The sequence below is a fragment of the Sus scrofa genome, chromosome 11 (assembly GCF_000003025.6).
Source record: "Sus scrofa isolate TJ Tabasco breed Duroc chromosome 11, Sscrofa11.1, whole genome shotgun sequence".
Lineage (NCBI taxonomy): Eukaryota > Metazoa > Chordata > Mammalia > Artiodactyla > Suidae > Sus > Sus scrofa.
Genome location: NC_010453.5, coordinates 3,162,576 through 4,217,873, shown reverse-complemented (window position 1 = coordinate 4,217,873; position 1,055,298 = coordinate 3,162,576). Strand labels below are relative to the sequence as shown.

Below are 1,055,298 nucleotides of genomic sequence, written 5' to 3'. Positions count from 1 at the left end.
CGGGAAGCTCCCCCTGCCCTGCGCCACGGAGGCAAATCCAGCTTGTGGGAAAGACTGAGGACCCTCGGTTCCATTGGATGGGTTGCTCATCACTTTTGTGCCTCCACTTTCTCATCTCTAAAATGGGGATAATAGGAGTCCTGATCCAATAGGGTTGGCATGAGGATTAAACAAATGAATACATGCACATCCCTGGTTAACGGTCACTCCTCATGGTCCCCCAGAGCTTAAGCTCACTGAGGCGAAGGTGCGGTCTGCAGGGAAGCGCAGTGTCCCAGGGCCGCGCTCAGGACTGGCATGTGGTGAGCGCTCATGACAATGTCTTGGCATGAATGAACAACCCAATGGAAAAATGGGCAAAAGACCTGAATAGACATTTCTCCAAAGAAGATATACACATGGCCTCAAGCACATGAAAAAATGCTCAGCATCACCGATTATTAGAGACATGCAAATCAAAACTACTATGAGGTACCACCTCACGAATAAGTCCACAAATAACAAATGCTGGAGGGGGTGTGGAGAAAAGGGAACCTTCTGCACTGCTGGTGGGAATGTAAACTGGTACAACCATTGTGGAGAACAGTATGGAGGTACCTTAGAAAACTATCCACAGAACTACCACATGACCCAGCAATCCCACTCTAGGGCATATATTCAGACAAAACTTTCCTTGAAAAAGACACATGCACCTGCACGTTCATTGCAGCACTATTCACAATAGCCAGGACATGGAAACAACCCAAATGCCCATCGACAGATGATTGAATTAAGAAGATGTGGTATATATACACAATGGAATACTACTCAGCCATAAAAAAGAACAAAATAATGCCATTTGCAGCGCCATGGATGGAACTAGAGACTCTCATCCTGAGTGAAGTAAGTCAGAAAGAGAAAGACAAATAATATGAAATCATTTACATCTGGAATCTAATATATGGCACAAATGAAACCTTTCCACAGAAAAGGAAATCATGGACATGGAAAACAGACTTGTGGTTGCCAAGGGGGAGGGGGAGGGAAGGGGAGGGAGTGGGAGGGACTGGGAAGTTGGGGTTAATAGATGCAAGCTACTGCCTTTGGAATGGATAAGCAATGAGATCCTACTGTATAGCACTGGGAGCTATATCTAGTCACTTACGATGGAGCAGGATAATGTGAGAAAAAGGCATGTATAGATGTATGTGTGACTGGGTCACCTTGCTGTACAGCAGAAAATTGACAGAATACTGTAAACCAGCTGTAATGGAAAAACACAAAGATCATATAAAAACATAAATAAATATTTCTTGATTCAACATTCAAAAAAAAAAAAGAGAGAGACTATTTGTGGCATGGATGAATGACCAATTCTAGCACAGCATGGATCTGTGCAGTAGCATAGTAGGAAGGGGTATATATATTGAAATAATCATGAGGACTTCACAGGTAATGACTGAATTTATGCAATTACAAAGGAAGAATTCTATCTGTGATTAGCAAATCCACACTGATGGAGGGGAGTTAGATCCTATCATCTAACTGGTACCGGGGCTGGTACTGGACATGAAACAGTGCACAGCACAGAGCATCAGAATTAGGGCAACAGATAGGAACAGTGACTCTTCCTCGGTCACTCCTAGATAAAGATATCAATTCCCTAGTGCAGAGGGATTAGATGTTAAGAACAAAACAAGGTTCCAGTTTCCCAAAGATTTGAGGACCACGAGCCAGCCGCAGCATCTATTCCCCAGCTCCGCACACCCAGGGCAAAGCTCAGCTGCCCCGCCCCGTGATTCTGACTCCTCACTGCCTGACCCCCCCCAGCTCCTACTTTCAGATTGTCTTAGCCTGTGGTTCTGGATGGGAGAGTCTGCACGCTTTGGCCAGCGTGGCGAACAGCAGGAGTCCTAGAAACCACACTTTTGTTACCACCACCTGACAAGCAGCCGCTGTCACACTGGGTCAACTCCTGGAGGACTCAGGCTGAGTCGCTCAACTACCAAATCCTCGCCACGCGGATGTCTTTCAAGCCAGGTAATTACCTCCCAGGTCCAGGAGAACGAACTGCCTTCGTGGGCTAGGGGAACATGTTTTCCTTTGGGCAGTTACCTTCCTATTTGCCATTCTAAAATACAGTTCCATTATATAAACTATAAAGTATAGTTCCATCATAACTACTGAAGTGAAATTTTAGAAAAGGAACAAAAGACATCCCTCGCGATTCTGCCACCATTCTGCCATCACTGTTACTGTTTCAGCAAATTCGATGGCAGGTTTTTTTCTCTGTCTTTATAGAGGGCACGCATATTATCAGGTTTGCATCCTGCTATTTTCCTGTGAATATAGCATCTTCTAGTCATTCGTAATCGCTGAATAATATTCCTCACAGGGGATTTACAGGGTTTACCCGTAATGATTTATCCTATCATTAAGTATTTAAAGTGTTTACTGTTCTTTCATGCTAATAAGCAGGGCTGTCATGAGCACGGCAGTGAATGCAGATTTTTCGGGATTTAGGATCATCACTTGGGCAGACGTAGTTGCCACACTGGACTCCGGAGGAGACTGACCTTTTCACCCAGGACCAAACGGGCTAAGCTGTTTTGCGAGAACCTCAAGTTACCCATTTCCAGGGAGGCCCTAAAATCATTGGTATTATTTAAACATTTTTCTAGGAAGGCAAATGTTTTCAGGGAGGCTCATGAGGGGCAGAATTCCACGAAACTGGGAGCCACGCTTTTGGGCTCCTGATCGGAGCAGGTAGCCGTCCACACTCCTGACTAATACATGGAAGGAGGGTGAATGTGGCCTTTTCTCTCTTAGCTGCCACCCACCATGTACGTTTCCCGCCAAGGTGCCGAGGAAGAGGGACTGATAGATCCTCGGGGTCCGCCCTCTGTGTAGCTCCCCGCACCCCCCACTTTATCACCAAGAGCGCGTTTTAATGAGCGTCGGAGTAACGGACAAAGGACTGGATTGCCGATTGCCGTAGGGGCTGGAGACTGTCCCTCCAGACACGGGAAGGCCTGGGGATCGCATCACCTTTCCCTGCCCAGACATGCCTCCCAGATCCAACCGGAAGTCCCCCTACCCCCTGCCTCCCTCCCCCAAGCTCCGGGCTGCAGGAAAGCTCATTTCCCCAGCCCCAAGCCCAGGGACAGTTTTAATTCCTTGGATGCTCCTTGACTAGCCGGCCACTGGAAATAAACCAGCTGTCACACCGTTTGTGCCTCTGAGAATGGAAACCCACGGGCCCTGTTCTTCCTGGCCCTTCATCCGGGAATGTGTGACATCCCCCACCCGCCCCCAGACCCTCTCAGCCCCCTTGACTCTGCTCCCTCGCAGGTACTGACTTCGGCAAGGGGCACTGGCTGAAGTCCTGTGAGCCCGGGTCACAGTGTCTGAAAGAGGCGTGCGGGAAGGGCTGCACAGGGAACCTGCAGGCGGCAGAGAGCCGCAGACTGTCACCGCTCGGGCTGCGAGGCTGGAAGCCTTCCCACCCTTTGCTTTTCTGTCTTTGATTTAGGAGAAAAGAAAGGCAGGCAGGAAGCGGGGAGGCGGCAGAGCCACAGCCCCAGAATTGTCCCCTACTGAGCACCTGTGTGACCGAGGGACCTCCTGCACCTGTGTCCCCGCAAACTTCTTATGCTGAATCCTAACTCCCAGGGGCCTTGAGGGGGTGATGAGGTCGTGAGAGGGAGCCCCCAAGAGTGGGATCAGTGTCCTTATAAACGAGGCCCCAGAGAGGCGGGGACACAGGGAGGAGGTGACCATCTGTGACCAGGGACGCAGAATGTCACCAGACACTGCGTGGACTTCTCCGCCTCCAGAACTGGGAAAACAAATGTCTGTGGTTTCATGGTGCTTTTGTTACCGCAGCTCAAACAGACTCAGATGGACACTTAAAACCCGAGCGCAATGCCTAAGCCCCCACGCGTGCAGGGCTGTGTCCTCAGGGCAGCGGTGGGAGGTGGCCGAGAGCGGAGGGTGTAACAGGCTGAGCTGGTCCCCTCTCTGCCTCTCGCACCTCCGTAACCCTGGGGATGTCACTCAGGCCGTCAGGCTGACGGGTGCTCATCCGATGAGCCAGGGCTGGATCCTGTGGCCTCCGAGTCGCTTTGGAGCTGCAACAGCCTGTGATTCTGTGAAACCAGTTGTTAACGCACAATGGACTTAGTTCCAGGGACCACGCACAACCCAGCAGCTTGGGTGGTTCTCCACGGAAAGCAAAACAAGCATCCCTGCTGCGTCTTCCTGCGCCTGACAGCAAGACCCACTTTCCATCCCACTGTAACAACAGAGCAGTCACTTCCGCTCCTCTCCGTGGACCACTGCGTCCTTCCGTCAGGGCCGGTGCTGCGCCTCCTGGGAGGTGGGCTTCCCCAGGGAATGCCATCAACAGAAAACACGGTTTCTTTCTGCTCCTGTTTACAGCTTGAGGCGCTTTCTCTCCCCAGGGCTCCGTGCTTTGGAGATGCTGGTTGCATCCGACAGACATTCCATTAAATCCCCACAGAGAGGAAGAACAAGGTACCCGCCGTACGCCTTGCGGCGAGGCCGTGCTGGGCGACCAGATGGCTCGCTCGTCTCCGAGGCCCTGAGGTCCGGCACCGGCAGGGGTGCCGCCAGCCCCCGCCCGCCCAGCTGGGCTCAGGTCTAGAAATGGCAACTGCCTTCCAGCATGTCCCCATGTCACTCCAGGTTCATGTTTGGGTCTTCTGGAAAAATACCATTCTGCTGTGAACACTGGGGTGGATGAATGTAAGTGACTTTGATTCCAAAGTGGCTCCTTTGGGGCCATCCGCCCGCCCGCACTCAGTCCTTGCCCCGCGAATATTCAGGCTGAAGACGGCTGAGTTCAATGAATTCTGCTGCCTGTTAAGTTGCTCGCAAATTGCTGGGCCATCAAGGGAGGGCTGGAGTTTAAAGCATCTTTTATTGGCTGCCAGCCACAGTTTCACATACTATTGGAATTCGATATTAGGAATGACTTCTTGGAGACAGGAAGTGTCTGAAATCGCTCTGTCTAGAAAATGCAGGTCGATGGATTTCTTAATAAATATGTAGAGCAAGGACTTCTATGAATCCACGCTGACTCACGCCGAATGGGAATGAACTTGAATGCGTTGTTGGGTTTTCAAAGCCAAGTCAGAACAACTTAAAAACCAAATGTGTTCTCCTGGCGTGGGGGGGTTGCGAGGGCTTGGCAGAGCCTGCTCCTGCTGGGAAATGAGTTGGTGAATCTTTCGAACGCATTCACTTTCTCCTGGGAGCTGCTTGCTTCATACTGGTTATGCCAGGGACAGAACTCGAGCTACATAGGACTTGAACTTGATTTAAAAAAAAAAAAAAAAAAATCCCTATTTTATTCCATCGTCTTTCTTTTCTTTTCCTTCCTTCCTTTCTTCCTTATTCCTTCCCCGCCTCTTCTTACTGCTGCACCTGTAGGATATGGAAGTTCCCAGGCTAGAGGTCGAATCAGGGTTGCAGCCGCTGACCTACACCACAGCCACAGCAATGCGGGATCCGAGCTGCAGCTGTGGCCTACATTGCAACTTGCGGAAGTTCTGGATCCTTAACCCACTGGGTGAGGCCGGGGATTGAGCCTGCATCCTCATGGACACTACATCAGGTTCTTAACCTGCTGAGCCACAACAGGAACTCCTTGAACTTGATTTAAGATGACTAGAGGTGAGGGTGTGGCCATGTGTTGATCCCTGGCCATCATGGACACGTACACATGTCACCATAGGTTAGAATCAGTACAGACAGGAGGGTACTGACGGACTGCGGCTATTATTAGCCTGGGGAGGCCGTGGGAGCTCCCCAAAGGAAATGCCCTGATATCTAAGGGGATCCCTGAAGGGTGCAGACTCTCCCTGGCACCCGAAGGCAGGTGTGTCTGCATTCCAGGCAGGAGGAGCATGTGGGAAGATGTGAGAGAGCACGGAAGGCGTGAGCAAGGGAGCTGGGGTTTGGGGGGGGTGGAGGGTGGGAGTGAGGAGAGGTGAGGGAGGAGGTGGCTGATACCAGCTGGGCAGCGTCAGAGGTCTTAAAAGTGCAATGAATGAACCTGGACTTTATTCCAAGCAGGGTCTCTCGACTTCGGCAACACAGATGTGGGGCTGGATGAATGGCTCTCATGCCGCAGGGCAGTGGCTGGTTCCTGCTCAGTGAGGGATGTTCCGCCGGGTCTCTGGCTGGTGCCCACAAGATGCTAGTGGCATCTCCCGAGTCGTGGCAATCAAATGTCTCCAGACATTGCCACATGTCCCCGCTGGCTGGGTTGGGATGGCAAATTTCCCCCTGCTGAGAACCCTTGCTTGGGGCAATGGGGAGCCATGGGAGAGTTCTGAGCAGCACCAAGGCTCTGCGGGCAGGGAAGTCCACAGGCCGGGTGGCTTGGCCGTTCCCTCTGACGCTGCTCCCCGACCCCCTCCCCTCCTCAGGGGGAGCTTCTTGTGAGCCTCAAAAGTTGTAGAAGAAAAAGGAGGTGGCGGGCCCGGCCTTTCCGCAGAAACCTGAAAGGACGTTCCTCTCCTGATGCATCCGTGCGCTTAGCTTTACATGGGAGCCCTGAGCGGCCTCCCTCCCGGCCTCGGGTGCCAGGAAGCTTGGAGTCGGCTTTCTGCTGGGCTCCATCAGCCTCTCTTTGGCCGGTGTGAGTGGGGGCTGCTGCCTGGGGCAGCGGTGAGCGGTCACAGCAGGTGGAGGGCGGGACCTCGGGGACACGTCTCCGCCTGGCCTCCAGGGGGCAGCAGAACCTCCACTCCAGCTTTTTGCGGGGGGCGGGGGGGGGGGTGTTGCACCAGATTTTAGGATTGCTCCAGAAAAACAGGAAAAACAGGAAATCCAGATTTCTGGGTAAAATCTCCCCGGGTTTTAACTCTTGGCAATAAATTAAAATGTGTGTAAAGCATGTGCCAGGCTCAATCAAATAGTCTCGGAGATATTTTCTGCTCAAGGGCCTGTGGTTAGCTTTCAATCTGTGGTTTTCGTTTTGATTTTTAAAAAATGTTTCCTTTTTTTCTGTTTTCTTTTGGCTTTAATTACCTTTATTTCATTTTTTCTTTTTGGAAGTAGAGGATTGGGTTAGTGCCCCCCCCAGTCCATTTGCATTTCTCCTGGGTCCTGGGGACAATGGCAGGCTCTCTCCTGGTGACACTGGCAGGGATCGGGGGAAGGAAGCGAGTTGACTGACTCTCCCCAGGCCTCCCCCTCTGCTGCCCCTCCTGCAGAAGCCGGCTCAGGCTGGGCAGCTGTGCCCAGGGAACCCTCTCCGGATCCTGGAGTCTGCTCCCCGCTGCGTGTCCTTCGAGGGCAGGTGGGCTGAGGAGCCTTGACACTGTCCCCATGACCTTGTGGGTCTCCCTCAACCCCGCCCAGAGGGATCCCTGTCAACAATCCCATCACTGACCCCCCTCGATCATCCAAACCGAGGGTCCTGCTGGGGCCCAGGATGGACAGAGTATAAGTCAAGGATCAGAAGTGTTTTTTTTTTTTGTCTTTTTGCTATGTCTTTGGGCTGCTCCCACGGCATATGGAGGTTCCCAGGCTAGGGGTCCAAGCCGCATCTGCAACCTACACCGCAGCTCACGGCAAGGGCAGGGACCAAACCTGCAACCTCATGGTTCCTAGTCGGATTCGTTAACCACTGCGCCACAACGGAACTCCCTAGAAGTGTTTTCTACCTTATCACCTGCCCCCCTGACCCCCCGCACTCTCACTCTGCACACACACACCGCTCACAATTGATAAACCAGAGTTCAAAAATAGAGCTGAGGAGTTCCCACCTGTGGCTCAGAGGTTAACAAAGCCGACTAGCATCCATGAGAACGCAGGTTCGATCCCTGGCCTCACTCGGTGGGTTAAGGCTCCGGCGTTGCCGTGAGCTGTGGTGTAGGTCACAGAGACGGCCCGGATCTGGTGTTGCTGTGGCTGTGGTGTAGGCCGGCAGCTGTAGCTCTGATTCAACCCCTGGCCTGGGAAACTTCATAGGCCGCAGGGGTGGCCCTAAAAAGAGAAAAAAGAAAAAAGAAAAAAAAAAAAGGAGCAGAAATTATCCCCAACTAAGACATTCAGAGAAACAACAACAACAAAAAGAAATTAGGACAAAATGTAAGGAGGAATTTGACAAAGACAAAAAAAATGTTTTTAGGGAAATACGAGTGAGACAGATCAAAACGAAAACGTGGCTCCCAAAGGGTGTTGGCTTGAAACTGAACTGATTGATAAGTCAGGGCAAAAGGAAGCTTTTAAAGTTAAAAGTTAAGACAAAAATATAGAAAAGAAAAATTATACACAGTGGCAGGAAGGAAATTAAGGCCGTTTAAAATGGATAAAGTTATAAACTAAAGACCAGAAACCTTAGAGACTTAGAGCGATAGAGAAAACAAGCAAGAGTTTACCTGCAAAGTGATAAAATATGGTCAAACAGAATGAAAAACGTCAGGCTGTTCAGGTGAAGGTGACTGAATGTAAGAAGCAGCCAGGCGGTTTCCGGGGTGAGACCCTGGAGCTCCCTCTGGCCTCGGGTTGGGGTCCAGGACCCGCCCTTGGGCCGCCCGGCCACTCTGTCCCCCTACGGTGCCCGCCAGGGCCCAGGACGTGCCGTCCCAAAGGGCTGCTGCCACCCATCAGCCCGAGTCTGCCTCGAGGCTCAGCGCCCCGGGGGGGAGACGGTTCCCCAAAGGCCCCCGGATGCTCGACCCTCACGGACTCCACACACTCCGTCCAGGGCGCGCCCGGGAAGGCCCTCCCGGCCGAAGGAAAACCCGGGGCCAGAAGGCGACGCACGAGGGGACCGCGAGGGTTCACAGCCCCTGCTTCTCGCAGGGCGCCGCCCAGCCCGGCCACCAGGTGGGCCTGGGCACTGTGTCCACTGCACAGATGGGAACCCCGAGGCCTGGGACCGCTGGAGCCTCTGCAGCACTCGTGCTCTGGGCTGACTTGGGAGCTCTCCCCACTGACTCTCAGCTATTCCCCCCCGGGACTGACACATCAGTTCTCTCCTTCCTCGCGTCAATCCCAGCAGGTGCTCAGCCCCACTCCTGATATACACGTGTCACATGGAGGAGCATCAAAAGATGAAACCTTTGGGGAGTTCCCGTCGTGGCTCGGCCGTTAAGGAACCTGACTGGCATCCATGAGGATGCAGGTTCGATCCCTGACCTCTCTCAGTGGGTTAAGGATCCGGTGTTGCCATGAACTGTGGCATAGGTCTCAGATGTGGCTCAGATCCCATGTTGCTGGGACTGTGGTGTAGGTCAGCAGTTGTAGCTCCGAATCCACTCCTAGCCTGGGAACCTCCATGTGCTGCAGGTGCAGCTCCCAAAACACAAAAGACCAAAAAAAAAAAAAAAAAAAAGATGAAACCTTTGGCATCTGATTTGAAATGCTACCTCCATTCTGTCCACGAAGTGATAAGAAAGCCCCCAGGGGATCCCTGAGAGCCTCATGGGTGAGGGCTTCCATAGCATCCCCAGGACACAGGCTGTCACCATAAATGTGCCAAATGGTTCTGACGGTAATAATGACCCTTTCTAGGAGCGGAGGCAACACAGGATCCACAGAGACGGACTCCCTAATTCACCAACGATTCTCAAAAGCTAAGTACACAGAGAAAGTGCTTAGTCACCCCCCTGGACAATATTTATCAGGCATCAGCTGGTGGGCAGGTATGGATGCTTCCAGAACACCACTGCTGGCCTTGAAGAGCCTGTCAGCGGAGTAGGCGTGTGCTGCAAAGTGGTGTAACTAACTGTCCCTGGGTGTAGAGACGCGGAAAGCAGTGACTTCAGAGGCAGATCTGGACTCATCTGCGACCCTGGGCCCCTCACTTACAAACCAGAACTCCTAATAACGCCTCTCTGGGGGCTCTAAGGGCTCACGGAGCTCATTTCTGCAAAGCATCACAAGGTCACGTGAGGAAGGGTGACCATGCTCACGTGTAGGTTTGCTGTGACGAGTGGACAGTGGACTGGATGCCACAGGCTGGACCGAGGGAGCTGCCCCGAGAGCGTCTGGATGGGACCGTGGCTCTGGCTGATGGCGATGCTCGCGGCTCCACTCTCCGTCTCAGCGCCCTCCTCCAGGGGCAGGTGGGCCCCAAGGTATTGGGTGATGTCTGGAGAGGGGGTGTTACTGTCACCACTGGGGGGAAGGGGGCACGGGGGAGGGGGTGTGCTGGTGGGATGTGGGCACGCGGGGGGCGGGGTGTGCTGCTGGGTGGATCCAGGGATGCTGCGCAACCTCCTGCACGGCACAGGGCGGCCCCCAGGGCTAAGCATTATCCAGTGTCAGGAGCTGAGGCTGAGAAGCCCTGCGGGTGCGGCAGCGCTCTGTGCCCTTGCTCTGGCCCGTGAACTTACCAGTCGGGTTTTGCTGAGCAAGCCCCCCCCCCAAGAGAGTCTTAGTGGGGAGGTTTGGGGTGAGACCTCCACCCCAGGATACGCACCCAGATACAAAAGCAGGTGCTCCCCTGGGGACATTAAACTTGGCAACTATGAAGCAAGTCACGGGGGCTTTGTGTCCTGAAGTTTTCCAAACTGTTTCAAGCACCTGGCGGCAAGGAGTCCTAAAACAGACCTCGAGGGTCAGAATCACACTCCTTTTACAAGTGAGGAAGTGTAAAGACAGAAAGTTTGACTTGCCCGTGGTCCTGACAGCCACCAAGTGGCAAAATTAGGACTTGAATCCAGCACCCAGCTCACTACCTTGCATAATAGCAGTAGGAGCTTGCTGGCCAAATAAATAACTGAATAAACCAAAAAAGAAATAAATTCAGTACTGACTTCAAAATTCATTGTCTTTCTGGAGTTCCCATCATGGCTCAGCAGAAACTAATCTGACTAATATCCATGGGGATGCAGGTTCGACCCCTGGCTTTGCTCAGTGGGTTAAGGATCCAGTGTTGCCGTGAGCTGTGGTGTAGGTCACAGACGCGGCTCGGATCCCACGTTGCTGTGGCTGTGGTGTAGACTGGCAGCTGCAGCTCTGATTCTACCCCAGCCCAGGAACCTCCATGTGCCTCGGGTGTGGCCCTAAAAAGACCAAAAAAAAAAAAAAAATTCCATTGTCTTTCCACTCTTGAATGATTACTGTTGGATTATCCTATAAAATTTCAGAAGATGAAATCATGAAATGAAATCGTATAACAAAAGGTGATATGGCAAAGAGTTGCCTTTTTGAACTGATCTGTAAATTGATAAGCCATCCTCATCCCAGGAACAGAAAACTACCTCAGTGTGTGATCCTGAACTGTCAAAGAGAGGCAAGAAGGGCCTTTTGAGACTTGAACTGGGTTTTTTTTTTCATTTGTCTGCTTGTTTGTTTGTTTTTTAGGGCCGCACCGGCAGCATATGGAGGTTACCAGGCTAGGGGTTGAATCGGAGCTCTAGCCGCTGGCCTACACCACAGCCACAGCAGCTTGGGATCCCAGCTGTACCTGCAACCTACACCACAGCTCAGGGCAACACCGGATCCTTAACCCACTGAGCGAGGCCAGGGATCGAACCTGCGTCCTCATGGATACTAGTCAGGTTTGTTAATGGCTGAGCCACGACAGGAACTCCTAAGACTTGAACTGTTAATAAATGATGTCCATAAACAGTGCAAATCTTGTCTGTTTCTGACCAATTTTTTAATTTAAAAAAGAAACGAGGCAATAAAGGGTTAAAAATCAGGGGTGATGGTTTTAAAAGGAGCACTTTTAAAGTTTGCCCTCTAGTGGACGAAGGTAGAAGTGCGTCTAATGATAAGAAACCGCGATGCCTGACTGACTGACTGACCCCTTAAGGCAGCCCTTTGCCTCCCGGGCTCGCCTGAGCTCAGGGGAGCGGCTGCCAGGGGCTGCGCAGTGTCCCCTCACCGTCATATGCCGAAGCCCCACCCCAGCGCCTGGGAAAGTGACTGTACTTGGAGAGAGAGCCTTTAAAGAGGGGATTCAGTTAAAATGAGGCTGGCAGGGGGCCCGAATCCAATCTGCCTGCTGTTCTCACAGCAAGAGGAAGTTAGGAGCCACAAAGAGATGCCAGGGCGTGGAGGCAGAAGAGGGAGCAGGCGAGGACCCGGGAGAAGGCAGGGAGGGAGGCCTCAGGAGGAACCGCCCCGCCTGCACCTCAATCCTGGAGCAACAGGAACCTGTAAACCGCAGGTGAGAATAGAAACGGACACAGCCACCTTGGAAGAAGCTGTATGACCCTCACGCTGATCGTACATATTTGCTAAAGCCTAGCGGTTCTGCTCCGAGGGGTGCATCTAACAGAAGTGTGGGCATAGTTCCCCGAAAGGCACACACGAGGTTGTCTGGAGAAGTACAATGTGTAACTGTCCCAAACCCGAAGCCCTAGTGCCCATCCGTGCCCATCCCATGGACACATGGATGGTGGGACACTCCCACGGGGGAATTTACTCTGCGAGGGTGAAGTGTGGTCCCTGGCCAGCAGCGTCTGCACCACGGGGCAACTTGTTAGAAAAGCAAACTCTGAGGTCCCACCCCAGACCGACTGAATCCCAGACTCTGGGACAGGGCACTGGGGCTAAGGGATCTCTTTAAAGAGAGTCCCCACCGTGCCTGGCCTCCAGGAGAGCCGCAGCTGCTGTCTGACTCACCGCTTCTGTCTCACTCCAGGCCTCTCTAAACTCTAGCAGTGACTGGACTCACCTTCGTTTTTTACTTTGCTTTTTTTTTTTTCAGGGCCACACCCACGGCATATAGAGGTTCCCAGGCTAGGGGTCTAATCAGAGCTGTAGCCGCCGGCCTACACCACAGCCACAGCAAGGTGGGATCTGAGCCGCATCTTCAACCTACACCACAGCTCACGACAATGCTGGATCCTTAACCAGAGTGAGGCAAGGGATCGAATCCGCAACCTCATGGTTCCTTGTCGGAATCGTTTACGATGGGAACTCCGGTTTTTTAATACAAAGGGGAAATGTCCCCACTGGCTGTGCTTCCTGAGCTTGGCTGGGGATTGTGGCAAAGCAGGAGGGAGGCTGGACCCCAGGAAAATCGGAAGTGTTCTCTTTAATGCACACTATTGCTGTTCATAGCAACGCTACTCACAACAGCCAAGACAGGGAAACAACCTAAATGTCCATCGACAGACAGATGAATGAGGAAGAAGATGTGGTACGTATATACAACGGAATACTACTCAGCCATAAAAAAGAACAAAACAACGCCATCTGAGCAACGTGGATGGACCTAGAGATTCTCACACGAGGTCAGACAGAAACAGGGAAATATCATATGATCTCACTTGTAGGTGGAATCCAAAAAAATGATACAAATGAATTTATCTACAGGACAGAAACAGACTTACAGACATAGAAAACAAACTTATTGTTACCACAGGGGAAGGGGGAGTGGGAGGGAAAAATCAGCAGTTTGGGATTAATACACAAACACTGTTATGTATAAAACACATAATCAACAAGGACCTACTTAAGCACAGGGAGCTAGACTCAGTATCTTGTAATAAACCTATAATGGACCAGAAGCTGGAAAAGCACATACACACAAAACCGCCTCACTTTGCTGTACACCTAAAACACTGTAAATTAGCTATACTTCAATTTAAAATATAAAAAGAAATTATTTTCTTTTTAGAGCCACACCTGCAGCATATGGAAGTTCCCAGCCTAGGGGTCCAATCAGAGCTAGAGCTGCCAGCCTACACCACAGCCATGCAGGATCTGAGACCTACACCACAGCTCACAGCAACACCAGATCCTTAACCCAATGAGCCAGGCCAGGGATCGAACCTGCATCCTCACAAACACTATGTCGGGTTCTTAACCTGCTGAGCCACAATGGGACCTTCCCTAAAAATAAATTTTTAAAAAACTGTTTAACAAGCAGTCTGTTTAGATTATCAAGAGAGTTAGAACAAGTCATTCTGGATGAATCTGGTCAGGGTTGGGGAGCTGTTGACCAGAAGCAGTCCCCGGACTCCTGAGACCCTGGGCCAGCCTGTGGACAGGCTGGGAATGGGAGTCTGGGGGTAGCTCCCCTGGATGGGGCGCCCTCTCTGGGTTCTAACCTACGCTGGGGAGACCCCGATTCTGACCCCAGGCTCCAACCCGGGAACGTAATGAGCCAGCCAGGCCTGGCGCAGGGACATCCGAAGTGGGGAGCCGCCAACGAATGACTGTGTCTCTCTCCGGATTACTTCACTGTCTAAACTCCCTGGGAATTTTATTGAAGACGTAAGTATTTCAACAAATGTGCTGGCCTCTCTCCTAGAAGCACAGAGCGCGTGTGTGCAGTTCGGCCGCCAGGTGCCTCTGCGAGGAACCGCGTTCGGTCACCTGCCTCCGTCTAGAAGCTGCGCTCCCGCCGCCCCGGCTCTGGCTGCTGCCTGTTGTGCTCTTCCCCAGTCTGTTCCCTTCGTGTCATCACCTGACCAAGCCAGACCCTGTCTCTCCCTTACTGTGTCCTCTTGTCACACTGCTGGGTGATGTCACGCCATTCAAAATGCAGCTGTGACAAGACCCAACATGACCAGGCTCTCCCATCCCCCTGCCACCCCCCAACCCTCAGCAACCCCAGGCCATCCCCCCCGGACACCTGGAACCATTCAGCCAGCGCCCTGAACGTGCACAGCACCCCCGGTGCCCCAGGCACGCTCCGTGGAAAGCTCTTCCCCACTGCTGTGCCCGGGCCACTCCTCCCTGTCCTGTGTCTGGGGGGAGGGGGGATCGTGTCCCACCAGAAGGCACCTGGACCTCTGCACATGTCCCCACCCCTGCATCCCCCGTTGGAACAAGGGCTGCTATTCCTGGCATCCTCAGGCACATGAGGCCAGGGCTGGGGATGTTTCATCCAGGGCCACATAAGGGGCCCTCGGTGGTTACGTGTGTAATAAGTGAAGGAAATGACAGTGGACGGCCTGCTATCAAGGACTCAAAAAGCCATCTGGGGCCACCCAGACTGGGACAAAGAGCCCTGGTCACTCCCATGCATGGCCCATAAAACACCCCTGTTCCGAGTCAAGGCCGGTCTCTTCTTTTTTTTTTTTTTTTTTGTCTTTTTGTCTCTTGTTGTTGTTGTTGTTGCTATCTCTTGGGCCGCTTCCTCGGCATATGGAGGTTCCCAGGCTAGGGGTTGAATCGGAGCTGTAGCCACCGGCCTACGCCAGAGCCACAGCAACGTGGGATCCGAGCCGCGTCTGCAACCTACACCACAGCTCACGGCAACGCCGGATCCTTAACCCACTGAGCAAGGGCAGGGACCGAACCCGCAACCTCATGGTTCCTAGTCGGATTCGTTAACCACTGCGCCACGATGGGAACTCCAAGGCCGGTCTCTTCTGACACAGAGGAGAGACTAGCAGGGTCTCTGGGCGGGGGTGGATCCAACCCTAATAGGACATCTTTCTGGCCCCCCTGTGTTCACAGAAGCACCACTCGCAATAGCCAGGACATGGAAGCAACCTAAATGCCCAGCGACAGCGTAATGGATTAAGGAGATGAAATACATATACACAGTGGAATACTACTCAGCCATAAAAAAGAACAAAATACTGCCACTTTGCAGCAACATGGGTAGGACTAGACATTCTCATACGAAGTGAAGGAAGTCAGAAAAAGAAGGACAAATACCAGATGCTATCACTTATCTGTAGACTCTAAAACATGGCACAGATGAACCTTTCTACAGAAAAGAAGCTCATGGACTTGGACAGTGGACTTGTGGTTGCCAAGGGAGAGAGGGAGGGAGTGGGATGGACGGGGTGTTTGGGGTTATAGATGCAAACTATTCTGCTTAGAATGGACAAGCAATGAGGTCCTGCTGTCCAGCACAGGGAACTCTATCCAACCACTTGAGATGCAGCACGATGGAGAGTAATGTGAGAATAAGAATGGACAGACACGTGTGCCCCGGTCAGTTTGCTGTGCAGCAGAAATTGACGGACACTGTAAATCAACCATAATGATGAAAAAACGGAAAAAAAAAAAAAAAAGAGTAGGTGCCAACCCTCTACTGCAGGCAGTCAGCCCTCTTGAAAAAGCAGGTGGGCTGTACTCCGGGCCTGGGGCTCCCCCTCCTCCTGGCACCTGCACAGCCTGCCCTCCCCCTTCCCCTCTCCCCGAGACGGCGCCTGCCCGCCACCCCCAGGGAAGCCGCCCTAGACGGGCTGTTTTTGGTCTCCAGGCCCGACGCCTCACGCTCCAGCATCCAGTTCTCTCCACCTAGTCTCCTCCACAGCAGGCCCTGCCCCGTAACATACCTTTTTTTTTTGCTTTTTTTCAGGGCTGCACCTGCGGCATGTGGAGGTTCCCAGGCTAGGGGTCTCATTGGAGTTACAGCTGCCGGCCTGCACCACAGCCACAGCCACATCAGATCTGAGCCACATCTGAGACCTACACCATAGCTCACAGCAACACTGGATCCTGAACCTACTCAGCGAGACCAGGGATGGAACCCACAACCTCATGGTTCCTAGTTGGATTCGTCTCCAGGGCACCACGACGGGAACGCTCCCACATACTAGTTACTACTTATTTGTCCCATTTATTGCCTGTCTCCTGGTAGCACGTAGGCCCCGTGAGAGCAGATCTATGGCTGTTTCTCCCCATTTTTTTCGGGGCTGCACCCCCAGTCACCCTGGTGCCCAAGGCCCAGCAGGTGCTCCATAAATCTTTGTCAAGGGCATGTGTGGGGTCACAGCCCATGGGTGAGAAAGGACATACGGGACAGACAGACTATGGCTGAGGTTCAGGAAGCACAAGCCTGGGAGCTTTGTCGCAGTGCTTGGCAGGTGGCCTGGGGCAGAGGGGAGCGTGGAGGGGACAGAAATCCTCCTCCCCAGGCCCCCCCTTGTCTTGTCTCGCAGGGAAAATGATCTGAAAACCAGAAGGGAGAAAAGGCTTGTGCGCCGGTGTACATCAGCTCTGAGATGCTCGTGAGAGGAGACGCACCACTTTCTTCCTTTATTCCCAGCACATCTAGCCTCCTCCTACCCGCTTCCAGGATGAGGAGGAGACCCAGTGTCCACAACGACATGGAGGCCGCTTCCCCGCAGGGCTGTGCAAGAGCCCTGGGGATCCCTGTCTGTGTCTCCTGGCTCTGCCCTGGGCCGTACAGAGAGGGCCTGGGCCCCAGGCAATATTGTCGCCTGCTCTCCCAGACCTGGCCGCAGAGACCCATGTGCAGTTCTGGGGAACAGGGGAGGGTGGTCCAGGAAAGAGGGGAAAAGGCACTTGGCCCTGATGGCTTTGCGCGGAGTCAGACAGGCAGGTCCATGCGAGCACCTCCCGTGGAGCCGGGGGGAGATGGTGAGAGATCTTTGAGAAAACTCGGGGATGGGGAGAAGCAAAAGGACTAGGGATACTGGGGGACAAGGAGAAGGCGGACACCCCAGCTACAGACACGGCGTCACCTTGAGCACTAACTGTGTCTCAGTTAGATGAACAAACCGATGGCGTGTTCCCATCTTGCTAGTGTTATTATTACCACTGTTCTTCTATTATTTGGCTGCACCCACAGCATAAGGAAGTTTCCAGACCAGGCCTGCTGGCGTGTTTATGCTGCTGTTTCGCGTCCCTCAAGGAGAATTAATGAATGACTCTGCGGAGATCGCTTGCGTCCCGTCAGCTTCATATTTGGTTACGTTCCTGGCTAGATTGAAACGCTGCGGGATACGAGCGTCTTCCTTCTGGCAAGATGATTTAAAACGCATCTTCTTGAAACGTATCTCTGCAGACGAGCTGGGGAAACATCGGCCAGACCAGTCATCCACACCCCAGACACCGCACCCCTCCTGTGCTGAGCGAGACGCCGAAATCACGAAAATGGATAACATGCGATCCTCGCCTTAGAGAAACGCACCCTGGTGAGTACGACAGCCGTGCAAAGAAGCGATTACTCTGGGGAGTTCCCACTGTGGCTCAGCGGGTTCAGAACCTTACAGGGTATCTGTGAGGACATGGGTTCGATCCCTGGCCTCGCTCAGTGGGTTGATGATCCGGCGTTGCCGTGAGCTGTGGTGTCGGTTGCAGATGCGGGTCAGATCCCACGTTGCTGTGGCTGGTGGTGTAGGCTGGCAGCTGTAGCTCCGATTCGACCCTAGCCAAGGAGCTCCATATGCTGTGGGTGCGGCCCTAAAAAGACAGAAGAAAAGAAGTGACTAGGATGCACTGGGATAAATGCTGTCCCTGGGTCATTTACGAAGCGCTGGGTGTGACGGTCCAAGAGGGTGACTTTGTCGCTGGCGGAGGAGCGCCAGTTACTCCACATCGAGGGTCTCTATGTGGCTTTCCCCCCAAAGAGTCGTCTCAATTCGATGTTGTCCACACTCTTTTGCAGCCCTCACAGGAAGACGTGGAAGCTGCTGTGATCAGTCTGCCAGCGACATCAGCTGTGGGGGACAGCAAGTCTGCCGGCTGTGGGCCAGGACTCAGAGAAACCTCCTAAAGCTAAAAAAGCTGTGTCGGAGCTAAAAGATGAATCTGAAAAAGGAAAAATGCAAAGTCTCCACTTGTTTTCAGATCGACTTTCTTTTTTTTTTGTCTTTTTTTTTTCCTTTTCTTTTAAGGCCGCACCTGCGGCCTATGGAGGTTCCCAGGCTAGGGGTCGAACCGGTGCTGTAGCCACCAGCCTACACCACAGCCACAGCCACACCAGCTCCGAGCCACATCTGAGACCGACACCACAGCTCAAGGCAACGCCAGATCCTTAACCCACTGAGTGAGGCCAGGGATCGAACCTGTGTCCTCATGGATACCAGTCAGACTTGTTTCCGCTCAGCAACGATGGGAACTCCCAGATCTGATTTTAAGAGAAGTTCTGCAAAAAGGTTCTAGAGGGTTTGGCCTCTGCAGGGTCAGTGTAAACCAGTCTTATGTGAGGACTGCTCAGCGCCGCTTGGGGGCCGAGAGCGGTAATGTCCAAACAAAGGAGCTTCCACTCTGCTCCATACGGATCAGGCGGCTTCTGGAATAGTCTGCTTTACTAACAGAAGATTCTCACCTGGGGTGGCAAAGAGCCTGTGAAACCTGACAGGCAGCAGGGGACCTGAGGACCTGGGACCCACCCCGTGCTGGCAGCAAGACGTCCCGAAGGAGACCCAACCCTCTTCACAGACCCTGCCCCTTCCTCAGAGTCAAGGGGCCTGGGCTGATGGCCAGCCCATCCCAGGAGGTAATGGGCTCTAGAAATCGTTCTTACAGCGAAAGGCTCTTCTGGCACCTTCTTCCCCTGCAAGGAAGAATGGCTGGCTTCTTTCTGCTCAGGTCTCCCAGGGATTTTGAGCTTGTTCCCTGGACCCGTTTCCTTAACTTCCGCTGGTTGCCTGATGCTGGCAGCCTGCTCCCTCTTCCACCCCCATCTCCGAAGATCAGGCTCGGCTCCTCCCCCGCCAGTCAGGTGACGGAGCCTCTGGATAAGCTGGTCTTGTGTGGGCATGCTTTGCCCTGGCACACACCGATCTCAATGGCTGCTGGCCCTGGATGTGCCAAGCCCTCGTCTGATCTGAATATCAACCTCCCTTCTGCTTCATGCCCACTAACACAAGCACGTGCTGCTGTGCACACACTCAGGCACACACACACACACACCTATTCACAACCCACCGACTCCCCTGCCCGCAGCTGCTCTCCCAATCCCTCCGATTCCACAGGCTCTCACTTATTGTGCCAAAGGGAGGAAGCCAGGGCAGATGAGGGAGAGTTCTCCGCTGCAGATGGCAGCGCGGGAGAGAAACAACGCTGTTAAGACTCTTGAGCTCAGGAACACGGCGGAAGGGACCTCTGTGATTCTACGTGGGGCGTTAGACCAGGCCAGGGCCTCAAATCTGCCTAGGGCAGCTGGTCCGAACGCAGATTCCAGGGCCACTGCGGACCCGTCATGGGAGCATCCAGCGTGGGAGGTGGGGATCTGTATTCTCAGCAAGTTCGCCGTACTATGTGAGGCAGCTGGGCCGAGGCTGGCCTCAGCTTTAACTGGTCTTGGCTCCGAAGTGATTTGTGCTTTTCCATAACGATGCCTCTGCGCGGTCAAGACCCTGTTCAAAATGTCAGAGCTTAAACAGCCAAGTTGCAGAGCTGCTCTCGCCCCTTGACGCTGCCGGCAAAGTCAACGCGGCTGTTCTTCAAGTTCAAGGATGCTGCAGCTCGGGGCTACCTCCTGCTGGGGCTCGCCAGGAAGGTCCACTTCAGAAGGGCCAGGCCTGGCCAAAGGCCGCTCGGCTGGACTTTAGGGGAACAGTCCCTGGGGCACCGGCATGGCCTTGCCGTGGGAGCACGCCCCCGCCAGGGCCTGCCTCTGCCAGCGCTGGCGACAGCCCTCAGCATCTGCTTCCCTCTCGAACTGATGAGCCTGTGGCTGACTCCACTGAGTCGGGGCCAGGGGCCAGGAGCCAGCGCAGGACAACTGCTCTGGCTAATCGTGCAGGAAATCAGACCCCGTCTCCACTGGGAGAACCACCCATCCTCCTCTCCCACGGCCTGGCCTGGCTTTGCCCTCTTTCTTAAGGAAAAAGAAAGTTTGAACTCTCATCATTTAGCACTTGAAATTGGCTAATTATAGACATATGGATAATTATATATCTGAAGATATAATTATATATATGAATATATATAATGTGAATATACACTTCTATCTGTATAGCTACCTGTCTACCTATCATGTAATAGCTGACATTTATCTGGCCAATTCCTAGCTTTTCCATAAGAAGCATGCACTTTTTTGCAATATACCTACCACTTGACACAAATTTTTTCCTCATGTCCCAAAAGACGTTAGTAATGGCACTATCCTCCGTCCTAGGAGAAGAGTTTCACTTCTTAGTGTTTCATTGCATAGACGACACAACTGAGATTCAGATAAATACCCACAAATAAACGAGAACACATTTCATTAACCCTGGATTAAAAAGGGCCACCTTTCCCTGAAGGAACCCAGAGCAAATGGCAGCAATAGCTGCAGCCACCTACATGCTGGGGACAGAAAGAGGGCAAGCCGCGCCAGACCATCCGAGGGCTTAGATGTCCCCGGAGCTCTCCATGGGAATGAGCGAGCATTCAAACGGCAGAAATCCCACGACAGCTGCTCAGGGCCATGGATGCCCATGAAATCCACCACCATAAATCCAGGGCCTTGGAAGGCTTTGTGCATGAATTTGGAGGCAAAACAAGGATTTTCTAACATCAAAGCACCACACCGAGGGAGTCAGAGACCTTTTGGTGCTCCTGAAAAAGCAAAAGCACGTGCACCTGCCACGCTCAGGACAGTGGACACGTGCGCGCCGCCCCCGCCCCGCCTGAGCGCAGGTGTCTGGTGCGGCCCCTCCGCGGTCTCATAGAGCACTGCCCAGGGCCAGAGTCTGCGGGAGAGCAGCCCCCCGCCCCCGGCTCTCAGGGCTCCCTCAGCCAGCTCTGACAACACACGGATGCTGGGGGCCTTCCCAGCCCCACAGGAGCCACGGATCACCCGTGCTCTTGGGGAATCACACTTCTGTGGGGCACCAGCCTTACCAGCCTGGTGTGTGAGTCACTGGCATCAGACGGTAAGAAGGCAGCCTTGGGAGCGTGGCTCATCGCCACTTCCTGCCGCAATCAAGCGCAGTGTTGGGGGTGGGGGCTATGTGTGGATGGGATCAGCCACGCGGGCTGCTGGTGCCAGGGGCGGACCCTCAGAAGAGTCCCCTTGCCCTAAAATACCCTCTCTCCACGGGAGAGCAAGTGGCCTGGTTCCTGCCATTATGTTCCTTTGTCCATTAAATTACTCAAGTGGAAGGAGCAAGGAGTTAATGCAGGAATCCCGGGAACAGCTGTCTAGTCCCAGTTTACGGGTTACCTAGCAGAGAGCAAGGACAGGTGAGCTTTGGTGGGAGGGACTCGGGACCATGGGTGTGGCTGGCGGGGGCGGGGTTGGGGGAAAACCTCGCACCTGCGCCTGCGCAGACGGCAGAAAGAGTGCTCCCAGCAACTAGGGGGGGTGGCGGGGGGAGAGGGATAAAATAGGTGGCAGTAGGCTGGGGTCTTGAGCATAAATAATTTTCATACAAAGGCGATGTCACAGGGGACTCAGCATGCAATTTCTGCCTGTTAGAAGGGGTGGAGGAAACGCACTAGAATTGGTTTGAAAGAACAGCACAAAATCATCCTGAAAAACAACGTGTTTTCGTCCCCAGAAATCATGTGATTGTTATGCTCAGGATCTGGACAAAAGAGTCCTGCACATTCCATCTCTGCCTGCTTCAAAGCTTGCCAATCAAAGGGAGACGCATAAACAGGCCCCGGAGCACAGGAAAAACATCTCAGCGTGGATGGGTGGCGAGGCCTACAGCATGTGTGACTCTGGAAGGCACAGCGGCAGTGCGCGGCACAGCTGGGAGAGAGCAACGCCCAGGGCAGCCAGTCCGCAGCGGAAAGGGTGCTGGCCGGGTGCCAAGCCCTGCCCCGGGAGCCTTGAGGGTGTAAAGATGAAACGTTACCGTCCTCACTCTCGAGGAGGCACCATCCAGAGGAGAGGGAGTGGAAACAGCACAGACCTGTAAAGGCTGGCAGCAGAAGCCAATTTCCTGGTGCCATTCTGAGCATCTGTTTCCTCTCCTGCGACAAGGGCTGAGAGCACAGGCCTCCCAGGGCCAGGTAAATATTAAAGGAGCTAATAAAAAGGCCCAACGCAATGACTGATCTAGTGAGTGTTAGTCTTCCTCCTTCCACAGACTGCTTTAATTCGAGGCACAAAATGACGGGTCATGAGCGGGAAAGAAAAGTGGGCTGAGAATTCAGAGAACGGGGGTGCAGTTATTTACAGCTAGGGAAGCTCAGAAACGAGTTCATGGACGAGGTAGCCTCTAAACGTGGCTTTGAGGGTGGATCGATTTAGAAACGCAGAAATAGGGGACAAGGAGTTTCAGGCAAAGGCACCAAGGTGGGCAAGGTCCAGGAGGAGGCGGACGCGGGCATGGAATTAACGTCAGGAGATAACCAGGGGTCCTGCCATCGACGGCCTGGATGCTAGGCTAAACCTCGGTTATATCCACGGTATGTGAGCAGGAAGGTGAGACTGGCGGAGCTTTGCTTCGTAATTCGGAGTCTAAGAGCTGGGCTTCTTATCAGCTGGAGCGGAATTCTGATCAACTCTAGAGGCTAGAAGGTATATGCCTATACGTAAGGGTGATCTAAACTGTGCAGGGGAAATGGAATAGAAGCAGCTGGGAGAGTCAGTGAGCAGGGCGAGTGGGTGCAGAGCACAGAGGAACCCTGCGATGCTGGCATCTTAGAGACCCGGAGGGCCAAGATCCCTTTAACAGAAACAGGAGCAACGCAGACAGCAGAGAAGGTGAGGATGTCAGGCAGGTGGGCTGTACTCTGGACTATTCTGAAAGCACCTGCTTAGAAGTCCCGAGGTGAAAGATCTGCTGGTGAGTCACCAAGGTCAAGGTCGATTGAGCTAATGAAGGGAAGAGATGGCTGAGGATGAGGTCAGTGTGGGGGTGGGGGAGGAAGAGGTGGGAGCAGAGGAAGACAACAGTGGGCGAGGGGACCTCTGGTTACCAGCGACCAATGGTGCCGAGAAAACATTAAAGAAAACAACCCATTGTGGCTCTGAGGTATGAACCTGACTGGTATCCATGAGGACATGGGTTTGATCCCTGGCCTCACTCAATAGGTTAAGGATCCGGCATTGCCGTGAGCTGTGGTATAGGTTGTAGACGAAGCTTAGATGTGGCGTTGCTGTGGTTGTGGCACAGGCTGGAAGCTATAGCTCCATTTCGACTCCTAGCTTGGGAATTTCCATATGCCCCCAAAAGAAAACGGGGAACAAGAGGATAGGTTTGCATATCACAGCTCATCGATGGTAATTCTTTCAAACTCCATTTTTGCTGTGATGTAAAAATGTTTTGCTTTTGGATTTTGCATGGATAGCTTTCACAATCATAACAACAAATTACTAATAAGCTTGACCAAGTGAAACTGCTCCGATTGAAAAGAACTTGGGGGAGCACAAAGTCAGGAAGCATAAGGGAAGGCTGGAGATGGCTCTTCGCGAAGTTTCACCAGCAAGAGAAGGGAAGACGGCTCAGGTAAGGGAAGAGCCAGGTGCAGTGATGCCCTGGAGCTCCCCTATTTTGGGGACGGCTGATTATTAACTTCTCAGGAATCCTGTGAGCTTTGGTTAAACTGGCTTGAAATACTCCCACGCTGGGAGGGTTTACACCACAGAAATTGGCAGATGCCACAAATGGGCTGCCGCTCCCTGATCCCAGCAGTGGTTAAACACGTGACCGCTGTTCAGCGGGGAAGGCGAGCTTGTTTCTAGGCTGGGCAGTGACTACGATGGAGGCAGAGATGGGTGAGTGGGTTTAGGTGGAGGGGCGGGAGGCGGGCCGAGGGTGGGACGCAGGTGTCGCTGTGACAGGTGGGGAGGTGGAGGTTCCGGAGGAGGCGGGAGCGTGAGGATGGAATCTCGGAAGCAGCATCGTGCAGCCTCGGGTGAAGGAGGGGAAAAACCCCAACCTGCCCCGACTCAGCCAGTGGGCTGAGAAGCATCAACTCCATTTCGGAGCCAAGAAGAAATTAGGTCAAACTGCAAGGAGCTTAGGCTTGAGGGCGAAATACCTTTACCTGAAGCTGGAAAGCCACGCCTTCACTGTGGTGTGTATATCTTTGCGTTGTTGTGTCTGTGGCCTTTCAAGTGTCATCACTGCCAATGTTGAGGCTTGTGGGGGACCCCTGCGTCTGAAGGACCCCTCAGCCACCCAGCGGGACAGCAGCTCAGTCACCAGAACCAGAACGTGGCAGGAAGGCACACGATGGTGCCGGTGAAAGTGACCTTACCTAACGCGTCCTCACCGTGGGAAGACGAGCCGTCCAGCCAGACCATCACCCGAATGTCCGGCTAAGATCAGAAACCTGATTCAGTGGAGGCTGTGCCCCTAAAACCCAGACTGGAAGTTTCTTTCCTCAGATAGGATTTCGAGATTTGCTCTTTGCTGATTCTCTATGGCATTTTCCTTGACCTTTCGGCGTTTGTATTTAATTTTAAAGGGAGTGAGGATTAACGTACGTTTCCTCCTAAATGTATTTAACCTTCACAGTGGTTTTTATTGAAGCGGCCGGTGTAGGATCTCACACACACACACACAGTGCAAGGAAGGTGGAGGGGGGGAGAGAAGGACAGAGACACAGAGCAGAGCAGGCTTGACAGCTCCGGGACCGGGATCCAGATATGATTTAAGAGCTTTCCGAAAAAAATGTTACATCCCTCGGGGCCCCTCATGGGCTGCTGAAAACAAAGGAATTTCACAACATTTGGGGGCCGCCTGGGGGAGCAGGTCACCAGCTGCTTCCTCACGTAGCACAGCTGTCCCCCTGGCCCCCCTGCATTCAAGTCAGAGATGTCAGACCGACTCCGAGACCATTATGTCTGGAAAGAGCCCCCGCAGGGCAGCTGAGGACACTGGGGTCTGTCCCCTGCATAGCGGTGTCTCTGACTCGCTGGCCTGGCCCTCTGCTGCCGAGACCTCCCTATGACACATCATCCGGCCCATAAAGAAAAACCCGCTTTTCTTTCCTCTGAGGATAAACAGTGTCACCAACGGATGGGGGTGGAGGACATGCTTCACTTCTCAAAGGAACACGGAGCCAGGAGCTTGGGTGCAAAGGTCAGGGACAGGTCATCTCTCTCTCTCTTCTGGCTGCACCTGTGGCATGTGGAAGTTGCTGGGCCAGGGGATCGGGGATCAAACTCAAGCCACAGCAGCGACATGAGCTGCTACAGTGCCAACGCCAGATCTTTTTTTTTTTTTGCTTTTTAGGGCTGCATCCATGGCACATGGAGGTTCCCAGGCTAAGGGTTGAATTGGAGCCACAGCTGCCAGCCTACACCACAGCCACAGCAATGCAGGATCTGAGCCGCATCTGCGACCTACACCACAGCTCATGGCAACACCAGATCCTTAACCCACGGAGCAAGGCCAGGGATTGAACCCGCAACCTCATGGTTCCTAGTCGGATTTGTTTCTGCTGAGCCACGATGGGAACTCCAACGACAGATCCTTAACCCACTGAGCCACCAGGGAACTCCCCAGGTCATCTCTTTGACTGAAGGTTTAAATTAAGGGGACATTCCCTGTTAGCTCAATGTGAATTAACTTGGAAACATGACGTGCCAGGCAAAGAAGCTAGAATGATGTTACAAAGATGGGAACAAGAGTCATAACAGAATCAAAAAAAAAAAAGCAAGGTGGCGAATGAGAATTTCTCAGTAAGTCCATGGCATTGTCCCCAGGGAGGAGGTAGGGAAGTGACATGACTTCTCATAGATCCCCTTGGCATTCTCATTGTGAACTAATAACCTGGCATCCTAGTTTATAAAGGATCCGTTTACCAGGATTTGGATAGATGAGGTTGCAAGAAAATTGCTGGATCAATTTTTTAAAAAAGCAATCAAAGTTATGGTTAATACAGACAAAGACTTTCCAATGTGCCAGACACTATGCAAAGAGCTGTGTCCTCTGGTCTCATTTAACCCCGGAGCAGAGCTACCGCTTATGCCAGCATCGCCACCCTGTCCCCACCCCGTCATCACCTCCACGCGTAGGTAATGAGATCGAGGCTTCACGAGGTCGAGGAACTTGTCTATGGACAGCTGCTCCTCCGAGGCACAGCTGGGACTGGAGTCTGGGCTTATTTGATTCAAAATCCAAGCATTTAATCACTTCCTGAGACCCTGAGCCTCAAAGAGCTGGGTGTACAGATGCGGCGTAGACAGGGACCGTCCCGGGCCCCCACTCAGCAAATGACACTCCGGGTAACCCTGAACAGTCACTGCTTTTTTCTAAGCCTCAGTTTCTTTATCTGTAAAGCGAGGACTAACTAGTAAACTACGGTGTTGACCTGGCAGCTACCGGAAGGATTCAGCGAAATGCCACGCAAAGAGCACCTGCCGCGTGTGACTCAGGACACGCGCTGTCCCACGGGGTCAGAATCCACGACTCGGGATCTCACTCACGTGTCCTTTCATCCTCTCACTTGTTCAGTCATCACCATGTTCCTGGGAACCTCCCACTGTTCCGGGAGCCATGGATACAGCATGAAAAGCGTTTACGATCTAGTTAAGGGACAGGCCAGCAATGAGGTTCTGGACCCAATTCCAGTGCGTGGACAGGAGCTTCCCCCAGCACCTCCAAGCAATTTTCTGGACACCAGCGGGGTGCCCTTGGATTTAACTTCATTCTATGCCTTCTGCCCGCAGATAACATCAGATTCCACGGGGAGAGGCTCGGTCCCGCAAGACTGCCCCCCACTTCCGACACCAATCACAAATCTGGGCTGTTACCTGTGTCTTTGACCAACTGGATATAAACCAGAGGTTGCCACAACCCTCTCCTCGGTTTGATGAGTTTGCAAGACTGGCTGACCCAGCTCAGGAAGCCTGCTTACTCGGTGCATGACCGGTAATCACAGAGGATGTTAAAGGGTATGAATCAACAGCCAGTGAAGGGGAGTTCCCATCGTGGCCCAGTGGTTAGCGAACCCGACTAGGAACCATGAGGTTGAAGGTTCGATCCCTGGCCTTCCTCACTGGGCTAAGGATCTGGTGCTGCTGTGAGCTGTGATGTAGGTCACAGATGCAGCTTGGATCTGGCATTGCTGTGGCTGTGGTGTAGCCAGCAGCTACAGCTCTGATTAGACCCCTACCCTGGGAACTTCCATATGCCATGGGTGTGGCCCGAAAAAGAAAAAGAAAAAAAAAAAAAGGGATACATGAGGGCTAGGTCCCCAACAAAGTGTGACAAAGAAGGGTTTGGTTCCCCAATCTAGAAACTTTTCACACCCCATCTTTCTGGGTCTATGTGGTGTCTTCATTACCTGAGCAAGACTGATTAAGCCACAGTGGAAGCCTTGGCCATTGACTGGCTCCATCCAACCATCTGTTTTCTCACCTGTCACACGCAGGCAGGGTGATGCTGAGGCAGGAAAATCATAACCCTTAGAGACAGCCAGCCAGCCTGACCCTCCGTGCCCTGTCACTTCACAGCTTCCCTTGCTTCCCAACACCTTGCCACAGCCACTGCAACCTTCTTTTCTCAAATCCACTGCGAGATGAGTCTTTAGCCATGAACCCCTTCACCTTCCACCCTCAAACCTTCAACCTTATCTGTTCCCGTACTTGCCTTCTGCGTCCTCCCTGTGTTCCCGAGGAAGAGGTGTTCTCTTCCTGTTTCTACCCTTGAGGTCTCCTCCTTGACTAAGACCTCTCTTGATTGGATCACTCTTCTAGATTTTCAACTTTTCCTCCACTGGCTTTTTCTCCACAGCCTGGGAAGTTTGAATATCTTATAAAGCAAATACGTTGCGCCTACACCTCTCCCTGTTGACTTTCTACCATTTGCTTCCATTTCACTCACTGCTTGGCCTTCAGGCTCTGCCGTCATAACGTCACAGAGATCGCTTTGGCCTAAAACACCTCGGACCTCCCGTTTGGCAGTTCCAACGGACCCTTTCTTGTCTTCATTATGTTTGCCCTATAATTGGCATTGCCCAGTATTTGAGCATCTTTCTCTAAAAGCTCCTGTTCCTCTGCTGCTCCGCATCGTGCTCTTTGGGGTTCAAATGTGCCATTATGTCTCCGACCGTTATTTCTCAGATCCCACGAAGGCCTCCCATTCTCCGCTCATCCCTTTCATAACGTGCCCCTCATTCGCTCCGTGGCTTCAGCCGCCGTGACCTTGAACCACACGTCGTCTCCATCTCTCTTTTGAATTTTATTCTTGGGTGTTCGATTTCCTTTTAGATACTCCGCTAGAAAAATCCACGTATAACTCACCATGCCCCCAAATGAATTCATCTCTGGGTCCCAGCGCATGCTTCCTTGTGTTCACAATCTTGATAAATGACACCACCAGCCACCCCGTCACCCAAGCCGGAATCCAGGGAGTCCTCTTTGACTTGGCAGCTTCTTTAGCGCAGCACCCCCGCCCCCAACACGTTCTGTCCAGTTCCATCCCCTTAATGCCTCGCGTTACTCTTCCCTCTGCGTCATTCTGCCCCACAGGACAAAGCATGTGGTCTGACTTATCTGCGTGACGGCAGTGGTCCTTTTCTATGTACACTTTTCAAAGGTTACTTTCCATTTACAGTTATTACCAAAGACTGTAATTACCCAATATCTGCATTACAAAATAGCCCCCATGGTTTCCGACGCATCCTTGAACTTGTCTTCCACCCAGTAATCTGTACCTCCCACCCCTCCCCGACGCCCCCACTGGCACCGGCTAGTCTGTCCTCTGCATCTGTGAGTCTGCTTCTTGTTCGGTTTTACTAGTCTTTTCATCTGTTTCTCAGCCTCCAACCTTGCTGTGCCTCCCAAGCCGACTTCCTCTGTGCTTCCAGAGCAGTATTTATAAAACACAACACTGAATAGGTCTAGTACAGCTTAAAGCTATCCAACGAGTTCTCTCTGTTTACAGGATAAAACCTAAGTGCCTCAGTACCTTCCAAGCTGTCCTGCCACCCGCGTTTAAGCCCCCGGACAAGCTCTTCCTGGAGCTTTAGGTTGCAACGTGCGCTTCCTGGCAGATGTGTAGCTCTTCCCAGCTTGTGAGGTTTGTTCTTCTGCCTCTGCTGCCTAGGACCGCGGTTCTCGCCTTTGTTGCTTGGAAATGGCGAGCCAGCTGTCTTCCAAGTCTTGGCTCAAATACACTCTAGCCTGCTCTCCCTCCCCTGGCTAGAAAAAAGTCTCCATCCTGTGTACACACATCCTATCTGAACTGTTTTTTCTCTTTTTATGGCCACCCACATGCATATGGAAGTTCCAGGCTGGAGATCAAATCGGAGCTGCAGCTGCCCACCTACGCCACAGCCACATGGAACCCACACCGCGTCTGTGACCTATGCCACAGCTTGCAGCAATGCCAGATCCCTAACCCACTAAGCCACAATGGGAACTCCATGTACCACGTTCAACGCTTTGTTGCACTTATTTAATTTTTATTAAAGCACACTTGATTTTTAAATTTTTTTTATTTAGTTATTTATTTTTGTCTTTTTAGGGCCACACCCATGGCATGTGGAGGTTCCCAGGCTAGGGGTTCAGGATTGAACCAGAGTCCTCATGGATACTAGTCGGGTCTGTTAACCGCTGAGCCTCAGTGGGAACTCCAAAGCACAACTGATTTTATAACGTGCCCATTTCTGCTGTACAGCAGAGTGACTCAATTTACACACACACACACACACACACACGCGCACATTCTTTTATTTTCCATCTTGGTCTGTCCCAGGAGATTGGACGTAGTTACCTGTGCTGTACGGTAGGACATCACTCTTCTCCATTCTGAATGTAATAGTTTGCATCTACTAACCCCAAACTCCTAGGCAATCTCACTCCTCCCTCCGCCTCTGCCCTCCAGCAAACACAAGTCTGTTCTCTGTCTGTGAGTCTGTCTCTGTTCTGCAGGTAGGATCATTTGTGCCCCATTTCAGATTCCACATATAAGTGATATCATATGGTATTTGTCTTTCTCTTTCTGACTGACTTAGTATGATAATCTCCAGGTCCACCCATGTTGCTGGGAATGGCATTATTTCATTCTTCTTTACGGCTGAGTAGTATTCCACTGTGTATATGTACCACATCTTCCTCATCCATTCCCCTGTCAATGGACACAGAGGTTGTTTCCATTCTTGGCTATTGTGAATAGTGCTGCTATGAACACTGGGGTACAAGTATCTTTTCGAATTATTTTGTCCAGATTCAAGCCCAGGAGTTGGGATTGCTGGATCATATGGTAGTTCTAGATTTTTTTTTTAATTGCAGGCACTTGAGGCAGTGGCCACATGTGGTTCATCTTGAGAGTCCCAGCACAGCATCAGCAGACGTCAACTTTATTGGTCAGCTTCCTTGGAATATAATTTTCACGCAGTGAAGCTCAGCATTTTTAAGGAAGCAAGTCAGCGAGTACTGACAAACACACAGTTGGGTACCATCAGCACAATCAGGAGCATGTGTCCATCTCTCCAAAAGTGCCCTCGGGCCCCTCTGTATTCAACCCCCTCCTCCCACCCGCTGCCCCTGGCAACCTCCAGCCTATCACTATAGCTTTGCCTCTTGTAGAAGTTCATCTAAGTGAACTCAAATAGCACACAGGCTTTGTAGCCAGCTTCTTTCACTTAGTATAATACTTGAGTGATTCATCACTCGTGAGTCTCTAATTCAGCCCTTTTTCTTCCTGAGTAGTATTCCACTGTATGGATGTACCACAATTTGTTGATCCATTCAGTTTGATGAACATTTGAGGTAGTTCCAGGTTGGGGGTGTTATGAACAAAACTGATAAGAACATTTATGCAGGAGTTCCCTGGTGGCTCGGCGGGTTAAAGACCTGGTGTGGTCACTGCTGTGGTGCTGGTTTGATCCCTGGCTCAGGAATTTTCACATGCCATGGATGCAGCCAAAAAACCAAACCAAAACAAAAAACATATGAGTGCAATTTGCTGTGGACATTTGGCCAGAGTGGATGTCCTGGATCCCATGGAAATGTATGTTTAACTTTGTAAGAAATGGTCAAGCTGTTTCTGAAGTGACCAGAATGTTTTTCATTCTGATCACTGATGCACAGGCATTCCAGCGACCCCAGATCCTTGCTGCAGACTCTGAAATCTTAGTTCCCCTAGTGGGTACCTCATTGGCAGATAAAGTTAGCATCTTTTCATGTGTTCAAGTACCACACGTGTATCTTCACTGATAAGCATATTTTAAGTCTTTTGCCCATTTTATTAAAACGTTGGGTTGTTTTCATTTAGTCGTAAGCACTCTTCACCATTGTGGATGTAAGTCCTTCATCAGATACATGTTTTGGGAATAGTGTCTCCCAGCCTGTGGCTTGCTTTTTAATTTTTAAGCACTGTCTTTGGAAGAGCAGAAGTTTAAACTTTGATGAAATCTAACTTACTAATTTTTGCTTCTTGTGTCTTATGTAATAGATCATTGCCTAGCCTAAGGTCACTTAGATTTTTCTCCTGTTTTCTTCTAGTAGTTTAATAATTTTGGCTCTTTCATCTTTTATTTACTTTTTTTTTTTTTTTTTTTTTTTTTGGCTTTTTAAGGCTGCACTCTTGGTATACAAAAGTTCCCAGGCTAGGGGTCCAATCGGAGCTGTAGCCACTGGCCTACACCACAGCCACAGCAACGCCAGATCCTAGCCGTGCCTGTGACCTACACCACAGCTCACAGCAACGCCAGATCCTTAACCTACCGAGTGAGGCCAGGGATCAAACCTGCCTCCTCATGGATACTAGCCAGATTGGTTTCCGCTGAGCCACGAGGGGAACTCTGCATCTGTGTTCTGTGAAAGATACAAGGGGTGTGTGTGTGTGTGTGTGTGTGTGTGTTGCTGTCTGTTGGGTATGTGTGTGTGTGTGCGTGTGTGTTGCTGTCTGTCTGTTCCAGCATCATTTGTTGAACGTTATGTCTTCTCTGTACAACTGCCTTGGCAATTCTATTCAAAAGTCCAGCGGCCACGCATATGTGGATCTATTTGGCATGAACCCCTCTCTCTCGCTGAGCTCCTTCCCGTCTTCATGCTGACACGACCTCATCTTGATCACAGTTGTTTGTAACCAGGGATGTGAACCCCCCACGCTTGTGCTTCTTTTGCAGAACTGTGTTGACTATTCCAGGGCCTCTGCCTCTTCATGCACATTACAGAATCAGCTTAGTGATGTCTAGTTTTTAAAACAAAGCTTGCTGGGATTCTGATTGCTATTGGTACTGCACTGAGTACGTCGGTCAGTCAGTTTGGGAAGAATGGACAACCTCAGCTGAACAGGTGAACCGCTACATCCAAGATGCTTAGACCCACTGGAGTTTATAGCACTTTCCAGTCTCCAAAGCCAGGTCACAAACCTTGCCTGTTTGATCTGCTGAATAACCAGAGGGCAATGCTGGCCTCACGTTGCAAATGCGAAATGGCACCTCGGGGGACCTGACTCGGGTCCACTGATGAGAATGTGGTGGCGCCAGCTGGCCCAGCTTTTCCACTTCCCATCTCCCATCGCACTGGCCTGACCCCGCAGTGACATGGTGGATCAGAATCGCTGGCAGGGAAGCCTAGGCCGAAGAAACCTGGCAGCAGAGCAAATTCAAACATCCGCTCCCTTGGACTTGGGTGAAGAGGGGCTGGAGACCCCGTCACCCCGGCGTTCAGACCAGCCCTGGGGAGCTGGCTCGCACTGTCCTGTGCATCTCAGACCCGTGGGGAGCTGTAAACATGCAGAGGCCTAAGCCTGACTCCCAAGGTCTGGATTCAGTGGTCAGGGGTAGAGCCCAAGTCCTGATATTTCATAAAAGCTCCTGTTGGAAGGGCGCTTCCAGAACAAACAGGAGGCAACGTGGCAGAGCCCGCATCTGTGCGCGCAGGCGTGACTCTGCGGCAGAAGAGAGACCCCGCATCCGTGTGCGTCTCTGCGACACAGCCATCCAACCAGAATTACAGAGTGGATGCTATCTCATAAGGGGGACAAAGGGATCAAAGCGCAAAAGAAAAACTAAGGGAGGGAGGGTACATAGGACAGCGCCCCGCTGCGCTCGGGGCTCGGCTCTGGATGTGAACCCCCGGAGCGGTGCCGGCACGAATAAACGCTGCTTCCTGGCAAAAAAGCCTCGGTGCCCGTCTCTCTGCACGAGAATCCTACACACCCCCTCGTGATCCTAATATACAGCCGGGTTTGAAACCAGCAATTCAGGGAAGTCAGAGGAAGGACTTCTGAGAGCTGCAAAGAGCGGAAGGCCGCTGGGTCAGCGGCCACCAGCACAGCTGGCCCTCTGACCAGAAGCGGAGGAAGACTGGAGGGCTGGATGGACGGGCTCGCTAAAATCCTTGGCCGAATCAGGAAGAGATACTACAAGCATGACAACCCCCTCTGGGGACTGAGCCTGTTCACCCTCGGTGAGTAATAAGAAAGTCAGGACTCACGGAATCAGATAAATCCGTAACGGGACAGAGTTCAAGATTATTTCATCCAATTTTCTTACTTCTCAGATAGGAAAACCGAAGTCACCCGGGCTAAGGGCTGTGTCAGCACTGTTCCCCCGCCCGCCTGGCTCTGCCCAATGCTCTGTGCAGCCCGAGCCATCTGCCCCCTTTTGGGGGGGCAAGGGCGCATGCCCCAGGCATGTAGAAGCTCCTGGGCCAGGGACCAAAACCCAAGCCACTGCAGTGACAACACTGGATCCTCAACACGCCAAGCCACACGTGGAATCCCACCCCATTTTTTTTTGTGGGGACCTGGGGCGCAGGGCTGATTTCTGGGCCATTCAGGCCAGGGCTCTCAAGCCCTGGTGAATCCGAATCACCCAGGAATTTAAAATGAGATCCCTGAGTGTGGCCTCGAATCCAGATCTGTGGGGTGGAGACTAGGAATCTGATTCGCACCATACCCGAACTCTCTCTCGCTCTCTCTGGCCTGCTTTTGTTGTGTCGTCTTTTTTTAAATTTTTTTATTTTTGTCTTTTTGCCTTTTCTAGGGCCACTCCCGAGGTATATGGAGGTTCCCAGGCTAGGGGTCTAATTGGAGCTGTAGCCACCGGCCTACGCCAGAGCCACAGCAATGAGGGATCCGAGCAGTGTCTGCAACCTACACCACAGCTCACGGCAATGCCGGATCGTTAACCCACTGAGCGAGGCCCGGGATAAAACTCACAACCTCATGGTTCCTAGTCGGATTCGTTAACCACTGCACCACGACGGGAACTGCCCCATTTTATCTTTTTACAGACGTACCTGCGGCACATGGAAGTTCCTGGGCCAGGGATCAGATCAGAGCCAAAGGTGCGACCTACGCCACAGGTATGGCAACACTGGGTCCTTAACCCACTGTGCCCAGCCAGGGATCGAACTTGCATCCCAGCACTCCCAAGACGCAGCCAATCCCATTATGCCACAGCAGGAACTCCAATGCCAAATCCTTAACCCGCTGAGCGAAGCCAGGGATTGAACCCACATCCTCACAGAGATAACACCAGGCCCTTAACCCCCTGGGCCACATCGAGAACGCCCCTCCTGCCCTGTTCTGTGTTGTTTAGTGTTTGTGAGCCCCAGGGTCTGGAGGGTCTACCTCTGGAGTCCTTGGCAATCCCTGGGTTTGGAGATCATCTGCGCATTTTACGTATGGAAGTGTCTGTCGCGTGTGGTTGGGAGTGAACAATACTAGATCTACAGCTTTAGCAACCAAGACTTTCCTCATGTCCAGGAGCTCAAATACAGACCGAACACAGCAATCATTTGAAGGCCACGGAAAAGCTGATGCTGGTGTTCTCCGGGGGCCGAGAGGTTAAAGTTAAGACCCCCGCGTTCACAAGTGGAATAACTTAAAATTCTAAGAGTTCTTATTTGAGGAAAGGAATTAGGACAACCTTTCTGTGACTAAGAGGCCAATTTTGCATACTTCAACGTTAGTCGCTTTGCAACACAAACCTCCTTCTCGCACCCGCCCAACACACACACACACTTATTTTTATTTTTAATTTTTTTTGGCTTTTTTAGGGCTGTGCCTGTGGCATATGGAGGTTCCCAGGCTAGGGGTTGAATCCGAGCTACAGCTGCCGACCTACACCACGGCTCAGGGCAACGCCAGATCCTTAACCCACTGAGTGAGGCCAGGGAAAGAACCCGCAACCTCATGGTTCCTAGTCGGATCCATTTCCCCTGTGCCACGATGGGAACTCCCCCCACCACACACACGCTTATTCTCATTCATCCCTGGACCCCAACGCCATGTCCAGCTGCCTCCATGAGTGAGCGGAGTTTTGAGACCAGTCCCAGGACACTCTCACGTCACAGCCAGTGCCTGGACCGTCCTCCTGAGAGCCCAGCTGACCGCGGGGACCAGGGCTCCTCAGCCCACAGAGGGGTTTGGGCAGGTCAGGACGCCACAGGCCAGGGTCATCCCTCTTGGTCGAGACCCCACCAGGCACCTGTCCTCCCGGGACACCTGGTCCCACCATCCTGTCTGCTGGCTGTCCTTGTCACTTCAGCAAACCTAAGCCACAGCACTAGAGAAATCAGTGCTCTGCATGCACTGGAGCCCCAGCAACCCCCCCCCGCCCCCCAGTATGGGCTGCTGGGCAGACCTCCCATCACCCAGGTCACCCCCTCCTGGTCCTGGACACCACGGGCACTCCCCCTGCACAGGACATTTAGAGCTACCCCGACTGTCCCTGGTAGGAAGTGGATGGAATCCCTTCTGGCCTTCTCACCCGATTTCCCAGGCCGAGCCGAGCAGACGCCTCCGCACACGCGCTGGCACGATACCAAACGCTGGCAGCATTCAAAGCCATCTCCTCCCAGCCCCAGCTCACCTGGCTGTATGACAGCCCTTTAGTCGGTGGCTTCCTCCTGTCCTGGGGGCTGGTAAACAAATCAAGTGCTTCCTGGTGGGCTGAGAACGTGGGTCCGTTTAAGGCTAAGAGCGTCATTTAGCCATAACCAAGGATGCAGGAGAGACTGGACCCTGGACAAAGACTAAACCAGTCACCGCCGTCTCCACGCAGGGGCTCTTCCCACAAGGCCGGGCTTGTGCGGCTCGCAAAGCAAGAAAGCAGCTTGGACGTGAGTGTGAGGGGGCTTTGGGACCAGAGAGCAGGCTTGCAACGATGCACCACCAAGAAACCAGTGTCGCCTCTTTCCCCGAGCCAGCCGGCCGTAAACTCTCAGGGGCGTGAAATAAACATAAACAGGAAAAATCACATTCAGGAGAACAAAAGCATGGGAATGCATTTTTAATCATCCAGTGACGCAGTCTGATTTCCCAGCGGCGTGAGATAAATGGCCGTTCACACTTCATTAACATGTTCCTGCAGGAAAGAAGTCCATCCGTAAGTAATTAGCCAGCGGAAGTGGTAGCAGCGGGCGAAGGACCCCAGACCCAGCTTGCCCAGAGCATCAGTAAGAGTACTTTCCACTGCAAACGCCCAAAAAGCAGCTCAAAATGGCTTCAGGAGGACGGCGATTTATTTGCTGCGGAGCTTGAAAGTCCAGAGGGGGCTGCTTCCAGGCTTCCTGTGGTCTCTGCTCTGCCACCACCAGAGACAGCTTCACCTCAAGACTGCTGCTGCCCCCTCCACGCCCTGCCCGTCCCCTGACCTCACAGAACACCGGGAACACTGCTTCACTGTGGAGGGGAACACGTGCGCCCCCCGGGCCGCTGAGCCCCCTCTGAACCCTGGCTCTGCCCGAGCTGTGCATCCAGGGCAAAATGGGAACCTCTTAGGCATCAGCTTTCTCACCTGGAAAGTGGGAAGAATAAGAGTAACAGGGTCTGTGTCCTAAGGTTGTTGTGAGCCGTGAACACGATGGCGAGATAGCAGACCACGTGCTTGTTCGCGGAGCAAGCGTGTAAACCTAAGCACTCAGTCTGGATGAAACATCTTCCAGGCTCGCACGGCGTCAGGCAGGATGCTGGCTGACGGAGCCGGGGGCGCGTGAGAGCAGACGAGGAGGTGGTGCGTGGTGGGCAGGCCCCTACCCTGATATCCCCACCGGCAAGATCGGGGACCTGTCGGACCGGCACCTGGTGAACAACCTGGAGAGGTGAGCAGGGAAACGGGGAGGAAGGGACCCTGGCCCCAGTGTTGCTTTAGGCCTAAAGGCTCTTGGATGTTCAGCATGGATGTGAGTTCTGTTTTATTTGATTTTCTGGCCGCGCCCACGGCGTGCAGAAATTCCCAGGCCAAGGGTCAAACCTGAACCACAGCAGTGACAACACTGAGTCCTGAACTCCTAGGCCACCAGGGAACTCCTCACATCTAATTTCCAATCCAGCCAGGGCCAGGCAGACCTCGGAGACATCGCAGGCCGGTTCCAGATCACGGCAGTATAGTGACTGTCACAGCAGAGCAAGTCACCTGAATTTCGGGGTTCCCCAGTGCATGAGTTATGTTTACACCATACCGTAGTCTATTAACTGTGCACTAAAACAGCACCACGTCTATAAAAGATGGACACGTTTTAATTAAAAAACCCTTTATTGCTAAAGAATGCTTGCTGTCACCTGAGCCTTCAATGAGTCGCAGCAGTGACATCAAAGATCCCAGGTCACAGGTCACTATAACCAACCTGACAGCGACGAAAACATGTGAAATGGTGCGAGGATCGCCAAAATGGGACACAGAGACACCAAGTGAGAAGATGCTGTGGGAAAAGACAGCGCGGACAGACTTGATCAATGCAGGGTGGCTGCAAACCTTCCACTTGCAAAAGGCGCCGCGTCCGTGAAACGCGACAAAGAGAAGCGCCATTAAACGAGGTCTGCCTGTGCGCTGGCGTCACGGCAGCAGGACAGACTCAAGAGGAAAGCAAGACGGAATTCTGCTGACTCAAAGGAGCAGAAGACGCTTTTTCATTTTACTTTTTTGCTTTTTAGAACCACACCCGAGGCGTATGGAGGCTCCCAGGCTGGGGGTTGAATCAGAGCGGTAGCTGTTGGCCTGCACCACGGCCACAGCCACGTGGGATCCTTAACCCCCTGAGGGAGGCCAGGGATCGAACCTGCATCCTCATGGGTACTAGTTCGTGGATACTAAACCAAATCCACCACAGCCTGTTCAAGCCCATAGAACCTGTGTGGTGCAGAGCTGAGCCAGGTGACAGGAGCAGGGAAAGCACGTCCCTGGTTAGTTATTTTGGGCGATGCCACGGCAAGTACTTGACTCTGCTTGGAAATGTTCAATGCTTTTAACAGCTATCAAGAAACTGAAATTTTTACTCTTTAAGCAACTTCCCCCCGGAAGAGAAAAAGCAATCAAAATCTACTTGTAATAACCATGGGAGTTTCCTGGTGACTCAGCGGTGAGGGATCTGCTGTTGTCACTGCTGTGGCAGGGGTTCGATTCCTGGCCTGGGAACGTCTGCATCCACCATGGGCGCGGCCAAGAAAAAAAAGAGGAAAAACAAACCATAAAAGTGAAGGCAGCTGACCTCGTAGGATGTTTAGTTGCATCTACTGCTCCTCTCTCCCTACAGTCTGAGCCCAAGTTCTGCTCACTGTGGGGAAAAGTCAACCAGAAACTAGCTTTAGGAGGTTCCCTCGTGGCTCAGAGGAAATGAATCTGACTAGCATCCATGAGGACGAAAGTTCGATCCCTGGTCTTGCTCAGTGGGTTAAGGATCTGGGGTTGCCGTGAGCTGTGGTGTAGGTCACAGACACGGCTCAGATCTGGTGTGGCTGTGGCTGTGGTGTAGGCCGGCAGCTGTAGCTCTGATTCAACTCCTAGCCTGGGAACTTCCATGTGCCACGGATGCAGTTCTGGAAAGACAAAAAAAAAAAAAAAAAGAGAGAGAGAGAGAGAGAGAGAGAGAAATTAGCTTTAATCATCACCTCCCCAGAGGAACATGTGAACTGACCATCAGGGGCCTCCTCGCCGCCAGCCCCAGGCAGGTCACCACGTCCAGGGGCTGGTGCCTTGGGGTCGTGCATCAGGCCGGGTTCCTGCTCCTGTGAGGCTCGCGGAGGGTGGGTGGGTCGAGCGAAGGGGGGGATGCTGTGGGCTATGGGGAGCCCCGACCCAGACCTTCTGGAGACGCCAGCCCAGCCCGAAGTTCACCGAGCAGCCCTGGAGCCTGCCTCCTCCGCAGGCTCCCCGCTTTCTGCAGGAAAACCTGAGCCCCAGAGGACGACTGATCCGCCCGACGCCGCCCTGAGACGGCCGTGGCTCAGGCCTCAGTTCCACGTTTCTTTCTCCAGAACAGGCCGCCTCCTCGGGCACAGAGCTGCAGGCTCGTTTCAGGCTGACTCGGAACATCATCATTCAGCACAAAAAACTGTGAAAGAAATCTCCTGACCAAGGAAAGCCCGCTGGGAATCTTCTCGAGCGGGCATGGGCGTCACGGGGGGGCGGGGACCCTGGAAACGCCTGTCCCGGGCGCCCTGGCCCTGAAAGATGGAAAAAAAGCCTGCCAAGGAAATGCCGTGTGTTCACATCTTCAAAATCCCTTCTCTAAGAATGTTCGGCTTGGGAGCTCCTGTCGTGGCTCAGCCATTAATGAACGTGACTAGTATCCATGAGGACACGGGTTCAATCCCTGGCCTCACCCTGTGGGTTACAGATCCGGCGTGGCTGTGGCTGTAGTGGACACCGGCAGCTACAGCTCCGATTGGACCCCTAGCCTGGGAACCTCCTTGAGCCTCGGAGGTGGCCCTCAAAAGACAAAAAAAAAAAAAAAAAGAAAAGAAAAGAAAGCATGTTCGGCTTAGCACACTGGAAATCTTCCTTGACATAAAACGACAAACGGGTGTGGGAGAGGGTGGCGGGGACTGGCCACGTTCTGGTTCATGTCAGCTGTCTGGCTGGTAGAGACCGGACTGCGGCGGCAAGAAAAGCAGGGACGTTCTACAGAGATAGGAATGTGCGGGGAGAAAGGCCTTTTAAGCCTCAGGGCGTGAAGACGGTCCTGGACCGAGCACTCGGCCCCTGCACCGCATCCGCCCCCAAGGCCGGGAGCGCCCCAACTTTCCTCGGAACCCACGGGGTCATCTGCCAACAAGAGCAGCAGCTGCTTTTCTACATAAACGGGAGGAAGAGGAGAAGAAAGCAAACAAGCAAGAGAAAATCATGGCATGAGAGGCACTGAATCCGGTCACCGCGTGGGAAGGATAATTTCTAGCACATCTCTGGGCAAGGGCTTCCACCCTCCTGGTTCATCTAAGATTAGCATGCTGCCTAGGGACGTTTTATTGTGTTACTTCCAAGTCTTATCACTTTACCTCCAATCTGTACCCTTGGGGACAGACCAAAAATGATTTTCTGAATCCTCGGAAACGATTCGAGCTGGCTACGATTTGATACTGACGCAGGATGCTCAGGAGCCGCAGATGAACCGAGCGCTTTCTCAGAGGTTCGAAAGTGGCATTTGAAGTGGCAAACGGAATTTTCCCCCCTAACTGAATAAAGTGACAGAACAAGTTAAGTTACGGAAGATCTGATGCCCCGCCAGGATTCCTGAGCACTGGGGTAAATTGAATTACTCCTTCTAAATAATGCAGCCGGGGAAGATGAAAGCCTGACTGTAACCACGCCCGAGAATAAATGAGGAAAACACAGTCCGTTTTATGAAGAAATTCAGTTAAGACGTCCGTTTTTTTTTTTAACAGTCAATTTGATGAAAGGGATTCTTTAATCCTAGATTTCTTCCTCGATCTTACCATTTGCTGTTCCAGCTGCCTGGCAAGCACATGTGGCTTGGGCAATACCTGAACTCTGTGGGGTCAGGATGGTGGTGAGTAAGATGACATGTGCTTTTAAAAAATACTGAAGTGTCCAAAGACTCAGGAAAAACACAGCTGAAAATAGGGAAAGAAAAATGAACACATCAGGCCAAACCTGTGTTAAGAAGAATCACATTTTAGGCGTTCGCACTGTGGAGCAGTGGGTTAAGAACCTGACTGCAGAGGCTCAGGTCACTGTGGAGGTGCGGGCTCAATCCCCGACCTGGCGCGGTGGGTTAAGGATCTGGCTTTGCAGCAGCTGTGGCTCAGACCTGATCCCTGGCCCAGGAACTTCCATATGCCGCAGGGGTGGACAAAGGAAAAAAAATTAAAAAATAAAAGAATACAGAGAAGACCGTGACTCAAAAAGACACAGGTACTCCAGTGTTCACTGCAGCACTCTATACAATAGCCAAGACATGGAAACAACCTAAATGTCCATCGGCAGAGGAGGGGATCAAGAAGATGTGGTACATATACACAATGGAATATTACTCAGCCATTAAAAGGAAAGAAATAATGGCATTTGCAGCAACATGGATGGACCTAGAATTGACCATGCTAAGTGAAATCAGTCAGACAGTGAGACACCAACATTAAGTGCTATCAGTACATGTGGAATCTAAAAAAGGGACACAATAACCTTTGCAGAACAGATACTGACTCACAGACTTTGAAAAACTTACAGTTTCCAAAGGAGACAGGTTGGGGGGTAGGGGGATGCACTCGGAGTTTGGAATGGAAATGCCATAAATTGGGTTGTGATGATCGCTGTACAACTATAAATGCAATAAAATTCATTGAGTTATTAAAAAAAGAATATCATATTTTAATCAGTAATGTGGGTTCTGGCGGCACATTAAGAGAATTGGTGAACCCAGTCTTTTAATATTTGATTTTCTGAATTAATTTCTACCTCCCACCAAGGAAAAATACCCAGAAATACATTTGAGAGCGCTTCTGGTATGACATACTTGGGAAGAAAATGATGGAGGAAGTTCCTGTTAATGCCTAAGAAGAGAGCGAGATTCTCTCTATTATCACTCAAAATAGCAGGAATCACCTGATCAGCCACATCTTAGAAAGATAGTTGAAGCAGGCCCCGGTCTAAAGTAGGGTTGTCAGATTTAGCAAAGAAACCTCTGTATTTTTATTTTAACTGGGAATCTGTATGCGTGGTTAAATGCGAATTTCAGATACACATTTTTCTTTTAGTGTAACTATGCTCCAAACAGTATTTGGGGCATTTTTATATGAAAATTGATTTATTACTTATCAGAAATTCAAATTGAAGTGGACACTCTATTTTATCTTGCAAGCAGGGTCTAAAATGACCCTAAAAATGCTAGCTTGGGATGATTATGGAGGTCATTTGATGGAATGGATTTTTAAAAACAAAGAAACTGAACAGGATTAGTCTTGAGTAATTATTCTTGGGGGTGTGGCACACACACACACACACAAGCACCACTGCTGGACATACTGCAAACAAGCCTTATGGAAGTCACTTACAAAAGCCACAAAATAAGCGTTTTACATGAGGTGACCGCTGAATGCAAACAAACAAAAGAAGGACAAGCACAGAAAAACAAGCCATTTATTTACATTTTCCTGACTGTAAATAAATGCTTGTAGCCCGGGTGGAATTCCCAGTGTGAGCAGCGCATGTAAGACATCAGGAGGGCTGTGGCTCATACAACGCTGATGACATAAAAATGAAGGTTTAGGAGTTCCCTTGTGTGCAGTGGGTTAAGGATCCAGTGTTGTCACTGCAGCGGCTCAGGTCGCTGTTGTGACATGGGTTCGATCCCTGGCCCAGGACTGTCCACATGCTGTGGCTACAGCCAAAGGAAAAAAAAAAAAAAAAGAAGAAAAATGATGTTTTAGATGAAAAGAAATTATGGCACAGCAAAATTACTAAAGTCAAAGATGTGTATAAGGGACTGAATGAAATTATTTCATGTGAGCTAGAGTGGGAAAGGCAATATTCTAAAACAACGTATGAGTTTACCTGATGTGCGGTTTTACATATTTGTAACAAACTGACCACTCCGAGCGGAGATTTAGCACTGCATCTCTTGCAGGCTGTCTGCATCAACGTCTAAATATCTATCCATCTACCGATCGTCTGACTACCCAGCTAAGTCTTTCCTTTGTCAGGCTGCTCATTGGGAAACGACTGCATGACACCACATGCCAGGCTGCCTCGTGTTTGGTCACATACGACACAGAATACACACATTTTAGGAAAACGTACTGACTGTCTTATCAAGATCAAGCTCACTCATCTCACGGCGCCGCCGATACATCTTGTGAATCTGCCTGAAGTTTTGCTCACCTAACAAGCTGCCTCCGGGGGTGACTCTGGAGTAATGGGACCAGCTTCCCCCTTCCCCCTTAAACCAATAAAAAGGGGACGAGATACGTTTAAAAATTGGTTTTCAGACATTAGACAATGGACAGCATGGGGCTGTTTGCCTGAGAAATGAAAGTGAGTTGTACTGTCACCTGAGCTTGTGGCTTGAAAGCAGTTCCAGGACAAGAAAGAGGAAGCCAAATAAAATCCAGGGGATGCGGTGCTTTGAGCAGGTGACAGGTGCACAGGGCGTGCTCTTGAGATGGGCAGCATACCCGGCTCCCGCCACCCGGTCTGCGCACTGATATGTCAAGCGTGAGAGGATCTACCTAAATCCAGAGCCACTTCCTGGAGCTCATGCAGGGCTGAGAACAGTCTGGGTTGCTACCCTTCGGAGTGGGAGCTGGGGCTTCTGGCAGAATCCTAAGAAGGGGCCTAATTAGCGCCAGACTTAAAGGCAGGTCTGGACTTGATACATAATCTTAAAAACAAGTATAGAAGGGACCCAGGTAATTTAACAGTGTGCCAAAACAAAAGCCAACACCATAGAGACAGAGCCAGATCTAGCAACCAACGAAGGAAAATTCAACACATACAGCATCTGATGAAAAAACTGGAGTTTCTGTTGTGGTTCAGCAGGTTAAGAACCCAACATAGTGTCCATAAGGATGCGGGTTCAATGCCTGGCCTTGCTCAGAGGGTTAAGGATCAGGCACTGCCATGAGCTGCAGTGTAGGTCACAGAGGCGGGTCAGATCCAGCGTTGCTGCAGCTGTGGCATAGGCTGGCAGCTGCAGCTCCAAGTCAGTTCTTAGCCCAGGAACTTCCCTATGCAGCAGGTGTGGCCCAAAAAAGAAAAAAAGAAATTAAAAAGGAAAATCTGAGCTTTTCCTTAACCAAGCTGTAATAAATGATGTTAGGGAAAAATTAAATAAACTATTACTCAGCCCATCGAATCCTTAGCCACTTTGGCTTTTCTTTTTCTTCCCTTTCAAGAAAATGCTCTGGGAAAAGCTATGTTCCTCACAAAGAGAAAAGCAAAATAAAATAATCTTCTATGGGAACCAAAAAAAAAAAAAAAAGAAATTAAGAAATAAAGATTTTTGAAAAAAATTTTAAATTATCAGTTTGAGAAATGAAGAAAACGATTCCACTTAGAATGCATAAAAAAATCCCTCCAAAACAAACACAAAAACTCCACAACAACGACCTAGGAATAAATTTAACCAAGGAAGTGAAAGACCTGTACAGTGAAAACTAAATGACTTTGACAAAAGTGAAGGCGACACAAATAAATGGAGATACCCCATGCTCACGGTTTGGACGAATTAATATTGTCAAAATGTCCATACTACCTAACATACATATACAATACCAAAGGCATTTTTCAGAGAAATAGAAAAAAATAATCCTAAAATTTGTATGGCAGCACAAAAGATCCCAAACTGCCAAACAATCTTGAGAAAGAACAAAGCTAAAGGCATTACACATCCTGATTTCAAAATATCTGACAGGCATTCCTCTCATGGCTCAGGGGTTAATAAACCTGACTGGTATCCACGAGGACGTGGGTTTGATCTCTGGCCTTGCTCAGTGGGTTAAGGATCTGGTGTTGCCATGAGCTGTGGTATAGGTTGCAGATGTGGCTTGGATCCCTATTTGCTGTGGTTTTGGCGTAGGCTAGTATAGCTCAGATTGGACCCCTAGCCTGAGAACCTCCAGGTGCTGCTGGTGCGGCCCTAAAAAGACAAAAAGTCAAAATATATTACAAACCTAGGGTAATCACAGCGACATGGGACTGGCACATAAACAGCCATAATCAATGGAACAGTAGAGACAGCTCAGAAATAAACCCAGGCTTAAACCGTCAACTAAGTTACCACATGGGAGTCAAGAATATAGGATGTGAAAAGGATAGAAGCACCACTTATGCTTCAGTAAGAGGGGTTAGGAAAACTGGACAGCCACGTACGAAAGAATGAAACTGGACCCCTATCTTACACCATGCTCAAAAATCACCTCAAAATGGAATAAAGAGTAAATTTAAGACATGAAATTATAAAACTCCTAGAGGAAGAAAAGCAGAGAGGGAAAATGACCTCCTTGACATTGGTCTTGGCAATGATTTTTGGACGTGACACCAACCAAAAGCAAAGGCAACAAAAGCAAAATCACAGCAGAATGACAACACACTAAAAAGCTTCTTCATGGCAAAGAAAACCATCAATGAAATGAAAAAGCCACCTACAGAACAGGAGAAAATATTTGCAAATCTTAACTCTGGTAAGGGTTTTATATCCAAGGTATTTATTTTATTTTATTTTATTTTTTGTCTTTCTGCCTTTTCTAGGGCCACTCCCACGGCATATGGAGGTTCCCAGGCTGGGGGTCTAATCGGAGCCATAGCCACCATCCTAGGTCAGAGCCACAGCAATACGGGATCCAAGCCGCATCTTCAACCTACACCGCAGCTCACAGCAACACTGGATCCTTAACCCATTGAGCGAGGCCAGGGATCGAACCCGCAACCTCATGGTTCCTAGTCGGATTCGTTAACCACTGAGTCACGACGGGAACTCCCCAAGATATTTAAATACATAAAAGTCAATTTCAAAAAAACCCCCAAGCAATCCAACTTTAAAATGGGCAGAAGAACTGAGACATTTTTCTAAAGAAAACATACAAATGACCAACAGGTATATGAAATGGTGCTCAACACCACCACTCATCAGGAAATGCAAATCAGAGCCACAGTGAGATATTACCTCACACCTGTTAGAATGACTCTCCTCAAAAGACCATAAATCATGAGTGTTGGCAAGGATGTGGAGCAAAGGGAACCCTCATGCACTCTTGGCAGGAATGTAACTGGTACAGCCACTGTGGAAAACAGGTTCCTCAAAAAATGAAGATTATCCAGAAATCCCACTTCTGGGTTTAAGGGAAATGAAATCAGTATCTCAAAGAGGTATTTGTACCCTAACATTTATGTTTCCTGAGGTGGGCTTGTATTGCTATAAACTTTCCTCTTAGAACGGCTTTTGCTGCATCCCATAGGTTTTGGAGTGTTGTATCTTCATTGCCATTTGCTTCTAGGTATTTTTAAATTTCCTCTTTGATTTCTTCAGTGATCCACTGGTTGTTGAGTAGCATGTTGTTTCGTCTTCACGTGTTTACCCTAACGTTTATGGCAGCACTGTTCACAATAGCTAAGGTATGGAGAGAACCTAAGTGTCCATCAGTGGATGAATGGATAAAGAAGGTATGTATGGAAAATATAGAGTCATGCTGCTTTTATCCTGGTTCAGGGATCTGCCTTTACCAGAAAGCTGTGTATCTTCATGTGGCTTCAAGTTACTGTTTAGTGTGCTTTCACTTCTACCAGAACGGCCCCCTTTAGCATTTCTTGTAGGACTGGTAGTGAACTCTCTCAGCTTTAGATTATCTAGGAATATCTTCACATCTCCCTTGTTTTCAAAGGACAGCTTTGTTGGATATAATAGTCTCAGGTTTTTTTTTCTTTCAGCATCTAAAACATATCAATCCACTGCCTTCTGGCTTCTAAAGTTCCTGATTGATAATCCTAATAAGGTTCCCTTGTATGTTTTGAGTCACTTCTCTCTTACTGCTTTTCAAGAGACTCTTTGACTTTGGCTTTTGGAGAGTTTGATTATGTCTTGGTGTGGGTCTCTCTGAGTTCATCCTACCTGGAATTTGCTGAGGTTCTTAGATGTGATATTCATGTCTTTAATCAAATTTGGGAAGCTTTCAGCAATTATTTCTTCAAATAACCTCTGCATCTTTCTCTCCTCTCCTTCTGGGATTCCTTCTGGTCTGCTTGAGACTGTCCCACAGATCCTTGAGGCTCTGTTCACTTGTCTCCATTCTTTTTCCGAAAGGAAATGTTCTTTGGACTTGTTCATTTCAATTGCCCTAACTTCAAGTTCACCAGTTCTTTGTTCTGCCTGCTCAGTTTCTGAACCCTTGTAGTTGTTGTACTTTTTAATACAAGCTGCTTTGGTTGGTGGGGTTCATACGGCTCCAGAATCTCCTTTTGGTTATTATTTTTTAATAATTTCTTTTTACTGATACTCTCGCTTTATGCACACATTACTTTCCTGCCTTTGACTTCCTGTAGCTCTTGGAGCACCCTTAGGACAGTTGTGAAGTCTGTCTAATAAGTCTAATGTCTCAGCTTCTTCACTTACACTTTGTCAATTTATTCCATTCCTTTAATGAGCCATTGTCCTGTTTCTTTGCATGCCTTGTGATTTTGTTGTTAAAATTGGACATTTGAATGTTATAATATGAAAACTCAGGAAATCAGATCCTTTCCCATCCCCAGAATTTGTGTTTTTGTTATTAATTGTGGTGGGGTGGCTCTGTGTCAAGGGTCAGCTGGAGGTAAAAGTTTAAGGTCTTCGGAGGTTTTCCTGAGCCTGTCTTTCCCTGGGCATGTACGGCGACTTTCTAAATTCTCCCATAAATGCAGATGTTTTTGAATGTCTAAACCCTGCCTCTGCCAAGCCACAAAACAAACAAACAAACAAAGAGCAGGTCTACCTTTAGTGCCTTTAAATCTTCTGGAAGTTGCTTTGGTTGGTGGGGTTGATACAGTGGCCTGCAGACTCCTTGCCTACCTCTCAGTGATCCAAGCAGCAATCCATAATGAAAACTCAGAACTCCAATATTTGAAAGAGAAGGTCCTTATTACCCATCATAGCTCTAGCAAAGTGTGACAGAAATGTGGGTTGCTGTGCCCCCAACTTCCGGCCACACGGATGGAGGGTGGGCTGCTACCAACACGCTCACTGGTCAAATAAGTTGTAGTTTACCAGCGAAGCTGTCCCCTGGAAGCTGAGGGAATTCAAATAAACTCCAGAGTTTCAAAATATCCACTTGAGAAGGTTTCTGCCAGTACAATTGCTGTTGGGGTGCAGAGAGAGATTCCTGGCAGCTGCCAATTCCACTGTCCTCCCTTCCAACATTCCCTCGCAGATTCCATCACAGCAAAGAGTTAACGCAGCCTCGAGCAAGGCTACTGTCCTTCCCACCAGAACACCATGTTTATTGATCTTTTTTATCAATGGGGATTAGGAATAATGTGTTTGCCAAATCAAAAGCCACCTAAGAAGTGCCAGGGGCTGTCGATCTGCTCCAGTGAAGTTGACACATCTGGCCTGGCAGCTACACTTGGGGCAATGATTTGGTTCAGTTTATGCCAAGTTTGCATCTGTCTACCACTCACTGTGACCGTCATGGCATGTCTTCATAATTGGCAGACCTGAGCTTTTCATCTTAGTTTTTCAAGTCTTCCAAGGCAATTAATAAAGCCAGCTGATCCCACAGTCTTTCAAATACCATTGCTCCCATTCTGTTCAAGGGCCCCAGCTTCTTCATAACCCAATGGTGCACCTGTAGCTCATCCCAAACTACCACGGGGAAGTCTTAGCGATGCTGATGCTACTGCACCACCCACTTTACCAGCAATGGGTTCCTCACTGCTGACACCTTTTTTTAAATTTTAATTTTACCAGAGTAGAGCTGATTTACAATGTTGTGTTACTTTCAGGGGTACAGCAAAGTTTCAGTTATACATAAACACATCCATTCCTTTTCAGATTCTTTTCCCATACAGGTTATTACAGAACATTGACTATAGTTCCTGTGTTATAAAGTAAGTCCTTGCTGATTACCTTTTTTTTTTTTTGCTTTGGCCACACTCATGGTATATGGAAGTTCCCAGGCTAGGGGTCCAATCGGAGCTACAGCTGCCAGCCTACACCACAGCCACAACCACAGCCACACAGGATCCGAGCTACATCCAAGACCTACACCACAGCTCATAGCAATGCCAGATCCTTAACCCACTGATCCAGGCCAGGGATCAAACCCGCAACCTCATGGATACCATTTGGGTTTTTAACCAGCTGAGCCACAATAGGAACTCCCTCCCTCTACGGATTCTTTTAATCCACTGGCCCAGGGTAACCTTACGACATCAGTTCCCCTCATACCCTGAGTTCAGAGGGCATTCTTCGAGCACTGAGGCATGAAGGCAGCTCACTGGCAGGGTGGGACAATACTGACCTGGGCTCCAGGGCAACGTACCTGCCCAAACGTGGCTGCAGCCCATGTGGGAGAGGCACTGCGGCGGTGGCAGAAGGAAGAAGGGGGCCAAAGGGACTTTGAGGGTGCAGGAGGAATGCAGGATAACTTGGCATGTGAAGGCTTTTGACTGGATCAGAGAAAATCATACTTTGTGCCAACGCAGAAACTCAACTGGAAAAGCAATTACCAATTACCGTTAAACCAGCATCCATTTTTAAATCCATTACATCATTGAAGACGCTTTCTTTTCTTTGTGTTTGTGTGTGTCTTTTCGTCCTTTTTAGGGCCACACCCATGGCAATATGGAGGTTCCCAGGCTAGGGGTCAGATAGGAGCTACAGCTGCCGGCCACAGCCATAGCCACAGCATTGCCAGATCCGAGCCACGTCTGCGACCTCCACCACAGCTCACAGCAATGCCAGATCCTTAACCCACTGAGCAAGGCCAGGAATCGAACCCTCATCCTCATGGTTCCTAGTCCGATCCGCTTCCGCTGCGCCGGGACAGGAACTCCTGAAGACATTTTCAACAGACATTATCAGTGACTAGTAAAAAGACACATTCATTTTGGACCTTGTAATTTAAAAGGCAAAGCATGTCAAGAAATAAGCCTCACTGACAGATCACAGGCTTATTAATTTCATCTCTGGCTCCTGCTGCCCAGGCCATGTTTTGTGCTCTGGACAGAGGGGCCACTTCACCATGCACGACCGTCCCAGGCTTCTTCCTCTGAGGCCTGGAAGCCGCGGGGAGTGACTCTGCCCCAGCCACACAGCTGAGTGAGTTCAAGCAGGACACCGCCTCTCCAAATGTTGTTTTTCTCATTTGGGAAACGGGGAAAATACTACTGAACCCAAAAAGCTCTCGGGAGGAAGGATCCTGTACATGCAAAATGCTTCGCGTAGAGCCTGGCACACAGTAGGCATCTGGGGTTACTTTGGGTCCAGCTGAGGTGATGGTTATGGGCCTCTGAGAAGTGATGTAGGGTTTGCCTTACACGGGGCCCGGCAGCACTTCTGTGACGGTGACAACGCCTCCACCGTGACTACAGTTCTTAGTATTGACAGGGGCTTGGAAAAGCTGAATGACATGAGCAAGGCCTTCTATCAAGTAAGTGGCAGGGACAAGACCTGGGGCTTCTGATCCCAAACCCCCTGTCCTTCTGACGCTCCACACCAATCCTCACCCCCAGAAAGCCCTTCCCACCAAGCTACTGTCTCCTCGAGAGAGCAGGTGCGGGTCCCAGCCCCTCTTTAGCCCGCGGTCTACCGATGGCTTCTGCTGTTCTGCTTCCCTACATGTGTATCCAGACTCCGCCACTAAATGAAGTTTCTTGAGTATCTGAGGACGGGAACTGTGGTCTGTTCTGGTTCTGTTTGGCTGCAAGTCCTAACGGACCGTCAAACACGTACCAAATGCTCAGGAAACATCCAGTGAATTCAACTCGACTGCCCCCTCAAGAACATTCAGGCTGTGAGAAAATTCCCCACGGTCCCTGAGTGAGAGGAAGACTGTTCAGAACTTGTCAGAAAAGGACACGCCCCTACCTTGGCATTTGTAGCAACACGGATGGACCTAGAAATTCTCATAGGAGTGAAGTCAGGCAGTGAGACACAAACATACGCTCTCACTTATATGTGGAATCTTAAAAAAAGGGATACAAGGAATGTATTTGCAGAACAGAAACTGACTCAGACTTTGAAAAACTTACAGTTACCAAAGGAGACAGGTTGGGGGGGGGGGTTGTCCAGGGAAGACTGGGAGTTTGGGATAAAAATGTTCTAAAATTAGGCTTTGATAATGGTTGTACAACTATAAATATAAAAAACTCATCAAATTAAATTATAAAAATATGTTTTGAATAAAAAGGATGTGACTATCAAAAAACATGAAAGAGAATGGATGCTTGTATATGCATAACTGAATCACTTTGTTGTACAGCAGAAATTATCACAACATTGCAAATCAACTATACTTCAATAAAACTTAAAAAAGTTTGCAAATTAAAAAAAATGCTTAATGAAGATTAATGAATTCGGAGGAAACTTTAAGTATTTCAGGTTTGGGATTATTAATGCTCTAACCCTCCACATATGCTCATTTAAACACACCAAGCTGATTCACCAGAGGCTAGGAGACCTTATGTCTTAAGAAAAAAATTGCATTTCCAGGTGGAGAGAACACTAGCAACACATTTGCAACATATATTTATATCTAGGCATGTGCTAAAAGTCTCTGAATACTAGATTTTATATTATTTGATTTTATTGTATGGCCACACCCGCAGCATATGGAAGCTCCCAGGCTAGGGGTTGAATTGGAGCTGCAGCTGCCGGCCTACACCACAGCCACAGCCACACCGGATCTGAGCTGCATCCATGACCTACGCCCCATCTTGTAGCAACAACAGGTCCTGAACCCAGTGAGCAAGGCTAGGGATTGCACTTGTATCCTCACAAAGGCAACATCAGGTCCTTAATCTGTTGAGCCACCAACGGGAACTCCTAAGCACTGAATTTTAAACAGATCAAGCTTAAGGCATAATTTACACTCAAATGACCAATGTAAAGCATACGGTTTGATGGATTTTGAAAAACATGTGTATATATATAAAAATACACACACGTCTATATACATATACATACATGTATATATACACACATTTACATATACACACACAGATGCACATGCACCCATTTATACATGTCTTTCAACACCCATCAAACTGAATGCTTTACATTGGTAGTCTGTGTGTAAATTACGCCTTAACCTTGATTTAAAAATCTTTTATACACACACACACACACACACACACACACACACACACACACACACACAGGCACACATGTAACCACGATCAAGATTCCTGAACCTTCAATGTTACTGCTCAGTAATATATTTCACCGTATGGATGTCCCACAGCTACTCTACCTATCTATTACCAGATGTCCAGCTGCGGCTGTGATATAAAGGCACTCTGAACACGCATGCACAGGCCACGGTGTGGACATGCTCTCAGTCCTGTTGGGTAGACACCTAGGGTGTGACTGCAGGGTCAGCTGCTAAGTACGTGTTTCACTCTATAAGGAACCACGAGATTGTCTTCCCAAGTGGCTGCTCCGTCTGTACTCCTACCAGCGAGGGCTGAGAGTTCCAGGTGCTCCCTATTCTTGCCAACGCTAGATGTTGCCGGTCTTGTTTCTCCTATTTGTTTTTTATTAAAGCAGAATTTCAAACCATTAAGAGGGAATTCCCGTCATGGCTCAATGGTAACAAAACCGACTAGCATCCATGAAGATGTCAGTTCAATCCCGGGCCTCACGCAGTGGGTTAAGGATCTGGCATTGCTGTGAGCTGTGGTGTAGGCTGAAGATGCAGCTCGGTTCCTGCATTGCTGTGGCTGTGGTGGAGGCCGGCAGCTGTAGCTGCGATTCAACCCCTAGCCTGGGAACCTCCATATGCCGTGGGTGTGGCCCTAAAAAGACAAAAAAATCAAAAATCAAATCAAACCAAACCATGAAGAGTCACCTGCACAGCTGGGTGGGTTCTGGCATTGATTTGTGCAGCAAAAATCAAGACAGAGAACCATCTCGTCCCCGACAGAACCCCGCCTGTGTCCTTTCCCAGCCAGTCTCACTCCTGACCCCGGCAGCCCTGCTCATCTCTGACCCCACGGTTTTATCTTTTCCAGACTGTCACATGGGCGGAGTCACACAGTCTGCGGTCTTGGAGCGTGACGTCTTCCAGGAGGCACAAGGAGAATCCTCCATGCTGCTGTGTGTACCAGTGGTTCGCTCCCTGTCACCGTAAGGGAGTGTCGCGGTGTCTGTTCACCATCTGATGGAAAAGTAGATGGATTCCATTTCCAGCAACTACAAATAAAGCCACTATGAACATCTGTGTACAGGATTTTTGTGTGAACACAAGTCTTTGTTTCACTTGGGATGGCTAAGTTATATGACAAGGGTATGCGTAACTATATGAGAAGCTGTCCACTTTTTTTTCTTTTTTCTTTTGCTCTTTAGGGCCGAAACGGTGGCACATGGAGGTTCCCAGGCTACAGGCCGAATCGGAGCTAAAGCCGCCAGCCTACACCTCAGCCACAGCGATGCCAGATCCGGGCCTCATCTGTGATCTACACCACAGCTCATGGCAACGTCAGATCCTTAACCCGCTGAGCGAGGCCAGGGATCAAACCTGGGTCCTCATGGATGCTCGTCAGATTCGTTTTCCCTGAGCCATGATGGGGAACTCCTGTCCACCTGTTCTACAACGCATGCTGCGTGCGGGAAGCGCAGAGGACAAAGGATGAAGCCACCACTCAAGCTTATGGTGAACAGGACCAGAGTGCCTGGCCTCAGGGAGGCTGACCATAAACATACACACCCAAGACGTCACACACGGACGAAAATGGCAGGGAGCCTTCACTGCTGCGAGGGCAGAGGACCCGTGTCGCGTGGAAGGCAGGCTATAGGATGGCATTAGCGGAAGCAGGGAGGCCAATCAGGCAGCTGGATGGTCTGGAAACGGGTGGTGGCAGGACAGAAGCTTAAACGTCTGGATACGCTGAGTTTGAGGCTCTCTGACATCCAAACAGAAAGCCATTCATTCATTCAACACTTATGAGCTGCACCAGGATGAGCGATACAGACCATATGTGGCTGGGGGGCATCTTCTAGCTGTTGGGACTATTGGAATTAATTAATTAGGACGGCCCAGAGCTACCACTTGGGCGACAATGGTACTGCCAGTAAGAGGGCATCAGATCAGCACACCGCACAAGGTTACAAGTCAACTCTACTCCAGTGTTTAAAAACCCTGCCCTGTGGAGTTTATCTTCACGAAAAGAAAACCAACAGGCAAGTGTATGTCCGTGACGGTAAGGGCTGCGCAGGATAACGAGGCAGGGCAAAGGGACAGAGGATGCTGGCGGGTGTGGGAGCAGAGCGCACGGGGAGGGGCTCTCTACCGAGGGGAGAGGTGAGCAGACGGGGAAGGGGCGAGCGAGGAAGCCGGGAAGCTGGCTGGGGGGAGACGGAGGCGGATGGCAAAGACGGCGCATGCAGGGCAGGCCCGAGAGGGGCCCAACAGCACTGCAGCTGGCAGGCTTGGATGCTGGGCACGCAGGGACTCGCTGGGCACGGTGAGGCTCTGGCTTTTACAGAGGGAGGCGAGCGGAGGCGGGCAGGGAGGCGGGCGAGCTGGGGAGCCACGTAAGGAACAGCTGAGAGTGGCAGGGACGGCGTGGGTGTGCAAGACGATGGCGCTGCGGCCCCGAGTGGCCCCGGGCACGGCGTGAGTCTGGATGCATATTCAGTCCAGAGATGCCGTGAGTGACGAGCGACGTGCAGAGAGGTCAGGGGACCGGCGGCCTCTCAGCCACCTGGGGGCGCTCATGAGGTGGGGGCAGCGAAGAGGGGCGGCCGAGGTGGGAGAGGGAGAGACAGAGAATGGGCCGATGTGTGCCAGACGGGTCAGCAGGAACGCCGAGCCAGGCCACAGGCTAGAGAGGGACGGCAGTGGCGTGTGTGTCCCTTGTCACAGATCTGGCTAAATACATGAAGCTCAGGGAGAAACCAGGCTGCACTTGTGACTGTGACTGTGGCCAACGTGGGTGGCTCTGGGAGACGGGCAGGCTGCTCAGAGGATGGGGGACGAAGGAGTCTCCAGCGCCCAGAGCGGACGCGTCCTCACGGGCTCTGCGTTTGGAAATTCACGCAGGGGGCAGACACGCCCGAGCGGCCCTCTCTCCCGGTTGCTCAGCCTTTCCACCGGCTTGGGGGGGCAGGTTTCCTCCCCACCTCTGCAGCTGAGCCCACGGAGGGCTGCGTTAAAAATGAAGATGCCGGAGCTCCCATCCTGGCTCAGCGGTAACAAACCCGACCTGTAGCCACGAGGCCGTGGGTTCGATCCCTGGCCCCACTCGGTGGGTTAAGGATCTGGCGTTGCCGTGGCTGGGGTGCAGGCCGGCAGTTGCAGCTCCGGTTCAACCCCTCACCTGGGAACCTCCATGTGCTGCGGGTGTGGCCCGAATCAACCTCTGGGACTCGACCCCGAGGAAACAGAAACGTCCGGATGCCGGCCACGCTCGCCAAGCTGGCAGGTGCTGCGTTCAGTCAGGGCGAAAAGCAGGGGACGCGCGTGGACAGGAAACAGGGTGCGACTGATGGAGAATCGCAAACCAACCGGGGAGCGAAGACAACACGGAGGCCCGAGTTCACCCTCAATTGTCCTCACTACGAGGTCCAGGCTGCTCAGCAACGGAACGCCCTGGTTCTTAAAATAGTTCAGAATGTTTTTACACAGATGAGTTGAATTTTTAAGAAAATTATGTTTGCTTTTAAGTGTTCCGTATTGTGTGCCTAAGGAGGGAGGAAAAAATAATTACTTGGAATAAAGCAGCCACCACGGGCTGAGCGTAACACAGAATTAGGCATGATTCTAGAAACAGAGGGCTCCACGCTTTCAATGAGAAAGCCGTCTGCACCACCTCTCGTGTGACAGGACTACATGTGACAGAGAGAAGAACCTGTACCGAAATCACACGCGTCCCTCTACTTCATTCCCGGGGCAGGAGACATAGGTGTCGTCACGGACAACAACGACCGTCGCGTCTACTCAGAGGCCGCTTGTTAAGGCACATTTGAAAATAAAACAAAACACCTTGGTGTGTGTAAAAACACAGCTGACTCCGTATTTTGACTTATGAAAAATAAATTTATTACATAACACCTTGTTTTTAACAATGTTCAATTTTTTTTTAAATTCAGAATACTTGTGTCATTCATGTAAAATAGTTTGATACAGTACATTGTATGTTATAGGTTTTTTTTTTTTTTCCTCAAAAATTCTAAGGCTCTCCTACTCCTTCTCCTTGGCTGAAGTAAGGGCACCCTAAACACCGTGCGAACAAGTTTTAAAAAAGAAAATGAACTGAACAAAATTTTAGTAGTACTACACCAACCAGCTTTAAAATCAGGACAAAATATCTCAATTGGATGCCGCACCTTTTTAAGGAAGTTATCACTCATGCTTTTGTCTTCTTAAAGCATGCTCACAAATCTGCAACACCAACAGGAAAAATAAAACACTGTCTATGACAATCATCTTAGTTTGTTTGCTGAACCAAACAGGTTTATATCAATGACAACATATTTCATTACGATCAAATAGCAGCTTTAATACCAGTCAAGTCATAGATTGAAAACAAAAACAAACTTAGAAGTTGGAAATCAATCTTTGGGAGTTTTGAAACCTTCTGGAGAAACTATGTGGCTTTTATACTTTCAAAAAATCCAAGCGATGGTCTTGGTCAGAAACACTGATTAATGTAGAAAATGCGTCGGCCCACTGCTAAGACACTGAAATGAAAACTGTACCGAAAGAGTCTCCTTTTGGGTCTTGGTTGCTACTCTGTCGGGTTAACACAGGCTGTCTGTTTCAAGTACCAGTTAAACTTTTGCGTGTGGGGGGTGTGTGTACTGTTGGTCAGATCATGTTGCTACGCTGGAAGAACTCACCACACTCAACGACAAAGGCTTGCCCCAGCACACTTCACAGCTTCGACTGCTACAGACTGTCACTGAAAAAATGCATTGGTCAGTGCGAACCACGTCAAGTAAACCAGGGAAGTAGCAAACCCACAACACAAACTGTGCTCGGACTTTCTTCTCGAGTCTAACGCCAAACAGGAACCACCTGGAAGCCACTACCCCAATCTGTGAAAAGCGGCGGGACTTGGCTGCTGGACATCTGACGCCGTGGCTGCACAGTACATTCTCAGGGCCCATCCCGGGCTCCGCGGGGGCGGCGGCAGGCCCGCGGCGGCGCAGCGACAGTGCATGGACAGTGTCCGGCGCAGCTCAGTACCGGTGTGTCTGATGGGAGTACTGGGGAGGCTGCTGGGAGGTAGTTGAGTACCCCATGCTGCTCTGCGGCTGCGATGTGCTTGGTCCGGGGTTGGGGTAGGCAGCATGGGGATTGGAACGCTGCAAAGGAGGCCGAGGGAGAGATGTGACTCGGGTGTTCCCACGCCGCAGGCGCGCTGAGCCAGCGAGGCGGGCGTGGGCTGGAAAGGCCCTTCACTTTGAGGCAGCTGGGGCTTAGAAGAGTCCTGTGCTACTATCGGCTTTAGCGCTAAAATGACAACCCCGCCCCCCGAATCTGGGCAGGTGGGAAGTGCTGTTGCTAAAACCACACGAGGCTGCGTCTTCCTGCTGTGCTGCCAGTCCTGTCTCTCCGAGTCCACTAGTTCTGTCTGTCCTTTTCTCACTCCTGCCTCTTTCTCGCACTATTAGTTCCTAAGACAATCACTACAGAAGAGTAACCATAATTTAATACTTTCCTCGTTCAAAGCATAGTTAATAAATCACAGAATCCAAAATTCTGCCAACCCTAGCTCAAGTAGCATTTCAGGAAGAGTGGACACATGAAACTGTAGTCACAAATACTATTTTTTGTTTGTTTGTTTTTGTCTTTTGTCTTTTTAGGGCCGCACCTGCGGCATATGGAGGTTCCCAGGCTAGGGGTCAAATCGGAGCTGCAGCTGCCAGCCTGCACCACAGCCACAGCAACACAGGATCCGAGCCACATCTGCGACCTACACCACAGCTCACAGCAACGCCAAATCCTTAACCCACTGAGAGAGGCCAGCGATCAAATCCACAACCTCCTGGCTCCTAGTCAGATTCGTTTCTGCTGCGCCACAACGGGAACTCCAGAAATACTATTTTTGAAATCACCCACAAGACCACCACGACAGTAACATCCACCAGGAACACAGCACCACCTCCCGGCAGGTGGCAGCGGCAGTGGGAACGGTGCGGGGGGCACTGCCTGTTCAGGAGGCAGCCCCCCCCCATGCAGACACAGCCATGGGCGTCTGCTCCCAGGCTGGGGGGGGGGGGGGCTGGACCTCCCACTGACCAGCCCCCAGACTAGGAGCAGCCTCTGGCCGCACATTCAGTTGAACAGCCTCCTCTGCTCTCTTAGCAGGTAACTAACTGGAAGGGGTCAGGTTGTCAGCATGCCTCCCACGCCGAGGCCCAGGGGCCTGGGAACAGGGGTAGGAGCTGCAGGGCGGTGCTTCCACGTTCAACAGGTCTGTGTGCAAAGGAGGCGACAACGTCACTCGAGAGGAGCCTCGAGCCTCTGGTGGGCCTGGGTCTGTCCTGCATCGCCCCGGCTCGCGGGGCGAACCCGGGGAGGATCGCGGCCGCTGACACCCACCTCGGGCTGCCATCACGTCGGAAGGAAACCACGTCTGTGTCAGGCTCGGCAGGACAGCGCACACGTGAAGTGCTCTGACCACAGGCTCCAGCACCGGAGTGCTGGCCGCGGGCCTGAGCTCCCGCGATGACGACGATGACGAAAGGGGCTGTGATCATCCAGCAAACGCCTGCCAGGCCGGCTCGCGCCCTCTCCTCTAACCCGACCACAGCCTCACCTACCACCTACCACCAACCGCATCCTACCAACGCGGGAGCCGAGGGCCCCAGCCTCCCACTCAAGGCTGCCCACAGGCCTAACCGCGTCCCTAGCTGCCGTGGTTTCAGACGACAGACGGCACTTCCTGGGCACCTCCTGGACGCTGGGCGCTGAGGCCCACCCGCCCCCACGTGGCTTCCCGCGGCTCGTGCTCCGGAGGAGACGCCAAAGCCAGGCCCTGTCTAGGACCTGACCGAGGCCACCGGGTTAACAGGGGCGCCGTTCGGTCCGACCGTTCCACGCCTGGCTAAGCCTCCTCGACAGAACCGCCTGGCGCTTTGCAGGCCAGCAACCCCCCAGGCCAACGTCTCCCGAGCAGCAGAGGCTGGCGCTGTGCTCCTGCCGCCGCGGCCCCGGGGCCACCACCCCCATGCAGGGCTGCGGGCGGCCGTACCTGATAGTCTGAGGTCATGATGAGTCCGCCTGAGGTAGTGGTAGGAGGAACAACCCGCACTTTCTTCAACGGGGGGCCCTGCGTGTGGCTGCTGTCCTGGTTCCCGGGGTGGCCAGTCCCATTAGTGTGGTTATTGCCCTGCTGCTGCTGCTGGTTCTTCTCAATTTGGTGAAACGGAAAGAGAGAGAGCAACTCAGAGGGGAGCAAACCGCGGCCGCGGCCGCAGAAGGCAGGCGGCACCCCAGCAGAAACGCACGAAGCCGCCCCGCACCCTGACACTTACTTTGTCTCCTTTGTCCTCGGGCTCTTCCTCCGTTAAAAACTCTCTTTTAGGGTACGGGATCTGACAACCGGCAAAAACGCTGACCCAGGAAAGAGAAGAGACAACAACGATTTCCGGCGCGCTGATCAGCGTCTCAAACGCGCTTTCACCGTTCAGACAGCCTCCGCCTCCCTGCCGGTGCAGCCGCGAGGCAGTGCGTGTCTTCTCCCAACCAGTGACTGAACAAAAGCACCGGCACCCCCAGGCACCATCCAAAGGGCCTCGGCTCTCCTTTATGTCGGCACTGCTCCTTCAGCACCACAACCAAGGCAGAGATCGCAGCTGGAATGTCATGACTCAACAAAACTGCATTCTACCCTCCAGACTGCATCCAAAATGCACGAAATGGGAGATCCCACCGTGGCTCGGTGGTTAACCACCCCGACTAGGATCCATGAGGACACGGGTTCAATCCCCGGCCTCGCTCAGTGGGTTAAGGATCTGGCGTTGCTGTGAGCTGTGGTGTAGGTTGCAGATGTGGCTCGGATCCCATGTTGCTGTGGCTGTGGTGCAGGCTGGCAGCTACAGCTCCGACTGGACCCCTAGCCTGGGAACTTCCGTATGCTGCAGGTGCGGCCCTAGAAAAGGCAAAAAGACGGAAAAAAAAAAAAAAAAAAAGAAGGAATGTATGGGGACCACACACTTCTTTGGGGTGGGGCTTGCAACTGGGACACAGAACTAAGTGCAAGCAGTGCGCCGGCTCAGAGCCCCAGGGAGTGCCAGTGCGTGGGAGCAGCCCGCCCTCGACTACCGCCGCCACCGGCCGCGGGCAGCAAGCAGGGCAGCAGCGTCTCTCCGCTGTAAAAGCCTGACGGCTCTCAGTCACCAGCTCGTTTTCTGCTTGTCATAAGGATTTCTTTGAGTCCCCGAACAAGAGCAGCAGCAACCTGGCATTGACAGCTAAAAAAAAGCACGCACCAAGAGCTAGCTCCCTGGCGGCACAGTGGGCTGAGGATGCAGTGCCCGCGCTGCTGTGGCATGGGTTTGAGCCTGGGCCCAGGAATTTTCATATGCCACAGAAGTGGCTTTAAAAAAGAAAAAAAAAAAAAGCACGCACCAAAAAATTCTATTGTGCTGGTGAGTTAATAAACTGATCACTTACTCTGATGTAGGAAGTGGGTCTTCTAAGAAATAGGGATCCTGCATAGCCTGTTCTGAGGTAATTCGCTTTATTGGGTCCATGGTAAGCAATTTCTGAAGCTGAAACCATAAATCATAAAAACATCACTGCATTACTTCTCAAAGTTTTACCTTTTGGCACATTTGTGGGAGGTACACGGTTTTTGATCAATAACACCACAGTTCAGAGGGTTTCATTCCCCCCAGTTAAAAACTAAAAACCTTTCAATTTCATGTAGTCATTCACACGAGTCATTTTAATAATCATCAGCTCACCCGGTTCTCCTATAAGAAGTAACTAAACATACGTCTTCTTACTCTCAACCAAGACCTTTTTCCTACACCATCTGAACTGCCACGTCCAATTTAGAACAGGACCAAAATGCCTGTGTTTTCTACTAAGGGGAAAACATTATACCCCAAAGAATAAACTAGCTACATGTGGCTATTTAGAGTTAAAACCAAATTAATTAAAACCAAGTTAAATTTAAAAAGTCAATTTTTCAGAGTTCCCATGTGGCGCAGTGGAAACAAACCCAACTAGTAGCCATAAGGACACAGGTTCAATCCCTGGCCTTGCTCAGTGGGTGAAGGATCCGGCGTTGCCGTGAGCTGTGGTGTAGGTCGCAGACGCAGCTCGGATCCCGAGATGATGTGGCTGTGGTGGAGGCCGGCGGCTACAGCTCTTATTCAACCCCTAGCCTGGGAACTTCCATAAGCCGCAGTTGTGGCCCTAGAAAAAAATTTTTTTCTTAATTAAAAAAAAAAAAAAAAAGTCAATTTCTCAGTCATATCAGGTGTATTTCCAGAGCTCAGCGGCTACCCTCCCAACAGCACGGCTCTCAGACAGCCATCTCTGGCACTGCCGCCCGGGGCTATGTAAACACGGCACCCGGTACAGAACCTGTGCAGCAAGGCCAGGTGCTATCGGCGGGGACTCTGCAGAGACGCTGCTTGGCCTCAAATCCTGACCTGACATTTATGAGTCGGGTGACTGTGAACAAATTACTTAAGCCCTCTGTAACCCCATTTGCCAAATGGAGCTTAGAAACAGTACCTTTTATCATGTTTCTTTTCAGAATGACGAAAAGCAATTACAGTGGTGCCAGGCGTGGGGAACGCGCTCTCTAGGTGTTGGTATTATTACTGTTGTTGTAATGAGATACCGAAAGGTGAAACTAATGTCAAAATTCAGCACTTTTTCGTTGAAATATGAGGGACTGAGGATTCTAGGAACGAGAGCCTTTAACGTGTGACTTAAGAGGCCCTCTAACAGGTGCGCCCTCAGCCCACCACCTCTGGCCTAACACGCAGCACTTTCAGACTTGAAGCACATCGGAGGCGTCCCCGGAGCACTTCCTAGTGACTCCGGAGCTGCTGAGCAGCACATCTGGGCAGGAGCCAAGCACCTGCACTTGCAGCGTTGCCCAGGTGACTGCGGTGCTGCTGGGCTAGGACCACGCTATGGAAACCAAGAAACTAGGAGACATGTGAGACCATGAGAGATGACACAATTAGAAAACAGAAGGAGGTGGAATATTTTAAAATGCAGATGAAATGCTGGGATGGTGAGACTTTAATTTAAATGAGCTGATATTTCCGTGGAAGCACAATTTTATTTTGAGATTGAAAGGAAAAACACAGATTTGCTATTTAATGTACTCAAGAGGTTTAAAGCAATTGTATTAGAGCTTTCAGACGAGACCACCCAAGACCTGTCACCCTGGTAAAAACAAGCAAATATGCAATAAAGGAAGCCTTGCTCTAGAATTTCAGTGGTAGCGGTCAAAGTCGCCTCAGACTAAACTGAGCAGCAGTGAACTGGGTGGCGGTGTAAAAAAATTCCCCTAAATTGTGACTTCTGGTCCGCCACTACTACAATATTTTGTTAGAATAAATACGGCCGTAACTTTGAAGGATCGAACTTCTGATTTGGGTACTATGTGAAGTACATTTTAAGAAACCATGATTTAGATAATACATTGCATGGTAATATGAGCAGTTAAGCATTTTTTAATATTGCTGATTAGATATGAAATATATGATACACGACATGATAAAAAATTACTGTAGGAAATGCAGAAGCAGAAGAGCAGGAGGAGAAGAAAAAGCAGAAGTTGAAGCAGAAACAGAAGAAATATTTGCCAAGTGGCCTGGTATTATAATAAAGGAAAGTTTAATCCTTTTAAAGTTAGAAAAAAAAATCCTATTTAATGAACTCATTTAAAAATACTGGGAATAAAGGATTAAAGAAACTTAAGCCAAGCAAAATACAACCTGCTTCACCAAATTCCTCCTTTACACTATTTTTTAAAGACCTAAAACTAAAAAATGTTTTCAGTTGTTATGATGTAAAAATGAAAAATTTATTGTAAACAAATTTAATTACCTTGATAGCAATTACCTTGATAGCACATGGGTTCATTTAGATTCTAGGTCAAATCATTTTTCCATTATAGACTATTTATAAACCGCATTTCTCACACTCTTCCAGGAAAAGTGAGTAATCCATACTGTCCCCGCAAGCCAAGTTTATGAGAGGTACACCTTGGGAGTCAAAATTTTGTAAACCAGGAGTTCCCTTTGTGGCTGGGCGGTTAATGAACCCAACTAGTATCCATGAGGACACAGGTTTGATCCCTAGCCTCGATCACTGGGTTAAGGATTCGGCATTGCCGTGAGCTGTGGTATAGGCTGCAGATGCGGCTTGGATCCTGCGTTGCTGTGGTGTAGGCCGACAGCTGCAGCTCCAACTTGACCCCTAGCCTGGGAACCTCCATGTGCCATGGGTGCAGCCCTAAAATGCCAAAAAAAAATTTTTTTTTGTAAACCATCTTTCAAAGAGTTGAAGTATAAAATAATCTGTAAATGTTATTTCTGAATCGTGGGACTGTTTTCATCTTGCTGCTTCTTTGAAATTTTTAAATAACTGATGAAAACCAATAAATGGAAATCAGAAAATGACTTGACAGGCTTGGTACAATGATGATCTTTAGAAAATCTAATGCAACCAAACATTCTACCTGTCAAACCACGTTACGGGCTTTTTGTATTTTGCTACTTTTACTAGTATGCACCAGAAAGATCTCCGCATTTGCTATTTAACCGCTCTAAGAGTGGTGAGAAACCATACACATTTACTCGAAAAAGCCTCCGGTTGGGCATAAGAGAGGGGAAAAATGCATTTGATTAGTACCGTTCCGTAAAGCTTACCAAGTGGAATGCTTTACTATCTGGTTTAACTTTATGTTTTTCCATATACTTGATAAGGCTGCAGTTGGTATACCTGAAAGAGAAATACTATGAACTACCTCTACTAGATTTAACGTTAATGTTACAGCAGCTAAGGTTTTTCCAAATAGAATTGTTTTAATCATCACCGAGGCAGTAAACTGAAAATGGTATGAAGCCAATTTTATTCAGTGTTCACCCAGTCACTTTTGAATGGATACCCCTGATTAAATGCAAGATAATCTCATGAATAACAATACACTGTTTAGCTTGTTCACACGAACGCTACGTCAACGGCCACCTTATAAATAACAGATGGGTCAAGAGTTTAACTCAGCCTTACCAGCAAGTTTAAAAGAATACATTTTTAAACATTTTGCCATAGGTCTATAAACTACCTCTCCAATCCCCTGATCTTCCACTGAGAATAAATGAAATATTCCTTCTTCTCCATAACAACTTGCTTAAATTTACAACACGACCTAGGCGTGTAGGCAGGTGGCCGTCAGCAAGGTTTGTTTATTTCAGCCTCTAAGTGCTTTAGCTACTTCCCACCCATGCATGGCTTCCAGAAAGGAAGACATATGGAAAGAAATGAACTGACTTTTTTCATACCCAATTCAGCTGCTCACACCAGAGAGTCACCTTCTTTATATCACCACTTAAACATTTTCAGAAATGAAGACTCTCATAATGTAAAAATATTTATCAGAGTAAATAAAATAAACTACTTAATAATTTTATGTGGAGTATTCTATTAGCATTCAATCTTACACCGAGTATTCTAGAAAAGCAAAATTCAACAAAGTTTCTTTCCAACTTACGTATTTCTTCTGAAGTCTTTCATTAATGTTGAATGTTCAGGCATCTTTTTTATATCTTCCCAATCTTTATCTGTGAAATACATTGATAAAATTTTATATTGTCTAGGTTCCTATTCTCAAGCGGTTCAGCCTTCTCATTACATGTCTTACACATGAAAGCACAGTCCTCAAACGCACGGTCAGCCAGAGCAAACATCTTCAAGCTGTAAAGGCAGCTCCCCACGCCCTGCATTCGATGAGATCCCTCTCTTTCGAACTTGTTTTCTTAATGCCTACTTTGTACGTCTTCCTCTAAGGAACCTTCATTTCCGTAACAAGAAGGGAACAAGGTGCAAACAAGTATTTCTATTATTAAGTGCTTCTATTTCTATGTGCAAAGTCACTTTTTTTTTCACACACCAAAATTCTTGTTACCTCAGCACCCAATCTCTTCAACAATAAACGTGCCACCTTCCCCTTGGCGGCTGTAAGCGCACCTCTTTTTACACGGCCCTCCTTCCTGCCACCTTTTAGATACACCGCTTGGAATGGCATCAACGGAAGCAGTAACAGCTGTCTGCAGTGGAGCCCAGTCGGCTCTAACTGGAATAGTAATAAGTCAGCTGGTGGTGCGCTGGCTGGGTCAACGTTACTATAACCAGACAGCGGTACATCAGGGGGGAAATGTCTCCGTCAGGCTTTGCTGGCGTCAGAGTTACTCCAACACCACCTGCTACTTCAGAAGCTTGTTGTCACCATCAGTGGGTGTCACGGAGAGTCCACAGGTACCCGCACTCTGGCAGGTAGCTTAAGAGCACCTCCGCTTTTCAAGGACCTTCACAGGCTTGCTTTTCTTCCAACCTACTTGTAAAAATATGTGCTACCTAACCTCCACAGACATCACATATTGTAAACTAAATATATACGCTCAACTCCTAAATGCAATTTTCTCCTTAACTACTTCCTTGTTGCAATTTCTCTATTTTTGTCAATTTCTCAAGCTAGACATCTTGAGATAATCTTTTAATCTTCCCCTAATCACAAGCTTCCTGCAAAAAAATTACACATTTCTCCTTTCTTCTCCTCCAAATCACTTCTCCACCTGCTACAGATAACCAGCTGGCTCCCTGCCTTCCGTTCTCTCTTCTAAATTGATTTTTACACACCGCTGCCACACTCCTCCTTCTCAAATGGAACAGAACCACGTCACCAGCTCTCAGGAGCTCATCATAGGTCCTCCTTCGTCAGCACCTCAAGTCTAAAGGCTGCCGCCCGCTCTCAGGCTCCCCTTAAGCCGAGCCGCACGCTGGCGACCACCTCAGAACCACCTCTCACAGAGGCTGCCACCCCAAGCCCCGCTCCGCCCAGGGGCCTCCGGAAGGCTGAGGGCTTGTGGACGTGGGAAGGAAGGCCATTCTTCTCCCTCTACTCAAGCTACTCCTATTCCTTCAACATCCTACTTGTTTAGAGCAGAACAATGACAACTCCAAGAGGGCGAGAGTCGTGTCTGTGCCACCGGCCATCTATTTAACACAGTGCCCGACACACACATGCTTAATGGCCACATGAAGTCCCATCTCCACAAAGCAGTCCTCGCAGAAACGGGGGCCGGTTTTGGAGAAAGACAGTGATTCGGTATTGACTGATAATGAACCCCTTACAAGGGAGTGTGGAATTACAACTCCCAGATTTTTCTCCATTCATTTTGAGTTACTAAGAAAACCTTCTAATACGAAATAACGTCTCATAAGTACTTGACTATCAAAAACAGAGGTGTTTTTCAACACATGTTCATTATTCGGGACCTCTGGGCGGCTTCTGGTGCGTGAGGGTCTGTGGTTCTGGGGGACAAGGGCTGGGACCCAGCTGGAGAGCCGCGCTGTGGCGAGACCCCGAGGCCGTCCTCGCTGCGGTCGCCGTGAGGCGCTCCTCCCATCGCACTGTGCGGACTTAAACCACTGTCCTTACTGATGGGGGTTAGAGAGCACCCAGCAGGCTGTCCCGTACCCGGATTCCGCACAGCGCCTGAGCGTTCAAAATGTGCACGCGCAGACCTAGTAACGGCCGCATCACACGTGCTGCCAGCCAAAAACACATACCACTGAATTTCCTTCATAGTTGTCGATGCTGGGAACCAAAGGCACTTGTTAAATACAGAGACTGCAAATACTGTACCAGGTCAAACATTAAACAAAAATCAAACAAAAATACACTCCTTAAATTCAAGAAACCCTTAAATATTTTTATGCTAAGACGTGAACTCTACAAATTTTGCTATTTCTGTGGATCTATGATTAATGCAAATCATAAAGAATCAAGAAAGAGGAGCTTTTGTTAGCTAGCAATAGACACCTTTCCAACGAAGATATCCAAGTTCAAATAACAGTGACTTAAAAACAAAAACAAAAACATAATGTGTACCTGCAGGAAATCCCATTACATTGAATATTCTGTCCAGCTGGTCATGGTGATAAGGGTTACTAGTTTTGATGTCCTCTTGTCGACAGTGAAATATTGGTTCTGACGTTAGTAGTTCTGCAAATATACACCCTATAGCCCAAATATCTTTAAAACAAAAAGAAAATAAAAAAAAGGAAAAGAAAAGAAAAAAAAAGGAAAGGGAAAAAGAAAAAGGAGGAAAATAAAGTGGTTCTTTCCAAAAGAAAATGCATTTTTATCTTGGCAGGGAGTGTTTTTTCGTTCTTTTCCCCCCCAATAAGTCACATTAATTCCTAGGCGATTATAAATATCAAGGAATATTTTTTGTAAATATATATTCCCACCCCACCCACCCCAGTTTTTCACTCCCTGTTATACCTCCAACCCACCCAGTGGCTTCACTCCCAGTTTAAATCAAAGTTATTACCTAAAATCTTTGGTGAGTTTATGTGCCTCCAACATTACCTTATCTGTAAAATACGTACAAAGCTACACATGGAGCATGGGAACCATAAATAAATAAAACTCAACAAAAAAAAAATAAACAAACAGAAAACCCAAAGAGCTTTTGAAATTGGGCATACTTGCCAAAAACAATCACCACCATTGTTTGAGGGAAAAAATATTTTTTATCTTTATCTAGTTTAGGTACTTATTAATTTATAAAGCCTAATAATTATCCTTCCATGTGAGCAGCAGTCAGCAAGGGCTATTCCAACCAGAAAAGGACAAGAAGGCCTGGCCTCAAATATCCTATGAAACAGGGTTTCTGCTGGAACAGCTTTTTGTTCAGTGTTTATGCTTTACGCCTCAGACTTTTTGCATGTTAGGTGTTTAATAAAAGCAAGGAAATATGGGGCACCTTTAAATAAGCACAGACGCTATAAATTCTTTTTTTCTTTTCTTTTCCTTTTTTTTTTGGGTCTTTTTATGTTCGCACCTGCAGCACATGGAGGTTGCCAGGCTGAGGGCTGAATCAGAGCTGCAGCTGCCGGCCTACACCACAGCTAACGGCCTCGCTGGATCTTTAACCCACTGAGCCAAGGCCAGGGATCAAACCCGAGTCCTCATGGATACTAGTCGGGTTCATTAGCCACTGAGGCACGACGGGAACTCCCTCTAAATTCATTTCTAATAAATGCCAGGCAAATGGATTCCTTCATAAACAACACATTCTCTTCATTCACTTTAAGTTACTGGCTGACTTTCATTCATATTAAATTCTTACTCAACAGAACTATTAGTAGACGAAAGACATAGATGCTAATTTAGAAGCTGAAGCTGAAAGTCCTCTGTCTCCACTCTGAAATCCCTCAACGGACAAGAATAACTTTTCCACACTCAGGACAAGGCTGTGCACACAGCAGACGCTCAGTAAGTGGTTTAACTGATCTAACCAATACCCGTGGGAAAGAGAAGTAACTCCAGAAGGACAAATCAAAATCACTCTTAGTAACGCCGATTATTCAGGTGTGTCAATAATGGTCACTTAAACAGAGTTTAAAACTGAATTTAATAATAACTGAGAATTCCTAAAACTGGATCTAGGTATTGATTTAATTTAATGTAAAATCATCACATTTCAAAGTAACAAGTTTAACCTCTACTGGCTTTAAGGCTACAAGCAAGGGATTTTAACAAAGACACCATGCTAGCTCTTCATTTTTCTCCCCTTGGTTCTTCAGAGAACCAAGTCTAGCCAACATCACCCACGCCTCACCAAGAAACAGAGGCCGAGCTATGTTCTTTCTAGCATCCGAGAGTAAATGGGGAAATTAATTATTCTGTGATTATTCTTTTCACACGGGTACTCCATCGAAAGCTGACCCGGATCATCTTAACCCAAGAGAGGACAGGCGGCTCCGCGGGGGCACAGACTGGGCTGTGGGTCAGTCTGCAGCTCTAAGGCAATGCTCCCAGCACCCAAGAAGCACTGCAGTGACTCATCCCGGTTGTGGAAAACGCTAACAAAGAAGACAAGTACGCCAAGGAAGATGAGGGGACCAGCGCTTCAGCTGCCCTTAAGCCTCACTGCGGGGGGCGGGGGCGGGGGTCAGGAAAGAAGGAAAGACTCCTTCACTGAACCGTGTTTAACCCCACCTGAACAACCTCTTTCGTCGGCGCTTTTCCATTACCTTTTGCCTTTTCTCACCCCACCATCCCTCCCTTCCTCGGACTGCTCCAGACATTAATCAAGAGTGTGAGCTGGCTGATCAGGCTCGTATTTCAGACCTAAACCTCGGTCAACAAGCCTCTCTTCCGACCCTGCCAAGCTTTTCAGATTGTGCTGAGTTCATGGAAAGTCCCTTCCTGCTCACCTACCTGTGAGGTGAACTCCTTCTAGAAAGACTCGGCAAATAAAAACACATAAATCCCATCTACTTCTCAGAACCGGGGATGCCAGTGTGTAGCAAGTGAGCTCAGCAGGCAAGGTGGACCGTCAGGGGCGGCCACACAGACCCACACGGGCAAGATGTGCTGATAACGGCCAAGCAGCAAGTGTGCTTCTACCCTAACGACAGAGCCAGTCCTCACTCCCCGTTTCATCAACACCTCCCATTTAACAGAACCTCATCGGTGGGCAGCCACTCAGGGACAAACACCTGAGCTGAAAAGCCCCACTGTGACTCGACTTGTAAGAGTGCCCCAGGGCCTGCTAAGCCTGACACCTCCTTGCAGCCTTCGCCGCAAGGTCAATCCAAGCGCCCCACACTCTGAACTGAATCCCACTGTCTCCGGGGACACGGGACACGGCTGACTAACCCATCAGTTGCCCTCCGGGCCTAACGATTCAGCAGGCAGTTCTGAACAAGGGAGTGTGCACAACCTCAGCGCTGAAACCTGCCTGTGATGAGGGTGGGGGATGCGGGCCGGGCGTGGTCCATCTCCCCTCCGCTCTTCCGCTGCCCCTTAGCTTCGGTTTGACATGAGCCGCCACCCCCGCTGGCAGCCGGGCCCTCTCACGGACGCCACTGACGTGGACACACGAGCACACTCGGCAACCAGACGCAAACGCAGCCACAGAGGTCCTGCCCTCTGCACCCACTACAGCTGTCTGATGGGGCAGTCAGGACGTGAGGACAGGGGCTGCGCCGTGGTGGCGTGCGCGGAGGGTGTGGCAGAGACGGGAACCACGGAAGAAGGTTGATTTTTACTCCTTTATTCTACTTTTTAACACTTCTCTTCAAAATGGTTTATGTATGATTTCTGACTCTCTCGCAAACAAACAAGCAGTCTGTAAGGTACCCATATTATCATTTTTTGAGCCAGTGGGTTTTTTATTTTTTTGTCTTTTCTAGGGCCGCACCCACAGCATATGGAGGTTCCCAGGCTAGGGGTGGAATCGGAGCTGTAGCGCGCCGGCCTACGCCCCAGCTCATGGCAATGCCAGATCCTTAACGCACTGAGCAAGGCCAGGGATCCAACCCACAGCCTCATGGTTCCCAGTCGGATTCGCTAACCCCTGCGCCACGATGGGACCTCCTGAGCTAATGTTTTGAAAGAAAGCATCCTCCAGGGATGCTTTGGGCTGAGCCAGGCACCTGCGGGTGGGGCCTGCGGAGACTCTGGCTCCAGCCGTCTGCCCCCAGGTCCTCCTGCAGCAGCAGTGGTTTCTGTCTAAGGCCACAGAACGTTTCGAGTTGAGGGGGATCTTACAGATGATTCAGGCGAAGCTCGCGCCTTCATAAAACCAGGCTATAAGGGACTCAAGGCCTAACCACCACCAGCACCACCCTGGTGGCAGAGCCAAGGCCACATGTCAGCGTGCGCATCTCGGTTATAGCTCCACTGGTCAAAGAGGACAGTGGTACCTTGCGCACATGTTCACACTGGTTTCTCGACTGGACGGAAATCCCTTGAGGGCCAAGGACATAATCTGCACTTACTTTGGCGTCTCTTAAGCTTTAAACAATGTATCCAGCAGTTACCCAACAGATTCTAATGTTGATGAAAAGCAGAAAGGGGGAAAATACGAAGGCCTTCTCTTTCCCAAATTAGAGCGCCATGTGAACAAGGGATCTACCCAACAGCGGGGAGTCCAGCTTTGTGACAAACAGCCCTGGCCTACAAGTGCTGGACTGCAGAATAACAGGTGGTATGAATCTTGATGCGCACGATCAAATACAGGTTTCTCGTGAAGAAAGGAAAAGATAATGAGTAATGAGCCAGAGCCAAAAAGCCTGTGGGATAGTATGCTTTTTCCTCAATTTAAATCAGTTCAGTCTCCAATTTTCTGTTAAGAGAAGCTAAGATTAGGTAACTACTCCCTCATTTGTATAGTCTATTAATATGTCTTTCCAAAAGTAACAGTGCTTTTTTAAATATTCATTTTCTAGGTGTAAAAAATACCTACATATCATATGAGTTTACGTGCTTAAGCATTTAGCATACACTTGCAAAAAAGACAACCAAGTGTGTGCTTACGTAATAACACACATTCGAAAACAGGACTAGGTTCAATCATTTTTACTTTTCCTTCTAACTGACTGCAAACAGCTTGTACTCTGGAATACTTTTGGGTCTGTAAAGCGATCTAGAGCCCCACAACCGCAAAGTCCTAGATCCAGTACCTGAACCTACCCTTGCTCTTGCACACAGCAGAATGTGTTCTCCCAGCAGGTATGAAGATGAGTGAGCATGAAAGAGCTTGTGAAAAAGACACTTGGATTCCAGACTAACGTGGGGAACGAGCCCAGGTATTTCTTCTTTCCACTTTCTGAGGCGACACGGAGCTGGCAGCCAAGTAATGCAGGTACAAACGCACAGGAGTCAGAGGGCAGGAGAGCCACGGGGACAAGCTTCGTTCACTGACCCAGCAAGGGGCCGTCGGCACTATGTCCACACCAGCACTGGCTTCCAGGGGTCAACAGCTGGCAATGCCCACCCCTTCAGGGGATTTCAGGTGCCGCCTAAGGACGCTGTCAAGACAGTGTGAGCTGGAAGTGTGGTGGGGAAGGCAGAGTGGCGGCTCTAGACTGTGTGACCAGCAAGTTCTAAGAGGGTACTCTAAGATCAGGGTGAGAAGAGACTGGTCTCGTGCAGACCGCATCTGGCAGAGCTACATGCAAGGCCAGCTGAGAGAAGGCCCCAGTCCAGGGCACTACGGCCGAGAGGGAAGCAGCCTTGTCCTGTGCAAATCTGGGCACATTTTGTACCTGGAAATTCCAGCTACAGAGTCTGTATTTTGCCCTGTTGATCCCCCATCGACCCCCTCATCTACTGCCCCGGCCCTGCCAGCCTTAAAGAGCGTGGGCCTGAGGTGGAAGGATTCTCCCGTTAGAGAAGTTCAAGGTCCTCAAGGCAGAAACGTGCGCCCCGGCACGGGGGCCCCCAGCTTGAGGCCGTTCTCTGCTGGATGACCCTCAATAAAGCCCGCCAGTCATGCACACAAAGTGCCCAAGCAGCTTCCTGTAACCTCACTTTTCTTTTTTCTTTTTTTTTTTTTTTTTTTTTTTTTTGCTTTTTTTAGGGCTGCACCTGCGACATATGGAAATTCCTAGGCTAGGGGTTCAATCAGAGCTGCAGTTGCCAGCCTCCACCACAGTCCCAGCAACGCCAGATCTGAGCTGCATCTGCGACCTACACCACAGCTCGTGGCAATGCAGATCCTTAACCTGCTGAGCGAGGCTGGGGATGGAGCCCACAGCCTCTTGGATACCAGTGGGAGTTCGATAACCGCTGAGCCATGAAGGGATCTCCCTGTAACCTCATTCTTAAAAGTCAGAGACCTCAAGGGTCGACAAACACTTGAAGGACACTCGCCACGTTATGGGACGAGACCAAGACATATAAATAAAAAGTGACTACGAACAAAACACAGGAGATGATCCCAGGAATACAGCAAATTACAATTTAAAAGGAACCTTGACAACTGTCCTCACAGGTGTTCAGGAAGCTTTTCTTTCCGTAAAATGAGATGCTATGAAGACTAATAATAAGAAGATAACGAGAAGGGATTCATAGAAATAAAAGAGACGAAAGCAGAAAAACATGAGAAGAAAGGCGGTATAAAGGACCAATCCAGGAAATCTAACATCTGCCTAGACTCAGCTTAGGAAAGAGAGGAACAGAAAACAGAGGGGCAGAAATGAAGACCTGGAGCAGAGCATTCTCCAGGCACGGGACGTGACCTTCACACTCAATGTGCCCACCAAGTGCCCAGCACGTTGCTGGGCAAAGCAAGGAGAAAGGAAGAGGCCCAGGGAACGCAGAGAGAGAAGAATGCTTGGCACCAGACTGTCCACCAGCAACGCTCGTGCTCGGAGACCGCGGAAGGGCATCGCGAAGTCCTGAGGCAAACGGTTCTGTCTCTAGAACTTCAAGCCCTGCCCAACCATAAAGCGTGAAGACGGCATTTTTCCTGAAATACAACAAGCAGAAAAGCTACCTCTGAGATAAATTCCTTAGCCAAGGGATGAAATGAAAGAAACGGATCGAACCCTGAGAAAAGGCAAAGGCCAGGATGAAACCCAATCCAGAGCACAGCAGAGGAGAGAAGACTTGCGGGTGGAGTTAGCTAATGCAACAGACGCGGGGTGACCACCCCCCCGGAGAACAGCGAACATAAGCAACGAAGACCCTCATAAAAGGGAAAAAGGCAAGACACAGGAAGGAAAAACGACTTGGTGATAAAATTCTGCCAGTAACATGAAGCGGCATAAAGATGTCAGAAATGGGAACGCGGTGAGCAAAGGACGGAGGCGGTGCGCATCAAACCCACCGCAACACACACGCTCAGGGCAACTAAGGGCGGGGATGACGTGCGCCCACAGGACGGAAGTATGTGTCTTGATGGTGACTTTACTCATATTCTTGACAAACCGAGAGGCTGGTGGAGGAGGAAGCAGAAGAGCACTAACGTCCTCATTCTGCGCAAAAGGGGAAAATCAATACTATCAAAAACTGCAAAGTGAATTAAGACGGTCTCAGCTCCTACTTATCTGCATAATCTTTTGTCCTTAATTTTAAGGGGATCTTTTAGCAGCTAAAAGATTTCTTCTAGCATATTTCTTTTTATGAAGAAATAGTTGTCTAAAGTTCAATGATTAAGAAATTTTGTGTTTATTTCTCTTTTCAAGTAAAATTAAACTTAAAATACGTTTTACTTAAAATTCATAGTATGATCCCATACACTCAAAAACTTTTTCAGCATCTATTTACCTATCAGAAAGAGATGTCTGGAAAGGTACACCCCTAATGCTAATGATGGTATTTTTTAGATAGTGGAATTTTAGGGTAGTTTTTGCTCTTCCTTTTAGAATTTTTTTATATTAATTGATTTAAAAATATACAGAAATACGTATACTCTACCACCACAAAGCCACTTTTCAAAGGCCATGGAATTTTAACGAGCTCTACTCACCAATAGCTTTGGTATAATGTCTTGCTCCAAGAAGTAATTCTGGGGCTCGGTACCAGAATGTCACGACTACCGGATCCAAATCTGCTAAAGGCTTCAAAGGTGAATTAAATAATCGGGCAAAGCCCATATCAGCTGGAAAAAAACAGTGACAATGTTAAGTAAAAAGATTTTTACATATTTTTACTACATTTTTTACTCTAACTTTACTACTTTACTACTTTAGTAAGATAACAAAAAGTGTCAATTCTGGGGGGAGAAAACCAGCAAAACCTCTCTCACCCCTGTCAGAAGGCCCACGCTAATAAGACAAGTAAGTGTGAGATCTCCACCTGCTGCAAACTGCCGTCACTCACTCTCCCTCTGGGTCACAGACACGCCGGCTACCAGGGTCACGGGTGACCCTACGCCTCCCTCCAGGCAGATGTCATTCCAACTGTCTCACCAGCATCGGGACAGGGTGGTCAAACTGCATTTCGATTCTTTTTATTGGTCACATGCACCAAGACACTAGATCAGTTAGAGGAAGGCTGCCCACTCTGTGCATCGAGAAGCATGTTCACTGGTATAACCAGAAACTGACTACAGAGTCTGATAATATCGCTGTCTCCTCCCCACTAATTTGGGGTGAACTTTACTAACTTATTTTTAAAGAATCATGGTTTTTTGTTTTTCTTTTTTAAGCTAGAAAAGCCTTTAAAGATCATATAATTCAATCGCCTCCTTTTTCAAAGGAGGAAACTGACTTTAGAAGAAATGAACTCATCTGACAAATGTCACGAACTCCTGTCTCGGGGCTGGAGCTGTGCTGAGATACGCTCACGGCGTCGAGCACAGCTGAACACGCGCTGCAGTTAGTCGCGCCTGGCTGTGTAACCTACGAAACCGTAAGCTTCTCATGGGCAAGAACTGTGTATTTTGCATCTCGCTATCCCTTTTAGCATCAAGCGCAGTGTCATCCCAAACAGCTTTTGCCAAAAATGCGTGTTGAATGAACAATCCCTATGCCACCTATACCACCTATTCAAGGATTTCAAGATTCATTCACATTTCTTTAGTTTTGTTTTCCAAATACATGTTTTTAAAGAAGTAGGCCCTCACCTAATCTACTTAAGTATAGCGGTTCAAAAAAACCAACACAGAAATTCAGGACAGAATTAAACCCATGAGTTAGGTTACTAAGTACTGGTTTACAGAAGAGGTAGTATTTCTTCTTCTATGTGGTGAGTGCCCTAAATCACTGTGTCCCCCACCTGCCAACATCATACGTGTCATGCAGACGTCTAATCCCAAAGGAGGTTATTTGCAATAGATCAGCCTTCCCCAAATCTTACAGTGAAGACACATCTGCATCCCGTTCAGCTCGGTCTTTTTTATTTTGGATGCTTTGAACTTATATTTGACTTTGATGCCACCAAGCCGGATTGGACAAAACCCTTGACAAGCACAGGGAAGGCCTTAACAGGCATCTGCTGATCCTATGGTGAGTCCGGATGGGGCCTGGTTCTCAAAGGAAGTCAATGAGCAGGAGCATTCTGAGGTGTGTCAAATGTTCACACTACCAAAAAATGTGCAAAATTTATATCAAGAGTATTTCAAGAGTCTAATTAGAAGTAGAAAGTGCGTTCTGGGGAATTTATACGGGAGGAAAAGGAAGAAGCATCAGGCACACCTCGGTTTTTCTCTGTTGGTAAAATGGTACAAATCGGCTGATAATTCTAGGTCGTGTTAAATCTTGCCATCAGAAATTCCTATTTACTTTGTGACACACACTCCCATAAGCCTCTGCCTTTTAACTTAGTGCAACTTAGTTACTGCATTTCTTCTACTCACACACAAACAAACTAAGTAAATGTGACAAACACAACTTGGAAATGACAATGAAAAAACAACCAGGTAGGATAAATAAATCTAGCTCTGTCCTCTATATCCTCATAGGCTATCAGACCAGAAATGGGTAAAATTCGGCTTTGATATATAAGAAAACATGACGAGGTAGAGAATGCTCAGTAACTGTCTTTCCCTTGAGGCAAAGGCTTGTTAGAACCCACCCAGCCTCAGTGGCATTCTCAGGTGGTAATTCCTAAGCTCAAGGGGGTTGACAGAGGCATATGTTCTGCTCTAGTCTGGCTCAGGTGGTCAGAACTGACGGCATACTTCCTGGTACTGCTGTGTGCCCTTGTGACCAAAGGTGAGGCTGGCTGCTAACAAGGACAGAAGCCACTCACCTCTACAGGCTATTTTTAATGGAGGCAAAAATTTCTAAGAAATTTGCATGGCTCATTTTATAATTAGAACACTTCAGTCTCTAAAGATTGTCTGACACCTTTCAAGAGTGTGAAACGTTTTTCACTTTTAACGTATAATCTTTAGAAATGGCTTCGATCATATGGAACTCCATGAATATATGCATATTATTACAGCAAAAATGAGAAGTGATCAAGCTGCCTGCAGAAGTTTTAAAGAGAGCTACACTGTGACTTATCAAAGATATAACATACCAATTTTTACTCTTCCTCGCTCAGGACCTTCACCCATAACTAAAATATTAGCAGGTTTCTGTGGAAACAAAATAGTGTTTTTTTTCAGTAGACAGTAGAGGTTTCTTTTAAATAGACAATATGTCAATACAACATAAATCCACCTTTAAAAAACCATATTTACTCAAAAATTAAAATCAAACACAGGACGTCACCAAAGAAGCTTTATGTGTATATATGCAAAGCAATAAGCAAACGTGACGAGGCCCCGATCGGGGCTGCTTCTCTCCGCGTGGAGCTAAGGCCCTTGTCGGTGCGGCCCCCAGTCTGCTCTCACCACTGCGGAACATCGGCAGAAAGCCTCAGGGGTTTCCCTCTAACTCTTCCAATTACATCAAATGTCCTGCAATTTTACGGGAAAACAAACCTTCAAAAGTATTTTTAACTCTAGGTAGCAATGTAATGATGGGGAAACGGCAGAGTATGCACCTGTGTTTCAAATAAATTATTAAAAAAGCGATTTATAAAGTCTTTTCTAAATGAGTTAGCGAAGTAATAGACAGGACTTTTCCATGGCCTCAACAGTGCTGAGGTGTTCATTTTTAAATAAAAAAGGAAACCAACATTTAAAGGGAGATTTTACACAAGCACTTATTTCGAAGAGTTTTAACATCCCTAAAAATATTGAGATTAACTAAAACCTAAAGTTAAAATCATCTTGAATGGACTAACGGCGGTGCCAACTGTATACTAACCTGTGCAGGAGGAGGGACGGGAGGGGAGGCAAAGCCCGAAGCTCACGCGGGCGGCCGGCCGGGCCCCTGATCTGACCGCAGGTCCACCAACCTGCTCGGTGCCACCGGATCACGACGCCGTTCAGACACGGACCAAAGCCGTCTCAGAATCAAAGACTTTCCCGAAGGCCGCTGACAGCGGAAACCAGTTCACAGGCTTTCCTGACCACAGGCAGTGACAGCCCCTGTGCTATGACTGACAAAACGTAACTCACAGTGTATTATCCTACCAAATTCCAAGGACCAAACTGTGTTCTTATCCTCAGTGAAAAGAACCGACCCCGCGGAGCCTCAGGGTGAAATGCCCTCGGCTGGGGGACCTGCTCGCCCGGCGGGGGTGTCTGTGCTCCGGCGATCTCGGCACGGTCCTCGGGGCGGGACGGCCTACCGGCCTACCGCTGTCGTGCGTCACTGCAGGGGGAGCTCCACAAAGGAGCCGATCGCCTCCCTCCCCTGCTTCAAATCCTCCACAGTCACAGGGGAGAAAATTAGGGGCAAAGGGTGGAAGAGAAAGCCACACCCGGACTGCGATTACAGCTAGATTTAAAAACAAACTGCCAGGAGTGAGGACAGAGGTGGTTAGAGTGACAGAGGCAGGACAAACCTTTTCAAAAGTTCCTTTGAAGTGTCTGCTGTGCGTTACTGTCACGAACACACTTCACCTTCCTTGGCCCCCGGGCGGCCCTTGAGGAAGACCAGAGCCTCTGGAACGGGGCCCGGGCTCCTGCGAGCTCGCCCCGCTGGCCTCTGCCGCCCACCACCACCCTCCCCGCACTCGGGGTGTCTGTCGCAGGGTTCTGTGACGAAGCCTTTCGCAACGACATCCGTGCAGCCCATTAATTAATTCTGCCACCACAACTTTCCCCTGTGTTGCCCGGCAAAATCTGATGCCCCCCTTAATGCTGGGAGTGATACACGGGTAGTCTGACCATCAACAATTCAAACTCTGAAGTCACAGGCGGAGGTGACGAAGCTTTCACTTCCCAGGCCTCTTCCACCCCTTCCCAAACTCCACCGCTTCTCCAAAGCTACAAGCTCATTAACTCGTCTGCTGTGATGGATTTTTCTAGTATTAAAGTGCTCCTGAAGGATTACGTCCAAGTCTGCCAAAAGCACAAGGACACACGGGCATCTTCTGTCCGCCTCCCATCTTAGAGGGATTGGACATGCGCTCTCTCTCTCTCGTGCTTTCTTACTCATTCAGCAGCTGGGCCCAGATCTGAGAGGCCTGGGGTGGGTGGTACTGGTCAGCCTGCTACTAGGCAAAGGGGGAAAAACTCTCTCTCCTGGACCAGCCAAGTCCCAAGCCTGGGTTTGAGCACTGGTGGGGAACAGTTCGTCTGTAAAGGTCAGGCCTGGTACTGAGGTTTGGAGCCAAAGCTCCAGCTGAAAATGAAAAATTACTTTGTGGGTGTTCTCATCATGGTTCAGCAGTAACAAACCCGACCAGGATCCATGAGGTAGCAGGTACGATCCCTGGCCTCGCTCAGTGGGTTAAGGATCCCACACTGCTGTGGCTGTGGCGGTGGCCAGCATTTGCAGCTCTGATACTCCCAGCCTGAGAACTTCCACATTCCATGCGTGCAGCCATAAAAAGCAAAAAAAAAAAAAAAAGATCTGGCTAGGCATTTGCTGCCTATCACATGATCTGAGGTAGGTCTTGGGGCTGAAAGTCACTACCCACAGTTAACCAAGGGAATTTAAGTCCACGTGGGGCATGCTGCACAGTCGTAAACAAAAGAGCATGGGTTTAAGCGCTGTTTCTAGAACACCATTTGGAAACGATGGCCCCCTCCTCATGCTCCATGGTGGCACTCCACGTGCCCAGGGCACGATACTCTGATCTAGGAGACACAGCCACACACATTTCTTCCGTAAATGCGACCTAAAGAAACGCTCAAGAGAAAGCGGCAGAAGCCCACACGGATCATGACTACTCGGGCCACTACTTATTTTGAGGCTTAATCCATAGTAAGGGAGAGGCTTCACAAGACGTGATGGGTAATTTCTGCTCCAGTATTTAATGCCACGTTGAAAAGCTAATTTCTTTCTTCTCTGTCCATCGGTTGGTGAATTTAGCAGTTTTAGCTTACAGAGTCAAAACATGCCAACTAGTTGGTGATGATGCAGGAAATAACTAGTAACAACCATCACTTTGGTCAAGAGCCTGTGATTCTTTTTTTTTTGGCTTTTTGCCATTTCTTGGGCCGCTCCCACGGCATATGGAGGTTCCCAGGCTAGAGGTCGAATCAGAGCTGCAGCCCCTGGCCTACGCCAGAGCCACAGCAACACAGGATCCGAGCCGTGTCTGCGACCTACACCACAGCTCACGGCAACGCCGGATCGTCAACCCACTGAGCAAGGGGGCAGGGATCGAACCCGCAGCATCATGGTTCCTAGTCGGATTCGTTAACCACTGCGTCACCACGGGAACTTCTAGTCTGTGACTCTTAACATGCCATCAAACATCCTCACCTTAAGCAACATACAGACCTCTGCTGCGGACATTCTGACGAGGCCTATACTCCACTAAAGCATTCGCGGCTGCGGCTGCAGAGAGCAGAGGTCCAGCGTGATTTAAAAGTGTCATGCCACCACGGAAACAAACACCTTCAAGAGCGGTTATCCTATGCACGGAAACGGTCACAGAACACGTGTGCTGCCTGCTGAACAATGAAACAAACCGCTGAGATGTTTGTTTGAAGTACACTTATTTGATCATGGGAAACTACGAGATCCTTCTCTTAATTCACTTCTTCCAGAAAAAAACTATAATTAAGAGAACATGCCCTTGTTTCACAGCCTCCCGGCTTTTCTTCCTGCTCTATGTTGCTGTGCTCCCCCACACACCTGCTGCCATTTCCTAAAGCGAGACGTCTGCGTTTCAGACACAGCCATTCCTGCAGAGGCTTCCTGTCCCCCAGACCGTCACGCTGGCAAACAGCGCACGGGTGATTCCGGGTGATTCCGACGTGCAGCCGGGATAGCAAACGGGTTTCATCCAAGAGGCCAACTCTGGAAGAAAAGATGCAGGGAGCCACATCTTGAGAAAGACGGGAACTGGGCTGGTCAGGAAACGGCCGCTATCAGTCGGAGGTCTCTCACGGAGGCACAGAAGTGCAAAATGGTGGCAGCTATGTCACGTTCACTGCAAGAACTTTCTATTCTAGCGGTGAAGCCAAAGGCTTCATGTGTTCACTTGTGTTATCGAGGCACAGTGGAGACTCTGAGGCAACAAGAAAAGCTGGTTCTTTGAAATAACGCCATTTGCAGCAACATGGGCGGGCCCAGAGACGATGGCACGAAGTGAGGTAAGTCTGCCAAAGACCAACACTGTATCACTCACATGTGGAGTCTAAATACGACACAACTGAACTCATCTACGCAACAGAAACGGCCTCACAGACACGGAGCACAGACTTGTGGCTACCAAAGGGGGAAGACGGAGAAGAAGGACACATGAGGAGCCTGACATGCATCCGCCACTACACACAACACAGAGGACCAAAAAGGGCCCACTGTGGAGCACAGGGAACTCGACTCAAAATTCTGCAATACCACTCCGAGAAACTCTTCTGAAAAGGAATGGATACATGTCTGCGTATAAATGAATCCCTTTGCTGGACACCTGAGACTAACACAACACTGTAAACCAAGTATTATCTAACATAAGACAAAAACCAAACTGAAAACAAAGAAAAGAAAAGCTGATTCTTAACAGAATCTGCCTATGAAAAAAAGACAGTAAATCCTAAGAAACCACGGTGAGTGCAGTTCCCAAGATCCATTGGGAACTCACACGCTGTACACAACACAGCCTGGCGGCACACGTCCTAGACACGCAATGACTTCGTTTCTGTTTGGTTGTTAACCATTTCGTGCTGCAGTACACACTGATCTGTATCTCAAACGGCACGTTTGCCATCTGATGATGTCTAATAGTTAAGAAAACAGAATTCTGCTTTAATTTCTAGTTTTCTTTTATTGTGTTCTGACGGAGTAATGTAAAATCTGCATCTCTGTGAATACTTCTCATGTGCATCTTTATCTTCTACTACACACTGAACTTTTTAAGACATACATTTTTTAGTGATTTTTTTTTTTTTTTTTTAAATAATGGCCACACTCACAGCATATGGAAGTTCCGGGGCGAGGGACTGAATCCAAGCCCCTGCGGCAACTCAGGCCACAGCCGCAGTAACGCAGGATCATTTAATGCAGGGCACCGGGATCCTTTAACCCACTGCACCTGGCAGGGGATCAAACCCTTGCCACCAGAGTGACCTGAGCCGCTGCAGTCAGGCTGTCAAAGCACTGCCCCATGGGGGGAACTCCAGGGAATGTTTACTTCAAAAAATATACCCCTTGATATAGCCCTAAAAGCCAAGCAATTGTATTTATCACATTGATTCATTCTACCATTTTCACTCATTCTTTTTTTTTTTCCTCTTTAAGGCCACACCTACGGCGTATGGAAGTTCTCAGGCCAGGGGTCAAATCAGAGCTGCAGCTGCCCGCCTACGCCACAGTCACAGCCACACCAGATTCTTAACCCACTGAGGGAGGCCCGGGATCGAACCTGCGTCCTCATAGATGCTAGTCAGGTTTGTCACTACCAGTCCACAACATGAACGCCTTCACTCGTTCTTTAGTTTAAAAACTTTGTCAAAATCTAATTTAAAGAATGTCCGGGTACATTAATTAGGTATTTCTGTCTTCCTGTGCAACCACCAAAGTGAAGAAACCAAAAGTTCTCCACTAAATATTCACTATTTCAATCATTTTGCTGATATAAAATGTGTTTTGATCTTTTGAAATAAAATATACTTTATCTGATACTATAATTTTTTTCAATATTTGAATAGATAAAGACGTCAGACCAATAGTTCTCAACTTTTTTCTTCCCCTGACACTTGAGTAAGGCAACAGACTTCTACAGACAAGGATGTAAAATTAAATGGTTAAATGTGCTTGGGTTATGGGATGGAAATCCTGTGACACTGGATTGCTACGATCATTATATAACTACAGATGTGATAAGTTCATTTGAGTAATAAATAATTAAGTGGTTAAGAACAAGGCTAAAATAAATTAGGGATGCCATCAGCCATGAGCCCTGCGACCTTCACCTCCATCTCCTCATCTATAAAACGCAGACAAAATCACGAGAAGATGGAGCTCCCTTTGTGGCACAGTGGTTAATGAATCCGACTAGGAACCATGAGGTTGCGGGTTCGGTCCCTGCCCTTGCTCAGTGGGTTGAGGTTCCGGCGTTGCCGTGAGCTGTGGTGTAGGTTGCAGACGCGGCTCGGATCCCGCGTTGCTGTGGCTCTGGTGTAGGCCAGTGGCTACAGCTCCGATTCAACCCCTAGCCTGGGAACCTCCATATGCCGCAGGAGCGGCCCTAGAAAAGGCAAAAAGACAAAAAAAAAAAAATCACGAGAAGTTAGTGCTGCAAAGCTAAGTGTTACTAACGTACATAAAAGACAGTATGATGCTTGGTAGACTAAAAGCCCTAGGCATAACTACAGCTAACACTACAATCTGTCAGTAGGAACTCACCACGGAAATGACTCTCGAGCAACAAGCTCCTGGAGGGCAGGGGACCCATGCACGACAGGTAACCCCCAAGATGACTTTTCCACAACACTCTATGAGATGCCCCTAATTGCTTTTGATCATCTTTCTAACTTTCAGTCACGTATGTCTTTTATTAATTAAAAAATTATTATTAGCAACAGACGTTTTAAAATTAGAGTAATAAAAACACACATTCTTACAGCAAAGTGTAAAGGAAGTAAAATTCACCTAAAACCTCACTGCACAGGACTAGGTCATTACAAGCATTTTGGTGGACGTTAATTCCATATTTCTCTAAATCTTTATTATTTACATTTATGCAAATAATAAAGGCTCTTTTGATTCCTGTACTTGCTAACTCAACAGTAAACAAATAAGAAATGCATAGAACTATTGCGTTTATCCTATTTTATTTAGCCTCCTCTATTACAGCTTCTCAGGTTATTCCTAGACTAGAAGAGTTCCAGGACATTGTCAAATAAGAGTGGTAGTAACAGAAAGGTTAGAATGATGACAGCTATTGAGTTGGTATATTTACTTTTCATGCTTAGAGGTTTCCCTCTTATTGTTATAAAGAATTTCAATCAGAAATGAATATTAAATTCTGTCAAACATTGAATAAATCTTGTAGAAGTCTTACAGTTACAACTATTGAGATAACCATAGCATTATTCTCTTGGCTTAAATAATATGAATTTTGTTAATAGGTTTCCAAATACTGTTATTATTATTATTTTTTTTGCTTTTGTTTTTAGGACCACACTTGCAGCATATGAAAGTTCACAGGCTAGGGGTCACATCATGGCTGCAACTGCTGGCCTATGCCACAGCCACAAGGGATCCGAACTGCATCTGTGACCTAGACAGACCACAGGTCACAGCAATGCCAGTTCCTTAACCCACAAGGCAAGGCCAGGGATCGAACTTACATCCTCATGGATACTACTCTGGTTCCTTTCTGCTGAGCCACAACAGGAACTCCCAGATACTCACATTCACAACAGGAACTCCCAGATACTCACATTCTTGAAATGAGCTTCATTTGCTCAGAGCTCAGTGTTCTTCTAACACTCCTCTGGATCCTACCTGCTGATATTTTATTTAAGATGTGTATATATATAAATATAAATATTTATACAGGACATCGATCTATTATCTTTATTAGGTTTGTGTCAATGTTATGCTTTCTTCCTACAAAGTTATTAAGGAAACTTTCTTTTGCACTACTCTAGAACACTTGATATACTGTAGGATTATGTGTTGCTTCATGGCTGAGGCAACTGTGAAACCATTTGCCTTTACTACCTTTTATAAAGGTAGCCAGTGACAAATGTTTTTAAGTTTTCCATTGTCACTAGTCTGTTTATTCTTTCTATCTCTTCCAGGGTCAATTATGGTAATTTGTATTTATTTTTAAGTGTTTATTGTAACCAGGGTTTTGCAGAATACCAGATATTTTAACAACTATTAAACTTAAACGGTGGTCAAAAATCATCCATCTTCAGTTCGATGCACCAGCATCAATTTTGTAGATGACTTTTCCTACCCTTTCAAGAATAAATAATTCCAGCATTATACAAGCTATTCCAGAAGCGAAAATCATTTTCTACAGCTAATATAATCATGATAACAACACAAAGTATGCAAACAGAAGATTACAGACCAGCTCCACTCAAGAAAAGAGACAGCATAAAATATTAGCAAGGGGAATCCAAAAATGACTGGGGGGAAAAAAAATCAAGACCAAGTAGGATTGATCCTATTGATGCAAGGATGGCTCAACACGAAAAACCAAATAAAACCTTGTAAATGTAAGATAGCACATTAACAGATTAAAGGAAACAGCTATACACCCATCTCAAAAGATGCGGAAGATGCATTTAAAAAACTCAATTCTTGACTTAGAAACAACTTAATCGGATATAGAAAAGGAATATCTCTAACCTGATAAGAGGTATCCAACAAAATCCTGTAAGAAACATCACACCTAACGATGAGATTTCACAGTCCCTATAAAAGACAGTCACCTCAATTATTTGCCACTGCACAATAGGTCCTAGCTATTTACCAAATGACAAGGAAAAGATAAGGTACTTTTATAGATCCCCCCCCTTTATTTTTGCTTTTCAGGGCCACACCCGCAGCAGCATATGGAGGTTCCCAGGCTGGGGGTCTAATCAGAGCTACAGCTGCTGGCCTACACCACAGCCATGGCAATGCAGGATCCTTAACCCACTGAGAGGCCAGGGATCGAACCCGCAACCTCTTAGTTCCTAGTCGGATTCGTTTCGGCTGTGCCACAATGGGAACTCCCTAGATTCCTTTTTTTACTTTCCTTTTTAAATTTTAATATTTCTGTCATTGGGTTATGACAGTCCGACTGGCAGCATGTCTTCTTTCTCACACCTAAGACGACTCCTCAAAGCTTTCCAATCTTTGCAGTAAAAAGACATATGTGACATGTTTTGGACAGATTTGAGCATGGCGGTCTCACAGGGTAGTAACACAATGGGCTTTGCTTTCTAGAGGGACCACTCTGGTTGTGATGGCGATACTGGACCCCAGAGACATGACTCTAAGTGGGGCAGAGCGCTTGGGCGTTTTTTCAGGAATCCAAGTATACCCTGGATTAGAAGAGAAGTGATAGAAATGATAAGAAGTTGGATTTCCCTTCATGGCTCAGTGGTTAACGAACCCGACTAGGAACCATGAGGTTTCGGGTTCAATCCCTGGCCTCGCTCAGTAGGTTAAGGACAAGGTGTTGCCATGAGCTGTGGTGTAGGTCGCAGATGTAGCTCAGATCCTGAGTGGCTGTGACTGTGGCTGTGGTGTAGGTCGGCAGCTGTATCTCTGATTGGACCCCCAGCCTGGGAACCTCCACATGCTGTAGGTGCACACCTAAAAAAAAGAAAAAAAAAAAGCCATGAGGCAGTAAGCGGAGGGCAAAAAAACAACTGTGTGAAACAGGAGGTCAGGTTATCAGGGCCAATGAACAGAAATTGACGAAAATGAACGAGCAGACCTGAAAGTTCACCTGGACAATCTAAATCCATGTCCCGGTGGCGAGGGATTCTGGAATCTCCTGGTTCGTTGGCTCCTGTTTATCGGACTGATCCAGGGACACTGAGTTAGGAGGCTGTAGCATCTCTGCTGAACCTGTCCTTCCTTCGTGGTTTACTCTTCCCCCGGGAAGCAAGCTCAACAGTTCCCTATGCCTTGAGAAAAGCCACTGGTCAGATGCCTGGAACCAATGGCCAACTGTGGAGGGCCTCACTGTGGTTCACTCTGAGATAGGTTTTGAAGAGAGTGCTGATAAGACTCCATGTATTCAGTCGATAAATATTTACTGTCTATCTAATAGGTGCTACTCTGGGTACTAGTGACGTAGCGGCAAATGAAAGGGAGAAAGTTCCCGCCCGGAGGTACTCCAGGTCTGAGGGCGACCTGATGATGGACTGGAGCTAAGCTGCACTTGGCGAACACTTATTTCGCCAGACACTCCGAATACTTCGGCGCATCTCGACCACAAGGACAACACTATGGGTCGAGCCCCATTTCACAGATGAGGAAGGTGACACTTAATTCTTCCAAAGGTCCCGTAACTAATCCGTAGAGCCAGGATGTAAACAAACCTCAGGCCCGCTGCAGCAGGCCTCAGTCCTTCCTCTGGCTCACGCCGCCGGAAACAGAACCACCTTTCAGGAAAGAAGACCTCAGATCCTCCCTGCTCCCACCATCAACAACCTTCTCCTTTTTCCTTTTGCTACTTTTCATTTCTCCCCACTTTTCACCTACTTCTTATCTTTTGATTCTCTTCTCATTCTTAACCACGAAGGCCCAGACAACTTTCGATTTTACCAGCTGGTATTAATCAGAGGGAAAAAACCCAAAATCAGTCAAAAGAAGAGAGGGGGCCAAAGGGAGAGTGTCACAAATCCCCAATTTCGGACTCATCTTCCAAGGCTTACAGCTGTGTAGCAACAAGTCTGCCTTAAGGGGACAGAGTGACAGCCAGTGCTGGAAATGCAGGGCAGTTACAGGATGGCCACCTGCTGCAGGTGTGACAAGAACCACCACCACGCAAGGAATGGGAATGGCCACTTCTAAGGTGTCTTCCAACTTCCCTCTTCATTTAAAACGGCACGTGGCATTTATTTAAACTTTTTTTTTTTTCCTGTCCTTTGTCTTTTTAGGACTGCACCCACGGCATGTGGAGGTTCCCAGGCTAGGGGTCCAATCGGAGCTGTTGCCTCTGGCCTACGCCACGGCCACAGCAATGCCAGATCAGAGCCGCCTCTTCAACCTACACCACAGCTCACGCCAAGGCCAGATCCTTAGCCCGCTGAGTGAGGCGAGGGATCGAAGCCAAAACCTCATGGTTTCTAGTCAGATTCGTTTCCACTGCGCCAAGACGGGAACTCCTATTTAAACAGATTTGTGAACTTAGTTAAAAAAATAAAAAAAAACTATCTTCCACCTTTTATTATTGTTAAATAGTATTATCTCAAACTGTACTAACCTAAACTACAAGCCTATCTGTGATTTGAAAAGACTAGAAATCCAGAGAGCTGAAACTAATCTTAGAAAAGCAGACAGCTATTTTGGCACAAAGGGTTAGAAATCCTCAGATTATATACCTACGAAGAGTATTGTATCTCTGGATGACAAAAATCTGAGGGTAAATTATACATATATAATTTTAAATGGACATAGGTAATTACAACAAAGTGACATCTTAGGAAAGAGAAGCAAAATCCACCTGTACTGAAGGTAAGAAATATTAATAAATTATTTTTTCAATAATTAATTCACCAACCACTGCTGATTTAATATGTAATTGTACCTAAGGAAACTTTCTTAGTTTTACTAAATCTTAAAAAAAAAAAAAATCCTGTGTTCATTAGGCCAACTTTTACAAAAATTTCCACCAAATGCTGCACTCTCGGGTTGAACTGGCTTTGAGGAGCAGCCAGCTGCTTGTGCTGTTCCCATGTCTGCCCTCTTCTTTGAACACTTCTCACTGCCTGCATCCAGTACAGATACTGTCGTCAAGCTCAACAGTGAATGGAAGCTGTGTGTGGCCATGGGTACCAGGGACTTACACCAGGTTTAGGCAAGAACATTAGCTGAGGTGAGAGAAAACCTTACCCAACACAATGTCTTTAAAGACTAAACTACTTTGGCAAACCTTCAGAAACATGGAAAGTTATACAATATTCTAAGCCTAACGTTATTATTAGAAAGATGGAAATATTAATTTTTGTATGCTTTTACAGAGTGTAATTCAGACAATTCAGAAACATTTTTTGGAAAAACCATTTCCTGGTATTCTCACTTAGAGACACTTTATTTCACCTTTTCTAATGTAAAAGTCTGAAGGCCAGAAGACAAACACATGAGGCTCACCAGATGCAACCAGAGAGCTGGTGAATTCTTATGCCCATAACCATGATGCAAAAGTCTAAACAAAGCCTTCCCCAAACAGTCCTATTTTTAGAAACACCTGCTCTGGATGATAGTAAATTTGTTTATAAAAATGGGAGCATTTAAAATGACATAAAGGGGAGTTCCCATAGTGGCTCAGTGGTTAAAAATTCGGCTAGGAACCATGACGTTGCGGATTCGATCCCTAGCCTTGCTCAGGGGGTTAAGGATCCGGCGTTGCAAGAGCTGTGGTGCAGGCTGCAGACGCGTTGCTGTGGCTCTGGCGTAGGCCGGTGGCTACAGCTCCAATTCGACCCCTAGCCTGGGAACCTCCATTTGCCAAGGGAGCAGCCTTAGAAAAGGCAAAAAGACCAAAAAAAAAAAAAAAAAAAAAAAAAAAAGACATAAGGTGTAGCACATCATTTACACTGAAAACAGAGAAAGGACACGTGTGACTTAACACTGACAACCTTCTGCTTCCAGTCGGTTTTCAGGGTCACTCAAAACTATTATCTTATATTCTATTTAAAAAAAAAAAAAAAAGCTTGATGAAATTACCCAGAATATCTGTTCTGGATTGAGGAAAATCTGACTATAAAAACTCGAGCACTGTACTGATAAAGTATCTGAAAAGATTCCTTCAGAATCTAAGGAGAAGCAGACTACAAGCAAGATGCACACCCAATGAGAATATTTTTATAACTGACGTGAACTCTGCCCATATTAGCATGTAGATTTGCAGTTACACTATTCAGTAAAATTCAGTTAGCCTCATTTTCATTATTTACAAACAATTAAGTGCAATTCATTGCATAAGTTCAACATCAATATCAAAATTACACAATTGTAACACATACCAAGAAACCAAATGGACTGTGGACAAAAAATATTTCCAAGAAGGAAAACTGACCTTTGGTCATTTAAGTAAACACATTATAGAATAAACACAATGTTCATTTGGTTAACTTACATTAACTCAAACCTTGTTCAGATTTGCCTTAATCCATTCTTATCAACAGAACCTATGTTTCATCTTCAAGCTTAAATTTTATGGATGTAATTTCATACGTTTTAATAATTATACAATTAGGCAAATAAAAAATTAGAATAAACCCTTGGACGTTTCCTTATTTTCATTTATTCCCAATAAATGAAGCAAATCTCAAGTAATAAGCAGTGATTAAACCTGACAATCACAAGGTATTTTTCTTCAGAAAAAGCTCTGTTTTAAAGAAACAGGCTTAACACTCATGTGAAGGAAGCCAAAACACAAAGAAGAGGCAACAGTAGTTATAACAGAAGCCGACAAGGCAGGCTCCTTTCTTCTCAGCTCTCAATGCCTTGGTTGCTTTGCCTCTGTCAGCATTTGGGCAACGTCAGGTTCCCTTCTGCTCTCCCGTCCCCCACCTTCCCGCCAAAGGATGTACTGGCTTCTCTTTTTAGGCAGAAAAAGAAGTGTACGCATGGCTTTTTTTTTTTTTTTTTTTTCTTAAACAGCCATCATCTTCTACCCACATAAGATAAAATACGCCAAATCACATCGATTATGCGTGAACTTTAATAAAAGACGAGAGAGACATTTCCCTCAGTTTCCTGGTCCGGAGGAAACACTTCTATGTGATTACAGCAATAACATATGTTAACTGCAAACCATTCTAGTATTTGGAGAGGGATTAAATGAGGAAGGTGCAACTTCCTGAAATTCTCCCACCGAAATATAAACTCCACCTAGAAAAATACATTCCCTACAGGGCTACTGCTATTCAAAGTGATTGCACCACCAAGGCCAAGAAATTTGCAGAAAACATTAAAGTACTCAGAACGTGGGACAGAGTATTTTCTCAAGATCTGACTCCTTGATGTTCTCTTTTCCCAACCCTATCAAGTACCTCTGGGAAACGGCCCACTGTATCGGCTTTCACACCTTTTTGAACACAACCTACAGGAAGAAAATCGTTTAATAGTTCATGACAATATGAATACACACAGCGGAAACAGAAGTTTCTCGAAAGCAATAATTTCCTTTAAGACATGATGTACTCTAATATTTTCTCTATTCTACTCTACTCCGTTAGGAAAATAAGAAGGCTGGCTGTGTTGTGTGATTTCCCAACTCACTTACGGCTTACAGCCTGAAATTTGAAGACCACTGACCTAGAGGAAAAATCCCAAAGCTGGGGACCCAGCTTTGAAAACACTTCTCCAAGTGACCAGAATTCGGACACGTAACCCCTCTGCTTCTCAGTCGTTCTACTTACTTGCATGGCCCTCAACGGTCAACAAGAAAACTCGTGTAAGAATCGGGTCCAAAAGACCCCGAAAATTCATCTTGTTACAATCAATACCTAATAAGGCACCTTCATAAAGTAGGCTCGGTGAAATTCAGTTTGAGTCAACGGCTCACTCTGAGATTTTAATCTTACTGAACAGTTGCTAAGAAACCAACTCATCCTTCACCAAACACAGCTGAAACCCCACCAAGTGATTCCAAGTTACCCAGTATAATTAAAACACACTTCGTGGCAGCAGCACCACCAGATTTTTTTTTTTTTTAAAGTCAGATTAAAGCTTTCTGAAACAGCTCCAGAGTCTTTTAAACACGTTTAAGCAACGGCCCACTGGACTGTTTCACATCTTGCACAGCAGCGTGTCCCCACTGGGATACTCCCCAAGGAAATCTCTACAGATTTATTTTCTAGAAAATATTACAGTAGCAAAGAAACAAAAACAACCCCCCTACCAAAAAAACAAAATTGCTTTGTAGCCAAATGCTCTGCCACTGAGCCCCCCCTCAACTATTGTAAATTGGTTTAGGGCAGAAGTGACCTATATAGCTACAATACTCCGAAACACTTCCAATCTCATATATAGCCTTGTAATTCAGCCTAAATGAAAAACAAAACAAAACAAACAAACCCACTCTGATGAGAAGTGGCAGCACGAGGGCGGCAGCAGCCCGTGCCCCAAGCTCCCGGCCTCCCCCACCAGCCAAGTCAGAGGCAGCCCGAGTCCGTCTGTCCCTCCCCCGCCCCACGGCCTCAGCAGCAGCCGTGGACCCATCAGGCCGCGGACTCGACCTCCATCTGGGCTGCCTTCCCAGGAAACCTTCATCTCCACCCCGCCAGCTGAGGCTGGTGTCCTGGGTGGCAGAGACCAGTCAAGCTTTTTCGTGAAGGGGCTACGCCTGGGGGCCAGAAATGTTTTGTGATGCGGGACTCACGGCCGCAGGGCGGGAACTGACCGTGGATCTTCGTACCAGGAGCGCCGGGCAGGGCCCTGCCGTCAACACCACTGTCACCGTGACCGCCAGGACGCTCGCTCGTCCTGCTGACAGGCAAAGGAGGCGTCCACGGCAGCGGGATCAACAGGAACTGCTAGGAAGCGGCTTCCCACGCACGGCGCTCCTGGCACAGACCTGGTCTGTCCCTCCCCTAAACTCCCCACTGCTTTTGCACCCCTCCCCTCCTCCGCCCCCCCACATCCACCCTTTTTATTTTGGGGGCCATTACCCCACACCAAAACCACATGGGTTGGGGGCCAGGGCTGGACGGACAGACACCTCTCCCAACCCATACCCCTTCCTGCCTGTGGTGGGAAAACTTTTTTGGTTTTTGTTTTTTTCTGAATAAAAAAGATTCTAACAAAAAAAATAACTACAATGAAAAGTTATAGTAAGTTTCACTTAATACTATCTTCCATTTAGTGCAACAGGATGAAAATACAACCCATGTGCCTGGTTAGTTCCAAGTTAACTACCATGATGATAAAACTATTAAGGTAATAATTCAAATGAAATGTTGGATATTAGATTTTTTAATGACCATATGAGAACCTGATATATACTTAACAAAAATGAATGGCAAATCTACTTTCTATTAGGTTCCTTAGGAAACATATCAAAAGCCCAAGTCTTTAATGCTTACTTAAATACATCTGATTTAAGCGTAAATCATTTCTACGGTATGTCTGATTTGGCTGCATGAATATTTTCAACAAAAAGCACAAAATTCAGCCAACACTGAGTTCACTAGAAAATTTAAAATGAACTATTCACTAGAAATTAAAATACTTACCTTATGATTAGTAATGAACTGGTCAGTTAAACCTAGTTTTCAAGTGAAATCTAAGCGCTACAAGCTCGGACAGCTGGGATGTTTAGGAAAAGAGAGGTATGCCGCTCACAGCTACAATTAAAGAACAATTCAGACAGCAGGGACGTGAAGAAGCTCTTGAAATACAGTGAGGAATGTAAAGGAACTACGGTGGAAACATTCTACCCTTAAGATTAAAGGGAAAAAACGGGGGTGGGGGGGAATGACAGAACATCAGAACAGGCAAAGAGCCAGGAGAACAGGTCTCAGCGGGCAGAAGGGAAACCCTGAGCAGAGGAAGCAGCGTGTGGGGAAGAGGGCGGGCCAGGATCCCTCGCCAAACACGGTCCCCGAGCCGACTGCCAAGAGCCGAGCTCCTTAGGCGGAAAGAGGGAGGCTGCTGAAAGGACTCAACGCGTACCATGAACCGAGGACTTTCTCGGCACTGCTCCACTAAGTCACAGCAGACGTAAGAGGGAGTGAAGAGAAGAAATGCAGCACAGCACCCTGCGTCTGCAGACAGGAAACCTCGGGCAGTAGCAGAGAGAACCGATGGAGAATAACCTTGGCGGCCACTCTGTTTCTGCTACAAAGGGGCTGGTTCATTCATTCCACAAATATAAGCAATACTGTAACAAGGATTCAAACATATAACAAGAAGTCACAGTCCCACCCCCAGGAACTTAGCATCAAAGAGAGGACTTACAATTACCAAAACTACTCAGTGCCCCATGGGTGGTTCAAAGTAACTGCTACAGGGTTCAGACGTAAACAGTCTCACTTCTAGCTAGTGTGTTGGGGGGGTGGGGGGTGGCTTTACTGATGAGGAAGCAGGAGTTTTAAAGGATGAATAGAATTTCAAAAGCTGGAGATGAGGGGAGGAGGGGATTCAAGCAGGCAGGGCAACCTCAGGGTTGGCTGGAAAATAAGTATAAAGAATGAGATAAAGGAGTCTGGAGCCAGGCTGGAGTGGTGTTTTTTAGTCTTCAATTGACAGTGTTTTTCAAATTTTTAACCTGTCACAGAATTTTTCCTAGGAAAAGCAAATCAACTGAGTTTGAGATTTCACAACTGCACAAGAAAACTATTCCTAAATGTATAAGGTTTTATAGAAAATAATCAGCTCTGAAAGTTCCCACTGTGGCTCACTGGGTTAAGGATCCGGCATTGCCATGAGCTGCAGTATAGGTTGCATACACGGCTCAGATCCTAAGTTGTTGTGACTGTGGCGTAGGCTGGCAGCTGCAGCTCTGATTCAATCCCTAGCCTGGCAACTTCCATGTGCCCAGGTGAGGCCCTAAGAAGACCAAAAAAAAAAAAAAAAGTTAGTTCTACTCAAAGAGGCCAGATAGAGTGAACTGGCTGGATGTGTTGGAACAGGTCACAACAGAGGCCCGGGTGGTAGGAGCGTCTGTGCTTTAACTCAGTGCGGGAGGGTGTTCTCTCGGAGCAAGGGGTCCAGCCACCACTGCCAAGTCACACCTTGGCTTCTACACAAAAAGTGTCAATACGATTTTGGTGTTTCAAGTTTTTTACTAGACTGGGCTTGGAAAAAAATCACCAAACTCAATCCAATCAGGCTAACAGACTTCAAACCTTTCCTTATTTTGAGTCACTTAAACAGCACATTTCAATTTGAAGCTTTCATAATATTTCACACTTGGTTCCTCTTTAAGGTGTCCAGCAAAAACTCTTAATGTTCCTTAATCCAACACTATTATTTTATAGACGCAGACAATGGGGGCAGTGAAATATCTTTTCCCACAGTACTTCAACTTGTGCCTTGGTTAACCCATCTTTAGAGGGATGGTTATTTTATGTGTCAGCTTGGCTGAGCCACAGTGCCTAGATATTTGGTGAAACATCATTCTGGGGAGTTCGCGTCATGGCTCAGCGGTCAGCAAACCCGACCAGCATCCATGAGGACTCGGGTTCGATCCCTGGCCTCGCTCAGTGGGTTAGGAATCCAGCATTGCCATGAGCTGTGGCGTAGGTCGCAGATGTGGCTCGGATCTGGCACGGCTGTGGCTGTGGCTGTGGTGTAGGTGGGTGGCTGCAGCTCTGACTGGACCCCTAGCCTGGGAACCTCCATATGCTGTGAGTGTGGCCCTAAAAAGAAAAAACAAACAAACAAACAAACAAATATTATTCTGGATGTTTCTGCCAAGGTGTTTTGGATGAGATCAACATTTAAGCTGGTGGACACTGAGTCAAGCGGATTACCCTCTGTCGTGTGGCCTCATCCACCAGCTAAAGGTCTTCATAAAACCAAGACCAGCCTCCCTAGCAGACTGACCTTGGACTCAACAGCAACTCTTCCCTCGGGTCTGCCAAACTTGCCCACCTATCCTGCAGATTCTGGACTTACCACGCCTCCACAGATGCCTGGGGGAACAGCTTAAAAGGAATCTCACTCTTTCTGTATAAATGCATCTGCTTCTCTGGAGAAACCGATTCAGACAGACAGTAAGGTCAAAACCAGGACTGCAGACTGGTAGTGAGACGATTTTCATTTCCAAGGAGAAGAGAATAAAAGAAGAAAGAGAAAGTGTGCAGGCAAAGGAAAGAGTAAAGCTGACTTACACACACTTTCGTTTTTACTTATGTCTTCTTGCAGCAAACCAACTCACACATACGTATTTTAATGCTCTAAACTAAAAAGTTCAGTCTGGATTCATAAATGATCCCACAAAGTAAATACTGCATGTTTTTCCTTTTCAGTCCATTTTCCTTAAAACATCCACACATGTGCGCTTTTCACACTTTCAGCCCAACGAGAGTTCCAGAATTATTAAATCCATTTTCCACCAAGGATGACAGACCCCCACTACTGATCTGCTACTACACAATGATTAATAGTGACAAAACTAATCTTTATTTATCAACTAAGATTAATCATTAAAGTTCAACTCTACATACCAAAGAACTTCATAACTATCAAGTCTCATCAGTATTTCTAGGAACAATAAAGCCAATTTTATCAAGCAAAAGCTTCAGTAACATTCTGCACTATTATCAAATGGTATTTTTAGACCATTTGTGCAAATGTCTACCTCAATACCAAGCTTCTTGTGGCAAATCAGCAACTTAACAAATTGTTCATTCTTTATTTTTTTATTTAAAAGAATTTTTTTAAAGGCCACACCAGCGGCATATGGAGGTTCCCAGGCTAGGGGTTGAATCGGAGCTGCAGCTGCTGGCCTACACCACAGCTCATGGCAATGCCAGATCCTTAACCCACTGAGCGAGGCCAGGGATCAAACCTGCATCCTCATAGACGCTAGTCGGGTTCGTTAACCGCTGAGCCACAATGGGAATTCCACAAATTGTCCACTCTTAACATTAGAAATCTATGTAGATCAATTAAGTTCAGTATTGCCTCATTTTATCTAAACCTGACTGAAAAGGAACAAAGACCATAATTAGCAATTATATTGTTCTCACAGGGTAAATGTTTCATCTGCAAATAATAACGAATATTTGAGAAGGGGTTTTAAAAAGCCATATTAGCCTTTGGGGGGGGGGGGGCTATGCTGTGGCATGTGGAAATTCCCTGGCCAGGGATCGAACCTGCACCACAGTAGTGACCCAAGCTGCTACAGTGACAACACCAGATCCTTAACCTACTGTGCCACAGAGAACTCCAAGGTTATGTAGCTTCTAAAGAATGTTCTTCAGAGTAAATACCTTATCACTACATATATGAATATCTTACACAGCAATACTTGAAAAACCACCTATTATTATCAAACTCCAAAATTTAATTTTCAGTTGGCAAGAAGGTGGGCATATTTTTTTAAAAAACTATGATAATGAATCTTTCCTTCAGGAACGGAGGAGTAAAGGAATTCTCATTGTGGCTCAGTGGGTTAAGAACCTGGCCAGTGTTCATGAGAATGCGGGTTCAATCTGTGGCCTCACTCAGTGGGCTAAGGATCCCTCATTGCTACACGCCGCAGGGTAGGTCACAGATGTGTCTCGGATCGTGCGTTGCTGTGGCCTGCAGCTCTGATTCAATCTCTAACCTGGGAGCTTCCATACGCCACAAATCCAGCCCTGGCGGGGGGTGGGGGAAGGCAAAAGCAAAAGAACTGAAGAATAATTAAAGAGGAAGGCACCTGAACCAGACTAGGAGAGGCTCTCATTCCAAGAGATCCAGACTAGGGGCAGAGGCTCTCACTCCAAGAGGTGATGGTCCAGTGTGCCTCCGTGCGCCTGCGATGCCCAGAGGGGCCAGCTGCCGGGACGGTACTCAGAAGTCACGCAGAGACAGTACAGGAGAGGCCGCACTCCAAACAGAGTCGGAGGAGGCAGCAGCCGACCAGCAGGGGATCCCTGTTTGGAAAACAGTCTGCACAGACAGACTGTTAGACACAAAGCAGTGGCCTCTGAAGAGGGTACGAGGGTGCAGTGGTTTGCCTCACTGAACAGGAAGATTTTGTCGGTGCTACTGTTCAGGACTGCAGCATGTGGTGACAATAAAAAGTGACTAGTTTTAGTCTGCTTCACCGTTATTTTAAAGTCAGCTCCAGAGAGCGTGACCCTTTGTGGCCTGCATCTAGGTGCACGGGTCGCACTGCACCCACCTCCTGGTGCCCCACCAACAGAGACTTCTGAAAGGACCTGTCTACATGTCCCCAAGCCAAAGACAACTTGTTCAGGCTGCATCACTAGGAAGAGCTCTCCAAGAAGTCAGACTTCAAAACTATTTTCACTACTGTAGTTAATACTAATGTGAGTAGTTCAGGTATATTATAATTACCATAAAAATAAAATACTAGGTTAAACATCAGCTTTTATTCATCTAATGAACATATATGTTTTAGTGGTGAAAAAATATTTACATTAAAAACAAAACAGGGATCCTGCTGTGCAGCACTGGGAACTCTGTCTAGTCACTTTTGATGGAACACTTAATGTGAGAAAAAAGAATGTATACATGTATATGTGACTGGGTCATCATGCTGTACAGTAGGAAAAATATATAAATGATAAAAAAATAAAATAAAATACTCAGTGTTTCACAAAGAAAAAAAATACAGCATTAGCTTCACATAATTAACTCTATGAGGGAAAAATGCCCTTTAGCCAGATTTTATTCCTTTACTTTTATTTTTTATTTTTTTTTAGAGCAGATAAAGGTTTATCGTAGGGCCACAAAATGAGATGGATGGCTCATGCCCCCCAAATATCCCAAATTCAGATTTTATTCCTTTAGAGTCTACCTCTAAAACCTGACATTTATTTTCAGCTTCATACAGAGCCAAAGGATTTGTCTTGTTTGTGTTCTATAAATTCACTGTTAATAAATAAAATAATTCTACTAAAAATAAAGTTTGCATAAGGAAAAAAGTTCTTTCAAACCAAATTTCTGACGTGGTATTGATCCTATAGTCCAAATGCTTTTCTAGGTTTGAAAACTGGAGATTAAAAACAACAGCAGCAACAACAAAAACCTACCACTAAGCGCATTTCAAGGAGATTTACTAAAGACAGATGGAAGAACTACACACTATGGCACTAAAACACCTGACTGAAGGCCAGAGACCGACTGCACTCAACACGAGCAGCCTGGAAAGGACCCCTGCGTCCGGGCAGAACTGCCCACCTCGGGGTCACGTGACTAGCGACCACACCATCGCTCCCAGCGCTGGGCTCACGATCGACCGAAACCTTACCAGAGGCACCGGGTTTACAAAGAAAAGAACAACAGAAGCACAACGATGTTATGCAGTAAGAAAGAGGAATTTGAGAGTGAAAGGATTTAAGCTTATGAAGATTTCATTACAATTTAATCAATAATTTAATGCTATATGGAGTTTTTTAAAAGGGCATAAACTATTCTGCCGTGTACAATAAAAATAAGAAGGTCAATTTCTGAAGTTTCTAAATTCTTCAAAATTGAATGCACCTTAACATGGCAAAGCTTCTCAATAAGGTACCCAATCATGATTAGTAAAGGCTGGTGGCCGAGAGACGGCTACTAACACAGCGGGGGTTTAAATTAAAAATAAGCAGATTAACATCTCTTCTTCCAATACACAGCTTCGTATGCAGTAGGCGCCACGATTCTGTTTTCAAATTACTCACAAATTACTCAAGTTTGCCTGGCATCTAATAATCAATATACATCAAAACGATGCTTCATTTACAGGTTTAAAATACAAACCAACCCCAAAGCTGGCGAAACCTGCCCTCTTTCACCTCCTCAGCGGGCACCAGCTAGCGTGTGTCAGAGGCGCAGGCTGCATTCTCCAGAAGCGCAAGGCTGAGCTGCGTCTCGAGACGCCAACGCTCCTCCTTGCTCTCCAAGGCGTGCGGCTTCGAGCACGGATGTCCAGAGGCAACGAGAAAACCAGCCAGCTCTACGTGCATCTTTCTAGCGTAAGCCTCACTACGTTCAACTTACCAAGTCCCTGTGCAACACCCAGTTAGCGTGCAGGTAGTGAATGCCATCCAGGATCTGATACAGCAGTGACTTCACCATTCCCCGAGGTAACTGAACCGGCTTCTTGTTTGCTTTAGAAGCTCTGTGAAACTTGATTATATGCTGAAAGAAAGAAAAACAGCACCAGAAGCATAAAAAAGAAAAGAGGGGAGGACAGTTTGATATGGCATATTTTCCCAAGAGAAAAAGAAACACTCAAGGACTTCCAAAGATGTTGAAAATATAATTTCACATTCAGCTGGATAGCAAAAACAACTTTAAAATTTCCAAATAACCAGAGCTAAAATTTCATTTCCTGAGCACATGAGAGGGTCTCAGAAAACAAATGATTACAACAGAGAAAGAGGAAGCAGTGGGATTTGGGGGAGGGGGTAACCACGCCGGGGCCTGTGGAGGTGCTCGGGCCAGGGATCTGACCCAAGCTGCTGCAGCGACGCCGAGATCCTTCATCTGCTGCACCGCACAGGAATTCCCATTTAATTTTTAAAGTATCATTTAAAAGTACTTTCAGAGTGACGTGACCCCTGTTTATCTGGTGAAACTTTGCAAGAACAGAGCATTTTTTATTCTGCAGAGATTAAAGAAAGAAAAAAAAAAAAAAGAGCAAATTTTAAGAGAGAGTTCTGGCTGGTTGATGTAGCATAGACGTGGTACCTATTTATGATACATGAGTTATAAAGAAAGCAAATGAGAAAGTACTTCAATTAAGTACATGCAAGCACAAGAAATAACATGTAAATAAATGACCAGCTCACACTGGAAATACGAAAGATTCAGATGCGGGGGGAGGGGGGGGGACAGCCTTATAGCACCCATCAAAGCTTTCTAGATATGTAAATGGAAATCCGATAAATACAATTCCACTTTATACATAGAAAAACCATTTTATCAATAAATGTCCCTCAACAGAAACAAGATCCAATGTTTCACACTCTCTCGACAGGTGTCTTCATTTTAATTAAAGCACTCTTAAAGGGCAAGGAAATCCAGAAGTCAGCTGCAGGGAGCTGGGCCAGGTGCCCCACTGTGCACAGGCCTGGCATCTAATATGCACCAGAGCAGACTCCTGACCGGTATTTGGGAGCGACTATTAGGCATATTCTGAAACTTAGTAAACAGCTAAAACAGTAGTGAGATATTTGACATTGTGGGTTCACCATTTCATTCTTGTTCTCTTTATAAAGGTAGAAAATGGTACAGACTAACCGATGATGAACGAGTGACAGAATTTTACTTTGCACAGAAAAAACATGGAGCAGAAACCACCTGATGGGCAGGTAAGGGAGATGGAGCACGATTAATCTGTACTTTCTGAGCAGCATTACATGATTTTAATTTTCTTCAGAGTATGTACGAGCAGGCAAACAAAACAGAGCTACAATAACTCTTAGCGATCTAGAGTGTTTCGGCACCTGTCCTAAGAAATGACAGTGCCGATCAGGCCTGTTCACCTTAAGAAGAACCAGTGGCTCCCAGAGCTTTGAAAACAAAAAAGATGGAAATACATGAACAAAACAATTAAAGCCTGACAAAGAAAGAATAAAAGGAACAAATACGTAAGGAAGGTAAAATAATCAATTGATGCCATATACATTTCTCTTCATTACTATTTTCATTAGGGCATTACAAATTGCTTTTTTTTACCAATTAAGTACAGAAACAGTGGGGGCAATTCCTTACCTTTTATTTTTATTCCAGGGCGTTAAAACAAATGGGATATGGATACCATAAAATGTCACCAACACCTAAGCGATTTTAACAGAATCTTTCTTTGACTCTTTTTACCGCAACTATTTTTGTTACCCTCTGACCCAGCTAAATTCATTTCAATATTCCAATTAAAATAAGAAAATAAAATGGAAAAAGGGTAGGTTTTAGTAAACTGAATTACTACTGGGTTTTTCTTTATTTATTTTTTGTCTTTTGCCTTTTCTAGGGCCGCTCCCGCAGCATGTGGAGGTTCCCAGGCTAGGGATCCAATCGGAGCTGTGGCCACCGGCCTACACCACAGCCACAGCAACGCCAGATCTGAGCTTTGTCTGCGACCTGCACCACAGCTCACGGCGTTGCCGGATCCCCAACCCACTGAGCGAGGCCAGGGATCAAACCCGAAACCTCATGGTTCCTAGTCGGATTTGTTAACCACTGCGCCGCGACGGGAACTCCACTACTGCGTTTTTATTAAAATGAGCATTGAAAGTATTTATCTGGTTTAAGTGAGTGTCGGTAAGATGATGATGAAGTCAGTGGTGACCATCTCTGAGCGTGTTACAGGCAGCGTAGTAGCTCGTGAAAGCAGTTACGATACCTGCATGTAAAATTAAATATTCCACACCTGCTGGCGAGAAGCCACACTGAATACCATACCATCTCCTTTGCTCCACTACCTTTGACTACAAATCATGTTTATAAACCGGCCTGGAAATACTTCCATAATTTGGATTATATAATTTTGTTAAATTTGAGTATGATGAGTGCTCAATTCAATATTGGCCACCCTGATTGAATGAATTTTTATTAATAGAAACCTAATCTGATTTGATCAGATTTCTTTTAAAAGAAGAGAAGCCAACCGGAAAAAAAAAAAAAAAAAAAAAAAAAAGGAAGACATTTACAACCATCACGGACCTTGGACAACAGTTTCATAAAACAGAAGATTTCATGTGTATTTTTTTCTGTTTGAGAACAATTCCTTCCAGATAACTTAGAAAAATAAAAATAACTTGAATCAAATCACATTTAGTTTAGAAAATAGGGCTCTACAAACAGGATGAAAATATTCTTTATAAATCTGAAAGCAAATGAAACTAAAATAAGTTTCAATTTCTGAAATCTGTTAAAGTTAAAATCATGTAAATGGAGCTACTTCTGGAAATAAGCAAAAAAGTTTTTATTATTTTACTATTTGCAGAAGGTGAACTTACTTTTAAATAGTTTTATTGGAATTCGTGCTGGTTTTATTTCAAAATTTTGAATTTGTATTTACACACTACAGCTCAATGAAAATAAAAATCATTCTGAAGACTGTGAAACTGAACCAAGATACTTACAATCCCTTGCATATCAGTTTAAGTTTTCCCTTTTTTTTAGCTCAATAATTACTCAGTCATGCTTTTTGGTAAATACAGACCGGTATGCAAAACACAGTGAAATATTCAAAGACCTAATTACTTATTAAATATCAGAAAAAATACATAAAGAAAAAAACATTTCACAGTAGCAAAGTAATTGTTAATGAATAAACTTGTTTACTTGTTTTGTTTCTTCTACTGAAATCTTTGCTAACACATTAATACAAAAACGATCACGATATAAGTTTTGTGAGTATGTTTCAAAATTATTTCAGCTATCCTACTATAGATTTCCATTATATATACCACAAAGTCTTATCCCCAAGTTAGCACTTTAGGTTTTTTTTTAATGTAACTTATATTTAATAAAGGAGTAAATTTTATAATTTTTAAGACCTGTATAAATCCCATTTTAAAAACAATCTGCTGAATAAATGCAAAATACAGCTAGGAAACCATTCTTAGAGAGCTGTTTACACTCTTCAGGGTCTACTGTTTTCTGCAGTGTGTTACACAGACCAAGCTGCTAAGATCAGAGGTAACGATACAGAGCCATGCTCTGGCCTTGGTCACTCATCAACCGCGTTCTATGGGGTTACCTTTATTCTAACAGTGGGCCTCGCAGAGTAAGATGAGCTCCTAAGACTGTTTTCAGTCCCTCTCAATCCCTGACCGAAACCACACGTCCACGGCCACCAGCAAGTCACCTTACCCAGAGGTCATGTTCCGCGTAGTCAAACAGAAGCCACACTTTCCTATCTGCGTGAGACAGAAACACCTTTTGAAGAGAGATGACATTTGGATGCTTAAGCTCTCGAAGTAGCTGCAAAACAAAGGCGATGCATTAAAAATCTTTGTCATAAAGATAACACTTTAAAACCCCCACCCCATTTGCAATTCTAAGGCAATACTAAAACCTAATGTGAATCAATACTAAAAGTACCCCCACAACTCTGAGATACTAAAGAGGTGCTTTGGTAACAAATGAGGAAAAAAAAAATCTGTGGGAAAAGATATAACTTAGTAAATCTGTCTGTACAGTCGTTATTGCTTGGTTGGTTTCTTTGTTTTAGTTTTTTATATAATGTAAAAATATGACATAAAAACGACCATTTTAACCATTTTTCAGTGTACAACTCGGGAGCACGGGTACACACACAGTGCTGGGCAACGAGCCCCACCAGCCACTGCAGAACCGCCTCAGTGTTCTCCGCAGACACTCGGTGCCCACTAAACACCAACGCTTCCCTCTCCTCTGCCCTCAGCCCCTGGTCACCTCTAGTCCACTTTCCGTCTCTCCGAATGTGCCTACTCTAGGTACCTGGCATAAGAGAACCATACAGCCTTTGTCCTTTTATGTCTGGCTTGTTTCACTTGGCTCATCGTCTTTAAGGTATCTCCGCGTTGTAGCCTGGGTCAGAATTTGACGCCCTTTTACCAATGAGCACATTCCACACTATGGATCCACCCCGACTGGTGTGTCCCCTTTTCAGCTCATGGACACTGGCTGCTTCCACGTTGTGACCGCTGGAATAATGCTGCTCTGAACACGGCTGTACAGACAGGTACCTCAGTCTCTGCTTTCAATTCTCCGAGTAAATACCCTGGGGTGGAACGGCTGGGTCGCAGGATAACTCTACGTGTAACTTCCTGAGCAACCACCAAACTGGTTTTCATAGCAGCTGTACCAGTTTACATTCCTATCAGCGCTGCATACAAGTTCCAATTTCTCCACACCCTCACCAACAGTTCCTTTTAAAAATGTTTATAACAGCTACATCCTAACAGGCACGCTGTGTTATCCTGTTGTGGTTCTGAGCTTCAACTCCCTAATGATGCACGACGTGTGCTTCTCTGGTCATCTGTGTATCTTCTTTGGAGAAATGTCTATCCGAGTCTTTTGCCTGTTTTTGAACTGGGGTCTTTTTTGGTCGCTTTTGAGTTGAAATTCTTTATATGGCCTAGATATTAATCCCTCAGCAGATACATGATTTACAAACATTTCCTCCCATTCTACTAGTCGTCTTATGTTTTGACATCACAAAAAAACCCTGAGCTTAAAACAAACATGCAGCTTAAAATTCTTTCAAAAACCTAACTACGGTCACCCCTCCATATCGGAGGGGACTGACTCCAGGACCACCCCCCAGCCCTCCATCCCAGGCAGGTACCAAAATCCCGACGCTCGAGTCCCTTCTATAAAATGGCATCATGTTTGCAAACAGCCTATGCACGTCCTCCTGCACTGCGACCCTCTTCAGATGGCTTACAAAATCTAACACAACATAAATGCTACGTACATAGTTGCTGGAGCGTAGTAAATTCAAATTTTGTTCTTAGAACTCTCCAGAAATCCCCTCCCCCAACTATTTCCTAACCGTGGTTGGCTGAATCCATCAATACAAAGGGCCAACTGTAACTACAACATTAGAAAATACAATATCCATCACCATCAAGTATCAGTGAGAATGAAGATCTGTAACTGGGAGAGAGACAGTACCTATTTTTTTCAGGTATTTAAATTATAAAGTAAAGTCGATTAAAACTCTATAAACGTTTCATAAAATAATAAAGAGCTCATACAGACAGAAACGCCTAAGTAGCATACATTTCCATGGGCATACAGTAAGCTTTGTCATCTTCAAGAAGGACAGTCTTCTGTTTAAAATCTTTTATCTCCTTATTTCCTTCTTTAATAACACAAGTGGCCCTAATAATCCCTCCAGTGAAAAGCGTTCCCACCCCATCAAGCAGCAACAAAGAGAAACAACAGCAGCAATGATGAGAGAAGTCTTCTTCTCATGAAGCCTGTCTTTATCAGAATTGACACACATGGTGCCCTGCAAATGTGCTGCCAATACCTGACAGCCATGTGAGAAAGCCAAGGTCTCAGAACTTAGGACTTCAGTACCTGTTCCGAGAACACCGTCACCAAAACAAGACCAATATAAATGAGCTGTTATCAATATATCACGGGCTCTGAAACAAATTCAGCAAAGGAAAGACTATGAATGGACTACTTATTAAGTCACTTACAGTTAAAAATTATTCTCTGGAAAGAGGAGTTCCTGTCGTGGCTCTGTGGTTAGAGAACCCAGCCGGCATCCGTAAGGACGCGGGTTCGATCCCTGGCCTTGCTCAGTGGGTTAAGGATCCGGTGTTGCCGTGAGCTGTGGTGTAGGTCGCAGACATGGCTTGAATCCTGCGTTGCTGTGGCTCTGGTGTAGCTCGGCAACTACAGCTCCGATTAGACCCCTAGCCTGGGAACCGCCATATGCCGCGGGTGTGGCCTTAAAAAGACAAAAGACAAAAAAAAAAAAAAACTATTCTCTGGAAAGTGATGATTATTTTATTCAGGAGCAAGATGACATTTGATATATAGTTCTGCTTTTAGAATATAATTTCAAACTGACGAGACTCAAGCGATCATATACAACTCCTCAGAAACTTGAGGCCACTATCTAAAAGGGAGCATTTCCTGAGGAATAAACAAAGGCCCTGCCCTGCCAAAGCCTGGCCTTCGGGGTCGCCCAGGACCACGGGCGGCTCAAGAGCCAGCCCTGGTCAGTGTTACCTCACAACTGGAACACACGGCCCAGCTGGACGGCTATTTCGAACCCTTTCTGGAAGCCAGCAGGGTAGAAATGATAGCAAGCAAACTCCAAAGCTTTGGCAAAAGCTCTAATCATTAGAGACCTACACAGAAGGCTATTCTTAGACACTGCCTCCCTCTCACCTCCACGATGAGGGCGAGCGGCCGCACTAGAGGGAAAACCACAGCACCCATCTTCACAGGCTCTTGCTGGGTGCCAAGCGTGGGGCAAGAACCTGACACGTACTCTCGCGCTGCATCGAGACGGCCCCAGGAACCATTTATGCTGCTCCTCCCTTATAAAAGGCAACAGTGCTGGAAGGGGATGAAACTATTTGCTCAAGGTCACATTCCTCGGCAGCGGTTGGAACCAGGACTTAAATGCTTTTTAAATTAATTAACTTCTGAACTACAAAGCCAGTACTTTCTGGTCTAATACCAACACCTCCCAAGACCTCGTAACCAGGAGGAACAGCTCTCCTTACCATCCAGGGACACAGGTATGTTAAAACATACCTGGCGTGAGCTGGACAGTGGCAGGCACTGGGTCTGGCTCATCATTCCCTGCTGGCGTCCAGCACACACGGGCTGATACCTGGCAGGTACTTATTAAATATCTGCTGAACATACGAACAACTAAATCCACGAATAAACAAAATACACCAACTAAAAGGCATCACACAACACACCCTCAGGCTTCGGAACTTGGCCGAAGATTGCTGCTTTCATCAAAAAAAATTAACCCACTTCTATTTTTTAAAAAATCCATCCGATTAGTCAGATAAGTCTTTGAGGGCCATGAGTTTCCTATGGCAGCAGTAAGAGTAAGTGTTACGTGTCCTCCCAAATTCTAATGTTAAAGCCCTAACCACCCCCCGCCCCCCGCACCTCAGAATGTGACTGTTGGGAGTTAAGGCCTTTAAAGAGGCAATTAAGATACAATGAGGTCAGCAGGACGGGCCCTCATCCAAAGGTGACCTTACAATAAAAGGAGAGTAGGACACACCGACAGACGACCACATGAAAAGGCCACAAGACGGTGGCCACTTGCAGCAAGGACAGAGGCCTGACGGGAAACCAGCGGGGCGGGTGCCCAGACCCTGGGCAAGAGCCTCCACCACTAGGGAAGGAAGTGTCTGCCGTTCAAGCCACCCAGTGTGAAATACTTTGCTGTGGCGGCCTTGGCAAACTAAGACAGTAAACAGCTACTACCACTGGGCAAGTACCACTCTCTACGTCAGGAGATGGGTCCCTGCGGGCCTGGAGGCGGAGCTGCGAGCCTCAGCGGGGAAGCGCTCTAGGCAAACGAAGTACTTCCAAAGGGCCAGGGAGCTGTGCTACCTCGAGCAAGGCTGACAGCCACCAGCTGCCTGCGACAGGCCAGGCACCACGGTGGACGCTGCCTTAGGTCCCAGGGCAGAAAATGTGCCGAGGTCCCCCAGCAGGAGGCGAGCAAGCACAGGTGAGCAGGCGGTTCTCTCACTGAGGCTGCAGCAGTGACAGGGGACACTTCCTGAGTGGCTAGTATGCAGAGTTCACTGTGTCCCTAGGTGACCTCAGCTCCCCACCCACAAAAACCTTTACAAAGAGGACACCAACGCAGAGGCTAGAACCTGCTCTGGGCCCCCCGCACGTCGGGGGGAGAGCCAGGATGCGCGCTCAGGCCACGCGGCTCGGGCCCGGCGCTCCGTGAGCCCGGGAGGCCGGTGCCCAGACAGGCGAGGGCGCTGGCCGTTCCCGCCCCTGCCGGACCTCGTCCCCCACGCAGAGCCCATGGAGATGCCCAACTCTGAGCACTGTAGAAGGTGTTTGTGCCCTTTCGAAGATTTTATGTTTAAAATGTTTAACAGAAAAGTTTAAATAAATTTATACAGTGGTTTTCATCACAGAAACCACCTAAGTGTTCCTAATTACACTGGGAACAATCTGAATTTCCTGAGTACTAAGACCCCCACGAAAAATACAAATGTTTTAAAACCTCGTTCACCACGACCTTCATCATTCCAACCGTGCCACACAAAGGCATACCTAATCTGAACTAAATTTACAAATAAATAAAAAATAAACATTTAAAACTATCTTGCCAATAAATATCACTTACAGTGGTGAGAAAACAGCTAAGAAAATCTCTAATATTCTCAAAACAACACTGGTTTCCAATATTAAAATTTTACAGTATAGCAAAAAAAAAATTATAAATTTATACCCTCGGTATGAGGAATAGTTGAGTTGAAATTACCATAAAAGCGGATGTCCTATTGTGGCTCAGTGGGTTAAGAACCCAGTTAGTATCCATGAGGACGCAGGTTCGATCCCTGGCTCATTCAGTGGGTTTAGGATCCAGCACTGCTGCAACCTGCAGGGTGGGTCACAGACTGGGCTCGGATCCCGTGTGGCTGTGGCTGTGGTGCAGGGCGGCAGCTGCAGCTCTTATTCAACCCCTAGCCTGGGAACTTCCGTATGCTGTGGGTGTGGCCCTTAAAAGATTAAAAAGAAAAGAAAAGAAAAAAGAAAGAAAGTACCATAAAGGCATCAGGAAAATTATTCCAAAGTTGTTTCATTTTTTTTTTAATCTGTGGAAACTTTTCTTCAATTGAATTCTTGCAAATTGATTAAAAAAACAAAAACAAAAACAAAACCGAAGTGCCTAGGTTAAAGCAGATGTGTTTAAAAGTCGCCCAGTGACCAGGCCTGGAGTCCCGACAGCCCGCAGAGGCCGTGTGCCAACTGCTGGGCTCTGAGGCCTGGGCCACACAACAGGCCCCTGAGAACACAGGGAGGACGGGGAGAGAGCCTCTCGGCGTCCTTTCCCGAGCCCTCCCTGCACAGCTATTTCCTGGGCAAAGCCGGGGAGAGCCAGCCCAGCCTGGAGAAACGCGGTCCACGCAGGCAGGGCTGGGGACACCGGCCTGACATAAGCGAGCAAACGAGAGAGACTCCCGACAGCCACGACCTGCACCAAGCGCCATGAGAGGCACGGCCCCGGGATTTTTTTTTTTTCTTTTTTTCCTTTTTTTTTGTGTTTTTTGCCATTTCTTGGGCCGCTCCTGCAGCATATGGAGGTTCCCAGGCTAGGGTCGAATCGGAGCTGTAGCTGCCAGCCTACGCCAGAGCCACAGCAACGCAGGATCCGAGCCGCGTCTGCAACCTACACCACAGCTCACGGCAACGCCGGATCCTTAACCCACTGAGCAAGGGCAGGGACCGAACCCGCCACCTCCTGGTTCCTAGTCGGGTTCGTTAACCACTGCACCACAACGGGAACTCCCCTCTTTTTGATTTACTATTACAGAAAAATTTTCAAAAGCAGAGAAAATAAAGTAAAGTGACCCCCACGTGTCCGTTCACACGCTACCCACTCAGAGCCTCTCTCAGCTCTCCTACCTTCCCGCTCGCTCCTCACACCCGCCCTGGATGGATGTGAGGTAAATCCCAGCCATCATATGACTTTACCTACCGATATTCCAGTGTGGACCTCTAAAATGACCCTTCCTTTCTCTTGACCACAGGGGAAAAAATTAGTAACTGACGACAACAAATTACCTGGAAAGTCTCACATATTTAAAAATTAAGCAATACATTTCTAAATAATCCATGAATAAAATAAAAAACTCACAGAGAAAACTAAAAGGACTTTGTACTAAATGATGATAAAAATACAGTGTGACAAAATGTGTGGAACAGAAGTGAAATACAGCTTAGAGGAAGTTTATAGTTTTCACTGCTTAGACGAGAAAACAAAAGTTTAAAAAAAATCAATGACCTGATGGTCCGTTTTATTTTATTTTCTGTCTTCTTAGGGCCGCACAGGCGGCACATGGAGGCTCGCGGGCCCAGGGGCCCATCGGAGCTGCAGCACAGGGGCAGCAACGCGGGACCGAGGCGCCTCCGCCACCTGCGCCGCAGCTCACAGCTCCGCCGAGCCCCGCGCCGCCGAGCCAGGCCAGGAGCAGACCTGCGTCCTCATGGGTCCCGGGCAGATTCGCTTCGGCTGAGCCACAACAGCCGCTCCACTAACGGTCTACTTTAAGAAGATAAAACAGAAACGCAGGCCAAAGTAAGCAGAAGGAACGAAATAATAAAGAGCAAAAATCAATGATGGAGCCCACCAACGACCACATCTCAACGAAACAGCACATCACGCAGAAGCCCCGCTGCGCCGAGCCGAGGGCACTGTGAACACCTCGGCGCCAGTAGGTCCGACAACCGAAACAAAATGAACACATCACATTAAAAAAAACTTCTCGGACACAAGACGCAATATCGAATGGGGAGCGCCGTGTATCTTTTAAGGAAATAATAATGATGGGTGAAGTCTGCTGAACATTTAAAGTGGAACAACCACCAACACACGGAAACCGTCAGAAGGCAGAGGCTGAGGAGAGGCAGGCTGACCTGCCACGAGGGCAGTACCAGCTCTCAAACCATGAGAACGACAAAGAGAGAACATTCTTCCAAAGACCTAAACCTCCTCAATGACACATGAGCAAATCAAATCTAGTGATATATAATCAAGCAAGGATTTTTTAAAAACTGCAAAACTGGATAAATGCTAGAAAATTAATCAACGTAGTCTACCAATGAAACAGAATAAGAAAAGAACTATGCAGTCATTTCAGCACATACAGAAAAAAGCATTTGATAAATGTCATTACCAATTACCAAAAAAAAAAAAAAAGGCTCAGCAATAAGCCTGACTGATGGCATCTACCAAAAAACAAAAACAAAAAACAAAAAAACTTACAGCTAGCATTTACAGGATGGGGAACACTGAAAACATTTTCCCCCAAGATCTGGAACAAGTCAAAGATGTCAGCTCTCACCACTATTCAACACTGCCAAGGCAACGGTAAAGAAAAAAAATTAAACGCATAAAGAAAGAAGTGAAACTATTCCCAATGACAGATGACATAATTATTTATACAGAAACTCTCAAGTTATCACCAAACCTACCAGCAAATTTAGAATCATGATTTATATCATATACATTTTAAAAAATCCATTCTATTTTTAAGTACGGAAGCAAACAAGTAAAAAATAAAATTTTAAAAAGAATCCCATTTATTAGAAAACTCCTTAGGAATGAATTTAACAAAAAAGTGTAGAAAACCTCCACACTAAAAAACCATAAAGCACTGTTGAGAGAAATTAAAGAAACCTTTAAAAAATGGAAAGTGTATCTAAGATTCATGGTTTGGAAGATTCATTATTAAGATGTTAGTTCTTCCTAAATTAATGCAAACTATAATTCCAGCAGGCATCTTTTAGAATTAAAAATCACTACCTGATTCAAAAATGTGTGTGCTACAGCAAAGAACCTAAAATAGCCCAAATAATCATGAAACAAAAGAATAAAGCTGGTGGCATTACACCACTTCACTTCAAGTCTTGCTATAAAGCAGGGTGATCTGGTAGTGGCTATGGACAGACAAACAGGTCAACAGACAGAAGAGAGCCCAGAAACAGTCCCACACTTTCAGTCACTTCATCTTGTACAAAGGGGCCAAAAGAATAAAAATAAAAAGATGCTATGGCAATGGTACGAGAGGAGAGGCTTCAACACTGCATCAGGCTACAAACAGCAATGAAATGAGTACACCACAGATTTAAAGGTAAAGCTAAAATTGTTAAGGTTTTAGAAGAAAACAGAGGGAAATACCCTCACAATTCGCCAGACACAGAAAACGAGAGCCATAAACGGAGAGAGTTTAGTAAGTTAGACTTTATCAAAACTAAAACCTTCTGCGCACCTTAGGACGAAGAACCATCGTCAGTACATCACAAATAGGTTTTCATACTCCCTCCTGAGCTTAACTGCATTTACAATTATCAGTCTATATAAAAAGCTAAGGAAGAATGGCTGTTCCTGAAATGGAATTTTGTTTATATTTATAACTTTTTTTTGAAGAAGAAAAATGAGACAGAGAAGAGTACATGAACACAGCTCAGCGAGTTTTCACACGTGAAACCCCTGCGCTCAGACCCAGAGCAAAACCAAGAAAGAGAGCATCACCAGCATCCTAAAAACTCCCAGTCGCCCCTGCTCCTCAAAGGTGGTCGCGACCACAATGCCCAACACCGCCAACCACTTCGTCTACACCAGCTGGAACAGAGAGAAGGACACACGGCCCAACTGACAGTTCATCTGCAGAGAGCTTGCCTCAGGAGTGAAAAGTAGGAAACACGATTTCCACTTCGGCACTCTCTCCATCTCGAATGCTCTCCATCTCGCTCCTGCTTTTCCCGCAAAAAGGGAGTTCTTACACGGCCTCCCAATCCGAAACCTTTCCTAGTTCTCTCGATGTCCACCCTTCTCCCACCCTCCGCATGCTGCACCACGGAGGCCGGCAGCTCTTCTTATTACTCGGGGAGTTTTAAGTCCCTTCCTCGTCAGTGTGGAAATGCTTGATTGAGCCCAGGGACCCTGACGTGCTCGGTGTTTCTGTACTTTTACTGGGTCTAGTCGCTGTCAACATGTCACACAATAAACGACTGACAGTTGAAAACCCAGTAGCACAGAATCTGGGAAATGATTAAAATCATTTAAATTAATACCTCCAGGTCCTAACATCCTATATCTGTGTCGTCAGAGGGCTGAAAGCAATAAAAGTAAAGATGATTATCAGATACATGCTAGAATCCTCTGATGAAAGACAAAGACAAGTCTGGAACCACAGTTTTACCTTAGGAAAAACTGAAGCAAAAATCTCACAGAATACTCACATTTAATCTATGAATAATTATTTAGTAATGCCTTAACATGAAGAATATCTTCCTTCAGAACCAAAATGAGATTCTAATTATCATAGGACAGCGGTATGCTTCCAAAAGAAAAGGCATGTATTTTACATATTCAAATGAACAGACAAAATGAATATCAAATAACAACCTCATTTTAAATTCATAAGTAATGACATTAATCTCATTAAAACAGAAATATTAATTTTATATGAACTAATACACCACTTTTATTGTACTCAATGAAACAATAAGAATAAATGGACCCTTAACTATTTAGTTACATTTCTTGGAAAAATACATATTTATATAAACAACTGAGATTTCTTTAATCCCAAATAAATGAATTTACATAGAAAACTTTCTAGAACTACAGGCTATCCTTACTTCTCTTTAAACAACGAATATCTATTTCCCCTATTTCTCAACTTTCTATTAATGTGTATATGTGACAAACACAGTTCAGAGACCTACGCAGTTGCCATCGCATAAGTCAGTGGATAAGAACGATGATAAAAAGAGCTTCACTTACTGCTATTTCTCTACATGCCGACATAGAGATCCCGGTTCCTTCTATTTGTTTTAAAGCATAGTCTTTATCATCTTTCCTGCAAAAACAAAGTTATTTTAATATACAGGTAAATCTAAATGCATGTGCATTTTTAATAAATTAAGACATAAATAAAAAATATAAATCACATATACTTCAACAAGTTTCACATATAATCACATTATTTCATATGGGGAAAACATTGCAGATACCATAGTCCTGTCCCATTATTTGATAAGGAGAAGTTAGATTCAAAGAAATAGAGAGACTGTCCAAGACTCTGTGGTTATTTGCAGAAGATAAGATTCAGAAATGAAGCTCCTAGAGCTCCCATCGGATTCAGTGGAAATGAATCTGACTAGTATCCATGAGGACGCAGGTTTGCTCCCTGGCCTCGTTCAGTGGGTTCAGGCCCCGCGTTGCGACGAGCAGTGGTGGAGGTCGCAGATGTGGCTCAGACCCCGAGTTGCTGTGGCTGTGGCGCAGGCCGGCAGCTGCAGCTCCGATTTGACCCCTAGCCTGGGAACCTCCATGTGCCGCTGTACAGCCCTAAAAAGACAGGAAAGGAAAGAAAGAAAGAAACGAAGCTCCTCATCTCCAGCAGCTAGTTTCCTCTGCTCTACTGTGCACACAGCTCCTCTCTACGTGTGCGAGTGTACACAACACATATAAAATAAAACGTGCTTTCTTCAAACCCATTCGGGTATCAGGGGCCAGAAAAACTAAGAGGTGAGTGTATCGCCAAAGAACAAAACGGTTACAATTTAAAACACGTTACAGTCCTCATACCCCCAACACCTTCAAAGAGACTGACTGCCCATGTGGTTACTGAGCAGTTACTGTGTCCCCAGAATGGAGCTAAGTCCTGGGGACGCAACGGAGTCCCTTCTTTACACAGAGTTCTGTGTGTACCGGCCCCGAGAGAGGAACAGCTCCTCCAGCACGAGGCGATGCGACACGGGGCCCATCAGGGCAAGGAGAAAGCGCGGGGCCACGCAAAGCCTTCCCAGAGGAAGTGGCATCACTAGACGCCCTGCACTCAGGCCCCCACGCTCTGGGATGTCCCTGAGGACCCAGAGGCGCTCCGGTTTGCTGGATCAGTACTAACCCTCCGAGGATTTAACACGGGAACTCAAATACACAGCCTACGAAGCACATCCAGCAGCCACCGGAGCACAAGCAACATAAAAAACCCTGTACGCGCATAAGACCCACGGTGAAAAAAGGCAGATGGTGGAGGGTTATTGTGAAAATAGTGGTGACCTTGCAGCCCCTCTGAAAGGATTCTGGGGACACCCAGGGCTTCCCAGATCACACTTTGAGGACTGCTGAGGTAGAGGAGGGGTGTGTGTGCGCGTGTTAAGAGGGGAACGCAGTGGGGAGGCACGTGGGGTGAAGGCAAAGCATTTGCAGCACAGACACAGGAAACAACTGGGGAGGAGAGGAGGCTGCGGATATAATCAGGAACCAGATCATAAAAGTCTCTCTGCCCCGAGGACGAGAGGAAGCGCTTCCTGAAGGGTTTTAAATAGGAGACCATCACTTCCACTTTGTTGGGGAGGAACAGCTCTGGCTGCCTTGTGAAAGCTGGTGGGGGTGGTGGTGGCAGATAAGGACAGAGGCAGAGGCCGGTTAGGTCAACAGCGTTCAACGTCCCCAGGTGGGAGATGGGCGACGGCGGTGGCGGCTGCAGGGCGGAGAGACTGGAGCCAGGCAGGGCAGAGCCAGCAGCACCTGCCACACTCCTGGGGCGGGGGAGGGCAGGAGGGAGAGGTAATGCTTCCCGCCCTGGGCAACAGCCTAGCACAGACACCCTTGGCTGACATGAGACGCACGGCAGGTGGCAAGGATCTGAGGGAGCAGGAAGCGGACAGGTCTGCTGTGTGCAGGTCGAGTCTGCGGTGCCCGTGAGACCCTAAACGGGACAGCAGGCACGCAAGCCAGGAGTGGCCGAGGGGAGGCCCGAGGAAGAGTGCCAAGAAAGATGGCAGAAGAGCAAAGAGCACCCAAAGCTGCAGAGCGTCGAGCGAGCTGGGCATGAAGCAGCGTCCACTGACGGTGGTGACGACGGGCACCAGGGGACGCCAGACCCAGCAAAAATAGCTGCAGGGATGTAGTGGCGGCGTCCACACTGCAGAAGGCTGGGGAATGGATGGGGTGAAAGTCAACTGAGACGATGCAGGTAGCCGCTGGAGGAATACACAAGGGTAACAGTTTTTTGTCTGTTTGTTTTTTAAGATGGAAGAGACTTGAGTATATTCAGTACCGAGAAGAAGGACCCAGAGCAAGAGCTGAGAGGGAAGATGAGCAGAGCGAAGACAGAGATGCTGGGAAGAGAGAGATTCAGAGGCAGGAGGAGGACCGCACATCTGCCACTGAAACAGGAGGAAGACGGAGAGAGAAGGACAGAGACAGGTGCAAAGAAGCTGGTTTAGAGGCAAAAGCCAGGAGAGAGCTCACTGGGACGGCTTTCATATTTTTCTGATGCTGGAAAGGAGGTCAAACACCCCAAGTCTAAGGGAAGAGTGATGAGCTGGAGCTCTAAATAATGTGAACGTGGGACTGAACAAATGGGCAACTCTTCGTAAAAACAAACTATGTTTATTCAATACTCTATTATTTTCATTAATAAAGCTTACATAACTTTATCTTTGTTTTTATAACATATTTACCAAATCCTTAGTTGCTAAAACAAGTACCAACTACATTATTTTTCTGGGGAAAAAAAAATGTGTTCTATGACAATCAGATTTGCAGGTGCTTTCTAGTAAAGCACCACCGGCACACATCATATTAAAAACACATTAAGAATATCTGCATTTAATGTTCACCAAGTCTGAATGATTTCTGAAAGACTTAAAAGAGACATTAAAGAGAGTGACACAAAAATAAAATGAAATTGGGATCAAAATAAATCTATTAGATATTAGACACTTCCACGTGCTCAGTACTGATTTAGCCGTGTGGCCAACCCAGGAGTAGAAGAGGTTCTGCTACATCCTCTATTGAGAATAACTGCCCACACTTGAGCCCCCTAAGCAGAGGGAGTGGTGGGAAAGGAAGTAAATCAAAGACTTACCCATTCGCCTCCTTAACAACCACCCTGGAGTTTCTCTTTTTTGAAAATGGCCATGTGGGGAGGGACACTGTGGCTCAGCAGTAATGAACCCGACTAGGAACCATGAGGACGTGGCTCAATCCCTGGCCTCGCCCAGTGGGTTCGGGATCCCGCGTTGCTGTGGCTGTGGTGTAGGCCGGCGGCTGCAGCTCCAATTTGATTCCCTCATGGGCCTGGGAATTTCCATATGGCGCCCATGAGGCCCTGAAAAGCAAGAAAAAAATTTAAATTAAAAATGGCCATCTGCAAATTTCTTCAAAATGAACTAAAAATTTCTAATCTCCTTCATCCCAAGTACGCACATGTTCTTTATTTTATACAAGTAAATTATCAGGAGGAAAGGTAAAATGGGAGAATACAAAACTTTTTAAGATGTAGGATTACCAAAAGACAACTGCCTCTTGAAAATCACCTGCCATAAACAATGTCCATCATGATGTAAGAGTGCCGTGTGGTTTACAGAGCACAGCTACTTATCCAGCCATCCACAGTCACTTTTAGTAAAGAGGCACGCTGGAGAGGAAAAAGACGCGTTCCCTAGCCTCGGCCACGACCCGGTCGAAGGAGTCGGTTGTGCGGATAACAACTGCACCCCAGCAATCCGTACAACTGTGCTATAAACAGAGGCAGCGACCGGCTACACCTTCAGGGGCTGAGGAAGATCAAGAACGCTTCAGAAAGCGCCTGTGTAGGAAAGGCTTACAACTTCAACGAGTTTGTCAGCAAAGGAAGGAGGAGGTGGGGAAAGAAATCGGTAGTTACAGGAGACATCCCAGCAGTGGGAACGGCACGTACAAAACCACAGAAGCCCAGACAGGGTCAGGTCGGCAGGCTCGGAGCTCAGCGGAGAGGGGCAGCGGCTGTTTAGCAAGGTGGAAGCGCGCCAACAGCCCTGCGGTCGGCTCACCTCGGAGACGGGCAGAGGCAGGATGCGAGGGGGTCTGCTATGCCAGCTGTCCCCCGAGTATGACCAAAAAGCAGCACATCTGAAAACAAACACATAAGGCTGAGGAAGTGCAAGAAGACCAAAAAGAAGAGGGAGCAGCCATGGGGAACACGTGCCTTTAACAGATGGGAGGGTGAGGCAAAAATAGGGACTGGCTGTCAAAGAGTAGCATTTCGGGAAAACAGAGGACTCCTCAAACCCCAGTAAGACGGAAGTAAAGAAAAAAATCTAGGCGTTCTCTTGTGGCTCAGAGGGTTAAGGACTGGGCACTGTCACTGCAGTGGCTCGGGTAGCTGCTGCTGGCAGGCTCAATCCCTGGCCCGGGATGCAGCCCCCGAAAAGGAAAACTAATAACAAAATAAGCCCATAAAAATGAAAAGTGAGAAAGAAGATAGCATAAAAATTTGGAAACGAGAATGTAAGTGGACAAACAGCAGCTGGTCATGAGGATCCGAGAAAACCAGATCACAAGCTGATCGTGCAGAAAGCCGCCAACCACTGACACTGGCAGGGCAGACGCTCCGACACACCGACTGGAGAGGACAAGCTCCCCGGGACACAGACCTGGCTGGATGGGAGAAAAACGGAAAAGACAGCCTAGAAAATGGGGTGATAGTTTTATCATGAAAGAAAAATAGGAATATTAAGAGCCAGTCCTAATGAAATCCAGCAGACAAATCATTAGAAGAGTTTCAGGGGGAAAAAACGAACAGAAAAGAAGGATGAAACGTACAAAGGAATTCAAGGAAACTTCCCCAAGTGAAGGACAGGATTTATAAGACTGGAAAGGTTCAACGAGTTTTCATCACAAATGGATGAAAACAGGAGTTCCCGTCGTGGCTCAGCGGTTAACAAATCTGACTAGGAACCATGAGGTTGCGGGTCCGATCCCTGGCCTTGCTCACTGGGTTAAGGATCTGGCGTTGCCGTGAGCTGTGGTGTAGTTCGCAGACGCAGCTCGGATCCCGCGTTGCTGTGGCTGTGGAGTAGGCCGGCGGCTACAGCTCCAATTCAACCCCTAGCCTGGGAACCTCCATATGCCACAGAAGTGGCCCAAGAAAATGGCAAAAAAGACAAAAAGACAAAAAAAAAAAAAAAAAAAAAAAAAAAGGATGAAAACAGACCCCCATCAAGACAGAACCTTTAGGGAGTTTCTGTCATGGCTCAGCGGTTAAGGAACCTGACTTGGATCCATGAGGATACGGGTTCAATTCCTGGCCTCGTTCAGTGGGTTAAGGATCCCGTGTTGCCGTGAGCTGTGTGGTGTGCACTGCAGACGCAGCTCAGATCCGGCGTGGCTGTGGCTGTGGTGTAGGCTGGCAGCTAAAGCTCTGATTCAACCCCTAGCCTGGAAACTTCCATATGCTGCCGGTGCGGCCCTAAAATAATAATAATAATAATAATAAACTTTAGACAAAAAAGTGGAGGCGAGCAGTAGATTTTACAAGCTTCCAGAGAAGATGGTAACAGGCCACCTAAGACGGATCAGTAAACCCAGCCACGAGAAGGAAGGCCTGCCATTTGTGAGAACACGGCTCCTGGATGGCTCTTGCGGGCTTTATGCTGGGTGAGGTAAATCAGAGAAGGACACATACTGCCTACCACTTAAAGGAGCAGTCTCTCCTGAGAACAGGGAGTAGAACAGTGGTTACTGGGGCCGGGGGGCTGCGGAGATGCTGTTTAAAGGTAAAACTTGCAACCAGTCGATAAAAAAATCCTGGAAATCTACTACACAGCAAGTGGTTATATACAGGGATACCGTACTATAAACTCCAAAGTTGCTAAGAGACTCTAATTATGTGCACCACAAAAAAGAAATGATAATTATGTGACGTGACAGAGGCTTTAGCTAACGCTACAGTGGCAACCACACTGCAGTATGTAAATCTATCAAATCAACAAGTTGTACACCTTCAACTCGGACAATCTACATGTCGCTTCTATCTCAATAAAAGCAAATTTAAACAAAGAGCTACAAGGCCTAGGCTAGCTCTGCATAAAATGGTGAGGTCCTGAGGACACTGCAATAGATGCGGTCGGCGGTTTAAGCCCTGGGTAGGAGTCGGTTCTGGGGATCATGCTGTAAGCTGCAAGGACGGGGAAGGCCCGATGGACCAGTCGGCCAGACCAAGGAGCCTGAACCAAAATGGAAATCAGGACACTCTTTCCTTCCTGGAAAAATCCACGCTTTAGGGGAAAAAACAAAAAGCAAAAAAATCCAGCTGAACTAATCACTATGCTTAGGTAGCAGAAACTGTGAGCTACATAAAGGCTGATGTGTTATACCTAAGGTTTAATTATCTTTAATATACGATGATCTGGAAACCAATCGCAAGCGCTGTCACCATATGCTGAGGGAGGGTACAAAGGCCTGGGAGATGCTCGACTCCAGAATGGACTCTCAGCGACTGTGCAAGATAACCAACCAGGGCGGCCCAAGCTCTGCGGACAGGAACGGACGCAGCCAACCTGCAGCAGTGTGAGGTTTGGAATTTTTAATACTCTTAATATTTCCAACAAGCAAAAGGATGCTCTTAAATATATATTACTGGGCCTTAGCCACATTTTAAATCCTTTTTAATAAAATTTATTTATTTAAAAAGATTACACGGCAGCACTATTCACAACAGCCAAGACATGGAAACAACTGACAGATGAATGGATTAAGAAGATGCGGTACATATATGTGATGGTATACTACTAGGCCATGAAAAAGAAACAAAATAATGCCATTTGCAGCAACAGGGATGGAACTATAGACTCTCATGCTAAGTGAAGTAAGTCAGAACGAGAAAGACAAATACCATATGATGTCACTTATATCCGCAATCTAATATACGGCACAAGTGAACCTATCTACAGAAAAAAAATAAACTCATGGACTTGGAGAACAGGCTTGTGGTTGCCAAGGAGGAGGGGGAGGGAGTGGGATGGACAGAGAGTTAGGGTTTGTAGATGGAAACTATTGCATAGGGAATGGATAAGCAATGAGATCCTGCTGTATAGCACAGGGAACTATATCTAGTCACCTGTGATGGAACATGATGGAGGATAAAGTGAGAAAAATTATATATACATATATTTATATATATATGACTGAGTCACTTTGCTATACAGCAGAAACTGACAGAACATTGTAAATCAACTATAATAAAATTTTTTAATTAAATCCAAAAAGATTAAAGACCCTGATAATCACAACGTTCTCATGGCCTGGAACTATTTTTCACCTGCTGACAATATGACTTAGGTTCATGTATTATATCATTTAATACTCTGCTTGATTTTGCCTTTTGTGCATTTAAGTCCCCAAATCAAAATTACAACTGACACGATGTCTTCTGCACCTAAAATATCTCCGGATTTCCTATTGTGAGAACTGTCCTTTCCACACTGATGTACCGACAAATCAAAAGAGACGCTCAGTCTTTATAAATTAGTTAAGTGAAAATAAAATATATTAATGTTTAAACATGTTCAGTGATTATGGATTTTAAGTTGAGACGAGGCAGACTTGTGTTCCTGCACAAAAACCAGCAAACTGTTTCATGATGTATTTTGTTTCTAGGTTCCAGAATCCTTGTCCACCAGGGACAAGCACTGTGCAGGTAGGTTTCCAAGTCCGCACTGCTCAGAGTATGGTCTAAGTCCCTGGGTAACCACTGACTGAATCTGTACGGATTAATTGTGTGTTATATGTCAAGAGAGGAGCCGTTCCCCTCCATTCTAATAATTCTGGTTCACATGGTAATTTTCCAGAGTTGTTCAATCTTACCACTGATGTAAACAACTGTCATCCCTCGCCAGATACTCAGGGCTCTACATGCTCTCAGATTAGACAGGCGTTTGGCTATTTCTGAAGCATCATTAGGGAAAGGCTGCACTTGAAACATCGTGGAAATGACCTTGCCGTGTTCCGCAGTAAAACTCCTTGGATCCACGGCTCTCGATGACAGTGACATTACACTTCCTCAAATTATTGGAAGACTGTCCAGCCAGAGACCTCAAATGGAGGACTGCTAAGAATCGTTCAGAAGATGATCTTAGAATGAAAAGGCGTCTACCCAAGAGCTTTGGATTAAGCAGCATGAAAGAGACAGCCCCCCCACCCTGCCCCCGGGACCTAAATGGCCAGAACCAAAGACTGTCGGCTTTAATCTGCAAGCTCCTGTCCACCCCCTCCCCTCACTCCCCACCCCCTGAAACTCTTTCCTTTCCTCGACACAGGTTTAAATTTATGAATTGTTAACAGACACCAGTTATCTCTCATAATACTGCCCATGATATTGTTCTCGCATCACAAGTCATGCCTGACTGAGTCTCGTACCTGGCTCTACTTTGCTCAGGAGTTCACCAAAATATGCAAACAAGCCAGCAGTTGAGACTGTAGCCCAATCTCACTTCTGGGTGCAACCTAGCCCTCTCCAGCTCTTGGGCAATTACACTTGGCTGCTACGCCACTCCTCAAAACGATCAACTAAGAACAGTGAACAAGACAGAGAGGCCCTATGATGTCAAACCCAGGGAAGGCTTTGATCTACACCAAAAGCACACTTGGACTTTTAGCTCTTCGTGCAGAAGCAGATTACAAACTGTTAAAAACCCCTCCCCACGCGTCAGTGTTCTGGAGCTCAAATGCAGTCTCCAGCGAGCACAGCCATTTCTGCCTCGGATGCTACAGTAACTCACCTTACAACGACACAAAGGTGTAAAGAACCGAGATGAGGTTCTCTGAAGAGCCTCCTGGTCACTGGAATTCCAGCACAGTAAAGATCTGGATTTCACAGAACAATGTCCTCGCTGGCTGCATCTGGCCAAGTGGGTCTGAGAACATGAAAATAAACCCCACTGGTAATCAGACTGTCATAGTCCTAACAGATGAGTGGTGAGGCCAGGAGAAAGGCAAACAGGAAATGTTTTGCCCAAGGCAACACAAGAGCAAATGACTAAAATGCCCTTTAAAGAATGATTTATTGAAAAAAGTTTTTTCAGTATAATTTATTTACAATGTTGTGCCAATTTCTGCTGTACAGCAAAGTGACCCAGTCATTGTGTGTGTGTGTGTGTGTGTGTGTTCCTTTTCCTGTCTTATCTTCCATCATGGTCTATCCCAGGAGACTGGAGAGAGTCCCCTGTGCCGTACAGCAGGACCTCAGTGCTCATCCATCCTAAATGGAATAGTTTGCACCTACTAATCCTGAACTCCCAGTTCATCCCGCTCCCTCCCCTCTCCCCTTGGCAACCACAAGCCTTTTTTTTTGAGTGATTACTGCTCTCTTACCGATGAGGCCCCGGCTCGGCTTCACTCCTCCTACTCTTGCACAGAATGCTGCGATATCCAGTTAGCAAACTGGCCTCATCTCACGACAGCATCCAACCCAGACGGGTCTACTTCCCGATCTTCGCCTTAGAATCATTCAGCCGAAGCCCAACCTGGGGCCCCACTGGCACTTCCCCGGACACCTGCTGCTGTAGAGGCCAATAAACTTTCCAACAGGTGCATCACAGTGGCCTTTATCATCCCTGATGCCCAAATATCTCCCACAAAGCTGTAACGCATGAACGCAAACTGAAACACTTCCTTTTATTTCTATCAGGTCTGCTCTGGGAGAACACATTCTAGCTAGCCATGTTATATTTTGCTTAAAATCTCTTGTCATATTAACATGTTCTGTTCTTTGGATCATTCTGACAAATGAAACCCACAAGTTTTTTGTCAATAATAGAAGTTTACTTAAAAGGTTATTAAAACTACTAATTCTAGATTTGAGGGGCAATCGGAGGGAGTTCCTGTGCTTGGCGCAGTTAAGAGTCCCCGAGGTGCACCACTGAACAAGACAGACCCAGCAGGAGTCACTTTCAAGTTTCCTGGCAGCTCCACATGCCAAGCTCTAAGAAGTTACAAAGCTTCTTGTGAACCTAGCCATGAAGCTCTCTCCTCTGCACTGTCTTATGGGATTCAAGCTAAATGTGCTCATACTTCAAACATGTCTTTACTCTGTCTGAACGAATAGCTATGCAGAACTTTTAACCTTGGAGACTGGAAAGAAACTCCTGGTCCTTCTGTCTGTCCAGTTACAAGATTACAGTAATATGATCAGATATCACTAAAGTGTCAGGATTTTCCATCAAAGTAAACTACCAACCATTCTTTTTTTTTCTAATTTTTAAATTACAGTTATTTACAATGTTGTGCCAATTTCTGCTCCAACCAACCTTTCTTAAGTCATTTTCTCAGTGTCATCTTTCTGAACACAGCTCTACAAGGAGTAAAGTTGTAATCACGACATATTAACTTCAGGAATTACTATGTTGACCCCGGTCATTTATAGAAGTTTACTTAAAAGGTTATTAAAACTACTAATTCTAGATTTGAGGGGCAATCGGGGGGAGTTCTGGCATTTGCGCCAGGAGAAACTGGCAGCATTGAAGTTCCTGTCCTGGCGGAGTGGAAACGAATCCGACTAGGAACCATTTGCAGGTTTGATCCCTGGCCTCGCTCAGTGGGTTAAGGATCCAGCATGGCCATGAGCTGTGGTGTAGGTCGCAGATGCAGCTCGGATCCTACATTGCTGTGGCTGTGGTGCAGGCCGGCAGCTGTAGCTCCAGTGTGACCCCTAGCCTGGGAATCTCCATATGCCGCAGGTGCGGCCCTTAAAAAAAAAAAAAAAAAGAAATTGGCAACACTAAAACCAGAAACTAATGGGTAATACTTTTCTCCCTAATGACTGGTTTTTCCTGCTTCACAAATACGCCTAATTTATTTCTAATTGGCCCCAAACATTTTCTCCTTAAAAGGAGCATTGCATCGGGCATGTGAATACACCTGAACATTCCTCAAACCTGTTATATTCCAAGTACTACTGCGAATAAGTACTCAAGACCGATAAGCTAGTAAGGCACCCTTTAAATGTTTCCCGCTAATCTACCTTTTAAAGTCATAAGAATGGGAGCCTATTACAACAAAGAAAAGAATGGGACAGAGACTAGAGGATAAAAAATACATAGGGTTTTGCACAGACTGACCATGACAGTATGCCATGTACTGAGCAGTATCCTCAAATCAATTCTAGGTACAAAAAACAAATTTAAAAAAATCAGTTAACTCTTGTCCTATTCAAACACAAAAATAAAATTTCCTAAAATTACGGGAGAAAAAATATGTGAGAGAAGAGTTAAATTTGGCAAATGCCAAAGATATGTAAAATTTACCAAAATGTCAACAGAATTACATACATCTTTGACACTGTTAGACACAATGAAATTACCAAGAACTGATGAGACCAGACCTAAAGATCACATACCACTAACACACACTAGTAGGAGCAAGACTGGAGCGAGAATGATAATTAGGGAGCTATAGCCAATCATACAGAAGTCAAATGGCAAAGGACCAAAATTATACATGTTGCTATTTTCAATAGATAAATAAACAAGAATGGAGGAGTTCCCATTTTGGCGCAGTGGTTAACGAATCCGACTAGGAAGGGAGGTTGCAAGTTCAAACCCTGGCCTTGCTCAGTGGGTTAAGGATCCAGCATTGCCGTGAGCTGTGGTGTAGGTCACAAACGCGGCTCGGATCCCACATTGCTGTGGCTCTGGTGTAGGCCGGTGGCTACAGCTCCAATTAGACCCCTAGCCTGTGGAACCTCCATATGCTGCGGGAGCAGCCCTAGAAAAGGCAAAAAGACAAAAAAATAAATAAATATATAAATAGCAATGGAAATAAAGAGTGATAAACTTGGAAGTTCCCTTGTGACCTAGTGGGTTTAGGATCTAGCACTGCCACGGCTGTGGCACAGGTGGCAACTTTGGTGCTGGTTCGATCCCCAGCCTGGGAACTTCTACGTGCCATGGAGCCTGGCCAAAAAAAGGTGATAAACTCATGCTGGTCGCCTGAGCATAGTCCCAGATACAGGTGTTGTGTTTCACAGGATTTCAAAACTGGCAAGAAACCTGGCTCTTTTTCATTTTCCTTCCACCACCGCCCCACCCCAATCACAGGTAAGGGAAATTAGGTAGGGGCTCACTGCAATTAGGTAAGAATGTAACATCTCACCAGAAATGCGATGGCTATACACAGTGAGAAAAGCTGCAGTACATCCCAGAGTACATCCCCGAGAAACGCTGCAGTGTATCCCAAAGAGTATACCCCCGAGAATCGCTGCAGTATATCCCAGAGTATATCCCCGAGAATCACTGCAGTATATCCCAGAGTATATCCCCGAGAAACACTGCAGTATACCCCAAAGAGTATACCCCCGAGAAACGCTGCAGTACATCCCAGAGTACATCCCCAAGAAACGCTGCAGTGTATCCCAAAGAGTATACCCCCGAGAAACGCTGCAGTATATCCCAGAGTACATCCCCGAGAAACGCTGCAGTATATCCCAAAGAGTATACCCCCGAGAAACGCTGCAGTACATCCCAAAGAGTATACCCCCAAGAATCGCTGCAGTATACCCCAAAGAGTATACCCCCGAGAAACGCTGCAGTACATCCCAAAGAGTATACCCCCGAGAATCGCTGCAGTATATCCCAGAGTATATCCCCGAGAAACGCTGCAGTATACCCCAAAGAGTATACCCCCGAGAAACGCTGCAGTACATCCCAAAGAGTATACCCCCGAGAAACGCTGCAGTACATCCCAAAGAGTATACCCCCGAGAAACGCTGCAGTACATCCCAAAGAGTATATCCCCGAGAAACGCTGCAGTACATCCCAGAGTATATCCCCGAGAAACACTGCAGCACATCCTCAAGAAAAGCTGCAGTATATTCCAGAGGGCAGCCAGAAAGTCTCTCCTCACAAGGCAGGGTGGGGCCAGACTAGAGAACCTTAGGTCTTGTAGGAACATCAACATTAATCTTTTATATTTAGCACTTTTGTACCATTCTGGAAAAAAAAACAAAACACCAACCACTCTACTAGATTTATAAGCCTCATGTTCTCCTAATTCTGGGAGCAAAGTCACCAACTTCCCCAAATGCCAGAAAGTCCATTTGTCCACAAATGGATATTGGACAAACGTGGCTCCCTGACAGGCAGGCAGGACAGGGATTCCCAGGAGATGTATCAGCACTTGCACAGCCAAGTGCTACACTAAGCGCTGAAGATAAACGCTCGTTCAAGTCCATGCCCCACAGGCTCTAGGATTATTTACATAAAATATGTATCTTCCATGAGTGCAGTTATGCACAGAGGATGGATACATGCTTTCTCTGTATAAATATTTGTGTACACATAAACATATTTAAAATACATGTGGAAACATGCACATACATGTGTACGTGAACACATAAAGGCAGAAATACAGAAAGATATACACACACATATACAACCAAATATACGTCTGTGTGTGTGTATGTGCAGGAAGAGAGAGTGTGGCTGTTACTGACTGGCCGCAGTACTGTCTTAACTTAAACAACCATGAGAACCATCATACAGGTGTTTCACCAAAAAAAGTGTATCATGGAGTTCCCGTCGTGGCGCAGTGGCTAACGAATCCGACTAGGAACCATGAGGTTGCGGGTTCGGTCCCTGCCCTTGCTCAGTGGGTTAACGATCCGGCGTTGCCGTGAGCTGTGGTGTAGGTTGCAGACGCGGCTCGGATCCCGCGTTGCTGTGGCTCTGGCGTAGGCCGGTGGCTGCAGCTCCGATTCAACCCCTAGCCTGGGAACCTCCATGTGCCGCGGGATCGGCCCAAGAAATAGCAACAACAACAACAACAACAGCAACAACAACAAAAAAAGACAAAAAAAAAAAAAAGTGTATCATGATTACAGAGTTTACACAGCTTAGGACGGATCATCCTTTATATGCAAATGCTATTTAGTCATGACTCACAACACGTGGTCACCATCCTATTTTACTTAAGGGGACAGAGAATCCAAAGTTACAAGGCCAGAGGGCAGCAAACCCTGACCCCAAACATAGGCAGTCAATTCCGGAAAACATCTTCCCACACGGCTCTATGAGATGTGCTCTGGAAGTGTGGCTGCCGACTTGAAAATACTCTCACAAGGTGCTTCCACTTAAAATACTCTCGGCGCAGACCCCGCTAGCTCAGTCAGTAGAGCATGAGACTTAAAATACTCTCAGGTAGGAGTTCGCTTATGGCACCGTGGGGTAGGGATCCCGTGTTGTCCCTACAACGGCCTGAGCGGCTGCTGTGGTGCGAGTTCGATCCGTGGCCTGGGAACTTCCACAGGCTATAGGTACGGCACCCTCAAAAAAATGTTTTCAATAAAATACTCTCAGGCAGTTTCGCCACAGCAAAAGTGGGTCAGGTGTGAAGGAACACATCTCCTCTAGCTACACAAGCTACAAACAGATTATTTTCGCTTTTCTTTAACCCCCCCGCCCCCGCCCCCCACACACAGATTCAATCTCTGCTCCTGTCAGTACCCCTGACAGCTGATGTGGCAATGAGCAGACATCGTGCATCAGCAACTTTGCATGTAAAGCTGCTGTTACCACACACATTTCTACGAACAACAGCAGCAACTGCAAAGCACCCAGTACTGTAAAAGACCACCTAACTTTCAACTTTTCAATTTGCTGCATTCACAGATCTACAATTGTTCAACTACATAAAACTAAAATACAGCAAAGAGACAAACAAATTTACATTGTCTATAAAAACTATGATTTAACAAACTACACATTTTGAGTGGTTTGAAGCTAAGAGAAAAGGCACAACAAGACTGTAACAAAGGGGGAAGCAGCCGTAATGATCGGAACTAGGCTAATCCCAAAATGTAAAAGGCTGTGGGAAAAATTAATTTCCAACCAGCTCGCAAATATAACAAACCTTTAACATCTCCTACATGTTAGATAAGCTTTGCGAGTAGGGCCACGTTGGTCTTTTAGTAAGCTGAATATTTCTAAATGACAACTGTCATACAAAACAATAGGTCACATGATTTTGTGACATCACCTGTGTTACGTACCATGTCAGTTGATACAACTGTGATTAAACATCGGTGAGATTGTTTTTGAGTTGACATCTGGAGAAAAGATCAATTGTGAGAAGACGGCTGCCTGATGAGAGTGAAAAGTGAGTATGTTTTTGTGACTACGGAACAGGAACAGCATGGGCTACTGCCATGACAAATACTCCCATCTTACTCAGGACTGCACTGGCAAGATTACAACGGTGGCTCCATGGACAACGCCTGCCTGCACCTCCAGCACTGTCAAGTATCTCCAGACGAACACACGCACACATCCCTTACAAACCTGATGTCTGAGAATTCCCGTGTGAACGGCAGCTCCATTAACTATAAATGCATTGTGAATCCCGAGCAGTGCTCTAGCTACGAAACAAACCTAGCAAGAACTGCCACGGAGCTACAATAGCCCAGTAATCCAGTTCTTCAAAACGCACTAGCCTCGGCTTCCATTAGCTTATATTTAAAGTCCGATTTCTTTCTGGAGACTGAATTAAAAGCAGAGTATTTAAACTGATGATATTTACAGACACTGGGAATACTCTTTGGCTTGTATTTCCTCACTATTTCTCAGAATAGATCTGTTAAAAGCTATATATAGGAAGTCTTAGAAAAATAAATTACTCCTTAAGACTTGCGTCCAAAGTAAAATGTGATAGAGGGATTTTAAAAAACTAAACTGCACAATATCTGGTGAATAAGAGGTTAAAATGATGGACACTGATACTGGTTTGGTGCTATGTGGAGTCTTCTATGGTTCCATACAAATTTTAGGATTTTTTTCTATTTCTGTGAAAAATGGATTGGGATTTTGATAGCGACTGCATCAAATCCACAGAGGGCTTTGGGTAGCATGCATCTTTTAGCCACATTAATTCTTCCACCCACAAACGGGGGAGAGCTTTTCACTGATTTGTGTCTTCTTTAACCTCTTTCATCAATGTCTCATAGTTTTCGTTACATATATGTTCAGCTTCTTAATTACATTTATTCATACATATTTCATTGTTTTTGAGGCTATCTTAAAAGAGACTGCTTTGTTAATTTCTTTTTCAGTTACTATGTTGCCAGGGTCCAGAAATGCAACTGATTTCTACCAGCTGATTTGGTATCCTTCACCTTCACTGAATTCCCTGATTAGTTCCAACAGCTTCTGGAGGAGGCTTTAGATAGTCTCTATATAAGATCGTATTGCTTGCAAACAAAAACAGTTTTACTTCTTTCTTTCTGAATTGGGTGTCTTTCATTTCTTCTCGCCTAACTGCTCCGCTGGGAACACAGGCGCTACGCTGAAGAGGGCGAGGAGAGTGGCCACCCTGATCTTGGAGAAAAGCTTGTAGCCTGCTCAACACATCAGGGCCCAGGGAGGTAAGTAACCTGCTCAGGGCCACACAGTTAGCAAGCCAGGCAGACCTGGAATCTGATTCTTAGCGTCTTGTGACCCCGGCTCTGGAAGTGTCCAGTTAAGCAACGCAGAGAACGGTAACATGAGCAAGTGGAGTTAATGGAGTGGTGAAGGCAGAAGCCAGGCTGGAGTGGACTGGACAGGAAGTGAGCAACTAAAGGTAATATGAACAAGCAATTCTCTTAAGAAACGTGCCCATAAGGAAAGGGGAAAGACAGTAAAAACTGGAAGGGATGCAACGTCCAGAAAGTTCTGTCACTGAACGTGTTACTGCAGGCAGGGGTAACATCCTCAAATACCTGCAGAGATCAGGTGGTAATGTACAAGGAGGAACGACCAGCGCCCCCACCTATCGACAATGCACCAGGTACTCTTCCAACTGTTTCGTAAACATTAACACGCATGAGGCCAGGAAGGGCCAATGACCCCCATTTTACAGAGGAGGAAGGTCTAGCAGTTGGCCAAAGTCAAAACTGCTAGCTGAGATTCAAACCTCGGTGATGCTGCTCCTGGGACAAGGTCCAAGATATCATGAAGGCTTTGGGGTACCCTCTACAGAGTGTAACTAAGGCTCCAACCATAGCCAATCACTATCCAACAGACTGCTCGGAAATAGACATGTCCACGTCTGCTCTGTCCAACAAGGCAGCCAGCAACCTCGCCTGAGTACTGAGCACTCGAAATACAGTCGGCCAGGCTGAGAAACAACCTTACATTTTATTTCCCTTTAATTAATTTAAACAGCCACATGTAGCTAGTGGCTAATTTAGTGGAGACCACCATTCTGGAAAACTGTTACTGAACATACTAATTTAAAGATAAGCCAGGAAGGGCCCATTGCAGCTCCTCGGTAACAAGCCCGACTGGTGCTGAGGATGCAGGTTCACCCTGCAGTGGGTTAAGGATCTGGCGTTGCCGTAAGCTGTGGTGTAGGTTGCAGACGCAGCTCAGATCTTGTGTTGCTGTGGTGCAGGCTTGAAACTGTAGCTCTGATTCTACCCCTAGCCTGGGAACTTCCATATGCTGCAAGTGCAGCCCTAAAAGTGAATGAAATCAAATAAAATAAAGCCAGAAACGAAGATTCTGATGCGAAATGTTCTAATTTTAAAATGTTGGTTCCCTCTAAAAAAAAAAAAAACTGCTTATCAAACGATTCAAATGTCCATCAAGAGAACAGATACACAATTTTCACAAGAAATTTATAGCGATAAAATGTATAAGGTGCAGCTGTGTATGTATCGACATGTCCATTTCAAAAACAACATTGAAAACGAAGTTATAGCGTAAGTACCAGTCGCTACCATTTCTGTGAGGTTTAAACACATGCATGGCGTTAACGGAACATATGTGGTGTAGAAGGAGAAAGGCATCCACAGGATTTTCTTTTTTCCTTTTTTTTTTGCTTTTTTTGCGTCACACCTGTGGCATATGGAGGTTCCCAGGCTAAGGGCTAATTCAGAGCCTTAGCCACAGGCCTACACCACAGCCACAGCAATGCAGGATCTGAGCTGCGTCTTTGACCTATACCACAACTTATAGCAACACCAGATCCTTAACCCAATGAGCAAGGCCAGGGGGCGAACCCACAGCCTCATGGTTCCTAGTTGGATTTGCATCTGCTGAGCCACGACAGAAACTCCCTTAAGAATTTTTTTTTTTTTTTTTTTTTTTTTTTTTTTTGTCTTTTGTTGTTGTTGTTGCTATTTCTTGGGCCGCTCCCGCGGCACATGGAGGTTCCCAGGCTAGGGTTGAATCAGAGCTGTAGCCACCGGCCTACGCCAGAGCCACAGCAACGCGGGATCTGAGCCGCGTCTGCGACCAACACCATAGCTCACGGCAACGCCGGATCGTTAACCCACTGAGCAAGGGCAGGGACCGAACCCGCAACCTCATGGTTCCTAGTCGGATTCGTTAACCACTGCGCCACGACGGGAACTCCCTGGCATTAAAATTCTTAAGTAACCAGGCTGTTGGCATTAAAATTCTTAAGTAACCAGGCTGTTGGCATTAAAATTCTTAAGGGAGGGAGTTCCCGTCGTGGTGCAGTGGTTAACGAATCCGACTAGGAACCATGAGGTTGCGGGTTCGATCCCTGCCCTTGCTCAGTGGGTTAACGATCCGGCGTTGCCGTGAGCTATGGTGTAGGTCGCAGACGCGGCTCGGATCCCGCGTTGCTGTGGCTCTGGCGTAGGCCGGTGGCTACAGCTCTGATTCAACCCCTAGTCTGGGAACCTCCATATGCCGCGGGAGCGGCCCAAGAAATAGCAAAAAGACAAAAAAATTAAAAAAAATAAAAAAAAAGAATTTTAATGCCAACAGCCTGGTTACTTCTAAGGTGGGAGATGTACATTTGATCAGGGAGGGTGTATCAGTTTATTGCTTCTCTAACAAGTTACCACAAACTTGGCCTAAGACATCACAAACTTGGAGTTCCCGTCATGGTACAGCAGAAATGAATCCGACTAGGAACCACGAGGTTGTGGGTTCAACCCCTGACTTCGCTCAGTGGGTTAAGGATCTGGCGTTGCCGGGAGCAGGGGTGTAGGCCGCAGATGCGGCTCGGATGTGGTGTTGCTGTGGCTCTGATGTAGGCCGATAATAACAGCTCTGATTAGACCCCTAGCCTGGGAACCTCCATATGCCGCGGGTGCGGCCCTGTAAAGACAAAAGACAAAAGACAAAAAAAAACCCCACAAACTTATTATCTCACAGATCCGTAAGCTGCGAGTCCAACATGGGTCTCAGTGAGCTAAGGTGAAGGTGCCAGCCTCTTTTCTGGAGGCCTTGGGGGAGAATCAGTTTCCCTGTCTTTTCCAGCCCACAGAGGCAACCACCACATCCCTTTACTCTGGGCCTCTTCCTCCGTCTTCAAAGCCGAAAACGCCATCACATCACTGCGACCTGGCTCCTGTGATCACACCCCTGTGACCCTTCTCTCTCTTCTACTTTTAAGGACCCCTGTGATTACACTGGGCCCACTCAGACAATCTAGAATAATCTTTCTATTTTTAAGGTCAGCTGACAAGAAACCTCAATTTCATCTGCAAATCTAACTCCCCTCTGCCACATAACATTGAAAGGTTCTGGGGTGAGGACAGGGACGTCTTTTGGGGGGGGCAATATTATCCTCCCATAAAGGGTACACAAGGGAGCTTTGACTTTCTAATGCTTTATTCCTCAGGCAGAAGAATGAAGGTGCTCGTCGTGTCATCACGTCTCCTTTCATGCCTCAAATATGTTTAAAAGCTTTTGATCCAAGGTTTTCTTCCAACACAAGTTTTTCAACTTTCATGGAGCCTTCAAACTTTCACGAGCCCATTCCGGAGCGGTCGGGGTGAAGGAAAGCAGTGCGGAAGAATCAAGGCCTTGGCCCTACCTCAACCCAAACCGATCCTCTTCTTACTGCCTTTGACTTTTCCACAAAACATTTTATTTGAAAAGAAAAAAAAAAGTATTCCAATTATACAAACAAACAAAAAGAGACTCTCACTGGCCTGAGACTGTAAGAAAAAACAGTATTAAAACAAAAGCAATGTATATGGTATAAGAAGTAGACGATTAACAAGCCAATTCAGGGTTTAACGACAGTCCAAGAGAGAAGCGTAGTTCTACAAAGGGGCTACTGAGGGCAGGATGCTGCCTCCGACCGTCCTTCAAGGCTAAGAGAGAAAACTTACAGTCCAGGGCCCACTAAAGCCAACAGAGGAAGAGGAACGGCGACCAGGAGGACCCACGCCCTTTTAACGGGGCCCCTAAAGAGCAGTCTCTGGTGTGAACAAAAAGCACACTGCCTGTCAGGAGGGCTGCAGCCCAGCTTCAAGCAGCAGAGCCTGAAAATGGATTCACGTCGTCCCAGACTGCTGGCTCCTTTCGGTACCAGAGAGAAGTCCCCGTTGTCAGAAGATACGACCTCCCAGGCATAAAATGATTCCTACAGAAAAGTTTCAAACGCAACGTCTGAAACATAATTAAAAATAACGAGGTGCATGAGGAGGCAAAACAACGAGCAGAAGCCGTGATCAGTGGAAAGAGGCACAAAGGCTCCAGACGGCCGCTGCCGCCCTCTGCGTACAGCGCTCAAGACGAAGACAGACGGAGAATTCTGACGGCCTCAAAAGCCCAAGAACAGGACACGGATTTCTGAGAGGGAAAAGACAAACCCAAAACAAAAATAACTGCATCTAATCATACAGTGGATGGGTTTAAAGGCGTAAGTCCAGCAGAAGGCATTATTAATGAACTGGAAAAGATACCACAAGAAAACATTCACAATAAACAACAGAAGGACAAAACGATGAAAACCATGAAGGGGAAAATAAGAGACATAAATACATAGTACAGATGAGAAGGGCTACCACACATATGCCTGGATCCCATCAAGAAAAGAGAAAGAAATGAAAAAGACAGAGGGCACAACCAATATTTAAAAAGACAACGGCTGAGAATTTTCTAAAGCTAATGACAACAAATTACAGATTCAAGAAGCATTATGAGGGGTTCCCGCTGTGGCACATCAGGACCCCTGGCGTCTCTGGGGCACTGGAACACAGGCTCAACCTCCAGCTCAGCACAGTGGGTTGAGGATCTGGCACAGCTGCAGCATAGGTCACAACTGAGGCTCAGATCTGATCCCTGACCCAGGAACTCCTCGGGTCCTAGCATGCCCCCACCCCCAAAAAGGCACTATAAATCTCGGCAGCATGTTAAGTAAACACGTGGGCTTCAGGTAGACAGAAAGTGAACCAAGAAGGAAGTCTACAAATGCAGGCACACTACTTGCAAATAACAGTTAATTAGACTAACGGCTGATTTCTCAACAGAATCAACACAAAACAAAAGAGTAGTAAGAACATGTTAAAATACTGCAAGAAAAGAACTGCTAATCTAGAATCTACACCAGAGAAACAGTGGCACTTTCATACTAAAAGAGAGAGTTTGTTACCAGTTCTACACCAAACAGAATATTAAAGTGTTCTTCACGTTGAAAGAACAGGATCCAAAAAGGAAGCAGCATAGGCAGGAAGGGGTAAGAAATGGACAGGATGGTTAAATCTGCAGGAATATTAAATGCACACAACAGTGGTCACATCTGACACAGTATCAACACACAGAATTAAAAGATACGACGACGCTGCCGTATTAAGTCAGGGATGGGGGAGTAAAGGGAGCTGAAGCACTCCGATACTCTTGCACTGTCTGCCAATTAACATTACACACTGTGAAGTCAAAAGCACATGTGTTAATACCTAGAATAACAATTAAAGGAACAGCAAGAAGGTAGAACTTCCAAGTTAGTAAGTGAGTCTCTTGATAGAGAAATCTGTCTAAATACTAAAGGGCCACCTTGCAAAATCCCTGCTAAACTAGAGCTGTATCCATCTTAAACCTACTGCTGATACAGAAGCCCTCTTGCATCTGACAAAGGGCTTCAGTGGTGGCGAGTCTAATAACCCTCAGACGTCCCTAGTACTTCCCTCCATTCACTGGCCGGCCTTTAACCGAAACATTCTTTACCTTCTGGGTGACAACACCCCAGGGAATTTAGTAGGAGGGTGTGCAGGCAAAAGGAACTACCAGATGAAGTGTTCCCACGGCTTGTGTTTTGAAATCCTCCAGGTCTTCCTAGTCAATAGTCAGGTCACTAACTGAAATCTATTTAAATCAAGCCCAAACTGAACACTGTAGGAGTCTGACTTTTTGTGGACCAAAAAAAAAAAAAAAAAAAATTCTGATATTGGCAGCCTTACTGGGGTTGAACCCATCAAGGCTTGGTTTCCTCTACCAAACACCTACCCCAATTTAAACAACACTCTCCAAAAGCACAAGGTAAAAGAAGGACTAAAACCAACAACTGAAAACCTTACAAAGGATTCATCACACCTCACACCAATCCCTGCAATATTCCCATCTTCAGCATTTAAAACAAAAACACAGGGGAAAGGAATTACAAACCTACTCAGGATCTCAGGGCCACACAGAGGATAATTCATCTCTCCTCCCGCCTCATTTCCTACAGAATCAAACCAAAATATTGTTCTATCTTCATTGCTTCCTAAAGCTATATATTTCACACTTGAAGATCCACGTCTATAGTGTTCTTTTAGATCAAAACAGTCAACACTTGTTTGCCTCGGGACAATCACCCAACAGTTCAAAGAGGCACCCTCCGATTTTTCAACAGGCCCTCAACCAGTACCTCAAGGACCATAAATATGCCTGGGTTTCTAGTCTAGTCTAATATCTGGGCGGCCTTTTGTTGTATTCAAAATATGGGATAAAATCTAAGATTGATTATATTTCTCTATTTTAGCTCAGGAAGGAGATAAGACTTCCAAAGAGAAGGTATGATGTTATCCTACCAGAAGTACACTACCAGAGTTCCACTGGGGCTCAGTGGATTAAGAACTCAACTAGTATCCCTGAGGATGCAGGTTCGATCCCTGGTCTCACTCAGTGAGCTAAAGATCCGGTGTTACCATGAGCTGCGGTGTAGGCAGTGGATGCAACTCAGATCTGGCATTGCTGTGGCTGTGGTGTAGGCCTACAGCTGCAGCTCCGACTTGACCCCTAGCCTGGGAACTTCCATATGCCGCAGGTACGGCCCTAAAAACAAACCAAAAAAAGGCACCCTGCCTCTCACATGATTTATCCCAAAGAGGTAAATCCCTTACTCTTGACAGATTACAAATTGTTCAAAACTCTTCAAGGTGGGTTTAAAAGACAAAGACTCCTAGATCTCACTGACTACTGCAGGCAACAGGTTCCCATTTTTCTACACCTGTATGATTATTAAAGGATTTAATCAAGTCCTCAGTGACCAAAGCTCTTCCTTGAGAATGTAAATGGATCTTCTGCAATTTAAAATGAGCACTTCAGCAATTTCCCTCTCTGAGATTACCTAATCGTCATAAACTTTTCTACCTGTTCATCCACAAGAGAGCTGAACGAGCCTTGGGTGAACTGATTACCTTCATGGGAACCCTACAAGATCGAGAGCTTCCTGAGGGTTCTCTTGAGCCACTGCCAAAGACCATCCAGCCTGACTAAGAATGGCCACAGTCATCCAAGTCTTCTGTCCACTTGGCTTAAGGCGCTTCTTTCAATTCCAAGGTCCTCACACTATACTTTATTACTCACCCAAAAGCCAGAACATGTCTCAGCGAGGGCTCAGCTCAGGTGAAATTCTACTACTTTATTCCCCCCACATTTCTGTTCGTTGCTGTAATACTTCAAGGGTCAGCAAACTATGGTCCATGGGCCGAATTCAGCCCCAAACCTGTTTTTACACTGCCCATGAGCGAAGAATAATTTTTATATTGTTAAAGGATTGTTTAAAAATAAATATATACAGAATACACAGTGGAGATTGTTAGGTGGCCCACAAAGCCTAAAACATTTACTATCTGGCCAACAGGCTCTTTAAAATGCTTAATAAATGAATAATAAGTGAAAGAAAATGAGTATTTCTGGGAAGTGCGAATGAGCACAACTTCATAAATCAGATTATAGGGTTTTTTTTAATTTATTTTATTTTATTATTTTTTTTTTGCCTTTTCTAGGGCTGCTCCTGCGGCACACAGAGGTCCCCGGGCTAGGGGTCCAGTCAGAGCTGTAGACGCCGGCCTACGTCAGAGCCAAAGCAACGCGGGACCCGAGCTGCACCCGAGACCCACACCACAGCCCACAGCAACGCCGGATCCTCAACCCACTGAGAGAGGCCCAGGATCGAACCCAAAACCTCATGGTTCCAGTTTGTTAACCACTGCGCCATGACGGGAACTCCCAGATTATAGTTTTTAAAACTGCTTTAGTGAATACTCTTTAATACATAATTAAGCTGAAGTCATTCCTAGAAGAAAGCTTATGGTAAGAGCTTATATCTTCCTGGGTCTAGTTTCTCTAACTTTGCTACACATAAGAAATCATGTTTAATAAAATATGTGGACCACAACTGGTAGATATTAAAATCAAACCATGTAATGCATTAAAAGACTAGGAGAAATTAAAGTCCTAAATGGAAGGAGTGGAAGGTTCAGTATCTATTAAAATGTTAATTCTCTCCCAAGATGATCTATAAATTCAAAACAATCACAAAATCTAGTAGGGTTTGCAGTGTCTTGTGTGTGTGCACATGCATGCCTGGTAGAAGCTGATAAACTAATTCTAAAACATAGAAGGAAATAAAAAAGAACTAGAATGGCCAAGATCATCTTAAAGAACAAACTGGAAGGCTTACACTACCTGAATTAAGCCTAGATGATAAAGACTTATTATAAAGTTAGAGTGGGAGTTCCCATTGTGGCGCAGTGGAAACCAATCTGACTAGTATCCATGAGGATGCAGGTTTCACCCCTGGCCTCACTCAGTGAGTGGGTTAAGGATCCAGCCTTGCCAGGAACCATGCTATAGGTCACAGACGCAGCTCGGGTCCCACGTCGTTGAGGCTGTGGCATAGGCCAGCAGCTGTAGCTCCGAGGTGACCCCTAGGCTGGGCACTTCCATATGCCGCAGGTACGGCCCTAAAAAAAGGGAAAAAAAAGTTCTAGTGGTAAGACAGTGTGTAAAATAAAATCTTGACCCTATCTAACACAACGTACAAAAATCAATCCCAAGTGGACCATACACCTAAATGCTGAAAAAGTAACCTTGAGGTAGGAAATAATCACTTAAACAGGACACAAAAACTGCTGCTCACAAAAGAAAAAAACATTAAACCGTGCTAAAAATAACTTGTGTATCAAAAGGAATTGTGATGTAAGTCACAGAACGATAGAGAATGTCTGCGATACATAAACATTCAAAAAGGTCGGGATTCCTACAAGGTGGTAAGAAAAAGGTCCACAAACAAGTGGAAAACCAGTAAAAGATTTGAATGGTAGTTCGCAAAGGATGATATTCAAGAGGCATTAAGCATATGAAAAGGTGCTCGCAGGCACTAGTTATCAGTCTAAAAAAAAAAAAAAAAAAAATCACACTGAGGTACCACTACACGCCAGCAGGGGCTTAGTGTCTTAACTCAGACAGATAAACCCAGTGCCCTCGGAACTCCCTTTGAAACACGCAGTCTTGCAGAACCACGGGACCTGTACAGATGCAGGGCCTCCACCTTGCTATTCCATCTCTGTTACCAACTCAGTCTTCTGAGACGCTCAGAATTCAATGAGAGCAGCGGGCTCCAAGGAGAACCAAGTGAGATGTTCACAAAGCCACACAGGCGCTCGAGGTTTCGAAGGCATATCTCAAAGTCTAAAGTCCTAAATCATCGTTTATAAAAGCATCCCTAAATAACCTCGTTGAAAAAATGCACCTTTATTTACCACATAGAGGATGACAATGCAGTCATTAAAAGCCATGCTTTTGTGCAAAGTGAGAAAGGGAACATTACTAAATGGAGTCAGAAGCCAGAAGGGGAGCTTTCACCCGGTACCACCCGACGTCAAACAGAGGAACTGTCAGTCACAGACCCCAAAAGAATACTCATCAGCAGGGAAAGAGTTAAGTACAGGCCCCAGCAGCACAGATGCAGACTGCGTCTCCTGCATCAAATCAACCACCGCAGCCCCGAGGAGAAACAGTCATTACTCTGAACGCTAACCGTCCTCCGACGGACTTGGTTCAAAACGACCCCTTTTCATTCAAAACTGCCTCCTTTTTCTCTATAACGTGCTTCTTCTGTGCTGGGTTTTCCCACGGTTTCCTTGTCCCACAGTGCACATCTCTACTGTTCCCAAGTAAACCCATTTTGCTGGTAAAATGACTGTTTCATTTTTAAGGTCAACACTTTCAAAAAGTTTACTTTTGAAAAATTCTAAACCTATGAAAAACTGAAGGAATAGTATGATAAACACCTACAGACTGAAGTTAAACACTGGGGCGAGAATGCATCACAGGTGCTTTTTCTTCTCACTGCCTCACCTCAGAAGAGACATGATGTCTCTTCTGGTTCCTCCACTATCTGTGACGCTGAGATTGACAATTCTGTTAAGTTGGTGGCTGTCAGATCTCTCTGTATGTGAAGGTACATTTTCTCCTTGCAATTAGTTAATAATTGGTGAGGTGATACCTGGAGACAAAAGGAATATTCTATTTCCCAACAAACTTACCAAATGACTTTAACATCCATAGATCATGCTTGCCTGAATAAAGTATTACACTTAGAGTTACAAAATGCTTTCTTTTTTCCTTTTTTTTTTTTTTGCTTTTTAGGGCAGCACTTGCAGCATAAGGAGATTCCCAGGCTAGGGATCCAGTTGGAGCTACAGCTGCCGGCCTACCCCACAGCCACAGCAACACCAGATCTGAGCCGCGTCTGCAACCTACACCACAGCTCACGGCAACGCCAGATCCTTAACCCACTGAGCAAGGTCAGGGATCGAACCTGCGTCCTCACGGATGCTAGTCAGATTTGTTAACCGCTGAGCCACTAAGCGAACTCCCAAAATGCTCCTTCTGGCTCTAGCACTCCTTCCACATTTTTCGGCTGGTGTTCTGTAAAGAACTCCCTCTTCCTCCCATTTTTCCCTCTCACTTGGGACTCATGGATTCTTCATGTAACACATTACGATCTGCTATTCTTTTTGATGCTCCACTTGTCCCAAACGTGTCCATCGAAAACCCCTTCAAGTTGGCGCCCACTCCTTTTGAAATGACTTGACATCTCTGAGGCCAGTCAGAACTGAGAAGATGCCTAAGTAAAGCCGACAAACCACGTGAGCTCATTTAACAAGACGCCCCGCACGGACGCTTCCTGCTCCTCCAAGTCCCGCCTCAGCCCGTCATCATCGGCACCACCGTCAGCCGCTCGGGCCAGAAACCCTGGATGGGACCCTTCCCAACGCTGCCTTCCTCTGACGAGCGGAGGAGGCAGCGCAGGGTCCGAGCCAGCGCTGCCCGAGGGCCTGCCGCCTCACGCTCTTCTGTGTGCTATGGATGTACTGTTCCTTCGCTCCACGACCATTTCACTATTTTTCCGAAGTCTTGACGCACTGTTTAAAAAACGTAAAGCAAGTCTGTGGCTCGCTAACTTTTAAAGGTAAACCAAGATTTCAGCCTAACTTAGTGCACCTTTTCTAGATTTAGCCCGCTGGGCCCAATGTTCTCCACTTGATAAAGGTTCCCAGTGATTTTATTACACAACCTCAGAGCTGGCAGAACCATACAGGTCATCCAGCCCAGTGCTTGCGCTTCCTCTACAACAACGCCATCGTTTTATTATTCAGGGAATCCAGAAGCCACGTGCAAGAGGAGAGAAGGCTCTGCCTTCCCTGGGTGGGTGGACCTCTCCGTCACAAGGCGCTCCCCAAGCCACGGCGCCCGAGCGTGTCTCTGCGTTTTCAGTCACAGGCCTACGTGCGAGTCACAAGGCGCTGCTTCTCTTCCACGTACTTGAAACAACACCCGGACGGGAAAGGAGGCTCACGCGTGTCATTCATCAATACACCTACGCCCTTCTGCAAAGTCAGTACGTTTTCAGCAGCAAAGTAAAGGACTGTGGAGCCTCTATCCGACTGCCATAGGTCAAGACTGAGAAAGAAAGAAACAGCAGCTCCTAAGCCTGAGATTTGGAAATAAGCCCACATCCAGCCTACCAGGACAGGCAGTTTTCTCGATGGTTGGTCCCCTGTGTCTGCAGGTTTCACATCTGCAGAGTCAAACAACTATGGGTAGGAAACTCAGGAAAAAAATTCCAGAAAGTTCCAAAAACCAAAACTGGCATTTGCTGCACACTGGCAACTACTGACACGGCACTTACATTGTAGTCAGTACTACTAAATAATCTACAGGTGATCTCAAGTATTTGCGAGAGTTGCAAGGGTTATGCGCAAATACTATACCAGTTTTATTGTTGCTGTTGCAGCCACCCTTGTGGCATACGAAAGCTCCTGGACCAGGGGTCAAACTGGAGCTGCAGCTGTGGTCTACACCACAGCCACAGCCACACCGAAGCCGAGCCTCACCTACAACCTACACCACAGCTTGCTGGATCCTGAACCCACTGAGCAAGGCCAGGGATCCCACCCTCGTCCTCAGGGAGACAACGCCAGGTCCTCAGCCCTCTGAGCCACAGCAGGAACTCCAACACGACACCAACCGACCTAAGAGGTGAGGGTCCTTGACTCCTGATGTCCAGGAGGGCCCTAGAAGCGACGCCCCCACACCAAGTGCCAACTACATTTCGAATCCATCCCTCGGATTTCCAACTGAAAGACCCACATCTGTTTAGGCTATACACTATAGTAACCTTCTTCCAGTCGTGTTATTTGCCTTTCTCCAAACCATTCTAGTGATTAATCTTCCAACCACACAGCGACGCTCGTCAAGAGTGAAAAGGGACTGTGATTTTGTACAATCAACGGTAGAATTACGTTTTCTACTCTGTTTTCAGCACGAGGTCTAAGTGATACAGTGAATACAGCAGTCCCCCCTTCCCAGTGGTTTTACCTTCTGTGGTTTCAGTTACTCTCGATCAACCACAGCGAAGACATTCAATGGAAAATTCCAGAAATAAACACCTTCCAAGCTTTAAGCTGAATGCCATTCTGAGTAGCATGATGACATCTCGGGTCCCGCCAAGGATGAGAACCATTCCTCTGGCCAGTGTAACCGCGCCGTGTGTGGCAGCACAGGAAGAAGTCCAGTAAACGCAGGGTTACGGTACTGTTCATGGCCCAGGCAGGAGTGCCCGCACAAATGCCCTGTGGATAAGGCGGACTAATGTTTCATCTGCTCAGTCCCACCCCGCACGTGTTTTTCTAGAGAAACCCTCCCCTGCAAAATTCTGGAACCCACTCAAATGCCTGTAACAAGAACAACTGTATTTGCAACCAGATCCTATCAATGAGCACAGCTCATGGAGCCAAGCATGAACACCTGCGCTGAGCTAGAGCGATGACCGTGCCTTCATCCATGAAATGGGTCATCCAGTCACTTGCCACTAATATCCACAGTACTGACTAGTTCCCCTGTACTGGCAGGTACAGGCAAGTCTCTTACGGCACGAGTTTTTATAACACAATGTGGTCATAATATCACCAACTAATTTGGGGGAAAATCACCACACAAAGGCATTATTACTATGATGCGGACTGGAATGAGCACAGAATAAACAGGAAAAATAGTAGCTGTATGCGAAGAACAGGCACGCACAGATGCACTGTTTGAGTGTCTGGGTGTTCTTCCCGAATGGAGCTGTTTTGTTTACCCACTCTTTTATTCTTTTGTTTACCACTGGCAGCGGTAACAGTACTACAAGCAAGACTGCGTGGTCAAGGACAAAGGTAACAGGGGATTGAAAACCCTTCCACATGAGCAGACTAAATGGTGAAGAAAGAAAGATTCAGTTTATTTCTGTCGTTTTTAGTCGACATAAGTATTCCTTTTAGATTACAACCATAAAAATACTTACATCACAGCAAGTCCTACAGAAACTCTCCAGGACCCTAACCTCAGCGAAACAGCTGCTTTCACAAGGGATTTCTCAGAAACACAACCATGACATTGCAGGCAAAAGCAAACAGACTAAGAAAATCATCTACTAATAAACATCACAAATTCTCCCTGAAAAACAGCAATTAGCATAATTGCGCAGTGGAGAAATTGAGAAGCACAAATGACTGAACAAGTGAGATTAATTCTACAGACGCATTAAAACACAGGTAACTTGCATGCCCTTAGGAGAGACTGAAAACTTCCTTTACATCCTTGTCACCTTATGTTATACACAAGAACTCTGTGGGGTGGATTTCTCTTACAGACAAGAAGTCTGAAGTGCTCAGAGAGATGAAATGAATTGTCCAAGCTCACGCAGCTAGTATATGACATGTGGATCTCATGTCTAATAATGCCATGAGAACAAAAATTAATAAAAGCCTTTACTTAACACAGAGACACTAGAAACACTCCCATTTAAAGTCAAAAGTAAGGCACAAATATCCCCAACACTACCGTTATTAAAAGGTTACTGAAAAGATACAGGCAATGAAATAACATCAGATTTTCTAAAGCTGAAGTATCAGAAAGGAATTAATAATACGACTATTAGTATTTGCAGATGTCAGGAATATATACCTAGAAAAACAAAACACTGAGCTAAAAGTGTTCAGAACTAAATATAAATACATGAGAAAATAACTATTTTAAAAATAGAAGATGAAAAGAGTCAAAAATACAATAAAAGATTTTAACTAGACAAGCAGAGCAGAAAGGTAGGTTAGTGGGGAAGTAGTGAACTGTCTTTGGGGCATATTTTTAAAATTTCATAGCAAATAGCTAAGGAATTATTTTTTAGTATGTCAGCATACAAGAGAACACAGGGTAATGATGAAGGTGGCATTTCAAATCAATTGTGTAAGAATTATTCCATAGTATTAACAAGGCTAGAAAATTACAGTTAGAATCCTAATAATGGCGTTCCCGTCATGGCACAATGGGAAGAAATCTGACCGGGAACCCTGAGGTTGCAGGTTTGATCCCTGGCCTCGCTCAGTGGGTTGAGGATGCGGAGTTGCTGTGGGCTGTGGTGTAGGTAGGATCTGGTGTGGCTGTGGCTGTGGCTGTGGCTGGCAGCTGCAGCTCTGATCTGACCCCTAGCCTGGGAACTTCCATATGCCATGGGTGTGGCCCTAAAAAGAAAAAATTGGAAATACAACATGAATAAAAGGATTTAATATCCCAGTAAACAAAGCATTTCACAAAAAAATTTAAAGATTATTATAGATTCAAAAAGATACATGTACCCCTATGTTCATTGCAGCACTATTCACAATGGCCCAAGACACAGAAGCAACCTAATGTTCATTGGTAGATGAATGGATTAAGAAGATGTGGTACATACATACAATGGAATATTACTCAACAATAAAAAAGAATGAAACAATGCCATTTGCAGCAACACAGATGCAACTAGAGATTACCATACCAAGTGAAGTAAGTCAGAAAGAGAAAGACAAATACCATATGATATCACAAAAGTGGAATCTAAGATACGGCACAAATGAACCTATCTACAGAAACAGACCCACGCAGTTAGAGAACGGACTTGTGGTTGCCAAGGGGGAGGGGCAGGGAGTGAGAGGGACAGGGAGTTTGAGGCTGGTAGACAGAAACCATTACATTTAGAATGAATAAGCAGTGAGGTCTTACTGTACAGCACAGGGAACTATATCCAATCTCTGGTGATAAAAAATGATGAAAGATAATATGAGAAAAAGGATGTGCATAAATATATATATGTATGAAGGACTGGGTCACTTTGCTGTATAGCAGAAATTGGCACAGCATTGTTAATCAACTATATTTTCATTTAAAATAAGACTATTATAGGAAAATGGGTAAAATATGACTGGGTAATACACAAAAAAGTAATTAATGAAAAAAGAAGAAACTATAAATATTTGTTGGCTTTTTTTTTTTTTAGGACCACACCCACAGCATATGGAAGTTCCCAGACTAGGGGTTGAATCAGAGCTACAGCTGCCAGCCTACACCACAGTTCGTGGCCAGACTAGATCCTTAACACACTAAGTGAGGCCAGGGATCGAACCTGTGTCCTCATGGAAACCAGTCAGATTCATTTCCCCTGAGCCATGATGGGAACTCCTAAATTTAAATATTAATGAAACAAATATAAATAAAACTGTGATTCCATAGGTTTCCTATCAAATTCACAAAGATTACAAGAAAATGACTTTGGAGGAGTTCCCGTCGTGGCTCAGTGGTTAACGAATCCGACTAGGAACCATAAGGTTGCGATCCCTGGCCTTGCTCAGTGGGTTAAGGATCTGGCATTGCTGTGAGCTGTGGTGTAGGTGGCAGACGCGGCTCGGATCCCGTGTTGCTGTGGCTGTGGGGTAGGCTGGTGGCTACAGCTCCAATTAGACCCCTAGCCTGGGAACCTCCATATGCTGCAGGAGCAGCCTTAGAAAAGGCAAAAAGACAAAAATAATAATAATAATAAAAATAAAAAAAGAAAATTATTTTAAAGATTAAATAATAAAAAAACTGATGAAGGAAGTGGCAAACCTACTCCCGTTCATTATGAATGATATTACAAATTAGTTCAAACTTTCTAGGAGAAAAGTTGGCCTTATGTGTCAAAAACCTGAAAAACTGATCTGGCCAATTCATTTTGAGAAATCATTCCTAAGGATAAAATCATGGGTATCTGTAAAAATGTATCAATAAAATTTTAATTGCAGGAGTTCCCGTCGTGGCGCAGTGGTTAACGAATCCGACTAGGAACCATGAGGTCGCGGGTTCGGTCCCTGCCCTTGCTCAGTGGGTTAACGGTCCGGCGTTGCCGTGAGCTGTGGTGTAGGTTGCAGACACGGCTCGGATCCTGCGTTGCTGTGCCTCTGTTGTAGGCCGGTGGCTACAGCTCCGATTCAACCCCTAGCCTGGGAACCTCCATATGCCGTGGGAGCGGCCCAAGAAATAGCAACAACAACAACAACAAAAGACAAAAAAACAAATGACAAAAAAAAAAAAAAAAAAAAAAAAAAAAAATTTTAATTGCAAAGAAAAACCAGAATGAAAAAGCAAAATGTAAATATAGAATGTACAAAAAAAAGGAGAGACCCCCCACACAACATATTAAAACTTAATAGAAATATGGTTCATAACATGGAATATACACAATCTATTGTTGAGGAATTGAAGGAGGTTTCAACTCAAAACAATAAGCACAATATAATGTGATTTTAAAACATGTGCAGAAAAAAGTCTAAGTGGCCAAAATAAGGTGAATTTTATTTTCTTCTTAGAATTTACTTCCATTTTCTGCAATTGATACTTATTACTCCTGTAATTTAAAAAACATTAAATTTCTTTGTTAATAGACAGGTGACAACCAGGGAAGGGTGAAGGAAAACAACAGGCAGATGAACTCTAAGCCTCTCAAGACACAGCTATTCAGTACAGGAGCCAGTACGTACACACACACAAACACCCCCCACCCCCCGCCACATGACACATTTGAAGAAAATTTTCACCCACAATGATTAAAATAAAAGTCTGGTGAATAAAAAGTGAACCAGTAACCCAGAAAACTCAGTAACCTAGAACTATACATATACATACATTTCTAAGACAGCCCAAGAGTTCTCCTGTGGCATAGCAGGTTAAGGATCTGGTGTTGGCAATGCAGTGGCTTGGGTTGCTGCTGTGGTAGGGGTTCAATCCCTGGCTCAGAAACTTCCACATGCTACGCCAAAAAGAAAAAGGAAAAAAAAGCCCAATCTACCAACAAAGTTTAAGATGTTATCAGATGCAATCAGAGCTTGAATTTTATGAACCAGTGAAGAGTCGAAGTAATTCTGAGAAAAGAACAAAACTAGAGGATTCATCCTTCCTGATTTCAAAACTTACTACAAAGCTATAGTAATCAAAACAGTCTGGCAATGACACAAAGACAAACACAGACCAACAGAATAGAGTTCAGAAATAGGAGTTCCCGTCGTGGCGCAGTGGTTAACGAATCCGACTAGGAACCATGAGGTTGCGGGTTCGGTCCCTGCCCTTGCTCAGTGGGTTGACGATCCGGCGTTGCCGTGAGCTGTGGTGTAGGTTGCAGACGCGGCTCGGATCCCTCGTTGCTGTGGCTCTGGCGTAGGCCGGTGGCTACAGCTCCAATTCGACCCCTAGCCTGGGAACCTCCATATGCCACGGGAGCGGCCCAAGAAATAGCAACAACAACAAAAGACAAAAACGACAAAAAAAAAAGAAATAAACCGTCACATATATGATCAAATGACTTTTGACAAGGGTGCTAAGGCCACTCAATGGAGGAAAAGACACCTTTTCAACAAAGGCTTGAAAAGTGGCTATCTACATGCAGAAGGGTGAAGCTAACACCATATATAAATACTAGGTCAAAATGGATCCATGACCTAAATCTAAGACCTAAAACCATAAGTTCACAGAGGAAAACCTAGAGCAAAGGCTTTATGATGTTGATTTAGCAATGATTTCCTACATACGACACCAAAGGCAAAGAAAAACAAAAGAATAAAGTAGACAAATGGACTTCATGAAAAATTTTCAAGTTTGTATATCAAAAGAAAACATCCACAGAGAAAAGGCAACCTACAGAATGGGAGAAATTTTTCACTAATCATGTATTTTATAAGGAATTAATATCCAGAATATACAGAGACCTCTTAAAGCTCAATAAGAAAACAACCAGATTAAAAAATGAGTAAAGGGCCTGAATAGTTTTCCAAAGAAGATACACAAGTGACCAAAACTTCTTTTCTTTTTCTTTTTTCTTTTTTTTTTTTTTTTTTTTTTTTTTGTCTTTTTGCCATTTCTTGGGCCACTCTCGTGGTTCCTAGTCGGATTCGTTAACCACCGTGCCACAACGGGAACTCCCTTTTTCTTTTTTATAGCAGCCATCCTGATGGCTGTGAAGAGGTGGCTCAGTTTTGATTTTCATTTCCCTGATGGTTAGTGATGCTGAGCGTGTTTTCATGTACTTATTGGCCGTTTGCCAATCATTTTTTTGATAAAGGTCTAGTATCGAAAGTATAGAAAGAACTCCTACAGCTCAATAATAAAAAGATAAATAACTCAATTTTAAACAAGCAAAGGACTTGAGTGTTTTTCCAAGAAGATAATCAAATGATCAAAAAGTACATGAAAACTACTTAACGATACTATGTGATACAAGAAGTACTATTCATGGAGTTCCCGTCATGGCCCAGTGGTTAAAGAATCCAACTAGGAACCATGAAGTTGCGGGTTCAATCAGTGGGTTAAGGATCCGGCGTTGCCGTGAGCTGGGGTGTAGGTCGCAGACGCGGCTTGGATCCCGCATTGCGGTGGCTCTGGCGTAGGCCGGCGGCTACAGCTCCGATTCGCCCCCTAGCCTGGGAACCTCCATATACCACGGGAAGCGGCCCAAGAAATGGCAAAAAGATCAAAAAAAATAAAAAAAAATAAAAAAAGAAGACATACTATTCATCATTAGGGAAATGCAAATCAAAACCGCAATGAGATACCACTTGATATCCATAAGGATTGGCTATATTTGTCTAAAGTGGGGAGGGGAATAAATGCTGGGAAAGCTGTGGAGAAACTGGAACCCTTGTGCATTGCTAGTGGGTATGTAAAATGGTGCAGCCACAGAGGCAAGAGTTTGGGGGTTACTCTAAAGTTCGGCAAAGTTACCACATCATCTAGCAATTCCACTCCGAGTTATACACACAAGGAACTGAAAGCAGGGACTCAGATACCTGTACACCTATGATCAGAGCAGCATTATTCAGAGTAACCAAAAAGTGGAAACGACCCAAAATAGCCAACAACTCATGCATGACTGAACAGAAATGTGATACATGCTACATCACGAGTGAGCCTTGAAAACATCATATTAAGTGAAAGAAGCCATTCACAAAAGACCGCATATTGTATGATTTCATTTAAATGAAATGTCCAGAATAGGCAAAGCCAGAGGCAGAAAGCAGATGAGTGGTTTCCTAAGGCCAGAGGGTTGGAGGGAAAGAGGAATCACTGCTAATGGTACGCGGTTCCCTGAGCGGGGAGGGGGACATTCTAAAATTAGATTGTGGTGGGACTTCCCCTCCTGGCGGAGTGGAAACCAATCCGACTAGGAACCATGAGGTGGCAGGCTCGATCCCTGGCCTCGCTCAGTGGGTTAAGGATCTGGCGTTGCCGTGAGCTGTGGTGCACGTCGCAGACGAAGCTCAGATCTGGAGTCGCTGTGTCTGTGGTGTAGGCCGGCAGCTGCTGCTCCAATTAGACCCTAGCCTGAGAACTTCCATATGCCGCAGGTGCAGCCCTAAAAAAAAAAAAAAAAAAGACAAAAAGACCAATAAATAAATAAATAAAATTAGATTGTGGTGACAGCAACACAACTCCTCGGTGAATATACTGAGAAACAGTGGCACTCTAAAAAGGTAAACTGTATGGCATGCAAATTATATACAAAGCTATTAGAAATTTTATGAACTATAACTGTGTAAGTTCTTAGAAGGTATTACTAATATTTTCTCCACAAAGACAACTGGTATTTAATTTCCCTACTCAGTACACTGCAACTAAATCAAAACTTTTTAACACTTAAAAATAAGTAACCAGTGGCAAACATTACCTTACATTCCAAAATGTTTCAGGGATAATCACAGCACAGAGTTTCAACAGGGAAAAATATAATTTACTGCATTCTGATTTGAAAGCCAGCAAGCATACTGAAACGTGGTGAGTCCAGTTCTACCATGTGCAACATAAATAGCAATTGCTACATAATCCAAGTTTAGAAAAAAAAAAAAAAGGTCAAAAAGTGGTATACCTGGTGACTATTTTTTGCTTGAATTCAAAACTTCAAGTACTTAAAGAACCTCAGGTTGAATCACCTTTTAGAACTGAATGATCCCATCTCAAGGAAAGAAAAAAAAAAAAAAATCCAGCGGAGGAAGAGAGACAACAGGAGCAGCCCAGGCTCCCCCGCAGATTTCCTTAGCTTTTCACTCATGCACATCCAAGCCTCGCAGAGGTCACAGGCCTGAAGGGGCTGTGCAGAGGGCAGCTGATCTTGGCTCAAACAGGACAAGAGTAACCTTCAGCCACAGAGCATGTGATTTACTTCAACTCTTAGGCAGAGCTGGACTCATTTGTACTAAAATAGATTTTCAGATAAAAACATAAAATGTTTATGTACTTTTGCAGCTTCTTACCTATCTATAAGCAGTAAGCACTTTGCAAACTCTGTTGAGCAGAAATTATGTCTATGAAGAATTACCTTTAGGAGTACTTAAAATTTTTTTTAAAACATCTCTTCAAAATTAACAAAATACCTCCAAACTGCTTTACAGATAATCAGCTGTCTGCTTAGCTACCATAAATAATTACCTCTGCTGTTTATGCAGAGTCAAGCAATTCCACTGGCAGCAGAGGGGTTCCAGCTTTCTAGTCTATGGAGGTAAGCAAGCCCAGACAGAGGTGAATGCGAGAGAAAGGTGACAAGGAACGAGACCAAAGCCAAAGTCAGTACCAACAGAGAAAACAAGCCAAAAAGGGGGAGGGGGTGATGGGGTGAAAGGATGACAAAGCCGAGCCCCAAGAAATGGAGAGTGGTATCACCTGAGCAAGAGAGAAAGAGAACCATCCGTGCGGACTAAGTGGTTGCGGAAGAGCAGGTCAATGTCCTTTGTATCCCATTCCTTCCCGCCACGGACGCTCTGCTGGGGGTGGCGGGGGCAGGGTGGTGAGAGTATAACTGGTGCCACCTCTGCGGAGAACAGAGGACTGGGCTCCCAAGAGCCCGAAGCCCAGGCCTGTTAAAAAGACATCCCTGAGAAACTGACCTGCACTTCGGGGTCTGGCAGGGATGGGCTGGGGTCATGACCAGTGACTTGTGCTTGGCCGTGATGATCAAGTCTCTGGAACAGTTGGGCAGCCAGGAGGGCTACAAGCCCTGCGGCCATAAGGGAGCTTCTCTTGCTTCAACAAGACCTGGCTCCTTGCCAGTGGTATCAGGCACAGCCAATGTCCCTGAGGGAACCTGGGGGACCTGGGCAGCTCTCGCTCCATCTGAGAGAACGGTGCTTGCAAAGACGGATATAAAGGACCCTAAGTACAGTACTATTTAAGGCAATAAAAAAAGGAAAACAATCTCAAAGTCCTCTAACTGGCTCTATCACACTACGCTCATAAAACAGAACGATGAGCTGATGACATGAACTGCGTTATGCGTGCTGTCCAAAACATGAACTGAGAAAAGCAAGGAACAGGATATACATATACGCTAGCACAGTTTGTGCTTAAAGATGATGACATACAGACCTAATTCTTTTTTTTTTTTTTTTTATGCTTTTTAGGGCTGCACTTGCAGCATATGGAGGTTCCTAGGCTAGAGGTCAAATCAGAGCCGCAGCTGCCAGCCTACACCACAGCCACAGCAACACCAGATCCGAGCTGTGTCTGGACCTACATCACGGCTCACAGCAAGGCCGGATCCTTAACCCACTGAGCGAGGCCAGGGATTGAACCCGTGTCCTCATGGATGCTAGTCGGGTTCGTTAACCGCTGAGCCACAACAGGAACTCCGAGACCTTTCTAATTCTTACACGAAACTCAGCAGCCATGAGCAAAATGACTGCTAAGTGTGACTTCATAAAAATGAAACAGCTGCCCATGAGAAATAATACCATAAACAAAGTCCAAAGATGCTGATGTCCACCAGGCACACGCCAGAAGCAATTCCTGGGCAGCTCTGAAAGACGTGGTGACTGGCTGAAGGAGACAGAGGGAGGAGACTTAAGTGCTCACTGCCTGCGTATACTCACCTCTGTTCTACATGCATGCATTATCTGCTCAAGATGAATGAAGCTTTAAAGTAAATGCTGAAGCCTACCCATACATACACACGCCTCTATATGCAAACACACAGGGGGCTAAGAAGCACTAGCTCTAAGGAGGGAAACAGATTTTCCTGTGTATCTTTACGTATTATCTGAATTTTTATCCTGTTCATTAGTTTCACAGTCCAATCTTACTTTATAATAGAAGCGCAGCTGCTGAAAGTGCACAATCTTTGACTCTAAAATTCCACTGCAAGAACCTGACACTAGGTTGGAGAACTGCAGATGTATTTTCCAGCAGGAGATGCTTTCCTAACCTTAATGGGCTAAAATCTAGGGACTACTAAATTTTGTCTATCACTAGAGAACTGGTTACCTGAATACATACCTACATGTGCATATACAACGTGATACCTACCTATAACAATTAAAGGTGATGATTTCGAGCTATATTTACCAACATGGTGCATAATATTCTTGAATGAAAAAAGTATAAGATCATAGATTCATTAATGTATACTCATACTCACAGAATTATCAAGAAAGATAAGGAAAATCACCTGGTCTCTTAGTGGCAGAGTTGGGGCTTTTCATTTCTGTACACACTTCTGGACTATGAATTTTTTAATAATGAATGTGTACTTTTCATGATCAGGAAAAAGTTATTTTCTTTTTAAAAAATAATAACCCTCCTGAATAGCATGGAATTAAAAAAAGAGACATCTACGGGTTTAGCTTCAGTGATGCAGCCGGGAACCACTCCCCGGTCCTCTGTGGGTGCTACGGTATCGCCACCACTCCTTCTGGAAACTTTCCCTCCCTGGTTATGATTCCTGGCTTGTCTCCAAGTTGCTGTTACAGCCAATCAGCTGCGTGCTGTACACTCCCCGCTGCACAAACGGGTGGCCCGGCTCCTCCTCCTCCTCAGGACTCAACATCCTGGCCCCCTGGACAGACAGCTTTCTCACTCTGCGCACTCTCTCCAGGAAAGCTAGGGATCGCCGTGATTTCGGTACTTGCTAACTCCCACGTCTGTCTCTATCCAGACCTTTCCCGCGAACACCAGACTGAGGGATCTGTCTAACGGACACTTCTTCCTCCATGTTGAACAGGTGCCTAAAACTCAGTGTATCGAAACTCACTTCCTCGTCTTTCCCCTCACGCTTGCTCCCCTTGTTGTTCTGACTCTTTGTGAACATCCTGCTGCCAGAAACAAAGGCATCAGCCTTGGTTCTTCCCACTTCTTCCTCTCTCACGCCCAATAAATCACCAATTTCCGGGGACTCTTCCTCCTCAGCCCCACTGTCACTTGCCTAATTCAAGCCACCAGCAACTCTCACCTGGACTCCTGTTTAGTTTTCCTAAGCCAATTCCCCAAAGCCATCCTGTGTTGCCAAGCAATCTTCTTAAACGATAAAAGTGAACTTGCTACTACCTGTTTAAAATCCTCGAAATGGGTTCCATCCATTACTCCTACGTTCTGTCACTGGAATCCTTAATTCTCCCTGATACTAGAGTTTTTCCTCACATCTCTGTAAATGCTACTCCCTGGAGGCTCCAAAGGGCACCCGGGAGAGCTTCAGCCTGCCCCCTACAACAAACAAGTTCCCCAAACCACCTCAAATAAACAATTTCAGCTACAATTTGCCTAATGCACGTCATCCAACCCCTGCCACACCCCCTCTGGACCAGACTGTGTAGAGGTTCTGGAGCCAGATGCTACCCTCTGGCCCCCACCCCCTTTCACTCTCACTCACAGCCCATTCAAGTGTGTGACTTCTAATTATCTTTCGAGTCACAACTGAAACATCATCCTGCGCCCCCAAGAGCAGACCAGGAACCCCCATGGCAACCTATAATCGTCTCTGCCACAGCCCTCTTGTACTGTATTATAATTACCTGTGTACCTGCCTGAGCCCCTCCAAGTCTTTGTTCCCTGAGGACTTAAACCATGGCCTGCTCACTGCTCAGTCACCTACACCCGGCACAGAACCCGGAGCATTACAGACATTCCGTGAATAGCTAGCAAATAAATTATAAATACACGAATTTGCCAAATAAACTACAGCTAAAGGGCAACGATACTGGGATATCAAATATTTAAATGACTTACTTCTACATTTAAAAGAACCTGCCGGTGAAGTGAGCATTAGAAAACAAATAACAAGTATGCCTTACTTTGGGCTTAACATTTCCTTGGAAACTGGATAAACGGAGTGCTTTGCAAACTGAGTCCCACGGTGAGTAGGCTAGGAGAGCTCTCTATATAAGAGGCTTCTTTCATAAAGTGAAAAACCTCCTAACAAATTTATCTATTCCACACGAGCTTAGGTTTTCACAGGATTTATTGCCTTTCCTTAAAAAGAGAAGCCTCATAGAATTAATTTTTCAATATCTTCCTCCTCTTTTTCCCCAAATATGACTTGTTTCATACAAACCGTAATACCACTGTCCGACGAGTTTGGGGGTTTTTTAAATCCCTTAGTTCTCTAGACCACCTATGAGATTCAGGGGTACAGACACCTACAGCCGACCTGACATCATGATAGGAAGAATTCTTCTCCTTAAGATGACGATGTTAGAATTCACAGGTCGTAATGAAGTTAGAGATTTTATTTTATTTTTTGGTCTTTTTCCTTTTCTTGGGCCGCTCCCGCGGCATATGCAGGTTCCCAGGCTAGGGGTCGAATTGGAGATGTAGCCACTGGCCTACACCAGAGCCACAGCCACGCGGGATCCAAGCCACGTCTGCAACCCACACCACAGCTCATGGCAACGCCAGATCCTTAACCCACTGAGTGAGGCCAAGGATCGAACCCACAACTTCATGGTTCCTAGTCGGAATCATCAACCACTGCGCCATGACAGGAACTCCTGAAGTTAGAGATTTGAAAGAGCTTGTCTAGAGAGATAAGTAACTGAGTTACCCTGAGTCATTAACCTAAATATTTTTTTATTCACATAACAAAAGCAAGCGTCAAATATGAAGCAACCACAGTTTAAACAAAATTAAATGCCAACTCTGGTTCAGAGACTATATCTTCCTTAAGTTTAAAATACAGGTCTGATCCACATTTAAACAGATTCATTTATAAGACATACTTTAGAAAATACCTTATTCTTTGCCGTGGCTCAATATTTTAAATACCTGAGCCTTGCGTCTGCCTTTGGCTTCTGGTTTTGTTCAATTCTGTTCTTGGTATCCAATTAGTCAGCCCATGAAACAGTGCTTCTCTAGGTATGTTTGCGAGGCGCTGCTTTTCTATTTTTTTGCAACTTGCTCGAGTTTTCAAGTTTAGCAAGCTTAAAAGGAAGAACTTTCAAACATGAATTTTAGGTACACCGAAAACAAAAAAATATGAGATACCCGACAACATCTGGCTATGCGCCAAGGAAGTGAGGGCACACGATCCCCGCCCCCGAGGAATTCTGTCGCGTCTAACCCATCAATTCTCACCGGAAAGCCCCAGAGGACCTGTAAACACGAACCCCACATACAGCGCGCGAGGTGGTTACATAATACATCTATGAAGAACTATGTTCTGCGGGGTGATGAGTGAAGAGAAAATTGCTGGAGCTGCACACTGGGGCCCAGCAGCCAGCACTTCTCAAGCTACATGCTAGACCTGATTCCAGCTGGGAACACACGTCCCAGCACACGCCCCGAGAGCACGGTCGGGACGGTGGTCGACTGCACGGGGGACGGGTGTTCTTCTGGGTTTCAGCATCTCATGAGACCGGCGTGCGGACGCCGTCCTGCGATGAGGCGGGTGTTAGGTAACAGAGGGTCCTGGTCTTGGGGACAAAGGCAAAGCTTGGTTCTAAACCAAGGTCAAGGCGAAGCCACTCCACAGTGATTCTCGGCTGCTCTGAAACAGGCTGGCAGTTGCTCAAAGCTAAACACAGCGTTACCACAGGAGCGGGTGTGTGCCTGAGAGACGGAGAACACACACACATCCGCACAGCAAGTCCCGGGTTCACAGCGGTCCCTCCCGACAGCCCCCAGAGCGCAAACAACCCAGACGTCCACCAGCTGATAACAGGGGACTCTTCCACCTTCGGAGGCTATGAAATACCGACACATGCTCAACACCCACCCTGAAAGCATCAGGCTAGTTAAGTAGAAGACACAAAAGGCCACGTACTGGCTCAGTCCACTGACACGAAACGTCCAGAAGAGGCAAATCCGCAGAGAAAGGACATTGGTGGCTGCCCGGAGGTGGGAAGAGCACTTCAGAGGGACTGCTCACTGAAGTGCTTTCTCCTGGTGTGACAAAAATCTTCTGGAATTAGACTGTGGTGACGGTTGCAGAGTGCTCTGAATATACTAATACCGGGAGACGACACACTTGAAAAGGGTGGACTTTTCTTTCTCTTTCTTGGCCACCCCACAGCACATGGAGCTCCTGGGCCAGGCATCAGATCTGAGCTGCAGGCGTGACCCACGCCACAGCTGGGGAAACACCAGGGCTTTACCCCCGTGCCGAGCCGGGAACGAATCTGCGTCCCAGCGCTGCAGAGATGCCACTGGTCGCGTTCCATCCCAGCAGGAACTCCTTGGAGGGTGACTTTCATGGTATGGGATATCTCTCCATCTTAAAAAGGGGGTTCTCGGTGGGTTTTGGTGACAATACATCTGAAGGACACGGCATAACTCCACCAGTAAAAGCAGCTTACTACGACGCCAGGGACTGGTTTTGAGACTCTGACAATCACCGTACTAAAGAATCCCAGGAAAAATCGCTTCTCGGCCTTTTGGCTAAGATCAAGTGAAGAATCCCAGGAAAAACCATAATAACATGCCTTTGCGTATTAAGGTCAAAAGAACAGGTGAAAGTGAGTTTTTAGTGACAACTTCAAAAACTGCCTTGAGGTGACAAGACATACCCAAAGACAAAAAAAAACAATCACCGTAGTTTCTAAGTAACAAAGAGACAGCTAAGGCCTCCTGAAGCCGCTAGGAGGGAAAGGATTTATAAGCTGTTCCGAAGGAAGAGAGGACGGACAGTAGGGTTTTCATTCTCCCACAGCAGCTGGGGACAGAAAAAGAGTAAAAAGAGGATAAACAAGAAGGTCCTACCGTGCAGCACAGGGACCTATATTCAATACCCACTGATAAGCCCCAACGGAAAAGAACATGAAGTAGATACATCACTACGTCACTGTGCTCGACAGCAGAGACGAAGGCAACGCTGTAAATCAACTATACTTCAATAAAAGTTTTTTAAAAAAGAAGAGACGACAAGGATTCAATGCAACAATATAAGGCACTAGAAGAAAGACCAGCCACAGGAAAGAAAATATATTTATCAACAGTGATTTGGCATATATATTCCAACTTATATATGGAACACATTTCAAATGTTTGTAAATCATAACACTGAACGCAACTGCCAAGAGACATAATTTTTGAAAAAGCAGGTAAGATTGCAAATGACCTATCATAATTTCTAATCACTCACTACTTGTACTTTCCCAGCTGAAATCTCGAACGCCAGCAGCCACCTCCCTCCCATCTCTTCACACATCAGAGCGTCCCAACAGGAGGAATTCCCGCTCCGATCTGCTGCCACCATGCATCTCAGCAGCTCTGAAAATTCTGGCTCCCTGCTCCTCAAGGAGGTGAGGCCAGTGGAGAAGCATCTGCTCTCCAGAGCCATAATCAAAGTGCAGCGCTGCCGTGGCAGGTGCACACCAGAGCTGTGCCTAAAGCAGAGGCTGCCGGCAGCCTCCTTCTCCAAGGCTTTTGTTTTGTTTGTTGTTGGCCACACCCCCAGCCCACGGAAGCTCCCAGGTCCGGGACCACACCCAAGCAAGAGCAATGACAAGGCCGAATCCTTTAACCACTAGGCCGCCAGGGAACTCCCACCAATGTTCTTACGACAGGAAACTGCCACAGAGGCATTTAGGGTCTCTGCTAAACCTGTCCTCACTGCTGAAGAGCAGAGACCCCACCACAGCCAGTGGGTGTATGGGAGGAAATAATTCAACACGCCAAACATGCTGGGGTCTGGAAGAGCACAAATAAGAAGCACCCCTCTGTCCCATTCCTCTTGAAACTCACTTTCGGATGAGGTCTTCCCTGTCCTCCAAGAGTCAAAGAAGTGCTGCCATCTATGAGAGGCCTTTCCTGAGAACCCGAAGCAACTGGGCGCTTCCAGCCTGTGTCCCAAAGGCACTGGGTGTTAACTGTCGCGGTGCCTGAGAGACTGATAAGAGTTATTGGCACGACTGCTCCCCAGTCGGTATCTTCTCCAACAACGGAGCACCTGACTCATCTCTGCATTCTCAATACCTTGGACAGTGCTTGGCAGAGAGAAGGGGCCAGGGAACATTCGAATGAGGGGATGGATTTCTTCCAGTGTTGGAGGGAACAGAAAAATAAGCAAATGCACAAATCCAAAATGAAGTCATCTGCCAGTCTTGCTCCTTAGAAAATGGGGCCTAAGCAGGAAACCTCAAAGTCATCGAACCAGTGACTCTGAATACACTGAACAGCCAAGGCAGATGAATTCACATGCACAGTAAATATTCTGCTTGCCCCTCTGCATCACATTTTTTTTTTTTTTTAATGTTAGAAGGCGCCCCTGACTGGGCACACAAAATCCCCAGTGATGGGGATTATTACATCTTCTATTTGGCATTTCTGACATCTGAAGAAGTGTTTACCTCAAACTGAATCTAGACACAGGGTTCCGCAATATTTAGAAGGAAAACTACGAGAACCCTTCAGGGGAATAAAGGGTTCCAACCAAGTTCTGACCACAGCTAAGGAATGAAAGCCCCAAAGCACACTGAATCACAAGAGTCCCCTGTGCTAGCAGCCACACCGACCGCACGCCTTGAGAATAAATAGGAGGGAATGCTACAGCGTCTAAGACAGGGTGGGCAAGGGTGCTGCCAAGCCTCTGGAAGTTGCCTGAGTGTTTCTGGCAGTGATTGGAACCCACCTAAGGAAGGCGGGAGCAAGTCTTTGTTTTAGTGGTTGTTTGCCTCATCTTGCAAATCTTACATTTTATATTCCTAATTTTTACTTCCTCAAATTATAATACTAGGAGAGGCCCTAAAATTTATCAACTCCAACCCACAATCTCAGAAATAAAGACACCAAGGTCTACAAGGGCCAGGACTTGTCCAAGGGCATACTGATGATCAGAGGCAGAGTCTGAACTCAGTCGGGCCTCTAGCCTGCCCAGCTTAGAGCTCCTGCCACAACATGAAGCGTTCTCCTCTGGTAACACGTCTTGTTAGAGTCTGGTCCCACACACACACACACACACACACACACGTTATGTATACAGACACACCCACATGTTTACATACTTTTACAGCTCTAGGAAAAGCGAGGGCTGTTCAGAAACATACTAAAAAGGTATCTGTTAACCGAAAAGGCTGGCCCTGTGATGAGGCACTCGTGTTGTCTGCGTGCCCCACTAAAACACCAAATCCCTGTGTCGACACTTATACTGATTTTAATATGAAGCGTGAGGGTGATAGGGCAATGGGCAACCTGCTTGTAATCCCCCGATTCCAGCTCTGACATTTAATGAGTCACGTAACCTTGGACACATCTGCTTAAGCTTTTTAAACCTCGGCTTCCTCAACTGGAAAACTGGAAAAACACAACTGACTGGTAGGTACACGTGAGGATCCCAGAGACGACTGGAAGGGGCTCTGGCCGGGACCCAATCCTCACTCAGTGTCCGAGCTGTTATTACCATTACCGCTGCCTACTCACCTCGGGCTGTCTACAAAAGCGCCCCAAGAGAAGTTTTCTGGATATTTCTCCCTCTTTCTCTCTCACACACACATAATCCTGATTACTCAGCATCTGCTCTTTGGAACAGAGAGTACAGCAGACGAAGAACCCTCATCAAGAAAACTTTCTGCTTTTCTTTTGCAGAGATCACATTCTTACCCCAAATTAATTTTTAAATTCTACAACGCACAGTGCCGATAAGAAGAATTTGGAATTTACAGACACAACTCATTTTCTTTTTCTCACACGTTTTCATGCCTTCAACCAGGATGAGTCTGGTTGCCCAAATTCAGCAAAGAAGAAGTGCAACTGGCTCAGAAGGAAAACAAGTCCCCTTGCTGACCACTCAGTACCTTTCACTGTTCAGACACAAAGGACACTCTCTACCTCACTGTTGGCGACAGGGAGAGCAAATTATTCCCAAGATTTATTGTGCATTTCTGTTTTAACTCTATTACAATCTGAAATGAACACAGTCATAAAAGGCCCCTCATCCACGTACAGAACTATGCCTCAAATAATGTCCCTCCCCCACATTCCTTAAAACGCCAGGTTTATCAAAAGCAGAGGACAGCAGTAGGGTATTTCGAATTCTTAATATCAAAGGAATGACCTTTCGAGCTGTTTTATTTCTTCCTAAAACCGCAGTTTAAGAAGCCAACTGCTCTGGTCTAAATTCCTTTACTAATTACTCATGCCTGTGATGCTCGCTGGACAAGTGAAGGAATACGTTTACATACATTCATTTTAACAGCCAAACACCTCTAAACAAAATTTACTTCATTTTACTGTAAATCTCAGTCTTTTTGAAGGTGTTACTGTCTGGGTTCCTAGAGCTCTCTGAAATTTCAGTTGCAGAACATATGATTTCATTTGAAAGTAAATCAATACTTGAAACAAATTATTTAATCATCTTTTTATGAAAGATTAAACAGCCACAAATTTTATTTTACCAGGACTAAAATGCATTAAATTACATTTCACTGACATAAGATCAAAAGAACCTCATAAATACAATGCTGCGTTTTACCAGAGTGAGGTTATAAGAAGCCAAACCAAAAAATATTCCCTCTGGAACACAAACACCATTTTAAGTAATTTTAAAACTCTCTTGACATTTGATCCATTAAAAAAAAAAAGAAGTTCTTCCTATAAACAAAATCATTAAAGGCTGCTGGAAAACAAGCCCAAAGAATTATAAACAAAAAGTTAATTTTTCCAAAATGCAATGCTATTTTTTGCCTATCATGAATGACTAAGAAATGTTCATATACTATACATCCAGCTGTTTTAAAATTGTATAATTCTAAAATTATTCTCGGCCTACATTAAAACTTGACCATGAGATATAAAATGTGGTCAAAAGTACCTCTTGCCAGTAAACAGTATTATAGTTTTTTAATATAAAATCAAAGTCAATATAATTTACATGTCTTATTAGCTTAAACTGGTCATTTATGAAAACAGAACTAGCTTTTCTCAGATCAAAAAAATTTAAAGTCACCAGAATTTCATAATACAGATGACAGATGGGTCAAATATACTACAATGTCTAAGCTCACGGGATCACGGATTTTATACGTCCCAAATTACATAATATTGGGGGGGACAGGGAGATGCCTTAAGACTTCTGAAAAATCTTATATGAGAAGTTAATAAGGATAATTTTTAAAACAGGTATGCTACTAGAGAGTAATATTTCAATGAGGAATATAATTAAACTACACAGTCAACACTATCTCCAGACACTGATTTCTCAAATGTCACCAGACTATCCTTCTGCTAAAAAGTACTTTTAAATACACGAGGCACCCCAAGTATCAAGTTTTCCAATCCCTACCTTTGGCAGATACCGGTACTGCTTTCCTGCTGCACTGAAGCCCTGAACTGCACAATCCAAATAAATGAGAACTACTGTCTTCTTCCTGTTAGAGTCCATTCTAAGTTATTTTAGAAAGATATCTCAGGAAATCTAAGGAAAAAGTTGAATAAATATATACTTCCTTTTCCCATATTCAGGATACCAAGTATTTATAAATATGGCCTCCCTCTCATCTCAGGTAACTTCAGCTTTAGGAATGGTGTCATTTTTTTAGCGCTAATGTAGTTCTGAACATACCTTCCTATCTAATTTGGGGGGAAAGCAATTATTTTAAACGTTGAACAGCAGCTAATCAAAACACCAGTGAAGCGCAAATAAAATCACTTTGTTTATAATAAAATCTAAAGATCATGTAATAAGCTTGGACATTATCTTTCCAGCAATTTTCTATAATGTCCAAGGCAATAAAGACAACATTCGTTTTTACAAGAGGAAAACAAGGAGTTTAAAAAATATATTTTCTCAACTAAGAAATGCCTTCTCTTTTGTCAATATTACAAGACATCCATCGACTGACAAAGGAAAAATGAACATTTCACTTGCCTGTTTAGGAAACTAAATTGGGAGCATTACCAGTCATAGACTTAAGTTATTTCTAGGGAAGAATATTTAAAGCAAAGAGAAAGTTCACTGCCAACTGCTCAATTGGGTGGGGGGGAACGGCCTGAACGAGATACCCCTCATCACTCGCCTTTTTCCCCACCACCCACCCGGCACCAAACCCCCATTGTTCTACGTAAAACTCACAGCTCACGGTATCTAAATCGCAACTGCCACATTTCTGGGGCAGGTGATCAGGAGAAGGAACTCTGGAGAACCACACCGACTTGCTGCTTTGCCTTCTCTTCCCCCACCCCAATAAAATCCAAATGAGATCGTAAATCAGTCACAAGCTGGTGGGGGAGAGGATCCCAGCTTCCCATCCAGACGGCTGGATGTCACTCCAGAGGCGGATGAGCAAAGCCCCGGAAGGTTACCATGATAGACCGAGCCCCCTAAAGATCACTTAAACTGACACATCCGAGGAAAATGTAAGGAAACCCCGGGCCGAAAGCCCTGCAAAGTACACGGCCCGGGGAGTAGACGCTGCTCTTCCCGAGCAGCCGCGCCAGGAGAGCCCAGGGCAGCAGCGCGCAGGGTCCCCCGCGGTCCACTTCCTCCCGAGCCCGGCCGGCAGGAGGCTGACCACCTGCCCCGGCGCCGCCGCCGGCGCGACGCGGACACTCACCCATCCTTCCTCTTGGCTTTGTAGACGTGCCCGTAAGTGCCTCGGCCAACTTTGCAGCCCTCGTATTCAAACAGGTCCTCGACCCGCTCCCGCTCGCTGCTCAGCTTCACTTTAAAGTCATAGTCCATTGTCACAGCCTGCGAGGCCGGGGAGCGGGGCCGGGGCGCCGGGGGGCAGGGGTGGGGACCGGCGAAGCTCCGGCAGCCGCGGCCCCCGGGAACCCGCCCGCGCTACGCCCGGCGGCCGCAGCGCCGGCCCGACCGCGGCGGCAGGAGCAGGAGGCGGCCCCGCGAGGGCGCCGGGGACATCCAGGGGGGCGGCGGGCAGGGGCCGGCCGGGGGGGGACGGCGAGGTCCCCGGCGCAGAGAGCGAGCGACGAGGCTGGGGGTGGGGAGCGCTGTCGCTGCCCTTGTCCCCGCGGGCTCCCGGGGCGCCGGCCCCTGGCTCCGGCCGCGCGCTCTGCCCCCGCGGCGGGGAGCGGCGGGGCGGCGCGGCGGGCTCCCCTCTGGCGCTTGCGCTCGCGCCTCGCCGCGCTCACACACGCTCGCACTCACTCACTAGCCCGCTCGCTCTCCCATACACTCAAACAGAAAGGCAGCGCCGCACAACAGCCGGTACCTCCTCAGCGAGCGGAGGGAGGGGACTCGCGGAACACGGCCGCGCTGTCGCAAAACGTCGCGAAGCCTCGGGCGGCTCGGCGCCCCGCGCAGCGCGCCCCGCGCCGGCCGGCCCGCAGCCCCAGCCGGAGACCGCTCCCCGGGGGCCGCGCGGCCCAGGCGCGGTAACCGCTGCCCGGAGCTGCTGCCCCACGCACAACGTGGGCCGTCCCGGCGGTGGCCGGAGCGCCAGACTACAGGGCCCAGAATGCACCGGCCGCCGCCGTGGCCGCCGCTCCTGCGGCTCCACCCCCCCCCCCCACAGTGGCGATGTCGGAGCGTTGCATGATGGGATTAGTAGTCCAAGGGAGGGGAGTCGTTGCAGCCACTTGGGGAGAAAAAAATTTTTTTACAGCGACGGAAAAATCAGACTCTGAGCCAGAGTCTGATTTGGGGGGTGGGGAATTAACCAAGGAAATTCCAGTGTGAGGAAGGCTAGTCTGTATTAGAATCACGCTGTATCCCACTTCCGAACTCTAGAGTTTAAAGGGCATGATCATTATCGAAAAAACTCTTGGGTATTGGTCCACAGCTCACCGGCTGTCACTTAAATGTGTGCTCGTCGTTCCCAGTCTCCTACGGGCTGCACAATGAGCGACGTGCTGACACACATTGCAGACAGCAGTAAAAGTGAGTCAAGAAGGAGTGGCCACGCCGCTCCCAAAGAGTGTCGCTCTGGTGACAGATGACCGTCCAAATGCGTCCCATCCTTTCAGAGGTGACATTATTTTGAGGACAGCCTTCTGCACCACTGCCTACAAGAACAGCGGTTTTTAGCCAGATTACAGCAGTGGGTCTAAATCCATGGAAACCGTTTGTCAATAAGTTTAAGGTAGGAAAGTTGTGGCTGAAGGAGTCCTGAAGGCTTGATAATCATCTCTCATTTTCTCTCTCTGATTTAGACGTCTGTTTTTTCGTTTTATATTTTTATCCATTTTACTGTTCCCAGTTGCTACGGTTTCCACCAGAGCTCTCCACCCCCCAAAGGACATATCATCTCTCCCGCTTTTAACCCCCATAACACATTTTTATGCCTTTCCCACGGTGGTCATCAAATTCTCTTTTGCCTTCTATTTCCTCTCTCTTGCTAGAGTATAAACTCCTATAGGAAGTCATATTTGTGTCTTCCATAACACTTGGTATCATGCCTTGATTGTGGTTCATAGCAAACATTTGTTGAATTAATGGGTAGGAATGTTGACATTAAAAATCTCTACGTACAGGAGTTCCCGACGTGGCGCTTTGGTTAACAAATCTGACCAGGAACCATGAGGTTGCAGGTTCGATCCCTGCCCTTGCTTAGTGGGTTAAGGATCCAAAGTTGCCGTGAGTTGCGGTGTAGGTCGCAGACTCTGCTCGGGTCCGAGTTGCTGTGGCTATAGTGGAGGCCGGTGGCTACAGCTCCGATTGGACGCCTAGCCTGGGAGGCTGCATATGCTTCGGGAGCGGCCCTGGAAAAGGCAAAAAGACACACACAAAAAAATCTATGTACAAATGTTGACCATGATACAATGTTATGAAAATCCTCAGAAGGACTCCTCTTTTATACAGATTTACTTGGAGAAAATGGTGACTTCACCACTGGTTTAAACAAACTTAAGTATCGAACATTACTTAATGTTAATGAAATTGTTTTTACCTAGTATATCATTATTTAGTGTTTGAGTACACTGACTGATTAGGTGGGCCTAGGATTGAATCTTTTTTTTTTTTTTTTTTTTTTTTTTTGTCTTCTTAGAGCCATACCCCCAGCATACGGAGGTTCCCAGGCTAGGGGTCAAATCAGAGCTGCAGTTGCCAGCCTACACCACAGCCAACTTGGGATCTGAGCCACATTTGCCACCTACACCACAACTTATGGCAACACTAGATCCTTAACCCACTGAGGGAAGCCAGGGATTGAACCCACATCCCCATGGCTACTAGTCAGGTTCATAATCTCCTGAGCCACAACAGGAGCTCCTGCTTGTTATTTGATTGTTTGCCAATTTTTTTTTTTTTTTTTTGTCTTTTTGCTATTTCTTGGGCCGCTCCCGCGGCATATGGAGGTTCCCAGGATAGGGATCAAATCGGAGCTGTAGCCACCGGCCTACGCCAGAGCCACAGCAACGTGGGATCCGAGCCTTGTCTGCAACCTACACCACAGCTCACGGCAACGCCGGATCGTTAACCCACTGAGCAAGGGCAGGGACCGAACCCACAACCTCATGGTTCCTAGTCGGATTCATTAAACACTGCGCTACGACAGGAACTCCTGTTTGTCAAATTTTATGGCCGAATTCATGGTGTATGGAAGTTCCTGGGCCACAGGATTGAATCCCAGCCACAGCTGCACCCCAAGCCGTAGCAACACTGGATCCTTTAACCCGCTGAGCGAGGGATGGAACCTGCCTCCTCAGGGATACTAGTCGGGTTCTTAACCCACTGAGCTTCAACAGGAACTCTAGAAACTCCATATTTTGTATTTGTTGAGGCATGTGTCCTTTCGTCCAAGTATTTACTCATAGATCTTGGAAAACCAAACCACCGCCCCTAGAGGAAAGGTTGTAAAGAAGCCAAGAAGCCTGGGACTGAGCCTACCCCCCCTACCCCCACCCCCTGCGTAGGATATTCCTCAACCTTGACGGTCCCAGACTTCAAATGTACTTTTGACTACTGCTTTGACTCCATCCACCCTGTGGATGAAGGTAAGACTTCCCATTTAAAAAAAAAAAAAAAAAAAAAAGTTTTTTTTAAAATAAACATTGTATAGTTTTAAGAAACACAACATAATGTTTTGATATACCTAGTGAAGGGATTTCTATAGTCCTGCTAACTAAGTGTTCTTACTGTAATGCTGGAGCAGGAAAGGAAGCCAGCCTCGGACTGGGGAAGAGAAGGACTTGCTTATCTCTCTGAAGCTATGGTGTGAGTTAGGGATCTGGACTCCAGGTTGGGGACCTCTGGTGGTGTGAGGTAGGCTGGCCCCTTAAAGAAACATCAGGAAGGGGAGCGAAGGAAGAGAGAGCCAGCGGGGACCCTTAGAGGGAGCTTCGCTAATGTGTCAGGAGTGCTAATATCTAATATCCAGCTTTAGGTTTTTCTTTAAGGTGTGTTTATTCCCCTCTGTTAGCCCCAGGAATTCAGCTGGGTCTTACCTGTGGAGCTTCGGTCCAGGCTTGGAGGAGAGAAAAGGGCAGCAGCCAGACACTCAACTGTGGAAAATAAGAAGTAGCCTGCGGAGCCAAAGCAGTGAGCTGGGAAGCCCCTGTGGTGCATGCTTGATTCCAAAAACTTAAGGAAGGGGACCTGGTTTTAGAAAGGGTTTCCTCTAGATCAAAGCATCAGGTTCAGACTCAGCTGTTATTTGCATGAACTGAACGTATCAGGGACGTAAGAGCTGCCGTTTCCGTTTGATTTTCAACCCCGCTCATCCCGATGTCGCAGGTCCCTTTGCTCCACAATGACTTTGTTCCACTGACACATTCCAAACAATGAGCAAAGGACGCTCATGCTTCTTTTCTTAAAGTGTGGCTCTGTACCTTCTAAATTTACCATCTCCAGTCTAAACATGCCTCGCAAACCCCAGCCCCACATTTCAGCTGCCTCCTGTGCAGCCTAAGGGGATACTATGCTGTCATCTCAAACAGAATTTCTGAAACCAAACATACCATGCTGTGGCCTGAACCTCCCAATTCCTGCAAAGAACGCTGCCAGTAGACAGACGTGCTCTTGTTTTCCTGCCAGCCCTAGGCGTTCAGGCCTTCATTAGCTGCCCATTGTCGTCCATCCTCATGCAAATATGCCTTTGTCTGTCCCATTCTCAAAGGCTGGATGCTTCCTCATACCATCACTGACCTTTGCGGTCCTACCCATGCTTCAAGGTACAGTTCAAATGCCTGACTTAATCACGCAGCTTCTCCTGCTTCTTGCAACTGAATATGACCTTTCTCTACCATGAACTCCAACCCCCTCCCTGGAACCATAGCGCTTTATTTGTAACTCAAGGTAGAAATATCACAGCTACATTGTTTTCTAGTCATTTACTTTATACACTTGAAAAAAATCTTTTCTTTGCTAATAAACACCTTAATAAGTCTCTGACTTATCTCTGTCTGTCTCCCTACAGCGCCCAGGACATAGTTTGCACAATTATGTACAATTAAAATGTTCCTTCCTTCCTTTCTTTTCTTTTCTTTTTTTTTTGTTTTTTTTGTTTTTTTTTTTTTTTGTTGTTTGTTTTTTAGGGCCGCACCCACAGCATATGGAGGTTCCCAGGCTAGGGGTCTCATCCGAGCTGTAGCTGCCGGCCTGCACCACAGCTCACAGCAAAGCTGGATCCTTAACCCACTGAGCAAGGCCAGGGTTTGATCCTGCAACCTCATGGTTCCCAGTTGGATTTGTTTCCACTGCTCTACAACGGGAACTCCTAGCATGTGTTTCACTGGAATCATTTCTATAAAGATTGAAATGACCTTGATATTAATAAAAGGGGGGCGGTCCTTTTGTAACATTTGGCATTTTTGCCTCAGTCCAGCCTCTGAACCTATATTTTTTGCAGTGTGCAAAAGGATTTAGTGCTTTGTGATATATAGCATAAAAGTCCACACCACAGCAGTGGCAATGCTGGATCCTTAACCTACTGAGCCACCAGGGAACTCCTACTGGGTCTTATCAGAGTTGATCACTTGCTGTCTCTACAACTTTTAATTCAGTTTCTCATTCAAATTGAAAGTGTGCTTTGAAGGGAAAGTCGCAGTCTTCCCATTCTGCAGATGGAATGTCCATTGCCTTCATCACATAAGCATTGAGCACATGTGAAGCATCTGCCGGAGTTCCCACTGTGGCTCAGCAGGTTAACAACCCAACTAGGATCCATGAGGATACGGGTTCCATCCCTGGCCTCACTCAATGGGTTAAGGATGCAGCGCGTTGCCACAAGCTGTGACATGGGTCACAGATTCAGCTTGGATCTGGTGTTGCTGTGGCTGTGGAGTAGGCTGGCAACTGCGACTCTGATTCAATCCCCAGCCCAAGGAACTTCTATATGTCACAGGTGTGGCCCTAAAAAGAAAAAAGCATCTACATTTGAATATAGTGTGAGACACAAGAAGTAGCAAGCTAGGGAGTTCCCTCTGTGGCGCAGTGGTTAACAATCCAACTAGGAACCATGAGGTTGCGGGTTCGATCCCTGGCCTCGCTCAGTGGGTTAAGGACCCGGCGTTGCCATGAGCTGTGGTGTAGGTCACAGACGCGGCTCGGATCCCGTGTTGCTGTGGCTCTGGCGTAGGCTGGCAGCTACAGCTCCAACTAGACCCCTGGCCTGGGAACCTCCATGTGCCGCAGGAGCAGCCCTAGAAAAGGCAAAAAGACAAAAAAAGAAAAAGAAGTAGCAAGTTAGATCAACAAGTTCTCTAGTCTTTTACAATTTTTCAAAGAAAATACTGATGCAAAATTTTCTTAACTGTATAAGCATCCAAAGTTTAATTAATTTATTAATTTATTTTTCTTTTTTGGCCACACCTGAGGCATATGGAAGTTCCCAGGCCAGGAATCAGATCCAAGCTGCAGCTGTAACCTATGCCAGATTCTTAAACTATTGTGCCATGTTGGGGACTCCCCAGAAGCTAATTAAGACCCTAGAAACATCCAGAACTGAAAAACCCTTTCAAAAATAACTTTCTCCCATTCATCATGTAAGTGTCATTTGTTCTTATAGAGTCATTTCCTCCATCTAACTGGACACATGACCATGAACAGTTGCTGCATTTTATCTAAGATGCCCGGCATGAGAGAAGATTAACTGGGTTTCTCAATTCCAGTTCTAAAAATCCTAAGAAGGGCTCTGGACCAGCTGAGTCAGGATAATGTGATTAAAAGTGGGTCTGGGGAGTTCCCGTCGTGGCTCAGTGGTTAACGAATCCCACTAGGAACCATGAGGTTGCAGGTTCGGTCCCTGCCCTTGCTCAGTGGGTTAAGGATCCGGCGTTGCTGTGAGCTGTGGTGTAGGTTGCAGACTCGGCTCGGATCCCGCATTGCTGTGGCTCTGGTGTAGGCCAGCGGCTACAGCTCTGATTCGACCCCTAGCCTGGGAACCTCCATATGCCGTGGGAGTGGCTCAAGAAAAGGCAAAAAGACAAAAAATAAAATAAATTAATAAAAAAAAAAAGTGGGTCTGGGAGGAGATTACCCGGACTGGATGGATAGGGAGTCCCGTGGTAGCTTAGTAGTTAATGAATCTGACTAGCATCCATGAGGATGAAGCTCCAATCCCTGGCCTTGCTCAGTGGGTTAAGGATCCAGTGGGACCATGAGCTGTGGTGTAGGTCCCAGATGCGGCTCGGATCCCGCGTTGCTGTGGCTGTGGCGTAGGCCGGCGGCTACAGCTCCGATTAGACCCCGAGCCTGGGAACCTCCATATGCAGAGGGTGCAGCCCTAAAACAATCAAAAAAAGAAAATGGGATGCATGGCCAAGGACTGTGTGAAGTGATGCTGCCTGAGCGATGATGCAGCAGAGTGGTCCAGGTGGATGGAGCAGAGGGACAGCAAGGGCAGAGGCCTTGAGCTGGGAGCCAAGGGGCAGAAAGAAGCCTTGTGTGATAGCAGAGTCATGAGTGAGGGGAGGTTGTGTGAGCCAGGGACAAAGAGGTAGGCAGGGACACGTTTATACAGAGCCTTTTAGCCCACGAAGAGGCTTGGGTCTTGGGGTGATTGGAAGGTTGTCAGGAGGGGAGTGACCAGATATCCTTTTGAAAAGAACGTCTTAGCTGCTACGTTATGAATGGATTATAGGATAGAGAGAGAGGCGGGGGGGGGGGGGGGAATTGCTGATCAGTTGGACTGAGAGTAAAAAGAGGAAGGAGACATTTCTGCTGTGCTCCACTGGGTTAAGAATCCTACTGTAGCCGCTCAGGTCACTGCCGGGATGCAGGTTTGATTCCCCCACCCAGGGCAATCTGTTAAAGGATCTGGCGTTGCTGAAGCTCCAGCTTGGAATTAATACCTGGCTTGGGAATTTCCATGCAAGGTGAATGCAGCCGTAAAAAATAAAAAATAAATTTTAAAAATGTTCTAAAGACAAAAAAAAAAAAAAGGAGTTCCCATCGTGGTGCAGTGATTAACGACTCCGACTAGGAACCTTGAGGTTGCGGGTTCGGTCCCTGGCCTTGCTCAGTGGGTTAAGGATCCGGCGTTGCCATGAGCTGTGGTGTAGGTCGCCGACGTGGCTCGGATCCCACGTTGCTGTGGCTGTGGCATAGGCTGCAGCTCCGATTAGACCCCTATCCTGGGAACCTCCATATGCCACGGGAGCGGCCCTAGAAAAGGCAAAAAGACCAAAAAAAAAAAAAAAAAAAAAAAGTTTTAAAAAGGAAAGAATAGGAATTCTCTGATGGCCTATAGGCAATGATTCGGCATTGTCACTGCTGTGACGCTTGGGTTCAATTCGTGACCTGGGAACTTCCACGTGCTGAGGGCGCAGCCAAAAAATAAAATAAAACATAGAAATCTACATTTAAAAAAAAGGAAGGAAGGAATCAAGATGACTCCCAAAGGAGTTCCCGTCGTGGCTCAGTGGTTAACGAATCCAACTAGGAACCATGAGGTTGCAGGTTCGATCCCTGGCCTCACTCAGGGTTAAGGATCTGGCGTTGCTGTGGCTGTGGTGTAGGCCGGCAGCTGCAGCTCTGATTCGACCCCTAGCCTGGGAACTTCCATATGCCGTGGGTGCGGCCCTAGGGGGAAAAAAAAAAAAAAGCTGACTCGCAAAGACATTGCCACCGAGCGGCTGTCAGGACTGATTGTCATCTTGATTCCTTCCTTTTTCCCTTAATTCCTTTCTTCCCCGTTACTGAGAGGGGAAGACCTTCAAAGAAGCAAGTTTCGGAGAAAGAGCAAGAGCTCCATTTTGGACCCGTGCCCCGGGACATGTCTCAGGAATCCAAGTGAACGAGTCTCCTGGGCCAGTGCCTCTGGGAATCTAAAGCTGGAGAGAGCGCTCAGGGCTGGAGATAAAAGGTGGACACCTCAGCTCGCAGACTGATGAGATCATGCAGTCACCTTGTTACAGTGAGAACCGAGCAGCATTCCAGGGCTGAGGAGGGGAGGAGCCAGAAAGGGAGGCGGAGAGCAGGGTGGGCTGAGGAGTCCTGGGCGGCGACGTCACAAAAGCCAAGGGAATAATAGGTTTGCGAAAGGAGGGTCGATGGCGTGGGATGCTCCCGAGAAGTTGAGCAAGATAAGACCGGTTGTGTTTCACGTACCCGGTGTTTCCCAACCTCTGTTACAACCAACATGCCCCCCGAGGAACATCCTTAGACTCTTTTTTCCTTTTTCTTTTTTTTTTTAATTTTGTTGCCTTTCTAGGGCCGCACCCATGACATAGGAGGTTCCCAGGCTAGGGGTCGAATTGGAGCTGTAGCCACCGGCCTACGCCACAGCCACAGCAACTCAGGATCCTGAACCCACTGATCGAGGCCAGGGGTCGAACCTGCAACCTCGTGGTTCCTCGTCGGATTCGTTAACCACTGCCCCCGATGGGAACTCCTAGACTCTTTTTTTTTTCCTAATTTCCCACCCCTATGAAGTGTTAATAACCACAGGTGCACAGTCGATCTGTCTGTGCCCCAGGGCCCTTTGGAGGCCACAAGACATTGTAATATCTAAGAATTTTTTAGGCCTCTTAAGAGCCAAAGTCTTGGGGTGGGCGGGTGCGCTCACTGAGAATGCATGCTCTATCCTCATACAGGTCATTTTTGATGGTACTTTTGGTGGTGAGGTGGGGGCTCAAAACCAGCCTGCACTGAATTGAAGTGTAAATGTCAACTAAGGAACTGGAACAGTGAGTGTAGCTACATTTTATAGCAAAACTGTTGGGAGAACTGACCCCACAGCCATGTGGTCCAGCTTCTAGAAGTACCTGCACCTGCAACCGGGCACCTGGCTTTACTTCCTTGTGCCTGTTTCCTCATCTGTAACACTGGAATTACGGTAGCAACTACCTCATACGTTTGTTGTGATGGCTAAGGGGGTTAATAACATACGTCAAGACACGTATTTAGATTTGTGCCTAACGTACGGTGAAGTTTCTGTAGCTGTTGGCTGTTACCAGTCTCATTCAGGATGTCAGCTGTGAAGGGGAGATGAAACCTAGGGCCTTACAGCATCCGGGCTCTCCCTGGAAATACACGGGGCTGAATGAAGCCTTATTAGAAGAGACCAGAGATATTTCCTTGATTTGACGGAAGCAGTTACAAGGGACATATGAGGACAATGAAGAGTTCTCTACCCTAAACTAGCAAGAGAGGCTGAAGCAGAGCAGAGGAAGGAGGCTTGCGCTCTGTGGTTAACAGGTGGGAAGGAAAACAGGCCAAGAATCCGGTCTGACTGTCCTACAGTCAACCCCAAAACTCGGTGGTGTGAAACAACGATTTATTATTTCTCACCCTTCTTTACGCCGGGTGGGCTCAGCTGGCTGGTTCTTTCTGCTGGTCTCATCTGGGCTGCAGGCAGAGGCTAGACTGGGGCTGGAAGGTCTCAGATAGTTTAAAATGACCTCATTTACGTGTCTGGAGCCCTGGTGCTGGCCCTTCACAGTCCTCTCCATATGGGCTTCTCCACTCAGCAGTCAACCCTATGCTTCCTCCCATCGCATGGGGGAGCTCTCAAAGGGCCAAGGTAAAAATGTGAGCTCTCTGGAGGCCCGGGCTCTGGAACTGACTCAGCCTCACTCCCAGCACCTTCTGTTGGCGAAATCAAGACTCAGGATGAGCCCAACTTTGAAGTCTCGGCAAGTCAACGCTGCCTCTCACTGGTGGGAAATGCAAAATATCACGGCCATGCTCTGGGGTCTATCCAGGTCTGGATGTCTGTGTACCCGCAGACTGGGTCAAAGTCGCAGCAGCTCCTTTTCAGATGGCTTTGGTTTTCTCTCGAAAAGCTCACCTGCTGTGAAGGAGGAGACAGGCGTGGAAGAAGAGAAAACCGTGACTTCATATCTCAAAAGACTGCAGGTTGAAAACCTGGGCGTTCCTGTTGGGGCTCCGCAGGTTAAGAACCTGACTAGTATCCATGAGGATGCGGGTTCAATCCTTGGCCTCACTCAATGAGTTAAGGATCTCATGTTGCTATGATCTGTGGTGTAGGTCAAAGATGTGGCTCAGATCTGGCTGTGGCGTAGACCAGCCGCTGCAGCTCTGATTTAACCCCTAGCCTGGGAATGTCAATATGCTGCAGGTGCGGCCCTAAGAACAAAGAAAGAAAGAAAACAACCTTTGGGCAGAATCAGAGAGATACCTACTGGCGGGTCATCGCAGGACTGCTAGCCAATGTCAAGGGCCCGTTTGCAGGTGCAGCCTGCGTTCCATCAGTATCCATCTGCCCTGTCGTGAGATTTTCACCACCAGCACTCAGCAGCCCAGGCAGAGACCAGCCAAAGACAGATGTTGGAGTCATCCAGGGTTAGGGCCTGCCCGCTGGGTGTGATCAAAAGAAGATGAGGGGCAGGAGGTGAGGCTTGTTGGCAGCAGGGTAATTACAGTGACAGACCATGACATTTAAGCTGGGTAAGCAGGAAAATGAAGACAGGATTTCCTCTCTTAAAATACTAGGTTGAAGTTTTTAACTTTTTCGCAAAACAACTTAAAAAATAAATACCTACCCTCGTTCCTTGCTTCGTTAACATCTGTGTATGGGGTCAAGACCTGTCCGTCAAATACCTGCTAAGTGAAACAGCGGAAAAGCTAATATGACAACACCATTTCTCCTTTTCTCAGCTAATGGATTCCCGATACAGCGATGAGAAGAGCCCCAGCTGAAAGTCTCCCCCGTTGGTTGGTGATGAATTCCGCTCCCATGTTCTGCAAGTGTTACAGAAAATTCACCCCTTTAAATGACATTCGGTCCTATGATCTTGTCCTGATTTCCTCTGTAATCTTACCTTTTTGCTCGAAGAAGCATATTACTTTAATTTTCTGTTCAAAATATACTTGACCACACAGCAGCAGTACAGCAAACAAGTAAGTCACCTACAGGAGCCCAGTTTGGTTTCGTGATCAGTTTTCCAAGGTTTAATTTTGAACTCTGCCTTCTCATTCCAGTAGGTTTCACCTTCCCGCAAGCTGGGCCTTGTGATTAAGACCGAGTCACCAGAAAAGCCGAGTCTTTTCTGGCTGCTTCCTGTTCTACCATGGATCGCCTGTGAGCCACAGAGCTCTCTTTCCATGGAACATAAACACGGTCAGGTCACCTCTGCAACCACCTGACACTTGATACCTGAGGCTATTCGTTTCCATGCAACTCCATGCCCACAACCTTGGAAGTTTTTTCTCCCTTAGTAGCCCTTCCCCCCACCAGCCAAGGTCAATTTCCATCAGATATTGTCCTCCTGGCTCTGCAACCTACATCCTGTTTAAACTTTAAAATGCTGTTTTATTTACATCATTACTCTGCTCAGAAATCTTCAAGGACCCTACGTGACCTTTCATTGCCTACAAGCATGAAGTTCAGACTCCTTCAGCTAAGTCCAAGCTCTGTGTTTACTTTAGCCTGACTTGTGAGACTACTTTAAGGCAGCTGGCAACAGAAACGTTAGAACTCGGTTTCCACAAAGCTAAGTTCCCTACAATCTGAGCTCTCCAGTATCCCTAGTAACGCTCCAACCAGCTTCTCCTCACTTCTTCCCCCCTCACCCAGTAAAACTGGGGTTCTCACCTGGGTGTCCATTGGAAATATCTGGTGAATTACCCTAGCCCACTTGATATCATTGATCTGGGCCGCAGCTGGGCACTGGGAGTTTTCGCTCCCTGGCGATCCTAATGAGCGGTCAAGGTTGAGAACGGCTGTGTTAGGACAAGTTTATTGACTCTCCCGAAAACAGCCAACATGCCACTCCTTCCCCAGCCACACCCCCCTTCTCTCTTTTACTAATTGAAACCCTGCCCCTCTTGGAGAGCCGACGCAGGTGCTGCTGGGGTCTCTCCTTATCCCCCAGGGTCAAACACTCCCATAGTTATACCTCATTTACACTTAAATGGACAGAACACTGTAAACCAACTCTAATGGAAAAAATAAAAATCATTAAAAAAAACCCAACACTTGGAGTCCCCGTCGTGGCGCAGTGGTTAATGCATCCGACTAGGAACCATGAGGTTGCGGGTTCGACCCCTGGCCTCGCTCAGTGGGTTAAGGATCTGGCGCTGCCGTGAGCTGTGGTGTGGGTCACAGATCTGGCTCAGATCCTGTGGGGCTGTGGCTACAGCTCTGATTAGACCCCTAGCCTGGGAACCTCCATATGCCGCGGGAGCGGCCCTAGAAAAGACAAAAAAAAAAAAAAAAAAAAAAAAAAAACACCAAAAAACCAACACTTATTAGACACTAAGCATACGCTTCGTTTTGTGCGCTTATCCTGTCTCTTCAATGGGATTCAAAGGCATGGAAGGACAGGGCCCGTGGCTTATAGCTCTTTTTCTCCCCAGAACCTAACCCAGTGCCTCTCCTGCAAGGTTGGGGAGTGTTAAAACGCCCAGTGCCCAGCTGTAGCCCAGATCCCTTGTACCAGAACAGCTAGGGTAGTTCACTGGCTGTGCCCAATGGACAGGCTGTGTTTTACGGGAGAGGGATGGTGAGATGATGGTGACGTAGCAGGTGGCGCGTCAGCGCTCTGCTCTGACCGCGTCGCTTCACCTTCCTCTCTCTCCTTGGGCAGGTACCACCTTTAGGCTCCGGGAAGCCCTCTTCACATACCAAACTGAAATACCTGGGAATTAAGCGACCCCCACCTTAACTTAATGACTGGGCACAAGCACGAGCGCTCCGGCTCTCGTGGCCTCTGATTTGGGACCTCACTGGGGTGACCTGTGCCGTCTCCTCGTCGCCCTGAATTTAGGTCTGAGTTGGTCTTGTAGCCTGACTTAGGCTCCTTTCTTCCCAGCTCTGCTCCCCCATTCTTTTCCTGGGAAAACTGCCTCAATCATTTTCACAGGAGTCCTTGCCTGAAGTTCTGCTTTTGGGGGTGCTGGCAGTGGTGGTGGCAAACCAACCTAAGACAGGTGATGAGAATATGATAACAGTGATAGCAGCTAATATGGATTGCATATTTTCTTTTTTTATTGAGTATTTTTGACATGCAAAGCATTAACTCATTTCATCCTCAGAATTGGGTAGGGACCATTGGCGAGCCTTATTTTACAGATTAGGAAATTGAGGCGTGCAGAAATTAAAGGAATTCACCCAAGATCACACTGATAACCAAAGATGGAACTAAAAAAAAAGGATAACCAGTAGGGGGTCAAATAAAATTTAAAAATAATTTCAATCAATGACCCCTTAAGCTTAAGGGGCTAGTTAGGAATGCAATCACCATGTATATACTTTTGTTGTTGTTGTTTTAACTAAATGGCTTCTGAGTTCTGATAAGCAATTTACAAACTTTCACACGCAATCAGTTTGTAGAGCAGAAAGTTCATTTCTGGAGTTCCCTGGTGGCCTGTGTAATAGTCCTTTATTCAGACGACTGTTTACTGAGTTCCGATTGTAAGCTGGGCCCCTGGGGCTGCTTTTAATGTGTAAAGGGCCAAAGTCAGTATCTTTGGAGGCTGAAAGCCAGGGCAGGTCAGGGTTTTCCGGATGTTACCTGAAGCTGCTACTCACCTGTGGGTCTGGATTCTGGAGCTATTTGTTATTATCAAAATGGAAAGTTAGCTGAGGTCAATCTTATTTAAAATGTGATTTAAGGCCGGAATCCAGCTTGGGCCGCGCCACTCTGCGTCCCCACCCACGTCCTACTCCGCATCCCACCCCACATCCCTTGCGCTGAGCCCATTCAGGTGTTACAGCGAGAAGACCTTGCCGAAATGACCACAACAGGGGAATTTTGAGTCACTGGACCTTGCAGAATTTTCTAAAAAGCAGCCATGGTGGTGCAAGCTGTCGGGGCAGGAATCTGGGCCTTTGGGGGGGAAAAGTCACCCAGCCTGGAACTGCACGTTGTCACTGGAGGGTGCACAGGTTTCATCTTCCAGCAGGTCGGAGAGTTGACTGCAACAGCTGGGAGAGGTGGACTTTTTTCCTCCTTCCGCTGGCAAACCATTCTGGGTACCTCAGCGTTGACAGGCAGCAGGTAAAGGACAGGAAGCAAGCCAGGGAGCAGCTGAAGATGGGTGAGAGGAACCAGATACCCACGGAGGACAAGAGCAAAGCAGAAGAGGTGGTGTCATTGGTGAAGAAGAATGTTCTAGTGACTGGCGGGTTTTTCAGAGGCTTTCCGCTTGGCATGACTTCATTTCCATTCTTCCTGGGTGTTCCATCCAGCAGCCTCTCCACTCCGTGACAAGATGCTGAGGCTGTCCTCTCCTTCCCGCCACGGCATATCTGAAGGGCTTCTGCAGGCATCTGTTGCTCCAAGGTGAGCTGGCCCTACTGCGAGCTCTTGGAAGGCACACTCCCACTGAGCAGCTCAGCAAGAACACCCCTTTCTCCATAAGGGACTCCCCAGAGTTAGGGGCTCGCCATGGGGGATGGGTGGGTGGATCCTCAAAGGTTGCGCCAAACTTGATTTGGAAAAGAAATAACAGGCATTTAAGACCCCCTATTATGTGCTGCATGGAAAGGAACTGAATACATCTGCCTTTAGGCATGGGGAATAAAAGTGAGTTAATATTGTTAAATTCCGTTTATGTCACACAGAGGGGAGAAATTGCCCTTATCTCTGTACCTTCCTTCACCAGTCATCATTTATTCAGTATTATCACAAGCCTTCCACAGATTCTGAGGGGGACCCTGGGAAGCGAGAGGAGCGAGAGCAGAAGCCTGTCTCTTGTGACATCATAGTCTAGTCCAGCAGTTCTCAGTCCTAACTGCACTTTAGAATAAACTGGGAGGTTTTTTTAAAATTTATTTTTGTTTTTTGGAGGTTCCCAGGCTAGGGGTCCAATTGGAGCTACAGCTGCCAGCCTACACCAGAGCCACAGCAATGCAGAATCTGAGCCGTGTCTGCGACCTATGCCACAGCCCATGGTAACACCAGATCCTCAACCCACTGAGCGAGGCCAGGGATCGAACCCTCAACCCCATGGTTGCTAGTCGAATTCATTTCCACTGTGCCACCATGGGAACTCCCCCCCCCCTTTTTTTTTAAATCATGGAGTTCCCATTGTGGTTCACTGGGTTACAGAGCTTCCATTGTCTCTATGGGGATGTGGGTTGGATCCCTGGCCTCGCTCAGTGGGTTAAAGATCCAGTGCTGCTGTGGCTGCGGTGTAGGCAGGCAGCTGCAGCTTGGATCCTACCCCCGGCCCAGGAACGACCATGTGCCGCAGGTGCGGCTGTAAAAAGAAAAAAATCATGGCTCCCCAGGCCTCATCCTAGACTGATTAAATCTGAATGTTTTGGCAATTAGGCCCATGCATCAAGAATTTTAATAGCCCCTTTGAGTGTCTAATATGTAGCCAGAATTGAGAACCACTGGACTAATGGACATTAAGGGGTTTAGGGTGGGGCTTCAAATATATCTCATCACTTGGGAGTTAAGATATCCATGTGTATCGTATAGAGGACACATGAACCATTTGTATTTTGGAAAATGCTTCTCTTCCCTGAAACAAGTGGCCAGACAATCGCCATATTGTGTGCTAAATGAAGGACACGGATTACTATGGGTTCCTGTAGGGCTCACAGAAGGAAAACCTAAGCAGAGCCGAGGAGGTCAGTGCATCTTCTAACGAGATGTCCGCTCTGGTGCCTTCTGAGCGCTGGCCCAGCCGGGGAGATGGGGCAGGTTTTCCCAAGAAGAACCAGGCTGCTGGATGTCCCCGGGTCCTGGCCCAGCTCCCGCCTCTTCCCTGTCCTATGTCCCCTCTCCACAGGCAGGTTTTTCTGGCAGACTCCCCCATCCATACATCACTGACTCCGGCTCTGTTTCTAAGGAACCTGACCCAAGAGAGCTGGTACCCAGGGAATCCTGGGAAGCAGGTTGGCCTCCTGGAGCTGAAGCATCACTGAAGGACCCGCCATGGAGCCCTGGGTGGAGCGCTGGCGGTCACGGGGCGGTGGTGGTGCAGCGGGGAGCTGGTGTGTGTTGCAGGTGGAAGGGAGTGAAGGCGCTGGCTGGTTTCAAGTCTGGCGCTGGGTGGATATGGAGGAAGCAGTTACTCTGAGCACAGTGGCAGGGACTCGCCCTAGAAAGGGTGGTGGATGAGGGAGATAATAGTGTCGGTTATGGCGCTGGGACCAGCTGCAGCAGCCGGGACTGCCATCCTGTAACATTTCCCAGAAACCGTGACTCGAGAATTCTGGATGGAGTACCTTAATGCAAAAGGCGAGCCATCTAAGCATTACACAGGGTGGACTGTAGTGCCCAGCCCACGCCCACTTTTAAGCTGATGCATCCGTGCCCCAGCTGCTGCCAGCTTCGGATAACAATTCCAGATGCCACCTTATTTGGAGCATTGTCCTCCTGCCCCACAGACCTCATCCAAGGCCGTCGGGGAACAAAAAGCTGGCCGTCTGGGATACCACATGCTGGGGAGTGGTGTGGGGTTAGCTGAAGCTCAGTCTTAGCTGCTTGTCTTCCTGGCCAGTCCTGCCTCCTCACTCCCCCAATGCAGGCACTTGGATAAGAATCCTGTCTCAGGCTCTGTTTCTGGAGAACCTGACCCAAGACAGCCTCTGGCGGCTCTGGATAGGTGCGATTGATGAGAATAGCTTTGGATACTTTGGACCTTCTTGCTCAACTTCCATCCTTTTTCTTTTGGCCACGTCCACAGCATGTGGAAATTCCCAGCCCCAGGAATCAAACCCAAGTCACAGCAGCGACCTGAGCCACAGTAGTGACAACACTGGATCCTTAACAGCTAGGCCACCAGGGAACTCCTAGGGGACTTTCTTGCAACCACAGTTCTGGATGCAAATTAGGTTCTGCCAGTGAGACACATTCACCAAGATGTGGAAAACTGAACTGAAGCAGAAGCTGTACTTCTACCGGCCTTTGGCTGTTTCTCTGATAGGAAGCAAAGCTTTGGAGAGTGAGGATTTTCTGCAGAAGTGATTCTGCACAGTTACCAGCTTCCATGGTGTTCAGAGAGAACCGATGGCTCTGGGGGCAGAGGTGTCTGCTCTTGGCTTCCAGCTCACTGTCTTTCGGCAGCTGATGCTGTACATTGCAGAACTCAGGACGCCAGTGGCAAACTCAGAGGTGGTAGCTCTCCTCTGAGGTCAGTCCTGAACGAATGTGGGAGTTGGTCTGAGGCTCAGCCCACAGGCCCCTTCTCTGCCCACTGCAAAGATTTTGTAGGTGCCCAATTCCTTGGAATAAATAGCTTTCTGCTTTAAAAATGTAGAGTGAATTTTTGCACCCTGCTTTGAATCCTGGCTGGTTCAAAGGAAGATAGTCAAGCTGCCAGAACCCCAGTAAAAGCACCTAATTAAAGACGGAGAACGATGTAAAGGCCCAGGAGAACCACGCGCCCATTTGCTGATAAAGTAACGGGGCCCTTGGGAACTAGCAAGGTCTCTGCTCCTTTTCTAATTACTGTTTACGTGCTCGTAGCCTCCATCTGAGAGGTCTTATGAGCCTTTTGGTCTGTAAGACCTTTCAGTTCTTTTACTCAAAGTTAACCAACAAAGTCTCCATGACATAATTCCAAAGTCCCAGAAAATCTAGGCCATGTACCTTGTTTTCAGTAGCTGTGGGGGAGGGGGCTGGGTCACATGGCCTAGAATGGCTCTTTTTTTATTTTTATTTTTTTAATTAATTAATTTATTTATTTTGTCTTTTTGCTATTTCTTTGGGCCGCTCCCGCGGCATATGGAGGTTCCCAGGCCAGGGGTCCAATCGGAGCTATAGCCACCGGCCTACGCCAGAGCCACAGCAACGAGGGATCCGAGCCGCGTCTGCAACCTACACCACAGCTCATGGCAATGCCGGATCATTAACCCACTGAGCAAGGGCAGGGACCGAACCCGCAACCTCATGGTTCCTAGTCGGATTCGTTAACCACTGCGCCACGACGGGAACTCCTAGAATGGCTCTTTTTAAGCAGTGGGCAGGTTCTCGGAAAGAAATGCTGCATCGCTGTAGGACACGGGTTTAGGAGACCGAGTCCTCTGTTTCCCTGGGTTCATGCTTCTCTCTGGAGGAATTTCTGATAGGGTAAATCTCGAAGCTATTGGTGTAGGGGGTACCTTGGTTTGCTAGGGTATGATATTTTACCATAACAAAATATCACGGACTGAGTGGCTTAAACAACAGAAATATATTTCTTTCCATTCCTCAGGCTGGACATCCAAGATCAAGCTGTCGGCAGGTTTCGTGTCTTCCAAGGCTTCTCTCCTTGGCGTGCAGATGGCTGCCTCCTCCCTGTGCCCGTACACAGCGTTTCTTGTGTGTCCACACATCCCTGATGTCTCTTCGTGGGTCTGAATTTCCTCTTCACATAAGGCCACTGGTCAAGTTGGATTGGGACTCATCCTTTTTTTTTTTTTTTTTTTTCTTTTTGCCACTTCTTGGGCCGCTCCCGCGGCATATGGAGGTTCCCAGGCTAGGGGTCCAATCACAGCTGTAGCCGTCAGCCTACGCCAGAGCCACAGCAACACAGGATCCGAGCCGTGTCTGCAAACTACACCACAGCTCACAGCAACGCCGGATCGTTAACCCACTGAGCAAGGGCAGGGACCAAACCTGCAACCTCATGGTTCCTAGTCGGATTCGTTAACCACTGCGCCACGACGGGAACTCCCAGGACTCAGCCTAATGGCCTAATTTAACCTGAAGGAAAGGCCCTGTCTCCAAATGAAGTCACATTCTGAGATACGGGGGCGGGGGGGGGGTGTTAGGGTTCTGAAGTATGAATAAGAGCACGCAATTCAACCCATAACAGGGGGTGTTCTTGAAGGTGGTTTTTATATGCAGAAAGAGACTATAGAGACGGTTCCCTTCAGGGAGTTCCCCTTGTGGCTCAGAGGATTAAGGATCTGACATAGGATCCATGAGGATGGAGGTTCAATCCCTGGCCTCACTCAGTGGGTTAAGGACCCATGTAGGTTGCAGGTGCAGCTCAGAGTTAGTGTGTCTGTGGCTGTGGCTGTGGTATAGGCTGGCAGCTGAAGTTCTGATTCAACTCCAAGCCTGGGACTTCCATATGCTGCAGGTGTGGCCCTAAAAAGAAAAAACGAAACAAAACAAAAACAAAGAAATTTCCCTTTATGGATGGGGTACTGACACATGCGACAACGTAGACGACTCTTTAAAACAGGATGCTGAGTGGAAGAAGCCAAGCGTCAAAAGCTACCCATTGCGCGATTCCATTTACAGGAAACGTCCAGAACCAGCAAGTGCTCAGAGACAGGAAGTGTACTCGTGACTACCAGGGGCTGGGGAGGTGAGGTGAGAAGGAATGGGCTGACTGCTAATGGGGGTGAGGTTTCTTTTGAGGGTGATAAAAATGTTCCAAAATTAGATTGTGGCGATGACTACACAACTCTGTGAATATACCACAAAGCACTGAATTGTACACTTTATTCTTATTTATTCTTTATTTTTTGTCTTTTCTAGGTCCACACCTGTGGCATATGGCGGTTCCCAGGCTAGGGGTCAGATCAGAGCTACAGCTGCCGGCCTACACCACAGCCACAGCAACGCAGGATCCGAGCCACGTCTGTGACCTACACCACAGCTCACAGCAACACCAGATCCGTAACCCACTGAGCAAGGCCAGGGACCGAACCCGCAACCTTATGGTTCCAAGTCAGATTCATTAACTACTGAGCCACTATGGGAACTCCTGAATTGCACACTTTAGATGGGTGAATTTTATGGTTATGTGAATTAGAGTTCAGTAAAGCTTTTCAAAAGATCTTTTAAGGGGAGACTAATAAAACTTTAAAAAAAAATCTTTGCTTTTAAACAGTTAATATTTAATTTATCAAATTCCAGTTGAATGTCCTCGTTAAACCTTAAGCTTTTAAATCTAGTTCAGTTCTTACTATTCTAATGGTAAGTAAAGTGAACTTTAAGCATCATTTGGAATTAGCCTTTGATGAACTTTAGATGTCATTCACATACTTAATCATCTTCAAACATTTTAAACTATTTATACATGTAATATTTTATTTCATTCATAAGTACTTCAAGTGTTGGCTGTAATGCCTTCCTGAATCCCTAAATAATAGTCTTAAAATTTATAAAATTTAATATGATGAGCCTAAATCCTTATCTGTTCATACACTGCCCATCAACCTTGTGAGATTGCAACTTAGAAGTCTAAATCAACTACTCAATTTGAATTTTAAATTTTAATTAAGGCTGTCATGCTAAGAAGCCCTCATCACTTAAACATTATGGGTACATAAAACACCAGATATACAGGTGTTATGGTTTTTATTATTGTATACTTTATTTTCTTAATTGCCAAAAGTCCAAAAGTTAAAAGATGCATACATACTAAAAAGGCCAGGTACCATCCCAGTAAACGAGATTAATTAGACCAGAGATTTTGGTCTAATTAATCCAAATTAGATTAATCTGGACATCTGGAATGATCCATCTTTCTGTCCCAAATATCATGTCTAGAACCTTTCTATAATCACTTTGTCTTGGACTACAAAAACTGAAGCACGGTGTTGGATTCAAGTTATATATATATTACCTGCCTACCTACTCACAGAAATCTGCAGCTTCCCACCAGGTAAATAACTTGCTTGGGCTTTGTATTTTTTGACTTTTAGGATATACCCGTCTTTTTGGTTTAACATGTAAAAGTGGTTGCACTTGACGTATGATACTCGTTAAAATTCACACAGGGATTTTAAAGGATTTCTGCTTGCATTTTGGATATTTCATATGTGATTGTCTCTGACTGGTACTCACAATTCCTGAAGTCACTGTCCAAACATGCATTAATTCTGTTTGCAAAAATTTGCATTTTTTCCTCTCATTCATGCAGTGGGCTGAGGGGCAGCATTTGTGCCAGAACTGTAGAAAGGAATACAACCATTTGTTTGAACTCAAGGAGTTTAGACTTTTAGATGGGAGCGACCTATAAATGAACAGAAAAGCGTTCTAGGTACTTAATCAGTGACTTTTTCCACTGAAAAGGAGGACAAGGGGCCTTGTTTGTTTTACTGGCTGCTGTTGTCTAATTCCTAGTGGCACTCAGTATTTCTTAAGTGAATGACTAAATGCTAAGATCGTTATACAGAGGGAGCTAAGGGAGCCCCCATAATAGGGGCCTCTGCCTAGTTTTATGTGTGGCTGGAGCGTGGGATGTCCCTTCAGAGATATCACCAAAAAATTCCTGGAAGATGGCCTATGCAGTGAGTCCCGGGAAATAAAGGAAATGAGGTAAAAGTGGCCTTGGGGGTTGCTTGGGAGTTCCCACGTGACGTTGAGGAACTTCTGGGAACAGGTTTGGGATGCCAAGAATAGACCCGTGCGCAGAGGGAAGGGCCTTGGAGACATTTCCACTTTAGTTTCTATAACAGTATGCTGACCTGTTAACAACGTGTCCTCTATTCCTGCTCCACTGGTCACTCCGGGATGCATCTGTTTGTCACCCCGCTGCTCAGCATGATGGCGGGGATGGAGCAGCTCCTCCGGGTTAAGGCGGGGATGAATAAACGAACGAACGAATGCAGAACTGCCGTGGGAGCACCGTGCCAAGACGGCGGCTTCTGGACGGCAGGGAAGTTCGGGCACCCATACAAGCTGTGCAGAGACTTAGAGGCTTAACTCGTGGTAAGGCGAGTTTGGTCAGCGTCACCTCTCAGAAATAAAACCAGAGACACGACGTGGGGACGGGGGGGGGGGGGGTCAAAGTGCATCCCCAGCGGGAAGGTGAAGAAACACTTAAGAACTGATGCGGGTTTGTAATTCCCAGGTCTGATGCGCAATAGGGGAAGGCTCCAGGCTGGGGAACTACGCGGTGCCGGGCGTAGCAGGGACAGGAGCACACCGTCGGGTTGCACTTGAGCCGGCTCAGAAACGAGCGACAGCAAAGCGCAGAGGAGGGGCTGCGGCCCGGGACTCCGCGTTCGGCGCGGGAGAGGCGGCCCGGTGACCTCCAGCGCTGCCGCGGGCCCGGGCCCGGAACGCGGGTCGCCGCCTCCTGGATCCCGCCGGACGCATTTCCAAACGCACCGGCGAGCGCCCGGCGGCGGCGGAGCGTCTCCCGTCACCCAGAGGGGGCGGCCCGGCCGTAGGGAGAGAAGGGTGGGGCCAGCCGTGCCTCCTCCAGAGCCTCCGCTCGGGCTGGACAGACCCGCTGCAGCACAGGCTTCTCTTCAGCAGACCATCAGTGGACCTGGCAGCCTCCGGAGGCGCGGATGCGAGTCCCGCCCGCCGCCCGGACACAGCCTCCGGGGCCGCACGCTTCTCTCCGAGCAGCGGGAGGACGGCCAGGTTCCCGGCGAGGTGAGCTCCGGGAACGCTCTCCGCCCACCGGCACTTCCGGGAGTTGCGGGCCCGCCCCGGCCCCGCCTCTCCTCCGATTGGCTACCTGCGCTCTAGATGGGCTGCCCTGGCTGGCGATTGGCTCCGGGGCCCCGTCGGTCACCTGCCTCCCGGTGGGAATCTAGGGCGCTAGGGGAAGCGTTAGTCGAGGCCGGGTTGGGAAGCGGTTGGTTGGGCCCGGGAGCCCCGTTTGTTTATTGAGGTGCGGCTCGTCCCTCCGCGCGGGCTTCCGTCGCAACGGCCAGGAAGGGAACCAGTATCGGGACGGAGGGCGGGGGTGGCGAGAAAGTGAAGGTTTAGAAGTCAGCTGGAGGTACCTAAGCCTGGCGACGACCGTGGGAGCGGGGTGGGAAGGCAGGCCTTTGGAGGGGAGTTGTAATCCCGGGAGCCGTGGCGGGGGGAGGAGGGGCCTCGTTTCTGTTGTGGGAGAAACTGGGCCTTGCGGGAGATTTTCGTGACCTAATTGTTCCGGGATCTGACTTTCCAGATGAGAATCCACGGGAGATTTCGCTTTGACTTTGCAGCAGCAGAGTTGGGAGACGACTAGCCATTCCTAGCCTTCAAAGAGGCAACTTACTGAATCATTTAACTCTCTTTTATTGCTTCAGATGGGCAGCTGCCAAAAAAAGCACAAACAACGGAAGGATGGATACCATTGCATATGTTAAAAGCATATTAAAAGGAAAATAAGGTATTCACTTTGATTTAATTGTGGTTTATTGTACAGGAAGCTTACCTTTTCAGGGGAAGTTCTTCGAGTTTTGAATTAAGGTAGCTTGACTTTATGAGCGCTTTCAAAATTTTAAGTTAATACAAAAATCATGTTACTACTGTACCAAGCAAATCCACCTGGCTGGTGGTGATTTAGTCCTGATGATTCTGAAAATGGAAAGAAATCTTGAGTTTTTAACTGTGTTAATTTGCGTTTGCTTGGATGGTGCTCCTAGATCTTTCCTTAAAAGAGAATGACATAGTCATCACTGTTAAAAAAAAAAAAAAAAAAAATCCTTGAAGTTGTAGAAGGTGCATGAGACTGGATAGTTGCTAACTTGTATCATAGTTTAAACCTGTAGGCTAATTTTATTTTGTGTTTAAAGTAATTTGCTTATTAACACACTGAGTCATACTTACAGCAGTTGCTTCACTGGCCACCTAGTCACTTGATCCTCCAGCCTTTATTAAGTCATGTGCTATATTACATATTCCCTTTAGTGACATACCAGACATTGTCAAGGCAGTGGTTTATTTCAGCCCAGAGCACCCCAATTAGCTGGAGAATTCTGGCCTAGAATTGGGGATGAGATCCTGGTACCTGTATTTTAAAAAATTTCCTCAAGTGAGTTGGATGTGCACTCCCAGGTGAAAACCATAGCTGCTATGACTTTAGTAAATGGTGTCTTTAAGAAATTCTAAGATATCTATGAAACATTTTTCTCCCTTGGTTTCCTTATGGTTTAAGAGTAAGCTTCTCCGAGTTTCTGTTGTGGCGCAGCAGAAATGAATCTTACTAGTATCCATGAGGACTCGGGTTCGATCCCTGGCCTTGCTCAGTGGATCAGGGATCTGGCGTTGCTGTGGCTGTGGTGTAGGCTGGCGGCTGCAGCTCCGATTGACCCCTAGCCTGGGAACCTCTATCCGCTGTGGGTGCAGCCCTTAAATAAAAAAAAAAAGGGTTCTCAGGAATGACATTTCCATATAATTCAAAAGCAGTGTAGCGGTGTTTGCCTAGGCAGGATGGAAGGGAAGTTTCACTGGTACTCAGAAACCTCTGGGACAAGGTTTCATCTGGGGAGACCCAACAGCTCTGATTCTGATGTGCTTTCAGGGCTCCCAGAGCTGTGCATGGAGATTGTTTCTTGTTAGGTTTAAGAGAGTGCAACCCCAAAACCATTCAGCAGATATAATTGGCTAAATTATTTTTACCTTAACAAAGTGCAGGGGCGGTGCTATTACTTGTATGAACTTTATTTTGGAAAGAATACCCCTGCTGGAAATACACGTGATACCCTTCCAACACCCAGTAGCCGTTTGCTTATTAGGTAAAGAATGTGCATAGTTTAAGCTTAAAATTTGTAGGCGAACATGAAGTATCCAGAGGTTGAAACATCCGTGAGGGCTTGTAGAGGAGAGCCAGGAGGTCAAAGAGTGAGATAATCACTTTGGTTTTCAGGTATGGGAAACGTGTGCCGAAACCAAACCTAGGCTGCCTTAGCTGATGACTGGGGAAGAGAAGTTGGTCCATTTGCGTTGTGTCTCCCAGGAGCTGTTTTTCATTTTTCATTTTTTTTTTTTTTTTTAGGGCCGCACTTGCGGCACATGGAAGTTCCCAGGCTAGGGGTCCAATCTGAGCTACAGCCGCCGGCCTACGCCACAGCCAGAGCAACACTGGATGTGAGCTGGGTCTGTGACCTACACCACAGCTCACCGCAACACCGGATCCTCAACCCACTGAGTGAGGCCAGGGATCCAGCCTGCATCCTCATGGTCCCCAGTCAGATTCATTTCGCCGCACCATGACGGGAACTCCGGTTTTTCATTTTATATGTAAGTTCTTCACTGCGAGATTTGCCATACGAAGTACTGGAGTAGTGGGTAAAAGTTTTGAATGAAAATTTTAAAAGGACACGTTAAAACAGGAAGCCATGTGTAGTCCATGGCTAACACCTTGACTTGTGTATGTCTTGTCTGAACACAAAGCCAGGGGTCTCAGCATGAATCAGGCTAGGTCTAGATCAGACGGTGGTGAGGAAGAAAGCTCATCTCGAGACCAGAATCATCAGGAAAATGAGAGAAGGTGGCAGCAGGAGCGTCTCCGTCGAGAAGAAGCCTACTATCAGTTCATGAATGACCTCAGTGACGAAGACTATCGGCTGATGAGAGACCATGACCTCTTAGGCACCCCCGGTAAGAGATGGGGAAAAGAGGAAATGCCTTTTTTTTTTTTTTTGTCTTTTTGTCTTTTTCCAGGGCCACACCTGCGGCATATGGAGGTTCCCAGGCTAAGGGTCTAATCGGAGCAGTCGCCGCCGGCCTACACCACAGCCGCAGCCACACCAGATCCAAGCCACGTCTGTGACCTACACCCCAGTTCACAGCAACACCGGATCCTTAGCCCATTGAGCAAGGCCAGGGATCGAACCTGTGTCCTCATGGATGCTATTCAGGTTCATTACTGCTGAGCCACAAAGGAACCCCTAAGGAGGTTTTTTTTACCCCATCTGCTTCTCCCCAAATAAAGTGTACAGTTTTTGTGACTTTAAGAGCTTTTTAACCTAACAACACAGAAAATCACTGGCTTATTTCTGTATTTTATAAGTCGGTAAGAATATTGGACATAAAGCACAGTTATACAAGAGTCAACTAACCAACAGTTTAATGTACATAGTAGTGTCAGATATTTACAGATGTGGTCATGTTTCTCTTAAGTAATATTTGTACAAATATTATTTACTTAAAACCTAATTCTAACTCATTTGAGGTATTATTTATTTGGTTGAATTAATAACTCCCAAAAGTCCAATGTGCTCCATAAATTTTTTACACAGTAATTTCACAGAGGAACTAATTGAAACATATATCTGTGTATTGTACATTGATTATCCATATAAGTAAAATTCAAGTGAAGATTTGACGTCTTCTCTAGAAATACTCCCTTCTTAATTTCTTTTTAATGCTGACAAAAATTCACAGAAGTATAGATTACTAAGTGTATTAACTGGGAGCACTTTATTATTCAAATTAAATCTTATTTTAATTTTAATAAAACATTAATAAATGAAACAATGAAAATGATGCATATTTGCATCACACTTTTTTTTTTCTCTTTTGTCCTTTTTAGGCTGCACCTGCAGCATATGGCGGTTCCCAGGCTAGGGGTCCAATTGGAGCCTTAGCCACCAGCCTGCCACAGCCACAGCAATGCCAGATCCGAGCCGAGTCTGTGATCTACAGCACAACTCACGGCAATGCCAGATTCTTAACTCAGTGAGTGAGGCCAGGGATTGAACCTGCAACCTCATGGTTCCTAGTTGCATTCGTTTCCACTGCACCACGACGGGAACTGCAGCATCAAACATTTTTAACTGTCTTCAATTTACAGAACATGAAAACAATGTGATTTTTTTTCCTACAGATTGCTAAGATTAGGCTTACCCTTTGCGAGTTTTCATAGAACTTAGTAATTTACAAATTTTACTTTCAGTGAGCAATTTTCCCTTATTTTAGGAGAAATAACATCAGAAGAATTACAGCAGCGGTTAGATGGCCTCAAGGAACGTCTAGCATCTCAGCCTGACTTGAGAAATGGGACAAACAGCAGAGGTACTGTGCATTCCTTGCTGTAAGGAACCGTTTTGAACCGGTTTGATTGGAGCAGCTGAAGAAGCGAACTTAGAGGATCTTGTCCAGTGTTTGTTTTTAACGTGTTCCAGATGTAATGTGATATTCAGATAGTATGTACATAGCCAATGCAAAGCAGTCCAGTTAGGCAGCCCAGGACAGGGGTTGCACGTAAAGATAGCATAACTCAGGGATCTCCTGCATATGAAACGGTGTACAGCTAATCACCAGCAGAGTTCTTTTTCATCTTAGAGCCTACAGAATGCTTTTTTTTTTTTGGCTTTTTAGGGTCGCACGGCATATGGAAGTTCCCAGGCTAGAGGTGGAATCAGAGCTCCAGCTGCTGGCCTACACCACAGCCACAGCAACTCGGGATCTGAGCCTCATCTGCGACCCATACCACAGCCCATGGCAATGCCGAATATTTAATCCACTGAGCGAGGCCAGGGATCAAACCTGTGTCCTCCTGGATGCTAGTCAGATTCGTTTCCACTGAGCCACGATGGGAACTCCCCACACTGCTTTTTTAAAAGTTAAGGTAACTAAACTTTGCCTTGTTTTGTTTTTGTGTTTGTTGTGTCATTTACCAAACAAATGCTAAGTCGAAATATAAGAAGTTCTTATAAAAGACAAATTGCTTTGTTAAAAAAAGCTCAGAGTAAACAGAAGTATACAGGGTTAAAAGGAAAGCCAACTTTGATGTCTCTCTTAGCGGTTCCACTTCCTTTCCCAGAGGGATTTGTTAGCCGTTTCACGTGTTGCATCAGGATCGTTGTGTTAGGGTGAAGACTGTTAAAAAACCCCCATATTGCATTGGCTCAAGGCAGAAGTTTCTTTTTCGTGTTGGCAGTTCGGGGACGATTCACTTGACTCCATAAGTCCTTCTGGCCGCCCCCCACCCCCTCCAAGCCAGCAGAGCGCTGGGACAGCCGCACTGTCCAGTGCAGTAGCTACTGGCCCCATGGGACTATTTAAATTTAATAAAATCTAAATTCATGTCCTCAGCCAAATTATCCACATCCGGTCATTTAATAGTCACACGTGGTGAGGGCATTGGTATCGAACAGCCCAGATACAGAACCGCAGTTCCAAGCAGGTTTTTGAGACCCTGCCGCTCCAGGGTGGTGGTCGCCTGATCAAGCTAAGTCGCAACCACATCTGGGTTCCAGCCAGCAGTTCTGGGTTCCGGAGGGAGGTCCTGAAAGTGAGATCTGTCACCTTGACTCCCATTCCATTGTTGGGAACTTAGCGACACGGCCACGCCCAGCTGCCAGCCTGTTCACAGGACCTTTTTGACACTTTCCCTGGAAGAGGGTGGGACAGGTTTTGTTGGATAGCCAGCGGCCTCTTTCTCACACGCAGCATCACTGCGTTCTAGTAATTAAGGAAGTGGCATTTAGAGTGACTTATTGTTTACCTGCCCTTTCCTCATATCCCGTACAAATTAAAATGGAACGTGAATGGTAGCCCTTTTTCTGCTTTATATTGAGATATGTAAATTGTACTCTGTTGGTATAGCTGATCCTGTGAATGTGTTTTAATGGAAACGCTGCTCATCACAGGTGAAATAGCTCATCCTCTAGACTGTGGCTAAAGCCGCTGTTTATTTTACAGATACCAGCAGCCGGTTAACAGGTTTAACTTTAACATTTAAAAGCATTTTTTAAAATGAGAGATTGCACTAATGAAATAAAATCAAAGCAATCTCATTTAACAACGGTTTATGAGTAGAGCAGACTTTAAGGGTAAAGTCTGTATAGTTAATGTGCATTAGAACACTTTTCAGTGAGTTTTGCACTTTATATAATCCACTGGTTAAAAACGGAAAATGGGAGTTCCCGTCGTGGCGCAGTGGTTAACGAATCTGACTAGGAACCATGAGGTTGCGGGTTCGGTCCCTGGCCTTGCTCAGTGGGTTAATGATTGCCGTGAGCTGTGGTGTAGGTGCGGCTCTGGCGTAGGGTGGCAGCTACAGCTCTGATTAGACCCCTAGCCTGGGAACCTCCATATGCCACGGGAGCGGCTCTAGAAAAGGCAAAAAGACAAAAAAGAAATAAAAAAAAAACCCTGAAAACTTAAGCTTCCCACAGTAGCACTGTCACAGTTAGAGAAATTTATTAGGGGGACATTTATTTCTAAACTGATTCATTCAAAAATATTGAGAGTCTAATTTGTACCAAATACTGTTGTAGAGGTTGGGATAAATAAAACAAGACAAAACTCTTTGTTTTCATTGAGCTCGCATTTTAAATGAACCGCAAATGTATTTATTCATCACATTATATGTAACGGCCAGCTTGTACTGAGTACTTCCTGTGTGCCAGATAATGGGCCGATCATTTTATACACAGTGTCGTATTTTATCCTCATGATGAGCCTTTGGGCATCTTTACTGTCACTTCCCATTTACAGATAAGGATACAGCCATTGGGTTTTTTGTTTTTTGTTTTTTGTTTTTTTTAGGGCCGCACCTGCGGCATATGGAGGTTCCCAGGCTAGGGGTCGAATTGGAGCTATAGCTGCCGGCCTACACCACAGCCACAGTGGTGCTGGATCTTTAATCCACTGAGCAAAGCCAGGGATCGAACTCACATCCTCATGGATACTAGCTGGGTTCGTTAACCACTGAGCCACGATGGGAACTCCTGCCATCAGCTATCGAGATCTTAAGTAACATGCGTAAAGTCTCCCATCTTCATAAAAGACATACTGTAGTTCTGATGCTGAGTCATAAAGCCAGGGTTCCTTGAGTTGTCCATTTTTGACAGTTGCTGAGAAACGGGATAGAATTCTTAAGGTTACCAAAATACCTAGTTATAACAGTGATTGCTTTATCCTTACCAAAAGGGTCCGACAGATTCAGGGTCTCTGTTTTGTCATTGTATTTTATTGATATTACCATATGAACAAAGCAATTTAAATGCATACAGTTTTGATATTGGATGTGTTTCTCATGTGCCTTAATATTTTGCCAGTGACAGGCATATGGAGAGCAAGTGTCAAGATTTCTTCACGCCTTTGCACAAATACTGTTTAAAATTTTATAATTTTGGAGTTCCCGTCGTGGCGCAGTGGTTAACGAATCCGACTAGGAACCATGAGGTTGCGGGTTCGATCCCTGCCCTTGCTCAGTGGGTTAATGATCCGGCATTGCCGTGAGCTGTGGTGTAGGTCACAGACACGGCTCGGATCCCATGTTGCTGTGGCTCTGGCGTAGGCCAGTGGCTACAGCTCCGATTCCACCCCTAGCCTGGGAACCTCCATATGCCGCGGGAGCGGCCCAAGAAATAGCAACAACAACAAAAGACAAAAAAAAAAAAATTTTATAATTTTAATGCACATATAATGTGTATTATAGTATGCTCATAGTATATACCTTTCTTTTAGAAGGATCAATCCGTGGCCCTGTGCAGTGGGTTAAAGGATCCTGCGTTGCTGTAGGTGCAGCATAGGTCACGGCTGCAGTTCACCTTCAGTCCCCGACCAGGGAACTTCCATACGCCACAGGGGCGGCCCGAAAAATAAAACGAAAATTTAAAAAAATACAGAAAGTTCAATTTTTGGCCGTTTTTCATTCGTTGAGGTGCACAGGTGTTCTGGACTCCCATTTAATAAAAACTCTTTATCTTACAAGCTTTCAGTAACATTCTAAGCGCAGATGACCGGGATGGACCCTCAGTTGGTTTGGTTGCTTTGCAGACTCGGGAGTCCCTCGCGAAGGTTCGAACGAAGATCCCCTGCTGGAATGGCTGAACACCTTTCGTCGCTCGGGCAACGCGACTCGAAGCGGCCAGAGCGGGAACCAGAGCTGGCGAGCCGTGAGTCGAACAAACCCCCACAGCGGAGATTTTCGGTTCAGTCTGGAGATCCACATAAACCACGAGAACAGAGGCCTGGAGATGGACGGCGAGGACGCGCCGGGCCTGCCCCTGTCGGCTGTCGGCCGAGAGCCCAGGCCAGACCGGGACGGGCAGCGGCGAGCCAGCAGTCCCGTGGCCCGGCGGACGAGAAGCCACGCTGCGGGCGCGGGCGCTGGCGCGGGCGGTGGCGCCACCCCTCCGAGGACTAGGCGTGGCTCGAGGGGCCGGAATCCCGTAGAAGGACCTCTGGCGGCCTCGGGAAGACTCCGAACCGGGGCTGGGGGCCCGAGTCGGGGCGCGCCTCGTGCGGGTTTCGCGGGGCCGCCCGCGGCGGGGGCGCCCAGGCCGAGGGAGGGGCAGCGCTTCGGAGCCGCCCACGTGTGGGAGCTCGGGGCCGGAAGCAATGTCACGGTGCGGAACACAAACCAGAGACTGGAGCCCATAAGGCTGCGCTCCGCCGGCACCAGTCGCAGCCGCTCCCCGATCCGCAGGCAGAGCGGCCCGGTCCGTCCCACTCCCCAGAGCGAGCGTAGACCCTTGGAGCAAAGCGTTGGGCGGTCGGTGAGGAGGCGAGGTGTAACTCGGGTCTTCTTGCAGCAAGACAGAGACCGCAGGGGCACCGCGTACACCTGGTTCTCCAACTCCAGACTCATGTCCAGAATCACCCTGGAGGAGGAAGAGCCCAGCCGGTCCCCCCCGGCCGCCGCCCGGCGCCCTCCGACCATCACCCTGGACCTGCAAGTGAGACGGCTCCGCCCCGGAGAGGCCAGAGACCGGGACAGCATCGCCCACAGGACTCGGTCCAGGGTGGGGCTGGCGGAGAACGCGGTCACTCTGGAGAGCGGCGGCGGGGGCTTCCGCCGCACCATCTCGCGCCTGGAGCGCTCGGGGATGCGCACCTACGTGAGCACCATCACCGTGCCCCTGCGCAGGCTGGCCGGCACCCAGCGCCTCGAACCGTCCTCGGCGGTGCTGCGGTCCATTTTGAGGCAGATCATGACCGGGCTTGGCGAGCTGAGTTCTCTGATGGAGGCCGAGGCGGAGGCCGAGGGGCCGGGAGACGCTCAGCACCTGCCCCCGACACCCTCCGGCGCCAGGCGCCCGGGCGCGGGGAGGGCGGGCAGCCAGCGCCGGGCCGCCGCTTCCTCTCCCGGCAGGCGGGCCCGCAGCCGCGAGGGCAGGGCCGCCAGGCCGGGGCCACATTCCAGTACCTTGGTTGAAACAGGGATGCTCCCCATCCTTCGCCTGGCTCACTTCTTCCTGCTGAACGAAGCGGACGGGGCCGAGCGCATCCGCGGCTTAACCAAAGAGCAGATCGACAATCTGTCCACCCGGCACTATGAGCACAGCGGGCGCGACAGCGACCTCGCCAGAATCTGCAGCGTTTGCATCAGTGACTACGTAACTGGAAACAAGCTCAGGCAGCTTCCTTGCATGCACGAATTTCACATCCACTGTATTGACCGGTGGCTCTCAGAGAATTGCACGTGTCCCATCTGCCGGCAGCCTGTCCTAGGGTCCAGCACAGCAGACGATGGCTGACGTGGTGGGGCTGCTCCAATACCGCATCTTAGGAGAGCTGAGTGGTCAGGCATTCTGCTGTTGAATTATTTGTGATGAGCTAACCAGGATGAAAAAATAACAGATTATTCTAGTTTGAACTATTTTTTTGTGTGCTTTTTTTAACTTGTTAAAAAGAGAAAATTTATAAAAGATTTAAAATGCACATGTTATAGTATCCTGAAAGTACAGAATAGTTAATATGGCTAGAACCAAATAACCTTTAACATGTTTTTATTTTGGTAATTTTGTCATGCTGAGCACTTTTGTATATGCACAAAGGCAGTAGGTTAAAAATCGATATTCTTTCTGTGAAGAGTAAAGGAGACTTTGCTTAGACTTTCACGTTCCATAGGCTTCAGGCCATGTCCAGACCTTGGGGCCTAAGTGAGCCTTTCTTTAACTTTTTATTCTAAGGGCAGGATCTTTTCATGGAAGAGTATTAGGCTGAATGTTTGCTAAATGCATTTAAGTTACTTGAAACGTTAAATTTAATATGCAGCATATCATATGTGTCTATAGATATAGGTATATAATTTTAAGGTTAAAATATTCAGTCTAAAAATTACCAGTTTGGTTCTTATTGAAACTTTTGGGCTATTACTGCATATGGCACCGTGTTTAATATTTACAGGATCATCTCTGGGAGGAAGTGAATTAATAGATATTTAAAGATAATTTATGAAGCGTCTCTGACAATCTGACTTCTTAGACAGCAAGCAATATATAACACTGAACAAGTTATTTCTTTTCTCAGAAATGGAACATGGACGTTTTAGGATGTAGAGATTATTTAACTTGAGTTCTGCTTTTCTGTGACTTTTTTGAAAGTGCAATTTTTTGGATTATGTTCAGTAAGATATACAGTATGCATGGTTTCTCAGATTTAGTTTAAAATATAAAACAAGTGTCTATAAAGATTCAAAAGCATAGATAATATGTTTAAGTTCACTTGGAGACCAAAAACTCCAAATAAAAGAAACAAACAAAGAAACACCTTAAGAGAATGTAGAATTTATATGAACACAAAGTATGTGTTGAAGATTTGTCTCCATCAATAAATGCTGAAACGCGTGAACGGTCCTTCTCTGTTGGTCCCCTGCGGTTTATGTGCCAAAGGAAGCAGTTCTTTCACACCTTCTCGGTACCAGGCGGGGCGACAGGTGTCGAGGTTTGCTAGAGGACAAACAAGAGTCCCTCTCTTCACAGGAAAGGCACACTTGCTCTTTGAAATTGAAACTCAGTTGATAAAATTGTTTTGAAGAAATGGCACAGCGTCCTGTGGTCACACTGCTTTTGGACAAAATCACAAGAACAAATACCTCGCGGCCGATTCTGTGAGATTTGGGTATATCTCAGGATTCAGTTTTCTTCCTGCTGAGTGACTATGTGTAGTTCACGCCGTAGGAGGCGCACACAGGAGTTGCTGGGCAGTGCCTGCCGTTAGCACCCGGAGTGAGAGGTTTTAGTATGGGAGGTGACTTTGCAGTCAATGGTTTCTGTTGGTCATTTATGAGACATAGGACTGGGAGGTTTTTTTTTTTTTTTTTAATTGTTTTTGACCTTTTTAGGGTGGCATCCGTGGCAAATGCATGTTCCCAGGCTAGGGGCCCAATCGGAGCTGTGGCCACTGGCCTACACCACAGCCACAGCAACGCCGGATCCTTCACCCACGAAGCGAGGCCAGGGATCAAACCTGGGTCCTCATGGATGCTAATCAGTTTCGTTTCCGCTGCGCCACGACAGGAACTCCGGACTGGGAGGTGTGATTTGAAGACTTTAAATACCAGACTGAGGAATGTTTATTTTACAGATCTTAAGTGTCTCTTGATAAATTTTAGTGGCACCTGGTAAGAGCATTTTTCCTGTTGCAAGATTGGGGTGGCACAGGGTTCAGAATGCAGTGGAGGGAGCCGCAAAGCAAAAGCTAATGAAGGAGCTATTGTGACTCATTGTCAGTTATCATCTGACCCAGGGCGATGGCAGCGGAACTGCAAAGGAAGAAAAGGGTCTAAAAATGTTGGAAAACAAAACCATTGTTTGGTTTCTGGTTGAGAGGGTCGTGTTGACAGATGGAGAGCCTCCTGAGGGGAGGAGCGGGGAAGGGGACCAGTTACCAGCTCTGCCACTTTAGACATCTGTCTGAGATGTTGCCGTATTCACCTGTCGCACTCACTTTAGTGTCACCATTTGTCCCCAATATGACAAGAGACTAAATCCAGCAGCAGTTACTGCTTCTCTGGAATCTTCCTCAGGAAGTTCTACCTCCCCTGGCGTGATGAGTTAGGAAAGTCAAGGGGAGAACAGAAAAAAGGGGAAATGAAACCAGCAGGGGTAGAGATGCAACCAAAGCACCTTGACCCTCAGTCGTTTGTAAGGCATGGGAGGACCAGCACGTGGAGAGAGCCCGCACAGGATGGGGAATGGAATGAGAGTGGGTGCTGCCTGGACAGTTCCCTGAAAGCAGCAGGAACGTTTAAGGAATTTTCTAAATAGGTATCCTGGCTGGGCACAAAGAAATGTTTTTTCAATGTTTTCATTCATCTCCCCATAAACAAGACTGGTGACAAAGACAAAGGCTCATGATCTATTTCCAGCTTCTACTTGGCAATGATTGTCCTTTTGTGCTTCCACTACAGAAAGGAACAAATCGTTTAAAATTCTTCATTTGAATCTCATGTTCCATATCCCGTCCTTGGAGCTTGTTCTGTAGAGTGTGGTTCTTTCTTGCAAACTTCTGTTTCTAAACTGTCAGCTTCCCAGCTGCTTTCCAATGTAGTACATCGTTTTACCTGCTTTTCCTTGTATCCCTGAATTCTGTAATTTCTTGTTTGCTTTTGCCTCACCCATGGCATATGGAGGTTTCCCAGGCTAGGGGACGAATCAGAGCTACAGCTGCCAGCCTATGCCGCAGCCACAGCAATGCAGAATCCGAGCTGCGTCTGCGACCTACAGCACAGCTCATGGCAACGCCGGACCCTTAACCCACTGAGCGAGGCCAGGGATCGAACCCACAACCTCAAGGTGCCTAGTCAGATTCGTTTCCGCTGCGCCACGACGCAACTCCGAGTTCTGTAATTTCAACTAGCTCTGGTCCTAGTATGACCTGTATTTGATTATCTTTCATTCACTTTTAGGTGATTTTTCCTTTCGTATTGAACATCAATTCATAATCGAAACCTCCCATGACCTTGAAGTGTCATTGCCACCCGACGTGGTAGGCCGCGGAGGTTAGAGAGTCGGTCACGGGGCCACAGGCCTCCTGGAGAAGCAGGAATGCCGAGGGAAGTTTTCCGTCCTCAAGGCAGTTCTGTAACTAACGCTCTTCTATCCCGTCTTGGTTTCCACATGCAAGTCCAGCTCTGCTGTCTCAAGAACAAAGAGAGGAGTTTCCTTCGTGGCTCAGTGGTTAACGAATCCGACTAGGAACCATGAGGTTGCGGGTTCGGTCCCTGGCCTTGCTCAGCGGGTTCAGGATCCGGCGTTGCTGTGAGCTGTGGTGTCGGTCGCAGACGTGGCTCGGATCCCGCGTGGCTGTGGCTCTGGTGTAGGCCAGTGGCTACATCTCCGATTCGACCCCTGGCCTGGGAACCTCCATATGCCGTGGGAGCGGCCCTAGAAATGGCAGAAAGACAAAAAAAAAGAAAGAAAGAATGAAGAGAGAAGGGCTGCTCCTGACAGATTTAAAACAATTCATCAGGACGCGTCCAGGAAAGGGATAACGAGGCATCAAAGATGCTGCATCAAGGCTCAGAAGCAGGCTGAGGCTGAGGCGCTTTCCTGGCCGTGACCGTCCCACAAGCCCTTACCGTGAGCTGCTCATCGTCCCGCGTCTCTCCCTTAGAATGATCTCTGGCCTGAAGTGGGAGAAGTTGTGATGATGCAAGTTCACTCCCGGGCCTGGGAACTGCTGCAGGCGTGGCCAGAAGATGAAAGGAAGGGCTGCCAAGGGACGGAGAGCCTGGACGCCTGCCTCCTTGCTCACGGCCGGCCGACCAGCCCGCATCCTTGGGAATCCTCACCAGTTCTCTCTCGTGTCGTGGAGGGCTGTCCTCACGTCTCCCGTTGACGGTCCCTCGTCCCTCAGGTGGCCTGGCCCTCCTCCCGTTGCCGGGCTCTCTGCAAGTGCATTTGGGCGGGCCCCATGTCTCTGTCCTCACTGTTCTTACAGTAACAAGATCTTTCTGTTTTGGCGTCTGTCCACCTCTTGCGACCTCCTCTTCTCCCATTTCAGGTCCCTCGTGGGGACTGACCTTGCCCTTCGACTTCCAAGTTCACGCCCCTGCAGTCCTCTCATCTGATTAATTCTTGTTTATCCTTGAACCCTCACCCCAGTGTCACACCTGCAAGTCCGCCTCTTGTTTCGTCCCCCGGACCTGTGTTCCTCTTAGGGGCCCATGAAAGTGTTTTACTCTCTTAAAATAAGCAAAAAAAAAAAAAAAAAAAAAAGTATATATATATTTAAATATGATGCAACCTTTATCATATTTAGCTTAATCCCAACACAGGAGTAGAATATAATTTGGATAATTGCTTTGGAGGAAGGGGTCCGTCAAGGGAGCAGTGCTGAGAGCCTGAAGTCGCATGTGGACCCTGTCACTTCGCACTTGGGGGCTTCAGTTAGACTGTGTCTTCTCCTTGAAGTTCTGCTCAGCCCCTGACATGATGCCTGCTACACAATGGCTCATTCAATGTGTATTTAATAAGCGGTGCATCAAGGTTTCGGTGTGTAGGTAAGACACTGGCTTACAAATAGCTGATACATTAAAAGCTCATTTGTAGGATTTTTATTTTTTGAAATAATATCATACATTAATGGTCTGAGGTAAGAGGGAGAAGACTCCCAGGCCAGCCGGCAAAAATTTACTTTACCCAGAATGTTCCGGAAATACGACAAGTATAGTCAAAAGCCGAAAAACCCATTGCTCCTGAAAGTTAATAAACAAAACAGAGCAAGAGTGAAACTGAAGAAATACTTAACAAAATGTATATTGGGAGTTCCCATTGTGGCTCAGTGGTAATGAACCCGACTAGGAACCACGAGGTTGCAGGTTCGATCCCTGGCCTTGCTCAGTAGGTTAAGGATCCTGCGTTGCCATGAGCTGTGGTGTAGGTTGCTGATGCAGCTTGGATCTGGTGTTGCTGTGGCTGTGGCGTAGGTTGGAGATGTGGCTCGGATCTGGCATTGCTGTGGCTGTGGCGTAGGCTGGCAGGTGCAGCTCCGATTCGACCCATAGCCTGGGAACTGCCATATGCCCGCAGGTGCGGCCCTAAAAAGACAAAAAAAACCCTCAAAAGTATCTTGAATGTCAGCACTTGAGACAGGAAGGCTTCCTTCTGCTGTTCTCACACTGCTCTCCCCTCACCGGCTGGGGCCAGCGCTGTGTTCTCTGAACCACTGCGACTAAACCAGGTCCGCGTCTAGCTCTGCCACCGTGCTTGGAGAATGGTGCCTTCGTTGTGTGTGTCCTGCCCTCTTTGTCCCTCCCTGCTGCCCTCAACCTCTCCACTGATGCCCCCCCCCCAACCACGGAGGGGGAGAGGCACCCCCAGACTAACAGGGGCGGACCCTGGTGCCCATAGTGCCTGCAAGAGAAGCACTCAGCTGTGAGGGAGAGGAGCCTGGGAGCCTGGTGGTGCCCCTATGTCAGCAGAGGGTAACCCCCTTACAGTGTAGTTCTGAATGCGCCTCAGCATGAACTGTATTCGGATGTTTTTGGCAAAGAAAAAGGATTCAGGTTTCACCTTAGAGGGTGTGTATTCTGCATGACTGTTTGATGGGAAAGCTGTTTGTGTCTTGGGAGCCGATGTTACTAACACCTTCATGCGACAACACCACGAAGCTCTTCGTGTGCCCGGGTGAGAAAGGAGTGAACTTGTCTTGATCGAGCCCATGGTACAATTACCTTGTCCCCCCACGCAACGTGCTAAGTCCAGAACGCAGGAGAAACAAATAACCTTGACCCCTTGACACACGGAGAGGTTTAATCTCGGCGATTTTATAGTGTTGACTCCCAACACCCACAGTCTTGTTGGTGACCTGGAGAGCTTCAGTAGTTTCCCAGGTCACATGGGTGGTTAGAAGCAAGGCCACATCGCCTTGTAAGGTCTGAAAATGCCTTACTTTGTTCATTCAAAGACTTGGTCACAGTTCTGCCCCCCTGTGTTCATCATCAAAAGATGGCTAACTGGGAGTTCCCGCGGTGGCTCAGGGGTAACGACCCCAACTAATAGCCATGAAGATGCAGGTGGGATCCCTGGGCTCGCTCTGTGGGTTGAGGACCTGACGTTGCCGTGAGCTGTGGTGCAGGTTGCACACGTGGCTCTGCTTTGACCCCTCACCCAGGAAATGCCATATGCCGCAAGTGCGGCCCTAGAAAGCAAAAACAAACAAAGAAGTTTGTCTAACCTTTGGTCTTACAAGGCTAATGATTCCGCTCAGTAAAGGGAAAAACCTCTTCTAACCTTTTCAGGATGAATGTTCTGAGCCCTGGGCTGGCTCTTTAGGACTTTGGGGAGATTTGAGCTCATTGGTCAGGTTGCTGCAGGGATTCAGTTCAGTTCCCAAGGTGTTCCTCCAATCTGCAGCCTTCTGTTACGAATGAGTCTCTATTCACTTTTGCAATGATAGGTGTGTGTGTGTGTGTGTGTGTGTGTGTGTGTGTGTGTGTGTGTGTGTGTGTTTTGCTGTACCTTTGGCATGCAGAAGTTCTCAGACCAGGGATGGAACCCAACCCATAGTGGTGACATTGCCTGCTGAGCACCAGAAAACTTAATAAACTAATAAAATTAATAAACTAGGAACCTTTCACCTCTGTTACAGTTAAGCCCAAAATACAGGCCCATAGAATTTCAGACCCAGGAGACGAACAGTCTTCCAAGGGCATTCTCTGTGGGCCCCCGAGAACCTGCACTTCAGGTTTCTCTGTTAATTGCCAAGCTTGCTTATTTTTTTAGGGCTGCCCCCAAGGCACATAGAAGTTCTCAGGCTAAGAGTGGCATCAGAGCTGCAGCTACTGGCCTACACCACAGCCACAGCCACAGCCACACCATATCCCAGCCTCATCTGTGATCTACACTGCAGCTCACAGCAATGCCGGATCCTTAAGCCACTGAGCAAGGCTAGGGATTGAACCTGCATCTTCATGGATAATGGTCGGGTTCTTAACCCACTGAGCCACAATGGGAGCTCCTGTCAAGCCTACTTTTAAAGACAAAAGCCATTATTTTTCTCTTTCATGACACACTCGATAGTATGTCTGTTGGGGTCCCTGAGAAACAGACACCAAGACAGGATTACACATACAAGACTTTACTGGGAAACACCTGTCGGGGGTAAGGGGGGGGGCGGGAGAAGGTGAGCATTCCCAGGCTCTGATGCAGGTGTGACACCTGAGAAAGGAGGGGAGGAAGGAGGCTGCGGAGGCGGAGCTGCAGCCTGCCGGGCAGTTCTGAGCACCTCAGTGATGGTGGAGCCCCCACCGGGTGGGAATAGCCTGGGGTCAGTACCGGCTCAGGCCCGTCACCAGCAGGGGCAGCTGGGAAGCAAGGCCTGGGCCCGCGTGTCTTAGTGGGCCCCAAGGTGTGACAACGGGGGGCTGCCTGTCGGGCAATTGTGCCCCCACCGCAGTTTCTCTTGAGCGGCCCTGCGTGACCACCACGACTCTGTAGCATCTTTCATTCCAGAGACAGTCACAGTTTGATCCTGGTTCACTGTGAATCCGAGGATGCGCTCCAAACCCAGCTGTAACCACTTTCTATGCCTTGCTCCCAGCAGCCCTCAGGCAGGTTAACCGGGTAAGCGCCGAGATGGACTATTTTAACAACGGTACAGGCGGCTTCTTATCTCGTCTCCGGATGGGGCTCCAATTAGCGTTCCCTTTCTCAGCTCACATCCCCTTCCTCCTTTCACTCTCCGCCCAGAAGCCTCTGAAGGTCTGCCAAGCCCCTCTGCCAAGGCCCAGAAGTGCAGCCTGTGTGCTCCTCCAATAGCATATGCCCTCTGAGGGGCGATCCACAGCGGCGACGGGGAACACAGACCGGGGTGACAGGTGTCGGCTCAGGTCCCACATTTGCCACATGACGGCTTGGGGGCCTTGTGCAGGTACTTTATCTTTCTGGCCACCCTCTTGCTCGTTTGTGAAATACGGGTAGCCATGACCTCTACCTCGTGGGGTCAAAGGAGAGGATGCACGTCCGCCCGAAACGTCCCCAGCACAAGGCGATGCACCACCATTGGCCTGACATATTGCTAACGTTGTTTGCAGTCCTGAGCTTAATTAATAAAAGGACTTCTGTTGCTGACTCCTATCCAGTGTGGCTCACATCCCTTTGGCTCAGCCTTGGGGTATATTTGTCCATTGTGTGTTCTCAGTATCTGCCGGTGTGATCCTGATGTCTCTCTTTTTCCTTCCTGAATGCACACGACTATTTTTATTCTTGCGCATTGACCCTCTGTCTCCTCCAGCTTTTCTGCAAAGTCTCTGCTTCTGGGAATCAGTTAAAGGTTTCCATTTTGGCGTTTTGGTTTTGTAGGGATGCTGTGAGGCAAGAGATAAGAAGCTGCTTTGTACCATTGTTGAAATAGTCCCTCTCTGAGCTTTAGCAGACGCCTCTTCTGGATTCCTAGCAGTTCCGAGGAAGCTGGCGTAGCCGCAAAACTCTTTGATCCTTGTTTCATGAAAAGCCACATACTGAAAGGTGACGGGAGTTCTGCGATCTGATTCGGATCCTCATTTGATCCCCTCCCACCGGAAGGGAGAGAGAGGGTGCCGGCCCCCCTCTGGCAGGTTAATCATAATAATCAGCACATCATGTGAATATTCTGTGGCATTCACTTGCCCAAGGAGATTTCATGCCCACTGTCTCACTTTTTATATTCAAACCAACTTGAGAGTAGGTTGGGTAAGAATTATATATGCTTCTTTTGGAAGAAACTGAAGTAGAGAGAAGTGAATCACTTGCCCAAATCAACCAAAAGGCCAGGGGCAGGGGCCAGAAACAGGCCTTGGATTTCTTGGGATTTCTGGCTCTTTGTTTCATGCTAAATGAACCAAGAATCAGAACGATGTTGACGACGCTGAGGCTGAACCCACGAACCCACCAGCCAAGACATCCCCTAGGGAAGAGAGGTGGTGACCAATGACACATCCGGTAAACTTGACAGCGGTAAAGCCCTTCTTTTTTGCAGCCCTCCCTGCCCCCATCGCATGTGTGATCTCCAGCTCGTCTCCAAGTTTTCCTGCTGATTTCTACAGGTGAGGCATCTCACCTGTGCTTGCAAACAAGCTCTCAGGCTCCACCCACTGTCTGCAGCTGCAATATCCATAGGGATCTCTTGTCCTGGTGGTCAAATCTTAGATCCGTCAACTCTGGAACTGCACCCAAACGCCTTCCCCTAAGGGCCGACTTGGAGGGTTGACTCCTTTTCTACCGTATTTGTGGACATTAAATGGGTAGGGCCTGGTTTGCTCAAACTGTCTCCATCCTGTTACATCTTCAAACAGCCAAACCTATGTACAAACAAGGAAAGGAACCAAGTCACGGTCACCTGCCCAGAAAGATTAGATTTTGCTCCATGGGAATGGGAGCCACTGATCGCTGCTGCTAGTCTTGCCAAGTTCCCCGAGTTGGTCCAGGTAGTCCAAGAATGGGGTGACTAGCCTTCTCCAGAACCTTACAGAGACTGAAAAGGGATAAATATGGATGTCACACCAGTGTTGACTCAGAGGTACCAGCATCGTACAGCTTTCTGTTCTCATTTTAGACCCTGCCCACTTATAGTACAATTTTAAGTTTCAACTCAGCATGCCCCCTTAGGGACCAAATACAATTTCAAACCAAGCATCACTGAGCGTGAAATACCAGCACAGGATACAAGTCTGGTTCCAACAGAAACGATGCCAGAAACACTTGCAGCAATCACTAAGGAGGCCATCGGAAAGAGGGCTGATGCTGACCTGCAGCCAAACAAGTCACAATTATTCTGAGTCTTAAAGGCAAACACGCCTCAAGGAAAAAAAAATACACAACCTTAAATGATCAGTTTGCAACAAAGCTTTCCAATAGGAAAGCCGAACGGAAGGAGCGACCTCAAATATAAACTACAAAATGCATCAATTTCCAAACAATGGAGCGGTGGTATTATCAGATAATTCAGTCCACCAGTGAACGTTCTACCTTACAGTGTTGGCAGCAGAGCCTCTAGAAAACCCAGCTGGAGAAACAGTTTTCATTTTGGTCAGGAAATTTGAGTGGAAATCAGTTACCTTTGTTTATAGGATTTCAGTTCATCTGCATTTTGGAAGGACCGGGATAGACTGTAAGTGAGAATTGCATCGTCCTATTCCGAGTGCCCAGAACGCATGTGGTGAGGCTGCAGTTAGACCCGGAGGAAAAGGGTAGAATTTAAGTGCGCCAGAGCAAATGCCCTGCTGTTCCTCACCTGCCGGGCGCATCATGCAGATTTCACTTTGCCACCCGGTGGAGCTCTGCAGGCGACCCATGTAAACTCAGTCCCAGAGTGTTTTAGCAGTGCGCTGAAGGGTGTTAAGCTCCAGGTTTGTAGCCTGTAGAGGTGGTTCTTTCTTGCTGTACAGGCTCTTGGCAGATAGAGTGGGGAGCTGCCAAAGTGGGCTACCCCACGGCCCCTGAACTCCTGGTACTCCCAGTGCCTTTGGAGGGATTTCTATTTAAAACCAGAGTGACCCAGAATATGCCCTCCCCACAGCCAGCTGCCCAACCTCCGTCTTATCTGCCCCAGTTCTCCTCTTAGCCGGCTGCCACGGTGTCAGCAGAAATGTACAGACTGTTTTCCTCTCCAGTCTTTATTTATCTAAATCCACTCATCTTGGAAGGCTCAACTGTTTCGGGGATGCCATCTTTGCTTACTCCAATCGAAACTGTTCTCTCTGGCTTAAATTTTATATCCCTCGGGGCTGCACTAGGGAGGAGAGGAGTGGATGTGAGAAGGTTTTTGTGCTCTTCCGTTATAATGCAAAACAGAAACAACCCTCACATATAAAATTTCTGTACAAACATCTTATAATTGTTATTTAGATGATTTTTTAAGAATATCAAAATTAGTAGTTCCCGTTGTGGCTCAGTGGTTAACCAACCTGACTAGCATCCATGAAGATGCGTGTTTGATCCCTGACCTCGCTCAGTGGGTTAAGGATCCGGGGTTGCCGAGGGCTGTGGTGTAGGTTGCAGACGTGGCTTGGATCCCACATTGCTGTGGCTGTAACTGTGGCATAGGCTGGTGGCTACAGCTCTGATTTGACCCTTAGCCTGGGAACCTCCATATGTCGTAGGTTCAGCCCTAAAAAGACACACAAAGAATATAAAAATATTTTGGTAGCCTTGATTTGATGGTACTCAAGGCATTGACAATGCTGTCTGCTGGATTATCCACCTGTTTCCTTCACTAGACCATTAGGAACTTTGGCTGATTAATGACTGCATCTCAGAAGCCCAGAACAGCATCCACGTGAAACAGGTTCTCAGTGCGTCCCACCGAATGAATAAAAGGGCCATCTTCTAGCTGTCTTCAGTTATTTAAGAACTTCATGTGGTGGATGTGCAAGTGGGAATACCGGGGTGGGTTTCCCACTGTGCTTCTTCTTCCCCCTTTTTTTTTAAAAATCTTTTTGGCCACACTGGTGGCATGTGCAAGTTCCCGGGCCAGAGGTGGAACCTGAACCACAGCAGCAACCCGGGCCGAAGCAGTGACAACCCCAGGTCCTTAACCTGCTGCGCCGCAAAGGAACTCCATCTCCTGTGCTTCTTAAGACAAAGACCTAACTACTGGGACTGAACACCTAAGTTTTCTGACGTTTAGAGTTGGTCATTACCCCTAGTTAGCGTTAATTAGTGTTGAACATGACCCCTGGCAGCCTCATAAAGCAGTGACCTCTCCTCATCCGTGGACGCACTCAGAATTAGGGCAGCGTCTGTCAGGGGACTCCTTACGGAAAGGAGCAAGCAGAAGGATGCCCCCCACCCCACCCATATCCATGTCCTAATCCCTAGAAGCTGTGCGTGCTACAAGGCAAAAGGGACTTGGAGACGTGCTTAAGGTAAAGACCTTCAAACAGGGAGATAATCCTGGATCACTGGTGGGGAAGGTGAGGACGCTCCATCTAATCACATGTGTCCCTAAAATCAGAGACCCCTTCCCTGCTGAGGTCAGAGTCAGAGGACGATGGGAAGAACGGTCAGAGAGATGCAGCACTGCTGGCTTTGAAGGAGAAAGGCGACACACATCACGCAATACAGTTAGCCTCTGAAAGGTAGGAAAGGCAAGAAAAGATGCGCCCAGAAAAAGCCTCCAGAAATGAACCAGCCCTGCTCTGATTTTTTTCGACTTGTGTTCAGTTTTTGACTTCTGTTGGAATTCTAATGAACAGAGCTCCAAGATACTAACTTCCTGCGTTCTAATCCTTCAAGTCTGTTAGAAAACTAAAGACAAGGACCTTTATTTTCCAGATCTGAGATACCATAATGCTAAACTGCAGGAGGAGGGATTGGATTAGAACCAGGAAATAATTCCAAAAGGGAGGGTTATTAAACATGGAGGTGGCTTATTAAGTAGATTGTGAAATCCTCCTCTCCACGGAGCCTAAAGATGGGAAGGGAGGACTGCGACCTGTCTAGAACTCCGTCTAGTTCCATCATCCCAGTTCCGGGGATGAGCTAAATGAATTCCTACTCTCTGGAGTCTATGAGAGGGGAGAGGTGAAGAGGCAGGGTTTCTGTAAGATGGGGGCAAATTGCCTTTAAAAGGAAACAATTTCTCTTTTGAAAGCTTTGGGGTATTAGGTGAAAATGTCCAAATTGAAGCAATTTGAAGCCTCCATTTCCTATTTGGCATGAGAGGTGAAATTTCTCATGAATGTACAGACACATAAACAATGTAGCCATTGATATTAAGCCCAGTGAGCCTGTCATTTGATTTTGATGGAACAAGATTGCATATTTCCATCCAAGGGTCTGTTACAATAGGAACCCTTTTGAATATAACTTAAATTTAAGAAAACTCCCTCTTACGTCAGGGGAGTGCAGTCCTCTGAGTCTACAAGTCAATTCTCACAGAGCCAACATCCTCTTCGGGAATCTGTTCCGACTTGCCCAACTAAGACCGCCATGAAGGGGGAGAAAAATCTCTACAGATTTCACTTAAAAGTTCCCCTGGTCTGTGTCCTCCGCAGGCGTGGTGTCAAGTCAGCAGGCATGTCTTAAGCAGAGGCTGGAAGGTCCTGCTCTTTTGAGGGGCTACATTTGTTTTGGAAAGTAAAAGGTACATTCAGTGGGGTTGCTGGTAATTCCAGGAGTAGGTGCTCAGCCATATGTGACATAAAGGCTCTCTCCGTAAGTGATCAGTAGCATTTGGACTATAGATTCCAAGAGTCAGCCTCCCCTTCTGTGTGGCACAAGTTCTTGTTTACATCTGTTTAAAGGGAGGATGAGGGGTGTCGGGGGTGGGGGGGTGGCTAACGCTGTAATTGTCTCCCTTGCACCACCAGCATCTCTCCTCTGTCCTCACCCACCAACCATTTAACTGGTGTAGAATCTGGTTTCCCCATCAGCAATGATGAGGTCACTTCACCTTGGAGCTGTTGCATCACCGCCATGGGATGGTGGCCTGCAAACGACCAGTTACACTCTACAGTATGTTGACCCATCAACCCCATTTCTTCCAGAGGAAACAAGTCTTGTTTTAGGTCACCTGCTGACTTCTAGCTCTATTTTTGATGCCTGGTCCAGTGTGCTTATACTTCAGGGCACTGTGGTCCAAGCTGGCTTCAAACAGGGCTAAAGCGAAACATTTCAGGGAGGGATCTAGCATCTTGCTTGACAGCACTGATTCTGGAATCTAAGAGGTCTGGGTTTGAATCTTGAGGGCCACTTGTGGCAGTGCCACCTTGGGTAAGAAACTTAACCATAAATGTACCCGCAAAGGCACTGCTTCCAGATTCTGGCCTGATCCCTGGGAAAGGGACCCCAAGAAGAACGGGGATAACTTTTCAAACTAGTCCATCAGATGGGGCCAGGGAAGGGTGGGTTGCCATGTGGCTCAGAGAAGTTAGAAGTTAACTGAGATCCAGAAAATTAAAAGGCACGATATTTCTTGCAGCCCAGACACCCTGAGAACTACAGTTCAATCCTCAAGGCGATCAGCTTCGCCCCACCACCAAATGTCCAACGCTTCTTGAGCGGGCTGAGTTTTCCAGCTCTTTCCCCTTCGTACGCATCTCCCACCAGGTTCTCATTCCGAAGGCTGGACCCTCACGTCGCAGCCAGGCCAGAAGCGGCCGCGGCAGCGGGACTTGCGGTCACCACGCCCACGGCTCGCGGCCACGATCCTCGGACAAGATGAGGCCCTCGGGAAAGCTGTGCACGAGGGTCGCGAGCCCGGGGGCGAGCGGGGGGTCCCCACCCGCGCGCTCCCAAGTCCTCCCGGCGCCTGCGCTCTAGCAACCGAGGACGCGCAATCGGCGCACCTGGCGCACCGCCCACGTCCGGGAGCGCGGCGCCGCTACAGGTGCGACGGCCAAGCGGCGACGGCGGCCCAGGAGGCCCAACCTCAAGCCCGGCCCCGTCCGTGTCCGCACCTCGGGCGCGCGCATGCGCGAGTCTCTGCGGGGACGCGCGCGCCCTGATAGGCGGGTCTAGGCGGCGGCGCGCAGAGCCGGGTCTCCCGCCGCGCCCCGCAGCGCCGCCCTGCTCGCCAGCTGGGGCTTGGACGGCTCAAAGCTGCGCGCCTCCGGTCTCTTCGGACCCAGCGAGCCGCATCTGTCAGATTTCCAGAAATGTCTTGATTGCTTGTTTTTTTTCCGCACTCTGTTTTGAAATCTTTTTTTTTTTTTTTTTGTTTTTTTGCCTTTTAGGGCCACACCCTCAGCATATGGAGGTTCCCAGGCTCGGGGTCGAATCGGAGCTGTTGCTGCCAGCCACAGCTACAGCCACAGTAACGCCAGATCCAAGCCGAGTCTGCGATGTACACCACAGGTCCGAGCAACGCCGGATCCTTAACTCACTGAGCAAGGTCAGGGATCGAACCCACCACGTCAAGGTTCCTAGTCTGATTCGTTAACCATTGAGCCATGGCGGGAACTGCTCCTTTGAAATTTTGATCTGCAATGTGTGATGTCCTGGCTCTAGGACACGCTTTAGGCAACCTAGGGCATGAAAAATAGAGATGGAAGTGTCCATAAATGAACCTGAATTTTTACTCCTGATCAGAACCTGTGACTGGGAGTTCTCCTTGGGGCTCAGTGGTGATGAACCCCACTAGTATCCATGAGGATAGGGTTCAATCCCTGTCCTGGCTAAGTTGGTTAAGGCGTTGCTGGGGCTATGGTGTAGACCGGCAGCTGCAGCTCCTGTTCGACCCCTAGCGTGGGAATTGCCTTATGCCACACATACTGATGAAAAAAGAAAGAAAGAAAAAACGAAAGCAAAAAACCCCCGGTGGCTGGCTCCCCCACTGCATTTTCGGGTACATCGTCTCCCGCCGCTGCCTGACCTAACCTGTCCCCAGGGCCCCGGCCACCCAGCCTCCCTCCCTCCCCTCCTCATTCCCTCCGGGTAGGCTCCTGGCTCATGCACAGGGTAAGGTTCTTCAGGGAGACAGCTCCCAGGTCATTTGAGACTTTTGCGTAGATTCCCATGGCAGAAAGTTTCCTCCTCTTACTTACTCTCTGCCTTCTCAACCTTTAGATTTCAGATCGAATGGCACTTCCTCCGAAGAACTTTCACTCATCTCAGCACTTTGTTTTCCTTGGCACTTAACCTAATGTATAATTTTAAAAACTGCATGTTGTGTTTCTTTGTTCGATGTCTAGGTTTCATAGACTGTAAATTTCATGAAAGCAGGACCATATCTCCTTTGCCTACTACTGTATTTTCAGAACCTAGCAGGGGCTGGGACATAGTGGATATTCCCTATGTAGGAGAGAAATTTCCATATATGATGACAGATCTTTGGTTCTGGGAAGGTGCAAGATTTGCAGGTTGTTCTAGAGGAGACCATCTTAGTTGCAGCCTCTAAACTTTCTCCATGGCACGTTACTTTTTCTTGTGCTCCAATATATATTTATTTATAAATTATAAAAGTGTAGTGCATGCGCACATATATTTATATATTATTATAAAGCACACACCACCAGAGTTCCCGTCGTGGCTCAGTGGTTAATGAATCCAACTAGGAACCATGAGGTTGCGGGTTTGATCCCTGGCCTTGCTCAGTGGGTTAAGGATCTGGCGTTGCTGTGAGCTGTGGTGTAGGTCGCAGATGTGGCTCGGATCCTGCATTGCTGTGGCTGTGGCATAGGCCGGTGGCTACAGCTCTGATTAGACCCCTAGCCTGGGACTCTCCATATGCCATGGGAGTGGCCCTAGAAAAAGCAAAAAGACAAAACAAAACAAACAAAAAAATAAAGCACATACCACCAATTAGAAGCTTTTAAAAGCTAAGATAAAAATAATAGCTATAAATAAAAGTTCTAAATTTTTTTTCCTGCACTGTGTTTTGGAGCCCATTATGCAGGAAATTTGTGAGAAAAATGGCTGCCCGCTCCTGGTAGAGGGCAGCTGAAGACACTTGCTTTGGATGGCCTGGACCTGTCAGGCTTTTTCACAGGTTTAACATTTTGTGACCTTGTATTTTCAAGGAAAATATACAGCAAGGCATTTTTTTCTAAGCCAGCACATCTTTTTAATTTATTATACTTGATTTACCATGTTCCATCAATTTCTACTGTACAACAAAGTGACCCAGTCACACATATATATACATTCTTTTTTTCACATTATCCTCCATCATGCTCCATCGCAGTGGTCAGATAGAGTTCCCTGGGCTATACAGCAGGCTCTCATTGCTTTTCCACTCCAAATGCAATGGTTTGCATCTACTATCCCCAAACTCCCAGTCCCATCCACTCCCCTCCCCACCTTGGCCATCACAAGTCTGTTCTCAATGTCCATGAATTTGTTTCTTTAAGCCAGCACATCTTTAAAAGGCAAAGGTACTGGTACTATGCAGTCATAATGGACCAGGAAACATTGGAACATCCTTACGTATGAATGTCTCAAAACTAAGCATCCATCTTTGTTAAACTATGATCAGTACTCAATAAACAGAAAAATAATCTGTTCTCATGTTTCAAGTTTACAAAAATGTCCCCTTCGAAGACAACCAAATTATAGTACCATAGATTATTATTATTACTATTATTTTTTGGCTGTGCCAGCAGCATGCAGAATTTCCTGAGCCAGGGATCAAACCTGAGCCATTACAGTGAAAATGCTGAGTCTTTAACCATTAGGCCACCAGGGAACTCTCTATATTATGATGGTAGTTTTCATGGTGGGGTATTCCCTACTGATATTTATATTTTTTATATTTATACTATAAATTTACAACATATTTATATTTTACATTATACTTATATATTTATATATAACAGCTTATATATTTTGGGGCTTAAGGACTTCTAGAGTAAAAGCATAACAGATTTCTATAAAAAGGCATGTCTTTTTGACTTAAATAGTTCAGTGTTTGAACACATTTTCAAATGCCTTTATTAGAGGGAAGTGGGGGAGATTAATCATACTATAGTCTTACAAATATATTATAGATCTATGTATGAATTTCCAGCAAAATAAGCTGCACCTTTTCTAAGAAACAGGAGTGAAACATGTAAGATAAAGTCAAACGTGAATTTTTTTTTTTTTTCTGTCTTTTTGCTTTTTCTAGGGCCGCTCCCGCGGCATATGGAGGTTCCCAGGCTAGGGGTCCAATTGGAGCTGTAGCCCCTGGCCTACGCCAGCGGCACAGCCACGCGGGATCCGAGCCGCGTCTGCGACCTACACCCTCCAGGGGTGGTGGCCTGGCCTAGATGAAGGGCCTGTCCCGCAGTAGGTGCTGAGCGGCAGTGCCGTGACCTGGTCGTGGGGTGCCCTTGTCTGGGTACCTGGATCCCGGCGTCCAGGCGGCACCCCCGAGCGCCGGCAGAGGGCGCTGCCTTCGAGGACCAAACTCCCCGGCCCCGCCCCCCCCCCCCCCCCGGCGCCGGCTGCGCAGGCGCAGAGTCGGGCTGACCCGCGCGGCTGGCGGAGCTGGTGCGTCGCTGCCCTCCGTCGGCGTCGCCCCCTGAGGCGCTGCCCGGGCGCGAGGCACCCGGCGGGGCTGGGGGCGTGTGCGGCCGCAGCGGCCGCGCACCCGCGGGGGAGCGTGCGGGGCGCGCGGGGGCAGCCGCCCCGCCCAGGCGCTGAGCCGCAGGCGAGCTCGGGGGCGCGCCTCGGGCCTCGGCCTCCTCGTCTGTGCTCCTGCCCCGAGGGCCCGTCCCGGAGCCACGTGGCAGCGGCTCGCGGCGAAGGCGGGGACGTGGAAAAGGCGCGGCCACGGCGAGCGGCCGGCAGCCGCGACCCGTGCCGCCTCCGGTCGGAGAGGCGCCGAGCGTGCGCCGCCCGGTCCCCGGGGATGAGGCTGCGGGCGGCCTGGCTTCCTGCGGAGACGGCGCTTCTTCTCGGCCCTCGCTGTCGGCTCTGGGCCTGATGGATCTAGTCCAAGTATTTATTGAATGAATAGTCAAGAATTACAAAAAAAAAAAAAAATCGGAGTGCCTGACATCCGAAAGTGCCACGCGCCTGTTGTAATACCTTAACCTCGCAGAGCCCTTTCTTTAAAGCTTGTAAGAATGACTCTGTCCCCCAAGGTCACGGGCCAGTGAGCCCGGTGCTGGCTGAGTTCAAAGCGAAGCACGTGGCCTCCAGACTCCGCGCTTGAAGGCGCTACAACAGCGGCGACCAAGGAGCGCGATTTTAGATGTTTTTCCAGGCTCTTTTTCTTTTCTTTTTTGGCCCTTCTGTTAAATTAGGAAGTAAATAAGATGGAGTCTATGATCCGTCAGTCCTATGTGGATCTTAAAACTGCAGGGGCTCATGAGATTCCTGTGCATGTTTCTCAGCCAGATCTATGGCACAATCCAGTTGTAGGAATTTCTTTTCCTTTCTTTTCTTTTCTTTTCTTTTTTTTTTTTGGCTCTTTAGGGCCGCACTCTCTGCATATGGAAATTCCCAGGCGAGGGGTCAAATCCCAGCTGCAGCTGCCCGCCTGCACCACAGCCACAGCAATGGGAGATTCAAGCTGTGTCTTCTACCTAAACCTCAGCTCATGGCAATGGCCAGATCCTTAACCGGAGTGAGGCTGGGGATCAAACCCGAGTCGGTGGATGCTAGTTGGGTTCGTTGCCCGCTGAGCCAAGGTGTGAACTGCATTTCTTAGGTGTGAAATGATATCCACAGTCAAAACATACGTGAGCAACACAAGGCAGCTGCAGAACTCACAAGACCCAAGCTTTGTGATCCACTGGGTCACCCGTCGTTGGAGGAAATTGTCGCTACAGCTGTCGGTGGATCTGAGGAACCCAGATAGCAGCTCCCCGAGGAAGCTGGGGGGGGGGCAGCTCATCCAGGTGCTCCTCTCACCCAGAGGTCAGTCATTTATGAGACTTGCTCTGTTCTTTGAAGCTGCCCATTTCAAAAGCATTGCTTCTGCTTTCCTCTAATGTATTTCTTTGGGTAATTTCTGTGCTAGAGGAAATGAGGGGTAATTACTGGGGTGCATGTGAGAAGACTCCTCAGGGAAATAGTAAATGGTTGGACAGCAGACAACGCACCAGGCAGGTGGCATTTTCACATGAAGAACCGTGGGAGCAAATATTAGACTCTTTTTAGGGCTCTTGGTTGGGTTTTCAGGCATTTCTGGTTACATCGTGGTAAAGAATGCCCAGTTGTGCTTTACAGGGACCTGTTTTTACACATGAGAACCAAGACCTTTTGAGGGAGTACAGAGTTATGCTTTAGGAAGTGTGGGTCCACTCTGATAGCCTGAAAAGTGCAGCCCCCCCCGAGATATCCGCACCCTAATGCCTGGAACCTCGAATGCTACCTTACTTGGAAAAAGTCTTTGCAGATGTGGTTAAGGATCTTGAGATGGGGAGGTTATCCTGGATCAGCTGGGTGTGCCTTAAATACAGTCACAAGTGTCCTTAAATAAGAGAGAGGCAGAGGTGACTCGATACAGGGGAGAACGAGAGGGAGCAAGAGGAGGAGGCCGTGTGAAGACGGAGGCACAGGCTGGAGGGGCAGAGCCACACGCCAAGGAAAGCTGGCTGCCATCGGAAGCTGGAAGAGGCAAGGGACAGTCTTCCTTAGAGCCTCCCGAGGGAGCCCTGGCCTGGCGACCCCTTGATTTTGGTCCGTCGAAATGGATTTTTGGATTTCGACCTTCAGAACTGTGAGAGAATACATTTCTTGTTTTAAGCCACTGAGGTTGTGATAATTTGCTACTGCAGCCACAGGAAACGCATCGTTAATTCAGGAAACTAACAGATCTCTGAATCTATGCAACAAGGAATTCAGTGATACCAGTTTTTGTCCCTTTGATGCTCTTTCCTTTCTTGGAACTCTTGACTTTGTGGTGTAGAAACTGACTTGGTGACGCTGAGTCCTGTGGCTCCAGCCCAACCATCCAGGTGTTTCTCTTTGGTTTGAGTTGCCAGGGGTAGAAATATAAGTCAGATAATGTCCGTGTCAAAGCCATGAGGTCACCATCAGCCTATCAGTGGCCATACTGGCCTCAGAGTATTTGTGTTAAAGAGAAATGCTCGCCTCGGCTCGCCACACACCGGGAAAGCTGGGTAACTTCACAGTCTGTGTGCAGATGTAAGGAGACCAAGCCAGAGGAAAAGAAACTCTTGACTATGTATGGTTAACGGTGTGGGTGTGTTTATGTTGTCCTGGGTTTGTAAATCATAACCTCTACACATACCCACGAAGTCAGGATTTGTTCAGGAGGCCACGGCTCCAATTCTGTCTCCTCTGGGCAATTTACTTAACCCTTCTGGAAAGTGGAAATGGCCTGAGATGATAATAATAATAGTAATAGTAATAGTGTTATTTAGTAAAGACATTTATCAGAAACTGTAGTTGCTCTACATATATATTCTTATTTAATTCTTTTTGTTCTGTTTTGTTTCTAGAGGGCTGCACCCATGGCATACGGAGTCGAATTGGAGCTGTAGCTGCCACCCTTTGCCACAGCCACAGCAGTGTGGGATCTGAGCGGCATCTGGGACCTACACCACAGTTCATGGCAACACTGGATCCTTAATCCACTGAGCAAGGCCAGGGATCGAACTTGCAGCCTCATGGTTCCCAGTCGGATTCGTTTCCCCTGCGCCATGACGGGAACTCCTTATTTAATTCTTATAACAACCCATAGCAGTAAGTGTTATCCACATTATATAGATGAAACCAAGGTTCAGAAAAATTAAGAAAACTTATCCAAAGCTGCAAAAGAAGTGGCTGAACTGGGTTTTGGACACACGATGCCTTATTTCCAAGTACATACTCTTATTTCATTTCATTTCACTTCCACACCCATGGCATGTGGAAGTTCCTGGGCCAGAGCTCGAATCTGAGCCACAGCTGTGGCAATGCCAGATCCTTTAACCCACTGCGCCAGGCTGGGGATCCAACCCACACCTCCACAGCGACCCAAGCAGCTGCAGTTGGATTCTTAACCCCGTGCGCCACAGCAGGGACTGTGAGATGGAGAGAGTGGAAAATTGTACCTGTTGGGCATTAGACGTTAGAGAGTTTTTACTGATACCATCATGGCTTTGGTTTCAGAGCACCCAGCACCGATAGGGACTCTCCATTGTGTTCTCCCTCGGCTCACTGTTGGATGTCCTACTCCGAGTGGCCCCGGCAAATGAACGCGGAGGATTCCTGAGGACTCGGGCTCGAGAGCGCTCTCGTTTGGAAAACCAGCCCAAGTCCCGCGCTCTCTGAAGATTTCTCTTCTTCCTACTGATTGTGGTGAGTGTTCATGCCCTGACATTTTCTTTATTCACCCAACAGCTTTGGATACCAGAGTTTCAGTGACTGATGATTATTCTAGATATTTTATAATCTCTCTCTCTCTCTCTTTTTTTTTTGTCTTCTCTAGGGCCACACCTGTGGCACATGGAGGTTCCTAGGGTAGGGGTCCAATCGGAGCTGTAGCCGCTGGCCTACACCACAGCCACAGCAATGCGGGATCTGAGCCTCATCTGCGAGCTACACAACAGCTCATGGCAACCCCAGATCCTTAACCCACTGAGCGAGGCCAGGGACCGAACCCACAACCTCATGGTTCCTAGTCGGATTCGTTAATTACTGAGCCATGACGGGAACGCCTATAATTTCTCATTTAATTCAAGTTACTTAGGAGTGCATTCTATTATTATTATTTTTTATGGCTGCACCTAAAACACATGGAAGTTCCCGGGCCAGGGATTGAATCTGAGCTGCAGCTGTGACCTGTGCCACAGCTGTGGCCACACCAGATTCTTTAACCCACTGCACTGGGCTGGGGGTTGAGCCCATGCCTCCGCAGTGACCTGAGCTGCTGCAGCTGGATTTTTAACCCACAGCAGGAACTCCAAGTTTCTAAGGAGTGCATTTTAAAGTTTCCAAGTATTGGAATTTGTTTTAAGCTACAAATCTTATCAGAGCTCCTGATGTGGATTTTTTTCAGAGTATTGCAGATCCAACTACTAAACCACCGATGTCACCTGCTAACAGTCCAGGGGCCACACCCTAACCTCTGTAACAGCTGCCCCCAAACAGCCAGGACTTGATTCAGAACCAACACCTTCCCTAATTTTTGTCTCTGCTACCACCTTAGGGCCAAAGAAAACCAAGTGTACCCCTAACCGATCACACAGTGAACCCAAAAAAACACCTCTGACTCGAAGCCAGCCAGAACCCAGATTGGGACTGGAACCCACGGTTGTTTTTTTTTTTTTTTCTTTTTGGTCTTTTGTCTTTTTTTTGTTGTTGTTGTTGCTATTTCTTGGGCCGCTCCCGCGGCATATGGAGGTTCCCAGGCTAGGGGTCAAATCGGAGCTGCAGCCCCCGGCCTACGCCAGAGCCACAGCAACACGGGATCCGAGCCATGTCTGCAACCTACACCACAGCTCACGGCAACGCCGGATCGTTAACCCACTGAGCAAGGGCAGGGACTGAACCCGCAACCTCATGGTTCCTAGTCGGATTCGTTAACCACTGCGCCACGACGGGAACTCCCCATGGTTTTTTAATTAGCACCACTCCCCTGGTGCCCGGACTCACTGAAGTTCAGGTTCTTTGTGTCTCAGCACAGGAGGAATTCATCGAGAGGCAGAGCAATAGACAAGAAATAGGTTTACTCAGAGAGGATGCTTGTGAGAGATGCAAGCAGGCAGGCAAGGGAGCTCTGTCCTGAGGGTCAGGTGGCTACGTTTTTATAATCCAAGGAGAGTGGGGACGGGGAAAGACTGCTTTCTTTCTCGTTCTTCAGGCCAACGCCAGGCTTTCATCCCTAGCCCCTTCACATCCGGCGAGAGGATATTTGACCCTGTGAGGTCACCCGAGGTGCTTGTGCACATCGGCAGCAGGGTGGTGACAGGTGTGCGACAATATGTTGGAACCTCTCAGCTTTCCCTGTAATGAGAGACTTCCGACTTTGGAACGTCGTCTTTCTCTTACTTTCCCGTCTTTGGTCCTAAGGACCATTATCTTCCTGAACTTGAATGCGGGCTTCGTTTTTTTTCTTTCTCTCGCTTAGTGACCTGAGCCGTGTCTCGTGCGTTTCTCTATGGTTTTATCGTTAAGCATGCTGCTTCGTTCCATGCATGTTCTGATGGCTTTCGTGAGTGGTTATTAACCTACTGTGGTCTCCCGAAGTTCCCTAGGTTTCCCGCTCTGTCTGTGGTCTCCTCCTGGGACTCCTACAACGACCCGTGTAACTCTCCTCCTCCATCCCTATCAGTGGGAAGCCCGGATTCTAGGGAGCCCAATGCCAACAGCCTTCCGTCAGGGCGCGCCTGGAGCCTTACCTTTTTTCTCCTATCAAGCTTTCCCACTCCTCTGCCTACCTTTCATTATCTGCCAAAACTCAAGGGATGGTGTTGCCAAAACTCAGCCTCCCCCATCGGTGCTGAATAGAAACACAGAGTTTTGGGTAAAGGAGAAAAAGATAGCTTTTATTGCTTTGCCAGGCAGGGCAGGCCACAACGAGCTGAGGCCTTATAGGCTGTGCCCTCCTTTGGGAGAGCACAGGAGGTGGTCTTAGAGTTTGGGGGCGGAAGATAGAGCCGCAGATGAGGATCAGGGTAGATGCACGCTTGCGGTCCTCACAGCGGGTGTTTCGTGGCCCCGGGACTGGGTCTGGTGCTCCGCCTCCTTTCTGGAGTGAAGAATGCTTCATCAGGTAGTTAACGTCTTTCATTTGTTGGGGGTTCTGGTTCAGCGGAAGAACTCAAAGATATTGTTACGTATTTTTCTTGAGGAGGGACCAGGACCCGCCCCGAGGCTGCACTCTTGTCTCTTGGCGGCTCCTCCCTGGTCTCTGCATCCCCTCCCTTCCCTGATGAGCAACTCTTTGAAGCTGCCCTTTGGAACTCAGGGAAGGTCACGGAGCTGGGATGGAAAAGAAGGCAAGACTGGCGAAGTCCGGACGGCCCGCTGGTGAGTGGTGTGGAGCTGCTCACTGAGGGGCTCCGAAGTGGCCTGGAAGATTTCCTGCCGCCCGAGAGTGGAGGATCCACCGAAGCTGCGTGTGTCACTCTGTGACAGCGTCTGAAACAGAGCGCCCATGTTATAGGTGCTCAGTAAATACGAACTGATCGGATGAGAACTCACAGGTCCCCTTGTCATCTGCTCTGGTCTCTCTCTCTCTATTCCTTCCTTAGGAAATAGGGTAGTTCTGGAGCCTCCCAAACAGAGCAGAGGAGATGACATAATATATAACATAAATATATACAAAATGTCGTATATATAATACAAAGAACAATCTTATGTAAGATGATGTGACAGTTATGTTTTGTAAATTTTTCCATATGTATTTAAGCTTTTTGTATCCTATAAAATTCCAGATTCACACATATTTAATTTAAACATTAGAATTCATTTCCTTGTTCTTCTTTGCCCAGAAAGGAATTTTAAATTATTTTGCTCTATACCAGAACAAGCTAATTTAGAAAAACACAGTGGAGGGATTTCCTGTTGTGGCTCAGCGGGTTAAGAACCTGACACAGTGTCCCTGAGGACACAGGTTCGACCCCTGGCCTTGCTCAGTGGGCTAAGGATCCAGCATTGTCACAAGCTGTGGCATAGGTCACAGATGCAGCTTGGATTCAACCCCTAGCTTGGGAACTTCTATATGCCACAGATGTGGCCCTAAAAAGAAAAAGAAAAACCAAACACGGATATTAGTTCAACTCAGAAATTTTTTTTCAGCTTTGTCTTGAAGTGTCATTTCATACTATATAGTTTTTTTTTTACTTTTTTTAATTTTTAAGGCCTCACCCGTGGCATATGGAAGTTCCCTGGCCAGTGATTGAATCCAAGCTGTAGCTGTGGCAATGCTGGGTCCTTTAAAACACTGCACTGGGCCAGGAATTGAACCCATGCCTCTGCTGCAGTTGGATTCTGAACCCGCTGTGCCACAGTGGGAACTCCACTGTATAGTATTTTTAAAATTCTACTTTAAATCCCAAGAGAATGGTCTGTTTAAGGTCGGCTAACTCATCAATCCTGTGGGGCACTTACTATACTATGTCCAACGAATAGCTGTCCCGTTTACAGAAATGTGTAAGTAATCTCAGCATGTCTTTTTTTGCCTTTTCTAGGGCCGCTCCCATGGCATATGGAGGTTCCCAGGCTAGGGGTCGAATCGGAGCTGTAGCCGCCGGCCTACATCAGAGGGTTAAGAACCTGACACAGTGTCCCTGAGCCACAGCTCACAGCAATGCCAGATCCTTAACCCACTGAGCAAGGCCAGGAACTGAACCCACAACCTCATGGTTCCTAGTCCGATTCGTTAACCACTGTGCCATAACGGAAACTCCAATCTCAGCAAGTCTTAACAGGCTTTCTGCTCATGTGAATTAATTGTTATATTTTTTAAGGATCTCAGATGCTGAGAATTGAGTCAGTGATGGATCAGACCCTATTAATGACACACCATCATTTGTCCAGATTGCGCTTAAGTTCTTTTTCATTTTCCCTCAATAGTTTTTCTTCATCTCCTGCCTGCAATTCTGTTCTCCTCATTCCCTACTGCAAAGTTTGTAATTCCAAGCTGTCTTCTAGATTTGGAATATATTGTCTTGAAAAACTGTGTAATAATGTTTATTTATTTGTCTTTTGTCTATTTAGGGCTGCACCTGTGGCATATGGAGGTTCCCAGGCTAGGGGTTGAATGGGAGCTGTAGCCTCCAGCCTGCACCACAGCCACAGCAACACCAGATCTGAGCCGCATCTGTGACCTACACCACAGGTCACAGCAACGCTGGATCCTTAACCCACTGAGCGAGGCCAGGGATCAAACCTGCATCCTCATGGTTCCTAGTCAGGTTCGTTAACCACTGAGCCACAACAGCAACTCCATTATGTTTATTTTATATAAGTGCTAAAATTTCATATCAGTGTTATGTGGTATAAATCTCATTGAGCTTCTAGTTTTCATAAAATTTTTTTTCAAGACCTGTTGTGTCCCTTTGTGGAACGGCCTCTGAATCACGTGGGTGATTCTGCTGGGGTCACTGCCATAGCTTGTCTCTTCTCCTCGCCTTGGATGCTTAGATTGTTCCCAGCTGCTCCTCCTTTCACACACCTGTTCGCAGCTTCTTAGGAACCTGCCCTGTGGGTTCTTGGGTAACTGTGTCCTAGAGTAGAATGGCTGGGATCTGTGTATATTCCTATTTAGTTGCATAGGAGACGTTGGCTTGCTCTCAGGAAAGGTGGCAGTTTTCTCTAATATTTTATTTTAAATAAAATTTTGTTTTTCATATTTAGACTTTTAGCCAATCTGGAATATATTTTTGTGAGTAGTGTAAGGTAAGATGAACAATATTTTTTCATATCACTGACCAGTTATTCCAGCATAATGTGCAGAACGGTCTATTTATTCCCTAAAGACTTGTAAATGCTACTCACCAGGGCTGTGTATGAGCGTATGCTCATTTTTTCTTGGTTTCTTCTGTCCCTAGTCATTGTTATACATTGTAATACTTTTACAGTATCTATTGTATGTTTTATATTATGGTAAAAGATCCATATAAAATGTACCGTTTTAACTTTTTTTTTTGAAGTGGTCACGCTTGTGGCATATGGAAGTTCCCAAGCCATGGTCTGAATCTAAGCTGCAGCTGTGGCAGCACCAGCTCATTTAACCCACTGCACAGGGCCAGGGATGGAACCTGTGCCTCTGCAGTGACTCGAGCCACTGCAGTTGGATTCTTAACTCACTGCGCCACAGTGGGAACTCCTCAACCATTTTTAAAGTACGCAATGTAGTGGCATTAAGTATGCTCACAAAGTGTTGCATCTGTCACCACTACGCACTTCAAGAAAGTTTTTTGTCATCGCAAAGAGAAACTCTGTACCCATGAAACAATAACTTTCTTTTTTCACCTTCCCCATCCGCAGGTTGTTTCTGTTTTTTGGTCTCATTGAATTTGACGGTCTCAATGAAATATTGTGGAAATGTTAAAAAGAGTGACCCTATCACATAAGTGGAATCATATCGTATTTGTCCTTTTGTGTCTGGTTTATTGCATGTAGCATACTGTTTTTAAGTTTCATCCACGTAGCATGTATCAGAATTTCATTTCCTTTTTAAAGCTGAGTAATATCCCATTGTGTGTGGCTATAGTGGATGCTGCCACTGTGAACCACTGATGCCCAAGTTTCTGATTGAGTCCCTGCTCCTTTTTTTTTTGTCTTTTTGGCATTTCTTGGGCCGCTCCTGCGGCATATGGAGGTTCCCAGGCTAGGGGTCGAATCGGAGCTGTAGCCACCAGCCTATGCCAGGGCCACAGCAACACAGGATCCAAGCCGCGTCTGCAACTTATACCACAGCTCACGGCAATGCTGGATCGTTAACCCACTGAGCAAGGGCAGGGATCGAACCCGCAACCTCGTGGTTCCTAGTCGGATTCGTTAACCACTGCGCCACGACGGGAACTCTGAGTCCCTGCTCTTGATTCTTTTGGATATGTATCTGGAAGTGGAATTTTGGATCACACGGTAATTACTGTGTACAACTTGTTGAGGCGCTGCCGTGCTGTTTCGCCCAGAGGTTGTACCGTTTTTTCATTCCTGTCCGCAATACACTACCAATTTCCGGTTTCTCTACCTCCTTACCCACACTTGTGGTTTTCCTTTTCTTAGGAGAACAATCGCCACCCTCGTGAGTGTGACGTGTCATTTCATTGTGGTTCTCCTGTGACTGATGATGCTGAGGGTCTCGTCATGTGCTCACTGGCCATTTGTATGTGTTCTTTGGAGAAGTGTCTGTCCCAGTCCTTCCCTTGTTTTGAATGGCGTTGTTGTTGTTGAGTTTAGGGATTCTTTATGTGCTCTGGAAACTCATCTCTTACCAGCCATTTGACGTGCAGATATTTTCTCCCTTCTGCATGTTGTCTTGTCACTCTCTTGACAGTGTACTTGATACACGAAATTCATTTTTTTATTGTTTTTATTTGTTTCTTTTTTTTTGCACCTGCGGCGTATAGAGATTCCCAGGCTTGGGGCCGAACTGGAGCCATGGTGCCGGGCTACCCCACAGCTCACAGCAACACCGGATCCTGAACCCACTGAATGAGGCCAGGGGTGGAACCCGCATCCTCGTGGATACTAGTCGGGTTTGTTATCGCTGAGCCACAACGGGAAGTCCGTGTTTTTCATGATACCATTTCCTTTGGGTTCTTTCTTGGAGTTTACACGTTACCCATCTGTTCCTGCATCTTGTCCACTTTCCCTGTTAGAGTTCTTAGTGTCTAATCATAGTTCTTAGTGTCTAATCATAATCGTAATTCTAAAATCTCCACCATACCTGAGAGTGGCCCTGTTGCTTGCTTTGTCTCTTTATGCCCGGTAATTTTTTGTTGAAAGTCAGGTATGTGCCTGGTAAGAGGAAACAGTGCTTCAGTGTGAGCTTTCATGTTTCTCTGCCTAGAAGTTAAGCTGTGCTTATTGTTTGCTGTAGCTGTAGGTGTCAGAGGCTAAAGTTGCCCCCTGGTGTCCTTACTTTTCTCTCCTCTGTTGTTTTTTCGGTTTTCCTAGCGACTCCTCCTCCTCCTCCTCCTTCTCCTCCTTCTCTTCCTTCTCTTCTTCCACACCCACAGCACATGGAAGTTCCCGGGCCCGGGATGGAAGCTGCTAGGCTCCCAGGGGATTCTGACTCCTTCTTAAACAGGGTCTTAGCCGTGTAGTCCTTTCGGCTGTAAATCTCTGCTGTTATACAGGAACCCATTGACGTGGTGGTACGGTACGTGCGATGGAGGGCTTCTCTAAAACGGTGATTAGGTTTCAGTCTCTTATGTGCCTGTGCTCCTGGTCTTGCCATTCGTTAGTACTTTTCTGTTTTTTCCCCGTCCCTTTAGATAAGAAGGCTAGAGTGGGCTGGAGTTAAGTGTTTCCCTTCATCCAGGTTGGTTTGGCATCGATAAAAGACTTTCCTTGAGTGCAGGCCTGTATTAAGGAGGACGAGATGTAGCTGGGCATATTTCTTTTTCTTTTTCTTCTTTTTCTGTCTTTTTAGGGCTGCACCTGTAGCATTTGGAGGTTCCCAGGCGAGGGGTCAAGTTGGCGTTGTAGCTGCTGACCTGCGCCACAGCTCACGGCAACTTGGGATCCAAGCTGTGTCTGCGACTTACACGACACCTCACAGCAGTGCCGGATCCTTAACCCACTGAGTGAGGCCAGGGATTGAACCTGCATCCTTATGGATGCTAGTCAGGTCCGTTAACGGCAGAGCCACGATGGGAACTCCACTGGGCATATTTCTTAATAATGGCTTTCCCCTCCCTTGCTGGAAGCGTGAGGGGCCTTTTCTCTGATCTTTACCCTGAGAATCTGGTGGTGCTATGCAAGGTTAAACTCAGCAGAGTGTGGGGCTCCCTCAGAGGCTCCCTCCCCAGGAGTTTTTACCTCCCACGGTTGTTCATGGCTCAGCTCATCCATTCGAATCATTCAGCTACCATTTAAGTGCTTCTACCAGTGCCGACTCCAGAGATAAACTGTGAATCTCTGAGTTCACACATCTCTCTAGTTTGCAGGGTGGTAATTTGCCCTGTGACTTCAGTTCTCTGATGGATCTGAGAAGAGTTGCTGATTTGCAGTCTGTTCGGCTTTTTACCCTTTGTAAGAATGAATGTCTTGACCTCTAAAGATTTTACGTGGAACCAGAACAATTTTTAATAGATTCTTTGAGGGTGTTTTCCATAGGCCGTCATGTGGTATTTGTATACCGTTCTATTTCTTCTTTTTTCCTTTCTCCTTTCTTCTTGTTTCTTTTTCTCGCCTTATTGCCCTGTCCAAAACTTCCAGCACAGTATTTCTAGATGTGGCATAGTTGCCAGTCTTACAGAGAACGCATTCGGTCTCTCACAGTGAAGTAGACACTTGCTGCAGGTGTCTCGTAAGTAGCCTTTGCCAGGATGAAGAAGTTCCCTCTTTTCTTGTTTTGCTGAGGGTTTTAATCATTCGTGTTAAATTCTGTCAAAGGCTTCTTCTGTATCTATCGAGATTATCTCAGAGCTTTTCCTCTTTAATCTTCTGATGTTATGTTATTTTGAAATAATTCAACCTGACTTCTGACCGTAACCCTAACCCTACACGGTCATTTTTTACTTTCCGAAGGCTGCTGTAGAAAAGCCCCACAAAATGGGTGATTTAGAACAACAGAAATTTATTGTCTCCCGTTTCTTGAGGATAGAAATCTGAAATCAAGGTGTCAGTAGGGCCAAGCTCCACGTGACGCCTGTAGGAAAGGATCCTTCTTTGCTCTTCCAGCTGCTGGTGGCTCCAGACATTCCTTGGCTTGTGCCAGCGAAGTCCCACCTCTCTCTCCATCTTCACACGACTTTCTCCCCATCTCTTCACATCGTCTGCCCTCTATGTGTGTGTCTGCCTCTGAGTCCACATGCCCCTTTGTTGTTGTTTTGTTCTGCTGTTGGCCGTGCGGCGGCAGGTGAAAGTTCCCAGGCCAGGAGGTTAACCCAAAAGTACCACAGCAGTGACAACACCAGATCCTTAACCGCGGAGGCGCCAGGGAACTCTCAAATTTCCCCTTTTATAAGGGCAGTAGTCATACTGGGTCAGGACCCACCCTAATGACGTCATCCTAATTTGGTTAAATCTGCAAAGAACTTACTTAGGTCTGAGTGTTTGTGCCCACGTGCCGCCATTCACGTGTTGAAATCCTCACCCCCAAAGGTGATGGTGTCAGTAGGTGGGGCCTTTGGGAGGTGCTTCAGCGTGAAGGCGGAGCCCTCATCCTGGGATTGTTGCCTCATAAAAGAGGGTCCCGAGAGATCCAAGGGCTCTCTTCTAGGTGAGGACACAGAAGGCGGCAGGCGTGCACCACGCAGGTGTTCCGCACAAAGACGGGACCATGCTGATGCCGTGGTCTTGAACTTCTCAGCTTCTAAACTGTAAGGAACAGATTCCTGTGGTTTACCTGCTGTCCTATCTATGATTTTTTTAAGTAGCAGCCCAAACTAAACTGAGACAGTTTATTTCCAGAGATGCACACACTAAGATCCGGGGTTAGGGTGTTAATATAGCTTCTTTGGTGGGAACACAGTTCAACCTATAAAAGTCACAGTGTACCGTCCTTTCATATATTGGTAGATTTTAAAACCTTTGATGATGATTTTTATACCCAGATTTATAGAAGGTTTTGTACCATTTTTTCCTTGTAATGATTTTGGTTTTGATATCATTATCATGTGGCTCCATAAAGTATTTTGGAAAGTGTTCCTTTTTCTTTTATTTTTCTTCGGCTGATTTTAAGATTTTTCTTTGACTTCTGTTTTCTGTCTTCGCTCTAAGGCCAAGTGTGATTTTCCTTCATTTATCTTACTAAGATTTACAGGTTTTCTTGCCCTTGTGGAAGATCCGTAGCCATTTTTTCTCCGCAAGGTTGCCTCTGCTCCGTTTCCCCTTCTCTCTCCCTCTGGGACCCCAGCGAAAGCGCGTTAGGTCTTTGCGCTTCGTTTACTTGGTCTTCTCAGCTCTTTCATGTACAGTGCGTCTTGTTCTTCCCCATGCTGTATTTTGGGTAATTTCTCTGATCTGTATTTCATCTTATTATTTTCCCTTTCAGCAGCATCCTGTCCGTGGCCAGAACTGTCCACTGAATCTCTAAGTTTGACCATGACCGCCCCCCCCCCCATGTCTAGAGGTTTTATTTGGTTCCTTTCTTTGATTCCTTGTTGGGTCACTTTTCGTAGTTTCTCCCCATACAGGCATGTTAAAGCCTGTGGGTTTGTTTTTTTTCATACATAGTATAAGTATGATTATTTTCTTTCTAAGGAAATCTGTATCTTCTGCTTCAGGCATCTGAAATCTCTAGTGGGTAGTCATGCAGTCTTTTCTTTGTAAAAGCTCTGTTTCGCAGTGCTCTGCTTCCTCTTTGGCTGTGTATGTCACTTCTTTCCCTCGATCAATAATTTGTGGGGATTCTCTGAGGGCTAGGATGAGGGTGTTTTTCTTTGGAGTGGAGGCCTATTTGTTTCTGCCTGTCGCTTGTATCATTACCAATTTGGAACCATTTTGAGCTAACAAAGCTTGAGGTTTCATGGTCAACTCTGGTGGTGTTAATTGGGGTTCTTCTGCTACAGAGCCATCCCATCAGATGTTCTAGACGTCTAGGAAGGGTTCTTTCTCTCTCCTCCTTTCCCTCCTCTCTCCCTTCCTCCTTCCTTCCATCCTCCCTCCCTTTCTTCCCTCCCTTTTTCCTTTCCTCCCCGCCTCCCATTTTTCTTTCCTTTCCATTCCTCCCTGCCTCAACCCCTCTTCCTTCTTTTCCTTCTTCCTTCCATCCTTCCTTCCTCTCTCTCGCTCTATCCCTCTCCTCCTCTCTCGTCCTTTCACCCTTTCCTCTGTCTCTGTCCTTCCTCGGGGCAGTGCCAGGGCAGGTGGGAGAGCACCTGTGGGGGAGGTTGCGTGAGGATGGAGCAGGTTTCTTTCCAGCTCCCCGTGACACTGAGATACATCTGTGTGACCATGTTTTTGCAGATTCCCCACTTTGGGCAGAACCAGAGCCTTGACTTAAACACCCCGGTTCTTTTTCTTTCTTGAAATTTATTTTATCTAATTTTTTTACAACCACACCCACAGCATATCAAAGTTCCTGCGGTTGGGGTGGAATCAGAGGTGCAGCTGCTGGCCTACACCACAGCCATGGCAGCATCAGATCTGAGCTGCATCTGCGACCTATGCCACAGCTTGCGGCAACACTGGATCTTTGACACACTGAGTGAGACCAGGGATTGAACCCGCATCCTCAGAGAGACAGTGTTGGGTTCTTAACCCTCTGAATCACAGCAGGAGCTCCCTCCACCCCCGTTTCTCTACAGCTAACTTTAGTAGGAATTGGCATATTTCTTCAGGGGAAAAGCATTTTTTGAATTTTTCATGTTTTTCTCTTGATTTTTTTGTTTTTGATTAAATTCCAGTCTCATAATAGCCCTTACCTTGAGTATTCAATGCATTTAAAAAGCTGTTTTTTTTTTTAAATTTCAGCATTTTGAAATGTTTCAACAGAGAGTTTGGTCACAATAAGACAGGCTACCATTATCTAAACCCTTACTTTTGTGTCTAAATAAATCACTGCTTCCTACTAATCTTGGTTATGGGAGCTTTTCATTCATTTCTTGGTAGGGTACTCTGCCTCTAGTTTGAATGTTTCAGTGGTCAAGTTTGTGGCTTTAGTGTTCCCTCTCCCCTCAACCTGTGTAAGCGATTCAACTGGTTTGTGATTAAGAGTAATGATTTTTGGAGTTCCCATCGTGGCTCAGTGGTTAACGAATCCGACTAGGAACCATGAGGTTGCAGGTTCGGTCCCTGCCCTTGCTCAGTGGGTTAAGGATCTGGCGTTGCCGTGAGCTGTGATGTAGGGTCGCGGCCCTAGAAAATGCAAAAAGATTAAAAAAAAAAAAAAAGAATAATGATTTTTCCATTATTTTTGAAGTCCAACAAACTTTATTAGGAAGTGTCTTGGCACTGATTTTTCTATTTATTTTTTATTTTTTAGTCTTTTTTTTTTTTTTTTTTTTTTTTGTCTTTTCAGGGCTGCAGCTGCGGCATATGGAGGTTCCCAGGCTAGGGGTCGAACTGGAGCTATAGTCTCCAGCCTCCAGCCTACGCCACAGCATTGCCAGATCTGAGACGCGTCTGCGACCTACACCACAGCTCACGGCAACGCCGGATCCTCAACCCACTGAACAAGGCCAGGCATTGAACCTGCAACTTCATGGTTCCTAGTCGGATTTTTTTCTGCTGCGCCACACAGGGAACTCCTGTTTTTTTTTAAATTTTTTGGCTGCACCCATGGCGTGCAGAAATTCCTGGGCCAGGGATCAAACCCACACCACGGCTGTAACCAGAGCCTTGGCAGTGACAAAGCCAGATCCCTAACCAGCTGAGCCACCAGGAAGCTCTTCAGCGTTGATTGTTTTGTATCAGATTTTCCTTAGTCATATTGTGCTCCTTAAAGAAAGGTCTTTAATAGAAAATGTGTTCTAACGGCTTTGAATATTTTTATCGGTTTCTTTTTCTTTCTTTTTTTTTTTTGGTTTCTTCCTCGAGGATGACAGTTTGCATACATTGAGTATCCTTTGTCTTCAATCTATAATTTTTCTCCAGGTCTTTATCTTCTGTGCTGTTTTTCATTTCATCTTGCTTAGGAAGTTCCGTTGTGGCACAGCGGAAATGCATCCGACTAGGATGCAGGTTCCATCCCTGGCCTCACTCAGTGGGTTGCAGATCCAGCATTGCCGTGAGCTGTGGTGTAGGTTACGGATCTGGCGTTGCTGTGGCTAGGGCCGTAGCTCTGATTGGACCCCTAGCCTGGGAACCTCCATATGCCGTGCGTACGACCGTAAAAAGCAAAAAAATCCCCCCAAACCCAAAACAACATTTTATCTTGCGTGGTTTTCTGCGTATGTGAACCACACTCTCCTGTTACTATTGCTTTTGTTGCTTCACTGTGGCTTTTCATTTCCTGAAGCTATTCTCTTTCATTTCTTCCATTAGCTCTTTCCAATGACTTTAGAAAATTCCTTTGACTTTTTTTTTTTTTCCTTCTTTTTTGGCTGCCCCCACAGCATGTGGAAGTTCCTGAACCAGGGACTGAATCTGAGCCGGAGCTGCAACCTCCACCACGGGCTCCTTGATCCACTGCGCCTTTGCATGGATCCTCTGCTGGCTCGTTTTTTACTGTTTTTTTTTTTTTTTTTTTTTTTTTTTTTGTCTTTTTAGGGCCGCACCAAGGCACATGGAGGTTCTCAGGTTAGGGGTGGACTCAGAGCTGCAGCTGCCGGCCTACAGCACAGCCACAGCAACGCCAGATCCTTAACCCACTGAGCGAGACCACGGGTCAGACCCGCCTCCTCCTGGTTACTAGTCAGATTTGTTTCTGCTGAGCCACAATGGGAACGCCTCATTTTTTCCTGTTGCTCAGTTTGCTGGGCTGCTGTTCCGCCGCCTGCTGAGGAGCGTGGCACCGTGTGTGCGCTGGGACCTCCGCTGGGACTTGGGCCTTTCTGCTGGGAGCAGCGGCGGGGCAGCGGGCTTCAGGCCGGAGCCCTGGAGCCGCGGCGATGAGCCGCAGCTTTATGTCTCATCAGCAGCCGCCGAGGTCACGGGCTCTCACCTTGTGTTTGTCTTTTGTTTCCTCCCCTCTCACATGGGTGGGTGGTTAGCGGATGCAGCGGAGAAACAGCCGGTCTAAACGACAGTGATGGGGAAGAATTCCTGTCCCCAAGGATCTGAAGGCCTGCGTTCACCCTGAAATGGAGGGATTTTGACACGTCTCGGAAATCTGGGGCCCTGGACTCTGGGCAAAGCTACGTCCTTAGTGCCAGTGGTCTACACTGACCTTCCTCTCCCCGAGCTGACTTGGATTTCTCACCCCAACCAAATAAAACTCTCTTTGGCCCTTTTGTCGAAAACCTTATGTGTGTTGGGGGTTAGGAGGTGTCAAAGTGAACCTGGCAAAGTGAAGCAGGCAGGGAAGGTTGTATTCACGGTTCCGGCAGGAGGGAGGGACTGGAGGGGTTTTCAGGAGCTGGGATGGGGGTGGGAGGGTCGCGGGCCGCCTGTGCGCGGGCACTGGCTTCACCGCAAGGACAAGTCGTTTCTCTGCTCTCATGACAGAAGGGAGTTCACAGCCTGGGGCAGGGCGCCCGCTGAAGTTAGGGCTCTCTGCTCCTGGATGGTGACGGTCGGGGAAAGAGTCCCTGGTCCCAGAGCTGGCAGGGGGGCTTTTGCGGAGACCTCGGTACGCTCTAAGGGGAGTAGGGTGAGAATTTACAAGGACACGCTTTCTAAAGTAAATGCTCCGCTTAGAGAGAAGGAAGGGGCGGCCAAGGGCCTACGGGCAGGCCGGCAGCTGTTTGGGGTTTAGTCAAACTGAAGGTCCCTGGGTCGGGGTCCCTTCTCTGGTCCTGGGGCCACGGCTCTTCAGCCGGGACACTCTGGGGATGGCGTGGGGGCCAGCCCATCCTTCCTGTTGCTTCTTCTGTCTCTCCACCCGCCTCTTTCTGGGCCCTGCTGGGTCCTGACTCATGTGCCGCAGGCCCTTCCCTGGGCTGTGCGGGGGCTGGGATGCGGGCGTGTGAGCGGTGGCGGAATCCCAGCTCCTCTTGGTGCAGGGAGCAGGGGTCTTGGGAGAGGCTGTGTGTGATGCTCCCCTACACAGACACACACGCGCACACACGCGCACACACCCACACCCACAGACACACCCCCTCGCACAGAAGCTGCCGCCCTCCGTGGAGCCTGCCCTCGTTTGCCCTTCTGTAACGTTTTGGTGCCCTCTCGCCACAGGACCTGTGTGCGTCTCTGTGAGCCGTCAGAACTGGAGGAAACATGGGCTGGCGACGGCCTCTGCAAAGGACAGATGTGACTAAAGCCCGCACCATTTACCTCAACGAACCCCACAGGAACAGCTTCTGCAAAAACTCCATCAGGTGAGGCGGGGGTGCGCTGGCCGGGAGGGCGGAAGCAGAAACCGCACCTGTGTGAGGGACGCTCCAGGTGGTGAGGGGTCCCCGGCGCCTTGAGGCAAGGAAAGAGGATGCCTCTGAGGCCCCAGATGAAGGCGGAGTGGGAATCCAGAGGCCGAGGACATCTGCCCAGTTCTGGTGACCAGGGCATGGGTTGTAATGCTCTGCGGGAAGGGCAGACTCAAGACAAAGGCCCACACCTGGTGGACAAGAGGATCGGAGACCCAGCACCGCAAACCTGGGTCTCTGGAAGGCTGCTTTCTGTCAGCGAAGGGAGAATAAAACATGTGCTTTTTGAAAGGCACAGAATGAGGAAATGTAACCTCCCTTCATTTCGGCTCTGGGTTTAATATTTATAGAACTTTTTTTTCCTTTTTAGGAAATATGGAAATTCCCAGGCTAGGAGTCAGAGTGGAGCTACAGCTGCCGGCCTACACCACAGCCACGGCAATGAGGGATCCGAGCCATATCTGCGACCTACACCACAGCTCACAGCAACACCAGATCCTTAACCCACTGAGCGAGGCCAGGCATCGAACCCGCAACCTCATGGATCCTAGTCAGATGCGTTTCTACTGAGGCACGATGGGAACTCTGAAACTCTGTATTCTTGAGTAGTCACCTCCCATCTCTGCACTAGCCTGAGGCAGTATTTTTGTCTTAACTTTATTTTATGATTATTATTATTTTTGTCCTTTTGCCTTTTTCTAGGGGTGCACCCATGGCATATGGAGGTTCCCGGGCTAGGGGTCTAATCGGAGCTGTAGCCTCTAACATACACCACAGCCACAGCAACGAGGGATCTGAGCCGCATCTGCAACACACACCACAGCTCACGGCAACGCTGGATCCTTAACCCACTGAGCAAGGCCAGGGATGGAACCTGCAACCTCATGGTTCCTGGTTGGATTGTTAACCACTGAGCCACAACGGTAACGCCTTAACTTTAAATCTTTACCTGGGTGGACTCTTTTGGTGTGAGAAATGAGGTGGGCAGCCAGCTTAATTTATTTTCCCATTGACTGATCAGTCATTTCATTTCCAACTAGTTTGTAGTGCTTCTTTTGTTTTATAAATTCCTTTCTGTTTCTTTGTGGATTTGGAGAGTTTATTATTGGCTTACTGATTTGTCTTTCTTTCACTAAAACTTCACTCCTTATAGCTCTGATTTCTACTTTATTTAAGCACCTAAAAAGCAAGAGAATCTTCTGTTTTCTAAGTAGATGTTTCTTTTTGTTTCTACTTCCATTTTCTGTTTTTATTGCATTTTGGTCAGAGAAATATGGTGTGAGTTATTTCTATTTGAAAATTCGTGTTAAAATTTTGGTTCATTGTAAGCATTCCAACTTGAAAGAATATGTATCCTCTATAAAGAGCACAGAGTTTCATAAAACACATTAATATAAGTACACCTCTATCAGTTTACCTATTTCTTGACAGATAAGCATTTTAACTATACTACCAAATCTTCAATATCTTTTACTGGGGGCCGAGACTGAGAGAATTACGCTAGTATTTCTACTAGCATGTGTCTGTCGGTTCTTTCCTGTGTTTCCTATAGTTTTTAACCCTGTGTGGTCTGTTAAGATATTAATCAGTAGCTGATAGTTTGCGACACTTGTATCTTCGTTGTGCCTTTGGCATTTTGTTTACTCTCACTGTGTGTGTTTTCTAAAAAATAGTTTTCATATTCTTCTCGTCGACTTTTGGAGCACCATGAGCAGAATGATGTCAGCACGGTCAGGGAGCTTGCTAGACTTGTGGCCTATTTAATACACTCTGTGGGCTTCCTCCCCCAGCGGAAGGGTGGCACCTGGTACTGGGCAGCAGCTTTCACACGTAACCCATGGAAACAGAGGATGCCTGAGCCCCGACTCCTGGGGACAAGTGTCTGCCTCGTCCCCTGCTGACTAGGTGCCTCTCACCCTTTCCTACTGGAGTGAAGAGCCTCAGTGGGCTGGGATCCCTTCACACCCACTGCCTGTCCAGTGGCAGTGCCAGGCCCTGGCCTGCCACTCGGACGGATGGCGGCAGGATCAGGACTGGGCCTTCTCCGGATGAGCCTCGTCCGTTCCCCGGTCTTGTGCCGAGCGGTGCTGACGCTGGGAGTTCATCCTGAATGTGTCCTTGACGTCTCCTCTGCCTCCGGCTCCTCTCAGATCCCCGGAAATGCAGGTGGTTTTGGTTTTGGTCTTTCCAGTTTCTAAACCAGAAACTTGTCAGATGATGTAGATTAACTGGAAGAAAAGAAACACACCTGCGACGGTGTTCTTTGTCCCTGACAGGTCCTAGGCATTTGGGTGGATATTGGGTTTGAGATATTGTTTAGTGACAGAACGTTTTTGAAGGGTGGCCTATAAGATGGACGTTGCTAAGAATTTTTTTTTTAATTTTTATTAGGGCTGCACCTGCGGGATAGGGGGGTTCCCAGGCTAGGGCTCCAATCGGAGCTACAACTGCCGGCCTGCACCACAGCCCCAGCAACCCAGGATCTGAGCTGAGTGTTTGGCCTGCACCACAGCTCACGGCAGTGCTGGATTCTTAACCCACTGAGTGAGGCCAGGGGTTGAACTCGCATCCTCATGGATACTAATTGGATTTGTTTCTGCTGTGCCACGATGGGAGCTCCCGAGAAGCTTTGCTATAAGCATTACAGGCAGTTAGAAAATGGAGGCTGAATCTTGCTTATCTCCTTCTAACATATATCTATAGCTGTAGGTAACGGATTTGTCATGTTTATTGATTATTGTTTGTCTTGCTCCATTGGATTGTAAGCCTCATAAGGGCAGGAATCTTTCTGTTTTTCCTGATGTATCTCAAACACCTAGAATAGTTCCTCAGCACATAGCAGCTGCTCAATAAATGTTTGCTGAGTGAATAAACGATCTCAATGATTAATGAAATGAAAGATGTACTCCTCTCCTTCTCATTTCCATATGCTTAGGTAACACGCTGCTTTCTGCTTTCTGATCCTTGGTTCTCTATGCCTGTATTCATATTGATAGTACTTCCGGAAGTGGGGAAAATTCTTTTTTTATCCTAGGTATGTTTTCGGTGACAACAAATGCTGTGAAAAAGACAAAATATCTTTAGAAAAGGGTCATCATTTTAAAACACTGCTTTATCCACTTCTGGGTTATACCTAATGTCTGCGTCCTGCGTCAGTGTTTTCTGAGTTCACAGCGTTAGCTGAGATGCGCTTTTCTTTTCACCCACAGCACAGCCAAGTACAGCCTGTGGTCCTTTCTCCCGCGGTATCTGTACCTGCAGTTCAGCAAAGCGGCCAACGCTTTCTTCCTCTTCATCACGATACTGCAGGTAACGTTCCTGGACAGGGTGGTGGGCTGAGATTTTTAGGAAGCAAAAAATAAGGTATAAAAAGCTTACTTAGCTGAAGTAAGAGTTTGATATAGGGAATAAATTTAAACGCCGTGAGAAGAGATCTCTTCATCCAATGTTTAAGTTATTCAGTGAGACACCGAAAGTCCACTTCTGGGCTGAAAGATGGGTTGTTGCACAGTAGATGAATTAACTGGTCTTCAGTTCAACCTGGTTTAGATCATTCATGAGATATTATTGGAATGACTCCTGTCATTTGTGCCACCTCCATGGTAGGATGGCTCTGCTGTATTTTGAAAGGAATAATTAAGAAACAAACAACCAACCCTGAAGGTTAGTTTAAAATAGCATCTTTCAGAGTCCCCGTTGTAGCTCAGCAGTAATGAACCCAACTAGGATCCATGAGGATTTGGGTTCGATCCCTGGCCTCGCTCAGTGGGTTAAGGATCTGGAGCTGCCGTGAGCTGTGGCTCAGATCCAGCATTGCTGTGGCTGTGGTGTAGGTTGGCAGCTGTAGCTCTGATTCGACCTCTGGCCTAGGAACTTTCGCATGCCACAGGCGTGGCCCTTAAACAAAAACAAACGAAAAAACATCTTTCTTTTTGTTTTCAAATAGTAGTAAGGACACTTAACATGAGGTCTACTCCCCTAACAGATTTTTAAGTATCCAGTAAAGATGGTTAACTGTAGGCCCTTTTTTGTACAGCAGATCTCCCGAACTTACTCACCTTCCATAACTGAGGCCTCATATTCACTGAATAGCAGCTCCCCACTCCCCCAGCCCCCCAACTTCATTCCCCTCTTTCATTCTCTGAGTTTGACTCTTTTAGAGATGTCTCATCAGTAGAATGATACAGTGTTGTTCTTCTGGGACTGGCTTATTTCCCTTGGCGCCGTGTCCTCAAGGATCATCCTTCTTGTCGCATGTGAAACAATTTCCCGTTTTTAAGGCCGAATTATGTTTATGTGTCATGCAAAGAAATAAGCAAGCAAATATGATAAGGCAAGATGGAGAGTACACACAGGCCCAGGTCTGGAAATGGGGGCCTAAGAACTTGTCCTGAACTCGGATCTGGCAAACGGAAAGGTCAGATCCAGGCCCTCACCCACCCTTACATCAGAAAACTACCACGCCTCAGTTTCAATCACTTCTGGTTTTTTTTTTTTGCTTTTTAGGGCCACATGCACGGCATATGAAGGTTCCCAGGCTAGGGGTCCAATCGTAGCTGTTGCCCCCAGCTGTTGCCCCCACCCCCAGAGCCACAGCAACACCAGGTCCAAGCTGTGACCTACACCAGAGCTCATGGCAATGCCAGATCCTTAACCCACTGAGCGAAGCCAGGGATCAAACCCGCAACCTTGTGGTTCCTAGTTGAATTCATTTCTGCTGTGCCACATCAGGAACTCCTCAGTTGTTTTATTTCTCGAGTTTTAGACAGTGGGAGGTAGCCCTAGAGTGCCAGTCACAGGTAATTTGTGTCTAGGCAACATTCTTTTGGGCCTCTAGTTTTTCCTCTCATCCTCAATTAAGAGAGCTGGCCTTTTGGATTTAACTATTTTAAAAACATGCTATTTGAAACATTTACATTTTGAGCTGTTCCTACCAAAACATAAAAAAATTTCTTTTCTAAAGGTGACACATGGAGTTCCCGTTGTGGCTCAGTGGTTTAACGAATCCGACTAGGAACCATGAGGTTTCGGGTTCGATCCCCGGCCTCGCTCAGTGGGTTAAGGATCCGGTGTTGCCGTGAGCTGTGGTGTAGGTCACAGGCGCGGTTCGGATCCCATGTTGCGGTGGCTCTGGTGTAGGCCAGCAGCTATAGCTCCGATTCGACTCCTAGCCTGGGAACCTCCATATGCCGTGGGTGCAGCCCTAGAAAAAGGCAAAAAGACAAAAATAATAATAATAATAATAATAATAAAGGTGACACAGTGACCGAAGTCAATTATTAAGCAACTGAACTGGGTACTTTTACACATTATGTAATATTTAGGGTCACACTTGAGGGATTTTTAAAAGATTGAAGTATAGTTGATTTACAGTGTGATAATTTCAGGTACACAGCAAAACGATTCTTTATACATACATGTTCTTTTTCAGATTCTTTTCCATGATAGGTTATGATAAGATTTTGAATATAATTACCTGTGCTACGCAGTAGCTAGTTGTTTATACAGGGATGGTTATGCTGCATCTCCTTCCCCTTTATATTGTGTCTGTGTTGTCATGTCCTGACCAGTAGCCTACATTGCTACTGGTAGTGTAACTTGCTGCTACTAATGTAACTTGCATTGTATGCAAAATATACCAAGGACTTACAAAATTAATAGTGTAACTCTATTTTGCAGCAAATTCCAGATGTGTCTCCAACGGGAAAATATACAACTCTGTTGCCTTTGCTGATTATTCTTGTAATTTCAGGCATCAAAGAGATTGTAGAAGATTACGTAAGTTTACTGCTACTAAATGCTCCCAACCCCACTGCCTTAGGAGTTCCCTCGTGGCCTAGTGGTTGAGGATCCAGCATTGTCACTGCTGTTGCACATGTTCGATCCCTGGCCCAGGAACTTCCGCATGACACGGGTGTAGTCAAAAAATAAAACCAGAAAAACACTGCCTTGAATATAAGAGGCGTATTTTTTTTTTGTTTTTGGTCTTTTGTCTTTTTAGGGCCCCACCCATGGCATATGGAGGTTCCCAGGCTAGGGGTCTAATCAGAGCTGTACCGCCGGCCTACACCACAGCCACAGCAACGCGGGATCCAAGCTTCGGCTGCAACCTACACCACAGCTCATGGCAGGGCCAGATCCTTAACTCACTGATTGAGGCCAGGGATCGAACCCACAACATCATGGTTCTTAGTCAGATTCGTTAACCACTGAGCCACGATGGCAACTCCGAGAGGTGCATTTCTTACTCTTTTTTTTCAGGCTCTTGGTTGGAACTGTATGATTCTTTAAGTCTGTAGTTGATGTGAAGAGTGACAGTTGTGAGGTTTCAAATTTTAAATTACATATATATTTGAGAGACCAGTAAGACCTAATAGCTGTCATAAGACCCATGATAGTGTCTTCGGGGATGTAATCCAGCCTGAGGAGAAAATCCTGAATGGCAGAAACACATGTGCACACAAATTGTGCTGTAACCTTGTCAGCGGGGTCACACGGGCTGCTGATCTCAGGGGAGAGCTCGTTGTCAGTGTTTGCTTTTGCTCCGACCCCCCCTGCCGCAGCGGGGGTCGCACTCCTGCAGTCCCTCCCTCCTCGCTCACCATCCGGAGGCTGGTTTCCAGAATCACCGGCCGGGGTCCTTGGCATGCTGCTGCCCAACTCCTACCGTCTTGCCATGTCGCCAGGAAGGTCTCTCTTTGGTTCCTGGCCTTTTGATTGGCTTATAATGTGAAAGAGTTTTTCAAACTCAAAAGCCCTCCGTTAAGTGGGGCCATGTTCAGAATTGCTAACTGTTTAATGAAACACAGTCATTACGCATCATATAAAATGCTAATGTTTCAAGCAGCACTTTACTATGTAGTAAGCCCTGAATTGCATGTGTCTATATGCAGGTGAGGGTGTGTGTCTGTGTGTATTTATTTATTTATTTTCTTTTTTGGCCTGTCCGAGGCATATGGATCAGATCCGAGCATCAGTTCCATCTAAGCCACAGCTACGGCAACGCCAGATCTGTAGCCCACTGTGCGTGTAGGGTCAGGGACCAAGCCTGCATCCCACTGCTCCCAAGATGCTGCTGATCCCGATTTGCCACAGCGGGAACCCCTGTGTATTCATTTAAACTGAAGCGCAGGCAAGTCAGCGACCTGACCGGCTGCACTAGTAAGGGGCAGAGGTGGGATATCAACCAAGGCAGGCAGGCCCTGGGGGCCCCACACCTGAGCCCACTGCTCTACTGCCTCTCTTAGGTCACATCTCCATTTCTGGAGGCGTGTAAGGGAGAAGCAAAATTGAGATCAGTTATAGCCAACAAAAGACTGTATGGTTAGGTTTGCTGTCTCTGTTCTTTCTTAAACTGCTGTGACTTGTACTGTGATTTGAATGATTCATTTGGAACTTTTGACATCATGGTTTTTTTTTTTTCTATAACAGAAACGACATATGGCAGACAGATTAGTTAACTCGAAGAACACAATAGGTAAGATATTAGATTGAGTTTTTTTATGACTCCTTCACTCTGAGAATATATCCAGATTCAGCAAGTAGATGCGTGCAGTATGTTTTGTAACACTTTTTAATTTAAAGATGTGTAAAACCAAATAACAAAAACTAGAATGACGCTCAGAGTCAGTAATGATGCTGACTAGAATACAGAAAGAGAAGAAAGACGGGGGAATGGGTATCCAGCATACGAACAGCTCTCACGTCCATAAAGAAGACTGGGTGTTGCATACCTCTCTCCGTCCTCGTTCTGATATGTGCTATCTCTGTATTGATTAGAAATATCTTATGATGCTTTCCAGGCCATCAGCCAGTATTTTAGCGTATAGCAGCAAACTGTGTTCTCTTTGGGACTGGAAGTGACTTAATACAGCCTATCTATCTGTCTGTCTATATTCTATCCCATATCATACTATGTTGCATTTTATTACATATTGCTCTATTTTGTATTTTGGTCTTTTTTTTTTTTTTTTTTTTTTTGCTATTTCTTGGGCTGCTCCCGCGGCATATGGAGGTTCCCAGGCTAGAGGTCGGAATCGGAGCTGTAGCCACCGGCCTATGCCAGAGCCGCAGCAGCGAGGGATCCGAGCTGCGTCTGCAACCTACACCACAGCTCATGGCAATGCCAGATCGTTAACCCACTGAGCAAGGGCAGGGACCGAACCCGCAACCTCATGGTTCCTAGTTGGATTCGTTAACCACTGTGCCACGACGGGAACTCCCCATATTGCTCTATTTTGGAAGGCAGCTATGCTCACCGCTGTCCCATCAAGGCCAGTGTATTGCTGTCTTTTGGGGTTAGTGCGTATGAACAGAATTACATACTCTGTGAGTTTATACAAAAGTTAAATTAACAAAACAATAATTTATAAATAAATGCCTGCAGTTTTGGGGAAGAGGTATCTTTTATTATTTTGGACTTTACCCAGTGCAATAATTACAATGAATACATAACTGTTTCTTTTTCAGTGTTAAGACAGAATGTGTGGCAGGTGATTTTATGGAAAGAGGTAAGAGTGTATTTAACTTAGTCATAAGCACCCACGGTATTTAAAGCTGCAGATTTTTGATCTGGGAAGCGGATCTTTAGGAAGCATCATATTGTCCCATTTTGTAGATGAGGAAGCAAAGGATCAAAGAGAATGAGTCTCTTGCTCAAGGTGACACAGCTAGCAGGTGTCATTGTGTGGTTCACACACAGTTGCTCTGGGCACAAGATGACCCGTGGAGAACATCCCGGGCAGTGTTGTCATAATGTTTGCCCTTCGGGGATGAAGTAAAGCTGTCCAGGGGCTAGCGTCTGACTGTGTGCTCCTCAATAGCTACTTGGTGACCAGTGTCAAATTCCTTTGAGAGCTGACTCTCAGAATGTGTCCATTTCTAAGTATCATCGCTATTTCCTGCCCTGAGAGAGAGAAGCCAGCTGAGTCGAGAGGGACCGCTTTTCGCTCCTCTCTTTGGGACCAAGGGCAAGAAGAATGGCAGGGGGGCCCTCTGTGCCCGATGGCGCGCCTCTGGGAAGGGGGAGCTGCGAGTACAGCCAGCGGGGTGGCGTGAGGCCGCGGTGGGCTTCTGACTGAGCAGAGGCGACGGCGGGATTGAGGTCTAATCTACCCCATGGCTTCGGCGGCAAGATCCAGGCCGGCAGCCTGAGCCGGGGGCTCGAACTCTGTCCCTCTGCGTCCTTTCTGCGCACGTGCCCAAGGGGAGCGCTCTGGACATCCGTGCTCAGCAGAGGAAAGGACGCTCATGGAGGCTCTGTGGTCAAAAAGAAAAAGAGACGGTTGGTGGGAGATGTGAGGGTTGCCACTGCCCTTCAGAGAGATGGCTTCCTGCTCTCAGGCCCGCGGGTGTATATTCACTTCCTACATCAGTATTGCTTCTGCGGAAATTCCAGTTTTAATTTCACGGTTCTCATTTGTATTATTCTAGCCATTTTTAGATCTTGCTGTAAGTTGCTTGCTTATATGTTATAAATGCTTTATTGTCTGTTGTGTTTGTGGACTTTGTGCAAGTTGTGAAGGTTGTCCTGTCAGTCTTTTTTTTTTCCTCCCCTAGGGGTTGTGCTTGCTGTTTATAAAGACACATTGTAGCGTCTAAAGTTCACTCCTAACTTTGATCTGAAGTGTTAATTAATCTGAGGCTCAGTTCATATGGGAATCATCTGTCATCATAAATCATACAGTGAATCAATGGCAATCACAGTCTCCTCGTCCTCCAGTTAGAACTTATTTTTTAAATGCAGGCCCAGAACTTGGTCGAGGAAAGCATTTAGACCCCTGGCTTTTCCAGCTGCCCAGGGAAGGGCTGTCCCTTTAAGAGCTATGCCTTTAGCACTTAGCACAGCGTCAATTCTCAGTTTGTTAAAGGGTTGGTATCCAAGGAGAAATTGTCAAGAGCTTAAGATGCTTTCACCATGAATGATTCCTAGAATTTATGTCTCTTGCTTTTTCTCATTTAAAAATTAGATTTCATTCATATATTTAGTCAACAAGTATTTCATACAGTAGAAGCACTGGTATGAGCACTGGGGCTTCATCTAGGAGTGAGACAGGCATTTTCTCAGCAGAGGAAGGCAGACGCTAGGCAAGCAATGATAGTGTAATAGTGTACGAACAGCACAGCATTGCAAATGTGGTGCCACGAGTGGGTCTCCACCTTGGCATTGTTTACACTTTGGGCTGGGTGACTCCCGAGGGCGGGGCTGTCCTGCGCATTGCGGAAAGTTTAGCAGCATCTCTGGCTTGGACTCATTCAGTGATGATAGAGTCATCCCCTAAAACCCCCACCACTGTGACAACCAAAAATACCTCCAGACATTGCCAAGTGTCCCCTGGCGGATGTGGAAGGCAGAATAGCCCTTAGTTAGGAACAGCAGTTCTAGAGAAATGAAGACATCGGGAAATAGAGGTGTTACGGAGTTTTCCGGTGGCTCAGCAGGTTAAGGATCCAGCATGGTTGTCGCTGCTGTGGCCCAGCAACTTGCGCGTGCTGCGAACCTGTGAACGCAGCCGCAAAAAAGAAAAAGAAGAGAAAAAAGAGGAAATGACGTTGTTCTAACGTAGCTGAAACTTATCAGGACGGCCCCGGGATTTTCCCGCTGTCCTTTTTCTTGAGGTTATTTGACACATTGTGCCTTTGTTTGTCCTTTTTAAAATGCATGATCCCGTGTGTTCTCTCCTGACTCGAAAGGTGAATGTGGGTGACATTGTGAAGGCCACAGACGGGCAGTTCCTCCCTGCAGACGTGGTCCTCATCTCTTCCAGGTTAGTTACTCGGGTGAGCGCTGCAGGCACTTTCGCTTGGGGTCAGAATCTGTAAGAAAACCACAGGCGTCTCCCTCTCTCACCCCTTTCACCCTGCCGTTCTCTAGATGGTAGACCGGTGACTGCGAATGTTTTCTACAAAAGGACGCAGAGTAAATATTTTCAGCTTTGGGGGTGATGCTGTCTCTGTTGTAGCTTTCAGCTCTGCCTTTGTAACATCAGAAGCAGCCATAGGCAATATATAAAAAATTGGTATGGCTCTGTTCCAATAAAACTTTATTTATAAAAATAGACAGGGGCCAGATTTGGCCTTTAGGTCATAGTTTGACAACTGCTGTTCTGTACTTGTGTTCGCTTTTCTTTAATTCACCTGTACATTCTCCTGTCCTAATTTTTAGATTAATTCCTTTTTTTTTCCCCAAGGGCCGCATTCGCAGCATGTGGAAATTCCCAGGCTAGGGGTCGAATTGGAGCTGCAGCTGCCAGCCTACACCACAGCCACAGCAACATGGGATCTGAGCCATGTCTGCAACCTACACCACAGCTCATGGCAACACTGGATCCTCAACCCACTGAGCAAGGCCAGGGATCAAACCTGAATCCTCATCGATCCTGGTAGGGTTCATTCACTGCAGAACCATGAAGGGAACTCCAAAATTTTTAAAAGTGAGAGCTATTGGTCTAATGGAAAAAAATCTGAAGTATATGAACAAGCCTTTTTATTTGAAACAGCTTTTCTTGTTGTGTTCTTAGATCTTTCATCTCTCAGGAAAAATATCCCCCTTATTTCGTCTTTTTTCACACAGTAGTTGTAAAAACAGGATGATGATATGGTGATGAGGATGCAGATGTGTTGTGAAAGTAGAAACACTAATACAAGGTTGTAAGCAAGTCTGGACTTGGATAGAGTAATGGTAAAGTGATTGTTATAGGAATACATTAAAACGTAGAGCATTTATAATTTAGAAGAGAAGTTTTATAGGCCATTTTAAATTTATTTATTTATTTATTTATTTTTTGTCTTTTTGCCATTTCTTGGGCTGCTCTCATGGCATATGGAGGTTCCCAGGCTAGGGGTCTAATCAGAGTTGTAGCCACCGGCCTACGCCAGAGGCACAGCAACGCGGGATCTGAGCCACGTCTGCAGCCTACACCGCAGCTCACGGCAACGCTGGATCATTAACCCACTGAGCAAGGGCAGGGACTGAACCCGCAACCTCATGGTTCCTAGTCGGATTCGTTAACCGCTGCGCCACGACGGGAACTCCGAAATAGCTAATTCACATTATGTTTCAAGTTTTAAATGGTGTGAAAAGAGGAGTTCACATTGTGGCTCAGCAGGTTAAGAGTCTGACATAGTGTTTGTGAGAATGCGGCTTTGATCCCTGGCCTTGCTCTGTGGGTTAAGGATCTGGTGATGGGTATTGATGTGAGCTGGGGTGTAAGTTGCAGACACAGCCCGGATCCCGCACTGCTCTGGCTGTGGTGCAGGCTCATAGCTGCAGCTCTGATTCGACCTCTAGCCTGGGAACTTCCATATGCTGCGGGTGTGGCCCTAGAAAGAAAGAAGGAAAGAAAGAAAAGGTATGAAAAGACAGACAGTGACTCCCCCCCCCACTGACCATCAGACAGTCAATACTATTATATTCTTGTGTATAATTTTGGAGGTATTTTATGTTTACGTATATACACGCATATATAGTCTCCTCTTGTATTCTTCAAGCTTGGAATTTTTATTTGTAAGAGAATCTAGAATATCTTTTTTTTTCTAGTGTCTTTTTTGGTATTTTTTAGGGCCACACCCATGGCATATGGAGGTTCCCAGGCTAGGAGTTGAATCAAGCTGCAGCCGCCGGCCTACACCACAGCCACAGCAGTGCAGGATCCAAGCTGCATCTGTGGCCTGCACCACAGCTCATGGCAACACTGGATCTTTAACGCACTGAGCAAGACCAGGGATTGAACTTGCATCCTCATGGATGCTATTTAGATTCATTTACGCTGAGCCACGATGGGAACTCCAGTTCTTTGAGTTTTTGCTTCATTTATTTTGACCTGTGTTGTTCAGTGTGTGTATATATTTATCATTGCTCTATCTTCTTGACAGATTGACCCTTTTATCACTATAAAATATCTATCTAGTAATGATTTTATCTTAAAGTCTATTTTGTATGATGTTTGTATAGCCACAATGACACTTTTAACTGTTTGCATGGTATATCTTTTCCCATCCTCTTACTTTCAACCTGTTTGCGTCTTTGAATCTTTTTAAAAAATTTTTTTATTTTATTTATTTTTTTGCTTTTCAGGGCTATACATGTGGCATATGCAGGTTCCCAGGCTAGGGGCTGAATTGGAGCTGCAGCGGCCGGCCTACATCACAGCTTACAGCAACACTGGATCCTTAACCCACTGAGCGAAGCCAGAGATCAAACCTGCGTCCTCATGGATGCTGGTCAGATTCGTTTCCACTGATCCAAGACGAGAACCTGTGTTTTTGAGTCTCAGGTGTCATCTCTTATAGAAAGCATATAGTTGTATAATGTTTTTATTTTGTTTTTAAATCCATTTTTTCCACTCTCTGCCTTCTAATGGGGGATATAATCAGCTTATGGCGTTACTGAAAAGGTAGGATTTTCATGTGCCATTTGCTATTTGTTTTCTTATATACTGTGTCTTTTTCTTCTTCACTTCCTTTCCACTGGCTTCTTTTGTGCTAAATAGATAGATATTCTGGTATATACAATACATTCTGGTATGTTTTTAATTCTCTGTTGTTTCTTTTACTGTATATATGATTTATATCCTGTTGCCTTGGGGATTACCATCAGCACCTTGATTTGTAACAATCTACTTTAGATTAATACCAATGTCGTTTCCAAAGTTGTATACAAATTTGCTTCCCCCACCCCCTCCTTTTGCTGTTACCACACATTACGTCTTCATACGCAGTGTAACCATCAACATGGATGTATAATTATTGCTTAACCAGTTGGCTTTTAAATCAGGAGAAAGAAGGAGACACACACACACACACACACTGTCTTTTATATTTACCTATATAGTACCTTTGCTGGAGCTCTGCTTTTTTTTTCTTGTGGATTCAGGTACTGCCTTAGGATCTTTCATTTTAGCCTGAAGAACTCCCTTTAGTACTTATTATAAAGTAAGGCTGCTATTAACAGTCTTTCTCAGTTTTTAGTTATCTGGGAATGTCTTAACGCCTTAACTTTTGAAGGGTAGATTTGATGGATATAGAATTTTTGGTTGATAATTTTTTTCTTTCAGTTCCTTGATATGTTATCCCAGTGTCTTCCAAGGTTTCTGCTTAGAAACGATGTGTTAATATTATTTAGCATCTCTAATGTGAGAAGGAATTTTTCTCTTTCTGCTTTTAAGAGTCTTTCTTTGGCTTTAACTTTCAACAGTGTGGTTATATGTCTAGGTGTGGGTCTCTGAGTACATACTAATTAGAGACTTATTTTGTTGAGCTTCTCGGATGTGTAGGTAGATTGATATTTTTCATTCAGTGTGAGGAATTTTGGGCCATTATTACTTTAAATGTTCTTTTTGCTCCTTCCTTTCTTGACTCACCTTGTGGGACTCCTGTTCTATACATGTTGGTTGCTTGATTGTGTTCCAGACAATCTGTGCACTTTTTCCATTGTTTTAAATTTCTCTTCCTTAGACCGGATTGTCTCAATTGACTTATCTTCAGGGTGAATGAGTGTTTTTTCTCCCTGCTCACAATCTGATGTTGTGCCCTTCTAGTGAATTTTCCATGTCGTTTCCTGTACTTTTCAACACAAGACTTTCTATTTATTTTTTTAAATAATTTGGATATTTTTATTGATGTTCCCTATATCATGGGACATTTCTCACATGATGTTTCTTTCAACATGGTTTCCTTTCACCGTGTGAACATATTTAGCATATTGATTTAAATTTTGTGCATTAAGTCCAATGCCTTGATTGCCTCAGGGAGTTTCTAGATTGCCTTTTGCTTTATGTATGGGCCATACTTACTTGCTTCTTTTCATGTCTCATGATGTTTTTGTTGAAAACTGAACTTTTTTGGGTAATAAAATTTGGCACCTCTGGCAATTAGATTCTCTCTCTTCCCCGGGATCTATTTTTGTTACTGCTCATTACCAATTTTTTAAGCTTTTTGTTTAGTCTGTTGTTTACCTCAACTGTTATACATTACCCCGGCCAGCTATGACATTTAAATACTGCCCTGTGAATATTTTCAACCAAATTCCCCTTCCCCACTTCCCCAAGGGAGAGGCTTTCAGCCTCGGGTGAGCTCTGAGTCAGGCCAAATAAAACAGGCCTTTCAAGTGGGCTCTTTGAGAGAACCATCGGACAGGTCAGCTTGTGCTTCTCTGGCAATGAGGATTGGAAAGAGCTCCAGCTCTGTGCTGTTCTCTCTTGGGACTTGGAATGTAGACTTATTCCTCTGAGCTGCCTCTGAGCTAAAAGGAGGATGTGGGGCTAGGGCAACTTAAAATATCACCAAACTCACTATTTTTTAAAAAAAGTCAAAATTCAGCCACTTGTCTTGAATAAAGTATCCCTGGGCTGTTTTTAGCCTTTGGTTAATTTTCGGAGTTTTGAAAAAGTTAACTGTGATAATTTTTGCCCATTTTCTCATTGTTTGTTACAGAGGAGAGGCTTTTGGAAGTCCTTACTCTGTTATATCTCTGGATCCCCAGTGAAGCTGTCTTTCTATTTTGGGGTATAAGGTCTTGGTTACCAAATGAATACAGATTATTTTACTTTTAGCCTGATATTTCAGCACATGATAGAGTCAAATGACGTGGCCGAGTTTAAGACTAAGTACATGTTAACTGTCAATTTTTGTTGTTCTTCATGGCATTTTCTTTCAAATAGTTAAGTATCATAAATGAGCTGCGTTTGACAAGGAATAAAATTTGGCAAGACAACTGTTTGCTGATTCCGTGCCTTGACTCCCTAGCTCTTGAGGTTATTAGATGGAAATACAGAGGCCCCAGTTGTTATGTTTGTCGCAGGAGCTCTGCTCTGTGTAGAAATGTCCTGGAGGATACACCCTCATTCTCAAGGCGTAAAGCCTGGGTCCTTAGGGACTGCAGTGGACCCACTGCAGAGAATAACAGACTTGCACAACATTATAAATCAACTATAATTTACTTAAAAATTAAATTTTTAAGAATTGTATATTTGACCTCTGGTCAGTTGTGAACTACATAAAATCTCCATTCATCCTCAGCCCTTTTTTTCTGGTGGGGGTGGGGAGGTTGAAGAGTAATCACACAAGTCTGTAAGGGCGGGAACTTTTTCGCTGAGCTTTCCTGCAAGATGAACTTTGGGCTCGTAGGATCAGGCTGTTAATATCCTCTGGCAAAGTAGTTGTCATAAACCTTTCAGTTTTGAAGCACTGGTACTGATGTAGATCACACTCCGTCGTTACCATTCTTGGGAAATTAATCTGTTGGAAAGATGTTGATTCAATATTACTTGCTTTATTTTCCTTAGCCAACCTCAGGCCACATGTTACGTTGCAACATCTAATCTGGATGGAGAGACAAATCTAAAAATACGGCAGGTAAAGACGTCTTTTTAATTCCTAAAGTTGTTCTTGATCCACAATGTCAGCTTTTGTTAGGTACCAGTTGTTTTTTCATGATGAAAATTCTCTCACCTCTGTTGAATGGATGTAATTTATCCTTACCAGATATTTAGTTTTATTTTTTAAATGTTATTTATTTTGGTTTATCCTCATCAGATAAACCAAAATAAATAAAATTTTTGTTATGGAATGGGAACGATGGGAACTCCCTCATCAGATGTTTGGTCTTTTGTCTTTTTTAGGGCTGCACCTGCGGCATGTGGAGGTTCCCAGGCTAGGGGTCAAATCAGAGCTGCAGCTGCTGGCCTACACCACAGCCACAGCAACACAGGATCTGAGCTGTGTCTGTGACCTACACCACAGCTTATGGCGACGCCTGATCTTTAACCCACTGAGAGAGGATAGGGATTGAACCCACATCCTCATGAATGCCAGTCAGGTTCGCTAACCACTGAGCCATGATGGGAACTCCCTCATCAGATATTTAAAAGGTACTTTTATTATCGCAACATTGTAAATCAACTATATTTCAGTGAAACTTTAAAAATGAAAAAAAATGTACTTTTAAAATAATAAGCAGGAACTAAATGAATGTGTCACTCACTATTGCAAGAAAAATTATGTCCCATAAAATTCAGGTCATAAAGGATAATACATCTTTATGTATTTAGTTTTGAGAATATTTTTATTAATGATTTTGTGATAAAACTATTGTCATGGCTAAATATTATAACTAGGTTGAAAGGATGTCTAAATGAACTCTGGGTGATCTTGTATACAATTGCTTTTCTTTTTTTGTCTTTTTTTTAGGGCTGCACCCATGGCATATGGCAGTTCCCAGGATAGGGGTCATATAGGAGCTGTAGGCACTGGCCTATACCACAGCCACAGGAAAATAGGATCTGAGTCATGTCTGTGACCTACACTACAGCTCTCGGCAACACTGGATCCTTAATTCACTGAGCAAGGCCAGGGATCGAAGCTGCATCCTCATGGATCCTAGTTGGGTTCATTAACTGCTGAGCCATGATGGGAACTCCCAGGAAGAAATAGCTTTTCCATTAATTTTTTATTAATGAAAGAAAGGCATTGATTTTGCTCCATTAGTTTGCCTAAGTAAGGAAACCCCTGATTTTACTTTTGATTATTTGCATGTCTGTTGCTATCTCTTTTGAAAACTTTAATTTGATTGAAAATGGAAAATAAATTTAGAATTTCTTAAGTATATGATCTCTCTGTAAAAATAATATAGTCGCAGCAGCACTGTTTACAATAGCCAAGGTGTGGAAGCAACCTAAATGTTCATTGACAGATGAATGGATAAAGAAGAAATTATATATATATATATACAATGACTACTATTCAGCCATTACAAAAAATGAAATGACACCATTTACAGCAGTGTTTACATACCTAGTGTTTATCATATTAAGTGAAATAAGTCAGAAAGAAAAAACAATACCATATGATATCGCTTATACTTGGAATCTAAAATATGACACAAATGAATTTATCTATGGTACAGAAACAAACTCACAGACATAGAAAACAGACTTATGGTTGCCATGGGGAAGGGGTGTGGGGAGGGTTGGATTGGGAGTTGGGATTAGCAGATGCAGACTGTTATATATGGAATGGATAAACAACAAAGTCCTACTGTATAGCACAGGGATCTGTATTCAATATACTCTAATTAACCATAATAGAAAGGAACATGAAAGAGAATATATATGTATATATGCTGATCACTTTGCTGTACAGCAAAAATTAACACATTGTAAATCAACTATACCTCAAACAATTAAGTTAGAAAATACAGAAAATTAGACAATTAGATAGTTTAATTTACTGTCATCATTTTCCAAATCCCACCTTCATCCCCCATGCTAATAGTAATAGTTTGGTACCTACCGGATTTTTAAAAATGTAATTACAGACTTCTTGGATTGGAAGAATCAATATTGTCGAAATGACTGTACTACTCAAGGCATTTTACAGATTCAGTGCATCCCTATCAAATTATTAATGGCATTTTTCACAGAATTGGAACAAAATATTTTAAAGTTTGTTTGGAAGCACAAAAGACCCAGAATAGCCAAAGCCATCTCTAGAAAGAAAAATGGCTCATTGTACAACTATAAATGTAATAAATTCATTGAGTATTACATATGAAAATATATAAAAATATATTTAAATTTAATATATTTATATATAAAAAAGTATTATAAAAAAAGAAAAAATAAATTAAAAAAAAAAGCAGCTGGCGGAATCAGGCTACCTGACTTAGACTATACTACAAAGCTACAGTCATCAAAACAGTATGGTACTGGCACAAACCCAGCAATATAGATCAGATTAAATTTATTGGAGATGGGATTAAGATGGCGGAATAGAAGGACTAGAGCTCAATTTCTCCCCTAAAAACAGCAAAATTTGCAACCAAATGCTGAGCAGTCTTCAACCAAATGGACCATAAACTTTCAGAAATATAGATCAGTGGAATAGGATAGAAAGCCCAGAATTAAACCCACACACCTACAGTCAACTAATCTATGACAGAGGAGGCAAGAATATATGATAGAGAATAACAGTCCCTTCCATAAGTGGTGCTGGAAAAATGGACAGCTACTTGTAAAACAATGAAATTAGAACACTCCCTAATACCATACACAAAAAGAAACTCCAAATGGATTAAAGACCTAAATATAAGACTGGATACTATAAAACTCTTAGAGGAAGACATAGGCCACATTCTCTGACATAAGCCACAACAGTATCTCGTCAGATTCACCTCCTAGAGTAATGACAATAAAAACAAAAATAAACAAATGGGATCTAAATAAACTTAGAGGTTTTTGCACAACTAAGGAAACCCTAAACAAAATGAAGACAAACCTCATAATGGGATAACATAGACACATGCACCCGCATGTTCATTGCAGCACTGTTTACAATAGCCAGGACATGGAAACAACCCAGGACATGGAAACAACCCAGATGTCCATCAACAGATGATTGGATTCGGAAGAGGTGGTATATATACACAATGAAATACTACTCAGCCATAAAAAAGAATGACATAATGCCATTTGCAGCAACATGGATGGAACTAGAGAATCTCATACTGAGTGAAATGAGCCAGAAAGACAAAGACAAATACCATATGATATCACTTATAACTGGAATCTAATATCCAGCACAAATGAACATCTCCTCAGAAAAGAAAATCATGGACTTGGAGAAAAGACTTGTGGCTGCCTGATGGGAGGGGGAGGGAATAGGAGGGATCGGAAGCTTGGGCTTATCAGACACAACTTAGAATAGATTTACAAGGAGATTCTGCTGAGTAGCATTGAGAACTTTGTCTAGATACTCATGTTGCAACAGAACAAAGGGTGGGGGGAAAAATGTAATTGTAATGTATACATGTAAGGATAACTTGATCCCCTTGCTGTACAGTGGGAAAATAAAAAATAAAAAAAATGGGCAGAAGATCTAAACAGACAGTTCTCCATGGAAGACATACAGATGACCAGTAGGCACATGAAAAGATGTTCAGTATGACTAGTTATTAGAGAAATGCAAATCAAAACTACTATGAGGTACTACCTCACACCAGTCAGAATGGCCATCATCACACAGTCTTCAAATAGTAAATGCTGGAGAGGGTGTGAAGAGGGAACCCTCTTACACTGTTGGTGGGAATGTAAATTGGTACAACCACTATGGAATACAGCACTATGTACAATAGCTAAGTCACGGAAGCAACCTAAATGTCCGTCGACAGAGGAGTGGATAAATATGTACATATACATCATGGAATATTACTTAGCCATAAAAAGGTATGAAGTAATGGCATTTGCAGAAACATGGATGGACCTAGAAATTACCATGCTAAATGAAGTCAGACAGTGAGACACAAACATCATATGCTATCACTTATATGTGGAATATGAAAAAAAAGAAATGCCCAAGAGTGTAATTGCTAGGTCATATGATAGTTGCATGATAGTTACACAAAACTGCCAAAATGTCTTCCAAGTGGCTGTACAGTTTTATATTTTCATCCGTAAAAAACAACTTAAGAAAATTATGTTAAAATTATTTTCTGCTTGTTTTAAGGATGAAAACACAAACTAAAAACTGAGAAGAAATATTTGATTCCTAATTCTCTTGAAGATGATCTGCCTTTTCTCTCTGAAAGATTGAAGTTATCTTATAGGAAGGAGGCATTTTCTACATAATTCTCAAAGTGTGAGCCCTGGACCAGTGGCATCACCATCCTCTTGGTGTTGTTAGAAATGCAAATTCTGGAGTTCACGTCGTGGCGCAGTGGTTAACGAATCCGACTAGGAACCATGAGGTTGCAGGTTCGATCCCTGCCCTTGCTCAGTGGGTTAACGATCTGGCATTGCCATGAGCTGTGGTGTAGGTTGCAGACGTGGCTCGGATCCCGCGTTGCTGTGGCTCTGGCGTAGGCCGGTGGCTACAGCTCCGATTCAACCCCTAGCCTGGGAACCTCCATATGCCGCGGGAACGGCCCAAGAAATAGCAACAACAACAACAACAACAACAAAAGACAAAAGACAAAAAAAAAAAAAGAAATGCAAATTCTTGTGCCCTAGCCTAGACCCACTGAATAAAAAAACTCTGGGGGCACAGCCCTGCAATCTATATTTTAATAAGACCTCCAGGTGAATTTGATGCCCATAAAAGCTTGGAATCATCATTTTAGGTCTTTGCTACTTAAAGCGGGATCTGTAGTTCAGCGTCACCAGCTACAGACATGAGTGTGTCAAATATTACATGTATTTGATTATGGAGATTATACTTTTACAAATGGTGTTTCATATAAAGGTGAGGGAAACATAACTTTCTTACCTCTTTTGACCTTACTAAAATTATTTGCAAAATGTTAGTAAGGCAAAGTCTAAGAAAGTTTAAAGTTTGATGTACATTGTTCTGTTGAGTACAATACATTTTCAGACACTGACTTTTTTTTTTTTTTTTTTGCTGCGCCTGTGGCAAGTTCCCAGGCTGGGGGTCGAATCGAGGCTGCAGCTACTGGCCTATGCCACAGCCACAGCACCGCATGAGCTGAGCTGCACCTGTGACCTATGCTGCAGCTTGCTATGCCACAGCTTGTGGCAGTGCCAGATTCTTCTTAGAATGGCTTTTGCTGCATCCCATAGGTTTTGGAGTGTTGTATCTTCATTGTCATTTGCTGCCAGGTATTTTTTAATTTCTTCTTTGATTTCTTCAGTGATCCATTCGTTGTTTAGTAGCATGTTGTTGAGTCTCCACGTGTTTGTGTCTTTTGCAGTTTTTTTCTTGTTGTTGATTTCCAGTCGTATGGCATTGTGGTCGGAAAAGATGCTTGATATGATTTCAGTTTTCTTAACGTTACCGAGGTTGGATTTGTAGCCCAGGATATGATCAATCTTAGAGGATGTTCCATGTGCACTTGAGAAGAATGTGTATTCTGTTGCTTTTGGATGGAATGTCCTATAAATATCTAGTAAGTCCACCTGGTTTAATGCATCATTCAGGGCCTGTGTTTCCTTTTTGATTTTCTGTCTGGTTGATCTGTCCATTGCTGTCAGTGGGGTGTTAAAGTCCCCGACTATGATTGTGTTATTGTCAATTTGTCCTTTTAAGGTTGTTAGCAGTTGCCTTATATATTGTGGTGAAGCTGTGTTGGGTGCGTAGATACTTAAAATTGTTATGTCATCTTCTTGGATTGATCCTTTGATCATTATGTAATGTCCTTCTTTGTCCCTGAAAATATTCTTCATTTTAAAGTCTATTTTGTCTGATATGAGTATTGCTACTCGAGCTTTCTTTTGATCCCCATTTGCATGAAGTATTTTCTTCCATCCTCTCCCTTTCAATTTGTGTGTGTCCCTAGAAGTGAAGTGGGTCTCTTGAAGACAGCACATATATGGGTCTTGTTTTTGTATCCATTCAGCCAGTCTGTGTCTTTGGGTTGGGGCATTTAGTCCATTCACATTTAAGGTAATTATTGATATGTATGTTCTTATTGCCATTTTATTAATTACCTTGGATTTGTTTTTGCTGCTCTTTTTCCTTTCCTTCTTCTCCTGTTCTTTTCTGCCTAGAGAAGTTCCTTTAGTATTTGTTGTAAGGCTGGTTTAGTGTTGCTGAATTCTCTCAGCTTTTGCTTATCTGAGAAGGTTTTGATTTCTCCTTCAAATCTGAAGGAGAGCCTTGCTGGGTAGAGTCATCTTGGTTGGAGGTTTTTTCCTTTCATCACATTGAGTATATCATGCCACTCCCTTCTGGCCTGCAGAGTTTCTGTTGAAAAATCTGCCGATAACCTTATCAGGGTTCCCTTGTATGTTATTTGTTTCTTTTCCCTAGGTGCTTTCAAGATTTTCTCTTTGTCTTTAGTTTTGGTCAGTTTGATTCGTATGTGTCTCGGGGTGTTCCTCCTTGGGTTTATTTTGTGTGGTACTCGTTGTGCTTCCTGGATTTGAGTGAGTGGTTCCTTCCCCATGTTAGGGAAGTTTTTGGCTATTATCTCTTGGAATATTTTTTCTGTCTCCTTCTCTCTCTCTCTCCTCCTTCTGGAACCCCTATAATATGGATGTTGGTGCGTTTAACATTGTCCCAGAGTTCTCTGAGACTCTCTTTATTTCTTTTCAATCTTTTTTCTCTTTTCTGTTCTGCATCCGTAATTTCCACTAATCTGTCCTCCACCTTGCTTATTCGTTCTTCTGCCTCCTGTATTCTGCTGTTAGCTGCTTCTAGTGAATTTTTTATTTCAGTTATTGTATTTTGCATCTCCTCTTGTTTAAGTTTTATATCTTGTATCTCTTTGGTCAGTGTTTCCTGTAAGTTATCCATCTTTGCCTCCAGTTTATTTCCAATGTCTTGCATCTTCTTCAGCATCAACAGTCTAAAGTCTTTTTCCTGGAGGCTAAGAATCTCCTCATGGCTTAGCTGTTTTTCTGGGGTTTTTCCTTTCTCTCTCATCTGAGTTATAGTCCTCTGTCTTTTCATTTTTATAGGTTTTTGGTGTGGTGACCTTTTTACAGATAATAGAGTTGTAGCCTATCTTACTTCTGATGCTTCCCCCCTGTGGCTGAGGTCGGTATGGGGGGCTTGCTGTAGGCTTCCTGATGGTGGAGCTGATTCTAATCCCTCTGGTGGTGGGGCTTAGTCTCTGGATGGGATTAGAGGCAACTGTGTGCCTGAGGGGTCTTTAGGTGGCCTGTTTATTGAGGGGCCAGGGCTGTGATCCCACCTGGGTTGTTGTTTGCCCTGGGGCTTCTCAGGCTGACTGACAGGTGGGGCCAGATTTTCCCAAAATGGCCCCCTCCAGAGAAAGGCACTGCTTCTGAATATTCCTGAGAGCTTTGCCTTCAGTGTCCTTCCCTCACAACAAGCCACGTTCACCCCTGTTTTCCCAGGATGTCCTCCAAGAACTGCTATCAGGTTTGACCCAGATTCCCGTGGAGACTTTGCTTTGTCCTGGGACCCAGTGAAAGTCTGCATGAGCCTTTTAAGAATGGGGTCTCCGTTTCCCCCAGTCCTGTGGAGCTCCTGCACACAAGCCCCACTGGCCTTCAATGCCAGATGCTCTGGGGCTCTTTCTCCCTGTGTCAGATCCCCGCACGTGAGGGTTTGATGTGGGGCTCAGAACTCTCACTCCTGTAGGTGAGTCTCTGTGAACCAGTTAGTTTCCAGTCTGTGGAGCTTCCCACCCACATGGGGAGGTATGGGGTTGTTTATATCGTGAAATCACCCCTCCTACGTCTTGATGTGTCCTCCTCTTTTTCTTCTGGAGTAGGGTATCTTTTTAAGGTTTTCAGTCCATTTGGGTGGAGAGTGCTCAGCCTTTAGCTGTGAATTCTGTTGTTTTTAGGAGAGAAGTTGAGCTCCAGTCCTTCCATTCCGCCATCTTAATCCCATCCCTCGCAGTGCCAGATTCTTAACCCACAGAGCAAGGCCAGGGATCAAACCTGCATCCTCAACGGGCACTATGTTGGGCTCTTAACCACTGAGCCACAGTGGGAACTTCAGATACTGACTTTCATAATCTTCTTTTATTGACTATTAGAGACATTGAACTTTGTCATTAGAATTCTGTTTTCATTTTTCCCTTTGATTTTATTTTGCAGGCATTGTTAGAAACAGCTGAGATTCAAACAGAAAAGCAGTTGTCAAGCCTGTCTGGAAAAATAGAATGTGAAGGACCTAATTGTCATTTCAACAACTTCATTGGAACCTTGTATCTAAATGGTAAAAGGTATCGTCTTTTCCTTCTCAAACAATTTTCTCCCCCTTAATCTTCCCTGACAATAACTTTTATAGTCACCCTCGGTATAAGAGATATTTTTCTTTTCTTATTTTTTGTCTTTTGCCATTTCTTGGGCCGCTCCCGAGGCATATGGAGGTTCCCAGGCTAGGGGTCTAATCGGAGCCGTAGCCACCGGCCTACGCCAGAGCCACAGCAACGTGGGATCTGAGCCCCATCTGCAACCTACACCACAGCTCATGGCAATGCCGGACCCTTAACCCACTGAGCAAGGCCAGGGATCGAACCCACAACCTCATGGTTCCTAGTCAGATTTGTTAACCACTGAGCCATGATGGGAACTCTGAGATGTTTTTCTCTTTAAAATTTTTAATCACCATATCTTTGGAATGGTGAGAAGTGAGACAAAGCAATTTTTTTATGCTTTTTTTTAGAAATAGGTACTTTCTCTGAAGACACACTTGTTTTTCTTGCTGTTTGCCCCAAAAGTTGAACTTGACAAAGGAAAGATATATGTAGGTGAACACTTAGGTTTGTCTCTATTGTGAAAAGAAAAACTTTTTGGTAGCTTAAATGTGCTCTTTTTCACTTTTAGCCCTGTTTCGATTGGGCCTGACCAGGTCTTGCTAAGAGGTACACAGCTCAAAAACACTGACTGGATCTTTGGCATAGTTGTTTATACTGGATTTGAAACCAAATTCATGCAGGTAAATAGTCTGTGATAACAAGTAGTATTGCTTCTAGATTATTCCTTCTGCTTTTATGTAGTGAGGGAGTTTAATATGTATTTCTTGAATTGAGGAAGCTCACATGCACTCATTAACCTGAACTTTGATAAGGGGCCCACATTGCATTTTAATCTGTGTATGGCTCCCATTTATGGTAAGATTTTTTTTTTGACAAAATGGCATAAAAATTCTTCATAAGTTATTCCTCTCCGGTATCATTCCTCTCAATTGTTGTCTTTTGAGAACCCCTCAGGACATTTTGTTTCGGAGTAGGAATTTCTGGAATGGTTATTATGAATAACAAGGAACTTGACAACTAGTCTGCCTCTTTTTCCATTTGCTGAAACACAGCATTTGGCTTTGACTGTTCCTTCCACAAATATGTCTTTTGCCCCCATTCAGTGCCAGACGCTGCTCACACCTTGGGGTACAGTAGGAAGACAGGGCCTGTCTCCTATCCTTGAGTTACTTAGAGTCTGTGAACGAAGGCAGTCAAGGTAGCTAATACCAAGAGGTCTGTGCGGAGGGTGAGTCTAGGGTGCCCTGTGTACCATGGGCGCCCATCCAGCCTGATGCTGAGCTCTCGCGGGGGAAGGAACAGGTGAACTGAGACTTGAAGGGTGATTGGAGGTTGAACAGAACAGATGTCAAGGGTGTGAGTGGGGGTGGGATGAGACAGACGGGGAGGCAGGTAAGAAAGCTCCAGGCCCAGAATCTGGCATGTGTCCAAAGGCTGCTCGGTGAGCACAGCCCCGTGTGACCGGAGTGCGCCTGCAGAGGAAGAAGCGTGGGGTGGTGCCAGGCTGGTCGGAGGAATGCTGGGGCCTGCGTGGAGGAGGAAGTGGGTGCGTTTTCTGGTAAAGCTTTGACCACTTTCCTCTGCATTCTCGGTCTCTCCACCCTCTCCCCTCTCCGCTCTGTCCCCTGGGATATTGCGCCCTGCAAGCCTTCCTCAAACTCTGTTTTCTCAGGAACCCAGGCAAAGACAGTGGTGTAAACACAAGGCTGTCCACAGACAGACCTGCATATTCGTGCGGGGAACCAAGGTTGTCGTAGAACGCGTGCGATCCTGGCTTTGCAGTTCAGTTGTACAAATGCTCAGCTCTTGAGCACGATCTGTCCTTGTCTTCCGTTGTCTTTGAAGGATAACGCTTATTACCCAGTTAGATGCATGGCAGCGTCTCAGCTGAGGTCTCAATGCCTGCTGTGACTTGAAACCCGTGGCATTATTCCTCTGGTGTGATGGGTCAGTGCTGCAGCTTGTGATGACGTGCCACCTGCTCTGTCACCTCATTTTGTGGATCTGCGTCATTGCAGGGGTTTTGTACATGCTGCCTGTCGTTGCAGAAGAACAAAAATCTCAGAGGGATTTTTTATGCCTTTAGGAAAGAAACAACTAGTACATGTAAATATTTCCTCACCCAAAGATTTTAAAGCCAGCATACTTAGCTGAACACTGTTCTGTATCTTAAAGTGTTTGAAGCCATTACTTATACAAGTTAGCCAACGAGAAGAAATAGCACAATGACTTCATCCTCTCTTCATTTGTATATACACACACGCTCTGCTAGTGTGCTTAATGCAATCAGGCCTAGGATTTTTACCTTACCTCTTTTTGTGCTTTGTAAGAAAGTTGAATAATTAGGATTACTAACTCGTGTTTTCATTCCTTGTAAACTCGTGAGCATGAATGTTTCCACATTTTAATAAAACATAGAAATGGTGAATTTAACATGGTAGAGTGTGATTGAAAAGCTAGGAGTGTTTTTTTGCCTCTCTTCCCCATGTGGCATGTTCCATCTCCCTGACCCATTCATTTTGTAATTGCAAGTTTGTCCCTCTTAATATCCCTCTCCTGTTCATTCGTCCCCCTGCCACCATCCCCCCTGGCAGCCACCTGTTTGTCCTCTGTATCTATGAGTCTGTTTCTTGGTGATGTTTGTTCATTTGTTTTGTTTTTAGATTCTGTATAGAAGTGAAATCATATGATATTTGTCTCTGAGACTTTTCACTTAGCGTAATACCCTCTAGGTCCATCCATGTTGCTGCAGATGGCAAGATTTCATTCTTCTTCATGGCTGAGTAATATTTCATTGTGGGTTGAAATCTCTCTCTCTCTCTGTCATGACTTTTTTATCCATTCACCTATAGGTGGGCACTTAGGTTGTTTCCAGATCTTGCCTCTTATAAATAATGCTGCAGTGAACTCAGGGGTAAAGCTATCTTTTTGAATTAGTGATTTTGTATTCTTCAGATAAGTACCCAGAAATAGAATTGCTAGATTGTGTGGTAGTTCTATTTTTAGTTTTTTTGAGGACTCCTGATACCGTTTTTGGCTGCACCAGTTTACATTCCCACAATCAGTGCAAACAGTGCAAAAGGATTCCTTCTTTTCCACGTCTTTGTCAGCTCCTGTCATTTCTTGCCTTGATAATAGCCATTCTGACAGGTGTGAGGTGATATTTCATTGTAGTTTGAGTCACATTTTTCTGACAGTTAGTGATGTTGAGCATCTTTCCCCATGCTTTTGACCATCTCTGTATCTTCTTTGAAACAGGGTCTACTCAGGTCCTCTGGCATTTTTCAGTTGGATTGTTTGCCTTTTCTGTGGAGTTGTAGGAGGTCTTCATAAATTTTGGATATTAACCCCTTATTGGATATATTGTTTGCAAACATCTTCTCCCATTCAGTAGACGGCCTTCTCATTTTGTTGGTAGTTTCCTTCAATGGGCAGAGAAGCTTTTTAATTAGTATGGGAACAGATGGTAACCAGTTGTCATGGTGATCATTTCACGATGTACACAAATATTGAAATCACTACAGTGCACACTTGAAACTAATATTGTGTCGTAAGACAATTATACTTCCGAAGAAAAGAATGTATATTTGCCAGTGTCCCAGTAGACCTTTGCAGACAATTATGCAGACATGTGTGGACAAATCCGGAGTGTTAACAGAAAGTTACCATTTAAAGCTCTCACTGTATCCCTAACCCAGAGCTTTGGTTTCTCTAAGATATACGTGTGTTAAAGCAAGTGTTGTACTGAGAAAAAATCTTGAATACGTTCCCAACAGACTCAGGTAAAAGGTATCTTTCCATCAAGAAAAGGTATATAATTGCCTGTGGTGTACTGTAAATCTTTATTGCTCATTTTATGTATGGTAATATGTATTTATTAATCCCATACTTCTAATTTATCCTTTCCCCCTTTCCCCTTTGGTAACCATGTTTGTTTTCTATATCTGTGAGTCTGTTTCTTTTTTCTTTTTCCTTTTGTCTTTTTATGGCCGTGCTCATGGCATATAGAAGTTCCCAGGCTATGGGTTGAATCAGAGCTGTAGCTGCCGGTCTATACCACAGCCACAGCAATACCAGATCTGAGCTGCATCTGTGACCTACACCACAGCTCATGGCAACGCCAGATCCTTAACCCACTGAACGAGGCCAGGGATCAAACTGGAGTCCTGGCGTTCCTGTTGTGGCTCAGGGGTTAATGAAGCTGACTGGTATCCATGAGGATTCGGGTTCGATCCTGTGTTGCTATTGCTGTGGTGTAGGCCGGCAGTTACAGCTCAGATTCGACCCCTAGGCTGGGATCCTCTGTAAGCCGTGGGTGTGGCCCTAAAAAGACAAAAAGACAAAAAAACAACAGCAAAAAACCCCCTGAGTCTGCATGGATACTAACCAGGTTCACTACTGCTGAGCCACAGTGGGAGCTCCTGAGTCTGTTTCTGTTTTATAAATAAGTTCTTTTGTATTTTTATTTTATTTTATTTTGTCTTTTTGAGCAAGGCCAGGGATCGAACCCACCTTCTCATGGATGCTAGTCAGGTTCATTAACTGCTGAGCCACGACGGGAACTCATTTTTATTATTTTTTTAGATTCCACATATAAATGATAGGATGTACTGTTTGTCTGACTTAGGGTGAGAATCTCTAGGTCCATCCGTGTTGTTGCAAATGGCATTATTTTATTCTTTTTAATGGGTGAGTGATATTCCATTGTGTGTAAGTACCACATCTTCTTTATCCACTCCTCTGTTGATAGACATTTCGGTTGCTTCCGTGTTTTGACTATTGGAAATAGTGCTGCTATGAACATCGGGGTGATGTATCTTTTTGAATTAGAGTTTTTCTCTTTTCCAGATATATGCCCAAGCGTCGATTGCTGAATCATACGGTAGTTCTGTTTTTAGATTTTTAAGGAACCTCCATACTGTTCTCCATAATGACTGCACCAGTTTACATTCCCACCAACAGTGTAGGAGGGTTCCCTTTTCTCCACATCCTTTCCAGCATTTGTTATTTGGACATTTTTTCTTTTCTTTTTTTTGGCCTGCGCCTGCAGCGTGTAGAAATTTCTGGACCAGGAAATGAACCTGTGCCATAGTAGTGATCTAAGTCATTGCAGTGACAATGCTAGATCCTTCACCTGCTCTGCCGCAAGAGAACTCCTGTTATTTGTAGACTTTTAAAATGATGGCTATTCTGACTGGTGTGAGGTGGTACTTCTTTATAGGTTTATTTGCATTTCTCTAATAATTAGCAATAATGAGCATCTTTTCATTTGCCTACTGGACATCTCTATGTCTTTGGAGAAATGTTTATTTAGGTCTTCGGCCCATTGATTTGATTTGGTTGTGTTTTTTTTTTTATATTGAGCCGATTCATATATATTATATTTTTGTATATATATATATGAATGTTTGTATATTTTGGAAATTAATCCCTTGTGGCATCATTTACAAATATTTTCTCTCCTTCTGTAGGTTGTCTTTTCATTTTGTTGATGGTTTTGTGTGCTGTGCAAAAGTTTATTAGTTTGATTAGGTCCAATTTTTTTTTTTGCTCTTATTTCTTTTGTCTTGGGAACTGTCCATGATTTTTAAACTGGAAAATAAATTAGGTCCTTTTTTTTTTTTTCCTATTCGGGAGATCATCTAGACTATCAGATTTACCAGTTTGTTTTGTTAGGGACCCTGGGACTTTGAGCTGATAGACAGGCTATGTGAATAGAGCTATGAGCATCATTTTCTTTTTCTTTTTTTTTCCTTTTTCTCTTTTTTCTTTTTTCTTTTTTTTTTGTCTTTTTGCCTTTTCTGGGGCTGCTCCTGTGGCATATGGAGGTTCCCAGGCTAGGGGTCTAATCAGAGCTGTAGCTGCCGGCCCACGTAGAGCCACAGCAATGCGGGATCCCAGCCGAGTCTGCAACCCACACCACAGCTCACAGCAACGCCGGATCCTTAACCCACCGAGCAAGGCCAGGGATCAAACCTGCAACCTGATGGTTCCTAGTCGGATTCGTTAACCACTGCACCACGACAGGAACTCCGGGCATCATTTTCTATGAACTAGAGAATGATGCTCCGGGAAGCGAGGTGGAAAACTGTGCTCATTTAGCCACGGGCACACCTACAGTCTGTTAGGTATTTGGCAAGGGACTCATTCTACTTTCTACCTCTTGAGGTATTTGACCGCCTCTCCCCATCAAGATGCTTTCCACTTTCATTCACTTGTTTCGTGTTTTGTTTTGTTTTGTCCTTTTTGCTGTGTGGTTGTGTGCTCTTGTGCAGAATGCAGTGCAGTCACCTCTCAAGAGATCCAGGGTTGAGAAGGTCACCAACGTGCAGATCCTGGTGCTGTTCCTGATGCTCTTGGTCATGGCCTTGGTGAGCTGTGTGGGAGCTGCCTTCTGGAACGGCACGTACGGAGAAAACACCTGGTACATTGGCAAGAAGGGTAAGCGCCAGAGCGTGGCAAGAAGCTGCCGTTTTTGGAAATTGTGCTGCTCTTAAAAGTGACTCTTAAGATGTCCCATGTTTCTACCGAAAAAGGAAGACCCCTGTTCTAACTGGTGTGTGTTTGTGTGAGTGTGTGTGTATTTGAAGTAACTGAGGATTGGTGAGTTTTAGAACCAGAGCCTTTCCTTCTTAAGATGTTTTTAGAAGATTGTTCTGCCAGTGTCACATCATCCTGGCATTCCGGAATCAGGCAGAGAGAGGAGTCGGGGCAGAGGCGTGAGTCTGGGGTCAGATGGGTGAGGACCACGTCTGTGCATCTTCCCCTCAGCTGCCAGCAGCCGCGGGCAGAGTTTTCCCTTCTCTGAGCTTTGCTTCCCTCCGTTGACAGTCAGGATGATGCTGACCGACTTGGGTCAGAACCGCGTTCCACGTACAGTGAAGGGTTCCAAGGAAGTAAGGACAAGGAACACTGAGGGTGATGCGGCAGCTCCAGTGTCCTTCTGGGAGTTCCCTGGCATCCTCGTGGTTAAGGATCTGCCGTTGTCACTGCTGTGGCTTGGGTCACTGCTTTGGCACGGGTTTGATCCCTGGCCTGGGAACTTCTGTGTGCCGTGGGTGTGGCCAAAACTTAAAAAAAAATGTCCTTCTGTTAGTGTGAGGTTTAAAGGTAAACTGACACGTGGCCTTAAAAGTTTAGCATTCTTTTGTTTGTTTATGTCTTTCCATGTTTTCAGAGTAAACCATCAAGCATCTTTCTGTCTTTTCTCATCCATCACCTGGGGATTCTATATTGCTGTAGCTTCCTTTGAGAGGATCTGTTTAAGAGCATTTTAGGAATAAAGAAACTAAAGTATACTTTGTAAATTGGATCAAAAACCAAGGATTCATTCTTGTGCAGTCTGGGTTTCTAGATGTTACTTGTCCAGTTTTGATTTCAGGCTTCTAGATTTTAGATGAGTTTTTAAAAGTAATCTCTATCTATTTATTTATTTAGTCTTTCTAGGGCCACATATGGAGGTTCCCAGGCTAGGAGTTGAATTGGAGCTGTAGTCTCCAGCCTATATCATCGTCATAGCAACGCCAGATCTGAGAGGTATCTGAGTGAGGCCAAGGGATTGAACCTGCGTCCTCATGAATACTAATCAGGTTTGTTTCCACTGAGCCACGAGGGAACTCCCAAAAGTAATCTTAGTTTAAATTGGCTCATTTAATTTCTCTAGCCCAGGACTTCCTGCTGTGGCACAGCGGGTTAAGAATCCAGCTGCAGCAGTTCAGGTCGCGGTTGTGGCTTGGGGTCAGTCCCTGGTCCAGAAACTGCCATATACAGGTTCCATTCTGGCCCTGGCAGTGTGGGTTAAAAGATCTGCTGTTGCCACAGCTGTAGCTTAGGTCTCACCTGTGACTCTGATTTGATCCCTGGCCTAAGAACTTCGTATGTCTCTGGCTGGCCAAAAAGAAAAAAAAAAAGGTCGTCCTTACCTCCTAGTTTCCTTCTCTATCCCTCAGTTCTAATCCCATGACCTTCATCATCCAATTAGTGTCAAAGCCTTGCTGATTCTGTGTTTCCAATATTTTCTCTATAGATATTTTCCCCTTCATCCTGAGCTACCACCATAGTCTCCTAACTAGCCAAGCCCTTCGTCATGTTCTATTCATGTTTATCCTTCATATAGTTTCCAGAAGGATGCATGTAAAAAGTAGTCATGGACACGTAGCATATTTGCAGGGATGTCCTAATGCCTGCACTGGGCTGGCAAACTACTGTCTGATGGCCCACTGCTTGTTTTTGTAAATAAAGTTTTACTAGAACACAGTCACACCATGTTTACTCCTTTATTTATAATCTGTTGCTTTTTCATGCTCCAACAACAGAGTTAAGTAGTTGCAGCAAGACTATGGGCTGCAGAACCTAAAATACCTACCCTCCAGCTGTTTGACGAAGTGTTTTCTTGAACCCTGGCCTACAGGGTCCAGATAAATCTCCTGCTGTGTGGCATGTCAGGACTACTGGAACCTGACCCTGTCTCCATCACTTGATACCTCACCGTTTCCTCCTTAGCATTTAGTCTCTGTTCACAGAGGACCGCTTTTGTCTTTTCCATGATGCTTTCCTCCACTAGCCGCTTCATCTCCAGGCCTCTGGTCTAGTGCTCCCGCCTCACATGTGTGTTTGGATACCTTGCAGACCAGGATGATACTTATCTTCTCTGGTAGCATTTCCTGTGTCTTATCTGCCCCCCTCATTTTTCCAGTTAGGAGCCTTCTTTGGCTTTTATAATGATACTCTTTTTTAAATAAAGTTTTATTTCAGTGCAATTGATTTACAACATTGTGATAATTTATGCTGTACAAGAAAGTGATTCATTTATACATATACACATATCCATTCTTTTCTGGAAACGATTCTTTCCCCATGTGGATTATCACAGAATACTGGGTAGCATTGCCTCTGTGATGCGGCAGTTCCCTGTCAGCCAAGCATTCCATATACCTCCGTGTGCGTGTGCCAATCCCAAACCCCTGATCCGTCCCAACCCCCACATATTCCCTTTGGTAACCATAAGTTTTTTTTTTCCAAAGTCTGTTATGAATCTGTTTATGTTCTGCAAATAGATTCATTTGTATCCTTTTTTAAGATTCCACATATAAGTGATATATGATGTTTATCTTTCTCTGTCTTCACTTAATATGGTAATTTCCAGGTCTGTTTGCATTGCTACAAATGGCAATATTCCATTCCTTTTTATGACAGAATAATATTCCGTTGTATATATGTACCACATCTTCTTTATCCATTCCTCTGTTGGATGTTTAGGTTGCTTCCATGTCTTGGCTATTGTATATAGTGTGTTGCAATGAACATTGGGGTGTACGTACTTTTTCAAATTATGGTTTTCTCTGGTTAGGTGCTCAGGAGTGGAGTTTCTGGATCATATGGCAGTTTTTTTTTGTTTGTTTGTTTGTTTTTTTAGTTTTTTGAGGAACCTACATAATGTTTTCCATAGTGGTTGTACCAATTTACATTCCCACCAACAGTGTAGGGGCATTCCCTTTTCTCTGCACCCTCTCCGGCACTTACTGTTTGTACTTTTTGATGATGGCCATTCTGACTGGTTTAAGGTGGTACCTCATAGTAGTTTTGATTTGCATTTCTCTAATAATTAGTGATGTTGAGCATCTTTTTTTTTAGGGCCCCACCTGTGGCATATGGAAATTCCTAAGCTGTGGGTCCATGCACAGCTGCAGCTTGTAGCCTTGTAGCAATGCTGGATCCAAGCTGCATCTTTGACCTATGCCTGCTTGCAGCAGTGCCAGATCCTATACCTACTGAGTGAGGCTAGGGATCGAACCTGCATCCTTATGGATACTAGTTGGGTTCTTAACCCACTGAGCCACAGTAGGAACTCCCTGATGTTGAGCATCTTTTCATGTGTTTTTTTGCCATCTGTATGTCTTCTTTGGAGAAATGTCTATTTATATATTTTGTGCATTTTGGGGGGTTAGGTTTTTTTTTTTTAATATATTGAGCTGTGTGACTTTGTATATTTTGGAGATTAATCCCTTGTCAGTTGCTTCATTTACAAATATTGTCTTCCATTCTGTGGGTTGTCTTTTCATTTAGTTTAGTGTTTCCTTAGCTGTGCAAAAACTTTTAAGTTTAATTAGGTCCCAGTTGTTTTTATTTTAATTTTTCTAGGAGGTGGATCCAAAAGGCTATTGCTGTGGTTTATGTCAGAGGGTGTTCTGCCTAGTTTTTCTTCTAAGATTTTATAATATGTGGTCTTATATTTAGGTCTTTAATCCATTTTGAGTTTATTTTTGTATATGGTATTAGAGAGTGTTGTAATTTCATTCTTTTACATGTAGCTGTCCAGTTTTCCTAGCACCACGTATTGAAGACACTGTCTTTTCTCCATTTTTGTTCTTGCCTCCTTCATTGTAGATTAGTTGACCATAGTGCATGAGTTTTATTTCTGGGCTTTCTATCCTGTTCTGCTGATCTATATTTCTGTTTTTGTACCAGTACCAAACTGTTTTAATGACTGTAGCTTTGTAGGACAGTCTGAAGTCAGGGAGCTTGATTCCTCCACCGCCATTTTTCTTTCTCAGGATTGTGTTGACTATTCAGAGTCTTTTGTGTTTCTATACAAACTTTAAAATAGTTTGTTCTAGTTTTACGAAAAAAGCCATAGGTAATTTCATACAGATTGTGTTAAATTTGTATATTATCTTGGGTAATACAGTCACTTTGACAATATTTATTCTTCCAATCAAAGAGCATGTTGTATCTTTCCATCTGTTTGTGTCATCTTTGATTTCTTTTGTCAGCATCTCATAGTTTTCAGAGTATAATTCTTTTGTCTCTTTAGGTAGGTTTATTCCTAGGTGTTTTATTCTTTTTATTGTGATGGGATTGTTTCCTTAATTTATCTTTCTGTTCCTTCATCAGTGTATAGAAATTCAAGAGATTTCTGTGTATTAATTTTGTATCCTGCAACTTTACTGAATTCATTCATGAGCTCTAGTAATTTTCTGATAGCTTCTTTAGGATTTTCTATGTATATTGTCATGTCATCTACAAACAGGACAGTTTTATTTCTTTTCCAATTTGGATTACTTTTATTTCTTTTTCTTCTCTGGTTGCCATGGCTTGGACTTCCAAAAGTATGTGGAATAAAAGTAGCAAGAGTGGACATCCTTGTTTTGTTCCCTATCTCAGCGAAGATTCTTTCAGTTTTTCATTGAAAATGAGGCTTTGTCATTTATGGCTTTTATTATGTTGGGGTATGTTCCCTTTATGCACGTTTTTCTGGAGGGATTTTTAATCATAAATGGGTGTTGGATTTTGTCAGTAGCTTTGTGTGCAGCTATGAAATGATCATTTTTTTTTCTTTTTAGGGATACACCTGTGGCATATGGAAATTCCCAGGCTAGGGATCGAATTGAAGTCACAGCTGCCAGCCTATGCAGCCATAGCAATGCCAGATGCAAGCCATATCTGCGATGTATGCTGCAGCTTGCAGCAACACTGGAACCTTAACCCACAGAGTAAGGCCAGGGATTGAACCTGCATCTTCATGGATACTAGTTGGGTGCTTAATCACTGAGCCACAAGAGAAGCTGATCATATGATTTTTCTTCTTCAATTTGTTAATGTGGTGTATCACACTGATTGATTTGCAGATATTGAAAAATCCTTACATCCCTGGGATAAGTCCTACTTGATCATGATGTACAATCCTTTTAATGTATTGTTGGATTCAGTTTGCTAGTGTTTTGTTGAGGGTTTTTTCATCTATATTCATGAGTGATATTGGCCTATAATTTTCTTACTTCGTGGTATCTCTGTCTGGTTTTGGTATCAGGGTAATGGTGGCCTCATAGGATGAGTTTGGGAATGTTCCTCCCTCTGCAGTTTTTTTGAGAATAGTTTCAGAAGTATAGGTGTTAATTCCTCTCTAACTGTTTGATAAAGTTTGCCTGTGGAACAGTCCATTCCAGTTTCAATTTTAGTACTTGTGGTTGGTCTGTTCATATTTTCTATTTCTTCCTGGTCCAGTCTTGGAAGATTGTACCTTTCTAAGAACATGTCCACTTTTTCTAGGTTGTCCACTTATTGACGTATGGTTGCTTGTAGTAGTCTCTTGTAATCTTTTGTGTTTCTATGATGTCTGTTGTAACTCTCCTCTTTCATTCTAATTTTATTGATTTGAGCCCTGTCTCTTTTTTCCTTTCCTTTTCTTTTTTTTTTTTTTTTTTTTTTGTCTTTTTGTCTTTTGAGGGCTGCGCTTGTGGCATATGGAGGTTCCTAGGCTAGGAGTCTAATCAGAGCCATAGCCGCCAGCCTAAACCAGAGCCACAGCAATGCAGGATCCGAGCCACGTCTGTGACCTACACCACAGCCCACGACAACACCAGATCCTTAACCCACTGAGCAAGGCCAGGGATCAAACCCACAACCTCATGGTTTCTAGTTGGAGTCATTTATGCTGTGCCATGACGGGAACTCTTCTGTTTTTCTTATTGAGTCTGACTAATGGCTTATCAGTCTTGTCAATTTTTTGAGAAGTACCATTTTTTAGTTTCATTGATCTTTTCTATTCTTCTCTTTGTCTCTGTTTCATTTATTCCTTCTCCAGTCTTTATTTTTTTTTTCGTAGTTGCTTAAGGTGTAAGATTATCTTGTTTATTTGAGAGTTTTCTTATTTCCTGAAGTAAGCTTGTACTGCTATAAACTTCCCTCTTAGAACTGTTTTTGCTACATTCCATAGGTTTTGGATCTTTGTGTTTTTGTTTTCATTTGTCTCTAGGTATTTTTTGATTTCCTATTTAATTTCTTCAGTGATCCATTGATTGTTTAGCAATGTGTTGTTTACTCTCCATGTTTTTTTTTTTTTTAACAGTTTTTTTTTTCTTGCAGTTGATTTCTAGTCTTACAGCGTTGTGGTTGGAAAAGATGCTTGATATAATTTCAGTTTTCTTAAACTTACTGATGCTTGATTTGTGGCCTATAGTATGATCTATCCTGGAGAATGTTCCATTTGTGCTTGGGAAGAATGTGTATCCTGCTGTTTTTGGATGGAATGTTCTATAAATGTCAGTTAAGTCTTTCTGGTCTAATGAATCATTTAAGGCCCTTGTTTCCTCATTGATTTTCTGTTTGGATGATCTGTCCATTGCTGTAAGTAGGACGTTAAAATCCTCCGTTAATATTGTGTTATTGATTTCTCCTTTTTTGGCTGATAGCTGTTGCCTTATATATTGAAGTGCTCCTATGTTGGGTGCATATGTATTGTTACAATTGTTACATCTTCTTCTTGGGTTGATCCTTTGATCATTATATAATGTCCTCCTTTGTCTCCTATAATCATCTTTATTTTAAAGTCTATTTTGTCCCATATGAGTATTGCTACCTCAGATTTTTTTTTTTTGTCTTTTTTTTGCTATTTCTTTGGGCTGCTCCCGCGGCATATGGAGGTTCCCAGGCTAGGGGTCTAATCGGAGCTGTAGCCACCAGCCTCCTCCAGAGCCACAGCACTGCAGGATCCAAGCCACATCTGCAACCTACACCACAGCTCACGGCAACACCGGATCGTTAACCCACTGAGCAAGGGCAGGGACTGAACCCGCAAACTCATGGTTCCTAGTCGGATTTGTTAACCACTGCGCCACGACGGGAACTCCCAGATTTTTTTTTTTTATTTTGGTGCATATGTGTCCCAAGAACTAAAGTGGGTCTCTTGAAGACAGCATGTGTATGGGTCTTGTTTTGTATCCATTCACCCAGTCTGTGTCATTTGGTTGGAGCAATTACTCCATTTACTTTTAAGGTAATTATTGATAAGTATGTTCTTATTGCAATTTAAAAAATATTTTACTTTATTTTATTTTTTGTCTTTTTAGGGCTGCACTCTCAGCATATGGAGGTTCCTAGGCTAGGGGTCCAATTGAAGCTGTAGCTGCTGGCCTATACCACAGCCACAGCAACGTGGGATCTGAGCTGTGTCTGCAACACGCACCACAGCTTATGGCAATGCCAGATCCTTAACCCACTGAGCAAGGCTAGGGATCAAACCCGTATCTTCATGGATGCTAGTTGGATTCGTTAACCACTGTGCCATGACAGGAATTCCCGTATTGCCATTTTGTTAATTGTTTTGGATTTGTTTTTGTTGGTCTTTTTTTTCTTCTTTTTCTCTTTTGTTTTCTTCTCTTTTGGTTTGATGACTAGTATTTTGTTTGAATTGCTTTTTCTTATTTGTTTACCTATTGTAGATTTTTGGGTGTGGTTACCATGAGGTTTTGATATATGTGTGGGTACACACACACACACACACACACACATGCACACGTGTGCACACGTCACACAAGATTGTTTTAAGTTGTTGGTCTCTTAATTGTAAGTGCGTTTCCAACATCTTGCATTTGTATTCTCCTCTTCTCATGATGACTGGTTTTGATATCATGTCCGTGTGTGGGTGAATTCCTGTCTTTGCTGTGTTTGTTTTTACTGGTGAGCCATCTCATTTCTAATTTTCTTGTTTCTTGCTGTGGGCTTTTCTCTTCCACCCAGAGAAGCTCTTTTCAGTTACAACCCTCCTCCCATAACTCAACTGTATTAATTTAACATGTAAGCCTGAGATGCAGGTATATAAAGCAGTGTAAATAGATCCCATGAGCATTTTCTAGATATTTTAAAGTAAATTTGCATGAAATTAGGTTGGATTCATATTGGAGAATTATTCCCTCAAACATACTACTTCTTTGAAAATGAATACATCACTACATTTTAAGCATCATATTCATTTTTCTGAGGTTCCCTTTTCTTCTTTCCCTGAGTTTAAAGAGTCATTACAATAAGTATCTCTTTGACTTGAAACGTACTCTCACTTCCAGATAAAAAGTCCTCCTCATCCCCTCCTCCTCATCTCCTGCATTTAACAAAATCCTTCTTCAATACTCTGCTCAGCAGTCTCTCTGCGACCCCTTCCTGCACCCCCACCCTGTGTTGTTGCCGCTACGCTCGTGTTCAGCACCATCATGGAGCTCATCGTGCTGTGGTTTCTGACTTGTCCTCCTTTCTCAAGCTGCATCCAGTCCTACATCCCCGAGGACAGGGTCCATCTCTTAGTAGATCTTGTATCTTGATGCTTCCCATACCACCTATTACGTGGGTGGTCGGTGCTTAACTAATAGTTTGAAAACCATTTTATGTCTATGTCCATATAATTATACTGTTAACAATAATTTCCATGGAGAAGACCCCCACAATCTTGAAATGTAACAATGCAAACAACAGTGAATAAAGGTAACATGGTTCCTCTGATTTTATTTCACAGATCACACTTCCCCCAGCTTTTGGTTTGACATTTTGATGTTCATTATCTTGTACCACAATCTCATCCCCATTAGTCTTCTGGTCACTCTGGAAATTGTGAAATCCATTCAGGCCATGTTTATAAACTGGGTGAGTATTAACATCAGGAAGTTTAAAAAAAATCTCTCTTGAGCTCTGGCTTTGGTTTCAAGAATCTGTTTAGGTTCTTACGATGGATCAATGCAGCTGATGGGCCAGCTGCACCTTTGCAAGGCATGCCAAGCCTTGGTGTGAAGCAGTGCCTGGGCCTCTCTGCTTCCTGCTTGAGGACAATGTAGTTTTTTCCATATTTTTTCCCTAGCCAAAAAGAAAGATTTAGGAGTTGGTGGCCTCATAGCAAGTGTAGGGAAATAGTCAACCATTAAAACTTAAAATGCTTATGAAGGAGGAGAGCCCAGTAGACTTACAGTAGGTTTACAGATCTTGGCAAGAATGACAAACAAAGCCCTTCCTGTATCCCTTCAAATTAAGGAAAGGTTTTCTTAGGTGACAACCATGTGTTGACTGAATTTAGTACATTGTAAGTTGTGCCTGCATGAATTTTCCATTTTGAATGTGGGGTTACAACTTTTAATTATATTGTGAAATATTTTCCTTGAAATAAAATTCTTGCTAGCTGTCACATGAACATGATACCCACAAGATGTCAGTGAACTACCATCATTTTCACGGGAATATTATTTTAGCAACCACACAATTAGACAAAGAGCTTTCAGATGCATTCCCATTGAGTTTTTGCAGTGGCTCTATGAATAGTGCTGTGAGATTACTGCTCCCGTTTGATACATGCAGTTCCAGAGACACACTCAAGGCTGAGGCACAGTCTTTCGGAGGCAGAGCTGTGGTTTTCAAATCCCACCACCTTGATCTTTCTTTCTACTTGGCATTGCTTCTCCTGAAGTGACTCTGCCAACATATGTGAAAAACTAGCACATATGGGTCCCAACCCAAGTATTTTAGACTCTCCATTGTGAATTCTTTCTAAATACCAGGCACCTTGGGAGATCAGTGGGCAGTATAGCCTTTCTGGAAACCTTTTGAGCTAAGTTCTGACTGTGTAGCTTGGCTGTCTTGTTCCCTGCAGGATGAAGATATGCATTATGAGAGAAACGATGTCTATGCCATGGCCAGAACATCCAGTCTTAATGAGGAGCTCGGGCAGGTGAGAGCCCCTTAAGGGCTGGGCAGTGTGATAGGAACTTCACAGAAGGTGAATCTAGGGAGGGTGTGTACAGAGTTAAAGTTCCAAATTCAGCCATGGTCTGTAGGTAATATCACATCCACATGGAAGTTCAGAAATATAATTTGTTCAAAATATTGATAATATTGCATCATGTGTTGCAAGTGACAGACGTAATATAGGTTATTGTGTGCTTACGAAGGAGTGAAAGAGCTAGAGGGACAGGCAGGAGAAGTTGCTGGGAGCTCCCAGGGTTTCATTTGGCTTTCAGGGAGCCAGAGAGACCCTGGAACCTGGGGGGTGGCCATATTCCTGCTTCCCTAAACAAGTGACCCAGAGGGAAGCATCCAAAAGCTGTTACAAAATTTCACATCTGGCAAGGCCATGTATCTGCTCACAGCTGCCAGAAGGGAAGTGATCGAGCTTCTATTTCTTTTCTAAAAACTCTTCTCAGTGGTGGAATCTAACGTGCTGACAAGAGATTGGGAGAAATGTAGCCTTGGGCCTCTCATCCCTGCCATACAAGAGAAGGAGGTGGGAGTAGTGTCGGATTACCAAGACACAGATGTTGGTTTCCCTTTAAGTGACAGTGGCGTCTTTACGAGTGTAAATTCAGTTTTAAAAGATCCCACAATTATTTGTCAATTATTCTGCAGTAAAGCTGGGAAAAAATGACAACAACTCTCACAGTTGTATAGGACCTAAAGGAGTAAGACTTACAATTGTTATTTTTTCCTATCTACTTTTTGTTGTCTGTCTCTGTCTCTTTCTTTCTGCCTCTGTCTCGCTCTCTCTCTGTTTACTAGATTATAATTTTCCCTCTTTCAGTTAGTTGGAGGTCACATATAAATTATGGTCAAAAGCAGAATTTTGGAATTAAACTTCTTGAGTGTGAATCCTGCTTTCACCATTTATCAGCAGCGGCACCGATACCGCAAGAGAAGAACATTACAGACTGATATCCCTGATAAACTTGGTTGCAGAAATCCTCTGCAAAGTATTAGCAAACCCGTCGGTGACACATTAAAAGGATCGTTCCTCACGATGACTTATTCTGTGAATGCAAGGCTGGTCCAACAGCACAAATCAGCTCATGTGATATTCCACATTAATAAAATGAAGGGTAAAAATCATGTAGTCATCTCAGTAGGTGCAGAAAAAGCCTTTGACCAAACTCAGCATCTGTGTCTGATAAAAATTTCAGCAAGTGAGTATGGAGGGAACACACCTCCGCATAGTAATGAAGGCTGTATATGACAAGCTCACAGTTAAACTTACACTCAGGGAACAACTGAAAGTTTTCCCTGTAAGATCACAGATATAATAAGGATGCCCACACTTGCTACCTTTATTCAACTTAGTACTGGAAGTCCTCGCCGTAGCAGTTAGGCAAGAAAAGTAAGTAAAAGGCATCCAAATCAGAAAGGAAGAATTAAAGCTGTCTCTTTTAGCAGAAGACATAACATGCATAGAAAACCCTAAGCCTATAAGCACTAATCAACGAATCCATCAAAGGTGCATGCTACCAAAGCAGTATACAAAAGTCAGTTGTGTTCCTAAAAATAAAAACAGGTAAATGTGCATGAAGGCTTATGCCTTTTATTAGCATTTTGGGTGACTTTATTTAACAGTAGTTAGCATCCATCTCTTCTTTCCAGACGTTGCGAAGTTAAAACTGTTTAACTACACACTGCTTCGCAGCGTCCCTTGGACAGAAAGGATCGCCTGCAGGCTGAGCGTTGCTCTTGTTGTCGTGATTCAGATGGCTTCGAATTTGGTTTTCGCTCTCATCTGGGGTAAACATAGGCATCCATATATCAACATCTCCTTACCCAGTTACTGTTTTCTCGATTCTTTTAATGAGGTTTCTTGTGGCTGGAAAATGAACCTGGACTTCTGAATTTCTTAGGTTTGATGCCTTGAGGTTTACTTTGCGTATTTCTATAGAATTTCGCCTCTCGTGTAAAACAGAGAGAATATGGCCTCTGAAGGAAGTATAAGTATTAAAGATAGGATTCTAATAGACTGGACTTCTTGTTTTCTAAAAAGTCACATCCTTTGAGGATTTAAAGGGAAAGAATGCTGTCTTATCTTTGCTCTCTCTTAATCCATTTTATTTGATTTTGTTGTTTTTAAAACTTTTTATTGTTTTTTTCCTTCTGTACAGCATGGTGACCCAGGTACACATTTATGTTGCTTATCATGTTAATTGTTCCTTTTTTCTTTTTAAAAATCTTGCCATGTATTTTATTTTTTAATTCCTCAATGAATTTTATTACATTTATAGTTGTGCACAATCGTCACAACCAAATTTTATAGCATTTCCATCCCAAACCCTCAGTGAATCCACTCCCCCCCCCCAACTTTTCTCATTTGGAAACCGTAAGTTTTTCAAAGTCTGTGAGTCAGTATCTGCTCTGCAGAGAGGTTCGTTGTCTCCTTTTTTAAAGATTCCGCATGTAAGTGGTAGCATTTGATGTTGGTCTCTCATTGACTGACTTCACTTTGCATGATCATTTCTGGGTCCTTCCATGTTGCTGCAAATGCGGTTATTTCTTTCCTTTTAATGGCTCAGTAATATTCCATTGTGTATCTTTTTAGTTAAATTTAAAATGTATTTCTTCTTTGTGTAGGTGAAATACTTATTCTCTGATAAGACAGGAACCCTCACTTGTAATATTATGACATTTAAGAAGTGTACCATTGCGGGTATAATTTATGGGTAAGTGTTTTTATTGCCATACTCTGTTAGAAAGTCTCGTTTTTTTCTTAAAAAAATTAATGAGCCTTTACTTACTCCAGAACTTACCTTAACTTCTAATCCTATAGCTATATCTGAATGAGACTGCAACTTCCTACACCTTAAATGAAAACATGCAGTTTTTTAAAAACTGTTTTCACATCTGCTTTTACACATGATGAGAATTCCTAAAGAGTTTTGTTTTTATGGCCTTTTAACCATCATATTTCCTCCCTCATTTCCCTTAGAAACCAGTCAGACAGAAATGACGTTGATGAGGAAAACTCGAGGTAAGGAGGTAACATCCTTTTCTCCTTTGCCTGTGTTCCTTTTCCCTTGCAATGGACTTTTTTTTTTTTTTTTTTTTAAATCAGTCTGATGTACACTTAGCACAGCCTCCTTGTCCTGACCTTAGTGGCAAGTTCCCAGGAGGTTCCCCTGCGTAGATCTTTCCCATGTGGTATTCAAAGAACCTGAAATCTAGACCTCAGCTGACTGCCTTGGTGGCAGGTTACTCCACCTCAAACTGTAAAACCATAGAGTCTCCAACACAAGGTGAGGTGTCTTCAGATGCCATTTTGCAGCCCGAGGCCCGGGAGAATGGATAGTTTTGCAGACCTCTAAGAATTTTCTAGTTGTAAGTGTGACTTGGTGAAAACAGAACATGGGCATAGAGTCAACATAGATCTGTTTGATGACTGACGGGTGCCACCAGGAACTTTCAGTTAAAATGAATCTTATTTTTTCTTCTTCAGTGATCGTCCTTGTCCCATCACAGAGTCCTCTGAATTCAGTGACCCAAAATTACTGGAGAACTTTGAAGAGGACCATGTAAGTTTGCTGTGTTCACTCTAAGTCAGCAGGGAAATGCTATAGACCTTGAAAATTTACATATGGTTTCCTAAAAGGTGTGGTCTTCTGAGCACAGGAAGAGAGAGGGAGTCTTTTGTTTTGTTTTGTTTTGTTTTTTTGTCTTTTGTCTTTTTAGGGCCATACCGTGGCACATGGAGGTTCCCAGGCTAGGGGTCCAATTGGAGCCACAGCTGCCGACCTACACCACAGCCACAGCAATGCCAGCTCCAAGCTGCGTCTGTGACCTACAACACAGCCCATGGCAACGCCAGATCCATAACCCACTGAGCGAGGCCAGGGATCGGACCTGCAACCTCATGGTTCCTAGTGGGATGTGTTTCTGCTGCGCCAAGACAGGAACTTCAGAGTCTTGAAATTTATCTTTGGTGTCCACATAGTAAGCAAGAGGTTTTACATCGTATTCTGAGCCGAGCCGTGAACATGCGTGTGAATGACTTCAGACACACACGAACGCTCTGCTGTGTAGCCAGCTGTGTAATCCTGTCTCGATCCGCTTTGAAACTTTTTGATTTGATCACATGCTACCAGTATTCTCACTTACCTATTTTAAGGTACTGATCTGATTTGAAATCTTATCTTCTTAAAAATAAAAGTGATCTTTAAAAACACAGATCGATACATGTTCCTCCTTTGCTCGAGACCCTTCTGAGAACTGGCACCACACTGAAGATAAAATCTTGACCTCAGTGTTGTGGTGCTGTCTCTGCCCAGCCTCACTCTCTGTGATTGGTCCCCACGGTCAAGATGCTGGAGTTACACTTTTTTTTTTTTGCCTTTTTTTTTCCCATTTCTTGGGCCGCTCCCATGGCATATGGAGGTTCCCAGGCTAGGGGTTGAGTCAGAGCTGTAGCTGCCACCCTATGCCAAAGCCACAGTAACACGGGATCCAAGTCGTGTCTGCAACCTACACCACAGCTCACGGCAACACCGGATCTTGACCCACTGAGCAAGGCCAGGGATCGAACCCGCAACCTCGTGGTTCCTAGTCGGCTTCATTAACTACTGAGCCACGATGGGAATGCCTGGAGTCACTCTTGTCTTGAAGCTCCACAAAGTATCGGTGTCCTGACTTTGGGGCCTGGGAAAATGCTACATCCTTTGCCTCCTGTGTGCCACTGACACATGAGAACCCACACCCATGACTGACCTTTCCACTTGGGGCTTAATTTAAACATTTGAATATGTTTCTTTTTCCCTGACCACCTACCTAAACTAGGCCCCCATCTTCTCTCTCACAGCCCTCTTTGTTTCCTGCAGCTTTGAGAGAACCTGAATCCCCAAGGAGAACAGAAGCTCCAAGAGAGCAGGGCCACCCTGCTCCCTGAGGTCTCCCCAGCCCCCTGCCTTGTCCCCAACTCAGTGCCCACTCCCCAGACACACTTTGAACACATGGAGTGGTTTTTAGCTAGTGCCTGACTCTCTTTGGACCTGAAGTGAAACAGCTGGTACTGATTTCTGGTTGTATATGACTCACATATGTGGCAGGACATGGGAAGGGACTCACTAGTGCTGTCTCTCTTTTGCAGCCCACGAAAGAATATATAAAGGAATTTCTCTTCCTGTTAAGCGTGTGCCACACTGTTGTTCCTGAGAGAGATGGAAATAATATAAGCTACCAGGCCTCCTCTCCAGGTAGGTGCTGTGAGCTGGAGAGCAGCTGGCAGGGATGGGCCCGCAGAAGAGGTGATGCCCTCACTGGTCCCCTGATGGATCCTCTCTGGTGTCTCCCTGAAATTCTCACCAGTCAGGGGCACTCATGGGACAGAGCAGCCCGGAGCCACTCTGCAGCTCTAGGGCTCCACCGTCCGCACACCTGAAATGTGCCCAAGAAGGCTGGCAGGCGTGGCTCTCGGGCCGGGAGCAGGTGGCCGTTATCATCAGTAACAAGGCAGGGGAAGCGGAAGGCCTGCAGCACTTGAAGGAGGTGCTCCCAGTGGTGCAGAGAGCAGGGCGGACCACAGGGTTCAGCACAAAAACGTGCCACTGCCAGGAGGGTGAACTTTTCTTCATCCCACTGAAAGAGGCCCTATTTAACCAAATTTCCTCTCCTGTGAACACTGTCTCTTACCTAGAGGCACACATAAGTGCATTTGCATCAAAAAAGCCATGTTTTAAAGAGTGACATGATATTTTAGTGCTGGGCAACAGAAATCTCAATTCAGTCAAATTCGGTGTTAACACATGTGCTCAGTCTCCGTTGATCCGGACGTTCTGTTGACAGATGAAGCAGCTTTAGTGAAAGGGGCGAAGAAACTTGGCTTTGTTTTCACTGCACGAACGCCGTACTCTGTCACCATCGAAGCTGTGAGTAGCACCCTGTGTGCTTTCCAAGGGTTGGTGTGTACCTGCTCGTTTTTTGGTATATGTTTCTTTTTAAAAGTTTTCTAAACTGTGGTTGATTTACAGTGTTATGTCAGTTTCTGCTGTATACAGCAGAGTGACCCAGTTTCCATATATATATACATTCTTGTTCTCATATTATCTTCCATCATATTCCGTCACACATGATTGGATATAGTTCCCTGTGCTGTACAGCAGGACCTCATTGCTTATTCACTCCAAAGGCAAGAGTTTGCATCTACTAACCCCCAAATCCCAGTCCATCCCACCCCCTCCCTCTCCCCCTTGGCAACCATCAGTATTTTCTCCATGTCCATGAGTTTGTTTCTCTTCTGTAGACGGGTTCGTTTTGTACCATATTTTATTTTTTTAAATTATTTATTTAGTTATTTATTTTTATTTTTTTACTTTTTTTATTACTCAAATGAATTGATCACATCTGTAGTTGTATAATGATCATAACAATCTGATTTCGCAGGATTTCCATCCCACAGCCCAAGCACATCCCCCCACCCCTCAAACTGTCTCCTCCAGGGACCATAAGTTTTTCAATGTCTGTGAGTCAACATCTGTTCTGCAAAGAAGTTCCGTCTGTCCTTTTTTCGGATTCCACATGTCAGTGAAAGCATTGGATGTTGGTGTCTCACTGTATGGCTGACCTCACTTAGCATGATAGTTTCTAGGTCCATCCATGTTCATTTTAATGGCTGAGTAATATTCCATTGTGTATATGTACCACATCTTCTAGATCCACCCCTCTGTCGATGGACATTTAGGTTGTTTCCATGTCTCGGCTATTGGAAATAGTGCTGTGATGAACATCGGAGTACATGTGTCTTTGCGAGTCGTGGTTTTCTCTGGGTAGATGCCCAGGAGTGGGATTGCTGGATCAAATGATAGTTCTATGTTTAGTTTTCTGAGGAATCTCCATACTGCTTTCCACAGGGGTTGCACCAATTTACAATCCCACCAACAGTGTACTAGTGTTCCTTTTTCTCCACACCCTCTCCAGCACTTATTATTTGTAGACTTTTGGATGATGGCCATTCTGGCTGGTGTAAGGTGGTACCTCAGAGTGGTTTTGATTTGCATCTCTCTAATAATGAGTGATGAACATCTTTTCATGTGTTTCTTGGCCATCTGTATGTCTGTTTAGATCTTCTGCCCATTTTTTGATGGAGTTGTTTGTTTTTTTGGTATGGAGCTGCAGAAGGTGTTTATAAATTTTGGAGATTAATCCCTTGTCAGTTGATTCACTTGCAAAGATTTTCTCCCATTCTGTGGGTTGTTTTTTTGTGTTGTTTAGGGTTTCCTTTGCTGTGCAGAAACTTTGAAGTTTGATTAGGTCCCATTTGTTTATTTTTGTTTTTGTTGTCAATACTCTGATAGGTGGATCTGAGAAGATGTTGCTGTCATTTATGTCATAGAGTGTTTGGCCTATGTTTTCCCCTAGGAGTTTGATAGTGTCTGGTCTTGTATCTAGGTCTTTAATCCATTTGGGGTTGATTTTTGTGTATGGTGTTAGGGGGTGTTCTAATTTCATTCTTTTCCATGTGGCTGTCCAGTTTTCCCAGCACCACTTACTGAACAAGCTGTCCTTTCTCCATTGTATAGTCTTGCCTCCTTTGTCATAGATTAGTTGGCTGTAGGTGTGTGGGTTTAATTCTGGGCTTTCTATCCTGTTCCACTGATCTATTTTTCTGGCTTTGTGCCAGTACCATGTGGTTTTGATGAATGTTGCTTTGTAGTATAGTCTGAAGTCCGGGAGCCTGATTCCTCCAGCTCCACTTTTCTTTTTCAGGATGTCTTTGGCTATTCTGGGTCTTTGATGCTTCCAAACAAACTTTAAAATATTTTGTTCAAGTTCTGTGAAAAATGTCCTTGGTAATTTGATAGGGATCGCATTGAATCTGTAGATTGCCTTAGGTAGTAAAGTCAATTTGATAACATTAACTCTTCCAATCCAGGAGCATGGTATATCTTTCCATCTCTTTGCATCATCTTTGATTTCTTTCATCAGTGGCTTATAGTTTTCAGAGTACAGGTGTTTTGTCTCTTTAGGTAGGTTTACTCCTAGGTATTTTATTTTTTTTGGATTCGATGGTAAATGGGATTGCTTCCCTAATTTCCTTTTCTGCTCTTTCATTGTTAGTGTATAGAAATGCCGTTGATTTCTGTGTATTGATTTTGTATTCTGCAACTTTGCCAAATTCGTGGATGAGCTCTAACAGTTTTCTGGTAGAGTCTTTAAGATTCTCTAGGTATAGTATCATGTCACCTGCAAATAGCGATAGTTTTACTTCTTCCTTTCCAATTTGGATTCCTTTTATTTCTTTTACTTCTCTGATTGCTGTGGCTAGGACTTCCAGAACTATGTTGAAGAGTAGTGGCGAGAGCGGACATCCTTGTCTTGTTCCTGATCTCAGTAGGAATTCTTTCAGCTTTTCACCATTGAGAATGATGTTCGCTGTGGGTTTGTTGAATGTGGCCTTTATCATGTTGAGGTAGGTTCCCTCTATGCCCACTTTCTGAAGGGTTTTTATCAGAAATGGGTGTTGGATTTTGTCAAAGGCTTTTTCCGCGTCTATTGAGAGGATCATATGGTTTTTATTCTTCAGTTTGTTAATGTGGTGTATCACACTGCTGGATTTGTGGATATTGAAGAACCCTTGCATCTCTGGGATAAATCCCACTTGATCATGATGTACTATCCTTTTAATGTATTGTTGGATGTGGTTTGCTAGTATTTTGTTGAGGATTTTTGCATCGATGTTCATCAGTGAAATTGGCCTGTAGTTTTCTTTTTTTGTGGAGTCTTTGTCTGGTTTTGGTACCAGGGTGACGGTGGCCTCATAGAATGCATTTGGGAGTATCCCTTCCTCTGCAATTTTTTGAAATAGTTTCAGAAGGAGAGGTGTTAGCTCTTCTCTAAATGTTTTATAGAATTCGCCTGTGAAGCCATCTGGTCCTGGACTTTTGTTTGTTGGAAGTTTTTTAATCACAGTTTCAATTTCAGTTCTTGTGATTGGTTCATTCATCTTTTCTATTTCATCTTGGTTTAGTCTTGGAAGATTGTACTTTTCTAAGAATTTGTCCATTTCTTCTAGGTTTTCCGTTTTATTGGTGTACAGTTGCATATAGTAGTCTCTTAGGATCCTTTGTATTTCTGTGGTGTCTGTTGTTACTTCCCCTTTTTCATTTCTAATTTTATTGATTAGAGTCCTCTGTCTTTTTTGCTTGGTAAGTCTGGCTAGGGGTTTATCAATTTTGTTGATCTTTTCAAAGAACCAGCTTTTCGTTTCATTGATCTTTTCTATGGTTTTCTTTGTTTCTATTTCATTGAGTTCTGCTCTGATCTTTATGATTTCTTTCCTTCTACTAACTTTAGGTCTTGTCTTTTCTTCTCTCTTGAGCTGCTTTAGATGTAAAGTTAGCTTGTTTATTTGGGCTTTTTCTTGTTTCCTGAGGTGGGCTTGTATTGCTATAAACTTTTCTCTTAGAATGGCTTTTGCTGCATCCCACAGGTTTTGGAGTGTCATATCTTCATTTTCATTTGCTGCCAGGTATTTTTTAATTTCTTCTTTGATTTCTTCAGTGATCCATTGGTTGTTTAGTAGCATGTTGTTGAGTCTCCATGTGTTTGTGTTTTTTGCAGTTTTTTCTTTTTGTTGATTTCCAGTCGTATAGCGTTGTGGTCAGAAAAGATGCTTGATATGATTTCAGTTTTCTTAAAGTTACCGAGGTTGGATTTGTAGCCCAGGATATGGTCAATCTTAGAGAATGTTCCATGTGCACTTGAGAAGAATGTGTATTCTGTTGCTTTTGGATGGAATGTCCTATAAATATCTGTTAGGTCCATCTGGTTTAAAGCATCATTCAGGGCCTGTGTTTCCTTACTGATTTTCTGTCTGGATAATCTGTCCATTGCTGTCAGTGGGTTGTTGAAGTCCCCGACTATGATTGTGTTATTGTCGATTTGTCCTTTTAAGGTTGTTAGCAATTGCCTTATATATTGTGGTGAAGCTGTGTTGGGTACGTAGATATCTTCTTGGATTGCTCCTTCGATCATTATGTAATGTCCTTCTTTGTCCCTGAAAATGTTCTTCATTTTAAAGTCTATTTTGTCTGATATGAGTATTGCTACTCGAGCTTTCTTTTGATCCCCGTTTGCAGGAAGTATTTTCTTCCATACTCTCCCTTTCAATTTGTATGTGTCCCTAGAAGTGAAGTGGGTCTCTTGAAGACAGCATATATATGGGACTTGTTTTTGTATCCATTCAGCCAGTCTGTGTCTTTTGGTTGGGGCGTTTAGTCCATTCACATTTAAGGTAATTATTGATATGTATGTTCTTATTGCCATTTTATTAATTACTTTGGATTTGTTTTTGCTGCTCTTTTTCCTTTCCTTCTTCTCTTGTTCTTTTCTGCCTAGAGAAGTTCCTTTAGTATTTGTTGTAAGGCTGGTTTGGTGTTGCTGAATTCTCTCAGCTTTTGCTTATCTGAGAAGGTTTTGATTTCTCCTTCAAATCTGAAGGAGAGCCTTGCTGGGTAGAGTAATCTTGGTTGGAAGTTTTTTCCTTTCATCACATTGAGTATATCATGCCACTCCCTTCTGGCCTGCAGAGTTTCTGCTGAAAAATCAGCTGATAACCTTATCGGGGTTCCCTTGTATGTTATTTGTTTCTTTTCCCTAGCTGCTTTCAAGATTTTCTCTTTGTCTTTAGTTTTGGTCAGTTTGATTAATATGTGTCTCGGGGTGTTCCTCCTTGGGTTTATTTTGTATGGTACTTGTTGTGCTTCCTGGATTTGAGTGAGTGATTCCTTCCCTATGTTAGGGAAGTTTTTGGCTATTATCTCTTAGAATATTTTTTCTGTCTGTGCCGTATTTTAGATTCTATGTATAAGTAATATCATATGGTATTTGTCTTTCTCTTTCTGACTTACTTCACTTAGTATGAGACTCTCTAGTTCCATCCATGTTGAGGCAAATGGCATTATTTTTTTCTTTTTATGGCTGAGTAGTATTCCATTGTTCATATGTACCTCATCTTAATCCATTCGTCTGTGGACGGACACTTGGGTTGTTTCCGTGTCTTGGCTATTGTGAACAGTGCTGCAGTGAACACAGGGGTATGTACACCTGCTCTTCCATAGAGATGCACATACACAGCAGCTCAGAGTAGGTGCTCGGAGTCCATTTCCGGGGATGCCTGCCTCGCCCCACACTCACCCAGCCACTTTTCTGGGTCATGCTCCTTAACTTCTCTGTGTTTGCTCCAGTTTTCTCATCACACTTGTAATATGGTCCTTGTGGATATTAAATGAATTAATAAAGTCACTGGAATTAGTGCTTGATGCAGAGAAAGTGCTCAGTAAAAGTGAACCATTCCAAAGAATTAGAATCATCAACCCCTGAAGAAATACATTATTTTTTCCCTGTGAAGAATCAAAACATTTCTATTTTTTGGTGAGTTCTTTCATTATATTGATTTATTCACCTTGCTATATATATATATATATATATATATATTTGTTCTCTCTTGATGAGCCCTAACCATAGGCTTTGATATCTATTTTTTAATTTATTTATTAAAAAAAGTTTTTATTCCACCTGAGGCATATGGAAGTTCCTGGGTTAGGGGTCACATTGGAGCTGTAGCTGAGGCCTAGGCCATAGTCATGGCAACACCACATCTGAGCCACATCTGTGACCTATGCTTCAGCTTGATGCAACACTGGATCCTTAACCCACTGAGTAAGGCCAGGGATCGAACCGCCATCCTCAGGGACACTAACTATGTTGGATTCTTAACCTGTTGAGCCACAGTGGGAACTCCTTTGATATATATATTTTTTAATTTTTTTTTCGGGACTGCAGGTATAGCATATGGAAGTTAGTTACCAGACTAGGGATTGAACTGGAGTTACAGCTGCCAGCCTACACCACAGCCATAGCATCACTAGATCTGAGCCGCATCTGTGACCTATACCACATCTCATGGCAGCACTGGATTCTTTTTTTTTTTTTTTGGCTTTTTTTTTTGTTGTTATTTCTTGGGCCGCTCCTGCGGCATATGGAGGTTCCCAGGCTAGCGGTCCAATCGGAGCTGTAGCCACCGGCCTACGCCAGAGCCACAGCAACGCGGGATCCGAGCCACGTCTGCAACGTACACCACAGCTCACGGCAACGCCGGATCATTAACCCACTGAGCAAGGGCAGGGACCGAACCCGCAACCTCATGGTTCCTAGTCGGATTCGTTAACCACTGCGCCACGACAGGAACTCCAGCACTGGATTCTTAACCCACTTTGCTGGGCCAGGGATCAAACCCGTATCCTCATGGATACTAATCAAGTTTGTTTCCACTGAGCCACAACAGGAACTCCCCAAAAAAATGTTTTTAAAGTGTTTTTATTTTTTGGCTGCACCCATAGCCAGTTCTAGGTCCAAGTTCTAGGTCCAAGCTGTGCCACAACAGCAACCTGAGCCACAGCAGTGACAAAGCCAGATCCTTAACCCACCGAGTCACCAGGGAATTCCCACAAGCCTTTGATATTATGGGAAGAAAATCAAAGCAATGTAAACATGGTGATCAATTTAGTGATTTGTTTTTTCTAGTAATGTTGCCATGGTCAGGGTTTTTTTTTTAATGAGGGATTGAGTCCTTACAAGAATGGACTGATTAATTCATCTCTATATCACATAGATGCCTGTTAAAGTATTTGAATTTCTGCAGTGCCATTTCGCTGAAGCTGGGAGCTGGTATTTTCAGAGATAAGTTGGTTATGGTGACAGGAGGTCAAGAAGCTGTAACTGGAAGATTTTAGAAAAGCATGTTTCATTGATATATGTTACAGCATGCCACCTCTTTCCATGGTTTTTTTTTGTTTGTTTGTTTGTTTGTTTGTTTTTGACTTTTTAGCGCCACACCCACGGCATATGGAAGTTCAAAGGCTAGGGGATCAAATTGGAGGTGCAGCTGCCAGCCGACACCACAGCCACAGCTACGCAGGGTCCGAGCCACATCTGTGACCTACACCACAGCTCACTGCGACGCTGGATCCTAAACCCACTGAGCAAGGCCAGGGGTCAAATCTGGATCCCCAAGGATACGAGTCGGATTTCCACTGAGCCACAACAGGAACTCCCTCCATATTTACTTCTTCAAATTATCTAAACATGAAGGACTTCGTCTGATTCATACAATTTCATTAAAAGATTTCCGTTCTTTTAATGTCTCCCATTTCTGTCTGCTGATTGTCTCATTTACTCCATGTAACCTTGCAACACTAAAGTGTTTATACAGTGTTTCTAATAGTGCAGATTTTAGGTAGAGGAGAGAAGCGTTTTAGTCTTAAATCCTCATTTTAAGAAGCACTTTCCGAGACACATGCACCCGCATGTTCATTGCAGCACTATTCACAATAGCCAGGACGTGGAAACAACCCAAATGTCCATCGACAGATGATTGGATTCATAAGATGTGGTATATATACACAATGGAATACTACTCAGCCATAAAAAAGAACGACATAATGCCATTTGCAGCAACATGGATGGAACTAGAGAATCTCATACTGAGCGAAATGAGCCAGAAAGACAAAGACAAATACCATATGACATCACTTGTAACTGGAATCTAATATCCAGCACAAATGAACATCTCCTCAGAAAAGAAAATCATGGACTTGGAGAAGAGACTTGTGGCTGCCTGATGGGAGGGGGAGGGAGTGGGAGGGATCGGGAGCTTGGGCTTATCAGACACAACTTAGAATAGATTTACAAGGAGATCTTGCTGAATAGCATTGAGAATTATGTCCAGACACTCATGTTGCAATAGAACAAAGGGTGGGGAAAAACATGTAATTGTAATGTATACATGTAAGGATAACTTGATCCCCTTGCTGTACAGTGGGAAAAGAAAAAAAAAAAAAAAAAAAAAAGAAGCACTTTCCCTACTATTGCCCAGGTTGCAAACAATGTTCTTACCAGACGATGGCACCATCGTCCCATCAGACCTGCAGGAGGGTTTCTGTTTTGAAAAAGATGTGTATTTGGAGGGTAAAACTTGTTTGTGACGGGGAAGCAGGGTGTTTTGCGAGATGAATGCTTTTTTCCTCAGGTAAGAATATGTTGTCTTATCTTCCTGTAGATGGGAGAAGAATTCACGTTTCAAATTCTCAATGTCCTGGAGTTTTCTAGGTAAGCTACCTTTTCAGTGTGTTTGTGTATTTCCCAGGGCCCTGTCTGTGACTATTCAGTTGAGATTCGGCCACGTAAATCAAAACCTTGTTACAGAATCCTGAAATTCTAGTCTGCTTCTACGCACGCTTTCATCTCAACTCAGTTCCACTTCTCCCGGCCTCCTTAGGCCTAATTCCCTTTGCAGGTGGTGTGGGTTCTCAGCTTCTCCTTTCTAGCGCTTGTCACAGTCAGGGCTGCGTTTTAATTCTGGGTTATTACTTCACGACTGTGTCACCAACTAGACTGTAAGTTCCCAGAGAGCAGGGGCCACCTCCTGCAGGGGCTGGTGTCCAGTAAATGCTCCGTAAATATTTGATGAATGAATGTGTTAAAAAGCAAAATTCAACCGAGTGAATTTTGAAGCTCTTACTGGCTTAATTCAGGGATTCAGGAGCTGGGCAGCCTCCCAGCAAGCAGACAGAAGGGAGCTCTGAGGAGCTGTGCAACGTGGAAAACTTTGATAGGCAGAAAGTGGTGAGACAGGGAAGTTAGTAGCAAAGAGCAGATGGTTTGGGGCGAGGTCACCTTCCTTTAGGGACCACTGGGGTCTGTCACTCAGATTACGTCACCAGGGCTGACCTGGAGGTTCCAGACTGACTGGTTCAGATCGCATTCCTGGGAGAGGCGGAAACTGCAGTCAGGTGGGGCCCGAGTCTCGGTTTGGGGACGTGGGCTGAGCGCCCTTGACTCCATTTGGGGCCTGTTGTCTCCTTTTTTTGACAGGCGGATATTGAACATTATTTTCACAGATGAACAAGGAAACTGGTTCTTTACAAATGGGCGGTGAATTAATTACTTTTCCCCAAAGGAACCCATGTGCATCCCAGTCCTTCCCCCCTCTCATGCTCCGGCAGCAGTGGCCCGATTCCCCAAAGCATAGTGGGACAGTACTGCTTGTCATCTCCCTTCTCCACCGTTGTCCTTCTTTCTGGCCCGCTGGCCCCCGTCTACATAGCCACCGGGTAGCAAAATAAGCCACCAGCATGGCAGCTCTGCCAGGCCACCAAGCACAGGATGCCAGCAAGAAAAGGCATCTCCCGTCCCCCAGGGAGGCCCACGGCCATGCCTACTTAAAACCTAGTCTTCCCCTGTCCCGCCCCCACTCCGAACAGCCTGCGCCAAAGCTCCCGCCCTCCAAGGACAGTCCCGGCAATCCTACTCCCACGCCAACACTTGAGCTAGGAGGTACTTTCTGATGGGGATGAAGGATGTTGTCCTCAGTACTTAGGCAGCTGTCGGGTTCTCGGCCTGCTGAGCCCTGATGGGAGCTCTTGATCATCCTTTTCTTGATCAGTCGTATTCCTGAGGGAAGATACAATTCTTTTTGTTAGAAGAGCTTGAAAACAGGGAGGAACCCATGACTGAGAGCCCAGCTGGTCTGCTGGACACACCCAAAGCCGTCCCCCTGAGAGACAGGGGCCTGGAGCTCCATTCCAAGGGCCTTTCCATCGTCACTGAGCACATAAGGGGCAGCATCAGGATTCAAATCCAGCTCTCTCTGGGCCCAAATCCCTGGCATCTTCAACCAATCTGTACTTGGAAAAAAAAGTTGGAGAATGTAAAAAAATCAAACAGCCCCTTTTTGCCTCTCCACGAGGTGGACCATGGTCTATGCGGCTCCAGGTGTTTTCGTTGCCACAGGCCAGTCTCAGTTGGAGGGCCAGTGTCACCGTGATGGCCACCTGACTGTGGGCCCTCTGCTCTAGCACACAGGCAAGGTCACTCCAGCTCAGGCCAAGTGCGGTAAAGGAGACTGGACAGCCTGGCCTGGTGGAGGCTGACCGTGGTGCCACTGGTGGTAGGGGTTTACCTCTGAGGGGCCTGGGAGCCTTGATGAGGAGGTGGGGTTCGGTTTGGAAACGGAAAGATGGGAGGAGGGTTGAGATTGGTGAGTGGCACGAAGGGGAAGGCCGGCCTTGGCCAAGGGGCAGCATGTGGGACCAGGCGGAGAGAGGCCTCCAGGCTGACGTGGGCTCATAACAGGAGAAAAGCAATGAGCTTAAGTTCTGTCTACAGCTGTGAAAAATGGAACACAAAATCCAGGGGGTTTTGAGACAGAACTATTCATTTAAAAAACTCTGGCATTGGAGTTCCCGTCGTGGCTCAGTGGTTAACGAATCCGACTGGGAGCCATGAGGTTGCGGGTTCGATCCCTGGCCTTGCTCAGTGGGTTAAGGATCTGGCATTGCTGTGAGCTGTGGTGTTGGTTGCAGACTCGGCTCGGATCCCACATTGCTGTGGCTGTGGTGTAGGCCAGCGGCTACGGCTCCGATGAGACCCCTAGCCTGGGAACCTCCATATGCCGCGGGAGCGGCCTTAGAAATGGCAAAAAGACAAAAAAACAAAAACAAAGACAAAAAACTCTGGCATCTACCGAGCCAGTAATTTCACATCTCTATGCAGTAAAATGGAGACAGGAAGGCCTTCCTGATAAAGAACGATGCACAGACCCAGGGCTGCTTTCCTCTTTGCACGCCAGTTCTGACTGATTATATTAAATATATTACATGCATAAAAGTGTATGTGTTATAAGTAATACATGCGCACGCATAATACTTAAGATAGGTATGTTAGGAGTTCCTGCTGTGGCTCAGTGGAAACGAACCTGACTAGGATCCATGAGGACGCAGGTTTGATCCTTGTTCTAGCTCAGTGGGTTAAGGATCCAGTATTGCCGTGAGCTGTGGTGTAGGTCGAGGATGTGGCTCGGATTCTGCATTGCTGTGGCTGTGGTGTAGGCCGGTGGCTACAGCTCTGATTAGACCCCTAGCCTGGGAAACGCCATATGCTGTGGGTGCAGCCCTAAAAAGACCAAAAAAAAAAAAAAAAGAGAGAGAGAGAAAGGTATATTACATTATGTGTAAGTCATGTACTGTATAAAGTAAAGTAGGTAAAGAAAAAAGAAAAGGGAGTTCCCGTCGTGGCGCAGCGGAAATGAATCCGACTAGAAACCATGAGGTTGCAGGTTTGATCCCTGGCCTCGCTCAGTAGGGTAAGGATCCAGCTTTGCCGTGAGCTGTGGTGTAGGTTGTAGATGAGGCTCGGATCCCGGGTTGCTGTGGCTGTGGCGTAGGCTGGTGGCTATAGCTCTGATTCGACCCCTCGCCTGGGAACTTCCATATGCCGTGGGTTCAGCCCTAAACGGACAAAAGACAAAAAAAGAAAAAGGAAAAGGCTGGCAAGAAACACGCTGACCTTTTCACCAATGGGCAGCTGAGGACTCAGACTATCAGAATTCTTCTGATGTTGAGGTTTTGTGTGGCTGTCAGCACGACGCAGTGAAAAAACCAGAAACTAACGATGCTTTGGCTGTTGTTGTAGCAATAGAAAGAGGATGTCTGTCATCGTCCGAACTCCTACCGGACAGCTGCGGCTGTACTGCAAAGGGGCCGTAAGTACCGCGATCCACTGCTCCTGTAACGCCTGCGCTCTCTGCTCTGACAACTTGCAGGGAGCCTTTTGCATCTTCACAATATTTTAAAATGTGGGTGCTTTTACGTGTTGTTGTCGCTGTGGTTGGCAGCATCACCCAAGATTTCGGAGTCCATCTCAAGGTGGCTCAGAGTGCTCCCCACGGCCGAACCTGCTCAAAGGTGCGATGGTTCGCACCAGAGTGTTTCCTGAGCTGTGATGCCCGTGGAAACGTGCTCTCGCTCAGCTGTGTTTCTGAGAGTTCATGCTTAGATGGTTGATGCTGTGGGTTTATAGTGGGAGGTTTGATCCCAATTCCAAGCCCAAAGTGCTTGGATCTGGTGTCTTAGGAATTCTTTTTTTTTTTTTTTTTTTTTTGTAAAGCACTTAGGTATTTGTTCACTGCCATATGTACTTAAACAACCTCAGCTTTCGTGAGGTAAAATTGATATAAACTAAAATGCACATATTGAAAATGTACATTTTGATAGCTTTCTGTCACTGAGATTCATTTACATTTACTGAAGTTTAATATCAGTAGTTATACAGTATATATGATTTTTTGGTTTCTTTCATTGAAAATTATTTTAAAACTCATTTGTGTTCTAGCTTGTGTCATGAGTTCATTTATTTGTATTGCTGAGTAGTTTCCATTGAATGGATATACCTGCATTTGTTTATCCATTCATCTGTTGATGGACTTTTTTTTTGCTTCTTAGAACCGCATCTGTGTCATGTAAAAGTTCCCAGGCTAGGGGTTGAATTGGAGCTGCAGCTGCTGGCCTACACCACAGCCACAGCAACACGAGATCTGAACTGGGTCTGCCACCTACACCACAACTCATGGCCATGACGGATCCTTAAGCCACTGAGTGAGGCCAGGGGTTGAACCCTCATCCTCATGGATCCTAGTCGGGCTCATTACTGCTGAGCCGTGATGGGAATTCTTGTGGATGGACATTTTGCTTATAGTTTTGGCAACTACAAATAATGCTCCTGTGAACATTTGTGTGCAACTCTTTGGATGGACATACAGTTTCATCTCTTTGATAAATGACTAGGAGTAAAATTATTAGATCATGTGGTAGGTGTATTTCAGCTTAAGAAACCACCAAATTATGGTTACATTCTTACCAGCAATTGTCACCAACATTTGGCATAGTTAGTCTTTTTAATTTTGCCCTTCTAATAGGTGTGTGGTATCTCATTGTGAATTTAATTTATGTTTCCATGCTGACTGACGGCAAACAGCTTTTCAGGTGTTTGCCCCCTGCGATGGGGATTCCCAAGACCACCTCTGTGCTTTCAGTGAATCTCTGAAAGGATTCATGGGACTCAGACCTGGTTGTGCTCCTGGCTGAGATTTATTACAGTAATGTAGGAAGGGTATGAGCTGGGTCACCAAGGAAAAAGACGTGGGTTATGTTCAGAGGGATCCCATGGGAGTCCCACAGGGGAAGTTGGTGTCACTTATTTAGAGAATTGTTTACCAGCCAAGGGCCAACTTTGCAAGTTGGTCTTTCTAAGGATAGCGGTCTCCACCTGCTCTGTCAGCTCCTCTGCACACCGTCGTCCACCTATCTTCCTTGTGAAAATGTCTGTTTAACCCTTTGGCCATTTTTTTAAAATAACTTTTTCTCCCTATTGAATTTCAAGGTTGTTTTTTACTTTACTTTTTACTTTACTGTCTTTTTAGGGCTGCACCTGCAGCACATGGAGGTTCCCAGGCTAGGGGTCTAGCCGGAGCTGTTGCTGCCCACCTACACCACAGCCACAGCAACGCCAGATCTGAGCTGTGTCTGTGACCTACACCACAGCTCACGGCGACACTGGATCCTTAACCCACTGAGTGAGGCCAGGGACTGAACCCGTAACCTCATGGTTCCTAGTCGGATTCGTTAACCACTGTGCCATGATGGGAACTCCCTGTTTATTTATTTTAGATACAAGTCCTTTATCAGATATTTGATTTACAAAGGTTATCACACAGCCTATGGCTTACTTTTCATTCCCTTAAGAGTGTCTTTTGAAGAATAGACGTTAGTAATTTTGATCACGTCCAATGTACCAGTCTGTTCCTTTATGAGTCATGCTTTTAGTGTCACATCTCAAGAGATTTTTGCTTAATTCAAGGTCACAAAGATTTTATCCTATGTTTTTTCCTTTTATGGTTTTAGGTTTTCTACTTATTTCTGAGGAATCTTGAGTAATTTGTGCATGTGGTTTGAGGCAAGACTAGAAGTTCATTTTTTACATCTGAATAGATCTAATTTTTCACACCATGTCTGTTCTTTCTCTGCTGCATTACCTTTGCACTTTTGTCATGTGTATGCAGACCTACTGGTTTTTTTTTGTGCTCATGCATTTTTTTTGGTCACCCTGCAGCATATGGAGTTCCTGGGTGAAAGATCAGATCTGAGCCTTCGTTGCAGCCTGTGCCACAGCTGCAGCAACACCGATCCTTAACCTACCGTACTAGGCCAGGGATTGAACCTGTATACTGGCACTGCAGAGATGCTGCAGATCCTGCTGTGCCACAGCAGAAACTCAACAATGTTGTCATACATTTTAATTTTACAGATGTTGTAAATGCCACACTACGTGGTTATCAATTTTGTTCAAGCAGTCAATTATTTTTCAATTAAAAGACTTGGGTGGAGTTCCCGTCATGGCGCAGTGGTTAATGAATCCGACTAGGAGCCATGAGGTTGCGGGTTCGGTCCCTGCCCTTGCTCAGTGGGTTAAGGACCTGGCATTGCTGTGAGCTGTGGTGTAGGTGGCAGACGTGGTTCGGATCCCGTGTTGCTGTGGCTCTGGCGTAGGCCGGCGGCTACAGTTCCGATTAGACCCCTAGCCTGGGAACCTCCATATGCCACAGGAAGCGGCCCTAGAAAAGGTAAAAAGACAAAAAAAAAAAAAAAAAAAAAAGACTTGGGTAACAGGAAAAATAATGTATACATGCTCACGTCAATACCATTTTATCTTCAGACCCACATTCCCATGTGGTATAGTGACCTTTTATCTGAAGAAATTCCTTTACCATATCTTGTAGCCTGGATCTGTTGCTGATAAATTTTTTCAGTCTAAGTTGGAAAAAAAATCTCTATCTCATCTTCTTTTTCCCCTGACCTTTGAAATGAATTTTTGATGAGGGTAGAGGTCTAGGCTGAGCACTTCTTCCTTCAGTGTGTAAAGATTTTGCTTCACTGGCTTCTCACTTGCGTTGTCTCAAAGAGAAACCCGCTGTCATCCTTGTCTCTGTTCCTCTCTCTGTGTCGTATTTTTTCTGGAATTGTGCCTTCACGGGGGCTGCCTGGGCTCCTTCACATCTGTTAGATGTAACAGTAAAATTAGAAAATGGCATTTAGAATTCAGATCATCAGGCTTGGATAAGGTGTTAATCATGGTGTTTTGTTTTCTGTAGGATTCGGTGATTTATGAGAGACTTTCAGAAGATTCTCTCTTTGTAAAGGAGACATTAACGCATCTGGAAAGTTTTGCCAGAGAAGGCAAGTGAAAATTGTTTAGAATATGCTTCCCTTCTGTAATGCTGTTCTTTTTTTTTTTTTGGCTTTGCTTTTTTAGGGCCACATCCATGGCATATGGAGGTTCCCAGGCTAGGGGTTCATTTGGAGCTCTAGCCACCGGCCTACACTACAGCCATAGCAACGCGGGATTGGAGCTTCGTCTGCCACCTACACCACAGCTCACGGCAACGCTGGATCTTTAACCCACTGAGCAAGGCCAGGAATCGAGCCTGCAACCTCATGGTTCCTCGTTGGATTTGTTTCCGCTGTGCCACGCTGGGAACTCCTATAATGCTGTTCTTTAATGTTGAAATTGTAGCCTCAGTGCTTGTTGGGGCCCGTAGTGGGCGAGGTGGAGCTTGCTGTAAGGGTGACCTTGTGTGTCTCCCACTGGCTTAAAAATAAATGGCTCCCCAAACAAACCCTCCTTTTTTCCATCTCCAACAGTACCTTGTGCTTATGCCCAAGCAGTAAACTGTATGTTGCTGCTGTGAGGCTCTTCTTTTATTACTAGAGCAATGTCTTTAGTCTCTTACCTGTTTCTATTAGCTAAGTGTTACTTTTTAGTCAAGATATAGTAGGAACTGCGCCCATAGTTGGAGAAGAAGGGTGGCTTCTCTGGTTTGTGTTGTGTATTTTGCAGTTAGTTGTTTTGTGCCTGTGCCTTAGAATGCTCACATAATTGATGTTTCCCTGCTGCTGTCTTGTTAGCCTTCTGATTTTGACTTATCATCCACTCTTGAGGAAATAAAATTCCATGAGTGAGTTTTGAATAAGAACAACATCCATGGAAAGATTTCTAGAAGCTTTGAAAAGTAAGGTGTCATATCATGTAAGGGTAAAGCTAATAACACCTTGAACCTGTAGCCCGCTTTCTCTCCTTCGTTTATAAGCTGTTACCTCCTGTACACATATGTGTCTTGTCTGAAAGTATAGGTATTTGTGAGGTTGCACTTTGGGCCTTTTCCTGCCATCAGAAAATCTGTCTGTGCTGTAGACCGACTACAGTAGGTAGAAACATACAGGAACTCTATTATAATTGAGCTCAAAACAGAATAACAACTTTTGTAACTCTTCTGCAGAGAGCTTTTTTTCCCCTAGGGAATCCTCAAGTATTTGAGTGTTTTGTAAGGAGTTAGCCTAAAACATTATAGTCTGGTTAAAACATTTTTTCAGACGCGTCCTTGCAAAATGGGAGTTAAATTAGTTTTCTGTTAGTTTAGCGATCTGAGGGGCTCGCCTTGAACCTGGAAACTGAAGCTTCATTTCTTTCCTTCATTCAACAAATGGTTGATGGGGCTCCTAAAGTGCCATGCACTGTTCGCAGTTTCCAGGGCACAAATGAACAAAACATCGAAAGCTCACGCCCTGCAGGAATGTGCCTAGAATAGGTGATGCCTGGAATAGACGAGTGCTGAGGAGGGAGAGTCAGCAGGGTGGAGGGAGCGGAGCCGGGGCGCTCTGCGTGTAGGCCCAGGCGGCAGAGTTGGCAGAGACTGGGTGGGAGAGTCGGCAGAGACTGGGGTGGCTCCAGGGGCAGGTCCTGCAGGAAGAGGGAAGAGCCAGTCCCAGGGCTGGGAAGGAAGAGGCCCAGCAGGGCTGCCGAGGGGAGCTGGGGGCAGGGGCGGAGGGAGGAGCAGGAAGGAGGCCCTGCAGCTCAGCCGGGGCCACTGCAACGCTTGTGCATGTCGTTTTCAGCTTCTCTCCTCCTCCCGGATCACGGGACGCTTGACCAGGTCATGTCTTTGCTGCAGGTCTGAGAACTCTCTGTATTGCCTACATAGATTTAACGGAGCTGGAGTATCAGCAGTGGCTGGCGATGTACGAGGAAGTCTGTACAGTCGTCCAAGACAGAGCTCAAAGTCTGGAACACTGTTATGACACTATTGAAAAGGTAACGCACCCCACGTGCAGTCTACGTGCCAGGACACACGTGTGAAGGAAACGCACTTATCCGTGTACACCTAACTTGATGGCATTTAAAAAGCTCCATTTAAATTTTTTTCCAGAAGTATGCATCTGTCTTACGGCATTGAAAATTCATAAAACATCTTTTAAAATATTCAGGTATTTCTCCCTCTTTTGAATCATATCCTGGTCACTTCAATCTTCTTGTCCTGGTATAACTATTCCCATTTCAGAAGAAATACCTGTTTATTGTAGAGAAGTAGGCTAAAATGATAAATGACAGTCATCTGTAAAGTTGGGCTAGCGACTAAGTTCTCTTCATACATGTGTATTGAATGTATTGAATTGTATGTATTTACCACACAGAAATTTTTCCTATAAAAATTACGAGTAAAAATCCCCCTGGAATTTTTCTCATGAAAGTACTGCTTGAATCCTGAAATCTTCACTGTGGTGAGTTGGGACTTGTTTCCCATCACTGGATATTCTGTTTTCATCCTTGATTACTTACTTGATGGTTTTCTTATGTGGATGGGTACACGTGTAACCCTGCCCTCTGTTCTCTGCCCGTTACTTTTCCAGGGGAATCTCATGCATCCTGGGCTGTCAGGTGTCCCTTGAGGGTCCCTGGGAATTTCAGCTGAGGCTTCAGGGGTTTCACGGGTCCTGGGTCAACTTTTGTCTTAATTTCTTGGCTTGGTGTCTCTTGCCGTTTGGTCCATGACTCTGCATCTCATTCCTGCAGCTTGTCCAGAACAGATTTAGGCTAAAGGGGTTTTTGCTTGTTTGTTTTTTACACCGTTGGGTCCATCTTTTCTTCAAAGTTGAATATCAAAAGATTAGAAACCTAACCTAGCCTCACACCGACGCCCTAGCCTTCATGCACGGTGATCACTCAGCATCTGTATACCCAGAGCTGCCAATGAGCACCTTTTAGTGCTTTAAAAGTCTGGGTGGAAATCTACTGTCTTAGACACATTAACAAAGCAGACTCATACTATTTGACAAAATACTGCATTTTTTTCTCCTAATGACTATGAGGGTAAGAAGTGCAAGAATGAAAAATACTGGAGTTCCTGTCGTGGCTCAGTGGTTAACGAATCCGACTGGTATCCATGAGGATACGGATGCGATCCCTGGCCCTGCTCAGTGGGTTAAGGACCGAGCATTGCCGTGAGCTGTGGTGTAGGTCGAAGATGTGGCTAGGATCCTGCGTTGCTGTGTCTCTGGTGTAGGCCGGCGGCTACAGCTCCGATTGGACCCCTAGCCTGGGAACCTCCATATGCCACAGGACTGGCCCTAGAAATGGCAAAAAGACAGGAAAAAAAAAAAAAAAAAAGAATCAAAAATACTGACTGTCTCTGTTTAGTGTGAATGAGAGGAGTTTTAGCTCTGTCATTTATGCACACGATCGGGCCCTGTGATGCTGAAATCACACAGGTCATTGGCAGATGTGTTCATTCATGTCTCCCTTTACTCCGCGGCGTGGTTTCCAGCTCACCCAGGAGTGAGGAGCTCCTGGCGCTGAGTCAGGCAGGGCAGACCTCAGGAGGGAGGGAGACTCGACCTCCCTACTCAGTACAGCTCCACGGGGGAGACCTGCCTGGGGAACTTGGTACCCCACTGAAGGGTACCCCATAAAAAAGACCCTCCAGGTCAGGGCAAGTGGGAGAAGACAGGATCATTCAGTCTACATAGGTTCTTATCAGAAGGAATTGGGTTTTCTTTTTTTTTTCTTTTTTTGGGTCTTTTTGCCATTTCTTGGGCTGCTTCTGCAGCATATGGAGGTTCCCAGGCTAGGGGTCGAATCGCAGCTATAGCCGCTGGCCTACGCCAGAGCCACAGCAACTCGGGATCCGAGCCGCGTCTGTGACCTACACCACAGCTCACGGCAACGCCGGATCCTTAACCCACTGAGCAAGGGCAGGGATCGAACCTGCTTCCTCATGGTTCCCAGTCGGATTCGTTAACCACTGCACCACCACGGGAACTCCAGGAATTGGATTTTCTTAAAAGATATACCTTTCAAGCTCTAAGAGCCAAAAAATTATGATCCTTGACTTTAATTTTGCTTTTTAAAAAAATCTATGTGGAGTTCCTATTGTGGTGCAGTGGAAATGAATCTGACTAGGAACCATGAGGTTGCAAGTTTGATCCCTGGCCTCGCTCAGTGGGTTAAGAATGCAGTGTTGCCCTGAGCTGTGGTGTAGGTCGCAGACATGGCTTGGATCTGGCATTGCTGTGGCTGTGGAGTAGGCCGGCGGCTACAACTCCGATTAGACCCTTAGCCTGGGAACCTCCATATGACTCAGGTGTGGCCCTAAAAGGACAAAAGACAAAATAAATGAATAAAATAAAATAAAATAAAAAAAAAATCTATGTGATGGACTCTTTCTAGGCCTGGAACACCTGCATGGCATCTACAAAAGCTAAGAGTCTTGTCCTTCTGTTGTCGTGTTTCTTATTTTGTGTTAGCCACTACAGGATCTGTCTAACCATCCGCCTCATGGCTGTGTTAATTGCCACACTTCTAGCTGATGTCGTATTAGTTATAGTTACACAGCTGCTTTCTGCACACCTGCAGGTAAGCATTGGAGTCTGACACCAAAGAGTGTGGGATCGACCCGCTCTGTGCAATCAGCTCTTAGGAATTCCATGCGTATGGGCACGGCCCTGCTTGTTTTCCGTTAGAGGAGTATCGTCTGCCCCTCTTCCTGGCTCTTCAGGCCAGTAGCACGCCTCGGCTTCTTGAACATTTTCCCTTTGGGGATTCATAAGACTTTAACTTTCTTGCTCGATGAGTAAAGGTAAGAAAGACGATGTCTGCATTTGGATTGCAGTCGAGAACAGCGTGATTCAGAGTGCAAGTGCTCAAGTAATTAACCCTCATGCTACCAAGAGTGCGCCATTGGTAAAGTATGAATTAGTAAATTGACTAAATTAGACTTGATTCTGAGGCTCCTTGGCCTCGTAGCTCCTTTGAAACATTCCTTTCTTTAAACAAAATGTGGTAGCCTTATTGAGATGTAACGCACATACCATACAGGTCACCCATCTGAAGTGGTTTTGGTACATTCACGGTTTTACAGCCATACGTACTATACACCTGGAAATGGTGATGGGTGTTCCCCCCCAACCCGTTTCCATTCCTGTTCACTGTCTAGTGTACCCCCGTTCTCTCACCCAGCCCTGTGCAACCCTGACTTACTTTCAGTCTCTATAAGTTTTCTTCTTCTGGATCTTTCAGGTAAATGGAATCATACAACATGTGGCCTTAGCGACGTGTTTCTTTCACTTATCTTACTGTTCTCAGGATTAGTCCGTGTTGTAGCAGGCATGAGTACTTCATTCCTTTTCTATTTAAAAAATTTTTTGTTTACTGTTCTTTCCCCAGTACAGTTTTTTCCCTCCTGTACAGCAGGGTGACCCAGTTACACATACATGTATACATTCTTCTTTCTCCCATTATCGCGCTCCGTCGTAAGTGACGAGACGCATTCCTGTTCAACTGCAGATAATATTGTGAGGATATGCAGTTTGTGTATCCGTTCATGTGCTGATGGACATTTGGGTTGTTCCACTTGGCTGTTATGAATAGTGTTGCTGAAAGCGTTACACGCAAGCTTTCACATGGACACTTTCTTTCATTTATTTTGGGAGTAGATCTATGAGTAGAATTTCTGGGTCGCCCCCCGCCCCCCATGGTAACTCTCTGTTTAACCTACTGAGGCAATAGTTAGCTGCCTAACTATTTTCCAAAATGGATGGAACATTCTACATTTCTACCCCCAGCGTGTGAGGGTTCCAGTTGCTCCACCTCATCATTTAATGCTTGTTACCATCTGTAACCGACTACATCCGTCCTAGGGGTACAAAGTGGTCCCTCACTGTGATCTCAGTTTGCAATGGTCAAGGATGTTGAACATCTTTTCATGTATCTTCTTTGGAGAAATGTCTGTCAGAATCCCTTGACCATTCAGAAAATTAATGCCTTTATTTTTTAGAATAGTTTTAGGTTTACAGAAAAAAAATGAACAGAAGGTACGCATAATCCCCATATGACCCTCTCTCCCCCTTGCACAGACTTTCCCTTGTTGTTAACTCGCTTATTACTACGGTGCATTTGTGACAGTTAACCCACTGCGTTGGGCTGCAGATCACACCTTCGCCTCCGCAGAGACAACGCCGGATCCTTAACCCACTGTGCCGCCACGGGAACTCCCTAGGCTGGTATTTTTTTTCTTTTAACACTTTAATTATTTCACTCCATTCTGCTCTTGCTTTCACGGTTTTGGAAGAGACGTTCAATGTAATTATTATCCTTATTCTATAGGTAAGGGTTCTTTTTTTCCTCTCTAACTTCTTTCAGGATTTTTCTCTTGAAAGCAGTTTGAGTAGGTTTACATTGTTGGTATTTATCATGATTGGTGTTCTCTGAGTTTCTGGGTCTGAGGCTGGATGTCTTTCATTAATTTTGAAAAGAATTATCAGCAATAATTTTTTCAACTATTTACTGTTCCTTTCTCTTTTGTAAGTGACTCTCCAGTGGTCCCTGAACTAGTTGTTGAAAAGTCCATTCTTCTGTTTTGAATTATCTTAGCAGTTTTGTTGAAAATTATTTAACCATAGACACAAGGATTTATTTTTGGACTCTAACTTCCATTGTATAATCTGTATTTCTATCCTTCTGACAGTATCACACTATCTTAGTTACTATTTTTTGTAATAAATTTTGGAATCAGGAAGTGTGATTCTTCACTTATCCTATTTAAAGATGGTGTTGGATTCTTTGAAATTTTCAGGTTCTTTGAAATTTCATGTGAATTTTAAGGTCAGTTGGTCAGTTTCTGAAAAGAAATCAGCTGGGATTCTGATAGCAATTGTGTTGAATCTATAGATCAATTTGGGGAATATTGTCATTTTTGCCTCTATTAAGTCTTCCAATTCGTAACGTGAGATGTTTATAAACTGTTTAGCTCTTCTTTAATTACTTTGAACAATTTTTAGTTGTTTTAGAAGCATAAATATTGTTGGGAGTTCCCTGGTGGCCTAGTGGTTAGGATTCAGTGCTTTCACCGCTGCGGCCCTGCTTGAATCCTTGGTCTGGGAACTGAGATCCTACATTATGCCACTGTGCACTGCAGCCAGAACAGCAACAAATATAAATGCTGCACTTTTATGTTAAATTTACTCCTGGGTATTTTATTCTTTTTGATGCTATTATATTGTAAATGGGATTGTTTTCTTAATTTCATTCTTTGGGTTGCTCATGGCAGGTATACAGAAATATAATTAATTTTTGAATATTGAACATGTATCCTGCAAACTTGTTGAACTTATTAGTTCCAATCATTTTTAGAGGATTCTTTAGGGTTTTCTACATACAAAGTCATGTCACCTGGGAAGAGAGATAGCTTTACTGCTTAGTTTTCATTTTGGATTCCTTTATTTCTTTTTCTTGCCTAATCGCCCTGGCTAGAACTTCCAGAACAATGCTGACTAGAACCGGTGGACACGCTTGTCTTTTTCATGATCTCAAGATGAAAGCATCTAGTCTTTTCCATTAAGTAGGATGCTAACTGTGGGTCTTCATAAACATTGCTTATCAGGTTGAAAAGGATCTCTTTTATTCCTGATTAGTTGAGTGTTTTTATCATAAAAACTTTTAAAGTTCTCTCTTAAAAAATACAATCCATGTTTCATATCTGTGTCACATTTCATAAATCATTACTAAAATATACTTTTTGCTAGTTGCGAGAAATTTTACGTTAAAATCAAAGTTTTTTCTTTTTCTTTTTTGGTCTTTTTGCCATTTCTTGGGCCGCTCCTGTGGAATATGAAGGTTCCCAGGCTAGGGGTCTAATTGGAGCTGCAGCTGCCGGCCTACACCAGAGCCACAGCCATGCAGGATCCGAGCCGCATCTGCAACCTACACCACAGCTCACGGCAACGCCGGATCCTTAACCCACTGAGCAAGGCCAGGGATCGAACCCGCATCCTCATGGTTCCTAGTCAGATTCGTTCACCACTGAGCCAAGACAGGAACTCCAGAATCAAAGTTTTAATATAGAAATATTTTGAAAGTATAGCAGAATTGACGCAAAAGTAGAACAATGGAAGTGAGGTCTAGCGTGATCAGTATGACTTCAGTATTTAGCATTGAAAAAATTCAGCGTGTCACTGAGAAGACTGAAAACTTTATGACTATTTTATTTATTTTTATTTTTTATTGTTTTTTGTCTTTTTGTCTCTTTAGGGCTGCCCCCGCGGCATGTGGAGGTTCCCAGGCTAGAAGTCAAATCAGAGCTGTAGCCTCTGGCCTATGCCACAGCCACAGCAATGCCAGACCCGAGCTGCGTCTTTGACCTACACCACAGCGCATGGCAGTGCCAGATCCATAACCCACTGAGCGAGGCCAGGGATCAAACCTGCGTCCTCATGGATGCTAGACAGGTTTGTTAACTGCTGAGCCACGGGGGAACTCCCTTATGACTATTTTAAAGTTGTAATTTACAGTTTACATATTATAGTGTTTCAATTAAATTATGTCAATTGTCAGCACAGAATCAACTTGTCTTATGTATTTGTTTCACTTTAGCAATGAATAGTAATGTACAATACCCTTGAACCTTTATCCCAGATTGTGAGAGGTCATCTGGCTTTATTCTTTACGTAAACCGCTTTGTCTACCCTCAAGCCTCTGTTTGAGTTTCTCCAATTCTAGGGAGATATTTCACAGTAGGAATAAAAACTATAAAATAAACCTTCTGTGGTAAGAAATTTGTGGAGAAAATGATGAAATTTTTCATAAGGACAAAAGTTAGGATCTACGTAAGTAGAAGGGTGTATAATACATGGAAAAACCAGTGTAATAAGAGTGGCATTTCTCCTCAGAGTAAGTCTATAAATTCAGTGCAGTGCAGGAATGCATAAAATTCCCAACAGAATTTTCACAGAACTTGGCAAGTTTGTTCTAAAATTCATACAGAATTAGGGGGAGGCTAAGAATTATCATGATAATTTTTGAAGAGAACGATATCAAGACTTACCTTAAGGTTACAGTAATTAAAATAATAGATAGTATTTATTGACCATTTATAACCTGCTAGATATTATTCTCATCATGTTCCAGATGTTGACTGTCACAATAATTCCATGAGCAATCTTCTTTTCCCCACTTGTCCAGTTATAGACAAGGAGACTGAGGAACAGAGGTTTAAGTAGTTTGCTTATGATCCCATATCCAGTAAGTTGTAGAGTTAGGGCCTGAGTTCAACAGCCTACCTCTTAGCTATCATGCTACACTGCTGTATGCTGTGGTGAAACAGGGACAAACAAACAGACCAATGGACAGGACTAGAAAACAAGTGTGTGTGTTGGAGCTCCTGTTGTGGCCCAGCGGAAAGGAATCTGACTAGTATCCTTGCGGATGCAGGTTCAGTCCTCAGTTGGGTGGGGATCCGGTGTTGCCGTGAGCTGTGGTGTAGGTCACAGACAAGGCTCGGATCCCACGTGGCTGTGGCTGTGGCGTAGGCCAGCAGCTGTAGCTCCACTTTGACTCCTAGCCTGGGAACTTCCAAATGTCCCAGGTGCAGCCTTAAAAAAAAAAAAGAAAAAAAAGGAAACGTGTGTGTGTGTGTGTGTGTGTGTGTGTGGCGTGTACATATACGGGACCTCACATAATAAATTATTAGACTACATATCTTTTGTCAAAATTTGCTCTATTTATTCCATCTTAAAATATTTTAACTCTTTAATTAGTAATCAAAAATACCTCTTTCAAAAAATATCTAGAAGTTCCTGCTACTTGGAGCCACAGCCATTGAAGATCGTCTTCAAGCCCGTGTTCCCGAGACAATAGCAAATTTACTGAAAGCAAACATAAGAATATGGCTCTTGACAGGTGATAAAGAAGAAACTGCAGTTAACATAGGTAATAGACATAAAGAATGTTTTTTTTTAAATCTGGTTGTACATGTATCCTAAATATATCCTACAATTAAAAATGTATGGCTGAGCTTCCTACAAGTAATCGTTTTATATGTCTTTGGGGAAAATGTCGTACAATGAAATCTTGCCATCGTATGGCAGAGAATTTGAACAGGCTAAGCCAAGCAAACTGTTCTCTCTCCTTCACATTCTTGAAATATAAACTGCAGAATGCCCACACGAGTAATAGTATTTTCTTGTTCCTTTTCTTTGCTACTTGGAGTTAGTTGTCTTAAGGCATTTCCCCCCAGTGATGTATATACCTCTCTTTGAATTGTGTATGTTTATTCGTAAATGTTCTCATCATGAGTGAGAATATTCAGTTAATGTTTTTTTGTTTTTTTTTTTTAACCTAGCTTTGATGCCACTTCTTTGCCTTTATAGTTTTTTTTTTTTTTTAATTTAACTGTTCGATTGTATGTTAGAGTTGAGTTGGGCAGAAAAGCAGGTGAAATATCAACTCTTAGCTGTGGATACGTAGATCTTGTTGGTGCGAGGGAATTGAAATTACTGTCTTTTCCATGGTCATCACGGTAGCCAGCTCTGGTTAGATTAACACATAAGATAAAATGACTCGCCAGATAAACCTTTAAATGATGACGCTACTGATTTATTTATTACTCTATTCATTTAATAAATACTAAACACTTACTATGCGCCAGAAAATGGTAGGATCTGGGAATGAAAATTGAGTAATAAATTCTCTTTCCTCCTGGAACTTACATCCAAGTAGACAAGACAGAAAATTAAGAAGCAAGTCACTCTGTTGTAATATGATTGCAACAAGTGCTAAGACAATAATAAAAGCAGGTCATGGAGTTCCCGTCGTGGCGCAGTGGTTAACGAATCCGACTCGGAACCATGAGGTTGCAGGTTCGGTCCCTGCCCTTGCTCAGTGGGTTAACGATCCGGCGTTGCTGTGAGCTGTGGTGTAGGTTGCAGACAAGGCTCGGATCCCGCGTTGCTGTGGCTCTGGCGTAGGCCGGAGACTACAGCTCCAATTGGACCCCTAGCCTGGGAACCTCCATATGCCGAGGGAGCGGCCCAAGAAATAGCAAAAAGACAAAAAAATAAAATAAAATAAAATAAAAAATAAAAGCAGGTCATAGCCATAGGTGGAGGGGTAATTAGAAAATGTGTTAAGGAGGTGACAGTTGAGGTAGAGATCCAAATGGAAAGAGGGGGCAAGCTTTGGGAAAGTTCCAGGCAAAGGGGAGGGCGAGCACAAGGACCCTGCTGTGGGAACATGCTTGGCATGTTTGAGGAACAGTGGAAAGGCCAGCGGGATTGGAGTAAGTGTGGCAAAGCTGAGAAAAGAGAGGAGGGCTTGTCAGGCCACGGTGAGAAATGTGTAGGGTTTCGAGCAGGAGCGTGATATGATCTAATTTATGTTTAAAAAACATTCTGTTGGCTCTTGTGGGGAAACAGATTGAACGGAAGCCAGGCCATCACCCAGAAAGGCTTTTAGAAGTCTAAACAAGGGATGGCGGTGACATGTGTTAGGGTGTGGTGGGGAATGTGGGGGAGGGCCTCCAGCTGATTGGAACTGCATGGGTCCACTTAGACACTCAGATTTTTTTCAGGGGTACATACTACTCTACCACAGGATTGTTGGAATCTGCAGATGCAGAACCACAGATAGGGAGGGCTAATTGTAAAGTTATACGTGGGTTTTTTACTGTCAGGGTTAGCACCCTAACCTCAGCGTTTTTCAAGAGCCAAGCTGTAAACGTGGGATGCATTTGTTAGGTTGATCTGTCAGCCCTCAATGATGTGGATGCAGAGAGTGTAGGCGGCTCTTTCAAAACCTTTTTCTGTGAAGGGGACCAGCGACGTAGGGTGGTCGCTGGAAGAAAACAGAGTTGGTGAAGGGTTGGTTATTTCTGACATCGATTTTCTTGTCCATAAGATGGAGATAGTAATAGTTTTTACCTCGTAGCATTTTTAAGAGAGGCTACTTTGAGGTGGTCCCTGTGAAGAGCTTAGTTTGGTGCAAAGCCCTTAGCAAGTCCTCCATGAAAGTTAGATATTAACATAATGATCAAAGACTCTCGAAAGGAATCCAGCCGTGACAGAGGCACTCGTTTATCCATCTGACGAGCATTTGGAAACCTATCAGGCCTATCTGCTCCTTTTTTTAGCTCTTCCACATTTCTTCTTTAATGTCATTGGCTGGATTTCTTGATAACCACAAACTCAAGGGCCACAGTAATTTAGTTATTGTCTTGTGAAGAGGCTCAGCTAATACAGCACCGTAAAAAAGCATGATTACTTTCCCATCACCTTCCTAAATTACATCTTTGCCAGGCCCACTACCTGAGACTGTTTGTTTCACCTGGGCCTTCAAATGCCTTTTTAGCTCAGGACTGAAACCCAGCCTAGATGAGACATAGCAGTTATTCCTAATAGCAGAACTTTTATCCTTATTGAATGAGATTTATTTTTGTTACCAGAAGTCTACAATTCACTTGAAGGACCCTTTGCTCAGAATAACTGGATTGGAAGAGTTCTTGTTGTGGCCCAGTGGGTTAAAAACCTGACTAATATCCATTAGGGTGCAGGTTCACTCCCTGGCCTTGCTCAGTGGTTTAAGGATCCAGCATTGCCACAAGCTGTGGTGTAGGTTGCAGAGTTGACCTGGATCTGGCATTGCTATGGCTGTGGTGTAGGCTGGCAGCTGCGGCTCCGATTCAACCCTTAGCCTAGAAACTTCCATGTGCTGCAGGCATGACCCTAAAAAGAAAAAAAAAATAACTGAATTGGGTTAGGTAATTTCTATATTGTCTCCATTTCAAACAAGTGTTTAGTAACTGTGGTGGACTTTAAAGAAGAAAGGACACAAATTCTTACAGCTGCACTTGAAAACATTGGGAAGAACCAGGCAAGACTAGAACAAAGGGCAAAACACACACGTCATGGGGATAGAGCAACCGTGTATGTGTAGGGAAAGGGTGACACGTGCATGTTGGAGAGGGGACCCTGAAGGGGCAGCCAGTGCATCCATGCCTTTTGGAAATGAGAATCCACCATTGGCACAGGTTTTTAGTTTTAAAAAGATAATCAGGAATTCTGTGTTTTGATATGAAGTATTCTGATTTATAATTGTTGTTTAATACATAAAATATTGCAAGGGCAAAGCAAATCATGTCTGTTGGCTGAGTGCAGCTCGCCATCATCCCCTGACCCTCTCCTAGGACCGGGTCCAGATTGTCTTCCCTTAAAGGCTACTCCAGCAGAGGAGGCCAGCTGAAAAACAGAATCAGTGAACTTTGTGAGGCATAAACAGAAGACTATGCTGACAATTTTTCTTGGAGGCTTTGTGCGCTCTTGCTTTTTCTCAGAAAAGCAATAGCCTTGGGTTAGAGAGCTTTCCTGTTACCTTCATGGGTTTGAATGGCTGGAGCATGATTCAAAGAGAAGAACCATCAAGAGAGCTGTGTCTGAGAGCTGACGTCTTTACATCTCTGGAGAGAAGGGCAGTGCATGGCGGTTGACGAGCCAGGGTTAGAGCCTGAATCGTCTGCCTCTATATTTATGAGCTGGTGCCTTTGTGGGCGTTTCTAACCCTCGTTTTCTCATGAATGAAACAGAGATAATCATGATGCCTCAGGTGGTTGTGATGAGGACAGGAGAGGGGGTCTGTGAAGCTCATTCTAAGATGGTGTGTCGGGCACAGTGAGGACTTTGTCAGTGTCAGCTTCTGCCTTTCTGGATGTTGTTGCAGTTTAAATCACCATCGTCTCTCCAGGAGCTATTGTTGGCCAACGTGGTACAGTTAAAAGACCGTAGATAATCTTGACACTAGTTCCAAAAAAAATTGCCTAAGGATTTGGCAGGAGGCGTACTGTCAGGAAGCAGTATGTCAGGACCGTTTTTATGGTCCACAGCCACAGTTGAAAATAAGGACTGCTTTTTGCTGCTGTTGCGTATTTTCTAAGACCAGCTTCTAGTTCTCTTACCTTCTGAGAGTTTTCTGATAACATAATTTGATATGGATCTGCTGCCTCTTGACCTCAGTAGCACATATACTGTTATATTTGGTTTACCAATAAAAATGTATATAGTTTGTTGTCTTTTGTGTTAGTTTCCTTAGCTTTTAAGAGGCTTATCACACTGTGGTAAATCTTCCTTTGCACGCAATATAATGCTTAGTACGACAAGCACTCAGAACTTGCATACTGATTTGATTTGCATTTTCATGATAATACATAGAGACTTTTTAGTCTTTGTTTAGCTACAACCAGCAGAGGCAGCGTGGCTTTGGGAGGGAGGAAGGGTCCTTGGGGGGCAGCACCAGGACCTGTGGTGGGAGGCTGGCTTGAGAGTCTGTGTCCGGTTTCTGTCCCTGAGCCCCTGCACAAATATTAACTTTCCAACCTAAGCACTGGGACAGAAGCTGCCAGCATCCAGGCAGTTGAATTCATCACTGACTTATTACACAATGTAGGTGGACACATGGATGTTAAAATAAAATATGTCAGGAAGTTAGTAGAATTCTTTGAAAAGTTTAGAATCTCTGATTTATTTTTTGCAAAGCAAATATCCACAGGCTCTGAAACAGAATTTTAAGTTAAAGATAAATCATATTCTATGGAAAACACTGTTTACCTAGGAAACATGAGATAAAGCAATCATTAATAAAGACCATTTTAAAATAACTTTATCCTTATACTTGAACAGACACAATACATACGTACATAAATAGGCGTTTTGAATCATGTACAAATCATGAAGCTACTTTTGCTACTTTGTGTGACACCCATGAGTTTCAGGAAATTTCAAAGGAAACATTAAAATGATAGTGTACAAATTTACATTTAAATTCCAACTTACCTAAAATCTATTTGCCTGAAGAGTGAAATCATTTCATTTTAGAAAATTTGTTTCATAATCATCAGTTATAGATGTACAAAAATTTAATGTTCAAAATTATTTATCTGAACTATATCACAGAGGTCTTATAGCCTATGAAACACTCTTAATAGCTCCAGTAATGGTTACATCAGTGGAAAGATTCTGCTCAAAATTAAAAATTCCTTACAATCTTGCATTTGTCAAGTGCAACTAACATTGCTTTCAATTATATTGTTTGAAAAAAATGTAAATTTTGATGATCTAATAAATGAATTTCAGAAAACTAAGGCAGAATAATCTTATGACCAATCAAGATTTTACATTAGCCAAGTATTTTTGCATCATATAAAATTATGGCACCAAAAAGATAATTTCTTGCAATTTGTAAGTTTAGGTTATTATTCACTATTATACCTGTTATGTTTTATAAGTGTAAAATACTTTTAAAGAAAACTTCATATTTTAGTGTCTGTGATGGGATTCTTCCTGCCCTTTTTTTTTTTTTTTTTTTTTTTTTAAACAAGGGGACCACATTTTCATTTTGCTGAGAGGGAGGCTGGAGCGGATATACTGAAGATTTGTGGGGAGAGGGGAAAGTTTAGGATGGTTGTCTGGACAGAGGGAGTGTGTGTGGACCAGGGCGCAGCTACTGAGTTCAATGCGCACACCATGTCTTCAGGAAGCCCATTCATGCTCAGAGACAAAACCCGAAGCTGTGAGATGGAAGAAAAATACCGTCCTGGTAGACTCAACCTGTGCAGGGCTCTCCTCTTCATTTCGAATCACTGCTTCCCATTATTTTCCGCAGCTGGCTCAGTTCCTTCCATTTAACTGATGGCTTTGAAATCATGCCCCTTTTGATCCTTTGGGAGGCAAAGAAAGTGACCTGCCATCGAACCGTCTGTTTATTAGTGGATGTTTCCTCAGTTTCACAAAGCTTTAGAATGACTGCTTTTAGGAAGACTCAAACTTGTTGCTGAGGGCTCATCTGTCTCAAAGATGGTATCATTCTTCTAGACACAGATTGAAACTGGGCCCCTTAGGCTACGCCTATGTATATATATTTACATATGTATATATTTATTTCTCAGTCTAATTTTAAAAGTGAGAATGACTTAAAATTTTCAAATTGGAAAATGCTTCTTGAGATGTATTAGAATTGCCCACATTTATTTCTTTAAGTCGTATTTTAAATGATATTTGTATTCTAGGTATAATACTTCTTTTTTTTTCCCTGTCTTTTTAGGGCCGCACTCGCGGCATGTGGAGATTCCCAGGCTAGGGGTCTAATCGGAGCTGTAGCCGCCAGCCTACCCCAGAGCCACAGCAATGCCAGAGCCGAGCTGCGTCTGTGACCTACACCACAGCTCATGGCAACACCGGATCCTTAACCCACTGAGTGAGGCCAGGGATTGAACCCACACCCTCATGGATACTAGTTGAATTCATTAACCACTGAGCCACGACGGGAACTCCAAGGTATAATATTTTTGATGTAGAAGTTTCCTGATGGGTTAAGGATCTGACACTGCTTCCCTAGCACAGGTTTGATCCCTGGCCTGGGAACTTTGGCATGCCATGGGTGCAGCCAAAAGAAAAAAAATACTGTTTTTTTTTGTTTTGTTTTGTTTATTTGTTTTTTGTTTTTGTTTTTTTCCTTTTCTAGGGCCACTCCCTCGGCATATGGAGGTTCCCAGGCTAGAAGTCAAATTGGAGCTGCAGCTGCCGGCCTACGCCAGAGCCACAGCAACACGGAATCTGAGCCACATCTGGGACCTACACCACAGCTCACGGCAACACCGGATCCTTAACCCATTGAGCGAGGCCAGGGATCAAACCTACAACCTCATGGTTCCTAGTCAGATTCATTAACCACTGTTCCACAGTGGGAACTCCAAAAAATACTGCCGATGCAGTGATTTGATACAGCAGAACTTGGCTTTCCTTAAAGACTCAGAATTATTATAAAGTATCAACTGAAGCTCATGTTATAAAAGATAATAAAATAAAAATCTACCAACATTGAAAAGTACCAATATCAGTTATTTGCACCTTTCCAACCATTTCTGTTTAAGTTGCCTTTTAAGATTTAAATGAACTATTTTTTTAAAATTCCTTTTTCTTTTACAACCTCTTGTTCCATTTTTGTGATGAGTTATGGGGCTTTGAAATTGTCATGAGGCAGAAAGTATGATAAAGGAAGCATACAAATAGATTTTTTTTAAAAATGAGCTTATGGAAGGCACTGCGCCTTCCAATATGTGACATCTTTATTTCTGTCTTTGTAGCGTATTCCTGTAAACTGTTATCAGGTCACATGCTTCATATTCAGTTGAATGCAAATTCATTAGAGGTAAGTGATTTTTAAAAATTATTATTTAATATGATTGTAACCAACTTGTTACTTGAGGGTTACCCAGCGCCTTAAAATCTACGTAAGATTTCAACTTCTACTTTAGTCCATTGGAAAGTCTGGGTATCCCCCATGATTCTTTCTGAAGAATCTGAAAATTCTGGTTTTCTGTTCTATGGCACCTCTGGTTCCCACTTATTCTTCCCTCTGTTTGAGGCTAGTCCTTTATCTCCCCGCTGGTGTCAGACCAAATTCCGCATTCAGATCCTTCGTTTTTAAAATGGAAAAAAGAGGGGGAAAAAAATCTGTCTATATAGCAGTCTTTATTAACAGTTTGAGAAGATAGATGGCATTTAAACTGCAAGAATGAAACGAATTTAGAATCCAATATTGAATATCTTTGCCCTTAAAAGTTAAATGGCTAGTATTTATTTTCAATTACTTTTTTTTACTGTGTAATTTTCTTAGACTCATTTTTAAAGAATTTTAAATAGGTTTCACCTATGCTTTTTCCAACATGTCCTTTTTTTTTTTTTTAAATGTAGATCTGAGTTTCTGACATCATTCTTCTTCTCTATGAAAAACTTTAAAAATTATTTCTTACAGGCAGGTCTGCTGGTGATGAATTTTCTGCTTTTGTCTGTCTGAGAAAGTCTTTATTTCTCTTTCACTGTAGAAGATAATTTCATTGGATATAAAATTCTAGATTGGTTTTCTTCTGCTTTCAGTACTTTAAATATGTCGCTCTCTTCTTAAGTGTAAGGTTTCAGATGAGAAGTGTGCTATTTCTTGTCTTTATTTCTCTACAGGTAAGGTGGTCCCCTTACCAACCCCCTGCTCTGGATTCTTGCAAGATTTCCTCTTTGTCTTTGGTTTTATGCAGTTTGAACATGATATGCCTAGGTGTAGATTTTTGGTATTTATCCTGATTGGTGTTTCCTGAGCTTCCTGGGTTTTTGCTTTTGTGTCTGCTATTAATTGTGTACTATTGATTAGTACTCAAACTTGTCTTTCTGTTCTGTTCTCTCTCCTCATTTTGGCATTCCAATTACTGGTGTGTTAAACCTTTTAAATTGTCCCACAGTTCTCAGATATTCTATTCTGAGGTTTTTTTTTTTTTTTTTTTTTTTTTCTCTTCGAATTTCAGTTGGGCAGTTTCTGTTAAATAGCTTTAAGCTCATTAATTCTTTCCTCAGCTGTGTGCAGTCTACTTTTAATCCATAAAAGTCATTCACTATTTCTGTTACAGTGTGTTTTTTACAGAGTTTTCACGGCCATATTGGTGTGGTGGTAAGTTAGGTTGGAGAGGGAGTGTTCTATGATCTTACGATTAAATCTCGGTCTTTAAGTGAAACCGTGCCCCTGTGTCTTCATTAGTGTTTCTTAGTGCTTTCTTTCTCCCCTTAGGTGAGCCAGGGAGGCTGGAGGGGGCTAGAATTGGGTAAATGCCCTTCCCTCTAGATAGATAAGGCTTGTATACTCTTTAACCTCAGAGACCAGGCTTTTATAATGGTACATGGTCTGGGCATATTTCTCAATGGTTACTCTCCCCCTCCTCCTGCTGAGCCATGAGGGGAGTTTTTTTTTTTTGTTTTTTTTTTTTTTACTTTTTACCATGAGAACCTGGTGAGGTTCCTAGAGGTAAACCCACAAAAGTGTCAGGGCCATCCACTAAGATTGCAACCCAAAGAGTTTCTGTTTTTCACGCTGGTCCACAGTCTCCAACAATTCTTCAGAATTACCAGGTAAGTGTTCCTACTAGTTTATAGTTCCAGCTTCTGCTCCAGATAAACAGAGCTCAGCTGCAATTCTCTGTCTTCATATGTCTCTCCAGATTTTGGGGTGGCACTTGTCCTGTAACTGCAGTACCCAGATGGGTCCAAACAGAATTGACTCTCAGTGTGTCCAGGTTTTGTTCTGTAAGAACGGCAGTGGCAAATTCAAGTTCTTTACATATCATTGCTGAAATCCGAGTGCCATAGGCTAACTTTTGACCTTCAATTTATGTATTTATTAAAAAATTTTTAAAGTATAGTTGATTTACAATGTTCTGTCAATTTCTGCTGTACAGAAAAGTGACCCAGTCGTGTATACACACACACACACACACACACACACACACACACTCACATTCTTTTTCTCACACTATCTTCCATCGTAGTCTAGCCCAAGAGACTGGATGTAGGTCCCTGTGCTGTACAGTAGGACCTCATTGCTTCTCCATTCTAAATGGAATAGCGTGCATCTACTAGCCCCAAACTTCCCGTCCGTCCCACTCCCTCCCCCTTTTCACCTTGATTGTAAATAATTTAAGTTTGTACAATGGACAGTAGTCAAGCTTTTTAGAGGAGCGAACAGTATGAAAGGTCTTATTGTAGTTCTTGGTGTCGCATATATATTATATGTGTATGTAATCTTAAATTTAAAACATCTTACAAGGAAATGCACATATTTAATGTATGCGGTTTGGAGGGTTTGACACAGGCATAAACACATGAAACCATCACCACAGTCGAGGTAGCTCGTGTCTATCACCTCCGAGTGTCTCTTTGTGCTGCCTCCTTTTCTTGTAGGAAGGACACTCAGGATTTGCCCTCTTTGCAAATGTTTCCGTGCACGATGCAGCGTGGTTAAGTATAGTCACGGTGTTGCACACAAATCTCTAGAACTCGTTTATCCTGCCTAAACTGAGACCCAGCGTTATAGATGTTCACCCCTTTAGTCTGTCCCCATCTTGTAAATTTTTCCAAAAATTCTCTGAAATTCCTCATCTGCTGTTAGCACCCTTCCGACGAAGAATTCACTCCTCCTCATATTCCTTTTCAAGGCAGCTTGATTGAGATATAATTCATGTAGCATAAAATTCATTTGTTTAAAGTACCTAATTCAATACATTTTAATGTATCTACAGATACATGCAAGCATCGCCAGAATCAATCTTAGAACATTTTCATCATCTTCTAAAAGACGCTGTGGCCTTAGCCGCCGCCTCCCTCATCCACCTGCCTCGGCCCCTCCGCAACACTAATCGACCTTCTAGTTCTGTGGGTTCGCCTGTCGTGGTCTTTGCATGTAGGTCAGGTCATATCTCACGCAGCCTTTTGGGACCGGCTCTTTTTACTTACCAGTACATTTTCACCGTTCATCCATGTTGTGCCTTTTTATGACTAAAGAATATTTCATTGTTTGGGCAGACTGTATTTTATCTATCCATTCATCAGCTTGTTTCTGCTTCTAGGCAATTGTGATTGTCCAAGTTTTTGTGCAGACATGTGTTCTCGTTTCCCTTGACTGTATGTGGAATGAGTGGAATTGCTGGGTCATCCAGCAGCTCTGTGCTTAGCTGTGTGAGCAGTTGCCAGATTGTGTTCCAGAAGGGCTGCACGGCTTTACGTCCTCACCACCAGTGTGCAGCTGAGAGTCTGCACATCCTGATCAACACCTGTAATTATCTCAGTTGTTGATTCTCGTCACGTTGGTGGGCATGAAGTGCTTCTGACTGGCATTTACTTGGTGGCCAATGATGCCAAGCATGTATTCATGTTATTTATTTACTTTTAAATTTCATGTCTTTTTTTTTTTTTTCTTTTTAGGGCCACACCTGTGGCATATAGAAGTTCCTGGGCTAGGGATTGAATAGAAGCGGCAGGTGCTGGCCTACACCACAGCCACAGCCACAGCCACACCAGATCCCAGCCATATCTGTGACTAACACTGCTGCTTGTGGTGACGCCAGATCCTTAACCCACTGAGCAAGGCTAGGGATTGAACCTGCATCCTCATGGATACTAGTTAGGTTCTTAACCCACTGAACCACAATGGGAACTCCTTAAATTTCATTCCTGTGAGATTTTCAAAGGGAAGAAAGAGGGAAACATATGCCTTAGCCTACCGTTTTGACTCAAAAGGTCTCTTCATTTATATTTAAAATGATAGAAATAAAGTGATTCCCCCCCCCTTTGTTTCAGGCAACACAGCAAATGATTGATCAGAACTGCCAAGATCTTGGGGCCTTGTTAGGTAAAGAAAATGACCTGGCCCTAATCATTGATGGCAAAACATTGAAGCATGCCCTCCACTTTGAAGTTAAGAAGAGCTTCCTTAATCTGGCCCTCTCGTGCAGGGCAGTGTTATGTTGTAGGTAAGAATACAGTCACTGCTGTTTTATTTCCTGCTCTACTTAATATTGTTTATGTAAAAAACCCCATAAATTTGAAAATAGAAGGTTTTGTAGAGACAAAGTTCCTTACTGGGAAAGTATATGCTGAAACTGAAATGAAAGTTCTGAATTTAATTCTAATGGTCAGGCTTAAGATTTACTCAAAAGCAGTTTATAATTTTTCAGCGGTACTCTGTTTATCAATGTATTGGCCAAACGAAAGAAGTCTTTTGGTTGGAACAAAGGCCCTCAGTTTCTTCACAGGGAGGGGCACATTTGAACAAATTCCCTGACACCTGGAGGAAAATGAAGTTATGAGGGGGAGTGCAAGTGAAAACATTATTTTAAAAAGCAAATCCAGGTGTTCCGCTGTGGAGCCACAGGATCAGCGGCATCTTGGGAGTGCTGGGACACAGATTCAGACCGTGGCTTAAGGATCCGACGTTGCTGCTGCTGTGGCTTAGGTTGCAACTGTGCCTCAGATCTGATCTCTGGCCTGGGAACTCCACATGCAGCAGAGTGGCCAAAAAAGAAAAAAGAAAGAAAAAAGAAAAGAAGCAGCAGCAGCAGCAAATCTGGAGTTCCTGTTGTGGCTCAGTGGGTTAAGAACCCAACTAGTATCCATGAGGATGCAAATTTGAGCCTTGGCCTTGCTCAGTGGGTTAAGGATCTGGTGTTGCTGTGGCTGTGGTGTAGGCTGGCAGCTGCAGTTCCCATTGGACCCCAGGCCTGTATGCTGCAGGTGTAGCCCTAAAAAATAAATAAAATAAAATAAAATAAAGCAGATCATCTACAGTCAAGACAGCTGGAACTGAGAAAATAACGAAACTATGCACAGAATAGTTGTTCTTTGCCACTCAAAGATATAAATGGACCAGTTGTTAAGACATATTGTGCCCTGAACTTCTAACTATTGTTTCAGGCGCACTCCTCCCTCCCTGAGATCCACTCCATGCTTCACGTGTTTCCTCTAAGGGTCTCGCTGTGTTCACATTTGTTCTGCATCTACAAAAACACTCAGCAATGTCTGTTCTTCACGCTTCTCGCTTGAGAGGTCTGTAGTTTGGCCTTCAGGATTCGTTGTGACCTAGTCTTTTATGAGTTAGAACTGACAGAGATGATGGCAGCTGGACTCACACCCGGCTTAGGCGAGAAGGGCATTGATGAGCTCACAGAGCTGAGGGCTCTGAGTAGAACTGACTTCCAGAGAAGCAAGCAAACTCATCAGTAATCAAGTCACCGGACTTGTTTAACTATTCAGATTCAGTTAACCAGTTTCCATTTTGCATCAGAACCACAGTTTAAGGATGTCCCCCTTTTTCTCTGCTCAAACTCTCTCCTCCTGCTGGGGGGCCCTGGAGGGTCAGGCAGGGCGGGATATAGCGGAGAGGCAGAGGGAGGGCCTGGTTTTGCACTAGGGACGGTTTCTCCAGCAGGCAGCTTGCTGTGAGCTCTTGGTGCTTTGTCCTAGATCTGGCTTCACTCATGGTTTGATGTGGGGCTCAGACAGTGTCTCCTCTGTGATTCTCGCGGTGCAGGCTTTGTCCCCAGGTGGGCTCCCCTTTGGGCAGATGGTTGGGGGTGGCAGGTCTGAGCCTCACATCCTCGTAGGAGTGCATCCGTAGGAAGATTTGCAAACGCTCTCTCCCGGAAATCTCAGCACATAGGACCTCATCTCTCACTGGCTCTGAACTTAAATGCTTTTGCTGTCAGGAGCCTAAAACGAGACACGAAACAAAGGGGTTGTTTACTGCTGGTAACAGTGAAAGGGCCGCCGTACCCGTGACGTCTATAGGGATCTGAGGAGGGGGTGGTCCCGGAACCTGGAAGGAGAGCCCTGCAGCGTGGGCTGCCCCCAGGGGAGGAGCAGGGCACTGTGCTGGACAGGTGAGCTGCAGGGGGCATTGCAGGGAGGGCCAGGCGGTGACCAGCCTGACCTTACCCTCCTCCCTTTCCAGCTTCTGCAGGGGGCAGGGGGCACTCACCAGCCAGCACAGCTGTGACCTTAGTGCTCAGTTATCCAGGTTATGCGACCTAGTGCCTTGCCTTCCCTGTGTCGCCAGTCTTAAGTGCCCGCCCGCAAATACCACAGTCTCATATGAAAGTGGTCATCAGACTCAGTGGTGAAGTTGTCATCATTGCAGGGATCTGGTAAAAGAACCGCTATCTCTTCACAGAACCTAGACTCACAAATGGCTTCTAACATCTTCTACTTTGGAAACTTTCTCTCTCTCTCTTTTTTTTTTTGTTTTTTTTTTGCTTTTTTATTTAGGGCGGCACCCATGGCATATGAAGGTTCCCTGGCTAGGGGTGGAATTGGAGCTGTAGCTGCTGGACTGCACCACAGCCACAGCAATGCCAGCCAGATCCAAGCCACAGCTCATGGCAATGCTGGATCCTTAACCCACTGAGCGAGGCCAGGGATCGAACCTGCGTCCTCATGGATGCTTGTCAGATTCATTAACCACTGAGCCACAACGGGAACTCCTGGAAACTTTTCATACTATACCTACAATATGTGAGTTTACTTCTTTATATTCTCTTCATTATGAAGCATAAATTTTCTCCAGCTTCTGCCTTAAAATTTGGAGCGTGTCCTAATCAAGGAATCCTTTTTCTCAACTCAGTTTTTAATACTCTCACCTGAAGGTTGAAAGATTAAACTTAAGTCATTTTTAGGAGCTCTTTTGTGGGAAAAGAATGATAGTGAGGTCATTTGCTTACTAGAAAATAAAACCTTTTGATAGAAGTGTGTGTCTCATTTGCTAAGAGGATGAATAAGTGAGACATGAAGAGATAAAGGTTTTCTTTCTTTCGTTGGCGTGTCCCTAAATATTTTATGGGTAGGGCAGGGTCTGTTATCCTGAAATTCGTCAGGAGTATTAGGTTTGCTCTCACAGCTTGTCTCAAAAAAAAAAAAAAAAAAAAAAAGAAAAACCCACCAGTGATGTGTCCTCACTTGCACTGGACACGAAAGGGAGAGACACGTCTGCCGCTTGAAGTCACTCGGCTTTTCTCTGCTGCTGTTGCCTCCGCACAACCTTGGTGCTCCTGACTGAGCCTTTTTGTGTTTGTGTCTCCTTGTATTTTTCAAGCAGCTTGGTTTTCAAAGGCTGCTGTATATTCCATGCTTTGGTTAAACGCCTTCACTTGGCTTCAGAAGCAGCGGCCGATCCCGTCTTCCCCTCCTGTACGTAGGCACCTAAGTTGATACCGCAGCCCCGTGCTGGTGCTGCACGCCGGGGAGCGGAGGGGAAGGTGGCAAAGGAAGAGTTTATCTCCGGGGCAGTGGGGCTGCCAGTATCGTGGGCGTTAAAGAAGCTGCTCTGTGTTTTTCTGTTTTTGTTTTCCTCTTTTTATGGCTGCACCTGCGGCATATGGAAGCCCCTGGGTGAGGGGTGGAATCAGAGCTGCAGCTGCCGGCCTGCAGCATAGCCCTGGGCAGCACTGGTTCCGAGCCACCTCTGTGAACTTTGCTGTAACTTTTGCCGACACCAGATCCTTAACCTGTGGAATGAGGCTTGGGATTGAACGTGAGTCCTGTCGAGAGTATGTTGGGTCCTTCACCTGCTGAGCCACAGTGGGAACTGCTTCTTGTTGTTGCTTTAAACTCTGTTCTTTTGTTTTTATGTTTTTGTTTTGCTTTTCTTTTTGTTTTTGGTGCAGATCGGTGGGAGCTTTCTTACTTCTGTGAAAAGCTTAGTTCACGAATTGAGAAATTTACCAATAACTGCCCTTTAAATGTGGCTGCCTGGAGATGACTGCTGTAAAATGAACCAAAGCAAAGCACTAAAAAGTGGTTGCTTCTGTTTTGTTTTTGTTTTTTCTTCCAGATTATCTCCCCTCCAGAAGGCTGAGATAGTGGACTTGGTTAAGAGCCACGTAAGGGCCATCACCCTGGCCATCGGGGACGGGGCCAACGATGTGGGCATGATCCAGACGGCCCACGTGGGCGTGGGGATCAGCGGGAACGAGGGCATGCAGGCCACCAACAACTCGGACTACGCCATCGCCCAGGTCTGCTGTGGAGACCTGCGTGCAGGTTTTTTGTGTGGACAGAGTTTTTAGTTCCTTTGGGCGAATACCCAGCTGTGTAGTCACTGGATGGTATGGCAGAAGTGTGTTCTGCTTCAGAGGAGACTGCCAAGCCGTCTCCCGCGGTGGCTGTCCCGTGTGGGGGAGGGCATCTAAGAGGAGTGCGTGGCCCTGGGATGTAGCCCTCCTGTGTGTTTGTATGCCCGTCCTTGGCTATGCCACAAGAATGCCCGGCTCTGCATTTTAATATTTCCCTTTGAAGAACAGTTTCATGAACAACGGCGATACTGTGGAACAGCCCCTTCATCGGTAGTTTAATGTTGGCTTTTCACAGATGTACCACTTTATCACGTTTGAGCCATGCTCAGTACCTCTCTTACTCCTGCCGGACTGAGGACCCCTGGGAATAACCCGGCCTCTGGCTAGGCAGTCCCCGAGGGGCTGCTCTCAGGTGGCTGTTCTCTGGGAGGCCGGGGGTTTAGTTGTCTGTCCGCAGGTAAGTGGGTGCCTCAAACTAGAGAGGCCACAACATGGATTGTTCGGGTTCTGCCGCATAGACAGAAAGCCTGTGGCCCCAGTGTCTGAATCCGATCAGTTCTAGAGTCTTCTTCTTACTCAGGATTAAGTGTTGTGGCTTTATAGGTGGGAAACCCGGGGCTCCTGTGTACAGGGGTCTCGGGTAAGGAAACTCTGCAGACCACCCGCAGGGCCCCTGCCTGTAGCTTCGGAAGTGGCCGCTCCAAACTCCCGTTTCCTTCCCTTCACTGCCAGAGGCCGCCGGGTTCTTCGCGCTTCCTGCGGGCTCGGTGATTCCGTGTGGCACACGCCCTGGCCTGTCCACCACCACAGACCCACCGCGGGCAGGAATGCAGTGTGCCATCACCTGAAGCACGCCCAGGGAGGGTGAATCCAGCCTTCTCTTTTTAAACCACTTCGTAAAGCGGTGGAGAATCGGCAGACTCTTCCAAGCTAAGGTCTGAAGGAAGGAGAGAGGCAGGCAGGGTGATGGGCCAGCCCCCGGCCGGCCGTGGGCCTCGGCAGCAGAAGCCCAGCCTGCGCCTCCGTGCCCTTGTTCGCGGCCCGCTTTTCCAGGCGGCAGCTGTGATCGGCAGGCCGTGCAGGCTCCAGGCTCGCTCTCCTCCCTTCCACCCTGAGTGTCCACACCGAGCCAGGCACTCGTGCGGGAGGCTGATCTGATTCGGGCGTCGGCCCCTTTGTGTTGAATGATAGCGCTTTGAGACGCATCGACTCTTTCCGTCTTGCTCTTGCCCCGAGAGCAGCCTAGACTCGAGCTGGCGGGGAGGGGGGCTTCCGCCGCAGTGGGGCCCTTATTCTCCCCCAGAATGTGTCTTGTCCCCAGGGCCGCGGGGGACACTCTCCCGCCCTCAGGGGGGCTGTACCCGAGGGGCCAGCCTTTTCCTCTGCCGCCTCTTCTCACACACGGCTCCCTCCGCAGAGAGGAGCCGTGGAACACCCGGCTTGGGCCGAGATCCTTTTCTTCTCAGCCTAATAAACATCATTGGCTTCTTCCTCCCTCAGCTTCTTAAGAGTCTGAAACCATCCCAAGAAATACAACTTTGACTTAGAACGTCTTTTTTTTTTTTTTTTTCCCTCCCTGCAGATAAATCAGTGCAAAGCTAGAAACTGAGGCTGTAGAAATGTTGTCTGTACAGGCTCGTTCCATATCAAGTTCTAGGTAAAAACAAGCCGTCCTTCTTGAATTCACTTCTTTCAGCGGAGCTGTGCATTTTATGACTCTGCCCCCCCATCCTGACGTCATGCTCTGAACTCTTAAGCAGTCTTTTTTGAAAGGCTGTTTTCTCCCCGTATGTATCAGCTTATGCCACGTTGAAGTCACTGCTTCATTTTCACAGTCACTAAATTACCAAGTTGCCTTGTTTCGGGGAATAACTCTCCCGAACATTAGTTCATTCAAGAAATGTTTCCTGAGTGCCTCCCACACCTTAGGCCTGTTTCTGGGTGTTTGGGCCTCATCCGTGAAGGAGATAAACAGTGAGCCCTGCTCTAACAGAGCTTCCGTTCTGGGAGACAGAAGTACACAGTAATTGGGAGTTCCCGGAGTGGCGCAGTGGAAACGAATCACCAGGAACCATGAGGTTGCTGGTTTGATCCCTGGCCTCGCTCAGTGGGTTAAGGATCTGGCGCTGCCCTGAGCTGTGGTGCAGGTTGCAGACACGGCTCGATCCCGTGTTGCTGTGGCTCTGGCGTAGGCCAGTGGCTACAGCTCCGATTCAACCCCTAGCCTGGGAACCTCCATATGCCGTGGATGTGGCCCTAAAAAGATGGAAAAAAAAAAAAAGAAAGAAATAAACAGTAATTATGTAAGCAGTGAAGTCTTTTGTTGGAAAGTGCTAAGTGCTATGGAAAAGGAAAACAGAGGAGGGCAGGGCAGCGTAGGAGAGCTGGAGAAATCACAGGTTACCTCCTTTTCAATTTCAGTCGTTCTTTTTGTGTTTTTGCTACAGGAAATGGGGAACTGATTCCTGTAAGACTTCGTTACGTGCCCCTGATCAGGCAGAAAAACAGTGGCTGAGGTTCTGGTTTCCAGCGTGATGTTCCTTTCAGTAAACACTTCTGAGCGCTTCTCATGATTACGATCCTGGGGGATTAAAGGCACAGCCTTATGTGTGACAAGTGAAAATTCAGGCAGCCTTGGCTGGGCGAGAAAGCGATGTTTAATTTTTTTTTTTTAATGATAGGAGGAGTTCATTTTACAAAACTTGAAAACATTCCTTTGCTGTAAACAGCGGTGCCAGGTGGTCCGGGGATGGGTTTCACCCTGCTTGTTTCCTCCACAGGGGGAGCCTCGGGGGCATGAAACGCGGGGAAATGTCATCTCGTGGCTTTTGTCACAAGCGGTAAGTTCCTTGACTGTTATTTCCGTCTCTTAGTTCAGCCACTTGGAGAAGCTCCTGCTGGTTCACGGCGCTTGGAGTTATTTTCGGGTGACCAAGTGCGTGTTGTACTGTTTCTACAAGAACGTCGTGCTCTACATCATTGAGGTGAGGAGACCCTCCCTGAGGCCTTAGGTCTTCTCTGTGACGTACGGCTTGGGAGTTTAGGGGGCTTTTCCCTCATATATATATATATATATATATATATTTTTTTTTTTTTTTTGGTCTTTCTAGGGCCGCACCTGTGAAATATGGAGGTTCCCAGGCTAGGGGTCGAATCAGAGCTACAGCTGCCAGCCTACACCCCAGCCACAGCAACGCGGGATCCGAGCCACGTCTGCTGGCCTGCACCACAGCTCAGAAAACGTGGATGCTTAACCCACTGAGCGAGGCCAGGGATCAAACCCACAACCTCATGGTTCCTAGTCGGGCTCTTCGCCACAGCACCATGGCAGAAACTCCTTTTCCCCCATATTTTTTGCACTTAAAGCACTGTCACCTAATCCTACTTTACGTTTTTGCTCAGGTAAAATCTATTTAGTAAAAATGTTGCGTTAAGCAAAATATGTTATGACATCATAATGACTTACTGACCTAATCTGTGGTAAAAAAAAGATATATATATATATATCCTTTTTGGAACCAGAGGGCGTCTCTGCCCTCTCCAGCTCTTCTGGTGGTTAAAGGCACCGAGCCGCGTCTGCAACCTACACCACAGCTCACGGCAACGCCAGATCCTCAACCCCCTGAGCAAGGCCAGGGATCGAACCCGCACCCTCATGGTCCCTAGTTGGATTCGTTTCCGCTCTGCCGTGACGGAACTTCCTCTGGGCTGTATTTAGCCTGGGTGGTTAAAGCGAATGGAGAAAGAAAACTTTTCTCTAGCATTGTTTCCACATCAAGAGAATAAAATGAAATAACTCGGTCCCTGCTCTCCTCCTGCTGTTTGGGTGGCTGGGCTGCGGCTCCACCAGGGCAGCGGCCCCCCGCCCCCCCGCTGGCTTCCGTCTTCACAGCCACGCTGACAGTGCCTCTCTTTGCCTGAGCGGGGACCAAAGAAGAGGCCCGTAACTGCATTTTCCATGGAATCTGCAGGTCTGTCATGCCTTTATTGCTTCTGAAAAAGCTTGTTTTCTCTAGTGTGTCGTGTATAAGGCTTATGGGGATATGGGAATGAATCTTCTTTTTAAAAATTAAAGTATGGCTCATTTATAGAATTGTATTAGTTTCAGGTATACAACATAATTATTCAGTATTTTTACAGATTATACTACATTTAAAATTATAAAGTAATGGCTATATTTCCCTGTATTGTACAGTATATCTTTGCTACTTATTTATCTATTTAAAAATTGTTTATGTCTTGGGTTTTTGTTTTTTTTTTTTTGCTTTTTAGGGCCACACTTGTGGCATATGGGCGTTCCCAGGCTAGGGGTTGAATCAGAGCTACAGCCGCCGGCCTACACCCCAGCCCCAGCAACGCAGGATCAGAGCCAGGTCTGCGACCTACCCAACAGCTCACTGTAACACCAGATCCTTAACACACTGAGCGAGGCCAGGGATTGAATCCTCGTCCTCATGGATACTAGTCAGGTTCATTACCATGGAGCCACAGCAGGAACTCCTATTTCTTAGTTTTAATTGAAGTATAGTTGATTGACAGTGTTAGTTTCAGGTGGTAAATGCTTATTTGTTAAATACATCCTAGTTTGCGTCTCTTAATCCCGAACCACTACCGTGCCTCCCCACTGGTAACCACTGGTCTGTCCTCTAGACCTGTGAGTCTGTTTCTGATTTGTTAGATACATTCGTTTTATTTTTTGGATCCCACATACAAGAGATCACAGAGTATTTGTCTTTCTCTGACACATTTCACTCAACATAATCCTTTCTAGGTCCATCCATGTTGTTGCATGGTGGAATTTCATGCCTTTTTTATGGCTGAGCAATACTCTGTCGTGTGTATATGCCGTACCTTCTTTATCTGTCTATTCCTTCGTTGGTGGGCACATTAGTTACCACAGCCAAGATATGGGAGCGACTCTTCTACCTACTACCCTGCCTTAAAAAATACCTGTGCAAGTGTTAAATTGGGTTGTGGAGATATATTTTTAAACATTTTATTTCGAAATAATGACAGATTCATAGGAAGTTACAAAAAAATATTTAAAGGAGATCTTGTGAACCGAACCCTTCACCCAGTTTCCCCCAAACCAAACACCTTCTGTGAAACTAAGGACACTACCAAACCCACAACTTGATATTGGTGCACACGCAGAGCTTCCTCAGATTTCAGCAGCTTTACACGCACGTGTGTGTGTGTGTGTGTGTGAGAGAGAGAGCGAGAGAGAGAGACTCTCTATGCACTTTTATCCTTATGTAGACCCCACAGAACCATCACAGAGATCAAGACATAGGCCTGTTCCACAGAAGGGTGTAAACCTGCCCCATCACCATGGGCTCTCCCTCCTGCTCCCCCTCTACATCCACACCCATCCCTAACCCCTGGCAGTGACAGTCGCTTCTCTTTTCCTGTAACCGTGTTCTTTCAAGAATTGTCATAAAAGTGCAATCATAGAGTATGTAACTTTTTGAGACTGGGTTTTTTTTAGAATCAGTTTAATTCTGTTCAGATCCATTCAAGATGTTGCATGAACAGTCGTTTCTCCTTTTTGTTGCTGTGTAGTATTCCGCAGCATGGGTGGCCATAACTTGTTTATCGTCCACCTGTTGAAGGACATTTATGTTGGTTCTAGTTTGGAGCTGTTATGAGTAAAGTTGCTAGGAACCTGTGTACAGGCGTATGTGGTAACACAAGTCTTCCCTTATTTAGGATAAGGATCCAAGAGTATAACTGCTGGGTCATACAGTCGTTAAGGAGATTGCCAAACCGTTTGCCAGAGTGACTGCACTATTTCTAATTCCCACTGGCAAAGTATCTGTTACTCTGCTTTTCTAGATCTTTGTCAGCAGTTCGTTACTACTATTCATTATTTTAGCCATTGTGATAGATGTATATATAGTAAGATCTCACTGTGGTTTTAAATTGCGTTTTGCTAGTGGCTAATGACATTGAACATCTTTTCATGCATGTATTTGCTCTTTGCATCTCTTCTTCAGTGAAATGTCTCCTCATATCTTTTGTCATTTTCTTTTTTAAAAATTAAAAACAATTTTTTTTCTTTTTAGGGCTGCACCTGAGGCATATGCAAGTTCCCAGGTGAGGGGTTGAATTGGAGCTACAGCTGCTAGCCCATACCACAGCCACAGCAATGCGGGATCCAAGCCTCACCTGCAACCTACACCATAGCTCATAGCAACGAAGGATCCTTAACCCACTGAGCGAGGTCCGGAATCAAACCTGCAGCAGCATGGATGCTAGTTGGGTTTGTTAACCACTGAGCCACGAAGGGAACTCCAAAAATTAAAAAACATTTTTTGGCTGTGGTGTACGGCCTCAGTTCCTGTGGCATATGGGATCCAAGCTGCGTCTACAACCTACACCACAGGTCACGGCAATGCTGGATCCTTAACCCATTGAGTGAGGCCAGGGATTGAACCCGCAACCATGTGGTTCCTAGTCAGATTCGTTAACCACTGAGCCACGACAGGAACTCCCCTCTTTTGTTTTTTTTAATGATCGTTAGCTTCTTTCACTGTCAAATTTTCAGACTTCTTCACATATTCTAGATATTAGTGCTTTGTCAGAAATGAATTTTGCCAACAGTTTCTACCAGTCTGTATCTTGTCATATTGTATTTTCATGGAGTCTCTCAGAGAGCAAAAGTTTTCACTTTTAATGTCACCCAGTTTATAGGTTTTTCCTTTTATAGTTCATCCTTTTGGTGCCATGTCAAAAAAACTCTGCTTAGCTCTAGAGTCCAAAGATTTTCCTGTATGCGTTTTTCTAAATGTCTTATATTTTACACTTAATTTCATGATCCATTTTCAGTTAGTTTTTATGTGCAGTGGCAGGTTTATATTGTTTATAATTATTTTGCCCATGGACGTTTAGTTATTTCATTACCATTTGATGAAAGGCTATTCTTCTCCCAAGGTTTCTTTTATAACCTTTGTCAAAAATAAGTTGGGTAAATAATAAAGAAATGGAAAATGCAAACAGACCTATAACAATTAATACATTGGATCAGTAGACAAAAACTTCCCAACAAACAACAAACATGAAAATTCCCAACAAAGAAAAGCTCAAGCCTAGATGGCTTCACTGGTAAATCCTACTTAAAATTTGAAGAATTTGGGGGAGTTCCCGTCGTGGCACAGTGGTTAATGAATCAGACTAGGAACCATGAGGTTGTAGGTTCAATCCTTGACCTTGCTCAGTGAGTTGAGGATCCGGTGTTGCCGTGAGCTGTGGTGTAGGTTGCGGACACGGCTTGGATCCCATGTGGCTGTGGCTGTGGTGTAGGCCGGTGTCTACAGCTCTGATTTGACCCCTAGCCTGGGAACCTCCATATGTCACAGGAGTGGCCCTAGAAAAGGCAAAACGACAAAATAAATAAATAAATAAATAAATAAAGAATTTACACCAGTTCTCTTCACACTCATCCAGAAAATTGAAGAGAAAGGAATACTCCCAAAGTCATTTTATGAGACCAGCATTGCTCTAAAACCAAAGTCAAAGGCACTACAAGAAAATAAAACTACTGGAGTTCCCTGGTATCACAGTGGGTTAAGGATCTGGCATTGTTACTGCTGTGGCTTGGGTTCGATCCCTGACCAAGGAACTTTGGCATGCTGTGGGCACAACCAAAAAAATAAAGAAAGAGAAAAGAAAACTGCTGACCCATATCCCTGATGAATATTGATGCAAAAAATCCTCAATGAAATACTAGCAACTTGAATTCAGCAGTACATTAAAAGGAATTTACACATCTGAGCACCTAAGGACACAATCAACAGAGTAAAAAACCTACAGAACAGGAGAAAATATTTGCAAATTATATTTCTGATAAGGAGCTAATATCCAGAATGTATGAAGAACTTCTACAACTCAATAACAAAAAAACACAGATAGCCTGATTTTAAAATGGGCAAAGAGCTTAAATAGACATTTCTCCAAAGATGATATACGATATATGGCCAACAGGCGTATAAAAATGTTGAACACCACTAATCATTAGAGAAATGTAAGTCAAAACCACAATTAGATACCACCTCAGATTCATTAGGATGGTTACAACGAAAATAAAAAACCACCCAAACAGAAAATAACAAAGGTTGGTGAGGCTGTGGAGAAGTCAGAACTCCCTGCACTGTGGGTGACAGTGCACAATGGTGTAGCTGTTGTGGAAAACAGAAAGAATTCCTCCTAAGGTCAAACAGTGATCCTGGGATCCAGCAATCCCACCTCTGAGTCTGCAGCCGAAAGAACCGAAAGCAGGACCTTGAAGAGACACTTAACACCTATTCACAGCAGCATTGTTCCCAACAGCCCAGAGGTCGAGGCATCCCACGTGTCCGAGAGGGACGAAGGATAAACAAATCGTGGTACCTGCATACAGTGGAGTCTTATTCAGCCTTTAAAAGGAAGGAAATTCTGATTCCTGCTGTCACATGCATGACCTTTGAGGGCACTGTAGCAGGTGAAAAAAGCCACTCACAAAAGGACAAAGACAGTGTGATTCTACTCTTACGAAATATCTAATGTAGTCAAATCTGTAGAGTCCAAGTAGAACGGGGGTTGCCGGGGTCGAGGACGGGGGGGCGTGGGGTTTTGTTCAGTGCCTGTAGGTTCCGTTTTGCGTTTTGCGTAATGAAAAAGCTCTGGAGCTTGACTGTGCGACAGTGTGAATAAACACGACTGAAATGTCCACTTTCAGGTGGTTAGCCTGGTGAATTTTATCTTACATATTTCTTACCCAAACTAGAAATAAAGTAAAATCAGTTGGGTGTATTTTTATAGCTCTTTTCTAGGTTCTGTAATCTGACCTGTTGATCCATGTCTGCTCCTCTGCTAATACCCCACTGTCTTAAATTCTGTAGCACATATATCAGGTAGGGTGATTTTTCCCACTTAATTTTTTAACTGTCTTTTTTTTTTTTTTTTTTTTTGTCTTTTGTCTTTTGTCTTTTTAGGGCCGTACCTGCGGCATATAGAGGTTCCCAGGCTAGGGGTCTTAATGGAAGCTGTAGCCACCAGCCTACACCACAGCCACATCAACGCTAGATCCGAGCCACGTCTGCAACCTGCACCACAGCTCACGGGAACCTGCAACCTCTTGGTTCGTAGTCGGATTTGTTTCTGCTGTGCCACGACGGGAACTCCTTAACTGTCGTTTATTCTAGGCCCTTTGCCTTTTCATGTTCCTTTTAAAATGAGCCCATCTATCTTACCACTTCTTGGCCTTTTGGCTAATTAAGATCAAGAGTTGTATCTGCTCTTATCAGTTTAGAAAAAGCCTATCGCTGTCTCTGAAAGCCTTGCGAGGTTTTCGTAGGAATTGCATTAAGCCTATGGCTTGAGGAGCATTGTTGTCTTCTCTGTATTGAGGCTTCCAGTCCCTGCACACAGGATGCCTCTTCGTTTACTTGTCTTTTATTTTTCTTTCATTAGCATTTTTATAGTTTTCTGTTTCAGATACTGTGCTTGCTTTGTTAGATTATATCTGAGTATTTCATTTTCTTTGGAGCAAGTAAGTGGCATGGTGGTTTTACCTTCGGTGTCCACTCGTCCGTTGCTGGCACATAGGAATGTGATCGACGTTTGCGTAGCGTTCTGGATCCCTTAACCTACTGGAGCTCACTTCTTAGTCATAAGAAGTCAGTTTAGTCCATTTGTTTTGTCTTTTATTCATTGAGATTTTCTCTGTAAACAGTCAGGGCATCTATGAAAAGAAACTGCCTCGTTTCTTCCCTAGTTATCCGTAGGAGCTTTCTTTCTTTCTCTTGACTTTTTGCACTGACGAGAACTTCCCGTCCTAGGCTGCAGGACGAGTGAGAGGGCATGTCCTCATTTGTCCCTAGTCTTGGCGGAAGAGCGTCTCGTTTCTCCTCACTTGGTAGGAGGTTAGCTGTGGGGTTTGTGGACGCCCCCCAGCAAGTGGGGGACCTTCCCTCTGTTCCTGGAATCCTGAGGGTTTCCATCGTGAATGGCCATTGGATTCTGTCAGATGCCTTTTCTGTTTGATGCTATAAACGTGAATTTTATTCTTAGCTTGTTGATATGTGGGTTACATTAAATGATTTTCAAATATTGGACCAGCTTTCTGTCTCTGAAATAAAATCTGCTTGGTTGCGGTGTGTCATTCTTTTTATACATTGGTAGATTTGATTTGCCAGTATCTTGTTGAGGGTTTTGCTAGTACTCTTCCTGCACTTTTGGCAGTCCAATAACAAGCAGAGTAAACAAGATTCCTTTTTGAAGGAATTTAAAAAATGCTTAATGACTTCGGTTCCATTTTTCATAAATAATACTCTATTTGGGAAAATTTTGAGGAGATTGGCAAGCCAGCCACACCTGGAAAATTTTTCTACCAACTCACCAAATCTGAGTTAGCTCTGGCTAGACTGTGGCTTTCCCACTTTTAAATATATTTAGTTGTATTGTTCCCACCATATATTTAAAGAGTAAAACGTAACTTTTATAAACAGCTATTCATCAGCTGTACATCATCTGCTTAGGGATTCTGTCTGAGCGTGTCTCTTTTTCTATTTGAAGGTCACCAAGCTGTGGTTACTTGTACTGTACTTGCATTTTTGGAGATGCCTGGCATTACTGAGTTTGAAAGACAGATTTTATATTATGTTGAAAAGCTAAATTGTATGTTTTGAAGAAATAACATGAGCAAGTAAATTTTAAAAGTGTTTATATACTGTACTTTCTCATTCTTTTTCTCATGTCATCAGATAGGGTTTTGCCGATGTGTAAAGGCAGTCAAGCTTAAGTGGTTGAACTAAACGGTCCATTTAATTTTATTTAATGCTTTGTTATTGTTCTTTCTGCACCGCGTTTCAGTGACATACAGTGAAATGCCCTTGCGCAGTGATGCATTGTTTCAGTAAAGAATGCTGCAGAACTGTGAAGAAACGACTTTGACTATGGCTTTAGGAAATCACAACACCCCAAACTAGTAACATCTACGGTCGGCCCATCAAAAGAGTTTTCGGAAACATCTTGCTAAGTTCGGGGCTACTTAGAGAAGCTGTCCAAATGTCACACATGTGTGCCAGTCACGGGTGGTATTTCAAATGCGGGGCATACAATTCGCATCACGTCTAGTACTATCTGGTACTAAACTGCTGATCCTGACAAACGGGACTAGATTTGAAGTATCTGTGTCTTTCAACAACTTGGGTGTATGGGGCCTAGTTTTGGCACGTAGGGGTGATTCTTGACTTTATTCCTCTAAAAATATACTTAATTATAAACTCATTTTATTACCATCTGATTGTTTGTATAGGATTATGTTTTAACCAATTAAGCTACAAGATACTTCTGGGTATGAGCTGCATTTTACAAATAGATTTTGTCGATAATTCCATCTCATTCTCGGAAGGATTCGAGGCGTAGTTTTTTTTTTTTTTTTTTTTTTAGTCAAATTGATTTACAATTTATTTTAAAATGACTTCCAGGAGTTCCCGTCATGGCGCAGTGGTTAACAAATCCGACTAGGAACCATGAGGTTGCGGGTTCGATCCCTGGCCTTGCTCAGTGGGTTAACGATCCGGCGTTGCCGTGAGCTGTGGTGTAGGTTGCAGACGCGGCTTGGATCCCGCGTTGCTGTGGCTCTGGCATAGGCCGGAGGCGACAGCTCCGATTGGACCCCTAGCCTGGGAACCTCCATATGCCGCGGGAGCGGCCCAAGAAATAGCAACAACAACAACAACAACAACAACAACAACAAAAGACAAAAAAAAAAAAAAATGACTTCCATAGGTGAAATTACTAAGCAGTATTTAAAGAGAACATGTAATTACTGTACTATTTTTGAGTTCAAACAGTTTGAGTAATCAAGGGAGACTTCATGGAGGTGAGGCTTCGAGTACACCTTGAAGAATACATGGGATTAGGAAGTAACTGAAAGATATGTATTCATTCTATAAGTATTTACTGTATAGTTATGCCGTTCTGGTACTACCAGAATCACTGACTGATACCATTAATACACCTATTAATCAGGTACATCTATCTGAGATGATAAAATACTCTCTCATTATACAAATAGGGAAATAATGTGTAACCATTTGGATGAGTAATTGTAGCAAATTATCAACATAAAGACAAAGCCAAAACCAAAAAAAAAAAAAAAGTTTCCATTGTTTAGAAATTACTCTTCATGTGAAACAGTTTTCTAGATTTTCTTGTAAAAAATATTATGATTTGCCATACATTTCCCATATTTGACTATTCTTTTTAAGTTCTTTATAAATGTATTATTTTTAGTAAAATATCTACCACTAATCTCCAATTTAGTGTTGTTGTTTAGTTTACCTATTACCACAGTTGTTAAATTCCAAGTTATTTTATACTAACTTTTCAGACATCAGTAAGTCATAGATTATACTTTGGAATAGTTTTTTTTTTTTCTTCTTCCCAATAATGAGAGCTGAGGAAAGAAGCCAGTTATTCATGAGGCATTAATTGAGAGAATACACAGGGTTATAGCTTAGTCTGCGAGTCAAACTAATGTGGCATCAAATTCCAGTTCTGGAGAGTTCCTGTTGTGGGTCAGTGGGTTAAGAACCCTACTAGTATCCATGAGGATGCGGGTTTGATCCCTGGCCTCACTCAGTGGGTTGAGGATCCAGCATTGCCCTGAGCTGTGATGTGACTCAGATTGCCCATTGCTGTGGCTGTGATGTAGGACTGGAGCTGCAGCTCTGACTCAACCCTTAGCCTGGGATCTTCCACATGCCACAGGTAGGGCCCTAAAAAGAAAAACAAAAAAAATCCAGAACTGGAACTTGAATACCTGTAGACAAGTTAATCTCAAGAGGCCTCAAATCTCTCTTCTATTAAATGGAGAATATTGTGCTAATTCACAGGATGATTGTAAAGATTAAAGTCAATATGTATGTAAACTAATTAACAATGTCTGGCATATACTATATCCTCAGTAAATGATAAGTAAATGTTATCGAGGCATAGTTTTGAAGTTATGCTGTAGTCTGCATGTGTGGTTAAATCACAGAAATAGCACTTACTTGATGCTATCAATATGCTAAGCACCTCGATAACCATTTTTATGTATTGCCTTATTTAAAACTTGCAAATCACGTGAGAGACAGGCTTAGAGAGGTTACATCAGCCGTCTCGCATCACTGCAGTGAGAGCAGGGGAGCGAGGGAGCGAGGGGACTGGGATTCAAACCCAGGTATCCCTGACTGTGAATCGCATGCACGGAAAGATGACCTCTCAGAGTTGAAGGGATGGAATTGGGAAAAATATCTTCAAAATCCCCAGTTATGAAATGTGGTAAAGGATTTTTTTTTTTTTTTTTTTTTTAAGGGCTGCAGTCGCAGCATATGGAAGTTCCCAGGTTAGGGGTCAAATCAGAGATGCAGCTGCTGGCCTGTGCCACAGCCGCAGCCACACCAGATCCGAGCCACATCTACGACCCTCACCACAGCTCCCGGCCACGCCAGGCCCTTGACCCACTGAGCGAGGCCAGGAACTGAACCCACTTTCTCCATGAATACTACTCGGGCTCATTACCACTGAGCCACAACTGGAACGCCACATCAGTATTGTTTTAACATCAGTAACGTGACATCTGAAATTCATAATTTATGAAAGAATGATTTCCTGGCCCCTCTGCTTATTCCCTGATAGTTGTGCCCGCTGAGGCGCACGTCCCGTGCCCCTTTAAAGGATATGCGGGAATGTTTCGGCAGCACTAATACGATGGTTCCCTCGGCTTCCTTCTCTTTCAGCTCTGGTTCGCCTTTGTTAATGGATTTTCGGGGCAGATTTTATTTGAACGTTGGTGCATCAGCTTGTACAACGTGGTAAGCACCTCCCGTCTCTCCTTGGGCATGCAGACGGCCCTGTTTGTGCCCGGGATGGGTCTCTGAGTCCATGCTCTGTGTCCCTGGCAGGCAGCACACACACATCTTTAGGGCCTGTGTCGCTGCCACGCATCCTGCAGGAGCCCAAACTCCCCACTTGTGTTTTCAATCATAGCAGATCATTCTAGAATGATTACATGACATTTCTACCCAGTGTATCTTGATAATGTATTTGAAATTTCTTTAACTCTGTGCCTGTCCAGTGTTTTCACATTTTAAAGCCAAGTAAAAATTGTTGAAGTTTACCTAAACCCATTCCATTAATTACATATAATTCAGATTTATTTATCTTTGTATCTCTGTGTGTGTACATGTGTTTGTAGGTAACTCCAGGTCCTTTTAGCCTCCTGGTAGAAAATTTGTGCTTGTGGAAATATAACACACTGTGTTTGTACTAAACGGTGAATTTTTATGTCAAGCCTATATAGTAAATAATGTTTTCCATTTTAATGGTATTTTCTAACAGTAGATAATCCCTTACCATTACTTGAATTATTCTGAATTCATAAACCAGATACGAATTAAACAGTAAGGCTGACTGGCTTGTGAGCCACATCGCCTTTTCATTTTTGTTTTGTTTTATTTTTTGTTGTATTATTACTCCACTTAAGGCTTAGATGTTAGAAAACCTAGTATAAAAATTGGCTTCCTTGCAAGTATATCATTACCTCTCCTCTGCATTATCACAATCACAGTATACTCTGCATGCTCTGAGCCCTAACTCCTAAAATTCTGTCTTCTAGGAGTTTAAATTCTAAAACAGACAGCAGAGACAGAAGTTGCTTCCAGATAGAAGTCTTTGGGTGCCCACTAATAGAGAAATGTCTAGGGCTATGGATATTTGCAGTTGTGTGTGTGCCAATGACTAGGTGTATTTGGCGAGAGCACTACACCAGTGTAGCCGAGCTCCTACCTAGAGTTGTCTCTGCCTGGCTCATGGTCACAGAGGACACTACAGATAAACTTTCTTTAGAATTTCATTAGAGTCAGAAGTAGGGAGCAGAAGGGTTTCTCCTCTGTGTTAGAAAAATCGCCATGAATGCAAAAGCCGCAGATAGTGGTCCACGGAATCTTATTTTTTTAATAAAGGAAAACATGGATGCTGGCATTTTTACAAGCAGCCAGTGGATCTACATCTATGTGTTATGGACATATTGAGGATAATATGACAGTTATGGACAATTGAGGATAAAGTGGGATGAGATACTTAACGAAATCGCCATTGACTTACTCAGTCACATCCCGTTACAAGTATATTTTACAGATGAAAGAATGAGGCCCAGGACATTCCAAATAGTTAGTGGCAATACCAGAGATAGACTCTGTCTGCTAATTTGATGACTGTTCCCAGCCCCGCATGAGCTCCAGGAATCCCCACTGCTTTCTGGTGATTCTTTCCTTAGCTTTGGGTTGACTTTTCTCCCAAACACCCACAGACAAATCCTCAGCCAAAGGTTCGAGGGGGCTCTATGCAAATTTCCAGAAACACAGTCTATATTTCTCTGTGTCTGCACCTCTTTTTCTCTCTCTCCGTCTCTCAGTAAGTTTGCTCTTCTCTGACTCTCTGTCTGGCAATTATCCAGCTGTCCTGGCCTACTGACCTCCAACCTCTGTATTTCAATTCAGTGAGTTAGCTGGGCTTTCCTTTGAGCCCATCTTCCTTGACTGTGGCCTAGAAATAAGCCTGCTCTCTGGGATGCAGCAGTGAGCAGCCTGGTGTCTAATGCCTGAAAACCACTGTTGTATATGTTGTTTTCTGACACTATATTTTTTTTTTTTCCTGGCAGGAAGGTAATTCCTATATCAGTTAGTCATGTATAGCAGAGATAATATATGATGTCTAGAAGTAGTATGACAACTCATTTAAACAAAATGAAGCAGTCATCAACAGAAAATTAACTGTGTTTCAGCATCCAATAAAAGATATCAGGCATAGAAAGAAGTAGGACTGTAAGATCCACAAAAAGTCAAAAATAAATCAATAAGACCAGGTTCAGAGGTTATAAGGATGATGGAATTAGTAGATAAAGACCTTGTAAACATGTTCTAGGATATAAAGGAAAACATGAATATAATGAGGAGGAAAACGGAAGATATAGAAAAGAACCAAGTAGAACTTTATGATGAAAAATACAATCGCTGAAATGAACATTCTTCTGGATGGTATTAAAAATACATTAGAAACTTTGGGGGAAAAGATCACTAAATATGAAGATATTTGCAGCAACATAGATGCTGCTAGAGATTATCATACTAACTGAAGTGAGAAAGAGAAAGACAGATACCATATGATATTACCTATGTGTGAAATCTAGAATATTGCACAGATGAACCTGTCTACAGAACATAAACAGACTCTCAGACGTAGAGAACAGAGTGTGGTCACCAAAGGGGAGGGAGTGGGATGGACTAGGAATTTGGGGTTAGTGGATGCAAACTATTACATTTAGAATGGATAAACAGTAAGATCCTACAGTACAGCACAGGAAACTCTATCCGGTCTCCTGGGATAGACCATGATGGAAAAGAATATAAACAAACATGTATGTATAGCTGTGTCACTTTGCTGTACAGCAGAAATTGGCACAATGTTGTAAATCAGCTATACTTTCAAAAAAAAAAAAAAGGCATAGCAGTAGAGAAGCACAGAGAGAAAAACAGAAAAAGTTAATAGAGCCTCATTTTATTCTAGGACAGTATTAAGCCTTCTGATTTTCATAAACTTAAAGTTTCAAAAGAAAAAGGTAAAAATAATATTTGAAGAAATGATGATGAAAACTATGGACTCCCAGATCTAAGAATCTCAACAAATTCTAGGAAGAATAAACCTAAAGAAAAACACAGAAATGTTCTTTATAACCAAAATCCTGAAAATCAGTGACCAAGAGAATGATCTTTAAATTAACCAGTTAAAAAACAAACACTATACACAGAAGATAAATATATGAATATAAGTAAATTGCTCATTGGAAACCATGCAGGGTAGAGGGCAATGGAATATCTTTAAAGATCTGAAAGACAAAAAGAAAAAAAAAAATCCTTTAACCCCAAATTGTATACCCAGCAAAAATGTCTTTTGAAAATTGTGGTGAAATAAAAACTAATTCAAACCAAGAAGTCAGAAAATTCATCACCAGAAGGCCTGTAGTACTTGTAATGTTAGAGGAAGCTTTTCAGGCAAAAGAAAAAGTCTACCAGAAAGAAATTTGGATCTATCCAGAGAAATGTAAAGCAACAGAAATGTTAATTATGTGGGCATTTATAAGAGAACCTGGAGTTCCTGTCGTGGCTCAGTGGTTAATGCATCTGACTAGGAACCATGAAGTTGCAGGTGCAATCCCTGGCCTCACTTGGGTTAAGGATCTGGCGTTGTGGTGTAGGTTGCAGACGCAGCTCGGAACCCGCGTTGCTGTGGTTGTGGCGTAGGCCAGTGGCTACAGCTCTGATTAGACCCCTAGCCTGGGAACCTCCATATGCTGCGTGTGCAGCCCTAAAAAGCAAAAAAAAAAAAAAAAAAGAAAAGAAAGAAAAAAAAGAAAAGAATGAACTTACCCCCCCCCGACCCCAGCCCATTTTCAATCATGTTAATAGATATTTGGCTCTTTAAATTAAACTATTAATATATTGTATGGTTTATAACTATACCACAATATAGATGGCTAACTATAGGTATTTATATTTATGTAGAAAACTACAGAAAAATGAATAAAAGGGAGGAATCAGAATATATTATTTTAATTCTGCGATACATTGCACGTGTGTATAGTAAACTGTAAAGAACAACAGCAACAAAAAAAAACCCAAACAGAACAGATATAACTAATAAACCAATAGTGGGAATAAAATAAAATGTTTAAAAGTACTCAGTTAGTCCAGAAGTCAACAAATAAGCTAAAGAGGAAGAACAAATGCAGCAAATAATAACAAATAAGATGGTAGAATTATGTATTTATTTATTTCTTCTTTTTTAGGGTGCACCTGCAGCATATGGAAGTTCCCAGCCTAGGGGTCACATTGGAGCTGAAGCTGCAGCTGCCAGCCTACGCCACAGCCATTCGATCAGTGAATTCTACCTTGTTAATAGATTGAAAAGGAGGAGCCATATAGTCATCACAATAATGCAATAAATACACTTGTGAAAATTCATCACTTTTTTTTTTTTGTCTTTTTAGGGTCACACTCACAGCGTATCGAAGTTCCCAGGCTAGGGGTGGAATCAGGACTGTAGCCATCAGCCTACACCACAGCCATAGCAGCGCTGGATCCGAGCCGCATCTGTGACCTACACCACAGCTCACAGCAATGCCAGATCCTTAACCCACTGAGAGAGACTGAGGATTGAACCTGCGTCCTCATGGACACTAGTCAGATTCGTCTCTGCTAAGCCACAACGGGAACTCCTTATCATCTGTTCTTTTTTTTTTTTTCTCATCATCTGTGCTTGATGAGCATTTAGAAATCATTTTTATGAAAAATGTATAGCTAACATCATACCAAATGGCAAAACAGCGGGTTTCCCTAAGGTCAAGAACCCAACAAGAATGTGTATTCCTACCATTGCTCTTCAACATTGTAAGTTCTTGGCCAGTAGAAGACCCTGTGTCCCCGAGGCCACCCCCCGCCCCCGGCAAATTGGCAGATTGGAAAAGAAGTAAAGCTTTCTTTAGTTGTTGTCAACATTGTGTACAAAATTCTAAGGATCTGACGAGATCCTATGTTGTGTGGGGTTGTTATCACAATGGCCCCCAGTTTGTTCATGCCGCTCTAATCCGCACCTTTCGATGTCTATACCCACCCTGGCTCTGGGTTTGGCCATGGGATTTTTTTGGCCCGTGAAACAATAGCAAACCTAAGAAAAGCAGAGATGTGAAAAATGCTGTCTCGTTGAAGCATTCCCCCGCTTGCTGCTCTTTGTGAAACTCCCCAGTTAAACAGCCACAGACATGGAAACCTCCTGGAGCAGAAATAGGCAGAAATAGGTCATTTAGGGTGCAGTTTTCCAAGAAGTCTTTGACAAAACTGGTCAGTGGATATGGTTCACGCATTTCCGTCTTCCTGCTCCTTCTCTCACTGTCTCTCCCTTTCCCCGCCTCTCCTGCTTTCTCCTTCCTTTCCTTCTCTGTTTCTGCGCTTTTATCATCACATCATGCCTTCTGCTCCAGGGTCTCCTCCTTGACACCTCTGGAGCTCTTTAAAAGCTCTTTCTTTTCATGTGGTTCCTGGCGTAACGGTTGTTCAATAAATATTAAAATAATAAATGAATAGGAAACATCTCTGTTTCTGATGATAAGTATCATCAGATAAAGAACTCTTGTACGTTAAAAAAAATTTAATCTAACATTTCCTTAACAGTATTTACCAAGTGCCTACTATGTGCCAAATCCTGGCAAGTGAATTAGCTTATAAAACAACTGCTTCTCGTGAGGGATATAGATGCTATTATTGCTGTAGTTGTTGACCACTGTAACAATACTGGTTACGATAGTAAATATGCCTATCATTTAAGTACACAGAACTCAATTTATTGTATGCTTATTGAAATCAGGAAAATAAAATTTATCTATTTGATGCTAAAAAAGCAATGTTTCTATGGTTATAAGGTGCTGAATCCAAAGACTGGATCGATTCGAAAAATTGTCATGATTTGATCTTTTCAATCGATGTGACTCAACAATTCCTTCTTTGTCAATGGCTTTTGTTTTTAAATAAGTTTACAGCTTACCAGGAGTTTGCTAAATTAGTTTTGTGAACTCTTCACCCAGTTTCCCCCACAATGATATCTTCGTTAACTTGGAATTCCATTATCAAAGGCAGGAGAATGATGTCGGCACACTGTTAACTCAGATACAGGCTGAAAGCTCTTTTTCACAGGCTGTTGTTTCTCATGCAGATTTTCACGTCACTGCCCACTATTACTCTGGGAATCTTTGAACAGTGTTGCAGTCAGGAGAGCCTGCTTAGGTATCCACAACTGTACACCATTTCTCAGACAGGTGATATTTTCAACATAAAGGTAAGCCGAAGGTTTATTGCAGTGCTTTCCGCTCAGCTTCCCTCCAAAGCTTCCTTTGGTCTCTTCCCTTTCTGGCGCTTTAGGAGGAATAATTTAGAAAGCGTAAGGCAGGGCGTCCCCTGGTGGACTAGTGGTTAAGGTCCGGTCTTGTCACCGCTGTGGCTCTGGTCACTACCGTGCTGCTGATTCGATCCCTGGCCCAAGAATTCCCGTGCGCCGCTGGAGCGGCCACAAAACAAAACAGAAACACAAGGAACACAGCCCCATGCTGTCTTTTTATGGTATGAATCCTAAGGTTTTTCCAATTTGGCATTAGCTTTGACTTTGAATGAATTTCTTACATTCTTTCCTAAAAACTGCTTTACTCCAGGAGATTTGAGTCACAGGCCAGGTATTTGTTTTCCACATCCATTTCTCCGTCACCCTTTATCTGTAAGTCTTCCTGGCTCACGTGAAAATGACTGGTATGTTTCCCATCGAAGGAACAAAGACTTGTTTTTGTTGTTCTCTCATCACCTCACCCTTGTTTGACTGATCCGAGAGATGTTTGTATTCTTGAGATTTTCTTTTAGAAAACTATACAGGCATTCCTTGTTTTACTGCATTTTGCAGATACCGTTTTTTTTTTTTACAAATCGAAGGTTTGTGGCAACCCTGCATTGTCAGATGATGGTTAGCAGTTTAATTAAAGTGTGTACCTTGGTTTTTTACACATAATGTGGTTGCAGACTTAATGGCTGCAGTATAGGGCAAACATAACTCTTAGGTGCTGGGAAACCAGAAGTTCATGTGACTTGCTTTATTGCAGAGGTCTAGAACCAAACCCGCAGTATCTCTGAGGCTTGCCTGTATATGGTCTATTAAAAATTATTTTGTCCAGGGTCCGGGTGTAGATATAAAGGTGCGGAATGTATCATATAATACATGGTATTAAATTGTATTTAAAGTACCTCAAGGATTGAAAGCATTGCTATTATTTCTTCTAAAAATTGCTCCTAGTTCTATTTTCCTGGATCGTTTCAGCCTTTACAGTTTTTATAAGAAATGTACTATCTTTGAGTCCTACACATTTAAACTTAATAAATTTCTTTTTCAAATACTATTAGCCTTTAATTTCATAGTAAGTTCTTTTAAAAGTAGAATACATCAGTTCCTGTCGTGGTGCAGCGGAAACGAATCCTACTAGGAACCATGAGGTTGCAGGTTCGATCCCTGACCTCGCTCAATGGGTTAAGGATCTGGCGTTGCTGTGGCTGTGGTGGAGGCCGGCAGCTGCAGCTTTGATTGGACCCCTAGCCTGGGAACCTCCATATGCTATGGGTATGGCCCTCAAAAGACAAAAGACAAAAAAAAAAAAAAAAAAAAAAAAGAAAAAAGAAAAAAGAAAAGAAAAAAGGGGAATACAGAAATGGTATTTTTCAGTGTCTGGGAAAACATTTTAGCTTTGTAACTTGATAATGTCACATATTTTTAGATTTAGACCAAAATACTGTCTGGACTTTCTTGCTTTGTTTTCTCCTTAGGTGCTCTGGATTCAGTGTATAAATGCTTTCGTCCATTCCTTCATTCTCTTCTGGTTGCCCACAAAAATGCTGAAGCATGGTAATAGCTTCATTGTTTCAAATATTTGTCAAAGAGCATGCTATTCGCATTAGGGTCAGTGTGTGTGTGTCTACAGAAAGAATTAAAAACCTCAACAAGAAGATTAAGAAAAAAAATATTCACACACCTAAATCTAATAATATACTCTGGTTAACAGTAGTTTGAACATTTAACAAATGGCCTCTGACCTGTATGAATTGAGAATTAGTGCTTTTATTGTTAAATTTTTTTTTTTTTTTGTCTTTTTGCCATTTCTTTGGGCCGCTCCCGAGGCATATGGAGGTTCCCAGGCTAGGGGTCGAATCAGAGCTGTAGCCACCGGCCTACGCCAGAGCCACAGCAACGCGGGATCCGAGCCGCGTCTGCGACCTACACCACAGCTCACGGCAACACCAGATTGTTAACCCACTGGGCAAGGGCAGGGATCGAACCCGCAACCTCATGGTTCCTAGTTGGATTCGTTAACCACTGCGCCACGACGGGAACTCCTATTGTTAATTTTTAATAAATGTTTGAGTCAAGGGGCCTAATAGAAAGCACAGCTGTTCTGATAGGTCATAGATTCTCTCTGTAGTGAGTCTGAAATTTATCTTTATTGTTTTCATGTCTCCAAGGTCATGCTTCAAGTTAAACTCTTATACAAATCTAAGATTATATGGAAATTGAACCTTGGATTTTGGGATTGGACAGTCCCCTTTGACTGTCAGCCAATCTTCCAAATCACATTATATGTGAAGTTTTGTTTTTGTTTCCGTTTTGTTTGTTTTACCAAACTGGCTTATGGGTGAAACATCCTGAAGTAGGAGGTGGATGTATGAAGCATGTTCAGTGTGTGGTGAGCTCCCAGCCACACATTAAGGTGTGAAATATAATTATTTTCCTTTAACCAGATTTAATTTTTGCTGAGTATTACTAACAACGTGTCCTAATCTCGGACATTTTTAAAATCGAGTTTTGGTTGCCTGTGTTTTATGTTCATTTGTATTTAAAAGAGTAACCCTGGCATTATATTGCTAAAAACCTTCCTTGTTAAAAAAAAAAAAAGGTAAAACTTGCAAATGATGACAATGTTTACAGCAAAGTCAGATGGAGACAGAGAGTTGGTTCTACTTCCAGGAAGGCAGAGTGAGGCACTGCTCCCCACCCAGAAAGACCAAGCTGGTCAAACTGCAAAAACACATCTCTTTAACTCCCCTGGAAATTATCCAACAGACGAATGAAGAAACATTTATTCATCAACCTATTAAAACTCAGTAAGAACATCAGGAGTCTTGGGTTTGACCTTGACCTGCTCTCTCCCTGCCCCCATCCTAGGTGGGGCTGGCTGGAAGGCAGCTAGTGTTGCAGGGATGCGGGAGATGGGGGGCCTCGAACACTGCCCATGGGGATGCAGCTGCTGCGGGAAGCAGTCTGGCATTGCCGTCAGTGCTTCAGCAGAGTTACCCTGTGATCCAGGAATCCTAGGTATATACTCAAGAGAAATTAAAATCTATGTCTGCACAAAAGCTTGTAAACCATGTTCTCGTATAGCAGTTTCCAAACGCATCTGTACACTAGAATCACCAGGAGACTTTTTAAAATTCCGAAGCCAGGGCCACACCCCAGGTCAGCTGAGTCACAAGCACTGTGGGGAGGCCACAGGCATTGGTGGTTGATGGATTTCTTCTGCAGGCTCCCACGTGCAGAAAAGTTTGTGAATCACAACTCTAGCACAAGTGCTCAAGAAAAGAAGCAGCTTTCAGTACTTTAAAAATGGGGGCATTTAAAAAAGGATTTTTTTTTTTTGTATAGTTTCTCTCTTTTTTTTTTTTTTCTTTTCCCACTGTACAGCAAGGGGGTCAGGTTGTCCTTACATGTATACATTACAATTACATTTTTCCCCCCACCCTTTCTTCTGTTGCAACATGAGTATCTAGACAAAGTTCTCAATGCTATTCAGCAGGATCTCCTTGTAAATCTATTCTAGGTTGTGTCTGATAAGCCCAAGCTCCCGATCCCTCCCACTCCCTCCCCCTTAAAAAAGGACTTTAATGTGTTTCATATTCTGTGGTGTTGTTGAAACTCAGCCTCTGTTCACTCCTGCCGAACAGAAAACACCGAGACCTGGAGTTTGGGGTGAGGTAGGAAGGAATAGCTTTATTGCTTTGCCAGGCACAGGGGGCCGGCAGAGGCGGGTGCCTCAAAACTGTGTCCTGCCCCGGAGGGGGCGGAGGGGGCAGTGTTCCGGGAGCAGGGTGTGTCAGCTTGTGGCCGTTTTTCTGATTGGTTGGTGATGAGGTCACTGGGTGTCAGCATCTTCAGCCTCTTGGTTCCCACCAGTCAGGGGTCTCTGAGCTTGTGGGCAGCTCACAGTTAACTTCTTCCACCCCGTGGGGGCTCCAGTATCTGCAAACACCTCAGAGGACACGGCTCAGAATACGGTTTGTAGTCTTTGAGGAGGAACTGAAGGTCCTTGACTTTGTCGAAGGGCTAAACTCTTACTATTTTGTCTTGCTTGACTGTCTTCCTTTCTCTCTGCGTTTTCTCACGTCTCTGATTGAATTCATTCTTTGGCTAAAGCTCTTCTACCAGCAAAAGGCCAGGGGAAGAATGGAGGGAGGCCCCACGAGGTCCTGCTCGCTTGGAGTAGTAGTAATGCTATTTCTGGTGATTGGCAGCTGGGGGGAATGTTGTATTCTAAAAGGCCATTTAGCAGTTATTTGGAACTTGGGTGCCTTTCCCTCTTATTTTGCTTACACCCATGTCACTGACCTACTCGGAGGCGCTGCTTTTTAACCTCTTGGACTCTCAGACAGTGAGGTGTTTGGGTGCAAGCTGCAGCTGAGGATCTGCAGTGGCCGTGGTAGGAAAGGCTCTCCCCGAGGGGGTAGGGGTGCGGGTTGGGGAGTGAGGGTGGGGTACAGGGGAGAGTCAAGACCTGGGCCTGAGATGCTTCCAGAAGGGCTTGGAAGGGTTTTGGTGCCACAGAAGCCAATCTGCGGGGAGGCTGTTTACAATTTGCATCTGTGTAAATCAGGGACTGATTAAATGTATGATTAACTGCTTCTTACCAAATAATCTTAAATGAGGAATGTAAGGTAACTCAGCCCCAAAGTTTTATTGCATGTCATGTATCAATTATGACCGCACCAGAATATGACACGCTGTCTCATTATGATTTTATTTTGCATTTTTCTGATGACTGATGACACAGAGCCTCCCTTCCTAGGGCTGTTTTATACCTTCTTCGGGGAACTTTATTTTCAATCACTTGGTCCCTTTTTAAATTGAATTATCCTTGTGGAATTGCAAGTGTTCTTTCTGGACAAAAGTCCTTTGTTGTGTAAAAATTGTAATCCCCACTCCCCAATCTGTGGCTCGAGTATAATTTTGTTAATACTATTTGAATCACAAGTTTTAAAGTTTAAGTCCAACTTATCAAACATTTTCATGATCTGTGCTTTTCTTTTTGTCCTAAGAAATCTTTGCCTATCCAAAGTTGCAAAGACTTAATGCTATTTTCTTTCAGAAGTTTTCTGTTCTTAGGTTCTATGTTTAGTTTTCTGATCTATTTTGAGTCAGTTTTTGTTGTGGTTGACGTTTATTTATTTATTTATTTATTTATTGCATATGGATGTCCAATTGCTCCAGTATTTTTTATTGAAAAGATTATGCTTTTCCCATAGAATTACCCTGGCAACTTTGTGAAATAGATCAGTTGAAGTCATATGTACGGATCTGTATCTAGAATCTCTGTTCTGTCTCACTGATCTGTACATCTCTTCTTAGGGCCTATTGTTTAGATTACTGTACTTTTTATTTCAGTCTTTCACCATGTAGTATATCTACTCTGAAGAAGTTTTAGCAGAGTTCCTGTTGTGGCTCATTGGTTAACGAATCCAACTAGGAACCATGAGGTTGCAGGTTCTATCCCTGGCCTTGCTGAGTGGGTTGAGGATCTGGTGTTGCCTTGAGCTGTGGTGTAGGTCGCAAACGCAGCTTGGATCCCGTGTTGCTGTGGCTGTGGGGTAGGCCGGCTGCTACAGATCTGATTAGACCTCTAGCCTGGGAACCTCCATATGCCCTGGGTGTGGCTCTAGAAAAAGACAAAAAAAAAAAAAGTTTTGGCAATCCTAAGTCCTTTGAATTTTAATGTAAATTTTAAGATCAGCTCTTCAAATTCTAATAAAACTGCTGGGATTTGGATTGGTGTTGCACTTAATCTGTAGATTAATTTGAGGAGAATTTGAGAATTGACGTTTTAGCATTATTGAGTCTTCAAGTCCTTGAATGTGGTATAGTTCTCCTATTATTTAAGTTGTTTTTTTTTTTTTTTTGTCTGAGGCCAGGGATTGAGCCCACAACCTTGTGGTTCCTAGTCGGATTTGTTAACCACTGAGCCATGATGGGAACTCCAAGATGGTAGAATTTTTTTTTTTTTTTCTTTTTAAGGCTGCACCATGGCATTTGGAGGTTTCCAGGTTAGGGGTCGACTTGGAGCTACAGCTGCCGGCCTACACCGTTATTTAAGTTTCTTTAATTTGTCTCAGGAATATTTTATAGTTTTTGATAGATAATCTCATTACATCTCATGTTAAATTTATCCCTCAATATTCAAGTCTTGGATATTCCTGTTAATGAAATTTTAAATTTTCATTTTCCAGTTTTCATTGTTATAATATTGAAATAAAGTTTTTATAATTACCTTATATCTTGTGACTTGCTGAACTCACTAATTCTATTAGCTTTTTTTTTTTTTTTTTTTGCTTTATTAGGATTTTTTCTTTATGCAACCATGTTGTCTGTGGGTAAAGAGAGGTTTACTCTTTCCTTTAGTTATTTGTTTTTATTGCATTAATGCAGAAACTGGGACCTACGGTACAATTTTAAGTAGAAGTGGAGAGCGGCATGTTTGCCTTTTTCCTAATCTTAGGAGGAAGGAATCCATCTTTTTACCATTAATTTTCATGTGCTTTTAGCATATGCACTACGGTGTGCATTATCATGTGGAAGCTTCTTCAGAGATTGTCGTCATCGTCCTGAGGAAATCGCCTTTTATTCTAGGTTGCTATGGATCCTTATCACAGATAGAGTTTGGGTTTGGTCACGTGTCTAATGCACCTGTCAAGGTGATCACGTATGTCTACTTTATTCTGCTAATACGATGAGCTCTACCCATTGGTCCTTGACTTGTCAGCAACTTCTTGGAATGAACCCCTGTTGATAATGATGTTACTATTATCCTTTTTACACATCGCTGGATTGATTTCTGGAGGGTTTTTGCGTCTATGCTCATGAGAGACCTTGGTCTGACTGGATGATATTCTCCGTCTGGGTTTTAGATCAGGATAATACTTGATGAGGCGATTTGGGTAGTGTTTCCTTCTTTGTGTAGGATTGATATTGTTTCTTTACAAATATTTGCTAGAATTTACTGATAAAGCCACCTGGGCCTTGAGTGTTCTTCACGGGAAGGTTTTTGAATATAAATTTAATGTCTTTACTATATTTAGGGTTATTCAGTCTTTAACATTTTTTTATTGAATTCGTTTTGTTGATTTGTATCTTCCAGAAACTTGTGATATTCCTCCACTTGTCACATTTATTGGCACACATGTGTTTATAATATTCCCTTATTATTGTGAGATCCGTATTACTGTCTGCTGATAGCTCCTCTGTCATGCCTTATATTGCGTAGTTTTGAATTCTCTTCATCATTGATTTCCTGCAGTTTGATTTTGATGTGTGCCTTGGTGTGGTTTTGTTTGCATTTGTCCTTCTTGAACATCAGGGTAGTTAGGTGTTTGCCAGCTCTATTGATAGTTTCAAAAGACCAGCTTTTGGCTTCATTGATTTTATATAGTTTCCATTTTTCTATTTGATTCATTTCTATATTTATTTCCCTCCCTTCTCTTTCATTGCAGTTTAATTAGCTTTTCTTTTCCAACTAGTTGACGTTGGAAGGTAGGTCATTGATTGTATAGCTTCTTCCTTTTTTAACATAAGAATTTAAAGCAAATGATATTCTTTCAAATTTTATTTGTCAAAAGACTTTGCCTTCATTTTGGAAAAAAATCCTTTTGCTGGGTATAGTATTCTAGATTGGTCATTCATTTTCTTCACCACTTAAAAAATGTTGATTCATTGTCTTGTTTGCATTATTCTGTTGAGAAGTCTATGATGTTTCTTGCATTTGTTTCTCCTTATGTAATATTATTTCTTTTTTTTTTTTTTTTTTTTTTTTTGGTCTTTTTGCTATTTCTTGGTCTTGGGCCGCTCCCGTGGCATATGGAGATTCCCAGGCTAGGGGTCCAATCGGAGCTGTAGCCACCGGCCTACACCAGAGCCACAGCAACGCGGGATCCAAGCCGCGTCTGCAACCTACACCACAGCTCACGGCAACGCCGGATCGTTAACCCACTGAGCAAGGGCAGGGACCGAACCCGCAACCTCATGGTTCCTAGTCGGATTCGTTAACCACTGCGCCACGACGGGAACTCCATCCTTATGTAATATTATTTCTATTTCTGTGATTTTAAGATTTTTCTCTTCATCACTGATTTTCAGCAATTTTATTTTGATGTGCTTTGGTATGGTTTGGTTTGAAATTATTCTTCTTGAGATGACTAGAGTTCTTGGGTTTGTTAATTTTTTTTCTTTTGTCTTTTTAGGGCCACACCTGCAGCATATGGAGGTTCTCAGGCTAGGGATTGAATTGGAGCTGTAACCGCTGGCCTACACCAAAGCCACAGCCACAGTGGATCTGAGCCGTATCCACAATCTACACCACAGCTCACAGCAACATCGGATCCCCAACTCACTAAGTGAGGCCAGGAATTGAACCTGTGTCCTCATGGATACTAGTCAAATTCATTTCTTCTGAGCCACAAGGGGAACTCCCGGGTTTGCTAATTTATAGTTTTCACTGAATTTGGAAAAACTTGCTCCTTATTTCTTTATATTTTTACTGTCTCCTCTTTCCTCCTCTTCTGGGGTCCCAACTACACATATGCTATATTCCTTGACATTTCCCCACACCTCTGTTCATTTGTCCTACCTTGGTTCTCTCTTTGGTTTCTTTTGCTGTGCCTTTAAGTTCACTGATTTTTTATTTAGCAGTAGCTCTCTGCTGTTCATTGCAATTCACGGGACATTTTTCCTTTCTGTGTAAATATTTTTCATCTCCAGAAACTTTATTTAGTTCTTCATCTTTCATTTCTTTTCTCATGTTTTTCTTTCAAATCTTTGGATGTAATAACAAGATTTATAATAGTTATTTTAGAGGTTTTTTCCCCTGCTAATGCCAACATCTCTGCTGCTTTTGGGTTGGTGGCTATTGCCAGTTTCCCTCTGGTTATGGGTCAAATACTTTGCTTCTCCACATCATGTATTTGATAATGAGAGAGGAACGTTGTGAATTGCATGTTGCTGAATGCTTGTGTGTGTGTACATAAGTCCTTAGACTTGGTTTTGGCAGGCGGTTAAGTTCTCTGTGGATCAGTTTTATCTCTTGATTTCTCTTCTTTTAAAAATTGAGTCTAGGGTATCTTTTACTCCCAGGCTAATTTAGTTCCTCTACTAAGTTTACCCCTTCCTTGGCTCTCTACTGACTGCTTCGTATATTGAACGAGGTTTCCTCACTTTGGTCCTGGGCGTTGGAGCCATTCCGAGCTCCATGTTAGATCTGCCGGTCGGGGGCTTGTAGTTCTGGGGTGGTTTGATGGTCCAGGGAAGCTGCTCTTTGCTGGCCCTGTGGCATTTCTCAGCGTACATATGCAGAATGGCATTTAGCCAGAGACGCATGAGGACCCCTACGTGAATTTCTGAATCTCACTCTCTGCATAGTCTCTGCATTTCCAGTGTTTGCTTCACAAATTCCAGCCACCTTGGCCTCTCTAAAGTCCTGTCTCTGTCTCATCGACTCCGCAGCCGTGTTGACCTGGCTTTGGGCTCTTGGTCCCTGCACAGCTGTCCAGCCTTACACCAGGTGTGAGCCGAGGGCAGTGGTAGGGCCCCCTCACCTTTCAGTCTTCTCTCTCAGGCAGTACTGTTCTCTGCTGCTCTTTACTCAGCATCTGGAAAACATTATTTCATATGTTTTGTTCAATTTCCTAATTGGTTATGGCAAGAGGGAAAGTCCTGTTTCTTCCCCATGAATGAAAGCAGAAGTCCTGGCCATGCTAATTTTTGGTCACTTGATCTTGTCATGTACTAAGGAACTTGAGTGAAAGTCTTCTACTACTGATATATTTGTTTCTCTTTTTATCTCTTATAATCTATGCTTTAGAAATGTTTATTATTTGCTGCACCAGTACTCTTAATATTTCATATTGTACCATTTGGCCTTATAAAGTACCCTTCTTGTGTAATTCTTTCTGGTTTCAATTTCGTCTTGACTAATGTTAATATCGTGTCTCCTGCTTTTAATTTGTATTTTCCTTGCCCTTTATTTTTCCAATATTATGCATTATTTTTTTAGGTGTGTTGCTTGGGTACAGTGTAAGATGGAGTTTTGTTTTGAGATACAATCTGAAGCTCATTTAAAAAAGTGTTTTGTTTGTGATCTCTCCCTTGACTTTGCATTTCCCGTTTTGATGTATTTTTCTAACCTTTAATTATGTGATTGGCTTTCTTTGGCCTTTTTGTGTTGTGTTGTTTTCTGATATTCATCAGAGTTTGAATTTTTGTTATCAGTTTATGTAAACAGTTCTCTCTCTCTTTGGACAAATCCATTTGTCTCTGAGGATGATAGGATTATCCCACTTCCTTCCCTTCCATCTCCCTTCCCTTTCCTGTATCGGCATCGCATCACACGACCTTGACCTTGCACGCGGTCTCCCTTGACCCTGTTAAATACACCTCTGATTCCATTACTTGATTCCTTAGTGTTGAGTGTTCTTCATTGACCCCCCTTGTTGTAGACGACACTGTCTGCACATCCACCTACCTCCTATCTGTTTCACCCACTCCCCCCTCTTATACCAGTTGCATCTTTGCTGCATGTCTTGGCACAGAGTAATTACAATCAGGTCGCTCATTCTGACATCGCATTTATTTTTGTCTTTCTGGTTTTCATGCTGCAGTTCAGTACACCAAATGCTCGTGACAAGTCTCTGGCTTCTCTGATCATGTCTTTGCCGATTGGCTGTAACAGGGTTTTGTTGCAAACTCCTCTGGTAGGTGTTCTTCATCTGTTAAATTTTGCTGCTCTCGACACTCCTTTTGCTTTTGCACCGTTTAAAAACACATTGTATTCATTAGACAAAGTTTATAGCCTAATGAATAGCCACAGGTCATGAAATAGGACATCCTGCCTTTTTTCTTGTGGTTTCTTTATGGATGCTCTCCCTGCTTCTTTTATGTTATTCTTCAAGGAATTAGTTATAGTTTTCTTTCCCAGCTATTTCAAGAAGTTTCTTTTCAAGATTGCGTGCGTGTGTGTGTGTGTGTGTGTATGTATATATGTGTATATGTATATAAATTTTTTTCTGATATTTTCTGAGGTCTGCTGCCCTAATTTACTTTATTCAAGAGCTTTTGTTATCACTTACCAAACATAGCCTCTAGGCTCACATTTGTTGATTGGAAGCCTTCATTAGCTTTCCGAGTCTGTAGATTTTTTCGTCTTCTAGCTTCACTAACATAGATTCTGTGGAGGTTTTCTCTGTTTGCATAGTTGATCTTGTATAATATACAGAAGGAAAGGAATATTTGTTTCTGTTGCAACAGAGCTTGTAATTTTTCTGGCTCCTCGTCCATATATAACTAGACAGGGTAAACCCCGTGTTACCTTCCTGTGCAATTGTTCGTCCCCTTTCGGATTAATTACCGTAATTATTCTCATCTATACTATCACCCAGCTCCTGATAAAACTCAGCAAGCTGGGTCCATATACCCTCCAGAGCCATGGTTGTCACTTGCCTAGCGGGTCTGACCTGACCCACATATTTATTGATAGTTTCCTTCAATCAAGTGCCCTAATATTCTGCTCCCTATAGCTTTAAGAAAGGGTATAAGCCTTGCATATTCTCTCTTGAGTACTAAATCAAGAGAAAACATAAATCCAGGGAATAAGCGGGCTTCAACTCCATGGGCGTGCTACCTGAGCTGCTATTAGAGTCAGGAATTTGACCTCAAAATTTCCCTACCAACCAGGACCAGAACCACCAATGTTTATTTGAGAATTTGAAAAATCCAGACGCGCTGAAGAAATCATCCTTAACTTGAGATGGTATTGACCTTTGTTATAATGAAATTCGTAAGTTTGTAGCAAACTTAGCAGTAGTTTAAAAGAATGTGAAATTCTATTTGATTTCAAGTTGTCTGTTAAAGTTATCATTTTAGTGATACTGGAAAAGGAGTAGTGTGGAAGATGTGATGACAGAATACTTAAAATCCCTGTCTTGTTACGTAGCACCACTCACTGGATTGTTTTGGACTTTCAGTTTATAGATGCTGCCATATGGTGTCTTTATTTATTTTGGGGGCCATACCCATGGCATGCAGAAGTTCCCGGGCCAGGAATCGAACCCGTGCCACAGCAGCACCATGAGCCACAGCAGTGACAGTGCCGGATCCTTAACCTCTGAGTCACTGGGGAACTCCTGCCGTGTGGTTTAGATGCATGTAAAACTAGATTTAATAATCACGCTCATGTATTCTTTGAGATGTGTTTACCTGTTAAACACATCTTTGGAGGGAGTTAGAGGTGGAGAAAACGTCACAGCCGTGGCAGGCAAAGTCAGCCTTGTTGTCACTGACAGCACTCTTGGGAGATGGGACCAATAACCGATAAATGTTTTTGATGCCCAGTATGGGTATCTTTCGTAAAAATAAATGCAAAAAATCTGTTTCAAACTGTCTAAAGATTAAAAAATGACTTTTTCACTTTTCAGATATGGTCTTACCAGGTGGTTACACTACAGACTATTTGTTTCTTGGAAATTTTATTTATACGGTAAGATCACCCATGTAAATAATCACTTTTTGTCGTGTTTAATTTAAAAAATTAAAGCATTCTAAAACAGCATTCCATCACATTTAAGTTTCCTCCCTGCTTCAGTATATTTTCAAGAAGTCACTTTTATAATGGTTGTGTGTATGTGTGTATATACACACACATATACATACATACGTTTCTAGAAGTGTAAGCTGCGTATGCCTTTGCTGTTGTTGTCCAAGTAGGAGGTGCTGTTCTGTATCTGGTTGTGACTCTCTAGCACATGCCTCGGTGATGGTTTCAGATCAGCCCATAAATATCCACCTCATTCTTTCAGGGCCGCCTGTATGAATAGCTCCCCTTTTTTTATTTCTTTTTCTTTTTAGGGCCTTACCCACAGCATCGTTCCCAGGCTAGGGGTCGAATTGAAGCTACAGCTGCTGGCCTACACCACAGCCACAGCAACACAGGATCTGAGCCGTGTCTGTGACCTACACCACAGCTCACGGCAATGCCAGATCCTTAACCCACTGGGCGAGGCCAGGGATCAAACCCGCAACCTCATGGTTCCCAGTCAGATTGTTTCCACTGCACCGCGACGGGAACTCCTTGCTCCCCATTATTTAACCAGCCTCCTATTAGTGGGTATTAAGGCTGTTGTTCGGGGCCTTTGCCATTATGAACAGGGCTGCAGGGGTGACTCTTTATGCCCACGAATAAGTATGTCTTGGGATGACTTTCTAGAAGCGTGACGGCCGGATCAGAGGGCCTTGTGAATTTTGAAACACCTTACCAAAATATCCCCAGTACAGGTTGCACAGATGTGATAAAAGTATTGGTTTCCCCAAGCTCCCAGGTACAGTCTTACCTCACCTCTCGATGTAGTTGGTGAAATGAGAGCCAACTGCAGTGTTTGCTTTGAGGGGAAGCACAGTCACATGATGGTACACGGAAATGTCTTTTTCTATGAAATGTTTGTTGATTTTCTTGACCCGTTGTTCTATGGGGGCTTTTTCCTATTAATTATTCACAATTATTTATATGTTAATTCTCATGTTTCTTACGAACAAACGTTCTCGGATTCACATTTTCACTTTTCATGGCACTTTTGTCCTGTGTATATTCACACATTAATTTCATGTAGTTAAACGTGTCAGTATTTTTCTTTATGGATTCTGTGTCGTGTCTGGAATTGCTGTTAGAAGTTTCTTATTTATAATTCTGAAAAATTGTGACTGCGTGTTATACTGCATAGGCATACCTCCCTTTTGTAAGCAACGAGAAACACTGGTCTGTGGTTTTTCCTGCATTTAACATGTCTTGGAACAACGAAGTCTGAAACCATTTTTTCTTCTGTGTAAGAAACACCTTCTTGGCATATTGATTCTTCTCACTTTAGCCGGTTGTCATTGCTATTTCATGTTACTGGTTGTGCTTTTAACTTTATGTTGTTTACTCCTGAACACGAACTATGGTTAACTAATGCTTTCTATTTATGTGGACAAATGCATAGAAGAAGTTTCCTTCTTTCCAGCCCCCTACCACCCCTTCAGGCCTTCCCCATTTCTCAAACTCAGGAAAAAAATAAAACCCGATAGGATTTGGTTGTTTCATTCATCGATATCTGTTAGGCTTTGTCATGTGCAGAACACTGTGCTACATGTTGGACATATGGTCGTAAACCCAGTGAGGCCCTCAACGCAAATTACATTCTAAGGCGACAGAATAGCCTTAAACACATGTGTACATACGTGCAAACAGACAGATTCCTACTTTAGATGCCAGAGTCAGTCACTCTTGTGGAATCTCAGTCTCTCTAGGCAAACAAAAAATGGTAAAACCAACAACAAAAAAAATCATAGCAAGGTAAATTCACCAAAGCAACTAAAAATGGAGAGGGAGCTTTGCAAAAAACTTCCAAATGTGATGCCAAAGGAGAAATAGGAGGAGCGTTGGCAGACTCAACATGGTAAGATTATTAGCCCAACTCCTGACACGCCGTTCCCAGTGTTAGTTAGTTGGAGCAAAATGCTAAGCTGAAGGTAGCCCCCAAAGCGATGGAGGAGCCTCCAGGAAGGTGGAATCAGCCGTGGTGCTCTTAGGCCACTGGACCTAGAGCAAGAGTACAAACCACGTGTTGGGAGAGGGAGATTCGGGGGATGGCAGGGGTGAACCTGGGGTGGGAGGTAGGGTCACTGCCTTGACAAAGATGCTCAGTATTATAGACCTGTCCTCAGCATTGTAGTGGAGTTACTAATCAGTACAGCAACAAGATAAAATGAGATGCATAAGCTTTGGAAAGGGAAAAAAAATCTGTTTTAAATAATAGATGATATGAGTGTGTGCACAGAAAAAAGTTTAAAATTCTACAGATAAAAGATTACAATTAATAAAAGAGGTTAGCATTTTCTGGGTTTGATCACTGTTTTAAAATCGACTATATTTTTATACACCAGCAGCAGATATTTAGAAGATATAGAAAGTTTAAATAATAGCTTACTCTAGCATCAGTCATGTGAAAGACACATGAATAAGTCTAACAAGTGATATTCAGGGTCTCTGCGGGAAAGTATTAGACTTTAAGAGCGACGTTAAGAACGTCTAAATGGGGAATTCCCTAGTGACCTCGGGGTTAAGGATCTGGCCTTGTCACTGCTGTGGCGTGGGTTTGCTCCCTGGCTGGGAACTTGTGCATGCTGCAGGCATGGCAGAACAAACAATCAAACAGCTAATGGAAAACTAGGCCATAGTCATTGACTGGAAGGCTCTTGCAAAAGACCAAGAATAACCCATGAGGCTTTTTGATTTATTGTCATCTCAATCTGCCTTGCTCAATTGTTTTTAAAATCAGTAGCCCTTGCATTTCTTTCTTTTTTTTTCTTTTTGGCCGCCCTACAGCATATGGAGTTCCCAGGCCGGGGATCTGATCCCGGCCACAGCTGCGGCAATGCTGGGATCTTAGCTGTGTCAGGACGGAAATTGCGTCGTGTGTTCCAGTGTTCCCAAGACACCACCCATTCCACTGTGCCACACCGGGAACTCCTAGCACTTGAATTTCTAATCAGAACCAAATCTTCCACGCTACTTATAAAGAATGTAAATGCGAGAGCTGAAGCCATAAGCATGGATGTTCATCTTATGTTAAAGCACTGCTAAACAGGGAACATTTACTGGGAAGCACTGCATTCTCTCCATTACTAAACTATAACAAAACCCTTAGCAACCTAATGCGGCTCGGGTTCACCAGAAGTGGAGGAGAACCGGGGTGTGTGGCGGGGCGGGGGGGGGGGGGGAGGAGGAAGGGAGTAGGGGAAGTGTGGCTTCTGATAGAAACCGTAACTCGTTTTTCCAATCTCCTCCCCTTCCCGTCTCACCTCGCACAGTACGTGGTTGTGACTGTCTGTCTGAAAGCTGGCTTGGAGACAATGTCCTGGAATAAAGTGAGTATCTGGAGGATCTTCCCTCAATTTGGTGGAGCTGTCTGCGTGCCGGTTTTCCTTTTCAGCTCTAGAAAAGTCGTCAGCCTTCTTTCTGGTCTCTGTCTTTTACTTTCTTTTGTTTTGCCTGTGCGAGTGACGAGCTAAACTGAATGAAGAAGTATTAGCCATCTAATGTCTTTTTTCATTTTCCTGCCTTACACTTGAGATAGATTCAATTGACCATGACATTAATTGACACCTTTAACTCACTATTCTGCAAATACACAATTATAACAGAAAGTTTAGCAAATACAGAAAAAGAAGAAAACACTTTAGCTCATTTCTTTTAGCGTCGGTGATACTGACATTTTGGCTTTTCTTCTTTGTTTTTGTTCTATGTATGCTTTTTTTGCCTCCATAAAAATACAGTTATATTGTACCTGATATTTTATAACTCGCTTTTTTCACTTAAGAATAGTGGCACAGTGGAAACAAATCCGACTAGTATCCATGAGGATTCGGGTTCAATCCCTGGCCTTGCTCAGTGGGTCAAGGATCTGGCATTGCTGTGAGCTGTGGTGTAGGTTGCAGATGGAGCTCAGATCTGGCATTGCAGTGTCTGTGGCTGGCAGCTGTAGCTCCAATTTAACTCCTAGCCTGGGAATTTGCATATGCCGCACCTACGGCCCTAAAAAAATAGATCTTTAATATATTTTTCATGCCTCATTTATTGATAGAATAATATTTCATCACTGAATGCTTATTATTTGCATTATTTTAAGTTTTGTTAGTATCAACAGTGTATAATCAATACTGTTATGAGCACAGATACACCTGTTGACCTACAGATATAAGTAATGATTTCCTTCAGATATTATTTAAAGGGGAAAATTAAGCAGAAAATTTTTTGACCCTATCAATTTAAGTGAATATGTACGTATACGTACACACACCATTTTCAGCTAAAAATGGATTGTTTCTCAGGTTGAATTCAAAAAAATTTTTTTTTTTTTTGCTATTTCTTTGGGCCGCTCCTGCGGCATATGGAGGTTCCCAGGCTAGCGGTCCAGTCGGAGCTGTAGCCACCGGCCTACGCCAGAGCCACAGCAACGCGGGATCCGAGCCGCGTCTGCGACCTACACCACAGCTCACGGCAACGCCGGATCGTTAACCCACTGAGCAAGGGCAGGGACCGAACCCGCAACCTCATGGGTCCTAGTCGGATTTGTTAACCACTGCGCCACGACGGGAACTCCGAATTCAAAAAATTTCTGAGAGAAAATGCATTTTTTTAGTTTGTCACTTTGAGAGAGCTAGGATTGTGTCGCTATGAGGTACTGTTTTTTGGAGGCCATCAATTCAGTGTTCTGAGTACTCCTGTCCCGAGGAACATCAGCACTAATTTGGGACCAAGGAGTCCTGAGCAAAAATATTTTATTAGCAATTCCTAAGGCATCCTAATTGTTAGAATAGTATTATACCGCATGAATGGAACATAAACTTGCCAGCAGTTACTTTCTATGGTTCTTTTTAATTGCTGTGCAGTTTTCTCCAGGAAGAGTGTTTCTTAGATCCGCAGTCACTTATCTGCACGTAGCGCAAGGCAAACTTTCAAGGCCGAAGCAGACTTAGCAAAACAAGGCCTCTCTTCTGGCCTTTGACGTATCAGACTCCTGCCCCCAAGCTCACATGGGGGTTCAGGAGGAGCCTGGGGCTGAGGCAGGAAGAAGAAGGGACAGGTTCTCCCTGGCTGTTGCCCTTCTGCTGCCCTGCCCTGCTCTGTGCGGGGGGGGGGGGGGGGGGTGAGGAGGAGGCTTCTTCACTGTGGCGGAGGAGGAACTAGAAGCTGGTGATGGGGCGCAGAGAACGAGCCAGGGCGGAGAGCCGTCCGAGCACATCTCCAGGCAGCAGTGGAGGGAACCGTGCGAACAGAGTCCCGGGCGAAAATACTCTCTAAGCCCTACAGAAACGCCTCGCATTGCAGATAACGTGTTAGGTTACTGCAAGGGAACTGTGAGCGGAAGCTGCGCGGCAGGTTGGAAAGGTTGAAAGCGGACCCCCTCCTGGGCCGATCTTCTCCGTCCTCGCATTATCACCAGGCAGAGCCCTCAGGAGCCCAGTTGTTGGAGTAAGAGGGTGTGTTTAACGAGGATGAAAAATTGCCTTTGAAAAGGACTCCTGAACAAAGAAGACTTTGAGAAGCAGCAGATTGTGGTCTTTTCTCAGTATTTTCTGTTGTTCAGTAATTAAGTAATTAAGTAATGAGTATACCCCCAGGATGAACGCACTCGGGCCCTTAAGAAGTCATCCGGTCCAGCTCGTCACCTTCTTACATATAGACGACGAGGCTGAGCCAAGTGTAGGACACAGGTCTCCCCGTCACTTTCTTGACTGTTCCTCCACCAGCACCAGCTGCACAAAGCAACAGGTCAGATCCACAGAAGGGTCTCCCGTCTTAGCAGGAACCATTACCGACTTTGGTACACACTCGCAGGCCCAGACGTGACCAGTGATCCTTCAGCCGCCAGTCTCAACCGGAGTGGTGTGTACAGTTGACATGTACAGAAAGTTGGATGCAAAGCCACCATTTCCAGTCAGTCTAAAACAGAACTTCTGCCCTTGTCCCACAGTTGTTCACACAGAACAAGAATGACACATTTCAGCTTTTTAGTCCCCTTAATGATTTGTGTGTAAACTTTTTTTTCCCTGAAAAGAACTTTGTGTTAATCAGCATACAGAAGCTCAAGTCTCATTAAGTAACCCATCAGTTGTATGAAACACTTCTGATGGAGAGCTTATCTTTTCACCGAAGATACTGAACACCGCTTGGCCTGGGTCACCAAGGTACAGCTGTTTTAGATACTTTAGACAGTGGTGCCTTGAGTCCACAGCAAAAGAGTCTTAGAAGCATGTTAGAAAGGAAGTCTCAGATATCAAGGCATTGAAAAATCATCAATATCTCTATACAAGAACGTTAGTCTGGATAAATGCGTTCTGTTAGTTGATTGGTAGAATTAAATCATTTTCCCCTTTAAATGGGAAAAAAACTGAAGTGTTTCCATGATGTTCTTCTTTCTGCAGTTTAGTCATTTGGCAATTTGGGGAAGCATACTGATCTGGCTGGTGTTTTTTACAGTTTACTCTTTCTTCTGGCCCACGATTCCCATTTCTCCTGAAATGACGGGACAGGTTAGTTTGACTGCTGCTGGTAAGTGGGCTTTACAGTCCTCATGAAAACTTACGTTCAATGACAATAAAAGCTAGTATGACCTACTTTAAAAATAATTTGGAAAGAAAAGGTAAAACTAATGCAGTTAGAGGTAGGTGTTGGTCCTGCTAAAATCTGGCTGACATTTCAGTTATTATATCGCTTCAGCTAAAATCTCATTATTTTAAACTATCTGTATGAACACCTGTTTCCAAAATTTCTCTTTTGTGCGTAACTGATAAAAGCTGTAATGATTTCTGAATCATCCAAAATAGCTAATATCATAATTATATTTTTCATGTAACGTACTATGTGCTTACATAATTTGGTATTTGATAATGCATGCATAGTAATTAAGAAAACACTTTTATTTAAAATATTTAACCAGAAAAAATAAAATAAAATATTTCACCAGAATAGACATTCCTTGGAGCTCCAGAAACTCTAGCTTCTAATATTTTATTTACATGGAAGCCGTTATTTCGTTTATGTTAGTTCTCAGAGCCTGTGCATCTTTTAGTCTTTCACACTCATTTACGAATTTCTAAGTTCTACTTTGCCTATGCGTACTGGGGAGTAGGCCCACAGTGCTTACCAAGTGCATCACATTATTAATATGTATGGACTTATTAATACATTTGCACAATAATGGACAAATCCTCAAAGAAATACATGTCAAAATCGGCAGAGAAAGAAATTAGAGACTCTGCAGAGTTTGGGACAGATAACCAGGGGGACTGTGAGCAATCATCCTATTTGCTCAGTCGTTGCCTGGTACCTGGCTCTTAGTGTATGGACCAGATAGGGGAGGCATGACTGGTTTGGTTGGTTTGCATATCAAAGACACGTTCCCAGTGAGAACTTGCTATCTCTAGGAATTGACTAGCCCTGGGAGGAGCGTTGCCTCCCCAGATAGAAAGGTTTTTAAGATGTCAAACTATCAGAACATACAGGAAATTTTAAATATATACAATATGGAGCCTTAATCAGTTTCAAATCAGTACAATCCTAATTGAACTAAGGTGATCAGCCAGTCACTAATTAATCTGCTAGGCAGAAAGAAGAGTGAGTTCTCCCAGGAGAATATAATGGGATAACTGTCTTACAGAAAATGTTTGGCAGTTAAACAAAGTCGTACTGCCAGGTAATAGAGTGTTGAACCGTCCTTGCATTCCTGAGATAAAACCTGTTTGATCAAAATATTTATTTGATTGTTTGTTTACACTTTATTAAATTAAGTTTTTTAATACTATATTTAGGTTTGTATGCCAGTTTATTTTGTTGATTTAGTAGCTCTAGATTCATATGACTGCATCCGTGATTTTTCTGGTGTCTTCACGTTTTTGTAGAGGGTAGGAGACTGAAAGCTTCACTTGGTATTCAGTATTGGCAAACTAAAAGATTCTCATTTAAGTGCTCTTTATTTCTGTTTATTTGCAGGCCAGTATGGTCCTGGCTTGTCCATACTTTTGGCTGGGTTTTTTCTTGGTCCCCATTGTGTGCCTGATCCAAAATGTAATATGGAAATCGTAAGTTGGAAAATGAGGTGGTAACCAAAAAATATACTGTCATAGTTAATGACCCTTTTCCAGTTGTTTGACTTTCAAATTAAACTAAGTGCCCCTTTATGAATATTGAAGGTCATGGGCTTTTAGAGGAAGTACATGTCCTCTGATTTTTTTCATCTATTTTTAAAATTATGGTTGATTTACAGTGTTCTTTCAATTTCTGCCGTACAGCTAAGTGACTCAGTCTTACAGTTTTTTTTAATAGTCTTCCATCATGTTCTAACCCAAAAGACTTGACATAGTTCCCTGCACTGTACAGTAGGGCCCTCTGCTTTTTGTTACTGGAGATTTGCTAGCAATCAATTTAGAAAAAAGAAAAAAAAAAGGATAGGATAAAAATGCATGAGAGGGAAATCTGGTAGTGAAATTACTGAGCTGATAATTTTTCCTGAAGAGTGGTCCATCTCTTCACTCTTTAGAGGTTTGACTTATGTAGCTTTTATCTAATTTATAGGAGTCAAAACATGATACTAGAGGATCACAGATTAAAAACTAGTGATAAACTAAGAAATAGGAGGGAGATATTCATATTAGAAGGGCATTCTTTATTTTCAAAATTTGAAGTAAGACTCTTTCAAATATAATTCTCTCCAAATATTTAAATAATAGATTAGAAAATCTCACGTTATTTTTACCAAGAAAAAAAAAAAAAAAAAAAACCCACCCAAGGTGTTAGAAATTCCTGTAGTCCCTGGTAATAAAGGTAACGTTAAAGAACCCACGAGATTATAAGATTTTAAAAGTGTAAATAATTGATACATAATATTAATTATTGCACACACTCTGCATTGTAAACAGTAGAGCTCTAGAACTTTATAAATTTCCAACTAACTAATAAGCAGAGAAAGACATTTTATAAAGGATGATATTTATTTTTCTTTTCAATGTCCAGTTCTTCCTTAATTCCTCTCTGTGTTGAGGCAAACATAATTATTTATAGTCTCCAAAGTGGAAGACTTAAATTTCTCAAATTCCCCCCCAAAATATATCAGGTCCTCTGTGTGTGGGGAGAGGGTTGTCTTTTCATGCATTCCACCTTCAGCAAGAATTGTCTGAAAGTTTAAGAAGCCTTTGAGGAGTTCCCGTCATGGCACAGCGGAAATGAATCTGATTAGGAACCATGACGTTGCGGGTTCAATCTCTGCCCTCGCTCTGCGGGTTAAGGATCCAGCGTTGCTGTGAGCTGTGGTGTAGGTCGCAGACGAAGTTTGGATGTGGCGTTGCTGTGGCTTCGGCGTAGGCCGGCAGCTGTAGCTCCAATTCGACCCCTAGCCTGGGAACTTCCATATGCCCTGGGTGCAGCCCTAAAAGACAAAAAGACAAAAAAAAAAGGGTTGAAGAAACCCTTCGTAGCAGTTCTAATCATCAGTCGATGTTGGCAGTGGGGAATGGGGAGAAAGTACCGATAGGTTTGTGATATTGACGTTTCTTCACATTGTCCTGAAAGTAAGACGCTTCAGGGGCAGAGACAGGCTCTTATCACTCTCCTCTAGCAGCCTTTGCCCTAGTCTCCCGAATTCTGGATCATGCAACTCATGGGCTTACTGTTCTTTGCCTTTGAAGTGCACTGGTCACTTGCCGCTGGCCTTAGCCATTCCCCCAGTTATGTGGAGTCACTCAGGTGATGATGCAGGGGGGCCCCTCAGTACCTAGCTTCCCCCTCACCCCTCCTTGGAAATCAACATCCACGGCCAGATGAAGCTACCACTGAGGAATCAACTCACAGAAGCCGCGGGTTTTAAAAGAGTCCACGCTAAGACCTATTTAATGCCGCTGATCACTGACCAAATAATTTTCGGAGCTGTGAGTAATAAATTTTGGCCATCTCAGCCACACATCCTCAGGAGGAAACTTGGCATCATTTACATGACTGTGGAACTTCCTGGACAGAGTTTCCTGGGGACCACAGTGGCAGATGCCTCTCTGCCCTCACTTCCCGAAGAGTCCACGTAGGTGGTCCCAGCTTCCAAACACTCACTTGCACATCTATTTGGATTTAAGGGCACATTTTTCTCAAAGAAATATAAATAGCACTTTAAAAAAAATCAGGGCCACAAATGCCTGTTTATTTGGTAATATAGATGGAAAATATTTTCAGAAGGAAACAGTGCTGTTGGAAACGAACAGTATTTCCGTTCCTGAGAAATCCCTTGTGGTGCGCACAGGTGCTGGAAACACCCCTCTCCCAGTCTGGAACCTGAGAAGGAAGGGAGGTTGCTGGGGCGGGTGGTCAGGTGCGGGGGGCCTGTGACCACAGGTGCAGGTGCAGAGATGGGGTGGGGGCTCGGGGCAAGGGGAGCCAGGCATGGCTCTCTCTGCTTAAGACGAGGCTTCAGACCCTGCCTCGTAGATCCTGTGGCCAGAACGACCATCCCAAGGCTCCCCCTGAGGAACTCTGCTTGGACCTGGTTGACAGGATGGCAGACTTAACGCTGCGAGTTGTCTCGAACTGCTGCCTGGCGTGTGGCTTCCTCCTGTGCCGTGAGAAGAAGATACCCAGGCTCGAGGGACACTCTGATTGTCTAGGGGCGTCCTTTCTGTCCAGCCAACCTGGGTATTTCTCTGTATGATTTACAGTCAGGAGTGGTTCTGTCACTCTGTGTGCCCTGCAGTTGTCCTTAGCAAGCCTTTCTGAGTAAAGTCAAATTGTGAACCACAGATAAACACTCTACCATGCTCTTCACACAGCTGATCTCAAGGTTTACCTACCGTCAGGCATGTTACTGACTCCCATTACTGATGGGAACCAGTTTAACAACAAAACAATGAAGGAAATGCAGCTAACAGATGGGTTTAGATAGCTTTAGATGTCTGTGATTTAGACGGAGCTTGCCAAGCGCCAAATACACATGGTAGTGGAAAGTAATATGGTTTAGTGTACTTTTAACATCCATTTCATGTAAAATTTATAAAGTCCTTCATCTCATATTAATGTGCACATAATACATTTTAAATATATGCATTTTACCAGACTTACCGACATAGAGAACAAACTTGTGGTTGCCAAGGAGAAGGGGGGAGGGACTTGGGGGGGGACTGGGAGTTGGGGGCTAGTAGATGCAAACTGTCCCATTTAGGATGGATGAGTAGTGAGGTGCTACTGTCCAGCGCAGGGAACTCTATCTAGTCTCTTGTGATAAACCAGGATGGAAGAGAATGCAAGAGAGGGAATATAAACATAGGTATGACTGGGTTCTTTTGCTGTACAGCAGAAATTGGCACAGCATTGGAAATCAACTATACTTTAATTTTAAAAATGTACACTTTAAATAGCACATTATCAACTGGAATTATGTTGTAATTACTTAATAATATAAAAAGTGCTCAGGAAATTACCTACCATATAGTGTTATTTACTTCCTCTATTGATCTGCCAGTTTATTGATTGATCATGTGTAAAGCATCTATAATGTAGTTCTCTTGTTCTGTGGAAAAGGAATAAATAACATATCTTATTATTTATAATCTATTCCCAGATGTTAGAAGGTATTTATAATCTATCTTAAACTTTAAAACAAAAACTGTTCGTTTTACTTTTGTTGTTTGGGTTTTTTTTTTTTTGCTATTTCTTAGGCCGCTCCCGTGCGCGGCATATGGAGATTCCCAGGCTAGGGGTCTAATTGGAGCTGTAGCCACCGGCCTACGCCAGAGCCACAGCAACGTGGGATCCAAGCCACGTCTGCAACCTACACCACAGCTCCCGGCAACGCCGGATCGTTAACCCACTGAGCAAGGGCAGGGACCGAACCCCCAACGTCATGGTTCCTAGTCGGATTCGTTTAACCACTGCGCCACGATGGGAACTCCTGTTCGTTTTAGAATAAATAGCAAATATGTCCTATGCCTCTACTTTGGCTGCTCTATAAAATGTTTCTCTTCGTTTCTCTTCTCCTTGTTCATGTTGTGATGTCCAGCAGAGTCTTTCGATGGACGTACACTACGTAGAACTTTTTATCATGAATAATCACAGGCATTTGAACCTGAAAGATAAAGTATGGGTTATTTTTCCAAGGTCTAAACCATACGCTGTTTGTTAGCTGCATTTCCTTCAATTTTTTTTGGTTGTGAAATTAGTTCCCATCCATAACAGGAATCAGTAACACGCCTGATGGCAGGTAAACCATCAGTTTACCTGATCAGTTTGTGAAGAGCATGGTAAAGGGTTAATTTGTTTATATGTTGTTCATAATTTGACTTTACTCAGAAAGGCTTGCAAAAGATTAATTGCAGTGCAAACAGAGTGACAGCATAGGTTTTAAGTTAAAATATTGGTGGAAGAATTGCTGTCCAGGGAGAAATGACAGCTTCCTTTTTCTAGGGAGCAGCTTTGAAAACTCCTTAAATTGGAGCACACGGCTTAGATACGTGGGATTTTCTTCAGATGCACGTTAGCATTTAGGCTTGTTAATTTTTAATAATGTTATTTTGAAGTATGTGGCATCTTAGTCTTTAACTTTTTTTGTTCTAAAACTTGACTATTGACCTCTTTGATTTCTCTCAATCCACCAGTTTTCTTTATTCTTATAATTTTCTATCTCAGCTAGCCTAAAATTTATAAACTGTCAAGTCCGACTAACATCCTAAACACTTTTGCAAAACAGCCACGACTAACCCATAAATCCATGTGCTGCCCTCTGCTCTTCTTCTTTGCACCTGCTTTTGCTCTTGGGACAAAGGCCAAATCCTTCCCAAGGCCATGGGCAGCCTGCTCCAGGCCCATCTCTCCTGCCTCCTCAGATCTGCTCGTTGCTTTCCTCCAACCACAGGGCTTTTGTGTGTGAGGTTCCTTCTGTCTGAAATGCTCTCCCCTACTACTCTTCCCTCACCCTGGCTCAAACTCCACTTCCTCGTAAGAGCCTGTGCTGACACTCCTGGCAAACTTGCACCCCTGCCTCAGGCTGTCCTGACATCACGTGGGGCCCCAACCATCAGACCCATTCCTTCCTGACATTCACTCATCTGTCTCCTGTCTCTCCTTATATGTTGGAAGGTTTATGAAAGTAGATTTGATGTCTGATTTTGGTACCTAACTGTGGCTCAAGAAAGATGTTTAAGGAATGCATGAGTGTATGGAGACCAATGCCTGAATATAGACACAGACCCCACTGGAAACAAGTTTCCACAGAAGGGCAAGCATCTATCTAGGTTGTCTTGTATGTTTCAGGTATGCACACCTAATGTGTGAATACTGGGATGTCCAGTGCACAGTTATCATTGCTGTAAATGGCATTGCCAGCCCTGGGGCTCACTGATTGAAGTAAAGGATGGAGGTGGCTCACGGCTGAATGAGAATTTAGACTCCAAGCTTCTGGAATGACAACCATGGTGGAAAAGCTGTATGTCTCAGTTACAGGAATCTTCAGCTGTAGGGCTTGGTTTGAGCCAATTGACTCCCCCAGAGTCAGGGTCCTCTGCAGCCTAGACAGACACCTGGTGAGATTTATAGACTCTCACAGAAAGTCAGAAGCGTTTGGGGTAGGTGGCTGTCGATGCACACTGCCCAGCCCTGTCCAGCATCCCTCTGGTGATGCTCTCAGCTGCTAGGAAAGTAGTCTGGCTTCCACATTGACTGGGCGTGAGGAATTGCACCCCACCCAACCAAGGGATCCTCTCCTGTACTTAAGGGATGTCCAGCTATGATCCAAGAGGGGAGAAAGCATTGCTTCTAGTCTGCAAAGCTCATGTGTTATGTTTTTTTTTTTAAACAGCTTTATTAAGATGTTATTCACATACCATAAAATTTATCCAGTTAAAGTGTACAATTCATTGCTTTTTTTTTCTGTTTCGCAGAGTTGTGCAATCATTACCTCTTTCTGATTCCAGAACATTTTCACCATACCCCAAAGAAACTCTCCATCCATCAGCAGCTACTTCCCATTCCTGCTTTTCTCCCTCTCACCTCCAACCTCAGTTAACTGCAAATCTACTTTCTGTCTCTATCCATTTCCTATTCTAGACTTTTCTTATAAAAGAAATCAACTATTTGTGGTCCCTTCTGATTGATGTCTTTCACTTAACATGTTTTGAAGGTTCCTCAATGTCATAGCCTATATAAGCATTTCATTCCCTTTTTAATGCCAAATGAATTTGCATTGTCATGTATTATGTTTTTAAAAATATCTTTCCATCTGATACAGGATTAGAAATACCTGCAGCAGAACTTTGCTAGAGGTGGTCCGGGAGATGGAAAGTAGCAGAGGTCAAGAACTTGATTGTTCTGGAGTCACTGAAGAGAAGTAAGGCTGTTCTCTTTATCCTAATTTTTATTAAAAACCCATTCTCCCTATTGTTTTCCTTACCCTTCCCTCCCTCCCAGGTGCTTCCATATTCTCTGTAATTTCTCAGGTTTATTAGTGCATGTAGAACATGCTTCACATCCCCAGGAGTGCAGGCTCCTCTCTCACCAGCTCCCCTTGTGGTCTTCTTCTCAGCCAATGACAACTTCAATATTCCAGACTTTAAGACAAAAACTATTAAGAAACAAGGAAAAACATTACATAATGACAAAGGGTTCAATCCAACAAAAGGATATAACATTTGTAAATATTTATGCACCCAGGTTATATTTAGGAATGCCTAAATATATAAAGCAAATATTAATAGACCTAAGAGGAAAAATAGCAGTACAATATAAGAAAACATTGGCCTTAAATGACACATTTTACCAGATGGACTTAACAGATATTTATAGAACTTTCTATTCAAAAGCAACAGAATACACATTCCTCTCAAGTGCACATAGAACACTCTCCAGGATGGATCATAGATTAGGCCACAAAGCAAATGTCAGTAGTTTTAAGAAGATTGAAGCCACATTAAACATTTTTCCAACCACAGTGGTCTGAAACTAGACATCACTTACAATAAGAAAACTGGAAAATTTACAGATATGTAGAGATTAAACAACATGCTACTGAACAGCCAGAGGGTCGAAGAAATCAAAAAAAGAAGTTAAAAAGAATCTTAAGAGAAATGAAAATGGAAATACACGTTCCAAAACTTATGGGATGCAGAAAAAGCAGCTCTAAGAGGGAAGTTCATAGTGATCAATGCCTATGTTAAGAAACAAAAAAAAGACCTCAAATAAACAGTCTGACTTTACACTTCAAGGAACTAGATAAAGAAGAATAAAATAAGCCTATATTTAGAAGAAGGAAAGAAATAACAAAGATCAAAATGGAAGTAAATGAAATAGAGACAGTAGAAAAGATCAGTGAACCTAAGAGCTGGTTTTTCTTTGGAAAGATAAACAAAAAAAACCAAACAAAACAAAAAAAAAAAAAAACAAATTTTTAGCTAGGTTCAGTAAGGAAAGAAAAGAGAGAGAATTCAAATAAATAAAATCAGAAATTAAAGAGGAAATATTACAACTGATACTACAGAAATACAAGGATCATAAGAGACTACTGCGACTAATTGTATGCCAACAGATTGGACAACCTAAAGAAATCAATAAATTGCTAGAAACATGCAACCTACTAGGACTGAATCATGGAAAAAAAAATGGAAAAAATGAATAGATTGAGTAAGGAGATTAAATTGGTAGTAAAAAAACCTCTGAACAAACAAAAGTCCAGGATTAGATGGTTTCACTGGTGAGTCCTATCAAACATTCAAAGAAGAATTACTACCAATTTTATTCAAACCTATCCAAAAAAAGAAGACATCTAAATTCATTTTACCAAAACAAAAATATAAATAAATAAATTCATTTTACCAGGTCAAAGCAGACAGAGACAGTACAAGAAGAGAAAATTACATGCCAATATCCATATGAACATAGATGCAAAAAAATCCTCAATAAAATATTAGCAAACCAAATTGAACAGTACATTAAAAGGATTGGACACCATGACCAAGTGGGATTTGTTCATGGATGCAAGATTGATTTGACATCTGCAAATCACGCAGTATGATACACTGCATTAACAAAATGAAGGCTAGAAATTGTGTAATCATTTCAATAGATGCGGAAAAAGCATTTGACAAAATTCAACATCCATTTGTGATAAAAACGCTCATGAAAGCAAGTATAGAGAGAATTCACTTTAACACACTAAAGGCCATACCATATATGACAAGCCCACAGATAACATCATACTCAACAGGGAAAAGCTGAATACTTCTCCTCCAAGGTCAGAAACAAGACAAGGATTCCCTTTCTTTCCAGTTTTATTCAACATAGATAGTATTAGAAATCCTAGCCAGAGCAATTAGGCAAGAAAAATAAAGACATCTAAATTGGAAAGGAAGATGTACAACTGTCACTATTTGTAGATGACATATTTTATATAGAAAACCCTAAAGACTCCACCAAAAAACTGTTAGAATGAATAAATGAATTCAGTGAATCTTCATGGTTACAAAATCAACACAGTAAAACCTGTTGTGAATAATGAACTATCATAAAGAGAAATTAAGAAAACAATCCTATTTTCCATTGCATCAAAAAGAATAAATTACCTAGGAATAAATTTCAGCAAGGAAGTGAAAGACCTGTACATTGAAAACTGTAAGACACTGATGAAAAGAAAGAAAAGACGCAAATAAATAGAAAATTATTCCATGGTCATAGATTGGAAGAATGAATATTGTTAAAATTTCCATACCACCCAAAGCAAAATACAGATTAAAGGCAATTCCTATCAACATTCCAATGGCATTTTTCACAGAATTAGAACAAACAATCTTAAAATTTGTATGGCACCACAAAAACCCCAAATAGCCAAAGCAGTCATGAAAAAGAACAAAGCTGGAGGCATCACAGTTTATGATTTCAAATGATATTACAAAGCTGTGGTAATCAAAATAGTATGGTACTGTCATAAAAACAGATCTTGGAGAGGATACATAAATAAATACCTTTGTTAAAACTAATCACACTCCGGAGTTCCTGTCGTGGTGCAACAGAAACATGTGCATGTTCAGGAGTAAATAACATAGAGCTAAAAGCACAACCCACAACATGAAATAACAAGGACAACCAGCTAAAGTAAAGTAAAGTAAAGTTTTGACATTCATGGTCAGGTGTCTTGGACCAGTACAGGTGATGGCTTTGCTGTAAGAAAAGGAAGCTGGAACAAAGATTTTAGAAATATCTGCCATAAAAATCTCCAGGGACAAGGGGGACACTTACTATACAGTTCAACTCTTCGGAAAAGAAAGTTATGACGATGGTATATAAGGGATGCTCACTGCAAAATGCCGCTTTAGATGCAGCCTTTTGCTGAGAGTGTCCAGATAGTATCCATTTTATTTTAAATATGTGAACGTTCTCCAAACGAGGTCAATTTCTTACTTTTACCTTACAACTTTTTTTTTTTCCCAACAAACTCCTTTGAAATCTGTTCTGGTGAACTAAAGTCCATCTGTTTGGTTTAGTCCCAGGGTGGAAGCCAAGAATTTCCAAGGGCCCCTGAGTTCCCAGCCCTGCCAGATCATCTTCCGGAACAGCTCTGTGGATCTGAGCGCCCCACGTAAGTCACGGGTTGAGACTCCCTGGACTCCCAAGCAGGACGGGTAACTAAACTGCAGGTCCTTCTCCTTGGAGACATGACGCTGAATGAAATTAAGCCAGATGCACAAGGACAAGGACTGTACGACGCCACGGGTCATGACCTGGTCCCTAGAGCCAGAGAGTGGGAGGGGGAGGTGTCTGCGGGCCGGGGGGAGGGGGAGGAGAGAACAGGTTCCTGGGAATGGAAGGCGTGATGGGTGCGCAACATGTGTGTGAACTTAACGCACTTAACAGCAGGGCAGAAAATTGTATGTTACGTGTATTTTACCACATTGTTTTTTTCGAAGGGTAACACTTCTTTCAAAAGAGACTACTATTGTCTCTTTTTAAAAAAAGTTAAGGTCATCTCATAGAGAAAGAGGGCTCAGCTAGAAATGTGTGCACTTGGCCTAAAGCAAAAGGCACAGGTTGAGGGAAGGTGATTCCTGGTCTCGTGCTTCCAAGTGGAAAATCCTCATGTTTTTAAAATCCTCGGCCAGGTGCCCAATGTACCATTTCAAATGTCCACGATTGGACCCCGTTGCTCTCCTGGTGTCACCTCCTCCTCCTCCCGCGTTCCACTCCAGCCTCTGGGCTCCTCTCACACTGCGCCAGGAACGCTTCTGCCCCAGGCCCTCTGCACTTGCCGGCACTTCGGCCTAGAAAGCAAACCCCTCTTATACCTGGGAGGCTCCTCTTTCACTTCCTTTAAGTCTTTGCCCAAATGTCACCTTACCCCCCCTTTTTCTTTTTATAGCTCATGTTTTGTTTTTGTCTTGTTTTTTTCTTTTTATGGCTGCACCCATGGCATCTGAAGTTCTCAGACCAGGGGTTGAATCAGAGCTGCAGCTGCCAGCCTGTGCCACAGCCACAGCAACGCAGGATCTGAGCCACATCTGTGACATACACCACAGCTCACAGCAATGCTGGATCCTTTACCCACTGACCGAGGCCAGGGATTGGACCCATGTCCTCATGGATGCTAGTTGGGTTCTTAACCCACTATGCCACAACAGGAACTCCTGTAGATCATGTGTTTTAACCAGTCTGCCTCCCTGCGAAGTTCAAGTCCAGAGCAGAGACATGGGAGTCAGGCGGAGGGGCCGCTGCATCCCAGCTCTGCCTCTGAACCTGCTGCGGGGCCCAGGGCACCGCAGTCAGCATCTCCGAGCTGCAGCCTCTCTGTCTTTTCGGTACTTCCTGCCATCGGGCTCAGCATAGGCAGCACGGGGTGTGAAGGGCCAGGAGGGTCTGGACTCACCTTGAGGGACACCTGCTTTCTACAGGAGTTGTAGTTCCGAAATCAATCCCCGCAAAACCTTTCACATACACAAGACTAGGAATGACCTCGGACTCTCATCAGATACATATGAAAAATAGGAAAGATAAATTTCAGTTACTTTGAAAACTTGTAAGGGGTTCCCGTCGTGGCTCAGTGGTTAATGAATCTGACTAGGAACCATGAGGTTGCGGGTTCGATCCCTGGCCTTGCTCCGTGGGTTAAGGATCCGGTGTTGCCCTGAGCTGTGGTGTAGGTTGCAGACGCGGCTCGGATCCCACGTTGCTGTGGCTGTGGTGGAGGCCGGCGGCTACAGCTCTGATTTGACCCCTAGCCTGGGACCCTCCATATGCCGCGGGAGCAGCCCTAGAAAAGGCAAAAAGACAAAAAAGAGAAAAGAAGAAAAAAAAAGGAAAATATGTAAGAAGAATTATTTTCTTGACTCACTATTTTTTAAATATTGAAAAGAGGAGCCCATGGTTGGTCAGGGCTCTTACTGAATTACCCCAGGTCTTAGGGTGTCTCCTCCACTCCCATCATCTTTTGCCGCTTGAGGCCAAGTCCCTCAGCCAGTCTGCAGCTCTTTAGGCCCCGTGTGTTTCTCTGCTGGGATAAAGTACTCTGAGCGCCTCAAGTAAGAAACGGGGAGCGGGGCGGGGGGAGTTCTCTGTGAATCGCAAAATACCAACTCTTTCTTAAAACATAAGACTGACTTTCTTAAAGATTTTATCAGAGTCCCAAATTTATAATACAGTGAATTAAATGAGCCAACGGATGAGGTAAAATTCTGAGGAACTGTTACCAAATTGGGCCCTGTTGCCTGCCGCTCACAAAATCAAAACTCACAAATGGTGAGAGGGCACCTTTCCTTTAATCAGAATGCCGGCAGTCTCCCCAAAACCACTGCTGAAGGTTCCGCTCAGCCAGGGGCCAGGAATGGTTTAAAGCGGAGCAGGGCGGTGATCTCAGGCTTTAAGGCGGGGGGCCCACACGGTTTGGTCACACTGTTCAGAGGATGATAGAAGGGAAGTTGGGGAAGAGACCAGTCACCTGCTAATTCGGAGTCCTCACTCTGCTTCTTCGGTCCATGGAAAGAACCAGCAGGTTGGGCAGGGTGTTGTAGAGTAAAAGATTTGAAAGGTGAGCTTGGGCTAGAGATGCTGCAGCGCTCAGGGGGTGTCCACCTTAAAAGTTAGTTGCAGGAGTTCCCATCATGGCTCAGCAGAAACGAATCAGACTCGGAACCATGAAGTTTCAGGTTTGATCCCTGGCCTTGCTCAGTGGGTTAAGGATCTGGCATTGCTGTGAGCTATGGTGTAGGTCACAGACATGGCTCAGATCCTGCACTGCTGTGGCTGTGGTGTAGGCTGGCAGCTGCAGTTCCGATTCAACCCCTAGCCTGGGAACCTCCATATGCCACAGGTGTGGCCCTAAAAAGAAAAGAAAAAAAAAAAAGAAAAAAAAAAAAAAAGCTAGTTGCTGTGTAGCTTGGCCACAAAGAGGCTTGTGGTTGAGGGCGGTTTCCTGCATGGAGCTGCTTACAAAATGACAAGGTTGATTCTGAAGTCCGCTGAATGTCTTACTAGGTTGAAGAAAAAAACGACTTGAAAATTCCCACCTCCTTCTCCCCCACCCCGCTTTTCCCCTTCGCTTCCTGCCTCTGCCCTTTTGTGCCCATCCTGGCTGCAGCCGAGTGTCTAGGAAGCGGATGCGCTAGGCAGCCAGCCAGGGCGAGTCCACGAGGGGGTCCATTGACTGCTTTCTTCGGACCCGTCACTCCTTTCTGGCTGTCAGGACTTCCTGAAGATGGTGAAGGCAGGAGATGCTGAGAGCCAGGGGCTCCCTCTGCACCCCTGTTTGGATGCAAATGGCAGTTAAAGGTCCAGCAAGCGGGATCTGCTGGACTGATGGTGCCTCTTTGTTGCTGAGGGGTGCGGGCTGGGCAGGCGGAAGATTGGGGTCCCTGTTGGCCCACTTCAACAACCGGGAACACCGCAAAGAGGAAAACCAGCCCAGGTTCCCAAAAGGTGTATTTTGCTCCTGAACAAGAGCACAGCCCAGTGTGTGAGGCCAGAACTTCATTGCATTTGCGGAACCCTTTGAAGGAAAAGAGTACAAAACTACAGATGCAAAATTAGGTTCCAAAGCACATGTTTATTTGGAATGAACACAGAAATTACAACAAATCACTGATGTCTGAAAGCAACTTCTAAAGCATCAGCCAGGGCCTTCGATGGGGCGATGTTGCTGCAACATCACAGAAGATCCCCTCGTGTGCGGGTCTGGCCGTGACCCAAGGAGAAATACTGCTTCTGGGCTGAGTCCGCCGGCCGTCCTCCTGCCCCTGGAGGCCTGAGGTCAAGAACTAAATCAGGAAGAAAGACAGGCTTGTTTCCTCCACCCGAGTGGGGAGGAAAACCATTGAAAGTTCGGACAGGTCTTCTGTTTTAAAAGGGTGGGGGAGTTTCTTATATGTTGCTTTGTAGCAGCCATCCTTGTTTCTATGTTTAGACCCTTTAAAATAAAGCAAAGAGACACCTCTTTTCCCACCTTTGGTTGTTCGCATGGCTGACACAGCCGGGACTTAAGCTTGGAAAGGGGGCCCTCTGAGATCTCAGTAAGCCTTGGGTTTTTCTGCCAAAGCTGTGGGCCCGCACCCCCTTCTCAAGGAGAGTGCTCCCTCCTGGTCTTCACAGCCACTCACAGCATCTGGGGCTACACGCAGGAAACCCCCAAGTTCCTCCTTGAGATTCTGATCGAATCCTTCTGAAGTGGGAAGAAGGGACATCCCCGGGGGCCGGAAGCTATTGACACCTGGTCCATCCTGAGCTTGCAGTGAAAATGGCTGAACATGGTGGTTCTTCGCAGACTGTCCTTAGCCCAGCAGCAGAAGCACCGCCTGGGAAGTTGCTGGAAATACCAGCTTTTGACCCCACCACAGACTCGCTGAATCAGATGCCCTGCAGGCGGTGTCCACTCAAGTTTGAGAACTGCTGGTCTTGCATGTGGGCCTGATTTCTGGCCTTCTTGCCAGCTGCCTGGTGACTCTACCGTATTGAGAAGGCTGGGGGCCACTCCTTCCACACTGAATAAGCCAGTGCATAACAGGTGGACACGAGTTTCTTCTTCGTTCAAAGAGCTGGCCCCTCAAAGTAAATCCACTCTCATTAGTGAGCCACGTGGTAAACCTTAGGTATATGTGGGTGCGAGCAGCATTTGCTGGCTCTGGGTCATCTTTTATTTTATTTTTGCTTTTTTAGGGCTGCACCCTCGGTGTATGGAGGTTCCCAGGCTAAGGGTCAAATCAGAGCTGTAGCTCTGGCCTACACCACAGCCACAGCAACATCAAATTCGAGCAGCATCTGTGACCTACACTACAGCCCATGGCAACGCCGGATCCTTAACCCACTGAGCGAGGCCAGGGATCAAACCTGCATCCTCATGGATGCTAGTCAGATTCGTTTACCACTGAGCCACAACGGGAACTCCTGGGTCATCTGTTAATCTGAAGGGATTACTCAGGTGCACAACTGCTTTATTGTCTAACCTGGTCAAGCGAGAAGAATGAAAAGACCTGTTCGCTTTCTGCCTGGTCCTGTGCTGCCAGCACAGCTTACAAAGATGATTAGAAGATGAATTTTTCCAGGGAGGGAGCGCTGATCAATGAATTAATTCCTCTGGGAATTTCCAGCCATGACCTTGTTATTCACTTAAACTTGAGTAAACCACTTCGAATGCCTGTTCCAATCGGCTGAATAAAAACAGGAGTAGTTCCCACATGTGGATTCTTTACCAGGCTTGAGATTAAGATTGTGTGTTGTCCAGCCGCAGGTTTTCAGCTTCATCAGCTACCTTTCTGGGTTCTGGGAAGGTATGTTTCAGTTTCAAGATACAGACCGTCCCAGGACTGTCCTCTTGAATGGTGGTGGGAAAATGAACTCAGAGACCCACGGGCCACTGTCAGAGCTGTGCAGCCTGGGCTCAGCCACAGCTCCATATCAAACAGGCGTGAGTCCCCAGCCCCTCCGCCAGGCTGCATCCACGAGGACACAGTTCTCAGGTAGGGTGTGGCCTCACATCAGAATCCCCGGGAGAACTGGAAAAAGTACATAGCCTTGTCCAGCCAGCCACAGATCAGTTGTGGCCCCAGAAATGATCTTGGGGTGACAGTGGCTTGCCGTGGCTTGAAGAGCCCTGGCTCTTGTCTTCTCTGAAAAAAAAAAGAACTTTATGAAGAGACTGAGGTTGCAGAACAGGCCCAGAGTTTATTGGAAGCACGGTACAGGTCAGCGAGCATGGAAAAGCAGTTTGTTTAGGGCAGAAGCAAAGCGCAGCTACCCGGAGAAGGGTGTGGGCGCCCTCCCTAATGAGGGGCGTTAGGGGGTGTTTGAATCATTTCCCTGGAGGCGGTTTTCCGGGTCTTTGTCTTCCTCTGGCCCATCGTCTCGCTCTTCGCCCACATCTCATCTGACTCGGGGCCCTCCTCCACGGGCATGCCCATCTTTTAGCCCAGTGAGATTGTTGCTCAAGGGTCTCTGGGAGGTTGACGGGACATATTATGGGCTAGGGCCCCCTCCTTGTTGAGCCCTGATGAATTTTTCTGTGCAGGTGCAGTCGGGGGGGGTGTCTTTCTGACTTCACGAATGAAAGATGGGGTCGCCTTATCTTTTACCTCCAGCAGAGCTTAGCTCCTCTCCGCTCCTGCCGTTACCTTTTTCCTTGAAATATCAGGGGGAGACCGGGTGTGCTTGCTCAGCCTGACACACTCCAGCTGCTCAGCCCTGGGGCCCATCTACCGCCTGCCTCAGCAGTAAGGATGGAGAAGAGGTGTCTTGAGTGGTTTTGATACAGCCGGGTTTGCAAACCGCTCCCTGGCCGTGCCTGCCAGGAACGTTCCCTGCCTCGGTCCCTGGCCTGGCTGTGACCAGTGTGTGCCAGTCCAGCAGGAGTTTGAGTTTCTGTCGCCGGAATGTTCTCTCTATGCTCTGTGTGCGCTCACAGCGTCCCTGTGCTTTGCTCTTGCAGGAGGGTATGCATTTTCTCAAGTCGAGCACGCTGTGATTTCTCAGGAAGAACTGGTCCGTTCTTATGACACCACCAAAAGCAAAACCAGGAGGACTTTTTCCACTGCCTTTTCCGAGTCCATCTTCGAGTAAGGTCTGGGCCCTGCATCCTGCACGTTCACGTCCTTCCCTGAGACCGAGTCCTCGAGCCAGCGTGTCTCCACACGGCTTCCCGCGGCTCTGGCTGGGTGGTTACGTATGTATCCATGGAGGCGTGATCCTTGGCTATAAACGATGGGGACCCCTCTTTGCTTTTTCTCAGTTTGTCCTCAGTGTTTTACGTTCTGTATTTAGTTTTCTGTGGCGAGGAGCCACTTTATCAGTTCAGTCTGAAGGATAAAATTCAAAGCATTATGTTTCCCCCAGATTTAAATTTTGGTCCAGGTTGTTTTGGGAAAAAAGGTAAAGGACATGAAGTTACAGAGTGAGCTTGTCTTGCTTGATGGGAAGGGGGTGCAGCAACTTTATCTTTTGCAAACTCACAGATTAAGGGCACAAGGCGGGATATAAAGCACTTTTCGACGCGGAAGTCCTATCGTGTTTGAGTTGTATTGTGTGTGTCTGAAAGGTGCACCGGATTCTTGATTTCGAGGAACTCACACAACGAGCGTGTGTGGCACAGACTAACCTTGGGCCTCAGAATGACCACATCGCGTTATGCTCCCTCTGATCCCTCCGTGCACCAGGGCTGGTGGAAAATTCCACCTCAGCCGTTCTTGTGGCTCTGCCTTAGGCGAGTGCAAACTTCCCAGGGTTTCAGACCCTAACATTTCTCTCCTAGGATGCGTTGCCTCCTCAGTGCACTTGGAGGCACAAAGACGGGTCTTTCAATCCCGTCCTGTAGCCCAGGGGAGAGGCCCCTTTCTCAAGCCTTATTCTCCTTAGTGAGTTTTTAAGAAGCAAAGGCCAAGAATTCTCGAGGGCTGCTTCTGTTTACTGTGCCATTAGATGACTCCTCTGAGGAAATGAACTGAAAAGCCTGACACTTGTTAGAATGGAGCTAAGGCAACAAGGAAAACAACAGGAGAAAAGCCTGATAAATATCTCAAAAATTTACCCACAAACAGATAAACAAATCTGCTATATCCATACAATGGGATGTTATTTGGCTGTAAAAAGAATGGAAGATGCATGACATGGATAAACCTTAAAAACATTATGCTAAGTAAAAAAAGCCAGTTTTAAGGGGCCACATGCAATATGATTCCAGTTACAGGAAACTCATTAGCAAGTCTATCCATATAGACTGGCGGTCGCTTTGGGTTGGGGGGAGTGGATGTCGCCCAGAATGTGGAGTGACTGCCCGTGGGCACAGTGTTTCTTTTGAGCATGATGAAAATGTCCTACATTTAGACGGTGGCACAGTTTGCATGATTCTGTCATATTCTAAAAATAATGAATTATATGCTTAAGGGTGGATTTTATGGTATATGAATTACATCTCAGTAAAGCTGTTGGGTTTTAAAATCACCTAATAAAATTAAGAGATTTTGAAGCTACAAGGTCCATATAAAACTCAATTGCATTTTTATATGCTAGCAACAGTTAGAAAATGAAATTTCTTTTTAAAATTTATTTATTTATTTATTCATTCATGCCTTCATTTTTGGCTGCTCTGCAGCACATGGCATTTCTGAACTAAGGATTAGATCTGAGCCACAGTTGCCACCTATACTGCAAGTGTGGTAATATCAGATCCTTTAACCCACTGTGCTAGTGTGGGGACTGAACCTGTGTCCTGGTGCTGCAGACACCACTGATCTGCTGATCCTGTTGCACCACAGCGGGAACTCCGAAATTTCTTTTGAGGTAACATTTACACTATCATTAAACAACAGGAAATAAGTATAAGTCTAGAATATATATATGTGTGTGTGTGTATATATATGTATGAGATCTAGGCACTGAGAAAAAAATGGGAAAAAATTAATAAGACAGTAAATGAAGAGATTTACTATGTTTATGGATTGGAACGGTCATTATTGTTGAGATGTCACTTCTCCCCAGACTGATCAATACAATCTTAATAAAACCAAAAAGGAAATACCACTTACAGCAGGGATTTACATTCGGGAATAAATGAGCAAAGTGGTCCTGAACACTGAACATCGTGAAGCATTGCTGGGAGGCATTAGAGATGGTGTAAAGAAGGACAGAAGTCATCTCCACGTGTTTAGACAAGCACATGCTGGAGATGAGTAAGCGGAAAGACGAGTCCCGTCTTTGGTGGCTTTCTCGAAATGTACCGGCCTTTGTCCCACTACCTGGAGGCCAAGCCAGCCCTCAGAGGATGGTGGAGGAAAGAGACGGCGAAAACCCAGGTCCTTGTCGATGATTTAGTTGAGCAGGCGCAGGCGAAGGGGAGGGTGGAGGGGGAATGCGTTGGCGTGAACTAAATGCGGATAAATAGGGTGCCCTTGCTGATACGTGGGTTACGTGAGTGACTGCGGGACGACGAGACCCATTCCGCGGTTCATGCATGCTTTTTATGTGCTTGTCGTAAATATTCATTATTCAGATAGGATGTACAACACATTTTGCAAGGCCCTCCAGGGACAGCAGAAAGCAAGAAAAACCAGTTGCCCGACTTTATACAGGTCACAATCTGGTTAGGGAAACCTATTAATGACAAAATTTACCTTGACAGTCTTGCCTAGCCCTTGAAATATCCTTTCCCCAGCCACTGAGTCTCGCCAAGAAAAGATTTCTTGACATGAAATCTAACGCAACTACAGACTATCCGAGGTAAATTATTTGGGAAAATTTCTTTTCCAAAGCACCTTGTTAAAGACTCACTTCTACTCAGGAAGCTCCAGAAAAGGAAAGAAACCGATTAAAGACATGTGGTCTTTTTTTACCAGCCTGCCTTTCCCAATACGGTGCTCAGGCTTTCTGTTGTGCTGCTGGGTTTCTTAGGAACTAGGACACTAGATGGAACCCGTGGTCTGTCCGTTTCCTCTCAGTTGCTGGCCGGCCACAGCCACAGGTGGCCCTGGGGGGTTTGGTCCATTCTGCTGACGTCTGCATTTGTTCCACTACTGATCCCCCACCAAATAGAATAAAATGCAGTGTTGAGCAGGAACAAACGGTCATGTACCAACTGCAAGATCAGGTTTTCCCTGAATTCGGGCTTTTACCCCTCCAGTTGGCATTTTGTCCAGTTATTTTATTTTATTATTTATTTATTTATTTTTGGTCTTTTTGTCTTTTTGCCTTTTCTAGGGCTGCTCCCTCAGCATATGGAGATTCCCAGGCTAGGGGTCTAATCCGAGCCATAGCCACCGGCCTATGCCAGAGCCACAGCAACGTGGAATCCGAGCCGCGTCTGCAACCTACACCACAGCTCACAGCAACGCTGCACCCTTAACCTAAGGAGCAACGCCAGGGATCGAACCTGCAACCTCATGGTTCCTAGTCGGTTTCGTTAACCACGGCACCACGACGGGAACTCCTTGTCCAGTTATTTTAAAGTGGTGGTGTTGTTTTGTTTTGTGTTTGCCACTCCCAGGAGATGTGGAGGTTTTGGATAGAACCGGCACCACAGTTGCTCCCTGAACCACAGCTGTGGCAAAGCTGGATCCTTAACCCGCAGCGACACAAGGAAACTTCCTTAAAGTTTTTCATTTATGAACTGTGCCCAGAGAGACCTGCCACCTTCGATATGTTGAAAACTAAACACAAACAAAAACTGATTAAGATATCCTTGGACAAGTCACTGCTCAAGAACTTCGTTGCTGTAGAACAAGGCGGCTGTCCCTAGAGTCCCTTGGAGCTTGAGCTGTCAGCACTCCTTCCGCTGCAGGCGGGCAGGGCAATCTGGAGGGACCGGGAGGGAGGCTCGGCGAGTCAGGCCCCACCGCGGGGGCGGGGCCGAGCGGGGAGCAGGGCGCCGGCTGGGTGGTGGTCTGCGCAGGGTGGAGTCTGGCGGTTGATCCCACCCGGCGCTACCCTCCCGCTCGCTCAGACCGAAATGCACCTGGGAGGAAGAAAGCAAGCCGCCCAAAGTGGCCCCAAAGCCCACGGCAGGTTGCGCCCCCGCCAACCACAGCCACCCTAGCTCCTGCTAAACCACCCAAGTTATCAGGCTTCCGCTCTTTTTTTCAGGGCCGCATGTGCGCATATGGAAGAATTGGAGCATCTGCGTCCTACACAACGCTGGATCCTTAACCCGCCGAGCGGGGCCAGGGATCGAATCCTCATCCTCATGGTTACTCGTCGGGTTCTTTACTGCTGAGCCACAGTGGGAACTCCCTATTGGTTCCTTCTTACTACGAAACCCTCTGGAGCCGCTCCAGGTGAGTGCAGGGGGCGGGGGAGCGGGGCCGGGCTCGTTGGGGCGGGGCTCAGGAGGGGCGGGGCCGGGCTGGGGTCAAGCAGTTGGAGCCGGGAGGGGCGGAGCCGGGAGGGGCGGGGCCTGGTGTGGCGGGGCCGCCCGACACCTCGGTGGGCGGATCCGCTCGCTGCCCGCGGCTGGAGGGAGCCGAGGGAGAGGTGGGCGGCTGTGTGTACACAGGTGTGTGCATGGCTGTGTGCGCCGCGCGGCACGTGTATGTGAATCAGCTAGAGGGGAGAGGCTCCCCGAGACCCCGTTGGGCACGGGAACGGGGCCATCTAGGCTGGGTCAGCTGGAGCCGCCTTTACGGTAGAGCTCGAAGGCCAGAAGCGCCACGAGGCGTGTTCTCTAAACCCGGCTTCCTCCTACTCCGCCCCAACGCGGGCGGCCGTTCTGCGCGCCGGCTGGCAGCGCGGCTGGCAGCGCGGCGTAGCGGAGACTTGTTCCTCGAGACGACGCAGGGGCGCCGTGCGCCCCGGGTCCGAGGATTCGGAAACTCGTCGCTTCTCCCACCGGTCGGTGTTCGCAAACAGCTCCTCGGGGCTCCCGCGCGCTCCAGTGCGCCCCGCCGCGTCCCGCGCCCCTCGGTGCATTTGAACTGTCCACGTGGGCAGCGCACAGGGCCTCGGACGCATCCGCAAGCCGGTGGCACCTGCGTGCCGCTGTCGGTTGACTCGTCGGTGTAGCTGATCTTTAATACGCCCAGGTCTGGCTGAGCTGTGTGAGGACCGCTAAGATGGAGAAGCCTGCGTCCCCACACGGAGCTGATGCTGAACTCAGAGCACCCTTACAGGGTTTGGGTTTCCCTGTGCCCGGGCCCTGCAGCCTGACTGACGGGTCAGCCTGGGTTAACTTAGCCGCTAGGCTGCACCTGCAGTGGGGAACGTGAACCTCTGGGCTTTTCCGGGCTCCCAGCAGGTTCTCTTTGAGGACAGTTGAGTCATCATCTCATCATGATGAGCTCTGTTTCATTAGCCAGTTTCACTAGCCTTTAAGCCTTAGAAAGCTTTTGAGCAACCACACGAATTGGTCTCTGAGAAGTGGTGCCTTGTGACTTTGGGTGTAGGGAAGCAAGGAGGGGTGTGTGACAGCCAGGTCCCCCTGTAGGACTGTCTTAGAGGGCTTTGTGGGTGAATCGCAGCAAAATCTACCCCAGTGCATGAGGAGTCAGCGTCTCAAAATGACCCAACCTGCTGCTGATTGCAATGCTGATTAGTGACGTTGTGATGGGGTCACTGTTTTGTATCACGTCTTTGAGGCCCTGTCACGTTGTGTTATTCATTCTGAATAGCGCAAAAAACAAACATTTGCTGGGATCTTATGTGCCCCAGGTGGGGTGCTGGGGGCTCAGCCTCAGGCTTGAGAAGTTGGACGTTTGGCTCTGGACACAGCAAGTAAGGAAATCTATTCTCTGAGCCCTGTGTTCTGTTTCCTCCTCCAAGCAAAAGTCACATGGGTGAGAAATGCTTCCCCAAAGTCTGCCGTCTGGCCTTTAATTTTGTTAATGCTTTTTAGGATGATTTTTTTAAACATCCAATTTCAGAAGGTTCTGGTACAAGGGGTAACACCAAATATATATATATGTGTACGTATGCCATTCTCTCCACTCTTCTGATCACCTATTTCTCTGAAATGGGGTTTCTTTCTTTAATGGCCTCTTTGGTTGGTTGGTTTTGCTAGCTGCTTATTTGATTGTCTTAGATCTGCGCTAGGTTAGAGCAGCATTCAAAACTGCCAACTTGGACTTCCCGTCGTGGCGCAGTGGTTAACAAATCCGACTAGGAACCATGAGGTTGCGGGTTCGGTCCCTGCCCTTGCTCAGTGGGTTAATGATCCGGCGTTGCCGTGAGCTGTGGTGTAGGTTGCAGACGTGGCTCGGATCCTACGGTGCTGTGGCTGTGGCATAGGCCGGTGGCTACAGCTCCAATTCGACCCCTAGCCTGGGAACCTCCATATGCCGCGGGAGCGGCCCAAGAAACAGCAAAAAGACAAACAAAAACCCAAAAAACTGCCAAGTTTACACCGCCACCGGCAAATACCAGGCCTTCTGGCATATTTAAATAGATGTTTGAATAATCATTATAATAATTAATAAGCTATCTCATAAGTAAGGATGGGGAATTAGAATTCATTTGCTGTTATAGGAACTGTTCTGAATTAGGGGGAAAACTACAAGAATCTTTTCTTTTGAAATAATTGAAAAATCTTAAGAATGCTGCAAGTCAGACCAAAAGACACCAGGGGGCAGGAGAGAGTTTTTTCCTCTGGCCAGCTGGCTCCCTAGTGTCTAAAGAACACACTCACTTCCAAAGTTGAATGTTTGTTGCTTTCTTTTCCACCTATGAGATCTGTGTTTTTTTCACAGTATATACATTTTCCTGTTTTAAACTTGGTTTTCCTAATGCACTGGGGAAAAATCGATTGGGTATGTATTAACCACAAATAAACCTCTGGGCCAATAGATGAATATTTGTTTCACAGAATTTGCTCCCAGACAGAAGCTGAGGCCTGGAAGTGGGCTCCCCCTTCTGTCAGGCAGCATCCTTCCCCTGCAGAATATTCGGATGTGTTCAAAAGGAGCTGTAGGAAAAAAATATGGTGCCTTGTGCACAGAGAAGGAGGCAGTCCCTGGAAAACACTAACTGGGAAAACAACCACCAGTAAACAAAACAAAACGTAAATGGTAGGCATCATATTGTTTCACCAATATTTGTTACCTGGATAAATTTGTGGAAGGTACTTTAGGAGCAGTAGTATTCAACATTTTTTAAATGGCTGCACCCATGGCATACAGAGGTTCCGGGGCCTGAACCCGTGCCTCAGCAGTGACCTGAGCTGCCGTAGTTGGATTCGTAACCCACTGCGCCACAGCAAGAACTGTGGTTTTCAACATTTTTAACCCCATCTAGCCAATGATTAAAACTCATTTTCTGGAGTTCCTGTCATGGCTCGGGGATTAACGAACCCGGCTAGTATCCATGAGGTTGCGGGTTTGATCCCTGGCCTCGCTAGTGGGTTAAAGATCCTGTGCTGCCGTGAGCTATGGTGTAGGTCACAGATGTGGCTCGGATTTGGTGTTGCTGTGGCTGTGGTGTAGGCCAGCAGCTATAGCTCCGACTTGACCCCTAGCCTGGGAATCTCCATATGCCACAGGTGTGGCCCTAAAAAGACCAAACAAACAAACAAACCCCCAAAACCCAAAACACAAAACCAATTTCCCCGTCCCTTCCTGAATGATACTGGGACATTTCAAAAGAAGTGGTTTCACTTTCCAAATTGGCAGTGATCTCCTAGCAGTGAATCTGATGCTCCCCCTTCAGAAATCCTGACGTGTTTGCTCGCTTTGGTTCAGGGACAGAACAGCTTTGGTTGTGGGAGCAGCCAGGACGTGTTGTGTAACTATCAGGAGAAAAATGACAAACCTTAGTTTGCTCTTCTCATTCTCTCCGACCAAGCCCTCTGCCCTCTTCCTCTCACCCGTCCGGGCCATCTTCAGGCTCCCGGTAGAGTTAGCATCCAGCGATGTAACCTTGGCAACCCCGCTGGAGACAGTTGAACACCAGGTCCCCCTGCTGGCCCCGCTTGACCTCTCCTCCCTGCCCCGGACTCCAGCCCCTCTCCAGGGCTCCTCCAGGCACGACTCCCCCATCTCTTTGCAGACCCCTGTGTCTTTGCAGAGGCTGCCCTCTCCTCTCCTTCGCGCAGCTTAGAGCTTCATTTCCTTTCCTGTCTCCTCCGAGCTCTGCTCAGCATCACGCATCTTGTCTCCATCCTGTGGATAACATGCTTCATGCACGTCTTCCACATAAGCACATGCTGGGTAAAGTTCTGGCCAAGCCCACAGCGGGACTTTTCTGCAGGGTTAGTGTCCTCACGTCCTCCAGCAGTGAATGATCCACAGGTTTCAACTAAACTTTTAAAGAACTAAATATAGAAGTTCCTGGGGTGGCTCAGTAGTAACGAACCTGACTGGTATCTGTGAGGATACAGGTTCGATCCTGGCCTCACTCAGTGGGTTAAGGATCTGGCATTGCTATCAGCTGTGGTGTAGGTCACAGATGCAGCTCGGATCCCACATTGCTGTGGCTGTGGTGTAGGCCAGCGGCGCAGCTCTGATTTGAGCCTAGCCTGGGAACCTCTGTATGTCATAGGTGTGGCCCTAAAAAGACCAAAACAAAACAAAACCCCTAAATATAGAACTACCACATGATCCAACAGCCCCACTCCTGGGCGTCTATCCAGAGAAAAACTATAATTTGGAAAGATACATGCACTCCAGTGTTCACAGCAGTACTGTTTACAATAGCCAAGACATGAAAGCAACCTAAATGTCCATCAGCAGGGGAACAGATAAAGAAGCTGTGGTATGTACATACAGTGGAATATTACTTGGCCATAAAAAGCATGAAATAATGCCATTTGCAACAGCATGGATGGAGCTAGAGATGATCATCTTAAAACAGAGAAAGACAAATAGCATATATCACTAATATGTGGAATCTAAGAAAAATGATACAGTAGAACTTGCAAAAAAGAAACAGACTCAAAGATTTCGAAACCAAATTTTGGTTTACCAAAGAGGGAACGTGGCGGGTGGAGGGATACATTAGACGGTTGGGATTGATATATACACACAACTATATATAAAAAAGGTAACAAGGACCTACTCTGTAGCACAGGGGTATTTACTCAATACTGTGTAATAACCTATATGGGAAAAGAATCCACAAAGGAATGGATACGTGTATCTGTACAGCTGATTTACTTTGCTGTACAGCCTGAAACTGACACAACTTTGTAAGTCAGCTATATTCCAATAAAATTAAAACTAAATAAATCTCAGGGAAAGCAACGAATTCAGAGGAAAAACAATCCAGATCTGCCTGCTTATTTGAGTCCATCACGTTTATGGCATCAGGCACTTTTGATTTGCGTCCCGGGCTTGGGGCAGAGCTTCTGAATGCATGCAGCAGCTGCCCTGGCCAGGCGTTCAGCCAAGTGCACACCTTCCCTGGAATCTGCACTGGCTGCTTCTCGCCTTCTCATCCACAGTCTCTTAAATCCCAACCAGGTGAATTTCGTGCTGACTTCGAAGTAGCTTTGGAACAATTAACTAAAAACTTAGGCTAGTCCAGCACAAAAACTCTCACATAGAAGGTAAAATTAAGTCACGTTTCTTCTCCTGAGTGTGCAATTCCTTAACTTTCAGGGGGAAAAACGTTTTGGGTTTTTTTTTTTTTTTTTCCCCAAACTTTTCCGTGTACATAATACACAGCTCTCTTCCTCTCTCACACACACTTTTCCTCTGCAGTTTTAAAATAGCAGCTCCAGCTGCCAGTAGAGACTCTTCAGGGACTTTAGGCCACTAATCAATTTCACAGCTGGAGGCAAAGCACTTTGCTGGGGAATATTTTTCGCATGACATGTAAGGTGCTTTGACTTGTGAGAGCAGCGGAGGGTTAAGCTTTAGGAGTAGGGGAGCTGGGGCCAGTGAGGAGGCCACCAGCAGCCAGCTGGCTCCTTCTCCTACTGCCCCTTTCCACTTTTGTCCCCGATCTGCAGAAACCCAGCCAGGGACCAGGGGACCGCGGCTCCTCCAGGGGGCTCTGGGAGCAGAGATTGGGGACCAGGGGGCCCCGGCTCCTCCAGGGGGCTCCGGGAGCAGAGAGCTAGGAAGGTCAGCCCTGTGGGTTCCCCTCAGACGTGAGCACAGGACCCAGACTTCAAGTGTATGAAGACACAAAGGCCACGTGGAAGGACACCTCCTCCTCCCCGCTGTTCCGTGCGCTCCGCGGGCATCAGAACCACAGCAGGGTTTGTGGGAACATGAGTTTTGGGGCCTCGATCCAGATTTTGACTCCGTGGGTCTGGAGCCAGGCCTGGGAATCTGCATTTCCAGCACCGTCCTGAAACCACCACTAGAACCACTGCTCTTCTCCGTCCAGTCCGTATGCGTTCTTTCACTCGAATTTGTACTCGCAAGCAAGTTGTGCAGCAAAAGCAAATCCAGAGGACAGAGTAGTGGGGTCCAGAAAGGGGGTCGTGGGTCAAGGGTGTGGACTGCGTCGTGACAGATGGAGACGGCGTTTCGTGGTGAGCGCGGGCACAGGCGCAGGGCACAGCGAAACATGGTGTGCTTGGGAAACTTACTGCCATAACGTTGATTGTTTTTTTTTTTTTTTTTTTAAAAAAAGATTTTAATTTTTTTTGTTATAGTTGATTTACAATGCCCTGCCAGTTTCTGCTATGTTGATTTATAATGTTATATAAGAGAGGTTGTCCCCTGTGTCTCTTACAAAGGCTGCTTCACTCACCCGTTCCCTCAAAGGAGACTTTGACCTCCTGGAAGGAGGGCCTTAGACCAAGAGGTGTGTGGTCAGACAATCCTTTGCCTAGTTTTAGAGTAAATGTGTCAGGAGAATAACCGAAAGATGGCGTTAGAAAACCATCATTTTCAGAGCTGTCCTCTCTTGGGACACGTCTCTGAATGTGCAACATCGGTGTGTAAGTTTCATTAACTCAATGCGCTGTTACTGCGTCTGTGCCAGTGTGTGCTGTGGGCTGTAACACTCTCTTCTCTCCAGACTCCCTTTTCCCAGAAAATCCAGTTGGTTTCCATATATGGATATCTGTTTTCAAATGCAAGCGTCTCTTCACTTCCTACCGAGAAGAAACCGTCCATCAGGCCACAAGGTGACTTCTTGTAAAGCAACTTCCTTCATTCTTGCTGGAGCTCATCCCAGAGGCTGTGCGAGAGGGAGAATGTAGCCCACTCTTAAGAGAGTTCTGGAGTCAGATCAACCTGACTTGGACTTGAGACAGCTTGCACACCCTCCTGGGCCTCAGGTGTGTGTGTACGCGTGCTTGTTATTGTAGATCGGAGGCGGTCATTCTTGTCCCATCAAGACGCACCAGATCTCTGCTTGGGCCAAATGTTGGGATTCCTAAATGGTCATGTGGCAAAGCCAAATATCACCACCACAAAGTGGATTTCTGGAATAAAAGAATACCCCAGATATTGTTATTAGGGAAGAATCCCGACCTCTATCAGTTGTCTGTTGTCACAATAATGCTGTGTCACCAGTATTGCAAAACTTGGGGGGGCGCACGATAACAGGCACTGACGGCTCCCTGTTGTTTTGGTCTGCTGGGAGGTGGTGCGGATCGGGCCAGACCCGGGGCTTCTCAGCTGGCTCACGTCTGCTTGCCCACATGGTGGCCGTCACCTGCGAGGGCAGCTGTGGGGCTGGCGGAACAGGATGGCATCAGCTCCAGAGCACATCTCTGCGCCATGTGGACCCCCATCCTCCAGCAGATGGTGGAGCGTGTCCTCGGGGTGTGGCAGGGTTACAGAGTGAGAACTGAGCCACGAGGCCCCAGGCTGAGGCTCAGAGCCGGCACATCGGTCACTTGTGCTGCCTTCTGCCGGCTAATGTACATCGGAGAGCCGTCCAGACTCAGTGGTGGTAGGAGACCCCACCCCTTGCGAGGAAGGGCTTCAAAGCTGCACCGCAAAGACCATGCATATGTGGAGGGTAGAGAATCAGAGTTTTTTTCAGTCAACCGACTACCTGAACATGCTTTGGTTATTAAAATTTCTTCAAATGTAATGTTATAAATTTGGCATCATGGGGAAGAAACAATAATTTCTTCACTGCCAGCTGCTTGATTTCTCTGGTAGCTACCTACCTCTTTACAATTCTAGGTAGAACCCACTTTCACCTCTGGTTGGTAGAGAAGCAAGGGATTTGAATAACTCATTTTAAGATACATATATTCTGGGAGTTCCCATCGTGGCGCAGCAGAAACGAATCCGACTAGGAACCATGAGGTTGCGGGTTCGATCCCTGGCCTCACTCAGTGGGTTAAGGATCCGGTGTTGCCGTGAGCTGTGGTGTAGGTCGAAGACGCGGCTCGGATCCTGCGTTGCTGTGACTGTGGTGTAGGCCAGCAGCTGTAGCTCCCATAAGAGCCCTAGCCTGGGAATGAATCTCCGTATGTCGAGGGTGCAGCCCTAAAAAGACAAAAGACAAAAGACAAAAAAAAAAGATGTATATATTATGCTTCCTTTAATCTTTATTACATCTGGATTAGAGCTCATTTACCGCACGGGCATTGTTGTAGAATGATTTGGGAATTTTTCCTTGTGAAATTTTAAGTGGCAAGATTAATGTTACTGATTTTAAAGCATCCTTACAAAAACTGAAGAATTTCCAAAAAGTACTTTCTCTTCTAAGGATCATCATGACTTACATAGAATTAAAAAGAACAATACAGAGAGTTCTTAAATGCCACTTTATTTAATGTTAATAATGCTGGTTTACCAAAGCCCTTCTCCAAGGTCTAGAATTGTGATGTAATCTATTAATCTTGATTATTCTGCCACATATTATCATTTAAATTTGCATTTTGTTTGTTGACGCAAAAAAGGATATGTATCGTGAAGCTTCCATGCGTCCTTTTAAAGCACCTTCACAATTTTCACACTCACCGTGGTCTTGCTATGGCGAATACGGATTTATAATTCAACTGAGCGATGGAATTCCAACCTCTAAACACATAAGAGATTTTCATTCCAAGCTTCATGAGGAATGCTTACCTATTTCTGAAATTAAATACTACCTTTCAATAATGTTTTTGATTTTTTTATGTTTTTATTTTTATTTTTTGGTCTTTTTTTAGGGCTGTACCCATGGCACGGCATATGGAGATTCCCAGGCTAGGGGTCTTATCGGAGCTACAGCTGCTGGCCTACACCACAGCCACAGCAACGCAGGATCCGAGCCGCGTCTGCGACCTACACCACTGCTCATGGCAATGCCGGATCCTTAACCCACTGAGTGAGGCCAGGGATCGAACCTGCAACCTCATGGTTCCTAGTCAGATTCGTTTTTGCTGCGCCACGTTGGGAACTCCTTCGAATTTTTTAAATTAAAGTATGGTTGATTTACTACATTGTGCCAATTTCTGCTGCATAGAAATTGTGACTGGTCATACATATATGTACATTCTTTGTCATGCATTGTTTTCCGTCATGTTCTATCCCAAGAGACTGGATATAGTTCCCTGTGCTGTACAGCAGGACCTCATTGCTTATCCATTCTAAATGTAGCAGTTTGCATCTGCTAACCCCAAATTCCCAGTCCATCCCACTCCCTGCCCCCTCTTCCTTGGCAACCAGTCTGCTCTCCATGTCTGTGAGTCTGTTTCTGTTTTGTAGGTAGGTTTATTTGTGCCATATTTTAGATTCCACATATAAATGACATCATATGGTATTTGTCTTTCTCTTTCTGACTTGCTTCACTTAGTATGAAAATCTCTGGGTGCATCCATGTTGTTGCAAATGGCATTATTTCATTCTTTTCATGGCTGAGTAGTATTCCATTGTGTCTGTGTACCCCATCTTTTTAATCTTTTCCTCTGTCTTGGCTGTTGTGAATAGTGCTGCAGTGAACATAGGGGTGTGCGTATCTTTTTGAATTGTGGTTTTGTCTGGCTATCTGCCCAGGAGTGGGATTGCTGGATCATATGGTAGTTCTAGGTTTAGTTTTCTGAGGAACTTCCACTCTGTTCTTCATAGTGGTTGCACCAGTTTATATTCCCACCAGCAGTGTAGGAGGGTTCCCTTTTCTCCACACCCTCTCTACCATTTGTTATTTGTAGACTCATCAATGATGGCCATTCTGGCTGGTGTGAGGTGATGCCTACTGTAGTTTTGATTTGCATGTGTCTCTAATAATCAGTGATGTTGAGCATCTTTTCATGTGGTGATCTTTTCATGGCCATCTGTATGTCTTCTTTGAAGAAATGTCTATTTAGGTCTCCTGCCCATTTTTCCATTGGGTTGTTTGTTCTTTTGTTGTTGAGCTGTACGAGTTGTTTGTATGTCTTTCAATATTAACAATAATCTAAATATCACAGCAGGTTCATACTGCGGATGTTGTTAAAGTGATTAGATAACAGTGGTAAATCTGTGCAAGCAGGTGACCCTTGATCATTCGCAAGTCCAAGGACACCAGAAGTTTCATGGAAGTAGCTTCCAAAGCTGAAGCCAAAGGCGAATGGTAGGTTTCAGCTGAGCACCAGGACTAAAGCTGAGCTCTGGGTGTGACTGCGCTCCCAAACGGGTTTTAGAAGATTAGGTAGCATTAAAAAAATGAAATCATGCCATTTGCAGCAAGATGGATGGACCTGGAGATGATAAGACTAAGCTAAGTACGTCAGACAGGGAAAGACGATGCCATATATCACTTATATGTGGGATCTAAACTAGGACACACATAAGTTTATCTATGAAACAGAAATGGACCCACTGACATAGAGAACAAACTTGTGGTTGCCAAGGGGGAGAGCGTGGGAGGGGGATGGATTAGGAGTTTGGGATTAGCAGATGCAAACTAGAGTACATAGGATGGATCAACAACAGAGTCCTACTGTGCAGCACACGGAGCTATGTTCAGTATTCTGTGATGAACCATAATGGAAAAGAATAAGGAAAAGACTATATGTATATATATATATAGATGAGTAACTTTGCTGTGCAGCAGAAATTAACACAACATTGTAAACCAACTATGCTTCAATAAAATAAAATTTAAAGAAGACTCCATAAGGCAGCGTGTATAACAAAATATGGCACAGAGTATGTCTCAACAAAGGCCATGCTGTTTCCTCCTGTTTTGCCTTTTGGTCAGGATTTGTTACCTTATGACATCATATTTTGACCCCTGGTGAAACTTATCATCGAAGCTTCTTTAGTCAAAGCAGACACGGAGTTAAGGATGGGGAATGTGTATGCCAAAAGGATCCCATCCCTTGAGGATTTAAATTTAACATTGTTGAAAAAATGCTCAACATCACCACTAGAGAAATACAAATCAAAACTACAATGAGGTATCCCCTCACACCAGTCAGAATGGGCATCATCAAAAAGTCTACAAATAACAGTTATGGAAAACACAATGGAAGTTCCGCAGAAAACTCAATATAGAACTACCATAAGATCCAGCAATCCCACTCCTGGGCCTCTATCTGGACAAAACTATAATTCAAAAAGATCCGCGGGAGTTCCCGTCGTGGCGCAGTGGTTAACGAATCCGACTAGGAACCATGAGGTTGCAGGTTCGGTCCCTGCCCTTGCTCAGTGGGTTAACGATCCGGCGTTGCCGTGAGCTGTGGTGTAGGTTGCAGACGCGGCTCGGATCCCGCGTTGCTGTGGCTCTGGCGTAGGCCGGTGGCTACAGCTCCGATTCGACCCCTAGCCTGGGAACCTCCATATGCCGCAGGAGCGGCCCAAGAAATAGCAACAACAACAACAACAACAGACAAAAGACAAAAAAAAGACAAAAAAAAAAAAAAAAAAGATCCACGCACCCCTATGTTTACAGCAGCACTATTCACAACAGCCAAGACATGGAAGCAACCTAAATGTCCATCCACAGAGGAAAGGATTAAAAAGACGTGGTACACAGACGCAATGGAATACTACTCAGCCATAAAAAAGAATGAAATTATGCCATTCACAGCAACATGGGTGCACCTAGAAATTCTCATACTAAGGGAGGTCGGTCAGAAAGGGAAAGACAAATACCATATGATATCACTTACACCTGGAATCTAAAATATGGCACAAATGAACCTGTCTACAGAACAGAAACAGATCAGGACATGAAGAGCAGATGTGTAGTTGCCAAGGGGGAGGGGGAGGGGGAGGGGACAGGGAGTGGAATGGCCTGGGAGTTTGGAGTTAGTAGATTGCAAACTATTACATTTAGAATGGGTGGGAGATGAGGTCCTCCTGTCCAGCAGAGGGGACTACGTCCAGTCCCCTGGGACAGAACATGATGGAAGGTAGTATGTGCAAAAGAATGTAGTGTATGTGTGCCTGGGTCACTCTGCTACAAAGAACGGATTTAATGTTGTATAGAAGGCTGTCTCCACACCTTGTTGCAAGCAGGCAGCCAATAGCATCGTGACAGTGATTTCACGTGTTTTAAGGATATGTTGCAAATATAATCAAACCCAGAACAGGCTCCCAAAGTGTATGGAATCTGTGTAATTATTTGTGATGACATTTCAAACCCAATAGGATAATGATTGATTTGGGATGGAAAGTATATCAACTTATGTAGCCCATTCCACATCTAGAATATTCGGATTCTAAGTGGATCATGCGCGTCTACAAACAGGTTGGATTTCAGGGACAAATTTAAAACGTTACTATACAGAAAGAGGTGTATAATTTTGGCTACTGAAAAGCTTGTAGTTCCTAGGTATTTTGCAATTGTGTACTCTAATAATGTATTACTTTAATATTTGTGTGTTTCAGACTCACACTTTAGCAGCATGCCCCTGCATGTTGAACAGGGGCAAATAAATCTTTCTCATCCTTACTCCACTCATTCAGCAAGAAACTGTCAGTCTGTGGATGAAACAGAGGTAAATTGGACCCGAGTCTTGCCTTCAAGGAGCCTAGATTTAGGGGCTGTGACTTGGAGGAGAGCTAAGATTTTAAATCACGGTGGTCAGCTGATAGCTCCCCAAGACTGGTCCCCAACTTCATCCCTGCCTCCTCCTCCATCACCCACCGGTCATAAAACCTGCAGGGGGCTTCTTAGATTGACATTCCAATAAGCAGTGGGGTCCTTTCAGCCTCCTGGGCATCTTTTTTTTTTTGTCTTTTGTCTTTTTGTTGTTGTTGTTGTTGCTATTTCTTGGGCCGCTCCCGCGGCATATGGAGGTTCCCAGGCTAGGGGTCGAATCGGAGCTGTAGCTGCCAGCCTACGCCAGAGCCACAGCAACGCGGAATCCGAGCCGCGTCTGCAATCTACACCACAGCTCAGGGCAACACCGGATCCTTAACCCACTGAGCAAGGCCAGGGACCGAACCCACAACCTCATGGTTCCTAGTCGGATTCGTTAACCACTGCGCCACGACGGGAACTCCCTCCTGGGCATCTTCTTTCTGATCTTGTAGATGACGTTTCCCCCTGTGGATGTAGTCCACTTTCCTGCTATGACGTCGGTGCCTCTCTTTTATGTCAATCTAGTGCCCAGGAGGCGCTAGGTGATGTCACTGAGTGTGACAACTGGTGTGTTCAGGGTGACCGGCTCACGGCAGACTGTTAGCCAGAAGATGGCGCTCAAGAGCCAAAGACCCGAAAGTGGGAAGTTTATGGCTTTCCTCTCGTTTTCTGTTTTGAAAAGTTTAGAACTATGCTCTTCATTTTAGCACTTGGAGCCCAAAGTTCAGCATCCAAATATGTATAAAGCTAGCCAAGCTGTTAGGCATGAGCCCTCAAATCATGTGTTTTAACAAGCTGGTGATTTAGATTTTATAATTTGTTGAGAGCAGGGAAAAAGCACAAATCACGGCGTGAGAGAATGGGTTTGGTGCTGTTCGAACAAGCAGGGTGCCATTCGAGATGTTGGTGCGTTGGTCTGCATGTCTGTATGGCACAGTCCCAGATCCGAAGGAGCAGGGTTAGTCTGTGTTTATGAGTCATCGTCTGGCTGTGAACCAGCTGCCCAAATGTTAACGCAGGTTGACTCCCGGGAAGGAGTGTAGAGGTGTGTTTTAGGCTCTTCTTATTCATGCAACCCCTTCTCCAGGCTTGAAATTATTTGCCGGGACAAAGGAAGAACAACCCCCAAACCAGACTTCCTAGTTTAGTTAGTTAATCAGACACGGCACTAACACTGCCCTTAGCTTACGTCTTTGGAAAAAAAAACACTGAAATAACTGACTGGAATTGGCTGAAATCTGCCACCAGTCGTGAAATTATACATCATGCTCATCAATTAAGGGAGTTTAAAGCTTCAGTATGTGTCAGTGATCAGAACCCCAAGTGTTGGAGTTCCCCTTGTGGCTCAGTGGGTGAAGAACCTGACTTGTCTCTATAAGGATGCAGGTTTGATCCCTGGCCTCGCTCAGTGGGTTAAGGATCCAGTGTTGCCATGAGCTGTGTGTAGGTCACAGATTTGGCTCGGATCCCGCGTTGCTGTGGCTGTGGTATAGGCAGGCAGCTGTAGCTCTGAATCGACCCGTAGCCCAGGAACTTCCATGTGCCACAGGTACAGCCCTAAAAAGAAAAACAAAAAAGAATTCCAAGTGTTCATTATCTGAGGAATCTTGAGCTGGAGACAGGGCAAGCAGTGCCAAAATTGCCCGCAGAGGCAGTGTTCACTCTGTCACGTGCAGAAGGATGAGGCGCTGGTTCTTGGCTGTCTCCGTCTTTATTATTATTTTTGGCCACACCCATGGCATGCAGAAGTTCCTGGGCCAAGGATGGAACCCATGCCACAGCAGTGACAATGCCCGATCCTTAACCCTCTAGACCACCGGGGAACTCCCTTTGTCTTCCAAAAAGAACCTTGCAGCCTAGTGAGCTTGCTCCTCATCCATAACTCTGCCACTGTAATACCAGCCTGTGTCACTCTGCTCCTCACAGAACCAACGAGTGATTGTGCCTCTGTATTTGGGAGGCTCGATTTATTCACTGGCTTTATTTACTTTCAAGTAAAGCAACGCCCCTCGTCAGCTTCCCCTCTGAGACTTCCCAAATAGGACCCACCATAATGCAGAAAACAGCAGTGACAGCTGTGTCTTGGAGTCAGTAACCCATTTATTTTATTACTTGGAGTCTGTCTTAATCCCTCTCTTCCTATCAAACAACATATGGCTTATATTTTCTCAAAGATCGGGCTGCATTTGGCAGCCCTGGACAGATTCTGGAAATGTATGGGTGAGTTAGAAGGAAATAGGTTTTGGGCTTGTTTGTTTGCTGGTGTTGTTTTGTTTCGTTTCTTAGCACTTGGTTCTGAGACTCTACCGCGAGGATACTGAATGTTCCAGTGCATCCGCATTAGTCTGGCAGAAATGGGAGGTTCAGTTGAAAGAGCGGCGTTGGCCTCTCCTGTGGTTTTAGCACTTCATAGCGGGACCCCTGTGTTCAATCCGGTTGGCAAGCCTTCTCCCAGTGCAGTGAGAGATGCGGGCTTTATTTCCCTCTAGGAATAGGACCATTCATCGGCCCCGGCGTGTTCAGGTTCCAGTCCATGCAGTGCTCACGCACACGTCCAGCTTGCTTGACCTCGTCTATCAGCGTAAATAGTCCACGTCTGAAACGCACTCTGCCTGGCTTTCCACTGCGCAGGAGTTGGAACTGCGTCACCTCTGCCCCCGCAGGCGAGCAGGTCTGAAGGTGGCCCTCGGGCAGGGGGTCACCTTCTCACTCCCCCACCCCCCACTCTCACAACTGCTCAGGATGCATATTATTCCAAAACTTTAATTAAAATCTCACAGGGATGGGATGTCAGCTACCTTGACAGGGGCAACTACCTGGTCTTGTTTTAAAATGTGTACCTTCCTTAAGGGGGTCAGGAGGTTTGACCAACATCAGAAGAGCAAAGATGGGTGGCGTTTGCCGCTTTCTTTATTATAAAGCCTAATGCGTCTCCATTGCATAGTGAGAGTCAAGGAATACTAGTAAGGAATCCCAAGAATTTAACTAGTCCTGGCCCTGTCTACAGCACAGCTATCTGAAGACACCCCTCCTCCTTCCAAGGCTGGAGTGTTTTGTCTTTTGGTTTTCTGCTCTTTTTATGGCCACACCCGCTGCATCTGGAGGTTCCCAGAGTAGGGGTGGAATCACGGCTGTAGCTGGCGGCCTACGCCACAGCTACAGCCACACCAGATCCTTAACCCACTGAGCGAGGCCAAGGATTGAACCCATATCCTCACAGACACCATGTCAGGTTCTTAATCCACTGAGCCACAGCAGGAACTCCCCGAGGCTGGAATTTATTTAACAAGTTCTTCAGGAACGAAGGGGCTGAGGAATTTCACCCCCTCTTTTCCTCTTCTGCGTTACTGCTTCTGCGTCTACGCTGGTGAGAGAATGCGCTTTATTTATTTATTTATTTGTCTTTTGTCATTTTAGGGACTCACCTGTGGCATATAGAGGTTCCCAGGCTAGGGGTCTAATTGGAGCTACAGCTGCCAGCCTACACCACAGCCACAACACCAGATCCAAGCCATCTGCATCCTACAGCACAACTCACAGCAACACCGGATCCTTAACCCGCTGAGTGAGGCCGGGGATCGAACCTGCAACCTCATGGTTCCTCGTTGGATTCGTTTCCGCTGCACCACGACGGGAACGCCCGAGAATGTGCTTTAAAAAGCACTGGCTAGGATCCAGCTCCACTTGCTGTGCTTTCTCTGTGCTGGAGACTAAGGGCCCTTTTGTAAAATCAGCCTTCCCGTGGTGGAAGGTCATTTGCAAGCAAACTCCGTCCCCTCATTCTCCTCAGGCAGGATACCTCACGACCGAGGCCTTTCTGTCTCTTTCCATTTTTTTCTCCCACTTTCTTCTGCCTTCTGTCTCTCAAGTAAACCGACCCACTTCCAGAAAAAAGAGCTAAAACTATGCACACCTTATAGAATCAAACCGCCGTGCACCAAAAAGGAAATTGGCGATAGAAATTAAGAATGTCAGTATTTGGTGTCTTAGTTTTTTTCTAAGACATCTCATGTCATTTGTGTAACATTCGAAACCAGTTCATTGAAAATAAAGGAAAGCAATACTAACGGTACTCGTAATAAAATGAATTGGACGACATTCGGCAAAGGCTGGACCTGCCTTTTGAACTAACACAGAAATTTTAGAAAAGTGGATGCATTTCCCTCCTTTAAGCTTACTTAATAACGCACTTATGAGAAGAGACACTGTAATGACTGTGAAAGAATTTAGCACAATGCCCGGCACATACCAGACGGTCTATAGTCAGTGGTCGTTATTAACTGAGTTTCAGTCTTGGAGCTATTCAAGCATATTTTCTAACATAAAAACACTTAAAAAAAAAAAAGCCCTTCTAATTAGGTAACGAAGGCTAGCAAGTTGGAATCTCTCCAGAGAACGGTTACATTATATGAGAACTTAACGATAGCCAGCAACAAGCATCCCCAGTGCTGCAAAGCTGCGAAATGGTCTGAAGCGCCTAACAAGTCTTACGATGTAATTGGGCTGCAGCATTCGCGGGCCATGAAACTCATCAAGGCTTTTCCTGCTCATTTGAATACCATCCCATGCAGAATATCCTCCCTTTTCTTATTTAATGGAGACATCTCGAGGCACAGTGTCAGATGCCATCCCAGGACTTTCACACAAATGGGAAGTTTAATTCAGTGGTTTCCCAAGAGGTTGACTTCTCCTGCAAAAGCCAAAGAACATCGCTGACCAGCCCCAAAGGTGCCCCCCCAAAGAGGTTGCCACGGCGAGACGGGAGGGCTTGGTTTAGGAAAGCGAAAGTATTTGAGCAGGGTTAACAAGGAGGGCTGTGAATTCCATCACTCAGCTTCTGCTCAGATGCGAAGCACAATGGTTCTTTTCTCTCGTTATGCTTTTCCCCAGAGACTGGCGAGGCAGCTTTGATGGAGGAAATTCCTATTTCTGTCAAATCTAAACACCCACGATGAATGGGATTTTTTCCCCCATGACCCGGTCCTATAAAAACAGTGAGCTTAATCGTGAGAAATCCCAGGGAACCTCTGACCCCAAAGTGCCTTCTGAATTATTTCCATTAAAAATATGAAGTTATACTTGAACCCTATGTAAAACAACATCTTTTCGCAGGACGGACGATTAGGTGTTAACCCCGCCCTCTTTTGTTCTTTGGGGAGCAGCCCCCGCCCCCGGAAATTCCTCTCAGCTGTGGGAATCCCAGAACAGCGACCTGTGCTTCTGACTCCCTTTTCTGGTACCCAGGGGAGGCAGCATCCTGGGCCAGCCCTTGCTGTCAGTGATAACCCGAGCCTCGGAGGCCGGCAGTGCCCCAACACCCCAGTGCTCCCAGAGGCTGGGAGGTGAGCATCCTCTGATTCTGTGGACAGCACACTTCTCTTCACCTGGTGACACCCAGGAAGGGCTTGTTCCTCTTCGCACCTTCCTTCCTTGGGAACCGCTCTCACTTGAAGCCTCAAGGGTCTGCCGGGCAGGGCCATGGGGGGCTCCAGCAAGGAATTTCCTCCCTCTGAACCTGCTCTCCAAGGTCTGGGCCCCTCGTGTCAGCAGATATTAATACCCTAACTGCTGCACTCAGAATGGCTTTCATATTTCAGCGACTTCTGTTGATTTCAGTTCCTTGAATTTAACCCTTCCATGTGCGATTTAGTAGTTTTGTGCCTGGCATGTAGCACATGCTTTATAAACATTTATGGTCGGGGGAAACGGAGCCTACTCCAGGTCTATACTGTGGGCTGCCAAGGATGAGTAAGGTCTGCTTCTGCCTTCAAAGGGTCGTGGTCTGGATGGAAAGACAAACGGAATCTTAATCCCCGTTATATCAGCAGAGACATGATCATGGTGTCTGGGGGGCACCTGAGCCTGGATCTGCGCAGTATCCAAAGCCACTGGCCAACCGCTTCGAATCAGCACATATTTACCGTAAGTATTGTTCTAGATGGTCATCTAGTTTCTTCATACTGTTTTGAGCACATTCTCCTGTCCCTGTAAGTCATCCTTCCGTGGTCCACAGAGTCGGGACTCACTCTTCTGTGGGTGCCCCCCCATCTCTTCCTCTTCTCCTAAGGGCACCAGTCCTGTGGGTTTAGGGCCCCATCCTTATGACCTCATGTAGTCTTATCTCTGTAAGGTCCTGCCTCCAAATGCTGTCCCACTCGGGGTAAGCGCCTCAACCCGTGAATTTGGAGGGGATCTCATTGAAGTCATAACAGGATGTGCTACTTTCGTCTTAGAGGCTTGGGATTATATTCAGAAGCATCCGACTGTGTCACAGAATTTTTAAACTGACAACCTTTCGATGCTCTTCATTGTTGGGAGAATCCAGCCTTGAGATTGGTGAACCTGCTTCAGAACCTGCATGTGGCATCATGGGCAGGTGGTCAGTTTCACAGCTGTAGTCTTTTTTTTTTTTTTTTAAGGTTCTTTTTTATTGTAGTAAAATACACGGAAGATAAATTTTACCATTAACATGGTTTAATATCATCACGGTGCTGTGCACCTATCACTGTGACTAGTTCCAGAACATTTTCAACCCAAGAGGAAAGCCTGTACTCATTAAGCCCTCACTTCCTCCTCTGCCCTTCCCCCCCAGGCCCAGGCAACCGCTAACCTTTTGCTCTCAATGGATTTGCTTATTTTGGACATTTCTTATCAATGGAATCATACAATGTGTGCTTTTGTGTCTGACTTCTTTCCTTCACTCGTGTTTTCCAGGGTCATTTGTGTGTCAGCAGGTGTCAGTATTTCATTCCTTTTGATGGCCAAATAATATTCCAGTTGTATGGCTGGTCCACATTCTCTTTATCTGTTCTTCAGTGGGTGGACGTTGTTTATACTTTGTGGCTATTATGAATAGTGCTGCTATGAACACGTGTGTACACACATGTACACAATGAATGGTTTTTAACTATGGGGCAAATACACCTAGGGGTGGAATTGCGGGGGGTCTTAGGGCACGTCTATGTCTAGCTTTTGAGGAACTGTCAAACTGTTTTGCACAGTGGTTTTATGCCCAACTATTAGCCATGTGCAAGGGTTCTGATTTCTCTACATACTCTCCAGCACTCGTTATTTTCTGTTTATTAGTGTTCCTGTTGCTACCTAGTAGGTGCGAAGTGTTGTGATTTTGATTTATATTTCCCTCTTGATTAATGCCGTTGAGTATCTTTTCATGCGCTTGCGATGTATCTTTGGAGAAATGTCTATTCAAGTCCTTGGCTGTTTTTTGATCGGGTTGTTGGTCTTTTTGTTGTTGAATTGTATATATATTCTGGATACTAGACCCTTCCCAAATATATGATTTGCAAAAACTTGCTGCAGGCTCTTTGATGTCCTATGGATGTTGTTTGTGCCACCCTTCTTATGGGAAGAAGTCCTGCGTGGTTTTTAATGCCATATTGTCCAAAAGAAAATATACCAATACTAAACATCAAAAGCAACATAAAAATGGTTCGGTAAAACTCTGGGGTTGGGGTGAGGATGGAGGAGGAAGAGAAGCATGTCAAATGTTTAAATAAGAATAGATGAGAAGAAAAAGAATTTTAAATATGGAAATTACTTTTCTGAAAGTCAGTATATTAATTACAAGGGGAAAATCAGGAAGATGAAATGGGAAACGTTAACCAGGGAAGATTTTTTTCCCCCCAATTTTATGACCATTTTTATTTTCAGATGAGATTAAGTGACCACAAGACAAAATTAAAAGCATTGTAAATTAACATATTTGTTTGGGTTTGAGGTCTCATTTGTTAACACAAACACTTGAACTTAAAAGAACTTCTGGTAAACCAAATGTGAATTTTCAATAGCACTCCTGTTTATAAAAGAGGAGGAAAAGAAATGAATGAACCCAGCGAAAACCATTCTTCCTAAACAGACTGCTGACTGGTGCGCAGATGGTAAGAGCCTCCTGCTCGCGCTGAAACTTACAGCAGAACAGTGCAGATCCTGCAGCTTTTGGAACTGCCAGCCACATGGCCTATGATCACCTCCAGATGATCTGTATCACCTCCAGCCAGTGAGGTTTTAAGGCATCGTTCCTCTAGTTCTGTGACTTCTACTCTTGAAGAAAGGTCCGAAGTTAGTGTTTAAATCAGGGGCATTTTCTTCATATATATGTAGGCACAAACGGAAAGGCAAAGGAACCTGAAAATATCCTTCTGCAGTTAATGTCTCTAGAACTCAACTCTTTTATAGTGAGAAGGCCGCTCCTGCATAGGAATTTAAATAGACTGGCAGATTGCCTGACGTTTAGTTTTGACTACGATAAATGACTGTTACTACTACCTGTACCTCATGATTACTAGTTACAGTTTCTCAGAAGAGACTAGTAAAATTGTTTATGGCTATTAAGGTTGGTAAAGGAATTTTTCCTTCCTTCCTTTTTTTTTTTTTTTTTTTGCTTTTTAGGTCCCCGCCCATGGTATATGGAAGTTCCCAGGCTGGGGGAGGGGGGGGGCGAATCAGCGCTACAGCTGCCGGTCTACACCACAGCCAGAGCAACGCCAGATCTGAGCCGTATCTGTGCCCTACACCACAGCTCACGGCATTGCCGGATCCTTGACCCCCTTAGCGCGGCCAGGGATCGAACCCACATCCTCATGGATAGTAGTCGGATTTGTTTCTGCTGTGCCACAATGGGAACTCCTTTATTTCTTATGAAGGAATATCACCACCTTAAAATCTCCCGGTGGCACTTTCCGCAGCGATGCTCACCATCTGACAACTTACTTTATAAAACCTCAGTACCACATACTAGATACACCGAGAAAAAGTAAGATCCAGTCAAAGAGAGAGGAGCCGGCTCTCTGACCATTGAGGACAGTGAAGCATCTTATTGAGTCCCTTTGAAACAGGCCCCTCAACGTCTAAGGAATCAAGGGACACAGCTGTAAACAAGAGGATGAACTTGCTCCCAGCTGCGCACTGCCAAGTTCGCCGGTTGTGGACGAAACTGTGAGCGATTTCTAAACTTGCTGTGCTTCAGCTGTGGCCTTACCAGGTCACTAAACCAAGTGCAGTATGAAAGGGGGCAACACCGCTTTCTTATACACAAACTCTGACCAATCGTGGGCGTCACGGAGCAGAGGCTATGTGGACAGCGTGAGGAGGTACGGCCTGGGTACCCCCTAAACACACGGACACTTCCCACTCACATCATTTTATGGGGTTAGAGGAAGATAAGGATGCGGTGATTGGTATGGAGTCTGCGGTTCATCCTGGACTTCCTGTAGAGGAGACCGGGGACGCTGGGGTCCAGGCACACGGCCACTTGCTGTCTGTAAGGAAGTTACCCTCACCAGAAAGGTGGGGGGCGATCCTGCCTCCTGCATAGGGTTGCTGTCAGGATGAAGCCAGACGCTGCAGGACAAAGTCAGGACGGTGCCAGGCACACAGGAAGCCCCAGTAACTCAACGTCGGCTGACAGTATCTTCTAAGAAAAAGACTCATATCTGCAAAACTGAGTCTGCCTTCTGCTGCTGCTTCTTTTTTTTTTTTTTTTAGGGCCGCACCCGTGGCATATGGAGGTTCCCAGGTCAGTGGTCAAATCAGAGTTACAGCTGCCGGCCTACGCCACAGCCACAGCAACGCCAGATCTGAGCCACATCTGTAGCCTGCCCACAGCTCACAGCAACACTGGATCCTTAACCCACTGAGCAAGGCCAGGGCTCGAACCCGCATCCTCACAGATACTAGTCTGGTTTGCTAACCGCTGAGCCATGACGAGAACGCCCTTCTGCTTCTTCTAAGTGCTCTGATGATTTTTCTGACCTCCCTCTCCCAGGTTATACACTTAAATTGAGCCTGGACATCAACCCATCACAGCTTTACGGTCGTTGTACTGGCTTCGCTTATTCAATTCTTTGTTTCTCTGTCCAATTTCTGTTTTACTCCAGAGCCTTTCGGTTCTGCTGGAAGAAAATGGCCAGGAAGTCTGGCTTCTTGCTGAATCCCCAGTAGCCAACAGAGGGCAGAGTACACTGTAACCCAGTAGCATGTATTTGTGGAACGAATAATTTGATATTAAAATGTTAACTTACTAGGTTAAGAAAAGTTGGTGGCTGGTGCTTTTAAAAATACATAATTTTATGTAGCTGAAAATACCCCCCTCCAAGTGCAATGAAATGAAGCTCAGTACTTGGAAAGAGGCTTCCTGAAGAATGGCTATTTTTTCCTTCGATTCTGTGGGGCGAGAGGAAGAGTGATCCCCAGGCCTGACTCCCCGCGGTGACCCACCCGCCCAAGTGTCCGACGATGTTTGAACAGCAGTGTCTTGGCTCTGAGTAAAACCGCCTTGTGTTCCATGGCCGTGGACTTACAAGGGAACTCCGCGGCCAGCACATCTCATGCTCCCCTTTAAAGGGGAAGAAACCCGGGCCAACAAAAAGCAAGATTCTTTTTCTGGTAGGGCTGGGCCTAGATTTCAGGGCGCTGACTTCCAGACCGTGTCGGGAGGGTCACTAGCTCCTTTAAAAATAATCACTGCTGTTTTAATAGCATCAGCACCTGTGGTTTCAGCTTCCGCCAGACAGGAGCTATTAATTTCTCTTCCTCAAAGCCGCGTCGCTGGTCCGTCGGAACCTTGTTTGCTCGTTCGCTGCAGTTGTCTCCACCGCCAGGGCCAAATGCTGAGCGGAGGCACCTTTCCGCTTGAATCCAATAAATCGCTCTGCCCAAATATAGAAAGAGAAGCGACACCAACCATCCAGACGGCGGCCAAATTTGGCAAGTCTTCGCGGAACGCGATCCTTCCACCTGGTAGGGGCCTGAGCCCAACCCGCAGCCCCAGGCGTTCTTCCTCGGCGGGGCCAGGGACCAGCCGTGGCCTCTCTGCTGGGAGTCGAGAGGGACAGTTAGGCTGAGTGGAACTTGCGTGTCTCTAAAGTGGCGCGGAATTACACTCCTTCTTCGGAAAGTGTTGAGCATCCAACCAAATCCCGAATGCCTAAGACCGTCCACAAGCAAGTCTGGTTTGGCCTTTTTGCCGTTAGTGCTGTTACTGTGTTAGCGAGGCCCAGGCTGCCTAGGTTCGGTTCCGCCTCGCAAGCGATCAGCTCCACCGTTGACCGCCCGCGGCCGCGGGGCTCTGCTCCGCCCAAGTCCAAAGGCGAAGGGCTTGCGCCCCCCCCCGCGGGGGGGGGCGTCCGGGGGAGGGGGCGGCCGCCAGCGCGCATGCGCACGCCAGCCTCTCTTAAGAGCGCAGCGCAGCGGCGCGGCGGGCGAGTCGGAGCCGGGCGCGCGGGGGTGCGGGCGGCCGCAGCGCTAGGCTTCTTCCGTAGCCCCGGGGGCTGAAACTTCCGTGGGAGGCGCCCAGCGGCGCGCACCTCCGAGGGCGCAGCAGCCGGGGAGAGGGGGAGCCAGACCCAGCGCGCGGCGGTCGGAGAGCGGTGGAGGGGAGCGGGTGAGCCGCCCGCTTGGACCCGCGCCCAGCAGCAGCCGTGGCCGCCGCCAGCCCGGTCGGCTCCCGGGACTGCGGCAGGGCGCGCCGGCCCCCCGTCCTCGTCCTGGACGCCTGCGTGCGCCTGGAGGATCGACCGTCTGGCCCTCGGAGCGGAACGTGGGGGCTGCGCCCGGGGGGGCTGCCCGGGCGGCGCGGCCGGAGCCATGCGGACCGAGTTCCGAGCGCCGGAGGCTGAGCGCGGCCGGCCGCTGCACTTGCTGCCCGGAGACCTCCGTCCGCTGTCCCCCTTCCTGGCCCCTTCTCGCCTCCCGAGAGCGGAATAAAGGCGGGGAGACGCGCCCCGACTCGCGCGCGGGACGCTGAGGCTTAAACTCTGCTGCAGCGCCCACCGGTCGTCCGGCTCCAGCGAGCGTCCCCTCGGGGATGCACGGGGAGGGTCCCGTCGCGGGCGCAGCCTCCGGGGGCCCTCTGACTCGCTCCCTCAGAGTTCTGTTGGCGAGTGCCCAGGAATTCAAGGCAGCCCCTGCTGGGACCCGGCCGAAGGAGGGCATGGCTTAGCTCTCGGACTTGGCGGCGGGGGCGGTGGCCCGCGCGGAAGGCGCCGCGGAAGGGACACTCGGCGAAGAGGTCCTGGCCTCAGCACCGCGGAGACCGGGGCTCCGGGCCGCGACCGCCCGGAGTCGCCGCTGCGCCCTCTGGAGACGCGCCGCCGGTGCCCAGGGTGGTGCCATGTGGGGCGGACGCCGCCCGGCCGCCTCCTCCCGGGACGCCGCTTCGTTCCTGCGGCTGCTGCTGGCCGCGCTGCTGGCGGCGGGGGCGCGGGCCAGCGGCGAGTACTGCCACGGCTGGCTGGACGCGCAGGGCGTCTGGCGCATCGGCTTCCAGTGCCCGGAACGCTTCGACGGCGGCGACGCCACCATCTGCTGCGGCAGCTGCGCGTTGCGCTACTGCTGCTCCAGCGCCGAGGCGCGCCTGGACCAGGGCGGCTGCGACAACGACCGCCAGCAGGGCGCCGGCGAGCCTGGCCGCGCGGACAAAGACGGCCCCGACGGCTCCGCAGGTAGGCGGGCCGGGCGGATCGGAAAGGGGAGGAAGGACCGGGAGCCTGGAGAGGGGAAAGGAGCCTGAAGTTGCAGAAAAGGGTCTTGGATCGGGAGGCGGTGCTTGCCTTCTGGCCTGGCTATTAATTTGTGCAAAGTGGGGCACCAGCCCGCTGCCCTGGGCCTCAGTTTCCCCATCTGTCTGCTAAGGGTGGCACGGCCTGGATTTTCCGAAGAAAATCTCACATCCAGGGCAGAGCGAGCCACAGGGGGAGCCCCGTGTACCTCCCTCCCGGGGGCCTCTGTGCTCCCCTCCCAAGTCTCCTGTCTCCACAGGGCTTCCTCCTAAGAAGGGTTCAGGTCTTGGGGCGCCCCCCGCGAGGGGGCTGCAGGGGCACTCGAAGGCTTCTCAGAGGGAAGGCAGCTCCTCCGGGCTTGGCGGGATGCGCTCCGTCAGACTCTAGCCCGGGGGATTCGAACCCTAAGAGGCGGTTCCCCGCCACGGCCCGGGCCTCGCTCGGGTCTCCTTACCACGTCACAGTCGGTAGGTGTGACATCAGAGCTGTGCCAACCCTGCGCTTTGTGGCTCTTGATTTTTTTTTTAATTGAATTTTTTTGAAATTGCCCAAGTTAGAGATGGAAAAATAAACACATGCGGGAAAGCGTGTGATAGGTCCCACTTCCACCCCTTGTCACAAGCCTCAGCCCCCCTCTCCCAGAGTCACCCGGAGTGTGCGGGAGGGAGGGTGCGGGGTCGGGGAGGGGCGCACGTGGCATCGTCAGAGGGGGGCGTGTCGTCTGTTTCCGCGGCTGGTCAGGAGGAGGAGGGGACCCTCTCCGCCCCGAGCCCAGGGCTCCAGCCGCCCGCGCCCGGCTCTGCCGGTCGGTGTTGGCAGAGCCGGCTGGGGCGTGGTTGAGCGGCCGCTCCTTTCCGGGCCCTTCCCCTTGCGGTCGAGCACTTTATTAGCTACTCCTCCTGGCCCGCCGCCGCCGCCCGGACTCTGAAGAGGAGGAGGGTGGGTAATGCCTGAAGTGGTCCTGTCTCAAAACGAGAGGCAGGCCCAGCGTGGCAGGGTGTGTGGCCCCAGCAGAAACCCGGGGCTGAGCCCAGGACAGGCTGCTTACTCTGCAGCGGCCACGCTGGGCGGCCAATGGTCTCCCCAGAGTTGGGGGTGACCGGTCAGACCGACCTCTCGGGATGCAGTGACATGTGAGGGCACCTTCTCAATTCTACTTTTGAATCTTTTTTCCCTAAAATTTCTGCACTTGTCTTGTGCAGTCGTGATGGTCTCCGTGGCTGATGAAGCAGTGCCCACGACGCACAGAAGCACCTTTTTATCGAGTCTGTGTGTCTTCTCTATTAAAATCCAATTAAATTCCTGAAAAGGGAAGTTACTCCTCCCCCAAACCCCTCATATGGACTTGGACTGCTTTGGGGTATTTTTTTTCCCCCACTCTTGTTTGTTCACTTCTTGTTGACCTATGGGGCTGGCCTCTTAATTTAGACAGTGAGCCCACAGCACCCGGCCCTGCGGCCTGGCACACGCCGCGGTTACCCCACGAGCCAGTGTAACCAGGGCAGGGCCGCCCGCTCAGGGGGCACTCTTAGGAGCACGCTGTTTACTCTGCTCAGCATCGAAGGGGAAGGCCACCTTCACTGTCAGCCTTTGCCCACAGACGTCTCCAGTACGTTTTCCTGACAAGGCATCATTTCTCTCCAGCTCCATGTGGGACCATGTTCTACAAACACTGATTGCAGACCTACTGAAGGAGCGGGATTACAGGGAGAGCGGCTTGGCGAGCGAGGCTGGGCCCTGCCCTCATGTGGCATCTGGTCAGATAGTCAGGGAGGTGGCCCAGAGAACCCAGATGGCCGAGGGGCTTGGTGACACAGGGCGGGGTTCTGCAGACCCCTCCCGGCTGGTTCTCTGTCCCCAGTCGTGCCTGCTCTGCCTGCTCCTCCCCGAAGGTCTTTTTAAGTAAAACAGTTGAACCGAGGAGCTCGTTACCGATTTTTGGTAGTTTTCATTTCTATCTTTACAGTTCTGTTTTCCAGAGTAATCCTCACTTGAGAAGTGGGTGCCCTCAGCCACCTGGTCTCGCCTGGCCCCTTGGCTCAGGGGAGGCTCTTTTCCTGGAACTAATGTTCCAAGTGCCCTCCTTGGTACCTTGTTTCATGCTGAGCTGGGCAGCTTCGCCGGTGCCAGGCCCCCCTCCCAAGGACCAGCCTTCAGCTTTGGAGAGCATCTGTGGAGGGCTTTTCTTTTTTCTTTTCTTTTCCCGTTTTTGACGTCCGTGTCCTACAGACTCTTTTTGGAAGTGGCTGTGTCTAGGGTCCGACCTCAGTTTTTTGTTTTTTTTTTTAATTTATTTGCCTATGAAACAAGAACTTAAAAAAAAACCCAGTAAAAGAAGTTTGCAAGGAATGTAAATAACTGCCTTGGGGCGGGGGAGGGGTTTTTACATATTTTCACCCCGTTTCTGTGTAGACTCTCCACCTGCCTTTGAGAGCGGACCGAGGTGTAGGCAGTACAGTTACTGCAGGAATTCTCGGCCGGTCTGAAACCCTCAGGCTCCCACTCTGCCAAGCTGGCTCTTTGCCTCCATGGATGGCAGGTCGTGTGTTTCGCGGGTGGTGTCCCCACCGTGGCTGTGGGGGCCGAGCCGCTGGCCTTTCCCCAGCACGTGAGGGAGCACATGCCGAAGGACCGTGGGGCCCGGGGGGCTGCTGATGAGCGCCCACACCGGCCCGGCCTGGCTTCCCGGGGTCTGGGTGATACATCGCCCGGCGCGCGTGCGGGCGTGGCCGGTTTCACCGCCTCCTTCCGGGAAGTCATCGGGTTCTGTTTCTCTCCCTCAGTCCCCATCTACGTGCCCTTCCTCATCGTCGGCTCCGTCTTTGTCGCCTTCATCATCGTGGGCTCGCTGGTGGCCGCCTGCTGCTGCCGCTGCCTGCGGCCCAAGCAGGAGCCCCCGCAGAGCCGGGCGCCGGGCGGGCCGCGGCTGACGGAGACCATCCCGATGATCCCCAGCGCCAGCACCTCGCGCGGCTCCTCCTCCCGCCAGTCCAGCACGGCCACCAGCTCCAGCTCCAGCGCCAACTCGGGGGCCCGGGCGCCCCCCACGAGGTCGCAGACCAACTGCTGCCTGCCCGAGGGCCCCCTGAACAACGTCTACGTCAACATGCCCACCAACTTCTCGGTGCTCAACTGCCAGCAGGCCACCCAGATCGTGCCGCACCAGGGCCAGTACCTGCACGCCCCCTACGTGGGGTACACGGTGCAGCATGACTCGGTGCCCTTGACCCCGGTGCCGCCCTTCCTGGACGGCCTGCAGACGGGCTACCGCCAGATCCAGGCCCCCTTCCCTCACACCAGCAGCGAGCAGAAGATGTTCCCAGCTGTGACCGTGTAGCGCCAGGCGGGGCCGGTGCCCGCGCCGCCCCGGAGGGCGGAAGCTGTGGGCGGGGGAGGCGTCTCAGCGCCGAATAGGACCCCATCCTTTTTGGATGGGCCTCCTTGGCCCCCAGACTGCGTGAAAACGCCTGTCTCCCAATTCGCGCTTCTGGATGCGGTTTCACGGATGATTTAGGATGCTGCCCATGGCTGTGTGACAGGTGTGAGCCCTGAAGTGCCCTTGAGGTATGGCTGGCAAGAGGATTTTGTAAACTGAGAGGTGAAGGGTGTTTACTCTTTTGCTATTATTGCTTCTTCTCGTTTGTCCTTGTAGAAGTCTGGACGGAATAGCTCTAACCTCCCTTTCCCCTGGGCCGGTGTCTAATCAGCATCCTTGGTGTTGGGGGGGAAGAGCACGGTCACCATGAAAGGACCCCGACTCGGAGGCCGAGGTCAGTCCTTGATCTCAGCGTTTCACAGGCACGTCCTAATCGCATTGTAAACAGATATATGTATAGTCTATTTTTATGCTTGGGGGGGGTCTCTTGGGTGCTTTTTTACCTTGCGAGGAGATCTTATCACACAGGGGTTTTCTACATTGTAAAAAGCGACCGGACGAAATCCGTATCGTGACTTAAATGAGGCTTCCGACCTCTGGGATTTTAGCCGTGGCGTGTGCTGGGTGGCACGGTAGGGAAACCGCGTGCCCCCTCTTGGTGGTATATTTTGAATTTCTGACCTAGAGGGGCGTCTGAGAAGACGTAATTAGACTTTTTATATTGAAATCGCAAACTCTCATCACCTGCTACTTCCCCAGGGTCCTTTTAGTGTGGCCACGTGGTGTGGCTTGGCATCTCATTCTCTTTGTGCTCCGACCTCGCTGTCCACACAGTAACTGAATGCAGGTCGTGACTCTCCTTATGCAGGAGCATCGGCTTTTCTGCCCAGATCAGATGAAGCATTTTCTTGGCTTCCCCGGGCAAATTCAAAGACCTGCTTTACAAAGCTATTTAGTGTAGCTCCTTAGCCACAGTCTGGGACTTGGGATGAAATTTAAAACCACCAATACGATTGACTTTGCAAATCCTAGGCTTTTTGGACTGTTGTTATCAAAATGGCTTATTTTTCGAGCAAGAGGGACTGTTACCTTGAGAAAAGCTTTTCAAGGAGATATTGCCTTTCTTCCCCACAAAGTTCGTTTTTGGTTTCCTCTCTTTTCGTCCTCACCAAGCACTGTGGTCATCACCAGTGCTCTGAATTAAGAAATTCGAGGGGATTTCTTTGTGTCCTGTGTACTTACAATAAACAAGCTGAAGTATGTCCAAGTAGGTTTCCAATTGCCACCAAAACCACGCTGTGTAATTAGGCAGTTGTCAGGTGTGGTCTTTTCCATATTTATATCTGTGTCTGTAGTTATCTGTCTGTCATCGGACATCAATGCACACATTCTGTCACCCATCTGTCTCGTGGCTGGATAATGTCAAACCATTGTTGGCAATTGGTACCCACAAAGCTACCCCATCAAATTTGTTTTAATAACCAAAGGCAAGGGAAAGTCATTTTACTTATTAATAAATATTTTATGGTATGAATTCCTTGGGGAGTTGAGTTTTTTGTTTGTTTGTTTGTTTGTTTTAGGGCTGCACCCGTGGCATATGGAGGTTCCCAATCTAGCGGTCTAATCCCAGCTGTAGCCGCCGGCCTACGCCACAGCCACAGCAACACCAGATCTGCGTGGCATCTGCAACCTACACCAGAGCTCATAGCAACACTGGATCCTTAACCCACGGAGCAGAGGCCAGGGATCGAACCTGTGTCCTCATGGATACTAGTCAGAGTCGTTTCCACTGAGCCACGACGGGAACCCCTGAATTGGTTGTTTTTTTTTGTTCATTTTCTTTTTATTTGGTAATTTTTCGAATGGTCTGCAAAACCTGTTCATAGAATTGCTGAGAATCCTAAACATTGCTTTCTAGAACCAAGAGCCTATTTTTGAAAGTAATTCATATCTAGGAAGTTACAATGTGTCCTGAGTCACTGGGTCTTATTTTACTGTCCCTTGGGAAATGGTGACAGCCTAAGACCAATGGTTCTGCTGGGGTCCTTATTTTATCATGCTGATGTGTGTTCTGTCCATTGTCTTTGGTGGAGGACTCCAGCTTATCTACAGTAAAATTCCTAGGAATTTGGAGGTGAAAGGGGCCTTAGATCACCCGGCCTAGGGATTGGCAAACCTTTTTTTTTGGTAAAGAGTAAATATTTTAGGCTTTGCAGGCTCTGTTGTTCCTCAAGCTCTTGAGCTCTGTCACCGAAGGACAAAGGCAGCTGTAGAAGGTACATGCACAAGCGTGGCTGGGTTCCAATGAAACCTGAGGATGGACCCCAAATCTGAACTTCATATAATTTTCAGATGTCACATTTTAAAATGTCAGTGTAAAAGCCATGGTTCAGTCCCTCATCTATCTGGTCCACCCTTACCCACTGCTGGAATCTGCCTGTGATGTTCTCAGCCGCCTTTTCTAAACACAGGGAGTGCCGGTGGGTCAAGGACCTGACGAGTATCCACGAGGATGCAGGTGCGATCCCTGGCATTGCTCGGTGGGTTAAGAATCCAGCGTTGCTGTGAGCCGTGGTGTAGGTCAGATCTGCTGTGGCTGTGGCTGTGGCTGTGGCTGTGGCTGTGGCGTCGGCTGGCAGCTGCGGCTCCGATCTGACCCCCAGCCTGGGAACCTCCATCTGCTTTGGGTGCAGCTCTATAAAAATTAATAATAAACAGAGGGAGAGAGAGTTCTGTTTCTCCACACAGGCCTAACTTTCCTTCTTTCCGTGGTGTCTGTCATGATCTGAGCTAAAGGGCAGTTTAATGAGTTTTTCCCCTTACTGACTGCCACCTGATCTTTCCAAAAAATATAACATCCCTAGAAGCAACCTCAGATCTTTTCAAATTTGGGAAGAACTGGAGAAATTTAGCTGACAAAATAAAAACATTCAAACACCTGGTTTCGCTATACCTTCCTTCCCGTCAGGAAATCAGAACCTATAAAGTGTAACATGCACCGCCTAGAAATACCGTGAGCTGGTGGAAAAAAAAGGAGCCGGTACGGACAGAAAGCATAGCTCGCTCGGCCTGTCTCCTGCATGGAAACTTGCAGCGTTGGTTGGTTCCTGATGGTGCCAGGGGCGTTTTGTGTGCCCGTGTGCGAGGGAGTCAGACCCTTGGATCGCAAGGGAGAGCTGAACTCGTTCTTTGCGTCCATTTAAGAACCTGGAAACCCCGCATCGCCTGTCGCTTCTACTGCCGCCGGGAAAGTTAAAATTTAACAAGAATATCAACATCGGGAGTGGCGGGAGGACCATTAAGACAAATAAATGCATTTTTCTGTCGTGTTTGCTCTGCGATGCTCACCTTCAAGCGAGCCTTCCGCTTCTGCGTGGGCTCCCAGATGCTCGCCTGGTGGCATAGTTCACTGATTAAGTTCATCCTGAGCTCACTTTTTTCAGGATGGCACCATTTTATTCCACGAATTCTGTGACTTGCATTTTCTCACTGTTTTGTTACAACTTAGCATTTAAGGTGCCTCCAGAAGCATTTCCAGAGGAATCCGTGAAGGTGAGAACGGAGTCGGGACAGACGTTCGTGAATACAGACAGGACACGGGCGAGGAAAGTTCTAGGGATGCTGAAAGAGGGGTCAGGAAGTTAGGAATCCGCTTTCTGTCCTCAGTTGGCCCTGTACTAGTAACAGGACCCCACTTCGTCCCTTTTTTCCTTGCTTTGTCTGTTTCCTGCAGATTCACGGCTGGCTTTTGCCTACAGCTGACAACGCCTCACAGGTCGCTCAGCTGAGGATTAAAGTGGCTGAAGGTAATGCACAGATGCTTCAGCTTTTAGTTGCATCAGCTTCCCAAGTGCTTAAAAGGAATCGGGTGTTGCTTTTGAAGGGACTGTAACACGGTGACTTCTTAGGAACGGAGCCTGGTCCTTCTCCAGTGTCAGAGGTGCAGCATTTGAGTTGAGTAATGGGCCAGTGCAGTTGCTACTCCCGGCCTATTGTGGGGGGCCGGCAGGATCTTGGGAGAGGGGTTACCTCGGCCCAGAAACCCTACCTTGTCGGTCATTAGGACAGAAAGCGAGCATGCGGGGGGTTCCGTGGGGATCAAATGACGAAGTTCTATGTAGGAAGTGAACCGCGACGGCCACTTTACTTTTCATGGTCAAATCTACAGAATACCTTCAACATTTATACCCCAAATTGAAGGCCCTAAACTCCAATCAAGAAAAGAAATTTGTGGAGTTCCCGTCGTGGCGCAGCGGTTAACAAATCCAATTAGGAGCCATGACGCTGTGGGTTCGATCCCTGGCCTTGCTCTGTGGGTTAAGGATCCGGCGTTGCCGTGAGCTGTGGTGTAGGTCGCAGATGTGGCTCAGATCCCGCGTTGCTGTGGCTGTGGTGTAGGCTGGCAGCTACAGCTCCGATTAGACCACTAGCGTGGGAACCCCCATATGCCACAGGAGTGGCCCTAGAAAAGGCAAAAAGACCAAAAAAAAAAAAAAAAAAGAAATTTAGAATGACTGTTTTGAAAGAATCTTTGACATGAGAGATGATAAAAAGGGGTACAAATTTTAGAATGGCAGCCATAAGACTGATTTTCAACATAAAACTGACATCTTAATTTCAACCATCTTGGAGGGTAGGTCTTTCCCTTAGGAAAGTCATGGGTTACATAGAACAGTCTTTACACAGTAGGCATGATGGCTCTAGAAGACTGGTTGCCATCTGTGACATGCATATAAAATTGCCACATGTGTGGACACATACGTGTACAGAATGTGCACTGGGAAATTCGGAACAGGAACAACTTAGTACATGACGCGTCTCATCCATGGCTCTGCTCCTGGTGCTTGATGGATACTTGGGAATCGCCTTTGACTCAGTGCCGTGTCTTTGTCACAATGCGATTATGAGAAAAACATGTACTTGACAAACGGTATTTGAACCCACATCCATCTCTACAAGGGTCAGAAAATGAACCAGACAGGAGGGAGCTCAAGACTGCAGTTCCTTGGAGGGCACTGCACATGGCAGCATTCCATGGATATTGGTGGCCAGAAACGGAATACAGAGGGGGTGGCCCGAAGTGGGTATCCTGGCAGGAGGCTTGGTTCCCGAAGGGCGCAAACCTCTCTTTCCGTGGGGTCTGCTCCTTGTGTTCCCAGGTTGGTAGCCTAGAGTCCCTGATGAACTTCATAGGGCGAGCTTGGCTTCGGTGCTTGATTGCATCATTATCAACTGGGAAGAAGCTGCAAAGCCTTGCCTTGATGCAGCATTTACTGCCGTGATCACGGACAACGCACCAGGGGAACAATTCATGGTTTGTAAGATGTGTTCACGTGGTTACCTCACCCTGGCTGAGACCGTCCCCTTTTCCTTCAGAGTCTCCCGGAATCTCCCAGAAGCACCGCGTGTCCACACTACCTCAGCCCCTGTACACACTGCCACGTTGGGCTGGGATGACTGTGGCCACGAGTTCTCTGAAACGCCTTCCCTGGAGAAGTGGGGGTGTCAGCTCCCCTCCCCCGCCCCCAGGATCTGGGTGACTCCGTGGCTTCTGCAGCAGCCGAACCTTGGGAGGTGATGCTGTGCCCTCTCCAGGCCCAGGCCTTAGTGGGGCTCTCACTTCCTTTACCTTGGAAGCCTGGGCTGCTGCGGAGGACGGCCGGCTGAGCTGAGGTCAAACCCTGGGTAACCACTGGTTAAATCCATCTCACCTGTAACCTGCCCTCACTCACCAAGGTCCTTTTAATTGTTGCCTTAAAGACCCTGCGTGCCCTCCACGTGGCAGGCAGTCTAAGCAGTGTTTCTCTAGAAACTTGGGATCAGCTGGGTCCAGCTCCCGCGGAGCCTGTTAAGACGGGCCAGGACCCCAGGACCCTCCCCTGGGCATGCGCCGGCGTCCCTGGACGGCCTCCTCCCTCGAAACCCCACCCTCAGCCCGTGGCCCCGCCCCCAGGTCCGAGCGCAGGGGCCGGTAGCCTAGTTACGCCTGCGCAGACCCTCACCCCTGCTTCCAATCGGGCTCCGCTTCAACCCTTCCTCGGCCCCGGGAGCCGGTCGGAGGCTCGCTGCGGGCTCTGCTGCCTGTGCATAAGCCCTCGCTTTGATGCAAACCTCGGCGTCCCCACGTCGAGGGTCATTGTTCACAAGGGGAGACCAGGTGGAGGGGCCCCCCCCGAGGGGGGTGCCCTGAAGACTCGGTGAAAAGATGGACCTGCCTGCGGTCCCCGCCTTCAAGTCATCCCAGGTGAGGTCCAGCGTCACCCAGCGCGGGGGACGGGGGGGGGGGCACTCCTGCTGAGCGTTCCCCACATCAGCGATTTAAGAGCCAAAGAAATGATAGTTCTTTTTCTTCTTTTTATTGTGGTCAAACATACGTAAAATCTACCGTTCTAATTAACGTGGAGGGTACCGGTCACAGGCGGGAATTACGTCCACAGCGTTGTAGCACCCACCACCTTCCGCCGCTGGAACCTTTTCATCCTCGCAAACTCAAGCCTGTTCCTTAACCACGCACTTCTTGTGCCCCTTCCCCCAGACCCGAACGCCCACCATTTCACTTTTTTGGGAAGATTGTATTTTATTTCGTTTATTTTTTATTGAAGTGCAGTTGATGTGTAATATTAGTGGCAGGTGATTCCGTATTTTTACTAATCGTGCTCTATTAAATGTTATTACCAAGTAATGGCTTTAAGTCCTTATACTTTACAGTATACCTTTGTTGCTTATCTGTTTTATGCACAGTGGTTTTTATTGCTCAGTAACCGACACCATCTTGCCTCGCCCCCTTCCTCTGTCCCTGTTGGTAACCAGTAGTTTGTTTTCTGTATGGATGAGTCTTTTTCTGTCTTGCTATAGAAATTCATTTGTATTAGTTTTTAGATTCCACATGAGTGATATCGTACAGTACTTGTCTTTCTCGGACTTAATTTCACTGAGCATAATATTCTCTAGGTCTTTCTACATTGCTACAAATGGCAGTATTTTCTTTTTTATAGCTGAATAATATTCCACTGGTTTAAGATGTGTATCTGTGTATATATATACACTCGTGCACACACACACACACAATTGTATTTTGATGGACACTTGGGTTTCTCCCATGTCTTGGATTGTAAATAGCGCTGCTGTGAGGTGCGTGGATCTTTTCCAATTGGTGTTTTCATTTTTTTCTGGATACACACCTGGCAGTGGAATTGCTGGGTCATGTTTGAGTTGTGTTTTTTGTTTTTGGAGGAAATTTGCAAACTTTTCCATAGTGACTGAACCAATTTACACTGCTGCCAATAGTATAAGAGGGTTCGTTTTTCTCTGCATTCTCTCCAGCATCTATTATTTGTAGACTTTTCGATGATGGCCATTCTAACAGGTGTGAGGTGACAGCTCATTGTTTTAACGTGCATTTCTCTTGTATTGGCAACGTTGTGCCTCTTTTCACGTGCCTCTTGGCCATCTGTATGTCTTCTTCGGAGAAATGTCTACGCAGGTTTTCTGCCCTTTTTTTGATTGGTTGGTTTGTTTTGCTCTTGAGCTCTATAAGCTATTTATTTATTTGGGGTATTAACCTCTTGTCAGTCATATTATTGACAAATATTTTCTCCCATTCTATAGGCTGTTTTTCGTTTGGTCAATGGTTTCCTTTATGTGCAAAAGCTTTTAAGCGTCATGATGTCCTATTTGTTTTCGCTTGTTGTTTTTTTACCCTGAGGACATAATATCCCCAAAACATTGCTGCAGTTTATGTTGGGTATTTAGCCTGTGTTCTCTGTGTTATGGTTTCAGGTCTTACATTTGGGTCTTTGATCCGTTGTGGGTTTATTTTTGTATGTGATGTGGGAGAATGTTCTAATCTCATTGTTTTATGAAGCTGTTTAGTTTTCCCAGCACCACTTCTTGAAGAAACTGTCTTTTCTTCCTTGTATGTTCCTGCCTCCTTTGTTATAGGTTAACTGACCATAGCCGCGTGGGTTTAATTCTGGGCTCTCTCTGTACTGTTCCATTGCTCTATGTGTCTGTTTCTGTGCCTGCCCCTTACTGTTTTGATTACTGTGGCTTTGTAGTATAGTCTGAAGTCTGGGAGGGAGATAGTACCAGCTTTGTTCTTTTTTTCTCAGATGGCTTTGGCAATTTGAAGTTTCTGTGGTTTCGTATGAATTTTAGGATAATTTGTTCTTGTTCTGTGGGAAAATATCATGAGTATTTTGATACAGCCTTCTACTTTTTCCCTGCCTGAACTTGCCTATTGTAGGGATTTCATATAAATAAAATCATACACTGTGTCCTTTCGTGTCTAGCTTACTTAGCAGAAGGTCTTTGAGGTTCATCCGTATTGGAGCATTTGTCAAAATGCCTTTCCTTTTTAAGAATAAATAGTCCTCTCTACAGATGGGCTGCTTTGTTGGTCCATCCATCTATCCCTTGGATATTTGTGTTGTTTCCACCGCTTGCCTGTGGGGAATGAGGCTGCTGTGAACATGGGTGTGTAAATAGCGGTTGGAGTCCCTGCGTTCAATTCTTTGGGATATGTTCCCACAAGTGAAAGTTCTGGATTGTACTGTGCGTCTGTAAAAGTTTTCGAGGTTCCTGTTACTCCGCCGCTCGGTTCTGAGGTGGTTTGTTCTATGCCTGCATCACTGGTCGGCAGCATTCTGTTCATTTTCTCGTCTGTCTCCGCCGCTGGGCTGAGCTCCTCCGATGCTTTATTTGCATGCAGTGGCTTCCATAGCGCAGGGCAGTGTGTGTGGAACGTGGTTCTAGAATGAGTGAAAGGAGACTCTTAGGACCAGGTGTGATTTTAAAAATACTCATCAACCTGGCTGGCAGCGGGTACCGACCCTTCACAGCGGGCAAGAGCCCTGTAGGGTCAGGGAACATCTGTTCCCCCGGCAGGTGTTTCCTTTAGGGGCTGGGTTGTGGAAAGCTCCAGAAGTAGCGATGTTGCGGGTACCCGTATGCCCTTGAGCAGCCGGGGATGCGGCTTTTTGCGGCTTTTCGCGACTGGCGTGGCAGTATTTCAGCTCTGGACAGGCAGGCGAGGGCACGGTCACCGTGAAGAGGCAGGGGGTGTGGTCCTGCAGGTGCAGAGATGGAGGGGCAGGGGCGTCGAGTGACTTCCGCAAGGTCACGAGGCTGATACCTGAAGCCGGGGCTGTGACTCTTTGTGTTCTCCTGCCACACTGGCTGCCCCGCACACGGGAAGCGTGGCCTTCCTTGCGGAAGTTCACGGGCTTCTTGGAGGGAGGGGATTCGGGTGTAAACGCACATCGCACATCACGGAGCCCGCGGATGCCAGACTGTCATCTGAGAAGTGCCCCGGGCAGGGGGCTGGGGAAGGTGGCAGGAAGGTGTAGGCTTTGGGGAGGGGGGCAGGCAGCAGACAGCTGGGGGGTGGGTGGGCCTGGGCCTGGAGAGACCCCGAGCTCTGGCTGAGGTGGCCATTGTCCCTGGGCGAGACGCCCGCGGGCGCCTCTCTGGGTGCTTGTGTGTATGGCTGCGGGGCCATCGAGTCACCTAAGGTTTCAGAGGTTATCTGAGAAGAGAGGGACCGTGGCGTCTGCTGAGTGAGACCAAGCCACCTGCGGGGCCGAGGGGCCTGGTCAACCTCTGCTGTGACTGAGCGCTGCTGCCCCAAATGCCCCCCCATGATGGTGGGAGGGGGCCTTGGGGAGGTGATGAGGCCATGAGGTGGGATGGGGGCTTTTACAGAGGAGACCCAGTGCTCCACAGACCGACCTGTGCATGAGGACGCAGCCAGGGGACAGTGACCTGGGGGAGCCTGCCCCAGACCTCCCACCCGTGTCTCGCATCTCCACTCCAGCCCCCACAACCACAGGACATGAATGGGCCGCCCGGGGCTGGGGTGTCCCCGGCCCGTGCTGGGCCTCTGGCGTCCAGCCCTGTGTTTCCTGTTCGGGGTGTGTCACCCCCTCCCCGGGAGCTGAGTCCGGGAGGCTGGGCCTTAGGTTCACCAGGCGTCTCCAGGTCGGGAAGGTGGCCCAGGGGCAGCAAGGAAGGCTGTGGGGGCGCCTCCCGGCTGAAGGCCCCGGAGGGCGGAGGTCAAGGTCCTTGTCGGTCCTGCTTCGAGGCTGGCCGGGAGCTGACGTGGACAGTGGGGCCTGGGCTCTGCCGCCTCTGCGGGCAGCCGTGGCCTTTCCGGGGAGCTTGGCAGAAAGGCTCTGGTCCTGGACCAGCTGTCTGGGCAGCAGGGACTCAGAGGGCCGTGCGTGGGTCCCCTTTGACACGCAGTCGCCAGGAGTGGGTGTTCTCTCTCCAGGGCTGAGAAGTGGGCGAAGCCCTCACCTGCTTCCAGGGCGTTGCTGGAGCTGCTGCCAAATTCTCCAGGTTACGATGTTGTGTCTTTCGTGTTTCTGCACCGCCCTGTCGACTCTGGTCCCTCTCCCAGAACCATCCAGTGACTGCCCTTATGCCCAATAGCCTATTCCAGAAGCGTCCAGCGTCTGCCTGGGGACCCCTCGTGCTGAGGCAGGGGGTCATGGCGCGCCCCCGGACCCTGGGTCCACAGCAGCCCACTGGGGCTGCTCCTGTCTAAGGTTTTTGGCCTCTTGAATCAATAGAAATGGCTAAGAGGCCAGACGGGGAAGTTAAGGCAAGGTTCATGGAGCCCCTGCTGCGGTCGGCGGCTTGAGAGGGGTTGACAAACACCAGGCGCCCCTCCTCGCTTGCTCCCTGATGGGAGGTGAGCTGGTTCCTTCTATGGGGTGAGGGAGTCCAGGAGTCAGGCCAGAGGGAGGCGGGGGTGTGCAGGGGGCATGCGCAGGGCCCTGTGTTTGCTCTTGGCTCCCCAGAAGGCACAGTTGGGTTTTTTTTTGGGGGGGTACCTTCTTGCCCATAATTTGCCCCAACTCTGCATGCATGCAGTTATTTTTAGTTCCTTATAGTTTCTTTGTGTTTTGTTCCTCGAGAGATGTTTGTTCTGGCGCAAGTGCTGCGGCTACTGCAGCAGGGTCTCAGGTCCCAGCCTGTCTCAGGGCCTGTCACCAAACACTGGAAAGCAGGATTCCATTAAAACGCTCTCCAGCTCAGGGATTAAACTGGCTTGGAGGTGGTTTCTTTACCTATGCACGAGGGGCTCCCTACCCCCATCCCATTTTAAATGAAATAGGGAAACAAATTCAAGGACTTTTCCTGCAGCATCTTTGCAAGTAATTTGCACGCTGCAGCTTCTCTTAAGAACACTGGGAGGGGATAAGAGGGGCCCGAGCAGCTTTGTTAGCGGCCGAAGGGCTGGTGTGTTTCAGCTCCCAGCCGCTCTTCAGACCCTGCATTCAAGGTGACCTGCAAAGCAGTGGGGCGAGCACCTGTCGCCCCTGGTCACGGGCCAGGTGGCCAGGTGGGCAGAAGGGCTTCCAGTGAAACAAAATGTCATGTATGCCCAGCTGTTTCGCTGGAAGAAAATCAGGAAGTTTCTCAGCAATGAAAGGATGTTGACTCAGAGCAGAATTCTTCCGAGTTAGGGGAGGAAACAGGTAGTGCTGTGCTTCGTCAGGACGCTACCTGTGGTTTCGTAGGAGCTCCCGGGCCTGACCCTCCCGACTGAGGCTCTCGTGACAGCCCTGCTCCCTTTCTCCACCCTGGACTCTGAGGTCAAGGACAGGGCGCTGCCAAAAGAGACAACGCTGAAGGCGGAGCTTGGTGGCCAACTGTCAGGAATTGTAACTCTGTTTATGTGCGTGGCCCACTGTGAGCAAAAGCTTAAGGTCTGGGAGTCGGATTGTGTGTTTGGTGCTTTGGTAGGTGGAGGGGTTTTATTTTGTCCTCCTCGGGGATAAGGTCACGTCCCAGGCCTCCATTTGCGGTCCCAGGTATAACAACTGCTCGGCTTTTCAACAGTGGCTGGCAGGTTCCCTTAAAAGGCTCTTACATGGGAGAGAAAGTCGGCACAGGACACTAGAGGCGGGAGTGGGCTTGGGCCACGTGTCCCGTTCCCGTGACTGCGCTTTGGTCTCTCATGTTGTCTTACAGTTTGAAAACAGCCGAACCTGAATGATTTTTCATGGGATCCTGAGTCCTTTTCAGACAACGAATCTAAAGGACATTGCTTTAGGGAGAAATGTCGGGTCAGCGGGTGGTCTTCACAGGCTCTTGGCCTCTTGGTGGTTCAAGTTCATTCCGTGAGCACATTGGCAAAGGCAGAGTTTGTAGACACGACCAAGAGATGGCAGAGGTTGGGGTTTAATGCTTTGCTGTTGATCGTATTAAATAATTTCATTGTGTGCAATTTTTATTAAAAAAAAAAGGGCCAGGAGTTCCTATCACAGCTCAGTGGCTAACGAACCCGACTAGGATCCATGAAGATGCAGGTTCAATACCTGGCCTTGCTCAGTGGGTTAAGGATCTGCTGTTGCTGTGAGCTGTGGTGTAGGTTGCAGATGCGGCTCAGATCCCACGTTGGGGCTGTGGCTCTGGCGTAGGCCGGTGGCTACAGCTCCGATCGGACCCCTAGCCTGGGAACCTCCATATGCTGCAGGTGCAGCCCTGAGAAGACAGAAGACCAAAAAGAAGGGGAAAAAAAAGGAAGAACAGAGGAAAGGCAGCGGAACACTGCCTGGAGCCTGGCCTCCTGGCCCCGCCATGCCTGGGGCTGCGGCCACCAAGGTCGCAACTGCCGGCCACGTTCAGTTCTGACCGGACAGGGGTTATCTGGAGGTTGGCGTCTGCGGAGGGACGTTGCAGTCAACTAACAGTGGCCAATGGAGAGGTTTTGGGGGTCCCAGACTCAAGCGTCCGCCGGAAACTGTCCCCAGGCCTCTTTGTTTCCTGCCCCCCTCATTCTGTCCTCGCCACCAGTGGGTGAAGTGTGGAACCGCCCAAACAAACCCGGGCGAGCGGGCCGGGGTCCAGGGCCTGAGGCTGGCCTCGGGAGGCTGCTCTGCCACGGCCACGGCCGGCTCTGGGCCCTCAGCTCCTCCCACCCGCCACTGGGCCCCTGGTTCGATGTGGCCTCTGCCCTATGGCCTGTGCATCTTGGGGTGGGGGGCCCCCCCTAGTCCATGGAGCCTCACCCGCCCACGGGAACAGCAGCGGTCTGGCCACTGGGCTTTAACGGAGCGGGGGATGGGGGAGGGGACACGTGTCCACCTGCCGTCTGAGCTTCTGCGGCTGGTCTGGGAGTGGCCCTGCCCTCGGACAGGTGAGTGGAGAGAGGCCTGCGTGCGTGGGAGCCCTCGGGAGGAAGACGAGGCCCCTGGCCACCAACACGGGTCCAGCGGCTTATCTACCCGTTTACACAGAGAACCGTGGGCTGTGACCATGGGGCTGCGCTGGGGGCCGCAGGCCGAGGGACGGTGACGGGGAGGCTCATGGAAGGTCCTGTTTTTCCTGTGGGTGGTTTGTACGCCCGCCTGGGGGGAGGGGGGATGTCCCCTTCTTCCCGCGGCGGGGAGGCTCCTTTTTCCTGGGGACATTGGGAGCTGCTTTCAGGGGCAGGGGGCGGGCTGAGAGCCCCTCCTGCACCTGCTGTTTCTGTGGTGCCTTCAGCTCAAAATAACCCCCCTGCCAGCACCGTGCACCCGGGGGTGGCATGTTCCGAACCCCTCGATGACAGCGTCTTGATGCCACGCGTGCCGGTGGAATGTGAATCTCCCACAGCCCAGTGTGCAGGGAGGCTGCGGTGAACCAAAGGGAATGAAGTAGTTGAGGGAGGAGACGACCTTCTCCGCTCAGGCTTCCCCTTTGCCTGATCCTTCGGAACCCAGTGTAGCCGCTTGGAGCCTCCTCTCACAAAGGGGGGCCTGGCCTCGGTGCCTCTGCAGACGTGCAGATGCCCTCCTGCCACTTAACAGCGATTCCGGCTGTCCGCTCCGGGGACAGAGCGGCTGTGTGTATATACAGCCTGTACCTGCTCGCAGACCTCCGTGTGACAGCCCCAAGTCCCCACGGCAGGAGCGTCTTATTAGCGGGAAAGACGTTCCGAAATAAAGCACTACGGGCCAATCCTTTAACAAAAGGTTTATTTGAGACAGGTTTCTGCAGACACACGCCGGTCCACAGGATTGATCAAAGCCAGGAAGCACGGCGCTTGGCAAACCCCCTCGAAATCCAAGGAAATGCCCTTCATTTGTATTCACTCCAGGAGGGAGCCCGGCTCCGCTACACGGCGCTGCTCGAAGTTAACGACCAGGGGACATTAATAGGACGTGAAAATGGCAACACTTCTCGAGGCAAGAACAAAACCCCGTGCTCCACCGAACAGCTCTCTGCTCTGCTGGGAGCCAATTAAACGCGCCCCGCCGCCCGCTCCTCTCTGCATAAGCAGATTAAAACCTCCGTGGCGCAGATGGTATTGTCGCGATCGGGCACAGATGTGACAGCAGAGCACGTGGCTGCGCCCGCGTGAGAAAGATACCACCAGGACCGGCCCTTCGAACAGCACGAGGGTGACCGGCTGCCGAGGTGGCCTGGATGGGGAGCTGGGGGGCTCTCTGCCCAGCACCCGAGGTCAGGGTCATGGGTGGGGGGGAATAGGACTTGGGTGGCTTTTATTAAGGAAAACCTGGAAAAGTATTTCCTTGTGCAGGGATCTTGTTGGAACGAGAGAAACTCAATGACAAAGCAGGCGTCTTTTTCTCAGTTCTGGAATTGGCCCTGACTGCTTTGCGGAGGTGTGTGCCAAGCCCCAAGGACCTCAAGGACTCACCTGCCAGCAGTCCCGTGGGACTGGGCTCCTGCCTGCCCCTGGCCCTTTGCCCTCCACTACGGCGCTGGCCTCTGAAGGGCACTCGATGGGCTCTCTTGAGCCCTGCGTTTCCTGGGCGGGTTATTTGGACAGCGCCGGTCCTTGAACTCCTCCTTCCTCTTCCTGTCATAAATCAAAGCCACCTGACACTTGTGCCCGACTCTCCACGCACAGGTCCCCTTTCTTTTTTTGGCCAGATCAGGAGAAAAGCCAGGGTGTAGGGGGCGGATGGCAGGGGCTTGTTTTTCTTGGTCCAATGCCTGGGAGTGGGTGTCTCTGAGGCGCCTGGGGGGAGAGACAGTCGCTTGAAAACGAGCCGGCCTGGGTGTGGGAAGAATCGCTCTTTTGTTCCCTGTCCGTCCGGGGAGCAGAGGTGCTCGGTGGAGGAGCAGCCGTGGGGGCCGCTTGGGGTGGGGAAACGGGGGTGCTCCCCCCTTCGCTGTTCCCACTCAGGGCCTTGTGTGCGCAGGGCCTTTCTTCCCACGGAAAAGGTCCCCGTCGCAACTCGTTCAGACCAGCAAACCGAGAGCGCTTCGCACGGAGCACGAGTGGGGGCCTGGCGTGAACGGAAGCTCTTGCGCAAGAGGCTGGTGGGTTTGCGATGCTGAGAAAGCTAATGCACGAGCCTGTGTTCCTGCTGGGAAGACGGATTCGTGTGCCGTCGCACGGGTTCGGGGGCCCTGACGTGGCATATGGCTCTTCAAGGGGGAGAGATGGCTCGCCTGAGGCTGCAGGGCCTCCCCCAGGCTTCCAGGACCAAGAACTGCCCTGGGCCAGCCGCTCCGCGACGCCCCTCTTGTTCTGGAGGGGACGCCTTATTTCCTCCGTCTCCATCACTCTTCGGTTTTCTCACGGAAGCATCTGCCTGAAGAAAGCATTGAATGGGAGACTCCCTCCTCTAGCCTGACCTGTGATAAACTCACTGCTTCGCCACGCACGCTATTATTTCAGGCTCTGCTGCACCACAGTTGGGTCACAATTTTGTATGGATCCCAGTAGGTCCAAGGCTGCGTTCTGAATGCTGAGGCTAAACCAGTCCTTGAATTCCTTTGAGACAATGACCTTCAGCGTTCATTCAAACCCTGGCTGCCATGGGTGTCGTTCTTTGGCTTGTCCAAAACTAAAGACAGCCATATCCTGCAGCAGTGTTTGCAAACATTCTCTTCAACCCGTCACCTTAAGACATCAATCTCTAGGAGCAGGAATCGGATGGAAAATATGCTTCCACGTGGCTCAAAAAAAAGATGAAGGGTCATTGTTATGACAAATGGAAATTATAGAGTTTCTTACAAAAAAAACCCAAAAAACCCAAAGCAGCCTCAACCGTAAAGTCTCTACCACCTGTCCATAGCGTTTCAGACGTTAATTATGCTCCCTTTGTTTTCCTTATTCACTTTTTCTTGACAAGCAATCATAGATTGCCACTGCCAGCTCCCTGCAGCCAGACCTGAAGCCTTGTCAGCAAAAAGAAAAGGCCAGAATTCCCACCTGTGATCTGCTGAAGCCCAGACTCCAAGTGTTAGAGAGACTGTCTTTTTCCAAAGCACAGGTTGTGCGAGGGAGTCGGGAGATGGGAGACTGTGACACTGGTTCAGAAGCCTGGGATGTTCCGCCTACAGATGGGCCAGACATTTCACCGACACCCAGAATGATGACACAGTGTCCGGAATGGCAATGACATGCTGACCCAGAGAGCCCAGCAGACGTGGCCGACTTCCTCTCCCTGCCTTCCGTTCCCTGTCCTTGCTGAAGCCTCCTGCCTGTGCTGGAGCCCGACGGGCTCACGGCCGGGAGCGCCGAGAGGCAACTCTTCTGCAGGGTCAGCCTGACGGCGACACACTCCAGCGAGAGTCGGCCGTCTCTGCAGCACTAGCCCAGGGCTGGGCCTGAGTGGAATCTTTCTCTTGAGCCCAATGCGGAGCCGGGCCCCGCAGGGCCGACCTGCCAGCCCCTGTGTCACCGTGTGACTGAGTGACAAGTGCCATGTGGCATCTCCACGGAGCTGACAGAGTGCAACTCAATCCTGTCCACCCTGCTCCCCCGAGAGGGCTTGTGTGTGACACCCTGACCTCAATTTAAAGATAGGACAACCGAGACAGCCCCAGCTACATATCAGGCGTCACACGGAGTGACAGGTGCTCCTGCTAGAAACCTTAGTCACGTGGCTATGAACGCGCTTGATCCAGGCGAGGAGAAAGGCATCCGAGGAACGCGCTCTTCTCTGCGCACCTCTCCCGGCGGCAAAGTCTGTTTAGTCTCCTTCTCAAAAGAACTGGGAACTACACTGCAACCTCTGAAGGATCCGAACTACATTTGAATGTGTAAAATAAACCCCCCAAAGCCCCAAGCAGGCGCGCGTGCGCACACACACGCTGGGATTCACACATCTGAGCCTGGAGGCTTCCCGTGCAAGGAGCCAAGTGTGGGACGGAGGACTGACTTTGGAGCCCCTTCTCCAGCTGGGCTTGGTTCCCGGGGGAAGCCAAGTGGTGAGGGTGCCCAACGGAGCTCAGTGTGGAGCTTTCCCCGCGGCCGCTCTGCACCTAGGCCGGCACCCTTCCGCGGGTGCGGGGAAGACCCCGCCCGGCTTCGCTGGGTTGACCGCAGGAGCACGTGTCGCTGTGACGGCTGCATGACCCTCACCCCCGACCACTCATCCTGCGGGTGCTCCGGTGTCTCACGTGTCCTACAGCTCGGGGAGGGGGGCCCTGCACTTCCCTGCCTTGGTCTGTGGGCCCCGGAGCCTCCCTGGGTCCGGGTGACCTCGGGAGTGAGGGGTTCCTGTCCTCAGGCAGCGCACATCACGCCCCAAGTCATCCCCACGCCCCGGAAGACGCGGGTGTTCCCAGGGGCAGCGGGGTCGGGAGGACGCCGAAGGCCTGCTGTTTTCCTTCTTCGTACAGCCGGGCCCTCCCCGGAGGAAATGGGCGGTGGGAGCCGGCCACGGCTGCCCAGAAGCACGTGCGTTCAAGCGGCCAAGAATCGGGGGTGGCGACCGCAGCGGGAGCAGAGGGCCTGCGGCAGGTGCTGCCCTCCCGCCGGCAGGCAGCCGCGTTCCCTCGAGCTTGGACCGCGGGGCTCCGCCCTGGGGAGTCGGCGAGGCAGCGCCCCCGTCGCCGTCTTGGATTCAGGGCCCCTGTGTCCGGAGAGCCGCCGGCCTCCAGCGCTGACGGGGGAGGAGGGAACACCGGTCAAGGTCAGAGAGGCCGTGGCCTCCAAGAGCGTGGCGCTCTGTTCCCGGGGAACCGCGCGTCCAAGGTCGCCGTGGGCTGAGGGCGAGGCTGTCTGGGCGTCCGGTTTGACTCGAAGGTTTCTGCGGGGAGGTGTGCGGGAAAGCGCCCTCCTTTGCGGCTGTGGCTCCAGCTTCCTCGCCCGTGTCCCCTCCCCGCCCTCGGGCCCTCGCCACCCACCTGGTCACTCCTCCTCACATCCCAGGGGGACACAGGGTCAGGGCTGTGCCTTCGTGGGGAGACATGCTGCAGATTCACTCCGGATCCGAAACGTGTGCTCAGCTCCTGGGCCAACAAGCCTGGGTTCTAATTGAAGCGGGAGCCCAGGTCCCAGGGCCTGGGGGCCAGAAATGCGAGCCTGACGTGCAGGCTTCCCTTGTCAGAAAGGGACAGAGACGCAGGAGGGCCATGCGGCTCCAGGCAGAGGCGAGGGGATTTCTCGCGTCCGTGTCCCTCTGGGGGCTGCAGAAGGAGGAGGAGGAGGGTGTGCGTCTGGGGGGTCCCCGCAGCTGCCACGCACCAAGCGCAGGGCCGGCCTGTGTGTGGGGGGGGGTCTGAGGGCGGGGCGCCGGGCCAGGAGGCACCTGACCAGGGCGCAGGGTGCAGGGGACAGTGGGGACACCATGTGCCCCCCCCAAGCAGGGAATGTGACTGAGCGGTTCACAGAATCGTTCTCAGGCCTACCACCCAGATACCTATTTTTGTGATTTCACTGCAATCAAGTTTATGCCAATTCATACAAACAAAGCGGGAATCAAAGCGAACCAGCAGCCCGCCTCGCGGGCCGTGTGCGTGCTGCCCGCGGACTCCCATCTGTGATCAGCAACCAGGAAGCCTGCGCGCCCCGCTCCGGTCCCCGGGCTGCGTTTCTCACGCGCCATAAAACTCTTCTCTTTCTCCCAGAACCACGGGGACTGATGTTTAAATGTGGGTGAAACGGCGTGTTTTTAATTTCACGCCTCGCAGAGCACAGTCGAACGCTTCGTAACAACAGAAACCAGGGTCGGGCCAAGCGCGGCGGCAGCGCGGATGGGACAGGGCCTCCCCTGCGGGGCGCGTCCAGGCTGGCGAGGGAGCAGATGACCAACAGAGGGGGGGGCTACGGCCTCGGGATGTGTTTTCCGGTGCTTGGGCTGCAGACACCGGGCTCCTCTGACAAAGGCGGGGTAACCAAACTGCCTCGCATTCAGGACCCCGGGCGCCGCGTCTCACTTCTTCCTGGACTTGCGCTTGGTGGTGTCGTAGGCGCGGACGATGGCCTCCTGGGTGACGGCTCCGTGCTCCTCCTGGGAGAAGGCGTACCCGTCTGGAAGAGGAGCACAGGGGCCTGGTTAGGGGGAGGGCACGCGGGGTGTAGAAGCAGCCGAGTGTCTGCACTCCGGCCTCCTGGCCTGGGAGGGGGTCCAGGGCCCAGACCCCGCCGAGTGGGCAGAGCTAGGGCAGCGCCGTGCTGACGATGCGATGCGCCGGGCAGGGCCCGGGGGCGGCCGGCGCTGCTTCCAGCCTGTGAGGCACAGACAGGGGGTCGCTGACCCGCAGGCCCCACTTTGCCACCACCAATCAGGGCAAAGGCAAGTTGCTCTGCACTGGGGATGCCCCTCAAAGCGGCAGGTCAGGGCGTGACGTATGACACTGCAGACATGCCAGGCAAACACAGGCTACAGGAAAGGCTGGTGAGGGGCGCCCTGTCCTGGGAACAGTCCAGTTTAAACGGGACGGACCGGGACTAGTGACAGACTACAGGGGCTTTAGTCGTGCGTGAACAAAGAGAAAGATCCCAAGATGAAGTCAAGAGGGATTTCCCCATTGGCCACATTAAAAGTGGCCACATTACAGAAAGACTGGTGTTTACAGTTGTCCCAGAGCCATCAAGGGGGCAGTGGGGCATGACCTGGGCACACGCAGCTCGTTTATTCCTGCCCATGGCCCCAGGAGGCAGGTGTTCTTCCCATTGCACAGGTGATGAGACTGAGGCACGAGGTGTCTCAGGATGTGCCCAAGGTGGTGAAGCCGGGGGCCAAGCCCTGGCAGGTGGGAGGCATGAGCATCCGTGAGCCCGGGGCGGGGGCCGTCCCTCCCAGCGGGCGCTTCCCACAGGAGGACACTTCTAAGACTCCCTCTCTGCTGACTGCCCCTTCTGGGTCAGGGGTTCAGGTGACACCTTCTCACCAAGCAGTGACACACTCAAAAGCCTGCCTCCCATCCACGTGTACTTACGACTTAGCACTGGTGCTGTCAGGTCCTCATACCCTTTAAAGGGAAGAAATGATGCCTAGGGTTCTGAATGATTTTACCCACTTCGTGTAAAAAGGAAGCTTCTGGACTAGCCACACTCACAAGATCGATGTGTACAAGTGTCCTCGTGGGGACGGGCCAGGCTGTAAACTGACTCTCCAGCCCGCGGGGACTGGCCTCCCAGCTGCTCCTGAGAGCATGCCTTCAGCCTGAGAGGACCCCAGGGCACAGGAGGGGCACCCCAGGAGGTGGGGCTTGTCTGCCAATGTGGCCTGGGAGCCCCTGCCGGCAGCTGGGGGCAGGGGGGCTGGTGGCCTTGGGAGTAAAGGCAGAGGAGAATAGAGAAGCCTCCTTGGCTCGCTGGTCTAGCTGCTCCCCTGCTTTTCTAGGGAGACCAAACCCCCAAACCATAGGGTCCCCCCACGGGGAAGCAGCCCCTCCAGCTGGTGTGGGGCAGCCAGGCTGCCGGATGGAGGCAGGTGGCTCCTGGGCCCCTGGGCCCCTGGGCGCAGGTGACCTGAGCTCCCTGGGAGCTGAAGGGGAGACGCCTCCTCTGGCCTCTGTGCTGCGGGTCGCCAGTGATGAGCAGAGGATGCGGAGACCTGGCTCCCTCCTGCGGGCCAGTCCCACCAGGTGCCCTCCGAGCAGTGTCGCTGCTGCCCGCCAGACCAGCTGCCTTTCCCGGGGGTGTTTCAGAGCCAATGCAGCAAATGGCACCGTCTCCCCTGGCGACCAGGCAGAGCTGCGTGGGTTGCCTGGACAGTGTTCGCCCCTGTCGCCTGCAGGGGACCTTTCTAGGCACTTCACAAACCTGATGTTTCTGTAGTGTCCTTGGATCCGACGTGCTTGGGATGGGACAACTAACTGTACCGCCTGGGGGACACTTCTCAGTGCCTAGAAGGGCCTCTGACCCCAGCTGCTGTGCGTGCACTTCCCCACGTGGGGCGGAGGTGACCGAGGGAGCGGACCCTCCCACGGCTCAGCTCTCATCGCAGCAGAGGCACGGGGCCCAGGGGCTGCCTGCTCTCCCTGCTGGGCTGTGACCCCACCATGGAACCAGGGCCTTTAAGCTGTTGGGCCGTCTTGGTTTCCTTTTCTGTAAAATGAACAGCCCGGACCAGGTGGGGCCCGGCTCTGCTCAGCTGCAACCCCCCACGTGGGCGCCGGGTCCTGGTAGGGGTGCCCAGGCTGCAGGGCGCTCCTGCATCAGCACCGATTCCCCCTCGGCTCCAGGCTGGGAAAGGAGGGGCCTGTCTTGACCCTGGGCCGGGACAGAACCACTGCTCCCCAGTCTTTCAGGCGTGGTTTTGGGGGGCGGGGCCGGGGCTGGCGGAGGGAAGGAACAAAGGGCACTCGCTGAGACGTGGAAGGAAACGTGGCCTGGGAACGGCCTTTCGGGAAGGTTCCTGAGCCCCTGGACGTGTCTCCGCCCTGTTCACACGGAGGGCACGCGGCCCGGGTTTTAGTTCAACTCCATCAGGCCCCACCTACGCGAAGCCAGCCTCCCTGGTTTCTGCTGCTGCTATTTGTGTCCCTGGCACCAGGGCCGATGGGCAGGGCCACTCAGCCACTCTGGGGTGGGAGGGGTCTCTAAGAGTCGTCAGAAGAGACGCACAGGGAAGCTTCGTGTCCCCCGGCCAGTCTCTCCTCGCCGGGTCAGTGGAGCAATCAGAGGTCCCCCAGTCGTGTCCACTGTGTTTCCAAAATGTGGAGCAGGAGGTTCCGAGCCTCAGCTGAGGTTAGTGGACTCTGAATTCCAGGATGAAAGGAGGGTGGCCTGCTGGGGTTGTCCTGCGGGCAGGGGTAGCTCTGTGACTCAGATAAACATCCTCCTGGCAGAAACCGGGCCTGGTAGGGTTAGCGCCCCACTGTAAGAAGTTTCCCCAGGACAGTGGGACCAGAGCCCACCAGCCTGCCTGCCAAAGATGCACCATCAGTTCAGCAGCTCCCGCCTGCTGGACCTTTCACTGCCCTCTGCATCCAAACGGGGACGCAGAGGAAGCCCCTGGCTCTTAGCATCTCCCGCCTTCCTGGCTTCAGGAAGTCCCGACAGCCAGAAAGGAGTGACGGCCCGGAGGAAGCACCCGAAGGACTTTCCCTGGCCGGCCTCCCATTGCTCTGCTTCCTGGGCGCTCAGCCACGGCCACGATGGGGGACAGAGGCAGGGAGGCGGATGGCAAGTGGGTTTCTTAGTGGTCTTGTCTTTTCCTGGCACGATAGCTGGTGAAGCACTTAAAATCATGTCTTTTTTTTATTATTTTGGGATGGAGCTTAGGTAGCATTCCTTTGAATCTGAACTTGGATCACATCTTAGGAAGGTAGCCACTTCCTGTCTGGGAAAAGACGGCTAAGGGCAGCAGAGATTGGGAAGACCGCGGGAACAGTAAGGAGATCAGCGCGCTTAGGAAACGCTGGGCTCGGTTACAGATTCTGCACGCGGGTGGCCCTGAGATGAGGGTTTTGCCTTCTGGTTTCCTGACGCCTGAGACAGCTGAGGAGCAAACCCAGGAGGGCCACGCGGAGGCCCCAGGGCACCTCTGGGTGTTTGGTGGCCTTCTCTGGTGGCCAGTGACAGAAACAGCCCCTGTTCTGTCCCGGCCTTACTCCTAGCTGCTGGATGCCTTTAAAATGTGTGATGGTAGCAGCTTTCTCATTTTTTATACTTGTTCATTGGAAACTTGTCTTTCAAAATATTGAGAGTTCAGAAAACGTTTTGTAGTTTTTTTTAAGCCCCTTTATGAGGCTCCCCCCGACGTTTTCACGCAACTGCTCTCAGTACGTCCCAGCAGGACGGGTGGGTGCCTGACTTGAATGTCCTCTAGTTTCCTTCTCTCGCTCTCCTGATCCTTCCCTGTCTACGCGGGGTGTCCTTCTCGAAGCCTCAGGGAGAGAAAGGAAAGTGGAAGAGATGGCACATGCATGCCCAGAGAGGGAGTGCTGGCTGGGGGCGGGGGGCAGAGGCCGCCCACACAAAGGGCACCTGCACGGGTGGCACCTTGTGCAGTGCAGCAGCTGGACTGGCAGGTAAGGCCACCAGCTCCTGTCCCTCTGGGCTCAGGTATGTTCCCAGGGACCCCTGCTTAGCAGAAACCAGGCCTGGCCTCCAGTTGCAGAGGTGGGGGCAGGGCACAGCCTTCCTGGAAAAGCACAGATTCCTCCCCCAGGGATTGTCATTGTTATTTTTGTTTTTTACTTTAGGGCCACACCCGGCATATGTAGGTTCCCAGGCTAGGGATCGAATAGGAGCTGTAGCTGCCAGTCTACACCACAGCCACAGCAATGCAGGATGCGAACCGCATCTGTGACCTACAGCACAGTTCACGGCAATGCCAGAGCCTTAATCCACTGAGTGAGGCCAGGGATAGAACCCACAACCTTATGGTTCCTAGTCAGGTTCCTTAACCACTGAGCCATGATGGGAACATGTTTTTTTCATGGTTGTAATGAATATTCCAATAGCACTGGGCTGACCTTGGGGGGAACCAGGTAAAAGTAGTACCACTTAAATCTTAGAATCCTGGTGGGGAGCTGACTCAAGATCTTCACTGCATCGGGATTTTAAGGATACGGATTGCGCCCTTCAGGCCTTGGACTGGGTTCGAGGCCAGCACCTACCTCCCAAGCTGTATTTGCTGCGGCCCCCCACGGAGGGCTCCTCCCTGTGAGCCCCGCCCCTCCCGGCTTGGCCCCGCCCGGGTCCCGCCCCTTGGCGGCCAGGCCCCGCCCCCGGGTACTCACGAGGCACCGACTGCTGGAAGGAGCCCGCCCGGAATAGGGTGGGTGGTGTCTTCCTGCTCAGCCTCTTCAGCAGCCGGTCTCGCTCGTTCATCCTGCGGGCAGATCACACACGGGGTCAGTGTCCGTCCTAGAGGACGGATGCCTCGCAAAGGGCTCCGTCTATGGCTTCGGGCGAAGCAAAACAGGCCTGGGCACAGCTGCTGCCCACGGAGAGCAGCATCGGGCTCCCAGCAGACGCCGCCCGGCCACTGCATGCCCTGCTCCCTCTCCCAAAGGCTGCTGAGCTGGCGGTCCACCCCCTTTAGATGCTCGCAGCCCGCCGGCCTCCAACCGAAGGGTCCCGCCCCGTGCCCTTTCGTGCCCGCCAAGCCCTCGGCTTCCCGGAGCGCCTGTCTTTCGGGCGACTGTCTGAAAAGCCTCCATCCCACCCGCAGCCGCCAGTAAACTGCGCCAGGCCGGGCCTCGCCCAGGTGCCCGGGACCGGCAGGAGACAAGTTTCTTTCTGCAGAACCTGATGCTTTTTTTTGAATCACAGTGAAAACGAAGGTGCGTTTTCTTTGCGAACCCAAGGACTAGGACTCCGGACACGATCGCCTCCGGGGCTGGCGGACCGCCCTGCTTTACGCCCACAAACGGAAGCGGGGCAGGCCGAGGCTCCAGCGTCGCCAGGTGGGCACAGCGCTTTGACTTCCTCCTGGTGGGGTGTCGCTGGGATTGCCCCAAGAGGCTGCGGGTGTGCTCCTTCACCGCTGGGAGCCTCACCCTCCAGGACCAGAGAATGGGGCTGTGTTCGAAGCTGGGGCCTTAAAGTGGTGATGACGTGAAAATGAGGTCACTGGGGTGACCCTAAGCCAACCTGGCTGGTGGCCTTGGGCGAGAGCAGATAGGAACCCTGAGAAAATACTTCTGCGGCTGCAGGCGCCCGGTGTGCGCTGCTTTGCCGTGGCAGCATCTGAGGCCCCAATCTGCCGCCTGTGGGACCTAGAGGGCTGGGAGTCGCTGCAGGGGCGGGGGTTGCGTGTGGACCGAAGCTCCCCCGGACCCTGTCCAGGCCTGAGCCCGAGGACGACTCTGTCCTGCCCTGGGCCCACTTCCCGGTCCCCCAGTGCCTGGCTGCTCCCAGTAGTCCTGGGAGCTGGCGTCACTGTGCACCTGGGTTTTCTGTCTTGGTTGGAAGGACGGTGTGGCCTCGTCACCACCTCGGGACGGTGGCTGAGGGCGCGTGAGAACGCCCCCTTCTCCAATCCCCACACGCTGCCTCTCCCTTTCCTCTTTTCTTCCAGGGGCCACTTAACCTCACTGCACTTTCTGAACAACTGCCCTCTCACAGAACTGGGCGGGAGGGCCGCTTTGAAACCAGCCATCCTGGTCGCTCACTGGGCGGCCGAGGACACAGGCCCTCAGCCTCACCACACACAGAGGTCACAGGACACGTGCGCTGGGCAGATGTCTCTACTTCCCCTGGGGAAAGGGGCTTGTGTTCTTTTTTTCTTTTTTAAATAGAGATGTTTCGAAACGCAGAAACCGGCACAGCGAATACCCGCCAACCCGCTGAGCTTCAGCCAGCGGGGGCACCATCCTTTGACCCCATGCTTCAGAGGGGCCCACTCCGTCCTGCGGCCCTTCCTCCCCCATGGTGAGGGGTCCATGGAGCCCAGGAGACAAGCCCACTGAGAGCCCACACCTGCCCCTCTCCCCCAGGCCTTGGAAGTCCCTGCCCGGTGACCCCCCCACCCCACGCTGGGATCCAAAGCCATCCTGATCCCCCAGCTCTGTCTCCCTAGAAGTAGATCTTGCAGCCAGGGTACCCACTCCGAGGCCTGTGGGGCGGCTGGAGGGTGGTTCCAGCACGGGCTGTGTGGATGCGGACGGCCACGCATATCCCTCTCGGTGCAGGGCTGCGGGGCCCAGAGACCCTGGCCTTGGGCACTGCAGGCTGCCGGCAGGTATGACACTTGAGGTCACAGTTATTCATTAGCTTGACGTACGACTTTCACACACTCGGACACGGCCTCCGCTGGTTACTCGTGGACCAAGCGCTGCCAAGGTCCCAGGTGTGGGATCCACTTCGGGTTTTACTAGAAGGCTCACCGAGTCCTCTTATGCTCTGTGCTGATGCTATTCTCCCTTGTACTACAGCACAGTTAGAACTCTTTCATTCCCACGTCATGCTTTTCTCGCTGATCTGTGTATTCACAGTGTATAATCATGTTTTAAAACTTGTCTAACTAGCATGACACCATCAAACTCCCAGAAGAGCGCACAGGGAAACATTCTCTGACATAAATCTTTCTTAGGTCAGTCTCCCAAGGCAATAGGAATAAAACAAAAATAAACACATGGGACCTAATCAAACTTACAAGCTTTTGCACAGCAAAGGAAACCCTAAACAAAATGCAAACACATCCTATGGAATAGGAGAAAGTATCTGCAAACGATGTGACCAGAAGGGCTTCACGTCCAAAATATACAAACAGCTTAGACGACGCAACAACAACAAAACAAACGACCCAGTTGAAAAATGGGCAGAAGACCTAATTAGACTTTTCTCCAAAAACACAGATGGCCAACAGACACATGAAAAGATGTTCAACGTCCTGAATTACTAGAAGACTGCAAATCAACACTACAACGAGGTACCACTTGAACTCTGGTCAGAATGGCCATCATTAGAGAGTCTACAAATAACACCTGCTGGAGAGGGTGCGGAGAAAAGGGAACCCTCCTGCACGGTTAGTGGGAATGTAAGTTAGTGCAACCACATGGAGAACAGTATGGAGGTTCCTCAGAAGATGGAAAAACAGAACTGCCATGTGATCCAGCGATCCCCTTGCTGGGCACATATCTGGACAAAACTGTAAGTCAGAAAGATACATGCACCCCTATGTTCACAGGCGCACTGTTCACAACAGCCAAGACATGGAAACAACCTAAATGGCCATCGATGGATGAATGGATTAAGAAAATGTGGTGTATACACACAATGGAATACTACTCAGCCATAAAAAAGGGCAAAATAATGCTATTTGCAGCAACACGGATGCAACTAGAGATTCTCAAAGTGAAGTCAGTCAGATGGAGAAAGACAAATACCATATGATACCACATATACGTGGAATATAAAATATGAAACAAATGACCATATCTGCAAAACAGATTCACAGCCCTGTGGTTGCCAAGGGGGAGGGGACACGGGGAGGCTGGGGTTGGCAGATGGGAGCTATCATGGATAGGCTGGGTGAACAGGAAGGTCCTACCGTATGGCACAGAAGACTATAGTCACTGTTCTGGAATAAACCGTAATGGAAAAGAGTAGTTTAAACAGAATATATGCAGAACCGAAGCACGTCGCTGTTCAGCAGAAAGTAACGCTGGAAACCAGTTACACTTCAGTGAAATCCGGTGTCTAAAGGTCTCGTTACGTTTCCAGTTTATCCTCCTCCTTTGCTCCCTCTTTTCTCCTGATTTTCTTTTGCATCATCTACTCACTCAGAGGACTGGGTCTCTGCAGATGAACCCACCTTTTCCTTCTGGATGCTTCTGTAATTCTCTCTTTCTCTGGTGTTGTGAAGCGTACAGCGTTTCCTATGACTTGGTGTAGATTTGTTTTTATATCCTGCTCAGATCTGGAAAGCTACAATACCTTGAACGTTTACTTTCACTTACGAAAAATACTTTGAATACTGCCTCTCCCCAACTCTGTTGTTTTTTTTCTTGTTCAGGAGCTTCTACTATACATGCATCTTCCACATCTTAAAACCTCCTCCTGTTTTCTACTTCCTTTCTCCCTTTGGCTGTATCTACATTATTATTTAGCTGACCAGCCTCAAAAAAGTAAAAGTAGAGTTACCACATGTTCTAGCCACCCCACTCCTGGGCATAAACCCAGGCAAAAGTATAATTCGAAAAGATACATGCCCCTCTCTGTTCATAGCAGCACTATTCACAGTAGCCGAGATATGGAAACAACCTAAGTGTCCATTGATGGACGGATAAAGATGTAGTGTGTACACACACACAGGAACATTACTTGGCCATGAAAAAGCAAAACAATGCCATTTGCAGCAACACAGACCTAAAGATGATCATATTAAGTCAGAAAGACAAATACCATATATGATATCCCTTATATGTGGAATCTATAATAGAACCAGAAGTTTGCACTGTGGCACAGCGGCTTAATGATGCAGCTTATTTCTGTGGGCGTGCTGGTTTGATCCCGGCACAGTGGGTTAAGGATTCAGTGCTGCTGCAGGTGTGGCCAGGGATTTGATCCCTGGCTTGGGAACTTCATATGCCATGTGTGCTGCCAGAAAAGAAAAAAAAAAATGACCAAATGAGCTTATCTACAAAACACTCCGACTCACAGACATAGAGAATAGACCTGTGCTTGCCAAGGTGGGGTTGGGGGAGGAAGCACCGGGCGTTTGGATCAGCAGAGGCGAACACAGAGGATGGATGAGGTGCTACCATACAGCACAGGGAACCCACTTGATGGCCTGTGACGAACCGTCCTGGAAAAGAGCAGGAACAAGAGCACACACACCTCCCGCACTTTTCTGTACAACAGAAGCTAACACACTGTAAGGCAACTCTATATCCGTGAAATCAGCTGACCAGCGTGTTTCGTTTTAAATTCCCACCCTGTGCCGTCTCCGAACATCTTCCTTCTCTTCTGCATGCACCTGCTGGCACACACTACGCTACTCTTACTGTTTGATTTCCATGTCCGCAGACTTTCCTTGCATCTCCAGTTCCTGGGCAGCTGATACATAAACAGTCAACACCTCTCTTCCTGGGCTCATCTACTGTGTGCTCTCTATGGACTCTCTCTCCAGAGTTACTTTCCTTCTGCCTCTGCCAGGGCCCTATTTTTATATTACTACCTTAGTTCCTATAGCACGGGGAATAGTCTAAAATTGGACTTCGTACATAAGGTGTATGAGGTGTATGCCAGTTTCTGGTGGGTGATTCTTCCATCCATTTCCCTGGGCACATACAATTTTTCTAGCTTCAGTTTCACCAAAATAGCAGCCCTACAAAACCTGTGGCCTTATGAACAGGGTTGTGTTCCATCTCACATGGGACTGAGGTTTTATCTCCTTTCAGCAATGCCTGCACCTGCACTGCCACCCCACCCCAGCCTTTCCTGGGGCCTGAATCCCATGCAGCCCCCCTTACCCTGCTGGCCTGGATGTCTCTCCGTGACGGTACCGAGGCTTCCTCGAGTTTCTTTTGAACCTGATGATGCACTGAGAGTCTTTCTTTTGTTCACTTTTCACCCGGCATTTCTGCGCATGTGGAAAAGTCCCCACGAGTCAGCTTCATCTACCTCGCTGCGTCTGTCTGGACTCCATGAATAATTTATGTTTCCCTGTGACCCAGTTATTAGAAAACACGACAGCTCCAGAACAAGACCACAGAACTGTTCTTCCCCAGGCTTGCTATTTTTAGAAACCACCTTTTCTGCAGACTTTTAAGACAGCAGTGGATTGGACAAAGCTTTGGGTGATGAAAAGGGTATCAGAGCTTTTAAACGCACTCCACTGGAGGCATGTGAGGCACAAAGACCACTGGGTGCGAACATTATTAAAATCTCTCCTCCACAGTAAAATGGTGGAGAAGCTCAAGAGAGAAAGGGGTGATGACAATGTTTTATAATTTATAGCACTCCATTGTCTAGACATGGTCTGAAAGCCATCTGCTCACAAAGACGTAGGAAAAAAAGCTGAAGAAAAGACAACCAAATAGCTACCTTGGCTAATTCTGGTTAATGAGAAGAAGAGAATACAAATTAGCACAGGGAAGAACAATGGAGACCTATGAGATTTTGGTTTTAAAAAAGAGAACTCTTGACAAAACACTAGCAAGCCAAATGCAGCAGTAGAATAAAAAGATTACACACCATAACCAAATGGGATGTACCCCAGGAATGCAAGGGTAGTTAAACATACAAAAATCAAACAACCAGTATACTCCAGTAATTGGAGGAAAAGCATCAATGATCATCTATATTAAAATCATTTGACAAAATCCAATGCTCTTTTGGAGTTCCCACTGTGGCTCAGTGGTGAATGAACCTGACTAGCACCCGTGAGGGGTTGGATTCGACCTCTGGCCCCCTGCTCAGTGGGGTAAGGATCCAGCATTGCTGTGAGCTGTGGTGTAGGTCGCCGACATGGCTCGAAGCCCATGCTGCTGTGGCCGTGGTGGAGGCCGGCAGCTGCAGCTCCGATTTGACCCCTAGCTTGGGAACCTCCATATGCCGTGGGTGCAGCCCTAAAAAAAAAAAAAAAAAAAAAACCAAAAAAAAATCCAATGCTCTTTTATAATAAAAATACACAGCAAACTAAGACAAGAAAGGAAATTCTTCCACATAACAAAGAGCATTTATGAAAACCCCACAGCTGACGTCACCCTCAGTGGTGAGAACTGAAAGCTCTCTCTCTCTGATCAGGAACAAGACAAGGATGCCTGCCTTTACCACTTTACTCAACGGATTTACTGGAAGTTCTAACCAAAGCGATTAGGCAAAATCCCAAGTCTTTTTTTGCAGAAATGAAAAAAAAACTTGTCCTAAAATTCATATGGCATCACAAGGGACTACAAAGTGCCAAAATACTCTTGAAAAAAGAACAACAAATCAAAACAACCATGAGATACCACCTCACACCACTCAGAATGGCCATCATTAATAAATCCACAAATAACAAGTGCTGGAGGGGCTGTGGAGAAAAGGGAACCCTCCTGCACTGCTGGTGGGAATGTAAACTGGTACAGCCACTATGGAGAACAGTTTGGAGATACCTTAGAAAACTATACATAGAACTTCCATACGACCCCGCAATCCCACTCTTGGGCATATATCCGGACGAAACTCTACTTAAAAGAGACACATGCACCCGCATGTTCATTGCAGCACTGTTTACAATAGCCAGGACGTGGAAACAACCCAAATGTCCATCGACAGATGATTGGATTCGGAAGATGTGGTATATATACACAATGGAATACTACTCAGCCATAAAAAAGAATGACATAATGCCATTTGCAGCAACATGGATGGAACTAGAGAATCTCATCCTGAGTGAAATGAGCCAGAAAGACAAAGACAAATACCATATGATATCACTTATAACTGGAATCTAATATCCAGCACAAATGAACATCTCCTCCGAAAAGAAAATCATGGACTTGGAGAAGAGACTTGGGGCTTCCTGATGGGAGGGGGAGGGAGTGGGAGGGATCGGGAGCTTGGGCTTATCAGACACAACTTAGAGTAGATTTACAAGGAGATCCTGCTGAATAGCATTGAGAACTTTGTCTAGATACTCATGTTGCAACAGAAGAAAGGGTGGGGGAAAAATGTAATTGTAATGTACACATGTAAGAATAACTTGATCCCCTTGCTGTACAGTGGGAAAAAAATAAATTATAAAAAAATAAAATAAAATATTGAAGTTAGAATGAAAAAAAAAAAAGAAAAAAGAACAACAAAATTATGAGACTCATACTTCCTGATTTCAAGACTTCATATAAATCTACAGTAATAAAAATAAGGTGGCACTGACAGAAGGCTCGGCATATAAATCAGTGTAGTGAAGAGCCTGGCGATGAACCGACACATCTGTGGTCAGCTGACGTTTGGCTCCAACGCCAAGACCATTCATGAGGACAGAACAGTCCGCTGAGCGCATGGGCCTGGGGTCACTGGATTTTCACCTGCCAAAGAATGAGGTGGCCCCTTACCTGTAATCATACATAACAAGTAGCTCAGAATGTATCAGAGACCTCGATATCAGAGCCCAAACTGTATCAACCTGTATGACCTTGGATTTGACCTTGTTTCTCAGACATGACACCCAAAGCACAGGCAACCAATGCAAAAACAGATCAATTGCACTTCATCAAAATTAAAAACTTTTGGGGAGTTCCTGTTGTGGCTCAGCAGTAATGAGTCCAACGAGCACCCATGAGGATGCGGGTTTGATTCCTGGCCTCCCTCACTAATCAAGGATTGGGCGTGGCTGTGGCGCAGGCTGGCGGCTGGAGCTCCGATTTGACCCTTATCCTGGGAACCTTCATATGCCGAGGGCAAGGCCAAAAAAAAAAAAGACCAAAAAAGAAATTCAAAAATTTTAGAAATCAAAAGACCTTACCCACAGTAGAAAAAATAAATAATGCTTTCCAAAAAAACAAAACAAAACAAAACAAAACATACTACCCAGAAAGTGAGAAGACAACCACAAATGAACGTATTTGTAAGTCCTCTGTCTGGTGAAGGTCTAGCATCCAGACTGTATCAATAGTCCCAACAACTCAACAGCAAACAGACAGACAAACCACATCAAAAACAGACAAAGGATTTGAAGAGACCTTCTCTGAAGAAGAAACACGATGGCCGGCAGGCACATGAAAAGGTATTCAGTGTCCTTAAACAGGAGGAAAATGCAAATCACATTCACAAAGAGACAGCACTTACCTGGCTGGACAGCGGTGAGTAAAACAGCAAGAGACAGAAGCCAGTGTCGAGAGGACGCGGAGGAACTGGAACGCGGCCACACTGGCGGGGGCCCGTAAGGCGGTGTCTTCAGTAAGTGCAACAAGAACGACTGTCTCGGAGTTCCCGTGGTGGCGCAGCGGAAATGAACCAAACTAGGAACCACGAGGTTGTGGGTTCGATCCCTTGCCTTTTCAGTGGGTTAAGGATCTGGCGTGGCTGTGGCTGTGGCCAGGAGCTCTGATTGGACTCCTCGCCTGGGAACCTCCATATGCAGTGGATGCAGCCCTCAAAAGACAAAAAAAAAAAAAAAGAATGACCGTCTCATCCAGCAGTTCCACTCCTGACTTACAGCCAAAAGAAGTGAGAATGGACTCGGACACGTATACTCCGGTATCTGCAGGAGCATTATTCACAGGAGACAAAAAATGAAACCAGACGTCCATCAGCCGAACGGAGACACACGCGTGGACTATCGTACGGGGGGTGGTATTCGGGCACGAAAGGAACAAAGCACTGATCCTGCACAACGTGGGAAGACGCTGAAAACCTCCCGCAGGTGAAAGCAGCCGAAACCGAGCGGCTGCGTCTTGCAGGGTTGCAGTTACATGCAGTGTCCAGAACGGGCAGGTATCAGAGACAGGAGAGCAGTGGGCACTGGGGCCTGGAGGGCAGGCGGTGGGGAGGGAGGAGAGGGGGCCTGCTTATAGCACCCCAGATGTCTGCGGGAGGATGGGACGAGGCAGCGGCGAGGGCTGTGCGATACCGTGAGAGTACTCAATACCTCTGAATGAGACGCCTTACAGAGGTGACTCTTACACACAGAACAGATAAACAACGGGTCCCACTGCACAGCACGAGGATAAAATGGGCAAGAACAGAGAGAGAAACGCATGCACCTGAACCGCGTTGCTGCAGAGCAGCAATGAACCCAGCACCGTAAACCAACTGTACGTCCACTGAAGAATTAAAATGTATAAACTAGTCTTAAAAGGGGGGGGAGGGTAGATCTCATCCTTCATAAATTTTGCAATTTAAAAAACATTGTGAAAAACCAAAAGGAGAGGGAATGGGTCCCGAATGCAGGTCAAGTCCCTCCCGCCACCTGATGGTTGGTAATGATGTCATCTTCGCAGCGGCAGGGACGCGGGAGTTAGGCGCTTCCTTGATCTCTTTCCGTCCTGGCTGAGGCAGCGATGCGGATGCTGCCTGAGCTCCATCCCCAGATATGAAGGGTGCAGGTGCAGGTACCAGGACTTCCAGAGGCACCTGCACGCTTGCTGCCTGTCCTGTAATTGCGGTGAAAGCCCAGCTCAGGCGACTCGTCAGAGGCAGGCTCTGCGAAGAAGCTGGCGCATCCTAGGAGCAACGGCTCGCTCCTGTCCGAGGGAGCAGAGAGCTGGTGCGCATTCTTTGGGGGAATAATACTCTTTCACGTGCACATTTCTCTCGGGAGGCTGTCCCTGCTAAAATCACCCGCGCGTAACTGGCAAATAGCAGGATGTGAGACTGTAGCAAATAATTACAAATCTGTTTTCTAGGGCTTGTCAGTGGTTACAGGTGGTAGGAATTGCAGCTGACACCATAAAGCAGCCAAAAAGTAATAAGTGTTTTTAGAAACTTATTTTTAAATGCCTTGCAGGACTGCCTTCAAAACATAAAGCTGCTACATTTCGCAAGATAAAAGCTCGCAGCAAAGCTCCCTTTCCTCAGGTGAGGCCAAGCCTCTACCGAGCTATGGCACCGCTGAAATTCTAACCTGCTTTTAATGACCCCGGGGACAAGGTTTCATGGCCTCAACTGGTAACTTACTTTACCTCATTAGAGTCTGAACATGAGGAGAGGAGAAACTCGGGGCTTGAGCCTCGTCCAGACCCACCCAGGCCTCTGAAGGACAAAAAACCTCACCTTAGTTGAATACACTTAGGTCACGGGGGAGACAGCAAGAGTAACACACAGTAGGAGAGGTTTTCCAGCCTAAGGTTCCGACGAGAAAGGAGCTCCACCCTGGAGACGAGGCGCCCTTTGTAGACTCTATTAGATGGTCGTCAGTTATTCTCCTCTTCTGCCCACCTGTGCACATCCTGCATTTAATTTTTTAAAAAATTTTAATTGTCTTTTTTTTCTTTTTAGGGCTGCACCTGCAGCATAGGGAAGTTTCCAGGCTAGGGGTTGAATGGGAGCTGCGGCTGCCGGCCGACACCACAGCCACGGCCACGCCAGAGCCAAGCCACATCTGTGACCTACGCCAAGGCTTGTGGCAATGCCGGATCCTTACCCCACGGAGCGAGGCCAAGGATCAAACCTGCATCCTCACGGACACTATGGCGAGTTCTTAACCCACTGTGCCACAATGGGAACTCCACAGCCCGCATTTTAGAAGCTGATTTTCACCCAGGCAGTGTTTATGCTCTTCCTCTAGCGTGTGGATCTGATGCTGAAAACACCACCCAAGACACAGCCACTCCCTTGCAAAGCCGCAGCCTCTGAGGTAGTCCCGCCGTGTAGACAGATACCGAGGAACAAGGGGATGCATGCCACTGCGGCGATTACACGCCCCAGCAGTGACACCAGAGAGGAGGGAGCAACTCAGAGAAAGTTCGAGAAGGCTCCAAGACGGTGTGGCATCGAGTCTGTATCTTGACCAAGGGGCCACTCCCTGCCGGCCACGCAGATGGAGCCACGTCGGAGGGTGACGTGTCGCGGGGAGACGGTGGTCCAGGTGTCAATGTGAGACTCTGAGTGGCCTCTGAGACACCGGGGAGGCCACGCACGTGGAGATTCCCAGAAACGCTAACGTGGTTCTGTGTGTTCACCTAGAATGTTCGTCCCCAGGGACCGGGCCCTATACCTTCTCTGCCTTAGTCACCGTGCCCGCCAGGCTGGACACAGACGTGGTTACACGTCACTGCACGGCCCTCTACAGTGCTGGGTCACGTGCGACTCACTGTCTTACTCCTGTGTGTCGCCATCACTGGATCCTGCATCGTGTGTCCCCACTGCCCAGCACTGAGCTCAGGACAGTAGCCGAGGACATCCCGGCTGAATGCAGAAATCCTCCTCTAAAATGGGAGAACAGAGTCCGCATCCCGACTCCCTCCCAGAGGAGGAAAGCCCCCTCCAAGTTGCGGACAATACTCTGCGCAAAGGCAAAGTCACCTCCGAGGGCCTTGCAGAGACGGGACACCGCGTGTCGCTAAGGATGCAGACTGCGGGCCTCAGCTGGAGGCGGGTCTGGCTGAGGCTAGGATCGCGTAGCTGCTGGCTGCTAGTTCCTGTTTCTTGTTCAGCTTTACTCCTGCCTCACTGGCTCCCTTCAGTTACCACCCCACTGGCAGACACACGCCTTCTGGTGAAGGGCTTCCCAGGCGACCTGCGCAGTAGCCCAGGTACCTCGTGCACACGCCTGTGTTCTGGGCCAGGCCGCTTGTCCCCAGACAGATCCCACCTATGTGAGGCTGCAGAGCTGCTCCTTCCCCTTCAAATTCATGGCCTGCGCTGTCCTTTCACCTGGAAAGGGTAAATGGGCAAAAATGGCTTCTTCCAAAAATGAGTATGGCTGGTACCATATCGTACCTACTTTTAAAAGGTTTCAAAAAATCCTGTCTGGAGAGACTTTGGTTTCCAGGAAGACGGGGGTGATGTGTTTTCTCCATTCTTCCTGTTAAATCCAACTGACAACCCTGGGCCTCGCATGTCAAACCAATATAAGATGACGCTGCAAGGGTGGAGGGAAAAGGAACAGCAGCTAGGAAGGAATCTTGGACCAGGAGACACCCGAGTTTTCCAGACTTGGAGCCGAAGGGCCTGGCAACTCAGAAGTGCCCACGGATGTGGCCAGAGAAGCCCAGGAAGAGCTTTTCTTTAGGAGCAGGAAAGTGGCAGCTTTGCCCGGCAAAAATCTCTTAGACCAGAATCAGTCTACTCCAGCCAAACACCCCCGAGACACTGTGGCTCCGCTCCCATCCGTGCTGGCCAAGACCACGTGGGGAGCCCAGACTCCACCCCGATGAGCTGCCACAAGGGGCCCCAGAGCCCCTACTGGGGCGGTGACACTCGAGGCCAAGGAGGGATCTGGGATTTTAATTCCTGCCAGTCTCTGGCGCCCGGTGGTGTCAGGAGAGACGTCGGGAGAAGCCTAAGGAGAGTGGACATCAGGAAAGAAAAGAGAACAAGGCAAAGCAAAAACATGGGTAAACACCCTTTCCTTGCAGAGTCTCCAAATTATGTTTGACAAGTTGAAGCAAAAATGCCCTGCTGATTTGGCTCTAAGTATGCAGGAAGAAAAAATATTTAAGAAAATTGTGTTACAAATGTCAGTGGGTAAAGAGATATAAAAAGAGGTAAGGTTTCTGTACTTCATTCAAGTTGGTAAAATGACACCAGCAGTAGACTAATTAGTTACGTGTACGTAACACCAACGCCTAGAACAACCAGTGTAAAAGCTATCCTGTGAGACACGCTAAAAAATACAACACATGAATCCAAACGGAAATCCTAAAAAATGTTCACATAACCCACAAGGAGGAGGAAAACAGAGAAATGAAAAAGAGAACGAACAGAAAACAAATGATAAAATGGTCAACTTACGCGCCAACATATTCATACTACATTAACTATAGAAGCTCTAAGGGACTCTCACCACTACTCTTCAACATAGTTTTGGAAGTCCTAGCCACAGCAATTAGACAAACAAAGGAAATAAAAGGCATCCATATAGGAAGAGAAGAGATCAAACTGTCACTGTATGCAGATGACATGATACTATACATAGAAAACCCTAAGGACTCAACCCCAAAACTCCTTGAACTGATTAATAAATTCAGCAAAGTGGCAGGATATAAGATTAACATTCAGAAGTCAGTTGCATTTCTGTATACCAGCAATGAAACATTAGAAAAGGAATACAAAAATACGATACCTTTTAAAATTGTACCTCACAAAATCAAATACCTCGGAATACACCTGACCAAAGAGGTAAAGGACCTATATGCCGAGAACTATAAAACTTTAATCAAAGAAATCAAAGAAGATGTAAAGAAATGGAAAGATATTCCATGTTCCTGGATTGGAAAAATCAATATTGTGAAAATGGCCATACTACCCAAAGCAATCTACAGATTCAATGCAATCCCTATCAAATTACCCATGACATTTTTCACAGAACTAGAACAAACAATACAAACATTTATATGGAACCACAAAAGACCCAGAATCGCCAAAGCAATCCTGAGAAACAAAAACCAAGCAGGAGGCATAACTCTCCCAGACTTCAAGAAATACTACAAAGCCACAGTCATCAAAACAGTGTGGTACTGATATCAAAACAGACAGACAGACCAATGGAACAGAACAGAGAATCCGGAAATAAACCCTGACACCTATGGTCAATTAATCTTTGACAAGGGAGGCAAGAACATAAAATGGGAAAAGGAAAGTCTATTGAGCAAGCATTGCTGGGAAACCTGGACAGCTGCATGCAAAGCAATGAAACTAGAACACACCCTCACACCATGCACAAAAATAAACTCCAAATGGCTGAAAGACTTAAATATACGACAGGACACCATCAAACTCCTAGAAGAAAACATAGGCAAAACACTCTCTGACATCAACATCATGAATATTTTCTCAGGTCAGTCTCCCAAAGCAATAGAAACTAGAGCAAAAATAAACCCATGGGACCTCATCAAACTGAAAAGCTTTTGCACAGCAAAGGAAACCCAAAAGAAAACAAAAAGACAACTTACAGAATGGGAGAAAATAGTTTCAAATGATGCAACTGACAAGGGCTTAATCTCTAGAATATATAAACAACTTATACAACCCAACAGCAAAAAAACCAATCAATCAATGGAAAAATGGGCAAAAGACCTGAATAGACATTTCTCCAAAGAAGATATACAGATGGCCAACAAACACATGAAAAAATGCTCAACATCGCTGATTATAAGAGAAATGCAAATCAAAACTACCATGAGATACCACCTCACACCAGTCAGAATGGCCATCATTAATAAATCCACAAATAACAAGTGCTGGAGGGGCTGTGGAGAAAAGGGAACCCTCCTGCACTGCTGGTGGGAATGTAAACTGGTACAGCCACTATGGAGAACAGTTTGGAGATACCTTAGAAATCTATACATAGAACTTCCATATGACCCTGCAATCCCACTCTTGGGCATCTATCCGGACAAAACTCTACTTAAAAGAGACACATGCACCCGCATGTTCATTGCAGCACTATTCACAATAGCCAGGACGTGGAAACAACCCAAATGTCCATCGACAGATGATTGGATTCGTAAGATGTGGTCTATATACACAATGGAATACTACTCAGCCATAAAAAAGGATGACATAATGCCATTTGCAGCAACATGGATGGAACTAGAGAATCTCATCCTGAGTGAAATGAGCCAGAAAGACAAAGACGAATACCATATGATATCACTTATAACTGGAATCTAATATCCAGCACAAATGAACATCTCCTCAGAAAAGAAAATCATGGACTTGGAGAAGAGACTTGTGGTTGCCTGATGGGAGGGGGAGGGAGTGGGAGGGATCGGGAGCTTGGGCTTATCAGACACAACCTAGAATAGATTTACAAGGAGATCCTGCTGAATAGCATTGAGAACTCTGTCTAGATACTCATGTCGCAACAGAAGAAAGGGTGGGGGAAAAATTGTAACTGCAATGTATACATCTAAGGATAACCTGACCCCCTTGCTGTACAGTGGAAAAAAAAATATATATATATATATAAAAAGGCCTTATCTTTGGGCCCTCTCAAAAAAAAATAAATAATGTGGACTAAAACAAAACAAAACAAAAAAAATAAAAAAAAAAATAAAAGCTCTAAGGGTACCAATGAAAAGACACAGACTGGCAGAGAAGATGGCAAAACATGACCCAATGATGTGACACGCTGTCTACCAGAAACACTTCAAATATAACGATACAGGAAGACAGAAAATAAAGGGATAGACAAAGGTATCACGTGAATATTGACAGAAAGCAGGAGGAACTGTGTTACTATCAGAGAAAGTGAGGAGACTTCAGAGCAAAGAAAATTACCAGAGACAGTGACAAACACTGTGTAATGACGAAAAAGTCCATCCACTCAGAACACAGAGCAACCCCAAACGCCTGTGCATCAAGCAGCAGAGCCGCAAAATGTGTGAAGCCAACACTGACAGAAGTGGACAGAGGAGACACAGACAATTCGCAATTATTACTGTCCTTTCTCAGCAACAGACACTAAAACAGACAAAATAACGGAAAACCACACCGATCATGTCAGCGGATGCAAATTAAAGCCACACTATATGGCATCTATCTCATAATGGGTAACAGGAAAAAGCACAGTGACACCACCAAATGCTGGCAGGATGCAGAAAAACCGGATCGCTCGCACGTCGCTGGTTGAAGTATAAAATGGTTTGGCCACTAGCTCCTTAAAAACACCAAACATATCCCATCCTTGTGAGTACACCAACACCACTGAATTCCCATTTTAAAACAATGAAGTTTATGCACTTCAATTGTATCTCAAAAAAAAAAAAAAAAAAAGATCAGATAAGCCTGGGCGAATGTGTAGCCCACACTGCCCATCCACAGAGGAGTTCAATAAATGGTTGTTATTAAAAATAAAACAAACAGAACACCTAACTATGCAACTGCTACAAACCCAGCAGTTACACCCCTGGACATTTATCCCAGAGGAATGAAGACTTAGGAAAAATGCGCCCAGTAGAGCTTAGGAAGACTTGAATTAAGGGTGGACCCGCGTAGTATTTTCTTTTAAAGTAGCAAACGTTCTCGTAGGCCCGCTCGGCTGCCAATGAGTTACCGCAAGAGGAACTTCTCTCCCACCGCTCTCTCTGCCCAGCACCCCTTCCAGTGCCCGCGGGGTGTCATCAGCCTCCAGACAAATGCCTCATCTGCTGAAGTCACTGAAGGAAGACCAGCTTCTCTTCCACCAGCCTCCTGAGCACCAGTTAGGGCTACCGAGGGACTGCGGTGCCGGCACAGCTGTCCGTCCTCCGGTGTCTGCAGGCAGGTGATGGGTGGGGACGGAAGGCTCCTGGGGAAGCACAGCGGATGTGGGGCCAGCCTCCCCTGCCTCCCTGCGGATGGGTGGGGAGCCCATACACTCCTGGGGGGAAGAATGGCCCTACAGTCCCGTAGCCTCAGCCTGGGGGGTGTGTTTGGGATTTCAGGCCTCAGGCAAGTCACTCCACGTTCAGCCCAGCCCCTGCAGGGGGCCGGAGGACCTCAAGAAATTGGTTACTAAACAACCGCCCTGGACCCTTGGCCTTGAGCTCCCCCCCCCCACCGGAGTCCATCACCAGCGGAGTGGGTTTGGAGTGGGAGCTGACATTCCATTTTTCAGAATTCCGTCTGCAAACAGAGCTGTGCTTCCCACGGCCAACAGCGGGGCTGAATACCTGGAAACGTCTCCTGCAAATCGTCCGCCTCATCCAGAAAACATTGAACCCACACTCCTCAGCCAAAGGTGGCAGGAAACAGCGGGCGGTCGGCTCGGCCAGGAGAAGCCCGCACCTGTGCGGTCACCTTCCCCTGAGGCCACACCTGCACAGACGATAAGAGGAAGGGGCTGCACCGCAGGGGGCCTCCTATTTTAGGTTGATTGTTGAGCCCAAAGGGAAAGAGAAAGGGAGACCTGGCCTTCAGCTGTCTGGTGTCATTTGAAGGCTGTCCACATGGAGACCCTGGCCGCAGGGGGTGCAACCCCAGCTCCACCTGGCAGGTGGCCAGGGTGCATCCAGGCCGTGCGTCAAGCCTGCTCTGAGCCTCGGCTTTAAAGAAGTGTCTTCAAGGGAGTTCCTGTCGTGGCACAGCCGAAACGAATCCGACTAGGAACCATGAGGTTGCGGGTTCGATCCCTGGCCTCCCTCAGTGGGTTAAGGATGCAGCGTTGCCGTGAGCTGTGGTGTAGGTCGCAGACGCGGCTCGGATCCTGAGTGGCTGTGGCTGTGGTGTAGGCCGGCAGCTGTAGCTCTGATTAGACCCCTAGCCTGGGAACTTCCATATGCTGTGGGTGCGGCCCTAAAAAGCCAAAAAAAAAGTGTCTTCAAGGTGAGGTGCAGAGAGCATTGTGGCAGCTCCATAAAAATGTTGCCAGGCCTTTTTTCACTACCTTTTTATAAGAAAAAAAAAAAAAGGTTTTGTTTGTCTGTTTGTTTTTTTGGTCGTGTCTGCAACATGCAAAAGTTCCCAGGTCAGGGATCAAATCCCTGCCACAGCAGTGACACCAGGTCCTTAACCTGCTGTGCCACAGGGGAACTCCTTCACTCATGACTTTTAAAGCAGGGTTTCTTGAAAACAGATGAACCTGCAGACACACTTCCAGAGGTGAGGCTCTGTCTCTTTCCCAGGAGGAGAGCTGCTAAGCCTGCCTGGGATTTTTGGCTAAAGACGACGACTGCGCATGTCACTGTTGGCTCTGCATCACTGCTGGCTCTGTGCCATGGCTGGCGCACATTTTCCAGTTTGAAGAAGAGCCCTCATTGAAAAGACTCACCTGGATCCCCGCGTGAGGCTGTGCTGACAGGTCTGGCTGGACAGTCTGCAGAAAGACTCTGCAGCTGATGCTGAGATAGCATGTGGGATGTGACAAAAATTAAACGTACACGGGGCATGGGAGAGTTAACACCTGCTTTCCTTGCCTTTCCAGACAGAAACAAACCCCTCTGGATTCTGAATTTCTTAAAGACCGCACTGAATATTTGTCAAGGATCCTTTATATGTTATAACCTGGACTCGCGCCGGGTCAGCCATTAAAAAGTGTGCAATAGCAACGTAAACCATAGCCTAGCGTCCGTGTGTGACGCCTGTACTTCCTGATCAGACAAAGCATCCAGGAGATGCTGAAATCTCAGAGCAAAAGCCGTGTCTCTGCCTCTGGGAAGCACTGCTGTTTTTCTAAGATAAAGGACAAGTCTTCAGGGGACTGGGAACCCCTGATGACTGAAGACAAAGTGATGCTTGGGGAGGCGGGGCATGAGGCAGGAGGAGACCTGCCAGTGTGGTCCCAGCGTCAGCATCATCTCCTCCCTCCCCCGCCAGGAGCAGGCGAAGCCACACCCCAGCTTCCCCGCAGAGAGACTGCTCCCACTGGCTGCGCGAGAACAGGGCTGCACACGGAGAGAGCTTTCTGTGATCACGATAGAGGTGGGGTGGAATAAAGTGAAAGGAAGGAAAGAATGGAGAAAGCCCTCCTACGCTGCACGTTGTCCCCGAGTGGGGTGAGGGTGACCTTGAAACACGCTCGGATGAAATGCACCTGTCCCAGGGCAGGGCTCCTGGGGATACAGGCCCTCCGTTCTGTGTGGACAAACTGAAGAGGGATGAAGAGAGGTCAGGTGGCTTTTTCATACTCTCCTCGGAGCATCTGCTTCTATGGCGATTTCTCCTGAGAGAGGCTTCTGAGGGCTCCGCGTCATTTACAGAATAAAGGCGGAGCCTCACTGCAGGTCCTGTGCTTTGGCCCTTGAATTTATCCAACCTAACCTCTCATCGCCGTGCTGGACTCCCAGCCCTTCACACTGAACTGTTCAGTGGGTCTGAATAACTCACTACGCCTGCCCCCGGAATCCCCGCCCCCGCCCCACCCCAGGGTGACCAGGGTGGCAAGCTCTAGTCTGCACCGTGCTGTCCCCGCAGTTTCTCCATCACGCCGCCGCTCAGCACTTCCCACGGTACTCGCGTTCTCTGTCTCCTCCTCTGCCATCGCCGCTCACGCTTCTTCCACGCCTTTACTGCCCAGGACCACCTCTGGCAGGAGGCAAGGACTCCGCACACGCTCGTGCCTGGATCAGCATCCGCAGGAAAGGCACCACTGCTGGCATCGCTGGGCGAGCAAAATGCATACGAGCAGCCCTGGGGGAAAACACTCAGAAACTCTCCGTCGTAAGCCAAGGTCCTGTCAGGGAAACCTCTTCCTGTAACGCGAACTTCGACGACAGGCACTTTAAAAAAGATCCTGATGCCACTTGCTCAGCGGATGTTTCGTGCAAAATGTCTATAAGAGTTTGGAGGTCAGTGGTAATGGTTTAGAGACGAAGACAAATTAAGGGAGTGGTTTGTCCCACACTGCGCGCTGCTCAGAGACGGCTGAACACGGTTTTGAGAGAACAAATGACAAACTGCAACTGACTGTTTCTGGTATTATTGTCGTTACTTCACTTGCTTTTGCTGTTTCTGTAAAGGGCAGGAATCGATGTTCTTTGGCACAGCAATGGGACCCATCGACAAATCGCAAAGACAGCCTACTGAGTAGGATGAGAGATTTGCAGATGATATGAAAGATAAGGGCTTAATATCCAAAAATGGGCAGAGGACCTGAATGGACTTTTTTTGTCTTTTTGGAGCCATACCTGTGGCACATGAAGGTTCCCAGGCTAGGGGTCCAACTGGAGCTGTAGCCACCGGCCTACACCACAGTCACAGCAACTTGGGATCCAAACCCCATCTGTGACCTACACCACAGCTCTCGGCAATGCTGGAACCCACGTCCTCATGGATGCTATTTGGGTTTGTTAACCGCTGAGCCGTGACAGGAACTCCTGGACATTTTTCCGAAGAAGGTATGCAGACGGCCGATAGGACAAGGGGGAAAAAAAAGGCTCAACATCCCAACCAGCAGGGAAATGCAAGTCAAAACCACAATGAGATATCACCTCACACCTATTAGAATAGCTATTATCAAAAACACAAATAACACGTGTTGGTCAGGATATGGAAGAAAGGGGGCCCTTGTTCACTGTGTGGGAATGAAAACTGGTGCAGCCACTGTGGAAAACAGTGCGGAGGTTCCTGAAAAAATTGAAAATGGAACTACAGTATGACCCAGCAATTCCACTACCGGGTATATATCCAAAGAAAATGAAAAGACCAATTCGAAATGATACACCTACTATGTTCACAGCAGCAGAATTTACAATAGCCAAGACATGGAAGCAGCCTAAGAGTCCATGGACAGATGAATGGGTAAAGAAGATGTGGTCCATGTACACAATGGAATATTACTCAGTCATCAAAAAGAAGGAAATAATGCCATCTGCAGCAACATGGGTGGATGGAGAATCTTACACTTACTCAAATGAGTCAGAGAAAGACAAATACTACATGATATCACTTATATGTGGAATCTACAAGTTAATACAAATGAATGTATACGGCAAAACAGAACCAAACTCACAGATAGAGAAAATAATCTAGTGGTTACCAAAGGAAAGAGGGAAGGGGGAGGGGCCAGATAGAGAGACGGAATTAAGAGATACAAACAACTGTTTATGAGATAAATTGGCAACAAAGGTGTACTGTATAGCAGAGAATTACAACTATTATTTTATAATAACTTTAAAAGGAGCATGATCTATGCAAATATTGAATCCCTATGGTGTATACCTGAAATGAACATAATATCGTAAATCAACTATACTTCAATAAAAGAAACAGAAATGGATGTTCTTTTGTTTTTCTTATAAACGGCAGAGGCAGATGAGAAATGCTGCTGCTGCTGTGTGTGTGTGTGTGTGTACCTAATATGTATCACTCAGCTGTTAGGTATGTGAAAATGTTTGCTGCTGACACGAACATGAAAGCAGCAGAGAAAATCAAAATGGATCAACAGCAGGTGCGTCTCCGAGCCTACACGCTCTGTCTCGTGATGTCACAGGTTGGACACGCTCCAGCAGAGCTTAAAAGAACAAAAGTCAGAGACCGTGAATGAAGCCTATGCAGGGTCTAAGCCACTGCGTTCCCGAAAGACATGAAGGCAGGGAGCAGAGTGGTGACCCAGCTACGAGTCCCACAGCTGTGATGGGATGATGGGGCCACGTCCTTTGAGAATATTACACAAAAGGAAGAAGAAGGACAGCTGGCTGGTGAGGAGCAGAGAGGAGACGGGGATGCCTGCTGGGCTGAACGGGCCCGTGCCCCCACGCGCTGCAGACACTCTCCCTCGGGATCAGCCGGTGCTCTCTGCCCGCAGACATTCCTTCCAGAACAGCATGGATGCAGATCAAGGGTGTCCGAGGCCCAAAGGGTGTTTTCCTCTCCAAGCACTGAGGAGGCGCAAGTGAAAGACTGAGGGACGGCGGAAATGAGGTCCTCGGCCCCTGAACTGGGACGGCACAGTTTACGGATGCGAGCAGCAGAGGCCAAAAGGGAGCGGAAACGTGGCTGCAGCGCTACGCTGGCCTAGCACCTCAGAAGCCCTCGGGGTTGTACCTTGCAAAGCCACTAGGTCCCAGATGCCCCAGGACACAGTACCTGTGATGTCTGCTCAAAGGATGCATGGCCCATCAGCACAGGTGGCCACTAGGCCTGCACACAGCCCAGCCAGATGCCTGTGTCTCCCAGGGCTGCAGCATCTTTCATCTGCTTCCAGAAAGCCTGCAAGACGCTGCCGGGATGGAGCAGGCAGAGGCTGCGTCTCCTGCCTCAGGTGGCTTGGAAAGTCCCCCAGTTTTTGAACTAATGTTTTTTTGCCACACCCTCAGCATGTGGAAGTTCCTGGGATCGAACCCACACCATAGCAGCGACCCAAGCTGATGCAGTGACAATGCCAGATCCTAAACCCGGGGCACCACGAGGGAAATGAGAGTTCTCCCCTTTTCAACAAACTTGTGAGGGTGGCGAAAAGATGCAGCCTGGACCAGAAGCCCAAAGTTCCATGGGACAGAAGTGCTTGTTCCTGTCCCATGCACTTTAAAAAAAGGCAAATGCTTTGTGCGTAGTAGCTAGGACAGAGCCAGGAGGACAAAGGGCCAGGGTGGCATATCAGTACTTCATTAAACAAAACCACTATCATTCTAGAACTACCTTGAGTACCTAGAAATTGTGACTCTTTCTGATGAACCACCAATATTTGGTAGAATTTAAAATGGTTTTATCCCATTAGTAATGAAATGTCGTGTTTATTGGTAAATTTAATGAGTGCACATAAAACTCTTGCCTAAATTATATTTTGTAATTCAAATGCCCCAATTTTAAGCTATTCGTTTTGTATTCCTAAATTAGATTTATAAGTAAGATTAAAATACTAGTGATTTACTCTCTATAAAGTATATTCTTATAAACGGTTGAAATTTTTTGAATGATATATGGGTCTGGATTTGGTGAGTGAATTGACACATGAGGATAAAATGTGCTTTTAAGGTTATGGGCACTGTTTCCTATTCTTTCGAGCACTAGATCCGAAATGACGTTCTATATATATGAACTATTTTAAAAATATTTAACTAAAATAAGAATACATGTTATATGTATAAAATAAGACTATATAACATGTTCTTTTTCATATGTAAAATAAGAACATGCAAGAACATACAAATATTCCCTATAATTCATTTTAAATCTTACTGTCTTAGATTTGCATTAATAAACAGTAAACCACGACTGTTTTCAAGTTAACTTGCTTCTGTCAAGTTCTCAGGTTAAGGGTTCTTATACTTGATCTTATGAATACCTGATTTATTAGGAAGGCTGTAATTATCTATCGCTGTTTTTTTTTCTTTTTTCTTTTTAGGGCAGCACCTGCGGCTAGGGGTCGAATCCAAGCTACAGCCACCGGCCTACACCGCAGCCACAGCAACACAGGATCCGAGCCGTGTCTGTGACCTACACCACAGCTCACAGCAATGCCAGATCCTTAACCCACTGAGCGAGGCCAGGGATGGAACCCGCAACCTCATGGTTCCTAGTAGGATTCGTTTTCACTGGGCCACGACGGGAACGCGTATCCTGACCACACCAGCCCCGCCATTCACTCCCCGGCCCAGACCCCTGCCTCACTCTCCTCATTCCCTCTTGTCCATCCACGTGTTCACGGTCTGGGACCCCCACCGGAACCCGAGCCCCGGCACACGGGTGCCTGTCGCTCCCGCTCTGCCCCACACCCGGGCCTGGTGCCTCCTCCCTGCCCATAACGTCTGTTGTGCAGATGCATCCATGACCTGTCAGCTCCCTGTTAGGCTGGTCGCTGGTTCTCTCTGCTGTGAAGCCAACGTGTTTGCTCGTTAGCGAGTGTGAACTCCTAATGACCACACCCAAGGTGCCCAGCGCCCGTCCTAACTGCACGAGAGAGAATCAACACCAAAGATCCGTGTCAGCACTGCCGTGTCAGGAAGGGAAGACCTCACCGGCTCCCTGCATGGCTGAAAGCCGAGCCACTATGACAAGTGGCCATTCTTGTGTCCTGGGTCCTGGCCCAGGGAAGGATGTACCCTTAGGCGCACGATCCCGAGCCACAAATAACCCTACGGCCAAGCGTGGTTACTCTGCCACTACAGGGAGCATCTTCCAGCTGCAATTTCTGTGCCTTCTCCAAGTTCTTCTCAGCCACCTGTGACCAACTGGTCCCCAGTGGCCTCCGAGTGCCAGCTACGGAGATGGGAGCCACCATGGGAGACCACGCCCGGGACCCAGGCGGCATGTTCACACGTCGAATATCAGTGCAACACGTCCAGACCCCACTCCTCAATTTCCTCTTTTCCCTTGACAGTCCCATCCGTGCAGGGGATCCAGTAATTCTGGGGACTACACTACAAAACCCACGACAAACTCCCTGTGCTCCGCGGGTGTCCGAGAGCCGACACCTCCCTCGGCCTCCCCGAGCTCTCAGGAGCGACCTAGGCAGTAGCAACTGGTTCCTCCCGGGCAGCGTCTCAGCTGTGACTCAGTTTCAAAGTGGGTGTTCCCGGCCCTCTGTTTTTTCTCCCCCGAGGCTGGAATGTTTTGCTCCCATCCCAGCTGGAGGCAGGGAAGCCAGGGGACGCAAGGAGAAAAGCAAACAACTCTCCGATAATGAAAGGAAAGCAATTAGCCAAGATCTCCTAAGAATCTGCTGAAGAACTAATCCGGGCATGGAATGTGAGACATCATTATTCAAGTTACATGACCGACAGGACAAAAACAACATTCTTCGAGTCTACTTGGGACTCTCCGTATTGTTGCCCGAGTGGCTTAAATACAACCAACTTTCCAAAAAAAAAAGGGATTGAAATACTTCATGATGCGATGAGTCAACAGCCCCAGTTAGTAACTAATGTTAACTTCGGGAGTGACAGTGGTTTCTGAAAAGGGGTCTTGGTGGCCGAGCAAGTCGACCGTGTGCTAACTCAAGCCGTGATCCAAAAACGTGGGTTTATCCACGGCATCCTAGAAGCAGGGTGAGGGCTGTGGCCAGCAGGCCCAGAGCAACACCCACTCTGCCTCCCACCCATCACCCCACCTCCTCCACCGCGGGAAGATGAGCGCCTTCCCAGCCCGCTCCAGGCGGGCCACGAGGACGCCGTCGTGTCTCATCGGGCGGTGGGCAGGGGGTGGGCTCCGGGAAGAGTCTAGCGCGGCTCACGAACCTCGCAAAGCTGGAGAGAAGTCCTTTTTTCGCTTCAAAACGCGTGACAAATGGCAGTCACAAAGTCGTTTTGCATTATAAGCGCCAGGCCAGAACACCACCCACAACAAGGATGGAACATCCATAAAGTAACAGCCAATTATTTTCCGTTGACACAGGCGGCGAGGTGTCCCTTAACCACGTGCTCATGAGGCCTCTGGCCTCCTTGAGGGTCTGTCCCCTCATCCTCTCCCTCCTGTGCCCGTGATGTGAACAGTCCCCCGAAACCTGGTGTGGGGTCTGGTCAGCCCTCCAGTGACTCCCTGGGCCAGTGGCTCCCTCTGTCCCGCTGAGGTCCTTCCTCCCAGGTTTGGCCTCGGAGAGGTGCCGACTCCCGCTGTGTCCTTGTGAAGGCGCCCTGTTCTCTAAACTAAAATATCGGTTGTGCAGCCTGGCGCACATCCTTCCCACACAGGATTAAACACGCTCAGTTAGTGTCTTGGACAAGTGCACTGGTCCCTGCCAAGGTGATGCTGGCCGGAAGTCATCTTTCTCAGCAAGTCTGCTCCACGGTCTTGCTACATCTGGGGTCCCAGAGCCACCATTGCCATGTCTCCCAGCTCCCGCAGGGCTGGGCTGTGGCCCGCACCCCACTCCCTCCTGGCCTCTGGGGCTCCGCAACTTCCCGGGACCTAGGAGAGACCCACACGTAACTTTTGTTCTAAGTCTCCAATGAAGGTCAAGTTGGAAATGGAAGCACTTGGGTGACTCTCAACATCTTGGCTTCTTGCAAAAAGGCCTGGAGTTGGGACACAGGATCCAGCCCCTGCTTAGTTGGGGACGGGCTGGAGCAGGTGGTGAGTCCCCCTCCCAGAGCCAAGCTCCTCTCCTGCACAGGAGGAAACTTCCATGCACTGCACGTGTTGCTCATGATGCAAAAAATCAAACAGGGCGTCACTCCTGTTCAGCCCACGGCATTGAAAACAAGGAAGGGGGAGCTTCCTGAGATCAAATGAGACTTAAAAGCAAAAATTATGTGTGGCTCTCCCCTAGATCCTGAAAGAAACCTAAAAAAACCCTAAGACGAAAGGGTTGAGATGATCCAGAAAAATCTGTTTATGGACTGGGTATCAGCTGAGGAGGAGGAATTACTGTTGACTACGAGACGTGGTCAGAGAGGCTGGAGTTAGTGTTTCTATGTAACCACACAAGCAAGGATGAGACGCCTTAGGCTCAGACATGTCCTCATGTAGAATATTTGGAATTACTCGCCAGAGCATGTAAGGGTGAGATGCTGTCATGTCTAGGATTTGCAAAAAATAGGGGCACGGAGGCTAAGGGAAGTTAACTGTGGCAAAATCCTGGTAAGTGTTGAAGCTGTGCAATGAATGTATCAGCTTTGTTAGGCTCATCTTGCTATTACTGTGTACGTTGACTATTTGGATTTTTTTTTTTTTTTTGCCATTTCTTGGGCCTCACCCGAGGCATATGGAGGTTCCCAGGCTAGGGGTCCAATTGGAGCTGCAGCCGTTGGCCTACACCACAGCCACAGCCACGCAGCATCCGAGCCACGTCTGAGACCTACACGACAGCTCACGGCAACGCTGGATCCTTAACCCACTGAGCAAGGCCAGGGACTGAACCCGAAACTCATGGTTCTTAGTCGGATTTGTTTCCGCTGTGCCACGATGGGAACTCCTTGGATAATTTTTAAAACTTTAAAAACGTATGTATTAAGAGAAGCCCAGGTGGTATTAGGAGAGTGGGGGGAACAAAAGTGCTCTGGGAAAATCCATCTGTGTTCAAAAGGCCAGCAAAAATGTCACTGTGATTCCGCTAAGTTAGGGACACACAGATGTTAAGGCTTTCTGAACATCCACATATGCTACAGATTTAATATATAGATGATTTCATTTCAGCCTCACACCAAATTTATGCGAAGACAACGAAAGTTCAGAGACGCTCGTCACTCAGCCAAGGTCACACAGCTAAGTGAGTGGCAGGGCTTGGAGCCCAAGTCAGGCCCGTCTGTCTGTGCCGTCGGGGCTTTCCTCGGCTTCGTGACACATGGCTGGAAAAAATGCAGCTGGAAGTGAAATAAATCTTAACCAGGTGTTGGAGGCAGACATTTGCCACCTGGCCTGGAGAGGTTCGTGAAAGTGATGCCATAGTTTCCTACCCTTTTAGCCAAAAAAAAAAAAACAAAAAAACGCTAATAGATATTTTAGGGGGAAAAGTGGGGGGGGGGGTGAGAGAGAAACAAGAGGATGGAGACACGTGTCGCTGACAGCAAATACCTGTCAGGAGAAAGGAGGGAGAAAGGGTTTTTCCTGAAAAGACATAAACCTTACACGGCAGGAATGATACACGGTAAAGCTGGCGGAGCTCATGTTTTCAGCCTTACTTACACCTCCTCGCGGACTCAGCAGTTACGGCAATTTTGACTTGGAGGTGTGACAGTACCAAATAGCTTTTAAACATTATCGTTAACGCGTGATGCCTCACTGTCAGTCGACTACACACACAAAATGGACGGGGGAGCCTCTGGGTTTGCTTTTCTCATTTAACTGGTTTTAAAAGAGCCTGGGAGCCGGCGGCCCCGGGCTGGAGGAATACGCTGCGGTGTGTCTGAAAATCGTGTTGATGTGTTTCAGGATCCGTCCTCTGCTTTTCCGCAGATAACACTCCATCAGACGCCCCAGGTCCCCAGCGTGGACCAGGGCCCTGGCTGTGCAGTGTAGCCCGGATGAAATGGACCTTGTTGGGGGCGGCGGCGGCGGGGGACACAGGCTGCGACCCAGACAGACAGTAGATCAGATTCCCCTGGAATTCCCAAGAGGCGGTCGGGCCGTCTGGATGCCCCCGTGAGCACCGGCTCCAGCCTGGGGTCCCGGATCCTGCGCTTTGGTGATCACACAGGACAGAAAACCACACAGAGATGCTGTCGGGGGGCGGGGGGGGGGCAGGTCACTGCGAGGTGAGGACCAGACGCGGGCTTCCTTTACCAGAGGCTCAGCGAGGCCTTACTCAGGGGAGGCACTTAAGGGAAAAGCAAATCCCACTGCCTTGCTGGCCAAGGGCAGAGCGGCGACCATAACGTGTGACCTTGAAACTGGAGAAAATCAGTGCCCGGGCCCCACGGCTCCCCTCCCGTCAGCTGTGAGGAGCAGAAGCAGACAAGGGCCTCTGCGTTGTTTATTTAGACTGAGCACAGCTGGAAAACGGGGGGTTCCCATCACATAGATTCTCTCGATGGACGAGACACCAGGGCACCCCCGTGCCATGCACCCAGGAAGACAGATAACTCACGGGAAAAGGAAACAGAGTGTCATCTTACATCGCAGGCAATTACATTTGTAAAGCAAGTGGCCACCAGATTTCCTTCCAGGAAAAAAAAAACAAATTCATGAGTTACCTTGAGGAATTAAGAAGGAAGGTTCCCGTTGCGGCTCAGCATTAACAAACCCAACTAGCATCCCTGAGGACGTGGGTTCGATCCTCGGCCTCGCTCAGTGGATTAAGGATCTGGCGTTGCCGTGAGCTGTGGCAGGCCTGGCTCGGACCTGGCGTTGCTGCGGCTGTGGTGTAGACTGGCAGCTGCAGTTCCAATTCCACTCCTAGCCTGGGAACTCTCATATGTCACAGGTTCGGCCCTAAAGAAGACAAAAAAAAAAAGAAAAAAAAGGGAAAAAATATTACTGAAACACTGGGGCAAGGAATTCTTCCACTTAACTCCTCATTTTTTGGTTGCTGCAGAGTATAAAGCAGTCCATGTCCGACTCTGTCCTACAAGCGAAAGGATGAGCTTTGGGGAAAATCACTGGGAAAATGGCTCAGGAAAAGGTGCTGTGAACGACCAGACATCGCACGTTTGCAGCGTCTCTAAGGTCGTGAACTACACGGCCGGAAAAATGCTCCACCCAGAAAAGACAGACAAAAATCAAGAAAACCATTTTTGGTCTTTCTCTTGGCATTTCTTCCTCCACCTGCTTTCTAGGTGTCGAAATCTCTGACGTGCCCTTTCTCATTATCAGTTTGTTTTCTCTGCGCCGTGAGAACAGGCTTATTTATGCATAAGTGACACGGGTTAATTTTGGAAGGCGATTTACTAATGAGAAAGGGCAGAGGCCTGTTCATGAAGTTTGAAGGTTGACCCAGATCTTGTCAGACTCTGGAGGCTTGGACAAGATCAACAGAATGTTCACGTATTTTATGGAATGAATTGAGGGCACAGAGAGACACTTAGCATCGCCAGCTACCATTTCGAAATGGTAATTTGGCACAAAAGGCATCTTGGGAGTCGACCGTAAAGGTTTTCTGTTGTTTCTTATGAGTCCGTTCCTGAGAAAAATGGCCAGCATGTTGGCTGGCGACTTGGACCTGGGTTTTAGGACCTGGCAGCCAGGGGCCCCTGGGCAGAGCTGAGCTAAGGATCGGCCATGGTCGGGGTGGCCAGGGAGGCAGGATGCCTGGGGGCTGGGCAGGGAGGACCCCCGGCTCCTGGCATCTTGTCACGGGAAGGACCATCCCCAAATAGGCTTCCAGGTCTGCTCTGCTCTCAACCCATGGGATAAAGGGCCCTGTCACCAAGGCCAAGTGATGGCCTGCATCCCTCTGAGGCCACTTTGCATGGGAGCCAGGGCACCAGGCAGCAGCTGCACGGATGCTGCGCACACAGCTTCCGCTCCTCACTGGATCTCTGCGTCTCCCGTCAGTCACATGCTTACAGCGCTTCTGCTACGCGCCAGACTAAGGGCTGGAGAGTGACGCAGGGACAAACTCAAACACCATCTGAGAGATGAACCGGAACCGGAGAGGTGAGAGGAGATGAGGCCCCTCCCCAGACCGCCCCTCCCCCAGCAGCTCCCAAGGAGCCCAGGAATCCAGGCAGGTGTGAAAGGAGCCAGGCAGGGGATAAAGGGGCGGTGGTGAGGGCGAGTCCTCTGAGCAGAGAGCAGCTGCCAGGATCTGGCTGCCCGTGGACCGCTCATGAAAGGTGGGAGACGGAGGAGGAGACGTGAGACAGGGCGGATGCTGAGGACGGCGGGAGTGTTGGGCCCCCGACTGTCTTCTGTTGGGAGCACACACAAGGCAACACCCAGGACAGAGAGAAAGGAGGCCATGACCCCGAGGGGCCTCTTGCACCTGCACGTGCACAGACACTCACGCCAGCAAGTGCGGCGGCGAGTTTACAGAGTGAGCAGAGATTCCAACATGTAGGAGGCAGGAAACCACGTTTAAACTCTAGTTATCTTCTGACCCATGAAACAGTGAATTTTGAACAGGACACGTGCCTTTGAAGATTGCATTCTTGTTATCAACCCACAAGCTCTCTCAAGGCTGACAGTCCCTGACTTCGACAGTTTCATGGCCTCCTGCCAAACTGAAGACCAGCCCTGCCACTTCGCTGGGCTCCGCGGGTCCCAGCACTGTCACATGCGTGGTTTCACAAACCCTAACCCCTCGCCCCGAATCAGTCCTCGTCCTGTAACAAAGGACGACCATCTCTCACCCAAGGCCACCCACCGCATCACGGCCGAGCCGGAACTCAAACCCAGGCTCAGAGCTTGGCAGATACATGTGGCCTGTAAATCCCGAGCGAGGTTCCCCCCTCCCCCACCCCTCACCAGACAGACGACTTGAGCCTTGGTTCAGGCTGCTCTCCTCTAAAAGGAGTTTTCGAATTTTGCTTAGAAATTCTCACTTTCCTTAGACATGGTTCACCATCTCTTGGCAATCACTGGGTATCCTGGGGAATTCTTGAGATGTTTAAGAGGGCCTGTAAGGGTTTTTCAAATAGGATCAAACAGTGGCCTTATTTCACGTAACAGTTGTTAGGACTGATACCCAGGCGTCTCCCTATTTTTAGAGCCCCTGAACCTGTTGTTTTCAGGTCTCAGAGGAGTTGGTAGGTCTCTGACAGTCTAGCGGGGGCTAAGCCCTGTGCCTGGTGTCAAACAGAGAACAGAGCCCTGCCCACCCTTGGCTGGGTGACTGTGTGACATTACACCCAGACAGCCTTCAGGCCTAGCCCTGCAACCACCAGTTACGACTGTAAGCTTCCTGAGAACAGTGATTTTCTTCTTGCTGACTGAAAACTTCCTACAGTGACTGCAGAGCTGCCATGTGCTTAAAGCTAATGGCCTCACTAAAAATGTCATCAACACATGCAAAAAACACAACTCCACACAAGAACTACTCAAACTGATCAAAGAATTTAGCAAAGTAGCAGGATACAAGATTAACATTCAGAAATCGGTTGCATTTTTGTATACTAACAATGAAATATGAGAAAAGGTATATAAAATACAATACCTTTTAAAATAGTACCCCCCAAAATTAAATACCTAGGAATAAACCTAACCAAGAAGGTAAAAGACTTATATGTTGAGACCTATTAAACGTTAATCAAGGAAATTAAAGAGGAGTCAAAGAAATGGAAAGATATCCCATGTGCCTGGACTGGAAGAATTAATCTTGTGAAAATGGCGATACTACCCAAGGCAATCTACAGAGTTAATGTGATCCCTATAAAATTACCCATGACATTTTTCACAGAACTAGAACAAATAAGCCAAAAATTTATATGGAACCATAAAAGACTCTGAATAGTCAGAGTAGTCCTGAGGGCAAAAAACAAAGCAGGAAGTATAACTCTCCCAGACTTCAGACAATATTACAAAGCTACAGTAATCAAGACAGTGTGGTACTGGCACTGAAACAAACATATACATCAATGGAACAGAAGAGAGAACCCAGAAATAACCCAGACATCCATGGTCTACGGTCAATTCATCTTCAACAAAAGAGGCAGTAAGATAAAACGGGAAGAAGATAGTCTCTTCAGCAAGTGGTGCTGGGGAAACTGGGCAGCTGCATGTGAATTAATGAAACTAGAACACACCCTCACAGCATGCACAAAAATAAACTCAAAATGGCTTAAAGACCTAAATAAAAGACACCATAAAACTCCTAGAAGAGAACATCGGCAAAACATTCTCTGACATCAACTGTACAAATGTTTTCTTAGGTCAGTCTCCAAGACAAAATAAATAAAAACAAAAATAAACAAATGGGACACAATTAAACGTACAAGCTTTTGAACAGCAAAGGAAACCACAAAGAAACTAAAAAGACAACCTAGGGAATGGGAGAAAATAGTTGCAAATGATGCCACTGACAAGGACTTAGTCTCCAAAATATACAAATAACTCATACACCTCAACAGCAAAAAAAACCACATGACCCACTTGAAAGATGGGCAGAAGACCCAAATAGACAGCTCTCCAAAGACGACATATGAATGGCCATCAGGCACATGAAAAAGGCTCAACATCACTCATTATTAGAGAGCTGCAAATCAACACCACTATGAGGTACCCCCTCACATTGGTTAGCATGGCCGTCCTCCAAAAGTCTACAAATAACGCGTGCTGGAGGGGGTGTGGCGAAAAGAAACCCTCCTGCACTGTTGGTGGGAATGCAAACTGGTGCAACCACATGGAAAACTGTATGGAGGTTCCTCAGAAAACTAAATATACAATTGCCATCTGATCCAGTAGTCCCACTCCTGGGCATATATCTGGACAAAACTATAATTCAAAAAGACACATGCACCCCTGTGTTATCTCAGCACTACTCGCAATACCCAAGACAGGGAAACAACCTAAATGTCCACTGACAGATGAATGGATTAAGCTGATGTGGTGTATATACACAATGGAATACTACTCAGCCATAAAAAGAACAAAATAATGCAACTGGCAGCAACATGGACGCAACTAGAGATTCTCATACTAAGTGAAGTCAGAAAGAGAAAGACAAATACCACAAGATGTCACTTATATGTGGAATCTAAAATACGGCACAAATGAACCTGTCTACAGAATAGAAACAGCCTCACAGACATGGGCAGACCTGTGGTTGCCGAGGGAGAGGGGGAGGGAGTGGGATGGACGGGGAGTTTGGGGTTAGCAGATGCAAACTACTACATTTGGAATGGATAAGCAATGAGGTCCTGCTGTACAGCACACAGAACTATATCCAGTCTCTTGTGACAGAACGTGAGGGAAGATAACGTGACAAAAAGAATGTGCGTGTGTGTGTGTTTATAACTGGGTCACTTTGCTGTACAGCAGAAATTGACATAACACTGTAAATCAGTGATACTTTAATAAAAACTTCAGAAAAATAAGCTTCCTAAGACAATGATTTTTGTCTTGTTGATTGATAACTTCTTACAATGACTGCATAGCTGTTACACACTAAATGCTAATGGCCTCACTAAAAATAAGTCATAAATACACACAAAAACCACAGCTTCAACTCTGTACTCATCCACCCTATACCCACCCCCTTCCTAAACTACCTGCAGTTATCTGAGAGGATACTCCTATGCTTCTCAACATGCTGGCTTCTCTTTCCCCCAAACAAAACAAACAATATGCTTTGTTTTCACGGCTTTCAAAGATCATACACATAAACAGAAGGAGAACAAAACAGAATCCAGAGAGAACAGGGTCCCTAGAAGGGTTCGACCTCCAGATTTCTGTTTCCCAAGCAGGTGTACGGGTTCCTTCGAAGCGTTTCGAGGAGTCGTAACTTTCCAGACGTCTGTGCCTCTAAGGCAGCTTCTTATCACACTGCACATTCTCCTCCGGCCCAGGTCAATTTTCTTTGGTAAAATTTAACCCCATGCAACCTGATAACATTTTAACTCAGGCAGTGAAACATAACTACTCACAACCCAGCAGTTCGGTGGGAGGAGAAGGAGGCTAAGGCTCCACGAGAAATGGGGGTGCAGTGATGGGGGCGCAGCCCTGTCTCCCTGGACCAGCCAGTACGTGTGTGATGGTCTCTCAACACCAGGAGCAAATAATAACTCATTAAAAACAACACCAGCCCCGCCTGTACTTGAAGCGAACGGCAACAAATTCTACACGAATGACATGCATGCTTCAGCCTGCAAACCTCCATGGTAGACACTCACCCTTTAGTATAATTGGGCCTGAGAGCAAAAGGCCTGGCTCTTCCACGCTCTGCTAATACTGCAGAAACAGAACTTCGCCGCCACCGTAAGATCACAATGCTATTTTTTCGATTTTCTGCATGTAGGTTGTTCTACCCTTGTGCGGACCCCATAAAAACCCCAGTTTCCCCTGAGGGCAGGCCCAGGGGCCCAGAACATCAGAATTCACCTTGCCCTTGAGAGCACAATACATACATCTCATTCATCCCGTGCTCACACTGAAAACTCAGAGGAGGAACGGGAACTGGGGAAGGGGGGCGGGGATGGGAGGTGGGTGGGGGAGTCAGGCAGCCTCACCTCTTTCCATTGCTGTCCCGAAGCATCGCTCTTCCCATCACACGAGACTTGGTTTCCAGCTCCTGCACCTCCTCCAGCAGCGTTTTTTTGCAGGTGTGCTTCACCCTGTGTCACAAGACAAAGACAGAAAGCACATGACCCATGAACTTGATGCAGCTGTGATGATCGGCTGGTCCCCTCTTGGACCACATCTGGTGCCCTCTGGCCCAGGCTTGGGGACACGGTGGAACATTCACCATTCCTGGGCCTGGTGAGGGCCCCACCTCTGCAACCTGGAAGCACCCCAGGTTCTGCAGAACAGACTCGGGCCATGAGGGTCAGCAGCCTCTTGTCGCCACAGAGCCGTCTGAGGCCCCCACGTGCAGACAGAAGCCCCGGGTTCCTGGAGAGTCACGGGCCTACCTCTAAGGCTCTTCCTGCAGGACCTCAACTCAGAAGATACTGCAACCCTCACCCCGTGGACATGTGTGGGTCCCTCCCGCCACACCTGATGGGGATCAGGGAGCCTGGGCTGGGGGACAGCCTTCTCTCTCCTTCTGGGGTGAAACCAGTCCTGCTGCAGCATGACTGGGATGGACTACAACGCCGGAGTTCACCCTTCTGTGCGAAGCCCTTGACCCAAAATTCGGATCAACACAAACCCCCGGGCGCAGATTGCCTTTCTCATCTTGCAGACTCACCATCAGAGCCCATACGCAGCATCCAACACCTGGCAGAGTAACAGACCAGGCTGGCCTTTCCAGCCTGTAAACCTCAGGCCCGGCCCTCTTCTGGAACACCATTAAGAGGTGCCTGCAGGAGTTCCCACTGTGGCTCAGAGGGCTAAAAGTCCGACTGGTATCCGTGAGAATCTGGGTTTGCTCCCTGGCCTCACCCAGTGGGTTAAGGATCCGGTGTTGCCTTGAGCTGTGGTGTAGGTCGCAGATGAGGCTCGGTGTGGCTGTGGTGGAGGCCGGCAGCTGCAGCTCCGATTCAATCCCTAGCCTGGGAACCTCCATGTGCCACGGTATGGCCCTAAAAAGACAAACAAACAACAAGAAAAAGCCAGAGGTGCCTGCATCCTTTCTTGATTAAACTAAGGAGGACCTTACAGTGCTCCAGTCAGTAGCTGTCGATACCAAAGACTTCCCTAAAACGCAGGTTCAACAGAGAGCAGCTGGGTGGAAACGAACTGGGGAAGAAAGAGCATTTAAGGAGACACGGGCTAGAAAAGGGGAAAGAAAAACTGTCACAAGAGAAAGGGCCCTAAGTGTACAGCACGGGGCGCTGCTCTGCAAGCTTTCACTCCCGTGCGTGCAAGCCCACGCGGGCATCCTGTCAAGTCCCCAGACTCAGAGGCAGAAGAAGAGACCAGCGTGTCTGCAAGGACATGGAACCGTGGGGTAGAACATTCTGGAGACACGAGCTGTTCCAGTGGAATCACGTCCTCCCTCCCACCTTCCATCTTCTGGGAAAGAAGGTCTGTTAAGTCGTCCACTGAGGCTTCGAGTTCCTGATGGAGAAGCAGCACTGGGGCCCCGCACCGCCCCTCCCTCCCCAGAGGGAACCACAGAACTCAGGCGGTTCCTGAGACCCGGTCCTGATAGGACACTGCTGTTCAAAGCGGAGACGGCGGGATTTTAATTTAAACATGATACGAGAAAACGTTTAACTTTTGGCTGGCGCAGAGAGTGTCAAACAGAACGTGACAAGCGATACTGGTCCGTGTTCATGAACAGGCTGGACCCAGACTCCACCTTTGAGCTCATGGGCTTCCGGGGCTGTATCGACAAAAGCCGCCTGGGTGAGGGGCCAGCCCCCGTCCGCTCGGGTCCAGGGGAGCGTGTCTGGCTGGTGGCTTACTGTTTGAGGACCATCCACACGCCATCATCGGCCCCACCCCACCCCTCAATCCCTGGCCAGCCCCCGGTGTCATCCTCTGGGTTGGGGGAGATGGGTGATGCCAAGAAGTAGGCTTGGGAGAGGAAGGCCGGGCCCCGGGAGCAGCGCACTGTCAGACCAAGAGGAAGCGGCATCTGACCCTCTGTGCCGAAGCCGCCCGTTTTCACTCCTTCCAAGGTGCCCGTCTCGATGCCCCGCGGCGCTGCTCCTGTTCTCGGTGGCCGAAAGGGCATCCGCGCCCCAGAGTTACTCGGCAGAGTTCCAGGAGTCCCACCAGCAGTTCCCGTGAGCCGGCCCAGGAGCCCACCCGCCACGAGAGGACATAGCCAGTCCTTCTGCACGGGGCAAGGGAGCAGAGGTGACGCCAGCAATTCAAACCCGTTTTCTCAGGAACCTGGACCCTTATGATAAGGCCTTACTTAGGCAAGTGCTGCTAGGAACTTCCCTGTCAAAGTCTACGTGTGAATTGACTAAAACCTAACACTTACAGGCTTTGAAAGCCAGTCTCCAAGCCTCAGACACGGGCTGTAAAGGGGGATGTCACCATGGGCTCGTTCTGAGTCACAGCTCGGATGGACTCACGATCTGTGGACGGCTGGTCCTCGGGGCTCCGGGGCTGCTCACCTAACCCGACATCAAGAGGCCCGGTGATCACGGGGGGAGCGGAGGTGGGGGTGCTTAGCCTCTGTAAGAGGGTGTGGGAGCCACTGGGAGCCTTCAGGGAGGACGAGAGTCGCTCCAGGTTATGACGGATTTTTGAAATAAGTACTTGGCTTAGGATCTTGAACTTTTCATCTTCTTGCTTCTGAAAGTTTCTTCTTGGTGTCTTTGTTGCTTTTCTGATGGAAGGAGAGGAAGTCAGAAGGCGAGGCGAAATTCGAAAGCTGGATGAAAAGGTAAATTACAACGTGTTTCAAAAGAAATTAGTCTGGTTAGAAAGTTTAAAAAAAACCAAGGCCCAGTTGTACACAGGAATTTCTTGTTACCTTTTATTTCCACTTAACTGCCTGCCTGGGATCATGCTCAGGAAATGAGGTCATTTTGGAACTGCTGAACGTACTGTGTGCTGACTGGTAACGCACAGGAGATACCTTAGGTAAAAGGAGACGGGGTCCTGCGTTCCGTGACCTTGAGCTTCACATTCTTTTTACAATAAATGAATCTCTCCTCGATGAGAAGAAGGACACGGCAGCTCACCTAAGCACAGGCTGTCCTAGGTAAACATTTTGGAAGTGTGGAAGCTAAAGGATATTAAAAGAGTTCTGGGCAATTTCACCTTCATGCTTCTAATAAAAATATTCGTTAGCCAGGTATCACATATAATCAGTCGATGATTTTAATAAAAGATGTGTTAGTTGGGCCCCTCATGAAAATTCCGGTTAATGGAATAACAGAGGAGGTAATTCTTGGTGCCCGAATCTGACTTAAGACAGTGTAATAACGGATCTTCCTTCCGAAAGACGAGACTTCATGGAAAAAATGACTGAATTGCCTCAAGCTAGGTTTTCTTTCCTTCCTTCCTTCCTTCCTTCCTTCTTTCCTTCTTTCTTTTTTTCCTTAACAGTGTAGGTCCTGAAACGGGAGAGAGATTGGGCAAAGAAAAGCCGGAAAAGGCAGGCAGAGGCAATAACCCACCTTCTTACTCCGTACAGAAATATACGCGAAATATACATGTATAGAAATATCCAAGGCCTGCCTGTGCTCAAATTTAAAAGCTCTTTCAAGATGGAGTTAGCCATCAAAATGCAAAACAAAAGCCCGAATCATTAAGACTGGCCCAAGGCAGGTTGGAAGAACCCTGGCCAATTCCCGGAAGGTTCCAGATGCCGCCTCCAGCGGCCCTGTCACAGCCACGTTCTCCAGCGGCCTCCTGACTCCCCATCACTAAACTCTTCTCCAAAGACCGAGGTGCTGCCCGCACATCACGTCTAAGAAACGCTCCAGGATGTGCAAGAAACGGCGGACCGTTTTCTGGCCCATGGGGACGGACACTTGGGTTCACCGTGCAGCTCGGGAACACGGGACGTGTTTCACACGGCGCCAGGGCGGAAGGAGAAAGGACAGTTTGGTCCTGCGGCCTCATCAGGGATGAGCAATTCAGGATGCGCACTCTCTTCTTGGGAGATGCCTCTGAATTTACCTGACTCAACCACAAATTCTTCGAGCTGGGAGCAGAGCAGGAGATGCGACATGGGCCCCACGATCAGGGGGAAAATGTCCGAATACGCTCGCTCAACTCTTTTTTTCCGAGGAGAGGAGTGACTACAGTTTAGACACAGGCTGTATATTACAAATGGAGCTTTGCTTTGGGCAGACACTCCAGGTGAGAGGCTGGCGATGGCCTCCTTCCTGGTCGCCCAAGGAAAATGAGGCCAAAATGCATTTCGGGAAGTGCCTCTGGAATTGGGGTGGGGGGTGGGGGCTTTCTCACTCCTAAGAAGAGAGGTGCTCGGGGCCCTTGCAGGCCCCTGCTCCTACCTGGCTGGCCGGCTTCTTGGAAAGGAAGTGACTTTTACACTTTCCATATGGTGGAGCGGGAAGCAGTGCCATTTGATTTATCCTTGTTAACATGTAAATAGCGCTAATTTTACAGTCCAGGAAACCCCCCCACCAAGCCCTGTTTGAGGCACTAGATAATTTGCTTTTTGGTGACTGGGAGCTTCTACTTGGAATGTACTGGGAAAGAGCCAGAAAACAGACAAGGAGGCAGAGACAGTGACATGGGCAAAGACTCTCAGAAAGGGCAGAAAGATACTTCTGCTAACCCTTCCCGTGGAGATACACAGGCTCAACAAAAACAGTTTTTTCTGCGACCTTAATTTAAGAGAGTGGAATTAAAATAGGGCGAGATTAATTTATAATCTAATTACTAGTCTCGACCAGTGTACACTGAAAAGCGATCTGATATAATCAGAACTGTGCTGTTTACCTAAAACTAACTTGATTATCTCGCCAAACTGAAGCAATTGGACAAGGTAATACATTGTGCCACAACTGGGCTGTGCTAGGAGAGCAGATCAAAGAACTAACATTTTCCTTTCAGTTCATTTGTTGGACTAAGAAAACGTCCTTCCTCGGTATAAAATTATACCCTGTTATCAGGGGGTAATCATTTCATGGCTCAGGAGTCTGCTTCTGCTATTTATAGAATACAGTGTTAGCAGATAAAATGGAAGTCATGGTACATCAAGGCATTTAAGAAAGTGTAGCTTTTGAATTTAAGAGTTGCAAAGCTTACTGAAGAGAAAAAAACCCACCCCACATATGTGCTCTAAAGTTCTCTCTCTCCCCCTTTCTGCATTAGGCATCCGCGGCCGACAAGATAATGCCAAAATGAACTCTTTCCAAAGACATCCTTAACCGCTGGGCAAGAACAGCTCTCACAGTGTGGGAGGAAGGGGGAGAGAGAGTGAAATCCGATGTCTTTTCTTGGAAGGCTGGGATTAAAGTCTCCATTCTCTATCTCAGGGCCCCCGAGTAACTGCACGTTGCCCAAAGTCAAGCCAATCCAGGGGTCTCGGTTTTCAAGGAAGCTGGCCGCTGTAGGGGCGTGAGATCTACCCTGCACGGAGGTCAGCATCTCCACACGGGGAATGGTCCACCTTCTCCTCCTGGATGATGTGAAATTTACATGGTCCTAGAACTTAGCTTTATTTATTTATTTTTTTTACGTTGTATATAAGATATTTAGGAAACAACATATTTGGAAACATCAAAATGGAGCACAATTATTTCCTAGTGAATCTTTGCTATAATGCCATCTTTTTTTCTTCTTTTTTTTTTTTTGTCTTCTTTTTTGCCTTTTCTAGGGCCACTCTCACGGCATATGGAGGTTCCCAGGCTAGGGGTCTAATCGGAGCCGTAGCCTCCAGCCTACGCCCAGAGCCACAGCAACTCAGGATCTGAGCCACGTGTGCAACCTACACCACAGCTCTCGGCAACGCCAGGTCCTTAACCCACTGAGCAAGGCCAGGGACCGAACCCGCAACCTCATGGTTCCTAGTTGGATTTGTTAACCACTGCGCCACGACGGGAACTCCTATAATGCTGTCTTTGTGATTAATCTTCTCACAGACTTGTAAACTTCTTATAATGAGAAGAATGATAGCAGAAGGATTCCTACTGTGAATTATTTGGAAAAACGAAGAAAACTTCAGTCCCAGTATTTGGTGATTTGAAATGACTTACACACACACACACACACACACACACCCATAAGCAGGGGGTTTAAAGCCAGGCTACACTTGTGATCACTCAGCACTCGTTTTTAGATACAGGAAAAATGAATTTCGAGCTGTTTCTTAAACACGATGGAATGGATCTGTACTTAGAAACTCGCCCGTATCCTCCTAAACACACGACATTCTTCCTGACTTCACACAGGCTGACTCCTTTCTGTCTTCTCGCATCCAGGTGAAGCACAGGTTAAAAGAAAAGAGAAAAAAACCCAACCCGACCCAGCATCCTTTGTATCGCTGTTGGCAGGTGGCAGGGGACCATGGCAGGGGACAGCGGGAGGACGCGGGGAGACGTGGGGTACCGCTTCTCTCACTTACGCTCTCCACGCTACGTCTTCCATCAGACACGCGGTAGGAACCAGAAACAACCCCAGCCAGAAGTGTGCAGAGCTCAGGACCATAGCCGCCTGCAAGAGACAGAGAAGCGACACGTGTGTCAATACGCTCTCCCTCCAAAAAAAGAGAAGCGCCCCCATCACACAAGAGCCCTGGAACGTGTTACATCCAGTGCAAGTTAAAAGATACACCTGGGTGGCGTGTGATGAGCATTGTACAACTATAAATGTGATAAATTCATTGAATAATAAAAAAAAAAGATACACCTGGAAGGATGTAAGGGGATCGGCGGGTGACACCTCACCCAGATCCCCCTCTGCTCCCGTCGCAATTCTTGTACTTCCACCAGCCATGTCCCGCTTTTACAAAGGGCTCCAAGCTCTGCGTGGGTCAGAAGGCTGCCCTCCATCCCTCCCCCCGAGAAATGCTGGCGCCCCCAGACTCCAGCGCAGTCAACTTCCCTCCACTGGTCGCCTGTCCCCGTCGCTTCAGCTCCGGGTCCTCCCTGGCGCTCACTGAGGCAACCAGCCCCTGGGTGCAGGGCAGAGAGGAGGAGGGTGAAGGGGTTACTGGCCTTCGGGGATCTTCAAGCCGCTGCTGCCTCCTACCTCACACGTGGAGCACAGGTCGCCAGGGCTGAGAGGACGGTCAGGCCATTCACAGCCTTAGCAAAACGTGCGTGCGCTCTGCCGCATCAGTCCCCCTCTCAGAAGCCACGCTGAGAACACAGGTAAAGACGCAAGAGCAGGACGGTTCACAGAGCTCGGGACCGTCCAAGAGCGCAGGGGACGGGAGCCCCGGATGTGGGGAGATGGGATGAGATAGCGCAGAGGAAAAGCACGGGGCAGAGCCAGCATCTGAAGGGGTCCCGCCCTGGCCACAGGGGTGGGAGCAGGATTGGCCCGAGTCTCAGAATGAAACCCGAGGACTTAAATCCCAACAGTGCCCCCCCAAAGCTCAAAGTGTTAAGCAGTGTGTGTGTGTGTGTGTGTGTTATCGGCATACATCAGTGTGCAGCAGTACACATGGAGAGGTGTTATACGTTCTGTTTGGGGACTTCCTCCCCTTAAAAAACACACACCTTCCGGGGCCTCGGACACGGTGCAGTGGTCCAGGCTTGGATCCGTGGACTCAGTGGAGACGATGACCCCGGCACCCGCTGTGGGCGCCTACGTCAGGCCCCTCAGAGAGCAGGCTGCGCCGTCTGCAGTTTTATCCCCCAGCCCCGCTTTGGCCATCTCTAGTCCCTGATTCTCCTTCAGAACACAAACAGCTCACACAGAAGAAAAATGCGACTCGCAACCCCCCTCCCCCACGGGGCCGAGCAACCCCCAGGAAGGATTATCTGGCTCCTTCGAAGGGGTCCAGGTGTTCACGTCCAGCCCATCCCCGGCGGACCAGCAGCCCCGGTTAGGGCGGTACCTGGGGGGCTTGCTCAGCTACGCGTGGGGGTCACAGCTGAGACCACGTGCTCCGTATATTTATCAAAGAATGCAGTCAGTTAAAAACCACATTTCACAACGATCCTGTACTATTTAAAGCAGACGGTGAAACTCAGTAAGACTGCTTCTTGCTCAGGGAAATCGAGAAAATGACCTTTGAACGGGCCTGTTGAAAAGAGGAAGCCCCCCTCCCCAGCGGCCCCAAGTAACACGGAGACTGGAGAAGCTGTGGTTTTGTCCTTGGTTTTTAAACCTTGGAGCCGCGAAGACAGAGTGGACAGAACTAATTTTAAAGGCATGTCTCCAGGAAGGCTTCTGCGGTTGGTCCGATTTTCACAGGTGGACCGAGGTACTGAAATCCTAAAGGCCGCGGCTTTTGGCATTTAAATGTAGTTAGATTGTTCCTGTTCTCTTAGCATAACAAAGAAAATGTTTATGGAGCTGGGCTAGGTGACAAATGGCACTTAATGACTCCCCCTCCCCCCTCCAAGTACTATTGAGGGGAGGTTTTAAAGCATCCTTTTGAAGAGTTCACAGCCCCCCCCCCCCAGTTAAGAGGTCTTTAGCAGGCTAGGACTATTAACCACTTAGGTGCCAAATGTATAGGAACCCACTGCAGGAAATTAGAGGGAAGTGAGGCTGGGTGAGTGCAGTTACTTCACAATGAAGACACAGCTGGTGGGAGCCCAGAGAGGGTCAGGGCTGGCCTGATGCTGCACAGCATGGGAGTAGGAGGCAGGGACACTGTGAAACACATGAACTGGGATTAGCGCTCCCAGTAGCTTCTGGGGGCTCCTCATCACACACACACATAATGTCCACGGTGCCCAGGACCAGCCACCCACGGACAGTGACAGATGAGGGAAGGGTCTAGAAAGGACTGAGCTGGGGAAGGTCAGGTGGCAGGTTGCGGGGTAGGGGTGGGGGCGAATCTGAGACACAGGGATGGGGACGGAGAAGACAAGCAAGGGGAGCAGCTCCCCCACGACAGCAGGGGCCCCATTTAATCCTTCATAGTGTCCATTGCACACAAGAGAACCTGCAACCTCCCGGGTACCTGGGCCGGAGAGCAGGGCCCTCAAGAGCCAAACCCACTCCCTCCCTAAGCACGAGGCTGGGTTCTCCCAGGCAGAGGAGAATGTCTCTGAGCTTAGAGAAAGTGCAGGGCTCAAGGCACAGATGTCACACCTGAAACACTGGTCCCCTAAACAAGAGCAAGGGAAAGAAAATTTGGAGGATGTGTAAAGTTATAAACACAGGGAGTTCACGTTGTGGCTCAGCAAGTTATGAACCCCGACTAGCATCCATGAGGATGCAGGTTCGATCCCTGGCCTCGATCAGTGGGTTAAGGATCCGGCGTTGCTGTGAGCTGCGGTGTAGCTTGCAGACTCGGCTCAGATCTGGCAGGGCTGTAGTGTAGGCTGGCGGCTATAGCTCCGATGCAATCCCTAGTCTGGGAACTTCCACATGCTGCAGGTGTGGCCCTAAGAAGAAAGACAAGAAAAACACAAAAAAGCACAGGTGGGAGGAAAAAAATACTCCAGCCCCAATAGCAACAACCACAACAAGACCAAAGCAGACCCATAAGCAGAGTTGACAGTGGACAGACTAAGAAACTCCACCTTGCGATTGCTGCGGCCTCTGCCTGGCTCTGGCCCAACCCCTCCCCACAGAGTTTGGACAACTGTCTACACCTGTTTAACTCCTGCTCTAAATAAGCTATAGGATGTTAACATCGGCCCAGCGAGAGGTGGTGCCTTTGCTGTCAATCTCTACCTCTCACTGGCCTCCCCGCCCTGCCTGTCGCCACCACAGCTAAGTTTTGCTGATTCCAGAATATCGCATAGGTGGAAAGACCATTCGTTTTTCTGCATCTGGTTCCTTGAACCCCAGCTAATGCCCCGAGAGTCATCCGTGTTGCTGCAAGTACCTGCAACTCTTCCTAAATGTTTCCAACAGCATCCACCGTGTGACTTTGTCGCAGTTTGTGTGTCTAGTCTCCTGTGGGTGCATGTCTGGGTTATTTCCAGCTTGGGCCAACTGTTAGGGATAAAGCTTGTACACGTCTCGTGTGTGTGTGTGTGGACACACCTCAGGCCATTTGCTTCTCTTTAGCACAGAGTGAAGAGGGATTCAGAGCCGGAAGTTCCCGGAAACCACGCTGGCCTCAGGTCTCCTCTGAGATGCGTAGGTGGCAGGGACCACAAACCGAAGACACCGAATCATGGTTTTTGCTGCTGATAAAGGAGCAGAGTCCTCGGGTGGCCTGACAGCAGTGACCCTGGAGGACCACCTCGCCAGCTTTTTGACTCGACCTGAATGAACTACTAGGTAATTAACAGGTTCTGGGCACGCCCACCTATACCCTAAATGTGAGATCCTTTATCTCAGTGAAGAGGCCTTGGCCCCCACTCCTTCGGGCATTTAGAATATCTGCAAAAATGCCAAGAGAACCTAGAGGTGTCTGTTCTAAATTAGGGCCAAACAACAACAACAACAACACAAAAAAAAAACCACCTGATAAACAGAACACATCCTTCTGGATCTTTCGTTTCACCCAAAGATTTAAAAAAGGTCATTTCCTATTAAAACTAAGGACAAATTTTCCAATAAATTTGACTCACTTCTTTTTTTTGGGTAAAACCAGAGTCTTCAAATACATATTTTGGAGATGCCGCAGGCTAGGTCCCCAGGCCTCCTGGGGGAGGGTGTGTGTGTCTCTCTTTGACTGTCCGAGGCATTTCGTGGAGAAAGGAGTTAATTAACGAAAGTGGATTTAACAGTCACAAATACACATCTGGGACCAAAAATAACTGACACCCCTGACGAGCAATCACGGGCACAGGATGTGCACGGGAGCTGAAGCGGGAGCTTACTAGGATAGGAGCAGGTGTCGGGGGCCTCACGAATGGCCCTGAGTCATCAGGCTTCAACTACACCACAATTTTCACAGATCACAGCTTCACACGAGACCTGGACCAAGATTTGCTCAGCTTCCTGCCCCCTGGTTTCTCGGGCGCTCCTCAATCTATACCCCAGAATGGATACAGAAGAGTCAGAGGAAGGAGCCTCAGGGCAGAGACAGCTCCTGGGAGTCAGGCCCACTGTGGTCCCCTCCCCAAGTCACAGACAGCATTTGTGGGGAGCAGGGGTCTCACGCCCAGACAGTGGCCTGGGACCACAAGCTCTTGTTGGGCTGGGGGGTTTCTCAGCAGGGCAGCAGTGACGGAAGAGCAGGCACTCTGGATGCAGAGGGACTTGGGGTGAAACCATGCCTTGATGCCTTCATGGGACACTTACACAGGGCCACCGCCCTCCACGTGTCTCCATCTCTCCCGCTGTAGGAGCAGGACGGCAGAAGCGCCTGCCGCATGGGGCTGGGTGCCCCGCAGACAAGAGCTGTGCTGGCAGCCAGCCCTGGTCACCAAACCCCAAGGAGCCCTGAGCCGAACCTTCCAAAATAGGCACACATTTCTCCCTTCCTTGAAGTCTAGCTGCCTCCCCCAGCCCCCAGGCGTCTGCACCGGGGCCCTGTGCTGATCTGGAAACAGCGCTGACTGTAAAATGACTTCGAAGCAGGCGGTGAGCTCAGGGCCTGGCGCGGGGCACCGGGCGTCGGGCCCGGCCAGCTGGCCACGCGCCATCCCTCTGCTGCCTTCCTGGAGCAGAACCGTCAGGGACCCCTTGATGAGACATTTTCTCCACTGTTTTCTCTCACTCTTGACAACTGCCACTGAAATTGAGCAGTGGCTCACGGTCCCCAGGGACTCCTTCTGCGTAGCGCGCGCGCTCTCTCTCTTTCTCACTCTTGCTATTACTTTTTTTTATGGCTCCTCCAACCAAAGTTCAGACTGCTTTCAGTTAATTGACAAAAAGATTCTTGGGGAGAAAAGACTGGACTTCATATAGAGTTTACGACAGCCCAGTGAGCACTGCAAATGATCCATCCAAGCAGCGGCTTGAGAAATTAGAAGAACGTGTCCTACTTTTAAGGTTGCTTGCTTTCCTTCATGAAACCAGAAACGTCATGGCAACAAGCCATCTGCCTCCCCACCAACCTCTGAGTGGTTCTGGAGCTTGTTCTGCGCTGACCCGGTCCCTCAGCAAAGACAGAAAGATGAAGCATACACAGCCCCCAAAGCTTTGTCACCAGGCGTCTCCACACCCAGAACACAGGGCGTGTCCTGCAGTTACCTGCTCAGCTCCAGGGATCCCGCCCTAGGATGGGGAGAAGGGTCCCGTGGCACATCCTGCGTCAACTCCCCGCCGGGCTTCCCAAGTGACAGCCACAAGCATCAAGCATCACAGCCTGAAACCACCCACCCCTCGCCTAGCACTTCCGAGCTTCAGTAAACACCAGCGGCTGAAGACGCTCGTAAGAGGTGGGTCTTGGTTTCAGCCTCTGCCCTCTCCTGTTGGACTTCTTTCTGGGAACTCTTATGTGCATTATTTCTAAGTCGCACAAAAACCACTGCAAGAGAGATACTGAGCGTTCCCATTTTACAGGTGAGGCAAGGAAAGCTCGGGGCTAAAGGGCCAGTTCAGCTCACCTGGGAAGGGGCTGAGTTAGGACGGGAACCCAGACATCAGACTAGGACCGGGGCCTGTCCTAAGGGTCTGAGACGCACACAGTTTTTTTTGTTTTGTTTTGTTTTTTTTGCACCCGCAGCATATGGAGGTTCCCAGGCTAGGGGTCTAATCAGAGCTGCTGTTATCGGCCTACACCACAGCCACAGCCACAGCCACAGCCATGTGGGATCCCAGCCGCGTCTGCCATCTAGACCACAGCTCACGGCAAAGCCAGACCCTTAACCCACCGATCGAACCCGAAACCTCACGGTCCCTCGTCGGATTCGCTTCCGCTGCGCCATGACGGGAGCTCCTGAGACCCACATTCTTAACAGTGACTTCACTGTCTACTCATCATGTACTAGCACTTCCGCTACGTCACTACCTAGCGTTTTAATACCTTTTGTTTTAATACCTCGCAAGGCTTTAACGTCATGTAACTTAGCTTCCACTTGCAGCCCCGAAATCCTACTGTGACTTTTCCGTATGCACATGACCCCTGTGGCAAGAGTTCTGACCCTTGTCTTTTTCTATTCTGCTGAAACTAACATTTTGAAAGGATGCTTTTAACACGTGGGAGCACGATGCGTTTTGGTGACCCCGCCAGCAGGTGTGCAGCACTACTCAGGAGGCACCGCTTGCTGTATTGGGGGGCCATTTACAGACCCCACGGGGCGTGTCTGTCAACCGACGGTGCAGAATCGGAACAGGCTGAGGGTCTGAGTGGGTGCAGGCCCTCCCCAGCCCCCTGCAGGTCAGGCCTGATTAAGGTTGCTAGGAAACAAAAACAACGCCTCAGTCTTCACAGCACCCTCTCCAGGCCTTAGTCTCCTGGTGACACCAACAGGTTAGGAAACTGTCATTGTTATAAAAAGGAAGTCACCTGAATGAGAAGAGGAGGCCCCCAGTGGATGGTCCACCATGTCTCTAGAGAGTCCCAGCTTCTAGACGCTTCGCCTTAACCACAGAGAAGGTCTTAGGACTCCAGGACTCTCCTGGGGGACAAAGCCTCCCCCGCAGGGACAGGGACCATCTCAGACACTCTCTACATTCAAGCCACTTCGCTGCAGGCAGGGGCTCACGGGTCTCTAAGCCTGGCCAGCAGAGGATCCTGCGTCCTGCTGCCCAGACCCGGCCCCTTGGCACTGCCACGGCCCACGTCTGGACATGGAGAACCCCGCATGCGACAACACTGGGACCTGGCGGTCAGGAGCTCTGTGCATCAGTGCAGGAAGGAGGCTTGTCTAGGGGCAAAAAATCCAGTGACGCCGGCTTTCCACCGCAGACACGCATCTCCTCCAGGTGATCAAAGACCTCAAGGCGAAAGGTGAAACCTTCACACCAGGGGAAGAAAACGGGGGGAGGATGGCTCTACAACCCTGCCCAGCTTTTAGAGAAGGACACGGAACAGCAGAAACCAAGAAGGAAGAGACGTGAGTGCATTAAAATGGAGCACTTTTGCGCCCAAGGACACCATAAACAGTTTAAAGAAAAGGCGCCAGTTGAGAGACCTCCAACACGCATTCCAACCCCGGGCATGGGCTCTGGGGAACACACGTGGCCACGGGCAGATATACCCACTAATGTTCCCTGCAGCATTCTTCCTGACTAACCTTCTCCCTCCATGGAAAACTTAAATATTTATCAATAGGGGAATACATACATTTTGGTGTATTGATCTCACAGAAAAGGGCCTTAAGAGGAGTAAGGTACACTTAGAGCACTGGGGATAAACTTCAAAAAACAGTTTAAAAAAACCCCAAACAAACCAATCAACTCAGTTTTGGGGGGAAGGATACACATGATGCAATCTATATAAAGTTTCAAAACCCTGCCACATTCAGCACTGCGTACTGCTGATAGTTTCTACAGGTTTAGACATTACAGAACACACACGCACAAACACAGCAAACGCACGTAAGGAGAGTATTTCTGTCTCAAGGGAAATGAGACTGGGAAGGCAACTAGGAGGACTCGACAGCACAGGTAGTTTTTTTTTTGACCACCCTGTGACATATGCAAGTTCCCAGGCCAGGAAATCAAATCCAAGCCCCAGCTGTGACCTATGCCACAGGGGTGGCAATGCTAGATCCTTAACGCACTGTGCCACAGTGGGAACTCCTAATATATATATTCCTTTCAAAAAAGTAGGATGCAGAGTTCCCACTGTGGCCCTGTGGGTTAAGAACCTGACTAGTATCCATGAGGTTGTGGGTTCAATCCGTGGCCTTGCTCTGTGGGTTAAGGATCCGGGCTTGCTGTGAGCTGTGGTGTAGGTCGCAGATGTGGTTCGGATCCTGTGCTGCTGTGGCTGTGGTGTAGGCCGGTGGCCACAGCTCAAATTTATCCCTTCACCTGGGAACCTCCATAGGCCGCAGGTACGCCGTTAAAAAGCAAAGCAAAGCAAAACAAAACAAAACAAAACAGACAGGAAACAGCATATGCCCATATTTGCCTGGGCTGGGTTTTAACTCCACCTCTTTGTCTGTACGTGTGAAGTCTGTCTCCTCGTGGACAAGTTCCTTCCTCTGCTCTGTGAATGGCAGGGCTGTGAGAGGCCACGTTTAAGGTGGCTTTAAAGGGTGGTGGGTCCACAGGCACGAATTCACGAAGGTTCCGTCCAGTGCGAGATGTGACAGGACCTCTCGGGGAACAAGAGGGGCCGTGCTTGTCCTCAATGGCGTTGGGGCAGCCCAGGAGGAGCAGAGAGGACATGCGAAGGCCAAGAGGGTGACACAAGCTCCACAGGAGAGAGGCTCCCTGAGGGCGGTGACGAGAAGCCCTCCAGCCGGAAGAAGAGCAGGAACAAAGACCGCAGTGAGCGCCACATGAGGCTCTGCCACCCGAAAAAGATGTGCGTGGGTTTAGGGCGTGCGTGGGAGGTGGGCCTGGACAGGAAGGGGGAGCATCGGACTGAGAGTGCAGACGTCATTTGGGAGATGAGGGGACGCCACAGACGGCATCGGAGATGGGGAGACTCATCAAAGCTCTGGCCAACAGGAGCCACCATGTGATGGTGGGACGGCAGGCAGACACCGTGGCTGCCACAGCCAGTAGACAGGACAGCCTTGATCATCGGCCAGAGGGCAACAGAGGGGGGCGAGGCTCGGCGCCTGATGCAGAAGCAGGAGCTGGCAGCGAGGGGAAGGGACACCCACAGCTTCTGAGGCTGAAGGAGGCCAACACACAGCAGGGTCTGCTTCTGGAGAGAGCCTGAGACTCACAGCAATGAACCGCCACGTGGGGACTGGTGAGAATGGCCAGGACAGCAAGAGAAGAGCCCTGTGGACTGGGGCCTGCTGCACGCCTGGCCACGTGCTTGGCCTTCTCCCCACATGCGCTCATTCCATCTTCCCGGCAACCCCGTGAGGCCGACTATGGGAACCCCCGGCTTACAGATGAGGTCACTCAGGCAGAAAGGTCTAGAGCTTGAACCTGTAACAGGGAAGAGCTTTGTATTCTGTTACAAGGTCATCACTAAAGGGCTGTTGCCTCTAAGCTTGAATTATACGGAATGGCCCATCCGTGGGAACAGAGGCCCACCTGCCTCCCAGGTAACGACAGTTAGGATAGAACACCTTCCCACAGCCCACAGGAAACATCCAGACCAGGCCACGTGGGAATGGCTGAAGGCGGAAGAAATTACCGTTCCCTCAGGAGCCTGGCCTGAGCCCGGACTTTACAGCCTCCCCTTTTACTATAAAAGAAGCCGAGGAGTTCCTGTCGTGGCACAGTGGAAACGAGTCTGACCAGGAACCATGAGGTTGCAGGTTTGATCCCTGACCTTGCTCCGTGGGTTAGGGATCTGGCGTTGTTGTGAGCTGTGGTGTAGGTCACAGACATGGCTCGGATCTGGCGTTGCTGTGGCTGTGGTGTAGGCTGGTGGCTACAGCTCTAATTGGACCCCTAGCCTGGGAGCCTCCAAATGCCATAGGTGCAGCCCTAGAAAAGACAAAAAAAAAAAAAAAAAAAAAAAAAAAAGAAGAAGCCGAAATTCTAACTCGGGGAAGATGGTTCTTTGGGACATGAGTCTACCATCTTCTCAGTCTGTTATCTTTCTGAACAAAGCCACAATTTCTTGCTCTAACACCTCATCCCTTGGTTTATTGGCCTGTTGTGTGGCAAGCAGTATGAGCTTGGCCTCACTAACACACCCAGATGTTCGACCCCAGCTCACAAGAGAGGTGCGCTAGTCCTATTGATTTGGGGGTCATGTGTACACAGCGATGAGCGAACTTGGAAATATATGAGGTCCCAAAGAAAGGGAATACGAGGTAAGGAAATGCTTGAGATTAGCATCGAGGTGATTCCTATATGAGGAGTTTGGGAGACGGTAAAGGAGCCAGGACTCAGTGACGTCTTAGTCCATGGGAGGAAGACCAGAATGGAGCTACGTCCTGAAGGCGAGGCAATTTTAGCATGGTGGGGTGTGTGTGTGTGTGTGTGTGTGTGTGTGTGTGTGTGTGTGCGCATGTGCGTGCGTGCAGCCATATCATGAAGAAATGGGGGGAAGGAGATTGGCTGGATGGAGCTTGTCTGCAATGATGAAATGTCAGGAGAGGAGGGGAGGGAAGGGGAGGTGAAGGAGAAAAATCTTTGAAAAGTAAGGACTTAAGGGGGCGGGTGCAGAGTGGTCCTGGACAGCATGAGCGCGGATGACGTGGGAGGTGTGGCTTTGGGAGTCAAGGGCAAGGTGTTAATTCAGAGGTGGGAGGAAGGCAGCATCTGTAGGTGGCACTTGGATGAGCTTTCCGGGTGGCCAGGGAGGACACTGAAGCACCCAAGGGGGACGGACCCCCACCCCTATGAGTGAGTGGAAGCTCAGGTCGTACATTCAGAATAAAGCAGCCTGGAGCCACAGAGGAGTGAAAACTCTGAAATGCTGCTCAGAGGACAGGACGTCAGAGGGACACATCCTACTGTACCAGTGAGAGTCCCACTGCCAGCATGACCTTGATGAGAGCCTGGATCCTCCCATGTGCTGTGAAGATGCCACACAGCAGCCTGGGAGCACGGAGCCGAGCAAGTGGATGATGAGATCAGGGCAGAAGCGTCAGAGTGGAGCGGGTCCAGGAAAGAGGACAAGAATAAACTGGCCACACCTCAATCACTGAGTTTGGAGCCCAGCGGGCCACCACGAAGACAAGGCTGGGAGAACTGGTGAAGGACACGTACACTCAGGGGGAGCTCCCGAGAGGCTAACAGTGTGGAGGAAAGTGGGAGGCAGGGTCTGCGGGGAGGAGGCCAATAGGTGTTGCCTTGCCAAGGAGCCTGGTGGCGGCTGTGGAGAAGGGTGCCACCAGTGATGAGCGGGTGGAGGGGCAGGAAGACCCAGGAAACAGAGGACTCGTCCGTGGAGGGAGAAGAACCCCCGAGGTAGCAAAGGGTGGGGGTGGAGGGTCCGTGTGCAGCTACAATGAGGGGGGAAGAGGCTCTAAGTGGGACACAGAAACCAGAAGAGGGCGGCCTAGGAAATGCTTCAGCGAGACGTGTGGATGCCTCCACGTGGGTCCTACATGTGACGTGCGAGATTTACTGGAATGTTCACTCTGTGAGTTGACGGAGAAGTTTTGTTTTTAAAAAAAGCAGGAATTCCTGTTGTGGCTCAGCAGGTTATGAACCCACCTAGGATCCATGAGGATGCAGGTTCGATCCCTGCCCTCGCTCAGTGGGTTAAGGATCCGGCATTGCTGTGAGTTGTGGTGTAAGTCGCAGAGGCGGCTCGGATCCTGTGTTGCTGCGGCTGTGGTGTAGGCTGGTGGCTGCAGCTCCAGTTTGACCCCTAGCCTGGGAACCTCCATATGCCATGGGTTCAGCCCTAAAAAAAAAAAAAAAAAAAAGCAACCAGCCAATGAGCAGACTGGATGCTTTCACAGGAAAACACAATTTTACGGTAATGAGCCAGGAAGAGAAAGGGGGTGATGGGGAGGATGATTGGATGGTGACTGGCCAAGAAAAAGGGGTGAAAGGAGCATGTTAGAGACAGACGGGGAGCTGACCTGAGGAAGGGAGAGACGGAGCGGGGACGTGTTTAGCCCCGCGTGTCCTCTTGCGATGGGCCGTGGGCATCCTTCCACACTGCTGGCCGCGCACAGCCTCTGCACAATCAGCCGGAAACCACCTGCCCAGCTCCTCTGGTGAAGGACTGACTTGGAAAGAAAGCCTTGCGCTCCCAGGCTCCTGGGTGTCTTTCCAAAGGAGCAGGAGACCCATCCCACGTCCTGTTAGCACCGTGGCTCCCCTTACACCCGTAATTCAGACTGAACACACACGCGCACGCATGTTTAGGCGTGAACATGAACACGTCCGGGAATATGAAATACTACGTAGGTGCAAGGAGGTTAATTTACAGTTACTGTGGGATCCCTAACTGTGTAATTTCCTGGCTTTGGTCTGCAGCGTTTCTCAGACTCAATGTTTTATTAACTTTTTCTTTCCACCAGCTATCTGGCTTGGGCTGGTATTCCCCGTCGTATCTGCGCGTGCATTTCCAAGCTGAGTATCACGTTGTAATAGGCTGTCCATTTCCTCCCATCTCTCTCGCAGTCCATCTGTATTTTTTACTCTGCACATTTTTTGGCTCTGTAAATTTAATTCATGTACCTTTGACTTTCTTTACCAGGTCACTGTTGCAAATTTATGTTTATGGAAATAGATCCAATTAGTTTTCAATCCCATTCTAATAGGAACACGTGAGCTGCGTTTGCCTTTCCCATATATTTCAATTTATGTTTTTCAATACAGCTTCTGGAGTTTAAACATTTTTTAGATGCCACCGCGCATGGGTGCTCTGGATGGGCCCTTCCAAGGGGGCCTACCGCGCTGTACTGTTCTCCCAGGTAACACTGGTTGTTGCATAAACAACTCTCCAGACAGCTGGTGCCCCTGACAAACGCATGGAGGCCTCTTGTTTTCTATGTTTGTTCCCTTGAACGCTGTCGAAGGCGCTTAGGGACTTCTTTTGCTTTTCAGGACTGTCTTCTTATATATTTCTATTAATTTTGGAGACATGAGGATGTTTTCAGAGGAGAAACGACATATAATAATTAGCGTTCTTTCCCCTTTTGTTTTTTTCCCCAAAACAAAACCAATGAGGTGACTCTGAGTTGCTGTTAAAAGAAGAAATTCCTAGCTGACTGTGTGAATACCTTCCACTGATGCATTTGAGATTTTAAATCACGTTGAATCAATCTATGGCAAGGATCCATTTTGCTCTCCTTCATATGTTTACTTGTTTACTCACTGAGGCATTTACTGCCGATGATAGAAAATTGTATTTCTCCTTTATCTCTTTTTTCTTTAAAACATTTATTAGTAAGGCATTTTCATTCCTTTATTCTCTATATTATTATTTTCTTTTTATGGCTGCACTTGCAGCACATGGAAGCTCCTGGGCTAGGGGTCAAGTCAGAGCTGCAGGTGTCAGCCAATGCCACAGCCACATCAGATCTGAGTGGCATCCACAACCTATGCCACAGCTTGCGGCAACTTCTCCCTGGCACAGATATTATACGTTTATCCCCAGAAAAAGCAACATATATACTACATTCTTGGAAAAAACAAAAACAGAAATTTCAAATCCACTCTAAGGCAGTAACAGCTGAACATACATCTTCGTCCGTAATTCTTTCTACTAAAAATCCTTACCAGACTATAAATACGTTGGCAATGGAACCGGTGACAGAGAAAAATCTGCAAACATGTTTTCTGACTTCGATTCTTCTCAGAATCCCTATTTACAGACTTGGCCTTATTTCTAAAATTTTACTCGATGACCCTTTACTGGTTGAGATGATTCTAACCAGACCCTCTTTTTTTGTGTGCAACTCTTTAAATAACTTCATTTTTTAAGACGGAGAACACTTACTGAAATGGACTGGTGACACAAGTGGACTGTGAAATGCACTAACTCCATAGAGGACGATCCAGAGACGCTTCAAGCAGTGTCTTCCAGTTCACTTTCCACAGGCAGCGCTAAGAAGGAGCTGCGGGGCCCAGGTGGGCCCGAGCAGGCCCTAAAAACATCACAACCTACAGCATCCTACACTTTGGACCGCTGACTCATAGCATCTTGGAAAGTAGGCTGAGGATTAGAGAATAATACAAATACTGCTAAACAAAGTATAAATAAAGGAGCTGGACCCAGGATGGCTGGGGAGCAAGAGCTCTGCGTTCTCTTGTGGTCAGTCAAGCCCAGCCTTAAGGAATGCTCCTGGAAGCTGGGCCCAGAGTGGGCAGCCAACCTTGCAGTGCTCTGCCAACTGACTTCTACTGATTCACACGGAGTCTTTGAGAGAATTCTGCTCTGACGGTTCTGTGTCCTGACCCCACGAATGAACCCACAGATGAGAATTTCAAGGCTGACCTGCGGGATTGGGTCTCCTCCCTTTTCTGTTTGGCTTAACTTAAAGATGACGATTCATGATTTTTCTTTCAACTAAAGGACCCCAAGAAAACACGTGCTGAGTCCTGACAGGCAGCCCACTGAGGCTTATTTCCTAAGTGCTTCTCACTGAAGGGTCCACAGGGCCCACTGGTGTCCCCACAATGAATGACTTGCGCAGACACGCGGGCTCACGGCCTCCCGATCCTTTGCCTATCATCCCCAACATCTGTCCGACATCCAGGGCAGACCAGCGTGGGAACTGGCGAGCCTGACCAGTCGACGGGCTCAAATACAGACTTCAAATGCGGCAAGGTGCTTCTTCAAACCACCGGCGACGGAGAGCAAACACCTGCTTAGAACTTGTCCAACATAACTGTGAGCTGAGCACGTTGGGGGGCTGGGGGAGGTGACAGCAGCAGTTCAGGTGACAGAGCTGGGGTCTGCGGGTGCGTGATACACCCCAATTCCGGGGGTCAGTGTGAACATGCACTTTTCCAATGTTTTAATTGAGGATGTTCCGTCTGCGGTTAGTCTGCGTCTTACTCTTCTGGGTGACACGCCCAAGTTCATGACATCCAGAGCTTCAAGGCCAAGCACACGTCCCACAGTTCCTTCTTTTGAGCTCAAAATCTATCACCAACCACTAAAATCAAACGTGCTGTTTTTAACAGAACGCTTGACCCAAAGTAAACATGAACCTCGACGGCCCAGCTGGGGAAGGTGACTCGACTCATCAGTGCAGACGGTGCGTTGTATTTATTTGTGGTATTGCTTCCTACCAAACATCCAAGGGGGAAGAAAGCGTAAATATGAAACAAACCAAAAAAAAGGCAACACAACAGCACACGACGCATCAAGTGAGACAGCACGGCTCTGAGTGGGCAGTCTGCTGAATTCCCGAAGTTAATACGGTGAGTTTACTGATGAAGTGACAATCTCCTGGAGCTCCAGTGTACGCATCTGTAAAATGGGTGTGTGCCCATCTTACCTTGCAAGGTGGATGCTGGGCCTCGGGTCACATATATAAGCAGCCCAGCACAGTACCTGGCACTGGAAGGTTAGTACCTTGCGAAACCAGGCAAAATCAATCTCTCTAGGAGGGCGCTGGGGGGCCTCCCTCGTCCGACCCCCGTCTTTCATTCCAGACCCTGGTCTTGGCCACCTATTGGCCACAGTGAACTGTCTCCACTTCTCCAAACCCCCGAGGTTCTGGTTTCTATGCTGTGGACTTCTCCCCGTGGGTCTTGGCTCGGGGAGAGTGCCCTGCTCTGCCGCTGTCCGGACTGTGAGAGCGCCGCCTCCTCCTCCAAGATTCGCGTGAGCCTCCCCGGCCTCCGCGCATCCAGGCCCGATGGTGCGCTCCCTCCTCTGCTCCCTGTGGAACGTTCTGCTACAATTTTTGGCACGACCACTCTTTTTCAGGCACCGTACCGTCACTGTTGGCGTTGCTGTGTTGGTCGCAGGCGCAGCTTGGATCCGGCATGGCTGTGGCTGTGGTGTCAGCCAGTGGCTGCAGCTCTGATTCGACCCCTAGCCTGGGAATTTCCTTATGCTGCGGGTGTGGCCCTAAAAAGCAAAAAAAAAAAAAAAAAAGACAGAGAGAGAGAGACCTCCATCGTGTGGCAACCAGCCAGCTTTAGCGGCTGAATTTCACAGCGTCCTGGTCACTGACAAGAACTTCTGGGAAGGCCGGTCACGTGGACATACTCCACTGGCCTCAGCCTTTGGGGGGCTGCCCATGGAACCTCTCCTGTGACCCTGAGGTCCTCTTAGGCTGGGCAAGCTCATGGCACTGAAGCTCTGGGGGGGTCTGGGTGGCACAGACCTCCTGCGGTCCAGGGGCTGCAGCCGTGGGGATGTGCCTGCCTGTGTCCTGGGACAATCCTGAGACCGGTTGCCACTTCCTGAGCTGCCATCCTCAGCCAGGCGCCATGCAGGGCCTCTGGCATGAACGCCGTGTTGAATTAACACCGTGAACCCTATATGATGCGGGCACAATTTCCACCACCCTCATCTCCCTTTTCACAGCAAGACACGAATAGATGTGGGAACTTGTCTAAGGCCACGGAGACAAGAAGAGTCCAGTTGGGAGACCGTCTGTTCCAGAATGTGTGCTCTCCTGCTGCTCAGGCAGCCCTGTGAGTTTCTGGGGTTTTATTTTTTGTGTTTTTGTCTTTTTAGGGCTGCACCTGCAGCATATGGAGGTTCCCAGGCTAAGAGTCGAGTTGGAGCTACAGCTGCCAGCCTACACCACAGCCACAGCAACACAGGCTCCGTACTGAATTTGAATCTGCGTCCTCATGGATACTAGTCGGGTTCGTTAACCACTGAGCCATGACAGGAACGCCCAGGTTTTACTTTCTTTTTATTTTTGGGCCATGCCCACAGCATGTGGACGTTCCCAGGCCAGGGACTGAACCCGCAGCACAGCAGTGACCCGAGCTACTGCAGGGACAACGCTAGATCCCTAACCTGCTAGCCCGCCAGGGAACTCCAACCCTGTGTCTTATGAAAGCAAAGACCATTAAGGAAAAGCAGGGAGGGAACCCAGGGACACAACTGGCAAACGAGGCAGAAAAACTGGGCTGGCCCCGCCGTGTCATCTGGTAGCGGGGAAGGAGAAGCTGAGTAGACAGACGCTCACGGACGGCTCGACGTGACGCGCTGAGCCGATGAAGAGGGACGTCTGGGGGCATTACATACGGTTCCCTTCCGATCCAGGGCCCATGGCCAACTTCCCAGCAGGCCCTGGGCAACCCAGACGCAGGACAAACCCTCTGAGCGCACCCAGCTGAATCACCCGGGTTCTGTCTGCTCGGGTTTTTGAAACATCCAAACAGTTCCTGTGCACGTTGACCTTGGCTGCCCTTCAGTTTTAATGAGGCCTCCCAAGGCTCGCAAACCTATTAAAATTTGGCGGCATGAAAATCGTGGCCTTTGATGCCAGGACCACAAGGTGTAAGCCTTCTGGTTTGCTCCAGCAGCCTCAGCAGATGCTCCGAGGTGACCCAGAGGGAGAGCTTTCTGTTTCCTTTCCTTTGGGGAGGGGGTGTGATCCCTCGAGGGATGAAAGGGTCCTTTCGCGCAGGAGGCTGCGACACAACAGGCACCAGGGGATCCCCGAGCAGACTGGCACGCCTCCTTCCACCCATCCTGGGAGACGACGCCTGCGGGCTCTGGCCCCCTGCTTCTCTGCGTGAGCCACCTTCCCAAGCCTCCACCTCACCCCCTAGCCCCTGCCCCAGCTCCGGTGCTGCTGCTGTGCTCTGGTCCTATTCTTTATCTGTCTGGAAGGTAGACTGGTCAAGCCCCTCTTATTATCTTGTCTTTTTGGAACGGCACCCAGGGCACATGGAAGTTCCCAGGCTAGGGTTTGTATCAGAGCGGCAGCTGCCAGCCTACACCGCAGCCACAGCAACGCAGGATCTGATCCTCACCTGTGAATTAACCACGGCTCACGGCAACGCCGGATCCTTAACCCACTGAGCGAGGCCAGGGATGGAGCCGACATCCCTACGAGACTATGTGGGGTCCTTAACCTGCTGAACCACAACGGGAACTGCCAATTTCCTTTTTTTCTTTTTTTCTTTTAATGGCTGCACTTGCAGCATGTGCAAGTTCCCAGGCCAGGGGTCTAATAGGAGCTGCTGCTGCAATCTGCACCGCAGCCATGGCACTGGCCAGATCCTTAACCCACTGAATGGGGCCAGGGATTGAACCCGAGTCCTCACAGAGACAATTTCAGGTCCTCAACCCACTGAGCAACAGTGGGAACTCCTCAATTTATTTTCCTTAAAAGGTTGCCATTCACATTTGAGAGAAACTCTTGCTCTTTCTTTACACGTTTAAAGGACTGGCTGAGCTGATTTGGGATGTAAATACCTATGTAGGCTTTAAGGATGGAGAGAGGGAGTTCCCATCGTGGCGCAGTGGTTAATGAATCTGACTAGGAACCACGAGGTTGCAGGTTCGATCCCTGGCCTCGCTCAGTGGGTTAAGGATCCGGTGTTGCCGTGAGCTGTGGTGTAGGTCACAGGCACGGCTTGGATCCCACGTCGCTGTGGCTCTGGTGTAGGCTGGCATCTACAGCTCCGATTGGACCCTGAGCCTGGGAACCTCCATATGCCATGCGTGCGGCCCTAAAAAGACCAAAGACAAAAAAAAAAAAAAAAAAAAAAAGGATGGAGAGAGCACTGCGAGATGCTGTCTACAATCTCGATTCGAGCCCAGAGAGGCAAGTGGAATAAATCATTCTCCCTTCTCCACTTACATGATTCTGCATCCATGGGAAGGATTCTAGGATCTATCACTGCAAAGGGAGCCCGGAGACACGCGTGTCTGCTGACTCGGGGCCTCTTCCTTAACGAGCCCCCCTCCCGCCCCCGATCTGCTCTGGGAAGCCCAGGCACATCCAGAAGGTATGATGCTGCCAAGCTGGAGCTCCTTTCCAGCTGTCAGGGGGAAAGGTAGGCTTCTGGAACGTCCCCCGCTGTTTTCTCTGGGGTTTGAAACCCTAACATTTCCATTCATAGGAAACAGTCTGGGATGTTTATTTTTTCAAACTTCATGAATATTAAAAGCCCCGTAATTGGTGCCAAAATGGGAGGAAAAGGCAGGCGGTGACAGCGAGGGGGGTTCTGCGCTCAAAGCCCGCCTTCCCCACGGAAAGTGTCTCAGGCAGGAGCAGAGGCGCGGTGCCAAGACAAAGCCAACCCACGCACAGTGCTGGGGACACAGTGGGCACACTGTGGCCATGGCCTGCAGGCGAGGGCGGTGCTGTGCTGTGAGGGAACAGGCGGCGTTCTGGAAACCCAATGAACCGGCTCTTTCTGAGGGGTTCCCACTTCCTTGGCCTGAAGATACCGGGACCCTCTGAGGATTGACGAATCTTAGTATGAAGGGCGAATAACGGGCAAGGGGCTTCGAGAAGACTTGTGAATATTCGGGTCTTTTAAATCTCCGCGTGCCAAGACTGCTGCCTCCCAAGCGAACCCCTGCCCAGCGCTGTGCGTCAGACCCGCTCTTTTGCCAGCCCCGTGGGTCCAGGAGCAGCCCCGCTGGCGGAGAAGCACCAACCAGCATCACGACCGAAAAAATTCAGAGCACTGACTTCGACAGCTCGGCCGCTTCTGAGTGGGATTCAGAATCCCCCCCGCCGCAAGTCAAACCTGATTGACTGATTTAGCTTTCGAGGGCCGCACCTGCAGCACATGGAAGTTCCCAGGCTAGGGTCGCATCAGAGCTACAGCTGCCGGCCTACACCACAGTCCCAGCAACTTGGGATCTGAGCCACATCTGCGACCTACACCACGGCTCACGGCAACACTGGATCCTGAACCCACTGAGTGAGGCCAGGGATCGAACCTGTGTCTCATGGATACTAGTCGGGTTCTTAACCTGCTGAGCCACGACAGAACTACATGATTTTTTTATTTTAAAGAGAAAAACCAAGCACTGAATTCACTTCTGAGATGAAGGCACCATTAAATGTCATCCGAAGTCATGAAATACAGAACCTTAACCTTTTAATGAAATGCTTCCCCCACGGCCCGCGGGTGTGTTACATAGTATCGGAGGTAAAAACAGGATGACGTGGGGATCCCTGAGCATAAGGACCAGCCGGGCAGAGGAGTGTTCTGATATTAGAACAAACCCTGCGCCTGACACACTGAGAAGGAAGGAAACTGAGAGAGCAGGGAAGAGGCAGGACGAACAGGAAGCACACACTAAGCGGAGGGGAGGGAGGCCCAGGAGGAGCCAGGAGGCACACCGCCCACTGTCCCTGCAGCCCCCCACAGCGTTCTGGAGTTAGTGCCACGTCATTCTTCAGTCCATCCGCTCATCCTTCCAAACATCTGTCTTTTCTTTTCAGGGCCACACCTGCAGCACATGGAGGCTCCCAGGCTAGGGGTCCAATCAGAGCTGCAGCTGCACCACAGCCACAGCAATACAGGGAGGCCAGATATGGAACCTGCATCCTCATGGACACTGGGCGGGTTCTTAACCGGCTGAGCCACAACGAGCACTCCCAAACATCTCTTAGTTAAGTGAAACCATAGCAGCTCTGCAGTCATTTCAAATTAAAATTTTTAAGACTGCTAGAGTTCCGTTGTGGCGCAGTGGCTCACGAATCCAACTAGGAACCATGAGGTTGAGGGTTCGATCCCTGGCCTCACTCAGTGGGTTAAGGATCCGGTGTTGCTGTGAGCTGTGGTGTAGGTCACAGACGAGGCTGGGATCTGGTGTTGCTGTGGCTCTGGCATAGGCCGGCAGCTACAGCTCCGATTAGATCCCTAGCCTGGGAACCTCCATATGCCGTGGGTGCAGCCCTAGAAAAGACAGAAAAATAAATAAATTTTTGTGACTGCTAATATTTTTATTTCCTAACTTCAAGCTTTTTTTTTTTTTTTTTTTGACATGATGCATTCATGCGTGTGTTTCTCATTCATTCAGTAAAATATGCACCAAGCACCTATCTGCCAGGCAGTCTCCGTGCAGGAGAGCAGACTCGGTGGGGACCCAGGTCACGCTTCCCAGAGCCTCCTGTCTACTGGGAAAGAGAGATGCTAAGTGAATGATAAGGGCCTGGAAAGTGACCCACTGGACAACAGGATGTCCTGGGGTGGATGGCCGCTGAGGGGAGGGGGCAGGAATCAGGAAGGACCCTCCTGAATGAGCCCCTTTGAGCAGGGGCTTGAAGGAGGACTGGGAGTTGATGGGGTAACTGGGGAGGCAGGCAGGCAAAACCCCTGAGGCTGGGGAGAGCCTGGAACATTCCAGGAACTTGCAGAGCAGAGCAGATGGCAGGGGGAACCTCAACAGGAGTTAGACGGTGCAGGGTCTTTATATCTTGTTCAGGATCTGCGCCCTCTCCAAATGGCCGGGCGAAGCTCTGACGGGGTTTTAAGCAGCAAGAGGACAGCCTCGGATGGACATTGCAGAAAGCTGACCTAACCAGGGAAGCGTTTCCACTGCAAGTGAGAACTTCAGCTTGAAATCCTCAAACCTGCCGTCTGGTTTATACATACCAACGGACCCACAATCACACCGCAGGCATTTCATTTTCACCTTGAATGACGAGGTATTTATTTCTCCTCTCTTTCCGAAAGCTACCTTTCGGTCCTGAATCATTCTTCTTTTTTTCCTTTTTGTCTTCCCGTGGCACATGGACGTTCCCAGGCTAGGGATCGAATCAGAGCTACTAGCTGCCAGCTTACACCACCGCCACAGCAACACCGGATCCAAGCCGCATCTGCGACCGACACCACCGCTCATGGCAATGCTGGATCCTGAAGCCACTGAGCAAGGCCAGGGATCGAACCCGCATCCTCACGGATGCTAGTCGGGTTCATTAACACTGAGCCGCGACCGGAACTCTGGTCCTGAATTCTTGATCCCACTTCTTCCTCCTCTCTGTGCATTTATTCCTCTCCCCATCCTCCTCCGTCCCCACCCCGCTCTCTCTCTCTCTCACCTTTCTGGTCCTAGAACCTTCTCCCTCCTACTCAAACACTGTCCTGCCCTAATATTCTCAAGAAGTCCCCACAGTTGTCTTGACTCTGCCCCGAAGCCGATCCTGTTCTCCTGCAGTTGGAGGCAATTTGTTCCACGTACAGATTTTCATTCATAACACAGGACAAAGTTCCCACCCGTTGCTTCCCCCGCGAAGTCTGTAAGGCCAAGCATGTCACCGTTACATTCTCAGCACCAAGCTCCATGTCTGAAAGGAAGGAACCCCCTACACAATTCTTTAATCTGAATTTAGTAAAAACAGCAGACATTTTAGAGTCCCTGTGATTCCCCAAACCTTGCTGAGATTAGATGCTTCTGAGAAACAGACGTACTATATATACCATTTGCCAAAAAAAGAGCACACGATTCAGTCTTTTACCTGGTTAGTTCGTAGTGAGAATTATACACAGTAGGAGCCAAAACAACAAAACAAATCTCAATGAAAAGTCAATTTAAGGGATGGTTACAGGTTGAATTGCATCCCCCCCGATCATTCTGTCGAAGTCCTGACCCCGGTACCTCGGAATGCGACCTTATCTGGCAATGGGGTCTTCGAAGATGGAATTGGTTAAGATGAGGTCACTAGGATGGGCCTTTAATCCAAAATGACTGGCGTCCTTCAAAAAGGGGGAGACGTGGACACAGGGAGGACCCCACATGAACATGAAGGCAGGAATCGGGGGGATGCTTCTCCAAGACAAGGCAGGCCAAAAATCACTGGCAAAGCCCCGACGCGAGGACACAGAAGCCCTGGACGGATTCTCTCTCCAGGCCTCCGATGGAATCAACCTGCTGGTACCCTGACCTCAGACTGCAGCCTCTGGACCATGCTGTTTAAGCCGCTCAGTGTGGGGTACGTTCTTAAAGCATCTCTAGGAAGTCAACACAGACTTTAACAGGTGGTCCAAGGTTCAGTTGCTCTTGTCAAGCCTTCCACTGTTCTCCTCCAAGCTGAGGAGCCCAGGAACAACGAGGAAGGAGTAGGTGGTGTTTGATGGGATGGGCGCTGTGTAGGGGACCCACCCGTTCAGTTCTTGCAACGACATGACTAACATTTGTCTCTGCAACCCTGCCAAGCTATCTGGAAAAGAAGTGCCCTCTGATAATGCTGTAAATCCGTCAATTAAACAGCCAGACGCTGTAACTGTACTATCATTTTCCAGAATGACTTATGCAGCCAGAGAACGACTTCACAGAAAATGCTAGAACTACATAAGCCTCATCTAGATGGTGTTTGCAGACGAAGAGAGCCAGAGAGGACTTAAACTGTCCACCTCTGTCCACCTCTGTCGACCAGCAGATGAAGGGCGAGGCCATCAGAAAGCACTCCCGCCCTGGATGCGGGCGGCATCTTTACTGCAAATACGGCCCAGGACTTCACGGCCACCGTTCCGCTAACTTCTAGGTACCAGAGGACTTAACGCCGTCCCCACTTCACAGAGGAAGAATGGAGGCCAGAGGCTGAGTTCTCCCCAGGCCACAAGTGTAAGTAGGCGGCTGCACGGAACCTGGACTTGATCAACGCCATTTCAATCCCAACCATTGTTCTAAAATAAATGCTGCCTGGGTGGACATCAACATTGAGAGGGCAACTTTTCTTTCTTGACGTTTTTTTTTTTTTTTTTTCTTTTTAGGGCTGTACCCATGGCACATGGAAGTTCCCAGGCTAGGAGTCAAACGGGAGCTACAGCCACCGGCCTACACCACAGCCACAGCAATGCCAGATCTGAGCCGCGCCTGCGACCTGCACCACAGCTCACGGCCACGCGGATCCTTGAGCCACTGAGCGAGGCCAGGAATCGAACCCGCATCCTCGTGGATACAAGTTGGGCTCTTAACTTGCTGAGCCACAGTGGCAACTCCAAGGACAACCTTTATTAACTTGAAAAACGTAACAGTGAAAACGCACAGAGGATGCCACGCCCTGTGCACTTCCTGCTTTCAGCGCCTGGACCAGGACTCGGCGGTGGTGGCCACGACTGACCCAACTGTCTGCAGTGCCTCGCAGAGCGCTGGCTTGTGGTAGGCAAACCATAAAATTCACTGAACGTGAAATAAAAGACTTTAATAAAATGCTCTCTGAGCAGACTTCACGAAGGGCCAAATCTCTGGCTGCTGCTCTTGGCAGACGCTGCTGGTGGATCTGGTTGTGGGAAAACTTCACTGCCTGCCGAGCCGAAGATGAGAATTGCCGCCCTCTGCTCGTGTCCGGAAGGGCGCTACGTGTTGCCCCGCCTTCCTTCCAAAACACGCGTTTCTAGGTCATTCCTTTGCTTTCTAAAGGAACCGAGTCTGGCTTTCTTTTCCCCTTCACGCTGGTAATAAAGAGGAGAGGCCCCACTTCAGATCGGGACCAAGCATGGCCCCGAGTCCAAGACTGGGTCCCTGGAAAAGAAGGCACGCCCTGGGCTTTCCAACAGGCAAGGCTCTGGGTACAATGAAAGGAGCGAGGCTACAAGGATTAGAATTGGCACGGGGCACAGGCGGAGCGCTGGGCTGCCTGGCTGGCTGGCGGTGGCCTGACATGACACATGAGCACCAAATGTGTGCAGCTGGCCCATCCCGCCCCCTCTTGCTTTGGGAAGCCTGGACCCTGAGCGGGATGGCTGGACACAGGCAGGCGTGTTGGGTGTGGCATCCAAATGCTCACAGCAGGCCAAAGAAAGAATGCCAGGAGTCACCCACCCTCCCGCCCGGGCTCTCTGAAGGGGCTCCAGGATTGCTTATTTATAACCTCCGAGCACTTGGTGGCCGTCCAGGGAGGGAGCGAGCAGCTGCCTACAGGAAACCAACGGCCCTGCCCACTGACTGAAAACACATGTTCCTTTCTGTCGCCCCGGGGAAGAGCGGCAAGTCCATCATGCGGGAGCTGTCAACTGATTTCCCTCCCTCTGTGGTTCACCGGCGCTTCAGGATCCAAAGGTCTCATCCCCTTGTCCCCAGCCGCCCTTAATACCTCGAACAATGTTACGACAACAAGAAGCATCGCGCCGATGCCTGGAAAACCAGCCTTTCTGCTAAACGCCTCGGCGTTCACAGGCGACGCCGCCCAGGCTCACTCAGCAGTCCTAATTCTGAAGCCGGAATCAAATTCTGAATGTTTGGCATAAACACGCTTCGCGAGCATTGTGAACCGACCACAGAGATTCTTTTAAAAATGGCACGTTACTGATCAGGATGACAGATCTGTTCAGAGAATTTTTTTTTTTTTCTTTTTCGGCTGCACCCAGGGCATAGGGAAGTTCCTGGGCCAAGGATCAAATCCCAGCCACAGCTGCGACCTACGCCACAGCTGCGGCAACACCGGATCCTTAACCCACAGCGCTGAGCCGGGGATTGAACCTGCGCCACCACGGAGACAAGGCCGAATCATGAACCCATTATGCCACAGCAGGAACGCCCTGTTTGTAGAATTTTAGAGCCAGAGAACTCTGACCCCATGATAGATTTCCACCTCCTATTTTATAGAGAAGACACAATTACCACACCAGGGTTTTCCTGTTTGATTCTAAAACTCTGAAAATGCAGTTAATTCTTACTCGTTCAAATGAGACGCAGTTATAGTCCTCACTCTCCAAACGGCCCAAAACAAGGCTGAGGCTGTTTTTACATTTCAAAAGTCGAAGAAATAAACCACGGAAGGAAAAATATTCACTGCCTCGATAAATTATTTAACTTCTTTCGGGCTTAGACGTCTCGTTCAATATGTTTCACTTCTACAAACATTTGATCAAATAAACACCAAGACCTATACTTCAAACTATAAATCGTGTACTGTTCTGCAACATGTCACATATTCATCAAAACAGCCCATCTCAGCTTTTAAGTCTTTCCCGCCAGCACAAGATTTTATAGGTAAATAAATGAAACACAACGCCCAGGTATGAATGACTTTCAGTTCAGTTCTTCTAGTATCTGATAATCTTTTACATATTTTAAACAGGAAAAAGAGTCAGCGGTTCTCCTGGATATTTCCCGACAAGTATGAGCTTACTCCACTGGAAGCCAAGCCTTTCAGTCTTGCGGTTGAACTTTGCCAGATCTTATTCACGGGTTATTGTTTTCGTGGTGGATGTGGGAGCGGGGAAAGAGGGCGGTAGGCTTCCTGGAACGTCAGGAAGGCGGACAGAGCTTCTGTCACCTGAATTCTCACCGTTCTCCCCCAGCACGAATACATAAAAGCAGAACAAGAAGCTGCTGGGGGTACGCAGGACAAGGAGTTGGTGGCAGGTAAGGGAGAAGCCGGCAGCTCCACGGTGTTGGGGGCAAACAGCAAAGCTGCAGGATGATGGGGACGCCCCGGGCCACCGTGGCCAGAAATGGTGCGATTCTGATGAGCCAGGAAGGTGGCACTCGGGGAGCCTGGCAATGTTTCAGAAGTTGAATCCCCCGGCTTGGGGATGACCAGCCTGGTAAGAGGGGGCACTCTGACTCCCGGCCACCTGATCTGGTAGGTGATGGAGCCACCGTCAGGGGCAGAGATGCAGACAGGTGGGGGCGTGCGGGAGAGGAGAGGATTTTCTCCCACAGGCTGGGCTCAGGGTGTGGGAGTACTGGGCACGCTGGGAGGCCGAGAAGGCACTGGGTCACCCAGTCTCAGGGGAGTCATCGCGGATGTCACCAGTACGTAAGCAGCGGTGGCATCTTGCTGAATGAAGACAGGAGCTTCAGAGGCATCATGGGGAAGCATCTGACTGGGGGGTGGGGGGTGGTGGTGGAGGGATAGGGGCGGATGGAGCATGGGGAGGGCTGACTGGAGAACGGAAGGCCACCCAGGGGAAGCCAGCTTCTTTTCTTCTGAACCCAGGCCTCAGCGGTGAAAGTGCTAGGTCCTAACCACTAGACCACCAGGGAGCTCCCCAGGGGAGAGGGCGTTCAAGGAGCAGAGGAAGGAGGGAGAGAGGTCTGTGAGAAAGAGATGGAAACTACTCTGGAACTGGCATCAGGAGCTGGCTGCACCTGGGTGAGATTACTTTCCAGGGAATGCTGAGGGCAGCAGGTAGGGGTGAACGGGAAGTAAGAAAGGGGGCTGAAAGGGTAAAAGTAAGCCCTCCTTAAAAGCGAGACCCTGGAGTTTCGAGGGACTGTGGCAGAGGGGGCAGAAAACCCAGGGGCCCCTGCCCCACCAGCACTTCCTGTGACCTAGAGCTTAGAGGAAGTACCCTCCGCACTGGACTCGTCTCCTCCTGCACATCCTAAAAACAAAACCAGAACTCAAAGGCTCCGCATCTCCCGGGAACGGGGTCTGAATGCAGTTCAAAAGGAGGTAGAACACTCAGCTAAGGATCCCACTGACCCTAAATGTTAACAAGTTGTTAACCCTGGCCGATGGCCTTAGTGTCATTTGTATAATACGTCAAATAATATGTGACAGACATATACAAATTATAACAAGGATAGTTTAGCGTTTGAAAGAAAACTATTTTAAAAGCGAAATGCAAAATACAGGAAAAGGTTATAATCAAGGCAACTGTCACGACGACAAGCAACCAAGTCTGATACTTCAAAATTAATCCTGGGTCAACGAAGCCACAAGTGGGGGCAACCAGCACAGAGCCTGGGAAATAGGAGATACACAATACATGTTTGTGGATGTGTATTTTAGGAAACCACTGTAACTGTGGCCAAAGCTCTGAGCCCTCAAGGCACTTTCAGTGTCAGATCAGCAGTCTGGGGGCAGGAGTGCCCGGGGGCGGGGCAGGAGTTCCGGGGGCGGGGGCTGGGCGGGGGCAGGGCAGGAAGTCAGTCTCCTGGGAATGACCAATCACCAGTTATGAATATGCCATTAATACTCCCAGGAAGTGGACTAGCTTTTCTCTGTTTTACTAGTGTGTGTGTGCGTATGCATGCATACAGAATTCAAAGCTACTCTTAAAATACCTAGAAAGAGTTAAAAGTCAGGCATATGTGTACGGTCACACTTCCTCGTTTATTCTTGAAAAAGTATTCACGAGGCCTTTTGTCCGTCCCCCCCCCCCAGGGTAAAGAATCAAGGACGAGAGAAGGATGCGCCATTTGCCAGACTTTTGCAAGACTTTTTGGTGTTTTCCCCAGATGAGCAAGTGTAGTTTTTCTCTATAAGCCTTGATCTTGACTATGAGCTCACCTGAATCCTTCCCGTATAAAGAACAACGTATAATTTTGGAGCAGAATTATATTACAAACACGGATGGCTTCATGTCTCAAAAAATACACACTTCTTTAAATGTGAATTTCATTTACGTTCAAGGCAGCATTTAGTTCGGCTTAAAAAAGCAAATCTTTATCTTGGTTGGCCCCGTCCTCCAACTCATTAACTTAACAGGTCTCGAGCAACACAGGCGTGCACACTGACTTTTAAGAAAACATGTATTAGAGGCACATGAAAAGATGCTTAATATCACAAATGACTAGAGAGATGCAAATCAAAACTACAAGGAGGTATCACCTCACATCCATCAGAATGGCCACCATGAAAAGTCTACAACTAATAAACGCTGGAGAGGGTGTGGACAAGAGAAAACCCTCCTTCACTGTTGGTGGGAATGTAAACTGGTACAACCACTATGGAGAACAGTATGGAGGTTCCTTATAAACTAAAAGCAGAGTTGCCATATGACCCAGCAATCCCATTCTTGGGCATGTATCTGGAGAAGACGCTGATTTGAAAAAAACGCATGCACCCTAGTGTTCATAGCAGCACTATTTACAACAGCTAAGATATGAACACAACTTAAATGTCCTCCAACAGATGAATGGATAAAGAAGATGCAGTACATATACACAGTGGAATATTACTCGGCCATAAAAAAGAATGATATAATGCCACTGGAGCCACATGGATGACATAGATGGACCTGGAGATTATCATACTAAGTGAAGGTAAGACAAATACCATATGATATAACACACATATGGAGTCTAAAAAAAATGATACAAAGGAACTTATTTACAAAACAAAATCAGACTCACAGACAAAACAATCTTACAGTTACCAAAGGGGAAAGGGGGGTTGGAGATAAATTAGGAGTTCGGGATTAACATATACATATTACTGTGTAAAAAACAGACAACCAACAAAGACCTACTGCATAGCCCAGGGAACTCTACTCACTATCTTGTGATAACCTATAAAGGAAGAGAATGTGAAAAAGACTATCTCTCTATATATAAATACAGATACAGATATACATATAAATGAATCATTTTTGGTATACTTGATACTAAGCCAACATTGTAAATTAACTATATATTTCAATAATAAAAAGAAGACATGTATCAACAGCCTGCCTCCGAGGAAAAGTATTTTAAACCTCTTTTTCCTACTGCTGAACCTCCATTCCACTACCAAACCGAGGGCGCAATTTGCTTTCATCATTTAAAATACATGGGAAACTAATTTAAAATAATCACAGTAATAAATATGATAAGCTCCAAACTAACATCATGGTTCACGTGGGGCCCACAACGAAAGGAACTGTCCGGGATGGGCTGGGGGACAGAGGGGCAGCTGGCGCCAAGCGTGAGTCTGGGAACCACACCGTCCTCTTTCATGGCACCCAAGTCTCCTGGGTCCTGCTTCATGAATTTGGGGTGGGGGGGGGGCTTTCACAAACTAGAGCAAAACTTCCGCAAAATAAGCCATTGGATATTTATCACCTACGCTGCCACTCGTTCCCTTCGCTGGAGAGCGGCTGCATCTTTCTGGCTCTGCCCCTGATGATGGGTAACGGACATCATTTTCCCACCATGGAATGGTCCACCCTGCAGGGGCCCTTGCCTTCTTCTTAACTAGGAACCTGGCTCTTGGTGCAACAATGTCCTCGCCACCAAAACCTCTGTGGCTGGAATATCCCACAGCCGGAAGCTTACACAGCCCAAAGAACAAATGCAACATTGATTCTGGCTTCATTTCCTGATATAAATTTCCCACCACCCGATTTCAGTAACGCCATCCCGCTCTCCCCATCTGTCACTCCTGCACCCCCAGCATCTTCCGGTCTTCTCTCTTCAGTGGGAGGCCTCGGGGAACCTGCCCTAGCAGGCTGCTCCAGGGCCCTTGTTTCTGAAATGCTCTTTATCTGGCAGGCAGCTCAAGTCCACTTAGGTGGTTTGGCCAGGATTTCCACATCATAAAAGATGAATTCACTGAATCCAAAAACATATGTCCCTCTACAGACAATTATGCAAACACCCACCTCCTCGCATTTTCTCCCTTCTTTCTTCGTGGTCAACTGTCTTTCCAGGCCTCTAAGACCCAAAGCATACAAACGCATTTTCTGGATTTCCTGCTGTGGCTCAGGGGTAACAAACCCGACAAGCATCCAAAAGATGAGGGTTCAATCCCCGGTCTCGCTCAGGGAGTTAAGGATCCAGCGTTGTGGTGAGCTGTGGTGTAGGTCACAGACATGGCTCGGACCCCGAGTCGCTACGGCTGTGGGGTAGGCTGGCAGCTGCAGCTCTGAGTTGACCCCTAGCCTGGGAACTTCCATGTGCTGCAGGTGCGGTCCTAAAAGCAAAAAAAAAAAAAGAAAAAAAGCAAAAAAAAAAAAAGCATTTTCTAACGTTTAAGAAATTTTAGAATTAAAGAAAGCATCTTATGCTATTACAGTTCAGTGCTATGATATGTCAACTAACATTTAAAAATAATCCATTAGGAAGAAATTGTTTTTAAACCTACTATGGGGTGGGGAAGATGAGACTTTCTTTGAACATGTACCAGCACTGTGAAAGCCATGCCATTTTCAAACCAAGTCAGAATTTTCCAGTAAATTATTTGTCAATATTAATTAGTGGTTATTGCTGGAATTATGGTTGTTTAAATGAATTCTTGTCTTTTTTTTTTTTTTTGTCTTTTTGCTATTTCTTTGGGCCGCTCCCGCGGCATATGGAGGTTCCCAGGCTAGGGGTCCAATCGGAGCTGTAGCCACCGGCCTACACCAGAGCCACAGCAATGCGGGATCCGAGCCGCGTCTGCAACCTACACCACAGCTCACGGCAACGCCGGATCGTTAACCCACTGAGCAAGCGCAGGGATCGAACCCGCAACCTCATGGTTCCTAGTCGGATTCGTTAACCACTGCGCCACGACGGGAACTCCTGTTTAAATGAATTCTAATTGGTCTGGCCACCCAACGGTTACATAATCTTAACGCCACATAGTGACATTGTGTAGTGAGCTGGTCAGACCTGGGACAGAACGTGGCTTTGCATCTTAACAGCTCTGTGAGCCCAGGCAAGAGACTCAGTCTCGTCTCCAAGTTCTTCATGAACTGCCGACAACACGGCTGGTGTTTCCCGATTACCGCGAGCAGCAGATACAACGCTGAACAACCAGCACGGTATTCGGCTCGAATTCGACACCAATCTAACCTGCAGAAGCAGAGCGAACACGGGTTCTCTGCGGATTCAGAAAGTCTTTTCGTTTTTCCGTTTGGTTTGTCTTTTTATGGCTGCACCTGTGGCACATGGAGGTTCCCAAGGTAAGGACAGAATCAGCGCTACAGCTGCCGGGCTACACCACAGCCACAACCACGCAAGATCCAAGCCGCATCTGTGACCTACACGGCAGCTTGTGACAACAGGGGATCTTTAACTCACTGAGAGAGGCCAGGGATCCAACGCGCATCCTCATGGAGCCTACCTCAGGTTCTTAGCCTGCAAACCACAGTGGGAACTCCTCAGAAAGTCTCTCACTGGGGAAACAAGAGCGGAAGAGAAGGGAAGAAAAGGGAAGGAATTAAAATGAGGAGAACAGAACGTGGGCATGGTCGCTGTCTGGGGTCAGCTTTGATCAACTGTGTCCACACCAACGTCCAGGCCAGAGGAGGCCCTGCTCGGCCAAGGGGAACTTATGATGATGGTTTGAGTTTCTCAAGATGTGGACACTCATCTACTCGTGGAGGCTCCTCCCTGAGGCAGGGAAAGCTAGACTCAATGCTTCTGAGTCGAGTCCTACTTGCCATGTACCAAGGGGTCGGAATGAGATGCAAGGATCGAGGAGTGAGAGCAACTGGATGGATGGGAAGACGCGGACACGCCGTCCGACACGGCTAGAGCTCAGCCAGTGTTCCACACACGATCTCGGAGCCCAGACCTAACAGGAGCGAATGGAGGAGGTATGGAGAAAAAAATTAACTCCGGGAAGTCAGAAATAAGAGGAGACAAACGGAAAAGGGAAAAACGAATGCACATTCACCCATACAGACAACGCCACGCAGTTCGCGGTTCCAGGTTGAGGTGTAAAGACCACCTCTGGAACGTGTACGACCCAGTCAGGTTCTGGGCCAGGTGTGCTGCCATCCCCTCAGCAGCCAGGACCGTCGCCTGGCCCAGCCTCTGATTTCCGCCTGGGATCAAAGGCCCGGGAGGGTCTCTGAACGTCCCTCCAACTTTGCTCTGCCACGTGCTTTGAAGAGCAGAAGAAGCCCACGCGCATCTATTTCACTGAAGTACAGCTGCTTTGCCATATTGTGTGTGTTCATTTCAGGTGGAGCGCAAAGGGATTCAGTGATACATACACACGATTCTTTCAGGGATCCAGTTACATGTGTATTGTTCTGCCTCTTTGAGGCTGTAGGTTATTACAAGACATTGACTGTAGCTGCCTATGCTGTATAGCAGGTCCTTGCAGGTGTGTCTGTTTTGTCCCTGGTGCATTTTAAACTGAACCCTGGGTCGGACACCCAAGCGATAGGATGGGCAGCAGTCAGGTAACCTCAGGGGGTGGGGCTGATCCCCAAAGGCCAGGGCCCCGGGCACTGCCCTGCCAGCACCTTCCTTCCTGGAACTGTCCCTCTGAGGGGGGCAGGCAGTCTGGTCACGCAGCTTCTGCATCTGACCCACTGTGCTCCCGGCAGGGCTGCTGTCCCTCGGAAAGCACTGCAGTGACCGGCCCAGGGGAGCCTGGCCACTGCCCAGGAAAGAGCCTGGTCGAAGGCAGGTGTATGATGAGGTCCTGGCGACATCGTTTTTTCTCTTTGTCTCACTCGGTCAGCACTTAAGAGGTCCACGTCTCCATCTCCCTTCCTGTGTTTTCATCTGACTCATAGTCGGTTGGTTTTCAAAACTAAACCCGGGGCTGATAAATAGCATTGGCTTAACGAAGGAACAGTGTCAAGACTGAACCCAAGTATGGGTTTAAGTAAATAATGACACAAAATCTCTGATTTTGTAAAGAAAAATTTCATGGCCACGTTCCGTGGTGATAAATGGAGGTAAAGCTCCGGTCGAGAAAGCGTCCTTCTCGTTCTGGAAGGAAACCTGAGAGCCCATCCACTAAATAGTTATTACACCCAACTGGGTGCCAGGCACCGTGGTTATACAAGCAAGTAAGATGAAGTCCCTGTTTTTAAGCAGCTTCCAGTGTGTGTGTGAGGGAGACTGATATGGCCTCTGCCTCTGCTTGGTCCCTTCTGCTCTGTAATCCCTCCTGCATCTCCCTGCTCTGCTCTACCGCGCAGGAGCTGATTCCTGGAGGCTACACGTTCTGACAGCTCCAACTGGGCTCTGCCAAGTGGGAAGTTCTGGCAAGAGCAGGGGGTGGGGAGACAGGAAATGCCAGGATTTCTGCCCTCTGCCTGGAGGCCTCCAGAAGTGGCTGTTTCTCTTGGGCTTTTTTGGGGTCATGCCCATGGCATGCAGAAGTTCCCGGGCCAGGGATCGAACCTGAGCCACGGTGGTGACAATGCTGGATCCTTAACCCCTAGACCACCAGGGAACTCCTCCCTGGACAGACCCGCCAGGATTCCCACTCTGCAGAGTGACCCGGCCCCTTCTCTTCCACCCTATAGCCTGGGCGGGGGGATTCACTGCTATGCTTCAGACCCTGTATTCCCTCTGCAACCAGTTCTCTGAATTAAAAAACACTATTGAAAATGACTGCCTGGCGTCTGTAGTCCGGGTTAGACCCTGACCAACGTACAACAAGTTCATGACAGAGCAGAGTAAGTTCTTCTAGCAGTTTAAATAAAAACATGTCAGGTGAGCGGAAGGTGACACAGCCCATGGGAGCAGTCGAGAGGGTGGAGAGGAGGGGATTTATGGGACATGTTGGTGTCGGAAAGGACGGGTGGAAAGAGCTGGAGGTGTAGCCTAGGGAGTAGCAGGAGCACAAGAAAACTCCCACATCCCACGCGGGAGCCTGGAGATGCACACTGGTCCACGGGCACTCTAGCAGGTGGCAACGAGTTTGACCTTTGAGTACGTTGCCTCTTTGGCGACCATGCAAACACGCAGGTGGAGAGTGTGAGAGGGTCTGAGAGAGGCAAGTCTAATGCTGGTGAAAGAGAGGAGGCTGGGGATTTATGCCTGCAGTGTCAGTGTTTATATTTAATAAAAACAAGGGAACTGAAGAGATGGCCAGAAGAAGACAGAATGGCCATTATTAAAAAGTCCACAAATAACAAACAGTGAAGAGGGTGTGGAGACAAGGAACCCTCCTACGCTGCTGGGAGGACTCTAAACTGGTGCAGCCACTATGGAGAACAGCAGGGAGGGGCCTCAAAAGACTAAAAGGAGAACTACCACATAAGCCAGCAGTTCCATTCCTGGGCATAGAGGCAGACAAAACTATAATTCAAAAAGATACATGCACCCCTATGTTCACAGCAGCACTACTTAGAGTAGCGAAGACATGGAAACAACCTAAATGCCCATCTACAGATGAGTGGATCAAGACGGTGTGGTACGTATATACAATGGAACATTACTCAGCCATAAAGAAGAAATAATGCCATTCACAGCAACATGGATGGAAGTAGAGGTTCTCATACTAAGTGAAGTCAGAAGAGAAAGACAAATACTATATGATATCACTTATATGTGGAATCTAAAATATGGCACAGATGAACCTGTCTACAACCCAGAAACAGACTCACAGACAAAGAGAACAGACCTGTGGTTGCCAAGAGGGAGGAGGAGGGAGTGGTATGGACTGGAAGTTTGGGATCAGCAGAGGCAAACGATTCCATTTAGAATGGAGAAGCAATGAGGTCCTACCGTACAGCACAGGGAGCTCTAGCCAATCTCCTGGGACAAACCATGATGGAAAACAATATTTTTTAAAAAAGAATGTCCTGGAGTTCCTGTTGTGGCGCAGTGGTTAACGAATCCGACTGGGAACCATGAAGTTGCAGGTTCAGTCCCTGGCCTTGCTCAGTGGGTTAAGGATCCGGCGTTGCTGTGAGCTGTGGTGTAGGTTGCAGACGTGGCTCGGATCCCGCGTTGCTGTGGCTCTGGCGTAGGCCGGTGGCTACAGCTCTGATTCAACCCCTAGCCTGGGAACCTCCATATGCCGCGAGAGCGGCCCAAGAAATACCAAAAAGACAAAAAGACAAAAAAAAAAAAAAAAAGAATGTCCAAAAAACGCAGCTGGAATGATATTGTAACATAAACAAGGGAAGATAGTACCTCATGTGAAATACATCAGCAGTCACAAGTCACCGCTCTGTTCTGCAAAGTATTTCCTATCTTGTCAATTAAATATGTGCTGAAGTATAAGACATAATGAAAAGGCTGAATCAGGTACTATTGTTAAAAAAGCAGACATACATAAATCGAATATGACTCAGCCATAACAAATAATGAAATAATGCCTTTGCAGCAACATGGACACAACTCGAGAGTCTCATACTAAGTGGAGGAAGTCAGCAAGAGAAAGACAAATTCCATATGAGATCACTTATACGAGGAATCTAAAATATGGCACAAATGAACCTATCCTCAAAACAGAAACAGACTCGCAGACAAAGCGAACAGACGTGTGGTTGCCAAGGTGGGGAGGGGGGAGGGGAGGGTAAGAGGGATGGACGGGGTTTGGGATTAGCAGAGGCAAACTAGTGTGTGTGTGTGTGTGTGTGTGTGTGTGTGTGTGTGTGTGTGTGTGTAACTCAATCATGTTGCTGTTCACCAGAAACTAAGACAACACTGTACATAATACAACACTTTTTTTTTTTTTTTTTAAAGAGATGAACAGAAGCAGAGATGCGAAATCCATGAAGGACTGAATCGAACTCCAAGGGACATGACCCTTAAAGGCCAGGATGGAAGAGATGCCAGGGGACAGCAGGCAAAAGGGAACCCACTGGCGTGGCCACAGAAGAGCTCGCAGGTACGAGGAGCCATGAGGACGGAGCAGCACAGACTTCCGGGGATGCTGACTGCGGCGTCTTTGGTCTGGGGCTGTGATGGTTAATTTCACGTGTCATCATGCTGAGCGGTGACCTGAGGTCCTCTGCTCCCACTCCCTCATTTTACAGAGGAGGGAACAGCCCCGGGCGACGGCTTAACCGGCCCAACGGCTCAGGCCTGCTTCTCAGCAGAGCTGGACTGGAACGTGGGCTTCTGACAGGGAATCAGAACGTCTTGCTGAAAAGTCCACTCTCTGTGATTAGAACCAAGGATGTGCTGGACAAGCTCTACACTGAGTCCCTAAATCACTTCGAGAAATATGAGGTGTTTCTTTTTTTTTTTTTTTTTTCTGGGCAGTCATTTTTCAAATATTTACCCAGGAGTTCCCATTGTGGCTCAGTGAAAACAAATCGGCCTGCATCCAGGAGGACGCAGGTTCAATCCCTGGCCTCACTCAGCGGGTTAAGGATCTGGCATGTGCCGTGAGCTGTGGTGTAGGTCGCAGAGGTGGCTTGGATCTGGTGTTGCTCTGGCTGAGGTGCAGGCTGGCAGCTACAGCTCGATTAGACCCCTAGCCTGGGAACCTCCATATGCTGTGGGTGCGGCCCTCAAAAGACAAAAACAAAACAAAATATTTATCCCCAATAACCAAAGAGAACCTAATTCTTTCAAGACAACTTTCTCACCAGATCCAAAATGACAACCGACACAGAAGAGACCTCGGATGGAGACACCGGAAGCCTAGAAGATTCTTTAAGTTCAGGCGTTAGCACCCTGGTTTATAAAACACCTTTTCCTGTGGGAAACCGTGATTTTGAGTACAACCAATGTCTTGCTTCTGTTCTCCTTCCCCTTAGAAACTTGTCAGAAATAAGTAAACCCCAGTTTCATGAAAGGGAAATAATTTCCTGACCAAAAAGATCAGAAGGCTTCTTAGGCATTTTCAGGTATATTTAATGGACATTTTTTTCCCTCATGTGCCTGTTTTAAAAAAATGCAAAGAAGCATCCGTGTTGTATTTCTCACTATTTTGGAAGCATAACCCTATCTTCCCTCAAACTCTAGTGACCGCCTGACAGCGAGGCATGCCGGGAAGGGGCACAGATAAAAGACGCGCTCATGTCACTGAGCTCCCCAATTACTTTAGGAGGTGGGCATTCTCATCCCTTTACCCCTTTTTCGAGGCAGGAACGTGAGCCTGGGCATTTCAGGAACTTGCTTAATTAAGGGTCTACGGCTGAATGCAGGCAAAGTGGGAGGGGCGACCGGCCCTGTCCCACCCCAGGGCCACCCCTTGCCCGGGGCACGGCAGCGTTTCTGTGGTCTCACACACCTGCACGGGGTCGACAGGATCGCCAGAGGCGCCACGCGAACCGGGACCTGCTGAACACCAGGTGTGCCCGTCCGTAGCGTGACGGTGGAAGGAGGCTCGTTTCAAAGACTCGCCTCAATTCGAATTCAAATGTAAAGGGACGGGGAGGATTTTACCAGGTGGCGTACCCCGTGAAATGAAAGGGTCCCCTTTTTACCAACGGGGAACTGAGGTCTGGGCTGGAAACGAGCCTGAGTTTTTGCCGCGTAGGAGAGGAGGCTCTGGAGTGGTCCTTCCTGGGCTGCGGCCTCTGACCCACATCCGACTGCTGCCCCCATGGGTCCCCAGCTACCAAGCGACTGAGGCCAACCTTTCAGACTCCCTACTCACCCCTTTATGGGCTCCTTTATGACTCTAAGCACGAACCCCTAGGGCTCTCAGCAGAGGTCCTCTGGGTAAGGCCCAAACGGGCCCCCTGCCCCCCAGGGCACAGCTCGGCATCCCAGGACACGGGCTGAGAAAATCTCTTTGGAGCCCCCGCACATCACCCTGGTACCTGTGACTCTGCCAAGGCCTGTGCGGTGACTGCTTCCAGAAGAAGGGGGCGCTGCTGAGGGGTCAGTTATTCCACTGACCAAGCGTTACAATAATTCCTGGTAATTAAAAGCGGTACTTATGTGAAGCTGGGTGCACAGTGAAAGACACATTAGTCCTTTTGTCAGCTTGGCAAGTCTATTGTTCTGAGCCAGGCCCAACCAATTAACATCTTTTGCCAATCCCTGTCAGCTGGGGCTTGAACAGAGGAGGGAAACGGGGTCCCTCAGATGCTAATTTAGATACAATTGTGTCCGGGTTGTTCGGAGGGGGCCCCTCGCTAAAGAAGCCACCGGGGTTTAATGAAGCAAACAGCTTGGGTCCCCGTGACCCTGCAGGGGCAATTTAAAAAAGACCCCTCTGTGTTCCTTTGCCAAATAATAAAGGGGCAACCCAAGCAGCCTTTCCTTTAAAAAAAAAAAAAAAAAAAAAAGAATTAAGAGAGGGACACTAATACCCTTAATCTGCTCATTAAACAAATCTCTCAGGCGGACTTAACACGAATTAGCACGTCTCTAAAAAGGCAAAGTGTGACATAGAGCAGACAGTTCAGATAATCTGAAAGGTCACAACTCTTTGTCCTCAGCTCAACTGTGGTGAATGTATTAATACTTGAGGATCTGGAGCAAAGACGGCCACCTCCCTGCAACCCTGGGAACCCAAGAGTCCCTGTTGTCCTAACCGGAAAACAGAATCAAACCAGCACCTCCAGGTCCCCACCCCGACTGAAGCACCGGCTCAGTAGAGAATAAGATGCCCTTTGCTCTGTGACGTTCACACACAGGAGTTAACAGAGAGGAAAATCGACATCTGGATCAGCTGGCTCCTTGCACGGCTTTCCACCCGACACGGCAGGGCTCACACGTGTGCCCGCCAAGCTCCGCAGGACCGCCCTTCCGTCCGAGGGGCAAAGGACCCCAGCAGCTGAGACCCCAGGGAGGTTCTCAGCCGACAAGGTCTGGGAGGCGAACCTTCTGAAACACAGTGGCATCGATCGGGATAGAGGAGCAGAGTTTGAAGACGGGTTTAGACTCCCCGGAGGGGCTTAGAGAGAGAGAGGGGACGGGCGGAAGGACCACCCTAAGTGACAGATCCCGCCGTCGGGAGAAACACAAGACGTGCCCCCGGCTCTTTAGTGAGAGGATAACCCTGTGTCCTGCTGGGGGAGGCCAGCAGGACAACCATCCTTAGAACCGAGGACAGGCACACAAGGGAAGGGTGACATTCCAAAGGCCCTCGCGCTACCCAAATCTAAGGTGACTTAACATCTCTTAGCGTATGTTACCACCCTTCTGCCGACCACAAGAGCACTGCGACCGTCCCAGTGTCACCTTATAGGGTCAAAACGCTCATGCCGGAGGTGAAGGAAGAGCTGAAGATATAAATCTGATGTCTACCAGAAGAATAAGGAAGGAGGGCTCTTCTCCCTCCCCCTTTGCTTTGACTATAAAAACGTAGCCTGCCTAATTCTCGGGGCCGGGCCCCCTCCCCATACTGCCTGTACCCTTCGCGGCATCCTACAGTCATAACCCATCTTGTTGCCTATCACGCTGCCTCTCACTGAATTCCTCCTGCACCAGGACACAAGGGACCTGAGCCTCAGCAAGTCCTGACACCAGGTGAGTGATTCTAACTGAAGGACCGTGGGTTCAAGTCCTGTCCGAGGTGTACTGCGCAGTCTCAGACTCAAGTGTTTCCCCGTGAGGCATGACACTGATGTGCACGCCTCTCAAGGGTCTCGCCTCCTCCAAAGGGGCATCGCTAGTCTCCTCTTCATGTTGGCCTCATCTTCTGTGCTGTGGACGGGGCTGCTACGATGCCGAAACGGTGTTTACAAGGAGGCACGAAGCCTCACCAGATCCTCTAATGAGTCAACCCAGACCTCCACATGGGATGCGAAACCCGTGGACGTATTCTTTCATTGGAGAAGAGCCGAAAGACCGAGCCGGGGCGACTTTTGGAAGAGATGGATAACGTTTCCGGTCAAAAAGTATGTCTCAGCACGAGAGAGTGAGGCACATTTCTAAATCCATCAAACCAGAACAGATGCATGCACCCGTTCACAGCGGCGTTGTTCGCAACAGCCGCAAGGAGGAAATAACACAAATGTCCATCAACGGGTGAGCGGAGAAAATGCGGGCTAAGCTCATGGGGTTCAGGATATGGGACCCCCAGATGCGGCACCTTGGCAGACTGAATAATTTAAGCCTCAAGAGTTTGAGAAAATGGCAGAGGGACAAAGGTGTCTTGGATCTTCTCCTGTCCAGCACCCCGGGAGTCGGTTAAGGACCTTCACGTGAGAGGCTCCCTTCCCCCCACCCCCATACCCAGAGTACAGAGTGTGGGCACAGGGCGAGCCCCACAGGCAGGCCTTGCTCAGTCCCCCCCAACTCAGCGCCCTGAGCTCACACTTTCTGCCCAGCACATCTTTCCACGACTGTCCACGCAGCACCAGACTCAGCATATAACCATTCGGGTTGAACTGTTTCTTCAGGTCCTCATTTGCTTATGAAGAAGGTTCCTGAGTCGCATCCAACATGCATGCTTTGCTCCTGCTAATCTGTGTTTTTCAGTTTCACATTCAGACCCAGCTAGGGAGACTCAATGCGGGTCAAGGAAAACCCTTTTCCTCCTCTGCAAGGCATGTGCCGGAAGAACGTCAATCACCCTTAAAAAGGAATGAGCTCCTGACACGTGCCGTGACACAATGAGCCCAGAACACATGCTCAGGGAAACGGGCTAGACCCAAAGGACAAATGGTGTGGACTTCTATTTATAGCAGGGACCCAGACCAGACAAATGCAGACAAACACAGAGCCCTGGAGGAGCCGGGAGCCGGCGGGGGATGAGGAGTTAACGGGTGTAGATTTCGTGTTTGGAAGATGAAAACCACCTCCGAGGGAACAGGGGGGCTGGCTTACGATTATGAATATGCTCAGTGCCTCTGAACTGCACGCTTCAAAAGGGTTAAAACGATTGAAAATTAATCTCAACAAAATGACGTGCGTAGTGCGTCTCAGTTACAACTTTTTCTCACTTGACCAGCCACCCTGTTAGACTGTATTTTTCTACTTCACTGCCTATATTAACTACGTGATTCTTTTCTACTTCGCCAGCTAATTATGCTAGGAACTCACATTAAACTTGCGAAATGAGAGCCCTGGAATAATTTAATTATGCTAACATCCATGTGTACTTAGGATGTCCCTTTTTTGGGAAAGTAAACAGATAATCACAAGAAAAATCAATCAACGACTTCCGTGTGTATGTGCAAAGCGTTTCTACTCAGCTTAGCCGTGTCAGATTTAAAGAAAGATTTAAGACACAGGTATAGCTGGTAAAGAAGAATCTTGAAAGGCCAAGGTCTGTTTTATGCAATCTAAAAATGTGATACCATAAATGCGGGTTAAAGCCATGTATAAAATATTTAGTTTTTTTTTTAAATACTCCTTAACACGGTTTGCTCCTCTTATCTCTCTCTTATCTTCCAAATAATAGTTTCTCATGTATTGGTTTGTTAAAGTACGTATCACACACTAAAATGATTCAAAGTTACTGAGTCCACGGTCCTCCCTGCAAACGAGCCAAGAACAAAAATGCCGTGTAAGTCAATGGAAGCAGGATCCCGAATGCCTGACAGCTGCTCCTCTCAAGTCAGCTTCTTTGGAAGAAAAGCAGCGGTTAGTTGGTATTTGCACTGGTTTCTCTCTTTGGAATTGTTGTCTGAACAGTAAGTCATGTCGGCTTTGGCTCAGCACCCTCGAGGCCCAAATCAAGTCAAGCCTGAAGTCCCCATTTAGCGCTGCAGCAGCCGTGGGGCGTCTGGAATGTGTTGCGTGCAATGAGCCTTACGAGGGCACAGCCGCGGAGGAATGCTGTCCCCAGACACCCAGGGGCCTCGGGCCTCGCGGACACCCGTCCCTTCTGAAACAGGGAAGCCAAGCCCTGCTGCCTTTCCGTCTTCCAAGACAAGAGGCTGCCAACACGGAGGTATCCAGGAGCAGGCTAAGGACCAGTGGGGACATTCTCGGCTCCTCTGCAGCCCCAGTGGGACAAGACACCTCCGTGGGTGGAACTCCGTCCAGCTGCCCCGCGCCACTGGGACCACAGCCCAGGGCGCCCAGAACAGAGCCGCCAGGCGGTGAGCACATGGGATAAGGACTGAGAGAAACCATCACTGGTGTGAGCTGACCACACCTCCCTCTTCCAGGCCCCGCTGATGGACACTTAGGGTGCTTCCACATCTTGACTATTGTGAATGGTGCTACTGGGGACACAGACGTGCAGGTATCTTTTCCGAGTCATGGCGTATTTAGAGAGCGGAGCAGTCCTCGGCCATAAGAAAGAACGAAATCAGGCCATTTGCAGCCACACGGATGGACCTCGAGATAATCACACTAAAAAAGTAAGTTAGGAGGCCCCGTTGTGGCTCAGCAGAAACGAAGCTGACCAGCATCCATGAGGACGCAGCTTGGATCCCTGGCCTCGCTCAGGAGGTTAAGGATCCAGCGCTGCCACGAGCTGCGGTGTAGGTCGCAGACAGGACTTGGGTCTGGTGCTGCTGTGGCTGTGGCACAGGCCAGCGGCTACTGCTCTGATTAGACCCCTAGCCTGGGAACCTCCATATGCTGTAGGTACAGCCCTAGAGGGACAAAAAAAAAAAAAAAAGTTAGAAAGAGAAAGACTAACTCATGGTTACCAAAGGGAAAAGGGGGAGGGAGAGAGAAATCAGCAGTGTGGCATTAAGAGACACACACCACTAAAAAAGAGATAACCAACAGGTACCCACTTATCGCACAGGGAACTATACCCACTGTTTTGTAATAACCTATAGGGGAAAAGAGTCTGAAAAATGTAGATATGGATGTACATACAACTGAATCGCTTTGCTGTACACCTGGGAGCAACACAACACTGTAAATCAACTAGAGTTCAGCTTTAAAAAGGAAAGAAACTCTTGAAACGGGTACATGGAAATATTTGCCATATACATGCAGAAGCAAAGTGTTTCTCAGTAGGAAACCATCAGGCATTGGGAGCTGGCTCGAATGGAGATTTCTAAGGCTTATCTCAAATCACGGCAGTTACAGAAATTACTTTAGTTTTGATAGTCTGACTGGAGGGGACACCAGACCATGGAGTTAATGTGTGATCAGAGAACTAATATCTGAAAAAAATCCATCAAGGTACAGAAATAAGTCCTAATGACATAGCAACACAAAAGGACAGCTTAATTCCTGAAAAGATCCTGCAAGATCCAACTTCTGTTTGGGGCCAGCTCTGCCATGGTAGGCTTTGGTCCATGATACAACTCTGAGAAAATCTCCTTTTACTCCATAACCTACTGTGTTTATTTAAGAATGTAGTATGATGTTTGATGGCTGAAAACACGGGTCTAGCCTTGGATGGGAACTAAAGATGGGCTATCCCCCCCCAAAAAGGGAGGGGATATGCGGAAACCTTGTAATGGCAAAAAGGGAATCAAAAACTCTCAGAGGCTTGCTAACCAAGTTAAGACCCCTAGCCTGGGAACTTCCATATGCTGCAGGTGTGGCTGTAAAAAGAAAAAAAAAAAAAAATGGTGGCCTGAGAACCTCCACGTCCCCATCACAGATATTCATGAAATGACTGCGGAATGGCTGGGTCAATAAACCCTTTTACTGTATAAATAAGAAAAGCAAGAGGTATAAAGAAATCTCAGACCTCTGTCCTGGAAAAACCCACCGAGGGGGCCAGGACTCCAAACCAGTGCCAGTATAAACGGTTATCAAAATGCGGGCGTGACTCAGTTTAGCTCCTCTTCACAGTTGCCATCCGCTGGAATGCGATGCTATACCAGGTTGTCGAAGGTCTTCCACCCTGGTTTAACAGCTCGACGGAACGTACTGATTAAGGAGCTACGCTCCAAGCAGAGGTGCGCTCGCCCAGAGAAACAGGCAGGTGCGTGGCCCGGCCTGGGGCTCGTGAGCAGGGGACCACAGTACAGAGGCCAGCGTCTCCCATCCCAAGGCTCTCAAAGTAAGCAGAAAAAGCAGCAATGTGTGTAGGACATACCCACCACCACCAGGAGCAGGACGAGAGGGCGGTGAGCGGGTAGACGGCGGGAGGGAGGCAGAGGAGAATTCGGAGAAGGGCAGAGGGGAAGGAGGGAGGCCACGGGGGTGGGGGCAGGTCCCGGGCAGCCTGGGAGGTGAGTGGGTTCTGGGCAGAGTGTGACATCATGAACACGGGCGGTCAGAACAGCCAAGGCTGGAGCTGTGCGTGTCCCAGGGGCAGGGAGCAGTGTAGGACAAGGAGGTTTACACTGGGGCCAGAAGGAACGTCAACAGGATGTGGGCAGACTGGCTGTGAAGGTCAGTAATGCCGGAGGACAAAGAGGTGACCAGCGGCTTGGGACCCGAGGAGGGTAGATGACAAAAACAGAGGTGAGGGAGGCTCTGCTTTAAAGGGAGTGAAGAAGAGAACAGATAAGTTTCAGACGGTCAAGGTTAAGCTGAGAACAAGCACCGGCCGCCCGGGACGGATATAAAGAGGCAGCGGGCACCTCTGCGCACAGGCTTTCCAGAGGGGCTCAGCAAGGCGCTGGGCAACGAGCGAGACATGGGGTGCGCTGAACACGTGAGCCCCCACTGGTGTGCACGTGAGGGGAAGGTTCTGGAAAAGGCGGGACAGGGCCCAGCAGCCTCCTGCAGGGAAGCAGACCAGAAGCGGGCTGGCAGCTGTGCCCGCAGGCAGAGGGCCACCAGCCTGGGGACGGCAGAGTCTGGACTTGCCCTGCTTGAGAATCTCAGCAGAGGCCAAGACGCAGAGCCTGTGGGCTCCCCAAGTAGACGGGAGTGGAGAGGAGCGAGCAGCAAAGGGGGTGAGACTGGGTTTTTAACTCTTCTTTGGTTTTAAATAGGAGAAACCAGAATATTAAAAGACATGAGGGGGAGGGGGAAGGGGCGGGTGTATGAATGGGGGTTAAAACAGAACCCAGGTCCATTACAAAGCAGGGTCAGGGAACCAGAGGAGAAGGTGGATCTGGGGAGGAAGAGAGGTCGTATCTGTTCCAATACAGTACCCAAGCGGTGTCCCTTAGCGAGTCTGCCTTAGAAACGTTTCTAGTGAAAAGGTGACCTCTAAAGAGGTCTAAAGAGGTCACCTGCTGAAAGACGGAGCAGCAGAGACGAGATTTGGGAAAGGGGAAGGCAGGCGATGGACAGTGACAGGACAGCAGGTGACGTGGGCTCACTCTTAGGACCAAGTGTCAGGACCAGACACACTTCTTAGACGTGTGTGTGCGCGCTCGCGTGTGCACGTGCGCGAGAGTATGTACGCGTCTCCAACTACCAATACGTAGGAAAACCCAATAAAGGTACCTTGTGTCACCGGATGACTGCTGCTTTGGTATCCTACTTAAAGGCTGTATTTAATCATTTGCTGGAAGTTGAGGTTAAAGCAATGGGACGTTGCTCTCATCCTTTAGGAGTTTAGAGCCTGATGGGGGAGCAGTCTATGCTGGAGGAAGATGAGCACAGGACATACCATGTCCTGTAAAAACCATCAGTGACTATTGGCATAGGAGTGGAGACAGAGGGCGAAGGGGAAATTACCCTTCAGCATGGAAGTACGAATCAGAACTTGAACCAGGAGCAGTCTGCCCATCAGAGGACAGGGAGACGGCGCTTGGGCAGAGACTAGCCGTGTGCACAGGAAGCCACGTGACAGACCGGGGCGGACACAGGGTTTTCGTGGGACAGAGGAGGGGCAGACAGACTGGCAGCAGGACGAGGGCTGGAAGGTGCCCAGCGGGCCTGATCCCCAGGAGGTCTCGGCTGTCGCCTTAAGGAGTGTGGGCAATGACTCCATGGGAAAACGCAGCGCTGTTGAGGGTTTTAGTTGATGGCTTTCAGCCTGGGCTGGGCCCCGCATCACCTGGAGACCTTGTAAAAACAGCAACTTCAGGTTCCCAAACCATGAAGTTCTAATTCAACAGTGTTAGAATTTGCAACAACACCCACAACTGTTTTTTTAATAGTCAATTTACCTCATGTTGTTTCCCATTTCTGCTGTACGGCAACGTGACCCAGTCATATATAGACAGGTGTTCCCTTCTTATATTCTCTTCCATCGGGGTCTCTCCCAAGAGATGGATAGAGTTCCTTCAATGATTTTTAAATTATCTATTGAGTTCCTGTTATTTGAAGCAAAGCACTCAACAGTGCATAAAACAGACAAGGACTGCAGCCTCATGGAGCTTGCAGGCAGGAAGGTGAAAGACACAAAGTAAATGACACAGACCATCAGAAGGGGAGCCACGCTGCGGATAAAAATAAAAATCCCTCGTGGGAAGAAGGCTACTAAGAATGCCACCGCGTGGGGCGGGTGAAGGGGGCCACGCACCGCGTCCTGGTGGTTGTGGAGGAGGCTCGGTCCAGGGCCTGAGGGATGACTTGGGCGTGACGGGGCCAGCGCACTGGTTTCTCAGAAAGGAGGACCAGCCCACTTGTAAGCCTGAGGACGGAATCGAGTCTGGTCGGTTGAATGGTGCCCGCAGGGTGAAGAGGGAAGGATGGAGAGAGTGGGGGTGCAGGACAGTCGTGAGGCCGCTCGGACCATCGCAAGGACTTGCTCTGAGTGAGGTGGGCAGCGTGGAGGCTTCTGAACAGAGCATGAGTGGTCCAGCTTCCTAACCATCCTCCCAGCTGCTGTGCTGACAACAGATAGGATGGAGGTGGGGGGGGCCACATGGGCGGCAGCAGGGCTGGTGACAGCCGTGGGGCCGGGACACATGGCACAGGGAGAGGAAGAGGGGAGGAGAGAAGAGGCAGCCAGACCCGTAGGGAGAGATGACCAGAAGGCAAGATCAGGGTGGCCCCGCCTATGGGGACCCAGGGAGAAGGCAGGAACGAGTCCCGGGTTTGGGTAACTCGAAAGCAAGACAGGAGTTACAGCATGAGAAACAAGCTTAGTTCTGCTTTGTCTCCCACCTCTGTTGCACACGTGTGCACACGTGTCTGTGTGTGTGTGTGTGTGGGGTAAGGTTAGTTACTACTTTGACACACTGATTTTGAGAGACATCGCACAAGGAAGTGACCCGGTGAAAAAAACTGGAAATTCATTCAATCAGCATGGGCCTGAGGCTCAGGACGAGGTCTGGGCTGGACGCGGACTGGGGTCAGTATCCAAGACCCCCACTGTCACATGTGACTGAACTTTTCAAATGAACAGCTATCACCACGTGTTTCAAACACGTACGATTCAAAACATAAATACAGCTAAGTCGTATTTATACGCCTCTTTGCCCAGCAGATATGGGGATTCTAGGAAATCTATAGAAGCTGGATTTCTGATTTCAAAACGGCCTGTCATTTGAACAAATCCCCAGTCTGCTTGTACACAGACATATGTCCCATGTCCCCGAAGGCTTTGGGGAGGGGACAGAAAACAGATATGACTGAAGCTTTCCCGTGCAAGAAAAAACACAAACACCCCCTCAAAAAAACCAAAACAGAGCCTTACTGCAGTAAAGTCTCGGGGCTGGAACGGCATTTGCTTCGGAAACGCCGAGGGAGCGGGGGAGGGAAAGACGGTTCCTCGCAGGTCTGTTCTAGAAGCTCACTTTCTCGCTCCGACAACTCTTCCATTGTCGTTTTTCAAAGCCCGTGTTCTCACTTCCCTGGACTACCAGGAATCTGTAATTGTGTTATCCTTTTCTATAAATGCTAGGCTAGTTGCTTAATGGATCCCAAATCTCGGCGAACAGAACATAATTCTCTTGCATTATCTTCAGTTAGTCATTTTCCAGTTGGGAAGGTCAGCCCTCTTCGACCTGCCTGCCCAGATGACATTTCCGTCCCAATCATCTGTGTGCTTTAAGAGGAACAGCGGGTCCTCTGAGGACCCAGTGGTGAGCTCTGGTCAGGACGGCAATGTGCATTTATCCATAATCACCGCATCCTGTTTGGAGAGCATTTCCCAGCCCACAGGCTGGAAGAGGCCTCTCTGGAGTGAAACCTAAGCTGACTTTGAAGCCTCAGGCATCCCTAGCAGTTTCCTTTGTTATCAATGGCAATTTAAAGCCTGGCTATTTGCACCTCTAAAGACAGACTTGTGAAATGACTCCGTTCCTGCTTCTACAGATTTGTACATGAAAATAGTAGAAAAACAAATAATTAGCATTTTAAGTTTTTCCTCTCTCGTTGACTTAGTTTTCTTCTAAAAATCACATGTTATTTGTACATAATATAGCCATGAATTCATATTCATGGCTAAGATACATTCTTACATAAAATGTACACCTACTGAGTATAAAATTTAATTCTCTCAAAGGCACACATGCATCAAAAACTTCTCAATGCCAAGTACTATGTGTGACTTCCTTTTCCCTGAACACAGATGCTGCGGGAGCTCCTTGTTTAAGACAAGTGCTCCCAAGCCCACGAAATTCCCAAACCCTTTCCACTCAGTCCACTGCTCTCTTTCCGGCTCTTCAAACTAACCCACAGCTTCCGCATCCGCATCCCAGGGCTCCTTACAAAATCCCTGGGGCCCATCCCTTCTCATCAGCCACTTCCGGTCCCACCCAGGCTGGCAGAAGCCTCCAGAAATGTTTCTGCCTCCAGCTGGGGCATCTCCAGCAGACCTCACCAGCCTCATTTAGTTGCCCACCTTGGCTGCACTCTCTGCCATCCTGGCATCACCGCCACTGAGCACCACCCCGTCGCCCCACCCCTTCCCCCCCTTCCTCGTTCCCTGGGCCGCACCTCCAAGCACAGCACGAATCACACCAGCTGCGGCTTCCAGGAGGCCCTCCCTCGCCTTAGACACTGGCCTCAAAGGGGAGTGGGCTTTTCTTTTTCTCTCACCTGGACGCAAACTCCACGAAGATGCTCTCTGATGTTCCTGCTTCTTCCACTCATCGCCAGGCCAGAAGAGAGGGGCTGACTCCCCCCGCCAGCCCCCACCTCCCCAAGCTCCCCATCTCACTCAACAGCACACATTGTGGCCTCTCTGCCGGCTCAGACCAACCATCGAAGGGTTGCCTCCTTCCCCAAGCCTCTGCGGCAACCCCCGTGCCAGCTCCGTGTATCCTGGTCACGCTTCCCTCCCCTCCACCACCGACCACCACAGGCTGGCATGGCCTGGTCCAGGGGGCTGACCTGGACCACTGCAGGTATCTCCCCACCTCCGCCCTTTCCAGGGCGCTATCTCTTCCCTTCACTGCAGCAGGTTCAGCTTTTAAGATGTATGTATTAGATCGTGCAGTTTTCCTGCTTAAAACTCTTCAAAGCCTTTCCATCCCACTGAGAATAAAATAAAATAAAATCAAACAAAACCCAGGCTTCTCACTTTGCCCTGTTCAATGGCCTCCCTTTCCTGCCGCCCTCCCCGGCACCCACTCGGGCCCCGCTGAACCCTGCTCTCACTAGGAACACCGCACCCTCTGGATCACTTGCTGTTGTCATCCTCTGTGTAACAGGACACAGCTCTTTTTCCTGCTTGTAGACCATTCTTTGTGCCTGCCTGACGTCGGCACCTGGGGCATCACAGCCACGGACCAACTTGCACTCAATGACTATATATGGAGTTCTCGACAGAAAACAGTCCCCGGAGATTCGGGATAGGTTGACACTCCCTAGGGAGAAGAACCTTATAATAAGTGCATGGACCACACAACCATCGCAGGAGTCTACCTCTGTGTGTTTTCTCACAAAACCTTTCATAAACGGGATCCCCTGTCCTTCATCCACCAGACACGCCAGGGAGGTCAGCCAAGCTGGGGCACGTCACAGGGCAGGGGGCAGAGACGGCCAACACTGGGCCACCCTGGTGGGGGGCAGTCCTGAGCCATGAGGGCAGGTGTCCTGGGCCATGGGGCGTGGATTCTGGGCCATGGGGGCGGGTGTCCGGGGCCATGGGGGGCGGGTCCTGGGTCCCTGAGCTCCAGCGTTTACACTGGAACCAGGAAAGCGAGCATCCATGCTTATCAGGAACCACCCCCCAAAAACCAACACAGAGACATACTTGATCAAAAGGTCAAATACGTTTGATGAGAACAGTCCAACACCCGGCCTAACACCAATCGCCACTTAACGCTTTGTGCTGGCGTGAAACACCTGCAGACCTGGACAGTGCTGGGGAACACTGCCAATTAGGAGTCATACGACGACCCAGGCCTCACTGGCGTGCAGAAAACCACCGAGCCCTCAGAGGATCACCACTGTGCCTCATGGGAAAGCAGCCTCGCCTGTGACCCCCTGCACGTCAGCTGCTGCAGAGGAGGGGGTACAGGGAAGCACCTAAAGGAAAGACAGCCCCGCACCCTGTGAGCAAGGAGCTGCCCCAAGCATCTCAGAACACGGGTGGAAGAAAAGTCAAGAAAAGTCACCCAGGAGTGTGCGTGAAAAGAAAGCTTCCACTGCCTTGCACTAATTTTCCATTGGCATCAAGAAAAATTCTTCTCCTAAAGCCGGAATAAGTCTCTTATCACCAAAGAGAGGCCAGAGCCTGCGGGAACAGGGCCTGCACAGTGAACCCCAAAACTGACACCACATCCCAACAAAAACGAGAAAAAAGCTGTTCGGTTACATGAGGTCACTTTCTAAAAGGACACGAAGCCTCAATATCCAGCAAAACCAGAGCAAACCAAACACTAGGCCAATCAATCTATTAGATACGTGACTCTGGGATTCCTCTCGAATGTGTCAGCCAAAAGAAAACCATCCTCAGTCTTTCTGCTTTTTATCCTTTTCCCAGCCTGGGACACTCTGGCTCTTCCTGGAAAAATACTCAGACCTTTGAGCGCAGATGCAGAGGCTGCATGGCCCCTCCAGAGAGCTGCCCCCACCCCAACGTGGAGAGAGTCTATTATTTTTAAAAAGGTATTACAGCGTGGTCGATGTACGCTGTGTTCCTTTTTGCTGTACAGCAGAAGGATTCAGGCACACACATTCTTGTCCATTATGGTTCAGCCCAAGCTACTGCACGCAGTGCCCGGTGCCGTGTCCAGCAGGACCTAGATGTTTGGCCGTGACAGAGGGATCTGTTTCACGCATGGGGTGAAGGCGGAAGTCCAATGGTTCACATCTCAGAAGCACCCCAATTTCGACTCCACCTTGACCTCTGTGGGCTTCCACTATGACCGTTTTTGGGGGGCTAACTGCCTAAAGGAGCATCAAATGCACATTCAAGAAAAACCATGGGTTTTTTTCAGGGAGAGCAAAGCCGAGTGACTATTAAACCCATTTTTCATTAGACAAAAGTCAATCGCAAAGGGACCTTGCGTGATTCAGGAAGAGGCGGGTGAAGCCTGTCAAACACCTGAGCGCCCACCCCCCAGACCCCCCCCAACCCCTTGCTCCCCCCACAGCCCCCACCAGATCCGAGGCGCTGCCTGCCTGGCCGCAGCACACACGGTGCCCGAGCTCTGCGGAATCCTTGGGATGTTCCAGGCTGCAACTTGGCAAACATGACTTAGCCCGACAGAAATGCTTTCAAACACACTTTCAGAACATCTGCCGTGTCATGCTGAAGCAATACCTTCTGTCGCCACAGATTTTCAACACCGCTTTGTTTTGAGAAGCTGCGTTTCACAGGTCTGTCTGCAGCTCTCTGGGAGAGTCACTTGCGGCGACAAAATGCTCCCAGTCAAGAAAAAAAGTTCCCAAAGCTTTAAGATTTCTGCTCCACGGACTTAGGTTCAAAATCAGTCTGTCCCACAAGAATAAAGGCAACAGAGGGTTCTGCCAAATGTCACCTCCGGGGCCAGGGATGTGCTTCCATGGAAGTCTGATCCATGGAGTCTTTAGTTAAAAGCGGACCGATGGTGAGGGTTGCGTCCTTACAGGAGGTAACTACGCAGCAGGGGCAGGAAACATCCTTATTCATCTTCCAACCCAGCATCATTCCGGGAATACGCCATTCGAATAAGGTGGTCAAATCGAACCTCGAAAATGAAAAGCCTTTTACCACTGTGAGCATGCTTTTCATCCACCTGGTATTTATTATGTACCAGATACTCTGTTAGGTATTTAAAGAGGTAACAGAAGGTGAAAAAACGACCTCCTTCTTCAGAGTCAAGCAAAGTGTAGGAAACTCTCAAGTGTTGCCTGAAAGATACAGAGTTGGGAGTTGGGAGTTTTTAGCTGGAGTTGAAGGCTTTGGTAAGACAAAGTGAAAGGAAAAGAAAATGAAAGATTCTTTCAAACCAATTATACGAAGGGATAAGCCTTAAGGGGTAGGACAAACCAATGAAATAGTGGCAAAGAAACAGTTCAGAGAGATAGGAGAGAATTAGGTTTCAGAAGCAGAAGACAGAATTTCTGGACGCCTTGGGGTCAAGGGTGGCCAGGAGATCAACCACCACGAAGGTGAAGAAGAGGCTACTGAATCAGGGAGGGAGGGTGTGAAACAGTATTGATAACATCCAGCAGGAAAAGACCTAGGGTTTGCATGAAAACCCAGGCTGAGCCTAAAATAATAGTCCTTCTTAAAGAACACTTTATTAATCTGCCATGGAGCCTCAAGCAAGTGTGAACAGAGTTACGGTCAGACCACTTTGCAAGGACTTTCTTAAGAGAAAGGAAACCATTTCTAAAAGAGTCCTCTAGCCAAGAAAGAGAAAAAGTGATTCCAATGCAACTTATTAATACAATTCTCTGCCCAGGGGACTTTCAACTTCCTCAAATGGTGAAACCTTTTATTATCTTTTAAATGACGTATTTGACAAATGACGAGAAGGCAGATTTAATAGTCACAAAAAACCATGGGTCTCTGTTGGGAAATAGAGAAGAAGGACAGAACAGAAGCCACAACAACAGGATAGTAAAACAAATCACTGTCTGAAATGGTTTTCAAATGACTTTCAATTATTCCTTCGTAGAAGGACGTCTCTCTTAGGTGATGGAGCTTAAACTTTTGCTTCCTGGCACAGTCCTTGATGGGTCATAGAGAAAAAAATGCCACATTAAGATAAAAAAGAGAAGGGAAGCTTCAGAAATACTATTTTTCTGTCAATTTAAATACATGGGGAAAAATGGATCTATTCCAATAAACTTCCCATCTGTGGGAACAGCTCTGTGCACCCACACAGGCTAACACACAAGCTGGCTGAATAAAGTACCTCCCGCCCTTGAACTTGCTGAATCCACTCCCCACATCAACTCTCTTGCATGGCTGCTACACACAGCCTCTGTATTTGGTTGTTTTCCTTTTGTTTTTAGCTTTTTTCTAATGAACGTCTTTATAAAAAAAAAAAAAGAGAGAGAGAGAGAAGAAATTCTCCTTATCATCCAGTTTCAGAAATTTTATAAAAAAGCACTTGAAAGTTCTTTAAAAGGAGACTATAGTGCTACCAAGCTCTCAGTCTGGGTATTGTTTCGGTCCTAACCCAAAATTTCAGATAAGGAATCTCATAGCAGTTTGAGGCTATTTTTATAAAGAGAAAATGGAACTGAATTATTCAACTCATCTTTCTGGAGCCATCACTGTACTGCTTAGCTAAGTTTGGACTACTTCTGGTGAGGAGAAGGCTGTTTATCCACTTTGTAAATGTTGTGTCCCCTGGGGTTCTGAGTGCTGTTCTTTTCTTGTCTTCATGCCCACTTATGACAGATCATGCTGCCCACGTCCATGGCATCACCCATATGGTGGTCACGTCCAGCCAGCATATTTACAGTTTTTCTCTTGTAGCTGATTTCTAATCTCATAGTGGTGTGGTTGGAAAAGATGCTTGATGTGATTTTAATTTTCTTAAATTTACCAAGGCTTGCTTTGTGGCCCAGCATGTGGTCTATCCTGGAGAGCGTCCTATGTGTACTTGAGAAGAATGCGTATTCTGCTGCTTTTGGATGGGATGCTCTATAACTATGAATTAGGTCCATCTGGTCTAATGTGTCATTTAAGGCTTGTGTTTCCTTATTGACTTTCTATCTGGATGATGTGCTCACTGATATAAGTGGGGTATTAAAGTCCCCTACTATTATTGTATTATTATTATGTGGGTTAACATTTGCCTTATATATTTAGGTGCTTCTCTATTGGGGGCATATATATTTACAACTATTATATCTTCTTCTTGGACTGACCCCAGCCAGCATATTTACATGAATTTTTTTTTTTATGAATTTTTAAGATTATTCACTAAGATGCAATACAAACATTTATTCAAGCATTCTATTGAGATCAAAAAACATAATTGATATGCTTATTATCAGTCTGTCAAAACAAAAACAAGCCAAAAAACCAACCTGGGACCCTCAACAGACAGGCCAAAACTTAATAGAAAGAGTCATAAGAAGCCATACACCCCAGAGGGTTCCCACCTCCTGTGCCACAGGAAACAGCTACTTAGACTTGCAGCTTCTTTTCTCTTCCGCTTGTCTGAATTTATTATCAATGCGAGCTGGATTTAGGAAAGAATTTTTTCCTTATGCTCTTGTGCCATAATTTTAAATGTCAATTTTTTATCAAAGGAAAATACATATATGATGACCAAGTACATAGATGACATGGGTGCATGGCAAGTGAGTTTTCATTTTCACAAAATGTGTTCTGAGGACACAGCACTCAGGTGAAACCCCCCAGAAACTTAACAGAAAACGCCTCTGGCCTCTCCTATTTCTTACTCCTCCTCCACCCAAGCGTAACCAGTGACCTGACCTCTAACACCATAAGTTAGTTTTGCAAGTTTCTGAACTTTCTATGAAGGTAATCACCCAGCATGGATGTTTAGAGAGACCACTTAGATATTGTGGAGAATTGACTGGTCCGTGGAAAAGCTTGTTCTGTCTGCTCGTTGATTAGGTGTCGTCCACGGCCTAACTGGAAGCTCCTTTTCTCTGCAAATTCGATGCTATAATGAACACCCGGCAATGCTGCATCTGTAAAAGGCTGTGGAATGCCAAGGGCCTGGCAAATGGAAACCTCATCATGTTTTTCTCATAATTTTCCACTTTCATGGCAGTAAATCTCTGATGGTGCCTCTGGAGAAGGCCTTAAGTCTTGGAACGTTTTTCCTACATTCCGCTCAGCAGCTCCCAGATGCACAAAGAGGCCTGGGGCTGCTGCTTGGCATGGGTTCCCCTGTCTGGCTTGGGAAGGCACTCTGCCCACGAGGCCTCCCCTCTCCGCTGTTGGTACCCGATGAACATGGGGTGTGTGAGGCTGTGCGTGGCAGCAGCTGCATTTCACACCCCTGGTCTGGATTTAGCGCCCTGTTTACAAAGGGCAGACGGCACTTGCACATGTGACCAAAACTAGGCCAAAGGGCAGGCTACATCTGACAGGCACTGTATGTGAAGCAGAGGCACCGAATGACCTGTTATGAGAGCACACGAAACACGCAGTCAGATCCAGCAGGAGCCAAAAGCCGCCTTTTCGACTTTGGGAACCTTCCAGAAGGAGAACTAACGGAGACTTATGACCTCATCCCAGCCAAACCTTATTCCACCGTCATCACCCCGACATTCCAGCTTCTTTGGGGGGTGGGACAGGGGCCGTACTAGGCAACGTGGAAATCTTAACATTGTCGATTAATCCAGGAGTACAAACATATGACCTAATCTGAGAGACGACATTACCTGTCAGTTTCAGAACTAGCTACTGTAATATTCTTAGGGAGAAAACTGTTTTCAAATCAAGTGCGACTTGAAACAAAGGCTTATCCTCAAGGTCAGGTCACGCGCTGCTCTGGGACATCGATCTTTTAATTCGGGCTCTCCCGCACTCCCTCTGCCAGGACCTTATTCAGAGTCAGCCTCTGGAATTTTGACCCTTCAATTCCCTCTGCTTTTCCTGAAAAACCCATCCCTTCAATAGGAATCCTGGTTATTAGCAGCGAATATTGGATGACAGGGCAAGGAGCACACCACGCGATTCTCACGTATCATCACCCAGCACTAAAGCTTGGGAACAGTCCCTGCAACTGGGTCCAAGGCCACTTGTGTGTGTGTACGTACATATGTATGTATGTGCGTTCGTATGTATGTATATATGTATGTATGTATTTTTGCTTTTTAGGGCCGCACCCAAGGCATATGGAGGTTCCCAGGCCAGCGGTCAAATCGGAGCTACAGCCGCCGGCCTACGCCACAGCCACACAGATCCGAGCTGCATCTGCAACCTGCACCACAGCTCACGGCAACGCCAGATCCTTAACCCACTGAGCGAGGCCAGGGATCAAACCTGCATCCTCATGGTTCCTAGTCAGATTCATTAACTGCTGAGCCACAAAGGGAACTCCCAAGGCCACTTCTAAAAGGGGAAAAATGCCTCAAATCCACAGTCCCTTGCTCTGGTCAAAGCTCCCCCCATCCTATTATGACATTTTTAATTCTAGGGGAAACCACACTACAGAATTAATAGGAACGAAAGGGCCCCATTGGGATCATGGGCCACTAAGACTTCTCGGGGCGGGGGCCGGGGGGGCGGCTGGTCTACTAACTCGGTAACTTGAAGAGCAGCCGCCCTCTCTTCTGTCCTAGAGCTGGAAGGGACGGTGACACCCGGGACGCCGTCAGCCTACACACTCACCTCCCGAAGGAACGGGCCTCTCACAGGGGGAAGGATGGAGGGTGAGAAGGATGGGGTCGGAGAAGGAGATGCAGGAGAGAAGAGGGGAGGAAGGAAGCCTTGGGCTGGAGCGAGGATGGGCGTCCCGGGCAGGGGGCCGAGGTGCGGGGCAGGGGTGGCAGAGATCGGCCGGCATGTCCTGCTCCCGAGCCCGCAGCCCAGAAAGGCGAGCCCTCCCGTCTCTGAGCTGAGTGATCATGGCCCCGTGGGACACACAGTGAGCAGAGCAGGTGACACGGAGGCTAAGGAGGGACCCGGATCCAAGAAAACTCAAGTAGGCCAGCAGGTGACAGGACGGCAGGGAAGGGCAGCTCTGTCCCCAGGGATCTGACTAGGCCATTCACCTCACATCTGACTTCTGAGAGCATCCAGGACCTTCTCAGGCCAAGCTGAGGGGCGAGATGGGGAAGGGAGCGGCTGTCTCTGTCTGCACCCAGCAGACGTCCGCGGACAAAGTGCTCAGACCCAGCTCGGCCCATCAGGGCACAACCCCCCTCTGCCTAAAACTCAAACCACAGCCAGGGATCTGCCTGCCTCCTGAGGGCCCACAAGTGACTGTGCCCAGCGCCAGGAGCAGGAAATGCTTTGGCCACAAGTCACTCGGGCCCCGGGCGTCGGGGAGCTGGGAATGCAGGTGACAAACACGACTTCCCAACACTGGGCACCTGTCATCCTGAGCCCCTGGGGGTGGATGTGCATTTGCTGAGTCCCTGTGCCATGACGGGGACAGAGCGAGACCCCTCCCCTGCACCCTGCCCTGGCCTGCGGGAGCCACGGGGGGTGGCCCTCCAGGAGGCGGCAGTCCCAGAAGGCAGGGGGAGAAGCCACCGTGCTTCCGCTAACTCATCTCCCGCCAACCCTGACGCTGTGGCAGGTGAGGGACACTGAGTGTGAAGAACTTGATTTCCCACCATTTCGCCTCCCAGGAAATTCCTTGTCCTGAAAGGAATGGCCGAGGGAACCAGGGGTGAAGTGACTGCACACGAAGGCTCCTCGGTCGGGCTCCTGTCACCCTCCCTGGAGCTGACCGATCGCCCAAGCCCAGAGCAGAGCGTCTGCCAAGCCCGTCAGTCGGGCCCCGCTGCCCCGCAAGATGCCCTCGACCGACGCGCACAGGCTGGCGAGGCTCTCGACCCCCATGCGGCCACAGACCACAAGCTGGTGACCTTCTTTCCAGTGTCACCCTGAGGGGCCAAGGGGACGGGTTCTCCAGGTTTTCAAAGCAGCTGGGACAAAGCCCAGGGATGAGGCTGTCCACTCCCCAGAACCATACGCAGCAGTGAAGCCCCATCACCTGGCTGCTCCATCATCTCCCCAGGACGGGGCTAGGCCCGGGGAGGGGTCACCACGGCTCCTCGCTGGCCCTTCCGTGCCAGTCCCTTCTCTGAAACCCCTAGCGGTCCAGGGAGTGAGAGGTGTGAACACACATTGGTCTGCAAGAATAAATAGTATTAAAGAGACTTGGGGTAACTAGGTTTATAAAGCCTTGGATTTGGTTTATAATTCCTCGCAAAAAGACCAATTAAGAGAGACACTTGAGCGAAAAGGAAAGCCGAACTCAGAGGAAGAGCGTGAGATACAGTAAAGAGACATGCATGAAAGTCCTGATAAATACGAAACAATCTATGGAATAAAGACCAAATCCTTTACATCGTTGAATTAAAAATACAGTCAATATATTACCTGCCGAAAAAAAAGGAAAACTATAGAGCTAAGGTGCCAAATTAGAAATTATACAAATATAAAAACAGTCCTATCTGAACTTCAAAAACAAAACAAAACAAAAAACCAACGTGGGAAAACTGAGGTGCAGCTCTGGCTGTAATTAGAAATAAATGGTCTTAAATATATGTAGTAGAAAAAAATTTTAATTAAGAAATTAACGAGATTAAAAAGAGAGCAATAAACACCAAAATATATAAAAATATATGTATTTTTTTCCCATGACAAAAGTTTGCTGAAGCCTTGGCACAGAGAAGGCACATCGCCCTTTGCGGCGGGTGGGGGGAGTGTTGTCTGGGGCCCTGGAGGCAGCCCCCATGTCGAATCCCAGCCCCTTCCCAACTCTGCTGCCACGGCACTTCCTCAACCTCATCAGGACTTGGCTGCCTGCCTTTGAAATGGGAACAGCAGTGAGGATTCAAGAGCCATCCAATCAGGGGCGCAGTGCTGGGTGTGCTGCTTTGCAGCAGCAGCAGCAGCAGGGGTGGCCCTGAGCTCGGAGGCAGGAAGGAACACATTTCCTGAAAAAAGGAGAGAAGCACCTGCCTCTTCTCATGGACGGCAGTTCCTCGCTGAGAAGGGACAAAGGACTCGTGGCTGGTTTTTAGCTGGGAAACAGAGGTCTCTGACACAAGCCACATTCAAGGAGCTCCTACAGGTGACAGCAGGCGAACCACCTTTTCATGGGTCAGGCAAACGGCTTGCCCCGCATGCCACGTGGGGTTGAAGACATTTTAACTGGTATTGATGGCTTGGCCCCCAAAGCAGCTCAGGAACGTCAAGTGGCTCAAACTGACCCTGTAAACATCTCTTGGGTTTAAGATACCAAAGATGCTCTGACCCTAGAGACCTCATCTTCCCCTCCCTGTTTCCTGGGGACTCGGTTTCCTAAGGGACGAGGGGATGGGAACAGCTTATTTATTTGGACTTGCTGACAGGCTGTGTGGGACCGGGCACCGTGCTACTCATTTTAACCCCTGGAAATCCGATCTCTGTTGATTTAAAAGAAGAGGAGGGGGCAGTCAAGGGAGCTTAATCTTTTCAAATAATTAAGATTTTTATCTCTGTGAGCACAGCCTCTCCAGTTCCACTCAGTCTGGCACTTCACTCTGCACTGAAAACCTCGTTAACCCGGTAACTCTAACACCAGCTTCCCCATCATCAGCTCCCGGTTGCAGGGCCACGGACTGGACCGCAGTCGGCTGGGCTCTCGCAGTGCTGGCCCCTGCATTCCTGCCTGAGCCGTGCAGGAAGCGGAGCCGCTGCAGCTGCCAGCGTTTATTTACACACATTCCTGCCTCAAATTGAATTAATGAGCATAATTTAACTCAGCCGACTCCTGGCCCTCCTTCCTCTCGGGCCGGCTGGCTTTCTCCCCCACACACTCCCAGGAGACCTTCCCGGCAGGGTCTCTGGTGGCCGGGATGTGACTGGGGGCTTCTTCCCCTTTCATGTCCTGCGAACATGCTGGGGCTCTGGTTAAGATGCAGATTCTAGTCCAGTGGCTCTGGGTTGAGGCCTGAGATCAGACTTGCCAACAAGCCTCCTCTCTGGTGCTGCTGAGGCTGCCGGCTGGGGGCCCAGAGTGAGCAGCAGGGGTCCCCGCAAAGCTTACCTGTGTGGGATGAAACAGGCACTGTCCCTTCGTGAGTCACCACAAGGCCAATCGACCCTGAGAGCCTTCTGCCAATTCCGACACAACGGGACGGACCGGGAGTTTGGGATCAGTAGAGGTAAAGGATTACACATGCGTATAACTGAATCACTGCGGTCCACCAGAAACTAACACGACACTGCACGTGATAAAATTTTTTAAGAGATGACCAGAAGAAGAGATAGGAAATCCCACAGGGGATCTGCCTCTACCGTGTGAGCTAAAAATAACAGGGAACAAATTCCTATTACTCCCCCAAGGCCTGTTCGCCTCTACCACCACCATGCACCAAGTCCAACGTTTAGCAGCTCAAGAGGCTGCTGACGGAAAGCTGGGAGCCTTGACTTTTGCACAAAAAGCCAAAGGAACGCCACAGAAGAAACTTCAGAGTGGATGTGGTCAGAGGCAGGAGATCTGTTTACTGCATTGGGCAGACCCACGAGGAATTTCCTGCACACAATGCCAAAGTCAGAGAGCGAGGAACCTTCTCTGAAGTCGGCAGTGAAACCAGCAGCTCTCCTGTGGACTCACACTGTGTTCCTTCGCTGCTCAGCCCCCGGCACAGACGCTTCCAAGTTCTACCAACTGTGGCAAAGGATGAAAAACAGAGAGCGGCGAGAAAAACATTCCCCCCAGGACAAAAGAAAGGCGGCGAGAAAAACATTCCCCCCAGGACAAAAGAAAGGCAGTTGATTTGAAAACCACTGTCACCGTGTTGGAGGTGGTTCTTCCTGGCTATGAACACGTGTAACACCTCCAGCAATAAATATCCTTCGCCCTGGACCCAAAACTGTTTGCCCAGGTCCACACGAACTCCGCATTTGGCTGCGTCAAGAAAAAAAAAAAAAAAAGGCTTTCATGTCAAATTTTGCACAGAAAAGTAGATTTGGGGAATTTTTTTTTTTCTTGAGGAAAGATTGAATTTATCATGAAACCGATTTCACCGAGAAACTGGTAAAACGAACCACCTTTTCACCCAAACCACAAAGATGGCAAATTCCTTTGCTGGAAGAGAAGGCTGCTCTGTTGAAAAGATTAACATATCCTGAATGGCTCTGGGGACCTGGAGGGACACATGACATCGCATTTTCCATTTAGGGCCACAGAGTTTGTAAGGATAACTCCTAACTCCTGGGAGAGGAAAGTGGGGAGCTGAGCAATCGTTTCCTTAGTGTCAAGATTCTTCCAGCAGCTCACGAGAAACTGACGAAATGTACTCTAGAAAGATTCCCTAACATGCCTGCCTTCCGCCGCAAAACCGAAATTCCTCGGCAACCTTTCATTGCCACGGGGGCTCACTGGAAGAATTAGCAATAGGGCTACAACTTCCCTTGGTTTCAGTATCTGATGTGCTCCAGCTGAAGCCACCACGGTGCTTTAATTCACATGGTGGGATACGGCTAATTGCATCTTTTCTCTTCTCTTTTTTTGGTTGCTCCTGATGTGATGGTATCCTGAAAAAATCAGGAAATTACACTTTTTCATCTGATGGAATGTCCCGCTCCTCCATACTAAGCAATTTTGCCAAGAAACCACACTCTCTGGGTTGCTTGTTGGTGTCTCTTGAAGCAGAAGTAAAAGGAAATTTATTCTTTGAATGGCTATAGACACTGACCGGTTAGAGATAATTATACGTCTGTAGGTCATTAATTTCGATTTTAGGGTTATCTGCTCCTGATGACCCTGCCTGGCCTCATGGTCAGGCTCCTGGCGCTGCAGCTCCCAGAAAGCCACTTCCTCGTACCTTCTGGAAGCCTGTCAGCTCAAGGCTGCCTTTCCCCACGCTCTGGTCCTCTACGAGTGTCCTTGCCTGGATGACTTTGCTTGGTTTATGCTCACTACCAAAAAGGATATTTTAACTGAACTTCAGCTTATTCTGCTAAGGCAGGTTCCTCTTCTCATTGAGAGAAACTGTTCAAGGAAACTCTATGAGGGAGTTTCCGCTGTGGTGCAGTGGGTTGAGGATTCGACTGCAGGGGCTTGGGTTGCCGTCGAGGCACGGGTTCCATCCCTGGCCCGGCGCAGTGGGTTAAAGGATATGCATTGATGGAGCTGCAGTGTAGGTCACAGCGGCAGCATGGATTCAATCCCTAGCCCATGAACTTCCATATGCTGTGGGTGTGGCCATAAAACGAATGAATGAATGCATGAATTAAAAAAATGAAAGAAAGAAAGAAAAAAGAAAACTCTGACGTTCCTCCCTCTTTGCCTGAAGGCAGCCTAATGGTCAGGATTTTTCCCAAACACCTTTGGGTCCATTCAAATAAATCTGCAAGAATGACTGCAGAGGAACCAACTAGAGCACGGAGGCGACCTGGGCTTGCCCATAGGTGCTCCCCCAGAACTCTGGGTACCACAAGGCTTATTCCTGGGGTGGAGACCCAAGTCCATCACTAGCACAGCCACCTGGCCAAGGGCAGCCGTGTCGGGTCCTGTCTCTGGTGGCACGGTCCTGGGGAGGCCTCCCTTGGTCCCACCAGCTTTGTCAGCCTGGTTCTTAAGCCCTTCCATACACGCCGTGGGATGACACTGCCTTGTACATATTCCTTTTCCTGTTTGTTCCGTCCAAGCCGGGTGGGATGGTTTGTTTTTGTTCACTGGAACCAAAGACCCTGACCTGCACATTCATAAAACAAAGTTTAGCATATGTGGGTTATAGCCCTTAACCAGCAAGATCAGGCCAATGGCCAAGGCAGCAGTCTGCTCCCCCCAGAAGCATTCATTTCACACCACCATTTCCTGGGTGCTCGGTAAAGAATTTCAACAAAGAGACACTGGAGTTTAAGGGAACTCGGGGAACAAGAGGTTAAGTTTCAAGACACTTCCTCATGGAAATAAGCCACGACAAAAGGCAATAGGCAGAGTCCCGACTTTGCGCATCCTTCACGTCTGCGCTCAAGGCCACATGTTCGCGCCTCTCCTGCTCTTTCAACACGTCCTACCGGCCGGATGTGTGCGCAGACAGCTGTGCCCTCTTGCAGCAAATAAGGTCATCCTTCGAACACGAGACAGGGGTCCAGGGCCACACGTGCGACAACACGCATATGACGACACACTCGCTCATACAGGCACAAGCGAGGGTTTATGATGCTTGGCGAGTGCTGGGTGGGGCTCTGGGGATGGGCGGGGGGAAGCAGCTGAAAGGTTCACGAGACGGCGGAGCCGGATGACACCACTGGACACAGGGACGCCCAGGAGATGCGCCACGGGGAGAGGAAGATGGGAAGGAGCTCCCCTCTAGGCTCGGCGTCGAGGGAGCTGGACGACTAGGTGTGCGGAGACACACATCTGGTGACGAGGCTTCACGTTATTCCTGAGTTGTGATACAAATCACACCCCAGATGACACGTCCGCCCGTGTGTCTGAGGGACCTGGGCGTCACGTTATTCCTGAGTTGTGATACAAATCACACCCCAGATGACACGTCCACCCGTGTGTCTGAGGGACCTGGGCAGTGATGCCTGGGGAGCGTGTGCTCACTGGTCTGTATCCCGGGCCTCCAGCCCCAGCATCCATTCCTTAAACACTCACCGAAACCGCCTTCTACGCCCTTGAGATGTGCGTCCATCTAAAGGGAGTAAGTGAAGAGCCCTTTTCCTCCAAGGCTGAGGGGCGCGGAAGGATTCAACTGGCAATCCTTTGCTCGCCATCTATTTACCGAGCCCCTTCTATCTCTTGGGGCATCTCCTAAGGCTGACATGCACCTCAGGTCTTGAAGCTTCCCTCTCTCTCTCTGTATAATAGCAGCCCTGTGAGCACCAGAAGAGAAGCATTTTCTTGAGTCTTTAAAAGAGCAAGGGTACTCCCCAGGCCACGTCTGAGGGGTGGAGGGCTCAGAACTTGTGGTGACAGAGATTCTGGTCGGAGACAGCTTTAGAAGCGTTCTCTTAGCAAAACGGTGATGCATAAACTGATGTGTAAAGTGGAGCCACTAGAGCAGTGTATGGAAGTTTACAAGGCCACGTGCTCTAAGAAACAGGAGAAGAGACATCTTACAGAGACCACCACTGCTGGGACCCAGGGTCAGGTGGAAGAGTGGGGGGCGGATGTGACAGGGCAGCAGAAGGAAAATCAAGAAGGAGCCTGAAAGAAGGCAGGATGCGTATAAAACTGATGAAAACAGACAACTCTCTAGGAAATGGAGGAAAATGTCACAGGGAATTCACAAACAATACAGCTCCAAACACATCCCTTTCTTAGTCAAATGTTCCCTGTTGAGCATCTTGGAAGCTGATTTCACCCTCTCAGGACCTGGAGGATAAACAGGTAGATTCTGTAACCACCTAACCCCTCGCAACTTTCTCAAAGGACAACCCCCAATCACGTAAATGCTATTGAGGAATAAAGGACTAATACTTTTCTTAAAGAAAAAAAAAAGTTTTTAGTGGAGAAAGTGGCCTGAAATGACATCTGCTGGGTGGCAACATCTCACTAGGACCTGTGCCAGAAGAAGCTCTTAAAAGGCTTGAATCAAATTCATGTTCATGCCTTATAAGAGAATATTATCTGCATTAAATTTTCCCACCAAATTTGGACCACTGAAAATCTTGGGGGGAAAAAAAAAGGTTTAGTTGTTCCTTTAATGACATGAACAAATCCCCAAAGAGACAACATTTAAAACTATCAAAAGTTGCTTCCCAATTTTATATTTCTTGGTCAAGACAAACTATTCTGGCCTAATAAGATTTTTCCACAATCTTGACCATCTCAGATTTTTAAAATCTCATTTAGAATCAGTCAGTTCATCTTATAGAAAACTATTATGTTTAAATGCAATTAAAATCAATGTTCTCATGCAATATTTAATTGTTTTTGAGTGGTGGAAGGGCGATTCATTTTTTTTTTTTTTTTTTTTACAGAACAGATAAGGACTACTTTTTTCATTTAAAATGATTCAGTTGTCGGAAAGTTAACACGAAGTAAAACGCCTATGCCCTCCATCTCCTTTTGTTTCTAAGAATTAATTTTCCCACATTAATCGGCACAAATGAACCTTTCCACAGAAAAGAAACTCATGGACTTGGAGAGCAGACTTGCGGTTGCCAGGAGGCGGGAGGGGTGGGGGTGGGGAATGGACTCGGAATTTGGGGTTAATGGATGCAAACTATTGCCTCTGGAATGGATAAGCAATGAGATCCTGCTGCGTAGCCCTGGGAACTATATCTAGTCACTTGTGATGGAACATGATGGAGGAGGATAAAGTGAGAAAAAGAATGTACATATATGTGTGACTGGGTCACCTTGCTGTACAGTAGAAAACGGACAGAACACTGCAAGCCAGCTGTAGTGGAAAAAATAAAAATCATTAAAAACATTTTTTCCCCCACATTAATCATAAAAAGGTCAAAGTCTGACTTCTTATGTTATAGGACCTTTCCTCACGGTCAACCTCAGTCCTCTGGAGGTCCCGTCTAGGAGAATGTCTCAACGACACCGCAATTTCCTCAGTGAAACTTTAAAACCCTCTCCTTCCAGTTCCATCGCCCCACCTGGCCTTCTCCATCACACCGTGGCGTCTCACGCCCCTCCTGTATCAATCACTTTTCCCTCCATCCTTCTCTCTTTCCCGTGTCTGCTTCTTCTGCTTTTACTGCATGTGGAATGACTTTACCTACAGCTTTTCTTTCCTTTATTGAAGATGCTGTATGGGGTACAATCAAGTTTCAAAACAACCTTTTTGTTTTCTTGTGATATCACTTTACCTGATGCGAAAACCTACGCCCCAGCGCAGCTCTTGCTGTCAGACCCACGGAGGCTTTGCGCCTCCTCTCAGGTGACCCAGGAAGGCTCTCCCACCTGATCGACTAAGGCACAACCCCCCAGAGAAGGTCCGTTTCTTCCATGAGATCGTCTCAGGTTTATCACACCCCAACTGCTAATGAAACTCTACCTAAACCTGACATTTTCCTGACCAAAACCGCCTCTCTGACTGTGTGCTTGTATTTATTACTCCAGAAATACCAATCCTTCCACATAATAATGAAAATGCTGTCCAAGGATGTTCTGGTTTAGGCAACTGACATTTCTGCTAAAACTACATGATGTACTACATTTCATCACTTTTCCGTCCCAGAATAAAACCACTGGAAAGTGGTTAAGTTAGTAGAAACTTGAACTAGAAACTCAAAAATTCATCCCAGTCCCATATTTGCCTCCTCTTTAATATCAGTTCCAAAAAAATAATTTCCATTAAGTAACTAAACCTGATTATTAACCCTTTACAAATACCAACTTCAACAACAGATGTTACACTGCAGATATCACGTAGCAAAAATAGTTCAACTAAATCTGTAACTGGAAATGTTCTAATTTTTTTTTTAAACTCGAAATTGTTCCTTGGGTGGGAGAAGTGTATCATTTGTGCTACTGGTCTTTCGAGCACACCTCAGAAAGTGCTCAATTCACTTCTTAATCACTTCTGTGCACATGTCTGTGCGAGGCTATTTCCAGATGTTTGGCATCTGCTTTTGTTACCAATTCAGCAGATATTAAGCATCTATTGCACAAAGCCAAATGCATTCTCCAGTTCTACAGGGGAGGTGTTTACTCTTAATTACTTAATGAATCTGCCCCTCTGCAGGGATCCAAGCTGCCGCAGTTGGATTCTTAATCAACTGTGCCACCGCGGGGACGCCAATTCATTCATTTCAATACTTTCTGAGTGCCCAGAGGACAGGGAGGTACCAAGGACATAATGAAGAGTGTTCACGCTCCTCATGAACTTAACAATTTAGAGGAAGAAACCGACCTTAATTATGAAATCCCATAAATATAACATTTAAAGTATTGTGACCCGAAACTCATAAAAGTTACCATCTTAACCACTTTACGTTCAGTGGTGTAAATCTTCACACAGTTGTGCACCAGATCGCTAAACTGTTTTTACGTGGCAAAGATGAAACTCTGCATGCATCACACAGGAGCATCTCATTTCCCAAGCCCTGACAACCACCATTCTATTTTCTGTTCCTATGAATCTGACAACTCCTCGTTCTTCATAGGGTGGAACCATCAAGTATTTGTCCACTCGGCATAACACCCTCAACATGCATCCGTGCTGCCTTGAAGGAGGCACCTGACAGGATTTCTTCATGTGTGTAGGGTTGCGTAATATTCCACTGCATAAACAGATCACGTGTGTTTATCCGCTGGATCTGTCAGCAGGCATCTGGGTTGTTTCTACCTCTTGGCTGTTGTGAATAATGCTGCTGCGAACAAGGGTGTGCAAATGCCTCTAAGATCCTGATTTTTCAGCTCTTCTGGGTGTATATACCCAGACGTGGAATTGATGGGTCATATGGTAATTCTGTGTTTACACTGTTTCGAGGGACCTCCCTGCTATATTCTCATGTGAACACACCATTTTACGTGCCCACCAACCATGCACGAGGATTCCACTTTTCCACGTTTTTGCCAACACTTGCCATTTTTTTTTTTTTTAGTAGCCATTTTAACGACCATCCTCATCTATAACTGTTGCGTTTTAAGCACTCAAGAGGAGAGAGATGAGTTGTGTCGAGAACGGGTGCTAGGAGAGACATGGGAAAGGGAGGCTAAGGAAGTCATGACTCAGCCAAGGTCTGAAAACCAGGCGAGCCCTAGCGACGTGGCAGTCGGAGACCAGGGCATTCAGGAAGCAAGGGGAGCAGGTGCACCGGCACTATGGCAACACAAAGAGGGCATGCCTGGAAGTGAGGGAAGACCAGCGCAGGTGGGGGAGGAGGAGGGGAGGACAGAGGAGGAGCAGGCTCAGGGCTTCACGGGGCAAAGGAGCCTGGAAAACAGCCTGGAGCTTCATCCCAAGGGCAACAGGAAGCCAGGGGATCAAGTCCGTTACAGTTCTAGTGTGAAAGATGATGTTGGCTACAGCAGAACAATGGGTCCAGAGAGTGTGGATGCTCAGAAACTCATCTCGAGGCTACTGCAACAGTCCAGGCGAGAAAGGCCATAGCACCAACTAACTGGGTGGGACCAGAACTAGATGAAAGGAAACAAAGGTAGGAGATATTTTCGGAGGTAAAATGACAGGGCTTAGATGCGACATAATGATGGGGAGAAGCCTGACACTCCAGGAGGAGAAAAAGGACAAAGCGTTCACACCACCTTAGGAATTAAGACTCTTACTTAGAGTCACTTGCTCAACAAACGAACCACTTGTTTGGAACACATCTAGTTTATTTTTGGAGGCGCTGGTTATTACTGCCTAGCTGGCTGCAGCAGGACGGAAATGAGACCAAAGGGTCCCCCATCTCTCAGTTCCTGACCTCACCCCTCCCATATTCAGGAGGGGATGTTTGGGGAATCAGCCAACACCTGGGGAAAACTACCTGACGTCAGGTCCATACTCCGTACACCTTGGTTTATAAACTCTGCTTTGAGCAATGATAAGCCTGGATTGACAGATTTTCTTTTTTAGGGAGAGCCCTGGGTAAGAGCTAAGACAGACCCTTTTAACAGCAGGTGACTGGAATCTAAGTCAGGAACCCACACCCTGGTGCAGGGAAGGGCCCCGGGGGCCAGGCTTCTCCCCGATCCCCATCTTATCGGCACCTGGGTTTCCCGCCTCTTGATCTTGCTTGTACTAAATTCAGCTTTGGGACAGTGCATCCTACATCAAGAGCTGGGCTGTCTAACACAGCAGCCATCGTCCAGAGGTGGCTACTGAGGACCTGAAATTGATCCGATCTGCCTTGGGATGCACTCTAGGTCCAAGACACACCCTGGACTGCAAAGATTCAGTACCACAGTGTCACTTATCTCATTAACAATTCCCTTCCATGTCTACTACAGGAAGTGACAGTATTTGGGGAATGCTGGGATAAATACATTAATAAAACTAACTGATCCTGTTTCTCTTTCCTTTTTTAAGGGGGCCATTAGAAAATTCGGAATGATACCGTGTCTCCCATTATGTGTCCACCACACAGCACTGCTCAGGGCCACGTGATTCAGAGCCATGTTGAAGTGCTGGGTACAGAGAGAGGCTCCTCTTAGAAAAACTTCTACGTCCTTCCATCTCTGTTCTGAACAGTTAGTTCTCCCCAGTTCTGCCTTCTTTTTCTTGGGGATGCAGCAGGAAGAGGCACACGGAAGGCCATAGAAAGCAGGCAAAGTCCCCCGGTACCTCAACTTTCTGACTTAGAAGATGCACGACAGGAAGAGTTCACCAGCTGCTTTTCTCCAACCTAATCAGTTTTCCAGAAGGGATGGAAGAGTTCTCTCTACCATAATTTGACCAATTTGACCTTTTCTGTCTGTAACTTAATAATTTCTTCACCAATTAGAACTCTTTCAAAAGTAACAGAAATTCCACTTGAATTGTCTTACACAACAATGGGAATATATTGATTTAGTGTATCTGAGAGTTTAGAGATGATTCCAGCTTCAGGGAGAGCTGGATCCAGGAGTGCCCTCAATGCTGAAATATTGCAGTTCAGCCTTCCTCAGTTCATCCCCAGCTAGGCACCCTCTCTGTGGTGGCTCTTAGCAGCTCCAGGCTGACGAGACCCCTATATGGCAAACCCATCAGCGAGAGAGCTTTCCCTTTTCTCTATTAATGTAAAAAAAAAAAAATCCTTGCATTATCTCTAAGTGGGCTTGTCGCCATTCCTGAATCAATCACCACGGTCCGTGAGATAAAGATCCTGGTTAACTGGTCCTGGGCAGCAGGTCTAGACTCAGAGGTGGAGCAGAGGTGACCCATTTGACCTTTTCTGTCTGTAACTTAATAAGCATTCCAGCACTGTTGGAATGCTTGTTCGGAAAGGGGGAAAGGGATGTTGGAAGTGACCGATGAGGAGACGCCCCTGCAGCCAGGATGCTGCTGCTGGGCTGGGTGGGGGGAGTGGCCCTCAAAGCACCCTGGGCAAGACCTGCACCTCTAAATATGCCCTTATCTCAGCTTCGCTCCTTTATCAAAACCAGGGGGCCTCCTGGCCCTGCTGGTGGGAATGTACACTGGTGCAGCCACTATGGAGAACAGTAGAGAGTCTCCTCAAAAAAACTAAAAAAGAGCAACCATTTGATCCAGCAATCCCACTCCTGGGCGTCTATCCAGAGAAAAGTCTAATTCAAAAGATCCATGCACCCAAATGGTCACTGCAGCACTATTCACGATAGCTAAGACATGGGAACAACCTAAATGTCCATCGGCAGATGAATGGGTAAAGAAGATGTGGTACATGTACACAGTGGAATATTACTCAGCCACAAAAAAGAGCGAAATAATGCCATTTGCAGCAACGTGGGTGCAACTAGAGATTATCATACTAAGTGAAGTAAAGCAGACAAAGACAAAAAGCATATGACATCACTTATGTAACACTGTGGAATCTAAAAAAATGACGCAATGAAACTATTTACAAAATAGAAACAAACTCACAGACATGGCAAACAAACTTATGGTTACTGGGTGGTGGGGGGGATACATTGGGAAAGGCTGCATGACATGTGTATGAGGTTTTGAAAGGCGAGCAGGGCTGGAGACAAGGAACGGCGGGTGCTGGTGAGAGACCCCCTGTCCTGCACTAACGGTTTGTGTTGACCTTTGTGTACGTGTACAATTTTCCACAAGAAGAAGTCTTAAAACTTTGTTTAAAAGCTGCAATGATTTTCCTAAACACAAACATTTGAGAATGAACGTGCAGTCTAGGTGAAGACAGAGGTGTCCTAGACTTCTCTTTTCCTGCCTTGAGGGAGAGGGAGGACACGCACTGGTGAAAGCTGGCTCGGAAGCCAGACGGGTCCCTTGCAGACAGCTGACTCTGCAGCCCCCGGGGCAGCAGGGAGCTGAAGCGCTCACTTACTTTCACTCTTTTGGTCCCCACGGGTGCCGTCAGCAAGAGGTCTGCATCCTCGCTTCCACAAACTAGCAAACGGCGGCACATGCTTGAGAGGGAGCTGTGATTCTATGTTCTCCCTTCCGAGGCGAACCCACCCTGTTATCTTTTCTTGCACGAAGCCTGCATCTGGGGGTCTTTCTCAGGCACCTCCCTATCTCTCTCTCTCTCTCGTCTTTTTTTTAGGGCTGTGCCCGCAGCATATGGAGGTTCCCAGGCCAGGGGTGGAATCGGAGCTGCAGATGTGGGCCCTCGCCAGAGCCACAGCAATGACAGAGCCGAGCCGGCAACCTACACCACAGCTCACGGCAACACCGGATTCTTAACCCACTGAGTGAGGCCAGGGATTGAACCTGTGTCCTCATGGATACTAGTCGGGTTCGTCAACCTCTGAGCCACGACAGGAACTCCCATCTCTTAAACAGAACAAACCTAAAGAACACTGGTGTCTCTTGGGCGGCGGGGGTTGGGGAGGGGGCTGCAGCTGGTCCCCAGACCCAGGCACCTCCCGCTGCAGATGTTGGCGGAAGTCAAGCCCCACAGACAATCTCAACGCCAGCATCCCCCCGTCCCCGCCCCGGGCACACGTCCATAGGTTTGGAGAAAGGAGAAGTTCAAAACCACATCAAACCTCCTCCAGGACCACGGAGTATAAATATTACAAACAAACAAAATCAGCACGGAGCATGGACATTAATTTGCTGACAGATATTTAAAAAATTAACATCGGAATGAATGGCAAACGCCAATGCCACAACAAGACCTTTCACCCCAGAGGAAAAAAAACTCACCATCAAAGCCGCCTTGGCCTCTAATTAGCACACAGCATCCTTGATAAAACAAACTGCCAAAATGGAGCAAACCGGGCAGGCAGGAAGAGAGCGGGGATTTTAAAAAAACAAAAACGCAGGGCTTTTTCCATGTACTTTAAAGAGGCCCTTGTTTGAAACCCGCTTCCCTGGGGTTCATGGGCAGAAGACTGCTGCCCACATGCCAAGGGCGTGTGGGCATCTAACTGTACATTTATGTCTGAAAAATTCTATTACTTAACTGCAGGGCCAGTTACTTCCGAAAAAACTTACTAAAAACAAAATTTTTAAGAACCACTGACTCACGATTCTCTGACCTCTGGTTTGCACCACGCATGCCCCGGTTGTCCTTCATATGGTCAAGGTGTGGGGGTCGTATCCGGAGGTCTTGGGGCCTGGGAAGTCCCAGCCATGCAGCCTGCTGACTGCGGTGCGAGATCTTTCTTTCCAAGCCCCCATTTGCTCAACGGTCGTAGAGTTGTTTGTCAGACGAGCTCAGGCTTAACTCCTTATGCAGGCAGCCGCACGGGCAGAGCCTATTTTTTGTCTGGACACAGTACATTCTCCATAGACACCACGTACTGTGACTTACAGGCCTGTGACCTCCCAAGATAGATGCCACCTGCTTCTTAGACCTCATGAAACTGAGGCTCAGAAACAACACAGTTATGGGAGTTCCTGCTGTGGCTCGGCAGGCTAAGAAGCCCACCAGTGTCCATGAGGATGCAGGTTTGATCTCTGGCCCCGCTCAGTGGGTTAAGGATCTGGTGTTGCCGTGAGCTGTGGTGTAGGTTGCCGACTCGGAAGAACAGTCTAGAGATGATGTATCAGCATTCCGAGGCTGGGCTCCGTGCTCAGGGATTCTGATTGTGCGTGTGTGTCTGCGTGTGTCTGTCACAAGCACAGATTTTTGGTGGGAAGGACACTGGTGTGTTGATAAGCAGCCTTGGCGACTCGTGCCGGGCGCAGCTTTCCCCACGGTGCCCGAGACAAGGCCACATCTTTGACGGGCTTCTTTCAGAACAAACACACTTCTTTGCCAGGAACCCCCAACAAACGTTCCCCCCGCCCCCAGCCCCCAGCCCCCATCTCCTTCGGGGTTTTGAACCACCTGCTACAGCATGGGGTCAAGCTCCCCACGGAACTCGTGTGGAGAGGACTCATGCACCGGCCAGGCTGGGGCACAAGGCCTGGAATAGGATACAAACTGGCCCCTGAGCAGAGGAAAGGTGAGGGTTCGGGGGGAGTGTGTGCTGGGGACAAACAACCATATCCCCAGGCCACAAAAGTGAACCCGAGGACAAGCCCTCTCCTGGCTCTCAGGCTGGTCTCTGGCTAACACAGACATTCTGGAATGTTCTGGAAGTTCTGAGCCGAGAGGGCCTTCGTCTCTGCTTTTCGGCTTACGTCCTAGAGCACAGGCAACCTGGGAACAAAACCCCCCTTTTTATATTGAAATGGAAAATACCTGGGCCTGAGAGCTTGCTGGGCTGCAGAGTCCAGGGGACGAATCACGCAGGGAAGATGAGTAATTAGGCGCTTTGATCCAAGCACCGCACCTCAGCAGCCAGCCCTCCTGCTCAATTTTAGCCCCCTGGGAGCTGCCCTGTGTACACAAACTGTGTACATAAAACTCACAAGTAAACTCATTCCTGGATTTAGGATTTGAACAACAACAACAAAAAAGGCTGTCCGATGCCAGCAGCTGGCTGGAGCCTGGAGCCTGGCACGGCAGACAGAGTTAGCAGTTCGTGGGCTTTGAAGTCAATTTTTTTTTTTTACCCTCTTTTACTAGCAATGAAAAGAACTTTAAAGGCAAAGGAATGGAGTCTATGAGGAGGGTTTTTCCATGGCGAACGATGTCATGTCTTTGGGTTTAATCCTCGATTTAGAAAAAGCCGAGACCGTCAAGCCGTCACCCCGGCACCTGCCGGGTCTCACAGCAGCCCTGCTGAAGGAAACAGGGCACTTGTGGATATTTCAACACCCATCTTTTCCCAGAACCCCCAGCACTGGCTTAAATGATGTAATGAAGTAATATTTCAGGTGTGGGGAGCAGAGGGTCTCCAACTTTACGTGGAAGAACAGTCTGGAGATGTATCAAAATTCAGAGGCTGGGCTCTGTGTTCATCACCTGTCTTCTGATATTGTGTGTGTGTGTGTGTGTGTGTGTGTGTGTGTGTGTGTCTGTGTGTGTGTGTGTGTTGCAAGCACAGATTTTTTTTTTATTTTGGTGGGGAAGGAGGCTGTCATTTTAACAAGCAGCCCTAATGATTCAGACACATCAAGCCTCTGTAACATGTTAAACTTCTTTAGAACTGGGAGTTTGAGTCACGACACTCCTGTGTATAAAGGTTCAAGAGCATAATTTATCCCTCTGAGAAAAAGAGGCGTGGGCAGGCCTTAGGTTTCCCACAGGTAACCGCATCCTATCTCCTCCCCGTCTCTGAGGTCCGCAGGGTGAGTAAGAGGGTTCTGACTCTGCCGATCAGGACGGGAATGCAGGCTAAGCCGTGGCCAAAGCTGCCCAAGCTGGTGGGGGCAGGTCTCTGGACTTCTCAACAGAGGTCAAGTGAGAGGCGCCCCCATCCCCAGCCCCCAAAGCAGCAAGCCTTGGGAAACACCTGAAGGAAATAAAAGCCCATTTCCTGATCCAGTTTTATTTTACTTTATTTTTATTTATTTATTTAGCCATTTCTTGGGCCGCTCCCGAGGCATATGGAGGTTCCCAGGCCAGGGGTCGAATCAGAGCTGTAGCCACCGGCCTACGCCAGAGCCACAGCAACACGGGATCCGAGCTGCGTCTGCGACCAACACCACAGCTCACGGCAACGCCGGATCGTTAACCCACTGAGCAAGGGCAGGGACAGAACCCGCAACCTCATGGTTCCTAGTCGGATTCGTTAACCACTGCACCACGATGGGAACTCCTATTTATTTTTTTACTTTTTGGGTCTTTTTAGGGCTGCATCCTCAGCATATGGAGGTTCCCAGGCTAGGGCTCAAATCAGACCTAAAGCTACACCACAGCCACGCCAGATCCGAGCCGCATCTGCGACCTACACCACAGCTCAAAGCAATGCTGGTTCTGAACCCACTGAGCGAGGCCAGGGATCGAACCCGCCACCTCACAGTTCCTGGTCCGATTCGTCTCCGCTGCGCCACGAGGGCAACTCCTCCTGATCCAGTTTCAGACCAGGTTTCCTCCCCTCTAACTGCAAGCCTGGCTTCAGCAGGCAGCTCGGGGCCAAAGAACATTTACCATTTTCCACCTTCAGGCCTGGGCTCCGAGGCCCCGTCATGGAGATGCTTACGAGCCATGGTTATGCCACCGGCGGAAAGAAAAACACCCGGCCCCCTCTAGAAAAACATCACGCATCTTTCCCAGCTGAGGACTTTGGCGTCATCCGCAGTAGACGCACCCTGAGTTCCTAATTCGAGGGAGAGGTGAACTCACTTTGGGCCTGAAAACTGGGCCGAGAGGACGCCCCCACGAGCGCACAGATGCTGGGTGTCCTCGGGCAGGAAGGATATAGCCGCCTTTGATTTGAGAGGCTGTCGCGGGGACCCCCCGACTCCTGGCTGGCTGTCACGTACCACCTCGCGAGGAGCTTCGGGGAAGAAAAAGGCGCTTTGATGGGGGACCGTCGCCCCCATTCCACAGCCCTCCTCCCCTCTGCCCTCAAGGGAAAACCTGCCTCTCCCTCGTGAGAAAACCTCCAAACAGCACGGCTGAGACAAAGACAGAGTTAATCAGCTGGGTTGGGGGAACCCCGGCAGAAACAATGCATCTTTTCAAGACTTGATGATGCGGTGAACAGACAGAAAGTTTTGTGGGCCGGGTCCTGTCTCCGGTTCCTGGGTGAGAAACGCCATGTGCCCCCAGACACTGGGTTAATTCTCCAGCTCCAGAGAACGTGTGCCTTTGCCAAAAACCGACCGCTTCGGGAACCACAGAGAATGGTTTATAAAAATCACTAGAAACGTCTTATAGTAACAGCAATAACAACAGGACTTTTTAAAAGGCAGGCTCTTTGCAGAAGCCTGTCTCTCCTGAGCATCTGCCACCTGTCTGAGTCAGCTCGCGCTGCTGTAACAAAAGACCGCAGCGGAGGCGGCTGAGCAACAGCCCAGTTATTTCTCCCAGTTCTGGAGGCTGGACGTCTGAGACGGGCAGAGGGTGCAGACTCCTGCATCTTCACCAGCAGGAAAGGAGTGAGCCGGTCCCCCCTCTTCTCATCAATCACGCCTCCCTCCCCGAGCCCCCCTCCACGCCAGGGGTCAGCGCTTCAACCTGAATTTGCGGGGAGCACAGTCAGTCCACAGCCCCGGCCTGGGACCAAAGGGACGGGCACGGCTTGGCCACATTTTCAGTTTCTCCCAAGGAGCCACTGCCTGTCACCAACTGCACCCTTTGCTTCAGGACAACACATCTCGCTTCAGGAGGCAGCAGAAAGCCTGAGACGACAGCCTGGTTTTCGCCACTCTCCACCCCGGTGGTTCTTCCTAAGATTCTTCTTTAAAAAAAAAACAAAACTTCCCTACCCCTTTGCAAAGAATGAATGAACCACCGGCTGGCAGGCCCCAGGGGAGAGAGGGCTCGAGTGGGTCCTGACACTGCTCGCACACCCTGTCCCACTAAGAGCTCCGCCCTGGGGCAAGAGAGAAGAGGCAGGTCTATAAACACAGGCAGCCCATCACCCAAAGCCTCCCTAAGTAACCTCTCTCTCCAAGTCTCAGGGAACCTCAGTCTTGGCCGGCGACGGCTAAGCTCCTGGTCCGACTGTACAGCACAGGGCACAGCATCTGGTCTCTCGGGACGGAATGGGACAGGGGACGAAAGGAGAAATGGATGCATATGTATGCGCCACTGGTCACTCTGCTGGATACTGTAAATCAACTACACTTTAATTAATAAAGAAAAACAAGGAGCTCCCATTGTGGCTCAGTGGGTTAAAAACCTGATGAGTATCCGTGAGGGTGGGGGTTCGATCCCTGGCCTTGCTCGGCGAGTTAAGGATCCGGTGTTGCTGTGAGCTGTGGTATAGGTCGCAGACGCAGCTCAGATCCAGCGTGGCTGTGGCTGCGGTGTAGGCCGGCAGTGGCAGCTCCAATTCGACCCTTAGCCCGGGGACTTCCAGGTGACAAAGGTGCGGCGTAAAAATTAAAAACAAAAACAAAAACCTCATTTGCCTCCTGGATACCGACCATCCAACAAAAAAGTTGAAACAATGTGGTTTACATGAAAAATAGGTTTTTTTAACCAAGTGACATGAGAGTGAATGTTCCAGTTCCTTTGCTACAGTAGGTGTCAGGAGGAGCTCACTGATTCTCTGAAAAGTGGCCAACGATGGAAATTTCAGCATTAACCTGAGCCTTCGAACCCCAAAGGCCAGCCTGCGACTCGGACAGCGCAAATGCGACAGGTCAGCGACAGGGGCCAGCACACTCCTCCCCGGCTTGGCAAGTCCCCCTCCAGGTGGGCTGGTGAGCAGCCTAACTCGGGCACGTCTGAACCGCAGTTACTGGTGCTGGGGAACCCAGGGGGGCTCCCAAGCCCTCCGCGGGGGTCTCCGGGGGGCTCTGTCCCCATCGGCTGACTCCATCCTGTCACCTGTCTCTCTCCTCTGATTGAGGAAACCGTCCCCAGCCGCTGGCTGCTGTGCCCTTAATGTTCCTGCACCACAAATACCCAGAGTGATATCAATCAGGCCACATCCACCCTCGACCAGAACGAGAGCGAACAGGAAACAGACACGAGGCACCAACAGCCATCATCTTGTTGCGGATGCCAGTCTGGCTTTAAAACAGGGCTGATTTCTTTAAGGGTATGAGGCATCTTTGCTACACAACAGATCTGGACTCATTCAATGCGCTGGCACTTTGTCTCCGGCTTGGATTTGGAAAAGAACTGAGAAAGGTGTCGTGTGTTTGTCCTGCCTTACAGGTGACAAAGATGTGGTGCAGGAGGCACAAGCCATCCTGTAGGACACGTCTGTGCAACTCAGCGCCCACGCTCAGAGGAGGTCCTGGCACCCTGGGGGCCATTGGCGCATCCACCAAGAAAAAGGCAAGCCATTCACTCCTGGGGAACCTCACGTGAACCAGCTGCTGGACACGGAACCTGGTCTTGGAGAGACGGGGACTTTGGGCTCATTTCTGCAGAGTAAGCAAGGTGAAGGTCATGGCCAGACATGCCAGGCACAGGCCTGCCCCTAAAACATGTCAGCCTGGGGCCGGAAGCTCCTCCTCGACCCACGCTTGGTTCCGACCGGTGAGAGCATCCTTATGCACACGTGCGTGGAGTTCCCGGCGCAAACTCCAGCCACCCCAGTGCCCACCCTCTGCCAAGAGCCACCCTGTGCCCACCCGGTGCCAATAGCTACTCTGGTGCCCATCCCCTGCCAACAGCCATCCCAGAGCCTGGGGTGCACACCTGCCTAAATCCGGGGAGAGAACCAGGCAGGCTGGCAAGAGGGGCTTCCAGCTGTTTGGGAGGGAAGCTCAGGGTCCTGGGAACCCAGGGAACAGACGAGAGGTGGGGAGCTGCCCCGACATCACGACTGATCACTCCACAGAGAGGGACCCGGCCAGCAAGGGACAGTCATCGCGGGGGTCTCCACAGGCCATCAAATGTGAAAAGAGAAATGCCTTCACAGACATTCGGTGTCTTCTACTGCCCATCACACACTCTTTGGTAAAGTGGGAAAGATTTTCCTGTAGAGAATTTCTATGTATGTTAATAGAATTATATAGAGAGAGTGGATATGGATTTTTATACGCTGTGTACGTGTGAGCGAGAGACAGAGCGAGCGAGGAGTTGGGCAGACCCGGCTGGGGTCTCGGGGCAGTGCTGGCTGAGACCCCAGCACGGGGGCTGTGGGGTGGGCTGCAGGCAGGGCCTGTACAGCTTCACCTGGAAATTGAGGACATTCGGAAGCCAGGCTTCCAAGTGCCTCCCCAGACCCGACCCCGGGGGCCTCTCAGATCCCGTGCAGCACTGCTCACGGCTCAATCGCAAACACCAAAGACAACATAAAAGCAGAAAAGATGAGAAAAATCCAAAGTCTTCCATCTCAGCCTCTCCAGTTAAGAGACGAATAATGAGACGGTCTGGTTAGTTCATGATCTGGTTAACAGAGCGGCACCGATCTCTCAGGGGACAAATCATCAACGACTCAAAGCGTCGAGACGCTCCAGGTCGAAATGACCATCGACACAATCATCACGGGCTTGGGAGGCACTCACACCTCCTCCAGGTCTCCAAGGCCATGAGCCCGGCGCAGGAAAGCTGTAATTACCATGGCTGAGTAATGGAAATGTGGGCATTCTGGGCGGCTGGACGCTTTATGCTGACCAACTCCGTAACGGTTAAAACGTCGAGTGCTGATTCTTCGGACTGGACAACCTCTTCTGGAGGCCTCGGCTTGGTCCATCTCCCCCCCCCGCCCCACCCCATGCATTTTGATGGAAGCAGGCCACACGGACCTGTCCTGGAGCGCGTCCCCGTCCTGAGACACGCAAAGCACCCGCAATCAGAGCACTGACCTGGCCCTTCATGTCTGGAGCAATGGGGACGGTGGGCCAGATGGTCGAGTAGACGCCAAAAAACACCAGCCAGATCAGCACGCTTCCCCAGACGGCCAGGTGACTGAACTGCAGGAAGGAGACACACGCTCAGGCAGGACGCTCTGCGGGCCCGGGAGCCACCTCAACCCCACCCACTGCGGGAGCCCCTGGGTCCAGGCCACCTTTCCTTAGGGAAAGACTTCGACGACTCTCCGGTCATTGGAGAGCTTGATTTTCTTCTCTGGAGGGCCCAACAGTGAGTCCAACTAATCAGGGACCCCAAACTCCCCTGAAGATGAAACTGCTTTTTCCACCACTGTTGCCCTTTGCTCTAGAGTCACCCCAGGGTGCCAGCTCCTCTCCGGCCGTCCCCAGTGTCGGCTCCAGCCTGGAGCCGGACAAACAAGGTCTTGGTGATCTAGGGAGAGGGCGCCGGACAGACAAAACCCCCAAGATGGTTTTATTTATCATTTGGAGTCCTGAAGTGTTCTCTTCCTTTTCCAAAGAACTCTGCAAAAACCTGGAAAGGATGTTAAGTCTTTAGGACAATGCTTAGGAATTTCTTTGTCTCTCTCCCTCTCTTTTTTTTTAAACAGCCCCGCCCATGGCATATGGAGGTCCCCAGGCTAGGGGTTGAATCGGAACTGTAGCTGCTGGCCTACACCACAGCCATAGCCACGCCAGATCCGAGCTTTGTCTGTGACCCACAGTGCGGCTTGCGGTAACGCCGGATCCTTAACCTTCTGAGCGAGGCCAGGGATCGAACCCGGATCCTCACAGAGACAATGCCGGGTCCTTAACCCGCTGAGCCACAGTGGGAACGCTGCCTTTGTCCTCTTGGTAGGACGCTCTTTGCCTTCCTTCCTGCCACACTCCGTGATCTAGTCCACCCTGAAGCTCTGTCAGCTTTTTCAAAAAACACACCAGAATCTGACCTCATCTCACTGCCCAGGCTAAGCCACCATCACTGCTCACCTGGATGAACTGCCACTGTCCCTTAACAGCTGCTTCCTCATAACCCCCCCCATTTAATAGGCACAGAATTAAAAACCTATTTAAACATTAGATACAACCATGAAACATTGGGTACAATCTTCAAAAGCTGCAAAGTTCCAAAATGTCCAAAACCAGGGACTGATTAAGTAAGTGGTGGGATGCTGATAAAATGCAATACTCTTCAGTCACGAACTGTGATTTGGAGAAGTGTATTTTAAGGTAGAGGAAAATGTATACTTCGTTTTTAAGTGAAAAAAATCTGCAATACTCCACGTTCTGTAACGCACTGTCTTATTGAAAACACGGAAAACAAAGTCTGGAACGTTACACAGTGAGGGTTAGCAGAAACTGTCTCTGGGGGTAAAACTATGGAAATTAAAAATTCTCCTTTCTGTCCTTCTGTATTTTTTTTTTTTTTTACAATGCACATACACATTTGAAATGAGCTGACTGTTAGTAGCTTAGAGCTATATTAAGTGCTCAGCAAATGAATCATTCGGGAACTCTGGATTGCCTACGTGCCCTGATAAAGATCAAACCACCATTTTTACACGCAAAATGCAAAATATAAGAGCTCAACATTCCTTACTGTTTCCTGAGGCTTAAAAAGACACTATGCCAGGAGCTCCCACTGTGGATCAGAGGGTTAAGAGCCTGGTTAGTATCCATGAGGATGCGGGTTCAATCCCTGGCCTTGCTCAGTGGGTTAAGAATCCAGTGCTGCTGTGAGCTGTGGTGTAGGTCGCAGATGAGGCTCAGATACCAAGTGGCTGTGGCTGTGGTGTAGGCGGGTGGCTGCAGCTCTGATGTGACCCCTGGCCAGGGAACTTCCATGGGCTGCAGGTGCAGCCCTAAAAAGAAAAGGGAAAAAAAAAATACATAGTATACCATAAAAACATCTAGAGTGGATAGAGAAGTAATTCCGGAGAAAACTTACTTTTGTCCATGCTGTAGTCTCCAAACCGGCTTTCAGACAAACGGTAACAACAACGTACTGCGAAAGACAGAGGAGTTTGGAAGATGCATTATCCTCTCTGATTTTCACTTCCCAGCAGAAATCCCAGACCCCTGAGGTTGATCCTGCAGGAAGCTGTACTTTGAAGGTACCATCCTGGTAGCTAATTCTCTAGGGGTCCGTTTTAGGAAACATATGGGCAGGTTTAAGAAAAGCCCTCATGGCTCAGCTGCAACGAGTCTGATTAGTATCCGTGAGGACGCAGGTTCGACCCCTGGCCTCGCTCACTGGGTTAAAGATCTGGCGTTGTCGTGAGCTGTGGTGTAAGTCGCAGACGTGGCTTGGATCCCACCCTTCTGTGGCTGCAGCTCCAATTCGACCCCGAACCTGGGAACCTCCATATGCTGCGGATGTGGCCCTAAAAAAGCAAAAATAAATAAATAAATAGGATTGTCTTCTCACAAGTAATTTTATTGTGCTCCTTTCTCAGCTTGAAGATCTGTGAGAAAGCACCTTCCATTCTTTTTCCATAAGTAGATGCGAAGTGATCATCTGAAGAATGAGGACATCTGTTGATCATCTGACCAGAAATCTTTTTTTTTTTTTGGCCTCACTTGGGCAAGCAGAAATTTCCGGGCCAGGGATCGAACCCCAGCCACAGCAGCAACCGAACCACAGCAGTGACACTGCTGGATCCTTAACCTGCTGAGCCACATGGGAAGTTTCTGTCTGGAAATCTTATCTGGGCATAACCTTCACTGAAACAGAAGGTGAGCGTTTCACAACCATTCTGAGCTTTACGGAATCTCCAACGGATAAGGAGATGAAATAAGCACTAAAGACGAAGGTCGAGTGTAAAGAGAGCGGCAGAACCCACACATGTGCCTTTGGAAGCGATTCAAGAGACAGAAACACTTACCGTGTAGACAATATTTCCAACAAATAGATAGTCTGTGGCGTGACCATTGGCCAACACAGTGTCTGAAAAACAAAGACGTGAGCATTAACCTCTGGAGCTGAGCACTGCCACTGCTGTTATTCAGGATGTAACAGAAGCTTAGAGACATTTATCTAAACGAAAGGAGTTGTGACCTTTGCATTATCTGCGATTCTAGTACCTTCTCTTTCCAACCGGGAATTTTTCCATCTTACGTTTTCCCCACATGAAGCAAACAAACCAAATCAGGCTTCCAACAAAAGCGACAAACACTTGATCTGTGTTGAGATTTACATTTTCAGGAAGATCAAAACCTCCCTTTGTCGGTGAGAAAAAGGAACAGAATAAGGGCATTTTAACCTCCCTCTGTGGGTGCCAGTATGAGGCCCTTACTAATCATCTTTAATTTTTTTCTAAACTGGAATTACAGGCCAACAGCAGAAGATACACGATACACAATGAGGTCATACTTGCAGAACGCAAAGCACTGTGGACGGTATTCACTACTCCTGGCCTTTATGAACTTGTACGTGACCTCCTGGAGTCTAAAACTGCAAAGCATCCAATGGGAGACGCCTAGGAAAAACAGCTCGGTTTCTGAAGCGTCGATTTCGTAGCCTTTCCACTTGTGTCTTTTGAAGGACGACTGTCAGGACCACATACAAAACAATCACTAAGGCGGAAGAGACTCAGACGCGTCTCCGAGGCGGGTGTAGGTCAGCTCTCCAGCCTGCTGTGGAGAGTCTGGTCTTTACCCTGAGGGCCAGAGCCTGTTTGAAGATCAGAAATGGTTACTCCAGATGACACTACCTATCCTTTTTCATTCTCGCTATACCCAAATTCGATCCGTGGCCTGTAAACCAAGTATACAGGGATTTCTGTGTTCAAATTGCCAGCTTAGCAGCTGTTGCACGCACAGATTTGGGCTCACCCATTCACTCATCTGCTTGCTGAAGAATCTGACTCTTACTAAAGAATCAAGATCTATTTTGTTTTCTCAAACACCATAATGCTCAAGCAGCATCATGGGTGGGACGCGGCCACGGCCATCACAGGCAGTCGTGGCCATAAGCCCTTCCTCCCGACTCTAGGTAAGTCTGTGGGTAAGGACAGGTGACCCTGCAAAGTCATGGCACGGGCTTGCCCTAGGTGCCAACCTAAACTGAGGGATTGCTTCCAGGGATCATGAGAGTTACCCTAGGAATGCCGCTGACTTGCAAAGGACCAATCTCAAAGCTTAGGAGAAAAGACATGGGAAGCGAAGACAGGACTTCATCAAATAGAAAAGAAGGGCAAAAGAAGTTCAGAAAAGTACAGGAGAGGCTAAACGAAGCTCAAAAAGGCAGAAAGTTGGTGAATCAGCCAATAGCTATTCAAAACTGTGAGGGTTCCCTTTTTAGCAATTAGCCCTAAGATTGCTTTCATAACAAAGATGACAATTTTTGTTGTTGTTTTGTTTTGGCTGTACCCTCAGCATGTGCAAGTTCCTGGATCAGGGATTGAACCCTCGTCCTGGTAGTGAGTTGAGCTGCTGCAGTGACAAGGCTGGATCCCTAACCCACTGAGCCACCAGGGACCTGCAAGGCGACACTTTTAAGGAAATACTAGATTAGACAGGAGACCACGTCTTTGATTCTAACATGGACTACAGCCATGAAAGTGGTAACACTTTTCTATTTACACAACAAATATTTAAAGTCTACTTTATGCCGGGGTCTGTGATGGGAACTGGGCAGACGAGATCCCTGCCTTCGCGGAGCTCTCAGGACAGTGAGGGAGATGGGACAAAAATACACAAATAGGTACACAATAAAACATCAGGTGTAATGAGCACGACACAGAAGGTAAGGTCACGCAGTGGAGAGTGATGGGGCTGCTGTTTTAGAGAGAGTGTGGGAAAAGTCTTCTTGAGGCGGTAACATCTGTGCAGGTCTGGAGTTTGAGGGAGTGAGTGTTGAAAGGAACATCCGGCGGAGAGCGGTCCAGGCAGAGGAACTGCTGACAGTCTGAACACAGACAGCGGTGATGTGCTCAAACACCACCACAGAGCCAGTCTGGCTGCAGATTCTGGCGGGGGGGTGGGGGCAGAAGTTCGAGGGGGTAGGTGACTGTAGGTCACTGTGAGGAGTTTGAATTGCGTTGCTAACTATGGTAGGAAACCACTGGAAGGTTCTGAGCAGAGGGTGAAATGCTCTGAGTGATGCTTTTAAGGAATTCTTCACGGGAGAACAGAGCCTGGAGGACCAAGAACAGAATAGTAACAACTGCAATCCCAGTTCGGAAACTATGGCAGCAAACCATCCAGGAGGAGGATACTGGTGGTGTGTGGCCCTGTGTCCCTAGAGTAGCCTCTCACTGCTGTTGACATTTAGATTACTCCCAACACAATAAAAAATTCAGTTCCTGGGGTTCCTGCTTTGGTGCGGTGGGTTAAGGATCTGGCATCACCACAACTGCAGTGCAGGTCGCACCTCCAGCTTGCATTTGTTCCCTGGCCCAGGAACTTCCGTATGCCACAAATGTGGCCAAAAAAAAAAAATTTTTTTTTTTTCAGTTCCTGCAGAAAGTGTACAGAGTTTCAATTTAGCGTGGGGAAAAAAATCTGGGAATAGATAACAGTGAAGGCTGCACAACATTCTGAAGGTAATGCCTCTGAACTGCATACATAAAATGGATCATAGAACTAAAACCACAAAACTCTTGGGATAAAACACAGCATTAAATCTTTACAACTGTAGATTTGGCAGTTTCTCAGCTCTGACACCAAAAGCATAGTGACAAAAGCAAAAAATAGATCAATTAGACCTCATCAAAATTAGAAATGTTTGTGTTTCAAAAGACACCATCTCCAAGTGAAAAGACAACCGGCAAAATGGAGAAGATATTTGCCAAGATTTATCCAGTAAGGAACCTGTACCCAGAATGTGTAAAGGACTCTGACAACTCAATTGTAAAAAATAGCTCAAGTTAAAAGTAAGCAAAGGCTCCGAACAGACATTTTTCCAAAGAAGATATACAGATGTCCAGTAAGGGCAGGAAGAGAGGCTCAACCATCATTCGCCATCAAGGAAATGCAAAACCAAGACCACACAAGATACCATTTCATGCCCACGTGGGCAGCTATAACAAAAAAAGTCGGTACTAACCAGAGGTGGCAAGCACATAGTGTATTATAACAATTACGACCCTCATACCCTGCCGACAGGAAAGTAAAATGGTGTAGCCACTTTGGAAAACCGTCAGGCGGTTTCTCAGCAGGTTATGCCTGCTTACCCCATGACCCGGCAATTCCGCTCCTGGGCACATGCCCAAGAGAGATGCAAACATACAAATGAAACACGCAAACACTTGACATGAATGTTGAGAGCTGCATGACTCACAGCAGCCAAACGTCCACCCACTGGTGAATGGATACAACGTGGAAGAGCCGTACAAGACAGCATCACTGAGCTCCTAAGAGGAAAGACGCTTCGGTGTTCTGCTACGTGGGGCCACACGGATGAACCCTGGAACTCTCACGCTAAGGGAAAGAACCATGTTGCATGATTCTATTTGTAGGGAATGTCCAGAACAGGCAAATCCATCGAGACAGAGAGTAGAACAGTGGTTGCCAGGAGCCGAGGGAGTTTGGGTGGGAGTGGGAAGTGGCTGCTGATAGGGAAGGTGTTTCTTTGGGGGTGATGACAATGCTTCATCACTCAGGTGAGAGCTGTACCTCCAGGTGAATCTATGAGAAACCACAGTATTGTATACTTTAATGGGCAAACGGCATGCTATGTAAGTAATACACCAATGAAGCAGTTATTAAGAAAAATTCAGTTCTTCCAGTGTAATTAGCCACATTGCAAATGCTCAGGAGCCACAGGGCTGGCGGCTGCTACTCTCCAGAGGTCAGATACAGACATCTCCATTGTCACGGAAGTTTCACTGGACTCTGCAGGCCAGAGGCAGAAAATAATGACTGCATTTAGCACAGATTCTAAAGGCAGAGAGGACAGGATTTGGTTTTGATTTGGATGGGGGCGGAGAAAAGGGGGAAGCCCAGGAGATGTTGAGGTTCGTGGTCTGAGTGACCAGGTGGGCGGTGGTATCGTTTACTTGGTCACATGAACACAGAGGCACTGGTTCAAAGCGTGGCCCTGAACACCTGCTACTGTGTGATCAGTATCTGAAATTCACAACAGGAGGAAGAGACAGCAGGAAAGTACAATCCTATTAAGAGAAAAGGATATTTGGGAAAATGAGGCGGGAAGGAGTTGGTTTAGTAGAAGAAATTCCCAGCGATGAGAGTGTGCAGACCTCCTTGCTGTTCTGCTGTTTAGCATTTTGCCACTTTAGGTTCTGGCTCTCAGCGTCCACACCCACAAAATGGGGCGGAGGGGGGTTCTATCAGGTACAGACAACGGTGACTGCACTGTCACTAAGGGTCCTCATGTAGGGAAAATCCTAAGAGTTTAAGGTCCATGTTCTTAGCTGCTCACTCAGCCCCAGGTATTCGAAGGTCGAAACTTGAGAATTTCAGAGCTTCCTCCTGTTCAGTTCCATTCAGGATGTGATTCCTGGTCTCACGAATGGAGAAGAAGGTTTTAACTGAGAAGAGCAGTGGACGGAGGGCCCTGGACGTCCACCTGCCTTATGCTCTAATGGGGTCTAGAGAACACACTCAGATGGACCGGTTAGAAGAAGCCGGAGACTAAGCTGACAACCAAGGTTGACGATTATGGTTTGACAACTTTCCAATTTCCTTCTGAGAGTAATGTTGCAAATGCTGGTATGATTGCAGTACTAAAAGAAATGAAATATACAAAGTATTTGTCCAAACTTGGAGAGCTTAGAATGTGTTTCCTATTTTATAGATGTACACATAATAAACAGAAAACTGTCAACAAAACACTGAAATTGATAACGTTACTATAAGACAGGCCCCCGTTCTAAGCACTTTACACATGTAAGTATACTTCCAACCACTGCATGAAATGCTAACGTGATTATTATCATTACCAATACGAAACATTGTTATATATCATATCCCTTTAATACTCTACAATGATATGAAATGGTACTATCACCTGCCTATCTCAGATTGAGAAAACTGGGCCAGCAAAGAGAAGTGAAATCACATGCAAAAGGTCACATACTTAGTGAGAAACTGTAAATTGTGTACATGAGAGGTTTTTAGGGAGTTCCCTGATGACCTAGGGGTTAAGGATCTAGCACTGTCACTGCAACAGTGCGGGTTCGATTCCTGGGCCAGGAACTTCTGCATGCCACTGGTATAGCCCCCCACCCCCCAAAAAAAACACAGAGAGAGAAAGAGGTTCTCGTTAACTGAGTTAGAAAAGTGATCCACAAAGAATAAAAGAGAACACCTTGAAGTGGAAAAATGAGATTAAGAAGTACCTTTGGCAAATACCATATGATATCACTTATATCTGGAATCTAATATACAGTACAAATGAACCTTTCCACAGAAAAGAAATGCATGGACTTGGACAGCGGACTTGTGGTTGCCGAGGGGGAGGGGGAGGAGGAGGGAGAGGGATGGACTAGGAATCTGGGGTTAATAGATGCAAACTATTGCCTTTGCAATGGATAAGCAAAGAGATCCTGCTGTATATCCATGCTCCACTTGTGATGGAGCATGATGGAGGATAATGTGAGAAAAAGAGTGTGTGTGTGTGTGTCTGGGTCACCATGCTGTGCAGGAGAAAACTGACACAACACTATAAACCAACTATCGTGGAAAAATAAAAATCACTAAAAAGAAGCAGTCTTTTGGAATACCACCGCCGCCCCGGGAGGCACTTTCTAGGACAGAAGTAAGGCGGCCAGGCGGTAAGACTCCCAGAGTGGAGGTTCGGTTCCCGAGCAGCCACACGCCTGTGGAACAGCAGCAGCACCTGGATTTTCCGAGGTAGCTGCGGGTGTTTCATCAGCCCAGAGTTGCTCAGTCTCAGCACTGTTGATGCTTCTCTCGGTCATTCTTAGTTGTGGGGACTGTTCTGTGTGCTGTGGGATGTTTGGCAGCAAAGACACCCAAAAATGTCTCCAGACACAGCCAAGATCTCCTGGGGGCAAAACCCCCCGACTGAGAACCCCGCACTGGAGGAACGAAAGCAGAGGAGCTGGAATAAGTATAGCGAATACAGCCCGCAGTACGAAGGGACGAGGAGGAGCGGAGAGTGTGGGGGGACCTCGCTGTTGACAGGATCAGCCGAGAAACAGGGTGCGGCCTTGGTAGAAAGGGATGCACATGATGCATCCTAGGGGGCTTCTAGCATTTTACCATGCACTGATTTCTAACTCGTCATGGTAATAAAACGCTCCTGGGCGTTACGGGAAGCGGCTGGGCTTGCGGTCATCTGAGTACGCGAGGAAACCTGGCGCGAAGCCAGGATAACCCGGCTGTCTCAGCTCCTCCTTTGGGAAGGATAACTCAACACGGCATTTTAGTCTTCCGCTTAGGAAAGAGCATCTCCTGCCCCCAGTAAAGCTAATACCGTTTGGAAAGAATTTATTCCTTGGAGGAGAAACTCCCAAACTAACTTGAGATTCTGGGACACGAGAAGAGCCTTTGAAGACAGCATCCTGCTAACAAGCCACGAGTTGTCCCTCTGACACCCTCCGGGGGAAATTCCCATGGACTAGACGGTTCTCCTCAAGGTTGCACTTGAGCTGTTTTAGAGGCAAGGGCCTGTGGGCACCATCCCGTTAAAAGTGGCCCACAACACCCCCTGGAGAGAGGCGCTTGGGTCCTCAACACTGGCTTGTGGAGGAATGGATCATCAGTCAAGGCTGGAAAAGCCCATTTCGATTGTCTAGTTTCTTCTAGAAGCACCATCTCTCCTCTTCATATTCTGTCTTTGACTTTTTTTTTTTTTTTTTTTTTTTTCCCCACACGCATGGCATGGAGAGGTTCCCGGACCAGGGATTGAACTGCCACAGCGGTGACAATGCTGGATCCTTAACCCATTGGAGCCACCAGGGAACTCCTCCAGTGATTTCTCTCTTGATAAGAAAAAAGTAACCCCCACACCAAGGTGAGTAGTTGGGTTCTCCAAGCCAGCCTCTGACATTATTTAACCACCATCTCCATAAAAAACAGTTAGAAGGTTACTGCAGAAGAGGCAGACGGGGTGGCAAGATGGATAATTGGGAGGAAGGGGGCTAGAAAGAGAAGAAAGACCAGGTCAGGCAAGAAGGGAGGTCACCTCTGGAAAGGCCTGCAGGTGGACCTCTGCCTGGCTGGAGTGGAACCAGAAGCTGCGTGGTGCGGGGCCGGGGCTGGGGGGTGGGCATGACGGTGGCCTGTTCTAGAACAGTGAGGGCAGCAGGGGCCAAACCGTGCAAGGTCCCAGAGGGGTGCCTGTAAAAGAGACCCATGCCATGAGCATGTGGGGGAGGGCTCTCACCAGATCTCTGTGAATCGGCAGGATGCTGGGCACTCGAGGGCTCCCAGAGCCAGGGCGGAGGGAGGAGGGTCAGGCTGCCCACTGCGTCACAACAGCCGGCATTTCACTGCATGATGGAGATCGGCAAGCCTTCTGCAGACTGAGGACCAGATCCACCCAGGGGAGAGGTGGATTGAGAGAGGAGGGGGTCACTGCCCCACCCTGAGGCCCAGGGAGGTCCAGGAGGGGGTCCAGAGTGGAGGACCCCAACAAGGCAGGAAGAATCGCATCTGCTCTGTGGGCTAAAACACCAAGTCACGTCTCAGAGGCTCTGCTGTGGCCACACGTGCTATCAATCCCAATGGAATAATGGTGCCCATGACAGACGGCGGAAGAGTTATTACAGGAGCTGGAAGCCCTGTCCTGAGAGCCAGCCACCTACTGGAGGCCAGAATAACGCCTTGGTGCCGGGACCCTCCGACCCACAGCAGCCACTGGGCCTGGGTGTCCAGACTGGCGTTATTTGCAAAATCTGGTTGGATCCAGGGACTGATGTAACGTAGCATTAGCCAAGTGAGGTTTAGAAATGCAGCCACTAAAACAGACTGTTGTGAACAGTGGGAGAAGAAACCACAGGTGCCCACCACGGGACTAGTGACAGCCCCCAGGGCCGCGTGCAAAAAGTGCTTTGAAAACATCTGCGGGAAAGCCCACCACGTGTACGAAAATCACGTCTCATCTTCTAAACAGACACAGCGATCAAGGAACTCACCTCAGACCCTTCCAAAGGCGAGGCTGATGACATCTTATAAAGATGCCACTTCAACGAAACGCTCATTAAAAGCATGACATCATGGCCCAGCGAAACCACAAAATCGTATTCAGAAAGGGCTCTGACAAAAAGCAGAATTTGAAGACAAAGTTATGGTGTCTGCAGCCAGAGAAGACAGGGTTTAGCAATCAAGAAAACAGATGGCGTGAGTGCATGCATTTAGTGCCGAGGGTCCGTGGAGCACCTGAATTCTGCGCCACAGGCCTCTCGCTCACACACGACTTTATTGGGAGAATCAGGGGAGGCAGAACCATCCCCCGACAGCAGGGCACCTGCCGAGAACTCTGGCTGGAGAGCAGATGCCAAGTTCCTCTCGCTTTCTTTCGCCTAGGCTTTTTGCTTCTAGAACCTTCCGCAGGCATAGTTCGAGCACCCTGATCCCCCACCCTTTAACAGGCTCTCCTTTCCCCATCTCACTCTTTGGGCCCCAGAGGCTCAGAGGAGAAACTATGCCAACCAGCTATGATGAGACCGACATCGAGTTTCAAATAACTAATTTACAAATCAACGAAGACCGCATTCTGCCCAGATGCCTGAACGGTCTGTATTACAAACAAAATGATGCTTTCTCCTTCCAACAGTGCGTATCCATGAGGAGAAAATTTATTTGCTCCTTCGTCTGCAGAGAGTGGGATGAACCCTTGGAAAGGCTGCCAAAGGTAGAGTGTATACAAGTGTTAGCGATCACAATCACAGGCACCCCCGGCGCTGGGTTAAGCTCTGGTTACATAAGCCTTTTGCTGGATTTTCTCCTCCTACTGGTGTTTCTGATGGATGAAGTTCAGGATATGAAACTCGGATTTCAACCTTTCTCTTTCTTCCCTTTTGTTTACTAAAAATAGATTTAAGAGGACGTAAACACGATGGCAAGTAAACTCGATGGCCCAGGTCAAGCAGCCACCCCAGAGGGCACAGACTTGGTTTGTTCCCAAGGTGTAGCTGAATTCCACGGCCCTCCTCCGTGCTTGGGAGGGGGGCGTGACTAGCTGTTGCCTATCAGATGTGGGCAGACGTGATGAATCGCTTCCTGCCTGAGGTTAAGAGCCCATGGTCCCTCTCCCGCACTCTCCCCCGACCCGGCTCCTGGTGGGGAGGCTGCGCGAGAACGCGGGGTCCATGCACCCGATGGACCCCGGGCTCATTTTAATCCAGGGCTGGAAGACACACTGACATGGACGTGATGGTTGCGAAGGAAGAAGCTGATGCTCACGGATCCCGGAACCAGAATGCAGGGATGTCAGACAGGGCCATGGGGGAGGCACTGGGGTGCACTAGGAGGCAGCAGGGGGGAGGGAGAGCATGGCCCAGAGCCTTCAGTAGAGTTTTCATGGGACAACAGCAACATGTGCGAGCTCAGGGCTGGAGGGCGTGAGTAATTTCAACAGCTTCTGGGTTACAGGGCCATCCCTAGTTGTGTGAGAACGGCCCTGGGGTGATTTAGGGCAGGGGATGTTGGTCTGGTGCCAGAGAGTCAGAGAGAGGTGGCTGTGGCTGTGGGTGCTGGACTGGTAAGCTGTGGATCAAAGTCACGCTGGTGGGGCTCCAGGAATTAGCTAACCTCAGAAGGTGCAGTCTCTCCAGGATGGAGGATCAAACAGCAGCGCATCACAAATGCAGAAAATAAGAACATACAGTCAACACCCCCAAGAACGAATGCACCTCTCCATGTGCTGGTGAGATGAGGAAGAAACAAGCCTTCACTGGGCTAAACCCCTGATATGTGGGGGCTGTTTGTTGTAGCTGCGGCTCCTACCCTAACACCCCTAAATCCAACTTCCCTATAGAGTTATAGGGTGAAATCCTGGCTCGCGCTTCCTACCACTGTACACCAGACCCAACTGTTTCGAACCCACCAAAGACAGGGTTTACTACGGGAGACCTTCAAAACCTAGACTCATTCCACCAAGTGAAACCAAGGGCCTTTCTGCCCCATTCTGTGCTCCCAAGAACAGAGCTGCCAGCACAGGAGGCAGACTCGGCCAGACCTGGTCATGATGCTGAAGACAAATCAGACCAGGAAAAAACAATTTCTGGATTAGAAAACCTGGTTTTCAGGGTACAACAACGACTGGGTTATGAGTAAGTGGTGATTTACATCTACCTGCTAGCTACAGTTTTGTTTTTACACATCTAAGGAGCTTCCATAGGGAAGTGCCCTTCTGGTTTTCAGGGAGCAAGTTCCACGCGCTTCCTTCGAGTGCGTTAGGATTTTAGGAACGTCCACACTGCCCTGTCCTCTCAGCGGGTTCCTCGGGTGGCAGGGGCCACATGGAATTGCTACCCCCCTCGTCTGTGCCATGTTGCATCACAGTGTTCATCTCTGGATCTTTTTCAGTCTTTTTCACTTAATGTAACTCTTTTATTTTTAATTGCTTATGGTTATTTTTATTATAGCGGATTTCCAGTGTTGTGCCAATTTCTGCTCTACAGCAACGTGACCCAGTTATGTACCTACGCCCATTCCCATTCTCACATTATGTCCATCACGGTCTCTCCCACGAGGCTGGATACAGTTCCCTGCGCTGCACGGCAGGACCTCACTGCTTGTCCATTCTAACAGGAATAGTCTGCATCTACTAACCCCAAACTCCCAGTCCCTCCCAGTCCCTTGCTCCCCACCCTGGGCAACAGCAAGTCTGTTCTCTATGTGTGAGTCTGTTTCTGTTCTGTAGACAGGTTCATTTGCGCCATATTTTAGATTCCACATATAAGTGATAGCATCTGGTATCTGTCTTTCCCTTTCTGACTTATTTCACTTAGCACGAGAATCTCTAGTTGCATCCTGTTCTTTTACTATTAATTTTTTTGGTTGTGCCTGCAGCATGCAGAAGTTCCCAGGCCAGGGAATCGAACCCGCACCACAGCAGTGACAACACAGGATCCTTAACTGCTGGGCCACCGGGGAATTCCTGTTTTTCCTTTATTTTAAATCTTTAAACATCTGTACACAGTATGGTCAATGACTTTTAAAGGGGAACACAATGTTGGCTTACGGTTTCTGCATCTTACTTTTATTCAAAAAAAATTTTTTTAGGGCCACACCTCCAGCATATGGAGGTTCCCAGGTTAGGGGTTGAATCGGAGCTACAGCTACCGGCCTACACCGCAGCCACAGCAGCTCAGGATCCGAGCCGCGTCTGCGACCTAGACCACAGCTCAGGGCAACGTCGGATCCTTAACCCACTGAGCGAGTCCAGGGATCGAATCCGCAACCTCATGGTTCCCAGTCGGATTCATTTCTGCTGCGCCACAACGGGACTCCCTCACTTTAAAACATAGTGCTTTGCTGGTAAACTCTGCGACGGAAACAGGACATTGTCCTGACAGGTTCAGGAACAGTACGATCAGGCAGACGAGCGAAGTGTTCACTAATGTGATCTTGGGTCCTTCAGTCCTACCCCCGAAACAGCCCTCTAGCCCATCCCCTTCGTCCCCTGCCATTGTCACCACACGAGACCGCGGCAACAGTCAACCAACCAGACCCCAACAATCATGCTGGCCTGAGCAGTCACATTAAAATTCATCAGATCTGTGGCCCTCTGCTTACAACCCATGGATGGCTCCCACTCCACTTATATCATTGAGTTCCCTGGTGGCCTAGCAGTTAAGGACTCAGCAGTGCCACTGCCGTGGCTCAGGTTACTGCTATGGTGTGGGTTGGATCCCCAGCCTGAGAACTCTCACATACCCTGGGTGCGGCCAAAAGAAAAAAAATGAATTAAAAAAAAACCCTTATATACAAGAGGCTCATCAGTCCCAAAAGGCTACGGACGGTCTGATGCCTTCACATCCACACTTCAGCACCCACAGGAATCTGTCTCACAAGCCTGGTCCTCAGCCCTCCACCCGCAGGTGCCTCCTGTGTGAGTCACCCCTCATCCCAGGCTCTTCCATACCTGACGCCCTTTCCTGGCTCCTCCTATCCAAGCACTGCCCATGCAGTCACATCCTCTGGCAGGCAACCCTTAAGGCTGGGACCTGGGAGCCACTGTCTTTCACCCTGACTGTTCTTATCACACTGCTTGTTCACTCCGGCTTCCTCCAGCACAAGCTCTCTGGGGGCAGGGAATTTGCCTGTTACGTGCACTCCTGTCTGCCCAGAAACCAGGATGGGCCTGGCACTCATCTCTTTTTAAAAATTTTAGGAGTTCCCATCATGGCAGAGCAGAAATGAATTCAACAAGGAATCATGAGGTTGAGGGTTCAATCCCTGGCCTCGCTCAGTGGGTTAAGGATCTGGCGTTGCTGTGAGCTGTGGTGTAGGTCACAGACGTGGCTTGGATCTGGTGTTGCTGTGGCTGTGGTGTAGGCTGGTGGCTACAGCTCCAATTGGACCCCTAGCCTTGGAACCTGCACATGCTGGGGATGTGACCCTAAAAAAAATTTTTTTCAATGAATGAGTAATTGATTTTAAGAAGGTGCAATCTCAGAGAACAAAGGCAGTCATGCCCCAATTTAGCTTAATGTGGAACAGTGCAAGTCCGCGGAACTTAACACGATACAAAATGACCAAATTTACAGAAACAGGTACAGGTCATAAATAGTTCAAGCCGAAATGACCCAGTAATGCTACAGGCAGAATGGATGTGTTTCTTTTTATACATTATTATAAATGCGCAATATTATTTCAGCGTATGAAACAGCCCTCTTCTGATAGGGGCACATTTATCAAAAAGTATAAAATAGCCTCCTCCAAAAATGTTCAGAGACCCCACTGTTTAATTAGTGCCAACACAGTAACTATCCACAAGCCATTTCTTCTGGAAAGAGAAGGGAATGTTTTCAGAGTATGGACCATGACAAATCAAGAATAAATTTTTTTTCAGGCATTTTTCTCTGTGGGCAAGTTTAATCTTTTCCCCATCACCTCTTTCTTAAATTTCATCAAAATCTGAGTATTTCCTTTATTTATGTATTTTTTTTCTTTTTGGCTGCACCTGCGGCATGTGGAAATTCCCGGGCCAGGGACTGAACCCGAGCCACAACAGGGACAACACCGGATCCTTAATCTGCTGAGCCACAAGGCAACTCCCAAATTTCCTTTTTCAAAAAAGCAAACCTGATTTTATGTCCCTTTTGCCAATCATCACATTCCATTTCAAGGAAGGCTGCTCAAATACACATATTTTCACCGAGTGCAGCCTGACCCCAAGTTCTTGATAAGTCTCGGTCCCGGCAAAGGTGAAACCTCTGGTTTTAGCTTGGAATCACGTGTCAGATGAACAGGGGTTGGCGGGGAGCTGCAGGCAGGCCGTGGCAGCAAGGGGAAGGGTGTGACGGTTGGGAGAGATGTGATTTAAGGAGCTGCTGGGGTGGGAAAATGTATTCTGCAACTTGAAATGAATCATCACAAGCCTCGCTGGCAGAGGAGTGCCGTGAAAACTTCATCCAAAGCATGCAAATCTAGCCACGCGGAATTCTTGGGAGCTTCCTACGGAATGAACCACAGACCCGCGCGTTCTCAAAAACGCTTCTTCCCAACAATGACGGTGGGGAAGGACCAGCCCTGTATGGATGGAGGCCTCCCTCAAGGAAGGTGGAGAGAATTTCCGGGAAAAATCCATCCCCTTCGCGACCCGTTCACAGAGCACGAAACAACACAACACGGTTCTTGCATCTCAGCCCCTGGTCCAGCGAATCACTCGGGCACGGAGCATGGCAGAGGTCAGCCGCCAGCAGGACCTGGGGGCTGGAGGGGGCTCTGAGAGACTGGGGTCCCTCTGCTTTGAGGGTGCCCCAGGGTGTCTCAAATTGGCGCCACATTCTTACACGTCTCTGGGAGTGGTGCGAATGCCCCTTCTAAGGGGCGACTCAGTGTGTAACAGGAGCTCACTTCTTAGGACCATCGGCACATAAACAGGTAATCTGAGCAGGTGCCACATCCTGCTCTTCTCAAACTTGCAAGCTTTCTTGATTTTCACCTCGGCCGTCCCTCCCCGCTCCTCCACTGAAAAAAAAACAAAACCCACCATGCTCTTGTCGGACCTTGTGTGTTTCTCTCCACGATGGTCTTATCGTTCTTCAAGGCAAAGGCGACTCTTCTATTTCCAACCCTTCAGCAAAGAAACTCCCCACCTGGGGTTTAGGGACCTGACTCTGACCTAAGGCCCCCCTGCCACCACATGGTTCCCTTGGTACAGCTCTCCCCACTAGGGATGTCTCACAGAGCCAGAGAGGATGCAGGAGCTGCATGAGGCATGTTCTGATGCATAACTGCACGAGGATACAGGAAAAAGGAGCAGAGGTTCCCTGTCCAGGGCCAGGGAGGCTCAGTGTCTGCAAATGCTCAGCAGAGGCTGAACAGAGTCCAGAGTCCAGCTCCGCCCCTTGGGAGCCAAGCCCACAGGCCTTCCAGGCTCCCTGGCAGCACGAGCCCAGTGGGCTTGCTTGGTCCCAGCCAGGAACACTCCTTCTCCCTGCCTTGCCCCCCATCTCCCCTGTCCCATCTGATCCCCTCTACTCATCTTTTTTTGCCATGTCCATGGAACGCAGAAGCCCCTGGGTGAGGGATCGAACCCACACTATAGCAGTGACAACGCTGGGTCCTTAACCTACTGCATCACCAGGAAACTCCCCTACTCATCATTCAAAAACTTGAGTATGGCTTCCTTGGACAAGACGCTGCCTTGACCCATGAGCCTGCAGCCTGTAGGACACAGCATGTTGGCCACCAAGCAATTACTTATGTAATACCTGATGGTTAGCTCTGACCTGGCACGAGTCCCCAGAGAGCAAGATGGGTGGCGCTGTGTCCACCACACCCCCAGGGCCTGGCACCTCACAGGTTTGCTGTGATTCTGCTGAATAAATAAGTTCTCAAAACATGTTCCCTCCTCCCTGAACACGGCCCCAGCCCCTGGGGTAACCTCTCCCCTTCGGCTCTCCTGGAACATCCGGGACCTAACCAGGACTCCATTCACCTGACAAGAGATGATGGATTCATTTTCCCCCGACGGCACACAATACTCTCCTCAATCTAGATGCTCTTGATTATTTAATGCCTCCAAATAAAGTCCCGATCCCTCAACATCACCTGCAAAGCCCTCTGCGATCCAGCCCTCACCTGCCTTCTCAAACTTCTCCCTGCCTTCTACCCTGTAAGGGGTGAACTTCTCTAACGCTCCACATCTGCCCTGAAACACACACCACTTCGGTTGGCTCTGCCCTCCAACCCTCCAGCCCCCAACATCTCCACCTGCCTGGACTTCTGGGCTAAGCGTAGGCATTATCTCAGCCATTAATAATCTCACATGCAAAGTCTCTTATCTCGCTCTCTGCCCACTGCAATCCGAGAGCACTTTACCTATATTTTACCTGAATGATTTCCACCTTGTTCTAGAATTATCCACGTCCCCTACCAGACTGCAAGCTCTTTGAAGGTGAGACCCACACTGATTCATTTACCCATCGTCTCACCGAACAGGACCCCGGGAGGCCCTCCCAGGGGGGACCCCCCACTCACGTCCTCCACCTGCCTTTTTATCTAGAGAAAAACTTGAGTCAAAGAATCAATTTAATCAGAGAAGTGAGAAAATACAGAGAAAAAGAAAAATGGTTGAACAAGACAATGAAACCAAGTCAAGGACCTTTAGTTCTTCCTCCAGGACTATAGACAATCTCCTGAGCTGTGTCCTTGGAGTGGTCGGGCAGGTGCTGAAGCCCCTCCGGTTGGAAGAAGTCGAGTGGGTGCTGCCCACAAGCACGGAGACCCCACACTGCTGGGAACCGAGGTTGATGACGCTGACTCCCAGTTACCCCACCATCAGCCAATCAGGACAGAGATGTGAACTGACCACGCTCTGCTCCTCAAACATGCCCAGACTCCTCACTCCGGGGGGGAGGGGTCACAGTCCTTGAGGCCCTAGCCTGCTGTGCTCCCCTCTGTGCCTGGCAATTCAAGCTACCTTTTCTGTTTCCTCCAACCCTGCCGCTGCGTTTCTATTTGGCGTCAGTGTACAGGAGCAGCCAAGATTTGGGCAACAATCGCCCTTAAAATCTACCAGTGTCGTGGCCTTAAATACCACGTAAATGAAGAAGGCTAAGGAGAAACAGTGTAATCATTTCTGCTGTGGACATTAGAATAGTGAGAATTTAGAAAGTGATTCTAGAATATTCATTCCATTTGTTAGATGCCAACTCCTGAGGTATTCCTAACACCGTCTTCTACTCTACTTTGCCAGATATGCCAACGTTTGCTATTTATTTCGCTGCCAACAGTTTCACTCAAAAGGTTACTGCTTACGACACACCTAAAAGAAAACCTCCACGCAGAAGGCTTAATACAGATGATGCAATAACAACACTGGTGAGGTTAGCAATAAGGAGTTTTTAAAATGGGGGGAAAAAAGCATCCTTCTGTCTGGCTGCTGGGCGAATTGCTAACCTGAGGGCAGCAGGTAAGGGTGGTGGAGACGAACTTGAAAATCACTCGATGATATCACTTAGGTCAATCAGGAAGCGTTGGGAGCCCATCATCCCCTTCTAAATAGAGATTGACATTAGGAGAGCAAACGGATTCATGTGATGGAATCTGGATAAACCATAGCGATTCCACCATAAACTACAAACCACCAACTCAAAGAACATCAGCACGATTCCGGATCGGAAAGCCAGCACCTCTGCTTCCCGGGGCGGGGGGCACACCCGCTCCTTCTGAGGTGGGCGAGGACACAACCATTTGCAAGACTTCTGTAGGTCAAAGGCAAGTGCTGCATATTTAGGGACAGGGGCAGTGTCGAGCTGGGAGGGTGGGGGTTCTGGGGACGGCACGCATGGTCGGTCCATGCTGTTTGCTGTCTCCTCCTGAGGTTGCCAGGCTGGGCTCAGGGACCAGGGGGCACCTGCCAAAGCTCTTCTTAGGCTCATCAGACACCCTGCTGCGTGTCACCAGCCCCGCCTGTCACCATGACGGCGGCTTTATCACCCAACTGTCAGACCTTCTAAAACAAACCACAGTCAACACGCCTATATTTGTAAGCCCTTATCCGCAAAACCGTTTCAAAAGAAATTAAATCCACTACGGGTGAAGATGAATTCCAGGAAAACTCGAGATGAAAGAAAATGATGCCACTAGAACGCCCCTCGGTGCGAGGGTGGGGCTAGAAGCAGAAACATTTGTTTTCTGATTTAGAGACTTAGGGACCCTCGGAGGAAAAGGAGGGCTGATGAACTTGAGCGGGGAGGTCACAGCGTATAACTGAGCGTGCGTGCACTTTGCTCGGTCAGGATGTGATCGGTCGCAGCACCTCGGCAAGGACCACTCAGGTTTGTCTGAAGCACAAAACGCACCACCACTGAAACAAAGAAGCCTGGAAGCCACAGTCCTTGCTTCTCCCAACAGTGAAAGGCCTTGTCTGATCAACATTAGGAGTAATTTTCCCCAGGGGGCTTAATGTGATTTGAGAGGGTGAACGAGGGGCATTCTCGCGCTAACATTTCTGTGTTCTGAGGCTCAAAGGGGTGTCTCATTAAGAGGCCACGCTTTGGATGGAGTGAGAAGCGTGGCCCATACAGGGTCAGACCTGGTGTCTCACAGCCGCGGGGAAGACTGAACCCCGCAGAGAGAACCAGGCCCCCCACAAACTTTACACGCTGGCTTGGAAAGTGTGTGTCAAGGAAGGAGACCCTCGCAGAAAACGGGGCAGAAAGTGAAACGCTCCAGGGATTCGAGTTATTTGGCAGAGAGGTATGTCAGGCTTGCAAAATGGAAGCCCAAGTAATTAGCAGAAAATTTCAAGCTCAGGACAAGAGGCATGGATGTTTCATTACAGCTACAGGGCTGTTGCTCAAGACCCTCGACTCAAACGGTGATTAATAATCAAGTGGAGAATTCCCAGTATTTAAACTCGGCAGGCACCTGGAAAGAAAAGGGGTTCTCAGAGCCAGATGGGTGAAGCCCCTAAGCTATAACCCCGAGACGAGCTCTCATTAGACGGGAGGTGCGTTTTTTTTTTTTTTTTTTTTTTCCCCGAAACGAGTTCTTGGGGGCTCTGGGTCTGTGGAACCGGGAATAGAAACTGCGAACAACTGGCACCCGAGGGGCTGCAAAGCTACTCGCTGCCGGTTAAACGGTGAGGCTGTTACCGTGCTCCATCGCCTTCATCGGGAACCAGAAGAGGATAAGGGAGTGGACCAAGGCGTTGATGCAGTGACCCCAGAAAACCTAAGAGAAAAGAGACCAAGGGAATCAGGAGCTGCTCACACCCTGGAGCTCTCTGGTTTAACAAGCGTCTCACTGCCAGGGACCCGGGCGGCGTGGCGACGCCCAGCTCCCGAAGGCACAAAACCCCGGGTTTCCTCGTTTTCGCATACAAAGGACTGGGCTGTCTCCAGCTAATGTGACTCTAGCACACAGACCTCAATAGACAGTCACACAGGCACAGGCTTGGACACGCCTGTCCTGCAAACATGAGGCAGCGCTGAAGGAAGACTGAGGTGACACCTGCTCAAAACGTAGCTCCAGGAGTTCTTGTCGTGGCTCAGTGGTTAGCAAATCCGACTAGGAACCATGAGTTGCAGGTTTGATCCCTGGCCCTGCTCAGTGGGTTAAGGATCCAGCATTGCCGCGAGCTGTGGTGTATGTGGAAGATGTGGCTCGGATCCCGCGTTGCTGTGGCTCTGGCGTAGGCCGGTGGCTACAGCTCCGACTAGACCCCTAGCCTGGGAACCTCCATGTGCCGCAGGAGCGGCCCTAGAAAAGACAAAAAAAAACCCCAAACAAACAACAAACAAACAAACAAACAAACAAATGAGGCTCAGAGGGTGCCCCCTAAGGAGGACCCTGCGTCATCCTTGCCAAGGCCCGGCCAGTGCCCACCAGAGAATGCACACACAACCAGCACAGGGCGTCTGAACCGAGAGGGGCACCCAGCCCCTGCTCCAGCCTCCTGCTGCACAAACACCTGAGAGGAAAGACAGCAGTACAGGTGTGAGGGCATCCTCGCCTCCCTGACAGCTGGGGGCCTTCGCCTCGCGCTCCCAGCCCAGGCTGAGACCCCAGCAACACCCAGGCCAGCCCGGACTCAGCTCCTCTCAGGACTGCCTACTCCTTTTCTGTCTAGACTCGTCCTCTGTCCATATTCTTCAGACTGAAAAAAACCACCCACGCCTACCTAGATTCCTGGGTTCAGCCCTGGCCAGTTATCCTCACCGGCCAAAGGAACGTTTGTTTGGCACCGAGAACCAGCAGGGCTGGTGGGAGGGCTGCGCCAGGCAAGGGGCTCTTTGAAGAGAGGGATGTTTGGATTTTCCAGGCGCCCACGTGTGGGGGCGCCAGGGATGTGCAGCTGTCGGGGGGCGGGTGCGGCCGTCGGGGGCGCACGGGTGGGGAAGAGGAAGGAGTCCTGGGAGGGATGGACAGTTCCTTCCCCATCGGGCTGCTCGAATCCACAGGGCGTGCGATGCTGGGAGCGGCCCGCGGTCTTCCTCCCCTCCAATGTCCCCTCTGAGCCCGAGCGCCCCCCCCTCACCCGAGCAGGTACCTGCCTGCTGGACCGGAAGTGCGCCCCCACCTTTCCAGGCTCTGCGCGCACGCGGTTACCTTGGTGTTGAAGCCCTCGGCGTTCTGGGTGATCTTGTAGAGCTGCGGGAACCTCAGCATGCTCTCCTGACTGCACGACCTCTCGAAGATGCCCAGCGTGAAGGGGGGCAGCGCCGTGAAGATCTGAGTGCGGAACAAGGCGCCGTTAGGAGACGCCTTTGGACCCGCGCGGTTCCGCTGGCTCAGGCGTGTGCAAGGGCCAGGCAACCATCGGTCACGTCCAGACCTGAGGTTCAGTGACTCACGCCTCCCCGGAGACCCTCCCAACGAAGAAAATGAGCCATCACCAACCGCTGCTCAATCAGCACGAAATGAATACCCTGAACATAAAACATCATAAACATGTGATTGGCCAAGACATCTTGCTCAAGTAACATGTGCCTTCCTTTGCCCACGAGCTGTGACCCGGAATCCTCCACGGTGAGTTCTGGGTGGAGCTGGGGTGTTTTCCTGGGATCCCCAAGGCGCCATTCGCAATGTCCCATCCTGAGGTTACACGCGAGTTTGGGGAAACACGGTGTCATTCACCCACTTATTCGTTGGACAAACTGTGACTGGGAATGAACTGCAGGCCAGATATTAGGAGACTCACCAGGGAGAGATTTAAGGAGAAGGAAGAAGACAAAGAAGGGGGTTCCTGACCTCTGGGAACGGTGGGGGTGGAGCCGCCAGTGACCAGCACACGAACCCACAGAGAAAACAGGGCACTTCTGGGGGAGAGGGTGGAGGAAGAGGGCGAGAGTCAAGGAAGGATGCTGGACTCAAGAGCCTCTGCAGGATGCGGCCGGGCGGGAAGCTTAGGATATGGCGGAGGGAGCAGGGGGAAGCATCCTCGGGAAACCAGCACCCATCACAAAGCTTCGAGGCACAAAGGCACACAGCACGTGTGGGGGCCACTTCTAGGATGTTCAGCGTGGTGGCTGGCCAGGGACACAGCAGGAGACAAGGCTGGGATGGAGGCCCAGTGGCTCCCGGGATGACACGCTCTTGGGCAGGGGGTCCTTCTTAAGACTGCTACTTTTACCATCTGCCATGGACTGTGCTGTGCAGTGTGCTCTAGAAAGAGCCAGCCACATGCTGAAGAGGGCTGGGGCAAGCATGCTGTGCCAGCCCAGGTGGTGTGGCAGACCCGCGGGCCACCTGCCCTTGCTCTTGTGCAGGGGTGGCTCTCAGCTCTGCCTTGGCGTTGAGCAAATCCACACCCACAGGCCCAGCAAGCACGTGGGGCCGTGGGAGCTGGATGTGTGTCTGGCTGAGAGCTCTGACTGCACGCCGGTTCCTGGGAGGCTGAGCCTCTGCCCAGAGAAGTGAGCCGTTCCCAAGTCTGTCCGGATAAAGCAACCAGAGGCATAGTGGGGTGAGGTTGAGAAAACTCCCGGCTCCACCTTCACCCGAGAGCAGAGGGAAACAGCCCTGGGAGGTCAGAGCTCTATAGTGGCCCCAAGAATAAAATAAAAATAAAATAAATAAAATAAAAATATGAAATAAAACACCGCCTTAGACATTTATGAAACCCTCACGTATGATGGCTCTAGAATCTAGAACTGGGATCCAGGGCTACGTTCTCTGACCCCTGTGCCTCGTTCTATGTGAGCAGCACACTGATGTGGGGATGGGAGCTTAGTACTGGGAGCTTAGTACTACAGGCTGCTGATGAGACAAGTCTACGCTTATCCTTGTTCTTTCTAGAATACACTTTGCATATTTATCCTTAGGTGCCTATTAACTCCATTTATATGTGAATGTCATTTTGTGCAACTGCCTTACCCCCCCACCAAACAACAGTCTGTTGGGATTCGATGTGGAGTCACATACATTCACATGTTAATTTTGGAAGAGTTGATTCTGTTAGGATACTAAGTCTTCCCATATAAGAAAATAATAGGACCTCCCACTTGTTCGAATCTTGTTTCCTATCTATTTCAGTAAGACTCGGGGTGTTTTTCCTAAGGGTACTATAAAATTATTGCTATGAAATGTATAATTTGAGCTGCTATTCCAAAAGAAATGACCACTCTCTCTGCATTTCTAAACGCTCATGGCTAGAGGGGGAAAAAAGCTAGCGGTTGCCGGGGTAGAAAAAGCTATTGCTTTTTATATATCTATCGCAAATCTGGTCACCTTATCAAATTTTCTCATAATTCTAGTATTTCTTCATTGACATCCTCTGGGTTTTCGAGACATACAGTTAGATACGAATGTATTTACACGGCCACTTTTTGTGCACATATTTGCACAAGCACAGAAATATATTTCCTCTTTTTCCTAGTATTTGCTTAATACTTATTTAATTTTCTTGGCAGTTAGTAAAAATTCCAAAACAATGCCAGATTATACAGTGATGGCAGGAATCCCTGACTAATTTCTTATTCAAAATGAAATAGTTTTAGAATTTTACCATTTATGGCAATATGCTACTGGTTTGGTTTTTTTAATATAAATTGTCTGCATTATAGTTAATTGACATTTCTTTCCTATATGACTTAGAGTTGTTATTTTAGGCATGGCAGCTGAATTGTCTCAAAAACTTTCACAGCATCTATGGATGGAATCCTGGTTTTCCTCTTTACTCGGCTGACACAGTGACACTGAGAAAGTTGTTTAAGAATCTGAGCTTCCTGTATTCCTACTCTGTCATGTATTTGTTTCTTTTGATACACTGTTGAGCTCTATTTGCTGATTCGTTTAGAATTTTTCTAGGCGAGGCTGGCTCAGTTCTCTTCAAATGATGCTGGCATGATAACGTTAAGTAGGATCGATTTTCTGAAACCGTTTCAAAGACATTAGAGACGGATAACATTTAGCTGAAATGCACGTGATCACGGTCGCTTTTGTCACTGGTGGCCCCTTCGGTCTCCTTCTACCCATAAAATAAAATGATGCAGACATGTGCCTACGGATGTGATGAGAATATCAGGGGCTGGCGCTGATGCCGGAGGAAATGGAGGCGTTTCCAGCCCGCCGGAATACGCCGTCTCATCTGCTCCGAGAATGAGGTGGAGACGCGACGTGCGACTGTAGCTGGCTTGGGGAATCAAACACAAAGAGCTCAGCAGAGAAGAGGAAAGATCGAAAGAGGAAAATGCTGCTTGTCGAAAGGAGCAAGGCAGGCCTCAGCCTGGAGGAGGGTCCCCTGCCAATGTCTCAGCTGTCACAAGGCGCCTCTCGCGCTGGGCAGGTGGACTGACCTGGGCTGGGAGCGATTTGCTCAGGAGAAGAGTCACGACAGCATTGGGACATGGACTAGCATGGCTCAGTGAACCGTCCTGCATCCAGCTTCCGTTTTAGGATTTTGGTTCTCGTCCTGGGGTCATGTAAGAGAACGGTCTTCCCACTTGGGTACTCAAGGGCGAAGCAGGGGGGCCCTGGGGTCTTAACTTCTCTCAACTGGCTCAGAAATGAACGTGTTGAAATAAGTTTCAATTTACTTCCAGCGCAGGTCCCCGAGGCAGGTTCCATGGGGGCAGACTGCCATGTCCTCCCAAGCTCTGACCCTGCCGGAGATGGACTGCGGAGGCCCGCGACCCTCTGACTCCACCTGACCGGCCCAACTCTCTGCCACGGCTCCTTGGCCGCCGACTCCCACCAGCATGTGGCGCCGTGGCAACGGGGCCATCTCACCTGGGGATTCACGTCTCTGCTGCAGTATTCTCTCCTCTACCTTCCGGAAGTCACAAAGCACACAAAATAAGCCCGAACCTGGGGCTCCAAGGACGTTGTGAGTCTGAAACTTAGAGTGAGTAACCGCTGCTGGAAAAGCGTGTTGAAAGTTTTGGGTTGTTGCTCAGTATCTCCGGGGAACTCTGTTAACGGGGGGTGGCGCCCAGAAAGAAATCCTGGTTATTCTCACGCACGTGGCCTGCGGTCCGCGTTGTGGCCAACGTGGTCCTGGAGCCGATCCGCATCTTGTGTGTAGGAGACACTCAGTGTGAGTTGGGGGATGAATGGGAACTGCCCAGGACCGCGTGGAGCTAAGGAAAGAGCCCAGCTCTCCTGCCTGAGCATGAAAAGGGGGCTCACGTCCATTCCTGGTGCAACTGGGTGACATGAATTTCCATCCTTAGCTCGAAAGCACAGCCTCCTGGGTCTCGGCCTTCGAGTTATAAACACGTAGGTGGACACAGCTTGGCCCCTTCCAGCACTAAATCACTACGGAGCAGTGAATACACTTCCCCTGAAACGGTCCCATAACTCAAAGCAGTTTTAGGTCCTGCAAAGTTAACAGTCTGTCCAAGGGGGGGCCCTGGGCTCCTTCCCACGTGGTGGGTGGTGAGGGTAGCTTCTCCGGCACAGGTCTGAGAGAGGCCCCTCCGTTCGGCCCTGCTCTCACCACCTGTCACTGTGGTCTTTGGGGACCTAAGGATTAGCAACAAACGTGCTCGGGTACTTTGTCATGAGCAATCGTTACTCACTGACCCGTGTGATTTAAACGCAAGATCTCAACTCCGTTCAGCAGTATCTCAGTCCTCACAGGGGACCCTCTTGAGCTGTCGAGCCACATAGGGCTGAAGCCATGTGTCGGAGGCAGCGTTTTACACGGAGCACCTGGCAGAGTGGCCTAAAAAAAGAGGGAGCTGAGTGGATGGAGCATTTGAGTATCCAGCGTGACTGTATATTCAAACCGTAAGTTTTTACAGCAACGTGCGTTCCAGCGCCGTGTGTCTGGTCACTGCCATCTCTGCCTACCTATGACGGCTGCTTCTGGGTATAAACTCCCACCCTCGCCCCCGGGCAGAGAACCTCAGAACGAGGGTCTAAACAAGGGTGAAAGTGTCTCCAGAAATGTGCCCTCCTGAGCTCCAGAGCACCAGCCACAGCCCCTCATTCTCTGTGCCAGGAAAACAAACGGCTAGGTAGTTACTTAGTCGCTTTAGCCTACACTGTCTATTTACGTCCGGCTTCCGAACCCACTACCGTCAAGTAATGAAAGGAGAACTCTGAAATCATGGAAAGTACCAAACAGGTGGATTCCCATGCGCCGTGGGAGCGGCAGGTCAGAATTCATTATCGGAGAGGAAAACACTGGCACGCTTTTAAGAAGGACGACGCGGACACTGGATGCCACGCGGTCTAAGGGCATCTCTGCTGAAGAACTCAGAAAGGAGATGACGAAGTGGAGTGCGTTTAGACGTAGTTCAGAAATTTTCTCTTGAGCTAAACGTACGGAAACGTTGCCCAGGCATTTAGGGAGGCGGTAACAAGGGTCCATTATCAAGATATATGGGTTAATAATTTCATGGGGTTATTCAGGAATGATCTGCTGTGATTGAAAACACATGTGGGGAGTTTGGGCTCCTGCAGGATGCGGGGCAGCAACAAAGGCCCTAAAGATGCGTGTGTGCTGCCTGCCACGGATGCAGAGGAGGGACTCAGACGCCCACCCCAGACGCGGGGACAGCCACACGCCTGCAGAGAGACGGGGAATGCTTACCACGTTGTACAAGCCGATGCACCAACGTTCAAATAAAATCTGCCCCGAAAATCCATTAACAAAGGCGAACCAGAGCTGAAAGAGAAGAGAGTTGGCAAGGTTTTAGATCAGTATTGACCTAAAAGTTTCCATTCGGTGAAGGAGTCGCGGGGGGCGGGGGGGTGGGGTGGGGGTGGACCACCGGCTGGACACAGCTGCCGAGGGATGAAGACCCAGAGCACCATGGCAGTTGCTCTCTCATAACATACAGATTCCCAATATCACAAATACTGATATTTTAAGGAAAATGTCTATTTAGGGCCTACATCAATCTTAAGAGCTAGCATGCACGTATTTACAGAAAAGCAATTTATATTTTCACATACAGCTGGTGTTTTGTGTCTCCACTTTCGCATTGACTGGAAGGGTCTCCATTGCATGCTCTTTTCCCTATCACGTTGACGTGATAGATACAACTGATCTTTGGAGGACTTGCAAAGAGATAAAAACAAACCAAAAAACCCACAGAAATGCCTCTCTTGGTCATGCGTTCTTAGCTCATAGAATATCAATCCTCCATAATTCAAGGTCCACCAGCTCAGCAGATATAAGAAATGCAGGAGTAAGGAAGAAACATGCCCGACCGACTTTTGGAGTAACAGGCAGTGCCTAGATAAAAGAGGTGCGGATTCTAGCTTCCAGCAGACCACAGTTCTAACAGGTGAGGCAAGATGGACACGAAAACAATGGCAGAGCCAAGTGCCAGGCACGTGAATGACAAGCAAAAAAATACTTTACAGAAAGAACCGTCACCTGGGCGTGATTAGGAGACAGGGAGGTGGCAAGCGTGAAAGAGAAGAGGGCGAGCCATCAGAAGAATGGATGGAAACCCGACTTCGGCGGCAAATAAGGAGACACGCAACGCAAGACGAGCTGAATGACACCGGCCAACAGGGTCCTGGGGACGGGGGGTGGATGTCAGCGCATCCCACGTTAATCACAGAATCCACACCAAGGGCAACAAAGCAGGACAGAGCGCACCCGTTACTACGGAGGAAGTGCCCTGGCAAGGCACAGTTCAAGCCGAGATCAGCTCCATTACTGATGTTTTGCTGAGTCAAGTTTTCCCAAATCAGTCCCTTGATCCAATCAGACTAAGTTTCCTGAGACAGGAATTGTTCCCGAACTGCCCACAAGTGTCCCCCGCAGGATGCTTGGTACAGACAGAGACTCGCCATGTCCCAGTGGGATCAGACAAAATACCTCAACTCAACTGCCAGAGGAAGGTTCCTCAGGCCAGCTTTCATCATCTCATGTAAAACACTACCAGGCAATCCTCCTGGGCATATACCTGGACAAAACTTTCATTCAAAAAGATGCATGCACCACTATGTTCATTGTAGCACTACTCACAATAGCCAAGACATGGAAACAACCTAAATGTCCATCCACAGATGAGTGGATTAAGAAGATGTGGTACATATACACAATGGAATACGACTCAGCCATAAAAAGGACAAAACAACACTATGTGCAGCAACACGGATGCAACTAGAGATTCTCAAATTGAAATAAGTCAGATGGAGAAAGACAAATATGATGCGGTATCACTTATAGCTGGAGTCTAATTTATGGCACAGATAAACCTATCTACAGAAAAGCAATAAACTCAGGGGCATAGAGAAGACTTGCGGTTGCCACGGGGCGGGGGAGGGAGTGGGCCAGACTGGGAGTCTGGGGTTAGTAGATGCAAACCATTCCATGTGCAGTGGATAAGCAATGGGATCCTGCTGTAGCACAGGGAACTGTGTCCAGTCACTTGTGATGGAACATGATGAAAGACAATATGAGAAAAAAATACATGCATAACTGGGTCACTGCTATACAGCAGAAATTGACAGAACATTGCAAATCAACTATGATAAATCTTTTTTTCTCTTTATGGCCACACCCATGGCATATGGAGGTTCCCAGGCGAGAGTTGAATAGGAGATGTAGCTGCCAGCCTACACCACAATCACAGCAAAGCCAGATCCGCCCTGTGTCTGTGACCCGCACCCCAGCTCACGGCAATGCCGGATCCTTAATTCACGGAGCGAGGCCAGGGATCAAACCTGCGTCCTCATGGATACTAGTCATAGTCGTTTCCACTGAGACACGATGGGAACGCGCCTAAAAAATTTTTTTAAATAACATAAAACCTGGTAAAACAAACAAACACCACGAGGGACCCTCCGATAAGCCTGCGGGCCTTCAAAACTCTCCACGCGCCTCCTCACTCCTCACTGCAACCCTCTCCCCACCAGGCCTGCCTCGTCTCAGGGAAGAAACATTTGTGGAGAAGCAAGTATCACCGGTTTGTGCTCTGCTCTGTATTCCGAATGTTTTTACACCACCTGTTCAAACATCAGCCATCCCCCAAACAGCAAAGGATTATCTGACCCAAGATCTCAATAGCATCATGACTGAGAAACCCTGGAAGAAAGAAGGAGCATGAGGTCAACCTGGTAAAACCCAGAAATAATGCCGCCAACATGTTTGTATAAGCTAAGCCATGCCACGTGACAGACTGCAGGACGCTGCGATGATATCTGTGTGCACAGGGTGGGGTGGGGGTGGGGGTTCAGAAACCACCGTGTATTTTGGGGTAACTCCCTTCTGCCCTGACTTCACACCTAGAACCGCAGGCTCTGCTCTTCAGCAGCTGTGGCAGCAGAGGGGATGTGAATCCAGAATCTGACCCAGTTAGATCCCTAAACCAGGAATGCACGCTTGTAAATCACCAACGAGAAGTCACTTTAGAGACTGCGAGTGAATTTCACACGACGCTGACATTCAAGTTGTTGAAAATATACAGTAAGGGGGGAAAAGCCTAACAAACCAAGTGTCTCTTCCCCAGCATCAGCCTGTGCGCCGAGCAGGCGCGAGCCACATCCCAATCTTCAATGCCCACTTTGGACTAACACCCTGATGAGCGGGACGCCGAGAGAGCTCCGCCACGCAGCCAGTGCTCTATTTCTGTCCGAGCTGGCACTGGTGAGCCACGTGTTTTTTCAAAGATTTCAGATATGTTTGTACTAATTTTTATCACTTGCAGGTGCTACAGCTTTTTGAAAAGTTTAAGAAGCAAGGTTATTTTCAACATTTCCAATTCCATTTCAATCTTCATTCAAAGAATCCATCATTAGATGACCAGACCTGTTTATGTCATTGGAAATATTTATTTGGGAGAGAGAAAAAAAAATAAGATTAAAACCAAAGTAAACAAAAACAAACAAAATCCATCTCCTAATTTCCAAACCCACGAGCTGGTTTTCTCTTACATTATAAACACTCAAGCTTGATTTTCTCTTGGCAAGATCTCCATAGGTGAAATGGAAAAAGCATGAAAACACACTGTATTTTAAAATATTTACATAAATGTACTGAGTTTTTTTACTTTATTTCTTTATGTCTTCACGAGACAGGTATACAATGGCTTGCCAAACGCTATAAAACTCCGACTTCCACACTGGTTAGTCACATACAAATATTAATTCATCTACAAGAAGAAAGCCCTGCCCAGTGGGTAAACACGCATGTCGCTTTTGGAGGACCAGAGCTGCAAGCCGCGCACGCGAGCACACGGCCCTCAGGGCAGGTGGATGCCCGCCCCTCCCGCCTCGCGGTAACTTCGACGGTGGGCTGCCTGCAGCCGCTGAATTTTACTCTTCTGGATGAAGGGGGCAAAGATTCCTCTGCCTCCACTTTCCTGTTAACTAGGAATGCTATTAAATGGATGCAGGCAGAGCAGAGAGCCAGGATCTGCCTGGACGGCCTCAGCCCTGGTGAGCTGGGGCGGAGATGGGCCAGCACGGACTTCTTGCCAAGCTCCTGGGGTTTCTGCTCAAACACAGTGCTGTTAGGAGCACACTGACCCCGGCTCATGAAACAGCATTTCCTTCTTGGAAGAAAGATCCTTCTTTCCTTTCACGGCTGCCTCACTGCCAAAAAGGCAGTAACCGTCCTGGCTAATTTTAGACTCTGGTCTGGAGGTCCCAGCCACCACCGTCCTCCACCCCCCACCCCTGCCACTGCCCTTCCTGCCAGTGCTCAGGTCCCACCTCCCAGCCCACATCCCTGGATGATCTGTTCCTCCGTCCACTCTGTGCCTCAAGACCCAGGCAAGGAGATGGCAGTGGAGGATGCTTATTTAACAGGATGCTTCAATAAATCAGCCATTCGGTTTCCCCCCACCGAGGCCGCCACGTGACTATCTACGGATGTCCAGTCAGGTCTGAGCTGACTCAAGGTACCTGTTTAAAAGTCAAAGGGCTACGGTCTTTTTGGAATTCGATGTGCCCATATGTATTCAGATTAAACAATGAGCATCCATTTCATCTTGACATTCTCTTTCTAGAAATTCCTAAGAGCACCTGTATGGAAAACAAACAAACATATCCTGCTTTGCTGTTCTGTTAACAGCAGTAAACAGAATGAAAGCGCATAGGGGAAAACTCCTGAAAGTTCTTCATTAGGGGCTGACTGCAGCCAGTCTGCCTTTTAAAAATGTAAACTCCAGATGCGTGTGAACGAAGGAACGCCAAAGAAACAATGTGAGGCTGACAAACGAAAACGGAGTTCCCACCATGGCTTAGGGGTAACAAATCCGACCAGTGTCCACGAGGACGAGGGTTCGATCCCTGGCCTCGCTCAGCGGGTTAAAGGATCCTGCGTTGCCATGAGCTGCGGTGTAGGTTGCAGACAAGGCTTGGATCTGGTGTGGCTGTGGCTGTGGCTACAGCTCTGATTTGACCCCTAGCCTAGGAACCTCTATACGCTGCAGATCTGTCCCTAAAAAATAAAACAAAAGAAAAGGAGTATGCAGGTGGTAGTTAGGGAGATGGGAAATGGAGGGACGCAATCAGGGATGCTATTACAGAGTGAGAGCTAAAAGAAAGAAACATAGTAACAGCAATAAAAACAACAGTAGCAGTAGCAAGACAGCCAACAACCCCCACCCGCCCCCCAGTATCTTTCTGTCCGATAAACATGGGCTTGAGTGGCCAGAATTCAAGGAAGGCGATGGCAGTAAACAGGCCGGGCTTCGGAAATCTTCAGTTTTTCTTCCTGGGTCATTCCTGGACAGGCACAAAGCTACAAGCAAACACCGCATACGTACTAAACTGCCAGGGCTTTTTCAAGGTGAATGAACGCCAGAAGGTTTGAGTGACATGCGCAGAATCCATTTCTTGTAAAACCACAACAAAGATGCTGCAGGTTTACATGTTTTTATGGAGGCAAAGCCAAGCCCGCCAGACACCGACTACTAGTGTAGAAATAAAGGCCAGGAGGGGAGTCATTTTTCCTTTAAGCACCGCTATCATGCACAAATAAGCACGCCTTTCAGGAGCGAGGTGGAAAGAGGCCCTGTCACTCTGCCACGTTCATTTTCTGTCCTGTAACTTCTGCTTTGGCCCGTCTTCCCTAACATTTGTCAGAGGTGCACAGTCAGATTGTATGGATTCCACTCACTGAACTGCGGCACCATCAGGGCCGCTGCCTTAAGGCCTCCGAGTTCGTTTCTGCGAATGAATGGAAAGAAAACCGCACGCTGCGGAGCTGCCGATGCTGCTGTTCCCATGTGCATTCAACGCCTGCTCTGCACAGAAGCCTGCACACTCCAGAGCACCTCGTTTAAAGCCCAGAGCCATCCCCACAAACGAGGATGATTCACAAATGAGGGGACTGGGGTGCAGAGACCATTCAAGATATTACGGCTGCTACCAAACAGGTGTTTAATAGGGTGTTGTAGTTATCACAGTAGACCCTACCTAACAAATAAGTGACTTTTCTGTTCTTTCGCCTTTTTTTAGGGCTATGTCCGCAGCACACGGAGGTTCCCAGGTCAGAGGGTCAAATTGGAGCTGCAGCTGCCGGCCTACACCACAGCCACAGGAACGCCAGATCTGAGCTGTGTCTGCAACCTACACCACAGCTCACGGCAACGCCGGATCCTGAACCCACTGAGCAAGGCCAGGGATCGAACCTGCACCCTCATGGTTCCTAGTCGGCTTCGTTTCCACTGGGCCACAACGGGAATTCCCACAAAGTGATTTTTAAAACACATCAAACTTAAGAGGATCCAGATTCAAATCAGTATTTATGGCTACTAACCATGCTCTAATAGTTTCAGATTTTAACAGAAACAAAGGACTTCACCCTATCAGAACATTAGCTCCTCAAAAAATGTAGGAACAAAATGATCTAAATCTCAAACCTCTAACGCCAGGGAAGGAAGCCAGGGCTTCCTTTTTAGATTAAGACATAAACTTGTTTTGAAAAACGTGTCACACGACAAAATGCAATCACTCGGGTTTTAAAAACATTCTCCTGCAATATTTTGAGCTATTAGTTTTTCACTAATATGGTTGAAACCGATCCAGAAGATAATGGAAAGAAAGGCTCTCACCTTCCGTTATCCAAATATTTTTAATAAAAAAAAACACAAATGACCATCTAAGTCACATTTAAAGGGATGAGAATGTCCAAAGTATAAGACAGAAATTATTACATGTGGGAGTTCCCTTGGTGCTCAGTGGAAAGGAACCTGACTAGGATCCATGAAGTTGCAGGTTCGATCCCTGGCCTTGCTCAGTGAGTTAAGCATCCGGCATTGCTGTGAGCTGTGCTGTAGCTGCAGACTCGGCTTGGATCCTGCGTTGCTGTGGCTGTGGTGTAGGCCAGAGGCTACAGCTCCGATTCGACCTCTAGCCTCAGAACCTCCATATGCCATGGGTATGGCCCTAAATAGACAAAAAAAAAAAAAAAAAAATTATTTCATGCAAATAAATGTAGCATATGATGTGCACATATAAATTTTCTTACTTTAAACATTTTCTCTTCCATTAAAACTCCAAATGATGCAAGACGTGGAATCAAACGTCACAGAAGTTCATACAAGGGACACCTGGTAAACACTTTCAAAGTCTCCTATTTTTTTCAATGCTACAAAATACCTCAGTTTCTGCAAAACAAAAAAAACAAAAAAAACAAAAAAACAAAAACAAAAAAAACCCCACACCTATATTATGGCCCATCAGGTAAAGACAAAGTCGTGTTTCCTGCCCATAAAAGACCGTAATGCCAACCAGATGGAGTATATGCACAATGAAATCGGTTTTTAATAAGGAATTCTTGGCACCACGGAATGTAATTGCTCCAAATTGTGTCAAGGACTTCTTACATTTTTTAGCAGTTCAAGGCTTAGACTCTCAGCCCAAGTCCTGTGCGCCAGTGTTTGGAGACTAGTAATCAAATAATGAGCCTTTCATCTGCGGGTCACTGTGGTTAGAATCTGTTCTCGTCCATTAATGACGCAGTTATTTCCAACCTCCTGGAGCTGGAACAGTGGCGGGGGGGTTGTTACAGAAGGGGTAGCAGAAATATGCAGATCATTTCATTTATGGATGGGACCTATGGCAAAGACTTGAGAACATGTGTTTTATAACCAATAAAGTAATGCTCTTAACAGATGGACAGAAAGGCTGAATGCCTGGCTCCACAGGCCGGGGCTATAAGGAGGCCAGAGAATTTTGAGGGGGCCCCTCCACCCCCGTCGGCCACCCGATACCTGCAACCTGGGCAAGGTGTGACATTTTCTTTGCCTCGCTCATTCTGGAACGTGCGGGGAAGGTCTGTTTACTCTCTCAGAGAAGGATCATGAGAGTCATAATTTTTAAAATTCAAATATGGTCGATGTACAACCTTGCGCCAATTTACGCTACGCAGCAAAGTGAACCATACCCACCCCCACCCCCACCCCCTGCCTTTCTTACATTACCTTCCATCCTGGGCTATCCCAGGGGACTGGACAGAGTTCCCTGTGCTGCGCAGGAGGACCTCATTGCGTCTCCATTCCGAATGGAATAGTTTGCATCCATGGGCCCCAAACTCCCCGTCCATCCCACTCCCTCCCTCTCCCCCTCCCCCTTGGCAACCACAAGTCTGTTCTTTACATCTGTGACTCTGTTTCTGTTTTGTAGATGGATTCATTTGTGCCATCTTTTAGAAGAATCACAGGTAGTTTTAAAAATTCACTTATTGAACTATTTTTAATTTAAAGATAGTTGATTTATAATGTTTGTTAGTTTCACGGGTACGGCAAAGTGAGTCAGTTGTATACAACCATATATATTCCTTTTTTTTTTTTTTTTACATTCTCTTCCATTACAGGTTATTATAAGATATTGAGGGAGTTCCCTGTGCTATGCAGTAGGTCCTTGTTGGGCATCTAATTTGCACACAGGAGTGTGTGTATTTTAACCCCACTCTCCTAATTTAGCCCTGCTCCTCCTCTCCTCTTTGTTAATCGCAAGTTTGTTTTCTATGTCTGTGAGTCTACTTCTGTTTCGTATCTAAGTTCATTTGAATCATTTAATTTTTTTTTTTTTCGGGCTGCACCTATGGCATAAGGAAGCACCCGGGCTCGGGGTTGAACTGGAGCTACAGGTGCAGGCCTAGGCCACAGCAACGGTAACAGTGGATCTGAGCTGCATGTGTGACCCCTGCCACAGCTTGTAGCAACGCTGGATCCTAACCCTCTGAGCCAGGCCAGGGATTGAACCCGTATCCTCACTGACACTATGTCGGGTTCTTAAGCCACTGAGCCACAACAGACACGCCGTATCTTTTCTTTCTTTTTTTTTTTTTTTTTTTTTTTTTTTTAAGATTCCACATAGAAGCCAACTATTTACCAAGACCCTGCTTCGAATTATGCTCCGTGCTCTGCATAGCAGTCACAAGGATGAAGCAGATACCATCCTTGTCCTTAATGAACTCACTTTGGCTGAGGACAAGTTTGAGACGAGTCAGAAGTATGGAAAACTTCTTTGGGAAATGGGTTCTGTCCAGGAGTCACCACGCGTCTTCCCAAAGGTGGCAGGCACTTGACTGGGTCTTGAAGTATCCGATTCCAACACCAATTCATGGACAGAGAGGGACATTCGAGGCAGAGGCATGACGTGTGTGTACTAGCAACAGATGTGAATCTCCAGGTGGCCAGGGGAGAGGGCTGGCTTCAGACCGTGAGGGACCCAAGACAGCTGTTCCTCCAGGACGTGGACAGCGAGGCACATGCTGCCCGCGCGACATTTGAGCGCTCTGGATCGACAAAATCTGAAAACCCCTCTCCATACAGATTGATTTGTTTTATTGCGGTAAAACACACATAACATACATTTACCATTCGAAGTATTTTTAAGGGTATCACTCGGTGGCAGGAAGAACACGGACACCGTTGCAAACCCATCGCCACGACGGGCCTCCAGACCTCTGTCGTGGTTCCAACCCGAAACGGTTCCCATCAATCACGTCCAGACCCTCCTACCTCCAGTCCCTGGCGGTCACTCTTGTGCTTTCTCTTCCTGTGAATTTAACTATTCCGGTTACTTCATGTAAGGGGAATCAGACAGTATGTGTGTCTGTCTGTCTGTCTGCCTTATATCTTTAAGCATAATGTTTCCAAGGTTTATCCATGTTCCAGCCGCGATGAGAATTTCAGTCCTTTCAAAGGCTGAACAAGACTTCATCGTATGTACAGACCACATTTTGCTTCTCTTCACCCACGAATGGATCCTTGGGTTGTTGCCAGTTTTTGGTAGCTGTGACTCATGCAATGACTACTGATGGCCCAACAGCTGTTCAGGTCCTTGCTTTCGATTCTTCTGGGTAGATACTCAGAAATGGAACTGCTGGATGACGGGCTATGCTCACCCTGTGGGGGAATTTCCATACCCTTTTCCACAGTGGCTGCACCATTTGACTTTCTCCCCAAGATTCTAACTCCTCTGTGGCCTCACCGACACTTGCCGTTTTCTGTGTTGTTTGTTATAGGAGCCATCCCGATGGGGTGACTCTGTGAAGTGGCATTTCACCGTGGTTCTGCTTTGCATTTCCCTGGTGGTCAGAAAGGCTGAGCGTCTTCTCTAGAGAAATGTCTGTACAAGTCTTTTCTGATTTTCGAACTGGGTTTTCTTTTTGCTGTTATCAAGTCGGAGGAGTTACATATTCTGGGCATGAATCCCTTGTCGATCAAATATATGATTTGAAGATATTCTCTCCCACAGCATAGGCTGCTTTTCCATTCTGTTGATAGTATTTTTTGACACACAAATTTCTAATTTTGAAGTCCAATTTATCTGTATTGTCTCTTGTTGCCTGTGCTTTTGGTGTCATGCCCAATAAATCACTGTCCAATTTAATATTCTTTGCCCCATGTTTTCTTCTAAGGGTATATAGTTTTAGTTCTCAAATTTATTAATACTTTGAGTTCATTTTCCCACATGGCAAAAGGTGAGGATTCAGTTTTCTTTTACATGTATATCCAGTTTTCTTTTGCATTGTATATCCAGTTTTCCTTGCACCATTTATTGAAAAGATAGTCCTTGCCCCATGGAAAGGTCTTCTCTCTTGTCAAAAATCATTTGGCTGCATCATCACTAATTATTAGAGAAATGCAAACCAAAACTACAATGAGGTACCACCTCACACAGGTCAGATTGGCCGCCATCAAAAAGTCTACAAAAAATAAATGCTGGAGAGGGTGTGCTGAAAAGGGAATCCTCTTACATTTTTGGTGGAATGTAAATTGGTGCAGCCATTATGGAAACCAAAACGGAGATTTCTCAAAAGACTAAAAAGAGAGTTGCCACATGATCCAGCAATAGCACTCCCAAAATTCAAAAAGATACATGTACCTCAATGTTCACTGTAGTACTATTCACTATAGCCAAGGCATGGAAGCAACTCAAATATCCATCAACAAAGGAATGGATAAAAAAAGATGTGAGATACACACACACACACTGGAATATTACTCAGCCATAAAAAGAATGAAATAGTGTTCCCATTTGCACCAACATGGATGGACCCCTTAGAGACGATCATACTAGGCAAAGTCAGTCAGGCAGAGAGAGACAAATACCACATGATATCACTTATACATGGAATCTAAAATATGACACAAATGAACATAACTATGAAAAAGAAACAGACTCACAGACAGAGAATGAACGTGTGGTTGCCAAAGGGAAGATGGTGAGGGAGGGATGGACTGGGATTAGCAGATGCAAAACATTATATATAGAATGGATAAACAAGGTCCTACCTGATAGCAAAGATAAGCTATAACTGGAAAGAATATATATGTGTAACTAAATCACTTTGCTGTATGGCAGAAATTAACACAACATTGTAAATCAACTATAATTTAGTAAAAGTTTTTTTAAAAATTAATCACTTTGGAGTTCCCATTGTAGTTTTGTGGTCATGAACCTGACTAGGATCCATGAGGATGTGGGTTCAATCCCTTGCCACACTCAATGGGTTAAGGATCTGTCATTTCTGCAAGCTGTGGTATAGGTCACAGATGCGGCTCAGATCTGGAGTTGCTGTGGCTGTGGTATATGGGCAGGCAGCTGCAGCTCTGATTTGACCCCTAGCCTGGGAACTTCCATATGCTCTGGGTGTAGCCCTAAAAAGACTAATAATAATAATCACCATAATAATAATAAATTAAAAATCACTTGGCTGTATCTGGAAGGGTTCATTTCTGGGCTCTCTATTCTCTTGCTCTATGGGCCTGTTTTTATGCTAGTACCACACTGTTTTGACTCCTGTAGCTTTGTAGCAAGTTTTGAAATCAGGAAGTATGGTTCTTCCAACTTTATTCTCCTTGTCAAGATTTCTGTGACTCTTTGAGGTCCCTTAAGATTCCATAAAAAACTTAGGATGGGTTTTTCTACTTCTACAAAAAAAAAAAAGTCACTGGCATTTTTGGGATTGCACTGAATCTGTAGATTGCTTTGGTCTCAATATATTTAAGGTAATATAAACATTTTAAGGATAAGGTTATAGAGTTACAAAGGACACAGTTTCTGGCATGTTATAAATACTGGCATTTTTAAATAAATTTAAATCATTTACATCTTTAACATAGCCAATGGATTCTAGTACCACAGTGGATGTTCATCACAACCCACTTTAAGAGATACAGGAACAATTACTTACTAACAGTCAAATTGTACATCTTTTTTTTTTTTGTCTTCAACATGTTTTCCATTCCACTTGACCCAGATATAATTTAACCCTCATTTAATGTATTTTTTTTGAAAGTTTTTGATTGATCACCCTATCAGATGTCACAAAGATAAAGTATAGAACTTAAAGTTAAGTTTCTTTTCATTTTTGGTGGCTAAATGGTTTATAGGAACATCGTGACCAGACCTCTGGGGACAGCTACATAAATGCTTTGCAATTTTGGTTTGGGGAGTTTGAGATATCTGGGGGGCACAAGCCACCCATCTCCTTGCCTGGCCCTGCAGTAAACCATTTTTCTGCTCCAGACTCCAAGACCACAGTTTTTTTGGCCTCACTGTGCCTTGGGCATACAGACTTGTGCAAACTCAAGTCTTGCGAGAGGTCCTGCTGGATGGAAAGAATATTCAGCAGGAATGAAGGATGATTCTGAGAGTCTTCTAAAGGGAGACTGGAGATACTTCTCAATCTTAGCCTTCCACGATATAAGTTAATATACAATTTAATTTGAATCTTATATAACACAAGTAATTATTAACATCTGGGAAAAATTCTAGAACTCATTCCAGAGGAAGTCCTCATGATTGCTATCCAAATATGTGCTCACACACATAGTAATAATGATGTATTCTTTACACCTGCATGAAAAAAACCTCTTTTTCACAATAGGAAATGAAGGAACGGGCACAGTGTTTGTCATCAGCTGGATTTGCTAAGAAGTTTGTTCTCTGTTATTTTCATAATTTTTGGGGAAATTCTTTCAGGAGAGGAAAATAAATCAGACAAACTGAAAAATGCTGTCACCTTTCACCACAGGGCCAACTTACTATGAGAATATAATTTTCTTATCATCTAAATCACATTAACTTATTCAGTGTTTTGAGGTTCACATTACTTGATGTTAAAATATGTAAATAAGAAATAAAAGAGCTAATTAAAGACAGTCTAAAACCACATACTGGTGCTTCTAAGAAGAGCTTTCAAAAGCAGAAAAAGAAACCTAGATAAAATGGAGATAAATAAGGAACAAAAGAAAACATCAAGTAAATTTTCTCTCATTTCCTCAAAGAAATATGATCCATAAACTAAGATGAGAATGTTACTAGAAAAGTAGGGAGAAAAAGAAATCAAGTTCTTGCAAATTAAAAAGAAAGAAAAAGATTAACATTTTAAAAAACCCTCAATAATGGGGCTAGCAAATGAGAAAAGGCAAAGAATAACAGAGCAAAATTAAAGAAAATATAAGCGGCTTGGGAGGTAAATCCAGAAGATTCAATTTGACTAACCTGTAGAAAGACAAAATGCAGCAAATGGAGGAGGATATTACAAAAATTTTAAAAATTTCCAGGACTAAAGAAAACGAATTTCTCGGGTGAAAAAGATTTCTCATAAAGAAGACGCATGTGCATGCATGCATGTGCGTGCACACGCCATTGCAAATTTCAGAAGGCTAAACATAAAGAGAAGACAGAACAAATACTCTGGAGTCTAAATATAATGGATTGGGACTCAGAATTGGATTGTGTTTCTCTCCCGTCAACCAGAAGTAAGTTAAAGGATGCAGAATTCTTAGAGAAAAAGAATTTCAGCCTAGGCTTTTATACCCAGCCAACCTAACAATCTAACAACCACATACAATCACAGAATGTGTTTGTGGTTATCCATCACCTCAGAGATACACTACCCACGTAAAACTTCTTGAGAATCTACTGCTGTCTTTACATCAGGAACATGAGCTAAGAAGTCGAGGATAAAGACAAGGGATCTAGGAAAAAATTTCAGCAGAAGGAAGGTCAGTCTAGATGGGAACCTGGAGGATGGGGCTTCAGGAGGGAGGGGAAGGCAGACTGGAGCTGCAAGAAAACACATGATCTGGTGGAGCATCTGGAGAGTGTTCTGCAGAGTCTCCAAAGCATGTGGAATTTCAGTTAAGGTGAGAGACAAAAAGAACAGCTTTTAGAAACTGCAGGAAATATTGACACCTGAGCAAGAAAGGACAAATAATCCTAACATACCTCGTAGCTCTAGAGTGAACATTATTCATGTGATTTTAAAGAAGTTAACATGTATCCACGCATTGATAAAAAGGAGCTGTAACTACACTGGAAGGAGTGGGGGAGGGAGGGCAGCACTGTTCAGGAGGGAATTGCTCACCCACCAAAACAGAAGGTCAAAGGTAGTATCTGAAATGGACAAACCAATACAGAGCACAAGCACATTTGTTAGAGGTATCAAGATAATTTCCGAGAGAGACATCTAATAATTTTTCTTTTTAAATCATGACTAGAAGAGAAGCACAAGTCGGTGTAAGGATGATAATTTTCTTTTAAATGGCCTCACCTGAAGCACATGGAAGTTCCCAGGCCAGGGACTGAATTCAAGCCCCTGCAGCAATGCTATATCCTTTAACCTACTGCCCTGGGTCGGGGATCAAACCCACACTTCCACAGTGACCTGAGCCACTGCAGTGGGATTCTTAACTGACTTAACACTGGGAACTCCAGGATGATCCCTTTTTTTTTTTTTTTTTTGCTATTTCTTGGGCCGCTTCTGTGGCATATGGAGATTCCCAGGCTAGGGGTCTAATCAGAGCTGTAGCCACCAGTCTATGCCAGAGCCACAGCAACGCGGGATCCGAGCCACGTCTGCAACCTACACCACAGCTCATGGCAACGCCGGATTGTTAACCCACTGAGCAAGGGCAGGGACCGAACCCGCAACCTCATGGTTCCTAGTCGGATTCGTTAACCACTGCACCACGACAGGAACTCCAGGATGATCATTTTTAATGTTACGTAAATACATACATACTCTCAATGTATATCCATCCATACATCCACACACATATCCTGTGCCTCCAGGGTCAATGACTTCTAGGTTTTAAGGGAACTACATGTTTTATCCTGATTTAAAAAATGTAATTGACTGCATTTCCCCAAAACATTATATCAAATCACTGACTACCTGGTATTGGTTTTATATCTCCAGTGACATTTGGATTATATTTCTATTCTTCTACTGCCAAAGTTAGGCCACCAATGTTGCTGTGCACTGCATTGCTAAGTGCCTTCTATATACAATCAATGTAAAATCATGCTATTATATCCCACTCAGCACAGCTTATATAATTAAGAGGGAAAAAAAACCCATAAAAACATCTGCCTCTTAATTAAGACGATAGGGTCTTTTAATATGGTTATGGTTATTTTTTCTTTTAGGAGAGGCCTCTATCAAATTTTGTATAATTCTCTATCAAATTCATCCCTTAACTATGACAAAATTGATGGGGCAAGCTGAAAGCAAAATGACGAAATAAAATATACACATGATCATAATTCTATCCCGTAATATTTCCAAAAAAATGGATGGTGTGAGAGGTGGGTGATGGTTCTTGTGGGGTCTACAGGTAGGGTTAGCGCTCTTATTCACACTGCAATTTTTAACTTCGATCTAAAGAACAGAATCCTCTGTCAGTTCATCAGCAGGGAGATCAGAAGCCTGGCTCGATTCAGAGCAAGTGCTCTTCCCACGACCATCCAAACAGGAAAGCTGTTAGGACAATATTTCCTGGGGTCCAAAGCCCAGGGGCAAACAAAACTGAACAGAACGGAAATGACTTTCCCCTTTACAACATTCAACTGGGTGGGACTGTCCAAGAGGGGCTCCCCAGGAAGCTCACGGTGTAGACGGTTCTGAAGCCTGCAGTGTAGATGGTTCTTCCTGGGACCATGTCAAACACAGCTCCACACAGAGGTTCATCCCTCAGCTTCTCCAGGCGTTTGGCTCTTGGTTATAACTCACTGCTGACCGTCTGACCGAGTGTCGGACATGTATTTATGGAGCACCAACCACGTACCAGGCTCTCCCCCAGGCTGGAGATTTCCCAGGAAGGAAAAGCCCTTGCCTCTAAGGCCGTTACAGACCAGTGGGACCCACAGGGGACATGGTGGTGAACATGCAGGTCAGAGTGTCAGGGCTCTGAAGAACACACACGGGGTGGCGGGACCATCAGCCTTTCCAAGGGAGATGGGAGGAGAGCTTAATCTATTCAGGATGACAGGACAGAGGGCAATTCGGCTGGTGCTTAGTAAGTAATTATCAAGAAGAGTGGTGTGAAGAGGCTGAAAGATGAGGATAGACCAGAGGGGGAGGGGGGGGGCGGGACCTAGGGAGGGCCAGAACAGCGGGAGTGGGCTTTGAGAAGCATCAACAGCTGTCTTGGACAGATAAAGTTCCAGAGGGCAAAACAATGTCGATTTGAGTTTTAAAGAGCATGATTTCACTGTCTAATCATTTTCAGCTACTAGGTCACAAATGAGCCCCGTCACTGTCAAAATCTCACAATTTAAAATGGAGCATGTGACCCTTCCTTGGGACAAAAATTTTTAAATATTACAGGTGTTTTACGTCTAGTCCTTAAGTAGGATGCGGTCCCTCCTTCTGAGATGTGAAGTCCTTAGATCTCTTTCAACCTTCAGAAAACTCTCCCAGCTCTCTGAAAATATGGACCCCTGGTTGGGTACTCAAGAGATCTCTTTGTCTGAAGGTCACAGAGATTTCTCAAAGTTGACTCATGGGGAGGAAAGTATAGGTATCTGAAAGATTTTTTAAAAATTCAAGCAGAAATATGCTTTAAGTAGGTATTCCAGGTATTAAAAAAAAGTCTTTGGGGAGCAAAGAAACCAGTGTGAACTTGGGTTCAAAAAAGGTTTATGTGTTGTTCAGCATGCTCTTATTTCTTGCCCTTCAATTAAGGTAACTTGTGATTCAAAGCTCTCACGAAAATATTTCTAAAAGCGTGTGAAGAGGCAGACTTCAATGCAGAGCCTGACTGCCCTTGGTGAACCAGGAAACAATCAAATACAAAATATTTAAAGGAAATTTAACAACCCCCTCCTGTGTGCAGGTGTGTGCATGCAGGTGTGTGCGTGCAGGTGCGTGTGTGCGCACGTTTGTGTCAAGTCATCCTTGGGTCCTGCTGCCTTTTGCGTCCCCTCTGACTTACGCAGGAGGCAGGAAAAGAAATGAGCAATATGAGCAGGGTGAGTTTAAAAAAAAAAAAAAAACAGGTAAGAATAACAACTGTAAAGGAATGACATGGCCCAAGTCTCACTCAAGGGATATGTGGCACAACATTCGCAGTGACAGGACTGCAGAGGTTTCTCCATCCTCTGATCTTCTGCGAAGAGTCAGTAATGTGACTAAGTTCACTGTCTTCACTCTCTGCTTTTACTGAAGGAATTCTGAGGCGAGACATCGAGGTCAACAGAACAGAACTGAGAATTCAGAGCAAAATCCTCTCGTTTGTGATCAACTGATTTTCAACAAGGGTCCTGAGATGATTCGAGGAGGGAAAGAATTGTCTTTCCAAGAAACGGTGCCGGTCTCAGTGGATCTCCACGTGCAAAAGAATGAAACGGGCCCCTTACCCTGCACCACATACAAATATTACCTCAAAATGGACAATAATCCTATTGTAAGAGGATTAGAAAGAGCTAAACCCATAGAACACCTAGGGCGAAAAAAAATGGGAATATATGTTTTTTTACCTTAACTTAGGCAATGGTTTTTGAGCTATGACACAAAAGCAAGGTACAAAAAAGTTTAAAAAAGATAAATTAGACTTTGTGAAAATGAGAAACTTTTATGCTTCAAAGGATACCATCAAGAAGGTAAAAAGACAACTCACAGAATGGGAGAAAATACTTACAAATCACATGCCTGATAAGGGATCTGTACTCAGAATGAAGAGCTGAATAACAAAAAGATGAGTCAATTGGCAAAAAGAAACGGGCAAAGTGTCTGAACAGACATTGCTCCTGAGAAGACACACGAATGGTCAATAAGCACATAGAAAGCTGCTCAGCATCATCGGTCTCCAGGGAGATGCAAATCCAAACCACAAGAAAATAATTCACTCCCACTTCACACCCACTAGGACGGCCATAACCAAAAAGAAGGGTAACAACACGTATTGGTGAGCACGTGGAGAAACCGAAACCCTTGGACACGGCTGGTAGGAAGGTCAAACAGTGCAGCTAATTTGGGAAACAACTGGCAGTTCCTCTAAAAGTTAAAAACACAGAGTTATTATATATGTCTCTCTCTCTCTCTCTTTCTCTTTCTAAATGGATACACGATTCAGCAATTCCATCCTATACACCGAGAGAAGTGAAAACATGTCTACAGAAAAACTTACATATGCGTCTTCATGGTAGTATTACTTCTAACAGACAAAAATGGAAATATTTCACATGTCTGTCAGCTGATAAATGGATAAAAATATGCGGCCCATCCATATAACAGAGTATTCTTTTGCCATAAAAAGAAATGAAATACAAACATGTATCATCAACACGGATAAACCCTTGAAAGCCTTAGGCAAAGTGAAAGATGCCACATACTGCACGACTCCACATGCGTAAAGTGTCCAGAACAGGCACAGCCACAGAGACAAACATGGATCAGAGGTCACCAGAGGCTTTGGTGGTGGTGGGCATGGGGGTGATGCTGAGAGACAGGGAGTGGGCGTGGTGTGGGGTTTCTTTTTGGAGGGAGAGCCGTATTCTGGAATTACAAACAGATGACAGCTGCACAAGTAAATATACTAAACACCTTCAACTGTATGCTTCAAGGGGCAATTTTTATCCTACATAAGTTGTATTTTAAAAAGAAATTTGATTTTGCTCTCGCCTCTCACCCTAATGCCAGCTATCTATCTTCAGCTGCCCACAGGCACCCCAGTGGATCAGCTCCAACACTGTATGCCTTTGCTGATGTGTAAGAAATACAAGATGGCCTGAGAGACACGGTCCGTCAGAGTCTTGTTGATTCTGCATCCAAGTAGCCCCAAGACATCAGAAAAACTACATAACCTTTTTTAAAGCCGTTCTCCTTCTTTGAAGAAAGAATGGGTTCGGCATAATTTCTAAGGGTGCTTTTAAATGAAAAATGCTGTCTCTGCCGTGTATATTCAGAGCCCTTACCTGTGGGGGCTTCTGATGAAAATGCCTCAGAACGTCACGGCAGCCATGCTCCAGTGGCACCAACACCTCAACGTCCAAGACCAACCAGAGAGTTGAGCTCTTACCACATTTAAGGTGTAGAGATGATCCAACTTTACTCCTCCCACCTCATCGCTTTGCAATGATCACATAAACCAGCTCGTGTACTTTCGGGTGCATCCGTCTTCCAGCCCCTTCTGCTTTCAAGGTTATGTCCTCATCGGAGTACTGGCTTCATTTTCATTTTTTTTCTACCATTTGTCCCAAATGCCCAGCCTCTACCAGAATGCTGGCCCTTCAGCTTCTTTCTGTAACCAGGTTGTCTTTCATAGTTAAAAAATAAGGAATAAAAACGATTCCTCCACTCCCAAAAAGGAGAGCTTTTAGAATCCCTATTTTAAGAGGAAGCTGTACGTCTAGCTTCCATTTCCAGATCCACTGAGGTCTTCAGCAGTACAGCCCAGCTGGCGCGGATGGGACAGAGGCCACACTGAGGTTTTTCCCACCCCATCAGCAGACTCAGTGGCCGTCTGATGTCCTCTTCCCCCTCCCTTGGGGGCATTGGTACTGACCGTGCAAATCCATCTTCTGCTTGGCTGCTGCCACGTGATGAGAGTACAGCACTTCTCCAATTTTTAGTGTCATCCCTTTTTGGTCTTCGTCGTTTCTGTACTGTGAACCAGACCCTGATGCAGGAACATCAGGGGGCCCAGGGCCAGCCCATCAGGCTGTCCCTTTCACTCTGCGCTAGAAGCTCACCGACCCCTGAAGCCCCTAAAAGCCTTTTTACACGAGCGTACCTTCAAACTACACTGCTAACCTCAACTCTTCACCACCCAAGGGCGACACTGCCATTAAAAAAATAATTCATAGACTTTAGAGAGCAGTTTCAGGCTCACAGAACACGGGAACAGAAAGCACAAAATTCTCACACAACTCACACAAACCCAGACACAGCTTCCCCTCTTATTTCCATCATCTATCAGTGTGGTGCATGTGTTACGACTGATGAGCCAATACTGACAGTTCTCATTAGCTAAGTTCACAGTGTACACTAGGGTACACACTGATCTAGAAAGTTCTATGGGCTTTGACAAATGCAAGGCGTCATGTATTCAGCATCCCTGTGGTACCAGAACATTTTCGCTGCCCTACAAATCCCCTGCGCCCCACCTGCTCATCCCTCCCCAAGTCCCAACCCGTCACCGCAATTGTAACATCTGTGAAATTGGCTTGTCACTTTTAAGCCGAGCCGATTTCCCTCTAGATGCCCCCACTTGAAGGCTTAAGACCTGGAGCTCAAGACATCCTCCCCCCTTTCTCACTCCCTCTCCAGTGATGCTCTTTAGGATGTCTTTCTTTGGTTTCCCCAACCTTCACGTTCTTGTTCTGTAAATTAGGACACGCAGTTCAAGCAGGGAACTTTGCTCTATGTGTTTGTAAAGCGAGTTATCTCCAGCGTCTGAATAAACTCAGTCCTCAAACAAATGCGTGATAACCTCCCATCGCACCCCAGGAGATCCATCTTGGGGGATACCCTTCCAAGTGGCAGGTGGTGCGTGCAGGAAATGCATGCTGTCACTGTTGGGGTTTTTTGTCTGTCTTTTTTAGGGCTGCCCTTGCGGCACATGGAAATTCTCATGCTCGGGGTCAAACTGGAGCTGCAGCCATCAGCCGACACCGCAGCCATGGCAGCACAGGATCTGAGCTGCATCTGTGACCTACACCACAGCTCACAGCAGTGCCAGATCCTTAACCCACTGAGCAAGGCCAGGGATCGAACCTGCATCCTCATGGATACTAGTCAGGTTCATTGCCGCTGTGCCACGGCAGGACCTCCTCTGTCGGTTTTTGAGGTTAAATGGTGTTGCAATTTTTTCACTTCCTTGTAAGTACTGAGGCATACCTACAGTGAATCAAAGAGCACCCCACAAAACAATACAGCTGTTCAGATATATCACACTACCCAGCTAATACGGAGTGATCGCATACATTGTACATACATACATATAACGATCACTTAGCCTCTATGGAAGCCTTCAGATCGATGTAAGAACTTCATGCTCTTCTCCAAGTCCATGATTGGTTGCCTGATGGGAGGGGGAGGGAGGGGGAGGGATCGGGAGCTTGGGCTTATCAGACACAACCTAGAATAGATTTACAAGGAGATCCCGCTGAATAGCATTGAGAACTATGTCTAGATACTCATGTTGCAACAGAAGAAAGGGTGGGGGAAAAACTGTAATTGTAATGTATACATGTAAGGATAACCTGACCCCCTTGCTGTACAGTGGGAGAATAAAATAAAAAAAAAAAAAAAAAAAAAAAGAACTTCATGCTGTAACAGCTGTGGCCTTCATCAAGACAAATACTTCCACGGTTTCAAAATGAAATGCCATGTGCCATTTTATAAGCACGACTTGGGCTTCATTTCTGAAAGGCCAGGATGGTTTTCTTTTTGGCGTGGAACAGGTGGGAAGCCTATACCTACAGGCAGAGCTTTAGGTTCCAAGCACATGGACACTGAAGAAGCATTCTTTACTTTCGAATAAATTACATGTATGACAGATTTTTCTGATCAAATCACAGATGTACTGCCTCACAACCCTTACATAAGGGAAAGAAGAAAAAGTAAGCTAACTCAACGTTTCTATCTCTGAAGCAAAGTCAGATTTTGTAGGCGATTCAAACAAGAGAAGGTATTTTAACAAAATCCTTTGCCAAGCACCTAAAGCACAGTCACTGGAAATTAACAATCAAGAGAACAGAAGTTGGAAGCTGAAGTTTTGGTTTTTCATTTTGTTTTTCTTTTTATGGCTGCACCTGCAGCCTATGAGAGTTCCTGGGCTAGGGGTCGAACCGGAGCTGCAGCTGCCAGCCTACACCACAGCCACAGCAATGACAGATTCAAGCCACATCTACAACCCAAACTGCGGCTTGCAGCAATGCCAGATCCCTGACCCACCGAACAAGTCCAAGGATTGAACCTGTATCCTCACAGATACTATGTTGGGTTCTTAACCCACTGAGCCACAGTGGGAACTCTGCGACTGAATGTTGAATGACAGTGAGGTGGCAACTGCTACATTCTGGGCCCCAGACCTCACTGACTCAGAACTACTAATCGATGCTCAAAGTCTGGTGGCTGATGTCTAACTATCTAATCCCTTCTGCCTTTCCTTTAAGTCCCCCGGGGCTGTGATTTGTAGTTTATAACCAGGGAGTCTCTGCAGGGCCACCGCGTGTAAATGGTGACAGTTGCGCAACCAGGCCACTCCGGGTTCTGACTCTTCCCCCTCAGGAGCCCCTTCCTAGTTCAGCAGAAGGCCAGCCCAGCTGAAAGCCTGTCTTAAAAAGAAAAGGGAAAAAGCTCAGTTTTAAAGATATTTTAATTTAGAATGTGTTCACAGAATGCTCTTGACAATTTGGGAACCCAGTAATAACGGGGAATCTAGCCACATCGACTAGCCCTAGAGATGAGGTCACGGCCACTTCTAAATTTAATTATTAGAGCAATGCAACTCCAAAGCTACAAAACTCACTATAGGAAATTGGCTAGTATAGAAAATTCAATTCCGAAACACATCGAGATTGTATTTCACAATTACCATTAGCTTCCCCGGCCCTTGCAGGGGCTGAGTGGTGTAGCTTTTCAAGCGGGCATCCCTTATTTCTACCTTCACGCTTTTCCCAGAAATTGCAATATTTACTAACACTTCTTCCCAGCCAGGAATCCAATACTAATATCACACTCCCTCGGAAAACGACGATGAATTATGACAAGCACTTAAAAAATATCCTGGCAAAGACTAAAAGGCTCTCGAAATTTAAGCAAAACATTTTGCCCAACTACACAGTGCAGTTAACGTGCAGGCCATCACCTCAGCAGCAGAATATTCTTAACGTGCTTTTTGTTCTCAAGAGATGGATCTGTTTGTACCTGCTCTGGATCATTATCTGCTCTCTTCCAATTCCCAGGTTCTTGCTGCTCTTGGCAGTATTTCCGAGTGAGCTCCTCAAACGGGTAAGGAGAGTGCTGGGTCAGCATTTCAGGAAAACTGGAGACCTGGTGCTGGCCGCAGGGTCACACCCAAGTGTAAGTACATTCTCAGAGGTGACGCCTGGAACACGAGTCCAAAAAGTCACAGTACGGGGACCAACTCTGAGGAAGGCAGACAGTAGGCCATGAGGCAATGTACCAGCAGCAGACAAGTGTCATGGATTCACTGCAGTTTCACACGCGGAACCTAGGAAAGCCTTCAGGGAAAGGCAACCCCGGAGCTGGTTTTCAGAGGATGTGTAGAACTTCGGTATTAAAATACGCAGAAGAGGCAAGCGGCGTTTGGGTCTAGATACTGATTTTAACAGAGTCACAAGAGCAAAAAGGCGGCATAGATGTGATCTGTGATATTTATTTATTAAATGACTGTGGCGAAATCAAGGGTATACCTGGGCCAAATCTTTACAGATATGCTACTTAAGAATATATATATGCCTGTGTGTATATGTACGTATGCGTATGTACACATGCGTATTTACATACTACGGGAAATCCCTTGCATTGACCCCCAGAAACCTCTATCACATTACTGTGTTATGGATTTGACTGGTCCCCAAATACTGAACTATCACGTTGATATTCGCTTGCAATTCTATTATGAAACTTCTTTTAGTAAACCTGTTACAACCCTGTCATCGGACGGAACTGAGACCTGCAGTCAGGGAGTGCATCGAAACGCAAGTCGCACCGGAGCCGTAAACATTTTATTTCAGTTAGAATATACAAACGTAAATTTGTTGACCCAAACACCATTCCTCAATCGGGAACAGCTGTCCTGGTGACGTTCCGTTTTCTCCATCACACGCTGACACCGCGACACTCTGAAGGTTACAAAATGCCCTGTTTCACTCTTTCTGAAAGCAGAGAGAAAATCTGCAAGGCCGTCTCAGTGTAGATCCTTCATGAATTTTTTTTCAATCCACCCGTTTTCAGTCGTCTCACTCATTTGCAATTAGCTTTTAAAGAAGACCTCCTCTCTGAGTCATTCCAAAGGATACAAGTTAGTTCTCACTAAAACGACACAACTCCCTTACTTTCTGCACGTAGATTTCATCACTTGGTGGAAGCGTCTACCGCACACGGAAAACAACTCACAGCCCTGGCAAGGCGGTAACCCCTGAGAGGGACACATAGAGTGAAGGAGAAACAGAACTTTGTTTTTCTCCCTCACAACTGGAGCAGACAAAATTTCCATGGGGAAGGCTGGAGGTTCATTTTTTTATGCTGAAGCTAAAAATAAGTTGATTTTCAGATTTTTTTTTTTACTGCTAAGTTAAGCAGCGTCTCAGTCTTCTATTTTACCAATAAAATCAGAACTGGCACACACACGGATGAAAGGTCCAGTGGTCCCCTCTGCTTCCCACTCTGCCGATTTCAATTCAAGCTGAAGTACAATGAGCACCTACCGTCCTCCTGCGTTTTGTGCAGGAAGGGACGGTCACTCGGCGTTACTGTTTTCCATGGAAACATGCCATTTGCATCTCCTGGTGCTAACATCAATTTATCTTTTTATCTTTAAAATTGAGGTACAGTGATTTATAATGTTGTGTTAGCGTCTGATGTACAGCCCAGTGATTTAGATACACACATTTTTTCTTTGTCGGATGCTTCTCCATTATAGGTTATCATGAGATCTTGAATGGGGTCCCCTGTGCTGTACGGCAGGTCTTTGCTGTTGACCTACCTTATATACAGTAGTTTGTATCTGCTAACCCCAGACTCCTAACTCATAGCTCTCCTACCCTTTTCCCCTGTGGTAACTAAGCCTGTTTGCCGTGTGAGTCTGTTTCTGTTTTGTAAGTACATTCACGTGTATCATATTCTAGAGTCCACACACAAGTGACATCATGCAGTATTTGTCTTTCTCTGACTTGCTGTACTTAGTGATACGGTGGGTCATCTCTAGGTGCTTCCAGGTTGCTGCCCACGACATTATTTCATTCGATTTGCTTATTTTTCAAGAGTCAGCAGGCACCGACAGGGCATTCATCACCCCATCTCTCACCCCGCTTGGCTGCTCCCAGAGGAATGGGAAAGACGACAGGCTGCTGGCCTTTGGGGTCTCTGTGAACTTGTCCTACAGAAACCAAGCCTCCACGACTGAATCCTGATCCCATGCAGCACTGCGATTGTTCACTGTATTTGTACAGACAAGTTCTAGAAGGACACACGCCTATTTTTAACAAGAATGGGAGATGTCTCTCACGCAAGGCATTTTTTAAGTTCTACCATCCAGATGAGGAATCTCTCATGAAGGTAGGTTACCACACAGATCACATTTTTAATAAAGAGTCAAGGAACATTCACTCGCATCCAGCCACTTAATCATCGTCAAGGTTCAGAGCGTATTTAAAATTCTCCCAGTGGCAAGTCCAAGTTCCCTGAGAAGGAGAAGGAACAAGACTCGGAAGCCATTCCTCTCCGATCGTCCCGAAGCTCCTGTGCATCTCCAGGAGACTGCCACCCGCGCACGGAGACGGGGGAGGTGGGTCTTTAAGAGCAGCACTGGGTAACGGTTACCCAGAGGAGCTTCCAAAAGAGTGATGTGTTTGGCCACTGGGTTGGAGTGATGTAGCCGATGTGGCAATCCCACACTGTAGGGAAGCTGGCTGCAGCTGGGAGACAAAGGGGAGTTGTATTCGGTCAGAGCGCAAACCCACTCTGGGCGAGCGTGTCTGGACAGCCTCCTGGGCACAGAGAACACCTTAGAGATGCCCTGGGCTCCACAGCCGTCCCAGGAGAGGGAGTGCAGATTCCACCGGAGCCTGGCGGAGGTGGCCTGCACGGAGGCGGGGCGTCCACCGGCACATTTCAATTCCCTCCCACAGGCAATCTCTTTCCTGGCCGTAACTGGATGCATCTTATTCCGGCTACGATCCAATGTGCTCCTTCAAGACAGATTTCAGAAAACCGAGCAAGGTTAGGGCTCAGATCTCAGCGGCCAAATGGATGGGTACGCTTGCCGAGGGTCCAGATCGCAGTAATTCTGAACCTGGAGAGATGCTTTCTGCTGCCTCTGCCCAAGGTTGACAGAGAGTCGGTCTTGACAGCTTTGCAGGGAGATCCGAGAACCACGAGCCGCCTGGGGCGGCTGAAACCGTATCCTAACACCATCCCGCGGCTCTTCTCACTGTCGCTCACTGAGACTTTGACGAAGGGCGACTGTTCCAAGCGAGGGTGGAGATGGGGAGGCTGCGCACGACTGTGAGGCTGCAGTCCTGCTTCTCGGCCTCCGGACACACGCATCCCTCGGGAGAGCTCAGGCCTCCATGTAGCCACCCCGGAGAGCGACGGTTTTTTGGGAAAAATAATCCACAGAGTGCCTCCAGGTGTTCAGGAACCTGCCACTCAACCGCTTTAAAGTCAAAATGAGGAGCCACACCTGAAATCATACACGAGCTGTCGGAAAATCACGGGGAAAAGGGCGACAGCAGACACCTGGACCAGAGTCCCGTTCGTGTGTCATAAATTCTGGCGCTTCTTTCACTTGACTTCTTAGGATGGACCTGCTATCCAATCTGAGATTTTTTTTTTTTCCATCTTTTGTCTTTTTAGGGCTGCACCTGAGGCACATGGAGGTTTCCAGACTAGGGGTCAAATCGGAGCTGCAGCTGACAGCCTACACCACTGCCACAGCCATGCCAGATCTGAGCTGCACCTGCAACCTACACCACAGCTCACGGCAACGGCCGGATCCTTAACCCACTGAGCGAGGCCAGGGATTGAGCCCGCAACCTCAGGGTTCCTAGTTGGGTTCGTTCACCACTGCGCCACGACGGCAACTCCCAATCTGAGATTTTGTAATCACGTTACCATGTTTACTACCCTCCGCTCAGGTCAGCACCATGCCCGGCCCTCATCCCACTGGTCTCAGAGGCGTTTGGTGCGGGTGCTTTACAGTCAATACGCCTGGTTTAAAAAGGCTGGTTGGGCCACTGACCGTGCCCAAGCTCTTAGGCCCACGTGCGCCTTGGTTTCCTCATGGAAAACGGGGCTCACATCAGGGAGTATCTAATAGTGGCGGGTGTGAAATAAATGAACACGTGTCAAAGCGCTTAACACTGTGCGACGCAGACAGAGGCTCAGCGGATGCTGGCTGCTCTTACGACTGCAGTTACCTTAGCAGAGAGTCATGAGAAAATATTCCACCCTTTTCACTTCCTTCAGAAAACGTGTTAGGTTTTTTCCGAAGATTTGGATGCTCTCTGAATGCCCACATTTTGTTTTCCTGAAGAGGAGGACATTTTTTTTGTCCCGAACGCCACCCTAAAACTGCTTCATCTGCCATCACTAAGACCCACTGAAATCCTTGAACATGAGAGCTGTGTAGAGAGGTGTCCTTAAAAATACATGCAGAGAAAAAGCTCCCTGTTCATCTGAACGCAGCTGTGCATGGGAGCAAGTCTCATCTGGCCCCTCTCTTACCCAGGCTACCATTCAGCCCCCATCTACCCTCCAGGGAGCACACGGGCTTAAGATTATTTTCAAGTGATGAACATCTGTCATGCCCAATATAACCATTCGCCAGATGACTCTGCATTTCAGATGAGAGTGCACGTAGGAATTTAGAGCCTGGCAGGAGCCTGTAGGCCCATACCATTTAACTGCCACAACTAATAGGTCAATAAAGCTCTGTTTTATCAACAGGACACTGAAATGCAGGAAGATTATGCAAAAGGAGGCTGAGTCCAAAGCCAGCCTCCAGCCTCTTCGTCCTCAAGCTCAGCTTTTGTGATGTATGAGGGAAGAACAGATCTGACTCCGTACTAGGTCTGCTTCTTTCTTCCTTTTCCATTTTGTCTATTATAGTTGATTTATAATGCTCTGCCAATTTCTGCTGTGCAGCACAGAGACCCAGTCATACACACATACATTCTTTTTCGCACAGTGTCCTCCATCGTGTTCCATCGAAAGTGAAGATCTGGGTCTTTAACTGTTGGGTTCTATTGCTTTCAGGAGTTAACAATGTTGCCTATAGCCTGAAATATACAGGATAGTCCATTCTCAGGGCTTTGACCTTTAAGGTACAACACTTTTCTATTTGCATAGAGATAAAAAATTGCACAACAGGGAATGGCGTTTGTTTTGTTGGAGGTTGACAGCAACCTCGTGACCTGACCTAGTGGGCAGGTGCAAGAACAAAGGATTCCTGCACCAAGAGGTTTGCAGCTACCAACCACCCCTCTCCTTTTTAGTACAAAGTAAGCCTGAGTTCTGACTGCGAAGATGGTTCTCTAGGACCTAGTCTGCCTCCTTCTCCCTCTGCTGGCTTTCTAAATAAAGTCATTATTCCTGCCCCAACACCTTGTCTCTGATTTATGGCCCTTTGTGTGGCGACCAGAACAAGCTTGGACTCAGTACCGTTCTGATGCACAGCAAGCAACTTGAGAGCATTTTCTTAGTATTTTAAATTGTTTCAAAGAGTCTTTCCCCACTAAGGACTGGACATGCAATTTTAAGCTATCTATAAAAAGAGAAGCCTTTAAGAGTCCACTGTGGCACAACAGGATGGGTACACTGGGAGCACTGGGACACAGATTTGATTCCTGGCCCGGCACAGTGGGTTAAGGCTCCACTGTACCTGTGGCTTAGGTCGTAACTGTGGCTCAGATCTGATCCCTGGCCTGGGAACTCCCTAAGCCATGCGGTGGCCGAGAAAGAAAAAAGAGACAGAGAGAAACCTTCAGCTTCAGTAGACCAGGAGGTCGGTGCTACCTGACGGCTGGGACATGACTGCCAGACAGCCCCATGCACCCCTTCAGCAGCTGTGGATCCATCCCACTGGCCCATGCCTCGCCCCCAAACACAAGCACAAATAACAGATGCTTCCCCGGGGGAGCTTCAGAGTTGCAGGAATCACCATCTTCTAAGTCTCTTCATCGTAGAATAACTACTGTTTCTTGCGGTACAAATGGAACAAACAGTTTGATATTTGGCCGAAGCCTTGTTACATGACACGCGGTAACCATTTGAAATATCCATCAATCGCAGATCCCCAAGTAGAACCTGAGGGCATCACAGCCTCGGCCAAACACAGAAGAGAACACATGTGCTAAAGAATCTGCGAAGCAAAACTAACAGTAGAACACAAGAAGGGGTTTGTTATTACTGGATATGGATCCAGTCTGTGTCAATTACCGAAGCATCTCTTACCCATGCATCCTAAACAGGTCGGACTAACCAAGGCACCCTTCCCACGGACAATGATTCATGCGTTAACAGAAGCAACTGGTGACTGCTATGCTGTTTCTCCCTTTTGATTATAATTAAATATCAAGACTTTAATGTTTTATGAATTCAGCATGGGATTCAGACATGACTTTAGCCCTTGAAATATGTGCCACTTGGAGATTCTACTCTTAAACACTTGTGGCATCAAATAAGACTACCCTCTAAGACTTAAAGACACAGCAGAAAATAGAACTTGAATAAGTGCTACAGCAGGACAACCTCTTCATCAAATTTCTCCCAGATATGCCCGTTTCCTTGATTAATAGTCTATACAGTTGCAGAGGGAACAGTTTCCTTTAATTTATCCAGATGAAAGCTTCTCGTAAACACTTGTAAATATGCTACTCATTATTATAACGAATCACCACTCAGTATAAACTTTTTCTAAAAACTGTCTTTAAAACAAAATGTTAGGGCCACACCCATGGCATATGACAGTTTCCCGGCCAGGGACTGATCTGAGCCACAGCTGCAATTTGCACCAAAGCTGGATCCTTTAACCCTCTGTGCTGGGCCGGAGATCAAACCCCTACTTCCACAGTGACCTGAACCATCACAGTCAGATTCTTAACCTACTGTGCCACAGTGGGAACTCCTAAAGCCTTACGCAAACACCCAAGCACATTTTTAAACCGAAAAGGAGCCAATAAATGTAAAAGGACTCGAAAGACAACATAGGCGACGGCAGTGGAAACGAAACTGTTCTTGGGCACAACGTATTCATGCTCCCGTGTCAGAACTCCCTTACCCCTGCCTCCAGTCAGGTAACAGTCCCCGGGGCTCCTTGCACTAAGGCGTAGGACGAAGCCTCCTGCACAGCCAGCCAGGAGAGGCCAGGGTGTGCAGGGCAGGTGGAGACCTGAGACCCCTGGGTGCAGAAGGCACCCGGGGCTGGAGTTCTACGGGGCAAGAGCCACGTTCCCACAAGACGTTTCTGGAGTCACCCAAGAAAGCGCCGCTAATGACCCCGCAGAGGAGCTAACATGAGTGCAGGCTGCTGTGCAGGGACTCATGGTCCCTGGCGGCTGTTCATTACTTCCCAGAGAAAATGGAAACTTCTTTCCCCTCTCCTCAAAGGCACTGTCACCACCTATTTTGTGGTGTTTTCTCCTCCCCCAGGCCATGTCCTTAAGGATCGCCTTTAAAATCTTACCAGTTTAAACGGAATCAAGGCAGGCAACTGCCTCGTGTGGTGAAGCTCAGGGGCCATTTCCAGTGAGATGGTCCCACGTGGTGAAACAGAAAACAACACACATCCTTCTTACTGGACAACTTCCGGAGCCTCCAGGTAGTAACTGCCTCATAACCACACAGTCCAGCCCCCAGTCCTAAGAAACTATTCTAGGGGTCCGCATCGTGGCACAGTGGAAGTGAATCCGACTAGGAACCATGAGGTTGTGGGTTCTATCTCTGGCCTCTCTCAGTGGGTTAAGGATCCGGCGTTGCCTTGAGCTGTGGTGTAGGTCGCAGACGCGCCTCGGATCCCGTGTTGCTGTGGCTGTGGTGTAGGCAGGCAGCTGCAGCTCCGATTAGACCCCTAGCCTGGGAACCTCCATATGCTGTGTGTATGGCCCTAAAAAGACAAATGACAAAAAAGAAAGTATTCTGATAAATTACCCAGGCTCTCACAAAGTCATCATACTTCTGCAAACAGACACATCAGGGAACTATCTTCCCATCGACTCCAGATCTTAGTTCAATTTCACAAAGAAGCATAAAGAAAGGCCCTATCTACCAAGTTTTGATCAGTTCCTTTTTCCAAATATTATCCAAGTAATAAAATGCAATAAAGGACCAGAAGGGATTCTAAACTATTTAAAAACTTTTTTCTCTATCTTGGGCCAAGAAGATTCAGGTGATTTTTTTTCTTACTATTTAGCCACAGGTCTATTTTAGTAGCTATAAGAATGTTCTTCAGCGAGTTCCAAATTTCCTTTCGTAAAATACTTGTTAATAATTACCAACTGGGTTGACCAAAGCCCAGAAAAAAGGGAAAAAAATTCTGTAAGTTTGACACATGGACTAACAATCCTCCCTATTATTATATTTCTGAGAAAAGCTCACTTAAAAATCATTCATTCCCACTAAAAATATACATCTAAAACAATCTCTGCCAATGTGGTGACAATCTGTCACCCTCAAGAAATTCCTTCGGCTGTCCCTGAGTGCGCATGGAAAGGAAACTGACTAAATACGCTCAATGTGTCTGCACTTCTGAATTCCAGTTTATGTTTTACCACAATATTCATATCTGGAGGCTAAGGAAGTGTAGAGAAATACGACCATTTGAACTATCTTCTTATGACTCAAAAAATGATGAGGAATATGAAACCTTGACAGCCCGACCCGATGGTACCTAAGTAAGCGGCTGTCCCAGCACCTTTGAAGCACGTCACCTCTCAGGAAGGAGAAAAGTCCCAGGTACTCTCGACCAAGTGTGCACGGTGCTCCCAGGCTTGGGTGCTTGCGAAGGAGACCACGTTTCATTTGGTCAGGTGCTTCCCAGGCTTTTAGGCATAGAACCAATATTCGGAGCACAGCTCCACCTGCTGCAGCAAAGCAAAGGCCTGGATGTATAGATCAGGCTTGGCAGGTCCACCCATCGAAAAGGATTATAAGAAAGTGTGTGGGACTAAGAGAGAAAGTGTGTGTGTGTGTGTGTGTGTGTGTGTGTTGGCGGGCGGGGAGGGCTGTTCAATGCAAATGAAAGGCCTTCCTGATCGACATGGCCCTTGGCCTAATTCAAGTATGAAGAAGCAACTCCCAGAATCTCTCTCTGCTTCTCTCTATTTTTAGACACAATTCACACACAGTGAAAGTGGCCCTTTGCAACAGACAGTCCTATGAACTCTGACAACAGCTGCAGGAAAACCGGTTACTTCCCCGTCATCCAGACACAGATAGTTTTAGCGCCACGGCAGGTCCCGGTGAGAAGGACAGCAGGTAGCGAGGGGGGCGTGCAGCCCGCCTGGGACTTGATCATCCCCCTCCTGGCAACAAGGTCCTTACACCTAGGCGTCTCTTCAGTGACTCGACTGTTGGCACATAACACAGCCGTCCCCAAAGAGATGGGCTCAAAGGAACAGGAACCAAGAGATAAAGAAGCTCTTGCTGGCCGGATGGGACATTAATTAAAATCAGGACCAGCCCATAGCCCTTTGTTCCATGGATGGGGCTCCTTAACAAGTTACTCCCAAAACTTCATGACTCAAAATGAGGATGGTGTGAATTTTGCACACAGACCTGGGCCAGGCAGGGCCCAGCAGGAGTCACATCTCTGCTGCCCTGGCAAGAGCTGCAAGGCTGGGGTCCCCTCAGCATGCTCACTCCTGTGCCTGGCAGCTGAGGCCTGAGAATCTATGGGCCAGAAGGCTCTACGCATTGTCTTCTCTGCCACGGGTCTTCTCCAGGTGCCCTGGTCTTCCCACAACAGGACAGCTGGGTCCCAAGGTGGTACCCCCTGAATGCCCTACCCCTGGGCATCAGCTGGTGTCTGTGTAATAGGGAAGAGCAAAGCTGACTCCACACTGGAACTCATTTGCTTTAACCCCTGTGTTCTACTGCTTTTGCTACAAGTTAAGAATGTTGCCTATAACCTCCACTACACAGGATAGCCCATTCTCAAGACTGACCTTTAAGGGTGTTACACTTGTCCATTCACAGAGAGATAAAAAGCTGCAGAACAGAGAAAAACCTCTGTCTTGTTGGACCGTTTACAGGGACATTATAACCTGACCTCTGTGGAAAGCTGCAGGAACAAAGGATTCTGACACCCCGAAGTCTGCAACAGCCACTCACACCCCCTCTCCTTTTAGTACAAAGGAAGCCGGAATTGCAGCTCTGGGAAGATGGTTCTTTGGGATGTGAGTCCACCATCTTCTCAGTCTGTTGACTTCCTGAATAAAGCTGTTATTCTTTGCCCCAACCACTCATCTCTCCATTTACTGGCCTGCTGCGCAGCGAGCAGTGAGGATGAGCTTGGACCCAGTAACATTTACTGGTACAGGCTGCTACAAGGGGCCTCCCTGACTGGGCAAGGGAACACAGCCACACTGAGCAGCAGAGGAGTGACAGAAGCACTCTGCCTGGGGATCTCGGGACTTAAAATGTAGATTGGCAGAGCCAGCTTTGGAAAATATCACCTCTTGCTGGAAAGAGCCGCTGGGATGAACAGCCAGCAGAAGGATCTTTCAGACGTGCAACTGTCCTCCCATCACTGCTCCTGTGGTTAAAACTCCATGATGCACGCACATCTAAGGCTTACCTGACGTCACCCCAGTTTCTCTCCCTCCGCGTTTCTGGACATTTTTCTCATTCCTAACTTTCAATCATTCAGAGCTACCTGCAATTGACCAGAGCAACTTGCATACCCGCTTCACAGGAAATATTCCTTCCTTCACTTTGCTTACGACCGCTGATTTCTTTAGGAATCGCTTCTCCTGAGCCACAACCTCCTCTAAGTCACCATTCTTAGAAGAAGCAGCCTGCAGCTGTGCTGTGCCAAGAGCAGGGGTCTGTGGTCACCTCCTGGCTTTGGCCCCTGGCAAACTGCCTGACCTGGGGTGCCACGCAATTATCTGGACTCCCGTTTCTTCCTGCTTCCGTCCTTCCTACCAGTCGAGGTTGATGCCAAGGGCATTTCCTAACAAACAGCCCTCATGCAAACTCCATCCCAGGGTCCTCTTCCCAGGGATCCCCACCTGCAATGCACGGTGCAGGATGGGTCCCATCTTCTACCACGCTGAAAAAGAAGATGCTCGCAACTCATGCCAACGGCAGTGGGCTCATCCCCCCAATCTATAAAGAACTGCTAGACATTTTTTTAAAAGGGGGAAATGGCCGTATTTATCAAAATTATTAATGCATTTACCCTCTGACACGGAAGTCCCACTTCTGGGAATTTATCCAACACTGCAACATAATTTGTTGAAGGAAAATGTTGAAGTTGGAAAAACCCCAAGTGTCCATCAGTAGGGGCCTGACTAAAGAAAGGATTTACCTAACTGAGCACTGAGACTGGAAAAAGACTGAGGAGGCCCCCTGGCATTATGTGGGGAGATTTCCAGGAGCTACTGTTCTGTCACAAAAGTGGGTGCAGAAGAAATCGTAGAATGTAACCTTGCATGAAAAGCAAAGCAGAGAGCTCCCGCTGCGGCTCAGTGGTGACGAACCCGACCAGTATCCAGTATCCATGAGGATGTGGGTTCGATCCATGGCCTCGCTCAGTGGGTTAAGGATCCGGTGTTGCCATGAGCTGTGGTGTAGGTGGCAGATGTGGCTTGATTCTGGCATTGCTATGGCTGTGGTGGAGGCTGGCGGCTACAGCTCCAATTCAACCCCAGCCTGGGAACCTCCATGTGCCACGGGTGTGGCCCTAAAAAGCAAAATGAATGAATGAATGAAAGAAAGAAAGAAGAAAAGGAAAGCAGAGTTCCCGGTGTGGCTCAGCGGTAAGGAAACTGACTAGCATCCATGAGGATGTGGGTTCCACCTCTGGCCTCACTCAGTGGGTTAAGGATTTGGTGTTGCCATAAGCTGTAGTGTAGGGAGAAGATGGGGCTTGGACCTGGTGTTGCTGTGGCTGTGATGGAGGCTGGCAGTTTCAGCTCTGATTGGACTCCTAGTCTGAGAACACCCTAGGGCTGCAGGTGGGGCCGTAAAAGGCAAAAAAAGAAAGAAAAAAGCAAGAAAAGAAAAAGAAGGTACAATGATGAATAATCACATGCTTTGGTACTGGCATACGCAGACACTGGAAGAACCTACCAAGGCCCCCTCCAGAGGGCAGGGGGCGGTAACGTGGACATTGCAGAGATGGGCAGGTTTTGTTCTCAGCTTTGGACGGGGTTTTAAGCACAGAACCATAGGACTGCAGTACATTTCCACAACATGGAGTTATTTTGTAAACAAACCCACCAGCCTCAAATCCATTTGGAATTAATCTTGGTGAAAAGAATGAAGAATTATGAATCCAATCGAACAGTTTCTCCAAATGGCCCCCTGTTGACCATCGGCATGTATGTAAAACATCTCTGACGCCCTCATCTCAAACGCTAGTTTCATCATAGCACAAAGATCCAGCTGCCCTTGGACCTGGCCCTGTTCCGTCTATGCAGCTCTGTGCTCTGCCCGTGCCCAAGTCTGACACGCTTTTACTGCTACACGTTTACACTGTGTTTGACATCTGGCATGGCTTCCAAAATTTCCAGGCTCTCTCTCCTTTTTTAATTCATTCATTTGTTTATGTTTATGTTTTTGGCTTTTTTGGTTATTTTCTTCTTTGGCCGCTGTGTAGCATGTGGAGTTCCTTGGCCAGGGATCAGCTCATATCCAAGCTGCGTTGCAGCGTACATCACAGCTTCGGCAACACCGGATCCTGTAACCCACTGTGCCTGGGGATTGAACCCATGTCTGAGCGCTCCAGAGACGCTGCCAATTCCGTTGAGCCACAGCAGCAACTCCTCCACGCTCTTTCATTTACACCTTCTTATGATTGTCAGCATTTCCTTCACTAATAATCACGTTGATACTTGGTGACATATTATACATAAACCCGGATGCATACATGTAAGTATGTACATACGTATGTGTGTGTCTCTGTGTGTGTGTATTTTTCCTATCAAGAGTGGAGAGTGTCTTCATTCACATGGACTTTTATAGCGGTACTTTTCTTCCTGCAGCTGTAGTACATTTAAGTTCATTTTAAATATTCTTTTTGATGAATGTTTTAATATTTTTGTAACTCACTGGAGGCAGAAAAACTTGATTTTATACATTATTTCATTTTAGTCATTAGAATTCCTTCTACCAACTTAATTAGTAACAAGACAGACTTAACTGTTTTAAAGAGAACTTGGGGTCTTTTCCCACTTATGCTTAATGTTCAGAAAGCCCTGATGAGCATTTTTCAATAGGGCAGATCTCACTTGTGGGACTGAAGACGGTGGCTGATGCTATAGATGCACGAAACCAAGAAAGAGCAGCACAAAGATCAGTCGCAACTCCTACCTGTGCAGACTCGGGCGAGAGGCAGGGCAACACGGCAGTGCCTGTGGTTACAGGAAGCAGCTGAGGAGGAGCAGGTGCAGGAAGTGGCACCTGCGAGAGTTCCCAGGGGAGGCATCCCCAGCAATTTCCAGGAAATTAACCCCCTCCTCCCTCAAAAGCCCACGAATACACTTGGCTCCTGCAAGTCTACGGCAGTGGTTATTCCAGGAGGCAGGACTAGAGAGAGGGGCCAGGTGACCAGAGTGACAACAACGGCCAACTGCTTGGTGTCACCCAGCTGGGAGGGAAAATCCCCCACTGCTGTATAACTTCCCTGCGGGGACTATTCCATCAGTCTCCTCAGATACATTCAAGGAGAAAGGAACACCGGGAGTTCCCGCTGTGGCTCAGCGGAAACAAATTCAGCTAGTATCCACGAAGATACTATGTCCAGTGGGTTAAGGATGCGGCACTGGCGTGAGCTGGGGTGTAGGTCACAAACACAGCTCAGCTCCTGCGTTGCTGTGGCTGTGACGTAAGCCAGCAGCTACAGCTCTGATTGGACCCCTAGCGTGGGAACTTCCATATGCCGCAGGTGCAGCCCTATAAAGACCAAAAAAAAAAAAAAAAAAAGTAACACCATATTGAAAATACTTAATATGAGCTTTTAACATTTCCAGAAAGCTTTTACTGAGTCCAGTGCACGTTTTGCATCAGCAGATGATTCTATGAACAGACCCCAGTGGCTTCACCGTGACTATTAGCAAAGGAATGTTTACAGCACTGCCTTCTGGGTTAAGTTTCTCTGGCCAATCTCCTCCCCCATCAAAAAAGTCGGGACATACAAAAATGCGCCCAAACGTTTGCACATTTAAAATACACTCAGCAACATGAAGAGCAACAAGAGCCCAGGAAAACGTATTTTCCATGTTCACACCAAAACATACAGGCAGCCAGGCTCTAGCTCACTGTTGCTAGTTTTCAGGGGCTCTCAGAGCTGGTGAACTTTAAAGCACCCTGAAGCAGGTGTCAGTGACAGACCTCCTGGATCCTTTAAGGCTACAGGAGGAAAACACCCAAGATCAACACAGCACTGCACCTGCCTGAAAGCACTGACATTACCTCTGCTGACACACAAGTCCTGCCTCGTCTGGACACACGGAGAGAGGAAGGTGTGTGTTCAGGCAATCACGAGACACCAAGACGAGGTGCACTTCTGGTCTCCAAGGCAGCCAGGCCTCTTGATCCAGTGCCACCAGGCAAACCATGACATGGCCCAGCTTCGAAAGAAACCGGCAAAGCTCACATTGTGGGAGCAGAGGAACTGCTCCCGCATGGATTCCTTTCAGCAAATTCCAGCAGAGGGGACTGCTGAGGGGCTGACGTTTTAAGGGACAAGTTTCTTTTCTTTTTTTTTAGGGCCGTACCTGTAGCCTATGGAGGTTCTCAGGCTAGGAGTCAAATCAGAGCTGTAGCTGCCAGCCTACACCACAGCCACAGCAACACCAGATCCTTAACCCACTGAGCAAGGCCAGGGATGGAACCTATGTCCTCACGGATGCTAGTTGGATTCGTTGCCACTGCGCCACAACGGGAACTTCTTAAGGGACAAGTTTTAAAATTTCATTGAAGGGCTCTTGACGTGACTTGGGCCAAGAGTGTGAGCACCCAGGGTTCCAGGCTACTTCATGAAGACTGTAAACGCTCCTCTGGGTCGGGGAGCAAGAGAGACCAGAGATAATGTTCGAGGAATTACTTCCCAGTTACAGAGGGACCCGCATTACTGGAAAACAATTAAGTTATGAGCACGTCAATTATGAGTAATGCACAGAGAGAAGGCAAGCCAACTGCCAAGTACTCTAACAGATTCAATTACGGTTGTTTTGGTCTACAGTGATTTTTTAAAAAAATTTCTGTTGAAGAATAGTGGATTTACAATGGTGTGGGAACTTCTGCTGTACTGCAAAGTGATTCAGCTCTACATATACACTTTTTTTCATCGTCTTTTCCACTGTGGTTTATCACAGGATATTAAATATAGCTCCCTGTGCTACACAGGAGCTCCTTGTTGTTTATCCATTGTATATAAAATAGTTTGGGAGTTCCCGTCATGGTTCAGTGGTTAACAAAACCGACTAGAAACCATGAGGTTGCGGGTTCGATCCCTGGCCTTGCTCAGTAGGTTAGGGATCCGGCGTTGCCATGAGCTATGTACACCGTGTAGGTTGCAGACGCGGCTCAGATCCCGCATTGCTGTGGCTCTGGCGTAGGCTGGCAGCTACAGCTCTGATTCGACCCCTAGCCTGGGAACCTCCATATGCCGTGGGAGCGGCCCAAGAAAATGGCAAAAAAAAAAAAGAAAAAATGGTTTGCATCTGCTAACCCCAAACTCTCTGTCCATCCCATTCCCTGCTCCTTCCCCTTGGCAACCACAAGTGTGCTATGTCTGTGCGTCTGTTTCTGTTTTATGGATAAGTTCATATCTCTCACATTTTATATTCCAAATATAAGTGATATCAGATGGTATTTGTCTTTGTCTGATTTACTTTGTTCAGTATGATCAGCTCTAGGTCCTTCCATGTTGTTGCAAATAGCAGTATTTCATTATTTTTCATGGCTGAGTAATATTTCAGCATGTACACACACACACACACACACACACACACACACACACACACACACACACACACACACACCCTCTTTAATCCATTCATCTGTCCGCAGACATCTAGGCTGCTTCCATGGCTTGGCTGCTGTGAATAGTGCTGCTATGAACAGCTTGGCTACTGTGAATAGTGCTGCTATGAACACAGCGATACATGTGTCTTTTTGAATTGCAGTTTTGTCCAGATACATGCCCAGGAGTGGGATTGCTGGACCGAATATTTAGTTTTCTGAGGAACCTCCACACTGGTTTCCAGAGTGGTTGTACCAATTTGCACTCCCACCAACAGTGTGGGCGGGTCCCTTTTCTCCACACCCCGAAGCACTTGTTATTTGTAGACTTATTAGCGATGGCCATTCTGACCCGTGTGAGCTGGCGCCTCACTGAGGCTTCGAAGCACATCTCCCTGATCATGAGCCACACTCAGCATCTTCTCATGTGCCTGCTGGCCATCCTGCTCGGCAGTGACGGCACCCAGGTGCAGAGCTTAGATTACACTGCAGGAGATCTGTTTAAGCTACAGCTGCCTCTAGATGCAGTCAGGGAGGACCAACCCCCAGAGGCTTCTGGCAGAGGATGGATTAGAAAACCACCATGGGGCAGATGCCTACTCTGGGAGGAAGCAGGGACTAGAGCTACAGCCCCAAGCCCATAACCACACTTCAGTCATAAGGCTGTCACATGTTAAATACTTTACAGTAACGCTCCAGGCTCATTCCGTGGCTCGCTCGTGGCTGGCACCATGCTACAGGCTTTCCAATATGATTTCACTTAATCCTCCCCAGTGTTGCAAGACATGTTTCCTTGAAAACTCCATCTTGTCCTTCCTTACTTTATCCCATCTTCTCGTCTTACTTTATCCCATCTTCCTGCTTGGAAAAACAGTCACAGTGCTGGTAAGTGACTTAAGCTGAAGAACTGTTATGTGCCTAGAGGTCAGAGCAAGAGCTTAACCTTTTACCACCTAAGTGGCTTTTTAAATAGTAAAAGAACTTATATAATAGTAAACAAACCCTGTATCATCCACCCATAGCCACTCCTCACTTGATCTCATCTAAAGAGCACAATAAAAGCAGTATGGTTTCTTGAGGCAGGGCTCTTGGTCCCTGAGATCTTGAGTCCCCGGCTCCCACCTTTACTAAAGATAAATGTCTCTGTGTCTTGCTTTGTTAACTTTTTTTCCTTAAGTTCCATAGCACCCGTTCTTCAGCCCCATCCTGCTGAGCTGGCCCCAGCACCCCAGCTCTTTTGATGCATGTACATCCTTATCCTCATTTTATTGAGAAGGACTCTGAGGCTGGAAGGGGTCAAGAGGCTTGTCCAGGTCTGCATGGCTTGAGCTGGAAGCAAAGCTCCCAGGGGGTCTGATTGGCGAGCCTCTGGCCATGGCCATGGCCATGATGCTGCTGCCCTCAGCTGATGCAGTCATGGATGAAGAGAAGCTCCAGGACAGGTCTGTGGGCTCCCGGCCTTTCTCTCCCCAGACGGGGTCACCAGGCTGCTCACCTACCCGCCATGCTTGGTGATGGCCAGTGTCATCCCAGTCAAACTCTACTCAAGCCCCTCCTTGAGCTACGGTATCACCTGCATCCACTGACCTCTGGGCCCCTGCTTCTCAACCCCTTGGTGCTGGGTCTCCAGAACTCTTCAACTATGGGAAACCCTCTTCCTATGAAGGAATACTATGCAGCAATAAAAAAGAATAACAGAACAACACGGATGAATCCCAAATGCATCATGCTGAGTGGAGGAGCCAGCATCTGCAGACCACACAGTGAAGAGCTCCAAGCTGATGACATTCTAAGAAAAGGCTAAACTACAGCATCGGACAACAGGCCCGCTGTCACCAGGGACGGGTGTGGCAGTAGGGGCTGATGAAAAGGGGCCTGGAGGAGGTCTGGGGAGTGACAGCATAACACTGTATCCGAATATATTTGTTAAGACTCACAGACGTGCACACTAAAAAGTGGTCATTCTGTGCCTGTCAATTCTCCCTTCCACGACAGGAGAATGGCATATTCCTTACCAAGAAACTCCTTCAAAGGGATAAAGGAAATCGATGAGCTGAGGTGAATGAGGGGCAAAGCTTCTAGTCAACAGCTCATGTTACAAAAAAGCAAGTTTCAAATAGACAAGGGACCAACAAAAAGATGATCAAAGCAACAGGCAGCTTAGTTAAGGAGCAGTAACAGGCTTCATCTTGTAATCCCTGCACACAAGAGACCAACACTTTACTCACTATTAAGGGCGGGCTCTGAAGGTCCTGGCAGTATCTGATGGCACTAATCTACTCTGCCCCACCCCCAGCCCTCGGTTCCAAGGACCAGGCAAGAGGGCTTATCCATCACTCCTATTCTTGACTCTTCTCTCTACAGTCCACTCGCTCTGCCAGGACCTTGGAGCTAAGAAGGGAGGAGGCCTCTAAGCTCCCAGGACATCTGCTGGAAAACCAACACAGGGGCTCGAATGAGCTGTGTTGTCAGAAGGCCATGGAGATTAGCTACTGCTTAAGAGTACAGGCACTGGAGTTCCCACTGGGGCTCGGCAGGTTAAGAACCTGACTAGTACCCATGAGGATGCGGGTTTGATCCCTGGCCTTGCTCAGCGGGTTAAGGATCCAGCACTGCCATGAGCTGTGGTTGTAGGTCACAGATACAGCTCAGATTTGGAGTTGCTGTGGCTATGGTGTAGGCTGGCAGCTGCAGCTCAGATTTGTCCCCCCCTGGCCTGGGAGCTTCCATTTGCTGTGAGTGTGGCCCTAAAAAGCAGGAAAAAAAAAAAGTACAGGCACATTTATTGGAGGGGAGGTGGGCTTCCAGATGTCATACTTATTTCTGTTTGATTATTTGTTTTTTATGGCTGCACCCACAGCATATGGAAGTTCCCAGGCCAGGGACTGAATCCAAGCTGTAACCTACACTGCAGCTGCAACAACACCAGATGCTTTAACCCAGTGCATGGGGCCGGGGATTGAACCTGCACCTCCACAGTGACCTGAGCCCCTGTAGTTGATTCTTAACCCCTGCACCACAGCAAGAACTCCATGATGTGATACTTATTAATAGGAGCTATTTTCACTACAAGTCAAAGCTAAAAAAAAGTCTCAAGTCCAAGCAAAAGAAAGAAGAATTGCATTATCATAAATACATTTTACTTGTTTATAAAAAGGTATTTTAAAACTATGAGCCAACTATCTCGATCCTGTGCATGTATCAGGAAAAGATGAAAAGTCTAATTCAGAAAGATCCTTGCACCCCAATGTTCACTGCAGCACTATTTACAATAGCCAAGACACAGAAGCAACCTAAATGTCCACTGACACATGAAAGGATCAAGAAGACGTGGTGCATATAATACAATAGAATACTACTCGACCATAAAAAAGAAAGAAATAATGCCATTTGCAGCAACATGGATGGACCTAGAGATTCTCATACTAAGTGAAGTCAGTCACACAGAGAAAGACAAATATCATATGATATCATTTATATGTGGAAGCTAAAATAGGACACAATGAACTTATTTACAAAACAGAAACAGACTCACGGAGACAGAAAACAAAATTATGGTTCCCAAAGGGGAAAGGCAGGGGGAGGGACAAATGAAGAATTGGGGATTAACGCATACACACTACTGTACACACAGATAAGGAACAAGAACCTGCAGTGCGGCACAGGAAACTATACGCAGTGTCTCATAATAACTGATAATAGAAAAGAATGTGAAAAGGAACTTAACACATAATTTTCTGCCACTGGAGTCATCGATCAATTCCCTTTCTTCCTGTGACCTCCACCTTCATCTGCTGCAAAAGGTGCTTTTTCTGGTGTCACCTTATCTCTTCTTCATCCTGTACCTGACGCCACCATCCTGCTCTTGGACTTTCTAGCACTCTCATCAAAGGTCACAGAGAGCCACCTGCTCTGCATGATGCTCCCTGGTGTAGAGAGATGGACACAGACAGGCAGGCGCCTCCAGGGGATCTGTGCCCAGACGCCGCCTCCAAATTCACCATGCACGTCAAAGGAAATCTGATTTCAAAAGCTTTAAGAAACCTGGTCTCTGCTGGCAAGAGTCAGGGCAGGAGAAAATACAGGAGAGCAACACACACAGCATTAAAAGGCAGGAAAAACCAGTAGGAAAAAAAAAAATCTAAGGTGTAAAATCAACCTCACGAGAGTGGAAATCCATTTGAGAATTTCAATTGAAATCAAAGGCGATGTAAGTAGCCATGTGTTTAAAGAACACAATCAGAATTATCCTTCGTGCTTCTCCAAAGATGAGATTAAACACCATGCCAAATGAATTTATCTTCTAACACCTGGAGGGTATACTTCTCTGTGTAAAATGAGCACCAGGAAAGATTTAAGTTAGACCAGAAAGGCCTTTCCTAAAAGGCAAGAGAAATAATGCAACGTGCTACTTAAGTTATCTTCTCTTCTTAAAAACCCCGAAACTCAAAAGGCCCAGTAGATTCTTACCGGGGGCCTCTACCGAATTGTGCACAATGGATTATCTGGTTGTAGGTCCAGCCCAGAAAGTCACCACCGATTTGGGGCTCGGACCAAGCACCCGGGGCGGCGTATTCCCCTAAAGGAAGGTCTTTAGGAAGGAAGCTGGAACCTGCAGCTTTACTGCAGGCGAGATGAACCTGACCCCTTGCTGGGTCTGGACTGTTTTTTCGCCGCAGCACCACGTGGAGGGCAAGTGCAGGCATCTGGAGGAACGCACATGAGGGCCTTTCCAGGTTCACATGGGGCCCATGAGTCCTTTGCAGCAATTTTGTTTTTGGACTTGTGCCCTCCGCCCCCCCTTTTTTTTATTCCAGGGAGGTTTAAACATTTTATGGAGTTAGAGACTCAATTTTTCAAACATCAATGCCTCAATGCTTTTTTTTTTTTAAGAAGGTTGGATCTCTGTAACCAGTCTTTTAGGCAAAGCAGCTGCAAAAACATCATTAAAAAAGCATATACTGTCACCCGTAAAAGGCAGTGAGTCTATTTTTGTAAAGTTCAGAGTGATCGGGTATCTGGCGGGGTGTCCCTCCAGACTGTGAGGCCTTCTCGGGATCTGCGGCTGCTCCTGCCCGTCACCCACTGCCTCGCCTTCTGCCAACAAACTCCCTGCTCCAAGGACAGGCAGCAACCAACTCGGCTTCGAGACGGTTCCCAAGCACCCACCAAACTCATTCCGCAGCCACCTTCCTACCGAAATGCCAAACCCCAGCAAAGCCACTTTTCCCCTGTTGTTCACGTGGCCACTAAATCCTGACATCACGGAGCTGGCAGACACAGAGGGTGGGGCGGGGAGGCAGGCGTGGCTCTCCCTGGCACACTGGCCTGACCCCGCACCTGATCACCTCCTCCTCCTCCAGGTCTCACCCCCCTTCACCCTGGAACCCAAGGCCCCCATTTTCCCCGGCTGTGAAGCACCACGTCTAATACATCTCATTGCAAACACCACCCTGGGAGCCAGCACCCGGCAGGGAACTGCATGCCAGGAGTTCTTTTCTGCACCTGCTCATGCCCTCTGGGAGCCAGGGCTCTGTCTTCTTGACCTGGATCCCACGACCCAAGAGCGCTCCAAGAGAGTGAAGATCACGGCACAAGGAAAGTCCCACCCAGAATGCTTCCATTTCCACTTAACTTCCATTTCCCAGCTGTCCAATGGGACGTCACTCATGAAATGGCTTTCCTTTCAACATATTAAAATTATGCTGGATAACTATCGGCACAAAACAGGAACCACCCAGGAAACCACGGACTCTGCAGGTGGCCGTGCATTCAGAATGGCCTGGCACCGGGCCTGTGCTCAGAGCCATGTGACCTCGGCATGCCCCTCGGGCTGTGCCGCACCCCTTCCCCCGACCCCCGCCCCATACATGGGAAATTGGGCTACACGTGTCCCAGGGCCCCAGGTCTTAGCCTTCTGCCTGCCGATACCTGATGAAAGCTTTTACTAGAACATGAATGGGGTCCCATTTGACGACAAATCGAGACCCAGCAGTTCAGTTGACCGTTACCTATTAACACGCTCACGTTAAGCTCGTGGCTGCCAACACGGCCCCTGAAATGATGCATCTAAAATCAGGAAACAGAACCACCTCTGACAGGGTGGATGCCTGGGCCAGCAAAGGAAAGCTTAGCTATCAGGAATTTTATCTTTCACCATAAAGAGATTTCTTTTGTGTCCAGAATGAAATCCTTTTATTATTATTATTTTTTTTTTATGGCCACACTCACGGCATATGGAAGTTTCCAGGCTGGGGAACCCACAGCGGTGGGACCTACAGCACAGCCACCGCAACGCTGGTCTTTAACCATGTGTTATCATCCGGAAGGGGGAAAAGTTACTGCACAGACTTCTGACGATGGAAAGCCTCGCCTCTCCGTTGATTCTAACAGTGAAAGCAACATCTACCCAAAGCGAGTGCGTCCTTCACTGTCTACACCGCAGTCCGGGTTACCACCGGGAAGTGGACAGCAGCTTGGAAGGCAGACCAAACCCCCACCATCTGCACACTGACATCCCTGACTCGGGCTGCCCAGCAAGACGACGGCCGGATAGCAAATCAAACAGAGGAGGCCTGCGAGCAATTTAGGTAGAGCTATTTTCCAACAACCAGGACCAGAAAACAGGAGAGAAGAACAAAACTTCTCAGAGGTCCACTGGTTTAAAAAAAAATTAAAAATGTAAAATGGCTAAAAAGAATCTGCATGTTTCCAGAAAAAATAAATTCAAATACTTCCCTAGTGAGAATTTTTTGGACTAGAGTGGCGGTTTACATAAGAACCATAATTCATGCTGCCGTTTTAGTTTGAGGACACAGAAAATGAAACTCTGGTAAATAAGCTATTTCTCATACCCCACGATATTCCGGAGGGCAGGCCTTTTGTTCGCCTGTGTGTTTTAGGATTCTCAAGTGCTGACAAATTCTAGCTGGCTTTCCACGAAATTGCTTAGGTTTCATCTGGGCTCCAACCTGATATGGTTTAAATCTCTATTTCTCATTCAGTGATAGTATTTCCAGGTTAATATGCACCCCATTCCCTGGCCCGTATCCCAGCTTAAGGACCCCAAGAAAACATGTACATTCTTATATGTGTTGCCAAAAATAAGCAGACACTCTAAACAGTATAAAATTCCGATTTTGTTCACACCCATATCTATGTGCTATGGTTATTCTCTGTATCAGGGACCATCAACACACAACTATCCTAATTTCCAAGTCTCCTCTCTACCTCAAAGACAATCTGGCCTATTTTCTTTTTTTATTATTACTACTCTTAAAGTACAGTGGACGTACCATGTTTTGTCAAGGTCTGTCCTACAACAAAGTGACCCAATCACACACATTTGGCCCAGTTTCTTTATGTTATACCAAAGTTTACACGACAGCCACATCCTAAGTTCTAGAAAAAAAGGTTCATCACAAGTGACTTTCCTATTATTTTTTGACTTGAATTTTATCATTAAAGTTTCATCCATTCCAAATAACCTTTTCTTGGGGCTTCAGAAAGCCTGCAGGCAAACACACACCTAGGAAATGCTCTGAATGCTGGTGCTGCCAGGCTTGAACATGCACTCTGTGCGCAGGATATTCTGAAGGACCAGTGGCTAGTTGGTTCCACGGTGTAGGAACCTTACAGAATCTAATTGACCCTTTTTCTTGAGAAATTTCCATGGAGTGGTCCTGTCAGGACCCCAGATATTCGTAGGAGCCCTTTCTTCCCACCCCACCCCCACCCTTTTGAGTTCTAGGTAGATTCTTCCTGTTGTCAAAAATCAAAGCATTTTTCCAAATCCGTCTTTCCTGACTGCTTCTAGGTTATCGTGGGAGATGGTTACATAAGGCCATGATTTATGCCCCAGGTTAAAAGTACAAAATTACATTCACGGTCTCTGCTCACTGTCTGCTGGACATACTCATAGATAAATTTTCTGAAATCACTTTGACATGTCACTTGCCTATTCCAGCATGAAAAAGGCATCCCAGCTTCTGACGGCTACAAAGCTCCTGTCTGGTTTGCAGGCCCCTCCTCTGGCCACTCCGGGATCCCCGTCTCTGTGCCTTTGCTAATCCATTCCTTTTCCTGCCCCAACACAGACACACGCACGGAACACTCCCTCCTCCAGCTGGCTAAGAGCAATCCCACCTGCCCGCAAGCATGCCAAGTCCTTCCTAGCCTAGCCCTCGGCAGGCTGCGCCCTCAGAGAAATAGGGCCACAAACAGCATTTAATTGGAGGGGTTTTTTGGCTACACCTACAGCATGCGGAAGTTCCCAGGTCATGGATGGAACTTGTGCCACAGCAGCAACCCACAACATAGCAGTGAGAACACCAGATCCTTAATCAGTAGGCCACCAGGGAACTCCCTAATTGGTTTTAACACAAAACTACACGTCGAGTTTGTCTTTCAAACCTTCAACAAGCTCCCCAAAGCACAGAGCATTTTCTGTTTCCCTCAAGGTGATGAAACAGCCAACTTGCTTACAATCTTCTTCCTTTTTTTTTTTTTTTTTTTTTTTTTTTAAGATTTTTGCATTCTAGGAGTTCCTGTCATGACGCAGTGGTTAATGAATCCGACTAGAACCATGAGGTTGCGGGTTCGATCCCTGGCCTCGCTCAGTGGGTTAAAGATCCAGTGTTGCTGTGGCTGTGGTGTAGGCTGGCAGCTGTAGCTCCGATTCAACCCCTAGCCTGGGAACCTCCATATGCCATGGGAAGGGCCCTAGAAAAGGCAAAAAGATTAAAAAAAAAAAAAAGACTTTAGCATTTTAAAAAATTGTGACAATAAACACATAAAGTTTATCATCTCATCCGTTGTTATTTTTTTTTTTTTTCTTTTCAGGGCCGGCAGCACATGGAAGTTCCCAGGCCGTGGAATGTGACAATGCCAGATCCTTAAGCCACCGAGCAAGGCCAAGTATCAAATGTGCATCCTCACAGATCCTTAACCCACTGAGCCACAAGGGAACTCCCTTTAACTATTTCTAAGTGCACAGTGGCATTAAGTACATTCGCGCTGTTGTGCTGCCCCCAGCTTCCATCCACAGAACTCTCTGTGACATTCTTGTTTGTCATTGTCTGTGGGAGGGAGACAGCAAACTACCAGTAAGTTTCTAATGATAAAAATCCAGTTTTAGGAGTTCCCGCTGTGGTGCAGCTGGTTAAGAATCCCGCTGCAGTGGCTCGGGTCAGTCCTCAGGCACAGGTTTGGACCCCAGCCCAGAGCAGAGGGTTGAAAGATCTTGACACAGGTCACAGCCGCGTCTCGGACTCAATCCCTGGCCGGGAAACTTCATGTGCCATGGGTATGGCCATTAAAAAAAAAGAAACATCCAGTTTCAATTCATAGACCTGCACACCTAAGAAGGGTGTATCTCACTGTGTATTAATTATACTTCAGAAACACGGGTTAAAAACAAAACAGGAGGGATGCGGGGGAGACGGAGCTGGTGATCAGGGTCTAGGCCACCAGGAACACGAGGGGTGGGGGGGATTTCATCAGAAGATGCAAGAACCCCTGAAGTTTGAAGAGAGCAGTGGAACTCATGTGCCCGCTCGTGGCCAGCATTTCGAGGCATCTCTGCTCCACACCCTGTGCCAGGCATTGGAGTTGGTCAGGGTATGTTTCAGAAAGTCCAACCTGGCTGTGTTCTAGACGGCAGAATGACTGAACCTAGGGGTCTTTGCTTCCATCCAGGCAACAAGCAGCAAGTTAAGGCGGCAGCGGAGGGGATGGTAAACGAGGGGTGAATCTATCTTTAGTTTTACCCATAACTGGGCCACCATGAAATCACTGATTCCATTGTTTTGTTCTTATTTTTTAATCACGTTAACCCACAGCTACTTTGGCCTGAATAAATTTTTATCACACAAGCAGAAAATAAGATCTGTCAGCAACAAAGAGCCTGTGGCACAGGTACCCGTACGTAAAGTGAGCACGTGTTCTGCCCAGGGCACTGTGGGCAAAATGTTCTAATGGAGCAACGTCATCCTGGTGGAATGGTCACAGCCTGCCTAGAGGGAAGCTGACACTCCACAAGGCGGCGTGTGGGTGATTGTTTGTCAAGACAGGGATGGTCGAACAGGTGGCAGAACCCCGTACAGCGAAAGGCCATGCAGTGGGTCACTACACAGGGAGGGAAACGATTTCAAAGCACACGGTAAGCAAAAGAGGAACTGCAGAAGCGCATCACAAACCATGGTGACAAACATGTAAATACACTGATTTGTCCGTCTATGTAAACCTCTCTATGAACACAGAGAGAGAAGTCAGGAAAGAATGCACATAGGGGTCAGGGCTGGGGGTGGAGGGACCTCCAGGCTGAGACCCACACGGGGGTGAGAAACTGCCATGCACCTATTCCCAAGAGAAAGCCCATTCCGTAGGTTAGTACACCAAGCGAGTGGGCTGCCTGATGTCGTAGGCTCTAGCTTTTCCATTCAATCTTTCTTGCTAATTAAAATCACGGAATGATCCTCATGATAACAGCCAAGACTACAGACGTGTGTATGCACGCGTGGTATCTTTTTTTAATTGGCAAACTGTTTTAAGCTTTTTTTTCCTTTTTTAAATATTATTTTCCATCAGGGTCTATCCCAGGAGACTGAATACAGTGCCCTGTGCTGTACAGCAGGACCTCATTGCTCCTCATTCTAAATGTAATAGTTTGCATCTACTAACCCCAATCTCCCCGTCCATCCCACTGCCTTCCCCTTGGCAACCAAAAGTCTGTTGTCTATGTCTGTGAGTCTGTTTCTGTCTCGTAGATAGGTCACGCCACACACAAAAATAAACTCAAAATGGGTTAAAGACCTAAGCAGAAGACAAGACACCATAAAACTCCTAGAAGAGATCACAGAGGCAAAACATTCTCTGACGTAAACTGTACAAATGTTTTTTTTAGGTCAGTCTCCCAAGGCAACAGAAATAAAAACAAAATAAACAATCAGGACCTAAACAAGCTTTCAAGCTTTTGCAGAGCAAAGGAAACCAGAAAGAAAGTGACAAGACAACCTACAGAATGGGAGAAAATAGTTTGCGAATGATGCAACTGACAAGGGCTTCATCTCCAAAATACACTCACCACTCAACAACAACAAACAACCCAATCGAAAAATGGGCAGAAGACCCAAACTGACATTTCTCCAAAGAAGACATACGGATGGCCAGGAAGAACATGAAAAAATGCTCCACATCCCTGATTATTAGAGACTTGCAAATCAAAACCACTCTGAGGTACCACCTCACACCAGTCAGAACGGCCATCATTTACACATTAACAAATTAACAAATGCTGGAGAGGGCGTGGAGAACAGAGGATGCCCCTATACCGTTGGTGGGAATGTGAACTGGTAGAACCACTGTGGAGAACAGTATGGAGGTTCCTCAGAAAAGGAAACATAGCAAGACCACGTGATTAAGTTTGTATTTTCAAAGGACTGAGGTACCTCCATCAGGGGCTTAAGACGAGAACACACCAGCTCTTGCAAAGACTTTCTCCTTGAGTTACAGGAAAACGCTCGCAGTAAAGGAGGTGATATATTTAATTTATTCTCATGTAAGTAATGAGCTACAAGGTAACCCTGAGAATACAAAACCCTGGAAATGAGCAAATCGAATTACAATAAGCTTTGATCTTTCAGCCCCAAACACACTACAAAAGCATGCTTGAAATTATACTCAAAGTCTACTGATGCCACGGAGGTTACCTGGCGAAGGCAGATGCCATCTGAGCTGGTGCTGTAACTGAGGAGGCTCCGTCAAGGGTTTTGTTTTTTAGTTTGAAAAGGAATATCGCCCAGCAATGCTCAATAGAACATGGGGCAGGGAGCGGCGTGGGGAGGCAAGTTCTTGATTCGTTTGTTTTTAATTTTGTAGAGAATGTTTGAAAACATTGCTTACAGCAGACCGTTTAACTCCTGGGCTCGGCTGCAGTTGAAATCTCAAGTTAAGGAACTCACCCAGCACTTGCAGGGCCTCGTTCCAAACAGCGTTTTCCAGACAGACTGAAAGTGTGATCACCTCAGGCTCGGCCCAAAGGGAAAAGGCAAGATAGTAGGTGTCAATGACTGAGCAGGAAGCTCTGGGAAGCACAGGGGCTGGAGCTCCAAGGAGAAAGCTGTGATAAGAAGTGTAGACTTATCTGAAATGTGCTGCTGGTCAGCAAAACCAGATTGTGGAGAGCTTTTGTGAAGCCAAGAACTGAAAAGGCATGTGAAACTTGGGATGTCACGTGAGGACAGGGCCTCGAGCTCCAGCACAATTGCCCCTGACCCCAAGTGACACTTAGGAGTGACTCCTATCACAGATGCCAAAAGTGGCAGACGGAGTGGGGGAGGGGCTGCGGGGACAAACTTCTTTAAGCACCAAAAGGGAATTGTCAAAACATGGATGAGAAGAAGCTGGAAACCACCAAAGCACATGCAGGTCGCATGTGCAGGTTTTCACTCGCAGTGGGCGGAGGCATGGCCTCTCCTAGGTGGTCCCAGGTTTCAGCCCCACTTACCACGAGGGCAGCCTTGTGCAGTGAACAACCTGCCCAACGCGGGAAAATGACTTGGGAGGAGTTTCCTTCCAGCGTGAATGACATGAACCTGTATGTCTGACCCGAATATTCGAATATTCGACGGGAAGGACTTGACCATGGGGTCAAGACACGTTTACACACAGTTACATCCGCAAACCACCTGTTCCATGGTCTCCTGTCAACAGCCGTTTCAAACACTCTTTACAAAATTAAAAACAAACAAATACCATGCCTCCGCTTCTCGGGGCCCTGTGTTCCATGTAGTATTGCTGGGTGATACTCATTTTCAAACGAAGAAACAAAACCTCTGACTGAGCCCAGACAGAGCACTGACTCAGAGGGCATCAGCGTGGGCTCCTGAAGTATACTTCAAACATAGAAAAGATACTTGCATGCTACTGCACTGTGTTCGAGCTGAAAGATCAAGGATCGTTATGATTTGATTCGCAACAGAAGTGGATCTCTGCCTTGGGAATGATTTCTACCAAGAGCCGGAAATTAGACACAAAACCACCCACCACAGGAGCAGCTCTAAGTACCACATCCCATCGCCATGGCTTTTCTCGCTCCCCAGAGTGCCTGTCTGCTTCCTCTTTCCTAAACACACCTGGAGATGCCTTAGTCACGATAGCCACACCTTCGTGGCAGAGGTGTTCTTCAAAAGGAAGAAAGGGGGTGGATGGTGTTCCCCCCGGGACCAAACGTGAAGCGCCTTTTCCACTCGCCCCTGCCCCCGACCTCCGCCCCACTAGTCCCTCCAGCAAGCACATTCATCGCGCTTGTAACTGGATCAGCGTCTTGAAAACCGGGCTGACAACTCCATGAGATCTTTTTCCTTCCATTCCTGGCTCACTTCCCATTCACTCCCACACCCTCCCCGCTGAAGTGGTCCCATCCAAACATCCCAAAAGCAATCCAGGGGAGCTCAGGACACCTGCAGGTTCTAAGGGAAATCCAGCAAGAAATCCTCTCCTTCGAGAAAGGGGAAAACACACCTGCACAGGCAAATCGCACTGCCCACCAAGAAGGATGCCAACTTCTGCTGCCCAGGCTCTGGCCACCCCGGGGAGGAGGGTGGGTGTGACCGCGTTCTACGCGGCCAGGAAGGACAGGCAAGGGCGATAGCCTTCCCCTGTCCGTCTGTCCGTCTGTCGGGGGGAGGGAGGAGGGCGCACAGTGCAGAGAAGGCTGCCTCGCACTCCTGGCTTTTGCTCCAAAGAGCCTGGATCTGGAAGGGGTCCCCGAGGTTGGGTGCGTCCCACGTTTCAAGAGGTCACGGGGGCACCGCTTCCGTTTCACGGGCGTGACATCCTCCCTTGAAGCTACGGAGGGTACCTGTGAGGCCGCCCTGCCCTCTGGGAAGCGCGGCGGCTGCTCACCTCGATGATGTAGAGAACCACGTTCTTGTAGAAGCAGTACAGGATGCACTTGGTCACTCGGTTGTAGCTCCAGGCGCCGTGGACCAGCAGCAGCTTCTCCAAGAAGGAAAACTGGAAAAGGGAGGAGACGGGGTCGGGCGAGCCCACGACTTACGAGGGAGAGTCAGCACACCCCCCTGGGGGGAGGGAGGGCTGAGGCGGTGGAGGGGACCCGATTCTGCAGAGGAGGCGGCAACGTTGGGCAACGTCGGGCAACCATTCGCCTCAGGAGACGAAGCGCTGAGCTCTCTGCCTGGTGAGCGTGACTGAAATCGCCTCTTAAAGCGAAATCATTGTTCTTTCCCCCAAACACCTGGCCGGACCTCGAATGGCTACTCTTGTGAGATTCTGTTCATGCAAATGCTTTTTTGGGAATGCAAATTATTAAAAGAAGGTGACCAATCTGAACTGGAAGCAAAGGAAAGACCAGCGGGAACAGAGACGTCTATTCCATCATGGATTTCATGGTGACAGCAGCAACAAGGGACGCTCGGGCACCAGTATCCTTGTAAAAAGAGGGATGTGCATATGTGCACACTCCCTATTCCCACTGTCAGACTGCAGGTAGAGACAACCACACGGGCATGCATGCGTGCACACACACACACGAACACACAGCCTCCACGTCTGTCCCCACTTCCGTCCCCTTTTTCATCCTCCAACAAGTGCAGAGCCCTCCGGCTGGAGAACTAGCCACTTCTCCATCGACACAAAACACCAGCACGCAGCTGATGCTAAGCTGAAGACGCAACAGCCGCCCGTGCAGTCTGCAGTGTTCAGCAATCTTCCGCAACATTCGGCAACATCTCAATTAAACACCTGAATCGCTGAGGCAGTGTGTCCTGCCTCCCCGGCCCTCCGCAGCCTGGCTCTGCCTTCTGCGTCCCGTTTCCCTAAGGTCCTCCAAGTGCGAACAGAAGCCAGAGGGAGGGAAACAGCTGTATTTGGTGCCTCCGTCGGTGCGGGCTCTGGCGTGCACACACCGTTAGCGGCGCGTCTGCTTAAATCCATGGGTCCTGGGATTCCAAGCGGCCTCGAGTGGCACTGATCCCAATCTTGATCCCCCCTCGGGTGCCCTGAACTAGACCCTGAACTCCCGTGTGAGTCGCAGGGCAGGACGCAAACGCAAACTCCCTCACTGTCCCGGCAGAGGTGAGCAGGCGGTGCTGAGAACACGCACAGACACCGGCAGGGCCTCCGCTAAGGTCAACTCCCTGTTCGTTCCCGATTCTGAAATGATATTTAACGAACCTGTAGAAAGAGTGCCTGAAAAAAATCGTATTTAAATTTTTTTTTTTTAAAAAGAGGAAGCCACACGACAGTGTGCGTCAGCACTCAGGACGGGGTGGGGGGGGTGGCGAATCCCACACGAATCCCATGCGGGAAGGCACACGGCACCTCCCTGGACTCTGAAAGTGGAGTGAGGCTCCAGCATGGCAGGAGGAGGTGCATGTGGAAAAATAAAACTCCCCATAAAGGCTCATCAAGGACTCCGAAGGGGAATGGGGAGCCATAAAAGAACCAGGCAAACGAATCAAGAGGAAGTTTGCTTGACCGGGACCCCCGGCGCTCGACTTCAATGGACGCGGGGGGGACATCGAGTGGAGCCATCCGCCGGCGCGGCAGTGATGTGATCTCAGAAGGGAAAAGACGTCCTCAATTGAAATGCTGTTTGCATGAGGTCGCTCAAGAAACAGCAGGGAGGGAGGGGTGCGGGGGTGGGGGTCGTCCCTTCCCGCGAGAGTGGGCTGCTGAGGGCTGGAAGTCAGCCCTAGATGGGCCACCAAGTCAGGGCACAGGCGCAGGCCCCAGGGGATGAGCCCAGGAGGGCAGGGGGGACATGCAACCAGAGCTGCGCCTGCTTTCTAACTTCCCCGGGGACCCGTCTCTGAGCCAGCTCCCCCCCCCACCCACCGCGTCTCACTCTCCAGGGCGCTTTCTCAAAACCCCATCGCAAAGGGATCCACCCACGCGCAAACACACAGATAAAGCACAGGCATTAACTTCAGCGTGAGAACTGTCTCACGTTATTAACTCCACCCCAAGGAATTCTTCCAACTGCAGCATTTCCTACGTAGTCATTAAGGCAGAGCAAGCAAGCGTGCTGGCCTGGCGGCAGGGGGCGGGAGGCGGTCAGGAGAGGGGACACTGCCCTGAAATGATGGGATCTCTGTCCACCGGGAACAGGATGATGGACACAACGGGTGGCAGACACAGGGGCCATCTGTCACCTTCTTTAGCAGAGGTGACTCTTCGGTGGGCTGGGCCAGAGAACCCCGACACAAGAGTTACCAAGCCCTGCTCCCCTCTCTGCTCTTCCCTGATTCTGATTTGCCTTTCATGTGAAGAGACCAATAGCTCCAGACCCCACATCCTACGAGCAGGGTTTCCATAAAGCAGGTCATAGAATCCCCCCTCCCTAGACATTTGAACGAAAAAGACAGACAAATATTTGCCTGGAACTCCTAGGAAACCTCTAAAGATCCCTTCCAGCCGTATGATGCTATAACTCAAGTATTTAATAATGCTGGGGTGTATAACATCTACAGCTGCTGACAGACTGCAGGAAGCATGTGTCCCACAGGCCCTCGGCTGGTTGACTCGGGAAAGTAACGGAGCAGGTGTGCGGGGCTGGTCCCCAGGGTCACACGCGGGTCTGTTCTCTGACCCCGGGTGCTGGGACAGGCAGCGGCAGGTCACTCACTGTGAAGAGCCCCAGTTCCCGCACCTGTGAAATCAGAATTCCTTCTCCTACCTACGTTAGCAATCATCCGGAGGAGCTGTTTGAAATCGACCAAGGAACAAGATTGATTTCATGTGCTTTTTGGAGCCATGAGGATTGTGCCGTGGCTGCCTGTGTCTGCAGAATCGCAAGCTGGGAGGGGATGTGAGCCCTCTGGGGGGCGGGGCCCCCAGGCTGGGAGGACTGGCCTGCAGCCCCCAGCTTGGGGCAAGCTCTTCTGCCTTTACATGCAGCCCCTGATTTCAGCCTGACGGGAGAAGAAGTCATTCTTGCTTGTGTTCGTGTGATTAACGTGTTCTGCGAGAGACTCGACACTGCAGGAACACAAGGGAACTCCAGCAAAGGATCAGGCATTTAGTCCCAGCACACGGTGATGGAGACAGGAGGAAACGGTCTGTGTTCTCCACGTGGTCTGGGTTTTCTGGATCGTCTGGCACCTACGGGGCAGGTGGCTGGCTGTGTTCCTTCCCGTGGGGGCTGTCACAGAGGAGCACACATTTCTTGCACCCTCAGGGACAGGAACTCTGACGTATGTCAGGAGCCTCTAGCACAGTGCTTGGTCTAGAGAGGAACGGGATGGGCATGCTGACTGCCGGAGGCTGCGTGCTGCTGACTGCAAGGGATCCCCACTCACACCCGGGGCGCATGTCCCCGGCAGGTCTCCTAACAGCAGGGGTCCTGGGCATTCCCGGGCACAGCCGAAGAGGACGGCAGCTCTGAATCACTGACTCCCTTGACCTTACATCCCTCATACAAGAGGTGGTTCCTGCACCTTCCGGAAAGGGAGATGCCAGCACAGGCGTTGTAGAAAACAGGTGCCCATGGGCACGGCCATCCTTGGGCTTGGGGTGGCACTGGAAAAGCCCTTGCAGCCAATGCAGAGTTGAGGGTGAGAGGTTATTGTCACAGGACCCAACTGCCGAGAGCGACACCCTGCCTGGATGGCAGCAAGCCCGGCCACCCCCAGAGCTGGAAAAGAAACCCACCCGACAGATCAGGGCTCCGTAACCACTCAAGTTCAAGACCATGGAGAAACCTCGTACGTGTGGTTCTTTGCACACACAGCCTCCAAAGCCAGGGCTGGGCGGCCGGTCAAGACCAGCCAGGCCGTTACACCCAGGGGACTCTATCACTCTGCTGACCTGGGCGATGGCGTAGTCCGAGTTGTTGGTGGCTTGCATGCCCTCATTCCCGCTGATCCCCACGCCCACGTGGGCCGTCTGGATCATGCCCACGTCGTTGGCCCCGTCCCCGATGGCCAGGGTGATGGCCTTCACCCGCTTCTTCACCACATCCACTATCTCCGACTTCTGCAGAGGAGACACCCTGCAGGAGAAGAAAGAGGCGATGACGCATGTCTTTCGCGAGGGACCAGCTGTAACTGACAGTCAGCTGCGTGGGAAGGGCAGTGGCTGGACGCGTTCCAAATTCGGCACAGACAGTTTATGCTTATGGGCAAAGAGGCTTTCAGAAAACAGTAGCTTGTGGCTTTCAAGTATTTGCCAACTTCACAGATGAAACACACGACTCAAACCCAACTGCAAACGCAGCCCGTGTGAAATCGCTCTGTGCAGTGGGACCCATCCGTGCGGACTCTGCCTCCTGAATGATAAAGACCGCGAAGCCAGTTACAGAGGTCTCGGCATCCGTCATCCTGCTAAACCAGAAAGCCAGCACAGACTCTGTTTTTGCTCTGCTGTACAGAATATATAACCCAGGGTTGGCAAGGGAATTTGCTATAAAACGTGCCTTCAGGGAAGGGGAATAACATTGGCAGGGCCGGAGACCTGCCGAAGAAGAACTAGGGTGAGATGGAAACAGAAGGACACCCCCCACCCCCCGCCCCACATCCACCCCAGAGACAGAGGCAGCGTGTGAATGGTGGCCGAGGCAGGAGGGTTAGGAAGGCGGCACAGGGCAGGCGGTGTAGGAAAGCTATGCTGCAGAGAGGCTCGGCCCCGAAGGGGCGGGGAAGGCCAACTGGGCCTAAGGAGCCGTGTCTCCCCAGGAAAACAAGAGGGTGGGCTGTCTGCCATAAGCCCACCCGAGGAAAAGAGCCGGGATCAATCTGTGGGGTCAGACCACAGCAACAGTCATTATGATCAAGTATTTGTTTGGCCAGCAAGACCCGATGCTACTGCAACAGGATACAACAGCTACTATCGCAGGACTGACCTAGACTAAATTTTAACTTGGGAAGCTGATATTGGACTGGTGAAATTCACAGGTGAATCCGAGTCACTACCCTACACGACACACACACATACACACCGCCAGAGACCTTGCTGGTTTCCTGGACACAGAATGTCTCACACACGTGTGGGCTGTGCTTATAAGCTAGAAGGTCAAGGGCGTTCTCGGTGGAACCTCTCCCCTGGTCTCCAACCCACAGAAATTCCTGTTTGCAACAAAAACCCCAACCCTAAAGGTAATGTGTCTGGTGAGACAGCAGGCTCAACTCAAAGACAGGGAGTCTGCCAGCCTTTGCTCAGGAATAAAGAAATGAAGACCAACAAGTGGGAAAAACAGAATCTAAGGGCTGAAAGGGCTGGAGGAGCCACATCATATAATCTACTGTCTTTTTGATCATTTTCACGGAGATTTTCAACAACGGGGATGAACCGCCTCCTCGGGGCTGTTGCAGCCACTGAAAATTATTATTACTTTTTGTTGTTTCTTTCTTTCTTTCTTTCTTTTTTTCAGGGCCACACCTGTGGCATATGGAGGTTCCCAGGCTAGGGTTCGAATCACAGCTGCAGGTGCCGGCCTACACCACAGCCACATCAATGCTGGATCTGAGCCACATCTGCAACCTATACCACAGCTCACAGCAACGCCAGATCCTTAACCCACGGAGTGAGGCCAGGGATCAAACCTGCGTCCTCATGGTTACTAGTTGGGTTCATAACCCTCTGAGCCATGATAGACCTCCCTTTTGTTCATTTTTGAAAGTGTAATTGAAGTAGAGTGGATTTACAATGTTGTGATAATTTCTGCTGTACAACAAAGTGACTCAGTTATACAGGTACATGTAGCCATCCTTTTTCAGATTCTTTTTTCACACAGCTTGTCAGAGCACACTGGGTAGAGCTCCCTGTCAAAATCATGCTTACTTTTTTGTTGTTAATAAGCATACTTGAAAAGACTCATCCTACCCTCTGGGTTAGGACAGAACAGGGACAACGCTTCTTCCAAATACTAACAAGGCTGAAGCATGACAACCTCCGCCAGCTCCTTCCTCCTAAAGCCCAGTTCCTGCTGGCTTGGTCCGGTCCCCTGCCTGTCATTAAGGAGGCAAGCTGCAAGACTTAAAAATAGCTTCCAAGGAGGATTTTCTAGACAGCTGAGAGCTGAATAGATCACCATCTCCCGGGTTGCAAACGACAGACTTATGGAGCCTAAAGAGGAAATGCCCGGAAGCCTCACTGCTGTTTATCGCTGAGCTTCCTGTTAACTACCCACAAGCAATCAGGCAGTTGAGCATCTAGGGATAGAAGCTGCGTCTATTCCCACCAAGTCTGAGCAACTGCTACTTGGATCCAAGGGCTGATCATCACATTTCTTTCTCAGTCAATTTCTTATTGGCAGACACAGCCCATGATTCTCATCTGCTACACAAACGTGCTTTCCTGCTTCACTTTTTAACTCCATAGAAGCAGAGATCAAACAGGGTACAGAGAAAACAACGGAGGATTCAGACTTAAACGGCTGAGAATGACCTCCTCCTGGGCCCTCACTAATACTAAGGATTTAAACAAGGAAGTCTTTGTGAGTTCTTGTCTTTTCGTCAGTGAAATGGGGGGAATGACAGCCACCCACATCGTGAGATGGCTGTGATGTTTTTATGCGAAGCCCTAAGTCCACTAGCAGGTGTGAAACAAATGTTATGTCCTACCCCGCCCGAAAACCTCAGCTGCTGGAGGAGAGATGGACACACCTGAGAAGTGCACGCCGTCTGACCCACAGTCCCAGACCGTGGTGGGGGGCCTGGGGTGGCGGCAGTGGGAAGTTACAACTGTGCAAGGGAAACGCAGCGTCTCTCGAGCGGGAGAAAACACGAAGTGGAAGGAGTTTGGGTGTCACATCAGTGCACCCCCGTTTCCGACGTGTCTTTGCAAAGCTGAGTGTTCACGGCTGCCAGGAGACAAGGTTCGCGCCTTGGGAGAGGTCAGTGCGAACCGGAAGTGAGGGAGGCCACGCCCATCCTAGGCCGAGAGCGGAAGCGGAACAGCGCCCTCCAGGTGCGTCACTTCCTGCGCCCGGTCACGGTCGCTTAAGGATGACGTGCAGCCGGAGGCCTCCCAGCTGATGCGCACTACCGTTTCCAACGTCTGCTAAGGGGTCAGGACACAATCCTCCTTAAAGCGTTTGCCTTCGCCTCCTCAACAGTTAGAAACTCAAAGGGAGTGAGCAAGAGGCCGGGTACTGGGAGCAGAGGCTCTGCGCGACCCACACCTCTGCGCGACTGTGACCACGACTCTTCGAGGACGATTACCGAGCCCCCGAGGTGGAGCTTCGCCCAACGCCGTCATTTCATCCCGATCCCTCCTGCTGCGTCCACAAAGCCATCCCAAGGGAGCGTCAACAGACACGTCCAGAGCACGGGCCTGAGGCTGCGGCTCCTGGAGATTCTCAGGTGACCGAGCAAGGTGACCGGACATGTCTGGAGAGAAGGGCTCCCACCGGCGACGCTGAGCCACACCCACATGGTGCCGCGGGCGGGTGAAGGGCTGAGCGGTGGGGGGGGACAGGGAAGCTGCGGAGAGAACCCCAGGCTGAAGTTGCTGCTTTTCTTTGAGGGAGTTGAGCAGACATTTCTGTTTCCGAAGGGTTTCCATGACGCGCTGACCCCTGCGTTCCTTCTCCAGATGCATTCAGTGCACTTACATGGGGCCAGCCTCCTGGACAGGTGGCCCTTTCTGGAGGGTCCTACATCTGGGCTCTGACCCAAGTTGTGTAAGGCTGTCAACTTTATTTCATGTCTCCATTTTGGGCGCATCCAGTCATAGCCTCGAGCTTCCAAAGGCAGCTCGGGATGGGTCCTGGAGCCCACGGGGAGGCGGGACTCAGGGGAGATGGGCAGCAAGAGGGTGAGAGCGTGTCCAGGTGAACCCAGAAGGGACCTGAGGCCTGGCTTATCTGTGGGTGCAAAGAAGTGAAACTGACTCAGTGGTTCTAGAGCAGAGGGAAGCCTCCCTCCTCAGAAATCCTACAGGTCTAATAGTCCACAGGAAGCAGCTGTGGAGATGGTGCCTCAGAGGGTACCAACGGCGAGCGCAGCGGAGCCCCTGGCCGAGGGGCCCCTCACAAGTCGGGGCTGGAGCAGAATACATTCTAAGGAGCAAGACAGCCCCTTGTGGAGAAAAACGCCATCCAGGAGCTGGCAGCTTTGAGATGGCAGCACCCAGGCGTGGTTCAGGTCAGGGTTTCTGGCCATGGCTGCCTCAGCAGTGAAAGGATCTGGTCTGCTGCAGTGTTTCCTCTCAAGATTGAGGGGTTCTGGAGACCCCCTCAGGAAGGGTTCTCTTAATCCTTAATAATTTCAAAACCGCATCTGAATGATAACAGAAAGGGTGGTGGGTCATCTGACATGGTGTCAGATGACCGAAGCTACTCCTCCTTCCCCGACCTCAACGGCTGCCTCAGCCAAGAGCAGAAAGCATGACAGACCACAAGCAGGACGGGTGATGTTTTAAGAATGGATCCTGAAATCTTCCCACAGGTGTGTTCACTGCTACGAATGCTATACATTCAGCGTAACTGACCGCATCCATTTTTTGGGATGTGTTGGTCTCTCTACCCTTCCTTCCTCGTCCTGCCACCACGCACCCCAGCTTCACTGCCACTCCAGGGATTCAGTCAGAGGACATTCAGTAAATGGTGACTTGCCTGCTACGATCATGATGCTACGACTAACGGCATCTCTAATGCTAACTACAGATAACAGGAAGAAATACGGGTAGACCTGCCCCAAAATACACTAACTTCCACATAAGTAAGAGACCTAGGAACACGGGACTGTTGTGTAATGGGGAAGGATGGCGCTACTCTCACACGGAGAGGAGACAAACCACCCCCCACATGACCAGGCACGTCTAGAAGGTATGAACTTAGCATCCTCGGAAGTAGATAAAAGCATCCCACTTCTCCTGTCGTCTAGGGCTGGGCTCTGTTGGCAAACTTCCCAACACGCCAACGCTCTGGATTCTGTTTTCTACTAATATCCTTGGAAACATTATAGGCTTTCTGCAGGCTTTTTGTGACAGCTCTTAATGACACAGAGCTGGCAGTGCTCTTTGGCCTCACGTGGGGCTCTCCTGGGAAAGACAGACACGCGAGCCTGGTCTCTTCCTTCCCCCCACCCCAGCTCTTTCAGTCGTGATGCTCTGACTAGTTGAAGCCAACAGTTCGCCCCTGCGTATCATCTCGCATAAGCACTGAGGGCGTAGCAGACCCTGGCTTAACTGAATTTTCACGAATGGTCTCGGGGATGCTGGGTTCGTGCAAATCCTCCCAAGTCTTTCTATTTAAGCACTTCACAGTACATTTGCTCTTTGCACGAGGATTTAAGCCTGACATCACATCCCGCCACAATCTTGACTACCTCAGCACCACGACACTACTTATTTTTTTATTTTTAAAATATTTATTTATTTATTGTCTTTCTAGGGCCGCACCCGCAGCATGTGGAGGTTCCCAGGCTAGGGGTCCAGTCGGAGCTGTAGCTGCTGGCCTCCGCCACAGCCACAGCCACGCCAGATCCGAGGCACGTCTGCGACCTACACCACAGCTCACGGCAATGCCAGATCCTTAATAACCCACTGAGTGAGGCCGGGGATGGAACCTGCGTCCTCATGGATTCGTTTCCGCTGCGCCACGACAAGAATTCCCCTCGGCCCTATTAACAACTATTCAATTCAGCACAGTGGCCAGCTAGTGGAATGAGCACACGCTTGCTGATGGAGCGAAAGGATGGACATGTAGCTTATTGCTGGTGACGCATGTCTTCAGGAGATGACTATGAGCCTGCTGTGACCCAGCCAAACCTACGAAATGCAGGCCCGTGTGCCACCGCATGTGCTCAGAAACACGGCTGGGAGCCCAGAGGTATCAGGGCGCGACCTGCTGTGGTGTGTGGGTTGCGTGCGCGAGTTCAGACAACACTCCCCGTGTTCTGCCAGTTTCCTCCGTGAGGCTGTCAGGCCCGCTTTGATGACGGGGAGGGTCGACCTCACGCTGTGGGCTCAGGCCAGCAAATCCAACTGCGCGTGGTGGGCGAGGAGCGGGCTGGTGCCCTGTCATCGTGCTTTCTTTTTTTTTTTTTTTTTTTGTCTTTTTGTCTTTTGTTGTTGTTGTTGCTATTTCTTGGGCCGCTCCCACGGCATATGGAGGTTCCCAGGCCAGGGGTTGAATCAGAGCTGTAGCCACCGGCCTACGCCAGAGCCACAGCAACGCGGGATCCGAGCCGCGTCTGCAACCTACACCACAGCTCACGGCAACGCCGGATCGTTAACCCACTGAGCAAGGGCAGGGACCGAACCCGCGACCTCATGGTTCCTAGTGGGATTCGTTAACCACTGCACCACGACGGGAACTCCATGTCATCGTACTTTCTATCCTGGGGGTGTCATTCTACCGGTGGTTTAGGAATTTAACATAAATATGTGGGCATATCTTAAACTTGAATTGCAGAACACCTGCATCTCCATGGCACTTTCAAGGTACAAGGACGATTTTCAACGTGGTGTTAAGTATTCATTTTTCAAAAGTACGAAGGTTAAATGATTCCACACTCCAGAACAGACTCTTTAGGTGTAACTCAATGTTCAAAAGCAGGAGTTGAGTTCATTTTCACACTCTGCCAAAATGTGTGGGAGGGGGGGAGAGGGGGAGGAGGAGGAAGGGGGAGGAGGAGGGAGGGAGGGAGAGGGGAGAAGGCTGGAAGCAAAAGAGAACTTGAGAGGCTCTTTAAAAATACTATTTAAAACACAGCACTGTAAATCAACTGTACCTCAATAAAATTTTTTTTTCTTTTTTAGGGCCACACCCATGGCATACAAAGGTTCCCAGGCTAGGGGTCCAATCAGAGCTACAGCTGCTGGCCTACACCACGGCCACAGCAACAGGGGATCCGAACCACATCTGAGACCTATACTGCAGCTCACCACAACACTGGATCCTTAACTCACTGAGCAAGGCCAGGGATTGAACCCACATCCTCATGGATTCTAATCAGGTTCATTAACCACTGAGCCATAAAGGGAACTCCCACCAATAAAATTTTTTTTTTTTTTTTTGTCTTTTGTCTTTTTGTCTTTTGTTGTTGTTGTTGTTGCTATTTCTTGGGCCGCTCCCGCGGCATATGGAGGTTCCCAGGCTAGGGGTTGAATGGGAGCTGTAGCCACCGGCCTACGCCAGAGCCACAGCAACGCAGGATCCGAGCCGCGTCTGCAACCTACACCACAGCTCACGGCAACGCCGGATCGTTAACCCACTGAGCAAGGGCAGGGACCGAACCCGCAACCTCATGGTTCCTAGTCGGATTCGTTAACCACTGCGCCAAGACGGGAACTCCAAATTTTTTAAAATAATAAAAATACTATTTACTTATATTTGCTGCTATGAAAGTATACTAACATTTACTACTAGTAATTTCCTTATTGTTTAAAAGGTTCACTAACCTCATTCAATATTTAATATTTAATAGTCATAAAGTTCGAAGGGCTCCCTGCCTATCTTAGTGCTGTACACACACACAGGCACTGCACGCAGTACAGTCCTGATTCTCCGACGCGTAGTGCAGGACGGCGAAAAACGATCCCGCCCAGGCCCTGTCATGAGATGCGATCCCCAAGATTTGAGGATGGAGAATTTTACCACCAGATACTCCAGTGCCCTGAAGTGATCCTTACACGGCCTCCACATCTTGATGCCAAACTCTGAGAACTTCTTCGACCAGCAGGAACTTTCAAGAGAAGGATGCTACCAGCTGACATGGAAACGAGGCCATCTATCACTGGCCTCGATGACAAGGTGCAGGGTGGCCCCACAGCCCCTGGGGCACTCCCTCCTCCCTGGCCTCCGAGGGACAGACCCACCTTCGGACAGTGCAAGTCACGAGGGAACCTGATCTTCTTTATTAACCGAACAAAACCCTTATAACCCGATCCTGCAGGACAGCCATAAATGCTGCCCGGGCAGCTTTGGGGCTTTCAGAGAGCCCCCGTAAAGGGAGGACGCCCTGCCTGCTGGGGATCGGCTTACGCCGCAGCCACACAGGGCTCACTTTGAAATCAGGATACCCTGCTCAGGGCTTCAGGATTTATGCATCTGGACTTGCGTCCATGACCATTTTATCCCAGGAACGTCAGGGATGCAAGCGGAGCTCAGGAGGCCGGCTGGCTCCTGAAAACCTGACGTCACCACTAAAGGGTGTTGAAATGGTTAAGACCTGGGCAACCACATTTCACAGAAACTCTAACAGGTTGTATGTCCTGAATTACATCCAGTTTTCTCTGCACTCGACTGGTTACAGTCTGTTTCTTCCTGTTCTAGGCTCGAAAGAACGGCGCAGTCTAGGAAGGCTGGGATTTAAAGCAAAGATATTGGATCCTCCTGTTCCCAGGGTGCAACAGGGATTAGAATAACACATTTAAATGCCTTAATGTTTTTAGCACAAAAAGCATGAATTCGATACTCAGCTTTCTTGAAATGCTTTATTAAGGCCCCTAGACCCTCTCAGGAGTGTCTGCCTGCCCTGCAGTTAACATACACATACTGTTTTCCACTGTGAATTTCATCAGTTTCAAAACGGGGAGCCTGGCCTCTGCTGCTGGGCAGGTGGGCACATGAAACAGAACACTCAGGAAAGCTGAGAAGGGCTGGAGTTTTGTTTTAATTTTTCATTTCATTCCACTATCATTATGTGTGTAGGCCCAAGACAAATATCATATGATATCACCTATATGTGGATTTTTTTTTTTTTAGGGCCACACCCGTGGCACATGGAGGTTCCCACGCTAGGGGTCAAATCGGAGCCGCGGCTGCTGCCCTACACCACCACCAGGCAATGCCAGATCCAAGCCGCATCTGCAACCTATGCCACAGCTCATGGTAACAGTGGATCCCCGACCCACTAAGTGAGGCCAGGGATCAAACCGGCAACCCCAAGAATACTAGTTGGGTTCGTTGCCACTGAGATGTGGTATCTTTTTTTAATGATACAAGTGAACTTAACTTCAAAACAAATAAGAAAACAAACTCATGGGCTTTGAGTTGTGCAAGTTTTGACCAGGCATCCTGAACTCAGGCAATGCTGAAGATTAATGATGAGCAAGGGGTCCCCAGAATGATGTGAATCACACGGCCCCTTCACCAGTCACCTGCGCTCACAACAGAAGCCGCCTGGTTACCAACCCAAACACGCAGGCCAAGCCGTAGCCATTCCACCCTGGGAAAAGAGGCAATCTGTCCGCCTCCGACCTTGGCCCCAGACCCAATTCAAACAGCCACGGGCCCTGACAGTGTGGGGACAGCGGGGACCAGTCTACATCCCACGCCTGGGACTCAGTGCACTGATAAATGTCTCTCTCTCATTTTTTTTTTTTTTTTGTCTTTTTGCCATTTCTTTGGGCCGCTCCCTCGGCATATGGAAGTTCCCAGGCTGGGGGTCTAATCGGAGCTGAAGCCACTGGCCTACACCGCACCCACATCAACGCTGGATCTGAGCCGCGTCTGCAACCTACACCACAGCTCACGGCAACGCCAGATCCTTAACCCACTGAGCAAGGGCAGGGATCGAACCTGCAACCTCATGGTTCCTAGTCAGATTCGTTAACCACTGCACCACGACGGGAACTCCCCTCTTTTTTTTTTTTTTTTTTGAGAGTGGGATGTATTGGGTGAGAATGGAGGTAAATTCCACAAAGCTCTTTCGTCCAAACAGCACACGCCCTTCTCAAAGTTAGAGCCTGTATTTAATAAAAGCCAGTGATTCTCTGTCTCAGCGGCAGAAACTGATCATGCTTTTCTTTTGTGTTACCACACGTGTGAAACTGTTACAACCAAGAGGAACGTCTGTCAAATGCACAGAATGAACCACACCAAGGGTGAACCCTACCGCGGCTGTAGGTTCTCACTGATTCTGACCAGTCCACATAGGTTCATCGACTGCAATGAATGTGCCAGTCTGGTGGGGGGTGGGGGGGATGTGGGAAATCTCTAGCCCCTTCCTTCAATTTTTGCTAGGAACCTACAGCTATTCTAAAAAAAGGTAAGGCTATTGGGGAAATCAAAATAACAGTAGCATTCTATGACACCCCAAGCAACACAAAAATGACTGCTTATGGTTCTAGACATTTGCTAAAGCCCTGGACGGCGGCCCAGAGAGATCTCTAGCCATCAAGTGGACAGGGCAGGAGTTCCTGGGCTGGTGGGCCCACCTGGCATCGTGCCCACTCACACAGAGTCTGTGTAAAGAAAGGGCACAAGCAGCAAGTGCTGATTTCGAACGTACTATTTATTGGCCAGTAATCGGGCCTCCCCCACACAGGCTCACTCACCCTCACTGCAACTCTGAGAGCAGGGTACTAGAATCCTGACCCCCCTCTTGGGTGACAAGACCAAGCTCAGGGAGGGCACCTCAGGCTGCAGGGTCACAAACCCAGGATAAACGCTGCCATCTCCCCAGGGTCTATACTCTTGCCACACTGGTGCACCCTTGGCCGCTGTGGACACACCATTTGGAACTTTCACATTGTTCTGCTGACCCGATGGGCCAAACTGGGCTGGGTCATGGGTACAGGCAAGAGGCCTGTACCCCCAACACTGTGAGAGGCCAACGATGCTGCCTTATCCCCTGGTCCTCAGGATGCTGCTTGTCATCTGGGGATGTCACCTCTGCCATTGGCCTCACAAGACAGCCACCAAGACCAAACAAATGCTAAAGGTGGGTGGACATTCTAAATCGCAAGAGAAAAACCTGCATCTTAGTGTTACCTGATTCCTGGATTCACCGCCAAGCACCAGGCGTCCCCTCTCTGCTCTGGGGATGCTCCAGGCTTGGCCCCGGTCCTGGCTGGGAATGTCCTCCATGAGCTCCTGGCTTCAGGGCCTTTCAGGGTCTTCAAGATGGAGATGGGATGAGAATCAGAAGGAAATTTTGGCTGATGTGCCCCTGTCCGAATTTATCAGCCCTTCAAGTTCCCTGTCAGACTGTTCCTGTGTATGATTTATTGTAGGGTTTCTCTCTATATTTTGAAATGGGTTTCTTTCTTCTTTCGACGCATTAACATGTGTAATGATTCACACTCATATGTCTACCTAAGTAAACACGTGTCTACGTGCACACAAACAGGACCACCAGATCCTGCAGGGCGAGCCACGCCTCCCTCTCAAATTGTCCGACAGTCAACAGAGCGCTGCGCACACGACGGCCACAGCTTCTTTGCCCACGTGGCTCTGGCCGCAGGTGTAACGAGGCACTTCCGGCTGCAGAAGCAAAGGAAGCACTTCCGGTTCCGGTGTGCGCAGCTGCGCAGAGTCCGCCCGCAGCGGAGAGCACACGAGGAAGGAAGGACCCCGTCTCCGCCAGCACCCCTCTCGCGGCTGCTCTCCCCGGGGGAGTGGGGCGCTGGACGGGGAAGGCCTGCGGCTGAGGACCGAAGTGCAGCAATACGAGCTGTTCTTGCAGGATGAGAGCCACGCGGTTGGCCCACTCGGTCCTCGGGCCCGCAAGCAATGCCAGCTGCTGACCACAGTAAGTGACAGACGCGACGAACCAGCGCGGCCTCGTCCCCGAGCACCGTGCACCAGGGAGCAAGGACTCCCTCATCCACAAACCCCAAACCGGTCTTCCAACAGCGAGACGAGGCAGCGCATAACCCAGCTGGGAGGTAATTAATGCAAGTGGAAGCCTGATCGGTGTCCCGCACGCTAACGAGAATGGCTGCGCATCCGTATGAGACGCATGTCAAACAAGCTCAACCACGTCACAGGACACCAAGCACCAGGCCAAAAACCGAACACCCCCTCCGACAGATGGGCCGTTCTCAGTTAACCAAAATCCTATTGAAATCCTTGATTGGTCTCTTACGTCCTAGATAATCTGTTGGAATTGTAAAACAAGTAATAGAAGCTAAAAAAAGCAGTTCGTCTCTGAGAGGATGATTAAATACTACAGAAAGAAATTAAATTACAATCTGAATTGTTCCAAACAATTGTAAGGGCTAAGCCCTCACTGCCCATGTGGCAATGAGACAAGTCTGCACGATGTGCTTACTCACATGGGGGCTTAGTCTGAGCTACAAACCTATTCTAAAATCAAAGGTACTGATTTTTAGCCAAAGGAGAAGATTTCTTCAATATTATTGAAAAAATGGTTTTGACTGGTTTCCAAGATACTCCCTGCATCCTATCAAGTCATGTTAGCAAAAGCAACTCCCCCCCCCACACACACACACTCACACAAAAAAGTCCTAGAGGGCTTTTTCCCCATTCCAAATGTTTACAAGTTGGAGTTTTCCTGAGAAGCAGACAGACGGCTCCTGCTTCCTGCAAAGATAACGTCTAAGGAGATGAGCCCGTTCTCCCCAACTTGCTCTCATGTATCCTACACAGAGACCAGGGCCAGTTAGTTCAATGAGGCACTGACACCCTCTGTCAGTTTTCTTTGTACATTTGGGGACTTTTTTTTTTTTATCAGCATGTTATGAAGGTCAGGTCATTAGTAGAACAAAGAAAAATATTCAACAATCCAACCGCACACACTACAGCCAACTGGTCAACCAACATAAACATACTGGGCAGTTAAGTTGGATGGACAGAGGTAGCACCGCCCCCCTCCCCCCATACACACAACCCTGGCTGCCGAGGAGCTGCAGTGAAAGGATGGGGCCAGCAGTCCCCACGGAGTCCAATGGTATCTGCAGGGCGGCCACCAGCTCTTAGAATGAGTCACACAGACAGCTGTTAAATGCAAGGGCGTGACTTCTTTCCAACTCCTTGAGTGAATGAAAGAAAGAAAAACCCATATAAACTGGCTGAGTACACTTCCGCAGTATTTAGGAAATAGCCGTTTTTCTATTTCTTCCGGATGCAAGTAAATCAAAGAAACTGACCTTTCACGAACTCAGAGGGGTACATTTTGATGCAGGTGCAGTACCTTATTTTCACACACACCTGCTCACCAGGCTCAGGGGAAAAGCAGACCCTTCACTCCAGCCTGCTGGGGCCGCCAGTCCTCAGCCATCACGTCCCCAAGAGAGAGACTGGGAAACAACATCCCAGGTCTGGGGAGCACCCCCCCCCAGAAGAAGACCGTCCCTCTGAGATCCCCCCACCGAAGGCAGCGCCACGTTGGCTGTTTCACAGCACAACCACAGTGTCGCCCTCACCACCTGGCACGCGGTCCACGCTCACAGTACTTGCGGACAGACCCATGGCCAGAATGAGCATGTGCACACTGACAGGGCACGTTGTCCCAGTCCCCGAGGAAAGCCAAGAAGTGTGTTCTTTAAGGGGAGGGGCATCGACCAGCTGCACACCCCCAGACATCTGACCAACATTTATGATTCACACTGAGCTGGTGCTGAGGAGCTGGAAATAGTTTTATGTGTGTGTGTGTGTGTGTGGTGTGTGTGTGGGGGTTGCTGAGCTGGAGGAGGGATGGAGGCAGCTCTGGGACCACACGTGGGAGTCACCGCTGCTCTGGGCTCCAGGGTGCATCCCCCCACGCCTCTGTGCGCCCCTTCCCAGTTCCCAGCTCCACCTGCGTGTCTTGCTCACCCAGGGTTCTGAGACGTGCGGGGACTGTCACATGAACATTTCTCTGAACCGTGGTGCCCAGTGCACTTGGCACTGACCTGGGCAGTCCCTCCTCTCTCTCGGCAACTGAGCTTAAGGCCCCCAAAGACCCCACAACGAGCCAGAGCCCATCACTGGCCCGACTATGCCACACTCCAAAAAGGACATAGGACCTGTTTTTATGTCCCCCCGGCAGATGGACAGTGAAGACGGCCAGGGCGTCACAGCTCAAGGACACAGTGGAGGGTGGTGGGTAAAGAGGAGGAAGATGGTCAGGAGAAAACCACAGAGGCCCTTCTCTGAGTTGGTCCTGAAAAGATGGACAGAAACGGTGGCCAGAGCACCAAAGAGGGTTCGGGGGAGTAGGGTGAACAGAGGTTGGCAAAAACTAAACAGACTAAAAACGCATCATGATGATGTGCGGGTCCCCGGGCCTGTGAATATACCACCAATGGGCTTTATAACCAGAAAGAACTTCTAAACGGGCAGCTCAGCTCCAGGAACTTTTGCCGACAAAGTCAACAGACAGCAGACGGGTGACAGGCATCAGCACAGCCCCCAGAGCCCTGCTCCCAAGGATGGCACTGTGACTGTCCTTAAGAACAAACTCAGTAACAGTTGTCCAAGGCCTCACTCAATTCCACACCCCCTTTCCTCTCTTAATGACCACCGGTGGCCCAGACTGTGACCATCTGGGCTACACTACACTATAGGGTATTTACAGTCTCAGAGATAAATCTGAACATCCAGACACAAGGCACATGGATAAGTCCTGGAGAATAAGAGGCTGATGTTTTTCACTGTTTTTCCATCCTTATTGTCATGGGTACCATTTCTTACACAGTCTTAGACTCACTAAACATCTGTGGATGGGACTGAATTTGAAATAAGCCAAGAGGGGAGTTCCCGACTAGCATCCATGAGGATACAGGTTGGACCCCCGGCCTTGCTCAGTGGGTTAAGGATCTAGCATTGCCGCGAGCTGTGGTGTAGGTCACAGACACGGCTTGGATCTGGTGTGGCTGTGGCTATAGCTCCGATACGAGCCCTAGTCTGGGAACTTCCACAAGCCAAAAAACAAAAACAGAAATAAAGAAGCTGAACGTGTAGGAGATTAACCTAGTTACCTTCAAAAAACCACACAAAGGCTTGTAGAAGAAACAGGAAACCCATCAAATCAATCAGATTCACACTGCAAGCTCATTTTCACTGGGAAGATGTGCATTTGTACCCTGAGGACAGTGGCGCTGGCTGAGCTTGGGGGACCCTCGAAGCTGGTGGTCCAGAGCCCCAGTCAGTTTTCTAATCCACTGGGGTGCGATCAGAAGACTCACTTCACTGTTAGACTCTGGACGGACAGACCAGGACATCCTCAGGCTTTGAAAATGGCTATGTTGCTACCACACTACTTTACTGAACCACCGACATAATCCCCAAAGGATTCCCCCCTCCCCCAGAATCCTTCCAAAATAGAAAATTTTGGAGTTTTCCTTGTGGCCCGGCGGGTTAAGAACCTGACATTGTGTCCTTGAGGATGCAGGTTCAATCCCTGCCTCACTCAGTGGGTTAAGGAGTTGCCGCGAGCTACGCGTAGCCTCAGCTGCAGCTCTGATTCAACCCCTACTCTGGGAACTTCCATATGCCTCACATGCAGCCGTAAAAATAAAAATAAAAATTTTACAGACAAAACTAGGCACTCTTCATATGCCAGGAATTATTTTTAAAGGAAATTCCAATCCAATGACCAGAAACTAATGAGACAATATTATAGATATTTTAAGTAATTCATTCGTCTCATTAATGACCAGAACTTACTGTGTTAATGTCCTTTCCACTTTTTTTTTTTTGGTCTTTTTGTCTTTTTAGGGCCACACCCGCAGCATATGGAGGTTCCCAGGCTAGGGGTCCAATTGGAGCTACAACTGCCAGCCTACACCACAGCCACAGCAACACAGGATCTGAGCTGCATCTTCGACCTACACCACAGTTCATGGCAACACCAGATCCTCAACCCACTGAGCGAGGCCAGGGATCGAACCCATAACGTCACAGTTCCTAGTCAGATTCGTTAACCACTGCGCCACGATGAGAACTCCTCCTTTGCATTTTTTAAAGAAAATCTGAGCAAGTAGAGTGGGTTTGTCTGGTACAGAGCCGGGCTGCCGTCTGCTCTGGGAACAAGCCCAGGCTTAGCAGCTCACCATGCAAGAGGCTTGCCCATCGGCTCGGGAAGTGGTGCATGTGTCCTGGTCCTCGGGATGCGGTGATGGTTTCATGTGTGCTTGCGTGTGTCCAAACTCATCAAATCATGCACATGAAACACGTGCGGCTTTTGTATATCAATACTACCTCAACAAGCCTGTTAATATATGCAATCATGGGGAGTTCCCTGGGGGTCTAGTGATCAGGATTTGGCGATGTCACCACGACGGCCCAGGTTCAATCCCTGGCCTGGGAACTGAGGTCCAACATCAAGCTGCTGCAGGCCATGGCAAAAAAAAAAAAGAAAAAAAAAAGCAATAGTCATGGGAGAAAATCATGCTTTATATCTTTAACTGTCTGCTTTCCTGTTGGTTAAACTGTCTGTTTAACCTCTTTTATTTGAGTCTCTTCTGCATTTGGGCTGCAAGTTCAACTAATATCTCAAACACAGAATCTCCACTTAACTTCTCTGAACTCAGACCACGCTCTTAGATGACAGCAACCCCTTTTTGTAAGAAGTTTTCCTGCCCATCCCCCAAATAATGCTGTCCCCTCTGGACACTGCCTCCCTCTCTGACCACGCTGGCCTCAGAACCATCAATCCAGGTCCCCACCACCCAGCCACCCACATTCCTGCACCTGCTTCTCCCTCCCTGGACTCCCAGCTTCTCAGTTCCCCTGGGCTAACTTCTATCCATCCTCAAGACCAGGTCCAAGGTCACCTCCTCCTTGGGAGGGGGCTCCCCAGTGCTTCTTACCTCCAGTCACCCTCCAGCCTGGCCCAGATGCCCTCCGGCCCTCCCTGCAGTCCCCGGTAAAATGCCTCCAGCAGATGAAGCAAATATGGCCTTGAAAATCCTTAGATCTATGTAATGGGCATGTGCATGTACATTACACGATGATTCTCTCTTATTATGTTTGAAAATCTTCATAATAAAGGGGCAAAAATTATTTTTTTCAAAAGAATGTTTATCCTGCTTCTCTGAAGTGACCATTTATGTGTCTGTCTTCTTACCCCCAAAGGCAAAGATTATTTTCTTTTGTACCTTGTACAAAGCCTGGCACAAAATATGCCAATGATAAAGTGTCAACTCCTATCTCATGGAAGGAAAAAAATCCCTAAGGACCCACAATTCCACGTTAATAAAAACTGTTCTTGGGGGTTCCCATTGTGGCTCAGCAGTAATGAACCCAACTAATATCCACAAGGACTCAGGTTCGATCCCTGGCCTCGCTCAGTGGATTGAAGACCCAGGGCTCCTGGGGCTGTGGTGTAAGCTGGGCAGGTGCAGGTCCGAATCGCCCCCTAGCCTGGGAACCTCCACGTGCTGCGGGTGTGGCCCTCAAAAACAAACAAAACCCCAAAACTATTCTTATAACTTCTCTCTCAAATGGTGTTACAACGTCATTGTCTTGTAACACAAACACCCATTACTCTACCCATGTTAGCTTTCAAACATCCAAAAAATCCTGGCCCAGCACCCAACTGGGTTCCTGTATTTTGACCACGTCTTCCTGTGGACATGCCCATGGTGGGTGCATGTGAGATGATGGGGGCGGGGAAATCGTCACAAATACTAAAAACATTAAGCGAGAAAGAGGAGCAAAGACACTTTGAACATGCTCTAACCCAAACCAGAGTAACTGCTAATACAAACAGGCCCCTGTCCAAATGTAAGCGGGTCGCAAGTAATGGCCTGCCTCAAAGCGGCCGAGGCCCCGCTGTTTACTGTCCATGTGGGGCTTAAAAGCATTTCAGTGGATGAACAGGCTCGGAGGCAGAAACATCTACACCCATGCTAATGCCCAACAGAGCAGGAACTTCTTTTGATTAATTTAGCAGGACGGAAAGCACCAGGAGGAGATCAAACCGCGTTCAATCCTCAACAATTAAACAAGCAGCCGCGGCCTCCGGGATGGTCTGTGTCAGGATGAAAGCTCGATGGGGTCGGGTGCAAAAGCAACAAATATTTTACAGTGATTAATGCTTATAGGATTTTTTTCCCCCTCGAATGTCATAACATTTCATTCAAGGGTCCAACCGAAGAGTTTATATAACATTTAAAACGGAAAAAAAAAAAAAAAGGTTTCAAAAAGCTTAAGAAAATTCAGATGTGATGGGGAGAAAAATCAGGTCAGTTCTAAAAATCCTTCGAAACGGGTCAGCAGAAGGATCAACGGGAAATGCCATGGACACCCGGCCCGCTGCCCCTTCTCACCGAAAAATAACTGCCCTGCTGTGGGTAAAATGTTCCCCAATGATTTCCCCACATACAGCACATGCAATGCTGTCTATACAGACTACTCTGAACATGCAGGGCTAACGCAGAGTACAAATGTATCTCCACTGAATGCTCTTTGTTTTCTTTTGACCAAAAAACTGGAAATTAAAACAAACGGATGCCCAATCAGAATCAACTACAAATATGTGAGTAATTAACCCTCGGGTGTTCAGAATGATGAGAATGGCTTTTTTCTGAGTCCACTTTGGAAAAAACCCAACCGATCTTCTGGGCGCAGGACAAAGCTAATTTACGTCCTGACAGAAAAAGATCTGGACAAAACCCAGCCAAGCACATCAGCTCAGGGGAAAGTCCAAAGGGACGACTTCTGTCTCCCCGAGGACAAGTCTTTTGATGCAATACTATCTTTGAGTGGACTGCTGTGTTTCGGGGGGACAGTCTGTGACTCCTTCCTCATCTGTAAAACGGGGGTAAGGATGCATGCCTCCTAGGATCGCAGGAGGAAATGGAACAGTGTAGATAAAGACTGTACCTGTAAGGCCTCCCACAGAACAAGCCTCAGTGCCACCCTGCGCGGGTCCCTGTTAGACCATCGGCAGAAGGCGCCCTCTTCTCGGGACGCACCCTGCGTGGCCCGCTCCCCTCCGTGCTTAAGCCTCACCCCCAGCTTCACACGGATCCCACTGTATCCTCAAGGCTCCTTCCCACGTGGCCTTAAGGGCAGCGATTGTTCGCAACGGGTCGCTGGGATGTGAAACACATCACCGAGCCCGTTCCTACTTTTGCCAGAAAAATAAAATCGAATCCCTTCAACTCTTATGTGGAAAGACCACAAAAATCTGGGAATGCAGGACTGAAAGCTGACTCCTCTGTAGCTGCCCGCAATCCTGTCCCTCTTGTGAAGATGTATGAGCCCAAAGCGCTTGGACACGTAGGTATGTTTTCCTGTTTAGGCTGCTTCTCGCCGGCTCTGAAACCTCATTACTCCAAATGGAGAAGATGAATGGGTGAAAGACGAGACGGATGCAAGTTTCGATTGATCCCTCCGTCTGATCTCTCCTATGTGTACGGAAAACCCCAAACTGCCCCCTAAAGCTTTTCAAAGATGGTCACATCCCCCCTTGTTAAAAAAGAATGGAGAGCCCTTGGGTGAGATCAGGAAACACGAGGAAGAAGGGTCTCATTTTACAGAGGAAGCGGAGGAATGTGGCCGGGTGTGAACACGATCCCCAGGGGACTCCAGGATCCCCCAAGACGGAACAAAACGCCTCCTCTCTAAGGAGCTCTGGTCACAGGGGAGCTCTGAAAGCACAGGCGGAAGAAGAGCAAGAGATGACAGCACCGCGTCCAAGACACAAAATAAGTAAAGCCTACGAATTATTCCCCGGTGGCTTTCACTCCGGTTGTAAAAGCAGCCGTTCACCTGACCTGTTTCCACAGCTCTGACTAAAATGCGATGGTCTCTAAACACTCGGAGCTGGAACCACCAGGCTTAGGGAGGGAGGAAATGCTTTGCTGTTTATGCTCTTGTTGCCGAGGCACAAAGGGTTTCCATGCAGGGCAGAGGATGTGCTGGTAAACTTTCCCTCCGGTACCTGGTGCTCAGATGAGCAGGGAACACAGCAGCCTTAGAGGAGCAGTTTGGCGCTTTCTGTACGCATGGGAGAAATCAGCCCGGGTTATTTCCTGTCTTAACTATAACGCAATTTCACACATACCTGAGCATCTAGAACATAGAAGGAAATCTCAAATGTTGTCTTTTTTTAAAAAAAGAGAGACCATTATGTGTACCAAAAGGGACTGTTGAAAGTCCTTCCAAGTTCAAGTTCTTGTGGCAGCTTTACACTGAGGAATTTTACCAGCCTGTGTTCCAGCATCCTTCTTCTCATCTCCCAGGTTCCAATAACCAGGGAGACACCCAAGCCACGTCACCCATCCTGCCTGGCGTCCACGTCTGCGCGCGGGGCCGCACAGACAGCTCCGCACCAGTCTTCCCTGTCAACCCTGGAGTCTGGTTTACTTTTAGGCTTTGAGACACGAATTGGTACTCTCACTAGTTCAATGAGAATGTCAGTAAGCACACCAACTGCAGCTGGGGAAACGATGAATAAGAATGACAATATCTGGATTTTAAAGTCTTTTCTGAAAAGCATTTTAACTGTGAGGGGTGTCCCTGGGGTACGGAATGGCACTATTATGGGGTCCATGCAGCAGAATGACAAGTTAGCCCCAAAAGGTACCCAGAGTATGAAACATCGGAAGAAACAGACATGGGGGGGAGCCCCACGCTCAACATGTTGTCCAATCCAGGGAGACCTATCCTTACACCATTATTTGTCTTTTACTAAAATATCTTTTTTTTTTTTTTGTCTTTTGTCCTTTTAGGGCCGCACCCGTGGCACATGGAGGGTCCCAGGCTAGGGGCCTAATTGGAGCTGTTGCCACCAGCCTATACCACAGCCACAGCAACTCGGGATCTGAGCCGCATCGGTGACCTACACCACAGCTCACGGCAACGCCGGACCCTTAACCCACTGAGCAAAGCCAGGGATAGAACCCGTAACCTCATGGTTCCTAGTCGGATTTGTTTCCACTGTGCCACAAAGGGAACTCCTAAAATATCGTTTTTGGCACCAAAAAGATATCACATTCCCAGGACTTTGAACTAGAGGATGAAACTCAGGTGTGTTTGCTTGCTTGCTTTAAAACAACTTTTATTTTTGAAAAGGATAAACAGAAAAGTCCTACTAGCATTAGAAATGGATACTGGCACTGATTTCATTCACACAATATTCATTTTACCTCTGAAATATTACCCTATGACTCTAGCTATGTATCCGCTATATCCTGCCTGAATCCATATTCCCCTATGTGTAAACACTCCAGCAGATCCAATCACCGGGAAAATTCCACACTCAGTCACAGGCGGATTTTCCATCCAGAGCCTAGATGGACTCAGACCAAGCAAATGAAATACTCTAAATTCTCATGAGATAATCTTGAAAACGATACCAAATCCAATGCAAGCATCTCATGTAGGTTACTGGGAACAAGACAGGCTATAAGCAAAGATAAGCTAATTGTGGAATTGACCTGACTTTCAATTCTAGACTGGCTGCCTTGTCGCTGGCGTGCAACTCCCATCGACCCCAATCAGCTTGAAGCATGATGCACAGGGTGTGCCGTTCGCCTCGAGACAGCAAGCAGGAAGGCGAATCACACACCATCCACCCTCCCATCCTGATCTTCAAAATTCCAAAGCCAGAGCAGAACAGGTGGGTCCCTGCCCTAGTGCTCACCTCCTCCCAACCACGTGACACAACCAGGACGTCACTGCAGTTTTCGCAGAAGGTGTTACTTTCCCTCCCCTCCCCCAGCTTTATGGAGATATAATTGATATGTAACATTAAGGCATAGGTCAGGTTGATTTGGTTCAGTGATACACTGTGAAATGAGGAGCTCAGCTCACACCTGCATCCCGTCACATAATTGCCATTTCCTCTGGGTAAAGAGAACGCTTAAGATCTACTGTCAGTGTCTTTCCAGTACACCAGAGAGCAGTATGTTGTGTATTAGGTTCCTGGAACGTACACACCTTACAACTGCGACTTTGCATTCTCTGGCTGCTGTCTCCCCAGCCTTTGCCAACCACCCTTCTCCTCTCCGCTTCTGTGAGTTCAGCCTTTTCAGATTCTGTATCTGAGTAATATCACTTAGTATTTGTCTCTGATACAATTTCCCTTTTATGATCTGCAGGACGAGGGGCATATCCTCGGAAGATATATCTGAACTCCCTCTTCTGAAAATGCAACCGACCTCTAATTAGCAAAGGTTAAGAAAACTCCTGCATTTCTCTCCCAGATAGATGCATGCTAATTTCACAGCATGCCTTGTAAGGAGCTTATTGTTACACAATCTGCGATCCGTGGCAGGTCACTCTCACCATGGTGGCTTTGAGATTTCTAACCAAGATCACACGATAAGGACACAGCTGAGCTAGGATCCACCGTGTCATTTTGATGCCCATTCTAATTATCAGCCTGCTGTAACTTCCTCATTAGTGATACCACGGCTGTAACTGAAATGATCCCATCATCACAACATACAGAACCATATGTACACAAACTCTTAAGGTCTTCTCCCATCTTAGCACTTTTGAAAGAGCCAAGGAAAGTGGATTCTCAATGAAATCGGCAGGAGTTCTCTGGTGGCTCAGGGAGTTAAGGATCCGGCGTTGTCACTGCTGCCGTGCAGGTTCGATCCCTGGCCCCAGACATGGCCAAAAATAAATAAATGAGCTGCGTAAAACCACATATAACTTCCGTCTCCCAGCAGCATTGCTGATCCCACACCCCCGCATGTTGGGGCAACATGGACCTCACAGACAGTGACACACACACGTGGGAGGGAGGGAGAGCAAGGGGTGGGGGTAAGGACAGAACAGAAGAAAAGCATTCCACCTGGTGTCGGCGTTAAATAAAAGCTCCCACATTCACATGGGTTTCTAAGCCAAGAAACTAGAAAGAATTGGGGGACTGACTAAGAAAATGCACACTTGGCGGTCGATGGATTTCAGTCTTTTCCCTCTTACGAGGTCAAGCCACATATTGGGAGACGTTAGTCTGTAAACATCCCTAAACCAGATCCACAATTGAAGATAATTAATGGCTTTCAATGCTGCTGCCCTGCTAAAAGACGGGACATACGTTTTCTTTCCTAAGCAATGGGTGTAGGCACAGGATTAGCTTACATCCTACCACATTTCAAAATACTTTCCTTCCTACCCGGAAGACTCTTTTCCTAGGGACATTCCGTCCCGAATAAATCAGCTATGAACTGATGGTAGAGGCATGTTTGCAAGGGCTGTCACCTCATCCATCAATACAGGTTTTCACGACTCTTGAGCAGTCTTGCTCAGGTCAGGGAAAACGCAGTAACAGGTGAAGTGGGTGAAATAGATCAACCTGCTTTGAAAGCTTTAGAACAAATCACTGCAGAACTCCTTTGGTGGCGTGGGTTGACATTCCAAGCCACCTTCGTCTAATGTTCCCTTTCCAGCCGAATGCGTGCCAGGAGCTGAAGCAACATCGACCATTACAAGTGAAAAATGGGAGCAGGAAATCCCGCAGGGAGAAGCGGAGCCGAGCTCCCAGATTTCATGACCACCCACACCAGGAGCTACGTCCGCACCCTCACACCCTCACGCCTGGTGTCCCTTGGGCTTCCGCCCTGTGACTGAAGACCCACCACTCGGCAGGAATCCTGCAGGATCGTCTCCCTGGAGACACCATCCCCCGGCATCCGTCTCCTGCGGCGGCCGTAACAAGGTGCACACCTGGGGGGCTTGAACAACAGAAGCGTGTTGTCCCCCGGGGTCTGGGCTTGTCCCCTGGGAGTGGAGGCTGGAAGGCTTAGCTCCAGGGCTTGGCAGGAGGCTTCTGAGGCTGCGAGGGAGAATCTGCTCCAGGCCCCTCTCCATGCTTCCGGAGGTTTGCTGGCCCTCCCTGGCGTTCGTGGCTTCAGAAGGCATTCCCGTAAGTTCTGCCTTCATCGTCACGTGAGACCTCCCTATGTGTGTCTCCGTGTCCAAATCGTCCCTTTATGTAAAGTCACCCTGGGTTTAGTGCCCATCCTCATGACCTCATCTTAACCTAACCAGTTATATCACAATGACTATTTTCTTTTCTTTTCTTTCTTTCCTTTTCTTTTTATGGGGGGGGGGTGCAGCTGCACCTGCAGCATATGGAAGTTCTCAGGCTAGGGGTCCAATCGGAGCTGCAGCTGCACCACAGCCACAGCAAGGCTAGATCTGAGCCGCATCTGTGACCTATACCACAGCCCATGGCAACACCAGACCCACTGTGCCAGGCCAGGCAGGGATGGAACTCGCATCCTCATGGATACTAGTCGGGTTCTTAACCCACTGAGCCACAGTGGGGACTCCAGAAAGACTATGTCCAATGAAGGTCACTTTCTGATACACAGGCGGGTGAGGACTCCAGCATAAAAATTAGGGGAGACGATTCGACCCATAACACCTCAATCTTCCACCTCTTCAGAGATCCTCCGCCTCCCAAACTGAAACCTGGCTCCCCGGGGAAGGCCTGTGCTCCTAGGGCGCCCCTCCCCACTGGCCCGAGCTGCACATCCTTCAGGCTGAAAAGGGCAGCAGCCTTCTCTTCATTCCCCCAAGGCCAACTCCAAACCCCGGCTTCCTCCACCCTCTGCAAAATCCCTGGTTCTGAGCTCCCAAGGCAGAGTCCTCAGAGTGGCTGACCCCAAAGATTCACTGCCGATAACATGCAGGATCGGGGTATCAAGGGAACCAAAATGCGTGGGCATCACAGCCTACTAGCCGTTCCCCTTCTCAAAGTTTAAAATAAATTATGCCAACAGAGAACACTGATGATGGTGAGACGAGGCAGAAAATCCTCTGAGTTCAGAGCCCCAGTTACTCATTGGCCCCTCGCTTGTCCTAATTCATCCTAATGCTTCCTCCCTCCCTTCCTTCTTTCATTAATGTTATTATTTTGGCTGTGCTCACGACATACAGAAGTTCCCAAGTCTCGGATGGAATCCATGCCATAGCACTGACCTGAGCCCCTGCAGTGACAGTGCCAGATCCTTAACCTACCGCATCACAAGAGAAAACCCCCCCTTTTTTTTCACTACAGTTGATTTACAATATTTCTTCAATTTCTATTGTACAACCAAGTGACCCAACACACACAGTTCCCTGTGCTGTACAGCAGGAGCCCTAATTCTTTCTTAGCGTGAAACCCACACGTCCCTGCATGTTAGCTGCTTTGGTCACGTGGTCATGAAGCAGACACGAACGAGGCACCTGCCATCCGCACTTCGCCCCATCCATCTCACATGCACACCGAGGACCTCGACTCCTAGAAACGACTGTTAGGCAGGCTGCTGAAATTACAGTCAATGAACACCCACACTGCAAAGTCTACAACGGAGGAGCCAGAGGCCGGCACCTGTTCTCAGGTGACCGGCTCAGGCATCCCCAGAGCCTTTCGGAGTGCACACATCCAGCCTCGAAAGACATTTCTCTGGATTTCTGGGTCCAGTGCCCTCCCTACAAATACCCTGAGCCCTCATTCTGTACAGGGTGTATTTTAGGTGAAGATCAGTAACTCAAGTTTCCTAAGTGTTGAAACTTACAAGCAAAAGTTTGCTTTCATGTTCATTTCAGCCATTTTCGGGACACTTCTACTCTGGATACTCTGCCCATTCAAGAGAATTCCCATATTTAAGAAACTAAGCAGCAATCTGATTTCAACTTTGCACATCATTAGGATCCTTAGAATGTCAGATTTACATCCAGGAAAATGAAATCAAAATTTCCATGATGTTCCAGAATTAGTTCATTATTAAACTGATTTCTTTCAGAGCTCATTCCTTTAAAACTAAAATATGAGAATTTATACAAGTCTCCTTAAAAATAGATATTTTCAGAGTCCCTGTCTTGGCTCAGTGGTTAATGAACCCGACTAGTATCCACGAGGATGGAGGTTCGATCCCTGGCCTCACTCAGTGGGTTGGGGATCCGGAGTGGCCGTGAGCTGTGGTGTAGGTCACAGATGCGGCTCAGATCCCGTGTGGCTGTGGCTTTGGTGTAGGCTGGTGGCTACAGCTCCGACTGGACCCCTAGCCTGGGAAATTCCATATGCCATAGGTGTGGCCCTAAAAAAAAAAAAAAAAACAGACCAAAAAAAATTTTTTAAAGAAAATAAAAATTTTAAAAAGATATTTTCCTATGTCGTTCTTAGAAGCTGTACATGTTTTTAAGCATCTGATTAAAACAGCTTGATTTACCATACTCGTCAGTCTACCGAAGAGAAAAGAATGCTTAAAATAATTTGGCCTCCATTGTTTTGTCCAAGGTATCTGAGTCTCACATTTTTCAGCCTTTGGGGACAAAACGCTAAAGGTCTATAGGACATAATTACTGATATTTCATATCAATAACACATCAGATGGACTTACAGACAAACCCAGTTGGTCCTAAACCTCTCTTTGTACAGTAGCAAGCCCTCGAGTTGAACGTACTGTTAGCCTCTGCAGCCCAACAAAGATGTAGTCTGCCATCTTTCCTGCCGCCTTGGACTTGCCTCCCGTAATCCCTCTCGTGGGCATTCAGTGACCCACTACTGCCAGCAATGATGGCGCCATCTTCAATTTCTTCCTCCTCAGACCTTCATCTGGCTGGCTTTGCCTCCTGGACATCAGGGAGGTCCGTCTGTTCCACCCTACCCCACCGTCAAAGTCTGGATTCAGACCTTCCTCATCGAAAACCTCATCCTCCTTGTGTCATGTCAACTTCCGTCCGTGACTGCCTTTCCTTCTCCTTATCTCTTCAAGGGTGAACTGATGGGAACGGCAATGAGCACTGCTGGTCATCCTGCTGCAAAATAAATCATCTCACCAAGGATGTACAATGTAGGTGGCCCCTAATGGTCCAGGCGTTGTGGCGCATCCCAGGTCCAGTGGACACTTCCGAAGACCGCGATTCTTTGGCGTCTTAGCACGCATTTCTTCTGTGCACGTGGATCCTGCATTTTACATTATTTTTCCCCAGTTGTATTAGCGTGCATTTTTCAAGCTGTATCTCATTTTGTTATTTCCTGCCTATATCTTTAATCCTTAAGGTATAATTAGAATATGTCTGTTCGTCCAGATTTTTGAAATCTCCTGATTCCGGATCATCTGCCAACCTCATTAACATGAAGGTTACTCCTCCTTAAATAAAACAGGACACATCCTACAAATCCCCACAACATCAAGCTACAGTGGTAACCCTGCCATTTATGGTACATTTATTTACTGTCCTCCCACTAGTTTCCATCTGTGTGGCTCTTCTCCAAGCCAAGTTGAACTTACTTGGCAATGGAATGGGGTCAAAAGTACTGTAAAAAAAAAAAAAAAAAAAAAAAAGAAGAAGAAGAAGAAGGAAACCTTCTATTCTGTATCCAGGCTCCTTGCACCTCTCCATTCACCTAGTTATAGAGGAAGAAGTTAACGTCCACTGGGCTCCCTCTTGAAACACTCATGCTCCTCTTTCTCTTTCTGTTTCAATATGGTTTGGCTGAGGGAGAAAAGAATTTCTCCTGCAAACAAAAGCATCAGGTCAACAAGCTCCATTTAGGATAAAGAAGGGGTTGGCAGAAGGGCACACGCTGAGTGCTGTTGATGCCATGGGACCTGTGTTGGCAGGTGCTGTGAGGGCTGGCGCCCCAGCATTCATGCTTGGATCGGGAGGCCCTCGGGTGGGCATCCAAGAGAAATGCCAGCCCATTTCCTTCACCACCTCAAAGGCAGGGTGTGACTCCCCAGCCCCAGAAGTTTGCTAGAAAAGGCAGAACTTGGACACACCAATTTCACACGTCCATCTCTCCTTTCACACCTCATGCCTCCCTCCCACACTCACCAACGAGGTAACAAATTTACTCACCCACGGTGAGTCCAATGACCAGCTCAATAATTTATGCTATTTTTAGACCTGGAAAGGTTTATGTTTTCATGTGTCGTTTTCAAGAGGAAATCAGTGTTCAACTATCCTGTGCTGAACAGCTGTAACAGATGCAGCCTTATCTGGCCACCTCATTAGAAGACACAAACAACTCTGAATCGTGCAGTGCATCCAAAAAATTGTCAGCCCGAAACAAAAGCTGGCGAGGGTCCGAGGGGCACAGGCCGCGGTTCCAGTGACTCTGCCTGTCGTTCTGACGTATGTAAAACGAGAAACTGTTAGCAGAAGCCAGCCAGCTGAAAACAGATGTGTTTAGGGCACAGAGGTACACGGCAGGGCGCCCCCCCCACCCCAGGTTAGCCCCCTTCCCACCCTTCATCAGGAGTCTCCTACCTCCTACACTGGGCGCCCCTGGCTCATCTCCTTCCTTCCTACCCCCCTCCATCATTTCTGTAGCTACTTTCACAAGCCCGGCTGGGGCGGGAGACCTCAGAACACGAACCCAGGAGATGACCAAATTCCATCGGTCCACGCCCTTCTTGAGGTGGAAACCACAGCAGCCATCAGGGAAACAGGAAGGGTAGGAAGAGGCAGAGCCGAGGGCAACAGCGATCGCACGTGTGTTTCAGAACCTGCGGCCATGCCACCTGCTTGGCAGAAGCCTCTGGTGTCGGGGGTTTAACTCCCAGCCTGCCACTTCCTCGGGGGGCGGGGGGGCAGTTTGGAGTCCTCCAGGCTTTTCTCTTAGGTAAAATGGAAATGACACATCTGAAATCGGAGGCTGATATCAAGATACAAGGAGCTCGCATGCCTAATGCACGTGGCCCAGGGGAGGACACAGCCTTCGACCTCGGCCAGCAGACAATCACCTGAGTTTACGCTTTGGATTGGGCTTGAGTAATTTCTTTACCTCTGTGTTTCCTTGTATTTAAACTCGGGGCAAAGACCCCTGCCCTCATGCGCCCACCTTCTGCTCACTCTTCCAACGACCACGTCACAGACACCCGCCGCCTACCTGATGGACACCACTGAGTCATTATCTCGGCACCCAGTGGTCGCTGTGACAGCTGACTTCGACCCCCCCACCAAGGGCTAAAAGCCTCTCCCCACATTTTTACGTGCTGCTTGGTGTTCCCAGGGCACTATGTCTGATACCCACACGGCACACGGGCTCATCCACGGCTACAGCCAAAGGCGATCTCTAAGCTGATAACCATCAAGACCAGGGACCAAAAAACGACGGGCCGTGGGTGCAACCCAGCCGCTGCCCATCCTCGCAAACACTGATGAACTGGAATCCCGCCTCCCTCGTTTGCTTGTGTACCATCCACAGCGGCATCTGTGCAGAGCTTAGCTGCAGAGAGACCATGACGCCTCAGACTCTTTCTCTCCGACCCTTTACGGAAGAGGGTGGCCAACCCTGGATGGAGACTCTGTCTGAGACCGCACGTCGCGTGTGTCTCCGATTTTCTACAAGTGACCATTCCACCAAAGGTCTACGAGTGACCATTCGGCCTCTTGCCACTCACGCTCAACCACATCACACTTGGAATTAATGGACGTGCGGTCCATTCACACCCAGGAACGCAGGGTTGAACCCAGGAGCCTTCTTCCACCACATCCACGTGTGACAGTGAGGTCCAAGCTTAGCTGCTGCCCTTGGAGCCTCTCCAGGGCTCCACCCCCGCCACGTCCACTGTGACGCCAAAGCCTCCGGATCTCCTTCCCCACCTCCCCCGGCTCCCAGCCTTCCTCTCATTCACCCTCCCCCACCGCCAGTCATTTTTCCAGCATAACATTCTCTAACTCTTACTTCTCACGCAGTGTCCCCTAAGATACAGCCCCTGACTCGTCACCACACCTGCACTTGCTTCTGCTTCACGTCCCACAGGCCTGGTAACCTGAGCAAGGGTTTCCATGATGGAGGATCCCACATCCGCCTTCTAGGAGCAGATGGGGACCCCAGAACGAAACAAATGAACTGGATCCTAGGTGTTGCGCCGGGACCCAAGTCAACCACCTTCCCTTGAGCCTCCTTGAGCATCGGGTGGATCCAAAGATGCACTCCTTCTGCCAGCATCACACCCTGGTGTGACCTCTACTAGAAAGCGCATCACAACAGGCTGTGCCTGTTTGTCACATTCTGTCCCCTCTCCCAGGCTCTGAACTCTGAGATGCTCTGAGCAGCCCCAAAGCGCCAGTGCCTCATCTGCTGTCATACATAATGACAATGAGGCTCAATAAATGCCTAACACACGAAAGGCTCTGTAGGCTGCAAAGAGGAGACCTGTGCCCCACGCTGTTTTTTGTTCAGTTTATCCCCCACCTCCTACCCGACAGACACAAACTGGACGTGGGAAAGCCCTCGGCCAGGAACGTGGTCAGGTCCTCACCCATGGCCTTTCCAGGGGTTATCTCAGCAGTGGCCCAGGTCCCATTGCCAGCCAGACTCGGGGGCCTTTCCAAGGAGTACGGAGCAGCAGGGCAGAAAGCGGAGCAGGGATGGGAGAAGGGAATTCAGAAGGAAGGTGATGTGTTCTCTGCACGGCAATTCACGACCAACCCCGAAGTTTACCCCAATGTATCGACGGAACGCACACCGCAGGGCGGGTGCTGTGTCTGAGGGGTCCACGGCCAGCTTGGCGTGGTAAGAAGACGAGAAGAAGAAGGTTCGCAGAAGAGAAAGTTAATAGGTAACTTGACCTTGTTTGTACACTGGGGAAAGGGAACATTCCAGAAGAATCCCAGCTGTGCTCCATCTCCAATGAAGAAAAAAGCCAGAGGAATTGGGTGAAGCTGTGCCAGGAGGTAGTGAAATGGGGTAGAAGGAAAACTCTGCGGGCATCAAAAGTACTCAATACTATTCGTGGTTTACAATTTGATTTTCAGGAGGTCCTTAAACAGTCTGGAGAAGCCGGCGGGCGGAGGGGGGGAGGTTCTAGTTGAAGAAAGGAGATGGGATTGATAAATTCTCAAGCTCTCTCTTTGCATCAGGGTGGACTGATTTTTTTCAGGGGGGGGCGCTCATAGGTAAAACAAAGTGATTCAAGACTTATAACTACTGTACACCATACCCTTTGGAAAAACTGTTAAAATCCAGTAAGCAAGAGGGTAAACCAAGTATGAAGAAGAGAATACGTAACTCCTAGCTGAGCACGAATAAAAGGGGAAAGACTCCCAGGGGGAAGAGAATAGTTTCTGGATCCTGCTGACCTTGGTTTCCAGTCTTCTCTCGCCATGGATGACCTATTTGACTTTGCGGAAAATGTGTGACCCACACAGAGCAAAAATGAGACCCACGCGTGAGCATCCACTAAGCACGTGCGCACAAAGAGCGTTATAAGGAAACGGCAGCTGATGTCTGTGAACGGTGACCACTAGTGATGCCCACTTTTGCTTTTTTTTTTTTTCACATTCTACAATAAATATCTATTACTTTTACAGGTGGGGGAGGGAGAAATTGCTCCCCTCCCCCCAAAAATCTGCCTTGTTGGGGAGGGGGCAATATAATCCTTCATGCCATTCTTTATTACGCTATAAACTAACCTCTCTGTTAACCCAAACACCTGCTGTCCGTTGGCTTATGTCCTTATTAGGTTTGAAGACTTTCACGACACACATCTCCCACTGTCCATATTTCATCCTCGAGGCAGTCAGACTGCTGTTTAACAGCCTATTGTTCTCAGATCCCCCCCCATACAATTTTCTCGTATGTGGGAAATGACACCACAGAGCTGCAAGAAACCGCCAGCCAACTGAACAACTCTACATTTTAGATGGGAACAAAGGGAGGGAGGGAGCTTTCTACTACATTTTCAATACATGTGCAGTAACTTCCAAATGTCTATGCTTTCCAGGTTTATTCACACCTGTGGGACAAATGAGTAATCATACAGGGCATGATATATTCTTTTCAGCCCTCAGTTAGTTCTTTTACTGGGACAAATTATGTTTTTTTCCCCATAATTTTTATTCCTCTGAGACCTCCCTGATTGATTCATCAAACACAATATCCGTTCTGTTTGTGAGACCCACTCAGCCTAGAGACCTGACAAGCCTGGACACGCTGAAAATAAGACATTTCAAGTCAAATATAATGCCACAGACAATTTTAAAAGCACTACTTTAAATGATTCATTGACCTCAGTGAATATGCTTGGCTATGAACTACGTACCAAAAATAAATTCAGGAGACGTTTCATTTATTTATCTTAGGCATTAAAATTTAAAGAATATCTAGGATTTCTGACCAACAAGAGACAATACCTTGGAGATCACGGAGTCCATCCCTCCTGCACCAACAGGAAGTGGACGCCTGAAGCTTGTTCAAGGGACTGAAGGCGATTAGTGATGTCAGCATGGGGCCACATCCCACATCTGAGTCCTGGTCCAGACGCTCTCCCATGATGCAGTGCTGCTCCTCCCTGCACCCCTGGGGGCAGCAGCTACTCGTCCAACCTCCAACACTGTTCTGGGAGAAAAGGGCTCCCTTCTCTACACCCCGTGACTGGAGTAGGGGTTCTTTCCCTCTTGGAAAGCCCAGCTCTTTGGGCTGGGAGAGAAAAGCTTGGCTTTACCCTGACATGAGAGAGAGAGAGAGAGAGAGAGCGCAGGCTTGCGCAAAGTATGTCCAAAGTCTCCAGGAGGGACAGTCAGGAGGGAGAGAAAACCTGCAGAGGTGGCGTCGGGGACCTCGCCAGGACACCGGAGCCAAGGGGGGAGGCCCCGCCCACCTGTGGAAAGGTCTGGATTTCCAGCGCTCATGGTTTCGCTTTCAGATCAACACTTCCACTTTCAAAGCCTAAGCTTTTCACAACCTTCAATCCACGTGCAATTGAGCTCCAGATGTGAAACTTCACGAGGCGGGGGGCGTGCTCCACTCTCGGTGGAGTAAGGACCATGGATCGCTGGGTCTCAACGACACCTCTGCTGTAATCAACAACCCGTTCTGTGTGTGTGCATGAGCATGTCGTGCATGTGTGCGCGTGTGAGTGTGCACTCGTGTACCCATAAGTGTGTGTGCACGTGTGCATGTGCACGGCTCTGCCATACGTCCCTTCACTTTTTCAACTGAAGAAACATTATATTCTACTTTCTGCGAATTTGATCACACCAACAAGCATATTCCATTAACCACTTGCGGGACCCTAAAGGTCCTACATTAACCCTCCAGAACCAGCACAACAGATAAAAGGATAAAGAAGATATGGTACCAGTACACAACAGAATATCACTCTGCCATTAAGAAGAATGAAACAATGCCAACTGCAGCAATATAGATGGATCTAGAGCTTATCATACGAAGAGGATGGAGCCCCCCAAAAAAGAAAGAAAAATACCATATGATATCACTTCTATGTGGAATCTAAAATAATGATACACATGGACTTATTGACAAAATAGAAACAAACTCACACAGTTGTGGTTACCAAAGGGGTAAGGGGGAGTGATAAATTGGGAGTGTGGGATTAGCAGATACACCTCACTACGTGGAAAAGAGGAAAACAACGAGGACCTCCTGTACAGCACAGAGAGCTCTGCTCAGTAACTTGTAATGACCTGCAATGGAAAAGAATCTGAAACAGAATATTTGCATCCCCTTACGTTCTTATAACTATACATCGTACCTCTGAATCCCTTCGTTATACATCTGCAATGTTATAAACCAACTGTACTTCAATTAAAAAATACTTTTATCCTCTTCCTTCCTTTAAACACTTAAACAATTTTTAAAGAATCCAAGAACTCCTCAAATCCCAGCTTTTCACAGGATGCTTTTCCAGAATAAGCTGATGGGGTAGGGATTGTACATGTGGCAATTCCTGTCAGGTCTATTAAGCACGAAGAACCAAACACTAAGAATACAGAAGAAAATAAAGCAGCTGGACCCACAGAGAGAACTCAGTCCTGCAGGCTGACTGTGAGCATGTGGGGCAAGGAGCCACGCAAAGGATTTTTTAGCTTAATCTGCTCTCTGCTCAATTAAGTTAGATGTGAACAAACCACCGTTCATGTGGGCGGTGCCATGGGCCCCCGTCCCCACGCACAGAGTGAAGACTTGGGGGACCCCCCCACACCAGATGTGGCAGTGGTACTTATTTGCACAGGGAGATGCTGCCCTTCCCGCGGCCGCCAGCATCTGGGACAATCCTCCCTTCGGCGTCGCTGGTGAAGCTCCTGTGTCCCTCGTAAATCCCGCATCCTGTCACCACGGCCGGCTTTTTCAGCTTAACTGAGTCGTCTAACAGAGGAGGGAGCAACGAATCAGACACAACACGGCAAACACATGTAGGAAAGGACAGCTTCCTTCAAGCCTTGCCAGGGGACCAGTAGTAATAAATGATCATAAGAATGATGACGTCACCAAGCCAAGGAAAAGATGTAGGAGTCACAACAGACTCAGTCCATTCAGGAGCTGGACTCGGATCCGAAGCCTGGCTGTAAACTGTCTATGGGTGACACCCACACACTGTGGACCCCCAGTGACGTGGGAATGTCCAGGCCACCCTGAGGGTCCTTGTTAGACTCAGTGAGACCACACAGGAAGGAATCTGCCGTCCGCCTGGCCTGGCCTCGCACAGGCACCCCCGGTCCTTACCGCCCCCGTCCCTGGGGACCGAAACCAGCGCAAGGTCGTTGTGACTCCGCATGACAAGGTGAGAAGGACGTGGGTCATGGTCCTGAAACAGCAGGAATGAGGACGAGCACAGCAGTGGTGGCAGCAGGGGGGCACCAGAAGCAATGCAAGGGCACAGCCATGTGAAGGTGACCCCAAAATGCGAGAGAAACCTTGGGTGATAAAGAAAAAAGCAAGGTTAGCCCGAGGGTGGCTGAGAGCACTGGGAAGGGACACCTCTGATGGAGTTACACCGACACGGTGACAACTCTCAGCATTCAAGGCGGCCGCTGTCCAAGGAGAAGGGGATGGGAAGGGCACCACAGCCGCGGGCACACACCTCAACACACACACGTATGTGTTCACTAACAGGTCTCCCCTCACTCACTGACAGGGGTGCAGAGGGAGGTCCACCTCAAAGCCCAAAGCCGTGGGAAGAGCACGAGACAGGAAGTGAGATGGAGGTGGTGCCAGCCATGTGGCAGCAGTGCCTGGGGACCCAGCCCACCCTTCCGGCAAGGTCAGATGCTTCTCCGCCCCGGATTTCAGATGCTTGCCTCAAATGTCTGCCAAAGATACTGCAATGCTGTCCCCACCACTTAAAAGTCCATCACTTTTTCTCAGAGTCAAAGACCTTGCATCTGCCCTTCTCGTGGTTCAAATCCTGCAAAGAAACATGACCCTGAAGTACAGCTCTTCCCCCACTTCCGATGGGGTCATGTCTCGATAAGCCTACTGTTAAGCTGAAAACACAGTAAAGTCGAAAATGCTTTTAATACCCTTAAATCTGCAGACTATCACAGCTCAGCCCAGCTTATCTGTGACATGCTCTGAACATTAGCCCACAGCTGGACAAAATCATCGAACACAAAGCCTATTTGACACCGCAGGGTTGAGTGTCTCCTGTAATGTACTGAACGCTTTACTGAAAGTGGAAACAGAATGGTTGTCCACGTCCCAAACGGTGGGCAGGGCATCGGCTGCTCCCCTCGTCAACTCTGGGCTGACGGGGAGTTTTGCTCACGGACGCTGCCCAGCATCACCAGCGAGGATCAGACCCCGTATCACTAGCCTGGGAGAACATCTGAATCCAAGATTCAAAGTACAGTTTCTACTGAATGCAAGCCACCTTCCCGAATTATTTAAGTCAAATCATCCGAAGTCAGGGACCATCTGTATTGTTGGCTTCAATTCAAAAAAAAAAAAAAAGAAAGAAAGAAAAGAGAAAAGGAGTTCACATTGTGGCTAATCAGTAATGAACCTGACTAGTATCCAAGTATCCATGAGCTTGTGGGTTCGATCCCTGTCCTCGCTCAGTGGGTTAAGGATTTGGCATTGCCGTGAGCTGTGGTGCAGGTCACAGATGTGGCTCAGATCCTGTGTTGCTGTGGCTGTGGTGTAGGCCGGCAGCTGTAGCTCTGATTGGACCCCTAGCCTGGGAACCTCCATATGCTGAAGGTGCAGCCCTAAAAAGACAATAAAAGATCAGAGGTTTAGTACAAATGAAACAGTGAGCAAGACCCTGCTGCTGCTTTACCTGCACTATTCAACAGGCAACATGATCAGCCAGGTGTTCAGCTGGGCACCTCACGTTTGCACAGATGTATCCGTGAGGTAGATGTCCCCATGTCATACAGGAGAAAATGCACAATTCTGATGAATCCCTTGATGAAGACCCCAGAGCTAGGAAGCAGAAGAGGCAAGGGTCAAAACGCGCTCATGGAGTTCCCATCATGGCTCAGCAGAAACCAATCTGACTAGCATCCATGAGGATGCAGGTTCGATCCCTGGCCTTGCTCGGTGAGTTAAGGATCTGGCGTGGCTGTGGCTGTGGCAAAGGCCAGTGGCTACAGCTCCAGTTTGACCCCTAGCCTGGTAACCTCCATATGCTGCAGGTGCGGCCCTAAAAAGACCAAAAAAATAAAAAATCAAAAATAAAAAAACCTTCTCCCTTCCTCACTGCAGCTTCTAAGTTTGATCTCGCCAGGAATTTAGATACTGTTAAATTCTGAACAATAATACCTTATTAGTAATGACTACCTAGTAACAAAAAAGTAATAAGAAGTAATAAACATTATTCCACATGTGGACGTTTGGGAAAGACTAGAAAGGCAGGTTTTGGTATAACTACACCTGACACAGGTTGTTGTTCGACAGACGGTGTGAGGAGAGAGCAGGAGTGGACCCTGCTGATGCCCTGCCCCCACTACGCCCCCAGCGCCCCCTCCACGCTCCAAGCCCGGCCCCAGAAACCTGCCACGCCCCCTGGCGCCACGCCTCCCGTAGCCACGCCCCCGTAGCCACGCCCCTCGTGAGTGGTTGGTGGCTGGGTTTACACCTGCGGAGCAGGGCAGCGCGCCTGCGACCTCGTGTAGGCTGGGATGCTGGAACCTCAGAACGGAGATCTCTAGGCCAGACTGAGGGTCTGGCCACTTGAAGGTTTCCGTCTGGGTCCTCTCTCCCCGCAGACCTTGCAGAGTTAATATTCCGTCTGTAACTAAACTGGTAGGAAATTACAAAGGGGGCGGATTCCCAGTGCTCTGTCATACTCGAGGAAATGAAAGGATTTAAGCATATCTGGCTTGAATAAATATTTTCTCTTTAAAAGTTAATCTACAATTACATTTAATGTGAAATATTATACAGAATAACATCCCACGTGTTTTTTTGCTGGAGGACATTTTATAGTGTGTGTTTTATGAGTGGCCCCCTGCGGACATCTGGAAAATTCCCTCTGGGGAAGTTTATTCCGGGTAAGGGCTGACTTCGCAGTGAGCGTTTCCAGTCCTCTAGGACACCGGTTCTCGGGGAGCCCAAAGGGCCGGAACACCTGCTTTTCAGTACTGCAAACACAGCCCTACGGTGTGGTGGCTGCTTCGGTCTTGACAACTGAGGATACAAGTAACACCAGAGACGAGGTCACTTCCCTCACTGCTCACAGCATCTTGTGAGAACTGATGAACTGATGTTTTTCCTGAAACCCAACCCAACCCCCAAAGCTCTCAATTTCTTCCTGCCATATTCCAATGCAGGAAATAATACTCCTCAGAGGACCGAAGTTTGTCACCTGCGGGTTAGGCTTGAATAGGTTTCAAGTTTCATGGTTTATCTTGAAAATTCAGGTGCCCTTTAGAGGCTCCAACGTATTTTGTTAGGCTGATTTATAAAGAATGGCTTTCCTCTGAGCTGAGGGAGAAAAACGCACAAGACGGGCCAGGTTTTCTGCGTGGCTTTGTTCACCCCCACCGGACAGGTAAACGCGCATGCTGCACCCCAGCCGGAGAAGGGTGGGGACACAGTGTGAAGGGTCCCAGGTGCGACACCACCAATCAAGACCAAGGAGAAGGGGTGAAATGAGTCCACCCAACCCCCACTCCTCCGGGCGATTCCTAACTACTCTTCCCTACGGAGCCTCCCAGCATTTCTGCCTTGGTGCTGGACGTTTCTCTCCAGTCCCTGGAAATCCAGCCTGGTCCTGATAAGGGCTCTCTGAAATCGGTCAGACGACGCCTTTGTCCTTTCGAGGCAACCATTCTAGGCTGAGTCACAGTCTAGGTCCACATTTTGACCCCTGGAACCTGTCAGTGTCACCTTATAGAGCAAAGGGAACCTCTTTTATATAGTGAAGGATGTGGGATGGAGGGATTACTTTGTGGGCTCTAAACAGGATGACCAGCGCCCACTGAGGATGCTGCTCCTGCAGAAGAAGAGGCAGCGAAGTGACGACAGAAGCGGAGGCAGGAGCGGTGCCTTTTCGAAGCCGAAGGAGGAGCCGCACACCAAGGGGTTTATTGTCTAAAGAAGCCCTTCAGGAGTTAGCATCCATGGGACGCTGGGAAAGGCAAGAAAACAGACTCTCCCCCTGGAGCCTCCAGGACTTTAAGAGAATAAACTAGCATTGTTTTCCGCTGCTAAATGTGCGGCCACTTGTTACAGCAGCAACAGGAAGCGCCCAGCCCAGCTTCCAGGTGGTGCTCTGTCCCTCCCCCGCCTGCCACGCTCTCCACCCCACCCCACCCCACCCCACCTGCCCAGGCTCCCCCAGCCCTGGCCTCCTTCCAAACACAGGTGAGCCTCAGCTCCTGCACGGCAAAACGTCACCATCTGTGTCACCCAAATTGGAAAACTGTTCTCTTTGGAAACTAATTCTCATTAAAGGGGTTTTAAAATGAGGTAAACACCACTGATGCTTTGGAAATACGCAGGTCTGAGTTTTCTGTTCCATGTGTTTTCATCTATACAGGAAGGTGAACTGTTCAGAGACAGTAACTGTGGGTGGAGTCACTTACCCTTGCTGAGCGTCAGCTTTCTTGCCAGAAACTCGATGTGGTCACGGGAATGAAATGAACGACGCACGTAAGACTCCTCACATGAACCCCGGTACGGGGGGAGCACCCAGCATGCACTGCGCCAGGGCCATCACTCGTCATGTGACGCAGGTACCAGACCAGCCCCCGTGGTCCCTACGGAGACAGGACTCAAGGCACAGGCCACCTGTCTTCCCGTCTCTCCACGTGTGGCCTCATGGGACGCACGGCATTTCCCCCTGTGGCTGGTGGCACCTCCGTGTGACCAGAAATTAGAACGTCACCTAGGATGCTGGAACTGAAATACGAACTGGGACCTGCTGTCATGTGAACATCAGAACAAACCCAGGGCCCAGTGGGCAGGGGGAGAGAGGCAAAGGCCGGTGGGAAGCCGGGGCCAGCGGCTAACTGACCCCAGGCCCAACGTGCTGGTAAGAAACTCTGGGGAGACTGGGCCAGGCAGGGGCTGGTGGCCAGCCAGCGCAGGCCAGAGGGCCACCGTCTGACTGCGTCCGGTCAAGGCAGACCCCAGTGTCCAGGCGTCATGCCCAGTGGCCTGCTGATGTCAGATGCGCTGCTTTCCGCTCCCAGCACCAAGCCACAGAGCCCTGCAGCGGCCTGCTTCCCCGCTCCTCCACCCTCACATCACCCGAGAGAAAGTTCTTTGAAGTTCTTTTCCCTGGTCTTCAGTCTCTCTGAAAAGGCGCCCAGATCCCCTCTTGGTCAACTGTCACCATCTCCAACCCTGGCCTGCAGGATGGGCAGGCAGCACTCAGAGGTGCCCCGAACCTCTGGGCCCGTCCTCACAGGTAAGTGACAAGCCTCCAGGTATGACTTACCTGGACACCCCTCCTCGGATGGCTGCACAGGACAATGACTAAGGCAAACACGTCCCCCTCATCCTTCACGCACGCCAAGCAACAGCCAACAATCAGCTCAGCCTCCACGGAAACAGACCAAACTCTCCAGCCACACTGACCCTCCCAAGGGAGTCACAAGCCGACAACTAACAAAATCCAGCTGGACGATGTTGAAAGGGGTTACAGAAGAAGCCGAAAGTAAAAGGATGGAGGAGCTGAGTTCTCCAGTGGCCTCGCAAGGAAGGATCTGCCATTGCTGCTGCTGGGGCACAGGTTCCATCCCTGGCCTGGAAACTTCTGCATGATTTCTGGGGGGGGGGGGGGGTAAAGCCAAAAAAAAAAAAAAAAAGTAAAAGATGGGAAAAGATGGGCCAGGCAAAATGCTAACTAAAAAGAACTCATTATCACCAAATGAATAGCAGATATGAAACTGCACCGCAAAAAGGCATTGCTAAAAATAAACTCATTAGCAAACGGGAAAATATAAAATCGGGACAAGGAGATAAGCCACTTCTCACTTGCAAGGTTGGTGCAATTAAAAACGCCTTAAAAATACATGTCTTGGCAAGGATGTAGATCTGGGGAAACTTCTAGGAACTGCTGACTATTCACTTGAAAGTAGAATTTCGTGTTATTCAGTGAAGGTGAAAAAGCACATTCCCCAATACCAAGGAATTCTGCTCCCAAGCATGACACCTGGGAAAACATGTGCCCATGTGCACAAGGCCACATTTACCATTCTACATCCGCACTGTGCGGAAGAGTGAAAATCTGGCATCGAGCCCACTAAGTGCCCACTGACAGGAGAATAATAAAGTCAGTTGTGGTCCTATTCATACAATGGGAGCTTGTGTAGCAGGGAGAAGGCGTACATCGCAGCTACACAAATTAACACAGATCTAACTCAAACAGCCTTGAACGAAATGAGGCACGCTGCAGGGGGGTCCCATTCACTCCACGTTCAAGTACACGCACAGGAAACCAGTGCAGGTGACAGACACGTAGAAACTATGAAGAAAACCAAGTGAGGGCCCAGAAAACATCCAGGGGAGCAGTCACCTCCTTGGGGGGCAGAGGAGCTGACCCTAAGCACAGAGGGGCTTCCACACGGTGTCTCTGGGCCTGAGAGTGAGAAAGAAGCATTTGTGTAATGCTGGAGAGGGTGTGGAGAAAAAGAAACCTCCTCCACTGCTGGTGGGAATGAAAGCTGGTACCACTGCTATGGAGAACAGCATGGGAGGGTCCTGCGAAAACTCAATGTAGAACTACTGTGTCCCCCAGCAATCCCGCTCCTGAGCACGTATCCAGACAAAACTGTAACTCAAAAAGACACATGCATCCCTAGGTTCATTCTGGCCCTATTCACAACAGCCAAGACATGGAAACAGCGTCAATGTCCACGGACACACGAATGGATTAAGAAGATATGGCACATACGTCCAATGGAATATTACTCAGCCATAAAAAAGAACAAAATGATACCATTTGCAGCAACATGGGTGCAACGAGGTTGCCATGCTAAGTGAAGTCAGTCAGAAAGAGAAAGACAAATACCATATGATATCACTCATATGTGGAATCTAAACTATGGCACAAACGAACCTATCTACAAAACAGAAGCAGACTCACAGACAGAGAACGGACACGTGGTTGCCAAGGGCAAGGGGAGAGGGAGTGGGATGAACTGGGAGTTTGGTGTTGGTAGGTGCAAACTATCCCATTTTGAATGGATAGACAGTGAGGTCCTGCTGTACTGCCCAGATCCAGTCTTAGGGGCTAGACCAGGATGGAAGCCAATTTAAGAAATGGATGTATATATTTATGTATATGACTGGGTCACTTTGTGTAGAGCAGAAACTGGCACAACGTAAATCAACTCTAAAAAAAAGCAGCAGCAGCAGCATTTGTCTGATGGTGGCCCTTGTATGTTGCACGCATTTTGGGCACATGTACGAAGTCGGCATTGAGAGCCAGCTCTGGAGAGCACTCAGCTAGTGGCAAAGGCTGTTGCTAATAAATGCTGGAGAGCTGAGGAGGAAGGCCACGCCATCCGCCCGGGCAGAAAGCGCCTCATGGAAGTGAAGGAAAACCACAGGCGCAAGGGCTCAGAGGCATGACAAGACACAGCACATGCAGGTGACAGCACACGTGCCAGCCTCTGTGGCCAGCGGACCTGATGCAAACACCAGTGGAGCTGGGCGGGGGCCGGAGACAGAGCACCGGGGACCCCGGCACAAGGCAGAGACCATCCCAGAGGAAGTGCGGACCCCTGGGACCGTGGGCGAGACGTTCTGGGAACAAACAGTCCTTTAGTGAGGCTCCGGGACAGCCACCTGGATGGGGCTGAAGAAAGGGGGGCCAGCTGCTGTCACAGAGAAGGAGTGGAGGAGGGGCTGCCGGGGAGGGGGGGGCACAGCACTGCACACCTGTGGGGACAGCTAATGAGAAAGTCACATGACATCCCCTCCTCCCTAGTAACATGTGTGGGTGGGGACATGGAGAAAGCCAATGCCTGTCCATGCTCTGCGGTGGGAACGGGAGGTGGCACAGCTGCTGGGGCCAAGAGGCTGGCAGGTGTCCACAAGGCCGGCACCCGGTAACCACTGACTCAGTGATTCCACCCCAGCTACACCCACGAGCCACGAAAACAGGCATCCACAGCACGAGTTGTCCGTGGAAGCACCGTAGCTTTATTTGTCAGAGCCAAGGGGTGGAAACAGCCCAAGAATCCATCGACTGATGAAAACCAAACGGAGCCCATCCACACGATGGGAGGTCACTGCGTCTCGCCAAGGGACTTCTGATCCACGCTGGCACAAGGACAAACCATGCGAACACCACCAGGGACAGGGGCTGGTCACCAAAGGCCACGTGCTCTGTGAGCCTGTTTACCAGAAACGTCTAGAAGGGGCAACTCTGGAGAGACAGGAGGTAAGGCAGGGGCCATTCAGGGCTGGGGGCCAGGGAAGCTCACCCGTTCAGCGTTTCTGCTCCGGGGAAGTAAAATGTTATAAGATTGACTGCAGTGATGGTCAGGCCCTCTGTGAATATACTGAGAATCCACTGATGGGTGCACCTCACAGCCCCGGCTGTTTGGCACATGAACTGTGTGTCTCAACCAAGCTGTGAAATGTTCAGAAGAGCCCAGGGCTGGGGGCAGTCGGAGCAGAGGCTTCTCTGCCACCAGCTGCAGGACGAGGTCCAGTCCCAGGACACAGGGCTGAACCTGCCTCCAGGAACTGAGATGACGATTTCATAGGCGGGGCCCCAAGTCCTCAGCTGAATGAAGGGGCCCGATCAACAAGACCCAAGAGCAGCTGATGAACACGGGGGAGGGCGGAGGAGGAGGAGCAGAAAAGACAAAAGTCAGGGAGCACAAGAGCCGCGTCCGAAGAGGCAGCAAAGCTCCTGAAACGCTTGCCTGGGGATCCGTATGTGTCTGTCCCTCCGCTGACCCACCTGCTGGGTTTTCCCAACAGAGGAGCCAGCGTTCGCCCCACCTGCTCGCTGTCCACACAGCCCCAGGCGGGCTGCAGCCTCGCGGAAAAACCCACTTCCCGGGACTGGAAAAGGCCACCGTGCAGACCCACAGTGCATCTGATTTTTGTTCTTTGTGCTCAGACTAATTAAAACATGTCTGGTCATCCCTGAAGGCAGACAGGTACCTGCCCAACCAGCCTGGGCCGCGAAGCAAAGGCACTGTTTGCCGGTGGAGAAAAAATGAAATTGGGAGACATTCTGAAAGCCCGAGGCCGGATCACCAGGGCTTCGGCTGGCCCTGAGCTGGAGGCACAGGATCGCAGGGCTCGGCTGAGGAAGCCCAGGGTGCATACGCCCATGGAAACTGCTGGACCAGATTTTCACACGCGTTCTAACTCAGGCGGAACAAGGGGGGCCCCCCGAAACCCTGAGCTACACAGAAAATGCCTCTGGTGGTCCACCCGCGTGTTTTCACACAGCAACAGGGCGCGTCCCTTTCACGCACTCTGCTACTCTGCACCACGTTTGTCTGTTCATTTATTTATGCATGTGTGCATTCCTGTTGTTCCCATCTAAGCCAAAAGCCTGTTGCAATAAAAGAAACATCCTCACGCTTCATCATCACTCCACTAAACAGTCCACGTTCCCACGTCTTGACGTCTAACTTTTGAAGACTCAAAACAATTTACGGGTGTTTCAATCTTTCATTGCTATTCTTGGCTTTAAAAAACCCCATTTTCCTTTCCACCATCTTCACTCTGTGTCAGGAGCCTGGGCCTCTGTATCGGTGTCCTTGAAGGATGCCTCCCACGTTGCTGCCGGGTCTGCAGCAATTCCTTTTTTTTATTTTGTTTTTGGTACATATTCGGTTTTGTAGCTCATTGGGCAAAAAAATCTGTATGCCTCCAGACAAAAGGAAACAAGACCCCCAAATGAATGGTAAATGAAAAACTCTACTTATTTATGTCCAGTCATTTAACTTCTTTCTGACTCTAGTCTCTGAGATATTAAACTGCTCCTTAATTTTATCATTCAAGGCTTGCTCCAACTCAAGGAATTCCACACGTGCTGGGTTCTGAAACAGTCACTGTATCTCATCCTTGTGACAAAAAAGTGCTCTCGCTCCCACTTTCCTGACGTCACCCCCGGCACCCACGCTAAATAATGGCACAGCAGCGCACAAATCACACTCCAATGGCCCAGCCAGTTCCAACATGACGGGAGTCGGGCATCAGGACGCATGTGCCATCATTTAGAACAGGCACCACGCGCTGCCCCCAGAGCGCTCCTGCCATCAGTCGCCACCAATCCCTCTAATCCCCAGGCACCAACGTACTGTACCGTCTCCATTGCCTCGCCAGCCTGGACTTTTAAGCACGATCATAAAAACATATATCGTGTAGTAAAAGGAAGGAAATTAAAAGGCCAAAGATAAGCAAGCTTAATCTCAATTCTCAAGCCCCGTTTGTGGGTACGCGGCACATGGGGGACCACATGCTGTCATGGTTAAGGTCAATCATAAAAAGACTAGTGTTCAGATCAGGGCGCACCTCCCCCAAAGAAAGCATATCACCCAAGACAGCCATCCGTTCTAGAGGGTCCCTGAGACGACGAGAAATTAATTTTCGGGGCTTAGCGTTCCCAGAATTTTCTTGATTAAATATTTACTTAGAACTATTACATAGTCTTTCATTCCCTCTTCGGCTTCTGTTTGAAAAGAAGAGCTCCACAAAGCAAAAGGGGTCCATTAAAGCAGTAAAGGCACCATTATTTCTCCAGGGCTGTAGCTTTGCCATCTTGGGCAGGGCACTTTATGCCCCTCAGCCTTGGTTTTGTCTGACGGCGGCAGCGGTGATGGGATGTACCTGGGAGGGACTTGGGACATCACATCAAATGAGGCCTGAAAAGCGCTCAGCCGAGAGCCCGCCCTCTACCGTCATTAGCGGTCACTGCCATCAAACTGCGGAGTCCCGACTCCCTTCTTGACAATTCCCCCTCTCGGATCTCACCTTTCTTACTTGGTCACAGGGAACTCTGCATTTTCTATGCTGACCGCCCTCCAGACTGTTCACTTCTCTTCACCTCCTGCATCCAAGCTGCCCAGACCCGATTTACTACAGATGAAGGACTGGGTGAATGAGATGAAGGAACGAATCAAAGAGGGGTCGTTCTTTTAGCCCACCCATCTCTGGCAATGTTGCCGGCAGGTGGAAACACACATTAAGGAGGTGCTCTTGTGGCTCAGAGGGTTAAGAACCAGAGTAGAATCCATGAGGAAGGGGGTTCAACCCCTGGCCTGGCTCAGAGGGTTAAGGATCTGGCACTGCTGCCAGCTGCAGCGCTGTCACAGATGCAGCCCAGACCTGGTGCTGCTGAGGCCGTGGCTGTGGTGTAGGCTGGCAGCTGCAGCTCAGATTCCACCCTTAGCCTGGGAACCTCCATATGCTCTGAGGGCGGCCCTAAAAGAGAACACACACACACACACACACATTAAGTGACAACTCACAGGTGGAAGTGGCACGTATGCAGCAATGACAACTAGGGATATCCTTCTTTCCACATGACCACTGACCCAACTCCATTCTTCCTAACTTGTGTGTGACTTGCCGTGGTCAAGCCAAGGGTAGAAACACCTTTGAAATTAAAGGGAAAAAAATAAAAAAAGCGATCTACGTTTTACAGATTCAACAGCCACGTAATTTGCAAGATAAGACATCCTTCTCTTTCTTCTTCCACAATTTATAATCATCTCATTAGCTTTTTTCTTTCCCCTGTTAGACCTGCATCTCTGTCCTCAGTACTTGCACGAGACCAGGGAAATGTCTGACCATATTATTTACGGCCGTGGTTCTAAGTGCCTAGAATAATGTTTAACACATGATAAGGACCAAATAAATATTTGTCCAATTGACTCCCCTCTACTCTCAGCCCTCCCTGCAGCCATTCTCCACACCACCAGTTGCAGGGATCACTTGCGGTATAACTACCACCAAGACCATCCATGGGGGAGGGACAGTCTCTCCAACACGTGGTGCTGGGACAGCCAGATGGTCACACGCAGAAGGAGACAGGACCCTTACCTCACACCATACACACAAATTAACTCAAAGTGGACCAAGACTTAAATACAAAAGCCACACTGTAAAAACTCCTAGATGACAACACGAGACTGACTCTTCTTGACCTGGGGCCAGGCAATGGCTTCTTGGACATGACACCAAAAGCAAGGCAACAAAAGAGAGAGTGGACAGATTGGGCTTCATCAAATTCAGAACTTGTGTGCCACAAACAATGCCATCAAGGAAGTGAAAAAAATCTATGGTATGGGGAGTTCCCGTTGTGGCTCAGTGGGTTAAGGATCTGGCATTGCCCTGAGCTGTGATATAGGTCACAGACGGAGCTTGGATCCCGAGTTGCTGTGGCTGTGGTGTAGGCTGTGGCTGCAGTTCCAACTGGCCTCCTAGCCTAGGAACTTCATCTACTGCAGGTGCAGCCCTAAAAAGAAAAAAAAAAAAAAGCCTAATTGCAAACCATGTATGTGATGAGATGTTGGAATCCAGACTACACAGTCTTACAACTCAATAATAAAAAGACAACCCAATTTAAAAATGGGCAAAAAAAGGAATAGATTTTCCTCAAGGAAGATAAACAAATGGCCAGGGACCACATGAAAATATGCTCAGTATCATTATCATCAGGGAAATACCAATCAAAACCACAATGAAATACCACTTCCTACCCACCAAGATGGGTGTAATGAAAAAATACACAAGCCAACTTCCGGCAAGGACCGAGTGAAATGGGAGCCCTCACACACTGCTGCTGGGAACATTAAAATGGTACAGTGGCTTCAGAAAATAGTCTAGCAGGCCCTCCAAAGGTTAAACACAGAGTTCCTCTTTGACCTGGCAAAGCACGCTTAGCTTTATACTCAAGGCTGCCGAAAACATCCATCTATCCAAAGACTTGTACCTGAAGGTTCATGGAAACATTCCTCCTAACTCAGCAAGTGCAACTAGTCCAAATGTTCACCGATAGAAAAGGATGAATGACAGACAGTAACTAGCCGTCCAGTGGAGTATCACTCAGCAATAAAAAGAAGTGAAATGTCACCACGTAGTTTGAAAACCTTACGTTAATTGAAAGAAGCCAGTCCCAAGGGACGGCACATTGTGTAATTCCATTTATACGCAGTTATCGACGAAGGCAGCTGTGTAGACACAGAAAGGAGATTCATGACTGCCTAGGGCTGGGGTGGGCGGGCAGACTGGGAGGGACTAACAGGTGAGGAAACTTTGCGGGGGCGACACAAACATTCCACGATGGACTGTGGCGATGGTTGTGCACCTCCGTGAAGACGCAAAACACCACTCAGCGCTTCAAAAATGTACACTGTATGGCATGTGAGGTCAATCCTGACAAAGCTGCACTTACAAAATACTTAGCTGATCACATCTCGCCCCAGTCAATCTCAAAGGTTTCGCCTTATACTGAAGAGCAGGCTCCAATTCCAAGATCTCTGTGAGTGGGCAGCCTGCTTCCCCACACAGCTCATCTTGTAGGACGTGTGTCCATACGACACACACACAGAGTAGCTGCTCAATAAACATCAGCCTGGTGAACTGATTTTATGAGAGTGTTCGGTGCTATGGGTATAGAAGAAGCCAACTTGACCTTCAAGGAAGGACAGGAGCATGAGAAAGGGGAAAAGGGTATATAACTTCCAGAATTTTGCTTTTTAGGGCTGCAACCTGCATATGGAGGTTCCCAGGCTAGGGGTCTAAACCGAGCTGTAGCCGCCGGCCTACACCACAGCCACAGCAACGCAGGATCCGATCAGCATCTGTGACCTACACCACAGCTCATGGCAACACCAGATCCTTAACCCACTGAGTGAGGCCGGGGATCAAACCTGCGTCCTCAGGGATACGAGTTGAGTTTGTTACGGCTGAGCCGCAAGGGGAACTCTAGTAGATAACTTTCAAAGGAAGCATTTATTCAAACTTCTACTCAATGCCTTCTTTTTTTTTTTTTAATTTCTAGCACCCACGGAAATATTCTATAAGCATCCTGCATGCCCAGAACCACACGCCAACTCGCATACAAAGGCTCTTTGTTTCTTCCTAGTGCTGCTGTGTTCTCACATCTAGACATCCCGGAGCCTGGAGATACAAGCAACTAAACACGTGCCCGTGAAGTGGAAAAATAATAAAAGGAGAAAAAGCTCGAGTCTGAGAACACAAACACTGCCTTTCCGGTGTTACATCATCAGGTTTCTGCACGTAACTTGAGCCACTGTCCTGAGAAGGGGGTCTGCTGCCCCCAGGAAATACAGGCATAGGGAGGGGATCACACCATCTGTGCCTTCCTTTGTGGATATTTACTGAGCACTCCCCACGTGCTGGACACCAGGGAGGCACTGCGGACGGGCCAGAGGACACAGATGACATTTCTGCTTTTGTGGAGCCTACGTTCTGTCGGGTGAGACAGATCATCGACCAACAAGGGGTAGTAAGTCACGGGGTGCTAAGTGTTCTTGGGCAAAATAAAGCTAAGGAAGAGGAAGGGGCGCTAATTTAGCCCCGTGTTCAAGGACAGCCTCGCTGAGAAGGTGACATCTGAGCAGAGACCCAGTGACAGCCTTACAGGCCAAGGCAACAGACCCCGTAGTGGTCCGGGGCCGGCAGCCTGCTTGAGGAGTCTGAGCAACAAAAGGGACTCCAATGAAGCTGAGGCAGAGTAGGAAGCGGGAAGTGGTACCCTATCAAAGCCCCCCTCCCCGCCCCCCGCTTTTTGTCATAGCTGCATCCATGGCATATGGAAGTTCCTGGGCCAGAGACTGAATTCGCGCCTCAGCTGTGGCAACACTGGATCCTTTAACCCACTGCACCTCGCCCGGGATCAAACCCGCTCCTCTGCAGTGACCTGAGCCGCCCCAATTGGATTCTTAACCCACTGTGCCACAGTGGGAACTCGCCACCAAAGCCTTTTAATGGGATTCTCAGAGACATGAGAAGCCGCTAGAAGGCTTCCTGGCCGGGCATGTGGCTTCTTCTTCAACTGGATGATGGATTAATCAAAGCAGGTGGTTAAGCGTAGCCACAGAGTCCTGCAACAGCTACAGCTGAGAGAGAGAAGAATTCAACCCACCTAAGACCCTAGGCATCCACACGCTGAAATACGAGAGACCACGTGGGAATTCATCGTTGTTCAGTCCCCGAGGTCTTTAGTGTCCAGCTCTTCCTCCCGACTCTGGAGACAGGGGCTGTGCAGACGCCCCTCGTGTCCCACCCCCCAGCCCACCCCCACACAGCTGTGTCCCCACGACGCACCAGCAGTCCCGGAGAGTGCTGGGCAGGAAACATTTTTCTAGCACTCCTTTCAGTCATTCAACACCTACACCGATTTCATTTTGATTTTCACCTCAAGAAACACAATGTGACCTGCATTTGAAAATATCTTTAGGAGACTTTTACACTTGCTGGAAGCGTCACAGAAAAGGCACTGAGGCAGAAACAGGAAAAACGTGTGTGGTACTAGCACCTGCTAGATGCAGCTTGGGCTTTCCTAGAATCTTGACTGAGAATCTCAGCTCAAGGCAAGGAGATGTTTGTTTGTTTCTCCATAAAATATCTACAGGAGAGCTGCAGCACTCAAAATCGTGCTGATTAACTTCAGGGTTTTGAAAAGCGGGCTAATATCGATTTGTTCCAAATCAGTATCCTTTCAAATGTAAAGATATGCTTGAAGAGTATAGTACATATAAACTGGTGAATATTTCCAAGTCAATGAAAACTACCCTTTGGTCCTATCAGAGACCACAGGCTCAGTGAGAATGAGGAAACTGGTTACACAGAACTGCAAACGTGCCTTTCAAGTCGGAAACAGAAGAGGCAATTTCTGCTTCTCAAAGCTTCCATCGAAACCGAAATATGGAATAAACTGACAGAGCTGGGAATTTAGTAGAAGAGAAACAGACAGCACGTGGAGAAAGCCGAGTGTGCGCCACAGAGCTCACCACCTCAATTTTTAAGGGTTAAGGTGCTCAACTTACCTTCAGACAAACACAGTCAAGGTAGTCTTGGGATGGTTTTAAGAGAAGATCGTACAGCCAGCTGAATACAAGAGTAAGTTCTCAGTTTCACGAAGATGCTCCTTATGTGGGCTTTGATCAGGCGAAATAACTTACCTGCTGTTGGGATGGCATCGTCATCAACTCAAAGCCTTCCCTGGTTTATTTCGCAAGGAAATGCTTTCCAGGCTCTCACACCGATCTCCTCGCCCATCTCTCCCCCACCCCCAATCCTCGTATACATGCAAACTCAGAACTGACGGCGAGAACCGCGGCTGACCCTTTCATGCAGTCGCCTGGGCAGCATGGAAACCTACGCTTGCTGTGTCAGGTGGCTCCGGCTGGCATGACCACATACCACAAACTGGGTGGCCTCAACAATTTATGTTTTCGGCAGTTCTGGAGCTGAAAATCCAAGATCCGGTGCTGGGCAGTGGGGGTTCTGGTGCGCGAGCGCCTCCTTCCCCGCGTGCAGCAGGTGCCTTCCTGCTGTGTGCACACAGGAGAGCGAGCTCTGGTGCTACTGTAGGGACACGCGTCTTACTGGATCAGGGCCCCACCTTTATGACTTCAGTCCACCTTAATTACCTCCTAAAGGCTCTATTTCTGAAGACTGGAGCACGGGGACTAGGGCTTACAAATTGGGGAGGACACAGGTACATTCACAGGACGTTGATTCGCTTTCACTGCCTCCTTAGTCTTGGGCACAGCACGAGGGAAGCCACTTAGGTCCCTGTCATGTATTATCTAGTCTCCTCAAGTCTGCAGAGTTTCGGCAAACCCACAGATCAGCCCTGTTACAGGTGGAGTATGGGCCCTACCCAGATAGGCTTACTACTCAGCAAGCAAGTCTGACCTCGCCCAGCGCCTGGCCTCTCGGGCACCTTGACAGAGGGACTGAGTTATGGGGGACCCTTGACCTTCCTCAACTTTTCCTCCTGTTCTGAGTGATGGACTTCCCACGAGGCTCGTCCTCCTGGCTCTGGGGTCCTGGAGGCAGCCGCAATGACCCATGAAAATGATCTCAATGTCTTGAAGGAAAAGCCTCCCCACGCCCGTGGTTCTGCACTGAGAGGTGCTCAAGAATCCTTTTCTCATGGGGAACGGCTCCAACAGCCTGGAGCACAAACCCAGAGCCAAACAGCAGCCTGGCAACGACACCCGATAGAAGCCAAACAGGTCAGTACAAGAGAGCACATACTTTCAGGGGCTGCTGAGAGGTGCTCATCCCACGAATCAAGAAAATTAATTCAGAGGAGTTCCCCCTGTGGTGCGTTGGGTTAAGGATCCATCGATGCTGCAGCATAGGCTGCAGCTGCAACTCCAATTCTATCCCTGGCCCAGGAATCTCCATATGCTGTTGAGTGCAGCCAATAGAGAAAAAAACAAATACCAAAAAGGAAGAGTCTCCTCAAAATCAACTACAAAACATTTGCGTTTCCTCTCACAGCCCAAAAGGGTGACGAATGAGTGCCAGGAATGACAACAATGTCATCCAGCGTCCGAGACTACATCAGCTGTGACGCATGTTCCTTCTGAAGTCCTGTCCTTCTCAAAGGCAGCCTGGTCCCTCGAGGACAGTATCCGCTTCTCCCCGGGTTCAAAATCCCTGTCACCCTCTGCAAGCTGCAGAGGGAACTTGCCTTCTCCAGAAAACTTCCCCTGATGAGACAAACTCCAGCAACAAATACTGGACCTTGCAGCCTTATGACCTTGAATTTCCCATCAGTTCTCAGCCTCTACATGCATCGTCTTGGAGATGTTCTAAAGCCATACTGTGTTCAGTCATTACTTTTCCCCTCACCAGATCTGTAGGTGAGCTAAGGGTGTCTGTGTGTATCCTTGTCTTTCTCATTGTCACCCTGGAGCCACACGCACTCTAGTGACTGATAACAGCAGGCACTCCAGGCACGGGAAATAAACAAGGAGGTGTTTTCTGTAGCTTCTGATGGACTGACAGGCTGCCGCTGGGGGATCTGGCCTCGGACACCCACCTGCGCCAGGATCTGAACACATGACTGAGCTGTACCGGGAACTCCTGATTACAGCTCTTTTAAAACTTCAAGAGATGCTGGTACCAGCCTTAATACATTTGCTTTTTGTGGGTTTTTTTAATTGTGGTTGATTTACAATTTTCTGTCAATTTCTACTATACAGCAAAGTGACCCGGTTACACAAATATATACATTCTTTTTTATTTATTATTCCTCAGTACCCGTGCTTATACTTACAGGGGTTAATATACAATTATAGCTAAATAGGAACATGAACTCAGACCCCAAGTGTCAGGCAAGTGAATGAACAGCATTCAACATTTTCCTTCCACTTTTAAAAAAGGTTTCTCGGCCTTCTGTATTAATTCTGTCTCTGCTCCCAGATTTGATAGTTCAAAATGCCTATTTCATGATGCAACGCAGGAGAGGCTGAAAACACACTAAACATCATCTATAGGTCCATCTGTTCACTTAGCGACAAATGAGCATCTCTCCCCTTACTGCCGTTATGTTCTGTTTCAGGGGAAAGACTGCATGCAGACCCATCGTGATTTTACAAAAAGAAGAGAAGAACTTAAGGCTCAGTTATCTGGACATTGGGCAAATACTGTGTTAACACAGGACTCCGAACTTCTCAAGCTCTGGCACTTTCAAACAACACCCATTCATTAAAACAAATACAAGGAGAAATGCACACGCGATTGACAGATGGTTTTCACTTGGCGCGTGTGTATTTGTGAACGGATTATCTTCAAGCTGGTATATTTACTTTGGTGTTTCATGACTGGTGTGCCCTCCTGAAAGCACGCCACTAGGAAGACTTGCTTAGCAGGAGAAAAAGGCTGGCTCTGTTCTTCTCTTATGACCCAGGTGTCAAGATTTGGATGGGATGTTTGGGGCGGGCTGGGGGGAACGGCTGTCTGTCTGTCTGCCTCTCTCTCATGTGCAGGCGTATCAGGAACCCAGCCACTGGAGACAGCTCTGCCCAGGAATGTGGACAGGCCTCAACTAGATGATTAACAAGCAACAACAGCAACCAGAACTTTCAGCAGAAGCTCTTAGACTCCGCTGACCCAGCCAAGCTGGGCAGAGCACCAGGCTGACGACGCCCTGAGATGGCCACTCATAAAGCACAGAGCAAGCCCAGGCTTCCACAGTCTGGCTACCAAGCGCTGTCAATCTGACTTACCTCCTGTAACCGATTCACTTGTAATCTGGATTGGGACTAAATATAAGTACAGCATCCAGAACTCTGAGAAACAAGATGTACATATTCCTGTCTTGCGTCCTCTGTCAAGGTCAAGAGCTGAGAAACGGAACGCCAGAGGCTTGAAGCAGAGAAGCCCTCCTTCCCTGGGATGGGGTGAGGGGTGGGTGGACTCACGAGGTTTCAGGCCCACAAGGACAAACAGTCTTACACGGGCATCGAGTCCAGTCCCAGGCGCAGGGGTAGACGAGGGAACGGGGGCGGCCGGGGGAGGGGTACCACTTTCCCGTTAAACCCGAGGAGTGAGTTCCAGAGATGCTCGGGCCCACACAGTGCCTGCAGGTCACCGCAGATCCCTGCTTTGTCAACAGGGCAGATCTCACGCTCGGCGTTCTGACGACACCAAACAAAACCAAGCGAACGAAACAGCAATGGGACCCCAGGGACCTCTGGGAGGTGGTGGGTATGTTAATTACCAGACCGTATGATGGTGACGGCACAGAGGGTGTGCCTACGGCCAAACTCACCCAACTGAATGGCCATGACGTGCACGTTTTTTAATACATCAATTAAACCTTACTTAAGCTGGACCAAACAACCCCACACAGAGAAGCCTGCGGTCCGTGCTAGGTGCAAGCTATAATCCTGATGCTTTATATTCCAACCCGAGGTCAGCGAAGCTTCAGGGCGGAAGAGCCCTGAATGCTTTGCGAAGTCACAGGAGGAATCCTGGCTGTCTATTCAGGAAAAGGGAGGCACGGATCATTCAGGAGGTGATGAAGGAGGGAACGTCTCGGATGTATAGACAGAGAAACAGAAAACATAAATTTTCTTGGGGACCAATGAAGGTGAGAGCTGCTTTGCATCTCTTCGATCAGAACCATGGCGTCAGTGCTGTCAAGAGACGTGGAATTTTGATCCTAATGGAAGGTAACATGACACTTTCTCGTATTGGTGAAACACATTCTGAACTCCTTCACAGGAAAAAGGGGAAAAGTACAAATACTGTCTCGAGGCAAGAGACAGGGACATAAATATGCACGATCCAGCCCACGTGTTTAACTGGCTTTTCCTCCCCTCACTTTTCTAGTAGAAAGGACACCAAATGTTATGAGCTTCTATTTCAGAATTCTGGACCACATTTCAGAGTTTGACCTAGCATCGCCCTGTTTCACCTGGTGAGCGGTACTGTCGAAGATGACAGGCACCAACGAATTAATCATGTGTGAAAAGGGGGAGAGGAGGAAACCCAGGAAAAAGCCAGGGACGGGACATGGTCATGAGTTCCCCGGCAACTCCTGCAGGTCCCAGTGTGTAGGAAGATGCCGCTCTGATGAATGGAGAGCTGGAAACCCTGCTACCGTAATTCTCAGACTACGGGGGAAGGAGGAAAGGGCCTCGTTCCTTTCACTGCCTGTTTTCTACCTGAGCGTCTATACCGGCACACCGGCGCGGAGATGACCCGCCGAAGGGACCGCCTGCCAGCCAAGGCACTTTTCAGAACTGTTCAGAATGGTTCAATGACAAGAGAAAAGCGATCATGACAACACCAGTTTTCTAAGCGAAAAAAAGTTTTTTTTCGAAGAGATGTGTTTCCAACTACCCAGCATATTATTATAGGTCAAACTCTATTATGAAGTGTTCCCCGGCAGGTGTCTGTCACGTCATCACGCTCGAAGTACTACCTTTGAATCTGGATTACTTAACAACAGGTTTTCTTGGGAAAGATCTCCCTGCCTTCGCAATCAGTGCTAAAATATTTGCCCATACTCTACTGCGTGTACTCTGTGTCTCACCAAGTCATTTCGCCGGTTCGGGACACAAGCAGCAAAGCTGACGTGTTCATTTCTTTCTCTCTCTCTCTTTTTTTTTTTTTTTTTGGTCTTTTGTCTTTTTAGGGCCACACCCGAGGCACATGGAGGTTCCCAGGCTAGGGGTCCAATCGGAGCTGTTGCTGCCGGCCTGCATCACAGTTCACGGCAACGCCAGATCCCTAACCTACTGAGTGAGGCCAGGGATGGAACCCGAAACCTCATGGCTCCTAGTTGGATTTGCTTCCGCTGAGGCATGATGGGAACTCCTTCTTTTCTTTTTATGGCTGTACCTGCAACATGTGGAAGTTCCTGAGCCTCGGGTAGAACCAGAGGTGCAGCTGAGGCCTACACCATAGCCATAGCCATGCCAGATCAGGGCCCAATCCACAACCTACACTGCAGCTTGTGGCAACACTGGATCCTTAACCCACTCAGCGAGGCCAGGGATTGAACCTACATCCTCATGGACAATATGCTGGGTTCCTAACCCACTGAGCCACAATGAGAATTCTCATTATTCTATTTCTCACCTGAAGGAGTCATATATAAATAGTGACAACATATCACTTTTAGCTGGAGGAGAATAAATATATCAGAAATCCCTCGAAGTCAAGTGTTGACCTCGTAGAGTGACTGGCATAAATTATTCCCTGCAAGATTCATTTAACATGAACACAGTCCATTTCTAAACATGAGTCATCACTGAAATCTCTGATTTCCAAAAGTTGAATAACATTTTTCCTAAGCTAGAAGTATTTAGAAGGGGATTCCTTTTTTGACTTTGGACTACTACTGCCAAGTCCTCGAATATGCCACTCTCTACAATGGGTAACAGAATCGATTCGTTGTGCCCTACAAAATCCATACCCATCTAGCTTTCATTCTAGAGAACCACTAGTAAAACCTGTGGGGGGAAAAAGCATTTCTTCAACTTCAGGCATTTGGAAATTGTTACTTCACAGGCTGCTGAAGAACCATTATGTCTGAGCACTCACCTCTAGCCCTGTAACAACAAGCCAGTTAGAACCACATAAAATTGCTGTAATCATTCAAATAATAGCATTCATTTTAGACCTAGCCAAAAAAAAAAAAAAAAAAAAAACCTGTCTAAAAATGAACTCTCCCTTAATTGCACCTAATCAGCAAGTGGGCAAACATATGCTAAAAAGCCATAATACAAACAAACCAAGGAGAGGCCTGCAACCTCGACAAGTCTATGATGCTCTCTGGAATAAAATGTCCACAGAGGCAGCCGGCTTATGACTGAACAGGTAGGATGCTGGGAAATCACATCATGCGAGAAACTAAAGGAAAGCTTTATTTTTGCAAGTGTGGATTGGAGCCCCACAGCCTGGAGGCCCACCGAAACACAATCAGTGATACAGTCTTCATTAGCGCGTCTGAGCTCCGTCTTCATATGATTCTTGGGTACGGTTCTCAGGCCGAAAGATACCACACACCAAACGCACAGCATCCAGAGACGTCTCACGCCTCCAGCTGGAGGGGAGACCCGAATGGAAGAGCTTGTTCCTTTCTCTGCGGCTGTCCCCGGGGCGAACAGAAGTGCGGGGTTTGGATAAGTGAGTCATAGGCTTAAGAGACTCCCCAGAATGTGTGTAAGATGGAGCCAGCCACGAAAGTGATGGACTACCAGAGGATTAAAAGGCTACGTGCTGCTTTCTTTTTAGGTTCTGCTCAGATGTCTGTCTGGCCACAAAATCATCGCTCAACTGCTCCCCTTTCTAAGCAAGACTAACAAAGCCCAGCTCTGCGGACCAGAGAGAGGCCAGTGCATCTTTCCCGGCCAGGCAGGGAGGAAGCTACTGACCACACCTAAGTCACATCACTTTGCTTTCCTAGGGGAAGGGCACAAACGCTTTTGCAAACTTCTGGTCTGCTTATTCTTGAACTCACTGTTTTACATGGAAATCACCAAGCATCAGTGACTGAGCTAGATATAAAAGTGGTCCACGGGAGTTCCCGTCATGGCGCAGTGGTTAGCAAATCCGACTAGGAACCATGAGGTTATGGGTTCGATCCCTGGCCTCACTCAGTGGGTTAAGGATCTGGCATGGCCGTGAGCTGTGGTGTAGGTTGCAGACGCGGCTTGGATCCTGCGTTGCTGTGGTTCTGGCGTAGGCCGGCAGCTACAGCTCCGATTGGACCCCTAGCCTGGGAACCTCCATATGCCGTGGGAGCAGCCCTAGAAAAGGCAAAAAGACAAAAAATAAATAAATAAATAAAAAATAAAAGAGGTTCCTGGAACGAGTGGTCAATGGGGACCTGCTGTACAGCACAGGGAACTCTACCCAATATTCTGGGACAATCTACATGGGAAAAGAATCTGAAAGAAAATGCATGTGTGTGTCTATACGTAACTGAATCATGTTGCTGCATGGCAAAAATTATGACAACCCTGTCAATCAATAACACTGATTGATTTAGCAAGCTTGATTGATAAAACTGAAATAATTAAAGCTCTTTAAAAGATTTTTGAATTAAACATCCTGTGCATAGGGACACTGACCATAGTGGGGCGAAAACCCATTCATCTGAATATCCAACAGCTAGGAGAACCTTAAACTAGCCACTGGGTTCCTCAGAGAACAGTACTAAGCTTTTTAAAACCCGGTTTGTTACCAGTGGCCAGAGCAACTGTTCATCATCTTTGCAGTCTAGGTGTTATGAAAGGTCTGACCCTCTTCCAAAATAAGAGCATCTTAACTGAAGAAGGTCTGCGTGCAAACACCAGTGGCTGATAGGGACGCTCTCGAGTTTATCGGATCACGGATGCTGTTTTCTCTCTTCTTGCTAATTCTTTTTTTCTTTCTTTTTTTTTTCTACAAGAAATAGAAATCACTCCTAGAGTCAGAAAACCAAGCCACCCGAAGATCTTAGAAACAGCGGCTGTGCTCACTCTGCCGTTGTGCCTGGACGCTGTCCCCTCTCACAGTCAGCTTAGACGTGTGTATCGCCGCCTCTGTCCTGAAAGACAGACGTCTACACACCTCGGAGGAAATCAATGAGGTCTTCCGAGAGCCCTCGAGTGCACATCCAGGGGAAGTGCCTGCTGTGACGCTTTCCTTCCACTCCATCTCCTGCCCAGAGACACAGCCCAGAAATCACGTCTGCCCTGGCGGCCCTGGGCTGGGAGCAGCCCCCCGGGTTTGCGGGGAGCCGGGGCGAGGCCAGCAGCCAGCTCCCTCCCCAGGGAACCCTGACCATTCTTGCAAGCCTCCTTCCCCAGCCATGCAAACCTTTAAGCTCTCTGAACGTTCTCTGCAGGGGTCAAAGGATCCCCCCAAGTGCCATCGGGGCCAACAAAATTGATCCCCATTTTGACAAAAATAAAGAGCGTCACAGAAAAAGGAGAAATGAGAAAAGAGGAGAGACGGTCGTCTTGAGCAAAGGAAACAAAGAACAGGGAACAGAGTCCTCCTTCTTCGAGGCAGCGGCAATGGTTTACACATTTTGTCCGCGACTGTCATCTCTGTGGTGTGACAAGTCCCCCAAGACGTCACGCTAAACAGGTTGAAAGAAATTCGACGGTGTGAAAAATGCGTTAGAGACCCTTTCGTCTGAACCTGGGAGTTGTGACAGTAAGATGTGTGTTGTGACAGTAAGAAACCATGGATTCGTGGCTCAGACAACGACGGGACTGAAGAGCAGGGGCCCCAATCCCGCTGGGATCTGAAATACACCGCTCACGTCTCCACCGCTCCATGAACGTCTGGGCAAGACCATGTCATTTTCCTGAGGCCTTTATGCAGAAAATCAAAGACAGTACTGACAAAGGAGCACCAACGACGAGGCTGCAATTTCGGACCTCGACGGAACCCTGTGACGATCTGCTTTCGTCTTGGTTCCTTAGCAAGTTGAGCCTGTTCTGCTCTCAAAAGGCCCTGGCAACCGAGAGGAGAGGGGTACCCCCCACAGAGACGGCGAGCTCGGAAGGCCATGGGGACACCAGCAGGGACGGGGAGAGACACAGATGGAGGATGGGGGCGGACTCAGGCGCCACCTTTCCAACTCAAGGTGCCTGAGAGCATCCGCGGGGAAAAGCCCCAGACGGATGGAGAAAGAGGTCACGCCTGACATGCCGAGCAGGAAGGCCACCTATTCTCAGCCCTGACCTCTGGAAGAACAGATCAGACGTCTCGAAATTCCTAGAGTTCGGCTTCACCTCTTCTGGGGCAGGGCCTGGGAAGCAGCACTTTTGTTTTCTCTCAACCAAGATTTCCTTCAAGTAAATAAAGCTTCCATTCAACATTTATTTTTTTATTTGACCAATGTTTCACTTAAATGCATCAATTCTTTTGTTCATTTGTTTATATACATATAAACATACATATATGTTCGTCTGTGTGTGTGTGTGTATGTGTGTATTTGGCTGCCCCATGGTACAAAGAAGTTCCTGGGGCCAGGGATCAAACCTGCGCCACAGCAGCAACCTGAGCCGCAGCAGTGACCATGCTGCATCCCTCACCCGTTGAGCCTCCAGGCAACTCCTCATTTGTTTCTATCTTTAGGGTCAAACCGACACACTACTAACCATCTAAAGTGTAACAATTCAGCAGCATTTTCTACATTCCCACTGTTGTGCAACCATCACCTCCACTGAGTTCCCAAAACATCTTCATCGTCCCCAAAAGGAGACCCCAGCAACCACTCAAGAGTCACTCCCGCTTCCTTCTCCCCAGCCCCTGAGAGCCACTGGTCTGCCTGCTCTCTGTATGGGTTTTCTTATTCCGAACAGTTCACATGAATGAAATCAGATTAATACATGGTCTTTTGTGACTGCCTTCTCACGAGCTATGTTTTGAGATCCGTCCATATTGCAGTCCGCATCAGTTTTTCATTCTCTTTTTTTTTTTTTGACCTTTTAGGGCCACACCTGTGGCATATGAAAGTTCCCGGCCTAGGGCTGAAATGAGAGCTGCCACGACAGGCCTACACCACAGCCACAGCAATGCCAGATCTGAACCTTGTCTGCGACCTACACCACGGCTCATGGCAATGCAGGATCCTCAACCCACTGAGCGAGGCCAGGGATCGAACCCGTGTCCTCATGCATACTAGTCAGGTTTGTTACCACTGAGCCGCCACAGGAACTCCCTTCCTTCCTCTTTGTGGCTGAGAAACAGTCCACTAGGCGGCCAGACCACACTTTGTTTTGTCCCTTCATCCACCGATGGAGCCTTGGGCAGTGTCCACCTTCTGGCCACTGTGACTAGTGCTGCTATGAGCATGGACCTCAGAGTAATTGCTGGGTTACCTGTTCTAAAGCCTTTGGAGTGTCCACCCGGGAGTGGACGGGCCAGGTCACGTGGTCATCCTCTGCTTAACTTTGTGAGGGAACGTGTTTCAAGTTCTCCAGATGATTCCACAGAGAAGGAACTCTACTTACTGATGGAGAAGGTGGACGAGCCGTGAGAACCGGGATGCGGCAGGGAAAAGACATGGGGTCGGAACACAGCGGAGCCAAGGACACGACCCGGACAGGGAGCATCTCAGAGCCCACGGGGGAGACCAAAGGTTGTCACGGAAACGGAGGAGAATGGGGGGGGCCTCCACATCAGGTTGGCCAGCTACCCTGAGGCCTGACTCCAAGGGGGAGAGGAGGGGCGAGGGCCACAAGCAAACACGCATTCTTCACGCTCAAGGCAAAGGCCGGTCTGGTCTCCCTTCTCCTGTGACGCCCAGGAATGTGCCGTGCAAATTCCAAGGCTGAGATAACAATCTTACTGGACTGAGCAGTTTACACCGCGACAAAGAACGCGCCAGTGTCCCTGCCTGACACAACAGCCCACCTCGGGGCGAGGCGGCGGTGCCTGGCGACCAGATGATGCCTCTTCCATGACTTTAACCGCCTGGAGATACTGGGGTCTAGCGAGGTGTAATTAACACAAGGATGCGATTCCCCCTCGGCAAACACTTCAACAAATTCCTATGTTTTTGCTCTTTCTGCTGCCTGAATTCTTGTTTCAGTTGGAAAGCATTTACCCTTCTTACCCAACAGTCTCCAGGCTCTGAGACGATACTGACGGGGACAAGGCATCATGATTTCACTGCAAAATTAGTTCCTGGACAAAGGCTATTTTCCTCTGTTATTAGAGAAGAGAGAACCAATGTAAGAAAGAGAACGCATACATCTGTGTGCCTGGGTCACTCTGCTGTACAGGAGAAACTGGCACAACGCTGTAAATCAACTATACTTTAATTTTCTTTAAAAAAGTAAAAAAGAAAAAAGATGAGAAAAGAGTAACTTTTACAACTATTACATCTTCAAGAGGACAAGTGAGAATTAGAAGGAAGGTCAACTTATGTCTGAAGTCACATATGACATGTGCCTTAAAAAAAGGACACAACGAACTCCTTTGCAGCACAGATACTGACTCACAGACTCTGAAAAACTTACGGTGTCCAAAGGAGACAGGGTGGGGGTGGGCGGATGCACTGGGGTGTGGGATGGACATGCTGTAAAATTTGGTTGTGATGATTGTTGTACGACGATAAATGTAATAAAGTTCATTGAGTAATAAAAAAAAAAAGTTGAAATTCTCAATGAACAGAAAGCATATCTGAAAGATGTGAGTGCTTTTTAACGATTTTTATTTTTTCCACTATAGTTGGTTTACAGTATTCTGTCAGTTTCTACTGCGCGGCAAGGGGACCCAGTCACAGATATATATATATACATTCTTTTCTCACATCATTATTATGACTAGATATAGTTCCCTGTGCTATACAGCAGGATCTGTGAGAGCTTTTTTATTAAAAAAAAAAAAAAAGTGTGTGTGTACACACACATAAATATACATTTTTTTTAAATCTTAAGTGTGAGACCAGCCAAGAAACGTCTCCTAGAGGTAAAATGGTGCACTATCCTAGATTCCGTTTTTCAATTAGTGCTTGTATTTTGTAGACAGTAACAGTATTTAATTTGAAATTTCCTCTTGCTGCGCCAGTTCCAGTTGGAACTCCTTCCCGTGAAGCCGTTAAGGGCACAGCTTGATCCGAGGCACAAAGCACTTTGAGAGTCCGAAATCAGGAGGGGAGCAGGTGTGTTTCTTTGGCATCCAGCACCTGGCAGGCGGAGCGCATGTTCCCGTAGAGCTGGAAGCCGTGCCCAGCTCTGCCTCGAGATCCCAAATGGAATTGTTTTGATTTCCCTTCGAGAAACCATGAGGCTGGAGCGCATGTGCTTTGATTTTCAGTTTACCCACTTTCCCATGTTGTTTCTTGTTTCTGGAGCTGGTGTGTCTGCTCACCGCCAAGGTGGGTGACGGCTCCTTGACCATCATGGCAGGTGCCAGGCACGGTGACTTTCTCACTGTGACCTGGAGCCCTGGGTGAGACAGCAACTGCCTCGAGTGCTGACACTTCGCAGACATCGGACGGCGCCCCTTTGGCCGCCTTACCGCACAGACACAAACGGGAAACTGTGAGAGGATTTCCCCACCAGTCTCACCACCCTTTCTGCCATCTGCCTGTCTCATCTCAACTGCACCAGTGGAATCCAGGGTCAGCTGCTTAGAGAAGGAGGCTTGTTCGATAGGACACCAAAACACACAGGGCGAAAGGAAACCCACGTAAACCAGACTTCATCAAAATGAACATCTTTGGTGCTGCAGACAATCCCATGAAGAAAGTGAAAAGACAGCCTGGCGAATGGGGAGACACATTTGTAAATCACATATCTGATAAAATGCTTGGTATCCAGAATATGCACAGAAATCTTGCAACTCAGTCATCAAAAGACAAATCATCCAATTAAAAATGTGCAAAGGACTTGCACCGACATTTCTGTCTCCAACAGGAGACAGAAAAGGCAGAGTTCCCATCATGGCTCAGTGGAAACGAATCTGACTAGGAACCAGGAGGACGCAGCAGGTTCCGTCCCTGGCCTCGCTCAGTGGGTTAAGGATCCGGCGTTGCCGTGAGCTGTGGTGTAGGTCGCAGACGCGGGTCGGATCTGGCGTGGCTGTGGTGTAGGCTAGAGGCTACAGATCCGATTCGACCCCTAGCCTGGGAACTTCCATATGCCTGGGTGCAGCACTAAAAAAAAAAGAGAGAGAGAGAGAGAGAGAGAGAAATGGCCATTAAGCACAGGAGAAGAGGCGCAGTATCATTAACCACCTGGAAATGCATGTCAAATCCACGACAAGGCATCCCCTTGTCCCCACTCAGCTAACCAATCAGAAGAGAGATGACAATGACAAGTCTTGGCAAGCATGTGGAGGAACTGGACTCACGTGCTGCTCGTGGGAACATAAAAGGGTGAAGCCGCTTTGGAGGCCAGTCTGACGGCTCCTCCTCGAAAGGTGAAACACAGAGCTGACCTCCCGACCCAGCTCTTCTGCTCCTGGGCCTGAACCCAAGAGAAACGCGCACAGAGATCCACACAAAACTTGTACCTGAATCCCCACAGCAACAACACTCCCAACAGTCAAAACACACCAACCATCCAAATGTTTATCCACAGGACAAAACAGCACGTGGCCGACCCTACAGGGGACAGTGCTCAGCCACGACACGGAAGGACGCGCGGATACCGGCCAGAGACAGCTCAGATGAACCCGGAAAACGCTGCACTCCGTGAAGGACGCCAGCCGGGAAAATGACCGCAACTTACGTGATTGCGTTCATATAAAACGTCCTGTGGAGACGAGACAGCAGATGAGTGGCTGTTTAGTGGTGAGGGGGCTGGAAGGCGGAAGGAGGTGGGGACTGACTGATTTTGGATAAAAGGGTTTCTCTCGGCGGGGGGAGGGGGGTGGCAATTAAAATGTTCTGAAATTGGTTGTGGTAATGGTTACGAAACTCTGAGCAGTACTAAAAGCCACTGTGCTATTACATGCTTTAAGAGGGAGAACTCTATGGAATGGGACTTTTAGCTCAATAAAGTTATATATTTTTTTTTTTTGTCTTTTTTCCTTTTCTAGGTCCGCTCCCTTGGCATATGGAGGTTCCCAGGCTAGGGGTCGAATTGGAACTGTAGCCACCGGCCTACGCCAGAGCCACAGCAACGCAGGATCCGAGCAACGCAGGAACCACAGCTCACGGCAACGCCAGATCGTTAACCCACTGAGCAAGGGCAGGGACCGAACCCGCAACCTCATGGTTCCTAGTCGGATTCGTTAACCACTGCGCCACGACAGGAACTCCTCAATAAAGTTATTTTAAAAGGGGAGACCACTGTGAAACCAGGGAGCATGGATTTTCACCTCCGGATGCCCTGGTCACCCCTCACTGTCCCAGGTCCCTCACAGTTGCACCGGGGCTGCTGACTTCAAGGCAAAGCATCGTCTCAAAGCCCATCTGAGTCTGTTCCTAAGCCCCAAGGTCCTTGAACATCCTACGACTGCAGACACAGAAGCAACATCCCATCCCGCCTCATAGGCTCCACAGCCTTTGGTGGCAGGTGCCAAACCAAGAAAGGGGACCAGGACAGCAGGAAAGCGCAACAGGGAGCTTCACCACACAAAGGCAGGTGGTCAGAGTTCTGGGGGAGGTGGACTCATGGGGAAACGAGAACAGAGTCTTTGGTTTTGCACAGGAGCCAGGGTCAGGGCGGCGGGGCAAGGTTGGGGAGACCCAGGGAGAGAGAATGTTCCCGCTGGCAGAACAGGTGGGCTTTGCCTCAGCCTTGCCAGGCATCCAAGGTGCAGTGCCCTGAGGTCTGGGCAGTGGGTGTGGCAGATAGCATCCACGGCCTTCTCATGAGGCAGAAACACTTGTCAGCGTGACACCAGGTACGCTAACCGGGCCATCCTAGAACCCACAGCAGGTATTCCTGGAGAACTTGGGCAGCGAGAAAGTTAAGACCATTCTGGGAATTGACGTCTGAGGAAGCATCAGAGCAAACAATGGATCAAAAGGAGATAACGGTAAAGTATGAGAGCACAAATGAAAGGATTAATCCGGCTGCACAGAAGGAGGCCTGAGCCACAGAGCAGGTGTGGCCTGAGAACAGTGCCTTCGGAAATGGGAAACTCCCCTCTCACCTTTCAAGAAGTTTACTGCAAAACTCATCTTCATTTTCTCCACAGGAGCAGACCTTGTTTGATTGTTCTCAGCTTTCCTGCACTTCCCAGACAGTGGGTTTTTGCAGAGGGAAGGCGTGGGGCGGCCCTGTGTGCAGCATGGCTGTTGGGGCCATTTTTCTAACAGCATCTGCTCATTTTGAGTCTCTGTGATTCTGGGTCGCATTCTGGTAATTCCTGAAATATTTCAAACCTTTGACCAGCAAAAAGACCACAACTCTCTGAAGGCTCAGATGATGGTCAGCAATTTTTTTTTAAAGCAATCAAGTACTTCTGAAAGGTCCGTACATTGTTTTTTGAGACATAATGCAGCCACGCATTTGCCAGGCTGTAGTTTCACGCAAACATAACTTACACATGCAGTGAGAAGCCAGAAAATTCACAGGAATCACGTTACTGCAACAGTGTTTTATCACAGTGGCCTGGAACCACACCCACAGTATCTCCGAGGTCTGCCTATAATTTGTCGGACTTTCAAATCTCTATCAAAACTGGACTTTGTAGAGTCAGGACTCAATGAGATGCCGCAAAAACTTTTTCCAATTTCGAGAAAAGCCAACAACAGCATTTGGTTAGATCTTAAAACTTGGCACAGCATGGCCTCAACCAAAGCTCCTCGTGGACTGAAAAGAAATAGCCACTATCCATCAGCAAAGAGCCATCAAACAGCCCCACAAAACTTGGAAGCTGAGCGCATCAGCCCTGAAACCAAGGCTCTGGGGCCCATCTAACATCCACATCGACTTCAGGCCAAATTTTCCCCATGCTCCCCCAGCGTGAATATAATCAGAGGCCCTGGCCCTGACCACCTATAGGGTCTCAGAAGACAATTCACAAAGCAACAACGCAGAAACCCCTCACAGCCTTCTGCAAGGCAGCTGAGGCTGTATGTGTGTTTTCCCTTTTTCCCCCCGAGACTTTCCCCCGAGATCCCCCCAGGCGCTGCTTCTTTGCACCACCCCAGGATGCAGATGCATCAGGATGCGCACGGCGGCAGCCTCCGCGTGCCTACCTGCAGCATATGACCGCCTTGCACGAGAGGGCCAAGTCCAGGAAGCTCCTCCGGACCTCGAAGGACAGCGCGTACTTCAGGGTGTGGCCGTCGATGATGAGCGCCGCGTCGTTCTCCTTGCCCAGCAGACTCCCCAGGTCGGCGCAGTGCTGGGTGATGGCTGCCCTGGTGGCCTGCAACAAGAGCAGGGGCGAGCTGTCACACGGCCACAGACCAAAGCCCGCAGGTGTTTGAAAGGTGGGGGAAAGACCCAGAAATCAAAAGTAAGTTCCTTAAAATGAAAAGACGCCCCCTCGAATGTAAAACGCAGAGAGCGCAGCTTGGCGTGGTTACACATTCACACTCGCCTGGGCTGCCCGCTAGGTCCCCGCGACGGCTGAAGACACCCGCACAGCGATATTTACATCCGATATTTACAATAACCCAAGCCGGCTGCCGGCTACGGGGAGCCCAGAGGGTCTAAATTCTTCTCCACTAGAACTTTAATTGCTCAGGTTCAGGGGACTTTTGCTATCGCCCCTCTTTTATACCACATACATACTTTTCTTGCTGTCCCTAAAACTGAAAACTCCACCACAATCACTGTGGTTTTGGGGGAAAAGAGAGCGTTGCTGGAGCTTAAACGCCAAGCACTTCTCAGTTTACACAAGGGCATCTTTAAAGCATCCACGTATCGGAGGATTATATAAACAACACAAAAGATTGATTTCTATTCTCTGCTGAGACCTTCAAATTAAACCATTTCTCTCCCTGCACCGTCAGGGTAAGAAACGAGCTGATGAAGTTTTCAAGTTATTAAAAATTAAGGATCTTGAAGAGCTTAAGCGTCTTTGAGAGAATGACGACCAGCCTAAATAAGTACCTTGGTATGATGTCTATGATCAGATGGAATTAAAGCACACAACCATTTTTAAGATTAAAAAAAAAAAGATGTTTCGATCTCAGGCAATGTGTGATTATGAAAAAAAGGTTTTCCTTTTCAAATATACAAATGCAATTTTTGGCTCATAAGAATAAAATTAAAAAAAAACCTGCTTTAAGTTATTCGGGGAAGCACAAAAGTCAGCGGAAGTTATTTCGTGTGGACAGCTGTCCACCACCTGTTAAGTTCCATTTACATCTCATTTATCACATGGTAACGTAAATTACAGCTCAGAAACATGTGGTATGAACAGGAATCCTTCTAACCCGGTTAAATGGAAGATCAGCTACCACTACACAGTGAGAAGCAGGTTCGACTGTCTTAATGCTCATTTTTCCTTCTCAACAAGAGACTCTGACAATTACCAGAAAGATGCATCTCAGGCAGTGCCTCTGTGGTCAGGTGGCCTGGGGGTCAACTCTCCACCAATTACCTCTGTGACCTTGGGCAAGATACAAAACCTCTTTAAACACCAGGGGTTTTTTGGTTGGTGTTTTTGTTTGGTTGGTTGGTTAGTTGGTTGGTTTTTTGGCCACCTGAGGCATATGGAGTTCCCAGGCCAGGGATCAGATCTGAGCCTCAGTCACCACCGAGGCCACACCTGTGGCAATGCCGGATCCTTCACCCACTACCCTGGGCCAGGGATCGAACCTGGGTCCCACTGCTCCCAAGACACTGCCAATCCCATTGCACCTCAGCAGGAGCTCCTTCATACAGCAGTTTTGTTATGAAGAATGAGCTACTCAGTGTAACATGCTTGGCACATAATGAGCAACCAGTAAAATGCATTCCTCGTCTCACTGCTATTTATTCTTTAAGTGCTTCCTACAACCCGGAAAACACACATCCTTGCCACTTCAGGCCCTGAACAAGTGCCATCAGCGACAACGCCTCCTTTGTCCATGTAACAACAGAAGAGCTGCCAGACTAACAGTCTAAGCACAAAAGGTAAATTGCCTTTGAATAAAAGTCAAAATAAAAGACACTTCATACTTCTTACTCTTGGTCACCAGGACAAGTTGCGTAATCCTGAATCTCAAACAAAACATCTGTTTACTTTACCTGTGTAAACAGCTCCTTAGAATCTGGGTAGAGAAGAAAATCCCACCCACCTAGGAAGCCCCAGTGTCACCAGGGGCGCTGTCACCAGGGAACACAGCCGGGTCTGGCCAGCTCCAGAGGGTGTGCCTGGCAGTGTCCACGCACAGTGGACAGAAAACCCTCCTGGGAAACCTCTCAGCAAAGTGATGAGGCAGGGTTTGCAGATTTGGTCCAGAGACAGCGAGCGGGGGCCGTGGTGGTGACACAGTCTAGCCCAGAGTCCTTCACTCCACTGGCCCCCCCTGGACTGATGGAGGCGAAGGCTGAAGGCACTAACCCTGCACATTCTGAGATGTGCAGACCTTGCCCGTGGCTTTCCTTTAAGGTGGCAAAACCCAAGTGGAGACGCACGGACATCATCCTAGGAAGGGGGCCTTCCCCACTTGGGCTTCTTTCCGGAGCATGCGTGTGACGGACGGGACATGGATGGCCCTGCTTCCCAACTACTGGCAGCTGACCATGGATGGGTGTGAGGGGCTCAGGCATGGTGGCGGAGGGGTGCCACCGGAAGAAACCTGAGCACAGGGACAACGAAGGGCAGCAGCTTGCCGAGAAAACTAGGTTCCTGACGTCACCGAGGCTGTTGCCGCAGAATCCCATCCCGCCCCTCCCTCGAGCGGAAACCAACTGTTCATATCTAAATTTCAGGAGGAAGCTGCAGAGAGAAAAACAAGAACTGGTTAGAGCCAACTAGGCCCAAGATGGTGTGGCCCCAAAATGTCGTCTGCTTATCAGTAAATAAAGCATGTGGTGGCCATCAAGCCATCAGTCAGGGCAGCCACCCCGCCACCTGTGTACCCTGAGGGGACTCAGGATGCACACAAGCAGGACACCGGCCTTAGAGCGCTGAGGTGCACAGCCAAGGGATGATTTCAAGGAGCCCAGACTCTTTGCCTCTTCTCATACACAGAAAACTGCTCAAGTCATTCACTTGTGGTGTCTGGTGTTCTTTAATGAATGGTGATCTTTTGATGTTCCAACCACCTGGTTTTTCTTGCAGAAACTCCTATATGTCCTGGCTCCCCCCAACCTCTTTGGAGCAGCCTCTCAGAGCCGTCTGAGGAGCTGCTTCCTGGGCTCAAGTCCTCAGAAAGTCCACCAAATAAAATATTTCTCAACTTTTAGGTTGCACTTTTTTTTTTTTTTTAAGTCGAAATGGTGGAATAGGTTTCACTAGCCTTGGAGCCTCTTATTTGCTCGCTGTAAGACATCAGCATACTAAATGACACGCCCACCAGCACCCTGACAGCTGACAACTGCCATGACAACAGCCAGCCGAGCCCACACAAGGACTAGAAAGGGCAGCTGCATCGGTTCTGGTGACAAGCTCAGCCCTGCGCCCAGATAAGTCACAAACATTCCTCCCACTCTTCCCAAATCCCTCCCTTTTACTCCCAACCACCGATAAAGACGGTGTCCCCGCCCCAACTGGGTTGAGAAGTTGATGTGCCAACGAAGCTCCCTCTTCTCCATTCTTTGGCCATCGGACAAATCTTCATTATTGGCTGTGCAAATCTGAGCAGCAAAAGAACCTCCCTGGTCAAGACAGGGAGTCTTAGACCAGATGAGAACCCAGGCCGGGACCCGTGGACAAATCTCTTACATCAAGACACATGCAATCTCCACCTCGCCTCCCCCTCAACAAACATGTAAGGAGGACCTGAAAGGGAGCTGGAGCTCTAACAGCTCCTGGGGGGACAGGGTAGCTCGCGTGGCTGTGCTTCCTGCAAGCCTTTCCCACGGCATACAGCCCGCGGGGCCTGGGAACGTGGGTGATACTAAGCTGAAACAATTTCAAGGTGGACCAAAAAAGGTGCTACGGACTGAATGCTCATGTCCCTCCAACGTCACATGTCAAAACCCCAATCCCCAAGGACTCCGGAGATGGGGCCTCTGGGGGTCATTAGGTCACAAGGGTGGAGCCCTTGCAACAAGATGAGTGCCGTTGTAGGAGGTACAGGAAGAGACTGGAGAGCTTTTTCTCCCTTCTTCCCTCCCCCCTCAACCCTAATCTGCCCTCTGGCCACACGAGGACACAGCAGGAACAAACCAGCAAGAGTGCCGTCATTAGACCCTGGATCGGCCAGCATCTCCATCCTGGGCTTCTAGGCTTCCTGACCAGGAGTACATTCCTGTGGTTTACGCCACACAGTCGATGGCTCTTTTGCTACAGCAGCCTGAGCCGACGAGCTCACTGGTGATGGCGCGTTCTTCTAGGCATAGCGGGCACGGAGACAAATGGCGTGTCTGCAGCCACAGCACCATGGGGACCCACAGTTCCCGCATATGCCACCACCTATCATGTTTACTGTCTGGAACGAGCCTTCTACGCCCTGTGGTAACTGCAGTGGCAGAACATGCAACACGGCAGACCTGGCCTTGAATACACAGAGAGGTGGTGAGCAGGGCAAGGTGCTGCCCATGGGAGAAATGACCCATCGACTGTGCTGAACGGCACCCTGTGGGAACACGGCGGCCACGCGGCACCTGCCGTCCCTAAAGCACACAACGCCAGTCAAAGAAATCCCAGATTTATATTCCATGGCCTGGGCGGTTTCTCCAACCCTGGGCATTTCTCAGCCTCGGCATTTGCTCGGCACATAAACAAATACACGGTTTCTCATACATACAAAGGGTTCAATTAAGCAGTTGAGTCAAACCTATCACAATCAGCCAGACCAGACGTGGTTCCGGGAGTTCCTACTCTGCTCGAAGCTGCCTGCCCCCTAAGTCGTCTAATACAATCCGGGTGGCCAATACCAACCCACGCAAACAGAGATGAAATCATGAAAACCTAATATCCTCCTTACAGGCAGATCACAGACATCACCACATCATACCCCGGCCTGCTCTGGCTCAGAGCTGTATTTGGCTGGAATTACACTCAACTGGAAATTCGATGAAGGCAGACGCTCCTCTTGCCAGCCTCTGATCGTGCGAGCCCGGAGCAGGTGCGGAATAAATGTGCTGACTCCACGAATACATCCATGTGTCTACGCCAAACCTTCACGGTACTATCTTGAAGAGATTATTTCTGGCTCCTGCAGGCATCGGTGTGACCCCCGGTGAGCTGTCCAGCCTTCCCGGAACAGCTTACACGCCGTTTTCCTTTAAAGTGACCTGTTCTGGACTCTCCCGCCCCATGAATCCTGGTCTTTGTGCCTTCGAGGTCCTGGACGCCTAACCACCCCCCCTCACCTGAACCATCTCCTCCATCTTTCACTGCACCTGCTTGGCATCCCACCTGTGCCCCTGGGATGAAAACTTCTCCATGACAACTAGACCCTCCAGAACCATCCGTCCCCCCCTGACTTGTCCCCAGCCTCCGCTTCGGTTTTTATTCCTAGGCTTTCAGTGCCCACTCAGCAATAATCTTTGATCAAACCCAGACTAGCTCAGCTCACCACACATGTGTGGCAGAATATAGGTCCCTTCTGTGCCGTTCTGGAGCAAGCCAATCGGAGGTATTACTATCACAAACAGTTCCTTATTCTCAAATGGACTATGATTCAAAAGTCTATTTGTAAGTTAGTTAGGGCACTTAGAATCTATTTTCCCAAAGGAACGATGTTACAAATTGTGGTTGGATCCCACGGCCTGTTAATGCCTATTTAGCCTCGTTGCTAAAATTTATATGGCAGCCTCTCATTTTAATAAAAAACCAATTACGGAACGTTGCAATGGACGTGGCTGTTCCAAAAGGCACAGGGAGTTGGAGCTGGGGTTCTGTTCCCTGAAAGATACGGAACTTTCCAAAATTCTTAATTAGAACTTGCCTTTTGGCATGAATATTAAAAAATATATTTCCAGCTTTTCAGACATGTTCTCCACTGTTAGTTTCCCTCACAATTAAAGACACACATGACTTAAAGCTCCAAGCGGCAACTCTGAAAAGACTGGTCCCCAAGCCTCGCCAGACGCTTTTCTCCAGACTCGACGCGTCGTGCGGTGAACCCCACGCTTCTTATCTGTCAGGTCAGCGCTTGCCCCTGCCTTTCCGGGTTTTTACGTAAGATTCTATAAACCTCACACGCAGTGCTGCTCTGTGATCTCCGGAAACGGCTGTCTCCCCGCTGATCCACAGGTCAGAGGTTCGTCCAGTGGGCCCTGGGCACAGCTGAAGCACACCTGTTCAGCCCATGAGCAGATGGGGTCCGAAAGACGCTTCTACTGTTAATCGCTCTGGGTGTAATGAACAAACCACGGAAGATAAATGTGTCTAGAACCTGCATGTGTTTCTACCCAAGTGCAGATCGTGGGATCCTTGCCTCAGATGCGACAGATCCCAGCAGCGCTGAACCCTGTGGAGGCAGGTGACACCCCCTTCCCAAGCTCGGCTGGGTCACAAGGCATTTCTGAGACGTCTTGGTAGCAGCAGCTGCCTCGGCTCCCCACGTCCCGCTTTGATGTTCTGCAAATTCCAATGGGCTCATAGATGCTGATGTTGAAAGCCAGGCTGGCTCGAGTTTCAGGAGCAGCAACTCAACCAAATCTCACTCAGCCTTCAAGTCTGAGCGCTAACCGCCTTCTCCTGAGTTGACCTTGGGTTAGTGAGCCTCTCAGGGTCGCGCTCATCCTGCAGACCACGGGTTCAAGACAAGGGGCGTCTGTTAAATGTGTCAGGTTTCAAAGACTTCCTATAATACAAATAATTTCAAGTGAGCTGAGAGGAGGAGTTCCCTGGTGGCCTAGCAGTTAAAGGATCTGGTGTCGTCAAGGCTGTGGCACGGGTTCGATCTTGACCCAGAAATTCTTGAGTGCCATAAGGCACGGGCAAACACACACACATAAACAAACAGGAGTTCCCATCGTGGCTCAATGGTTAACGAATCCAACTAGGAACCATGAGGTTGTGGGTTCGATCCCTGGCCTCGTTCAGTGGGTTAAGGATCCTGCGTTGCTGTGGCTGTGGTGTAGGCTGGCAGCTACATCTCCGATTGGACCCCTAGCCTGGGAACCTCCATATGCTGTGGGTACAGCCCTAGAAAAGAGAAGACCAAAAAAAACCCAAAAAATCGGGGGAGCGGGGGTGGAGATACCTCACCTCACAGGCATCACCAAGCATCCCAAACATCCTCCAGAGGTCACCTTCTCCCATCCCCCCATCAGGCTCGTGTCCACACTGGCCGTCTCCCCCTCCCTGGAATGTTTCCATTTCAATACAACACCTTCTCAGAGGAAACCAATCCAGTTTACAGAATGAGCACTTCTTTCAGTTTGTTTTTGCTTCTGTGCATCCACTTCGTATGACTAACGTCAACTTGGGCCACTGGAAGCGCATGATTCAATGAGTTTTGCCAAAAGGACGCGACGAGATTTCAAGACAGACAACCAGGTGAACAGCGAGACGTCACTAGCCCCCCAGGGTATTTCTGTGTGGGGAGTGACCACAGCGGGCACAGGCCAGCCCCGAGCATCTTCTCTTCAGGGCGCTCACAGAGCCTCTTGGACCATCAGTACACAGAAGACTGCCATCGGCCCGAAAGGTCCCCTCCCTCCAGCCTCCAGGCATCATTCACCAGCTCCTGCTACCACAGTGTAGCCTCTTCCAGGATGCCACATAAAGAGAACCACAGGGCCCTGCCTTTTCTGCCTGCCCTATTCACTGAGCCTAAGCCTTCAAGATCTGTCCGATGCTTTTGCTCTCAGCGACAGCTCACTCCTTTTCGTTTCAGAGGAGTGTTCCCACATGCACCTGTACCACGATTTGTCCACTCCCCTATTTCTACACGGAGGGCTTGATTCCACTTTCAGGATGTTCTGAAAAATCCTACTAGAAACAGCCCTGTTTGAGTCCTTGTGTGGACACGTGTTTTTATTGTTCTTGGGTCCGTACCTAAATCGGAATTACCCTGCTGTACCACCTCTACAGATGGAGGCAGCGTACATGCACGTTTCACTTTATGGAAACGGTGAGACTTTTCCAAAGTGGCTGCATCATTCTGCCTTCCCGCCAGCCCCGAGTGTTCCAGCTCCCTCTCATTCTTGTCAACACCGGCCCCGGCTGCCTTGTCAATTTCCGCCATTCGAATGGGTATCGGGTATTCGAGTTAGTTGTTTTAATTTGCATTTCCCAGATGACTAGTGAAGTCAAATATCTTCCAACAATTAATTAAGTGAATTTCTATTTGCTGGGACTTTGACAACATACAATAAAGTGCAGTGGGATGGTTCATACAGTTACACCGGGGAGATTTTTTATGTAGGGTAGTAAGTACCCTGTATACAGGCTAACACCAAGGATCTCTTCTCAGGGCTGGGATACCCTATTTTTTCAGCTTCTTCTTTTCTTTTGACATCTCTGATCTCTAAAAGATGCACATTTTCCTGCCAAAGTATCCCCAACAGTGTTGGAAGAGAGAGTCAGGAAGTGGGGACCTGTGATTTAAAAAAAAAAAAACAAAAAAAAAACCAGCAGCAACTCCTGAGCAAGTAACATTTATAAGAAAGAGGCTATTTATTCACTTAGGCTTCAGAGACTTGAAAGCTTAAGAACTATCAATCACCACCAGGTACTGAAAGACAATGGGACTAACAGTCGTGACAGAGCTCGAATCACAGAGGTTAAAAAATTCACTGAATATATGTTCTTTTTTCCGCCACTCAAAGAATAGTGAACAGCAAATGTAATATGTTTCTTTTCCTCTAAAAAACTAGATTTTGATTTTAGTACCAGGAATCCTTTTATGCACCAAACACATTCCTTAAAATTTTTTTAACTTTTATTGACGTATAATCCACTCAGAATGTGTTCATTTCTGCAGTACCGCAAAGTGACTGAGTTGCACATACGTATATTCTTTCTTGCATTCTTTTTCATGATGGTTTATCACAGGACATTGACTATAGCTCCCTGTGCCGCACAGTAGGACCTCGCTGTTGATCCGTCTTATATATACTAGGTTGCACTGGGTGATCCCAATAAACAAGTAGGTTCTGTGTGTACAAGTCTCTCAAAAATAACTGATAGGCTTAAAAAAGCCTTTGCTCTTTGAACCTCAACTATGGATCCTTGGTGCGATTTTTCTTAGAATGAGAATATAATCTACTTGAGAGAGTGGCCAAATCTTTTTCGTTAAGAGCTGATCACAGAGTGCCACCCTCCCGCAGGAAGAATGTGACACAGCATCTGTGAGCCGTCACTCCGCGGTGTATAGAATGGCCCCTCCTTAATTCCATGGAACAGTTGCTTATCACACACCTGTCCAGACTGGATCTGGGGAAGTCTCTGTGTATTTGGGGGAAGGGGAGACACAATGAACCCTATTTAAAATCATCCCGCTAACCAGGAATAACTTTTCCTGTGACCCTAACCACCTCACTGACTTCATTTCCTGACCTTTGAAGACGGTAATTTTCGCTTTTGCACACACCTGTAAGACAGCCATTGTGTTTCCTATTTCTAAAGGCACCTCGATTCTTGGAGGGATGACGAAGTGCCCAGACCAAACACAACGGGGATGGAGCCTGGAAGTTTAAAAAGGACGGACAAGCGAAATCGCTCAATATTCTGTAGTAACCTATATGGGGAAAGAATCCGAAAAAGACTGCATTTATGTCTACATATCATCCGTTCGCCTTGCAGCACACTTGAAATGAACACATCACAGTAAGTCACCTACGCTCTGCTTTTTAAAAAGGTACAGCAGAAGTTGTGAGAGTGTTTTTGATAAACTCTGTGGTTGAATTTGTCAGCTACACTGTGGCAAAGGAAGATTCCGGTGTGCTGGGAATCCCACACAGCAAGACAAAATAGCAACTGCGAAGTAAAGATCTCTGTTTGCTTCGAGGTGGCAAATGCTGACACCCTTCTGTCATCACGGGAAGCACGCTGGAAGTAGCACAAAGTCCTCTCAATTCTTCAACTCTTATCTGTTGTACGAGAAGACTGGTTTCTTAACACCAACATTTAAAATAAACCTTATGGATGCCATGTAAGAAAATGAACTTGATATTAGATATTTGACATTGGGGATTTAAGCTTTTAGCGTTCCTATTTCGATAATACAATCACTGCACTTACTGTGTCTAAAGGCTTCTTGACTCTTAAAGGAATTATTACGTGTCCAGACTGTGTTTTGACTTGTGTAAATAACAAAAACATTTAAAAAAATTTTCTGAAAGAGAAACGGTGAAGACAGATCGTAAAAAAATGCCAAAGGCATGTGTGGCAGCAGCAGGCTGTGCAAACAGGCAGTGAAGAACGTGGCCCTGTAAGGACAGTGGGGCCCTGGGCGCCCATCCAGGACCCACAGAAGCAAGAGCAAAGGCTGGGACTGGCTGCCACCCACAGGTCCCCAGCCACGGCCGGCCCACCCGGCCCAGTTCTGGAAAGAGCCTGCCAGCAGGACCTCTTCAGTCTTTCTCGAATCCGTGGCTGTTGGGGAGGACAGAGTGTCCCGTGGGCAGAGAGGCCAGCCATGCACAAAGCCTCCACGGTGTCAGGAGCACACCTGATAACTGCACGGAACACGGTGGGGCACTTTCTAAACGATCATTCCCTGTCGGTACAGGCAGGGGCACGGTCCATGCCATGGGCATTGTATAGATACATAAGTCAAACCAAATAAGTAAGTAAAAAGGGCAGGAAGACTTCGGCTTCCCAGGGGGCTGTCGTACTCACGATGGGGCGGGGAGGGCCACCTGTGCACACCTGTGCACCTGGCCCAGAGGCAGAACCCAGAACCAAGCAGGGCAGGCAAGGGGGCCGCCCAGGACTCTCCTCACCATGCTCTACACAGACCAGCCAGGACTCGGGGACCTGGAGAGAGAAGCCGACACCAACACACAGAGCGAGGGAAAAATGCCTTGATGTCACCTTTACCCACCAAGGGTCCACTGTGCGCATACGCGTCGCGGGGCTGAGGGGCCCAGAGGGAAAGAAGAAGCCACATACACCACAGCCAGAGGTCGCTGCGTGTGTGCGTCCAGGTGGCGGATACTGGAGGCCGGGGAGGTGAGAGACCCACAGGCGTGAGTTAGGATGCACTGGGGGTAGGGAGGAATGGCAGGTCAGGCAGAAGCATTAAAACTCCCTCTCAGAGCCCACAGGGAGCCGACACAGGGCCCTACATATAAAATACCTCCTAAATGATCATGTGTGCAAGACGGAAAAAGGACACGGGCCAGCCAAGGCACTTCTGATGAGGAAGGTCCCACAAAACCAAGAAACGCACTGAAGAAAAAGATGCTCGGTGCTCAGTGAATGGTCAGAGGATGAGACGAGATATGACACGTGTACGGTTTCAGGCAGGTGGGTCAAGCAAATCCAGCACCGGAAAGCTGCCCCAGCCACTAAGCCCCAGGGCCACCCGCAAAGTCCCCCTGGAATTCGCAGCTTGTCCATTATCCTCCCCATCGGTCCCGCCCCGAGAACCAGGAAGAGGAATCCTGCCATCAGCCCTGCCCGAAGAGGAACCCAATGGGCAGTTTCCTTACTGCTGCCAAGTGAACAAAGCAAACACACACATCACCCTGCCTGCACCAGGCGCTGAGGGAAGCTCACGGCTCCCCGAGCCCCGACCCGCCGGAACCACTCTGTTCTGCTTGTGCTGGTCCCCTGGGCACATCCCCAGTCGCCTGGGGACAAGAGGCTGCTACTGAAAATTGGAAGTCCTGGGGGTTCCCATGTGGTTCAGTGGGTGATGAACACGACTAGGATCCATGAGGACGCAGGTTTGATCCCTGGCCTCGCTCAGTGGGTTAAGGATCTGGCATTGCCGTGAGCTGTGGTGCAGGTTGCAGACATGGCTCGGATCTGGCATTGCTGTGGCTGTGGTGTAGGCCGGCAGCGGCAGCTCTGATTGGACCCCTAGTCTGGGAACCTCCATATGCTGCAGGTGTGGCCCTAAAATGAAAAAAAATTTTTTTGAAGCCCCAGAGGTGTCAGCTTGGTGGGCCACCCCCACATCAGGTAAGTGGGCAGGAACGTGCCTTCAGCCCCAAATCCAGCCTCCCTGGGGGCAGGTACGAGGGTCGTTCATGGGTCTGTGTGCCAAGGAGGACGGTCAAGGGGTTCAGCAGCAGGAAGCCATCGGACACAGGACACAAAGGGCCTCGGGCAAGAAGACACCCCCTTGTGGGCAGAAGTACAGCGGGTGATGCTCAGCTGGACAAAGGTCCCGACAGCCAATATGAGCGGCCAGGCAACACGATCGACAGCCGATGTGAGCGGCCAGGCAACACGATCGACAGGATGACGTTAAGTTATTCATCTCCCTTTTTTTTTTTTTTTAAAAAAAGCTTTTTAAAACCAACATTTAAAAACCAGGCAATTTCAAATGAGAACTCTGATACCAAGTTTCTCTCGAAAACCAGCAGTATCTGGGGCGCCGGGCTTGCGTTCCTATGGAGCCAGCTGCACCCAAGACTCAGGAACCGGCTGGACGCGGCCACGGTGCCTCCCTGTCCCCACTGCCCGGGGACTGGGCCGGTATCACCGGTTCCTGGGCAGGTGCTGTTCTGTTCCTCCAACAGCCCTCTCCCTGCCCCCACTGAAGGTGAGGCGGGCAGGCCAGGGCTGCCGGGCTTGGGGATGCTGGTCGGCCTCGAAGCTTCCCGGCGCCTCCCCAGCCCCGCAGGCCTGTGCTGGACCCTCTTGTCATCTTTACTCTCCAACGGGGCAGGACGGAGGCAGAAACACACTCCCACCAGGGCTCCGCCGGCTTCTCTGCGGGCGGTCACGGGCTGTTTGTAACACGGCACGGTGCCAGTTCCTTACTCCATCTGGCCGATGAGGGGTCAGGCCCTGAGAGTAAACTAGGAACTTCGCAGGGACATAGACAGTCCCGGATGCGAACCCCAAAAACGTACCCAGGGGGATGAAGATTTCCCCAAGCTTCGGAAACAGGTTTCTGCAGAGAGTTCACCTCTAACAACGGCAAACCCACACAAACCCACCCACCCACACAGGAGCTTTCCAGATGGCTACCATTTTTATAGGGAAAAATCAAGCGTCAGCTTTGCTATTTCAAACTTGCGGTGAGATGGCATGTTGGATATGGTTAGTAACTTATGTTACTATGAGAAGGTACTCTGAGAGCTTCCTTCTTCTATACCAGTTTGGGGGGGGGGGTCCCAGGCTTAACGCTGAAAGAGAATAGAGATGAAAAGTTATACTAAGAAAAATATATGCACAGATCCTAGGTATTATATATATGACATATAAAATATACAACAAACAACTATTCACACACTATATACACACTATGACCACACCTTTAAGGCGACATAAAGGAGGAAAATTTAATGCTGGACCACAGGGGCCATGAGGGGTGGAGAAAAGCACAGGCCGCCCCGAATCGGATCAGCAAGAGAGGTGCCGTCCGACACCCCTCGTCACCTGTCAGCATTCGTGGAGGAACAACTAGACCCAGCCGGAAAGCCAGCATCAGGCCAAAAATGTTGTTAAGGTCTAGCTGATTTACAATGCCGCGTCAGTTTCCGCTGTAGAGCAAAGTGGTCGGTTATGTCTCCGCTCTTCATCTTCTCCTCCAGGAGGGCGTATCTCAGTGGCGTCTCCTGCGCTGCACAGCAGGACCCCGTTGTTTATCCACTGTACATACAGTGCTCTGATTCTGCTAAGCCCCCCATTCCTAATGGATCCCTCCAGAAAGCTGAACCTCCAACTCCTCTAAGGAAAGGGATGCGGGCCTCGGCCCAGGGACCTGGGTTCCCTTGGGGCACACGGGACACATGGCAGGTCCATCTCCACTGCCCGCCCTCCCTCCAGCCCTAAGCTCCTGGGGACCAGGGACGTCTTGGCTGACACTGTCATTGCTGCCTCTGGGGGCAGAACAAGCCTGGTCCACAGAATAGGCTCAGACTCTTCCCCCGTGAAAGGGTGGCTTAGGGAGGGCGCCAGGCCTGGGGAGCAGGTGACAATCCAGAGCGGTGCCAGCAGCCACCGCATGGTGAGGTCTGGCCTGAGGAAGTGCCAGGAAGGCACACTTTCCAGGAGCAGAACTTTCGGGGAGGTCTGGTGACAGAGCAAGGCCATGGGAGGGGCTGTCCCCTTCAACAGCAGCTGGCCAGGCTTCACGGGCCTCAGGGGAGGGGAACACGGGTGTCCATGAGATTTAATTTTTGAGCCTATTCGTTAAATGGGGTGCATGGCCATTGCCTAGGCAGACGTGGTTCAAAGCCTCATAAACTCCTCGAGACAACATTGAAAGGTTTGGGTTATTCCTAAAATTAACACGCCCAAGAAGCACCCGGGCTCAAGTTCACCTGGGACCTATGCGCATGGTGACACCCTGGCCTCCAGAAGACAAAGGGAAGGACGGACACGAGAACTACGTGAGCAGTGATGAGCTGCTGGAGGCCACAGGGTCCCCAGCGCCTGAAAGGACACAGAGAAGAAGAAGAGAAGCCGCTCTGTTCTCCAGACTCACATCTAAGAGGTTCTAAATCCAGCACAGATTTGACCTTTGCTTTAAACAGATTTTCTTGGAGAGAAGGGAAGAAAACATTGATTCATCCGAGGCTCCTGAACGACCTACTGTTGCAATCATGTCTGCTTTAAATCAGAATTCTTGAGACACAGAAATAAATATACCAAGAGGTTTCTAATTCAGCGCTTTCACCAACTGATTATTTTCATTCACAACAGTGGACGAACTCGATCCGGCCTTTCCAGAAGGCGGCCCAGGGCCACAGAGCAGAGCACAGGGAAGCATCCGTCAGGGCCCACCCTCCCAGCCCGCGCTTCAGCCCGTCAGAGATCAGCACTCTCAGCAGAACAAAGACAAGAAGCGGTGAAACGGAGAGTGCTGCTCAGGGCCTTCCGGGGCCTGGGTTAGCTCAGCAGCACGCGGGAGTAAGGGAGACCCAGGAAAGCAAAAATGTTTCCAGTAAGACGGAAAAAGGTAGAACCAGAATCCTTCATGCATCAGACATTCACTCAATGAACGTGAAATACGCAAGCCGCCCACCCGGCCCACGGCAGTCACTAAGGTCAATGTCACTGCCCTCCCAGCTACTTAGCCAGCGGATCTGTGACCCTGGCCCTGGGCCCTCGGAGTCTCTCCCTGAGGACTTCTACTTCCTCCCACAATTCTGAGTGCTGCACTGCTGACTGGAAGCCACAGTCAGACAGGAGAGACTAATACAAACACAGGTGACCCCTGAACGACGCGCCTTTTGCACCGTGAGTCCACTTATATGTGGATTTTCTCCAATAACCACCGCACCTGTGTTCCCATCTTACACATCTTTAAGTAAGCTTGGGTGTGGGAAGTTTGGGTTCGATTAGCGATCCCTGGGGGTGACATCAAGAGAGCTGGGGTTTGAGTCCTGATCCTATCCAAAAGGTTTCAGTTTGGTGCCTCCTGCCTTTTGAGGCCGAGACAGCAGGTAAGCGATTTTCCACCGCATGGAGGCGGATGCTTCTCACGCCTGCGCTGCTCAAGGGTCAACCCTGTAACGCCCAGGCGGCCTCACCTCTCATCGGCTTCTGGTTGGGGCAGGTTTTGAAAACGTGCTTTGGGTACCAGTGTAGATAAACGACCCCAGGGCACCAGGCAGGCAATACAGGTCCGACCGACATGCAGGGGCAGTGGGGTCTGTGGCCAACGGGACAATGCCTGCCCCACCCACCCGTATTGGCACCAACGTACACACTCAATCCAGGAGGCAGATATTACTGTGCTACCAGATCAAGCTCATTGGGACTATTATACGTCTAGAGACCCACAACCCCAAGGACCAACCACAGCCCCCGTGGATATGGGGTGACAAGGGGCCGGGAGACACGGCTCCCCCAGCCCCCTCTCCACCAGAGCCTCACTGTGGACGTGGCCGCTGCCTCGCCGTCAATGGCTTCCTCGTCCCTTTGAGCCTATGGACCATGACTAAAGTGGCCTCCGACTGCAATATGAACAAGTCATCTTTCTGTTTATGGTCCTTTGATCTTTACTTATGTCCTATCAAAGTCAGTAGTTACGAGTTCCTGTTGTGGCTCAGCGGGTTACGAACCCGACCCGTATCCATGAAGACTAAGTTTCAATCCCTGGCCTCGCTCAGTGGGTTAAGGATCCAGCGTCGTCGTGAGCTGTGGTGTAGGTCACAGACGCAGCTCAGATCTGGCATGGCTGTGGCTGTGGCCGGCAGCTGTAGCTCCAATTCGACCCCGAGCCTGGGAACCTCCATATGCCACAGGTGTGGCCCTAAAAAGCAAAAAAAAAAAAAAAAAGAGGAAGAATCTATAGATATGTGTATACATATCTCAGTATTTAGAGATCAGCTCACTGTTTAGTTTTTATTTACTTTATGGCTTCCATGATTAGAGCATTCAACCTTTGAGGACACATGACCACAGCATCTCTGTCTTAAGAATTTGTTTTTTCCAAATCCAAGGCAAGACTATTGGGTAGAGGAGAACGTTGTTAACACATGTGAAACGGCCAGGAGGGAGCAGCCTGGACGGCAGGCCCGCCTGAGCGGCGGGGCCTGGGAGGCCACCTCCTGCTCCTTAAACACCTCACCGTGGCGGAGGGCGAGCCGGACGCTGCTGCGAACCCGCGGCGCGCAGACACACAGAGGCACAAGGTGACTTCTCGGAGCAGGCCCGCAGCCCCGGCACTCTGGGGAAAGACATCCAGGCCAAGGCTCCTGGGCTGTCAGGCAATGGGACCCCGCAGAAGCCCTGCAGCAGACGGCTTTCTCTAGAAAGTGAGCAGCAGGCTCGGGCCTCCTCACCAGCCGTGTGCCTCGTGCAGAGAAAATCACCCCAGTCAAGAAGAAATGAGTCTCAGAGACATTCTAGAAGTTTTCATGACACATGGAGCGAACCATGGCAGGTAAAGCAGCAACACAAGCAGGACACAGCGCCGGGGAGCCTGCCAGGCCCCTCTGTCTGGAGGGTGTGGGTCCCAGGGCTGGACGTCTGGTCACTGCCCCCTACAACAGGGCAGTGTCTGGGCAGGACTGTGGCGGGGGGCAGGAGGGGGCAGTCAACCACAGGGCCCCTGGGAGGCCCGCCTGTGGAAACCCAGAGCAGCACTTCCTGGATCTTCCCACATTGTCACCAGAGCTGCCACAGGGCCTCTTACTTTAATACAATCTGTGTTGGAGTTCCCGCGGTGGCACAACAGGATCGGCAGCATCTTGGGAGCCTGAGGATGCACGTTCAATCCCCAGCCCAGCACAGTGGGTGAAGGATCCAGCATTGCCACAGCTGCAGCTTAAGTCTTGACTGTGGCTCGGATCTGATCCCTGGCCCGGGAACTCCATATGCCGCAGAGGCGACCAAACACTAATAATAATTCGAAAGTGTAAATTACAGAGACCTGCAATCATGACTTCTTTCCCAATCCAGCTTTCCAACAGCTGTAGCCACGCTCCTAGAGCCTCGCGCAGAAACGGACACTTGAATTGCGCTTCTCTTGGACTTGCTTTTCTTCTGCGCTGCAGCCAAGGACCAGCGCGCCCTTTGGGGCCTGGACGAGAGTCAGACACCAGCCCTTGGTAGAGACCCTGCATCAGACCAGACCTCGTCCCCAGCCGTCGGCCCCAAGCACTCCCCTCGCCCCTCTTGCCCTCAAAGGCATCCGGAGGTGGCTGGGGGGACCACCGAGGGTCCCCTTTGCTCCTGTCACCTCAGGTCCCTGCTGCCACACACTTTCAGCAAGTCAGTCATTCTGGTTGTTCACAGGGCCGCCTGCCCTGGGGGGGTGGGGGGGTGAAAAGAGGACAAATGAAATGGTCAAATCTACAGAGGTGAAGCCAGCCTGTCCATGGTTGTCCCTGCTGGCACCCCATCTCCTTTTCCGCCAGGAGAAACCACCGCATTGTTCCTGGAAGTGCCCTGGACCCCGTGCCCAGGGCTGCCTGATGCCTCCTCCCCCAGCCGTGGACCCTCTGCTGCCCGGAGCCCACGGCGGCCAGGACGGCAGGACACACACAGGGCCCGCAGCCCCCACGCACCTGTCACTCTCTGGAACAACAAAGCAACAAACCGAGGGCAACGCAAACGCTTCGATGCTCAGCCAACCCAGGAAGAACCCCGAAACCTCAGCGCTGGGGCCAAGCTCACCTCCCACGGCAGCAGCTCCAGGCTACAGACTGAAGGCCCTGGTTCTCCAGGGACAAAGGCCACCCACCGGCACAGCCTCTGGCCACCCCCGGGCCTGGGTCTTGGGACGCCAGTGGCCTGGACCCCGTTCTTTCTGTTTTCTCTTTCTTTTCCAAACAGTTGCCTAACCGTCAAAGACTCTTTCCTCCAGAAAGTGAGGCCAGAATTCCCAGTTTCCCTGGGGGCCCTTGCCAAAGGAATCGGTTATTTCAAAACCAACAGAGTGTCCCTGTGTTCAGAAAAACATTCCAAGAATGCTGAAGGGCTCTCTGCAGTGACAGAAACCAGGCGTGGCTGGCACACTGCACCCGCTCAACCTGAAAGCCTCAGTCCCACTGAGATGCACGGAGCCCCTTCGATAAAACCCACGAGGGAAGAAGCTGACCGTCCAGGAACCCTCGGGCAGGAAGTCACAGGCCCAGACGGCTGGGGAGAGCGAGCCTGTGGATGGAGACGATGGGTCTGCCGTGGCGACAAAAGCCCCTCACTGTACTGTCAGAACACCTGTGGAGGCTGCGGGACCCACCCCCGTTCTAGAGCTCTCTGAGCCGGCATCTTTCCTCGATCCGTCTCTCCACCCTGTTCTCTGAGCTGGAGCCTGGTACCCAAGACTCGGGGTTGGGGGGGGGGCTTGTTCTCCACGTCCCTGTCACCACTGTCACTTCCCGGGCTGCCAGAGCGAACCCTAAGCAGGGTGGCTCCCATGACAGAGACCACCCTCTGTCCCCAGGGCTGGGAGTGTGAATTCAGGGAGTCAGCAGGGCTGGGCCCCCCGAAAGCAGTGGGAGGCACGTCCCTCCTCTTCCCAACTTCCACGAGGGCACCGGCGGGTCAGTGGTGGGATTCTGGCTGGTTCACCTCCCGGCGGGTTGCCAGCCGCAGCCTCTCCCTATGCACGTGCCCCCCCCCGCCCCCCAGGAGGCACCGTCATGGTCACAGTCACCACCCACTCTGCAGCACCACCTCACCAGGACGGATCACATCTGCAATGACCCTGACTCCAGACAAGGCCCTGGGGGTCAGGCCTTCAGCATGTCTCAGAGGGGATGCAATTCAACCCGTAAAATGCACGCGGGGAGCACAGAGCCCGGAAGCTGGAGCCGGACGTGCCCTCCGCGCCACTCAGCTCCCGCCACGTGTTAGGTCCCCGAGCCACCGACACACGCGCTCAGGTCTTTCTTGGCCTGAGCCCTCGGCATCCCTGGATGTCACCAATCCCGACGCTGCCCTGAGCCCCTTCACCCTCTGCACTCTGTTTTCCCTAATTCCCCACCCACAGTCTGTGCTCAGAACCCACATCCCTCACGCGCGGAGCATCAGGGGAGAGACACACCACCGAGGTCAACGGGTCTTGTTCTGCCACGTGACCTGCAGGGGGCCCGGGAAGGTGACCCCCACCCAGCCCTCTGCCCACCCTCCCGCACAATCCCAGCTTAGTTTCAGAGCACCCATTCAGTCCAAAGAAAGTTACAAACACGTACTGTGTGCTACGAGGTACAGAACTTAAGTGCAAGATTCGGGAGTTCCCGTTGTGGTGCAGTGGACACGAATCTGACCAGGATCCATGAGGAGACAGGTTCGATCCCTGGCTCAGTGGGTGAAGGATCCAGCATTGCTGTGAGCTGTGGTGCGGGTTGCAGATGCAGCTCAGATCTGGCATGGCTATGGCTGTGGCTGTGGTGTAGGCCGGCGGCTACAGCTCCGATTCTACCCCTAGCCTGGGAACCTCCATATGCTATGGGTGTGGCCCTAAAAAGACCAAAAGAAGAAAAAAGCTCAAGATTGGATGGGACCCAGATTACTCTCTTCCTCCCACGCTGGACTGAACTAAATGTGTCAGAACACGGGGGACCGTGAGCAGTAAGTGCCATGATCCAGGCAGAAAGGAAGCCACCCAGGCGTCCAGGACGCCCCAACCCCAGGGGAACTGGGGTCCTAACATCCCCTCGCATCCATCCCTGACCTTCTGACGGCACCCTATTCCAAGATGGCACCCTGGCTTCTGGGGGTTGGCACCCACCCAGCCTCAACACCCTGCGTGCTCCCAGCTGGACACCCCCTTGCCACTGTCCAGCAGGATGTCCCAGGGGACCCTGGACTCAGTGAGCCCCCGGCAAAGGCCCTCACCAGACCCCAGTCTGTCCCTGCACGACTATTCCATGCCAGTTCATTTTACCACCAGGCTCTCGGTCACCCAAACTCAGAATCCTGGCACCTCCCCTCACCCATCCTTTCCTCTCACCTCCTCCTCCCTCATGTGCCCCAGAGCAGCATGCGGCTCCCCCCGAACCTCTGGACCCCGTCTCTCCCACCGTCTCCCTCTCTATGAAGCACACATGAGCCACCAACATCCTTGCTCCAGCCTCTTTGCAGTTACCGAATAAACTCTTTCATGTTCTCTTTTTTGAGGACACAGGAGATGAAAGAAGACTGAATCCAAGCGAGTTCCTGCTATGGCTCAGCGGGTTAAGATCCAGACACAGTGTCCGCAGGATGCACGTTCGATCCCTGGCCTCACGCAGGGGGTTAGGGATCAGCGGTGCCACAAGCTGCGGCAGAGGTCGCAGATGCGGCTCAGATCCAGCTTTACTGTGGCTGTGGTGTAGACCGGCAGCTGCAGCTCCGATTCAACCCCTAGCCTGGGACCCTCCATATGTCTCAGGTGTGGCTGGTAAAAAGAAAAAAAGAGAAAAGATGGTTGAATCCAAACACAGACTGAAGAGCATGAGAAGACACTTTGCTATAAAAACACTAACACAGAACATTGGCCATCTGTTTCTCCTGCTGCCCATTTCTGTTTTGTTTGGCCTTTTAGGGCCGCGCCCGTGGCACATGGAGGGTCCTGGGCTAGGGGTTGAATCAGAGCTGCAGCTGTTGGCCTACACCACAGCCACAGCCACGCCAGATCCTTTAATCCACAGAGGCCAGAGGTCAAACCCGCATCTTCATGGATACTAGCGGGATTTCTACCCCACTGAGCCGCATGGGAGCTCTGTCCTTCTGCCCTGCCCTGACACTTCCTAGATCGAGCTTCCCATCCAGGCTTTTCCCCGGAACCATCTTCCACTGCCCCCCGCCTGGGAGCCCCACTCATTCTCGCGAAAGCAATGTGATGCCTCTCTCCTCTCCCCTGGCGCGTCCTGTGAGCCCGGGGCTGTGGGTCTCCCTGACCACCTGCTAACAAGTCACATTCAGTCGGGACACACGGCGAGGCTGTGGGAGGCTCAGAAGGCAAGCTAAGGAGCTGACCTTTCAAGTCCTGAGAAACAGAGACGGTTGCGGCTGTTGGACCAGCAGCATTTCTGCGATGATGGAACACTTCGCCCACACATGGTCCACCCGTGCCTCGTGAGCCCCTGAAACGGGGCTGGTGCAACTAATAACTGACATTTCCATTTGGTTTAAGTAATTTAAGCCACCCCGTGCAGCTGGTGGTAACTGGGGTGGGCAGCAGGATTCAGGACTACGCTGATGCCATAATAGAGGCGCTTTTAACAAGCTGGGTCTGATCCAGCAGGACGGCTGACAGCGTGCTGGGGACACAGCAAGGGAAACGAGCCAGGGGCTCCTGGAGGCATCTGAGCGGATTTCCCTTTCTCTATAAAGGAGAGAGAGAGGACTCTGTCCTGCCGCCAAGGCACCAGAAACAGAAGGATGACAGAAGGAGCAGGTTTCCTCAATCCCCTCCGAAGCCCAAGCCTACGGAAGATAAGGCACTTTTCTGTTTGGGAGTCCGACTTGTCAAACTGAGTCTCCTCTCGCACAAGAGATTTTGCTCCCCAACTAACAAGCTCACCGTTCCATCAAGTCAAATACAAAAGCATCCTTTTCTAGAGAGAGTACCTGAGATGTAAGATGTATAGCAATCATGCAATAGGCTACCTACCTTTCCTTTCCATTTTGGCAAAATTCAACCATTTTGGTACCCATAAACAATCTTCTTTTTTTTTTAGGGCCACACCTGCAGTATATGGAGGTTCCTAGGCCAGGGGCTGAATTGGAGCTGTAGCTGGCAGTGGTCTACACCACAGCCACAGTAACCTGGGACCCGCGCCGTGTCTGTGACCTATACCACAGCTCATAGCAACACTGGATCCTTAACCCACTGACCAAGGCCAGGGACTGAACCCGTGTCCTCATGGATATTAGTGGGGTTTGTTACCGCTGAGCCACAATGGAAACTCCACAATCTTTTTTTTTTTTTTTTTAGGGCCACACCCGCAGCATATGGAAGTTCCCAGGCCAGGGGTCAAATCGGAGCTGCAGCAGCCACAGCAACATCAGATGCAAGCCGCATCTGCAGCCTACACCGCAGCTTGTGGCAATGCCAGATCCTTAACCTACTGAACAAGACTGGGGATCAAACCCGCATCCTCATGGGCACCACGTTGGGTTCTTAACCCACTGAGCTACTACGGGAACTTCAAAACATCCACCTCTGATGAAACCTGGTGAGGCGGGGCTCACAGAACCAGCCGCGGGCAGGGAAATGGCTCTGAGGTCCCGGGCAGCATCGCGAGTGGCCCTGAGCTCACATCTCACCCTCGTGAGCAGAGCCTGGACCCGCCCTATTTCCTTACAATCCTCCAGTTCACACGGAGGCCTGGACTCTCCCGGGGGAACTCAGCTTTGGGGAAGAGCTGCGGGGCTTGGCAAGTGGGGAAAAATCTAAGCCAGACTCGGGGTGGGGGGGGATTCATCCAGCTCCCCTTCCCCGGATTCCTGCGAACGTTAAGGAGAACTTCAGGTGTTGAAGCTTGAGCTCTCAGCTAGAAACCTACTCCGTAATTTGAAACCGCAGCCCTCTCATCTGAACCGGCCATCAGGTCATGAGCTTACAGACATTATCTGCCTGCCAGGATATTGATCCTCCAAGGCACGCTGATTTTTCAGATAACCAAACGCATACATGAATAATGCGATTATAGCAGTTTGATTTATGTAACATAAATCAAAGGGAGAAAGTACCCACTGGGGGACTTCCATTTTCCATTTAAAGTGTTCTTGGTGGGAGTTCCCTCGTGGCCTGGCGGTTAAGGATCTGGCATAGTCACTGCTGCTGCTCAAGCTGCTGGTGTGGCACAGGTTCAATCCCTGGCCAGGGAGCTTGTACATGCCAGGGTGTGGCCAAAAAAATCAATAAGCTATTTTTTTAAAGAAGATGTTCTTTTTGGAGCCCCTCCATCACTCCCCCTGGCAACATCAGGTCTGCTGATGGAAGGCGAGCTTATGGACCTGTGACCTCGGGCAGAGGCCAGGGGAATAGTTTCCATACCCTTCTAGCCATCCTCACGCTCTGAACACCACTTAGGAGGACAAAAAACGAATGCCCAGATGTTCTAACATGTGTGTCTGCAATGCTGACAATCCTTTCCTTCTTAGGGTGCAAGGACTGCACATTCTACCCAAAGCACACAAGCTCTTCCTGAGAACAGGTTGTGTCATCACAATTCCCACAACCTTAAAATGAGAAACCACCTGAGTAAAGGCGCAACTTCCTTCCACAGAAGTCAGACCACATGGGAAAACAGCGGGAGGCAGGTCCCCGGGTACCACTGGGCACCTGGCCCGACGTGATGGCACCTGTTCTCGTTGACACCTCCTGTATCCACCAGGCCTGATCTCAACAGCAGCAATGGGGACACAGCACGTGCTTAAGCATTTAAAGGTTGACAAGTACAGAGCAGTGGCCACGGAGACATTCAGCTTGGGTCTGCCTCAGCCACCTGGCATTCCGGGTCACGTGACACAAATCCTCAGGCCAACACAGTCCCAGGAGACCCGGCGGGCACTGCTGCCACTGCGCCAATTCCGCCCCCGCCAGGGCCTCCCCACCACCCCGGGGAGACCATGTCTGCTTCATCCGATCCTCCTCTTCATCAGGCATGAGGCTGCCTAGGGGCAGGGACCTTCAGGGAGCAATGGCAATTGGCGACACCGACAGTGAGAAAAAGCAGGTTACCCCCATTTGGTTCCAGCACATTCCCAGGGGAACAGAGAAGGACGGGGCGGGCGGGGAGGCGAAGGGTCCTCCCGTGGCTCTTACGTTCACTATGTGGCAGCCGTGGCTTTCACATGGATCAGAAGTATGTTCAAAACCCCACCAGGGAAACTGGAGGCGATGCTTTTGGTGCGGTTTCAGCCTTCGAGCAGCGGCTCATGTCAGCGCTGCTCCCAATTCTGTGCTGGTGGCACAAGGACAGTGTGACCCGAGTGGCAACGTGACTCAAGTGTCCCTCGCCTGGATGGAAAGAAACGTGCCCCTGAGGATTTGGGGGTGAGGAGAAGGTGCCAGGGGACACTCTTCCTTCTGCAGTTTCAATCTCACCTCGCTCTCCAATTCTGATGAGGATCTTACTGCTACTTAGAGGAAAAAAGGAAGTGAGAGACTCAAGTCTGTGGCAGGGGCTGATGAGCCACAAAGCTGCCAGGTACCAGGAGAGACAGCAGTAAAGGGGCCGCCCGGCAGGGACCCCCTCCAACCTCCTTATGCTGAAAAACGGGGGCCTGCGGGCATCAGAGGCATTTAAAGGTCAATCTGTTTCAACCAATCCAAGATGTAATGACTTGATTAGGGGCCTCAAACTGGCAGAAATGGAAAAAAAAACACAGGCAGAGGCGGTGCTTATAAAAATACCTAATTTGCCTGCTTCCTCCTACACGTGGCTGAAAACGAACAAAACGAGCTGCTTAGAGGGTCCCCTGGGGACACACAGAACCGATCCAGTTTCTTGGGGGCACACATCTGGCCCCCACAGGAACCCGGGAAGGGTCCCACGACCAGGATAAATGTGTTCACATCACAGAGATCCGCTGGCTTCCCTAAGGGCAGAAATAGAACTTCTGGCAGAAAGTGGAGATCCTTGGATGGCTAGACATTTGGATTTTGTTTGCTTGTTTTCTTGCCTTTTTAGGGCCACACCCATGGCTAGGGGTCGAATTGGAGCTGCAGCTACCAGCCTACACCAGAGCCACAACAACACAGGATCCGAGCCACGTCTTCAACCTACACCACAACCCACAGCAACGCCGGATCCTTAACCCACTGAGCAAGGCCAGGGATCGAACCTGCGTCCTCATGGATGCCAGTCAGATTCAGATCTGCTGAGCCACAAAGGGAACTCCTGGATGGCTAGGTTTTAACTTAAGCCATCACTCCTCAGGGAGGGTACAGCCACGGTGCAACCAAAACCAGATGGGCGTCAAGTTCCTGGTGTCTTCGGCCAAAGCAGGAAGAGTCGTTAAAGACAGAAGCTTGGGGATGACAAAGCAGCACGTGGACTACAGAATTTCCACCTGAAGTTCTGTACCAGCCTTCACATTTTTCCCCAAAAATCACTTTTTGTTTTTCTCCTGTCCCCTTACGGAATCAAGTGGAACCACTGCACACATTAGCTAAACACTCCTTTCGAAGTACGGCTTCCTTCCATGTCAGTTCAGTAGCCATTTCCTTTTTTTCCCACTGTTGTTTTTTCCTTTTTTTTTCCCATTGTTGGGAATCACTGCTGCTGTGTTTCCTTTTTTCCCCTTCTTGTGAGTCGTTGTCGTGTTTTCCTTTTTTTCCCCTTTCATTTCTTCCATGGTTGTGCACCATCCTTTTTAAGCCTTCCCGGTTTTCCCCGCTTATCAAGAGCTGCCTGGGTGTGGTCCGTGGAAGGCTGTGATTACATGTGTGTTTGGGCTAAGAAAGCGGGCATACTAGAGGAACAAAGCAGGGTAAACGGTGACCAATGCCAATTTGTAAAATGCCTCGAAATGAAGGTCAATTAGCCAGGTTGTGTGACTTCGAGCATCACATCGGTTCAAGTATTTTCTTACTTCCACTCCTGTAATTACATCGGCATTATACAGGGCAGGATTAGCGTAATGAGACTCAATTTCCTGTGTGGTGGACAGAAATCACAGTCATTGCTTTCTAGTTACGGCAATTGGTTTCATCATGGGTGATCTCGTAACCAACCCAGAATCTGTGAAGTTCAACAGGAACCCACAAACAGCGTCCCATAGAAATTTCTAGAAGGCTGTCAGTATTTGCCGTAACCATCTCATAGAAAGGTGCCAACCGTTCAATCACAGAGCCATGGGGACAGCGAGGGGTCAGGGAGGACACGGCTGCTCCTGTCCAGTCCCAGTGGGCTTGAATGCAACGACGGTACCAATGTGGGAATTCTGTCATTTTTCCATCCAAACCACTACACGCAGTTTTCCTTCTGAAGACGGAAGCTGGAGAGATTACATTCAAGGAAAGCTGACCATAACAACTACCACATGAACACAACTTCTGTCTCTGTCCTGCCCGGCTGGTCTCTTCCACAAGGCCTTATGCTAGTCCCGTCTCCCCAAGGGTCCCGAACCACCCAAGCCCACCCTCTCCACTCTAATTGCCGCCTCCTTCCTCTGCGACCCTGGCTCTTCCGGTCTTAAATAAGCATGTTCACAGTCTTGAAATGTTTTAATAGCTATCATATGCAAGGGAAATGAGATTGACTATATTAGCTCCAAAAGGCAGAGGCAGGACCCACTGGTATAGATTTTGACCCTGTCCTGGGGTCCAATCCCTCTTGTACCCAAAAGGGAGTAAATTAGCCAGGGCCTAGCAACCAAGTGAGGCAGCCCCAGAAATGCTGCTGACAAATGAATTTCAAGAATGAAGAAAATAAATGGGAGCCAGAATTAGAAATTTGGAAGCAAAGAAAATTTAGGACCTATTGATTTTTTTTTTTAATAAAGCATATATTTTATTTTTTGCTTTTTTAGGGCCACACCCATGGCATATGGAGGTCCCCAGGCCAGGGGTCCAAGCTACTGCTGCCGGCCTACACCACAGCCACAGCAATGCCAGATCCTTAACCCACTGAGCGAGGCCAGGTATCAAACCCCCAACCTCATGGTTCCTAGTTGGATTTGTTTCCACTGTGCCATCCATAAAAGGGAACTCTTTTTTTTTTTAAAGCACATATTTTTCAAATGAGTTCCTTATAGTTTGGGATCTAACTTCCCTTACCAAATGTGTTGTTTATTTTAAAAAAAAAAGAAAAGAAAAGCATCTCCCCATCCACAGTTTCAGCCCCAAAGAGAAATGGACAATGATTAAGCTGAAGCAATGATTAAGCTGACAAATACTGATATTCTCAACTCTGGGATTTAATAAAAACTGCAATAACCAGGGTGGTGCTAAATGAAGATAAAGGTGGTTGAATTTCACTAAGAATGAACTATAGGCTTTTTGCTTATTTGTCAACAATCCCCCTTCTGTGCCTCCCACTATTATGTTAAAGAAAAGTAGTGAGACTGGCCATCCTTGTCTTATTTCTTTGTGTGTGTCTTTCTGTCTTTTCTGGGGCCACACCCATGGCACGTGGAGGTTCCCAGGCTAGGAGTCTAATCAGAGCTGTAGCACCAGCCTGCACCACAGCCACAACACCACCAGATCCGAGCCACATCTGCAACCTACACCACGGCTCATGGCAATGCCAGATCCTTAACCCACTGAGCGAGGCCAGGGATTGAACCCACAACCTCATGGTTCCTAGTAGGATTCATTAACCACTGAGCCATGACGGGAACTCCCCTTGTCTTTTTTCTGATCCTGGAAGAAAAGCTTTCAGCTTTTCATCACTGAGCATGATGTTAACTGAGCATTTGCCATCCATAGCCTTTATTATGCTGGGGGGTATGGTCCCTCTATGTCCACTTTCTGGAGAGTTTTATCATAAATGGGTGTAAAATTTTGTCAAAAGCTTTTTCTATATCTTTTGAGATGATCATATGTTTTTTATTCTTCAATTTGTATTAACATTTTTCACAGAACCAGAATAAAAAAAAATTTAATTGGTATGGAAACATTTTGTGTTTTCACCCTGAATAGCCAAAACAATCTTGAGAAAGAGGAACAGAGGTGGAGAAATCACACTCCCTGACTTTAGACTATACTACAAAGCTATAGTAGTCAAAACGGCAAGGTACTGGCACACAGACAGACACACAGATCAGTGGAACAGATATAGAGCCCAGAAATAAACCCACACACCTATGGTTAATTAATCTATGACAAAGGAGGCAAAATATACAAAGGAGAAAATACAGTCTTTTCAGTAAGTGGTGCTGAGAACACCGGACAGCTACATGTAAAACAATTAAATTAGAACATCATCTAACATCATATACAAAAATCAATGCAAAATGGGTTAAAGACCTAAATATAAGACTGAAAACCCTAACACTCCTAGAGGAAAACATAAGCAGAACACTCTTTGACATAAATTGTTGCAATATTTTTTTGGATCTGTCTCCTAAAGTAAAGCAAATAAAAGCAAATATAAGCAAATGGGACCTAATTAAACTTAACACTCCTCACACAGCACACCTCACAGGTGTTCCCTTTGTGGATGAGCGGTTAACGAACTCAACTAGGATCCATGAGGATGCAGGTCTGATCCCTGGCCTCGCTCACTGGGTCAAGGACCCTGCGTTGCCGTGAGCTGTCATGTGGGTGGATCTGGCATTGCTGTGGCTGTGGTGAAGGCTGGCGGCTACAGCTCTGATTTGACCCCTCTCCGTTGAACTTCCATATGCCGCAGGTACAGCCCTAAAAACAAAGAAAAAAAAAAAAAAAGAAAAAAAAACCATCAACAAAATGAAAATAACCTACTGAATGGGAGAAAATATTTCCAATGATACTACCCATAAAGGGTTAATACTCAAAATATTTTAAAAATTCATACAACATTAAAAAAAAATCCTATTAAAAAATGGGCGGAAGATCTGAACAGACACTCTACCAAAGAGGACATGCAGACGGCCAAGAGGCACATGAAAAGATGTTCAACATTGTTCGGCATCAAGGGAAATGCAAATCAAAACCACAATGAGATATCATCCCACATCTGTCAGAGCGGCTATTATTTTAAAAAGAACACAAAGAACAAACACGGCCAAGAATTTATAGAAAAGGGAACCTTCATATGTGGTTGGCAGGAATGGAAACTGGTACAACCACTGTGGAAAAGAGTATGGAGCTTTCTTTAAAAAACTAAGAAGAGAACTACCATGTGACCCAGCAATTCCACATCTAAAATAAACAAAAAGACTAATTTGAAAAGATACATGCATGTTCATAGTAGCATTATTTACACCTGCCAAAATATGGAAGCAACCTACGTGTCCATCAACAGATGAATGGATAAAGAAGATGAGGCACATGGATAAACTGGAATATCAGTCATAAGAAGAAGGAAATTTTGCCATTTGCGGCAACATGGATGGACTTGGAGAACATTATGCCAAGTGGCAGAAGTCAGACAGAGAAAGACAAATACTATCTGATATCACTTACATTTGGATAATAAAAAATACAACGAACTAGTGAATTTAACAAAAAAGCAGCAGATTCGGATATAGAGAACTAGTGGTTTCCAGGAGGGGAGAGGGGCAAGGCAAGGGTCAGGGATTAAGAGATACTATTATGCATAAAATAAGTTAAAAGAATATACTGCACAACTCAGGGAATATGGCCAGTATATTATGCTAACTATAAATGGAGTACAACCTTTAAAAATTGTGAATCCCTGCATTAAACATCTGTGACTTATATAATGTACAGCAACCATACTTCAAGTTTAAAATATTGATGCAAAAGTTGCACTGAGTTAACTTGGCGCATGAGTTGAATTTTATTAAACCCGCACGTTCAGGGGTTCCAGCAGCTTTGGAGTTACTCCAAACCGCATGACGTGAATCCTGGCTCTGCCCCTCGCCACCTGTGTGATCTTGGCTGGATACTCGCCTTCTCTGAGCCTCCACCTCCCAGAGGCCACGTGAACCCCCACTGCCCACTGCGGACACCAGAGCAGACGCCCTGGTGATGCCCAGCACAAAGCACAGGCGGGATGGGTACTTAAACGTCCATTCCGCCTCCCTCCCTCCCCTTCAAGTTCCTGATGATCCCTTTCCTCTGCATCTGGGCTGCTGCACCTGTTCAGTGACCAACCGGGGGCGCTTAGAAAGGAGTTCTCATCTGCATAGAAATGAGATCTCATTTGCATAGAAGCGTTTCCTTCCGCAGGTAACAGGATGCTGCGCCCAAGTATTCCTGGTTGCCAGATCCTTCCGCACAGACCGAGGTCTCTTTAAGCTTTCCAAGGGCACCTTCTCAGACCCTCCAGTGAATAGTTTTAAGGGACACTGGGAGCCTAAAGACGACAGCACGCAGGCACGCTGATGAGTAAGGTTTGCTTGTGGCCAAGGGATCGCTTTTTTCCCCCGATTAATCTCTAATTCACTTTAGAAGAGTCATTGTGAACACATGCCTCCCAGGAAAATTGTTTCAGTCTGCAGTGACGTGCTATTAATTTGCAGTCAGGTTTTTGTCAGTTTTACAGAACATTTCAAGAACACTCGTATTTTTAAACTTAATAAGACCTTGCTCCTGTTCAATAGAATTAAGAAAAAATTCAATAGGCTAAGCTAGAGAACAACGAAGTTAATCAGGGAACCAGAATCCCACAGAGGGGCAGTCAGCATTTAGGCTCTAATCAATCAAATGTTAGGCCTGCAAATTCTTTCTTTCTGCAAAATGAGGAACCATCCTGGAACACCTACTAAACAGTTTTTAAAACTGAAATATAGTTGATTTACAATGTTGTATTAATTTCTGCTGTACAGCAAAGTGATTTTCATATATACATACTTTTTTATATTCTTTTCCATTATATATGGAATATATGTATTTCACATATAAAATAAATATATCCATTATCCAGATCAGTGGATAAAGATGAGGTACGTAGATACCTCATTTGTATTTTACATATGAAATGTACATATGTTCTAATATATACTAACATTCTTTTTATAATTTTTTTTTTCACTATGGTTTATGACAGACACCTTCTAAACGTTATGGAGGATGCAGCCCATGAGTAACTTCATCTCTGAGGCTGTGAGCCTCCGTGGTGTCTAGTAACTCTTGGCCCGTTAAGCACAGCGAGTCAAGATGGGCGACACACACGGTGCTTACAGCATGCTGTCTTTCGTTTAAGGAATGTGTCTATTTTAACTCACGTTCATCCTCACAATATGATCCTATGACGTTGGTGCTGTTACGACCACCACTTTACAGCAGGGGAAGCCAGGAGCAAAGAGTTTAAGTAGTTTGGTCCGGGTCACCGAGCCAGGAAGCAGCTGAACCAGATTCAAAGTCGGACAGTCTGACCTCAGGATCCCTGAGCCCATCACTTCCCCACAGCGCCTCAAGCGTCTTGGAAACAAAGATGCTCAGGGCACAGGATGCTCGCTGGTCCACTGGGTCTCCCATCAAACCAGTGACCTCACACGTGTCTACCACAGCCTGACACCATCACCTCCAAGGAGCATCTGACCCTTTTGTCTCCCTTTAAAATCTGATGCCTTATTGTCAAATCATTATGCACACCTCAGATTTACTCCTCCCTCCCCAACAACGTGCTGAATTGAATGATTTTTTTTTAATTTTTAAAAAAATTTTTTTGCTTTTTTTTTTTAGGGCTGTACCTGCGCCAAATGGAAGTTCCCAGGCTAGGGCTCTAATCAGAGCTGCTGTTGCCAGCCTACACCACCGCCACAGCAACGCTGGATCTGAGCCACATCTTTGACCTACACCACAACTGATGGCCACGCCAGATCCTTAACCCACTGAGCGAGGCCAGGGACCGAACCCGCATCCTCATGGATACTGGTCAGGTTGGTAGCCGGCTGAGCCCCAACGGGAACGCCTGAATTGAATGCAGACACCTGTCAGAATGTCAGAAACAAGTGCTGCAGGCAGGCCCACTACTTGCCTCTTCTGAATTCTGCTTTACATGAGCCATGAGGGAAAAACGGCTTCTCCAGAGCTATGCAAACTGACCTAATCCTGCTTAAGTGTGTGAGCATCTCTGTCCGATTTTAATTCAAGCAATTTTCACTCGACAGAATGAAACATCCAAAGCAAGAGAGAAAAGATAATTCACAGGCTCCACTCAACGATCTATAGAATAATTATGATCAAAAGCAGAAACGGCGTCTCCCTCCTGACCAGGACCCAAAGACCTACAAAGGACCAAGAAACAAGATGAATGATTATCATCGGAATCAAGAAAAGCACAAGTAGAAAACGAATTCTGATCTTGAATAGCAAGCATTTGTTCAGCTTATCAATCCACCTAGACTCGGCAGTGTTTTTCTGGAAACGGAAGATGCTTGCTCTTGTCAGTATGTGATAGGGGGCCAGGTGATGTTTCTGTATCAGAGAGCCTATGTAGCACAATATTCTTTTTTTTGGGGGGGGGAGGACACGTGCCCACAGCGTGTGGAAGTTCCCGGGCCAGAAAATGAACCCTCGCCACAGGAGTGACCTGAACCACAGCAGTGACAACACTGGATCCTTAACTTCTAGGCCACCAGGGAACTCATATCATAATTTTCTGGAATGTCGAGGAACTCATATTCCAGCTGAGGCATCTGTCAACAACACACACTTCTCTCTCAGACGCACACACATGCAAGTCAGCTCTCATTCCAGATTCATTGTTGACATGAATTCATATACGCAAACATGTCATACAGTGGCTGCGAGCAAAGACAATTATTTTAAGGGCTCCCGACAAATCCCATCTTTATCATCAACCTGAGAAACACATAACAAAGTAGCAGACCCACTGCTGGTCAAAGACTCCAGGTAAGCTACAAGGCACATAGAATCCTATTGTTAAGTTTACTGTTTTTTCCCAATTGGCTGAAAATATGAAGGGATTTGCCTTTAAAATGAGCCACAACGTAAGCGCGCTGGCACATTTTAATTCTTTTTGTATATATTCTTACACACGCACACAGGCTCGTTCAGACGGCGACGCGTCATTTTCAGCCTTCACTAACCTACCCTAGCAAATGGGTGGGCTTTCACTAAGTGCTGTGTGAGGGGCCAGAAACCCGACCGCCTGACAAGCCCTGAACTCCAGGGGGTCTTGTTACAAGGGACAGAGTCTCAGTGTGGGGCTCCATCTCTTGCTTCACACCTGAGCACGGTCTATTCATTTTCCACCATGTGTTCTACAATTTATCATGCGATCACACAACAGCTGATCATGAGACACCCTGAGGCATCCTTTGTTTTCGGGTTATCGTTGGGGATCTAAACGTTTGGCTCCAACCCGTCATTTTTCTCCGCTGCCATCATTCCCGAAAAGGTCTCATGTCTTACTTGGGAGGAATATTTGATACCTAAATAGAGGCAGCCTGCAGGCTGGCAGTTTCGGGGCCGCCCTCTGAGGCTCTGTTATTCTCCGTGTCCTCAGCACCACGTTGCCTTAAGGATCAGCACGTGGGCTTGGGCTCTGAGGGTGGAGGAGTGGGGGCCTCGCCCCCAGGCTGCTGTCCCGGGGTACACTGCTGGACTTCCCGGCCCATTTCTTTTCTGCATCAACTTTAGAATCACAACATGACTTCGTGAAGAGGACGTATTTGACACGAGGGAACAAAGCTCAAGGGTGAGGAGGGCACTGAAACCTACAAGTGGGGAAATTAACAAAACAGGTTGGCTTAAATCACTGGGAAAAAAAGAAAGAAAGAAATGGATGCTTTAAGGAAGACTTTTAAAAGTCTAATATTTAGGGAGTTCCCATCGGGGCTCAGTGGTTAACGAATCTAACTAGGAACCATGAGGTTGCAGGTTCGATCCCTGGCCTCGCTCATTGGGTTACGGATCCGGCATTGCAGTGAGCCGGGGTGTAGGTTGCAGATGTGGCTCAGATCTGGTGATGCTGTGGCTGTGGTGTAGGCTGGCAGCTGCAGCTCCGATTAGACCCCAGCCTGGAAACTTCCATATGCTGCAGGTGCGGCCCTAGAAAAGACAAAAAAAAAAAAAAAAAAAAAAGAAAAGAAAAGAAAGAAAGAAAAAAAAGAAAAAAGTCTCACATTTAGAAAAGTTAATAAGCTTGTCTAAAAATAAAGGGCCTGACAGGAAAAGACTGAATTCCTGGAAATTCTCCCGTGGCACAGAGGGTTAAGGATCAAGCACTGCCATAGCTGTGGTTCAGGCTGCAACTGCGGCACGGGCTGAGTCCCTGGCCCGGGAACTTCTACATGCGGTAGCTGCAGAAAAAAAGAAAAAGAAAAAAAGACTGCATTCCTTTCTTACTGCATCCTGTCAGCAACAACCCGCTTCGACTGGTTCTAGTTTGTTAAAAAAATAAAAGGGAAAAAATGGCTAATAGCAAATTCAAGAGTGTAGCTTGACTCTCAGGAATTTAATTCTAAATGTAATAACATGCTTATTAGAAATAGAAGGTCACTCTTCCAAAAATTTCCCCAAAGGCACAGCTGCCAAATTGACTTCTGATCTCGTCTTTACAATATGATTAATTCAATGACATAATCAGGCTGGCGAGGGAGAGCTTTGCGTTGGCCTCACAAAGGGAGCTGTCAGTGCCTGAGAGAGGACGTAGCTGTTTCCTAGAAGAGTGACCTGAAAAGATAAAAATCAGCTTATATTAAAAAAAAAAAAAGAACCTGTCCTGATAAAGGACTAAAAATGCTTTTCTCTGGCTTTTGGGAAAAGTCTGCCAAACCATGTCCCTACTTTTACCACCTCACAGTCTGGGCTTTGTCTCTTATTGTTGTTGTTGTTGTTGCTCTTTTTAGGGCCGCACCGTGGCACACGGAGGTTCCCAGGCTAGGGGTCTAATCGGAACTGTAGCAGCCAGCCTACCCCACAGCTCACGACGCCAGATCCTGAACCCACTGAGCGAGGCCAGGGATTGAACCTGCAACTTCACAGTTCCTAGTCGGATTTGTTTCCGCTGTGCCACGACAGGAACTCCTGGGCTTTGTCTTCAAGCAAGAGCAGCAAAGCATCCTTCGTCCAGCCGCGTGGAGAGCCGGTGCAGGGCCAGCCCCCACACTGGGTCCAGCAGCAAAGCTGGTCTGGAGCCAAGGCAGTGCCTCCTCAGAAGTTCTCCGAGGCTCAGACAGGTGACCGCTGAAAGGCACCAGGCCTGGAAGTCGGCCTCCAAAACCCTGACTTGGCAGCAAACTCTAATTAAATGAAACCTGACTGCAGAAGGCTCGTCGATCTTAAGCTGTCTCAAGTTTCAGGCGTGGACAGCAGGTTGAAACCTGCTATGATCGTATGCAGCACAATCTCTAGCACTGGGAAAGAACTTTTTCTACCTGGATTTCCAAGGGTCAGCTGTGCCTCCTGCCTGAGAACCACACCACGTCTGCTCATCTGCCCCCGGAAACTCGCTGGCTTCCCCCGACACTGAAGGGGCCACCCCCAGGTCCCACCATCTGGACAGGACAGCATTTGCAAAACGGCTTTCATTGAAATGTATCCTTCACTTGGTTTTTACCAGTAACCTTCCTTTGTAAACATTCTTCTTAAAACATATCCTTCTCCCCTGAATGTGTCACAAACACCCAAAGTAAGTAACTACGTCATAATATCTGGACCCTTACGTGGGATCAACACCCTTCATCTACAGGTCACCAGGACAGACTGTAGGAGCTCTGGGAATCAGGGGGCCAGCAGGTGATGGGATTGGGTGGGGGGTGCCCCTGAGAAACAGAGGGCTTGCTACAGACTGTTCCATTAGGTGACTTGGGAAAGCTCCTCGCAGCCTGGTTTTGCTCTGGACTGGGAGCTGCAGAAAGCAGGGGCGAGTCTGTGATGGGGGGTCTGGCTAATTTTATGTAGAAGGTACAAGGACCAAGTAAGGCAGACTCTTCAGCAGGTAAAGCAGACCAGTCACCTGTGTCGTCCAGGGAGGAGAGTGTGGGCTCGTTTCTGTGGTTGGGACGTGGGTCATTGTGCCTCTCTATCCGCTGACATGCTAAACCTGCAAATTCACATGAGTTTTTCAAGTCATACAACCGAGGGCATCGCTGACCAAAGCCAAAGACCTGTCTTCTTAAGCAGCTGACCTACTCTGATATCTCAGGCGGCCAGTCTGTACATCCATGCCTGTGGCCGGGTGGTCCCACGTGGTCAGACACCCTTCAGTTCCCAAGGCTCCCCTGCTTCAGGACTCCAAGCCATAAACCAAAATCCTTTAGAAGCTACAACTGCTTGATTGTGAAAAAACCAAAGAACCAGAGCTCCCGTCGTGGCTCAGCAGAATCAAATCTGACTAGCATCCGTGAGGACACAGGTTCAATCCCTGGCCTTGCTCGGTGGGTTCGGAATCCTGTGATGTAGGTCACAGACACGGCTTGGATCTGGCGTGGCTGTGGCCTAGGGTGGCAGCCGCAGCTCCGATTGGACCCCTCACCTGGGAACCTCCATCTGCCACTGGTACAGCCCTAAAAAGACAAGAAAAAAAAAAAAAAAGAAAGAAAGAAAGAACTGAACTTGAACTCTGGCAAGGGAAACATCAGTAAAAGGCAAAAGACACACGTGCTCAGCATTTTACAGGACAGCATCTGCTCCCTCTGGGCCAGCTGGACTGGGAGAAGCAACGCCCTACAGAGAAACTGTGAGTGAGGCCACATATGAACTCACACACAGGTGTGGCCGGAAGAGCCAAGACCAGGCACCACACAATAATCCCTAACCAGTCCGCCCTGCCTCCCTGGACTCAACCATCCTAGTCACACCACCCGTTATCTTCGGTATTTGGGTGCTATGTGCACAGTAAATTTTTCCTTCCATTTCAGAGACTGCAAACTGATGGCCTTCAGCCTGGATCTAATCTAAAAATATGAATTATTCGGGACGCACAGGACTCCTAAAACATCAGTTTCCAACACGTCAAAATCAAGATATTTTACATACACATCTAGATTTCTGGCTTCTTTAGAAAAACCTGAGGTTCTGGAACAGGAGAGCTGAATTCCTACACGAAACAAATGACCTGCATCGTGGTGAGTGGCGGCTCCCTTAGAAGGAAAAGGTTCTGCTTGGGGACAGTGCCCGCCTGGTCACCCCACTGATGTATGTCACTATCTCACCCTAGAGGCACCTGAGCTTGTGAAACAGAGCGGGACCCTACGGGCCTTCCCAGGACAGACACCCTCCTGTGCTCCACCTACCTCTTGTCTGTAGAATAAAAGACGGAAGCAAATCTAAACATATATGGGAGACCTTTAAGGAGAAATCACAAAATTTTATTTGAAAGGCATTAAGGAAATACTAAATAGATCATGTCATGACTCATACGACTTCATTATCATAAAGATTTTCTTCAGCAAGGGACCTATAGGTTAACTGCAATTATTCTCAACATCTCAACGCCTTTACTGAAGAAGAGGTGGGGAGGCCTTGGTGCAGAGAAACCATTTCCTACTGGAGCAACTGAGGTCGTGAACCATGGGCAGAGGGGTCCAAAAAAGGACTGAGAAAAGGGCAGAAGGATCACAAACGCACCCACAAGCGGGCTACGCGGATGAAAGAGCTGGCCTGACAGTCACGGAGGAGACCTTAGCTGCATGCTCCAGGAACGATGCTGATGCACCTGCGCATGCCCGTGAAGAATACAGTGAAGCTGTGGCTGCAGAGCCTGCACCAAAATCCAGCTCAATACTGAGGTCGGAAAGACAAAACCACCAAAAGAATATAGGAAACGACATGAGAAACCGTCTTTATGATCTCAAGGAAGAGATGTCTTAAGATGCCAAAACCCCAAGCCGTCCAAGGGCAAACCACTCATTCACTTGACTGCATGATCACAGACGTTCCTTCTCAAAAGAAACCAGAGCGGGTCTGAAAGACAAGCCACCAACCGGGAGGAGCTATGTGCCACACATGTCCATTATGAGATTTCAAAATATGCAAAGGAATCCCTACGTATCAGGAAGAAAACTATCAACAACCGACAGAGAAACCGACACAAGACCTTAAAGGAGGAAGCCAATGCGACTGGCAAAAATTAACAAGTCTTACAAGAGAAGGGCTGGAGAGGAGGTGGAGCAACAGGGACTCTTAGGAGGAGGGAAAACGTGTCAATTGCTACAACCACTGAAAAGTAATTGACATCACCTCGGAGCTGAACAGCTCAGAGCCAAGGTCCGCTCCAGGGTACCTGCCTCACGACACTGTTCCGGCAAACGCTGCTCGCGACAGCACAACGCTGCGAACACCCCAAGGTCCATCCACGGGAGAAAGGATGAAAGCGTTACCCTCCAAGGTAATGGTGGACAGCGGGCGGGGGGGCGGGAGGCATAGATGCGTGTTTCAGCAGCATGTTGAGGGAGAACAAGCAAAACCCAGGAGCTCATACACAACTTCGCTTTGAAAGCTCAAAGACAAACAAAACTCACAACATGCTGTTTCTTTAGGAAGGCGCATGTCTGTGGGTGAGAAGCCAGGGGGTAAAAACACAAAGCTGAGGACCGGGGTGGGAGCACGAGGAGGAGCAGCCACTGGGAAGCTGGCCTGCACAGGTGAGAAGGAGCGCCCCCTAGGGTGGGCGCCAGGTTCCCGGCTGCCGATGCTTCACGGCTGGTCCCATCTATGTTGTGACTACGGATGTACTTTATTTATTTATTGGCCACACCTGAGACATACAGAACTTCCCGGGACAGGGTTTGAACCCAAGTCACAGGAGTGACAATGGCAGATCCATAACCGTCAAGCCACCGGGGAGTTCCGATGTTATTTATTTTCAAACACAGTGAGATGACACCTTCTGGAAAGCTACAAGCACTGGGTAAACTCCAGGCAGGAAACACCCAGAAGAAAGAGTTGACAGAACTTGAGTGTGATTTGGGGGTTGGTGGCATCACGGGTGACACCCACACCAGGTAACCCTCTGGGGTCTGCACACACTTATTCAACACCTCGACAATATTCATGTCAACTAAGAGTCACCACCCACCCCTCCATGTAGCAGAAGGACTTTGCACCTTATAAACTGTAATCAGTTCATTTGTATTACTTGACCTCTAGTCTGCAGCAGGCAGGGGTTGAGCCTAACTGCAGGGAGTTTTAAAAAAAGTCCCCCCCAGTCTGGGACAGGACTAAGATGGTGGAATAGAAGGACTAGAGCTCAACTTCTCTCATAAAAACCACAAAATTACAACCAAATGCTGAGCAACCTTCAACCAAATGGACCAGAAACTTTCAAAAAGCTATCCTACTCCAGAAGACAAAGAGGCGGCCACATCAAGAGGTAGGAGGGGCGATTACACGATATAAGCAACCGCATACCCACCGGGTGGGAAGCCCACAGACTGGAAAGTGACTGGTTCAGAGACTCGCCTACAGGAGTGACAGTTCTGAGCCCCACATCAAATCCCCACGCCTGGGGATCTGGCGCTGGGAGAAAGAGCTCCTAGAGCATCTGGCATTGAAGGCCAGTGGGACTTGTAAGCAGGAGCTCAATGGGACTGGGGGAAACAGAGACCCCACTTTTAACAAGTACGCACAGGCTTTCTCGTGCACTGGGTCCCAGGGCAAAGCAAAGTCTCCATAGGAATCTGGGTCAGACCTGACTGCAGCTCTTGGAGGACCTCCTGGGAAAATAGGGGTGAAGGTGGCTTGTTGTGGGGGAGGGACATTGGAAGCAAAGCTCTGGGGAATCTTCAGCAGCATGCCTTTCTCTGGAGGTGGCCATTTGGGGACAATCTGGCCCCACCCATCAGTGCTGAGAAGCCCCAGGCCAAACAATAATCCAGGTGGTATCGCAGCCCCACCCATAAGTAAACAGGCTGCCTAAAGACCCCCCAGGCACACAGTCACCTCTAATCTCACCCAGAGACAAAGCCCCACCCATCGCAGGGATAGGAATCAGCCCCATCTACCAGTGGGCAGGCACCAGTCCCTCCCATCAGGAAGCCTACAGGAAGCCCCCGTACCAACTTCAGCCACAAGGGGGACAGACACCAGAAAGAAGAGAGGCTAAAACTGTACTGTCTGCAAAAAGGACACCATACCAAAAACCTCTAAAAATGAAAAGACAGGGAACTATAACTCAGATAAGGGAGAAAGAAAAAACCCCAGAAAAACAGCTAAGGAATCAGGAGATTATCAGCCTCCAGGAAAAAGACTAGACTGTTGATGCTGAAGATGATGCAAGACACTGGAAATAAACTGGAAGCAAAGATTGATAATTTATAGGAAACACTGAGCAAAGAAATACAAGATATAAACTTAAGCCAGAAGAGATGCAAAATACAGTAATTGAAATAAAAAATTCATTGCAGCACTATGTACAATAGCCAAGACATGGAAACAACCTAAACGTCCATTAACAGAGGAGTGGATCAAGAAGATGTGGTACATATACACCATGGAATATTACTCAGCCATTAAAAGGAACAAAGTAATGTCATTTCTAGCAATATGGATGGACCTAGAAATTATTGTGCTTCATGAAGTCAGTCAGACAATGAGACACCACCATCAAATGCTGTCGCTCACATGTGGAATCTAAAAAGTGACAGAAAGAACTTCTTTGCAGAACAGATACTGACTCACAGACTTTGAGACAGGGTGGGGGTGGGGGGAGGCACTGAGGGTTGGGGATGGACATGCTGTAAAATTTGGTTGTGCTGATTGTTGTACGACTATAAATGTACTAAAGTTCACCCCCCTCCTACCCAGAGTATTGAGATTAAATTGCTTGAGATAAAAGCTTTCAGAATTCCAAGGTATTCCTTTTCCTATCCTGCAAATCCACCCCCGCCCCAACCCTGTCAGTGACACCTTCCTGACAATCCCCAAGGCCTCAGGCCTGGGCCCCATCACTGCAGCACCCGGGTACCACTGTCCCCTCCACCCACCCTCCGGGAGTGCAAATCTGGACAGAAGGCGTCAACCAGGCCTTCTTCCCCGGTCGAAGGCCTCTGCAAGAGCTCTACTTAAAACCATCATCTTCCGTATCAAGGCAGCTTGCGTTTCTGCAGTTTTTCCATTAAGCCCGGAGTCCCCCGGGGAGGCCGACATTTCTTTTTATCTTTCTCCAAAGCGGAGAAACTCTTGCCATGATGGCAACGCTGTTTCTCACGGGGGTTGTGAAGACACTGCAATGTCGACACAAAGCAAAAATTCCACATTGGAGCGGGGCCCCTAAAGGCTTCCTCCCAGGCCCTCTCACCTCCAGCTGCCCACGTCCCCAGCCCCAGCACAGAAACCCCTCCACGGAGGAGTAAGGATTCCATGCTTGGCTAAGTGTGCAAAGACCCTGGATCACACCCATTCCGGCAGGTCTCTTGGCAGGAGGACATCCTGGACCCCTGAGTACCGTCCTGTGATTAGAGCATCTCCCACGGGGGCTGGGGACCCTGCACCACACACTTGTCAGCCACCCTGACTTTCTCGGGGCGGGGGGCACCGAGTCACAGCCCGCGGTACACATCCTTAGTGGAATGTTTTGTACACGATGGCAGTTTACTTTAAGGAGCCGTTTTTAGTGCCTCCTCCCCACCCCACCCCCCCTTCTCTCCAGCTCATTTTCTCAGGCTTAACCTCACCCAGTTGTAGCCACTGCTGTTCCACATGCCCCCCCATGTCCACAGCCCTCTGTACGTCTGGTTATGACTTTGCCCTTCTGAAATGTGATGTGGGTCCCCCTCCCTGGGACTGAACTGGGCAAGCGTGGCAACTGGGGCTTGTGTGTTTCCCCAGCACAGAGCAAAGCCCCCCCACACGCAGTGGGGGCCAACGGGACACTAGTCAGTAACAGCACACAGACAGCGGGGGACATTCACCTTTTTCCTAGGACAATTTCAGGAGCAATTTTGCCACTGTTGAAGAAGGAAGAAGAAAGAAGAAGAAGATGATGATAAAAAAGGCAAACGGTGCTTGCAAATGATTGGGTCATGGTGGGTTCTGAGTTTGCCGCTTTCACGCCGAGGGCTGCTGGCCACGAAGCTAAGTGCCAGACAGGCTGGTCTTCTAACCCACGTGGGTCAGAGACCAAGCGCTGCAATGGCCCTTCTGCATCAACCTGAAGGGACACAGGATGTGCAAGACACGCTCAACACAGGTCTTCCTTCCAGGGTTTTCCACCGCCAACAGAAAAACGAAAAGCACCTCCGCCGGAGGAAGCGGCAAAAGCCAACCAGACATGGGCTTCTTTTCAACCACACACAGATGGGTTCTCAAGGCCACTGCGTCATACAGGAGCCTTTAAAAGAAAACATCCATTGAAATGTCCTAAGAGAATCTTCAAAGATCACTGAGAAGCCTTAAGACAAACGACTTCTCATTAAAATTTGAATTTTTTAATAGTTTAGGTGTAGCTTGAGTTTACGACTTGTTTTTCAGAATTTTATGTCTGAATGATCACTTTATGGGGCGGGCGAACTCGACACACACACACACACACACACACCCACACCCACCCCAGCAGTTAAAGCAGAATGTTGCCATTTTAAAGGGCTAGAGATTTGGAGGTTCTACATACATCCTTTTTAGAAGTGATTAATATTCATGAGTCTAAGTTACTGGACGCCACTCCAGCAGGAGCCCAGGTCCCAGCTGTAGCAACGGTCCCCGGGAGAATCCTGCCGGCTTTTCTGACAACGCACTTGGCGATGCTGTCTCTTGAAACCACTGTGGCTGAAGCAGAGACAGCGCCCGTCTGTGTCAGGCTTGACGCGGGTCATCTACGTGCAATTCTTACACTTTCTGGGGAAGCTCGGCACATTTTCAGACACGGCATTCGACTTCACGGTTTGCTCCACCACGTTTAATGCTCGGGTGGGTTTTCCAGCAACAAAAAATATTTGCGAGTTCCTCTCGGCTATTACCATGATTTAATCGGTGCTACAATACATCTGAGGTACCCGACACCTCCATTCCTGGGTGCAGAACTTTCCCAGAGACAAACTTCCATCAGGTGACTATGGCGTCATCACCATCACTGGCATCCCTGTCCTTTTATTGCTGTGATTGAAAGGTCACAGTAGGACGTTAATTTTGATGCCAAATCTAAGATTCCCCGAAAGACCAAGAGGGGCTCTTGCTCACGTTCTCTGATTCATTTCATATTCCCCTCCCCCTCCTCACCCCCCCTCCTCTCCCTCCCCCGCCACCTTGACCGGAGAAAGGCAAGGCTGGAATTCACATTCTCAGACAAATCCCCTTTAGAAGCAGGCTCGCGAGCAGTGACCACACAGGATCCATAACGAACATTCCAGAAACAAGACCTTTCCTCCCGTGCCGTCCTCAAAGCCAGGTCAGTCCTCACTCATGTGTACACCTGCAGAGCCTCAGCTGTGACTCTTATTTGAGAAAGCGACGCACTTGGCCAGCTGGGTACTGATCTCTGAAGGTTATTACCATGGCTATCGCCAAGCGCAAGAGAAATCCAGCCTCATTTTTCTTTGTCAAGGGGAATAAGCAGAGGCTTGGCAAACGGATCTGACGAGTCTTCCTTTTGCGATACTTTAGGAATCAGCCAAACATTTTTAGATATTAAATACACTCCCATATTGGCATGTATACAAAATAGACGAGGAAGGAGAACCTTCTGTCTAGCACAGGAAAATCTATTCAGTACAGTGTGACAGCCGACTGGGAACAGAAGCTGAAAAAGAATGGATGTGTGGACCTCTGTGTGTGTGTGTGTGTGTGTGTGTGTAAACTGATTCACTTTGCCTTACGTCTGAAACTAACACAATATGCTAAGTCAACTCTACTCCAATAAAATTTATAAAAATAAACAAGCCCCCATGACTCAGCGCTTTGCTTAAAGGGTGGAATTACAAGCAGTTGACCCCTAGGCATAGAAGCATCCGCAAACAGCCCAGAGGACATAATTGTGACTCTGAGCACAGCTTCCAGGGCCTTCTCACCTGGGAAGTGACCACAGCTTGGAGGATGAGCAGAACCCCCCTCCCCTGAGACCAGCTTCCCCTTTGAGCCAGAGACTCAGTGAGGCCCCACATCACGGAAGACGCAGAGGCCCAACCTCCTGAGAATCTCTGCTCAAGTAAAGGCATCGCTACTGTGGTGCAGGTTTGATCTCTGGCCCCGAACTTCCACATGCTGTTGCTTGCCATGGTCAAAAATAAACCAAAAAAGGTGCTCCCTGCAGGGCCACCATCCCCACACAGCCCAGGATCCACCTTCCATCCACCTCCTGCCCCCAGTGAGCCATTCCCGTGCCGTGACCTCATCCATGACCTGTAGGGGCCAACAGGTCAAAGTCAGTGTGAGTTCAGGGACTGCGGAGCTTCAGAGCAAAACCCAGGCTGTGAATAGTACACAAAGCTGGAAGAAGTGGAGCAATGAGGCCCATGTTGATGGTAGCAGCATTTAAAAATCTCCTTTGGGAGCTTCTGCTGTGGCTCAGAGGGTTAAGAACATGACATACCGATTGTGAGGATACAGGCTTGATCCCTGCCCTCACTCAGTGGGTTATGGATCTGGCATTGCCACAAGCTTTGGCACAGGTCACAAACGTGGCTTGGATCCCGCTTGGCTGTGGCTGTGCTGCAGGCTGGCAGCTGCAGCTCCAATTCAGTCCCTGGCCTGGGAACTTCCATAAGCCACAGGCGCAGCCCTAAAAAGAAAAAAACATACATCTCCTTTAAAAGCATTGTAATGATGTTCCATGGACCACTGTCAGGAAAACGAGCATCCGCTGAGAAAGCATCAGGCCCACGACAGGTGGGGCAGGTGGTCCCCTCCACCTTGCGATTGAAGCAGGACCCACCAGCTTCCTCTTTTCCCAGATAAACGGCAAAGCTGCTTCTTTCAGATCGATGTCATCACCATCGCCCAGCAGTGGACCAAACCATGTGGCCTAAATACAAAGCCGAGACGATGCCAAGAACACGAGCCTCTTCTCAAATCACTGAGGACCAAAAATACAAACGCATCTTGCAACGGACCCAAGTACCTCTAATTTACCACCACGTCCAACATCTTCAGTCGTGAAAATTTTTTTTTTTTTTTTTTTTTTTTTTGCTTTTTAGGTATACATATGGAAGTTCCCAGGTTAGGGGCTGAATCAGAGCTGCAGCTACTACTGGCCTACACCACAGCCATAGCCATGCCAGATCCCTAACCCACGGAGCGAGGCCAGGGATCAAACCCGCATCCTCATGGATACTAGTCGGGTTCATTACCACTGAGCCACGACACAAACCCCCTGAAAGAAAAAATTATAAATCTACACTGTCCAGTGTAGCAACAGCCAGCCACCCGTGGCTAGTTACACGTAAATTCAATAAAATCAGGGAGTTCCCACTGTGGCTCAGCATCCATGAGGCTGCGGGTTCAATCCCTGGCCTCGCTCAGTGGGTTGAGGATCCGGCATTGCCATGAGCTGTGGCGTAGGCTGCAGACTCAGTTTGGATCCCATGTTGCTGTGGCTGTGGTGTAGGCCTGGCAGCTACAGCTCCAATTGGACCCCTAGTCTGGGAACCTCCATATGCTGCAAGTGCAGCCCTAAAAGAAGCAAAAAAAAAAAAGAGAGAGAGAGAAGAGACAAACCCACAGTCAACAACTCTTCCCGGGGAAGCCTGCTGCCCCCAGTACAGCGACAAGTCCCCAAACCAGACTTAATCCCCAGAAAATATTCCAGTTGGTCTCAGGAACAGTCACGGCTCTTGTAAATTAAAATGAAGGATGTGGTGCAGCAAGTTAAGGATCCAGCACTGTCACTGCACTGCAGTAGCTTGGATCACTGTTGTGGCACAGGTTCAATCCCTGGCCCGGGAACTTCTGTATGCCGAGGGTGCATCAAAAAAGAAATAAAATGAAATGAAATAAAATGAAGGCTAAGAAATAGAACTTGAAGGGCTTCCTTGCAATCAGTGATGCAGCTGCCTTTGGTCTGTCTCAAGTTTTCATGGAGAATAAACATCCTGTCGCTTAGCCAATCAGATTGCTCGAGCTCGCAATCAGCACTCCATTTATCTGGTTAGCACGAACATGCATTTTACTAAGAAGCGTATTTCACATGTATTATCATAGGGGCGGTCTCCAGATTTCCTGTAGAGCCGTTCCCTCAAGGAAGTATCTGGAAGCGCTTTCAATTCATAAGAGTACACACGTCCCGCTAGTGCACCGAGCAAAACCCAGGTCCATCACTTAACAGTGCTGGCCTGGAGCCAAGCTCCACCCACGAGGGACGGACACGGAGCACGTGACGTGAGGATGCGGGCCGGGTGCTATCGGCTAGAAACGGACCCAGAGGTCAGTGTCCAATAAATGTTATCGGATAAAAAGGGACAGGGCTTAGTCTCCTGTGACCGGGCATCTCTACAGAGACCTGTCACTTCTCTTGGACACGTGACCATACCTGGGGCGGGTTCTGAGTTATAAGTTGTTCTGCGAACACGTTACTTCCCCCTCACTGTGAGCAAAACTAGAAACATTTCAAGGCTGCAAAATTAAACCTCTGAACCACCTAGCTTTGGGTTTACAGGGCCATATGGTCTCAATTCACTTAGAAATAAAATACTAGATCCTAGGCCTGATTTTCCCTCCCAGTTCCCTGCTCAGGGAACCAAAAAAAAAAAAAAAAAAAAAAAAAAAAAGGCTTTCACAGCATGAGGGTGGCGTGCAGATCTATGACAGAATAATAAGAATTGCTTTCTTTGAAAGAAGTTGCCAACGCAAACCTTTCAGTGCTATAAATACGTCACTCTTTCCAAAGTTACTGATTTTTCCAGCAAATTAAACTGTGGCAGCTACAGGAGCTGCAAGGTTCCATTCTCCCTTCCCCCACATCTTAACTTCTCTCTCGAATATCAAAATAATAAAAATACAAGTATAAAAGTGGTCGTAGAAAGAAGACCAATTTATGCTGTATGTTAAACCAGAATTTCTGCCTTTGAGGTCAGGGTGTTTGTTTTTTGTTGTTGTGGTTGTTGCTTTTTAGGGCCACACCTGCAGCATGTGGAGGTTCCCAGGCGAGGGGTGGAATACGGAGCTGCAGGTGCCAGCCTACACCACAGCCACAGCAACGCGCTGGATCCGAACCACATCCGAGACCTACCCCACAGCTCATGACAATGCCAGATCCTTAACTGGGGATTGAACCCACGTCCTCAGGGATACTAGCTGGGTTCATTACCACTGAGCCACAACGGGAACTCCCAAGGTCACGGGTTTTATACTGGGAAAATGGAAGCCACGCTGGCCTAAACAGAGAGAAACCAGAGGGAAAGTCTGCATGGGAAAGAGGTGAAACATCCAGAGAAAAGAGTGAGAATGCAGAGGACATTCGGATGGGCTGGCTACCAGTTTACATGACCTCCTGCAAACCGAAACACAGTCTCTCCAAAAGCCAGAGCGAATTTCAACAGACTGTATGCATCATCCAGCCTAATGCAAAATATATGGCAGCTCTTCAAATGTCAAATGAAACACAGGAAAAGATGTTTATATTTGAGCTATTACTTCAAAGGGAAAGAATATTCCCAAAGAAGATCAGAGGAAAGGCATTAGGAAGCCCATCTACAAAATTAAACGACTGATTAGAGAAGGTCATTTAGCAGGAAGGAGAAATCAAAGGCATCCGAATCAGAAAGGAAGGAGTAAAACCGTCACTAGTTAGAGGTGACATGATAGTACACCTAGAGCACTGGAAAGAGTCCACCAAAAGAACGACTAGAACTAAAAAAACTAATTCAGGAAAGCCAGAGGATACAAATCAATACACAAAACCTGTTACATTTCTGTACACTAGTAAAGAACCATCAGAAACAGAAATTAAGAAAACAATGTAATTTACAACCACAGGAAGCAGAATACAACACCAAGCAATGGATTTAACCAAATAGGTGAAAGACGTGTACACTGGAAACTCTAAGACATAACGAAAGACACTGAAGAAGACAAATAAAATGGAAAGATATTCCATGCTCATGGACTGGAAGAATTCGTGCTATTAAAATGTCCATAACTCCAAAAGCAATCTACAGATCAATGCAATCTCTATCAAAATTCCAATGGTATGTTTCACAGAAGTAGAAAAAACACCTAAAATTTGTAGAGAACCACAAAAGACGCTGAATAGCCAAAGCAATCTTTTTTTTTTCTTTTCTTTTCTTTTTAGGGCCCCAGGTATGGAATACAGACGTTCCCGGGCTGGGGTCTAACTGGAGCTGCAGCTGCCAGCCTACATGATAGCCACGGCAACACCAGATCCAAGCCACATCTGTGACTTATGCTGGATCTTTAACCCAGTGAGTGAGACCAGGAATCGAACCTGTATCCTCATGGATACTAGTCGGTTCTTAACCAGCTGAGCCACAATGGGAACTCCCCCCAAAGTAATACTAAGGAGAACAAAACTCTGATTTCAAAGTACATTACAAAACTATAGTAATCAAAACAGTACAGTGCTGGCATTAAAATAGACACAAAGAACAGAATAGAAATGAGACGGGAGACAGATGGGTCCCAGGCTGAGCAACTGGCATCTGCTCCCTGTGAACAGATATTTCAAGATCAAGATGATGGCAAGAGCAAGCTGGGGCCACGTCCAGCTTGGATGAAAGAGACCATCTATTTCTCATTCTGGAGGTCAAGGAGACTTCCGGAAACACACACTTGCAGAAAGGTTCCTCGGGGGTCAGAGAAGGGAGGGGGCACAGACCACGGTACATCCTGTCAACTTTCCAGAAACCCTCATGCCACAATCCATCCTGTCTAAGAGACGCTCACGCACACACACAGAGGAGGGCCCTGAGTCAGGCCAGATGTGGGCTGGAGGCCAGATGCAGCAAGATGATTGGCCAATAGGAAGCGCAGGAGGACTCCCCCATACGAGTAACCACCTCCAAAGCCCACGAGGCTCTCTTCCAGCCTTGCCCTGTCTGTCTGTCTCAACCTGCCCCCCACAAGCCCCCGAGCACCACCGCTTTCTCCACACCCATCTTGACGCTCTTCTCTCTTATTAAACACTAATTTGCCCCCGCTGCTCTCAGTCTCTTGGCTGAATTCTTTCTCCAAAGGGACAGGTGATGGGGGCGTACCTCAAGTGGTTAGGGTTCGGCCTTCTCACCCCGCAGCCGCCTGAGAACAGAGAGACCAGCAATAAAGCCGCGCATTCACAGTCAATAAATTTATGACAAAAGATCCAAGAATATAAAAAGGGGCAAGGGCAGACGCTTTAGAAATGGGGTTGGGAACACTGGGTGGCCACACGCAGAGGACTGGACTGGACACCGCCTTACCTGGTAAACAAAACCAACGAAAAATGGGCCAACGCTTTGCAGGGAAGGCCTGGAACCCCAAAACTCCCAGGAGAAAACACGGGTGGGAAAAGCTCCCTGACCTCGGTCTTGGTGGTGATTTTTTTGGGATCTGACACCAAAAGTAAAGGCGCCAAAAGCAAAGACAGACAAGCGGGATGACTTCAAACTAAAAAGCTCCTGCTCAGCAAAGAAACCATCGACAAGACGACGAAGCAGTACAACGTCGAGAGCAGCAAGATGCGCAAATCCTGTCTGCTAAGGGTTAATACTCAAAATAGAAAGCAACGCCCACGACCCAACAGCGAAGCTAGGACAGGACACCTGTGACCTGGCTTCCCCGAGCCCCCGCTCCCCACGGCTCAAATCCCGGGACGCCGGTCCCCCAACAAAGCGTGATGTAATCGTCTCTGATTGTGAGGTCTGTGTATTTTTGCACCCGACGGCTCATTAGCAGCTGGAGTTCAATGACTACAGCAGCCTGTGTGATGTCAGACCGTCACTTCACACGGCGCGGGAGGCGCGGGAACCTTCGGGCATCAAGAGCCGTGTGTCTTAAGCTCCCTTTGTACCACTCTGCATCTCTACAGCCTTTTTATCAAACACCTAATGTTTTCAAAGACTGCACTGGAAGGATCTGCCCAAGGAAAAGGTTCTCTCAAATAACTCTCTGCTTGTCTCCGGATGACCAGGTCCCAGCTTGTGTGTCCCTGAAAGGGACTTATCTCTGACTCTCCCCTACTGAGGCGGTGGGTCCACCCTGTCTCTTTTCCTTTCACCCCTGAATGTCTATCTTCTCATCAGCTGCCCTTCCTACTGAAAGTTCCTTTCCCCAAGGGAGTAACCACAGATAATTGATCATATGCAATCCACTGTTGCTGTGAAGTCTTCCTTACACATTAGCAAAACCTTTTTGCATACTTAGAAACAATTCAGATGCAAAAATACTTTTGCCTTTTTTTTTTTTTTTGCATATTTAAGAGACAATTCAGATGCAAAAATCTTCTAGATCTTGGCTGATCTTCCACAAGCCTCACACTGGTACAGATGGAAGGGATTTCTTTTAAAATCAGAGGGTGGTTCAACGTCCAGGAGCTGAAACAGACGTGAAAACGGAGAAGGGCGGTCACCAGGAAAACTGCACCTCACGTTATTTGGGCCAATTGACTTTTTCAGAAAAGCAGCTCAAACAGACAGGACCACCCCCGGGCAAGTACAATTCACGCAACGTGCACCGCCTTAACTCAGAGAAGACCACCAGTGCGATGGACAGACACACAATTGCATGCGCACCTCGAGAGCCCTTTGTGCTTAGACCCGCGGAAACACCGATTTCATTTGTGCTTAGGAAGGGGCGTCCTTCAACCTTCAACGCAGTACTTGACCATACGGGTGCCATTAAAAATACAAAGACCAACGTCAAGTGTTTGTTGAGGTTCACCGGGTCTCCTAACAACTTAGCGAAATATCAATGAAATTGAGGTGAAATTTTAAAAGATAAAGAACTCGCCTATGGTTTCAAACATTGGACTGTTACGGTTATATACCTCCATCAACCTGAGGCCGTTTCTATCATTTAATTTCCTCCAAATTCCTCTCTCTTTCCGTGTCTGTATGCATAAACTACAGGCATAAACAGGTGATAGCAGGAACTCTGCTCCCTTGGCCTCGCCTGCAGTCTGCTCCCAAGCCTGAGAAGCCATACACCAGGGGCTCGTACAGACCAGCAAAGGCAAGAAGAGTGAAAAACCCAAACTGGTCACGCAGAAAAGAAACAAAGGAAAAAGCAAGACAGTTTCTCAAGAGAAAACATGCTTCTGGGGAATTCCAAATCAGCAAGCATCCGAAGCAGCTCCTGCCCTCGAAGTCTGTTAAAGCTCTCGGCCATCGAGAGATCATGTCTGGGTCAACAAGCTTACAGCCCTACAGGGAATAAGGCAACCCCTCCGGTGAATCACCAACAGAGGGCAGAATCAGCTCTCTCAAATGAGTTCATGGAAATCCAAATTATACTTTGAGAGATGGGTGGCGGAGGGCGGGGTGGGGGGGAGGAGCAGGGAGTCTGGATAAATCAGGAAGAGAAATGATAACTCACCTACGCAGGATTAGGGAGAGGTTTGGGAGTAAGAGAACAAGGACAGAGTTTACAAGGTGCGAAATTCACTCTTGCTGCACCCCGAGCCTCCGTCCTGAGGTCAGGCAGCTCACGAGGTGCTGAGGCTACGACGGCGGCAAGGGTCTGCTCAGGAAGCCAGCTCCGCGGGGCAGGGAATCCGTCTGGAAAGAGGGACCTGGACCATGTTTGGGACGCTTTCTCCCACACATGACAAGTGAGAGCATTTTGTTTCCATCCAGGGAAAAGCCTCCCAAGTCCGGGAGGGTGGGGAATCCAAAGCAAAGAGAGAGAAACTGGCCATGGTGATCGAACAGGAAACTGAAACCAACTCATTAGAAAAGCAACCATACATACATAACAAAATATGTACTTCGCAAACTTACACGATTTTTCCATTGACGTTTTCAAATGCTTCCTTGAGAAAGAAATTAAAGGGGAGGGGGAATAAAAACCCTTCATCACTTTTGAGTTGATACTGAAAAAGAACCTTCAAAAAAAAAAAAAAGCTTTTTTTTTTGCCCCCAGTTACAAAAAAAATCCTAGGTTTTTTAGTTTCAGTTTAATTTGGGGGCAGCGAAATGCATTTAGAACATAGTCTTCAAAATTCAATTGCTTATAATGTACATATAAATATAAACATGAAATATATTAAATATATTTGTATCTTAATGCATTTCTATTTTAAACGTAATTTTTAAGCTACTTAACTGAGAATATTTCTAACAGCCTTCAACACTAACTTTTAAGTGAACTCGTCTCTGCAAATCCATTTTTCTCTTACATGACGATGACCGGGTCTGTAATGACCCCAGACGAAGTCCCAGAAGCATTTGTTTCGGATTATTTCACCCTTTCCCAAAGGGTGCGGGGGACGGGGTGGGGGTGGTGGAGGGCAGAACCAGATCCATTGCCTTTCTAGGTTTCAAAGCCAACAAGTGTGTGTCTCGGCACTGCTCCGCACGGATGACACCCTCCTCCTGGCTTCTGCTCACCATCACCTGTCACACACTGCTTGCGTCATCCTGACCGCTTCCACTTCTTCTTTTCCTCCCCAAGCAACTACACTTGCCAGCTGCCAAAAATCTGCTTCGCTCTGCTTACACACCTCCCACTTGACAGAGAAATCCCCTGCACGTCCTACTGTGTAAAAATAACACTGGGTCAAGGTGTGAGTGCGTCATGACCACAGGACAAAATTCAAGGCCCTCGGTGGATTTTTTTTTTTAATTTTTGCAATTCACAGTTGCATTTTTTTAATAATGATTTTTGTTTTTTCCCATTATAGCTGCCTCTGTGGATTTTAAAGACTGCAAAGCTGAGGGCAAATTTCTCCTCGATCCAGTCAGTGCACACCAGTTCTCTACCATTTCTGACTTGGGCAACAACCTTCCAGACTTCAAAAGGAAACAGATCTTCCATAGGCCTCGAGCGAAATGCACTGTCACATAAGCAATCCCCACTGCCCCCCCCCAACCCCCTCCCTTAGGTATCAGGACTGAACTTGGTCAATAGCAACATTGGCTGGAATGAAGAAAAATGGGCTCACTCTAAAAAGGCAGGATAATTTTTGGTCTGAACAACAACAAAAAAAAAAACCCTGACAATCTCTGTCAATAACACCTCTGCTTGGGAATAACACAGATTACAGAATAAGGAGTAGGTTTTTTGTTTATTTCTTGCTTTAGCATTCAGTCTTTTATTTGAGTAACTATTTTAGATCATTTACTCATTAGACTTTGGTATCAGCTTGGAGTTAGAAGTGACCTGCTGGAGATGCTATATAAAGGGCCCAAGAGCACACATACCGCCCCCTGAGCTGAGTTTATAATTAATGAGTCTTTGCCACAAGAGTGCAATTTAAAGCAAACACACAAGCTTACTTAAAGAAGGACTTTGTCGCCCGTTGGCTCAAGACTTCTAAACATAAATATATAACTCCACATGCACTTATGTCTTATAACACAGGAATAAGAGTGCGTTATGGTGCATTTACTGTATGTGAATGACATTCCCGTAAAAACTAAAAATGCACTTTGAAAACCCAAGAAAATTATACTTACTAGAAAGGAACGGATTCCTCAGCCCGGCAAAATCCCTCGAGAATTCCCAAGATCGACATGTACAAGCATGATCAGCCTGAGACAATACTCTAAGGGTGAGATACACTTACTTTAAAAACCCAAGACAATGGCAAGTCAGCACCACGCAGCAGAAAATACGAACAGCCAAGTAAACAGACTTAAGCAATACTAGGCCAGATCTAGCCCTTCATCTGTCATCCAGTGTTTCCACCAACCCTCAGCCCAGAGAGTCGGAAATGTGACACTGGACCCGTGCTCAGTAGTTGCACACTTACTAATGCACAATACAGGCTGCATGAGACATCTTCCCTAATCACTAAACAAATGTCTGAAGGTACCATCCTGTGTGCAGGAGAAGAGGGCAGATGCCAGGATAATGAGAGTAAGATGGCTTCCCCGGGGTGCTGAGTCCAGTGGGGAAGATGCTTGGACCAGTCACCCCAACACAGCTTGGGAGCCTGTAAAACAGAAGCCAGACAGGGAGTTTCCACTGTGGCTCAGTGGGTTAGGAACCCAACGAGTATCCATGAGGGTGTGGGTTTGATCCCTGGTCTCGCTCAGTGGGTTAAGGATCTGGCATTGCCGTGAGCTGTGGTACAGGTCGCAGATGCTGCTTGGATCTGGCATTGCTGTGGCTGTGGTGGGGGCTGGGAGCTGCAGCTCCAATTCGACCCCTAGCCTGGGAACTTCCATATGCTGCAGGTGCGGCCCTAAAATGACAAAAAAAGGAAAACAAAAACAAAAAAACAGAAGCCAGACAATAACGTCAATAATCCTTGTTCAGGGACACTGCTCAATCCTCGACCTAACCTCCCTCAAAACAACTTTCCATCGTAATGATCATACATTTCTTAAGGTTTCTAATATTTGTATGGGTCTCTCTTCCCCTACAATTTTACAACTTTAGTGGAAAAAAAAAAACTTAAAATGTCACCATTGGAACCAACAACCTAAATGTCCATCCACAGAGGAATGGATCAAGTTGATATGGTGCATATATAAAATGGAATACTACTCAGCCATAAAAAAGAGCGAAGTAGTTCCATTTGCAGCAACATGGATGGACCTAGAGGTTATCATACTAAGTGAAGCAAGTCAGAGAAAGACAAATATCATATGCTATCACTTATATGTGGAATCTAAAATATGACACAATTCACTTATTTACGAAACAGAAACAGACTCACAGCCACAGAGAACAAACTTATGGTTCCCAAAGGGGAAAGGAGGATAAATTGGCAGTTTGGGATGTTCAGATACAAACTGCTATGTATGAAATAGATAAACAATCAGGTCCTGGAGTTCCCGTTGTGGCTCAGTGGTTAGCGAATCCAACTAGGACCATGAGCTTGCGGGTTCGATCCCTGGCATTGCTCAGTGGGTGAAGGATCTGGCGTTGCCGTGAGCTGTGGCGTAGGTTGCAGACGCAGCTCAGATCCCGTGTTGCTGCTGCTCTGGTGTAGGCTGGTGGCCACAGCTCCAATTCGCCCCTAGCCTGGGAATCTCCATATGCCATGGGAGCAGCCCTAGAAATGGCAAAAAGACAAAAAAAAAAAAAAAAATCAGGTCCTACTGTCGAGCACAGGGAACTATATTCAATATCTTGTGATAAATTATAATGGAAAAGAGTATGAAAAAGAACGTGCGTATAACAGATCATTTTGCTGTACACCAGAAGCTGACACAACTCTGCAAATGAGCTACCTTTCAATTTTAAAGATGCGTCCCCACTGGTTCCCTGACTTCTAATTCCCCCGCCTGATGACGGGTACCGAGCAATTGGACTCACTACCTTTTGCGTCATAAGACCCAAATGCCCACATCGAACATTTTGTTCTGTTCTTCTATGAAAAGAAGAGTAAAAGGGTTTTAGTCTTAACATTTCTATCAACTATAAAGCTATTTGCACTGGAAAACTATTTCCACACCCAAGAGGGGGACTTTCAACACTTAACATGTATTTCCCACACTTGGCACCTTGTAGGCTATTGCTGTATCTATTTCAAGTCGGTATTTCATCTTCTTCCACCAGGTATTAGTGAATCCATTCTTTTTTTTTCTTTTCTTTTCAGGGCTGCACCTGCAGCACATGGAGGTTCCCAGACTAGGGGTCGAATGGGAGCTGCACCTGCCTGCCTACACCGCAGCCACAGCAACACTGGGTCCTTAACCCAGGGAGCAGTGCCAGGGATCAAACCCGCATCTGCATGGATACCAGTCAGGTTCATTACCCGCTGAGCCACAACGGGAGCTCTGCCTACACTCGACATTTTACCGCATGGTTAACATTTTCTTGAGTCCGTCGTGCTCAGGTCTTCCACTCAAGACCATTTGCTTTGCTTTGCTTGTTTTTATTTTATTGGAGTATGGTTGACTTATGGCATTGTGTTAGTTTGCCGTGTACAGCAAAGTGAATCTCTATCTCCATTCTTCTTTCCCCACGTTGATGATCACGGAATATTGGGGAGACTTCCCTGTGCTACACAGCAGGCCCCTGCTGGCCAGTCACTCCATAGACCTCACTGTGTTCATGCCCATCCCAAACCCCCAGTCCGACCCTCCCCTCAGCGTGGCCCCTCTGGTAACTGTAAGTTTGTTTTCAAAGCCTGTGTGTCTGTTTCTGTTCTGCTAGTAAGTTCATTTATATCCCCTTTTTTTTAAGATTCCACATACAAGTGGTATCATGTGATGTTTATCTTTCACTGTCTGGTTAACTTCACTTAGTCCCAGAATTTCTAGCTCCAGCCACATTGCTGCAAATCTGCCTTTTCTACTTTAATGCTAAAAAATCAGTGAAGTCCTAACAGTGGCAGAGCCAGGCCAGGGACACCCACGTATGGAGAGACAGTAAAATCCGAAATCTGAGTGCAGTTCAACTTGGGGGACTTGTGCCATCAATGGCTTAAGCTCCTGAGTTCACAAAGGACCCCTTTCCAAGTACCACCTAAATGCATCCATGCTTACACGGCCGGTGTGGGACAGGCACCTAGCTCCAAACGCTAACACTTCCATGAACGTGACATCACGTACCTGCATGTAATTTATAGACCAGCAGTCCATTTCTGCATTATTTAAATTCGTCATACAAACCACAGCTGATATAAACCACTCGTCATGAGGCAGAGGGGCTGGGACATCAAACGGACAGGAAGGGTCTAGCCCATCAAGCTCGAAACACATACATGCCACCAACTGCCAGCTTGCAAAACCATGAGACGCCCTTTCATTTCTGTCCCTGCACCTGTTCTTATCCATTGCGTGTATTTTAGGCGTAGACGCTGAGACCGACGAGGGAATGTCCAGAGGGAAGAATGAAAGGGGAGGGGCATTAAAATAGTCTCCCAAGACCACTCGAAATTTTCTAATTCTGTAATAATGAAGAAAAACATTAATACAACTCAGTAAGCTGCATGATAGGATTCTCACAAAAAATAAGAAATTCAAGAAATACATAAAGAAAACCACAATAAACAACAAAGTCAAGGCAACGCCACGCAGGAATCAGGTCAATAAGGGCAATGTCTAGTCGTCTTCTCTTTTCCCAGCTTGAGAGATTTTTGTCCGATAAACCCGTCTTCAGTTTCATTCTGCCAAACTCTTCAAATCATTTCCCACTCACGAAACTATCCTGTCAATTCTCAATGGAAAAGAACTGAAACACTGAAAACTGGCTAAAATGCCTGGATTCAATGGAAGAGAAAAATCCTAAATTTTAAATAAAGATACAAAGAAAACCTAAAACCTCACACTAAAACCTAGTATTTAACGGCTGCAAATGCCACATAAAAAAAAAAAACAAGACCAGCAAGTTAATCTGGGAGACATTGATAAAGAAATTGCCGATGGCTGTGAAATAATAACTCTCCATCTGATTATAGTCCAAAAAAAATGAACTCTGCAGAAATAAAACTGTTTCTACATTTTGTCTGGCTTTGTAGCTTCCGTTATTTCCATTACAGATGCAGCAGGATCCCCCGCCCCCGGGACTCTCCTTGTACAGATTTATCAGCTGACTTGTCTGCTGCTGACACTCTAATTATACTGTTCAGTAAGCTATTTCTATGTCTGCGATAATTTCCTTTTCAAGATACAGCAGCCTTCACCTTTATTCTGTAAAATCATTCTCTGTGCCACATTTAATCTCTGGGTTACTGGTTAAATTACATACGTACCACCCTTGAAGCCCAGATCCTGGCTGGAGACCCTGGCGGCAGCTGCCACACGTGTCAAAGGGCCACGATTACAAGGTCCAATAGGAGTCACATGTGTAGGTCGGCCACTGCAATTTGTCCCCTACCTAATTCAACCTATCAGATTTTGCAAAAAAAAATTTAAGGCAACAAAGGGTAATTGCTAGGACTCAGGATTGAGAAACACAGAAAACGGCTATTTCAGAAGTGGGGGATCCTAGAAGCATCAAAGCCTCCTGAGATCCGCAAACAGGTCCTTGGAGAGCCTGACCAGCTAAGCTGTACCAAACACTGTCCTGAAAACTTAACACTTCATTCAGTGGACACTGAAGAACGGAAGCAAGGCAATGACTCAAATTCAGACATCGGGGGGGAAGGGGTCACTTTAGAAACCATTTACTCTCAAAGAAAAACAGACAAAGACCACCAAAAGGAATGGAGGCTGTGGGGACCACAACCCTTGAAAAGACAACAGTGTTTCAAATATCGATACCATAATTCATCACACAGGTCCCAGGAGACCCTGTGATAAATCAGGGTGCAACAAGATGCTGTGAACTTTTCCCAAGCAGCCCGGGAGCAGAACGAATGAGTCCCATTAAGAGGGACCGCCAGCCTTTGGCAGCGAGCAGAGACAACCCATATCCTTTCCTGCCTGTCGTCTTAAGGATGGGGCCCCTGGCAGATGGGGATTTGGAGCCGTGGAAACTTGTTCGCGCTGCTGGAGAAAGCGATGGCAGACCTGCTCGGGAGAGAACTGAGGCGTTTTCGCTGGCAGCACTGAGGCCATGCACACGGAGCCACTGGATTCCCGCTTCCAGGCGCAGGTGCACAGGAAACTAGTGCAGGCAACGTTCTCAGCAGCACTCTTGACAGCAGAGAAATGGAGAACAATCCTAAATGTCTCCCGCCAAGTTTTAAACGCTGCACAGCAATGAACTAGAACTAGATTCATCAATAGGAAAAAGTGTCCAAAAAAAAAAAAAAACCCCACTGGGGAAAAAGCAAACTGCACAGATACATCAAATATGATCTCATTTACATAAAAATGAAAAATCCAGAACCAGTTTCTCTATAGCTTATGGAGACACACACACGGATGGCAAAGGTGCCCAAACATGCCAGACAAACAGTGGGTGAAGGAGAATGAATGGAGCTGCAGGTGTCTGGAGGGTTCTGTTTCTTGTTCAAAACCATCCTGCAAATGGCTGGTCAACAGGGACCTGCTGAATAGCACAGGGAACTCAACTCATTATTCTGTGATGGTCTACACGGAAAAAGACTCTGAGAAAGAAGGACCATGCTGAGAGAAGTCAGTCAGACAGTGAGACACCAACATCAAATGCTATCACTGACATGTGGAATCTGAAGAAAGGACACAGTGGACTTCTTTGCAGAACAGATACTGACTCCCAGACTTTGAAAAACTTACCGTTTCCAAAGGAGACAGGTTGGGGGGGTGGGGGGATGCGCTGGGGGTGTGGGATGGAAATCCTGTAAAATTGGATTGTGATGATCACTGTACAACTATAAATGTAATAAATTCACTGAGTAATGAAAAATAAAAAATTTAAAAATCTGAGAAAGAATGGATGTGTGTATGTGTATAACTGAATCATTTCATTACACAACAGAAATTATCATGAAACTGGAAATCAATACAACTTAAAAATGGAGAACAAATACAATTTTAAAAACTTTTAAAAAACAAAAACAAATAATTAAAAAACCATCTTGCAACCCACGACATCTAGCAATAAAAGGGATCACTGGCAGAAACTTGCCCATGTCTCCACTTTAGAGGCAACAAATCAGAGTTTTTGCTGTGGCGCAGCAGAAACGATTCCCACTAGGAACCATGAGGTTGACGGTTCGAACCCTGACCTCGCTCAGTGGGTTAAGGATCCCACGTTGCTGTGGCTGTGGCGTGGACTGGCAGCTGTAGCTCCGATTGGATCCCTAGCCTGGGAACCTCCAAATGCCATGGGTGCAGCCCTAAAAAAAGAAAGAAAAAAAAAAAAGGAACAAATCCATCACTTGACCATGAATGACATAGAATTCTGTTATCAGGTTAAGAAAGTCCACTCCTACGCCAGGATTTAAATTGTGTGGCTGCTGTTGGTTAATAACATATGAACAACTGAATTTTTTCTGCATCCAATTAGATTACGGTATTTTTTTCTTTTTTCTGTTAGTGAAATTCATCAGTAATAGATTTTTCAAAAGGAGGTTTGAAAGTCACTTTAAGCATCAAACTACATTGAAAACTACTGACTTTACTTTTTGGTGAAAGCTTTGCATGAAATTGGAACTGTCTGCTCTTCTAATTCTTGACAAAACTAGACTATAAACACCACAAGGGTGTCTGGTGTGCTCTTTGGAGAAAAAAGTCAGAAGCAGTGACACTATTACTCTAACGGTCGCAGGGCTATTCAGGTTTCTTATTTCCTAGAGTCTCAAGTTTTATATTTTTCCTAGGTAATTACCCATTTCATCTAAGCCCCAAATTTATTTACACAGAATTACTCATATTATTCTAACCACTGCTCTCTCCATCTGGAGTTATTTCTCATTCCGAACACTTTTTTTTTTCCTTGACCAGCTTTGCATGTGTTAATCTCATTAGCCTTTTTGAAGAATCTCTTTTTCTTCTGTTTATATTCTCTTGCTCTTTTGGTAACATCTTAAACGGCATGAATGGCTTGTTCATTTTAAGCCTTTCTTCTTTTATGGGATGAGTAGTGATGCTACAAAACACGTCTCTCTCTGGGAAACTCAAATCCTATGAGTTTTGTTGCAACGTCTTCTTTAATCACTGAATTCTAAGCAGTTTCTAATGTCTCGTCTGATTTCCTCTTTGACTCCTGAATTATTTATAGGTATGGTTTTACAATGTCCAAGAATACACACTTTTAAAATGATCTTTTTTAATCACTGATTCGTTGGTTGGGGACGTTGCAGTCAGAGAACATGACGAGCTGAACGAGAACCAATTCTCTGAAGTGGCACAGAGACTTCCTGGATGCCTTGTACAGCCATTTTTGGAAAGTACACAAGACTGCGGGTGTAGGAAGTTCCCGCTGTGGCAAGGTGGGTTAAGAATCGGACCGCAGCAGCTCGGGTTGCTGCAGAGGTGTGGGTTTGACCCCCGGATTGGCTCAACACGTTAAAGGCTCTGGCATTGCTGCAGCTTGGATTCAATCCCTGGCTCATGAACTCCCATATGCCATGGGTGTGGCCATACAAAATTTAAAACTTTTTTTAAAAGAATGTGAGTCCAAAGACACAGATGGGTGTGTCATGTGTGTCTGTGTGTGAGTACCGTCTACAGATGCTTTCTCATTTAAAGCGAAGAGGAACCACTGTGACCAACACAGTGCCCCTAGCACACGCAGTCTAAAATACCTACCATCTCACAGTTCCTGTCATGACGCAGCGGCAATGAATCCAACTAGGAACCATGGGGTTGCGGGTTCGATCCCTGGCCTTGCTCAGTGGGTTAAGGATTCGGGGTTGCCGTGAGCTGTGGTGTAGGTCGCAAACATGGCTCAGATGCTGCGTTGCTGTGGCTCTGGCGTAGGCCGGCAGCTGCAGCTCTGATTGGACCCCTAGCCTGGGAACCTCCATATGCTGCAGGTGTAGCCCTAACAAGACAAAAAACGAAAAATATAAAACAAAACAAAATAAAATATCTACCATCTCGCCCTTTACCAAGAAAGCTTGCCAACCGCCGCCCGCCCTTGCTATCTGTACTTGACAAGCGTGTCATTTGTTGCTATGTGTACAATTCCAGTAATCTGGCCTATTGAAAGCACTCAAATATCTGCCGATTTCACATAAACGCTGAGGTTCAACACGCGTTCTTCTGTTCTCTTACTCTGAGCTTTTCACTTTAATATCCTCTGTCAAGAGGCAGACTCCCTGTTTTTAAAAGCAGCATTTCTAAATCTATGTTGTTTCTCCTAAGTGTTACTCACCCAAAAAGGAGTTCAGCAGAAAGTCTGGGGGACAAAATATATCACATTCTCTCTCAGATCCCCAGAGCAACGAGCATCCTCAAGATGACGCGCGACGTGCAGGAGGGACCGTACCCACTCCTAACTCTGTATTTCCCCCGATGAGCCAAAGACCCCACTCCTCCCACAGTACGTGTTAACACCTCTTCTACTGCTTCAGAAAAGGCACCAACAGCGGGGAAGGGAACTAGAACGGGGTCAGTTCCTATGTGATCAGGGACGGTGGGAGTCAAAAAACCTTCAGCAAAGGACCGGACGGTAAATGGTTTAGCATTTGCAGCCCTTTGTTCTGTGCTGCGGTTACTCAACCCTGCCATCACAGCACGAAAGCTGTCGTCATAATTCGTAAATGGTCACGTTCCAATAAAGCTTTATTTATAACAGCAGGTGGTCACACCACTCTGCGGTGGAACTAACGGTGCTACAGGTTCAGCACACCTCAAAAACAGGGAAAAAGAGATTGACTTGCGGGTCCCAGGGGTGGGGTGGGGTGGGGGAGGGGACGTTGATAAAGGGACCCAAACGCACAAATTTCCAGCTGCAAGATAAACAAGCACTGGGCGTGCAGTGGCCAGCAGGATAAACATCATTCACGCCGTTCTGCGTTACACGTGACAGCTGCTCAGAGTAAACCCTGAGAGCTCTCATCACGAGAAAAACTGCACTTCTCCATTGAACCTTCCATCAGCATGAGAGGATGTTGCTCCAACTTACTGTGACAATCATTTCATGACGGACCATGTCCAAGTCCTCAAATGTACGCAGTGCTCCGTGCCAATTCTATCTCACAAACCTGGGAGGTGGCGAGCTAGACACGGCCCGATGGCCGGCGTTTGCCGACCTCTGCACGACGGGGCTGAAAACGACCCATGCCGTGGGGTCAAGCACAGTCGCCACGAGCCGCAAGGGGCTGTTTAAGTTACTTAAAATTGAGCCTTCCTTAATCATGCGGGTTACATTTCAAGTAATCAATAACCACTGTGGCAAATGGCTACTGTAGGGGACAGCACAGAAATACATGTTCGCAGACCCCTTAGAGAAAATGTTTGGGTTTTTTTTTTTTTTTAACATAATGATTGTTTTATGCTACACTAGTTTAAAACTGAAGTTCTGGGTTATAAGGGGGGAAGAGCATCTGAATGGAATAACGTTAAGGCCGCATGAGTATGTCCAGGTGGACTGAAATAGCCTCCAGAAGGTCTATAATTAGAACTGAAGCAGCAGAACCAGACTGGTCCCCTGGGGGAAGGGGGCCACCGTAACAGTGAACCAAGACCCTCCCCCGGAAAGCGGAGCAAAGGCTTCCCACGGAGGGATTCCTGCTTGGAGAGCAAAGCTTTGGTTTCTATCTGCCAAGGCATGCTTTTTCTTCAACATGGTCTTAAAAATCATGCATTTAAAACCCTTCTCAGATTGAAGGATTTAAAAGAAAATGGTCACCAAACAGCAGCAGAATCAGAGGACCCCCCCCACTTTTAGGGTTCACCCAGCACCGCACACAAATAAGGGAAAAAGCAGCAAAAGCAGCAACAATTCGCACAAACTGAAAATTCATCAGCATTTCTAGTTAGAGTCTGGGCATCCTTATTTATTTATTTACTCCTTCATTTATTTATTTGTCTTTTGAGGGCTGCACCCATGGCACAAGGAGGTTTCCAGGCTAGGGGGTCAAATCAGACCTGTAGCCGCCCGCCTACACCGCAGCCACAGCAACGCCAGATCTGAGCCGTGTCTGCAACCTACACCACAGCTCATGGCAATGCCAGATCCTTAACCCACTGAACGAGGCCAGGGATCGAACCCCCAACCTCATGGTTCCTAGTCGGATTGTTTCCGCTGCACCACGACGGGAACGTCTAGGAATTTATTTTAACATAATATCTCCAAATTGAGAACACGTTAAATATAATCTCATCCCAAGGGATTTCAATTCCAAAAAAAATACGGAGAAAACATTCAAATCTCCAACATTTATATTACCTGCACATGACTGGTTAGCTTTTTCAACTTTCTAGAAAACTGATCTAAGTTGTCAGAACTTATCTTGAGGGTCAAGAGGAGCATGAGAGTGTGTGTGAGTGTGTGAGTGTGTGTGTGTGTGTGTGTGTGTGTCTCCAGGCGCATGAAAAATTTCTATTCAAAAAGGTGTTTTTCTCTTGACCTAGGATCCTTCCTTCTAGGAATTTATTCTAAGAAAATAAACAGCATAAAACAGAATATGATGTCCCTAAACATGAAAGGTTATAAACACCTCAATGTCCATTCAGTGAAGAGCTAAAAAAAAAAAAAAAACATGGAAATTCAGACCATGGAATTTATGTCATTCCCTAAAAGGGCACTGGAGCTGAATATTTATTGATCTAGAGACAGAACTCCAACTAAGAGGAAAAAAGGGTTAGCAAGAATATCTATTGCATATAATCCCATTTTTAAAATACATATGTGTATATATGCATGGATGACAAGAGCCAAAACATAAGTACAATATATAATTATAATACTATAATAAACTACACAATGCAAATATAAATTGGATATATAAATATATAATATATAATATACTTAAATATGTTACATATTGTTAGTGGGTGAGAAGAGCCAAAATTTAAATATATGTTATAATAAAATATACAACACAAATATAAATTATATATAGATACATAAATACATATGTATTTTATATAAATATCTATTACATACGTATTCAGGTAGATACCTCTCAACATATCTCTATGTACCTCAGCTGGACATAGATATAAAATGTATGCTTCTATTTGCCCAGGAGAAGGTTCTTAGACTACAACCCACATTTCCAATTGCAGTTCTCGGAGTAGTGGAATTCCAAGTAATTTCATTTTTCTTATTTTTCTCTTCTCTCATTTACATCAATTTTTTCTGCTTTTAATGGATTAATTTTCAAAAGGTTTAAATCTACCCGATGCCAGAAAGTCTAAATTATCCTGAGAACAAAACCGGACGGCTACGCTCCCATTTGTCAGGTGAGTGACATCAAAGGTTCCGTCCTCAGCACACCGTGGACGTCCATCCAAACAACACCCACGCAGGTGCACAGCAGCTACCTTATAGAGGAACGACAGTGTTGAGAAACTTGGGCACAGAATACACTTCACTGATAAGGGAGATAGACCTGAGCCTCCCGGGTAGTCATTTTTCTCTTGCAAAACCCTGGCTGACAGTCGCAGCAAAGCAGGTGGTTATCAGCCATGGCTGCTGACATCACGCAGTTCTGACGACATACCTTTATGAAGCACCAGGCAATTACAGGTTTTCTTGTCTTGGGAAGCCAGCAATGACAAGAGTCACCAGGTTCCCTGAAAAGTTACACCTGCTGTGTCTCGATGCCTCTGAGGTTCTGAAAGGACCCATCGGCACTAGCGGTGGACACAGCCTGGCGTTCACCCCGAAGGACGTGGGTCCTGCATTACCACAGACCCATCAGATGGGAATCATTTTTTAAGTAGCTACCATGTTATCTTTGATGGAAAAAAACCTGCGATTATCAGATTATAGAGAGTTTAGGGCTTTAAAGTTCTAAGTGACTCAAACTATTTCAAGCCCATTACCAGCAAATATCCATCACTTTCACTTACACAGAGAAAATGTTAAGAAAACATTTTTATTGGTGGAAGTTACTTTAAAAATCATAGTTTATGATGCGCTGATAGAAGAATAAAGATACTTATTAACATGCTGTCTGGAGGAAGCAAACAGACTGCCTCACAGCCAAAGGTCAAAAGCCGCCACAAGACACAAATCTCTGTACTTGTTCTCCTCCGTACCTCTGCACCCAATCTCCTCCGTCTCCTCCAGTCTGGCATTCATCCACCGTGTCCTCCAAACAGCTCTCGTAAGGTCCCAACATAGCTATGAGGTGATCTAACCAGGTTGGCCAATATTATCAGGAATTTATTATCAAGCTGCTAGGGGAAAATGCAGAGAAATGTTTCCATCGAATATTTTCGCAGCAGACTTGAAACAAAGGCAACTTCACTACCTTCAAGAGTTGCTAGGATGACCACGAGGGCTAACTCCCACAAAGGGTCCTGCACTTCACGAATGGACAGCTAAACACTCAACGGACCTGAGATTTTGATACTGGGGAGGTGGTCGAGCCCAACGGTTAAGGCACGTGACCCACACCTGCCACGTAACAATACAAGCATTTTGAAACTTATCTTTTCCAAGCGTTCTCGCCATACCGAAAAAAGTCTTCATCCCATTAGACATTAAACATCACCTTCATCTTACAGCGACCAGTAACGGCTATGACCACCTGCACATATTGACATATTTCAGGTATGATTTAAGTAACTGCGGTCCCACATGTCATCAGAGAAAACATCAAATTAGAAAATTGGACTTTTAGGATTTATTGTAAAGCACAGGAAACTATTTTCAATATCTTGCTATAATCTGTAATGGAAAATAATCTGAAAAAATATGTATGTATGCAATGGAATATTACTCAGCCATTAAAGGGAAAGAAATAATGGCATTTGCAGCAACAGGGATGGACCTAGAAATTATCCTGCTAAGTGAAGTCAGACAATGAGACACCAACATCAAATGCTATCACTGACATGTGGAATCTAAAAAAGTGACACAATGACCTTTACAGAACAGATACTGACTCACAGACTTTGAAAAACTTATGGTTTCCAAAGGAGACTGGGTGGGGGGTGGGGGGATGCACTGGGGGTTTGGGATGGACATGCTATAAAATTGGGTTGTAGTGATCACTGCACAACTAAAAATGTATTAAAATTCATTAAAAATAATAAAGTAAAATATTGAGGTTTCGGGTATCAAAAAAATATATACATATATACAAATCACTTTGCTGTACTCCTGAAACTTATGCAACATTGTCAATCAACCGTAATTTATATTTTTTTGTCTTTTGTCTTTTTAGGGCCACACCTGCGGCATATGGAGGTTCCCAGGCTAGGGATCGAATCAGAGCTGTAGCTGCCAGTCTATACCACAGCTACAGCAATGCCGGATCCTTAACCCACTGAGTGAGGCCAGGGATCGAACCTGCATCCTCATGGATGCTAGTCAGGTTCGTTCACCACTGATCCATGACGGGACTCCTCACCCATAATAGAAAGAAAGAAAGGAAGAAAGAAAGAAAGAACAAAAGAACGAAAGCAAGCAAGCAAGCAAGCAAGCTGGACCTTGGCAAAAGAAAACTAGGAAAGAAAGAGTGTGTGTGACTATGAGAATTTACTGTCGATCCAAGACCTTTCCAAGCAGGGAGCGTGGGCTACGAACCCACTGGGCAATCCAGAGCCTGATCGCTTGGCCATTCCACAGCCCTGCATCACCTTCCCGTCTGTCGACTGACTGAGGTTTTTGTCATGAGAACAACAACAACAGAAATAAAACAGCAAACTTCTCAGCGGCCCACGAGATGCTCCCGATTGCTGGGCATGTCATTACCAAGGGCCATAAAGAAGCTAGTGTACGTTAAAGGTCTAACTTTTTTTTTTTTTTTTTTTTGGTCTTTTTGCCATTTCTTGGGCCGCTCCCACAGCATATGGAGGTTCCCAGGCTAGGGGTCCAATCGGAGCTGTAGCCACCAGCCTATGCCAGAGCCACAGCAAAGTGGGATCCAAGTCACGTCTGCCAACTACACCACAGCTCACTGCAATGCCGGATCCTTAACCCACTGAGTGAGGCCAGGGATCGAACCCACAACCTCACGGTTCCTAGTTGGATTTGTTAACCACTGAGCCACGACAGGAACTCCAAGGGCTAACTTTTTAAATTCTGTATTAGAGTTGATTTACAATGTTGTGCCAATTTCTGCTGTATCGTAAAGTGACTCAGTTATACATACATTCTGTTATTATAATCTTTTTCATCATGGTATACCCCAGGAGACTGGATGTAGGTGGCTTGCTATGCAGGAGGACCTTGTGTTTATCGGTTCTAAATGTAACAGTTTGCATCTACTAACCCCGAACTCCACATTCTCTTCTCAGTCCCAATTTCCTGGGTTCCGGGAAGCTGGAACATCAGCTGTGATTTCCTGAAGCCTCCTGGGGACGCGGAACAGAGCCCTGACCTTGAAAATAGAGCCACAGATGTATAAACTTGATGTCTAGCAGAGGGTTTGCTGACTTTTGCTCCTTCAGGATTTTCCAGTAATTTGGCAAGCACCTCAAACCCACGCGTCCACATCCAGCTTGTGATATGGGAATGGAGATTCTACAGTCCTCACTCCTGATCTGCCAGGGGCTCCCTGCAAGGCTCTGCCTTCTGTTCAAGTTTCCACCACTGGGATTCAATCTCGCGGCCACGCCCAGACCCAGGGATGCTGGGAAGTGCAGTCTCTGCCACTGATGCCGCCCACGAATTTTACACGATTCCATTTTCATTCCATCACTGATCATAAGTACTTATTTCATAAAACCTGCTTAACGAATGAACGTTTTGCTCAAATATATCCTTACCAATTCAACTTTCTTTGGATGGCTCATCCAAAATAGTTGCTGTCTATCCTATAAGTTAACATACGTTAAGAACAGCTGCATTTTCCTCCAAATAAATTTCAGAATTTGTTCCATCATTGGCGTCTTCAAAAGCACTAGTCAGATTTTCTATTTGTCTCCTTCCATATTAATTTTATTTTTATTTGTCTTTTTGCCATTTCTTGGGCCGCTTCTGTGGCATATGGAGGTTCCCAGGCTAGGGGTCGAATCGGAGCTGTAGCCACCGGCCTACGCCAGAGCCACAGCAACGCAAGATCTGAGCCACATCTGCAACCTACACCACAGCTCACGGCAACGCCGGATCGTTAACGCACTGAGCAAGGGCAGAGATCGAACCCGCAACCTCATGGTTCCTAGTCGGATTCGTTAACCACTGCGCCACGACGGGAACTCCCCATATTAATTTTAGTCCCTGCAGCACAGAAAACAAATTCTCCCCAAATGGCTTGGCTCTTTCTGTCCCTTACTGACAAACATCAAAAGACATTTATTGTTCAACAGCCGAATGGTGTGCAATCAGAGAGTAACTGATTTGAGTATTACCCGTTTTTCTTAATTGCTGGGAAGGCTGTAGATGTCTATTCTCATACTCAGTATTCTTAGCTTTTAAAGTCTCACTAATTCCAACAGCTTCCTACCACAGCTCATGTTCCCAGGTACCGTTTCACGTTTAGGGCAAGGATGATTGATGATCGCAGCCTGGGGAGTAATAACTGAAATTTCTTCAACGTGTCAGATCTGATCAGTGCTTTAACTCATGAACTAGCGCATGTGTTGAGCGACCCACGCTGCTCTCGCTTCTGCTTATGCCACTGTCAGCGCAGTTCCTTTTTTTCTTTTCAACAGGAATTCCTTTAAGCCGGCACCTTGTGAGAAACACTTTAACCAAAACTAAATCGAGCCCATAAATCCCTGACCAGTACACGCATGGCAATACTTCAGGTGGGCTAGAAGCAGACAGAGGAGTGACTGCCCCAGCATCACCCCTTCTTCTTTGCGGGGCTACCCGCCACCCCCACTCTTCCCAGACGCACCCCTGGTCAGTGCGTGAGAAGCAGGACTGGGTGCCAGTGCCAAGTTCACACGCTATTATCACCCACAGAGCTGATTTCACAGGACGTTTTTTAAACTTAAAAAAAAAAAAAAAAAAAAAGGAAAGAAAATCACGTCTTCTTCTGGTGTCCCAAAAGGTCACCCAGTGCCACCACCACCACCAGCTCTGCCCCGCCCGCCGCCACGCACCGTGTCACCAGGACCACCCATCTCCGTGTTACTGAGCTTAGATGTGACTCTGGCAGCAGCGGAAGGACTCAACACAGACAGCATCCCGATCGCTTATCAGCACCCGGGGTCCCAGCCTGGACGGACCGACGGGTCAGGTGCAGGGACAGAGGCCAGCCCCTTACTCCCTCCCACGGGCACACGAGGCGCAGTGAGGTGAGGCAGGCCAGGCCTCTGCTTCTCCCGAGTGGGCTACCTCCTGGGTCCCTGTCTCACCTGAGCCCCTGCAACCTGAAAGGCCAGCGGAGTGTCACTGGCCGCCCCCGGACTCTGCTTCTACTCCACAGCCACCTGGTGAAATCCGAGTGAGAGCATGACAGCCCTGCACCCAACTAAGTAAGAAATGAGGGAGGAGCCGGAGGAAGCGGGGGCAGGAGGGGGGCCGTCGGCAGAAACACGGGGTGCCCCTTTGCATGTGGACACGCACAGAGCGCAGAGCAGCCGCCCCTCTGCTCAGCAGATGCTGAGCGCAGGGAGGTCGTTTTACTAAAAGATGGTGCTACTACCAGGCTAAGGAAGAAGCACTGGGGACAGGCCAGCGACAGACGTCAGGCACTCCCCAAAGCCTCCTGAGCTTCACGAATCACACCTCGGTCTGGGGAAGCAAACCGCGTCCCACCTGGGCTGCAGGTCCCACCGTCTACAGACTGACGGCCCTTCTCCGGGTCCCGGGGAAGAGCTGGTGTGAGAGGAAAACAGGCGTGTTTCCAGGGAGGTGACCGTGCGCGGTGCTGTGCGCCAGGTCCCGGCACCAGGCTGCGCTACACGCCCAGTGTGCACGTACCGATCCCAGCCCCTCACGAAGGCCTCCTCCAGCCACGTCTCCCCTTGGGTAAACCTGAGTTTGGTTTTGAAATCTGCATCTGTTTCTGTTTTGCAAATTCCATCGCGTCACTTCTATTAGATTCCACCTTTTAGTGATCTCATGTGATACTTGTCTTTCTCTTTCCGACTTAACTCGCTTAGTGTGAGAATCTCTGGGTCCATCCATGTTGCTGCAGGTGGCATTATTTCATGCTTTTTTTTTTTTTTTTTTTTTTTGGTCCTTTGTCTTTTGAGGGCCACACCTGCAGCACATGGAGGGTCCCAGGCTAGGGGTCTCATCGGAGCTGTACCCGCTGGCCTACACCACAGCCACAGCAACGTGGGATCCAAGCCACATCTGCAACCTACACCACAGCTCACAGCAACGCCGGATCCTTAACCCATGAGCAAGGCCAGGGATCGAACCTGCATGCTGTTCTCCTAGTGGCTGCACCAAGTGACATTCCCACCCTCGGTGTAGGAGGGCTCCCTTTTCTCCACACCCTCTCCAGCATTCGCTGTTTGTAGACTTTTTGATGACGGCGTACGTCTGTCAAATGATCACAGCGTGCACGTCAGCCATCCTACTCTACCGTACGTCGATTATACCTCAATAAAGCTGAAAGAGAGATTTAAAAACAGAAAACAGAGGCTCACTTTGGAGTCACCTCCAGAAAAGGAGCTTCCTCCATGACTGTGGGCGCCTTATACGTGGAAGGTCCTCAGGAAACAAAGGTGCCACAGGCACAGACCCCTGGGGGGTGCGCTCACAGGTGGCACGGCCTCGCACCAGGTTGCAGGCACGTCCCGGTCCCGGCGCTCCGGCCTCCCACCACCCACGTGCTGTGTAGCTGCCTCTGGTTTGATTCTCCCCAAACATCCACGTGCTCGCGCCCATCCTGGCTGTTCTGCCACCACCTCATCAGCGGGACCTTCACGCAGAAGCCGCAACTGAGGACTGGAAAATTACCCCAAGCTGGTTCGCTCTTCAGACATTTAAGTGGGTACCTAACGTGCACAAAGCGCTGGCTTAGAGGTAGAGATGCCGCTACAAAATCAGAAGTTTGCTCCATGGACCTTACATGCTGAGGGACTAGAGGGAGACAGACAAACAACAAAGTACTGCACACACACACACACTCACACCCAAACTAACAACCTGATTTTAAAACGCACAAAGGGTTTTTTTTCCTTTTCATTTTTTTTACAGCCACACCTGTGCCATATGGACGTCCCCAGGCTAGGGACTGAATTGGAGCTGCAGCTGCCAGCCAACACTACAGCTCACGGCAGTGCCGGATCCTTATCCCACTGAGTGAGGCCAGGGATCGAGCCTGCATCCTCATGGATCCCAGCTGGGCTCGTGACGGCTGAGCCACAACAAGAACTCCCTAAAATGGGGAAAGGATTGAATAGACATTTCTGCGAAGACGACACACAAATGGACAATACGCACATGAAAAGACACGGAAGGTCATTCTGAGGGAAAAGCACATCAGAACCGCCGTGGTGCTGCCTCACACCCATCAGGACAGCGACTACCCCAAATCAGACCCAAAAAATCAAAAACAAAACTCCAGAAAATAGCAAACGTTGGCAGGGACGTGGAGAAGCCGGAAGCCTTGTGCCCTCCACGTGGGAAACAGCAGCGTGGTTCCTCAAAAAGTTAACACATAAAATGAGCACACGACCTAGCAAATTCGCTGCGGCGTGTATACCCAACAGAGGCGACGGGTCTCAGAGAGACACCGGCACACGTGTGTGCAAAGCAGCTTTATTCCGACAGCCAAAGGGTGCCCGTGCCGCAAGCGTCCATGGAACAAAACGTGGCCCATTCAAACAACAGACGGTTACTCAGCCTGAAAAAGGAAGGAAGTGGTGACAACACAGGAGGGACCCCGGGGACGCTATGCCGCATGAGACGAGCCAGCCACAGGAGGACAGACCCCATGGTCCCATTTCCACGAGGTACCAAGAGGCGTCAAGTTCAGAGACACAAAGAACGAGTGCACGGCTGCCGGGCGTGGGGGTGGGGGGAGTGGCAGGTGCTGTGACGGGCACCAGGGTCAGTTTTACCAGACGAAAGGAGAACTAGCGACGGGCGGCAGTGACGGCTGCCCAGCAACAGAACGGGAACATCCTTAGCGACGCGGACGCATCCACTGGAAAACGGTTACGACGGTAGCTCTTCCGCCTACTTCACACCATGTAAGTGTAACTATTACCCCCTTTCAAATGCACAATCCTAGGTAAGTAAAGTCTCATCGTGAAGCAATGTTCTGAGCTTTCCGTTTCAGGGCTTAAAGGTACGACCTACGACATCCATTCATAAACACAAGGAGAAAACACGCCAAGCTGTTGTATAATTGTGCTTTAGTAAAAACAAAAAACAAAAATAACAAAACAAAGCCCAAAAAAAGCCCCACTTATCAGCCATAGTAGAAACAAACCAAGGACTGAACGCAGTTACACCGAACACGACTTTGGCAAAGCTACTCACATCCAAGGAATCCTCTTTCAGCAGGATCAGGGCCATGTTCTGTGACACCAACCGGCACGAATAGCCTGAAGCGAAAGAAGGAACACGCAGGTGAACTGACGCTCCCCACCGGGAACTTCTGTGTCCGATGTCCCCTCAATTCAGCCTCCCCTCCTGCACCTCCCTTACGACCACGCGAAGCCCTGTGGGCTCCCCCAGAGGGACAGAGCCCGAGGGAGCGGGGGGAAAGTTGGCAGAGATTTGTGACTCTTGCAGAGAGCACTGACACCTGGCTGGGAAGGGCTTGGTAACAAGGGGCCGAAATAAACACTCATCAGTTTTCTGTGGCTTTTCCTTGATGCTTGTGGAACATGAAGATGGGCCCTGGGTTGTCTGAAGCAACTGCAAACGCTTTCGGAAGCCCAATGGAACCCAATGGTGCTCTTAGACCAGCAGAGGCGTGCCTACGCAATGGCAAGATTGCTCACTTGCTTTTGCAAAAGGCAGGCACTTCTCAGTGGGTTTCTGAGGAATCCTATGATACGCAGAGGGAGTCATTGTTCCTGCAAAAGCTCGCAGCAATCCCCATTTAAAGAATAAACCCGGGTTTCAAAACAGGCTAGTTTAGCATGAATTACAACCGCAGGGGTATGGAAGCAACCTAAGTGCCCATTATCTGATGAATGGATAAAGAAGATGCAGGATGCACATACAAGGGAATACTAGCCAGCCATGAGAAAGGATGAATTTTGCCACTTGCAGCAGCATGGATCAACTTGGAGGGTATTATGCTCATGTAGTAAGTCAGGCAGAGAAAGAAATACCATAGGATATCACATATGTGGAATCTAAACACATACAAACTAGTGAATAAAACAAAAAAGAAGCGGATGCACAGATACAGAGACCAAACAGGTGGTTCCAGCAGGGGAGGGAGAGAGGGAAGGGCAGTATAGGCTTGGGGAGGGGGGAGGGTTATCATGGGATTACAGGAAACCATGTGTGAAACTTTTACAAATTGAAAAGCCCTACAAAATGTAAAGAATCTTTCATTCCATTTTTAAAAATGGAGGATACAAATGTGAAAAACGTTAGCCTGGAAGAAGAGTATCCCAGCACTGCATCTTGCGACAATGGCATCTCTGCAGGTAAAGTGGCAGGTTCTTTTCCTCCTGGAAGGTGACATATGCTCCTTGAAGCTCTTTCCTGTTCAGGCGTGCAGCCCACGCGTGACAGCTGGAGAGGCGGGGGGTCACCACAACCCAAGCAGGAGCCTCTCCTGACCCCTCGCCTTCACGTCCCCACACTCTGAGGGGAGGCAGAGACACGACCCCAAGTCCAGGGGTGTCTGTGGGGGCCTTAGGCTTTCTTTCAAGTCCTCGGCCATCTTGTGGGTGCCCCTTGGCAGAGCTGGCATCAACACGTGCCTCCACCAACCCCATCTCAATTCATCTCATTGATCAAAGGCAGGAGAAGAATCCTTCCTAGAAAACGGGCCCTTGCAACAACCATGGACCAACCATCACAGAAACAGGGAGAAACGGTGGAGGATGTCAACCCGCGGGCAAGGACAGAGGGGACCAACTCGAGGAAGGGCCTTAACCAGTGCTGTTCCTCAAGCCACAGGCACCTGGAGTCTCCCCCACAGAACAGCCAGAACACCCACCCCACAGACGCCAGATTTAAGCGGGCAAGGAGACAGGCGCTTAACTGATGGACCAGTCCCAGAACTGCCGCCTCTGTGTGCTCAGTTCTACCCAGCAAGCCCACCTCTCATCCTTAAGAAACCCGACTCACAGGCACAGGAGAGAACTCAGGACAGACAAAGACAGATGAGAAAAACCTTGGTTTTGTTTTTTTTTTTTTTTTTTTTTTGCAGGGGGGGAGGTGGGGCAAATGGTAAATATTTTTATTTTGGAATGTATGAAGTATATCCTTCATTAATGATTGTCATTTGACAGGAATATTCTGTAATATTATAATATTCCGTCTTAGAACCCAAATTTGAAAGCACAAAATTAAGGCTTTTTGCCCAATTGGGTTTGTTTTTTTTTTTTTTTTTTTTTAAGCAACATCATTAAGATCTAGTGCAGGCAGTTTGCAATCCTTACCTCAGGGGACAGAGATTATCCTCCTAGTTAAAACCACTGCATATTATTTTAAAAGTGAAAACAACAGAATAATTTAAAACCACAGGATTACATGGGCAAATACCTGTTAAACCTCTAGCAGAAAAAATAAAAGGAGGAGAGAGGGCACAGTGTCCTATACATTTTCAAACTGCTTCAAGTCTGTATTTTGTTTTTATTTTTGGCTGTGGCCACGGCATGCAGAAGTTCCGGGGCCAGAGATCAAACCCGCGCCACCGCTGTAACCAGAGCCACTGCAGTGACAACACTGGATCCTTAGCCCGCTAAGCCACCAAGGGACTCCTCAAGTGTGCGTTGCAATAGTAGAGATGGGTGAAAATGAGAATTTCCCAGAATGCCACTGGAAGTTCTACACGGCAGGATAGAAATAATGGAACTATTTGTTTCCCACTAAAATTTTACACACGTGTCCTGCCTTCCTATCAATTCTTAGGTTAAGTGCAGAATGAAGGTCTGTATTTTATTTTCATTTACAAAAGGAGATCCTGAACATTAATCATTTTCCTGAGTGTTAGTCTCTTGTCCCAGAAACTTCCAGCAACTTCATGCAATAGAAACTGTTAGGAACTTCTTATAGCTACTGCACCAGGAGTTGCTGGAGGTTTTTGATTTGAACAACAGCTGCAGAAGCGAGATGGAATTTTTAAGCCATCGCTTGCTACTTGATTTTCTATCTTGCAATTTAAGCCAAAATCCATTTGACAACTGAAGCTGTGCAGAGATAGAATGGGAGGGAAAAAAAGGATTTTTCTAGCCATTGCAAGGAGAGGGTACGCTATAAAACCACTGATGCTTTCATGAATTTAAATACACAAAGTTCAAAGTTTCTGAGAAGAAACAGCCCCCCCCCTTTTTTTAATTTGGAAAATGAAGCAAGATTTTGCTGAAAGGATTAGCACACAGACCACTCGCTCCCGACAGACCATGGAGGCTGAACACAGTGAAGTGCAACTTAGCTCATGTGGCAAATTAAATTATGTCAATCCAAGTTTGGTGTGCTTGATTTCTAAGGTTTTTGGATAAAATGAGATCAGCTCTTGGCGGAGAGCCAGGTATGGAATGTCAATCCACACTTGTAAATTGAGGGCTATTTCTTTAATCTCACAATCTAACAAGACGACCATAAAATGACTGCGGAGGTCGCCGCTGGGATTTCACTTTTTTCTCCAGCTGAAGTTCACAGCACGCCACAGACGTGTTTAGTCTTTCTACTACCTGAGTGTAATCAGCACTCAAAGAAATCCAAATATTACAGCGCCTGTGGTACTTAGAGCTGACTTGATTTTAAGAAAATAAAATAATTGTTCACACTGGAAAATATGCCCTAACCAAACCCCTCTTGGAACTTGCCATCACCGTCTCTTTCTTTGAGGCAGGCACATATCGTCGGAGATGCCAACCCAGGTTCCCCTGGAGCCGCTTCTGGAAGAGGGAGGGACAGCGCAGCCTTGCCCAGCTGGAGGTCTAGGAGCCCTCCTGCCCCGCCCCATCAGTGAGCTTCAACTTGGTCCCAAGCCCCAACGAGTGCATTGTTAGCTCTGAGTCATGTGGGGGAGAATCTGGTCACTCCACGTTTGAGCGTGAGCACGTGAAGCGCCGGACGTCAGGAGTGGATGGTGCAAGACAGAAATCTTCAGCTACCCCAGACTGGGAGGCTCAGAGAGGGATTCCCCATCCGAGGACCTGGATGCTCAGGACGTGTCCACAGAACTGTCCTGGGCACCCTTCCCACCAGACGCTCAGACCCCGCCCGCAAGGCTTCGCAAGGGGAGGGGGGCACTGCCTCAGCCTTACCTCATCTACCCCCTGTCCCCCACCCCCCACCAAAACTGGGCCATCCTGACCCATCCTCTGCTCATTCTTTGTTTGTTTGAAACAAATTCTTGAGGCTCACGTTTAAACCTCTCTTACCCGGGAAGTCCTTCCTCCCTGGTCTTTCTGATGTCTATCTTCCCTGCTCGGATGTGAGCATCAAGGACCGTGGGCACGTGCTCAGATGCCTTAGTGCTCTCACACATTTGTGGCATAGGCTGAGAGACCCGGTGCCTCTGTGCCTGGTTCCATCTTTAAAGGGGGGATAATGCTGACCTCAAAGGGAATTAAATATAAAACTCACATAAAGGACTTAGCTGTGACATGCCCAACGCCGGGCTGACACTTACTGAGTAACTATTCCTCACACCAGCCTGCTTAGCATTTATACCCTGCAGTCGGTACTTTCTCACCTATTTCCTTCCTGAGTTTGTCTCATCATTAACGCAGGCCCAACCTAGAGAATGTAAGTTCTCCAAGCTTACGGTGGAGCATCTGGCAACAACGGAGCTGCAGGTAATCAAGAAATCACACACCTGACCTCTCTGTGAACACCACTAGACTCGGCCATGGCCGAATTTTCGCAGCCCCACCTGAGTACCAGACTTGTCTTCCTGCCAATGGACAAGACGGGCATGGATAAGCTACATCTACTCAGCTTCAGAAATTAAACTTCCGAGACTACAGGAGTGGTCCAGAGGTAACAAGTGGTGGGTAGCAAAATGTGGGGGAAGGGGCGTGGAATTCCAACTCAGATGGTTCACAGTGAAAGTGATTCCCAACTTGATGACTTGAAGACAGAATATGCAGGAGGATTTTGTTCTCACTCAGCCTATGTCCATTCGGAAAAAATTCTGAAAACTTCACATCTATTGTCTGACTATGTAATAGATGTTTTATCCAGTTTTAATAGGAAATGGTAACTATACAGTTCACAAAAACCACAGCTGAAGTTTCACTTTAGACTAGCTGATGCCAAATTTTGAAGCCAAAAAAGAATACTGCCCATTCCTAGAAACACACTAGTCAGCACTAACCCAGCAGAGCCCAGCAGGGCCGTGGCATCATGTCAGTTCCAAAGGACCTCAAAGCCACAGGCAGATGGCTGCCTCCCCATCACACTCACAGGCTCATAAGAGACATGAATATCCTGGAACTTAATCTAAGTGTGTTTGGTTTCAAGGAATGCACTGAAAGCTACACTTTCAGTAAGTTCTCAAAACACTGCCAGATGATAGATGAATGGATGGATAGAGGATGGATGGACAGACGGATGGATGGATAGGCAGATGGACGGTCAGATGACGGATGCCCAGATGGATGGAGAGATGGATGAAGAGACGATGAATGGAGAGGTGGATGGATGGAGAGATGACAGACAAATGATAGAAAGAAAGCATATGCTGAAGAGAGCCAACAGCACCTAACACCAACGGTCACCTCGAAAGGGAAACGTTGCCAGTTAAAGTTATGAGAGTCAGCAGTCGTTAAGGCATCCCAATTCCAGAGGTGATGAAATCTGAAAACAAGATGTGTCTTAACAGTGGATAAAATATAGTACCCTTCTCCTGTGTTTTCTAACTCAAAACTTAGAGAAAACTCTTCGTAAAACCATCATGAATCTGTTTAAAATGAGCTCTGCACCACACGTCATGAGCCCTGGGACCCAGCACTAACTAGTTGGTCGTTAAGTAGAGCATGGCCTTGTAAACTCAGTCAGCTCTAGGACTGTTCCTTCGTAAGGACGAAGGCCGTTGCTGGGAAGCACACCCAGCCCAGCACCCAGCACCCATCCAGTAACATCCAGGTACATCATCTTCTTCCTAAGTATCTTCTGGGTGCCCTAAAACACACACACAGCATGCACGAAAACGTGCAGAGTATCCAAACCACACTATAGGAGACAGATCAGTAACAGTTCATACCACGGAGCGTTTGCGGAACGTGGGACTAGAACCAGGCTTTACGATCCATCCTGGATTTGGAGCACGAGCTCGGGCTGCTCACAGCTGTCACCTGCGGTCTGATGTGTTCAAGTCTCGTGCCACATCTGGATGTCTGCGCCACACAAGCTACAGGCTCAACAGACACCGTAATTCAGAAAATGAAGCTTAACCCCTCAACATCACCCAGGGTTACAAACATGTTCTGAGTGCAAGGTGAAAAAAGTAACTAAGACACAGCTCTTTCAAAGGATGTCAATTCCTGAGCTGCCGGAAACGTACTTAGCAACACCAGAGGCATGTCTGAGTCCCACTGATGCACCAGCCAGAGTGTGAGTCGTGAAGAGCTTCAGGATACATAAGAGATGCTGGCCAAGTCATCAGCTTAAAAACAGGAGGCATCATCTCCTAGGGTCTTGAGGAACATCTGCTTAAAACGTCAATTTTACGCTGGAGAAGGTGTGACAAAAAGGGAGCCCTCCTACACTGTTAGTGGGAATGTAAACTGGTGCAACCATTAAGGAAAACAGTATGGAGGCTCCTCAGAAAACTAAATTGAGAATTACCATATGGTCCAGCAATCCCACTTCTGGGCATATATCTGGACAAAACTACAATTTAAAAAGATACAAGCACCCCTATGTTCACAGCAGCAGTAAACAACCTAAATGTCCATCAACGGATGAATGGATAAAGAAGATGTGGTGTATGTATACAATGAAATATTACTCAGCCATGAAAAAGAGTGAAGTAATACCATTTGCAGCAAGGTGGATGCAGTTAGAGATTATCATACTAAGAGAAGTCAGACAGAAAAACAAATATAACATCACTTATACATAGAGTCTAAAATATGATATAAACCTGTTTATAAAACAGAAATAGACTTGAAAACAAATATATGATTATCAAAGGGGAAAGAAGAGAAGGGATAAATTACAAGTTTGGGGTTAGCAGATGAAACTACTACATATAAAACAGATAAACAAGGTACCACTGTATATAGCACAGGCAACTATACTCAAAATCTTATCATAAACCATAATGGAAAAGAATACAAAAAAGAATACACACACATACACAAACAGAAACTAACAACACTGTAAATCAACTATCCTTGAATAAAAAATACAGAAATATAAAGAAAAAAAGTTAAGGTCAATTTTAAAATATCTAATGAATTTGAGGACTTGTGGAACCCAAACTACAAATGCTGCTTCACCCTCTTTGGGAAAAAAGCACAAAATAGGAGTTCCCATCATGCTCAGTGGTTAATGAGCCCAACTAGGATCCACGAGGATGTGGGTTCAATTCCTGGCCTCGCTCAGTAGGTTAAGGATCTGGTGTCGCTGTGAGATGTAATGTAGGCCAAAGACACGGCTCAGATCCTGAGTTGCTGTGGCTGTGGGGTAGGCTGGCAGCTGTAGCTTTGCTGGGGCCCCCAGCCTGGGAACCTCCATATGCCACGAGTGCAGCCCTAAAAAGCACAAATGATACAGCCATTCAGTGAAAAAAACCGGCCAGGTACCAATCACCTGTTAGGTGAGAGAAGCCCCACTCCACACCCAAAGAAAACCTTCCTTTGGGAGTCACGAGCCACTGGTGTTTTCTGGGTTGAATTCTGGCCCGATTTCTGGCCCTTTGCTTTTCAAATGAGTTCATCCCAACTTAGCTAGAGCCTGATGGACTCGGGTGTGACAAGACAGGAGGGCAGGGGGCAGGCTGGAGCAAGTGCCTTCATGCCACTCACAGTGGCGCCCATGGACCTCAAGTCCAGCAGGAACACCCGAGACCCAGGAGCACTAAGACAGCTCATCAGCAAGAGGGCAACTTTCAGTAGAGGGCTTGCCCACCTCCTCCCACTGCTCTAGGACCATGGGAGCCATCCAAACAGCCTAAATACATTCTTTTAAATGACCAGATCACAGGGTATGTTTTTTGGTAGTAAGATTCTAAGTGGTTTTTTTCTTTTGATTTTCCTAATATCTTCAAGTTATCAATGATAAATGCGTATTTTTAAATTTTTATTTTATTTATTTATTTTTATTTTTGCCTGTGCCCATAGCATTTAAGAATCGCCCGGCCAGGGATGGAAGCTATGCCACAGCAGAGACAAACCCTTCACCTGCTACGCCAGCAGGGGGCGCTTCGGAGCAGCGGCCAGCTTTACGGCCCTCGATGAACAGGAGCTGCATATCGACTGCAAGTGTTTAGGCCAGATGTACATGGAACATAATACCTCAAGGGCCAAGGTATAGACAAGAGACCCCAAGCAAACCATCACCAAAGGGTTTTATCCTCTCGTAGAGGCGATGGGTCCACACAGGCACATATCCACCCTCTTCTCCAAAAACGTGCTGGGGACAACAGATGCAAAGCAGACGCCCGGTGCTTCAGAGACCCGCCACGAATTGGCTGTCAGTCTCTGGGGACTTGATGCTCACTTGTCTGGGAGTCCAAAATGCATCGGGCAGGGGAATGGGGAGTGGGCAGTAACATATGCACACTACTGTATACACAGAAGATCAACCCACACAACCTACGGCAGTTACCACTGAGCCACAACAGGGACTCAGGGAAGACTCTTAAAAATTTTAATTAAATTAAAATTAAGTAAAATAGGCGTTCTCGTCATGGCGCAGTGGTTAACCAATCCGACTAGGAACCATGAGGTTGCAGGTTCAATCCCTGGCCTTGCTCAGTGGGTTAAAGATCCGGTGTTGCCGTGATCGGTGGTGTGGGTTGCAGACGCGGCTCGGATCCTGTGTTGTTGTGGCTGTGGCGTAGGCCAGAGGCTACAGCTCTGATTCAACCCCTAGCCTGGGAACCTCCACATGCCCTGGGAGCAGTCCAAGAAAAGGCAAAAAGACAAAAAAATAAAAATAAATAAATAAACAGATAAATAATAAAATTAAGTAAAATAAAACAGAAGATTGAAGAGAACCACACGTGTAGCACAGGAAAATCTACCGGTAGTTGGCAACAACCTATATGGGAAAAAAGAACATATACACGTATACGTATGACTGACTCACTTTGCTATCTGTCTGAAATTCATACAACACTGTAAGTCAACTACACACTACTAAAAAAATTTAAATGCATCTGACTAGTTACAGCCTTGATAAGAAATGATTAAATGGCTCTTGTCTATTAAAAAAAAATGAAATCTCCCCCAGAGATAAGCACTGTCTCCAACTGAGGTTCTCTGAGAGACGGGGCTGATGTGGAGAGAAGGTTAAGAAAAGGCTCCGCTGGATTCAGCAGGTTATGCTCCAAGGAGACCCCTCCAAATAGGACGCTGTTGCTCAAATCCCGATGTTCTGGTGCATTTCTTCCTGCGGTGACGTGGGGTCTATTTTCATAAATGTATTTGAGGTCGGGGGTGGAGGGAAGGAGCAAGATGCTGGAGGAGTAAGAGGTCACGCTCACTCCTCCCGCAAACACATCAAAAAAACCACACCTACGTGTAAAACGACTCGCACACACCATCTCCTGAACGCTGGCAGAAGAACTTCAACCTCCAAGAAGGGCAAGAAACCCTTGACATAACGGGGAAGAACCAAAGAAAAAGAGAGAAAGAAAAGCAGTCAGGACAGGCCTCGCATCCCTGAGAGGGAGCCGTGAAGGAGAAAAGGAACCCACACCTTGGGACGCCGCCTAACTAGGAGATCGGCCAAGACGGAGGGACCTCAAAGTCGCCGCGAAAAGCAGCCGGACTGAGGAGGGCAAAGCAGAGTGAGAGCTGCACAGACCATCCGAACCAGCAGCCCAGACGCCACAGCCTGAGATGCTTAGGTGGGGGCTGGGTGCTGAGGCTCAGGCTCCGGAGGGCCGTCCCGGGGAGAGGACTGGGGCTGGCTGTGTGGGGACAGCCTAAGGGGCCAAGAAGCACTGCATCACGGGTGGGGGAGCAACGTGTTACAGGCTGGGGAGTGGAACACCACGGCAGAGGGAACCCAGGAGGAGGTCTGGGCCCGCAGGAGAAGCAAGGGGCCACTGCTGGGGTGGGCGAGAGGAGAAGGGCGACTGACACAAGAATCTCTGGAGCAAGACAAGGATGCCCACGCTCACCACCTCTATTCAACACAGAACTGGAAGTCCTAGCCACAGCAATCAGACAAACAAAAGAAATAAAAGTATCCAAACTGGAAGAGAAGAGGTGAAATTGTCACTGTATGCAGATGACATGATACTACATATACCATACAAAACCCTAAGGACTCAACCCAAAAACTGCTCGAACTGATCAAGAAATTCAGCAAAGGGAGTTCCTGTCATGGCGCAGTGGAAACAAATCTGACTGGGAACCATGAGGTTGCAGCTCCGATCCCTGGCCTCACTCAGTGGGTTAAGAATCCAGCGTTGCTGTGAGCTGTGGTGTAGGCCAACGGTTGTAGCTCTGATTAGACCCCTTGCCCGGGAACCACCATATGCCACAGGCGTGGCCCTAAAAAGAAAAAAGAAAAAAAAAATCAGCAAAGTAGCAGGAAATAAGATTAACATTCAGAAATCAGTTGCATTTCTATATACTAACAATGAAATATTATAAAAGGAATACAAAAAACAATATCTTTTAAAATCGCACCCAAAAAAATCAAATACCTAGGAAAAAAATCTGACCAAGGAGGTGAAAGACTTATATGCCAAGAACTATAAAACATTAATCAAGGAAATTAAAGAGGATTCAAAGAAATGTAAAGTTATTCCTATGCTCCTGGGTTGGAAAAAATTAATATTGTAAAAATAGCCATACTACCCAAAGCAATCTACAGATTCAATGCAATCCCTATCAAATTACCCATGACATTTTTCACAGAACTAGAACAAACAATCCAAACATTTATATGGAACCACAAAAGACCCAGAATCGCCAAAGCAATCCTGAGAAACAAAAACCAAGCAGGAGGCATCACTCTCCCAGACTTCAAGCAATATTACAAAGCCACAGTCATCAAAACAGTGTGGTGCTGGTACCAAAACATACATACAGACCAATGGAACAGAATGGAGAACCCAGAAATAAACCCAGACACCTACGGTCAATTAATCTTTGACAAAAGAAGCAAGACCATAAAATGGGAAAAAGACAGTCTTTTTGGTAGGTGGTGCTGGGAAACCTGGACAGCTGCATGCAAAGCAATGAAATGAACACACCCTCACACCCTGCACAAAAATAAACGCACAGTGGCTGAAAGACTTAAATATAAGAAAGACACCATTTAACTCCTGCAAGAGAACAGAGGCAAAACACTCTCTGACATCAACCTTATAAATGTTTTCTCAGGTCAGTCTCCCAAGGCAACAGAAATAAAAGCAAAAAATAAACCGATGGGACCTAATCAAACGGACAAGCTTTTGCACGGCAAAGGAAACCATTAAAAAAAAGACAACTTAAGAGAATGGGAGAAAATCGTTTCAAATGATGCAACTGACAAGGGCTTAATCTCTACAATATACAAACAACTTATACAACTCAACAGCAAAAAAGCCAACAACCCAATGGAAAAATGGGCAAAAGACCTGAACAGACCTTTATCCAAAGAAGATATACAGATGGCCAACAAGCACATGAAAAAAAACATTAATCAAGGAAATTAAAGAGGATTCAAAGAAATGTAAAGTTATTCCATGCTCCTGGGTTGGAAAAAATTAATACCTGACTATTAGAGAAATGCAAACCAAAACTACCATGAGATACCACCTCATACCAGTCAGAATGGCCATCATTAAACCACAAACAGCAAATGCCAGAGAGACTGGAGAAAAGGGAACCCCCCTGCACTCTTGGTGGGAATGTAAATTGGCACAACTGCTATGGAACACAGTATGGAGATATCTCAGAAAACTATACACCGAACTACCATATGACCCAGCAATCCCACTCCTGGGCACATATCCAGACAAAACTTTCCTTGAAAAGACACAAGCACTCATATGTTCACTGCAGCACTATTCACAATAGCCAAGATATGGAAACAACCTAAATGTCCATCAACAGATGAATGGACTAAGAAGATGTGGTACATAGACACAACAGAATACTACTCAGCCATAAAAAGGAACAACATAATGCCATCTGCAGCAACATGGATAGAACTAGAGACTCTCATTCTAAGTGAAATAAGCCAGAAAGAAAAAGACAAATACCATGTGATTTCACTTATATCTGGGATCTAATACACGGCACAAACGAACCTTTCCACAGAAAAGAAACTCATGGGCTTGGACAACAGACTTGTGGTTGCCAAGGGGAAGGGGGAGGGAGTGGGATGGATTGGGAATTTGGGGTTAATAGAGGCAAACTATTGCTTTTGGAATGGATAAGCAATGAGATCCTGCTGTGCAGCACTGGAAACTCTATCTAGTCACCTATGACAGAGCAGGATAATGTGAGAAAAAAGAATGTATACATGTATGTGTGACTGGGTCACCTTGCTGTACAGCAGAAAACTGACAGAACACTGTAAACCGGCTATAATGAAAAAAAAATGATCATTACAAATATAAAATACATATGTACATATTTTTTGAAGTCCGCCTTACAAATTCTTTTTACCACACATGCACCAGAGCTTGTCACACTATGATGGTGACAGGAATAGCAGCTCATTTAAAGATAATTCGAATAACCAAAGTTAGATTTTTGTTTAAATTAGTAGTTTCCCAATTCCTTTTCAACCTTACAATGTGCTGCTTTAACACTCATGAAGTTATGTAGACTTCAATTCCCTTTCTCCCGTTTTCATCTCTGTGATGCGCAGACTCAGAAAAGCCTATCCGTCAGCAGAAATCATTAAAATGGTTAGAATAGTCTCAAGTAATGGTGCATATTTAAACTTAGGGCAAACACGCCCTGAGTGTCTTAAATTTTCTTGAAGAAAGCTAAAGCTAACGTCGACACTGTCAACTCCTGAATTCTCCAGCCTCTCTCAGTGTGGTTAACACTTTCAGGAAGGTGTCATAGCTGGACTGTCTCTAACAGGCAGAGCACGCTCACAAGAGCACCTTCATCTCAGGTCAGCAAGCCTCCCTGGGCCTCCTAAAGGCAGACTTCTACAAAATGCCGCCTGTCCGGTGCATCTGCGGAATTCTCAGGCACCCCCCAAGGACGACATTTTAAAAACATAATACAATAAGCGCATCAAGCCATTCTTTTTCAGAGCATTACCTATATTAATTGCAGTTTCTTGTTTGTCGCCTGTCAACACCCATATTTTAATTTCTGCCTTCAACAGAGTCGCTATGGTTTCTGGAACGCCTGCCTGAAGGCGATCTTCTATGGCGGTAGCTCCAAGGAGCAGTAAGTTCTAGAATGAAAAACAGCTTCAGTTAAAGATGGGCACACGCTTAAGAGCAGCATCAGGGACAAAAGCCTTAACAAAGGGCAGCCAAAATGTTCTGAGACAATTATTTCCTCTACGCGAAACCTCTGTTCGCAGGCAACTGATGAGAGCCACACAGAGGGCATTTCAAAACCATCCAAGATGCTAGAACCCCTCTGCCCACACAGGCCGGCACCTGCCATCTCCTTCTGGGTACCAGGCGCATGTGAAGAGAAACCACCTGGCAGCAGAGCAGGTGGGCAAGTCGTCCTGCAGGTACTGCAGGGACAGACCCCTCCCCTCCCTCCACTGCTGAGTCAAGGACCTGGTACAGGTGACACATGAGAAAACCTGACTCAGTGATGAGCAAAGCCAGGTATCTCCCGAGTGCCCATCGCTGGCCGGGGGCCGCTGCGGCATCGTGCCTACTTCATTGCTTTGTTCTGATTCTCCAAGTAATTCTGGGTTGTGTCCAGGGAAGCAGGGCCAATGAACAGCTGAATTTAGTTCCACCCCAACGCCATTAAAATGATGAACAAGTGAACATACAACTGAATATTAAAAAGCAAAGCAGAATTTTAAAAAGTAATAATAAGGGAATGAAAAAAGCAAGACAGCAATGACTTTGGAGCTATAAAAACTGGAAAATGGATGGACCGCTGTTTTCCAACATGAAACACAGAAAGTTGAAACCCAGCTCCCATGAGCATATGGGGATCTACCCGTGGGAAGCCACCTCATGTCCTGGGTGATGACACGGAAACAGAATCCACGGAGGCAATGGGGGACAGCCATGGCAACGCTCCAACGCCATAGGACAGTAAGCGTGAAAATATTCTGGAAAGACAATGGCCTCGGGGGACCCCAGAGGGTCAGCTAACCCCTTCAGCCTCGTCTTCAGCAAACCCAGAAAGTCGCTGGTGCTATATCTGTCACCTGAAGCTTCTTAAGATGTTAACGCTTGACTGAGGGTGGCTGGACCTTTCCGAGAGCGAGCCCATTAAAACCAAGGGTCTTCGAGGCAAAGAAAGACGCGATGAAGAGCTTCAGGTAAGCTAAGCTCCTCACGAGATGAGACAACGTCACGACAGAGCAAAAGGGTCCCTGTCCCACGGCTATGCTCTGCGGCCCCTCCCTGGGGTCTCCACGGGCAGTTACCTTCTCGATCAGCTCGTAACAATCTTCCAGCCGCTGTGTCCTGTCTTTCAATAAGGTGCTGGCTTCGTGGTAGACTTTGAGCCACTCCTCGTAATCTCTCTCGGAGAGGTCGGCGTAAGCCACACACAGAGTCCGCAGGCCTGCAAGACAGCCCGCGTCTCCCTGCGATGCCACGGGGGGCTGGCAGGAAGGATGGCACCTCCCCCACCCCCCGCCAGGGGACGCCACGGGGCCCCACGTCGAACCGGCTCGTGCAAGGAAACAGCATTGGCTTGGGAGGTCGCGCTGAGTCCACCTTCGCGCCTTCAGAAAGGGACTTGAAAAGCAGCTTGTGGTCACACAAACCGCCTCTTCTCGAGATGCGGGGCCGTGCAGGACAAGCCAGGAATGAGTACCCCACAGCAGAGAAGGACAGGAGCCGTAGGGCACCCACGGGCACACGAGTGGGGACCAGCCAGGAGGGGAGGCAGGAAGTGCAATTCACGACGGCAGTCAAGGCCCCGCGAGCCAGCACGTGAGAGACACAGCTGTGTGCCTCTGTGTCTGTGTGTGTGTACCTGTGTCTGCATGTGTGTTCCTGTGTGCATGGGTGAATGTGTGTGTCCCTGTGTGCATATGGACGTGGGTACATGTGGCCACAGGAGCTCTGGGAGGCGAGGGAGCCGCGTCACCTCTCCAGCAGGGCCCCCCTCTCATGGCACCCACGTGCAGGGGGGCCTGACATCCGAGGTGCGGAGGCCGTCAGAGAACACCTCCCTCTCCTGCTCTGGGCTCAGCGAATCATTCTTTCTTTTTTGCCCCCCTGTCTTTTTAGGGCCGCACCTGCAGCATATGGAGGTTCCCAGGCTAGGGGTCGAATCGGAGCTGCATCTACCGGCCTATGCCACAGACACAAGATCCGAGCCGCGTCTGCAACCTACACCACAGCTCGTGGCAATGCCAGATCCTTAACCCGCTGATCAAGGCCAGGGATCAAAGCTGCGTCCTCACAGATACTAGTTGGGTTTGTTCACACTGTGCCACAACAGGAACTCCCTGGGTTCAGTGAATCCTTCTGGCCTTAAGTCAAGGGGAAGCCAGTGTCACCAGGACACTGAGAGAGGGGCTGAGAAGCCATGAGGTGAGTTTCCCCAGAAAGAACTAGAAGACAGTTCTGCCAGCATCCTGGGTGGGGCGGCCACTTCCCCCGCACACCCAGTTAACAGTGAGCGGGGGTCATGTTTAGGTAACAGTCACGGTCAGCCTGCAGCCCTGCCTCTTGTCACCAACACAGAAGGTCAAGGGTGGGGAAGCGTTGGCGCTAGAAAAGGACGCACCTGTGAGGCAAGTGAAGCACTGCACAAAAATGACAGGTCTCTTCCAAGCATCACGGCTCACCAAGCGCCCCTTGCAAACAACCCCAACGCCAGAAATAACAGCCCCAAACCCCGCCTACCTTCCGTGGCAAAATACTCCAGGTGGCAGAGGGTCTCCTCCATGTATTTTGAATCTTTCGAGAGTCTCTCGAAAATCACATTATCCTGCAAAAGAAGGAAACACCGTGAGCCGCGGGGCCCGAGGTCCACGGACCTTCCAGGCGGTGGGGTGACCCAGCCCTGTTTCTGGGGTGTTGATCCACAGAGCATCTGGGTGGACGAGGGGAGATACAGTTCTTGGCCAGATTCAGTCACGAGCTTTGGCGAACTGGGTGCGGATCCGTGTCCAGACAAACGTGCCGGGAGAACCCAGGGTCAGGATACCCACTGGGGGCATGTCAGCCCATGGTTGTCACCTGCATCTGCAGAGCTCGCACCAGAGTTTAGGAGCTTCTGCAGAAGTGGGCAGCGTAAAACCACCACCCCAAACTGCCCAGGTGTCCCTTCCTGCCACTGCAGGAGCCCCACCACCACCACTGCCCTGGGAGACACAACCCACCCCCAGGGAACCGGCTCAGCTGGGAACACGCAGTGTGGACAGCTCATCACTCAGCGACTATTTTCAAGAGCCACAAGCAGGGCTGGGGGCCTGCAGCCCAGAGACCATGCATCAGATATGCTACAAACTGCATGACAGGTTTAGGCTCCCCTAATTTTTTAAGAAATCTAGTTTGGTTTGGGGAAAGCAGGTCTGAGGAGAATAAAGCCCTATTAAAAACAAAATGCACCTGTGTAGCACTGCCGGGCAGTGGCTGCCCCCTTCCTCTGCACCCCGCCCCAAGCCCTCCTCCACCTGCTGTGGCTCTTAGGGCACAGCGGCAAATCAACAAACACAACGTGAAGAAAGAGCATCATGTGAGAACGCACTCTAGGCGACCTTGATGGGACCAGATAGAATGCCTTGGGAATTCACACACATTATCCACTTTTTTTTTTTTTTTTTTTTTTTTTTTACTTTTATGGCCACACCTGTGGCATCTGGAAGTTCCCAGACCAGGCCCTGAACCCGCGCCTCTGCAGGGACACGAGTCGCTGCCGTTGGGATTTTTAACCCACCGCACCACAGTGGGAGCACCTAGATTTCTCACTTGTTTTAAGCTCTGGTCACGATGTACGCAAATACGTCTTCTCACAAGTGGCAAAGGGAAGATTTTAACAAATCCTTAATCCTAGTGTCACTTCCCGGTCTCAGCACCGTCTCATAAGACGAGCGTAATACCTCCTTCCCTAACACACGGGACCACGACGTGGCAGAACGTGGCCTTGCAGGCCAGGCCCACAAGCAACAGCATCTTTCCTTAAAGACAGTACTTTCTTTTTCCTTTTTTTTTCTTTAAAGCTCCACCAACAGTATATGGAGGTTCCCAGGCAAGGGGTCGAATCGGAGCTGCAGCTGTCGGCCTCCACCACAGCCACAGAGATGCCAGATCCGAGCCACGTCTGCGACCTACACCACCGCTCACGGCAAGGCCGAATCCTTAACCCATTGAGAGAGGCCAGGGATCGAACTCACATCCTCACAGAGACTATGTCAGGTCCTCAACCTGCTATGTTGGGTTCTTAACCCTCTGAGCCGCAACGGGAACTCCTAAAGACAGTAGGTTTACATCCAATCACCAGGAGACAGAAGAAATGACCAAAGGCAGCAGTAATAACGGACCCCAAATGGGCGTGACCTCAAACCTGTCACACAGCCTCTGTAGTGAATAAAAACTAAACCACAAACGTTGAGAAGAACAGCTGCTAGGGGAAAAAAATACGTATCAGAGTGCTCAGAAGACCACAGGTCTGTGCAAGTGACCGCAGCTTCCGAAGTCACAATGTGAGGTGTTAAAATGGGCATCAGGGAGTTCCCGTCGTGGCGCAGCGGAAACGAATCCGACTAGGAACCAAGAGGTTGCGGGTTCGATCCCTGGCCTCGCCCAGTGTGTTAAGGATCCGGCGTTGCCGTGAGCTGTGGTGCAGGTCACAGACACGGCTTGGGTCCCGCGTGGCTGTGGTTCTGGTGTAGGCCGGTGGCTACAGCTCCCATTAGACCCCTAGCCTGGGAACCTCCACGTGCCGTGGGTGCAGCCCTAGAAGGACAAAAAGACAAAACAAAGCAAAACAAAAAAAAAAAAGAAAAGGGAAAAAATGGGGATCAGGACACAGGAAGCCACTGCTTCGGAAAGCCACTGTGAGGTACGAGCAGCTTCCCACGGGCCGGCCTGGCCACGCTGGCCTGAAGCCCCCCATCCCCGGGGCCTTTAGTCCCAAGTCGGCTTCAGGTCTCCCCACCCTGGGCCGCCGCGGGCGATGCTGAAGCCGCGGGCGGGAAGCGGCGGGGCCCGGCCCGCAGACCCCAGCCAGTACTCACAGCCCCTTTGCAGTAGAGCCGCAGCTGCCCCGAAGGTGTCCTCGCAATGACGGACATTCGCTTCCTGTCGCTGCAACAAGAGTGAGAACAAGGACAGGACACGGTCGTGGGTCTGTTTCAGAGAATCGCATCCTACAATGGAACCCAAACACCCCAAAAGGCCGCAGCCGCCCCCAAATGACCGAGCCCCCTTCTTCCCCACTCTCTCCTCAAAGTCGGACCTTGTCCCTCCCGCCCTTCCACTTACACACGACGCGCCTAAACCTGGTCCTCTTCCTGCCCTGGAAACTCACCAGCGCCGCTCAAGACGGGGAGAGACAGACGTGGGCACGAGCATCTACGCTGGGCAACTGCCCTCTGACGATGCCCTGTCTCATGCCCCAGCTCAAAAATATTCAGTCACGTGCCCAGAAAGCAGCAAAGGGCAAGAGTGAGAACCCACGTCCCTCAGAAGCATCTCCTGCTGTCTTTTTCGACTGGAGCGGCAAAAAATGACCAACGCCGAGAACACGGCTGATGGAGCCCTGGGGTCACGTGACGGTCCCCCCCCTCCGAAGTGGTGCCCCTCCTGCCACCTCTTTCATCAGGACCACCCTCTCTCACCGAGGCCTCTTCTCACCCACCTCCGGCCACCTCTGCAGCCTCGCCTCGGCCCCCAGGAGCCCTCCACACCGAGGCCTCAGCGGATGCCCCACACCTGTTCCCGTCCTTTGCAGCCAACACGCATCCCCGTGATGCTGGGCCCCCGACTGGGGGACTCCATGGACCCCGTCCCCCGCTCCGGCTCTGGGTGAATCCCTGTATCCTAGCTCACACCACCGGTCTGACCTGGACCCGAGCTGTCTCCCATCTGCCTGGCAGCCAGGGGCTCTCAGCAGGGCTCTTTCCCTGCCTCTCAGGTTCTGAACGAGTTAAGCCAGTGGCCGCCAAGGGCTTCAAAGGGGTGCTGACAGGCCAGAGTGCCTCTGGACAAAGACAAGTCAGCTAAAAAGAAACAGAAGCACCTCTACGACCACGGACGATCTCCCCTAAATTTTAAAAAATACACCCTCACGTCTTCATCCCCAGGCACCTGTCCCTAACGCCCTTTCTCTCCAGTCGCGGCCGGTCCCAGAGGCCGCCGCACAGCAGCACGGTTTCCAGGACGACAAGAGGAGGCACAGCAAGTCTGGAAAGATGACCAGGGCATCCCTCACTGCCACACAGAGGCATCCCACCCCTACGTGCCCCCAGCTGTGACCCGCCGCCTCCTTCTCCCACGGAATGCCCAACCCAGGGCTCCCGACCCGCCCAAGGTCAAGTCTGTGGTCCTAAAACCAGAGACTGGGGCTGGAAGCGGTGCCTACAAGGTAAAAACACTGACCTTGTCACACGGCTCATGGCTCAGTCAGCCAACTATCTGGGCATCGTTTAACAAAGGGTAGGGAAAGACCTCATTTGAAACAACAGGAAGGAGTTCCCGTCGTGGCGCAGCGGAAGCGAATCCGACTGGGAACCGTGAGGTTGCGGGTTTGATCCCTGGCAGTGGGTTAAGGATCTGGTGTTGCCGTGAGCTGTGGTGTAGGTCACAGACTCAGCTCGGATCTGGCGTGGCTGTGGCGATGGTGGAGGCCGGCAGCTGTAGCTCCGATTGGACCCCTAGCCTGGAACCTCCATGTGCCGCGGGTGCAGCCCTAAGAAAAAGCAAAAAAATAAAAATAAATGACAGGAAAAGAAGCTTTCGAGATAGCCCAGAAGCTCGCTCTCCTAGTCACAGCTCAACGGTAAGAGGGAGGAACAACAAAATCTTGAGAGAAGTTGGGTTTACGACAAATTAGGAATGGCCTAGGGAAGCAGACCATCCAAAAAGTTCGATCTGAAATTCAATGAAGCTCACTGGAGAAGCAAGAGTCTGAGTGTGTTCAAAAGAGGCCAGCGGGGTGAACTGCTCGGATCTGCCCGCATTCGTCGGTTTCCCGGGTCTCGTGTGCAGATGGGGCACAAGGGAGACTCGTGCGGCCCGGGAAACCCACAGAAATAGTGCCCTCATCCCAGCCTGCCAACGACCCAGATGTGTCTGCAGCTGCTGACGCAAGAGCACCAGGTTCTGGAAAGCTAAAGAAAAGAAGGTTATAGAAGCAGAACGTCTCGTTTTTAAAAAGAAAGGAGGTGACCCAGTTCGCTTTCTTTCATGAAAGGCAGAGATTCCAGAGAGCAGAGGCTTCCAGAGCTGTATTTACTGCAGTTAATGCGCAAGTACCGTATTTAATTTACCCTATCCTCACGTCAACGCTCTGATGAAGCTGATGAGTGTGTGCGTGTGAAATAAAATAGTCAGAGATACTGAGGATTTCATTTCATTTCAAGCGCATAAAAAAGAAACATACCTAGAAAATTCCAGGACATTAAGGATTCCAAACGTCTGCTCCTGTCCCATCTAGACGGAGAAAAACAGGCTCTTACCTCAAGGGCAGAGTAGGAAACCCTCAAAACGCCCGCCCCCAGTCACACACCCCTCCCCTCCCCTCCTTTCCCTCCCTCCATCCATCCCCTCCAGACGCCTTTCCACTCGTGCTGCTTTCTCCCAGTCTGTCTGCTGGGGTCACAGCGCCCCCTTCTGGTAGAAGTGTCTCATTTTCCTCCCACAGGCGTGGCTGTCACTTCCAAGACACACAAATAAAAGACACAAGCTACACAGGTCCATCGGAAACCTGGGGCCAGGTACGCTTCCTACTCTAGAACCTTACATGTCAGAGAAGAGTATGCACACACCAGGGTTTCGGGACAGTGCCTGGAACATGCCACGGAGACCTTCTGCAGACTTAAGAGTCTTCAGAGCAAGTGAGATTCATACAGACCCAGAGTAGCCCCACGGCAGTTCCCGTTAGGTTTTGCCACCACATATCCACGCCCCAAATTTAGGGGAGAAAATGAAGAATTCAAAACGTTCTGAATTTTGTACTTAGAAGGAAGCGATTATAAACGTGTTCAGAGGAGTTCCCGTCATGGCTCAATGGAAACAAATCTGACTCGTATCCATGAGGACACAGGTTCAATTCCTGGCCTCGCTCAGTGGGTTAAGGATCTGGCATTGCCGTGAGCTGTGGTGTAGGTCACAGACACGGCTCGGGTCTGCCATTGCTGTGGCTGTGGTGTAGGCTGGCAGCTGCAGCTCCAATTGGACCCCTAGCCTGGGAACCTCTATATGCTGCAGGTGCGGCCCTAAAAAGACAAAAAGAAAAAAATCAATCATGAAATAAATGATTGTGTTTGATTTTAGGGTAATCAATTGTCTCTTTTCTTTGGGTTCAAAATTGGAACTTTGATTTTTCCATTTTTTTCCAGAAGATTCCTGATTATGTGTGCACAATTTTCAAGCTTTTCGACCTCATCTGCCCTTGCCCCAGTGCAGCACAACACAAAGAGTGTGGGCCTTGGGGTTAACAGACAGGAGTTAGAATCAGTTCTGCCACTGGCAGCACTTGGCCCGGGACGGACAGAGGCAGTAAAGGATCACGCAGACGCCAAGCACGTGGCTGACGCCCACGGCAGCACGGGGTGACCATCACTGTCCCAAGAGCCAACTCCCTTGGCACGGATGTTACGTCAACCTCCTCAGGGCCCCCCCGTGCCCTGAAGGATCACCAGCAAGGCCACTTCTTGCAAAGGGCGGGCCACGCACTGGGGGATGTGAGTCCTGAGGATTCCCCGGGGCGAGCAGCGGAACAGGATTGTTTTAAGTTACTGTTCTTTATAAAGCTTAGCTAATCGCGTGGTGCTTTTGACTCCCACACCCCTCCTGATCCCCAGGGCCACAAGGCAGAGGGACACAGCAGCATCCACAGAACTGAAATCCTGCCGAGAAGGCTCGAGGCTCCGCGAGTTAATGGCAAAGACGAGGTGAGAAGCTTCTAGGAAGGAAACTACATGCAGTCAGCACACTGTCCCAACTTTTAGGGATTGGACACTTCCCTAAGCAAAACTCCCTGTGTGGCTGAAATAAAGTAGAAATAAGCATGATCTGATCTCTCCTCCATTAAAAAAAAAATAATAATAAGGAGTTCTCGTCGTGGCGTAGTGGTTAACGAATCCGACTAGGAACCATGAGGCTGCGGGTTCAGTCCCTGCCCTTGCTCAGTGGGTTAACGATCCGGCGTTGCCGTGAGCTGTGGTGTAGGTTGCAGACGCGGCTCAGATCCCACGTTGCTGTGGCTCTGGCGTAGGCCGGTGGCTACAGCTCCGATTCGACCCCTAGCCTGGGAACCTCCATATGCCGCGGGAGTGGCCCAAGAAATAGCAAAAAAAGACAAAAAAAAAGAAGTTGAGAATGCCAAGAAACGGGCACCGTGTCTTCAGAATGGTATTTTAGAAGCTCTGCACACGGACAGGTGCCACATCAGGAAGAGAATTGCGTTACTTCAGAAGATAGACGTGACCTTCAAATGCAGTCGAGAGATGGAGGGATCTAAGGATGTAGAAAGCCAAAGCTACAGAAATCCACACAGCCTCCCCACATCCAGGGGGGAGAACAGCAGAGGGGTGTGGAGCAGGTGCCGACTGGCCCGTGGGCCCTCATCTAGCAGACGGACCGTGAGCGCGGCCACCTGACTGCTTCATCACAAACACACCTGCGACCCTGGTGCCATCCCGACAGGCCCCCTTTGATCTAATTCCTGACTTGAACTTCTTATCATCAAATTTCTCCCTCTGGCTCCTAGAGAGCGATACTCAGGGGAGAAAAAAAATCATCAAATAAACCCTTGATTTCAGGGTTGGGGGGATCCACATAAATAAAAAAGATCCTAAGTGCCAACCCCCCCCCCCCCGCTCTGGCAGCCGCGGCAGGAGCGGGAGACTGAGGCTTCTGGAGACAGACAGGGGGCCGTGGGTTACTGCCAACAACTACAGCACGAAGGGCCAGCTTCGTAAGCTCTTCACGGCACATCCCTCCACCACACCCGTGCAGGGACCACCACGGGAAGCCCCTTTCAAGGGAGAGAGACGGTGACCACGCAAAAGCAGCACCCCACCCTGAGCTCAGAGAACCACGTGACGTCAACCATTCTCAACAGGTCGAGCTTCTCAGAGGAAACAACAAACCACAACAAACACGCAGCTCTCCTATGTACCCAAGACACACTATTTCAAACATGCAGCCTTCCCCAAAGCCAGTGCCCGACAGTACCGGCCGTGCCCAGGGTTGTCACTTACAGCCTCGATGATGACAGAGTAGGGCGTCCTGGCCGTGAAGACAAAGCCCAGCTTTCGAGCCCCTTTCACCAAAGCAGCTTCGTCTGTTGATAAAGAACCAACTAGGCCGTGACCAGTCTCTGGTAATGACAGGCTCCTGGGTAGCAGGGACTCTTCCCATGAACCAGACCTTCGCTCACTCCAGAGCCTGGCCTTCCGCACAGGCCAGTAAGACAGAGGACCGGGGGGTGCTCACTCTCCCCCCGCCAGGGCCCTGAAAGGCCTCCCCTCCTCCCAAGGGGGGGCCACAGACCTAAGCCTAGTCCCCTGGACACGCCTGGAGCCAGCGTGAGCCGAGGCCCACGCGGAGGCTTTGTGCGGCAGGCTGCGACACCACAGCACAGAGAAGGGGACGGCGGGGGACGTCCCTCCAAGAGGGCTCACCTGGGGAGGAGGCCTGGTAGATGATGCTGTCCCCGTCCCGCTCAGGAACCACGGTGTGGCACACGGCCAGGAGCGTGAGGAACTCCTGGATGCAAGGAGCTGTGGGCTGCAGACGGGAGCAGAGGTAAGACGGCCGTGGGGACACCAGGGACTGACACCCCTCTGAGAGTCAGGTCACCTCCCACTTAAATCCCTGAGATGCCGCCACGCTCCTACAGAATGGAGGCGGGGAAACCTCGCACGGGCTGTGGGTGCCCTGGGGCCCAGCCCGCTCGCTGTGTGGCCCACCTGCACCTGCCACCTGCCTCTCTGTCTGCAGATGTGCAAGCAGAGCTCGTCCTTTCCGCTGCTCCCCGCACCCCCACCTGCTCTCACCTCCGGGGCTTCAGGGCACCAGCGGCTTCCTTGAGAAGCGTGTTATCACCCCGCCTTGGAACACGGGTCTCGTCCACCCCACTGACTAGCTAGCAGGGGTTTGATGTCAACAAGGCCTTAAACTCTGCGAAGTGAATGGGCCTCTTTATCTAACCAGTTTGCTGTTCCGCACTTTAAATGGTCTCCTGCCATCGCCCTGAACGGCTTCCCCTTTGCCACCCCGACCGCCACAGACCATGTCAAGTCAGCCGCCCGCATTACCACCCTCACGCGAGGGGCTCCTTGTGAATACTGGCGTCCTCTCTCAGAGAGCACATGCTCCAGGGCCACGCCTTGCTTCAAGGCCATTGCTTAAAACCGCCCTCCCTCCAGAGAAGGTGCTTCTGAGACACCACCCGCTTTGCTTGCAGGACCTCTTGCCCAGCAGCTGGTTCTACCTCTAAGATCAAAATCTGGCTCAGCAGAAACAAATCTGACTAGCAGCCATGAGGATGCAGGTTCGATCCCTGGCTTTGCTCAGTGAGTTAAGGATCTGGCATTGCCGTGAGCTGTGGGGTAGGTCAAAGACACAGCTCAGATCCCATGTTGCTGTGGCTGTGGTGTAGGCGGGCAGCTGCAGCTCCGACTCGACCCCTAGCCTGGGAACCTCCACACGCTGCAGGCGCGGCCGGAAAAAGACAAAGGAAAGATCAAAATCCATGAAAGGACAGTGTCATCGTGTGTGACCAGGACAGCACAGACGTCAGCAGCATCCTGTGTGCGTTCTGGAGCCACCTCCCCAGCATCACCAGGACGGAGGCAGAATGTCTGCATCCCAGCCCGCGTGCGTGGGGGCCTTCCACACCCACATCTCAGAGCCGGTGCTGGGAAAGTTCGAGCCTCAAGAAAGAGGCACGAACTGAAAACAGAGAAAAGGAGATGTCCCATTGAACATTCAGAGAGAGATAAATACATCTACCTCCTGACAAAACTGGGGAAAGATAAAACTTTCATTTTGCTCAAGTTGACCTAGTTATAAGACTAAAATATTTTTTCAGGAAAAAAAAAAAAGTCCTAGTAGGTCTAACTTGTACTGGTTCAACGGGTTGCTAAATGCTTTGATCGTCGAGTCCTTTGCTAAGTTAGCATTTTCTGCAGTGGCCTTTAGAACCAAACATGAATGTAGATGAACCGGCAGAAAAGCCCAGTTTGTCACAGACAGTCCGACGTCTCACCGTCAAGAACGGAAGAGACCAAGCTTCCGACTCTCATCTCTGCATCTGTTTCCAGGGCAACTCTCGGCCAAGTCAACTTTCTATGCAACGTCCTATCACCTCTCGGGGACAACTCAGGTGCTCAAGGAAACAGACTTCAAAATCTAGCATGTAACAGGATGCTCTAAATGCCCCCAGGTGATTGCAGCTTTGTTTCCGAAATCATCCTAGCCAAAGGACACTGGAATTACTTTTCAAGATCCATGACCTCTCGGATCCACAGCTATGAAGAAACAGTATTACCGAAATCAGACAAAGCAACAGAAATCTGACTGTAGAGACTTCTTCAGGAACGCTCCTTGATCCTGACATGCTACTTTGTAACTTCATCGCGTGCTTGATTCAGCTTCAAATTAAGTTGTGCGAAGTCTTCACCACAAATGGGTCGCCTTCCTTAAGTACTAAGACCATGTAAGTACCAGGGCCACGTAAGCACTAAGACCACATAGGTACTAAGATCACTTAAGTACTAAGACAACATAAATACTAAGACCACATAGGTACTAAGATCACATAGGTACTAAGACCCCGTAAGTACTAAAACCATGTAAGTACTAAGACCACCTAAGTGAGGCCAGATCTCTTCTCCAGGCTCCAAAATAGCAACTTTCAAGACACTACACATGCACATGAAGGAAAGCGCCTCACGAGCTATTCAACGTCCTTGAGGCAAATGGTGGCCTTACATGACGGTCCTCGATGTTCTTCAAGAGCCGGGGGTCGTCAAAGTCACAGGAATCGCTTGGTGGAGGCGGAATCCGGCTGTCAGAGCAAACAAAAGACACTGACTTAGCTTACAAGGTCCTTTAAGGGGGCGCCCAGGGCATTTGGCCGTGGCAGCGGCAGGATATGTCGGTTCCCAGGGGAGTGAGAGCAACAACAGGGGTGTTCGGTGGCAATGCCCTCCTCTGCGGTGCCCTCTGAGGGGACTGGGGCCGCGAGTGGTGCCTGTTCACTGCCCCCTAGTGGTGGCTGTAGAAAACTGACAGGACACTGTAAACCAGCTACAATGGAAAAAATAAAAATCACTTTTAAAAAGTTCCTTCAAGATAACTCTAACCTAATAAGAAGCTGTCTTCAAGAAGAACCACACCTAAAAAGCCTATAGATGCATATTAAAGATTTGAAATATTACGTGTTATTTCAAGCCTCAAGACAGTAAATCTTTAACCTGACGATAAACAAAAGAGAGATGGCCCCTGACTTATCATGTTTTGACTTTGAGATTTTTCAAAATTCCTTTTTTTTTTTTTTTTGTCTTTTGTCTTTTTAGGGCCGCATCTGCTGCATGTAGAGGTTCCCGGGCTAGGGGTCCAATCGGAGCTGTTGCCGCCAGCCTACACCACAGCCACAGCAACGCCAGATCCGAGCAGCCTCCGCGACCCACACCACAGCTCACGGCAACACCGGATCCCTACCCACTGAGCAAGGCCAGGGATCGAACCCGCAACCTCATGGTTCCTAGTCGGATTCACTTCCGCTGCGCCACAATGGGAGCTTCATTTTTCAAGTTTCCAATGGTGCAAAGGTGAGGTGCATTCAGTGGAAACCATTCCTCAAGCTATGGATTTAGGCCCTCACCTGGGCTGGCAGCACGCAGTACCATCCGTTCTTAGGGTGCTGGATGGCGAGCACTGCTCCCTGCCAGCCCTCATCATGAAGGTGAATAAGCCATACACGTACCATCCTGGACCCAGACGACCAGTCTGGTTTTCACTCTCAGTATCGATAAATGACAAGAGATAGTCCACACGCTAGTATGAAACAGACTCCGTGTGAGATGACTTTCCCCACCCGTAAGCTAATCTAAGAGTTCCGGGCACTGGGAGGGCAGGCTTGGCTGAGCTGGGATGTTCGGTACATTGGGTTTATTAAGCGCATTTTGCAAATTATGGTATTTCCAGCTTAGGATGGACAAGTAGAGGAAGACAGCTAAGTTACAAGGAAAGAAAGAGACATAAGGACGAATGCCACGACTTTAGCATTCCAGCGGTCTTGGCATCTACCAGGGAAAATGTGCAAGAGTTCCTGTCCCAAGGCTACAGAATAAGAAGAAGAATGGCACTGAAGCTATGCAGTCATCCATGGTCAGAGGTCACAGGTCAAAAGAAAAGGGGGCAAATAATTACGAGAAAGGAGCCTCGACATGACAGCTAAGTGCCACCACAGTGAAGAGCTGTGAAGGGCTAAGCACACTCGTGAACTACCACTCCTTCCTGAAACCCCTTCTCAGGACAAAGACAAGGGAGTGGACGTCAGTCTGAACTCGGAATAAACACCCGAGTTCAGTACAGCGGAGAAAACAGAAACCCACAGCTTGCAAGGGGGAGCCCCTCAAATGCAAGCCGCTGCCCTCAGGAGAGCCCTGTGAAAGCTGAGGACATGCAGCACGAGGCACCTGTGATATAAGAGAGAGGTGGAAAATAGGACAGGCTTCAGATCCACCTGAGCAAGACTCAGCCTGCAAGAACCCACCCTCTTCCCACACAGCCAGGCACCTGACGCCCTGCACCCAAAAGGAAACGGAAGGTCTGTCCTCTAGAGAACTTAAACCAGAGCAGCCGTGGACCCGGAGGCACTGCGCACACAGGGGGGTAGGAGAGGGCATCCTGCCCAAAGGGGAGTTTTAAGTGAAACCCCATAAACGCTGAAAGACAGCATCAACTACCCTCTGCCCTACTCAGCTCCCATAATAGCTTCAGCCAAATTTACAGCCCTTGACAGGCAACTGGAGAAGTCTTCTTTTGAGAAGGTGCCTGATCATCTCATAAGACCCACACACACGGGCATCCAGGGATACTCTAATTAAACAGTAGGTCCTAGGAGTTCCTGCAGTGGCTCAGCAGGTTAAGAACCCGACATACTATCCACGAGGATGCAGGTTCAATCCTTGGTCTTGCTCAGTGGGTTAAGGATCCCGCGTTGCTGCACGCTATGGCATAGGTTGCAAGTGCAGCTCAGACCTGGTGATGCTGTGGCTGTGGCACAGGCTGTAGGTGCAGCTCCCATTCAACCCCTGGCCTGGGAACTTCCACATGCCATGGGTGCAGCCATAAAAAGAGGGAAAAAATAAAATGAAAATAAAACAGAAACAGTATGTCCTAGCTGATCATCCCACAGGGAAGTGAGGCAGTCATCAACCACACAGTGCCCCTACAGACATGGCTCTACTAATCAGCTTTCTTGGTGTAAAACTCTTAAAACATTAGCAGCCAACATCACCAGCCTTAAAAGAAGTGCAAATCAAAACCACAATGAGATGCCACTTCACACTCACTGGGACAATAATCATATAAAAAAGACAAACAGAAATTAACAAGTGTTATGGGGATGTGGAGAAATTAGGCATTACTGATGGAAAGATCAAATTGTAGAATTTCTATGAAAAATATTTCAGTGGTTCCTCAAAAAGTTAAATACAGAATGACCACATGACCCAGCAGTTCCACTTTTAGGGATAAACCCAAAAGATTTAAAAGCAGAAACTCAGATACCTATATATCCATGTTTGTAGAAGCATCATTTACAATAGCCGAAAGGCAGAAATAACCCAAATGCGGGGGTGTGGGTGTGTGTGTATGGGTGTGTGTGTGTATGTATTATTCAGCCTTTAAAAGCAATGGGATTCTGATACATGCTACAACATGTATGCCACAACGTTGAAGATACTATGATAAGAAGCAGAAAGTGAGTGGAACAAATCAGACCAATACCTGATGAGAGCCATCAAGCACCACTAGACTTGTAAAACCATACTCATGTTCAAATTTTATTCTGGTTCTTTCTTCAAATAACAGATATGACATTTTTCTCCACAAAATGTTCAGGTCCGAAGTGCCCATACAAAACTATTCCCAACCCTTTCCCACTAGAGTATCAAGAACTGCTAAAATCTACTTACCAGAAATCATCTGAGGACGGTTCCCTTGTCAATTCTGGAAAGTGACTGCCAGAGAAAAGGTAATAGCGGAGTCACGAAACTACAGTCAACATCACAGGCATTCACACAGAAAAAGTAATTTCTAGTATAGATCATATATTAGGTCACAGAACAAGTAAAATTAAAAGACTGAAATTATATTAAACTTTTTTCCTACCACAAGGGTATCCAACTAGAAATCAGTGACCAAAAAAACTGTAAAATTCACAAACACATGGAGATAAAACAACATGTGACTGAACAACCCAAGGGTCAATGACGAAATCCAACATGAAATAGAAAAATACCTAGAGACAAACAAAACGAGAAATACAACATAAAAAAATCTCTGAGATGCAGCAAAAGCAGTTCTGAGCAATTTCAAAATAATAAATGCCCATCTCGGAAAACAAAAACAAAACAAACCCTCAAAAACCTCATTTTACACCTCACAGAACTAGGAAAAAAGAACAAACGAAACTCAAAGTTAGAAGGAAAATGAAATAAAGATTAGAGCAGAAAAAAATGAAATAGTGACTCAAAATCAACAGAAAGGAGCAGGGAGACTAAAAGCAGTCTCTTTGAAAAGATAAACCAAGTTGAGAAACCTTTAGCTAGACTCACCAACTAAAGGCAGAGAGAACTCAAAATCAGAAATGGAACAGGAGACGTTACAACTGACAGCACAGAAATGCAAAAGGTCCTAAGAGGCTACTGTGAGCAAATACATGTCAACAAATTTGATCATCTAGGAAAAATAAATTCGTAGAAACATACAACCCGCCAAAACTGAATTATGAAGAAATAGAACATTTGGACAGACCAATTACTAGTAAGAAGACTGAATCAGCAATCAAAAACTACCCCCCAAAACTCCAGGACTAGAAGGCTTCCCCAGTGTATTTTGAATGTATAATAAACACTCAAAGAAGAATTAATACCAATCCTTCTCAAACTCTTCCAAGAACTAGAAGATGTGGGAACACTTCCGAACTCATTACATGAAGCCAGCATTACTGTAATACCAAAACCAGAAAAATCACAACAAGAAAAGAAAACTAGACCAATATCCCTGGATGAATACAGATGTAAAAATCCTCAGAAAAATATTAACAAACCAAATTCAACAAAACATTAAAGGAGTCACACGCAATGATCAAGTGGGATTTATCCCAGGGGTGCAAGATTGGTTGAATATCCACAAATCAACCAACAGGATAACACCACATTAACAAAAGAGAAAATCATACGATCATCTCAATAGATGCGGAAAAAACATTTGACAAAACACAACATTCATATATGATAAAAACTCTCAGCAAAGTGGGTATAGAGGGAACATACCCCCAACATCATAAAGGCCATATATGACAAGCCCACAGCTAACATCAGACTCAACAGTGAAAAGCTGAAAGTACTTCCTCTAATATTGGAAACAAAAAAAGGATGCCCACTCTCATAACTTATTTCAACATAGTACTTGAGGTCCAAGCCAGAGCAATTAGTCAAGGGAAAAAAAGGCACCAAATTGGAAGGGAAAAAGTAAAACTGTCACTATTTACAGATGACATGATTCTATATAACACATTAATTCAGTAAGGTTACAGGATACAAAAATCAATATATATCAATCTGTTGCATTTCTGTACATTCATAAAGAACTATCAGCAAAAAATTAATCCAACAATCCCATTTATAACAGCATAAAAAAGAACAAAATACCTAGGAATAAGTTCAACCAAGGAAGTGAAAGACCTATACACTGAAACCTGTAATACATTAATGAAAGAAATTAAAGATGACGCAAATAAATGGAAAGATATTTCATGCTAATGGATTGGGAAAATTAACAACATTAAAGTGTCCATACTACCCAAAGCCATCTATAGAGTCAATACAATTGCTATCAAAATTCCAATGGCATTTTTCACAGAAATAGAATAATCAATCTTAAAATTTATATGACACCACAAAGGACCCTGAATTTCCATAGAAATCTTGAAAAGTAAGAACACAGCTAGAGACCCTCATGCTTCCTGGTTTCAAACTATATTACAAAGATATGATAATCAAAACAGTATGGTACTGGTATTAAAACAGACATACAGATCAACAGAACAAAACAGAGAACCCAGAAATAAACTCATGCATATATGATCAATTAATGTTTAACAAAGGAACCAAGAATATACAACAGGGAAAGGACACTCTCTTCCATAAATGGTGTTGTGAAAACTGGACAGCCGTGTGCAAAAGAATGAAACTGAAACTGGACTACCACCTTACACTATACACAAAAATTAACTCAAAAGGTATTAGAGACTTGAAGGTAAGAGCTGAAACCATCAAATTCCTAGAGGAAAACAAGTGAACAGATTCTTTGACATGGGTCTCGGTGATGATTTTTTTAGATCTGACACCAAAAGCAAAGCAGAGATACAGAGTGGGACGACACCAAACTAAAGAGCTTCTGAACAGCGAAGGAAACCATCAACGAAATGAAAAGGAAACTTGCCAAATGGGAAAAAATACCTGCAAATTATAAAACTGATAAAGGCTTAATACCCAAAATATAAAGAACTCATATAACTCAAGAGCCAAAAAAAAAAAAGGCAATCCAATTAAAAAATGGGTAGAGGAGGGAGTTCCCTGGTAGCTCAGCAGGTTAAGGATCCAGCACTGTCACTGTTGTGGCATGGGTTTGACCCCTGGAACTTCTGCATGCTGTGGGTGCAGCCAAAAAAAAAAAAATGGGCAGAAGATCTGAACAGACATTTTTCCAAAGAACAAATACCAACGGGTACGTGAAAAGTTGCTCGGCATCATGAATCATCAAGGAAATGTCTATCAAAACCACAGGCAAAACCTCACACCTGTTAGAAAGCTATTCCCAAAAAGTCAAGAAATAAATGTTGACCAGGATTTGGAGAAAAGAGAACTCTTTTGTTCGACTGATGAGAAAGTAAATGGATACAGCTGATATGCAAAACAGTATGGAGGTTCCTCAAAAATTAAAAATAGAACTATTATATGACCTACTAATTCCACTTCTGAGTATCTATCTGAAGAAAATAAAAATACTACCTCTAAAAGACATAACTGCATCCCCATGTCAACCGCAGCATGACTTACAGCCAAGACATGGAAACAAGCTAAGGGTCCATCGAAGAGGGAATGATTAAAGAAAATGTAGTAAATACACACTGGAATACTATTCAGCCATAAAAAAGCATGAGACCTTGTCACTGGAACAACATGGATGGGCTCTGAGGGCCATGCTACATGAAATAAGTCAGAGAGAAAAAGACCAAAAACCACATGATCTCACTTATATGTAGAATCTAAAAACAAAGTTAAAAACAAACAGACAAACAAATAACAGCAACAAAACAAAATAAGGTCACAGATCAAGAGAACAGGTTGGAATAGCCAGAGGCAGGGGTAGAGGGCTGAAATGGGTGAAGGAGGTCAAAGGTACTAACTTCCAGTTATAAAAGAAAAAGGGCCTGGCATGGGGACCATCTGTTACCATACAATGCTGTACCGCATACTGTAAAGGTGCTGAGAGTAAATCTTCAAAGTTCCATCATAGGAAAAAAAATTCTAATTTTGTATAGCGATGAAATGTTAACTAGATTTGCTGTGATGAGAGTTTTGCAATATATACAAATATCAAATCCTTATGTTACACACCTGAAACTAATGTAACTTTTACATGTCAATTCTACCTCAGTTTTTTTCAAAGGACAGGTGTTCAGCTCATAACATGAGTAAGAAGCATATCATAATATATCCGAAATATAAATTTATAGAATCCCTGGGACTTCTCACCAGGTTAATATCTGCAGAAATATACCATGGTTTCACTGCTCTAAATTGGGACCAGTTCAGTTTCAAACACATTTCATAGTAATTACATATCTAAATCCCTTATAAATATCCTTTCATAATCGCCGAAAGTCCAGGTAGTTGACTAAGCAGCTAAAAATAAACTTACTTTGTTGGAAGAATACACATCAAATTTCAATAAGAGAGAAGGCACTTACCCGTAAGTGACCCCAGCAATGCTGCACTTCTTGAAGTTCATGATATTGCATGTAAGAGTTCCAGTTTTGTCAGAAAATAGATATTTCACCTAAATCAAAGGAAAAAAAACACGCACCTAGAAGGCAGTCAGATACAAAGACTAATAAATGAAATCTTGAGTTTTCAAAATCTGTACTAGTTTTCAAAGGAAAAGTTCCTTAGGCAAGCAAACTGTGTTTTATAATGATAGGTTCTATGTAACTACTACACATTAGAAAATTAATATATTTCAATGTTTAAAGCACTGGAAACTCTTTCAGTAACCAATTCTAGAGTCCAGCTGTGTGGCAGGGAGGTGCCGTGGGGTAATAACGGTTAGCACTGCAGACTCTGAGTGCAGTTGTCTAGAAATATATGTACCAAGGAGGCTTCAGAACAGCCCCGGATCCAGTTCAGAGCTGTACGTGAAAGCGCCAAGGCATGTCACTGACACTTGTGTCCAGGATGTCACAACAAGTTCAGACTCTGGCCATCACCCAGTATTTCTTTCGAAGCCACCATCCCCTAGCTGGGCTAAGAAGGCATATCCTGAAATGGCTCAGAGCAAACGTGAAGCTTCTCGTTCACGATCACGGCGAGAGTCCAGGACGGCAGCACGGAACCGCTAGAGTGTGTCCCTTTTCAAGGCACGACGTTCTACGACGCCACACACTCCGCTCTGCTTAAGCAAGCGTGAAAAGAGGAGTTTCTGTGGAGGTCGATCAGCAAACCATTCAGACATGATTACTGAGTGCAAAAGGGAAAAACCCAAATGCCAAGTGCCCCGTGGGTTCTGCTCTTCCGGGCGGATGATGTGAGGGGAGGGGCAAGGACCGGGACCACAGGGAAGCCCGCCCACGTCAGACCACATGGGCTCTGGGAAAGTCACCTCGGCCTTCCTGGGCTCAGTCTGCATGTCTGTGAGATACAGGGTTGGGCTGCAGGACACGGAGCATCGCTCTATGTGCAGCACTCTGGGATTATGTCACGGCTTGGTGAAAGGGGAGTAATTAATTAAAAGAATTGTCTCCGGTAAGAACTCCAGTTTCTCAGTGATTTTCCAGAGAGAAGTCATGATTGCTGCTGGATGCAAGGTGTGTCCCCAAGGATCCCAGAGAACCGTTCTTGGAAAGCCAAGGTCTACTGTTTGTAGAAGAGGGGTTAACGCCATGAATTATGTGTTCTGTACTTTTTCTTACTGATACAAGAAAATACACTGAGAATTACTTTTTTCTCTCTTTTTTGCCTGCATCCATAGCATATGGAAGTTCCCAGGCCAGGGATCGAAGCTGAGCCACACCTGTGACCTACACCACAGCTGCAGTAACACTGGATCCTTAACCCACTGCACCAGGTCAGGGATCTAACCTACACTGCCTCAGAGACAATGCCAGATCCTAACCCACTGTGCCACAGCGGGAACTCCAATGCATTGGTTTTTGGCCACACCCACAGCTGCGAAAGGTCCCAGGCCAGGGATCAAACCCAAGCCACAGCTGTAACCAGAGCCATGGCAGTGGCAACACCAGATCCTTAACCTGCTGAGCCACCAGGGAACTCCTCTGAGAATTATTTTTAAAGCAGTCAAAGGGCCTTCATTAATTCTCCTTAAGAAGTCAAATATTACATAAAAATATGAAACAAGTACACCATGAGTAATACTGCTTTAACTATAAATAAGTTTTTATGCAAGTTTTATATGCAGTAAATCTAGGGGTGTAAAAAGTTCAGTGGAATTGGCCTTTCAATAATTAGTATTTTTTCCTCTTTTTAAAAAAAAACTGAAAGATTGTATCAGAATACTTTTAAATGACAATTTTATAATAAGGAATTAAGACTCTTCTATCATTCCGGCTACTGGTTTTTAACTCATCCTTCGAGTTCACGCTCAAATCTTCTTCCCTGAGCAAACTTCCCATGTTCCCACTTAGGATGAACTACGTCATCCTGGGGCGTGGCTACGTTCTATCCTTCAGTCACTCAGGTCCAGTTCAAGGGCATCTACGAGCTAAGACGGACTGAGGTCTGAGCCAAAATGAGAGGTGACCGAGGACCTTGACGCGGGCACATCCACACCCTTGAAGAGGCTCAAGAGTCCCAGGACGGAAACAGACACTGTCATGACCACAGCTCTTGTTTTCCTGGATTCATGTACGAAGACCGTTAGGGGAACACGCAAGAGAGATGAAGTAACTGGACCAGCACCTGGAGAAGGGTCCGAAGAGGAGGCCAATTTCGTCGGATACATATCGCACTTGCCTCTTGGGGTGGTTGGGAGGTTCGTAGAAGACGTATAAAATGAAATTCGAATTTGCGATTGTGGCGCCTTCAAAGGAAGTGTCCCCACAGTGATTTCAACCTAAGATGAAGATTCAGTGCAAACCCTAACTCTGTAAAGGCAGGAGGGGCCGAAGGGTGATGGTGGAAAAGACACCGGCCCCTTAAATATCCACACACAATCTGGAACACGTGAGAGTTTGTGGACTTCTGTCTTTCCCGTTAGCCCCCACGTATTCCATAGGTTTCCCCCATGTCTGCGTATCCCTGCCGTGTGCTGCTGCTTTATAATAACAAGAGTCCAAAATCATGCCGGAGCATCTTTTTATACCAAATTTGTTGCAGGCGCCTTCTACATAAGATAAATTCATGCCTCCTAAACGAAGTCAAAATCAATTAACATTTGTATTTAATAACACCGCCAAATACTATAGAGCTCTTTAGACATCAAAACCACTGAATTATTCTTGCAAAGTTTCCCTGCAGTTCTTGCAGCAGTGGTCTGCCGCCATGCTCACGTCGCCTCTCCCAAGTTCCCCAAGAAGCTCTCACCTGCCCAAGCTCTTCATTAAGGTTTGACGTCCTGGCCATGGCAGGTGTGTCATTTTCTAGATAATACATATCTGTGTCCTGAGAAAGAGAAGGGGACATTTCAGAAAAACACTGGCCCCCTCATTTAGACTAACATGGACAAGAAGCTAAAAACAGGTAACTCAAGACAAAGATTAATTTTTACTCTGGGGGTGAACATACAGCATCTATTGGGAGAGAAAGTGTGATACAAGGGGGAAATGTGCTATTTATGTACATATAGATTTGGATTCGAGATGACCACTTCCTGACCTAAACCAACTCCTCCTTGGGAGCTCGGCTAATACATTGTTCACAGCATTGCTCTGAAGCTCAGAGAAAACATGCACCTGAAAGCATCCCGTGTCCAAATACGGGCTGCTGAGGTCCAGGGCTTAATGGCCATGGAAGTCTCTGGAAAATCCTACCTCTGCCATAAAATTCAAATTTACTGTCACCCTGAGTTTTGACATATAGTGGACTCGTAAGCAGACACACCTAAGAGCTTTCTTTCAACACTAAGTAGCCTACAGCATCAACAGCTGCAGCCATTTCATCCCCACTCACCTGAGGACAGGTACCTGCTCAGCATTCGCTCCATCATGCCCCTGATGCGCATGAGCGCCCCTGACCTGGCCAACTCACAGACCAGGACGGTGAGACCTAGGTGACTGGTCACCGCTACCACTGGCTCAGGGACACCCCTGCCCATTCTCCCTGGCAGAGTCGTGAATGAATGACCTTCTTCCTTTTCTGGGAGGTCCTGTCCATCACGAAGGTTCTGAGAGGGTAAGAGCCAACAGCGGCTCAGCTTCTAGCCTGTGTGATACTCACCCAGTTGATAAACAGGGCTTGAGTGTACTTCACAACCTCAAGAGTCACCAGCAGGCTGATGGGAATCAGATTGTTGTACAAGATGATGAATGTCAACAGGTTGTATCCAAAATTGTCTGAGCTCGTGTCTGCGGAGGAAAACCAGAGCATCTGTAGATCTTAGCCTCCACTCAGTCTCCTTGGACTTTATTACGCTGGAATTTTTCTGAAAGATGTTCACCAAAAAAGTTGACTGTCTTAAGAATAAACTAGAGATGCAAGTGAAAATAGTTCCTGAGCACCTGCTCTGGGGCATGAACTGTGGATACAAAGATTGATAGGACACAATCCTTCCAAGAAAGAGCTGTTAGGACACAATCCTCTGGAGAAAGAGCTGGCTTCTGAGAGGAGGATGTGGGGAAGGGGAGGGAGCAGAAGGAAGCATCCTCTCGATGTGACCATGCAGCACACGCCGACTAAAGAGAAGCTCACAGGGCACTGCAGAGTCCAGGGCAGAGAGTTTTAATGGGAAAGGCACTGTCACTGAGGACCATCCGGCAGAGAGGCTTTCATCAAGTGCGGGAGGATAGAGAGAGGGCAGCTAACTAAAAAGGATGCAGGAAAGAGAACAGGTGCTTGAGATGTTTGGGAGGAATACCTACCACCTGACGAAGGTACGACTCTATCTGGGACAAGAGTTAGTAATTTTGGGGGGAAGAAGCGTGAACAGGGGAAACAGGTGGAGAGAGGGGGGCAGACAAGAAGCCTTGAGCCTATTTATGGAACATAAGAGATGGAATGTCCTGATGAAACAGGGTCCCTAAAGGATGGAATCCAAAGCAGAGGTACGGTCAGCTTGGACAGGAGAGGGGCAAAAGGTGCAGGGTCTGTGGGTGTTAAAGCACCAAGTTCTGTGAACTGCAGTCAAAGCTCTGACAACGGCAACGCAAATGCAACGTGTGATGGCTTTTAACAGAGCTACTCAGACTTTACCTTAAGAATAACACGACACAAGCATTACGAATGCAACCAAAAAAAGACGAAGAAGATGACAACAAAGAAGGAGAAGACGAAGAAGAAGGCGAAAAAGATGAAGACAAAGAAGATGAAGACAAAGAAACACTCTTCCACTGTAAATCATGTCGCTACTAACTGGATTTTGACATTATCTGAGCAATTTAAATGCCAATCTCCACAAAGCTGCACGCCAACCCAGGGTCAACGCTCTTTATTTACCCATGACATTTTGGAACTAAGTAAGTACACAAATTTATCTCTCTCCACATTTGAAGCTCAACACACAACATGGTTGAAATCCAAATTTTAAGAACCAAAATCAAGGGATGTTGATCCAAGCTACACCTGAAGTCCAGGGAACACTTCCCATCTCTATATGGTACAAATAAGCGTCCTCCTGGGCAGTTGAAAGTGAGTGAGATTTCTACATGAGCTACCTAGAAAAGGAAAAAAAAAAGTTTTCATAACTAAAACATGTTGAAAGACAGGAATCATAATCACCCCAAGAAACTATCCCAAAGTTTTAAAATTCAATTTATTATGAAAAACATCATTACAGTTTATTTATTTTTCTGGAATTGTTGTGTAAGGAGATTGGCCAATCTTCTCTCAAATAAGCAATAACACTGGACAAAAAATTGTCAAAAACAAGCATTTAAAGTGCTTAGAAATGGATCATAGAGCAGACAAAAATTCAAGAATATCTACTCCATCTTACCAAGTGGGAACCCTTGGCATTTAAGGCCAAGTCTGTTTTCCCCTTCTCTCCCCCAGATCCATGTTGCATAAATTCTGTCCCTGGGTGGGACAGGCTGTCAGAACAGGAACAGCCTGAGGAAGCTGACATTAACCTGAAGCAGAGCATAGAAACAACCATGCCCAGGACACTGTCAAAAACAACAGAGATGCCAGCGGCACCTGATCCAGGAAGACAAATATCTCCCAACACTGATGGGGCAAACAAAACAGCAGACTAGCCAGAAATTAAACAGGCAGATCTATGGAGAGAGACGGTCAAAGAAACCTTGCTAAAATTATATCCAACCCTGGTGGACCAGAAGGTCAGGTCCATGTGCAAGACTGCACCTGCTCAGGAGACTCTGGAGAGAGTACCCGGAGCCTCCAGCTCCCGACTCCATGCAAGGCAGACTTCAACTCCCCCAAACAGTGACACACTTCCTAAGCCACACACAGATCAAACAACTTGCTCCTTACCAGCTCAAGGGAGTTAAGGATAAACTCTGACCAACCACGGGCTGACTTCTAAGCCACGCTAACCCCTAAGAACCAAGGATTAAAACAAAAGCAAAGAGAAGAGTGACTGCGAATGAGGAGAGGGTTTCTCTCTTGAGATAATGAAAATATTCTCAAGTTATGGACAGGTGAGGGTTGCAAAAAAACTGTGAGTCTCCTAAAACCCATGATACACTTTGAACTGTACATTTTAAGAGTGAAAAAAAGAAAACCAGTAGTAACATCAGAGGCTGTACATTAACAATCTCCCCAGAATTCAGGCACTTCACTAAACACATAAAGAGTAGCAAAAAAGAAAAAAAAATGCCCCAGGAGGAAGAGGAAATCAGACTCCAGAGTTGCTACAATACAATCAAATGTCCAGTTTCTGATCAAAAAACTTGTGATATATACAAAGAAACGGAAAAAACTGAGCCACAGAAATTCCCTTTGAGGGGCACGCAAAGGAAGGGCCAAACAAAGACTCCAAAGCAGTTATTATGAAAACACTGGAAAAACTAAGGAAAACTGTTTAGAGAATTAAAAAAAAGTATGAGGACAATGACCAGTCGGTTAAAAAATATCAATAAAGAGACTGAAGTTTAAAAAGAACGAACCAGGAGTTTCCATCACGGCTCAGTGGTGAACGAGTCCGACTAGGAACCACGAGGTTGCAGGTTCGATCCCTGGCCTCGCTCAGCGGGCTGAGGAGCCGGTGCTGCGGGTCGCAGACGCAGCTCGGATCGGGTGCTGCTGTGGCTGTGGTGTAGGCTGGCAGCTACCGCTCCGATGAGACCCCTAGCCTGGGAACCTCCATATGCCGCTGGTGCAACCCTAAAAAAGAGAGAAAGACAAACAAAGAAACAAACAAACAAATAAATAGACAGAACCAAATGGCAATTCTAGAATTGAAAAGTACAGTAAGTGAAATGAAAAGATCACTAGTGGGGCTTGACAGCAGATTTGAGCTGACAGAAGAGAGAACAGATGTACTTGAATGTGAATTAATAAAGACTACCCAGTATCAAGAACAGAAAGAAAAAGAGTCAAGAAAAATTAACAGAACCTCCGAGGCCCATATAACACACGAAGTGGACCAGCATATACCTACTACGAGCACAAGATGAGAATGTGCAGAAACAATGTTTGAATCAAGAGCTGACATCTTCCTAAATTGATGAAAACTACTAATGTCCATGTCCAAAAGCTCAACAAACCTCAAACAGAATAAGCGCACGACTACGGAAAACCAAACATGAAGTTGGAAGCAGCAAGAGAGAAAGGACTCGCACCCAAGGCAAGACTCTGTAAGATGAACAGCTGACCGCACTGCTTCCGTGGAGGCCAGAGGGCAATGGGGTGGCAGAGTCCCAGTGCTGAAAAGGAAAGAACGTCAACCAAGAATTCCTGCAAGATTTCTGTATTGGCAAAACTACCCTTCAAAACCAAGGATGAACAGACTTGTGGTTGCCGAGGGGGAGGGGAGGGGGAGGGAGGGGGTGGACTGGGAGTTTGGGGTTAGCAGATGCAGACTGTTGCCTTTGGAGTGGATAAGCAATGAGCTCCTGTGCACAGCACTGGGAACTATGTCAACTCACGTGTGACGGAGCGTGATAACGCGAGAAAAAAGAATGCATACTTGTATGTGTGACTGGGGCACCGAGCTGTGCAGCAGAAAGTTGACAGAACCCTGGAAACCAGCTATGAGAGAAAAAATTAAAATCATGAAAATAAAAAAAAAAAGAAACAAGGATGAAATTAAGACATTCCAAGATAAAAACGGGGGCAACTGTTGCTCTTCGGTCCACCTTACAAGAAATAATAACGGTCATTCTCCAGAATGACAGGAAGGGATGCCAGATACTAATTAAGCACCCAGGGACACAAAGGGCCATCAAGGGACTCAGCTGGGTACTTAAGAAGGACAATATGATTACATTCTCATCCTTTCTCTTGGACTTTTAAAGAAGTGGCCAAAAAGTCATTATCAGATTGCGTTGTCGGACTTCTGTCTGGATGTAACACACATGACAGCACGAAGGAGTGAGGACAGAAGGAAGCAAAGCCGTGACACAAGCTGGTGACCCGAGGCGGAGGAAGAAGCGACGAGGGCCGGCAATAAGCGTAAACGGGTAGGATAAGGCGACACAACTCCATAAACAGAATTCTCTTGGCTCCTTTAAGGGACATAAAATCATGTAAGGCAGTGAGTAGCACCCTGGGTTATTACTAGGTTGATAAGGCTGATACACGACGTACCGCCATAACAACACAAAGCGGGAGAGGACTCGGGTCTACCCTGGAGGGCGCGTTCTGTCTGTTATTGGAACTGAGTTAGGACTCATCTGCAGCAGGTGCTGATGAAGACATACACTGTACCTCCTCAAGCACCCACCAAGAAAGCAGACGTGAACAGGGACGGCATGTAAAACGACCCGCGCACGTGTCCACCCTCGCTTCCCACATGGCTCCTCCTGTCTCAACTCCGGCAAGACTGGCACTTCGGACAAGAGCCAGGGGGCAGAGGAGGGCGGCACGCGCACGCCAGGCTGGGGCGGAGGGGCTGCGCCCCGGCCCCCCGCCCGGCCACTCACCCATCTTCTTGATGTACCAGTTCTTTCCTCCTTGAGACCCGTTCCAGTAGAGGGCGCCCACCGAGCTCACCAAGGCCATGACCAGCAGGATGCCGAACAGCACCAGGATCTGCACGTTGGTGACCTTCTCCACGTTGGATCTCTTGAGAGGCGCTTTGGTGGAGTTCTGCACGAGAGCAGTTACAGTCGGTGAGGGCCACACGACCAACGGGGAGGCCAAGCGGAGGGAGAAAGGAGGCCCGAGGACCCACTTCGACAAATCAAAAGCCTCTTTGTTTGCTTGTTTTGCCAAAGAGCCCGTGAAATTTAAAAGCATGCTGTGCTCCTAGGCAATAGCTACTTTTAAACAAGGAACCCAGAAGACACCCTCTACCACTGTAAAAGGGTACATTTCAACACTACAGCAGCCAACCATCCGTCTGAACAAGTACATTTAGCATAAAATGGGCGACTTCCATGATCTTAGAACACAACAGGTTCTAAGTCATTACAGCCCAGTTTAAAAGAAATTAGGATGGGGCCAATTCAAGAGAAACTTCAAGATTCTACATCACAAAAATCTAGAATCTTCAAAGGAATGACACAGCTCTCTACCTCACACACGAAGAGATTTTTTTGAAGCCCAAAAGCTCAAAATTTGAGGCAAAGAAAAAGACATATACAAACACGTACACGTCAAAAAGGCAAAAGAGCACGGCAGGTGTGAAAATAAATGGATGGAAAAAGAGTTTGTTTGGAAAACGGTGGACAAGAAACAAGCAAGAGAAATCCAGAAAGCTCTAGGGGCCAGAAGACATCTGAACGGAGTCCTAAACCATGGACAGATGTGGACAGGACATTAAAAGCAGAAAGACAGCCTAGCCATCTGTAAATGCTCACAGCCTGCTTTCTCACTGCCAGTGGGAACCCAGCCCAGCTAGAGAAGAAGCCAGTGTGGGGAGCAATTCAGAAAGATTCGTGAAAGCCAGATGCAAGGAAAATCCGGAGCCATGGCCCCTCGGCAGCAGAAAAGCCAACACAACTGTTCACTCGGGACAGTCATTCACCTGAGGTCATTTTTACTAAAAATATTTCTGAAGGCAGTTGTGGCGGCCAGCATAACGCTCCTGCCCAAAGCTGTTCTGGTCCTTGTCCCTGGACGAAGGAATATGTTACTTTCTGCGGCTAAGGGACTCTTCTGGTGCGATTTAAGCTGCCTTGGGGAGATTAACTTGAATTATCCAAATAGGCCCAATTTAATCACACGGTCCTTTAATAATAAAATCACAGGAGGGATCCTTTCCCAGCACGGTAGGGAGGAGATGTGGGGCTGAGATGCTGAAAACAGAGGCAGTGCACCTCGGACCAAGGAATTCGGGGAGCCTCTGGAAGGCTGGAAAGGGCAAGGAAGAGATTTTCCTCTAGAGCTTCCTAGAATGTTCTAGAAAGGAAGGCTGCCCGGCTGACCTCATGATGTGGGTGAGACGCCTATCAGACCTCAGACCAACAGAAGTGTAACCTAAGAGCTTCGTGGTGTTTTAAGCCACTACGTCTGTATCACCGACCACGGCAGCAGCTAACACAGTAACACAGGCGACGACAACCCCATTCCTGGAGGTGGCCAGAGCCCGGACCGGATTGGAAGCCGCAGGTGGAGACGGTGCAGCCCAGCCCTAAGGTCTCTGTCCATGAACCCCGAGCCCCGACCCGCTACAGGCTATACGGAGCCCCAAGATCAGGTGCCCCAAAGGTCTGCAGAACACTGACGGGCCATAAAAACAGGGCTGTGAGCCGAGCCTGAGTCTCCGCTCTGCTTCACTGTCCCCCGTCTGTGTGATCACTCACGGGGCTAGGATGGAGATGCCTCTGAAAATCAGAAAGTCACCATGTGAAAACAACACGGAGATGAAAATGAGAGACAACCCATTCTGACAGTCCACACCACAAGGCCACTGAAACTTATCCAAATTCTACCACCAAGCCCCATAGTGCTACCTCATGGCCATGGCTCTCGGGAGGCAGGGGGCGCGGGGAGGCAGGCACTTGGGATGCTGGTGATTTCGCAGTATCTAAACAAGTATCTAGGAGGTCCTGCCATGGAGCAGCGGAAATGAATCCAACTAGGAACCATGAGGTTTCGGGTTTGATCCCTGGCCTCGCTCAGTGGGTTAAGGATCTGGCATGGCCGTGAGCTGTGGTGTAAGTTGCAGATGTGGCTGGGATCCTGCATGGCTGTGGCTGTGGTGTAGGCCAGCAGCCGTAGCTCCGCTTCGACCCCTAGCCTGGGAATCTCCATATGCCGCTGGTGCGGCCCTAAAAAGCAAAATAAATAAATAAACAAACAAATCATAAATTAAAAATTGTTGCAATTCTCTCTTAAAAAATTTTTTAAATGAAAAAATAATAAAAGTAATAAAACAAACAAGTATCTAAACAGTGCAGCATCTACAGCTATCTGCTGGGCACGGCCACGTTTCCTGCTGCATGGACTCTTCCCGCCCTTCACTGCAGTTCTCCAACTCACTTGCCCCTTATAGGCTTTAAGAAACATTCCTCTGGAACCAAATGGAAATCGATTGGTAAAAGCCAACCTGTCACTCAAACAGCATCTCAAGGCCGACACGGACGGTACCACCTCAGCGTCACAGCAAGAGCCAGAAGACCAGTCTCTAGACTCCCTACCCTGACATTTTATTTTATTTCATTTTTTCTGTCTTTTTCGGGCTGCACTAGCAGCGCATGGAAATTCCCGGGCTAGGGGTCAAATCTGAGCTGCCACTGCCAGCCTAGGTCACAGCCACAGCAACGTGGGATCCAAGCCACATCTGCGACATACACCACAGCACACAGCAAGGCCAGGATCCTGAACCACTGAGCCATGCTGGGAACTCCCCTATCCTAAGCTTCTAAAAACTCAAGATAATCTTATCATTTTTAATAAGCATTCACGGAGGCACAAGCAGGAAAATAATGGACAATAAATGCTATTTCTCTGACTCCATGAGTTTAGTGACTTCTGATCTTTCTTTCCCAGTGGCTGAATCTCAGCCAGTGAACAGGTCAAGACAAGTGATGTTTCAGCCAGCACCAGAGCAACGACCCCAAACTTCAGGCTTCACCCCACCCCCTCGGGGAAGCCAACTCCGACCTACTCCCCCACCCCCTCAGCATTTTGCTTCACAGTGAGAAGCCTCAAAGGCCAAATTCCTACCAGCACTCTAAGTTCTTCCACAAATTCCTTAGAAAAAACTGCTACTTTTGAGTGAGCAAGTTCTCAGCAGAAATAGGCCAAAAAGTCAGATGTCAGAAAAGCGTACATCTGATCTAAACACTTTACATGTTCGATCCCCTTCTAAGAAAGCAGCCGGCAGAGCACTAGGTAACATGGACCCAGGAGCCAGGCTTCCTGGGTTTGCATCCCGGCTCTCTCTCTTCCTGGGTGTGTGACTGTGGTACCTTAGAGAGATTCTGGCCTCAGTGACCTCATCCAGAAAATGGGAACAATGCTGTCTTTCTCACAGAGCCCTTGTGAGGAGTCTGCGAAGTAATTCCTGCAAATTTCTTTGAACAATGCTCAGGGCACTGCTGGCTGTAATTACCGGGATAATGTCTCTTTCCCATTCAATCAACCACAGAAATACGAGACACTGAAACACTTCTCCGTGTAAACTACTCTCCACATGAAACGACAGGACTTTGTAGAAGGCAGCCAGGGGAGGGTTTAAAAAACAAGAGAGGAGAAGAAACCCTAAAGCAAGTGTGTTTCCGCTCTGGGGTCAAGCAGTGCAAGAACAGGGGAAAAATGGTATTTCACAAACAGGACAGCTTCCAGCTATGCACGCTCTATTATATTCCTTTTAAAAGCTCATTATTTCTACTTGTTGTTTTAGCCCTAAAGGCACAGCGAGTCTGGCACAGGTGTTTGTGGGGCTTTCCGTTCTTTTCTACTGGAGCAGGCAACATGTAAGAAGCCCGGCAACGAGGTTTCTCACATGTAGGTGCAAGGAAGGTACCCGGCACACTCAAAGGATGCACCTTGCTCCAGGAAGGGAGGATGGAATTATTTCTAAGTGTCACTTCATTTATTTCTTACACGTTCGCTACAAAGCTGTAACACTAACACATGATCTAGAGAAAGCAGTATTGCACCCTGAAAAAAACACACCCAGGGTACAAGGAGTCTTCCAGAGTGGTTACATCTGTAAAATGCACGGTCTGAAAAATTAGCCTTGGGGCCCTGCTCAAATCTGAGCGCGTGAGTCGTGATCCGTCTACCATTACGGTAAAAGCAGACGTGATTTGTGGGCAGTGGGGCTCCAGGTGTTAGGCAGTGGGGGCGCCGGGCTGGGGAAGTGCAGGGTTAGGCTTGGAGCTGAGCAGCAGAGCCCTGAACTAGCCAGCCACGTGGTCTTTGAATACAGCTCAGAACCGATACACTGTTTCCAATCGTACTGAAGTAGAGTTGATTTACCTATTCATTTCTGCTGGTCACAAAGGGATCCAGTTATACACAGGTATGTCCTTTTTCACATTCTTTTCCATTATGGTGCATCCCTGGGTGTGGAAGAGAGTTCCCTGTGCTATACCTGTTAGAACGGGTTTGGGGTTTTTTTTGTGTGTGTATTTGTTTTTTAATTAAAATCTGGTTGATTTATAATGCTGTGCCCATTTCTACTGCACGGCAAAGTGACTCAGTCATACAAATACATGCATTCTTTTTTTACGTTATCTTCCATCACCGTAGGTCCCAGGAGGTCAAGAGAGTTCCCTGTGCTGTACAGTAGCACAGCAGGACCTTATTGTCTCTCCCTTCTGAATGGGATCATTTGCACCTGCCAACCCCAAGCTCCCCGTCCATCCCCTCCCCTCCTCCTCTCACTGTTTATCCATCGTATGTGTACCAGCCTGCATACTAATCCCACCCAGGGGCTGCCTCTCAGCGCTCACCAACCCCCTCCTCACGCACACAGCAACCATCCTGCCACACCTAGCGCCCACCCTCCAGGACCGCAAGGTCCCTCTGTCCTCACCCAGCTGAGGACGCGCTCTCCCTGGCGTCCCCCAGCAGAGGGCGCTCCACAGAAGCGCCTCCTCGAGAAGATGATAAACGTGGGCTCGGGACCCTGTGACATTACTCCTCTGTATTTTTTCTTTTTTTTGCCTTTTCCAGGGCCACACCTGCAACATATGGAGGTTCCCAGGCTAGGGGTCAAATCGGAGCTGTGGCCGCCGGCCTACACCACAGCCACGGCAACACAGGATCCAAGCCACATCTGCAACCTACACCACAGCAACGCGGGATCCGAGCTGCGTCTGCAACCTACACCACAGCTCACGGCAACACGGGATCCTTAACTCCCTAAGCAAGGCCAGGGATCGAACCCGCAACCTCATGGTTCCTAGTCGGATTCGTTAACCACTGGGCCACGACGGGAACTCCCACATTACTGATCTAATGCCGGCTGAAACACCCAGTTGTCAAATCCAAGCCACTTGGTGACACTGCCTTCCGCCCCTTCCCTGGACAAGGCCACCACCCCTCCCCTCCCCCTCACTCCCTGAAGACTGGAGCCACTCACTGGCTCTGGCAGCCGCCGGCACCTGGCCTTGGTCCCATCCTCCTCCTTCACTCCTCCGCCACCCCTCCTTCAGCTGCGTGCCGCGGGGTTCAGGCCGGGTCTCTCGGCTCCAGACGCCCTCCGCCCCGAAGGTCGCAGCCAGGCCCCTGCACGCTGAGGCCTGTCCCTCAGCTGGTCCAACACCGTCCTCACCCTCAGTCAGTCTCTCAGGGCCCTTCTAAGCCTCCCCTGCCTTCCCCGTCTCCACCGCATTATCCAGCTGGTGCGGGCGCTGGGGCCCCTCGCTTCACCGGTTCTAATAAAGAGCTAACTCTCTCCTCCTCCACTTGACCTCACAGAGGGGCCAACACGATAACATCCCGTCTCCGCTCGACGTGTCAAACACACTTCTTAGAACCTGGTCCACTGAAACCACCAAAGCCTTCCACGTGGACCCCGGCCCTCGGTAATGACACTCAGGACACAGTCGTCTCTGCACCCTGATTCCCCACCACTCCTTAGCCTGCCTGGCCCCCCGGGGGTGAGGCTGGGCCCCTCGCTGCAGCCACACAGCCCGGCACAAGCCGGGGCGCACGTTTAAATCAAGGAATAATGCCCAATATGTGCTGGAGAATTTACACAAATGGGCAGACAGGCCGAAAAGCCCATGCTCACTAGTAGCAACCATTAGCAAAATACGATGTCAAGTGACACCAAAGAAATGACACAGAGGGACACAGATCTATGCCGGATTCCGAAGTCGTCGGGCAAAAATGTCCGCAGAGAAATGTGGGCTATAAATTCACAAACAGTATTTTTTTTTTCAATGCATTGGGAGAAAGAACAAAATCATTTGAGTACATGTCTCTCTTTGGTATGTGACATGAAGAATAAACATGAGTTCAAAAATAACTGACGTTCAACTGTCTAGAATTCCGTTGAGTAGACAATTTCCTATAGAAATCCTAATTAATGGGGTAAAGAGAAGAAGTAAAGACAGAAACAGAGAAGTTAGAACAAACCCCCCCGGAGTCTGAGGATAAGATAGACAAGGACTGACTGTCCCACTAAATCCAGACAACAAAAACTGCTGAAATTTCAGGCAAGAGATAAATACCTGATACAGTAACAGATCCAGGAGAAACTACCTAAGAACCCAAATAAAGGCCGTGTCTTTCCAAATTTAGGTTCACAGATAAAACATGAGCTTCCTACATGCGATATCTGCGTTTTCCACCCTCTACTCTATAAAGACAAGGGGAAAAAAAAAAAAAAAAAAGACTAAAATCAGCATTGTTTTTCAGCACAGAAATGTTTTACCTGCATGAGTTTGGTGTCGTGTCCAGTATAGACAACTATGCCAAAGACCCACTGAGTATTTCTAAGCTGTGTACCTCTTAATAAGATCTGGTCAGGCCCAAGGGCAACAGGGCTAAAAATAAGAAACAACATGGATATTTAATGAGCGGTGGAAAATCAGCATGAGTTTTCCCCCTTAATCATAAACCCACAATACATCCAACGCGTCCTTCAGTCACATCTGAGCAATTTCACGGGGACCATAAAAGGTTATCACTGGCTTCATCTACCCTCAAGAGACCCTCCCACACACAGAAGAAGGCTTATCTCATCCATTCATCAACACAGGAAAAGGGATTTCCTATAAAACATGAAAAGGGAGTTGTGTCTCCTGTAACTGCTACGAAACTCAACACCCAAAAAAGGAAATGGCTAAGGTGACCAGAAGGCTATTTGTTTGGGAAACCCAGTTTATTTCACAGACTATTTAAACAAATGCAGCTACAATATCAAATCTGTCAAAGACGGCTTCATGATAACAGAAAAGCCTGAGGGATCATGCGGAAATTCAAAACGGGAGCCTTCAGAATTGGCCTGCATCCTGCACGAAACCAAGAGGGCAGGCACACTTAGAGCGGACAGTTATTCTGGGCTGATTCCCTTCATCAGGCATCTTCCCTTGGAGTCTGTTCAAAATATAAAGGAGGGAGCATGCAGATGAAAGATGAGCGGGAGAGAGGAAACTGCGCCCCAACATAACAACAAAAAAATGATCCAAACAATAAAGCAAACAATGAAACAAATGCCAAGAGGACAAAAACCACAGAAAACAGACAACAGGGCAGCAAATGGTCTAAAGGAGAGGTAACTGTTCCTTTTACTTAACTTTCTAAAAACAGAGATACATAGAAAAAAGCAAAGGAAAAAAAAGGTATTTCTCTAATAAATGTTTAGCTTCTACACACTTCAGACACCTCTCTCCTGCTTTTCTGGTCAATTCTCTGCAGCCAACACCAATGACTCTCCTCCCTGGCAGATAATACACCCAGAACGAGCAAGCCAGCTCTGCGAGGCTCCCTTCAGACCCTGCGATGTTTTCTTGCCTGAAGCTTAAGGGAAGGTTTCAACTGATTAAAGTGGAGTTTCAACTAAAGCTCAGTGTCTGCCCCCTAAGCTAACCAACTGGAAAATATGATGAAACCAGAGCACAAACTGGCATTTCAAACGCTCCCGTCATTCTTAGCCGCACTGGAGAGAAACACTCAAAACCCAGTAAGAGGAAGCGATACCTTTTCCCATCCAAGTTCAAGTTTCCAGTGAAGTCGTAGAGGTGGCGGTTGGGCCCTTCGCACTCTACGGTCCCAGACAACCTCCTCAGCGCCTCCCTCGTCTGCATGTCGGCCGTGTGACTCAAGCCCTGAAAGTCCAACCCGGAGAGGAGACTCAACACCATCTTCCAGGCTTCACCTCCTACTCATCGAAAGGAAGTTAACAGATCAGCTAATTGAGGAAGAAGCGGGGTGGGGCTGGGGGGGGGACTCCAGCCGTCAGCCCCTCAGGAAGGACTCCACAGGCAGCTTTGGCCTCCGGACCTAAGGCAAAGGGTCCGAAAGAATTCAGTGGAGCAGAAAGATGACCATGGTGCCGACACATCCAGGCCCGAGTCACAGGTAACATTGCCAACACCTTACGGAAAGCTCCCTCCGCGGGCTGCACCCTAACCCGGCTGTCAATGCAGAGCAAAAGAACCCCTGACACAGGGTGACATCGAGCACCCCGTGTTAAAGAAAAAAACTGTCCGGAGGTCCCGCTGTGACTCAGCAGAAATGAATCTGACTAGCATCTATGAGGATGCAGGTGCGATCCCTGGCCTCGCTTAGTGGGTTAAGGATCCGGCGTTGCCGTGAGCTGTGGCATAGGCCACAGATGCGGCTCGGATCCGGCGTGGCTGTGGCTGTGGGGTCGGCCGGCAGCGACAGCTCTGATTCAACCCCTAGCCTGGGAACGTCCATATGCTGCAGGAGCAGCCCTAAACGGACAAAAAAAAAAAGGAAAAAAGACAAAAACTGTCTACACCAAATATTGAAGGCAGAAGGGAAAGATACGTGGACAGACTATCAGATTCAACTTGGTACAGTAGAACATGGAAGTGCCAAAAAGAATTAGTTGTAAACTTTAAATGGTTATCCTATGAAAGACGATTCTTCACTCCAGAATGAAAACGCATGGGAAAAGGAGCTTTATTTAAGGCATGGACATTTGGGATCTAACATACTGAATTTAAGTACTAAATACTAAAATTTGGATCGAAAGTCTACTCTCTAGAATCGGACTCTCCGTGAAAAGTGTCAGGGGAGGTGCCTCTCCACCACACACTGCCCTGTCCACCTGCGCACGGTGGATGGCTCCCCGACGGGCAGGGAGCCCAGCAGGACCCAGGTCAGGGCGTGGTGCCCTGGGTGACCCGTGTTTTCAAGCTCCCAAGGCTCTCCCTTCCTGAGCAAAGGCGTGCTCTTCCCACGGAATCTGTCAGGGTCAGGGCGGCACCTCCTGAGCCAGCCTATTTCTTCCTCCCGCAGAAGCGCCGACGGGTCCACGTGGGCAGCACCTTTGGCATCTGGACTCGCAGAGATGCAGGTCACAAAGGGCGACTTTACCTGACGTATCTTAAGGTTCGTCTCTCCGTCTAGATTGGCCGTTTCGACGTAACACATTGCCTGGGGTTCGCTGAGGAGAGAGAAGAACAGGCCACGATGGGTAAAGGTGCCCCCCACCCCTCACAGAGCAGAAAGCCTCCGCTACGCAGTGTCTGCCAGTCGGCCCTTCCAAGCGGTGTCGTCGACCACCACCGCGGAGGAGGATCGGTGAGACAGACAGACAGACACTCCTGTGAAGGCTCAGCACCAAGACCAGGCTGTCTGTCCGACAACCCGCACGGGCCCCGCCCAACAGCAGCCTGACCCCGAGTGGACAGAAATGATGGGGACGAATGGGAAGGGACGTGATGGGACACACAGGACGTTCTGGCCAAGGCCTGCCTGACTGGTGGGCTCGGTGACCGGGGCAAGTCAGAGGCTGCTGTGTCCTTGACCGGAAGGGCCGCCCAGGCCAGGCCAGCACACACGCTGCTGGAGAAGATCACGGCCAGAGGCGCTGGCCAGCCTTTCCTGCCTGCAATTTCTACTAGGTCAACAGGCAACTTTTTCGCCAAATCGCCTACCTGTAAGGACAGAAAACTGACAGGATCAACATAAGCCTGGAAGGTGCGACCATCCTATATCTGTGGCGCTCGGGACCAGGTGGCTCAGCTGGGGTTACGAGAACGGGCTCCCGGACCCCCGGCTGCTTAGGATCGCCCAGCACGGTCCTTGCAGGCCACGCAGGCAAGGGCCCCGCGGGCTCAGCCAACTGTCCAGTCTGAGTCTCTGGTTTCTCGTGCACAAAGTACGGATGACAAGGGCTGTCAGGGAGATGAAGTGGGATAACGTGCTCGGCACAAAACCCTAAAAAACATGCCATCGGCTCAGACAACCTGTATTCAAACCAGGCTCTCTGAGGCTCACAAGCAAAACGCACACCCGCTCTCAAGGGACCACGTCCCACCACGTCTGAGAGCTTCTCTGCTACGGACCCGCGGCGACAGACGTGAATCCTGCCCCACGTGGATGGTGCTTTTCCCCCCTCGAGAGGCCTGGGGCTCTGGTCTGAAACCTCAAGCAGAAAATGCAGGCTAAGGCTTCCTATCTGACAAAATGAGTGTTTAAACCCCATCCAAGAAGGTCTGTTTGCACCGGAATCAAATGCAGCCAGGCCGGGATCTACGATCCCAGGAGCACATCTTACAGGAAGGCTTGGGCTCCTTCAACCTTGAGCTCAAACAGAAGGTCATCCTTCGCGCACTTCTGGTTCCCCTTCTCATTATGTGTCACCCAAGGTAAAGGCAAGGACTGCATTGTCCATCAGGTATGCTTCCCAGTGATAATACCTCTGTAGCATAAAATTACCCAGAAATGACAGCAGCGATGCTTGGACAGAAAGGGGCCAGGGTGGACCATCTCTGAGTCGTGTATGCTAAGAAATTCCCGTGGTTCTGAACCGCTAGTAAAGGGAGACCCTGGATTCTGTAGCGAAAGCTGCTGGCTGGACCCGTCAGAACCAGGCCTGAAGTTTCAAATGCACCAGGACTGAGCTACTGTACGCTGCTCTAGAACGTTCCTTACCAATGGGGAACAACCCTGGAGAGCCACAAGATGAAAATGCATCGATAAACGGAAAAAGAGTTCAGAAACGAAGCACAAAGGAATGACTGCGAGAACAAAAACCCAGGGTCCAGGCAGGAAAATGCAAAGACGAGTAAAGGAAGAAGCGGCTGGGGACTCGGAGGGCGGCGGGGAGGAGGCTGGAGGGGCTGCCGGCACCGGGTCACACTCCGTCGCCAGCCACACGGACGCCTGGGCGCACTTCTGACCTTGAGGACAGCAGGACCACGTCCGCCGGAAGATACTGCCCGTTGACAACCTTGACGATGTCTCCCACGGCCACCTAGACGCCGGGACGAGGACAGAGAAGGGAGAGAGACAAGAGCACAAGGTGATAAAGGTGGTTAGACTCCAGAAAAAAAAAATTAGTCCAGATGGAGCTCCCGTCATGGCGCAGCACAAACAAATCCAACTAGGAACCATGAGGTGGCGGGTTCGGTCCCTGGCCTCGCTCCGTGGGTTAAGGATCCAGCACTGCCGGGAGCTGGGGTACAGGTCGCAAACATGGCTTGGATCCTGAATTGCTGTGGCTGTGGGTGTAGGCTGGCAGCTGTAGCTGCAAATCAACCCCTGGCCTGGGAACCTCCATATGCCACAGGTGTAGCCTTAAAAAAAAAAAAAAGCACACACAAAAAATTACTATATATAACAATGCCATGAAGCTGGGAAGGCAGAGAAGCTCAAACTCTGTTCCTCAATGAGAATCAGAGGAAAATCTTCAATACAGACCAAGGGTCATAGGGCTTTTTTGCAAAGATGATGAACAAAGAAGAAAGACGTGAGGCGGGAAAAAGACAAGTCACAACAGCTACCGGGGTGTGGCTTTCTCACGGTTATTCTTGCACGTACAAACACAGGCATGTCCCTCCACTACCGTGCAGGGGCTGAGCCGTTGAGCTCACGGCTCCAGAGCCACCTAGATCCCTGGGTCAAATCCCCCGTGGAAGCCCTTCTGGGTGCATGTAACCCTGCACGGCTCATGCCAACTCCCGTACCTCACTCCCCCGTCTGTACCATGAGGTCGACAGCACACAGACCCCTGGCTCGTTACAAGGATCAGCTGACCAAACGCGTGGAAAGCTCCTCTGCTTTACAGCTGGGGAAACTGAGACCGGAAGGGACACACGTGGTCATGGGCACAGCACCAGCGAGGGCTGGGAGGGGGAGTCAAAGCCAGGCCATCGGGCTGGATCTGATTAAAAGGTAACCCTAAATTCACCCCTACATAGTCTATCTGAAAGGTCCCCCGGAAACAGACCACCGGAAACAGATCTGTGCGGTCTCAGGAAAGTGCCAGAAAAAGCCACCACCCAAGTCAGAGGCCACCTTGGGAAACAGACCCCACTGGACAGAAGACCCCAAGCCAAATTAAGAGTTCATTTGCAGAACATGAGCCCATGGCCGAGGGTCTTTGGGGCCTTTAAACAACATTGCAGATGCGCCTGCTGGTGAGAACATGGGCTTTCAAGCCAGGCAGGCCCAGGCTCGGACCCAAGCTTCACAGATACTCTGGGAGCCTGGCCAACTCTCTGAGCTCCCGCAGCCTCACTCATAAAATGGGAGATGCCAACACTGACCTCAAGGGGGTGATGCAATGAGCGGGGAAGGGTCTGAGGAACCTGGCAGGAAGCAGGTGCGTGGAAGTGTAAGCCTCCAGCGTCCCTGAATGGGGATGGAGAGTGTGAAGGCCAGGATGGCGGAGTTCCCTGACGGCCCAAGAAGGAAGGCTGTATCTGGTGCACAATTTTAAGACTTGAGAAGTGCACCCCTACGGACCCTGTGGGGCCTTCACGCCACAGACCCCTCTCCCATATCCTCTGCTGCAGCTCCCCGCTGAAGCACCTAGATAGTAGCGTCTGAGGCCCATCTCCTGAGCTGCTTTACAGATGCTGAAACCCCGACCCAGTGGAAGACATCAACTAGCCAATGGCCGTGAGCACAGAGCCCAGATCTACTGGTGCATGAAGACGGATAATGGGAACCCCTGCGACCTCGCCCTGCGACCTCACCATCAACCCACCAGGGAACTGTGCACGAGCCGATCACATACCCTGGGGCGCCCCTTCCTTCCCTGGCCTTTAACATGCTCTGCTGACAGGGAACTCTATCCAGTCTCTTTGGATAGACCGTGATGCACAATAAGAGAAGGAATATGCATACACAGGCAGGACTGGGTCCCTTTGCTGTACCGTAGAAATTGGCACAACACTGTGAGCCAACTATATTCCTATTAAAATAAGTTTTAAGAAATAATATACAAATGCTTTGCTGAGAGCCTTCAGGAAGTTCTGGTGTTTGGAGAACTAGCTGCCTGGACTCCTTGCTTGGCACCTGCAATAAAGGCCCTTTTCTCCGCCACAACCCGGCGACAGGAGGTGGGGGCTTTGCTGCACGGGGGGCAGGAGGACCCAGGGTTGGTTCAGTAACAGAAGAGCACGGGACTTGCGGTTTCCTGTTCTAACCCACGTCACTATGCTCCTAGAAACCAAGAATGGTGGAAACTACTAGACTTTACGAGCCAGGATAATGGCCCTGGCGGGGGGCCGATATTCCTTTTTTTTTTTTTTTTTTCATTAGGAAAAAGGAACGTTGCCAGAATCGGTCCTGTGAGTGCTCTGATTTGCTCATCAAAGCGTGTGCGCGAGTCCAAGGAATCGGGTTGAACATCAAGAAGGGCGGGAAACGATACACTCGAGCCTCGGTCCACTCGACGTGCAAGGCCAACTGAAAGGCCAGAGAAAGACATATAATGAGAGTGGGTTCCCTAGGAAAGCCAAAGAAGAGGAGCCACAGGGCGATGTCGACACGCCTCCGTACACAAGCAAAAATACTTATGAAAACTGCACGTTTCCTAAATATAAAAATACTTTATGCAAAGTTTAATTGCATAGAAAAAATCACAATTAGTTAAGAAAAAACTAGAAAGGAAAACAACATGTTTTCAAAAGAAAAAAGGCAGTGGATTTTATTTATTTTATTTACTTTTTTTTTTTTTCTTTTTAGGGCTGCACCTGAGGCATATGGAGGTTCCCAGGCTAGGGGTCCAATCGGAGGTGTAGCCACCAGCCTACACCACAGCCACAGCAACACGCCATCCAAGCTGTGTCTGCGACCCACACCACAGCTCATGGCAACACTGATCCTTAACCCACTGAGAGGCTGGGGATCGAACCCACAGCCTCATGGATCCTTGTTGGGTTCATTACCACTGAGCCACAACGGGAACTCCCCCACCCATCTTCCACCCAGCTGCCTCCTGTTCACCCTTCAAGCGAGCCCTGCAGCATCTCACAAGGCAGCCTTTCCTGAGCAAACTGCTGGTTCCCTGGGCACCTGAAGCAGGCCCCTCCCAGGGCTCAGCCCCGCCCAGTGTTACCTGCCCATCACCCCCACGCCACCCGTGATACCGAAGTGGGATTCCCAGACCAACAGCATCAGCCTCACCTAGGAACGTTTGAGATGCAGATTCCCAAGCCCCAGCCTAGATCTACTCAATCAGCGAGTCTCAGAGGGTCCCTGGAGTCTGAACCACTTACAAAGCCCCTCAAAGGGCAGGGGCTCCTACTGCTTTGCACCCCCAAACTCAGCCTTGGGTACATGCCGAGAAGTCCATTTAAATAAACAAAATGCATCTTCAGCTGAAATAAGAATACATGTGGCAAAGCAGCTCACAGGTATTGGTTTGGGTTTTTGTTTTCGTTTTCTCCCAAGGGTATGTGGGAAACAGTACTGAGCTTTGGGAAGCTGAATCCAGTGACTCCTGGATCTGGAATTCTGAGATCATCATTGCATTTTCTGCTGCTCCAAGTGGTGTCAACAACCCAGATCCGAATAATTCTCCCTTCCAGCAGTGTGAGCACTTTGTGGGGAGGGGAGTGGCAACAGGAACACTGAGGAAAGAGAGGCCCTCCCTAGAGCCCGGGTCTTCCTGAATTGCTACAAAACTGGGAGTATTTCCACCTTCTGGGAAGGCAAGAATTTCCAACAACTTGACCGAGTGAGGGAATACAGAATATCTAGAATACAGGACTTCTAGATGGCCACTAAGCAAGAAAATAAAATGGGGAAAAGACAGTCTTTTCAGCAAGCATTGCTGGGAAAACTGGACAGCCACATGTAAATCAATGAAACCAGAACACATCAAACTCTCACCATGCACAAAAATAAACTCAAAATGGCTGAAAGACTTAAACGTAAGACAAGACACCATCGAACTTCTTGAAGAGAACACAGGCCAAACATTCTCTCACATCAACCTTACAGGTGTTTTCTCAGGTCAGCCTCCCAAGGCAACAGAAATAAACACAAAAATAAACCAACGGGACCTAATAAAACTGACAAGCTTTTGTACAACAAAGGAAACCATTAAAAAACCCCAAAAAGTCAACTCACAGAATGGGAGAAAATAGTTTCAAATGATGTAAATGATAAGGGCTTAATCTCTACAATATACAAACAACTTATACATTTCAACAGCAAAAAAGCCAACAACCCAATGGAAAAATGGGCAAAAGACCTGAACAGGCATTTCTCCAAGGAAGATATACAGATGGCCAACAAACACATGAAAAAATACTCAACATCACTGATTATCAGAGAAATGTGCAAATCAAAACTACCACGAGATACCACCTCACACCACTCAGAATGGCCATCATTAATAAGTCCACAAATAACAAATGCTGGAGAGGGTGTGGAGAAAAGGGAACCTCCTGCACTGTTGGTGGGAATGTAAGCTGGTACGAGCACTGTGGAGAACAGTATGGAGGTATCTCAGAAAACTATATAGAGAACTACCATATGACCCAGCAGTCCCACTCTTGGGCATATATCTGGACAAAACTTTCCTTGAAAAAGACACATGCACCCGTATGTTCATTGCAGCACTATTCACAATGGCCAAGACATGGAAATAACCCAAATGTCCATCGGCAGATGAATGGACTAAGAAGATGTGGTATATCTACACAATGGAATACTACTCGGCCCTAAAAAAGAACAAACTAATGCCATTTGCAGCAACATGGATGGAACTAGAGGCTCTTATGCTGAGTGAAGTAAGTCAGAAAGAGAAAGACAAATACCATATGGTATCCCTTCTATCTGGAATCTAATATACGGCACAAGTGAACCTTTCCACAGAAAAGACATTCATGGACTTGAAGAAAAGAATTGCGGTTGCCAAGGGGGAGGGAGTGGGATGGACTGGGATTCTGGGGTTAATAGATGCAAACTATTGCCTTTGGAGTGGATAAGCAATGAGATCCTGCTGTACAGCACAGGGAACTATATCCAGTCACTTGAGATGGAACATGATGGAGAATAATGTGAGAAACAGAATATATGTGTGTGTGTGTGTGAGAGAGAGAGAGAGAGAGAGAGAGAAAGAGAGAGACCGGGTCACTTTGCTGTACAGTAGAAAAGTGACAGAACACCGTAAACCAACTACAATGAAAATATAAAAATCATAAAAAATAGATGGCCACCAGGGGTAAGGTGCTCCCACAAAACTCTACAAAGGGCCTCAATGCTTCTCCTGTAACAAAGTAAAAAGAAAACAAAAATCAAAATAAAAACTACAGTTACCATATCACGGGCAGCCTGCAAACTCACACAGTCAAAGAGGCTTTTTTTTTTTGTCTTTTTGCCACTTCTTGGGCTGCTCCCGAGGCACATGGAGGTTCCCAGGCTAGGGGTCGAATCGGAGCTACAAAAGCAACGTGGGATCCAAGCCATGTCTGCAACCTACACCACAGCTCAGGGCAACGCTGGATCCTTAACCCACTGAGCAAGGGCAGGGATCGAACCCACAGCCTCATGGTTCCTAGTCAGATTCGTTAACCACTGCATCACGATGGACACTCCCAAAGAGGCATTTTAAACATCGCTTATTAAATGCTTAGCAAGAGCAATTATTAAAAGTTACCCGTCTACACAGTGGTTTCCTTCTGAAATCACTTAGTGAGTTCTGAATCTTGGAGTCAGCCTCCGAAAACATCTTGTGACCGCTAGGAGGTTCCAGCCACAACAGAGACTCACCAAAAAAAGCTAATTGTAGTAGATACAAAATCCCCAGATGGCACAGCATATTTCTTCTCCATCTTTCTCTTTGTCACTAGTCACAACCAAAACACCACGCCATTCTCCAACCCTGCCCACCTCACACCCCGAGGACTTGGCAATAAACCCGCCTGGCTTGTGTAAAGCTGAGAGCAGCAACTTGCAGCCTCGGAACCAACACAGGATGATTCCTGACCCCCTATATACAGCGCGAATCATGAACCCAAACTGTTTCCACCAAAAATGTCCGAAGCGAGAATCTCCAAGGTTTAAAAAAAAAGGGGGAATCTTTAAAAAAATCGAATTTAGGTTAAGAATAGAAGGCCAGAGAAACACATTTCTTGCCTTGGACTTGCAAACTAGAAAATGCTTTGCAATGTCAGAAATACTCATCAGATGCAACGCATTTCCTGGCTCTGAACCGACACAGGGAGCGTCTTTCTAGACAATGCAGGGACGGAGAAGACAGGCATTGGTTCTCGGAAAATCTCAGGGGAAAACTCCACGAGGCCAAACTTAAATGAAATGGAGATGGGGCTTAACACTAACTTGACTCTGCAATCACACCAGCAATTAATCACAAGCCTCCACACCGTACTACCCGGCGTATCTTTAAAATTAGTTGTTACCTCTTTCCACATGATGGTATGCCACATACCATTTCTTAACACTGAAAAAGAAAAGCAGAACAGCGCACTGGTTAAAGCTGATGATAATGCACATAAAACCAGCTTCCCAACATCTTAAAGCCTCCTTTTAAAATTCCACTTGTTAACTCCAGTATAGCATTTCCTTACATATAAAGGTATAATACCATCACTGCCCCAAAAGAAGCCACAATCTAGGCACTCAGGTACCATATATACAGTAATAGATGCACCCACATAGAGACTGTGCAATGTAATGAAATCTACTCATAAATAGCCCATATGAAGGAAAAGAATCCCCTTGCTGTTACAAGATTTACCAAAACACACACTCAAATACACACCCCCCGCTAACAAGACACAGCTACTATTCTAGAAATTCTAGGACACCCAAGTAGAGGGCAATTTTAAGCCAAGAATATGGATGCCTGGACTTTTGATAGATATACAGTATGTCTAGCTCCTGAAAACTACCACCTTGTCTAAAACTCTAAAACAGACGAACCTTGTTCAAATCTCAATTGCCAGGACTCGCCTTCTCTTGGATTGTTTGTGATTTTGCCATTTTTAAAGTATTTTCTATTTCCCTCAATTTATCTCCATACCACTAGCTACCTAGAAAAATTCCGCAAATGCAGGTCTTGTTCTCACATTTTCAAGTGGAAAAGTGACTCGGTCCAGCATCTTACCTATCGTTTTCTTTTTGTTAACTGCATTGTCTGCCTTATGTCGCTTCTGTCACAGAAAGAAAAAAAAAAAAAAAAGGTGTTAGTTTCAAAAGTTCCAAACGAATAATCGAAACAGTAAGTAATAAGATCAGGCAAACACGGGACAAGAAAAGCAATAGGCAGTGACGCTAATGCCTTAAAATTCCATTCACTGGTCATGGGGCGGCTTCACTCACTAAATTCAGTTAAATAACGTGGGAAACGCAGACACGGCTTAAATGAGTACATCTTGGTTCAAGCAAGGAACAAGCACTTTGAGGTCGAAGACTTCTCGGTCTACAGCAGTTTTAGATCAGACTCAAAGATTATTCTGGATGATCAACAACAAATAACGGAGTTCATGTTACTGACAAAGACCTTTGGGGGCAAAGTCTCGTTGCTTTGACTTGTATTGCATTTATTCCTTTACTGTTCCCAGAAAATGTGCATGACAAGCATGGAGGGGTGGACAGACAGACAGATGGACAGAGAGGAAGGGAAGAGGGAGAGAATGAGCAGAGAGAGAGGGGAGGACAGGGGACAGGACAGAGAGCAAACAAGAGGGTCTGAATACGCGGCAGCCGATGAACTTGGAGACGCACTGAAACAAGTGTGAGAAAGGAGGAAACTCTTGCAAAATGACCTCAATGCTGCAGCCACACGGCCCCTCAATGTGCCACCCAAACTAGCACCCGCTGGAGGAGGAATACGAAATACACCAGTGGCAGAAAATCAAAGGGGCCCATACACCTAACGTCAGACCCTGGGTAGACACGTTCCCTCCCCCAAATACCATCACAAACCCTGCAGGGCTGGTGAGCCCACAGACCGGTGTTCCTGCCCCCAAGACTCCAACACAAGCAGCGGCGTGCTGAACGTTATAGCCAAGGCAATGCGTTTATCATCTGAAAGCAAAGACTTACAAAATCTTCTACGATCTCTTTGATGCCTGCGATTGTTAAAATAATGATCAATGGCACCAGGGTGGTGTATCTTCCCGTTGGAGATACATCTGGGATTTGCTGTAAAATAAAAGACCAAAAGGAGGACATGGGCAAGTCAAACTCCTCTCTTTGAAAAAGAGAACACAGCCCTCACCCTGCACGCGTCTGCACTTCTGTACCATTTCTGTTATGCCAGAGTGAATACCTGATTTGAAAAACCAGCTAAGTGGGTTATGTATTTTTAAAATGTTATCCACCATCGCATTGTGTTTGGAACAGAAAAAAGGATTAAAAGTCGGACCCCATGGCCATTTTTCAATGCCTCTTTTCATAACTGCAATGATTCCTGAGTCAACACCCAAAGAGACTTCTTTAGGTGTTGATCTTTCTTTATGCAAAGATCACGCTTGTTCAGGCAGAAAAAGGACTGGACGGTGGAGCTAAATTTCCTTCGAGTCTGATGATACTTTCTCAGTTAAGTGACCTTATACCAAAATCTCATTTTGCATGCAATGAAGGTCATGAATTTAAAATAACAAAAAAACAAACCAAAAAAACCCTCACCTGTAATAAGGCAATGAAGAGGAAGAAGGCGTTGGCAGCTCTCCGGATCTGCTCATACAAGAATCGAGGTAGAAACGTCAACACACTGTACTTGGCCGTGCTGTGAGGACAGAGCGAAACACTGCCATCAGTTACAGATGGAAATTCTACACAGCAAGAAAACGAAGCTTCAAACACAACGCAAGTGACTGTAAAAACAAAATATTTCAAAACTCAGGACAAGAACATGGCTGTGCTGGCCCTCCCGTTCAAAGCCTCATTTTGTAAAAAGACGCCCATGATAAAATCTTCCAATGTACAAAACTCTACTTAAAAGAGACACATGCGCCCGCATGTTCATTGCAGCACTATTCACAATAGCCAGGACGTGGAAACAACCCAAATGTCCATCGACAGATGATTGGATTCGGAAGACGTGGTATATATACACAATGGAATACTACTCAGCCATAAAAAAGAATGATATAATGCCATTTGCAGCAACATGGATGGAACTAGAGAATCTCATCCTGAGTGAAATGAGCCAGAAAGACAAAGACAAATACCATATGATATCACTTATAACTGGAATCTAATATCCGGCACAAATGAACATCTCCTCAGAAAAGAAAATCATGGACTTGGAGAAGAGACCTGTGGCTGCCTGATGGGAGGGGGAGGGAGTGGGAGGGATCGGGAGCTTGGGCTTTTCAGACACAGCTTAGAATAGATTTACAAGGAGATACTGCTGAATAGCATTGAGAACTTTGTCTAGATACTCATGTTGCAACAGAACAAAGGGTGGGGGAAAAAATGTAATTATAATGTATACATGTAAGGATAACTTGATCCCTTTGCTGTACAGTGGGGAAAAAAAAAGAATACTGTTTTCACCAATGTTAATAAACATGACATGACAAAATCATTTGAAAAAAAAATCTTCCAATGTGATCTTGGTTTTCCAACTTTGACAGATATGAGTTCTGTCAGCATCACGTGGTATAAACAGGGAAATCTACCCACCTTCTCGGAGCCTTGTGCTCTGAACTTGCTAAGCATATAAACAATGTTTGTGGAGCTCCCTCCGTGGCTCAGCGGGTAGTGAATCCAACTAGCATCCCTGAGGATGCGGGTTCCATCCCTGGCCTTGCTCAGTGGGTTAAGCATCCGGCGTTGCCGTGAGCTGTGGTGTAGGTCGCAGGTGCAGCAGGTGGTGCTGCTGTGGCTGTGGTGTAGGCCAGCAGCTGCAGCTCCAATTGGACCCCTAGCCTGGGAACCTCCGTATGCCTTGGGTGTGGCCCTAAAAGGACAGAAAGACCAAATAAGTAAATAAACAAACAAACAGAGTTTGTAAAGGGAAGATAGGTTTCAAAGATCAGAAAGAGGCACACATTCCTGGTGCAGTAACTTAAGAACATGAAAACAGAGAGCTGGAGGCATCAGCCAGGTGACTCCCAAGAGCGGGGTAGGATTATTATGCTGGAACTGGTGCTGCGCTGTCTTAACTCCGAGCCACTGATCCAGTAGGAAGTCAGCTCTGTCAGGCGCGTGCCCCGGTAACGGGCGTGTGGTTATCAGTTCACTGTGACCCTCTGGATACTCACCGCACACGCAGCATCCTCCACCAGAGCCTAGCGAACCCCTAGCACACAGCCTTGATTCTGCCACCTCCACTCGGCTCCCACCTGAGACAACCTCTCCTTCCACACGTGCCTCCACAACCCAACAGTCCTTCCCGTCTCGGCCGCCCCCACCCCCGACCGACCATCCGTCCATCTCCCATGAGGTCTGGTCAAACTCACAAATGCTCTTCTCCTTTCACATCTCAGTGTGGTGTGTACACCTCCATTGCGTGGCCTCTGTCTGGCTTTGTGTTACATTTAACTATCCTCAGAACAGATTCTGGCACAGTAAGAATGCTGACTTTGGTTTTTTGGGTTTTTTTTTTAAAAAAAAAAGAGAGCGAGCAACAATTGGTCCCAAATGGAGTCACGTGTGCTCAGCCCACACCCTCAAACCGAGACTCAGGGCCCGACCTAACTGCGGTTTCAGAGTCTCCCAGGAATGCAACCTAAACCAGTCAGTCTGGAACCACGTGGTCAGCCCTGGTGACATAATCTGAGTGACAGACCCCAGTAGTCCCCAAAAGAAGGTGACCTCACCCCAAACCATCTACTCTTTGCTAACAGCCTCCTCATCCTGCCCCCGTCTGCCTGTAACATCTCACACTTTGTCCAGCTCCTCAGAGCTCCTTTCTATCGGCTCAGTGGGATCCTGCCTAACTCATGACTCACTGAACAAAGCCAACAAGGTCTTTAAAATTTACTCAGTTGATGAGTTCCCTAGTAGCACAGCAGCTTAAGAATCCAGTGTTGTCATTCCAGTGGCTCAGGTCACTGCTGTGGCACAGGTTTGGTCCCTGAGCCAAGGAATTTCTACATGCCATGAGTGTGGCCAAAAAAAAAAAAAAAAAATTATTCAGTTGAATTTTGTTGGGTTTTTTTTTTAAACAACTTCAACTTCATACTTTCCTAGCACTTAGCAGATAAGCAATGAACAACGAAATCAGCCAAAGGAGACCTGAGGGATAAAATGATGCACACCTGTGTCAGCTACTCCAAGGCTCATCACAGATTCACCTGCCCAAGTCCAAGCTCACCTTCTGAAGACGTCAAGCCGACTCTTACCTTGGCCTCATTATGTACACAGCAATTACCCTACCATACAGGTTACATACACAGCAATTACCCTAAGGCTATCAGCTGATTTTTCAGCAGAAACTCTGCAGGCCAGAAGGGTGTGGCATGATATACTTAAAGTGACTTAAGGGGAAAAACCCACAACCACGAATATACTACCAGCAAGGTACTCATCCAGATTAGATGGCGCGATCAAAAGTCTTAGAGGCAAGCAAAAGCCAGAGTTCAGTGTCACCAAACTAACTTTACAAGAGATATTAAGGGGAATTCTCGAAGCAGAAAAGGCCACGACCAGAAACATGAAAATTACACAAGAAAAAATGTCACTGGTAAAGATAAATATACAACGAAGGCAGGAAATCGACCACAGAAAAAGCCAGCAGGAAGGTTAAAAGACAAAAGTAGTCTTATCAGCTATAGCTACAGTAATTATCAAAGGACACACAAAGAGATGTAAAATATGTCGAAAACAGCACACCAGGAGTCCCTGTCATGGCGCAGTGGTTAACGAATCCGACTAGGAACCACGAGGTTGTGGGTTCGATTCCTGACCTCGCTTAGTGGGTTAAGGATCCGGCGTTGCCGTGAGCTGTGGTGTGGGTCGCAGACGCGGCTCGGATCCCGAGTTGCTGTGGCTCTGGCGTAGGCTGGCGGCTACAGCTCCGATTCGACCCCTAGCCTGGGAACCTCCATATGCCGCAGGAGCGGCCCTAAAAAGACAAAAAAAAAAAAAAACAAAACAAAACAGCACACCAACATGCAGAATATCATATGTCAATTATATTCTAGTAAAACCAGAAGGAAAAATAAAAGCACTGTAATAAAAACATATGGAAGTTGAATATATACATAGTAAATTGCTGGGAAGAAATACTTGATATTTTTTTTTAAAGTTCAGTAGAAAAATGAAGCAGGAAAAGCAAATTATATGAGAGAAGAGCCAAGCAGCCTTGATACACTGCTTCACTAACTGAGCCTGAAGTAAGCTACATCTTCATCTCCAAGAGAAGTCAGAGAGATGTCTTCTAAACCCAACCTAGAAATACAATGGAGATGACCCGAAGAAGTAACAATAGCAAGTTCAAAGTGGCTGCCTTTGGTGGAAAGAATGAGAAGAAATGGGATGGAGGCTACTGATTTTCATATGAAGCTTCCACAGCATCTGAACCTTTAACTAGCTGCTTGTGCTATTTTAAGAGTTTAAATAAAGTTAATAGCACCCCGACGTGTTAAGGGACGGTCGGTTCTTCTCTTTTGAGCTAATGGCAGGAATGGGCATACACAGGGAGCAGTTTATTAGAACATGCCATCAGGCTGAAGACCTCGTGTGTTCATACAGGGCTTCCCACCACAAAATGATCTCAGAACACTCCTATCTGAGAGTAATCCTGGCATCACTTCCTTCCGCCAGAAGCGCCTGGGCCCTGGGCCCTGCAGAGAAGGAAAGGAATTCTAGCCTGCGCCCCCCCGCAAGGCTCACGATAAGCAAACATCAATCTGGCACCCAGAGTACGAAGCATGTATGTGCTTGGTCCTTTGAGAAGCATCTTTAGCCTGGAACTCGGCCCACAGGAGAAAGGAGAGTCAAGCCTTTCCCCTTAAATGCAAACCACCTTCTGCAGAACGTCAGCTCCTGCCAAGTTCTCTTCTTTCCTTTCACCCTCTGCAAAAACCGTGGACTTCGTTCTTTCTTCTCATCAAACCACATCCTTCTCTTCTGAGCCAACAGCCCCAGGGTCGCCCTCTCTGCAAGCTTTTCGTGTCATTTGTGTCTTCCCGATGCACAGTCCCTAATCCACCCACCCATTCATTTCAATTCTGCGCGAGCTGGCGCGGGGACAGAGAGCAGTTCCTTCTCTGCTGAGGGTGAGCTCTAGGGCCCATGGAGCATCTCTGCCCTTCATCACCTGTGCTTGCCTTGCAGGTACCCAGGGCACCACACAGGGCAGACCAGCGGCGCAGCGCCCTCTGCTGGCCAGCCTACACGGCAGGGTTTCAGCCGCTTAAACCTCCCCGCCCTGCCCAGCCCGAACCCGACCTCCTTCCTCAGTTATTGTCTATACGGCTCCCCAGTAAAGCCATGCTGAAGGAAGACCTTCCGTCCTTTATTCCATCTTAATAAGGGGTCCTCGTGGCCACTGAATATTAAAAAAAAAAAAACAGTACTGTAGTTCATTCCTAAGTAATCCTAAGACATTTTCTCATCTTTTAATTTACTTGTTTATATAGTCGGAGTTAGATCCAGTGAGATCCAGAGTTGGTGCATCCCAGGATATAGTGAGCATACAATGTGTACATGATTTGGGAATCTCATTTTTCAAAAAATACAGAATGACAAAGATAAAATAGGGCACCAAAGTGAACATTTCGAATGAGGGGTGGGAATCACCACATAATTCATGACAGCTGAACTATATCACAAGGCAACATCCAAAACACAGTTTATATTAAATATCTGATATTCTGTAATACTTCTCCCCATACTTCTTTTTTGATACTTTTTATTTTTATTTTTTTCATTTTTACTTTTTTTCTTTTTATGGCTGTACCTGCAGCATGTGGAAATTCCTGGAGTTACAGCTGCCGGTCTACACCACAGCCACACCGGATCCAGTCCACATCTGTAACCTATGCCTCAGCTCACAGCAACCCCAGATCCTTAACCTACTGAGCAAGGCCAGGGATCGAATCCACATCCTCACAGATACTATGTCGGGTTCTTAATCCACTGAGCCGCAGTGGGAACTCCTAATTTTCAATTTTTAATTTATTTTTATTTATATATTTTTTCCCGAACCTCTTGTCAATATCTTCAACATCGGCCAATTCCAAGGTCGTGACCTTCTCTGACCTTTCCTGAACAACAACGAGGTGGGTACCAACCTCGAGGACAGAAGAGGGAGGTCACAGGGGGTCCTTCTCAACCCTCCTCCCCGATCCTCACTTTGCCCAAATCTTATCCGTCAAGGTCTTTACGACAGTGCAAGACCGCTGGTGCGGAGGGGACACAGCTGAGGAGACCTGAGAAAATACCAGCTGGGTCACCTCGGATGGAGGTGACCGGGGACCCCCCTTAGCAGAGGGCCACCAGGGAACACGGAGAAGCTCACAGGGGAAGCCCCAGGACGCGGCTCCCCCAGTCACCAAGGCCCTGCCCCTGCCCCTGCCCGCGCCGCGGGAAAAGCAGGCTTGACTCACCTGGATCCGCGCACACTAGCGTCCTGCTCCTTGGGCCCCAGTGCTCCCCATCCTCCCCAGGAAGGGCTGGGTCTCCGGCCCTGGTCCAAGTTCAAGGTCTGCCCACCTGCCCCCCAGGTCTGGTACCCTCTGACCTGTCCAATGCCGTGGCCTTGCCCCCTCCCTTCTCTATCTACCCTCAGCCTATAAACACGCTCCCTACTCTCTTTGGCAAGATCTCCTTTTGAATTAAATCCCTCCCTGGCTTCTCCCCTTCCATCCGCCCCTCCATCTCCCTTCACGGCCAACGGCCCGCTGCCTGCCCGCCGCTTGCTCTGGCCTGGCTCCCGGGTGCTCTTGGTTCCTCAGCTTCTCTCGGGGGAAGGGGTCCTGCCCACCCCTCCTCCTCCTGAAGGGCCGCCCTTGGTTCCTGCAGCCCCTCCTCCTCCCCAGGCACCACCTCCCCTCCTCCTCGGATGAGCCATTCGACACCCGTCTTCTCTTGCTCGACATCCACCTCCACGTCTCAGCTGCCACCAGGGTGCACACGGTCACCAAACCCACCTCCAGCTGTGACCTCAACCCCAACGTCCCTCCCCTTCCTGGACCAATATGTGTAACCTCTGGATACACCTGCATGCCCGGCCCAGACTTGCAAGCTCAGCCTGGTCCAAACTGATGCCCTATCCCATCTCCCATTTGGTTAGTCACGGCCCGAGGAGTTCCAGCAACCAGGAGTCCAAAAAAGGCAAAGGAAGCAACAACAGCAGATGAAACAAATGACAAGAGTGAGGACAAGTGTCCCCCGAATGGAAAAAGGCTCTCTACAGGGATGCTGGCACTTAGCTCAGGAAAAGTAAAAACTAGTCCATGAGCAGCGACCCAAACAGGAACAAACAGAAAGCAAAGGCTGTGCTATAACATCAAAAGCAAGTCCAAGGCCAAAATAACAACTATGCATGAGGCCAAAACACCGCTTAGAACCATGTCACCACCAGCGTGATAAATTCTGTCAATGATACAGTATGAAACACGTCAAACAAAAATCACAAGCAAACTGACCGAAAAGTCTGTGACCTGAGACTAATGCTATTATCAAACTAACTTGATAGCTAAGAACATGGTTTTGAAGAATGTGGTTTAAAAATCCAAACACAGGAACTCGGGGGCCCACAGGGGGGATTCCCTCCCAAGCACAGAGGGAGCCCAGCCCATCCCTCACTCCCCGTCCCAGGGACCAGCATAACAGGGAATCCACCCCCACCTGCAACATCTGCCAGCCGACAAGAACACCAGGATCCCAAGCGCCTAACAGCAGGCAAGGGGTCACAGCAATGGCTGGTCAACAGGTCACCTGAAGCTGCTCCCCCAGAGCCAGACCCTGGGTTCAGCATCGCATCATTACACGATTTCACAGCTGGAACAGACCTTGCAAGGTCTAGTTCGAGCCCCTCATTTTACACACAAAGAAAGCAAGGCCTGGAAGGATGCGTGCTATGGCCAGACACACCTGCCCAGGTGCAGGAGGTACTGCCCTCAGTCAAGGCTTGAGGGGTGTCTCATCGAGTGAGCCTCACACCTGAAAAACACTGAGGTGGGTTCTTTGGGGAAGGGGGTTGATTTTTCCTTTTATGGCCACCCCGTGGCATACGGAGTTCGCGGGCCAGGGATCATAACGGAGCCACAGTTGTGACTTAAGTCCCAGCTATGACCTATGCCACAGCCATGACAATGCTGGATGGATCTGTTAACCCACAGTGCCGAGCCAAGGATCGAATCCACGTCCCGGGGCTGCAGAGACACCACCAATCCCATTGTGCCGCGGCAGGAATTCCAAAAACTGGGTTTTAGTCGTCCCCTCTAGGTGTGCAAAATGACCTTCAGTCACAATCATGAAATTGAAACACAAAACCTGACCAGAAAGCAGCAACCACTGTCTTTATTAAGTTTTCTCTAATCATGCCAATATATAAACAATCACAGCATGAGAAAAAGCACAATTATCCGTTCCATCATTTTTCTGTCTACACAGCAATCTGAACTTTGTCCATTTGGCTAGAGGCTGCCACCGTGCTTGGGTCAGTAACTGTCAGGGAATTCAGAAGTGAAATTTGACCTCTTAGACTACTGACCATAAAAACAAAAATAAACCAATGGGACCTACTCAAACTTCAAAGTTTCTGCACAGCAAAGGAAACCCTAAACAAAACGAAAAGACAACCCACAGAATGGGAGAAAATCTTTGCGAGTGAATTAACTGACAAGGGATTCATCTCCAAAATTTACAAACACCTTCTGCAGCTTCATACCAAAAAAACAACCCCATCAAAAAATGGGCATTAGATCTAAACAGACAGTTCTCCAAAGAAGACATACAGATGGCCGAGAAACACATGAAAAGATGTTCAACATCACTCAGATTAGAGAGATGCAAATCAAAACCACGATGAGGTACCACCTCACACCAGCCAGAATGGCCATCATCCAAAAGTCTACAAATAGGAGTTCCCATTATGGCGCGGTGGTTCAACCCCTGGCCTTGCTCAGTGGGTTAAGGATCTGGCATTGCTGTGAGCTGTGGTGTAGGTTGCAGACGCAGCTCGGATCCTGCGTTGCTGTGGCTCTAGTGTATGCCAGCAGCTACAGCTCCAATTAGACCCCTAGCCTGGGAATCTCCATATGCCGCGGGAGCGGCGCTAGAAAAGGCAAAAAGACCAAAAAAAAAAAAAAAGTCTACAAACAATAAGTGCTGGAGATGGTGTGGAGAAAAAGGAACCCTGTTACTCTGTTGGCGGGATTATAAATTGGTGCAACCACTGTGGAAAACAGTATGGAGATTCCTCAGAAAACTAAACATAGAACTACCATTTGATCCAGCAATCTCACTTCTGGGCACTTATCCAGAGAAAACCACAACTCACAAAGACACATGTACTCCAATGTGCATTGCAGCACTATTTGCATTAGCCAAGACATGGAAACAACTGAAATGTCCATCGACAGAGGAATAGATCCAGAAGATGTGGTACATATACACAATGGAATATTACTCAGCCATCAAAAGGAATGAAATACCAGCATTTTTAGCTGGATGGACCTAGAAGTTATCATGCTAAGTGAAGTCAGCCATACAATGAGACAGCAACATTCAGTGCTTTCACTGACATGTGGAATCTGAAAAAAAGGACAGACTGAACTTCTTTGCAGAACAGATGCTGACTCACAGACATTGAAAAACTTATGGTCTCCAGAGGAGACAGTTTGGGGGGTGGGGGGATGTGCCTGGGCTGTGGGATGGAAATCCTGTGAAATCAGATTGTTATGATCATTACACAACTACAGATGTGATCAATTCATTTGAGTAATAAAAAAAAAGAAGTGAAATTTGACAAAACCATAACATCTGCAAAAAAAAAAAACACAATTTGGACAACTACTAAATAGTTAATAAAAATAAAAATAAAATACTAAATAGTTAATAGAAAATAAAACTCTTAGGTTTTATTTTCCCAATTTGCTCTCCAATTTTATTTTATTTTTTCATTACATAAATGATTTTTTTCCATTATAGTTGGTCTCCAATTTTAAAACAACGAATAATTATGAGAACGTTTTCATTTTAAGATTTTTATTAAATCTAGTCTTAGTATACTGGGGGCCAGGGGGTTACCTGAGAATGCTTCTAATCAATTCCCACATTGAATAGAATACTTATTTAAGAGCAATAAAAATGTGCTAGTTTGAAGCATATACTATCTGTATCTATATATAGAGAGAGATAGATATAAAATCTCTAAAACTAAATAATCACTGCTGCAATTGTTGAGAACTTAGGCCAACTGAAAACTTTTTCAGGGAGGAGTATGTTTACTGCCAACACTGCTGACCACTGCTGGTGCACAAGGACAATACATAGCCAATGGGCTTTTCATTGTTTTTATTGTTTTACACCTCTGGCAGATGCCTCCGTGGTCCTCCATGGACTGTGGGGCTCGAGGAGAGTTATGTACCTTTTTCTTGTGAGTTTCCTCATCTGTGAGGTGGGGACTCCAGCACCACCTCCCCCACACCCAGCCTCTCCTTGGACGTGGGAAGGTGCCATGGGAATGAAAGCCACAAACAGCACGACTCACCAGGGAAGGACATACCAGAAGCGACTCTGAGTCCCCCCCTTCTGGAACTTCTAAGAGCCGGGGGTGGGGGACAGAAAGCAGACTGAAACTAGCTTATCCAGGCCTGGATAGCATGGGTGCTCTCAAAGTCAACACATGCACCCAAACCACCCAAAAAGCTAAAGCAGAGTTCGGGAAAGGAGAGTCCCAAGATGATAGGAGCTCGACTGCAATGCCTTGCTTTCCCACTGGGTCCCCAAGGGGGACAGTGACTTCGGTGTACTAGCGACTAAAAATAAATCTGTCGGATGAACGAATCTTACACTTCAACTGAAACAAACAACTAAGGATGCCAGCTATCACATTAAATGCCAAAGGCACCTGCCTCTGAGGGCAGATATCAATCTTCTAAATCTGAAAAAAACTGACGTTAAAAGCATTTACTCAGTGGCCCCCTTTTCAAGAGTGTTTTATATATAGAAGCACAACATCAAAACCACGCAAGACATCAATTTTTAAGGCTTAAGTAACTGCTTGGGGGGAGGGAGTGTTTGACTTTGTTCAATAAGCAATTAAGCAGGAAGGGAAATCTCAGAATAACATCTGAAGCCAATTCCGATTTTCTGCTTAGTTCTGACCCTCACCTGCAGAGCAAAGTCAATCAGCAAAGACTTTCTGTGACCCACTGGCCCGGGACTGTGCTGGGTGCTGGCAAGCAGGCTACGGAAAGTGACAGTTTGCCATCAAGGATGGTAGGGCACAGATGCCATGTCAGGCATCAAATAGATGCAACAGGACAGGCTAAGTCCCCAGCAGGAAAGTCCTGCAGCCTGCAGGGCTGGGAGGGGGCTGGTCCTGCCCAGAAGATGGGTAGGGGATGGAAGATTAAAGATATGCTTCTTAAGAGATGTGAGACCCGAACCTTAAAAGACCTTGAAAGACTTTAGCACCAAAGGCTGTAGCAGGAAGAAGCCACATCCCAGGGGAAAAGCATTGATTAGAGCCCCAGGAGCAACTGCAGCCACGCAGCAATGGGACAGGAAGCAGGGACAAAATGACCACAGCCTCGCACCTCTTACTGAGGACAAGACATGAACAGTGACAGTCCCTGGACAGAGAATCCCAGCGCCCTACATGTTCTTCCTGGATGACAAGGGACCAGAAGAGAACCAGTGAGGGAGCTGGGCGGGGGTGGGGTGGTCCCAGGAGCCGTGGAGAAATGAGAGGCTGAACCAGGGCAGCAGACACCACCTGCGTGCCAAGGCAGGGCTGATTCAAGCCCAAGCCCCATCCCACCACACTTCCTCTCAGCCCTGTGACTCTCCATCCTGGCCCTCGAACACTGCGACTGTCCCAGGACCATCCGGGGAAGACGATGATGCTGCAGAAACAGGGAGGGAGAGGGTCACGGGAACTGCCTTTGTGCTTTTACAGCTATTGCGTAAGTGGTCTGGCTGTGATGCACAGTAGACCTAAGACAAAGCACAGAAACATCCAAGGATGGAAACCCCAGGAGATAAAAGGACAGCCTGACAGAGACCTCAAAGTCCCTGCAGCGGTGGAGCCAGTGGGGCAGTGAGACCATTACTTGAGGTGTCTGCTGGAGGCAGGAGCAGAGAGAAGGGGGGGGGTCGGTGGGGGTGTTGGGGAGGGAACGGGGAGGGGGAGTTGTTGGATGGACGGGAAGTCTCCGTGGGGGAAGATGAAGAGCGTTCTGGGAATTGTCTGCAGGACAATGTGAGTGACCCAAGCCAGCTGAACCGTGCACTTGAAAGTGAAAACGATGCATTTTATGTTCTACGTATTGCACGCAACGCCAGAGAAAAAAAGGAAAGGAAAGCAGCCTTCGTGATGTGTCGAGGAGGATGGGACGGGCGCCAAGCCCAGGGCATCACGTTCCGGACGTGTGCCCGTTTGGCACGTCATTTAATGTCACAAGACGCCTTCAAGGAAGCGCGCTTCCCCGGATCAACCACGAAACGCAGCCCCAGACAAATTCCCGCGCAATCGTTCAGCTGGAAACTGGGGGAGCCAAGACCCCGAACCAGGTTTCTTTGCCCACTTTCCCTGACTGCCTTCCCTCCTTTGGCTCTTCAGGAAATAAATAAGATAAAATAAAGAAAAGCAGTTTACCCTGCTAGTTGTTTCTCACCGCTTTTCCAATCAATACGTAGTAATTGAAATGTCTCCATGATAACCTCAGGCAAACACTAAAATTAAATCTTATGCACCAAGTTCTGCAAAAAGAAAATGTTTGCGTTTGTTCCTTAAATTGCCTCAGCCTACTCGATTTCCACACTGCTGGTTAATCGCTAATGCAACTCGAAACCTGTTTGTTTTTTAAACTCAAGTATACGTACAAAGTTTAGGGGGAAATTATTGCCAAACATGTACACTAAAATGCAAACAACGGTAACATTAAAATTCACCAAGTGTGGAGTTCCTGTTGTGCTCAGCAGAAACAAATCTGACTAGGATCCAGGAGGACGCAGGTTGGATCCCTGGCCTTGCACAGTGGGTTAAGGATCTGGCGTTGCCGCGAGCTGTGGTGTAGGCCAGTGGCTGCAGCTCTGATTTGACCCCTGGCCTGGGAACCTCCATATGTCACAGGTGTGACCCTAAAAAGGAACAAAAAAACAAAACCATCGGCACTGATGCCATGTTGCAAAGATTTCACAAAAGTGCACGTGATAATTCATAGGCTACATAAACCCGGACAAGGGTTTTAAACACAATTCACTTTTTAGTCAGAAACTACCTGCACAGTCTTCCTAAGCAGAGACCACATCTTAGAAGTTAGGACATAGCTCTGGCACTTAGTCAGCTCTGTTCATTACATTATTAATGCTGTTAAATATTATTATTCCCTGGATGTGTGTGGACACAATTTTTTTTTTTTTTGGTCTTTTTGCCTTTTCTAGGGCCACACCCGAGGCATATGGAGGTTCCCAGGCTAGGGGCTGAATCACAGCTGTAGCAGCCAGCCTACACCAGAGCCACAGCAATGTGGGATCCGAGCCGCGTCTGCGACCTACACCACAGCTCACGGCAACACCGGATCGTTAACCCACTGAGCAAGGGCAGGGACCAAACCCCCAACCTCATGGTTCCTAGTTGGATTCGCTGACCACTGCGCCATGATGGGCACTCCTGGACACATTTTTATGCTGTTCTCATTTTTTAAATACCCGATATAGTTCACAAAGTAAACAGCACGTGAGTTTCTCAAAAAACCTAGACATTCTTATTGTTTTCACTCTGTCTAATCATAGTCACTCAAAATATCAAAACGCAGGAGGCCCTTAGCACAACAGTTGAAAAGACCATCTGACGGCTGTTTGATCTTCAGCTGCTTAGCAACGCGGTATCTGCTAAGTCCATTATCTGCAAGCTATTTATACAGAAAGCATCACGATTTAAAACCAAAGTCATGAGAGTTCCCATCGTGGCTCAGTGGTTAACGAGTACCATTGCCGTGAGCTGCGGTGTAGGTCGCAGAGGCGGCTCAGATCCATCATTGCTGTGGCTGTGGTGTAGGCCAGCGGCTACAGCTCCGATTAGACCCCTAGCCTGGGAACCTCCATATGCTGTGGAAGCGGCCCTAGAAAAAGAAAAAAAAAAAAAAAAGCCAAAGTCATGGGGGGATGTGCTTGGGTTATGGGATGGAAATCCTGTGAAATTGGATTGTTATGATCATTATACAACTACAGATGTGATAAATTCATTTGAGTAATAAAAGAAAAAAGAAAAAACAAAAACAAAAAACAAAAAAATATAATTAAAAAAAAAAAAACAAAAAAACAAAGTCAGCCAACTTTCTTATAAAGCAATCCACCAGTCCAAAATTCTTCAACATCATAGGTTGGTTTCTATTAAACACTCATTTTTTTTTACTTGATAGCAAACAGCAGCACTGTATTAAAAATAGCTCCTTGTCTGGTTAAGCACATGACATGTGAAAAAAAAAATTTGCAACACTGTATGATGCCAGCGAACCATCCAAAGAAAATACTATCAAATGGACTACAAAACTTGAAATATAGGGGCCTCAGAAATTTGGAGGTAGGAACATGACAAAATGGCCAGGAGCTGATTAGCAACAGCAAGCTTTCTCAACTTTTCCTCAAAGTTCCATACTGGCTTGTGGCTGGAGTTTGGTGGGACAGGTGTAAGGACACACACTACCTTCTCGAACCCTCAAAGGAGACAGATGTTCACTCGCCATTATAAAGCACTGGGTGCGAGTGCCAGATGTGCATGTGTGCACATCTGCCCAGAACGGAGGAAGAAGACTGCTGAAGACACTCGTGGGAATCTGTCCCCTGATGTCTGTCGGGCTTTGCCTCGGAGTTTCCTGGCTTCCTAACATGGACCGTGTTTGGCTTATAAGCTTGGCTGACCCAAGTCAAGACCCCCACGCAGAGAGTAACTCATACGGCCACACGCACTCCCTCCCGTCCTTAACATGAGTTCTCCGGCAGTATCCAAGCGCAGCACACAGTGAACACAGCTTTACTCAAATACGACTGGCGGTGAAGCCCTGTGACAACAGCACAGGGAACCGTGGGAGCCGTTGGTGTGGCTGTGGGCCCTCGATGTGGTGGTCATAGGAAATAATTCGGCTTCTCTGATACAGCCACACTGGAATGAGGAATGGACTCTTCATTTACCGAAGAAACATTAAAAATTAACGCGAGGCCGTTTTCCCAGAAACGGAATCCTGGGGACGCCGTCATGACACCACCCAGCACCCAGCCTCGCTCTGCTGGAGCGAGAGCACCGCTTCCAGGCGCTCAGAGCTCCGGGTAGGTTTCAGGGGCCAGACAACAACGCTTCCCCAAACCTCGCCCTCTGCGGGAACAGAAAGAAAGGAGTCATTCGCTGATGGGGTGATTAAAGGACTGTTCCTTTACAGAAGGGCACCTGCAACTCAGTTTTCAGATCATGTATTATTCACAGCGCCAAGCACCCTCGGGCAAGTCAAAGCAGAGGCCAAGAGGAGGAGAAGCTGATGGTCCAAAACCAGGGAGGAAGGAGGGAGACGATGGGGGAGACAGACACAGACTTCGGGTTCACAGGTGGCTAACAGTCTAGTTACTATCTGGACCAAGTTCAAGGTTCTTGCTATGCTGCGGGAAAGAGTCTGCAGGGGCCTTGGGCGGTAGGGGAGTCGCGCTGAATTGAAGGTGGATGTAGGCCCGGCTCTGTTCTCTCACCAGCACCCAAAGCAGGTGCCTGGCACACCTGGCACACCTTGGCCCTGCCTCACGCTCTCAGGGCGGCAAGTCTGCAGGTGGAAGCGGCAGGCTATAAAACGCAGACCAATGCCCTACACCCAAGTTCACCTTGGGGCCCTGGAGCCTGTGCGTTTCCTCCCAGGCACTCAGGGAGTGACAGCGTCAGTGTCCAGAGAGGTGCATTTATGATGAATTTCTCTAATTCCAACTAAACTGACCCTCCCCAAAAGAACAAGGACAAATACCACACGGTATCACTTACATGTGGACTCTAAAACAGGACACGGGTGGGAGTTCCCACTGCAGTGCAGCAGGTTATGCACCTGGTGTTGCCGCAGCTGTGGCGCAGGTGGCAGCGGCAGCTAGGATTTGATCCCGGGCCCTGGAACTTCCATGTGCTGCAGATGTGACAAAAATAAAAACAAGTAGCTCAAGAATCAGGCAATGAAGCAAAACGCAAATCGAAAGTGATAAACTAAGGCCAAGAGGATAAGCAGGAGAATTGACCCTTCTAGGAAATACAAGTTCTTCCAAACTACTTTTCTGGTAGTTAGTTCTGATTTTGATAAAATCAGCCAAAAAAAAACATTCAAAAATGAAAAAAATTACCAGCAGGGAGTTTCCATCATAGCTCAGCGGTTAATGAACCCGACTAGCATCCATGAGGACGTGGGTTCCATCCCTGGCCTCGTTCAGTGGGTTAAGGAGCCGGTGTTGCTGTGGCTGTGGTGTAGGCTGGTGGCTACAGCTCTGATTCAACCCCTAGCCTGGGAACCTCCATAAACTGCAGGTGAAGCCCTAAAAAGACAAAAAAGAAAAAGGAAAAAAACTACCAGCCATATGGATTTCCAACCCTAATTCTTAACCGAGAATCTTGGTAAATACGTACTGGTTCTTGATGTCATAACTAATGACTGTAACACATAAGTGTAGATAATTAAGCAGACGTATGACAGGTTCACAGTCAAGACTTTTACTGAAGGGACAAGGGATCAAGTTCGGGGACCACTGATGCGGATGCAGACCTTATGTGACAGAGCTGGGCCCCTCTCTGCTGTCATCCGGACGCAGGCAGGTCTGAGAGCCGGACCCAGCCACCACTCCTCGGGGGCCTGTGGGGTGCGAACACCGAAGATACAGAGAATCATCCCCTCCGAACCGCCCAACCGCCCGCAACAACACCCCACCTCCCCGATCCCTCCCGTAGAGCATCCAATGGAAAACAGGTAGGGTGGCCAAAAGCCTGCTGCCGAAGTTTGGAAGAGCTGGCTTTCATGTGGAGAAAAGCACAGATCAGCATTTACATGATAAAACCTAACCTCCTGCCTTTCAGGAAGCGTCTCTGCACAACATCCACCCTGCATCCCTACAATGGTGGAACGGCTCCCTTTGTCCTCTCTAAGCACTGTCCCTCCTGAAAGGGGCGCTGACGGGCATTTCCGAGGTGGCTTTTGCTGTCTGTTGAGTGACTCAGCCAGAAGCAGCAGAATGAACCCTCAGATGCTCCTTTGTGGATAATCGCACGAGAGCTCACATGACTGAACTCTGACCGCAGAACTTTCTGCAGCCCACGTTGCCACTTTTTCCGCATCAACACAAACCGATCGGATGACGGCAGGCCAGCAAACTCCGGTGCCGCTGTCTGAGGGGTCCAGCCTTCCCATGTGACCAGCACAATCAATACTGGAAGACACGGGTCCAGTCTCCCCTGATCGCCACCCCTTCAAAACACATCTGTCTGCAGCAAGGACCCAACGCTTTCCAAAGCTTCCTTTCCAAAGCTTCCGACAGAAAGGGAAGAGCATTTAGGTCTCATTCTCCCAGATACTCCTGGTTTTTTTTAACATATTTTTATTGTGAAATGAGTTTATACTTGCAGAAGAGCTGCAAACTTTGTACAGAGTCCGCCACATACCTTCACCCAGTTCCCCTGCAACAGGACCCTATGGCCACAGCACAATGATCAAAACCAGTTAAATGACACTGACACAATACTACCCAATCACAGAGTTCAAAGCTCACCGGGACTTCCTGCGATGGGACCCATTTCTGTTCCAAGATCTGATTTGGAACCATAGTGCACTCCACTGTCACACCGACCCTAGCCTCCAGTTCTGGTTCACTTTTAACGTGTGTTTTTCACAAAGCCTGATGCTCCCTTTTTTTTTTTTTTTTTTTTTTTTTCCATCTTTTGCCTTTTCTAGGGCTGCTCCCGCAGCATATGGAGGTTCCCAGGCCAGGGGTCTAATCAGAGCCATAGCCACCGGCTTACACCACAGCCACCGCATCGAGGGATCCGAGCCACGTCTGCAAACTACACCACAGGTTGCAGCAACACCGGATCCTTAACCCACTGAGCAATGCCAGGGATCGAACCCACAACCTCATGGTTCCTAGTCGGATTTGTTAACCACTGCGCCATGGCTGGAACTCCTGATGCTCCCTTCTTTTTATCCCTAAGAATTGGAAGGGCTCAAGTTCACAGCAGACAGGAAGAGCTACACAGAACCTGGGAAACAGCAGAGGGAAAGTAAGCTACCGGCTAGAACTCAAACCCAGTGCCTTTATACCTGTTTTAACGGTGTTGTTTTGCTTTGGGTTTGGGTTTTGGCTGCGGTGACCACGCTGGATCCCCAACCCACTGTGCCACAAGGGAACTCCTCCACCTGTTTTTATAAATGAGAACGGCAGGGACCTTTCTTTGGTCAGATTCAAAGCATGCACCACATCCACCCATACAAGGATCGACTTGATAAAGAAACCACCATCCCCACTGGTTCTCCTAGACATTTGCTGTTTCCTTAGAAACATCACATACAAAACCGGCTCGAGGCTGACACGCTTTTCTGTTTCTAAAAATACTACGTTTCAAGAAAGCCCAAGCATTTCACAGTTACCTGAAACACACAGTGCCGAAGGCCCCCAATTTGAATGCTTTTACCTGCGGGATGCCTCAAAAGCCTGGCCGAGCAGTGCACATCTGATAAAGGTTCTTCTCCAAGCATCTCTGAGGGCATTCATTGCTCCTGGCATTTACAGGAGGTTTCTCAATATGCTGTGACACCGTTCATGCTCAGGAAATACAGGATGGGAGCGCCTGGTGTGGAGATGAACCGAGTATATGCCTCTCCACTTAAAAAAAAAAAGAATGAGAAGTTCGTGGTGGCCTAGCTGCTTAAGGATCCGGCATTGTCACTGCTTTGGCTTGGGTTCAGTCCCGGGACCCAGGACTTGTGCGTGCAGTGGCATGGACCAAAAAGAAGAAAAAAAAAGAGTGAATGGTAGCTGTGTGAAGAGATTATATGCTCGTCAGCTTGGCTGTAGTGTTTCACTATGTGTATCAAACCGTCACATTTTATGTCTTTGTATGCACAATTTCTATTGAAAATACAGATAAATAAAAACAGCATAAACAGAAGAAAATCTTGAGGCTGTTTGAAAGCAGATAAAGGGAATGCTTTCAACATGATCAACGACCTTTTTTTTCGCCACACCTATGGTATATGGAAATTCCCAGGCCAGGGATTGAACCCACGCCACAGCGGCAACCCCAGCTGCTGCAGAAACACCACCAGATCCTTAACCTGCTGCACCACAGTGGGAACTCCACAATCTACTGCTCTTGCTAAGGGTTTTTATACACCTTACCTTCGCCGGACGTGATAAAGCTCATTGTCCCACGTGAGAAATGGACATCTTAGTTTGTTTGGGGTCTTTTTGGCTGCGCCTGCAGTCTGCAGAAATTCCCGGGCCAGGGATCAAACCTCCACCACAGCAGCAACCCTAGCGACAGCAGTGACAATGCCAGATCCTCAACTGCTAGGCCAGCGGGAACTCCCTAAACCTTGGTTTTTAAAACAATGATCTGTACGCAAAAGGAAGTCAGGGTTGGTACCAGGATCTGGGTAATGTTTCCTTGTCCAACCGCAAGCACCTCAAGCGAGAGGACCAGACCCCACCCGAATTCTGTGGCTATGGACGTGTGGATAGAGCCCCTCGGCCTGGCAGCCCTGCACAATATCGGGTCCAGGACCAGGCAGACAGGCATCCTTCACGGCTCTTCATACACAAGCTGCTTCTGCGGATGGCTGTGTCGTCTTCACATCCTCAGACATCAGGATCCCAGCGAAATGTTACCAAACTCTGATGCCGTAAGACCCCCCATCCAGGGCTCAACTCCCTGTCCTACGAAGGCCAAGTTCTATTTTAAACCTCTTCTGGCAAAACCAACAAAATATTCCTACAAATTTTAAAACAATTTTAAGACAGGCCCCCCGGAAGAAATGCAGGGGCTTCACAAAGCTGGCGGTTACTGCTTTAGTGAAGATTTTTGCTATCCTGCCAGCGCCCACCTGAAATGAATGATGCATTCAAAACGGAGTATCTGTCAACAGTGTGAACTTGTCTGGAAGACTTCAAGGTTGGAGGAAACCGCTTGAGAGCCCTGCCACTCACCCTCTGAAATAGCAGGCTGATACTCAAAAAGACTACACAGGCCTGGTCCTGATTACATCAATATTGCCCATTCCTTCCATTAGTCAATCATTTCAAAATAATTTCTCGAAAAAGATTTGTGTGTCTTTTTGGGGCTGCACCCACGGCATATGGAGGTTCCCAGGTTTGGGGGCAAATGGCAGCTGTAGCTGCTGGCCTACACCAGGGCCACAGCAATGCCAGATGTGACCTGCACCTGTGACCTCCACCACAGCTCACGGCACCTCCGGATCCTTAACCCACTGAGCGAGGCCAGGGATCGAACCCACATCTTCATGGATACTGGCTGGGTTCTTAATCCGCTGAGCCACAAAGGGAAAAGATTTTTCTAACTTGAAAACGTTTTTAAAATTCAGATACACAAAATTAAATATTCACCATCAGTTTCCTCCTAGTAAGCAAGCCTTCTATAAGCATTTAATATTTAACGTAAAATGTTTAAAGGGAAATAATATTCATATGACATGTTCGGAATAGGAAAAATCTACAGAGATAGAGAGAAGCTTAGTGGTTGCTTTGGGCTAGAGGAGGAAGGGGTGGGGAGGTGACGGCTCAAGGGTACAGAGTTCCTTCTGGAAGTGATAAAATACTCTAGAATTATGATCGATGTACAACTCTGAATATATTAAAAGCCACTGAATTGTGTACTTCAGAGGGGCATATTATATGGTATGTGCATTTTATCTCCATACTGCTTTTTGGTTTTTGGCGTGGGGGGGGGGTTGTCTTTTTTTTTTTTTTTTTTTTTGTCTTTTTGCCATTTCTAGGGCCGCTCCCACAGCATATGGAGGTTCCCAGGCTAGGGGTCCAATCGGAGCTGTAGCCGCCAGCCTAAGCCAGAGCCACAGCAACTCGAGATCCGAGCCGCGTCTGTGACCTACACCCCAGCTCACGGCAACTCCGGATCATTAACCCACTGAGCGAGGCCAGGACTGAACCCGCAACCTCATGGTTCCTGGTCGGATTCGTTCACCACTGCGCCACGACGGGACCGCCTCCATAACGCTGTTTTAAAGGAGATGGGATGGTCCGTTTCAGAAAAGAGAATCCCCTCCGGTGGACGGAGACGCAGTGCTCCACGGGCACAGGTACGAGGCACTTGGCAGCAGCTCCTCTTTCCTAGGGGACGGAAGACGATGACTGTTTTCGCAGCGAAGGTCCCAGAAGCTCGGTGCCTCTCGGAAAAGACCACGTCCTACTGCTCCGTAATTTACGGTCATCCAAAGGCACCGGCTTCGGAAATGCAAAGCGTCGAGCTGCACGGCTTCAGATCAAACACGGGCGTTATTTTCAGTGTCGAGAACAAGGTTTAGAGAGACAGCCGCTTACACCGTCCAGGCCCTCCCAGAATTTCGCGCGACTGGAGTCACCGTGTCTGGCGTGCCCCGGGAGGTGCCAAGGCTCCAGGCCACCCTGGCAGTGGTCTCTGCACTCCTCCAAGCCAGAGCGGGCTGGGGTGGGGCATGTGAGTGAGCACGGTGCCTTTGGGGTGCGGGGAGGGCCGGGGTTACAGGGGCAACCAAGCCCAGCCGACAGCCCACCCCCACATCAGCACCAGGCGCGACTGTCCCACCTGCTCCCTTCTCAAAAGCCTCCAGGCAGAAGCAGAGCATCTGGGATACACACCGCAGCCCCAGCCTCCCAGAAAATGCATTCATATTTTCCCAAGAAAAACAAAATGAAGAAAAAGAAATCGGCTCCCTTCTAGGAAAATATCCCTCCGAGCAGCTCTATCAACTTTGAGCAAACATTCATGACCAAGGTAAAAAGATACCCACTCCTACTGGACAGCACAGGCAGCTAGAGCCAGTCTCTCGGGCTAGAACACGCTGGAAGGTACTGTGAGATAAGGGAACGCCTATCTATGTGTGCCTGTGACTGGGTCTCTATGCCGCACAGCAGAAAGGGACACAACAGTGTAAACCATCTACACTGCAATAAATTTGTTCTTTAAAAATCACCATTTTTATACAACTTGGTTTCCGTGACTGTAAAGCACTAAAACAACGGTGCTCAACATTGTGGAAAATCCTTAAACACTAATAGCAAGAGGCTTTAAACCCAATCCTTCAACGAACGACCAGTCACCTTACCATTAACTCCCAATACACAGGCGAGACACCGCACCAATTTTTTTTTCTTTTTTTGGCCACCCCCGAGGCACATGGAGTCCCAGGCCAGGGATCAGATCTAGGCTGCAGCTGTGGCAATGCTGGATCTTTAATGCACCGTGCCAGGCCAGGGAGCGAACCTGCGTCTAAGTGCTCCCAAGACGCCACCGATCCCGCTGCGCCACGGCAGGAACTCCCAAAGGCCCTTTTATGGAACAGCAGGCATCACATTTTCATTTCTTGGACCCTCTTCAGTGTGTCTGACACCTGTGCTCATGGTATAAACCACGAGCTCAGAAACAGTATGATCGTTAAGATTTCACACTTTTAACAGATTCAGTCATACGGTCATACAAGGCTTTAAATAGAGTAGTTTGCGTCTACCCACTTTTTTCCGAGCCAACCCACAGACACTTCCACTAACTCTTCCCCTACCCCGGGAAAGCACTAATGAAGCTGTGCAACAACCGGCAGCCACGGGAAATCGCTTCGATCATAAAAATAAGTCTTGGAGCTCCTGCTGTGGTGCAACGGGATCGAGAGCATCTGGGGAGCCTGGGCCGAGGGTCTGATCCCCAGCCGGGCACAGCGGGTTAAGGCTCTGGAGCTGCCGCAGCTGCGGCTCGATCCGATCCCTGGCCTGAGAACTCCACCTGCCGCAGGGCAGCCAAAATAAATACGTCTCAAAAGTCAGAGAGTCGACTACAGGTTGTGAAGAACAGGTTGTGAAGCCACATTAACGAGGCTTTTACAAGTTTTCACCTTCCATGGAAACCAGGGAATTTTGACAAAAAACACAGACCCCTACGTTAGTCTCCCAGCTTTAAGTAGGCACAAACGGACGCTGAAATTACAGAAATAGGAAGTGGAGTTCCCGTCATGGTGCAGAGGAAACAAATCTGACTAGCATCCGTGAGGACACAGGTTCAATCCCTGGCCTCACTCGGTGGGTTAAGGATCCTGCACTGCTGTGGCTGCGGTGAAGGCCGGCGGTGACAGCTCCACTTGGACTCCTAGCCTGAGAACCTCCATATGCCATGGATACGGCCCTAAAAAGATTTAAAAAAAAAAAAAAAAAAAAAAAAGAACTAAGCAAAAATACTACTTTCAAAATATCTTAAAGTTTAAAAAGAAAAGTAACTCTTCCTTTCCATAGCCTCATACGGTATCGCATACTTTTTAAAAACAATCTTTTTAAAACTAAGTCAATAGAAACACGTGAGACAGTGTGAGGAAAGGGACTGAGCTGCTCAGTGCAGGACTCCAGGCGGTTTAAGGGAATTTCACAGAGCTGTGTACCAACACCCCAAAATGAAACCCCACACACGCTGCAGTTGCCCCCATTCCCCAACCTCCTCCCCAGACCTAGGAACCACTAATCTATCTTATGTCTCAATAGATTTGCCTCTTCTGGATATTTCATATAAATGCAACTATATGTGAGGCCCGCTACGGGCTTCTTCTTCTGAGCGTAATGTTTTCAATTAACTCACGTTGTAAGAGTTCACTCCTTTTTGTGGCCAAATAATATTCCACTGTATGGGGGCATCACACTCTCTTTATCCCTTTGTCATGTGACAGAACCTGGGATTGTTGCCACTTTGGGCTATTGTGATAAAGCTGCTATGAACATTTGTACCAGCTTTTGTGTGCACATGCGGCTTCATGTCTCTTGGGCATATATACCTTGGCACAGAATTGCTGGGTCACGTGTAACTTCACATTTAACCTTTTAAGAGACTGCAGACTGCTTTCCCAAGTAGCCGCACTGTTTCCCATTCCCACCAGTGATGTATGAGGCCCCCATGTTGCGATGTCCTCACCAGCACGTGTTACTGTCTTTTTGAGAAGAACTACCTTAGTGTGTGAAGCGCTAACTCCTGTGCGTGAGGCCCCGTATCTTAAACCAAGCCCACCCATCCTTGAACGTGGCCTTGGCCATTCTTCTAAGCTGCACTGTTAAGTCTAAAAGAGGTCCCAACGGTTATTCTTAAAACCCGAGACAAAGCCAAGATCATCGATCATTCTCCTAAAAAAGGAAGGGTCACCTTTGCAGAGTACACGCGCCACTGCTGGATCCCAAATCTCGCCAAGCCACAATAATGTCCAAGAGCCAGGCCTTTCTAAACAAAGATGTCAGACTACAGAGCCTGTACAAGTGCTAAGGCTGCAGGGGACGCTTGGCATATAACAAAGCTCTTCTGGAACTTTCTGGAAGGAGCCCAGGGCTGGAATTCAGCTTTGTCAATAATCTGTGTGTAACCTGGCCCATCATTTACCCTCTCTCCACCTGAGCTTGGGGTTCTGAGCCACTCACAGGGCTACCAATTCCCCCCACGCCCCAGAGAAAGTTGTCCAAGTCTGGAAGTTAAATGAAATTTACAAACAGGCTAACTCCTGTGCCTCAAAGATTGAACTTTGCAGGGCAGAAAGAACTGGAGGTGGTTCATGTTCCAGCTCTGCCATTTAGTAGCTAAGTGGCCGCTGGTACTTTTAACATCTTTCTGTGTCAGTTACCTCATCTGAAGGTAAGACTGCCTTCTTCAAGAGGTCATTGGCTTTATAAAACTCACATAGCTTAATAAGCACCCATACAGAAGCTGGCAAAAAGCAGACGCTTAAATGTTAGTGTGTGTCTGTCTGTCTTCCCACTAACTCTGGGCAAAGTTTCCTAGCAAATAAAGCCCTCATAACCAACGTCCCGGGCACGGAGAGCTGAGTGCTTCTATTAGAAAGCACTTCCTCTTACACTAAGACAGACTGCTCAGGAGAGCTCTCCAAGGCTTAAAACAGGACTGGGGAATTCGTCGGAGGGTGCGCAGGGATGGAGAGAGAAGAGACAAAAGACTGAAAACATCCCTGGACTCAGAGACAGCCTGAGCACAGAACCAACGCAAAGGGAGACAAAACGCCAAGACTGCAAACGCCAGTGTAGACAGCCAGGGTTGAGGGGGCGGGGCGGGGAAGGGGCTGGAGGAAAAACCAACCGGAGGAAGCCGAGTCCCATCCCAGCCGTGAATTAACTGCTTCCTGCCTCTCTTGGTCGCCGTCTCCTACCTGATCTGGTTGTCTCGGAATTTGTTGAGATGCGGTTGGTTGAGGTAAATGGTGCGGGTTGGTGCATCCAGCTGGTCTCCCACAGACGTGGCCCGGGACATCTCATCATCTGCCTTCTTATAGCCGGAAGAAGGGCGAACAGGTCCTGCAGAGAAGAGGGGCAGGCAGAAAGCAAAACACAAAGAAGTCACACCAGGCAGTGGCAGCGCGGCAGCAGCAGCAGCACTGGCGGGCGGGACCAGCTGGAAAGGATGCTGTGGGCGACGCAGCGCCTCTGGACCTCAGCGGCCCCTGGGGACGCGCGCAGCGTGCCCGGCCCCGCCCCGCCCCGCCCGCGCTGGTACCCGGCGCAGCGAAGCCTCTGGGGGGTGGGAGCCTCCGCCCCGCCCCGCCCCGCCCCCACCCAGCTCGCCTGGCCTCGGCGCGGACCTCAGGCCCGGTGGGGATGGTCAGGGGCGCCCTGCCGAAGGCAGGACACCACATGGCCCGCGGGGATGCAGGGAGCAGAGGCCGGAGCCTCCCCTACCCCGGGCAAGCTCGCCTTCCAGGCCCAGGGGCTGCGTTCTGGAGCTCGGCTTTCTCCGCTCCTTTGTGCTTAGAAGCCGAGATGACAGCAAAGGGGTGTGCCTTGCATTCGCTGCAGCTAGCACACCTCCGGGCTCCAAGATGAGGCGCCCAAACCTCAGCGCTGGGGGCTGGATTCCCCATTATCTTAAGCAGAGCAGCTGTTTTTCTCCCCAGATGCACCTGGCAACCAGAGCCGTGTCCATCGCAGCTCACGGATGCTCGCGAGCCTCCAGCCTGTGTTCTCATTACTGCTTCTGTGGTTAAGATCCAAGCAGGTCTATCTCCTTAAGATGTGATTTCAGCCCTAGGGCCGAGCCTCTCTTGGGCTAAAGCTCCCCCTTAACCTTCTATTGAGAAGTGCTTGACCAGGGAAACGAGGACATACGTGTTCCTGAAACCACTGCCCACACCTCCAACGACAAGGCAGGACCCCTCACTGGTCAGGACGACCCCCTCCCCAAAACTGACCTTCAGGAAGGGGCGCCTGAAGTCCAGACTCATGGAAAAAATAAGCTAACGGAGCCTTCTTCCCCTTTCCCCGCAGGCATCTGCCTAATTCCTGCAGCACTTTGCACCTATAAAGCAGGTGTGGTCTATTACTTAGGAAATGGACACCTTATTTCAGTCAACAGCGACTTCAGAACTGCAAAGAACATACACCAACACAGAGCAAGTTTTGACTCTGTGTGTGTGTCATTTTTTACAAATGGTTAGAATCTTCTCATAACCTCCACCTAAGGGGACAACCCCAGCGGAAAGTCTGCTGCTGAGCGCCGAGGCGCTATCATGAGACCCGCTCACTGCCACATCCCTCCTCACCGCCAGTGGAAGGGCTCAAACAGGACCCCATCCTCCCCTCCAGCGTCCCCCCATCACCCTGCCCCCGCCGGTCCCTCGGCTGTGCCTCCGCTCATCCACAAGGGGCAGCAGAGAGCAGCAGGGACTTCAAGACTGAGCTCAGCAGGACTTCAGAGGGGTCTGGTTTCAAAGCATTTGCTGATTTAAGGCAGACGGAAGATTTCTGAAACCAGCCTATGTGAAAGGGCCGTTTGCTCTCTGCCCACTCATCCCACTTTGTCCTCCTCCACATCCTTTACCATCATTAGCTGACATTAAATATGTATGGTCTGTCTTCCCAAGGCCAAGAGCAGAAGCTTTAGGACAGCAGAGATGTTTTCTTCAGTGCAGTGACCTCAGCGCCCAGAACGGTGCCTGGTACATTACGGCCACTCGTATCTGCTGGCTGAATACGTCATTTTTACTTAGGTCTTGTAAAGGGTGGCTTTGAATTCTCCAAGCGGAGATGCAGAGGTTTGCACCGAGGGCTCGGACCGCGGGCAGCAACGTTCACTTCCAGGTGGAGTTCACTCACTGGCTCTCAGCTCTGTGCCTCGTCATCCTCGAGGGAGCTCTCAAAATTAACTCGTTCCTGGACCAGACGTTCACAGATTCTGACCCTCTTGTCCTGTTTGCTTGTTTTGCTTTTTAGAGGCACCCACAGCATATGGAGGTTCCCAGGCTCGGGGTTGAATTGAAGCTGCGGCTGCCAGCCTGCGCCAGAGCCACAGCCACACAGGATCCGAGCCACATCTGCAACCTACACCACAGCTCACGGCAACACCAGACCCCAACCCACTGAGCGAGGCCAGGGATCCAACCTGCATCCTCATGGATACTAGCTGGGTTCTTAACCCACTGAGCCACAATGGGAACTCCCTGACCCTTTTGTTTTCAAAGCTTAAGTGAGACGAACGGGCAGCCACAGCTGAGACTCCCCAGTGAGAAGGTGTCAAAAACATAAAACAAAAGCTCTGGCTTCTTGCTCTCAAAACACTGGCCAGTATAACCACAGTAACCAGTGCACCGCAGCATTGGTGACCAAGCGACTGAAAGTGGGCTTGAAGGTGCTCATGGGGTCAGAGGCCAGCAACCTTTTTGTTCTGGGTCAGGTTTACGGCAGGAAGGGACATTGTGGGTAAAGGCAAGAAACACTCGGGTCAAGGCCACTAGACAAAATGCACAGGGGGCCAAGTGAAAACAAGGAACACCAGCCCTGGGGGTCCAAACTGGAACTGAAGAGAAAGGAAGCTCACAGAAAAAGATAGTCTGCGGCCAGACTGTGGATGATTGAAATGCTATAGGGGAAGACGAGCCACAGAAGGTTTCTTTTTTTTTTTTTTTTTTTTTTTTTTTTTGTCTTTTTTTGCTATTTCTTTGGGCCGCTCCCGCAGCATATGGAGGTTCCCAGGCTAGGGGTCGAATCGGAGCTGTAGCCACCGGCCTATGCCAGAACCACGGCAACGCAGGATCCGAGTCGCGTCTGTAACCTACACCACAGCTCACGGCAACGCCGGATCGTCAACCCACTGAGCAAGGGCAGGGACCGAACCCGCAACCTCATGGTTCCTAGTCGGGTTCGTTAACCACTGCGCCACGACGGGAACTCCCAGAAGGTTTCTAAGCAGGAGAGACGTGCACCTGGCAGTGACTTACAAGCTCGAGCAGGAAGAGGGGAGGTTTGGAGATAAGGAGCGAAGAAACTACCCCCCCCCCATCTGGAAGCAAGATGATAAAAGCATAATTAAAAATGGGGGCAGGGGGAGTTCCCGTTGTGGCGCAGTGGTTAACAAATCCGACTAGGAACCATGAGGATGCAGGTTCGATCCCTGGCCTTGCTCAGTGGGTTAAGGATGCAGCATTGCCGTGAGCTGTGGTGTAGGTCACAGACGTGGCTGGGATCTGGCATTGCTGTGGCTCTGGTGCAGGCCGGCGGCTACAGCTCTGATTGGACCGCCAGCCTGGGAACCTCCACATACCATGGGTGCAGCCCTAAAAAAGCCAAAAAAAAAAAAAAATGGGGAAGGATGGACCCGAGAAACATCTCAACAGAAAAGTCTGCCTGACTTCTTTTGGACACGATGTGTGGCTCAGAAAAAAGCAGCCACACTGGACGACGGGAATTTGAAAGGGAGAAGACCAGGACCCCCCAGAAAGCATCACTGATGGAAGCAAGCATGGAGACAATAGTTTTCTAAACAAGAATCGAAATGTTGTATAATAAATATTGGGGTGAACCACTGTGAACAAAATTAGCGATCAGAGAATCAAGCGAAATTTTTCCCAAGTATCCATCGCCCACCGGGCCAGCTCGTCTTTCCTTAATCACAGGGCAGATCTGGACCAGTGTCTTAAGTGGAGGCCCTCACCCCACCCCAAAGCCTCAAATGCCTTTCTTCTGCTGCAGCGGCCGCCTCTAGACCCAATCCTGCTTTGGAAGAAAACGGTGATACTTTCAAAGGAACACGGTGTGTCTTGGATGCTCTGCCTTAAGCCACGTCCCAGCCTCCTTGGAGCGAAGCCGGGTACGACAACGGCGCCACACGCAGACTCGTGAGATGAACCCTGACTTAATGCGCTTTGAAAATATCACCCCACCCCATCACAACGTATGCTTACAACTCCTGCCCCTTACACGAGGCTTCCGGAAACATCTACTCGAAGACACTAAAGTGAAAGGACAGAACCGATGCAGGAGCAGGAAAACGGACAAGCACATCAAATGCAGCCCAGACGGCTGCCAGCCACGGCCACGGCCACGGGACGGGGGCTTTGTCTGGGTCACAGCCCTACACACCCCTTCCCCCACCCCGGGCATCCTGAGTAACGCCCAGCACACAGGAGGCGGCCCGTAAGCATGAGTCGCATGGACACACAAGGGCTAGTGCAGTGAGGAGGCCCAGCCAGCCCGAGCCAAGGGCTTCGCCCTGGTCTGGTAACCTCCCCTCCAACCCCTTCCCGGACAGGGAGCCCCACCAGGCAGGTGAGGACCGTGCAGTCCCCTTCATCCCTCCTCCTGGGGAGGGTTACGTGGCCCCACTTAGGGCCACTAAGGGTTCCAGGAGACCGTGACAGGGGAGCCGGGACGAGGATTCATTTTTCTGTTCATCCCTCTGTGTCATGTTGATTGAGAGACAGCTGAGGAAGACAGGCGGCTGGAAGGGCCATTTGCCCGCCCTGTCACCTTCAAAGCAGGTTTCCTGTCTCACAGAGGAAATGCTTGGAAGAGAAATCCACGGTCTTCCTGAGTCAGAAACCTACTAAAGCGACAAGCCCTTCGGCAGCCCCTCTGCAACCTGCTCGGATGAAGGCATCAGACCTCAGATGCTGTCGTCAAGATTCTGGCTGGTCTCAGGCCTGGCTTCCTGGGGGGAACTCTGGCCCCTTGGAATTTCTGTCGGTCATGGGGGGCCCTCCTGGCCACACCTGAGCGGATGCCAATGAGGTGCCTCGGAGTGGGCCCTGGATAGTTTTAGAAGAGGAGCGGACCTGCCAGGAAGAAAACCTGTGATTAGAGGGTTGGGGTTTGAGCCAGGTGCCAGCGGCCTGACCTCGCGACTAGGAGCGGGGGCGGGGAGCCACAAGGACTGAGACTCAAAATCGACCGTGAAACTGCAGCTGTGGTAACACCCTGAGCTCAAGGATGCAGAGGAAGGCAGGCCTTTCACAGGAAGGCAGAGCAGGTGTCCGCAAACACAGGTCGCCCTGGCAGGCAGGCACGCTGCTTAGGTAGAAAGTTCCAGAGTCCAATCACGTGGCCAAGGACTCACATCGGTGACGTCCAACACTGACAAAACCACGACACCAAAGCTCAGAGGACACGTCCTGAGGACACGGAGCTTCCCACGAAGACCCTCCCCAAACTCACGCTGTCTCTCCACCGTTCCCGATTTGAACCTATTCTGATAAACCTGTAATCCAGGGGACAGCACGCTTTCCCTGAGGGCTCTGGGTGATTCTCATTAGTGCAATAGAGGGGGGAAAGGGAACCCTGAATTTGCAGCCAGTTGCCAAAATGCAGGGGGCCTGGGAACCCTGGACCTCGCAGCCAGTGTCTACACTGGGGACAGATTTACAGAGACTTGTGTCCTTAATCCACAGAGTTTGGCCAACACTGGGCAGTCCCTACCAGAATTGCTCTGCAGACGGGACCCGGGAACTCCAGGATGACAGAGTCGAGAGGAAAACCTTATTAACAGTCACAGATGTCTTATTAGGTCAAATCAAAGATGAGGTTAGAAGCCAGATGTGATGATGCAGCAACCCATTCCTAGCCATATATGCAGACACAAGTATCATTCAAAAGGATACACGCACCCCTACATTCAGGGCAGCGCTGTTCACAATAGGCAGGATACAGAAGCAACCTAAATGTCCATCGACAGAGGAATGGATAAAGACGATGGGGTACATACATGCAATGGAATATTACATGGCCATAAAAAAGGATGACATAACGCCATTTCACAGCAACATGAAAACAACCAGAGATTCTCATACTAAGTGAAGTCGGAAAGAGAAGAACATACCACATGATATCACTTACATGTGGAATCTAAAATATGGCACAAATGAACCTATCTACAAAACAGAAACAGACTCACAGACACAGAGAACTGCCTTGTGGTTGCCTGGAGGGCGGGGAAGGAGTGCGAGCGATGGACGGAGCTTTAGGATGAGCAGATCTAAGCTTTTATGTATCAAGTGGATAAACAACAAGGTCCTAGGGAGCAAAAGTCAATATCCTGTAATAAACCATAATGGAAAAAGAGAAAAAAAGCATGAAGCCAGATCTGCAGAAACTTGAACCCAATTCCCCTTCCCCCCCGGAACCAGCCGCCCCAATGCGCTCAGGCCCCGAGGCTTGGTTTCTTCCTCCACAAAACCGAAATCGATTACACAGATCAAGCGTTGGCACACTGGTTCTGCAAAGGGTCAGGCAGGAGGAAATATTTTAGGCTCTGGACCACACATGGCCTCAGTCCTTTTTTTGTTTTTCCAAACACAAAAGCCTTTATGATGTAAGAACCCTTCCAGCTGCGGCCCCCAACCCCACCCCGCCCCCAACCCCGAGGCCGTATTTTGCTGACTTGTCATCTAAACCAAGGCCTTTCTCAGCGAAGCTGATGAAAGTGCCAACTCCCACGTCAAGGCAAAAGGAGGCTACATTTCTTCTGCAGCAACAGGACATGACCGTCTTCAGGTCTGGGAAGCGTCAAGTTTAGGTGAAGGAAGCTACACTGACTTTTCCAGTGGATGTTGGAAAACAAAAGACAGGAAGAACTCCAGGCGATATGGGTGAAGGCTTCCTGAGCATCCTGCCAAACGGGCTGGGGAGAATCGCAGGTGTGGTATTTAAGCGGAGAATAAATGAGTGCCTCCCTGCTAAAGAACTGTTTGATTTATATGCAGAGGACACAGCATTCCTGGCAAACAGAGGCGTTCGAGCTTTCCTTCTATGAATTAAAAGCTGGTCATGTTGGAGTTCCTGCGGTGGCTCAGCAGGTTAAGAACCCAACAAGTATTCATGAGGATGCGGGTTCGATCCCTGGCCTTGCTCAGTGGGTGAAGGATCCTGTGTGGCTGTGGTGTAGGCCGGCAGCTACAGCTCCGATTAGACCCCTAGCTTGGGAACCTCCATATGCTGCGGGTGTGGCCCTCAAAAGACAAAAATAAGTAAATAAATATTAATGAATTAAGGTTGCTGCTGCTGTTTTCCTAATTTTTCATGCACTTGGAAAGTGTGTAAAGGTGCTTTCTTTGCCTCCAGGAAAACAGTGCAATTAGCACAGATTTGCGGCCAGAGGTATGCACGTGCGTGTGCACACACACACACTGCCCTTCCCCAAGAGTCTCAAGTTCAACTCTGGTCTCCCCCAGGTTTTACAAAGATGTTTCTCAGTCCTTCAGAACACAGACCCAGAGCGATCCATCGGCCCAGGAAGCGTTATGTTTCTTGTCAAATAAACACAATGGAAACGCCGGACAAATGCAAACTGTGCTTCTTCTCACCGTGGCAGACACACTCTGGAGGCCTCCGCTAGACCCCACTTTGCACAAACCACATCTCTCCCCACCCAGCATCTGAGATCCATTTCCACCCACGAATTGGCAAGAAATACCCACCCCGGGCAACAGGCACCGACAGGCCAGGATCTCTCATCACTGCACATGGTTACCAGCTTGTCTTTCCCCACGAAAAAAGACAGGCCACCGGCCATGCGCTGTGTGTGATTTCAAATATTTGGGGGCTAACTCATCCAAAGCCACAGGCCACCTTCTAGACGGAAGGCATGCCGCCAGGTCAGGGCGAGGGAAAAGGTACCAAGTTTAAGGCAGAAACTCCCACTTCAGTTGAGGCCACAGAAACAGGAGAGAACAAAAAAAGCCAGGACTTCAGAGGACAGAGGTGATGGCCAGTCCACACAGGCCAACAGCCAGGGCAATTTTGTTGGGACAGAGTTTGAACTCTGCCTCTGAGAACAGCTACGATTCGGTTGTGCAGAGCAGGCACAAAGCCTTCCAGGAACAGCACCGCACGAGCAGACACAAGCCAGTGACGCTCTGTTCACAACCTTGCCAGCTCCAGCCCGGGCACGAAAGTCAAACCCCTAACTGCCTGGAGCCTGGCGTCCAGGAAGTACAGCCATACGCACTGGACTCTGGTCCTTGACAACCATCTCATTCTTGAGATATGTTAACATTTACCATGGAAATGAAATGAAGACACACGTGCTTCTAAGGGCTGGCCTGGCGGAGGCTTAAAATAGAAGCCCAGTGCATGTGCAGCAGCCACCCCCCCTCTCTCTCGTTGGGATGGCCATTCTCCATCCCTCGGGGTGAGATGGGAGGCAGATGGGCCCCGGGGCTGAGCTGTTAGGCTGAGTAAATGGGCCTTGCTTCTCTGTGACACGGCAAGGAGAAAGTTCATGGCAGGAGCTGAGCTCCGCTGGAGTCAAAAGATAAGAGGACCACAGCAGTTACTCTTGGGGTCAAGGACACCTCCCCACTTACACATGCGCACGAAGACTCCCAGGAGTCGAACGCCAGGGTTCCCCAGGCCATAACAAGTCCTGTGGGCCGAGCCACGACCCTCTGCTCTGGACGCTGCCTTGGCCTAAAGATGCGCACGCCTATCAGGGAGGGCGCGGTGTCCATTCAGGTGGGAGAACGAAAACCAAGACAGCTGGCCAAAGGAGAACCAACATCGGCAGAACTGTCCTATCTAAGTGATTTAAATCACCTCTCCGGCCAGGCCTCATTCAGGAAGACGCCTGCACTCTTTTGGGTGCGTGTTTACCGTCCCGCTTCTGCCTTAAAGAAAGCAAGGACTTCTCTGGGTGTGCCCGCACACTGCGCCGTGCTTCTAGCAATACACCGTGCACCTGATTTTATCACCTTTGCCTGCTTGAAACGTTCTTGCTTTCAACAGTGGGCAAGAGTCAGGGCCATTCTGCTTTTAGCCTCTAATTGCTCGCGGGGCGAGGATTCCCGGTTTTCACTCAGGCTGCCCAGGTTCCATTCCTGAGCGGAAAATTAAGATCTTGCTTCAAGCCATCACTCACTGCTCCCTCTCTCTCTCTCTCTCTGAAATCACGAGGACCTCGAAGCTGGGCTCAAATTAGGGACACAGACTTTGAAATCCTATCATCGATTCGACAGGCATGAACGCAGTCGCCCAAGAGTAAACCCCAGGAGAGAGCTGCTCCTGTTCAAGGGTGCGAGGCGGCGTCTAAGTTCTTGGCCACACACACAAGACCTCAGCCAAAGGCACCTGGGGTCACGGCACGTGATCGCTCAGCCACGCACCTCGCCAGTGTTCCTGGTGACACATCTCTCCCTTGTTCTTGACGCTCCCTGACAGCAGCCTTCTGCCCCCTCCTCACAGGTCAGCTCTGTCCCCCCACCCCCACCCCCGGGAACCTACTGTTCCCTCCACCTGGAATTCTATTCCCTAGACGTGACTTGGTAACTCGGTCCCATCACTCAAGCCTGTGCTTAAATATCCCCTCTACACAGGCTGCCCTGCCTGGTTATCCCCTAACCCCAGGCTACCCTTCGCTTCACTTTCAAGTTCATGTGGGCATGTCCTCTGCCTCCCAACATCAGCTCTACACCCACAGGGTGGGGCCACACTCATCCTAATCCCCCCCGTGGCCCCCGGGCGTGGGACACAGAAGGTGCTCAATAAATGAGTTCATCCAAAGGACACGGACACAAAACCTCGCGTCCTGTCTTAAGTGGACAGAGAAAAAATGCTGCAGATTGAATTTACAGAGTTACAAATTGGACCCTAAGCTACCGCCCAAAAGAGAATTGAAAAAAAAGAAAAAAAAAAAAAAAAGGACTCGGTTTATTTTGAAACTCAGTCCAATTTAAAAATGTTTAGGAGTTCCCATCAAGGTGCAGCGGAAAGGACTCCGACTAGGAACCACAAGGTTGTGGGTTCGATCCCAGGCCTCGCTCAGTGGGTTGAGGATCCGGCGTTGCCGTGAGCTGTGGCGTGGGTTGAGGACGTGGCTCAGATCTGGCGTTGCTGTGGCTGTGAAGTAGGACAGCAGCAACAGCTCCACATAGACCCCTTAGCCTGGGAACCTCCATATGCCATGGGTGCAGCCCTGAAAGGACAAAAAGACAAAAATGTTTAAAGGTCATGTAAGCGGCATGAAGCCTCTCTTGAGTAAGGATGCTCTGGCTCCCAGAATTTCACCCTCTTCCTCCCCTTTGGGTGGTGCTGGGGGGATGGAGGGCAGGGACGGGGTGTGGAGAAGAGCTTGACATCCTTGGGCACAGACGCCGCCAGCCTCCTCTCATCTGCAGAGCCGTATCCCCGGTGCCCTTGCTGGCATCTGTGGCTACAGCCTGTGACAAGAGATATCCATGTCCCCAGATGGCTCCCCTTCACCTGGGCTCCCTCTGCCAAAACCACGGCATCCGCGGCCTCTGCATCGAGTCCGCCCGCATCAGCCGGCCGTCTGCAGCCCTGCAGGACCTGCTCCGGGGGAACCCAGGCACTTGCGCCATCAGCTCCCAGGCCACCCCGACAGTACAGTGCTGCACTTCCAGAAAAGGAAGCCCATTACCCCTCAGTGTTATCTTACGTGTCCCACACACCTCCGCTCTGACGGGAAAGCTCCCCCCAGACAGAAAAATTAGCATGTTCCTTGTCAGACTCGCTTCCTCTCTCCCCAGCCTCTCCTTCCTACCCTCCAAAGATCAAACAGAGAGGCAGGCTTTTGACTGGACGGCCCTGACAGCATCCTTCTGGATTCCAAACAACCCTTTAAAAACCCTCTTCTTCAATGTAGGAGATGCTGAGTCGAGCCCCCCAGCGTCTGCTGTAACCAGGATAAAAGGAAGAGGAAAAAAATGGATGTACAAACTCTCCTCACAGACAAAAGCCCAGCTGGCCCATCGCTGCTCTTTCCGAAAGGCCCGCGATGCAGACACCTGGATGCCCCTTCCAGAGAGAGAAGGGGTGGCTCTGAGCGCCTGGAAGTCAAAAGCCACACGCAAGAGAAAGGCAGGTGCAGGTCAGCCACCACCCGATTCACAAGGACACCAGCCCTTTAGGGTCCTCGGACCTGGGTGACAAGCCAACAGGACGCGTGACATCCAGCACCAATCTTAACAGGACCCGCAAAACTGCGTGCAGATGTGAACAAGCCACCACGGTGGCCAACCCTTCCGCCTTCATTCCCGACTCCGCCCAAAACACACTTTTCCGGCTCGATGGCTCCTCCCGACTCCCTCGTCGATGTGACATTTGGCGCATCACGGTTCTTCTCAGACAGAGACGCGAGAAAGTTGCCAGTGTGGAAAAACCGTTAACGAGGCAGCGTGATGCCATGGAGACGCGGATGCAGGCACTCAGATCTCTGGCCCCTCTGCCAACCCTGTGTCCCCCGATCAGCTGACTTCGGTCACGAGGCCATAAATCCATCACGACCAAAGGCAGAACTTCGTGGAGTCTTGTCTAAGTACTTTATCTGTATTAACCCTCATAACCCCCGTACCAGTCACAGAACCACCACGCTCAGCCTGGAGATGGTAAAAACGTGGCCGAGAGAATCTCTATAGGTTATGCCATGTAATTCCATTTCTGTTAAGTTTCTTGAAATGACAAAATGACAGAGCACCTGCTACTAGTTGCCAAGGACAAAGGAGACGGTGAGGAGGGAGAGAAGTGAGGCCACAGAGCAGAGGCATGAGGGTCCTTCAGCCCATGAACATGTTCAAAATCACCGCTGCATCTCTGTCCACATCCTGGTTCTATCAGACCATTGTTTTGGAAAAATCATCGGCGGAAACCGGATCAAGAGTACGGGGGATTTTTCTGCATCGTTCCTTTCCAGTGCACTGCAATTATCTCAAAGTTTCATGTACTGTTAAAAAAAGAAAAATGGGGCAAACTGTAACCAAGCAACTAGTTCAATGTCTCCAAGTTGAATTTTTGTATTTGTTACTATGGGAGTCCTTTACACAACCCACATTATAAATCGTGTGAGGGAGGAGTTTCAAGGCAAGGCGTTTCCTAAAAGAGACAAGCATTTTGAGGAACTCCATCTTTTATCCTTTTTAAGATGTGGCTTATTCTTTTCCCCTTTAAAGTATACTCCCAGAGTCTATACACTAAAAAAGAGAAACTCCCAGGTGGGCGAGGGACCGGGTGCTGCCACCAGAGACGCCGCGCCCCAGTCCCCACACATCATAGAGACCCGGAGGCAGGAGCCTGCAGAAGAAACCCGCCTGCCGGTCAGCAAGCAAAAGCTTCATCAGACAGGAGGCCACTCGGTCACCTGAGCTCAGAATGTCCTGGGGCACAGCGCTCAAGGCCAAAGCCCCCCCTGCCCTCGGAGAGCTTGGGGTCTGGTGGGGAGACAGATCAGCTCAGGGACTAACACAGCCTGGGATGTGAATTTTTCCTTAACTTGGACTTTGGTCCTCTCGGAATGGTCTCCGCCTGCCAAAAACTCCCCCTTTCAGGGCGGCTTCAGGCTCACTGCTCCGAGGAGGCTTCCCTCATCTCAAGTCCCCATGGGTTGGGCGATGCCCCTTTCCATGGGCCGCAGGCCCTGGGGACAGCCAGCCAGGCAGGAAATCATTCCAGGATGCATCCCGCCGGAGCTCCACAACCCACGGGACCCCGCGCGGTGGCCCAGCCTCTGCGTTCCCGCCGTAACTGTTCTAGTGACCCTGTTACCTGCCATTCCGATTTCCCGCTGGAAAAGCGCCGCCGGTACCTTAGTGATCTGACTATTCAGCGCCAGTGGGAGGGGACAGAGTCTCCCAGAGGGACCAGCGCCCGCAGCCCAGCTATTAAGGTGGGGGCGGGATGCCAGGGGGGGGACTGAAGCCACTTGCAAAGCCAGCACGAGCTTCACCTGAGGTAAGGGTGGGCAGGGACCCCCACAGAGTCACCAGCAGACTCGCCAGCTGGGTGGGGATCACGTGACCTCCGGGCCCACCCGCTCTCTCGGGGCGGGGGACCAGGCCCCTCCACACCAGACGCCAAACACCAGACAGAGGGAGCCTCCTGGTTTGCCCACTACTCCACCCTGGCTCCGAAGACGATTGCCAAGCGGAGAGAATGAAAAAGCTGTTTTTACCAACCAGGTGGAAGAGGCAAAACGACCCAGTGGGGAAAACACCCAAAACTACACAGGTATCACATTTTCAGACGCTGAAACAGAGCTGCGGATCCGGGTAGCCTGGGCACAGAGGAAGGATCTCTGGTTACCGGTTAGACAGGAGGGGACACCGCAGGGGTGGCAGCCATACCAAAAGCAGATCTACGGAATTAATGAACAGAGCCTGGCCCCCGACCGGAGAGCAGGGAGCAGAGAGAGGAGGCCTGGCACTTTCTGGGACTCTTCACCGATGAATTGTTCATTATTTTTTAGAATGATTTTGATTTTATTCATTAGAACAGGTTTACAGTGCTCGGTCAGTTTTCTACCGGACAGCAAGGTGGCCCAGGTACACACACAGGTATACATTCTTTTTTCTCACATGATCAGGCTCCATCCTAAGATACACAGACGGGCATTTATTTTAATGACTGGTTCCCCGCTTGGGTGAAAGGGTTTTCATATCGATGAGCAAGAAATCAAAGTGGAAAGTTAGGACAACCAAAGAGAAAGGGAGTCTGTATGGCACAAAACCCTGAGGAATCCCAGATTCCCTGAGGGTGAAGGGTGTTGAGGCCCCAACAGGAAACATTACATCCTGCTCCCGGGCAAGAGGTCCTTCTACCAAGGACACGACCTACCAACGGACAGAGAGCGTTCACAGTAGCCAGGCAGGGAAGCAACCTCCATGTCCATCCATGGAGGAATGGATAAAGAAGATGTGGCCCATATACACAATGGAATACTACTCAGCCATAAAAAAGAACAAAATAATGCCAACTGCAGCAACATGGATGCAACCAAAGATTCTCACTAAGTGAAGTAAGAAAGAGAAAGACAGGAGTTCCCGTTGTGACTCAGCGATAACAAACTGGATTCGGATTCGTATCCATGAGGATATGGGTTCAATCCCCGGCCTTGCTTAGGTTAAGGATCTGGTGCTACCATGAGCTGTAGTATAGGTCACAGGCAGCTCAGATCCAGCATTCCTGTGGCTGTGATGTAGGCCGGCAGCTGCAGCTCTGATTCAATTCCTCATCTGGGAATTTCCATAAGCCACAACCAAGACAAAAATAAATAAATAAAATTCTAATTAAAAAAAAAAAGACAAAGACAAATAACATATGATATCACTTACATGTGGAATCTAAAATACAGCACAGATGGGAGTTCCCATCACGGCTCAGCAGTTAACGAATCTGACTAGCATCCACGAGGTTGCAGGTTCCATCCCTGGCCTTGCTCAGTGGGTTAAGGATCTGGCATTGCTGTGACCTGTGGTGTAGGTCGAAGACATGGCTCAGATCTGGCATTGCTGTGGCTGTGGCATAGGCTGGCAGCTGCGGGTCCGATTAGACCCCTAGCCTGGGAACCTCCATATACTGTGGGTGTGGCCCTCAAAAGACAAAAGACAAAAAAAATAAAAAATAAAATAAAAATGTGAAATAAAAATATAATAAAAATATAAAATAAAAATAAATAAAATAAGGCACAGATGGGAATTCCCACTGTGGTGCAGCAGTTACAAACCCAACTAGTATCTATGAGGATTCGGGTTCAATCCCTGGCCTCCTTCAGTGGGTTAAGGATCCAGCGTTGCCATGAGCTGTGGTGCAGGTCACAGATGCCACCCTGATCTGGCATTGCAGATGCCAGATGTGTGTAGGCCAGCAGCTGCAGCTCTGATTTGACCCCTAGCCTGGGAACCTCCATATGCCATTGGTACAGCCTTAAAAAGCAAAAAAATATATAAATAAATAAAACATGGCACAGACGCGCCTTTCCACAGAACACAACCACACTCACCGACACGGAGGACGGACTTCGGTTGCCAAGGGGGAGCGGGGAGGGAGCAGGATGGATGGACGGGCAGTTTGGGGTTGTAGATGCAAACTGTTACATTCAGAACAGAAATGCAATGAGGTCCTGCAGTACAGCACCGTAGGACCTGGGATATCCAGTTACCTAGGAGAGAGCATGATGGAAAATAATATAAGGGAATGTGTGTCTATGTGTGACTGGGTCACTTGCTGTACAGCAGAAACTGCCACCACACTGTCTATCAACTATAATTTAAAAAAAAAGAAACTTAAACATACAAACAAATGGACTGAGGAGTTCCCCTTATGGATCAGTGGTAATGAACCCAACTAGTATCCATGAGAACATGGGTTCGATCCCTCGTCCCACTCAGTGGGTTAAGGATCCAGTGTTGCCATGAGCTGAGGTGTAGGTCGCAGATGCCGCTCTGATCTGGTGTGGCTGTGGCTGTGGTGCAGGCCGGCAGCTGAAGCTCCAATTCTACCCTAAGCGTGGGAACTTCCAGGTGCTGCAGGTGCGGCCAGAAAAAGACAGAGAAAGACTGCGTACTACAGAAACCTGCCACAACCGTCCAAGCTCAGCAATGTCTCCTGTACACCCTGCATCCCAGCTGGGCTTCAGTGGCCCATTCCAGGGTGCAAATCCCTGGTGGATGTTCTAGCTGCAAAGTGGGTCACAAGTGCAGTCTCCTTATGTTCAGAGCTTCCTGTTCGCACCTGTTTCTCTGCTGACTGGCAGGCTCTTCTACACAGAGTAGATGATAAGGGGGAGAAGCTAGGGGCCTCTCCCACAAACTCAACTGCACATACAAAATGGGTTTACTTACAAGATGCAAAAAAAAAAAATGAGCCCGTCCAGAGAACATCAGTAAACACGGTGTTCCCAAGACCAGAGCAGCTCAAAGTCCCGCCATGAGTCAAAGCCACTGTGGGGAGGGCGCCAGCCCATAGGCTGTGATCTAACAACCCCAGTTCTGGAGGATCCACGGGGTTAGCTCTCAAGTCGGGGGCTCTCTGCCGCCTTCTTCCTCTTCCGTGATGGACAGCAGAGCGGCATCGCCCCACAGGCCTTTCCTGCCCAGCCCGCCCCTGCCTCCATCTTCAGAGGCACCGGCCCTCCTAAGCCTTTTATGCTTTTTTTTTTCCTTTTCAGCCACCCTGCGGCATACGGAGCTCCTGGACAAGGGATCCGATCTGCGCCACACTCTGCAGCAACGCCAAATCCTTAACCCACTGTGCTGGGTCAGGGTGGAACCCGCATCCCAGCCTGAGAGACACTGCTGATCCCGCTGTGCCACAGCAGGAACTCCATAAGCCTCTTAGTACTCTGGACTGCATCTTGGAGTCTGTTGTCTTACAGGTTCCATCCGCATTTTTTTTTTTTTTTTTTGGCTTTTTTAGGGCCGCACTGGGGACACATGGAGGTTCCCAGACTTAAGGGTCCAATTGGAGCTGTAGCCACCGGCCGACACCACAACCACAGTGACGCCGGATCTGAACTGCGTCTGCGACCCGCACCACAGCTCCCAGCAATGCCAGATCCTTAACCCACGGAGCGAGGCCAGGGATCGAACCTACAACCTCACGGTTACTAGTTGGATTCATTTCTGCTGCACCATGACGGGAACTCCTCCACCTGCATTTTCACACTCCCAGGAAGGGCAGTTTCTACTTTCACGCGAAGAACGACAACGCTGCTTGAACAGCTGCTAGATCGTGGGTTTCCAGACGAAACCAAGCCTAGGAAGCAAGTCAAACATACGTAACCTCTGCAAAGGGAGCGCCAAGCAATGACGCACGGTGTATCAGAAACAGAGAGACCACACCACTGACCCAGAGAGACGCCCACACCGAGGGGCTGGGCGGCGCCGGACGCAGGGACGTGATCAACAGTGACGCCCTCCAAATGCTTAGTGAGACAGCATCGGGAACACCCATCTCACCAACAAATGCTTCTCGCTTGTAGCCCATACACACATGCAAATCATCCACATTAGCGCCAAACACCAAAGCAGGCGGGCCGAGGAGAGGATGAGATTATTCCAACTTATTCTGTTAAGAGACGTTTCTCAAGAAAAAGGCGAATCAAGTCCAAGTGCTTTTCAAGTGCCCGGTTTGATGCTGTAGTGAAATGTCACCGGTTACCCTGGATACGGCAGGGGCTGCTCGGACTCAAGCCTCTCTCTGTTCCGCCTCATCTCTAACTGCTCGGCCCATCACGCCAGGGCTTCTGGACCCCTCGCAGCCTCTGCAGTTGGACACAAGCAGCTCCGACTTCTTCCTTCTGGGCCAGCCCTCCCTGGTCCTTCAAGCCCCCCCCAGAGGCAGCCCCCAGACCTGCCTGCAGTGGGGGTGGGCGCCTCCTGCGCACACCTGCAGCCCCCAGACCTCATCCAGGTCCCCATCAGTTCATGCTCTACCCACACACATCCCACCCTGGTGTAAAGCTGGCCCCCGTCGCCAGGAAATCAACGCCCGCCCCAGGTGACGACACAGGCAGAGGACAGCACGTTTTCCCAGATCGAGTTTCATGTCTAGGCTCAGGACCCACGGGCGTCACAGTCGGCCCAAGTAAGTTCAAAATATGTGGTCCTACACACACATGGGACCAAAACATGGGAGCGACCCAAGTGTTCGCAGACAGACGAATGGACAGACACGTGGTACACATGCCCGACGGAATATTCCTCGGCTACCGAAAGAAACCAAATGGTGCCCTCTGCAGCAACGTGGATGGACCTGGAGATGATCAGACAGTGAAAGACACGCATCATTCCCTTTTTATACCAATACTGCTTATACGTGGAACTTTAAAAATGATGCGAGTGAACTTCCTTACAAAACAGAAAAAGACTCAAGGATAAAGAAAACAAACTTACAGTTACCGAAGGGGAAAGGGGGGGAGGGATAAGTTAGGAGTTTGGAATTGACATGGACACACGACTGTGTATGAAACAGATGAGCAACGAGGGCCTCCTGTCCAGCGCGAGGAACCGTATGTGGTACCTTGTACTAACCTGTAAGGGAAAAGCATATACATATATGTATACGCGTATGTGCATGCGTATTATAAGTATAAATATATACATAAAATATTTAGCTCACAGGAAACCTGCTCCCCAGGCCCACGTGTGAACGGCTGCAGGAGGAAGCAACGAACACATCCCCTGTGAAGGCTGATGGGAAGCGGCCAACAGGTGACTTTACCTCGTCCCCTTTCAGTTTACAAGCAGCCTGTGGTACAGCCACTATGGAGAACAGTATGGAGGTACCTTAGAAAACTATACGTACAACTACCATGTGACCCAGCAGTCCCACTCTTGGGCACACATCCGGACAAAACTTTCCTTGAAAAAGACACATGCACCCGCATGTTCGCTGCAGCTCTATTCACAACAGCCAAGACATGGAACAACCCAAATGTCCATCCACAGATGAATGGATTAAGATGTGGTATATACACAGTGGAATACGACTCAGTCATAAAAAAGAACAAAATAATGCCGTTCGCAGTAACGCGGATGGACCTAGAGATTCTCATACTAAGTCAGAAAGACAAATACCATATGATATCACTTGTATCCGGAATCTAATATATGGCACGAATGAACCTTCCCACAGAAAAGAAAATCATGGACTTGGAGAACAGACTTGTGGTTGCCAAGGGGGAAGGACAGGGAGGGGATGGACTAGGAATTTGGGGTTAACAGATGCAAACTATTGCCTTTGCAATGGATAAGCAATAAGATCCTGCTGTGTAGCACTGGGAACTATGTCTAGTCACTTATGATGGAGCAGGATAATGTGACAAAAAAGAATGTATAGATGTATGTGTGACTGGGTCACCCTGCTGTCCAGTAGAAAATTGACAGAATGCTATAAACCTGCTAGAGTGGAAAAAATAAAAATCATTTTTAATTAAATAAAAAAATAAAAGAAGCCTGAATTCTAACTCAGGCAAGACAGTTCTTTGGGACATGAGTCCATCATCTTGGCTTTCCAAATAAAGTCACTATTCTTCCCCAACACCTCATCTCTTCATCTACTGGCCTGTCGTGCAGTGAGCAGTGTGAGCCTGGACCCAGCAACACTGTCAGCTATCAGCACGCCACTCGCACTGCCGTGTAGGGTGCATGGACGAATCTTTCATAGAATAGGGTTGACCAGCTACCAACCAGAGACGAACCCCGCGCTGTCCCCATGCGACCGCTGGGCACTTGAAATGCGACCTCTCAGGACTGAGATGTACGTACGTATAAAACACACACTGGATTTTGAAGGTTTGGTATTCAAAAAATAACGTAAGATGTCTCAAGAATTTTTGCAATGGTTCTATATTGAGATAACATTTGGGATACATTGAGCTAAGTGAAATAAATGATTAAAACACAAAAATGCTCATATTACACTGGACTCGACAGCACTGCTTTAATACTAATCATTCATTATCTGACCCCTAATTTGCTTCTTACCTGTCAACATCCCCCAAGCCCACCCCGCCCCTCAAACCTACAGCTCGTGTCTGAAGAAGGAAAAGTCATTTCAACACCAGCTTAAGGAAAACACAACAGCGAAGACAGGTTTGTGGCCAGCATCACCACGTGCCAGCTCTGGGGACCGACCCTTCACCGAGCTCCCACCCAGCGCCCCGGCCAACTGCCTTTCCAGCTGCAATTTGAGGATCTCAAGTTCATGGAAGAAAGTTTTTCACTAAAATGCCAACGGTGTTCTTGTCAGAGAACTTCCGTCCTGCCTTAGAAAGAAGCACACAGTCGGTTCAGCCCTGGTTCTAAGACGATTAACCAGATGCACGCCCACGTCCGATTAGAGAGGGGGGGGAGCGGGCTACCGCGAGGCACCCTCATCACTGGTGGGAGTGACAGCTCTCACCAGGGGAGGGCACAGGACAGTAAGCACAAAGGCTGACCAAGCACAGCGCCCCCCGAGCCCGTCAGTTAGGGGGAGAGTGCCCCCTCCGCCCCAGCCACATGCACAGCCGTAAGCAGGCACAAAAGAGGCACTTAGGACCACAATCACCATTCGTCCCGTCCCTAAGAAAGTCGGCGTAACACCTTCCCAGGGGCCCCGATGCTTCGCTCAAAGCCATTTTTAATTCAAAGGTTTCCTAGTACGTTTTGGTAAATTAACCTTCAATGTATCAAAACTGCATTTTTTGGGAGTTCCCCTTGTGGCACAGTGGAAACAAATCTGACTAGTATCCATGAGGATGGAGGTTCGATCCCTGGCCTCGCTCAGTGGGTCAAGGATCCAGCGTTGCCATGAGCTGTGCTGTAGGTCACAGATGCGGCTCAGATGTGGTGTTGCTGTGGCTGTGGTGGAGGCCGGCAGCTGTAGCTCCAATTCAACCCCTAGCCTGCGAACATCCATATGCCACAGGTGCATCCCGCAAAAGCAACAACAAAAACAAAAAAAGCCTGCATTTTTAAGCATCGACTTTAAATTCTTTATTTATTACTTACCAATAAAGCTAAAGAAGATATTTGCTTTTTTAAATATCTGAGATCTGGAGTTCGTGCTATGGCACAGTGGGTTAAGAAGCCAACTGCAGCAGCTTGGGTCACAGCAGAGGCACAGGTTTGATCCCCAGCCTGGCACAGTGGATCCCACGTTGCTACAGCTGCAGCCAAGGTCACAGCTGTGGCTCAGATTCAATCCCTGGCCCGGGAACTTCCAGGTGCAGTAGGTGCAGACAAAGAAAAAAATTTAATAAATATTTGAGATCTTCCTGCAAATATAAAATGTCTAAAACACAGACTCTTTGTAAATATCTTTATAGCAATTATCTCCACACACGTTACACAAACTTGAGCAAACTATCAGTCTTTGATGGCACCTTTTTCAAGCATATACTATATCGATATTTGATTCACACAAGAATATCACAGCTGAGGAGACATCAAAACCAGTCCTAAGTTTCTAAGGAGGGAAAAAGCCCCTAAATGGAACCAAATGATTTCAGTGAAGGAGAAAGAACTTCAAGACGACACTGTCACCTCCAGAATCTAACATCCTCTAACCACACTTCTAGCCCTTGCTGGTGGACGACGCCAGCCGTCACCTCCCTTTCCACTCCCTGCGTCACAGCTGAGCCTTGTGTGACATTTGAGGGAGGCTGTGAATTTCCTCCAGGTTCTGCAGCAAAAACTCATGGACTTCCTTAAGTTCATGCAGGTATACCTGCTTACAGAAAAGGATCTCACATCCTACACGGAGATTCTGAAAAGTGAACCCAGCATGCTACCTGTGTTTTTGGTATGAGGTGACTTTCCACGGCTCAAATAACAATCCAAGATAGATGATATCCCAGCAGCTGGTGCCCTCGGACTACGCCACAGCAAGCCTAGAAAGTCTAATTCAGAAGATGAAAAGGAGTTCCCTGGTGACCTAGCAGGTTAAGGACCAGGAGTTGCGCCGTGGCGCAGGTTCCATCCCTGGCCCAGGAACTTCCGCATGCCATGGGCATGGCCAAAAAAAAAACACAAACAAAAAAAGACCAAAAAGCACACATCAATAACTAAGGAAATATAAATTAAAACGGGATTATCTTATTTCACAAACTGACAGTTTAAAATACACCAGCTGAAATCTGTTTCTAACCGTGAGGTTTATCAGCAGGTCCCAAAGAGCATCCTCCCACTGCAACAATTAGGAAACTAGAATACAGGAAACAACTGTTTTCTGATATCAAACAACAGGCAGTGTAGGAAAGCAACGCGAGAGAAGAGAAACAAGCAAGGTGAGCCCAGTGATCCCATCCTTCTACCTGAAGACAATTTCTGGGCAAACGTAAAATGCAGGGGGAACCCAAACAAATGCCTGGCAGCCTCACCAAGTTGAGGAGACAGCCTTCTCAGGGTGCAGAGGCCAAAACGCTGAGAACCTACAGAGCTGAGCACCGAGGAGGTGGGGCTATGCAAAATAGATGCTCTAGAATTTGCATAGGGTCTCCTTGAATCTTTGGTGAAATTGCAGTCTGCACACACACATGGCAAAGTGCATCAAAGCCAGGGAAAGAATAATAACCAAGGCACTGTCAGAGGAACAATTTCCCACGTTCACACACAGCCAGGAAATTAGAACTCCCATGAACCAGAGTTGAGAGATCTCATTGATTACACCGGCAATCAAGCCTTAGCTGTGGAACCAAAACAGATCGAGGACAGCATAAAAACTAGCCTCAGCAGGATCAAACTCATCTACAACCAAATGGGAATAAAGCTCAAAACTCCTGATAACAGAGTGAACAAAATCCAGCACTCAGTTCACAATGCCTTCCATCAAAAATTACTCGATATGCAAAGAAACAAAAAACCCGCAGGAAATGAGGATCCTGAAGAACACTCAGCCATGTGGAATAACCAGAAAAGTGAAAAGGACCATACCTAACAGCGAAGAAAGGTGAGGTATGTTTTGACAAAAGAAAGAAGTGGCACTTCTCGAGATGAAAACTAGACCAGTTGAAATGCAAATGACATCAGGCAGAATGAAAGCCCATCAGATGCTGGAAAAGAAAGGATTGCTGAATTTGAAGACACAGCACTAGAACTATCCAAACAGAAGCACTGAGAAATATTCAAGCAGAGCCTCAGTAACCTATGGCCCCCTACACATCAAGGGGGGGGGCCTTAAGTATGAATAGCTGCAGTCCCAGGAGCAGAAAAGGTCAAGAGGGAAAGGACAAACATTTGAAGACATAAGGTGGAAAAATGTTTCCAGATTTGATGAACACTATAACCACAAAGGTCCAGAAGCTTCATGAACGCCATGCGGGGTCAACAAAAACACACCAAAACATACCATGTCAGATGACAAAGATCAGGAATAAAGAAAAACATCTTTACAGAAGCCACAGAAGCCAGAGAAGACACATTACATGCTCAAGAGCCAAGAATGATCTCAGACTTGGCATTAGCAACTATGCAAGTCTGAAGGAAATGGAACAACAGCTTTATTTTTAACAGTTAATTTAAAATTCTATACCAAGCAATGATACCTTTCAAAAACGAAGGTGAGGTAAAGACATTTTTTTTTTTTTTTTTTTTTAGGTAAAGACTTTTTTACGTATCTCTTTCTTTATTTTCAGGGCTGTACCTGCAGCATATAGAAGTCCCCAGGCTAGGGTTCAAACTGGAGCTACAGCTGCTGACCTAGCCACATTCACGGCAATGCCAGAGCTGCATCTGTGACCTGTGCCACAGCTTGTGGCAACACCAGGTCCTCAAGCCACCACCAGGCCAGGGATCCAATCCACATCCTCATGGATACTAGTTGGGTTCTTAATCCACTGAGCCCCAACAGGAACTCCAAAACAGTTTTTAGACATGCAAAAGCTGACAGAATGTATGTACTACCAAAAAAAAAAAGTTAAAGGTGGAGTTTCCTAGTGTCCTAGTGGGCTAAGGATCTGGTGTTGTCACCACTGTGGTGTAGGTTCAATCCCTGGCCCAGGAACTTCCACATGCCAAGAAAAAGAATTAAAGGAAGTTTTTTAGGCTGAAGCAAAGAATACATATAGAAATTCAGAATATCCACACACAAAGGGACGCCTAAAATTGGAAATATATAAAGGAGACACTGTCTTCACAAATTTTTTAATTATTTAATAGACAATAAAATAGCATATTTTGAGAATTATAACTAAAGTAGATAGTGAAAAAAACAGAGGAAGAACAAAGAAAAGATAATACAGAGGTTCTTACATTAGACATAAAATACTATCTTGTTATTTGATGGTAGAAAGTGATAAGTGCAAAGATGCATGTAAAAATCCTGCAACGGCCATAAAAATATTAAATAGGGCCCTATGGTTGATAAGCCCAGAATGGAGATAAAATAGGATGATGAAAACTTTTCTAAAAGGCAGTAAAAGAGGAAAATAAGGAACACAGAAGGGACCAGATGAGTGGAAAACAAATATCAGGATGATTGATTTCAATCCAGCCACACGGAGTTCCCACTGCAGCACATGGGATCGGTGGCACCTCGGGAGCCCTGGCATGCAGGTTCAATCCCTGGCCCAGCACAGTGGGTGAAGCATCCAGGATTCCTGCAGCTGCAGCTTAGGTCACAACTATGGCTCGGATCAGATCCTTGGCCCAGGACCTCCATACGCCATGGGGGCAGCCAAAAAAGAAAAGGAAAAAACCCAACCACACCGCTAACTACATTAGTTGTAAATGGCTCAAATACTCCAGTTTACTCAGTGTCAGACTGAATTAAAAAGCAAGATCCAAATATAGTCAGTCTCCAAGAAACCCATCTTCAATGTGAAACATGAGTAGATTAAACAGGAAAAGATAGCATGCAGAACACCAGGAGAAAGCTGGAGGATCACAGCACCAAAGCAGGTTTCACAACCACAATGTTACCAGGGCAGAAAGGCACCTTTCCCAATGACAAAGGGCTCACTTCACCCAGAGGACTTGATCCTAGACATCTACAAATCCACTCGCAGAAAGGAAGGGAAAAAAACAGGTCTGTGTGTAGAAACAGACAGAGCCACACTACGCTTGGAGACTTCAGTACTTCTTCTCAGTAGCGGGTGCAACACCAAGGAAATTCAGTAGTGACACACATTCGCCTATACAGCAATTTGAACAATAAGGCAATTGATATAAACAACACTTGGAGAACACCCAGAAGAATACACATGCAGATGGCCGAGAAACACATGAAAAGATGTTCAGCATCATTCATTATTAGAGAGATGCACATCAAAACCACGATGAGGTACCACCTGACACCAGCCATAATGGCCATCATCCAAAAGTCTATAAACAGTAAGGGCTGGAGAGGGTGTGGAGAAAAAGGGAACCCTATTATGCTGTTGGGGGAATGTAAATTGGTGCAACCACTGTGAAAAACAGCATGGAGATTCCTCAGAAAACTAAAACTAGAACTACCATTGGATCCAGCAATCCCCCTCCTGGGCATCTATCTATCCAGAGAAAACCACGACTCGCAAAGACACATGTACTCCGATGGTCACTGCAGCACTATTTACAATAGCCAAGACATGGAAACCACCTCAATGTCCATCAGCAGAGGAGTGGATCCAGAAGATGTGGTCCATACACACAATGGAATATGACTCAGCCATTAAAAAGAATGAAATACCAGCATTTTTGGCAACATGGATGGACCTAGAAACGGTCATGCTAAGTGAAGTCAGCCGTACAATGAGACACCCACATCCAATGCTGTCACTGACAGGTGGAATCTGAAAAAAGGACAGACAGAACTTTGTTGCAGAACAGATGCTGACTCACAGACATTGGAAAACTCATGGTCTCAGAGGAGACAGTTTGGGGGGAGGGGGGATGTGCTTGGGCTGTGGGATGGAAATCCTGTGAAATCGGATTGTGATGATCATTACACAACTACAGATGTGATCAATTGAGTAATTAAAAATTAAGAAAAAAGAACACTGGAAAAAAAAATACACATGGGCCATTCAAAAGATAAACCACAGTTTACAGTGTTCATGTCTTGGAGTTGCTTTTGTGGTTCAGCAGTAACAGACCCGATTAGTAACCACAAGGACACGGGTTCAATCCCTGGCCTCACTCAGTGGGTTAAGCATCTGGTGTTGCCAGGAGCTGTGGTGTAGGTCGCAGATGCAGCTTGGATCTGGCGTGGCTGTGGCTATAGTGTAGGCCGGCAATTGTAGCTCTGATTCATCCCCTCACCTGGGAACTTCATATGCTGGAGGTGTGGCCCTAAGAAGCAAAAGAAAAGAAAGTAAAAGCAAAGAAAAAGAAAAACACAGCGTACAAGTCTCAACTCATTTAAAACGACTGAAATTCCTAGAGTTCCCCTGTGGCGCAGAGGGGTAGGGATCCTGCCTGCTTTCTCACTGCTGTGGCTCTGATTACTGCCACGGTGTGGGTGTGATCCCTGGCCCAGAAATTTCCAAACTCGGCAGGTACACGATGAATGAATAAGTAGACTGAAATTACATCAAACATGTTCTCTGTCCACAATTAGAAAGCAATCATAGAAAGCACTCTGGAACATCTCCAAACAGCTGAAAATTAAAACATACTTCTCAACCGTAGAGTAAAAGAAGAAATTAAAAGGGAAATCAGGAAGCATTTTAAACAGAATTAAGAAATGCCCTAGTTCAGGGTGGGGGGCGGGCAGGACAGCCATCTGAGAAGTAGATACATAAGCGTATTCGGAACACATTCCGCCCTCATTTACCAGGGGCTGGGTGGGTAAAAGGGAAGTGACTTACATTGAAACAGGCAGGGCCGCGTTCTGAGGGCACCACGGGATGGTGAAGAGTGCCTGCAGCAACAGCACCGCTGGCCTGAGAGCAGGTGGTGGTCGGCAAAGGAGGATCAAAAGCCTGGACGCCTGGACCAGGTGGGGAGCGAGGGAGGAGGCAGTCTGGCCAGGAGAAGGGAAATGAAACCCAAGGACCAGCTACACCATCCTGACGTCTGGAGCGCGTGCTGCGCTTTACAGGTACTCACATTCTCTGTGGTTTACGGTAACTCCAGGAGGGGGGCATCAGCTTCACTCTGTACATGGGAATCTTTCAAGGTGGTTAACTTGCTCCAGTTCACAGTAACTTCTAAGTGGGAAGAAGGCTGGGATCCCAGCTCCTCACTGCCCACTGATGAGCCACCAGGGGGTCCTCGTCCCCAGGCCACGTGCCATCACAATCTTGTCCCCTCCAAGCCCACTTGGTCTCCCACGGATCCCCCAGGCACCTCCTGCCTTTGCTCCGCCTCCGCCCAAAGCTTCTCCCCCAGGCACAGGGCTCGCCACTGCAGTCCTACTACGTGAAGCCCCCAAGTCCTCTCCGGGAAACGTTCCTGTAGCCCCTTTCAAATTTAATTCTCTCTCTTCCAAAATCTCTACTCAGATAACAAGCCCAGTAAGAGTCTACACCAGTACATGAAACGGTATATTTCAGCTAAATTATTTTTTTAGAAAATCAATACTTAAATCAGCACACCGTGATGTGGTCAATAGAAACAGTGTCCACCTTGTGCCCAGAGCAGCCCTTAGGACAGAGATGAAGCCGACAGTTACTGCCCTTCAGGCATCCCCCAGCTCAGGAGTCGCAAGACCAATGCACAGGGAACTCCCACAGAACACCAAGGAGCCTGGGCACCGGGTCTGCAGAGACTTGCCGTGTGGCCTCTGAGTCGAAGGACGTAACAGAAGAGGTCCCAGGGGGGGTGAATGGCCAGCGGGCACTTGAAGAGCACAGAATGCCCAGAGGGGCTGCTCAAAGACACCCTGGTACAGGAAACATGACACACAAAGGCTCCAGGCGGTAGGGAACACCCAGCTTTACATTCTGGAGCCCCGATAGCATCCACGTGGCTGGAACCGAACGCGTGTGTCACACATGGAATGAAGACGAGATCAGTGAGAGACACCAGGGCTGACGACCTTGAAATCCATGGGAGGTGATGGATACGCCATCAGCCACCGGGGGGGGGGACAGCAGCTGGAGCAGAAAGGGGATGTGATCACATCTGGCGGCACCGAGGGACCCTGCTGGGATGAGGACAGAGTGATGCTGGGGTTTGGGGGCAGCTCCACCAGCCCCTATGGGGACAAGCCAGGGGAGACACGGCGGCCCAGGCAAGGGGGTGATGTGACTGAAAGCAGCAGAAAATTCCAGAAAAGCACTAAGTCTCTGTAACCAACTTCTCAGGATGCGGTAGAACAGGATGTGAACACGAGAAGGATGTGCTTGGGTGCTGGGAACAGGGGGTGCAGGGGGGGGATGCGGGGGGGATGCAGGGGGGAGGGGATGCAGGGTGTTGGATGAATAGATAAAAGGAGGGGTTGCTGGGTTTATTTGGGGTTTTTTTAAGACATTTTGAGTTGATGGTAGCTGTGACCCCTTCAGGGGACAGGTGCAACACACTTGGGCCCCTGGACACAGAGGTGGAAGCCAGATCCGGCTGGAGCGGAGGCACTCTGAGCACGCGCAAAGGGTGGGTGAGGTGATCTGGGGAGAGCGTGTTCGCTGAGAAAATCCACACAGGCCCCGGCTCTTAGGTGCACTATGGCTTACGGGGACAGTAAGCTTTGAACGCTGTCACTTCAAGGAAGACAGTCCAAAATAAACAAGCTAAGCCTTTCTCTTCAGAAACTAGAAAAAGAAGAGAAAATTAAGCACAAAGGAGAGAGATGAAGGGGAAGATACAAAAGAAACTGATAAAATAGGAAAATACAAATAAAAAATAAAGACTAAGAGTTGTAATATGTATATTTGACAATTTGAATACAGAATAAAAATGCTGTAAAAGAAACAGCAATAAAAATGCCTTCGAAATGCCTTAAAAGGAACAACAACAAAAAAAGCTTAAAAATAGGTTTTCTGAGAACTCTTTTGATGTATCTCAGTATAATTAAAAATAAAGCTAAAATAGCCTAAAAAATTCCTGGTAGTTCATGCTACCAGGTCAATCACTTGACAACACACTAGATGAAATACGGGCTCCCGAGAGGCATTGACCCCCTGCCTGATGGCTTCCCCACAAGACCCCATCTTAAGCAAGAGCTCCACCCCTGGGAGTTCCCTTGTGGTGCAGCTGGTTAGGGATCCTATGTCGTCACTGCAACAGCTTGGGCTGGTGCTGTGGCAAAGGTTTGATCCATAAATCCCTAGCCAGGGAACTTCCACATACCACCAGCGTGGCCAAAAAAAGCAAAAAAAAAAAAAAAAAAAAAAAAAAAAAAAAGTCTAAGAAAGAATTCCAACACCAGACAAGGTTTGGAAACAATTTTTTTTGGCCACGCCCACAGTATATGGAAGTTCCTGGGCCAGGGATCCAACTTGAGCCACAGCTGTAACCTGAGCCACAACAGAGACGATGCTGGATCCTTAACTCGCTGAGCCAGAAGGGAACTCCAGAAACACTTTTAGTAGAATCAAAAGCATACGGTAACCTCAAATTTCACCAGGGATTCAATTGCACAACAGGCAATACCTTCAAAGGTCAAGAGGTACTCACGTGTATCATGGCCACACTGCTGCTTCTTTTAGCTGCTGGGTTGTCACACGAGGCAAATGATTTATCATAGGAGTTTATAACATCATACCTGCTAGAATGGCTATTACCAAGAAGACCACAAATAACAAGTGTGGGGTGTGGAGAAAAAGGAACCCTCTTTCCCCGCTGCTGAGAATGTACACCGATACCTCAGTGGAGAACAAGACGAGGTTCCTCAAAAATCCAAAGCAGAGCTGCCGTAGCATCCAGCAATTCTGCTTCTGGTTCGTTTGTTTTTCTTTTCAGGGCCACACCTCAGTATATGGAGGTTGCCAGGCCAGGGGTCGAATCGGAGCTGCAGCCGCCAGCCTGCACCACAGCCACAGCAACACAGGATCCGAGCCACATCTGCGACCTACACCACAGCTCACCGCAGTGCTGCATCTTTAACCCACTGAGCAAGGCCAGGGATGGAACCTGTGTCCTCATGGGTACCAGTTAGGTTCTTAACCTGTTGAGCCACAAGGGGAACTCCTGGGTTGTTGGGCTCCCCCCCCCCAAAGGATACAAACACATTAACTTGAAAAGATATCTGTACCCCCATGTTGACTGCAACACTATTGACAACTGCCAAGATAATGGCAACAACCTTAAGATGCATCAACAGGGGAAGGGATAAAGATGTGGCATACATCCATCACCCAGCCAGAGAAGAGAGTGAAGTCGTGCCATGTGTCACAGAACGGATGGACCTTGACAGTATTATGCGACGTGAACTAAGTCAGACCAAGACCAATGCGAACGATTTCACTTAAATGTGCAATGTAAAAAAACAAATGCACAAACACAGCAAAACAGAAACAGAGCTCTAGATGCAGAGAACAAGCCTGCAGCTGCCGGGGGGAGGGAGGTGGGCAGAGGAAACAAATGGAGGAGGGAGATGCAGAGGTAGCAGCTCTCGGGTGCAGAGTTGAGTGTGTCACCGCCACGAAATGCACAGCGTGCGGAATACAGCCAATACCGTTGCAGTAACTGTGCGGTGACGGGTGCTCACGAGATTCACCAAGGTGATTGCGTTGAAATGTACAGAAATACAGCATCACTGTGCTGTGCCCCGCAGCTCCTGACACGGCAGATCTTCACTTCAATTACAAAGAGGCGGGGGCCGGGGGGCGGGGCTATACTAGAAAGCTCACAAGGGAAAGGCAGAGGGCAAACCAGGGAGTGAGGCTCAACAATTTCAGGAGAAACAGGGCAAAGCTTCTACGTGCAAGTCAAACAACCAGTTTCCTCTCAAATTATTACCCCCCCCGCCGTTGTGACAGACAGAACGTGTTCTATTTTAACATTGGGCAGAAGGAAAGTTTTCTTTTAAAACATTTGTGATGCATCCTGGTGGCATCAGTCGTTCCTTTTCTCTCTCCCCTTGGATGTGTGACAACTAATCAGACGCCCGTATCTGGGCGAAGCACCTCTGCACAGCAGGCTGCGGCGCGAGAGACAAGAGATCCACCCATCTGTGCACCTGAGAGTGGGTGGACCCGACCTCGGAGGCTGCAGAGCGAGGGACCTGGCCGGGGAGCCAGCGGTGGCCTCGGGCAGCAACGAGCACCAGCTTTCCGGCAGAGGTGGGGGTCTGCCGGGAGCAGCCGCTCTACCTGAGCAGAGCCCAGCATGACCCAGGGGAGGAAGAGGACGGGGAGGGGGCAGACAAGGAGAACTGGAGGAAGCCATCTCCTGGGCTTGGCCCGGGAGGCGAGAGCATCACCCATGGACCACTGGGATCCCCCGCTTCGAGGATCCCCCGACCGGGTGCAGGTGCACCCGCGTGTCGGGCACACACCTCCCCCCACTCTGCCGCCACCCTGTGTTGCTCGGTTTTTGTTTTGAACACACCCACCACCAACCTTAGTGGGGAGTCAGCTCAGAGCAGAGAAACCAACAACTTGTGTGACAGCAGCAGCGCCGGCAAAACAAGGCTCCTAACAGCCAACCTGAACTATCGGAATCGAAGTCAGCAAAGAACTGGCCAAATGAGGAAGGTATTCACAACTTCCCGTGAGGCAGCAGAGGCACTTTTCACCCAACGCTATGAACCATCACAGGAATATACTGTCACCAAAAGAAAATGACAGGTTTCCAGCAGCTAAGCACAAAGAAATGGCATGTTGCCATCTAAGCGATAAAGAATTCAAAATAGCTACCATGAAGAAATCCAGTGAGCCACCGGAAAAACGGGAAAACTCACGAGAGGCGGTTCAAAAACTAACAAACAGAAGGAGACGGAAATTTTTAATAAAACAGCCCAACAAAAGATTTCCCAGCAGAAACTCTACAGACCAGGCGACAGTGGAATGACATATGCAAAATATTGAAAAATATCGAAAAATATTTCAATCAATATTGGAAAAAACATATTGAAGAATAAAAACCGCCAGGCAAGACTATCTAGAAAAGCTAACCTCCAATACCAAGGAGAAACAAAGGCTTTCCCAAGCCAAAGCTGAGGGCGTCCACCCCCACTGGACGTGTGTGACAACAGATTGCTGAATGGAGCGCTTCGAGCTGCAAAAGTAGGAAAGTTTAAAAAAAGCTATTCCCTAAACCATCGTCTGGGTTGTTTCTGCTTCATTTTAAGCTACAGGATCCATAATCCAAATCTGGGAATGAAGAATTGGAGCTACGGGCTAACCACCCACTCGCAAACTTACTGCTCTTCCGAGGGTCCCCCATCTATTAAAACAGCTGTGCAGATGTGTCTCACCTATGGAGCATCTCCTCCAGCCATGGGTCGGAGGCATGGCGCTCCGTCCTCGACACGGTGCAGGGACACACAGGCAGCCGTCGCCGCTGCTCCTTGTCTAAGTATTAGGAGAGCTCAAGGCTGATCCCCAAGATAATCTGGGAGAATTGTATTACACCCTGCAACTGCCCTGCTCTAATTCGCCTGCATTGAACCCAGCTCCCGAGCACGAGAACCTCACAGTGGATGGTAGAGTGAGTGTCACGTGGGATGGGAAGGGGGCAATTTTTCACGGGGGGGAAAAAAAAAAAAAAAAAAAAAAACCTTTAAGGTGGAAAAAAGGGAAGGAGGAGTCACTCTCAGTGGTATTTCCTGCTCCGTTACAGTAAACTTTCTAAATCAATGGGACGTCTCCTTGGCTGGCTATTCCCTGGTTACATCTGAGGATCATCAAGTCACAGGGGGAAGCACGGCCGAGACCCAGGCTGCCCCGGCCACGCTGGGCTCCTTCCCCTTAAGCACGTCTGGCGGCAGGATTTCCTCACACCCAGGCAGGTGCCACCGTCACGTCACGTACAGAGACGGTCCAAGCGGGAGTCATGCCGCCCACAGAGGTTCTCCCTGGTTAATCTCCTCTCACAAAACGGCTCTTGGAGGGTGTGGAGGAAAGGGAAGCCTCCCACACTGGTGGTGGGGCTGTAAATAAATTGGTGCAGCCACTCTGGAGAATAGCATGGAGGTTCTTCAAAAAACTAAAAACACAACTACCTTACGATCCAACAACCCCGCTCCCGGCATACAGCCAGACAAAACTATAATTCAAAAAGGTACATGCACCCTACGTTCATGGCAGCACCATTCACAATAGCCAAGACATGGAAGCAGCCTAAGTGTCCATCAACAGAGGAATGGCTAACGAAGATGTGGTACATAGACACAGTGGAATATTACTCAGCCCTAAAGGAAGAAAACAATGCCATCCGCAGTCACAAGGATGGACCTACTAAGGGAATTAAGTCAGAAAGAGCAAGACAAATGTCACATCATTTGTTTGCGATCTAAAATATGACACAATCGAACTGACCTAAAAAACAGAAACAGACCCCTAGACGTAGGGAACAGACTTGTGGTTTCCCGGAGTTAGGAAGTGGGGGAGGGACAGATAGGGAGTTGGGGATTAGCAGATGCCAACTGTTATATACAGGATGAATGAACAATAAGGTCCTACTGTATGCATAGGGAACTATGTTCAATAACCAGTGATCAACCATAATAATGGAAGAGAATATATGTGTATTATAACTGAATTACTTCGTTGTACAGCAGAAATTAACACGACATTGTCAATCAACTACACATCAATCACTAAATAAAACAGCTTTTGGATTTTCATCCTCCAACTCCACAGACTGCAAAGATCTCTCAGCAGGATGGATTTGGTTGACATTTACATAGAAAACATATATAGGTCCCCAAACTCAATTTATTTAACAAAACCATATGTGGGATACATCCTAGTTAAAACCCAAAAATGGGAGGGGAGGGGGCCCGTGGGTGTGGTTAAAATCATGTAACTATTTTATTTGTCTTTTCAGGGCCACACCTGCAGCACATGGAGGTTCCCAGGCTAGGGGTCGAGTCAGATCTGCAGCCGCCAGCCTACACCACAGCCACAACAATGCGGGATCCTTAAACCTCTGAGCGGAGGGAATCAAACCTGCGTCCTCAAAGATACCAGTCAGGTTTGTTACCGCTGAGCCACAACGGGAACTCCCTCGTGTGATGTTTTCCAAGCCTGCCACGCATCGAGGGACGGGCAGAGGCAGTGGCAAACGTTACCCTTGAACGTGACAGCAAAAATCCAAGAGACTCTTACGCAGAATAGCCTGCTAGATTCTGTAGCTGCACACAAGAATCCAGGACCTCCATATACTGCAGGTGCAGCACTAAAAAGACAAAAAAAAAAAAAAAAGCAGTCTTCGGTAATGTCTCCTGTCCTGAAGCATCTCCCAGCTCCTGGGAAACTGAAGGCCAAGGCCACCTCCCCGGGCAGGACGCCCTGCAGCAGCACCAGGTCCTTGTGACGGGAAGTGCCCCAAACTGCCCCACCCCACTGGCACACAGCGGGCTCTGGGGCTGCTGGCAGGCACATCCAGGCGACACGTCATTCTCCTTGAGGGATGCTGTGGAGGTTGTGGTCCCGAATCACGGCACCTGTCTGTGTTCCCGAGGGAGAAATCCGATTCTCGGCTTAGCATCAGAAATAGCTCCGTGTCTCCTGAGCAGAATTTCTCTAATGGACGTGAATTCTCAGGATAGATCAGGCTTCTGTTTTGTTTGGCTGCTTAAAGGCTGAGCCAAATGTATTTTCTGACCTCTGACGTTGTCTTACTTCTTATTCCCATTTTCTGCTGTCCCCTCTTTTCCTGCTTCTTTCTCCTGTGACACACCCTGCCCGGTTGCTATGTGGAATAAGATCTTCGTTCACAAAGGACTGCAGCGAAATAAAAAATAACTCATCATAGAGAAATAAAATCTCCGCATAAATGAGGCTCAATTTGCTGACAGCCTTGGTTCAAAGCTGAGAGGCACTATAGCTTCGCATCCATCTCGTTTTATTTCTTTTGTAGAAAGTGAAAATCCTGGAGGTCCCCTCGTGGCTCAGCAGTTAAGGAACCCCACTAGCATCCAGGAGGATGCGGGTTCCACTCCAGGCCTCAGTCAGCAGGTTAAGGATCGGGTGTTGCCATGAGCTGTGGTGTAGGTCGCAGACGCGGCTCGGATCCCATGTTGCCGTGGCTGTGGTGTAGGCCGGCAGCTGCAGCTCCAATTCAACCCCCCGCCTGGGACCCTCCATATATTGCAGGTGCAGCCCTAAAAAAACAAAACAAAAACAAAAAAAAAGAAATTGAAAATCCTTCTAAAGAAATTATCCCGAAAAGTTGGTAACAGACCTAAAAGCGCTTACTGAAAACAGAAGGTTTTTAGAAGCGGGCTTCTCCCTTAAACACTTACAGGATTTTCGAGGCTACGCATCTCCCCAGAGCTTCCATCACTTCTCCTCTGCCCTCAGGGTTTAACTGTCCCTCAGTTAAAAATCCACTAAGGATGACGGAATGCCTCAGAGACATTCACTGATTTAAGATTTTCAAACAAAATTGTGACTATGAAAAATAACAGAAACAGCAAACCAGTGCCGACCAAATATTAAAACACTTCTTTTTAAGGGGCCATACGCCAAAACATTAGCAGCAGTTATCGTCTTTGGGTTTTAAGAATACGGAGGTCTCTTTTCTTTAGACCTGTTCCTATCCTCATATTTTCAAAAATGGTATCATTTTATTAGGAAAAAAAGGTTAAAATAGAAAGATTAGGTGGTGTTTATTTCTTAACATTGGTTAATAAATGACTGCTATCTTGAGAATGCCCAATACTGTATGATGTCACTTCCATGTGGAATCTAAAAAACACAACAAACTAATAACTGTAACAACAGCAACAACAAAAAGAGCACAGACTAGTGGTTGTCGGCGAGAAGTGGGAAGGGGGAGGGTAAATATGGGGCAGGGAATTAAGTGACACAAACCATTGTGCATAAGAGAGCCATATGGATACACCGCCTCACCCAAGGAATACAGTCAATATTTTCAATAACTGTACATGGCGCATCATCTTTAAAACTGTGAGTCACTATACTGTACACCTGCAACTTACACTGTACATCAATTACACTTCCCTTAAAAAAACAACACACGGGGAATTCCCATCCTGGCACAGCAGAAACAATCCGACTAGGAACCATGAGGTTGCGGGTTCGATCCCTGGCCTCGCTCAGTGGGTCAAGAATCTGGTGGAGCTGTGGTGTCAGTCGCAGATGCAGCTCAGATCTGGTGTTGCTGTGGCTGTGGTGTAGGCTGGCAGCTGAAGATCCGATTCGACCCCTAACCTGGGAACCTCCATAGGCCACGGGTGCAGCCCTTAAAAAAAGACAAAAAGGGAGTTCTCCTCGTGGCGCAGTGGTTAACGAATCCGACTAGGAACCATGAGGTTGCAGGTTCGGTCCCTGCCCTCGCTCAGTGGGTTAAGGATCCGGCGTTACCGTGAGCTGTGGTGTGAGTTACAGACGCAGCTCGGATCCCGCGTTGCTGTGGCTGTGGTGTAGGCCGGTGGCTACAGCTCCGATTCGACCCCTAGCCTGGGAACCTCCATATGCCTCGGAGCGGCCCAAGAAATAGCAAAAAGACAAAAAAAAAAGACAAAAAATAAAAATGAAGCCAAGCCAACATTCCCTCCCCCCTCCCCCTACCTATTCTTTGGACCTCAGACAAAACAGGAGCTTCCCTTCATGTAGGTCCTTTAAATGCCATGTGAAAGTCTGACTTGAAAAGATATGTATAACTCTCTCATCCTGTTGCATAGTGAGGTTCCTGCCATCAAGAATCTCTCAGAAATGCTAAATCTCTACCATCACCAGAAAAGTTTATTTTAAAAGTCATACTCATTTTATTCACACTATTTCCTGAAACACAACAGCCTCGAAAGCTTTGATGACTGACTTTTATTAGAAGGCTTTGATTTGCTGAAAAGCTACCAGATTTCTCAGTTCCCTGGGACAAAAAAAAAAAAAAAAAGGCAAGAGAAATCAACACCTGCCTTTTTACCAGTTACGGCTGTATTAGCAGCAACGTCAACATGGTCAAAATATTGTCCTGAATCTACCCAAGGATGGATTCTGATCCTACCTGGAAGGTTACGGACACACCTTCTGAGTCCGGTATTGCCCCCTGACTGAAGGCAAACTTGACTGAGCGCTGAAACGAAAAGCTCTGTGGCCCTGAACAGTAACAAGAGGGCCAATAATTGAATCAGAAAAGGCCACCCCCAGAGAGACGGTTTTAAACCACGCAAAAATTTGCACAACACCAGTTTAGCCAAAACAGAGAATCATGGGCAGAGTAAATAAAATTCTAGTCTGGTTCTGAGACAGGCTGGCACCCTTCACCCAGTGCCTGCCAGTGGGGACCAACTCCTCTTCCACCAACAGACACAAAGAAAAAGCTAAGAGACTAAAAATAACTCCACACACCTGCAATGAAAGGCAGGTACACACAGTAAGATACAAAGAAGCCAACACCCAACTGCCACAAGGAGCAACACTGCCCTCCGGTTCTGATCCCTGCACACAGCACCACCAAGGGGGTGGGCAGACCTCCTAAGCACCCCTCTGGCCTGAGCCCCCCAGCCACCCCCACCCTATCTAAAGAACCAGCCCACCCACCCCAGCAAGGGCACCTCTTATTTTCACTCCCCCGCCCCCCCCCCAAAGTTCCAATAAAGCCTTACCTGAGGTTTTTTTTTTTTTTTTTTTTTTTTTTTGCTTTTTGGGGCAGCACCTGCAGCATATGAAGGTTCCCAGGCTAGGGGTCTAATCTAAGCTGTAGCCGCCGGCCTACACCACAGCCACAGGAACACAGGATCCAAGCTGCATCTGCAACCTACACCACAGCTCATGGCAACACCGGATCCTTAACGCACTGAGCGAAGCCAGGGATCGAACCTGTGTCCTCATGAATGCCAGTCCGATTTGCTTCCGCTGAGCCACAACAGGAACTCCTTGCCTGAATTTTCTGTCTGGCCCCTGATCAATTTCTATTGACTACAGAAGTCAAGGGCCCAGGAGTTGGTAACAGTTTCGCAAATTAATAGTCTCCACTGTATTGCTCTTATGCAGAACTCAGATAAGAGCAGAGATACAATCCAATATAATAAACATGTGTTCCCTGGGGAAACCTGGACACCATCCGCTAACGGCAAATAAGCCTCAAAAGGAACAGACACTCCAGCCCAACGAAAATAAGCGGTAATCTGTACCATCAATTCCGGCGACAGTCACACCAGAGGAGGACTTTTCAGGCTGGAGGTTAGTACTCAAAAGAAAAACCCTACCAAGACTCTGCTGATAAAAGCAAAACCTAAACTCTCATGGTTTCCCCTCTCCACAGACGGAGCCCACACCACTTAACTGACTAAAGACGGCCTCCATCCAGAAACTCCCGTGGTTCAGATGCCCTCTGCAGCTGTCACCTGCCACCAAGGACACATCCAAAGCCGGGTCCAGCAGGTAAGCGCAAGAGCTCCAAGATGCCCCAGCACAGAGCAGGTGACCATATCCCGCAAAGGGTATCGAGGACCCAAAAAGGGCCCTGGGACCACTTTCCATAAATGCCCCCCATCACCCGGCTTGAGAAGATGAGAAGCAAAATGCTGCACAAGCCACACTTGGACCCAGCACACAGGGACGTGCCCACACCTCTAGGCCACGGCCACACCGGGGAGGGCAGGGTGTGGGGGCAGTGAGCACAGGGGCACAGAGACAGCCGGCAACAACACAGAACCAACGGGCTGGGTGCTGCATAACGTGGAGGAGGTGACACAGGGTGGTTAACAGCTGATGCGGATAAAGCAGCAGGTGCGAAAGGAGCTTCGTGGTCCTCCAGGCCGAGCAGGTGGTCAGCCCAAGCCTCAGTCCTGAGGGACAGACACGTGGTTTGGGACAGACACATGTCCCCAACGCACCTCAGGGCCCCAGGCCCCAGTCATCACCACCTCTGAGGACGGCTTCACAGCCCGGGGCACGGAAGGCTGTGGGGAGCAGAGGCCAAACACGCCTCCCTGCAGGGACTGTCGAGCACACGATTCTAAGCCGTGACACCTCCGTGGGGAAGGAAGCACTTCAGGCCAAACACAAGAACCAGGTTCTTGCATTTCCTTTCATACACGCAGGGGACGCGTCCCAAGCAGGCACAAATGATGCGCGCTGCAGGAGGCGACTGAGTCGGAGACCATCCGCGCCCGCCCCTCTCCGTCCCTCCACGCACCAAGCCAAGGAGCAACCGGCTGCTCCGTCCCCACGCCATCCCGGCAAGACATGGGGACAAAGCTCAGACCTCAGGACAGCCCCGCTGACAACCCGACTCCCACAGACAAAATCAGGAGGGAAAGAGAATGAGAGGCCTTTCTCCAACGCCCTTTCTCCCAACTCAACGTGCGCTCGAGGAGCCTCGCGGCCGACCATGCACGCCCCGTGCAGCCCGGCAGACCCGGCGTCCGCGTGGATGTCCTTAGATGAGGCCAGCGCGGGAGAACACAGGGCACAGATGTCCCTGTCACTTATTCCCTTGGGGAAGAGACGAAATATGCGGGTTTGGGGGGAGTTTGGGGTTTTGTTTTGTTTTGGTCTTTTTGCCTTTTCGAGGGCCGCACCAGCAGCGTACGGAGCTTCCCAGCCTAGGGGTGTAATCAGAGCTGTAGCTACTGGCCTACACCACAGCCACGGCAACTCCGGATTTGAGCCGCATCTGGGACTCACACTAACGCCAGATCCCTAAGCCACTGAGCAAGGCCAGGGATCGAACCTGCAACCTCATGGTTCCTAGTCGGATTCGTTAACCACTGAGCCTCGACGGGAACTCCCATGTGTATTTTTTTCTAAGTTAGGGGGGTTAGGCTCCACGAGAGAATATCTGCAGCTTAAAAACAGGCGACTACCCAGAAGTCCACTCAGGGAAGAATCCGAAACGAGAAGCATGAATGTGGCTGAGTGTCCACGGGAACCAGGGACAGAACACATGTGGGCTGAGCCTCCTGCTATGGTTCCCAAAGGCACCCCCACCCCAGCTCCCAAAAGCTCAGCTCACAGCAGGGGTACCTACCTGGAGGCTCGTTCGGGCCTCCTAGAGCCTCTGATCTGCTCCTCAACATGGGACCAGCTTCAGCCCTAGGATTTTGCTAGAAACCATTAAAGCCCCCAAACTGAAACGTCCACATCAGGAAAATAAGCTCGCTCCAAGTTTATGCAAATCTGAAGATCACCCAGGTAAGGAAGCCAATAGACGTGCTCTGTGGAGGGTTTCTGCTCCATCCTGGGGTCCCCAGAAACACTCCATCCCGGGTGCACTGCAGAGAAGACCCAACACTGTCCCCCTGCCATGAGCACCCCAGCCTGTGGACACACCAGGGCCCCAGGGGTCACTCAGTGCAAAGAGACACGGGCTGGGCAGAGGGCAAGCCTCGGCACAGGCTCCTGTGGGGTCCTGGCCCCAACGCTCAGACTAGAACACACCCTCACATCATGCACAAAAGTCAACTCAAAATGCCTTAAAGACTTAAACAGAAGGCCAGACACCATCAAACTCCTAGAAGAGAACAGAGGCAAAACATTCTCCGACATCAACTGCACAAACGTTTTCTTAAGTCAGTCTCCCAAGGCACTAGAAATAAAAACAAAAATAAACCAGTGGGACCTAAACCAACCGACAAGCTTTTACAGAGCAAAGGAAACCACAAAAAAACGAAAAGACAACCTACGGAATGGGAGAAAATAGTTGGAAAACAATGCATCGGACAGGAGTTTAATCTCCAAAGTATACTGACACACAACGCGACAGCAAAAAAACAAACAAACCAATTGAGAACATGGGCAGAAGACCTAATGAGACATTTCTCCAAAGAAGACATGCAGATGGCCAACAGGCACATGAAAAAATCCTCACCATCACTAGCTGTTAGAGAAATGCACATCGAAACCACAATGAGGTGCTACTTCACACCAGTCAGAACGGCCATCATTGGACTTCCCGTCGTGGCACAGCGAAAACAAATCCGACTAGGAACCATGAGGTTGCGGGCTCGGTCCCTGGCCTTGCCCAGTGGGTTAAGGATCCGGCGTTGCCGTGAACGGTGGTGTAGGTCGCAGACACAGCTCAGGATCCCAAGTTGCTGTGACTGTGGTGTAGGCTGGCAGCTACAGCTCCGATTCGAACCCTAGCCTGGGACCCTCCATATGCCACAGGTGCGGCCCTAAGAAGACAAAAGACAAAAAAAAAAAAAAAAAAGAAAGGCATCATCAATAGGTCTACAAATAAAAACTTCTGGAGAGGGTGTGGAGAAAAAAGAACCTCCCACACTTTAGTGAGCAGGAAAATGGGTACAACCACTACAGGAAACAGCATGGGGGAATCTCAGAAAACTAAACATGAAGTACCATATGATCCAGCAGTCCCACTGCTGGGCATACACCCAGACAAAACTTTCATCCAAAAGACACATGCATCTGCATGTTCACTGCAGCACTATTCACAACAGCCAAGACATGGAAACAACCTAAATGTCCATCCACAGATGAATGGATTAAGAAGATGTCGTACATGTATACAATGGAATACTACTCAGCCATAAAAAAGAACGAAATAATGCCATTTGCCGCAACATGGATAGCACCAGGGACTCTCATACTAAGCAAAGTCAGAAAGAGAAAGACAAATACCGTATGCTATCACTTCTATCTGGAATCTAAAATATGACACAAATTAACCAATCTACAAAACAGAAACAGACTCATGAACATAGAGAACAGACTTGTGGTTGCCAAGGGGGAAGGGGAGGGAGTGGGATGGACGGGGAGTTTGGGGTTAGTAGATGCAAACTACTACATTTGGAATGGATAAGCAATGAGGTCCTGCTGTACAGCACAGAGAACTATATCCAATAACTTGTGATGGAATATGATGGAAGATATGGTAAAAAGAATATATATATATACACACACATATACACATATATATATACACATATATACACACATATATATATAGACTGGGTCATTTTGCTGCACAGCCAAAATTGACAGAACGTTCTAAGTCAATTATAGTTTTAAAAAATTTTTTAAAAGAAATACATTTAAAAAACACATCCACTATGAAGCAATCATGAACCTTGTTAACAAAACGTGCTACCTTCCTGTAACGGGTATTATTATCAGCAAAGGAATCACATCCTCATTTAAGCTGCAACATGAATGACTTTGGAGACATTATGCAAAGTCAAAGAAGCCAGACTCAAAAGGATACGTACCCTAAGACTTCCAAGAACTGTCCCACAGGGCAAATCCATAGAGACAAAGCAAGTGAGTGACAACCAGGGGCCCGGGGAGGGGCAGAAATGGGGAGGGGCCACTGTAAGACACAGGGTTACTTCGGGGGGCGATGAAAAGTCCTGCAACTAGATGGTGGTGACGGGTGCATGACTTGCAATATAGCAAAACCCAATGAACTGTGCCTACTAAAAGGGTAAATGTATGCAGGTTTCACTCGGAAATAACAAGCATGCACTTTTCTGTAAGTTATACTTACACTTCAATAACGACTTAAAAAAAGCTACAAGCATTTGTCTAAGAAGCACCTCATACTACATGAGAAGCAATCAAGCGAGAGCTAAACTGCATCTCAGATACACTCAGGTTTTTTAGTGCTCGGAAGGCGGGGAAAAAATCAATTTCCTTTTGTGATGACTGCAAGGGCTGTCCTCCCAAAGCAAAGGTCACTGATAAGATCTAGAGAACACGTGTGAAATTAATGGTGTCAAGGTCTTGTGGCCCCAAGGCTTTATTATCAAAATTATAAAGAAAGATTAGATATATAAATACAGACGCTTGTATCATATATAATGAGTGTACATGATGTATTGTATGTAATACACATATACATGTATTTACACACACACGTGCCCACTTTGTACAATACATCTTCAGAAGGAATACACACGTGTGCGAGGAGAAGCTCCGCTCCCCAGGTCCCTTGTCCAACCAGTAAGCAGCCCACCTTCACCGTGAGCTGCCCCCTCACTGTCCCCAGCGATCCTGTCCAGCCACTGCTCATCCCTCACGCCCCTGCAGTGGCCTTCCGCCACCACCCTCAGAACCTGCTCTCCCCAAGACCAGGGATGACCCCCCGCCACCGAATCCAGCCTCCACACTCCGGTCCCTACAAAACCTCCTGCAGCACTGCCTCCAGAACATTGCCCACGTTTTGCAGGGACCCCGCGTGGGCTCCTGGGAACCCCGTGCCCAAGTTGTTCTCATGCCCATATGTCCTTCCTCTTTCCCCACGAGCACCCCCGACACCCCCCTCACGTGAGCCCCAAGCTTCCTCCTCCCCCGCCTTCTAGTCCCAGGACTCTGTCCTCCACGCAAGCCCCCATCTCCACCTGGGGGCCCCTTCCTTCTCTGCCTCACTCCAGAGGGCGGTATCCTTCCTCAGTCTCCCGTATAACTAGGCTCACACGCCACAAGCATCACAGCTGCCGCTGATTTCTGCCTCTGAGGAGACTCACTGGTCTCCCCTCTAAAAGCCCGGCCCCTCCTCCAGGGCCCGTACCCCAGTCAGGACCCCCAACACCTGCGGACACCTGCCCAGAGCCACCCCTGGCATGAAGAACATCCATCATCCAGCTGTTCTGTCCCTCCCTGGGGGCAATCGCCATCGCCCCTCCTGGACGAGACTGTTCCCCCACCTGCCAGGGACAACTGGGCAATGTCCCTTTGTGGACCCAAAGCAGCCTTCTGATCTTTAAAGACCACGCCACAGGATTTTAAGTGCTAGTGTCTCTCCCACAAGAGGCTGAGATCGCAAGAGAGAGATGTTGCCCATTCCGAATCTGACCCAACCAGCACACAGCAGATGCTCAGTCCTCTTGCACCGAAAGAGCAAATCAACACCAAGAAGCAGCGTTGTGGCAGTGGCACCAGCAGACAGGACTCAGTGGGAGGAAGAGGTCAGGAGCCAAGGTGCTTCCTGAGTGTCCCCCACACGGAACCAGTTAGATCTGCCAGCTCCCTTGTTCCACTCTTCATTTGGTTAATACCCTTGTTATGGTGAGGTGGTTTTGGTTTTGTTTTGTTTTTTTTTTTTTTGCTTTTTATGGCCACACCCATGGCATATGGAGGTTCTCAGGCTAGCAGGTGAATCGGAGCTACAGCTGCTGGCCTACACCACAGCCACAGCAACGCAGGATCTGAGCCTCGTCTTCGACCTACACCACAGCTCACGGCCACGCTGGATCCTTAACCCACTGAGTGAGGCCAGGGATCGAACCCACAACCTCATGGATATTAGCCAGGTTCATTACTGCTGAGCCACAATGGGAATGCCTACACTGTTTTTTAGAGCAGTTTTAGGTTTACAAGAAAGTGAGCAAAAGGCAGAGACAGTTCCCATACATGCACTCACATTTGCTGTTTCCTAGTAACGGCTTGAAATGGCGGGTGTATTTGTTACAGCTGATGAACAGAAACTGATCCATTGACCAGAGTCCATCATTCACACTGGGGCTGACTCTTGTGTTGTACATTCTATGGATTGGGACAAATGCCTGATGCTGTGTACCCACCACCGCAGCATCACACAGAGTGGTTCGCTGCTCTAAGAATCCTGGGCGCCATCTATTCATCTCCTCCCCGCAACTCCCAAATCCCAAGACCCATGGATGTTTCTCCTGCCTCCATAATTTTGCCTTTTCCACGATGTCATATAGTTGGAGTCATACAGTTTGCAGCCCTTTCAGATGGGGTTCTCAATAATGTGCATTTAGGGTCCCTCCCTATCTTTAGGTGGCTTGATAGTGCATTTCTTTTTACAGCTGAAAAAATACTCCACTGTCTGGATGAACCACGGTTTATCCATTCACCTGCTGAAGGGCATGTGGAGTGCTGCCAGGTTTTGACAGCGATATTAAAAAGCTGCCATCAGCATTCATGTACAGGTTTGGGGATAGATATAAGCAGGGGGTTTTTGTCTTTTTTTGTCTTTTTTTTTTTTTCTTTAATGCACCCACAGCACATGGATGTTCCCAGGCTAGGGGTGGAATCGATGCTGTTGCTGCAGGCCAAGACGAGTCTGCAACCTACACAGCTCATGGCAACACCAATCCGTAATCCACGGAGCAAGGCCAGGGACTGAATGTGCATCCTCATGGATACCAGTCAGATTCATTACCCCCAAGCCGCAACGGCAACTCCCAAGACCTAAGTTTTAAACTCATTTGAGTTAACGCTAAGGGCGGGAGTGCCGGATCCTATGGGAAGAGTGCGTTTACCTTGAGAGACGCTGGCTGCAGTACAGCCAAGGGGCTGCACCGTTTTGCATGCCCAGCAGCAGCGACTGAGCGTTCCTGCTGCTCCACATCCTCACCAGCAGGTGGCGATGTCAGTGGTTTGGGGTTTAGCCACCCTCACAGGTGCGCAGTGATCCTGTTGTAGCTTGCAGTTCCTTAGCGACACGTGGAACATCATTTCATACGCTTATTTGCTGTCTGCTTATCTTCTTGGGTGAGCTACCTACCAGATCTTCTGCCCATTTATTACTTTGACTGTATTCCTATCATTGAATTTTAAGGATTCATTGTCCAGTTGAGAGATCCACGCCAAACAGCCATGGACCAACAAGCACACAAAGACATGCTCAACCTAACAGCAGTCACGACGCATCCGTGAGGGCGAGGACCATGGATCTGACCCCCTTTAGCTGTGCACAGCCTCAAACAGCCGGGGACACTCAGTGGGCCTAGGGCTGTGTGGAAATGGCCACCCTCACAGATTCTCACAAACACATACACACTCGTACGGCCTTTCGAAAAAACCAACATGGGGAGTTCCCACCACGGCGCAGTGGATGAAGAATCCTCCTGCGGCGGCTCGGGTGGTTGCGGAGGCGTGTTCCATCCCCTGCCAAGCGCAGTTGAGTTAATGGATCAAGCATTGCCACAGCTGCAGCTCAGATTCCACCTGGGCAAGAGCACGTCCACAGGCACAGGTGCAGCCATCAAATTAAGAAACAACAATAACGACAAAAAAAATGGAAGTAATCCGCAAAATTCAAAACCCAATTCCCCCTTGGACTCTATCATACAAAATATTAAGAAGTGTGCACAGAAACACGTGGCCAAGGCTCACTCGGTGTGCTTTGTAAAAACCAGCCTTCCTCACAATTACCCAACGAGAGAACCATTTAGCCGTCTTTATACACACTATGGGATATAATTTACCATGAAAAAATTGAGTAGATGTATAGAGATAAGATATCACGGACAAATTAAGAGGAAAAAGTTGCAGATGGGGTAACCCGATCCAATTAACGTCAGAATAAGAAAAACAAAGGCCGACCGCGTGTGAAGAGGCACAGAGACATGCTGCAGGTGAAGCTGAGCGGCACAGTCAGAGGTGGGAGGGCAATGCTGAGCCCCCGCTGGGGCAGGGGTGTCAACGCCAGTCTGACCTGCACCACGATTATTAGGGGGGGTTTCTGATAACATTCTAGCGTCTTTTAAGGTTTTTTTTAAGCTGCAGAGTCGGCAGGATGTTTCCTGACAGACGCCTACAATGCGGAGAAGGACTGACTCAGTGGTCCGAATGGGGACATTTTTAAAGTCTCTGAGTGGCGTATGTCACCCGACTAAGCACCTTCCAGCCTCACTTGCGTCCTCAGATGAGGTATGAACAACAAGTCAGTGCCCGCACATTAAGCATCCCTTCGTCTCTTGAGCCAAGGCTTATGCCAAAGCCCACTGTAAAGCCGAACGCAGGCTCTCCCAGAACCTGCAGGGGTGCCTTAAGCCTGTAAGGAATTCCTCACCTCACTCTTGACTCAGAAGAGTTTTGCCTGGTGAGTAACACCACGGTTGAGGAACGAGCCAGAAAAGGACAATGACGCCGCTTCCTCGTCCCCGAAAACCTCAAGTCAAGGTTTAAGCCCCACACCTGTTTTTTATCACATCCCAGCTGCTGCTCAGTGTCCGTACTTTGTAACTGATGGGGCTGGAGGAGGGCGGACGTAACGAGAACGAGTTTTCGATACCACGTGATATGGAAAAAACAGGGAGTGATTTAGAGAGAGCACAAAAAGATGCAAATCCCCTCAAAAAGACTGAGTCTGATGTCATCTTTGTCGGCCCTGCCAAACCCCAGGGTCCAGCACTAAACACCCACACAGCTGCTTCATCTCAGATGTCCAGGGCACCAAAGAGCCGGCGATGGAACCCCACAGGCGCTTTCTTTGCCCTGCTGTGTATCGCCAGCTCTGAGCACTTAAAAAGTGCCAATTACCTCGGTAATTTTTAGGTCTACTCCTCCTTTAAAAGGTGATGAGGAGAGACCCGGAAGTTACTGTGAAATACGTTAACAAATGTAAAAAGAACCATCGCCAAGCCCAACCCCCACAGCGAGGAATGAGGCTCTGGATGGACCTGAAAACAGAATGCACTGCCAGGCAGTCACTGCCTCGCCAGACCTTAGAGGGGACATTCCACGTGACGTTAACAGGACCTGCACACATGCGACACCAAAGTGATCAGGAGCAACCTTTCTTCAAGAATGGGAGGTCTTGGAGTTCCCGTTGTGGCTCAGCAGTTACGGAACCTGACTAGCATCCATGAGGATACAGGTTCAATCCCTGGCCTCGCTCAGTGGGTTAAGGATCCTACGTGGCTGTGGTTGTGGTATGGGCCTGCAGCTACAGCTCTGATCAGACCCCTAGCCTGGGAACCTCCACGTGCCGTGGGTGCGCCCCCCAAAAAAAAGACAAAAGAAGAAGTGAGGTCTCTGTCCATCTGAAGTTTTCTCACATTTTACACGACAGGCAAAATACCTGACATTTCATATTCAGTCCTGAACTTGAGGCAAAAGTGATGGAAACAAAGGGAGGGCACAGCTTAAATAAAATAACCCCAGGGATGTAATGGAAAGATAAACAGTGTCTGTACAGAGGGGTCTGCAGCTCACCCAGCCAAGCCTTCAAACTGAAATGCATCCTTTCGAGTGTGAGCTCTACGAAGACAAGCTCAAGAGTCCCATGGTCGTGATGCTTGAAGCGTAACACTTGATAAAGACAATGTGAAGCCCATTTCAGTTACCGCCCCGAACGTTCCTCGGTAACTCACAACACGGCATCAAAAGCACGTCTAGGGCTCAACGTCATACTCTTAGGTGCATCACACTGCGGCGAAAACAAGTTTCTAAACGCTAACGAGAGAGGCGTACCTTCCCGCAAAGCCGGGTCCTCGCGCAGCCCCGCCCACCCCGCTTTATCCTGCTCTCTGATTGGCCACTCGCCCCAGCTGGGGTCCTACCGGAACCAACCCTCTTCCCCGCTGAATCCTTCCCAAGTGATTCTTTGCAACCGGTCCCTGGGAGGAATCTCCCTTGGCCCTGTCCCCATCCTCAAAATGAGTCAGGTTCGGGATGCTCCCAAGCTTTAGGGTGAAGGCTGTGGCTGGGATGGTTTGTCTAGAGAAACCCTGTGACAGAAAACCCTAGGGCCCTGGTATGATGATTTACGCGCGCCTCACCCCACCCCAGGGAGAAGCGGTCGGACACACACACACACACACACGCTGCGCGTTACCGCTGATGATCCTTTCTAGAACTATTTACGCACCTGTTTCCATTCTTTGCTCGCCGTCAATTGGCAGCAGGCTCCTAGCGGAGATGGCCCTTAATTTGGATTGTTGAGAAGTGAAAGAGAGCCAGGGCCCTTTGCCGGCCACCTACAGCCGTCATCACTTACTGACCCTCCTTCTCTTCCCAAGTCTCGGCTGTATTTCACCCCTGCAGAATTCCTTAAACTTGTGCTCCCGATTAAACACAACGGTCCTAAAGCAAGTGATCCTGTTGTCTTCATTTTCCCGGAGGCGGCACAAGATCAATGCTTGCACTAAATATATCGCCGTCAATGGAAGAAAACCACTCACTGGCGGTTCCTGTTGACTGTTGCCTGCGTGCACACAGCGCAGGCTCTGTAACCGGGACCTCGGAGATTTTGAAATAAAACTTACAGTTACCATAGGGCAAACCATGGTAGGGAGGGCTAAATTAGGAGGATGGGATTGAAATATACACATGACTATACAGAAAATAGGTAACTAACAAGGCTCTATGGTACAGCACAGAGAGGTCCACTCCGTGTTTGGCAATAACCTATAGGGGAAAAAGAATGGATATATGTACATGTATAAGTGATTCACTTTGCTGTACACCTGATATTAAGACAACATTGTAAGTCAACTACACGCCAATAAAAAACCTATTTTTTATAATGTTATTTATTTTGTATTTTTTTAGGGCTACGCCTGAGGTGGTGCAGCTAGGGGTCGAATCGGAGCTGCAGCTGCTAGCCCATGCCACGGCCATGCTACCACCAGACCTGAGCGGTGTCTGAGACCTACACCACACCTCATGGCAACGCCGGATCCGTAACCCACTGAGCGAGGTCAGGAATCGACCCTGTGTCCTCATGGATCCCAGTCAGATTCGTTTCTGATGAGCCACAATGGGAACTCCAAAACAAATGTTTTAAATGTCAGTATAACTTGGCCAAGATCACGGAGCTAGAATGTGACAAAATCTTGCCCAGACCAAGACGCCAGGACCCAGGGCCGGGCATCTGGGGGGTGGGGGAGGAAGGTCACTAGGTGATCAGGGCACCCAGAAGACAGAGAGCCGGTTACACCAGCAGGCAGAGGGAAGGGAATGCTGGGTCCAGCTTAAACTGGGAAAGACAACTCACACCTGCCTCCAGAAACGGCCACAACTACATGGAAAACGGAGCACAGAAGGTCCCAAGGGACCAAGACGTGCTCCTGAGACACGTGGACAGGCGCCAAATGCCCTGCCTTTGTGACGACAGTACCGGTAAAGGCCATCACTTCGTCTGGAATCCAGGGTGGTCCAGGTTGGGGGCCCCGTGGTGGCCCCACGCAGGAGGGGTGCCCCAGACCTCACTCGGCGGCAAGGAACACAGGTCACAGCACGGCTCTGGGAGCTGCTGCTCTCAAGGTCTTTGACTTGTGTGTGTCTCCCGGGAAGAAGCCAGGGCTTCTAGTGTCTGCCACGAATAAAAGTACACAGTGAAGTGACAAGAAACCATTCGGCCACTCATCGTAAATATCAGTGAAGTCGGCCACTCTGCAAGAATGACTGACAGCTCGTGCTCTTCCTGGGCAATTTAAATCACGAGATACAAGCAGTTCAGCAAAGAATGACCATGGTGGCCCCCCCAGGGGGCTGGCATCTGCCCACTTTGAGAGGATGGGGGTGGGGGATAAGCCAGACCCTAAGATTTCGGGAAAGGCGATAAGCAGACAGCAGATGCCCAGAGTCCGCGCATAGTCTCAGCTTGCTGCCGTGGATTCGGGGTGACCATATAACCGAGCTGGGCCCTGGGGGGGTTCCTGGGCACAAAAGCCTTTCTGGGTCCCCCGTTTCTTGTTGTTAGGAAACGGGCCTCATTCAGCCTCCATGCCCTTCCCTGAGCTCCAAGGGGCAGGTTTTGGGCGTTGCTGATCACGGAAGGGGGTGGGGGTGGGGGGCAGAGACCAGGGAGGAGCCGTCAACAAACAGCAGCGCAGCTTTGGGGCAGGGTCCTGGTTCCCCCTCAAGGGATGCAGTCATGATGGAGCATCCTGTGCACCTCAGAGAAAAGTGCTCGTCCTGCTGCTGCTTCTAGAAATGAGCAGCTTAAATACTTTAAAACGGAACAGCTGGGAGCCCCGCCTTGTGCGCCCCCCTGGCTTCGTCGCCCCCTAAACACAATCACCTGCGCGCTGAAGATGAGGCGCCCGGAGCACAATGGCCTGTGGGTTAAAGATGAAAAGCACAGGACGTTTTTTCAGGAACATTCCTCGTTTGTTCAAATCTCTGATCAATATGCCCTTTTCACAAGTACTGTTATTCTAGGCAATAACCCCGAAGCCCACCGCCAGGCTCACACCGAGATCCCCTGACACCAGCTTCCATGACTAAGATTCCCCCAAAGGAAGAAAGACGCATGTCTGCCCCAAGCCTGAGTCTTACCTGAAACCCTGTTTTTCTCCTTTTACAACTCCCTGCAGTTCTTCCCCAAGGGGGGGCACGGCCTTTAAGGCATGAGCCTGCTGGGGCCTCCTTTGCCTGGCAAAGCAATGGAGTTATTTTTTCTCCTTCACCCAAAACTCAGTCTGCACATTTCATTTCGGCACAAGTGGACAAAGGCTGAGTTTTGCAACAATGAGAGGAAGGCCCCGGAGCTCTCCCACCACAGACCTGCCCCGGATTCTTCGAGAGATCATCTGAAATCTGTAGATGAACTTTTATAAGAGACATGGGGCTCAGCTGGGGATGGGGGAGGCAGGGCAGCACAAACAAACCCAGAGAGGGAAAACTCTCACGTTTTACCACCTGCAGGTGGCCAGTGACCTTCCAGGCCCAGCACGCAGCAAAGCTCCAGGCTTTAATTGGAATTTGCATCGTGGTGATACAATCTCAGGGTATCTCAATCCCTCCTTTCACAAATACTGATTTTCTGCAGCAGATACGGTGACCAAAACCTGACGCTGAGTTCCCGCTATGGAGCAACAGGATCTTCGGCGTCTCCAGAGGGCTGGGTGGGTGGATCCCCGGTCCAGCAGAGTGGGCTGGATCCTGAGTTGCCCCAGCCGAGGCGTAGGTTGCAACTACGGCTGGGATCTGAACCCTGGCCCGGGAACTCCATATGCCGCAGAGTGGCCAAAAAAAAAAAAAAAAAAAAAGACAAGAAAAAAAGGGGCGGGGCAAATAACAAACAAAGGCATGTATCATACATTCAGGGAAGGGCAATAAAGGCTTAAGAGTGAGCTGGGAGTTCAATCTCAGATGCAGGAAATGAGCCAGCCCTACGAAGACAGAGCACCTCAACGGGGGGGGCGGGGGGGTGGCATTTGAAAATCGGTGGGGAAGCACAGGCTGCAGGTGCAGGCTGAGAGCAGGAGGCTGGCAGAGGCGCCCGTTGGGTCCCCAGGGCCCAACCATCAAGGACTTGCACCTGTGCTGAGCTTTCGACGCAATTGCAAACAGGACTAAAAAGACGTGTTCATATTTGAGCCGGAATGTACGGTTTAAGAGCATCTGCTCCCCCAGAAACCATTCATATTTATCATCCCCTCAAAAGACAAAATACCACGCTCTTTTGCTTCTTCCCTGAAAGTTTCAACTCTGTAGGCTCTCCTGCTTAATTATTCAAAGTGCCTGCTTGACATGCCCGGGGCCACTAGGCGCTGAGGAAAGCAGCAAATGAAGAGAGAAAATGACAGCCGGGTAGTGGTGAGGGCACAAGAGCAGGGATTAGATAAAAAGAAACCAAGGGCAATTCTCCAAGAACAAAATGGACAGGAGGTAAATTAACCGCAAGCCAGCCAATGAAAGTCAGCATCCTCTGTGGTCTGAGACGCTGCCGCAAGGAATTAACATATGATTAGGGTCATCAAGATGTAGGCAGCGTCGATGAGCTGGACGAAGCCGCCGTAATTTACGGGGAAATGACACGTGAGATGATTCCAGGGACTGATGAACTCAGACATTTCCCGTCATGTCCTGGGGTAAAGAACAGCCGGCTTCATCTCCTAAGGCTTATTATCTTAACGCCTCTAGGCTAATGCAACTGGGAGTTCTGTTTAGAAAATACAGTCCTGGAGTTCCCGTCGTGGCGCAGTGGTCAACAAATCCGACTAGGTTCGGTCCCTGCCCTGGCTCAGTGGGTTAAGGATCCAGCATGGCTGTGAGCTGTGGTGTAGGTCGCAGATGCGGCTTGGGCCCCACGTTGCTGTGGCTGTGGTGTAGGCCGGCAGCTGCAGCTCTAATTGGACTCCTAGCCTGGGAACCTCCATATGCCGCGGGAGTGGTCCTAGAAAAGGCAAAAAGACAGAAAAAAAAAAAAAGAAAATACAGTCCTTCGAGAAGACAGTCAGGGCATCGCTCACAGCTCTGGCGTCCGACAAACCATTGGGTGTCCATGGATCTCAGCGTCTCAGCTTGAAAATGAAACTTGGGCACAGGTCCCATTCAGCCTCCGTCTCTCCAACAAGTCTGCTCTCTGGTCACAGTCCAGATAGATTTTAGCTTAAATAAGAATCAGTAATAGTAACCAGACCCAGCTGTAAATGCAGATGACCCCATTACCAAATCAGGTAGTACGTCCTTTGCAGAATGAGCTGAGGTCCCACGGCCCCCGTCCTGAGCCGTCCTAAGCCATCCAGCAGCCACCTGGCCAGCAGCATCGTGGACAGTAAGTTCTCAGCGCTGTCCTCCTTAAATGGATCCCTTTGGCCTCTAATACACTGAGCCCAGCCCGTGGCTGTGGGAGGCAGGTGATCTCTGAACAATCAAATCATGCCTCCACAGGAAAGAGTCATTTTTTTTTCTTTAGGCAGCCCCATGGCACATGGAGTTCCCAGGCCAGGGATCAGATCTGAGCCGCAGTTTCAGCCTAAGCCACAGCGGTGGCAACACCGGCTCCCTCACCCACTGCACTGGGCTGGGGATTGAACCTGCGTTCCGGTGCTCCCAAGATGCCACCAATCACACTGCACTACAGCGGGAACTCCAGAAGTGGAGTCATTACTATGAGAGAAACCCCATTAACCACCCCCCAGTGCCTGAATACTGTGACTTAAGCTATAGTTTTTGGACAGTAAACAATTTCTTTTGGGTCCTGCTTTACAGACATGGACCAGCCTGCAGGTGCCGTCAGGTAAACTGCTGCCTGTCATTAACTAAATCCCTGAAGGGCGCATGCAGGGACTCAGCCATTCCCTGTTCCAATCAGCTTGCCATCCCGATCTGCCCTGCCCTGGGGTGGCCATCTGCCCTTGCAGTGCACCCCGACCCCACCCCAAGCCTGCTCAAGTGCATTGTCAGTTTACAAAGGAGCCCATATTTTAAGTCAGGCCGCTCCAACGTGCCCCCACCAACTTCGCTAGATAGAAATTCACGTGGTCATTTTAGCCTCAGGCCAAAAGAGAGAATTCCAGGAGTTCCCACTGTGGTGGGACTGGATGGGTGGTGTCTCTGCAGCACTGGGACAGAGGTTCAATCCCCAGCCCGGCACAGTGGGTTAAGGATCCAGCTGCAGTGTAGGTGGCAACTGCGGCTCGGATTTGATCCCTTGCCCAGGAAGGAGAGAATTCTAGGTGGACACAAACTGCTTTTTATTCATACAGCACAAGGAGGAAAAGAGTTTTGTTAAGAAGATTTATGGGTTTTTCCACCACTTTTTGTTAAATGTTTCAAAAGAGAAGGTAAAAGTGACCAGAGCCCCCCATTCTCAGAAACGGAGTGGAACCAACCCTCATCCACTGTATCCCCTCCCAGGGTCGGGCCCTTCTCTTACAGTGTAGACACACACACAGAGACACACACACACACTTCTCTTGCGTAAGAGAGTCACAACAGCACAGCCTTGCGGCAGGATCCTGGTTCCCCGTCAAGGGATGCACATAAAGACACAAGCATCTTACACGCATAAGAGAAAAGCTATAGTTCCTGTGCTTCTACTCCTCCCTGCTTTACGCATAAGAAAATCAGGAAGGAAGGTTAAGGGACTTGTCCAACATCACGAGGCTGACCAGTGGGGAAGCCGGTGTCCCCCCAGTCCTGGCCACCTCTCCTGAGGCATTTACCAGGTGCCGCCACATCGCCCACACCCTCCCGGCGGCTGACCAGGACACCGCGTGAGCTGCACAGGGGAAAACCTTCACGTTGACAAATGAAGTCTTTCTTGAAACGTACGAATAGCATGAAGCGAAGAGGGTTTTTTTTTTTTTAATATGTTTGACAACATTAAAAATAAGCCACTAGAGAGTTCCCATTGTGGCTCATCAGGTTAAGAACCCAACGAGTATCCATGAGGATGCGGGTGGGACCCCTGGCCGCACTCAGTGGGTTAAGGATCCTGTGTGGCTGTGGCTGTGGTGTAGGCCGGCAGCTGTAGCTTGATTCGACCCCTAGGCCAGGAACTTCCATGTGGTTCGGACACAGCCCCCCGCCAAAAAAAGACTAATAATAATAATAAGCCATTATCTGTGGGATCACTGACCCATGGGCAGCGCTCCGGGAAGCAGAGAGGCCAAGAGCAGAGCCCAAGAGCTGGACGGACCTCAAGGGACCCCGACATGAAGGTGTGAACAGCCAGAATGGTCTGGGAGCGGCCAGGGAACCTCGGGAACACACCGCAGGCCCAGGACAGGGTCAAAGCCAGGCCCAGGGGTTTCCCCAGGTGGAATTCCTAGGGGGGAAGTTAGCTCGGTCGGCGACAGGGATAAGGCCACAGCAGGGCTCACCAGTGGCAGAGAACCTCCGTCTGGTCCTGCGTGAAGGCTCAGCAGACCACACCCCACCTGGCGCCCCGCTCAGTGGAGACGCTGAAAACCTGCGTGATTTAACGCGACCTGCCACTCGAGGGTACCGATCCCTTTGCGTCATTGAGAACTACGTTATTCTGCCCACGGGTATTTCCTGAGAGCCTCCTATGTGCCAGGAGTCTCTGAGAACTCACGGGAGGAGAAGACACGGGCTTTGAGTTCAATGAAGTCAAAACCCAGCAGGAGACGAGTCCTCTCGTGACACAGCGGGTCGAGGATCCAGCGTTGTCACTGCTATGGCGTGGACTGCTGCTGTGGTGGGGGTCCCATGCCTAGCCTGGGAACTTCCACATGCCTCGGGCATGGGCACAAAAAAAAAAAAAAATCCAGTGGGAGAGATGGGAGCGTAAACAAACACAGGACCATGACAGCTCCCTAGAAAGAGATCATGGCGCCCCGGGACTTTTCAGAAAAGTTAAATCCACACTGATGAGGAGAAAGAGGAGGCACTTTCCACAGCACAAGGCATCTGGCCCAGGTCTTGAAGGCAAAGTGAATTCAGGACTCAGAAACCAGAGGGAAGATCTGGCAAAAACGGAGAAACCACACGAAGCCAGTCTGCATAGACTCACCTGCACTTGAAAGGGCTCCGAGGACAGGAAGCTGGCAGAGGCCGCACACAAGCCCCACCACACACAACATCGCATTTATTCTGGAAAAGCGCTACCGCTGGACGGCCACTTCGGCCCCTGCTACTTGCCGGAAAGCGATGAGGCGCTGGTGCAGCAGGAAAACTCTGCTACCCCTGCGGGCAAACTTAGAGGCCTGTGGTCCTTCCCAAAGAGAAGCAGGACACCCCGTTTCCTTGGCGAATGTTCATTTTCTGCTTAACGTGGAAAATGTTTTCCCCCCGTTACCCTCTGACCCAGAGGCAGGACCCCACTGGAGGAGGCAGAGACTTCTGTCTCTTTCTGAAGGTCAGGATTTATCCTGCTAAGAACCCCAAATACAACCTTATCAGTCCCTTGACTCGTCGTTTCCATTTCCTCTGCCGGGTTATCAATGCTACCGTCTCCGTCTTACTTCGCTTAGCGGTTTGCCAGGGGATTTGGACGTTTTCAGCTTAGCTCTCGGGTCCTGGATGCCGGAGAGCTTGTCTTTTTTGTTTTGAGTTTTTCACGCCCTACAGCGATCACACTCAGATCAATGCACCAGTTTCCCAGTTTCCGTCACCCTCTCCTTCCCCCCCAAAGGAAAGGAGGCCCAGGCAGAGTCCTTTTCTGTAAAGAGACACAGCAGACACTGTCACTAAGCCCGCAGACATCGAGTCAGTACCCCAGTAGGCAGCATGTATCAGGCCAGAGACGGGATGAAAGCCAGCTGGTCTAGCCGGTGGGGTTATTTCCAGAAACTGGTGTTTGCAGAATAGGAGAGCTTTACAGGAATATCAGAATAGAAAAGAGCAGACTCGGTACAGGCAGGGCACACAAAAATAACAAAAGACAGATTCTCAAATAACAATTTCGTAACACGATATCGGCATTTGCAAACTATAATTGAAGATGCTAAAATCAGGGCATCACAACAACGCTTTATGAAAGTGTTATCATTCTTTGCATGTCTTCAGAAAGCCCATTATTTCTATATTTAAGCTGCTGCCTGTGCGACACTCCGAGAGGGCCAGAGCACTGTTCTGAATCTATAAGCAGAAATGAAATGATTAGGCATAAAATCAGTTTCCTTGAACTATCTGGTGAAGGAACTAAGACAGTCGTCTCAAAGCCAGAGAGCAATGAGGATTTCCTAATTAAAGTCTTTTATTTTTGGCTTTTTAGGGCCACACGGGCAGCATATGGAGGTTCCCAGGCTAGGGGTCTAATTGGAGCTTCAGCGGCCAGCCTACACCACAGCCACAGCCCCGCCAGATCCGAGCCACGTCTGTGACCTACACCACAGCTCCTGGCAAGGCCGGATCCTTAACCCACTGAGTGAGGCCAGGGATCTGAACCCGCATCCACATGGTTCCTAGTCGGATTCGTTTCCGCTGAGCCAAGACAGGAACTCCTTAAACAGTCTTTTAAAATGAGGCCAAGATTGTGGTGTAGGCTGGCGGCTGCCGCTCCGGTTCAGCTCCTAGCCTGGGAACGTCCATATGCCACAGGTGCGGCCCTAAAAAGGAAAAACATAAAAAATATAAATATAAAAAGAAGACAATAACATAAAATAAGGCCAAGATTATTGGGGGGGAGAGAAGAGTTTGAGGCCAGCACTTAGTACAGATGACCCCAAAAGAGGCCTCCCTAATGAGATGCTAATGCAGTAATGCTAATGCAGTAATGCCTCACAAACCGGGCTGCCGAGGAAGCACCTTCTGCAGAAGCCGGAGAACAATGTCTTTCGGCAGGATGGACCCACAGCCACCGCCACCACCTGTGATCCTGCCGGGAAACAGGGCCTCCCTAGGTAGCAGGGCCTTGACCGCTCTCACCCTGCCCCGCAGGAAGCTGCGGGGCTGCGCCGACGGCCGGGCCCCAAGCACACTCGTGAACTAAGGCGAGGGGGCCCCCGCTGGCGCCAGCGGAGCCATGACCTTTGGTCACAAGAGACACCAGCGGCACGTCAATAAAGGAGGGCGATGGCACCAGCGACGTCTGTGGCAGCTCCCGTCACCCGGGCACAGCGCCTCCTGGGACAGAGGCCACAGTATCCCTCTCCAGTTGAATCCGCTTCCTTCCAGGCCTTTCCATCACTTCCCCGCTGTGAAATGTCTTAGCAGCCGCTACCGCATTCCTCATAAGGCCCTTGCAGAAGCCTCCTCTGGATGAAATCAGCCCTGCTTCCCGATCCCGTCCACTCCCCCAGACCTCAGTAGGGACAGTCCCGGGGCAGAAGAAGCCTTTCTCACTCCTCGTTGACTCCACTGGGAATCTGGGATCCAAGTTTCCAATTCAGACTCTGTTAATATTATCATTAGAATTGCACTTTCTAAAATACAGAAAGCTAAAAGCATTTGTTTCTTTGGGGGGGGGGCAAGCCCACAGCATGCAGAAGTTCCTGGGCCAGAGATCAAACCTGTGCCACATCAGTGACAGCACCAGGTCCTTAACCCACTGAACCACCAGGGAGCTCCCAAGCTGGACTTTTTAAATCTTGTTTGGTGGATTTTAACTCTTGGTAGTGAGCAAGGTTCTCCACAGGGAGCCCAACACTCAGCTGCACTCTCTTCCTCAGGAGACTGGGCCCAGGATGGGAAGGAACCCCAGTGATGAGGCACAAGATCCACCTTCCTGGAGTTCCCGTTGTGGCTCAGCAGGTTAGGAACCCGACTAGCATCCAAAAGGATGTGGGTTCCATCCCTGGCCTCATTCAGTGAGTTAAGGATCCGGTGTTGCTGTGGCTGTGGTGTAGGCTGGCAGCTGCAGCTCCCATTCGACCCCTAGCCTGGGAACTTCCATAAGCTGCAATTGCGGACCTAAAAAGCAAAAAAAAAAAAAAAAAAAAAAAAAAACCAGGAGTTCCCATCGTGGTGCAGCGGAAATGAATCTGACTAGGAACCATGAGGCTGCAGGTTCAATCCCTGGCCTCACTCAAGTGGGTTAAGGATCTGGCGTGGCCGTGAACTGTGGTATAGGTTGAAGACACGGCTCGGATCCCGTGTTGCTGTGGCTGTGGTGTAGACGGGCGGCTACAGCTCCAATTAGACCCCTAGCCTGGGAACCTCCATATGCCGCACTAGGTGCAGCCCTAAAATGACCAAAAAAAAAAAATCTTCCTGCTTCCCTGCTCTCTGCAGCTCAGCATCCTGTTCCCTCGAGCCCTCAACTGAGCTGCCCACGGGGCTCCAGTCCTCTCAGAAGTATATGCGTTCTCACAGGGGTCCCAGAGCTGGAACGTGGTGACACAGACCAAGCCGCTCCTGTAGCCAGGCTGCTGCCTGGGTCCCTGACACAGGCCTGGTCTGGACCTCAGGGTCCCCCAGACTCCCGGGAAGAAGGACATGGCCTTATCACAGTGGGACCAGTTCCTGAGCTGTCCAGGTGCAACCAGGCAGACCAGCCAGCAAGAATGAGCCAGAATCGCCTCTGTCAAGGCACAGAAATCCCCATGGATGTCTCGCTGAATGGAGCCCTTGTACGATTTGCGAAGCGTTCTGGGTGGTGAACACAACTCGGGCTGCCCCCAAAGGCAGGGCTCCCTCGGTCCTAGGGTGGGAAGAAGAGCGATGTGGCAGAGGAGAGGGAGTCAGCCAGCCACCGTGGCTCGGCTTCTTCCTGGGGACCAGGGCCAGAGGGGGTCCCCCCGCCCTTAATCCAAAGCGGGAAACCTGACCCGAACCGCCAAGGCTACGGGAACCTGAAACGTCCATGGGAGTTTGACCACTGCCGTCGGAGGAGGCGGCCTTTCCTTCAGGCTCTCTTTTATTAGCAGGTGTTCGGGGCCAAATTTGCCTCTGCCAATTTTTCGGTTCCCCATCTCACTGAAGCTGTGCTCCTCACCCACGTGGGTGCCTGCCTCAGAAGCCTGAGCAGCTGGCTTGCCTCCTCTCTGCCCCACATCCCCACACCAAATCAAATCGAATCGAATGGAATTTCTCCTGGGAGCACCACTTCCCTCCGCCCCCAGGATTCCACCCCCCCAATTCCTCTCCTGTTAACCCTTTCCTAGACCTAATCCCTCTCATCTCCAAGCCATTCCCCGCAGTGGAACCAGAGGCAAAACTCTCTAGTGCAAATCCCACTGCGGCACCTTAAAATCCCACCCCCTTGGAGGTCAAATTCAAACTGTTGAAGGAGGCTGGGCTTTCTGGCTCCCCAGACAGGTCGAGTGCAGCCCCCTCACCCTCCCGCCTTAGGCTGTAGGCTCACTCCCCACCCAGCGGCACGTTCTCAGGACTTACTCAGCACCTGCACACAGCACGCACTCAGCCCGCCGCATCCCATCTGATGGATGAGAACACAAACGAGGCCCCTCCATCCCTTGTGCTCCAAGGATGTGTCATCTGTGACAACTACACTGACAGCTTCCATGCAAATCACAGAATCACGCACATGAACGCCCCCAATTTCAAGTTCCCTACCCTCTAAACACCTGACCTGCGGTGAGTCACAGCCACAGCTCCCAAATGACTCAAATCCGTGGGCAATGGTTCCTTAAAGATAAATATGTTAGAAAAACATATTTCCAGACCGTACGTTCCCGTTGGACTCTGGGGGAACATGGTGGCCCCTCCTACAGAGGAACCCCCCCACCTCACCATAGAGAAAGCTGGCCCAGAAAGAAGCATCTGGAAGCAGAGGAGCTGGAAACTTCCAGGTCACCCAGAAAGTTGCCGGCAAAGGTGGAGGTAGAATTTACACCCATGCGACTCAATCTGAATTCTGTCTGGAGAGGGTTTTTTCCAGATTTTCTCCAGCACCAGCTGATGCTGTGCGGGCACAGCCTGGTTCAGCCAGTCTCTTCCAGCTCAATGTTAGTAACGAAATAAACTTTCCCACGGGACAAGAACCATCTCACCAAGGAAGGCTTCAAATTCCAAGGCCCTGATTTCCACTAGTCTTTTTTTTTCAAGGGCTGCACCTGTGGCATATGGAAGCTCCCAGGCTAGGGGTCAGATCAGAGCTGCAGCTGCTGGCCTACACCACAGCCACAGCAACGCCGGATCCAAGACACCCCTGTGACCTAGCCGCAGCTTGAGGACAGACCAGATCCTTAAACCAGTGATCGAGGCCAGAGAGCAAACCCGCATCCTCGTGGATACTATGTCGGGTTCTTAACCCACTGAGCCACAATGGGAACTGGTGCCCAACCAGATTCAGCAGCCCCTCCTGAAAGGCAGAGAAAGAATGAGATTAAGCCAGTAACTCCTGGGCTTGTTTTTGATGAAAACCTGGGAGCCAGCAAGGAAGACAAGCTACACTTAAAGAGCACTGGAACTCATTCTTGTCCTTTCAGGCGCATAGAAAGTCACGCCCCCAACACACTGAGGCCCCACGGCCACGCCACCTGCTCAGGGCTAATGACTGGTTCTCCTCCTCCTCCATGGGTCTGCAGCTTCCCCCTCCCAACCCAAAAGCACTTCTCTCTGTCACTCACCATCTAGCCTAAATTATATTCACTGCTAAAAAAAGGATAGCTTGAAGCAGGAGAATAGAGATGAAAAATGGTTATTTGGGGAGAAAACAGCTTTTGGCTGCCACTTAAAGGAAACAAGGGCCTCTCTACTATAGCCTGAGCAAGCATTTAAGTAATAACTGGCCCTTTTTTTTCAGATGTATAAGCTGACGGGTATAAGCACTTGCTGTAGCAGAACTGGCTGAAACTGTGTGAGAAAATGCCCCGTCCGTTACAGCATCAGGCCATTTACGGCAGATCCTGTTTTTTGGGGTGGGGGGCGGGGAGGTCTGCCCTCGAGGCCCGTGGAAATTCCCCGGCCAGGGCCCAACCCAAGCCGCTGCAGCGACAACACTGGATCTTTAACCTGCTACGCCACACGGGAACTCCTGCAGATCCAATTCTTTTAACACTTTCACTAAAAAGAATAACAATCCCTTTCGTCTGCACGATGCTTAACCACCCTAAAGGGTTTTTGCATACTTTTCATTTTACCCTCAATAGTCTTCAATGCTGCAAGGCTAAGAACACATTCAAACTGTACAGAGAAGAGGAGTTTCAGAGAAGGTAGGGACCCCGAGTCATTTCCCAACTGGGCATTTTCCACTGTGGGCCTGATTCATCTTTGTATAAGCCCAGTGTGGCAGGTGTTCAATGAATGGATAAAAATTCACCACTCGTGACAGCCGAAAATGTGAAAATAAAACAAGAGCCAGTAAATAATAAGCTACCCACGGTCGAACCGGGCAGTCTGAGGACCCACGTGGATTCAGGCTGTCCCCACAATCTCACCCACAGCTTTCCAGAAAATGTGTCACATTGTATGAGAAATAAGTTTATGAACATCTTGCTCCTCACCTGGGTTCTCAAGGTTAGGAACCAAGTCACATTCTGATTTGTGTTTCCCGAACAGTATGGAGATTCCTCAAAAACCTAAAGACGGAATTACCATATGATCCAGCAATCCCACTCCTGGGCATCTCTCCAGAGAAAACCATGACTCGACAAGATACATGGACTCCGATGGTCACTGCAGCACTATTTCCAATAGCCAAGGCATGGAAGCCACCTAAATGTCCATCGACAGAGGAGTGGATCCAGAAGATGTGGTCCATACACACAGTGGAATATTACTCAGCCATTAAAAGGAAAGAAATAACGGCATTTGCAGCAACATGGATAGACCTAGAAATGATCATGCTAAGTGAAGTTAGACAGTGAGACACCAACGTCATATGCCATCACTTACACGTGGCATCTAAAAAAGGACCCAATGAACTTCTTTGCAGAAAAGAAACCGATGCATGGACTTTGAAAAACTTCAGGTCACCAAAGGAGACAGGGAGGGGAAGGGATGGGCTGGGTGTCTGGGATGGGAAGGTAGTAAAACTGGCTTATGATGATGGTTGTACAGCTATAAATGTAATAATGCACTGAGCTAAAAAAATAAAAATGGGGAGTTCCCTTCGTGGCACAGTGGTTAACGAATCCGACTAGGAACCATGAGGTTGCGGGTTCGGTCCCTGCCCTTGCTCAGTGGGTTAACGATCCGGCGTTGCCGTGAGCTGTGGTGTAGGTTGCAGACGCGGCTCGGATCCCGCGTTGCTGTGGCTCTGGCGTAGGCCGGTGGCTACAGCTCTGATTCGACCCCTAGTCTGGGAACCTCCATATGCTTCAGGAGTGGCCCAAGAAATAGCAAAAAAAAAGACAAAAAAAATAAAAATGGAAAAATAAAAATACGTTGGCATTCATTTTAAAAAAAAGAAATCTGGGGGAGGGGCGAACAACAATCTAACTGGGGCTGCAGGAGGAGGGGCAGTGGGGTTGGGGGGTAGGGAGGCCATACTCAACAAGGGAACCAAGACGTGAGAATTTCCCCCCAAAGAGAGACATGATTCTGAGGCTGAAAGAGCTCTCAGCACTGAGCATTTCACTAATGGAAAAAAACAAAACAAAACAAAAACACACCCTACTTAGGCTATGACATCGAAATGTGAGACCATCAAGGACAAAACTATTACAAACTAATCAAAAAGAAAAACAGCTTAGTTGCAAAGGAAGGAGAGTCAGATTGACATCGATTCTTATCAGCAAATCTGGGTAGGAGAAGAGAGTGAAGCAGTATCTTTAAAATGCTGAAGGTAGAGTTCCCGTCGTGGCTCAGTGGTTGGCGAATCCGACGAGGAACCACGAGGTTGTGGGTTCGATCCCTGGCCTCGCTCAGGGGGTTAAGGATCCGGCGTTGCCCTGAGCTGTGGTGTAGGTCAAAGACTCGGCTCGGATCCTGCATTGCTGGGGCTATGGCTATGGCATAGGTCAGCAGCTGTAGCTCCGGTTAGACCCCTGGCCTGGGAACCTCCATATGCCGCGGAGCGGCCCTAGAAAAGGCAAAAAGACAAAAATAAATAAATAAATACATAAAAATAAAGTGCTGAAGGAAAAGCATTTCAAGCCTAGAATTCTGAATTCAGCAAAACCATCCCTTCATGGTGAGGGGCACAAAGAATCTGTTCCGCACTCACAGGTGGTCCCTGGGAAATCCAGAAGGAAGGGCGCTTTGGTGAGCCAATAAATTCTAAGCATCCTCTCCCCGCTGCTGGAGCCAACTGGCTGATGTCGGCAAGCAGGCAGTGGGGGAGGGGAAACACGGCCACTGCGGGTCGTCCTCTCCCCTGGGGGCTCAGACTGGCCAGGAAAAGAATGTACATGCTGATTCATCCTAGCCGTTGCGAGGGGGGAACGATAAGGAGGTACGTGTGTTCCTAATTTAAAAGCCCCCTCTGGAAGAGTAAGTTTACAGGTGTAAGTTTCAAAAGGTTGAGGAAAAATATGACCAAAGAAAACTTGAAGCAACAACAGCATAATCCATGAAAGAAAATATTGATAAATTGGATGCTTTTTTAGTTAAAAACTTGCAAAGGACACTGGTAGAAAAGGAAAAGACAAGCCACAGACCGGGAGAAGAAGCCTCAAAACACACATCTGATAAAGGACTTTATTCAAAACCTACAAAGAAGGTGGAGCGCCCCTTGTGGCGGACGGAAACAAATCCGACTAGTAACCATGAGGGTGCGGGTTCGATCCCTGGCCTCTGCTCAGTGGGCTAAGGATCCAGCGGTGCCTCGAGCTGTGGTGTAAATGGAAGATGCAGCTCGGATCCTGTATTACAGTGGCTGTGGCGTAGGTCAGCGGCTATAGCTCAGATTGGACCCCTAGCCTGGGAACTTCCATATGCCACAGATTCTGCCCTACAGAGCAAAACCAAATAGGTAAATAAATACATTAATTCATTTAATTAAATACAATATACAAAGAACTCTTGAAGCGCAATGAGAAAACAAGCAACTTGATTTACAAATGGGCAGATCTGACCAGATGCTTCACCAAAGAAGGGATGGTGTATACAGATGGCGTTTAAGCACAGGAAAAGATGCTGCACATCCCAGGTCTCTGGTAAGTGCAAATTAACACGAGAAGGAGATGGAGTTCCCATCGCGGCTCAGCAGGTTAGGAACCTGTGGGAAAACAGGTTCTGAAGTGGCTGCACAATGGCACGTGGCTAGTACATGGTTACCTATGGGAACGGGGCTGAAAGGGGCTGGAAGAAGGATATGCACCAACTGAGAGAACACGGGGTCGACTGGAACGCGGAGTCAGGCACCTGTTTCTCAAGATGGCCCGCATTGAGAGCGATGGCCAGTTTCCCTCCTGCCCTAGAGATGAGAACAGCTGCCTAAAGGCCGCAGGGGAAGAAGCGCTTTCCCCGTGACTGCGAGCAGCCACGTCCCTAAGCCTGTTCCCGCCTCCCATTTCCAAGGAGCACAATGAAAGCGGTGAGGCACCAGCATCTGGGCTCTGGATCCTTGAGGTCTTGAGCCCCGGCCCCGGCCCCAGCCCCGGCCCATCTTTAAACTTTACTCTGTCTATGTATCTTTCTTCATCGCTGTTCAACTTTTAAGCTTTGCGGGGCCCGTGCTTCACCTTCCCCTGCTTGCTGAGCTCGTCTTGGCATGAATGCAACTAGTATCCATGAGGAGGCAGGTTCAATCCCTGACCTCACTCAGTGGGTTAAGGATCCGGCGTTGCTGTGAGCTGTGGTGTAGGTCACAGATGCAGCTTGGATCCTGAGTGGCTGTGGCTGTCGTGTCGGCTGGCAGCTGCAGCTCCGATTCGACCCCTAGCCTGGAAATCTCCACATGCCACAGGTGTGGCCCTAAAAAGCAAACAACAACAACAGCAACAAGGAGCTACCACTACACATCATTAGAATGGCTAAAACCCAGTGTCCTACTGACAACGCCAAATGCTGGTGGGGCTGTGGAGCAACAGGAACTCCCGTCCACTGCTGTTGGGAATGAAAAATGGTGCAGCCGCTTTCAAAGGCTGGCAGTTTCTTAAAAATTAGATACGCTCTCTTTTTTTTTTTTTTTTTGCCTTTTCTAGGGTTGCTCCTGAGGCATATGGATGTTCCCAGGCTAGGCATCTAATCGGAGCTGTAGCTGCCAGCGACAGCCACACCCACAGCAACACGGGATCCGAGCCGCGTCTTCAACCTACACCACAGCTCACGGCAACGCCAGGTCCTTAACCCACTGAGCAAGGCCAGGGATCGAACCCACAACCTCATGGATCCTAGTCAGATTCGCTAGCCACTGAGCCATGACAGGAACTCCAAAAATTAGATACACTCTTACCATATGATTCAGCAACTGTGCTCTTCGGTATTGGACCAAAACAGGTGAAAAACTCATGTCTACACAAAAACCTGCACCCAGATGTTTAAAGCAGCTTTATTCATAATTGCTGAAACTTGGCAACAACCTTCAGCAGGTTAATGGATAAATTGTGGTACATGTAGACGTATGAACAGTGCTCAGAGATTTTAAAGAAGGAAGGGGAGGGAGGGAGGAAGGAAGAAAGAAAAGAAGGAAAGAAACAAACAGGAAGGAAGGAAGGAATGAGCTACCCGTCGTGAAGAAGAACCTTAAATGCACATCACTAAGCAAAAGAGGCCAGTACAAAAAGGCTACATTCTGTAGGATTCCAACCAAATGATATTCTGGAAAAGGCAAAACTATGGAGATCGTTAAAAAGATCAGGGGTTGGCAGGGGCTGGGGAAGGAGTTAGCAGAGCACAGCGGGCAGTGAAAAGACTCCTAGTGAGACTGTATGATGGGTGCATATCATTACACATCCATCACCGTGCGACACTACAGCACTGAATTCAGACTTAACATAGGCGTCATCACATCCCAGATGTCACCTGCTGGGTCTCCACATAATATCGCTGGCATCGCCCTGCGTATATCCTGTCAACATACCATCCTCAGAAAAGAGCCGAGATGAGGGGCCTAGGAGCACAGACTACTTCTCCAACTCCGGAGCATTTTGCCACACTCCCAGCCACGCTCAGAACGCCCCATCTCTACTGAAAGATATCACAGACTACAGACCATAGACTGAGAGTTAAATCATTTCCCGAAGCAAAAGATCCACACGCCCTGATACAATGTCTCAGGCCACCACACACAGCACAAACACCAACCTGATTACCAACTCTGTATCTATTATCACAGCCCACAATTTCATCACCGCAGCCTAGAAGAAATTCCCCCAAAAAACTCAAAAGTCACGAGCAACCTAAAAAGTCTAGCCCTGGTCATAAAACTCACTTTGTTTTCTCAGCAGGACTCGCTGCCACTAACTGTCCGATGATCTTTGAACGCTGCCTACTTGAATTTTCTTTTTCCTTTTCTATTTGCTTCTTCCATTTGTTTCTGGGACACTCATTTAAGCAAGTAGTACCTTATGGAGAAAACAGACACTAAGAGGGAAACTTTAAAATGTGTTGCTTAGGAGTTCCCATCGTGGCTCAGTGGTTAATGAATCCGACTAGGAACCATGAGGTTGCAGGTTCAATCCCTGGCCTTGCTCAGTGGGTTAAGGATCCAGCATTGCCCTGAGCTGTGGTGTAGGTTGTAGAAGCGGCTCGGATCCCGCGCTGCTGTGGCTCTGGTGTAGGCCAGTGGCTACAGCTCCGATTCAACCCCTAGCCTGGGAACCTCCATACGCCACAGGAGCGGCCCAAAAATTGGCAAAAAGACCAAAATAATAGTAATAATAATAAATAAAAAATAAAATGTGTTGCTTAAAGGAGTTCCTGTTGTGGCTCGGCAGAAACAAATCCGACTAGTATCCGTGAGGATTGAGGGTTCGATCCCTGGCTTCACTCAGTGGGTTAAGGATCTGGCGCTGCCGTGAGCTGTGGTGTAGGTCACACACGCGGCTCAGATCTGGTGTGACTGTGGCTGTGGCGCAGGCTGGTGGCTACAGCTCCGATTCAACCACTAGCCTGGAAACCTCCATACGCCACGGGTGTGTCTCTAAAAGGAAATAAAACAAAATAAAATGTGTTGCTTAAAAAAAAAAATGCAACGAGAATTAATGACTGGCCTCTGGGAAGATGATGCCCACAGGTCATGAAGGAGGGTGATGGGCCTTCTGCTTTCCCTGGACAGTGGAGCACGTGGCCAAAACGTTCCTCTAACCATTAACGGCAAGTGTATAATGTTTGAGGTTCCTCCATGCAAATATCGACTGATAACACCAGACATCAAAGACTCAAGCACTAGGTTTTGCTAGAGATTAAGTTCAAAGAAATTAAATAGGACTTTGCAGTATTACAACCCTGTTCTTTTGCAAAATTAATTCTAGGTGGGTCTCTTAGATGTGTCCAAGAGAGATTTTCACTTAATGTAAGAGGAGGTGAAATAACCCTTACAAGAGCACGGTCAGAGGAGTTCCCGCTGTGGCCCAGTGAGTTAAGGACCTGGCGTTGCCACGGCTGCAACATAGGTCACAGCTGTGCTTCAGATTCAATTCCTGGTCCAGGTACTTCCATAGGCCGTGGGTGTGGCCAAAAGAAATTAAAATTAAATGTATTAAATAAAAGAGGACACAAAGGAACTTACCTAGGAAACAGAAACAGACTCACAGACACGGAGAACAGACCTGGGGCTACCAAGGGGGAGAGGGAGGGAGTGGGATGGACCGGGAGGTTGGGATTAGCCCACGCAAACTGGTATACATGGGATGGATAACGAAGGTTCTACTCTAAGCACAGGGAGTTATACTCAATATCCTGTCATAAACCATAATGGAGAAGAATATGAAAAATGTGCATGTATCAGTATGTCTTCTGCGGTTACTCAGTTATACGTATAACTCGTCACTCTGCTATACGGAAATTAACCCAACACTGCAAACCAACGATACCTCAATTAGGTTATTTTTGAATTCTGTAGTTTTAAAACCAATGTTATATTTCCTCAGTGCATGAGAATAAAGAAAATAAAAAGAAAATGGAAAAAAGCATCTTAAATAAGGCTACTCATGATGAGGCTAAAAATAGCTGATAAGAGGCCCGATCCTGCGGTGCCCTGACCTGAATAAATCACCCGGCAGTGCAGTGTTTCTCCTCCTGAATATGAATGGACCTCTCTTTGACAGGAAAGAGACTCATCTAAGCCGGAGGACAGCAAGCATCTTTGCACTGAGGACCTGCAGGGAGATTTCCCACGTCCGAACAGAGATGTGCTGCCCCCGAGTATGGTTTGCTCACCCTAGTTCTAGTACGATCACTCTTGGTCACGTGCCTACAGTAATCCCGGGCTCTCTGGGCTGCTGACAGCTAGCAGAGAAAAAGAAAATGGAAAAGCACCCAAACGCTCCGCCAAAATGTGGGACGTGTGACATCTGCTTCCTATTTGGAAGAGGATTGCAACACAATGGCACACTTACTTGCAAATGTACAACCTCTAAATCAAAGTTAACCCGGATTTTTAGGGTGAAAATTGGTGATATGCGGGATTTGGGTTCTTACGGAAAGACAGTGAGCAAGGTCCAGCAAGAGACTCAGGCACAGAGACATCACACACAGGGGGGGACTGTGGCCCTGCGCGTTGTCTGGGTGTTTGCAGGCGCCACCAACCAGCCCCGCGTGGGTGCTCTCCAAGGTCCTGCTTCCACGATTGCCCTTGACAGTGATGGGGAGAAACTCCCAAGGCACGGATGTGACATCACTTTTATTTTTAGCCTTTCATGGTTGTTCACATTTGTCCTGGGCATTTTTCTTTCCGCCTAAGTGGGTGTAAATAATACCTGTGCGCAGTGTGGGACTGGCCGGAGGTTATATTTAGTAAATGCAAAGATGCAGGTTGGAAAGGTGCTCTGAACGCATCCTCCTGGAAATGTGTGAAGACCTTTTAGTGAGGAATTTCAGCTTAACCCATTTGTCTAGCTGGCACCTCTGTCGGATGAGGGTTTAAGATAAAACATCCATTGGACAAGTAAAATCAGTGAATGATGAAACAACAGAAGCCATCGACTGAGGGGCTTACTGGCCCCTGTCGGGTAGAGGGCCTACTTTTTTATTTATTATTATTATTATTATTATTTTGATTTTAGGCTGCACCTGCAGCATGTGGAAATTCCCAGGCTAGGAGTCAAATCAGAGCTATAGCTGCCAGCCTACACCACAGCCACAGCAACACCAGATCCAAGCCTCATCTGTGACCTACACCACAGCTCATGGCAACGCTGGATCCTGAACCCACTGAGCAAGGCCAGGGATCGAACCTGCATCCTCATGGATACCATTTGCGTTCGTTACTGCTGAGCCATGATGGGAACTCTGAAGGTGACAACCTGCAGAGACAGGAGAAGATGAAGACTCTGCCCACACTCAGAGTGACTACTGGGTGACCACATACACCTGGATAACGACACAAAAAGGACCTTAAACCCTCCAATGGCAGTCACCTCCTAGTGAGGCCCCCATCATTCGATTTAGGTGGGAAAGTGATGACAACTGCAGGTTTTGCCAATTCTGCCGCTATGCAGGGCACGTATCTAGGCGGTGGAGGCTCCTTTGGCTGAGGTGGGCAGCATGAGAGGGATCTGACGCGCCGGTGATACCAGCTTGAGCACTATCACAGGGTCTTTTTAACAGGTGGAGTGATTAATGTCTGCAATTTTGTACACATGGCTCACTGATCACAACCAGCCCATGAAATACGAAATGTACTTTCATCCTCATCAGTAAGAGAAGTAAAGGAAGCTTTCAGCAGAAATCATCACAACCCCGTAAATCAACTACGCTGCAATAAAACGTCCTTAAAATTTTTAATAAATTGATTTAAAAAAGTAAGGGAAGCTTTTTCTTTTTTTTCTTTTTTTTCTTTTTGGCTTTTTATGGCTGCACCTGCAGCATATGGAGGTTCCCAGGCTAGGGGTCTTATCAAAGCTACAGCTACCAGCCTACACCACAGCCACGGCAATGCCAGATCCTTAACCCACTGAGCGAGGCCAGGGATCGAACCCACGACCTCATGGTTCCTAGTCCGATTCGTTTCCACTGCACCACAATGGGAACTCCTAAAGGAAGTTCTTTAACGTTATAGAGATAGCAAATGACAGGGTCAAAATTAGACCAAGTCCAAAAAGAACCCATGGCAGAGCTCGCTCAGATCTTTATCGGGCACCCACAGGACAGACAGCACAGAAAATGCAAGAAATTAGGCCCAGTCCCTGCTTCCTCCTTGAGGGCCGGAATAAAGGATGACTGAGCTTGCGCTGACCACACAGGTCTGATGTGAGGCAGGCGGCTGGGGACGGTGGCAAGCGCCCTGGGTCTGGGAGTTGGCTGCTCCTGCCGGAAGGGGACCAGCAAGCAAGTCCCGGCGGGGGATTATTTTTGTCTTCTGTGAAATGAGGGACTTAATCCCTCTGAAATCCCTTCCAGCCTTTCCCTTCGAGCTGTTCGTCCTTTCCGCTGCCCCAGTTCTCCTCATCCTCCCCTGGAAACTCGGGCCAGGCTGTCAGGGGGGAACCAGATCCATGTAGGATCGAGGTTGTTTGTTTTTGCTCTTTAGAGCCGCACCTGCCGCATACGGAGGTTCCCAAGCAAGGGGTTGAATTGGAGCTGCAGCTGCCGACCTACACCGCAGCCACAGCAACACTGGATTGTAGTCCCATCTGCAACCTACACCACAGCTCAGGGCAACACCAGATCCTTAACCCACTGAGCAAGGCCAGGGATCAAACCCTCATGGATACTAGTTGGGTTCTTAACCCACTGAGCCACAGCGGGAACTCCTTTTAAATTTTGATTTTTTTTTTGTGCTAGGATCACGTTTTAAAACAAAACTAAACAACCACCATGACTGAAGACCAGGAGAGGGCAGAAGAGACGGAGCGGGGAGTGTGGACCCGGAGATAAACCAGCCTCCAGTGTCCGCCCTGGGTCCGTGCACTTCCTGCCTGCTGGCTCTTCATCGCTCACCTCTTGTCCTTTAGCCACATCTAAAAACTCAGTACGACAGGAGTAAGCTTGTACCCTGGACACTGCTGACGGCCTCGGACACCGTCATCCACAGGAAACAACTCCCCTCCCTGCTGTGCACGCCGCTTGTCCCCACCGCACGCCCACAGGCACACTCACCGCTTCTCTCCTTATTCACCCATGTGCACTGCGAGGCCGGGTCTTCCAGGGTCGAGGGCACCCTCACCCCACGGACTGGCACACAGGAGGGCCTTCACACAGATCTGCTCAAATCAACCGCTCTGGTGCCACTCTGCCTCCCTCGCTAGACTGAACGGCTCCACCCTGACCAGGCTGTAAGCTCCATAAATGCTGAAGGATCACCCCCACTAGTCTTTGCATTCCCAGCCCCTGGTAAAAGGTCTGAACACACGCAAAGTAGGTTTGGGAGGAAAGCAGACCTGACAAAAGAACAGGAGACTCTCCAGGTTAAGACGGGAGTCTGAGACAGATCGTGGGCAGGAAATATATATATATGTGTGTATATATATATTTAAATATAATATAAATATATAATATAAAAATAACTCCAGAATTATTTTACCAAACAGCATACAGCTCAGCATGCAATCTTTTTTTATGATTTTTATTTTTTCCATGATAGCTGATTTGCTGTGTTCTGTCAATTTCTACCGTAAAGCAAAGTGACCCAGTCATTCATATACATACACATTCTTTTTCTCACATTATCTTCCACCGTGTTCCATCACAAGTGACTGGATATAGTTCCCAGGGCTATACAGCAGGATCCCATTGCTTATCCACTCCACATGCAATAGTTTGCATCTATGAACCCCAAACTCCCAGTCCAGCCCACTCCCTCCCCCGCCCTCTTGGCAACCACAAGCCTGTCCTCCAAGGCCAGGCGTTTCCTTTCTATGGAAAGGTTCATTTGTCGGCGCACGATCTTAAAGCACTGGGACTCTTGACCCTTTCACTCCTGGCTGGTGAAGAATGAGCAGCATACTTTGCAGCAAGCACCCCAAGGTCTAAGCCCATCCCTGCCCCAGACCCTACCACGACCTTCAGGCAGGAGGTCACGTGGCCAGCACAAAGCTTCTTAAGCTCAGAGGCTCTGCAGGGCTCCAGAAATAGGTGACGGGCGATTCTATTGCCCTGAGGGATTTTGACTCGTGTCTCCCACAGGGGGTAGACTGCCACGAGACCTGAAACATGAGACTTACTGACCTCATTTGGTCAAAAACTACGATGGTCTACTTTTTTACATGCAACTCTATATTCTGAGATCATCCTAGATGCGCATGCAGGTGTAAAAAAAAATGACCCTGAGATTCTGGGCAGCCTTCAGCCAGTGGCCCCCCAAGGGCGCCATCCTGCAAAATTACACAACAAGCCCGCAACCCGAACACTGATGGTAAGTCTAGACCCGGGACCATCTCCATCACAAGGATCCGCTCGTGGGGACCAGTCCTCCTTCGTCCAGCCCCTCCGTCACCCCGGCAGCCACCAATCTGTTCTTCGCTTCTCTGATTCTGTTCTTTAGCGAAGGTTGTATAAATAGGATGAGACAGGGTGGAAACTTTGGGGACGGGACTTCCAGCACTCGGCACAGCTCTGCAGAGCCACCCGAGCTGCTGGGCAGTGTTCCCTGGGGGGCGCCCACCACAATTTTGTTCCATCACCCAGTGGCTGAAGGACATCTAGTTTTTTGGCTATTATAACTCTTATAAGTAGAGCTGCTATGAATATTGATGTACCACTTTTTGTGGGAAGAGAAGTTTCTGTTTCTCTGGAAGAAATGCTCAAGGGTATAACTGCTATTCATCACCGCCATTCTGATAGGTGCGTCATGATTTACCTTTTTTTTTTTTTTTTTTTTTGGTCATCTCTGTGGCATGTGGAAGTTCCCAGGCCAGCGTTCGCACCTGTGCCACAGCAGTGACCTGAGCCACAGCAGTGACAATGCCACATCCTTAACCCTCTGAGCCAAAAGGGAATTCTAGAAAAGGCTCTTTCAAAAACACCTGGGGAGGGAGTTTCCACTGTGCCTCAGTAGGTTAAGAACCCGACTGGTATCCAGGAGGATGTGGGTTCGATCCCTGGCCACACTCAGTGGGTTAAGGATCCAGTGTTGCTGTGAGCTGTGGTGTAGGTTGCAGATGCTGATCGGATCCCATGTTGCTGTGGCTCTGGCGCAGGCCGGCAGCTGCAGCTCCAATATGACCCCTAGCCTGGGAACCTCTGTATGTCGAAGGTTCAGCTTAAAAAAAAAAAAAAGAAAAAAATTTTTAATGAAATAAAAATACCCGGGGAGGAGTATGGGGCTGCAAAGAGCCAAGACATTTTTGCAGGATGGTGACGTGCCCTAAGCTTTGGGTGCTGGTCCTGCTGATGGCACTGTCCTGGCTCCACAGCTCCATCAGGAGCGGAGACCAGGAGGTCTCAGAGCAGGACCTCACAGCACTCCCAGTCCCCCCGCCCCGGTCTCTCCGCTGTCATCATCGACGTCATCGTCCAAACCAACCCTAGTTCTCTAAACCCAAGCTCTCCTGTGTGCCCCGGGGAGCCCACCCTGTCCAGGGTCCCCCCTTCCTCACAGTGTGAAAATCCTCGAAATAGTCCCCCGTCTCTTAAAACCATCCTCTCTGTCTTCTGGAACTCGCAGCCGATCCATCACCAAGGTCCCCTCAGCCTCCACCCTGACTTCCCTCTCTGCCTCCCCAGCGACGCGGCTCCTCCCTGTGGCTCTCAGGTCACTGCCCTCCTTTCTCCCTAAAACCCGCTGGCTTTGACCTTCACACCATCCACTGTATGACTGTAACATTCACCTTAAAGCAGTCTTCTGGGACTCCTCACCTCTGCCAGCAACCATGCCATCTGCGCCGCCTCCCCCCGCTACAAAATTCGCCCCAAAGAGTTTTCTGGGGTGAATGAGTTGTTCTCACAGACATTCTGCCCTGTGATTAGACAAACTCAGCTCCTTGCAAGGTCACCTGTGTCCTCCAGATGCTGGATAAACGGGCGACTCTCTCCCAAGTCGCCCTCCACCCAGCTAAACACCAGTGCTTCCTGGGTTCCCTCCCAGCTCCCAGGCATCCTTGACGCCCCGCGCCCCGCTACTGCCCTCATCTCCCTGACCTTGAAATGAGGGGCAAAGACCCCTCTCCTTTTGGCCACATCTGTACACACTGGTTACATAATCCGCTTGTTCACAAACTCAGGACTCTTCCAAGAGTAGGGTCATGGGGAAAGCTGTCACACACGCCCATCCTGGGGGCTGGGCCTGCTGGGCACTCCCCAACACCCACCTCTGGTCTGGAGACCCGCCTGAGTCTCTCCACTCAGCTCAAGGGCGTGTTCAAAACCAAATTCTCCACCCACCCCCAAAAGAGAACCCTGCTCTTTCTGCTGTTTTCCACATCTCAGTAACGGGCACGACCTCCCCATTTGGAAGATCAAAAACTTCGGAGCCCCCTCGGAGTCTCCTCTTTCACTTACGCCTCCCATCCCAACCATGAGCACCCGCTGCTGGCTCTGCCTTCAAACATATGCAGACCGCCCCCCCCCTCCACCCGGACACCGACGTGGGCACCATCTGGCACCCGGACGGCGCCGCCCCTCCCACCAGCTCCCCGCAGTCTAGTCTCAGCGGGCGGCCCGGGATCCTTTTACTGGGACTCTCCGCCAGTGAATGTGAAGGTGCCCTTTCCACCCCTCATGTCAACTGCCTGATAAGCTGTTTCCCGCTCCCATTATTCAAACACAGAAATAGAAAAGTCACTTCTTTTTATACGCCTTGTTTCTCAAAACGAGCCAAGCGCACGAAGAATACCAGTGACCCTCAGCTCCAAACTGCAAAGCGGGTACCTTCCTGGTATCCAAGATCTACCTACCAACTTGCCAAGAGTCCTGAAATAGCACGAAACCCAATCATGCTGAGGCTCCCTGTCAATTATTCATGACTAAGGGTGTCGATAACCCACCGCGGCTCATAATCACGACATCCAGCTCAACCAGACCGTGGTTCCCAAACACGTTACATAACAAAGAAAACGCGGTGCGGCTCCGAGGCCCAACCCCGGGCTCGCGGGGGACCGCCTGGCGTCCCCAGGGGGTGGGGAGGGGGAGGGGCGCCGGCTAGTGTGTCGCGGCGCGCGGTCCCAGGGCGCCCCCCTCGGGTGTTCCAAAGCCTCGGAGCCCCTTGCCCGCCCACCCCCAGCTCTGCGGCAAAACTCCCGCGGCGAGGCGGGAGGGGCGAGATGCTGGTGCGCAGCATCCTCCCCCCCACCCGCACCCCCACCCCCGGCGGACTCCCGGCCCACGGCTGCGGGGACAGGGACGGGCGATGGGGGGTGGGCGATGGGGGAACGATGACGGGCAAAGGGGGCCGGCTGCCGCCCCCGCCCGCACCTGCCGGACGCCCGGGCTCGGACTCTCCGCCTTCCCCCCCACCTCCCCCCGGCCTGCGTCTCGCGGGGGTCACGACGCCCAGGCCCCCTCCCCCCGGCGCGGGGCGGGGGCACGGGGGGGGCGGGGTGTCCTGACCGCGCCCCCGGCCCCGACCCCGCCCCGCCCGCGCCCCGCACCCCTGCTCTCACCAACGGACGCGCGGAGCCGCGACCTCCGGGGCAGGGACATCTTAAAAGCCTGGTCGGGGCCGGGGCCGTTGGGCATCGCGCCCCTGGCGGGCGCTGCGCGGAGCTGGGCGCCGGCCGGCCGACCCGAGGGCCATGGGGGGCCCGCCGGGCGGTGCGGGGGCCTCCTGCGCGGGGCTGCGCCGTCCGTGCCGCAGCGGCGCCCAGTGCGGCGGCGCCCGGGCTGCGGGGCTGCGGGGCTGCGGACGCCGGGCGCCGGCGGAGGGGGGGCCCGGCCTCCGGGGAAGCCTCTGGAACGTCACGCAGGACGAGGCGCCTTCAGGTGCGGAGGAGGCGGGGGATGGGGGCAGCGGTGTCTTAGAGGTTCGTCCGGGAGACGGGGGACCCTTTCTGTCCGCGCCCATCTGCTGTGTGGTTTACCTGTCAGCTCTTGTCGGGAGGCGCTGGTGTGAGTCGTTCAGGAGGAGAAAATGTTTTATATGCAGGACCATAAAAAGCCCTGCCCGTAGAAGAAAAAGCTAGGAGATGGAACATCATCAGAAAGAAAACTTCTGGAGTTCCCTGGTGGCCTAGCAGTTAAGGATCTGGCATTGTCGCTGCTATGGTTCAGGTCCCTGCCGTGGCACGGGTTCGATCCCTGGTCCAGGAACTTTTGCGTGCCACGTGCTCGCAGCCAAAAGCGAGAGCACATGAATAGAACCCCCCTCCCCCCGAAAGGGAAAAGCCATTCAGGACGCATCCCTCAGAGGAGGACTTGTGTCTGGGATACAGGGAGTGATAAACAACTGTACATCACCGTAACAAGACAAGTCTAACTTGTCCATCCTCAGGAAAAGGCCCATCAGAACACAACCTAGTCGCCTTCATACCCTCTAGGCCAGTGAAATCAAGATAAGCAACTCCAGAATTCAGCTTGCTGCTGAGAGTGTAAAATGTTAGAACTGCTCTGGCAACTTGTAGGTGCCGTGGCAGTTAAAGCTCCATCTTCCTTAAACTCGGACACTCCCCTTCTGGGTATTTAGCCATGAGAAGTGAACACATATTTACCAAAAAAAAAAAAAAGAAAGAAAGAAAGAAAGAAAAGAAAGGTTAAGAATATGAATAGGTTTTAATTTTTTTACTTTTGTTGATGTATAATTGATTTACAGTGCAGAGATCATTTCTGCTGTACAACAAAGCGATTCAGCCACACCGAAGCACACAGCCACTCTCATTCAGACTCCTTTCCCACATGGATGATCACAGAATATTGGGGAGAGTTCCCTGTGCTACACAGCAGGTCCCCGCTGGCCAGTCATGCCATAGACTTCAGGGTGCATGTGCCAGTCCCCAACCCCCTGTCCATCCCTCTCCTGCCACCTGTCCCCTTTGGTGACCAGAACTTTGTTTTCAAAGTCTGTGAGATGAATGGTTGCTTTATTCCTAATACCTCGAACTAGAAACAACCCAACAGGTCGATGGATAAACGAATTACAGTATAATCATCTAATGGGAGATGACTCAGCAGTCAAGAGGAGTAATTTGCAGTCACCGATGTGCGCAATAGCACAGATCAATCTCAAAAGCTAGAGACTTTTTTGCTACATGAAAGCCAGGCACAAAAGAGTAGACATGGGATGGTTTTCTTAAAGGAACCAGATCAGCCCCACATCAGCAAACTAAAACTTAACTCCTATGCACCAAGCCTGGCTGCCCCAGAAAAAGGAAAGCCCCTCCACCCGCCAGGGCTTGTCTGCTCAGCAGAAGCTTCCTCACCCCCTCCAAGACTTCCCTTTGCTCCTTATGAGAGACGTAATCCCGCCTTACGCAATCAGCAGGTGCCCAGGAGAGCTTCCTTGTTCCTGCTCAGCCGGGTCTATAAAAATCTCTTGCAAGATGCTCAACATCAGCCGTCCCCGGAGGAACGCAAGTCAAAGCCACAGCAAGGTCCTGATGGGAACTCAGTGTTTTAAAACCCTCTTGCCCTGATCATCTCTTTGGGGTTCCTTTCCACCTGCTAGATTGGCTGCTGCCAGACTCGTGAATTGTTGAATTCCTTTTTTTTTTTTTTTTTTTTTTTTTTTGGTCTTTTCGAAGCTGCACCTGCGTCATATGGAAGTTCCCAGGCTAGAGGCAGAATGGGAGCTGCAGCTGCCGGCCTACACCACAGCCATAGCAACGCCACATCTGAGCCATGACTGCCACTAACTTCCAGTGGGGGGCATTAGTTTCCCACCTCTGTTCACTTCCGTGCCCTTCCCCAATCTGCAGAGTAAAAGCTGTGATTGCCACACTTGAAGCTATGTTCCTTCGTTCGTTCCTTCCTAAATACTTCTCTGTAGAATCCCAGAGTTGCACGTTATCTCAAATGAAAAAGGAATTTATTCAGTCACATACAGGACAGTGAGTGGCCTGGGCTTCAGAAAAAGCTGCACCAAGCAGGTGAAACAGTATTATCAGGAAATGAATCTCTGTGGAAAGATTCTCCACTAGAGAGAGCATCCACAGGGAGCACAACCCATTTTAAAACTCTGACCTTTGGAGTTCCCGTTGTGGCGCAGTGGTTAGCGAATCCGACTAGGAACCATGAGGTTGCGGGTTCAGTCCCTGCCCTTGCTTGGTGGGTTGAGGATCTGGTGTTGCCATGAGCTGTGGTGTAGGTTGCGGACGTGGCTCGGATCCCGAGTTGCTGTGACTGCGGTGTAGGCCGGCGGCTACAGTTCCGACTGGACCCCTAGCCTGGGAACCTCCACATGCCGAGCAGCCCAAGATGTGGCAAAAAGACAAAAAAACAAAAAACAAAAACACTCTGACCTTCAAAATTGTAAGATAATACATTTGTCTTATTAAACAAAAGAAAAGAAAATGAACTTCAGTCTTTGCTAGCTAGACAGGGTCTCTCCTACTGGTGTCCGAATAGCTGCTGGAAACCACAGACTACGCCCTCCTTGTAATCCCCCCACAGCCCTTTGGTCCTCGAGTTTGTTATTCTGTAAAGCCCTGGCTTTTCCTGCTCACATCACCCACCCCACCCCCTAAAGCCTGGTTTCCACGGAGACTTGCTAGGTGGCCAGCCTGGTTCCAGTGGCCACGCTACGGGGTGGGGGCCGGGGGCGGTGGTATCGCTCGTCTCTCCCCACAAACCACCTGCACGGGAGAGATGTGGTCGCTCGTAAAACACGACAAAGCCACAGTTTGTCTCCTAAGGGTCCATGAACTTCAGAATTTACTGGAATAGGAATTTTTACTCACATTGGATGTGAGGGTGCATGTGTTTGAAGCTCTAATTACCTTTTGTTTTTAAAAATTAAAAATCTTTTTGGCTAAACTTGAGGCACAAGACGTTCCAGGGACAGGGATCAAACCTGTGCCACAGCAGTGACAACACCAGATCTCTAACCCACCACCAGGGAACTCCTACCTTTCTAAAAATTGAAGTATAGTCGATTTACAGTGTTTTGGGTGTCAAGCAAAGTGATATATGTGTGTACGTATACATATATATATTCTTTTTTTATTCTTTTCCATTATAGGTTATTGTAAGATATCAAGGAGAGTTCCCTGTGCTGTAAAGTAGGCCCTTGTTTATTTTATATATTAAGGTGTCTATCTGTTAATCCCAACGTCCTTGTTTATTGCTCCCCCCCAAGCCATAATTATCTTGTTGGCTTTTAATCAGCAGAAGTGAAAGAAAATACAGATGCTTGAATAAAGTCTTTCATTTTGTTTATATAAGATGATGCTTTTTGGAGTTCCCGTCGTGGCTCAGCGGTTAACGAATCCAAGTAGGAACCATGAGGTTGCGGGTTCGATCCCTGGCCTCGCTCAGTGGGTTAAGGATCCGGTGTTGCCCTGAGCTATGGTGTAGGTTACAGACTCGGTTTGGATCCCACGTTGCTGTGGCCGTGGTGTAGGCCGGCAGCTACAGCTCCAATTAGACCCCTAGCCTGGGAACCTCCATATGCCATGAGAGCAGCCAAAGAAATGGCAAAAAGACAAAAAAAAAAAAAAAAAAAACTATACTTTTTGGTTTGTGCTGCTGCAACTTCTCGATGTTTTTCAACTTCTGTGTTGGAAGACCCCTTCAGAGATCCAGGGGAGAGCAGTAATTCTGAGTGGGGCCCACGAGACACAGGTGGACAAACAGCTCCCCTTTGGGCTCCAGTTCCTACCTGCCTTGTGATCTTGGGCAAATGACCAAACTTCCCCGATCCTGTGTTTCCTCGCCCAACCACAGAGATGACAGTGCTTACCTCTTTGCATTGTTTTGAAAATAAAAGACGATGCAAGCAAAGCTTTGAGCTTGTTGCGTGACACCGCAGAAGCAGTGAGACGTGCCGTCATGGTCATTACGATGAAGCCAGGCGGTTCCTCTGACGCCAGCTCATCTGTCACGGGCTTCATGTCAGCTGCTGGACTTCCCAGCTCTGGCGGCAGGGCCGAGCTCCCTGGAGAGAGGCTTCATTTGGGTTGATGACGTCTTTCTGTCCCCTGTTCAGCCCGACCACCAGCACCACCAGTGCCTGGTCACTTTCTGACCATCACCCAGCGGAAGAGCCGAAGGGCTCACTTCCTCCATAAGATGATTTTTCCCACTGAATTGTAAAAAATGGAAAGATACCAACTACACTAAGGAAACAAAAATCAACACCCAGATGTAGTTACAGTTAACATTCTAATTCCTCTCTTTGTATGTATAATACATATATGCACACACGTGGGTATCCAAAAATAGATCACAACCTACACAGTTGTAGGTTCCCTTTGTTCACTTAACATCTTGGAGTCATTTAACATGATTTTTCAAGCCAAGCCATTAAATTTTGCTTGTTTGTTTTCTTTTCTTTTTTGGCTTTTCTAGGGCTGCACCTGTGGCATATGGAAGTGCCCAGGCTACGGGTCAGATTGGAGCTACAGCTGCCAGCCCGGGCCACAACCACAGCTGCATCTGCGACCTACACCCCAGCTCACAGCAACGCCACATCCTTAACCCACTGAGCAAGGCCAGGGATCGAACCCGAGTCCTCAAGGATGCTAGTCAGGTTCATTACCACTGAGCCACAACAGGAACTCCTGAATGAGATAAACTTCTGTGCACTTCAAACATTTTGAAAGAATACTCCTCACCATTTACCATCTCATCAAAAAGAATGAAATACCTAGGAATGAACCTACCTAAGGAAGCAAAAGACCTATGCTCTGAAAACTATTAGGTGCTAATGAAACCCTCAAAGATGACACAAATAGGTGGAAAGGTGTACCATGTTCTGGGATTGGAAGAATCAGTCCAAAAGGACTCCAGTGCCCAAGGCAAGCTACATATTTATCTCAATCCCTCTCAAATTGCCAATGTCGTTTTGCACAGAACTAAAACAAAACATGTTTAAACTTGTAGGGAAACACAAAAGACCCTGAAAAGCCAAAGCCATCCTGAGAAAGAGAAATGGAGCTGGAGGAATCAGGCTCCCTGACTGCAGACTTCACTACAAAGCTACAGCAATCGGAACAGTATGGTCCTGGCACAAACACAGAAATGTAGATCAATGGAACAGGATAGAAAGCCCAGAACTAAACCCACACACTACTGTCAACTACTCTATGACAAAGCAAAAATATCTGGTGGAGAAAAGACAGTCTCTCAATAAGTGGTGCTGGGAAAACTAGACAGCTACACATAAAAGAATGAAATTAGAGGAGTTCCCGTCGTGGCGCAGTGGTTAACGCATCTGACTAGGAACCATAAGGTTGGGGGTTCGATCCCTGGCCTCGCTCAGTGGGTTAAGGATCCGGCGTTGCCGTGAGCTGTGGTGTAGATCGCAGATGCGGCTCGGATCCCGCGTTGCTAATGGCATTAGCAGCAACATCGATGGACCTAGAAATGACCCTGCTGAGAGAAGTCAGTCAGACAGCCAGACACCAACATCCAATGCTCTCACCGACATGCGGAATCTAAAAAAAGGACGCAACGGACTTCTTTGCAGCACAGATTCTGACTCACAGACTTTCAAAATGCTATGGTTTCCAAAGGAGACAGGGTGGGGGGTTGGGGGGATGCGCTGGGGGTTTGGGATGGAATTGCTCTAAAATTTGGTTGTGATGATTATGGTACAACTATAAATCTCATAAAATTCATTGAGTAATTTTTAAAAAAAGCTCGTAACGCCCTTCCCTCGTGGAGAAATCTTTATGAAAACAATGCATAGGTTATGAAAAACAGAAACAGAGAAGTGAAGCTGGGGGTTTGTGGCACATTCTCCTCCCTCCCAACTGGCCCCCCAAAGGGAAGGAGGTAAAATCAGAGCCCACAGGACCCCTTCTTGGCACCCAGGCACCTGAGGTTTGGACAACTGCTTGATGGGCAGAACCCAAAGGCAGTCCTTTGGAGATGCTGAAGCTTAATGTTGGGTTTGCTGCTTCCTCACTTCCATGGGCTAAGAATATTTTAGAAGCATTGATGTTCCTACAGCATTAACTTCTAACACTTTTTTTCTCACTTTTCCCCACTTTTTTGTTTTGAGTTTTAAGAGGAGCAACAGCGACAGATGAATGTTCGGACGGAGGCTATTCCTGAATTATTTAACCACCACGCGCGCTTGGCTGCATTTTGGCGGAGTGGCCCAGGCATGTGGGCCGCCATGCAAGCCACCGCGCAGTGCGGGGTCAAGAAGGAAAGGCGGGCTCTGCCGGGCAGCTGCAGGTGGATGCGGGGGCGGACGCTGGAGGACAGGGACCCAAGTCGCCGCAGCAGGTGTCCGGGCTGGAGGGGGAAGTCTCACGGGCACCCACCGCTGCTTTGAGCCCTCTGTTTACGTAGTTCCATCGCCGTCCTCCCAAAGAGGGCGGCAAAATGCACCATTTGTGCCCCAACTTTGGAAACGAGTTGTTCCAACACGCCCAGAGATGATGGAGAAGCGAGTGCACACTTCCGGTTGCAACGTAGCCCCGGGCTGCTAAGCGTGGGTACCCAGGTGCGCAGAGCCCCACGTGCCCGTGCGCCTCCGGACATGTGGGCCCCGCGCCCCACGTGGCTTCCCTGGGACAGCCCAGCGTGGACGCACGACCACCCCGCTCCCTCCGGCCCCCACTCGCTGATCTGACGGCAGGAGCCTGGAGAGGCAGTGAGGACAGGGTAAAGGCATGCGAGAACAGGCGAGGGAAGGGAGGAAAGAGCGAGGGCACGGGGACCCAAGCCCTTTCCGTCCTCCCAACCGCCCGCGGCACCCGGACCCCACAGCCGCCCGGGGGCGGCACCGGCTCCCCTGCCACCCGGCCTCCCGTGTCCCACACCCACACCCTCCGATGCCCGTGCACTCCCTCGGGAGCCAGGGCCAGCCGCACCCATCCTCGCCCTCCTCCTGGCGCCTCCAAACCCGCGCGTGGACGCGCGCACACTCTCGCCTGCGCAGGTGACCCTACCCCCAGCCCGCCACCCCAGGGCCGCGCCGCCCGGGCCGCCCTCTGCCCTCCTTTCCTGCCCCCCTCCCTTCCCTTGCCTCCCGCCGCGGACTTGGGTCTGCAGCCCGCACAGCGCCTCTCACCCGGGCGTCCTCAGCGGCGCCCGCAGCTCTTTCCAGGACCCGGGGCCAAGCTCCCTAAGCAGTGCAAGGTGAGGGCAGGCCCGCGCGGCCCGCGTTACCCGGCTGCACCGCGATCTGCTCAGGGCAGGGGTGCCCAACTCGCTAGAAGCTGGAGGATGGAAAGGTTAAGGGAATAGAGATGCTCGCGGAGAAAGATGACCCTGGGAGGGACAACTGCAAATACAGCCCGTGGATGACTCTGCAGCGCGCAAATCTAATAGGAAAGGCTCAATACGTGTGTGTGGGGGGGGCGGGGGTTCTGCTTTTTGTCTGTATTTTTAGGGCTGCGCCCTTGTTATATGGAGGTTCCCAGGCTAGGGGGTGAATGGGACACCAGATCTGAGCCTCATCTCACAACAACGCCTGGATCCTTAACTCACTGATGGAGGCCAGGGGTTGAACCCGCTGCGGAAGAGTGGGTTCAATCCTGGACCTACTGCAGTGGGTTAGGGATCCAGTATTGCTGCATCTGAGGTTGAAGTGGCGGCTTGGATCCAATCCCTGGCCCGGGAACTTCCATATGCCTCCGGTTTGGCCATAATTTTTTTTTTTTTTTTTTTTTTTTTTGTCTTTTTGCTATTTCTTTGGCCGCTCCCGCGGCATATGGAGGTTCCCAGGCTAGGGGTCTAATCGGAGCTGTGGCCACCAGCCTACGCCAGAGCCACAGCAACACAGGATCCGAGCCGCGTCTGCAATCTACACCACAGCTCATGGCAATGCCGGATCGTCAACCCACTGAGCAAGGGCAGGGATCGAACCCGCAACCTCATGGTTCCTAGTCGGATTCGTTAACCACTGCACCATGACGGGAACTCCAGTTTGGCCATAATTGAATCAATCAATCATCAAAGGAAAAGAGGAAAGTAAAATTTTAAAGAGTGGTCACCTCTGCAGGAAGCTGGGGAGATGGGGTCGGGTAAGGACACACATTGCTGGTGTTCCGGTTTCTAAATTAAACGGTGATTTCATGAGTGTTTAGCATTAATACTCATAACTTACACTTTTAGCTTGTACTTATTTATTATGCATGTTATTACTGTTAATAACATGCTTGTTATTACTATAGACTTATATGATACCTGCACTTATTATCCCATATAACATGCACTTGCTTTTTTTATATGTATCAAATATTGTATAATACTTTTTTTTTTTAAGGCTGCACCTGCAACATATGGAAGTTCCTGGGCTAAGGGTCGAATCAGAGCTGCAACTAAGGCCTACACCACAGCCACAGCAACACTAGATCTGAGATGTGTCTGAGACCTACACTACAGCTTGCAGCAATGCTGGGTCCTTAACTTACTGAGCAAGGGAGGCCAGGGATCAAACCCACACCCTCAAGGATACTAGTCAGGTTCTTAACCTACTGAGCCACAACAGGAACTCATATAATACATTTTTTAAATGAAAAACAAAAAACAAAAAAACTGTGGGTATTCCCTGGCAGCCTAGCAGTTAAGGACTCAGTAGTCACTGCTTGTCAGGGGTTTGATCCCCAGCCTGGGAACTTCTGCATGCCATAGGCGTGGCCAAATGATTTCTGTACAGCAGAAATCAGCACATTATAAGCTATAATAAATTTTCTTTTTTTGTCTTTTGTCTTTTGAGGGCTGCATCTGTGGCATATGGAGGGTACCAGGCTAGGGGTCGAATTGGAGCTGTAGCTGCCCGCCTACACCACAGCCACACCAATGCCAGATCCAAGCTGCGTCTACAACCTACACCACAGCTCACGGCAACATCAATTGTTAACCCACTGAGCGAGGCCAGGGATCAAACCAGAAACCTCATGGTTCCTAGTTGGATTTGTTTCCACTGCGCCACGATGGGAACTCCCTCTTTTTTATTTAGTTTTTATTAAAAAAAAATTTTTTTAATGCATCCAGGAGTTTCCTTCGTGGCTCAGATTGTTAGGAGCCTGACATAGCATCCATGATGATGGAGATTCGATCCTTGGCCTCACTTGGCGGGTTAAGAATCTGGCGTTGCCATGAGCTGTGGTGTAGGTCGCAGACAAGGCTCGGACCCTATGCTGCTGTGGTTGCAGTGTAGGCCGGCAGCTGTGGTTCTGATTGGACCCCTACCCTGGGAACCTCCATATGCTGCAGGTACAGCCCTAAAAAATGTCTCCAGCATCATCAAACTTCTTCATCAGCCCACCGCCCAGACACCTCCTTTCTCAGCTGGCTCACAGGGACGGGCCCCTCTGCTCGTTCCCTATTTCTTCTTTGCCCCAGGGTCTTAACTCTGGGTTCCTACTGATTCTGTGGAAGATCACTCTAAGTGGCAGTCTGTTTAGCATCCCTGGTCCCTGTGGCATCAACATGTCCTCACACACACACACACACACACACACATCTCCAAATACGTACGTGGGACCAAGTCACTCCTCTCCAAACTCTCCAGACCTAAGATCTCACAGCAAAAGCCAAAGTCATCATAATGGCCTCGTCTGGTCTTTTTTTTTTCTTTTTCAGCTGCACCCACTACATATGGAAGTTCCTGGGTGGGGAATGGAATCTGAGCCGAGGCTGCAACCTACACCACAGCTGCATCAATGCCAGATCCTTAACCCAGTGCACCACAGTGGGAACTCCATCATCTGGTCTCATTTTTTTTTTTTGTCTTTTTGCCATTTCTTGGGCCACTCCTGCTGCATATGGAGGTTCCCAGGCTAGGGGTCGAATCGGAGCTGTAGCCGCTGGTCTACACCACAGCCACAGCAACACCAGATCGGAACCGCGTCTGCAACCTACACCACAGCTCACAGCAACGCCGGATCCTTAGCCCACCGAGCAAGGCCAGAGATTGAACCCGCAACCTCATGGTTCCTAGTCAGATTCGTTAACCACTGCGCCACGACGGGAACCCGTCATCTGGTCTCATTTGAACGCTATGAAGTTCTCATCTGTTCCCACTCTCCTCCTTCTCCTCGTCTGGCCCTTGGACGCTCTTTGAACGAGCCCATTGCCCGTGTTCCTGCTCAGCTCCCTCATGATCACCTCCTCTGTTGACTCCAATGTCATTTCGGCGACTTTCTCCAGCTACGTGATGGAAAATTGCAGCCCCAGCCCCAGCGGGCTCCATCCCTCTCTCCTACCTCCTTCTTCCCACAGCACTTCTCACCACCTAACATTCTACATAGCTGACTTCCTATTTTATATAGCATCTCCATCCCCCAAGTAGAATATATGTTGATAGGCTCCCTTACCTATTCCAGCACTTAGGAAGGTGTCTGGCACAGAGCAGTTGCTCAACAAATACTCGTGAACAGAATGAACATAGGAGTGGATTGTGTAACATACAGACGGTCGACACGCATGTGAAAAGAGGCTCAACACAATTAGTCACTAGGGAAATGCAAATAAAAACCAGTTCACACCCGCTAGGGTGGCTATAATGAAAAGAGACAGTGGTTCCCTTGGTGACTCAGAGGCTAACGAACCCAACTAGGATCCATGAGGATGCAAGTTCGACCCCTGGCCTCGCTCAGTGGGTTAAGGATCTGGGGTTGCCGTGAGCTGTGGTGTAGGTTGCTGATGCAGCTTGGATCTGGCATTGCTGGGGCTGTGGTGTAGGCCGGCAGCTGTAGCTCTGATTTGACCCTAGCCTGGGAATTTCCGTATGCTGCGGGTGTGGCCCCAAAAAGCAAAAAAAAAAAAAAAAAAAAAAGGAAATAATAGCCCAAATCTCCCTAAAAAACAACCAAAAAGTCACAATAATTTGTAGTTCCCTGGTGGCCTAGCAGTTAGGGACTCAGCGTTGTCACCACTGTGGCTCAGTTTGATCCCTGGCCTGGGAACTTCTGCATGCCACAGCCAAAACAAAAAAGAGAGAGGGAGAAAGAGAGATAAAAACAGAATATGACGAAATGAGAATCTTCATCTGTTTGCTGGTGAGATGTACACTGGGGCAGCTCCTTTGGAAAAGTCTGGCCGTTGCTACAAATATTAAGTATAGTCACCGTGTGACCCAACAGTTCTCCCAGGTGCATACTGGAGAGGATTGGACGCAGGCGTCCACACCAAAACCTGTGCATGAATGGCCACGGCAGCAGGATTCACGACAGCCAGAGTGCAAACACACACAAAGGCCCGTGAACAGATGAATGGATAAAGAGATTCTATCCACACCATGGAATACTACTCAGCAATCAAAAGGAACAGAGCACCGATATATCCTAAACGTGGATGACCCTTGAGAACACGACACCAAGTGAAAGCAGCCAGCACCTGACATGAAAGGACCCGAATAGACAAATGTGTAGAAACACAAAGCAGGTTAACGGTTCCCCAGGCTCGGGGTGGTGGTGACAGGGGATGCGAGGTGACGGCTAATGTGTCTGGGATTTCTTTCTGGGGGTGGCAAGAATGTTCTAGAACTAGATGGTGAGAGTGTGCAGCTCCGTGAACACTCTCAAAACCATTGAAATGTACCCTTCATTCAATGTATGGTATGTGAAATATATCTCAACAAAGCTCTTTTTTAAAAAAGAATTGAGTTGCATAAAGTTAGCAAACATTTAATTCATCTACTTGCCACCTGTATTTTGCATTCACTTTCCTGCTCCATCTGTGAGTTTCCCACAATCCCTTCCATACACTGGCTTAGACCATATGCAACTGCTTTCAGTGCTCTCAGCATCTGCGACATGATCCGTTAGGTTGTCTTTAAACATCAGGGGCAGGGTGTCTTTCCTGAATCCTAAAACCCTTGACCAAACTCACTCTAGGACCCACAGTTCTGTTGGTAAAGAATGAGAGGCACAAAATGATCATCAGAAGTTCCTTGCCAAGCAGGGAGGTGCTGATTCGATGCCTGCTCAGAATTGGATTTTTCTTCCTATTTCAGTGGTTTCTGTAACAGTGGGTTTTCGAAATCCAGTTAAAAGGTGTGATTTGTTGCCTGAGAGAAAAAGAAAAATAGTGTATTACAACGAGGGTGGCTAATACCTATCACGCGCTCAGCTTACGTATTTAAGCCTCTGGCACACGCAAACTCCCTTGCATCAGCACCATCCACCTGCAGCGTGGACTCCCTCCCTCTGTTTTACTAAAGAGGCACAGAGAGGTTCAACTTGGCCAAGGTCGTACACCTGCTTAGGGGAGCGGAGATTCTACCAAGGGGCGTGGTTTGAACCGAGACAGAGAAAGGCCAGCAGTGGGTCCCCAAGGGAACGAATCCTTTTCCCATCGCATGAGTTACTTGATTCAGAGGTATTCACGGAGTCCCACGAGATGGTAAGTACTGATGCTACAAAAACCAACCAAAACAAGACTCCTGTTCTGGGATTCCTCAGTCGCAAGTGGGAGACACGCAGGCCATCAGGGAACAAAGCCATTAACATGGGCAGCCTGAGGACCAAAGTCTAAGCAGAGTGACCAGGTGGTGTAACTGGCAGGGCTGCAGGAGGCAGGAGCACGAGGAGGCGAGAAAGGAAGACGGCCCTGGAGGCCAACATCCCCTCCAGACCAAAGACGCAGCAGGTGCCCAAGGCAAGCAGTGTGGGGAGAGGGCCTTGGTGTGTGAGGGGACCCAAAGGGTGGGCAGAAGCAGGGCCAGAGGATGTCCTTCCAGAGCCCTATCTGCCTTTCCAGGAGGCAGCGAGGAATTCTGAGGATGGACCGGAGAGTCAGCCAAGGCAAGAACACCAGGTAGGCATCTGTTGCAACTGATCTAGAAGCTCCCATTGCGGCTCAGAGGGGCACGAACCTGCCACGGCCTCTGTGAGGATCCCTGGCCTCACTCAGTGGGTTAAGGATGTGGCAGTGCCACAAACCACAGACACAGCAATGCCAGCACAGACTATGTTGCCATTGCTGTGTCTGTGGTTGAGGCCTCACCTGCAGCTCCAATTCACCCTAGTCTGGAACTTCCAAATGCTGTGGGTATGGCCGTAAAAAGAAAGGAAAAAAAAAGAATTGAGGTATATCCTTGGATCAAGTCCTCATGCATGTGTAGGAGAAAAAAAAGTTTTTTTGTTTGTTTGTTTGTTTGCTTTTTAGGGCCTCACCCACAGCACATGGAAGCTACTGGGCTAGGGGTCTAATCAGAGCTACAGCTGCCAGCTGGAGTTCCCGTCGTGGCTCAGTGGTTAACGAATCTGACTAGGAACCATGAGGTTTCAGGTTCGATCCCTGGCCTTGCTCAGTGGGTTAAGGATCCGGCGTGGCCGTGAGCTGTGGTGTAGGTCACAGACGCGGCTCAGATCCCGTGTTGCTGTGGCTCTGGGGTAGGCTGGCAGCTACAGCTCTGATTAGACCCCTAGCCTGGGACCCTCCACATGCCGCAAGTGCGGCCCTATAAAGAAGAAAAAAAAAAAAATTCAGAGCTACAGCTGCCAGCCTACACCACACCACAGCAACTCGGGATCGTTAATCCACTGAGCAAGGCCAGGGATTGAACGTACAACCTCATGGATCCCAGTCAGGTCTATTAACCACTGAGCCAGAAAGGGAACTCCCGAGAAAAAAAAATTTAAGAAATGAAAAAAAAAAATCAGCTCAGCCTCGTAAAGACATCTTCATAAGGACACACATGGAGTGTTACGGATGTGCTCACACAGGAGACTCTGCAGAACTTAAAGGTCTTCCTCTCTCTTCGCCTCCCGCTGAGGTCTCACTCATTCCCAGAGGTCATGTTCGAAATTCTCATACATTTTGGCAACATAAGAAAATTAAAATTTCTACACAACCAAAACAAGTAGCCATAAGTGCAGGTGAAAAGATGCACTGTGGAGGAGTTCCCTGGTGGGCTAGGGGGTTAAGGATCCACCGTTCTTACTGCTGTGGCATGTGGGTTTGATTCCTGGCCTAGCAACTTCTGTGTGCTGCGGGAGTTGCCAAAAAAAAAAAAAAAGAATTAACTGTGGAACATTTGCCATATATAAGAAAAATAATTTAAATATTAAGAATATCTAAGAACAGGAGGTCCCATCAAGGCTCAGTGGAAACGAATCTGACTAGCATCCATGAGGACGCAGGTTCGATCCCTGGCCTTGCTCAGTGGGTTAAGGCTCGTTGCTGGGAGCTGTGGCATAGGTCACAGATGTGGCTCGGATCTCGAGCTGCTGTGGCTGTGGTGCAGCCCAGCACCTGAGGCTCCGATTCGACCCCCAGCCTGGGAACTTTCATATGCCACACCTGTGGCCCCCCCCAAAAAAAAAAAGACTTAAAAAAAATATATAGATATATGCTATGCAGCCATTAGACGGAATGAAGAAAAACAAGACTTAAGATGAAAAGAAACTTAGGAACATCCTCTGGACAGTGAGGTTGTCAGTTGCTTTTAATTTTATCCCTTTATATTGTTCAGATTTATGACTATTTTGAATTAAATAAATGTAAATACTTCATACAAATTATAAATACTTCATACAAATAAATCACATGCACACTCATTGCCCAAAGCCACCTTCTGTTTCAATAAAGTCGTGGGTCCCCTAAGCCAGAAGAATCTCTCCTCTGTCCTCTCGAGAATGTTCTTTGTATCTTTATCTCACCACTTGAGAAAGCCTGCCCTGGAGCTCCTACCATGGTGCAGCAGAAACGAATCCGACTAGTGTCCGAGAGAAAGTGGGTTCAATCGCTGGCCCTGGTCAGTGGGTTGGGGATCTGGCGTGGCTGTGAGCTGTGGTGCAGGTTGCAGAAGCGGCTCGGATCCCTCGTTGCTGCGGCTGTGGTGTAGGCCCCTAGCCTGGGAACCTCCATATGCTGAGGGTGCAGCCCTAAAAAGCAAAAAAAAAAAAGCCCTTCCTACATTATACTAATTTGCATAAATAAGTTAAAGGCTTGGATTCTGAAAAAGCTGCCTAGGTGTGAATTCTGCTCCATCCACTTCCTAGCTGAGTGACCATTAAACGTGACTTAACTTCTGTGCCTGTTTCCTCATTTGTAAAAAGGAAGTAACGTATCCCCCTCACAGGAGCGAAGCAAATGAGTGAAGCCGGGGAAGCTCTTAAGAGCAGGTGCCGGCCCCTCCTCGGCATGGGCGGACCATCTCCTGCCCACACTTGCATCTTCTAAGCGCCCCCCAGCTGCTTGCTCCCAGAAAACACTAATATTTACTGAATCAAGGCGACTTGGTACCAGGGGGCCAAAGGGGAACAAGGACAAGAACAATATATTCTCTGCGAGTCCAAAGGGCAGCCCATCCCTCAGCACGGCAACCTCTGTGAGTCTGGAGGCTTTTTGTTTTGTTTTTTTGTTTTTCTGCTTTTTAGGGTCACACTCGTGGCATATGGAGGTTCTTAAGCTAGGGGTCGAATCGAAGCTGTGGCTGCTGGGCTACACCACAGCTCACAGCAACGCTGGATCCTTAACGCACTGAGCAAGGCCAGGGATCAAACCTGCGTCCTCATGGATGGTAGTTGGGTTTGTTAACTGCTGAGCCATGAAGGGTACTCCTGGAGGCTTTTTTGATTTGACTAATGGAACAATTAGGTGGAGGAAAAAAATGTGCATCGATTAAAAAACCAGTGGGAAACGGCAAACGGCCTCCGGGCCCGGACCAATCCTCCAGTAATCCAGCCCGGCCCTCGCTGCTGTCTCTGGGCGCCTGTAGCTCCTTGCCTGGTTCCGTGGCTTTCCCGGGCCATCGAGGGTGATGTCGGCAAGGCAGCAAAGGCTTTGGCGGCACTCAGCCTGAGCTTCCAGAAACCACTATCCTCCTCGGCCAAGTCCGAGCCCTTAGCCCTCACCTCGACGGGACCTCGGTGGTGCCATGCGTGTGATTTCCCGCAGGAACTGTGCCATCTCATTCCCTCCGGGCCTCTCAGAGGCTGGGCGTGAAAACCCAGCCCTTGAGTAAAGGACTTAACGTGAGCCTCGGTTCCTTCAACGTCTGCCTTCCAGGGAACTGCTGAGATGCAACAAGATGAAGCGGAGGAAGTTCCGAGTGTGCTGCCCAGAAGAGACTCCACACTCGCACAAACAAGATCCCACTGTGCGTCTGAGACTGAGATTCCACCCGACCCAGACCTCCCACAGCGGCCCAGGCTCGGGGTCCCGAGAAAGCCCGGTGGTGTGTGCTGGGAAGGGGCAGTGCCGCCGGGCTACCTCGCCGGCAGAACAAGGGGATGCTGCGACCTTGGGAGGGGCATTCAAACCCAAATGTGTCACACACGAAAATATCCCCTTTCAAAATTTCTAAAGACTCTACTCAAATGTCCTTGTTGCCAGAAGCACTACTGAGATGAGCAGTACATGAATTGGAGCTTAGTCCACACCACAAAAGCACAGGTCATCTGCATTTGTCGTGATGTGAACGACCTCCCAGACCTAGAGGATGAAACCCTGGGAAGGAACACTCAGCACTGCTGGCGAAAACCCCCAGGGACCCGACACCCACCGTCAAGACCCTGCTGAAACCAAAGACCTCAAGACGCACACACCATGCTGTACAGAGGAAGCTGTCAATTCTCCCCAGGTCACAACATGTTTTATTTATACGAACCTCATCAAAATCCCAATAGGGTCCTTCACGAGGAAAATCAACCTTGATGCAGCAGGTACACTGTAAAGAGTAAGGGGCCTGGAACAGCTACCCACACAGAAACAGAAGAACAGAACAGAAGAAAGCAGGGCAGCTTCCCCGTTTGGAAGCGCGACAAAGCAGCCGCCACCAAGGAGCACTGGGTACCAGCGCAGGAAGGCTGGCCGCCTCCACGGGGTCAGGGGCTACGCACCGGGCGCCTCAACAGAGCCTGTATCCTTCCGCCTGCCACTCGCCCTGATGCTCCTCGCTTCTCAGAGCAGGAGCGTCTAGAAAGGAAACCTGCTCCAGGAGTTCCCCTTGTGGCTCAGCAGTTACAAACCCAACTCGTATCCAGGAGGATGCAGGTTCAATACCTGGCCTCACACACAGGGTTAAGGATCCGTGAGCTGCGGTGTATGCAGGAGTCGTGGCTTGGATCCTGTGTTGCTGTGTCTGTGGTGCAGGTCGGCAAGGGCAGCTCTGATTCGACCCCTGGCCTGGGAACTTCCATATGCTGCAGGTGCAGCCCTAAAAAGACAAAGAAAAAAAAAGAGACAAACTTGCTCTAGATCACACAGGTTCTTCCAGGTCTGAACCCAGGTGCTTCCAGGAGCCCAACCCATCTCCTAAGAAAATTAACAGCATACCTTATCTACAAAAAAATCAAGAAAGAACTCCTTAAAAAACAAAAAAACAAAAACAAAAAAACGGAGTTCCCATCGTGGCTCAGCAGTAATGAACCGACTAGGATCCATGAGGATGTGGGTTTGATCCCTGGTCTCCCTCAGGGGGTTAAGGGTCCGGCACTGCCGTGAGCTGTGGTGTATGTGGGTGGCAGATGCGGCTCCCATCTCCTCGAGGACCTGGTGTGAGGATGGACACAGGACCCACCCACGCACAGGCAAACGGCCGGCCACTCAGGCGAAGAGTTACAAGGGCTGAGAATCCCTGGGCTGCAGCCAGGAAGCCAGGAAGTGGGGTGTCACACAGACAGCAGGCATGTCTGTTCACACAGCATTTTTGGAAGCAGTCTGGTATTGAAACATACAGTGTGTATGCCTTTTCCGCAACTCCTACTGCGGAATCCATCCCAGAGAGACACCAAACGTAGGCACGAGGGAACCCGCTGCGGCGCGCGGTGTGCAGGTGCCGTGGGGAGGAGGGGGCGCAGCGGGGCCCCCACCCGTGCGGCCCTGCGAGCGTGAGGGGTCAGCACCGGAAAGCGCGCGGCCCGGGGCCCCTGGAGACGCCGGGGCACGACACCCGAGCGCACCCGCCAGTCCCGGACCACGGCCTGCGCACACCGCGGGGAAGCCAGGCGGAAAGGAGCTGGGAGAACAAACACGGGATGCGAGGCAGCGCGCGAGAGAAAGGCGACCCCTGCGCACGTGTCAAAAAGGGCCTGTTTGTACAGGGCCTGGACGGCTACACCGCGCGCCGGGAGGATCGGCCTGGGAGGAGCGGGCCCGGGAGGAGCGGCCCGGGAGGAGCCGGCCCGGGAGGAGCGGCCCGGGAGGAGCGGGCGCGGCCCAGGCGGGCGGAGCAAGGTCCCTTCCGGTTCCCCTCAAAGGCCCTGGTGACAGCGTTTTTATCACCTTGGGGAGACCAAAGAGCACGGGACCAAGACCTTGCTATGCTGTGTACAACCTTTCAAAAGAAAAAAAAAATGTATCAAGCAGTGAAAACAAAACACTAAAACCAACCAGAGAGTAAGAGAGGACCAGGAAGAAAAGGACGTATTAACAACTACTGACACCTACAGAGGTTCGAAGCAACCGACAGTCGACTTTATTGTTCGCCAGTGACAGGCTCTGGACAAGGTGGAGACAAATGGACACAGGGACAACACGTTCAAACTCTGTCACAGGTCACCCGTTACAAAGTCCCAGAGGTCAACACAGGGAAGTGTAAAATACATAAAGAAAAAAGCAAGAAATGTAAATACCCAGATCTTTGCAGCACAATGCAATGTCCTTTTTAAAAAGAGCTTGTTGTGACTGTGTATTTAATTCTGACAGGAAGTCAAAACACAAAACCCCATGTTTTCCTACCCTTCCCCGAAACCTGGGTCTGGGAAACTGCGGTATCAGAGAGGTGCACAAAAATAAAAACAACTCTAGTGCTCAGAAACAAAGCATTTTCCTCATTTTAATGCATCGAGGTGCAAACATTTCAGTTCCAAAAGCCAATCATCGCTATGTGCAGATAAATAAAACAGACTGGACAACACTTCTATAATCAAACCCAACTTACATTATGCTAAAAATATATGTGTTTGTGTGTGTGTGTGTGTGTAGATATATTTATATATATATATGTAATACCTATTTTAGAAAAAAAGGTGCCTTGGTGAAAATGATTCTGAAAATATTCACTTGATGCACATTATGTACAAAACCTTCGATATAAAAAAATTAAATTATTTTCAATGACATTCCATCTTCACATGCCACCTGAAGACTATACTTGAAAGATAAATAGGTCGACCTGACGGTTTCCGTCCGAAGTCATGGCTAAGGCAGTTCTCCCACTGGCGCGCTCACCTTTTCACCTGCTCTCTGGGCCACTACTCGTACGAGCATCACAGAGGCCACCTGACATGTCTACGTGTTCTTACCTGGAGCTCTCTCTTCACTGTTAAGACAGGGGATCGTTTACTGTTACTACAAAGAATATTGTCTTTTCTTAAAATATATTGTTTCTCTATTCCAAATTAAGCACTTACTTAAGACATAAAGGAAAGAGGCTGATAAGCCCCCACCTCTGGTGTCAGTAGCAATAGCCCTATAAGAAAGAACTCTGTGTTGGAACAGCGAGAAGTTGCCACTCACCTAACAGTGCATATCCTTCACCTGCATAGAATCGATTTGGCTTAATAGCTCTTTGCCCCCAGCGCACCAGCCTGGAGCTCAAACCTGCGCTGGAGGGTTCATCTCGGCTATGAAAACACGGCTCCTATGGACAAGATGAGGGCTGCTGGGAGAATGGGGTTGTTGAAAGCTGTCTGAGGGGTCTTACAGCAGCCCCCCTCGTTTGCAGGAGCTGCTGAAGGTTCGAGTGGAAACAAACATGGGAAAGACTGGGGGCAGTGAAGTTGAGCTGGTCAAATATTTACACTGGCAACCATTTCACTAACTCTTTAAGCAAACAGCTACAATGACCTGGCACCTCTGAGCTCCTCATTCTACCAGCACTGAGGGTCTGAAGCACAAAAGGTGAGAAACAGAATACCCTTAGAAAAAGGGCAACAGTCTGAGGCGGAAGCTGTAGGTCTGTAAATATGTATTTTCTATGCACACACACAGCTGGGTGTGATCCTGTATACAGTTTACATACATATTCACAAGATGCCCTGCAGTGCAGTTCAAAAGGCCTCTATCAGGGAACAAACTGATTCTAGGACAGGCCCTGGAGTTCGAACCGTCTCTGTAAGCAACAAGTGTGCATAATTCACATAATGTAAACCTCGTCGGCACAAACACTGCTCTCCCACACGCTTAAACAGTAGTCGTTTTTTCCCATCAGCGATGTATCAGAACTTTCTTACACTGAGAATCAAAGTAACGAAAAAATTCACAACTAGGTTTCAAATTCACAGGAAAAAAAGTTGTTTAGCACGGCTAACAAGAACAAAGTTCAAATTCCAGAAGTAAGGAAAAATATCAAAACTTTATAAATCTCCTGGGATGCAAATTAATGACTGCATCAACTTTAGAAAAATAGACTCAGAGAACGAATGATGCTACAGATCCTCGCACCACGTCAACCCACGTTTATCTCTTTCCTCTTTTGTTTCCAGCTGGGGGTTTCTTCAACTGAAGGAGCTGTCCTCCCGTCCCAAAGCCTGCAGAGGCAGGATTGGACACCCCAAATGTCAAACCAGCCGACGCCGTGATGCCAGGATTGCTGAAGTTAAACCCAGATGTACTGGAGCTGCCAAAGCCTTATGTTTGGGGAAGAAAATAGTCACATGAGAAGTTAAATCACAAAAACAAATGCAACGAGCGGGGATGAGAGAGGCACATTTCTAGCTGAAAGGACGTATACCCCACAAAAACAGCCAATCATCTTAGGGCCCTTCATTGGCAACATGGAATTTTACAGGAAATTAATTCCGCTGGCGACTAAACGGCACCATGTCAGACAAGTTTAGTGACCAGGCCAGGGAGAAACCCTGACGCAAACGGCTGAGGTCGACAGACGAGCTCAAGCTGCAGCCACCGTCGTGGGCATGAGCCAGACCAGGGTGCCTCCTCCTCTGCCCCCCGAGACAGCCTGGCAACGTGGAGAGGAGACCCTCACCAACACTGAACCCACCTCTGGAATCCCAAGTCCCCCCAGGAGGCCTCAACCCCCAGCTTTCAGGACAGGGGATGCATGGGAGAGGGTACCTACCGTTCCGGTTTTATAAGCCCCCCCCGCCCCCCGCATGATTCGGCTCAAATATCGCCGAGCCGACTAGTGTGAACACAGTCCAATCCGGATGCTGCGGGTTTCTATCACCTTCCGCTGCAGGAAGTACTGATTTTAAACAGTACGTAATATGAAAGGGACTTTCTTTCAAATTCCTCAATGAAATTTAACTGGAATTCCACTGTCGCTATGATCGGCATGCTATCTCTCCTTAAGCATCGCACCTTAACACAAGCAGTTATTTATGTACAAACAGAGGGAAGAGTGCACGAGGAGATGGAATTGGCGCATTTCTAACTAGAACTGTCTAGAGACACGCCTACTGCAAAAAATGAACGAAGAACCCAGTTAATCGTTTGTAAGCCTGGGAGTCTTCACATCAGAGGGGCTTACAACGAAACCACCTCTCTTTAGAAGAGAACTTACTCTCCTGAGTAGTGACAAAAACTGGGTTAAAACGTTCACAGTGGGCTCATTTCATAAAACCACTCTGTGTTCAAAATAACCGCTTATTTAAAAAGGATATGACCGTGCGTTGCATCCGCCGTGGTGAGCTGGGAGACACGTGGGACACGCCTGACCTGCAGCTCGCAGGAGAGAAAGCTAGGACTCAGCAGCAAGGCGGGTGTGCTTCGTCCAGGGGGTGGGACCTGAACCGGGTTCTTCGTGGATGATGGAAATAACAACCCTTATATACACCCGTTTAAATGAAATCATTCGCACCTTAAATGGGCCTGAAATTCAGGCCAAAACACACAAACCTGCGCTAAGACTTCCTGAGGGTTTATTGGTTGTTCCGAATCCAAATGTGGACGCCCCTGTGGTGCTGCATCCAAAACCAGAGCTAGTTCCAAATCCTAGTGGGGCACAGAGAAACACACAACGAGGTAAAACACAGGAGAAAGGTACTGTCGGTGAAGCCCCACCACCACCGAAGGTCTAACGACGAGGGCTCAACACCGTGACCTGACTAACGAAGCCTGCTCTGTACTCCTGCGCTCGGAGACTCCTGGAAGAACCACGTCCACCCTGGAAGAAACTGCTTCTATCTACTTAGGCTGCGTCTAGGACCCGTGGGTCATCGGGAAAGAACAAGGCCCTTTCTCTCCCAGAGAGACTAGAAATTTTGGTGACCAAGGCAGTAGTTTAGTCAAAACGGACACAGACACATCTACTTAGGGCTAGTTCATTTGGGGGCAAAAAAGACTAAATTCATAAAAAAGCGCGGCATGCACAATTTGGTCACAAACTGCCACAAGGTGAGTTTCCTCTGCTTTACATTTACAAAAACATGTTCCCTTCAGAGGTTTACCCGCGGGAAAGCTGCAGGACCACACACTAGCCAATCACTGTAATTCCCCCCACCCGAGAGTGGCCTCCTGCTAGAGCGCCCGGGGTGCAAGTGTGAGAAATCGAGGGGGCCGTGGTGTCTGTCCTCTTAACAATACTACGGGCACAATTTCAATCAAGAAAATGTTTTCATCACGTACATTTCAAGAGGAGGTTCTCTTAAGGACCTGAGACTTGTTTCAAGGGCTCTAAAAATGAAGTTCAAATTTTTCTTAGGCTACTTGGCAAGAGCTTCTCTCAAATATTGAGGTCACGGTATTACTGCCTGCAGCTCTACGAAACAGGGCAACAAAGGGGGTTATAGACCATAGGAATGATGCTGGCTGCCTCAATCCCAGGGATTCCCAGCAGAGTCTAATAAGTTAAGTAACCGTAATAGCGTGCAGGCTTCCCCCTTATGGCGATGACATATTTTAACAGAAACAGAGGAATCCTATTCACTGCGTGACAAGGCACCTGTCAAAACACAATCAACCCTCAATTATCCAACCCAGAGAATCGGGAATCCATCTGTATTTAGCCTGACGTTTCGGCAGAAGACTTACCTTTTTCCTAATTTAATGCACGAAACTATCGAAATAAACCTCACCGCTTACGGAGACCAGGCCCCAAGTGCTTAGCAACGAGCAGAAGCCGTGCCGTTTCGTTTCTAATGCAATTATTTCCCCCCTTGATGTGTTCGCTTTCAGAAAAAGAGGAGGATTAGGAGGATGACTGTCCAGAAGCAGTTTCGACTCCGACTAATTTTCTTTTAAGTTCATTTAATAAAACGAAGTCGCTTTCGAGTTCACAGCTAAGCACCACTGCTCTGAAAATGTGAACACCCCGACCATTTAGTTTTACTACCTTTTCATAGGGACTGTTCACCGGAGACAGTACGGTTTCTCAAGTTCTACATCTACTACTAGAATGCACGGAGGATGCCTGGAGAGTCCTTTTTGTCCAGGCAGAACCTTGACTTCCAGAAGAGCAGATCCTCCTAGAAGTTTTGACAGGCTGGTAGCAATTCAAATGTATCAGAGTCCAATCAACAGAGAAAAGTGAAAGTGTACCTCCAAGGTTTGAAGAACCTAGGCCACGTGACTGCAGGCCAGTGCCAATACCTGAGCCGAATGGCGCTCCAAAACTAACTCCCAGAGGTGGCTGTGGCCCTGGTATGAAAAAAAATGGGGGGGAAAAAGAACAAATTTGCCTTACTCTTTCGAGATTAAAGTTTCTTCATGAAATTATTTTTAAAATGAACAGTAACTACTTTCAACAAAGTCCATGTGCTAACACTAGTTTTCAGGATGTCTCCTCCCCAGCCTACTTTATCTGTCCCAATGGTCTGACCTACGCAACAATAAATTTTTAAGAAATTACCTTCTTCACACTAGACAATTACGAGAGGCTTACCATACTGAAAGCTGAGTGTTAGTTCACCTATGAAATCATCTGAAATCTTTAATGTCTTGTAAATGACAGTTCTTTCAGTTGTACCTCTAGAAGGATTTTAGATCGCCTCACTTGTTCTCTGGTAAAATTAGCAGGTGTCATTGGTAAAGGTTTTGCCTTTTTTTTTTTCCTTCTTAAAAGAAGCTCTTTACTGTTAGAGCCAAGTCTCGATGGATCAAAAGAGACCGACACTAACGGGCAAAACCATCACGTGACTTCCTAAGAGTTACGTACCAAAAACGAGGCGTGATTGCTTACAGGAGATGTAAATGATATGTGCAATAAATAGATAAAAAAACCAGACAATGTTTTATTTTATTAAATTTATTGTTCATTTGAAGCAAATCCATTACACAGTAACATGACAATTCCAACGCGTTCACAGAAAGTGGGAACTGAGTTCTACTGCTCAGCCGCGCGACGCCACTCGTCCGGCCCTGACGGAGTAAGACCCACGAGCAACATTGACAAAGGCACCGCTGTGCACCTTCACACGTCCCATACATTCAAGATTTCCAGTCCCAAGTCCCTTTCCAACAGTCGGGAAAATGTACTCAGATGCGGAACGATTAGCTATCCTTTGCCCACTTGCTACTTTAAAGATTTTGGCTGAGTTTGTTTGGCAAGATTAGCACCAAACTTACTAGCCTCTCTTTTTAACTACTTCTTTTAAAAACTAAGTGGAATACAAAAATCTAAAAATCTCTCGTTTGATAAATAATTTATGAAAATTATTTGATAAATTTCATAGTACAATCTTCAGCCTTGTCTTTGTCAAGCACAGTGATCAGTGCATCTCAACGCTGAGGGAACTGCCCAGGTCATATACAGACGGATAGTTAAACTTCTCAAAGAAATCAACGCCTTCAAGTTGTTCAGTGAAGAATGAGGTTTGTATATTCAAAAGGTAGTGTGAAATTATAAAGCAGTAGAAGAAAAGCACAACTGAGGAACTGGATTCCGCTACACGGGGACAGAAACTGGACTTTTCAAAGTGTCTACCCAGAGAATAAAGACGAACTGACAGCAGCCAGAGTTCTTAACACTACTATTAAAAAATAAATTACGAAAGGATTTAAGTTTTTACATCCAGTTTGAGATCAATTTCAGAATGAAACACCTGCCTAGCAGCTCTTTTGTAAAATGTTACCATAGCAAAGAGAAATGAAGCCTATTACCTTCTTATTTCTAACAAAAATAATACGTAGAAAACACACACCCAGTCGCTAAGTGTCACGTGTTAAAGAGGAGGCACTGCTGGCGGAAGACCCTAGAGAACCACGCACACCACGGCCCCCAGGTCGCGCGCGCGGCGCCGCGGGCCGGTCTGCTTCTAGGAGCAGCCCTGGCATCCTCAAGACTCCGGCTGTCGGTGGCCGAGACCTCCCACAGTGACAAGCCTTTCACTGCACAACAGGTACACGACACGCTTGAGTTCGGGACCTTCACACAAATCCTGAAGGCAACATCTTTATAAAACTAGTAGGCAAATGTATAACATTTTTTTAATCGTAAAAACTCATGATAAATCTCTCCCATGCCAAAGTCTCAGCATATATTACACTCTGGCCACCAGGTCAATTAGTTTCACTCTTAGAAAGCAGAATCTTCATCCTTCAGGCAGAGGTTACGTAAACAATGCGAGAAATCGGTTTCAGACTCGGAGGAGTCAGTCACTGGTCATTCAGTGAGAGGCTCTCAGTGCCGCCAATGAAGCCACGTGAGTAGCAATGTGTCCCCGTGATTTTGGCCCAAAGGAAACCTTTGTGTAGAGTAACATTTTACAAGAGTTACTGCATCATATATTCACACACAGCGAAATCAAGGTTAGCACTGAAATTCACTTTTTCCAGAATAAATTCTACTTTCTCAAAAGTAAAACTGCATTCACAGGAAAAGGACTAAAGTGCTACATTTTTTTCATAATTCTCAGTGATCACTCAAAATACCTAATGTATGAGCATGGTTACTCCTAAGTCATTATTTTTAAAATAATTTTTCTTAAAAACAAACAAACAAACAAAAAGTGTCTTTTCCCCAATTTGAAAACTCTTCCTCTTACTGATTTAATGGGGAATGCTCCTTTGGTTATTAAATACAACAAAATCACAAAACCACGAAATGAAATACCTACTTGAGTTTCCTATTTAACACTACACCTTAAATGTCCAAACCTGCTTCCTCCAAAAGCCAGAAAGTAGGAATTCCTAACAAATGTCTCAGCTCTCCTTAAAAACAGCAGCTAAGTCACATGAAAAAAGTCTTTTTATGTAAACATTAAGAACTTTTAAAAGTGTCAAAACACACCAGCAAAACTTAACCCCAGTACATTAGCTTAAAACAATCCATCCTAAGGAAAGGTCACGCTGAAAAGCCTCATGTCAATGTCCTAAGCGCTCCAAGAGGCCTCGGAAGCGCTGGGGGCAGGTGTGCTCGGGATCTGCCGTCGGGTGACGCGCCCACCGACTGATGCTCGCTCCCTGCACACACAGTCCCATCAACTCTCCTCGGCCTTCGGAAGCAATGACCATAAATCACACACACCTAAGCTCTACTTTATATATATATATGTATTTTTTTTTTTCATTACAAGACACTGAAGAAGGATCAAGAAGTCACTTAAGTCCATACTTCCACCTCCAAGAAAGATGACAAGAAAGCATCTTCGGAAGGGAGCAGCCCAAGAGGCTATATGCTTTTTTACACTAATCAAGTCAAGCATCCATATGCAAAGAGAAGCAAAACCCCGACAACAACGCAAACCCTGCACCGGCCAACAGCACACGAGCTCCACCCAGCTTCACATAGATGGTCTTTAAAATGTGTTACTGGCACTTAAAAAGATTTCATCAAGTTACCGGACATAGGGAGTAAGTCACTGGGAACAAAGCGAGATGCAACAGAGACAGGCATTTCCCCGAGGGCCGCACCGACCTGCACGCACTCCCAAACTTCACATGATGCTGGCCTGACCACAACAGCTAACACCCGGCCCAGGACGGCACAAGGGAAAGGGCTAGGACGCCTGGGAGAGCTTTCGGCAAACAAGAGGAAACAAGAATACAGAATGACCACTATTCAGCTTCCGAGTTCTAGAAACCCACACAACTCAAAATGAAAAACGCTGTAAGACTGTTTTGATAACTAAGCTGCAAATCCTGCCCCCTAGTTAGAAAGCTCTCCCGTGAGCCTCAGGACTACAGGGCATGTCCCAGGCAGGCAGTTTCTTCAAAGCAGGGCAAACGTTCACCACGCCTTGATGGTCGTGAGCAAAGCGCTCTTGCAGACGCTTACCCGCAATTAAGGAGATGCTCTCCCGGCTCCCCACGCCCCCCAGACAGCAAGCAGTGCAGCTCCGCTGTCCACCTTTACACCCCGGGGCCTGGCACACGGGAGGCACGCGCGTCTGCAGGCTGAACACCCACCTTCACCTGCCCACGAGCCCAGAGTGGACGGTGCAAACCTACACACCTCCAGACGGCCTACACAGGCACGCTCCTAAGACACGGACACAGCTGTTGGCAGACAGGTGGGCCTGCTGTCTTTTCGGGGTACACCACGCAGACCACAGAACACCACGCACAGCAGAACGTTTCAGATAACTGACTCTTCCCAAGTCTTACTGATGAGAATGAATTCCCTTGTTGGAAGGACACTTAGCCAAATCCTACTTGTCTGATCCACTTGAAGATTACCAGGTGCTCTTAGGAAGGAAGCTGGTACCAGAGTTGGCCTGACCGGCTGGTTCACGATCCTAAGAACGGCTGACCCCCGACTGACTCTTCCCTCTGGAACTTGAGGAGGGGCCCTGCGCTCCTGCCCGTGCAAGGACTGCCACGCGTGCTTCGGCGCCCACGGTTCCAGCCAGGGAACGCAAAGGAAGTGGACAAACCCATCACCAGCCGTGGACTGACGGTCCGTCAATTCTGTCATCTCCAAACGCGAAGAGCGATTTTTCACTCTGCCCAAGTTTAAAAGCTTCCCTAGCAGAGGCAGCCTGAACGCCACCTTGAATGGATGTTTTTCGGTTTTTGTCCTATGATCTACCACTGGACTAGATGGGACGTTCAGAAAGACACACGCCACAGTGTAACTAGAAAGTGCTACTCAGAAATCTACCAAAGAGTCAAGAAAGGAATCAACATCCACTAAGACTACCTCTTTCTGTCACACGTCGAGCCCAACAAAGTAAGGACCAGGGAAGTCCAAGCGAGGTAACAATCTCTGGAGGACGAAGGGCCAGGCTGAACACTGCAGAACCAGGCCAGGACGCGGCTCTCCGGAGCAGACGTTAAACCGAGGACTAAACTGCCCTGCTCTCCCGTCCCTCACCAGGGAGGCTACGCTCAGGGGCTCACCCTGCAGGTCGCGCTTCCGGACGCGCACTCGCCCGGAGCAGCGCCAAGCACGCCTTCCTGCTCGGCCAGTGCTGGGCATCCTGAAGGACGCCACCAGCTCTGAGCCGCACCTTCTTCCGAGTCTGGGTGAGAAGGCCTGCGCGGGCTCTGCTCATCATGCAAAGAAACGCACCATCTTCGCCACACCTTCAGCCAGGGAAGATACGCCGCACCCTGCCGGGGGGGCTCTGCAGCGCCTGTGCAGCCAGCACCTTGGGCTGGAGCATCTCTGACTTTGAAACATCTGACACAATCACAGTTTCAGAGTCCGTTGCTGTTAGCTGTAATTCAGTAGTGAAACGCCGTGTTCTCAGGGGCAATGCTAGCAATACAGCACATAACATTACGTCGATTCACAATGTTCAGTATCTCATGGGTGGATCATTATTGCTAAGACTCCCCTGTGGGATCGTAGGGTATGTGTTTTGTAAGTGTGTCCATCACAATTTTTAGACTGTATTGGGACAGCTAGTCATAGAAACTTCTTCAGTGCTAACACGAAAGGAAGACTTATAAAACTGCACACAAATGCCCTGCATTTTAACAGTAAGAAGCTATAACTTGAATGCATCCAGACCTGTAGCAGGCTGTTGCTGCTGGGTAAGTGTTGCAGCCATGGCAACGGCTGCTGCGTTTGGCATGTTGCTGAAAGGGGTGGGTCCAGTGGTGACTCTGGGCGCACTCTGCCACTTCTTGGCTTCTGCCCTCCTGGCTTCAAACACATCCACAGCGTCTCCCAAGAACATCTTCCTGTAGCCAAGGTACTGTTCCTTGAGCACCTACAGGCATGAAGAAAAGGTTAATCAACTTTTGTGCTAACTTTGGTATTCTGGGAATGAACATACCCGTGAAATGAGACAGCAAAGACGGATCAAAAACACTGCCAGTATCATCCACGTTCTCTAAGCTGCGAGGCCAGGCGCTGAGACTGCGTGTGTGTGGAGTGGGAAGGGATGAACCCAGGAGTTCCATCACGCCTTGAGTGCTTTCCTTCCTGTTCTAGTCCTATGTTTTGACAATCAACTGCCTTAAATGTTCTGGCTTCGTGAAGCCCTCTTTAAAACAAGTTAGCTAAGGGAGTTTCCGTGTGGCGCAGTGGAAACAAATCCGACTAGGAACCATGAGGTTGCGGGCTCGGTCCCTGGCCTCGCTCAGTGGGTTAAGGATCCGGCGTTGCCGTGAGCTGTGGTGTAGGTCGCAGACACAGCTCGGATCCCGCATTGCTGTGGCTGTGGCGTAGGCCGGCGGCTACAGCTCCGATGAGACCCCTAGCCTGGGAACCTCCATATGCTGAGGGTGCGGCCCTTAAAAAAAAAAAGACCAAAAAAAACCACAAAAAAACCCAAGTAGATCAAAACGCCACATGAAGTCCATCCAACACGATCTGGGGCTGTTTTGTGTGAATCTGCCTCATTATTTCATGGCTATGTCACTGGAAAAGGCAGTTTCCAAACCAGAAAATTAAAAAAATATTCCCGGGGGGGTGGTGGTGGAGCATGTCTGTGTGGCAAAGTGATAAAACCACCTCAAGAGGACCCTGACACTGGCTGGGGCGGGCGCGTGGACATGCGTCCTAACAGCGCCCCACTTTTGGGTGTGTTGGGAAATTTCCATAATAAAAACTGAGGGGGAGAAACATCTGCACAACACAGACCTCAAAGTGCCAACAGAGAATCGCCCTTGGCACTTTCAAAAACTAAACTAATACTTATTATAGACAAAGTTTCAAGAGAATTTAATACAAATTCCTCTTTTAATACTAAATTATTTTAAAGATTTGGTTTAGTGGGTTTTTTTTGTTGTTTTTTTTTTTTTTTTTTTTTAAGGACTGCACGTTTGGCACGTGGAGGTTCCCAGGCTAGGGGCTGAATTGGAGCTGTAGCCACCAGCCTACACCACAGCCACAGCAACGCAGGATCCAAGCCACGTCTGCAACCTACACCATACATAGCTCACAGCAACACTGGATCCTTAACCCACTGAGCAAGGCCAGGGATCAAACCCACAACCTCATGGTTCCTAGTCGGATTCGTTAACACTGCGCCACAACGGGAACTCCTTGGATGCTTTGAATTTTAAAGGTTTTCTCTAACCACATATAAACTCCAAGAAAATTCTATTTGCTTGGTGGGACAAAACGTACTCATATTTAACATCTCACCCCAATATTAAAAATTAACACACTGGAGTTCCTGTCGTGGCTCAATAGTTAACGAACCCAACTAGCATCCATGAGGACTCAGGTTCAATCCCTGGCCTTGCTCAGTGGGTTAAGGAGCTGGCGTTGCCGTGAGCTGTGGTGTAGGTTGAAGATGCGACTCAGATCCGGAGTTGCTGCAGCTGTGGTATAGGCCAGCAGCTACAGCTCCGATTCAAACCCCTAGCCTGGGAATCTCCATGTGCCACAGGTGCAGCCCTCAAAAGACCAAAAAAAAAAAACATGTTGTACCAGGTTCAAAATATTCAGTGACAATTTTTTGTTTAATTACATAATAAATACGAACAGCTCTCTGTATTTAGAAGGGACAAATGCTGTAAGCAAGTTTTTTAATGCAGCGGCCAATAAACATTTAAAACACACATAAAATTAAAGCAGTGAGAAATGATATTGCTACTAAGAACGTTTATTGTCTGCAGTACTATGTGTAGTGGTAAAGAGATGGAAGCAACCAAAATGTCCAACAAAAGACGACAGGTTAAACACCCATCGCGCAGTTAAGCCCCACAGCGAAACCCCGCGCAGCCTCTAACAAGGATGTCGAAGCAGCACGGGGGTGACCGTGCCAAGCTGTTCACCACATATTGCTGAAAAGTTCAATTAAGAGGTAGTCGCTGTGGAGCAGTGGAAACGAATGCGACTAGGAACCACAAGGTTGTGGGTCTGACCCCCGGCCTCGCTCAGTGGGTTAAGGATCTGGCGTTGCCATGAGCTGTGGTGCAGGTCGCAGATGTGGCTGGGATCCGGATCCTGCATTGCTGCGGCCGGCAGCTGTAGCTCCGATTCAACTCCTAGCCTGGGAACCTCCATGTGCCACAAATGCGGCCGTAAAAGCAAAAAAGAAAGGAAGAGACGAAAAGTCAAAAATAACAGATTACAGAGGATTTTCTTAAACAAAAGAGGTCTGATCTGCAGGTGTGTCTTGGCGTGATTATATATGATTTTAGCTTCAGCCTTTTTAACTTACATGCCATTTTAGCTACTTCTGTTATAAGCATGAACACTTCTGTCCTGCAAATGAACAAACGCCTCATTCGGGTATGATGTCCAGGTAGGGGAACAGGCAATGAAATCTTACCTTCACGTTTTCATGAACAGACTGAAGCTGTGCAGCTAAAGCTACAAAGGTTTGATAAATTTTCTGCATAGCCATTGACAAATCTATAAAAGAAAATACATTATCACACAAACACGAATACAACACAACCAATGATATTTTGCTATTACTCGGGTCCAATTCTTGGCACAACAGTGTGTAGGATGCGAAAACCGCACTGACCCTTCCACGGAGCGAGAAGACAGCAGAGCGGACTGAGGGCGGCTGGGAGCCTGAGGGAGGAGCGAGGAGGGCGCGGGACGTACACCGGGACACCTCACGAGAAAGCGCCTCTGACTCACAGGGTCAAGACCTCCTCCAGGACGTCTACGGAAACTTCCCGACGGCGCCTGAAGGCGACTACTGGGAATAATCTAGAGTATCTGCCGTGCAGCAACAGCTTAAGCGCTCTTACTGAAAACACAAGGCTATTAAAAAATGTACCAGGAAAGGGCTTCCCGCTGTGGCACAACGGGATGGGCGGTGTCTTGCTTGGGAGCGCCAGGACACAGGTTCAATCCCCAGCCCAGGGCAGGGGGTTAGGGATCCGGCACTGTCATAGCTGGGGCTTAGGTCGCAACTGCTGCTGGGATCTGATCCCTGGCCCGGGAACTCCATATGCTCCAGGGGCAGCCGAAAAAGGAAAGAAAAGCAACTGGCTGGGAAAGCGTGTTACCTTGCGGGGTGATATGTGAGCTGCTGGCCTGGCTGGCGAGGTGGTTCTCCAGTTCCTCAATCTGCTGCCTGTACTGCTGGAGCTGCACTTCAAACTGCTGCACCAAGACTCGGAAGTAGCTACGCAGAAACATCACAAAGCACATCACAGTCCAAAACTCTGTCTCCTTTGGATTCAAAACACCAACACATAAAACCTGATTCAGGTCCCCAGTTCAACAGGGCCTTTGAATCAGTCTGATAACATAACGTATCTTTAAGTGACAGAGATGTTACCGAAACAAAATCCCAATGTGCACGTTACCAAGACATCAAAAACAGGGGCATACCCTTATTCCAATCATTAAAATCCCAATTAAGGGATAATCTACAAAATAATTTAATACTCTTCAAAAGGATCAAGGTCATCAAAGAAAAGGAAAGACTGAATCAATGCTACAGACTGGAAGAGATTACGGGAGAATAACAAAACGCAGCGTGAAAAGGATGCCAGGACAGGCAGAATATGCTCGTGGAAAAGTCAGTAAAACTTCCTCAGCTCGGCAGTTTGGTTAACACAGCGCCGACGCAAATTCGCCTTCCTGAGAATGACACTGGGCGACTACCCGTTGTGCTCACAGGAGAGGAAGCGGGAAAGGAAGAGAAGGAAACCCTTTGTACTAGCCCTGCCCCAACTTCCCCGTACGCCTAAATTTCAAAAGAGAAAGTTTCAAGTGTTCTTGTCAGTGGGATTTTACAGCCTAGTACTTACAGTTCTTATACCCAGAACCTGAAAAGACTACAGCCTCCAAAAGCACATGTAATTACGATGACTATTCTGAGAACTGTAACCAGAGACATGCTACAAAGACAGAAAGCAGACCGAGCAGTCAGAACATCACCCTGTAAGCAAGAGGGAACTGGGCAAGATTTCAGCAAGGGAAAAACCATACACTTCGACCCATCCCAAGATGAGCTGGGGTGGCAGCATGAACAGTAAGACAGCGGGAGCGGGTCCAGCAAAGACCCTCGTCCACCATCAGGGAGGGTAACACGAGTGCCACCGGCACTTCCCTACGTTGAAGAAATACACTCTAGGAGCTCCCACTGGGGCGCAATGGGATCGGCAGCGCCTCTGCAGGGCTGGGATGCAGGTTTGACCCCTGGCCCCGCACGGTAAGGCTGAGAATCTGGCGCTGTTGCAGCTGCGACGTAGGTCGAAACTGTGGCTGACGTGATCTGACCCCTGGCCCGGACTCTCCACACGGCGCAAGGCAGCCAAAAAGAAGGAACAAGAGACAGAGCAAAAACCTACACTGCATGAGCACGGAGGGGATGAGGTCTGCAAACCGCCACCTGTTCAGAGGAAGCGTGTTTATCCAGAGAACAAAACAAGCAGAGGGAAATGTTAGCGGGCAGGGCATGTGGATGTGGGAGGCAGAACTGCTTTAACCTTGAAACTTGCCTGTAAATCTGAAAAAAATCTTTTAAATTTTTTTTCAGGGCCCAGGAGTCAAACACCCCTCGCGGGCACAAGCCCAGAAAGTCACCTCTCCCGGCCGCGGGCCCCGTTGGGCAGGCTTTGCGGACAATCAGGGACAGTGGTGTGGCGAGCATGTATGTGACAGCCTCAGCCACGGTCCTGAGCAACAGGAACAGGTACAAAAACACAGACGGGATATGTATCACAGGGCTGGGTATACAAGCTGGGTACAGATGGATTTTTCCGTTTTACTTACCTACACACTGTCATTTTTCTTTCTGAAGATTTATTATCCCAGCAAATAAAAGTTACAGAAGCAAAATAAAGGGTTAAACTATATTTAGCCCTGGGTAAGGAAGGGGCTACCATAAAATTATTTTTAAATTGAAATTCCTTATGGGCAAAAACATAAATTTCTACTATCTGCAAAACTTAATCAAATGAGAGTTCCGTTGTGACTCAGCAGAAACAAAACTGACTAGCATCCATAAGGAAGCAGGTTTGATCCCTGGCCTTGCTCAGTGGGTTAAGGATCCTGCACTGCTATGTCTGTGATGTAGGCTGGCAGCTGCAGGTCCGATTCGACCCCTAGCCTGGAAACCTCCATATGTCACAGGTGTGGCCCTAAAAAAGCAAAAAAAAAGAAAAAGAAAAAAGAAAGAAAAATTAATCAAGTGGAATACACCCTCTAAGTAATACAAAATGCTACTGCATAACAGTGGTTAAAAGCTCAGACCTAACCCTTCAATAAAAGGGGGATTATATACCTTCTTAGAATTATTATGAAAATTAAATTTAAATATCCACGTAAAGTGAGCGGGCTTGCTACAAAGTAAACTAAACACTTCTAGCCTGTATGTTGTTTTTACTATTCTGCCTTTTTAAAGCGAGAAATATTTGTTTAAAAAAAAAAAAAAATCCAGTGACTTACTCAGCAGGAGCTGTATTTTCATGTTGGAGTCCAGGTGGTGTTTTCTGAGTCCTTAAAGCTATTTCAGCATTTTTTAACTCCTAATATAACAGAGGTTTTAAAAGAGAAAAAAGCCAGTTAAAAATTGGGCTAAAAATACCAACTCTCGCACAGGACTGAAACTTCACCAAGGCCACTCTCCGGGCTTCGTGCTATACGGGCCTATTGCGGATGAAGCCGCTCTGCAGGCTGCTGAAAGCTCTTTCCAGGGAAGACAAACTGCACTTTTAACAAACTTCATAATAAACTGAGAATGGGCTCTACTGATCTACTAAGAAACTATGGATTTCTGTAGGATTCATGAAGTTAAAACAGCTATTTCTATTTGAAAAAAACAAACTGGAAAGAAAAAAATCCTACAATAAAATGACAGGTGAGACAGGAGTTCCCAATGTGGCACAAGGGGTTAAGCGTCCAAGTGCAGCAGCTTGGGACTGCCCTGGACCACAGCAGCAGGTTAGGGGATGCAGCGCTGCCACCGGCCAGGAACTTCCACATGCCATGGGTGCGGCCAAAAGGTTTTCCAGAAAGGCCTTCGGCGAGCTTACCTGAGCGGTCTCTATTTTCAGCTTGTCGATGCTGAGGGTGTTTCTCTGCAGCCCACTGGCAGCCAACGACAAGAGCTGCTTCAGGGCTTTAATATCTTCTTGCACCTTGAGCATCGCTTTTGAAGACATTCTACTAATTTCTTCTTGCACCTGTTTTTGTTCCTTCACAAATTTCCTTAAAAAATAAGTAAAACTGAGATTAAAAAATGTACCTTTGGGGAGTTCCCGTCGTGGCTCAGTGGTTAACAAATCTGACTAGGAACCATGAGGTTGTGGGTTTGATCCCCGGCCTTGCCCAGTGGGTTAAGGATCTGGTGTTGCTATGAGCTGTGGTGTAGGTCGCAGACGTGGCTTGGATCCCACGCTGTGGTGTAGGCCGGCGGCGACAGCTCTGATTCAACCCCTAACCTGGGAACCTCCATGTGCCACAGGCGCGGCCCTAAAAAAGACTAATATAAAATAAAATAAAACAGGCCATTCAGAATTTTTAGTCCAAGTGTTTCAAGACGCAAACACTAAAAATTCATTTACAGTTGACATGTTTTACAGCAGCGCAGTTACAGAATTTCAATTCCTTTACTTCCTTAAGTCCATTGTTCTGCCTCCTACTTTCTAAAAGCATGAACACGTGCAGCCAGGCTACAGTGTTGAGGAGCAGCAGAGACGGGGGCCCTGACACCCATCTGAGCAGCTCCAAGGGCAGTTTACGGACGGAAGACACTGGACACACTTACTGCAGGTTGTCGACGTCCTGGCAGATGACAGGAGGCAGACTCTCATCCTTGAGCGCTTTGCTGTCCCTAGGGAAGATGCCACAGGGGCGTGAACACCGCGGCCCGAATCAAAAGCAGACGGCTGAGTTTTCCTAGCATGTGTGTTAAGACACAACAGAGCAAACACACCCCGTTTACAGCTTTGCTGGAGGGTTTTAAAGTTCTTTATAAAGAACAATACATGTCCTGCCCTATAAAATAACCATTCACCTGACACGGAGGCTTCTTTTCTAAGACTGGCGTCTATTATGATACACATAGATACATGTGACCCAATCTTTAAGAACAAAATGAGAAAAACCACAGAATGGATGAGACAGGAAGCTTAAGATCCTGTCTGTACTACAGGGCTCATGAAAGAAGGTCTGCAGAAGCCCTCGTAATGAGACGCTCACCACTCTACCACTCTACAACTGCATGCTGTTCCTCAACAAAAGAAGACGTGGGAGGAGCCTTACGGCATCACAACTACCCAAGAGCAGCGGCACTGACAGTTAAGACTCGGCCCCAAGGCTGCTGCCGCTGCTGCAGGGACCTAACCCCAGGCCAAGCGCAGCCTCTCAGCTCCCTCACCCAGGCAGCGGGGCTCAACTACACACGGGCGTTCGGGAGGCGTGAGCCTCATCACTGATTCACAAATGCTTCACTGACTGTCCTACAATGGAGAATACACGTGGCCAGAACCACCTGCAAACACTACAGGATGCACTGCGAGTCTCCGCTCCCCGGTCATCCCCAGGAAACGGAGGCTGCTGGCTCAGGAATGCATGTATCCGACAAAAGGCATCTACACATACTTTTAAAATGTGTGTCTGTAAAGAAAAGGTGCTCCAAGAATAAAGGTCCATGAGTTGTTCAATACGTAATCATTTTAAAATACGTACTTCTGTATTTATTTATCACTTGTGGAGAAGCCAACGACTTCCTAGAAAGAAACTGTTAGAAACTGTCTCAAAGACCTGACCTTTCAGAGTCTCTGCAGAGCCCATGCTTACTATCCTATTTTCAAAACTCTTCAAGAAATTTTCTTCTAAATGCATACAGGTTCCATTCACGTCCAAACATACCACCTGTTTACAATTTAACATGTGCAACTCTTTAATTAAATATGGTAAAAGTTAAATGGTAAACTTACTCTGGTCTTGTTCCTGTTTTATCACCTAGAAAATTCAAAAAGCTCTGTGTAAAAATAGGTAATTTAGCAAATGTATTTCGAACACAAGTGTTAAGTGCACACAGACTGAAGTACAAACAGAAATGGTTAAGGGTTTCTTAGACGACCTCTCCACATCATGTGATGTCACGACCTGTCACAAACCCCAAACACAGAGCATGACTGAGGCGCATTCACACACAGGTAAATGCGACGACGGAGCTGACCTGCACCTACTACGTTCAAGGGCAAGAAGCTTCCTCTTTCAACGACCTTCCTTGAAAAATGTCTTGCCCAGTGAAGAGTTTACCTCCTGAGAGCTTTAGCTGACGCTTTTTAAGAACCTATCAGCAGAGTACTAGAATACTGCAAATTACCTACATATCTTACAAAAGCAGCAAACCCTAAAGAATGAAGCTCGTTAAGGCGGGCCCAGCAGTAAGACCTATCCGGTAGTTACCACTGACAGCACGCATCTGAGAGGAGAAAAGCAAAACGCGCCTTCAGCAAAATGCCAGGGACTCACTTTCTGATTTTCTGAAATTTACTTCTGGATACAAACATAAGAACTCCTTATGTAACAAGATACAGAAAATACAGAAAGTCACAAAACTTCAGCCCACCAGAACCGCCACGGTCCCTTCCAGCCTTTTTCTGCACTTACAGGTGCCTTTTAAGAGCAATAAGGACTCCGTCATATCTTAACATGTTTTCTCAGCTTGTTGTATTTTCCATGTCACTTGAAATGACTCTGAATGACCACAGTACGATGACGCAGCGGTCTGAGAGCCTTTATGCCCAACCCCTTCCTGAGCACACGAGCATTTACCATATAAACAGTGCAGGGACTGCCGATCTAAAGGGCTGTGCACCGCTCTGTCTGCAGGTCAAGAGGAGGAACTGCAGGTGAGGAGGGGACCAGGGACGGCACCTGCCGATGAGCAAGCTCATCACGTAAACAATTTACCATCCCGTCCACTACAAACCAGAGTGCCTTTCCCAATCCACTCTCAAAAGCGATAAACAAAGCCTTTAAAACACTGCTGCAGGGTATGCAGGTAAAAAAGCCACTTCATTCTGATGTGAATTCATGTTTCTGATACATTAAGTAAAACATTTATTTCAAATGTTAACTAGACAAATTTATTTCTCCTTTTGTGAACTGCCTATTCTTGGTAGTGACCCTGGTTTTTCTAGGGATGCACCTGCAGAATAAGGAGATTCCCAGGCTAGGGGTCTACTCGGAGCTACAGCTGCTGGCCTACACCACAGCCACAGCAATGCAGGATCCTTAACCCACTGAACAAGGCCAGGGATCGGACCCGCGTCCTCATGGATACTAGGCAGATTCATTTCCGCTGAGCCACAACAGGAACTCCCTACCTTTTACCTTGGCACATGGGGTTTCTTTTGGTTTACTTCTTTAGTAGAACGGCGATGTATTTTTCCGTGTTGTGTTTCACTGAGTCTAAGGTTTTTTCTCCACGGTTTATCATTCCTGAAATCGGTACCCATGTTCTATAGACAATGTTTTAGATTAAATGAAATACAGTAATATAACAGAGATTTTATTTCGTAAGTAATTCAACTTTTTGATGACTGATTACCGTTTTGCTATTTTTGATATTCTACTTTTACCATATTTCACAAGAATTTAAGTGCTCCCAAACGTGTATGGAAGCCTGCACCTATTTCTAGACGACCACGGACTGCTAACGGGTCTCCACACGGATCCTGCCTGCCCGTACAACACCTTCACGTGGCTGTCATTTTAACGATTTTTAGGCTAATAAATTAACCCTAACACAGTTTCTCCTTACAATAAAACCCACGTCCAGTCTTTTAAATTCCTCTGCGGATGTGGGACACCTTCGCCGCCAGGTCAGCTGAAGTCCTTCAGGGCATCAGTGCAGAGAGCACGCGTGCACTAGCGGAGCATGGGAGCGTGAGGAGCAGAGGAGACGGTGCAAAATGTAACAGCCACACACGTGGACCTACGACCCTAAAAACTTCCAGGCGAACCTGGATGGGAAACTGTCCTGAGTAACACGCAGCATGGCAAGGGCACGGAGGAAAGGGCATTCCCACCCTGGCTGGTGGGTAAACACATCGGTGAAAGCGTTCTGGAAAGCGACATCACAACATACACCAGCAGTCTCCAAATGTCCCCCCTCAAAGCCGGGACTTCAGTTTCCAGGTATGTGCCCGAGGAAAGAGCCAAACAGGAACACAAAGGGACGACAAAAGCCAAGCTCACCGCCTGGGCGCCGGGCCTGGCCAGTTTGGCGAACAGTAATCCCCAGGCCCAGCCCTGGGGCGGGGCGCTTCCGTCCCGTAGGACCGAGAGGACAGATAACCGGAAAACATCACAGAGTGGCGAAGCGGGGCTGGGACCTGCAGCCCCGAGCTGACCCAAACCACCACCCCCCCCCCTCCACAAGGACGCCCGCAGCGACACTTCCCAGAGGGAAGAATGGGAGACAAACACCGAGATGCTGGCTGCCTCGACAACAACGACGCATCCACTCAAAAAACTGCTACCAAGCTGCAATGAAATATTTTTAAAGAATTACTGGAGATCCCTTTGCGGCTCAGCAGTTAACAGATCCGGTTAGGATCCATGAGGATGTGGATTCGATCCCTGGCCTTGTGGGTCAAGGATCTAGAATTGCCGTGAGCTGTGGTGTAGGTCGCCGATTCAGCTGGGATCCTGTGTGCCTGTGGCGATGGTGTAGGCCGGCAGCTACAGCTCCGATTTGACCCCTAGCCTGGGAACCTCCATATGCTGCAGATGCAGCCCTGAAAAGCAAAAAAAAAAAGAATTATTGACACTGATCAGAATTTATGACACTTTACAAGAGAAGGAACAGCTACAAAGCAATGCATGTATCCTGGTCCCCATTTGAAAGCCTTTATGAACACATGCGCTGAGATGGCTCCACGAGCGTAAGTCATGCAAATCTGAGTTATCTACAAAGATAAAACCTTAAATGCACACCACACACAGTATTTGTGAATATAATGCAAATTTTTAAATAAAAACTTTACTACTGAATATTTAACTCTCAACCTCTCAGCCACGGGAATCTAAGCTCCATCGACAGGACGGGGAGAACCCAAAGTTACAACGGGACTTACTCTTTTTATCTGATGAGCTACTGAAGTCGATGCCGCCGAGGCCTTCGTTGCCTGCAGTCGAAGTAGCTGCCGTGGTTCCCAGGGTCAGGCCCAAAGCATTCTGTCCAAGGCCTGCGGACAAGCCAGCCGTCACTCACCAAGGCTTCTAGATGGTCTCTCGCACCCCACCCCCACCCCCACGCGCACGCAAACGCTCTTGGCTGGACCCCAGGCCAGGCGCGTCCTTGACTGAGACAAGCAACAGGAAGCAAGCCCAGCGCGTGCTGCGGACCCACACTAACGGTCCAGCTTGGATGCGACAGCACGGGCAGCTTGGATGAGGTGACTTTTACTCACTAAAAGGGCCGGAATCTATCTATTCCTTCGCTGTATATGGAAAAGTACTTGCTGTTCTTAGGCCCTCTCTACCAAAGCCATTTTGGTTCGTGTCTTTTTAGGGACTCTATCTTGCCTTCCAACCATGCTCTGGAATTATATACTCTTAAAACACTCTAGTACTGGATGTATTCACTGGATGGAGGAAAACAACATATTCAATATTCAGGTGAATCTTCATGTGGTATACTTTAAATATTTTACAGTTTTACTTGTCAATTCGACCGCAACAAGGCTGGGGAACCATAAATAAAACAGTCCAGTGTGAATTTCTATTCATTTCTATACCATATAAAGCAAAGAGTTTTACTATTAATGAAACTTTAAAAAATAATAATTAAAGACTTATAGTTCGAAAATCATCAAAATTCCATATTCTCAAGTTCTTTCCATTACACGTGGAGCTGGACTGTAATTAAGCGAAGCCACTGGGTACACCAGCGAGTCAAGGAGGGGCGTCTGAAGGACCTAAGCTGGTAGAGCACGCCAGCCCGGGCAGCCCCAAGCTGCCGCGACAGACAAGAGGCTATGTACTTCAAACTGAAACCAAGGCAACAGCAGGATGGGCTGGATACCAGCACGAGATAAATGAAAACTACATTTAAACCACGACAGTGTGTGAAAAAAAACACAGCTGAATAAACAACAATTACTGGAGTTCCTGTTGTGGCGGCTCAGTGGTACGAAACTGACTAGAATCCGTGAAGATGTGGTTCGATCCCTGGCCTCGCTCAGCAGGTTAAAGATCCTGCATGGCTGTGGCTGTGGCTGTGGCTGTGGCTGTGGTGTAGGCCGGCAGCTGCAGCTCCAATTCGACCCCTAGCCTGGAAATTATGCCATATGCTGCGGGTAAAGAGACAAAAACAAACAAATAAAAAAACCTGTTACTAATTTTTAAAAAGTGGGTAACACCCTGCGGTTAACGTGACCTCAAATTAAGCACTGTGTGTCGGGTCAAAGAGCCTAATCGGAAAAGACCTAAAAAGCTCGGTAACGACACACAAAGCAACCCTGAGTCCTCTACTATGTCTGTGTTTGGCTCTCATGGGACCCTTCGGGGAAGATGTTTAAATACTTATCCTGCAAAGAAATGCACAGCACAGTCTTCCAGTGACTTGATCAAAGACACCTCCACAGTGCCTCTAAGAAAATTCGTTCTACCTGTTATCACTCTTGCCTTCAGGGCACTCGCATGCCCCTTCCTGACATCGGCAGCAGAAAGCCATTCCCAGAATCAGGCTTAGCAGCTCAAACTCTCTCACGATGAATTCAGAGGCTACATGATTCACGATCATTTGACTGCCATTTTATTTATTTATTTGTTTATGTTTTGTCTTTTTATGGCCACACCCATGGCAGATGGAGGTTCCCAGGCTAAGGGTCCAATCAGAGCTACAGCTGCTGGCCTACACCACAGCCACAGCCACACGGGATCCAAACCGCATCTGGGATCTACACCACAGCTCACAGCAACCCTGGATCCTTAACCCACTGAGCGAGAACAGGGATCGAACCTGCCTCCTCATGGATACTAGTCAGATTCGTCTCCACTGGGCCACGATGGGAACTGCTCAACTGCCATTTATGAAAAAGACAAGATTCTCTAGAACAGCTTCCTGAGTCCTTAAACAGGCCCTTCTTTGTCTCTATCTAGTCAATCAGTACTGAGAAAATGTATTTCTAAAACATCGCTCAGATATCCAATTACGTATGGAAAACTTTAATTTACAGCTGTCTTTATACTAAAAGGAAAACATCAGAGTTAAAAAGAAACACAATCTGCTCAAAAGGCCAAAATAAAGATGACGTAAATTTAAATATAAACAGCTACCATTTGGGGAGTTAAGTATCGCCTATTACCTGATGCTGCTGTGTTTGTATTCTGGAAAAGTGAACCTCCCAGACCAGCCAAGGCTCCCCCTAAAGAAAGGCCTGTGGACGCAGTGGTCGTCGTAGCTGTGGTTCCACTCAAGTTATTGAGAGTAAATCCTGTGGATGCTATAAACAGTGAGCTGTGAGCCTTCAAAAGGAAACATCATTTCTAAGACCATCACAGAAAATACGGAACACTCTCTAGAGAACTGATGTCATAATAAAACAGTCTGGGGAAACTCTAGACATAAACTTATGCACACTTAAGAATAAAGAGAAATAGTCCCTTCCATGAAAAAGCAGGGACAGAAATAAGGGCTTTGGTTACTATTAGCACGATACAGGCGACTGAGTGCAGACTGGAATTCTGAGACTTCAACCCAGGCCACCAACCCTACACTCAACACTGATGACTCTTCAGCCAGGTAAGGTCCATGCAAACTTCCTGGGGCCAAAGTGGCCTTTGAAAAGCCAGCAGACGCGAAGAGTCCTCACAGGCCCTCTCCCCTGCTTTGCTGCGCAGAGACCAGCTTCCAAGAGCACGTCGGCTGTTCAGTGCTCAAGGCTGATCTTCCACCTCGGGCGCCGGAGGTCGCACTGCTGAATGATCGGAAGACCCATGACCCCGAACGGGAGGTACCTTCACCCAAGGTGCTACTCTGTTCACTAACAAGTGAGGTGGGAATTCAACCAGAAACCAGCCCGCTCCGCTGGGTGGGTGTCTCACCGGCCGGGGTCGACGTCAGCGCAGAGGAGAGAGAGAGGCTGCCGGCCGAGGTAGAGGTGAGCAGCGAGAAGGGCGTGGCGGAGGCCGCGGGTTTACTGAAGCCCAGACTGAAGCCCGTCGTCGACGCGGTCGTGGTAGCTGGTGCACCTGTTTAAAACAACCTCCCTTTACCGGGGCTGTGCATGCGTCATTCTATCCCCACAAGGCTGCCGTCCTACATTCTGCAGACAGAACAGGGATGTGTGCGGCTGCGTGTGCACCAGACAACAACCACACACCAGCCCTGGCAAGCGCTGCCAAGACGGCCGGGGTGTAAAGAAAAGCAGGAAAACCCCATCGATGCCGCAGGACTGCCAGGCAACTTCCGTTCCCCCTCCAGAGTGACCTGAGGCTACTTCACACGCCTTCTCTGCTGCTTGCAATCCAGCGCCCAGCTCCTTCCCTGCTCCTCCCTGTGCTCCTCTTCCAGGCCACTGGCGTCTGTCCACCCCTGTCCTCCGCTCACTTGCTAAAAACCCAAGCACTGGTGACTTACGATGATTCAGGTGCGTGGCAAAGTGATACACACACACACACACACAGAGCCCCCTGTGCCAGGCCGCAGGGGTTCACTGCCCATCTGTTTTAGACGCAGTAACATCTCTCTTGAAATGACACTTCCTAGGGCTCCATTCCTCAGCTCTCGCTTCCCAAGCACCTCAGTCACTTTCAGAATCTCAGCTCTAGGTCGCAGGGCTCAATCTACCTGCACTGGAGTCGCCACAGGCCTGTCTTACCTGGGTGTGTGTCCCTCTGGACGCCTACACGTTCCCCTGTTTTATAAACCTTCCTAAACCCTCGCCACGGTCAATTCGGTTGCTCAAACCAGAAGGCACTGTCACGTCATCCTCCCCCTGTCCCCTGCGTTCTATCAGCCACCCTCAAGCCTACATCAGAGGCACCCCTGGGTTACAAGCATCCTCAGAGCCTTAGCTCAGGCCACCTCTCACTCAAGAACTATCACAGTAACTTCTTCATTTGCTTTTCTGCTATCAAGTTCCACCAACCTCTAATCTACTCTTGGAATTACCTCTGCTACTTAAGAAAACAAGAAAATAATACACTGGAGATTTCCCTGGACTTGAAGTTTCCATCAAATCCATGCACTGTCTCTAAACACAGGGCAAAGGCCTGGCGCCCAAACACCTCTCCCGTGTGGTCGCACGCGGCTCCTCACATGTCCTCTTCCTACCAGGCCCACCCTCAGAACCCTAAACTCCCCAAGAAGAGTACTCTTCCTGCGCCCCTGCATCCTGTCACGACTGGGCCTCTGCACCTCCCCCTCCGGCCCGAATGCTTCTGCCCCCAGGGCACCCTGCTCCCCTCTGCCTTCCCTGCCCCTCTCAGAGCCCGTACCAGGTGACATCCCATCCCTCACCCACCAGCCTGCTCCTGGCCTCACCAGGACCGCCCTCACCGCAGCCCCACCCACCACATTCCCGATGTTCAAGGCATCACAGAGACCAAGGCCAGTCAGGAAGCAGCACCTGCTCAAAACAATCCACGAAAAACTGTCTGAATGACCGGTGTTTGGGCTTCTCTGAAAGCACCGAGATAAAAGCAGCCAGACCTTATGCCTCTGGGTTGCCGCTGCCACAAGTGCAAGTCCCTGCCTGAGTCACGTGCTGTGGAAATGGATACAGGTTCTCAAAGCTCAGCAGAGGATCCAACGGCTCACCCTCCCAACTACCGCTGGCCGAACTTTGGTGGTAAACAGACGTGTAACAAGCAAGCAGCGTCCCAGGGAAACAACCCCCCCAATTCCACGTCCATTTGCAACCGACGTGGATTTTAGCTGAGGTCCCTGGGGGTCCTCTCCCCCTCTGCCCCTTTCACGTCGTCCCTGCCATCCAGCTCAAGGCAGCCGTCGCCCTGGTTATCCAGTCCGTGAAGACATCGCTAGAGAACTTTGATATTTTTGAGCTGGAACGGGATCCAAAAACTTCAGTCCAACACCCTCATGTTTCATAAATGACTAAAGCTGCAGATATAACACGCCTGTCTAAGGTCTTACAACTATCTAGAAGTACAGCCAGGGTTCAATTCTAAGACTTCTGGCCTAAGTTTGGGGCTGTGTCCACTCAAAGGGCTTATATTACCACAAAACATAATGTGATACAAAATTCTACAGAAAGCTCATTTTACTATTTAACATCTTTTCAGAATTAAGAAAGGATTATGGGAGTTCCTGCCACGGCACAGTAGGTTAAGAATCCAACTGCAGCACCTGGGGTGGCTACGGAACCATGGATTTGATCCCAGCCCTGGCAGTGGGTTAAAGCACCCAGCGTGGCTCACAGCTGTGGCACAGGTCGCAGTTGCAGCTTAGACTCAATCCCTGGCTTGGAAACTTCCATATGCTACAGGTGCAGACAAAAAAAAAAAGAGGATTGTGTATTCAGTGTTTTGTTTTGTTCAGGGCGAACCCACAGCATATGGAGGCTCCCAGGCTAGGGGTCCAATCGGAGCCCCAGATGCCGGCCTACACCACAGCCACAGCCTCGCTAGATCCCAGCCTCATCTTTGACTTACACCGCAGCTCACCGCAACACCAGATCCTTAACCCACTGAGCAGGGCCAGGGATCAAACCTGCGTTCTCATGGATACTAGTCAGCTTTGTTACTGCTGAACCACAATGGAAACTCCAAGTCATTGATTTCTCATTCTTAAAATTCTTTTAAACTTTATTTTTTGGCCTCACCCGCAGCATGTGGAAGTTCCCGGACCAGGGATCGAACCTGTACCACAGCAGTGACAATGCCAGGTCCTTAATCCACGGAGCTACCAGGGAACGCCAGTCACTGGCTCTTCAAGTACTCAAAACACTGAAGGGCTCCTGACAAGCCAGTGTCTGTGATCCACATTCGTTCTTTCCACACCCTCCTCTGCACCCCAGCTCAGGGACACAGGCGGAAAGAGAGGAGCAGAAAACCACTGATCTGGGATCTCCAAGCTTCACTCTTACCCAGCGTTAATCCCGTAGTTATAGCTGTTGCTACGCCTGGGGACAAAGAGAGAAAACGGAACCATCAAGGGAAGACGGCCTTCGTGTGGCTTGTGTTCGGGGAGTGACAACCCTGCTGGGAGGCCCAGAGGAACCAGGCGACCTCCGCATCACCGATGCCCACAGCGGCACCCTCCCCACTGCGCTGGCTGTCTCACTACGAGCTGCATGTCACTAAGCTGTAAGATGCAAACAACATCAGGCAGGGAGGCAAAGAGCTGCTCCAAGCCAAACCCTGGCACCACGTCAAGCAGCCCCGCAGCTGGTCTGGGGCTGACGACTGCAGCTCTTCCACACACAGGGGGTGGCTCAGTGCAAAAGGTGCTAGCAGACCAATAGGCTGAGGACTCGGAGGAAAGGTAAAGAAGGAAGCAAACCTGATAAACAGGGGCTCCAGTGAGACATATTTTTGGCTTGATGGTAACAAAATATGTTTTTTTTTTTTAAAAAAAAAAAACTTCTACTATTGAAATGTCCACCAGAAACCTTCCCTTCTTGCCCAATTTTCACTGAAACAATTGTTTCAATAAATAAAAATCTAAAGCAACTCTTAGGGATATAAATTACGTTACAGCAAAACAGGAAGCTGACTGTCCCATATGCACTAAATTAACATCCAAACTGTAAGCCTGACTTAATCTTCAATAAGGCAAAACGCTGTTTGAAGTTTTAATGATTTGAACTCATTACATCTGCAGAGCTTTGTCGTCTTCAGTCCTTAAATGTACGCGGGTGCTGTCCTTCCTTAGGCCCAAGTACAGCATACCTGACGCTGGGCCTGTGGCTGGCCCTGAACCGCAGCTCACGGCATTTCTCTGCAGCTCAGCATCCTCCGTTTCTCAGCACAGCGGCACCTCGCGAAGGGTGGAGACACAGGACAGAAGCCACGCCCAACATCCCACACCGACTCCCCGAAAACGCAACAGTCCTCCTTACCTGTGCTTGTTCCTCCCAGAGTGAACCCAGTGGCAGGTTTGGATCCAAAGAGCCCGGTTCCAAAGCCCCCGGAAGGAGCCGACGTCGTCGCTGGAGTCGAGGTGCTCCCCAGAGTTCCGAAACTGAGCCCCGCAGACGGGTTGCTTGTGTATAGGAAACACAAAACAAAGTCTCCTAGAGCCAAGACTTGTTTAAGGAAAACGCGAGTTAGCTCCTCTCGGGGCAGGATGGTTTTCCCCATTTACGATGCCACACACCTCCCGAGGACACAAAGGCAACGGACAGTTTACGCTGAACTAAGTTCAAATACGTTTCTGTTCTCTTTAAAAATGAATCCACACATAGAATTAGCCTTAAGACGCCAACACCCGTCTTCAAGAAAGGCCTCACCTACAGACAGCAGTCAGGGTTTCGGACCCCAGTAATCACAGGCAGGATCACACACACTCTGCTTCAGCAGTTTTCACTTGAAAGCTGAGCATACTGTAAAGTGACCTTAAGGAAATCCGATAAATGTACACCATTTTCTTCTGAACGACTCGTTACAGTTCACCCTAAATGCATGTGTCCTCCCCCGGCTGCTCACACAGAGACACAACCAGAAAGAGACACGTCACTCCAAGCTGTCCCCACCGCCCCCACTGCTGCGCTCCCGTCATGGGGGTGGGGCGTGGGCCTGACGCAGGAAAGTGCAAAGCAAAGCTGCCCGCTTCCCAGACCAGGGGCACTCAGCAGACCTCCTCCCCGCAGGGCTCCTGAAGGCTTCAACAGGCCCGCCGCTAATAACACGGGACGTGCGCAAAGCTCACAGCTTTTCAACTGTTAGCAAACGTCAGAGCCTCAAATTTGCTATTTATAGGTGGGAGAACAAACAATGACAATTAGCCAAAAAATCTGGACAACTTGACACTTTGTAAGTGTGGGAGTTCCCACTCTGGCTCAGCGGAAATGAATGGGCCTAGTATTCATGAGGATGCAGGTTCGATCCCAGGCCTCGCTCAGTGGGTTAAGGATCTGGCGTTGCTGTGGCTGTGCTGGCGGCCAGTGACTTTAGTTCCAATTTGACTCCTCGCCTGGGAACACCCCTATGTTGCGGGTGCGGCCCTAAAAAGACAAAAACAAATGAACAAACAAAAACAACCATGTAGGCAAGTTAAGCGTGATAATAACAACACGGATAACGGAACAGGAAGTCCTGTTCTTTCTGTATACGTATCTTTATGAAGTCTCTCCCTGCCCCTGCGCACAGACGTACACGCCACAACAGAGCCCAACCTCAGTTCTAGAAAAGCTTAAAAGCCTCGGGGGACTTTAGTCCAAGGGGCAGGCAGGCTCCAGCGCCAGCTCTCCAATGTATGACCTAACCTTTCTGTCAAGACTAAGAGATTACACAGGGCAAAGTAACTTCTCTCAGTAAACCGTGTTGTTCCAGTTACCAGAAGAGCAGGTACAGGTTCCAGGACACACGGTGTGTGACAAGGTGTTCGGCCAGCTCATCCCCGGGAGAGGAATGAGAGGGGATCGGTGGCCCCGCCAAGGAGCAAAAGGGACCCTGACGTGCCCTGCTTTACCATGGACCTGAAAACAGCCCCTGCGGGCACAGCCATGTGCCCCTGGTGTGTAACAACGGGGGGCTGGCAGAGCCGGGCTGCAAGGTCTCGCCTACATTAGAGCACAGATCTTTAAACCCTTCATCGACTGAATCAAAATGTACTGTAAGCAACTCTACCGGCAAATTTTGAAGAGTCAAAATAAGAAAATGCTTCTTATGTATCCCATCTTCCCAAACAAGTCAGGGATCCCACTTTTACTGCTATTCCATAAACACACAAAAGATACACAGTGAAAGTATGTATTTCAAGGCAATTAAAATATTTAAAATTTCTTGACAACTTAAAGACACAATAAAGTGTTGCACAACTTTATAAAGCTGAAAATGTTACTGAAGAAATAAATGAAGATGAAATCTCACTTCACCCAGAGAAGCAAAGGAGAAATTTTATCTGGCAGAGAAATTCACTTAAAGAAAAAGAAAAAGCTCCCCAGGACCCAGCCAATCCCTCAACAGGATGTGCTGTGGAAACGCCAAGCAGACCCCACAGGTCAGGGACGGAATCCTGACCCCGCGCTGGCCTTACTGAGGACGGAGGCGCGGACCCAACAGGCGACATTCCCCAGGCAGACACCAAGTGACAGGCACGATGCCCAACACTTAAGTGGCTTTACCTTACTCGACAACCTTGAGGTAAACGGTCTACTACTGGGGCCCTTTTCCAGGTGTGGGAACTGAAGCTTGGAGAGTGACTTCCGCAGAATGATCTACTAAGAGACCAAATCACAGTGGCATTAGGGAAGTCAGCCCTCCAAACCAGGGGACAGGGGTGCGGTTATTGGGGTTTTCTTAATTCCCAAGCCTTTCTAAAGCCCGTATACGTTTCTCTAGTTTATAATAGTTCATTCACTCAACCATTCAACACGTATTTATAAAAATGAAATAAAAGCCCTTTTTATAACGCCAGGCATCATCACAGGGACTCCGATGGAGTGGGAGATGGTAAGACTCAGACGCTGCCCTCAGGAAGTTTCCAATCACAGAGAGAGATTTCTCAATCATTCATTCATTCATTCAAAGAAGAGGCATCTCCCTCCATCCAATGTGTCTCCTGGAAAACCAGCACGAAAAAATGTCGACCATCATGGGGCTTACACTGTACTGCTGGGATCAGAACTAAAAGTCAACAAAAAAGGAGTTCCCGTCGTGGCGCAGTGGTTAATGAATCCGACTGGGAACCATGAGGTTGCAGGTTCGGCCCCTGCCCTTGCCCAGTGGGTTAAGGATCTGGCGTTGCCGCAAGCTATGGTGTAGGTTGCAGATGTGGCTCGGATCCTGTGTTGCTGTGGCTGTGGTGTAGGCCGGTGGCTACAGCTCCAATTCGACCCCTAGCCTGGGAACCTCCATATGCCGAGGGAACGGCCCAAGAAATGGCAAAAAGACAAAAAAATAAAAAAATAAGTCAACCAAAAATGTAACAAGCTGATTACAAACTGGAGGTGCTATGTAGAGGGTGGAGGACGGAAAGCTCCCCTGCGCTGAAAGGAAAGAGAGGCCTCCCTGCGAAGCACCCCTGAGGCCCAGGAGCAGGCACCAGTGCTGGGGAGCTCCAAGCAGAGGGAACTGCCCACAGGTGGGAAGCGGTCTGGCCAGGTCCACCTGAGGAAAGGCCGCTTCCCTTGCTAGAGCAGTGTTTTTCAAACTAAGATCCCGAGCCATGCGAGGAGTACAAAATCAATTAGGTAGCTCACAACACACATTTTTTAAAAATGAAATGGAACAGAATAAAAAACATCAAAGTGCACTGCCTGAAATAAGGGTAGTATCTTCCGCTGAAACTTTGCTGCAGTTACTTATTGGAACGGCTGTGGATGTTCTTTTACAGGGGAGCTGGGTCACTGAACTGGCACACACAGGGATGAGACGATGGGGAGTTCCCGTCATGGCTCAGCAGTTAACCAACCCGACAAGCATCCATGAGGATACAGGTTCGATCCCCGGCCTTGCTCGGCGGGTTAAAGATCCGGCGTTGCCGTGAGCTGTGCTGTAGGTCCCAGACATCTGGCGTTGCTGTGGCTTTGGCGTGGGCTGGCAATTACAGCTCAGATTGGACCCCTAACCTGGGAACCTCCTTATGCCTCAGGTGCAGCCCTAAAAAAAGCCCCCCAAAAAAGAAAAAAAGAGAGAGAGAGAGAGAAGATGGGCTCAGGATGTCTCAAGAGGCTCCAGGGCTGTCTGGGTCTTGCAGATCACGATAAGATTTATTTTTACGGCATTCTAAGAATAGTGGGGAATCACTGAAGGGAGGCAATGGGAATGTTTTTCTTTCTAACTACTCTGGCTCCGATGCTGTTAAAAGATGACGTCAAGGCAGTGGAGACAGCTTCGGAATCCACCGAACCAATCAAAATAGGAAATGATGGAGCGGTCTTCCTCTCACACCAGAAATATCACTGGTTGGGAACCTGGCAGGAACCGTCTTTTCCTAGGAATGTGTGCTTCAGAGGGCAGGACTTACTCCTGCTACCAGATAAAAAGAGCCTGCTACCTCTGAGTGTGAATAAACCCTTACTCCACAAACGACAGTGGCTTGCGGCAGGGTGGCGGCGCTGCAAACGAAGCAAAAGGGAATCGAGAAATTAAAGCGACCGGGTCTTGCTGATCAAGCACGCAGGGTGGGAGAAAAGGCCGGGTTAAGGAAAGCTCCAGATGTCTGACCTCGCTGTGTAGTCTGTGTCCCACCTCCGTCTGACGCAGACAAAAAAGGCATTTTTGCCTTGTTAACCTACAAACTCATCCTTCGAGCTTCAGGTGCTGCCTTGTAGCTCGTGGTCTGCACACGTAACGATCTCCACGATTCTCTTCACAAGATTGGGTTCTAAAGACTAAACCCTGCATCTGCCCAAGGATCTTTATTGTAACTGCCTGCTTCTGCACGTCTGCTAGCCAAACGGTGGTCACACCTGAAGGGGTGCTGTCGCCGGCGGCCCCAGAACGATGGCTCTGCGGCTGAACGCCGGTCAACACGATATTCTCACCCACGACATACAAACGGGCGAAGTGCTCTAAATTATCACCCGTAAGTGCCGTCAAGAGGATTTGCAACAGAAAAGGACACATAGGACCCCATGAGGCACAAGAGGTGTGAAAACGCGTGACGAAATGTATTGACGTCCCAAACTGAACACTCCGCAGTAGCATCGTATCGATCGGGGGAAAACTTGTCATCATCCCCCTTAAAATTTCCTAGAGTCTTTCTCTAAAACCCCCCAAGCCGAGTTCCAGCCGCCCGCTCGACGTTCGCCGCGCGCCGCAGCCTGGGGCCTGGCTGGGCCCGGAGAAGCCGCGAGCTCGCGGCGGGGCCTCCGCGGGGAAGCCCGAGCCCCCGCCCCCACCTGCCCACGCGCAGGCCCCCCCCCCCAGGCCCCGACCCCCTCCGCCCCCAGCTCGCCGGCTGCCCCCAGACCCTCCCGCTCCCCAGCCCGCCCGGAAGCAGGTCGCCCGCAAGGAGCAAGTGGCGGGAAGGCGCCGAGCGCGGTTACCTAGACGCCGCGGTCCCGAAGGAGAAACCGCCGCCCGTGCCGCTCCCGCCGGCGGCCACGGTGGAGGAGCCCAGCGTGCCGCTCCCGAAGGAGAACCCCGCGGACATGGCTGCGGGCTCCGCACCGTCGGCAAGCTGAGGGGTCGGCTCGCCGCTCCCGCCTCAAGGCCGAGGCGGGTCGGGCAGCATCGCTCGCGCCCAGCGTCGACTTGGCGCGAACCCGGGGGCCGGCGGCCTTGAGGACAGGCCCGAGGGGGGTGGAGCCCACGCCGCGCACGCTGGCGCCGGCTGCACGCACGCAGCCTCGGGAGCGCGCCCGCCGCGCAGGGGCTGCTGGGAGGGGCGGGGCCGCCCGCCGCGCAGGCGCCCTGGGGCGGGGCGGTGCCCGGAGGTCCCGTGGGAGGGCTGGTCTGTCTCAGGTGTGTCCTGTCCCGTGTGCCCTCGTGGCCCCTGCATCGTGGCTGCTGAGTCTCAGTTATTGCTTACATCCTGCCTGCTACCAAGAGGGTGTGCACAGTCCCGCGCTGGGAACCGTGTTGGGGCCCCAAAGAACCGCAAAGTGGACGGGATAATAAGTGTACAGAAATAAGAGCGATGTAAGGGTTTCGTGAGCAACCCTTATACCTGAAACAAATGGGGTTCAAAGAGGAGATGCCTGGAGTTCTCGTCGTGGCTCAGTAGGTTAGGAATCTGTTTAGTACCCATGAGGATGCCGTTGGATCCCTCGTCTGGCTCCGTGGGTTAAAGGATCTAGCGTTGCCGTGTGCTGTGGGGTGGGTCTCAGTCGCTGCTCGGATCTGGATTAGCTGAGGGATAGGCCGGCAGCTGCAGCTCGGATTGGACCCCTAGCTGGGGAATTTCCGTTTGCTGCAGGTACGCCCCCAAAAAACGAGTCGCTGCTAGAGCTGTGGGTTGGAACTGGAGAGGGTTGCACCTCCTTTAAGGATCTGAGATGATCTGGAGGGCCCAGAGGATGGGGGAAGGGTGCACTTACTGACTTACTGCAGAAGGGAGAAGGAGGGGGTTTGCCGGCATCCGCGATGCCAGGTTATAATAGGGCTCGCTGAGCATGACCGGATTCCGGAGACAAACAGGAGATGGCAAGCAAATGGGGAGAAAGTGGGACAAGCTTGTCAGAACAGATTTCCCACGCCTGTGCCCCCCTTCTCCATCCCCAATGTTATCAAACCTGACAGAGACAGGGAAGGAGGAGAAGCTTTGAAATGGATACAGCACGCTGGGCAATTTCGTTGTAATTTGACCGGATTCTTTGACTCCCAAAAATTAGATTGTTGTAAAAACCCCAGCGTGACCTGTACTTCTTCACGAGCTCAGGCTCCTACTGAGGAGAGGGTAACGGAGAGCAGACGAATCAGGCTTGAAGGGCAGCCGGGGAGAAAAAGAAATCTGCTGCCTGCTTGACCCCATTAGAACCCAGTGTTCAATAAAACAGTGACACAGATAGGGCATGACCGGCCGCTGTATGGACCAAAGTCACCAGCAGGTACAAACGGACAGAGAGCAGACCTAGATGCCCCTTGGGTAAATCCTGATTGTTTACTTCATGCTTTTTCTGTACTCGTTATTTTTTGATACCAAAAAACCTCCCTCCATCTTTAAATGCAAAGTCAATCAAAATTATATTTTATTAAAGTCATCAGTAACCAGTATATCATTTTTAAGAAGTCTTTCTAGGTACACATAGGCACATCAAGATTCACTTAGGGTAACAAATCCAACTAGTATCCATGAGGACACGGGTTTGATCCCTGGCCCCACTCAGTGGATTAAGGATCCGGCATTGCCAGTGAGCTGTGGTGTAGGTCACAGAAGCAGCTCGGATCCCACATCACTGCAGCTGCAGCTCTGATTCGACCTCTAGCCTGGGAACTTCCGTATTCCACAGGTGGGGCCCTAAAAAGACAAAAAGCCCTGTGTGTCAGCCAACCCAGTTGTACGCCCTTGGCTGGACCAGGTGCGTCTCCTCGGTTGCAGGTTGTAGACTAAGTCTTCTCCTTTACTCAGTCTCCCCAAATGAACACAGTCTCGTCCAAATAGATGTCTGAACTCAGTGCTGAAGAATGAGGCTGAGGATCAGCAGATAAACAGACATTTGTGGGGACCTCAATGCCCTTGACATAATACACACCAGTAGAAACTGGTATTTACAGAGCAGTGGTTGAGAACAGCGACTATGCTTACAGATTTCAGTTCATTATTTCACTTAACCAAGACGCATAACTCCATGGAGGAGATGATGGTAAGGACTGCTAGTTACAGAGAAGAAAACTAGGAGAGATGATTTTGCTAAATGCACACAGTAAGTGGCAGACTTGGGATGTGAATTCAGACAGCTGTGGTTCCAGGAAGAATTCTGAGCACAGGCTTCATCTTCTGCAGCAACCCACCTAAAAATAAAATAAAAGCTGAGAACTGTAGCCAGGAGAAATATTACTGCTCTTGTAATGATTTACGTTCACTGAAGAAGCACCCAGATTAGGAAGTGTGATTGCTTTTATATTATCCCATTCGATGGTAAACAATACATATAATTTAAAAAGCATCAACATTTAGCCTTAAAATAATGAGATGTTTTCTCACATGAAAATCATAGCCTCAGACATCTCTTGTGTATTTTATAGGGAAACTAAGTTGTTTTAAGCAGCGTAAAAATAAGCAAATATTAGGGAGAAATTAATGCAGAATCCTTATTATTTCAAACCATCATAAGTGCTTACTTAATGTTTTTTGGGTTATTTTTTGATGCCAAAAAACTCTGTCTTTAAAGGCAAGGTTGAGAGTTCCCTTGTGGTGCAATGGGTTAAGGATTGTGCTTTGTCACTGCAGTGGCTCGGGTCACTGCTGGGTGCAGTTTCAACTCCTGGTGCAGGTGTGGCCCAAAAAATAAAAATAAATAAAAGCAAGGTCAATTAAGAAAATTAAATTTTATTAAAGTCAGCAATAACTAGTATATCACTATTTTAAGTAGTCTTTGTAGGTACCTATAAGGAAAAATCTAGGTGTCCCCTAGAACTTAGATAATAAAGAAAATTATAAATGCACACATCAAAACAAAATCAGAACATAGGTGTTTTTAAGACTTCTTAAAAAGACAACATGGTAACCAACAGGGACTTACTTAGGGCCTACTGCATAGCTCAGGGAACTACATTCAACACTTTGTAAAAAGCTGTAGCTTTTTCTTTTGTTTTCTTTTTAGGGTTACACCCGCAGCATGTGAACGTTTCCAAGCTACTGGTCGAATCAGAGCTACAGCTGCTGGCCTACACCACAGTCACGCCAGATCGGAGCTGCGTCTGCGACCTATACCACAACTCACAGCAACCCCAGATCCTTAGCCCACTGAGCGAGGCCAGGGATCGAACCCGCAACCTCGTGGTTCCTAGTCAGATTTGTTTCTGCTGTGCCACAATGGGAATTCTGAAAGCTGTAGTTTTCTCGAGGGCTGCAACCACGTCTGTGGAGCCACCCAAGGAGTGGCAGCTGACCTTCATCTTCGACCTCCCATTGCCAACAATACAGGCCGTTCATAGGATAGTTAAAAAAAAAATTAAAAAGCTGTAAAGGAAAAGAATCTGAAAATGAATCTATATATCCATACATGTATATGTACATATATCAACTATGCTTCAATTACAAAAATCAACTACACTTCAACTAAAAAAAAAGAAAAAAACAAGACAGCCTGGCTTCCAGACATCTCGATAGGAACTTAGTTGACTGAGGGGCATTTCTAAAGGATTGAGGTCTCAGAAATGGAGTTGTTCACAACAGACCAGGGACGTCAAATTCAGCCCTACCATGATGAGCCTTCAGGGCTGCCTGCAGAGACTCTCCTGGTCCAGAAACACTACTGCCTTGTCCTGAAGTGAGTATGTTCCAGTAGGGTTTATGGATGCATCACGATCTTGGCAGAATGACCACAGCCTTTCATTTCATTCAGCTCATGTCTCTTGCTCTGAATTCATGCGAAGGAAGTGAGCCTCTCAACTGTAAAGGGTCTACTGAGCTTCACAGGAAGAGAATACCAACCCTCACTCCTGCCAGCTTTAGCTTGTGTTTCTTGTGGTCGACAATTAAGTCGGCGTTTTGATATTCAGGTTGACCAACCCTAGAGAGAACTCTTCCTGGCTGGCAGGTCTTCCTTTAGGTTAGCTTGTAAGTCTTGGGGATGCCTCCTTTGATTCTGTAACTGTGTCAAGTGACCTATTTGTGTAAGTTATGTGATTAGCACAGCAGAAACTACTTCATCGGATCCAACATTTTTAAAGAAGGAGAGGACCTAGGAACACTGGTACACGTCGGGGTTCTCTTAGATTGGACCGCGTGCTTTATGAACATGGGTAAGAAGAAAAACAATTCTCAATGAAGGAAATTCTCCTTTATGGTATCTCTTTTCCTCAAGGGCTCTTGCAGTGGCAGAGGAATTGGAGCGCTTTGTTTCTTGCAGTGACCACCAGGGGGAGATCTAGTGACCGAGAAGCCGACGGGCTGGATCATTTGGATCCTGCATGTGGAGTCCAACCTGGGTGTCTACTCAGGCTCTGCTACTGCTGCTAATAGGACGCCCGTCCCCAGGGTTCCTGGTGCCCATTCACATGAACGAGATCTTCGCCTCATGATGTGAGAGATCCCCCAGCAAGAGTGCCACATCCCCGCTCCATCAGTGAGCCTGACCAATCCTCAAGCTCGCCTGAAAAGGTTTTTTCCAGTTAGTATTTTATGGCTTGAAAGGATGGTCAGAGATGATCTGATGTTAGAGAAGACGTCTCTCATGAATGTCAAGAAATGAAAACGGCAAACCTAGGAAAACCTAGAGGAAATAGAGATCATTTGGGAAGCAAACACAATCAAACCAACAAATAGCTCCCGTTCCCGTTCCCGTTGCGGCGCAGTGGTTAATGAATCCCACTAGGAACCACGAAGTTGCAGGTTCGATCCCTGGCCTTGCTCAGTGGGTTAAGGATCTGGCATTGCTGTGAGCTGTGGTGTGGGTTGCAGACGAGGCTCAGATCCCGCGTTGCTGTGGCTCTGGTATAGGCCAGCGGCTACAGCTCGGATTAGACCCCCAGCCTGGGGACCTCCATGTGCTGCAGGTGCAGCCCTAGAAAAGGCAAAAAGACCAAAAAAAAAAAAAATCCAAAACATTTTATATACCTAGACAGATGAAATAAACAAAATCAGAGCAAGGTGTGACCAAAAAAACAAAAATAAAAAAACCTGACAGGAGTACCCGTCGTGGCGCAGTGGTTAACGAATCTGACTAGGAACCATGAGGTTGCGGGTTCGATCCCTGCCCTTGCTCAGTGGGTTAAGGATCCGGCATTGCCGTGAGCTGTGGTGTGGGTCGCAGACTCAGCTTGGATCCCAAGTTGCTGCGGCTCTGGTGTAGGTCAGAGGCTACAGCTCCGATTAGACCCCTAGCCTGGGAACCTCCATATGCCGTGGGAGCGGCTCAAGAAAAGGAAAAAATACACACAAAAAACCCCAAAAAACTTGACAAAAAAGTTACATAAACAAAAAGAACTCTTGCTAACATTCCAGTAGGAACAGTCATACTTCGTGCCCAGATTTTGGATTCTAATGTCATTCTTCACTACAAGAACCAGAGTCCTTGGATAAATGGTTAGTTCTGAGTGTGGGGGTGGGAAAGACACAAAATGAGGTGGGAACATCTTGTAGGGACAGAAAGTAAGGAAATGCTAAAAACCAAACCAAACCAAACCAAACCACGAAGCCCCACCAATATTGATGGGGGTATGTCAGAGGGACAAAGGAGCCAAGTGAAAGAGCTGCTAATGGCCAAAGCTAAAACAATTTGAGCCAGAAAATAATGAAGAACTATCAGATTATTGTTCAAAGTATAAAATGAATGTTAATGAGTCCACACTGGTAAAAACAAATGATGGTATAAATAAGGAAACGGGAGAGAAGAGAACATTTTCTTGTGCAGAAGAATTTCAAACGACATGTAGAAACTGCCCTCCAAGAGCAGGTACATAACTCCTGACTTTTAAGTGTGGACTTTGGATAGCGATTGCCTTTGAAAGAGAACAGGATAGAAATGGGTGAAAATAGTAAACTTTGCAGTGGAGAAACCTGACAAACACTACCTCAGGCAGGCAATCAAAGTGAACATCAACAATGCTAAACCATTTTGATAGTATGACTTGATATTGATACAATGTGATAATGGCATTTTATCTGCCGAGTCTCTCCCCTACCACCCTCCCAAGCCCTTAACCCCAGTCTAACTATGAGAAAAACATTAGAGAGGCATTCAACAAAATATCTGACCAGTATTACAAAAAATTGTCAAAATTAAGATTTCTACTCCATGAACATAGTATGCCTCTTTATTTATTTTTATTTATTTAGGTCTTCTCTCTCTGTGTGTTGTCTGTCTATCTACCTATCTCTCTATCCATTCATCCATCTATGTAATTTTATAACATGCATTAAAAAATCTGACACATATTTTGTAAAATTCATTCACTGATACTTGATATTCTTTTAAAACTGCAGCAAATATATCTTTTTAAGTTCCATTTCTCCTTATACTAACTTGAAACTTATATGCTGTTTCTATTATTTTAGTCGTTACCCTAGAAAGTAAAACATGTAAATATAACTTTTTTTTAGGGCCACACCCATAGCATATGGATGTTCCCAGGCTAGGAGTGGAATTGGAGCTCTAGCTGCCAGCCTCAGCCACAGCAACGCAGGATCCGAGCCACATCTGTGACCTACACAACAGCTCATGGCAACTTTGGATCCTTAACCCACTAAGTGAGGCCAGGGATTGAACCTGCATCCCCATGGAGGCTAGTCAGATTCGGTTCCACTGAGCTAGGAGAGGAACTCTGTAAATATAACATTTTAAGGCTAAAAACTATTCTCTTCCAAGATAATATATGGATTTTAGGATATTTTATCTCATGCTGAGCTCATATGTTTGAATTCTTTTTAAACTTCATAAAACTTGTTATTATACTTTTATGTGGTTAATATTTATTCGCATTTACTTAATTTTTACATTAAAAAACTATTTTTTTATCTTAGATCATCCATCTGCGATCATTTTCCTTATCCTTAAGCACACTTTAATAATTCGCTTTAATATAGGTCATTGCAAAATCTCTCAGTCTTTACTTTTTGTTTGAAAATGTCTATTTTTTTCCATTTTTGTTTTTTGAAAGGTATTTTGGGAAGATATGTCTAGACTGTGAGTTGTCTTCTTTCTGCATACCAAAGATACCATTCCAATGTTATATGGCTTCCACTATTTCTGAGAAGTCAGCTGTCAATTGAATTGTTGATCTACTAGAGGTAATTTGTTTCTCTTCTACCCTGGATGCTTTTAAGATTTCCATTTGTGCCTTTGCTGTTGCCATAGTGAATTCATCACAGAGAATCCAGCTCGCTCTGATGTACTTAGATATGGATTTCTTTTTATTTATCCCTCTTGGAATTTGTTGAGCTTCTTGATTCTGTAAATTATTGTCCTCTGCATTCTGAAAAATTTCAGGTATGAGCCTGTGACCGTTCTCTCATAGATCTATACAGAGTTGCTGATTTTCAGTTTGTTCAGTTTTTTACTTGTTAGGACCTACCACGTAAATTTTAAAGGGTGCTGGTATTAACAGTGTGTGGACACACCACGCTTTACGTAACTATCGCATAATATTGGAGATTGTGATTGATTCACATAAGGCTACAGTAAATGCATCTATCTCCTTAGAATAGATTTTTGTGAGTAGAAGTGCAGCTCAGACTAAAGAGGAAGTGTTGAAATTTGGCACTGGCCACTGGTAGGGTGAGGCACTTCAGGGAGACTCTGTCTCGCCAAATTCTCTTTGCACAGCATGTGCACACCCTCTGCAGCGGGAAAACCTTGGCCAGCTGCGCAGGAGAGGCTCGCGCTCTCGCAGGGCTTGGAGGGCCTCCACCTGCAGGGGGCGCTGTGGAGCCCCCGGCAGCCCGGGTCCATCTAGCTACTGCTCTTCCGGCGCCGCCGCCGCTCTGCCCGCCGCGCCGCGCCCTCTCGACGGCCCGGGTTTGCGGAAGTGTTTCCAGGAGACGGTGGGCGGGCTGCGCGTGCGCCTGGGGGCGGCCGGCCGGAGGTGGTCTGCCGGGTCAGGGGCGCCGCCGCCCGGGTCCTCCGCTCCATGGTGCGCTGGTGCGGCAGCCGGCGGACGCGTCCTCGGGATGGAGCACATCCGTACGACCAAGGTGGGCGCGCGGAGGGCCGCGGGCCACCGGCCGGTCTGACGGGCGGAGGCGGGGGCGGCGGGGCGCGGCTGGCGGGCGGAGGCCTGGCGGGCGGAGCACCGGCCGGGGGCACCCGGCCGACGGCGGAGGGGCGGCCCCGGTGCCCGCGGCGTGGGGCGGCCTTGGGGTCTGGCGTTGGGTGCGGACATCTGGGGTCCGTCCCGTGGAGCCGGCGGCCGCCCTCCAGCGCTGCGCCTTCCCGGGCGAAGTCGGGGCTGCTGCGGCCTCAGGGCCCGGGGCCCATCTAGGCGCCGAGTGCGCCTTTCCTGCTCGCGTCCCGCTGCCCCGCGACTCGGATGTTGGGTGCGGCCTCGGGGGAGCGAGGCTAGCGCTCGGCTCCATCTCACTTTCCCGGGGCTTGAGGGTTTCCGGCTTCCTCCAGACTTAGGTGTTTTTGGTATCAAGAGGCAGCTGCACAGATGTTCCCCCACTTTTTAACGTGTCTGATGGAAGTGTTTGTTCGCCAGCTGTGCTCATTAAACTCCGTGCTTCACTTTGTGTGTGAAAGGCGTTTACTTTGAGAACACGCAAATATTCGTACGATTCTTGTACAGCTGTATAAACCGACGGAAATTACATCAAAATATTGCCGATTTCCCTGACCGACATCCTTTAAGTTCAGCTTCAACTTTGGGGCAGGGGGTGCGGGCGGGGCGGAGAAAACAAACGGGCATCAAAATAGCCTGCTTTTAGGATCGCGCAGAATCTAACAGAATCGCTCAGGGGACCCACTGTGAATCTGGGCTCTCGGGTTTGCCCAAACCATCGCTCACTTGCTGCCTATCCTCAAATTACAGTTCCTTTAGGGAAAAAGCAGACATACGTCTGTCTTCTTCATTTGTTCCTGGGAGAATTTGAGGTCTCTGTCGTTAAAGTGGTTCACAGGCATTTTTAAGGTGTACACAGGTTTGTATTAGAGCTTGGTTTTTGGTTTGTTTCTGTTTTTGCTTTTTAGGGCCGCACCCGCAGCATATAGAAGCTCTCAGGCTGGGGGTCAAAGCAGAGCTGCAGCTGCCGGCTGACACCACAGTCACAGCAAACACAGGATCCGAGCCATGTCTATAATCTACACCACAGCTCAAGGCAACACTGGATCCCTCACTCACTGAGCGAGGCCACAGATCGAACCCTCATCCTTACGGATACTAGTCGGATTCATTTCTGCTGTGTCTATTCAGTTTTATTAGAATTGAAGATGCAAAAAAGTAACCACCTTAAAAAAATCTATCTCGCTCGCTCGCTTTTTTTTTTTTTTTGGCCACACCCTTGGCATGTGGAAATTCCCTGGGTCCAGGAATCCAGTGCAGCTGCAACGTCTGCCACAGCTCTGGCAACCCCCGAGCCTTAATTCACAGCACCACAGTGGGAACTCCTCTCTGTGTTTTTAAGAGACAAAAGATAAAGTAACACTAGGATTCAAGTTGCTGCCACTTAAAATTTGAAGATAGAAGGGTGACAGAGTAAATAACCAAACTAGTAGAAGGGGCAGGGGTGGAAAAGAGGACTCGGATAGGCATCAGGTCAGGTTTGTTCCGGGTGGTGTTCATTGGTACCTCTTGCATGGGACTTCTTTCTGGGCCACTCGGAACCTCACCTTTGCAACTTTCATCATGCTTGCTACAGTGCAGAGCACACAATGGGGAAATGGGGAAAGTGAGCTGAATTGAATCGATTAGAGCAGACCCTATTTCTTTACTTTTTTTTTTTTTTTTTTGGTCTTCTTAGGGCCTCACCCCCAGCATATGGAGGTTGGTTCCCAGGCTAGGGGTTGAATCAGAGCTGTAGCCCCTGGCCTACACCACACCCACAGCCACACAGGATCCAAGCCCTGTCTTTGACCCATATACCACAGCTCACAGCAATGCTAGATCCTTAACCCACTGAGCAAGGCCAGGGATCAAACCTGCGTCCTCATAGATGCTAGTCAGATTCATTTCCGCTGAGGCATGACAGGAACTCCCAGACCTTATTTCTCGTTCCTGGGGGTTGGTAAGAGTGAACAGAATGTTAGAAAATCTTTAGGATCCGATCCCTTGGCTTATTTTAAGTCTTTTCGCCTTAAATGTATGATGAATATATATCTTTGTTTTTATTTCTATAGCTCTAGGACCCCTTATTTCCTTAGAATTCTTCTTTCTTTTTTTGGCCACGCCTGCAGTATGCAGCAGTTCCCAGGCCAGGGACTGAACCCGAGCCACAGCAGTGACAATGGTGGATCCTTAACCACTAGGCATTGGTGAAGGGAATTCCTCCTGATGATTCTTCCTGGCGACTTTCACTTGGTCTGCTGTTCTCTTTAACTGCTAGTTGGTGGCCTTTAGTTTTCTGCACGAATCTTTCCTTTCCACAGTGCCCATGCTCGTGGTTTAGTGAGGTGTTTTTGATGCCTGTTTAAGGACCGAAAGGTTTCTGACTAGTTTTCTGATAAAGTCACTTCTCAGGTGTGCTCCTCTGGTACCTTGGGTTTTCATCTAGTATTAGCCCACTCCTGCTCTGGAATAATCTACAGTGGCTGCACGTAAACTGTAGGTAAATACATACTTCCTAGCTCCCTGTTCCCGTGTCGGGCACCATGCAGACTCTGGGCAGAGAACAGCGAGCACACCTGGTCTGGATGTCACAGTGCATTCTGAGAGTTGTTGGGGCGAGGTGGCGCCGTGGGCGGTGATGCCAGCGTGGTCCTCTCAGCTGGTCCAACCCCGCCTCCGCGCGTAGCATCTCCTCGGAGCCCTGGGTCGGGGGTCGGTGCCTGCCCGCAGGGATGGACGCGAGTCCTGTGGGTCAGGGCTGCGGAGAAGGTCCGGCCCAGAGACAAGACCTGGGAGTGGTCGGTGTTGAGGGGTGGTTGAGGTTTTCGTGCGTGGGTGCCGGAGCCTGTGGAGAAGAGGCCGAAGCAGAGGGAATGAGGGGAAGTGGGAAGGGCGCCCCGTTTCCAGGGCCTCACCCTGTTCTAGGCGCTGAGGGATGGGCAGCGGGCTCATCACAGACCCCTGCCCGCATCAAGCTCATTTTCTAGTGGGGGGAGACCCAGAGCAGAATCCTTCGGGCGGGCGTGATGGATGGAGACGCTGTGGAGAAAGCCAGGTGGGACTGGGGAGGACAGCGGAGACGGGGGCCAGGGACCCGGGGTACAGACCTGGGAGGGCCGGGCCCCACGGAGGGAGCGGCAGGAGCAGAAGCACATGGGACTTCGGGACACGTGGTTGCTGAGAACCAGCGAGGCCCTGGTGGCTGGAGCGGGGGGCATGGAGGGTGGCAGGTGTTACCGTGGGGCCTGGAAGGCCAGCCTGGGCTTTGACTGAGTGGGTCCGAAGCTCTTCCTGGGTGTCGCTGCATCCAGTGCTGCAGAAAGCAAATTGGGGTGACGCGGGGCTGGGCGGTGCCGGATCTGCCATCGCTTCCCAGGGTGCTTTACGCGGTCAGAGGCCCTCTTGGGAGCTGGGGAGACCCGCACGGAAAAGACAGCCCTCTGCCCTCGCGATGCTCCCCGACCGCCTCACACAGGTGACGTGGGATCTCAGGTCCCAGCCCAGGGATTGAACCCGGGCTGCAGGGGTGAAGGCGCCAAGTCCTGCCCACCCAGCCACCAGGGAGCCCCCGCTCTTTGCTTCCTTCCGACAGCTGATCCTTGGCGGGACGTGGGGTGAGGATGCCAGGCGTCCCAGGTGGACGCCCGGCTGTAGGGAGGGACCACACGGGGCCCGAGGAGCCTTGCCAGGACCTTCCTGCTGTGGTGGCCTCGTCCTGCGGCTGCGGAATGGGTACAGGTGGCGGTCACGGACCTTTGGGGAGGGGCATTGGTCCCTGAGGCCACTGTTCCCTCTCGGGGTGGGTGGGGGTCTGAAGGTTGTGACTCCCTGTGTTTTTCATTTCCAGCTTCGTGGTCAGCTGGCTTGTGACCCCCCGTAGGCCACTGGGGCCCCTCAGGGCAGGCCTGGGCTTGGCAGCCGTCCCACTAGACGGCAGTTTAGGGCCTGCGGTGGCCGTTCCGCCCCCACCCCCAGCTCTCTCCTCCCTGCTTCCTTTTCTCTTCTTTTCCCATAACCCCTCCGTCTTCCCCAGTTCCTTGGTTCCTTTCTGCCCGGGGTGGCGGTGCCTGGATCGAGGGTCCGACGCCAGAGCTCCAGGGGCTGGGAGCTGCTGTGGCTCCCCTGACCCAGAGCACCTGCGGGAGGCTCGGGCCGCCTCGGGAAAGTGCTGCCAGGCACATGAGCCGCTGCTGAGCAAACCGGGTCTGTGGTTGGAAAGGCTGATGATGTCAGCAAAGAAAAAGATGCGACCCCTTCGGTTTTTTCAGTTTATCTTAGGGTTTTTAGCAGAGACGACCATAGTCTAGGATTTCTCAGAAAATCTCTTATTTTTTTAGAGCTTTAAGTATTAAGCAAATGTTTCTGAATGGATTCAGGTTTCTTTTATTGTCTCTCACACCCACGCAGAGATTGCCAGTGTTGCTGGTCTTTTTAAAATCCTCAGATGAAAACACTTCATGTGGACTTTTGTAAAAAACAGAGTTAACGTTTAATTAAATAAAGGGAAATAAAATCAGCCCCCTTTGTAAACCCCTTGGCTTTTCTCTCTGATCCAAGTGGCCTCTAAGTCAGCCGATGTTGACACAGTTCTGTGCATCCCTTGTCCTTCTTTTAGAGCCATTAACTCTTTGTTTTGATGCTTCGGGAAATGAGACAGGTGAGGTTTATGTTCTGGTGGTGGCTGTTGTTGGGCCAGAGTGTCTGAGCCTCGCACAGTTGAGTCAACGGTGTTCATGTGTTTTAAAAGTGTTTAAGTTTTGGAGTTCCCATGTGGCTCAGTGGTAATGAACCTGACTCGTATCCATGAGGGTGCGGGTTTGATCCCTGGCCTTGCTCATTGGGTTAAGGATCTGGTGTTGCTCTGAGCTGTGGCGTGGGTCGCAGATGCAACTCAGATCTGGCATGGCCGTGGCTGTGGTGTAGGCGGGCAGCTGCAGCTCTGATTCAACCCCTAGCCTGGGAATTTCCATATGCCGTGGGTGGGACCCTAAAAAAAAAAAAAGGGTGTTTCTGTTTTGATGGGAAGCACGTGGTATAATAAAGCTGGGTTTCTGCACCAGGTAGAGATGGACCAGATTAGCGGAACACGTGTGGACTTCTGAGAGAAATCGTCCTTCAGGTTATAAGAAGGAAGTTTTCCTCTTGGCTGAAGGACAGTGTGTCACTTTTGTCTTTCAAATCAGCTGTCAGGCTGAGCTGCACAACTTAGATCGTGTCTCTAAGTTTCTAGAGGCACCTGTTATAGATCAATTCAGTGCCTTAGCCGGTGCAGATAAGGTTTTGTATCAAAACCAAATATTTGCATTTTGATGTATTTGAGCAAGGGCTGTTATAAATTAAAAAACAGCAACTCTTTATCGGGTTGAATTTCTCAGGGGGCAGAGCTGATAGCCTTTTAACAGGTGACGATTTGGGAGACCGTAACTTCATAATGGCGTTTTTCTTCAGTTTTAGTAAAGAGAAGAGAAAACATGCAGTGAAAGTGTACGCTTAACGAGATTCTAGCCACCGTGTGGCTTTGCAGACACCCAACCTAGAGAACTAGCTATAACCGGCTTCTCTAGCTGTGCGTTAACATTTTTAAGTTGCTACTGGTTCTTTTACACCCCCCACCCCCGTGAGAATGGGTAGTAACAAATACTATCTTCTCAAAACAGCAGCTTCCTGCACCTCCTTGGCCCACGATAACCCCGATCTCTGGTGGCACCCGTGTGTGTGTGTGTGTGTGTGTGTGTGTGTGTCTCTACTCTCCATGAAGATGTGCTTCTCGCTGTCTCAGTAGAGGGCAGAGAAGCAGCCTGTGACATAGTGGGTGCACGTGAATTCAGAGCCAGGAAGGAATTCAAAGCTGACATTAGTAATTAATCCATTTCCCGGGAAATGAGAAACAGGGCATCAGTGCGCCCTGAAGGATGCCTGGCCTCAGGGAGGCAGAAGAGGCTGTGTCGGGGAGGGGCCCGCGTGATCCACGCAGAGTCCTGGGTGAGGGCCGTGAGTCAGAGTTTGCTGTCGTTCAGCGGTTCCCTGGCATGTTGTTTCTGGTCGTTTACTCTCGTGACGCTAGACCGTAACCTTATTTGTTTACTTCTTGATTTGCCAACTTCGTGTATGTTGCGTGGACTATGTTTATGTTTGTTTATGTCGCACCCCTTCTTCCCCACTCCTTTTGTGTTCCTGGTAATTTTTTTACAGCGTTCCTCTCTGCTGGTTCTGTTTGTAACATTGCCTGTGGTTTATGAATGTCCCACGAGAGTTGAAATGGAACTTGCAGCGTGAAGTAAGCTCATGTTTTTGAACCAAAGGAGGCGAAAAATTGAAAATGGGCCTTTTAATGCCAGGGTCCCGGAAAAAGCATTTATACTGCTTTTGAAGCGAGCACTCACCCCGCTTCCTTTTCTCAGGTTGAGCAGGTGAAGTTACTTGACCGGTTCAGCACCAGCAGCAAGTCCTTGACGGGCACCCTGTACCTCACGGCCACACACCTGCTGTTCATAGACTCGCATCAGAAGGAAACCTGGGTAAGAAGGGGCCTCGGTGCAAAAAAGGCGCTGGCGCGAGGACTGTGGACCTCTTTCTCGGTGATGGGTTTGAAGCGCAGGTCGGAACTCACACCTACAGGTTCCTGAGCGAAGAGGCAGAGCGCCTGTGTCCCGGGCAGTAGGTGCAGCTCAGTGTGTGCGAAGGAGCTGGGCTGAGGCCGGTGTCCCGGGGCTTAGCAGTGGGGGCAGGAACCTGAAATGAGGCTACACAAGAGGGGAGTACCATGCCTAGGTGGCTTTTTTTTGGGGGGGGGGATTGCTTTTGTGTGTGTGTGTGTTTGCTATACCTGCAGCACGTGGACGTTCCTGGGCCCAAGGATTGGACCCACGCCACAGCAGTGACCACACCAGGTCCTTAACCACTAGGCTACCAGGGAACTCCTTGGGGTGCTTTTTAGTGGTCAGTCCTCTGCCTTGTAGCAGATGGCCTGGGGGGGGGTTCCGTGTGGGTGGACACAGAGAGAGCATATTCAGGAGGCTGCAGCTAGTCGCTCGGGTGAGAGCCCACGGGCAGCGCCCTGGGGGAGCAGGATGCAGAGCCTTTGGGGCGGGGGAAGGAGGGAGGGTGGGCGCGCGTCTCCGGCCGGGGCGTTTGGTCCTGACGATGCTGCCGTGTGCGCGTGAGGCGTAGGGCACCGAGGCTGAGTTGGAGAGTTGGAGGGGGGCGTTGCTAACACTTGGCCCTCCGGAGGCAGCGATGCCCAGTGCCTCCGTGTAGCCACGCAGGAGCTTCTGTCGTGCCCTAGATCCTGCACCACCACATCGCCTCGGTGGACAAGCTGGCTCTGACGACGGCCGGGTGCCCGCTGGTGATTCAGTGCAAGAACTTCCGCATCGTGCATTTCGTCGTGCCCCGGGAGAGGGACTGCCACGACGTCTACAACTCCCTGCTGCAGCTGTCCAAACAAGGTGCCCGGCTGGCCCGCTCCTTGCCAGGGGTCCCCCGCCGTGCTTGATCTCATGTGTCCTTGTTGTTTTGCGCTTCACGCTTCGGTCAAGTATGTTCAGCGGTTAGCGATCTCTCTGAAGCTTCTTTAAAAGTGAAGGGGTGAGGAGTTCCCGTCGTGGCGCAGTGGTTAACGAATCCGACTAGGAACCATGAGGTTGCGGGTTCAATCCCTGGCCTTGCTCAGTGGGTTAACGATCCGGCATTGCCGTGAGCTGTGGTGTAGGTTGCAGACTCAGCTCGGATCCCGAGTTGCTGTGGCCCTGGTGTAGGCTGGTGGCTTCAGCTCTGATTCGACCTGTAGCCTGGGAACCTCTATGTGCCGCAAAGAGCGGCCCAAGAAAATGGCAAAAAGACAAAAAAAAAAAAAAAAAAAAAAAAAATGAGGGGGTGAAACTGAAAAATACTTGCCTTTGTCATGTGCATTGAGTCCTGTACATTGCATTTTTTTTAATTTTTGTATTTTTTTTTTATTGGTCAAGGGATTTATTACATCTATAGTTGTACAGTGATCATCACAATCTATAAATTGCATTTGAGGGAAGTTCCCGTCGTGGCTCAGTGGTTAACGAATCTGACTAGGAACCCTGAGGTTGCGGGTTCGATCCCTGCCCTTGCTCAGTGGGTTAAGGATCCGGCGTTGCCGTGAGCTGTGGTGTAGGTTGCAGACGCGTCTCGGATCCCGCGTGGCTGTGGCTCAGGCGTAGGCAGGAGGCTACAGCTCCGATTCAGCCCCTAGCCTGGGAACCTCCATATGCTGCAGGAGCAGCCCAAGAAATGGCAAAAAGACAAAAAAAAAAAATTTGCATTTGAACGCTTATGTATTTTTTGTGTTGCAGCTAAATACGAAGATCTGTACGCCTTCTCTTATAATCCCCAACAAAATGAGTCTGAACGGCAGCGAGGCTGGCAGCTCCTGGACCTGGCTGAGGAGTACAAGCGGATGGGGCTGCCCAATTCCAACTGGCAGCTGTCTGATGCCAACCGCGACTACAAGGTAACCTCATGCCCTGGTGGAGAGACCCCGTGTCCGTGCCGAGCGGTCAGACCATCCTGGCGGCCCCTCGTCCACGCGCTGTGCGCTCTTCTCGCGTTTAAGAAGTTCTAGAGGATTTCAGAGGTGATTCTTTTCGCCTCTTGGTTTCTGACCTGGGAGTAGAATGGTTTTGTTTTGACTGGTTTTTGCAGATTTGCGAGACTTACCCCAGGGACCTCTACGTTCCGCGGATAGCGAGCAAACCCATCATTGTGGGCAGTTCCAAGTTCCGCAGCAAGGGTCGCTTCCCGGTCCTGTCCTACTACCATCAGGCCAAGGAGGTAGGGGCTGCCCTCGGACTTCCCAGCGCAGTGGGACCCGTCCCCGGGGGGAGGCTGCACACAGCACACACCTGCGCCTTAAGAGGTCGGGGTGTTAAATTGCCGATGGAAAACTGCTGCTTTGTCCTTTGCTTGTCTTCCTGAAATTTTATTTAATTAATTTATATTTTGTCTTTTTAAGGCCGCACCCGCGGCACATGGAGGTTCCCAGGCAAGAGGTCTCATCGGAGCTGTAGCTGCCAGCCTACTCCACAGCCACAGGAACACAGGCTCCGAGCCGCATCCGCGACTTACACCACAGCTCACGGCAACACGGCATCCTTAACGCACTGAGCGAGGCCAGGGGTCGAACCCGCAACCTCATGGTTCCTAGTCAGATTCCTTTCCTCTGCGCCACGACGGGAACTCTGTCTTTCTGAAATTTTAAAACACAGTGACCCTGGAATCCGGAAACCGTCAGGCTTGTCAGCTTCCCGATCCATCCATCCCTCCCTCCTTCTGTCCTTTCAGCAGCCGCTTGAAAATAGTGTTTGTGGCAGGTGGCTGCTTCTTCCTTTCCTGTGCTGGTCTTTGGATCCTGCTTGTTTTGGGGGAAACCAGATAGTTCTGACAAGCCAACTCCTGGGCGGAGGGTCTCTCCAGGCTCCCAGGGCACTAGTAAGCGCCTCAGTCGCGCAGCATTTGTGGTACAAGGAGGTGGAGGAGGAGCCCGAGGACTGAGGCGCTGGAGCAGCGACTGCCCGGCACGGGCAGGTTCACCTCTGTCGTCCATACGGCCGGCCAGGCGGTGCCGAGTATTTAGTGCTTTATGTGCCTGGCACGCTCGTGTGATTTTATGAGGCCGACGACTGACTCCCGGCACCTCACGAACGGGGAAACGTCGTTCAGAGAGGGCGAGTCATTTTTCCTGCATCTCACAGCTCGTAACGTGAGGAATCGATGCCAGTTCTGACTCCCACTCCTCTGTGACCTGATTTTTTTCTCTTGGGAAGCTTTTAGGTTTTTTGTTTGTTTGTTTGTTTGCTTTTTAGGGCCACACCTGCGGCATATGGAGGTTCCCAGGCTCGGGGTCTCATCGGAGCTGCAGCTGCCGGTCTACACCACAGCCACAGCTGCACGGGATCCGAGCCAAGTCTGTGACACCTGTACCACAGCTCATGGCAACACCGGATCCTTAACCCACTGGGCAAGGCCAGGGATTGAACCTGCATCCCCGTGGTTACTGGTCGGATTCATTTCCATGGCGACATGACAGGAACTCCCGGGACTCTTTTTTGATTTTTTTTGCTGGTATTCTGAAATTTCACCACGATGGGCCTTACCTTGTTGTCTTAAGCTCTGTTTGGAACCTCAGGGCTCCGTTTGGGGAAATTGCTTCTCTATTTCTTTGGTAACTTCCTCTCTTCTCTTGGTTTTCTTTGTACGTTTGTGTGGGCATGTTGACTAGTGGGCTTCCTAGCGTAAACTTCCGTTTTTCTTAATTTGTCTCCTTTTTATCTCCTTCTAGAAGGTCAAATCTCCTCAACCTTTTCTCCTGTCCATCTCCTGGCTCCTTTCTTCTTGCTGTAGTGTTTTAGAAATCCAAGAACTGTCTCTTGTTTTCTGAACTTTGTAGAGACTGTTTCCTATCCTTGGATATGACTGTGCAGGTGTTAAAAAGAATTTTAAAAAGAATTCTTGGAGTTCCCATTGTGGCTCAGTGGAAACGAATCTGACTATCATCCATGAGGACGCAGGTTCGATCCCTGGCTTCGCTCAGTGGGTTAAGGATCCAGTATTGTCGTGAACTGTAGTGTAGGTTGCAGACGCGGCTCGGATCCGGCGTTGCTGTGGCTGTGGTGTAGACTGGCAGCTGCAGCTCCAGTTGGACCCCTAGCCTGGGAACTTCCATGTGCCACGAGTGTGGCCCTAAAAAGACCAAAAAAAAAAAAAAAAAAAAAAAGCCCAGAAAAGAATTCTTGTGTTCCTTGCATTTGTAACCTGTTTGCTCAGTTCTTTCTTCCTCTTTTTATTTTGGTCTTGTTGTTTTCCATGTCTTTCAAGTGTCTGCTTCTCGGCTGGCCTCTCCTGTTTAAGCCTGAGGTCTGGGAGTTGGCTTGTGTGTGTGAGGGACCTCTTTCCTTGGTTTTTTTTCTGTTGTGATTTTCATGCCACCGTGTGTAGAAGTCTGCTCAGGACCCAGATGTGGGGGCGGGTGGGCGGCTCTCATGTTGCCTTCTGTGGGCTTTACTTCCCCCTCTGGCTTGGGTGGGTACGGCTGTTTGGAGTGACACCCCATCAGGCTTTCAGAGATGTCAGATCTCGAGCCTTCCTGGGGTTTGCTGCTCAAAACACCTTTCTTCGTTTATCTGACTAACTTGTGATCAGTGGTCGACTTTCTTTGCTCTGGTAGATAGGTTATTACTGGTCAGTCTACTCAGATTTCCCCACAGTGTATTTTTTTTTTTTTTTTTTTTTTCCTTTTCAGGGCCTCACCTGCGGCATTTGGAAGTTCCTGCGCCGGGGGTGAAATCAGAGTGCAGCTGCCCACCTACATCCCAGCCACAGCCACATCAGATCCGAGCCTCATCTGCGACCTACGCCACAGCTTGTGGCAACACCGGGTCCTTAACCCACTGAGCAAGGCCAGGGATTAAACCTGCATCCTTAAGGACACTGTGTTGGATTCTTTTTGTCTTTTTTTTTTTTTTTTTTTGCCATTTCTAGGGCCGCTCTCACGGCATGTGGAGGTCCCCAGGCGAGGGGTCTAATCGGAGCTGTAGCTGCCAGCCTGCACCAGAGCCACAGCAACATGGGACCCGAGCTGCGTCTGTGACCTACACCACAGCTCATGGCAATTCGAGATCCTTAAACCAATGAGCAAGGGATTGAACCCACCTCCTCAAGGCCACCGTGTCAGGCTCTTAACTCCCGACTTCCCCACGTTTTATTGACGTCTCTCCCTCCGTCTCTGACTGTCCGACCTTTCGTGTCATACGTTTCAAGTTCCTCTATTGGAAGTGTAGCTGGGTTTTAGCAGGAGCCAGAGGTCAAATAAAACTTTGTACAAGTTCCTAATCTACTTTTCAGACACGGTTGTGGGGACTTGGACTTTATCCCTGGGCATGGCCTCTGACACACCCAAGTTTGTCTGTATTTTTATTGGAAAGCCCAGCTGAAAATAGACCTTCAGGAGTTCCCACTGTGGCTCAGCAATAACGAACCTGACAAGTATCAGTGAGGACAGGCCTTCGATCCTGGGCCTTGCTCAAAGGGTTAAGGATCCAGCGTTGCCCTGAGCGGTGGTGTAGGTCGAAGATCCAGTTCTGATCCTGCGTGGCTGGGGCTGTGGCTGTGGCGTGGGCCGGCAGCTGCAGCTCCAATTCAACTCCTAGCCTGGGAAATTCCATGTGCCTTGGATGTGGCCCTAAAAAACAACAACAAAAAAAGTAGAAAATAGACTTTCGGTGCCCAGCTTAGAAAGTAGGTCTGAAAAAATAAGGTTATCACTTACTTCTCTTACATTTTCATGATTTCATTTCGTGTGTGAATTTTATTTTTTTATTTTTTTTATTATTATTATTTTTTTGATCTTTTTGCCATTTCTTCGGCCGCTCCCGCAGCATATGGTGTTCCCAGGCTAGGGGTCCAATCGGAGCTGTAGCCACCGGCCTACGCCAGAGCCACAGCAACGCGGGATCCAAGCCGCGTCTACAACCTACACCACAGCTCAGGGCAACACCGGATCCTTAACCCACTGAGCAAGGGCAGGGACCGAACCTGCAACCTCATGGTTCCTAGTCGGATTCGTTAACCACTGTGCCACGACGGGAACTCCTCGTGTGTGAATTTTAAATGTAGATATGAATTGGCGTTTCCTTTTTTCCCTTGATGACACAGTGGTTGGAGTGAGTAGGGTTGATGGAGCTGGTATGGACGGGATTGGAGAAAAAGTATACATGTCTAGATCTCTTAAATCTTTTTTTTTGTTAAGACTTCAAACAACCCTAAATATCTCATCCAACAGCCACTGCTTTTGTGTTGCTGCCCCATATTCTCTTCCGTGTGGTTTCTCTCGGTACTGAATCCGGCTCCCCGAGCTCTTGGGAGGACCTCGATGTTAATCCCTCCTCTGCGGAGCAGCCTGCGTTTGGGGATTCCCCCCCCGCATGCTGCCCTCCTCTGCCCCTGCCCCTGCCCCTCGGCAACCGCAGGTCACCGGTTCCCCGTGTCTCTGAGTCTATTTCTGTTTCGTAGCTACGTTCGTCTGTGCCGTGTTACAGGTTCCACACACAAGGGACGTCTGATGGTGCTTGTCGTGCTCTGAGTTAGTGGGGTGACCTCTGGTTGCATCCGTGTTGCCCTAAGGTGTCCTGCCAACCTTTAAGCAGGTGGCACGTTGGATTGTAACTTTCAGTTTCTGGGTGGTCTTTTGTTTTGGCTGCCCTCACGCCATGTGGCGATCCCAGGCTGGCCAGGGATCAGATCCAAGCCGCAGCTGCGACCTAAGCCCCAGCTACAGCAAGGCCGGGTCCCTAACCTGGTGTGCCCAGCCAGGGATCGACCCTGCGTCCCAGCGCTCCCCAGAGGCCCAGGATCCCGTCGCGCCCTGGAGGGAACCCTCTTTGATTCCTCGTAAGCGTGTTTTTGAGGCACGGTTTCGACGCCTTCGGATAACCTGTTCCCTCTGTGTTTGAAACCAGGCGGCCATTTGCCGGTGCAGTCAGCCGCTGTCGGGCTTCAGCGCCCGGTGCCTGGAGGATGAGCACTTGCTTCAGGCCATCAGCAAAGCCACCCCGGCCAACCGCTTCATGTACGTCATGGACACCAGGCCCAGGGTACGTGTCCCGAGCGCCGCCCCATGCCCTGGCTCGGTCGTCTGGCTAGTTCGCTTAGTGGGAGTCGGTCACTCTGTCCAGCTTTGAAACCTCTGCATCCTAGTTTTCAATGAGCCGAGGCTCCCGATGCCAAGGGAGTCAGTCTTTTCAAGGATGCCAGCCTCGGAGACCAATTTCCCAGTGCCCCAGAAGGCCCTTCTTCTGTAAATAAAGCAGCTTAGGGAAACGCCGAATTTCATAGTGGGGACACGCGATGGTAGACGCGGCGTATGTCATTGCGAAGAAGTACCGAATAGTGTGCGTGCTGTGAAAATGAGAGATTCCTTCTGGGAGAGCTTTCCCTCGACGGAACAGCTTAGCGTTCGTGGAGAATGTTCAAGACGATGGGGAAGAGAGGTAGCGAGCTTACCTAGAGCGCCTTGGACTGGAGAATTCTGAATAGCGGGGGGTGCAGCTGGCTGTTCTGTTAGGTGTCTGCGATGTCAGGATAGCTTGTGAGCATTGGGATCAGACGGTCAGAATCCCTTTTTCTTTTCCTAAACACAGTTAAGCCACCACTTCCTCTAGGATCCTAAAGCTGAAGTCATCGAAGTCCTCCATTAGTCAAGCTAACATTACTTTTAATTTTTATTATAGCATCGCGTGCAGAGCTGGTGGGCTACACAAAAGGACATTGGCAGAATTGTAGTGAGGATTTCTTCAAAAATCTGGAATGATGAGAAAATAAGAGAAAGCGATGAGAAAAAGCGAGTGAGCGATACAGTCCGCCGTTTTAGGCAGCAGTGTTGAAAGGAGTGGTAGCCGTTGTAGAAGGAGTCTCATCATTGTGCAGTCCCTCAAAAGATACTGGAGAAAAGAGAAGATAAAGTTAATTTGAGTAAATTAAGAAGTATCAAAAAGTAGACATCGATGATTTGATCGTACTGTGTTTATACACAAAGGCATGCTTGCAAGTCAAGATCTTGGGTTGGTGACAGCTCTTGGGAGAAAAATTGTGGTTTCTTGTGCAATCTGGGGGGTGTTCATTGGTTAGAACTGTCTTTAGGTGACGTTAGTTACAAAGGATGATGGTAGTTTAAGGCTTTCTGAATGTGGGGTCTGGGGGTGATTTGTTCCTCAGGCCCCCATCGCTCTTACTTGCATGATTGACTTGCACCCAGAAAACGAGTCTTCCTCCGACGGCCTTGATGCGCTGGCTGAACTCAAGGAGTAACACCGCGGGGCATGTTGCCATCTAAGCCGTGCCTTAGTCCTCGTAGGTGGTGCAGAGCCAGGGAGTCAGGGGCCACTCTTCACTGTATTTCTTAGCAGCCTGGGCCCTAGCCCGCTGCATGGAAAGCAGCGCGCTCTCCCAGTTTAGATTCTGTGTCATCCAGGGCCGTCGGAATCCTTCGAAAACTGTAGGAACGTGCTCTGGGCAACCCTGGTCTGGAAGGAGCAAGCCTGCCAGTGCTAAGTGCACCTCTGCTGGCATTTGCCCTCAAACCAAAGACCATGAGCCTGGGGCGGTCTTTCCTCCCTAGAAACCAGGGTAATTGAGGCCCAGGCCTTGCAGGTGTATCAGGCCCTGTCGTGTACTGTGTGGCGCTCCAGGAACCTCACGCAGTCCCTCGTCTCCTTCAGATCTGATTTTGGGGGCCCCCTGGGGCTTCTGATGATCAAGGGCTCCGGCTTGTTCTGAGTGACTCCCCTAGATTCATTCTGTAACCCCCCCCCCACATCCCGCCCCGCTCATCTCAGAATCACACAGGACTTGGGAGATATTTCTTTCTTTTTCAAAAAATGTGGAAATACTGCAGACATATGGGAAACTGACTGAAAACATCAGTGAATTCGTTTCATGAATTTTTTGTGGGGAACCTCTTGTCTGATCCTGCTGTTAGCACTCAGGTTTTACTCTTACTTCATAGGGTCCTTCTGTACTGTTGGTGACCCACGTGAGGCGTCTCAGTTATTAAAACATGCCAGCATGCTCAGGTCTGATGGGTTCCTTCAGACGCCTCTCGCTGTAGTGCGCTTTATTGAGTGTTCTCGTGATGTTTTGGTAAGCGAAGTAAGTTACAAAACCAAAGCACCTTGTGTCTAAATTTCTGAAATTTCAAATTTTAGCTGAATGCAATGGCCAACAGAGCAGCGGGAAAAGGTTATGAAAACGAAGACAACTATTCTAATATTAGATTTCAGTTTGTTGGAATTGAAAATATCCATGTCATGCGGTCCAGCCTCCAGAAATTATTGGAAGGTATGATTTTTGCTTTTACCTTCTCGGCAGCTTTGCTAAAGTCACATTACAAACCTTACACCTGTATCATTAAAATTTACATTCAAAGAGGTAAAAAGAACCCTTGAAATGATTTTAATACTCTTCTTAACCTAATAGATTAAAAGCATTGTGCTAACGTGTAGTCCCTATAAAGAATTAGTAGTGCTGTATTTTGCTTTTTTCTAAGTTCTAGAAATTGACAGGTGTGTATTTTATACTGCCACACCTCTCCGTTTGGACTAGCCACATTGACCTGTTTCATAGCCATATTCGAGTCGTGGCTGTTGCATTGGACAGTACAGTTTTAATGGTTTTAGGAAGAATTGCCACCACCAGATATTCTTGATTAGTCAGTACAGGAGGGCTTCATTTATGGTCGGGTTCTGTTTAACTATTAAGCTAACTTGCTCGTCATGACGTGCAGTGAAAACAAGTAAAATATCAGACTCTTTTAAACTGTTTGGAAATTAGACTCTTTCTGACGATTTTAAAAATCAAAACACTCGGGCTTCATTTTGGTGTTTCATTTTCATTTTTTAACAAAGGGAATTGGAACTTTCTGCAAAGCCCAGGGACTCGCAGCAGATGTCCCCCAAGCACCTCCGGGAGCTTTTGAGATCAAGTTCTCTGTTACAAAGAGTCTGGCCGGTTTGGCTCGTCCTGCTGCTCCTTCCCCGCCTCGCCGGAGGCTTCTGGAAGAGCAGGAGGGCCGCCTCGGGCCGCGTCTAACCCGGCGCCTTTCCCCTTGCAGTGAACGGAACCAAAGGCCTTTCCGTCAACGATTTCTACTCCGGCCTGGAGAGCTCGGGGTGGCTGCGCCACATCAAAGCCGTCCTGGATGCTGCCATCTTCCTTGCCCGAGTAACCATCACCCCTCGACGTGCTTTGGGGGCGCTGCCTCGCTGGGAAGGAAGGGATGGGTTATTCTGTCGGGGCTGGTGGCCTTTGCAGTCAGGTGGCCGTTACTGTGTTTTACGTCTGTAATGAAGTTCCTTTCACCCGAGCCTTACAAATACCGTGCAGGGCGTTCCCATTGTGGCTCAGCCGGAGCGAATCTGACCAGCGTCCATGAGGATTCGGGTTCGATTCCTGGCCTCGCTCAGTGGGTTAAGGATCCGGCGTTGCCGTGAGCTGTGGTGTAGGTCGCAGACATGGCTCAGATCCTCCGTGGCTGTGACTGTGGTGTAGGCCGGCAGCTGTAGCTGTGATTCGATCTCTAGCCTGGGAACCTCCTTATGCCACAGGTTCGGCCCTTAAAAAAAGCAAAAAAAAATAATAATAATAAAATAAATAAAAAATACCATGTAGCGCCTCCTGTAGGGACTTCAGAAGGAATCCCACAGCTCTGTGACCTATATAGTGTCTGTGTCTTTTGCGGATTTGCTCTGTTGTGTGTCTTGTGTCTTGTCTTGTTTTTTTGGCCATCGTGCTGTGGCGTGACTGATGCGGTCGTGCCTCTTCTTTGTCATGGGCTTTTGGGTGAGCAGCGCCTACTGACTCACTCACCTGTGGGGTGTGGCTGGGCTCTCAGCGTGTGGTCCCTTCGCAGGCCATCGTGGTGGAGAGCGCGAGTGTGCTGGTGCACTGCTCCGACGGCTGGGACAGGACTGCCCAGGTGTGCTCCCTCGGCTCCCTCTTACTGGACCCCTACTACAGGACCCTCCGAGGATTCCTGGTAAGGACTTGATGGCCAGACCCGGGTCTCAAATGGGCGTGACGTTGTGGAGTTGTGACAACTGCCGGAGAGGGTGCAGTTGGTGGAGGCCCGGGCTGCTGCCCCCTGCAGTGCCCACGGCAGCCCCTGCAGCAGAGGGCAACTGGCCCCAGGTGTCATAGTGCTGAGCTTGGGACCCTGAGGTCCCGGATTTCATCTTGGGACATGTCTTTGACAACAGTTTTAGATGTACCATTTTTTCCCCCATAAAATGTTGCAATAGAAATAATCAGTATTTCTCCCTCGCTGATGTCTCAGTGTGGATAACGTCGGAAGAGAGGGCATAGATGAGGGTCCTTGGAAATTACACTCTGCAGGACCCTTTCGCCTTAGAACGGCTTCATCTTCTGGAGTTCTGGCTGTGGTGCAGCGGGTCAGGAACCTGACTGCAGCAGCCCAGGGGGTGCTGAGGCGGCGCGGCTTTGGTCCCCGGCTGGGCGTGATTGGTTAAAGGATCTGGCATCGCGGCAGTTGGGGCATAGGTCCCAGCTGCAGCTCAGATTCAGTTCCTGGCCCAGGAGCATCCATACACTGCAGACGTGGCTTAAAAAAGAAAAAAAGTCTTTCATTTGTTGATTGTACCTACATGGTAGGAAGCATGTTTTACGTCTGAAGATGAAATTTATAGCAGCACACATTTTTCTGCTTTGCGATGCCAGAGCCGGGCTCCTGGTTTTTGTTTGCTTTTTAACGTCTGACAGATGAACTCAGGTTTTCAGAATTTACACCCTGACCCATGGCAGGTAAAGTCACTGAAGAGCCTGGTGGACAGTGGGCGCCGTCGTTTAGGGTTAGAAAGCCCCGGACCTGCCATCCTCTCAAAGCGGGGGAGGGCTTGACGCCCCCGCGTCCCTTTCAGAGCCATCCTGGTTTTCGTGGTGCCAGCGTACTGAATCTGGGACAGATTCCAGGTGGAACTGCTGCTAACGAAGGAGGGCTCGCTTGCCTTGAGTGTGTGAGACGAGGGTGCCCTCCTTGCCAGGTTTAGCTGTAGTTGTGTCTGCTTGGTGGCCCAGTGAAGGCCTGTCGTGTCCTCGTGTGTGACCAGAGACCGTGCAGGAGCCTCCCCGGTCAGAGGAGCGGTGGGGACCAGAGCTCGGCTCCTTGAGGTCGCTGCAGCCGGCGTCCGACGGGAGGGTGGGGAGGCGTTGGTGCAGAAGAAGAGCCGGCTGAGGCCCAAGGAAGAGGGGATGCCACCCCCTCGGCTACTGGGAGCTGTTAAAGGGCGTTGACGCAGGAGACAGTGACACGCTGAGAGCGCTTCTTTCCAGGACGGCTCAGCGGCTTCGGGGCAGAGGGAGCGGAGACCAGGACCCCGTGTAGGAGCTGCTCTGAGAGGAAGAAAGGGCAGGGCAGAGGCCATGCCTGGGGCACGGACGACAGAGGAGGGAGGGGTGCCGGGTCCGCCCCAACCCCTGGGGACGGTGGACCCGCACAGTGAGAGCTGTTCACAGTGTGTCCTTAGGTGGAAGAGAAGACGCCTCTCCCAGGGTCGTTTCCAGGCTCTGGGCCCAGTTGCCAGAAGGACTGTGCCCTCCTGCTTGTCGCTGAGCCAAGCGGGGGCTGCGTTCAGCAGGAAGGGTGCGGAGTCGTGGCCGTGGGTGGGCACAGGCTGGTGGAGGCCCGCAGGAGGGTCTCAGGCTCCAGCCCGAAGGCCATGTGCCCGAGGTCCAACAGGGGTGGACGGGGGAGCTGGGATTTGAGTCCAGGCCACGTGACTGCAGATGCCGCGTCTCAGCCACATGTTCTGTGGCCTTCTGGAAAGCCGTGAGTCAGTCCCGGGAGCTGGGAGTGGGGATTCGACGTTGGCCATGCGGTGCTTGGTGATGATACGATGAAATTACAAAGTGGGTTAAATACGGAGAAGACGACAGTGTTTGGACGAGGCTGAAAATAATGAAGAGCCTGTTGCTTGAGAAGAGCTGGGACAGAGAAAACAGGCCATTCGTCAAGAGGTTAGACAGCAGCATGTGCGCCTGCCTATCAACCTTTCACTGGGTTCTTTATCACTCTTTCTAAAAAGTACTTTGTGGATAATGTACAAGTGAGCCAAAAGGTTTAAACCATCCACCCCCAGCTAATACCCACCTAACCACTGGGTAACCTTTGGATTTAAAGTTTCTGAACCTTTTATCTGTGCCTCATCATCATACGTGCCAAAGTGCAAATGCAATAGTGTTTATAACATGCACTTTCCACTTAAAAGGTAACAAATGCAGCTGAAATAAATGTCAGTCACGAGACTGCTGTATTTCTTTCTTTTTGGCAGCATGCACAAGTTCCCTGGCCAGGGCTCGAACCCACGCCACAGCAGCAACCAGAGCCACTGCAGTGACAGTGCCAGATCCTCAGCCCTCTGGGGCACGAGGGAACTCCCTACTCTGTTTCTTTTGATGCCTCATTTTCACTCTGTTAAGCCAACCTCTAACCAAGTCCTTGCCGTCTCTTGCTTATAATTTAAAAGTTTTGGTTTTTGTTTGCAACCATAGGTTCCAAGGGTACGTGCTGTTTTTAAGATAGTGGGATTTAATCCGTTTTAGACAGAAAAAGATTGCAAGGGGTTATAAAATGGATTTTCCTTTTTCTCTTGAAGGTTTTAATAGAAAAGGATTGGATCTCCTTTGGACATAAATTTTCAGAGAGGTGAGTCACGGTTGTACATTTAGGTCTTGGGTAAGATGAGTTTAGACTGCCAGAATGTTCCTTTGCTTCATGAAACCACCTGTCTGACGGGAGGTGAGAGTGCTGTGGCTTTTTTTTTGGCATGAAGACTGGCTTGATTTTTTTCTGTCACTTCTTTCAAACGTCATACTTCGGCCCGTCTTCATGGCCATTCTTCTTCCTTTTTGTCTGGACTGTAGTGGTTAGAAGGTCACCGACCCTTTCAGATTGTAGTTGAAAAACTCAGAGGTATGGATGGTTTCCACAAAAGCATAACAGTTTTTTTTTTTCATGCCAGTGTGTCATTCTAGGATTGTCCCAGGGGGCGGCGGGGGGGGGGGGAGTGATGTGTAGTTAAATTTAACACCCAGGAGTTTCCGTCGTGGCTCAGTGCTTAACGAATCCGACTAGGAACCATGAGATTGAGGGTTTGATCCCTGGCCTCGCTCCGTGGGTCAAGGATCCGGCGTTGCTGTGAGCTGTGGTGTAGGTCCCAGACATGGCTCGGATCCTGCATTGCTGTGGCTCTGGTGTAGGCTACAGCTCTGATTTGACCCCTAGCCTGGGACCCTCCCTATGCTGAGGGATCGGCCCTAGAAATGGCAGAAAAACAGAAAAATAAAATTAAATAAATAAAAAAAACAAATTTAGCACCCGCACAGTCGACGTGTCTCGGTGCCCTTTGCTCAAGCCTGTGCTCTCCGGGGGCTCAGGTGTGGCCATTTGGACGGCGACCCGAAGGAAGTGTCACCCGTGTTCACTCAGTTCCTGGAGTGCGTGTGGCACCTGACCGAGCAGTTCCCACAGGCCTTCGAGTTCAATGAAGCGTGTCTCCTCCAGATCCACGAGCACGTTCACTCCTGCCAGTTCGGGAACTTTCTCGGAAATTGTCAGAAGGAACAAGAAGAGCTCAAGTAAGACAGGGGGTTCGAGTGGGCTTTTTTTTTTTTTTTTTTTTCCTGTTTACAGTTAGAACAGAAAAATCCTGCAGAAACACATCCTGCAGAGTGTTGGTCGGCGGTTCGACGTGCAGTGAAAGGCGGAAACCTTGGGTTTTGCGGGACGATGCCGCCGCGCGTTTCCAGCAGGCGGTTCTTGGGGGATCGCCCTGCCTGTGTTGGCTGCCCCGTGTCTTCCCTGAGCTGGGTCCCTGCCCGTCCCCCCCGAACCAGCCCCTGGACCTCGGGCCTCGGGCGCAGGTTCGATGTGAGGGTGGGCTGGGCTGTGGCTGCCAGAGGGCCCCGCGTGCGTGTGCGCACACACAGGTCACGTACGTACATAATGTGTGTATGTGGGATGTGTGTGTATGTTTAGGTTGGGCTTCTGGGTTTCAGGTTCCTTTTCTTTTATTTTTTTTTTTGCTTTTTAGGGCCACACCTGCAGCGTATGGAGGTTCCCAGGCTAGGGGTGGAATCAGAGCTGTAGCTGCCGGTCTACACCACAGCCACAGCAACGCCAGATCCCAGGTGGGTCTGCGACCTACACCACAGCTCATGGCAACACCAGCTCCTTAACCCACGGAGCGACGCCAGGGATTGAACCCCCACCCTCATGGATACGAGTCGGATTCTTTTCCACTGCGCCACGACAGGAACTCCTGGCTTTCAGTTTCTTACCGTCGTCCGCCCAGAGCAGTGGGGGATCCCCGAGCACACGGGGCTGTTAGAGGAGCTGCTGAGCATCGGAGGCAGCACGTGCCCTCGCTCGGCTGCCTGGACGCAGAGCCCAGAGCTCGTGAGACTAGGGCTGCGTAGAGGGAAGGCCGGGGAGCAGATGAGAGCAGGAGGGCGTGTGCTCTGGGCCGCAGGGGCCACCGTGTGCTCTAAACAGCGGCTCATCGGCGTTCCCGCCCTGGCGCAGGGGGTTAAGAATCCAACTGCAGCAGCTCGGGTGGCTGCAGAGGTGTGGGTTCGATCCCCGGCCTGGCACAGGGGGGTTAAAGGATCTGGTGTTGCTGCAGCTGCAGCTCAGATTCGGTGCCAGGCCCGGGAACTCCCGTACGCCGTGGGTGCAGCCGTCAAAGGAAAAAAGGGAAAGAATACACAGCGGCTCATCGTCATTTGGCGCAGGCGACTCGAGCTGTTTCAGGACAGTCTCTTCTTCCCCTGTTAGTGGCAGCCGCCTCCTAAGGAGGATGACGGTCAGACACGCACGCTGCTTCCCGGGAGTCTCCTCCACTTGCCTTCCGGCCCCCTCGGGGGTCGTGGACAAACGGGAGGGCTCCCCACGCCCCCCACCGCCCGTCTGTTCTGTGATGATGTAACACACAGACTGTACAGCTGGTCCTCGCCTTACCCACGCACGCCGGCTCCGATTTGCCGTGTGTCACTGGCGTCTTCCGACTCTGGAATAAGGTCCTGACTTTTCGTGACTCCCTGTTGTGTACCCACTCACACCAGGGTACCCGCCCTGGAACACGGGCCCCACAGGCCAGACTCAGGGCCCCGAGACGAAGGCCAGGCCGAGGGCCGCGGTGGTCCCTTCATCTCGGAACAGGGGTGGCAGCGGCGGCACTTAGCGAGTCATGTGTGTGTGTGGTTGTGCCAGGACGCGCGAGGCCCGCGTTGGGTGCAGGGCTTGGGCTTCTGTACGAGGTGACTGAGTGACGAGGGCCAGAGGGAGGATTCCGAAGTCAGAGGTGAGGTGAGACTGGGAGGAAAAGCTGGAGCCGGGACGTCGGCCCGCGAGACTGTCCCCTGCTTTGATGCGCGCGCGCCGGGCCCTGTCTCGCTAGGCTGAAGGAGAAGACCTACTCCCTGTGGCCGCTTCTCCTGGACGACCAGAGGCCCTACTTGAACCCCCTCTACAGCCCCCGGGCCCAGGTGGCTGCCGCTTTGGAGCCGAATACAGTGTCCTTCAATTTTAAGTAAGTTGCCGTTACTGTTGGTCCTCGATTTTTCTCAGACACACGGCACTGTTTTTGACATGTTTGAAATAGGCCCGTGTTGAGCTTTTCTCTTTCTTTTTCGGTCATAAAGGTTTTGGAGAAACATGTACCACCAGTTTGATCGAACACTGCATCCTAGGCAGTCTGTGTTGAATATAATTATGAATATGAGCGAGCAGACTAAGCAGCTGGAGAAAGATGTCAAAGACTTAGAATCCGTAAGTATTCCCAAGCACCTGCGGCGGTGTAGCTGGAGTATCGACTTAGCCTATTTCCTTGTGCTCTCGGCACAGTAGGATACATAGAACTCTTTTTTGTTTTTGGTTTGGGTTTTTTTTTTTTTGTCTTTTTAGGGCCGCACCTACAGCATATGGAGGTTCCCAGGCTAGGGGTCGAATGGGAGCTGCAGCTGCCGGCCTGCACCACGGCCACAGCCACGCGGGACCTGAGTCCCATCTGTGACCACAGCTAATGGCAATGCTGGATCCTTAACCCACGGAGTGAGGCCAGGAGTCGAACCGGCGTCCTCATGGGTACTAGTGATGTTCCTTACTGCTGAGCCACAGTGGGAACTCCTTAGACGTCTTTTAAGTACACGTGGTTGCTTCAGAACCTGGTCTCCTCTGCTCTGAATAGGTAGTTTAAATCACTTTCCCTGAATTTTCAAATGTATTGAAATATTTGAAGTAGAAACATAGAGATATAAATATAGTAGATATGAAGGGCTTTGGGAGATTCAAACTTTTTTTTTTTTTTTTTAATTTTTTTGTCCTTTTGCCTTTTCTAGGGCCGCACCTGCAGCACATGGAGGTTCTCAGGCTAGGGGGCGAATCGGAGCTGTAGCCGCCGGCCTACCCCACAGCCACGGCCACGCCAGATCTGCGCCACATCTGTGACCTACACCACAGCTCACGGCAACACCGGATCCTTAACCCACGGAGCGAGGCCAGGGATCGAACCCGCAACCTCATGGTTCCTAGTCGGATTCGTTAACCAGGGAGCCAGGACGGGAACTCCGGGGCCATTTGAACATTTGTCGTATTTGATTCAGACTTTGCATGTTGGTTTGAAGAAAGGAAACATCGCGGATCTGCTTGCAGACCCTGCAAACACCCACTCACTCCCCCGCCCGCCGTCACGCCGCTGAATTTGGTGTGTGTTAGTCGTTCCCCTGCGCGTTTTTACACTTCCTCTGTATATGTTTGTATCCGTGGACAATTTATGATATTGTTTTGTATGATGTAAAATATTATTTTTATGTCTTGAAGAAATACAAAAGAAAATAGTTTTTATATAAGATATAAAGGGCAGCAGACCACACAGTGGCCCGTGTTCCCTTCACTCAGCTGAAGACCCCACATGTTTTATTTTTAAAGTTCATGTATTTTCTCGTTCCGGCTGCGCCTGTGGTCTGTGGAAATTCCCAGGCCGGAGATGGAACCCACACCACGGCAGTGACAGTGCCAGATCCTTAACCCGCTAGGCCCCCAGGGACCTCCAGACACCGACTGTGTTCAGACTGTGTGCAGGCTGTCACATGTCCCGGCTGCATTTTGCTCAGCGTTGTCCTGAGACCTCTCCACGCGGTGCATGCACTGTCCCTCATCCTTCTCTCAGCCGAGCAGGACATTGCAGTTCTGGGTCCCCGACCGTGCGTCCGGCTCTGACTTTCATGTTTGTTGCCCCTTTGATTTTTGCCTTTCTGCAATCGGCCTCTCAGACCTCTCCTCATCTTCCTGTTGGCATGTTGGCTTTTTCCCTCCTGCTGCCTGAGATTTCGTCGTATACCAACCTTCGATGCATCCACAGTGGTGTGTCCCGCTGTCTTTTGTCTTTGCCATTTCATTTATGGTATGTTTTCTGCAGATATTGTGAGTTTTAATGTAATTGATCCGTCTTTGTTTTATGCCTTTTTAAATATTTTAAGGAGTTCCTCTCCATCTTAAGACTTTTCTTTACCATTAAATATACTCAAAAAGGAGGAATAAGGATATGCTTTAAAAAGTCCCACCAGTTGTTATAACTCACGAGACTGTCCTGTCACCTCTCAGGCAGGATGCTCCTGTCCCCCTCAGGTGAGGAGGGAATGCCCGCACGGACTGGAGGAGCGCCCATCCCTGGGTCTAGGCCTCGGGAGGCCCGTCCAGGGATCTGGGGAGCGTGGAACTGCCACAGGACACTTTCACATCTGTTAAGGATTTCCCTTGTGCAGCAGGGCTAGAACCCAGCATTGTCACTGCAGCAGCCTGGGTCTCAGCTAGGGTGCAGGTTTGATCCCTAGCCTGGGAACTCGCATATCCTGTGGACACAGCCGAAAAAAACCTTCTGTTAAAATAAAAAAAATTGGGAGGTCCTGTCGTGGCTCAGTGGAAACGAATCTGACTAGCATCCATGAGGACGTAGGTTTGATCCCTGGCCTCACTCAGTGGGTTAAGGATCCCGCGTGGCCCTGAGCTGTGGTGTAGGTCACTGATGTGGCTCAGATCTCACATTTTTGTGGCTGTGGTGTCAACCGGCAGCTGCAGCTCCGATTGGACCTCGAGCCTGGCAACCTCCATATGCCGCCCGTGTGTGGCCCTAAAGAGACCACAAAGTAAAAAAATTTTAAAAATACATGTGTCGGAGTTCCCGTCGTGGCGCAGTGATTAACGAATCCGACGAGGAACCATGAGGTTGCGGGTTCGGTCCCTGCCCTTGCTCAGTGGGTTAACCATCCGGTGTTGCCGAGAGCTGTGGTGTAGGTTGCAGACGCGGCTCGGATCCCGCGTTGCTGTGGCTCTGGCGTAGGCCGTTGGCTACAGCTCCGATTCAACCCCTAGCCTGGGAACCTCCATATGCCACGGGAGCGGCCCAAGAAATAGCAACAACAACAAAAGACAAAAAAAAATACAAAAAAATAAAAATAAATAAAAATGAATGTGTTCATGTTCTGAAGCCTGTCGTGCTCACCTAACAAACCATTGTAGGAAACCCACAAAAGGAAGCTCTTCAGGCCCTGAAACTTTTAGCCAAATGCGTGTGTGTTTGCTGCACTATACAGCTGTGATTTCAGGGTTACCTTTCATACATCCTAGGAAAGAATGTGCTTTTCCAGTATGACAGCCTGGAGGTCTTGGGCAGTCAAATATAATAACCACTTTGCATTGCATTTTAAGCAATTAGGATTTGCGGTCATGTCTTACCTGCCCTAGGTTTTGGTATTTTGAGATTTCATTTTATATCGCCCGTGAAGAGAATCGTTGCAAAAGCGTGTTTTTCCTGTTTACTCCTAGCAGGGGGTGAGCATGTCGTGTGTGCAGTGAGTGATTTCTTTTTCAAATTTGGATTTGTTCTAGCAACTTAACAAGCAGCGTAAAAATAAGCACGCAGATGGAGTTCTCACCAAGGAATTGCTGAATTCGGTTCGACCTGAATCACCTACCCTCAAAACCTCCTTGTGCTTTAAGGAACAGACTCTGCTGCCTGGCAATGCTGCCCTTCGAACTATAGAGGGCAGCAACCCCGCGGATAACCGCTACAGCGAATACGCCGAAGAGTTTTCCAAGTCGGAGCCTGCGGTGGTCAGCTTGGAGTATGGCGTGGCCAGGATGACCTGTTAGGCTCCGAGGGTGTTTTCTGGACCGAGTGCAGGGCGAGCCCTGGGTTGTTGTGAGGGAGGGCTGTGCGCGTGCCCCAGAGGGATGTGCCCAGCGGGAGGTGAGGGGTTGGAGGAAGAGAAAACTGCTCTCGGGAGAGACGCCCGTCACGGTAATTGCATTTCTAGCAAGGAACGAATGACTTTTGACTCTTGAAGAAGCAGCTGGTGTTGGCCAGTTGACTCCAGACACGGTCTGTACTGTGTACTGGTGCGCAGACACGCCGGGGTGGTTTCCATGTCATGGGCAGCCGCAGCGCCCAGCCCTCCCGGAGACCATCCTGCCAGAAGGCGAAGCTGACGTGCGAATTGACGGGGCTTGTGCTTTCAATGATGTGACTCAGACTCTTTGCAAAATTTGCCTCTTAGTGATGTTTCATGTCCAAGTGCCAGGGAACGTGTTTCTAAGAAAGCCTTAAAATCTCAGCGTGTTTGTTCCATGCACTGTTGAAGTTCCGTGGCCTGCAGCAGGAAGGGTTTGTGCGGCCCTGCTCCCCGCCGAGGGGCTCCCGTGCCAACGGTGGACGACCTCACCTGCCGAGCCCACCTGCCCAGCTCACCATGGCTCCTCCCACTTCCACAGTCAGAAAGAGTGAAACCGCAGGTTGTATTCTGGTTCTGTGTTCCGTGACTTATTATTTACAAGATAGAGGATGGATTTCTTGAATATGTAAAGCCCATTTGACGGTCTTGTACGAGTGCATTACTGCATCCTGTCGGATCCTTATTTTGGGGTTGGCCTTATTATTCTGAAAACTAAGTTAAAAAAACGAAATCTCTAAACTGTTCTTAGAAGCAATGACGAGTACCTGTATGTACTAAGGGCACATCTATATTTTTAAACTGTTGTCTCAGTGAATTGCTCTTCCTAGAAGAAACTTTCAGTTTATCTAAGAATTTCTGGGTTAAAAAAAATAGTGCAGTTAGTTTAGATTTTGCTTCATTGCATGGATTTTTCCCTGTGAAATATTTTTTCTTCTCTGTTAACATAGAAGGGGAAAAAAAAAAAGAATTAAGGGCCGCCTAATACAAAGTTAAATGTTTTAACGAAAACCCTTAAATGCTAGGAAGTTTCCTCTGGCCATGTTACGTTAACTGTTTATTCTCTGTACATAGCATTAACTTACCAGGGAAAAGAGAATGAGAAAAGAAAGAAAAAATCGCTTTCAATTGATAACGTCACCAAGCTGGCTTTAAAATGGAAAATTTAACCCGGGTGGCACAAGATGGGCTTAAAGAGTACGAGGAAATCTGCTTCGGATCCCCTTAGGCTTCTTTTCATTACCCCTCTGTCTCTTCCATTGGTTTCGAACGCGAACACGTATCTTTTTCAAAGGGAAAAAAAGCTTTATTGTATGAGCTTTACCTAATCCTATTTATTTTTGCAGTACTTTTCTGTGACGCATTATGTAATGAGAAAAATACTTCTTTTTAAACAGTAAGAGAAACGTGCTATAAAATACAGTTTGTGACTTAGCCAAGCCTGTTTCCATATTCAAGCCCTGGGACAGGGAACTGAATCTTCGTGACCACAAGGGAAGCTCTCGTGCCTTGTTACTTGGTTCCAGTTACTGATTGTGGTTCTAGAATCTTCCATGACAGGCTTCTCATGTTCAGCTCTTTGGTTTATTTCCTTAATCTTCAACTCGAGGCGTATACATGCGTGTCTACGTGCTCACACGTGACCTGAGACACTAGCTAACACCCGAAGTGACCTGCAGGCTCTGTGTTGGCAAAACACAGATTGATTGTGTATGTGTCTTAAAAGATTGGATTTGTGTTCAGTGTGTTTGGGAGGGTATAGCATGTACATTATTACATATGTTATTTAATGGTCATTAAACGCTCACGTTTTACTTTGGATTTATGTGTGTGTGTGTGTGTGTGTGTGTGTGTGTGTGTGTGTGTGAAAACGAACGGGATGCAGTTGTGGTGGGCTTTCCCCTCATGTGGGCAGATGGACCACACCACACCAGTGGAAGAGTTGAGAGTTTTCAAGTGGGTTGTTGGTAAATAACAACTTAGACACAAAAATAATTTCTAAAATATTAAAAATACATCTAGTGGGTTCTGCGGACAGGAGGTGATAACGGCGCTGCATTTGCCTCTTGAGCCTGTCTGTCCCCGATGTCATCAGTGCCTCGTCGTGGCCCGACCCCCTGGTGACGGGAACAGCAGCCAGGGAGTATGTGCAGCGTCTCCGCACAGGCCGTTGAGGATGGAAGCAGGAGGAGGAAGATGCCGGGCAGACAAGGCGGGACTTGACTTGCTGGAGTTTTCAACACGCGAGTTAGGCTAGAGGTGGCTCGGGGACTCTTGACCACATAGAGATGGATGGAAGGCCTTTCCGATTGTGTGACATTTATATGGTGGGGTGTCAGGGCAGGGGAGGTAGTGTCAGGTTCACTTTGTTTTTTAAGACCATTATTTTTAGGCAGTTTTAGGATCACAAAATTGGAGGGTGCAGAGCGTTCCCGAGTCCCCGCTGCCAAGCGTAGGTGCGGCCCCCCACCCCTGTTACCAACAGCCCTGCCGATGGCGCACCTGCTTGGTGATGCTGCACTGACGCATCAAAATCACCAAAGTCCGCAGTTGACCCTGTGGTTCACTCTCGGTGTACATCCTGGGGGTTGGAACAAATTGTCTAATGACCTTGATTGCACCATGCGGAGTCTTTTCACTGCTTTTGGCAATTATGAAAAAAGCCTACTGTTGGAGTTCCCATCGTGGCACAGTGGTTAATGAATCCGACTAGGAACCATGAGGTTTCGCGTTCGACCCCTGGCCTTGCTCAGTGGGTTAAGGATCTGGCGTTGCTGTAAGCAGTGGTGTAGGTCGCAGACGCGGCTCAGATCCGGCATGGCTGTGGCTGTGGTATAGGCCGGGGCTACAGCTCTGATTCGACCCCTAGCCTGGGAACCTCCATATGCTGTGGGAGCGGCCCATGAAAATGGCAAAAAGACAAAAAAAAAAGCTACTGTAAACATCTTTGTGCAGGTTTTTGGGTGGAGAGAGTTTTTCAACTCCTTTTGGTAAATGCAAGGGGCGTGATTGCTGGCTTGTATGTATGGTCAGAGTATGTTCTGTTTGGGAAGAACCTGCCGGTCCATCTTGCAAGCGTCTGACCTATTCTGCAACCCCCCCCACCCCCACAGTGAGTGAGGGTTCCTGCTGCCTCACGTCCTCCCCAGGGGTTTGGTCCTTCTTACAGGCAGGTAGCCCAGCCTTCGTGACTTGTTTCCCTTGTGCGGAAGGCCAGCTTCAGAGCCCTGGGCAGTTTCCCTCGGGTAATTTCAGGTCGGATGCGATGCCTGCAGTCATCTGAGACTCTGCGGAGCGGTTGCAGACTGTCATGCTGTTGGTCCACTTTTATGACCCAGTTTTGAACTGCTTCGTTGGCTTTTCTGTGTGTCGCCCAGTTGGAATTAGCGTGTCTTGATTAATTGAATGCAATGTAGAACCTATTTTTTTTTTGCCTTTTTGGGGCCGCACCTGCGGCATATGGAGGTTCCCAGGCTACAGGTTGAATCGGAGCTGCAGCTGCTGGCTTATGCCACAGCCACAGCACTGAGGGATCTGAGCCTCGCCTGCAACCTAAACCACAGCACATGGCAACGTCAGATCCTCAACCCACTGAGTGAGGCCAGGGATCAAACCCACGTCCTCATGGATCCTAGTTGGATGCCTTAACTGCTGAGCCACAGTGGGCACTCCAGAACCTATTTTTTAAAATGCATACCTAGGAGTTCCCATTGTGGCAACAATGGAAACAAATCCAACTAGTAACCATGAGGATGTGGGTTCAATCCCTGGCCTCGCTCAGTAGGTCAGGGATCCGGCGTGGCTGTGGCTGTGGCATAGGCCAGCAGCTGTAGCTCTGATTTGACCCCTAGCCTGGGAACTTCCACATGCCTCAAGTGTGGCCCTGAAAAGAAAAGAAACAGGAGTTCCCATCGTGGCGCAGTGGTTAACGAATCCGACTAGGAACCATGAGGTTGTGGGTTCAATCCCTGCCCTTGCTCAGTGGGTTAAGGATCCAGCGTTGCCGTGAGCTGTGGTGTAGGTCGCAGATACAGCTCGGATCCCGCGTTGCTGTGGCTCTGGCGTAGGCTGGGGGCTACAGCTCCGATTAGACCTCTTACCTGGGAACCTCCATATGCCGCGGGAGTGGCCCAGAAATGGCAAAAAGACAAAAAAAAAAAAAAAAAAGGAAAAGAAAATAAACAACAAAAAAACACACCACACCAAAAAAAAAAAAAAAAATACCTATACATTTTAGGAATCTATAGCTAGGGAAAAACCCTGTAATTCAGAATGTTTGATTATCTCTAAAAGTATATACTGTAGTACTTGCTGTCGTATAAAGAAAGAAACGCAGGGTTCTCTGGTGGCGCAGCAGGTTGAGGATTCAGTGTCTTCACTGCAGTGGCTTGGCTTGGTGCTGCAGTGAGGATTTAGTCCCTGGCCTGGGAACGTCTACCTGCCATGCATGTGGCCAGAATAAAAAATAAACCAAACCAAAACAAAAAGACCACGAATTTCTGTCACTTTTATAATTAAATTTAATGCTACCCTAGTTATTGCTGAGCAAGTAAAACATCCTTCTGCACAGCAACTTTGATAAATAGTGGAAAACGACTTTTAGAAGGTAGTTAGTTGTGGACTCTTAAGGCCCTGGCATTGCATTTCTGCTTCAGCAAGCATGAGTTGAGACTCTGGAGTAAGAAACATTTACATAGCAGAGTTCTCTGTAGGGCAGCCAGTTGATCCAGTGCTGTCACTGCAGTGGTGTGGGTCACTGCTGTGATACAGGTTTGTTCCCTGGCTGGGGTACTTGTGCATGCTGTGGGCACAGCCAAAAGAAAATTTAAAATAAATAAATAGAAACATTTACATAGCAGTAAAGCATTTGCATCTAACTATTTTGGAGGGTTCTTTTGTTTTGTTTTGTTTTGTTTTTAAGGGCGGCACCCGCAGCATATGGAGGTTCCCAGGCTAGGGGTGGAATTGGAGCTCTAGCTGCTGCTGCTGCTAACTGCTGCTGGCCACAGTCACGGCAATGCGGGATCTTTAACCACTGAGCAAGGGCAGGGATCGAACCTGCGTCCTCATAGATGCTAGGCAGATTCGCTGCCACTGAGCCACGATGGGAACCCCAACTGTTGAGGAGATTCTGATGCAAGATGGTAGGAGCCTCATACTCGGATGAACACTGTCCTACGTCTCAGTAAGCACCTGTCTTGTTCTCGAAGGAAAAGCAGAAAAGCTCTTGCATGAGCAGTGGGTAGGGGGGCACACTTCTGAAACACTGCTGCACACGTGGGAGTGAGAAAGAAACCTTTGCTCCGCTCAGAGTGTGGGCTCCTCTTCCTGTGGCATAACCTCGTCCATCCTGAGTCATGACACCACGGGCACACCCAAGAAGTTCTCAATTCTGATTTCATCTCAAGACCCCTCCCTCCTTGTCCCCAGATGGCCTTTTACTGGGCGCGCACGCCCTCGCCTCCTGTCAGGGTTCCTGCACTGTGTTTGGCTGAACCTCATTAGTCTCTGTCTAGAGCTGTCACTTCAGCTTGCCCCTTGGTGTTGACTCTGAACCAGACCAGTTTCTGCATTTGACCAACTGTTTCCTCGTGTGCTTTAGCCTGTTCCTCTAACCGCTGGGCCTCCATCCACGAAATAGCCAGTGGCTGAGATTTAGATTGAGCCTTTTAGGAGAGATGCCGTGGACTTGGTATTGAATCACTTGGGGTGTGACGCCAGGCTGCTCAGTGTTGTGATGCTGAGTTTGCTCGTTGGGCTGATGTCTCCAGTGGACACAGCCACGTTTCCCCCTTTGGACTCTGAGCAGATGCTCTGCGGGTAATGCTTTGGCATCATGATGAATAACCCATCTCCCGTAACAACCCATCTGTTGATATTTGCCTGAGTCAGTTATTTCAGTAGCTCTCCCAGAAGGATGTTTTTCTTTTCTTTTTTTTGTCTTTTTGTCATTTCTAGGGTCACTCCTGCAGCATATGGAGGTTCCCAGGCTAGGGGTCTAATCGGAGCTGTAGCCACCGTCCCACGCCAGAGCCACAGCAATGCAGGATCCGAGCCGTGTCAGCGATCTACACCACAGCTCACGGCAACGCTGGATCATTAACCCACTGAGCAAGGGCAGGGCTCGAACCCACAACCTCATGGATCCTAGTCGGATTTGTTAACCACTGCGCCCTAATGGGAACTCCAAGGATGGTTTTCAGATTTTTTTTTTTAACCCAAAGAGTTCAAAATGTCTTTGTATTTGTGTGTAAACATATATGTATGTATGTGTATATAAATATAAAAATATACTCATAAAATATAGATACATTAAAAGTATATATGTGGTATAAAGATACTGTGGCAATGCTGGAAAAGATATCAATCTTTTTGCTTTTTTTCATATATTTAAGGTCATGTTCATGTCCTCAGAATTGCCTGTTCATGTATTTTGCTCATTTTTTTCCCTGAACAGGTTGTGCAATCCTTTTTATTTTCGCATTTTCAATGTATTTATATTCAAGTGAACTCATGTTTTGTATGCCATATTTTATTACCTTTTTTTTGTTGTTGTTCTTTTTGTCTTTTCTAGGGCTGCACCCTTGCACATGGAGGTTCTTTTCTAGGGCTGCACCTCTGCACATGGAGGTTCCCAGGCTAGGGGTCTAATCGGAGCTGTAGCCACCGGCCTACACCACAGCCACAGCAACGCTGGATATTAGCCGACTCTTCCACCTACACCACAGCTCATGGCAATACTGGATCCTTAACCCACTGACCGAGGCCAGGGATAGAACCTGAAACCTCATGGTTCCTAGTCGGATTTGTTAACCACTGATCCATGACGGGAACTCCTATTTTCTGTATTATGTGTATTTTCACTGCAACTTTCTACACTTACTATGTCTTTACTCTGCAGTCTTTTTATTTAAAATTCTTAAAAATATTTCTTTTGGTAATTATATATTTAGACTTTTATTCTAGTAGTTGTCTTTTTACTTTTGTTTTCTTCTTTTTTAAATATTGTTGTTCAGGATCCCTTGAGATTCCATGTGAGGTTTTGGGTGTGCTTTTCTATTTCTGCAAAAACGCTGTGAGATTTTTGATAGGCATTGCATTGAATGGATAGATTATTTTGGAACGCATTCACATCTTAATATTCAGTCTTCTGATCTGTGAAATCAAAGGATTTCTATTTATTTGTGTTTTCTTTAATTTCTTTCAGCAACATTTATAGTTTTCAGTGTATAAGTCTTGTGCCTCCTTGGCTAAGGCTATGCCTAAGTTTTGTGTGCTTTTTGATGCTATCGTAACTGGAATTATTTTCTTAATTTCTTTTACATCTTGTTTATTTCTGGTATATGGAAACACACCTGCTTTGTGTGTATTAATTTTGTATCATACAGCTTTTCTGAATTCATTTATTGGCTCTCACAGTTTTTTGTATGTGGAATCTTAAGGTTTTATACATATAGGATCATGTCATCTTCTTTTCCAGTTTGGACACCATTTATTTCTTTTTCTTGCCTTATTGCTCTGGCTAGAACTTCCAGTTCTATTGAGTAGTAGTGAAAACAGGTATCCTTGTTTTGCTCTTGATCTTAGGCGAAAAGATTTCAGTCTCTTGGTGGTATGAGCTGTGGGCTTTTCACATTTGGCCTTTATCATGTTAAGGAAATCTCTTTCTCTTCCTAATTTGCTGGATTTTTGTCTGTTTTATCATGAAAGGGTACTGAATTTGTCAGATGGTTTTTGTGTGTTAAGAATGACCACGTGGCTTTTGTTTTCCCTTTTTTCTGTTCAGGTGGTACATTACATGATTGATTTTTCTAGGTAGAACCATCTTTGCTTTCTGGAAATAAATCCCACTTGGTCATGGTCTGTCATATCTTTTTTTCTTCCCCTTTGGGCCACACCCGTGGCACATGGAGGGTCCGCAGGGTCTGGGCCACATCTGCCACCTGCGCTACACCTCAGGGCAACACCGGATCCTTAACCCACTGAGCAAAGCCAGGGGTCAAACCTGAGTTCTCATGGATGCCAGGTGGGTTCACTAACCGCTGAGCCACGACGGGAACTCCTGTAATATTTTTAATGTGCTGTTGAACTTAGTTTGCTAGTATTTTGTTGAGTTTTGTATGCTTCCATAGAGCATATTGGCCTGTAGTTTTCTTCTCATGGTGTCTTTGGGTTTGGTCCAGCTGTTCGTTATTGTTGGCGTGACACGGGTTGATAAACGAGAAGAGTGACCACCACAAAAGCCTGACACTGCAGCAGGAGGAGGAGGGAAAGCCTTTCGCAGTTTCATAAACTGAGCCATCACCCTTTAACTTGTCTTTCATGTTTCTTTTGATGTGGTTACAAAAATAATGAAAATTGAAATAAATGTGGCTAACACTATTCTAAAAAAACATGAGAAATTCTAGACTCATAATAGCCACGTGGAAGCAAACAGAATATTGTAAAGGACGTGAAGGTGGCGACGCATTGAATAGTGTCAGGGTGAGGTTGGCAGGTGAGGTCTTACTCCGGTTGCGAGATGGTCCTGGTTTTATCAGAGCCTGTTCCTTTGGTAAAGTAGTGGCTGAAAACAGCGGTACAGAAAGTCCAGAGCATTGTCTTTAATAGAAACATAATGCAAGCCGTATATGTAGCTGAAATTTTTTTTTTTTTTTTGTCTTTCTAGGGCCGCACCTGCAGCATATGGAGGTTCCCAGCCTAGGGGTCTAATAGGGGCTGTAGCCGCTGCCCTACGCCAGAGCCTCAGCAGCGTGGAATCCGAGGCGCATCTGCAACCTACACCACAGGTCAGGGCAATGCTGGATTCTTAACCCAGTGATTGAGGACAGGGATCAAACCCACAACCTCATGGTTCCTAGTTGGATTCGTTAACCACTGTGCCACGACGGGAACTCCTGTAGCTGAATTTTTTTTAGAAACCACGTTGAAACAAGTGAAAAGAAATGGGTGATATATTTTATTTAACCCAATGTATCCAAAATATTATTTTTGATAAAAAAAAACATTTTAAGTGATATTTAACATTTTTTTTTTGCACTAGGTCCTCAAAATCTGGCACATTTCACCCTTAGATCACACATCACCTTGGACCTGCCACATTGTACGTGCTTGCTTGTCACATGTGCCTACTGAGGTTTTTTTGTTTTGTTTTGCTTTTTAGGGCCACACTTAACAGCATATGGAAGTTCCTGGCCAGGGGTTGAATCCCAGGGCCACAGCTGCCGGCTTACGCCAGAGCCATAGCAATGCAGGATCTGAGCCGCATCTGCCACCTACACCACAGCTCACAGCAACACCAGATCCTTAATCCACTGAGCAGGGTCAGGGATCGAACTTGAATCCTCATGGATCCTAGTTGGGTTTGTGACACGCTAAGCCACAACAGGAACTCCCTGTTTTTGTTTCTTGGGGTTTTTTTGATGAGCTAATTTTTTCGAAGTCGAAGCACAGTTAATTTACAGTGTTGTGTTAGTTTCCCGTGTACAGCAAAGTGATTCAGTCATGTGCACACACACACACACACACACACACACACACACACAGAGTCTGTTTTAGATTCTTCTCCCTTATGGGTTATTACATGATTATGAGGAGAGTTCCCTGTGCTGGATGGTAGGTCCTGTGGTTTACGGTTTTAAGTGCAGTTGTGTGTATATGTTCATCCCGGACTCCTAATTTATTCCCCTCCTCCCCCCCGCCTGCTGTTGGGGGCAGCAAAAACCAAAACATTGGGATCCTGTCCAGATCTGTGCCTGGTTTACTTTCCCAAAGCGTCCGGATGGGATTGTCCGCTTTCCTGCCTTCTGTTCTTATGTGACCCAACTGCCCGCTTGCAAACCAGACCTTGTGGGAAGAAGACATAAACCCGAAAGCCTTTGGTTTACGTGGTGACGTGGTCTTTACAGATAGCAGACCTCGGACAGACGGTCGAGACACAAGCCCTTGGCAAGTGATCTTGGCATCTGGGGAGGGGCGGGAGGGCTGCAGCCCTGGTGGCAGGTGAGGGCCTGGGGGCGTGGAGGGAGCCAGCGGGGGCGAGGGCTTTGGAGCAGTTGGTAGATGGCAGAGCACAGCATCGGGGACTTTGGGAACGAGTTGAGCGGGCAGAGGCTGGCCTGCCCCCCCTTCTGTGTGTGAGTGCTCGAGCGTGACGTCTGCGGGGCGGTGAGCATCTTGGATTTCGGCTACACACCGCCACCAGCTGCTCACGTGCCCCGGTCACGGTCACACTCTGTGTGGCCTCTCCCCTCGCCTACATTCCCTCCCCGACAACAGCTACTGTCTGCATTTATCACCTCTCGAGGTGCCCGCCTTCAGGTGTGTGTGTGTGTGTGTGTGTGTGTATGTGTGTAACTCACACAGACGTGTAGCCCCCCCTTCTGCCTCATTCTCCTACGGGACCCCCCCCCCCGATGCTTCTTCCACATCAGTTCCCTCCCTGGGGTGTCCCTCTGGCCCCTTGGCCTTGCTCAGGTGCCCACTGTGTGCCGAGCAGGCTGCCAGCTACGTCACAGGCTTGTTGCCTTGAGGTGGCATGGGTGCCCTGCAAGGCTGCTGGCGTTTTCCTCACTTTGTGCAGCAACCGGCTCCGAGCAGCTCCCTGCCCGCCGTCACACAGCCAGCACTCTGGATGCACACTTCCCCGTTCTCGTTCCAGACCCGCACTCTTCCGATTATTCCCAGTCCTTCTCCCTCTTCTTGAGAACAAAGCGCACAGCTCCGTCTCTTCTTCTTCTTTTTTTAAAATTTTTTAATTTTTTTTGCTTTTTAGGGCCCCACCCGCGGCATATGGAAGTTCCCCAGCCTAGGGGGTGGAATCGGAGCTGCAGCCGCTGGCCTCCACCACAGCCACAGCAAGGCGGGATCCAAGCCGCGTCTGCGACCTGCACCACAGCTCAGGGCAATGACGGATCCTTAACACACTCTGAGCGAGGCCAGGGATCGAACCCGCAACCTCAAGGTTCCTAGATGCATTGGTTTCCACTGCACCACAAGAGGAACTCCAGGTCTTGGGATCTCATTGAGGGAGGAGCGAGTGTCTGTGATAGTTAAGAAGCCATTCGGAAGAGGCTGACAATATAAGAGGAAAGGGAATATTGATCAGAAAGTTGTCAGGAGCCGTTCACGTGCCGGGGCGGGAATACGGAGCCAGTCGTTCTCTCTCTCAGCACGTTGGCTGGGGGCGCGAGGAGGAGCCGGCTGGCATCATTACATTCCTTCATTTCTGCTGATATTTGAAGGCATCCTAAAGGGCCATGTAGCCCCTGGCTTCTCAGAGGCATGCCGTGCAGGTCTTTTGCGGATTTCTGTACACGGCTCACCCCCCGACCACCAGGGCTCTCTTGGCTACTGGGAAGCAACTCACTAGCGCCTTTAAATCTAATCAGATTAGAGAGAAAATTCCAAAACCCTAAGAACCCATTCAGAAAACTTACCCTTAAAATTCTGTTCCTCCAAAAATCTCTATCAGTTAGGAATCTCGAGAGAACCACCAAGAGGGGCTGTAGCGTAGGAAGTGGCTCATGCGGTCACGTGGCCAGAGAAGTCCACCCTGAAGCCGGAGAGTCGGGAGGGCCGGTGGTGGGATTGAGTCCACATCAGCACAGCTGAGAAAGGGGGAGAGGGAGGCGGATGATGTCAGGCCCCGTCTGAGTCCCAAGGCCCCAGTGACATCCAAGGGCAGGAAGGGACGCCCTGGCTCAGAGGCAGTGACAGTGAACTCCCCCTCCTCCGCCTTGCTCTGTTCTGGCCTCGCGGGGACTAGCTGCTGCCCGCCCACACCGGGCGCCACCTGCCTTTCCTCAGGCCACCAATTCACATGCGCTCTCCGGGCATCATTCAGCCGGTCAGGTTGGCACAGAAGAAGAAGGGTCACATAGGGGCCGCCTCTCAAGGGCCTTCGAGGCCCAGCCAAGGATTCCGTGACATTGGCTGTCATGGGGCCACCACTGACAGGTGCGGTCCTTGCTTTTACAGAGTGGGAATGACCCAGGCCCGGGCTGTGCTTGCATCCCCTCCTTCACTCCTGTGTCTGACTCTGGTCCAGGAATCGCTGTGATCTTTTGTTTCTTTGTGTCGAGATAAGGCCAGCCTCCCTGGGTTTAAGTCTGTGGACAGGTATGTGTAAGGCCCCTAATCCTGTCCGGTGCCAAGTACTTGATGTTTTAAAATGATAAAAGCTGTTCTATGCATATCAATTAGGTGGCAGCGTGTGGAGAAGCAGTAGTTCAGTTTTTCAAATACGGTTTCTGCATCGGCTGTGTCAGAGCTGCTGAGAGTAACTGTTAACGACCTGGATGCCGCATCCCAGTCCCAAATCCAAGGACTCTGACTCTTGGAATGGGCCCTGGGGAGCATCATTTACCATATTCCCGGGTGACTCTATGCACACGGAGGCCCGAGCTCCTCCTGGACGGCCAGACCCTCAGTAAATGTTTGTTAGTTTTTGCTCCCGCTGCTGGAGGTTATTGCTATCACAGCACTGAGAACTCCTAACCCGGCTGGGGGCAGGCTCTTCAAAGGCTTCCTCTTGAACTGTTTGCGCTAATGAGTAGGCTTGGTGACAATGCGTAGGCCGGGTCAAGAAAAGGGGAAACTGATCCCTTTAGACCAAAAGCACAGTGAGTTCCCATCCTGGCTCAGCAGTTAATGAACCCGACTAGCATCCATGAGGATGCAGGGTTGATCCCTGGCCTCGCTCAGTGGGTATAGGATCCGGCGTTGCCATGAGCTGTGGTGTAGGTCAAAGATGTGGCTTAGATCCCACGTGGCTGTGGCTGTGGCTGTGGTGTAGGTCGGCAGCTACAGCTCCGATTCGACCCCTCACTTGAGAGCTTCCATATGTCGGTAGGGGTGCAGCCCTTTAAAAAGAGGAACCAAAGCACAGAAATAGGGGAGCACGTGGCTTTGCAGGGAATAGAGGGTGGTTCAGAACGTGGCTGTAATGACAAGCCTGAGAGAAAGTAAGCAGCGAGCGATGACTTTGGGCGTCACATTGAAGGAGGGGGAGGGGCAGCGTGAAGTTCGGGGTTTAAGCAACATTGACAAGGGATCAGCTACGTATTTTGGAAGGATTTCTACGGCCTGGAGAGGATCAAAGGGAGGCTGCTGGGGACGCACCCCCCCGCCCCCCCGCCGCCGCCCCAAGAGAGAAGTTCTAGAAGTCTGAAGCCCATTTATGGGGGAAAGGGGCGGGGCCAAGCAGGTGGCGAGCTAGCGGGGGCGGGGCTTGCTGAGGGCTGGGCTGCGCACGGGGCTGAGTCCGGTGGTGACTTCCAGGTTTGTCGAAGGGTCACTGGGTCGGAGGGACCACCCTTCACCCCAGCAGGGAGTAGCAGGGGAGAAGCAGGTGGGCGGGGGCTTGGGGTGTGTGGAGAAGCTCTTGATTTTAGGCGTATTACCCTGGAGATGGGACGTGTAAGTGGAGCTATTTTATAAATCCTGGAACATGGGACGGGTATTAAGGGAAGGGGGGTCTGGAGGGCACCACTTGCTAGTGGAAGATGAAGCTAAGGGTGGGCATACGATTTACCAGGAGGTCTTAGAGATGATGAAAGATCTGGAGAATGAATATGAGGAGGAGAAAAGGAGCCATGAAAAAACAGCAAGAGAGTGGGGGCGGGTGTGCACTGGAAAACCACCGAGTCAGACTGGCCCCAGTGAGGAGGAGTTTGAGAACGTCATTAACGATGTGAAATGCCACCTCGAAGTCGTTTAATTAATGAGTTACTTTTCCAACCACACCTGTGGCATGCAGAAGTTCCTGGGCCAGGGATCGAGCCTGAGCCACAGTGGTGACAATGCTGGATCCTTAACCCACTGAGCCACCAGGGAACTCTGAGGTCATCGAATTTTTTATTTTATTTTATTTTTTTTGCTTTTTAGGGCCACAGGTGCGGCACATGGAGGTTCCCAGGCTAGGGGTTGAATCCAAGGTGCATCCACCAGCCCACACCACAGCCACAGCAACGCCAGATCTGAGACACATCTCACCACAGCTCACGGCAACCAGATCCTTAACCCAGTGAGCAAGGCCAGGGATCAAACCTGCGTCCTCACAGACACTACTCAGATTCGTTTCCACTGCACCATGCCAGGAACTCCCTGAAGCCATTTAAGGAGCAGAAATTCTCTGTGCCATTGTCCCTCAGCAAGAGCAGGGTCAGTATTAGGTGGCAGAGGCGAGGTTAGGTTTCAAGAGCTTTAGAGTTGAACGTGGGAGATGACTAAGCAGAGCACAGATGCCTAGACGCTTGTCACTAGGATGAAAAAAAAATGGCCTGAAGCTCCCATCGTGGCTCAGCGGCAACAAACCCGACTAGTATCCACGAGGACATGAGTTCAATCCTTGGCCTCGCTCAGTGGGTTAAGGATCCAGCTTGTCACTGCCATGGTGTAGGTCACGTTGTGGCACAGGTTTGATCCCCGGCCTGGGACCTTCTGCCTGGTGCAGGCACGGCCAAAAAAATGGAAGTATATTAAAGATCATTAGCTTAAAAAACCTGAACTCATGTAGCCCATAGAATGGACACAGAAAACCCTCTCAAAGGGCCTTTGGTCCTGGACCGTGAGCCTTTCAGCAGTGACAGCGTGTCCCGTCTCTGCCCGCTGCCTTGGGCTGCACGGCTGGGCATCAGCAGTGTGGCAGGAGAACTTTGTGGATTGGCTGGGCCCAGCCTTCTTCTTCGAGTTATTTCTCATTTCAGATGGAGTTAAAGGCAAGGAATGAAACAGAATCAGGTTAAAATATTGATACATACCAAGCATGATACTTTTTTTCTTTTTGTCTTTTTAGGGCCGCACCCACGACATATGGAGGTTCCCAGGCTAGGGGTCTAATCGGAGCTGTAGCCACCGGCCTACGCCACAGCCACAGCCACGCCAGATCCTTAACCCACGGAACAAGGCCAGGGATCGAACCCCCAACCTCATGGTTCCTAGTCAGATTCGTTTCCGCTGTGCCACAGCGGGAACTCCCAAGAATGATACTTTTCTTTTTTTTTTTTTTTTTTGTCTTTTGTCTTTTTTGTTGTTGTTGCTATTTCTTGGGCCGCTCCCGCGGCATATGGAGGTTCCCAGGCTAGGGGTTGAATCGGAGCTGTAGCCACCGGCCTACGCTAGAGCCACAGCAACGCGGGATCCGAGCCGCGTCTGCAACCTACACCACAGCTCACGGCAACGCCGGATCGTTAACCCACTGAGCAAGGGCAGGGACCGAACCCGCAACCTCATGGTTCCTAGTCGGATTCGTTAACCACTGTGCCACGACGGGAACTCCAGAATGATACTTTTAATTTGCAAATAGCCCATCATTTCCCCAATTTGCTAGGGTTCGTCTTTTCGTATCTTCATATATTTTCTCTTCCCTTCCTCATAATTCTAGTGGCGTATTATCTAAATATTTTAGTAGCTTATAGAGCTTGGCAGTGAGTTAGGATCGTAGGGTTTGAAGGTTGATTCCAGATAAAAGCCCCGAGGAGCCTAGCGGGGATGTGTTCAGTGCAGCTCAGCGCCCTCGTGGCTGGCCGACAGCTTCCACTTAGAAGGCCTGGGGGAGTGTGTTCCGAGGGCAGCCTCCTGGCAGCCGAGGGGCCACTGCTCCAGGAGGCAGGCCAGGTGGCTTGCGGCCAAATGGCTTCTGAAAACGAGCCTTACTGATCAATGTTTCATGCTGCTCCTCCCTCCGCAGCTGCTGCACAGCGCCGTCTTCTTTGTGAAGATCTTGGGTTCGGTGCTGCCCTCGGAGGGTTTTTTGGTTTTTGTTTTTGTTTTGCCTTTTCCAGGGCCGCTCCCGCAGCACATGGAGGTTCCCAGGCTAGGGGTCTATTTGGAGCTGTAGCCGCCGGCTTACACCACAGCCACAGCAACGCAGGATCCGAGCTGTGTCTGCAACCTACACCACAGCTCACGGCCACGCCAGATCCTTAACCCACGGAGCGAGGCCAGGGTTCGAACCCGCAACCTCATGGTTCCTAGTCGGATTCATTAACCCCTGTGCTACGACAGGAACTCCCTGCCCTCAGAGTTTTAACGGATTCCTTACCCCCTGATCCTTTCTCCAAAGCCTTTCCAGCTTCCTGAGGATTTTGAACTCATGGTTTGCTGCAAGTGCTCTCACGGGACTATATTTTACATTTTATTATTATGGTTTTTAAACAGCATTACTCTGAGAGACCCTTCTTCCCTTCCTTCCTTACGCCCATGGCCTACAGAAACTCCCAGGCCAGGGATTGAACCCCTGCCACAGCAGTGTCAACAGCAGACCCTTAACTGCCATGCCACCAGGGAACTCCAGGACTATATTTTAAAGGGTAAAAGGTGGGAAGGAGAGAGAAGGTTGCCCTCCGTGGTGGGGGTGGCCGTGGGGCACCAGGGTTCTGGCAGAGCTGCTGGGACTGCCCGGGGGGAGAGGACGGGAGCAGATGTGGGCTCCTGGGGCCCTTGTCCCCATTCTTTCTCGTGTGATGTGACTCACGGGCCTGGAGCATGCAGGACATTCAGTGACACCAGGAGTCAAGGGGGCCAGTGTGAAAGGAGCTGATTACGATGGGAGGTGGCAGAAGGGCTCAGGAAAACAGGCCCAGGGCCCCAGTTTAGGGGCGCCCTTGCTGGGAGCCAGTTACTGCAGACAAGGCACGTGCTCTGCATGGTTCTGTGGTTACTCCACGCTCGTCCTCCTTGGGCCACATTCTGTGTTTGTGAAAGGCCGCTTCTGCTGCCTCTTGGTTTGAGCTCAGATGGGCCTTTTTTTTTTGCTTTTTGGGCCACACCCGCGGCATATGGAGGTTCGAAGGCTAGGAGTCAATGGGAGCTACAGCTGCTGGCCTACACCACAGCCACAGCAACGCCTGATCAGATGGGCCTTCTTCAAATAAAAGCTATAGTTTCTTCTCATTTCTTTGGATCGTCTCGTTCTGTTATCGTCTGTTTGCTTCTGGTCTCAGAGCTTTGCCCTTTGCCTGTTGTCCGGTTGGTCAGCACTGTCTTCGTGGCGGGTCTGGAAGCTGATGGGAAGGGCTATTTGGGGTTGTCTTAGTGCCCCGTCCAGGGCCCCACGCAGCCGATGCACAGCCTCACATCAGATTAGGCAGGGTCGCTCACCCTTGCTGCATAGACCCCGTGCCGCCCTCATCCTCGGTGGACCCCTCGTGGTGAATCCTGGCGGCAGATGGACGAGGGTCGGGTCGCCAGAGAGCTGTCTGTCCGCGGGACCAGGAGTCCAGCCTCTGGCGTCCACGCTGCAGACTCGGTGTATAATTAGCTGCCTGCCGTGGAGACTTAACATTGTCGTGAGAAGAAGCTCTCCGTCCTGTACAAGTGCCAGCCGTCGTCAGACATCCGTCACCAGGAAGCCAGTGACAAGCGACGTGTAGCTCAAAGGGAAGGCTTTTAAGGTCCGGAATTCACTCGGGCTCAGTACGGCGTTTTGACAGGGGCAGCCTGCTCTTAGCACCTCAAATATCGATGTCCTGCGGTCTTTCCAGCTCGTCCCGGGGATGGGAGCCTCTTCAGAGGGCAGCATGGACCCACAGAAGTGGAGCGGGGGTCTCTGGTGGGGGGTGCATGTTTTATTCAGTAAAAGCAAACACGAGGGGGTGAAACAGCCTCCGCTGGGGTTTTGCAGGGAGAAAGCTGTTTGTCTCTCCGGCATCCCCATCCGTGGACTTGAGACCGTTTCCAGACAAGGGAGGTCCAGTCCCATCACGGAAGAGGCGGCCGTGTCCAGGAGGGTGGTTCGGCTTGGCCCAGGACCAGGGAGCCCGCAGACCCGGGGGACACGGTGGGGCCTTTCCAGCTACGAAGGTTGAGTAGGATGCAACTTATCTAACTTGTATCCTTGTGTTCTTGGAGACACACACACACACACTGTGGAGATTGCTGAACAATTTGGAGCTGTTGACAGAGTGTCCAAGTGCAGCCAGTGGTGGCGGAGGTCTCCCTTTCCAGGTGTGCCCGCGGCCGCCTTCCCCCAAACCTCAGACCTCCTTCTTCCAGGCGTGGTCGCCTTCCCTCTTGGCTGAAAAAACTCTGGAAAGGCGGTCTACACCCGTGGCCTCCCCGGTGCCACCTGCAGTGGCCAGTTCTTGGCTCCCTTTAGGAACCTTGGATGTGTTTGTTCTTTTGTCCTTCATGGAACGTGTCCTGCTCCTGCCGGACTCCCCCCTGGGCCCGTGTGTGCTGGGGGCCCCTAGTGTCTCATCCCAGCAGGGCTGTGCACAGCTGCTGGCTCTTCTGTCCCTGGCTTGTGACTTAGAGTCTAACGTCTGTGTCCTGGCCCGGAGAGGGGCTCTGGGGAGCAGGAACATCTGGGGTTTCCAGGTCACCTGGGGTGGGCGTGCAGTGTTTCTTAGAGTTGCTCACACAGAGGAGGGTTCAAAAAGATTGTGGCTGGACTTTGATCCAGTGAAGTTTGGGTCCTAGACGTAACCTTAGTACCGTAATGCGGTTCTGGTGAAACGGAGGTTTGGCTACCTATCAGATTTATGGGCGGCACTGAAATCTCTAAATGTTTTTGTTTTTAAAGAAAGCAACAGGCGTTCCCATTGTGGCTCAGCGGTAAGGAACCCAACTAGTACCCATGAGGTTGCAGGTTTGATCCCTGGCCTCGCTCCGTGGGTTAAGGATCCGGTGTTGCCCTGAGCTGTGGTGTAGGTCACCGATGCGGCTCAGATCTGGTGTGCTGTGGCTGTGTAGGCCGGCACCTGTAGCTCTGATTTGACCCACAGCCTGCGAACCTCCATATGCCACAAGTGTGGCTGTAAAAAGAAAAGAAGAAAAAAGAAAGCCACAAACCAAGGAGCTAAGACTCAGTAAAGAGGGAAAGGGAGGGAATGTGAAAAGAAAAGCAGACAGACAGCAATCCCAGGGGCCAAAACCGCATTAATGAGTCCCTGAGACGAGCACATGGGCGGGGTGAGCGGCTCGAAGGCCCAGGGCCGTTTCGGAGACAAAAGGCATCAAGCAGGCAAACCTGCAGAGTCTCTGCTCGATGGAGGAAAAGAGCCGAAATGGGAGAGGAGGGACACGGCCACGCTCCACCGCCTGCCCAGGCAGCGGCTCAACCCGGGCTGGTCTCCATGTGGTGGCGCTGGCTCCCTGCCCCCGGTGCCCGCACAGCAGCCGCACCGCTCCTCCCTGGTGTGTGTGCGGGAGCCCGTCCAGGCTTGCGGAAAGCCCTCCTGTACCTTCCCGCTGCCCCAGAAACTGGGCAGCCTTCCCGTGATGGCCAGAGGGACTTCCCCTGTGGTGTCCCTTGGCCTCTGTCCTTGTCACCTGCCCCCCTTTGTCCGTGAACCTGCCATGCTTGTTCCGGCTTTGGAGTCTTGGCGGTGCTGGCCCTTGGCCTTCGGGGACCTGCTTCCTACAAAACCCAGCGCCTCTGAGCACGGCGTCCCAGGCAACCACGCTCGCCTGTCTTCGTCACATGGCCTGGCGTTGTCATCTTCATGTCCCTGTCTATAGTCACTTTGTTCACTTTGGTTCCCCCACTGGGATGGAAACTCCATCAGACAGTGCATCTTGACGGTGTCGCCAGGAGCTGCATCAGTGCCTGGCACAGTGACTAAACCCCCGAGATGTGATGTCCTCACAGCAGACTCCTTCCCCTACCCTCACAGTCTGCAGCAGCTTGAATTCCCAGAACAGGAATTGAACCTGGGCTGCAGTGGTGAAAGCGCTGAGTCCTAACCCCCAGACCACCAGGGAGCTCCCACACCCTCTTATTTATGAATTGAATCCAAAAAGACAAACACAGTATGTATTGAAGGAAGGAATTATAAAGTTCATCAAACTCAACAAATGCTAATAAATAGAAAAAAATTTAACCAGACAAAATGGCAAACCTGAATAGACCAATAGTTAACATTTTTTTGTTTGTTTGTTTTTACAGATGCACCTGTAAAGTTCCCAGGCTAGGGGAGCTATGGCACAGCCACAGCAACACGGGATCTGAGCTGTGTCTGTGACCTACACCACAGCTTATGGCCATGCGGGATCCTTAACCCATTGAGCGAGGCCAGGGATCAAACCCGCAACCTCATGGATGCTAGTCGGGGTCATTACTGCTGAGCCACCAGGGGAACTCCAATAATTAAAATTTAAAAAAAAATTGTAGAAGGTTTATTTGCCCCAAAGTCCAGAATAGAAAACTATAGATCACTTTTTAACATAGAACTCCTAATATGATGTTAGCAAATTAAAAACTTAACAGCACATTCAAAAGAATTTACGATCAGGTGCGATTTATTACAGGAGTACAGGAATAACTATGTTAATATATTAATAAGTCATCAGTAACTCAAGAAGGAAAAAGTTCATTTCATCAGATGCTGAAGAGATAATTGTGAAGTTCAAGGCTCTTGCTCTATCAAGATAAGAAGCCTTAAAACACTAGAAATACGAAGATGCACATTTGGGACAGACTATAGAACTCCGCTGAGTAACATGTGAGCCCTGGAAGTATTTCCGTTAAAGTTGGGGGCGGGGAGAGAGACTAAAGTTGTTTGATGTGGCTGTAATTGCTCAGCATCTCCTGGAAGCTCTAGGAAATGCAATTAGATAGCAAATAGAAATAAGACACATTGTTACTTAGAAGGAGGAAAAAAAAAAGTCACAGCCAATATTGTTGACTGCCTGAGAAATCACTAGAGAATCCAGGAAAGCAGCGTTTCTGCTAAAGAATCGGCAAAGTGGGAGGAGTTCCCATCATGGTGCAGCGGAAACGAATCTGAGTAGGCACCATGAGGTTGCCGGTTCAATACCTGGCCTCACTCAGTGGGTAAAGGATCTGGCGTTGCTGTGAGCTGTGGTGTAGGTCGAAGATGTGGCTCGGATCCCACGCTGTGGTGTAGGCCGGCGGTGACAACTCTGATTCAACCCCTAACCTGGGAACCTCCATATGCTGCGGGTGCGGCCCTAAAAAGCCAAAAACAAAACAAAACAAAAAAAGGAATCTGCAAAGTGACTGAATGCAGGATAACTATCTAAAAATTGGTAGCTTGCTTCTACACCAGCAAGCTGCTGCGTTCTTTGGTCTGAAACACCTCGTCATAACTCCGAAGTGGGACCAGAGTCTTTTTCATTGATACTGTGATTCCCCCGTCAATGTGATTTGCTCTTGTTTTGCTTTGTTTTTGGCTGCGCCCACGGCACATGGACGTTCCCCAGCCGGGGATCAAACCTGCACCACTGCCGTGACCCCAGCCGCTTCAGGGACAATGCCAGCTCCTTCACCCACTGCACCCCAAGGGAACTCCAGATGTGCTTTTTCCCTCTTCCTCACTCTGGGAGGTCTACCACTCACCACCAGCCCGAGGGCTGGGGTCCTGCTCGAAACTGATCTTAAGGATAAAGTAGGCGTGTGTGTGTGTGTGTGTGTGTGTGTGTCTTGAAGAGAATTACTCAGAGAGTCGGTTTCAGTTAATGCAAGGTGAATAATTTAAGACCTTTAAGTGTCCCTTTTTGGACGGCGGAGTCCAGAGTTAATGGATCTCTGGAAGTGATGGATCAAATGCGGTAGTGGAATCCGGTGAGGGCAGGCTGTGCAGTGAGGTGACACAGGCGTGCAGAGATCACGCATTTCAAGTTCTCTCCTACAGCAGCGGCATCGCAGAGCAGAGCCTCAGCTTCCAAGGCTGGGGACAAAACTCTAGTTTCTTCTGGGAGTGTCATCTTCTGACCCAGTGGCTCCAACACCAGTGTGCCTGTGGCTGCTGCTGGCTCAGACCATGTAAGGTTTTCCCAGACTCTCGAAAACTGAAAGAAGGACAGGGTGATATGTACACGTGTGGGATCAGACTGTTTGCTGTCTTCTCTTGGGATGGATGGTCTTTGCTTCTGAAAATTTCTACCTTCTTTGCTTTGTTTGTTGATTGCTTCATGACCTTCCTTGGAGGTACTAGGATGCTGCTGTTCTGACTGCCTGACACTTAACCTTTGCTTTTGTGCTTCTCCATACATCTTAATGTTTTATTTTATTTCATTTTAATTTTTCACTTGTGTATTCAATTTACTCTGTTATTCCACATACATTAACCACTTACTGTGGAAGTGAGTGCAGCTTAGGCTAAAACCATAAAAACAACTTTGCCCCTGGCAGAAACACATTTTGAGCATCTCTAGTTCCTTAGACCTCAGTACAAGTTAAGTTTTAGATTTGCTTTTCAGGAGAGGATGGGGTGGGGGAAGAATGAGAGATTTTGGAATTCTCAAGGAAGTGGAAAGGATTTAGGAAGATGAATAGGGGGTCACAAATTAAACTGTCAGCATCCCAACTTTCCAGGCATCTGAGTGGTGGGGTGTGGACCTTGGTAAATTCAGCAGCACCAACAGAAAAAGGTATTTTTTTATGTTTTATTTTTTTATTATTTTTATGGCACACCCACGGCATATGGAAGTTCCCCGGCCAGGGATTGAATCCAAGCTGCAGCTGTTGTATTGCTGGCTCCTCCATCCACTGCATGGGGCCAGGGATTGAATCCGTGCCTTGCAGCACCCTGAGCCACAGCAGTTGGATTCTTCACCCACCGTGTTGCAGTGGGAACTCCAAGAGCTGTTCTTAAGTCACACCCACTTTCAAGATGCTTGAAGGAAACGTCACCCCATAAGGATCTCAGGACTGGAGGAAACGTGGGTATCATTCTGTAGATGGGAGCTCCCTGGTGGCCTAGTGGTTAAGAATCAGGCAATGTTACTGCTGTGGTGCAGGTTCAATCCCCCCAGCCCGGGCCTGGGAACTTCAGCGTAGGCATGGCAAGCAAACAAAGAAAAACATAGTTAACTCATTCTGTAGATGTTTCCACTTGGGGTGAGTTTATAAAACTTAGAAAAGTCACATGAAACTGGAGCAAATCTTACCAGTACCCGTTACCTCCTCTCAAGGGCAGGGGCTGAGTCTTCATCATTATTACTGGTGCACCACACAGGGCATAGGACATTGCTAGTACTGATCAATATTCATTAATTAGGAGTTCCCGGGAGTTCCCGTCGTGGCTCAGTGGTTAATGAATCCGACTAGGAACCATGAGGTTGCGGGTTTGATCCCTGGCCTCGCTCCGTGGGTTAAGGATCTGGCATTGCCATGAGCTGTGGTGTAGGCTGCAGATGAGGCTCGGATCCCTCGTTGCTGTGGCTCTGGTGTAGGCTGGTGGCTACAGCTCCGATTTGCCCCCTAGCCTGGGAACCTCCATATGCCGTGCAAGCGGCCCAAGAAATGGCAAAAAGACAAAAAAAAAAAAGAGTTCCCGGAACAGGATCAGTGGCCTCTTGGGAGCACTGGGATGCAGGTTTGATCCCCAGCCCGGCACCGTGGGTCAAGGGTCCGGCGTTGCCACAGCTGCGGCTTAGGTTGCAACTTTGGCTCAGATCTGATCCCTGGCCTGGGAGCTCCATATGCCGCAGGGCAACCAAAAAAAAAAAAAAAAAATGTTAATTAATCATGCTGCGTGATGGCCCAGAGTCAGGGTCTTTTTCCCAAACTAAAACCTGAGCCCTGGAGCTCCTGTTGTGGCACAGCGGAAACGAATCTGATTGGTATCCATGAGGTTTCTGGTTCGACCCCTGGCCTCGTTCAGTGGGTTAAGGATCCAGTGTTGCCCTGAGCTGTGGTGTAGGTCACAGACGTGGCTGGGATCCTGCGTTGCTGTGGCTGTGGTGTAGGACGGCAGCTGTAGCTCGGAATCAACCCCCTAGCCTAGGAACCTCCATATGGCACAGGTGTGGCCCTAAAAAGACAAAATAAAAGAATAAAGAAAGAAAGAATAAAACCTGAGCCCATCTTCCAGTGGAGCCCATGAAAATGGCTGCTTGTAGGGCAAACCCTTCAGGAAATGACTCCTCTTAACCCCAGGTTTCCCCACATCATTAAGATTTCCGCGGGCGCAGGTGGCACCCATGAACTTGTGCCCGTTTCAGGGCAGGCCCTGAAACCCGCGGCACACACTGTCCTTGGATGCCGGCGCCTTCCGGCGACGCCGCAGCGCACTTGGCCTAAAACCTCAGCCCCCGCTGGGGGTGCAGCGTCTTGCCTGCCAGCCTCCCTCTGTGCGCTGCGCTCAAGCGCATGAAAGGAGGCTTTGTCCTCACCACCAGTCCTTTCTTAAGAAGATAAAAATCAAACTCGCTGTCCAAACCACGCCTTCCCCCCTTGAGTGTATGCATGCCTGCTTGCTGAATGGGATGGCGCCGGGAAAGGAGACAGCAGGATGGCAGGAAGGGGGACACGCTCTGCGCCCTGGCCTCGCCCCGCCCCCAAGGAGGCCTGGGAAACACATCTGCGTGTGCGCCTCCCCGGCCTGGAGGAGCAGGGCCTTCATTGTGCTGCGCCCGGGTTCCCACTGGGCTGCCACTCAAATGCAGCGTTCCTGGAAGGCGCCAACCCCGTTGCCAAGGCCAAGGGAGCATCCAAGGACCATCTCCACGGAGAGACGGCCGTGGGAAAAACACGGCCCCTCCGCGCATCCCCCGCACTTTCAGAGGGAAAGCTGTAAACGCCCAAGTCCCCATCAGCGCCCGCAGCCCAACTAGCTGCTGCTGCTGCTGGGTGAGCGTCTGTCTGGGGCCAAAGCAGGGCTGGCCGGCCCTCCCTTCCCGGAGGAGAATGTTCTGATTCAAATTCCTCGGGCATCCCCGCAAGGGCAGTTCACAGTTCAGGATGGATTCAGCAGGGGTTACGCGCAGGAAAAAGCTGCACGATGTGAAACTCAAATTTTAAATTGAATCCTAGTCTAGTTAATCTTTTCTAATTAATTACTGTATGAGCAGCCACTGATCATTTCAGAATCCTAAGTCCCAAAGCTGAGGTGCTGGCAGCTCGTGAGGTCTTACCTGCTTTGCCATCCACCTGCCTTCTCATAACTGCTCTTTGAAGTAACAGGGTCCAGGTGTTGTTAAACTTAGATTTTTTTTTTCCAACTCTCTGTTCCTTGGTCTTTTTTTTTTTTTTGGCTTTTTTTTTTTTTTTTAAGGCCCGTGGCATATGGAAGGTCCCAGGCTAGGGGTCGAATCGGAACTGCAGCTGCCAGCCTACGCCACAGACACAGCAACGCAGGAACTGAGCCATGTCTGCGACCTACACCACAGCTCAAGGCAACACCAGATCCTCAACCCACTGAGTGAGGCCAGGGATCAAACCTGCAACGTCGTGGTTCCTAGTAGAATTCGTTTCTGCTGTACCACTTCAGGAACGCCCTCCTTGTAGTCTAATTTATATACATGACAATACTGCTCTGGTTGAGACTCATCTGACTTTTTAGGAGATGTCTAGTTTGGAATGGTCTTGGATTGCAGAGAAGTTACAGCCATGCGGGGAGAATCCCAGAGCCTCCGACCGGCTCCCCTTCGCTGACGTGGTGCCTGTTCGCCCCAGGAACCAACATGCTTCCTAACGACTAAGCTGTACTCAGGTTTCATCACCTTCCCCTAACCTTCTTCTCTGTTCCAGGATCTGATCCAGGTTCCCACGTTGCATGTGGTGTCGTGTCCCCAGAGCCTCCTCTGGTCTGTGACACTTTCTCAGGATTTCTTCCCCTCCTGCTGCCAGCTCACCTGGAACCCAGGAGGGCTTCCTGGAGGCGGCCCCATCTGGGATCTTCACGTCACTGTATCCTTCTGCCTAAAAACCGATCGCAGGCCTTCCTGTGAGTGAAAGGGACCCTGATACCCTTCGCTTGTCCCGTCAGCACCACACCCCTTGGTCAGCCAGCTGCCACAGGAGATGTCACCTCATGATGACAAAGCACTTACCTCTGCTGCTGCTGAGAAACAGATGCCTTTTCTGTGAAGCCTGGTCCCCAAGGTGACCCCTTCCACTGGGGCGTGAGGCTGGGCTCTCATTGCCCCGGGGAGAGCCCACCTCAGAGGAACCTGCCTGGCACCAGGGGTGGGAGCCAGGGGCCTGTACAGGCTGTTGGCACAGCGCCCCCTCCTTCCGGACAGGACCTGTAGTCCTCCGACTCTGGGGAATCACGTTCCATCAGCCGCTCTGCAGTCAGGACTACAGGGTCCTGAAGGCCCCAGGGGAGATGAGATCCCCCGTCACCTGCGGGTGGTGCTTCAGTGACTGTGTCCGGTGTCTTTGCAGAGTCTGGGCAATTCAGTCCCAACACCTCCCCGCGGCCCTGGGCTCCCAGGGCCAGATGTGCAGAGACGGGGTACGTGGGGGCCCAGGACCGACCCACCCTGTGCCGCAGGGACCCTCAACCTCCGGCTCTGTTTCAAGGCCCCCCACCTCTCTGAGGATGGGAGCAGCGATGTGCTTCTGCGTTGCCCAGTTACAAAGGTGCTCTTTACGCATCACTCGCAGAGGGGGCTCACCGCTGGTGTCCAGACAATCCCAGCATCATGTGATGAACGGCGCCTGGAGCCGAGGGCCTGCTTTATGGACGGCGGGCGCTCTGCCTAACGAGCGAGATGAAACATTCATGCCCCTCATGTTTCACGTCCAACTCAAAGCCTAGGCTGTTCCATAAATATTATTTTATATCAAAGCTGGTGGAATCACTAGCCCAGGGCCTGTGATCAGTCAGCCAGTCCCTCTCGGGAACGGCTCTCGTGTGACCATGCGGGACACGTGCAGCGGGGAAGCGGAGGCCCTGCCTTGCCCGGGACTCTGTCGCAGAGGCACCAGCGCTGTAGCGGGAGGGACCAGGTCTGAGATGGAATTCCAACAGACACGTGACCTCTGCAGAGGTCCCGTCCTCTCTGCTCCCTGGGACACACAGCGAAGCAACTTCCAGGGCCTCGGGAGGCAGGAAAACACAGGGCTGGAGGGGAGGGGGGTGGGATCGTGGCCTATGGAGGATTTTGGGGGTGCAGCGTTCACGGGGGGGGGGGGGCTCTGCTCACGCCGCAGTCGCAGATGAGGGGAGGCAGAGTCTGAGAGAGGCCAGGGATTTGGATCAAGGGCTTCTGGGGGGCAACCAGGGCTCAGAGTGATCTCTGGGCAAATTAAGCCCCAAGAGTTCCTCTGTGTGACCGGCCAGGAGCTGGACCACTTAGCTCCACGGCAAGCCTCTGGACGATGCCCAGCAGGAAGCCTGCTCCCCCCTGAGTGGAGGGTCAGAGCGGCCGGGACTGCGGAGTCCCAGCCTAGGGCAGGTGCTCAGCCTCAGCTGCCCCACCGAGTGTAGAGTGGGTGAGGCTGGCCTGGCCGGGGCAGCTGATTCTGGCGTTTCCCACGCTCCGTCTCCAGGGGGCTGAGATGCCCGCAGTGACAGGGACAGACCTGGTGGATAGTCGGAGAGCGTCCCTCCACACCGTCAGGCCGCCTCCCCCAAACCTCAGTGAGCCCGTGTGTGTGGGGTTCGCTGAGGGAGGCACACACCAGGCCAAGGCCAAGTCAGTAAATTGGGAGAGATTTGCTAAGAAGGCACCCGAAGTGCTGGGCTGAGCTCAAGATGGCATGAGCTGCAACCTTCAGGAGCTGTTAGGCTTTTAAAGGACCCGTGGTGGAGCTGATGGTGGGAACTTGCGGCAGGAACAGTGAAGAAGGGGGTCGAGTCCCATAACGGGGGGCAGTTTGCAGGTGGTTAATCTATGCAGGCAGTTGTCTTCTCGCTGCCCAATTTGATCCTCCACATTCTGGGACAGGGTGTACAGCCTGGGGGGGCCGTACCCAGGTCCGCAGCAGGGCCCCAAGGTGAACAGCCATATTCGGGGGCGGCGGGGGGTGGGGGTGGTGTGTGTGTCTGTCACCATCCTCCTGGGAACTGTCAGCGTGGAAGGCTCTTCTAGGGCTGAGCCACCGTCACCCCATCTGTGCTGGGGCCCCAAAGTAGGAGGAGGACATGAGCCCAGCTTTGTGCAG

The 1,055,298-nt window shown here is 48.2% G+C and overlaps 5 protein-coding genes and 3 long non-coding RNA genes across 40 annotated transcripts; 4 read left to right on the top strand and 4 right to left on the bottom strand.

The window, feature by feature from the left end:
• Positions 56,373–163,432, bottom strand: CDK8 (cyclin dependent kinase 8). Of its 5 annotated transcripts, none has more exons than XM_021065497.1 (13): positions 163,205–163,432; positions 113,581–113,656; positions 103,431–103,541; positions 99,609–99,749; positions 77,332–77,389; positions 74,834–74,965; positions 67,453–67,596; positions 65,053–65,122; positions 64,211–64,283; positions 60,981–61,078; positions 59,840–59,918; positions 59,557–59,715; positions 56,373–57,664 (listed from the first exon to the last, which is right to left on the bottom strand). In XM_021065497.1, exons 1-13 carry the CDS (start codon positions 163,330–163,332, stop codon positions 57,539–57,541), a joined length of 1,395 nt encoding a protein of 464 aa, XP_020921156.1. In that variant the 5' UTR covers positions 163,333–163,432; the 3' UTR covers positions 56,373–57,538. The 5 variants fall into 5 exon arrangements, with proteins under 5 accessions (XP_020921156.1, XP_020921157.1, XP_020921158.1 ...); XM_021065498.1 differs by having other exon boundaries at positions 59,557–59,712; XM_021065499.1 differs by lacking the exon at positions 67,453–67,596.
• LOC106507930 lies at positions 173,253–175,878 on the bottom strand. 6 transcript variants are annotated; one of them, XR_002336618.1, is made up of 4 exons: positions 175,550–175,878; positions 174,498–174,696; positions 174,138–174,312; positions 173,253–173,785 (listed from the first exon to the last, which is right to left on the bottom strand). It is a non-coding gene; the product is annotated as an uncharacterized LOC106507930 (long non-coding RNA). The 6 variants fall into 6 exon arrangements; XR_001304338.2 differs by having other exon boundaries at positions 174,498–174,558; positions 175,550–175,864; XR_002336619.1 differs by having other exon boundaries at positions 174,498–174,555; positions 175,550–175,862.
• On the top strand, positions 184,834–197,122 carry RNF6 (ring finger protein 6). Of its 5 annotated transcripts, XM_021065493.1 has the most exons (6): positions 184,834–185,567; positions 185,710–186,242; positions 186,890–186,972; positions 188,979–189,185; positions 190,506–190,601; positions 194,319–197,122. In XM_021065493.1, exons 4-6 carry the CDS (start codon positions 188,993–188,995, stop codon positions 196,019–196,021), a joined length of 1,992 nt encoding a protein of 663 aa, XP_020921152.1. In that variant the 5' UTR covers positions 184,834–185,567; positions 185,710–186,242; positions 186,890–186,972; positions 188,979–188,992; the 3' UTR covers positions 196,022–197,122. The 5 variants fall into 5 exon arrangements, with proteins under 5 accessions (XP_020921152.1, XP_020921153.1, XP_020921155.1 ...); XM_021065494.1 differs by having other exon boundaries at positions 184,834–186,242; XM_021065496.1 differs by lacking the exons at positions 184,834–185,567; positions 185,710–186,242 and adding an exon at positions 186,310–186,394.
• Positions 217,286–378,791, top strand: LOC100625134 (phospholipid-transporting ATPase IB). Its single transcript, XM_021065491.1, has 38 exons — positions 217,286–217,330; positions 217,739–217,927; positions 232,976–233,118; positions 236,373–236,472; positions 238,843–238,941; positions 240,595–240,640; positions 241,633–241,673; positions 243,856–243,929; positions 249,447–249,516; positions 257,685–257,812; positions 258,417–258,528; positions 264,124–264,289; positions 273,132–273,259; positions 274,254–274,331; positions 276,983–277,071; positions 277,338–277,379; positions 277,845–277,920; positions 279,489–279,594; positions 280,184–280,266; positions 288,456–288,505; positions 291,869–291,938; positions 295,383–295,467; positions 297,240–297,379; positions 305,188–305,326; positions 312,525–312,589; positions 316,558–316,730; positions 320,582–320,765; positions 323,696–323,806; positions 334,592–334,666; positions 340,617–340,739; positions 342,263–342,341; positions 353,216–353,277; positions 356,643–356,699; positions 359,760–359,867; positions 361,327–361,415; positions 367,592–367,690; positions 370,836–370,930; positions 377,255–378,791. Exons 3-38 carry the CDS (start codon positions 233,018–233,020, stop codon positions 377,383–377,385), a joined length of 3,474 nt encoding a protein of 1,157 aa, XP_020921150.1. The 5' UTR covers positions 217,286–217,330; positions 217,739–217,927; positions 232,976–233,017; the 3' UTR covers positions 377,386–378,791.
• Positions 405,704–411,577, top strand: SHISA2 (shisa family member 2). Its single transcript, XM_003482858.4, has 2 exons — positions 405,704–406,610; positions 409,451–411,577. The coding sequence occupies exons 1-2, from the start codon at positions 406,280–406,282 to the stop codon at positions 410,002–410,004; spliced, it is 885 nt and encodes a 294-aa protein (XP_003482906.1). The 5' UTR covers positions 405,704–406,279; the 3' UTR covers positions 410,005–411,577.
• On the bottom strand, positions 423,993–940,479 carry LOC100523747 (phospholipid-transporting ATPase IB). 16 transcript variants are annotated; one of them, XM_021065480.1, is made up of 39 exons: positions 914,300–914,980; positions 913,137–914,079; positions 911,231–912,424; positions 864,039–864,183; positions 839,173–839,272; positions 838,588–838,686; positions 837,647–837,692; positions 836,940–836,980; positions 830,460–830,533; positions 828,649–828,718; positions 827,281–827,408; positions 826,013–826,124; positions 819,156–819,321; positions 814,333–814,460; positions 813,481–813,558; positions 810,633–810,721; positions 806,569–806,613; positions 803,354–803,429; positions 801,040–801,145; positions 800,617–800,699; positions 797,793–797,842; positions 795,427–795,496; positions 793,091–793,175; positions 791,656–791,795; positions 790,344–790,482; positions 777,289–777,353; positions 704,578–704,750; positions 638,581–638,764; positions 634,657–634,767; positions 581,743–581,817; positions 576,312–576,434; positions 574,856–574,934; positions 556,532–556,593; positions 555,595–555,651; positions 553,641–553,748; positions 474,573–474,661; positions 468,136–468,240; positions 433,939–434,030; positions 424,002–429,271 (listed from the first exon to the last, which is right to left on the bottom strand). In XM_021065480.1, exons 3-39 carry the CDS (start codon positions 911,256–911,258, stop codon positions 429,174–429,176), a joined length of 3,519 nt encoding a protein of 1,172 aa, XP_020921139.1. In that variant the 5' UTR covers positions 911,259–912,424; positions 913,137–914,079; positions 914,300–914,980; the 3' UTR covers positions 424,002–429,173. The 16 variants fall into 16 exon arrangements, with proteins under 16 accessions (XP_020921134.1, XP_020921139.1, XP_020921140.1 ...); XM_021065481.1 differs by having other exon boundaries at positions 913,137–913,331; XM_021065479.1 differs by lacking the exon at positions 914,300–914,980 and having other exon boundaries at positions 913,137–914,273.
• On the bottom strand, positions 951,711–992,689 carry NUP58. Of its 5 annotated transcripts, none has more exons than XR_002336614.1 (16): positions 992,354–992,638; positions 987,260–987,402; positions 986,285–986,320; positions 983,280–983,426; positions 982,541–982,678; positions 980,306–980,416; positions 977,150–977,174; positions 975,976–976,041; positions 975,242–975,416; positions 974,655–974,734; positions 972,263–972,381; positions 971,569–971,651; positions 968,850–969,051; positions 963,494–963,592; positions 961,853–961,948; positions 951,711–952,109 (listed from the first exon to the last, which is right to left on the bottom strand). It is a non-coding gene; the product is annotated as a nucleoporin 58 (long non-coding RNA). The 5 variants fall into 5 exon arrangements; XR_002336612.1 differs by lacking the exon at positions 951,711–952,109 and adding an exon at positions 958,440–960,621 and having other exon boundaries at positions 992,354–992,636; XR_002336615.1 differs by lacking the exon at positions 951,711–952,109 and adding an exon at positions 958,802–960,621 and having other exon boundaries at positions 962,582–963,592.
• MTMR6 lies at positions 1,000,431–1,029,314 on the top strand. Its single transcript, XR_002336611.1, has 14 exons — positions 1,000,431–1,000,605; positions 1,007,075–1,007,191; positions 1,007,959–1,008,121; positions 1,008,998–1,009,155; positions 1,009,347–1,009,475; positions 1,014,158–1,014,292; positions 1,016,402–1,016,534; positions 1,017,307–1,017,416; positions 1,018,105–1,018,230; positions 1,020,863–1,020,912; positions 1,021,644–1,021,844; positions 1,023,665–1,023,796; positions 1,023,909–1,024,035; positions 1,027,153–1,029,314. It is a non-coding gene; the product is annotated as a myotubularin related protein 6 (long non-coding RNA).

Excerpts from the sequence above, each read along its gene's own strand:
- CDK8 (XM_021065497.1), bottom strand. The coding sequence starts at position 163,332 with ATGGACTATGACTTTAAAGTGAAGCTGAGCAGCGAGCGGGAGCGGGTC. Across the intron at positions 67,597-74,833 it reads ACATTATACCAAAGCTATTG|ATATTTGGGCTATAGGGTGT; the intron begins GTGAGTAGAGCT and ends TTTGTTTTAAAG. Across the intron at positions 65,123-67,452 it reads TGTAATGGGATTTCCTGCAG|ATAAAGATTGGGAAGATATA; the intron begins GTACACATTATG and ends TGTATTTCACAG.
- RNF6 (XM_021065493.1), top strand. The coding sequence starts at position 188,993 with ATGAATCAGGCTAGGTCTAGATCAGACGGTGGTGAGGAAGAAAGCTCA. Across the intron at positions 189,186-190,505 it reads TGACCTCTTAGGCACCCCCG|GAGAAATAACATCAGAAGAA; the intron begins GTAAGAGATGGG and ends CCCTTATTTTAG. Across the intron at positions 190,602-194,318 it reads AAATGGGACAAACAGCAGAG|ACTCGGGAGTCCCTCGCGAA; the intron begins GTACTGTGCATT and ends GTTGCTTTGCAG.
- LOC100625134 (XM_021065491.1), top strand. The coding sequence starts at position 233,018 with ATGGGCTGGCGACGGCCTCTGCAAAGGACAGATGTGACTAAAGCCCGC. Across the intron at positions 233,119-236,372 it reads TTCTGCAAAAACTCCATCAG|CACAGCCAAGTACAGCCTGT; the intron begins GTGAGGCGGGGG and ends TTTCACCCACAG. Across the intron at positions 277,380-277,844 it reads GTTGATGAGGAAAACTCGAG|TGATCGTCCTTGTCCCATCA; the intron begins GTAAGGAGGTAA and ends TTTCTTCTTCAG.
- SHISA2 (XM_003482858.4), top strand. The coding sequence starts at position 406,280 with ATGTGGGGCGGACGCCGCCCGGCCGCCTCCTCCCGGGACGCCGCTTCG. Across the intron at positions 406,611-409,450 it reads CGGCCCCGACGGCTCCGCAG|TCCCCATCTACGTGCCCTTC; the intron begins GTAGGCGGGCCG and ends TCTCTCCCTCAG.
- LOC100523747 (XM_021065475.1), bottom strand. The coding sequence starts at position 875,385 with ATGGATTTATGGCCTCGTGACCGAAGTCAGCTGATCGGGGGACACAGG. Across the intron at positions 806,614-810,632 it reads ATTGCTGGGGTCACTTACGG|TCACTTTCCAGAATTGACAA; the intron begins GTAAGTGCCTTC and ends TTTCTCTGGCAG. Across the intron at positions 576,435-581,742 it reads GCATCGGCTTGTACAACGTG|ATCTTCACGGCGCTGCCCCC; the intron begins GTAAGCATTCCC and ends TTCCGCACTCAG.